The following is a 1,123,983-nucleotide window of genomic DNA, read 5'->3' as shown; positions in this document are numbered from 1 at the left end:
TAACATTGGCATATATATTTGAGTCCCTGTTTTCAATTATTTGGGGCATATACACAGAAGAGGATTATTGGTTTATACTGTTGGTCTGTATTTAACTATTTTTTGCTTGCCTCACACATACTAAGCAACTACTGTACTACCAAGCTACACTCCCAGCTTTATGGTTAACTTTTTGAGGAACCACTCAACTCTGCACTCGGCACTAAACCATGGCTCCATATCATCACTGTGCAAAAATTTAAATTTCTCCATATCCTTGATAACACTGCTTTTCTGTTGTTTCATTAATTGCTATGTTAGTGAACGTAAAGTGATATCTATTATTATTTTGTTTTCTTTTCTTGCTACTGAGGATTGAACCCAGAGATGTTTTATCACTGAACTATATCCCCAACCCTTTTTATTTTTTTGAGAAAGAGTCTTGTTAAATTGCTGAGACTGGCCTTGAACTTGTAATCCTCCTACCTCAACCTCCTGAGTTGCTGGGATTATAGGCATGCACCCCCACACATGGCTTGTACTAGGATATTTTTTATGACTGACTCAACCTCTATACTAGTTATTAGTCTATTCAGATTTTTTTATTTCATTTTGGAAGTTATATGTTTCTATTTCATCTAGATTATACAAGTTGTTAGAATATAATTATTCATTTTAAAATCTTTTTTATTTCTATAAAATTGATAGTAATGTCTCCACTTTTCATTTTTGATTTTAGTATTTTGAGTCTTTTTTTCATAGTCAATCTAGTAAATTTGTTGATCTTTTTAAAGGGCCAACTTATGGCTCCATTGACTTTTTGTTTCTTGTGGGTTTGGGATATTCTTTTTTATGTATCTCTGCCCTCATCTTTCCTATTTCTTTCCTTCTAGCAGTGGGCTTAGTTTGCTCTTTTTTTTCTAGTTCCTTGAGATGTACAAGTATATAGTTTAATATTTTAATCTCTTATTGACTTATTGGCTATGCCTTTATGTTGTGCTGTTATAGTGTACATCTTTAATTTATCGTTACCTACCTTCAAGTGACATATCACTTCACATATAATAACCTAACAACAGTTGCCTTCCATTTCTCCCTCCTAGCTTCTGTGATTTATTAGCATACATTTTCCTTCTAAAAGGACTATCAGGGATTGAACTCAGTGGCACTGTATCACGGGGCTATGTCTCCAGCCCTTTTTATTTTGAGATAGGGTCTTACTAAGTTCCTGAGACTGGCCTTGAACTATAGCAATCCTCCTGCCTCAGCCTTCTGAGTACCGGGGTTGCAGACATGCACTATGGTGCCCAGCTCTACACCACTGTTTTGTAACTTGCATTTTTTATTATGAGAAATCTGCTATTGTGGGCTGGGGATGTGGCTCAAGTGGTAGTGCGCTCGACTGGCATGCGTGCAGCCCGGGTTCGATCCTCAGCACCACATACCAACAAAGATGTTGTGTCCGCCGAGAACTAAAAAATAAATATTAAAAATTCTCTCTCTCTCTCTCTCTCTCTCTCTCTCTCTCTCTCTCTCTCTCTCTCTCTCTCTTCTCTCCTCTCTCACTCTCTCTTTAAAAAAAAAAAAAAGAAATCTGCTATTGTTCCACCTTCATTCCCTCTGTATATAATGTGTCTTTTTTTATTCTGCCTTCTTTAAAGATTTACTTTGTCACTTGTTTTAAGCAGTTGCATTAGGATGTGCTTGATGTAGTTTTCTTCTAGTTTCTTGAGTTCTAGGCTTATTGAGCTTCTTAGATTGTAGGTTATAGTTTTACTCAAATTTGGAATTTTAAAAATTTCTTCAGACATTTTTGTCTATTCCCTCATCTCTTTACTGTCTTTTGGAGATTAATTCATGTATATTAATCTACTTGTATACAGTGCTTAATTTTCTTTTTTTTTTTAAAGAGAGAGTGAGAGACAGTGAGAGAGAGGGAGAGAGAGAGAGAATTTTTTATATTTATTTTTTAGTATTTGGCAGACACAACATCTTTGTTGGTATGTGGTGCTGAGGATCGAACCCTGGCCGCACGCATGCCAGACGAGCGCGCTACCGCTTGAGCCACATCCCCAGCCCAATGCTTAATTTTCTTTTTCTCTTAAATTTTCATTTTGGGTAGTTTAAACCACTAATCTTTTCTTCTGCTTTGATACACAATGAACTTTCCATCTTAGATATTGTAATTGTCATCCCAAGTTCAGTTAGGTTTTTTTTTTTTAATCTCTTAGATGTCTGTACTTAATATGCTAAGTCTTCCCTTTATCTTCATGACCATTTGGAATATAGTTATAAAATTTTTGTATACTAATTCTATCGTGTGTCATTTCTGGGTCAGTTTGATTGATTGATATTTTTGTTCATCATGGGCCATAATTTCCTGTTTCTTTGCATGCCTGGCACAATTTTCACTGGATACCAGACATTGTGAATGTTGCCTTTTTGGGTGTTAGATATTTTTATGTATATATTATGTATATATATAACTCTGTGTGTGTGTGTGTGTGTGTGTGTTTTATTGCATTTTGCTACAGTATGCAGTAAGTTTCTGGGAAACAGTTTGACCCTTTAAATGTTCTTTTCAACTTTGTTAGGTAGGACCAGAACAGTATTTAGTCTGGGATTCTTCTGTTGTTACTGACTGGTCCCTTTGTGTTTTCTACCTCAGCCCATGATAGATGAGAGATCTTTCACTCTGCCTGGTGAAGAAAACCCTATATCTAGCCCTGGATGAGTTTCTAGAAGTCTATATTGATTTTCTATTTGCAGTACTGGGGGTTGAATCCAGGGTGCTTTGCCACTGAACTGTATCCCAGACCTTTTTATTTTAGATAGGATGTCCCTGAGTTGCCAAGGCTGGTCTCAAACTTGTGATCCTTTTGCCTCAGCTGCCCAAGTCTCTGGGATCACAGGCGTATGCCACTGCACCTGGCTTCAAAGATCATTCTTTCTAATCCTCTTGAGCAGTACTGATGTAAACTCAGCTGTATACTCAGGAGGGGCCTTCTGTAGATCTCTGGAGTCTTCTCTCTGTGGCAGCCTCCTCTCTGATGCTCTGCCTGTGAAGTCTGTCCACCTTCCTCTCCTGACCTCCCAGCTTTATCTCTTCAACTCAGGGTTACCACTGAACTCTGCATGGCTTCTCCTCCCCGTAGCTTGACCTGGAAACTGTCCAGATTGCGCCATCTAACCGAGCTGGCGACCTATGCTGGGTTCACAATATCTGACTACATCAATAACTGAAGATGGCGAAGAAGGCACACAAGCACAGAAAAACACCTTTTCAAAATCCTGGACGGCTCTCTCGACCTTAGGGTCCATTGGAAAGAGAGAGAGCCACCTGGATTCTTTATTCTTATATAGGGGCACACAAGGAGAAGTTCGATGGAACATTCCATCCAGAAAAGGTAAGGGGTAGTGTTACAAAGGAACAAGAAGGCAGCCCACTCATTGGGTACTGCCCACTCCCAAAGCTTTGCTCCTCTGCTGAGTGGAGATGGGGATCCTCCTGCTTCAGTGCACAGAGTCCAGTCTCCACATTCCCATGGCTCAAAGCTAGGGGGCGCTCGGCTCCTATGTGGCAGCTCCCGACATCCAGGAAGTAAGCTGGAGCAACTACAGGGCTCTCCTCATTGTTTCTACCTCTTAGAAATCACTGTCCTTCATTGCCTGGCATCCAACATTTTGAGAATTGTTTTCATACAGTTTGTTTGTTGTTGTTTTGTTTTTTGCTTCAGTTGAAATAATAACTCAATCAAGCCCCACCCTTACACGTACAAACTTAAAACATTGCTGGGTGCAGTGGTGCACCCTGTACTCCCAGCTGCTTGGGAGACTGAGGCAGGAGAATCACAAGTTCAAAGCCAGCCTCAGTAACTTAGTGAGGCCCTAAGCAACTCAGCAATACCCTGTCTCTGAATAAAATATAATAAAGGGCTGGAGATGTGGCTCAGTGGTTGAGCACTCCTGGGTTCAATCCCTAGTACCAAAAAAAAAAAAAAAAAAAAAATCCCAATGGTAGAATTAAATTTAAAGGAAGACTTGTTGTGTTATTATTTCAGAAGGGAGATTTTCAGTCTAATTGTACCTCTTCAGTCAACTCTCTGTCTGAACTTGAATCTTCAATCATTGGGATTCAAGATCTATGCTGTGTGACCTCAAGAAAGTTAATTTAAGCCACTTTAAGACACTTAAAATTTTGTTTTTATTGCTGGTGGTTAAACCCAGGGGTGCTCTACAACTGAGTTAAACCCCAACCTTTTTATTTGTTGAGACAGGATCTAAATTATCTGCCGCAGTCCGGCTGCAGCATAATAACTGGGGGGTGACAAATAACTTCTGTACGTTGATGCAGCAGGAATGGAAGCCGTTTATTGTAGCACAACAGAGCTATTTATACATTTTGCACAGCTTATCTTAATTAGCATAAACTAGATACATCAGTCAACCAATAAGGAATCTCCACACTTAATGGCTCACTTTTGTTACTTCTCAAACCACTCCCTCTTGCATTTTGCCAGGCACCATCCAGACTTGTTTACGAACTCTAACATTTCTCTGGCAAAATACCACGTATTATTTTGACTTGTCTACAGACCTTAACAATTATCCAGGCTGGCCTTGAACCTGTGATCCTCCTTGCTTCAACCTCCCACATCTCTGGGATTATAGGCATGTCCTACTGTGCTAGCACTATGGCCTCATTTTAGAGGTGAGTAAAGCAATACTTTCCTTATAGTGTTGGTTGTAAGGATTAAATGAGTTCATATATGTAAAGCATTGTACAGTGCCTAATACATATTAAACATCACTATTCCTGTGTATGAAAAGGTAAGTATTGTGCAGATAGAAGAGTTTGACTAGTGTAGGGTGCAGATTGGTGGGAAGTCGTGGGAAATGAGGATGGCAAGGTGGGTGGGCTCAGTGAAATAAGGCTGGGAAGACTGGACTGATAAGTTTAGTTGGGATAGGGTGGACCAATAAGTATAGGAAAAACTGTAAAACCTCTCTTGTAAGAATTTTGAATTGAAATAAGATGAACATCGAATCTATCCACATCGGTTTGGCAAAGCATTCAAAAAATGAAATTATCTAGTGTTGGGTACTGTTATCCTTGAATGAATGAAGTAAAAACTGATTTTTTGTTTTGGGGAGGATGATTTGGCAGTATGAATTAAAAGCCTTACAGTGAACGTATCTTTTGACTCAGTAATTCCTTAATGACATTCATTACAGCAACATTATACAGTTGGGAAAATTCCTGACAAATATGAAATAATTAAATACAGTCTAACTATGTCCTGGAATATTATCATGTACACCAGTTTTGTAAATTAAAACAAAATGAAAAACACAAAAATATTCTTGCATGTGCATGCGTGTACACACACACGCACACACACACAGAGACACACACACCATAAGATTGTTGGGCAACACTCCAAAAATATTAACAATATTATTTCTGGGTGATGGAATGACAGGTGATTTATATCATTTTATTTCCCTCCCAAGTTTTCTTCAGTAACTCATCTTAATAATAAAAAAATCTAATTTTAAAAATTACTCTGATTTAAAGATCGGTAAGACAATAGGGAGCCAACAGGATTGTCTGTTGGAGAAGGGAAAGGGTAAGCACTGTATTCAATGTTAGCAGCAGTAGGTAGAGTGGGATGGATAGGGGCCCTGACATTCTGATTAACACTTCTGCATTTACTTGTTTGAATTTCACTGCAGGCATTTGGGGAGTCCTCACAAGGACTTGCACACATCCTGACTTCCCCCTGCATTTTGAGAGGGAAGTCACAGGCAGCCAGCCACTGTAGCCTACAGTTCTTTGCTGGCAGTCTGGGCTCCTGCTTGGTGGTAACTGAGATGCTGCAGCTGCAGGGAAAATCCAGCATGGCTGCCAGCCTGTTCTGACGCTTCACTAATCCTCACAGCTGGCAGGCACACAGCAGTCAGACTGAAAGACTCAGTCAAGATCCTAATGACTCAAAGAGGAAGAGAGTCTTGCCTTTTCTGAAAAATAGGTTGGCATTGAAAATGGATGTGGGAGGCCAGAGGGTTGTGTTGGGAGATAGGCTAAAGGTTGAGGATAGAATTGGTACTTCCAAATCAGTGTGTGTGGTAGGGTAGTAAAGATGGAGGAGCAAGCTGGAAGTATTGGTGTACCTATAATACCAGAGACTCTGGAGGCTGAGACGGGAGGATAGTAAGTTTGAGGCAAGCCTGGGTAGCTTAGTGAGACCCTGACTCAAAATAAAAAATCTGAAGGACTCGGGATGTAGCTCAGTGGTAAAGTGCCTCTGTGTGCACTCCCGGTGCCATGTACACACACACAGATGGAGGAGCAAATATGAAGTGGGATGAAGTAGAATGGCAAAGGCACTGGAAGAAAGGGGAAGCTCCAGGCCATCCACAGGCAGTCCTGAGTCTCCCAGATAGAAGAGGGAGAGACCCTTGGCAGCATAGTTTTTCTTGCAAGTGTTAACTACAAGTTTTCACGATGTGTTGGTAGGATGAAACAGAGATCTTCCAAGAACCAGGTATCTTGAGTAGAACTGAGTGATTGGCAGATATTGAGGCACTAGATAATAGATTGACAATTAATAAGAGCCTTCAATTTGCTAAGAAAATGGCCCTCATTGGCACCAAAAGTAAGAATTACACAGGTCAGAATGGGACTTTAAGTCCCTCATGAGCATGGCTGAGGAGTGCAGAAAAGCTGAGCATTGGAGTGTGTGTGAATCCTAGCAGTGAAGGCAGCAAAGGCAGGGAAGTACCGTAGGTTGGGGACAAACCTCTAGGTCCTGGAGGTCCATAAAGACTCCCTCTGAGAGCTGAGATTGCTCAGAGATGGCCTAATTCAATCCCCCTGCTTTTTTTCCCTCAGAAGAGACTTTCACTCCAAGTGGTAACTGTAACCCTTCCATCCTCTTTGAAACTCAGCATCTAGCTAGATGACCATCCCATTTTGGTTTTATGAACATAAAGATGAAGTTATAGCTCACACTTAGTGCCCACCTCCATCCCTGAGGTTACTCTGTGAATCTCCACCTCTCCACCTTACATGTTGTCCTCAAACCTCAGTGAGGACTTAATCTTGTCATAAATTATCATTTTATATGCTATATCTTCAACCTTTCCCCTCTTTCCTCTCTCTTTCCTCTCATACATTCAGGAATATCTTCCATTTACAAAATACAAAATTCCTAACCTTTGGCATCCCTTCCTAGCCAAGCACCTTGAAAAAATACTCTCCATTCCTTACCTCCACTGCTTCTTCATAACATATTCTTCATAGTGCTCCAACTTGGATTGTTCCCTATTATACTTCTGAACTGTTTAAGCAGAGGGCCCCAGGGGCCTCCATCCTGCCAGATCCAGTAGATACATTTTGGGGACCAGTGGACTCCGTGAGACTCTTGACACTGTTAATCAGTTCTTAAACTCTGTCTTGACTTTTGTGACATAACAATGTATTTCTAAAATGGAGGAATTGATATAATACTTGGGAGCATGGGCAATTCATAATTAAGTTGGATTTTGAAAAATGATTAGAGTTTAGCCCTATTAATGTAAGCAGAGTGGGAGAACCTTCACTTATTCAGTTCCCTTTGTATACATAAACAGACTCATGCTAGAAGTCTTTAGGTGGCCCACATACAAGAATGCACACTGAGCTGGACACCATGGCACATGCCTATAATCCCAGGGACTCAGGAGGCTGAGGCCAGAGAATCACAAGTTCAAGGCCAGCTTCAGCAACTTAGTGAGACCCTGTCTCAAAATAAAATATAAAAAGAATAAGGATAATGCACACTGGATTCATAACTATAAATGTGAAAAATATGAGAAAATTGTCTGTTGTAACAAATAGTTTTAAAGCCCTATGAAATTTTCTCATGTAGTAGAATCCTGTAAACATAAGTAATAGGAAGAACTTGATACAAAACAATTTGTGTAGTATGTTCCAGCAAATATACAACCTGAAGGAAATGTACCAAAAGTTATAAATACATTGTTTATTAATAGGTCATTCTAGATTGAAATCAATCTCTAGAATGTATTTTCTTTTTTTGTTTTTTTAAATATTTATTTTTTTAGTGGTGGACACAATATATTTATTTTATTTCTATGTGATGTTGTGGATTGAAACCAGTGCCTCATGCATGCTAGGCGAGCACTCTACTACTGAGCCACAACCCCGGTCCTCTAGAAGGTATTTTTCTAATATTACCCTTGAAAATAGATATAAGGGGACATATTCTGTAAATTTTGTTTAACCAATAGTGCACAAGTTTAAAAGGTTAATAATTTGTAATCAAATCAGGTATTAAGTGTTTTCTTGGTCTGGAGCTGTAACTCAGTGATTGAGCACTTGCCTAACGTGCATGAGGCTCTGGTTTCCATCCCCAGTAGTGCAAATAAACAAACACAATGTAAAGAGAAACATTTTTATCCTTTTAATTTGAAGCAAGGGTTAGATCTCTGATTGAGTTAAAATGTATTTCTGTTGTGCCAGTAGGTATAGACTGAGCTGCATGCCCTCTTTGTGACCACATGAGGCGGAAGGAACAACAGTCAAAGCCCACAATCTGCTAGGGGTGAGGCTCTGATAAGCCACCTCCAGTTAAAACTAAGATCCCAAAGGACATATCCTTTGTGAAAGTGAACCAGTCTTTAATTCCATCAGGGTGGTCAAGAGAACCTTTTATTAAGGTTATAATAACAGTGCAATGTAGCCAGGTTCATTTACATACTCAGAATTCACCGAGTAACTAACAGTAGATGAAAGGGAGTTTGCCCCCTAAAGCAGCATTTTGTCTAATGAATCAGGATATGATAGAATTAGAGTATCAATACTATATTAATACTCAGTGAGCTAATGGATCTAGGCACTGAGCATAACTCAGCCTAAAGAGACTGTTAGACACATGTCTCCTTATAGAAGAACAGTGCTAACTATTAAGTAATCTTGCCAAAAAAGAACACCACTGCACTGTAATCATCCAAATGTAGACTGTGGAAAACTGCAAGACAGTCAGTTTTCTTCGACAAATAAACTGCTAGAAAAACTTTTATGTGTATGTGTGTATACTCATGATTATGTGTACCCATATATGTGTATATATTTATGAGGGAGAGAGAGATAAAGAGAGAGGGGAACCTATAAATAAAAAGAGATTGATGAATCAGGTGTGCTGACACACTTCTAGAATCCCAGCTATTTAGGAGGTTAAGGCAGGAGGATTGCCAAGTTTTAAGGCCAGCTTTTATTTTGAGACAGCCAGACCCTGTCTCAAAATAAAATAAAAATGGACTGGGGATGTAGCTCAGAGATAGAATGTTCCTGGATTCAATCTCCAATACTAGAAAAAAAAAGATTTATAAAATATATAATCCAATTATAATCTGAGTTTTGTGGATACAGGTTCAAACACTTTAAAAAGCACATGACAGTTGTGGGGACCTTTAGAAGTTTGAACATAGGATTTTTGGTGACTTGAGGAATTACTACTAATTACTATTGTAGGTATAATAATATTGAGGTTATGTTAAAAATAAAGATTTCTTCCTTACTTTTTAGAGACACATAGTATTGAAATAAATTACAGAGAAAAAATTTTTTAAATGATTAGAGAAAAATTTGACAAATAAGTTTCAAAAGGGCAACAAGTATACCAACAGCTGATTTCTCAGTCTCAACAATAGGAACCAGAAAATACTATAATTAAGTAATTAATGTGGTAAATTTGAAATAATGAAAATACTTGCCAACCAGTGAAAATTCTGTACAAATTAGGGTAATATATCTGTTTAAACAAATCCAAAAATATCAGCGGCCTAACCAACATAAGTGTATTCTTTTGTCATCTAACGATACAGAGTAGGTGACCGCACAGAAATCCTCTGTGTTTATTCATTGGGGTGCCAGGTAGGAAAGACTCCATTTCCAGCACTTTGCTTCCAGAGTTTCCCTAATCAATCTTTGCAGCCAGACAACATAAATGAGGCTTGGTGGGGGGAAAGCAGAGCAAGGACATATCTTTAAAATACTTAGGGTTCTAATACTGTCTTGGAGGGGGAAGTAAAGGTACTTAACACTAAACAGGGGTGCAGGTTGAGATTTGGAGGTTAACTATTAAAAGAATAGAGATGGTGTGAATAATTTCCAAAATAGCAGAGGGTAAAACATTTGTTAAAAACCCCAAAGAATCAAGCCCAGCGATGTCCACCTGTAATCTCAACAACTTGGGAAGCTGAGGCAGGAAAATCGCAAGTTCAAAGCCACCTCAGCAGCTTAGTGAGGTCCTAAGCAACTCGGTGAGACCATGTTACAAAGTGGATCAATAATACTAGGTTAATAAGTTCAGAATATAATAACTTTTAATGAATGCTGTCTATATGCCAGATAATATTCTATTTTTGGTGGTATAGGGGTGAGGGGGGTCATACTGGAGATTGAATCCAGAGGCACTGAAGTGGCATCCCCAGCCCTTTGTATTTTTTAAGACAGGGTCAAGAAGTGTTTTGTGCCTTGTGCTGTGGTCTGCTGGGGCCAGCTTGCATTGACTCATGACAGCCATTGTGCTCATCTCTTCTAGTTCCGCATTTATTGTGGCCCCATAGCTTGATATTGAGTGTGATGGGAGTATTTACACCATGGTAATTGGCAAATGCTCTAAGTCAGGACTTAATTGTTTTTCTTTTTGTAGAGTCGAGTCCGGCATGCTATTATCTAGCAAAGTTCCTGGCACTAAGTAGGCACTCAGTAATATTTGTTGAATGAATAAACATGTTACTCCAAAGACCACATGTTTATCCTTGTCCTCAAGGTGTTTTCACTATACCTTGAATGGATCAGGACTCATTTCAGAATTTCCTGACATAGGACATTCTTGCTGTGGACCATACTGGAGTACTGCTCTTGCAAACTTCGTGGTTATTTTCCTAAAGCAAACCTTGACATTCCTCCTGTCTAGTTCTGGTTTCCTGGAAACATTTGACAAGGGGAAAGTGGTAAGAGAAGCAAGAAGGATATCAGAGGTGACTCATCCTGATGACTGGGGTTATCTTAAGTTCTCAGGGGTCAGCATCCAGTATTTGTGAGGAGCCTGCCATTAGGCTGCAATTTGGATTTTACAGGCTTGAGGTTTCTGTGAGAATGTCAGGGTAGGTGAGGGAAAGTCACCAGATCTGGTGTGCATACATGATTAATTAGAAAATATGTGTGTAATTGGTGGTAGATGGTTGATGCCATTCGTAGAAGAGCTCCTAGTTGTGTGAGGGTGTCTGAGAAAGTGTAGGCTGCAACTGGAGCATGGAAAAGAAGAGGGAGAACGCAGGCTTTATTTGAACCGGCTGCTGATATAAAACTTTGGAGGGAGGGTTCAGATGTGGGACCCTCTGTATTAGAAGCAAGTGTGAGATCATGTGTCAGTCTGTTGTCACTTCCCTTCTTGCAGTCGCCTGTAAAATGATAGCAAAACTTGACTGTCCCCTAGTGGGTGTGTGTTGAAGGGATGTGGGGATGGAGAAGCAAAGGTGTGTGACATATTTGTCATTATGATAATCAATCCTACTCTGGGACAGCAGCAGCACCACACAGCAACACAGTACCATCATTGCTTGCCCCTGATGAAAATAGCACGTACTTTTGTGATATTTCTTTGATCTTCCCACTTGATCCTGTGATATAGTCATGGCATCTGGTATAGTTTGGATCTGGAATGTTCCCCAAAGGCTCCTGTATTACAGGCTTGGTCCCCAGTACAGTGTGTTCAGAAGTGGGCTTTGGGGAAGTGATTAGATTGTGAGGACTCTGACCTCATTGGTGGATTACTTCACTGATGGATTCATAATTTGATGGCATTGGGCTGGGAATGTGGCTCAGGCGGTAGCGCGCTCGCCTGGCATGCGTGCGGCCCGGGTTCGATCCTCAGCACCACATACCAACAAAGATGTTGTGTCCGCCGAGAACTAAAAATAAAATAAATAAATATTAAAAATTCTCTCTCTCTCTCTCTCAAAAAAAATTTGATGGCATTATTGGGAGATGGTAGACCCTAATAGGAAGAATAGGGGCCACTGAGGGTGTGTCCTTGAAGGGTATGTCATGTCCCTGCCCGCCTTCCCTCTCTTTTTTTTTTTGCTTTCTAGTGACCTTTAGGTGAGCAGCTTTATTCCACCAAAACCTTCCACTATAATGTCCAGCCTCACCACAGGCTCAGAGCCATGGAACCAAGTGAATGATAAGCCAAAGTAAATTTTCCCTGCTTTAAATTGATTTTCTCAGGTATTTTGTCACAGTGTCAAAAAGCTGACTAACAGCCGGTAACATTGCCATTTACTTTTTATTTAATTTCTATTAAAGTAAAACAGTCTTATAGTTTAAAAATCATATGTACTATATAAATCTACACAGTGAAAAATATAGTTCTCACGTCTGTTTTCTGTCCTTCCAGTTTCTTCTACCCCAACAGATAAAACTCTGTCATGAGCTTTTTATTTTTCCAGGCTTTCCCTTTTAGACAATGGTAACACCCTTCACCCATCGTTCTGCCCTGTTTTTTTCTTTCTTCTTCTTTTTTTCTTTCTCCCTTCCACCTTTCTTTCTTTTTTAAAATGTTTTTTTTTTTGTTATAGGTGGGCACAATATTTTTATGTGGTGCCGAGGATGGAACCCAGTGCCTCCTGCATGCTAGGTAAGTGCTCTGCCACTGAGCCACACCCCCAGCCCCCTACTTTTTTCCTAAAAACGAATCTTAGAGGTAATTCAACACTGTACATAAACCTTCCCCCACCTTTTTGACATTGTGTGGATGTACTATAATTTCTTTAACCAGTGCACTACAGATGGAAATTTAGTTTGCTTCTAAGATTTTGCTTTTAAAATCGTGCTGCAAGATGCGGGAGTCAGGGCTCAAAGAAAGCAAGGCATAGCCAAGTGCAGTGGCACACCTGTACTCCCAGTGACTCAGGAAGCTGAGGAAGGAGGATCGCAAGTTCCAGGCCAGCTTCAGCAACTTAGTGAGGCACTAAGCAACCTAGTGAGATCCTGTCTCAAAATTTAAAAAATTAAAAAAGTGCTGGGGATGTGGCTTAGTTATAAAGCCTTCAGGTTCAGTCCTCAGTAAAAAAAAAAAAAAAAAAAAAAAAAAAAAAAAAAACAGAGGAAAGAGGTAAGGTAGTCCCGGTGGGCCAGGATGAGCTTCTGAGCAAAATCCTAAAGGATGTGGAGGAGTCAGTCTTAGAAGAGGGTTGGGCAGGACCTGTCCACCAGAAAGATGAGCAGACATCAAAGCACAAAGGCACGAGCAATTAGGTGCCATCAGAGTAAAGTGGGTGTTGGGAAGTGATTTGGAAGCCTCTCTGTGGATTGGGGTATGTGGGGGTGCAGCACAGTGATCCCATGCTAAATGAACTTGGTTTGAACTTGGAATTCCAAACCTTGAGTCCATGGAATTTCTGGAAAGAGGTTAACTTTTGTGTCTTACTTGTGATGATAATATTAAAAAGCATATGAGAAAATCACATTTTGCATCGTCTGGGTGGTACTTAATAAAAAATGATTTCAGTGTCTGCTTTTGCCTTTGTGTTTATCATGAGTTGGCACCTAGTAGCCCTTCTTTAATTGTCTCCACTAATGAGAACAGAGGAGGATTTAATATGCAAAGGATGCGCTGGGCTCAGAGGAGACCAGACGTCCTCGCAATAGGCTGGATGAACAAAGGGCTAGCAGAAGTTACACTAAGAGAAGGAGAAGTGAGTCATCGCCCAGCACGCCAGCTCCAGAGACCCCACACTGCAGCTGGCATGCTGGGGTCACGTTTTGTGTAGCACATGGTTGCAGAAAAACATCATCTTTTGCTGTATATCAGTATTTTTATTTTAAAATGCATTGGCTTTATAGTTATGTTTCCATTTAATTGGTAAATTGCCATTGCTTTTGAAGTTCTATGTGCCATAAATATATATGCACACCTAGTGTTATGCCTAATATGTAATTAAATGACATCATACTACAGATAAATGATCACCACTGGGGGCACAGAGAATATTTTATTCTCTTTTTCAGGGGAGCCACTGGAGAATTTTAAGTTCTGTGTTCATATTAGGTGTCCTTTATTTGCAGGACTGGGGATTGAACCCAAGGGCATTCTACCACTGAGCTACATCCCAGCCTTTTTATTTCTTTGGTACTGGGATTTGAACTCAGGAGTGCTTTACTGAGAGGCGTTGGAGAGGCGTTACTATGTGGCAGTCACAAGTCCTGAAATGGTAGGATTTTCTGCGTCAGTCCACTACAAATTGAGATTGGAACAGGTAGGTGTGATTGATACACAGGGATTGATTCAAAGGTGGTGCAGCTCTGGAGACGCAGAACAGCTTATTCTTCTCAGGGGCCTTTGAACTTGCAACTGAAAAATAAGTGGGTTGGACTGGATGATATTTTTGGCTGTACTTCTACACTCCTGGCAGTGGCCCACAGGAATGGTGCTGTGTGGGCTTTACTCATTAGGATGCCCATGGACTCATTCTTGCCCACTGCTTGCTTTTCTCTGAATCCTGAAGGTAATTATTGCTGTGCTCAATTTTGCCTTGGTGGGTTGCCCTGTCCAGGATGCGACTCTGAAGTGTTTAGAAGAAAGCAATGAAAGAATTACCACAGTAATTAATTAACGACGGTACTAACATTTCCAGTGAAATTATAGCTTTCAGCCCAAGTGACTGGAGAGGAATCTTAGAAATGTCGTTTATCCTTTCAACAGTAAATGAAGTAAGTGCTGCCCATCCTTATGGCTGTGAGGTTTTCTTCAAAACCTTCTGAAGAGTTCTGTCTCCTTCCACTTCCTTTCTCCACCCATGCCCATTTCCTCTCTCTATTCTCACCTGGTCATAATATGTAAATTTAAGATATCTTTTTAATATCATATTAATGAAGTACCTCTGTTTCTAATTTTAAAGCAAGAGAATCCAAATTGTATACAGTAAATGAATGTAGAAATGTTTGCTTTCAGCTGGGCTAGGTGGCTCACACTTGTAATCCCAGCTACTCAGGAGGCCAAGGCAGGAGGATTGCAAGTTGGAGGCCAGCCTGGGCAAAATAAAAAGGGCTGGGCAAGTAGTTCAGTGGTAGAGTACCCCCGGGTTTACTTCATATACTTAAAAAAAAAAAAAAAAAAGGCTGTGTGCAGAGGTTGACCTAAGCACCCTCTATGGTCATATGGTGAAGGAATCACATAACAGTGCAGAAGGTGTTCTGGCTTTCAGTGCTGCACGACCGTACACATAAAACCTGTAGGTGCTTGAGTTTTCCTCCCTGTGGGTCAGGTTCTCGTTAGAGAATGAGAGGGAGCAAGTTGGAATCATCCTCACTACCACCAACAATTCAGGGGAGCAAATATTTTGCTCTTATATTTTTTAATCTCTAAGGCCCCTTTCACTTGCTAATCTAGTGACCAGACACCCTCCATTTCATAAAAGTGTCTGGCAGTACCCCAAGAATGGCAGCTTATGGGGACACAATACTGATGCACATGAGACAGAGTCCAGCACCAGACAGTAATCAAGGGCCACAAATTACACACAAAAAGGAAAGTGTTTGCTGCTACAGTCATATGAAAAGTAACACAGAGGAAGGACTTTTAGAATTTCCCTCTCCACATATAATATGCTCTTATTTCTAAGGAATTTTAAGTACCTCTTAAAATTCTTAAAACTCTCTAGCCAAGTGATTATGGTGATATGGAAAGAACATTAACTGATAATTAGGAAATTTATATTCTGAGTTCGGCTTTTCTGTATGGATGATTTGGAACAAGTCCCTTCTTCTTTCTGGGTCTGTAAAATTAGGGGGGCTGAATTCCATGATCTTAAAAGTTCTTTCTGACTCCTGAGAATCTAAGATACATGCAGCCGGGGAGTCTGAGTCCCTAAAAGCCACCCTCTTTGTTTTAGTCCTGGGGATTGGACCCAGGGGTGCTATACCAGTGAGCCCAGCCCATTTTATTTTTGATTTTGAGACAGGGTCTCACTAAGTTTCCCAGGCTGGCCTTGAATTTATGATCCTCCTGCTTCAGCCTCCTGAGTCACGGGTTATAGGTGTGCATCTTCACACCTGGCCTGACTCCCTAAAATTCTTGAAGCCTGTGAGAGTCTGTCAGTGTCTGTGGTTTGACAGAGCTGAAGGCCTAGGAGCAGGGAGGTTGGCAAGCTGGCTTCGCTGTGTCTTGTCCTGCTCTCGCCACTGCTTCTGGCAGAAAGCTGAGCAGCCACGCTGTGCTATCCCAGGTGAGACTGGCACTCACAGATGGCCAGGTGTGGTGTCTGGGCTTGATGATTGTCCCTGAAAGCCTGCAAATTCTGTCACATCAGAACAGTTGATCCTGTGATGAGTTGTTCAGGGGGTTTAAAGTGGGAGGCTTCTCATAAATTCTTTCATGCTGCCACTATCCTCCTTCCCCTAAGAGGACTCCCACTTCATGGCTCTAATCTTCTGAGCGCTGGTACTGACTCTGACCACCAGAGGGCACTCTTGCAATGTGGAGACCAACCGGTCTCTGGAAGCTGGGTCCCATCTTTGCCAGAACATCTGGATTTGCTGAAGCCTTTCTCTATTTAAGTGGTTCTCGATGGCCGTGATTTGCCTCCCTTTCCTCAGGGGACAGTTAACAACATCTGGAGACATTTTGGGTTGTCACATCGGAATGGGGGAAGGCGCGGCTGTTACCTACTCATTAGAAGCTCCGTTGCTGCTCAACATTCAGGAATACACAGCACAGCTCCCCACAGTGATAAAATTGTGCAGCCAAAATGTCAATAGTGCCATCCCCCTGGACGTGGGTCCTCTAGGCTGAGCTTTTAGTGTCCTGGCTTCACCTACCCTGAAGGGAATTCTTAGACCAGTGACCTCAAAGCTTTCTTCATTGCCTGAGATGTGGGGGTCAGAGCCACCAGAAACCACTGAAGGGTCAGGCCCAGGACATAGGAGGGTCCCCATTATGGAGAAAACCCTGTCCTTGGGGCTGGCCTCTGAACAGGCCCCAGCCCCGTGACAGCATCATCCTCTTCCTCGTGCTGGGGCAGGCAGCAGTAGCTCTGCCTTCCCGGACGGAGTGTGTCGAGGGGAAAGCCCCTGGTGTGGGTCCTTCCTGCAGGCAGGGGCTGGGCCTGGGGCTCTGGGGGCAAGTGGGAAGCAGGAATTGCCTGGAAGGAAAGTCTGAGGTCCCCTTGTTGGCATGTGGGCTGAGGGAAGGAGACTAAGGTGGTCTCTCAGAAACCCTTCTCCTGGCAGAGGCCCCTGAGAAACCAGGGCCTGGCTTCCCTGCCATCTTGACCTCTCCACTGGGTGAGGACCCGCCCCTGCCTCACTCTGGGCCTCTCCTTCCCTGCTTCAGCCATCTGGCAACGCGTCCACCACCTGAGGACTGAGAGGCTGCCGAAAGGCAGGTGAGGGGATTGGAAGGACAGGACAGACACACTGGGCCAGCTCTGAGCCTCTGTGGCTCCCTAGTTCACGCTCCATGTGGGAGAAAGGCCTGGAGACACAGCTCGACAAACCCCAGCAGTGTAACTGGAGACTGGAGATGGCAATGTGTGTGATGGCCTTGGCCCCTTAGCACCCTTCTCTGTTGGCATGTCCAGGTGTAAGCAAAAGATGCACGCGCTCTCATGTGCCTGCCCCGTGCCCCCAGACCCCCAGTGCTTCAACTCTGCTCTGTTAGGGGGTGGAGGGTGGGCGGAGAAAGAAGGACCCCTGGCAAGGGTCTCCTTACCAAGTCCTTGGAATTCTGCCCAGAGGGCCTCCACGGGGCTCTGAGGGCCATTCTGTGGAGATCTGAGGGTCATTCTCTGCTCTTCCTGAGGGTTTTTCTTGAAGCTGGTTTTCCACGTTGCTCAGAAGCTCCTGGGGCTATGGCTTCCTCAGCCTTTCTCTGAGTTGACCGCAGCCACTGGGTTGCTTGCTGCTCTTGCTCCAGGTCCCAGACCCTCCCCAACCACCCTCCCCCTTCCCATGAGGGCTCTGGAGGAACAGAAAGCAGGAGGAATGGAGTGGGGAGAGGGGTGGCCACGGAGAGGGCAGTTTGCCACGGGTATTTTATTCAAGTATTACAGAGATGAGGAAGCCAGCCCTCCCCAGCCACCTGCCTGGGGCTTGGGGCAGTGGAGACAAAAGAAAGTGCCTAAAGGGGTCAGGAGCCACCAGGACCCAGAAATCAGAGGGATGGAAGAGAAGGGCATGGAGGTGTGGGAGAGTGACTGGGGACAGTGGCCTGGACAGGGAGAAGAGCCCAGAGAAGACAGGAGTCACCTGAGACTCGGCCCCTCCCCAGCACAGTCCTTAATTTCCTCCCTCAGGGGCAGGCGTGGAGTGATTGAAACGATGGAGACCTCAACCTCATTTCTCTCAAAGAAAATTGAGATTGAATGTCTCCTTAGTCTAATGAGCAAGTTGGTGGGAGAAGAGGGTCCCTGCCTTGTTTTCCCCGCCCCACACTGATGTCTTCCTGCCATGCCCCCTCTCTCGGTCCAATTTCAAATTATTTTGCAATTTTGGCTGGTGTCCAGCCAGGAGGAAGGTGGGCAAGAGGAGAGATGGCGTTTGCAGACTGCTGCCCTTCACATCTTCCTCTCCAATTAAGGAGGATCCAAGGCCCACACGACCTTGAGGTTTTCCAAATTGGGGGACCTAGAGTTTTCCTCCTCAGGTTGGAGTCTGTGGGTCTCTGAGGAGATGCCCTCCCTGGGGTTCAGGCAGCCCTTGGCCCCTGCCACAGCGTCAGGTTTTACCTCCAGCCCCTCAGGCCTGAGCGACAGGAGTCGCTCACCGGGGCCCTGGCCCAACCCGGCCAACAGGGGGAGCCCTGGAAAATGCCAGGACCCTGGGGAGAAGCCGGGTCCTGGAAGCAGGGTGTCTAGCTTGGGGGTCCCTGGGAGCAGCTGCTCTGAGGAGAGAGGAGTCGAGAAGGGCCCTGAGAGGCCAGTCCAGTTGGAAGGGAGAGGAGGCAGAAGAGCGGGGGTGAAGGTGGCAAGGCTGGGCAGCTCGCCTTGGGGGTTCCCAAAGTGGCAGCAAGGGCCCAGCCGGCAAGGGCCCAAGGCAGAACCAAGTCCTAGAGGAAGAAAGAGAAAGGGTCAAAATGGCGCCTTCCTCTCGGAGATGCCACTCACTCCTCCCATTTCCCATTCCTTTCTCCTCTTGCTCCAAAGCCTCTCCCTGACCCCACCCCTCTTTCCTCCCCTGTTTGCTTTTGTTCAGGTTCATCCTAAATGGCTTTTCCTCCAGGAAGCTTCCCAAGACTCCCAGCCTCGGTGGGAGCATGGCTGCCCGCAGTCCTCACTCTCTGTACCTCTCCTTGGGGCACTTAGCTCCTTAGCATCATGCTGTCATCTGTGTACTTATGTATGAAATGTCTGTGCCCCAGCTCAGTGTGGGCACGATGTGTATTTATTTTTTCTTTCCTGAACCCAGCCCAGCCTAGCACACATCGAGTGCCTCAGTAAAACCATGGTGAGAACCAGGTGTGGTGGCACAGGCTGTAATCCCAGCTATTTTGGAGACCAGGCTGGGCAAATTTAACAAGACTTTGCTTTAAAATGAAATACACAAAGTGCTGGGGTGGCAGTCACTGGTAGAACCTCAGGTTCCATCCCCTGTATCCCAGAAACAAAACGAAACACACTGAGAGAAGCAAAGGGTGCTGTTTGCCAAAACGCAGTGAATCCATCCTTTGCCCTCCCTGTCCCTGCAGCGAAGAGCTCGAGTACTAGCTGGGCAAAGAATCTGTGGTGTGGTCTTGGGCTTGTTGCTTAAATTTGAAAGCCTCTTTCTTCATCTGCAGAGTCCCTTATCCTGGCTAAGATCAGGCAGCATCACTGGTAATAAGGGAACTGCAGAGATCGTGGCTGTGAGCTCAGCATGGATGAGGGGTGAATCCCAGCTTCCTCTTCTCTGTCTGCGTCTGGGCCCCATAATTCTCCTCCTCCAAGAACCCTGCCCTCACCCCAATTCTTCCAAATCTGCCCTCTTTCCTCTTGCCATCTGCCAGGATCCTGTGCTAGGGATGCCCAGCCTGGACCTAACTAGCTAGACCTCCAAACCATTTTCTGTATTTCAAGTAGCCTGACTGCAACTCCACATTTTTTCTCATTTTTAACCTAAAGAGGATAGGAACAAGGTAGCCACATCAGCAGGGGAGTGTAATGAATAAAAACGGGGAAGACAAATTCATTATTATTAATAATAAAATAAAGTCAGATCATAAAGCATCAGTGATCCTCCATGGGAAAATGTAGGAGACCCCTGTCAGAGTATACCCTCTTTGTAGGCCAGTGTTCTTTTTTTTTTAATTTAATTTTTTTATTAGCTACACATGACATTACAATGATCTTGGCAATTCATACATTTGAATCATTGGGTATAATTTCTCATTTTTCTAATTGTACAGATTGCAGAATCACACTGGTCATAGTCATCTATATGCATACAGAAATCATAATGTACTAGGCCAGTGTTCTTTGTCTTGGGTTCTTAGATGGTGTGGGGACTTGTTTCCCAGGAAGGCTGTGTCCTCTGGGTGTTCCAGCCAAGCAGGCAGAGGACAGGTTTCTTTGTTTTGTTTTTTTGTATTGGGATTGAACCCAGGGAAGTTTTACCACTGAGCTATATCCCTAGTCTTTTTATTTTATTTATTTATTTATTTGTTGTTTTTTTTTTTTTTTTTTTGAAACAGGGTCTTGCTATGTTGCTTAGGTTGGTTTTGAACTCATGATCTTCCCGTCTCAGCCTCCTGAGCCACTGGGATTATAGTGTGTGCCACCGCACCTGGCTCCAGGGGAGATGTTTCTAATACCTCTCCCACCCCTCTCCCACCCAGCCCTGCAGCTTCCTGGCTCTAGCTCAGTCCCCACACTCTCCTGTCCAGAAGCAACTTCCTCTCTTGGCATCCTGTGCTTTGAGTGAGGCTGGGGGTATGATTGGCACAGGGTTCTGGGTGGTTTTATGGTGCTGGGGATCAAACCCGGCTTGGTACACTCTAGACAAATGCTCTACCACTGAGCCACATCCCCGGCCCGTTTTTATATTATTTTGAAACAGGGTCTTGCTGGCCTGCAACTTGCCATCCTCCTGCCTCAGCCCCCCAGGGCACTGGGTCTACAGATGTGTGCCTGGCTGGCACGGGTTGGGAATCCCAGTTCAGATGGAGCATTCCGATGATAACCTTCACTAACCTCCTGGTGATCTAAACCTGTTTATTGTGTCCTCAGGGTCAAGTGTGGGCAGGACCTGTGTGCTCCAGGAGGGCAGAGATGTGAAAGAGTCCCCTCCAAGCTGGGGCTTAGGAAAGGAACCCTTTTCTTTTCCTCATTGTTTTCCAAAGAGGGACACTCTATGCCTAGGGCACTTTCGGGGGGCGGGGTGGAGAGACAGGGAGGGCTCTTCAGGTGCTGTTCGGTTCCAGGCTGTCAGACTGGTGGCCTAGCGAGTCCCAGCCTGCCCAGGGCTGCCCTACACCCGCAGCCTCAGCTGTTCTCCCAGGGGCACAGAGTCTGGGTCCCCAGCTGCACCTGGAGTAGGCCAAACACTGAGGATCCTTATTCCATGAAACCGGCTGGGGCGGAGGGGTAGTTCTCTGGTCTCTGCACAGGAGCTTTGGATTGGTTGAATATCTGTGTGATCTTTTCCACAGAAAATCTAATTTTGTTGCTCTAGGAGCTAATCAGCCTGGGAGGTTGAGGCAGGAGAATTGCAAGTGTGAGGGCAGCCTTAGCAAATTAACAAGATTCTCACTCAAAGTAAAAAATGAAAAAGGACTGAGAAAGTAGCCCAGGGGTAGAGCACCCCTGGATTGAATCCCAGTACCAAAAAAAAAAAAGCTAACTGGCATCTGTCTGTGTTTTCACCTTCTCCCACACCATCCCAAGTGCCAAGCCACTGGCCTTCTCCTGGTTCCTCTTTCTGTCCCAGGGCTTTTACACACTCTGCTTGCCCTGTTCTCCCTGCTCCTCTGAGCTCAGCTGACAGCTATGTACACTTTGGGTCTCAGCTCATATGTCACTGTGTTGGGGAAGTGTGATGCCCTCGGCACCCTCAATTTCTCCTCGGTAGCGCGTAGCAGTTATAACTGCATACCTCTTAGTAATTGAACATATGCACCCCCTCTTGCTTACAAGCCCTGTAAAGGCACCCCCAGTCCCTAAGACAGTGTCTGGCACGCTGAACAGGTTATTAAACATCTGATGCAAGGAGCGAGTGGATGAGTGAGTAAATCAGTGAGTGAGCTGTGTCTTCTCCATCTGCCTTCAGCTGAGGCTCCTCCTTCAGCCCCTGGCTCTTGTCTTGGTCTCACTGTCTCCTGCCTGGATTATCTTCAAAAGCCTCCCAATGCCAGTCTGTGTCTCCTCCAGTCCCAACTACACACAGAGCAGAGATATCCCTTCACTTACGGTAGGGTTAAGTGCTGGACAAACCCATTGTAAGTTGAAAATATTGCAAGTCAAAATATATAATATACCTAACCTACAGAATATCTTAGCTTAGCAACACAGGGCACTGTAGAGCATTGGTGGTTTCCCCCTCTGACATGTAGGCAATCCACAGCTGTGGCTCCCAGACAAAGATCAAAACCCAAAGTTCCAAGCATGGTCCATACTGAATAGCAGATAGCTTTTTGCCCTGTTTGAAGTCACACCATTATAAGTTGGGAAACTCTTGTAGTTCTTATCAAATGAAAATCTGAGCCGGGCCCTGGTGGTACATGCTTGTAATCCAGTAACTCTGGAGACTGAGATGGGAGGATTGCAAGTTTGAGGGCAGCCTCAGCAACTTAGAGAGACCCTGTCTCAAAAATAAATAAATAAACAAATAAATAAATGGAACTGGAGATGTAGTTTATTGGTAGAGTACCCCCTGCGTTCAATCCTCAGTACCCTTCCCCAGTATCTGAACTTGCTCTCCCTCCTGGCCCCGGCCTACCGGTAGGATAAAGTCCAACTGCCCTAGAATAGTTTCTAAGGCCTTCCGGGGCAGACACTGGTTTGCCTTGCCAAGTCCGTCTTTGGCTGTTCCTGCTTATTCCGACCCCATCATATAACTTACTCTGACCACAGCAAGATACTACCAGCAGGATGCCAGATTTGCTATGTTTGCCAACTGCTTTCTTTAAAAATATTTTATTGTAGATGGACACCATACCTTTATTTTGTTTATTTGTTCATTTTTATGTGGTGCTGGGGATTGAACCCAGTGCCTCACGCATGCTAGGCAATCATTCTGCCACTGAGCCACAACCCCAGCCCTTGCCAACTGCTTTTTACTTTGCAAATTCTATTCCCTCTGCCAGGGCGTCTTTTTTTCACCTGTTGAGGTGTGGCCTTGTCTAGGAAACCCCATCTCCTCCTGTGCATCTCCCCATTACCTTGTTCTTGCCTGAATCTCAGAACTGGTCCCTGATAATCCTCACCTTTCTGTTCCCCATTAGGCTCTCAGTTTATTCCTCCCTCCCTCTCTCCCTTCCTTCCTTCCCCAGGGATTGAACCCAGAGGTGCTTAACCACTGAGCCACATCCCCAGCCCCATTTCTTTGTATTTTATTTAGAGACAGGATCTCACTGAGTTGCTTAGTGCTTCACTAAGTTGCTGAGGCAGGCTCTGAATTCGTGATCCTCCTGCCTCAGCCTCCCTTACCTTGGGATTAGAGGTGTGTGCCACCACGCCTGGCAGGTCTGAGTTTCTTGAGGGTCATCTTTCATATCTGAGTCCCCACACCTAGTAAATAGCTGTGCCTGACCAACGTTGGTTGAGTGAATGAGTGAATGACTTGAGTGCTTTTCCTGGTCTCACGCCTGCTTAGCCACATACTCAGCCGGGAGGGCAGGGCCCTCCCCTTCTCTGGTTAAGATTTCCTGCCCCTACCCATTCTCTGCACTCACGGTGGACGGTGCTGCTGCTCCCCTTGTTCTCCCCAGTAGCCTCTGGTGGCCCCTGGGGGGTCTGCAGTCCAGCCAGTTGCTCCACCACGGCCCGGTGGGTAAACAGCATGTTGTGCAGGAGCTGAGGGGTGAGGAGAAGGAGGGGAGGGGGGATGGACTCACCCCGGCATCTCTTCCTCTGGAACATGCCTGTACCTCGTCACCCAGTTCAAAAAACGAAATACCCCCATACTGGTGGTTAACAGCCATCACTTTTCTCTGATCCACAACTGAATGAGTGACGCCCGTCACAGAAGTCACCCTTTCTCCCAGGGGTGTACCATATGGACTGTTACATACCCCTGCTCCTGGGGTCCTCAGGGATGAGGATGTGGGAAAAGAAGAGCATCAGAGGCCAATGCGATCCCAAAGGCAGAGAGCAGGGACAGGGGCTTCTTGGGCAGGGGCAGGTCCTGGTAGGGCTCTGGGAAGGGCCACCTTCATGCCTACCTCACTCTGCACACCCGTGGGCACCAGGGCTGGCCGACCCAGGGGGGGAGCCCCCAGCAGCAGGTGTGGGGGTGACGGTGCCCGCACTCCCCACAAAGGGCAGTTGACGATGATGAGCTTGCTGAAGTTGAACTTGTAAGTGAACCTCTTCCCTTTGGTCTTGTGCAGGATCCTCTTGTTGTAGTAATACCTGGGGAAGGGAGGTCGACAAGGAGTTGGCTCAGTGGGAAGGGGGCAGAGTCAGAGCCCCCTCCCCCGGCCAGCAGAGTTGACCATGCTGTCTTGGGGACCCTGGGCCTCTTCCCACATGGAAGGACATTTCCTAAGCCTGGGAGGAGTGGGAACAGGACCGGGTGTCAGGAATCAGCCCTTTTCTTTGAACTCTATACACTCCAGTTGCACTGGCCACCGCCTCTCACCTGAGGGCCCGGCTCAGCTTGTCATAATTCATCTGTGGTTTGCATTTCCTGCGGCCCCAGAGGCGGGCCACCTCATCGGGATCCTTGATGACAAACTCCCCATATTCTCCCTGCTGCCAGGCGATGACATGGCGGAACTCTTCCTTCTGCAGCAGCTCCAGGATGAAGTGCCACAGCTGGATCTGCCGGGAGCCGGGGGACGACTCGGCTTTGTAGGCCCAGTCAGGGAAGGCCACGCCTGGGGTGGGGAAGTGAGAGTGAGGGCGCCCTGCTTCTCCAGAGGCCCCCAAAGCCGCTGCGAGAGCATGGGAGAGCTTCAGAGAGGCTCACCTGAGATCCAGTAGTTGCCAGGGGTGGCCTGAATGCCCTCAGCCAGGCAGCCACAGTGCATGGTCCCCGCCAGGTGTCAGAGGACTGAGGCCGGACCTGGGGGGAAACGGTCACCACTAAGAGGAAGGGGGAAAGGAAGGGATGGAGGGTCAGGAAGGAAACTTCCAAGGCTCAGGGCAGGGCCCAGCCTCCTCTGGGGACCTCCTTGCTGCCCAGAGGCTGACCCAGGACTGGGCTTGGGGCTGAACCACTTACACAGAGAGAGAGGAAGGCAAAGTTCCTGCGTCCTGTCCCCACGGGGCGGGGGGGATTTAGACATGGAACAGAGGATCTCTTCTTAGGGCTTAACAGGATTGGAGTTTTCTCTAAGAGAAGACAAGAGAAAATGTGATTAATTACTGACTCTTTCTAAGCCTTGAATGGGGAGGAGGCAGCACGTACACATATCTGTCTGTACCTTAATAGTACTTGGAACAGTTTTATTTGAGATGAACAAAGATTTTTGCTTGTTATTTTCACCAATGAGTCCCAGGGGCCTGGCACACAATAGATGTACAACAAATGATCGAAATAGAATAAATGAACAGCATCATTTTTTAATGTGTGTACTTTCCCTCAGAGTGTTGATTACAAAAAGTCGGGAACCTTGTCTGTCTGGCTCACTGCTGACACCCTAGGTATTGAGACTATTTATTGAATTAATGAACCATGGGAGAGCTGGCTGCAATGGGGCATGCCTGTAATTCCAGCAACTTGGGAGGCTGAGGAAAGAGGATTGCAAATTCAAGGCCAGTTTAGGCAACTTAGCGAGATCCTATCTCAAAATAAAAAATAAAAAGTCTGGGTTTGTAGCTCAGTGGTAGAGCACCTCTGGGTTGAATCCCCTGTACCAAAAATGAATGAATAAATAAATAACCATGGGCACAAAAGAGGGGAAATTGATTGCTGGTTCTCAACTGATAGGGGTGGGGTAGGGAGGGGAGTTTGGAATGAGCCCCAGCGAGTCAGACTTGTAGGTGAAGGGAGGACAATCACTGTTGAAGGAAGCAGGGCACAGTGGCACATGTCTGTAATCCCAGTGACTCGGGAGGCAGGAGGACCACCAGTTCAAGGCCATCCTGGGCAACTTAGCAAGACCCTATCAAATTAAAAAATAAATAAATAAATGAAGAGGATTGGGGATACAACTCAGTGGGAGAGTACTCTGGGTTTATCCCCAGGACGACGATGACATCATCATCATCATCATCATCATCATCATCATCATCATAGAAAATGTTGAAGCAAAGCCTTCCATATGGAACAGAGGATGTCAGTACAAGACTGGTTTTTGCTGTCACTAATGAAACATGAGACAATGTGCAAGAGGACTGGGAAGGAATGGGAGAGGTGGCCGTGGGGATGTGGGGACTGCTTCGGGGTGGGTCGGGGCAGGGGAGATTCCTGTGTGTTTTTAGGACTGCGTGCAACCAGGATTACACAACCTGGCCTCTGGGGTTTCCTCTCCGATGATGACGCTTTATTCTCAACTAGAATTTGTTAGGCGCTCAGGTCTGGAGGACGAGATGGTGTGTCTGGAGCAACCTCCCCACATTCCAGAGGAGCTTAGTGAGGGAAAGTGAGTTGACCAAAGACACCTGGAGAATTAGTCGCCACTCCACAGCACTTTCTATTAGACCCAGTTGCCTGAAGACTTTAAAGAAGCTGGGCGTGGTGCTGCCACCTGTAATCCCAGCTTCTCTGGAGGCTGAGGCAGGAGGATGGACAACTGAGTGAGACCCCGTCTCAAAAATAGGGCTAGGGATGTAGCTCAGTGGTAGACAGCCCTGGTACTGGGGGTGGGGGGAGTCCTCTTTTGTCCTAAAGTGAGCGCTTCTGTCTCATTTTAGGAACTTTGGCTGGAAATGGGGTGTGTTTATGCAAAGGTGAGAGGTGTCGAGGTAAAGCTGTTCCCTGGAGGAAGCAGATGGAATTCTATAGCTTGCTCTGGTGCCTGTTGGATTTGGTGGTGTTTCTAGGTCTGGAGGATCTGGGACCTCATGGTATATCTGGGATCTGGCAAGAAGAGTACAATTAAACCTACCACTGGAGACCCTCACTGTGCCTGCATAAGGGACTGAAATTGACATAGGCTGAGACCTCACACAAGGTATAGGCTCAGGGGGGCACGTTCGGGCACATTCCCTAAAGCTGTACAGCTAAGTGAAAGAGTGGGAAGCAATACTGAGTCAAGATGTAGCTGTGCTCGGTGGTGCACTCCTGTAACCCCAGTGGCTCCGGAGGCTGAGGCAGGATGATCGCGAGTTCAAAGCCAGTCTCGGCAATGGTGAGGCGCTAAGCAACTCATTGAGACCCTGCCTCTAAATAAAATACGAAATAGGGCTGGGGACGTGGCTTAGTGATTGAGTGCCCCTGAGTTCAATCCCTGGTATGCACCCTCCCCCCAAGAAAAAAAAGATTTAAAAGATTCAGCTGCAAAGGTAGGCTTGCAATACCCTTTCCCTGCTCTTTAAAAAGGAACAAAAACAGAAATGTAAACACAAAACAAAGTGGTAGCCTGGTGCAGTGGGGCACACCTATGATATCAGCATCTCAGGACACTGAGATAGGAGGATTACAAATTCAAGGCCAGTCTCAGCAATTTAGTTACACCCTAAGCAATTTAGGGAGACTCTCAAAATATAGGCTGGGGGGCGCTGGGGATGTGGCTTAGTGCTTTAGTGCTGCTGGGTTCAATCCCTGGTACAAAACAAAAACAAAACAACAACCCCAGGCCAGCCAAATACAAAAGGAAGTGGTACCTTCCCAGCCTCTCCTGGGCTAAGCCTCACTTGTGGATCCTCAGCCCTCCAGCAGCCTGCCAGTTCTGTGTGTGGAAAGCCTTACTTTTTAATTTTTTAAATTTTTTGCAGTACTGGGGATTGAACCCAGGGGAGCTCTAACACTGAGCTACATCCCCAGCCCTATTTCGTATTTTACTTTATTTTTGAGACAGGGTCTCTCTAAATTGCTGAGGCTGGCCTCAAACTGATGATCCTCCTGAATCAACCTCCTTAGTCTCTGGGATTACAATCGCGTGCTACTGCACCCAGTCCTTTCATTCCCACTCTGTCCCCTCCTCCTGGTCCTCTAGGCCCTGGGGCTCCTTCCCCCTTGTGCTGTGGATTAATCACACAAAGCTTGGTGGCCCTCTGACCACTGACTACGCAGCTTCTTCAGCCCCTGTAACCCCCCGGCGACACCCTTGCAGTGGCCTGAGAGGAGGACGAGTATTAAGAACTATAAATCAAAAAGGACCGTAACCCAATCTTGAATGGCCAGCGTGGTTTGTCTAAAGCACTTTGGGTTCCTGGAAGGGTTATAGCAGCAAAGAATTGCTGTCATCATCACCACCATCATCATCATCATCATTCTGATTATAACAATTAGGTTAATCCTCTTGGCTAATATAACTGTTCATTACAATACATGTAGGTTTTAGATCATTATTTAATAAAAGCAATATAAATAATGATGATAACATTGGAGACTCAGTCTGAAGTCAGGGTTTAGAGCCAAAGGAAATGTCCAAAGCAAATTCTTCACCCACTTAACATTGGACTTGACTTTTTTTTTTTTCAAGTGTAACTTCATCGATTCTTCACAATAATCCTCGGAGGTGGCTATTAGCTACGTTTTGCAAGCCGAGGAAATTAAGGCTCAAAGAGATTAAAAGACTTGCATAAGATCCTGGCCAAGGGGTGGAGCTGGATGGGAACAGGTCTGTCTGACTCTGAGCTGAGCTGCAATCAGTCCATCAAGGCAGAAAAGTTGAGGATGAAAATTTGGGAGCGGAGAGGTGAGGCTGGGCGGGAGGCCCTGAGCCCCTAAGGAAGCACTGCACTCCCACCCTACGATGTGAACTTACAAAATCAAAGTGCTGTGAGTAGGTGAGGTGGAGTCTCCCAGGTTCCTAAATGTCCATTTTTTTTTCCTTGCCAGAAAAATATTTCACAGAGATCCCAGGAAGTCAGAGAAGAGCCAACCAGATGGACAGAGAGGACAAGAAAGACAGGATCATACACAAATACACCTATTTAAAAAGCCAAGAGTGTTTAAGCCCAATGTTACAGGTATGCAAACAACAAACAAACAAAACCTGGTACAGAAAGTCATTTTGTGGTTAGGGGCCTTCCAAGCAGCTGGAATGAATCGACGATATAATCTGATCGATTGGACAAAACCGAGTCTTCCCAGGGACTGCTTGATTGATTCAGTGGGAAAATGGAACTGTTTATAAATACAAAGGCCGACCGTCGGGATCAGCGAGAGGGAGAGTGAACCAGAGAGGAGACAGAAATAGTGATGCAGATAAAGTCGAGTATGGCCCTGGGGGTGGGGGCTGGGTGAAAGATGAGCCCCAGGGATCAGGGTGGGAAAGAAGCCCCTCAGAGACAGCGGTGGCAGTCCCCAGGGGATATTTTATGCTTGTTAGCTTTGAACAAACTGCACAGCCCCCTCCCGTCCGCCAAATCCCCAATCTGATTAGGAGCCTCTGGTCTCTCCCCTTGATCTCGGCCCCAAGTGGAGGGTGGGGAGTCCTGGGACCTGCTTAATGCTATTAAGTAAAGCTGCTTAGGTAGGAGAGCAAGAAGAACTGGGGGCTGGGAGGGCAAAGCCGGCCACCGTACCTGGGGGAGTTTAGGGAAGGGGCAGCCTCCCCTCAGTCTCCTTTCCCTTCCTCCCTGACCAAGGGACACGCTGGCAGAGACCGGGGCACCTTGAACCTCTGCCCCTCCTGCTGGGGCTGGGAGTCAGCTCCTCCAGCAGCCTCAGCCCACCCTCTCCCCTCCTCGCCCTGAGCCGCCTCCAGGCTCCCTCTCCAGGCCCTCGCCTAGACCCAGATCTTGGCGCAGTCCCTGCTCCCAACCTGCCCCTTGCTGCTCTTGTCCCTGGTCCCTAGGGGCCATGGGATTTAAAAGGTTTGTGTGACTCCCGGGAACAGAAATCCAAACCCAGAAATCCAACCTGGGGAGCAGTCACACGGGCAGTCGAAGGTCGGGGGGAAAGTCACTAACCTCACACACACCTTAAGGGACCTCAGATTTAGGGGAATGGGACGTGAGCTACCCAGCAACAGGCTTCCCGGCTGGGACTCTGCATCTGACCCCTGCTGGTCTGTGGCATGCGGCCTTTGTCTTCTGCTCATTTGCTCCTCCATGATGCCTCTCTCCTCGTCCTTCCTGCTACTCCCCATCCTCCAAGCTTCCTTGGTCTTCCTCCTCTGCCACCATCCATTTATGGCACGTTCTCCCTCCTCCCAGTACCCGTGATTAAACTAGGGGCACTTACCACTGAGCCACATCCCCAACCCTTTTTATTTAATTTTTTAAATTTTGAGACAGGGTCTTGCTAAATTGTTGAGGCTGGCCTCAAACTTGTGATCCTCCTGCCTCAGCCTCCCAGATTACTAGGATGGGAGATGTGTGCTGTACCTTTCCCCTCTTTTCTCTCTTCCCTGTTGTGTCTTTTCCTGTCTTTCTTGGTGGCCATCTCCGTCTGGCCTCCTCTTTTCCAGGGTGATCTCTGTCTTATCACTCAGCCCTGTCTCTGTCACGGCCTCTCCTTGTCACTCTCTGTGTTCTTGCCTCCCTGTCTCTCCCCTCCTGCCCCGACTCTCACCCTTGCTTCAGAACTGGAAGCTGACTGTAGCCCCAGCTTGTGGCTCCTGGACTTTTACAGCCTCACGTCCCCACGCCCCGAATCCCTCCAGCTTCCTTCCCCAGGGACACCTGGGCATGGGTTCCCTCCAGAGCTTTCCTGTCAGCCTGCCTGGGGAGCCCCCTGGGTAAACCCCCTCTTCAGTGTCCCCACCCAAGGACAAGAAATCCCCGGCCAGGAGCTGAGGTGGCCGGGAGCCAGGCTGGGAGAGAGGAAGTGAAAGTGCCTACCCAAGAGCTGGGCCGGGTGGGACGGCCCACTGGCCTGGGGCTAAAGGACAGGGACCACAAAAATGGGGCCGTGACATCAGCAGTGGGCACCAGAGGTGGCCTCGATAGCTGGGAGCCTTTGACAGACAGCTCTGACTCAACCCCGATCCTCAGCCCCCAGACTTCTCCCAAATGCCAGGCCCAACCACAGGCTCCATCCACAGGTCCTGGTCCCTGTGCCCTCTGGGGCCCACTGCCCTTGGGCAGAGCCAGAAAAGGGAGGGCAGGGGCACCCACAGTCTTTCTGCTGGGAAGGGGTGGGGAGAAGGCAGGACTCCCCCTCCGGGCCCCCAGCCTGCCTCTGCGCTCGCCGTCCCAGGGCTCTGGAGCCAGTGAGGGCGAGGACTCGCTCTCAGACCTCTGGCTTCTTGGTTCTAGTTCTTTGGGAAGAACCAGGAGTCTGGGAAGGGAGGAGGCCGGTGGGGCAGCACCCCTCACCCCACCAGAGGCCTCCATTGGAGTCACCCTGCCTGGCCCAGGAGGGCACATGACCCTCCTCCTTGTACCCTTGTGCCCACCGCTGCTTCTCAGGTCCCCACGTTGTGATGCCCACAGCTTCACCTGCCTCCCTCTGCCCAGTAGAAAGAGCTGATTGCCAGCCCTGACTTCAGACCCACTGGGGTGGCAGCGCTGGCGCCGGGGCGCATATGGCAGGTCAGGGAGGTGCCAAGGCCATCATGCACCTCAGCCCCAGAGTCCAGCTCGACCCTGCAGACCAGGAGTGGGCTGTCCGGAGAGCTGTGCCAACCTGGGCAGAGGTGCCTGCTGGGTCTGCTGCCCTACAGACGCTCTCCTGCAGGTGCCCAGGTTGGCACTGCATGTCCCACACCTGGATGGGGAAGTCCCGCCACCTCTCAGGAGGCTTCACTGCCTCTCCACCTCCTGAAGCTTCCCTTTCCCAACTGCCCACAACTGGCTCCACAGGGGGTGGAGGTGGGAGCACAGAGACCGTCCCTCGGTGCCAGTCCCTTACCGAGGTGCAGCAGCCAAGTCCCCGCGCGCAGCGCAGCGCAGCGCAGCTAGCTCCTCTGGCGCACTCCTCGCCCAGCGACGACCCCGCGCTCATCACGCTCATCACAGCGTTAGGGTTACTTAAAATGAGAGCGGGATCTCCAAGCTCCCAGGGGAGCTGCTGTGGTTTTCAGACAATAGCATTAACCCTTCGGGGGCCAGCGGCACCACCGGCCTGCGCCCCCTCCCGTGCGCCTCCACCCGTGGGGGTGGGGTGGGAGGAGTGTCTTTCTCTGAGTCCTTTGCATCCAGAGCCTCTTCTGGAGCAGATGGCTCCTACAGTGTTTGGCCAAGAGGAAGACTGGTGAGGGACCACCTCTTCTTCAACTCTTGGAAGTAATGCAGACCTGTCCTTCCAGCTGTCTACCTTTTGCTCTGTCAACCCTTCTCTCTGTTGGAGATACAGACCAGACCTGGAAAACAACCAGCCTTCACAACCTCTGACTTCACCCCACCACATCTGGCTTCTCCCTCTAAGTCCTAGACTCCCAGCTTTGCTCACATATTGGTTCTGGATCTTTACAATTTATAACTTTTCTTCTTGGTCTCAAACAAATACCAACAGTTCACTCAATCTCTTTTTCTAAGGATTTTTATGCACTTATTCTACCTATTCTCTTGGAGTTTTAGGAAATAATTTTCTTTTTACTTTTTCTTTTTCTTTAGCAGTACTGGGAATTGAATCCTGGATCTTGCACATACTAGGCAACTGCTCCACTGAGTTACACCCCAACCCTTTTAAAATTTCTATTTTGAGACAGGATCTTGCTAAATCACTGAGGCTGGCTGGCCTCAAACTTGCCATCCTCCTGCCTCAGCCTGCTGAGTTGCTGGGATTACAGGTGTGTGCCACTATGCCTGGTGTCTTTTCCTTTTTCTTATGAATTCAACTTGAAGTTAGACAGCAGGAAGAACTTCCAACCGAGCAATAAGCCAGCTAGGAGAATGAGAATGTGGCTACAGGGGCATCAGATAGCCTGCTAAAGAACAAGATAAGAGGTAGGATTCCAGGATATCCTGGAGAGGGAATGGAGGACTTAGGTAACTGAACTCAAGACAGGTTTTTCAGGAGAAACTGGAGGAGGGTAGATGCCAAAGACAGAGCCTCTCTCTTTAAAGTTCTGGGGACCAAGTCACCCTGGAGCCTGCCAGACCTGTGTGCAATCTTCCGACAACTCACAGGGAGGAGAAGATTGATGGATGTCATTGGGGGAATCAATATGATTTTCTTTTTTCTCCCCTGACTCTGAGAGGCCGAGTTTCCCACCGCTCCCCCTCCCCACTCATTACCAGCCCCTCCCAGCCCTGAGCTGATCGAGATGGGAATGGAGGGCCATGGAATTAAATTCTGGGGGTTGTTTTCTGGTTAAATCAACCGAAGCTAACATGATGGAAAGGTGAGAGAGAGGCTGATTGATGGAAGAGATGGAGCTGGGGGCCATGGAGAGGGTCCTCATGGCGCAGGGGCGGGGGCTGGGGCTGCAAATGGAGGGTTGGCATGGAACACGGTGCCAGGGAGCTGGGTGGAGGGGGAGAGAGGATGTTGGCAAGGACTAGGCCGACTTGGTTTCCCCCGAAGAAAGCCACTAGCAGAAAGACAGCCCCAAATAAGAGGCTAGCTTGCAGTGTCCCGGGTGCTTCTCTTAGGTGCCTTGGTATTTCCTTGTCTGGAGAGCCTGTCTGCCTCTTGCTCACTGTCACCCTATCCTAGCTTGTAGACTTGAGTTTCAGAGCTGGGGGCGATGGTGCACGCCTGGCCTGTAATTCCAGCCACTTGGGAGGCTGAGGCAGGAGGATTGCAGGTCCGAAGCCAGCCTCAGCAAGTTAGTGAGGCTGTAAGCAACCTAGTGAGACCTGTCTCTAAATAAAAAATAAAAAGGGCTGGGGATGTGGCTCAGTGGTAAAGCCCCTCTGGGTTCAATCACGGGTACCAAATACAAAATAAAATAAATCCGGAGGCAGGAGGATCACGAGTTCAAAGTCAGCCTCAGCAAAGCGAGGCACTAAGCAACTCAGTGAGACCCTGTCTCTAAATAAAATACAAACAGGGCTGGGGATGTGGCTGTCAGTGCCCCCGAGTTCAATCCCCAGTACCAAAAACAAAACAAAATAAAAGCAAATAGCTGTGGATGTGGCTCATGGTAGAGCACTTACCGTCATGGGCACGGCCCTGGGTTTGATCCTCAGCACTGCAAAAGATCAAAAAAGAAAGAGAAAGAAATTAAAAGCAAATGCCCTGCTTGGCGCAATGGCGCAGGCCTGTGATCCGTGGCTGGGGAGGCTGAGGCAGGAGTGAGTTCAAAGCCAGCCTCAGGAAAAGTGAGGCGGGGCTGGGGATGTGGCTCAAGTGGTAGCGCGCTCGCCTGGCATGCGTGCGGCCCAGATTCGATCCTCAGCACCACATACCAGCAAAGATGTTGTGTCCGCCGAAAACTGAAAAATAAAAATTAAAAAAATTCTCTCTCTCTTAAAAAAAAAAAAAAAGGAAAAGTGAGGCACTAAGCAGCTCAGTGAGACCCTGTCTCTAATAAAATACAAAATAGGGTGTGGATGTGCCCCTGAGTTGGATCCCTGGTGCCCTAGCACCCTTAGGGTGGTGGAGGTTGGGATCTACAGACCCCTTCTAAATGACAGCAGCTCTGTGCGCATCGCCGCCTTGCACGGTGTCCCCCAGCGTCTCTAAGTTAGGAAACCCAAAGGCACCCCAGCCTCTGACACCTCCTATGCCCCATCCACTCCAAGGGCCTTCAAAACCCCAGTGCAGCCAGGCGCCGTGGTTCATGCTGTGACCCCCAGCCCTGGGGGAGGCAGAGGCAGGAGGAGAACAGGAAGATGGCGGGCAATTTAGTGATTCCTTGTCCCTAAAAAAAAGGATTCGGGCTGTAGTTTGGTGGTCGAGCACTGAGAGGCCTGGGGTTCAGTCCTTGGTGCAGCAAAAGCAGAACAAGACCAGCAGAACCTGACTCCATGCCCACTAGCTGTCCCCAAGGAGCTTCCTTCACTCCCCTGACACAGCGCCAGAGCAGGCTCTAGCCAAGAGGGTGCAAATGGAGAACTTCTGGGGCAGGAGTCAGCCTTTGCCACTTTGGGGATGTTTCTCAGCACCCACTTGGGTCAAGAAGGGACCAAAAGATCGGGAACAGCCCCTTCTCATCGGCTCTGCTGTGGCCTCCAGGGCTTAGCAAACAAGAGGTCCAGGCAAGCCCCAGGCTTCTCCCAGGGAAAACCAAAGGAGGATCTGTGTGAGCCCGCCATTCGCCAGTTAGTGCCCACACTCAGGGAAGAGCAGCAGAGGCTGGGTCAGAGCCTGTCGGCTTTGCATGAGGGTTCACCACCCTGGATGGCTGACGTTAAAATGGGCGGACCTACAGGAATAGCGGCTCATGCCTGTAATCCCAGAGACTCAGGGAGCTAGGCAGGAAGATCGCAAGTTCAAGGCCAGCCTCAGCAACTTAGTGAGACCCTGCCTGCTGGAGATTCAATCCTCAGTGTGTGTACACATATGCACGCACACACACACACACACACACACACACGCACATACACGGTGGGACCTGAAGTCTAGGGTGGGCTCAGATCTTGGGGAGAGCTGCACAGGGGTGGGGTAGATAGAGTGGGGGTGATGCCCTCTTTACCCCTGACATAGAATAAGAAGGAGCCAGGAAAACGAGGCTCATCTCTCCCTCTCTAGCTGGCCAGGGGTCATGGCCACCAGTGGTGTGAAGTTTGGGGGACCTGACCAGTTTCCGGAAGGCCTGACCAGTCCAATTGTGGCAGATTGTTTATTTATTTAATTATTTTTGCAGTACTGGGGACTGCACCAGGGGCATCTTGCCGCTGAGTTACATCCCCAGCCCTTTTTATTTTTTATTTTGAGTCAGGGCCTCACTAAGTTGCTGAGTCTGGCCTTGAACTGGATCCTCCTGCCTCAGCCTCCTGGAGTACTGGGATTACAGATGTGTGCCGCTGTGCCTGACCCAAAGGCCTGTTTATAACCTGGCCTTACCAGCTGCTGAGGAAAAGGGGCCTTGTATCCCAGACAGGATGGGCCCCTTTCAGAGTGGGGAGGGGAGTGGGGGTGACCCCACTAGATGGGGGGTGCTGCCCCTGAATAGAGGGATAAGGTCTCTAGGTGGCCAGAGAGGGGAAATAGAAAGGAGGTGCCAGGCAAACACTGGGAGGAAGAGGAAATCCGACTTGAGACAAAGAACGGGGAGAAGGAGTCGAGGAGGCCACCCCAGGAGGATGGGGAGAGGATGGGGAGAGGATGGGGAGGACGCAGCCGTGGCCAAGGCCGCCCTGGAAGCCGCCTCCGGAAGCAGGTCGGGAGGCTGGGGGAGGGGAGGCTACGGTGTGGAGCCCGTGGCTGTGGTGTCGTGGAGACTCTTCATGTCCCATTAGCGGCAATGGAAGGTGACATGCGGGGATCGATACCAATCGAGGCAACAGACTCCTAGTAATAAACCCATTTCGCTCACACTTCTCCGCCCCTCCCGCCCGGCCCACGAGGGGAGCGAGGCCCCGGCCACCGCCTGTCCGCTGTCCGCTGTCAGGACAGTCCCAGGACCTGGGCAGGGCCCGCGGGGGGCGGAGTCGGGCGGCGGGTGGACGGCCCCCTGCCTGGCTCTCCCGGATGGGGCTGCTGCCTGTGGCCTGGGATCTCCAGCCCTTTGTCCTCGCCCCAAACCCTAAGGGTGTTCCCAAGTCCCCAGCGGGACAGGGAGGAGCCCTGGAGCTTTGATCAGCTCCCACCTGGGTGCCTGGGTGCCGAGAAGGCATCTTTGTGCTCCTGGCTCCAGGATGACACTGTTTGTGTCTCCGTGGGCGTCTGAATGTGTATCTGTCTCTGCTCGTGGGTGTGCATGGAGCATCTCTGAGGATTGGCGCAGCCAGTGCACATTTTTCTGTGCCTGTGACTGTGTTTTCCTGCGTAGGAGTGTGTGTGTCAGGTTTTGTGTTTCCAGTGCGTGATGTGAGGGGACTGTGTGTGCCCACAGGTCCACGCGGACCTCTCTCTGGTGACGTGGGTGTGTGAGCCTGGGTGTGCATGTGCATGTGAGGGTGCACGATTCTGTGGGTGTCTGCTCTGGGTGTGTGCTTTCTTGGGAGGCTGCCCGTGGGTGTCTGTGTGTGCGCCACTGCGCCTGGCTTTGTCTCCCTCTTCACATAGGAGCTGCTAAAAGGAGGGAGAAGGTTGGGGAGCGGAGAGTCAGAGAAGATGGGAAGATCAAGGCATTGACATGGAAGAGAACCCTGGGCTGGGGAAAGACCTTGGGAGCAGTGGGAGGATTGCTAGCTAGATTAAAGGAGGAACTTCCCTAGAGCACAGAGGGAGGACTCTGGAAGCTAATAAAGAAAGAAGAAGGGATGGGTTGTTCCTGCTTTGGAAAACCCTAGAGACTTCTGCTGGCTCCTGTGGGAAGAAGGGCAGAGAGAGTTGCCTACTTGCTCAGGGCCGATGGGTACACACATATAGAGGACGCAGGGGGGCTCCCCTCTCGTGTCCATCCTATGCTGTGCTCTCTGCCTCCTTCAGCAAGGGCACTTCTTTAGTGCCAAGGGTGCGATGCTGGCTTTAAGTCATCCCCTCTCTTACCTGGTAGACTCCATTCCTCCAGGGGGACAGGGTGGGGCCTGGGATGCTCCTGGGTAATGAGCATGGACTTGGGGGGGGGGCAGGTCAGGAGGCTTTGGGGAGAGAGAGTTGGGTTATAATCTCCTGGAGTCTTGAAACTCCAAGAGAAGGCCAGGCGCAGTGGCCTGCATTTGTAATCCCAGCTGCGTGGGAGGCTGAGGCAGGAGGATCTCAAGTTGGAGGCCCAGCTTGGCAGGGACTCCTTTGTTTGGGTGGGGAATGGTAGGGTACTAGGGACACAGAGTGTGGGCTAGACGAAAGGACATGGCTCTTGGTGGGTACCTGCTCTTCACTGCCCCTGGGCTGGGGCCCTGCTATCCTGGCGTCAGGGTGGTTCCGTCTGAGAATGACCATTTCGGAATGTATCCTACGGTCTTCTGAGCTGTGGCCAGTGAGCTCTCCCAGGGCTGAGCTCTTGAAGATGGAGAGAACTGACTCCTGTCAGGGTCCCCTGCCGCTCGCTTTTCCTTTGGGCTTAGTCTGTCTCCTGTTTATTTTGGTACTGAAGATCCAACTTGGGGTTGCCTTACCCCACGCGACACTCTCAGCCCTTTCTATTTTTTTTTTTAATTTTTATTTTTAGAGGGGCTGGGGATGTGGCTCAAGCGGTAGCGCGCTCGCCTGGCATGCGTGAGGCCCGGGTTCGATCCTCAGCACCACATACCAACAAAGATGTTGTGTCCGCCGAGAACTAAAAAAAAAAAAAAAAAAAAAAAAAAATTAAAAAAAATTCTCTCTCTCTCACTCTCACTCTTTCTTTAAAAATATATATATGTTTTTAGACACGGTCTCACTAATTTGCTGAGGCTCGCCTCAAATTTGCCATCTTCCTGCCTCAACCCCCCAAGTCACTGGGACTAGGGCACGTGCCACTGTGACTGCATCTTTTTCTATCTTTTGTGTGGGTTCTTGCCTGATCTTAGGCGGGTCTTTTCCCTCACACTGGGGACTTCGGGGAGCCAGGAGCCAGATTGGGGGTTCCTTTGACCTGGGGGCTCTGTGGGGAGGGGCTGAGTGTCCTTCCCTAATTCCCATTTCTCTACCTGGAGCCCAGGTGTGCTGCCCCAGCACTAGAGGGTGGGGGTTAGGCCACTAGGACTTGTGGGGAGTGACAGGGAAGGGGGAATGGGAGGAGAGTGAGGGGGCCAGCCGCCTTCACCGTTTAAAAGGCACTGGAAGAGCAGTAAGAGGGACAATCGCAAGGCTCCGAAGGCCTACAGGAGGGACGCCCAGGCCAGGCATGGTGGCTCACGCCTGTATCCCAGCCACTCGGGAAGCTGAGGCAAGAGGTTCGCAAGTTCAAAGCCAGCCTCAGTAACTTAGTGAGGCCCTGAGCAACTCAGTCTCAAAATAAAATATGTACCAAAAAAAAAAAAAAAAAAAAAAGGGCTAGGGATGCGGCTCAGTGGTTAAGCACTCTTGGATTCAATCCCTGGTACCAAAAAAAAAAAAAAAAAAAAAAGGGGTGGGGGTACAAAAAAAGAGGTGCACCCAGAGCCTGGTGTAGTAATTGGGGGCTCAAGGCTTGCAGTTCAGGAAGCAGGAAGGGTGAGGTGGTCAGCAGAGGCAGACGGAGGCTGAGGCTCTCATTTTCTGAAGTTTGGGGTCACCCAGGGGCTCTAGTTCCCCTCCTTTCATTTATTTATTTATTTTTTTGACCTGTGAGCATCTGGGATGGGTGCGTATTTCCACCACCTGGATCCAGGAAGGATTTCTCGGAAAAGGAGAATTCAGAGGCTCCAAGTTAAGGCTAGAGTCCCTCTGCCTCCATTCCGCCCCTTCCTCAGCCCCAAACACCCAGGCAGCCTAACCAAACTTTATATATAGATGCTGTGTTAAGGAGCCCTGTGTCAGGTTGATAGGAAAAAACAAGAGGGAGAGAGAAGGGGAGCCAGGAGAATGCAGAGCTCAAATGAGAACCGAGATAAAGCAATTACCTGATCAATACGGGTGAAATTGAGTAATCTAGCGGATCAATACCATGGGCAGGAGGCTGGGGGTGCGCCCTGCTCAGCCTGCTCCCCTGCTCACGGGGCTCCCCCCTCCGCTGCTCACCCCCTCCCTTGGGGATTTATCTCTGACTCTGCCTCCCAGCCTTGCACTCTGGCCCCCAAAAGTCTCACCGTTGCCCCGATAGCCCCAACCTGTGCTTAGGTGCCCCTCCCCCAGGCTTCCTCGCCACCTCCGCTCCCCCACTCACTCCCTCCTTCCTTCACAAACTGATCCCACTCTCGGCTGCCCTTATGGGCCGATGTCTCCCCCTCTCCGTGTCCCTCTTGCCTGTCATACTGGGGGGACAGCTCAACCCAGCTGGGTGGCAGGAACTAGGTTTGCAGGCATCTAGTCCTCCCCTACCGGCGGCATTTCACTAATTGGTAAGACGAGTTATTCTACTTCTGGGGCACTGGTTATCCGCAAGCCCTGGCTAACCTGGGGTCTGAGGATGGGGAGGAGGCCACGAGGTGCTGGTGCCAAGGGTGAAGGGCACTAGTCCATCTGGGGACTGCGTGCATGTTGGAGATGACCTGAGGGTTGTATTTTTAGGAGAATTTCCCCAGGAGTGTGGGAAACTTGAGTTCCTGCAGGCCCCAGGCCCAGGTCAGCCTTGACAATTCTTGTCTGTACTGGGGATGGAGCCCAAGGGCTCTCTCCCACTCAGCTACACCCTCAGCCCTGTTTTTATTTTGGGATGGAACTTGCTAATTACCCACGCTGGCCTTAAACTTGCCATCTTCTCGCCTCAGCCTCCCTAGTCACTGGGATTACAGATGTGTGCTACCACCTGGGTAACACTGAGAATTCTGTGGCAACCTGAAAAGTTACAGCCACCCTGAGGATAGAGAGAAGGAATGGCACTGTGGAAAGAGTACTGGGCCGAGCGTGGTGGTGCACACCCATAATCCCAGTGACTGGGAGGCTGAGGCAGGAGGATCACGAGTTCAAAGCCAGCCTCAGCAATTTAGCAGGGACCTAAGCAACGCAGTGGGATCCTGTCTCTAAATACAGTATAAAAAAGGGCTGGGGGTGTGGCTCCATGGTTAAGTGCCCGTCCCATTCCCAAAAAAAGCACTGGGCTGAGTGGGAGGCAGAGCCTCCTGATTTGTCCTGTCTGCTGGACTGGAAGCGCCTGACTAGTCAAGACTGCTCATCTGACTTTGTAATGACAGGGCAGGGCCTGGCTGAATAAATGCGTGACTGTTGTCACCTTGTATTTCAGTTCATTATGTCGGTTTGTTCCCCACCAAACACACTGTGAGCCCTTGAAGGACAGGGACTCCCATGACATGGCCAACGTCAGCCAATGGCTGTTTCATGACTGGCTGACTCGATGGATGGGTGACTGTTCTTCTCTGGCCCTGAGGTTGTTCTAGAGGAGCTCCAACTGGCGACAAACCCACAAGGTTCCCTTAGAGAAATCTGGGGTCTCTTTAAAAGCAAGTCAATCCCTACCCTCCCTTTCCAGGCCATGTGTGTCACCAGAGAGGCCAGGAGGTGTTTGAAGAAAAACATGGACTTTGGAACCAGAAGCTCAGGGTGAGTCCTGTCTGGGTTACTCACTGTGTTGACCTTGGGCAGTTCACTTAACTTCCTTGACCTCTGTTTCCTTCATCTGCAAAATGGGGGTAGTAACGGCATCTTCCGTAGAAGATAATTTTGTGAATGGAGGAAGTTAATGCAATTTATGTGAGAAGAAGCTAGAAATGTTCATTTTTCTTTATAGCAGGGAGTAGGAGGTCTGGCCCCCATGGGGCAGGTGAAGATTTCCTTCAGCTGGGCCACCAGTGGGAGAACAAGTTTCCTCCATCTGTGATGTTCTGGAAATAGATTGTCTACCCCGTGCCTCTTTCTCAGCCCCTTCCCTGCCATGTTGGTTACTGAGGAGGCAAAAGTAATACAAAGAAGACACTTAAATCTCAAGACCCTCTGGGGATTGTGACTGGGCCTCCTATCCCCTCACCTGTTTATGCTTCTAGAACTTGAGGAATCCAGGCAAAAAACAGAAGATGGTCTTTCCTTTGCAGGTGGGGGTACCAGGGATCAAACCAACGAGGACTGTACCACTGAGCTACACCCCCAAGACAAGTTCTCGCTGCTAAATTGCTAATTCAGCAGTCCTCCTGCCTCAGCCTCCCGAGTCGCTGGGATTACAGGTGTGCACCAACCATACAGGTCAGAAGTCTTGATGACACACTGGAACACAGGGTCCGTCTTTTGCAGCTGGAATCTGGCCAAGGCTGACCTCTGCCCCTGTAGAGGGTCCTCTCATCCTCCCTTTCCTGGTGAGACCCTGCAGGACTCCAGGTGAGAGACTGGAGACTTCCTCCTTCACAGAACCGTAGCTCTTCTGAACTAGTCTTTGGGCTGAAGGTGGACTGATGTCAGTGACCCCACAGACTAAGAGGGACGGAGCCTGTTAGTGCTTGGCCTCAGACTTCACTTCCCCTTTCTGGGCTGCATCCTCTGGAGTGAGTGCTCCCTCTCCATTGTCTGCCCAACCTGATCCCCAGATCCTGGACCTGGGAGGGAACTAACAGATAACAGGGTAGGGGTGGCTGGCCTCAGGGGAGCTCCTCTGCATTCTGGAATGCTTTGATCTTTGTTCCTCAGGCCAGTCTCTGGAGCCTGTTCAGAGCTCAGGGCTCCCCCAGGGGCTTGCTTTCCCCTCCGGTTGGGTTCTTGCCAAGTCTCCACACTTGTGGCAGGACACCTGGAAAAACACCTCAGGTTGGCCTCCCACCAACCCCTGTTTTGCGTGTCCGATTCTTGGATGCTGAGAGGAAAGTGTGTCTTCAGGGAGGAAAGTTTGCTGGCCTTGGTTTGAATCTCTAGGTGGTCACCCTCTCTGGGCCTCACTTTTGTAAAAACAGCTCTAGAAAAAATTGTGAAGCACAAAGTCACACAGAGGACAGGAACCTGATGATAGGGGGATCTCAATCTCACCTAAGCATCTTGGCCACTCATTAAAGAAAGATTTTGCCTACTGCTTTATGCGCATGCATTTAATCCTTACAAATAGGGAAACTGAAGCTCAGAGAAGTTCCTTAAACTGTTCAAGGTCTTGGAGTCAGTTAACTGGCAGGGGTGGGACCTGGGAGTAGAGCTGGTTACAGATTATCTCCCTCCGATCTTCCTCCAGGAGTGGGAGTCAACGTGACTCTGAGGAACCGAACCTGACAGGAGGGGCCTGTCTGAGACCAGAGGCTTTCCCGGGGACTCCTACCCACTTTTTTTTTTTTTTTTTTGCAGAAGGGGTAGAATGTGAAGCTGGAACTGTGTGTGACTCCCAGACGGGGCGCGGGAAGGGAGAAGCCCAGGTGGGGCTGTGCAGAACTAGAAGTGTCTGGGAGACTGGGAGGCAGGGGGCACCTTCAGGGCCAGGGCTCTCTGCTTTCAGTTCCTATTTTTCTTGCCCACATTCTACTTGGGCAAATAAGAACATGTCCTGTATGTCACTGGAGGAGAGGCAAGTCTGAAGGAAGCAGGAAGTTGAGTTGCAGAGGGGAAGGAGACGGAGAAGTCACTGCAGGAGCAGGGGAGGCAGCAAAGGCTGTGCTGGGAAAGGCCCCTTCCCCCACAACAAGCTCAGCTTCTCTGCCAGGTGGCCCTCCTCTGGGGCCTACAAGCCAGACCCTCCATGTATCACTCTCCCCTTATCCCTTTGCCTGTCCTCATGTTCCAAACCTGTGTTTTCTGTCCCCATAGTCAGACATCCCTCATGTTTCTTGTTATTCGTTTAATCCACATTTGTCCAGCACCTTCGATCCTGGGCAGTGTGGTAGGCAGTGGAGAAAGGGAGATGAACTGAGCCCTGCCTGTGCTGGCCCTTGGCTTCGTGGCTGTTGGGTAAGAAGCAGACCAGTCAGCAATGACAAGAAGTGTGGAAAGGGTGACATTAGGTCAGTGTCCTACAGGAAAGGACCCTGAAGGCAGTGACACACGAGTTGAACTCTGGAGAAGATACAGTTGATTGGAAGTAGAGGAGTGTTCTGGTAGGTGGGGCAGACACATCAGTGGTTCAGCATGGCTGAGGCCTTGTAGCAGTGTGGTTAAAAGCACAGGCACTGGGCACTTGGGTCACATTGGCTCACTTTTTTGAGACTCAGGGTTCCCCTCAGTAGAGCAGGGATGACCGGCACCTACCCAGAGGGTCGTCCTGAGGATTGAGTTCATACGACTAAGCAGACCGAAGAAAACCAGCACGTCGTAAGTGCTCTGAATGCCTTGCTGTTCTGGTTGCAGCTTAGGTAGGGCCCGGGAGTGCGGGCAGGCCTCTGTGGTGAAGGACGAGGCTGCAAGGGCCAGATTATTAGAGGCCTTCCAAGCAAGGCTGCATCAGAGGAAACGGGGAGCCACGGGAGGCTTTATTCCCTAGTAATAGCCTTAACCCACGACTAAGGCTGGGCGGCCTCATCCTCCCTCCTTCTCCTCTGTTCCCAGACCCATGGTGTTCTCACCTCCAGGCTCGGTCTCCTCCTCAGTCTCTCCTCTTTGTGAAAAATTCAGTACTTACCATCCAATTCTGAGCACTGAGAGGTCAACTTAGGCTGGCAAAGCCTGTTGCTTAGAATCCGCATCTCAAAACTCTGTTCAAGTCTGTTCCTAAAACAAAACAAGCCTTTCTTTCCCTTTAACAATGACAGAAGCAAGAGGGACTTAACTGAACCTGTTCCAGCTTCCTGACCTGAGTTACTCTAGGCAGTCCACCAGGGAGCCTGTCGTTTTGTCCCCCTCCTACCCCCACTTCCAATGGGCTGAGTCTTCCTGAACAGATATTGCTCTGAAGGGTAGTTTCTCTGATGGCCTTCCGTGCATGCCCCTCATCGGCCTGGTCCAAACTCTTGTAAAGCACCCAGGATGGTTATTGCCAGAAGAAAAAAAAATGCAAAATGTAGGATCTTCTAAGATCCTTCCTAATCCACTTGCCTCTTCACCTGCACCCTTACCACTCAGTCACACCCTTCTACAACTCCTACCTTTTAGTAGAAGCCAAACTTAACACCTGGCATGTTGGGATCCTCAAAAAGTCATCTTGCCTTTCTCCCATGGGTAAAATGAGATTCCTGTTGGCACCCTTTCCCTTGAAGTGTGTTATATGATGTTCAAAACCCACAAAGACTCCCTTCTTCCCCTTGGACTCTTGTTGTACTAGGAAATACTGTTTCCCTGGCACAGGCACATCCTGAATTTAAAGACAAGAAAACCAACCATGAAACGATCTTTATTGAGAGCCACATACCATAACGTCCTTCCAGAGTGATTTTACTTCAGTAGTTTCTGTTAGAAGTCCAGAATGTTTTCATTGCCCCAAAATGAATTGCCTGGGCACCACCAATCTCTGTCTGGTCCCTCTGGATCTGCCTCTCCTGGAAATCTCACATACATGGTGTCACGCGGTCTGTGGCCTTCTGTGCCTGCCTCTGCTATGTACTCGGATGGACCCTGAAAACAATCTCCAGACAGGAACTCCCCTCGGGGTCCCTGGCTTCAGTTTCCTGTATCGGGCAGCAGCCACCCACTCAAGGAAAATGACAAGCTCCACCACAGTTGAGAGCTATTCCTCCCCATGTGGGTGCCCAGGCAGAAGAAGAAAAAATTGTGCAGGGTTAAAGATTTAGCTCAGAGGCGCAGCGCTTGCCTACTGCCTATTGCCTAGCATGAGCAAGGCCCTGGGTTCCGGTCTCAGCCTGGGGGGAAAAGGACTAAAAAAGACAAAAAAAAAGTGTGGACTGGGGGAGCTGGTGCGGACCCTGCAAATCCTTTGGCCACAGAGAATAATGAACAACAAAATCAGCACTCCACAAACATTACTTAAAAGTACTTTTTTTTTTTATTTAACTTTAATTTCTGAGGTAAAATACTTTTTTCTTTCAACTTCCATAACAAAATACAGAGCTATCAGATACCCCTGGAAAAAATATGTATATTATACATATATTTCTATAACATTACATCATATATATATAATATATATGCAAAAATTTGAAGACTTTATAGAAAGCGGAACATCTAAAAGGCACTGCACAATGGAGTTAAGATTACTTACATTTTATGTACATATACACACTTTATTCTGCGTAAGCGGATAACTAGTGAAGTTATCTTTCACACGTGAATGTCTCATCCACAAATCCCTGCATCACAATTTTATAACTCAAAGAATGCCTAAATATTTCAAAACAAATTAACTGGTTAACTTCTTCCCTGCCCCAAGAAGAAACTAAAAATGGAACAGTTCTTTAAAAAACTCAAAGTTTTCTTTCAAAACACATAAATATGTATGTTCCATTACTGTTTACAAAACAAAAAGCACAACATAATTATGGAATAAATAAATGACAAGGGATAAACAGCCAACTGACTCTAACCACTTGGTGAGAAGTGATATACCTCAACTATTTTTTTAATGCTTCTAAAAGTTTCTTGGCCCATGGGTCGCTAGGATGCAATAGTTTCCCTATATTAGTGAGGTGGGTTTAATGCAGCGCAGCTTGGTAATTTGGGTGGAGGGACTTGGTGAATGGTTTATAGTTCACCTCTATCCTTCTTCAGGAAAAAAGGTGAGCTCAGCAAGGCTGGGTGCCCTTAAAAGATCTCTACTGTTTTCTATAGCTACAAAAGCAATCTGTTTACATGAATAAGTTCTTGATTAATGAAATTTCATTATGTTTACAAAGTTTTAAACATTTGGCACAGCAAAACTTGGAAAAAATGGGAGACACGATATAGGTCCGGTTTTTGTCTCCCCTTCTTCCACATGCTGCTGGACAGTGATGAGATGCTCATGGAAGAGAAAGGCCTGGCTTTGTACCAGGTTGGTGACAGGAGCTGCTAGGAGTACGCTGAGGAGGAGAAAAAACTCTCACTCCTCTGCTCCAGGAAATATCAACAATCTCTACATTCCCTGGTCCACTTCCTGAGCAAGCCCAAGTTCGGCTCTATAGAAGCCCCCCCACCCCCAAACCCCAGTGTGCAGTGCAAATCAAACAACAGTTACTGGTGGAATGGCAATCAAAGAAAACAGTTAAACACCAAACAACTTCTTAAAGCCAAAAAACATATTTCATGGAGTTGAACATTTTGAGTATGATTTTTCAAGTGTAAAAGCAGTGACTTTTTGTTCAAACAGAAGCAGCATCTAGGAATTAATTCTGGCACTTGGGTTCTAGGGGGTTACAGGTATGCATCATTGATTTTCTTCCCTCTCTTATTTTAAAGGCCTCGTGTTTCTATTCCTGAGTTCATACCGACACCTGCTGGCCCTCCCCTGTAGTGGACAGTGGGTGGCCAGCTGGCCTCCCTGGTTAGATCGGGCAATGCCAAGCAGAGAGCCCTCATCCACCTGCCGGGCCTGCTTTCGAAGTCAGAGGTAAATCGAGGTGCAGAGAAGGAAACTGGTAAAAACACAACCGCCAAGGCAGCCTGACTGGGGAGCCCTCTCAGCCTGACTAAGCCTGAGTCTTAGGGACCACACTCAATTCCTTTCCTGGGCAAAGATGAGTCACTTAGGGAACTTGGATCAAGTTCAGTTGCATGCCAAGAAATAGCATGCTGGACTTAAGTCATCCCAGGCCATCTTGTGTCTCTCACCTGCTCTAACCTTTCCTAAATCCCTGTCTCATGCACATACTCCAGTTTTAAAAGAAAAAAAAAAACACCCCACAATTAAAAGAACTCTCAAAGGTTCCCTAGTTATGTCTTTCAGGCCAAGGTGAAGTCAGGATTTTCTCCAGTTCCTAGACACCACCCCTTACCCTCAACAGACAGTGCATTATTTCCCTCCCTCTGCTTGGCTGCCAGCTGGATCTGAGCCACAGCCAGGAGTTTCCGTTCATGTACACTAAGGAGGTACGTGCACACACACAGAAGGTTGGCTGCTGTTACTTTCTCTCTGCCCCTAGTTTTTTCTTTTCTTCTTATTGTGGTGCTGGGATCACACCCAGGGCCCTCTGCATGCTAGGCAAGTGCTGTACTAGAGAGCTACACCCAGCCTTAGTTTTTGCTTCACATAAGATCAATACTTTCCCTTTCCTTTGAAGTTGTTGGAAGAGAATTTCCCACAAAGAGACAATTCCTGTCTGGAGTCTCAAGCAAGACAGTCGATCAGGAGGCTCAGAACAATGTGGGCAAACGGGGCGGCAAGAAGGGCACCATCGCAAGACAGACATCAACCTTCACTCACACCAGGCCTGTGGCCTCTGGCTGCCTTCAGCGTCTTTCCACCTCTTCCTTTGCTCATGACAAACATCCACTTGTTCCCCCAGCTACTTTCTGTGCTTCCAGGTACCATCTGCCCTGAGCTCCCACGACCCTGCCTTTCTGCTACCCATTCCGACAACATCAAGAGGGAGTGACTAAATACCAGCTAGGAATTGAAGCAAGTCTCAACATTCCTGGATTATCTGAAAAGCTGTCCATGCCCTTTACAGGTTTATGTTGACAGACCCGTATCTCTTGAAGTATGTTCATAGTTAAGGCTCGACTTCAGAAAATGATAAGAGGACCAGACACAATGGAAAGACATCTTCAGCAATGTTGTCATGCCTTCTCAGTGAACTTGCTCACAGTCAAACTTTGGTTTGGCTTCCCAAACCCACAATGGAAAAGAACAATGAGGATCATGTTTTTCATTTGTTTTGTTTTTAAAGGCATTGGGTTACTTCCTCCTGCCCTCTTCTTTCTTCCCTGAACAAGAGTTTGCAACTCCTCATGGCTTCTTAATAGGTGAAGTAGGTAAAAAGTCCAAGGAGCTCGCAGCAAGGTTTCCTGCCCCAACCCTGCCCCTGAGAGGCGGCCAGCTCCATGCCTCAGCCCCACTCTAACTGGCAGTACACTCATGTGTCCTGAAAGCAGTTTTTAAAAAGGAAAAGAGAAATGGCAAATAACAACTAGAGAAAAGAGAGAGAAAAAGGAAAATTGACATCTGAACATCCCTCCCCACCCCTAAGACTGAAATTACCTTATTCCTCCCTTGAAATAATTATAAAGTAACATTTCAGGCAAAATACTTAGTATTTAATGGTCTCTCACTGCACAACCTCCCAGCCAGGACCTTTCCCTTTTAAGTCTCTCTCTGCGAGCACAGAAACTCATTAATGGCTTTTCATACATAAATACAATAGAAAAGAAAAAGCCTGGAACCCAAACTACTACAGGACCAAAAAGTACCTGGGCCCTTTAGGAATTTCCTTGTCAGGAAGTGTAAGCCTCAAACGGAAAACAGGCTCCTTCCCCTTTCAGTTCACATACCCTCTCTGTGTCCTACTACTCACCAGGAAAAAAAAAAGTGTGTTCACATCTGACCTAATTTACAACAGAAGACACCCATCCCATCCCCAACAGAAAAGTATGAGTCTATGCCCCAGATGATCAAACCAGCCTAACTCCCGCCCCCCGCCCCCCAGATCTTGCTACATAAATACATGTATGTATTTGACTACAATATAAACAGCTCCCGGCCCACTTGCAGTTCTACGCATCTGCGGCTGCTGTTGCCAAGCCCCGGGGTCCTGACCCGTTCCAGAGGAACTTGCCCTTCTTACTCAGCTCCCGGGCTTCAGGGTCATCATTCCAGCGCCTCTTCAATCGAAGCTTGGGGGGCATCAAAGCGTCTTCTTTCTTCTCTGGTGCACTGGGCTCTTTGCCAGACCTGTCCTCACTGTCTTCAGTCACCTCTAGGGGTTCTTCACTAGCAGTGCTGGTGGGGCCTGGGGGCCAGGTGGGTGGGGCAGCAGGGCGAGCAAAGACAGTACCTTTCTCTTCTTCCGTGGTCCTGCTCGGCACGGTGCCCTCTTCTTGAGGGTGCTCTTCCTTCTCTTGGGCTGGCTGCCTAAGGCTCTCAGGATCCTTCTCGGCTGTGGGCTCCACCTTAATTCGCGGGGGCACAGGAGCCATGGTGGGTGCAGCAGCAGGTGCTGACTCCTCACTGCTCTCTACTCTCTCACGGTTCTTGCGCCCAGCGGGCGGGGGCTGCAGCTTGATAGAAAACGGAGTGGACTCCTCGGGATGCACTTGGCATTGCAGTGGCGGAACCATGAGCCCAGGGTAGCGGGGGAAAGTCCGAGGGCTCAGGTGGTAGTTGAATACGGAGCAGGCTTGAGAATGAAGGTAGTGTTTCATTTCTTCTGGGTTGAAGGAGAAGCAACTATTGCTGGTGAAGGGGCTCAGACCCGGGGAGGGGCTGTAGGAGAAGATGGTGGGAGTCAGGGAGAGGGCTGGCGAAATGGGGACATTGAGGACACCTCCACGGCCAGGGATGGGAGAGACAGCGAAGGGGCTGTGGGGGTCAGGGTACATCCCGGGTCTAGTGAACAGAGGAAGCATTATGTCGGGCTTGCGTTTCTGGTGGCCCAGCCCGCCTCCACCGACAGCATTCCGGGAAGACATGAGGTCCACGCCCCGGCGCCAGTCGGCAGCTGAGCCATCCTCCAGCTCCGGAAGCTCCACCTTCCTATCAGTGCCATTACTCTCCTGGCCAGAAGCAGTGAGGGTACTGGCAGAGAACCGGCCGGGCTGCACATCACCAGTCGGAGAATGGGTGTCCAGGGGTGAGAAGTGGAAGCGGGAAGAGGCCGTTGGCACTGGAGGCGCGCTCTGAGGAACCACACCTGCAGCGGGGGAAAGACAAAGGCTCCGTTGGAGGTCTGGTTGCTCAGGCTGCTAGCATTTTTACTTGTGCTAATGAGGTACACAACAGATAGCCCCAACAGGAAACAAACATCTCAAATGGACCAAATCCCACAGTTCCCCACCTTCCCAGTAATGACCACAGCTCTCCCATTCAACTTAGTTGCCATCTTTCTCCAGCTCCTTAAGTTGTCTTCACACTACTCCTTAGTATCTTCAATGTTCTTTATTTGTTGATATTAATATTTTAAAACATAAATTCACCAGGCAGAGACTTCCAATAGTCCACAACTGTCTTCCCAGCAATTCAAGGCTTAACAATTAGTAGGTGCTCAATAAGTATTAAGTGAATGAATGAATGGGATACAACAGCAACCTTCTCTGCAACTCCAAGTATTGTGTAGGTGTCACCTGTCTCAATTTGCAGCTGTGCAAATAACCTTTTCTTGTTCTCATAATTCTGACTATACGTACAAAGCAAGCAAACCTAAACAAACAAAACCGGAAATAATATATATATGTAAAGCCATGCAAGACCCTGCACCTCACATGAATTGTATGGACATGAACAAGACCATATTTTAATGAAAATAGATTAATAAAAAAAAATTGTTTCTTAAGGTAAGTTCTTGTGGTATACATTTGGAACTTTTGATAAATAATCATTACCTCAGAGATTCAAATATTTTCCAATCTCTAAAAATTTATACCTCTGACCATTTTATAAAATGATCTTCATTCCTACTCCGCTTTTAAGCACTGAGGATGCTGGAAGAAAACCTAGGACCTGCTCCTCCCTCTCCTAAGTTCAACTGTTAAAATGTGAAACTCTAAGTGGAAGCTAACACTATTAACCATACCAACTTGAGAGGAACATAAAGTTTTCAACTTCTCCCCAAAAGTTCCTTTAAGGCCCGAGAAAGGAACGCCACCTGAGGCCTTGGGACCCCACAGGTTCCTGGAGGTTCTGGTGGCTTCCATCATGATTTAATAAGGGTTCTTGATACTTTGAGGCAGGCATACGAGAAGAAAAAAAAGGAAGGGGGGAAAAATAAAGACCAGCAAAAGTCTGGTGGTCTAGGAGAGAAAACGAAAAGAGGCAAGACACAGTGCGGTTAGGAACTGGTCCCAGTTAGCTCCAGTCTCCTATGCTTGCTATTGGAAAACCCCCTCAGCTGTGACTCTGGAGTAGGCTGGTATGTGTAAGACAGCTTCTAGGCACATGTGGCTAATGTTGCCAGAGCAGCACTGCCCAAAGGGATGTTTCACAGAAAACTGTCTACAGGACTCTTTTATTTTTAAAGCCCCTTTACTTAATCTTAATTTAGGAAAGACAGAGAAATGGCTCTGCATAGGATTTGAGGAGAGCCAAGAGTCCCAGGACTTAAGTCTCTTTTTCTCAGTCTATCACAGTGACTAAATCCTAACATTTTTGATTCTTTTGATCCTTGGCTTTTATTAAGAGTACATTCAGTCAAAAGCAACAATCCCACTTGTATATACTCAGAAGGACAAAATAAGTCATAAGGATAATGTGGAAGGGAAGGAAAGTTTTGTCTCCTAAGCAATTTAGAAAACTGGTTAAATTAGGGCTGGGGATATAGCTCAGTGGTAGGGTGCTTGCCTTTTTTTAAAACAGGCAATATCTCAGTCTTTACGCATATTAAGGCATGCTATAAATCTGTAAGGAAAAATAATACACAGTATTTTCCAAATGCTCTGGATCGGGGAGGGGGAAGGGGAAGGATGGTGGGATAGAGCCATGTTGGAAAGGTAGAAATCTGGTCCCTTCCCTCTGATTATATTATATATTAAGATATAAAATCCAAGATTTTGCTAGGGAAAATAATTTGTCCCCCCCCTAAAAAAAGTTTGAATGAATATTATTGCTCTGAAAGAAAATTGCCTTAGTAAAACCATCACAAGATTTGAATAGTAGAGTTGGAAAACTGAGGTCTGAATCTTACTTCTGGTACCTTCTATCTTGTGGCTAGTACAAATAAGTTTTTTTGGTTTTGTTTTGTTTAATAGCTTTATTTTTATGTGGTATCGAGGATCGAACCCAGGGCCTCAAGCATGCTAGGTGAGCACTCTGCTGCTGAGCCATAACACCAGCCCCAAATTGGAGTTTCTGATTGCCCTTTGGCAACAGTGTAAATAACAAGGTCTTTATCTATGTTCAAACCCTGGTTCTAGCTGGACAATTCACCTCTCTGTGCCTCAGTTTCCTTACCTGTAAAATAGGCGGCAATAAAACCAATCCTAATGTTATGAGAAATAAAAAAAATTAAAATTTGTAAAGCCCTTGGAATAGTACTAGCACATAGCAAATTGCATGTAGTTGTTAAAATAATTTTTTTCTTAGATAATAATCATGATTCAAAAATTAAAATTTTGAAGTACATGTATCATTCAACTATGAACCACATGTTTGGTAACAGTGTTAGAGCACTGTTAAACTTCCTGGGTGTGGTAACGTTATTGTGGTTATGGAAAAGAATGTCCTTGTTCCTGGGAGATACATGCTGAAGTACATGGGGTGAAGTGCCATGATGTCTGCAACTTAATCTCAAAAGATTTAAAAAGTATATATAAATAGAAAGAGATAAAACAAATGTGGCAACAATGTTAACCATTAGTGAATCTAGATAAAGGACATGTGGGTGTTCACTGTTATTAATACAATTTTTCTGAGATTTGAAGTCTTCCAAAACAAACAATCGAAAAACTGGGGTGGGGTGGGAATAGGGAGAATAGCCCAAGAGATCTCAAGTCCATCCCTGAATAATCTGTCCTGCCTTTTATCCTCTAAGAGGTAACTATTTTTACTAGTACTTTTTCAATGTTTTTTATTTTTATTTTTTGGTACCAGAAATCAGACCCAAGGGTGCTTAGCTACTGAGCCACATCCCCAGCCCTTTTATTTTTTATTTTGAGACAGGGTCTCACTAAGTTGCTCAGGGCCTTGCTAAGTTGCTGAGGCTGGCTTTGAATTTGTGATCCTCCTGCTTCAGCCTCCTGAGCTGCTAAAATTACAGGCATGTGCCACCGTGCCCAGCTTCAAAGTTTCTTATGCAGATACAAGTAGATATTAAAATACATTATTAAATGTATCTTATAGGATATATTTTAAATATTTTTTCTAGTTGTAGATGGACACAGGCCTTTATTTATTTTTATATGGTACTGAGGATTGAACCCAGTGCCTCATACATGTAAGGCAAGTGCTCTGCCACTGAGCCACAATCCCAGCCCTACAGGATGTATTTTATAGGATGCTACTAATGATAAAAATGAGTTACTATATGTAGAAGTACTTTGAACACTACCTACACATGAAATACACTACAATAAACTGTTAAAAAAGTGAAATTATGGGGGAAGAGAAAAGAATATTTACCCTCTTACTCTATAAACTTCTATATTATTTAGTTATGTTACTATCAGCCATGTACCACCTTTCTTTTTAAAACACAGACCAAAGTATCAATCCACCTTGCAGAAACCTTTAAAGTCTCTAGGATCTAAATTCACACAGCTCTACTTAAAGCACTTGCATTTTACAATTGTGTTAAACCTAGTATATATTTTTCCTGCTAAATTCTGTAGTTCTTGAAGGAAACAACTCTCCCATCATTTCTTTTTCTTTAGGGTTTAACACATTATCTGTTGAACAAATGAATAAAACCCAATTAAGATTTTGAAATGTATGAATTATTAAATAAGAGCTAAATTTCAACAGTTCATTCTCTCAGGAACTGTTTCCTGATAAACTGTTCAACAGATAACTAACTCTTCAATCTACTCTGATCAGTCATTGACTTTTATCATTCATAAAATGTGAATACTGAGACATATACTTTAATGGACTAGAAGATGTGAATAAGATAATTTGCCAAACTACCAAGCAAAAGTACCTCAATTAAGTAGATGTTCAATAAATGTTCCGTCCCTTTGTCATCATATTAACATTACTTAAACAATACTTGGCCTCTTTGGGCAAAAGTTCTCTATTAAAAAAAAATAATTCCAAAGCTGGGCACTGTGGTGCATACCTACCTATAATCCCAGTGACTCAGGAGGCTGAGGTAGAAGGATTACAAATTCAAAGTCAGCCTCAGCAACTTAGCAAGACCTTGTCCTCTCTCCCCTGAAAAAAGCAGGTGGCTCAGTGGTTAAGTACCCCTGAATTTTCAACCCCCATGAGAAAAAAAAAAAAAAAAGTAGCTCCTGTTCTTTGGAATTGTCTATATCTAAGGATGTGAGTAATGATAATGTATTCCTAAAAGAAATGTATGCTGTTTTGCTTTCCCCATAAATTTCTGATTAGGGTCTTGAGGCTGTTAAGGATCAACTTTGATTCAATTGCTTTCAGGCAGACCATGTGTACCAGGCCACTACTATTAGATTTCCAGACCAGTCTTCACAGAGTAACAGTTTAGATTTCCTTGCCCTACAAAAATAACCATATTTATCCCAGAGGTTGATGGACAGACATCCCATTTCAATTTGTCCAAGTGGCTGGCCTTCTGGGTTTTCAATTAAAAAAAAAAAAAAATCAAGGACAGAAAAAAGAATACCAATTAAGAATTCTTTTGGGGGTGGGATAGATGAGTATGAACCCCAACACATTCTTCAATGACTGGTACTCCCATCTAAAGTGTCCGTACCTCTAGGCACACAGGGAAGGGGCAAAAGTGAGAAATAGAGGAAACAAGATTCCAGTGGCTAGAACAGGTCTGATTTCCTAATGCCACTCCCTCAGGCACAAGGAAAGAAAACAGGTTGTAATTAGAGAGATGCATTCCAATACCACTTTTTTTTTTTTTAAATGCATGCCCCAGGGACAGGAGGGAGTGGTTACAGAAAGAGAGATGAAACTGTAATGATAGCAGAGTGAAGCTAAAACTGCCCTAACTTGTTGTGTGTAGTAATTACATATCTGCAATGGATTTTAGCATTATATTCTCAGCCACACCCCCGCTCTAATTTTTCAGGTTTCTTCCAACTTTTCTCTGAGAAGTTGTATTACTACAGAATCAAGATCAACTTTCTTTGCCTTGAAACACAGGCCACAAAGAGCAATGATGAATTGGTTGGAAAATTAATTAAATACAATTTATTTTCGTAAGTAGGGGAAGAATTGATATCTATAAAGATATCAATTTTTTATAAAAAACCCAATAATCAAACATAAACAACAACTTTTATAAGAGACTGCCTCTGCATTAAGAGAGGCAGATCTAAAGCCTCTGTGAGGAGCTGTGGTGAAAAGCTGTAACCTGGAAGGGGGGGGGGAAGGGAAGCCCTGCTATACTTAAAAAAGGAAAGAAGGCTAAGTAACCCTAGAGTCTTGTTGTCTGAGGAGTTGCTGGTGCAGATCAAAGACACTACTTTTCACTGCAAACATGTGAACCTCTCCTTCTCTGATCAAGGATGCTGTGGTTTTGATGATTATTCACATGATAAGGGAGTGCTTGGTAGTTCATAGAAAATCGGAAGTATTTGTAGAAACAGGTTCTCATCTATGAAAGAGCCACTGGGCAGGGTGTTAAACTAAGTATGTATCTTTAAAAAAAAAAGAATCAATGCAAACCTATGGAGCATCATTCCCAAACAGGATAGTTTAATAATATCTAGGAGATTACAAATAATATGCATAAAAGGTAACTAAGTAAACAAACCAAACAAATGTATCTTGTTATTGCATAGCCTATTACTTCCTCTAAGAGAGGGATTAGTGGTGGTGGGGAGATGCCACAAGGTCCTGGGTTTAATCTCAGCACCACCAAAAAAAAAAAAAAAAAAAAAAAAAAAGAGAGAGATGAATGGGGAGAGACTCAGGAAGAACACAGAGGCAATTCAAGGGTTCACATTACTTCAGTGTTTCTAAAATACCCTTTAATGTGTCATGTCTAAGAACTCGTTTTCTTTTGGGTATTGGGAATTGAACCCAGGGCAACAACCACTGAGCCACATCTCCAGCCCTCTTTTTAGATATATATTTTTAGAAACAGGGTCTCACTGAATTGCTTAGGGCCTTTCTAAATTGCTGATGCTGACTTTGACCTTGTGATCCTTCTGCCTCAGCCTCCCAAGCAGCTGGGATTACAGGCAATGTGCCACCATGCCTGGATTAGAACTGGTTTTCTGAAAATATTTAACTCAAAATTCACTACCAACCAAAGGAGTCTGCATCTTACCACTTGATCGAATGTTGATGAATGGGTAGTTGGGCATCACCAGTTTGTTGAAGTTAAATTTGTAAGTAAATCTTTTCCCTTTTGTTTTATGAAGGATCCTCTTGTTGTAATAGTATCTGCAAAAATGGGAATACTCGTCAATTTATCTTCAGGCTATTGACAGATTTTGATATATTTTAAATAATCGCTAAGAATAACAATTCTTGCTTTAAGTATTACTTGCAAACATCTTCTTCATTCTTTTGCAGCCATTAGGTTAGAGTTGGAAGGCCTAAGAGCTCACTTTTTCATTCAATTTTCAATTAGCTCTAGTCTTTGGCTACAGCTTTACATAGACTTCCTCACTTTAAGATCCTAAACACCTATCCTAGCTCTAATCACCTTTCTCCTCCATCTCTCTACAATTTCATTTCTAGTCTACTTCCTTCCAGTTCCATTCCATGTCACTAACTGCCTAGGTTCTGTCTGGCCCAGGTGGGGGCAGACACCTCTCCTAGGAGGTTGGATGCTCAAGGCACAAAGGAATGTAGAACTGTTTTATGGTGGCCAGTGAGACAATGGCATACCCTGATCTGGAAAATAGCAGCCAGCCTGGCCTGCTTCACTTTCAAAGACTCAAAGGGATGGGGGAGGATCCAGAAGAGTGCTACACAGATTTTACGTTCAGGGTCACTAAGAATGAAGAAAGGCAGGGGAACTTTGACGTACATGGAACCTTTAGCCTGGCTTCTATTTAATAGCTCAGGTCATAAATTGCCTTCTGGCCCCTTGAGGGCTAAAGGGTTATGAAATTTTAAGACTGAAAAGAGAGCCTGAGAACTTATAGTAATCAAATTGTAGAGCAATCTATGCACTGACAACTGAGCCCACAGATTCAGTTCCTGAGTAGCTGGGTCAGCGCCATTCGGTGAGCCCTCCTCCTATGCTAGCTTCACCCCTTCCTAGCTTCTCCCAGGGGAGCCCAAATAAGAGAAATTCTAATAAACTCCCGACAGGGAAGTCTAAACGATTATAAACGAGCTCCAAACCATGTTTCACCACACACTCTCGCCCACTACAGAGCAGAAGCGGCTGTCTATCAGGATCCAGTGCCAGCCACATTGGAATTCCCTCCTACATAGAACCAAAGATATGTCTTTTCTCCTCCTGTGCCTGTGCTACTAGGATTCAATAGCTCTGACTCCCACTTTAAAAGCTACACATTATTCACTGAGAGAGTGCTGTCTCTTATCACCTGATACCCTTTTTATCTAACATTCACCAAACTGCCTAGTCTCCTTCCAATCTGTTAACACCACAGATTTGAGAGTCCTTTCTTTTACCTGAGGGCTCGGCTCAACTTGTCATAATTCATCTGTGGTTTGCATTTCCTGCGGCCCCAGAGGCGGGCCACTTCATCGGGATCCTTGATGACAAACTCCCCATACTCTCCCTGCTGCCAGGCGATGACATGGCGGAACTCTTCCTTCTGCAGCAGCTCCAGGATGAAGTGCCACAGCTGGATCTGCCGGGAGCCAGGGGACGACTCTGTTTTGTAGGCCCAATCAGGAAACTGATACCCTTTAGTGTGAAAACAGCAAGATCAAAGTAGTCAGGAGCTAGGTACATACATACCAGCACCCCCAACTTCACATTCCACTGCTCAGAATCTCTAGAGTGCTTTGTAAACATGCCACAAACACCCTTTTAGTCATCTGGGGCTAACCACAACAGAGGAGAGAAAAGGACAGAGAAATGACTTATTCTTGTGGCAATCAATGAATTGGATAGAATCTGGCAGCAGAACCCAGGTGCCCTAATCATTTACCTTTCCACACATTATTATATACCAAACCTACTCCCATGGGGGCACAAAAGTTCCAAAAGGAACAAATGGGAAAGATAAACTAATATTTTAGGAAAATACAGCTGAAAACTCCTCTTATCTTTAAGGTTGGAATTATTTTTCTAACAGGAAAGAGACTCTAAAACTTGAGATAATGGTGTGCTGATCAAATGTGTTCAATACACATTCAAAGGAAACAGGCCTACAACTGTCCCAGTCAGGAGGCTATCAGTCATGGAGTTACATTTGTGAACAAAATCCAAGTGCACAGAATAGGAACCACAGAGGGACATTCCAGGTGCATCAGAGATGATTAACTTCTGCTCACCTCCACCTCCTTCTGGCTTTTCCACGATGCTACAGCCTGCTTTCATTTTCGCCCTCCTGCTGAGAGACACAAGCCATAGGATTATTTAAGATGCTACTTATTTATTATCCTCCTGAGTTTTTCTGGCACAATCTTCCCCAAACTTCCTTTTCCCTGTCTTTCCTTCCTTATGCAACCCTCTGTCTTTCAAATATGACATCTCTAAACTGCTAATCTGCAAGTCATCAAATGATGGTCCTCAGGTCATCAGCTTCAAAAGCCATTATCTCTCACCTGACTTTAAACCACAAAGTGTAAACACTGTCCTTAATATTTGCTTTCTTCCTCCTGATCAACTCTCCAAATGTTAAAAAAAAAAAAAGAAAAGAAAAGAAAAGAAAAAGGAAGGGTACAGTGAAATGGGCCCAAAAAGGCAGCCCAAACAAGTCAAACAGTTTGTCTTCTATTACTAGACAGGTTCACATGCCAAGATACACAAGCCTGAGTTCACCCAGATGTACCTGTTTAAAAAAGGATGAAAAAAAATCCAAATCCATCTGATTCCCTCAAGAATGAACATCTGATTTTGATTTATTTTACTGAATTATGTGAGATGGAAGGAAAACTCCTCCTAGTCAGAAACTGTCCCCTTCCCCTTGAAAAATACTCTGGATACAGGAAGTAAACACACATATGTAGAGTCACTGTATAGGACATGGAGACAGACAGACAGACAGACAGACAGACACACACACACACACACACACACACACACTCTCCTCAAGTTTCCTGAGAAAAAAATTTTATGTTATCTTTTAACTGGAAGGAAGGAGTGGGGAAAAGCAGCAGTCATTTCTGTGGTCCTTCTGGTCAATGAGTGGAGGGAGTCCTGCTATGAAGATCTGAATTCATTCCATCCAGATTTACAGTTCCTCAATAAATTTCCTGTTCCAAGCAGCAAGCAGCTTGGTGTCAGTGAGTCCCTTCAGCAAAGAGGAGGGAGGGGTGAAACTGCCAGAGGGAGATGAGGGCAGGAGAGGGCAGATTTACCCTCATTGTTCCCCAGGGTGGATGACAGGCCCTCAGCACCCATATTACAGGAGTCTAGAGGGAATGCAGGTGCCTCATTGGCCCCAGGGTCGGGCGGGGACAAATTCCTAATCTTGGAAATCTCATCTTATTTGGGATTCCTCTAGATCCTTTTAATTTTCTTTCTCACCATACATACAAGGAGACCAGTATCAGCCCATGAAACTACCAGGGGCCAGGGAGAAGATCAATAGCCCAAAGGAAGGAGAAAACAGACACAGACACACAGGCATACAGACACAGAGGCAGACAGACACCCAGGCAAACAGACGCACACCATACACAATAACAAGGCACCAGGGCTGAGGCAGGAGTTTCCTCTCCCATTTCCGTGACAGTGAGGAAGGAAAAACAGTAATTTCCCCACGGTTGCAAGGAAGCCGCCCTGGACTCGAAACTACTGGATTGCTCTGTCCACGGCGGGGTCTTGACCCTGCCCCCAGGAATACCCTCGATCCCGCACGGCCAGAGGTGCAAACCCCGCTGCAACGATGACCTGATCTGGAAGCCCCTTCTGGATACCCCAGCTGTCCCACTGTGCCATCAAGGCCCTCTTCCAACAGCCCGGAGGCGCCTCTGCAAGCTCCTCACAAATTCACCCCGAGACTCCGTCCAAGCGGAACCAGAGACTCCCCTCGGCACCTCGGCCCCCTGCCCTGCCTCCGTTCGCGACCGTTCCCCGAGGGAGACATTCTCGGTCCGGCGCTGCGGACGCCCGCGGCTGCTCCCGGTGCCGGCCTCCTCGGCCCCCAGGGCCCCGGCGCCCCTCATCTCCCCGGCCGGGTGTTCGCGAACGCTGCCGGGATCCCGGCCGCCTCGCAGACACGGGCCCCTTCCTCCCCCGCCCCCCGCGCAGGGTGAGGCCCGGCGGGGATGGCACGGCCCGGGGAGCGCCCCGGGCGCCGGGGACGCTGTCCCTGTCGGGGTCCGGGGCTGCTGGCCCCGAGGGGCCCGGCGGCCGCGGCGACGCGGGACTCACCTCTCTCCAGCACGGTCCGTCTTCGGTCCGGTCTCCTCCGCGGCGTCTCCAGCTCCTCCTCATCCACCCCAGCAGGAAGTGACCTCCTCGGCTGCTGTCGTCACTTCCATCCTGGGCGGGGGCGGGGGAGGAGGCGGCGCCCGCCCGCCCGCCAGCTCGGGGCCTCGCCGCGCCGCACCCAGCCGCCGCTCCTTTCCTTTCTCCCCGCCGCAGACGCCGACTTCCGCCCGCACTCCGCCCGGTGCGGCGCGTGCGTCACGTTGTGGGGGGCACGTTACGCACGCTCGCGGGGGCACCCCGGCCCGGTCGGGTCGCCGGAGTCAGCCGGACGTCAGGAGCCCGCGGGGCGACCGCGGCGGTGTGTGCCGGGCCACCTGCCGCGGGCGGGCATCTCGCCACCCCACGGGAAGGGCTCGGGCACCCCGAGGAGAAGCCCACGTTTCCCCAGAAACGGGCTCGGCGACCTCCCAGGGAGGACCGCCCTCGAAATGGGAAGTAGGATACGCAGACGCTGTGTCCACCGCCCTCGCCAAAAAAGGGCCCTGGACGGCACGTATAAAACGGAGCCGCGAAACCTGAGGCACAGGCTTTGGCAGCCGTCTCCCCGCCACTCTGCATTTCGTCCGAATTGGTTCCCAGCCGTTCAAACACTTCCCATGTCTTTCCCTTTTTGTTCCTGCTCGAGTAATTACAAATACCTTGTCCAAAGCCTGTGTTTTTCCCTCTAAGAAGTTTAATGGGAGAAGATCTCAAGCAGTTCAATTTTATGTCCAACTCCTACCCTCATAGATTCAAGTGGTGTCCAAGCCCTAATTTCACTCCAGGGGCATAGAGTGGGGATCAGAGAAGCTTAAGTACATTTAGAATGAAAAATTAAATGTGGGGCAGGTGAAGATGAGAGATGGGACTGAAGATCGATTTTTTAAAAAAAATAATACTATTATTTATTTATTTTTTAATGTGGTGCTAAGGATGGAATCCAGTGCTTCACGAGTGCCAGGCAAGTGCTCTACCACTGAGCCACAACCCCAGTCCCTGAAGATCGATTTTGATCAAATGTATCAAAACTTTGTTTTGTAGCATTGGCCTAACACGCGTTTCCAACCTGTCGTACGTGGATCGTGGCAATGTCAACATTAGTTGTCAGAAAAGTTGATCTTCAGTTTTGACATGTTACCAGCCATTCTGTAGGTGTGGCTAAATTGACGAGAAAGTTGGTTACCACTGGCCTAAAGTTGCCCTAAAACAGAAGGGAGAATAGCATTTCTAGTTAGGAAATTCTACATAGGTGAATAAAAGGAACAAAATTTAAGTGCCGCAGAGATGATTACCAGTATTTGAAAGTAGCCGGCAGGCTCTCTGAGTGTAGAAATAGTCTATCTTCTGCTTATTACCTAGAATAGTGTCTTAACATGTAAATGTCAGCTGTTGGTGGAGCAGACCAAAATATTGGGGTTTAGCAAAATGAGGGAGGTTATAGTTAGGTCCTCATGCCTCCAACTACTAGCATTCTGGCCTCCTTAGGGTACTTCTCCGTGTCATTTTCTCATTTGTTGAAATAATACCTATGGAGTCTACTTATGTGGATACCTGTAAGTGTCTAGGTATCTCATTGTAGTATAGTAAATATTACAAGTATTGCCTTGTATTAGATATGTTAATACATGCTGCATGTTCAGGATAGAGAACAGTACCTTGTTTGGCAGATAAATAAATGTTGGCAAAAATAATCTTAATCATTATTACAAGAATCCTCAAATTCTAACACCACCCACTCAAATCTTAGTAATTGTGTCAATCATGGTGGTGAACAGCTTCTTCTTTGGAAAGTCTAAAATAGCTCAAATGGTCATGGATAGAGCCAGTACTATCAACAGCAAAGACCCTGTGTGCTACCAAGGCCCTGGGACTGGAGTGTAAGGACTCTTTCTGCATATGTTTTGACTCACCTTAGACTCCTAGAGGTTCTCTCCTGCTGCTTCTCTGGCTAATTAGGGTCACAAAGGATGACTTGAGTAAACACAATTAACAGAGATAAACAGGTCTCTCTCTACTTGGCTCGAGTCTGAATTGAGATGTTGAGAAATGTTTAGATCTCAGCAGAACTCAACCATATTTTACACTAAGAATCTAATCCCTGGCCTGAAACTTGAACAGGTGAATTTGGGTTTGGTAAAAACTTGAACAGGTGAAGTTCAAGTTTTTACCAAAAAGCAAACTGGAACTTTCCTAACAATGAGTAGATCTGGGTAAATGAGCTGTGTGCTGGGAAGCTCTCCTGTGGTGGCGGAATCTGGGGAGATTGGGATGGCTGGGGACTTCTTGCCTAGCGTACACAAGGTCCCTATCCACTGTCTCCTTCACCCGCAGGTTGTTGCCTTCTTCATCTGCTGCAAACAGGCTTTCACAACTTGGAGAGTCTTTGTGTTCCTGAACTTGGAAGAGCATGTGCCTTCTGAAAGCATGGGGGTGGAAAAAGACAGCCTAGGAGTCAAGACAGGTTGTAATCTCTCTTGAATTTCCACTTGCTCAAAGCCCTCTTTGTCCACTGACTCTGCCTCCTATCCCTTCCCACCCAACTTTATAATTGTTCCATATATCTAGGGTAAGTTTTTCTTCTAAAGCTTATACCCTCAACCCCACTCTTCCTGCAACATCTACCCAACTGCTTCTTAAACTCAAAAAAAAAAAAAAAAAAAAGCCATGTTCAGTGGTCCATTCCTGTAATTCAGCAACTCAGGAGGCTGAGGCAGGAGGGTCGAAAGTTCGAAGCCAGCTTCAGTAATTTAGCAAGTCCCTGTCTTAAAAACAAAAACAAAAAAACAAACTCCTAGAACTGATTTTCCAAAAATTCCTTCCTGAATTGGTGTGTGTGTGTGTGTGTGTGTGTGTGTGTGCCCGTGTTCATCCCTCCCTCCCTCTCTTACTCTTTCCTGGCTTGTGCATCTTTATTGTTCCCAATTTTATTTATGGGCTTATGTTCTCCACACCCCAAACTTACCTGGACATGCATATGTTATCAATGCTTTCCTGTCTACTGTGTGCTAGTTCACTGTTCTCCTTCTATCATCTGTATGTCATGTACATATTTGTTCCTCCCAGTGTGTTTGTCTTAAATTGCAGGCCCCCAGAGGCTAGTGCCACAGTTCCCACAGTGCCCAGAGCAGTTCCGTGCCACCTTTTGAAATGCCTAATGATATTCATTTCCTTCTCTGCTATTATGTGTGCTGAGGTGCTGACAGTTGTCCCCCCTCCCTCAGGCTCCTCTAAATATCCCAGTCAAAGGTGGGTAGCCCTTTCCCTCCCAAATTTGCTCTCACTGAAGCAAGTCTCAGAAGACCCGAGTTTCGGTCTCCATTCTATTCTTTGCTAACTCTTGTTTTCTGACAAGCCACTAGCCTTCTCTGAGTTGCGGTGTCCTCCTATCTACAAGGGGACAGTATTGATGTCCTTGATGAGGACAGAGTGTAATAGTGGCTGTGGAATGCTTGTAAACTATGAAACCTTTACAAAGGTCAAGGATCACGATCACTCTTGCTACCACTGCAGCCTCTCCTCTCTCTGTTCTTGGTATCAAGAACTCAAATTTGACTGTTGTTCCTGCATAATTTCAGAAACTGAATGGATTCAATGTTTCAAATTTGGGTAGGAATCTAATGAGAAAAGAATTTTGTCCTGAGAATCAGGACTCTGATTTCCCACCTAGGCACTATTTTATAAGGAGTGCATTGATGCGGTGCCTTTGAATCACTCTATGTCTCAGTTTCTCCATTTATAAAATGACCATGCTAAGAATTTCCAGGAAGAAAGTGCTATAACATTAAAACATTATTGATTTTGATGAAGTCAAAGACTGAAGGTATATATAAAATTGACTTATTTATACCCTTTTTGGTTTCCCTCCAGTAAAGGTGAAATTATAAAATAATAAACTTTGACTAAATATTTTTTTGGATATGACCACACTGGACTTGAATAGCTCATGAGATCTTGTGTTTGGGTGTATTTTTCCCATCAACCTAAGTTGTTGTGAAGATAGAGGAATTAATGCCAGTAACATGATTGGGGATCCCCGGATTAAAGGTTAAGTGTGTCCAAAGCAGAAGTAACTTTGCCCAAAGTTACAGCTCAGCCAGAAGAAGCAGAGAGCAGAGCTGGTATTTAGCAGTGACTTGGGGACTCAAGGACTCTCCGGATTCCACATCCATCACAGTCCACAAATACCCCTTCCTCTCATTTCCCTTTTTTGGGTCTTGGTTCCCCCCTCTCAGATCAGTACAGTGGAGAGGGTAAAGATCATGAAGGAACAGAATGGAAGAACAGGATTAACAGGAGGAAATGACCACTTTAGCTATTCTGGCTTTTTTTCCTGGCAGCCCAGGAGAAAGATTCCCCTAACTAAATGTTGGATTGCCAGAATCTATATATTTTTGAAGGCTCATTTCTTCCAGGAAGCCTGCTGAACTTAACTGGAGCAGAGGGTTAACTTCTGGTCTTAATCTATTTAGGATGTCTTTTCCAAGGCCTGACATTTGTTCCTCACTCTTAGAATACCTGAAACCTTGACCTGCTTACCACATAAACCTTTTTACTTTCTTTTGTATTTATTCACTGTTCACATCCGGCTCTCACAGTGTTCTCTTTATGACTGTCCATATCATTTGTCATCCTAAGAGGGCAGTGACTGTGTCTATCTACTTCTCATTATATAATGGCCAATAAAAGTGATAATCACTGTAATAGAGACGTGGGGATCATAGTCTAACAAATGCCAGTAATGGTGGTGAGGAATGGAGCAAGGACTCAGATGAAGTTAATTGAAAGGACATCACCTTCAGAATACTTTGAAAGAGCGTTGCTGTATTAACTGTCATGTTTTTCGAACTTGTGGAATCTTAAGAGATGGAAGGAACATCAGAGGTCATCTGTCCATTTTCTCGTTCAGTGCTACCAACCTCTCCTTGAGCCCTCACAATGATGAGGAGTTCACAATTTTGCCTGTCAACACAATCAGTGCTTTTTTCCTAGTAAAATATAATTACAAATAAAAATATTTGTGGGTCAGTTGAAGAACACTAATAAAACACTCAAGTACCCATCACCAGGTAAGAAATAGACATTACCATACCCCCCAAGATCTTCTTTTGCCTCTCCTAGAGTTCATTCAAGTTCAATGTTCAGATCACCCTAATTGTAGAAAATTCTTCCTCATGTAGAGCTGAAATGAGTTCTGTGGATACTTCTAGCCATGACCCCTAGTTCTGGACGCTGCGGCTGTGAGGTTAATGTTTCTTCCATACGACATCCACCAGTTATTAAAGGCAGAAATTATATTAGAGTTGCCAAAAGAAACATCCTTATTTCCTTTCCTTTTCAAATATGGCCTCCATAACCAAACATGGTCCTGCACAGACCTGGCTTGACTAATACCAATTACATATAGAGTGATATTGTTCCTTCCTTGATGGGACACTCTTTGTTTGCTTCTTTCTTTTTTCTTTTCTTTTTTTGTACTAGGGACTGAATCCAGAGATACATTACTGCTGAACTCTATCCTCAGCCCTTTTTATGATTATTTTTTATTTCAAGAGAGGGTCTTGCTAAGTTGCCCAGGCTGGCTTTGACCCTCCCCAGTCAATGGGATTACAGGAAAGCGCTATCTTTTCTTAAAAGATGACCTTAGATAAGATGGACAGTTTCAGAGGTTGTTGCACATTGCTGAGTTGATAGTCAAAATCCCTGTGACTCTCTTATAGGGGCTGTTAACCCAGAAGGACTTTTTAAACCTAAGTGCCAGAATTTTGTCCTGAGAATCAGGACTCTTTTACCTTAATTCCTGTCAATTTTATTTTCTTGATTTTAGTGTCTTATTTATTCCTGCCTGTCTGCATCATCTTTCTTTATTAGAATATATTATTGTTTAAGTTATTGATAGGCTCTACATGGGGCAAACATGGAAACAGCTTCTTCAGAACACATTGTTGAATGTTAAACTATTCTAAACACCATCACATATTTGCTACGTGGCTCAGACATCGCTGCAGGATCGTGCTGTGTCTCATCAGTCTACCTTTGATCTATGGAATGCCAGTTAGTAGCACTTCAGGTAATGGGATTCCAAATAGCAAAGTGCTTAGCTTAGTGCATGAGACTCTGCCAAAGAGTTAAAGCCATTGTAGAAAGCAGAGAACATCAAAGCAAAACTATGTTGGCAGTAGGAAGGGGGGGTACATGTACAGTTAGTTGGACATCGTAAGGAACTAGGAATCTTTTGTACTTTGGCATCAATTCAGAAGGTGGAACTTCTAGGTACATATGTTGCCAGAATATTTCTCTTGACAATAGATTATTGTAATGAGCTTGGCTGATGTGCTTGCAATAATGTGTTAAAACCAGCTTCACTGGCACAATTAAAAAAAAAAAAGTCATCATCGTTATAGTAAGAAGTCTTGATTTTGCAGTAAAAATCTGGGCTGACAATACTTTAAAGAAAGAAGAAAAACTCATGACTTGCTAGGAAAACAGCCTAGCATGCAATTCTTTCTCCTGGCTGTTAGGAAAGCACCCGAGGCACAGAGCAGGCACTGCAGATGCATAAACACACACAAGTGCCATCTTGTCCAGCTTCTCTATTATGCAGATGTTGGTTGCAGACCAAGTCCTCTCCTGCCCCTGCATGCCACTCTCGTCCAGAACAGTGCTGGTTTCTCTTAAGTTTCTCATAGAAAATATTTTGCCCTGAAACTGCCCCTGAAGCCTAGAACACTAATTGAACCTGAACATTTTAATTGAACCTCATTACTTGAGCCATGTGAGGGAGACAGAAGTCCCTTGAGTCTGAAATAGGGTGAGAGGAGACTTAACTCTCAGTCACACAGTTTGTCTCATGGTGCCAAAATACACTGCCTCTGGGAACCCAGTTACTTGTGGCAACTTGGATTTTGTGCTTCCACTGCTCCTCATTTACTTCATATCATTTGCACCTCACCTACCTGAGTCCTCTTACCTTGATGCAGAGGGAGAAGTAGGAATTTGATGGAAATCATGGGGCAGGGTGGTCTGAATTTAGGGAATCACCACTCAATCAGTCACTGCCACAAAGAATGCTGCTCATTGTCTAGGCACTTGGTTCTTCCCTATTCTGTAGAACACGGAGGGTCAGATGTGTGGGGTTTTGTGGTGTAAAAGTGACACATGCTAGAATCCAGCAGTGCTTTGTGTGGATTTGTGACATGCATCCTGCATTTCCACAGAATCAAAATCAAATGCCACTTCAAATAGCTCAATATTATTAGTTTATCTTTACTTCTTGGTTGAAACTGCTCTTAGCATAACAGAACATTATGGACCTATTGGCTAAATTCATCTGAAAAAATTTTTTTTTTGGTACTGGGCATGGAGCCTTGGTGCATTCTACAATTGAATTAGATCCCCACCCCTCATTATTTTTATTTTGAGATTGTTTCTTGCCCAGGCTGGTGTTGAATCTGAGATCTTCCTGCTTCAGCCTCCCAAGTATCTAGGAGTACAGGCATGTGCCACTGCACCTGGTAGGATCATTCTTTATCAGAATAGAAATGGCCTGGTAATGTAATACTGGCTGATATACCATCTTTGCAGGTACTAATAGACAGAATGCATGTTCAGTTTTGAAAGACATTTTTCTAGAACACATAATAACTCTTGGAGTTGTATAAACATATTTTTCAACATATATATTTTTGATATTTTAATACTTCATTCTTCCATTATTCATTCCAGAAAAATTCATGTAGTCGCTACTACATGCATTCTGCCAGACTTGGGGGAGACAAAACTCACAGAGCTTGGTCTCCACTGATTGTAATAACAGTTCCATTAGCAATAGTGCCTACAATTATTTACAGGTGTGAACTGTAGACACTGTAAGCCAAACATATGAACAAAGTTTACATGTTGTAATCAACTATAACACCAACAGGTTCATCTAGTTTATTAAATTGTATTCATCTGTTCCTTCCATAGATAGTGGTTGAACACTTAGTATCTGTCAAGTTCTAGGGGTACAAAGATGATTGACACACTGATATTTGCTTCAAAGAGTTAATGGGACTGGATGCAGTAGTGCATGCCCGTAATCCCAGAGGCTCAGGAGGCTGAGGCAGGAGGATCGTGAGTTCAAAGCCAGCCTCAGCAAAAGTGAGGTGCTAAGCAACTCAGTGAGACCATGTCTCTAAGTAAAATACAAGAAAGGGTTGGGGATGTTGGTCAGTGGTTGAGTGCCCCTGAGTTCAATCTCTGGTATACCCCACCCCCAAAAAAAGAGTTAATGGGAGAGGTGTATATAAACAGATAACTGTGATACAATGTGGTAGCAGTTCTAACAGATAGTTTGGTAACTTACCCAGCAGTTATTCTCACCCCCTTTTTCCATTATAAAAGTAAAAATGTTTTTCCAACCTCCATTATAACTAGGATAGAGGAAGGTTAGCAAATCCTGGTCTATAAGTCTACTGAAGGATTCCAGGAATAATTTCTCACCTCAAAAGAGTGATTCCCAGAGGGGTTCTCCTACAGCAGAATCTCCTGCTATGATTAGAATTGTGTACCCCCCAAATTCATGTTCAAGTCCTAACTCCAAGGACTTCAGAATGTGAGTATTTGCAGATAGGGTCTCTAAAGAGGTAATTAGGTCAAAATGAAGCCATGACTGTTAAAATGAAGCCTAATCCAATATGATTGGTGTTTTTATAAAAAGAGGATATTTAGCCCAGCATGGTGGCACACACCTGTAATCCCAGTGATTTGGGAGACTGAAATAGGAGGATTGCAAGTTCGAGGCCAGGTTCAACCATTTAGCAAGGCCTTAAGCAACTTAATGAGACCCTGTCTCAAAATAAAAAATAAAAAGGGCTGGGGATATAGTTAGTGGTAAACCAGTTAAACCTCACTCCTCCCCCCCACACACACACAGAAGAAGAAAAGGACATTTAGACACAACGCATGCAGAGGAAAGAAGACGTGGAGACATAGGGAGAGGATGCTCATATGGTCATCTACAAGTCAAGGAGAACTGCCTCAGAACCAACCCTGTGGACACCTCGATATTGAACTCCTAACATCCAGAACTGTGAGAAAATCAAATTCCTATTGTTTAAGCCACCCAGTCTTCAGTACTTCATTATGGTGGCCCTAGCAAGCTTAGTCTATCTTTAATCTATCTTCCCTGCTTTTGAATGTTGTGAGTTTGGAGCTGCTGCCACCATCTTGCAGAAGGCCAAGAGAATCCTGGCAATGCTAACTGACATCACTAAGCCATCTCTGGGACCATCTACCAGCAGACTTCTAGTGAAGGGACAATAAACCCTTATTGTTTTAGCTGCTTTACATGTGGGAGTTCTGTTACAACCACAGACATCTTAATTGACACATGCAAGGATAGAGGCATTGTGAGACGATAGGGGCACCAAGAAGAGGTGACAAGATGACAACTAAGCTTGGGGTCTTTAAAGTGGTGCAGAAATTAATCAAATAAAGGACTGAACAAAGGGTGTTTCAGGCAGAGAGTATAAAAACACGAGCAGATGCTTCAGATAAGTGGGAGAAACTTAGTAGTTAGAAGGCTTTGGCATTGTAGGAATCCAGCACCGAACATGAAGTGTCATGACATTTGACAGGGGTGGCGGGAGGTAGATAGTGGAGTGAGGCCTTTTTTTTTTTTTTTGGTGCCAAGGATTGAACCCAGGGCTGCTTAACCAACCACTGAGCCATATCCCTAGCCCTTTTATATTTTCTTTTGAGACAGGGCCTCACTAAGTTGCTGGGCTGGCCTCCAACTTGTGATCCTTCTGCCTCAGCCTCCTTGATTTCTGGGATTACAGTCGTGCACCACCATATCTAATGAGAATGAGGCCTTGGTTGCTGCTAAGGAGCGTGACTGTTTCCTATTGGCTTGATAAGAATAATGTGAGTGGAAGATAAATTTATGGGATCAAAACTGGAGGTAGAGATACCAATTAGGAATTTTATGAGCATTCAGGAGAGAGAGGGGAAAGAACAAAATTAAGGCAATCTAATAAAGATGGAGAGTAATGACTGATTCCAGAAAATTCAGGAGGTCCACTTGGATGGTGCTGGGCATCCATAATACTGTCAAAGGTAAATGTTTGTTATTTATAAATTGGCTTATACCGGAAAGCTGAACTTTATACTGAAACCACTTTGTCTATTTTTACATTTTTTTTATGCAAAAAAATTTTTAAGGACTACTTACTTCCCTGTTTTCTTCAACATAGTTTACTAGATATTAACCTTTTCTTGATGACTCATGGTCACCATTATGAGATAGGGAGATGTCACGTTATAGAGGAAAGGGTCAAGTCATGGTATGCAGGAAGGTGTCCTGTGTTGGATGTCAAAGGTCAGGTTTATTCCCAGCTCCACAACTCATTAATCTACCTGGCCATGGAGAGTCATGGGGCCTCTCTGAGACTTCATTTTCTCCTTGGCTGCCCGTTTCTCAAGCTTCCTGTGGAGGTGTAATGACATAATGCTCCAGTGAGGGTCTGGTGAAGCTTTAGGTACCAGACAATAACACATTATAGCCCTTTTTCTAAAGTCAGGTGACATACAACACATTGCCTGTCTACTTTTGAGTCTTATTCTCCTCGCTGCTAGGTTGTTGGCTGTCCCTCTGTTCCCAGGTGCTTCCCTCTCAAGGAAGACTGTCACCCACACCCCACCTTGCTCTTTGAGGGCCATGGACTGGAAAGCCAGTGGTCAAACCTCTTAGATATTTTGTCCAGTGTAACCCAGTAAGGCTCCTTGTGGAAGCCAAAGGATCTGGCTTTGGTTCAATTTGTGTCAGCTATTTTTGGTGCTTAAAGGCCATTTTCACTTCCGGATTTGGTGTTGCATTCCACAGAATTGAGGTTGTCAGAGCCTAACTTCCAGTTAAATGGAGTGTCACTACAGTGCTTTCCTACTGTCATCCAAGCTGATCAGTGTTCATGCTTCCTGCTTGGTTCTCTCTTCTCTCTCTCTGTAACCAGTCTTCAATGATATCATGTACTGATTGATCCTCACTGCCAACCCTGTGACATAAATTAAGACAGAAACCTTGCCTGTAACTTTCAACAGAGGAGATTTCTTGCATTCCCATCTAGGGATTTAGGGACCCTGAGTTTCCTTCTCCTCTTGCTTTCCCTCTGAAGGGGTCTTTGACAGCATGTTGCTCCCCAAGCAGACTATGGGATCCCAGACCCAGGAATAAGGTTAAGAGTAACCCATTTAAGTAGTAGTAGAAAATTACTTGAGTGGTATAGCATAGGTGTAGGGCCTGGATTTTTGAGTTGGACCAGCTTGGGTGTGTTATTTATTTCCTCATCTGTAAGATAAGGATAATATTTCCTTACAAGGAGTCAATGTAATAATGCATATAAGGCAAATAGCATAGACCCTGGTACAAATGGAAGGTGACCATGTTGTTAAAGAAACCAGTCCTGGGAGATAATAAGGCCAGAGAGAGAAGGGTCTGGATTCCTTAGGACCAGAGAAGACAGGAATTGTTAGAAAGGGAATACTAGTAGAGGGTTAGGTGTTGGGTGGAGTGGGTTCAAGACCACAGGCTGGATTTTGAATTATACAGTGAAAGCAGCTCCTAGGATCTAACCACGCCGAGCTAGGTTTAGGGTATAGAGGAGGGAGATATGGGGGGTGGGGGGTGGCTTAGGTGTTTATTTATTTATTTATTTAATTTTTGAATTTTAATACTTATTTTTTGGTTCTCGGCGGACACAACATCTTTGTTTGTATGTGGTGCTGAGGATCAAACCCGGGCCGCACGCATGCCAGGCGAGCGCACTACCACTTGAGCCACATCCCCAGCCCGGCTTAGGTGTTTAGTACCTTCAGAAACCTTAGCTAAGTCTGAAACCTCAGTCTTCATATTGAGAAGCTCTTCCTAGATTTCTTCATCTGAAGAACTCCCCTCCTCTCTCAAACATCTTTCCTTCTGAGTCCTCATCAGGTGCCCCTGGGTGATGGATCAATGACTATCGTGAATTCTTTGATATGCCTCCCTTAAGATGTGGGATCTATTTCCCTTTTGACTTTGGTTAGCCTTTGGCTGCTTTGACCAAGAGAGTCCAGCAGAAATGACACTGTGTGCAGCCTGGGCCCAGGTTTTAAGAGGCTTTGCAGCTTCCACCTTGCTCTCCTGTAACTCTGAGCTGACATCTAAGAAGACCAGTTTTCCTACTAGACAAAGGACACGCAGAGACCCGGAGGCTACATGGGAAGGGAAAGGTACCAAGCTGAGTCCAGGTTGCTGCTGCTCCAGGCCAGGGGCAAACATGTGGATAAAGTCATCTCAGGCTGTCCAGCCCAGCTGAGCCACCAGCCAAAGCTGCATCAGTGCTGTGTGGAGCGGAAGAATCATCCCACTGAGCCCAACCCAAATTCCAAGCCCAATCCAATCTCCCAGCTTTTTTCTTTTCTGCTCTTCCTCCTTTTCTTCCTCGTCCTCCTCCTTTTTCTCCTTTTCCTTCTCCCCCTTTTTCCTCAGTGCTGGGGATTGAACCCAGAACCTTCACACACTAGGCCAGTGTGGTGCCACCAAGCTACACTGTCATTCCATTCCAAGTTCCTGACCTACAAAATCCTGGGTTATAACAAGCTGTCTCTTGTTTTAGGCAGATACATTTGTGGGTGTCTATTAAAGCAACAGGTAACAGAACAAAATAAGGACAAAATAAGGTTTATTTATAGTAATTTTGGGTGGGCACAAGACAGCTTCAGGGGTAAAGAGGGCTCTTCATAATCTCTATCAAAATACTCTCAGACAGGCCCGGCATGTGGTACAGGCCACCCTAGCAGCTCAGGAGGCTGAGGCAGGAGGATCAGGAGTTCAAAGCCAGCTGCAGCAACTCAGCGAGACCCTGTCTCTAAAAATATATATATATATAAAAAGAGCTGGGGATGTGGCTCAATTGTTCAATCTCTGATATAAAACAAAAAAACAACCCCCCCCAAAAGAAACCCACAAAAACCTTCTCAGACATCGTTATTAGAATAAGGAACATAGTCAATCACATTGTTGCTACTGATTTAAGGCCCAAAGTCCAACTGACCTGGGAAAGGCAATTCATTGACTAAAACTCACCTTATTCCTGCGAGAGTGACTCTATTATTCAAATTGTTTTATGTGTATATGAAATATATTTGGGAGGGGAGATCCTCCCCCTTCTCTTGCTGAATATTGGAAGAGGGTGGAAGAGAGTCCAGTTGAAAGAACTGGAAAGAGGACTACAAAATATTTTCCCGAACTTGCCAGTTTTGTTGAGAGCCAGCTCCATTTACCTTCTTCATATGTAGAGAAATAATAAGCTCTGTCCAGGGTGTCTTAGTGGGATAGTCCTATACCCAGCGGGGGATGCACTGACATTATCTCCCATGCTCAGACACCAAATCAGAGATACAGAGTTAGGGAGCAGTTCCTCACTCAGTTCTCCTGCCATGTCAGTGGGGGGTTGGAATTCAGTGCTAACTTTCCTGGCTGTTTGTCTCAGGGACTTTTCTATAGCCCAGTGATGTTTCCTTTACCCATGGCGCATAGTGAAGGACACATTTCAGTCATGATTATTTTGTAATTCTCTTGAACCCCGATTCCTGGAGATTCGGCCTCTTTTCTGAGTGGTTGCTATCCATCACTCCAACAAGGTGAGAAGGGGCAGCATATTCTTTCCCAGAGATGGAAACTGAGCATAGAGAAGTGGGTTTGCCACCAGCTCACAGCTGAGAAAGGCATTTTGATGTGCTGGAGAATTTCAAAGGGTCAGGTGTCTGACCTCAGGCATTTACATTCAAGATAGGGATATGGAGTCTGCTTCCTTGAGGTGGGTGGGGGAGGTCAAGAAGCCATGACTAAGCAGAGTCTGTGCATTGACAATGGAAGGCTGCCTCAGAGTCGAGGAGGGATGGAATAGAGAAGGCTCTGCTCAGACGGCCTCTTAGGGGAGGTGATGGGCATGAACGGGAAAGAGAAGTGAAAGCAAACATTCTAGGAGGAAATGTTTTGTGAGAAGTTTCAGCAGCAGAGACAAGCACTGTACATGTTGAGGACGTGATAAGAAACTTGCCTGCGATAGAGCTGGGTCTCTCCCCAGGAGGCGGGAGGGGTGGTCAGGACCAGGGAGGGAAAGGCGGGGTAATTGATAATGGAGGGAGGCTGCACTCCTAGGGCATTTTCCTCTCCGAATCTCTGGACTTTTCCCTTCCTGTGGACAGACTTGTCCTCTGGTCTCTGGCATCTCCCAGGTCCATCTACCTTTACAACTCATCTGTATGTCTTGCCTCTGTAATAATCACAAGAGCCAGTAATTGTTGAGTGTTTATAATGTGCCAGATTGCTGAGGCTGGCTTTGAACTCACGATTCTCCTGCCTCAGCCTCCTGAGCTGCTGGGATTATGGGCACGTGCCACAGCTCAGGGCTGCTTGAAACTCTTTACATGCGTTTTTCTTTTTTGAGCCCCACTGGAAATATTAAGACAGAGTCTGTACTTTGGAGATGAGAGAATTATGAGACTGTGAGACAGACCCGGGAATGTGTTGAGAAAGATTTGATAACTTGCCCCATGAATCCCTTATCACTCACTAATGGTAGAGCCAGGAAGGAGTCCTGGCAGTTGGTTGGACACTAGGCTACCTTTTTACCATCGTCTGTTGCGGATTTGGGGTGGTAGAAAGGATCACATGCGGGACCAGCTATACAGTTTGTGGCTCTCAGTGCAAAATGAAAACATGTGTCCTTTGTTCAGAAACTGTTAAGAGTTTCAATATGGTGACAGCCAAGAGTGAGGTCTGAGTGCACAAATAGATAAATTGCTGGCCCAAGAACTGGGCCTGATTGTGTGGGCTGCTGCCGACACACAAGAAGGTCAGACACAGCAGGCTTAAGTGTTGTCAGCAGCCCCTGAGCACCAGGTCTGCCCCCTTCTCCCTCAGCATTCTCACTGAGCATGAGGAGGGGCAGGGGGAAAGCCACAGAGTTGACACTGCCAGTGTGGAGGGGACAGTAAAGCTGGCCTTGGCTGATCTGTCCTTGAAGTTCCAGCTCCCAGAAGCCCAGGCAAGAGCCGCCTTCAGATGAGGTTTATACAGTATTCAGAGTAACATAGTGTACAGATATGCATCCACGTGATAAGACATGAACAGGCACTAATAACCTGGGACTTCCTGGCTCATCAAGGCTCTCTACATCTCTGTTCAATTAATGAGCACTTACTGGGTGCTAGCAATCTGCTAAGTGATGGGGGGGTAGGTAGAATAATCTAGGAAAGTCAAGATTCCTACCCTCAAGGAATTTTGCACCCTGGTTGGGGGATATAAGATTTCTAAATATTAAATAATTAGAAGACAAAGCCAAATAATACAGAATTATTTTTGCTGATTAAATATTAGGGTCAAGATAGATGTCATCCATGTCACTTGCTAGGTGGTGCCAGGAGAAGGAGCCAGGGTTGACTGGAGTCAGCATGCAGGCTCTGTGAGAAGTGGCCCTGCAGTGGGCCACTGGATGAGGGGTAGAAATCAGGAACGGGGAGGGGGCAATTCAGAGGGGGGGTTTCGGGTGTATGTGGAGCTTTAACAAAGCCAGGAGGGAGAACAAGCATGGTGATTGTGTGAGCCTGGGAGGTGACCAGAGAGGCCGAGCCGTGGGAGGCAGAAGAGAGAACTTTGGAGTCAGAATCAGGTTTAAGTCTGCCTCTGCAGGGAACTAGCTGTCTGACCTTGGGCTTTACAGAAATTTTCAGAGCTTCATTTCAAGCTAATAGAGTGGTGATTGCCATTCCGGGTGGTTCTAAGGCTTAAATGAAAGAAAGTAACATTAACACAGAGGGTCTGGCAGGCAGTAATGCTCAGAAAAATTAGCTGTTGTTACTTTATTTTGAAGGTAAAGTTGCATGAGTGAGTAGGATCAAGTTATGAAAGATGTCTTGCATCAAGTCCTGGCTTCAACCCTTATTCATTGGGCCACCTTGGACAATATGCTTAACCTCCTAGACCCTCAGTTTCTGTTTTTTTTTTTTTTTTTTGGTGGGGGGATACTATGGATTGAACCCAGGGATACTTAACTACTGAGCCACATCCTCATTTTTATATTTTATTTAGAAACAAGTCTCGCTGAGTTACTTAGGCTCTCACTAAGTTGCTGAGGCTGGCTTTGAACTTGCAATCCTCCTGCCTCAGCCTCCCTAGCTGCTGGGATTATAGGCATGCACCTCAATTTCATCATCTGAAAATAGGGATGAGGATGTTAACTCCCTTGTAGGGAGTTTGCAAGGATTAAATGACACAGACATATAAAATACTTAGGACAGGGCTTGGTACATAATGAGAGCTAAAAAATGTTATCTATTATTACAGTTAATCTTCCCAAACCCTGCAAGGGTTTTTTATCATCCTCATATTGTTGTTGAGGAAACAAAGGCTCATGGGTTGAGGAATGTTTCTGAAGCCACCCAGCAGGTAATCAAGAGCCAGAGCTTCATTCCTTCTGTAAAGGAGAGATGGAAACAGCCCAGCCAGCCTTCCCCAGGCCCCAAGCAGGAGTCCCTCCCTCTGGTTTCCAAAGCCCTCTGTGCTTCCAGTACAATACTTATTACAGTCTGACTTATGCTGTGGTGGCTCCCTGGGGCAAGGCTGGTGACTTACTCATCTTGTGTTAACCAGCACCTGACATTGGGCAGCCCTGGAAGGGGCTGGGGGGTGTTTGTTGGGATCAGAAATGACAAAGGCAGGGCTTGCTGTGGCCTCTATCCGGGATCACAGACATCTCTGAGGTCTCAGGTCTGGGTGCCCAAGAGAACAGTGGAACCGCGGGCAGAGAACACGAGGTTGGGAGAGGTCGGGGTTTGAGATGACAGTGGGGGAAGGGAGCACATGAAGATCAGGTTCAGGCAGGTTTCAATGCACAGATGGGGCCATTTAATTAGAATTCCATGCTGTGAATAGGGCCCAGGGTGTAACTCAGTGGTAGAGCGGTTGCCTGGCATGCACGGGGCTCTGGGTTCACTCCCCTGTACTGGGGGGGGGGGGGAATCTGCACTATGAAAATCCACCTGGCCCGGTGTGGTGCGGTGGTACACACCTGTAATCCCAGCAGCTTGACAGGCTGAGGCAGTGCCAGCAATTTAGTAGGCCCTAAGCAACTCAGTGAGACCCTGTCTCAAAAAATAAAAGGGGTTGGGATGTGGCTCAGTGGTTAAGAGCCATGGGTTTAATCCCTGGTACCAAAAAAAAAAAAAAAAAAAAGAAAGAAAGAAAATCCATCTGGCAATGTCCACCCATCAGCCCTCTCCCTCTCCCAGGAACTGACTTGTGATCTGACATTGAGGTCCCTGCCCTGAACTAGCTCCTGATGGGAAAGACCTGAGACACACCCAGAAACCACAATGCTTAGTACATTTGCACAGGCACCTATGAACACCCAGCAAGGAAAGGTGGAGGAGAGGATAAGGAGCCCTGGGGTGTGTGACCTGGGGAGGGGTCAGGCTGGAAGAGCTTCTTGGAGCAGGAGAAGGACCACGGCAACACGTGCCTTTGGCCAGGAAGGAGCAGGTAGCTGCAAAGGAGGGAAGAGGATGGGGTGGGGGCTGTGCACCACGGGAAGGCTCCGAGGCTCGCTGTCCTTGCCTAGGATTCTGGGCACCCAGCAGTAATCCGAGGGAGCGCGGGAGGAAGAGCCGATCACAGCTGTTGTGAGGGACCAGAAGGAGATCTCTAGGGCAACGAGGACAAGAATAACCGTTCTAATGCCCAGGACGGTTCGGAGTCAGCTGTCTTCCTCTCTGCTTGCGGGGGCTTTGCTTTCTGCCACGTGGACCCCCTCACTCCCGCCCTGGTTCCATTCCCCAGCAGGCAATGGGGAGGGAGGACCACCACCTCCCTGAGTGAGGGGAGAGTGGGCCTGGCCACCTGTCTCCTCCCTCGCCTCAGCCCCATCACGATCCCCCCACTCGGCTCCTGCCAGACACATCACCCTCCTGTCTTGGCCCCCCTTCCTCCCTCCACTCCCACCCACATCATGGCTCCCTGAGCTATTGACAGGCTGAAACCCTGACAGTCAGAAAGAAGTGAAGGGTGAACAAGGCCACCTTTCTCTCTCCCTCTTGGGCCTCCCTGCCCTGTCCCCTGGGATCCTTGCAGACCCTCCCACACCTCCCAGTGCGCCTCCCAGGATGCCACAGCTCCAGGCTTCCTCTGAGAGCCTCTTAGCTCTGCCCTCTGCCCTTGGTCCCCACTGACTTCAGGAGGACAGAGCTGCATGCCCTGCCCTGGCCTGGGCTGCTGGGAGTCCCTGGGGGCAGGGGCAGTTCAGCTTCTGGGATTTCCCCAGTCTTCAGCCAGCAGGAAGTCAGACTTGGAGAGGGGAAACCTTATTCTTGGCTGCTGTCCAGCTGCTAAAGCAAGACCAAAGTTCAGAGGAGGAGCCTGTTTCCCCTGGTCGCTGGGGACTCCTGCTGACCTTGCTCCATCAGGATTTGGGGGTTTGAGTCTCTGAGCCTGGAGAGCAAGGTCAAGTTCAGGGGAATGAGGGGGAGAAGCGTGGGAGCTAGAGGACAGTGGGGTGAGAGACAGTAGGCTGATACCCCTGCCTGCATCTCCAGGCCTGGGGTGTGCTGTCCCCCAGCTCCTGAACTGTCTCTGCCCTCCTGAGCCAGGCCTGTGTGCTAAGAGGGTGTGGGTTGGGCACACAGTGTCTGCATCCTGGGGGCTGATAAGGGGACTGCAGCGGCCCCACCCTCCCAGCCTCATGGGATCCCCAATTGTGGCCCTCCTGTGGACAGCAGTTTTGTGGGTACAGTTCACACATGGTCACGTTCTGAGATATCAGACAGGAAGGAGGGCACCCGGAGGCTGGTACTTCTCCCTGGTGCCTCAGTGTCCCCTTCCCTGGGGTGTGGTTGCTGTTGGAAGGGAGGAACTCCGTGAAGGGCTCTGGAAGAATGGCCTCCTTCTCCAAGGCTTCTTTTCTAGGAGGTGAAGTCCTCCCAGCTAACACCAGCTCTTCGCTCTCTTTGAGTCTCTCCTCTGCCCTTACCCGGGTTGCCCAGTTCCCTGGCTCCAAATGAGCCCCTGGGGGCCCTCAGCCGTAAACACAACAGGGAAAGAGCAAAAGTCAGCCCTGGGGAGGACAGGCAGCAACACTGTGACTGTGCACATTCCACGCCTGCCCACGGGCCAGGCTATTCTTTCCCCTCACTCTGCTCCTCTGTCCCTCAAAACTCAGTCTGGGGTCCCTTCTTTCTTGGGGACTTAGCTCCTCTGTCCTGCCTAATCCATGGCAGAGGGAAAGAGAAACTGAGGCAAAGGGCGCAAGTATGGGTGGGATGGAGAACCTGGGAGGACTGGGGTCAGGGTCAGGGATGGGGTGAAGGGGGCATCTCCAGGGCAGGGAGCAGGAAGCACCTGGGATGGAGGGAGAAGGCGCGTGGGGAACCAGTGCCCCCTGGTGGATTGTACTGCAGCTGCAGCCACAGGAGTTGGGTTCCTGGCCCTGCTGTTAGGCTCATGCCCACCTCTCTTGGACACTCCATGGTGGTGGTGGAGGAGGAGGAGGTGGTGGAAGTGGTGGAGGTGTTGGTTGTAACTGTGGTGGAGGTGATGGTGCTGGTGGAGGTAGTGGTGGAGGTAGTGGAGGTGATAGTGATGGACATGGGAGTGGAGTCCTGAGGGAGGAGAAAGAGCACAGTCCTGCCCTGAGCCCAGGCAGGTCCTCTCTAGCATAAGTGGCATTGAGAAGGACTGTCCAGGACCCCAGCTTTATTCCAGTATCCCTGGGTGAAGTGGCCTGTCCTGCCCACCTAGTTTGCTTGTCTGCCCAGCAGGTGGTGGGTTATCAGGCTCTCTCCACAGCCTCCCCTGGCTCTGACGTCTGAGGTCCTCGATCAGGATGGAGCTGACCTGGCTCCCATTTTCTCTCTGATCTCAGAATGTCCTCCCCTCTTTCTGTGCTCACATTTGCTTCAGCCACACTGGCCTGTGTTCCTGGGACACACCTGGCATGTCCCGACTGCGGGCCATAACCTGGACTGGTACCTTTGCCTGAAAAGCTATTCCTCAGACTTGCTCACCTCCTTCCCTGTTTTCTGCTAGGCTTCATTCTTTTTTTTTTTAAAGTATTTATTCTTAAGTTTTAGGTGGACACAATATCTTTATTTTACATTTATGTAGGATGAACCCAGTGCCTCGGGCATGCTAGGCGAGCGCTCTACCTCTGAGCCACAACCCCAGCCACAAGGCTTCCTTCTTGATAAAGCCTGTTGTACAACCCACCCTTCCCTGGGTCCTGACTCCCCCTTCCTGCTTCTTTCCCTTGTCACCTTTCATATGCCATACCATTCCTACTTGGCTACGGTGACTCTAAGGTCCCTTTTTCTCCATCTGATAGGATGAAGAGGGCAGGGGATTTGTAGGCTTCCCTTGTGTGTGTGTGTCCCAGGCACCTGGAACAGGGGCTGGCATCTAGTAGGAGTTTATTGACTATTTGTGGATGATCGATCAGGGTCTGGGTTGGGATCAAACAGCTTCATGCTAGTAGCTCATATTTCCTGTGGAGATGTGGCTGAGTCTTTGTGACTGAATTAGGGCTTCATTGAGAGTGGCCTTTCTGCAGATGACCTACCACAGGTGGGCAGATTCGAGGAAGTCGAGGGCACATAGAACATTGTAGCTCAGCTTTTGTCCCTCGATGTATTAACAAACACCTAATCAGAACCCACATCAAAAGCTCTTGGCATGGGTCAAGGAGCATCAATTCTGAGACATCTCAAAAAATGGAGGACAGGGGAAAGGTCAGATATATCTGGGAAACGCTTCAGACCAGATTTCTTCTGAGCAACTCAGAGTCCCTCATGCAGCAGGACACCAGCTTGAATTCTGCTCTGGTGTTTCACAACACATGACCATGAGGTCCCATGTCCCTTTTCCCTTTTTACCCAAAAGCTCCACCGAGGTCCTGCTAAATTAGTGCTCTGAATCAGCACAGATTTGGGAAACGCTGACTTTGAAGATAAGGCTTAACTCCTGGCTGTTCAAGGCCCTTCTGGTCTCTTCCAGTCCCTCCAGGATAGTTTCAGACCTGCCCAGTGTTTCCTCCATCCCCTGCAATTCCCGTCTGCTCACTTTCCTTCACTCTGCACGCCTCGCCCCCCTTCCTAAAACTCCTTCCTGCTCCAGCTGAAGGTCCCCTTCCCAGCCCGGCCCGAGTGCTGTGCTCTTCATCCCCACCCTGTGTCTGCAGGTCCTGGACCAGCTCCCCGCAGCAGGGGTGAAGTCAGCTCACTCTGCCTCTCCAGCCTGCCCCTCCTGCTGCTCCAGCTGACCCAGGATGAAGGGAACCCAGCAGAAAAGACAGGCACAGCCCTGTGGCTGCAGAGGGGGAAGGGATGCCAGCTGGTCAGATCCCAGGTTCCAGAAGCCGGGCCTGGCGGCCTCCTTCTCTTACCCTTGGCCCTCCTTGGGTTGGTTTGATTTTTGGTATCAGGGGTTCAACCACTGAGCCACATCCCCAGCCCTTTTATTATTTTATTTATAGATAGGGTCTCATTCAGTTGCTAAGGCTAAGTTGCTGAGGCTGACCTTGAAATTGCAATCCTCCTGCCTCAGCCTCCCTGGTCGCTGGTATTACAGGCATGTACCCCTACACCTGTCCCTCCTTGGTATCTTTAAAATCTTCCTTTCTATGGATCTTTCTGCTCCCTCAAAACACTGAGGAGGCACCTTACTGACATGACTGGGTTTCCCCAGTGGATATCTAATATGTAGAGATAATTAACAAAATAGAAACTACAACCAGCTAACAAACATTTGGGGAACTCTTCTAACTTACTAGTAGTTATTGAAATGCAAATTAAACAGGGCTTCTCATGTGTATCAAGAACTGTAAAACTATTCCTATTACATGCTTAAATCTAGGAATAAATCTGGAGGATGAAAATAAAAATCTTGGAAACACATTCAAAAGTTATTCACAGTATTTTTGAAGAATTTTTTTAATTATGAAAAAAACCACAAAGTAAAGTGCATAAAAATGGATGTGCAGATTAGCGATTTTTTGGTAATGGTGCTGGGGATCAAGCCCAGAGCCTATGTACACTAGGCCAGCACATTACCACTGAGCTACAGCCCTGGCTCCAGCTTCATGAATTGTTATAAAGCAAACCCAGCCATCCAAAATCACCACCATGTCAAACAACACAAACTGCCATCTCCCCAGGACTCTGTGTCCCCGCAAACAAGCGCCTCCCCCTCCCCTCTGAGATAATCACTTCCTCGTTTTTCCCACAGTTTGACCCCTTGGCGTGGCATCCACAAGCATGAAGGTGTGGGTTTGTCAGAGTCTGGGACTCACACATGTGCGATTGGTGTGTGTTATTTATTGTTTTTTGTGGGGCTGGGGATCGGACCCAGGGCCTTGAGCTTGCTGGGCTAGTGCTCTCCCACTGAGTGGCATCCCTGGTCCCAGATTGGTGTCCCTGTCTCTGGCTTCTTTCATTCAACATTACAGCAGCCTGGTCCAGGGGTGCCGTGCCCAGGTGCGTCTCTGTGGCTGAGGCAGGTGGGGCAGAGTGGCTGAGTCACAGGATTGCACTAGACACGAGTATAAGCCCCAGCACTGGGCACAGCCGAGGTGGGCACTAGCTCAGGTCTCGTCTTTGCCCTCCCTCTGTGGGTGGACCCAGCTCCATTCCTGGAGCAGGATTCTCCCCACTCCCGTCCCAGCACCCACCAGCTTCCCTTCCTGCTCCCTGCGCTTCCTGCCACCAGCATGGGTGCCCTGGGCCCTGAGGACAGAGTGTAGGCATTTCATCCTCTCCTGTCCACACAGCTGGCCCTGCTCCTGGGAGGGGCCTGAGGTTTTCTTCCAGGAACACTGAAAAGCTGTCCCAGGCTGAGCCCCCTCCGCCACCCACCCACCTCCCCAGCCTTCAAGAGGTCCTGGCTGTGAAGAGCAGTCAGGGGGTGTCTGTGACCTGCATTAAAATACCCAGCCGTCTTCAGTCAGCATTTCAGAGAAAAAGGAACACTCAGGGTTTTCTGGGCATTTTTTCGAAGAAGTTGAGGTGAGAGAATGAAATTTGGAAAGTGGAACCAGGTGAGCTGTCTGGGGCCAGGAGGTGGACAGGGTGAGGCCTGGAGAAACAGCCTGGGTGACTTAACCCCCTTCTCTTCTATGCTCTGTCCTTTCAAAAGTCACCTTTGTGTCCCCAGTTGCAGTATCTTGTGCCATTTTGCAAGTGGGTCTTTTTGTAACAGTCACGTTGTGTCCAAAGTCACAAGAATGGTCCTAAAAATTCTTAAGGGCTCAGGAACAGGCTTCAGTAGGGAAGCTTAGCAGGAGAGATGGACAGGAAGAGGAGAGGACGGTGATCAGGCCCTCATCACCCCTGGACAGGCAGGGCTGGGCTGGCATGGTTCACTGACCACTCACAGCGTGGGCTGTGGACAGAGAAGGGACCCTCTGCCCAGGTCTTTCTCCTTCTTGTAGGACAAGGCTGGATGATGAGGGACCAGGCAGATCATTGGCCTCAAGTGTCCAGGTTGGGTGCCAGCAGTTTATGAGGCCTCTGGGAGAGGCAAATGCCCAGCACCAGGCACCTGGGGCCTTGGGGCACCTGTAAGTCTTCTGGCCCAGAGGATAGAGGTGATGGCCCCAGGGGAGCAAACTCTCCCAGGAGGAAGAAGGACTCCAGCACCAGTTGGACTGTGCTGGAGAACCAGACTGAGCTCCAGTGCCATCTGTGCCCAGTTCTGCTCCTGGCTCCCCAGGAGGCCTGGGAGATGGGGAGCCTGTTCACTGAGTTTTGGGTGAGTCTGTGGTCTCAGGTTTGAGAGAGACTCCACGGCCCTGGCCCATGGCCCCGTCCAGTCCTGAGCCTGGACTCGTGTCTTGGTCTCAGTGTGATGGGGCAGGGGTCAGGTGCTGGGGGGTCAGGCTGGGCTGGTGGGGCGCCTCCTCTGTAAGGCTCAGGCTGGGCAGAGGTGGGCCTCTGTGAGCAGCAGCTAGAAGACAGAGGAGCAGATGTTCTAAGCAGACGGAGCTCTGCGCATGGACTGCAGCCCGGAATCTCCTCAAAAGAGCTACCAGAGCCTGGGCCTTCCATCTGCAGTGAGCGCTGCTGCAGGAGTCCCCTGCCTGCCCAGGGCTGGTCCCCTCTCGGGAGCTTCTTCTCTAGAGGACACTCGTCTCAGTCCTCTTCTTCCCCCCCACAGGTTTTTGGGGGCTGAATCGTCCCCACACCCTGCATGAGTGTGTTTGGCCCCACCACCTGAAGGGCCAGTGGGAAGCCTTGGCCTCAGGGTTTCGTTCCCTGGACAGGCCTCAGACCCCTGCAGCCTGGCCTGGACCCCGAGTCCTTGAGGGGAGGGGGAAGGGGTTCGTCCTGGCTCTTCTGTCTTCATCGTGCTGACCTGGCCTGTGACCTGGGCCTCCGTCCCATCCTGCCCCCGCTGGCCTTCCCCGCGGGCTGCTTGGCTGTAGCTCTGTGCCCTGCGGCCTGGGCTCTCCTCCCTCTTGCTCACCCTCCTCCTAGCTGGGTCTGCCCTGGGTGGACACTGCTGCTTCCATCAGGCCTTGCTGCCAAGCCCCGTCCCCTCAGCTCCTGGTGGGGAGGCCCGTCGTCCCCCCAGCTCCCATCAGCCCTGTGGATGCTGAATCCACAGTGGGCTGGGCTCTGGGGGAGTCAGGTGTCCCTTCCCTGGCTCCATTTGTTTCTGTCCCCCGTGCTGAGATCTCAAGCTGTGTGACCCCCTGGAGTTGTGTGAGGAAGGACCTGTGACATCTGTGAAGATGGGCTTAGTGACTTCCTCGTTGTCCTCCCCATCCAATGGTCATGCAAGGTTTTTAAACAAAGAGGAGCTCATATTTGCTTTTTTTCTCTTTGTCAATTCCAAGCTCATTGTCCTGGCCAGCCTTCCACCTCCTCAGACACTCGGGGTCAGGGGAGGGCACAGGAGTCTGCTCTGCCAGTCTCCATCAGGGGCAGGGACCTGGCCTCAGCCCCCCGCCACAGCCCTTCCCTTCCCTGCAGCCCCCTCACCTCCTGGTGGTCTGTGGCTTGGCCTGTCCTCTGCAGGCCCCCTGCCTTCTCCCCAGGCCTCCCTCCTGCTTTATTTAGGTTTCCATGGCTGCCTCCTCCTCATGAAGGCACCTGCTTCCCTCAGAGCAGCCCTCACACCCTGCTCTGACGGGATTTCTGCTTCTTTCCCACCACCCCTGGGCCACTCGGGGACAGTGAGTTTGCTTCTGTCTTTGTGCTCCAGAGCTGCTGGCACGCAGTAGGCACTCATTACAGGTGTGTTCCATGGAGCGGACCTGAGGGTGGAGGGCCTCCTGTCAGGAAACCCCGCCTGCAGTGTGGCCCTCAGCCACGAGGTGGCGCTGTAGACAGTTTTGAGTGACACTTGGGCAGAGGCTGCAGGTGATTCTGGAGGAGTGTGAAGTTTCTTGGTTTCTCTCCCAGAGCAGCCACAGGGCAGGTAGATGTGAGAGCCAGAGAAACCCAGGGTAAGAGAATGACATCAGGAAAGGTGAGCCCAGGTGAGATGCCCCAGGATATCCCCAGAGGAATCCAATATGTATAGATAATTAACAAAACAGAAAACACCACCAGCTAACGCACATAGGGGAAACTTCCGTGTCCCTGAGGGGATGGCAGATCAATAGCTTGGGGCGGAAGTTCCACTGTGAGAATGTGTGACTCAGTGACTGGGAGCCTGGTCCCAGGGCGATATGTGCCCAGGTGAGAACTCAGGGGTCCTGCAGGGGGAGGGTCAAGGCTTGGTTCCTTAAATTCCAGTCTCTGCTGGGGCTGAGAGAATTGCTTGGGTGGGATGGGGTGGGCTCCCACTGGGGATCCTTGAGAACCCAGTGTGTCTGCCCTTGGCTCTTGATCATCCAGGGAAGAGATTTCTGAACTGAGACTGCCTCAAGGAGAGGAGAGTCGGGGCGCTCCCTCCCCACCACCCCCTTGTGTTATAAACACTAAATGACCCAGGTGTGTGGCACGTGCCTGTAGTCTCCCCACTCAGGAGGCTGAGATGGGAGGATTTCCTGAGCCCAGGAGTTTGAGAACAGCTGGCAACAAAGTGAGACACTGTGTTAAAAGAGAGAGAGAGGATTGGGCTGTGGCTCAGTGGCAGAGCACTTACCTTGTACATGTGAGGCACTGAGTTTGAGTCTCTGCACCACATAAAAAGAAATAAACAAACTAAAGATATTATGCTCATGTGTGACTAAAAACTATTGGGAGGGGGAGGTGTGTGTGTGAGGGAGAAAAGCCTGGTGTGGTGGCCCACACCTTCATCCCAGCAGCTTGGGAGGCTGAGCAGGAGGATGGCAAGTTCAAGGTCAGCCTGGGCAACTTAGTGAGACACTGTCTCAAAATAAATAGGCTAGGGATGTAGCTCCTGGTAGAGCACCCCTGGGCTCAATCCCTAGAATACTAGGAAAAAAAATTAGAAAAATAGAAAAAAAAAAGGATGATATAAAGAAAAAGAACCTGGATCCAGAGGTCTGTGAGTGGAGACTGGGTTCCCTGGTCTTTGGCTTGCCCTGGCTGGGCACAGGCAGTGCTGGAAGGATCTGGCCTGCAGGACGGAGTGTCACACAGTCCCCAGATATGTGCAGCCTGGGTGGGGTTTAAAGAGAACCAGGGGAGGTATCTGCAGAGTGAAAACAACTTCCTTCAGGTCTCCATCCACCTGTCTCGCCCCGGGCAAGCATCCCCTACCGTACTGTTTCCTATACGTGGCAGTCTTTAAATACTAGTTGAAGATTCAGGTTGTCTCAAAATCCTGCCTGGATCCAGGGAAGGCCCAGGAGGCCACTGATAACTCAGTTATGAAGGAACCAGTGCCTCCACAGGCCACAAATCGTTTTATCCCCAGGAAAAGTGGCAGATCCCTTTGAAGTGGCCCCTGAGAATGGCCTTCATAGGCCTTTTTCATTTCAGAGGTTTTGCTCTTGTTCTTCGGGGATGTTGGAATATCACGGGGTGAGTAGGTGGGGATGCCGATCAGCATCATCTCTATGACCTTGGGAAATGACCTTGAAGTGAGCCTCTGAGATGGCATAATTAGATGCCCCACAAAGGGACCTGGGGTACATCCAGCCTCATGGGAAACACCAGCCAACTGGTGTGGAGTCAGCATTAGGGGACCCCAAGGTTTGCTAGTTGAAGGCCTCTGAATTGTCTAGATTTCACTTTTACTCATCCATTTCTCCAAGATGGTGACCCTATTTCCAAGTCATTAGAGTCAAGGCTCCTGTCTTGGGCACAGGCCACCAGACAATGGCCTGGAGGACTTAGCCTGAAAATTGATTAGTATCACTGAAACAGCCCTGGCAACAACTCAGATTCCCTGAAGAATGTCTCTAGAAACTAAGAAGGCAGAGCCACACCTGGAGTTGGGGTCTTCCTCGGGTCCCAGGGTGGGACTTAGCTCAGTGCCACAGGAAAGTAGCTATGGCTTGGGCTGTTCCTCAGGGAGCGCATGGAACAGGCCTAGTCTTTTTTTGAGATTAAAAAAAAAAAAACTGCCACAACAGGACTCTTCCCACCTCTGCTGTCCTCCATAGTGACTTTGGTGGGCAGGATCCCAGAAGGACTTCCAGAGTTTCTTCTGATTCTGGGGTGAGTGGGGACCCCTGGCCTCCTCCATACCTATTGTCCTCCTGCTGACCCTGTTCTGTCTTGGGAGAAGCCCCAGTTCTTTCTAGAGAGTCCTGGTTTCTTTCTGATAGAGCTTGCTCCCTACAGGCCATGCCTTGGGCTGCACAGTCACTGGTCAGGGACTGACTCTGGTGTTGAACCTGCAGGGAGACCTACATCTGGGGAGTCCTGAGGCTGGTCTCTACGGCACGGGAGTCGGAGGCTGCCATCGCCTGTGCAGTAAGTGCTGTGCTTACCAGGCTGAGATGCTGCAAGGGACCCTCTTTTTCTCCTGCTGCAGTGACATATCCCTCCCCTTGTCAGTCGGCTGACTCCCTGCCTCAGTCTGCAGCTTCCCTGATCAACCCGGCATTGCCTTCCTCATGCAGAACGTGGCATCTCACCACCATCATGGTTTCCCCCTCTCATTTCTCCATAGAACTAAGCTCCAGGATCTGGATCTGCTATTTTCCAGGGATATGCTCATTACAGGTGTGTTCCATGGAGGTGACCTGAGGGTGGAGGGCCTCCTGTCAGGAAACCCACCTGCAGTTTGGCCCTGAGCCACGAGGTGGCACTGTAGACTGCTTTGAGCAACATTTGGGCAGAGGCTGCAGGTGATTCTGGAGGAGTGTGAAGTCTCTTGGTTTCTCTCCCAGAGCAGCCACAGGGCAGGTAGATGGAGCCCAGGTGAGATGCCCCGGGATATCCCCAGAGGAATCCAATATGTATAGATAATTCACAAATCAGACAACACCACCAGCTAACACACATTGGGGAACCTTCCATGTCCCTGAGGGGGTGGCAGATCCATAGCTGGGGCGGAAGTTCCACTGTGAGAATGTGTGACTCAGTGACTGGGAGCCTGGTCCCAGGGCGATATGTGCCCAGGTGAGAACTCAGGGGTCCTGCAGTGGGAGGGACAAGGCTTGGCTCCTTAAATTCCAGTCTCTGCTGGGGCTGAGAGAATTGCTTGGGTGGGATGGGGTGGGTTCCCACTGGGGATCCTTGAGAACCCAGTGTGTCTGCCCTTGGCTCTTGATCATCCAGGGAAGAGATTTCTGAACTGAGACTGCCTCAAGGAGAGGAGAGTCGGGGCGCTCCCTCCCCAGCCCCCTGAGACAGACCCTGAGAAGTGGAGGTGGGTGTCTAGGGGAGGGACGGGGAGTCAGGTGCTTTCCTGGGGCTGGAGGCTGGTTCAGGTGGGGAGCACTCAGCCCTGGAGAGGATTTCCAGCCCCTGGAAGTGGAGCCTGCTTTGAAGGACTGAGAAGGGTCTCAGCAAACCCCGGGTACAATGGTTACCCCTTTGTACCTTCTCGTCCTTCCCCTTCTGAGCTGGCCTACTCATCTGTAGGTGGGGTGCTCACCCCTGCCTCTCAGCTCAGATTGGAGATGGCCTGAGCTGATGGACCACAGAGCTGTGGTCCCTGAGGTCACCTCTAGGTCTTCATCTCCAGTGCCACAGCTGGGCACCTGCCTGGCTCTGGGGGTGGAGCCTGTTGTCCCCTCCCTTCTGTGTGACCTTGGGCAAATCACCCAGTCTCTGTGTGTCCAATGAGGACCTTACTGGCACAGGCCTCATAAAAACTGAATGACCCAGGTGTGTGGCACGTGCCTGTAGTCTCCCCACTCAGGAGGCTGAGATGGGAGGATTTCCTGAGCCCAGGAGTTTGAGACCAGTAACATAATGAGATCCTGTCTTTAAACAGACAGAGGCCAGGTGTGGTGGTGAATGGTGAACACCTGTAATCCCAGTGGCTTGAGAGGCAGAGGCAGGAGGATTGCAAGTTGAAAGCCAGCTTCAAGCAATTTAGTGAGGCCCTAAGCAACTTAGTGAGATCCTGTCTCTAAATAAAATATTTTTAAAAGGCTGGGGGTCTGGTGTGGTGGCATTAGCCTGTAATCCCAGCAGCTCTGGAGGCTGAGGCAGGAGGATCACGAGTTCAAAGTCAGCCTCAGAAAAGAACTCAGTGAGACCCAGTCTCTAAATAGAATGCAAAATAGGTCTGGGCATGTGGCTCTGTGGTTGAGTGCCCCTGAGTTCAACCCCTGGTACCAAAAAAAAAAAAAAAAAAAAAAAAAAAAAACCAAGACAGACATACAAACAAGACACAATCTGGAAGGGTTGGGGTGCTGGAGAGAAGTGAAATAAACCATGCCTCATGCCGGTCGGCTGTGGAGGGAGTTGGAAGAAGACCCTCAGCGGACAGTTTGGGAATCCGTGATTTATAGAGCTAATGGGATCTGTCGCAGAAGAATGAAGACATTATACTGTTTATCCACCTCCACACCCAGCCTTCACATGGACCCAAACATGTGACATGAGAGATGTGAAGGTTGTCATCCTGGGTCAAGGTCCTTGTGATGGACCCAGTCAGGCTCATGGGCTCTGCTTTAGCGTCTAGAGACCTGTTCCACCTCCACGCAGTTTGGAAAATATTTATAAAGCGCTGTCCACAGACTTAGAAGGTTTTGTTCATCCGGGTCACGGAGGTTTATCAGGATGTCCTCCTGCTCAATGCTGAGCTCACTGTCTGGGCCATCAAGCCCCTAAGTGGCGTAAGGAGGGGGCTGGAGAGTTCCTGGTGCAGTGTGGCCTTGGCTGAATCTGAAGGCCTGTCTTCCTGCTCTGGGGATCTTCTGCTCAGAAGGGCCATGGACAGGAAGCGGCCTCCTGCACAGCAGACTGCCCATCCATCCCTGCTGTCTGTGGAGAGCGGGTTCTTTGGGTGTAGATGTTTTGCTAAAGCTAATGAGCTGCTGCAGAAATCTATTAAGAAGCCTGTGACTGGAAGGAGCTGTGACCTTGCACAGAGGGGGAGGATGTCCCTTCTTCTACAGGGGTGGTTTTGAGAAGCTGCTGTTGAAGTATTTGTCAGGTATGAAGTCAATGAAGATTTCCTTCTTTTGGGGGGCGGCAGGTACTCAGGGGCACTTGACCACTGAGCCACATCCCCAGCTCTATTCTGTGTTTTATTTAGAGACAGGGTCTCACTGAATTGCTTAGTGTCTTGCTTTTGCTGAGGCTGGCTTTGAACTCTGGATCCTCCTGCCTCAGCCTCCTGAGCTGCTAGGATTACGGGTGAGTGCCCCCACACCTGGTGAAAATGTCCTTATTCTTAAGTGCCTGTATAAGGGGAGAGGGCTTCCATAAAGCAGCAGAGAACCAGGCAGCCCAGCCAGGGACATCAGAGATAGACTCCAACCATTTCTTCCTTTGAACCCTCCAGGCACAGTGAGGTGAAGACCCAAGGTGGCAAAGGTGGCAGGGCCTAAAATAAGCACACTTCTCATAAGACAGATGAGGTCCAATTCCGGGTTCTCCCAACCTAGGTGCCCTTCAACAGATGAATGGATAAAGAAATTGCGGTATGTATACTTGATGGAATATTATTCAGTCTTAAAGAAGAATGAAATCATGGCATTTGCAGGTAAGTGGGTGGAACTGGAGTCCACCATGCTAATTGGAATTAGCCAGTCCTAAAGAACCAAAGGCTGAATGTTTTCTCTGATATGTGGATGCTAATTCACAATGGGGGGGGGTGTAGTAGAGAGGTACTTTGGATTAGACAGAGGAGAGTAAAGGCAGGGGAGGAAGTATGGGGTAGGAAGGGCAGCGGAATGAATTGCACATTATCACCCTGTGCGCCTATGTTGATTTAATTCCACATCATGTAGAATTACATGGAGAATGAGAAGTGGTACTCCACTTATGTACCAGGTGTCAAAATGCATTCTACTGTCAAGAATAACTAATTAGAACAAATAAAAAAAATACTGGGTTCTCTCTGATCTCTTACCTCTGTGGTTCAGGAGGGAAGAGATGCACCTTTTTGGTGCTTTCTGTAAGCATTTTTAGCTGAAAGGTTAGACTCTAAATTACAGGGTCTTTGGTGGTTTGGCTTAGAAAAGGCCACTTCATCTCTGCGGGGCCTTCAGGCCATTTCCTGGAGGAAGCTCTAGGACCTTTGGCAAGTTTCAAGGAATGTGGCCCCCAGGCTAAGGATCAGTTTCCTGATTGTGGAAGAAGATGGTTCTATTTTTTCTTTTCGCATGGGGACGGATTGCCAGATTCTTCTAATATGGATTGGCATCACTTGGAATTTTTTTCCTGCAACATTGGAGAATTTCACATATTTGTAAAATATGCAGCTACATATTTTTTTTAAAGGAAAATCTCTACAGGTCTGGATTTCCATGGAGATTTGGTTTTTGCTGTTAGCTGGGTTAAAGACTTAACCCTGCATAAGTTTGATAAGTTTGGTAGTAAAAGATTGTGGAAGTTTTGCAAAAAATAAAAAAATAATAAGAAGAATTCACAATGTGAATAGGCAAGTACATTTAAAGTACACATTTGTATTTGATTCTTTCAATGTAAATGTGTTACAGTGGCTGTAGACAGGAGCTAGCTGGAGGAACAGTGATGTCTATCAGGTGTTTCCTGTTTTTAGTTTTTTTTTTGGTAAGGAGAATTAGGAAAATGCAGTTCTACAGGGAGTGTCGATGACTCTGGTCTAGTAGCAAAGCAGCCGGCATTTCTTTTCTTTTCTTTTCTTTCTTTCTTTTTTTTTTCTTGTTCCAGGGGCACTTAACCACAGAACCACATCCCCACATCTCCACACCCCACAGTCCTTTTTATTTTTCATTTTAAGACAGGGTCTCCTTAAGTTGCTGAGGCTGGCTTTGAATTTGGCAATCCTCCTGCCTCAGGCCCCCCACCCCCAGGGATGGGGGATGACAGGTATGTGCCCTCATGCCCTGCAGCAGCCAGCAATTTTGAAACTGAAGTTACAAATCCAGGTAAAGGATTCCAGTTTAAAGAGGAATATGTGTGAATATTTGTTGAGCATCCGCTAGTGACCTCACGGAGCATGTGTGCGGGCCTTGGTTACTAAACCACAAGCACATGATCATAGGCAAGCTAACCAGTACGCTATCCAGCGTCACTCAAAGAATTGTTGAAAAATTACTTGCAGACGTGGTTCAGCCTCGGGTGTTACCCAGTCTTTCCCAGGGCAGCTGCCTGTGGAACCAGCTCATCCATCTTCTAGCCTAAAAGGCACTGGACAACACAGAAGCCCTGCTGGTCAGAAGAGTCCAGCCCCAGGATCAGAGTCGTGAACAAGCCGCCCCGCAGACAGGTATTTTCATTCGGGTTGGGAAGTTTCAGGGTGTTCCCGAACATGCAGGAATTGTCCCAGCACCCAACATCCCAGGGTCTGTGCCCAACTATTCTCCTTACTGCTGGGAGGAGAGCTCACTATGGGAAGAAAAAACCTTGGTTTGCAGGTCCAGCCAGGGTTCCCTCGCAAGGACAATCTATTAGAAATGTCTTTCATTATATGATGTTAAATATGATATGCAATAATATATTAATAGTTTTATAATTATAAAAATAAAAGTTATATAAAATGGACTATCCAAAAATTCAATGTAATGTCTTTTGTCATAGGCTTGGGATTCTATTTTTTTTAAATATTAATTTCTTAGTTGTAGTTGGACACACTACCTTTATTTTATTTATTTATTTTTATGTGGTGCTGAGGACTGAACCCAGGGCCTCGCACATGTTAGGTGAGTGCTGAGCCACAGCCCAGCCCTTGGGGTTCTATTTTTAATGTTATCCTTGACTTCACCAAGATTAACACAGTGAGTCTCTTATTAAATATTGTAAACATTTAGAGGTTTGCCTTGAAGTATGGAGATTTTGAGAATCTCCCTTTCAGGGATGAAGGGTCTTGGGGGAAATTAGGGAGAAATTAGGGAAATAGGGGATATTAATATCCCCTATTGGAGGAGTAGCTGGCCAAGATTTCCTCCCATTCTGTAGATGCTCCCTTCATATTCTTATTTTCTTATCTATGCAGAACCTTTTTAGTTTAATGGCATCCCACTTACTGACTGTTGGTTTTGTTTCTTGTGCCTTAAGGGTTGTTGAGGAAGTTTGTGCCATGCACATATATTTTTTATTTCTTTTCTTTTTTTTGGGGGGGTGTTGCTGGGGATTGAACTCCAGGGCACTCCAACACAGCCCTATTTTGTGTTTTATTTAGAGACAGGGTCTCACTGAGTTGCTTATGGCTGCGCTTTTGCTGAGGCTGGCTTTGAATTCAGGATCCTCCTGCCTCAGCCTCCTGCGCCTCTCAGTGCACCAGGTGATCCTGTGTTTTCTTCAAGCAGTTGTAAGGGTTCTGGTCTAATTCCTAAGACTTTGAGCCATTTCAATTTGAAAGTGTGTGGAATGAATGGGATGAAAGACAGGGTTATGATTTCACTTTTCTACCTATAGCTATCCAGTTCTCCCAGCGTTATCTGTTAAAAAGGCTGTCTTTTCTCCAAAATATTTTTTTGGTCCCTTTGTCAACTATCAGATGGCCATAGGTTTGTGGCTTTGTCTCTGTGGCTCTTCACGTGTATTTTGGTGTAGAAAGGTCTCATTTATCAGAATCTGGGAAAGGGGTACTGGAGGGTCAAGAACAATGAGAAAGGCAGTAGATACTTCTTGATGTCTTTCTTCTTTAGGGTATTAGGGATTTACTCCAGGAGCACTTTACTGCTAAGCAACATCCCCCAACTCATTTTATTTATTTATTTTTTAATAGAGTCTCACCTGGCTATTCCTCAGGCGTGCTGAGGTCCCAAAGGAAATGTCACCTGTGCTTTCCTGTGGGGAGGTAGACGGTGGGGACCTCGCATGAGTCTGGCCTGGTTATTGCTTAGTGAAGGCTGAGGGCGAGTGGGCAGTAACTAACCCTCATCTATGGTTACTGCAGGGAAGAGTTAGATTTCAAGGTGGAAACCCAATGCAATGAAAATCATTATCGTGAACACCTTAGGGTGCTGCCATATTGGAGAGCAACATTCTATCTCTCAGCAAGTTTTCCTCCCTCTTTGGAGCACACTGTCTATCCCCCACCCCCTGCCCCTATGAGATAGTTGGCTGGTGTCCAGGGGACATGCTGTGTGCAAAATGTGTCCTATGTATTGAAACATGGGCCTCCCTTCCTGGCTGTGAGTGCTGGAGACAGTTGGTGTGGTTTGTGAGCAGGTTTTGTGCATCTTTTCCCAATTCTGTGTTCAGGGTCATGATGTTGGTAGTTTGAAATCAGCCATGGTTGGGGTATGAGTCCCACAGAAATTGGAAGACACCAGAAACCAGGTGTTTTTTTTTTTCCCCTCTAGAAAAGCCAGCTGCCAAATGGTTACCTGCACATCAGAACCCAGTGGGCAGCAGGAGCTCACACCTGAGAGACAGGTGGGGGCAGGGATGGATCTAGGTGCCCTGTGGTTTATAACTCTTACCTCATACTTATTTGGGGGTCTCATTAGGATTATTTCACAGTTTGAGTTGTTATTTCTTTCCTCTGTCTGACTTTTGTTGTGAGGAAGAGAAATATTTTCAGAGACAGGTTCTCAGAGAAATCAGTAGTTAGGAAACCACAGGCCCTGAGTGGACAATGTATGTGGAGCCTTTCAGTAAGGGCCTGTGTGGGGAGAAACAAGAAGAATGAGAAGGGCACAGGGGGACCTCAGCTAGGGAGCAGACAGGCAAAGTGTCGCAAGGGGGCAAAATTATGACATAAGCAGTCGAGGGGAGAAACAAAGAATGTCCACGTGCTTCTGCCCCTTTCAATGCATTATTCACTCAAATCACTCAATACAATTCACTCTATAGGTTCTTAATCAAGAAAATGACAGTCGCTAATACTAGGCACTGCAATAGACAGGATCCATTCACAGCAAATAATTCTAGATTAATTAATTCACAGCAAACAATTCTAGATTAATTCTAAGTACTGCAGAACACTTAATCATGACAGGCTAATGTCAGACATTCCTTCTGCATGCTGAGTTCAAAAGTCTTAAGCCTGAGGCTTTATATCCAGCAGATGCACACTTACTCAGACTGAGGTGACCAGGTTTGGAACCAAGACAGGCTTTTCCTGGCTTGGAATGGATGACCTGTTGAGAAGAGGGTCATAGGGAGGAGTTGTGACTCTCACCCTGGTCCAGACAAGGTGGTAGAGTTTGAGAGCAGTGAGGATCAGGAAGAGGATTAGGAAACAGTGACAAGTGATGGGATGTCAGGTCCTCATCAGGCCCTCCAGCCAGAGTGCATCCTTGTTTCAGCTGGCTGAATCCCTGCTCATCAGCTCTATTATTTATACTAAATTTGGGGGCTTTTGACCCTCCTTGAAATTCTTATCAGCTACCACAAGTTTTCTCAGTGACATCATTTACCCTGGGGTCAGAAACGTCTAGTTTGGTGATCTCCACCCTCATCTTCTGCCTTTCCTTCTTATCTTGGGGGGACAGCCTGCCAGGGCTTCACTCTGTTTACCAGGGTGACAGGAAGTAACTTGTTTGAGTCCACACTGGAGGGCTCTCTGAGTGTGCTTGTATGATAAAAAATTATGAACAATTATCTGATAACCTAGAAGAAATGGTTAAATTCTAATAACATACAAACTACTGAAACTGAATCACAAACAGATAGAAAAATCTGAATAGATCAATAATGAGTAAGGAGCATAAATCAATAAAAAAAAATGTATCCCATCCAAAAAAAAAAAAAGCTCAGGACCAGATGATTTCACTGGTAAGACTATGAATTTTATGAAGAAATAGCACCATCTATCTCCAACTCTTCCCAAAGATTAAAGAAGTGGGAACATTTCCCAACTCAGTTCCCAAGGCCAGGATTCCACTAACACCAAGGCCAGAGAAAGACACAACAAAACAGAAAATTGTAAGTCAGTAACACTGTAAAGAATATAATGTTCACACAGACAGTAAGAATGGGAGACAGGCTGAGAAGAAAAGAGAATTGGGTGAGAGATCTCATTAAATCCACAGGAAAACCAGAGGCTTTGTATCCACAGTGGAGTGACCCAACATCAGAACCTTTTAACAAGGCTTCTGAGGGGACAGAGGAACAAGGAGAGGGCAGCAGGTGGCCAAGAGGCATCTCAGCTGGGGGAGCAGAGGCAACTGGATGAGGGGCTAATGGGAGGTCCTCACTTACAATAGCTCCCCATCTGATTTGACTGTAAGACGATATTAGTAGTTAATAGAGGAGAGAAAAAGCTGTGCCACACAGTCATTCTCAGGAGAAAGGGAGGACTGACTCATAGCAGAGGAAGTCGACTCCAGAGCAGACAGTTACCAGGGAAAGTGGGACCAGGAAGGTTGGAGGAAACTTGTGAAGGCTGAGGTCAACCGGCTGGTCCACTGCAACCTTGCCCACACACAGCACAGCAGTGCCAGGTCCCACTGCTAATAATGGATTGTGCCTTCAGGTGGGAGAAGAGTTCACCTTCCTCCCCAAGTGCCATGGTACACAGGAAGGAACCCAGCACAGGCAGTAGAGGGTGAGGAGAAGGAGTGGGCAGCATGAAACCATCCAGGGCACATCCTGGGCTGGGGCCAGGGAGAGGGTGAGGTGGGGGTCAGTTCCACAAAATGGGGGAGAGCTGAGAACAAGCCATGGCTTAGGAGCTCTGCTTCCTTGACCTCACCATTTAGTGCCAGGAACAGCTAATGCTTGATTCACTCTGTCTTTCCACCAGGATTTTGAACAATAAAATAAAATCACTGCATCTGAGGTGCTGAGTGATGGATCTGATTGATCAGGTGCTTGATCAACTGCCCTGGGGTCAGCAGAGGAAGGAGCCCAGGGCAAGGCCAGGTATGGATGGGACTATTGACTGATACTGGGAACAGCATTCGTTGAGAGCCTAGTGACAAGTGCAGCCCTGGCACGTGGGTGTGGGCACTAGTGGAGACTCTGGTAGAGTGGAGCACAGGGGCTGAGGCCCAGCAGGGGCAGTGGGTGGAGATGTAGGGCTGGGCACTGGCACTTGACCATGATTGTGGAAGCCAGGGGCACTAGGGCCCCAAGGTAAGGACTGAAATGAGATGATCAGGGGCCTGTGGCAATATCAGATCTGAAATTATGCTACAGAGCTGTGGGAACACAAAGAGCATGGTATTGGCATCAAAACAGACACCAAGACCAATGGAACACCACAGAGGACACAGGGTCAAATCCATCTTCCTAGGGCTGTCGGACATTTGAAAAAGTGCCAAAAGTATATCTTGGAGAAAAGACAGCCTTTTAAACAAATGGTGCTGGGAAAATTGGTTAGCTTTATGTAGAAAATGAAACAAGACTCCTGTCCTCATTCTGCACAAAACTCAAACTGTAATGGCTCAAAGTCTTAGGAATGAGACTTTGAGCCATTTATGACTACTGGAAGGAAACATGGAGTCAATGCTCCATCATAAACACGCTGGCTCCAGCTTTCCTTACAAGACCCAAAGGCACAAGATAAAAAACCAGGAGTCAATAAGTCAGGCACCATCAAACTAAAAATTTTCTGCACAGCTAATAAAACAAGAGAATAAACACAGAGCCTAGAGAATGGGAGAAAATCTTGGTCAGCTGCTCCTCTGATAGGGGACTAATACCCAGGATATAAAAAGAACTAAAAAATCTTGACACACAAACACACACACATACAAACACACACACACACACACACACACACAAACACAAACACAATACACACACACACTCATACAATGCAATCAACTAATGGGCAAAAGAACCAAATAGAAACTTCTCATTCATATAAATTCAAATGGCTTGCAAAGTATAAAGAAAATGCCCCACATCTTTGGCAATCAGGAAAATGCAAATCAAAATTACACTAAGATTTCCTCTATCTCCAGTCACAATGATGTAAAAATATGAACAATAAAAAATGCTGGTGAGGATGTGGAGAAAAAGGTTCAATTGTACATTTTTGGTGGGACTGCAAACTAGTACAATCACTCTGGAAAACGGTATGGAGGTTCCTCAAAAAAACAGTGTTGGGACCACCATGTGACCCAGCTATCCCACTCCTTGGTGGATCTCCCAAAAGATCTAAACTCAGCACACTGTAGTGTTTCTACCAGCACAGTTCACAACAGCTAAATGTTGTAATTAGCCCAGATGCCTGACTTTAGATGAGTGGATTAATAAATTGTGGTGTATACATACGCTGGAATTCTAAGAAGCCATAAAAAAGAATAAAATGATGGCATTTTGCTGGTAAATGGATGGAAATGGAGAATAGCATGCTAAGTGAAATAAGCCAACTCAGAAACTCAAAGGTCAAATGTTTTCTCTCATATGAGGAAGGTAGACTAAGACCAAGGGAAGAGGGAGGGAAGAATAGGATAACACAAAGAGTCAATTAAATATGAATTAATAGATGAGGGAAAGGAAGTCCAGTAGGGCAGAGGAAGGAGAGAGGGAGAGGGGAGAGGATGGGAGAGAAGGGAGGGTCATGAACTGAAATCAATTTCCACGCATGTGTGAGTTTGTTGGGATCAATTCAACTACAATGTATCACTATAAAGCTCTAATAAAAAAGAAAAAGAAAAAATGCCAAGGCCTCTATGGACATCTTGTTCTCCAGGCTTTTTTTTTTCTTTTCATTATTATTATTATTATTTTTTTTATGTATATGTGGTACTAGTGATTGAATCCAGGGGCACTCTACTGCTGAAGTGCATCCCAACCCACTTTTTTATGGTTGGCCTTGAATTTACTAACCTCCTACCTCAGCTGCCTGAGTAGCTGGGATTACATGTGGTGGTCACCATGATCAGCCCTAGCTTTACAGAAGAGGGCTGACAACTGCTCTGGCGGCTTCAGAACTGAGAGGGGGTGATGTGAGGTGGCGTAAGCAGCTTTGGAGTTTTCTTTTAGAAGTCAGGTCATATTGAAGTCTGGTTGGTGAAGAATGAGTTGTAAAATCATCTGGGGAAGGGTGTTTCTAAGAGAGAGAAACAAAAATCATGAGTACTGAACAAACATTGCAGTGTCCAGAACATGTCAATGAATATCATAAGGAGGACAGAAGTCAATATTTTCTTACCCAGAGATGTGAGGGATGAGAAGCTTTCCCCATACTTTATTTGGGAATGTAAATCTTTAAAATCTTCAGAGTTATCAGGAATGTAAACAAAACATTTATCTTTTAATGTTATAGATGTTCATGTCCATGAACTGTATTTAAGTTACTTCATGTCACCTGATCTTATAAAATCTTTCTACTGGTATGACCTCTGTGTCTAGTAGAGATCTCTTTATTTCTGTTATTTAGGGCTAGATAATCATATTAGCAAATATTAATCCTACCTGTGAATGAGGTGAGAAAGATCTGTAGGCCTTAAACTGACTAAAACTTCTGACTTGGCCATTTTACTTGAGAGTTATTATGCATTCCTTCTAAGAATCTCTCTTTGTAGGCTCCAGTCTACTTCTTTTCTTTTTTTTGGGGGGGGGGCTGACATAAATGTATATCTTAAGTAAGTTACACTTAACTATTACTATTTACCCATGAATGGCTGTGTTTGGGTTTTAACTATTTTTGCTAGATGTTTAAGATGAAGAAGGTCAAACTGACCTTTGTTTCTATCTATTGTTAAGAGTAAGCTGAGTTTCTATGGAGTCACTCTTGGGGCAACGTGAGTGAGGTGTCTTAGTTCTGCTAGTGCCATTTACACTAGGATGGGTCCAGTTCTTGCTGACCATGTGGTTACCCTTGGAAACATCAGAGATGTCTCCCTTTTCCAATAATCCAATAACCCTCCTCTTCATGGCAAGTGCATCAATTGGCTTTCTGTTCTCCAGGGGTCTCCTTAATATCCCTTATTGGGACGTTATGTGGCCCAGAGTTGCAAAGCTCTTTAGAGAAGTTCCCTGTTCACTGGATTCAGACTGACTGGAAAGGCAAGAGCCAAATATTGATGTTTTGGGTTTTTTAAATATAACTTTAATTTTTAAGTCTCAATCTTAAACATCTAAAAAATGAGTCTCACCAGTGTTAAATTAAGAGTATTGGGCTTTAACTTTAATTTGTCTATAACCTTACAGTCACTTACCCTTTTTATTACTTGAGGTCTGTACTATCCTATCCTGTAGGTGATGACTTATTACCTTAAATTAACCCAGGTTCTGATCTAGAAGCAATACCTCTGCAAACCCTCAACAGGCAACAGTTAAACAGTTTATAAAGAAAATAGAAAATAAAGTTCATAAGAGTATAAACGTATTTAGTTTGCATAACAAAAGTCTTGAATTTTAGCTGAGTTATAAATTATATCCCCTGTTTGAGATCCTAGTAATCTTAACAACAAAAATCAATCCTTTGAACACAATTTTAAATGAACTGAAGTCTGGCCTACTTTGGAGTCATTCTGGAATGTAGTAAGGTGGGAGGCAGAGCCTCATCTCAGGTAAGGCAGGGCTCCTCACAAATCTTAGGTGAAGTGTTCTAGTTCTGAAGCTGATCTTTGTCTTTTTTTATCTACCATTCTAAAAGGTTTACAAATATTATTTCTTGTGCCCTTTCTGATGTTAGCTAACACAATATGATATAACATTTAGTGCACAAAGTAAGGAAAGGCTGAGAACTTTTAACCTTTTGTAGAAAAGTAGCAAAATGCTTTTGTGTTTTACAATATTAACCTTTACATAGATTAGGGTCTCATTAGTTTATAAACATTTAAATTGTACTTCAATGTAAATGGTAACATAAAATTTTATATATTATTAATAACAGGTCAGTTGTAGAGTATTAAGTGATATAAAGGAATCTCCAAGAAATTTCATTTTTTTTGTTAGTTTGGTTGTTTTTTGTTTTGTTTTGTTTTGTTTTGTGTGTGTGTGTGTGTGTGTGTGTGTGTGTGTGTGGCTGTGTGTGTGATGCTAAGGATTGAGCCCAGGGCCTTGTGCAAGTGAGCAATCACTCTACCAACTGAGGTATATTTTGGCCCCAAATTTAGTATTCTCATAAGTCTAAAATTATCATACAACTTTAGTTTGGAGAATACCAGGTTGATATAATGTTCTTTTAAACTTTCTTTTTAAAGACTTGTATACCTGGAAGATAGGAACACATTTAATATACAAAGCAGAGTAACAGCACCACAATTACAATGATGTTTTTATATTAACAAAATTTAGCTCTTAAAGAAATAGCATAGTACAATATTTTAAAATAACCGTTCTTGTTTAACAACAGCTATATAATTCTTAATTCCTTCAAAATTATTTGCTCAAAAAAACTTAATAAACACAACATTGTTAAGGTCTGTAGACAAGTCAAAATAACACGTGGTATTTTACCAGAGAAATGTTAGAGTTCGTAAACAAGTCTGGATGGTGCCTGGCAAAATGCCAGAGGGAGTGGTTTGAGAAGTAACAAAAGTGAGCCATTAAGTGTGGAGATTCCTTATTGGTTGACTGATGTATCTATCTAGTTTATGCTAATTACGATAAGCTGCGCAAAATGTATAAACAGCTCTGTTGTCCTACAATAAACGGCTCCCATTCCTGCTGCATCACCATACACAAGTTATTCGTCCCCCCCCCCCATTCTGCTGCAGCCATCCTACGGCAGATGGTGGCCTGTTACGGGGAGCCCCAGGACACTCAGGGGTAAGTGACAAAAAAAAGCTGCCTGTCCATAGGTAGACGGGAGCAAATCTGCTCGTCCCTAGATAGGGCGAGAGGAAAAATGGCCATTTCAAGAAAATGGAGAAGATTGATACAGTATGTTGTGTCTTGTTTTGTCTCAGTGTATTGTATTGTCTTTATGATGAAAATATGGAAGGGGTGAGAAGTAAATTACTAAGGGAAGAAGGCACCCCAATGGAACCAAGAGCAGTTAGGGCATGTGTTGATAAAAGCCCAGGAACTCTAGTCAGAAAGAAGAAAAAAGTTCAGAAGAAGAAGGATTATCAGGAAAAAAGCTGCAGCAAAAGGCTATTACTAAATACTTTTTGTTACCGGAGGGTGCGTGAATCAGAATCCGTGCAGCGGCTGCCATGTGCGCAAGCGGGTCATGGTGCAGCAAGTACTTTGCAAGTGGCAGCGGCAGCCGGCTCTTCAACTGCCGGGAGCCCAAATCTAGACCTGACCTCGAGGCACAGTCTCCCAGGCTCTTGCTCCCTGTGTCCAGTAGCAATTTGAGTCCGGGACACTCCCCGAACTCTCCCCAGGGCCACATGGGGCTGCCCAGGATGCTACAGCTGGCAGAAGACACTACCAGCTTCCCTGATATTTGGTCATTTTCAATGCCAATAACTAAGCTACAATGGTTCTCCCACACCTGGAAGCTAATGAGTAATGAGCACTATTAAGGCTTATTTCAAATGTAACAAAACCTTGAGATAATGTACTAAATTGTTCAGAAGGTTGTTTTCTTAGTAGAATGCTACAGGATTTTCTTTAGCCAGTGTTGCAGAGTTCCTGCCTTCCTCCCAGTGCCGGTGAAAACGAAAGTGCAAGAATTTCCAGTGTTGCTGAAAACCAGACGAAACTTCGGCTGAGAACCCAACGAGGCTTCGACTTCGGATCAAGCTAGCTGCCTGCAAAATTTACCTGGACTGTAATTTAAGCTAGCTGCCTGCAGAACTTACCTGGACTGTGATTTAAGCTAGCTGCCTGCAGACCTAGACTGTGATTTATCTGGACTGTGAGTTAATCTATTGAGACACTGCTTTACCTGGACTGAGACAACAAACTGTAATCTGCAACAAATTGTAACTCGGTATCTTTGCTAACGGTGTCATTGCTGGTATAATTTTTCCAAGGGCTTCTTGCATGGAGCCATCAATTGGCTTAATATTGTGACATTTTGTATCCTCCCTTTCTGTTTCTAGCAGGTTATTTATGGTGTTTATATAAAACCACTATGGTTCTTATTTAAATTAAACAAAAGGGGGATATGTTAAGGTCTGTAGACAAGTCAAAATAACACGTGGTATTTTACCAGAGAAATGTTAGAGTTCGTAAACAAGTCTGGATGGTGCCTGGCAAAATGCCAGAGGGAGTGGTTTGAGAAGTAACAAAAGTGAGCCATTAAGTGTGGAGATTCCTTATTGGTTGACTGATGTATCTAGTTTATGCTAATTAAGATAAGCTGTGCAAAATGTATAAATAGCTCTGTTGTCCTACAATAAACGGCTCCCATTCCTGCTGTATCAACGTACACAAGTTATTCGTCACACCCCCCCTGCTATTCTGCTGCAGCCATCCTACGGCACAACATTATGGGGAACTTAGTGTGTTAAGAAATATTTGTCCTTTTAACATATAGTTTAAACCTTGTTTCATATTAGCACATTAACATTTGACCCTCAGGAAAAACCCCAAGGAGTCTTGACTGATCATTTCAGACACATAAGAGTTTTTAATTTCTCTTTTCCGTATGTTAATCCCCTTTTTTAATATGAAACAATCCTTGTAAATGTTTTAATTTAGGCAAATTATTGTATTTTAATAAAAAATATTTTGTTATTTACAGTACACAGTTAATCACATCTGTTTGCCATTTCATGAAAATGCAAGCAATGTTTAAGAATATAGACTTATGTCTGCTGAGACTTTAAATTTTACTAACCTTGTTCTCAGTGATGACAAAGCAACTTTACCCCCCTTTTTTATTTACTAATTTATGAAAACATCAATAATATTACCCAATAGAATTTAAGAAGTTAAGAGTACTTGATGGTATATTTAACAGTTAGCATTTTAACCTTATAAATTAATCAGATGTCTAACAAATACATTTATGAGTAATTCCATGTCAAATCTACTTTACTCATTTTTACCAAGATATCAGGTAAATGTATTGAACAGTATGAGGCATTTCTTTTGTGTTGAAGAAAAGTCCTAGAAACAATGGATATTAGATATTTTATAGACATCAACAGTTTATTAGTTCTTTGACCACCTAGAGAGACTTGTGAGTTAAGTTTAATTCTAAAAACTTCTTTACTTTCATCTGTTTACTCAATTTAAATTGAAACTTTTAAAATTACATTAACTCAAGGTACTCGGATCCATTTTAATTCATGAGCATTTATTTTCCATTTGTCAATCTTGATATCAGGTACATGACATATGGGCCCACACACATATGGACAGACAACACAACACACAGTGTGCACACATATAAAAGTAAAGGCCTTGTAGCTTTTCACAGATGAATCTCCATTGCAATGTGGCAGATGTTTAAAAACTTCATAATTGAATAAAAATAGGATCGATCAGGGAAAAAATTAAACTAGGTGTATAGGACCAAAATGATGAGCTCAAAAAATGTGAAATAAAAACAAAAAAACAAGAGTTCTAGAAAAATGACATGTCTGGTAACTATTTTAGTCAAGTACCATACAATTTGCTTTGGGATTTAGTCTAGTATGAGTTCAGGTAATAGAAGCTTTTATCTTTTTTTGTGGGGTGGGCAGGTCTCAGTCTCCAACTGAGCTTGCAGGCTTCTGCCATTTGCATTTCAGTGTAAGTCCTGCCTGAGGTCTACAAGGAGCTGGGAAAAACTGCTGGTTTGAGCAAAAACCTCATGCCTAAGACACTTGTTTTAACCATTTTAGTTGGTAATCAGTTAGGTTTAGATGAAAATTATCATACCGTAGTTCTTATTGTGTTTAAGAACAAAGCGATGTTAAGTTTCTTAATGAGATAAGCCACTGACTGTTGAGCTGGTCCTCTTCCTTGTGTGACCATACCTAGGGTTATTCCTTCTCTCTCAAGTGACAAACTGGTTAAATTTTGCTCCAAAACCTGTTCATTATTCAAGGGGAATAAACCTTTTGGAAACACGCTGTTCAGATATTTCTAAGAGGTCTAAAGTAAGAGGTGAGAACAGAAAAGCTGGTGCTTGTATTCAAGGGGAAACTGACCTCTTGGTTCCCTACAGAGAAGGAGGAGAAGCATACCAGGGGCATTTGAGGCTATAAGTTCTGAAATATCTCAATATAAAAATACACTGAGTACATCTGAGCACAGGAATAGTAATGGGGGATTTTAAACTGGCTTGTGAAGGTTAACTATGTGAACAGAGAGAACCTGGATGTTTTTCTTACTAAATACCTCATGTCTTTTGGTCCTATAATGAGAATTGCTATGTTTCTGGTTGGGCAAAGGAAGGGGAGCACCCAGGAGGGATTGGATGTTGGGGGTAAGAGGGAATCCTCCTGAGAGTCCTGCTGAGCTCACACATTAGAGGCAGCATATTGTGCATCCAACTTAGTTTTTACTGTTCAGACTCCTTATTAATTATGTTATCTCTGACAAATCAAATTCCAATGGCAAGATTGTACAATACTTCAGAAAACCATTTGAAAAACAAATTGTTACACTAAAACACCATCTTTTTTAGACACATTTACAACTATTGGTGATCCATTCAGCCAAGATCATTCCCAAGAAACAACCTATAAGACCAACACATATTGCCCATGTCTTAAAGGGCCAGAAAGAGATACAAAGCAAAAACACAATGACAGAGAGGATCTCCAAAGTATGCCTGACATGAGCAACCGGAAGGAGACCACAAGTCTAGATGGACACTCTGCCTCCAGATAGGCCCAGACATCATTAGGAATTCAGTGTTTTTGCTGAATGTTAGCCTGACTTTAAGCACAACGAAATTATTAGAAAACTACAAAATGTAGACCATTGAAAAAGAGAGCTGAAATATCTTCTTCAGTCAATGTCACCAGGAATAAGATAACAGAAAAGGCATTTGGGGTTAAAAAGATATTTTTAAAACACACTCATATATATATATGTAGGTATGTATACACACACAAACATGCACACACACACACACACATGCCCACACACACATGCCCATATACATATATTTATGTGTGTGTGTATATTTACATTATATATATAATGTATATATAAATAAATATGTAAGAGTGTGCTCTTCTCCTCCTCCTCTTTTTATATAAAAAATTATATATAATTTATAAATACATAATTATATAAATATAATTATATATAAAATATATATGTGTGTATATATACATACATACACATATGTAAATATATGTATATGGATACATATACTATTCTTATCACTTGTTCTAGGGACTGGTCTAGAAATGGGAAACAAAGCCAAAAGAAAAAAGAATGAAAGAAAGAAAATAAACTTTTTTATATACAATTTTGCTTTAAAAGAAAAAATGTCACTGAAAGACTGCTATGCTGTTTCACCCTCCATGTCCATGAGTGATGTTGGCCTTCAACGTATGGCTACAGCAACATAAAGAGAAATCTCTATCATACATGTATACACACCTACTCACATCCTAGGAACACTCTGAAGACACAAAACAGACTTCAGTACAATTGGTGTCTTGCCCACACCACTAAAAAACAAGGAGAGGGCTGCCATGTGCAAGACTTTGCACAGGCTTGGTGTGGACACCAGTCTCTTTCTGAGGGAAGTCAGGTTAATAAAATGGGACAGCATACTTAATGGGGGACAGGAGGGCAGTACATTTTGGAGAACATGTTAACAAAGGAAGCAGATTATGATAAGCTACGAATGAGAGGGCCTTTGTGAAGTCACCAATATCCTTCCCCTCATGGACTCAAAGAGCTCAGACCTGATGGTGCAGTGCAAAGTCCAGCTGGCTTGGCTCCGAGGAGCTACCTGGTGAGGTGTGGGTCTGTGAAAGGTGCTTGCTGAACACCACTGACACTGTCCAGCAGGGCCCTGCTGCTCACTAGGGTGCTTCTAGGACTGCCAAGGAATGCCATGTTGGGACCACAAGACTCATGTGTAGGGGGCAACTGTTGTCCCCAAGCTGATCATCTGAGGAGAGCTGCTGAGGTGAGAACCATGCTGTGGCAGGTGTTGTGCCACAGAAGCTGCTAGGAAGCAGTGTCACAAAGTTTACCATGCAATCTTAGGTGCTCTTTCCTTAATGCTGGACCTGGCAGTATTTGGCTATGGGTATTCCATCACTGTCAGGAAGTAATTTTGCCTTTCTGCCTACCCTAGTAGGACACATCTCTGATCACCTCTTCAGACCTGCACCAGCTTTGAAGGAAGAGGGCCCAGATGCTCCTTAGCAGATGGGGTTATTCAGATAGGGGGAGGAGGCAGGCCAAGGCTTCCTTATGCTTTAGAGACCTGTGGTGGCTTTGCTTCTTGTGTGGTTCCTAGAAGGCAAGGCTCTCAAGACAGGAGCACACAGCAGGGCCCTTAAGGATTTCATGGGCAAGCAAGCAAAACAACCCTGTTCAGATGGAACTGTCAGATCTGATGATAGTGCCCAGAGGCCGGCAAGAGGGCAAAGCATGAGGAAGGTAGGAACAGGATGGGAGATGGTTAAGAGGATGAGCCAAGGGGATGCACTGGGTCTGGAGGAGATTCCAGGTTCCAGCTTAGAGGAGAAGTCTCCCTGTACCTCCAAATCCTTGCTATCCCAGCCACCATCCCACTGCATGCTGTGTGGTCATATCCTACCACTTCCTTTTCATGAGCCAGTTCATGCTACAAGTTATGTAGTCTGAAGGGAATTAAAGGCCTTTGTCATATCCTAGGAAAAGAAGGATGGAGCATGAAAAACACGCATGTAGAAACACCCTGTGGAGATTGGAGAGGAGATGTTGGGGGAAGTTCCCTGTTAAGTGTGTGTATCAGTTTTCTTAAGGAGAGGTCAAATTGACAGGGACCTCAGACATCATCTAAGTCTAGGTCCACCTTTTACAGATAAGGGGCATCAGCTCACAGAGACAAAGAGGCCAGCTAAAGGCATACAACCAGGTCGTGACAAGCCTGGAGTTACAGACCAGATATCAGGGAGAAAAGACGGTGGACTGCACACTGGAGGGAGCCAGTGGGAACTGGAGGCTTCTGGGTTAACTTGGCAGGCACAGGATGAGGCTGTACAGAGGCAATCTTGTAAGTGTTGTGCTAAAGTGGCTCAGGAAAGAAAGCAATCCTCAGAGAAGAACCAAAGGGAAGCAGAAAACAAGAGCCAGTTAAATCAAGGCCCTTGATCCTTGATCATGCTATAGAGGTCAAAGCTCTAAGGGTACAATTTAGGAACATTCCTAGGAGAATGCTCAGCTCCTCTGATGTTTACCATCTAAGTGTAATGGTTTAATTTCTGATTTTTAAAACAATCAGTTACATATCAAGTTTTTCTTCAAAGTATTTCTAGGGAATTATAAGCACAGTATTTAAGTAAATGTATACAGTATCTGGTACACATATTTTAAAATTTTTTCCCTTAAAGTTCAGTGTTTTATTTGAATTTTCAATTTTTTTCTTTCATGACAATGTGACCATATGGATCTTCCTTCATTTGTTTCTTTTTGCCTTCACCTGTTACTGCCTTCCATCATTTCATCTCTCTCCCTATGTACACCCCCATTTTCTGTCCACTTCTCACACTCTCCTGGGTCTTTTCAGTTTCTCCCTATGAGGTCATTTTTCTGGGCACTGGCTTGTTGATCCCAGACACACTACCTGTGTTTCCGGTTTATTTATTTTTATTTATTTATTTTTTTATATATAGTTCCTGTCCTGAGATAAATGGAATTGCTTTTTCCAGTGAGTAGGGCAGGCCAGGAGCTCTTGGGGGGGGGGGATTAGTTAATATAACCATTCCATAGTCATTTTCTCTCATTCTGAGTTGAATTTTGAGAGTGCAGATGGAGAGAGTAAGATAGACCTGCGAGGAAAATGCTGCCCTCTACTGTGGGCAGAGTAGTGGGCTGGTTTCAATTTAAATTTGTGTTTTTTTTTTTTTTTTTTTTTTTTTTTTACCAAAATCTACTTTTAATAAGTGAACAGACCACCAGCCCCTACCCTGCTTTACCTGCACAGCCACTGCTGGCCCAGCTGCCACCTCACAGCAGGCCATCACCAGCCAGTAGTACCCTTGCCATCCTCACAGCCCCCTGTGGAAGTCCCCATCTCCATGCCTGTAAAGGGATGCCACAGAGACCGACTGCTGCTTTCAGTGCCTTTAGTGGACTGGAAATCTCAGTAAACTTCTCTGAGCAGCAAGGAACAAGGACTTGTTCAGACATCTCAGAACTGGATGTAGAGGTTGGCAGTAGACACAATCGATAAATAGACAACTTCTCAAATAAAAAGGCTCCACATGAGCTCCCCTCAGGGAGACATTCACACACCTGACTGCAGAGCACACCTGCCGCTGGCCAACGGGAGGGCGGCAGGCAGCCTTTGGAGGGTCAAGCAAAGGAGACAGGAGCTGGAGACCTCGCTGCACGATGTCCCGATTTGAGGGCTGCGGGGATCAGCAGGGACCACAGCAGCTGCCATTAAAAACAGGGCACAAACGCACCCCCTGGTGCTCTTGGCATGCCCTGTGCATGCAAGGAGGTGAGAAAGGCTTGTGTTATGGTCTAAATACCTCTGAAAAAAGGTCAGTGTCTCTGCAAGCTTCGTACCCCAGGAGACGAAACACTAACTAGGATCCCGATGGCATCCTCAGACCCCGGGCTGTACTGGGGTCACTTAAGAGTCTGCTTTTTCTTTGCCACTTGGGCTGCCACAGTGGTTATGGATGCAAGGGTGTCCAGGCTGTCAGACATAGTCTTGGCTGGATCAGGCTGAACTGTTTCGGCCGGAGCTGTATTTGTACAGCTGTAGCCTGTGATCCACAACCGCCCTCATCTGCCGCTGGCCTTGATTCCACCCCCACGAGCGCTGGCCAGTGGCTGGTCTCTGGGGGACTTGGCAGTGCATGGTGGGGAGGGGCTTATGTGGCCAGGGTGGTCTTGGAGGTGGCTTGATAGGGCATCCCAGGGCCATGCATGGGGATGGAGGCAGCGAGCTCTGGCCCTCTCTCGCCATGCATTAGGCGGGAGTCTGAGTCCTGGACGCTGGAGGAAGCACGGGGATGAGTGTGGGATGGAGGTGGTCGCTCTGGCGCTGCTTTGGGCTGGGGACTGCAGCGATGGCTGCTGACCAGTTGCCATCCAGGGTCAGGACGGCCATAGGGTGACGTGGGAGTCCCGGAGGGGAGGCGGCTGCGGGCGGGGCGGGGTCTCCCGCGAGGATGGAACCTTGAGATGGGCGCCCAGGAGCGGTAGACGTCACCAGCGGGCACTATGGGAACCGGAACACTGGTCCTTGGTGATCAGTGAGCAGTTGGAGCAGGACGACGACGCTGCGGCAGCTGCGGACCAGAGCGATACTCGTGATACTCAGGATACTCACGGGTTAACCTGACTCTTCCTTCTGGGTTTTCGGGTCTTCACAATCCTCTTTCCCACTGCGATCGTTTTGTAAGTGTCATGACATTTCCTGAAATTTCATTCTGTTGAGTACCTAGGTAGAGAAACTGACAAGTGCTGTTCCCCTTTTACTTTTTCTTTTCCCACTTCTCCTCATCTAGGCCTTGGGTGATGACTACTTTGGGGAGGGGAGGGGGGCCTAAAGGGGCAGGGACACCCTCCTCGCCTTTCTTTCTGAGGGCCCCCTCGGTTGCATCTCTATCCTGCCTCTTCTCTGTCCTTCCCTTATTACTGTCCCTTCTGTTTCCATTCACCATTTTTCACCCAAGACCTTAGCACACAGAGTTAGGGTGTAAATTGGAATTGATAAGCTGGGAGATCCCAGCTGCTACGAGGAGAGTATGTCCCTGTGAGTATGTGGCCAGGATGCCCCAAGACCCTGTGGGTGACAAAAATCTGGTGTTCCAAAGGTCGCCCCCCTTCTGTGGACACCAAGTGGACCAGGACTGTCCTTTTCTTTGAGTCAGACAGGTGCTGGTTTATTTCACTTTTTCACTGCTGTCCCTACCTTAGAGACCAAGGAGAGGGTTCCACACTGAGTCATTTGGATCTTTGACATCCACTGAGTTCTTTGGATCTTTTGGGGGAAGGGAGGAGTGTTAGGTGTTTGGTGAATATTCCAAGACCATTTCTAAACAGCAGGCAGCTTTTTGTACTATATCAGTTTTGTTCTTTTCCTGTTTGGTTCACTTCACCTCCTTATTGAGTTTGGGTGTAGGGGTCTCCCTCTTCATGAAAAAGAATTCAAAATTAGATGTGAAGGTGAGTGTTCAGGATGAGTAAATAAATCACAGCACATTATACATGTATACATGTGTGTCTTTGAAATTAAATCCTCCCCATCCCAGTGTGTTCTTTAAGCAGTTTCCAGAAATGCCTACTTAGAAATGCTACCTTATTGTAAGAACTGTGCAAGGGAGGAACAGTGACACTTAAGCCTCATTAGGTTGACAATACCTATAGCTCTGGTCTCATGATTTTGATAAAACCTTTCAGACTGAATTGGAAGAAAGCCCAATGTGCCCAGGTAGAAAAGTTTCACCCACCAAGTTGGCAGGATATTCAAGTTTGGCTGAGTTGAAAAATCACTGTTCAGTGAATGTAGAGTAACACCAGCCCACTCCACCCTCCTGAAAATAGAACAACCTCTCAATTATCATCGCCTTCTCCTCCCACCTGTAAAAGCCCTTGACCTAGGAATGTGGGCATTTACAACTGCTCTTGGTCCCAGGGGGTTAGTACTACCAGTGAACAAAGATGATTCTTAGAAGGGATTCTGGAAGGATTTTGATTCCTTTCTATCATAACTGATTCAGCATTCACTCTGAAAATTTAGCAGGATCTCACTTTATGCTAGACAGAGTCCCTGTAGAACATTTCCATTTAATGAGTGGCAGAATACAATAACCAAAAACTAGAGACCAAGGAATGATTATTTTCAATGGAGGGAATGAAGTGATATTTTTGTGTGAGCTTCAAAGTAAAGGGTAACTTTCCTAAGCACAGAAGTGCGGAGGCTTTCTGCACAGAATTTCTGGTTATCTCTAATGTCTACCAGGATCTCACTGCTTTGACAGTGCAGCCATGTGCGCAGAGCCACTGAGGAATCTAAAAGAGAGCTCTGTAGGTGGCCAGAATGTGCAGGTGTCTCAAATCAAGTCAGAACCACTTGATTTGAGACAAGAAGTCACAGACAATAGCTCTGCTTTGAAGCTTTGAAGAGTAGTTGGTTTGCTGTTTCTTTTTAATTTCCCATTCACTTTCATCATGGTGATGAGCACACACATAAAGATAATTCATGTGTGTAAAGAAACCAGGGGATTGATAAAGGTTGGGAGCAGATTTTGGTCTTTTCTGTGGAAAGTGGTATGTGTTTTATTAATTGTCTTTATTACTACGTGATGAGGAAATGAGCCACCTTGTTCGTAGAGCAGATATTGGGCAACAATGCCTCCCTTGATAAGAGTTTTATTTTTCTTGAAGAAAGTTTCAGGTTGTACTGTTGGGAAAGTTTTCAAATGTCACAGTCTTCCTTTTTATTTGATTTGTTGTGGTGTTCCATATTGAACCAGGGCTTCAGGCATGCTAGGCAAGCACTCTACCACTGAACTACACTCTAGCCCCATAGTCTTCCTTTGAAAGGAAGAAGTAGGAGCTAATTAACATGTTTATAGAAGTGATAGGGAAGGGTAAGTTCAATTTCAACTTCAGGGTGTATGCAGACAGAACCTTCCATAATGTTACTTATAATATATTTCTCTAATATTCATTGAGTACCACCATGATGATACATTTGTGCTTAGCATGTTAGAATGAATGGCTGGCTTGCACAGGACATTCAGGGGACTCTAGGCTTGGTTGAGCCTTGCTGCAGAGAAATGAGAAGGAGAGTGATGGAGCTTATGGGGATGATCTTGAGATAGCCCAGAGTAGATCTGAAGGTAGACTACAAAAACCAAAACAAGTTTTTATTATGGGAAATTTCAAACATGCATGAAGTAGGCCAAACAGTATTTGAACTCTGTGTATACAACCTCAGTTTCAAAAATTATCAACACCTGAACAGTCTTTTATCTCTACTTGCATTATAATTAATAATCCTTAAAAGCAATTATACACAATACAACAACATGGCTGTGTTCCCAAAACATCCTTTATTTATAAAATAGGCAGCTGCCCTTCATAACCCTGAATTCAAAGACGGATAGTGTTAGGTTGTATGTTTAGATGTGTGGTTCCTGTTCATTTTAGAGGTGACTGAAATAAGGGTTGAGGTTCATCATGGATATCTTTTATTTCAGCAGCATTTATTGAAAGTCCACGGAATTACTCTGGCATCTCTGTCAGAAATCGGTTGCCTGGGATCCAAGGTGGCAGAGTAGAGGAGATCCTGTTTCTGGCTGCTCTGTGCCTGAATCAGAGAAAGCTATCAGGTGGCTTCTCCTGCTCAGGCGGGGTCTTGCCTTGAGGGAACACAACATCTTAGTGCATGTGACAGGACTCCATCCAACAGATTTTCGCAGAATCCACCAGAGCTGCGAACACCAAGCAGAACTCAGAGCCTCCTTGTTCAGGTGAGACTCCAAAGCCCACAGTTTGAGCACAGGCGTGACTCTCAAGGGGGGAGCAGAGACACCAACTCAGCACCTCATTGGGGTGGCAGAACTCCTGAGGACGCTCTGCTCCCACGCAGGTCCCCAGACCACATTCAAGGCAGAGCACGAGGACATCCCAGCTCCCACCACCTCACCAGACACCCCGACTGGGAAAAGGACTGTCTCCACCTTTCTCACCATCTTTGGTGGGTGTGGTTACCAGCCAGATCTGTGACTGCACAGGTACCTGGGTTCCAAATCCCCTCCCCCAGCTGTGATAACTCTGTATAGACACTATCAGCACAAAATCAGCTCTCAGTTGAACAAGAGCGCAGTGCCACCAGGACGCTGCCCACCTGGTGCGATCCTAAGGTGGAGGGCCTGAGGTCCCCCAGCTGAGACCTGATAAGCAAGAGAGGGGAGGGGGCTAACACCCAGGAGCAACTCAGAGAGACCAAGATTAGGGAAGCCCAGACAAGAGAGGGAGAGCTTCAGTCTTCTCACACTGGTTACCTACACCACCCTGAGGGCAGAGAACCAAGCTTGGAATAGACAATTCCACCTACTGAAAGTATGTTAGAAATGCAAAATAATAGCTTTTTGTAATATATAGAAAATTTCAAAGTCTAAAAATTATTCCAAGTACAATATCATGTGGTGTATGTTTTTGTCATTTTACCTTCTTACACACGAACATTTCTGCTGTTAGGACCCTGCTCCCTTGGAACATTTCAGCAATCACTAATGGCAAAAGCAGCTACCACCCATAAGTTCAGAAGATGGAAATTTCCTGGAAGATGTAGAATCTGTGAACGCATTGTCATATTTCGAGGTTTTAAATGCGAAGAGGTAAGATCTTTTTGGAATCACAATTTTTTTCTTTTGCTATATACTTTTTTGTTAGATTTTACTTATTTGGAGATGTGTGTGTCCACACACAAACACACATATGAATATGTTGTCAGGGTCTTGCACATGCCATATTTTTAGAGAGACAGAAAGAAGAAAGAGAGAAAGAGAGAGAGAGAGAGAGAGAGAGACAGAGAGAGAGAGAAATTTTAATATTTATTTTTCAGTTTTCTGTGGACACAACATCTTTTTTTTAATTTTATGTAGTGTTGAGGATCGAACCCATCACCCTGCGCACACCAGGCAAGCGCATTACCGCTTGAGCCACATCCCCAGCCCATCCACCCTTTCTTAAAATTGTGTTTTGAAATGGGTTCTTGCTAGATTGGTCTGGCCTTCAACTTGTGAAATTCCTGTTTCAACTCTCAAGTAGCTGGAATCATGGGCATATGCCATCACACCTGGCTTGCCAATACATTTTTAATAAAGTCCCACAGTTTATTTCTGTAGTTTTCTACTTTGTTTTGCTGTTAAATGCAATTCACAAACCACAAGTAGTACTTTTAAACTTATTTTTGTCGTTATTAGTCTGCCTATAATTTCCTAGTTGTGAATAATTTTAAGGTGAGTCAATAAGTTTTCAAATATCATTTTCTTGTAGTGTCTTATTGTCTGCCATAAAAAATGCATGGCAAACTTAACCATCGTTTGCGGACATCAGAAACTGCAGGGGAAAATGCATTTATTTGGAGAAGAATTGTCCTGTGTTGCCAAAAAGGAGCCAGATGGCATTCCTTTCATCATCAAAATGTGTACTTTAGAAATTGAAAAGACTGCCTTGTGTTTACAAGTATGTTGTTTACTCCTAAAACTCTAAAAACATAAATGCCTTTGTGATTTGTTTTAATGAAAAAGAGACTTTCAGAAAATCAGCACTCTCCATTTGTAATAACTAAATTTATTCACATTTATTTGGAAAAGGTTAATTGATTTAACTTCAACTTGTAATTTTTAAATACTAATAAAAATTGAAGTAGATACATCAACTCTGTCTACATGTCTGCATTTAGCCCTTTGTACTAAAGTAAAATATTGCATTCTGTTTTTCTTTTCTCTTCAAGGGAATTTACCGAGTCAGTGGCAGCAAGGCAAAAATCGCAATTCTGTGTCAAGCTCTGGAAGCCGGAAGGCATTTAGTAGATCTGTCCCAATTTTCATCACATGACATCTGTGAAGTGTTAAAATATTACATTCAAAAGGTTAAAGTTTTATTCTAAACCTACCATCAAATGCAAACAGCAAAAATATTTTATATTTCATATTTTTCATTGGTATAGACTATGGCATCACCCCCCTCATTATTCTAAGATTTTATAATGATGTACTTTGATGTGGATATATTTCCATCCAGTATTCTGGCCACTCCATGAGCTCTGTCAGTTGTGAGCGCTTTAGTTCTTGGAACTTTTCTTGATTTTTATTGCCATTCTCCCACCCACCATCTGTCTTCGTAATTTGCACTTGAAGCTCCTGTTTGGAGATGTGTGTGTGTGCACATACACAAACACATATATAAATATTTATAAATTTGTTATTTGCACACATGGGGATTAAAAATTCAGGGTCTTGCAATTGCTTGGCAAGCATACATGTTCTCCAATTCCCTTACCGTTTCTTTATTGCTCTTTTTTTCTTCAAAAACTTTCTAAGACAGTTCCTTGTCTTTTTCTTCCTCAATAAGTAAATTATTCCATTTCTGAGATCATGTTTTAATATTCAAGAAGTCTGATTTTCTATTCTTTTGATAACATTTTTTAAATGATTATATGATGCTCTTTTATTGTGGATATTCATAGATTTTTCTCATTAAGGGTTCTTTTCTCTATTTGGCCTCTAACCTCTGTAGAAATACAATGTGACCCTCATATATAACATTAAATTTTCTATAGCAACATAAAAATTAAAAATAAAGTGAAGTGAATTTTAATATATCATTGAACATTTTGAATATCTAGTTTTTCAAATTATGAGGTATTTTGTTTATTTATTTATTTGCATTGCAGCTCTTCTTCTTTGAAATCTGGTGTCTATTTTTCATTTAGTGCACATCTCAATTTAGATCAGCTACATTTCCAGTGCTCTTTCTCCATATCTGACTAGTTGACAGCATATCGATAGCATCATTTTACACCTTCAATTTGTTCTTTTTCTACTCATTTTGATTTTTGTCTTTCATGGTGCCTAGATATATTAGAGCTTGGACTTGAAATCACTTTGGAAGCACTTGAACACATCAAGGCTTTTTTAAAACTTTGAACTTTACTATAAAGTGGTCTAGATGGACTGTTTGGTATGTGCCTAGTTACATGTCTAGTTCCCTTTTCTGGGACTGGTGTGATCTTCTTGGGAAGGCATTTTTTTTAATTGTAGATGGACACGATACTTTTAATTAATTTATTTATTTTTATGTGGGGCTGAGGATCAAACCTAGTGCCTCACACATGCCAGATGAGTGCACTACCATGAGCCATAGCTCTTGTCCCCTAGGAAAGGTTTTGTTTTTTCCTTGCCTAGAGATACAGTACCAATACTGTGGGAGCCAGGGTTACTAAGACTGTAGGATCTGTGCTTTCAGTGTGTATATAGCCAACATATCCCCATTGGAAGACAGTTACCTCTCTGTTCCTTATGTTTGGCAATGCCTCGATTCAGAGAGCCTCTGTATCCCATTGCCCAGAGAAAAAATTTTTAGAGCTTTAGGAAGGAGATTGCCCTAGTACATAAAGTGGAGATAGGATTCTATAGAGAGCTAAGCTTTCTCAGCTGGCCCACCTGCAACCTAACCCAAGATCAGAGGACCTGGTAATGATTGTCCATGTCCCTTTAGGATTCTGAAAAACATGTTGAGTGACAAAGGGTCAGTTCTCTTGGAAATGCTGCATCAGGACTTATTCATCTGCTCTTCTACTTGTGAATTGTTGCTTTTTGTTTTCTCTATTTTCCTAGTCCTTATGAGCCTACTGTAGTTAAGTGGAATTGCAGGAGGGAAAGAAATTAAGTATACATTGCTTGATCTACAAAGTTAGCCCAGGAAACCATTGATAACCCTTTAATCACATTCTACAGACCCCTCAACTGAGAAATGAAGGTGGATACCTTTGAATGACTGGAAGTCTCATAATGTGTCATCCTTAATCTTGTTTAGTCAGTTAGGGAGAGGAGATGAATTGGGTCTAATACAATAAACTTGCATTCTGTTGAGGAATTTTGTATGTCTAAGACTTTCATTTGGAAAGTGTGCTCAATTCTTGCAATAGTGTTAGAGAGTAGCCTTTATCTGACTCATTGACCTAAAGCTCCAAGAGGTGAAGTGACTTGCTTCAGATCCCAGAGTGGTGAAGATAGAAACTGATCACAGGGTAACACCTTCACTCCCCACAGATATTATAGGACATCAGGTAGCTAACAGTTCACTGAATTTTCTATTGTAGATCAGTAGAAACATTGACATTCATTATGGCAGTGGATATTTGTTGTAAGAACTTCTTTTTTTGATCTATTCATGGCAAATCAGCCTGTTTTAAAGTTTCATGAGATGTTGACAGTATGTTTTTGTAGGTCATATTATCTTGTGCTAATCTTCATTCTTCCCAAGTAAAATCTATGCTCTTTAGCACTTTGATATTTTTACCCCTTACTCATAAAATCCATGGGTTTCTGATTCATTTTATAGATTTTGTTCACGATTCTATGTTTGTTCCAGTAAAACAGCTGAAGATTATGCTATTTGGTGGGCAGATGTGAATATAATGTGTTTAGGATAGAGATGAAGAGTTTTAAAATCCCATGATGAAGCTTAAAGCTTAAACTTCATTTAAAGTTTAGAATTTCACTCATTATCTATTAATTTGTTATTAACATAAATATAATTTATAGTCAAGATTTTGATTTGCTTTCTAAGTCACTACTCTACCAAACATATATTTTTTATTTTATGGGCAGGGATGAAGCTCAGTACTAGAGTGCTTGCATAGCATGCTTGAGGTCCTAGGTACAATCTCCAGTACTGAAAAAGATATCAATAAATACAGATTGACTTTAGATTTTGTTAATCTAAAGGGACATAAAATTAATTGAGTAACTCTCACTTATACTTGACTTTAACAAAGAAAACAGGCAGAAGATTTTTTCAAAATATTTATTTTTTGGTTGTAGCGGGATGCAATACCTTTATTTTATTTATTAATTTTTATGTGGTGCAGAGGATCAAACCCAGGTCCCCGCATGTGCTAGGCAAACACTCTACCTCTGAGCCACAACCTCAGCCCAAAGGTATTTTTAATATAATTTTCTTTCTTTAGCTACCAGAGCCATTGGTTTTATTCCAATGGTACCATGAATTTATGGAGCTTGCAAATATCATCCAACATTTTAACCAAGAGCAGGACACCAAAAGGGACAACTCTGAAGACAACACATCTCCAAATATGTGTATGGAAATCAACCAAATTATTCTCAAAACCAAGGACCTTCTAAGAAAATTGCCACCGTCCAATTTTAACACTCTACGTTACCTTATCATCCATCTTAAGAGGTAAGAATTTTTATACTATCTTAGCCATTTTTAATTGAACAGGGTAATACTATTCAGTACATTTATATTGTTGTGTTATGATTTTCAAAATGATTTTTAGGATGTTCTTATTATGTGTTGAGAGAGGGATACATTGATTATATGTTCATGCAGCAAACATGGTTCCCTCAGATGCTTCCTGTGTGCCAGGCTCTGGCTGGTGAAACTAGGATGGAAACATAGGTTTTCTGCTATTTGTGGGCTTATCCTCTTGGGGTACAGATCTGTATATAACCACAGTTCACCATCCTCCTTTTTCTGGTAGCTGTGCACAGCTTGTAGGTATGCAGAGGAAGTTTTGGGGATAGAGACAGAGCAGAAGAGGCAAATGCCCTTGAGTTCAACTTTAAGAACTGCGGGATGATTTGGTAGAGAATGTGCAGAAGAGCATACGAGGAGAGAGAAACAGACATTGAGACACAAGAAAGCATTTTGCATTTGAAAAATCTGATTTCATTAGGCTACAATATAGCAAGCAGTAGCAGGAACTGTGCTATCCTTCCTAGAGACTTGATAAAAAATCTTACGGACCTGGCAGATGAGTTGACCATGTAGTTTCTATACCCACTAAAGAACTTGGAATCAGGAATTTCACATATTCAGATTTGCCTGCTACACCTTTCTCACAGCAATTAAGATCTCCTTTTTTAATTTTTTTAAATTTATTTTCTGTGGCTGGAATTGTAGCTCAGCAGTAGAGCATGTGCAAGGTCCTGGGTTCGAACAGCAGCCCCACATACAAATAAATAAATTAAATAAAAATTTAAAAAATTTTATTAGTTCAAATCAGTTATAAATGACAGCAGAATGCTTTTCAATCCATTGTACACAAATGGAGCGCAAATTTTCATTTCTCTGTACATGATGTAGAGTCATACCACATGTGCCATCATACATGAACTTAGGGTAATGATGTTCGTCTCATTCCACCATCATTCACAACCCATACCCCTCCTTTTCCTTCCCTCTCTTGAGCCCAATTAATGTTCCTCCACCACCAGAGACCCATTTATGAATCAATATTTATTTATCAGAGAGAATCTTGGCCTTTGATTTTGGGGGATTGACTTACTTCATGATATTCATGTACTCCTTCCATTTACCTGTAAATGCCATTATTTTATTCTCTTGTAAAGCTAATAGTCCATTGTGTATATATACCACAGTTTTTTTTTAAACTCTTCATATCTTGAAGGGCTTCAAATTATTCCATGAAATAGAAAAGGAGGAAGCTCTTCCAAACTCATTCTGTGAAGCTAGTATCACCCTGATAACCAATCCAGCCAGAGACACATCAAGGAAAGAAAATTTGAGACCCATATCCCCGAAGAACATAGATGCAAAAATTCTCAATAAAATTCTGGCAAATCACATACAAAAACATATGAAAAAAAACAATGCTCCAGGATCAAGTTGTGTACTCCAGGGATGCAAGATGGGTTCGACAAACAGAAATCAATAAATTTAATTCATCACATCAATAAACTTAAAGAGAAGAATCCTATGATTACATCAATTGATGGAGAGAAAGCATTTGACAAAATACAGTACCTTTTCATGTTCAAAACATTAGAAAAACTAGGGGTAGTAGGAATATACCTCAACATAGTAAAAGCTCTCTCTGCTGAACCTAAGGCTAACATCATTCTAAATGAAGAAAAATTGGAAGTATTCCATCTAAAAATTGTTCAACATAATCCTTGCCACTTTAGCCAGAGCAATTAGATGAAAGAAATTCAAGGGAATACAAATAGGAAAAGAAGAACTCAAATTATCATTCTTTGCCAACAAAATAATTTTACACTTGGAGGATCCAAAAAACTCCACCAGAAAACTTAGAATAATAAATGAATTTGGCAAAGTAGAAGGATACAAAATTAATACCCATAAATCAAATGCATTTCTATACATCAGTGATGAATCCTCTGAAAAACAAATAGCAAAACTACCCCATTCACTATATATATAAAAAGCTGTGATATATTACCCATAGATGAATCTAGTATCATCCTGATAGCTAAACCAGGCAGAGACAGATTTCCTTAGATAGTCATAGAAATAACAAGCTGAGAGTGTTTGAAGTAAAACCAGAACATTGATAGTGGCAATGGAACAGAGAGATGTTCAGGAGAGAGAATCATTTAAGCTAGAAAACTAGCTGTGGGCAGCTGGGAGTGTGGCTAGTGAGAGAACACTTGCCTAGCACATGGGAGACACTGGGTTTGATACTCAGCACTGCATAAAAATAAATAAATAAAATAAAGGTATTGTGTCCATCTCTACGTAAAAATTATTTTTTTAAAAAAGAAAACTAACTGGCAGTGACAGAGAAATTGACAGTGATGTTTCTGATTCCAGTATAAGAAACGGGGAATATATCCCACATACAAAGATGGTTAAATTTTTAGAGGTGTTTTTCTTCCTTCTGCTACTGAGTTCAGTAGTTCCTTCGACTTACATGCATTTTATCCTAAAATAGTACTCTGAAACTCAGTTTGGTGTGTGGTAAGTATCATAATGAAACAAAGGATTCTTTCCCTAGACGCACCAACCTTGACCCTTGACAAACGTTTTGTAGTCTTCTATAGCCCGAGTTTTCTCCACCCTTCTCAAGTCATAGGAAACTACCATTAAGGACATCTATTAGGCAAATCTCATACACTTTATGTGTTCTTCCTTTTAGGGTCGTAGACCACTCCGAAGAAAACCTGATGAACTCAAAAAACTTGGGGGTGGTATTTGGACCCTGTGTGATGAGGCCCAGGCCTACAACCACTCCTGGTACCATCTCCTCCTCTATTGCTGCATATGCCAATCAGGCCCTGTTAGTAGAGTTTCTAATTACCAATGCACAGATGATCTTCGATGGGTCCTTAGAGCCACAAAATATTTCATCCAGTACTGATGTTGTTGCACCTTGTGTGGATAAAAGCCCTCCTTCCAAACAGGTAATATCAACAGAACATTCCACAAAGTCACAATATTTTTCTACAAAGCAAGTGAGTTTTGACCATTATAGAATTGGATTAAATATGTGATGTATATGTTAACAAGTTAATAGTCTTTGAACTGTTTGTTTTTGAGATGTGTTTTGCTTTTAATTTAAAACTTTTCTTGTATCAATAGGATATCCACACTGCACATATTGAAATTAACAATTATGAATTGGCTACATCATTTGAGGAATCAGAATGCAAGCAAAATGCATTGGAAAAATGGGATGCATGTCTCATTGGTGAGTGGTCATGTACCATATATCTTTGCATATTTCAAACTTTGCCAAGAAGTCGTGATGAAAAACCAAGGTGAGGGTTGGACTTGTAGCTCAGTGGTAAAACGCTTGCCTTGGCATGTGTGAGGCCATGAGTTGGATCCTCAGTACCATATAAAACAAATAAATAAAGATAAAATATTGTGTCCATCTACAATACTCATCCTTTAAAAAAAAAACAAGGTGTATTAATTTGAGGTAAGTTCAAACTTCAAGGTTTTATTAGTTAACTTTTCTAGCCACGGAGAAAGTTTAATAAATGTCATTTAAATGAATATCATCCTTTGTTTCTTTCTTGTAAAAAGATATCTTGAAATTCATAAATTATTTTTGTTCTCTTTCTGAGATTTGTTTTCACCTTTACTTCTTTGTCATCAATTAAAGTCAAAACAGAAAAAAGCTGGACTCCTGAAACTCAAAAACTAGACTCCTAAAGTTTTTTGATGTCCCTTTACCTGTGGCCTAACTTTAGCACATTAAGCACACATGTCTTCCATTTTCTCGGCTCCAGTCTTTTTGTTCACTGTTTATTGATTGCTTTATTTCAGTGAATGGTTTCTGGTAAGGGGGTTGAAAACCTTTCATTCATTACTGCTTTAGTAGATCTAAATCCGAATTTTTTAATATATAGCCATAAATGTTAAATTTGATATATAAAATTAATGAAATATCAATGAGTGTAGCCTGAGAAAGTCTGAAAACAAAGACAGTCCATTACCTCTCTGCAAAGAAAAGCACTGGACTCACTGATTCCATTTATATGATTTGATCTTATTAGCACTTCTGTGCTATAATCCTTGGCCTCCTTTAAGCCATAGCTAACAGTCTGAGGAAGGTAAATAATGCCAAGGGACATGTCCCAAAATTATTGTTGATTCAGGGTTTGAACCTCATCCTCTCTCATTCATAAATGTAACCTTGTTTCGCTGTCCAATGAAATTGGATTCCCAGGTAGGTATAGTAATAACAATAAATAATTTTAAAATATTTGACATTTTCATTACATACCAGGTAATTCTGAGCCTTTTCTTTAGAAGATCATTAACACCACATGCCAACATATCTCCACATAGGAGTTTGTCTTGACAGAAGAAGGCAAGTAGGGCTAGTGCACTAGCTTGCCCATGGCAGAAATGGAGCTGGAGCTGAGCCAGCACCCAGGCAGCTAGAAGTGGTGCTAGAAGTTCTGCAGGACTGTATTAGTGGATCAGCTGGGAGAGCATCCAAGTCCTCTCTGGTGTGTTGCCCTCAGTATGGACAGAATGTAGCTGGAAAGCAGATTAAGTGACAGGCAAAGTCTTTGGGATTCAGGACATGGCGTTTGTTGGTGTGCAGAATAGTGTTACTGTTCTAGAGTTACCATTGTCTGCCTGTTGAAATCAGGAAAGTCTTAACACAGAAAATATTCATTCATGGGTAGTATATTAAAACAAGTTACTACAGGAAGTGTTTTTTTAATTTTATTTTCTTTATGACTATTTGTTTTATTAAGATAAATCTTAAAAAGTAATGGTTTAATTAAAAATGTGCCTTTAATATTGTATGGATTATTAATTCCTCTGCATAGATGACTGAGAAACTAATGTTGGAAAAAATATGTAAGACTCTGTTGTTTGAGAGAATGCCCATTCACAAATAACCACACTTCCTTATTAACCAAGCTTCTTGAAGTTAAAAACAATCTCTTCTTTTCCAGATCACAAAGAACTTGAATCATCATCACAAAAGATGGACAATATGTGTAAAACCATGAAACCACTTAGTCTGAAATCTGATGTGACAACAAATGATATACAGAGGCCTATGCCAAGCCCCAAGATCAGATGTTGCTGTTTGCCTGTAGATAGGTTCCATCTTGCAAGCTCCCCTAATGAGAAAAACAGCAGAAATGTGGGAATTGTCAATTCAGACAAGTTTGGCCAGAATCTTACCTTTGGAGGACTTAATAGAAAAGATACCCCTACTAGTTTGGGCTCCCAAATTAATGGTTTTGATCAGCAGATTCCACAAAAAACTCAGGGACAACAATGTGAACCAAAGAACTTAACTGGCACGAGTGCAGTGATTGTGCCAAGTGTACTCCAGGAAAAAGTGACAATGAGCATTAAGGTTAGTGGTGACCATTCCAACGGTGCCACACAGCCCAACACGCCAGCCAGTGCAGCAAGAGAGGCACCAGTGAGACTGTCCTCTCATTCTCACAGTCTTGCTCCTGCAAGAGCACCCAGAATACTGCAGCCCCATCTTGGGACAACATTTTACAAACCACCCACCCCGACCAGCAAAGTCAGGGGGACTGAGGAGAGACCAGCTTCACCTTCAGCAGCAGTGCCTCCTAGCACAGCTCTTCCTCCCCTGAGTCATGTGGAGAAATCTGTCCCAGAGGCAGACAGCACATCCGCTTATGCTTTGAAGCCAGCTGCTGAGCCTAAAGAGAACTCTGAGGAGATCGGCCTACCTGACCTGAATCCAATGTGCCGGGGACTCAGGCTCAAACAAATGCAAGAGTTACAAGACCTTGAATTTGAAATGCCACAGTTTGTGTAGTTGTCAAAATTCAGTTTTTCTTTTTCTTGTTTCATTTTTATGCATTTTGTTTATTTTATGATAGAATATTGTAACAGAACCTCTTTTGTATAGGATTGCCAAAGTGTCTATTTTGCCTTTTGGCCTTGTATTGTCTTTGCTAGTCATATAGAATGGTAGTGTTTTAGTCATATAGAATGAGAGTGCTCACTGGTATTGTCTTTAAATTCTGTGTTTTTGAAGTTATGCATAAAATAAGTATTATAATTTTAAATTTAAAATAATTTTCTCAATAAAATGTTTCATGTAAATGCATCTTTAATGTATAATATTGTTCTCAACAAATAGGGGCAGTAGGGAAAAATGAGCTTTATTTTGGAGCAAACCTTGTGCTGATTCATAAAATGCTTCTGAATGCAAGTGCCTGAAAAATCTTGATTGGGTATGAATATATTTTTTTCCTACATAATGTTCTAGTGCATCTTTGAACACTTGTGTTGTTATAGTATGTATGGAAGCATTGGCAATTTACTTAACTTTGTTAATATTTACATAGTGGCATAAAAGCTTGTGAATCTGTGTTTACTAGCATTCTACTTGTTAATTTTTACATATGGTAATTAACAAAATTGTAGAAAGAAAATGCAATTCAATACTAAAAAGTTTGAGACATTGGCAGAGACAACACAGACAGACAGAGTTGAGGCATCTTGAGCGTAAGAGACCTGTAACCTTTCTGCGCTCAGCTGTGGCCTGTTCCTGGATTGCCTGCGACTTCTGGCTTTCTGCTGAGGAGAGCAAGTGGGCAACAGCTAGGGCAAGATGAAGCTCTCTCTGGTGGCCGCAGTTCTGCTGCTGCTCTGTGCAGCACGGCTGAGGAGGAAGACAAGAAAAGGACATGGGTACCCTGGTCGGCCTCAACCTGGGGACCACTTACTCCTTCGTGGGGGTGTTCAAGAATGGCCACTGGAGATCATCTCCAAGAATCAGGGCAACCACATCAGGCCATCTTATGTGGCCTTCACCCCTGAAGAAGAACGTCTGATCCGCGATACAGTCAAGAAGCAGCTCACCTCCAATCCTGAGAACACGGTCTTCGATGCCCAGTGGCTCATTGGCAGTACTGGGAATGACCCTTCTGTGTAGCAAAAGATCAAGTTCTTGCCTTTCAAAGTGTTTGAAGAGAAACCTAAACCATACATTCAGGTTGATATTGGAGGTGGGCAAACTAAGACCTTTGCTCCAGAAGAAATTCTGCCATGATTTTCACTAAAATGAAAGAGAATGCAGAGGCTTATTTGGGAAAGAAGTTTACCCATGCAGTGTTACTATACCAGTCCATTTTAATGATGCCAGTGGCAAGCAACCAAAGATGCTGGAACTCTTGCTGGCCTGAATGTTATGAGGATCATCAATGAGCCTACAGCAGCTGCTATTGCTTATGGCCTGGATAACAGGGAGGGAGAGAAGAACATCCTGGTGTTTGATCTGGGTGGTGGAACCTTCTATGTGTCTCTTCTCCCCATTGACAATTTGATGTCTTCAAAGTCATGGCCACCAATAGAGATACTCATCGGGGTGGAGAATACTTTGACCAGCGTGTTATGGAACATTTCATCGGGCTGTACAAAAAGAAGACTGGCAAATATGTTAGGAAAGAAAACAGAGCTGTGCAGAAACTCCAGCATGAAGTGGAAAAGGCCACGTGCGCCCTGTCTGCTCAACATTAAGCAAGAATGAAAATTGAGTCCTTCTATGAAGGAGAAGACTTTTCTGAAACCCTGACTTAGGCAAAATTTGAAGAGAAAACATGGACCTGTTCTGGTCTACCATGAAGCCTGTTCAGAAAGTACTGGAGGATTCTGACCTGAAGAAGTCTGATATTGATGAGATTGTTCTTCTTGGTGGCTCTACTCAAATTCCAAAGATTCAACAACTTGTTAAGAGTTCTTCAATGGCAAGGATCCATCCTGTGGCATAAACCCAGAGGAGGCTGTTGCATATGGTGACACTGTCCAGGCTGGTGTACTCTCTGATGATCAAGATACAGGTGACCTAGTACTGCTTGATGTCTGCCCCTGACATTTGGTACTGATACTGTGGGAGGAGTCATGACCAAACTGATACCAAGAAACACTGTGGTACCCACCTAGAGTCTCAGATCTTTTCTATAGCTTCTCATAATCAACCTACTGTTCCAATCAAGGTCTATGAAGGTAAAGGACCCTGAAAAAAAGACCATCACCTTCTGGGTACATTTGATCTCACTGGAATTCCTCCTGTGGGGTCCCCCAGATTGAAGTCACTTTTGAGATACATGTGAATGTTATTCTTTGGGCGACAGCTGAAGATAAAGGTACAGAGAACAAAAATAAGATGACAATTACCAATGACCAAAATTGCCTGACACCTGAAGAAATTGAAAAGATGGTTAATGATGGTGAGAAGTTTGCTGAGGAAGACAAAAGACTCAAGGAGTGCATTGATACTAGGAATGAGCTGGAAAGCTATGCCTACTCTCTAAAGTATGAGATTGGAGATAAAGAAAAGTTGGGAAGCAAACTTTCCTCTGAAGATAAGGAGACCATGGAAAAAGCTGTAGAGGAAAAGATTGAATGGCTGGAAACCACCAAGAAGCTGACATTAAAGACTTCAAAACTAAAAAGAAAGAACTAGAAGAAATTGTTCAGCCAATTATCAGCAAACTCAATGAAAGTGGAGGCCCTCCCCCAACTGGTGAAGAGGATACAGCAGAAAGAGACGAGTTGAAGACACTGATCTGCTAGTGCTGTAATATTGTAAATCCTAGACTCAGAACTTTCCTTAGGAGAGAACTGAGAGAACTTAAGTCTCCAATGTAATTGGAATCTTCACCTCAAAGTGGAGTTGAAAATGCTATAGCCCGAGTGGCTGTTTACCGCTTTCCATTGGAAGTTGCTCACATGTTTTGGGGAAGAGAGAGAGAGGAGGAATTGGCTATCTTAAAAAACTGGATATAAAAATGTGGGTCAGGATGTGTGTTCACCTCATAAATGTTCTATTTAATGATTGGGTCATGCAAATCTGGTGTAGGAACTATTTTCTACCATAAGTTACACCAATAAGTGTTTGTTATTTAAAAAAAAATACTAAAAGTTTGGAACTGTCATAAAATAAAAATTTGTACAGATAAAGCTAAGGGATAAAACACTATCAGAAGCATTAAAACCATCTAAAGCCAAATAACTAAACTATATAATTTAAATTATAATATATTTATATATTATATACTACATATTATAGATTTACATATATCTATATGATATATTATAAGTTGTTAATATATAATTATACTATAATCCTTATGTTTATATATTATATAAATATAAATTATACTAATATAATAATTGAATTATTATCATATTAATATAGAAATTATATTATTATATAATTACATTACAATGAATGCAATATAATATAAATTAATATAAATCTAAATATATTATATGATATATAATAAATGTTATATATAATAAAATAATATTTATATATTAAGTTTATATATTATTTTATTATGTGTTTATAATACATATGTATTTCATATATTATATATAATTTATATTAAATAAAACAATATGAATCATAAACATTTTGATATGTAATATATATAATTTATATAATATTTATTTATCTATTTATATATTAATATATATAATTTATATATAAATATATAAGTATGTTATGTAAATATATTATATAAATTATATGTAATATATTATCATTAATATATAATACGTTTATATATTAATATACATAAAATATGTATAATTTATATATTTTTATTTTATTATATATGATAAAATAAATGTATTATATATAATATAATATAAATTAGAATGTTATATAATTATATTGTTTTTAATTTGTATTATATATGTATTATATATTTATATAATATATTTATATAATATTATAATTTAAATTATATACATAAAATATATTTTATTTGACTTTAGATGATTTTAATACATTTGATAGTTTTTAACCTCTTAACTTTATCTGTATAAATTTTTATTTTATGACATTTTTAACCTTTTTTGTATTTTTTAAAATGGTCTTTAAAAACGCTTGCTTCAGATACTTTTAATTTCAATGCATTTTCTCTTGACATTATGAAGGTTTGGTTAAAACCATTCCTTTGGATGTATGCCTCTAATCCCAATAGTTTGGGAGGCTGAGACAGGTGTATCTCAAATAGAAAGCCAGCCTTAGCAATGGCAAATCTCTTAGCAACCATTTCTTTAAATAAAATTCAGAATAACACCGGGGATGCGGCTCAATAGTTGAGTGTCCCTTAGTTCAATTTCCAGTACCCCCCAAAAAAAATCCTTTTGTATGAAATGTTTTGACTAATAAATCACGTTGCATACTTTCTCTACCTGGACTATCAACCAGTGAAAACGTATATGTCATTAGAATTGAGCAATAATTTATTTAAGTTCATTTTGAGAGTACAGTAAGTCACATTGTTTGCAATTTGAGAGATGTAGATGACTGAATGTGTTTCACTTATAAAATACCCAGTTTTTAGAAACTAGTCCATTCCTGTTATTTTCTGGGTTTCATCATCTTGCCTAAAATATGATGTAAAAGGGACAAAAATAAAATAGCCTTCTTTGGTATGTGTGAACTATATTGTGAGTCAATGTTTTTGTATGATCATATTATACTTGATAAAAATTATATGTACAGGTTTATACACACATTATTATATGTAAATTATTTCAAGTACAATAAGTTATTGTGGCTTCTCTGAAATTGTTGCCTCTTGGAGTATGATACTTTAAGATTATTAACTATTGACCCAGTGGTCAACACATGGGCTCATCACTTGACTATGATATGAAATGGGTTTTAGGGCATGTTGTCTTATAGTTCTCCATAACATTAAGGACTGAGTAGAAATGAGCAAATGGCCTTTTTAATGGTAAAGACATTTTGTAGCCTTCCTTATACAAAGTACAAAAATAAAATTGGTTTGAAAACTTAAAAATCAAATCAGATCTAACATTTATTGAGCTTTCTTTGTGTATTTACACTTTACCGAGTTGAAATTTCACAGCAACCTCTAATGGGTAAGTAAGCATTTTATAATTCCTGTGTTACACATGAGGAAACTGAGGCTTAGCTGGGTGACATGCTTTTAGTTTTCAGAGATGCAGCAAGCAGAATTGAATCTCAAATACAGAGTTGTGAAATTTTGATTAGTGCTTCTTTTTTTTGGGTACCAGAGAGCCACATCCACAACCCTATTTTGTTTTATATTTAGAGCACGGTCTCACTAAATTTTTTAGCACCTTGCTTTTGCTTTTGCTGAGGCTGCCTTTGAACTTGCAATTCTCCTGCCTCAGCCTCCCAATGGGATTACAGGCATGAGCCAATGTGCCTGGTTAGTTAGTGCTCTTAATGAATGTGATCACTAAATAATAGCAGGAAACACTGAACAATAGAAAATGCATCTTTCGATGTTTTTACTGTAAAATACACTTACAATTTGCCATTTAGACCATTTTGAAGTGTACACTTAAGTAACACTAAGTATATTCACATTGTCCAAGATGGTGTGTATTGCTGCGTCATTGGATGACAGAAAGCAGAAGCGGGGACAGGGATGTGAATGACGTATGAAGCCTCTTATATAAGGGCATTCATTCTGTTAAAAAATATAGAGCCCCATGACCTAATCACATGTTTTGACTTCTAAATCACATTCCATACTTTTTCTACCTGTACTATCAACCAGTGAAAATCTATATATCATTAGAATTGAGAAATAATTTAAGTTGATTTTGAGAGTATAGTAAGTCTCATTGTCCCTTTTGCTGCTGTCACAATGGTGATTGTCACAACATGTACATTTGGGAAGAACATATTCAGACCATAGCAACGTTACACTGTAAAGAGAAATCCTTCTGGGGAAAGAATGTTGGTTTAAATCATGTGGAAAGTCCTTTCTAACTCTGAACCTAAGACTGTAGGATAAATAGACCTTGATTCTAGTTGGGCTGTTTCCAAATATGTGTCCATACACATGGCAGTGCACTGTGCTGATGCAGCTTGCATCCTGAGGTTTCAGCTACCAGCCAGGGATCACTGCACTGTGGCCCTGGATCCCATCTCTTTCTCGCTGCTAAAATGAACTGATGTCACTATTGGATTGCAAGATTTAAGGACTGTTGTGTAGTTTGAAGCTTTAGGTGGTTGATATTTAATTATAATAATTAAACAAACATTTAATGACAATTTACTATATACCATCACTATGCTAGATAACAGAGAGAAGACAATCATTAAACACACTTAATGAGCTGGAATAAAGCTCACAGTTAAGTGCTTGCCTAACATGTGCAAGGCTCTGCCTTCAATTTCCAGTACTAAAAACAAACAAAAAACCTTTATTTGTGGAACTTACAAATAAATACTATCAAGAATTGGCAGCTAACTCTCAGTGGATTCTATTTTCACATTTGAAAAAGTCAGATTTGTTTAAGTACCATGTTTTCAAGAAAAAAATAGCAGAATGTCCTGTAAATAAAGTCTGAGAATAGGAGTAAACTTTTAAATTGAAGCTAAAATTATGTAACTTGTATTATTTCAAAAATGTTATTTCCCATTTGTAAAATTCTTATCTTCCCCTTGGAACTGCAGAGTGAACCCTGGGGAGCTTAACCACTGAGTCACATTCAGAGATCTTATTTTTTCAGATAGGATCTCACTAATTTTTTGAGACTGGCTTTGAGCTTATGATTCTCCCGCCTCACACTCCCAAGCCTCTGAGATTAAAGGCATGGACCTCCCATTCCTAAAATTGTAATTATCATATTTGTGCACCGAGCTTTCTTTCAGGAGCCTTTAATTGAAAACTCTCCTGAAGGCTGGGATGTGTTTCAGTGGTAGAGCACTTTCCTTGCATGCTAAGGCCCTGGGATTGAGCTCCAGTGCTAGAGAGAAGGAAGGAAGGAAGGAAGGAAGGAAGGAAGGAAGGAAGGAGGGAGGGAGGGAAGGAAGGAAGGAAGGAAGGAAGGAAGGAAGGAAGGAAGGAGGGAAGGAAGGATGGAAGGAAGGAAGGAGGGAAGGAAGGAAGGAAGGAAGGAGGGAAGAAGAGAAAGGGAGAAAGGCAAAGGGAAAAGTGAGGGAGAGAGGGAGGAAAAGGAATGGAAGGAAGGATCAAAGAAAGGAAGGCAGGTAAGCAAAAAGATCAGGAAAAAATTATAATGAACACCAATTAAAATGTCTTCTGCTAACCTACATATTAGTCATTCAATACAGGAACCAAAACCCTTGTATGACTATTTAAATTAATTAACATTCTACAAAATCAAATTTCAGTATCTCAGTACCACCACTTATTTCAAGAGCTTAGTAACCACATGGGCTGGTGGCTATCATACCTGACAGCGCAGTGCATATTCTGTACATTTCTGTCATGGCAGAAAGGTCTATTGGACACACTGATAAAAAGGAAGCATCACATCATGATACTGGTATTGTGGATGTGTTAAAGAATAGTCAATAAAATTAAACACCATACATGTTTAAAAAAAAAAAACCACTTAGCAAATTGTGACCTACAAGAGGAATCCTGAAACCAAAATAAGGACCTTCTTAACAAGCCAGTCAAATCAGCAGCATCTCATTCATGATGTTGGCAAAATAACATCATTTGGAAAATAGCCTGTTTGCTGTGTATATACAAAAAAGCATCGTAATGAGTTTAAAAGTCCCAACTCTTGTATACAAATCTGGGTTGATTATCAATTGAATGTTACAAATAGAAAACCAACCAGGAAAACTAGTTCATCTAGTGCATAATAACACAGCACTGAAATAACAGACTGGAAATTCTTCCATGAAACAAATCCAAGTGAGGGGTGTGTTAACACAGTGAAAGTTCTTTCTTGACTAACTGCTCAACAGGGGTCAAACTAGACTTTTGATATTCATAAGGAACTTTCTAACTTTTTTTGACTGTGGTCTGCCTTTAGTGAATATACATATGTGAATATACTTTTTTAACTATATTTCACTCAATTTTTTCTAATATATTTTTGTTGTAAGAGTTCATAAACACTGATTTAAAAAATTACTTCTTGCTACTGCAGCTCTAGATACTAGTAGAGCTAAATTCCAATTAATATATGAAAATAGGGTACTATATGATATCTTTGATCTTAAATCTGGTATCAGTAATCATAAGGTCTAAAAACCCTGCACTGAAGTTTAGAAATTCTTATTTTTTACATGCTGGGCCTTATACAAAGTGCTTAATTCCATTTATTTTATTTACTTCTGTAACAACTCTGTGTTATGAAGTAGGTAGTATTAATCCTATAGCCTAACAGGCTGATCTTAGTTTAATAATATGCTCCAAATGAGTCATTCAGTCAGAATTTGAACCCAGCTAGCTTCCATTAATTTTACTATTGCAAGATCTAGAGCTCCTAATGAGGAATATTAAGAAAAGATGAGTTAAAATTTTTAGTTTTGACTGCTTATTACATACCAAGTAATTCTAAGCCTGTTCCTTAGTAGATCATTAAGACCACATGCCAACATATCTCCACACAGGAGTCAGTCTTGACAGAGGAAGGCAGGTAGGGCTAGTGCAGTGGACTTGCCCAGGGCAGAACTGCAGCAGGAGCTGAGCCAGCACCCAGGCAGCTGGCTGCAGAGCCTGCACTCTTCCTGGTGCTAGAAGTTCTGCAGGACTGTAAATATGTTCTGGTGTTTACCATCCAACCACAATGGCTCAGATCCCTTCTGTCAATGTGGAGAAGGGCCCAGGAGAGCAAATCACATGAGCAGTGCCTGGGAGCCAGGGAAGAGAGGCCAGCAGCCTCAGGAGAAGAAGGAGGTCAAATGAGATGATGACCTGCAAATGATGCTGGTGTGCACCTGTCTGCAGACCACTGCCCAAGGATGTGGGAGAAGGACCAGGTGGCAGGGATGAGGACCATGGGCTATGAACAGGGCCATTGGAAAGCCATCAGACCACTGGAAAGGCACACAGTTCCACTATCTCAGGATATATAGTACACAATAAGAAATGTTGATCTTAACCAGGTGATGGGGAAGTGTACTGAGAATTTATTAGGTGAGTTACTGTTCTAAGCACTTTTCATCTCAACAAACTCAAAGGAACTCCTAGTTGATCTACATAAGATCATTCTATGATTGCAAGAAGAGTTTGTGGTGCTATTTAGTCCAGGGCCAGTGCAGATGGTGTGAACATTTTGGTCACGTGGGAAAATCCTCAGGGAGTTTAAATTAAAGACACAGACACCATTTTACCTTTAAACCAGCTCTGGGATGGCTCCTTGAACCCTCAGCCTCAAGCTCCCCAGGGGGGCAGTGAGGTTTTACTGAAAGAGAGAGAGAGAGAGAGAGAGAGAGAGAGAGAGAGAGAGAGAGAGAGAGAGAGAATGCTAGGGATAGGGCTTTTATTGGGGAACAAAAATTCTGGGGAAAATTTCATCCAATGAAGGTCAAGGGGGGCAATGGGGCAAGGTCAGGTGCAGTGACTGGATCTTTGGAGCAGTGATGAGACAGGCCTCCACACAGAAAAGCTCTCAAACCCATAAAGGATGGGGAGAGCTCTGCTACATTAAAAGTGTCTGAGCACCTCACACCTAGCCAGAGAGTAAAGTCAGTCAGTTCAAGGATGGACTCCCACAGTGCTGCACTTCAAAGGGAAGGGAAACAATATATATAATGACTCCTCTTTAGGGAGCAGAGTGGCTCAGCAGCTCAGCAGCATGGGGGTCTCCCAGTTCCAGGAAGGGAGAGGGGTCCAGAAAACTCACCTAGTTCCAGAACTTCAGGGTTCTGGGACATCACACCATTGTAGGGTCTAGGATTCTTATCCAGTTCCAGGACTGCAGAATCTTGGGAGGCCTGCTGCCCCCAGCAGCGCAGGCAGCCAAACTAAAGGTTGCTTGAGTGAATTTCCTAGGAAGCCAAAGAAAACACCCAGGACAGCTCCTCTGCCTCAAGCTCCCCCAATGGGAGAGCAAGGAATGTCACGAGGGGCTGGTGAGAGTGAGCATGTCCAAGAGTGGACTTTTACTGGGGAGATCCTCATTCTTCAGAAAATTCCATCCAAAAAAGGTCAAGAGGGGCAGGGTTACAAGGACAGGTAAGGTAATATGACCCCTGGGGTTATAGGAAGGCACGCCTAAGCATGAAGACACATTCTGCTACTTCCAGGATCAGGGCAGCCATGGAGGGCCACTTTGAATGTGGCCAGATCACTGGAAGTGACTGACAGAGCCACAACCAATCAGGGAAGGAAAATGCAACAGCCCCCCACAGAGGCCTATCCAGTTCTAGGACTGGAAGGTCTAGGAAGCTCACACAGTTCCAGCATTGCAGGGTCCTGGCTCTTACCCAGGGTTGTAGGGTTTTCTGACCTGTAGGGTGAGGATGCAGCTCAGCCAATGCTCTGTTTTCTGAACCCATGGCACTACATTCACCTCAGCCCTTGCAAGTCTGGCTGCTCAGCTAGGTCCCAGGAAGTGATGTGAAACTTCAGTCAGACATGGGTTATGACTGCTGTGGGCACTCAGATGCCTCTTCCAGGAGGCAGCCTACAGTCCCAGCCCAGGCCCTGAGGGGCAGGGTGCACCAGAGACTGGGAGCACTGATGTGTGGCTTCACTGCAGCCTGGCCCCATGGGCCAGGCTGTGACAGGGGCTGAGCTCAGGAGTGGCAGGCCACCAAGTGTGGGTGGCTTAGCAGTGCCTAAGTCTCAGGGAAGGTGGGGTGCCATGGCTGTTTGTCACCTGAGCAAGACACAATCCAGCAGTGTTTCAGTCCCCAGGTGCCATGGTCTCATAGCTGTGCTGGCCACAGGAGTGGGGGACACGGTCACCTCCTTCTCTTCTGGAGCTCAGATGTGTGGACTCCAGGCAGTGCCCTCGGGGGAACTGAGGGGCATGAGAATACAAGAGTCCTAGTAGTGAGGATGGACGGTGTCCAAGGTTTGGGTGGGAGCCCTGGGGTCCTCTTGCTTGATTAGTCCACACAGGGAGGAGGCTCCCTTGTTCTGGGCTGCTCCTGGCTGTTGATGGCGTGTCCGACACTAAGTGTGTCCTCTACTCTGTGTGAACATCCAGGTTCCCATGCTCTATCTGGCTTCCGCTGATCCTCAGATGTGCTCTGAGCCTCTCTTCACTCACCCTCACCAAAACGCATTGCTTATTTGGGGAGTTGTCTTTGTGGGAGGAAGGACGGTAGGGCTTCTAGTCAGACTTCTTGCTAGCATCTCTCCTCCCTAGAAATGTTTACTATAAATCAGAATAATCATACCCGGTGTCACCATGTTTAATCAAATTTGTATTGGAGATCCTCTCAGTAAAATATAATGAGAATAAAAGAAAGTAGAAGAATGGAATACTAAAATATAGAAAGCTTATACTTGCATTATTTTCAAATGATGACGATTTTTTAAATATTTTTATTTATTTTTTATTTTTAGATGGACCCAATATCTTTATTTTATTTTTTTAATGTGGTGCTGAGCATCGAAACCAGTGCCTCCCACATGCCAGGCGAGCGCACTACCACTTCAGCCACATCCCCAGCCCAAACTATTTATATTTTGAAAAAAAAAATGTAATCTCCAGAAAGATTATTAGAAATACCTATAAAAATTGTCAAGGTTCCTGAATAAAAGCTTGAGGTACAAAAGTAAAAATAAAGTTTTATATTCCAGTGGCAAATGATTAGAAATTGTGATTGAACAGGATGTACTATTTACAATAGTATCAGAGACTGAAATTGCCTAAATAATAAAAAAAAAGACTTAAGACTTCTGTAGACAGATTATAAAATTTTATTAGGGGATGTTCAAAAGAACATAAATACATAAAGGCATATACTACATTTGTCAATATATGACTTAGATTAGGCCATTTTTAAAATTATTTTTAAGGTAGCCAGGTGTGGTGGTGCAAACATGTAATGCCAGCAGCTCAGAATGCAGAGACAGGAGGATCATGAGTTCAAAGCTAGCCCCAACCAAAGCAGGCACTAAACAATTCAGTGAGACGGTGTCTCTGAAACAAAATACAAAATAGGGCTGGGGATGTGGCTCCATGGTAGAGTGCCCCTAAATTCAATCCCCAGTACATCCTCCCCCTCAAAAAAAAAAGTATTTTGAAGGCTAAAACACCATGACATCTAAAGAGGAACCTGGAGTGGGTCTGGCCTATCAATTAACTATTTAGCTATTATTATTATAAATTAAGCTATTGTCATTATAAAGTTATTCTGATTAAAATAGTATAATGCTGGTAGAAATTACATTAAGTACAAATATGTAGAAATTACATTAAGTATAAAATGTAGAAATTACATTAAGTTCAAAACTACTTTGATGTAATAGCAATCTCCTATCAATTAGACATTCCATGTTGCATGGAAAAGCAGAGGCTCACAAAACAACTCAGCATCCTAGAATCACAGAATTTTTGAAGAATTTTAAAATGTTCAGTAAAATGCAAGAGGAAATTCATTGCAAAATTACACACTAGGGTAGTGTGCAAGAAGAATGCAGAATGGAAACAATATACAATCTAAATGTCTGAATGTTCTATTCCTCATGACATACCCACTCCCATGCACACATTAGGCTTTCTCAGTTCAGTGTAAGAGGTTAGTTGTGAGGACCAGACTGAAGGTAAGCAAGGCTTCTCAGCAGAGGGAGTTTTCCCAGAGCCATGCACTCTTGCTCTTTTGGGAGATGCAGGGGCAATGCTATTGGTCAAAGCCACAATTCTCTCTTTTTTAAATTTTTAATTTGTTTCAATTAGTTATACATGACAGTAGAATGCACTTATATACTTTGATATATCATACATATTGGGATATAATTTATCTTTTTCTGAGTGTACATATTGTAGAATCACATTGGTTATACAGTCACATATATATAAAGTATAATGTCTGTTTCATTCTACTATCTTTCTTATCCCCATATCCCCTGCCTTCCCCTCCTTTCACTTACCTCTACCTAAGGTAACACTATTTTTTTGCATTACAATTCTTAATACACATATATACCACAATTTTTGTATCTCTGTTTGTATATAAAGTATGTGGACACCCAATTCAAGTCTTCATACATCACATTTCACCATCCTTGCTAATCCCCTGCCCCCTCCCTCTCTCTCCCACCCCTCTACCCTATTTCTCCCATGCTCTGTCTCCCATCCCCACCATGAGTCAACCTTCTTATATCAGAGAAAACATTCAGTATTTGTTTTTTTGGGGGGAGGATTGACTGACTTCACTTAGAATTATCTTCTCCAGTGCCATCCATTTACATGCAAATTCCATGGTTTTGTTCTTTTAAATGCTGACTAAAATTCCATTTTGTATATATGCCACATTTTTTTATCCATTCATCCACTGAAGGACATCTAGGTTGGCTCCTGTCTATTTCATTCTACTATCTTTCCTATCCCCACATCCCTGCCTTCCCCTCCTTTAGCTATTGTGAATTGTGCTGCTATAAACATTGATGTGGCTGTGTTGTTGTAGTATGCTGTTTTTAAGTCCTTTGGATATAGTCCGAGGAGAGGAATAGCTGGGTCAAATGGTGGTTCCATACCTCCATTTTTATATTGGCTGCACCAATTTGCAGTCCCACCAGCAATGTATGAGTGTACCTTTTTCCCCACATCCTCACCAACACTAATTGTTGTTTGTCTTCATAATAACTGCCATTCTGACTGGAGTGAGATGATATCTTAGAGTGGTTTTGATTTGCATTTTTCTGATGGCTAGAGATGATGAGCATTTTTTCTTATATTTATTGATTGATTGTATATCCTCTCCTGAAAAGTGTCTGTTCAGGTCCTTAGCCCATTTGTTTGGGTTATTTGTTTTTCAGTGTTTAGCTTTTTGAGTTCTTTATGTACCCTAGAGAGTAGTGCACTATCTGATAAGTGAGGTGTAAAGATTTGCTCCCAGGATGTAGGCTCTCTGTTCACCTCACAGATTGTTTCTTTTGCTGAAAAGAAACTTTGTAGTTTGATTCCATCCCATTTATTGATTATTGGTATTAATTTTTTTACAGTAAGAGTCTTATTAAGGAAGTTGGGGCCTAATCCCACATGATGAAGATTAAGGCCTATTTTTTTCTTCTATTAGATGCAGAGTCTCTCACAACGCTCTTTAGAATACTGAGTAAGTGGTAATTATTTTACTTGGGTAGACTTTTCATAGGGTCAGAATAGATGTCATGAAAGAAAGAGAGCTGTCCATCGGTGGGGGACAGGTCTCTGTTTCATGGCTACTTAGTGTTGAGTGGGTTCTATAATCAGTGTTCTGATACTCCCACATTAAAAAAAATATGTCCAACATATATTCTTCCCAAGGAAAGCTCTATCACACAGGTTACTATTATTACCCTTCTATAAAAGTGGATGTCTTATGATCATATTTTTTCTTTTTACTCTGTAGTGGAAGGAAACATTCTCAACCGATGTAGCAAGAATCATCTATCAATAGAATAAAAACACAGTTTATCAACACATTCTTAAGAATCCCAGAAACAGAACTGTCCACATGAACAACTTGGATTCACAATGGAGATGGCATCATAGAGAAGTAGGAAAAGAGATAATTACTTAACAAATGGGACTGGAGAATTGGCATTCCACAAATAAAATACACACTTGCATTCCCACATCATTCCATATTCATGGTCAACTCTAGATATATTAACCATGTTAATATTTTAAAAGTAAATGTTAAAATGATTAGTGGAAAGTATTGCAGATAGCTTTTAAAACACATAAAAACACACGATCACATGAGAAAAGATTATTAATTTGAGCACATAAAATTAAAATCATCTTGGGTTAGGGCTGGAGCTCGGTGGTGGAGTGCTTGCCTACCATGTGCAAGGTGCTGGGTTTGATTCTCAGCACCACATAGAAGTAAATAAATAAAATAAAAGTATTGTTTCAAACTATAACTAAAAAATATTTTTTAAAAACATTAAAGACATCTGTATGTCCAAAGATGTCTTAAACAGGAAGACCAGGGTGCTGCGGGGGAAAAAGAGTGCCCAGCGAAGATGCTGCTGGACTTGTGGGAAGAGCCTAAGGAGCAGCTGGCCTTCCTGCAGAAGTGGTAGTGGAGCTTGAGTGGATCGGGGTGGAGTTCCTGAGGCCAGGGACCATGCCCAAGGTCTACGAGGGTGCCGCCAGGAAGCTCAACGTGAGCAGCAACACTGTCCAGCATGGTGTGGAAGGGTTGACCTACCTGCTCACCCAGAGCTCCAACTCATCATTTCTGAAGTGGATTTCCAAGACTCTGTTTTTCTTCTGGGATTCTCTGAAGAACTGTGCAAATTATTGCTTCAGCTTTACCTGGACAACAGAAAAGGGATCAGAACTATTCTGGGTGAATTGGCACCCAGCCTTCCCAGTTACCACAGCCTTGAGTGGCGACTACATGTACAACTTTCAAGCAGAAGTCTCAGGCAACAGATTCAGCCAGCAGTGACTATCAAACTACACCTAAATCAGAATGGAGACCACAACACCAAAGTTCTGCAGGCAGACTCAGCCACCCTACTGCATTTAGTTCAGCAACTGTAACAATCCTTGGAGGAGATGAAAACAAACCACTGTAGGAGAGTAGGTCACAACATCAAGCAGTACCAAGTGTTAAGGTCCTAATGCCTTTGACTCATTTGTGAATGGATGAAATTCAGGAATTACTTTTCAGAATTAATTTTTATTAATTGGTGTTGATAAATGCATCTAGATTCCATGAAATTACTTTTCCTTTTCCAGGATATTGAGGTCACGGTCAGAAGCTCAAGTCAGGTTCCTTTTCTGGTACTCAATGTGGTCAGCTTCTTGACAGATTGAAATGGAATTTTGTATTTTAAATGTGTAAATAGGATTGAATCAACTAGAAATAAATCTATACTGTTCATATCTTCTATATATATGAGTAATACCCTGGTTTTGGTACATTTTTGTCTGCTTAACTAGCATTTTCCTCCTTATTGATCAATTTTGAGAATAAAATTTACAGGTGATTCCTTTCCTATTCAGAGTATTTATAAATAGTACAATATTTCTGACTTTTAAAAGCATCTCATGATGTTACTAGCTACAGAATAATGTAAAGTGAGTATGAGTTTTTTAAATTATATGCCCATATTGTTATAAGAAGTTCATGCATTTTTCTTTGAATGTAAACATAAGTAGTTTTTACCATATTGCTGAAGTTTGACTTATGGTTCATTGACTTAAGACGTACTCAATTTTGTGTGATTGTTAATAATATTTTCAGAAGGATTAATTTTTCCCATATACCCAAAGCAACTAAGAGACACACTGTCATTTACATTTGTAAATAATGGATACAAGAATAATGTGATCATTGCTTGATTATCCAGGGGAAAAATGATGTCTTAAACTAAAAATGTTTAGAAATTTAAGAATATATTTTCAATATAACTGATAGAGTTTCAATTTAATTTACACACTTGAAAATTAAAAATATGTAAAGATAACCTACAAATTGGTAAGAAAAATATAATTAATCTAGTTAAAAATGACCAAAATATATGACCAGAAATTTTACAAAGGAATACAAATGTCTATCAAACACAGAAAAGGAATATAACATTATCAATAACAATAAATATAGACCTCATAATGAAATAGCTTCTGAAGGTTTTATTGCCAACAGCTAAGAGCCCCTGAGAAAGTGCCTGGACACCTCCAAGGAGACTAGACCCAGGGCATCTCACATGTGATCGACACTTGTAGCAACTGTTGCTGCTTCTAGGAAGAGAGCTGGGTGTGGTCCCTGGGCTGACCTCTCATATGCCCTGTGACCAGCAGCCACATTCCTAGCACATATACCACGGACAGTCCCACACAAGGGAGGCCTGTGCCTGAAGCTTGTAGCAATGAGGTTCAGAGCAGCAAAACCCTGGAGACCTCTCAAAAGTGCATAAGCAGGAGAGTGAGCAAGGCAACCAGGAACATCCACAGGCTGACTCCAGTCAAAACCAGTGAGCACAGTGGGTGAGTTTAAGGACCACCACTCTTTGATGGCTATTTTTATGTGTCCAGCTGGCAAAGTTATGGTCCCCAGTTGTTTGGTTAAGCATCAGTCTAGATGTGGAAAAATACTTCTTAGCTGTGATTAACATTGACTTTGAGTAACACAGGCCACACTTTATAGTGTAGGTGGACCTCATCTAATCAGTTGACTGCCTGAAGAGCAAGAACTGAGGTTCCTAAAGCAGAAAGGATTATTCTCAAGGCTGAAACATAGAAGACTCACCTGAGTTTTCAACCTGCTAACTTATGGAATTGACTGGAGATTGCAGCATCTACTTTTTCCTAAATTTCCAGCCTGCTGGCAAGTGCCATGGATGGTCTGCTCCCATAATATGAAACAACACATCAAAACTAATCTCTCTCCCATTCTCTCTCTCCTTATCTCTTCCTAGACTACACAGAATGCAGATACATTCAACAGAATATTTTTGTTAAATTAAAGGATCACTAAAATGTTATACATTTATATGCATTTGTAGACACACACAAACACATACACATACACATATAATGTTAGGAATACTAACAGCTTCAATAAAACTTCAAAGAAAGTGAGAGAATAAGAACTCCTAAAGGTGAAAGGAGGCAGGGGAAAGCATATACTTCCATGACAGTTGTTACACTTAGAAAAAAAAGTAGTTGTTACTACTTTTCAAGGTAGGTTTATGAGAAATAACTAAAAACTTAATAAAAGCAGGCCAGTATGGACAATGTAAGTGTGTTATCAATGTGAGTTATGGGCAATTGAATCTTTGGCATCTGATATCTTTTGAAACATGAGAAAATAATCAATGTTTCAATGATGTGCATGGATTTATGGGGGCAGTGGATGGAGGTCGAAGAGGAAACCAAAGCCACATGCTGAGGAGAGACACTTTCCCACACTTGTGCTCATTTTTCAGTCATCTGACCAGCGAACAGAACTGTGCAATCTTGGCTGTCCCTGGAGTCACCTGGGAAGTTCTTAGTGCCTGGATCTCGCCCCCAGACATCCACATTTCTTGGCCTTAGAATGAGTTTAGGAAAGGGCATATCTGAAGGCTCACCAAGGGGTTCTCAGTGCGGGACAGGATGCTCTCAAGCTGCAGGTGTCTGAGCTCTGATTTAAAGTTAGTTTCAAGCAAGTGAAAAACACAACCAGATCTGCTTTGTACAAAGAGTACAGGGCAGAGGGTAGAGGACAGATGATCAAGAAGACAGGCTGGCAGTCGCAAGGCAGTTGGACTCCCTTCTTGGTGGCTTTGGAGAAAGGTGAGGCATTTGGAAGCAAATGTGCTGACTGCGGTGTGTGGAGACCAAGAGGGGAAGATGCTCAGGGGTGTCTGGTGGGACCCAGCATTTCAAGCTGGTGATTAGGTAGGTAGTGATGTGATGTGATTAGGAAGTAGTGATGGTGAGCAGATTGGAACCCCTGGCCCTTTGATGTGCCAGCTTTGCAGTGCCTGGGAACTCTTTGCTGCAGAAAAATAATTGTTAATCATTGGATGGCTTGAGAGAAGGTTAAAAGCAATGAGTGATTATGGGCATGGTGAAATATTCCTGTAATCCCATCTGCTCAGGAGGTTGAGGCAAAAGGATCCTGAGTTCAAAGCCAGCCTCAGAAAAGTGAGATGCTAAGCAACTCAGTGAGATCCTGTCTCTAAATAAAATACAAAAAAGGGCTGGGATGTGGCTCAGTGGTTCAGTGACCCTGAGTTCAATCTCTGGTACCCTTACTCCCCCCCCCCAATTTTTTTTTAAATAAAAGCAATGAGTGATCTATGGGTTTCCTCCCAGAGGGCTGTTCAGGAAACTTTGCTTCTCGTTCTCTGGTTCCTTGTGCCATGTCAGTTGGTGGCACAGCTTTTCTAGAGAGCGGGATTGATAGTTACTATGAAACCCACAGACTTCTCATGAGTTGTTCCACGGGGCCAGTTGCACTCACCTCGGTCTTCAGGTTTCCAAAATGCTGGTGTAGTCCCATGAACATCTTCTTGGTTTTATTTTATCTGTTTTTAAACAAAAGCGAGGATCCATTGAATTGTCACCTAAAGTAATTAGCAAATAACATTTTCCCCCTTAGTTCACAGTGTCACAGCAAACCATCTAAAAGGTATTCATTAGCAGAGTAATTTTAATATTAATAAACCTAATGATGACTTAAAAGCAAATTAAACATTTAATCTTTCACTAATTCATGACATAGAAAGCCTAGTTATTATGGAGTGCGCTCGCTGTGGCTCGCTGGCTCCGGGGCCGCAGCGGCTCCTCTGCCGGGTCGCGCCGGACGACGGGCTTCGGGCGGCGGCTTGGGCGGCCTGCGGACGGACGGGTGGGTGGAGACGCAGGCCCGCGCCTGCCGTCTCGCCTCCTGCCAGCGCGGGGCCCGCGCCGTGGCCGCCTCGCCGGGCTCGGGCAGCGCCAACCCGCGGAAGTTCAGTGAGAAGATCGCGTTGCACACGCAGCGGCAGGCCGAGGAGACGCGGGCCTCCGAGCAGCTCAGGACCGACCTCACCCTGTCGCGGGTTCCGTTTCAGAAGCTTCAGCAACTGCGCCTTACACAGTATCATGGAGGATCCTTACCAAATGTGAGCAGCTGCGGAGCAGTGCCTCAGAGTTTCAGCCATCGTTTCATCAAGTTGATAACATTCGCGGAACCCGCCACCATGGGTTGGTGGAGAGGCCAGCCAGAAACCGCTTCCACCCCCTTCACCGACGGTCTGGGGACAAGCCAGGACGACAATTTGATGGTAGTACTTTTGGAGCCAATTACTCTTCACAGCCCCTGGATGAGAGTTGGCCAAGGCAGCAACCTCCTTGGAAGGAAGAAAAGCATCCTGGGTTCAGGCTAACATCTGCACTTAACAGGACCGATTCTGATTCTGCTCTTCACACGAGTGCTCTGAGCACCAAGCCCCAGGACCCCTATGGAGGAGGGGGCCAGTCAGCCTGGCCTGCCCCACACATGGGTTGCTGTGATGGTGAGAATGATGGACATGGGGAAGTGGCATCTTTCCCTGGCCCATTGAAAGAAGAAAATCTGTTAAATGTTCCAAAGCCACTGCCAAAACAACTATGGGAGACCAAGGAGATTCAGTCCCTGTCAGGGCGACCTCGATCCTGTGATGTTGGAGGTGGCAATGCTTTCCCACATAACGGCCAAAACATAGGCCTCTCACCCTTTCTGGGGACCCTGAACACTGGAGGGTCATTGCCAGATCTAACCAACCTCCATTACTCGGTGCCCCTGCCTGCCTCCCTGGATACCAGTGACAACCTCTTTGGTAGTATGAGTGTGGGGGAATAGTGTGGGCAACCTCCCAGCTGCTATGACTCACCTGGGGATAAGAAGCTCCTCTGGTCTCCAGAGTTCTCGGAGTAACCCCTCCATTCAAGCCATGCTCAATAAGATCGCACTTTCCTCTTCCCTAAATAGCCACCCACAGACATCAGTTGCCAACGCGTCTGCTCTTCACCCTTCGCTCCGATTATTTTCCCTTAGCAACCCATCTCTCCCCACCACAAACCTAAGTGGCCCTTCTCGGCGCAGGCAGCCTCCCGTCAGCCCTCTCACACTTTCTCCTGGCCCTGAAGCACATCAAGGTTTCAGCAGACAGCTCTCTTCAACCAGCCCACTGAACCCATATCCTGCCTCCCAGATGGTGTCCTCAGAGCGAAGCCCACTTTCCTTCTTGCCCACAGAAGCTCAAGCTCAAGTATCCCCACCACCCCCTTACCCCACACCCCAGGAGCTCACCCAGCCTCTCCTACAGCAGCCCCACACTCAAGAGCCCCCTGCCCAGCAGCCCCAGGCAGCCTCATCCCTGCCACAATCAGACTTCCAGCTTCTCACGTCCCAGGGCTCGTCTTTGACCAACTTCTTCCCAGATGTGGGCTTTGACCAGCAGTCTGTGAGGCCAGGCTCAGCCTTTCCTCAACAGGTGCCACTGGTGCAACAAAGTCATCGAGAACAACCGGAGTCATTTCATTTGAGACCTAACCTATATTCCAACTGCGGGAACTTCCCCAACACAATCCTGACAGAAGATTCAAGCACCAGCCTGTTCAAAGACCTGAGCAGTGCGCTAGCAGGCATGCCTGAGGTCAGCCTGAATGTGGACACTCCATTTCCATTGGAAGAGGAGCTCCAAATTGAACCCCTGAGCCTGGACGGACTCAGCATGTTGAGTGACTCCAGCATGGGTCTGCTGGACCCCTCTGTGGAAGAGACATTTCGAGCTGACCGACTCTGAGCAGAAAGCACCAGAACAGGAAAATCCCTGAAACAGCCAAAACAAAGCAAAATAGAATGGAGCCAATGAACACCCTGGACTTTAGTTATCTCAACATGGAAGGAATCAACCCCATGGTTTCAGGCTTTCAGCTGAGGTTCAGTTTCAGACTCCATGGCTTTTTCTAGACACAGCTATGTCCTGCCTCCAAAGCCTGTGGCACAAGTTGTGCTGCTGCAGACAGGCTGCTTTAGAGCTTCCAATGAACTGGAAAGCTCATCCTGTGACCCCTCCATCTTTTTATTGGCTGTTTAGTTGGTCAATACGTAAAAGTAGAAAATATCATGTAATGGGAGGCCTCAGTAGTGTCATGTAGTGCTCAGAACCACTGATCTCAATCAACACTGAAGACAGGACATGGGACTGAAGACACCGGAGGCAGGCAGAAGCTGTGGGCCCATAGCATTGGCTCAGCATTGTGCAACGGTACCAAAGCACCACAATGCCCTCTTCGATCTGGCTGTTAAGGCCAGGCACCCTCCAGCTGGAGGACATTCCAGGGCTTAGGCAAGAGCCATGTTTCTCTCAGATGCCTTACTTATAATATGAAGAAGTTTAACCACAAGTCCAAGGACAGGCTTGAGTGCAGCAAACCACTGCTAGTTTTTTATCCCAGTTTGTAATCTCTTTACTGCTGCTTCAATACACCTTTTCCTCATGGACAGGAGGAAAAGGAAGACTATTTTATTCAATCACTGAAAAAAGATTCCTGATAATGGATGAGCCTGAGTAGAACATGCTCCTTCCTGGAGACTGGGCAAGAAAGAGAGGGGACTGTAGGTATCTCAGACACAGGATGACCTCCAGACAAACTCCAGACAAGCACAGTTCTCCCTACACACCAACTGGAAGGAGCAGATGGAGGTTCTTTCACTCACCCAGCAGCTGAATTTCCCTGTCCTCCCCAGAGTGGCTTCTCTGTGGGTCTAGACCATAAGCTCCTAGAGGGCAGGGGCTGTGCCTTATTCCTTATTTAACCCATAGTACCCAAAAAGTGCCTGGCATGGAATAAGTGCCTCATGACTGTGTATTGAATACACACATGTGTGTTCGTGTGCATGAATGAATGAATGAATGAATGAATGAACAGATCTGCCATGCTGTAAGGCAGTCTAATCTATAGCTATCCCACTCCCTACCAAATCTTCTCAGAGCTTTAGCTGTTCTAATGCTTGTGCCTGTGCTTAAGTTAAGCATGCACTTTAATATGCTTTTAACACTAGGTGACCAAATCTACCACTAGACTTGGGATCATGCTCCATAGCAGATAGGTGGCAAGGCCCCCAAGTGCTGGTACCTAAGGGATCCTGACTAGGCCTCCACCTCAAAAGATCTTCCCTCTCACATCCATGCTTTTCTGTAAATGACTTCAAACATGCTTTGAGGTAGAAGAAGTAATTTTATAGTAAATAAAATTTTGGTTCATGGTTATTCATTAATACCTTATCATAAAATGGTTTGATCCTATTTCCATCTGCCTCCTCTAACTTAGCCCCTGAATGGAAAACATGACGTTACCCACAGAGCACTGAAAGGGAAGAGCTAAGCAATGAGAAGACAGCATGGGGAGGAAGAGAACCCTGGAGGAGGGATAAGATGCTAGAACCTTTGCTTGGACTACTCCCACCCAAAGAATTAAGACTACACAAGGAGGGTCTGAATCTGACACCTCTGTGCCTATGGCAAGAAGAGTCTGGTAGAGGACCCTGGCTGGGTGGCTCTCCAGACCTCAATCCTTGGCCTTATCTCTGATTTTTCAAACAACCCTGATGGTGCCTTCACTCCACCTACCTTTGGAACCCAAGAATTCCTGTTTTTGCCATTTTCCCTGAATCTGCTGTTAAATTAGGAAACCAACCAAGTCTTCCTTGCCTGATTTCTGCTTCAGGAAGGGGCTCTTGGCCTCCCCTGGCAAGCCTTATTCCCAATTAAACTTTCAAATCCCTTTATGTAGATCTCAGAGGGGGGGTAACTTTTTGTTAAAATAAAAGTGCCTTCCAGTTGTAAAGCTACCCAAAACCCCAGTGTGCTAATAGAAGCCAGCTCCTACGTCAAAGGCCCCCAAATCAGATCTTGCCTTTCAGACAGAAAATGGTACAGATGTCATAAGAGTATGCTATTTGAGGAAAGGGGGGTCCCAACGTAATCCGCTCTTTGCATAGTACCTTACTCATGGGAGTCATGGCATCAGAGTCCTAGTTCATGTTACACAGCAGCCCTGCCTTGCAACAGAGACCCCAAGACCCACAGGATGAGTTGCACTGCCCCTGGGACATTTTCTAGGTTACTGTAGAAGTGTAGACACCCAGGGGAAGTCAGTAATGAGGACAATGTGGTTTAGCACTGAATTAAATCTGCCCTTAGCTCCATCAGTCTGGTCTTTTCTTGTGAAAAGATTCTGGGTATTATAAAGCCCGCCTTACCTAGATGGTATTAGGGACACCGGGGACAGTGTTACCTGCCCCTCAGCATGTAAGCCTGCACTCACTGCTGCCTTTGTGACAAGCCAGCCTTGGTCCTTATCATTGGAAATAGCTATAGACTTCAGAAAAAAACAAAACAACTATTTTTGAATATTTAGTTTTGTCACAAGACATCAATCATACTACTCTCATTTACTAGCAGTTAAAAATCATAGTACTAAAAACCTATTTGTTACCATTTTTAATTTCTGTATGGTTGTGGTTTTTAAGACATATGGTGTTAGGAGAAAAATTTTCTTGGTCAGATCAAGATCATCATCAGTTCTGGGTTGGGGATATAGCTCAGTTGGTAGAGTGCTTGTCTTGCATGCACAAGGCCCTGGGTTCAATCCCCAGCACTACACACAAAAAACAACAACAAAAAAAATCAATTCTCCTTTGTCCTATTCCTTTCTCCTAAGTCTACTGTATATTACCTGAGTTGAAATGTTGTGTATCCAAGTCCATGCGCATATTTGAAGACATTTTCGGTTCTAACCCTTGGTGGCTCCTCTGATTTATGCACAGGTGGTTCCTAGTGTGTCTCCATTTCTTCATGGATGGGACCATCACAGCAGCTAATCAGACTTCCTGCCAGTGTCCTGGATCCCAGGGCCCATTGTTAAATGATATTTAAAGATTGGAATTTGTATAAAATAGCTTTCAAGTTTTATAATGCATCATTTTACATCTTTCGTAATTAAAAGCAGCACAATAAGGTTGAAAAAAAAAAGAAAGCCTAGTTATTATGACTTCAATAAAAGGTCTTTTGGATATTATCACATTTTATTTGGAAAGAAACTGAAGGGTAAAAGTTTCTAAATCTAACTTGCAGTTCAAATCTTCCAATTCCTCCTCCTTTTCTGGAGGCAGGGTGAGGCTTAATGACTTCCTTTCACTCTTTTCTGCTCTCTTATTATGGACTTCCCATCTCCTCCTGGCTGATGATTTATTTGAGTTTCTTAGGATGGAGGAGGAATAATCCAGGGGGTGGGAAACAACCTTCAAGAGCTGCAGCTTGATTAGACAGCACACGGACAGGTACCTGGGTGAAGAGCTGCAAGTGCTGGGTCCACAGGCCCCCCCTGCAGCCCCAGACACAAATGTTTGCCAAATTAAGCTCAGAAATACGTCAGGATTTTTTAAGGGAGTTGGGAGTAGAGGAAAAGCATCTCTGATTTGTGAGATCACATGAGGAGAAGATGGTTGCCTGGGCCGCTGCTCTGTCAGGTCACTGGCTCTGGAATAGAGCTAAGTACAGAAAAGGTCAGAGCCCAGCCAGAGGTTGCCCTGCCCCTCACCTCCCTGTAACTGTGCTTTGGCAGCCTGCACCTTCTGATGGACTCAGCGCCAGTATCTGCAGCTGCTCAGTCTGCCAGAGGAGCTGTGTGAAGACAGGCATTTCAGGAGGAGTCAGGAGTAGTAGGGATGAGAGCCTGGGCCTGGCTCCAGCACAGGAGAGAGTCTGAGCCTCACCAGGTTGTAGAGATGGCTGCATGGCAGCCTGGCAAAACTCAACTGCCCTGCACCCTACACACACCACAAGTGCAGCATAAATGGAAACAGACCACCCTCTTGTGATTGAGACATGACCTGGTTTCTCTACCTTTGATTTAAATTGCTTCTATGTTCTTTGCAATGCATTTTCCATTTTCAGAACAACTAACCATGGACATGCATGGGGCTATCACAGTCAGGCACACTGTTTCAGTCATCTTTCTAAGTTCATGTATTTTTAAGTCAGAAGGGTTAAACGTGGTCTCAGTCTAAACTGTAAACTAGAGTAATGCTAATAGAAGCCACCTCTGGATTGCAAATTCACCAACAGAGGAATCAACCAATTGATCACAGGGTATGGATAAACAGGAATGGGCAGGGGATCATTACACCATTTTATTTACTCCATTATGATCCCTAAACTTGTAGTGATGTGTGAATGCTGGGTAGCTATTAGGGATCACAATTCAAAGTTAGTGTTTGAGAGTCCAAGTCTATCTGACCCCAAATTTAATGTACTGTACTACAGTCTATGGGTGTTATTTATGGTCCTTGTATTTATTTTTCACTGATATTCTTAAGAGTGGAGATGTATTTTTTTCTTTCCACTGATAACATCTATCTTGTGGCACTTAGTGGTTCTTTAAAAATTCTTTCTGAATAAATGACCAAAGGCACACACTGGGAGTTCCCCCATCCCACTTCTGGCTTTTGTGCACGTTGAGCCTTCAGACAGTGAGCAGGTGAGACGTATCTTCTTCCCTGCTCTCAAAAGCCCCTTATCATGAAGGAAAAAGTACATCCTCACCCAACTCCATGTTCACTTTCTTTTAGTTGTCAAAGATAGCTTTCTTATTTTTCATACTAAGCTCATTTTAAAATCTTATTCTAATTTAGTAGCAATAATAAAATATATAAAACTGTGTGAACAGAGTATACCTGAACATGGTCTGTTCCATCATAAGTGGGTTCTGAGACACGTAGCATTTCATTGCTCTGGGAGATCCACTGGCTTCCTTCTCGTTCAGCGTCTCTCACCCATGGGGTGGTCTCTAGCAACCATTCCACTCACCAGGGAATGGTTTCATTAACTGTTAACTTGGTTTTGACAAGCATACATATGAATACTGCTTGCCACTTTCTTTATTTTCAGTGAAATAGAGAGCTTTTCCACTGCACTGAGCCTTTTGAAATTTGAAATTCATTCTTCTTGTAACAAATTAGGTTGAGTCACTGACAAGCCTTGAGTACCTTCTTAAGAAAATAATTGAACTGTCGATTTTGCAATTAGACTTCAGGTGTAACCACTTTGTTTTACTTTTGTTATAATTTTAAAAAGACAAATTATTGTAAATATTAAATCTTCAGTGTGGTTTAATTCTAGAAAAGAAATATTTCCATTGTTTTATAATAATTTGTAGCTGAGAATATTTTTTTAAATTTATGTTCATCAGTCTAGAAAATTAATTTTTTGAATATTTTTCCACCTAGTTTCTTGAATTTTAAATATCTTCATCATATATATATATATATACACATATATATCTTAGATACAAAAAATTATATAGATATATAGATAGTATATCTATATATCTATGATATAGACATTGATATATAGACATAGACAGTTTTCTAATTACCACCTCAAAATCACATTCGTGCATTCATCTTTATTAATCAGAAGACTGAAAGGAAATCTTTTTCAGTGCATTTGCATTTACTTCATTTGCTACTACATTTATTACAATTAATAAAAGTAGTGCAACCAGCTTTTATTGATCATCCTTTTGATTCCAGGCTGCTGAGTACTCAGGAAACCAGAATCCTTAGATACACCAGACAACACTCCTTCCAATATGATGTTCCAGTGTTGGAGACAAACATGTCAACTGTGGCTCATGGAGCAGCAGTGCTTCTAAGGAGAATGAGCCAGGAGAGTGGAGGCTTTCTGAGGGTAGGCAATGCCCTTGCAGCTTAGCAAGATCTGGGGGGCACAGGGGGACAGCACTGAAGCCACCAAGCATTCTATGCACAGGGGCTGGTACAGACAGACTACTGAAGCAGTCGTTAGAAATGCACTCAGGTTAGAAGTTCAGCTGACAGGTGTATGCTGGGGACAGGTGGGTCTGGTTGTGTTCATCTGTATTCTGAGTACAGGAGGCAGAGCGCTCCAGGTGGGCAGGCTATCTGGCATTTCTGTAGTTGTGCCAGGACATCCCTGTGACTTGAGTCTGGCCCTTGGAGAAGCAGCATGAGCAGACATAGTGACTTTCCATCACCAGAATGCTAAGAGGCTTAGGAGATGAGGTCATGGCTAATAGGGAGGACAAAGAGGACATGGGGACCAGGGCTCAGAAGGAATCAGCAGGAGGCAGAGGAAAGGCAGGTGGAGAGCACAGAGAAGGTGGGGAGAGGTTTCAGCTACTACACAGACCAGTCTGAGAAGGTGGGAAGTCAGCAGGAGGTGGGTTAGGATGCAATGGCTGACCCTGAACAAGGACACCTGGGGCCCAGGACAGCTGGGAGAACTGGAGCAGCAGGCACCATCTCTCTTCTCCACGTGGCACCTGCATATCAGACCTGGTCCATCTGTGACTTCTGAGTCTGCTCAGTCCTCCTTCCATGTAAATGCCTTCTTTCACTCTCAAGCAAACAGATTAAATTTGCCATGAGAAAAGTTCCTCATCTAGAACCAAACCCTCTGCCTTTCAGGCCATTAGGCCATCACTATGTCACCACATGTGAGGCCCTAAAGCAAGTGTTCATGCTTTGCACCCACTTAATGGAAGCCCCACCTGGGAGGAACCTGGAAGAGGCAGAGCTGGGCTGATGCAGGGCTCCCAGCAGCCCCGCCTCCCTGGGACCTGAGGCAAGTGGATCTGCATCCAAGTGGCAGCAATAGAGGCTCAGTGGCAAAGTGGCTCTCTGGGTTTGGATGCCAGATGGAGCAACATGATTTCAATTTATTTGGAAATAAACAAGCAGCCAACCTTGATTCTAGATATGACATAGTCATATTTGTGTTTCAAGAAGCTGGAGAAAATGAAGTGCCCAGATGTTTACGAGGCAGAGTCCATTGGGAGAGGCTTGAGGCAGGGGATTATTAGAAGCGAATTTCCTTAAGGGGTCCCCAGGGCTGTGCCAGGAAGGGGCAGAAGAGGTGCAGCAGCAGAGTCGTGTTGGGGACTCTGGAAGAGAAAGACAGAGGTCATGGGTGCCTACTTCCCCAGCATTCGTAGCCAGAAGCATGTCTCATATTTGAAATAGGGAACCCAGAAAAGAAGACATGGAGGAGAGGAGAGTGGAATTAGGTGAAGCTTTAAAGGACCAGCAGTTTGAGAGGCCTGGCAGGCACAGGGAAGAGAAGGTCTCCAGACTCAGATAAACCCAGGTTTGGGGAGATGTGTGCAGGGGAACTCTGTGTGATCCAACTGGGGGAGGAAAGCAATTGAGAGAACTAAAAAAAAAAAGGAAAGTCCCAACAAATGCAGGCATCCAAGGCAAGCAGGAAAGGAACGTTTAGAAACCAAGCTGCCAGTGAGGATGGAGGCCCATCGAGAGGATAACTTCCAACCCAGTGAAGCAGCTCTGCCTGGGAGAGGCCCTGGCTGGGAACAGACCCTCCCAGTACCAAGGCCCAGAACCTGCAGGGCTGAGGCCAGACAACAAGTGAAGCCAGAGGTGAATGCTGTTGGGTCATGTGATCAGAAAGCTTCCTGCCAATCAAGGTGGGGCTTAAGCAAAGGGCCTTATGTGGCAGGACCCAGATAACTCAGGTACGAGGACCTGGGACTGTGAGGGATCGAGAAGGGCATTGTAGGTGCTAAGAGAGGCACCTGGGTAAGAAGACAGAAGGTAGATTTGTGTTGCACTAAAAAGGTGAAAGAAAACCACAGGAGCCTGCAAGCAAGTTCTGAGGTGCACAACTTGATTTTCTATGTAGATGCCCCTCCCTGTACTCTGGGGTCACTCCTGCTGCCACACCTGGGGATGTGGGCACTTCTCACTGAGCTGGGACCAACCACAGAAGCCAGGGAGGGAGAAGACCCTTGTCAGGACACTGCATGGGCCCTGCAGGGTGACTGGAGAGACCTTCCAGCTGTCCTGACCCGGGCCTGGGGAAGCCATTTATCAGTCAGGGAAGGCATATAAAGGGGAGACTCAAGCATGCTCACACAGCTCTCACCCCAGTCTTGGAGCTCTGCTGGGGGATAATTTGTTTTATATATTTTACAGATGTATTTGGTAACATAGGAAGTTCCCAATGTTTATTGGGAATATAATCATATGTCCAAGTCAGGTCAGACTTCAACGACTTCTCCCCAAATTCAATGTTGACTGGGCTTTGAAAACCAGTGAAATTTTTATGTTAATTGTGCTGCCCTCTAAACTGGAAGGGAGTTTCCCTTCCCTGAGTCACTCCAACATGTGTCTGTGTTAGCTCCTGCCCAGGCCCTGCTGAATGACAGTTGCCGCACATGACCCCATCCGCAGGTGTTTCCAGGACAAAGCATCCCAGTCTCTATGTTAAAAAGGGTTTCCTTGCTGTTGAATTTAACATCAGACCAAAGATAGTGACTATGTCTTTTACCACTCAAAGAGAGCAGGGAAAATCCAATCTCCTTCTCAATGTAGTCAAAGCCAGTGCAGCATTTTTCTGGGGGAAGAAGAACGAAGGGAGGCCCACCATGTTGGGCTGTCAGACACAAGAGCTCGTGCTCAGTGCAGGTGGAAAGCAACATTGGTCATCAGGCATTCTCAAAAAGGCTAAGAGAGAGGAGAGCCACAGGAGATCTTTCCTGGCAGATATTACCTTCTTCCATCTCATTCTAAATACAGAGCTCAAAGTACACCTAGTATTTTGAGGGGTGGAAAGACCATCTTGCCATGATCATGCAAAAGAAATATAGTTATGCAATAAAGTTGAGCCAATTGTTTGCCTTTTCAAGAAAAAGAAAAGACTGGCCTTGGTTGCATTTGGTGTCCATTGCTGGACCAACCTAGGGATGAAAAGTTCTGGAGACCTGAGGAGAGCTGGCCCTTCCAATTTTTTTGTTTGTTTGTTTTGTTTTGTTTTTGCAGTCCCAAAGTCTAACTCTGCAGAGGTTGAATGTACTCCTGGACATGTGGATAATCATATTGCTCATAACTCAACTCTTCACACCTTAAATTGAGCCATGATTGACTTTGGAGAAAATGTCCTCTCATATAAAATAGCCTTTTGTCTTCGCATCTAGGAAACAGAACTGTGCACTGAGCACTGTGAGTAGGGGTCAGGAGCAAGCAGTCAAGGCCCTGTGCTCCCTGGTTCTGGCTGGGGTGGACAGCAGTGGTCAGAGAAGATCCAGAAGTACAGCTCTCAGACAGCTGAGTGTGCTGCCACCATGGGGCAGGATGGCACCCAAGGGTGATGAGGCACAGTGACCCTTAGGGATCCTTGGTGACCAGAGGGGCCCAGGCTGTGCTCTGTGCAGAAGACCCAGCATCAGGCTGCAGATACTGCTTTCCTCTCTGATGTGAAGTGACCGGATGATAGCAGGGTACATATCCATGAGATGCCCATGCACACTCAGGAGGCATTAGCAAAACGGTAAACCCATTGCTGGGGACCATCCTCTCTGCGCTCTGCCTAATTGCTGGAAAACTGAGGTTCAGTGGCTCTTCTTTCTGGGGCTCCATTTCTCCAAGTAGAAAATGAGTGACTGCATCTGCTGATGGCTGAGCGTTCCTCAGACACCACTCTGCTCTGTCTGAATGACATGTCATTACAGCATCAGGCAACACAGTGCAGTGGTGAGTCTCAGACATGCTTTTTAAAGGGAAATTTTGTTTCTTAATTGTTTGCCTAAAGAGTCTGTTGTACTTCCAAAAAATAAAAATACAGAAAACCGCAATAAGTGTTAAAGCAAAATACCTTTTATTTATGTAGTGAGTCTGAAAAAATTTTACTGTGCAATAGTCCCAGCCAGTCCTTTTTTACAAAAGCATTCTCATTACCTCAATTTTATTGACAAGAAATGAAAAAAGGAGAAAATTGTAGATGCATAAGAAAAATCCACTTTTAATAATGCCAAGTCGTGTTCCTATATGATATCTAAGAATTTATAATCAGATTGTATAATCAGAGTGCCAGATATGATTTTTATAGGCCCAAATATTGCTAATTCCTATTTCAAACACTATGAATATTTTTGGTAATGATTTCCACCACCTTGAAGGACTTTTAAGCCATTAGCTTATGTAGCATTCAAGTACCTGCCAAGCATTTTATTAGTCTCTCCAAGCACACAAAGTAGACCTCAAGATTCCTGTTGAAAAAGCTCCAGGTTCTGAATGATAGAAAATGATCTTAAGTTGCTTTAAGAGAACTCTCAAGGTAAAGCTGTAGGAAGACTGACCAAGCCTTGGAGAAAGAAAACAAGAAAAAAAGGAAGAAACAAAGTGTCCCCCAGATTCAAGGGGAGGGGGAATTTTAAAGTAAGTGAATACTCAGTGCATCCTGGAGCTAGGTAGTGACCAGTGACCATTTGTCCTATAAGACCACAAAGGCTGGAGGGAATAAGTGAGCTGAGCAGAGCCACAAAACTGGTGAGTAAAGGACCTGGCTTCAGCCTTCCAGGTCTTGCTCCAATGCCTCCAGCCACATTCTGTCTGGGACCTGACCTGTCTTCCCTGGGACCATGTCTACAGAGGCTGCTGCAGCAAAGGCCTCAGCATTTGTAGAGCGCACTGTGAGGATTGCAATTCTGCCTTCTCTCTTTCTGCAGACACTTGGCAGTGGATGTTTCTGGCTGTTTCCATTATTCTGGACTAGATACTCTGAAATTAAGCCCTCCTCAATGGCAATATATTGAGTATTGCTGACTGATTAAACTAAGAGAACTTGGCACATGGCAGCAGGCACTGAGAGATCAATTCTGTGACCTCTTCAGCTGCGTGGGCAAAGGGAGTCCTAAACTGACTGAATGCATTTTCTCAGAATCACTGAATGCATTTTCTCAGAATCACTGGGCCGAAGTGGACCTGGGGCGAGCAGTTTGCACCCCTCAGAACCCACACCAAGCCCAGAGCAGGTGAATTCAGGCTCTCCGTATGCAGTTTCTGGCTGATTGTCTGTGGCTCGCTGACAAACCATCTTGACTCAGCGCTACAGATGCTCCTGTGGAATAGAGAAGCAACTCTTCGGTTCCTCCATGAACCTTTTGAGATGATACAAACCAAGCCTTCATAGGCAGCAGGCCCAGGATTGAGACAGGACCTGGGAGAGCCTGACCGGACCCATCCTTCGCGTCAGACAACCAGCAAAGGGAACAAATGGCCGCCCTTTGCAATGGACACCACAATGGCAGAAAGCTGACATCACCAGAATTCAGCAGAGGGGATAGCTTCATTGAAACTGGCATCTGCAGGTGTGTGACCCCCGGGCCCGTCCTCTCCACACGGCAGGGAAATCTCAAGGGCCACCCCCAAACCAGCTCTCCCATGAGCATGATTGTCAGACCAAGGGAGTCAGGAGTGGAGCATGACCCCTGGCTACCGCTCCCATTAGCGCTGAAAACCGAGGTCTCTTGTGCCAGCTCCTGGGGGCGTGGCTACCAGAAGGCAGGCAGAATAAGCTGACGGTTCCCAGCCCCGTGCTCCACAACCTTGAAGTCTGGGAGAATGGCAAGCAATTTGGATCCCATAAATAACTGCTTAAATTTCTTTCCACACTCTTAATCCCTTGCCTTCTGACCCTTCCATCTAGCTCTCAACTTCTAAACCTGAATCAATCCTACCATCCATTTTCTCCTACACCTAACTTCACTCTGATTCATTCTCTTGTTGTAAATTTCTTTCCCCTCATTCTGCCACACCAACTGAAACCCTTGTTCCAGGATTCAACAAACCCTCACGTTCTCAGTCTTTTCACTAACCCTCCACTTCCTGCCTAACTGAAACCTGGCGACCTCAAGAGGATGCCACTGGAATTATGCGCCTGCTGGCAGGAGGTTAATTCTCCACCTCCATCTCCCACAGGTCCAGAGGCAGCACCAGCACTTTGTAGCACCCTGTCACTTGCAGGTTGTCACCCTTCTACTTTCAAATGTAAGACTCTCTATCTGAAGGTACAACATGTCTGGTTATGTCATGCTCTTCTCCTAGTTGATGCTACAGTTGAAATATCTGTTTTGCAATCTCTCTCTCTTCACCTGAACACCTGCAATCATACTAGTTACCCTAACACTAGACAAATAATCTAACACCCTAGGCTCAGCATTCTTTGCCCTACCCAAGCCTTCATGCCATTTCAGCAACACCCACCCCCTTGACCTTGCCCACTCTACACTGCTTTACTGAAGGAATCTCAGGCTTTAATAACCCACTCTTGAATCCCTCCCTCTCCTCCAGCTTAACCCAGCACCACAGCATTACTGCTTAAATACACACCTTCTTTGACATCACTGAGGCCTTTATCTTCCAAACATTCTATACTTTCCAGATTTATCTTCCTGACCTGGTTTCCTCCCTTATGCAATTCGGATCCCATAATTGATTCCTTAAATTTCTTTCAACACTCTTAATCCCTTGCCTATTGACCCTTCCATATAGCTATCAACTTCTAAACCTGAATCAATCCTACCATCCTCTTTCTCCTACACCTAACCTATGAGCATTGCTGGAGGAAACTGTATAAATGTGCATGCTACTGTTACTAAAATTCATATTTTAAAATTTCAGTGGGGCCTTTTGGACTTGCCTTTGTTCTGCTTCCTATTCCATCACTTGCAGAAGCTTTTCTGATATTTTATCATACCTTGGTCTACCTTTCTTGATTGCTGAGAAAGCTAAGGAGGTCTGTCAAATGAGAATTCCTCTCAATTTCAGCCTAAAGCCAACCTGCCACATTGTTTAAGTCACTCTTCTGGTTTTGGCTCCCTAAATAAAGAATGCACATAAGTCTAGACTCCTTGAAATAACCACTTTCTCTCACTATCTTTCTGTGGCAACATAAAATACCAGTATCCTCACTGTGCCCTCAACAAACCATGTTACTCAGGCTGCTGGGTATGCTGTTCCTTCTGCCACTCTATTTCCTCCTCCAGTTAGACTTGAAAAACAAACAAACAAAAAGAAACTTTGCTAAAGAAATCTCTTCCATGTCTCCTAACTCCCCTCAATGAAAAAAGGAAAAAAAGCACTTAAATACTTCTTACTTTCCTCCTCTTCCTCCTCCTCCTCCTCCTCCTCCTCCTTCCTCCTCCTCCTCCTCCTCCTCCTCCTCCTCCTTCTACTCCTCCTCCTCCTTCTTCCTATTTGTATTACTGCAATTTTTACATGGCATGGTAATTATCCATAAAGGTAAACAAGTCAAAATAACACCTGGCATTTTGCCAGGGGAATGTTAGAGTTTGTAAACAAGTCTGGATGGGGCCTGGCAAAATGCCAGAGGAAGTGGTTTGAGAAGTAACAAAAGCGAGCCTTTAAGTGTGGAGATTCCTTATTGGTTGACTGCTATATCTAGTTTATGTTAATTAAGATAAGCTGTGTGGAATGTATAAATACCTCTGTTGTCCTACAATAAAGGGCTCCTACTCCTGCTGTATGGATCTACAAGAGTTGTTCCTCACTGCCCCCCCCTTACTTTGCTGCAGCCAGACTGCGGCAGTAATTTGAAGAACAAATTTGGTGTGAAGGGACTGGTAGGAACAAGAATTATAACAACTGAGTGAGAAATCAAAGTAGGATGGTGAGGAAGTTTCTTAATTCATTAAACAAATAACCAACATATTAACAACATATTAGTATGTACACCAAGGGTTGGAGAGAAACAAGTGGGAAGGCTGTAGGTTGGGACAGGTGTGGCAATCAAACTGATGAGACATTAAATTATATCTAGATCTTGAAAAAAGGTTGGAATGTGAATCAAGTAAAAGAAGCTTGAAGGAGAGGTAGGGAAATGATAGGTTGGTTACCAAGGAAACAAACACATACATATTTGGCTCATATAAGCTGACTGGTCCTGGCTAAAAAAGAAAGGTTTAGGAACAGTGGTCTTAGGAGACAAAACTGAAAGCTCAATCACAGACTCTTGGAATTAGAACAGACCTTAAGAATCACCTAAGTGACCCATCTTCCTAATGAAGAATGTTCTCTCTCTCTCTCTCTCTCTCTCTCTATTTTAAGACAGGGTCTTGCTCAGTTGCTCAGAGTCTGAGTTGCTGCGGCTGGCCTCAAACTTGCAATCCTCCTGCCTCCGCCAAGGTGCTGGGATTACAGGCATGGTGCCTAAGTAAGAATGACATCCCTGACAAATGGACAAGGCCATTCAATTGGTAGTAGCACTGAGGTAGCCTATTCATTATTGTACTCTTCTAAATGTTGAAAATTATTTGTTCTAATATTAACTGTATAGAAACATGCCTTCTTTAATGTCTTCCTACCAGTCCTGGTTCTGACTTGTGATGTACCCAGCATAACTCTATGACCTTTTTATGGGCCAGTTTTTCAAATATCTTAGTTATGTGCAGCCTTGAACAAATCATTTTCTGAGGATCAGCTTTCTCATCTCTAAAAAAGAGGTGTACAGAAGCTAATTGTCTCCTGATATCTGCTGTCCCCTCCATTTATTATAATAGATTATTTTTCTAGGTATATGGAACCCAGCAAGGATGACATTTTTATCCTTCCGGATAATTGAATGTGATATTCTGCGTGTGTTCTGGTCACTGGACTCTGAGCAGAAGAGACCTCCTCATCCCCTTTCCTCATTCCCAAAGGTTGGGGCTAGAATTTGGATGGAGAGTGAGCCAACTTAATCCCTGTGGATGAGCACAATACCCTGACAACAAGATAAAAAGAGACCAGGCCCCTGACAACTTGACAAGGCAGAACTACCATGCCAGTTTGGACTTTATAGGAGAGAAATAAACTTCCATTTTGTTTAAGCTACTTGCTTTTAAAAAAATAAATGTGTTATGACACAAGAACATATTGTCCAAATTTGTTGGTCTCCTCTAATCTCCGGTCACCTGAAAGTTTGCTTCAGGACCGAAGCTAGCTTCTAATACTCAAACTATTTTTTTAAATATTTATTTTTTAGTTGTAGATGGACACAGTATCTTTATTTAATTTTATGTGGTGCTGAGGATCGAATCCAGGACCTCACATGTGCTAGGCGAGAGCTCTATCACTGAGCCACAACCCCAGCCCTTAATACTCAAACTATAAGGAAAAAAAGAATTATTGTACCATTGCACCATGGCATGGCACATGTAACATAGGGAATGTAACACTTAGAGTCATAGTGGGGCAAAAGAGCACAGGGTCTCCCTCACCACTCCACTCAGAGAGCACACGCCCCCAGTCAGCATGAAATGGGAGACACTAATTTTAATTTCTTCAGTTACATTGACCTTAGTTTCCTGGTAATTATGAAAACATGCACATCTTGCTATACAGGTATAATTCTAGAATTCAAAGATATGTATTGTTGTGCAACATGATCCTTAAAAACATAATCCAACAACTTCATTGTAAATTTATGTATAATACTAACAGAGATATGCATATGCTATATGCATTTATTGTTTTAGTTTTATGGTTGTTTCTCATTATTTTCAAGGGTAACTTTGACAATTCATGATTCCTGTGTGTTGTGTATCTGGGGGAGGTGTACTGGGGATAAAACCCAGGACTTCATGCTTACAAGACAAGCATTCTACTACTGAGTTATAACCCAACAATTCATGGTATTTTTTCTTGACTCTATAACCTTTGACAATTACAACTCAATTATAAGGAAATACAGGAAGTAAACAACTAAAAAATGCTTCAGATATCATATCCTGAAAACATCAGGTATAAAAATGGTTTTAGAGGTCACCTAAATCAAAAAGAATCTGTATCCGTCATTATAGGGTCCATTATGCTTCTGTTAATATGCAACCCCCAAATTCTGATGGTTCAAAAAACATCCAAGGGTTTGTTTCTGTTTATCTAATGTCTAGTGGAGGTCACCTGAGGTTCTGCACCATACCATATTCATTTGGTGACCAGGTTGGCCACACATGGACAGCTGTTTGTGGAAAAGAAAAAGAGACACAACAAATTGCATCATTTCTCTTAAACCTTCTGCCCAGAAATGGCAGATATCACTTTTGCTCACATCTCATTGGTCAGAGAAAGTTACATGATCACTTCTGAGTTCCACAGGTATTTAATCTACTGCAGAGAGAAGGGAACAGAATACTTAGCAAACTTGTAAAGATTCTAGGATGAGGCGGTAGCCCAGTGATACAGCACTTGCCTCAAATTTGTGAGGCACTGGGTTCGATCCTTGGCACCACATAAAAATAAATACATAAAAAGATATTGTGTTTATTTACAACTAAAAAAGTGTTAAAAAAAAAAAACTTCCAAAGATACCCTCTTCAACATTTCCCCAAACAGTCATTCAGACAGTGCTTAGGAGTCCACCATCCTCTCAAAGAAACCCATTCGATGTTGAGTCAGTACAAAGCATTGGGAAGTGCACCTTTACGTTGATTACAAACCTACTCCCCTGGAGCTCCCTCCTATTGGTCCTCATTTTGTGATTTTGTGACAGTAAGTCAGATTTACTTCTTTTCTTTTTCTTTTTTTAACTTTATTTTATTTTATTTATTTATACGTGGTGCTTAGGATCGAACCCAGGGCCTTCCATGTGCGAGGTGAGAGCTCTACTGCTGAGCCATAACCTCAGCCCCAGATCTACTTATTTTCTGTTAGGCAGTTCCTCAACTATCTAGCACTTCAATTATTTCTCTTGTAATAGAATGCATGGTCTTTTCTGAAAATTTTTCTTTTCTAAACCCCTATTCTGATAATAAATTTCCTTACCATTAAAAAAATTTAAAATGTGTTATGACATATCTCCGAATTCAAGAAGAGTAGCAATGATTTTTTACTTCTGTTAAAGGGGTTTTGTCAGAATTGAGTAAAATTAGGAATGTAAAATATACATGCATATATATGCATATATAGTATATATATGCTAGACTATATTGCATATTTTATTTTATATACTAAAAAGCATATATATGTGTGTGTGTGTGTGTGTGTGTGTGTGTTGTGTGTGTGTGTGTGTGTGTGTGTGTATTCAATTCTCAGCATTTGAAAACCTTCATCTCTCCCCGACTCTCTTTTAATGAGGAACTGAATTCAGGTGTATGTTACCAATTAGGTACCTTTTAAAAAGGCTGGAGCCCTTTTTAAAGTTTTGAGTCCTCTCCAAGTTGCCCAAACTTGTTTTGAATTTGAGATTCTCCTGCCTTATGTGCATGGCTTACGATATAATGGTGAGTATTAACTTAGTGGCATAAAATGGTATTAGCAAAAGTTTTACAAGGCATGGATACCTAGTAGACTGAATTTTGCAAACTTAGAACTAGAAAGCCACAGCTTAAAAAAATAGAGTATATGCATGAGTATTATGTTTCTTATCCTTTATATACAACTATCTTGAGGCAAATGTAAATGTTCCAGGTCTACTAACCCATTTAGTGGTATCACATATTGGAACCAATTTCCTATAACTAACATTCAGGAAAAGTCATACCACATAAACTTTTGTATTTGTTTTCTAAAACATAAACCTGAGAAAGCATACAACCCAAAACATAAGCAGCATTAAAGTCTGGTGATTAAAAATGGACCCTGGAGCCTGCCTGCCTCCCGGCTCTGCACTTACTAGCTGACTAACTTTCAACCTTTCTTTGTGTTTCTATTTCTTCAGGTATAAAATCAGAGTAATAATAACAACAATGGTAATTATAGCAATAGTAATGAGGAAATAATAGTACTTCCTCATAGGATTATTTTGAGGAGTAACATAAAGAATTAAAAATATATTAGGAGCCGCTGGAGCTTAGTGCAGCCTGCGGGGGGACTGGGCGCACTCAGGGCGCTGGTGCCAACTACGACCCTTGGCTGGCTGGTGCCCAATCCCGAGGCATGCTGCCGGGAACTGCTGGGGCGCGAGCTTCTTCTCTTCACTACTTCAGCCTCATTAGGACTCTGAGCTCATGATTGCCTAGCAGCCTGGGGTTCTCTCTAAAAGGAAGCTGTTAGGGCTGGGGATGTGGCTCAGCGGTAGCGCGCTCGCCTGGCATGCGTGCGGCCCGGGTTCGGTCCCGAGCACCACATACCAACGAAGATGTTGCGTCCACCCAGAACTAAAAAATAAATATTAAAAAAAATTCTCTCACTCTCTTTTTTTTTTAAAAAAAAGAAAGATGTTAATTCTTCATTTAATGGCAAATTTGTTTTCTGTTGTAAGTTTGTGTGCATGTTGGGATGAAGCTATGTCTAGGGACAGTCAGTTGGAACCCAGGTCTGCACATTCGATTGTGCACTAGTAGATTAGACTTAGTTTTCAATTTCTCTGCCTCAAACCAACATGAGGAATTTAAGAAAATGCTAAAGTTGGTTTAACACTAGTCATATATTAAACACAACTTGTATAGAATTAAAAGTATCAGCAAATTTCAAATGCAATTTTTTTTAAAGAGAGAGAGGAGAGAATTTTTAATATTTATTTTTCAGTTCTCGGCGGACACAACATCTTTGGTGGTATGTGGTGCTGAGGATCGAACCCGGGCCGCACGCATGCCAGGCGAGCGCGCTACCACTTGAGCCACATCCCCAGCCCTCAAACGCAATTTGATAGTAATTTCTATCATCATCATCTAGTAGCTTAAAACTCCGTATTTACCAGAAACTGTACAAGAATTGCTAACTCATGCCTCCTTTGAACTCATGTTGTAAATTTCTAGCTCATTTATAACAAAATGACTCTCAACTTTTAAAGAATAGAAATAAATAATCTGTTGATTTTAGGAGCCAAATAAAAGTTAAAAAAAAAAAAGCTAAATAAAAGTAACACATTTAAGGGCTGGGGCTGGGACTGGGGCTCACCTGTAGAGTGTTTACCTTGCACATGTGAGGCACTGAGGCACTGGGTTCAATCCTCAGGACCACATTTAAAAAAAATTTATAAAGGTATTGTGTCCATGTATAACTAAATATATATACTTAAATATATATTTAATAATATATAAATTTAATAAATATAAATTTAAATATATTAAATAATATATTAATTAATTAATTCTCCCACTTGATATATCTTTTAAGGATTTTGATGTTCGACCTGTTTTTTTGCGACTTAATTTTTGAAGAAATTGTGTTGTTTGTCCAATAGAATGGCCCACAGTCCAAGTTTTGTTGGATGTATCATGTGGCATAATTTAATATTTTTCTCTGTCCTAAAGCTTACAAACCAGTAGTTGGATCTAGAACCTATTGGTACTATTAACCATTTGGGGCTGATAATTCCTTGCTGAGGATGGGGGCTTCCTGTGCATGTAGGCTGTTTAGTAGCATCCTTGGCCTCTACCCACTAGATGACAGTAGAGCCCCCTTAGCTATCACAATCCTCCATTCCCACCATCCCCCCCCAAAAAAAACACAAACTAAAACCCTAAAGTCTCAAGATCTTGTCAAATGTTTTCATAGCACACCTATGTTCTGCTGTGAAAAGTAGGTTACTTGTACTACACAATTAACAATATGGTTGATGTCACCACTGCAGATTAAAAAAGATCATTAGGTCTGGAACCACAGATACTTCGAAGAGAACACCTGAACACGATTTTAGAAATACTTAATTTAAGCCTGCTCAGAATGGCTGACTCAAAAGCAACATATAGAGAATGTGAATTTCCGTTTGAGAAGGAAAAATATTAGAGACAATAATAAAATAAAATAGTAAGAACGCAAGTAATTTCTTTTCCATGATGGAAAATTCTTTTCCATTATTGGAAACTTCTTTTTCCAGAAGTGTTTTTCTAAGACTTGTTGAACAACTTAAGATGTTGGACTTACACAATAGAAATAATGATGTTTTTTTTTTTTTTTTTGCAGAGGCACTTTATACTTTTATTATAAACAAAGCATTTTGGCCTTGCAGAAAAGTATTATTTTAGTAATGCAGTTTTCATGCTCAAAATTGATTTGTGTGCTATAAAATTACTTTAAACACAAAACAAGTCAGGGGAGATTAATAAAATAATGCTTTTAAATTAAAAGAGAGCTGGAAGCTGTGCTGCACACCTGTAATCCCAAACAAGTGGGGAGGAGCCTAAGTTCAAGGCCAGCCTCAGCAACTCAGTGAGGCCCTGACCAACTTAGTGAGATCCTGTCTCATTATAGAAAACCAAAAGGTCTGAGGATGGCTCAGTGGTACACCATCTCTGGGTCCAAATTCCTAGTACCGAAAAAATTTAAAAAAATAATAATTTAAAAGTGAACTACCATTTTTGTTTGTCTTTGCAAGTGACATCATTATCTGGATAAGGATGACAGATAATATATTTAAAGGATTTAGGAGGAGGATTCAGATTGAGAGACAACCCCACTTATAATTTAACCAGTGAATATTAATTCTTCAAAAACCTTCTCTGTATCAGATTTGACATGTAATACTTGGCTGTTTGAGGATGCTTTAAAGGCACCCCTGTTGTGGAGAGTGTTGACAATAACCTGGAGCAGATAGGGTGGCAAACTTTGCTTCCTTGAACCCTTGAGAGTTGCCCTCTACTGGTGATTGACTTTCAGAATCCTTATCCCTTCTGTTGGTATCCTTCAGTTTTGAGTCATCGGTGGTTTCATGAGGTGTGCATGGTGCATCATTCCTCTAGTGGTTTTTGAAGGAATGTTTGTTTGGGGTGTCTTCAGTACTATTAGTGCTATTGATTTGGGAACAGGTATGTTTAAGCCTTATGGGTAAAGTTTTAAAAATCAAATCTGAAAAACAATTGTGGCTCCAGATTCTATTTATCATTTCCAGGTGATTTAAGGACGAATTGGCCTCATTTCCACAAGAACTTTTTGCATATGAGAAGTGTTTCTCCTTCTTTTTCTATCAGTGAATGGTGTCTTTCTTTGTCACCTGTTGTCTATCTTCCTTATCTCTATCTCCATTTTATTTTCTCTTTCCCTGACTGCACTTTTCCCTGTATCTTCTCCTGTCTCATTTGGTCTACTTTATTCTCTTCTCTTCCTTTTGTAATTTCCTCTCCTTTCCATACCTCTGTCTCTATTTGCTTTTCTCTCCCAAATACCATTGCTCCCCATTCCACCCACCATTTCTCTTCATCAGGAACATGTTTATGATATTGTTAATGACATAGCCAGTTCTGTTTTAATCGGGAACACCATCATCTTTATTAAAGGGAATGGTGGATAAATGCATAAGTAATTAATGCATTTTAAAATAGACTTCAGAGGGTGTTTGGGGTTAAAGAACTTCTCCACATTTCCTTCCAAAAACCTTATTTATTATTTAACAGTGGCTGCTCCACTCCAGTCTCTGATAATTCCTTACTTCTTATTAGTTTGCTTCAATTCAGGCATCATGTGTTTCCATATAGAGAGTGTTTGGTGCCTTTATTTTCCAGTACTTAAAAGGATGTTTGGTTTGGAGGTTTCCTGAGTTTTTGTGGATCAACCTTGGTATTATTGTGTTTGAAGTGTGAAGGGATAAGTTGTGAGTCTGAAAAATTCAGCACGGAACTCACATAGTAACCAAAGAGCCTCATTTCTATCTTTTCTAAGTAGTACCCAAGGGACCAAATTTGTTTTATTTCCTCAACACTGTTTTTCCGGTAATGTTTCTATTATTTAAGAAGTGTCCTGTTCTCTGTCAGTGAGTGGTTTTTCCTGTCTCCCCACCCCAACTTATTGGTTTATCATGCTGGCCTCCTTTTTCTAAGTGGGGAGTCTCTTCCTCCTTTTGTTTCTTTTTGCCTTCACCTGTTACTGCCTTCCATCATTTCATCTCTCTCTCTCTATGTACACCTCCACTTTCTCTCCACTTCTCACACTCTCCTGGGTCTTTTCAGTTTCTCCCTATAAGGTCATTTTTCTGGGCCCTGGCTTGTTGATCCCAGACACACTACCTGTGTTTCTGGGTTTTTTTTTTTTTTTTTTTTTTTTGTTGTTATGTTTTTGTTGTTGTTGTTGTTGTTTCTGACAGTTCCTGTCCTGAGATAAATGACATTGCTTTTTCCAGTGAGTAGGGCAGGCCAGGAGCTCTTGGGGGGGGGGGAATAGTTAATATAACCATTCCATAGTCATTTTCTCTCATTCTGAGATGAATTTTGAGATTGCAGATGGAGAGAGTAAGATAGATCTGCGAGGAAAATGCTGTCCTCTACTGTGGGCAGAGTAGTGGGCTGATTTCAATTTAAATTTGTGTTTGTTTGTTTTTACCAAAATCTACATTTAATAAGTGAACAGACCACCAGCCCCTACCCTGCTTTACCTGCACAGCCACTGCTGGCCCAGCTGCCACCTCACAGCAGGCCATCACCAGCCAGTAGTACCCTTGCCATCCTCACAGCCGCCTGTGGAAGTCCCCATCTCCATGCCTGTAAAGGGATGCCACAGAGACCGACTGCTGCTTTCAGTGCCTTTAGTGGACTGGAAATCTCAGTAAACTTCTCTGAGCAGCAAGGAACAAGGACTTGTTCAGACATCTCAGAACTGGATGTAGAGGTTGGCAGTAGACACAATCGATAAATAGACAACTTCTCAAACAAAAAGGCTCCACACGAGCTCCCCTCAGGGAGACATTCACACACCTGACTGCAGAGCACACCTGCCGCTGGCCAACGGGAGGGCGGCAGGCAGCCTTTGGAGGGTCAAGCAAAGGAGACAGGAGCTGGAGACCTCGCTGCACGATGTCCCGATTTGAGGGCTGCGGGGATCAGCAGGGACCACAGCAGCTGCCATTAAAAACAGGGCACAAACGCACCCCCTGGTGCTCTTGGCATGCCCTGTGCATGCAAGGAGGTGAGAGAGGCTTGTGTTATGGTCTAAATACCTCTGAAAAAAGGTCAGTGTCTCTGCAAGCTTCGTACCCCAGGAGGCGAAACACTAACTACGGATCCCGATGGCATCCTCAGACCCCGGGCTGTACTGGGGTCACTTAAGTGTCTGCTTTTTCTTTGCCACTTGGGCTGCCACAGTGGTTATAAATGCAAGGGTGTCCAGGCTGACAGACATAGTCTTGGCTGGATCAGCCTGAACTGTTTCGGCCCGAGCTCTATTTGTACAGCTTGTAGCCTGTGATCCACAACCGCCCTCATCTGCCGCTGGCCCTGATTCCACCCCGACGAGCGCTGGCCAGTGGCTGGTCTCTGGGGGACTTGGCAGTGCATGGTGGGGAGGGGCTTATGTGGCCAGGGTGGTCTTGGAGGTGGCTTGATAGGGCATCCCAGGGCCATGCATGGGGATGGAGGCAGCGAGCTCTGGCCCTCTCTCGCCATGCATTAGGCGGGAGTCTGAGTCCTGGACGCTGGAGGAAGCACGGGGATGAGTGTGGGATGGAGGTGGTCGCTCTGGCACTGCATTGGGCTGGGGACTGCAGCGATGGCTGCTGACCAGTTGCCATCCAGGGTCAGGACGGCCATAGGGTGACGTGGGAGTCCCGGAGGGGAGGCGGCTGCGGGCGGGGCGGGGTCTCCCGCGAGGATGGAACCTTGAGATGGGCGCCCACGAGCGGTAGACGTCACCAGCGGGCACTATGGGAACCGGAACACTGGTCCTTGGTGATCAGTGAGCAGTTGGAGCAGGACGACGACGCTGCGGCAGCTGCGGACCAGAGCCATACTCGTGATACTCAGGATACCCACGGGTTAACCTGACTCTTCCTTCTGGGTTTTCGGGTCTTCACAATCCTCTTTCCCACTGTGATCGTTTTGTAAGTGTCATGACATTTCCTGAAATTTCATTCTGTTGAGTACCTAGGTAGAGAAACTGACAAGTGCTGTTCCCCTTTTACTTTTTCTTTACCCACTTCTCCTCATCTAGGCCTTGGGTGATGACTACTTTGGGGAGGGGAGGGGGGCCTAAAGGGGCAGGGACACCCTCCTCGCCTTTCTTTCTGAGGGCTCCCACTGTTGCATCTCTATCCTGCCTCTTCTCTGTCCTTCCCTTATTACTGTCCCTTCTGTTTCCATTCACCATTTTTCACCCAAGACCTTAGCACACAGAGTTAGGGTGTAAATTGGAATTGATAAGCTGGGAGATCCCAGCTGCTACAAGGAGAGTATGTCCCTGTGAGTATGTAGCCAGGATGCCCCAAGACCCTGTGGGTGACAAAAATCTGGTGTTCCAAAGGACGCCCCCCTTCTGTGGACACCAAGTGGACCAGGACTGTCCTTTTCTTTGAGTCAGACAGGTGCTGGTTTATTTCACTTTTTCACTGCTGTCCCTACCTTACAGACCAAGGAGAGGGTTCCACACTGAGTCATTTGGATCTTTGACATCCACTGAGTTCTTTGGATCTTTTGGGGGAAGGGAGGAGTGTTAGGTGTTTGGTGAATATTCCAAGACCATTTCTAAACAGCAGGCAGCTTTTTGTACTATATCAGTTTTGTTCTTTTCCTGTTTGGTTCACTTCACCTCCTTATTGAGTTTGGGTGTAGGGGTCTCCCTCTTCATGAAAAAGAATTCAAAATTAGATGTGAAGATGAGTGTTCAGGATGAGTAAATAAATCACAGCACATTATACATGTATACATGTGTGTCTTTGAAATTCAATCCTCCCCATCCCAGTGTGTTCTTTAAGCAGTTTCCAGAAATGCCTACTTAGAAATGCTACCTTATTGTAAGAACTGTGCAAGGGAGGAACAGTGACACTTAAGCCTCACTAGGTTGACAATACCTATAGCTCTGGTCTCATGATTTTGATAAAACCTTTCAGACTGAATTGGAAGAAAGCCCAATGTGCCCAGGTAGAAAAGTTTCACCCACCCCCCAAGTTGGCAGGATATTCAAGTTTGGCTGAGTTGAAAAATCACTGTTCAGTGAATGTAGAGTAACACCAGCCCACTCCACCCTCCCGAAAATAGAACAACCTCAATTATCATCGCCTTCACCTCCCACCTGTAAAAGCCCTTGACCTAGGAATGTGGGCATTTACAACTGCTCTTGGTCCCAGGGGGTTAGTACTACCAGTGAACAAAGATGATTCTTAGAAGGGATTCTGGAAGGATTTTGATTCCTTTCTATCATAATTGATTCAGCATTCACTCTGAAAATTTAGCAGGATCTCACTTTATGCTAGACAGAGTCCCTGTAGAACATTTCCATTTAATGAGTGGCAGAATACAATAACCAAAAACTAGAGACCAAGGAATGATTATTTTCAATGGAGGGAATGAAGTGATATTTTTGTGTGAGCTTCAAAGTAAAGGGTAACTTTCATAAGCACAGAAGTGGGGAGGCTCTCTGCACAGAATTTCTGGTTATCTCTAATGTCTACCAGGATCTCACTGCTTTGACAGTGCAGCCATGTGCTCAGAGCCACTGAGGAATCTAAAAGAGAGCTCTGTAGGTGGCCAGAATGTGCAGGTGTCTCAAATCAAGTCAGAACCACTTGATTTGAGACAAGAAGTCACAGACAATAGCTCTGCTTTGAAGCTTTGAAGAGTAGTTGGTTTGCTGTTTCTTTTTAATTTCCCATTCACTTTCATCATGGTGATGAGTACACACATAAAGATAATTCATGTGTGTAAAGAAACCAGGGGATTGATAAAGATTGGGAGCAGATTTTGGTCTTTTCTGTGGAAAGTGGTATGTGTTTTATTAATTGTCTTTATTACTACGTGATGAGGAAATGAGCCACCTTGTTCGTAGAGCAGATATTGGGCAACAATGCCTCCCTTGATAAGAGTTTTATTTTTCTTGAAGAAAGTTTCAGGTTGTATTGCTGAGAAAGTTTTCAAATGTCACAGTCTTCCTTTTTATTTGATTTGTTGTGGTGTTCCATATTGAACCAGGGCTTCAGGCATGCTAGGCAAGCACTCTACCACTGAACTACACTCTAGCCCCATAGTCTTCCTTTGAAAGGAAGAAGTAGGAGCTAATTAACATGTTTATAGAAGTGATAGGGAAGGGTAAGTTCAGTTTCAACTTCAGGGTGTATGCAGACAGAACCTTCCATAATGTTACTTATAATATATTTCTCTAATATTCATTGAGTACCACCATGATGATACATTTGTGCTTAGCATGTTAGAATGAATGGCTGGCTTGCACAGGACATTCAGGGGACTCTAGGCTTGGTTGAGCCTTGCTGCAGAGAAATGAGAAGGAGAGTGATGGAGCTTATGGGGATGATCTTGAGATAGCCCAGAGTAGATCTGAAGGTAGACTACAAAAACCAAAACAAGTTTTTATTATGGGAAATTTCAAACATGCATGAAGTAGGCCAAACAGTATTTGAACTCTGTGTATACAACCTCAGTTTCAAAAATTATCAACACCTGAACAGTCTTTTATCTCTACTTGCATTATAATTAATAATCCTTAAAAGCAATTATACACAATACAACAACATGGCTGTGTTCCCAAAACATCCTTTATTTATAAAAATAGGCAGCTGCCCTTCATAACCCTGAATTCAAAGACGGATAGTGTTAGGTTGTATGTTTAGATGTGTGGTTCCTGTTCATTTTAGAGGTGACTGAAATAAGGGTTGAGGTTCATCATGGATATCTTTTATTTCAGCAGCATTTATTGAAAGTCCACGGAATTACTCTGGCATCTCTGTCAGAAATCGGTTGCCTGGGATCCAAGGTGGCAGAGTAGAGGAGATCCTGTTTCTGGCTGCTCTGTGCCTGAATCAGAGAAAGCTATCAGGTGGCTTCTCCTGCTCAGGCGGGGTCTTGCCTTGAGGGAACACAACCTCTCAGTGCATGTGACAGGACTCCATCCAACAGATTTTCGCAGAATCCACCAGAGCTGCGAACACCAAGCAGAACTCAGAGCCTCCTTGTTCAGGTGAGAGTCCAAAGCCCACAGTTTGAGCACAGGTGTGACTCTCAAGGGGGGAGCAGAGACACCAACTCAGCACCTCATTGGGGTGGCAGAACTCCTGAGGACGCTCTGCTCCCACGCAGGTCCCCAGACCACATTCTAGGCAGAGCACGAGGACATCCCAGCTCCCACCACCTCACCAGACACCCCGACTGGGAAAAGGACTGTCTCCACCTTTCTCACCATCTTTGGTGGGTGTGGTTACCAGCCAGATCTGTGACTGCACAGGTACCTGGGTTCCAAATCCCCTCCCCCAGCTGTGATAACTCTGTATAGACACTATCAGCACAAAATCAGCTCTCAGTTGAACAAGAGCGCAGTGCCACCAGGACGTTGCCCACCTGGTGCGATCCTAAGGAGGGCCTGAGGTCCCCCAGCTGAGACCTGATAAGCAAGAGAGGGGAGGGGGCTAACATCCAGGAGCAACTCAGAGAGACCAAGATTAGGGAAGCCCAGACAAGAGAGGGAGAGCTTCAGTCTTCTCACACTGGTTACCTACACCACCCTGAGGGCAGAGAACCAAGCTTGGAATAGACAATTCCACCTACTGAAAGTATGTTAGAAATGCAAAATAATAGCTTTTTGTAATATATAGAAAATTTCAAAGTCTAAAAATTATTCCAAGTACAATATCATGTGGTGTATGTTTTTGTCATTTTACCTTCTTACACACGAACATTTCTGCTGTTAGGACCCTGCTCCCTTGGAACATTTCAGCAATCACTAATGGCAAAAGCAGCTACCACCCATAAGTTCAGAAGATGGAAATTTCCTGGAAGATGTAGAATCTGTGAACGCATTGTCATATTTCGAGGTTTTAAATGCGAAGAGGTAAGATCTTTTTGGAATCACAATTTTTTTCTTTTGCTACATACTTTTTTGTTATGATTTTACTTATTTGGAGATGTGTGTGTCCACACACAAACACACATATGAATATGTTGTCAGGGTCTTGCACATGCCATATTTTTAGAGAGACAGAAAGAAGAAAGAGAGAAAGAGAGAGACAGAGAGAGACAGAGAGAGACAGAGAGAGACAGAGAGAGAGAGAAATTTTAATATTTATTTTTCAGTTTTATGTGGACACAACATCTTTTTTTTAATTTTATGTAGTGTTGAGGATCGAACCCATCACCCTGCGCACACCAGGCAAGCGCATTACCGCTTGAGCCACATCCCCAGCCCATCCACCCTTTCTTAAAATTGTGTTTTGAAATGGGTTCTTGCTAGATTGGTCTGGCCTTCAACTTGTGAAATTCCTGTTTCAACTCTCAAGTAGCTGGAATCATGGGCATATGCCATCACACCTGGCTTGCCAATACATTTTTAATAAAGTCCCACAGTTTATTTCTGTAGTTTTCTACTTTGTTTTGCTGTTAAATGCAATTCACAAACCACAAGTAGTACTTTTAAACTTATTTTTGTCATTATTAGTCTGCCTATAATTTCCTAGTTGTGAATAATTTTAAGGTGAGTCAATAAGTTTTCAAATATCATTTTCTTGTAGTGTCTTATAGTCTGCCATAAAAAATGCATGGCAAACTTAACCATCGTTTGCGGACATCAGAAACTGCAGGGGAAAATGCATTTATTTGGAGAAGAATTGTCCTGTGTTGCCAAAAAGGAGCCAGATGGCATTCCTTTCATCATCAAAATGTGTACTTTAGAAATTGAAAAGACTGCCTTGTGTTTACAAGTATGTTGTTTACTCCTAAAACTCTAAAAACATAAATGCCTTTGTGATTTGTTTTAATGAAAAAGAGACTTTCAGAAAATCAGCACTCTCCATTTGTAATAACTAAATTTATTCACATTTATTTGGAAAAGGTTAATTGATTTAACTTCAACTTGTAATTTTTAAATACTAATAAAAATTGAAGTAGATACATCAACTCTGTCTACATGTCTGCATTTAGCCCTTTGTACTAAAGTAAAATATTGCATTCTGTTTTTCTTTTCTCTTCAAGGGAATTTACCGAGTCAGTGGCAGCAAGGCAAAAATCGCAATTCTGTGTCAAGCTCTGGAAACCGGAAGGCATTTAGTAGATCTGTCCCAATTTTCGTCACATGACATCTGTGAAGTGTTAAAATATTACATTCAAAAGGTTAAAGTTTTATTCTAAACCTACCATCAAATGCAAACAGCAAAAATATTTTATATTTCATATTTTTCATTGGTATAGACTATGGCATCACCCCCCTCATTATTCTAAGATTTTATAATGATGTACTTTGATGTGGATATATTTCCATCCAGTATTCTGGCCACTCCATGAGCTCTGTCAGTTGTGAGCGCTTTAGTTCTTGGAACTTTTCTTGATTTTTATTGCCATTCTCCCACCCACCATCTGTCTTCGTAATTTGCACTTGAAGCTCCTGTTTGGAGATGTGTGTGTGTGCACATACACAAACACGTATATAAATATTTATAAATTTGTTATTTGCACACATGGGGATTAAAAATTCAGGGTCTTGCAATTGCTTGGCAAGCATACATGTTCTCCAATTCCCTTACCGTTTCTTTATTGCTCTTTTTTTCTTCAAAAACTTTCTAAGACAGTTCCTTGTCTTTTTCTTCCTCAATAAGTAAATTATTCCATTTCTGAGATCATGTTTTAATATTCAAGAAGTCTGATTTTCTATTCTTTTGATAACATTTTTTAAATGATTATATGATGCTCTTTTATTGTGGATATTCATAGATTTTTCTCATTAAGGGTTCTTTTCTCTATTTGGCCTCTAACCTCTGTAGAAATACAATGTGACCCTCATATATAACATTAAATTTTCTATAGCAACATAAAAATTAAAAATAAAGTGAAGTGAATTTTAATATATCATTGAACATTTTGAATATCTAGTTTTTCAAATTATGAGGTATTTTGTTTATTTATTTATTTGCATTGCAGCTCTTCTTCTTTGAAATCTGGTGTCTATTTTTCATTTAGTGCACATCTCAATTTAGATCAGCTGCATTTCCAGTGCTCTTTCTCCATATCTGACTAGTTGACAGCATATCGATAGCATCATTTTACACCTTCAATTTGTTCTTTTTCTACTCATTTTGATTTTTGTCTTTCATGGTGCCTAGATATATTAGAGCTTGGACTTGAAATCACTTTGGAAGCACTTGAACACATCAAGGCTTTTTTAAAACTTTGAACTTTACTATAAAGTGGTCTAGATGGACTGTTTGGTATGTGCCTAGTTACATGTCTAGTTCCCTTTTCTGGGACTGGTGTGATCTTCTTGGGAAGGCATATTTTTAATTGTAGATGGACACGATACTTTTAATTAATTAATTAATTTTTATGTGGGGCTGAGGATCAAACCTAGTGCCTCACACATGCCAGATGAGTGCACTACCATGAGCCATAGCTCCAGTCCCCTAGGAAAGGTTTTGTTTTTTCCTTGCCTAGAGATACAGTACCAATACTGTGGGAGCCAGGGTTACTAAGACTGTAGGATCTGTGCTTTCAGTGTGTATATAGCCAACATATCCCCATTGGAAGACAGTTACCTCTCTGTTCCTTATGTTTGGCAATGCCTCTATTCAGAGAGCCTCTGTATCCCATTGCCCAGAGAAAAAATTTTTAGAGCTTTAGGAAGGAGATTGCCCTAGTACATAAAGTGGAGATAGGATTCTATAGAGAGCTAAGCTTTCTCAGCTGGCCCACCTGCAACCTAACCCAAGATCAGAGGACCTGGTAATGATTGTCCATGTCCCTTTAGGATTCTGAAAAACATGTTGAGTGACAAAGGGTCAGTTCTCTTGGAAATGCTGCATCAGGACTTATTCATCTGCTCTTCTACTTGTGAATTGTTGCTTTTTGTTTTCTCTATTTTCCTAGTCCTTATGAGCCTACTGTAGTTAAGTGGAATTGCAGGAGGGAAAGAAATTAAGTATACATTGCTTGATCTACAAAGTTAGCCCAGGAAACCATTGATAACCCTTTAATCACATTCTACAGACCCCTCAACTGAGAAATGAAGGTGGATACCTTTGAATGACTGGAAGTCTCATAATGTGTCATCCTTAATCTTGTTTAGTCAGTTAGGGAGAGGAGATGAATTGGGTCTAATACAATAAACTTGCATTCTGTTGAGGAATTTTGTATGTCTAAGACTTTCATTTGGAAAGTGTGCTCAATTCTTGCAATAGTGTTAGAGAGTAGCCTTTATCTGACTCATTGACCTAAAGCTCCAAGAGGTGAAGTGACTTGCTTCAGATCCCAGAGTGGTGAAGATAGAAACTGATCACAGGGCAACACCTTCACTCCCCACAGATATTATAGGACATCAGGTAGCTAACAGTTCACTGAATTTTCTATTGTAGATCAGTAGAAACATTGACATTCATTATGGCAGTGGATATTTGTTGTAAGAACTTCTTTTTTTGATCTATTCATGGCAAATCAGCCTGTTTTAAAGTTTCATGAGATGTTGACAGTATGTTTTTGTAGGTCATATTATCTTGTGCTAATCTTCATTCTTCCCAAGTAAAATCTATGCTCTTTAGCACTTTGATATTTTTACCCCTTACTCATAAAATCCATGGGTTTCTGATTCATTTTATAGATTTTGTTCACGATTCTATGTTTGTTCCAGTAAAACAGCTGAAGATTATGCTATTTGGGGGGCAGATGTGAATATAATGTGTTTAGGATAGAGATGAAGAGTTTTAAAATCCCATGATGAAGCTTAAAGCTTAAACTTCATTTAAAGTTTAGAATTTCACTCATTATCTATTAATTTGTTATTAACATAAATATAATTTATAGTCAAGATTTTGATTTGCTTTCTAAGTCACTACTCTACCAAACATATATTTTTTATTTTATGGGCAGGGATGAAGCTCAGTACTAGAGTGCTTGCATAGCATGCTTGAGGTCCTAGGTTCAATCTCCAGTACTGAAAAAGATATCAATAAATACAGATTGACTTTAGATTTTGTTAATCTAAAGGGACATAAAATTAATTGAGTAACTCTCACTTATACTTGACTTTAACAAAGAAAACAGGCAGAAGATATTTTCAAAATATTTATTTTTTGGTTGTAGCGGGATGCAATACCTTTATTTTATTTATTAATTTTTATGTGGTGCTGAGGATCAAACCCAGGTCCCTGCATGTGCTAGGTAAACACTCTACCTCTGAGCCACAACCTCAGCCCAAAGGTATTTTTAATATAATTTTCTTTCTTTAGCTTCCAGAGCCATTGGTTTTATTCCAATGGTACCATGAATTTATGGAGCTTGCAAATATCATCCAACATTTTAACCAAGAGCAGGACACCAAAAGGGACAACTCTGAAGACAACACATCTCCAAATATGTGTATGGAAATCAACCAAATTATTCTCAAAACCAAGGACCTTCTAAGAAAATTGCCACCGTCCAATTTTAACACTCTACGTTACCTTATCATCCATCTTAAGAGGTAAGAATTTTTATACCATCTTAGCCATTTTTAATTGAACAGGGTAATACTATTCAGTACATTTATATTGTTGTGTTATGATTTTCAAAATGATTTTTAGGATGTTCTTATTATGTGTTGAGAGAGGGATACATTGATTATATGTTCATGCAGCAAACATGGTTCCCTCAGATGCTTCCTGTGTGCCAGGCTCTGGCTGTTGAAACAAGGATGGAAACATAGGTTTTCTGCTATTTGTGGGCTTATCCTCTTGGGGTACAGATCTGTACATAACCACAGTTCACCATCCTCCTTTTTCTGGTAGCTGTGCACAGCTTGTAGGTATGCAGAGGAAGTTTTGGGGATAGAGACAGAGCAGAAGAGGCAAATGCCCTTGAGTTCAACTTTAAGAACTGCGGGATGATTTGGTAGAGAATGTGCAGAAGAGCATACGAGGCAGAGAGAAACAGACATTGAGACACAAGAAAGCATTTTGCATTTGAAAAATCTGATTTCATTAGGCTACAATATAGCAAGCAGTAGCAGGAACTGTGCTCTCCTTCCTAGAGACTTGATAAAAAATCTTACGGACCTGGCAGATGAGTTGACCATGTAGTTTCTATACCCACTAAAGAACTTGGAATCAGGAATTTCACATATTCAGATTTGCCTGCTACACCTTTCTCACAGCAATTAAGATCTCCTTTTTTAAATTTTTTAAATTTATTTTCTGTGGCTGGAATTGTAGCTCAGCAGTAGAGCATGTGCAAGGTCCTGGGTTCGAACAGCAGCCCCACATACAAATAAATAAATTAAATAAAAAATTAAAAAAATTTATTAGTTCAAATCAGTTATAAATGACAGCAGAATGCTTTTCAATCCATTGTACACAAATGGAGCGCAAATTTTCATTTCTCTGTACATGATGTAGAGTCATACCACATGTGCCATCATACATGAACTTAGGGTAATGATGTTCGTCTCATTCCACCATCATTCACAACCCATACCCCTCCTTTTCCTTCCCTCTCTTGAGCCCAATTAATGTTCCTCCACCACCAGAGACCCATTTATGAATCAATATTTATTTATCAGAGAGAATCTTGGCCTTTGATTTTGGGGGATTGACTTACTTCATGATATTCATGTACTCCTTCCATTTACCTGTAAATGCCATTATTTTATTCTCTTGTAAAGCTAATAGTCCATTGTGTATATATACCACAGTTTTTTTTAAACTCTTCATATCTTGAAGGGCTTCAAATTATTCCATGAAATAGAAAAGGAGGAAGCTCTTCCAAACTCATTCTGTGAAGCTAGTATCACCCTGATACCCAAACCAGCCAGAGACACATCAAGGAAAGAAAATTTGAGACCCATATCCCCGAAGAACATAGATGCAAAAATTCTCAATAAAATTCTGGCAAATCACATACAAAAACATATGAAAAAAAACAATGCTCCAGGATCAAGTTGTGTACTCCAGGGATGCAAGATGGGTTCGACAAACAGAAATCAATAAATTTAATTCATCACATCAATAAACTTAAAGAGAAGAATCCTATGATTACATCAATTGATGGAGAGAAAGCATTTGACAAAATACAGTACCTTTTCATGTTCAAAACATTAGAAAAACTAGGGGTAGTAGGAATATACCTCAACATAGTAAGAGCTCTCTCTGCTAAACCTAAGGCTAACATCATTCTAAATGAAGAAAAATTGGAAGTATTCCATCTAAAAATTGTTCAACATAATCCTTGCCACTTTAGCCAGAGCAATTAGATGAAAGAAATTCAAGGGAATACAAATAGGAAAAGAAGAACTCAAATTATCATTCTTTGCCAACAAAATAATTTTACACTTGGAGGATCCAAAAAACTCCACCAGAAAACTTAGAATAATAAATGAATTTGGCAAAGTAGAAGGATACAAAATTAATACCCATAAATCAAAAGCATTTCTATACATCAGTGATGAATCCTCTGAAAAACAAATAGCAAAACTACCCCATTCACTATATATATAAAAAGCTGTGATATATTACCCATAGATGAATCTAGTATCATCCTGATAGCTAAACCAGGCAGAGACAGATTTCCTTAGATAGTCATAGAAATAACAAGCTGAGAGTGTTTGAAGTAAAACCAGAACATTGATAGTGGCAATGGAACAGAGAGATGTTCAGGAGAGAGAATCATTTAAGCTAGAAAACTAGCTGTGGGCAGCTGGGAGTGTGGCTAGTGAGAGAACACTTGCCTAGCACATGGGAGACACTGGGTTTGATACTCAGCACTGCATAAAAATAAAAAAATAAAATAAAGGTATTGTGTCCATCTCTACATAAAAATTATTTTTTTAAAAAAGAAAATTAACTGGCAGTGACAGAGAAATTGACAGTGATGTTTCTGATTCCAGTATAAGAAACGGGGAATATATCTAAATTTTTAGAGGTGTTTTTCTTCCTTCTGCTATTGAGTTCAGTAGTTCCTTCGACTTACATGCATTTTATCCTAAAATAGTACTCTGAAACTCAGTTTGGTGTGTGGTATCATAATGAAACAAAAGATTCTTTCCCTAGACGCACCAACCTTGACCCTTGACAAACGTTTTGTAGTCTTCTATAGCCCGAGTTTTCTCCACCCTTCTCAAGTCATAGGAAACTACCATTAAGGACATCTATTAGGCAAATCTCATACACTTTATGTGTTCTTCCTTTCAGGGTTGTAGACCACTCCGAAGAAAACCTGATGAACTCAAAAAACTTGGGGGTGGTATTTGGACCCTGTGTGATGAGGCCCAGGCCTACAACCACTCCTGGTACCATCTCCTCCTCTATTGCTGCATATGCCAATCAGGCCCTGTTAGTAGAGTTTCTAATTACCAATGCACAGATGATCTTCGATGGGTCCTTAGAGCCACAAAATGTCTCATCCAGTACTGATGTTGTTGCACCTTGTGTGGATAAAAGCCCTCCTTCCAAACAGGTAATATCAACAGAACATTCCACAAAGTCACAATATTTTTCTACAAAGCAAGTGAGTTTTGACCATTACAGAATTGGATTAAATATGTGATGTATATGTTAACAAGTTAATAGTCTTTGAACTGTTTGTTTTTGAGATGTGTTTTGCTTTTAGTTTAAAACTTTTCTTGTATCAATAGGATATCCACACTGCAGATATCAAAATTAACAATTATGAATTGGCTACATCATTTGAGGAATCAGAATGCAAGCAAAATGCATTGGAAAAATGGGATGCATGTCTCATTGGTGAGTGGTCATGTACCATATATCTTTGCATATTTCAAACTTTGCCAAGAAGTCGTGATGAAAAACCAAGGTGAGGGTTGGACTTGTAGCTCAGTGGTAAAACGCTTGCCTTGGCATGTGTGAGGCCATGAGTTGGATCCGCAGTACCATATAAAACAAATAAATAAAGATAAAATATTGTGTCCATCTACAATACTCATCCTTTAAAAAAAAACAAGGTGTATTAATTTGAGGTAAGTTAAAACTTCAAGGTTTTATTAGTTAACTTTTCTAGCCATGGAGAAAGTTTAATGATGTCATTTAAATGAATATCATCCTTTGTTTCTTTCTTGTAAAAAGATATCTTGAAATTCATAAATTATTTTTGTTCCCTTTCTGAGATTTGTTTTCACCTTTACTTCTTTGTCATCAATTAAAGTCAAAACAGAAAAAAGCTGGACTCCTGAAACTCAAAAAAATAGACTCCTAAAGTTTTTTGATGTCCCTTTACCTGTGGCCTAACTTTAGCACATTAAGCACACATGTCTTCCATTTTCTCGGCTCCAGTCTTTTTGTTGACTGTTTATTGATTGCTTTATTTCAGTGAATGGTTTCTGGTAAGGGGGTTGAAAACCTTTCATTCATTACTGCTTTAGTAGATCTAAATCCGAATTTTTTAATATATAGCCATAAATGTTAAATTTGATATATAAAATTAATGAAATATCAATGAGTGTAGCCTGAGAAAGTCTGAAAACAAAGACAGTCCATTACCTCTCTGCAAAGAAAAGCACTGGACTCACTGATTCCATTTATATGATTTGATCTTATTAGCACTTCTGTGCTATGATCCTTGGCCTCCTGTAAGCCATAGCTAACAGTCTGAGGAAGGTAAATAATGCCAAGGGTCATGTCCCAAAATTATTGTTGATTCAGGGTTTGAACCTCATCCTCTCTCATTCATAAATGTAACCTTGTTTCGCTGTCCAATGAAATTGGATTCCCAGGTAGGTATAGTAATAACAATAAATAATTTTAAAATATTTGACATTTTCATTACATACCAGGTAATTCTGAGCCTTTTCTTTAGAAGATCATTAACACCACATGCCAACATATCTCCACATAGGAGTTTGTCTTGACAGAAGAAGGCAAGTAGGGCTAGTGCACTAGGCTTGCCCAGGGCAGAAATGGAGCTGGAGCTGAGCCAGCACCCAGGCAGCTAGAAGTGGTGCTAGAAGTTCTGCAGGACTGTATTAGTGGATCAGCTGAAAGAGCATCCAAGTCCTCTCTGGTGTGTTGCCCTCAGTATGGACAGAATGTAGCTGGAAAGCAGATTAAGTGACAGGCAAAGTCCTTGGGATTCAGGACATGGCGTTTGTTGGTGTGCAGAATAGTGTTACTCTTCTAGAGTTACCATTGTCTGCCTGTTGAAATCAGGAAAGGCTTAACACAGAAAATATTCATTCATGGGTAGTATATTAAAACAAGTTACTACAGGAAGTGTTTTTTAAATTTTATTTTCTTTATGACTATTTGTTTTATTAAGATAAATCTTAAAAAGTAATGCTTTAATTAAAAATGTGCCTTTAATATTGTATGGATTTTTAATTCCTCTGCATAGATGACTGAGAAACTAATGTTGGAAAAAATATGTAAGACTCTGTTGTTTGAGAGAATGCCCATTCACAAATAACCACACTTCCTTATTAACCAAGCTTCTTGAAGTTAAAAACAATCTCTTCTTTTCCAGGTTACAAAAAACTTGAATCATCATCACAAAAGATGGACAATATGTGTAAAACCATGAAACCACTTAGTCTGAAATCTGATGTGACAACAAATGATATACAGAGGCCTATGCCAAGCCCCAAGATCAGATGTTGCTGTTTGCCTGTAGATAGGTTCCATCTTGCAAGCTCCCCTAATGAGAAAAACAGCAGAAATGTGGGAATTGTCAATTCAGACAAGTTTGGCCAGAATCTTACCTTTGGAGGACTTAATAGAAAAGATACCCCTACTAGTTTGGGCTCCCAAATTAATGGTTTTGATCAGCAGATTCCACAAACAACTCAGGGACAACAATGTGAACCAAAGAACTTAACTGGCACGAGTGCAGTGATTGTGCCAAGTGCACTCCAGGAAAAAGTGACAATGAGCATTAAGGTTAGTGGTGACCATTCCAACGGTGCCACACAGCCCAACACGCCAGCCAGTGCAGCAAGAGAGGCACCAGTGAGACTGTCCTCTCATTCTCACAGTCTTGCTCCTGCAAGAGCACCCAGAATACTGCAGCCCCATCTTGGGACAACATTTTACAAACCACCCACCCCGACCAGCAAAGTCAGGGGGACTGAGGAGAGACCAGCTTCACCTTCAGCAGCAGTGCCTCCTAGCACAGCTCTTCCTCCCCTGAGTCATGTGGAGAAATCTGTCCCAGAGGCAGACAGCACATCCGCTTATGCTTTGAAGCCAGCTGCTGAGCCTAAAGAGAACTCTGAGGAGATTGGCCTACCTGACCTGAATCCAATGTGCCAGGGACTCAGGCTCAAACAAATGGAAGAGTTACAAGACCTTGAATTTGAAATGCCACAGTTTGTGTAGTTGTCAAAATTCAGTTTTTCTTTTTCTTGTTTCATTTTTATGCATTTTGTTTATTTTATGATAGAATATTGTAACAGAACCTCTTTTGTATAGGATTGCCAAAGTGTATATTTTGCCTTTTGGCCTTGTATTGTCTTTGCTAGTCATATAGAATGGTAGTGTTTTAGTCATATAGAATGAGAGTGCTCACTGGTATTGTCTTTAAATTCTGTGTTTTTGAAGTTATGCATAAAATAAGTATTATAATTTTAAATTTAAAATAATTTTCTCTATAAAATGTTTCATGTAAATGCATCTTTAATGTATAATATTGTTCTCAACAAATAGGGGCAGTAGGGGAAAATGAGCTTTATTTTGGAGCAAACCTTGTGCTGATTCATAAAATGCTTCTGAATGCAAGTGCCTGAAAAATCTTGATTGGGTATGAATATATTTTTTTCCCACATAATGTTCTAGTGCATCTTTGAACACTTGTGTTGTTATTGCATGTATGGAAGCATTGGCAATTTACTTAACTTTGTTAATATTTACATAGTGGCGTAAAAGCTTGCGAATCTGTGTTTACTAGCATTCTACTTGTTAATTTTTACATATGGTAATTAACAAAATTGTAGAAAGAAAATGCAATTCAATACTAAAAAGTTTGAGACATTGGCAGAGACAACACAGACAGAGTCGAGGCATCTTGAGCGTAAGAGACCTGTAACCTTTCTGCGCTCAGCTGTGGCCTGTTCCTGGATTGCCTGCGACTTCTGGCTTTCTGCTGAGGAGAGCAAGTGGCCAACAGCTAGGGCAAGATGAAGCTCTCTCTGGTGGCCGCAGTTCTGCTGCTGCTCTGTGCAGCACGGCTGAGGAGGAAGACAAGAAAAGGACATGGGTACGCTGGTCGGCATCAACCTGGGGACCACTTACTCGTGCATCGGGGTATTCAAGAATGGCCACTGGAGATCATCTCCAAGAATCAGGGCAACCACATCAGGCCGTCTTATGTGGCCTTCACCCCTGAAGAAGAACGTCTGATCCGCGATACAGTCAAGAAGCAGCTCACCTCCAATCCTGAGAACATGGTCTTCGATGCCCAGTGGCTCATTGGCAGTATTGGGAATGACCCTTCTGTGCAGCAAAAGATCAAGTTCTTGCCTTTCAAAGTGTTTGAAGAGAAACCTAAACCATACATTCAGGTTGATATTGGAGGTGGGCAAACTAAGACCTTTGCTCCAGAAGAAATTCTGCCATGATTTTCCCTAAAATGAAAGAGACTGCAGAGGCTTATTTGGGAAAGAAGTTTACCCATGCAGTGTTACTATACCAGTCCATTTTAATGATGCCAGTGGCAAGCAACCAAAGATGCTGGAACTCTTGCTGGCCTGAATGTTATGAGGATCATCAATGAGCCTACAGCAGCTGCTATTGCTTATGGCCTGGATAACAGGGAGGGAGAGAAGAACATCCTGGTGTTTGATCTGGGTGGTGGAACCTTCTATGTGTCTCTTCTCCCCATTGACAATTTGATGTCTTCAAAGTCATGGCCACCAATAGAGATACTCATCCGGGTGGAGAAGACTTTGACCAGCGTGTTATGGAACATTTCATCGGGCTGTTCAAAAAGAAGACTGGCAAATATGTTAGGAAAGAAAACAGAGCTGTGCAGAAACTCCAGCATGAAGTGGAAAAGGCCACGTGCGCCCTGTCTGCTCAACATTAAGCAAGAATGAAAATTGAGTCCTTCTATGAAGGAGAAGACTTTTCTGAAACCATGACTTAGGCAAAATTTGAAGAGAAAACATGGACCTGTTCTGGTCTACCATGAAGCCTGTTCAGAAAGTACTGGAGGATTCTGACCTGAAGAAGTCTGATATTGATGAGATTGTTCTTCTTGGTGGCTCTACTCAAATTCCAAAGATCAATAACTTGTTAAGAGTTCTTCAATGGCAAGGATCCATCCTGTGGCATAAACCCAGAGGAGGCTGTTGCATATGGTGACACTGTCCAGGCTGGTGTACTCTCTGATGATCAAGATACAAGTGACCTAGTACTGCTTGATGTATGCCCCTGAAACTTGGTACTGAAACTGTGGGAGGAGTCATGACCAAACTGATACCAAGAAACACTGTGGTAGCCACCTAGAGTCTCAGATCTTTTCTACAGCTTCTCATAATCAACCTACTGTTCCAATCAAGGTCTATGAAGGTAAAGGACCCTGAAAACATACAACCACCTTCTGGGTACATTTGATCTCACTGGAATTCCTCCTGTGGGGTCCCCCAGATTGAAGTCACTTTTGAGATACATGTGAATGTTATTCTTTGGGCGACAGCTGAAGATAAAGGTACAGAGAACAAAAATAAGATTACAATTATCAATGACCAAAATTGCCTGACACCTGAAGAAATTGAAAAGATGGTTAATGAGGGTGAGAAGTTTGCTGAGGAAGACAAAAGACTCAAGGAGTGCATTGATACTAGGAATGAGCTGGAAAGCTATGCCTACTCTCTAAAGTATGAGATTGTAGATAAAGAAAAGTTGGGAAGCAAACTTTCCTCTGAAGATAAGGAGACCATGGAAAAAGCTGTAGAGGAAAAGATTGAATGGCTGGAAACCACCAAGAAGCTGACATTAAAGACTTCAAAACTAAAAAGAAGGAACTAGAAAAAATTGTTCAGCCAATTATCAGCAAACTCAATGAAAGTGGAGGCCCTCCCCCAACTGGTGAAGAGGATACAGCAGAAAGAGACGAGTTGAAGACACTGATCTGCTAGTGCTGTAATATTGCAAATCCTAGACTCAGAACTTTCCTTAGGAGAAAACTGAGAGAACTTAAGTCTCCAATGTAATTGGAATCTTCACCTCAAAGTGGAGTTGAAAATGCTATAGCCCAAGTGGCTGTTTACCACTTTCCATTGGAAGTTGCTCACATGTTTTGGGGAAGAGAGAGAGAGGAGGAATTGGCTATCTTAAAAAACTGGATATAAAAATGTGGGTCAGGATGTGTGTTCACCTCATAAATGTTCTATTTAATGATTGGGTCATGCAAATCTGGTGTAGGAACTTTTTTCTACCATAAGTGACACCAATAAATGTTTGTTATTTAAAAAAAAATACTAAAAGTTTGGAACTGTCATAAAATAAAAATTTGTACAGATAAAGCTAAGGGATAAAACACTATCAGAAGCATTAAAACCATCTAAAGCCAAATAACTAAACTATATAATTTAAATTATAATATATTTATATATTATATATTATATACTACATATTATAGATTTACATATATCTATATGATATATTATAAGTTGTTAATTTATAATTATACTATAATCCTTATGTTTTATATATTATATAAATATAAATTATACTAATATAATAATTGAATTATTATCATATTAATAATAGAAATTATATTATTATATAATTACATTACAATGAATGCAATATAATATAAATTAATATAAATCTAAATATATTATATGATATATAATAAATGTTATATATAATAAAATAATATTTATATATTAAGTTTATATATTATTTTATTATGTGTTTATAATACATATGTATTTCATATATTATATATAATTTATATTAAAAAAACAATATGAATCATAAACATTTTGATATGTAATATATATAATTTATATAATATTTATTTATCTATTTATATATTAATATATATAATTTATATATAAATATATAAGTATGTTATGTAAATATATTATATAAATTATATATAATATATTATCATTAATATATAATACGTTTATATATTAATATACATAAAATATGTATAATTTATATATTTTTATTTTATTATATATGATAAAATAAATGTATTATATATAATATAATATAAATTGGAATGTTATATAATTATATTGTTTTTAATTTGTAGTATATATGTATTATATATTTATATAATATTATAATTTAAATTATATACATAAAATATATTTTATTTGACTTTAGATGATTTTAATACATTTGATAGTTTTTAACCTCTTAACTTTATCTGTATAAATTTTTATTTTATGACATTTTTAACCTTTTTTGTATTTTTTAAAATGGTCTTTAAAAATGCTTGCTTCAGATATTTTTAATTTCAATGCATTTTCTCTTGACATTATGAAGGTTTGGTTAAAACCATTCCTTTGGATGTATGCCTCTAATCCCAATAGCTTGGGAGGCTGAGACAGGTGTATCTCAAATAGAAAGCCAGCCTTAGCAATGGCAAATCTCTTAGCAACCATTTTTTTAAATAAAATTCAGAATAACACTGGGGATGCGGCTCAATAGTTGAGTGTCCCTTAGTTCAATTTCCAGTACCCCCTAAAAAAAATCCTTTTGTATGAAATATTTTGACTAATAAATCACGTTGCATACTTTCTCTACCTGGACTATCAACCAGTGAAAACGTATATGTCATTCGAATTGAGCAATAATTTATTTAAGTTCATTTTGAGAGTACAGTAAGTCACATTGTTTGCAATTTGAGAGATGTAGACGACTGAATGTGTTTCACTTATAAAATACCCAGTTTTTAGAAACTAGTCCATTCCTGTTATTTTCTGGGTTTCATCATCTTGCCTAAAATATGATGTAAAAGGGACAAAAATAAAATAGCCTTCTTTGGTATGTGTGAACTATATTGTGAGTCAATATTTTTGTATGATCATATTATACTTGATAAAAATTATATGTACAGGTTTATACACACATTATTATATGTAAATTATTTAAAGTACAATAAGTTATTGTGGCTTCTCTGAAATTGTTGCCTCTTGGAGTATGATACTTTAAGATTATTAACTATTGACCCAGTGGTCAACACATGGGCTCATCACTTGACTATGATATGAAATGTGTTTTAGGGCATGTTGTCTTATACTTCTTCATAACATTAAGGACTAAGGAGAAATGAACAAATGGCCTTTTTAATGGTAAAGACATTTTGTAGCCTTCCTTATACAAAGTACAAGAATAAAATTGGTTTGAAAACTGAAAAATAAAATCAGATCTAACATTTATTGAGCTTTCTTTGTGTATTTACACTTTACCGAGTTGAAATTTCACAGCAACCTCTAATGGGTAAGTAAGCATTTTATAATTCCTGTGTTACACATGAGGAAACTGAGGCTTAGCTGAGTGACATGCTTTTAGTTTTCAGAGATGCAGCAAGCAGAATTGAATCTCAAATACAGAGTTGTGAAATTTTGATTAGTGCTTCTTTTTTTGGGTACCAGAGAGCCACACCCACAACCCTATTTTGTTTTTTATTTAGAGCACGGTCTCACTAAATTTTTTAGCACCTTGCTTTTGCTTTTGCTGAGGCTGCCTTTGAACTTGCAATTCTCCTGCCTCAGCCTCCCAATGGGATTACAGGCATGAGCCAATGTGCCTGGTTAGTTAGTGCTCTTAATGAATGTGATCACTAAATAATAGCAGGAAACACTGAACAATAGAAAATGCATCTTTCGATGTTTTTATTGTAAAATACACTTACAATTTGCCATTTAGACCATTTTGAAGTGTACACTTAAGTAACACTAAGTATATTCACATTGTCCAAGATGGTGTGTATTGCTGCGTCATTGGATGACAGAAAGCAGAAGCGGGGAAAGGGATGTGAATGACGTATGAAGCCTCTTATATAAGGGCATTCATTCTGTTAAAAAATATAGAGCCCTATGACCTAATCACATGTTTTGACTTATAAATCACATTCCATACTTTTTCTACCTGTACTATCAACCAGTGAAAATGTATATATCATTAGAATTGAGAAATAATTTAAGTTGATTTTGAGAGTATAGTAAGTCTCATTGTCCCTTTTGCTGCTGTCACAATGGTGATTGTCACAACATGTACATTTGGGAAGAACATATTCAGACCATAGCAACCATGTTTAATACACTGTAAAGAGAAATCCTTCTGGGGAAAGAATGTTGGTTTAAATCATGTGGAAAGTCCTTTCTAACTCTGAACCTAAGACTGTAGGGTAAATAGACCCTGATTCTAGTTGGGCTGTTTCCAAATATGTGTCCATACACATGGCAGTGCACTGTGCTGATGCAGCTTGCATCCTGAGGTTTCAGCTACCAGCTAGGGATCACTGCACTGTGGCCCTGGATCCCATCTCTTTCTCGCTGCTAACATGAACTGATGTCAGTATTGGAGTGTAGGATTTAAGGACTGTTGTGTAGTTTGAAGCTTTAGGTTGTTGATATTTAATTATAATAATTAAACAAACATTTAATGACAATTTACTATATACCATCACTATGCTAGATAACAGAGACAAGACAATCATTAAACACACTTAATGAGCTGGAATAAAGCTCACAGTTAAGTGCTTGCCTAACATGTGCAAGGCTCTGCCTTCAATTTCCAGTACTAAAAACAAACAAAAAACCTTTATTTCTGGAACTTACATATAAATACTATCAAGAATTGGCAGCTAACTCTCAGTGGATTCTATTTTCACATTTGAAAAAGTCAGATTTGTTTAAGTACCATGTTTTCAAGAAAAAAATAGCAGAATGTCCTGTAAATAAAGTCTGAGAATAGGAGTAAACTTTTAAATTGAAGCTAAAATTATGTAACTTGTATTATTTAAAAAATGTTATTTCCCATTTGTAAAATTCTTATCTTCTCCTTGGAACTGCAGAGTGAACCCTGGGGAGCTTAACCACTGAGTCACATTCAGAGATCTTATTTTTTCAGATAGGATCTCACTAATTTTTTGAGACTGGCTTTGAGCTTATGATCCTCCCGCCTCACACTCCCAAGCCTCTGGGATTAAAGGCATGGACTTCCCATTCCTAAAATTGTAATTATCATATTTGTGCACCGAGCTTTCTTTCAGGAGCCTTTAATTGAAAACTCTCCTGAAGGCTGGGATGTGTTTCAGTGGTAGAGCACTTTCCTTGCATGCTAAGGCCCTGGGATTGAGCTCCAGTGCTAGAGAGAAGGAAGGAAGGAAGGAAGGAAGGAAGGAAGAAAGTAAGTAAGTAAGGAAGGAAGGAAGGAAGGAAGGAAGGAGGGAGAGAGGGAGGGAAGGAAGGAATGAAGGAAGGAAGGAAGGAAGGAAAAGAGGAAGGAAGGAAGGAAGGAAGGACAGAAGGAAGGAAGGAAGGAAGGAAGGAGGTAGGGAAGGAAGGAAAAAAGGATGGAAGGAAGGAAGGAAGGAAGGAGGGAAGGAGAGTAAAGGGGGAAAGGCAAAGGGGAAAGTGAGGGAGAGAGAAAGGAAAAAGGAATGGAAGGAAGGAAGGATTAAAGAAAGGAAGGCAGGTAAGGAAAAAGATCAGGAAAAAATTATAATGAACACCAATTAAAATGTCTTCTGCTAACCTACATATTAGTCATTCAATACAGGAACCAAAACCCTTGTATGACTATTTAAATTAATTAAAATTCTACAAAATCAAATTTCAGTATCTCAGTACCACCACTTATTTCAAGAGCTTAGTAACCACATGGGCTGGTGGCTATCATACCTGACAGTGCAGTGCAGATACTGTACATTTCTGTCATGGCAGAAAGGTCTATTGGACACACTGATAAAGAGGAAGCATCACATCAAGATACTGGTATGTGGATGTGTTAAAGAATAGTCAATAAAATTAAACACCATACATGTTAAAAAAAACCCAGCAAATTGTGACCTACAAGAGGACATCCTTAAACCAAAAAAAAAAAAAAAGGACCTTCTTAACAAGCCAGTCGAATCAGCAGCATCTCATTCATGATGTTGGCAAAATAACATCATTTGGAAAGTAGCCTCTTTGCTGTGTATATACAAAAAAGCATCGTAATGAGTTTAAAAGTCTCAATTCTTGTATACAAATCTGGGTTGATTATCAATTGAATGTTACAAATAGAAAACCAACCAGGAAAACTAGTTCATCTAATGCATAATAACACAGCACTAAAATAACAGACTGGAAATTCTTCCATGAAACAAAGCCAAGTGAGGGGTGTGTTAACACAGTGAAAGTTCTTTCTTGACTAACTGCTCAATAGGGGTCAAACTAGACTTTTGAAATTCATAAGGAACTTTCTAACTTTTTTTTGACTGTGGTCTGCCTTTAGTGAATATACATATGTGAATATACTTTTTTAACTATATTTCACTCAATTTTTTCTAATATATTTTTGTTGTAAGAGTTCATAAACACTGATTTAAAAAACTACTTCTTGCTACTGCAGTTCTAGATACTAGTAGAGCTAACTTTTAATTGATATATGAAAATAGGGTCCTATATGATGTCTTTGATCTTAAATCTGGTATCAGTAATCATAGGGTCTAAAAACCCTGCACTGAAGTTTAGTAATTCCTATTTAATACATGCTGGGCATTATACAAAGTGCTTAATTCCATTTATTTTATTTACTTCTGTAACAACTCTGTGTTATGAAGTAGGTAGTATTAATCCTATAGCCTAACAGGCTGATCTTAGTTTAATAATATGCTCCAAATGAGTCGTTTAGTTAGAATTTGAACCCAGCTAGCTTCCATTAATTTTACTATCACAAGATCTGGAGCACCTAATGAGGAATATTAAGAAAAGGTAAGTTAAAATTTTTAGTTTTGACTGCTTATTACATACCAAGTAATTCTAAGCCTGTTCCTTAGTAGATCATTAAGACCACATGCCAACATATCTCCACACAGGAGTCAGTCTTGACAGAGGAAGGCAGGTAGGGCTAGTGCAGTGGACTTGCCCAGGGCAGAACTGCAGCAGGAGCTGAGGCAGCACCCAGGCAGCTGGCTGCAGAGCCTGCATTCTTCATGGTGCTAGAAGTTCTGCAGGACTGCAAATATGTTCTGGTGTTTACCATCCAACCATAATGGCTCAGCTCCCTTCTGTCAATGTGGAGAAGGGCCCAGGAGAGCAAATCACATGAGCAGTGCCTGGGAGCCAGGGAAGAGAGGCCAGCAGCCTCAGGTGAAGAAGGAGGTCAAATGAGATGATGACCTGCAAATGATGCTGGTGTGCACCTGTCTGCAAACCACTGCCCAAGGATGTGGGAGAAGGACCAGGTGGCAGGGATGAGGACCATGGGCTATGAACAGGGCCATTGGAAAGCCATCAGACCACTGGAAAGGCACACAGTTCCACTATCTCAGGATATATAGTACACAATAAGAAATGTTGATCTTAACCAGGTGATGGGGAAGTGTACTGAGAATTTATTAGGTGAGTTACTGTTCTAAGCACTTCTCATCTCAACAAACTCAAAGGAACTCCTAGTTGATCTACATAAGATCATTCTATAATTGCAAGAAGAGTTTGTGGTGCTATTTAGTTCAGGGCCAGTGCAGATGGTGTGAACAGTTTGGTCACCTTGGAATATCCTCAGAAAGTTTAATTAAAGACACAGACACCATTTTACCTTTAAACCAGCTCTGGGATGGCTCCTTGAACCCTCAGCCTCAAGCTCCCCAGGGGGGCAGTGAGGTTTTACTGAAAAAGAGAGACAGAGAGAGAGAGAGAGAGAGAGAGAGAGAGAGAGAGAGAGAGAGAGAGAGAGGAGGGAGAGAGAGAGAGAGAGAGAGAGAGAGAATGCTAGGGATAGGGCTTTTATTGGGGAACAAAAATTCTGGGGAAAATTTCATTCAATGAAGGTCAACGGGGGGCAATGGGGCAAGGTCAGGTGCGGTGACTGGTTCTTTGGAGCAGTGATGAGACACGCCTCCACACAGAAAAGCTCTCAAACCCAAAAAGGGTGGGGAGAGCTCTGCTACATTAAAAGTGTCTGAGCACCTCACACCTAGCCAGGGAGTAAAGTCAGTCAGTTCAAGGATGGACTCCCACAGTGCTGCACTTCAAAGGGAAGGGAAACAATATATATAATGACTCCTCTTTAGGGAGCAGAGTGGCTCAGCAGCTCAGCAGCTTGGGGGTCTCCCAGTTCCAGGAAGGGGGGGGTCCAGAAAACTCACCTAGTTCCAGAACTGCAGGGTTCTGGGACATCACTCCATTGTAGGGTCTAGGATTCTTATCCAGTTCCAGGACTGCAGAATCTTGGGAGGCCTGCCGCCCCCAGCAGCGCAGGCAGCCAAACTAAAGGTTTTTCCAGTGAATTTCCTAAGAAGCCAAATAAAACACCCAGGACAGCTCCTCTGCCTCAAGCTCCCCCAATGGGAGAGCAAGGAATGTCACGAGGGGCTGGTGAGAGTGAGCATGTCCAAGAGGGGACTTTTACTGGGGAGATCCTCATTCTTCAGAAAATTCCATCCAAAAAAGGTCAAGAGGGGCAGGGTTACAAGGACAGGTAAGGTAATTTGACCCCTGGGGTTATAGGAAGGCACGCCTAAGCATGAAGACACATTCTGCTACTTCCAGGATCAGGGCAGCCATGGAGGGCCACTTTGAATGTGGCCAGATCACTGGAAGTGACTGACAGAGCAGCAACCAATCAGGGAAGGAAAATGCACCAGCCCCCACAGAGGCCTATCCAGTTCTAGGACTGGAAGGTCTAGGAAGCTCACACAGTTCCAGCATTGCAGGGTCCTGGCTCTTACCCAGGGTTGTAGGGTTTTCTGACCTGTAGGGTGAGGATGCAGCTCAGCCAATGCTCTGTTTTCTGAACCCATGGCACTACATTCACCTCAGCCCTTGCAAGTCTGGCTGCTCAGCTAGGTCCCAAGAAGTGATGTGAAACTTCAGTCAGACATGGGTTATGACTGCTGTGGGCACTCAGATGCCTCTTCCAGGAGGCAGCCTACAGTCCCAGCCCAGGCCCTGAGGGGCAGGGAGCACCAGAGACTGGGAGCACTGATGTGTGGCTTCACTGCAGCCTGGCCCCATGGGGTAGGCTGTGACAGGTAGGCCACCAAGTGTGGGTGGTTTAGCAGTGCCCAAGTCTCAGGGAAGGTGGGGTGCCATGGCTGTTTGTCACCTGAGCAAGACACAATCCAGCAGTGTTTCAGTCCCCAGGTGCCATGGTCTCATAGCTGTGCTGGCCACAGGAGTGGGGGACACGGTCACCTCCTTCTCTTCTGGAACTCAGATGTGTGGACTCCAGGCAGTGCCCTCGGGGGAGCTGAGGGGCATGAGAATACAAGAGTCCTAGTAGTGAGGATGGAAGGTGTCCAAGGTTTGGGTGGGAGCCCTGGGGTCCTCTTGCTTGATTAGTCCACACAGGGAGGAGGCTCCCTTGTTCTGGGCTGCTCCTGGCTGTTGATGGCGTGTCCGTCACTAAGTGTGTCCTCTACTCTGTGTGAACAGCCCAGGTTCCCATGCTCTATCTGGCTTCCGCTGATCCTTAGATGTGCTCTGTGCCTCTCTTCACTCACCCTCACCAAAATGCATTGCTTATTTGGGGAGTTGTCTTTGTGGGAGGAAGGATGGTAGGGCTTCTAGTCAGACTTCTTGCTAGCATCTCTCCTCCCTAGAAATGTTTACTATAAATCAGAATAATCATACCCGGGATCACCATGTTTAATCAAATTTGTATTGGAGATCCTCTGAGTAAAATATAATGAGAATAAAAGAAAGTAGAAGAATGGAATACTAAAACATAGAAAGCTTAAACTTGCATTATTTTCAAATGATGACTATTTTTTAAATATTTTTATTTATTTTTTATTTTTAGATGGACCCAATATCTTTATTTTATTTTTTTAATGTGGTGCTGAGGATCGAACCCAGTGCCTCCCGCATGCCAGGTGAGCGCACTACCACTTGAGCCACATCCCCAGCCCAAACTATTTATATTTTGAGAAAAAAAATGTAATCTCCAGAAAGATTATTGGAAATACCTATAGAAATTGTCAAGGTTCCTGAATAAAAGCTTGAGGTATAAAAGTAAAAATAAAGTTGTATATTCCAGTGGCAAATGATTAGAAATTGTGATTGAACAGGATATACTATTTACAATAGTATCAGAGACTGAAATCGCCTAAATAATCAAAAAATAGACTTAAGACTTCTGTAGACAGATTATGAAATTTTATTAAGGGATGTTCAAAAGAACATAAATACATAAAGGCATATACTACATTTGTCAATATAGGACTTAGTCTAGGCCATTTTTAAAAGTCTTTTTAAGATAGCCAGTTGTGGTGGTGCAAACATGTAATGCCAGTAGCTCAGAACGCAGAGACAGGAGGATCATGAGTTCAAAGCTAGCCTCAACCAAAGCAGGCACTAAACAATTCAGTGAGACCGTGTCTCTGTAACAAAATACAAAATAGGGCTGGGGATGTGGCTCCATGGTAGAGTGCCCCTAAATTCAATCCCCAGTACATCCTCCCTATCAAAAAAAAATGTATTTTGAAGGCTAAAACACCATGATATCTAAAGAGGAACCTGGAGTGGGTCTGGCCTATCAATTAACTATTTAGCTATTATTATTATAAATTAAGCTATTGTCATTATAAAGTTGTTCTGATTAAAATAGTATAATGCTGGTAGAAATTACTTTAAGTACAAATATGTAGAAATTACATTAAGTAAAAAATGTAGAAATTACATTAAGTACAAAACTACTTTGATGTAACAGCAATATCCTATCAATTAGACATTCCATATTGCATGGAAACACAGAGGCTCACAAAACAACTCAGCATTCTAGAATCACAGAGTTTTTGAAGAATTTAAAAATGTTCAGTAAAATGCAAGAGGAAAGTCACTGCAAAATTACACACTAGCTTAGTGTGCAAGAAGAATGCAGAATGGAAGCAATATACAATCTAAATGTCTGAATGTTCTATTCCTCATGACATACCCACTCCCATGCACACATTAGGCTTTCTCAGTAACAGTGTAACAGGTTAGTTGTGAGGACCAGACTGAAGGTAAGCAAGGCTTCTCAGCAGAGGGAGTTTTCCCAGAGCCATGCACTCTGGCTATTTTGGGAGATGCAGAGGCAAAGCTATTGGTCAAAGCCACAATTCTCTCTTTTTTAAATTTTTAATTTGTTTCAATTAGTTATACATGACAGTAGAATGCACTTATATACTTTGATATATCATACATAGATGGGATATAATTTCTCTTTTTCTGAGTGTACTTATTGTAGAATCACATTGGTTATACAGTCACATATATATAAAGTATAATGTCTGTTTCATTCTACTATCTTTCTTATCCCCATATCCCCTGCCTTCCCCTCCTTTCACTTACCTCTACCTAAGGTAACACTATTTTTTTTGCATTACAATTCTTAATACACATATATACCACAACTTTTGTATTTCTGTTTGTATATAAAGTATGTGGACACCCAATTCAAGTCTTCATACATCACATTTCACCATTCCTTCTAATCCCCTGCCCCCTCCCTTCCTCTCCCACCCCTCTACCCTATTTCTTCTATGCTCTGCCTCCCAAGCCCACCATGAGTCAGCCTTCTTATATCAGAGAAAACATTCAGTATTTGTTTTGGGGGGGGATTGACTAACTTCACTTAGCATTATCTTCTCCAGTGCCATCCATTTACATGCAAATGCCATGGTTTTGTTCTTTTTTAATGCTGAGTAAAATTCCATTGTGTATATATGCCACATTTTTTTACCCACTCATTCACTGAAGGGCATCTAGGTTGGTTCATGTCTATTTCATTCTAATATCTTTACGATCCCCACATCCCTGCCTTCCCCTCCTTTAGCTATTGTGAATTGTGCTGCTATAAACATTGATGTGGCTGTGTTGTTGTAGTATGCTGTTTTTAAGTCCTTTGGATATAGTCCAAGGAGAGGAATAGCTGGGTCAAATGGTGCTTCCATACCTCCATACTGTTTTCTATATTGGCTGCACCAATTTGCAGTCCCACCAGCAATGTATGAGTGTACCTTTTTCCCCACATCCTCACCAACACTAATTGTTGTTTGTCTTCTTAATAGCTGCCATTCTGACTGGAGTGAGATGATATCTTAGAGTGGTTTTGATTTGCATTTTTCTGATGGCTAGAGATGATGAGCATTTTTTCTTATATTTATTGATTGATTGTATATCCTCTCCTGAAAAGTGTCTGTTCAGGTCCTTAGCCCATTTGTTTGGGTTATTTTTTTTCAGTGTTTAGCTTTTTGAGTTCTTTATGTACCCTAGAGAGTAGTGCACTATCTGATATGTGAGGTGTAAAGATTTGCTCCCAGGATGTAGGCTCTCTGTTCACCTCACAGATTGTTTCTTTTGCTGAAAAGAAACTTTTTAGTTTGATTCCATCCCATTTATTGATTATTGGTTTTAATTCTTGTACAGTAAGGGTCTTATTAAGGAAGTTGGGGCCTAATCCCACATGATGAAGATTAAGGCCTATTTTTTTCTTCTATTAGATGCAGAGTCTCTTACAACTCTCTTTACAATACTGAGTAAGTGGTAATTATTTTTCTTGGGTAGACTTTTCATAGGATCAGAATAGATGTCATGAAAGAAAGAGAGCTGTCCATGGGTGGGGGACAGGTCTCTGCTTCATGGCTACTTAGTGTTAAGTGGGTTCTATAATCAGTGTTCTGATACTCCCACATTAAAAAAAAATATGTCCACCATATATTCTTCCCAAGGAAAGCTCTATCACACAGGTTACTATTATTACCCTTCTATAAAAGTGGATGTCTTATGATCATATTTTTTCTTTTTACTCTGTAGTGGAAGGAAACATTCTCAACCGATGTAGCAAGAATCATCTATCAATAGAATAAAAACACAAGTCTATCAACACATTTTTAAGAATCCCAGAAACAGAACTGTCCACATGGACAACTTGGATTCACGATGGAGATGGCATCATAGAGAAGTAGGAAAAGAGATAATTACTTAACAAATGGGACTGGAGAATTGGCATTCCACAAATAAAATACACACTTGCATTCCCACATCATTCCATATGCATGGTCAACTCTAGATATATTAACCATGTTAATATTTTAAAAGGAAATTTTAAAATGATTAGTGGGAAATATTGTGGATAGCTTTTAAAACACATGAAAACACACGATCACATGAGAAAAGATTATTAATTTGAGCACATAAAATTAAAAACATCTGGGGTTGGGGCTGGAGCTCGGTGGTGGAGAGCTTGCCTACCATGTGCAAGGTGCTGGGTTTGATTCTCAGCACCACATAAAAATAAATAAATAAAATAAAAGTATTGTATCCAACTATAACTAAAAAATATTTTTTAAAAACATTAAAGACATCTGTATGTCCAAAGATGTCTTAAACAGGAAGATGGGGTGCTGCGGGGGAAAAAGAGTGCCCAGCGAAGATGCTGCTGGACTTGTGGGAAGAGCCTAAGGAGCAGCTGGCCTTCCTGCAGAAGTGGTAGTGGAGCTTGAGTGGATCGGGGTGGAGTTCCTGAGGCCAGGGACCATGCCCAAGGTCTACGAGGGCGCTGCCAGGAAGCTCAACGTGAGCAGCAACACTGTCCAGCATGGTGTGGAAGGGTTGACCTACCTGCTCACCCAGAGCTCCAACTCATGATTTCTGAAGTGGATTTCCAAGACTCTGTTTTTGTTCTGGGATTCTCTGAAGAACTGAGCAAATTATTGCTTCAGCTTTACCTGGACAACAGAAAAAAGATCAGGACTATGCTGGGTGAATTGGCACCCAGCCTTCCCAGTTACCACAGCCTTGAGTGGCGACTACATGTACAACTTGCAAGCAGAAGTCTCAGGCAACAGATTCAGCCAGCAGTGACTATCAAACTACACCTAAATCAGAATGGAGACCACAACACCAAAGTTCTGCAGGCAGACTCAGCCACCCTACTGCATTTAGTTCAGCAACTGTAACAATCCTTGGAGGAGATGAAAACAAACCACTGTAGGAGAGTAGGTCACAACATCAAGCAGTACCAAGTGTTAAGGTCCTAATGCCTTTGACTCATTTGTGAATGGATGAAATTCAGGAATTACTTTTCAGAATTAATTTTTATTAATTGGTGTTGATAAATGCATCTAGATTCCATGAAATTCCTTTTCCTATTCCAGGATATTGAGGTCATTGTCAGAAGCTCAATCAGGTTCCTTTTCTGGTGCTAAATGTGGTCAGCTTCTTGACAGATTGAAATGGAATTTTGTATTTTCAATGTGTAAATAGGATTGAATCAACTAGAAATAAATCTATACTGTTCATATCTTCTGTATATATAAGTAATACCCCGGTTTTGGTACATTTTTGTCTGCTTAACTTGTATTTTCCTCCTTATTGATCAATTTTGAGAATAAAATTTACAGCTAATTCCTTTCCTGTTCAGAGTATTTATAAATAGTACAATATTTCTGACTTTTAAAAGCATCTCATGATGTTACTAGCTACAGAATAATGTAAAGTGAGTATGAGTTTTTTAAATTATATTCCCATATAGTTATAGAAAGTTCATGCATTTTTCTTTGAATGTAAACATAAGTAGTTTTTACCATATTGCTGAAGTTTGACTTATGGTTCATTGACTTAAGTAGTACTCAATTTTGTGTGATTGTTAATAATATTTCCACAAGGATTAATTTTTCCCATATACCCAAAGCAACTAAGAGACACACTGTCATTTACATTTGTAAATAATGGATACAAGACTAATGTAATCAATGCTTGATTATACGGGGGGAAATGATGTCTTAAACTAAAAATGTTTAGAAATTTAAGAATATATTTTCAATATAACTGATAGAGTTTCAATATAATTAACACACTTGAAAATTAAAAATATGTAAAGATAACCTACAAATTGGTAAGAAAAATATAATTAATCTAGTTAAAAATGACCAAGATATATGACCAGAAATTTTACAAATGCATACAAATGACTATCAAACACAGAAAAGGAATGTAACATTATCAATAACAATAAATATAGACCTCATAATGAAATAGCTTCTGAAGGTTTTATTGTCAACAGCTAAGAGACCGTGAGAAAGTGCCTGGACACCTCCAGGGAGACTAGACCAAGGGCATCTCACATGTGATCGACACTTGTAGCAACTGCTGCTGCTTCTAGGAAGAGAGCTGGGTGTGGTCCCTGGGCTGACCTCTCATATGCCCTGTGACCAGCAGCCACATTCCCAGCACATATACCACGGACAGTCCCACACAAGGGAGGCCTGTGCCTGAAGCTTGTAGCAATGAGGTTCAGAGCATCAAAACCCTGGAGACCTCTCAAAAGTGCATAAGCAGGAGAGTGAGCAAGGCAACCAGGAACATCCACAGGCTGACTCCAGTCAAAACCAGTGAGCACAGTGGGTGAGTTTAAGGACCATTACTCTTTGATGGCTATTTTTATGTGTCCAGCTGTCAAGGTTATGGTCCCCAGTTGTTTGGTCAAGCATCAGTCTAGATGTGGAAAAATACTTCTTAGCTGTGATTAACATTGACTTTGAGTAACACAGGCCACACTTTATAGTGTAGGTGGACCTCATCTAATCAGTTGACAGGCTGAAGAGCAAGAACTGAGGTTCCTAAAGCAGAAAGGATTATTCTCAAGGCTGAAACATAGAAGACTCACCTGAGTTTTCAACCTGCTAACTTATGGAATTGACTGGAGATTGCAGCATCTACTGTTTCCTAAATTTCCAGCCTGCTGACAAGTGCCATGGATTTCAGATGGTCTGCTCCCATAATATGAAACAACACATCAAAACTAATCTCTCTCCCATTCTCTCTCCTTATCTCTTCCCAGACTACACAGAATGCAGATACATTCAACAGGATATTTTTGTTAAAGGATAACTAAAATGTTATACATTTATATGCATTTGTACACACACACACACACACACACACACACACACAATCACATACACATATAATGTTAGGAATACTAACAGCTTCAATAAAACTTCAAAGAAAGTGAGAGAATAAGAACTCCTAAAGGTGAAAGGAGGCAGGGGAAAGCATATACTTCCATGACAGTTGTTACACTTGAATTTTCAAGGTAGGTTTATGAGAAATAACTAAAAACTTAATAAAAGCAGGCCAGTATGGACAATGGAAGTGTGTTATCAATGTGAGTTATGGGCAATTGAATCTTTGGCATCTGATATCTTTTGAAACATGAGAAAATTAATAATCAATGTTTCAATGATGTGCATGGATTTCTGGGGGCAGTGGATGGAGGTGGAAGAGGAAAACAAAGGCCACATGCTGAGGAGAGACACTTTCCCACACTTGTGCTCATTTTTCAGTCATCTGACCAGCGAACAGAACTGTGGAATCTTGGCTGTCCCTGGAGTCACCTGGGAAGTTCTTAGTGCCTGGATCTCGCCCCCAGACATCCACATTTCTTGGCTTTAGAATGAGTTTAGAAAAGGACATATCTGAAGGCTCACCACGGGGTTCTCAGGGCAGGTCTGGGACTCCCTGCGGGACAGGATGCTCTCAGGCTGCAGGTGTCTGAGCTTTGATTTAAAGTTAGTTTCAAGCAAGTGAAGAGCACAACTCTTTGTACAAAGAGTACAGGGCAGAGGGTAGAGGACAGATGATCAAGAAGACAGGCTGGCAGTCGAAAGGCAGTTGGACTCCCTTCTTGGTGACTTTGGAGAAAGGTGAAGCATTTGGAAGCAAATGTGCTGACTGCGGTGTGTGGAGGCCAAGAGGGGAAGATGCTCAGGGGTGTCTGGTGGGACCCAGCATTTCAAGTTGGTGATTAGGTAGGTAGTGATGTGATGTGATTAGGAAGTAGTGATGGTGAGCAGATTGGAACCCCTGGCCCTTTGATGTGCCAGCTTTGCAGTGCCTGGGAACTCTTTGCTGCAGAAAAATATTTGTTAATTATTGGATGGCTTGAGAGAAGGTTAAAAGCAATGAGTGATTATGGGCGTGGTGACACATTCCTGTAATCCCATCTGCTCAGGAGGTTGAGGCAAAAGGATCCTGAGTTCAAAGCCAGCCTCAGCAAAAGTGAGATGCTAAGCAACTCAGTGAGATCCTGTCTCTAAATAAAATACAAAAAAGGGCTGGGATGTGGCTCAGTGGTTCAGTGACCCTGAGTTCAATCCCTGGTACCCTTACTCCCCCCCAAAAAAAATTTTTTTTAAATAAAAGCAATGAGTGATCTATGGGTTTCCTCCCAGAGGGCTGTTCAGGAAACTTTGCTTCTCGTTCTCTGGTTCCTTGTGACATGTCAGTTGGTGGCACAGCTTTTCTAGAGCAGGATTGATAGTTACTATGAAACCCACAGACTTCTCATGAGTTGTTCCACTGGGCCAGTTGCACTCACCTCTGTCTTCAGGTTTCCAAAATGCTGGTGTAGTCCCATGAACATCTTCTTGGTTTTATTTTATCTGTTTTTAAACAAAAGTGAGGATCTATTGAATTGTCATCTAAAGTAATTAGCAAATAACATTTTCCCCCTTAGTTCACAGTGTCACAACAAACCACCTAAAAGATATTCATTAGCAGAGTAATTTTTTTTGTCATAATACTTCTTTTTTATTACAATATCCAAAAAACTGGGTATGCAAGTTTAGGGGATCTCAAGACCCCTTCTTCAATTGTAGGAATGTGCCATCTCAAGACTGTATATTTCAACTATAAAGAAGTTCAAATGTAAAGAAAAAAGAAAATGCAATTTTTTCATAAACATTCTGTGTCTTTTACTACCAATCACATATTCTTTTGTAAACCCTGAAAAATTTCCCTGTAAAGCAAATTATATATATATAATATACATGTATTATATATATACATATAGTGAGTGTGTATAAAGTATTCGTATCTCCCCTTCCCCAAAGATCAGCTGTTTTCCTTAATCATCTGTTATTAGTGTCAACACACGGCTACAGATACATATTACTTTGAGAATTAAATACATAATTGTGAAATTCAAACAAGCCAAAGGGCGAGAGGAAAAAGCACTATGCGGATGGCACATCTGGGGGTCATTTACCAAAACATGTCTTTCTGCATCACGGGTTCCCTCTTCTGTAGACTGACTCTCACGGAAATTCTCTTTATTGCAAGCACAGCCTCGAAGGCACTGGGCAGTTTCCTCACCGGCACCAACCCGGCGTTCCAGTATTGCTATCCTCAAATGCAACTGCTCCCTGCACAGCCTGGAGCCGGGACCCTGAAGGAGGGCCGCTGCGTGGGCCCCGGGCCCCTGCCACCTGTGCCCAGGGAGCCAGAGCTCAGGCCATTTCATCCCGAGTGTGCTGTGGTTCACTCACACACTGGGCGCAGCCTGATGCCCCCCAACTGCACCCGATGTCGTTGAGTGGGGAGTTCTGAGTGTGACCGATGTGAACAGACCGCGGCTGTTTCCAGCTGAAAAGGAGTGAGGTGGACAGACACGCCCCTTCTGCCTCAGTCCTCTGCAGCAGGCCAGGAGGCTGTGGGCTGGGCGTGGCTGAGAGGGCCTGGGGTGGCCTGGGGTGGCACAGGGGAAGGGGCTAAGGAGGCCGATCGGGACGAGTGCCTGGAGCAGCAGGCACCATCTCTCTTCTCCACGTGGCAGCTGCATATCAGACCTGGTCCATCTGTGACTTCCAGGTCTACTCAGTCCTCCTTCCATGTAAATGCCTTCTTTCACTCTCATGCAAACAGATTAAATTTGCCATGAGAAAAGTTCCTCATCTAGAACCAAACCCTCTGCCTTTCAGGCCATTAGGCCTTCACTATATCACTGCATGTGAGGCCCTAAAGCAAGCGTCCATGCTCTGCACCCACTGAATGGAAGCCCCACCTGGGAGGAACCTGGAGGAGGCAGAGCTGGGCTGATGCAGGGCTCCCAGCAGCCCCGCCTCCCTGGGACCTGAGGCAAGTGGATCTGCATCCAAGTGGCAGCAATAGAGGCTCAGTGGTAAAGTGGTTCTCTGGGTTTGGATGCCAGATGGAGCAACATGATTTCAGTTTATTTGGAAATAAACAAGCAGCCAACCTTGACTCTAGATATGACATAGTCATATTTGTGTTTCAAGAAGCTGGAGAAAATGAAGTGCCCAGATGTTTAGGGGGCAGAGTCCATTGGGAGAGGCTTGAGGCAGGGGATTATTAGAAGCGAATTTCCTTAAGGGTTCCCTAGGGCTGTGCCAGGAAGAAGCAGAAGAGGTGCAGCAGCAGAGTCGCATGGGGGACTCTGGAAGAGAAAGACAGAGGTCATGGGTGCCCACTGTTTCCAGCATTCGTAGCCAGAAGCATGTCTCATATATGAAATAGGGAACCCAAAAAAGAAGACATGGAGGAAAGGAGAGTGGAATTAGGTGAAGCTTTAAAGGACCAGCAGCTTGAGAGGCCTGGCAGGCACAGGGAAGAGAAGGTCTCCAGACTCAGATAAACCCAGGTTTGGGGAGATGAATGCAGGGGACCTCTGTGTGATCCAACTGGGGGAGGAAAGCAATTGAGAGAACTAAAAAAAAGGAAAAGTCCCAACAAATGCAGGCATCCAAGGCAAGCAGGAAAGGAATGTTTAGAAACCAAGCTGCCAGTGAGGATGGAGGCCCATCGAGAGGATAACTTCCAACCCAGTGAAGCAGCTCTGCCTGGAAGAGGCCCTGGCTGGGAACAGACCCTCCCAGTACCAAGGCCCAGCACCTGCAGGGCTGAGGCCAGACAACAAGTGAAGCCAGAGGTCATGTGATCAGGCGGCTTCCTGCCAGTCAAGGTGGGGCTGAAGCAAAGGGCCCCATGTGGCAGGACCCAGATAACTCAGGTACCAGGACCTGGGACTGTGAGGGAGCGAGAAGGGCATTGTAGGTGCTAAGAGAGGCACCTGGGTAAGAAGACAGAAGGTAGATTTGTGTTGCACTAAAAAGGTGAAAGAAAACCTCAGGAGCTTGCAAGCAAGTTCTGAAGTGCACAACTTGGTTTTCTATGTAGATGCCCCTCCCTGTACTCTGGGGTCACTCCCGCTGCCACACCTGGGGATGTGGGCACTTCTCACTGAGCTAGAACCAACGACAGAAGCCAGGGAGGGAGAAGACCCTTGTCAGGACACTGCATGGGCCCTGCAGGGTGACAGGAGAGACCTTCCAGCTGTCCTGACCCGGGCCTGGGGAAGCCATTTATCAGTCAGGGAAGGCATATAAAGGGGAGACTCAAGCATGCTCACACATCTTTCCCCCAGTCTTGGAGCTCTGCTGGGGGATAATTTGTTTTATATATTTTACAGATGTATTTGGTAACATAGGAAGTTCCCAATGTTTATTGGGAATATAATCATATGTCCAAGTCAGGTCAGACTTCAACGACTTCTCTCCAAATTCAATGTTGACTGGGCTTTGAAAACCAGTGAAATTTTTATGTTAATTGTGCTGCCCTCTAAACTGGAAGGGAGTTTCCCTTCCCTGAGTCACTCCAACATGTGTCTGTGTTAGCTCCTGCCTAGGCTCTGCTGAATGACAGTTGCCGCACATGACCCCATCTGCAAGTGTTTCCAGGACAAAGCATCCCAGCCTCTATGTTAAAAAGGGTTTCCTTAACCTGTCTGGCTAGAGCTGGGGGTGGGGCAAGCAGGAAAATCCAAAGGACAGAGTGCCTGGGATCCCAATTGCCAACTGTGGGACCCCGGAGATTCAGGCCCACTGATTCCTGCGGCCTGCCCTGCGGCTACAGAAGGCGTGGCGCCCCAGGGAAGCCATTAATTAGCAAGCAGGGAGAGGCTCGGCTGCGACCAGGTGGAATCCCACCAGCCAAGCCCGCACTGACCCCCCAGGCTGAGTAAGGGAGTTTAGACGGGGAAGGAAGGGGTACAGTCCCATCCCCCGCATCGGACACTCCACCAAGGGAATCAGCAGTCAGCATCTTGAGCAGCTGATATATCCACCCATTCTCCGACAGATCTCAACAACAAAACAGGTGTGTGGCACTCAGCCCATCCCCCATACATCGGGAACTCGCATAAACTCTCTCCTAGGCTTGCCGGGGGAGGGAGAATCAGAGTGAGCCTGCATAAAGACTAGGGGGGAACTAGAGGCACCTGACCTGCAACCCCCCCACCCATCTGCAGCCAAAAGGAAACCTGTCTGGCTAGAGCTGGGGGTGGGGCAAGCAGGAAAATCCAAAGGACAGAGTGCCTGGGATCCCAATTGCCAACTGTGGGACCCCGGAGATCCAGGCCCACTGATTCCTGCGGCCTGCCCTGCGGCTACAGAAGGCGTGGCGCCCCAGGGAAGCCATTAATTAGCAAGCAGGGAGAGGCTCGGCTGCGACCAGGTGGAATCCCACCAGCCAAGCCCGCACTGACCCCCCGGGCTGAGTACGGGAGTTTAGACGGGGAAGGAAGCGGTACAGTCCCATCCCCCGCAGCGGACACTCCACCAAGGGAATCAGCAGTCAGCATCTTGAGCAGCTGATATATCCACCCATTCTCCGACAGATCTCAACAACAAAACAGGTGTGTGGCACTCAGCCCATCCCCCATACATCGGGAACTCGCATAAACTCTCTCCTAGGCTTGCCGGGGGAGGGAGAATCAGAGTGAGCCTGCATAAAGACTAGGGGGGAACTAGAGGCACCTGACCTGCAACCCCCCCACCCATCTGCAGCCAAAAGGAAACCTGTCTGGCTAGAGCTGGGGGTGGGGCAAGCAGGAAAATCCAAAGGACAGAGTGCCTGGGATCCCAATTGCCAACTGTGGGACCCCGGAGATCCAGGCCCACTGATTCATGCGGCCTGCCCTGCGGCTACAGAAGGCTAGCAGGAGAAACCGGGAAGCTAGAGGCAAGGCCCTCAAGACTGGGCAGCTGGAAATTGCAGGCCCGCCGGCGACAGTTCACCCACTGCCCGCATAGCTGGGTGGTAGGAGAACACCCGGCCACAGGTGACCGATCACCCGCCCGCGGCCTGTGATACTGGGCGGCTAGAGACCGCCTGCCTGCCGCGACTGGGAGCTGAAATCAAACAGAGACAGTGCAGTCACACCACCTCATCAGGACACCCAGGCAAGGAACTGGGGCCAGTCATAGCAAAGTAGTGTCGTCACTGGAGCTGGGACGTCGGATCTTCCTTCACAGTGGAATCCACGTCAGCAGGCATAGTTTAACAACACTAAGGAGAGGCATCAGAGTAAAACAGAACCAAAACAAATCTATAGAAGAGAACAGAAACACGACAATCAAATAGAGCTGGAAAGCAACGGGGACAACATGAGAAAACAAGGGAAAAAAGGAGTACAAACAATGCAAGACAACTTAATTCTACAAGAGGACATAGAAACATCAGAAGCAGGGATAGGGAAAGAACTCAAGGCATTCCTAACTCAAATGGAAAGGAATATTAGAGAAGACATGAGACAGCAACTCCAAGCAATAAAAATATATTTTGAAAATGAATTAAACAAACAAATTCAAATGGCAAAGAACGAGCTCTACCAGGAGATAGAGATCTTAAAAAAGAATCAAACTATAATCCTAGAATTGCAGGAAACTATAAACCAAATTAAAAACTCAAACGAGAATATTACAAATAGACTTGATCAAGTAGAAGTCAGAACATCAGATAATGAAGACAAGGTTTATCAACTTGAAAAGAGTATAGTCAACACAGAAAAGATGCTTAAATCCCATGAGCAATCTATTCAAGAGATATGGGATGTCATTAAAAAACCAAATTTGAGAGTCATCGGGATAGAAGAAGGCACAGAGATTCAAACCAAAGGAATGGACAGCATATTAAATGAAATAATTGTAGAAAACTTCCCAGAGATGAAAGATGGAATGGATTGCCAAATCCTGGAAGCCTACAGGACCCCAAACATTCAAAACTATAATAGACCAACTCCAAGACACATAATTATGAAGATAGCCAACATACAGGACAAGGAGAGAATATTAAAAGCTACCAGAGAAAAGAGACAGATTACATTCAGGGGTAAACCAATTAGGTTAACGACTGATTTCTCAGCACAGACTTTGAAAGCGAGAAGATCCTGGAACAATGTATTTCAAACGCTGAAAAATAATGGATTTCAACCAAGAATACTGTATCCAGCAAAATTGAGCTTCAGATTTGACAACGAAATTAAAATCTTTCACGATAAACAAAAGCTAAAAGAATTTGCAGCAAGAAAACCAGCACTGCAAAGCATTCTGAGCAATATACTACAAGAAGAGGAATTGAAAAATAGTGCCCAAAACTAACAACAAGAGGTATCCCAGTAAAGGAGGAGGAAAATAACCAAAAAAAGTAAAACTAGCCAAACTAAAATAAATAAATAAAGAAGCATGACTGGAAGTACAAATCATATCTCAATTGTGACTTTAAATGTTAATGGCCTAAACTCACCAATCAAGAGACATAGGCTAGCAACCTGGATCAAAAAAACAAATCCAACAATATGCTGCCTTCAGGAGACTCATATGATAGGAAAAGACATACACAGGCTGAAGGTAAAAGGTTGGGAAAAATCATACCACTCACATGGCCCTCGGAAGCAAGCAGGAGTGGCCATACTCATATCAAATAAAATCAACTTCAAACCTAAGTTAATTAAGAAGGATAAAGAAGGACACTATATACTGTTAAAAGGGACCATCCACCAACAAGACATAACAATTATCAATTTGTATGCACCAAACAATGGAGCTGCAATCTACATAAAACAAACGCTCCTCAAGTTCAAGAGTCAAATAGACCATAACACAATAATTACGGGTGACTTCAACACACCGCTCTCGCCATTAGACAGATCCTCTAGACAAAAACTGAATAAAGAAACTATAGAACTCAACAGCACAATCAATAACCTAGACCTAACTGACATATATAGAATATACCAATCATCATCAAGTGGATACACGTTCTTCTCAGCAGCACATGGATCCTACTCAAAAATAGACCATATATTATGCCATAAGGCAAATCTTAGTAAATATAAAAGTGTGGAGATAATACCATGCACCATATCTGACCATAATGGAATGAAATTGGAAATCAATGATAAAAAAAGGAAGGAGAAATCCTACACCACATGGAAAATGAACAATATGTTATTGAATGATCAATGGGTTACAGAAGACATAAAGGAAGAGATAAAAAAATTCTTAGAGTCAAATGATAATACAGACACAACATACCGGAATCTATGGGACACAATGAAAGCAGTTTTAAGAGGGAAATTCATATCCTGGAGTTCTTTCATCAAAAAAAGAAAAAACCAACAAATAAATGAACTCACACTACACCTCAAAAACCTAGAAAAGGAAGAACAAAACAACAGCAATTGTAGTAGAAGACAAGAAATAATTAAAATTAGAGCAGAAATAAACGAAATTGAAACAAAAAAAACCATTGAAAAAATTGATAAAACTAAAAGTTGGTTCTTTGAAAAAATAAATAAGATAGACAAGCCCTTAGCTATGCTAACAAAAAGAAGAAGAGAGAGAACTCAAATTACTAATATACGGGATGAAAAAGGCAATATCACAACCGACACTACAGAAATACAGAAGATAATTAGAAAGTATTTTGAAACCCTATATTCTAATAAAATAGAAGATAGCGAGGATATCGATAAATTTCTTAAGGCATATGATTTGCCCAGATTGAGACAGGAAGACACACACAGTTTAAACAGACCAATAACAAAGGAAGAAATAGAAGAAGCCATCAAAAGACTACCAACCAAGAAAAGCCCTGGACCTGATGGGTATACAGCGGAGTTCTACAAAACCTTCAAAGAAGAACTAATACCAATACTTTTCAAACTATTTCAAGAAATAGAAAAAGAAGGAGCTCTTCCAAATTCATTCTATGAGGCCAACATCACCCTGATCCCAAAACCAGACAAAGACACTTCAAAGAAAGAAAACTACAGACCAATATCTCTAATGAACTTGGATGCAAAAATTCTCAATAAAATTCTGGCGAATCGAATACAAAAACATATCAGAAAACTTGTGCACCATGATCAAGTAGGATTCATCCCTGGGATGCAAGGCTGGTTCAATATACGGAAATCAATACATGCTATTCACCACATCAATAGGCTTAAAGACAAGAACCATATGATCATCTCGATAGATGCAGAAAAAGCATTTGACAAAATACAACATCCCTTTATGTTCAAAACATTAGAAAAACTAGGGATATCAGGAACTTACCTCAACATTGTAAAAGCTATATATGCTAAACCTCAGGCTAGCATCATCCTAAACGGAGAAAAACTGAAGGCATTCCCTCTAAAATCTGGAACAAGACAGGGATGTCCTCTATCACCACTTCTATTCAATTTAGTTCTCGAAGTACTAGCCAGAGCAATTAGACAGACAAAAGAAATTAAAGGCATAAAAATAGGAAAAGAAGAAATTAAATTATCGCTATTTGCAGATGACATGATAATCTACTTAACAGACCCAAAAGGATCTACAAAGAAGCTACTAGAGTTAATAAATGAATTCAGCAAAGTGGCAGGATATAAAATCAACACGCACAAATCAAAGGCATTCCTGTATATCAGCAACAAAACCTCTGAAATGGAAATAAGGAAAACCACTCCATTCACAATATCCTCAAAGAAAATAAGATACTTGGGAATCAACCTAACAAAAGAGGTGAAAGATTTATACAATGAAAACTACAGAACCTTAAAGAGAGAGATAGAAGAAGATCTCAGAAGATGGAAAAATGTACCCTGTTCATGGATAGGCAGAACTAACATCATCAAAATGGCGATATTACCCAAAGTTCTCTACAGGTTTAATGCGATGCCAATCAGAATCCCAAAGACATTTCTTGTAGAAATAGATAAAGCAATCATGAAATTCATATGGAAAAACAAAAGACCCAGAATAGCAAAAGCAATTCTAAGCAGGAAGTGTGAATCTGGAGGTATAGCGATACCAGAGCTCAAACTGTACTACAAAGCAATAGTAACAAAAACAGCATGGTACTGGTACCAAAACAGGCAGGTGGACCAATGGTACAGAATAGAGGACACAGAGACTAATCCACAAAGTTACAACTATCTTATATTTGATAAAGGGGCTAAAAACATGCAATGGAGGAAGGATAGCATCTTCAACAAATGGTGCTGGGAAAATTGGAAATCCATATGCAACAAAATGAAATTGAATCCCTTTCTCTCGCCAGCCACAAAAGTTAACTCAAAATGGATCAAGGAGCTAGATATAAAAACAGAGACACTGCGTCTGATAGAAGGAAAAGTTGGCTACGATCTACATATTGTGGGGTCGGGCTCCAAATTCCTTAATAGAACGCCCGTAGCCCAAGAGTTAATGACAAGAATAAATAAATGGGACCTACTTAAACTAAAAAGTTTTTTCTCAGCAAGAGAAACAGTAAAAGAGGTAAATAGAGAGCCTACATCCTGGGAACAAATTTTTACCCCTCACACCTCAGATAGAGCCCTAATATCCAGAATGTACAAAGAACTCAAAAAATTAAACAATAAGATAACAAATAATCCAATCAACAAATGGGCCAAGGACCTGAACAGACACTTCTCAGAGGAGGACATACAATCAATCCACAAGCACATGAGAAAATGCTCACCATCTCTAGCAATCAGAGAAATGCAAATCAAAACCACCCTAAGATACCATTTCACTCCTGTAAGATTGGCAGCCATTATGAAGTCAAACAACAATAAGTGTTGGCGAGGATGTGGGGAAAAGGGCACACTTGTTCACTGCTGGTGGGACTGCAAAATGGTGAGGCCAATCTGGAAAGCAGTATGGAGATTCCTGGGAAAGCTGGGAATGGATCCACCATTTGACCCAGCTATTGCCCTTCTTGGACTATTCCCTGAGGACCTTAAAAGAGCACACTATACGGATACGGCCACATCAATGATTATAGCAGCACAATTCACAATAGCTAGACTGTGGAACCAACCTAGATGCCCTTCAATAGATGAGTGGATAAAAAAATTGTGGCAGCTATACACAATGGAGTATTATGCAGCACTAAGAAACGACAAAATCATAGAATTTGCAGGGAAATGGATGGCATTAGAGCAGATTATGCTAAGTGAAGCTAGCCAAGCCCTAAAAAACAAATGTCAAATGTCTTCTTTGATATAAAGAGAGCCACTAAGAATAGAACAGGAAGGAAGAGCATGAGGAAAAGACTAACAGTAAACTAAGACGAATGGGGGGAGAGAAAGCAAGAGAGAAGGGAAAACATATGGAAATGGTAGGAGACCTTCAGTGATACACAAAATTATAAGAGGTTATGAGGGGCAAGGGGGTGGGGGGAAAAAAAAAGGGGAAAGAATTGAACAACAGCAGAGGAGGTAGAGAGGGAAGATGGGAGGGGAGGGGAGGGGAGGGGGGATAGTAGGGGATAGGAAAGGTAGCAGAATACAACAGTCACTAATAAGCCATTATGTAAAAATGTGAGTATGTAACAGAAGTGAGTCTGTATTATGTATTTGGGGAGTACAAAACCCAATTGAGTCAAATGTATGAAAGATGATATGTCTTGAGCTCTGTAATGTTTTGAACAATCAATAAAAAAAAAAAAAAAAAAAAAAAAAAAGGGTTTCCTTGCTGTTGAATTTAACATCAGACCAAAGATAGTGACTATGTCTTTTACCACTCAAAGAGAGCAGGGAAAATCCAATCTCCTTCTCAATGTAGTCAAAGCCAGTGCAGCATTTTCCAGGGGGAAAAAGAACGAAGGGAGGCCCACCATGTTGGGCTGTCAGACACAAGAGCTCATGTGCTCAGTGCAGGTGGGAAGCAACATTGGTCATCAGGCATCCTCCAAAAGGCTAAGAGAGAGGAGAGCCACAGGAGATCTTTCCTGGCAGATATTACCTTCTTCCATCTCATTCTAAATACAGAGCTCAAAGTACACCTAGTATTTTGAGGGGTGGAAAGACCATCTTGCCATGATCATGCAAAAGAAATATAGTTATGCAATAAAGTTGAGCCAATTGTTTGCCTTTTCAAGAAAAAGAAAAGACTGGCCTTGGTTGCATTTGGTGTCCATTGCTGGACCAACCTAGGGATGAAAAGTTTTGGAGACCTGAGGAGACCTGGCCCTTCCTAGTTTTTTGGTTTTTTTTTTTTTTTTTTTTTTGCAGTCCCAATGTCTAACTCTGCAGAGGTTGAATGTACTCCTGGACATGTGGATAATCATATTGCTCATAACTCAACTCTTCACACCTTAAATTGAGCCATGATTGACTTTGGAGAAAATGTCCTCTCATACTAAATAGCCTTTTGTCTTGGCATCTAGGAAACAGAACTGTGCACTGAGCACTGTGAGTAGGGGTCAGGAGCAAGCAGTCAAGGCCCTGTGCTCCCTGGTTCTGGCTGGGGTGGACAGCAGTGGTCAGAGAAGATCCAGAAGTACAGCTCTCAGACAGCTGAGTGTGCTGCCACCATGGGGCAGGATGGCACCCAAGGGTGATGAGGCACAGTGACCCTTAGGGATCCTTGGTGACCAGAGGGGCCCAGGCTGTGCTCTGTGCAGAAGACCCAGCATCAGGCTGCAGATACTGCTTTCCTCTCTGATGTGAAGTGACCGGATGGTAGTGGGGTACATATCCATGGGATGCCCATGCACACTCAGGAGGCATAAGCAAAACTGTAAACCCATTGCTGGGGACCATCCTCTCTGCGCTCTGCCTAATTGCTGGAAAACTGAGGTTCAGTGGCTCCCCTTTCTGGGGCTCCATTTCTCCAAGTAGAAAATGAGTGACTGCATCTGCTGATGGCTGAGCGTTCCTCAGACACCACTCTGCTCTGTCTGAATGACATGTCATTACAGCATCAGGCAACACAGTGCAGTGGTGAGTCTCAGACATGCTTTTTAAAGGGAAATTTTGTTTCTTAATTGTTTGCCTAAAGAGTCTGTTGTACTTACAAAAAATAAAAATACAGAAAACCACAATAAGTGTTAAAGCAAAATACCTTTTATTTATGTAGTGAGTCTGAAAAAATTTTACTGTGCAATAGTCCCAGCCAGTCCTTTTTTATAAAAGCATTCTCATTACCTCAATTTTATTGACAAGAAATGAAAAAAGGAGAAAATTGTAGATGCATAAGAAAAATCCACTTTTAATAATGCCAAGTTGTGTTCCTATATGATATCTAAGAATTTATAATCAGATTGTATAATCAGAGTGCCAGATATAATTTCTATAGGCCCAAATATTGCTAATTCCTATTTCAAACACTATGAATATTTTTGGGAATTATTTCCACCACCTCGAAGGACTTTTAAGCCATTAGCTTATGTAGCATTCAAGTACCTGCCAAGCATTTTATTAGTCTCTCCAAGCACACAAAGTAAACCTCAAGATTCCTGTTGAAAAAGCTCCAGGTTCTGAATGATAGAAAATGATCTTAAGTTGCTTTAAGAGAACTCTCAAGGTAAAGCTATAGGAAGACTGACCAAGCCTTGGAGAAAGAAAACAAGAAAAAAAGGAAGAAACAAAGTGTCCCCCAGATTCAAGGGGAGGGGGAATTTTAAAGTAAGTGAATACTCAGTGCATCCTGGAGCTAGGTAGTGACCAGTGACCATTTGTCCTATAAGACCACAAAGGCTGGAGGGAATAAGTGAGCTGAGCAGAGCCACAAAACTGGTGAGTCAAGGACCTGGCTTCAGCCTTCCAGGTCTTGCTCCAATGCCTCCAGCCACATTCTGTCTGGGACCTGACCTGTCTTCCCTGGGACCATGTCTACAGAGGCTGCTGCAGCAAAGGCCTCAGCATTTGTAGAGCGCACTGTGAGGATTGCAATTCCGCCTTCTCTCTTTGTTCACACACTTGGCAGTGGATGTTTCTGGCTGTTTCCATTATTCTGGACTAGATACTCTGAAATTAAGCCCTCCTCAATGACAATATATCGAGTATTGCTGACTGATTCAACTAAGAGAACTTGGCACATGGCAGCAGGCACTGAGAGATCAATTCTGTGACCTCTTCAGCTGCGTGGGCAAAGGGAGTCCTAAACTGACTGAATGCTGTTTGCTCAGAATCACTAGGCAATGCTGGGCCGAAGTGGACCTGGGGCGAGCAGTTTGCACCCCTCAGAACCCACACCAAGCCCAGAGCAGGTGAATTCAGGCTCTCCGTATGCAGTTTCTGGCTGATTGTCTGCGGCTCGCTGACAAACCATCATGTCTCAGCGCTACAGATGCTCCTGTGGAATAGAGAAGCAACTCTTCGGTTCCTCCATGAACCTTTTGAGATGATACAAACCAAGCCTTCATAGGCAGCAGGCCCAGGATTGAGACAGGACCTGGGAGAGCCTGACCGGACCCATCCTTCGCGTCAGACAACCAGCAAAGGGAACAAATGGCCGCCCTTTGCAATGGACACCACAATGGCAGAAAGCTGACATCACCAGAATTCAGCAGAGGGGATAGCTTCATTGAAACTGGCGTCTGCAGGTGTGTGACCCCCGGGCCCGTCCTCTCCACACGGCAGGGAGATCTCAAGGGCCACCCCCAAACCAGCTCTCCCATGAGCATGATTGTCAGACCAAGGGAGTCAGGAGTGGAGCATGACCCCTGGCTACCGCTCCCATTAGCGCTGAAAACCGAGGTCTCTTGTGCCAGCTCCTGGGGGCGTGGCTACCAGAAGGCAGGCAGAATAAGCTGATGGTTCCCAGCCCCGCGCTCCACAACCTTAAAGTCTGGGAGAATGGCAAGCAATTTGGATCCCATAAATAATTGCTTAAATTTCTTTCCACACTCTTAATCCCTTGCCTTCTGACCCTTCCATCTAGCTCTCAACTTCTAAACCTGAATCAATCCTACCATCCATTTTCTCCTACACCTAACTTCACTCTGATTCATTCTCTTGTTGTAAATTTCTTTCCCCTCATTCTGCCACACCAACTGAAACCCTTGTTCCAGGATTCAACAAACCCTCACGTTCTCAATCTTTTCACTAACCCTCCACTTACTGCCTAACTGAAACCTGGCTACCTCAAGAGGATGCCACTGGAATTATGCCCCTGCTGGCAGGAGGTTAATTCTCCACCTCCATCTCCCACAGGTCCAGAGGCAGCACCAGCACTTTGCAGCACCCTGTCACTTGCAGGTTGTCACCCTTCTACTTTCAAATGTAAGACTCACTATCTGAAGGTACAACATGTCTGGTTATGTCATGCTCTTCGCCTAGTTGATACTACAGTTGAAATATCTGTTTTGCAATCTCTCTCTCTTCACCTGAACACCTGCAATCATACTAGTTACCCTAACACTAGACAAATAATCTAACACCCTAGGCTCAGCATTCTTTGCCCTACCCAAGCCTTCATGCCATTTCAGCAACACCCACCCCCTTGACCTTGCCCGCTCTACACTGCTTTACTGAAGGAATCTCAGGCTTTAATAACCCACTCTTTAATCCCTCCCTCTCCTCCAGCTTAACCCAGCACCACAGCATTACTGCTTAAATACACACCTTCTTTGACATCACTGAGGCCTTTATCTTCCAAACATTCTATACTTTCCAGATTTATCTTCCTGACCTGGTTTCCTCCCTTATGCAATTCGGATCCCATAATTGATTCCTTAAATTTCTTTCAACACTCTTAATCCCTTGCCTATTGACCCTTCCATATAGCTATCAACTTTTAAACCTGAATCAATCCTACCATCCTCTTTCTCCTACACCTAACCTATGAGCATTGCTGGAGGAAACTGTATAAATGTGCATGCTACTGTTACTAAAATTCATATTTTAAAATTTCAGTTGGGCCTTTTGGACTTGCCTTTGTTCTGCTTCCTATTCCATCACTTGCAGAAGCTTTTCTGATATTTTATCATACCTTAGTCTACCTTTATTAATTGCTGAGAAAGCTAAGGTGGTCTGTCAAATGAGAATTCCTCTCAATTTCAGCCTAAAGCCAACCTACCACTTTGTTTAAGTCACTCTTCTGGTTTTGGCTCCCTAAATACAGAATGCACACAAGTCTAGACTCCTTGAAATAACCACTTCCTCTCACTATCTTTCTGTGGCAACATAAAATACCAGCATCCTCACTGTGCCCTCAACAAACCATGTTGCTCAGGCTGCTGGGTATGCTGTTCCTTCTGCCACTCTCTTTCCTCCTCCAGTTAGACCTGAAAAACAAACAAAAAGAAACTTTGCTAAAGAAATCTCTTCCATGTCTCCTAACTCCCCTCAATGAAAAAAGGAAAAAAAGCACTTAAATACTTCTTACTTTCCTCCTCTTCCTCATCCTACTTCTCCTCCTCCTCCTCCTTCTCCTCCTCCTCCTCCTCCTCCTCCTCCTCCTCCTCCTCCTCCTCCTCCTCCTCTTCCTCCTCCTCCTCCTTCTTCCTATTTGTATTACTGCAATTTTTACATGGCATGGTAATTATCCATAAAGGTAAACAAGTCAAAATAACACCTGGCATTTTGCCAGGGGAATGTTAGAATTTGTAAACAAATCTGGATGGGGCCTGGCAAAATGCCAGAGGGAGTGGTTTGAGAAGTAACAAAAGCGAGCCTTTAAGTGTGGAGATTCCTTATTGGTTGACTGCTGTATCTAGTTTATGTTAATTAAGATAAGCTGTGTGGAATGTATAAATACCTCTGTTGTCCTACAATAAAGGGCTCCTACTCCTGCTGTATGGATCTACAAGAGTTGTTCCTCACTGCCCCCCCCCTTACTTTGCTGCAGCCAGACTGCGGCAGTAATTTGAAGAACAAATTTGGTGTGAAGGGACTGGTAGGAACAAGAATTATAACAACTGAGTGAGAAGTCAAAGTAGGATGGTGAGGAAGTTTCTTAATTCATTAAACAAATAACCAACATATTAACAACATATTAGTATGTACACCAAGGGTTGGAGAGAAACAAGTGGGAAGGCTGTAGGTTGGGACAGGTGTGGCAATCAAACTGATGAGACATTAAATTATATCTAGATCTTGAAAAAAGGTTGGAATGTGAATCAAGTAAAAGAAGCTTGAAGGAGAGGTAGGGAAATGATAGGTTGGTTACCAAGGAAACAAACACATACATATTTGGCTCATATAAGCTGACTGGTCCTGGCTAAAAAAGAAAGGTTTAGGAACAGTGGTCTTAGGAGACAAAACTGAAAGCTCAATCACAGACTCTTGGAATTAGAACAGACCTTAAGAATCACCTAAGTGACCCATCTTCCTAATGAAGAATGTTCTCTCTCTCTCTCTCTCTCTCTCTCTCTCTCTCTCTTTTAAGATAGGGTCTTGCTAAGTTGCTGAGAGTCTGAGTTGCTGCGGCTGGCCTCAAACTTGCAATCCTCCTGCCTCCGCCAAGGTGCTGGGATTACAGGCATGGTGCCTAGTTAGAATGACATCCCTGACAAATGGACAAGGCCATTCAATTGGCGGTAGCACTGAGGTAGCCTATTCATTATTGTACTCTTCTAAATGTTGAAAATTATTTGCTCTAATATTAACTGTATAGAAACATGCCTTCTTTAATGTCTTCCTAGCAGTCCTGGTTCTGACTTGTGATGTACCCAGCATAACTCTATGACCTCTTTATGGGCCAGTTTTTCAAATATCTTAGTTATGTGCAGCCTTGAACAAATCATTTTCTGAGGATCAGCTTTCTCATCTCTAAAAAAGAGGTGTACAGAAGCTAATTGTCTCCTGATATCTGCTGTCCCCTCCATTTATTATAATTAGATTATTTTTCTAGGTATATGGAACCCAGCAATGATGACATTTTTATCCTTCCGGATAATTGAATGTGATATTCTGCGTGTGTTCTGGTCACTGGACTCTGAGCAGAAGAGACCTCCTCATCCCCTTTCCTCATTCCCAAAGGTTGGGGCTAGAATTTGGATGGAGAGTGAGCCAGCTTAATCCCTGTGGATGAGCACAATACCCTGACAACAAGATAAAAAGAGACCAGGCCCCTGACAACTTGACAAGGCAGAAGTACCATGCCAGTTTGGACTTTATAGGAGAGAAATAAACTTCCATTTTGTTTAAGCTACTTGCTTTTAAAAAAATAAATGTGTTATGACACAAGAACATATTGTCCAAATTTGTTGGTCTCCTCTAATCTCCGGTGGGTCACCTGAAAGTTTGCTTCAGGACCTAAGCTAGCTTCTAATACTCAAACTATTTTTTTAAATATTTATTTTTTAGTTGTAGATGGACACAGTATCTTTATTTAATTTTATGTGGTGCTGAGGATCGAATCCAGGACCTCACATGTGCTAGGCGAGAGCTCTATCACTGAGCCACAACCCCAGCCCTTAATACTCAAACTATAAGGAAAAAAAGAATTATTGTACCATTGCACCATGGCATGGCACATGTAACATAGGGAATGTAACACTTAGAGTCATAGTGGGGCAAAAGAGCACAGGGTCTCCCTCACCACTCCACTCAGAGAGCACACGCCCCCAGTCAGCATGAAATGGGAGACACTAATTTTAATTTCTTCAGTTACATTGACCTTAGTTTCCTGGTAATTATGAAAACATGCACATCTTGCTACACAGGTATAATTCTAGAATTCAAAGATATGTATTGTTGTGCAACATGATCCTTAAAAACATAATCCAACAACTTCATTGTAAATTTATGTATAATACTAACACAGATATGCATATGCTATATGCATTTATTGTTTTGGTTTTATCGGTGTTTCTCATTATTTTCAAGGGTAACTTTGACAATTCATGAATCCTGTGTGTTGTGTATCTGGGGGAGGTGTACTGGGGATAAAACCCAGGACTTCATGTTTACAAGACAAGCATTCTACTACTGAGTTATAACCCAACAATTCATGGTACTTTTTCTTGACTCTATAACCTTTGACAATTACAACTCAATTATAAGGAAATACAGGAAGTAAACAACTAAAAAATGCTTCAGATGATATCATATCCTGAAAACTTCAGGTATAAAAGTGGTTTTAGAGATCACCTAAATCAAAAAGAATCTGTATCAGTCAGGATACGGTCCATTATGCTTCCGTTAATATGCAACCCCCAAATTCTGATGGTTCAAAAAACATCCAAGGGTTTGTTTCTGTTTATCTAATGTCTAGTGGAGGTCACCTGAGGTTCTGCACCATACCATATTCATTTGGTGACCAGGTTGGCCACACATGGACAGCTGTTTGTGGAAAAGAAAAAGAGACACAACAAATTGCATCATTTCTCTTAAACCTTCTGCCCAGAAATGGCAGATATCACTTTTGCTCACATCTCATTGGTCAGAGAAAGTTACATGATCACTTCTGAGTTCCACAGGTATTTATCTACTGCAGAGAGAAGGGAACAGAATACTTAGCAAACTTGTAAAGATTCTAGGATGGGGCGGTAGCCCAGTGATATAGCACTTGCCTCAAATTTGTGAGGCACTGGGTTCGATCCTTGGCACCACATAAAAATAAATACATAAAAAGATATTGTGTTTATTTACAACTAAAAAAGTGTTAAAAAAAAAAACTTCCAAAGATACCCTCTTCAACATTTCCCCAAACAGTCATTTAGACAGTGCTTAGGAGTCCACCATCCTCTCAAAGAAACCCATTCGATGTTGAGTCAGTACAAAGCATTGGGAAGTGCACCTTTACGTTGATTACAAACCTACTCCCCTGGAGCTCCCTCCTATTGGTCCTCATTTTGTGCTTTTGTGACAGTAAGTCAGATTTACTTCTTTTCTTCTTTTTTTAACTTTATTTTATTTTATTTATTTATACGTGGTGCTTAGGATTGAACCCAGGGCCTTCCATGTGCGAGGTGAGAGCTCTACTGCTGAGCCATAACCTCAGCCCCAGATCTACTTATTTTCTGATAGGCAGTTCCTCAACTATCTAGCACTTCAATTATTTCTCTTGTAATAGAATGCATGGTCTTTTCTGAAAATTTTTCTTTTCTAAACCCCTATTCTGATAATAAATTTCCTTACCATTAAAAAAATTTAAAATGTGTTATGACATATCTCCGAATTCAAGAAGAGTAGCAATGATTTTTTACTTCTGTTAAAGGGGTTTTGTCAGAATTGAGTAAAAATAGGAATGTAAAATATACATGCATATATATGCATATATAGTATATATATGCTAGACTATATTGCATATTTTATTTTATATACTAAAAAGCATATATATATATATATGTGTGTGTGTGTGTGTGTGTGTGTGTGTTGTGTATGTGTGTGTGTGTGTGTGTATTCAATTCTCAGCATTTGAAAACCTTCATCTCTCCCCGACTCTCTTTTAATGAGGAACTGAATTCAGGTGTATGTTACCAATTAGGTACCTTTTAAAAAGGCTGGAGCCCTTTTTAAAGTTTTGAGTCCTCTCCAAGTTGCCCAAACTTGTTTTGAATTTGAGATTCTCCTGCCTTATGTGCATGGCTTACGATATAATGGTGAGTATTAACTTAGTGGCATAAAATGGTATTAGCAAAAGTTTTACAAGGCATGGATACCTAGTAGACTGAATTTTGCAAACTTAGAACTAGAAAGCCACAGCTTAAAAAAATAGAGTATATGCACGAGTATTATGTTTCTTATCCTTTATATACAACTATCTTGAGGCAAATGTAAATGTTCCAGGTCTACTAACCCATTTAGTGGTATCACATATTGGAACCAATTTCCTATAACTAACATTCAGGAAAAGTCATACCACATAAACTTATGTATTTGTTTTCTAAAACATAAACCTGAGAAAGCATACAACCCAAAACATAAGCAGCATTAAAGTCTGGTGATTAAAAATGGACCCTGGAGCCTGCCTGCCTCCTGGCTCTGCACTTACTAGCTGACTAACTTTCAACCTTTCTTTGTGTTTCTATTTCTTCAGGTATAAAATCAGAGTAATAATAACAACAATGGTAATTATAGCAATAGTAATGAGGAAATAATAGTACTTCCTCATAGGATTATTTTGAGGAGTAACATAAAGAATTAAAAATATATTAGGAGCCGCTGGAGCTTAGTGCAGCCTGCGGGGGGACTGGGCGCACTCAGGCCGCTGGTGCCAACTACGACCCTTGGCTGGCTGGTGCCCAATCCCGAGGCATGCTGCCGGGAACCGCTGGGGCGCGAGCTTCTTCTCTTCACTACTTCAGCCTCATTAGGACTCTGAGCTCATGATTGCCTAGCAGCCTGGGGTTCTCTCTAAAAGGAAGCTGTTAGGGCTGGGGATGTGGCTCAGCGGTAGCGCGCTCGCCTGGCATGCGTGCGGCCCGGGTTCGGTCCCGAGCACCACATACCAACGAAGATGTTGCGTCCACCCAGAACTAAAAAATAAATGTTAAAAAAAAATTCTCTCACTCTCTTTTTTTTTTAAAAAAGAAAGATGTTAATTCTTCATTTAATGGCAAATTTGTTTTCTGTTGTAAGTTTGTGTGCATGTTGGGATGAAGCTATGTCTAGGGACAGTCAGTTGGAACCCAGGTCTGCACATTCGATTGTGCACTAGTAGATTAGACTTGGTTTTCAATTTCTCTGCCTCAAACCAACATGAGGAATTTAAGAAAATGCTAAAGTTGGTTTAACACTAGTCATATATTAAACACAACTTGTATAGAATTAAAAGTATCAGCAAATTTCAAATGCAATTTTTTTTAAAGAGAGAGAGGAGAGAATTTTTAATATTTATTTTTCAGTTCTCGGCGGACACAACATCTTTGGTGGTATGTGGTGCTGAGGATCGAACCCGGGCCGCACGCATGCCAGGCGAGCGCGCTACCACTTGAGCCACATCCCCAGCCCTCAAACGCAATTTGATAGTAATTTCTATCATCATCATCTAGTAGCTTAAAACTCCGTATTTACCAGAAACTGTACAAGAATTGCTAACTCATGCCTCCTTTGAACTCATGTTGTAAATTTCTAGCTCATTTATAACAAAATGACTCTCAACTTTTAAAGAATAGAAATAAATAATCTGTTGATTTTAGGAGCCAAATAAAAGTTAAAAAAAAAAAAAGCTAAATAAAAGTAACACATTTAAGGGCTGGGGCTGGGACTGGGGCTCACCTGTAGAGTGTTTACCTTGCACATGTGAGGCACTGAGGCACTGGGTTCAATCCTCAGGACCACATTTAAAAAAAATTTATAAAGGTATTGTGTCCATGTATAACTAAATATATATACTTAAATATATATTTAATAATATATAAATTTAATAAATATAAATTTAAATATATTAAATAATATATTAATTAATTAATTCTCCCACTTGATATATCTTTTAAGGATTTTGATGTTCGACCTGTTTTTTTGCGACTTAATTTTTGAAGAAATTGTGTTGTTTGTCCAATAGAATGGCCCACAGTCCAAGTTTTGTTGGATGTATCATGTGGCATAATTTAATATTTTTCTCTGTCCTAAAGCTTACAAACCAGTAGTTGGATCTAGAACTTATTGGTACTATTAACCATTTGGGGCTGATAATTCCTTGCTGAGGATGGGGGCTTCCTGTGCATGTAGGCTGTTTAGTAGCATCCTTGGCCTCTACCCACTAGATGACAGTAGAGCCCCCTTAGCTATCACAATCCTCCATTCCCACCATCCCCCCCCAAAAAAAACACAAACTAAAACCCTAAAGTCTCAAGATCTTGTCAAATGTTTTCATAGCACACCTATGTTCTGCTGTGAAAAGTAGGTTACTTGTACTACACAATTAACAATATGGTTGATGTCACCACTGCAGATTAAAAAAGATCATTAGGTCTGGAACCACAGATACTTCGAAGAGAACACCTGAACACGATTTTAGAAATACTTAATTTAAGCCTGCTCAGAATGGCTGACTCAAAAGCAACATATAGAGAATGTGAATTTCCGTTTGAGAAGGAAAAATATTAGAGACAATAATAAAATAAAATAGTAAGAACGCAAGTAATTTCTTTTCCATGATGGAAAATTCTTTTCCATTATTGGAAACTTCTTTTTCCAGAAGTGTTTTTCTAAGACTTGTTGAACAACTTAAGATGTTGGACTTACACAATAGAAATAATGATGTTTTTTTTTTTTTTTTTGCAGAGGCACTTTATACTTTTATTATAAACAAAGCATTTTGGCCTTGCAGAAAAGTATTATTTTAGTAATGCAGTTTTCATGCTCAAAATTGATTTGTGTGCTATAAAATTACTTTAAACACAAAACAAGTCAGGGGAGATTAATAAAATAATGCTTTTAAATTAAAAGAGAGCTGGAAGCTGTGCTGCACACCTGTAATCCCAAACAAGTGGGGAGGAGCCTAAGTTCAAGGCCAGCCTCAGCAACTCAGTGAGGCCCTGACCAACTTAGTGAGATCCTGTCTCATTATAGAAAACCAAAAGGTCTGAGGATGGCTCAGTGGTACACCATCTCTGGGTCCAAATTCCTAGTACCGAAAAAATTTAAAAAAATAATAATTTAAAAGTGAACTACCATTTTTGTTTGTCTTTGCAAGTGACATCATTATCTGGATAAGGATGACAGATAATATATTTAAAGGATTTAGGAGGAGGATTCAGATTGAGAGACAACCCCACTTATAATTTAACCAGTGAATATTAATTCTTCAAAAACCTTCTCTGTATCAGATTTGACATGTAATACTTGGCTGTTTGAGGATGCTTTAAAGGCACCCCTGTTGTGGAGAGTGTTGACAATAACCTGGAGCAGATAGGGTGGCAAACTTTGCTTCCTTGAACCCTTGAGAGTTGCCCTCTACTGGTGATTGACTTTCAGAATCCTTATCCCTTCTGTTGGTATCCTTCAGTTTTGAGTCATCAGTGGTTTCATGAGGTGTGCATGGTGCATCATTCCTCTAGTGGTTTTTGAAGGAATGTTTGTTTGGGGTGTCTTCAGTACTATTAGTGCTATTGATTTGGGAACAGGTATGTTTAAGCCTTATGGGTAAAGTTTTAAAAATCAAATCTGAAAAACAATTGTGGCTCCAGATTCTATTTATCATTTCCAGGTGATTTAAGGACGAATTGGCCTCATTTCCACAAGAACTTTTTGCATATGAGAAGTGTTTCTCCTTCTTTTTCTATCAGTGAATGGTGTCTTTCTTTGTCACCTGTTGTCTATCTTCCTTATCTCTATCTCCATTTTATTTTCTCTTTCCCTGACTTCACTTTTCCCTGTATCTTCTCCTGTCTCATTTGGTCTACTTTATTCTCTTCTCTTCCTTTTGTAATTTCCTCTCCTTTCCATACCTCTGTCTCTATTTGCTTTTCTCTCCCAAATACCATTGCTCCCCATTCCACCCACCATTTCTCTTCATCAGGAACATGTTTATGATATTGTTAATGACATAGCCAGTTCTGTTTTAATCGGGAACACCATCATCTTTATTAAAGGGAATGGTGGATAAATGCATAAGTAATTAATGCATTTTAAAATAGACTTCAGAGGGTGTTTGGGGTTAAAGAACTTCTCCACATTTCCTTCCAAAAACCTTATTTATTATTTAACAGTGGCTGCTCCACTCCAGTCTCTGATAATTCCTTACTTCTTATTAGTTTGCTTCAATTCAGGCATCATGTGTTTCCATATAGAGAGTGTTTGGTGCCTTTATTTTCCAGTACTTAAAAGGATGTTTGGTTTGGAGGTTTCCTGAGTTTTTGTGGATCAACCTTGGTATTATTGTGTTTGAAGTGTGAAGGGATAAGTTGTGAGTCTGAAAAATTCAGCACGGAACTCACATAGTAACCAAAGAGCCTCATTTCTATCTTTTCTAAGTAGTACCCAAGGGACCAAATTTGTTTTATTTCCTCAACACTGTTTTTCCGGTAATGTTTCTATTATTTAAGAAGTGTCCTGTTCTCTGTCAGTGAGTGGTTTTTCCTGTCTCCCCACCCCAACTTATTGGTTTATCATGCTGGCCTCCTTTTTCTAAGTGGGGAGTCTCTTCCTCCTTTTGTTTCTTTTTGCCTTCACCTGTTACTGCCTTCCATCATTTCATCTCTCTCTCTCTATGTACACCTCCACTTTCTCTCCACTTCTCACACTCTCCTGGGTCTTTTCAGTTTCTCCCTATAAGGTCATTTTTCTGGGCCCTGGCTTGTTGATCCCAGACACACTACCTGTGTTTCTGGGTTTTTTTTTTTTTGTTGTTGTTGTTATGTTTTTGTTGTTGTTGTTGTTGTTTCTGACAGTTCCTGTCCTGAGATAAATGACATTGCTTTTTCCAGTGAGTAGGGCAGGCCAGGAGCTCTTGGGGGGGGGGAATAGTTAATATAACCATTCCATAGTCATTTTCTCTCATTCTGAGATGAATTTTGAGATTGCAGATGGAGAGAGTAAGATAGATCTGCGAGGAAAATGCTGTCCTCTACTGTGGGCAGAGTAGTGGGCTGGTTTCAATTTAAATTTGTGTTTGTTTGTTTTTACCAAAATCTACATTTAATAAGTGAACAGACCACCAGCCCCTACCCTGCTTTACCTGCACAGCCACTGCTGGCCCAGCTGCCACCTCACAGCAGGCCATCACCAGCCAGTAGTACCCTTGCCATCCTCACAGCCGCCTGTGGAAGTCCCCATCTCCATGCCTGTAAAGGGATGCCACAGAGACCGACTGCTGCTTTCAGTGCCTTTAGTGGACTGGAAATCTCAGTAAACTTCTCTGAGCAGCAAGGAACAAGGACTTGTTCAGACATCTCAGAACTGGATGTAGAGGTTGGCAGTAGACACAATCGATAAATAGACAACTTCTCAAACAAAAAGGCTCCACACGAGCTCCCCTCAGGGAGACATTCACACACCTGACTGCAGAGCACACCTGCCGCTGGCCAACGGGAGGGCGGCAGGCAGCCTTTGGAGGGTCAAGCAAAGGAGACAGGAGCTGGAGACCTCGCTGCACGATGTCCCGATTTGAGGGCTGCGGGGATCAGCAGGGACCACAGCAGCTGCCATTAAAAACAGAGCACAAACGCACCCCCTGGTGCTCTTGGCATGCCCTGTGCATGCAAGGAGGTGAGAGAGGCTTGTGTTATGGTCTAAATACCTCTGAAAAAAGGTCAGTGTCTCTGCAAGCTTCGTACCCCAGGAGGCGAAACACTAACTAGGATCCCGATGGCATCCTCAGACCCCGGGCTGTACTGGGGTCACTTAAGTGTCTGCTTTTTCTTTGCCACTTGGGCTGCCACAGTGGTTATAAATGCAAGGGTGTCCAGGCTGACAGACATAGTCTTGGCTGGATCAGCCTGAACTGTTTCGGCCCGAGCTCTATTTGTACAGCTTGTAGCCTGTGATCCACAACCGCCCTCATCTGCCGCTGGCCCTGATTCCACCCCGACGAGCGCTGGCCAGTGGCTGGTCTCTGGGGGACTTGGCAGTGCATGGTGGGGAGGGGCTTATGTGGCCAGGGTGGTCTTGGAGGTGGCTTGATAGGGCATCCCAGGGCCATGCATGGGGATGGAGGCAGCGAGCTCTGGCCCTCTCTCGCCATGCATTAGGCGGGAGTCTGAGTCCTGGACGCTGGAGGAAGCACGGGGATGAGTGTGGGATGGAGGTGGTCGCTCTGGCACTGCATTGGGCTGGGGACTGCAGCGATGGCTGCTGACCAGTTGCCATCCAGGGTCAGGACGGCCATAGGGTGACGTGGGAGTCCCGGAGGGGAGGCGGCTGCGGGCGGGGCGGGGTCTCCCGCGAGGATGGAACCTTGAGATGGGCGCCCACGAGCGGTAGACGTCACCAGCGGGCACTATGGGAACCGGAACACTGGTCCTTGGTGATCAGTGAGCAGTTGGAGCAGGAGGACGACGCTGCGGCAGCTGCGGACCAGAGCCATACTCGTGATACTCAGGATACCCACGGGTTAACCTGACTCTTCCTTCTGGGTTTTCGGGTCTTCACAATCCTCTTTCCCACTGTGATCGTTTTGTAAGTGTCATGACATTTCCTGAAATTTCATTCTGTTGAGTACCTAGGTAGAGAAACTGACAAGTGCTGTTCCCCTTTTACTTTTTCTTTACCCACTTCTCCTCATCTAGGCCTTGGGTGATGACTACTTTGGGGAGGGGAGGGGGGCCTAAAGGGGCAGGGACACCCTCCTCGCCTTTCTTTCTGAGGGCTCCCACTGTTGCATCTCTATCCTGCCTCTTCTCTGTCCTTCCCTTATTACTGTCCCTTCTGTTTCCATTCACCATTTTTCACCCAAGACCTTAGCACACAGAGTTAGGGTGTAAATTGGAATTGATAAGCTGGGAGATCCCAGCTGCTACAAGGAGAGTATGTCCCTGTGAGTATGTAGCCAGGATGCCCCAAGACCCTGTGGGTGACAAAAATCTGGTGTTCCAAAGGACGCCCCCCTTCTGTGGACACCAAGTGGACCAGGACTGTCCTTTTCTTTGAGTCAGACAGGTGCTGGTTTATTTCACTTTTTCACTGCTGTCCCTACCTTACAGACCAAGGAGAGGGTTCCACACTGAGTCATTTGGATCTTTGACATCCACTGAGTTCTTTGGATCTTTTGGGGGAAGGGAGGAGTGTTAGGTGTTTGGTGAATATTCCAAGACCATTTCTAAACAGCAGGCAGCTTTTTGTACTATATCAGTTTTGTTCTTTTCCTGTTTGGTTCACTTCACCTCCTTATTGAGTTTGGGTGTAGGGGTCTCCCTCTTCATGAAAAAGAATTCAAAATTAGATGTGAAGATGAGTGTTCAGGATGAGTAAATAAATCACAGCACATTATACATGTATACATGTGTGTCTTTGAAATTCAATCCTCCCCATCCCAGTGTGTTCTTTAAGCAGTTTCCAGAAATGCCTACTTAGAAATGCTACCTTATTGTAAGAACTGTGCAAGGGAGGAACAGTGACACTTAAGCCTCACTAGGTTGACAATACCTATAGCTCTGGTCTCATGATTTTGATAAAACCTTTCAGACTGAATTGGAAGAAAGCCCAATGTGCCCAGGTAGAAAAGTTTCACCCACCCCCCAAGTTGGCAGGATATTCAAGTTTGGCTGAGTTGAAAAATCACTGTTCAGTGAATGTAGAGTAACACCAGCCCACTCCACCCTCCCGAAAATAGAACAACCTCAATTATCATCGCCTTCACCTCCCACCTGTAAAAGCCCTTGACCTAGGAATGTGGGCATTTACAACTGCTCTTGGTCCCAGGGGGTTAGTACTACCAGTGAACAAAGATGATTCTTAGAAGGGATTCTGGAAGGATTTTGATTCCTTTCTATCATAATTCATTCAGCATTCACTCTGAAAATTTAGCAGGATCTCACTTTATGCTAGAAAGAGTCCCTGTAGAACATTTCCATTCAATGAGTGGCAGAATACAATAACCAAAAACTAGAGACCAAGGAATGATTATTTTCAATGGAGGGAATGAAGTGATATTTTTGTGTGAGCTTCAAAGTAAAGGGTAACTTTCATAAGCACAGAAGTGGGGAGGCTCTCTGCACAGAATTTCTGGTTATCTCTAGTGTCTACCAGGATCTCACTGCTTTGACAGTGCAGCCATGTGCTCAGAGCCACTGAGGAATCTAAAAGAGAGCTCTGTAGGTGGCCAGAATGTGCAGGTGTCTCAAATCAAGTCAGAACCACTTGATTTGAGACAACAAGTCACAGACAATAGCTCTGCTTTGAAGCTTTGAAGAGTAGTTGGTTTGCTGTTTCTTTTTAATTTCCCATTCACTTTCATCATGGTGATGAGCACACACATAAAGATAATTCATGTGTGTAAAGAAACCAGGGGATTGATAAAGGTTGGGAGCACATTTTGGTCTTTTCTGTGGAAAGTGGTATGTGTTTTATTAATTGTCTTTATTACTACGTGATGAGGAAATGAGCCACCTTGTTCGTAGAGCAGATATTGGGCAACAATGCCTCCCTTGATAAGAGTTTTATTTTTCTTGAAGAAAGTTTCAGGTTGTATTGCTGAGAAAGTTTTCAAATGTCACAGTCTTCCTTTTTATTTGATTTGTTGTGGTGTTCCATATTGAACCAGGGCTTCAGGCATGCTAGGCAAGCACTCTACCACTGAACTACACTCTAGCCCCATAGTCTTCCTTTGAAAGGAAGAAGTAGGAGCTAATTAACATGTTTATAGAAGTGATAGGGAAGGGTAAGTTCAGTTTCAACTTCAGGGTGTATGCACACAGAACCTTCCATAATGTTACTTATAATATATTTCTCTAATATTCATTGAGTACCACCATGATGATACATTTGTGCTTAGCATGTTAGAATGAATGGCTGGCTTGCACAGGACATTCAGGGGACTCTAGGCTTGGTTGAGCCTTGCTGCAGAGAAATGAGAAGGAGAGTGATGGAGCTTATGGGGATGATCTTGAGATAGCCCAGAGTAGATCTGAAGGTAGACTACAAAAACCAAAACAAGTTTTTATTATGGGAAATTTCAAACATGCATGAAGTAGGCCAAACAGTATTTGAACTCTGTGTATACAACCTCAGTTTCAAAAATTATCAACACCTGAACAGTCTTTTATCTCTACTTGCATTATAATTAATAATCCTTAAAAGCAATTATACACAATACAACAACATGGCTGTGTTCCCAAAACATCCTTTATTTATAAAAATAGGCAGCTGCCCTTCATAACCCTGAATTCAAAGACGGATAGTGTTAGGTTGTATGTTTAGATGTGTGGTTCCTGTTCATTTTAGAGGTGACTGAAATAAGGGTTGAGGTTCATTATGGATATCTTTTATTTCAGCAGCATTTATTGAAAGTCCACGGAATTACTCTGGCATCTCTGTCAGAAATCGGTTGCCTGGGATCCAAGGTGGCAGAGTAGAGGAGATCCTGTTTCTGGCTGCTCTGTGCCTGAATCAGAGAAAGCTATCAGGTGGCTTCTCCTGCTCAGGCGGGGACTTGCCTTGAGGGAACACAACCTCTCAGTGCATGTGACAGGACTCCATCCAACAGATTTTCGCAGAATCCACCAGAGCTGCGAACACCAAGCAGAACTCAGAGCCTCCTTGTTCAGGTGAGAGTCCAAAGCCCACAGTTTGAGCACAGGTGTGACTCTCAAGGGGGGAGCAGAGACACCAACTCAGCACCTCATTGGGGTGGCAGAACTCCTGAGGACGCTCTGCTCCCACGCAGGTCCCCAGACCACATTCTAGGCAGAGCACGAGGACATCCCAGCTCCCACCACCTCACCAGACACCCCGACTGGGAAAAGGACTGTCTCCACCTTTCTCACCATCTTTGGTGGGTGTGGTTACCAGCCAGATCTGTGACTGCACAGGTACCTGGGTTCCAAATCCCCTCCCCCAGCTGTGATAACTCTGTATAGACACTATCAGCACAAAATCAGCTCTCAGTTGAACAAGAGCGCAGTGCCACCAGGACGTTGCCCACCTGGTGCGATCCTAAGGTGGAGGGCCTGAGGTCCCCCAGCTGAGACCTGATAAGCAAGAGAGGGGAGGGGGCTAACATCCAGGAGCAACTCAGAGAGACCAAGATTAGGGAAGCCCAGACAAGAGAGGGAGAGCTTCAGTCTTCTCACACTGGTTACCTACACCACCCTGAGGGCAGAGAACCAAGCTTGGAATAGACAATTCCACCTACTGAAAGTATGTTAGAAATGCAAAATAATAGCTTTTTGTAATATATAGAAAATTTCAAAGTCTAAAAATTATTCCAAGTACAATATCATGTGGTGTATGTTTTTGTCATTTTACCTTCTTACACACGAACATTTCTGCTGTTAGGACCCTGCTCCCTTGGAACATTTCAGCAATCACTAATGGCAAAAGCAGCTACCACCCATAAGTTCAGAAGATGGAAATTTCCTGGAAGATGTAGAATCTGTGAACGCATTGTCATATTTCGAGGTTTTAAATGCGAAGAGGTAAGATCTTTTTGGAATCACAATTTTTTTCTTTTGCTATATACTTTTTTGTTATGATTTTACTTATTTGGAGATGTGTGTGTCCACACACAAACACACATATGAATATGTTGTCAGGGTCTTGCACATGCCATATTTTTAGAGAGACAGAAAGAAGAAAGAGAGAAAGAGAGAGAGAGAGAGAGACAGAGAGAGAGAGAAATTTTAATATTTATTTTTCAGTTTTCTGTGGACACAACATCTTTTTTTTAATTTTATGTAGTGTTGAGGATCGAACCCATCACCCTGCGCACACCAGGCAAGCGCATTACCGCTTGAGCCACATCCCCAGCCCATCCACCCTTTCTTAAAATTGTGTTTTGAAATGGGTTCTTGCTAGATTGGTCTGGCCTTCAACTTGTGAAATTCCTGTTTCAACTCTCAAGTAGCTGGAATCATGGGCATATGCCATCACACCTGGCTTGCCAATACATTTTTAATAAAGTCCCACAGTTTATTTCTGTAGTTTTCTACTTTGTTTTGCTGTTAAATGCAATTCACAAACCACAAGTAGTACTTTTAAACTTATTTTGGTCGTTATTAGTCTGCCTATAATTTCCTAGTTGTGAATAATTTTAAGGTGAGTCAATAAGTTTTCAAATATCATTTTCTTGTAGTGTCTTATAGTCTGCCATAAAAAATGCATGGCAAACTTAACCATCGTTTGCGGACATCAGAAACTGCAGGGGAAAATGCATTTATTTGGAGAAGAATTGTCCTGTGTTGCCAAAAAGGAGCCAGATGGCATTCCTTTCATCATCAAAATGTGTACTTTAGAAATTGAAAAGACTGCCTTGTGTTTACAAGTATGTTGTTTACTCCTAAAACTCTAAAAACATAAATGCCTTTGTGATTTGTTTTAATGAAAAAGAGACTTTCAGAAAATCAGCACTCTCCATTTGTAATAACTAAATTTATTCACATTTATTTGGAAAAGGTTAATTGATTTAACTTCAACTTGTAATTTTTAAATACTAATAAAAATTGAAGTAGATACATCAACTCTGTCTACATGTCTGCATTTAGCCCTTTGTACTAAAGTAAAATATTGCATTCTGTTTTTCTTTTCTCTTCAAGGGAATTTACCGAGTCAGTGGCAGCAAGGCAAAAATCGCAATTCTGTGTCAAGCTCTGGAAACCGGAAGGCATTTAGTAGATCTGTCCCAATTTTCGTCACATGACATCTGTGAAGTGTTAAAATATTACATTCAAAAGGTTAAAGTTTTATTCTAAACCTACCATCAAATGCAAACAGCAAAAATATTTTATATTTCATATTTTTCATTGGTATAGACTATGGCATCACCCCCCTCATTATTCTAAGATTTTATAATGATGTACTTTGATGTGGATATATTTCCATCCAGTATTCTGGCCACTCCATGAGCTCTGTCAGTTGTGAGCGCTTTAGTTCTTGGAACTTTTCTTGATTTTTATTGCCATTCTCCCACCCACCATCTGTCTTCGTAATTTGCACTTGAAGCTCCTGTTTGGAGATGTGTGTGTGTGCACATACACAAACACGTATATAAATATTTATAAATTTGTTATTTGCACACATGGGGATTAAAAATTCAGGGTCTTGCAATTGCTTGGCAAGCATACATGTTCTCCAATTCCCTTACCGTTTCTTTATTGCTCTTTTTTTCTTCAAAAACTTTCTAAGACAGTTCCTTGTCTTTTTCTTCCTCAATAAGTAAATTATTCCATTTCTGAGATCATGTTTTAATATTCAAGAAGTCTGATTTTCTATTCTTTTGATAACATTTTTTAAATGATTATATGATGCTCTTTTATTGTGGATATTCATAGATTTTTCTCATTAAGGGTTCTTTTCTCTATTTGGCCTCTAACCTCTGTAGAAATACAATGTGACCCTCATATATAACATTAAATTTTCTATAGCAACATAAAAATTAAAAATAAAGTGAAGTGAATTTTAATATATCATTGAACATTTTGAATATCTAGTTTTTCAAATTATGAGGTATTTTGTTTATTTATTTATTTGCATTGCAGCTCTTCTTCTTTGAAATCTGGTGTCTATTTTTCATTTAGTGCACATCTCAATTTAGATCAGCTGCATTTCCAGTGCTCTTTCTCCATATCTGACTAGTTGACAGCATATCGATAGCATCATTTTACACCTTCAATTTGTTCTTTTTCTACTCATTTTGATTTTTGTCTTTCATGGTGCCTAGATATATTAGAGCTTGGACTTGAAATCACTTTGGAAGCACTTGAACACATCAAGGCTTTTTTAAAACTTTGAACTTTACTATAAAGTGGTCTAGATGGACTGTTTGGTATGTGCCTAGTTACATGTCTAGTTCCCTTTTCTGGGACTGGTGTGATCTTCTTGGGAAGGCATATTTTTAATTGTAGATGGACACGATACTTTTAATTAATTAATTAATTTTTATGTGGGGCTGAGGATCAAACCTAGTGCCTCACACATGCCAGATGAGTGCACTACCATGAGCCATAGCTCCAGTCCCCTAGGAAAGGTTTTGTTTTTTCCTTGCCTAGAGATACAGTACCAATACTGTGGGAGCCAGGGTTACTAAGACTGTAGGATCTGTGCTTTCAGTGTGTATATAGCCAACATATCCCCATTGGAAGACAGTTACCTCTCTGTTCCTTATGTTTGGCAATGCCTCTATTCAGAGAGCCTCTGTATCCCATTGCCCAGAGAAAAAATTTTTAGAGCTTTAGGAAGGAGATTGCCCTAGTACATAAAGTGGAGATAGGATTCTATAGAGAGCTAAGCTTTCTCAGCTGGCCCACCTGCAACCTAACCCAAGATCAGAGGACCTGGTAATGATTGTCCATGTCCCTTTAGGATTCTGAAAAACATGTTGAGTGACAAAGGGTCAGTTCTCTTGGAAATGCTGCATCAGGACTTATTCATCTGCTCTTCTACTTGTGAATTGTTGCTTTTTGTTTTCTCTATTTTCCTAGTCCTTATGAGCCTACTGTAGTTAAGTGGAATTGCAGGAGGGAAAGAAATTAAGTATACATTGCTTGATCTACAAAGTTAGCCCAGGAAACCATTGATAACCCTTTAATCACATTCTACAGACCCCTCAACTGAGAAATGAAGGTGGATACCTTGGAATGACTGGAAGTCTCATAATGTGTCATCCTTAATCTTGTTTAGTCAGTTAGGGAGAGGAGATGAATTGGGTCTAATACAATAAACTTGCATTCTGTTGAGGAATTTTGTATGTCTAAGACTTTCATTTGGAAAGTGTGCTCAATTCTTGCAATAGTGTTAGAGAGTAGCCTTTATCTGACTCATTGACCTAAAGCTCCAAGAGGTGAAGTGACTTGCTTCAGATCCCAGAGTGGTGAAGATAGAAACTGATCACAGGGCAACACCTTCACTCCCCACAGATATTATAGGACATCAGGTAGCTAACAGTTCACTGAATTTTCTATTGTAGATCAGTAGAAACATTGACATTCATTATGGCAGTGGATATTTGTTGTAAGAACTTCTTTTTTTGATCTATTCATGGCAAATCAGCCTGTTTTAAAGTTTCATGAGATGTTGACAGTATGTTTTTGTAGGTCATATTATCTTGTGCTAATCTTCATTCTTCCCAAGTAAAATCTATGCTCTTTAGCACTTTGATATTTTTACCCCTTACTCATAAAATCCATGGGTTTCTGATTCATTTTATAGATTTTGTTCACGATTCTATGTTTGTTCCAGTAAAACAGCTGAAGATTATGCTATTTGGGGGGCAGATGTGAATATAATGTGTTTAGGATAGAGATGAAGAGTTTTAAAATCCCATGATGAAGCTTAAAGCTTAAACTTCATTTAAAGTTTAGAATTTCACTCATTATCTATTAATTTGTTATTAACATAAATATAATTTATAGTCAAGATTTTGATTTGCTTTCTAAGTCACTACTCTACCAAACATATATTTTTTATTTTATGGGCAGGGATGAAGCTCAGTACTAGAGTGCTTGCATAGCATGCTTGAGGTCCTAGGTTCAATCTCCAGTACTGAAAAAGATATCAATAAATACAGATTGACTTTAGATTTTGTTAATCTAAAGGGACATAAAATTAATTGAGTAACTCTCACTTATACTTGACTTTAACAAAGAAAACAGGCAGAAGATTTTTTCAAAATATTTATTTTTTGGTTGTAGCGGGATGCAATACCTTTATTTTATTTATTAATTTTTATGTGGTGCAGAGGATCAAACCCAGGTCCCCGCATGTGCTAGGCAAACACTCTACCTCTGAGCCACAACCTCAGCCCAAAGGTATTTTTAATATAATTTTCTTTCTTTAGCTACCAGAGCCATTGGTTTTATTCCAATGGTACCATGAATTTATGGAGCTTGCAAATATCATCCAACATTTTAACCAAGAGCAGGACACCAAAAGGGACAACTCTGAAGACAACACATCTCCAAATATGTGTATGGAAATCAACCAAATTATTCTCAAAACCAAGGACCTTCTAAGAAAATTGCCACCGTCCAATTTTAACACTCTACGTTACCTTATCATCCATCTTAAGAGGTAAGAATTTTTATACCATCTTAGCCATTTTTAATTGATCAGGGTAATACTATTCAGTACATTTATATTGTTGTGTTATGATTTTCAAAATGATTTCTAGGATGTTCTTATTATGTGTTGAGAGAGGGATACATTGATTATATGTTCATGCAGCAAACATGGTTCCCTCAGATGCTTCCTGTGTGCCAGGCTCTGGCTGGTGAAACAAGGATGGAAACATAGGTTTTCTGCTATTTGTGGGCTTATCCTCTTGGGGTACAGATCTGTACATAACCACAGTTCACCATCCTCCTTTTTCTGGTAGCTGTGCACAGCTTGTAGGTATGCAGAGGAAGTTTTGGGGATAGAGACAGAGCAGAAGAGGCAAATGCCCTTGAGTTCAACTTTAAGAACTGCGGGATGATTTGGTAGAGAATGTGCAGAAGAGCATACGAGGCAGAGAGAAACAGACATTGAGACACAAGAAAGCATTTTGCATTTGGAAAATCTGATTTCATTAGGCTACAATATAGCAAGCAGTAGCAGGAACTGTGCTATCCTTCCTAGAGACTTGATTAAAAATCTTACGGACCTGGCAGATGAGTTGACCATGTAGTTTCTATACCCACTAAAGAACTTGGAATCAGGAACTTCACATATTCAGATTTGCCTGCTACACCTTTCTCACAGCAATTAAGATCTCCTTTTTTAAATTTTTTAAAATTTATTTTCTGTGGCTGGAATTGTAGCTCAGCAGTAGAGCATGTGCAAGGTCCTGGGTTCGAACAGCAGCCCCACATACAAATAAATAAATTAAATAAAAATTTAAAAAAATTTATTAGTTCAAATCAGTTATAAATGACAGCAGAATGCTTTTCAATCCATTGTACACAAATGGAGCGCAAATTTTCATTTCTCTGTACATGATGTAGAGTCATACCACATGTGCCATCATACATGAACTTAGGGTAATGATGTTCGTCTCATTCCACCATCATTCACAACCCATACCCCTCCTTTCCTTCCCTCTCTTGAGCCCAATTAATGTTCCTCCACCACCAGAGACCCATTTATGAATCAACATTTCTTTATCAGAGAGAATCTTGGCCTTTGATTTTGGGGGATTGACTTACTTCATGATATTCATGTACTCCTTCCATTTACCTGTAAATGCCATTATTTTATTCTCTTGTAAAGCTAATAGTCCATTGTGTATATGTACCACAGTTTTTTTTTAAACTCTTCATATCTTGAAGGGCTTCAAATTATTCCATGAAATAGAAAAGGAGGAAGCTCTTCCAAACTCATTCTGTGAAGCTAGTATCACCCTGATACCCAAACCAGCCAGAGACACATCAAGGAAAGAAAATTTGAGACTCATATCCCCGAAGAACATAGATGCAAAAATTCTCAATAAAATTCTGGCAAATCACATACAAAAACATATGAAAAAAAACAATGCTCCAGGATCAAGTTGTGTACTCCAGGGATGCAAGATGGGTTCGACAAACAGAAATCAATAAATTTAATTTATCACATCAATAAACTTAAAGAGAAGAATCCTATGATTACATCAATTGATGGAGAGAAAGCATTTGACAAAATACAGTACCTTTTCATGTTCAAGACATTAGAAAAACTAGGGGTAGTAGGAATATACCTCAACATAGTAAAAGCTCTCTCTGCTAAACCTAAGGCTAACATCATTCTAAATAAAGAAAAATTGGAAGTATTCCATCTAAAAATTGTTCAACATAATCCTTGCCACTTTAGCCAGAGCAATTAGATGAAAGAAATTCAAGGGACTACAAATAGGAAAAGAAGAACTCAAATTATCATTCTTTGCCAACAAAATAATTTTACACTTGGAGGATCCAAAAAACTCCACCAGAAAACTTAGAATAATAAATGAATTTGGCAAAGTAGAAGGATACAAAATTAATACCCATAAATCAAAAGCATTTCTATACATCAGTGATGAATCCTCTGAAAAACAAATAGCAAAACTACCCCATTCACTATATATATAAAAAGCTGTGATATATTACCCATAGATGAATCTAGTATCATCCTGATAGCTAAACCAGGCAGAGACAGATTTCCTTAGATAGTCATAGAAATAACAAGCTGAGAGTGTTTGAAGTAAAACCAGAACATTGATAGTGGCAATGGAACAGAGAGATGTTCAGGAGAGAGAATCATTTAAGCTAGAAAACTAGCTGTGGGCAGCTGGGAGTGTGGCTAGTGAGAGAACACTTGCCTAGCACATGGGAGACACTGGGTTTGATACTCAGCACTGCATAAAAATAAATAAATAAAATAAAGGTATTGTGTCCATCTCTACATAAAAATTATTTTTTTAAAAAAGAAAATTAACTGGCAGTGACAGAGAAATTGACAGTGATGTTTCTGATTCCAGTATAAGAAACGGGGAATATATCTAAATTTTTAGAGGTGTTTTTCTTCCTTCTGCTATTGAGTTCAGTAGTTCCTTCGACTTACATGCATTTTATCCTAAAATAGTACTCTGAAACTCAGTTTGGTGTGTGGTATCATAATGAAACAAAAGATTCTTTACCTAGACGCACCAACCTTGACCCTTGACAAACGTTTTGTAGTCTTCTATAGCCCGAGTTTTCTCCACCCTTCTCAAGTCATAGGAAACTACCATTAAGGACATCTATTAGGCAAATCTCATACACTTTATGTGTTCTTCCTTTCAGGGTTGTAGACCACTCCGAAGAAAACCTGATGAACTCAAAAAACTTGGGGGTGGTATTTGGACCCTGTGTGATGAGGCCCAGGCCTACAACCACTCCTGGTACCATCTCCTCCTCTATTGCTGCATATGCCAATCAGGCCCTGTTAGTAGAGTTTCTAATTACCAATGCACAGATGATCTTCGATGGGTCCTTAGAGCCACAAAATGTCTCATCCAGTACTGATGTTGTTGCACCTTGTGTGGATAAAAGCCCTCCTTCCAAACAGGTAATATCAACAGAACATTCCACAAAGTCACAATATTTTTCTACAAAGCAAGTGAGTTTTGACCATTACAGAATTGGATTAAATATGTGATGTATATGTTAACAAGTTAATAGTCTTTGAACTGTTTGTTTTTGAGATGTGTTTTGCTTTTAGTTTAAAACTTTTCTTGTATCAATAGGATATCCACACTGCAGATATCAAAATTAACAATTATGAATTGGCTACATCATTTGAGGAATCAGAATGCAAGCAAAATGCATTGGAAAAATGGGATGCATGTCTCATTGGTGAGTGGTCATGTACCATATATCTTTGCATATTTCAAACTTTGCCAAGAAGTCGTGATGAAAAACCAAGGTGAGGGTTGGACTTGTAGCTCAGTGGTAAAACGCTTGCCTTGGCATGTGTGAGGCCATGAGTTGGATCCGCAGTACCATATAAAACAAATAAATAAAGATAAAATATTGTGTCCATCTACAATACTCATCCTTTAAAAAAAAACAAGGTGTATTAATTTGAGGTAAGTTAAAACTTCAAGGTTTTATTAGTTAACTTTTCTAGCCATGGAGAAAGTTTAATGATGTCATTTAAATGAATATCATCCTTTGTTTCTTTCTTGTAAAAAGATATCTTGAAATTCATAAATTATTTTTGTTCCCTTTCTGAGATTTGTTTTCACCTTTACTTCTTTGTCATCAATTAAAGTCAAAACAGAAAAAAGCTGGACTCCTGAAACTCAAAAAAATAGACTCCTAAAGTTTTTTGATGTCCCTTTACCTGTGGCCTAACTTTAGCACATTAAGCACACATGTCTTCCATTTTCTCGGCTCCAGTCTTTTTGTTGACTGTTTATTGATTGCTTTATTTCAGTGAATGGTTTCTGGTAAGGGGGTTGAAAACCTTTCATTCATTACTGCTTTAGTAGATCTAAATCCGAATTTTTTAATATATAGCCATAAATGTTAAATTTGATATATAAAATTAATGAAATATCAATGAGTGTAGCCTGAGAAAGTCTGAAAACAAAGACAGTCCATTACCTCTCTGCAAAGAAAAGCACTGGACTCACTGATTCCATTTATATGATTTGATCTTATTAGCACTTCTGTGCTATGATCCTTGGCCTCCTGTAAGCCATAGCTAACAGTCTGAGGAAGGTAAATAATGCCAAGGGTCATGTCCCTAAATTATTGTTGATTCAGGGTTTGAACCTCATCCTCTCTCATTCATAAATGTAACCTTGTTTCGCTGTCCAATGAAATTGGATTCCCAGGTAGGTATAGTAATAACAATAAATAATTTTAAAATATTTGACATTTTCATTACATACCAGGTAATTCTGAGCCTTTTCTTTAGAAGATCATTAACACCACATGCCAACATATCTCCACATAGGAGTTTTTCTTGACAGAAGAAGGCAAGTAGGGCTAGTGCACTAGGCTTGCCCAGGGCAGAAATGGAGCTGGAGCTGAGCCAGCACCCAGGCAGCTAGAAGTGGTGCTAGAAGTTCTGCAGGACTGTATTAGTGGATCAGCTGAAAGAGCATCCAAGTCCTCTCTGGTGTGTTGCCCTCAGTATGGACAGAATGTAGCTGGAAAGCAGATTAAGTGACATGCAAAGTCCTTGGGATTCAGGACATGGCGTTTGTTGGTGTGCAGAATAGTGTTACTCTTCTAGAGTTACCATTGTCTGCCTGTTGAAATCAGGAAAGGCTTAACACAGAAAATATTCATTCATGGGTAGTATATTACAACAAGTTACTACAGGAAGTGTTTTTTAAATTTTATTTTCTTTATGACTATTTGTTTTATTAAGATAAATCTTAAAAAGTAATGCTTTAATTAAAAATGTGCCTTTAATATTGTATGGATTTTTAATTCCTCTGCATAGATGACTGAGAAACTAATGTTGGAAAAAATATGTAAGACTCTGTTGTTTGAGAGAATGCCCATTCACAAATAACCACACTTCCTTATTAACCAAGCTTCTTGAAGTTAAAAACAATCTCTTCTTTTCCAGGTTACAAAAAACTTGAATCATCATCACAAAAGATGGACAATATGTGTAAAACCATGAAACCACTTAGTCTGAAATCTGATGTGACAACAAATGATATACAGAGGCCTATGCCAAGCCCCAAGATCAGATGTTGCTGTTTGCCTGTAGATAGGTTCCATCTTGCAAGCTCCCCTAATGAGAAAAACAGCAGAAATGTGGGAATTGTCAATTCAGACAAGTTTGGCCAGAATCTTACCTTTGGAGGACTTAATAGAAAAGATACCCCTACTAGTTTGGGCTCCCAAATTAATGGTTTTGATCAGCAGATTCCACAAACAACTCAGGGACAACAATGTGAACCAAAGAACTTAACTGGCACGAGTGCAGTGATTGTGCCAAGTGTACTCCAGGAAAAAGTGACAATGAGCATTAAGGTTAGTGGTGACCATTCCAACGGTGCCACACAGCCCAACACGCCAGCCAGTGCAGCAAGAGAGGCACCAGTGAGACTGTCCTCTCATTCTCACAGTCTTGCTCCTGCAAGAGCACCCAGAATACTGCAGCCCCATCTTGGGACAACATTTTACAAACCACCCACCCCGACCAGCAAAGTCAGGGGGACTGAGGAGAGACCAGCTTCACCTTCAGCAGCAGTGCCTCCTAGCACAGCTCTTCCTCCCCTGAGTCATGTGGAGAAATCTGTCCCAGAGGCAGACAGCACATCCGCTTATGCTTTGAAGCCAGCTGCTGAGCCTAAAGAGAACTCTGAGGAGATTGGCCTACCTGACCTGAATCCAATGTGCCAGGGACTCAGGCTCAAACAAATGGAAGAGTTACAAGACCTTGAATTTGAAATGCCACAGTTTGTGTAGTTGTCAAAATTCAGTTTTTCTTTTTCTTGTTTCATTTTTATGCATTTTGTTTATTTTATGATAGAATATTGTAACAGAACCTCTTTTGTATAGGATTGCCAAAGTGTATATTTTGCCTTTTGGCCTTGTATTGTCTTTGCTAGTCATATAGAATGGTAGTGTTTTAGTCATATAGAATGAGAGTGCTCACTGGTATTGTCTTTAAATTCTGTGTTTTTGAAGTTATGCATAAAATAAGTATTATAATTTTAAATTTAAAATAATTTTCTCTATAAAATGTTTCATGTAAATGCATCTTTAATGTATAATATTGTTCTCAACAAATAGGGGCAGTAGGGGAAAATGAGCTTTATTTTGGAGCAAACCTTGTGCTGATTCATAAAATGCTTCTGAATGCAAGTGCCTGAAAAATCTTGATTGGGTATGAATATATTTTTTTTCCCACATAATGTTCTAGTGCATCTTTGAACACTTGTGTTGTTATAGCATGTATGGAAGCATTGGCAATTTACTTAACTTTGTTAATATTTACATAGTGGCGTAAAAGCTTGCGAATCTGTGTTTACTAGCATTCTACTTGTTAATTTTTACATATGGTAATTAACAAAATTGTAGAAATAAAATGCAATTCAATACTAAAAAGTTTGAGACATTGGCAGAGACAACACAGACAGACAGAGTCGAGGCATCTTGAGCGTAAGAGACCTGTAACCTTTCTGCGCTCAGCTGTGGCCTGTTCCTGGATTGCCTGTGACTTCTGGCTTTCTGCTGAGGAGAGCAAGTGGCCAACAGCTAGGGCAAGATGAAGCTCTCTCTGGTGGCCGCAGTTCTGCTGCTGCTCTGTGCAGCACGGCTGAGGAGGAAGACAAGAAAAAAACATGGGTACGCTGGTCGGCATCCACCTGGGGACCACTTACTCGTGCATCGGGGTATTCAAGAATGGCCACTGGAGATCATCTCCAAGAATCAGGGCAACCACATCAGGCCGTCTTATGTGGCCTTCACCCCTGAAGAAGAACGTCTGATCCGCGATACAGTCAAGAAGCAGCTCACCTCCAATCCTGAGAACATGGTCTTCGATGCCCAGTGGCTCATTGGCAGTATTGGGAATGACCCTTCTGTTCAGCAAAAGATCAAGTTCTTGCCTTTCAAAATGTTTGAAGAGAAACCTAAACCATACATTCAGGTTGATATTGGAGGTGGGCAAACTAAGACCTTTGCTCCAGAAGAAATTCTGCCATGATTTTCCCTAAAATGAAAGAGACTGCAGAGGCTTATTTGGGAAAGAAGTTTACCCATGCAGTGTTACTATACCAGTCCATTTTAATGATGCCAGTGGCAAGCAACCAAAGATGCTGGAACTCTTGCTGGCCTGAATGTTATGAGGATCATCAATGAGCCTACAGCAGCTGCTATTGCTTATGGCCTGGATAACAGGGAGGGAGAGAAGAACATCCTGGTGTTTGATCTGGGTGGTGGAACCTTCTATGTGTCTCTTCTCCCCATTGACAATTTGATGTCTTCAAAGTCATGGCCACCAATAGAGATACTCATCCGGGTGGAGAAGACTTTGACCAGCGTGTTATGGAACATTTCATCGGGCTGTTCAAAAAGAAGACTGGCAAATATGTTAGGAAAGAAAACAGAGCTGTGCAGAAACTCCAGCATGAAGTGGAAAAGGCCACGTGCGCCCTGTCTGCTCAACATTAAGCAAGAATGAAAATTGAGTCCTTCTATGAAGGAGAAGACTTTTCTGAAACCCTGACTTAGGCAAAATTTGAAGAGAAAACATGGACCTGTTCTGGTCTACCATGAAGCCTGTTCAGAAAGTACTGGAGGATTCTGACCTGAAGAAGTCTGATATTGATGAGATTGTTCTTCTTGGTGGCTCTACTCAAATTCCAAAGATCAACAACTTGTTAAGAGTTCTTCAATGGCAAGGATCCATCCTGTGGCATAAACCCAGAGGAGGCTGTTGCATATGGTGACACTGTCCAGGCTGGTGTACTCTCTGATGATCAAGATACAAGTGACCTAGTACTGCTTGATGTATGCCCCTGAAACTTGGTACTGAAACTGTGGGAGGAGTCATGACCAAACTGATACCAAGAAACACTGTGGTAGCCACCTAGAGTCTCAGATCTTTTCTACAGCTTCTCATAATCAACCTACTGTTCCAATCAAGGTCTATGAAGGTAAAGGACCCTGAAAACATACAACCACCTTCTGGGTACATTTGATCTCACTGGAATTCCTCCTGTGGGGTCCCCCAGATTGAAGTCACTTTTGAGATACATGTGAATGTTATTCTTTGGGCGACAGCTGAAGATAAAGGTACAGAGAACAAAAATAAGATTACAATTATCAATGACCAAAATTGCCTGACACCTGAAGAAATTGAAAAGATGGTTAATGAGGGTGAGAAGTTTGCTGAGGAAGACAAAAGACTCAAGGAGTGCATTGATACTAGGAATGAGCTGGAAAGCTATGCCTACTCTCTAAAGTATGAGATTGGAGATAAAGAAAAGTTGGGAAGCAAACTTTCCTCTGAAGATAAGGAGACCATGGAAAAAGCTGTAGAGGAAAAGATTGAATGGCTGGAAACCACCAAGAAGCTGACATTGAAGACTTCAAAACTAAAAAGAAGGAACTAGAAGAAATTGTTCAGCCAATTATCAGCAAACTCAATGAAAGTGGAGGCCCTCCCCCAACTGGTGAAGAGGATACAGCAGAAAGAGACGAGTTGAAGACACTAATCTGCTAGTGCTGTAATGTTGTAAATCCTAGACTCAGAACTTTCCTTAGGAGAGAACTGAGAGAACTTAAGTCTCCAATGTAATTGGAATCTTCACCTCAAAGTGGAGTTGAAAATGCTATAGCCCAAGTGGCTGTTTACCGCTTTCCATTGGAAGTTGCTCACATGTTTTGGGGAAGAGAGAGAGAGGAGGAATTGGCTATCTTAAAAAACTGGATATAAAAATGTGGGTCAGGATGTGTGTTCACCTCATAAATGTTCTATTTAATGATTGGGTCATGCAAATCTGGTGTAGGAACTTTTTTCTACCATAAGTGACACCAATAAATGTTTGTTATTTAAAAAAAAAATACTAAAAGTTTGGAACTGTCATAAAATAAAAATTTGTACAGATAAAGCTAAGGGATAAAACACTATCAGAAGCATTAAAACCATCTAAAGCCAAATAACTAAACTATATAATTTAAATTATAATATTTTTATATATTATATATTATATACTACATATTATAGATTTACATATATCTATATGATATATTATAAGTTGTTAATTTATAATTATACTATAATCCTTATGTTTTATATATTATATAAATATAAATTATACTAATATAATAATTGAATTATTATCATATTAATAATAGAAATTATATTATTATATAATTACATTACAATGAATGCAATATAATATAAATTAATATAAATCTAAATGTATTATATGATATATAATAAATATGTTATATATAATAAAATAATATTTATATATTAAGTTTATATATTATTTTATTATGTGTTTATAATAATATGTATTTCATATATTATATATAATTTATATTAAAGAAAACAATATGAATCATAAACATTTTGATATGTAATATATAATCTATATAATATTTATTTATCTATTTATATATTAATATATATAATTTATATATAAATATATAAGTATGTTATGTAAATATATTATATAAATTATATATGATATATTATCATTAATATATAATAAGTTTATATATTAATATACATAAAATATGTATAATTTATATATTTTTATTTTATTATATATAATAAAATAAATGTATTATATATAATATAATATAAATTGGAATGTTATATAATTATATTGTTTTTAATTTGTATTATATATGTATTATATATTTATATAATATTATAATTTATATTATATACATAAATTATATCTTATTTGACTTTAGATGATTTTAATACATTTGATAGTTTTTAACCTCTTAACTTTATCTGTATAAATTTTTATTTTATGACATTTTTAACCTTTTTTGTATTTTTTAAAATGGTCTTTAAAAACGCTTGCTTCAGATACTTTTAATTTCAATGCATTTTCTCTTGACATTATGAAGGTTTGGTTAAAACCATTCCTTTGGATGTATGCCTCTAATCCCAATAGCTTGGGAGGCTGAGACAGGTGTATCTCAAGTAGAAAGCCAGCCTTAGCAATGGCAAATCTCTTAGCAACCATTTCTTTAAATAAAATTCAGAATAACACCGGGGATGCGGCTCAATAGTTGAGTGTCCCTTAGTTCAATTTCCAGTACCCCCCCAAAAAAATCCTTTTGTATGAAATGTTTTGACTAATAAATCACGTTGCATACTTTCTCTACTTGGACTATCAACCAGTGAAAACGTATATGTCATTCGAATTGAGCAATAATTTATTTAAGTTCATTTTGAGAGTACAGTAAGTCACATTGTTTGCAATTTGAGAGATGTAGATGACTGAATGTGTTTCACTTATAAAATACCCAGTTTTTAGAAACTAGTCCATTCCTGTTATTTTCTGGGTTTCATCATCTTGCCTAAAATATGATGTAAAAGGGACAAAAATAAAATAGCCTTCTTTGGTATGTGTGAACTATATTGTGAGTCACTGTTTTTGTATGATCATATTATACTTGATAAAAATTATATGTACAGGTTTATACACACATTATTATATGTAAATTATTTCAAGTACAATAAGTTATTTTTGCTTCTCTGAAATTGTTGCCTCTTGGAGTATGATACTTTAAGATTATTAACTATTGACCCAGTGGTCAACACATGGGCTCATCACTTGACTATGATATAAAATGGGTTTTAGGGCATGTTGTCTTATAGTTCTCCATAACATTAAGGACTAAGTAGAAATGAGCAAATGGCCTTTTTAATGGTAAAGACATTTTGTAGCCTTCCTTATACAAAGTACAAGAATAAAATTGGTTTGAAAACTTAAAAATAAAATCAGATTTAACATTTATTGAGCTTTCTTTGTGTATTTACACTTTACCGAGTTGAAATTTCACAGCAACCTCTAATGGATAAGTAAGCATTTTATAATTCCTGTGTTACACATGAGGAAACTGAGGCTTAGCTGAGTGACATGCTTTTAGTTTTCAGAGATGCAGCAAGCAGAATTGAATCTCAAATACAGAGTTGTGAAATTTTGATTAGTGCTTCTTTTTTTGGGTACCAGAGAGCCACATCCACAACCCTATTTTGTTTTTTATTTAGAGCACGGTCTCACTAAATTTTTTAGCACCTTGCTTTTGCTTTTGCTGAGGCTGCCTTTGAACTTGCAATTCTCCTGCCTCAGCCTCCCAATGGGATTACAGGCATGAGCCAATGTGCCTGGTTAGTTAGTGCTCTTAATGAATGTGATCACTAAATAATAGCAGGAAACACTGAACAATAGAAAATGCATCTTTCGATGTTTTTACTGTAAAATACACTTACAATTTGCCATTTAGACCATTTTGAAGTGTACACTTAAGTAACACTAAGTATATTCACATTGTCCAAGATGGTGTGTATTGCTGCGTCATTGGATGACAGAAAGCAGAAGCGGGGACAGGGATGTGAATGACGTATGAAGCCTCTTATATAAGGGCATTCATTCTGTTAAAAAATATAGAGCCCCATGACCTAATCACATGTTTTGACTTATAAATCACATTCCATACTTTTTCTACCTGTACTATCAACCAGTGAAAATGCATATATCATTAGAATTGAGAAATAATTTAAGTTGATTTTGAGAGTATAGTAAGTCTCATTGTCCGTTTTGCTGCTGTCACAATGGTGATTGTCACAACATGTACATTTGGGAAGAACATATTCAGACCATAGCAACCATGTTTAATACACTGTAAAGAGAAATGTTTCTGGGGAAAGAATGTTGGTTTAAATCATGTGGAAAGTTTTTTCTAACTCTGAACCTAAGACTGTAGGGTAAATAGACCTTGATTCTAGTTGGGCTGTTTCCAAATATGTGTCCATACACATGGCAGTGCACTGTGCTGATGCAGCTTGCATCCTGAGGTTTCAGCTACCAGCCAGGGATCACTGCACTGTGGCCCTGATCCCATCTTTTTCTGGCTGCTAACATGAACTGATGTCACTATTGGATTGTAGGATTTAAGGACTGTTGTGTAGTTTGAAGCTTTAGGTTGTTGATATTTAATTATAATAATTAAACAAACATTTAATGACAATTTACTATATACCATCACTATGCTAGATAACAGAGACAAGACAATCTTTAAACACACTTACTGAGCTGGAATAAAGCTCACAGTTAAGTGCTTGCCTAACATGTGCAAGGCTCTGCCTTCAATTTCCAGTACTAAAAAAAAAAACCAAAAAAACCTTTCTGTATTTGTGGAACTTACAAATAAATACTATCAAGAATTGGGAGCTAACTCTCAGTGGATTCTATTTTCACATTTGAAAAAGTCAGATTTGTTTAAGTACCATGTTTTCAAGAAAAAAATAGCAGAATGTCCTGTAAATAAAGTCTGAGAATAGGAGTAAACTTTTAAATTGAAGCTAAAATTATGTAATTTGTACTATTTCAAAAATGTTATTTCCCATTTGTAAAATTCTTATCTTCCCCTTGGAACTGCAGAGTGAACCCTGGGGAGCTTAACCACTGAGTCACATTCATAGATCTTATTTTTTCAGATAGGATCTCACTAATTTTTTGAGACTGGCTTATGATCCTCCTGCCTCACACTCCCAAGCCTCTGGGAATAAAGGCATGGACCTCCCATTCCTAAAATTGTAATTATCATATTTATGCAGTGAGTTTTCTTTCAGGAGACTTTAATTGAAAACTCTCCTGAAGGCTGGGATGTGTTTCAGTGGTAGAGCACTTTCCTTGCATGCTGAGGCCCTGGGATTGAGCTCCAGTGTCAGAGAGAAAAAAGGACAGAAGGAAGGAAGGAAGGAAGGAAGGAAGGAAGGAAGGAAGGAAGGACAGAAGGAAGGAAGGAAGGAGGGAAGGAAGGAAGGAAGGAAGGAAGGAGGGAAGGAAAAAAGGAAGGAAGGAAGGAAGGAAGGACAGAAGGAAGGAAGGAAGGAAGGAGGGAGGGAGGGAAGGAAGGAAAAAAGGAAGGAAGGAAGAAAGGAAGGAAGGAGGGAAGGAGAGTAAAGGGGGAAAGGCAAAGGGGAAAGTGAGGGAGAGAGAAAGGAAAAAGGAATGGAAGGAAGGAAGGATTAAAGAAAGAAAGGCAGGTAAGGAAAAAGATCAGGAAAAAATTATAATGAACACCAATTAAAATGTCTTCTGCTAACCTACATATTAGTCATTCAATACAGGAACCAAAACCCTTGTATGACTATTTAAATTAATTAAAATTCTACAAAATCAAATTTCAGTATCTCAGTACCACCACTTATTTCAAGAGCTTAGTAACCACATGGGCTGGTGGCTATCATACCTGACAGTGCAGTGCAGATACTGTACATTTCTGTCATGGCAGAAAGGTCTATTGGACACACTGATAAAGAGGAAGCATCACATCAAGATACTGGTATTGTGGATGTGTTAAAGAATAGTCAATAAAATTAAACACCATACATGTTAAAAAAAAAAAAACCAGCAAATTGTGACCTACAAGAGGACATCCTGAAACCAAAAAAAAAGGACCTTCTTAACAAGCCAGTCGAATCAGCAGCATCTCATTCATGATGTTGGCAAAATAACATCATTTGGAAAGTAGCCTCTTTGCTGTGTATATACAAAAAAGCATCGTAATGAGTTTAAAAGTCCCAACTCTTGTATACAAATCTGGGTTGATTATCAATTGAATGTTACAAATAGAAAACCAACCAGGAAAACTCCTTCATCTAATGCATAATAACACAGCACTGAAATAACAGACTGGAAATTCTTCCATGAAACAAAGCCAAGTGAGGGGTGTGTTAACACAGTGAAAGTTCTTTCTTGACTAACTGCTCAACAGGGGTCAAACTAGACTTTTGAAATTCATAAGGAACTTTCTAACTTTTTTTGACTGTGGTCTGCCTTTAGTGAATATACATATGTGAATATACTTTTTTAACTATATTTCACTCAATTTTTTCTAATATATTTTTGTTGTAAGAGTTCATAAACACTGATTTAAAAAACTACTTCTTGCTACTGCAGTTCTATATACTAGTAGAGCTAACTTCCAATTGATATATGAAAATAGGGTCCTATATGATATCTTTGATCTTAAATCTGGTATCAGTAATCATAGGGTCTAAAAACCCTGCACTGATGTTTAGTAATTCCTATTTATTACATGCTGGGCATTATACAAAGTGCTTAATTCCATTTATTTTATTTACTTCTGTAACAACTCTGTGTTATGAAGTAGGTAGTATTAATCCTATAGCCTAACAGGCTGATCTTGGTATAATAATATGCTCCAAATGAGTCGTTCAGTCAGAATTTGAACCCAGCTAGCTTCCATTAATTTTACTATCACAAGATCTGGAGCACCTAATGAGGAATATTAAGAAAAGATAAATTAAATTTTTAGTTTTGACTGCTTATTACATACCAAGTAATTCTAAGCCTGTTCCTTAGTAGATCATTAAGACCACATGCCATCATATCTCCACACAGGAGTCAGTCTTGACAGAGGAAGACAGGTAGGGCTAGTGCAGTGGACTTGCCCAGGGCAGAACTGCAGCAGGAGCTGAGCCAGCACCCAGGCACCTGGCTGCAGAGCCTGCACTCTTCCTGGTGCTAGAAGTTCTGCGGGACTGTAAATATGTTCTGGTGTTTACCATCCAACCACAATGGCTCAGCTCCCTTCTGTCAATGTGGAGAAGGGCCCAGGAGAGCAAATCACATGAGCAGTGCCTGGGAACCAGGGAAGAGAGGCCAGCAGCCTCAGGTGAAGAAGGAGGTCAATTATGATGATGACCTGCAAATGATGCTGGCGTGCACCTGTCTGCAAACCACTGTACACCAAAATGCATTGCTTATTTGGGGAGTTTTCTTTGTGGGAGGAAGGATGGTAGGGCTTCCAGTCAGACTTCTTGCTAGCATCTCTTCTCCCTAGAAATGTTTACTATAAATGAGAATAATCATACCCGGGATCACCATGTTTAATCAAATTTGTATTGGAGATCCTCATGAGTAAAATATAATGAGAATAAAAGAAAGTAAAAGAATGGAATATTAAAATATAGAAAGCTTAAACTTGCATTATTTTCAAATGATGACTATTTTTTTCATATTTTTTATTTATTTTTTATTTTTAGATGGACACAATATCTTTATTTTATTTTTTTTAATGTGGTACTAAGGATCGAACCAAGTGCCTCCCACATGCCAGGCGAGCACACTACCGCTTGAGCCACATCCCCAGCCCAAACTATTTATATTTTGAAAAAAAAATGTAATCTCCAGAAAGATTCTTGGAAATACCTATAGAAATTGTCAAAGTTCCTGAATAAAAGCTTGAGGTATAAAAGTAAAAATAAAGTTTTATATTCCAGTGGCAAATGATTAGAAATTGTGATTGAACAGGATATACTATTTACAATAGTATCAGAGACTGAAAATGCCTAAATAATCAAAAAATAGACTTAAGACTTCTGTAGATAGATTATAAAATTTCATTAGGGGATGTTCAAAAGAACATAAATACATAAAAGCATATACTACATTTGGCAATATAAGACTTAGTCTAGGCCATTTTTAAAAGTATTTTTAAGGTAGCCAGGTGTGGAGGTGCAAACATGTAATGCCAGCAGCTCAGAACGCAGAGACAGGAGGATCATGAGTTCAAAGCTAGCGTCAGCAAAAGCAGGCACTAAACAATTCAGTGAGACCGTGTCTCTGAAACAAAATACAAAATAGGGCTGGGGATGTGGCTCCATGGTAGAGTGCCCCTAAATTCAATCCCCAGTACATTCTCACCCTCAAAAAAAGTATTTTGAAGGCTAAAACACCATGATATCTAAAGCAGAACCTGGAGTGGGTCTGGCCTATCAATTAACTCTTTAGCTATTATTATTATAAATTAAGCTATTGTCATTATAAAGTTGTTCTGATTAAAATAGTATAATGCTAGTAGAAATTACATTAAGTACAAATATGTACAAATTACATTAAGTAAAAAAAGTAGAAATTACATTAAGTACAAAACTACTTTGATGTAACAGCAATCTCCTATCAATTAGACATTCCATGTTGCATGGAAACACAGAGGCTCACAAAACAACTCAGCATTCTAGAATCACAGAGTTGCTGAAGAATTTAAAAATGTTCAGTAAAATGCAAGAGGAAATTCATTGCAAAATTACACACTAGGGTAGTGTGCAAGAAGAATGCAGAATGGAAGCAATATACAATCTAAATGTCTGAATGTTCTATTCCTCATGACATACCCACTCCCATGCACACATTAGGCTTTCTCAGTAACAATGTAAGAGGTCAATTGTGAGGACCAGACTGAAGGTAAGCAAGGCTTCTCAGCAGAGGGAGTTTTCCAAGAGCCATGCACTCTTGCTCTTTTGGGAGATGCAAGGGCAACGCTATTGGTCAAAGCCACAATTCTCTCTTTTTTAAATTTCTAATTTGTTTCAATTACTTATACATGACAGTAGAATGCACTTATATACTTTGATATATCATACGTAGATGGGATATAATTTCTCTTTTTCTGAGTGTACTTATTGTAGAATCACATTGGTTATACAGTCACATATATATAAAGTATAATGTCTGTTTCATTCTACTATCTTTCTTATCCCCATATCCCCTGCCTTCCCCTTTTTTCTCTTACCTCTACCTAAGGTAACACTATTTTTTTTTGCATTACAATTCTTAATACACATATATACCACAATTTTTGTATTTCTGTTTGTATATAAAGTATGTGGACACCCAATTCAAGTCTTCATACATCACATTTCACCATCCTTGCTAATCCCCTGCCCCCTCCCTTTCTCTCCCACCCCTCTACTCTATTTCTCCCATGCTCTGCCTCCCAACCCCACCATGAGTCAACCTTTTTATATCAGAGAAAACATTCAGTATTTGCTTTTTGGGAGGAATTGACTGACTTCACTTAGCATTATCTTCTCCAGTGCCATCCATTTACATGCAAATGCCATGGTTTTGTTCTTTTTAAATACTGAGTAAAATTCCATTGTGTATATATGCCACATTTTTTATCCATTCATCCACTGAAGGACATCTAGGTTGGCTCATGTCTATTTCATTCTAATATCTTTACGATCCCCACATCCCTGCCTTCCTCTCCTTTAGCTATTGTGAATCGTGCTGCTATAAACATTGATGTGGCTGTGTTGTTGTAGTATGCTGTTTTTAAGTCCTTTGGATATAGTCCAAGGAGAGGAATAGCTGGGTCAAATGGTGTTTCCATACCTCCATACTGTTTTCTATATTGGCTGCACCAATTTGCAGTCCCACCAGCAATGTATGAGTGTACCTTTTTCCCCACATCCTCACCAACACTTATTGTTGTTTGTCTTCTTAATAACTGCCATTCTGACTGGAGTGAGATGATATCTTAGAGTGGTTTTGATTTGCATTTTTCTGATTGCTAGAGATGATGAGCATTTTTTCTTATATTTATTGATTGATTGTATATCCTCTTCTGAAAAGCGTCTGTTCAGGTCCTTAGCCCATTTGTTTGGGTTATTTGTTTTTCAGTGTTTAGCTTTTTGAGTTCTTTATGTACCCTAGAGAGTAGTGCACTATCTGATATGTGAGGTGTAAAGATTTGCTCCCAGGATGTAGGCTCTCTGTTCACCTCACAGATTGTTTCTTTTGCTGAAAAGAAACTTTTTAGTTTGATTCCATCCCATTTATTGATTATGGGTTTTAATTCTTGTACAGTAAGAGTCTTATTAAGGAAGTTGGGGCCTAATCCCACATGATGAAGATTAAGGCCTATTTTTTTCTTCTATTAGATGCAGAGTCTCTTACAACTCTCTTTACAATACTGAGTAAGTGGTAATTATTTTACTTGGGTAGACTTTTCATAGGGTCAGAATAGATGTCATGAAAGAAAGAGAGCTGTCCATCGGTGGGGGACAGGTCTCTGCTTCATGGCTACTTAGTGTTGAGTGGGTTCTATAATCAGTGTTCTGATACTCCCACATTAAAAAAAATATGTCCAACATATATTCTTCCCAAGAAAAGCTCTATCACACAGGTTACTATTATTACCCTTCTATAAAAGTGGATGTCTTATGATCATATTTTTTCTTTTTACTCTGTAGTGGAAGGAAACATTCTCAACCGATGTAGCAAGAATCATCTATCAATAGTATAAAAACACAAGTTTATCAACACATTCTTAAGAATCTCAGAAACAGAACTGTCCACATAGACAAGTTGGATTCATGATGGAGATGGCATCATAGAGAAGTAGGAAAAGAGATAATTACTTAACAAATGGGACTGGAGAATTGACATTCCAGAAATAAAATACACACTTGCATTCCCACATCATTCCATATGCATGGTCAACTCTAGATATATTAACCATGTTAATATTTTAAAAGGAAATTTAAAAATGATTAGTGGGAAATATTGTGGATAGCTTTTAAAACACATGAAAACACATGATCACATGAGAAAAGATTATTAATTTGAGCACATAAAATTAAAAACATCTGGGGTTGGGGCTGGAGCTCGGTGGTGGAGTGCTTGCCTACCATGTGCAAGGTGCTGGGTTTGATTCTCAGCACCACATAGAAGTAAATAAATAAAATAAAAGTATTGTTTCAACTATAACTAAACAATATTTTTTAAAAACATTAAAGACATCTGTATGTCCAAAGATGTCTTAAACAGGAAGACCAGGGTGCTGCGGGGGAAAAAGAGTGCCCAGCGAAGATGCTGCTGGACTTGTGGGAAGAGCCTAAGGAGCAGCTGGCCTTCCTGCAGAAGTGGTAGTGGAGTTTGAGTGGATCGGGGTGGAGTTCCTGAGGCCAGGGACCATCCCCAAGGTCTACGAGGGCGCCGCCAGGAAGCTCAACGTGAGCAGCAACACTGTCCAGCATGGTGTGGAAGGGTTGACCTACCTGCTCACCGAGAGCTCCAACTCATCATTTCTGAAGTGGATTTCCAAGACTCTGTTTTTCTTCTGGGATTCTCTGAAGAACTGAGCAAATTATTGCTTCAGCTTTACCTGGAAGACAGAAAAGAGATCAGGACTATGCTGGGTGAATTGGCACCCAGCCTTCCCAGTTACCACAGCCTTGAGTGGCGACTACATGTACAACTTGCAAGCAGAAGTCTCAGGCAACAGATTCAGCCAGCAGTGACTATCAAACTACACCTAAATCAGAATGGAGACCACAACACCAAAGTTCTGCAGGCAGACTCAGCCACCCTACTGCATTTAGTTCAGCAACTGTAACAATCCTTGGAGGAGATGAAAACAAACCACTGTAGGAGAGTAGGTCACAACATCAAGCAGTACCAAGTGTTAAGGTCCTAATGCCTTTGACTCATTTGTGAATGGATGAAATTCAGGAATTACTTTTCAGAATTAATTTTTATTAATTGGTGTTGATAAATGCATCTAGATTCCATGAAATTCCTTTTCCTATTCCAGGATATTGAGGTCATGGTCAGAAGCTCAATCAGGTTCCTTTTCTGGTGCTAAATGTGGTCAGCTTCTTGACAGATTGAAATGGAATTTTGTATTTTCAATGTGTAAATAGGATTGAATCAACTAGAAATAAATCTATACTGTTCATATCTTCTGTATATATAAGTAATACCCCGGTTTTGGTACATTTTTGTCTGCTTAACTTGTATTTTCCTCCTTATTGATCAATTTTGAGAATAAAATTTACAGCTAATTTTTTTCCTGTTCAGAGTATTTATAAATAGTACAATATTTCTGACTTTTAAGAGCATCTCATGATGTTACTAGCTACAGAATAATGCAAAATGAGTATGAGTTTTTTAAATTATATGCCCATGTAGTTATAGGAAGTTCATGCATTTTTCTTTGAATGTAAACATAAGTAGTTTTTACCATATTGCTGAAGTTTGACTTATGGTTCATTGACTTAAGTAGTACTCAATTTTGTGTGACTGTTAATAATATTTTCACAAGGATTAATTTTTCCCATATACCAAAAGCAACTAAGAGACACACTCATTTACAGTTGTAAATAATGGATACAAGAATAATGTAATCAATGCTTGATTATACGGGGGAAAAATGATGTCTTAAACTAAAAATGTTTAGAAATTTAAGAATATATTTTCAATATAACTGATAGAGTTTCAATATAATTAACACACTTGAAAATTAAAAATATGTAAAGATAACCTACAAATTGGTAAGAAAAATATAATTAATCTAGTTAAAAATGACCAAAATATATGACCAGAAATTTTACAAATGAATACAAATGTCTATCAAACACAGAAAATGAATGTAACATTATCAATAACAATAAATATAGACCTCATAATGAAATAGCTTCTGAAGGTTTTATTGCCAACAGCCTAGAGACCGAGAGAAAGTGCCTGGACACCTCCAGGGAGACTAGACCCAGGGCATCTCACATGTGATCGACACTTGTAGCAACTGCTGCTGCTTCTAGGAAGAGAGCTGGGTGTGGTCCCTGGGCTGACCTCTCATATGCCCTGTGACCAGCAGCCACATTCCCAGCACATATACCAGGGACAGTCCCACACAAGGGAGGCCTGTGCCTGAAGCTTGTAGCAATGAGGTTCAGAGCAGCAAAACCCTGGAGACCTCTCAAAAGTGCATAAGCAGGAGAGTGAGCAAGGCAACCAGGAACATCCACAGGCTGACTCCAGTCAAAACCAGTGAGCACAGTGGGTGAGTTTAAGTACCACCACTCTTTGATGGCTATTTTTATGTGTCCAGCTGGCAAGGTTATGGTCCCCAGTTGTTTGGTTAAGCATAAGTCTAGATGTGGAAAAATACTTCTTAGCTGTGATTAACATTGACTTTGAGTAACACAGGCCACACTTTATAGTGTAGATGGACCTCATCTAATCAGTTGACAGCCTGAAGAGCAAGAACTGAGGTTCCTAAAGCAGAAAGAATTATTCTCAAGGCTGAAACATAGAAGACTCACCTGAGTTTTCAACCTGCTAACTTATGGAATTGACTCGAGATGAGCAAGAACTGAGGTTCCTAAAGCAGAAAGGATTATTCTCAAGGCTGAAACATAGAAGACTCACCTGAGTTTTCAACCTGCTAACTTATGGAATTGACTCGAGATAGCAGCATCTACTTTGTCCTAAATTTCCAGCCTGCTGACAAGTGCCATGGATTTCAGATGGTCTGCTCCCATAATATGAAACAACACATCAAAACTAATCTCTCTCCCATTCTCTCTCCTTATCTCTTCCCAGACTACACAGAATGCAGATACATTCAACAGAATATTTTTGTTAAAGGATCACTAAAATTTTATACATTTATATGCATTTGTACACACACACACACACACACACACACACACACACACGCACACACACAAACACATACACATATAATGTTAGGAATACTAACAGCTTCAATAAAACTTCAAAGAAAGTGAGAGAATAAGAACTCCTAAAGGTGAAAGGAGGCAGGGGAAAGCATATACTTCCATGACAGTTGTTACACTTAGAAAAAAAAGTAGTTGTTACTACTTTTCAAGGTAGGTTTATGAGAAATAACTAAAAACTTAATAAAAGCAGGCCAGTATGGACAATGTAAGTGTGTTATCAATGTGAGTTATGGGCAATTGAATCTTTGGCATCTGATATCTTTTGAAACATGAGAAAATTAATAATCAATGTTTCAATGATGTGCATGGATTTCCGGTAGCACTGGATGGAGGTAGAAGAGGAAAACACAGGCCACATGCTGAGGAGAGACACTTTCCCACACTTGTGCTCATTTTTCAGTCATCTGACCAGCGAACAGAACTGTGGAATCTTGGCTGTCCCTGGAGTCACCTGGGAAGTTCTTAGTGCCTGGATCTCGCCCCCAGACATCCACATTTATTGGCCTTAGAATGAGTTTAGAAACGGACATATCTGAAGGCTCACCAAGGGGTTCTCAGTGCAGGTCTGGGACGCCCTGCGGGACAGGATGCTCTCAGGCTGCAGGTGTCTGAGCTCTGATTTAAAGTTAGTTTCACGCAAGTGAAGAGCACAACCAGATCTGCTTTGTACAAAGAGTACAGGGCAGAGGGTAGAGGACAGATGAGCAAGAGGACAGGCTGGCAGTCGCAAGGCAGTTGGACTCCCTTCTTGGTGGCTTTGGAGAAAGGTGAAGCATTTGGAAGCAAATGTACTGACTGTGGGATGTGGAGGCCGAGAGGGGAAGATGCTCAGGGGTGTCTGGTGGGACCCAGCATTTCAAGTTGGTGATTAGGTAGGTAGCGATGTGATGTGATTAGGAAGTAGTGATGGTGAGCAGATTGGAACCCCTGGCCCTTTGATGTGCCAGCGTTGCAGTGCCTGGGAACTCTTTGCTGCGGAAAAATATTTGTTAATCATTGGATGGCTTGAGAGAAGGTTAAAAGCAATGAGTGAATATGGGCATAGTGACATATTCCTGTAATCCCATCTGCTAAGGAGGTTGAGGCAAAAGGAGCCTGAGTTCAAAGCCAGCCTCAGAAAAAGTGAGATGCTAAGCAACTCAGTGAAATCCTGTCTCTAAATAAAATACAAAAAAGGGCTGGGATGTGGCTCAGTGGTTCAGTGACTCTAAGTTCAATCCCTGGTACCCTTACTCCCTCCCCAAAAAATTTTTTTTAAATAAAAGCAATGAGTGATCTATGGGTTTCCTCCCAGAGGACTGTTCAGGAAACTTTGCTTCTCGTTCTCTGGTTCCTTGTGCCATGTCTGTTGGTGGCACAGCTTCTCTAGACCAGGATTAATAGTTACTATGAAACCCACAGACTTCTCATGAGTTGTTCCATGGGGCCAGTTGCACTCACCTCTGTCTTCAGGTTTCCAAAATGCTGGTGTAGTCCCATGATCATCTGCTTGGCTTTATTTTATCTGTTTTTAAACAAAAGTGAGGATCTATTGAATTGTCATCTAAAGTAATTAGCAAATAACATTTTTCCCCCTTAGTTCACAGTGTCACAGCAAACCACCTAAAAGATATTCATTAGCAGAGTAATTTTTTTGTCATAATACTTCCTTTTTATTACAATATCCAAAAAACTGGGTATGCAAGTTTAGGGGATCTCAAGACCCCTTCTTCAATTGTAGGAATGTGCCATCTCAAGACTGTATATTTCAACTATAAAGAAGTTCAAATGTAAAGAAAAAAGAAAATGCAATTTTTTCATAAACATTCTGTGTCTTTTACTACCAATCACATATTCTTTTGTAAACCCTGAAAAATTTCCCTGTAAAGCAAATTATATATATATATATATAATATACATGTATTATATATATACATATAGTGAGTGTGTATAAAGTATTCCTATCTCCCCTTCCCCAAAGATCAGCTGTTTTCCTTAATCATCTGTTATTAGTGTCAACAAACGGCTACAGATACATATTTCTTTGAGAATTAAATACATAATTGTGAAATTCAAACAAGCCAAAGGGCGAGAGGAAAAAGCACTATGCGGATGGCACATCTGGGGGTCATTTACCAAAACATGTCTTTCTGCATCACGGGTTCCCTCTTCTGTAGACTGACTCTCACGGAAATTCTCTTCAAAAAGATGAATTTTTCAGCCGAATAAGCCTCTGAGGTGTCAAGGCCCCTGGGATCCTCCAAACTCTCCAATCCAATGCAGATCTCAGCAGAGATGGATGACGTGGGACATCGCTTGTATAGAAGGGACCTATGAAAATCTCGCCGCGGGCCGCCAGCCCAGGCGCCGCTCTTTGTCTTGCGCGGCTCCCTCCTCCCGCCGCTGGGCGGACCCCGCCGGCCCGAGCGCCGCGAGCCTCTCCACTGCGGAGCGCCGCCCGCCGCCCGCCGCCCGCCGCCCGCCGCCCGCCGCCCGCCGCCCGCCGCCCGCCGCCCGCCGCCCGCCGCCCGCCGCCCGCCGCCCGCCGCCCGCCGCCCGCCGCCCGGCCAGGCGGCTCCTGCCTGATGATCCCGGCGGCGGCAGCGGCGGCTGCGGCGGCGGCCTAGCAGAGTAATTTTAATATTAATAAACCTAATGATGATTTAAAAGCAGATTAAACATTTAATCTTTCACTAATTCATGACATAGTTATAGAAAGCCTAGTTATTATGACTTCAATAAAAGGTCTTTTGGAGATTATCACATTTTATTTGGAAAGAAACTGAAGGGCAAAAGTTTCTAAATCTAACTCGCAGTTCAAGTCTTCCAATTCCTCCTCCTTTTCTGGAGGCAGGGTGAGGCTTAAAGACTTCCTTTCACTCCTTTCTGTTCTCTTATTATGGACTTCCCATCTCCTCCTGGCTGAGATTTATTTGAGTTTCTTAGGATGGAGGAGGAATAATCCAGGGGGTGGGAAACAACCTTCAAGAGCTGCAGCTTGACTAGACAGCACACGGACAGGTACCTGGGTGAAGAGCTGCAAGTGCTGGGTCCACAGGCCCCCCCTGCAGCCCCAGACACAAATGTTTGCCAAATTAAGCTCAGAAATACGTCAGGATTTTTTAAGGGAGTTGGGAGTAGAGGAAAAGCATCTCTGATTTGTGAGATCACATGAGGAGAAGATGGTTGCCTGGGCCGCTGCTCTGTCAGGTCACTGGCTCTGGAATAGAGCTCAGAACAGAAAAGGTCAGAGCCCAGTCAGAGGTTGCCCTGCCCCTCACCTCCCTGTAACTGTGCTTTGGCAGCCTGCACCTTCTGATGGACTCAGCGCCAGTATCTGCAGCTGCTCAGTCTGCAAGAGGAGCTGTGTGAAGACAGGCATTTCAGGAGGAGTCAGAGGAGTAGGGATGAGAGCCTGGGCCTGGCTCCAGCACAGGAGAGAGTCTGAGCCTCACCAGGTTGTAGAGATGGCTGCATGGCAGCCTGGCAAAACTCAACTGCCCTGCACCCTACACACACCACAAGTGCAGCATAAATGGAAACAGACCACCCTCTTGTGATTGAGACATGACCTGGTTTCTCTACCTTTGACTTAAATTGCTTCTATTTTCTTTGCAATGCATTTTCCATTTTCAGAACAACTAACCATGAACATGCATGGGGCTATCACAGTCAGGCACATCATTTCAGTCATCTTTCTAAGTTCATGTATTTTTAAGTCAGAAGGGTTAAACGTGGTATCAGTCTAAACTGTAAATTAGAGTAATGCTAATAGAAGCCACCTCTGGATTTAAATTCACCAACAGAGGAATCAACCAATTGATCATAGGGTATGGATAAACAGGGATGGGCAGGGGATCATTACACCATCTTATTTACTCCATTATGATCCCTTCACTTGTAGTGATGTGTGAATGCTGGGTAGCTATTAGGGATCACAATTCAAAGTCAGTGTTTGAGAGTCCAAGTCTATCTGACCCCAAATTTAAGGTACTGCACTACAGTCTACGGGTATTATTTATGGTCCTTGTATTTATTTTTCACTGATATTCTTAAGAGTGGAGATGTATTTTTTCCTTTCCACTGATAGCATCTATCTTGTGGCACTTAGTGGTTCTTTAAAAATTCTTTCTGAATAAATGACCAAAGGCACACACTGGGAGTTCCCCCATCCCACTCTGGCTTTTGTGCATGTTGAGCCTTCAGACAGTGAGAGGATGAGACGTATCTTCTTCCCTCCTCTCAAAAGCCCCTCATCATGAAGGAAAAAGTACATCCTCACCCAACTCCATGTTCACTTTCTTTTAGTTGTCAAAGATAGCTTTCTTATTTTTCATACTAAGTACATTCTTAAATCTTATTCTAATTTAGTAGCAATAATAAAATATACGAAACTGTGTAAACAGAGTGTACCTGAACATGGTCTGTTCCATCATAAGTGGGTTCTGAGACACGTAGCATTTCATTGCTCTGGGAGATCCACTGGTTTCCTTCTCGTTCAGCGTCTCTCACCCATGGGGTGGCCTCTAGCAACCATTCCACTCACCAGGGAATGGTTTCATTAACTGTTTAGTTAACTTGGTTTTGACAAGCATACATATGAATACTGCTTGCCAATTTCTTTATTTTCAGTGAAATAGAGAGCTTTTCCACTCACTGAGCCTTTTGAAATTTGAAATTCATTCTTCTTGTAACAAATTAGGTTGAGTCACTGACAAGCCTTGAGTACTTTCATAAGAAAATAATTGAACTGTCGATTTTGCAATTAGACTTCAGGTGTAACCACTTTGTTTTACTTTTGTTATAATTTTAAAAAGACAAATTATTGTAAATATTAAATCTGCAGTGTGGTTTGATTCTAGAAAAGAAATCTTTCCATTGTTTTATAATAATTTGAAGCTGAGAATATATTTTTAAATTTATGTTCATCAGTCTAGAAAATTAATTTTTGGAATATTTTTCCACCTAGTTTCTTGAATTTTAAATATCTGCATCATATATATATATATATATATTATATACACATATATATGTTAGATACATAAAATTATATAGATATATAGATACTATATCTATATATCTATGATATAGACATTGATATATAGACATAGACAGTTTTCTAATTACAACCTCATAATCACATTCGTGCATTCATCTTTACTAATCAGAAGACTGAAAGGAAATCTTTTTAAGTGCACTTGCATTTACTTCATTTGCTACTGCATTTATTACAATTAATAAAAGTAGTGCAACCAGCTTTTATTGATCATCCTTTTGATTCCAGGTTGCTGAGTACTCAGGAAACCAGAATCCTTAGATATACCAGACAACACTCCTTCCAAGCTGATGTTCCAGTGTTGGAGACAAACATGTCAACTGTGACTCATCGAGCAGCAGTTCTTCTAAGTTGGAGAATGAGCCAGGAGAGTGGAGGCTTTCTGAGGGCAGGTAGTGCCCTTGCAGCTTAGCAAGATCTGGGGGGCACAGGGGACCAGCACTGAAGCCACCAAGCATTCTATGCACAGGGGCCCGTACAGACAGACTACTGAAGCAGTCATTAGAAATGCACTCAGGTTAGAAGTTCAGCTGACAGGTGTATGCTGGGGACAGGTGGGTCTGGTAGTGTTCATCTGTATTCTGAGTACAGGAGGCAGAGCGCTCCAGGTGGGCAGGCTATCTGGCATTTCTGTAGTTGTGCCAGGACATCCCTGTGACTTGAGTCTGGCCCTTGGAGAAGCAGCATGAGCAGACATAGTGACTTTCCATCACCAGAATGCTAAGAGGCTTAGGAGATGAGGCCATGGCTAATAGGGAGGACAAAGAGGACATGGGGACCAGGGCTCAGAAGGAATCAGCAGGAAGCAGAGGGAAGGCAGGTGGAGAGTACAGAGAAGGTGAGCAGAGGTTTCAGCTACTACACAGACCAGTCTGAGAAGGTGGGAAGTCAGCAGGAGGTGGGTTAGGATGCAATGGCTGACCCTGAACAAGGACACCTGGGGCCCAGGACAGCTGGGAGAACTGGAGCAGCAGGCACCATCTCTCTTCTCCACGTGGCACCTGCATATCAGACCTGGTCCATCTGTGACTTCCGAGTCTACTTAGTCCTCCTTCCATGTAAATGCCTTCTTTCACTCTCATGCAAACAGATTAAATTTGCCATGAGAAAAGTTCCTCATCTAGAACCAAACCCTCTGCCTTTCAGGCCATTAGGCCTTCACTATGACACTGCATGTGAGGCCCTAAAGCAAGCGTCCATGCTCTGCACCCACTGAATGGAAGCCCCACCTGGGAAGAACCTGGAGGAGGCAGAGCTGGGCTGATGCAGGGCTCCCAGCAGCCCCGCCTCCCTGGGACCTGAGGCAAGTGGATCTGCATCCAAGTGGCAGCAATAGAGGCTCAGTGGTAAAGTGGTTCTCTGGGTTTGGATGCCAGATGGAGCAACATGATTTCAGTTTATTTGGAAATAAACAAGCAGCCAACCTTGACTCTAGATATGACATAGTCATATTTGTGTTTCAAGAAGCTGGAGAAAATGAAGTGCCCAGATGTTTAGGGGGCAGAGTCCATTGGGAGAGGCTTGAGGCAGGGGATTATTAGAAGCGAATTTCCTTAAGGGTTCCCTAGGGCTGTGCCAGGAAGAAGCAGAAGAGGTGCAGCAGCAGAGTCGCATGGGGGACTCTGGAAGAGAAAGACAGAGGTCATGGGTGCCCACTGTTTCCAGCATTCGTAGCCAGAAGCATGTCTCATATATGAAATAGGGAACCCAAAAAAGAAGACATGGAGGAAAGGAGAGTGGAATTAGGTGAAGCTTTAAAGGACCAGCAGCTTGAGAGGCCTGGCAGGCACAGGGAAGAGAAGGTCTCCAGACTCAGATAAACCCAGGTTTGGGGAGATGAATGCAGGGGACCTCTGTGTGATCCAACTGGGGGAGGAAAGCAATTGAGAGAACTAAAAAAAAGGAAAAGTCCCAACAAATGCAGGCATCCAAGGCAAGCAGGAAAGGAATGTTTAGAAACCAAGCTGCCAGTGAGGATGGAGGCCCATCGAGAGGATAACTTCCAACCCAGTGAAGCAGCTCTGCCTGGAAGAGGCCCTGGCTGGGAACAGACCCTCCCAGTACCAAGGCCCAGCACCTGCAGGGCTGAGGCCAGACAACAAGTGAAGCCAGAGGTCATGTGATCAGGCGGCTTCCTGCCAGTCAAGGTGGGGCTGAAGCAAAGGGCCCCATGTGGCAGGACCCAGATAACTCAGGTACCAGGACCTGGGACTGTGAGGGAGCGAGAAGGGCATTGTAGGTGCTAAGAGAGGCACCTGGGTAAGAAGACAGAAGGTAGATTTGTGTTGCACTAAAAAGGTGAAAGAAAACCTCAGGAGCTTGCAAGCAAGTTCTGAAGTGCACAACTTGGTTTTCTATGTAGATGCCCCTCCCTGTACTCTGGGGTCACTCCCGCTGCCACACCTGGGGATGTGGGCACTTCTCACTGAGCTAGAACCAACGACAGAAGCCAGGGAGGGAGAAGACCCTTGTCAGGACACTGCATGGGCCCTGCAGGGTGACAGGAGAGACCTTCCAGCTGTCCTGACCCGGGCCTGGGGAAGCCATTTATCAGTCAGGGAAGGCATATAAAGGGGAGACTCAAGCATGCTCACACATCTTTCCCCCAGTCTTGGAGCTCTGCTGGGGGATAATTTGTTTTATATATTTTACAGATGTATTTGGTAACATAGGAAGTTCCCAATGTTTATTGGGAATATAATCATATGTCCAAGTCAGGTCAGACTTCAACGACTTCTCTCCAAATTCAATGTTGACTGGGCTTTGAAAACCAGTGAAATTTTTATGTTAATTGTGCTGCCCTCTAAACTGGAAGGGAGTTTCCCTTCCCTGAGTCACTCCAACATGTGTCTGTGTTAGCTCCTGCCTAGGCTCTGCTGAATGACAGTTGCCGCACATGACCCCATCTGCAAGTGTTTCCAGGACAAAGCATCCCAGCCTCTATGTTAAAAAGGGTTTCCTTGCTGTTGAATTTAACATCAGACCAAAGATAGTGACTATGTCTTTTACCACTCAAAGAGAGCAGGGAAAATCCAATCTCCTTCTCAATGTAGTCAAAGCCAGTGCAGCATTTTCCAGGGGGAAAAAGAACGAAGGGAGGCCCACCATGTTGGGCTGTCAGACACAAGAGCTCATGTGCTCAGTGCAGGTGGGAAGCAACATTGGTCATCAGGCATCCTCCAAAAGGCTAAGAGAGAGGAGAGCCACAGGAGATCTTTCCTGGCAGATATTACCTTCTTCCATCTCATTCTAAATACAGAGCTCAAAGTACACCTAGTATTTTGAGGGGTGGAAAGACCATCTTGCCATGATCATGCAAAAGAAATATAGTTATGCAATAAAGTTGAGCCAATTGTTTGCCTTTTCAAGAAAAAGAAAAGACTGGCCTTGGTTGCATTTGGTGTCCATTGCTGGACCAACCTAGGGATGAAAAGTTTTGGAGACCTGAGGAGACCTGGCCCTTCCTAGTTTTTTGGTTTTTTTTTTTTTTTTTTTTTGCAGTCCCAATGTCTAACTCTGCAGAGGTTGAATGTACTCCTGGACATGTGGATAATCATATTGCTCATAACTCAACTCTTCACACCTTAAATTGAGCCATGATTGACTTTGGAGAAAATGTCCTCTCATACTAAATAGCCTTTTGTCTTGGCATCTAGGAAACAGAACTGTGCACTGAGCACTGTGAGTAGGGGTCAGGAGCAAGCAGTCAAGGCCCTGTGCTCCCTGGTTCTGGCTGGGGTGGACAGCAGTGGTCAGAGAAGATCCAGAAGTACAGCTCTCAGACAGCTGAGTGTGCTGCCACCATGGGGCAGGATGGCACCCAAGGGTGATGAGGCACAGTGACCCTTAGGGATCCTTGGTGACCAGACGGGCCCAGGCTGTGCTCTGTGCAGAAGACCCAGCATCAGGCTGCAGATACTGCTTTCCTCTCTGATGTGAAGTGACCGGATGGTAGTGGGGTACATATCCATGGGATGCCCATGCACACTCAGGAGGCATAAGCAAAACTGTAAACCCATTGCTGGGGACCATCCTCTCTGCGCTCTGCCTAATTGCTGGAAAACTGAGGTTCAGTGGCTCCCCTTTCTGGGGCTCCATTTCTCCAAGTAGAAAATGAGTGACTGCATCTGCTGATGGCTGAGCGTTCCTCAGACACCACTCTGCTCTGTCTGAATGACATGTCATTACAGCATCAGGCAACACAGTGCAGTGGTGAGTCTCAGACATGCTTTTTAAAGGGAAATTTTGTTTCTTAATTGTTTGCCTAAAGAGTCTGTTGTACTTACAAAAAATAAAAATACAGAAAACCACAATAAGTGTTAAAGCAAAATACCTTTTATTTATGTAGTGAGTCTGAAAAAATTTTACTGTGCAATAGTCCCAGCCAGTCCTTTTTTATAAAAGCATTCTCATTACCTCAATTTTATTGACAAGAAATGAAAAAAGGAGAAAATTGTAGATGCATAAGAAAAATCCACTTTTAATAATGCCAAGTTGTGTTCCTATATGATATCTAAGAATTTATAATCAGATTGTATAATCAGAGTGCCAGATATAATTTCTATAGGCCCAAATATTGCTAATTCCTATTTCAAACACTATGAATATTTTTGGGAATTATTTCCACCACCTCGAAGGACTTTTAAGCCATTAGCTTATGTAGCATTCAAGTACCTGCCAAGCATTTTATTAGTCTCTCCAAGCACACAAAGTAAACCTCAAGATTCCTGTTGAAAAAGCTCCAGGTTCTGAATGATAGAAAATGATCTTAAGTTGCTTTAAGAGAACTCTCAAGGTAAAGCTATAGGAAGACTGACCAAGCCTTGGAGAAAGAAAACAAGAAAAAAAGGAAGAAACAAAGTGTCCCCCAGATTCAAGGGGAGGGGGAATTTTAAAGTAAGTGAATACTCAGTGCATCCTGGAGCTAGGTAGTGACCAGTGACCATTTGTCCTATAAGACCACAAAGGCTGGAGGGAATAAGTGAGCTGAGCAGAGCCACAAAACTGGTGAGTCAAGGACCTGGCTTCAGCCTTCCAGGTCTTGCTCCAATGCCTCCAGCCACATTCTGTCTGGGACCTGACCTGTCTTCCCTGGGACCATGTCTACAGAGGCTGCTGCAGCAAAGGCCTCAGCATTTGTAGAGCGCACTGTGAGGATTGCAATTCCGCCTTCTCTCTTTGTTCACACACTTGGCAGTGGATGTTTCTGGCTGTTTCCATTATTCTGGACTAGATACTCTGAAATTAAGCCCTCCTCAATGACAATATATCGAGTATTGCTGACTGATTCAACTAAGAGAACTTGGCACATGGCAGCAGGCACTGAGAGATCAATTCTGTGACCTCTTCAGCTGCGTGGGCAAAGGGAGTCCTAAACTGACTGAATGCTGTTTGCTCAGAATCACTAGGCAATGCTGGGCCGAAGTGGACCTGGGGCGAGCAGTTTGCACCCCTCAGAACCCACACCAAGCCCAGAGCAGGTGAATTCAGGCTCTCCGTATGCAGTTTCTGGCTGATTGTCTGCGGCTCGCTGACAAACCATCATGTCTCAGCGCTACAGATGCTCCTGTGGAATAGAGAAGCAACTCTTCGGTTCCTCCATGAACCTTTTGAGATGATACAAACCAAGCCTTCATAGGCAGCAGGCCCAGGATTGAGACAGGACCTGGGAGAGCCTGACCGGACCCATCCTTCGCGTCAGACAACCAGCAAAGGGAACAAATGGCCGCCCTTTGCAATGGACACCACAATGGCAGAAAGCTGACATCACCAGAATTCAGCAGAGGGGATAGCTTCATTGAAACTGGCGTCTGCAGGTGTGTGACCCCCGGGCCCGTCCTCTCCACACGGCAGGGAGATCTCAAGGGCCACCCCCAAACCAGCTCTCCCATGAGCATGATTGTCAGACCAAGGGAGTCAGGAGTGGAGCATGACCCCTGGCTACCGCTCCCATTAGCGCTGAAAACCGAGGTCTCTTGTGCCAGCTCCTGGGGGCGTGGCTACCAGAAGGCAGGCAGAATAAGCTGATGGTTCCCAGCCCCGCGCTCCACAACCTTAAAGTCTGGGAGAATGGCAAGCAATTTGGATCCCATAAATAATTGCTTAAATTTCTTTCCACACTCTTAATCCCTTGCCTTCTGACCCTTCCATCTAGCTCTCAACTTCTAAACCTGAATCAATCCTACCATCCATTTTCTCCTACACCTAACTTCACTCTGATTCATTCTCTTGTTGTAAATTTCTTTCCCCTCATTCTGCCACACCAACTGAAACCCTTGTTCCAGGATTCAACAAACCCTCACGTTCTCAATCTTTTCACTAACCCTCCACTTACTGCCTAACTGAAACCTGGCTACCTCAAGAGGATGCCACTGGAATTATGCCCCTGCTGGCAGGAGGTTAATTCTCCACCTCCATCTCCCACAGGTCCAGAGGCAGCACCAGCACTTTGCAGCACCCTGTCACTTGCAGGTTGTCACCCTTCTACTTTCAAATGTAAGACTCACTATCTGAAGGTACAACATGTCTGGTTATGTCATGCTCTTCGCCTAGTTGATACTACAGTTGAAATATCTGTTTTGCAATCTCTCTCTCTTCACCTGAACACCTGCAATCATACTAGTTACCCTAACACTAGACAAATAATCTAACACCCTAGGCTCAGCATTCTTTGCCCTACCCAAGCCTTCATGCCATTTCAGCAACACCCACCCCCTTGACCTTGCCCGCTCTACACTGCTTTACTGAAGGAATCTCAGGCTTTAATAACCCACTCTTGAATCCCTCCCTCTCCTCCAGCTTAACCCAGCACCACAGCATTACTGCTTAAATACACACCTTCTTTGACATCACTGAGGCCTTTATCTTCCAAACATTCTATACTTTCCAGATTTATCTTCCTGACCTGGTTTCCTCCCTTATGCAATTCGGATCCCATAATTGATTCCTTAAATTTCTTTCAACACTCTTAATCCCTTGCCTATTGACCCTTCCATATAGCTATCAACTTTTAAACCTGAATCAATCCTACCATCCTCTTTCTCCTACACCTAACCTATGAGCATTGCTGGAGGAAACTGTATAAATGTGCATGCTACTGTTACTAAAATTCATATTTTAAAATTTCAGTTGGGCCTTTTGGACTTGCCTTTGTTCTGCTTCCTATTCCATCACTTGCAGAAGCTTTTCTGATATTTTATCATACCTTAGTCTACCTTTATTAATTGCTGAGAAAGCTAAGGTGGTCTGTCAAATGAGAATTCCTCTCAATTTCAGCCTAAAGCCAACCTACCACTTTGTTTAAGTCACTCTTCTGGTTTTGGCTCCCTAAATACAGAATGCACACAAGTCTAGACTCCTTGAAATAACCACTTCCTCTCACTATCTTTCTGTGGCAACATAAAATACCAGCATCCTCACTGTGCCCTCAACAAACCATGTTGCTCAGGCTGCTGGGTATGCTGTTCCTTCTGCCACTCTCTTTCCTCCTCCAGTTAGACCTGAAAAACAAACAAAAAGAAACTTTGCTAAAGAAATCTCTTCCATGTCTCCTAACTCCCCTCAATGAAAAAAGGAAAAAAAGCACTTAAATACTTCTTACTTTCCTCCTCTTCCTCATCCTACTTCTCCTCCTCCTCCTCCTTCTCCTCCTCCTCCTCCTCCTCCTCCTCCTCCTCCTCCTCCTTCTTCCTATTTGTATTACTGCAATTTTTACATGGCATGGTAATTATCCATAAAGGTAAACAAGTCAAAATAACACCTGGCATTTTGCCAGGGGAATGTTAGAATTTGTAAACAAATCTGGATGGGGCCTGGCAAAATGCCAGAGGGAGTGGTTTGAGAAGTAACAAAAGCGAGCCTTTAAGTGTGGAGATTCCTTATTGGTTGACTGCTGTATCTAGTTTATGTTAATTAAGATAAGCTGTGTGGAATGTATAAATACCTCTGTTGTCCTACAATAAAGGGCTCCTACTCCTGCTGTATGGATCTACAAGAGTTGTTCCTCACTGCCCCCCCCCCTTACTTTGCTGCAGCCAGACTGCGGCAGTAATTTGAAGAACAAATTTGGTGTGAAGGGACTGGTAGGAACAAGAATTATAACAACTGAGTGAGAAGTCAAAGTAGGATGGTGAGGAAGTTTCTTAATTCATTAAACAAATAACCAACATATTAACAACATATTAGTATGTACACCAAGGGTTGGAGAGAAACAAGTGGGAAGGCTGTAGGTTGGGACAGGTGTGGCAATCAAACTGATGAGACATTAAATTATATCTAGATCTTGAAAAAAGGTTGGAATGTGAATCAAGTAAAAGAAGCTTGAAGGAGAGGTAGGGAAATGATAGGTTGGTTACCAAGGAAACAAACACATACATATTTGGCTCATATAAGCTGACTGGTCCTGGCTAAAAAAGAAAGGTTTAGGAACAGTGGTCTTAGGAGACAAAACTGAAAGCTCAATCACAGACTCTTGGAATTAGAACAGACCTTAAGAATCACCTAAGTGACCCATCTTCCTAATGAAGAATGTTCTCTCTCTCTCTCTCTCTCTCTCTCTCTCTCTCTCTCTCTCTCTATTTTAAGACAGGGTCTTGCTCAGTTGCTCAGAGTCTGAGTTGCTGAGGCTGGCCTCAAACTTGCAATCCTCCTGCCTCCGCCAAGGTGCTGGGATTACAGGCATGGTGTCTAAGTAAGAATGACATCCCTGACAAATGGACAAGGCCATTCAATTGGTAGTAGCACTGAGGTAGCCTATTCATTATTGTACTCTTCTAAATGTTGAAAATCATTTGTTCTAATATTAACTGTATAGAAACATGCCTTCTTTAATGTCTTCCTACCAGTCCTGGTTCTGACTTCTGATGTACCCAGCATAACTCTATGACCTCTTTATGGGCCACTTTTTCAAATATCTTAGTTATGTGCAGCCTTGAACAAATTATTTTCTGAGGATCAGCTTTCTCATCTCTAAAAAAGAGGGGTACAGAAGCTAATTGTCTCCTGATATCTGCTGTCCCCTCCATTTATTATAATTAGATTATTTTTCTAGGTATATGGAACCCAGCAATGATGACATTTTTATCCTTCCGGATAATTGAATGTGATATTCTGCGTGTGTTCTGGTCACTGGACTCTGAGCAGAAGAGACCTCCTCATCCCCTTTCCTCATTCCCAAAGGTTGAGGCTAGAATTTGGATGTAGAGTGAGCCAACTTAATCCCTGTGGATGAGCACAATACCCTGACAACAAGATAAAGAGAGACCAGGCCCCTGACAACTTGACAAGGCAGAACTACCATGCCAGTTTGGACTTTATAGGAGAGAAATAAACTTCCATTTTGTTTAAGCTACTTGCTTTTAAAAAAATAAATGTGTTATGACACAAGAACATATTGTCCAAATTTGTTGGTCTCCTCTAATCTCCGGTCACCTGAAAGTTTGCTTCAGGACCGAAGCTAGCTTCTAAAACTCAAACTATTTTTTTAAATATTTATTTTTTAGTTGTAGATGGACACAGTATCTTTATTTAATTTTATGTGGTGCTGAGGATCGAATCCAGGACCTCACATGTGCTAGGCGAGAGCTCTATCACTGAGCCACAACCCAGCCCTTAATACTCAAACTATAAGGCAAAAAAGAATTATTGTACCATTGCACCATGGCATGGCACATGTAACATAGGGAATGTAACACTTAGAGTCATAGTGGGGCAAAAGAGCACAGGGCCTCCCTCACCACTCCACTCAGAGAGCACACGCCCCCAGTCAGCATGAAATGGGAGACACTAATTTTAATTTCTTCAGTTACATTGACCTTAGTTTCCTGGTAATTATGAAAACATGCACATCTTGCTACACAGGTATAATTCTAGAATTCAAAGATATGTATTGTTGTGCAACATGATCCTTAAAAACATAATCCAACAACTTCATTGTAAATTTATGTATAATACTAACACAGATATGCATATGCTATATGCATTTATTGTTTTGGTTTTATCGGTGTTTCTCATTATTTTCAAGGGTAACTTTGACAATTCATGAATCCTGTGTGTTGTGTATCTGGGGGAGGTGTACTGGGGATAAAACCCAGGACTTCATGTTTACAAGACAAGCATTCTACTACTGAGTTATAACCCAACAATTCATGGTACTTTTTCTTGACTCTATAACCTTTGACAATTACAACTCAATTATAAGGAAATACAGGAAGTAAACAACTAAAAAATGCTTCAGATGATATCATATCCTGAAAACTTCAGGTATAAAAGTGGTTTTAGAGGTCACCTAAATCAAAAAGAATCTGTATCTGTCAGGATACGGTCCATTATGCTTCCGTTAATATGCAACCCCCAAATTCTGATGGTTCAAAAAACATCCAAGGGTTTGTTTCTGTTTATCTCATGTCTAGTGGAGGTCACCTGAGGTTCTGCACCATACCATATTCATTTGGTGACCAGGTTGGCCACACATGGACAGCTGTTTGTGGAAAAGAAAAAGAGACACAACAAATTGCATCATTTCTCTTAAACCTTCTGCCCAGAAATGGCAGATATCACTTTTGCTCACATCTCATTGGTCAGAGAAAGTTACATGATCACTTCTGAGTTCCACAGGTATTTATCTACTGCAGAGAGAAGGGAACAGAATACTTAGCAAACTTGTAAAGATTCTAGGATGGGGCGGTAGCCCAGTGATATAGCACTTGCCTCAAATTTGTGAGGCACTGGGTTCGATCCTTGGCACCACATAAAAATAAATACATAAAAAGATATTGTGTTTATTTACAACTAAAAAAGTGTTAAAAAAAAAACTTCCAAAGATACCCTCTTCAACATTTCCCCAAACAGTCATTCAGACAGTGCTTAGGAGTCCACCATCCTCTCAAAGGAACCCATTCGATGTTGAGTCAGTACAAAGCATTGGGAAGTGCACCTTCACGTTGATTACAAACCTACTCCCCTGGAGCTCCCTCCTATTGGTCCTCATTTTGTGCTTTTGTGACAGTAAGTCAGATTTACTTCTTTTCTTTTTCTTTTTTTAACTTTATTTTATTTTATTTATTTATACGTGGTGCTTAGGATGGAACCCAGGGCCTTCCATGTGCGAGGTGAGAGCTCTACTGCTGAGCCATAACCTCAGCCCCAGATCTACTTATTTTCTGTTAGGCAGTTCCTCAACTATCTAGCACTTCAATTATTTCTCATGTAATAGAATGCATGGTCTTTTCTGAAAATTTTTCTTTTCTAAACCCCTATTCTGATAATAAATTTCCTTACCATTAAAAAAATTTAAAATGTGTTATGACATATCTCCGAATTCAAGAAGAGTAGCAATGATTTTTTACTTCTGTTAAAGGGGTTTTGTCAGAATTGAGTAAAATTAGGAATGTAAAATATACATGCATATATATGCATATATAGTATATATATGCTAGACTATATTGCATATTTTATTTTATATACTATAAAGCATATATATATATGTGTGTGTGTGTGTGTGTGTGTGTGTGTGTGTGTGTGTGTTGTGTGTGTGTGTGTGTGTGTGTGTGTGTGTATTCAATTCTCAGCATTTGAAAACCTTCATCTCTCCCCGACTCTCTTTTAATGAGGAACTGAATTCAGGTGTATGTTACCAATTAGGTACCTTTTAAAAAGGCTGGAGCCCTTTTTAAAATTTTGAGTCCTCTCCAAGTTGCCCAAACTTATTTTGAATTTGAGATTCTCCTGCCTTATGTGCATGGCTTACGATATAATGGTGAGTATTAACTTAGTGGCATAAAATGGTATTAGCAAAAGTTTTACAAGGCATGGATACCTAGTAGACTGAATTTTGCAAACTTAGAACTAGAAAGCCACAGCTTAAAAAAATAGAGTATATGCACGAGTATTATGTTTCTTATCCTTTATATACAACTATCTTGAGGCAAATGTAAATGTTCCAGGTCTACTAACCCATTTAGTGGTATCACATATTGGAACCAATTTCCTATAACTAACATTCAGGAAAAGTCATACCACATAAACTTATGTATTTGTTTTCTAAAACATAAACCTGAGAAAGCATACAACCCAAAACATAAGCAGCATTAAAGTCTGGTGATTAAAAATGGACCCTGGAGCCTGCCTGCCTCCTGGCTCTGCACTTACTAGCTGACTAACTTTCAACCTTTCTTTGTGTTTCTATTTCTTCAGGTATAAAATCAGAGTAATAATAACAACAATGGTAATTATAGCAATAGTAATGAGGAAATAATAGTACTTCCTCATAGGATTATTTTGAGGAGTAACATAAAGAATTAAAAATATATTAGGAGCTGCTGGAGCTTAGTGCAGCCTGCGGGGGGACTGGGCGCACTCAGGCCGCTGGTGCCAACTACGACCCTTGGCTGGCTGGTGCCCAATCCCGAGGCATGCTGCCGGGAACCGCTGGGGCGCGAGCTTCTTCTCTTCACTACTTCAGCCTCATTAGGACTCTGAGCTCATGATTGCCTAGCAGCCTGGGGTGCTCTCTAAAAGGGAGATGTTAGGGCTGGGGATGTGGCGCAAGCGGTAGCGCGCTCGCCTGGCATGCGTGCGGCCCGGGTTCGGTCCTGAGCACCACATACCAACAAAGATGTTGTGTCCACCCAGAACTAAAAAATAAATTAAAAAAAAAAATTCTCTCACTCTCTTTTTTTTTTAAAAAAAGAAAGATGTTAATTCTTCATTTAATGGCAAATTTGTTTTCTGTTGTAAGTTTGTGTGCATGTTGGGATGAAGCCATGTCTGGGGACAGTCAGTTGGAACCCAGGTCTGCACATTCTATTGTGCACTAGTAGATTAGACTTGGTTTTCAATTTCTCTGCCTCAAACCAACATTAGGAATTTAAGAAAATGCTAAAGTTGGTTTAACACTAGTCATATATTACACACACCTTGTATAGAATTAAAAGTATCAGCAAATTTCAAATGCAATTTGATGGTAATTTCTATCATCATCATCAAGTAGCTTAAAACTCCGTATTTACCAGAAACTGTACAAGAATTGCTAACTCATGCCTCCTTTGAACTCATAAATTTCTAGCTCATTTATAACAAAATGACTCTCAACTTTTAAAGAATAGAAATAAATAATCTGTTGATTTTAGGAGCCAAATAAAAGTTAAAAAAAAAAAAGCTAAATAAAAGTAACACGTTTAAGGGCTGGGGCTGGGACTGGGGCTCACCTGTAGAGTGTTTACCTTGCACATGTGAGGCACTGAGGCACTGGGTTCAATCCTCAGGACCACATTTAAAAAAAAATTATAAAGGTATTGTGTCCATGTACAACTAAATATATATACTTAAATATATATTTAATAATATATAAATTTAATAAATATAAATTTAAATATATTAAATAATATATTAATTAATTAATTCTCCCACTTGATATATCTTTTAAGGATTTTGTTGTTCGACCTGTTTTTTTGCAACTTAATTTTTGAAGAAATTGTGTTGTTTGTCCAATAGAATGGCCCACAGTCCAAGTTTTGTTGGATGTATCATGTGGCATAATTTAATATTTTTCTCTGTCCTAAAGCTTACAAACCAGGAGTTGGATCTAGAACCTATTGGTACTATTAACCATTTGGGGCTGATAATTCCTTGTTGAGGATGGGGGCTTCCTGTGCATGTAGGCTGTTTAGTAGCATCCTTGGCCTCTACCCACTAGATGGCTATCACAATCCTCCATCCCCACCATCCCCCCAAAAAAACACAAACTAAAACCCAGGTCTCAAGATCTTGTCAAATGTTTTCATATCACACCTATGTTCTGCTGTGAAAAGTAGGTTACTTGTACTACACAATTAACAATATGGTTGATGTCACCACTGCAGATTAAAAGATCATTAGGTCTGGAACCACAGATACTTCGAAGAGAACACCTGAACACGATTTTAGAAATACTTAATTTAAGCCTGCTCAGAATGGCTGACTCAAAAGCAACATATAGAGAATGTGAATTTCCGTTTGAGAAGGAAAAATATTAGAGACAATAATAAAATAAAATAGTAAGAACGCAAGTAATTTCTTTTCCATGATGGAAAATTCTTTTCCATTATTGGAAACTTCTTTTTCCAGAAGTGTTTTTCTAAGACATGTTGAACAACTTAAGATGTTGGACTTACACAATAGAAATAATGATGGTTTTTTTTTTTTTTTTTTTTTTTTTTGGAGAGGCACTTTATACTTTTATTATAAACCAAGCATTTTGGCCTTGCAGAAAAGTATTATTTTAGTAATGCAGTTTTCATGCTCAAAATTGATTTGTGTGCTATAAAATTACTTTAAACACAACACAAGTCAGGGGAGATTAATAAAATAATGCTTTTAAATTAAAAGAGAGCTGGAAGCTGTGCTGCACACCTGTAATCCCAAACGAGTGTGGAGGAGCCAAAGTTCAAGGCCAGCCTCAGCAACTCAGTGAGGCCCTGACCAACTTAGTGAGATCCTGTCTCATTATAAAAAACCAAAAGGTCTGAGGATGGCTCAGTGGTACACCATCTCTGGGTCCAAATTCCTAGCACCGAAAAAAATTTTAAAAAATAATAATTTAAAAGTGAACTACCATTTTTGTTTGTCTTTGCAAGTGACATCATTATCTGGATAAGGATGACAGATAATATATTTAAAGGATTTAGGAGGAGGATTCAGATTGAGAGACAACCCCACTTATAATTTAACCAGTGAATATTAATTCTTCAAAAACCTTCTCTGTATCAGATTTGACATGTAATACTTGGCTGTTTGAGGATGCTTTAAAGGCACCCCTGTTGTGGAGGGTGTTGACAATAACCTGGAGCAGATAGGGTGGCAAACTTTGCTTCCTTGAACCCTTGAGAGTTGCCCTCTACCTGTGATTGACTTTCAGAATCCTTATCCCTTCTGTTGGTATCCTTCAGTTTTGAGTCATCAGTGGTTTCATGAGGTGTGCATGGTGCATCATTCCTCTAGTGGTTTTTGAAGGAATGTTTGTTTGGGGTGTCTTCAGTACTATTAGTGCTATTGATTTGGGAACAGGTATGTTTAAGCCTTATGGGTAAAGTTTTAAAAATCAAATCTGAAAAACAATTATGGCTCCAGATTCTATTTATCATTTCCAGGTGATTTAAGGACGAATTGGCCTCATTTCCACAAGAACTTTTTGCATATGAGAAGTGTTTCTCCTTCTTTTTCTATCAGTGAATGGTGTCTTTCTTTGTCACCTGTTGTCTATCTTCCTTATCTCTATCTCCATTTTATTTTCTCTTTCCCTGACTTCACTTTTCCCTGTATCTTCTCCTGTCTCATTTGGTCTACTTTATTCTCTTCTCTTCCTTTTGTAATTTCCTCTCCTTTCCATACCTCTGTCTCTATTTGCTTTTCTCTCCCAAATACCATTGCTCCCCATTCCACCCACCATTTCTCTTCATCAGGAACATGTTCATGATATTGTTAATGACATAGCCAGTTCTGTTTGAATCGGGAACACCATCATCTTTATTAAAGGGAATGGTGGATAAATGCATAAGTAATTAATGCATTTTAAAATAGACTTCAGAGGGTGTTTGGGGTTAAGGAACTTCTCCACATTTCCTTCCAAAAACCTTATTTATTATTTAAAAGTGGCTGCTCCACTGCAGCCTCTGATAATTCCTTTCTTCTTATTAGTTTGCTTCAATTCAGGCATCATGTGTTTCCATATAGAGAGTGTTTGGTGCCTTGATTTTCCAGTACTTAAAAGGATGTTTGGTTTGGAGGTTTCCTGAGTTTTTGTGGCTCAACCTTGGTATTATTGTGTTTGGAGTGTGAAGGGATAAGTTGTGAGTCTGAAAAATTCAGCACGGAACTCTCATAGTAACCAAAGAGCCTCATTTCTATCTTTTCTAAGTAGTACCCAAGGGACAAAATTTGTTTTATTTCCTCAACACTGTTTTTCCGGTAATGTTTCTATTATTTAAGAAGTGTCCTGTTCTCTGTCACTGAGTGGTTTTTCCTGTCTCCCCACCCCAACTTATTGGTTTATCATGCTGGCCTCCTTTTCTAAGTGGGGAGTCTCTTCCTCCTTTTGTTTCTTTTTGCCTTCACCTGTTACTGCCTTCCATCATTTCATCTCTCTCCCTATGTACACCCCCACTTTCTCTCCACTTCTCACACTCTCCTGGGTCTTTTCAGTTTCTCCCTATAAGGTCATTTTTCTGGGCCCTAGCTTGTTGATCCCAGACACACTACCTGTGTTTCTGGGTTTTTTGTTGTTGTTGTTGTTGTTGTTGTTTTGTTTTTGTTGTTGTTGTTGTTGTTTCTGACAGTTCCTGTCCTGAGATAAATGACATTGCTTGTTCCAGTGAGTAGTGCAGGCCAGGATCTCTTGGGGGAAGGATTAGTTAATATAACCATTCCATAGTCATTTTCTCTCATTCTGAGATGAATTTTGAGAGTGCAGATGGAGAGAGTAAGATAGACCTGCGAGGAAAATGCTTCCCTCAACTGTGGGCAGAGTAGTGGGCTGGTTTCAATTTAAATTTGTGTTTGTTTGTTTTTACCAAAATATATATTTAATAAGTGAACAGACCACCAGCCCCTACCCTGCTTTACCTGCACAGCCACTGCTGGCCCAGCTGCCACCTCACAGCAGGCCATCACCAGCCAGTAGTACCCTTGCCATCCTCACAGCCGCCTGTTGAAGTCCCCATCTCCATGCCTGTAAAGGGATGCCACAGAGACCGACTGCTGCTTTCAGTGCCTTTAGTGGACTGGAAATCTCAGTAAACTTCTCTGAGCAGCAAGGAACAAGGACTTGTTCAGACATCTCAGAACTGGATGTAGAGGTTGGCAGTAGACACAATCGATAAATAGACAACTTCTCAAACAAAAAGACTCCACATGAGCTCCCCTCAGGGAGACATTCACACACCTGACTGCAGAGCACACCTGCCGCTGGCCAACGGGAGGGCGGCAGGCAGCCTTTGGAGGGTCAAGCAAAGGAGACAGGAGCTGGAGACCTCGCTGCACGATGTCCCGATTTGAGGGCTGCTGGGATCAGCAGGGACCACAGCAGCTGCCATTAAAAACAGGGCACAAACGCACCCCCTGGTGCTCTTGGCATGCCCTGTGCATGCAAGGAGGTGAGAGAGGCTTGTGTTGTGGTCTAAATGCCTCTGAAAAAAGGTCAGTGTCTCTGCAAGCTTCGTACCCCAGGAGACGAAACACTAACTAGGATCCCGATGGCATCCTCAGACCCCGGGCTGTACTGGGGTCACTTAAGAGTCTGCTTTTTCTTTGCCACTTGGGCTGCCACAGTGGTTATAAATGCAAGGGTGTCCAGGCTGACAGACATAGTCTTGGCTGGATCAGCCTGAACTGTTTCGGCCCGAGCTGTATTTGTACAGCTTGTAGCCTGTGATCCACAACCGCCCTCATCTGCCGCTGGCCCTGATTCCACCCCCACGAGCGCTGGCCAGTGGCTGGTCTCTGGGGGACTTGGCAGTGCATGGTGGGGAGGGGCTTATGTGGCCAGGGTGGTCTTGGAGGTGGCTTGATAGGGCATCCCAGGGCCATGCATGGGGACGGAGGCAGCGAGCTCTGGCCCTCCCTCGCCATGCATTAGGCGGGAGTCTGAGTCCTGGACGCTGGAGGAAGCACAGGGATGAGTGTGGGATGGAGGTGGTCGCTCTGGCGCTGCATTGGGCTGGGGACTGCAGCGATGGCTGCTGACCAGTTGCCATCTAGGGTCAGGACAGCCATAGGGTGACGTGAAAGTCCCGGAGGGGAGGCGGCTGCGGGTGGGGCGGGGTCTCCCGCGAGGATGGAACCTTGAGATGGGCGCCCACGAGCGGTGGACGTCACCAGCGGGCACTATGGGAACCGGAACACTGGTCCTTGGTGATCAGTGAGCAGTTGGAGCAGGACGACGACGCTGCGGCAGCTGCGGACCAGAGCGATACTCGTGATACTCAGGATACTCACGGGTTAACTTGACTCTTCCTTCTGGGTTTTCGGGTCTTCACAATCCTCTTTCCCACTGCGATCGTTTTGTAAGTGTCATGACATTTCCTGAAATTTCATTCTGTTGAGTACCTAGGTAGAGAAACTGACAAGTGCTGTTCCCCTTTTACTTTTTCTTTTCCCACTTCTCCTCATCTAGGCCTTGGGTGATGACTACTTTGGGGAGGGGAGGGGGGCCTAAAGGGGCAGGGACACCCTCCTTGCCTTTCTTTCTGAGGCCCCCTCGGTTGGATCTCTATCCTGCCTCTTCTCTGTCCTTCCCTTATTACTGTCCCTTCTGTTTCCATTCACCATTTTTCACCCAAGACCTTAGCACACAGAGTTAGGGTGTAAATTGAAATTGATAAGCTGGGAGATCCCAGCTGCTACAAGGAGAGTATGTCCCTGTGAGTATGTGGCCAGGATGCCCCAAGACCCTGTGGGTGACAAAAATCTGGTGTTCCAAAGGTCGCCCCCCTTCTGTGGACACCAAGTGGACCAGGACTGTCCTTTTCTTTGAGTCAGACAGGTGCTGGTTTATTTCACTTTTTCACTGCTGTCCCTACCTTAGAGACCAAGGAGAGGGTTCCACACTGAGTCATTTGGATCTTTGACATCCACTGAGTTCTTTGGATCTTTTGGGGGAAGGGAGGAGTGTTAGGTGTTTGGTGAATATTCCAAGACCATTTCTAAACAGCAGGCAGCTTTTTGTACTATATCAGTTTTGTTCTTTTCCTCTTTGGTTCACTTCACCTCCTTGTTGAGTTTGGGTGTAGGGGTCTCCCTCTTCATGAAAAAGAATTCAAAATTAGATGTGAAGATGAGTGTTCAGGATGAGTAAATAAATCACAGCACATTATACATGTATACATGTGTGTCTTTGAAATTCAATCCTCCCCATCCCAGTGTGTTCTTTAAGCAGTTTCCAGAAATGCCTACTTAGAAATGCTACCTTATTGTAAGAACTGTGCAAGGGAGGAACAGTGACACTTAAGCCTCATTAGGTTGACAATACCTATAGCTCTGGTCTCATGATTTTGATAAAACCTTTCAGACTGAATTGGAAGAAAGCCCAATGTGCCCAGGTAGAAAAGTTTCACCCCCCCCCCAAGTTGGCAGGATATTCAAGTTTGGCTGAGTTGAAAAATCACTGTTCAGTGAATGTAGAGTAACACCAGCCCACTCCACCCTCCTGAAAATAGAACAACCTCTCAATTATCATCGCCTTCTCCTCCCACCTGTAAAAGCCCTTGACCTAGGAATGTGGGCATTTACAACTGCTCTTGGTCCCAGGGGGTTAGTACTACCAGTGAACAAAGATGATTCTTAGAAGGGATTCTGGAAGGATTTTGATTCCTTTCTATCATAATTCATTCAGCATTCACTCTGAAAATTTAGCAGGATCTCACTTTATGCTAGACAGAGTCCCTGTAGAACATTTCCATTTAATGAGTGGCAGAATACAATAACCAAAAACTAGAGACCAAGGAATGATTATTTTCAATGGAGGGAATGAAGTGATATTTTTGTGTGAGCTTCAAAGTAAAGGGTAACTTTCATAAGCACAGAAGTGGGGAGGCTCTCTGCACAGAATTTCTGGTTATCTCTAATGTCTACCAGGATCTCACTGCTTTGACAGTGCAGCCATGTGCTCAGAGCCACTGAGGAATCTAAAAGAGAGCTCTGTAGGTGGCCAGAATGTGCAGGTGTCTCAAATCAAGTCAGAAACACTTGATTTGAGACAACAAGTCACAGACAATAGCTCTGCTTTGAAGCTTTGAAGAGTAGTTGGTTTGCTGTTTCTTTTTAATTTCCCATTCACTTTCATCATGGTGATGAGCACACACATAAAGATAATTCATGTGTGTAAAGAAACCAGGGGATTGATAAAGGTTGGGAGCACATTTTGGTCTTTTCTGTGGAAAGTGGTATGTGTTTTATTAATTGTCTTTATTACTACGTGATGAGGAAATGAGCCACCTTGTTCGTAGAGCAGATATTGGGCAACAATGCCTCCCTTGATAAGAGTTTTATTTTTCTTGAAGAAAGTTTCAGGTTGTATTGCTGAGAAAGTTTTCAAATGTCACAGTCTTCCTTTTTATTTGATTTGTTGTGGCGTTCCATATTGAACCAGGGCTTCAGGCATGCTAGGCAAGCACTCTACCACTGAACTACACTCTAGCCCCATAGTCTTCCTTTGAAAGGAAGAAGTAGGAGCTAATTAACATGTTTATAGAAGTGATAGGGAAGGGTAAGTTCAGTTTCAACTTCAGGGTGTATGCACACAGAACCTTCCATAATGTTACTTATAATATATTTCTCTAATATTCATTGAGTACCACCATGATGATACATTTGTGCTTAGCATGTTAGAATGAATGGCTGGCTTGCACAGGACATTCAGGGGACTCTAGGCTTGGTTGAGCCTTGCTGCAGAGAAATGAGAAGGAGAGTGATGGAGCTTATGGGGATGATCTTGAGATAGCCCAGAGTAGATCTGAAGGTAGACTACAAAAACCAAAACAAGTTTTTATTATGGGAAATTTCAAACATGCATGAAGTAGGCCAAACAGTATTTGAACTCTGTGTATACAACCTCAGTTTCAAAAATTATCAACACCTGAACAGTCTTTTATCTCTACTTGCATTATAATTAATAATCCTTAAAAGCAATTATACACAATACAACAACATGGCTGTGTTCCCAAAACATCCTTTATTTATAAAAATAGGCAGCTGCCCTTCATAACCCTGAATTCAAAGACGGATAGTGTTAGGTTGTATGTTTAGATGTGTGGTTCCTGTTCATTTTAGAGGTGACTGAAATAAGGGTTGAGGTTCATTATGGATATCTTTTATTTCAGCAGCATTTATTGAAAGTCCACGGAATTACTCTGGCATCTCTGTCAGAAATCGGTTGCCTGGGATCCAAGGTGGCAGAGTAGAGGAGATCCTGTTTCTGGCTGCTCTGTGCCTGAATCAGAGAAAGCTATCAGGTGGCTTCTCCTGCTCAGGCGGGGTCTTGCCTTGAGGGAACACAACATCTCAGTGCATGTGACAGGACTCCATCCAACAGATTTTCGCAGAATCCACCAGAGCTGCGAACACCAAGCAGAACTCAGAGCCTCCTTGTTCAGGTGAGAGTCCAAAGCCCACAGTTTGAGCACAGGCGTGACTCTCAAGGGGGGAGCAGAGACACCAACTCAGCACCTCATTGGGGTGGCAGAACTCCTGAGGACGCTCTGCTCCCACGCAGGTCCCCAGACCACATTCTAGGCAGAGCACGAGGACATCCCAGCTCCCACCACCTCACCAGACACCCCGACTGGGAAAAGGACTGTCTCCACCTTTCTCACCATCTTTGGTGGGTGTGGTTACCAGCCAGATCTGTGACTGCACAGGTACCTGGGTTCCAAATCCCCTCCCCCAGCTGTGATAACTCTGTATAGACACTATCAGCACAAAATCAGCTCTCAGTTGAACAAGAGCGCAGTGCCACCAGGACGCTGCCCACCTGGTGCGATCCTAAGGTGGAGGGCCTGAGGTCCCCCAGCTGAGACCTGATAAGCAAGAGAGGGGAGGGGGCTAATACCCAGGAGCAACTCAGAGAGACCAAGATTAGGGAAGCCCAGACAAGAGAGGGAGAGCTTCAGTCTTCTCACACTGGTTACCTACACCACCCTGAGGGCAGAGAACCAAGCTTGGAATAGACAACTCCACCTACTGAAAGTATGTTAGAAATGCAAAATAATAGCTTTTTGTAATATATAAAAAATTTCAAAGTCTAAAAATTATTCCAAGTACAATATCATGTGGTGTATGTTTTTGTCATTTTACCTTCTTACACACGAACATTTCTGCTGTTAGGACCCTGCTCCCTTGGAACATTTCAGCAATCACTAATGGCAAAAGCAGCTACCACCCATAAGTTCAGAAGATGGAAATTTCCTGGAAGATGTAGAATCTGTGAACGCATTGTCATATTTCGAGGTTTTAAATGCGAAGAGGTAAGATCTTTTTGGAATCACAATTTTTTCTTTTGCTATATACTTTTTTGTTATGATTTTACTTATTTGGAGATGTGTGTGTCCACACACAAACACACATATGAATATGTTGTCAGGGTCTTGCACATGCCATATTTTTAGAGAGACAGAAAGAAGAAAGAGAGAAAGAGAGAGAGAGACACAGAGAGAGAGAAATTTTAATATTTATTTTTCAGTTTTCTGTGGACACAACATCTTTTTTTTAATTTTATGTAGTGCTGAGGATCGAACCCATCACCCTGCGCACACCAGGCAAGCGCATTACCGCTTGAGCCACATCCCCAGCCCATCCACCCTTTCTTAAAATTGTGTTTTGAAATGGGTTCTTGCTAGATTGGTCTGGCCTTCAACTTGTGAAATTCCTGTTTCAACTCTCAAGTAGCTGGAATCATGGGCATATGCCATCACACCTGGCTTGCCAATACATTTTTAATAAAGTCCCACAGTTTATTTCTGTAGTTTTCTACTTTGTTTTGCTGTTAAATGCAATTCACAAACCACAAGTAGTACTTTTTAACTTATTTTTGTCGTTATTAGTCTGCCTATAATTTCCTAGTTGTGAATAATTTTAAGGTGAGTCAATCAGTTTTCAAATATCATTTTCTTGTAGTGTCTTCTTGCCTGCCATAACAAATGCATGGCAAACTTAACCATCGTTTGCGGACATCAGAAACTGCAGGGGAAAATGCACTTATTTGGAGAAGAATTGTCCTGTGTTGCCAAAAAGGAGCCAGATGGCATTCCTTTCATCATCAAAATGTGTACTTTAGAAATTGAAAAGACTGCCTTGTGTTTACAAGTATGTTGTTTACTCCTAAAACTCTAAAAACATAAATGCCTTTGTGATTTGTTTTAATGAAAAAGAGACTTTCAGAAAATCAGCACTCTCCATTTGTAATAACTAAATTTATTCACATTTATTTGGAAAAGGTTAATTTATTTAACTTCAACTTGTAATTTTTAAATACTAATAAAAATTGAAGTAGATACATCAACTCTGTCTACATGTCTGCATTTAGTCCTTTGTACTAAAGTAAAATATTGCATTCTGTTTTTCTTTTCTCTTCAAGGGAATTTACCGAGTCAGTGGCAGCAAGGCAAAAATCGCAATTCTGTGTCAAGCTCTGGAAACCGGAAGGCATTTAGTAGATCTGTCCCAATTTTCGTCACATGACATCTGTGAAGTGTTAAAATATTACATTCAAAAGGTTAAAGTTTTATTCTAAACCTACCATCAAATGCAAACAGCAAAAATATTTTATATTTCATAGTTTTCATTGGTATAGACTATGGCATCACCCCCCTCATTATTCTAAGATTTTATAATGATGTACTTTGATGTGGAAATATTTCCATCCAGTATTCTGGCCACTCCATGAGCTCTGTCAGTTGTGAGCGCTTTAGTTCTTGGAACTTTTCTTGATTTTTATTGCCATTCTCCCACCCACCATCTGTCTTTGTAATTTGCACTTGAAGCTCCTGTTTGGAGATGTGTGTGTGCACATACACAAACACGTATATAAATATTTATAAATTTGTTATTTGTACACATGGGGATTAAAAATTCAGGGTCTTGCAATTGCTTGGCAAGCATACATGTTCTCCAATTCCCTTACCATTTCTTTATTGCTCTTTTTTTCTTCAAAAACTTTCTAAGACAGTTCCTTGTCTTTTTCTTCCTCAATAAGTAAATTATTCCATTTCTGAGATCATGTTTTAATATTCAAGAAGTCTGATTTTCTATTTTTTTGATAACATTTTTTAAATGATTATATGATGCTCTTTTATTGTGGATATTCATAGATTTTTCTCATTAAGGGTTCTTTTCTCTATTTGGCCTCTAACCTCTGTAGAAATACAATGTGACCCTCATATATAACATTAAATTTTCTATAGCAACATAAAAATTAAAAATAAAGTGAAGTGAATTTTAATATATCATTGAACATTTTGAATATCTAGTTTTTCAAATTATGAGGTATTTTGTTTATTTATTTATTTGCATTGCAGCTCTTCTTCTTTGAAATCTGGTGTCTATTTTTCATTTAGTGCACATCTCAATTTAGATCAGCTACATTTCCAGTGCTCTTTCTCCATATCTGACTAGTTGACAGCATATCAATAGCATCATTTTACACCTTCAATTTGTTCTTTTTCTACTCATTTTGATTTTTGTCTTTCATGGTGCCTAGATATATTAGAGTTTGGACTTGAAATCACTTTGGAAGCACTTGAACACATCAAGGCTTTTTTAAAACTTTGAACTTTACTATAAAGTGGTCTAGATGGACTGTTTGGTATGTGCCTAGTTACATGTCTAGTTCCCTTTTCTGGGACTGGTGTGATCTTATTGGGAAGGCATTTTTTTAATTGTAGATGGACACAATACTTTTAATTAATTTATTTATTTTTATGTGGGGCTGAGGATCAAACCTAGTGCCTCACACATGCCAGATGAGTGCACTACCATGAGCCACAGCCCCAGTCCCCTAGGAAAGGTTTTGTTTTTTCCTTGCCTAGAGATACAGTACCAATACTGTGGGAGCCAGGGTTACTAAGACTGTAGGATCTGTGCTTTCAGTGTGTATATAGCCAACATATCCCCATTGGAAGACAGTTACCTCTCTGTTCCTTATGTTTGGCAATGCCTCGATTCAGAGAGCCTCTGTATCCCATTGCCCAGAGAAAAAATTTTTAGAGCTTTAGGAAGGAGATTGCCCTAGTACATAAAGTGGAGATAGGATTCTATAGAGAGCTAAGCTTTCTCAGCTGGCCCACCTGCAACCTAACCCAAGATCAGAGGACCTGGTAATGATTGTCCATGTCCCTTTAGGATTCTGAAAAACATGTTGAGTGACAAAGGGTCAGTTCTCTTGGAAATGCTGCATCAGGACTTATTCATCTGCTCTTCTACTTGTGAATTGTTGCTTTTTGTTTTCTCTATTTTCCTAGTCCTTATGAGCCTACTGTAGTTAAGTGGAATTGCAGGAGGGAAAGAAATTAAGTATACGTTGCTTGATCTACAAAGTTAGCCCAGGAAACCATTGATAACCCTTTAATCACATTCTACAGACCCCTCAACTGAGAAATGAAGGTGGATACCTTTGAATGACTGGAAGTCTCATAATGTGTCATCCTTAATCTTGTTTAGTCAGTTAGGGAGAGGAGATGAATTGGGTCTAATACAATAAACTTGCATTCTGTTGAGGAATTTTGTATGTCTAAGACTTTCATTTGGACAGTGTGCTCAATTCTTGCAATAGTGTTAGAGAGTAGCCTTTATCTGACTCACTGACCTAAAGCTCCAAGAGGTGAAGTGACTTGCTTCAGATCCCAGAGTGTTGAAGATAGAAACTGATCACAGGGCAACACCTTCACTCCCCACAGATATTATAGGACATCAGGTAGCTAACAGTTCACTGAATTTTCTATTGTAGATCAGTAGAAACATTGACATTCATTATGGCAGTGGATATTTGTTGTAAGAACTTCTTTTTTTGATCTATTCATGGCAAATCAGCCTGTTTTAAAGTTTCATGAGATGTTGACAGTATGTTTTTGTAGGTCATATTATCTTGTGCTAATCTTCATTCTTCCCAAGTAAAATCTATGCTCTTTAGCACTTTGATATTTTTACCCCTTACTCATAAAATCCATGGGTTTCTGATTCATTTTATAGATTTTGTTCACTATTCTATGTTTGTTCCAGTAAAACAGCTGAAGATTATGCTATTTGGGGGGCAGATGTGAATATAATGTGTTTAGGATAGAGATGAAGAGTTTTAAAATCCCATGATGAAGCTTAAAGCTTAAACTTCATTTAAAGTTTAGAATTTCACTCATTATCTATTAATTTGTTATTAACATAAATATAATTTATAGTCAAGATTTTGATTTGCTTTCTAAGTCACTACTCTACCAAACATATATTTTTAATTTTATGGGCAGGGATGAAGCTCAGTACTAGAGTGCTTGCATAGCATGCTTGAGGTCCTAGGTTCAATCTCCAGTACTGAAAAAGATATCAATAAATACAGATTGACTTTAGATTTTGTTAATCTAAAGGGACATAAAATTAATTGAGTAACTCTCACTTATACTTGACTTTAACAAAGAAAACAGGCAGAAGAATTTTTCAAAATATTTATTTTTTGGTTGTAGCAGGATGCAATACCTTTATTTTATTTATTAATTTTTATGTGGTGCAGAGGATCAAACCCAGGTCCCCGCATGTGCTAGGCAAACACTCTACCTCTGAGCCACAACCTCAGCCCAAAGGTATTTTTAATATAATTTTCTTTCTTTAGCTACCAGAGCCATTGGTTTTATTCCAATGGTACCATGAATTTATGGAGCTTGCAAATATCATCCAACATTTTAACCAAGAGCAGGACACCAAAAGGGACAACTCTGAAGACAACACATCTCCAAATATGTGTATGGAAATCAACCAAATTATTCTCAAAACCAAGGACCTTCTAAGAAAATTGCCACCGTCCAATTTTAACACTCTACGTTACCTTATCATCCATCTTAAGAGGTAAGAATTTTTATACCATCTTAGCCATTTTTAATTGAACAGGGTAATACTATTCAGTACATTTATATTGTTGTGTTATGATTTTCAAAATAATTTTTAGGATGTTCTTATTATGTGTTGAGAGAGGGATACATTGATTATATGTTCATGCAGCAAACATGGTTCCCTCAGATGCTTCCTGTGTGCCAGGCTCTGGCTGGTGAAACAAGGATGGAAACATAGGTTTTCTGCTATTTGTGGGCTTATCCTCTTGGGGTACAGATCTGTACATAAACACAGTTCACCATCCTCCTTTTTCTGGTAGCTGTGCACAGCTTGTAGGTATGCAGAGGAAGTTTTGGGGATAGAGACAGAGCAGAAGAGACAAATGCCCTTGAGTTCAACTTTAAGAACTGCGGGATGATTTGGTAGAGAATGTGCAGAAGAGCATAGGAGGCAGAGAGAAACAGACATTGAGACACAAGAAAGCATTTTGCATTTGAAAAATCTGATTTCATTAGGCTACAATATAGCAAGCAGTAGCAGGAACTGTGCTATCCTTCCTAGAGACTTGATAAAAAATCTTAAGTACCTGGCAGATGAGTTGACCATGTAGTTTCTATACCCACTAAAGAACTTGGAATCAGGAATTTCACATATTCAGATTTGCCTGCTACACCTTTCTCACAGCAAATAAGATCTCCTTTTTTAAATTTTTTTAAATTTATTTTCTGTGGCTGGAATTGTAGCTCAGCAGTAGAGCATGTGCAAGGTCCTGGGTTCGAACAGCAGCCCCACATACAAGTAAATAAATTAAATAAAAATTTAAAAAAAATTATTAGTTCAAATCAGTTATAAATGACAGGAGAATGCTTTTCAATCCATTGTACACAAATGGAGCGCAAATTTTCATTTCTCTGTACATGATGTAGAGTCATACCACATGTGCCATCATACATGAACTTAGGGTAATGATGTTCATCTCATTCCACCATCATTCACAACCCATACCCCTCCTTTTCCTTCCCTCTCTTGAGCCCAATTAATGTTCCTCCACCACCAGAGACCCATTTATGAATCAACATTTCTTTATCAGAGAGAATCTTGGCCTTTGATTTTGGGGTATTGACTTACTTCATGATATTCATGTACTCCTTCCATTTACCTGTAAATGCCATTATTTTATTCTCTTGTAAAGCTAATAGTCCATTGTGTATATATACCACAGTTTTTTAAACTCTTCATATCTTGAAGGGCTTCAAATTATTCCATGAAATAGAAAAGGAGGAAGCTCTTCCAAACTCATTCTGTGAAGCTAGTATCACCCTGATAACCAAACCAGCCAGAGACACATCAAGGAAAGAAAATTTGAGACCCATATCCCCGAAGAACATAGATGCAAAAATTCACAATAAAATTCTGGCAAATCACATACAAAAACATATGAAAAAAAACAATGCTCCAGGATCAAGTTGTGTACTCCAGGGATGCAAGATGGGTTCGACAAACAGAAATCAATAAATTTAATTCATCACATCAATAAACTTAAAGAGAAGAATCCTATGATTACATCAATTGATGGAGAGAAAGCATTTGACAAAATACAGTACCTTTTCATGTTCAAAACATTAGAAAAACTAGGGGTAGTAGGAATATACCTCAACATAGTAAAAGCTCTCTCTGCTGAACCTAAGGCTAACATCATTCTAAATGAAGAAAAATTGGAAGTATTCCATCTAAAAATTGTTCAACATAATCCTTGCCACTTTAGCCAGAGCAATTAGATGAAAGAAATTCAAGGGAATACAAATAGGAAAAGAAGAACTCAAATTATCATTCTTTGCCAACAAAATAATTTTACACTTGGAGGATCCAAAAAACTCCACCAGAAAACTTAGAATAATAAATGAATTTGGCAAAGTAGAAGGATACAAAATTAATACCCATAAATCAAATGCATTTCTATACATCAGTGATGAATCCTCTGAAAAACAAATAGCAAAACTACCCCATTCACTATATATATAAAAAGCTGTGATATATTACCCCTAGATGAATCTAGTATCATCCTGATAGCTAAACCAGGCAGAGACAGATTTCCTTAGATAGTCATAGAAATAACAAGCTGAGAGTGTTTGAAGTAAAACCAGAACATTGATAGTGGCAATGGAACAGAGAGATGTTCAGGAGAGAGAATCATTTAAGCTAGAAAACTAGCTGTGGGCAGCTGGGAGTGTGGCTAGTGAGAGAACACTTGCCTAGCACATGGGAGACACTGGGTTTGATACTCAGCACTGCATAAAAATAAATAAATAAAATAAAGGTATTGTGTCCATCTCTACGTAAAAATTATTTTTTTAAAAAAGAAAACTAACTGGCAGTGACAGAGAAATTGACAGTGATGTTTCTGATTCCAGTATAAGAAACGGGGAATATATCCCACATACAAAGATGGTTAAATTTTTAGAGGTGTTTTTCTTCCTTCTGCTACTGAGTTCAGTAGTTCCTTCGACTTACATGCATTTTATCCTAAAATAGTACTCTGAAACTCAGTTTGGTGTGTGGTAAGTATCATAATGAAACAAAGGATTCTTTCCCTAGACGCACCAACCTTGACCCTTGACAAACGTTTTGTAGTCTTCTATAGCCCGAGTTTTCTCCACCCTTCTCAAGTCATAGGAAACTACCATTAAGGACATCTATTAGGCAAATCTCATACACTTTATGTGTTCTTCCTTTTAGGGTCGTAGACCACTCCGAAGAAAACCTGATGAACTCAAAAAACTTGGGGGTGGTATTTGGACCCTGTGTGATGAGGCCCAGGCCTACAACCACTCCTGGTACCATCTCCTCCTCTATTGCTGCATATGCCAATCAGGCCCTGTTAGTAGAGTTTCTAATTACCAATGCACAGATGATCTTCGATGGGTCCTTAGAGCCACAAAATATTTCATCCAGTACTGATGTTGTTGCACCTTGTGTGGATAAAAGCCCTCCTTCCAAACAGGTAATATCAACAGAACATTCCACAAAGTCACAATATTTTTCTACAAAGCAAGTGAGTTTTGACCATTATAGAATTGGATTAAATATGTGATGTATATGTTAACAAGTTAATAGTCTTTGAACTGTTTGTTTTTGAGATGTGTTTTGCTTTTAATTTAAAACTTTTCTTGTATCAATAGGATATCCACACTGCACATATTGAAATTAACAATTATGAATTGGCTACATCATTTGAGGAATCAGAATGCAAGCAAAATGCATTGGAAAAATGGGATGCATGTCTCATTGGTGAGTGGTCATGTACCATATATCTTTGCATATTTCAAACTTTGCCAAGAAGTCGTGATGAAAAACCAAGGTGAGGGTTGGACTTGTAGCTCAGTGGTAAAACGCTTGCCTTGGCATGTGTGAGGCCATGAGTTGGATCCTCAGTACCATATAAAACAAATAAATAAAGATAAAATATTGTGTCCATCTACAATACTCATCCTTTAAAAAAAAAACAAGGTGTATTAATTTGAGGTAAGTTCAAACTTCAAGGTTTTATTAGTTAACTTTTCTAGCCACGGAGAAAGTTTAATAAATGTCATTTAAATGAATATCATCCTTTGTTTCTTTCTTGTAAAAAGATATCTTGAAATTCATAAATTATTTTTGTTCTCTTTCTGAGATTTGTTTTCACCTTTACTTCTTTGTCATCAATTAAAGTCAAAACAGAAAAAAGCTGGACTCCTGAAACTCAAAAACTAGACTCCTAAAGTTTTTTGATGTCCCTTTACCTGTGGCCTAACTTTAGCACATTAAGCACACATGTCTTCCATTTTCTCGGCTCCAGTCTTTTTGTTCACTGTTTATTGATTGCTTTATTTCAGTGAATGGTTTCTGGTAAGGGGGTTGAAAACCTTTCATTCATTACTGCTTTAGTAGATCTAAATCCGAATTTTTTAATATATAGCCATAAATGTTAAATTTGATATATAAAATTAATGAAATATCAATGAGTGTAGCCTGAGAAAGTCTGAAAACAAAGACAGTCCATTACCTCTCTGCAAAGAAAAGCACTGGACTCACTGATTCCATTTATATGATTTGATCTTATTAGCACTTCTGTGCTATAATCCTTGGCCTCCTTTAAGCCATAGCTAACAGTCTGAGGAAGGTAAATAATGCCAAGGGACATGTCCCAAAATTATTGTTGATTCAGGGTTTGAACCTCATCCTCTCTCATTCATAAATGTAACCTTGTTTCGCTGTCCAATGAAATTGGATTCCCAGGTAGGTATAGTAATAACAATAAATAATTTTAAAATATTTGACATTTTCATTACATACCAGGTAATTCTGAGCCTTTTCTTTAGAAGATCATTAACACCACATGCCAACATATCTCCACATAGGAGTTTGTCTTGACAGAAGAAGGCAAGTAGGGCTAGTGCACTAGCTTGCCCATGGCAGAAATGGAGCTGGAGCTGAGCCAGCACCCAGGCAGCTAGAAGTGGTGCTAGAAGTTCTGCAGGACTGTATTAGTGGATCAGCTGGGAGAGCATCCAAGTCCTCTCTGGTGTGTTGCCCTCAGTATGGACAGAATGTAGCTGGAAAGCAGATTAAGTGACAGGCAAAGTCTTTGGGATTCAGGACATGGCGTTTGTTGGTGTGCAGAATAGTGTTACTGTTCTAGAGTTACCATTGTCTGCCTGTTGAAATCAGGAAAGTCTTAACACAGAAAATATTCATTCATGGGTAGTATATTAAAACAAGTTACTACAGGAAGTGTTTTTTTAATTTTATTTTCTTTATGACTATTTGTTTTATTAAGATAAATCTTAAAAAGTAATGGTTTAATTAAAAATGTGCCTTTAATATTGTATGGATTATTAATTCCTCTGCATAGATGACTGAGAAACTAATGTTGGAAAAAATATGTAAGACTCTGTTGTTTGAGAGAATGCCCATTCACAAATAACCACACTTCCTTATTAACCAAGCTTCTTGAAGTTAAAAACAATCTCTTCTTTTCCAGATCACAAAGAACTTGAATCATCATCACAAAAGATGGACAATATGTGTAAAACCATGAAACCACTTAGTCTGAAATCTGATGTGACAACAAATGATATACAGAGGCCTATGCCAAGCCCCAAGATCAGATGTTGCTGTTTGCCTGTAGATAGGTTCCATCTTGCAAGCTCCCCTAATGAGAAAAACAGCAGAAATGTGGGAATTGTCAATTCAGACAAGTTTGGCCAGAATCTTACCTTTGGAGGACTTAATAGAAAAGATACCCCTACTAGTTTGGGCTCCCAAATTAATGGTTTTGATCAGCAGATTCCACAAAAAACTCAGGGACAACAATGTGAACCAAAGAACTTAACTGGCACGAGTGCAGTGATTGTGCCAAGTGTACTCCAGGAAAAAGTGACAATGAGCATTAAGGTTAGTGGTGACCATTCCAACGGTGCCACACAGCCCAACACGCCAGCCAGTGCAGCAAGAGAGGCACCAGTGAGACTGTCCTCTCATTCTCACAGTCTTGCTCCTGCAAGAGCACCCAGAATACTGCAGCCCCATCTTGGGACAACATTTTACAAACCACCCACCCCGACCAGCAAAGTCAGGGGGACTGAGGAGAGACCAGCTTCACCTTCAGCAGCAGTGCCTCCTAGCACAGCTCTTCCTCCCCTGAGTCATGTGGAGAAATCTGTCCCAGAGGCAGACAGCACATCCGCTTATGCTTTGAAGCCAGCTGCTGAGCCTAAAGAGAACTCTGAGGAGATCGGCCTACCTGACCTGAATCCAATGTGCCGGGGACTCAGGCTCAAACAAATGCAAGAGTTACAAGACCTTGAATTTGAAATGCCACAGTTTGTGTAGTTGTCAAAATTCAGTTTTTCTTTTTCTTGTTTCATTTTTATGCATTTTGTTTATTTTATGATAGAATATTGTAACAGAACCTCTTTTGTATAGGATTGCCAAAGTGTCTATTTTGCCTTTTGGCCTTGTATTGTCTTTGCTAGTCATATAGAATGGTAGTGTTTTAGTCATATAGAATGAGAGTGCTCACTGGTATTGTCTTTAAATTCTGTGTTTTTGAAGTTATGCATAAAATAAGTATTATAATTTTAAATTTAAAATAATTTTCTCTATAAAATGTTTCATGTAAATGCATCTTTAATGTATAATATTGTTCTCAACAAATAGGGGCAGTAGGGAAAAATGAGCTTTATTTTGGAGCAAACCTTGTGCTGATTCATAAAATGCTTCTGAATGCAAGTGCCTGAAAAATCTTGATTGGGTATGAATATATTTTTTTCCTACATAATGTTCTAGTGCATCTTTGAACACTTGTGTTGTTATAGTATGTATGGAAGCATTGGCAATTTACTTAACTTTGTTAATATTTACATAGTGGCGTAAAAGCTTGTGAATCTGTGTTTACTAGCATTCTACTTGTTAATTTTTACATATGGTAATTAACAAAATTGTAGAAAGAAAATGCAATTCAATACTAAAAAGTTTGAGACATTGGCAGAGACAACACAGACAGAGTTGAGGCATCTTGAGCGTAAGAGACCTGTAACCTTTCTGCGCTCAGCTGTGGCCTGTTCCTGGATTGCCTGCGACTTCTGGCTTTCTGCTGAGGAGAGCAAGTGGGCAACAGCTAGGGCAAGATGAAGCTCTCTCTGGTGGCCGCAGTTCTGCTGCTGCTCTGTGCAGCACGGCTGAGGAGGAAGACAAGAAAAGGACATGGGTACCCTGGTCGGCCTCAACCTGGGGACCACTTACTCCTTCGTGGGGGTGTTCAAGAATGGCCACTGGAGATCATCTCCAAGAATCAGGGCAACCACATCAGGCCATCTTATGTGGCCTTCACCCCTGAAGAAGAACGTCTGATCCGCGATACAGTCAAGAAGCAGCTCACCTCCAATCCTGAGAACACGGTCTTCGATGCCCAGTGGCTCATTGGCAGTACTGGGAATGACCCTTCTGTGTAGCAAAAGATCAAGTTCTTGCCTTTCAAAGTGTTTGAAGAGAAACCTAAACCATACATTCAGGTTGATATTGGAGGTGGGCAAACTAAGACCTTTGCTCCAGAAGAAATTCTGCCATGATTTTCACTAAAATGAAAGAGAATGCAGAGGCTTATTTGGGAAAGAAGTTTACCCATGCAGTGTTACTATACCAGTCCATTTTAATGATGCCAGTGGCAAGCAACCAAAGATGCTGGAACTCTTGCTGGCCTGAATGTTATGAGGATCATCAATGAGCCTACAGCAGCTGCTATTGCTTATGGCCTGGATAACAGGGAGGGAGAGAAGAACATCCTGGTGTTTGATCTGGGTGGTGGAACCTTCTATGTGTCTCTTCTCCCCATTGACAATTTGATGTCTTCAAAGTCATGGCCACCAATAGAGATACTCATCGGGGTGGAGAATACTTTGACCAGCGTGTTATGGAACATTTCATCGGGCTGTACAAAAAGAAGACTGGCAAATATGTTAGGAAAGAAAACAGAGCTGTGCAGAAACTCCAGCATGAAGTGGAAAAGGCCACGTGCGCCCTGTCTGCTCAACATTAAGCAAGAATGAAAATTGAGTCCTTCTATGAAGGAGAAGACTTTTCTGAAACCCTGACTTAGGCAAAATTTGAAGAGAAAACATGGACCTGTTCTGGTCTACCATGAAGCCTGTTCAGAAAGTACTGGAGGATTCTGACCTGAAGAAGTCTGATATTGATGAGATTGTTCTTCTTGGTGGCTCTACTCAAATTCCAAAGATTCAACAACTTGTTAAGAGTTCTTCAATGGCAAGGATCCATCCTGTGGCATAAACCCAGAGGAGGCTGTTGCATATGGTGACACTGTCCAGGCTGGTGTACTCTCTGATGATCAAGATACAGGTGACCTAGTACTGCTTGATGTCTGCCCCTGACATTTGGTACTGATACTGTGGGAGGAGTCATGACCAAACTGATACCAAGAAACACTGTGGTACCCACCTAGAGTCTCAGATCTTTTCTATAGCTTCTCATAATCAACCTACTGTTCCAATCAAGGTCTATGAAGGTAAAGGACCCTGAAAAAAAGACCATCACCTTCTGGGTACATTTGATCTCACTGGAATTCCTCCTGTGGGGTCCCCCAGATTGAAGTCACTTTTGAGATACATGTGAATGTTATTCTTTGGGCGACAGCTGAAGATAAAGGTACAGAGAACAAAAATAAGATGACAATTACCAATGACCAAAATTGCCTGACACCTGAAGAAATTGAAAAGATGGTTAATGATGGTGAGAAGTTTGCTGAGGAAGACAAAAGACTCAAGGAGTGCATTGATACTAGGAATGAGCTGGAAAGCTATGCCTACTCTCTAAAGTATGAGATTGGAGATAAAGAAAAGTTGGGAAGCAAACTTTCCTCTGAAGATAAGGAGACCATGGAAAAAGCTGTAGAGGAAAAGATTGAATGGCTGGAAACCACCAAGAAGCTGACATTAAAGACTTCAAAACTAAAAAGAAAGAACTAGAAGAAATTGTTCAGCCAATTATCAGCAAACTCAATGAAAGTGGAGGCCCTCCCCCAACTGGTGAAGAGGATACAGCAGAAAGAGACGAGTTGAAGACACTGATCTGCTAGTGCTGTAATATTGTAAATCCTAGACTCAGAACTTTCCTTAGGAGAGAACTGAGAGAACTTAAGTCTCCAATGTAATTGGAATCTTCACCTCAAAGTGGAGTTGAAAATGCTATAGCCCGAGTGGCTGTTTACCGCTTTCCATTGGAAGTTGCTCACATGTTTTGGGGAAGAGAGAGAGAGGAGGAATTGGCTATCTTAAAAAACTGGATATAAAAATGTGGGTCAGGATGTGTGTTCACCTCATAAATGTTCTATTTAATGATTGGGTCATGCAAATCTGGTGTAGGAACTATTTTCTACCATAAGTGACACCAATAAGTGTTTGTTATTTAAAAAAAAATACTAAAAGTTTGGAACTGTCATAAAATAAAAATTTGTACAGATAAAGCTAAGGGATAAAACACTATCAGAAGCATTAAAACCATCTAAAGCCAAATAACTAAACTATATAATTTAAATTATAATATATTTATATATTATATACTACATATTATAGATTTACATATATCTATATGATATATTATAAGTTGTTAATATATAATTATACTATAATCCTTATGTTTATATATTATATAAATATAAATTATACTAATATAATAATTGAATTATTATCATATTAATATAGAAATTATATTATTATATAATTACATTACAATGAATGCAATATAATATAAATTAATATAAATCTAAATATATTATATGATATATAATAAATGTTATATATAATAAAATAATATTTATATATTAAGTTTATATATTATTTTATTATGTGTTTATAATACATATGTATTTCATATATTATATATAATTTATATTAAATAAAACAATATGAATCATAAACATTTTGATATGTAATATATATAATTTATATAATATTTATTTATCTATTTATATATTAATATATATAATTTATATATAAATATATAAGTATGTTATGTAAATATATTATATAAATTATATATAATATATTATCATTAATATATAATACGTTTATATATTAATATACATAAAATATGTATAATTTATATATTTTTATTTTATTATATATGATAAAATAAATGTATTATATATAATATAATATAAATTAGAATGTTATATAATTATATTGTTTTTAATTTGTATTATATATGTATTATATATTTATATAATATATTTATATAATATTATAATTTAAATTATATACATAAAATATATTTTATTTGACTTTAGATGATTTTAATACATTTGATAGTTTTTAACCTCTTAACTTTATCTGTATAAATTTTTATTTTATGACATTTTTAACCTTTTTTGTATTTTTTAAAATGGTCTTTAAAAACGCTTGCTTCAGATACTTTTAATTTCAATGCATTTTCTCTTGACATTATGAAGGTTTGGTTAAAACCATTCCTTTGGATGTATGCCTCTAATCCCAATAGTTTGGGAGGCTGAGACAGGTGTATCTCAAATAGAAAGCCAGCCTTAGCAATGGCAAATCTCTTAGCAACCATTTCTTTAAATAAAATTCAGAATAACACCGGGGATGCGGCTCAATAGTTGAGTGTCCCTTAGTTCAATTTCCAGTACCCCCCAAAAAAAATCCTTTTGTATGAAATGTTTTGACTAATAAATCACGTTGCATACTTTCTCTACCTGGACTATCAACCAGTGAAAACGTATATGTCATTAGAATTGAACAATAATTTATTTAAGTTCATTTTGAGAGTACAGTAAGTCACATTGTTTGCAATTTGAGAGATGTAGATGACTGAATGTGTTTCACTTATAAAATACCCAGTTTTTAGAAACTAGTCCATTCCTGTTATTTTCTGGGTTTCATCATCTTGCCTAAAATATGATGTAAAAGGGACAAAAATAAAATAGCCTTCTTTGGTATGTGTGAACTATATTGTGAGTCAATGTTTTTGTATGATCATATTATACTTGATAAAAATTATATGTACAGGTTTATACACACATTATTATATGTAAATTATTTCAAGTACAATAAGTTATTGTGGCTTCTCTGAAATTGTTGCCTCTTGGAGTATGATACTTTAAGATTATTAACTATTGACCCAGTGGTCAACACATGGGCTCATCACTTGACTATGATATGAAATGGGTTTTAGGGCATGTTGTCTTATAGTTCTCCATAACATTAAGGACTGAGTAGAAATGAGCAAATGGCCTTTTTAATGGTAAAGACATTTTGTAGCCTTCCTTATACAAAGTACAAAAATAAAATTGGTTTGAAAACTTAAAAATCAAATCAGATCTAACATTTATTGAGCTTTCTTTGTGTATTTACACTTTACCGAGTTGAAATTTCACAGCAACCTCTAATGGGTAAGTAAGCATTTTATAATTCCTGTGTTACACATGAGGAAACTGAGGCTTAGCTGGGTGACATGCTTTTAGTTTTCAGAGATGCAGCAAGCAGAATTGAATCTCAAATACAGAGTTGTGAAATTTTGATTAGTGCTTCTTTTTTTTGGGTACCAGAGAGCCACATCCACAACCCTATTTTGTTTTATATTTAGAGCACGGTCTCACTAAATTTTTTAGCACCTTGCTTTTGCTTTTGCTGAGGCTGCCTTTGAACTTGCAATTCTCCTGCCTCAGCCTCCCAATGGGATTACAGGCATGAGCCAATGTGCCTGGTTAGTTAGTGCTCTTAATGAATGTGATCACTAAATAATAGCAGGAAACACTGAACAATAGAAAATGCATCTTTCGATGTTTTTACTGTAAAATACACTTACAATTTGCCATTTAGACCATTTTGAAGTGTACACTTAAGTAACACTAAGTATATTCACATTGTCCAAGATGGTGTGTATTGCTGCGTCATTGGATGACAGAAAGCAGAAGCGGGGACAGGGATGTGAATGACGTATGAAGCCTCTTATATAAGGGCATTCATTCTGTTAAAAAATATAGAGCCCCATGACCTAATCACATGTTTTGACTTCTAAATCACATTCCATACTTTTTCTACCTGTACTATCAACCAGTGAAAATCTATATATCATTAGAATTGAGAAATAATTTAAGTTGATTTTGAGAGTATAGTAAGTCTCATTGTCCCTTTTGCTGCTGTCACAATGGTGATTGTCACAACATGTACATTTGGGAAGAACATATTCAGACCATAGCAACGTTACACTGTAAAGAGAAATCCTTCTGGGGAAAGAATGTTGGTTTAAATCATGTGGAAAGTCCTTTCTAACTCTGAACCTAAGACTGTAGGATAAATAGACCTTGATTCTAGTTGGGCTGTTTCCAAATATGTGTCCATACACATGGCAGTGCACTGTGCTGATGCAGCTTGCATCCTGAGGTTTCAGCTACCAGCCAGGGATCACTGCACTGTGGCCCTGGATCCCATCTCTTTCTCGCTGCTAAAATGAACTGATGTCACTATTGGATTGCAAGATTTAAGGACTGTTGTGTAGTTTGAAGCTTTAGGTGGTTGATATTTAATTATAATAATTAAACAAACATTTAATGACAATTTACTATATACCATCACTATGCTAGATAACAGAGAGAAGACAATCATTAAACACACTTAATGAGCTGGAATAAAGCTCACAGTTAAGTGCTTGCCTAACATGTGCAAGGCTCTGCCTTCAATTTCCAGTACTAAAAACAAACAAAAAACCTTTATTTGTGGAACTTACAAATAAATACTATCAAGAATTGGCAGCTAACTCTCAGTGGATTCTATTTTCACATTTGAAAAAGTCAGATTTGTTTAAGTACCATGTTTTCAAGAAAAAAATAGCAGAATGTCCTGTAAATAAAGTCTGAGAATAGGAGTAAACTTTTAAATTGAAGCTAAAATTATGTAACTTGTATTATTTCAAAAATGTTATTTCCCATTTGTAAAATTCTTATCTTCCCCTTGGAACTGCAGAGTGAACCCTGGGGAGCTTAACCACTGAGTCACATTCAGAGATCTTATTTTTTCAGATAGGATCTCACTAATTTTTTGAGACTGGCTTTGAGCTTATGATTCTCCCGCCTCACACTCCCAAGCCTCTGAGATTAAAGGCATGGACCTCCCATTCCTAAAATTGTAATTATCATATTTGTGCACCGAGCTTTCTTTCAGGAGCCTTTAATTGAAAACTCTCCTGAAGGCTGGGATGTGTTTCAGTGGCAGAGCACTTTCCTTGCATGCTAAGGCCCTGGGATTGAGCTTTAGTGCTAGAGAGAAGGAAGGAAGGAAGGAAGGAAGGAAGGAAGGAAGAAAGAAAGGAAGGAAGGAAGGAAGGAAGGAGGGAGGGAGGGAAGGAAGGAATGAAGGAAGGAAGGAAGGAAGGAGGGAAGGAAGGACGGAAGGAAGGAGGAGGGAAGGAAGGAAGGAAGGAAGGAGGGAAGAAAAGAAAGGGAGAAAGGCAAAGGGAAAAGTGAGGGAGAGAGGGAGGAAAAGGAATGGAAGGAAGGAAGGATCAAAGAAAGGAAGGCAGGTAAGGAAAAAGATCAGGAAAAAATTATAATGAACACCAATTAAAATGTCTTCTGCTAACCTACATATTAGTCATTCAATACAGGAACCAAAACCCTTGTATGACTATTTAAACTAATTAACATTCTACAAAATCAAATTTCAGTATCTCAGTACCACCACTTATTTCAAGAGCTTAGTAACCACATGGGCTGGTGGCTATCATACCTGACAGTGCAGTGCATATTCTGTACATTTCTGTCATGGCAGAAAGGTCTATTGGACACACTGATAAAAAGGAAGCATCACATGATACTGGTATTGTGCATGTGTTAAAGAATATTCAATAAAATTAAACACCATACATGTTTTTAAAAAAAAACACTTAGCAAATTGTGACCTACAAGAGGAATCCTGAAACCAAAACAAGGACCTTCTTAACAAGCCAGTCGAATCAGCAGCATCTCATTCATGATGTTGGCAAAATAACATCATTTGGAAAATAGCCTCTTTGCTGTGTATATACAAAAAAGCATCGTAATGAGTTTAAAAGTCCCAACTCTTATATACAAATCTGGGTTGATTATCAATTAAATGTTACAAATAGAAAACCAACCAGGAAAACTAGTTCATCTAATGCATAATAACACAGCACTGAAATAACAGACTGGAAATTCTTCCATGAAACAAATCCAAGTGAGGGGTGTGTTAACACAGTGAAAGTTTTTTCTTGACTAACTACTCAACAGGGGTCAAACTAGACTTTTGATATTCATAAGGAACTTTCTAACTTTTTTTGACTGTGGTCTGCCTTTAGTGAATATACATATGTGAATATACTTTTTTAACTATATTTCACTCAATTTTTTCTAATATATTTTTGTTGTAAGAGTTCATAAACACTGATTTAAAAAACTACTTCTTGCTACTGCAGTTCTAGATACTAAGAGCTAAATTCCAATTAATATATGAAAATAGGGTACTATATGATATCTTTGATCTTAAATCTGGTATCAGTAATCATAAGGTCTAAGAACCTGCACTGAAGTTTAGAAATTCCTATTTTTTTACATGCTGGGCCTTATACAAAGTGCTTAATTCCATTTATTTTATTTACTTCTGTAACAACTCTGTGTTATGAAGTAGTTAGTATTAATCCTATAGTCTAACCGGCTGATCTTAGTTTAATAATGTGCTCCAAATGAGTCGTTCAGTCAGAATTTGAACCCAGCTAGCTTCCATTAATTTTACTATTGCAAGATCTAGAGCTCCTAATGAGGAATATTAAGAAAAGATGAGTTAAAATTTTTAGTTTTGACTGCTTATTACATACCAAGTAATTCTAAGCCTGTTCCTTAGTAGATCATTAAGACCACATGCCAACATATCTCCACACAGGAGTCAGTCTTGACAGAGGAAGGCAGGTAGGGCTAGGGCAGTGGACTTGCCCAGGGCAGAACTGCAGCAGGAGCTGAGCCAGCACCCAGGCAGCTGGCTGCAGAGCCTGCACTCTTCCTGGTGCTAGAAGTTCTGCGGGACTGTAAATATGTTCTGGTGTTTACCATCCAACCACAATGGCTCAGCTCCCTTCTGTCAATGTGGAGAAGGGCCCAGGAGAGCAAATCACATGAGCAGTGCCTGGGAACCAGGGAAGAGAGGCCAGCAGCCTCAGGTGAAGAAGGAGGTCAATTGGGATGATGACCTGCAAATGATGCTGGTGTGCACCTGTCTGCAAACCACTGTACACCAAAATGCATTGCTTATTTGGGGAGTTTTCTTTGTGGGAGGAAGGATGGTAGGGCTTCCAGTCAGACTTCTTGCTAGCATCTCTTCTCCCTAGAAATGTTTACTTCAAAATCAGAATAATCATACCCGGGATCACCATGTTTAATCAAATTTGTATTGGAGATCCTCATGAGTAAAATATAATGAGAATTAAAGAAAGTAAAAGAATGGAATACTAAAATATAGAAAGCTTAAACTTGCATTATTTTCAAATGATGACTATTTTTTTTCATATTTTTTATTTATTTTTTATTTTTAGATAAACCCAATATCTTTATTTTATTTTTTTTAATGTGGTACTAAGGATCGAACCCAGTGCCTCCCGCATGCCAGGTGAGCACACTACCACTTGAGCCACATCCCCAGCCCAAACTATTTATATTTTGAAAAAAAAAATGTAATCTCCAGAAAGATTCTTGGAAATACCTATAGAAATTGTCAAAGTTCCTGAATAAAAGCTTGAGTTATAAAAGTAAAAATAAAGTTTTATATTCCAGTGGCAAATGATTAGAAATTGTGATTGAACAGGATATACTAAATACAATAGTATCAGAGACTGAAATCGCCTAAATAATCAAAAAATAGACTTAAGACTTCTGTAGATAGATTATAAAATTTTATTAGGGGATGTTCAAAAGAACATAAATACATAAAGGCATATACTACATTTGGCAATATAAGACTTAGTCTAGGCCATTTTTAAAAGTATTTTTAAGGTAACCAGGTGTGGTGGTGCAAACATGTAATGCCAGCAGCTCAGAACGCACAGACAGGAGGATCATGAGTTCAAAGCTAGCCTCAGCAAAAGCAAGCACTAAACAATTCAGTGAGACGGTGTCTCTGAAACAAAATACAAAATAGGGCTGGGGATGTGGCTCCATGGTAGAGTGCCCCTAAATTCAATCCCCAGTACATCCTCCCCCTCAAAAAAAAGTATTTTGAAGGCTAAAACACCATGATATCTAAAGAGGAACCTGGAGTGGGTCTGGCCTATCAATTAACTATTTAGCTATTATTATTATAAATTAAGCTATTGTCATTATAAAGTTGTTCTGATTAAAATAGTATAATGCTAGTAGAAATTACATTAAGTACAAATATGTACAAATTACATTAAGTAAAAAAAGTAGAAATTACATTAAGTACAAAACTACTTTGATGTAACAGCAATCTCCTATCAATTAGACATTCCATGTTGCATGGAAACACAGAGGCTCACAAAACAACTCAGCATTCTAGAATCACAGAGTTGTTGAAGCATTTAAAAATGTTCAGTAAAATGCAAGAGGAAATTCATTGCAAAATTACACACTAGGGTAGTGTGCAAGAAGAATGCAGAATGGAAGCAATATACAATCTAAATGTCTGAATGTTCTATTCCTCATGACATACCCACTCCCATGCACACATTAGGCTTTCTCAGTAACAATGTAAGAGGTCAATTGTGAGGACCAGACTGAAGGTAAGTGAGACTTCTCAGCAGAGGGAGTTTTCCAAGAGCCATGCACTCTTGCTCTTTTGGGAGATGCAAGGGCAACGCTATTGGTCAAAGCCACAATTCTCTCTTTTTTAAATTTCTAATTTGTTTCAATTACTTATACATGACAGTAGAATGCACTTATATACTTTGATATATCATACGTAGATGGGATATAATTTCTCTTTTTCTGAGTGTACATATTGTAGAATCACATTGGTTATACAGTCACATATATATAAAGTATAATGTCTGTTTCATTCTACTATCTTTCTTATCCCCATATCCCCTGCCTTCCCCTCCTTTCTCTTACCTCTACCTAAGGTAACACTATTTTTTTTTGCATTACAATTCTTAACACACATATATACCACAACTTTTTTATTTCTGTTTGTATATAAAGTATGTGGACACCCAATTCAAGTCTTCATACATCACATTTCACCATCCTTGCTAATCCCCTGCCCCCTCCCTTTCTCTCCCACCCCTCTACTCTATTTCTCCCATGCTCTGCCTCCCAACCCCACCATGAGTCAACCTTTTTATATCAGAGAAAACATTCAGTATTTGCTTTTTGGGGGGGAATTGACTGACTTCACTTAGCATTATCTTCTCCAGTGCCATCCATTTACATGCAAATGCCATGGTTTTGTTCTTTTTAAATACTGAGTAAAATTCCATTGTGTATATATGCCACATTTTTTATCCATTCATCCACTGAAGGACATCTAGGTTGGCTCATGTCTATTTCATTCTAATATCTTTACGATCCCCACATCCCTGCCTTCCCCTCCTTTAGCTATTGTGAATTGTGCTGCTATAAACATTGATGTGGCTGTGTTGTTGTAGTATGCTGTTTTTAAGTCCTTTGGATATAGTCCGAGGAGAGGAATAGCTGGGTCAAATGGTGCTTCCATACCTCCATACTGTTTTCTATATTGGCTGCACCAATTTGCAGTCCCACCAGCAATGTATGAGTGTACCTTTTTCCCCACATCCTCACCAACACTTATTGTTGTTTGTCTTCTTAATAACTGCCATTCTGACTGGAGTGAGATGATATCTTAGAGTGGTTTTGATTTGCATTTTTCTGATTGCTAGAGATGATGAGCATTTTTTCTTATATTTATTGATTGATTGTATATCCTCTTCTGAAAAGTGTCTGTTCAGGTCCTTAGCCCATTTGTTTGGGTTATTTGTTTTTCAGTGTTTAGCTTTTTGAGTTCTTTATGTACCCTAGAGAGTAGTGCACTATCTGATATGTGAGGTGTAAAGATTTGCTCCCAGGATGTAGGCTCTCTGTTCACCTCACAGATTGTTTCTTTTTCTGAAAAGAAACCTTTTAGTTTGATTCCATCCCATTTATTGATTATTGGTTTTAATTCTTGTACAGTAAGAGTCTTATTAAGGAAGTTGGGGCCTAATCCCACATGATGAAGATTAAGGCCTATTTTTTTCTTCTATTAGATGCAGAGTCTCTCACAACTCTCTTTACAATACTGAGTAAGTGGTAATTATTTTACTTGGGTAGACTTTTCATAGGGTCAGAATAGATGTCATGAAAGAAAGAGAGCTGTCCATCGGTGGGGGACAGGTCTCTGCTTCATGGCTACTTAGTGTTGAGTGGGTTCTATAATCAGTGTTCTGATACTCCCACATTAAAAAAAATATGTCCAACATATATTCTTCCCAAGAAAAGCTCTATCACACAGGTTACTATTATTACCCTTCTATAAAAGTGGATGTCTTATGATCATATTTTTTCTTTTTACTCTGTAGTGGAAGGAAACATTCTCAACCGATGTAGCAAGAATCATCTATCAATAGAATAAAAACACAAGTTTATCAACACATTCTTAAGAATCTCAGAAACAGAACTGTCCACATGGACAAGTTGGATTCATGATGGAGGTGGCATCATAGAGAAGTAGGAAAAGAGATAATTACTTAACAAATGGGACTGGAGAATTGACATTCCAGAAATAAAATACACACTTGCATTCCCACATCATTCCATATGCATGGTCAACTCTAGATATATTAACCATGTTAATATTTTAAAAGTAAATTTTAGAATGATTAGTGGAAAGTATTGTAGATAGCTTTTAAAACACATGAAAACACATGATCACATGAGAAAAGATTATTAATTTGAGCACATAAAATTAAAAACATCTGGGGTTGGGGCTGGAGCTCGGTGGTGGAGTGCTTGCCTACCATGTGCAAGGTGCTGGGTTTGATTCTCAGCACCACATAAAAATAAATAAATAAAATAAAAGTATTGTTTCCAAATATAACTAAACAATATTTTTTAAAAACATTAAAGACATCTGTATGTCCAAAGATGTCTTAAACAGGAAGACGGGGTGCTGGGGGGGAAAAAGAGTGCCCAGCGAAGATGCTGCTGGACTTGTGGGAAGAGCCTAAGGAGCAGCTGGCCTTCCTGCAGAAGTGGTAGTGGAGCTTGAGTGGATCGGGGTGGAGTTCCTGAGGCCAGGGACCATGCCCAAGGTCTATGAGGGTGCCGCCAGGAAGCTCAACGTGAGCAGCAACACTGTCCAGCATGGTGTGGAAGGGTTGACCTACCTGCTCACCAAGAGCTCCAACTCATGATTTCTGAAATGGATTTCCAAGACTCTGTTTTTCTTCTGGGATTCTCTGAAGAACTGAGCAAATTATTGCTTCAGCTTTACCTGGACAACAGAAAAGGGATCAGAACTATTCTGGGTGAATTGGCACCCAGCCTTTTCAGTTACCACAGCCTTGAGTGGCGACTACATGTACAACTTGCAAGCAGAAGTCTCAGGCAATAGATTCAGCCAGCAGTGACTATCAAACTACACCTAAATCAGAATGGAGACCACAACACCAAAGTTCTGCAGGCAGACTCAGCCACCCTACTGCATTTAGTTCAGCAACTGTAACAATCCTTGGAGGAGATGAAAACAAACCACTGTAGGAGAGTAGGTCACAACATCAAGGAGGACCAAGTGTTAAGGTCCTAATGCCTTGACTCATTTGTGAATGGATGAAATTCCGGAATTACTTTTCAGAATTAATTTTTATTAATTGGTCTTGATAAATGCATCTAGATTCCATGAAATTCCTTTTCCTATTCCAGGATATTGAGGTCATGGTCAGAAGCTCAATCAGGTTCCTTTTCTGGTGCTAAATGTGGTCAGCTTCTTGACAGATTGAAATGGAATTTTGTATTTTCAATGTGTAAATAGGATTGAATCAACTAGAAATAAATCTATACTGTTCATATCTTCTGTATATATAAGTAATACCCCGGTTTTGGTACATTTTTGTCTGCTTAACTAGTATTTTCCTCCTATTGATCAATTTTGAGAATAAAATTTACAGCTAATTCCTTTCCTGTTCAGAGTATTTATAAATAGTACAATATTTCTGACTTTTAAAAGCATCTCATGATGTTACTAGCTACAGAATAATGTAAAGTGAGTATGAGTTTTTTAAATTATATGCCCATATAGATATGGAAAGTTCATGCATTTTTCTTTGAATGTAAACATAAGTAGTTTTTACCATATTGCTGAAGTTTGACTTATGGTTCATTGATTTAAGTAGTAATCAATTTTGTGTGATTGTTAATAATATTTCCACAAGGATTAATTTTTCCCATATACCCAAAGCAACTAAGAGACACACTGTCATTTACATTTGTAAATAATGGATACAAGAATAATGTAATCAATGCTTGATTATACGGGGGAAATGATGTCTTAAACTAAAAATGTTTAGAAATTTAAGAATATATTTTCAATATAACTGATAGAGTTTCAATATAATTAACACACTTGAAAATTAAAAATATGTAAAGATAACCTACAAATTGGTAAGAAAAATATAATTAATCTAGTTAAAAATGACCAAAATATATGACCAGAAATTTTACAAATGCATACAAATGACTATCAAACACAGAAAAGGAATGTAACATTATCAATAACAATAAATATAGACCTCATAATGAAATAGCTTCTGAAGGTTTTATTGCCAACAGCTTAGAGACCGTGAGAAAGTGCCTGGACACCTCCAGGGAGACTAGACCCAGGGCATCTCACATGTGATCGACACTTGTAGCAACTGCTGCTGCTTCTAGGAAGAGAGCTGGGTGTGGTCCCTGGGCTGACCTCTCATATGCCCTGTGACCAGCAGCCACATTCCCAGCACATATACCAGGGACAATCCCACACAAGGGAGGCCTGTGCCTGAAGCTTGTAGCAATGAGGTTCAGAGCAGCTTAAACCTGAAGACTCTCAAAAGTGCATAAGCAGGAGAGTGAGCAAGGCAACCAGGAACATCCACAGGCTGACTCCAGTCAAAACCAGTGAGCACAGTGGGTGAGTTTAAGGACCACCACTCTTTGATGGCTATTTTTATGTGTCCAGCTGGCAAGGTTATGGTCCCCAGTTGTTTGGTCAAGCATAAGTCTAGATGTGGAAAAATACTTCTTAGCTGTGATTAACATTGACTTTGAGTAACACAGGCCACACTTTATAGTGTAGGTGGACCTCATCTAATCAGTTGACAGCCTGAGGAGCAAGAACTGAGGTTCCTAAAGCAGAAAAGATTATTCTCAAGGCTGAAACATAGAAGACTCACCTGAGTTTTCAACCTGCTAACTTATGGAATTGACTGGAGATTGCAGCATCTACTGTTTCCTACATTTCCAGCCTGCTGACAAGTGCCATGGATTTCAGATGGTCTGCTCCCATAATATGAAACAACACATCAAAACTAATCTCTCTCCCATTCTCTCTCCTTATCTCTTCCCAGACTACACAGAATGCAGATACATTCAACAGAATATTTTTGTTAAAGGATCACTAAAATGTTATACATTTATATGCATTTGTACACACACACACACACACACACACACACACACACAAACACATACACATATAATGTTAGGAATACTAACAGCTTCAATAAAACCTTAAAGAAAGTGAGAGAATAAGAACTCCTAAAGGTGAAAGGAGGCAGGGGAAAGCATATACTTCCATGACAGTTGTTACACTTGAATTTTCAAGGTAGGTTTATGAGAAATAACTAAAAACTTAATAAAAGCAGGCCAGTATGGACAATGTAAGTGTGTTATCAATGTGAGTTATGGGCAATTGAATCTTTAGCATCTGATATCTTTTGAAACATGAGAAAATTAATAATCAATGTTTCAATGATGTGCATGGATTTCTGGGGGCAGTGGATGGAGGTGGAAGAGGAAAACAAAGGCCACATGCTGAGGAGAGGCACTTTCCCACACCTGTGCTCATTTTTCAGTCATCTGAGCAGCGAACAGAACTGTGGAATCTTGGCTGTCCCTGGAGTCACCTGGGAAGTTCTTAGTGCCTGGATCTCGCCCCCAGACATCCACATTTCTTGGCCTTAGAATGAGTTTAGGAAAGGACATATCTGAAGGCTCACCAAGGGGTTCTCAGTGCAGGACTGGGACTCCCTGCGGGACAAGATGCTCTGAGGCTGCAGGTGTCTGAGCTCTGATTTAAAGTTAGTTTCACGCAAGTGAAGAGCACAAGCAGATCTGCTTTGTACAAAGAGTACAGGGCAGAGGGTAGAGGACAGATGATCAAGAAGACAGGCTGGCAGTCGCAAGGCAGTTGGACTCCCTTCTTGGTGGCTTTGGAGAAAGGTGAAGCATTTGGAAGCAAATGTGCTGACAGTGGGGTGTGGAGGCCAAGAGGGGAAGATGCTCAGGGGTGTCTGGTGGGACCCAGCATTTCAAGCTGGTGATTAGGTAGGTTGGTGATAAGTAGTGATGGTGAGCAGATTGGAACCCCTGGCCCTTTGATGTGCCAGTGTTGCAGTGCCTGGGAACTCTTTGCTGCAGAAAAATATTTGTTAATCATTGGATGGCTTGAGAGAAGGTTAAAAGCAATGAGTGATTATGGGCATGGTGACATATTCCTGTAATCCCATCTGCTCAGGAGGCAAAAGGATCCTGAGTTCAACGCCAGCCTCAGCAAAAGTGAGATGCTAAGCAACTCAGTGAGACTCTGTCTCTAAATAAAATACAAAAAAGGGCTGGGATGTGGCTCAGTGGTTCAGTGACCCTGAGTTCAATCCTTGGTAACTTTACTCCCCCCCAAAAATTTTTTTTTAAATAAAAGCAATGAGTGATCTATGGGTTTCCTCCCAGAGGGCTGTTCAGGAAACTTTGCTTCTCGTTCTCTGGTTCCTTGTGCCATGTCTGTTGGTGGCACAGCTTTCTAGAGAGCGGGATTGATAGTTACTATGAAATCCACAGACTTCTCATGGGTTGTTCCACGGGGCCAGTTGCACTCACCTCTGTCTTCAGGTTTCCAAAATGCTGGTGTAGTCCCATGAACATCTTCTTGGTTTTATTTTATCTGTTTTTAAACAAAAGTGAGGATCTATTGAATTGTCATCTAAAGTAATTAGCAAATAACATTTTCCCCCTTAGTTCACAGTGTCACAGCAAACCACCTAAAAGATATTCATGAGCAGAGTAATTTTAATATTAATAAACCTAATGATGATTTAAAAGCAAATTAAACATTTAATCTTTCATTAATTCATGACATATGTATAGAAAGCCTAGTTATTATGACTTCAATAAAAGGTCTTTTGGAGATTATCACATTTTATTTGGAAAGAAACTGAAGGGCAAAAGTTTCTAAATCTAACTCGCAGTTCAAATCTTCCAATTCCTCCTCCTTTTCTGGAGGCAGGGTGAGGCTTAAAGACTTCCTTTCACTCCTTTCTGTTCTCTTATTATGGACTTCCCATCTACTCCTGGCTGATGATTTATTTGAGTTTCTTAGGATGGAGGAGGAATAATCCAGGGGATGGGAAACAACCTTCAAGAGCTGCAGCTTGACTAGACAGCACACGGACAGGTACCTGGGTGAAGAGCTGCAAGTGCTGGGTCCACAGGCCCCCCCTGCAGCCCCAGACACAAATGTTTGCCAAATTAAGCTCAGAAATACGTCAGGATTTTTTAGGGAGTTAGGAGTAGAGGAAAAGCATCTCTGATTTGTGAGATCACATGAGGAGATGGTTGCCTGGGCCGCTGCTCTGTCAGGTCACTGGCTCTGGAATAGAGCTAAGTACAGAAAAGGTCAGAGCCCAGCCAGAGGTTGCCCTGCCCCTCACCTCCCTGTAACTGTGCTTTGGCAGCCTGCACCTTCTGATGGACTCAGTGCCAGTATCTGCAGCTGCTCAGTCTGCCAGAAGAGCTGTGTGAAGACAGGCATGTCAGGAGGTGTCAGGAGTGGTAGGAATGAGAGCCTGGGCCTGGCTCCAGCACAGGAGAGAGTCTGAGCCTCACCAGGTTGTAGAGATGGCTGCATGGCAGCCTGGCAAAACTCAACTGCCCTGCACCCTACACACACCACAAGTGCAGCATAAATGGAAATAGACCACCCTTTGTGATTGAGACATGACCTGGTTTCTCTACCTTTGACTTAAATTGCTTCTATGTTCTTTGCAATGCATTTTCCATTTTCAGAACAACTAACCATGAACATGCATGGGGCTATCACAGTCAGGCACATCGTTTCAGTCATCTTTCTAAGTTCATGTATTTTTAAGTGAGAAGGGTTAAACGTGGTATCAGTCTAAACTGTAAACTAGAGTAATGCTAATAGAAGCCATCTCTGGATTGCAAATTCACCAACGGAGGAATCAACCAATTGATCATAGGGTATGGATAAACAGGGATGGGCAGGGGATCATTACACCATCTTATTTACTCCATTATGATCCCTTCACTTGTAGTGCTGTGTGAATGCTGAGTAGCTATTAGGGATCACAATTCAAAGTCAGTGTTTGAGAGTCCAAGTCTGTCTGACCCCAAATTTAAGGTACTGCACTACAGTCTACGGGTGTTATGTATGGTCCTTGTATTTATTTTTCACTGATATTCTTAAGAGTGGAGATGCATTTTTTTTCTTTCCACTGATAGCATCTATTGTGTGGCACTTAATAGTTCTTTAAAAATTCTTTCTGAATAAATTACCAAAGACACACACTGGGAGTTCCCCCATCCCAATTCTGGCTTTTGTGCATGTTGAGACTTCAGACAGTGAGAGGATGAGACATATCTTCTTCCCTGCTCTCAAAAGCCACTCATCGTGAAGGAAAAAGTACATCCTCACCCAACTCCATGTTCACTTTCTTTTAGTTGTCAAAGATAGCTTTCTTATTTTTCATACTAAGTGCATTTTAAAATCATATTCTAATTTAGTAGCAATAATAAAATATATAAAACTATGTAAACAGAGTGTACCTAAACATGGTCTGTTCCATCATAAGTGGGTTCTGAGACACGTAGCATTTCATTGCTCTGGGAGATCCACTGGTTTCCTTCTCGTTCAGTGTCTCTCACCCATGTGTTGGCCTCTAGCAACCATTCCACTCACCAGGGGATGGTTTCATTAACTGTTTAGTTAACTTGGTTTTGACAAGCATACATATGAATACTGCTTGCCAATTTCTTTATTTTCAGTGAAATAGAGAGCTTTTCCACTGCACTGAGCCTTTTGAAATTTGAAATTCATTCTTCTTGTAACAAATTAGGTTGAGTCACTGACAAGCCTTGAGTACCTTCTTAATAAAATAATTGAACTGTCGATTTTGCAATTAGACTTCAGGTTTAACCACATAGTTTTACTTTTGTTATAATTTTAAAAAGACAAATTATTGTAAATGTTAAATCTGCAGTGTGGTTTGATTCTAGAAAAGAAATCTTTCCATTGTTTTATAGTAATTTGAAGCTGAGAATATTTTTTTAAATTCATGTTCATCAGTCTAGAAAATTAATTTTTGGAATATTTTCCCACCTAGTTTCTTGAATTTTCAATATCTGCATCATATCTATCTCTCTATATCTATATCTATCTATCTATCTATCTATATATTATATGCACATATATGTTAGATACATAAAATTATATAGATATATAGATACTATATCTATATATCTATAATATAGACATAGATAGTTTTCTAATTATCACCTCATAATCACATTCGTGCATTCATCTTTACTAATCAGAAGACTGAAAGGAAATCTTATTAGGTGCATTTGCATTTACTTCATTTGCTACTACATTTATTACAATTAATAAAATAGTGCAACCAGCTTTTATTGATCATCCTTTTGATTCTAGGTTACTGAGTACTCAGGAAACCAGAATCCTTAGATATACCAGACAACACTCCTTCCAAGCTGATGTTCCAGTGTTGGAGACAAACATGTCAACTGTGACTCATCGAGCAGCAGTTCTTCTAAGGAGGAGAATGAGCCAGGAGAGTGGAGGCTTTCTGAGGGCAGGTAGTGCCCTTGCAGCTTAGCAAGATCTGGGGGGCACAGGGGGCCAGCACTGAAGTCACCAAGCATTCTATGCACAGGGGCTCATACAGACAGACTACTGAAGCAGTCGTTAGAAATGCACTCAGGTTAGAAGTTCAGCTGACAGGTGTATGCTGGGGACAGGTGGGTGTGGTTGTGTTCATCTGTATTCTGAGTACAGGAGGCAGAGCGCTCCAGGTGGGCAGGCTATCTGGCATTTCTGTAGTTGTGCCAGGACATCCCTGTGACTTGAGTCTGGCCCTTGGAGAAGCAGCATGAGCAGACATAGTGACTTTCCATCACCAGAATGCTAAGAGGCTTAGGAGATGAGGTCATGGCTAATAGGGAGGACAAAGAGGACATGGGGACCAGGGCTCAGAAGGAATCAGCAGGAAGCAGAGGGAAGGCAGGTGGAGAGCACAGAGAAGGTGGGGAGAGGTTTCAGCTACTACACAGACCATTCTGAGAAGGTGGAAAGTCAGCAGGAGGTGGGTTAGGATGCAATGGCTGACCCTGAACAAGGACACCTGGGACCCAGGACAGCTGGGAGAACTGGAGCAGCAGGCACCATCTCTCTTCTCCACGTGGCACCTGCATATCAGACCTGGTCCATCTGTGACTTCCGAGTCTACTCAGTCCTTCTTCCATGTAAATGCCTTCTTTCACTCTCAAGCAGATTAAATTTGCCACGAGAAAAGTTCCTCATTTAGAATCAAACCCTCTGCCTTTCAGGCCATTAGGCCATCATTATGTCACCGCATGTGAGGCCCTAAAGCAAGTGGCCATGCTCTGCACCCACTGAATGGAAGCCCCACCTGGGAGGAACCTGGAGGAGGCAGAGCTGGGCTGATGCAGGGCTCCCAGCAGCCCCGCCTTCCTGGGACCTGAGGTAAGTGGATCTGCATCCAACTGGCAGCAATAGAGGCTCAGTGGCAAAGTGGCTCTCTGGGTTTGGATGCCAGATGGAGCAACATGATTTTAATTTATTTGAAAATAAACAAGCAGCCAACCTTGATTCTAGATATGACATAGTCATATTTGTGTTTTGAGAAACAAGAAAATGAAGTGCCCAGATGTTTACGAGGCAGAGTCCATTGGGAGAGGCTTGATGCAGGGGATTATTAGAAGTGAATTTCCTTAAGGGGTCCCAGGGCTGTGCCAGGAAGGGGCAGAAGAGGTGCAGCAGCAGAGTCATGTGGGGGACTCTGGAAGAGAAAGACAGAGGTCATGGGTGCCTACTGTTCCCAGCATTTGTAGCCAGAAGCATGTCTCATATTTGAAATAGGGAACCCAGAAAAGAAGACATGGAGGAAAGGAGAGTGGAATTAGGTGAAGCTTTAAAGGACCAGCAGCTTGAGAGGCCTGGCAGGCACAGGGAAGAGAAGGTCTTCAGACTCAGATAAACCCAGGTTTGGGGAGATGTGTGCAGGGGAACCCTGTGTGATCCAACTGGGGGAGGAAAGCAATTGACAGAACTAAACAAAAAAAAAAAAAAAAAAAAAAAGTCCCAACAAATGCAGGCATCCAAGGCAAGCCTGAAAGGAACGTTTAGAAACCAAGCTGCCAGTGAGGATGGAGGCCTGTTGAGAGGATAACTTCCAACCCAGTGAAGCAGCTCTGCCTGGGAGAGGCCCTGGCTGGGAACAGACCCCTCCAGGACCAAGGCCCAGCACCTGCAGGGCTGAGGACAGACAACAAGTGAAGCCAGAGGTCATGTGATCAGGCGGCTTCCTGCCAGTCAAGGTGGGGCTGAAGCAAAGGGCTCCATGTGGCAGGACCCAGATAACTCAGGTACGAGGACCTGGGACTGTGAGGGTGTGAGAAGGGCATTTTAGGGGCTAAGAGAGGCACCTGGGTAAGAAGACAGAAGGTAGATTTGTGTTGCACTAAAAAGGTGAAAGAAAACCTCAGGAGCTTGCAAGCAAGTTCTGAGGTGTACAACTTGGTTTTCTATGTAGATGCCCCTCCCTGTACTCTGGGGTCACTCCTGCTGCCACACCTGGGTGTGTGGGCACTTCTCACTGAGCTGGAACCAACGACAGAAGCCAGGGAGGGAGAAGACCCTTGTCAGGACACTGCATGGGCCCTGCAGGGTGACTGGAGAGACCTTCCAGCTGTCCTGACCCGGGCCTGGGGAAGCCATTTATCAGTCAGGGAAGGCATATAAAGGGGAGACTCAAGCACGCTCACACAGCTCTCACCCCAGTCTTGGAGCTCTGCTGGGAGATAATTTGTTTTATATATTTTACAGATGTATTTGGTAACATAGGAAGTTCCCAATGTTTATTTGGAATATAATCATATGTCCAAGTCAGGTCAGACTTTAACGACTTCTCTCTCCAAATTCAATGTTGACTGGGCTTTGAAAACCAGTGAAATTTTTATGTTAATTGTGCTGCTCTCTAAACTGGAAGGGAGTTGCCCTTCCCTGAGTCACTCCAACATGTGTCTGTGTTAGCTCCTGCCCAGGCCCTGCTGAATGACAGTTGCCGTAGGTGTTTCCAGGACAAAGCATCCCAGCCTCTATGTTCAAAAGGGTTTTCTTGCTGTTGAATTTAACATCAGACCAAAGATAGTGACTATGTCTTTTACCACTCAAAGAGAGCAGGGAAAATCCAATCTCCTTCTCAATGTAGTCAAAGCCAGTGCAGCATTTTCCAGGGGGAAGAAGAACGAAGGGAGGCCCACCATGTTGGGCTGTCAGACACAGGAGCTCATGTGCTCAGTGCAGGTGGGAAGCAACATTGGTCATCAGGCATCCTCCAAAAGGCTAAGAGAAAGAAGAGCCACAGTAGACATTTCGTGGCAGATATTAAGCTTCTTCCATCTCATTCTAAATACAGAGCTCAAAATACACCTAGTGTTTTGAGGGGTGGAAAGACCATCTTGCCATGGTCATGCAAAATAAATGTAGTTATGAAATAAATTTGAGCCAATTGTTTGCCTTTTCAAGAAAAAGGAAGGACTGGCCTTGGTGGCATTTGGTGTCCATTGCTGGACCAACCTAGTGATGAAAAGTCCTGGAGAGCTGAGGAGAGCTGGCCCTTCCTAGTTTCTTTTGCAGTCCCAAAGTTTAACTCTGCAGAGGTTGAATGTACTCCTGGACAATGTGGATAATCATATTGCTCATAACTCAACTCTTCACACCTTAAATTGAGCCATGATTGACTTTGGAGAAAATGTCCTCTCATATTATGATTAGGCCCACAGAAAAGGAAATAAGATGCTGTGTAATTAAACCTTGGGCACTTGAAGGAGAATGTTCTATGAATGAAGGGTCTTTTCTCCACTCCATCAATTATCCACAATTATCCCATAGTTTAGTTTGCATCCAATCTGTACCACCTCTTTCTTACACTGTCTTGTTTTTCCCAGGGTCTCTAATTACTGTTTTTCTTCTTATTAAAATCTCTATTAAAATTCATATATCTTCATCTCATCACTTAGAATTGATCAACAATGTCTTAGGATCTTTACTTTGAGTGCCTGTTTGTATAGTTCCTGTAGTGGCAGTGGTTCACCTGAACACAACCTTTAGAGTCCCCTGATTTTCTGAGGACAACTTACTGTCTAGGACTGCTGTGTGGCTGTCACCTTGGAAGGTTTTTCACCCACATTTTTAGGGGTCTTGTGTATTTTCCTCTTAGAAATGTTATTTTATTTTGCTAAAGTTTAGATTTGCTAGAATGCATGCTCTGTCTGTATAACAGTGTGGCTAAGAGCCGGCCTCCTGGGGCTGAGGTTGTAGCTCAGTGGTAGAGTGCTTGCCTAGCACAGGTGAGGCACTAGGCTTGATCCTCAGCACCACATAAAGATAAATAAATAAATAAAGTTATAAAAAATATTTTTAAAAAAGAGGGCTGACCTCTTGAGTTTGAAACCTAGCTTCATCTTTGATCTTTGACAAAAATGTGAACTTAGCACCATGCCATCTGAAACATGGGCATAATGTCACTCTCTCAGTGATAATTTCAGGGATCTATTGAGATAATGCATACAGTATTGTAGGACAGAGACCAGTAAATGATCAAATAATATTGTGTTGGCTTTTGAGAGGAGTCAATTGGAGTGCTCCTTTGACCATGTTGAATTGGCAGCCAACACATGTTTCTGAAGTGGTCACAAAGGCTACCTCGGCCACTGTGCCCACCATGCCTCCTTTGATGATCTCATGCTGTCTTTATGCCAGTGACTGACAGACAGATGCATCCCCAGGCCTTTCTCCTGGACCCGGACTTAGGTGATGGACTGTCTGCTTGACAGCTCCACCTGCATGTCCCCTGTGCCTCTCCAGTGGAACTTGTTGAAAATGAACTCTGATCCTCTCTCCCGGATTTGTTCCACTCAGGCTGTTTAGCATGTTAGGATAGAATCTCCATCCTTCTAGAACAATAGGCCACAGAGAACTTCCCTTATCTACAACTGCTCCCCTACCTGCCTTCCTGCCCTGCCTTAAAAGAGTCCACAATCAGTGACCAACAAACTTCCTCCCTTTCTTTGTCCCTGCTACACCCTATAAAACTCAGACCCTGGGGTTGGGACTGTGGCTCAGTGGTAGAGTACTCACCTAGCATGCACCAGGCACTGGGTTTGATCCTTAGCTCACATAAATGTAAAATAAAGATATTATGTCCACCTAAAACTTAAGAATAAATATAAAAAAAGAATTTCCATCCTTCTAGGGGCCCAGGTTAAATATTTTGGAGTCATGTTGATTCTTTTCTTTCTCATGTACTTGTCATCTCATCCACCAGGAAATTCCAGTTAAAATATGGCCGGTATCCCGCCATTGCTGACCACCATCACCGTTTTCATCTCATCTCAGCCATCATCATCTCTTGCTTGGATCTCATGGTGGTTTCCTGGCTGGTCTGTCTGCTTCCACTCTGTTGCTCTCTGCTGTCTGTCCTCAAACGCGTCAGGTGTGATCCTGTCTTATGGCTTGTGCCCTCTTCCCTGGGCATCCTCCCTCCGAGGCCGCTGGCCATCTGCAATTATAAATAAGGTAGTCAGGGAAGTGCTCACGGGGATGTCGGCCAAGGCAAAGGTGTGAAGGGCTCAGCTGTATACACTGAGCACACAACCAGAGAACAGGCCAGCAGTGACCCTGAGGACAGAGGAGGTTCTTCCCCACACTCCATTGCTCCCCTGGTCCAGTTGTTGGAAGAGGCCTTTTGATGATAAGTCCAGGGAGCAGGATCTTCTTAATGCAGATAGACTTCAGGGTGCAAAGAGGGCAACAGGAAGTGTAAAGACTTCCCCCTCCAGCATGCACTAAAGCTGCGCCAGGGGTGTCCTCCAACTCTCACTTCCTGTGATTCCAGGCTGTTGGGGTGCTCCGGGGCTGAGGATTCCAGCACAGGCTGAGTGCTGTCTCCAGGTCTCCTCTGATCCTGAGCCATGAGAATTAAGTAGCTTGCCTCTGCCTGCCCATCCGCCTCTCAAAGCCCGAGTCTCAGTCCTGGGACCCCTGACCCTGCAGGTGGGATGCAGCTGGGCTTCTCTCAGCACCTCCCCCCACCCAGTCCTTTGTCCTGTTTTTGGTCAGGCAGGTGACAGCTCCTTCACTGGGAGAGGGCACCCTGGGCACATGGAAAGAGGGAGAAGCACCTGCTCTCAGCCTTGTTCTCTCATTTCTCCCAACTCTCGCCCTCACTCGTCAATAGCCACAGAACCAACCGTGCACAGAACTTTCTATGGGGTTTGCACTGTGGTTCAGAGCCCTGGATGTGGTATTCAGGCTGTGGAGAAGGTGTGAATGAGAGCAGCCAGGGAGACTCAGGAGGGGGCTGGGTGTGGAGGAGACAGCCCTGAGAAGCCAGGAGCCTGAGCTCTCTCCCTTGATCTCTTTCCATCCCTGCCCTTCATCTCTTGAACCGCCTGGTGCCAGGTAACCAGAGCTGCAGGACACGCCAGGGGCCCCACCCAAGGAACTGGCATTTATGGGAATGCTCTCAGGAGCAAACAACACGTTCTTTTGTCAACAAAACACCCGGGAGAGTGCTCTAGGGAAGTCACCCATCTCGTCTTTAATTCCCTGGACGGTGGTCAAATAACACCCAAATCACAAAAGGTCATCTCTGAAATGCTGGGTATTCCCACACTTCCCGCCTCATTATCCCATTCCCTTCATGTTAAAAAGGATACCAGACTATTTCCTCTCATTTTCTTCCGACACATATTTTTTTTGGGGGGGCAATTAAGCAGCTGCTTCACTATAATGATGGGGGGAGGGACAAATAAAGTCAATCAAAAGCCGAAGTGAACTTTGTGATAAACACCAGCACCTCCCCACCTGCTTCTGTGAACATCTGCAGGGGTTTGCACAAACCTCCTCTCCTTGCCTATGGAGTTCAGTCAGCAGCTGTTCTTATTTTCCTTGTATTACAGTGAGGTGATCAGAGATCAGAGAGGGTAAACAGCAAGTAGAACCAAAGCCAGACTCCAAGTTCCTGACTCCAAGTCTCAAGTTTTTCTACTTCTTCACAAATGCTTCTGCCCCAATGGGACTCAGAAAACTCATCCAGGAACATCTGGTGAAGTAACTAAGAGCAGGTGCTGGACATTGGTGCTGGACAGTTGTAGGTCCAACTTACTCAAATGTGGCCTTGGGTTAAACTAATTTCCTTAAGCCTCAGTTTCCTCATCTGTAAAATAGAAACTGTAATGAATTATTGCGTAGGCTTGTTGTGGAAAACATTATCTATGATTTATGCAGAAAACTTAGCGTGATGTCTGATGTTCATTAATTTTTAAAAAATACTTAGTTCTATTTTTAAGCGTTAGGTCTCTGTTGTAGACGCTGCAGTGATCCGAAGGTATCAGAGGAGGCCAGACTGTAAGGTTGGCTAGCTGGAGTAAAATTAAATTAGCAAACATTGTGTCAGAGGCGAAAGAGAAAGACGGACTTCCAGGAGGGACTAAAGACAAATCAGGCCTAATTTTGTTAGTGGTTTTTAACCACGAAAGTGAGGGAAATGGAGCTCCTTGCCTTTTTATTGAGCCCCCTCCCCAATAACCGCCCTCTTCCTATCAGAGTCCTGACCTAAATGAGAAACAAGCAAGAAAGATAGCAGAGTCCATAGAACACCTTGGTGATCGGGATGGTGCACTTCAAGGGTCAGCTTGATGGGGCCATGGGGCGTCTACCACGGAGTCAAACATTCTGGGTGTTTCTGTGAAGACAAATCCAGGTGAAACTAACATAGGGATCCATAGACGAAATCCAGTGATTGCCCTCTGTGATGTGAGTGGGCCCACGCTATCTGTTGAAGGTCTCAGTAGAACAAAGGACTGACCTCCTTCGAGTAAGGGGACTGACCCCTCCTGCCCAGTGCCGGCTTCCTGCCTTCAGAGGCAAACTGGAAACGGCTCCTCTTGGCTCTTCAGCTTGATGGCATGGAACGGGGATCACACATGGGCTGCCTGGTCTCTAGTTTTCTGACTGTGGATCTTGGGGCTTGTCAATCAAAAGACCTAATCAAAAGGCCTACTCACTTCTAATGAATAGACCCCTGTGGTTCTGCTTCTCTGGAGAACCCTGGTGGAGGTGGTGGGTGACAAAGCTGAACTCTGAGAGCCAAATGGGCCCGCTGAGTGCCTGCTCTCCAGGGTAAAACTTGAGATAGCCCGCTCCAGGGAAGTCTCCCCTGAGGGAAGGTGTCCCCTGAGGGAGGTGCCACCTGAGTGAAAGGCCATCTGAGAGAAGGTTCTAGGGAGCTGGGGAGCAGGAAGACGATTTTAAAAGAAAACTTCTGCACTCCCCGTCTTTTGGTTCTTTTGACCACGGGTACATACTACCCAGTGAGCCTGTGGCCAACCAGGGCTGTGGTGGGCAGGGAGACTCTGTACTGCTTCTCTGTCATGGAGACCTCCCGAGGCCACTGCCAGGTAGGGGACAATTTGTCCCTTGAGAACTCTGAAATGGGATAAAACAGAGAGCCAACTCGTGACAGGCCACCCAGGTCACCCCATACTCATGGCCAGAGTTTGCCCTTTGTCGTATCATCCATTCCCAAATATTTCACCAATATTTCCTAACAGTCCATCAGAGATTCTGCAACGAGATCCAATCATTGATCATAACTCCAATCACAACTCGACAATGCCAAGGTACTCTGCAATAAACCTCATTCCATCATGCAATTCCCCAGGGAGGAATTGCATTTCCAAGATTAAATTCCCAAGGACATTAAAGTAAAATATTTTAAATAAAATAAACACACACACAAAAAAACTCCAGTTATTGTCCTCAGTGTCTTGTTTGGTTCTGTCTTGGCCTGGAAGCCCCTAACTGCCCAGGCCGGGGTGGGGTGTTCTTCCCACACTCTCAGTGGACAGGGAGGGTGACGTTCTACCAGCACCTCTGAGACCCCTAATTCAAAGCCTAGTGTCTGATGTTCTCCATTCTTCAACATCTAATATTTTATTTTAGAAAATTGAAATCTCTCCAAAATTGAAAGAATAGCTACCAGTGTGCCCTCTCTGTATTTACCAATTAGTGACTTTTTTTAGGGTCACATTTGCTTTTTCTTACTTTCTCTCACCCCCCTATGCACACGCATGTTCATGCACACACAGGAACACATACACAGATACACATACTTTAAAAATTTTTATGTATACCACATTTTTTAATCCATTCATCTATTTAGGGATACCTAGGTAATTATGGCATTTTCCAGAAAATTGTTGGAGTTGGAGAATATCATGTTAAGTGAAATAAACCAATCCCACAAAACCAAAGTCTGAATGTTTTCTCTAATATGTGGCTGCTAATTCACAATAAGGTGGAGGCACTAGGGAAGAATAGCATTACGTTAAATTAGGTAGAGGGAAGTGATGGGAGAGGAGGGAGGGGATGTGGGGATAGGAAAGACAGTAGAATGAAACAGACATTATTACTGTATGGACATGTGTGACTACATGACCAAGATGATTCTGCAACATGAACACTCAGAAAAATGAGAAATTATATCCCATCTATGTATGATATACCAAAGTGCATAAATGTATTCATGTGTAACTAATAAAAACAAATTTAAAAAACTAAAAAGAATTTCTATGGGACCACTTGAAAGTATTTAAAATATTATCAAAAGTGTTTTGAAAGTAATATGGGATTATTGATTCAATAGTACCAATATGACATAGTCCATATTTAATTTTCCTTAATTGTTGCAAAAAAATTTCTTCAGTGGCTTTTTCCCCCTTGGATCCAGATCCAGTGAAGGTTCGTATTTTGTTGCCAGATCTCTAGGCTTCCCGAGTCTCAGTGCCTTTTTGTTTCCATCTTTCATGACATTGACAGTTTTGAGGTATCTTCTTCGAGGGGCAGGTCTTGGATTTGTTTCCTCTCAAACAATGATCCCAAGAAAATTACATCATCAGAGTCTGATACGTGGCATTGCCAGAGACTTGAATCAGGAAGGGTGAATGGAAAAGATCTTTTTAACGTTAGTCTGATTAGAAGGACACTGATCTGGAGTCTGTGCCCCATAACTTTAACCAGAGTGGTAGAAATCTTCCAGCAAGTTTGTTTTGCCCTGTGCACTTATCATTTTGGAGACAGGGAGTCAAAATCCACAGAGGAGGTATCTTTCTTTCCTAATGAGGGATTTTTAAATTTCCTCTCTGGAGCCTGGTGCAAAAGTCTTCTCAGCACTGTATTGGGTGTGAGCTATTTGGTGACAAGATCTCTAGAAGAGATGGTGAGCAGATATGTTTTTAGTCTTGAACTGCCCTTATGCTGTCCTCTCTGGGTTTTCATTTAGACCTAAGAACCCTGCCCTTTTGGAAAAAATTTCTCGTGCTCCACCTTTATGGCAAACTACATTTCTGCAATCAAGACAATCGTCTCTGCTTCGTGCTCTACAAGGCGCAGGCCTGTGACATGATGTGGCCTCCTTTGGAAAGGCTCAGCTTGGGTTGGGTTGGCAGAGCTGGCCCTGCTGATCCAGGACAGGCCCTTGCACTAGAAAGCTTGAACACCATATGGCACACATGGAACTCATCTGTATTACATTGAAAGCAGGAACTACTGCTCTGAATTCCAACAGGTCAAAGACTTTAATGACAAATTTTTTTTAAATAGTTGAACCTTTGCAACAGCCTTGACTGTTTAGGAAAGCAACATCTGTTTAAGAAGTGGGCATCTTTTCAAGACTCTTGGCTCTGCCAAGGCGTTTTCCATCTGCTCCCACTTTCTGTGGCTGCATATCTGGTTGTGACTGCTGGGCTCCATGTGACTGCCACCTGGCTGTAACTCTGTGGCTCAAAGCTGCTGTTTTAGCTCCTGATCCCTAGAAAATAGCATGAAGCAGAAGTTCATGTGTTAACCACATGATGGATGAGCCTAATCTTAGGGAGCAGGAATGAGAGAATGGGAGAGTCTGGGAAGTAAGGAGAACACATTTAAGGGTGTGTCTTCCCAACTTGGTCACAGTTATGCAACAAGTTGATTGCTTGGTCTCAGAATGTTTCCATATCAAGTTTTTGCATCTTTGAGCAGTGCATTTGGTGAATGGTAAAGGAGAGAAATCCATCCGCTGGCTCTACTATCCCATTGTCAAGATCAACCTCCAGCAGGTGGCCCAGAGTGGAGGTCAGGGCACATGGTATACATGAGGGAAGTGCCATTGGGTCATGGTGCACATGCCAAGAGAAACTGGGATCCTTGCCTGGCAGATGCAGCAGCCTGAGTACACAGCAGCAGAACTAGTGAGACCTGTGGCTACAGACTCCAGCCTGAGCAGTCCAGCACCCCTGCCCAGCATTGCTTAATGGTCAGTGTGTGCATTCTAAAAGCACCAAAGCCTTAGGACAAAGTCTTAGTGACCAGCCAAAAAACAGTGCAGCCAGAGCCTTAGAGGTCTTCAGTAGCCAAAATCAAATTCAGCTCCAGATGACAGTTCCAAATAAATTATTGCAAATAACCATGGTAAAAACCCCACGTGGCCTATGCCAGGTAAATACCACTGATGCATCAAGCATCCACCATGGCCGTAGCAGAAACTTCTATCCTTCCTGTGCATTTGCTCCTCTGAAGTCTCCCCTGTTTCTTAAGGTTTGAAGCCTTGCAGGCACCTGTCTGTGAACTTCTGCTTCATGCTATTTTTTTTGGGGGGGGGTCCAGGGATCTGACCCAGGGCCTCACTTATGCTAGGCAAGCACTCTACCACTGAGCTACATCTGCAGCCAGAAGTGGGTCCTTTGGAACTTAGGACAGAGGACAACACAAACTCCTGTGAGATGCCCTTGGCCATGACACAGGGGGAGACGGACTGGCTGGTCCACACATGCCCACACTCTCTTTCCATCCTCTTCAGGGAGCTAAGTAGCTGTTCCTTATCGGGGGACTAAGGCAGAGAGGGACCAGGGGTGTGGTGTAATGGGCTCCCTCCCCACGGCAGGGTGGGGACATCAGGAGTGTGAGAAATGCTTCTCCCTCAGACACCCAAACTCCAGGGCACTCGTGTCCAGATCTCCTGAAAGCTCAGTGGGCAGGGCTCGGGGGCACAGGAGGGGCCTGTGGACTCCTGAGCTGAGTGCTGAAGGACCCTCTTCATTTCTCTGAGCAGTTATCCAGGAGTCTTGTCTTCCCTGGCTGGGTCAGGAGGGCAGGTGCCCAGCACCCTCACTGGGTCACCATCTCCTTAATGAACCCCACACATCACTGATGAGGAGGCCTGAGGATCTGGAAGTGCCGAGGGCGAGTGTGCCCTCTGTTGGTCCCGTGGGTGTGTCTAGAAGCTCCTCTTCAGAACATGGTGGGTAACTGTCAACTGCGGACCTCAGCCTTGGGGCCACGGGAGTTATTCTGAGAAAACAGGCAAAGTCCCATTCTATACATTTATCCACTAAGAGCTGAGCATCTGACTGACCAAGTCCTGTACTGTGGGCTGCGGTGATGTGAGAATTGGGGAGGGTCTCTCTCTGTCTGTCTCTCTGTCTCTGTGCCTGTGTCTCTCTTTCTCTCTTGTAAGGATGATAAGAAAAAAAGATGCAAAAAAAAGTTATAGAGACCCAGAGGAAGAAAGTGAAGCTTCCCTGAGAGGGGAATTAGGTCTTGCAGGACAAGTGACTTCCACAGATAAGTCAAAGAGGGAACAGTTACTGGAACAGATGTGGAAAGGTATGGCCACTTGAAATCAGGTGTGTGTGTGTGTGTGTGTGTGTGTGTGTGTGTGTCAGGAGCGTGGGGTGCCTGTTCCTGTGGTGGTGGGGAAGGATTGGAGATGAAGCTGGAAGTTTGGGTTGGAATTAAACTGCAAAGAGCCCTGTGCCCACAGGAAAGAGTGAGCTCTCTGGAAAACAAGGGAATCCCAGCAGAGGGATCAACAGGCTGGACAGTTCATCCTGCTGATCCTACTGGGAATGAATGGGGGTGGAAGAGTCTGGAGTAGGGACACCAGTCTCAGGTGACTACAATAGTCCTCGTGGTTGACAAGAGCCGGTACCAGGGCAGGGGCAGAGGGAACACGATTTATGAGATACGTAAGACAGACAGCAGAATGGATTGGACTGGGTGACCAATTCAGTGTAGAGAGCCAGAGACAGCTGGGTGTCTCCTGGCTGGGGTGACTGGGACAGAGGTGTGTCTTCAGCTAAAAAGAAGGAGATGAAAGGGGAAAAAGGAAGGGAGAGGGAGGGAAGGAGTAAGGAGAGAAAAAAAAAATTTGTGGTTCACCTGATTGTTTTTTTTTTTCTTGAGTTTCAGATACCTGCAGGCAATGCTGGTTTTGTAAAAAACAGTTAAAAAGTCCACTCCAGACTGACAGGTTGGTCTGATGGGAATTATTTTATTGGTATCCCCAAACATTCTGAGATCTGAGGACATGAATTGCATTCCCCTGCAATAAGAGTTAATCAGTAAAGATATGGATAAATTTGTGGAGGTGATGTGCAGCATTCATTAGGAGACTTATCCAACATTCAATTTGACAATGATTTATTGAAAGCCAGCCATATGCCAGGCACCATGCTGGTCTCTGTGTGTACATCAATTGGAGTTGTGCTTTGCTTTTATGGCCTCTCGAAGTTGTTGGAGAACCAGAAATGCCCCCAGCCCCATGTTTCTGCAACAGAAGAGAGATGTGGAAGAAAGAATGTGGTCTTGCCCTGGGTTACTTTAGTTTGGGCTTTGCTACTACCTGGCTATGTGGTCATCATCATCTGGTTTCCTCCCAGTTCTCTGGTTCTCAATTTCTAGCAGCAAATTTAGGGTTGTCCTAATAAACTTTAAGTTCTCTCCCCACATTGACAATGGTAATTACAAATCTGTCAAAGTGCCATAGGTGCCCAAAGGAGAGGCGGTGGGGTGGATACTGGTGGGGCTTAGGGAAAGGGCAGAATTCAGTAGATGGAGATGATGGGAAAGGCCTTTCAGGAGAAGGAATTGCAGAAGGGCTGAGCTAGGAAATGGAGAAGAGCACCTCCCAACTAGGGGCAGGGTCTGGAGGGCATGTTGATGCATAGGGTGTTCATTCACCCTTCACGGGAAAGTGTGGGGAAACAAAGATGGCGGCAGCCACCTTCCCCCACCCAGGGTGGCTGATAAAATCCAATATGCTGCAGGGAATTTCTGTATGCCACAGCAGCTGGCGGTGCTCTGGCTGAAGGACAGCTTCAGGAACAGTGTGATCTGTGTGCAAGCCCCCCGTGGAGTTACATGGAGGGCAGCCAGGCCTCCTGCACCTCAGCTCTCAGTAAGGTTCCTGGACCTGTGGCATCAGCGTCACCTGGAAGTTTGTTACAAATGGAGAATCTCAGGCTCCACCCAGCCTCACGGAGCCAGGATCTGCAATTTCATAAGATCCTCAGGTATTCCGGAGGCACGTTAAAGTCTGAGAAACCCTCTTTCTTGATAAGCCAAATTCCTCACCCCAGCTGCTTCTCTTTTATTTCTTGCTCAGAGGAAACAGAAGTACCTCTTGAATTTTTCTCGGGAGCATGCTGAAGCTGGATCAGATGCCAGTTTGATTACCCATAGTTTCTTCTTCACTTATTCAGTCAAATGGTAATTTGCATATATTCCAATATGCATTCTAGCAGTGTCCTTGGGCATCCTGGAAGGTTGGGGAAGACCTGGGAACCGGAGTGCAAAGTCCACTCACTTGGATGAATAGATATTGGCACAGGCGCAGGAGAGGAGTTAGACTCAAGTCAGGTGACCTTGGAGATTCAGACAGGTTGAAAAGCATGAAGTGCAGTCCACTAGAAGGACATCCATATGGCGTCCATCATCCTTGGGGCGTGTGCTTCCCATCTGGCAGGCTCCTGCAGTCGTCCCAGGAGGCTGATAGCAATTGAGAAGTGTACCCACGCGGGCAGGACCTCCCTGCTGGAATTGAGGACTGTCAGGACCCTCCCCCGAGCTGACACACTAAGGAAGCCTGGAAATGCAATGGGCCCCAAGTTGGGAGCAACTTATCACTAGATTAAAAAAGGAGCCACGAGGACAACGCTGTAACCTAGGAAATAAGTGGGAGTCCAGCAGGGCTCTGGGCTCGGTGCAGACAGAGCATTTGACACAAAAGCTGCTGGATGTGGCCTGGGGTGGCTTCAATCTTCCCATTTCAATGCTCCTTCTTCCCCACGGAGAGCACTGGGAGTCAGAGGCTGAGACAGCAGTTGGGGAGATGCGTGGACTCATCTGTGAGGAGCTGGGGAGGCCAGCTGGTGGGGCCCGGAGGCTGGGGTGCGTGCCTTCTTTACCTTGGCGTAGATGACAGAGGAGTCCTAGGAGGAAGGAACACTTAGGCGGGGGCCAGAGCTGTTGGGCCCCCGGGCGAGGCAACACAGGTCAGGAGACTCACCGTCTGATGGCTGAGGCTGTGTGCAGAGGCCGCTGTGGAAAGAAGGGGAGCGCTCAGCTGTGGAGGCCCACTCAGAGCTGTCCCTGTGCCCCGTGCTATAAGGCCAGTACTTTCCGCCCTAGGACCTCTCCTGCCCAGCAACTGCCCATTCTGTCCTCAGCCTTGGAGCGCTGACCAGCCCCCTCCTCAGCACCACCTCACACTTTGCTCCCCACTCTGAGCTTCCAGAAGCTCTCAAAAGAAGGGCTTCACCTTTGACCTTGGTAGTCCCTTGCCCCTAGAGTCATGTCACATATTATGGAGCATTGTCTGAAGCAGGCTTTAGAGAGAAGATTCCGAGTCCTGTCTCCCTGGGACGGAGCCCTGGGTCTGCCTTGCCACCCCTGTGGTCTGGGGCTAGTCACTCAACCTCTCCTGCCTCACTTGTCACATCTGTGTGATGGGAATCGGCATGTCATCTGCCTCTGGGCTTATTGCAGAGATGTATGCATCTATATGATACAGGCACATACTGTGCACCTGGTTTTAGATGGATAATTCCTATCCTCTGTCATGTGCTGAGCAGTTTCTGTGTGCCAGGTACAGTTCTGAGTGCTCTAAAGAAAATAAACTCGGGGCTGGGGTTGTGGCTCAGCGGTAGAGTGCTCTCCTAGCACGCGTGAGGCACTGGGGTCGATCCTCAGCACCACGTAAAAAGGAATTAAAGATGCTGTATCCACCTGCAACTTAAAAAGATAAATAAATATTGAAAAAAAAAAGAAAACAAACTCTCTATCATATGCAAGTATACTACAGTTATGTCTTTCTATATCTATATATGCTACAGGTACAGTTCTAAGGGATATCTAAGATATTTATACATATGATAAATATATATATATATATATATATATTTGTATCCTAGTTCTAAGGAAATATATATATAGCTGAGATCTTAGATGTAAATATATATCTTAGATCATATATATGTATCTCTCTCTAAGATCTCTTTCTATATTTACACAATTTTTATTTACACCCCTTTAGAGCCCTGTTCTAAGGCTAATCTATCTACCGACCAATCTATCAATCATCAATCTATATCTTAAATATATGTTAGATCATTTGTATATATACACACACATATATATATATCTTAGATGTATCTTAGATCTACAATGATGGGATTGGCGTCCTTAGAAAATGAGGCACAAGAAAGATGATCTCTCTACCATGAGAGGATGTAGCAAGAAAGCTCTTGTTTGCAAACCAGGAAGAGGAAGAGGGGACCCTGACCATGTTGGGGACTGTGAACAATAAATGATTATTTTGTAAGCCAACCAGTCTATAGTATTCTGTATAGGAGCCCAAAATACGACAGCAGAGAATAATAGTCCTGCTCCATTTTATAAACAAACAGCTTTACAGAGGGTTCAGTGACATCCCAAGGTGATGGTTCTGTACTGAGTTAGATTGTACTGAGGTCATCAGTTGAGGACAGAGAGAGCAGTACCATATGATGGGCTTGGGCTAACCCCAAACAGTGTAGGCACAAGTTGAGAAGCCCCAGTGAACTAGGCTGGGGGCAGCTGGCTCTGTGTCTGGCTGGCCCAGACCTTCTGGGGAGGAGGAGATGGAGCAGTAGGCTGTCGACGTTGAAGGCTGCCCAGAACCGGTGCTCCCTCTGCTCTTACCTGAATTTCTGCTTTCCTTCTGGAGGCAGGACACTTGGGAGTAAACCACGTCTTCTCCTCTAGAATTTACTTAGAGAGAAGTTGACGTGTCAGAGGACAGGAAGGAGCTTGCCTCTTAGCTGAGCCCTGTCCTCCTCCCCAGCCTGTTTATTGTCCAAAAGGACAAAACCTTCTGGGTCTGTGGGCTGTCGCCCCTCACCTCCGGTCCCAGCTCTTTCCCACACCGACCCTGTGGCCCAGCCCAACGGCGTGTCCCTGGTCCTCACCGTTCATGTACACCGGCTGCAGCTCTATCCATCCTGGCACATTGTGGTAGGTGGGGTCCTGGGGGTTGGAGTCTGAAGAGCGCCTGTGAGACACAGCAACACTGGTGTTTCCCAGGGGCCTGACACAGTGGCTATGGTGATCCCTCTCAGTGAATTTTTACCCCAGATGGGCAGACAAGCCTGGAATCATATTCATGACTACGAATCATGAGGAATTCATACTATGTGTTAGACTTTACAGCCACCAGGTATGTAACAGGCACTGTACTTGGAGCAATAGAAAGTTAGTTCTGTTTTATCTCCATTCTACAGGTAAAAAAATAATGGAGGTTTTACAAGGTGAAGTGACTGACCATGACCATGTGACCAGAAAGGGGAAAAAACAAAATTCAAACCAGGCTCCAGAACCTCTACTTTCACAGAGATCAGAATCAGAAAAGGTCTTAGGAACTCTGGATGGTTTAGATACTACTCCCACTGCCACCAGGGGCTTGCCCGGGGATAGTGTTGAGCCACGGTTTGGCTACTGAAGTCAGCCTCAAGGATCCAAGACAGTGGCCCTTCTTCAGCTGGCAGAGTGACTTCACTGGGTGACCAAGGTATGCGGCTCTATCTTCTTGGCTGTCATCACAACAGGTCTTGGTTAGGTTCACCAAGTCCAGAGCTTTCCAGGTTAATTAAGCTAAGTCATCTCAAGACATGGATGGACTCAGGGGTCACAGTGGTCACCCAGACAAACAAGCCAAGAGCTAGGGGTGGTTGTATAAGGATGTGAGCTGAGAAATAAAAAGTAGTGGATACTTGATGTGAGAAGAAGGCCTCTACAGTTGAAGTGGTGGATGGGAAGGTCCTGGGAATTGCCTTGAGGTATCCCAACAGAAGTGGTGACATGAAGCAGGTACCACCCATCTCAGCATCATACAGCAGAAACTGGGCTCTTGGTGATAATCAGGTTCAATTCCATTGTATACCCCATGGGAAATTCATTAACTACATGGAAACACAGCCCAGCTCTTACCTGGAGGGTTCAGAGGCAGTCCGTCCCCCTGTGAAAGAAAGCACAGAGGTATTTGATTTAGGAAAAGAGGACCTTCTTAGGGGGCCCAGCCGCAGGAGACTTACATAGAAATCACCAGGCATTGCTGCCAATACAGTCTGAATCCTTCCCAAGGGAGGTGATATATGGGGCACAAACTACTAAACAACTGACCCTGGCCTCCAAAGGAGTGTGGTTATAATGTGAAATAGGAGTCCACAAGTCATAGACCTTTATCTTGGAGTTTTTAAAGAGTGATCTTTAAAAATGGCAGGCAGTTTATTAGCTGCAAGGCAGGAAAAGAGACTTTATCATCTACAAACATAGTGTGCATTTAAAAAAAATCAACAAGTTACCAACTCCCATTTGGCTTCTGTTTTTCACTTCTGTTTCTCAGAGTTGATGTCCTCCTCTTCCCATCGCTTAGGGGTCTTTGTAGATACCCAGGGAGGCATGTTGCAATTTGGGGGGTTGGATAAGCTGCATGTCACCCAGGCTTGCTCCACTAACACGGCTCTTTCAGCAGTTTCAGATTTGGTAAAGAGGGCTTTGGGGGACCCAGTGGGAAAGGTAAAGAGGGATTGTGGGGTGGAAGGAGAGGAGCTTTTGAAAGCCTGGGGTACGGTCACACAGTCGGCATGAGGTTGAAGGAAGGCAGAGGAGGGAGGGGCTCAGGTGGAGGTGAGCCAGGAGCTTCTTACCTGCTTTCCTTGAAAGCCAATGGTAGAAGAGCAGAGCGCCAGCAGCCAGGACCACCGTCCCCAGCAGCCCCCCCAGGGACTCCTGGGGCCACAGGACCACTTTGGCTCTCCGTTAGCCCTGACGGGGAGACCCCATGCGTGAGCCCAAGACAGAGGCTTGTGGCCTTCAGCTGCTCTGACCCCTGAAGCTGGTGCCTGGCCTGGGAGACAGGACGAGCCTAGAGGCCCAGAATCCCTGAGGCCAAGCGGGTGTTGGTGTGGCACAGGACATGGCTCCTGGCTTTGTGAGGCAGGGCGTTGCCATGATTGAGACAGGGCTGAGGGTCAGGATGGACCAGTGAGAGAAGAGCCAGCAGCTAAACCCTGAATTCGATGATGCTCTTTGTCCCTGCCCCCACCACAAGTGCCATCGCTGGAGAAGCATTTGGAAATCTATCAGTTTATAGAGAGCCGCCAGCTTAGTGTACCTGGGAAGCACCCTCTTGGTAAAGCCCGTGAGAATGACCAGAGGGTCCCTGGAGGAAAGTTTTGGCTCACACCCGTGCCCTGGGCATAAGAGACTCACCTGTGATGCTGAGTGCCACCGCCTCACTGCGCTGGGCACCCTGGCCATTGTCAGCCTCGCATGAGTAGTTTCCAGAATGTTCTGCAGTCAGGGAGAGGTTGAAGGATGCCCCTCCCCCAGAGGGTGCCGAGCTGTTCCCCAGGGTGACGTCCTCCAGGTAAAACTGGTACAGGATCGGGGGAGAGCCCCTCAGGGCCTCGCAGTGAAGCTCCACCACGTCCCCCACCTCAGCCTGGGCCCTGGGAGCCCTGAGGGTGAGCACAGGGCGGGACACTGGAACTGAGACAAAACAAAATGTCCATGGCAGTTTCCACTTCTAACATATTTGTAAGAAAAAGAAAAGTGTTATAAATAATAATACTCTCTGAAAATGGATTAAAACAAACCATAGTTAATAACTGTGATGCATAAATACCTTTTCATGTACAGTAATATTCCATAGGAAATGTAGAAAGTGATGAAAACTTCAAATAGTCAGTAAATATAAAAAGACTTTTATCTTCATTATGAATACATTACATGTATGCAAGTAAAAACAACCTGAATACAATACAATTCCTTTTCCTTCTCACCCAATTAGCACAGCCCAAATGGATGGATAATACCTACAAGGTAATCAGGCACCTTGTTATTGACTAGGTGAGAAAGCAAATTTAAGACACTTCTTTGACAATTTGAAAATATCTACCAAATTTAAAACACTTTGAAAGCTTGGCCCAGCAAAACTACTTCTAGGACCATCTCCTTAGGGATACTGACATAATGTAGGTCAAAATTGTTTGTATACGGATTTCTACAATAGCTAAATATCAGAAATGACCCAGTAGACCAAGTAATGCAATAATGAAAGATAGCTAAGATGCATAGGTGTATTTTTAAGTGAAAAATGGAAGTTGGGTAACTATATGTGTAATATGATCCTACTTGGGTAAACAAATTCTGTGCCTCAATGTTCACAGAATATTTATGGAAAATACTCATGAAACAGTTAACAGGTAGTTATATCTAGGAAGAGAATTTAGAAAGAGACCTTTGTGAGGCCAGTATAGGAAAGATGCTTGGTGAAGGTCATATAGGAAGTTGGTCTTTAAAGCCAAGTCTGGAACATTCATCGTAACAGCCCTAAGAGACTTTTTCTTTACCCTGGGTCTCCCTAAACAAGGTTCTAAAGGTCATCGCCAAACAGATTAAAAGCTCAAAAGAAGCACTTTTCCTTTGGTTATTACACTTAATGGCAAGGGGTGAAAGGACAGCTTAGAGAAGACAAATTTAATTGATGGGGGCGATTTTTATCCCATGTCACCCTGCTGTCCCCTCCTCTGCCCCTGTCACCTGTGCCCTTCCTTTAAGGACCCAAAGGCTGGGAGGCTGTGCGGATGTTAGCATAGGATTTTAATATGGAATATGGATAAAACTTCTATTCCTGCGAATGAAGTGAACTCATGAGTAGAAGCTTCTTGGAAGTCAAGGAGAGAAGAACCCAGGAAAGGAAGGGTCTGATATTTTGGGGGAGCAGAGAAACCCATCCTCAGAATTCTTGGGTTTCCCTTTGTATGGATGTACCACCATAGGATCATTCATTCTCCTGTTCATAGGCATTTGAGTTGATTCTAGATTTTGGAAACTGCAAAGAAAGCCAACTATGAACATGCATCCTTTTGTGTGGAAAGTTTTCTCAGGTCAGCATCTAGAATAGAAATTTAAATGAGTGATTATTCTAAGGGTTGTGCAAGTGCAGCCCTGGACTGAATGCCTCCTTAAATTTTGCACTCTGGGTAGTTCTCTTGCCTCACCTAAGCCCAGCCCTGGTTTTCATTTCTTTAGGAATGGGATTATTGAGTCAATATCTAAGATTGGGACTGCCAAATCATGTGGCAAATGTAGGCTTAAAATTACAAGAAACTGTCAAACATCTTCCCAAAATAACTGTTTCATTTTACATTACCTCCAGCAGTGCACAAAAATTCCGATTCCTCCAAATCCTCTCCCAACATTTGGTGCTTTCAGTCTCCTTATGTTAGTCATTCTGAGATGGTATAATACTACGTCACTATGATTTTAATTTGGCATTTCTCTAATGATTAATGGGATTAAGCACTTTTTATGTGCTACTTTGCAACTTGTCTTTTGACAAAATGATCCGTGGCTTGTTCATTTGTCTTTCTATAGCAGCTGTTTTTAAGTAGCAAAGCAGGATGAAAAACAACTTTGAATATTTGTAAGTTAGGTCACAAAAGGAATGCAAAATGTTTGCAGTCGATTAGACATTCATACACCTATCGCTCTTCATCAAATCTTACACAAATACAGAAGATTATTTCATGAATCAAAGTAGCCCAAATCTAATAACCAAAGCTCTCCTAGTGGATCTCTTTTCCTATTATGACGTCTTAATATTCCTTCTGACATCAATTCCCTTACAAAATGTAATGTACAAACTAAATTTTTAAACATGTTAAAGAATGACTAAAACTCTGCAAACTGAGTTGTTGAATTTACAGAAAACTCTGGGAAGACAAATGAAATGAAACACAGAGTAAGATTATACATTATCAGACAGGGAAAATCCTCCAATTCATTCATGATTCTGATACTAATATACTCTCTGCAGGAATCTTGTTTGGCTGCATGCTACTGTATAAAAACTTCCTCTCAGATTCCAATGGCTGGACTCGGATCTGGTGCTGCCTCCAAGGCAGGGCTGGGTCTCAGCGGTGACCAATGGTGCCTTGGGTGAGGATTGATGGGTGCAAGGCTCCTGCTGCAGGTTTTCTGCAGTACCTGTGCTGGGCGACCCAGTCCTCAGGGAATCAGACTTGACCCAAGAGCTTGAGGAGGAGGAGCAGCTGATGAGGAGGCATCGAAAAGAGAAGAAGGAACTGCAAGGTGATGGGATGGGAAGTAGCAATTTAGAAGCCATCTGGATCCAGGGAAAGGCGTGGGTCAGCCAAAATTCAGGGCATGAATGACAAAAAAAAAAAAAAAAAAAAAAAAGGAGGAAGCAACTCACTGAAGATGTTGCTAAGTTGGAAAAAAGAAATGGAACAGAAACATAAAGAGGAACTGGAGCAATGGAGACTGACCTGCAAGGAGAATAAGATAGATACTGTTGCTGTCAATATTTCAAACTTGGTACTTGGAAATCAGCCGCCTCGGACAACACAGAAGAGACGGGAGAAGAAAGCTGCATTGGGAAAGGAGCAGGAGGGAAGGAGAGCTGAAGCTGAAACTGAGAACTTATCTGGAGCTAGACAGGTAGAAAGTGAAAACCTTGCTCAAATATTGGCAGTCGGAGAGTTGGAAATCAAACAGATTCCTTCTGATGACCACTGTGTGTAGAGAGCCATTGAGGGTCAACTGAAAGAACAGGACTGTGCTGGGACTGTGGCTGCCTTAAGAAGTCAAACTGCTGAATACATGCAAAGCCACGTGGAAGACTTTTTGCCATTTTTAACGAATCCTAATTCAGGAAATACGCATACTCCAGAAGAGTTTGAAAAGTACTGTGATGATATTGTAAACACAGCTGCGTGGGGAGACCAACTTGAGTAAGAGCTCCATCTCACATTTTACAAACACCAATAGAGATAATGCAGGCAGATTCTCCTGCTATTGTAGTTGGCAAAGAATATTCCAAACAACCATTAATACTTGTGTATATGAGACATGCATATGGATTAGGAGAACATCATAATTCTGTTGCACGGTGTGTAGCTACTGAAAATTGCAGCAAGTTTACAAAATGTTACACAGTTGTGTTTTAGTGCAGTGTGCCAATCGGAGTATTGCTACCAAGTGCTAAATTGTTCTAAATGCTACTGAAAACACAAGTACCTTAAGTCAATTTTAAGAATAAGTGTACTGCCAGGCTTTTTAGAAATAGGTCAGAGATAAACTTCAAACAGTGTCCTCTTTGTGGTATTTTTGAAACTTAAAAATTGATGTGGAGAATATCACTTATAGACCAAGGTGGTACCCTGTTTACTGATACAGTCTTATAATTTTTACTTATATTGCATCCTGGATATTTTGTTCTGCTTAAGGATATATTTTTAAATGTTTAGAAATTTCATCCCACTATTAAAATTTTCCAAAGAAAATTTCAGTGTCATTTTTCTAGAAGTGAAATGATTCATTCTCTGTCATTGATTACAAATGGTATTGTGATGGAAAATTTAATCAATGCTTATAAAATGAACTTGATTGCAGTAACCTTAGTGTTGATGGGATTAGTGGGTGAGGTTTTTATATAGCCTGTCAGTGCACCTAGGAAGTTTGCTTTAATAATTAAGAATTTTAAAATATTTATTCAGATGGGACTCAGCTATTAAGTTTAAAGAAATGAGACAAAGTCAAAGGTAAATAGATAGTCACTGTCAAATTTAAACCTCTAAAGATTAGAGATTTGCCTTTTATTTGTGTATAACAAGACATAACAGAGAAAAAAAAAAGTCCTTTCTGGTCTCTCTAACGTGTGGTTTACATAAAATCACCCAAATGTAAAATCCATTTTCATATATACTTTGTTCCTCTGGCAACCCCAGGTTCTAGGTCACGATGGAGCTGATCTGGCTCCCATTTCCTCTCTGACCTCAGAATTTCCTTCCCTCTTCCTGGGCTCACATCTGTTCCAATCACACTATCCTCCTCTTCCTGGGACATACCGGGTACGTCCCCACTGAGGGCCATCAGCCAGGCGGGATCCTCCACCTGAAAAGCTGTTCCCCGGATGTCTGCGTGGCCACTCATTCACCCCCTTTCTTCTCTTCAAGTTCTCCTTCTCCTCGGAGCCAGTTCTGATCCCCCAGCGTAAAACTGAAGCCCCCCAATTCTGGTCCTCCTACTGCATCCCCTGCTCCTTTCCAAGAGCCCTTGTCTCCAAAAATGCCACACCATTCCTTCTGACTGTGGTCACTGTGAGGTGCCTTCATCACTGTAGAATGACGGGGACAGGGAAGCTGGTGGCTGCCTTTGTGGATGTGTCCCAGGACCTGGAGCACTGGAACACCTGCCCCTGGCTGGCACCCAGTCAGGAGTTCATTAACTCTCTGTGTGTGTGTGTGTGTGTGTGTGTGTGTGTGTGTGTGTGTGAGAACCACTGGCCAGGGTCTGGGCTGGGAGCAGGGAGCTTCACCCTAGGAGCTCATATTTCCCATGGAGATGTGGCTGAGCCCTTGGGACTTACTTTCAATGAGACCACATTATTAATCATCGATCACAGGGGAAGAGAGTTGAAAAGACAAGGGCTCTCAGGGGAGAGTAGGGCATAGCTCAGCTCCCGTCACCCACCATGTCAACAAACTGCCGTCCAGTTTACTTACATGAGAAACTTCCAGCAAAATCCATGGATCATCAGTTCTGAGAGATACTTCTTAAAAAAAGGAGGACGGGGCTCTGGAGACGGAAGCAGGGAGACAGCAAGTTCAAAGCCACCCTCAGCAATTTAGGGAGGCCCTAAGCAACTTAGTGAGACCCTGTTTCAAAATAAAACATAAAAAGGGCTGAGGATGTGACTCGGGGGTTAAGCACCCCTGGGTTCAGTCCCTGGTGCCAAAAAGAAGAAGAGGACAGGGGAAAGGTCAGATATATCTGGGAAACGCTTCAGACCAGATTCTTTCTGAGCAACTCAGAGTCCCTCATGCAGCAGGACACCAGCTTGAATTCTGCTCTGGTGTTTCACAACACATGACCATGAGGTCCTATGTCCCTTTTCCCTTTTTACCCAAAAGCTCCACCAAGGTCCTGCTAAATTAGTGCTCTGAATCAGCACAGATTTGGGAAACACTGACTTTGAAGATAAGGCTCAACTCCTGGCTGTTCAAGGGCCTTCTGGTCTCTTCCAGTCCCTCCAGGATAGTTTCAGATCTGTCCAGTGTTTCCTCCATCCCCTGCAATTCCCGTCTGCTCAGTTTCCTTCCCTCTGCACGCCTCGCCCCCCTTCCCCAACCTCCTTCCTGCTCCAGCTGAAGGCCCCCTCCCCAGCCCAGCCCGAGTGCTGTGCTCTTCATCCCCACCCTGTGTCTGCAGGTCCTGGACCAGCTCCCCGCAGCAGGGGTGAAGTCAGCTCACTCTGCCTCTCCAGCCTGCCCCTCCTGCTGCTCCAGCTGACCCAGGATGAAGGGAGCCCAGCAGAAAAGACGGGCACAGCCCTGTGGCTGCAGAGGGGGAAGGGATGCCAGCTGGTCAGATCCCAGGTTCCAGAAGCCGGGCCTGGCTGCCTCCTTCTCTTACCCCTGGCCCTCCTTGGTTTGTTGGGTTTTGTATTCTTTTTTATTTTGTTTTGTTTTATTGGTATGGGGGACTGAACCCAGGGATGCTTAACCACTGAGACACATCCCAGCCTTTTATATTTTATTTACAGACAAGGTCTCACTGAGTTGCTTAGGGCTTCGCTGAATTACTAAGGCTGACCTTGAATTTGCAATCCTCCTGCCTCAGCCTCCCTGGTCTCTGGGATTACAGGTGTGTGCCACCACATCCGGCCTTCCTGGATATCTTTGCATGGATCTTTCTGCTCCTTCGAAATGCTGAGGAGGCACCTTACTGACATGACTGGCTATCCAATGGTAGAAAGTAGAAAATGACAAACACCTGGGAAAATGTTCTAACTTACTAGCCGTCACTGAAATGCAAACTGAATGGTGAGATACAATATTGTGTATAATGTGTCTCAAGAACTGTAAAATATTCATACTGTGTGCCTAGTTACCCACATCTGTGATAAGTCCTGAGGAAGAAAACAAAAATCTTAGAAACACTTATGCTCAAAAGTTACCAACACAGCTGGTTGTGGTGGTATGCACCTGTAATCCCAACTACAAGAGAGGCTGAGGCAGAGGATGGCAAGTTCAAGGCCAACCCGGGCAACTTAGAGAGACCATGTCTTGAAACATAAATAAACAAAAGTCCTCAACAGTATTTTTAAAGCATTTTTAATTGTGAAAATAACACAACAGAAAAGTACTTAAAAATAAATGTACAGGCCAAAGGAATTATTATAAAGCAAAAATCAACCAAAGTACCACATGACACAAGATGGAACAGCAACATCACTCTGAGAATCTGTGTCCCCAGCAAACAAGCGCCTCCCCCTCCGTTCTGAGATAACCACTTCCTCGTTTTTCCCACAGTTTGACCCCTCAGTGTGGCATCCACAAGCATGAAGGTGTGGGTTTGTCAGAGTCTGGCACTCACACATGTGTGATCACAGATTGGTGTGTGTTATTTATTATTTTTTGTGGGGCTGGGGATCGGACCCAGGGCCTTGAGCTTGCTGGGCTAATGCTCTTTCACTGAGTGGCATCCCTGGTCCCAGATTGGTGTCCCTGTCTCTGGCTTCTTTCACTCAACATTACAGCAGCCTGGTCCAGGGGTGCCATGCACGGGTGCACCACTGTGGCTGAGGCAGGTGGGGCAGAGTGGCTGAGTCACAGGATTGCACTAGACACGAGTATAAGCCCCAGCACTGGGCGCAGCCGAGGCAGGCACTAGCTCAGGTCTTTGCCCTCCCTCTGTGGGTGGACCCAGCTCCATTCCTGGGGCAGGATTCTCCCCACTCCTGTCCCAGCACCCACCAGCTTCCCTTCCTGCTCCCTGCGCTTCCTGCCACCAGCATGGGTGCCCTGGGCCCTGAGGACAGAGTGTAGGCATTTCATCCTCTCCTGTCCACAAGGTGGCCCTGCTCCTGGGAGGGGCCTGAGGTTTTCTTCCAGGAACACTGAAAAGCTGTCCCAGGCTGAGCCCCCTCCGCCACCCCCCCACCTCCCCAGCCTTCAAGAGGTCCTGGCTGTGAAGAGCATTCAGGGGGTGTCTGTGACCTGCATTAAAATACCCAGCCGTCTTCAGTCAGCATTTCAGAGAAAAAGGAACACTCAGGGTTTTCTGGGCATTTTTCCGAAGAAGTTGAGGTGAGAGAATGAAATTTGGAAAGTGGAGCCAGGTGAGCTGTCCGGGCCCAGGAGGTGGACAGGGCGGGGCCTGGAGAAAAAGCCTGGGTGACTTAACCCCCTTCTCTTCCATGCTCTGTCCTTTCAAAAGTCACCTTTGTGTCCCCAGTCCTCAGTTGCAGTGTCTTGTGCCATTTTGAAAGTGGGTCTTCTTGTAACAGTCACGTTGTGTCCAAAGTCACAAGAATGGTCCTAAAAATTCTTAAGGGCTCAGGAACAGGCTTCAGTAGGGAAGCTTAGCAGGAGAGATGGACAGGAAGAGGAGAGGACGGTGATCAGGCCCTCATCACCCCTGGACAGGCAGGGCTGGGCTGGCATGGTTCACTGAACACTCACAGCGTGGGCTGTGGACAGAGAAGGGACCCTCTGCCCAGGTCTTTCTCCTTTTTGTAGGACAAGGCTGGACGATGAGGGACCAGGCAGATCATTGGCCTCAAGTGTCCAGGTTGGGTGCCAGCAGTTTATGAGGCCTCTGGGAGAGGCAAATGCCCAGCACCAGGCACCTGGGGCCTTGGGGCACCTGTAAGTCTTCTGGCCCAGAGGATAGAGGTGATGGCCCCAGGGGAGCAAACTCTCCCAGGAGGAAGAAGGACTCCAGCACCAGTTGGACTGTGCTGGGGACCAGACTGAGCTCCAGTGCCATCTGTGCCCAGTTCTGCTCCTGGCTCCCCGGGAGGCCTGGGAGATGGGGAGCCTGTTCACTGAGTTTTGGGTGAGTCTGTGGCCTCGGGTTTGAGAGAGACTCCACGGCCCTGGCCCATGGCCCCTGTCCAGACCTGAGCCTGGACTCGTGTCTTGGTCTCAGTGTGATGGGGCAGGGGTCAGGTGCTGGGGGGTCAGGCTGGGCTGGTGGGGCGCCTCCTCTGTAAGGCTCAGGCTGGGCAGAGGTGGGCCTCTGTGAGCAGCAGCTAGAAGACAGAGGAGCAGATGTTCTAAGCAGACGGAGCTCTGCGCATGGACTGCAGCCCGGAACCTCCTCAAAAGAGCTACCAGAGCCTGGGCCTTCCATCTGCAGTGAGCGCTGCTGCAGGAGTCCCCTGCCTGCCCAGGGCTGGTCCCCTCTCGGGAGCTTCTTCTCTAGAGGACACTCGTCTCAGTCCTCTTCTCCCCCCCCACAGGTTTTCGGGGGCTGAATCGTCCCCACACCCTGCATGAGTGTGTTTGGCCCCCACCACCTGAAGGGCCAGTGGGAAGCCTTGGCCTCAGGGTTTCGTTCCCTGGACAGGCCTCAGACCCCTGCAGCCTGGCCTGGACCCCGAGTCCTTGAGGGGAGGGGGAAGGGGTTCGTCCTGGTTCTTCTGTCTTCATCGTGCTGACCTGGCCTGTGACCTGGGCCTCCGTCCCATCCTGCCCCCGCTGGCCTTCCCCGCGGGCTGCTTGGCTGTAGCTCGGTGCCCTGCGGCCTGGGCTCTCCTCCCTCTTGTGCACCCTCCTCCTAGCTGGGTCTGCCCTGGGTGGACACTGCTGCTTCCATCAGGCCTTGCTGCCAAGCCCCGTCCCCTCAGCTCCTGGTGGGGAGGCCCGTCGTCCCCCCAGCTCCCATCAGCCCTGTGGATGCTGAATCCACAGTGGGCTGGGCTCTGGGGGAGTCAGGTGTCCCTTCCCTGGCTCCATTTGTTTCTGTCCCCCGTGCTGAGATCTCAAGCTGTGTGACCCCCTGGAGTTGTGTGAGGAAGGACCTGTGACATCTGTGAAGATGGGCTTAGTGACTTCCTCGTTGTCCTCCCCATCCAATGGTCATGCAAGGTTTTTAAGCAAAGAGGAGCTCATATTTGCTTTTTTTCTCTTTGTCAATTCCAAGCTCATTGTCCTGGCCAGCCTTCCACCTCCTCAGACACTCGGGGTCAGGGGAGGGCACAGGAGTCTGCTCTGCCAGTCTCCATCAGGGGCAGGGACCTGGCCTCAGCCCCCCGCCACAGCCCTTCCCTTCCCTGCAGCCCCCTCACCTCCTGGTGGTCTGTGGCTTGGCCTGTCCTCTACAGGCCCCCTGCCTTCTCCCCAGGCCTCCCTCCTGCTTTATTTAGGTTTCCATGGCTGCCTCCTCCTCATGAAGGCACCTGCTTCCCTCAGAGCAGGCCTCACACCCTGCTCTGACGGGATTTCTGCTTCTCTCCCACCGCCCCTGGGCCACTCGAGGACAGTGAGTTTGCTTCTGTCTTTGTGCTCCAGAGCTGCTGGCACGCAGTAGGCACTCATTACAGGTGTGTTCCATGGAGGTGACCTGAGGGTGGAGGGCCTCCTGTCAGGAAACCCCGCCTGCAGTGTGGCCCTCAGCCACGAGGTGGCACTGTAGATGGCTTTGGCACTTGGGCAGAGGCTGCAGGTGATTCTGGAGGAGTGTGGAGTCTCTTGGTTTCCCTCCCAGAGCAGCCACAGGGCAGGTAGATGTGACAGCCAGAGAAACCCGAGGTAAGAGAATGACATCTGGAAAGGTGAGCCCAGGTGAGATGCCCCGGGATATCCCCAGAGGAATCCAATATGTATAGATAATTAACAAAACAGAAAACACCACCAGCTAACACAGATTGGGGAACCTTCCATGTCCCTGAGGGGGTGGCAGATCCATAGCTGGGGCAGAAGTTCCACTGTGAGAATGTGTGACTCAGTGACTGGGAGCCTGGTCCCAGGGCGATATGTGCCCAGGTGAGAACTCAGGGGTCCTGCAGTGGTAGAGGTCAAGGCTTGGCTCCTTAAATTCCAGTCTCTGCTGGGGCTGAGAGAATTGCTTGGGTGGGATGGGGTGGGTTCCCACTGGGGATCCTTGAGAACCCAGTGTGTCTGACCTTGGCTCTTGATCATCCAGGAAAGAGATTTCTGAACTGAGACTGCCTCAAGGAGAGGAGAGTCGGGGCGCTCCCTCCCCAGCCCCCCTTGTGTTATAAACACTAAATGACCCAGGTGTGTGGCACGTGCCTGTAGTCTCCCCACTCAGGAGGCTGAGATGGGAGGATGTCCTGAGCCCTGGAGTTTGAGAACAGCTGGCAACAAAGTGAGACACTGTCTTAAAAGAGAGAGAGAGGATTGGGCTGTGGCTCAGTGGCAGAGCACTTACCTTGTACATGTGAGGCACTGAGTTTGAGTCTCTGCACTACATAAAAAGAAATAAACAAACTAAAGATATTATGCTCATGTGTAACTACAAACTATTGGGAGGGGGAGGTGTGTGTGTGAGGGAGAAAAGCCTGGTGTGGTGGCCCACACCTTCATCCCAGCAGCTTGGGAGGCTGAGCAGGAGGATGGCAAGTTCAAGGTCAGCCTGGGCAACTTAGTGAGACACTGTCTCAAAACAAATAGGGCTAGGGATGTACCTCTTGGTAGAGCACCCCTGGGCTCAATCCCTAGAATACTAGGAAAAAAAAATTAGAAAAATAGAAAAAAAAAAGGAAGATACAAAGAAAAAGAAAAAGAACCTGGATCCAGAGGTCTGTGAGTGAGAGACTGGGCTCCCTGGTCTTTGGCTTGCCCTGGCTGGGCACAGGCAGTGCTGGAAGGAGCTGGCCTGCAGGACGGAGTGTCACACAGTCCCCAGATATGTGCAGCCTGGGTGGGGTTTAAAGAGAACCAGGGGAGGTATCTGCAGAGTGAAAACAACTTCCTTCAGGTCTCCATCCACCTGTCTCGCCCCGGGCCAGCATCCCCTATCGTACTGTTTCCTATACGTGGCAGTCTTTAAATACTAGTTGAAGATTCAGGTGGTCTGAAAATCCTGCCTGGATCCAGGGAAGGCCCAGGAGGCCACTGATAACTCAGTTATGAAGGAACCAGTGCCTCCACAGGCCACAAATCGTTTTATCCCCAGGAAAAGTGGCAGATCCCTTTGAAGTGGCCCCTGAGAATGGCCTTCATAGGCCTTTTTCATTTCAGAGGTTTTGCTCTTGTTCTTCGGGGATGTTGGAATATCACGGGGTGAGTAGGTGGGGATGCCGATCAGCATCATCTCTATGACCTTGGGAAATGACCTTTGAAGTGAGCCTTTGAGAAGGCATATTTATATGCCCCACAAAGGGACCTGGGGTACATCCAGCCTCATGGGAAACACCAGCCAACTGGTGTGGAGTCAGCATTAGGGGACCCCAAGGTTTGCTAGTTGAAGGCCTCTGAATTGTCTAGATTTCACTTTTACTCATCCATTTCTCCAAGATGGCGACCCTGTTTCCAAGTCATTAGAGTCAAGGCTCCTGTCTTGGGCACAGGCCACCAGACAATGGCCTGGAGGAGTTAGCCTGAAAATTGATTAGCATCACTGAAACAGCCTGGCAACAACTCAGATTCCCTGAAGAATGTCTCCAGAAACTAAGAAGGCAGAGCCACACCTGGAGTTGGGGTCTTCCTCGGGTCCCAGGGTGGGAGTTAGCTCAGTGCCACAGGAAAGTAGCTATGGCTTGGGCTGTTCCTCAGGGAGCACATGGAACAGGCCTAGTCTTTTTTTGAGATTAAAAAAAAAAAAACTGCCACAACAGGACTCTTCCCACCTCTGCTGTCCTCCATAGTGACTTTGGTGGGCAGGATCCCAGAAGGACTTCCAGAGTTTCTTCTGATTCTGGGGTGAGTGGGGACCCCTGGCCTCCTCCATACCTATTGTCCTCCTACTGACCCTGTTCTGTCTTGGGACAAGCCCCAGTTCTTTCTAGAGAGTCCTGGTTTCTTTCTGATAGAGCTTGCTCCCTACAGGCCATGCCTTGGGCTGCACAGTCACTGGTCAGGGACTGACTCTGGTGTTGAACCTGCAGGGAGACCTACATCTGGGGAGTCCTGAGGCTGGTCTCTACCACACGGGGGTCGGAGGCTGCCATCGCCTGTGCAGTAAGTGCTGTGCTTACCAGGCTGAGATGCTGCAAGGGACCCTCTTCTTCTCCTGCTGCAGTGACATATCCCTCCCCTTGTCAGTCGGCCGACTCCCTGCATCAGTCTGCAGCTTCCCTGATCAACCCCGCATTGCCTTCCTCATGCAGAACGTGGCATCTCACCACCATCATGGTTTCCTCCTCTCATTTCTCCATAGAACTAAGCTCCAGGATCTGGATCTGCTATTTCCCGGGGACACACTCATTACAGGTGTGTTCCATGGAGGTGACCTGAGGGTGGAGGGCCTCCTGTCAGGAAACCCACCTGCAGTTTGGCCCTGAGCCACGAGGTGGCACTGTAGACTGCTTTGAGCAACATTTGGGCAGAGGCTGCAGGTGATTCTGGAGGAGTGTGGAGTCTCTTGGTTTCTCTCCCAGAGCGTCCACAGGGCAGGTAGATGTGACAGCCAGAGAACGACATCTGGAACATGGAGCCCAGGTGAGATGCCCCGGGATATTTCCAGAGGAATCCAATATGTATAGATAATTAACAAAACAGAAAATACCACCAGCTAACACACCTAGGGGAATCTTCCATGTCCCTGAGGGGGTGGCAGATCCATAGCTGGGCTGGAAGTTCCACTGTGAGAATGTGTGACTCAGTGACTAGGCTTCTGGTCCCAGGGCGATATGTGCCCAGGTGAGAACTCCGGGGATCCTGCAGTGGTAGAGGCCAAGGCTTGGTTCCTTAAATTCGAGTCTCTGCTGGGGCTGAGAGAATTGCTTGGGTGGGATGGGGTGGGTTCCCTCTGGGGATCCTTGAGAACCCAGTGTGTCTGCCCTTGGCTCTTGATCATCCAGGGAAGAGATTTCTGAACTGAGACTGCCTCAAGGAGAGGAGAGTCGGGGCGCTCCCTCCCCAGCCCCCTGGAGACAGACCCTGAGACGTGGAGGTGGGTGTCTAGGGGAGGGACGGGAGTCAGGTGCTTTCCTGGGGCTGGAGGCTGGTTCAGGTGGGGAGCACTCAGCCCTGGAGAGGATTTCTAGCCCCTGGAAGTGGAGCCTGCTTTGAAGGACAGAGAAGGGTCTCAGCAAACCCCGGGTCCAATGGTTACCCCTTTCCACCTTCTCGTCCTTCCCCTTCTGAGCTGGCCTACTCTTCTGTAGGTGGGGTGCTCACCCCTGCCTCTCAGCTCAGATTGGAGATGGCCTGAGCTGATGGACCGCAGAGCTGTGGTCCCTGAGGTCACCTCTAGGTCTTCATCTCCAGTGCCACAGCTGGGCACCTGCCTGGCTCTGCGGGTGGAGCCTGTTGTCTCCTCCCTTTTGTGTGACCTTGGGCAAATCACCCAGTCTCTGTGTGTCCAATGAGGACCTTACTGGCACAGTCCTCATAAAAACTAAATGACCCAGGTGTGTGGCACGTGCCTGTAGTCTCCCCACTCAGGAGGCTGAGATGGGAGGATTTCCTGAGCCCAGGAGTTTGAGACCAGTAACATAGTGAGATCCTGTCTTTAAACAGACAGAGGCCAGGTGTGGTGGTGAATGGTGAACACCTGTAATCCCAGTGGCTTGAGAGGCAGAGGCAGGAGGATTGCAAGTTGAAAGCCAGCTTCAAGCAATTTAGTGAGGCCCTAAGCAACTTAGTGAGATCCTGTCTCTAAATAAAATATTTTTAAAAGGCTGGGGGTCTGGTGTGGTGGCATTAGCCTGTAATCCCAGCAGCTCTGGAGGCTGAGGCAGGAGGATCACGAGTTCAAAGTCAGCCTCAGAAAAGAACTCAGTGAGACCCTGTCTCTAAATAGAATACAAAATAGGTCTGGGGCTGTGGCTCTGTGGTTGAGTGCCCCTGAGTTCAACCCCTGGTTCCAAAAAAGAAAAAAAAAAAACAAAATACCAAGACAGACATACAAACAAGACACAATCTGGAAGGGTTGGGGTGCTGGAGAGAGAGAAGTGAAATAAACCATGCCTCTTGCTCGTGGGCTGTGGAGGGAGTTGGAAGAAGACCCTCAGCGGACAGTTTGGGAAACTGATTTATAGAGCTAATGGGATCTGTCTCAGAAGAATGAAGACATTATACTGTTTATCCACCTCCACACCCAGCCTTCACATGGACCCAAACATGTGACATGAGAGATGTGAAGGTTGTCATCCTGGGTCAAGGTCCTTGTGATGGACCCAGTCAGGCTCATGGGCTCTGCTTTAGCGTCTAGAGACCTGTTCCACCTCCACGCAGTTTGGAAAATATTTATAAAGCGCTGTCCACAGACTTAGAAGGTTTTGTTCATCCGGGTCACGGAGGTTTATCAGGATGTCCTCCTGCTCAATGCTGAGCTCACTGTCTGGGCCCATCAAGCCCCTAAGTGGCGTAAGGCGGGGGCTGGAGAGTTCCTGGTGCAGTGTGCCCTTGGCTGAATCTGAAGGCCTGTCTTCCTGCTCTGGGGACCTTCTGCTCAGAAGGGCCATGGACAGGAAGCGGCCTCCTGCACAGCAGACTGCCCATCCATCCCTGCTGTCTGTGGAGAGCGGGTTCTTTGGGTGTAGACGTTTTGCTAAAGCTAATGAGCTGCTGCAGAAATCTATTAAGAAGCCCATGACTGGAAAGAGCTGTGACTTGCACCAAGGGGGAGGGGTGTCCCTTCTTCTACAGGGGTGGTTTTGAGAAGCTGCTGTTGAAGTATTTGTCAGGTATGAAGTCACTGAAGATTTCCCTCTTCTTTTTTGGGGGGGGCAGGTGCTGGGATTGAACTCAGGGGCACTCGATCACTGAGCCACATCCCCAGCTCTATTCTGTGTTTTATTTACAGACAGGGTCTCACTGAGGTGCTTAGCGCCTTGTTTTTGCTGAGTCTGGCTTTGAACTCTGGATCCTCCTGCCTCAGCCTCCTGAGCTGCTAGGATTACAGGTGAGTGCCACCACACCTGGTGAAATGTCCTTATTCTTAAGTGCCTGTATAAGGGGAGAGGGCTTCCGTAAAGCAGCAGAGAACCAGGCAGCCCAGCCAGGGACATCAGACATAGACTTCAGCCATTTCTTCCTTTGAACCCTCCAGGCACAGTGAGATGAAGACCCAAGGTGGCAAAGGTGGCAGGGCCTAAAGTAAGCACACTTCTCATAAGACAGATGAGGTCCAATACCGGGTTCTCCTGTTATGCCAGATTTGTGGGACCCCAATAGACCTCCAGGAGCTGAATCCGATGCAAGCACACAAGAGTCTTTATTGCAAGCTCGACTTTATTGCAAGCCTGAACTCACAACTGTTCCCGATCCCAGGGAGTGAGTCCCGGTCCTTTGTTCAGTGAGATTTTATAGGTTTTGGGGGGATACTCTATGTGTCACAACATCACACAGCAAATCACTCTATACCACAGGAAAATCAAACAACTCTTAACATTGATTAGCGCATTCACTGGCGGAAACAAGTTGAGTAGGGGTGATTGGTTAATATAAGAGGGAGATTCCTTTGAACTGATTGGTTTAAGCCAAGAGGGGTGTTCCTGCTGAACTACAGGGTTTCCCAACACCATAAACTACTGGTAGGGTCATCTGGCATCCCAGGTATTTCCCTGTCTCATGCTGATTGGTGGCTGCTAGGGGATGCTATGGGTCCCCACCTAGCCTGACTGAGCCAGGGACACCTGGTGCAGCAGATCTCTCCTGTTATTTGTAAATAAACAACTCAGCAAGGTGGGAATGTGCCTAGGAGTGCTCTGTGGGTCTTTCCAAGGACAAAGGTCATGTCCCTTCCTCTGAAGTAGAGGCTGTTGCCCTTCAACGGATGAATGGATAAAGAAACTGCGGTTTGTATACACGATGGAATATTATTCAGTCTTAAAGAAGAATGAAATCATGGCATTTGCAGGTAAGTGGGTGGAACTGGAGTCCACCATGCTAATTAGAATTAGCCAAGTCTAAAGAACCAAAGGCTGAATGTTTTCTCTGATCTGTGGATGCTAATTCACAATGGGGGGTGTAGTAGAGAGGTACTTTGGATTAGACAGAGGAGAGTAAAGGGAGGGGAGGGAGTATGGGGTAGCAAGGGCAGCAGAATGAATTGCACATTATCACCCTGTGCGCCTATGTTGATTTAATTCCACATCATGTAGAATTACATGGAGAATGAGAAGTTGTACTCCACTTATGTACCAGGTGTCAAAATGCATTCTACTGTCAAGAATAACTAATTAGAACAAATTAAAACAAATACTGGGTTCTCTCTGATCTCTTACCTCTGTGGTTCAGGAGGGAAGAGATGCACCTTTTTGGTGCTTTCTGTGAGCATTTTTAGCTGAAAGGTTAGACTTTAAATTACAGGGTCTTTGGTGTTTGGCTTAGAAAAGGCCACTTCATCTCTGCGGGGCCTTCAGGCCTTTCCTGGAGGAAGCTCTAGGACCTTTGGCAAGTTTCAAGGAATGTGGCCCCCAGGCTAAGGATCAGTTTCCTGATTGTGGGAGAAGATGGTTCTATTTTTTCTTTTCACGTGGGGACGGATTGCCAAATTCTTCTTTTATGGATTGGCATCACTTGGAATTTTTTTCCTGCAACATTGGAGAATTTCACATATTTGTAAAATATGCAGATACATATTTTTTTTTAAAAGGAAAATCTCTACAGGTCTGGATTTCCAAGGAGATTTGGTTTTTGCTATTAGCTGGGTTAAAGAGTTAACCTGCAAAAGTTTGGTAGTAAAAGCTCATGGAAGTTTTGCAAAAAAGAAAAAAAAAAGAATTCACAATGTGAATAGGCAAGTACATTAAAGTACACATTGGTTTTGATTCTTTCAATGTAAATGTGTTACAGTGGCTGTAGACAGGAGCTAGCTGGAGGAACAGTGATCTCTATCAGGTGTTTCCTGTTCCTAGTTTTTTTTTTTTTTTTTTTTGTGAGGAGAATTAGGAAAATGCAGTTCTACAGGGGGTGCCCGTGGCTCTGGTCTAGTAGCAAAGCAGCCGGCATTTCTTTTCTTTTTCTTTTTCTTTTTTTCTTGTTCCAGGGGCACTTAACCACAGAACCACATCCCCACATCTCCACACCCCACAGTCCTTTTTATTTTTCATTTTAAGACAGGGTCTCCTTAAGTTGCTGAGTCTGGCTTTGAATTTGGCAATCCTCCTGCCTCAGGCTCCCCACCCCCAGGGATGGGGGATGACAGGTATGTGCCCTCATGCCCTGCAGCACCCAGCAATTTTGAAACTGAAGTTACAAATCCAGGTAAAGGATTCCAGTTTAAAGAGGAATATGTGTGAATATTTGTTGAGCATCCGCTAGTGACCTGATGGAGCATGTGTGCGGGCCTTGGTTACTAAACCACAAACACATGAGCTCATAGGCAAGCTGACCAGTACGCTGTCCAGGCTCACTCAAAGAATTGCTGAAAAATTACTTGCAGACGTGGTTCTGCTCGGGTGTGACCCAGTCTTTCCCAGGGCAGCTGGCTGGGGAACCAGCTCATCCATCTTTTAGCCTAAAAGGCACTGGACAGCACAAAGCCCTGCTGGTCAGGAAGAGTCCAGCCCCAGGATCAGAGTCGTGAACAAGCCGCCCTGCAGACAGGTATTTTCATTTGGGTCGGGAAGTTTCAGGGTGTTCCTGAACATGCAGGAATTGTCCCAGCACCCAACATCCCAGGGTCTGTGCCCAACTATTCTCCTTGCTGCCGGGAGGAGAGCTCACTATGGGAAGAAAAAATCTTGGTTTGCAGGTCCAGCCAGGGTCCCCTGGCAAGGACAATCTATTAGAAATGTCTTTCATTATATGATGTTATAATATGATATGCAATAATATATTAATAGTTTTATAATTATAAAAATATAAAGTTATATAAAATGGACTATCCAAAAATTCAATGTAATGTCTTTTGTCATAGGCTTGGGATTCTATTTTTTTAAATATTAATTTCTTAGTTGTAGTTGGATACACTACCTTTATTTTATTTATTTATTTTTATGTGGTGCTGAGGACTGAACCCAGGGCCTCGCACATGTTAGGAGAATGCACTGCCGCTGAGCCACAGCCCAGCCCTTGGGGTTCTATTTTTAATGTTATTCTTGACTTCACCAAGATTAACACAGTGAGTCTCTTATTAAATATTGTAAACATTTAGAGGTTTGCCTTGAAGTATGGAGATTTTGAGAATCTCCCTTTCAGGGATGAAGGGTCTTGGGGTAAATTAGGGAGAAATTAGGGAAATAGGGGATATTAATATCCCCTATTGGAGGAGTAGCTGGCCAAGATTTCCTCCCATTCTGGAGACTCTCCCCTCATACTCTTGTTTCCTTGTCTATGCAGAAACTTTTTAGTTTAATGGCATCCCACTTACTGATTGTTGGTTTTGTTTCTTGTGCCTTAAGGGTTGTTGAGGATGTTGGTGCTGGCACATATAGGTTTTATTTCTTTTTTGGGGGGGTGGGGATGCTGGGGATTGAACTCAGGGGCACTCGACCACTGAGCCACATTACCAGCCTATTTTGTGTTTTATTTAGAGACAGGGTCTCACTGAGCTGCTTAGAGCTATGCTTTTGCTGAGGCTGGCTTTGAACTCCAGATCCTCCTGCCTCAGCCTCCTGCGCCTCTCAGCGCGCCGGGCGATCCTGTGTTTTCTTCAAGCAGTTGTAAGGGTTCTGGTCTAATTCCTAAGACTTTGCGCCATTTCAATTTGAAAGTGTGTGGAATGAATGGGGTGAAAGACAGGGGTGTGATTTCACTTTTCTACCTATAGCTATCCAGTTCTCCCAGTGTTATCTGTTACAAAGGCTGTCTTTTCTCCAAAATATATTTTTGGTCCCTTTGTCAAATATCAGATGGCCATAGATTTGTGGCTTTGTCTCTGTGGCTCTTCACCTGTATTTTGGTGTAGAAAGGTCTCATTTATCAGAATGTGGGAAAGGGGGACTGGAGGGTCAAGAACGATGTGAAAGGCAGTAGATACTTCTTGATGTCTTTCTTCTTTAGGGTATTAGGGATTTACCCCAGGAGCACTTTACTGCTGAGCAAAATCCCCCAACTCTTTATTTTATTTTTTAAATACAGTCTCACCTGGCTATTCCTTTTGGGCAATTCTAGTGTAGCCACTAGGTGGCGAAATTGCCTGGCTTTGTCTGTCCCTGGGGGACTGGAAGGAGGGGAAGTAGTAGAATCATTTTACAGTTTAAGTTGCTATTTTTTCCTCTGTCTCATCTTTTGTTGTGAATGGCAAAGAAATGAATTTGAGAGATAAACCACATGTCTGGCGAGTCCACTGTGGAAATCGAGGTGACAGACACTGCACTTTGTCTTTGGGCCCAGTCCTGTGAGGAGTCTTACCTGGGTCTCCAGGAGGCGGAGCACTGTTCTGTATTGTACTGTTCTTCTGCTTTTCCACCATATCTATTTAGTCTGGTTCAGCAGACCCGAAAATGAGGTCTGACCTCAGCTCGCAGAGGAGGCCACTGAGGACCAGCAAGCCATTACCCAGTTTGGTGGTAGGAGCAGGAATAGAATCAATGTTTATCAGGATCCCAAGGAAGGCCTCCCAGGCATGCTGAGGTCCCAAAGGAAATGTCACCTGTGCTTTCCTGTGGGGAGGTAGACGGTGGGGACCTCGCATGAGTCTGGCCTGGTTATTGCTTAGTGAAGGCCGAGGGCGAGTGGGCAGTAACTAACCCTCATCTATGGTTACTGCAGGGAAGAGTTAGATTTCAAGGTGGAAACCCAATGCAATGAAAATCATTCTCGTGAACACCTTAGGGTGCTGCCATATGGGAGAGCAACATTCTATCTCTCAGCAAGTTTTCCTCCCTCTTTGGAGCACACTGTCTCTCCCCCACCCCCTGCCCCTATGAGATAGTTGGCTGGTGTCCAGGGGACATGCTGTGTGTAAAATGTGTCCTATGGATTGAAACATGAGCCTCCCTTCCTGGCTGTGAGTGCTGGAGACAGTTGATGTGGTTTGTGAGCAGGTTTTGTGCATCTTTTCCCAATTCTGTGTTCAGGGTCATGATGTTGGTAGTTTGAAATCAGCCATGGTTGGGGAATGAGTCCCACAGAAATTGGAAGACACCAGAAACCAGGTGGTTTTTTTTTTTCCCCTCCAGAAAAGCCAGCTGCCAAATGGTTACCTGCACATCAGAACCCAGGGGGCAGCAGGAGCTCACACCTGAGAGACAGGTGGGGGCAGAGATGGATCTAGGTGCCCTGTGGTTTGTAACTCTTACCTCATACTTATTTTGGGGTCTCACTAGTCTCATTAATTCGAGTTGTTGTTTCTTTCCTCTGTCTCACTTTTGTTGTGGGTCTTAAGCAGGTGGACCACCGTCAGGCTGAGGCTTGGACCCTGGGAAACAGACTCAGGGTCCCAGCAGGTGGAAGAAGATGCGAGGCGCAGCTGGCACAGTAGATGTGATTTATTTGGAGGCAGCAGCCGCCCCCAGCTCCCTGTCTTCTCATAGGCCTTTTAAAATATTCAGGCCAAAGGAAAGGCACATGGTCGATAGGTTACACAGGAGCACATGCTTGTAAGAAGGTGTCCATGACCTTGAGTACATATGCTGAATCAAGGTGCTAAATCAAGGTGCTGATGTCAGGGTGCTGATGTCAGGGTGCTGATGTCAGGGTGCTTGGCTGCATACTGAAAACGGCTGGCCAGAGGACTCAGTGAGGGAGCCTAACTGTACCATCATCGGCCTGCTCTCAGGCACCCTCACATTAGGCAGGTGGGCTAGGTGTCTGTCAGAGGAGGTGATGTAAGGTTGTGTTGCCAGGCAGTCGCCTCAGGCCCTGACTGCAGCAGATGGTGATCGGGATCAGATAGAATGGCCCAGCTAGTATTAAGGCGCAGATGTGCTTAGCAAATATTTGCTGAATAGGAAACCTGCCCAGTGTATATAGCTTTACTGCTGTGTTTTCTTGAGCACATGTTATACTTCCACGTCTTCAGAGGCAAAGTGGAGACTGGGGTGAGCAATAGACCCTGCATTTGGACCTCAGGTAGGGGAGCAGGTGGGCAGGGTGCAGGATGATGGGGGTTCTTCTGAAGTCCACAGGGGATGGGATGGACTCCCATAAGTGTTTTTCCCCCCATGAACAGCCCCTGGTGAGCTATTGAAGGCACTGGGTGCTCAGTGCGTATCTGCTAAATGTTGCGGAGGTGGTTGAGCTGAGCTGCTGGTCTTGTTCTTGAGCGTAGGTGATGCATTAGGAGGGGCCCAATCAGGAGGAACCCCTGTAGACTGTGGGCACGTTCTGGGGGCTGTAGATTGAAGTCTGCAGAGCCACAGTGTTTCCTGGGGGAGAGTAGCTGTGGCCTGAGGCCCGTGGGTGGAGAGAGGTGGTATTGGGTTAGGTCACCCACACTCATAGTGAGAGATGCTGAGAACTGTAGAGAAGAGAACCACTCAGGAAGCCTGCGTGGCTGGTCTTCCACTTCTCTACAAATGACCTGCTCTAGAAGCAAGGGAGCCCAGTAGAATGGTGTCTCTGATGTGGCTGGGGTGTGAGTGTCACTGACACTGAGGTTGGGCGGGAGCCCTGGGTGGGAATGGGGCATATGCATAAAGCAGAGCATTATCTTCACCCCTGGGGGCTGCTCCAGGTTTAAAAGGAAATGGAGTTAGGACAGTGGACAAGACTGAGATGAAAAGACCTTGTGAAAGCAGACTGTGGGACTCCTGTGCAGGACAGTGCTCCCTGTCCTAGGGGGATGCGATGTCTCATAGCTGGGGAGGTCTCCTGGCAGCCAGAAGACCAGTGGAGGCAGCAGTGTGTGCGTGCTGAGCTGCAGCCACAGGCCTCAGTCCTCTCGCTGGGGGCGGTGTGGAGGGGAGGTGCTTCCTGGCGCTGGCTGACCTTCATGTGGCTCAGCATGGCTTGTCAGAGTTTCCCTGAGAGGTTGAGGGGTCTTGGAGGAAAACAGGGCCCTGCGAATAGGATCAAGCAGATGTGGCTGTGCAGGGACTACTTGGGGGTGCAGAAGCCAGGAAGGTGACCTGGGAAGGGGGACGAGGAGAGGGCTCAAGAGCAACATGAAGGGGAACAGACACTTCAGGAATATTTTCTAATGAGGCAGAAAAATTGCTTCCACTTTACAGATGAGGAAACCGAATTTAGAGAAGTGACATCAGTTGTCCAGGGCCAAGCTCCTGACACTTGGCCAATCTAGGGCTTGAACCAGGTGTTTCATGTGCCTTGTTAATGTGCAAGATTCACTTCCCTGAGAGGGGAGCTTGGATCTGGGAAAAGCATTGGACAGGGCGACGGGAGGCCTGGGCCTAGTTCTGGCTCTAACACTTAAGAACTTTCCAGACCTTGTGTTTACCAATTTCATGCTTTGAAAATGCAGTTTTCTCATCTGTAAAGTGGAAAGGTAACCATGGTACCCAAGACCTCTCACAGGTGCAGGGCTTTGTAGACAGGGGTGGGTGTGAGGATGATGTAGCTTCTGGGACGCTTCTGCTGCAGGGATTCAGCAGGACCAGGTTGAACAGGCCCCATGTATCCATGGGTCAGACTCCCCCCATCCTGAACCTTGTGGGACTTCGCCCAGGGCTAAGTCTCATTGCCGTGGGCACAGGGGCCCATCAGTGACCTTCACCCAGGACTTTGTATCACCCACATTTGGGGGCTCCTCAACCCAAGAATGGTTACTGTTGAGGTGCCCAGTCTCACAGAGTAAAGCTACTTCCCAAATGCTGCTCATGGAACGGCACACCTGTCTTTATTTAACATCCACATTCATGGGACCTGAGGAGTCAGGATCAAGGCGCCAGCAGATCTGGTTGGTAGAGCCCTCCCACCTGGGGGGATGCTGTGTCCTTACGTGGAAGGAGGCTGAGTCCCCCACTAGAGCAAGAGACAGGACACTGTAGGACGCCTTAATCCCATTCCCCAGGGAGGAGCCCTCGTGCCCAATCCCCTGTTAAAGGCCCCACCTCCTGACACCATCACATTGGCAACGCCTGAGTTTTGGAGGGGACATTATGCAAGCCATAGCAGTGCTTGTCCCCCTTGGCTAGCTCCAGGCCGAGTTCAGATAGTGAGGACATATCCACTGAGATAGAGAGGATGGAAAAGTAAAGAGGAGGAAAATATTTTCAGAGAGAGGATCTCAGAGAAATCAGTAGTTAGGAAACCACAGGCCCTGAGTGGACAATGTACGTGGAGCCTGTCAGTAAGGGCCTGTGTGGGGAGAAACAAGAATGAGAAGGGCACAGGGGACCTCAGCTAGGGAGCAGACAAGCAAGTGACACAAGGGAGCAAAATTGTGATGTGTGCAGTGGAGAGGAGAAACAAAGAATGTCCACACGCTTCTGCCCCTTTCAATGCTCTATTCACCAAATTTCTCAATACCATTTCTCTCTATAGGTTCTTAATCAAGAAAACCAAGAACCTCCATGCTGGAACCAAGGCATGGATGACCGGTTGAGGAGAAGGTTGTAGGGAGAAGTTGCAGCTCTCACCAAGGTCCAGATGAGGTGGTAGAGTTTGAGAGTGGTGAGGATCATGCAGAGGATCAGGAACAGTGACAAGTGACAGGATGTCAGGTCCTCATCAGGCCCTCCAGCCAGAGTGCATCCTTGTTTCAGCTGGCTGAATCCCTGCTCACCAGCTCTATCATTTATACTAAATTTTGGCACTTTTGACGCCCCTTTCAATCCTTATCAGCTACCACTGGTTTTCTCAGTGACATCATTTACCCTGGGGTCAGAAACATCTGATCTGGTGGTCTCCACCCTGATCCTCTCCCCTTTCCCTCTTATCAGGTAAGGACAGCCTGCCAGGGCTTCACTCTGTTTACCAGGGTGATGGGAAGTAACTTGTCTGAGGCCACACTGGAGGGCTCTGTGGGTGTGCCTGCATGATAAAAAATTATGAACAATTATCTGATAACCAAGAAGGAATGAATAAATTCTAGTAGCATACAAAGTACTGAAGCTGAATCACAAACAGGTAGAAAATCTGAATAGATCAATAATGAATAAGGAGCATAAATCAATAATAAAAAATGTCTCCTATCAAAAAAAAACCCACAAAGCTCAGGACCAGATGATTTCACTAGTAGACTATGAATATTAGGGAAGAAATGACACTATGTATCTCCAACTCTTCCCAAAGATAGAAGAAGGGGAAACACTTCCCAACTCAGTTCCCAAGGCTAGGATTCCACTAATACCAAGACCAGGGAAAGACACAGCAAAACAGAAAATTGTTAGTCAGTATCTCTGTTAAGTATATAATACTCACATAGAGAGTAAGAATGGGAGAGAAGAAAACTGAGGCTGAGAAGAAAACAGAATTGGGTGAGAGATCTCATAAAATCCACAGGAAAACCAGAGGCTTTGTATCCACAGTGGAGTGACTCAACATCAGAACCTTTTAACATGGCTTCTGAGGGGACAGGGGACAAGGAGAGGGCAGCAGGTGGCCAAGAGGCATCTCAGCTGGGGGAGCCCAGGGGCCACTGGATGAGAGGCTAATGTAAGGTCCTCACTTACAATAGCTCCCCATCTGGTTTGACTGTAAGACAATATTAGTAGTTAATAGAGGAGAGAAAAAGCTGTGCCACACAGTCATTCTCAGGAGAAAAGGAGGACTGACTCATAGCAGAGGAAGTCGACTCCAGAGCAGACAGTTACCAGGGAAAGTGGGACCAGGAAGGTTGGAGGAAACTTGTGAAGGTTGAGGTCGACCAGCTGGTCCACTGCAACCTCGCCCACACACAGCCCAGCAGTGCCAGGTCCCACTGCTAATATTGGATTGTGCCTTCAGGTGGGAGAAGAGTTCACTTTCCTCCCCAAGTGCCATGGTACACAGGAGGGAACCCGACACAGGCAGTAGAGGGTGAGGAGGGGGCAGTGGGCAGCATGAAGGCATCCAGGGGCACATCCTGGGCTGGGCCAGGAGAGGGTGAGTTGGGGTCAGTTCCACAAAATGGGGGAGAGCTGAGAACAAGCCACGGCTTAGGAGCTCTTCTTCCTTGACCTCACCACTAAGTGCCAGGAACAGCTGATGCTGCATTCACTCTGCCTTTCCACCAGGATTTTGGACAATAAAATAAAATCCCTGCATCTGAGGTGCTGAGTGATGGATCTGATTGATCAGGTGCTTGATCAACTGCCCTGGGGTCAGCAGAGGAAGGAGCCCAGGGCAAGGCCAGGTATGGATGGGACTATTGACTGAGACTGGGAACAGCAGTCAGTGAGAAGCCAGGTGACCAGTGCAGCCCTGGCATGTAGGTGTGGGCACCAGTGGAGACTCTGGTAGAGTGGAGCGCAGGGAATGAAGCCCAGCAGGGGCAGTGGGCAGAGATGCAGGGCTGGGCACTGGCAGTTGACCATGATCGTGGAAGCCAGGGACACAGGGGCCCTAAGTGAGGACTGAAATGAGATGATAAGGGCCTGTGGCAGTACAGCACAAAGAGCATGGTATTGGCATCAAAACAGACAGCAAGACCAATGGAACACCACAGAGGACACAAAGTCAAATCCATCTGCCTAGGGCTGTCTGACACTTGACAAAGGGGCCAAAAGTATATCTTGGAGAAAAGACAGCCTTTTAAACAAATGTTGCTGGGAAAATTGGATAGCTTTATGTAGAAAATGAAACTAGACTCCTGTCCTCATCCTGCACAAAACTCAAAACTGAAATAGCTCAACATCTCAGGAATGACACCAGAAACTTTAGGACTGCTGGAAGGAAACATGGAGTGGACCCTCCATCATAAACACACTGGCTCCAGCTTCCCTCACAAGACCCCAAGGCACCAGATATAAAACCAGGAGTCAATAAGTGGGCGGCCATCAAACTAAAAATTTTCTGCACAGCTAAAGAAACAAGAGAAGAAAGACAGCCTACAGAATGGGAGAAAATCTTGGCCAGCTCTTCCTCTGATAGGAGACTAGTACCCAGGATATAAAAGAACTAAAAAATCTTGACACACACAGACACACAGACACACACACACACACATACACACACACACACAGAACCCAATCAATAATGGGCAAAAGTATGCAAATGGCCTGCAAATATATGAAAAAATGCTCAACATCTTTGGCAGTCAGGAAAATGCAAATCAAAAGTACACTAAGATTTCCTCTGTCTCCAGTCACAATGACATAAGAATATGAACAATAATAAATGCTGGTGAGGATGTGGAGAAAAGGGTTCTCTTGTACATTTTTGGTGGGACTGCAAACTAGTACAACACTCTGGAAAGCAGTATGGAGGTTCCTCAAAAACTAGTGATGGAACCACCACGTGACCCAGCTATCTCACTCCTTGGTGGATCTCCCAAAAGATCTAAATTCAGCACACTGTCTGGAGACAGCCACCTCAGTGTTTCTACCAGCACAGTTCACAATAGCCAAATTTTGGAGTCAACCCAGATGCCTGACAATAGATGAGTGGATTAAGAAATCGTGGTGTATACATATACTGGAATTCTAATCAGCCATAAAGATGAATGAAATGATGGCATTTTGGTGGTAAATGGATGGGAATGGAGAACATCATGTTAAGTGAAATAAGCCAACTCAGAACTCAAAGGTCAAATGTGTTCTCTCATATGAGGAAGCTAGACTAAGACCAAGGGAAGAGGGAGAGAAGAATAGGATAACACAAAGAGCCAATCGAATATGAATTAAGAGATGAAGGAAAGGAAGTGGAGTAGGGCAGAGGAAGGAGAGAGGGAGAGGGGAGAGGATGGGAGTGAGAAGGGAGGGTCAAGTCATGAACTGAAATCAATTTCCATACTACTATGTGTAACTCTAAAGCTCTAATAAAAAAGAAAAAGAAAAAATGTCAAGGCCTCTATGGACATCTTGTTCTCCAGGCTTTTTTTTTTTTTTTTTTTTTTTGTATGTGGCACTAGCGACTGAATCCAGGGGCACTCTACTGCTGAAGCGCATCCCAACCCACTGTTTTTACAGGCTGACCTTGAATTTGCCTGGCATCCTCCTACCTCAGCTGCCTGAGTAGCTGGGATTACATGTGTTGGTCACCATGATCAGCCCTAGCTTTTTAATTTTTTTTTTTTTTGGCGGTGCTGGGGATTGAACCCAGGGCCTTGTGCATGTGAGGCAAGCACTCTTCCAGCTGAGCTACATCCCCAGTTAAATCCTTAGCTTTTAAAGGTCCTAATTAGTGCAGTGCTGTACTTCTTCATTCAGGACATTAAGTGACTGTATGAAATTGGTGTTGACAAATTGATAAATTATTGGATAACTCTGCATTGGGAGAGCTCCGATTTCCATCATGTCAACTTCCTTGTACCTGAAGTTACTGAAATTTCATTGGGATTGAGGTTTGAAAGGGTCTTTCTTGTATCTCTCATGCTGTTGAGTGTCACCATAAGTATAGGCTGCTAATTTTTTTTTTTTTATGAAGGAGAAAAGTTTTGAAGGTATTTGATATTTTCTACTATGGCTAAAATTGTCCAGAATTGTACTCTTCTCCCTGAATGAGCTATTAAAACTACCCCACTCACTCTCTTCTTATGATCTGGTGTTTTATATATTATTTATTTACTCATGATCTATTTTTTATGTTCCATTTATTTTTAATGAAAAAGAGCACACACACACACACATTTTGTTTTACCATCAATTAGTAATAGGGATATAGAGGGAGAGGGAAGAGGACAGGGAGGACAGCGAGGACAGCAATGGTCCTCTGCACCCTGCTGTCTGCTGCCCTCCCAGCACAGCCCCAGGCTGCTGGATGCTCCCCTGCACCCCTTGCAGGCCTGGGCTGAGGCTCTTCTCTTTCCTGAAGGCAGGAAGGTCAGGGAAAGACCACAGTGCAGAGCTTCTCCTGCAAACTGGCCTCTGCCTGGCCCCTAGCCCTCCTCCTGCTCCAGGAAACAGCAACCCTGGGCCCCCCTAGGGTCTGAGAGTCCTGACTGGACTTTCTCAGAACCCTCACTCCCTCTCGCTCCTGGGGTGCATCATGGCTGGGCTCATTTTAACAGTTTCTGAGATCCTTGCCCCTTACTGAAATTATGACTTTGGACAAGTTTTTCATCTCTTAGGACATTCAGGATGCTCCTCTGTCAGGTGCCACTAATGCTCAGATAATACAGTTTTGAGGATGTACTTCAACGTAGTGTGTGAATTAGCTGAAGTAACACATGCCTCTGACATATAGTAGGTACTTAGACACTCAAATATGTAGATATGACCTTCTGTCTTGTCCCGGAGAAGTCCAGAGCCTTCCCTATAGTTTCTATCAATTCCTGGGTGTCCATTCAGGATTATCTCTTGTATCTCTTATTCTCCCCCAGCGTGTTGAACCACGATGCAAAGAAAAACCACCAACTCCTATTTCAACCAAATAAAAGCAAGCATGGCCTGGGGCTGCCTCCCTCAGAAAAACAGGGCCAGAAGACAGCAAGCAGCTGGTGTGACTACAGGGAAGTCCTTAGAACACACAGAAACAGTTATCAAAAATGGGGGATGGCTTGGGAACTTAGGGTTCTGGTAAGTGAAATACAAGGGCTGACAGCAGGTTTAGGATCTATGTTTAACATCTCAAGGTGGGGAGCAGACTCAGTCTAACATCAAAGTTAACGAGGGGCAGCTGGGATTCAGGGAGGGTTGACATCTGGTCAAGGAGAGCCAGGCATGGGGAAGTTCAAAGCAAGGGCAGGAATCCCAAGCAACTGTTTAAAACATCCAATTATGGTCAGGCCAAATAGAAATCTTGGTATTTTACAGTAAAACAGAAATGAACTTTCGTGACTTTGTGATGAGATGGCTCCCAATCTTAACATGGAAGTAGGCTGGTTCATCAGCTCTCCATGAGCCTGATCGTTGTTTCTCTTCTATTTGGCTCTTGGTGGCAAACACACTGTTGTGCAGGCTCCTTTGTTGTTGCTTTTTGTTGTGTGGTGCTGGGGATTGAACCAGGGGCTCTCTGTGTTTTTATATACCACTTCATACCTTAGGGTAGGATGGCTGTCACATTGAAAATGTGAGATGTGGTGTTCTGAAAAGTCCCTGGCACCTGTCAGCTGGAATATCTATTGACTGACCTTTGTGCCCTTAGTTTCCAGCCATTATCCTGCTTCCTCTTTAGGATCCGGCCCCCCTAACCCTGCCCCCACCCCACAATCTAAACAGTTCAGAGGCCTGCACAACAGAGGGAAGGGCTTGTCTTTTCCTGAGCACCATTAAGAGCTCAATGTGAGGCTCACCACCCTCAAAGCTGAGTGCAAAGATTTGGTGGTTACCACTCTCCAGTACAGTTTGGTGTTTTTTTGACCTCAGTTACTCCCGTAGGCAATTGACAGTTGAAGTTCTTGGAATATCAGAAAATAAATGAGCTATAGAATGGGGTAAGTGCCGAGGAAAGCCATGGAACTCAGGAGGGCTTAGCTCAGGCTTGCTTGTAAGAGGGAGACTTTTGTGCTGGCCACAGGCTGGCACTGGGGATCAGGGCTGCCTGGGCAGAGCTGTTCACCCAGTGGGTGTGGGCAGGAGTGTTTGCCTGAGACAAGCTGGCTCTGCCTGTAGGAGGGGCTTGCCAACAGATGTCAGAGACCAGATGTCCATCCAGGCTCTGGTCGTTCCTACAGTTATTCTGCAATTTCTTAGAGCGAGTGAAGTTGATTTTGTGATCTCTGGTGGGCTTCCTAACACTGGCCTGTGGCTCTGCCCTCAGAGCAGGGAAGCTCCTCCTCTTGCTGGTTCCCCTTTTGGATGTTTCCTCCCCAGCTGAAGAGGCCGGCAGGCAGCCAGGATGGGACACAGCTCACAGGACCCCCACCTCTGCTGGACCACCAGGCTCCTGGGAGGCATTATCTTTCTCTGTGAGTAGCTGGGTTTCCTGGAAGGGAGGGCAGTTGGGGTGCTGGGACACCTGGGACCCTTCAGTCCTGGGAAGCTGTTAGGCTCTGATGCCTTTGGGAAACAAAAAGAGAAAGCCGCACTGTTATAATTCACCAGTGCAGTGTGGGCAGAGCCCAGGATGAACGGAAAGAGCAAAATGGCCTTTTTGTGGTGACGAACTGGGACCCTGGGCTTGGGCAGCCCTGGCTGCATGAGGGACCATAGCCAGGGAGCTGAGGCCACCTGGGCTGCAGCAGCAGGGAGGGGCTGGAGCTGCCTGGGGAGGGCGATGGAGACAGTCCAAGAGCCTGTTCCTGGGCCCCCAGGGTCCTCAGGGCCTCTGCAGCTCTTCTGTGGAGGGCCCTACTGGAACCCTGGTGTCTGAGCTGGAGGAAGCTCCTCTGGTCTGCACTCCTACCCCCCACCCTGAAATGCCTCCGGCCAGGAGACCTCAGATGGAACCTTGCTTATCTCATCACTGTTCCTGGAAAACCCTGGAAAAACAGGAGGTGCCATCAATTGAGGAAAGATTGAGCAAACTGAGCAGTATCTGGGGCTCCCGTGCATGGGATGTCATGGAGGCTCAGGAAACAGTGCCCCAGTGTTCTGGGAAGAATGTCCAGTTTCCATGAGGGAGATGCATGGATCCTCCTCAGCAAGACCGAGAGAACCAAGCACCGTGAAGTCCTTATTTTATAAAAGGACAAGCTGAGGCTGGGGCTGAGGCTCAGTGGTAAAGCACTTGCCTAGCATGTGTGAGTCACCGGGTTTGATCCTCAGCACCACATGAAAATAAAATAGAGGTTATTGTGTCCACCTACAACTAAAAAAAAAAAAAAAGCAAAAACAAATATTTAAACAACAACCAAAAGGACAAGCTGCCTGTTAAACTGAGGCTGTCTATGTACCACGTGGCTATGTTTACACTGAATAGGTGGAAGGAAACAATGGAGGGTAACACAGGTTTCAGGAGCAGGTAAAATTGCGCAGGAAAATATGCCAGAGGTTATGGAATCCTTGCACAATCATGCTTGTCAACTCTGGGAGCCAGTCTAAAATATACCCAATATCTCTAGACACCTTATGTTGCACTGCCAAGACATTTGCATAATCTATCCTCTTAGGAAAGGTGTCAATTTCTACTGTAGAATGGTTAGGGCAACAATACATTGGTGGATATTTTATTAGGTAACTGGCCTGTATAGGAAAAATCTATTTTATTAATCTTTGTGACAATTGTCCAGATAGGTCAATATAGTCTTCATTTCTAAGGACCAGCATGATTGGCTGGTTTAAGTTTCTTATATGTGGTCTTTTTCTCAAAAGATACTCCCAGACAGCCTGTTTACCATAGGATCAACATGTAGGCCTTACTGACCATTATAGTCAGTACAGTTAATCAAGGTTCATTGATGGACTTTCCAGTCCCCTGCAATGCACGTTAAAAATGGACCTGAGAAATGAGTCCACAGAAGTTTGCTCATGTCTTTTACTTACCTGACACACTCGTGGAGCTGCATGGTTGTAAACTCTGCAGATGGGAGATTTACTTCCTGTGTCAGGTTTTTCAGTCATTTTCATGATATCAGGTTTCAACTCTATCTTTGGAAATCTGATTTAATGTACTGAATCATGTGCAGTAACAGTAAAGCTCTCAATATTTCAATTAAGAAAAAATTTAAAAATATTTGGTAAGATCTAATATGTGTCTGTGGGGTCCTGTTTCCCCTCTTTTCTTTATTTAAAAGGTTGGTATAAATCATAATATAATTAGTTTAAATTATAAGGAGCCCTCAATCTCTTCTTGAGAGAAGGTGTCATAATATCTCAGAATGTTATCCTTTAAATAGGTGTAAAATTGTCCTTTTAGAAAATATGATTAAAGTTACTTCCCTCTGTGGGGAGTAATATATAAATCTTACCATATTTTTAATGGATAATAGGTCCAGTCAGAGAACTTACATAATACCAATGAATTTCCAACAAGTTTTGCAACTTCCATGTTCAAAACCCATGTACGACCTTAATTTGGAGAACGTCAGTCCTAACAAAATGTTCTCTCAAATCTCACAACAATCCAAACAAAAGTTAAATGCAAGAATCAGCAGTGTCTTTGAATCATCAAATTCAGTCTCCAGGGAGAATTGTCAAAATTGAGATCTAAGTCAGCAGTTTAATATATTTAGTGTTTAATTAAGAATGTGAATTTATTCACTAAAATTAATCTTTGCCTTAAACAGTAAGAATCATTGGGAAATAAAGACCTTCCTTTAAGGAAATAAACAATATTTTAATAGGTCTTTATCATGTCAAAATATGGAAAAAATCTCAGCTCACATCAGTATAGTAAAATCAGGGAAATAGCCTTAAATACCCTTGAATTAATCAGCTAAAATTTTTATAGTCAGTCCAGTATATACATCACCTGTCTAAATAATCATATGAAGATTTTCCTACATAGTAAAATACTTTTATCATTAAAATCTAGAATATAAAGTCCTTCTTTTACCCAAAGATGATTTCTGTTTTCTTCTGAGGACCTCCAATGTGGGTTTCCTCTCTGTTGAAGCATTTTTCTTTTCCTCTTAGAATTTTTCCTGGTTATACTTTGGAATAATTTTTGAAAACCTTAGAATATAAACAAATTATTGTACCTTGATAAGAAATATCTCAATGAAAGTATAGTTAAAGTCCGTGGATGTTTCTGTAGACAGAATTATATTTGTTTATTATTTTATAAAGTTTATACAATAATTTGAGAGTTAGAGATTACTCGATGGTTGTTTTACCTCTTGAAAGCAAATTTATAGAAAAATACATTTATTTCAAATATCTGTAACTAAAAAGCAGAGTATCAGATAAATGCATGTAATAGAAATATATAAATTATGTGTTTTCTATTGAAGAAAAACTAGATAAATATATATTAATTAAAAAATTAGACATATATGTTAATTATTTTATGGATTAACTATAGGTTATTCAAATATCTAGAAAAATATATAACATGAATAAGGGCATAACTTATAATTATATAAAATTTATGTAACCATGTGGTTCTTAATTTTGGATCCATTTCGATTTATTCTTAACTAGGAGTGCACTCTTATTTGATTTCACGTGATGTAGCTAAAATAAGATCCTTGTGTATATTGTATTTATTCATTTTTTAAAATTCATAGCTAGAATTGAAAAGAATAAGGATTTTTTGGTCACCACAGGAACATTACCGGCTTTGTTTCTGCAACAAGCAAATGCATCCTCATAACCTTCAAAATTAGAAGCAAAATATAAAGAAGCATAAGTATTTCTTATACTTGTTATATAGCTCTGCAGTTTTTCCTAATAGTGCTTGCTGCAGCGTGTGTTCTCCTATCTTTTGTATTTTCCCTTGCAGCAGGTGGCACTTTAGAAGTGAGTTTTAATGGCAGACGCCCGTGTTACTATCAGATCTTGAGGCAGTCTGCGTTTGGCACCCAGGCCAGTTTGTTTAAGGGTTAAAGGCACTGCTGGAGGTGGGTCCAGTTACAGACCCCATAGGGCACAGGGGCTGTGTTACAGACATTCTGATCTGATAGGACAAGAATGTAGCAAAGAGGTTCAGTACACACTGAGTATTCACAAAAATAATAGAAAAATAAAATTCTCCTCTCTACAGGTAAAGAATCCTTGTATCAAATCTCATCACAAAATCTTTTTGTCCTCTTTCTTACTCTCCAAGCACAGACTTTTAGTAAATAAACCCAAAAAATCTTTATCTAATATTTCAAAATATAAAGATTCACAAAAAACAATCCAAAAAAGTCCATAAGAGTGCTTTTCCCATGGGAGAGGACCGAACCTAACATATCCCATTAATCATCTTAATAATTTTTACATTTATTTAGGGTCTCTAGAATTACAAAAATAAGGTTTTCTTCTAAAGACATAATATTCCCAAATATTAAAAAAAGTTTAACGTCACAGATTTTCCTTCTTTCTACTTCACTTACTTTCTACAATTCAGCCCACAGTACTCTGACTTCCTAAGCACGCTTAACTTCTGGAGAGAAATTCCAAACCCACTAAATTTCTAAAAATCACCCTGTAGTCACCTTACAGGCCACCGATTGTCAAGTTCCATGACTCAACACTCAGGGTCACTCCAGGTGAACTGGGCTGCGTGAAATAACCCACAGAGACAAAGAAATACCTTTTTCTCTGGGTCCTGGGATGGCTTCTTTGAATTTAGGGACCTTTGGAAAGACAGAGAGGGCTCCTGTGCTGAAGCCTTTTATTGAGGAGAAGCCATTCAAATGAGGCAAGGGGTCAGGTTTCAGGGGCTGAGTGTAGCTTCATGATGTCTGCTGTCAGAGGGTGGCCAGCATCTAGGGTGGCCATGGCCATCTATGAGCTGTGTGGGGATCATGGCAGAGTGAGCTAAGAAAAGACCAGAGCGAGGCCCGCCCAAACAGAGGGGCAACGTGGGTCCAGTCCACCTTGTGTGCTCGGGGCCCACAGGTCACACACAGCTCGTGGCTGGCTGGCCACATCTCCACACTCTGGTCACTCAAGGACCAGGAGCTGTGGCAGCTCCCACACTATTCTTCTTTACTTCTATCCTCCCTCCCCTTGGCCCTGACCTTTCCTCTAGCATTTTTCTTCTACTCTTATGAAATACTCCATTAAAAAAATTTTTTTTCCTCTCGAACTTCTTCGTGGGAGAGAAAATATTCAACCCTTGACTTTCTGAATCTGGCTTATTTCACTTAGCATGATGTTCTCTAGTTCCTTTCATTTACCTGCAAATAACTTCATTTTACTTTTTATGGCTGAGTAAAACCATGTATTTGTCACACTTTTTAAATTTGTTGGTCTGTTGATGGACACCTTGGCTGGTTTCCTACCTTGGCTAATTGAAGTGTACTATTTATAGACACTGAAATTCGTATATTGCTATAATACTCTGATTTCAGTTGTTTTGGATAACTTGATGAAAGCTTTTAGCATTATAGTTAAAAAACAAACAAACAAATAAACCAGCTACTAAGTGAACTTGCAAGGAATTATATGCAATTTAATGGATTAGAGAGCACTTGTGGAATAGGACATTCAGTGAACAATGAACTTTGCAACTGTAAGGGGCTAGGACCCCATTTTAAATGGGCAACTGTTTGGCATCCAGTGGCACATCAATTAGTGTGTGGTATTTATGAATGGACAACTTTTAATTTTTTTTTAAATGGACAACTTTTGTGAACAGCAAAGTGTAGACTTTCCCCTTTTCACAATGCTGTGTAAGTAAGAAGTATGTTAAATGGTCTAGTGTTTCCTTCAGTAGGCTCTGGGGTTGGAAAATTACAGAGGGAAAGAAAAAAGAACAGGGAGGAAGAAAGATAAGAAGGAAAGCAAGGAAGAGGGAGGGAAGGAGGGGGATTCGCACTCTGAATCCAGAGGGAGACAGTGACTCGCTCAAGGCCACACAGGAACTGGGAAGGTTGAAGTGGCTGCCCATAGGCCTGCCCTCCCTGGACCTGAATGGGACAAACCTGCTTGCAGAGGAGCTTTGTAAGAGGCTCTTGGTGGAAGGAGCGTAAGCCCTAAATTGCTCTGCGTCCTTTCTGGAAGCCTGGAGTTCCACAGTTGCATTTTTCTTTGGTTTCTGTGTTGTCCCCTGTTGTCTCAGCCTTGCTTGGGGGCAGAGATGGAGGTGAAGCAGTGATGGTGAGGGTGGTGGTGAACTTCCCCTATTAAATCACAAGTCCTTTCCCACATGTGGTGGATGGGGAAGTGTGGAAGGGAAGGAGGGAACCTGAGGACAGCTAGTTTCACACTGGAATTTTCCAGAGACACTGGTGACTGCAGAGGGTGTGGTTCTGGACTTGTGGGGACTCCGACAGCATTTACTGAATGCACTGTCTACAGGCAGGGAGCTGGAGAAGGGCCTGGGCCACTGTGGACCCCAGAGATAGACACAGAGACAGTGGAGAGGTCATCAAGGAAGGTACTTAGGGCTTCATGCATCAGCTGACAGGGAACTGCTGTTTGCGTGAGAAGGAGGTGATAGGGACATGACGATATGACACACAGAGGAACCATGTTCTATGCCCACGGTTGCATTTTTAATTTTGTAGTATGAAGTTCACACTCTACCTGGCAAGTGCATGTGCTCCATGGCTGCTCTTTTCCTTGTTTAGGATGAGCATCTTCTGTAGGTCAGAGAGCTCCTGCTGCCTCCCCTCTCTGCCTCCCTTCTCTGTCTTGCTGATGTCACCCACCATTGGGCCTTGGGGGCAGATCCTCCCACAGGCTGAGGCTGACCCTCCTCTGTATTGTGGTTCCCTCTTCTAGGAAGTGGGAGTCTGGCCAGGCTGGCTGTCCAACCCTGGGTGAGCCAGAAGTCTCAGCTGTGCTCGGCCACCCCAAGAGGACACTGTCCCTGCAGGGGGGTAGTTGGAGGATGAGACTCCAGCAGCTGCTCAGGCCCTGGAGGGACCAGGTAACAGCTCAGGGAGGGGCAGAGCTCCTAGTGGGCAGGGAGACGGGGAGAGCTGATGGGCAGCATCCTGGGCTCCAGGACTGGCTGTGCCCTGTGTTGCCAGGATGAGTCTACTACCCTGGGGACCCCCTGCTCTCTAACAGGAGGGTCTCGACAGCTCACCTCTGAAGCCCCTCCAGGGTGACCCAGGGCTTCCACTCACACAGGGCTTTCTGTGGCCACTGCAAGGCCTCTGCTCTGTCTTTCTTGTCCTGACCTGTCCTATCCTGTCACCTGACAGGGAGTCACAGCTGGGGAGCCTGTTTAGGGCTCCTTAAGAGAGGACACCCTGAGCTGTCCCTGTGGTCATTTCTTCAGCCCCCAAGGGAGGGAAGGAATCCTGCTCCTCAGCTCCTCCCCTGACCTGGTCTTCTCTGCCTCTGCTCCTGAGGGGGACCTCAGGGCTGGTGTCCTCAGATCTCCTGCCCAAGGACTCTCCCTCCTCACACCCTGTGCAGATGTGGTCTGCAAACCTTGCCCAGGAGGCCATGCTCCAGCTGTGCCCTTTAGACCAGCTGATCAAAGCCTCTGCCAGACCTTGAGGTTCCTGTTCAGCACAAAACACTAGCTTCCCTGAAGGACCCTCTTACAATGCTGGCAGGGGGACACAGACACTGTGGTGACCACAATGACCTCATCAAATCCCTGAGGATGGTCTGAAATACAGGCTGTCAGAGCACCCCATTGCGCTGTTTCCCCATGGGATAGTGGGCTGTTTCTCTGGGCACTGCATTAAATAGGGCACTTAAATGTACTGAGCACCACTGTACTGACACCCAGCAAGCACCTGCTGTCCATGCCCAGAGAAACCAACACTGCTCCAGGTTTTGCAAGAAGAAAGAACTTCACAGTCACTCCCCTGACAAGGAGAGAGGAGGCTCACTCACTTCTGTCTCCCCAGGGAGCAGGAAGGGACTTAAGGCAGGGATGAGAAACAGAAGGCCAGCTGGCTGGTGTCGGGAGTCTTGGTGGCATGGTCCACACCAGGTGCACTGGGCCTGGTGGAACCTCTGGGTACTTTGTAAGTGCCCTGGTCTCTCTGATCCCATGCTCCCTCCTGCAGCTGTGGCTGCACCCTGGCTTCTAACCCAGGGCCACAGACCCTCTTCTGGTTCCTCAGCTTCTCGTCCTTGGAGACTTTTGGTTTCTCTCAGCTCTCTAGGTCTGCAGCTGCATCCTGAAAAAACAACTTGCAAACAGTTTTTAGAAACAGGGAAGTTGTGGTGTAAGGCCCATTTTCACACCCAGAATTACATATTTAAATGTGTTAAACTCTGATTAGGCTGGATGACCACAGTGCTAAAGGATACTTGTATTTTGCTTATTAATTAAAGAGGGGACCATAGGATGTCACAAACCATTCATAGGGAGAATGAATGTCACCTCTCCAGACCACTGGGAAGGTTGAGAGGCATTTATGAATAGATGCCCAGGCTCACAGGGCTGGAGTGTCTCTGGGCACATGTCATTTCCAGTGCTTACCTTGGGATGAGGCACAATTTGCTTTCATTTGAAAACTCCACAACTTGGATACTTGTTTACAATGTAACATATGATACTTTTGTATTATAGAGCAACTCAAGAAGGGGAAGATGGGCAACCAGCGTTTATAATCTGCATTTAAGCCTGGGATAACAAGTCCTTCCCTCCACCTTCCCACCCCCACTCCTGGATGTACAGGGGTCCTGTGGGGATTGGTAATGGTGCCTGCATCATAGTAAATTTCCTTTTAAACTCGACTTTTATAAACAGGAAAGCCCTGGCTGGACCTTGACACCTACAGGCACCAAGGAGATTGAAGCCACAGGATGTGTGTGTGACTCCTGCACCCCATCCCTGTACTCAGAAGGAGACCCCCAAGAGGGGCAGCTGAATGGGAGGAAGGGACAGCAGCCTGGAACTGGGAATGTGTGGTTCTGACCCCGGGGGTTCTGGGCCAGTAATGCCTATCATGGTAACAACAGCAGCGAATGGGAACAGCACAGTTATTGAATACTGTGCCCAAAGCTCTTTCTGCTTAAATCCAAAGAAGAATTCACTGAAGTAAGCACCATCACTCTCATTTCATAGATTACAAAACTGAAGCCAGAGAGGTTCAGTAACTGTTCAAGTTCACACAGCCAGAAGATGGGGGACCTAGACTAACTCTGACTTCACTGAGGTGAAGTCCAACCTTGTAACCACCCTTTTGTACCACCCAGCTGTGGGACCCAGCTGAAACCAAACTTAATTTTGGTTGATTGAAACCTAACCATAAATATTGAAACCACAAAAATAACTTGAAGAAAACTAGAAAAAATGAGAAACATACTTTTGAAGGGAGGGCTATCCTTTTAAGCAAGATATGAAACCAATAAGTACTAAAAAAAACTTCTGACACCTTTGACTTCATGAAATAACATTTTGGCCCCTGGTTAAAATTAAACTGTAATAGATTTAATGGAATTCTTACAAAATTCCAGTAAGATTTTTCACAGAAAAAAAAATTCTCCAAAAAATTTGTATGGAATCAGAAAAGACCCCAAATAGCAACAGCAAAAAGAATAAAACTGAATCTCACTCCCTGATTTGAAAATACAATGTTATTGTAATCAAAACAGCAGAGTACTGGCATAAAAACAGACACATTGACCAATGGAAAAAGAAGAAATTCCCATAAATAAACCCAGTGTTTAACAGTCAGTTGATGTGATGTTTGACAAATGTGCTAAGAATACACAACGGGGAAAGGACAGTGTCTTCAGTAAATGCTTATGGGAAGATGGGAGGAATAGAGGAACTTTAGACAGGGCACAGGGGAGGGAGGGGACATGGGGGTAGGAAAGATGGTGGAATGAGATGGACATCATTACCCTAAGAACATGGATGAAGACGCGAATGGTGTGACTCTACTTTGTGTACAACCAGAGACATGAAAAATTGTGCTCTATATGTGTAATGTAAATTGAATTGCATTCTGCTGTCATATATATTACATATTAGAATAAAAAAATTTTAAAAAGAGAAAAAAATAACTCAAAATGGATAAAAGCCTTAATCATAAGGTTTGCAGCTCTAACACCTCTAGAAGAAAGCATAAAGGAAAACTTCCATGAGCTTGGGTGGCGATGTCTTGACGAGGACTCCCAAGCACAGACACCAAAAGCAAAAATTGACCGAATTGCATCAAATTATAAACCTTCTGCACAGCAAGGGAAACCACAGAGTGAAGAGACAGCCCATGTCTTGGGAGACAATATCTGCCAAGCACACGTCTGATATGGGGCCAATAGCCCTAATGGGTAAGGAACTAAGTAACTCGATAGAAGGAAACAGGTGACTTGATTTAAAGTTTTGAACAGATCCTTCTCAAAGAAGAGAAATGAATAGCCAATGGATCTATAAAAAATGAATAGCCAACATCTCTGATCATCAGGGAAATGAGAATTTTAAACAGGGAGAGATCAGTCACATTGTTCCCATGGCTGTTATTCTGATGATGGATGTTCATAAGCACTGGCAAAGATAGGCAGAAAGTGAACCCTCAGACTCTGTTGGTGGGAATGTAAATTAGTGTCGCTATTTTGAAGAAATGGAAGGTCCTCCAAAACTAAAACCAAAACTCCTATATTATCCAGCTCCCCACTTCTGGGCCAAACATTGAAGCTGGCGTGTTCACTGAGACGCTGTTCCCAACAGCTAAGATGTGGGAGCAGCCCAAGTGCCCGAGAATGGATGGTTCCTTGGGAAAAGGAAATGTGGCGTTTGTACACTGGGGCATGTTACAGATACTCACAAGTGAGAGCCGTGACACAAGGAGAAATCTGCAATTTTGGGGTGTGTCTGGGGTGTGGCACACCCCGTGGAGCCTGGGCTTCTGAAAGGAGGAAGTGTCCGTCCTCCAGGACAAGATGGTTGGGCTGCGCTTTCCCCTGGAGGTTAAACCTACCTGCTCTCCAGGAAGAAGAGAGGGTCCCCAGGTTCCCTGGGGCTGTGCCTGATGGGAGAGGAAGGGCTCATGGAGGCCGCTGTCCAGGGCCGTGCAGGGGACAGCCACTAAGGAACACTGACAGGGACTCCAGGGGCTGCCCAAGAAAGTTCTCTCTTGGTGGCTCGAACGTGTGTTCACCAATTGCTCCACTTGCTCCTCCACATTTCCATCATCATCTGGTCTCAAATCATGAAATACATTGGTCACCCTTGTGCTGCTGCAGGGAAAAACCAGGTGTGACTCTGTCCCCTTTCCCTGTGTGGGACCTTAGGAGGCTGAGAGGATGCGGTGGACTCAGCTCAGCTTTAAGGTGGTGGAGCCACACTCATGCGGAACCCCGCCCTCACTGTTTCTCAATGTCCTACGAATGAGACGTGAATTTCCCTGTCCCACGTCCCAGAGATTTATAACCGATTCCACAGCACGACCAACACTATGTTGAGTGACTCACTTTCTAGAAGAAGGGGAAGGGGACGCACCTTCAGGAATGTTTTAATCTGTGGGGCAACCTGCTGCCCCATGACTGGTTGCCCAAAATCGACATCACGAGTTCTCCCTCATGGGTCTGGGGTCAGCACTGCTCGACAGCGGGGTCTTCTGGCCCAGGGTCTTGCAGAAACAGATCCAGGTGTTTTCTGGGGTGCCACCATCTCGAGGTTCCCCTGGGAAGCTTCTGCTTGGAGCTCATCACAGTGGGACTGTGGACAGGATGCAGTTCCCTGTGGCGGCTGCCTGGAAGCTCAGTTCCTCACTAGCTATTGGCCAGGGGCTGCCCTCAGGACCTTGCCACGTGGGTGTCTCCACGGGGCAGCTGTCAGTATGGCCGCTGGCCTCACCAGAGTGAGCAGGAGAGAGGCCGAGGACAGGGAGCAGGAGTGAGCCAGGAGGAACCCGTGCTCTGGTTGAAAATGGTTGTATTAAGTGACATCCCATCATTTTTGCTAGGTGCACACTCTTTGCAGGAGAGGGTTACACATAGGTGTGAACACCAGAGAGGGACCCTTGGGTGGCATTTGAGGAGCCACCTCCTACACTTACACACTCATCATGTACCAGACAGTGAGCTAGGCGCTTTCAATTCACAGTCTCATTTAGTTCATGTCACCATGTCAAGACAGATAAGGAAATGAAGGTTAGTCCAGGGAAGTAAACCACTCAGAAATGACTTCAGCCGAACCAGAACCTGACCCAGAATTGGTTCCAATTCACTGGACAAGGCTGCCTCCCTGGGTCAAGGAAGGTGCTGGGTGAACTGGTTAAGAAGAAAATGTCTGTGTCACTTGTTCTCCTTGAGGAAATATCCATGTTCTCTTTCCCAATGCCCTAGGTGCCTGCAGCACTTTAGCCAAGAGTTCTGGAGCTCATGGTTCTGGGATTAAAGGTTTTAGAACCCACACTTATCTGAAGGCAATCCGGGGAGGTTCAGTCTTGTTGCACGTGATCCAGGAGCCAGAGGATCCCAAGATAGAGGAGATCACCTGGGGCTTCGCCTCTGATTCAAACTCCACATTCATGCTGAGACTCCAGAATGGGAAGGAAGATCCACTGTGGTTCAGTCTCCAGGACAAGTACAAGCAGAGGGTCCAGATGCCCAGTATGTCATCCCTGAGGATTAACAATCTGACCTCACAGGACAGTGGGCAGTACTGGGCCCAGATCATGTGTCAGACGGGGAGAGAAATTAAAGCAGTTTTCAACCTCACTGTTTATGGTAAGTGACAGCCTCACCTGGTCCCAGGGCCGCCCTCCTTCTTTGAGTCTGGGAGGCTCTGAGACCACATGCTGCAGGATTGTCCTCAGGCACCAACACGTGAGATATTCATGACAAACAGTAGAGCTGAGGTTTTATACCAGGGAGAAAAATCACATCTGTGTTTTGGGACACAAAATGGAAATTTGGCCATTTTTGCAGTAACATTTCCTCCTCTTTATAAGACTAAATTTACTGCTTTTGTATATTAGTTTTCCTTTGCTCTTTTAACAATGCATAATAGTGGTTTAAAACAACACAAATGTGTATGCTGCAGGTCGAGGTCAGACATGGTTGTCACTGGGCTAAAATCCAAGTGTGGGCAGGCTGCATTGTGTTCTGCAGGATCTAGAGGGGATCCTTTCCTGCCTTTCCTACTCTCCAGAGCTGCCAGCCTCCCTGGACTTGTGGTCCCCTCCTCTGCCTCAACTAGAAAGGGAGGGGGAGTCTCTCTTGCATCCCTCATATCTGCTCTTTTCCTCCCTTCTCCACTCTGCCTTTTTATTTTTTGGTACCAGGAATTGAACCCTGGGGTGCTTAACCAATGACTCATACTCCCAGCCTTTTAAAAATTTCCTATATTTTTGAGTCAGAGTCCTTCTAAGTTGCTTAAGACAACATGAGGTTGCCGAGGCTGGCTTTGATCTTAAGATCCTCCTGTCGTAGCCTCCTGAGCTGCTGGGATTGGGGGGTGTGTACCACCATGCCTGACTCTTCTTCCACATTTAAGGGTTCTTGTGAGGACTCTGGGACTATCCAGATAAACTTATTTAAAGCTCAGTTCTTTTTTTCATAACTTAGCATATTCCCAGGTTCTGAGGATAAAGATGTAGAATCCACAGGTATCTAGTTGACCGTCCCCAATCCTTGCAGGGAGTGGCCAGTGAGAGGCCAGCCTCACTTGCACAGACCCCACAAATCCTGCTCTGCAAGCCTTGATAGGGTAGGAGAAGTGATGCTGGTGCACATCCCAGGAGATCCGTTTTGCCAACTCTAGGGTCCCCACAGTCCCTCTGCCTAGGGCAGTCCCTCTGCAGAGAGTGGACTGCAGGTGCAGGTCCTGTGTGATTTCCAGACTGGCCTGTGGATCTGCCCCTTCTCCCCCAGTCGGGAGCACACATTCAGGGTCACGTTCTAACTGCCTGCAGAGCTGTGCTCTCTCTTGCAGCCACGGTATCTCCCACAGTGTCTCCTGTTTTGACCTGAGCTTTCTGGGTCCTCCCAGAGCTGGCCTGGTGTCCTGGCCCAGTGGGGCTGTGCAGTCCCAGGCACTGTCTCAGCTGAAGACCCAGGACACAGGACCCTGGCCCCAGACAAGCTCTTCTGTCCCATGCTTCCTCCCCTTCCAGAAGACCCCTATCTTCTAGAAATAATGGTGCCTAAAAACTGGGATTCAGCCATCATGTTCTCATGGGAAAAAAGTTTAGACTTGCTTCATCTAGTGAGGTCACATGAGCTTAATAAAGTGGCTGCTGTCACTTGTCAACATGTAGCTCTGGGGAAATTGTGCTTTATTTGTAACGCGCTCCCAGCTTCCTCCTAGGGCTCCGGCCTATGGTCAGTGAGACTCTGGAGGACAATGTGTGGCATGTGTGAGGCTCTCTCCTTTGTCCCCTCCTTCCTCAGATCCTGTGCCCCTTGCCCAGATCCAGACTACATCAGTGTCCATCACACCCAGCTGGTGCAATGTCACTCTGGATTGTGGGGCCCGAGAGGCTGTAGAGGTCCTGAATGTAACCTGGGAGGTCCAGGGTCCCCCCAGTGAGCGGGAACAGAGAGGGGCACCAGGACCCCCCAACCCCTGGACCCTGGCCCTGAGCCTGCCTCTGAGGCAGCCCAATGTCAGCCTCACCTGCGTCCTCAGCAACCCAGTGGACCAGAAAAATGCCACCTTCCAGCTCGTTGACCTCTGTAGCCCAGGTGAGTGCAGCTGCAGGAGGGAGGGGCACAGGGAGTAGCTCAGGTGGCTCTGGAGCCCCAGGGTCCCTGGCTTTTTTGCTGCTGTGTTTATGAACAGCACTGCCTTCCCTTGGTCACTCCAATCCAGAAGTGTGGGGTGGCATCCAGCTCACGACTGTCTTTAAATATCCCTCACCTCCAGGCCCTTCCCCCTGGGCCAGGGGCAGCCTTCCAGGACCTGTCCCACCCTGTCACCATGCCCTGTGTCCTGAGTTGTCTTTGGAAAGACAGATTGGATTGTGGCCTTTGTCTGTGTCATCTCTGGGGTCGACCTCCACCTAGTCCCCATAGGATGTAGGGCTTAGAAGGTCCTGTGTCCTGATGGTGGCCTCATCCACACAGGGACACAGCTGCTTGCTGACTTCCCTAACGTGTGAAGCCACTGCCGGCTCTGAAGGTGCAGCCTCTTTAAGGAGCTGCCCGTGGCCATCCCCCCTGAGTGGAAAGATCCCTTTCTGGGTCTGAGTCCACCCTGAGTGGGACACCATGAGGGCAGGGGACACAGCCTTCTCTCCTCTTAGCCCAGGTGTCAAGCTCAGTTATGGGCAGTTTGCGCCCAGTAGGTGTTTCACTGACCTGGAATCCCTGGGACCCGTGTGCACCCGTCCTCTCCTTCCTCCAGGGGCTGCTGGAGGAGCCTGACTGGTCAGTGCAGTCCCCACCCCTGGTCATGTCCCCCCTCCACCCTGGAGTCTCAGAGGAAGTTCAACATGGCCCACCAAACCTCCTGGACTCACGGCTGCCTCCTGGGCCTCCCCACCTAGCCCTGCCTCCTGTGCTATCCCTTCCCTGTGGGTCGCTCCCGCCACACTGAGTATCTGTGAAACTCCTGCCCCTCTCCACACACACAGGTGACTGCGCATGTCCCTGGGGGTCTCACTGGAGACCTTGGACATGGGTCATCCTCCACTGCAGTGAGGTCCTTCACCTGGTGATTGAGAGCTTCTGTCTCTTCCTGGTGATGACTTGTGCACAGACCCCACCTTGCTCATCCCCGTCTCCCCTGCACACGAAGGACCTGGGCCACTGCTTGAATGAGTGGACCTGCCACGCCCTCCCTCTGCGGCTTCTGCCCCAGGCCCTCCTGACACCTGCACTTTCTCCACCTCCCCTGGCAATGGGTGTGTCAGCTCCTCTCCCGCTGTATCCTCTCTTAACTCTCTTGTTTTCTTAACTCTGGAAATGAGCGCCCACAGCTGGCCACTCGAGAGCCGCCATAGGGGCCTTCCTGGCTGGGTTTTTCATCCTGGGAGTCGGAGGGCTCCTGTTCCTTTGGCACTTAGGAGAGAAGAAGAAGAAGAAGAAGATGGAGATGGAGATGGAGAGAGGCAGGTTGCACTTACCTTTCTGGGTCCAGATGTCTCCCCTCTCCCCTTGGATCCTGGACTTCCTTCCTCCTGCATTTTAATGGCAGGAAGTGGCCTTGTAGAGGGGATGATGGGTGTAGCCATGATGGCCTTGGGTTCCTGGCTGTGTGTGTGAGTGTGTGTGTGTGTGTATGAGAGTATGTGTATGTGTTAGTGTGTATGAGTGTGTGAGTGAGTATGAGTGTATGTTTTGTGTGTGTGAGTGTAAGCGCGTGTGTGAGTGCATGTGTGTTAGAGTGTGAGTGTGTGTGAGAGTGTGTTTGAGTGTGTATGAGTGTAAGTGTGTGTGTGTGTGTGTGTAGGGTTGTAGGTTTCCCTGGCACAGAATCAAGCTCCAGTGAATGTGTGAATGTAAGAGCGTGTGTGAATGTAAGTGAGAGTGCATGTGTGTGAATGTGAGAGTGATTGTGTGTGAAAGTGAGTGAGTGTTAGTGTGAGAGTGTAAGTATGATTGTGTGTTTTAGTGAGTGAGTGTGAGTGTAAGTGTGTGAGTGAGTGTGTGTGTGAATATGAGTGTAAGTGAGTGTGTGAGAGTGTAATTATGAATGTGTGAGTGTGAGCGTGTAAGAGTGTGTATGAGTTTAAGTGATTGTGTGAGTGTGAGTGTGAGTGTTATAGTGTAAGTATGAGTGTGTGTTAGTGTGTGAGTTGTGTGTTAGTGTGTGTTTGTGTGTGTGAGTGTGAGAGAATGTGAGTGTGTATATGACAATGTGTGTTAGTGTGTGTTAAAGTGTGTGAGTGTAAGCGAATGTGAGAGTGTATGTGTATGAGTGTAATTGCATGTGTGAGTGTGATTGTGTGTGAGTGCGTGTGTGTTAGATTGTGTGTGTGTTACAATCAGTGTGTGTAAGTTAGTGTGAGTGTGTGTTGCAGTGAGTGTGTGTATTACAGTGTGTACATGTGATAGTGAATGTGTGAGAGTGAGTGTGTGTTAAAGTGAGTGTGTGAGAGTGATAGTGTAAGTATGAGTGTGTGTGTTTTAGTGTGTGAGTGCGAGTGTGTGTGAGTGTAAGTGCATGTGTGAGAGTGTGTGTGTTTGTGAGTGTGTGTTTATGAGTGTGTGTGTTTATGAGTGTGTGTGTGAGTGTGAGAGTGAGTGTGAGAGTGAGTGTGTGTAAGTGAGTGTTGTATGACAGTGTAAGTATGATTATGTGTTAGTGAGTATGTGAGTGTGAGTGTGTGTATGTGAATATGAGTGTGTGTTTGTGTGTAAAAGTATGTGTGTAAGAGCATGTGTGAGAGTGTGTGCGTGAGTGTGTATGAGTGTAAGTGCATGTGTGGGTGTGAGTGTGTGAGTGTAAGCATGTGTGAGAGTGTGAGTGCATCTATGTGTGGAGTGTGAGAGTGTGAGTGTGTAAGTGTGAGTGTAAGAGTGTGTTGGAGTGTGTGAGTGTGAGTGGAAGTGGGTGAGTGTGAGTGTGTGTATCTGAGTGTGTGTGAGTGTAAGTGTGTGTGTGTGTGTGTGTAGGGTTGGAGGTTTCCCTGGCACAGAATCAAGCTCCAGTCTGTCAAGACTCAGATGCGGGATTGCCAGAAGACCCCAGGGCCAAGGACGAGGGAGTCTATGCACAGCTGATGGCACAGGATTCTCTGAAGGGCAAGCGGAAGGTGAGAGCTGTGAGTGATGACTAGCCAGGTCTCATGGCACCCAGCCCTGGGCTGCCTGCCCAAAGCCAGGTATCTGCTGTGCTGTCTCCACTGTATTTTTTCTTTCCTTTTTATCTCTTTTTATGTTGAGAGTATTAAGAAAATTTATGGGTTGGTGTCATGGTTAATTTGAATTGTTGACTTGATTGGATTAAGAGATGCCAAGGAGGGACTGGGGTTGTGGCTCAGCAGTAGAGCACTTCTGGGTTCACCCTAGTACCTCCCATCCCCCAGGGGTTTAATGTTTTTTTTTTTTTATTTCAGGACATAGTCTCACTGATTTGCTGAGGCTGGCCTAGAACCTGCAATCCTCCTGCCTCAGCTTCCCAAGTCTTGGGACCACACATGTGCTCCCCCATCCCTGGCTTAAACTATTCATGTTAATGGGCGTCGATCGTCTTCTGGTCTCTCTGGGGCCACTCTGTCCTCAAGCTGTTCTGAGAACCCTCTTTCTTGTATTCTCAGGATATTGATGAGAAACATCTGGAAGGAAAGGGGCCCTGCACCAGTGTTTACAGCGTGGTCCAGAGACCAGGCCAGGCCGGGCCTTGAAGATGACTTATTTGGAGGAGGGAGGAGAACCCAGCACTAGGGAGACACCTGCACTCTGCACCTGACACCTGCGGCTACCTACTTCCTCTGACTTCAGTCCAGCTCGAGATGCTGCTGGTCTGCATGAGCCTGACCTGGTGGTCATCTCTACCTCTATGGGCACATGTGGCCCTGTCACTTCTCCTGCCACCTTCCCAGCTGCCCTGACGCTCAGAGCTCTCGTGCCACCCAGCCAGGGTTCTTCCTCTGTCACTGCTGTGACCCTCCCTTTCAGAAGCCTTCCCAAAGAGAACCTTGCCCGACTCTGCAGCTGGCAGAGCCTCGCCACCTCTGCTGCGTCACTCTTGCCATTCTGCCACCCCAGGTCCAGGTGTGGGCACCATGAAGAGGTGCTGACTTGCCCCAGTGGAGGGGGTGAAGATGGGTCCTGCCGCTGAATTGGGGCTGATGGAGGCAGCGTGGCGAGTGGGAGCCCAACTTCCTTTCTAGGTTTTCCTTCCTTTCCTTGTGCAGGGTTTCTCTGGAGCTAAGTGTGTGTGTGTGTTGGAGGAGTTTCTTGTGCACATTACACACCAGAGCCAGAGTGGCCTTCCTGGATCCCTGTACTACCTGGACTTATGCCTCAAACTCCTGCAAACCCATCATCCTGTGGACTGGGAAGAGGAATCCATGTTATTTCAGGTCCTTCTCAACTTTCTCTTTTCCTGAGAATGACTCTGGACTCCCTAGACTGGGGTTGTGTTTGTTTTCCTTTTTAAATGGCATATTATAATTTTATATGACAGTGAGACTTGCTACGATATACTCATATGGGCAACAATAAAACAGCATAATTGAATCAATTTCATTCCCCTTCCCTCCCCCCTCCCCCTGATCCCCTTCTTCTATTCTGCTGGTCTCCCTTCTATTTTTAAAAATTTGCTCTAATTAGTTATAGATGGCAGTGGAATGCATGTTGACACACTGCACACAAATGGAGCAAACTTCTCATTCCTCTGGCTCTACATGGCATAGAGTCACATCATCATACATGTATCTCTAGGGTCATACCCTCTGTCTCACTCTACTGTCCTCCCCATCCCCTCAGTCCCAATGGGGTTGCATTTTTTAATATTTATTTTTTAGTTGTAGATAATTGCAATACCTTTATTTTATTTCTTTATTTTTATGTGGTGCTGAGAATCGAACCCAGGCCCTCACACTTGCTAGGTGAGCACTCTCCCGCTGAGCCACAGCCACAATGGGGTTGCCTTCTTAAGGAAACTGCTTCAGCTCTGCTCTTGGCCCAAGAAGGAGGCACTTGGTTAACAGGGTGTGTAATGTTCCCTCCCTCCCCTTGGGGGCAGCTGGGTGAAGCTGTGGGAAGATCTGATACAAGATATAAAAACTATCAGGAGGACAGCCCTCTCCAGCCTCTGCTAGGGACCTTCAGCCTGCTCCAGCCCTGCTGGCCCCGAAATAAGGTCAGCCTCCTGTTTGTCTGAGAGTCAAACAGGTTTGTTAGCAAGAGGTCCAGCATAATATTAAAAACCGTATTCAAAACTATCAGTTTGGCCAAGTGCAGTGGTGCACACCTGTCATCCCAGTGGTCTGGGAGGCTGAGGCAGGAGGTTCGTGAGTTCAAAGCCAGCCTCGTCAAAAGCAAGGCAGTTAGCAACTCAGTGAGACCCTGTCTCTAAATAAAATGCAAAATAGGGCTGGGAGTGTGGCTTTTCTGAGCTTACTAATTCCATTTATGAAGGTTCTGCCCTTGGGACTAATCATCTCCCCCTGGCTCCAGCTCCTAATACCATCACCTCAGGAGTTAAGTTTCAACATATGAATTTTGTGGTGAATAGTGAGATCATAGCAGGGATCATACAGTGATTCTAATATACTGGTAAATTATAAAATTACTTTAAATAACACAGCCTTATAGAACACAAAATTGACAGAATTTCAAGGAGAAAAAACAGATCCAGATTCACACAGTGAAAGATTTTAGTCTGAATCTCAGTAATTGGAAAATATAACAAAAATCAGAACAATCTTCTTAAAGTGTGTTAAAACAATAGAACGGAGTAAATTGACTTAATAGATAAAACACCAAACACTTAACACTGCATTTTATTTTCAAATGCACCTGGAACATTTAGAAAAGTTAACTAGCGCTACTACTAGGAGGTCATGAAGTGAATTTCAGTGAATATTAAAGAGTCACTAACTTTCTTTTCCAACTATTATGCAAGTTGTATAGAAATTAATAAAAGATAACTGAATAATTCCATCTTTTTACAATAGAGAAGACAAAGACAGTAGAGATAAAAAGTGATAATATGATAAATAACATAGGCTCCTTGATGCACCATTAATGTCTCTCTCCTTTTTTTTTTTTGGTGGGGGAAGGGGAGCACTAGGTTAAGTCTCTAGGGGCAATTGACCACTGAGCCATATTTCCAGTGTTGTCTATTTTTATTTTGAGAGAGGGTCTCACTTAGTTTCTTCAGGTCTCAGTTGCTGAGGCTGGCCTTGAACCTGTGATCCTCCTGTCTTAGCCTTCTGAGCTACAGGGATTACAGATGTGTGCCCCCATTCCTGGATGATTAATATTATTTGAAGGAACTGAATCAATTCACTCTAAAACCATGAGACTCTACTTGGAATTTGTTCGTTTTTCTTTCTTTTTTTTTCCTTTGGTACCAGGGATTGAACCCAGGGGCACTCCACCACTGAGCCACATCTCAGCCCTATTTTGAATTTTATTTAGAGACAGGGTCTCACTGAACTGCTTAATCTTGAAGTTGCTGAGGTTGGCTTTGAACTTGCAATCCTCCTGCCTCAGCCTCCTGAGCTGCTGGAGTTAAGGCGTGCGCCACTGCACCTGGCTTGTTCTTTTTTGGGCTAATGCATTCAAACACTTAATTAGATAATTTCCTAGAAAAATGTAACCTGAGACCCTATGCCTATTAGAAGAAAATGTAGGCCCAACTCTCTATCATATCTGCTTAGGAACTGACTTCCTCAATAAGACTGTTAAAGTGCAAGAAGTAAAATCAAGAATCAATAAATGGATGGTATCAAACTAAAAAGCTTCTTCCCAACAAAGGAAGCAATCAATAACACAAAGAGAGAGCCCACAGAATGGGGAGAAAGTCTTTGCCACTCCCAGCATATATAAAGAACTCAAAAAACTTGACACCTAAACCAAAAATAACCCAATCAATACATGAGCAAAAGGAACTGAACAGGCACTTTACAGAAGAAATATGATTGGTCAACAAATGTATGAAAAAATGTTCACCATCTCTATTAATTGAAAAAAAATCCAAATTAAAACTACACTGAGATTCTATCTCATTCCAGGCAGAATGACAATTATCAAGAATAAAAGTTACAATAAATGTTGGCAAAGATGTGGGGGAAAAGGCACACTCATACATTGCTGGTGGGACTGCAAATTGGTGCAACCACTCTGGAAAGCAGTATGGAGAGTCCTCAGAAAACTTGGAATGGAATCACCATTTGACCCAGTTATTCCACTCCTTGGCATATACCCAGAGGGCTTAAAATCAGCATGCTATGACACAGCCACATTAATGTTTATAGCATCTCAATTCACAATAGCTAAGCTATGGAACCAACCTAGGTTCTCTTCAACAATAAATGCATAAAGAAAATGTGGTATATACACAATGGAATAATACTCAGCCATAAAGAAGAATGAAGTCATGGCATTTACTGACATTTGGATGGAACTGGAGACTGTCATGCTAAGTGAAAAAGCCATCCCCCAAAACCAAAGGCTGAATGTTGTCTCTGATATGTGGATGCTGACACACAATAAAGGGTCCAGGGAAGAATAGAAGTTCATTGGATTAGACAAATGGGAATGAAGAGTCTAACAGTGTAATTTGGGATGGAGGCTGAACAGTCTAACAGTGTAATTTGGGATGGAGGCTGAACAGTCTAACAGTGTAATTTGGGATGGAGGCTGGCCCTACTAGATTATTTTAGGGTGAGAGCTAGCCATGCCCCAAAGACCAACACTATAATTTAGAGTGGGGACTTTGGTTCACGTGGCATCAGGTGACCTCCAAGTGGTTGAAGACTGAGGTCAACCATGTGGGTAATTAATCATGCCTACATGTTTGTTATGCTTCAGATACAAGTTGTCTCCCAAAAGCTCATGTGTGACAATGTGAGAAATTTCAGAGGTCAACTAATTGGGTGATGAGAGTTTCAACTAATCAGTGCATTAATCCCATGATAGGGTGGTAATTGTGGGAACATAGGGTGTGGCTGTAGGAGGTGAGTTATTGGGGATATGACTTTGAGTTAAAGTTATTCTTGTCAGGTCTTTGGTCACAGAGGTGAAAAAGCGACTAGAACAATGATGGAGGCCAAATAATACCTTTGACCATGAAGACTCAGACTGGCAAACTGCCCACTCACTGTATCACACACCGGAGCAGGAAGGTAATGCTCTCCCACCTGATCCCATGACGAGAGGATGACTGGAAACTCTGGTACTTCCCTGGGCTCTTCCTGATGTGTGCTTCCTGGGCTCACTTTTAATCTGTGTCCTTTCCAAGGTTATAATAAACTATAACCTTGACTGTAGCAGCTTTCTGTGACTTCTGTGAGCTCTACTCAGGAGTTCTCACGTGCCTCATAAATCACACACCTTGGATTGATCTAGCGTCTTCCATCTCTCTTTTGTATATTTTGAAAAAAAATTATTATCCTTGTAATTATTATGAGCGGTGCTGGAGGCCAAGCCCAGGGTCTCACTCATGGTAGGTGAGTGCTCTGCTGCTGAGGTACAGCCTCAGCACCCTGCAGTCTTCCCTCTCTGCATAACATTCACGCTGCCTGACAAAATCATCAACCTCTGGGGTTATAAATTCAATATTTGGTCTCAACCAATCTTTAAAACCATTCAGCAATCAGTTTTACACATGACCGCTCATATTGAAAGACCGTATAAATTAACAGTAGCCAGCATTTATCGACTACTTGCCAGGTGTCAGGTACTGGTCTAATCATCCTGTGTGATTTAACTCACTTCGTCCTCATGAATACTCTGTGACACTGGTGTTATCATCCCCAGTTGACTTATGAGAAAAGGAGACAGAGAATAAGGTATTTGCTCAAGTCTACACTGGGCTGTGAAGAATCAGAATTAGGATTCAAATCCAGGTAGTTTGGCTCCAGAACCCTCATGTTCATCATGGTGCTATTTCTCACCTTCTCCCAAACCTCCCCCAACTTATTCTCAGCAAAACACAGAGAAAAAAAAAAATAGAACACAAGAAAGGGATGCCTTTACGATCCGACTTCCTAACTTTTATCTGAGTTGTAGTTATTCACATCTGTCCTGTTCCTCTCCTGTTCCGACAGCAGACGATGTGTTCCTGGTGTGGAAGGTCAGAGCTGGCTCCTGTGGTTCCCATTTCTCCTCCTCCTGCTGCCTTTAGTGGTAACTAAATGCACTTGTCACCGACTGCTGTTCCCGGTCTCAGTCATTACTCCCATCCAGACCCTGGCCCTGGCCTGGGCGCCTTCCTCTGCCTGACCAGGGGCAGTGGGTTAAGTACTGACAGCATGTCAGGTCCCTGGCCAAGCACCTCAGATACAGCAATTTTGTTTTGTTGTCACTTTTTCTTTTAGCACTACTGGGGGCTGAACCCAGGGGTGCTCTGCCACTGAGCCACACCTCCAGCCGTTTTTATTTGGAGACAGGGTTTTGCTAAGTTGCCCAGCATGCCCTCAAATTTTGTCTTCCTCCTGAGTCACAGGAATTACAACATGCACCACCACCCTGCCCCGCTATCATTACTATCTTAATAGATAAAGAAGAAAGAACGAAACTTTGTTTTAAAAAAAATTTTTGTAGTTGTAGATGGACAGCATGCCTTTATTTTATTTGTTTATTCTTATGTGGTGCTGAGGATTGAACCCAGTGCCTCACACATGCTAGGCGAGTGCTCTGCCACTGAGCCCCAGCCACAGCTCCAAGGATGAAGCTTTGTTTTTGAGCAATTATTAATGAAGATGCTGAAGGAGAACTCCCTAAGCAATCACATTTTTTTTTTCCTCTGAGCTTTTCATCATTTTTTTGCATCTGGAACAGATTCCCCATCCTCACCCATAGCAAGGCCAGGATGTGCCTCTTGATGTTTTTATGTGTTCCAGTCCCTCCCATCACACGCTATGGCAGGGTGCCGGTTTTCTTGTGGGAAGCCACGTATGAATTGTGGGTTTGTTTGAGCCATCACAAGACAGGGGGGTTGCTTTTCTGAGAACTCCTGACCTGCACCCACCAGTTGCAGATGGCTCAGATTCAGCAGACAGCCCTCCTTAGCTCACAGCCCTAGGGTCAAATGCAGCCTCCTCTGGAAGTGGGCATAACCTCCCTAGCCCTGTCTTTATCTGGTTTTCTTCTGGAAGCCTGCCACACTGAAATCTCTTGCTGTTTTTCCCCTTAAATAAAGAATTTGGGCCTTTTTCGTTGTGCATTTCCAGTTTCTGCCAGGACTGAAAAACCCACCAAGCTCCAGCTTTTAAAACTATTTCCTACCTCTTGTCTTTTGTTCCTTATTGATTATTTTTAGGCTTTTAAAGTTTCCCAGCAGGTTCACACCTCCAAGCAGGAATCTTTGCTGCTGGGGTGTTGGTATCAGTTCCTTTTTTGTATAATGTGGAATTTGGCGAGATAGAGAGGATGGATTTTTCTTCTCCAACAGGAAATGAAAGCAGAAGCAATTATTAGGTGTGTTATCTGGAAATAAATATGTGTTTTTTTACCCATGGGAAAGATTGCCATAGTTTCAACTAGTTTACCTGAGTCTAAAATGATTAAAATGCACACTTTGAAATTCCACTCTATGGTTCTCATCTTGGCCCCAGGTTCTCCTGGAGATCACTGATGTCATGAGGTAAGAATCTAACTCCAGTTTTCCTGCAGGGGGCTGAGCAATGAGAGCCTGGAACTTCTTTTGCAGAGAAACAACTGGAGGAAGAGACACAGGATCAAAGGGCAGCACAGGGCAGGATGGTGGTTGTGTTCAACTCAGGCTGTTGGCTGAGGCAGAGCCTGAAAGTGACTCCACAGAGGGAAATCCTGGGTGGCCAATGCCAGACTCTGATGTATAGCAGTGTCAACAACCCAGAATGTTCTCAGATCAGTGGGATTTTTCATAGGACCTGGTATCACGAGGGGGCAAAATTGCGAAGTATGGAGTCGAAGGGAGAAATAAAGAATGTCCATGCGCTTCTTCCTCTTTCTATGCTTTATTCACTCAAATTACTCAATACAATTCACTCTATAGGTTCTTAATCAAGAAAATGATGATCCTTAATGCTAGGCACTGCAATAGACATGATCAATTCACAGCAAACAATTCTAGACTAGTTCTAAGTGCTGCAAAACACACTTAATCATGACAGGCTATTGACAGGCATTCCCTCTGCATGCTAAATTCAGAAGTCTCAGACCTTAGGCTTTAAGACCAGCAGATGGACACTCACTCAGACCTTTTCACAATCAAACAGTCCCAAAGAAGTCCTTGCAACAGAGCTTTAGGGACATGGGAGTGACAGTATCACTGATCCCTATTACCCTGAATGTGACCAGTGGATGAACTGCCCAGAGCCTGTCTCCATATGAGAAGGTTTTGACTGTGGGACTTAAGGACTGCCTTTGAAAGTTACCTTTCCACATTTTCTATCTGGGCCAATGCTGAGAAGTAGGGTCAAGGCATAGACTATTTTCCAGATGACACACTTGAGGCCATGGGGCTTGGGGACTGGCTGTGACTCCAGGATCATTCCTAAACCTGGAGGTTGTGAGCTCAGACCTGCTCCTTGATTTGCTGTTGCAGGCTGTAGAGGTAATTAAACTTGCAAAAGAATGGACTGTGTATCTCTTTAAGCCAGCACAAGCAGAAGGCATGAGACCATGGACTCCATCAGAGAAGGAACAACCTGGAAGAGACTTGTCCCTGCTGATCACAATTCTACCCTGGCACATACAGCATGAAGTGAGCGAAGACATCAACAGCCAGTGTTTGTCTTGTCCACTGTGACTGGAGCAGGTGTTTTGCTGTTACCTCCCCCTTGCCCTTTTTCTTTGTATAAACACGAACCCCAGGGGCTGCATGGTAGAGCCCTAGCCCACCACACCCAAAGCCCTGCCTCTCTGTACCCTGTGAATTCTCTGATAGTAGCATGTAGCTGTGCCTTTGGGGTGGGGAAGAATATGTGAAGGTTCTACAGAATAGAGGGAAGCCATGGAACTCAGGAGGGCTTAGCTTAGGCTTGTAAGAGGGAGACTTCTGTGCTGGCCACAGGCTGGTGTTGGGATCAGGGCTGCCTGGACAAAGCGGTTCACCCAGTGGGTGTGGGCAGGTGTAGTTACCTGATACAAGCTGGCTCTGCCTGCAGGAGGGGGCTTGCCAACAGATGTCACAGACCAGATGTCCATCCAGGCTCTGGTCGTTCGTACAGTTATTCTGCAATTTCTTAGAGCGAGTGAGGTTGCCTCTGTGAACTCTGGTGGGCTTCCTATCACTGGCCTGTGGCTCTGCCCTAGAGCAGGCAAGCTCCTCCTCTTGCTGGTTCCCCTTTCGGATGTTTTGTCTGTAGCTGAAGAGGCCGGCAGGTAGCCAGGATGGGACACAGCTCACAGGACCCCCACCTCTGCTGGACCACCAGGCTCCTGGGAGGCATTATCTTTCTCTGTGAGTAGCTGGGTTTCCTGGAAGGGAGGGCAGTTGGGGTGCTGGGACAGCTGGGACCCTTCAGTCCTGGGGGCTGTGAGGCTCTGATGCCTTTGGGAAACAAAAAGAGAAAGCCGCACTGTTATAATTCACCAGTGCAGTGTGGGTAGAGCCCAGGATGAACGGAAAGAGCAAAATGGCCTCCTTGTGGTGACGAACTGGGACCCTGGGCTTGGGCAGCCCTGGCTGCATGAGGGACCATAGCCAGGGAGCTGAGGCCACCTGGGCTGCAGCAGCAGGGAGGGGCTGGAGCTGCCTGGGGAGGGGATGGAGACAGACCAAGAGCCTGTTCCTGGGCCCCCAGGGTCCTCAGGGCCTCTGCAGCTCTTCTGTGGGACCCCAACCGGAACCCTGGTGTCTAAGCTGGAGGAAGCTCCTCTGGTCTACTCTCCTTCTCCCCACCCTCAAATGCTCCCAGCCACAGGGGACCTCAGCTGGAACCTTGCTTATCTCATCACTGTTCCTGGCAAAGTCCTGGAAAAACAGGAGGCACCATCAATTGGGGAAAGACTGAGCAAACTGAGCAGTATCTGGGGCTCCCGTGCATGGGATGTCATGGAGGCTCAGGAAACAGTGCCCCAGTGTTCTGGGAAGAATGTCCAGTTTCCATGAGGGAGATGCCTAGATTATCCTCAGCAAGACCGAGAGAACCGAGCACCGTGATGTCCTTATTATATAAAAGACAAGCAGCCTCTACACACCCACATGTTTATGGGGACGTTGAGCATGTGGGGAAAAACAGTGGTAGCTACCACAGGCTACAGAAGGGGAAATTGTGCAGAATATATGCAGGGGAGAAAGAGGGTGGGAAGTAAAAGGAAGTGAAGAAAATACTGACCTAATGACTGAGTCATGTGAGCCAAAACCATGTTACACTTATGACATCATGGACTGTGTGTTTGCTCCTATGAAGAAAGAAAATAAAAACTAATGAGAAAACAAGAATATCTAGTGAAGTGACTTTTGGTGAAGACTTTTAATCTGATTTTTTATCAATCCCAGCCACTAAGTGAACTTGCAGGGAATTCCATGGAGCTTGGTGGTTGAGGGAGCACTTGTGAAAGGGGACTTATTAACTGAACAACAAGCTGCCAGTGGTAGAGGACTGGTCCCTTTTAAATAGCTCAATTTTGGAACAGCAAAATGCACACTCTTCCCATTTCTACAGCGTTGTTTAACTGGGGATTGTTAAATGTGCAGCTCTCTTCAGAGGCAGTGGGGGTGGAAGACTTCAAAAGGAAGGAGAAGAACAGGAGGGGAGGGCGAGGAAGAAGGGAGAAGGAAAGGGAGGACTTGACTTTCCCAATTATTGGATTTGCAGCCTGAGCCCAAAGAGGGTGGTTCTCTCGAGGTCAACAGAAACGGGGAAGGTTGAATTGGTCTCCCCACAGGCCTGACCTCTGTGCAGCTGAATGAAGCAAAGCAGCTTGCAAGGAGTTGGTCAGAGTCTCTTCATGGAAGGAGCCTCACCCCTAAATTGCTCTGCATCCTTTCTGGAAGACTGAAGATCCACAGTTGCATTTTCCTTTGGTTTCTGGATTGTGCCCTGTTCACTCAGCCTTGCTTGGGGGAGAGAGATGGAGGTGAAGGAGTGATGGTGAGGGTGGTGGTGAACTTGCCCATATCATGGTTCAAATAGCAAGCCCTTTCCTGCACATGGTTTGGAAGGGCAAGTGTGGAAGAGAAGTGGACACTGAGCACAGCTTGCTTCCTGGAATTTCCACACTGCAGCGGGGATGATCCTGGACATGTGGTGGCTCCCCCAAACTGATAGCAACAGCATTTAATGAATGCTGCCCCCATCTGCTGGCAGAGAGCTGGAGAAGCTTCCAGGTCACTATTGGCCCAAGGGAGAAATGGGAACAGTGTAAAGGGCAGCAAGGTTGGCAGTTTGGCAGTTTTGTGCATGAGTTGACAAGGAAATGCTCCTGGCATGGGAACGTGGAGATAGGGATATTACACACAGAGGAAACATGTTCTATGCCCACGGTTGCATTTTTAATTTTGTAGTATGAAGTTCACCCTCTACCTGGTAAAGCCCATGTGCTCCATGGCTCCTCTTTTCCTTGTTTAGGATGAGCATCTTCTGTAGGTCAGAGAGCTCCTGCTGCCTCCCCTCTCTGCCTCCCTTCTCTGTCTTGCTGATGTCACCCACCATTGGGGCTCAGGGGCAGATCCTCCCACAGGCTGAGGCTGACCCTCCTCTGTATTGTGGTTCCCTCTTCTAGGAAGTGGGAGTCTGGCCAGACTGGCTGTCCAACCCTGGGCGAACCAGAAGTCTCAGCTGTGCTCGGCCACTCCAAGGGGACACTGTCCCTGCAGGGGGGCAGTTGGAGGATGAGACTCCAGCAGCTGCTCAGGCCCTGGAGGGACCAGACAACAGCTCAGGGACAGGCAGAGCTCCTAGTGGGCAGGGAGATAGGGAGAGCTGACGGGCAGCATCCTGGGCTCCAGGACTGGCTGTGCCCTGTGTTGCCAGGATGAGTCCACTCCCCTGGGGACCCCCTGCTCTGTAAGAGGAGGGGCTTCAACAGCTCACCTCTGAAGCCCCTCCAGGGTGACCCAGGGCTTCCACTCACACAGGGCTTTCTGTGGCCACTGCAAGGCCTCTGCTCTGTCTCTCTGGTCCTGACCTGTCCTATTCTGTCACCTGACAGGGAGTCACAGCTGGGGAGCCTGTTTAGGGCTCCTTAAGAGAGGACACCCTGAGCTGTCCCTGTGGTCATTTCTGGTCCCCAAGGGAGGGAAGGAATCCTGCTCCTCAGCTCCTCCCCTGACCTGGTCTTCTCTGCCTCTGCTCCTGAGGGGGACCTCAGGGCTGGTGTCCTCAGATCTCCTGCCCAAGGACTCTCCCTCCTCACACCCTGTGCAGATGTGGTCTGCAGACCTTGCCCAGGAGACCATGTTGCAGCTGTGCCCTTTATACCAGCTGATGAAAGCCTCTGCCAGACCTTGAGGTTCCTGTTCAGCACAAAACACTAGCTTCCCTGAAGGACCCTCTTACAATGCTGGCAGGGGGACACAGACACTGTGGTGACCACAATGACCTCATCAAATCCCTGAGGATGGTCTGAAATACAGGCTGTCAGAGCACCCAACTGCGCTGTTTCCCCATGGGATAGTGAGCTGTTTCTCTGGGCACTGCATTAAATAGAGCACTTAAATGTACTGACCACCACTGTACTGACACCCAGCAAGCGCCTGCTGTCCATGCCCAGAGAAACCAACACTGCACCAGGTTTTGCAAGAAGAAAGAACTTCACAGTCACTCCCCTGACAAGGAGAGAGGAGGCACACTCACTTCTGTCTCCCCAGGGAGCAGGAAGGGACTTAAGGCAGGGATGAGAAACAGAAGGCCAGCTGGCTGGAGTCGGGGGTCTTGGTGGCATGGTCCACACCAGGTGCCCTTGGCCTGGTGGAACCTCTGCGTACTTTGTAAGTGCACTGGTCTCTCTGACCCCATGCTCCCTCCTGCAGCTATGGCTGCACCCTGGCTTCTAACCCAGGGCCACAAGACCCTCTTCTGGTTCCTCAGCTTTTCGTCCTTGGAGACTTTTCATTCTTCTCGGCTCTCTAGGTCTCAAGGCCCTGAAAAACAACTTGCATAACAGTGTTTAGAAACAGGGAGGTTGCATTTTTATGTCCCAATGTCAACCAAAAATTACACATTTATACAAGTGTTTAACTCTGATTAGGCTGGATGACCACAGTGCTAAAGGATACTTGTATTTTGCTCATTAATTAATGAGGGGACCATAGGATGTCACAACCCCTTCAGAAGGAGAATGAATGTCACCTCTCCAGACCATTAGGAAGGTTGAGAGGCATTTATGAATAGATGCCCGGGCTCACAGGGCTGGAGTGTCTCTGGGCACACGTCATTTCCAGTGGGAACAGGCACACTTTGCTTTTACTGGAAAACTCCACAACTTGGATTCTTGTTTTCAGTGTCACATGTAATACTTTTTTAATATTTATTTTTTAGGTGTAGATGGACACAACACAATGCCTTTATTTGTTATGTGGTGCTGAGGATTGAACCCAGGTCTCACCTGCGCTAGGCAAGTGCTCTACTGCTGAGCCACAATCCCAGCCCCACATGTAATACTGTTCTATTGAAGAAGAGCTCGAGATGTAGGGAGATGAGCAACCAGAGTTAAGAATATAAAATTTTAAATCTTAGTTCAAGGTATGAATAATGAGTCCTCCCCTCCACCTTCCCACCCCCACTGCTGGCTGCACAGGGGTCCTGGGGGCTTGGTAATGGTGCCTGTGTCATAGTGAATTTCCTTTTATTCTTGACTTTTATAAACAGGAAAACCCTGGCTGGACCTTGACACCTACATGCACCAGGGAGATTGAAGCCACAGGATGTGTGACTCCTGCACCCCATCCCTGTACTCAGGAGGAGACCCCCGAGCAGGGCAGCTGGATGGGAGGAAGGGACACCAGCCTGGAACTGGGAATGTGTGGTTCTGACCCGGGGTGCTGGGCCAGTAATGCCCATCATGATAACAACAGCAGCAGCATGTGGGAGACCAACCTCACACATGACTGAGTCACACTCCCCGGCTGGGTGCTGAGGCGCTCAGTCGCAGAAATGTGGCAGAGCTTTCCCCACCCTTCATGCGTGCAAGGGTCGGTGTCTAGTGCATCGTTGTGTCCTGCTACAGCCCCATGGTGAAGCTATGCTCACCTGTTCCTTTTTAATATAACCCCTTGCTCTGTTCAGGATAGAATCTTCCATGGAAGTGCCTTGTGTGTGTCCCCTCCTCTTACTATGCCCTTGGGTGTGGCCTACCCAGGTGTCAGTCAACCTGCTGAAGTGGACATCATGAAGATACTCAGCCCCCTGAAACCTGACCCCTTGCCTCATTTGAATAGCTTCTCCTCACTAAAAGGGGTCAGCGCGTGCTCTTGCTCTCTCTCTTCCTGTGGACCCTTAAGGTCAGAGGATCACAGCGACCCCAATGAAAAAGGTATTTGTGTCTCTTCTGTGGTTATATTGTGCAGCCCAGTTAGCCCAGTTCAACTGGAGTAACCCCTGAGGCTTTTAGTCGCAATAACAGAAACCTGGTAGCAGCGAATGGGAACAGCACAGTTATTGAATATTATGCCCAGAGCTCTTTCTGCTTAAATCCAAAGAAGAATTCAATGAAGTAAGCACCACCACTCCCATTTCATAGACGAGAAAGCTGAAGCCAGAGAGGTTCAGTAACTGTTCAAGTTCACACAGCCAGAAGACGGGGGACCTAGACTAACTCTGACTTCACTGAATTAAAGTCCAACCTTGTAATCACCCTTTCATACCATCCAGCTGTGGGACCTTCCTGACACCAAACTAAATTTTGGGTTGATCAAAACCTAAACACAAATGTTGAAACCACAAAAAGAACTTGAAGAAAACTAGGGAAAAAAAATGAGAAACATACTTTTAAAGGGAGGGCTATCCTTTTTAGCAAGATATGAAACCAATAAGTAATAAAAAAAATTTTGATACCTTTGCATTCATGAAATGACATTTTGGCTCCTGGGCAAAATAAACTGTAATAGATTTAATAAAATATATCACGATTCCAATGATTTTTCACAGAAATACAAAAAAAAATCTAAATCTAAAATTTGTTTGAAATCATAAAGGACCCCAAATAACAAATGAAAAAGAACAAAACTGGATGTGTCTCACTCCCTGATTTGAAAATACAATGTTATTGTGATTAAAACAGCAGGGAACTGGCACAAAACAGACAGTTGACCAATGGAAAGAGAAGAAATTCCATAAAGAAACCCAGTGTTTACAGTCAGTTGATGTGAGGTTTGACAAATGGGCTAAGAATACACAACAGGGAAAGGACAGTGTCTTCAGTAAATGCTTATGGGAAGATGGGAGAACTACATACAGAGGAAGGAAATTTGATTCTAACTCACCTCATATGAAAAAAATCAATGCAAAAATGGATGAAAGACTAAATCATAAGATTTGGAACTATAAAGCCTCCAGAAGAAAACATAGAAGTTCCATGAGCTTGGGTGGTAATTTCTTGACTAGGATCCCAAAGCACAGGCACAAAAAGCAAAAAAGGACAGAATTACATCAAATTCAAAACCTTCTGCACAGCAAAGGAAACAACAGAGTGAATAGACAGCCCATGTCTTGGGAAATAATATTTGCAAACTACATGTTTCATATGGGGCCAATAGCCCTAATGTATAAAAAACTAAGTAACTCAATAGAAGGGAAAAACGTAACTTGTTTTAAAAATGGACAAAAGATATGAACACATATTGATCAAAGAGAGAAATGAATAGCCAACAGAGCTATAAAAATCCTCAGCATCTCTAATCATCAGGAAAATGAGAATTGAAGATACATGAGGTACCCCTCCCATTTGTAAGCATGGCACACATCTAGCACATGCCAGACGATGTGCTGGGAGCTGTCAATCCCTGGCCTCCTGTAGTTCACACCCTGACTTCAAGTCAGGTACTGAAACTGCAGTCTAGTCCAGCTAAGTCACCAGCCCAAGGTTAAACTTCAGCAGAACCGGACTTGATCTGAGAAATGGGTCCAATTCACTGGACAAGGCTGCCTCTCTAGATCAAGTAAGGTACCAGATGGATTGGTTAAGAAGAAAATGTCTGTTTCACTTGTTCTCCTTGAGGAAATATCCATGTTCTCTTTCCCAATGCCCTAGGTGCCTGCAGCACTTTAGCCAAGAGTTCTGGAGCTCATGGTTCTGGGATGAAAGGTTTTAGAACCCACACTTATCTGAAGGCGATCCGGGGAGGTTCGGTCTTGTTGCAAGTGATCCAGGAGCCAGAGGATCCCAAGATAGAGGAGATCTCCTGGGGCTTCGCCTCTGATTCAAACTCCACATTCATGCTGAGACTCCAGAATGGGAAGGAAGATCCACTGTGGTTCAGTCTCCAGGACAAGTACAAGCAGAGGGTCCAGGTGCCCAGTATGTCATTCCTGAGGATTAACAATTTGACCTCACAGGACAGTGGGCAGTACTTGGCCCAGATCATGTGTCAGACGGGGAGAGAAATTAAAGCAGTTTTCCACCTCACTGTTTATGGTAAGTGACAGCCTCACCTAGTCCCAGGGCCGCCCTCCTTCCTTGAGTCTAGGAGGCTCTGAGACCACATGCTGCAGGATTCTCCTCAGGCACCAACATGTCAGATATTATACCAGGGAGAAAAATCACATCTGTGTTTTGGGAGACAAAATGGGAATTGGGCCATTTTTGCAGTAACATTTCCTCCTCTTTGTAAGACTAAATTTACTGCTCTTGTGTGTTAGTTTTCCTTTGCTGTTTTAACAATGCATAATCATGGTTTAAAACAACACAAATGTGTATCCACAATATGCTGCAAGTCGAGGTCAGACATGGTTGTCACTGGGCTAAAATCCAAATGTGGGCAGGCTGCATTTTGTTCTGCAGGATCTAGAGGGGATCCTTTCCTGCCTTTCCTACTCTCCAGAGTTGCCAGCCTCCATGAACTTGTGGTCCCCTCCTCTGCCTCAACTAGAAAGGGAGGGGGAGTCTCTCTTGCATCCCTCATACCTGCTCTTTTCCTTCCTTCTCAACCCCAACTTTTTATTTTTTCTTACCAGGAATTGAACCCTGGGGTGCTTAACCACTGAGCAATACTCCCAGCCTTTTAATAATTTTCTATATTTTTGAGACAGAGTCCTGCTAAGTTGCTTAGCAGTACATTCAGTTGCTGAGGCTGGCTTTGATCTTCAGATCCTCCTGTCTCAGCTTCCTGAGCTGCTGGGATTGGGGGGTGTGTACCACATGCCCAACTCTTTCTTCCACTTTTAAGGATCCCTGTGAAGACTCTGGGACTATCCAGATAATCCTATTTAAAGCTCAGCTATTTTTTTTTTCATAACTTAGCATATTACCAGGTTCTGAGGATAAAGATGTGGACATCAGTGAGACATGGTTGTTGAACCATGTTTAGAATCCACATGTACCTAGTTGACCGTCCCCAATCCTTGCAGGGAGTGGCCAGTGAGAGGCCACCTCACTTGCACAGACCCCACAATTCCTGCTCTGCAAGCCTTGATAGGGTAGGAGAAGTGATGGTGCTGCATGTCCCAGGAGATCCGTTTTGCCAACTCTAGGGTCCCCACAGTCCCTCTCTGCCTAGGGCAGTCGCTCTGCAGGGGGTGGACTGCAGGTGCAGGTCCTGTGTGATTTCCAGACTGGCCTGTGGATCTGCCCCTTCTCCCCCAGTCGGGAGCACACATTCAGGGTCACGTTCTAACTGCCTGCAGAGCTGTGCTCTTTGTTGCAGCCACGGTATCTCCCACAGTGTCTCCTGTTTTGACCTGAGCTTTCTGGGTCCTCCCAGAGCTGGCCTGGTGTCCTGGCCCAGTGGGGCTGTGCAGTCCCAGGCACTGTCTCAGCTCAAGGCCCAGGACACAGGACCCTGGACCCAGACAAGCTCTTCTGTCCCACACTTCCTTCCCTTCCAGAAGACCCCTATCTTCTAGAAATAATGGTCCCTAAAACCTGGGATTCAGCCATCATGTTCTCTTGGGAAAAAATGTTTAGACTTGCTTCATCTAGTGAGATCACATGAGCTTAATAAAGTGGCTGCTGTCACTTGTCAACATGTACCTCTGGGGAAATTGTGCTTTATTTGTAACATGGTCCCAGCTTCCTCCTAGGGCTCCTGCCTCTGGTCAGTGAGACACTGGAGGACAATGTGTGGCATGTGTGAGGCTCTCTCCTTTGTCCCCTCCTTCCTCAGATCCTGTGCCCCTTGCCCAGATCCGGACCACGTCAGCATCCATCACGCCCAGCTGGTGCAATGTCACTCTGGAGTGTGGGGCCCGAGAGGCTGTAGAGGTCCTGAGTGTAACCTGGGAGGTCCAGGGCCCCCGCAGTGAGCTGGAGCAGAGAGGGGCCCCAGGACCCCCCAACCCCTGGCCCCTGGCCCTGAGCCTGCCTCTGAGGCAGCCCAATGTCAGCCTCACCTGTGTCCTCAGCAACCCAGTGGACCAGAAAAATGCCACCTTACAGCTCCTTGACCTCTGTAGCCCAGGTGAGTGCACCTGCAGGAGGGAGGGGCACAGGGAGGGGCTCAGGTGGCTCTGGAGCCCCAGGGTCCCTGGCTTTTTTGCTGCTGTGTTTATGAAGAGCACTGCCTTCCCTTGGTCTCTCCAATCCAGAAGTGTGGGGTGGCATCCAGCTCACGACTGTCTTTAAATATCCCTCACCTCCAGGCCCTCCCCCCTGGGCCAGGGGCTGCCTTCCAGGACCTGTCCCACCCAGTCACCATGCCCTGTGTCCAGAGTCATCTTTGGAAAGACAGATCAGATTGTGGCCTTTGTCTGTGTCATCTCTGGGGTCGACCTCCACCTAGTCCCCATAGGATGTAGGGCTTAGAAGGTCCTGTGTCCCTGATGGTGGCCTCATCCACACAGGGACACAGCTGCTTGCTGACTTCCCTAACGTGTGAAGCCACTGCCGGCTCTGAAGGCGCAGCCTCTTTAAGGAGCTGCCCACGGCCATCCCCCCTGAGTGGAAAGATCCCTTTCTGGGTCTGAGTCCACCCTGAGTGGGACACCATGAGGGCAGGGGACACATCCTTCTCTCCTCTTAGCCCAGGTGTCAGGCTCAGTTCTGGGCAGTTTGCGCCCAGTAGGTGTTTCACTGACCCCGAATGCCTGGGACCCGTGTGCACCCGTCCTCTCTCAGTCTTTCCCCAGGGGCTGCTGGAGGAGCCTGACTGGTCAGTGCAGTCCCCACCCCTGGTCATGTGCCCCCTCCACCCTGGAGTCTCAGAGGAAGTTCAACATGGCCCACCAAACCTCCTGGACTCACGGCTGCCTCCTGGGCCTCCCCACCTAGCCCTGCCTCCTGTGCTGTCCCTCCCCTGCAGGACGCTCCCTCCACACTGAGTATCTGTGAAACTCCTGCCCCTCTCCACACACACAGGTGACTGCGCATGTCCCTGGGGGTCTCACTGGAGACCGTGGACATGGGTCAACCTCCACTGCAGTGAGATCCTTCACCTGGTGATTGAGAGCTTCTGTCTCTTCCTGGTGATGACTTGTGCACAGACCCCACCTTGCTCATCCCCATCTCCCCTGCTCCACGAAGGACCTGGGCCACTGCTTGACTGAGTGGACCTGCCATGCCCTTCCTCTTCGGCTTCTGAACCAGGCCCCTTCCAACCTTTCTCCATCCTCTCTCTGTCTCTCTTGTTGCTGTGAACCTCGTCTTCTCTCTGCCTTAACGTGTTTCACTCTCTCCTTGGGAGGGAAACAGACTCACATGGAGAGCACCCAGCTGTCCTCATGGGAGGCGTCCGAATGGGTTACGTGGCTGTGATTTTGATCCTTGCAGCTGGAATCTGCCTTTGGATGATCCATGAGAAGATGATGGAGAAGAGAAGAGGCAGGTTGTGTTTCTCCTCCTGGGCCCAGAAACCTCCCTCTCCTCTTGGCCCTGGGCTCCCCTCCTCCTACATCTTCCTGACAGTAGGTGGGCTTTGTGGAGAAGATGAGGAGGGTACAGGTGACAGCCTTGGATTCCTGGCACTGGGTACAGGTAGAGGTTTCCCTGGAGAATCTGGCTGCAACCTGGGATGACTCAGGTCCAGGATTGCAGGAGGGCCATGAGGTCGAGGACAATGACATCAACTAGGCACAGCTGGTGCAGCAGGAGTCTTGGCAGGACAAGGACAAAGTGACAGCTGGCAGTGGTGACCAGCCTGGACACCCCTAGGTCACACTGCCCAGCCTAGGGCTCCCCAAATCAGGCATGCACTCTTTCTGTCCCCACTGATCTTGACCTATTCATGTAACACCAACATGATTAACAAAGAAAGTCCATCACTGACAAACCTGTGCTGGGTTGTTTAGGGGATTCCATAGGCAGTTCACAGTACTGAGTGTTGATTGTAGGCCAGTACTTCGAGTCCCCTCTCTCCCTCTGCTGTCCCAGGAACACTGTGCCTTGCTTTCCCAGGAATTGATGAACAACATCTGGAAGAGAAGGGGCCTTGCCCTTGGTGTCTACAGTGAGGTCCTTAACCGAGGACAGGCCATGAAGACGGTTTCATTGAAGGAAGCTGCAGAAGCCGGCACTTGGGAGAGACTGTGCTCTGAGCCTGACACACACAGACGCCCACCTGCTCCAGGTTCAGTCCAGCTCAGGATGGCCCTGGAGAGTCCACGTCTTCCTGAGCACACATGGCCCTGTTCCTTCTTGTGACGCCTCCCCAAGCTGCCCCCACACTGAGGACCCTCATGCCAGCCAAGAAAGGGCTCTTCCTCTGTGCTTGACCTGGCCCCTGGCCCCTCAGTTTGAGAAGCCTTCCCAAAGCAACACCCCCTGACTGTGCAGGTGGCAATCCTCACCACCTCGGCTGTGTCACTGGTCTGTGCTGTGGGAACACCAGCACAGGTGGTGGGACAGTGAAGAGATATGGACCTTGCCCAGAGGAGGGAGTCAAGATGGTTCTGCAGGCTGAAGTGGGGGTCGGTGGAGGCAGCATGCATGATGGGAAACCAGGCTCCTTTGTAGACCTGGTGTAGGACTCCCTTGGGTGTCAGGCTGTGTGTCTGTGTGTGTGTTTCTGTGTGCATCTGAGTGTGTGTCTGTGTGCATGGGGGAGGGGTAGGGGGTGTTGGGGAAGTGTCTAATACACAGGAGACACGGGGCCATAGCTCACCTGAACTTAGCTGTTGCCTATTGCAAACTCATCTCCATGTCAAGTGCAGAAAGGAATCCACATTCCTCAGGCCCTCCTCAGCCTGCTCTTCTCCTGGCTCTGACCCCAACACTGGGTTTGTCTTAGGAAATCTACATCAACACCCCCTGCCTTGGGTGAAGGCCCTTGGGGCGAGTGGGTGTGCAGTGCCCCCCCCCACGCCCCTTAGTGAGGCTGCTGTGGGCTCTGATGTGCGAAGCTGTGGGAAGTTCTGAGCCAGCCCTCTCCAGACCTCCTCCTCACCCTCACCCCCTGATGCCCTGAGCAACAAAATCTGTGTGTGGGAGTCTGGGCCTCATCCTGAAGCTGCCTGGGCCATGGGAGCTTCACCTGGATGTCAGCAGACATCTGTTGGGCTGGCAGGGAGGGTCTCACCTCAGGTAGGGGAGCAGGTGGGCAGGGTGCAGGATGATGGGGGCACTTCCGAGGTCCATAGGGCATGGGATGGAGTACTATAAGTGTTTTTCCCCCCATGAACAGCCCCTGGTGAGCTATTGAAGGCACTGGGTGCTCAGTGCGTATCTGCTAAATGTTGCGGAGGTGGTTGAGCTGAGCTGCTGGTCTTGTTCTTGAGCGTAGGTGATGCATTAGGAGGGGCCCAATCAGGAGGAACCCCCGTAGACTGTGGGCACGTTCTGGGGGCTGTAGATTGAAGTCTGCAGAGCCACAGTGTTTCCTGGGGGAGAGTAGCTGTGGCCTGAGGCCCGTGGGTGGAGAGAGGTGGTATTGGGTTAGGTCTGACCACCCACACTCATAGTGAGAGATGCTGAGACTGTAGAGAAGAGAACCACTCAGGAAGTCTGCGTGGCTGGTCTTCCACTTCTCTACAAATGACCTGCTCCAGAAGCAAGGGAGCCCAGTAGAATGGTGTCTCTGATGTGGCTGGGGTGTGAGTGTCACTGACACTGAGGTTGGGCAGGAGCCCTGGGTGGGAATGGGGCAGATGCATAAAGCAGAGCATTATCTTCACCCCTGGGGGCTGCTCCAGGTTTAGAAGGAAATGGAGTTAGGACAGTGGACAAGACTGAGATGAAAAGACCGTGGGAAAGCAGACTGTGAGACTTCTGTGCAGGACAGTGCTCCCTGTCCTGGGGGCAGGCCGTGGCTCATAGCTGGGGAAGGTCTCCTGGCAGCTAGAAGACCAGTGGAGGCAGCAGTGTGTGCGTGCTGAGCTGCAGCCACAGGCCTCAGTCCTCTTGCTGGGGGCGGTGTGGAGGGGAGGTGCTTCCTGGCGCTGGCTGACCTTCATGTGGCTCAGCATGGCTTGTCAGAGTTTCCCTGAGAGGTGAAGGGTCTTGGAGGAAAACAGGGCCCTGCGAATAGGATCAAGCGGATGTGGCTGTGCAGCACCTACTGAGGGGTGCAGAAGCCAGGAAGGTGACCTGGGAAGGGGGACAAGGAGAGGGCTCAAGAGCAACATGAAGGGGAACAGACACTTTAGGAATATTTTCTAATGAGGTAGAACAATTGCCCCCACTTTACAGATGAGGAAACTGAATTTAGAGAAGTGACATCAGTTGTTGAGCACCAAGCTCCTGACACTTGGCCAAACTAGGGCTTGAACCAGGTGTTTCATGTGCCTTGTTAATGTGCAAGATTCACTTCCCTGAGGGGAGCTTGGATCTGGGAAAAGCATTGGACAGGGAGACGGGAGACCTGGGCCTAGTTCTGGCTCTAACACTTAAGAACTTTCCAGACCTTGTGTTTACCAATTTCATGCTTTGAAAATGCAGTTTTCTCATCTGTAAAGTGGAAAGGTAACCATGGTACCCAGGACCTCTCACAGGTGCAGGGCTTAGTAGACAGGGGTGGATGTGAAGATGATGTAGCTTCTGGGACACTTCTGCTGCAGGGATTCAGCAGGACCAGGTTGAACATGCGGCCATGTGTCCATGGGTCAGTCTCCTCCCATCCTGAACCTTGTGGGACTTTGCCCAGGAATAAGTCTCATTGCTGTGGGCACAGGGGCCCATCAGTGACCTTCACACAGGACTTTGTATCACCCACAAATTTGGGGCTCCTCAACCCAAGAATGGTTACTGTTGAGGTGCCCAGTCTCACAGAGTAAAGCTACTTCCCAAATGCCGCTCATGGAACGGCACACCTGCCTTTACTTAACATCCACATTCATGGGACCTGAGGAGTCAGGATCAAGGTGCCAGCAGACCTGGTTGGTAGAGCCCTCCCACCTGGGGGGATGCTGTGTCCTTACGTGGAAGGAAACTGAGTTCCTCACTAGAGCAAGAGACAGGACACTGTATGACGCCTTAATCCCATTCCCCAGGGAGGAGCCCTCGTGCCCAATCCCCTGTTAAAGGCCCCACCTCCCGACACCATCACATTGGCAATGCCTGAGTTTTGGAGGGGACATTACTCAAGCCATAGCAGTGCTTGTCCCCCTTGGCTAGCTCCAGGCCGAGTTCAGATAGTGAGGACATATCCACTGAGATAGTGAGGATGGAAAAGTAAAGAGGAGGAAAATATTTTTAGAGAGAGGATCTCAGAGAAATCAGTAGTTAGGAAACCACAGGCCCTGAGTGGACAATGTACGTGGAGCCTGTCAGTAAGGGCTTGTGTGGGGAGAAACAAGAAGAATGAGAAGGGCACAGGGGATCTCAGCTAGGGAGTGGATGGGCAAAGTAACACAAGGGGGCAAAATTGTGACGTGTGCATTCGAGGAGAGAAGCAAAGAATGTGCACGAGCTTCTGCCACTTTCAATGCTTTATTCACTCAAAATACTCAATACAATTCACTCTATAGGTTCTTAATCAAGAAAATGACAATTCTTAATGCTAGGCACTGCAATAGACATGATCCATTCACAGCAAACAATTCTAGATTAATTCTAAGTGCTGCAAAACACACTTAGTCATGACAGGCTAATGACAGCCACTCCCTGTGCATGCTAAATTCAAAAGTCTCAGACCTTAGGCTTTATGACAAGCAGTTGCACACTAACTCAGAGGAGGACAGCCTTCCATGGCTTCACTCTGTTTACCAGGGCGACCGGAAGTAACTTGTTTGCAGCCATACTGGAGGGATCTGTGGGCATGCCTGGATCATAAAAATTTTGAACAATTATCTGAAAACCTAGAAGAAATGGATAAATGTTAGTAATATACAAACTACTGAAGCTGGATCACAAAGAAATAGAAAAACTGAATAGATCAATAATGAATACAGAGGATGAATCAATAATAAAAAATGTCTCCCATCAAAAAAAAAAAATCTCAGGACCAGATGATTTCACTGGTAAGACTATGAATATAAGGGAATAAGTAGCATCATTTACCTCCAACTCTTCCCAAAGATTGAAGAGGGGGAACACTTCTCAACTCAGTTTACAAGGACAGGATTCCACTAATGCCAAGGCCAGGGAAAGACACAGCAAAATAGAAAATTGTAAGTCAGTATCTCTGTCAGGCATATCATACTCACATAGAGAGTAAGAATGGGAGAGAAGAAAACTGAGGCTGAGAAGAAAACAGAATTGGGTGAGAGATCTCATAAAATCCACAGGAAAACCAGAGGCTTTGTATCCACAGTGGAGTGACCCAACATCAGAACCTTTTAACATGGCTTCTGAGGGGACAGAGGAACAAGGAGAGGGCAGCAGGTGGCCAAGAGGCATCTCAGCTGGGGGAGCAGAGGGGAATTGGATGAGGGGCTAATGGGGGGTCCTCACAATAGCTCCCCATCTGGTTTGACTGTAAGACGATATTAGTAGTTAATAGAGGAGAGAAAAAGCTGTGCCACACAGTCATTCTCAGGAGAAAGGGAGGACTGACTCATAGCAGAGGAAGTCGACTCCAGAGCAGACAGTTACCAGGGAAAGTAGGACCAGGAAGGTTGGAGGAAACTTGTGAAGGCTGAGGTTAACCGGCTGGTCCACGGCAACCTCGCCCACACACAGCACAGCAGTGCCAGATCCCACTGCTAATAATGGATTGTGCCTTCAGGTGGGAGAAGAGTTCACCTTCCTCCCCAAGTGCCATGGTACACAGGAAGGAACCCAGCACATGCAGTAGAGGGGGGGCAGTGGGCAGCATGAAAGCATCCAGGGCACATCCTGGGCTGGGCCATTGAGAGGGTGAGGTGGGGGTCAGTTCCACAAAATGGGGGAGAGCTGAGAACAAGCCATGGCTTAGGAGCTCTGCTTCCTTGACCTCACCACTAAGTGCCAGGAACAGCTGATGCTGAATTCACTCTGCCTTTCCACCAGGATTTTGGACAATAAAATAAAATCCCTGCATCTGAGGTGCTGAGTGATGGATCTGATTGGTCAGGTGCTTGATCAACTGCCCTGGGGTCAGCAGAGGAAGGAGCCCAGGGCAAGGCCAGGTATGGATGGGACTATTGACTGAGACTGGGAACAGCAGTCAGTGAGAAGCCAGGTGACCAGTGCAGCCCTGGCACGTAGGTGTGGGCCCCAGTGGAGACTCTGGTAGAGTGGAGTGCAGGGGCTGAGGCCCAGCAGGGGCAGTGGGTGGAGATGCAGGGCTGGGCACTGTCAGGTGACAATCATCGTGGAAGCCAGGGGCACAAGGGCCCTAAGGTGAGGACTGAAATGAGATGATCAGGGGCCTGTGGCAATACCGGATCTGAAATTATGCTACAGAGCTGTGGGAACACAAAGAGCATGGTATTGGCATCAAAACAGACACCAAGACCAATGGAACACCACAGAGGACACAGAGACCAATCCATGTGCCTAGGGCTGTCTCACATTTGACAAGGTGCTAAAAGTACATCTTGGAGAAAAGACAGCCTTTTTAACAAATGGTGCTGGGGAAATTGTATAGCTTTATGTAGAAAATGATACTAGACTTCTGTCCTCATCCTGCACAAAACTCAAACTGAAATGGCTCAAAGTCTCAGGAATGACACCAGAAACTTCATGACTGCTGGAAGGAAACATGGAGTGGACACTCCATCATAACCATGCTGGCTCCAGCTTTCCTAAAAGCACCCCAAGGCACAAGCTACAAAACCAGGAGTCAATAAATGGGGGGGGGGGCATCAAGCTAAAAAGTTTCTGCACAGCTAATAAAACAAGAGAATTAAGACAGCCTACAGAATGGGAGAAAATCTTGGCCAGCTGCTCCTCTGATAGGGGAAAAGTACCCAGGATATAAAAAGAACTAAAAAATCTTCACACACATACACACATACATACACACACACACACACACACACACAGACACAGACACACACCACACACACACACACACACACACACACACACACACACTGCAATCATCTAATGGGCAAAAGAACCAAACAGAAACTTCTCAATTGAAGAAATGCAAATGGCCTGCAATATATGAAAAAATGCTCAACATCTTTGGCAATCAAGAAAATGCAAATCAAAACTATACTAAGATTATCCCTATGAGGGGACCTAATGCTCCCACAAAGGGGAACCAGAATTGTAGCATCAAGGGTCTCAGTGCCACGACTTTACTGTAGTGTTTCCTTTTTCTCAAAGGGACAGAGATGGAGCAATCCTTACAGTGTAGTGAAGGAAGGTGGGAGTTTCCCAAAGCAAAAGGAGCTCCTGCAGCTGCTGGGAGTCCCTCAGTCCCTCCCTTTACTTACAGGACTAGCTCCTCTGGTTGGACTCAGCCCCAGGCACACTTGCCCATCTCCTAACTTTCCAGTAGTCAGCTCTCAAGAAGTGACAGTTGCTTGGAGTGCCAAGCCTGCCCAAGAAAGCAGAGCAGGGTTTGCTCTGGGGTCCCACCTGGCGTGCCAAAATTTGTAACTGAATGCTCGGTCCCCTTTCCCAAAGTCAATCAATTCCAATTTAATAATGAGGACATGGTTTGAGAAAAAGGAAAGAAGATTTATTACTTTGCTAGCACAGGGGAAACACAGGGGACTCCTGTCCCAAAGACTGTGACACTCTGGATCAGGAGGGACAGGGGGGTTTTAATGGAATTTTTCAAGGATTCCATTCCATTAGAGGTTCCCAGGGTACCCCAATGGCAGGTTAGGATTCACTTGTTAATTTGGGAGATATTCATTCTCCAGATCCCCAGCAGGCATCTCCCTCCTGCAGTGGGTGTGCTCCAAGGCAGCCAGCTAGGGCAAGAAAAGACAGCACTGTCTTCCTGATCCTGCTAGGGAGGGGAGAAGGGAGGAGAGAGAAAAATACCTTTGAAAAAACCCTTAGAGCAATGAGGGCGACATCCAGAAGGTGAAGGGACCATGGTTATAATTCTACCTCACAGAAAGTTTGGAGGCGATTCTTGCTGATCGAATACTCATAATCCTGCTGAATGGTGGGGTAAAGTTTGTCAAAGTTTCTGAGAACCCAGTTCAAAGGAGTGTCAGGCTTACTTGTTTTATTACTTGTTTTGTTGTCCAATTATTTAAGGTTTATACCAGAGAAGACACACAGTGAAAAAGCAGACAAAAACAAAACAAAACAAAACAAAAAAACAGAACACAGAGTCAGACACAGGGGACAAGAACCAGGCACCAAAACCCAAGGAGCCATCAATTTCTTGCTAATGCTCCCTACAGGAGTGCATATGTGCCTCCTCAGACACCTCATTGTTCCCACCAGACCAGAGGACAGTGCAACCTTTGCTACCGTCTAAGATAGGAGTGCATATGTGCCTCGTCACACACCTCACTGTCTCTGGTAGGAATTCCTCACCAGACAGATACCAGAGGACAGTGCAACATTTCACTACTGTCCTAGACAGGAGTGGGTATGTGCCTCACCAGGCACCTCACTGTCCCCAGAAAAGATCTCTCTTAAACCCAAACCAGATGTTATGGGGCACCAGTGGCCAACTGAGGCCTCCTCCACTGGATGCTTCATAATGGTTTCAGCACCACTGTTCACTCCAGCAACCTGATGAACCAAAGCCACACCCTGGGGACATGGAATGACTTGAGATGTGCACCCCCTGGGACCACACTCTTGTCCTGGAGTCCCAGAGCTAAGGTATGCCTTCAGAATTTTGGTGGTCTGAATCTCACTGGGGCTGACAAATTTTGAATCACGACACAAAGAAAAACCACTGACTCCAATTTAAACCAAATGGGAGCAAGTTTATATTGTATACACCAGAGCTGGCCAGGGGCTGCCTCACCCATAAAACAGTGCCAGAGAACAGTAAGCAGCTGGTGTGACTACAGGGAAGTTCTTATAACACAAAAAGTTACCAAAAAGGGGGTGTCTAGGGAACTTAGAGATAACAGGGTTCTGGTAAGTGAAATACAAGGGCTGACAGCAGGTTTAGGATCTATGTTTAACGTCTCAAGGTGGGGAGCAGACTCAGTCCAACATCAAAGTTAACGAGGGGCAGCTGGGATTCAGGGAGGGTTGTCATCTGGTCAAGGAGAGCCAGGCATGGGGAAGTTCAAAGCAAGGGCAGGAATCCCAAGCAACTGTTTAAAACATCCAATTATGGTCAGGCCAAATAGAAGTCTTGGTATTTTACAGTAAAACAGAAATGAACTTTCGTGACTTTGTGATGAGATGGCTCCCAATCTTAACATGGAATTAGGCTGGTTCATCAGCGCTCCATGTGTCTGATCTTTATTTCTCTTCTATTTGGCTCTTGGTGGCAAACACACTGTTGTGCAGGCTCCTTTGTTGTTGCTTTTTGTCTTGTGGTGCTGGGGATTGAACCAGGGGCTCTCTGTGTCTTTGGATACTACATCATACCTTAGGGTAGGATGGCTGGCACGTTGAAAATGTGAGATGTGGTGTTCTGAAAAGTCCCTGGCACCTGTCAGCTGGAATATCTATTGACTGACCTTTGTGCCCTTAGTTTCCAGCCATTATCCTGCTTCCCTCTGTAGGATACAGCCCCTCTAACCCTGCCCCCACCCACAATCTAAACAGTTCCAGAGGCCTGCAGAACAGAGGGAAGAGCTTGTCTTTGCCTGAGCACCAATAAGAGCTCAGAAGCCACGAGGCCTCTCCATCAAAGCTGAGTGCAAAGATTTGGTGGTTACCACTCTCCAGTACAGTTTGGTGTTTTGTTGACCACAGTTACTCCCTTAGGGAAGTCACAGTTGAAGTTCTTGTAATATCTGACAATAAATGAGCTATAGAATGGGGTAAGTGCAGAGAAAAGCCATGGAACTCAGAATGGCTTAGCTCAGGTTGCTTTTAAGAGGGGGACTTCTGTGCGGGCCACAGGCTGGCATTGGGATCAGGGCTGCCTGGGCAGAGCTGTTCACCCAGTGAGTGTGGGAAGGTGTAGATACCTGAGACAAGCTGGCTCTGCCTGCAGGAAAGGCTTGCCAACAGATGTCAGAGACCAGATGTCCATCCAGGCTCTGGTTGTTCGTACAGTTATTCTGCAATTTCTTAGAGCGAGTGAGGTTGCCTCTGTGAACTCTGGTGGGCTTCCTAACACTGGCCTGTGGCTCTGCCCTCAGAGCAGGGAAGCTCCTCCTCTTGCTTGTTCCCCTTTCGGATGTTTTCTCCCCAACTGAAGAGGCCGGCAGGCAGCCGGGATGGGACACAGCTCACAGGACCCCCACCTCTGCTGGACCACCAGGCTCCTGGGAATCATTAGCCTTCTCTGTGAGTAGCAGAGCTCCCTTGAAGGGAGGGCAGTTGGGGGTCCTGGGACCCTTCAGTCCTGGGGGCTGTGAGGCTCTGATGTCTTTGGGAAACAAAAAGAGAAAGCCGCACTGTTATAATTCACCAGTGCAGTGTGGGCAGAGCCCAGGATGAACGGAAAGAGCAAAATGGCCTTTTTGTGGTGAGGACCTGGGACCCTGGGCATGGGCAGCCCTGGCTGCATGAGGGACCATAGCCAGGGAGCTGAGGCCACCTGGGCTGCAGCAGCAGGGAGGGGCTGGAGCTGCCTGGGGAGGGTGATGGAGACAGACCAAGAGCCTGTTCCTGGGGCACAGGGTGAGGAGGCAGCACCCCAGCCTGGGCCCCCAGGGTCCTCAGGGCCTCTGCAGCTCTTCTGTGGAGGGCCCTACTTGAACCCTGGTGTCTGAGCTGGAGGAAGCTCCTCTGGTCTGCGCTCCTTCCCCCCACCCTGAAATGCCTCCGGCCAGGAGACCTCAGCTGGAACCTTGCTTATCTCATCACTGTTCCTGGAAAACCCTGGAAAAACAGGAGGTGCCATCAATTGAGGAAAGATTGAGCAAACTGAGCAGTATCTGGGGCTCCCGTGCATGGGATGTCATGGAGGCTAAGGAAACAGTGCCCCAGTGTTCTGGGAAGAATGTCCAGTTTCCATGAGGGAGATGCATACATCCTCCTCAGCAAGACCGAGAGAACTGAGCACCGTGAAGTCCTTATTATATAAAAGGACAAGTTGAGGCTGGGGCTGAGGCTCAGTGGTAAAGCACTTGCCTAGCATGTGTGAGTCACCAGGTTTGATCCTCAGCACCACATGAAAATAAAATAGAGGTTATTGTGTCCACCTACAACTAAAAAAAAAAAAAAAGCAAAAACAAATATTTAAACAACAACCAAAAGGACAAGCTGCCTGTTAAACTGAGGCTGTCTATGTACCACGTGGCTATGTTTACACTGAATAGGTGGAAGGAAACAATGGAGGGTAACACAGGTTTCAGGAGCAGGTAAAATTGCGCAGGAAAAGATGCCAGAGGAGAGAGGATGGGAGGTTAAACAGGGGCTGAAAAACATATTCTGAAAAACAGAAAATGAAAAAATACACTGATGGTGACTATGGGCCACATATCACATTTATGACATAATAGAATGTTATGTTTGTATGTAGAAGGAAACCAAAAGCTAACAAACATAACATGACCTACTGATTTGAATTTGGTGACAGCTTTAAAGATGTTGATTGTAGCTTTTTCTAATTGTACTTTTTAGTAGAATTCATGGTACCATCATGTACATAACAAGATTTGTTCCAGATAATTCCCCAGTATTTCCTCTTTTTGTTCTCCCTCCCCTCTTCCAACTTTCTCTACTATTCTAGTCTCCTATTTTAATGTATGAATGTATTGCAATCATACATGAAAGTGGGGTTCATTGTGGTATATTCATTCATACATGCATATGGCATAATTTGGTTCATTTTTCTTGTACTATTCTGTTGTGTTCCTTGACCAAACACTCAGGGTCACTCCAGGTGAACTGGGCTGCACAAAACAACCACAAAGACACAGAGAAATATTTTTTTTATTTGGCTCCTCTGACCTTAGGGGTCCTGGGAGAGAGAGAGAGAGAGAGAGAGAGAGAGAGAGAGAGAGAGAGAGAGAGAGAGAGAGAGCGAGAGCGCATGCTGAACACTTTTATTGGGAAGAAGCCATTCAAATGAGGCAAGGGGTCAGGTTTCAGGGGGTTGAGTCTAGATTCATGATGTCTGCTGTCAGCAGGTTGACCAGCATCTAGGGAGGCCATGCCCATCTATGAGCTGTGTGGGGATCATGGCAGAGCGACCTAAGAAAGACCAGAGAGAGGCCCGCCCAGAGGGTCAATGTCGGTTCAGTCCACCTTGTGTGCTCAGTGCCCACAGTTCACACACACACAGCCCATGGCTGGTTGGCCACATCTCCACACTCTCATCACTCAAGGCAAGGGGCACTCGGTTCTATGTGGCAGCTACCGATATAGTCCCCCTTTCTTAATTTAAAAAATAGGGGGGGCTATTGGGGAATTATATCTTCCAGACACTGAATTGTTGGTCCAAGGTCATCATGATCTACTATTGAAACACAAAAAGAATTAGTAGAAAACATATTATCTCAATAACATAAACAACGTGGAAGATCCAGGTTATTATTATTATTCTGCAAAACACTCATCGGGAGATTCTTAATCTTTTCCCAATTTTATTGGGAAGCATTGTGTTTGGCCACAGCATCACAGATATTTTTATTTAGCATGACATTTATGCCTTTCCACAAATCATAGAGCACAATATTGATCACAATATTGATTACAGTGGCTTCTAGAGCATTTTAAGTTAGTTTCAATTCTTTCATTATCACTTATCTGAGTATGAAGGATCTTGGAAGTAATTTAAGTAATTTAAGCTTGCCTAGGTCTGGTTAATTGACATGCACTTGTTTCAAAGCCTGAACCTTAACTACAGCATATTATAGCTCTGAAATATTAGCTGGCAATAACTTGTGACACAATAAGGTAAGGCTACAGGATATTCATCTACCTTTTTCTTAATTCTCACATTTAAGGAGTCTATTAGGTCTGTCAGTAATATAAATATTTTGAAGATAGAAGTCAAACATCAAAACATCCTTTTGGGTGCCATCTCGCTGAGGGTGAGGGTATTATTACCAATAAACCTCCAGGGGTTATGGCATCCTTGCACAATCATGGTTGTCAACTCTGGGAGCCAGTCTAAAATATACCCAATATCTCTAGACACCTTATGTTGCACCGACAAGACATTTGCATAATCTATCCTCTTAGCAAAGGTGTCAATTTCTACTGTAGAATGGTTAGGGCAACAGTACATTGGTGGATATTTTAATAAATAACTGGCCTGTATAGGAAAAATCTATTTTATGAATCTTTGTGACAATTGTCCAGATAGGTCAATATAGTCTTCATCTCTAAGGACCAGCATGATTGGCTGGTTTATGTTTCTTATATGTGGTCTTTTTCTCAAAAGATACTCCCAGACAGCCTGTTTACCATAGGATCAACTGTGCTGACTATTATTATAATTAATCTAGTTAATTAATTAACTAATTAATCTAGTTAATCTAGTTTCACTGATGGACTTTCCAGGCCCTGCAATGCATGTTAAAAGTGGACTTGAGAAATGGGTCCACAGAGGTTTGCTCATGCATTTACTTACCTGACACACTCATGAAGCTGCATGGTTGTAAACTCTTCAGTTGGGAGATTTACTTCCTGTGTCAGGTTTTTCAGTCATTTTCATGATGACAGGTTTCAACTCTGTCTTTGGAAATCTGATTTAATATGCTGAATCATGTGCAGTAACAGTAAAGCTCTCAATATTACAATTAAGAAAAAATTTAAAAATATTTGGTAATATCTAATATGTGTCTGTAGGGTACTTTTCCCCCTTTTCTTTATTTAAAAGATTGGTATAAATCATAATTTAATTAGTTTAAATTATAAGGAGCCCTCAATCTCTTCTTGAGAGTAGATTTCATAATATCTCAGAATATTATCCTTTAAATAGGTGTATCAATTGTCCTTTTAAAAAATATGATTAAAGTTACTTCCCACTGTGGGGAGTAGTATATAAATCTTACCATATTTTTAATGGATAATAGGTCCAGTCATATAATTTATATAATACCAATGAATTTCCAACAAGTTTTGCAACTTCCATTGTTCAAAACCCATGTACAACCTTAATTTGGAGAACATCAGTCCTAACAAAATGTTCTCTCAAATCTCACAACAATCCAACAAACGAAAGTTATATGCAAGAATCAGCAGTGTCTTTGAATCATCAAATTTAGTCTCCAGGGAGAATTGTCAAAATTGGGATCTAAGTCAACAGTTTAATATATTTAGTGTTTAATTAAGGATGTGAATTTATTCACTAAAATTTATCTTTGCCTTAAACAGTAAGAATCATTGGGAAATAAAGACCTTCCTTTAAGGAAATAAACTTAATATTTTAATAGGTCTTTATCATATCAAAATATGGACAAAATCTCAGCTCACATCAGTATAGTAAAATCAGGGAAATAGCCTGAAATAGCCTTGAATTAATCAGCTAAATTTTTTATAGTCAGTCCAGTATATACATCACCTGTCTAGATAATAATTTGAAGATTTTCCTATTTAGGAAAATACTTTTATCATTAAAATCTAGAATATAAAGACCTTGTTTTACCCAAAGATGATTTCTTTTTTTTTTTCTTTTCTGAGGACCTCCAATGTGTGTTTCCTCTCTGTTGAAGCATCTTCTTTTCCCTTTAGAATTTTTTGTGGTTATACTTTAGAATAATTTTTGAAAACCTTAGAATCTAAACAAATTATTGTACCTTGATAAGAAATATCTCAATGAAAGTATAGTTAAAGTCCGTGGATGTTTCTGTAGACAGAATTATATTAGTTTATTATTTTATAAAGTTTGTACAATAATTTGAGAGTTAGAGATTACTCGATGGTTGTTTTATCTCTTGAAAGCAAATTTATAGAAATATAAATTTATTTTCTAGATATTATTCAAATATCTAGAAAAATATATAACATGAATAAGGGCATAACTTATAATTGTATAAACTTTATGTAACCATGTGTTTCTTAATTTTGGATCCATTTCGATTTATTCTTAACTAGGAGTGCACTCTTATTTTATGTCATGTGATGCAGCTAAAGTAAGATCCTTGTGTATATTGTATTTATTCATTTTTTAAAATTCATAGCTAGAATTGAACAGAATAAGGATTTTTTGGTCACCACAGGAACATTACCGGCTTTGTTTCTTCAACAAGCAAATGCATCCTCATAACCTTCAAAATTAGAAGCAAAATATAAAGAAGCATATGTATTTCTTATACTTGTTATATAGCTCTGCAGTTTTTCTAATAGTGCTTGCTGCAGTGTGTGTTCTCCTATCTTTTGTATTTTCCCTTGCAGCAGGTGGCACTTTAGAAGTGAGTTTTAATGGCAGACGCCCGTGTTACTATCAGATCTTGAGGCAGTCTGAGTTTGGCACCCAGGCCAGTTTGTTTAAGGGTTAAAGGCACTGCTGGAGGTGGGTCCAGTTACAGACCCCATAGGACACAGGGGCTGAGTTACAGACATTCTGATCTGATAGGACAAGAATGTAGCAAACAGGTTCAGTACACACTGAGCATTCACAAAAATAATAGAAAAATAAAATTCTCCTCTCTACAGGTAAAGAATCCTTGTATGAAATCTCATCACAAAATCTTTTTGTCCTTTTTTTCACTCTCCAAGCACAGACTTTAGTACATAAACCTAAAAATTCTTTATCTCATATTTTAAAATATAAAGATTCACACAAAAAAGTCCATAAAAGTCCTTTCCCATGGGAGAGGACTGAACCTAACATATCCCATTAATCATCTTACTAATTTTTATGTTTATTTAAGGTCTCTAGAATTGGAAAAATAAGGGTTTTTTTCCTGAAGACAAAATATTCCCAAATATTAAAAAGTTTAACGTCACAGATATTCCTTCTGTCTACTTTCTACAATTCAGCCCACAGTACTCTGACATCCTAAGCCCGCTTAACTCCTGGAGAGAAATTCCAAACCCGCTAAATTTCTGAAAATCACCCTGCAGTCACCTTACAGGACACCTATTGTCAAGTTCCACGACTCAACACTCAGGGTCACTCCAGGTGAACTGGGCTGCGTGAAATAACCCACAGAGACAGCGAAATACCTTTTTCTCTGGGTCCTGAGATGGCTCCTCTGACCTTAGGGACCTTTGGAAAGACAGAGAGGGCTCCTGTGCTGAAGCCTTTTATTGGGAAGAAGCCATTCAAATGAGGCAGGTTTCAGGGGCTGAGTCTAGCTTCATGATGTCTGCTGTCAGAGGGTGGCCAGCATCTAGGGCGGCCATGGCCATCTATGAGCTGTGTGGGGATCATGGCAGAGTGAGCTAAGAAAAGACCAGAGCGAGGCCTGTCCAAACAGAGGGGCAACGTGGGTCCAGTCCACTTTGTGTGCTCGGGGCTCACAGGTCACACACAGCCCGTGGCTGGCTGGCCACATCTCCATACTCTGGTCACTCAAGGACCAGGGGCTGTGGCAGCTCCCACAGTATTCTTCCTGTTTTTTTCTGTCCTCCCTCCCCCTTGGCCCTGACCTTTCCTCTAGCATTTTTCTTCTACTCTTATGAAATACTCCACTTAAAAAATTTTTTTTTTCTCTCAAACTTCTTCATGGGAGAGGAAATATTCAACCCTTGACTTTCTGAATCTGGCTTATTTCACTTAGCATGATGTTCTCTAGTTCCTTTCATTTACCTGCAAATAACTTCATTTTACTTTTTATGTCTGAGTAAAACCATGTGTTTGTCACACTTTTTAAATTTGTTGGTCTGTTGATGGACACCTTGGCGGGTTTCCTACCTTGGCTAATTGAAGTGTACTATTTATAGACATTGAAACCAATGTACTGCTATAGTACGCTGATTTCAGTTGTGTTGGATAAGTTGGTGAAAGCTTTTACTGTTATAGTAAACAAACAAACAAACAAACAAATAAACCAGCTACTAAGTAAACTTTCAAGGAATTATATGCAATTTAATGGATTAGAGAGCACTTGTGGAATAGGACATTTTCAGTGAACAATGAACTTTGCAAAATTGTAAGGGGCTGGTACCCCATTAGAAATGGGCAACTGTTTGGCATCCAGTGGCACATGAATTAGTGTGTGGTGCTTATGAATGGACAACTTTTTCTTTCTTTTTTTTTTTAAGTGGACAACTTTTGTGAACAGCAAAGTGTAGACTTTCCCCTTTTCACAATGCTGTGTAAGTAAGAAGTATGTTAAATGGTCTAGTGCTTTCTTCAGTAGGCTCTGGGGTTGGAAAATTACAGAGGGAAAGAAAAAAGAAAAGGGAGGCAGAAAGATAAGAAGGAAAGCAAGGAAGAGGGAGGGAAGGAGGGGGCCGGGAGAGAAAGACTCTACATTTCTCATTTAGGGATTCCCAATCTGAATCCAGAGGGAGACAGTGACTCGCTCAAGGCCACACAGGAACTGGGAAGGTTGAAATGGCTGCCCATAGGCCTGCCCTCCCTGGACCTGAATGGGACAAACCTGTTGCAGAGGAGCTTTGTAAGAGGCTCTTCGTGGAAGGAGCGTCAGCCCTAAATTGCTCTGCGTCCTTTCTGGAAGCCTGAAGATCCACAGCTGCATTTTTCTTTGGTTTCTGTGTTGTCCCCTGTTGTCTCAGCCTTGCTTGGGGGCAGAGATGGAGGTGAAGCAGTGATGGTGAGGGTGGTGGTGAACTTCCCTATTAAATCACAAGCCCTTTCCCACATGTGGTGGATGGGGAAGTGTGGAAGGGAAGGAGGGAACCTGAGGACAGCTAGTTTCACACTGGAATTTTCCAGAGACACTGGTGACTGCAGAGGGTGCGTTCTTGACTTGTGGGGACTCCAACAGCATTTACTGAATGCCCCCGTCTGCTGGCAGGGAGCTGGAGAAGGGTCTAGGTCACTGTGGACCCCAGAGAGAGACACAGAGACAGTGGAGAGGTCATCAAGGAAGGTACTTAGGGCTTCATGCTTCAGCTGACAGGGAACTGCTGTTTGTGTGGGAAGGAGGTGATAGGGACATGATGATATGACACACAGAGGAACCATGTTCTATGCCCACGGTTGCATTTTTAATTTTGTAGAATGAAGTTCACACTCTACCTGGTAAAGCCCATGTGCTCCATGGCTGCTCTTTTCCTTGTTGAGGATGAGCATCTTCTGTAGGTCAGAGAGCTCCTGCTGCCTCCCCTCTCTGCCTCCCTTCTCTGTCTTGCTGATGTCACCCACCATTGGGCCTCGGGGGCAGATCCTCCCACAGGCTGAGGCTGACCCTCCTCTGTATTGTGGTTCCCTCTTCTAGGAAGTGGGAGTCTGGCAGGCTGGCTGTCCAACCCTGGGCGAGCCAGAAGTCTCAGCTGTGCTTGGCCACTCCAAGGACTCTGTCCCCTGCTCTCCTGTTCCACTCCCATGGGGACCCCCTGCTCTGTAATAGGAGGGTCTTGACAGCTCACCTCTGAAGCCCCTCCAGGGTGACCCAGGGCTTCCACTCACACAGGGCTTTCTGTGGCCACTGCAAGGCCTCTGCTCTGTCTTTCTCGTCCTGACCTGTCCCATCCTGTCACCTGACAGGGAGTCACAGCTGGGGAGCCTGTTTAGGGCTCCTTAAGAGAGGACACCCTGAGCTGTCCCTGTGGTCACTTCTTCTGTCCCCAAGGGAGGGAAGGAATCCTGCTCCTCAGCTCCTCCCCTGACCTGGTCTTCTCTGCCTCTGCTCCTGAGGGGGACCTCAGGGCTGGTGTCCTCAGATCTCCTGCCCAAGGACATCTCCCTCCTCACACCCTGTGCAGATGTGGTCTGCAAACCTTGCCCAGGAGGCCATGTTGCAGCTGTGCCCTTTAGACCAGCTGATGAAAGCCTCTGCCAGACCTTGAGGTTCCTGTTCAGCACAAAACACTGGCTTCCCTGAAGGACCCTCTTACAATGCTGGCAGGGGGACACAGACACTGTGGTGACCACAATGAATAAAAAATTTTAAAAAGAGAAAAAAACAACTCAAAATGGATAAAAGCCTTAATCATAAGGTTTGCAGCTCTAACACCTCTAGAAGAAAGCATAAAGGAAAAGTTCCATGAGCTTGGGTGGCGATGTCTTGACGAGGGCTCCCAAGCACAGACACCAACAGCAAAAATTGACCGAATTGCATCAAATTAAAAACCTTCTGCACAGAAAGGGAAACCACAGAGTGAAGAGATAGCCCATGTCTTGGGAGAGAATATCTGAAAAGCACACGTCCGATATGGGGCCAATAGCCCTAATGGATAAAGAACTAAGTAACTCAATAGCAAGGAAACAGGTAACACGATTTAAAGTTTTGAACAGATACTTCTCAAAGAAGAGAAATGAATAGCCAACAGAAATATGAAAAAATCCTCAACATCTCTGATCATCAGGGAAATGAGAATTTTAAACAGGGAGATATCAGTCACATCTGTTCGCATGGCTGTTATTCCGATGATGGATGTTCATAAGCACTGGCAAAGATAGGCAGAAAGTGAACCCTCAGACCCTGTTGGTGGGAATGTAAATTAGTGTCGCTATTTTGAAGAAATGGAAGGTCCTCCAAAACTGAAACCCAAACTCCTATATCATCCAGCTCCCCACTTCTGGGCCAAACATTGAAGCTGGCGTGTTCACTGAGACGCTGTTCCCAACAGCTAAGATGTGGGAGCAGCCCAAGTGCCCGCGAATGGATGATTCCTTGGGAAAAGGAAATGTGGCGTTTGTCCACTGGGGCATGTTACAGATACTCACAAGTGAGAGACATGACACAAGGAGAAATCTGCAAATTTGGGGTGTGTCCTGGGTGTGGCACACCCCGTGGAGCCTGGGCTTCTGAAAGGAGGAAGTGTCCGTCCTCCAGGACAAGATGGTTGGGCTGCGCTTTCCCCTGGAGGTTAAACCTACCTGGTCTCCAGGAAGAAGAGAGGGTCCCCAGGTTCCCTGGGGCTGTGCCTGATGGCAGAGGAAGGGCTCATGGAGGCCACTGTCCAGGGCTGTGCAGGGGACAGCCACTAAGGAACACTGACGGGGACTCCAGGGGCTGCTCCAGAAAGTTCTCTCTTGGTGGCTCGAACGTGTGTTCACCAACTGCTCCACTTGCTCCTCCACATTTCCATCATCATCTGGTCTCAAAACGTGAAATACATTGGTCACCCTTGTGCTGCTGCAGGGAAAAAGCAGGTGTGACTCTGTCCCCCTTCCCTGTGTGGGACCTTGGGAGGCTGAGAGGATGCGGTGGACTCAGCTCAGCTTTAAGGTGGCGGAGCCACACTCATGCGGAACCCCGCCCTCACTGTCTCTCAATGTCCTACGAATGAGACGTGAATTTCCCTGTCCCACGTCCCAGAGATTTATAACTGATTCCACAGCACGACCAACACTATGTTGAGTGACTCACCTTCTAGAAGAAGGGGAAGGGGACGCACCTTCAGGAATGTTTTAATCTGTGGGGCAACCTGCTGCCCCATGACTGGTTGCCCAAAAGCGACATCACGAGTTCTCCCTCATGGGTCTGGGGTCAGCACTGCTCGACAGCGGGGTCTCTGGCCCAGGGTCTTGCAGAAACAGATCAAGGTGTTTTCTGGGTGCCACCATCTCGAGGTTCCACTGGGAAGCTTCTGCTTGGAGCTCATCACAGTGGGACTGTGGACAGGATGCAGTTTCCTGTGGCGGCTGCCTGGAAGCTCAGTTCCTCACTAGCTATTGGCCAGGGGCTGCCCTCAGGACCTTGCCACGTGGGTGTCTCCATGGGGCAGCTGTCAGTATGGCAGCTGGCCTCATCAGAGTGAGCAGGAGAGAGGCCGAGGACAGGGAGCAGGAGTGAGCCAGGAGGAACCTGTGCTCTGGTTGAAAATGGTTGTATTAAGTGACATCCCATCATTTTTGCTAGGTGCACACTCTTTGTGGGGGAGGATGACACAGAGGTGTGAACACCAGAGGGATCCTTGAGTGACATGAGGAGCCACCTCCTACACTTACACACTCAGCAGGTACCAGACAGTGAGCTAGGCGCTTTCAATTCACAGTGTCATTTAGTTCATGTCACCATGTCAAGACGGATAAGGAAATGAAGGTTAGTCCAGGGAAGTAACCCACCCAGAAATACCTTCAGCAGAACCAGGACTTGATCCCAGAATTGGTTCCAATTCACTGTACAAGGCTGCCTCCCTGGGTCAAGGAAGGTTCTGGGTGAACTGGTTAAGAAGAAAATGTCTGTTTCACTTGTTCTCCTTGAGGAAATATCCATGTTCTCTTTCCCAATGCCCTAGGTGCCTGCAGCACTTTAGCCAAGAGTTCTGGAGCTCATGGTTCTGGGATTAAAGGTTTCAGAACCCGCACTTATCTGAAGGCGATCCGGGGAGGTTCGGTCTTGTTGCAAGTGATCCAGGAGCCAGAGGATCCCAAGATAGAGACCTACTGGGGCCTGGGCTCTGATCCAGACTGCATATACATGCTGAGACTCCAGAATGGGACAGAAGATCCACAGTGGCTCAGTCTGCAGGACAAGTACAAGCAGAGGGTCCAGGTGCCCAGTATGTCATCCCTGAGGATTAACAATCTGACCTCACAGGACAGTGGGCAGTACTGGGCCCAGGCCAGATTTCAGACAGGAAGAGAAATTAAACAAGTTTTCCACCTCACTGTTTATGGTAAGTGACACCCTCATCTAGTCCCAGGGCCAGCCTCCTTCCTTGAGTCTAGGAGGCTCTGAGACCACATGCTGCAGGATTCTCCTCAGGCACCAACAAGTCAGATATTCATCATAAACAGTAGAGCTGAGGTTTTATACCAGGGAGAAAAATCACATCTGTGTTTTGGGAGACGAAATGGAAATTTGGCCATTTTCTCAGTAACATTTCCTCTTCTTTGTAAGACTAAATTTACTGCTTTTGTGTGTTAGTTTTCCTTTGCTGTTTTAACAATGTATATTCGTGGTTTAAAACAGCTTTCTGGGTCCTCCCAGAGCTGGCCTGGTGTCCTGCCTCAGTCGGGCTGTGCAGTCCCAGGCACTGTCTCAGCTCAAGGCCCAGGACACAGGACCCTGGCCCCAGACAAGCTCTTCTATCCCACGCTTCCTCCCCTTCCAGAAGACCCCTATCTTCTAGAAATAATGGTCCCTAAAAACTGGGATTCAGCCATCATGTTCTCATGGGAAAAAAAGTTAGACTTGCTTCATCTAGTGAGATCACATGAGCTTAATAAAGTGGCTGCTGTCACTTGTCAACATGTAGCTCTGGGGAAATTGTGCTTTATTTGTAACGTGCTCCCAGCTTCCTCCTAGGGCTCCTGCCTCTGGTCAGTGAGACTCTGGAGGACAATGTGTGGCATGTGTGAGGCTCTCTCCTTTGTCCCCTCCTTCCTCAGATCCTGTGCCCCTTGCCCAGATCCGGACCACGTCAGCGTCCATCACGCCCAGCTGGTGCAATGTCACTCTGGAGTGTGGGGCCCAAGAGGCTGTAGAGGTCCTGAATGTAACCTGGGAGGTCCAGGGCCCCCCCAGTGAGCTGGAGCAGAGAGGGGCACCAGGACCCCCCAACCCCTGGCCCCTGGCCCTGAGCCTGCCGCTGAGGCAGCCCAATGTCAGCCTCACCTGTGTCCTCAGCAACCCAGTGGACCAGAAAAATGCCACCTTACAGCTCCTTGACCTCTGTAGCCCAGGTGAGTGCACCTGCAGGAGGGAGGGGCACAGGGAGTGGTCAGGTGGCTCTGGAGCCCCAGGGTCCCTGGCTTTTTTGTTGCTGTGTTTATGAACAGCACTGCCTTCCCTTGGTCACTCCAATCCAGAAGTGTAGGGTGGCATCCAGCTCAGGACTGTCTTTAAATATCCCTCACCTCCAGGCCCTTCCCCCTGGGCCAGGGGCAGTCTTCCAGGACCTGTCCCACCCCGTCCCCATGCCCTGTGTCCAGAGTCATCTTTGCCAAAATAGATCGGATTGTGGCCTTTGTGTGTGTCATCTCTGGGGTCGACCTCCACCTAGTCCCCATAGGATGTAGGGCTTAGAAGGTCCTGTGTCCCCGATGGTGGCCTCCTCCACACAGGGACACAGCTGCTTGCTGACTTCCCTAACGTGTGAAGCCACTGCCGGCTCTGAAGGCGCAGCCTCTTTAAGGAGCTGCCCGTGGCCATCCCCCCTGAGTGGAAAGATCCCTTTCTGGGTCTGAGTCCACCCTGAGTGTGACACCATGAGGGCAGGGGACACATCCTTCTCTCCTCTTAGCCCAGGTGTCCAGCTAAGTTCTGGGCAGTTTGTGCCCAGTAGGTGTTTCACTGACCCCGAATGCCTGGGACCTGTGTGCCCCCGTCCTCTCTCAGTCTTCCCCCAGGGGCTGCTGGAGGAGCCTGACTGGTCAGTGCAGTCCCCACCCCTGGTCCTGTGCCCCCTCCACCCTGGAGTCTCAGAGGAAGTTCAACATGGCCCACCAAACCTCCTGGACTCACGGCTGCCTCCTGGCCTCCCCACCTAGCCCTGCCTCCTGTGCTGTCCCTCCCCTGGGGGATGCTTCCGCTACACTGAGTATCTGTGAAACCCCTGCCGCTCCCCACACACAGGTGACTGCGCATGTCCCTGGGGGTCTCACTGGAGACCTTGGACATGGGTCATCCTCCACTGCAGTGAGATCCTTCACCTGGTGATTGAGAGCTTCTGTCTCTTCCTGGTGATGACTTGTGCACAGACCCCACCTTGCTCATCCCCGTCTCCCTTGCTCCACGAAGGACCTGGGCCACTGCTTGAATGAGTGGACCTGCCACGCCCTCCCTCTGCGGCTTCTGCACCAGGCCCCCCTGACACCTACGCCTTCTTCAACTCCCCTGGCAATGGGTGTGTCAGCTGCTCTTCTGCCGTATCCTTTCTTAACTCTCTTGTTTTCCTAACTCTGGAAACGAACCCCCACAGCTGGCCACTCGAGAGGCGCCATAGGGGCCTTCCTGGCTGGGTTTTTCATCCTGGGAGTCGGAGGGTTCCTGTTCCTTTGGCACTTAGGAGAGAAGAAGAAGAAGAATAAGAAGAAGAAGAAGAAGGAGAAGAAGGAGAAGAAGGAGAAGAAGGAGAAGAAGGAGAAGAAGGAGAAGAAGGAGAAGAAGGAGAAGAAGGAGATGGAGATGGAGAGAGGCAGGTTGCACTTACCTTTCTGGGTCCAGATGTCTCCCCTCTCCCCTTGGATCCTGGACTTCCTTCCTCCTGCATTTTAATGGCAGGAAGAGGCCTTGTAGAGGGGATGATGGGTGTAGCCATGATGGCCTTGGGTCCTGGCTGTGTGTGTGAGTGTGTGTGTGTGTGTGTGTGTGAGAGTGTGTGTATATGTTAATGTGTGTTAGTGTGTGTATGTGTTAGTGTGTGTGTGTGTGAGAGTGTGTATGAGTGTAAGTACATGTGTGTGAGTGTAAGTGTGTGTGTGAGTGCATGTCTCTTAGAGTGTGAGTGTGTTTTAGAATGTGAATGTGTGTGAGAGTGAGTATGTATGAGAGTTTATGTATTAGTGTGAGTGTGTTAGAGTGAGTGTGTGAGGGTGTAAGAGTGTGTATAAGTCCATGTGTGATTGTGAGTGTGAGTGTGTTTGTGTTAAAGTGTGTGTGTTGTTAGTGTGTGTGTGTGTGAGAGTGTGTATGAGTGTAAGTACATGTGTGTGAGTGTAAGTGCGTGTGTGAGTGCATGTCTCTTAGAGTGTGAGTGTGTTTTAGAATGTGAATGTGTGTGAGAGTGAGTGTGTATGAGAGTTTATGTATTAGTGTGAGTGTGTTAGAGTGAGTGTGTGAGGGTGTAAGAGTGTGTATAAGTCCATGTGTGATTGTGAGTGTGAGTGCGTTTGTGTTAAAATGTGTGTGTGTGAGTGATAGTGAGTATGTACGAGTGTGAGAGTGTAAGCATGAATGTGATAGTGTAAGGTGTGTGAGAGTGAGAGTGTAAGTATGAGTGTGTGTTAGTGTGTGAGTCTGAGTGTGTGTTAGTGTGTGATTGTGTTTGTGTGTGTGAGTATATGACAGTGTGTGTACATGACAATGTGTTAGTGTGTGTGTGAAAGTGTGAGAGTTTAAGTGCATGTGAGAGTGTGTGTGTATAAGTGTAAGTGCATGTGTGAGTGTGACTGTGGTGAGTGTGAGTGCATGTGTTAGATTGTGTGTGTATTGCAATGAGTGTGTATAAGTGAGTGTGTGTGTTAGAGTGTGAGTGTGTGAGAGGTGAGTGTGTGTGAGTGTATATATTAGTGTGTGTTAGAGTGTGTGTGAGTGTGAGTGTATAAGAGTGTATATAAGTCCATATGTGATTGTGACTGTTAGTGTGTGTTAAAGTGTGAGTGTGTGTGATTGTGAGTGTGTGTGATAGTGAGTGTATGTGATTGTGAGAGTGTGAGCATGAGTGTGAGAGTATAAGCATGAGTGTGATAGTGTGAGTCTGTATGAGTGTGAGAGTGTAAGTATGAGTGTGTTAGTGTGTGAGTCTGAGCGTGTGTTAGTGTGATTGTGTTTGTGTGTGAGTGTATGACTATGTACGTGACAATGTGTTAGTGTGTGTGTGAAAGTGTGAGTGTAAGTGCATATGACAGTGTGTGTATATGAATGTAAGTGCATGTGTGAGTGTGACTATGGGTGAGTGTCAGTGTGGGTGTGTTAGATTTGAGTGTGTGTGTGTTAGAATGAGTGTGTATAAGTTAGTGTGTGTGTTCCAGTGAGTGTGTCTGAGTGTGTGTATTACAGTGTGTGTGAGTGTGTGTGTCAGAGTGAATGTGTGATTGTGAATGTATGTGAGAATGAGTATGTGTGAGTGTGAAAGTGTAAATATGAGTGTGTGAGTTTGTTTTAGTGTGTTAGTGCGAGTGTGTGAGTTTAAGTGCATGTGTGAGACTGTGTGTGTGTTTATGAGTTTAAGTGCCTGTGTGAATGTGAGTGTGAGTGTAAGTGAGTGTGTGTGTGAAGGTGTGAGAGTGAGTGTGTGATTGTGTGTGAGTGTGAGAGTGAGTATGAGTATGAGTGTGTGTGTGTGAGTGTAAGTATGATTGTGTGTGTTATGTGAGTGTGAGTGTAAGTGTGTGTGTGAAATATGAGTGTGAGAGTGTGAAAAAGTGTGTGTGAGTGTAAGTACATGTGTGAGTGTGTGTGAGTGTAAGTGCATGTGTGGGTGTATGAGTGTAAGGGTGTGTGTATGAGTGTGAGTGCATGTATGTGTTAGAGTGTGAGTGTGTGAGTGTAAGTGTGAGTGTGAGAGTTTGTTGGAGTGTGTGAGTGTGAGTGGAAATGTGAGTATAAGTGTGTATGTGAGTGTGAGCATGTGTGTGAGTGTGTGTGAGTGTAAGTGTGTGTGTGTGTGTATGTGTGTGTAGGGTTGGAGGTTTCCCTGGCACAGAATCAAGCTCCAATCTATCATGACTCAGGTGCGGGATTGCCAGAGGACCCCAGGGCCAAGGACGATGCAGTCTATGCACAGGTGACAAAACAGGATTCTCTGAAGGGCAAGCGAAAGCTAAGAGCTGTGAGTGGTGACCAGCCAGGTCTCATGGCACCCAGCCCTGGGCTGCCCAAAGCCAGGCATCTGCTGTGCTATCTCCACTGCATTTTTTTCTTTCCTTTTTACCTGTTTTTGTGTTGAGAGTATTAAGAAAATTTATGGGTTGGTGTCATGGTTAATTTGAATTGTTGACTTGATTGGATTAAGAGATGCCAAGGAGGGGCTGGGGTTGTGGCTCAGCGGTAGAGCGCTCACTTAGCAAGTGTGAAGCACTGGGTTCCATCCTCAGCACCACATAAAAATAAATAAATAAAGGTATTGGGTCCAACTACAACTAAAAGATAAATATTTAGGAAAAAAAAGAGACAGATGCTAAGGAATAAGAGGATTATGAGTGTGTCAATGAGGGTGTATCTAGGAGTGGTTGGCATGTGGGATAGCCAACTGAATTGAAGACTCTCCCTAAGTGTGGGCAGCAGCAACCAATAGGATGATGGCTTGGATGGAATAAAAGGTGGAAGAACAAAGAAGCCGCAGCAGATGAAGCTCACTCCTTCTTGAATGGGTTCTTGATTGCTACTGCGATAGGATATAGGATTCTTGCTTCTTCATTCTTCCCAAGTGGACTCTCACAGAGATTCTCCAGAAGGCTTAGGTCTCAGACCAGGTAGCACTGTGGATCCCTCTGGTTCTGGGGCTTCAGCCTCGTGGACTGAAGCTACTGGTTCTCCCAGCTCTCCAGCCTGCAGATGGCCATTGTGGACTATCCAGTTCCTGGTTGTAAAAGTCAACCTAATAGGTCCCTTTTGATAATTATACTTCCTGCTGATTCTGTTCCTCTAGAGAACCTGACTAATCAGTTGGGATGTAACTCTGTGGTTGAGTTTTTGCCTAGTATGCACAAGGCCCTGGGTTCAATACCCAGTACTACAAAAAAATAAATAATTTGTATTTTCTTTGTCGGTGGCACAAGCCTGTAATCCCAGTGACTTGGTAGGCCCTAAACAACATAGTGAGATCCTGTCTCAAAAAAATAAATAAAAAGCTGGGGATGTGGCTCAGTGGTAAAGCACTTCTGGGTTCACCCCTAATACCTCCCATCCCCTAGAGGTTTAATGTTTTTTTTTTTTAATTTCAAGACATAGTCTCACTAATTTGCTGAGGCTGGCCTAGAACCTGCAATCCTCCTGCCTCAGCTTCCCAAGTCTTGGGACCACACGTGTGCTCCACCATCCCTGGCTTAAGCTATTCATGTTAATGGGCGTCGATTGTCTTCTGGTCTCTCTGGGGCCACTCTGTCCATCAGCTGCTCTGAAAACCCTCTTTCTTGTATTCTCAGGATATTGATGAGAAACATCTGGAAGGAAAGGGGCCCTGCACCAGTGTTTACAGCGTGGTCCAGAGACCAGGCCGGGACTTGAAGATGACTTATTTGGAGGAAGGAGGAGAACCCAGCACTAGGGAGACACCTGCACTCTGCACCTGACACCTGCGGCTACCTACTTCCTCTGACTTCAGTCCAGCTCGAGATGCTGCTGGTCTGCATAAGCCTGACCTGGTGGTCATCTCTACCTCTATGGGCACATGTGGCCCTGTCACTTCTCCTGCCACCTTCCCAGCTGCCCTGACGCTCAGAGCTCTCGTGCCACCCAGCCAGGGTTCTTCTTCTGTCACTGCTGTGGCTTCTTACCCCTCCCTTTCAGAAGCCTTCCCAAAGAGAACCTTGCCCGACTCTGCAGCTGGCAGAGCCTTGCCACCTCTGCTGCGTCACTCTTGCCATTCTGAGACCCCAGGTCCAGGTGTGGGCACCATGAAGAGGTGCTGACTTGCCCCAGTGGAGGGGGTGAAGATGGTCCTGCCACTGAATTGGGGCTGATGGAGGCAGCGTGGCAAGTGGGAGCCCAACTTCCTTTCTAGGTTTTCCTTCCTTTCCTTGTGCAGGGTTTCTCTGGAGCTAAGTGTGTGTGTGTGTTGGAGGAGTTTCTAGTGCACGTTACACACCAGGGCCAGAGTGGCCTTCCTGGATCCCTGTACTACCTGGACTTAAGCCTCAAACTCCTGCAAACCCATCATCCCGTGGACTGGGAAGAGGAATCCATGTTATTTCAGGTCCTTCTCAACTTTCTCTTTTCCTGAGGATGACCCTGGACTCCCCAGACTGAGGTTGAATTTTTTCCCTTTTTAAATGGCATATTATAATTATATTTCACCTTGAGATTTGTTATGATATACTCATGGGCAACAATAAAACAGCATAATTGAATCAATTTCATTCCCCCTTCCCTCCCCACTCCCCCTGATCCCCTTCTTCTATTCTGCTGGTCTCCCTTCTATTTTTAAAAATTTGCTCTAATTAGTTATAGATGGCAGTGGAATGCATGTTGACACACTGCACACAAATGGAGCACAACTTCTCATTCCTCTGGCTCTACATGGCATAGAGTCACATCATCACACATGTATCTCTAGGGTCATACCCTCTGTCTCACTCTACTGTCCTCCCCATCCCCTCAGTCCCAATGAGGTTGCATTTTTTAATATTTATTTTTTAGTTGTAGTTGGTTGCAATACCTTTATTTTATTTCTTACTTTTATGTAGTACTGAGAATCGAACCCAGGCCCTCACACTTGCTAGGTGAGCGCTCCACCGCTGAGCCACAGCCCCAATGGGTTTCCTTCTTAAGGAAACTGCTTCAGCTCTGCTCTTGGCCCAAGAAGGAAGCACTTGGTTAATAAAGTGTGTAAGGTTCCCTCCCTCCCCTTGGGGGCAGCTGGGTGAAGCTGTGGGAAGATCTGATACTGAGAAACTGATGTGACTCCATTTTTGAGAAACCAGCTTCTACCTCAAGGCCTGTCCAAGGAAGGGGGCGTGACCCTTGTCCTTGGAAAAACCCACAGAGCCTTTCTAGGCACATACCCACCCTGCTGAGTTGTTTGCTCTGCAAATAACAGGAGAAGTCTGCTGCACCAGGTGTCCTTGACTCAGTCAGGCTAGGTGAGGACCCATAGCAACCCCCTAGCAACCACCAATCAGCATGAGACAGGGAAATACCTGGGATGCCAGATGACCCCCCAGTAGTTTATGGTGGTGGATAACATGTTGGGAAACCATGTAGTTCAGCACGTACACCCCTCGTGGCCTAAACCAATCAGTTCAAAGGAATCCCCCTCTTGTACTAACCAATCACCCCTACCCAACTTGTTCCCACCAATGAATGTGCTAATCAATGTTAAGAGTTGTCCTTTCATTTTCCTGAGGTATGGAATGATTTGCTGTGTGATGTTGTGATGCATAGAGTATCCCCCCAAAACTTATAAAATCTCTTGAATAAAGGACCAGGACTCACTCCCTAGGACTGCTGCATCAGGACTGGTTGTGAGTTCAGACTCGAGCTTGCAATAAAGACCCTTGTGTGATTGCATCTGATTCAGCTCTTGGAGGTCTACTGGGGTCCCATGAATCTGGCATAACAATACAAGACATAAAAAAGTATCATGAGGACAGCACTCTCCAGCCTCTGCTAGGGACCTTCAGCCTGCTCCAGCCCTGCTGGCCCCGAAATAAGGTCAGCCTCCTTTTTGTCTTTGAGAGTCAAACAGGTTTATTAGCAAGAGGTCCAGCATAATATTAAAAATCATATTCAAAACTATCAGTTTGGCCAAGTGCAGTGGTGCACACCTGTCATCCCAGCTGCTTGGGAGGCTGAGAATACAAGTAATAATAAATGTTGGTGAGGATGTGGGGGAAAGGTACACTCATATAATGCTGGTGGGACTGCAAAATCATGCAACCACTCTGGAAAGCAGTATGGAGATTCCTCAGAAAACTTGGAATGGAATCACCATTTGACTCAGTTATTCCACTCCTTGCCATATACCCAGAGGGCTTGAAATCAGCATGCTATAACAACACAGCCACATTAATGTTTATAGCATCTCAATTCACAATTGCTAAGCTATGGAACCAACCTAGGTTCTCTTCAACAATGAATGCATAAAGAAAATGTGGTATATACACAATGGAATAATACTCAGCCAAGAAGAAGAATGAAATTATGATATTTGCTGATATTTGGATGGAACTGGAGACTGTCATGCTGAGTGAAATAAGCCATCCTCAAAACCAAATGCTGAATGTTGTCTCTGATATGTGGATGCTGACACACAATAAAGGGTCCAGGGAAGAATAGAAGTTCATTGGATTAGACAAAGGGGAATGAAGGGAAGGGAAAAAGATGGGAATAGGAAAGTGGAATGAGTTGGACATAACTTTGCTCCATTCATATTTGACTACCTGACCAGTGGAACTCCACATCAGGTACAGTAACAAGAGAGAGATCCTAGTTAGAAAAAGATGTTCTCATGTGTATACAATATGTCAAAATACACTCTACTGTCATGTATATCTAAAGAACAACAACCACAAAAAGAAGCAGTCTACCTGAACAGTCTCATGAATACATACAGAAACATAAAGTGGGATTATGAAAGAAATCGCAACAAAAGTTACAAGCCTATGGGGGGAGAGGGGGAGAAAAAAACCCAAGTAGACTCAATGGTTTTAGAGAGAATTGATTTATTTCCTTCAAGAGATATCTGTGGAGTGCCTGTCTACAAGAATAGAGAAAACATTCATCACCTCTTTTCCTTTGTCTTCCTGCCAGGCAGGAAGAGGACCCTCCTTAGCTGTCCTGTAGGCAGGGCAGATCAGCCAACATGATGACATTCCTTAGCTCCTGGGCTGGGACAATGGAGAGCTGTGTGCTTCTCCCTGTTCACTGGCTCAAAGCAAATGACCTCAGTGTGGCAGAGCCTCGTGATGGTACATCCCTGAACCCTGAGTCACTGCCAACTTTAAGGAGAGCTGCTCACTTTGTATTAATCATGAGATTCAAGGGTTTTAAGAAATTTGTTCCAATTAGTTTTACGTGACAGTAGCATACATTTTGACCCAATTGTACACAATGGAACATAACTTCTCATTCCTCTGGCTGTACACGGTGCTGAGTCACACCAATAGTGTGATGCTACATGTATATAGGGTAATAATGTCTGTTTCATTCTAGCCGACTTCCCATCCCCACCACCCCATCCCTCCCCTCAATCCCCTCTGCACAATCCAAACTTCCTTCATTCTTGCTTCATTCTACCACTGCCCCCCCGACCCCAGCCCCTGCCCCACTATGGGTCAGCATCTGCTTATCAGAGAAAACCTTTGGCCTTTGATTTTGGGGGACTGGCTTATTTCACTTAGCAAATTCCATCCATTTACCTGCAAATGCCACAATTTCATTCTTCTTTAAGTCTAAGTAATATTCCATTGTGTACACGTACCACATTTTCTTTATCCATTCATCTGTTGAAGGGCATCTAGTTTGGTTCCATAGCTTAGGTATTGTGAATTGAGCTGCTATAGACATTGATGTGGCTGCATTACTGTAGTATGCTGTTTTTAAGTCCTTTGGGTATAAACTAAAGAGTGGGATAGCTGGGTCAAATAGTAAAGGACTTTTTTTTTTTTTTACAATAGGTAGTATTAACTATCCTGATGAATACACCTGGGTCAGGTATTATTTTAGGGCTTCTGAATAAAGCAGACAGCAAGCAGTATTAAGCAGACAGTTCCTGCCCTCCTGGAACCTGTATTTTAGTTGAGGGAAGTGGGGGGAGGGGCAGACAGACTTTCACAGAATGAAGAAATAATTACAGAAGAGAGGAAAGTCTGAGGTGTCATGAAAAGAACAAGTAGGATGACGTAAAGAGGATCAGATACTCTTGCCTCTGGCTCTGCCATCATTTGGTTCTGTTTCTCCCTGTGTTCGAGGCTTGGTCCTGGAGTCTATAGGAGGGGTGTGCTCTTGAAGGGGATTGTCAGACCCTAACTGCTTTGCTCTTTCTCTAAAGTATTCTAAAATCATAATGTAAAGGTAAAATTTCTAAGCTGTTTCTAAGCCGCAAAGCCTGAGTTAAAGTGTGAGAGACCGGGCCTTGTAAAGTTTCTAAACTGCAAGGCCTGGGTTAAAAATTAAAAGACTAGGTATTGTTAAAATTCCTCTGCTACCCCCCAAACCTGTAATCCCTGTAGCTGTTAGGACAATACTGGAACTGCCCAGTAAATATTTCCACTGATTCCCTGGTTGTTTAATAGCTAAGGGCTCTGAGTAGCTCAGCATGTAGGCATCCAGGCCCCAAAACCAATCAGTTTAAATGTGTACCCCACTTAGGAGTGACCAATCACCCCTGCCCAGACTTTTCCTGCCAATGAATGTACTAATCATGTCTCAGAGTTGTTGTTCAATTTTCCCGTGCCTCATGATGATTTGTTCTGATGTATGCAAAGCCCCCCGCCCTCTCCAAAAAGTGTACTTAAGCTCTGCTTGACCTCTGCTCTGGGCTCTGGGCTGCTCTATCTTCCTGAGTGAGCCTGGAACCTCAGCATGCTGGTTCAATAAACTTCCTCCTGCCAATTGCATGAAGTCAGTCTCTTGTGTGGTCTCTTCCTCCGACACTTTGCTGGACCCTTACAATAACAGAATGGTAGGTGGTTTCTATGCATCATTAAGGGAAGAACATATAAACACAGATGAACTTTACCACTAATGTGGAAACTGGTAATTTCATATGGACATCAAAATGTGAGGGGCAGAAAATGATGAAGAATTTTCACAACTTATCTCCCAGAAAGCAATGAAAAAAACCTACTAACTTCCTGAAGAACCATTTCAGAACTCTGCAAATTTGTCATTGATTTTCAGCAACCTCAGAAGTTATTTATTCAGGAAGAACAGCTTACATTTGATAAGAACAGGGAGTTTTGGGTGTTTCAACCTGTCCTAGTCCCATTTCCCATCCTCCAGTTCCTCTGTAGTTTGGAAAATAACAGGGTGCGGTCAGGTCCAATAGGCGCTTGAGGAGCCGATGGGACTGGGCACTTTCAGAGGTTCATTTCCAGAGAGTTGCCATCCCTTGACCTTTCAGTGGTCCCTAGGAAGACCCCATGCACAGTGCTGTCTGGATTTGGTCTATAGGGGAGTAGCCCCACTGAGACAAGTCATTAACTTAGGGGACATTTGTTGAAAGCAATGACTAGTAGTTGTTGGTGGCTGTGGCTGTATACAGGAGAGGATAACAGTTGATGCTAATCATAATCAAAGAGCTTATAAGGAAAAGCTGGATAGGAGACGTGTGTACACAGGGACTCTGAAGAGCTCTGACGTATTCCTCGGAATCTAGACGCTCACACACATCGATAGAGCTGGACAGATTCCCAGTAAACAAGCCCACAGCAGCCACGGAGAGTGTTGGTTCCAGGTCTGTGGGTTACAGGATTGGCCCAAAGCGAGGTCCTACCCTGTGCTTTTAGGATGTGATGTTTTTTCCTTGGAATGTCAGACCTGGAAGGAGTTTCTTTGATTGGCTGGAGGGCTTTGGGCCACTGAACAGTCTAACAGTGTAATTTGGGATGGAGGCTAGCCCTACTAGATTATTTTAGGGTGAGAGCTAGCCATGCCCCAAAGACCAACACTATAATTTAGAGTGGGGACTTTGGTTCACGTGGCATCAGGTGACCTCCAAGTGGCTGAAGACTGAGGTTGACCATGTGGATAATTAATAAAGCCTACATGTTTGTTATGCTTCAGGTACAAGTTGTCTCCCAAAAGCTCATGTGTGAGTTGATGTGAGAAATTTCAGAGATCAACTAATTGGGTGTTGAGAGTTTCGACCTAATCAGTGCATTAATCCCATGATAGGGTGGTAACTGTGGGAACGTAGGGTGTGGCTGTAGGAGGTGAGTTATTGGGGATGTGACTTTGAGCCTCTCTGTTTCCTGGTGTGATGTTCCCAGATGGTTTTAATCCAACACACACTTCCGCCATGACGTTCTGCCTCACCTCAGGCCTGAGGGATGAGTCAGCTGTCTACGGATTGAAACCTTTGAAACTGGAGCCCCCAAATAAACTTTTCCTCTTTAAAATTATTCTTGTCAGATCTTTGGTCACAGAGGTGAAAAAGCAACTAAAACAATGATGGAGGCCAAATAATACCTTTGACCATGAAGACTCAGACTGGCAAACTGCCCACTCACTGTATCACACACCGGAGCAGGAAGGTAATGCTCTCTCATCCGATTCCATGACAAGAGGATGACTGGAAAGTCTGGTACTTCCCTGGGCTCTTCCTGATGTGTGCTTCCTGGGCTCACTTTTAATCTGTGTCCTTTCCAAGGTTATAATAAACTATAACCTTGACTGTAGTAGCTTTCCATGACTTCTGTGAGCTCTACCCAGGAGTTCTCACGTGCCTTGCAAATCATACACCTTGGATTGATCTAGCGTCTTCCATGTCTCTTTTGTATATTTTGGAAAAAAATATTATCCTTGTAATTATTATGAGCGGCGCTGGAGGCCAAGCCCAGGGTCTCACTCATGGTAGGTGAGTGCTCTGCTGCTGAGGTACAGCCTCAGCACCCTGCAGTCTTCCCTCTCGGCATAACATTCACACTGCCTGACAAAATCATCAACCTCTCGGGTTATAAATTCAATATTTGGTCTCAACCAATCTTTAAAACCATTCAGCAATCAGTTTTACACATGACCGCTCATATTGAAAAACCGTATAAATTAACAGTAGCCAGCATTTATCGACTACTTGCCAGGTGTCAGGTACTGGTCTAATCATCCTGTGTGATTTAACTCACTTCGTCCTCATGAATACTCTGTGACACTGGTGTTATCATCCCCAGTTGACTTATGAGAAAAGGAGACAGAGAATAAGGTATTTGCTCAAGTCTACACTGGGCTGTGAAGAATCAGAATTAGGATTCAAATCCAGGTAGTTTGGCTCCAGAACCCTCATGTTCATCATGGTGCTATTTCTCACCTTCTCCCAAACCTCCCCCAACTTATTCTCAGCAAAACACAGAGAAAAAAAAATAGAACACAGGAAAGGGATGCCTTTACGATCCGACTTCCTAACTTCTATCTGAGTTGCAGGTATTCACATCTGTCCTGTTCCTCTCCTGTTCCCACAGCAGATGATGTGTTCCTGGTGTGGAAGGTCAGAGCTTGCTCCTGTGGTTCCCATTTCCCCTCCTCCTGCTGCTTCCTCTTTCTCTGGTTTGTCCCCTGGTTGCCCCACTCCTTGCTGCAGCCCTTTACCGTTCTCAGGACTCTCTTTCTTAATGTCTCCTCACCCCACATCCCAACTTTCCACTGAGATCTCCATCCCCCCCACCACAGCCTCACCTCCCGACCTCCTCCAACATGCTCACACCTTGACCTTTCTCCACCACCTCTCATAAGGTCACCAGGTCTGTTGTGGCGTGGATGTGACGTGTCCCCCAAAAGCTCATGTGTGAGACCATGCAAGGACGATCAGAGAGATGATTGGGTGTGGGAGCCTTAACCAACCAGTGAATCAACCACCTGATGGGATTAACTGGGTGGTGATGAAGGCAGGCAGCATGTGGCTGGGGGAGGTGACATCGAGGGCTTTGGGTTACAGCTGTATTAGGCAAGTGGAGATCTCTGTCTCTCACTGATCATCATGTGAGCTGCCCCCCTCCACCACACTCTGCTGCTTCCTTGAGCCCCGAGAAATGAAGCCTGCTGTCTGTGGACTGAGACCCCTGAAACCGTGAGCCCCCAAATAAGCTTCTCCTCCTCTTCAATTGTGCTGGTTGGGCCTTTTAGTCACAGCAGTGAAAGAGCCGAGCAGAACAGGGTCCTAGCACCCCAGCACCTAGCACGGCTGACCTCCCTCGCTCTTCCCCGCCTCCCCCCTCAGTTTCCCTGACACTCGCTCTCCTGCTGCTCCCTCTTGGCGTCCTCTGTGGACTCCACTGCAATGGCTCCTCTTCCTCTACCTCTCAAATGTGGGTGCTTCCAAGGCTTTTGCCACAGTCCCCTCATCATCTCATCTTGATCCTCACCGTCAGGCCCTTGTGCCCCTGGCTTCCATGGTCATTGTCACCTGCCAGTGCCCAGCCCTGCATCTCCACCCACTGCCCCTGCTGGGCCTCAGCCCCTGTGCTCCACCTGCCAGTCTCCACTGGCACCACACCCACGTGCCAGGGATTAGTTGAGTGGTAACTAAATGCACTTGTCACCGACCGCTGTTCCCGGTCTCAGTCATTACTCCCATCCAGACCCTGGTCCTGGCCTGGGCGCCTTTCTCTGCCTGACCAGGGGCAGTGGGTTAAGTACTGACAGCATGTCAGGTCCATGGCCAAGCACCTCAGATACAGCAATTTTGTTTTATTGTCACTTTTTCTTTTAGCACTACTGGGGGCTGAACCCAGGGGTGCTCTGCCACTGAGCCACACCTCCAGCCGTTTTTATTTCGAGACAAGGTTTTGCTAAGTTGCCCAGCATGCCCTCAAATTTTGTCTTCCTCCTGAGTCACAGGAATTACAACATGCACCACCACCCTGCCCCGCTATCATTACTATCTTAATAGATAAAGAAGAAAGAACGAAACTTTGTTTTAAAAAAAAAATTTTGTAGTTGTAGATGGACAGCATGCCTTTATTTTATTTGTTTATTCTTATGTGGTGCTGAGGATTGAACCCAGTGCCTCACACATGCTAGGCAAGCACTCTGCCACTGAGCCCCAGCCACAGCTCCAAGGATGAAGCTTTGTTTTTGAGCAATTATTAATGAAGATGCTGAAGGAGAGCTCCCTAAGCAATCACATTTTTTTTTTCCTCTGAGCTTTTCATCATTTTTTGGCATCTGGAACAGATTCCCCATCCTCACCCAGAGCAAGGCCAGGATGTGCCTCTTGATGTTTTTATGTGTTCCAGTCCCTCCCATCACACGCTATGGCAGGGTGTCGGTTTTCTTGTGGGAAGCCACGTATGAATTGTGGGTTTGTTTGAGCCATCACAAGACAGGGGGGTTTCTTTTCTGAGAACTCCTGACCTGCACCCACCAGTTGCAGATGGCTCAGATTCAGCAGACAGCCCTCCTTAGCTCACAGCCCTAGGGTCAAATGCAGCCTCCTCCGGAAGTGGGCATAACCTCCCTAGCCCTGTCTTTATCTGGTTTTCTTCTGGAAGCCTGCCACACTGAAATCTCTTGCTGTTTTTCCCCTTAAATAAAGAATTTGGGCCTTTTTCATTGTGCATTTCCAGTTTCTGCCAGGACTGAAAAACCCACCAAGCCCCAGCTTTTAAAACTATTTCCTATCTCTTGTCTTTTGTTCCTTATTGATTATTTTTAGGCTTTTAAAGTTTCCCAGCAGGTTTACACCTCCAAGCAGGAATCTGGTCTCCTGGGGTGTTGGTATCAGTTCCTTTTTTGTATAATGTGGAATTTGGCGAGATAGAGAGGATGGATTTTTCTTCTCCAACAGGAAATGAAAGCAGAAGCAATTATTAGGTGTGTTATCTGGAAATAAATATGTGTTTTTTTTCCCATGGGAAAGATTGCCATAGTTTCAACTAGTTTACCTGAATCTAAAATGATTAAAATGCACACTTTGAAATTCCACTTTATGGTTCTCACCTTGGCCCCAGGTTCTCTTGGAGATCACTGGTGTCATGAGGTAAGAATCTAACTGCAATTTCTCTGCAGGGGGCTGAGCAATGAGAGCCTGGAACTTCTTTTGCAGAGAAACAACTGGAGGAAGAGACACAGGATCAAAGGGCAGCACAGGGCAGGATGTTGGCTAAGGTAGAGCCTGAAAGTGACTCCACAGAGGGAAATCCTGGGTGGCCAATGCCAGATTCTGATGTATAGCAGTGTCCACAACCCAGAATGTTCTCAGATCAGTGGGATTTTTCATAGGACCTGGTATCACGAGGGGGCAAAATTGCGAAGTATGGAGTCGAAGGGAGAAATAAAGAATGTCCATGCGCTTCTACCTCTTTCTATGCTTTATTCACTCAAATTACTCAATACAATTCACTCTCTAGGTTCTTAATCAAAAAAATGATGATCCTAATGCTAGGCACTGCAATAGACATGATCAATTCACAGCAAACAATTCTAGACTAGTTCTAAGTGCTGCAAAACACACTTAATCATGACAGGCTATTGACAGACATTCCCTCTGCATGCTAAGTTCAGAAGTCTCAAGCCTTAGGCATTAAGACCACCAGATGGACACTCACTCAGACCAAGGAACCAGGTCTGGAACCAAGGCAGGCTTTTCCTGGTTTGGAGTGGACCATTGATTGAGGAGGGGGTTGTAGGGAGGAGTTGCAGCTCTCACCAAGGTCCAGACAAGGTGGTAGAGTTTGAGAGAGGTGAGGATCATGCAGAGGATCAGGAGAGGTCCTCATCAGGCTCTCCAGCTCGAGGGCATCCTTGTTTCAGGGGCCTGAATCCCTGTTCATCAGCTTTATTATTTATACTAAATTTTGGGGGCTTTTTGACCCTCCATGCAATCCTTATCAGCTCCATGACATCATTTACCCTGGGGTCAGAAGCATCTGATCTGGTGACCTCCACCCTAATCTTCTCCCCTTTTTCTCTTATCAGGCAAGGACAGCCTGCCAGAGGCTTCACTCTGTTTATCATGTGAGGGGAAGTGACTTGTTTGAAGCCACACTGGAGGGCTCTGAGGGTGTGCCTGGGGACACTGCAGGTTTCAAACTGGAGTTGTAAGGGTCCGGCGAATGGTCAGAGGAAGAGACCACCAAGAGACTGACTCATGCAATTGCAGAAGGGGATTTATTGAGGATCCAATTCAGCGTGCTGAGGCTCCTGGCTCACTCAAGAAGAGAGAGCAGCCCAGAGCCCAAAGCTGAGGTTAAGCAGTGCTTAAGTACACTTTTTGGGGAGGGTGGGGGCTTTGCATACATCAGAACAAATCAGCATGAGGTGTGGAAAATTGAAAAACAACTCTCATACATGATTAGCACATTCATTGGCGGGAACAGGTCAGGCGGGGGTGATTGGTCACATTCAAACTGATTGGTTTGGGCCCTGTATGCCTAGTGACAAGCTGCACAGGGCCCTAGGCTAAATGGCCAGTAGGGCATTGTCTTAATTGCCTCAGGAATTTCAGGTTCTGGGTGTGGCAGAGAAACTTAACAATACCTGGTCCTTCACTTTTTAACTCAGGCCTTGCAGCTTAGAAACTTTACCCTTTCAGAGTTTTCAAAATGGAGTTGCTGAGGCTCAGGCCGAAGGCCATCCTCACACTAGGACAGAACCAAGACAGGAGGCATGGATACAGGTTTGAACAAGTTAGGAAAGGAGGTGGGGGGACTGTGAGATAGTACAGTTGGAGATTTATGGAAGTCATGAGGGGACTTCATTGTGTCAAACCCTGGAAAGGGGTCAGATCAACTTTAAACAAATTCTCAGAACAATTGGCAGACACATGAACTGGCTCATCCAGCAGCCATGACATCTCTGATACAGGGTGCCTTCCTATTGAAGCCAGAATTAGACAGGCAGTCAGCATAGATGGGTAAATCCAGTCAGGTGGGATCAAGGAGGACAATTTTGAGTCCTGGGAAGTAGGAGACTGTCCCCTGAGGGATTGAAATGTTAATTCCTTTGGAGCCCTTCCTCCACCCTTATCAAAACCTGCTCCTGCTCCAACCTGTTGCCAAGGTAACCTGTCTCAGTATTTCCCTGCCCTATAGGGAATGTGTCCTCGGCTGCTCCATCCTGTCCTTCCCCCTTCAGCCCACTGTTTCCCACCTTTTGGCCACCCCACCGAGCATTCCTGGGCCTAGTCACATAAGCAGGAAGGAGGAAGATAAGGGGAAGAGGGCAGGAGAACCAAGGAAGCCTAGGCCATATAAAAAGGGCAGAAGACCTAACTTCTGGGGATCCCAGGACACCAGCCATGGCCCCCTTCTTCTCCCGGAGAAGTCTATGTTACCCTGAGAAACCAAGGTGACCCACAGAGTGTTCCTAGGCACATAGCCACCCTACTGTGTCATTTGTCCATTAATAACAGGAAAGGCCCTGGGGAGCCAGATATCCCTGACTCCATGGCCAGAGGTCTTTGTCTCAGCAATGCACGTTCCTGGAAAGACCAGAGAATGCTTGAGGCCTAAGTTTTGACCTTAAAGACCCAAAGCAACAACCAATCAGCGTGAGACAAGGAAGATATCTGGAATGCAGGTGGCCCTCCCAGTAGTTTCCCGAATGACAACATGATTAGGACCCTGCAGTTTAGCATATACACTCTTGCAACCCCTGCTGGCCTAAACCAATCAGTTCAAAAGTATCCACCACTTGAACTCACCAATCACCCCTACCTGACTTGTTCCCACCAACGAATATGCTAATCAAGAGTTGTTGTTTGATTTTCCCGCAGTGTGAAATGATTTGCTGTGTGATGTTGTGATGCATAGAGTATCCCCGAAAACCTATAAAATCTCACTGAACAAAGGATCAGGACTCACTTCCTGGGACAGCTGCAATGGAAATGGGTGTGAGTCCAGGCTCAAGCTTGCAATAAAGACTCTTGTGTGATTGCATCGGATTTGGCTCCTGGAGGTCTATTGGGGTCCCAAGGATCTGGTATACCAACTCCTTTTTAAATAAACCCTGCTTCATAGGCTTGCCTCTGCATGCTTCTCTAATGTTCAAACTTCAGCATGTGGGGAAGCAGGACTCATCAGTGATCACCGGCAGTATCACTATCCTGAAGTGGATGAAAAACTCAAACTACTTTTTTTTTTTGGTACCTGGGATTAAACTCAGGGGCACTTACCTCCTGAGCCACATCTCCAGTACTTTTTAAAAAAATTTTGGTATCAGGGATTGAATTTAGGGACACTCGACCACTGAGCCACATCCTCAGCTCTGTTTTGTATTTTATTTAGAGACAGAGTCTCACTGAGTTGCTTAGTGCCTCGCTTTTGCCGAGGCTGGCTTTGAACTTCCAATTCTCCTGTCTCAGCCACTCCAGCTGCTGGGATTACAGGTGTGCTCCTCAACCCCTACCCCCTCAAGAATATTTTCTCTTTTGTGGTGCTGGGGATGGAATCCAAGGCTTTGTGCATGGAAGACAAGCACTCTACCAATTGAGATATACTCCCAGCCCCTAAAAATACATTTTTTTAGTATGCTTTTTCCCTTTTGAGTAGTGACAAAGAATGCTGTCTCTGTTAATATTATTATTTTTTTTGATGCTGCGGATCACACCCAGGGCATTGTGCATGCAAGGCAAGCACTCTATCAACTGAGCTATATCCCTAGTCCCCTGCTAGATATTTGACTAATACAAGATGATATAAAATAGTTGCTCACAAAAGCCTTTAAAGGAAAATTGAATATGGAATTCTCTATCTAAATGAAGGATCTAATATTTTTATTTAATTGATTTAAAAATTGTGGGAGACCAACCTTGCATGTGACTGAGTTACACTCCCTGGCTGGGTGCTGAGGCGCTCAGTCACAGAAATGTGGCAGAGCTTTCCTCACCTTTCTTGGGTTCGAGGGTCAGTGTCTCATGCATGGGTGTTGTCAGATCAATCGGGGCAGGCAATGGCAAAGGAGACAGATTTAAAAGGGCCGCTGAACAGGATTTATTGAGATATCACTCCCGGGTGGAACTCGATCAGACCCACAGAGGGGACAGGGAAGGGTCTGAGGAGAAACCGCGTGGAAGCTCGACTGGACTGGACTTTTATGGGGCTTACAGCAGGAAGGGAAGGGCTCAGGACAGGAAAAGGTGTTTCTAGGGTCCCTTGCCCCTTTGGAGTTGGTCAGGGGAATTGGCTGAACTCCAGGATTGGCCAGGGGGGTCCTGTTAATTGACAGGCGTTAGTTAGGATACCTGGCTGATTGACAGGCATTTCCACAGGCATCCATTGATGATGTTCTTTTCTGGTGTGGGCTGATTTGTTCTAAGTTGCCACTAAGTCGCCTCCAAGTTGCCGCCACCAACCTAACAGGTGTGTCTTGCTACAGCCCCATGGGTGAAGCTATGCTCACCTGTTCCTTTGTAATATAACCCCTTGCCCTGTTTAGGATAGAATCTTCCATGGAAGTGCCTTGTGTGTGTCCCCTGCTCTTACTGTGCCCTTGGGTGTGACCTACCCAGGTGTCAGTCAACCTGCTGTCAGTGGACATCATGAAGATAGACTCAGCCCCCTGAAACCTGACCCCTGGCCTCATTTGAATAGCTTCTCCTCAATAAAAGGGGTCAGGGGGGGGCTCTCTCTCTCTCTCTCTCTCTCTCTCTCTCTCTCTCTCTCTCTCTCTCTCTCTCCCTCCCTCCTTTTGGACCTTTAAGGTCAAAGGAGCTGACACAGTGACCCCAAAGAAAAAGGTATTGTGTCTCTTGTGTGGTTATTTTGTGCAGCCCAGTCAGCCCAGTTTAATTGGAGTGACCCCCGACAGAAACCTGCAGTTGGTGCCCAGCATGGGGCCAAAGGTCTGAGTCTTTAAGCTGCTGGGACAAAAGCAACAAATGCTGGCTCTTAAGGGGACTCCAATTTAAATATTAGAAGTTTAGTGAGTTGAAAGTTCTCTTCAGAAGTTAAGCATACTGAGGATTGCAGAGTATCGTGGGCAGACTTGTAATAAGTAAATTAGACAGAAGGAAAATCTGTGATGTTAAAATTTTTAATATTGGGGTATAATTTTTATATATATTTAATATATTCTAGAGACTCTAAATAAATGTAAAGAGTTATTAAGATGATTAATGGGCTGTGTTGTTGATTTGAGTCCTCTCCATGGAAAGAGTGCTTTTATGGACTTTTTTGAATTGTTTTTGTAAATCTTTATAAAAGATTTGTTGGGCTTTATGTTTTAAAAGTTTTGCTAGGAGAGTGGGCAAAAAGGAGAGAAAATGTTGTGATGTTTACCTGGAGAGAAGTAAGTTTCAATTTTCTATTGTTTTTTTTCAGTACTCAGAAAGTTTGTACTGACTCTTTGCTACATGATTGTCCTATGAATCAGAATGGCTGTAACTCAGCTGCTGAGGAGGGGAGACTTTAGCTGCTGCTTGCTGCTCGCTATGGGGTCCTAGCCCCTGTGGCCAGCAGTGTTTTGAACCCTAAAATGACTTGACCTGAATGCCGAACACAGACTAACTTCATATCTGATGGTAACGCTGGCATCTGCTGCTAATAAACTATTGGAGCACCCACGTATCACAGAAAGAGGTGCAGGGTGCAGGATACACAGGCTGCAAAGGCAGGTCACAGAGACACAGCAAGCTGCTACCGCAGTAGGATCTTGGCCAGGCGGGGGAAATGCAGACAAAATCAAATGAAATGCAATCGGCTAGGAAAACTCTCAGGAAACTTTTGTCAGAGAGACAATGAGCAGCAGACTCCTATTGCTTGTGTCACCATGGTAATCATGTAGCGCCTGGACGGAGGAGGGGTCTTCCTGGTTCCACCTCCCACACTTTCATGGTCTTCCGATTGGTTCTTCCACAGTCACTCAGACAGGACTTCTGGTCCTGCCTTCCAGCTGCTCACCTGTACTTCCTGTTTCAGATTGCTACTGGACCTGCTCAGAGAGTTCATTTTTAAAAATGCCCATCTGTAAATGCAAACGAAAGATATCTTTTTCAGACAAAATTTAATTCCACAGGTTTCTACATTGCAACCGTAAATTTAATAAAAGGGGAGGAGATGTTGGAACAGCCTTCAGTTGCAATTAACAGCTGCGAGCATTTAGAGTTCCTCACAGTGGAGTTACATTAGGCAGAAGATGATTGGCTTATGGATGTTGTCTTGCTTATGTATGATTGACGGGCATGCCCCACTCGAGCCCTATAACAGTTGTGTGCATTTCAAAAATAAACTGAGCTACTGGACGTTGACTTGAGGTTTGTCACCAGTCAGTTCTCACCAGCTCCTGGAGTCTGTGTGTTGATTCCACATCTCTGCCCCCCACGACTGAGATAGCCGAGGTAGCCGAACAACTAATTGACCACACTAGTGACAGGAACTTATGCTAGACGGCAGATAAGAAACCTAAGCCAGCCAATTATGCTGGACTTTAGTGGCTAAGACTATGTTTACCTATATGGACAATTGTTGGAAAGATTATTAAATAGATTTTTCCAATTGTACTTATATTACTGACAGATCTAATAAACTGCTTATGTGAGAATTAAGAAAAAAGATGATAAATATCCTGTAGACTGTAAGAATCCTCTGATGAGTGTTTGGTGAAATAATAATAATAACCTGGATCTTCCAAGTTGATTGTGTTATGAAGATGATATGTTTTCTACTAATTCTTTTTGTGTTTCAATAGTGGATCATGATGACCTTGGACCAAGAGTCAAGTGACTGAAAGATAGAATTTCCCAGTTGCATTTTTAAAATATATGTTAAGAAAGGGGGGAATATGTGGTAGACCAACCTTGCACGTGACTGAGTCACACTCCCCGGCTGGGTGCTGAGGTGCTCAGTCACAGAAATATGGCAGACTTTTCCCCACCCTTCTTGGGTTCCAGGGACTGTGTCTTATGCATGGGTGTGTCTTGCTATAGCCCCATGGGTGGAGCTATGCCCACTTTTTTCCTTTGTAGTATAACCCCTTGCCCTATTTAGGATAGAATTTTCCATAGAAGTGCATTGTGTGAGTTCCCTTTCCTTACTGTGCTCTTGGGTGTGGCCTACCCAGGTGTCAGTCAACCTGCTGACAGTGGACATCATGAAGATAGACTCAGTCCCCTGAAACCTGACCCCTTGCCTCATATAAATAGTTTCTCCTCAACAAAAAGGGTCAGTGCATGCTCTCTCTCTCTCTCTCTCTCTCTCTCTCTCTCTCTCTCTCTCTCTCTCTCTCTTGTTGAGGATCTTTAAGTTCTGAGTAGCCATTACAGTGACCCCAAAGAAAAAGATACTTGAGTCTCTTGTGTGGTTATTTTGTGCAGCCCAGTCAGCCCAGTTTAATTGGAGTGATCCCTGAGCCTTTTAGTCTTGAGAACAGAAACCCGGCAAAAAATTATTTTGTCTTTCCTGTATAATAGATACTCATCTGAGTCATCTAACAAATATTACTATTATATGCTGGTGATTCATAGCACCCAGCTCTAAATGATCACCTAGAGTTACCTGGAACAAAGTGTGTATTGAAGGTAAGACACAGACATATTGAATGACTCTTGTGATAGAAAAGTATAGGGAGGAAAAATAAGGACTATAAGGTTTGTGGGCTGCCTTAGATGCTTCTAAATGTGCTGGAGATAAGCTCAATGTTAAAAATTCTCAGTTTAATGCATGATCAGACAAGCAGAAGCTTTCTCTGACTACTACAAAATAATCGCTCAGTTCCCACAGCCAAAAATCAGATACAGAGTCAGATCCTGCAGGTTGCTGAATTTCAAAGTAGGTTGAATTCTCAGCCTTTTCAATTATCTTGTTTTAAAGAGCAGCACAATAATTGGGTAAAAACTGGACCCTGAGAACCAGGACCTCCCTTGCCAACCAAAGTGCTCCTACATCCATCTGAAAAAGGAATCCTGACTTCCCAGTTTGTAGTAACTTCATCTCCTGTGAGTTCTGGTGAAGGAAGACAGCAATTCCCCTCATGCTTCATCTCTCTTATCCTTCATCCCTCCAGGATAACTAGGTCCTCTGTGTCCCAGGGGCCAATTAGAATGTAAAACAATGGAGGAGAAGTTTCTCACACTTTAAGACTTGCAAGATTTTGTAAAGTCATATCAGAGAACATCAGGGAAATACTAGTGGAAATAGATTCTCAAGGTATCACAGCATTGGGGGAGAAATGTAATAGGGTCTGGTCATATCCCATCCCATCGGACTGCAGATCTAAGTAGGGAATTACATGATGTTGGTTTGATGCAGTGACAAGGAAATTGCAGGTGCTCTAGATGCACTGCACAACACAGAGGTATCAGGAAATGGAAGATAGATCTCTTGGAACTCATTGGACCTGACGTGTTGACACAGTTCTAGGAGTCAAATCATTTGGGGACCATCAGCACATTGCCTCAAAGACAGAAAAATTTGCTTTTCCTTAAATGTACAGTTTTGAACAAAGAGTCACCCACCAGGCCTTGTAGTCTTTTCTGCATTTGGAGGCACTATTCATCGCATCTGGGTGTACTGTGTCAGCACTGAGGTACACAGATGGCAATCAACTGTATTTATTTATTATTAAATTTGTTTATTTATTTTATAGTAGGATGCATTTTGACATGTTGTACACAAATGGAGCACAACTTCTTATTTTGTAACAGTGGTACCTTCACCTTATGAATGTAGCCCTCATTGCTCTAAGGCTTATTTTTTAAAAATATTTATTTTTTAGTTGTAGTTGGACACACTACCTTTATTTATTTTTAAGTGGTGCTGAGGATCGAACCCAGGGCCTCGCACATGCTAGGCGAGCACTCTACCATGGAGCCACAACCCCAGCCCGTAAAGCTTATATTTTTACAAAATGTTTTTTTCTCTTCTCCTCTCTCCCCTCCCTAACCAGATTAGGGAGACAGTGTTACCCTTTCTTCCCCTAGTTTAATGCCCTTGAACACACCCACTACAGGAAGGAGATGCCTGCTGAGGATCTGGGAAGTGAATATCTCCCAAATTAAAAGTGAATCCTAACACACCATTAGGGCACCCTGGGGTCCCCCTACCAGAGCACACCTGGAATGTAACCCTTGAAGTTTCTTTAACGCCCTCCCCCTCCCCGTCCCTCTTGATCAAGAGAGACACATTGGCATTGATTGGCACTGGGGACAGGGACCAATTCCTCTGGCTGTCCATGGTGCAGAGTCACTCCAGTAGTGTAATCATACATGTATATAGGGTAATAATGTCTGCCTCATTCTACTGTCCTTCCCATTCCCACAGCTCCCCCTCCCCTCACTCCCCTCTACACAAACCAAAAATCCTTTATTCTTCCCTATCCCTCCACCCTACTATGGATCAGCTTCCGCTTATCAGAGAAAACATTTGGCTTATGGTTTTGGGGAGTTGGCTTATTTCACCTAGCATGATATTCTCTATTCTATCCATTTACCTGCAATGCCATAATTTCATTCTTCTCTAAGGCTGAGTAATACTCCATTGTGTACAAGTACCATACTTTCTTTATCCATTCCCCTGCTTAAGGGCATCTAGGTTGGTTCCATAGTTTAGCTATTGTGAATTGAGCTGCTATATTGATGTGGCTGTGTCACTGTAGTATGATGATTTTCAGTCCTTTGGGTATAAATTGTGGAGTGGGATAGTTGGGTCACATGGTGGATCCATTCCAAGTTTTCTAGGACTCTCCATACTGCTTTCCAGAGTGGTTGCACCATTTTGCAGTCCCACCAGCAATGTGTGAGTGTGCCTTTTCCCCCACATTCTCACCAACACTTATTGGTACTTGTGTTCTTGATAGTTGTCATTCTGACTGTAATGAGATGGAATCTCTATGTAGTTTCAATTTGCATTTTTTTAAATTAATAAAGATGTTAAACATTTTTTCATATATTTGTTGACCAATTGTATTTCTTCTTTGAAGTGTCTGTTCAGTTCCTTTGCTCATTTATAGATTGGGTTATTTGTGGTTTAGGTGTTAAGTTTTTTTTTTCTTTTTTTTTAAAGAGAGAGTGAGAGAGGAGAGAGAGGAGAGAGAGAGAGAGAATTTTTAATATTTATTTTTTAGTTGGCGGACACAACATCTTTGTTTGTATGTGGTGCTGAGGATCCAACCCAGGCCGCACGCATGCCAGGCGAGCGCGCTACCGCTTGAGCCACATCCCCAGCCCGAAGGTGTTAAGTTTTTTGAGTTCTTTATATATCCTGGAGATTAGTGCTTCATTTGTGGTGAGTGTGGTAAAGAGGGTGTAGGCGCTCTCATCATGTTACTGATTGTTTTCTTTGCTGAGAAGAAGCTTTTTAGTTTGAATCCATTCCATTTATAGATTCTTTTTTTTTTTCCGGGGTTTGGAGGAGGTGTTCCAGGAATTGAACTCAGGGGCACTTGACCACTGAGCCACATCCCTAGCCCTATTTTATATTTTATAGACAGAGTCTCACTAAGTTGCTTAGTGCCTTGCTTTTGCTGAGGCTGGCTTTGAACTTGTGATCCTCTTATCTCAGTCTCCCCAGCTGCTGCGATTACAGGTGTGTGCCACCATGCCCAGCTTCCATTTATTGATTCCTGATTTTACTTCTTGTGCTTTAGGAGTCTTGTTAAGGAAGTCAGGTCCTAAGCCAACATGATGAAGATTTGGGCCTACTTTTTCTTCTATTAGTGCAGGGTCTCTTTCTATTCTAGTATCTAAGTTTTTGAGTTGATTTAAAAAAATTTTTTTTCAACCTGCAAAAAAAATTTTTTTTCTAGTTGTAGATGGATAACAACACCTTTATTTTATTTATTTATTTTCTTATGTGGTGCTGAGGATTGAACACACTACCTCACATGTGCTAGACAAGCGCTGTACCACTGAGCTACAGCCCCAACCCCACTTTGAGTTGACTTTTGAGCAGGGTGAGAGATAGAGGTTTAATTTCATTTTGCTATATGTGGATTTCCAGTTTTCCCAGTACCATTTGTTGAATAGGTTATCCTTCCCCAATGTATACTTTTGGTGCTTTTGTCTAGTATGGAATAACTGTAATTATGTGGGTTTGTCTCTGTGTCTTCTATTTTGTACCATTGGTCTACATGTCTGTTTTGGTGCCAATACCATGGCATTTTTGTTACCATTGCTTTGTAGTATAGTTTAAGGTCTGGTATTGTGATGCCTCCTGCTTCACTCTTGCTAAGGAACTGCCTTTGATTCTGTGTCTCTTGTTTTTCCAAATGAATTTCATGAGGCAATCAACTTTAAATGGCTCAAAACAAGAGAAGGTTCTCCTTCTGGTGTGGCTGAAATGCTACCCTTATGGTCCTGCAAACCTAAAGGTGTTTGAAGTGACCTTGAGCTCTCTGGTTACTATTTGGAGCTATGGCAGAATGTGATAGAAAAAGACACAACACTGATGTTCCTTAAATATTGAGCAGAACAGCAGCTTCCTGGGAAAGTAACACCTTTCACATAGTTTTAGATTTGCTGTTATCCTTATCTGGATAATTTCAAATTCATGAAACCATGTGACCAGGCATAACTGAGAGCATTTAATTACCAAGTGAAAGTCACACACGTATACGCACACACACACACATACGCCCACATATGCACACATACGCCCACATATGCACACATACGCACACATACAGGAGCAGGACTTGAAAACATGTCACATAAGCAGGTTGCTTAGAATAGCAATGCTCCTGCTCCTGCTGCCAAAACCATCTCTAACATTGGTGGAACCCAGAGCAAGATAACCAGTGGAGATCCATAAATCCCATGTCTACATATTGAAAATCCACACATCATTCTTACCTGTTAAATAAAACATGTCAGTTCTCTTATTTGAAATACTCTCCTGTGAGCATACATGAATGACTAAATTCTAAGAATAACCCATGAAACTATTAGGTGCAAATTGTTTTTCCAAAGGAACCACAATTCCTTAAGAAACTAGGAGCTTTCCAGGAAGGAGAATGGAGGTCAATACTGGGCCTCCAACCTGCTTTGCTTGATGAAACAGCTGGCCAAAGTCTGGAAGTTACTGCAGTGGGGTCCACTACCAGGCAGCTTTAGAACTCTGCTGAAGGAGACTTGTCACCTTAAACCACAGATGCATCGTCCTCTGCAGTCAACACTTGGCAGGATTCTCCCTGGTGATGTTCATAGACAGACTCCTAGTTGGGTTTCTGACCACACATCAAACAAAAGGAAAAAGAGGCTTCTACCCAGGTGTTGAGATTGGAGGGATTTGTCCCCTAAGACACCAGAGGTGATGGGAGGATTGCTAGCCTGCCCACGGCATTATGGGAGAATCTGGAATGAAATCTGACAGCAGAGGCCTGGACTTCACCAGAGTGGCCTCCAAATTAGTGTTCTTGGTGAAGCTGTTTGTGAGGGATGAAGTGACAGTGGACTCTTTGTCAAAAAGACCAAATGACAGGAGGCATCAGCTCTGATTTAGGGATCTGGAGGGATCAGGTTTGCTAAATCCCTAAAGTTAGATTTCTGCCAAGTAATGTAATGGGTAGGGAGAAAAGAGCTGTTCCTATATCGGCCACAGAAGCAGCTTCAGAACAAAACTCTAATAGCTACTGACATTCAGTGTCCACCAATTAGCCTTCATGTATTAAGTGGGGGCAAGGACATCACAAGTGGGAGCACCCAGCCCTTAGCACCTAGCAGTTCTAGTGCATTTGCAGTAGATTTTGGTAAATCAAAGCATTGCCTGGATCACAGGAGTCAGAAAATGTGTGTGCTTGTGTCCATTAAGACAAGGAAAGGTATTATGTAGCAGGCTGCAGGTGACAGCAACTCCCACCCTAGGAGTTCAGAAATTTAAGGTCAGGACATGAGGGGAGTGCTGGAGTGGGGAGAAGTTCTATACTCTGAAGTAGAAAATTGTCAGTCAGCCTTCAATCACTGTGACAAAATACCTGAGTGATTCAACTTAAAAGGAGGAATGGTTTGTTTTGGCTCATGATTTGAGTCCCTGGTCACATGACCCTGTTGCTTTGGGCCTGTTTGGGATAATACATCACACAAAAGCGCATCAGGAGGAAGGTCTATTTACCTCATGGCAGCTGGGAAGCCAAGAGAGAGATGGGGTGGGGAAAGTGACTGGAGTCTCCATCTTCTTCAAGGCATGACCTCAGTGACCTTCCTTCCTTCCATTAGTGTTATGGTTTGGATGTGAGCTGTCCCCCAAAATCTCATGTGTGAGACAGTACCAGAAGGTTCAGAGGGGAAATGAGACAATTAGGGGTGTAGCTTTGGGTATATATTTATATCTGGTAAGTGGACCCTCTCTGCTTTCTGAGCACCATGTGAGCTGCTTCCCTCTGCCACACTTTTCTGCCATGATGTTCAGTCTCCCTGGAGGAATGGTGCTGGATTTCTAAGAACTGAGACCTCTGAAACCGTGAGCCCTCGAATAAACTTTTCCTCCTCTACAGTTGTTCTGGTTGGGTTTTTAAGTCACAGCAGTGAAAATTAACTGACTAAAACATTTAGATTTTACTCTCCAAGGGTTCCACCAGCTCCCCAAAGCACCACAGGCTGGGACCAATCCTTCAACACAGGGCCCTTGGGGGACATTCAAGATCCAAATAATAACAAATACTTTAGTCATTAAACTATTTTGCTCCAATTGTAAGGGGGAAGAGCCCTGAAGTCACAGAATGGTCCCTGATTCTGAAGAGGGAGAACTCCTGGCATAAGATGAGGTCTAATCCAAATCCTTTCAGTTCTCATTAAACACTAGTTGTGCTTTTCTGAACTGGAATCCCCAGTACTTTCTAATCATGAGGGGATCCCTGCCTGGAGAGGTTCATGGAGAGCCAGATTTCATCAGCTGTGTGTACCCCCAAGGAGAGGGTGAGAGATGCAAAGACTGTAAAGTTACAAACCACTGTATGTGCCCCAGGGAAGAGTTCAGTCCCCACCATTGGGAAAAGGAGGATGTGTGACGTCACCTAGGACAGGCGGTCCCAGTGTCTTCCCCTTTCCCACCCCTGGGGAGAGAATTTGAGAGAATATGATAGAAGGTACAAATATGTCTCTGAGAAGATACAATGAGATGGAGAATGTATTTTTTTCACCTAAAAATTCCAAGCAGCTGAGGAAGGCCGAGAAACATGAGAAAAATAGAGGATAAGCCATTGCTCCATGGAGAGGCTGTTCTGTCCCATGAGGGGACCTTGCAGGGTGGGTAGGGTCACTGGAAAGGAGAAGTTGGTTTTGAAGGGAGACAGTGACAGGGTGATGACAATGGGAAGATGGGAGCGCTGGCTGGATGGTGCTTGCCCAGCAGGCATGAGGCCTGGGGTGATTCCCAGCAGAAAGGGAGAAAGGGAAGGGAGGGGATGGGAAGGGAGGACTCTGCAAAGCTACACAATCATTGGACAGGACTCCTCCTTGGACAACCTCCAGATGTTGGATGAAGCGTTTGGTTTTTGGTCATTTGGGAGGGTATTGAATCCAGGGCTGTGCACATGCATGTGCTCCACCACTGGGCGCACTCCCAGCCCATGGTGAAGCTATTAAGTGGATCATTTTGATGGACCTGAGATGTTGGGTGGAATTATGGAATGAGGAAATTGGGAAGTGGGTCATGAGGGCATAGGGTTCAAAAATTACCAACGACCTAGGATGCCTTTTGATCATCAGAGACTATCATAGAACGTTTCAGATCAAGCTTAATGAATTGGTCTGGGTGACATCAAGATGAACATTCCAAAAGATGCTGGATCTGATGATCTCCCTAGCCTTGGGGGGTTCAGTGACAGCAGCACCGTTAATCAGTGGTGCATGGGGGATTTCTGTGTTCCATCGAAGTTCAAAAGGTCCCTCCCTATTCAGGCTCCATGCCTTTGTAACACCATGAGCGAGCCAAGTCCTCAGAGGGATCCAGCTGACATGACTCCTCTCCCTCACTGCTACTCCTCCCCAAAATCCCCAGACAGAGCCCTTCAGTATGAGCCACGTCTGGGAAGCAAATCCTCAACTTCCCAGAACATCCTACACAACTGCTTCTCTGTCTCCTCCCCAGCCCGCGTGACTCTGGTCCACCAACGTCTCCCTTGGCCTTTCCTCTCTCCAGTTCAGAACACTCCCTGGAGCCAAATCTTGTCTTGGGGCATTTGGGGTGGGGAGACAGGGAGGGAGTGCATGGGAAAGAAAGGAAGAGTCTTTTCCCTGGACAAAGCCCAATTTGTGAAAGTGGACAAGTCAACTTCTAAAAATATGCTCAAGTTCACTAATCACCAGGGAAATAAAAAGTGAAACCCAAGATGCCATTTAAAAAATACATCCAATTGTCAACCAGCTTGGTCATTGTGTTGACAAGGCTGTGAAAAAAATGGGAATTCTCCTAGACTCTGGGGGAGAATGTCAATATGCACAGCCATTTTGGTGTGCAATTCGACAGCATATCGATGCCACAAATGACCAAGGCCCTGTGATCTGGAAATTCTCCTTCCAGGGGTATAAGTGAACAGAAGCAAACCTGTCTGCACCTTTGAGGAGACATGTTCTCTGTGGATCCCTTCCCTTCCTACATCTGTATTTGGTTGAAGTGATGTGCCCGACCCACTAAAGCACATGTCACTGAATGGGGCTTAGGGAAAATTCCCTCCCTCGCCCACTCTTTCCTTTTTCTAGTGTTTGGAACTTGTACACCATAACTAGAGTTCCAGTTGCTATTTGTGACCTGGAGAAGAAGCACTATATGCCAAGGAAGATGAAAATGTGAGGAGCCCGAGACCCTCATGCCCCAGAGAGCCCCCCTTCCCACCTGACCTGCTGCACTACAGCGTGGTTTTGGACACAAGAGAAAAGAAGCCATTAATTGTTCAGTCACTGTGATTAGGTCTTTCTCACTAGTAGATAAAGGTATTTGTTTTCTTTTCTTTTTCCTTATTTTTTTTTTTGGTGGGACTGTATTTTTAGACTGGCAAATTATAATTATACATAATAGTGGGATTTCTTGTTACATATTCATACAAGCACATAATAGAATATAATTCCCTCCACCACCTCCACTTTCTTTCCTCTTCTCTCCTTTTCCCTCTACTCTATTGGTCTTTAAACTTTTTCTTTTCTTTCTTTTTTTCTTTTTTTTTTGGAGGGGGTAACTGGGGATTGCACTCAGAGGCACCTGACCACTGAGCCACATCCTCAGTTCTATTTTCTATTTTATTAGAGACAGGGTCTCTCTTAGTTGCTTATCACCTCCCTAAATTGCTGAGGCTCCCTTTGAACTCATAATCCTCCTTCCTCAGCCTCCCCAGATGCTGGGATTACAGGTGTGGGCCACCGTGGCCAGCAGTCCTTTAATTTTCAGGAGATGCTCCCTCCCCTACGTCTTTTTTCTCTCAGCTTCCATATATGAGATCCTTGACTTTCTGAGTTAGCCAGGTTTATTTCTAGCTGATACAGATGTTTATTGTGACATTGCTTTAAATAGAGGAATGACATGAACAGTCTAAGTGTCCCTGGCTTCTGGAATTTCCTTGATGCTTTTAAGACCCATCGAGTCTCAGTACATGGAAATCTTTAGATTGGGTCTCTTCCCCTTAAAGACACTTGGCCTGGCCACTCTTGAGCACATTCCTCTCAAGTTGCTAGAGACCCACATTTGTAAAGTGACTATTTCCAATTTCCCCAAAAAGAAGATCTACAGGAACTAAGAATCAAAGCATCTAAAACCCTACATTTTATCAACAAATCTCAGGAAGTGGCAGACAGACAGATGATGCAATAAGAAAGATAAATTTGCTCACTTATTATCTAACAGGAGAAAACAACATTTTTTCCCCATAGCATTCATAATTAGAGGAAAACTCGATCAAACTTTTTTCTTTTAATTTAATTGGTAGGAACCACTACTAAAGTTGGAAATAGGGTGTTTACTGTCAAAGTCATTAGAAGGCAGGCAGGGAAAAGGAAACACAGTCTATTGGCTTATAAATATCTTAGGGCTGTGAAAAACAGTTAAGAGGTTTTAAGCAGGTCACCCTCCCATTTTTAGTTGATGTGTTTATTGGACAGTTGAAGGCATACAGTACTAAAAATAAAGTATTTGAAAATATGAGCTATCCCTATCCATGGCATAAACAATCTTTCATACCCTGCAATTCATGATGGCTTCCTACATCACTGGCTGATACCCGGGGCTCAGCGTGCAGTAGAGTAAGGAGGACTGTTATCTGTGGCAGAAACAGTGCTGTATTTCATATGGTCTTAAACATTTTGAATTCTGGGTGGGTTTCTTGTCCAGTTTAATTTCTGTTTTGCCTCATCCTATCCTGGTGAAGAACTTATCTTGGTGGGGAAGAGTCAGCTCTGTCTCTTGTTGGTTTGCATCGTGTTATTATATTCAGTCTCTGAATATCAGAAGGAGATCTCTCAAAGGAGGCAGCCACTGTGTGTAGGCTTCTGCACATTGAGAACACGAACCGCGCCCCCTAGAGGGCAATGTCTGAAATGGACATTCTTACTTTGAACTTGAACCCTGCATTCTTCTCTTAAGATAGTTCACACACTCATGCTCATCAGTCTTACAAAGCACACCAGGGTGTTGGTGGTGGTGGGTGGGGGAAGAATCTATGACATATTAGGAAAGGGTGCTTTTCTATTGTAAATAAAAATATAAATTGATACCCTGCCCTCCTGTATTTTCTTCTTTGACCACAACTATCTTCTGTAACCCGCTAGATATTTTACCTAGAAAGGTAACTTCTAAAAATTTTATTTAAAAATTCACAGAAAAACATTTCCAGCAGACCTACACAAGAATACTTATGGTGGTTAGTTTTGTGAGGTGTGATAACAAGTGATTTTATTTATCTGTATAATTTGCTTGTTTTCCAAAATTTTCTTGAGTCAACATGAATTATTTTGGGGTCAAAAAAACATCCTATTTCTTCCAAGTGTGCAGTTCCTTTTGACTGAAATGGCAAGAGAAGGGGTGGGGGGGGGAGCGGGGGGGGGAGGGCGGGGAACAAACAGCAGGGGAGGGGCCACATGTTGGCCTCTGTCCCTAGGCAGCCAGAGAAGGCTGTAAAAGCAGTGATGGACCCTCTGGCAAGCCTCGGCTGGCTCCACATGGAGATCCTGATGCTTCAGTTCTTTCCTTCTCCTGGTGAGTAGTGGCATGGGTTTGGGGGTGTGTGGGGGGAGGGCGTGTGGGTGTGTGTGTGAGGCTGTGCGGGGGAGAGGTAAGGCAGGTGGGAAGGAACTGGAGCTTCCCTGGACTCCTGATTCCCCATGCTTTTCTGAAGGCTGAGGCAAGGAAAAGGGACTTGGGGACTCTCTGGGAGAGTGCCAGTTGCTACCCTCAGGCAAATCACTGTCACATGCTGAGTGGCTCCTTGCCTGCTGACAGCAAAGGACCCAGGCCTGAAACACAACGATGTTTTTCTGACGCCAGGAATAATACATATTGACTGTAGGAAATTTGGAAAATATGACAAATGATATAGAGATGAATAAAAAACATGTTTCATACTTCACAAAACTAAACACCATAGATACTCTGTGTACTCCTCTATGTGAGTTTTATGTGCTTCAGTATATTTTTCTGACTTCAGAAGACAATTATTTGCCGGGCTGTGCTCTCCAGTTACCCTGAGAAACCACGTTTCCCTTTCGATGACCTTGGCAATATATAATCACAACCTTCCTGGGAGCCCACAGTGCATCCAAAAGTTTAAGAATTTCTTGCCCATCCATCATGCCCCCCCTTTCTCTCCTGAGTTAATTAGCCTAAATAAGGCCCTATGAACATGAAGGGTAGTGAACGCATATTTTGAGTCTAAGTAAATATCCACACAGACTCCTGCTGTCAACTGAGGTGCTCGAGTCAAAGCAATGCTATACTTTTTGTGCCGAAGTTCCCTGACAGGAGAATCCAGAGTGACCACTGCATATCCAGCCAAACATACCTCATCTTTTATAAAACTGCTTCCATCTGTGAAGTACTCTGCATCAGCATCCTCGAGAGGCTGGTCGGTTAGGTCTGGTCTGCTGGAGAACACTTCACCCATGACCTCAACACATTTGTGATCAGGTTTTCCAGGTCCAATGGGCAGCAAAGTTGCTGGGTTCAGAGTTCTGACGACCTCGACATGAATATGTGGGTTTTCACATAACATGTCCTGATATTTGACCATTTTTTCCATTAGTCCACCAATAGTGTCCTTTATATTCTAACAATGTCAAAATTGAATGAAGAACTGTGACAGCAAGTTCTTGTCCCACAGCCAGTTTATCAGCTTCCAACACCAGAAGAGCTGTGGCTGCAAGGGCATGTAACAAGGTGGTCATCTCTGGGCTACAGAGTCCAGCTGTTAGGACAAATAGGCCACTGGACTGTGCTGTATCCCCAGCATATGAGTCAAAACTCCTACAGCCACTCCAGACTGATCATGGACACACAGAAAGAAAGGCTTTGTGAAGTCAGGGAGCCCTAATCCAGGTGCACTGGTGAGTGCTTGTTTAATGTCCTCAAAGGCCTTTTGCTTAGTTGGCCCATACATCAGAGGATCTCATTCTCCCCCCTTTGTGGCTTCATAGAGGGGTTTTGTCATAACTGAAAGTTGGGGATCCATATATGGCTGAACCCAGTAGCCCCCAAGAATTCTCTAGTCTGATGGCAGGTTGGAGGGACTGGAATTGAGCAGATCTCCTGTTTTTTTTGAGGCTCAGTGGTTGTTCTGTTCTGTTGCTGAGTCAGATGGTAACCAATGCATTTGACTTTTTCTTGATAGATGTGGACTTTTAAGTTAGAGTCCAGTGCTGTTGCAAAGATTGTGTACTAAAGTACCTGGGAGGAACTGTCATTTAGGGAAGAGAGGCATACATAGAACTTCTAGTGCTGAATTTTTTTTTTTTTTTAATCTCTCAGTGCAGGATCTTGGCTGCTAGGATTCCCCAACTCTTAAATCTAATATATATCTTAGCAGAGACTGATGACCTGGGACATCATTAGTGTAAAAGGCACCTATGTAAATCTCACCGGGGGCTATCAAGGTTGGAGGGCAGTGGTGTGGTCCCGTGCAGGTCCTGGTGTGGCAGTCACATTGTGCCCACCTAGGTGTTGCTCTTTGTCTGCGTGGCTTTCTCCTCTTGTCAGGTGGGAGCCTGCTGATTGTCTATAGTAGCTGCCCTGCTTGTGTTTTTGTTCAGTATGCCTGGGTGCTTGGGGCTCTGTGTTTCTTCCTGCTGGTGGCTCACAGCATGTGGCTTGGAGCCAGGTGACATGTCCTTTTGGAGTGAGCACTCTATGGCCCACTGCTGGCTGTTAACATGAACATATTCCTGGTTCATTTGGGGCTTGCAGCAGCTGAGCCCTCCTGAGGCGCTGGGTCTCATGCATCAGATGCAGCTGTGTGTCTATGGGACCCCTGCCATATTTGTCAATCATCAATTTCCGAGGAAGTGGGAAGAAACTGAAAGGAGGAGCTGGGGTCAAAGGTTGGAGGAAAACATTCACTCCTTCTCTGTTCAAGGCTTCGAATTTAAGCGTGGCAGTGGGTGCTTGTCTGCCGGGGCCACTGGAGGCTTCCCATTTATCTGGCCACGCTTTTTTTTCTTATAAACATTTGGACCATTGGCTTTGTTCTGGTGAGATCCCCCCCTTTGAGTGACCTCTGGGTTTGTGGTGAGGGCAGCTGTAAGGAGATCCATCCTCCTCTTTATCTTTCTGGTCTGCCTGTCTTTGAGTCTCTGGGTCTTGATTGATGAAAACACCTTAATCAGCTCACTGGTACACTTCTCAGTAAAGTCCTCTAGGATTGTAGTTTTTGGCAAATGGCTCTCTGAGCCTGTCCCACAAAGGCTGCATCAATCACATGTTGCTGGCACCTGTGCATTTCTTCACTGACAAACTTGCATTGCAGCTGCAATGTTTGTATGGTGCCCTCCTTCCCTGGATGCCTCTGGGCAGGGAGAGGGGTGGCAGCAGCAGTGGCCTGGACATTTAGCTCTGAGTCAGTTGGACACATCTCTTTTGATCATTGCTGCCAGTTTCATAGGGCAGAGAGGCCTTAGGCAGATGTGGGGCTGAGAGATATGTTCAGGGCTATGGAGGGTGTGAGAGGGAGATGCTGGAGCAGTGGGTGGCTTATCTAAGCTCTGATTGTCTGCAGATACTCAGCTTAGGCTAGGGCTTAGGGCTGGCTCCAATTCCTTCCAGCTCTTGGGCATAGACCGTGTGTTTTGTTCTCTTTTTTTCTTTCTTTTAGACTTTCTCTGAGGGCTTCTTGACATCCTTTATCTTTAGACCTTCTTCTTTGTTGGGCCCATCCTAGGTCTGGATAATGGGCTGCATCAGATCAGTCATGGCCCAGGATTTCTCCGTGTAGAGGGAGTATGATTTTCCAGCTTATGAGCTCAATGGTGGAGAAAGGCTGGCACACAGAGCTGCCTTGTCTCCCTCAGGTGTTTCCCTCTGGTCAATATGGGCAGGTCCTTTAGTCAGTTTCGGGGCACCTGGAGAGTTCTCTTCTGAGTTGTGGCTCTGGTCTTGGGACAAATCTCCCACCTTCATCTTGGGAGGTGAAAGCGTGTTTGGTCCTAGGAAGCCTTTGGCTCTGAGGACATCACAGAGGAATGAATGGCCAGTATTGGGGCTATCATTTGTTGCCTCTGAGGACAAGGGGGCTGTGGGGACAGTCTGTTGTCTCGGTGGTCTTGGCAAAGTTGGTCTTGGGTCCTCTTCTGGCTCATGGGGAAAACTATTCTCTTCCTGTCTTTCCTAGTCAGGTTTTCTGTTTAGCTGCTTTCCGCTGGGTCTTAGAGACCACTGTGCTCCTGGCTAACATCAGCTTGGACTGTCCATCTAGACAGGCTCTCAACCAAGGGGGCTGTTTCTGTACTATCTCTTGCCAGAAATCAGTATAAGAGAAATGGTTCAGGGTTCCAACAACAATCAAAGGACCTCGGCAATGACTCTCATCTAAAGATCCTTCTGGTGGCCAGCCCACACCTTGGGTGAGCCACTCTAATTCACAGAGAATGCAACCTTTGTGGAGTGAGTTTCACCCACAGTTACCAGGAAAACCTTCCTAAAAGTTTCTAACACACATTTCAGAAGGCTCAGTTTCCTTGTGTACCTCCCATGTTCCACCCTGCATCGGTGTCACACACTTAGAACAAAACACACTTAGGACAAGACTCACTTCGTCCATCTCCGGCCGCTCCCCTCGCGGGGACTTAGGGCCCTCTTAGCCTTGCGGGTTGGTATCAACCCCCGACCTGGAGCTTTCACCTAGATGTTGGTTGGTGAAATTCCACCATAGACTACCTGAGGTGCCACGGAACCGCGGATCAGGACTCTGCACTCGCTTTGGCCCTCGGGTTGGGTCGGAACCCTTCCCTTTGTCCATCTCATTCACACACTTTCCCACACTTTCCCACAGACATGGCCAGGACAGAATTTCTATACCGCCCAAATTCCAACAATTCCAAACCAAACAGAAAGGGAGTCACGGTGTCCCCTCTGCTCGCTGACCCCGAACAGAAGTTACTCGGGTGACTCCCCGGGTCCGTTTCAGCTCCAACCACTTTGGAGGGTACTCGGGACCCAACAGAGGGTGATCAAGCCTCTCTTCCACCCGCTTAGGCCTCGAAGGGGAAGTCAGGTGGCTGCAAAACCAAATGGACCCGGGTCCTACCTGTTCAGATGGGCGGTGTCCAAAACCCTAATTCTGATTCCTGCTGCCTGTGGGTTCTGTTGTGCCCCAGGGTGGCAGCCCCAGGGCGCTGGGTGAGTGGATCTTCCTTCAGGCCAAGAGTGGCCTGGGCGCACCAAGGGGAATGCTGTCCCCCACACCCCTAGGGAAGTCTGTCCCCAGGGACAAGAGAGGCAGAATAGCCTTCCTTACCTCCTCTGTCCCATCTGGGTCACCAAAAATGTAGAGACAAATGAGGCAAGCACTGAAGATAGCAGGAAACAGTTTATTTGGCTACTGCCAGGTTCAGAGGGCACAGCTTCTGCTGTAATCAATTAATCCCCTGAACCCCGAGTTCAGAGAGTTTCAGAATTTCATACCCGGCATGTAAGGGGAGGGGCTCAGAAGTTCCCAGTCTGCAGAAGTTCACATAAAAGCAGCTTTTTCTTTCACTGTTCTGGGCAAGTTAACTCTTAAAGGACAACACCTGAGAAGGGGAGAGCCTCTTCTCCCCTTTCTTTCCTCCCCTGCCAGCTGCTACCATGGAGCCCAGCTGTAACTTATCTTAAAAATGTAGACATCTCTGTGAAGCCCAGCTCACAGAGGCCTTGTTTGCACATTTCTTCAAAGTACTATACTGGATGTTTGTGCAAAACTAGTAAGGGGTGTCCAGCACCTGGAGTGCTGGTATCTTCCTGGCCAGTGGCCAAGTAAACAGGGTGACATGAAAATAGGAAGTTTATCTACATTGGACTCTTTTGCAGAGACTGTTTGGCTGACAGTCCTAAAATCAGCCACGGTGAACAGGGCTTTTCTGTGGAGAAAGGGGGGCCACTTCAACATGTTCCTGTAGGCACAAAATGGATAACGATCTATTGGGCTGATATCACTCCCCCACATTTCCTCCTCCCTCCCTGCCCCCCCACCCCTTTGTCTCTTTCCTCTCCTGATTTCCTTTTGTGTTTTAGGGGATCCATCCCCCACCTTTGTTTTCCTTTTTCCTCTCTACCTTCCACCTATGAGAGAAAACACACAGCCTTAACCTTCCTCCTTTGACTTATTTCACTCAATATGAAGGTCTCTACTTTCACCCATTTTTCTGCACATGCTGTAATTTCGTGTTTCTTTAGGGCTGTATAAAACTTCACTGTGTATATAGACCACCTTTTCTTTATCTTTATCCATCCATGGACACCCAGTGTGGTTCCAGCCACTCTTCTTGAGCTGCTGGTTAACTTAGGCTGGCTCTGTTGTTCTGCCATAATGATCATCATCTTGCTGAGAAAACAGCATGGGTGGCTGAGCCCTGAACACAGGAAGCCACTCAACCTCCAGCTGCCTTCCTGGGTTTGTGCCATGGGCTTCCCAGCAACCACTGAGGGCGGAAGTCCCTCAGAGGAGATGCAGCTGCTTCTGCCTTGCCTGCACCTGTGTGCTTGGTCCCACCTAAGCAGATGGAGGCCAGTTATATCTAAGCTGCCTGGAGCCCTCTGTGGTGGGGGAGTGCAGGGAGGTGACTCCAGTGTCTCTAGCCACAATGTACTTTCCTTCCTTTAAATATTGACAAAACAAACTGTTTCCCAGAAACGCAACATTCAGGCCTTTTGAGTCATGATGAACTCATTTCTGTTTGAACTGAAATGACAGATTGAATGATCCTTTGTCCTTTATTTAAAAAAAGAAAAGAAAAGAAATTAAACTTGCATTTTTATTTTATTTAATTTTTTTTTAAAAATTAAACTTTTAAAGAATACAGCATGACAGACTTGGGCTGTGGATGTAGCTCGATGGTGAAGTGCTTGCTTAGCATGTGCCAGGACTCAAAAAATAAATAAATAAATAAATAAATAAAAGAAGAAAAGGAAAGGAAGGAGAACTTTTGCTCAGGGAATGTCCATATAAAGAGACAAAAACCAAGCTGCAGAGTGGGAGAAAATACGTGCACATCTTGTATCCATGAAACCACTAGAATGTCATCTATCTACAAAACTCCACAGACTCAGCTGCTACAATGGGGAAAAGCACATCTCCAGGAGGTAATGCAGATGGGAAAGAAGCATAGGCCAACATTTTCCATATAAGTGGCCATCAGAGAGCACAGTTTAAAACTACAACAAGACGTCGACACCACCACACACTCCACAGAAGGACTGAAATAAAAATAATGTCAGTGACAACTGATGGAGAGGATGCAGACAATCGGACCACTCAGTTGCTGATGGCAATGGACACATTTCGGCTTCTCTGGAAAACAGTGACATTGTTTCTTTCAAAGCTAAGCCTGGAATTGCCTCTTTAGTTATATTTCACTTAGAAATATAAAAAAAGGTAAAAATATAAAGCATACAGTATTGTATCATAATATTTATAATAATAATAATAATAATAGTAGTAGTGGTTATTATTATTATTTTGATGCTGGGGATCCAACCCAGAGCCTGTGCAAGGTAAGCACACACTTTACCACTAAGCTTTACTGCCAGCCCTAATCTTGGTTTTGTGAACTTTTGCAAGGAAAAAACTTTATGGACTTGTATTTGCATGTCCCTCAGTGCAGGGCACAGGATCTCTTTGTGCACCAGAGATAGACTAAGAGAAGAGCTGTATTGTTGGATTTGATTCTTTTTCTCTATGTTTTATCAATTTTAGATGTGTAGTTGGAAGAAAACTGGGAACCAGAAACTCTGGATCTTAACAGGGACTGCAGCACAAATTTCTCTCAAGTGATTTCTCTCAATTATGTTGTAGCGGGGAACTTTCTCTTTCTTTACATAGTGAAAAAACTTTTCTGTAGCTGGTGTGAAATACCTTAATAAATTTCTTTAAGTAGGAAAGAGAGAAAAAGGGAGAGAGGGAGATCAGGCGGCTCTCAGAATATTCCAGGCCATTACAGATACGTGGACTCAACTTCCCTGGTATGTGAAGCTTTTGATGTTTTGCCTAATACAGTTGGTTTCTTGGAATTCCCTTGTTTCTGCTGAACTCAAACCACATACTTTCCCCTGATTTAGATCTCTGTTCAAAGACTAGAGAACAAAATTTGATCAATTATGTGAATATATAAACATGACACAATGAACCCACTCTGCACCAATAAAAACCCTCCCTTGAAAACCTGAATACCCCAAAAAAGAAAGAAAGAAAAGATCAGGAAATATGTACACAAAGGACGCCAAAAGATTTTAATGAAAACCTCAATTAAAAGAATCCCTTTGTAGGGAAAAATAGGTTAATTTGGTGAAAATATAGTTTCTCCAGAAGAGAAAGACAATCTAAACAAATAAATTATCATATTAAAAAAAGCATTAAATTGTCAAAAAGTTACTTCTCAGAGAGTAAATGGCATAGTTTTACAAATTAATTATAACCAATGTTTAGGGACTAGGTCATTCCACCTTTTACTACTATAATTTAACAGTGTTATGCTTACTAGTTAACATAGTTCTGCCAGAGAAAGAAGTGAGACAGAACATTTCAAAGGAAAGGGTCATATTGTAATTGTTCTGTAATGATTTAATTTTTTTCTTCAAAATCTAAAAGCACTCACTGGAAAATTATTACAAGTAATAGGAGAACCCAGCAAAGGAAAACATACAAACTTAAAATAGAGAAATAAATAGATTCACATCTGATACTAGTAACCAGAAAGATGTTTTGGCTCTAGAAAAATAAAATGCCTATTTACAAATACAGTAAGATACATGTGAAAGATATTGATTTGTCTAGTAGGAAAATTAAATTAAGCAAAAGTACATTCTGTTGATGTTATTAAATAACTATGATCCTACCAAAAAATATTAAGAGGATTAAAAACATCTCAGACAAGCAGGTTCTTTATAAGGAAGAATGAGGCAAAAACTTCAAAAATATTTCAAAAAATAAACATAGTCAGAAGGACTAGCCCTGGCAGATATTGAAACATATGTCAATATGTTTATTGAGGCAATGGGATAACATGAATAGACAAAGTACAGAGAGAGACACAATGAGTGCTTTTGTGATAGTTAGCAAGCCATCAGAACTAGGGCAAAACCAGCTGCATTTACTCCACAGACCTCAAGCCAAAAGAAGCTCCATAAGGACCAAGGATTTAAATCTGGAAATTTCTATCAGGAAAAGGACAGTGGTGATGATTATGAATGTACTTAATAACACTGAATTGCACATTTAAAATGATTAAAATGTGAATTTTAGGTATATTTTGCTGTGCTGAAATTATCATACACGCAGAACCTCAAACATGAAAATGAAAAATGCAAAAAGGGATTTTTTTAATGTTAACAACTGAGAGTAGGAAAGCCTTACATGATTATACCAAAGACAAAAAATAGTAAAAAGCCTCTGAAACTGGAAATCCAAGTTCATAAATTTGACAACATGATGCATCCGTGCCGAGTCACGAGTCATGGCACTATCACACCAGACTACAGTGATTTTTCAATCCCCATGGTGCTTCGGGACTTCAAGGTGATGTGGCTCAGTGGTTGAGTGCCCCGGGGTTCAATGCCTGGTACTCCCCCCACTCAAATATGCCTGGGACCCAACTTTACTGTGATTAGTTAGGAATCATCTGGGACCTTGTTAAATGTGTATTCTGATGCAACATCTGGGTGAGGTCTGAGATTCTGCATGTCTAACAAGCTATGAAATGATGCTGATAACTGTTTAGACCATACTTCGATTAGCAAAGACCCAGGGAAATGCAGTTAAATCAATGCTCAACCCTGACTGCATTTTAGAAGCACCAGGAGAATGTTTAGAGTTCAATATCTAAGGACCAACACAGACACAATTAAATCACTATTTGGGGTGGAAGTAGGCACTATATCTGTCTTTTTTTTATTAGTTGTTCAAAAAATTACAAAGCTCTTGACATATCATATTTCATATATTTGATTCAAGTGGGTTATGAACTCCCATTTTTACCACGTATACAGATTGCAGAATCACATCAGTTTTACATCCACGTTTATACATACTGCCATACTAGTCTGTTGTATTTTGCTGCCTTTCCTATCCCCTACTATCCCCCTTCCCCTCCCCTCCCCTCCCATCTTCTCTTTCTACCCCATCTACTGTAATTCATTTCTAAAGGAGTGCCACCAGGGTTGAGGAATAATATTTTCAGCATCTCTAGATTTATATACTTATTAGTAGCTTTTTTGGTTGGTGCATTATGATTATACACATAACATAATTTATGGCTTTCATTCCCAGCTTCTTCCCTTGTCATCCCCTCCTCCCTCCCCCTGGTCTCCTTTCTCTACTCTTTGGTCTTTTTATTTAGTTTTTTTATTGGTTCATTTTTGTTAAAAGAGACAGTAGAATTCGTTTTGACATAATCATATAAGCATGAAATTATTAAATTGATGCACATGATGGTGGGATTCACTGTGCTGTTTTTATATATGTCCATGGGGAAATTAGTCCCTAAAAGCCAAAAGTTGAACGTTTTCTCTGATCTGTGGCAGTTGACTCACAATAAGGCGGGGAGGGGGAGGGGGAGGGGAAGAATAGACGTTCAGTAGATTAAAAAATGGAAAGACAGGTATCTCTTTGACATACTGATGTAAATTCCTTTGGTTATATATACAGAAATGGGACATAGGGTAGTTCTTTATTTCATATTTGAGCAAATTCCATATTGTTTTCCATAACGGCTGTTCTAATTTGCATTTCCACCAACAGTGTACAAAGGTTTTCTTTTCTGTACATCCTCACTGATGCTTGCTGTCTCTTATCCTTTTGGAAAATCATCCAAAGATATGTCTCATGTGGTTTTAATTTGCATTTCCCTGATGGTAGGTGATGCTGAGCCATTTTCATATAACTGTTGGCCATTTGTATATATGGCCATTTGCACCAGCAAGTTGCAAAACCTAGAAAAATATGATTTCTCAGAGATATGCAAATTTTAAAATAATTCAGTCTTAAAGGTTGCATATTTCTGAGAAATTATATTTTTCTAGGTTTTGCAACTTGTTGGTTCATGATTTTCAATAGTAGTGTTTTGTGATCCTTTGTACTTATGTAGTATTAGTTGTAATGTTTTCTCATTCATTTTTTGTTTCATTTATTTTAATATCTCTTTTTTCTTAGTCTCATTGGTGGTTTGTCAATTTTGTCTCCTCAAGAAAATCAACTGCTAGTTTGATTGATCTTTTCTATTGTTCCCCTAACCTCTATTTCATTTATTTCTGCACTGATCTTTGTTATTTCTTTTCTTTTGCTGACTTTGGGGTTAGTGCCTCTTTTTTGAGCATGCCTGACTGTCTCCTCCCTTCCTCCTCCTTCACCTCTTCCTCCCCCCCCCATTATTTCATGAATTCCTTGGGGAACAGGTTCCAGCCTCTCAGGTTCCTTTCCTTGGTTCTCACCAAGTGTGCTTCTCTGGGCACGGTGGGCGGGGGCTCCAGTGGAGCTGGCGTACCTTTCTCTTTGGCTCTCTTCTTTTTCTTATTATTTTCCTTCAGGCATTTCAGGAATCTGTTTTGCTCTAAGTGCTTAATGTGCTCAGTGTGCACATTTATTTTCTTGGCAATAATCTAGCCCTTCACTTGCTTGTTTACAACAGTGCCCACAGCGTGCTGGTGACATGGTTTTGCTGTGGTGACAGTTGTGGGGCATTCCTTTTGAACAGTACCCATCCTCTTGATGTCTGTAATGTCACCCTTGTGGATACACATGTATGTGGCTAAAGGAACCACTCTATGTTTCCTGAAAGGCCTAGAGAACATGTGACAAGTGCCTCTCCTTGTGCATTTTGACAAATTACTAGAAGATGGTGACTTTGGCTAAAAGGAAAAAAAATCGATTTTAATTTCCTGAGTTATAAACCTAGGTTAATCCTTTGAGATCTTTATTCTTCTTTGATGTAGGTATTTATTGCTATAAATGTGCTCTTAGAACTGCTTTATCTATATACAATGTTTTGAGATGTCAGGATGTATTGTTTAATTTCCACTTATTTGTGAATTTTCCTCTTACTAATTTATAGTTTCATACCATTGTGTTTGGACAAGGTACTTGATTTGGTTTTAATCTTATTGAATGTGTTTAGGCTTTTTTATTATTAATTTTTTTATTAAATTTTTAAAAATTAAATTTATAAGAATGATCTTTGGGGGCTGGGGCTGTAGCTCAGTGGTAGAGCACTTGCCTAGCATGTGTGAGGCACTGGGTTTGATCCTTAGCACCACATAAAAATAAACAAATAAAATAAAGGCATCTTGTCCAACTACAACTAAAAAAAAATGCTATTTGGAAAATCTTGCCCACATCCTGCGTGGGCAGTGGAATTTGGGTTGGCTGTAAACTAAAGCTAAGGGCCAAGAAACCACAGGACACAGGAAGTGATTTTAGAAAATGGGGGTGGGTCGGCTCTTGGATCTTAGGGATGGAGCTTCCACATTGGAAAGAGAGTGAGAGGCTGTGCTTGCTTTGTTTCTATGGGAAAGCATCAAAATTTTCCATGGAATGTTCTTTGCCAAATAAGGTAGGAAGTGGGCCGTCACGTTTCCAACAGGTTACTCTCAACTCCAGACCTATGTGAGTGGTCTCCCTATTTGAGTGAAGACAGAGGTCAAGTGCATTGCACAATCCATTGAGTGAGAGGGGCCACAAAATAGTTTGCAACATCAAACCTAAATCTCCCTGGCTCAAGGCCGAGTGAAGATGCTCAAATAATTCACAGATAGCATCCCACAGGAGAATGTTCTATGTGTTCTTGTAAAGAATGTGTATTCTGTCGCTATTGGATAGAATGTTCTGTAGATGTCGTGTTCCAGGACTAAACACTCAAGGTCACCCCAGATGAACAGGCACGAAATAATATCACAGAGACAGAGAAATACCTATTTTTTTGAGGGGTCCTGTGATGGCTCCTCTGACCTCAGGGGTCTGTGGAAAGGGAGAGAGGAGCATGTGCAGAACCCTTTTATTGGGAAGAAGCCATTCAAATGAGGCAAGGGGTAGGATTACAAAGGAACAGGTGAGTGTAGCTCAACCCCAGCTGGTACACCTGCACCTGAAGATCCGCCTTGCTGTCCAAGCTGGGACAACGCCCAGGTCACCACAAAGTGTAGTGATTGGTCAGAGCCTTGTGCTTCAGGACTGGAAAGCGTGGTCATTCAGAGCGGCTCCCAACAGATGTCTGTTAGGTGTATTTGGTCCATAGTGTTGTTCAAGTCCACTGTGTCCTTACTGATATTCTTTATGGATCCTCATTGTTGAAAGTGGAATATTAAGAGTAAAGTCACTTAGTATTATTATGTTGCCATTTCTCCCTTCAGTTTTGTAAACATTTTCTTCAGATATTTAGATTTAATTCTTTTTTTTTTGCAGTGCTGGGGATTGAACCCAGGGGCTCACACATGCCAGGCAAGGTGCTCTGCCACTGACCTACACCCACAGCCATCTATATTTTAGTTTTCTGATATTGGATATATACTGACAATTATTATGCCCTCTTGATGGATTGTTCCCTTTCTCATTACATGATAATTCCTTAGGACCATTTTTGATGTAAATCTATTTGTTTGATATATGTATAGCCATTCCTGCTCTTTTTAGTTTCTATTTCCACTGAATATATCTTTTCCATCCCTTCACTTTCAGCTTATAAATGTCCTTAAAGTTAAAGCAAGTCCCCTGCAGGTGCATATAGTTGAATTTAGTTTATTTATCCATTTGGCCACTCTCTGTCTTTTGATTACATCCTCTAAGAAATTGTTGTAGTTATTTTTAATACTTTTCAATTTAATTCTACAGTAAAAAGTGATTCATGTACTAACATTACAGTATTAGAGTATTCTGAATGTGACTATATTTTTGCCCTTATGATGAGTTTTTATGTTTTAGTGTTAGGATCTTTCCATTTCGACTTGATGAACTCCTTTTAGCATTTCTGGTGAAGCATGTCTAGTGGTGACCAATTCCTACAGCTTGTTTGTCTTGGATTATCCTCTTTTCTTCCTTATTTCTGAAGCATAGACTTGCCAGGTATAGTATCCTTGATCAGTAGTCCCTTCACCTTCAATACTTTGAATATATCCTTCTAGTCTCTCCTGGCCTGCAAGATTTCTGCTAAAAAATATTCTTACAGATATATTTTTATGGGTATTCTTATGGATTTTCCTTTTTAAAATTTTTTTTATTTTTTAATTTTTTTATTGGTTATTCAAAACATTGCAAAGATTGCAGAATCACATTGGTTACACATCCACATTTTTACATACTGCCATATTAGTGACTGTTGTATTCTGCTACCTTTCCTATCCTCTACTATCCCCCCTCCCCTCCCCTCCCATCTTCTCTCTCTACCCCATCTACTGTAATTCATTTCTCTCCTTAATTTTTTTCCCTTTCCCCTCACAACCTCTTATATGTAATTTTGTATAACAATGAGGGTCTCCTTCCATTTCCATGTAATTTCCCCTTTTCTCTCCCTTTCCCTCCCACCTCATGACTCTATTTAATGTTAATCTTTTCCTCCTGCTCTTCCTCCCTGCTCTGTTCTTGGTTGCTCTCATTATATCAAAGAAGACATTTGGCATTTGCTTTTTAGGGATTGGCTGCTGAGGGCCATTGCCAAGTAGGAATGACTCATCGAAATTTCCTTGCCAGCGTACCCCATGTTAAATGGCCTTGTCTTGGAATTTCGCTGTTGACATTGCATGTAAGGTGACCTTGCTCAAGGACCAGGGCAGATCCGGGTTTAGAGCTGATCAGGTTTGAGGAAGTATCCCGCTCCTTGAGTTTAAGGTGTTCCCGGTTTAAGACAAGTTTAGGGCGTTCCCCGTTTAAGACAATAGGGGTTTTAGGGAAGTTGGAGGTTGAAGATTATTGCTGCTGGGAATAGGGTGTTCCTGCTGATTGTTCCCATTGAGTTCTCGTGAGATTCAAATGGAATTTGGAAAAAAGACTCGTGGAGTAGGTGAATTGGGCGGGCAGATTTTAGATTTCCCCTGAATTTGTGGGGAGGCCGGTGTGAGTTCGGGAATAAAGAATTGCTGTTTGAATCTACAAGTGTGTGGTGGCTCCTGATCTTGTGCCCAGCCAAGACTGAGGCAATTGGCTAGCTTCACGTAGCATAATCTGCTCTAATGCCATCCATTTCCCAGCAAATTCCATGATTTTGTCACTTTTTAGTGCTGTGTAGTACTCCATTGTGTATAAATGCCACATTTTTTTTATCCATTCATCTATTGAGGGGCATCGGGGTTGGTTCCACAGTCTAACTATTGTGAATTGTGCTGCTATGAACATCGATGTGGCAGTATCCCTGTAGTACGATCTTTTAAGGTCTTCAGAGAATAATCCGAGAAGGACAATAGCTGGGTCAAATGGTGGTTCCATTCCCAGCTTTCCCAGGAATCTCCATACTGCTTTTCATATTGGCTACACCAATTGGCAGTCCCACCAGCAATGTACAAGAGTACCCTTTTCCCCACATCCTCGCCAGCACTTGTTGTTGTTTGACTTCATAATGGCTGCCAATCTTACTGGAGTGAGATGGTATCTTAGGGTGGTTTTGATTTGCATTTTTCTGACTGCTAGAGATGGTGAGCATTTTTTCATGTACTTGTTGGTTGATTGTATGTCCTCCTCTGAGAAGTGTCTGTTCAGGTCTTTGGCCCATTTGTTGATTGGGTTATTTGTTATCTTATTGTTTAATTTTTTTGAGTTCTTTGTATACTCTGGATATTAGGGCTCTATCTGAAGTGTGGGGAGTAAACATTTGTTCCCACGATGTAGGCTCCCTGTTTACCTCTCTTATTGTTTCTCTTGCTGAGAAAAAACTTTTAAGTAAGTCCCATTTGTTGATTCTAGTTATTAACTCTTGTGCTATGGGTGTCCTATTAAGGAATTTGGAGCCCGACCCCACAATATGTAGATAAGAGCCAACCTTTTCTTCTACCAGATGCATAGTCTCTGATTTGATATCAAGCTCCTTGTTCCATTTTGAGTTAACTTTTATGCATGGTGAGAGAAGGGGATTCAGTTTCATTTTGTTGCATATGGATTTCCAGTTTTTCCAGCACCATTTGTTGAAGATGCTTTCCTTCCTCCGTTGCATGCTTTTAGCCCCTTTATCGAATATAAGACAGTTGTAATTTTGTGGATTGGTCTCTGTGACCTCTATTCTATACCATTGGTCCACATGCCTGTTTTGGTACCAGTACCATGCTGTTTTTGTTACTATTGCTCTGTAGTACAGTTTGAAATCTGGTATTGCTACACCTCTTGATTCACACTTCCTGCTTAGAATTGCTTTTGCTATTCTGGGTCTTTTATTTTTCCATATGAATTTCATGATTGCTTTATCTATTTCTACAAGAAATGCCATTGGGATTTTGATTGGCATTGCATTGAACCTATAGAGAACTTTTGGCAATATTGCCATTTTGATGATGTTAGTTCTGCCTATCCATGAACAGGGTATATTTTTCCATCTTCTAAGATCTTCTTCTATTTCTCTCTTTAGGGTTCTGTAGTTTTCATTGTATAAATCTTTCACCTCTTTTGTTAGGTTGATTCCCAAGTATTTTATTTTTTTTTGAGGATATTGTGAATGGGGTGGTTTTTCTCATTTCCATTTCAGAAGATTTGTCACTGATATACAGGAATGCCTTTGATTTATGTGTGTTGATTTTATATCCTGCCACCTTGCTGAATTCATTTATTAGCTCTAGTAGTTTCTTTGTAGACCCTTTTGGGTCTTCTAGGTATAAAATCATATCATCTGCAAATAGTGATAATTTAAGTTCTTCTTTTCCTATTTTAATGCCTTTAATTTCTTTTGTCTGTCTAATTGCTCTGGCCAGTATTTTGAGAACTATATTGAATAGAAGTGGTGAGAGAGGGCATCCCTGTCTTGTTCCAGATTTTAAAGGGAATGCCTTCAGTTTTTTTCCATTTAGAATGATGCTAGCCTGAGGCTTAGCATATATAGCTTTTACAATGTTGAGGTAACTTCCTGTTATCCCTAGCTTTTCTAGTGTTTTGAACATAAAGGGATGCTGTACTTTCTTGAATGCTTTTTCTGCATCTATCGAGATGATTATATGGTTCTTATCTTTAAGTCTATGATGTGGTGAATAACGTTTATTGATTTCCGATATTGAACCAGCCTTGCATCCCAGGGATGAATCCTACTTGATAATGGTGCACGATCTTTTTGATATGTTTTTGTATACGATTTCCCAGAATTTTATTGAGGATTTTTGCATCTAAATTCATTAGGGATATTGGTCTGTAGTTTTCTTTCTTTGAAGTGTCTTTATCTGGCTTGGGAATCAGGGTGATATTGGCCTCATAGAATGAATTTGGGAGTTCTCCCTCTTTTTCTATCTCCTGAAATAGATTGTAGAGTATTGGTATTAGTTCTTCTTTAAAGTTCTTGTAAAACTCTGCTGTATATCCATCCGGTCCTGGGCTTTTCTTGGTTGGTAGTCTTTTGATGGCTTCTTCTATTTCCTCACTTGATATTGGTCTGTTTAGGTTGTTTATATCTTCCTGACTCAATCTGGGTAGTTCATATGTCTTATGGAATTTATTGATGCCTTCACTATCTTCTATTTTATTAGAGTATAGGGTTTCAAAATAATTTCTAATTATCTTCTGTATTTCTGAATTTTCTGTTGTGATGCTGCCTTTTTCATCCCATAGGCTAGTAATTTGGGTTCTCTCTCTTCTTCTCTTTGTTAGCGTGGCTAGTGGTCTATCAATCTTATTTATTTTTTCAAAGAACCAACTTTTAGTTTTGTCAATTTTTTTTGATTGTTTCTTTTGTTTTGATTTCATTGATTTCAGCTCTAATTTTAATTATTTCTTGCCTTCTCCTGTATTTGCTGCTGATTTGTTCTTCTTTTTCTAAGGCTTCGAGGTGTAGTGTGAGGTCATTTATTTGTTGGCTTTTCTTTCTTTTAAGGAATGAACTCCATGAAATGAATTTTCCTCTGAGTGCTGCTTTCATAGTGTCCCAGAGATTTCAGTATGTTGTGTCTGAGTTTTCGTTTACCTCTAAGAATTTTTTAATTTCCTCTTTGATGTCTTCTGTAACCCTTTGTTCATTCAGTAGCATATTGTTTAATCTCCATGTGATGTAGGATTTTTTCCTTTTCATTTTATTATTGATTTCCAATTTCATTCCATTATGATCAGATAAAATGCATGGTAGTATCTCAACTCCTTTGTAATTGCTAAGATTTGTCCTGTGATATAATATATGGTCTATTTTTGAGAAGGATCCATGTGCTGCTGAGAAGAAAGTGTATCCGCTTGATGTTGGGTGGTATATTCTGTATATATCAATTAAGTCTAAGTTATTAATTGTATTATTGAGCTCTATGGTTTCTTTATTCAACTTTTGTTTGGAAGATCTGTCCATTGGTGAGAGAAGTGTGTTAAAATCTCCCATGATTATTGTGTTGTGGTCTATTAGACTCTTGAACTTGAGAAGAGTTTGTTTGATAAATGTAGCTGCACCATTGTTTGAGGCATATATATTAATGATCATCAAGTCTTGTTCGTGTATGGTTCCCTTGAGCAGTATGTAGTGTCCTTGTTTATCCCTTTTGATTAACTTTGGCTTGAATTCTATTTTATTTGATACAAGTATGGACACCCCTGCTTGCTTCTGGGGTCCGTATGAGTGATATGATTTTTCCCAACCTTTCACCTTCAGTCTGTGTATGTATTTTCCTATCAGATGAGTCTCCTGTAGGCAGCATATTGTTGGATCTTTTTAAAAAATCCATTCTACTAGCCTATGTCTTTTGATTGGTGCATTTAAGCCATTAACATTTAGGGTTACTATTGAGATACGGTTTGTATTTCCAGCCATATTTGGTTATGTACGATGCTTAACATGATTTGTTTTTCCTCTATGCTTAGTTTTTCCTTTACTGTACTACCTCCCGCTGTTGGTTTTCATTGTTATTTTTCATTTCCTCTTTCTGTAATGTTTTGCTAAGGATGTTTTGAAGAGCTGGTTTTCTAGCTGCAAATTCTTTTAACTTTTGTTTATCGTGAAAGATTTTTATTTCATCTTCAATCTTGAAGCTTAATTTTGCTGGATACATGATTCTTGGTTGGAACCCTTTTTCTTTCAGCGTTTGAAATATGTTGTTCCAGGATCTTCTAGCTTTCAGAGTCTGTGTTGAAAGATCAGCAGTTATCCTGATTGGTTTACCCCTAAATGTAATCTGCTTCCTCTCTCTTGTGGCTTTTAAGATTCTCTCCTTATTCTGTATGTTGGGCATCTTCATTAATATGTGTCTTGGTGTGGATCTCTTATAATTTTGTACATTCGGTGTCCTGTAGGCTTCTAGTATTTGGATTTCTTTTTCATTCTTTAAGTCTGGGAAGTTTTCTAGTATTATTTCATTGAATAGATTGCTCATTTTCTTGGTTTGGACCTCTGTACCCTCTTGTATCCTAATAACTCTTAGGTTTGGTTTCTTGATGTTATCCCATACTTCTTGGATGTTCTGCTCATGATTTCTTAACATTCTCACTGAGCTGTCTATGTTCTTTTCAAGTTGAAAAACTTTGTTTTCGTTGTCTGAAGTTCTATCTTCTAAGTGTTCTACTCTGCTGGTAATACTCTCATTTGAGTTTTTAATTTGTTTTATTGTTTCCTGCATTTCCAGGATTTCTGTTTGTTTGTTTTTTATATCCTCTATCTCCCTATAGAGTTGATCTTTTGCTTCTTGGATTTGTTTATGTAATTCATTGTCAAAGTGATTTTTCATTGTCTGAATTTGATGTATAATGTCTTCCTTGAGACTCCAGATCATCTGAAGCATGTATATCCTGAACTCTTTGTCTGACATTTCATCAGCTGCAGATATTACCTCATCTAATGTTGAATTGACCTGTATTGTTTGTGGTCCTTTCTTTCCTTGTCTTTTCATACTGCTCATGATTCTTTCTAGCTTTGTGAAACTGTTGTGCTAATGTTTTTCCCCTTATATATTTGTATTGTTCTTGTATAGCTCCAAAATCCCTCTTTTGCAGAGAAAGACAATGTTAACAGATCCCAATATCGACAGTACATTATCTAAGCACAAGTTCTCTTTATTAATACATTTATAGCTAGATTCTAAGACTATAGATATTGGCTTTAATTATTACTTAAGAATATATTCCTTAGTTTCATAAAAGGCGTACCATATCTGGTGGCATATAGAAAACTTAATTTCAGATGAAGGATGTTGTACTTAGAGGGAAAGGAGTGAAGGTATGAGGTTAAACTAACTTAGCACCTTTGGAGAACTCTAACCACTAGACTGGTAATTTATGGAAGAATGTAAAGACTCAACCTCCTATCTATTTAGATAGTTACCCTATGTATAGATACCAAAAGTTAGGAGATTGAAAGTGGGATAGAGAGAATATGAATTTAAAAAAAGAAAAAAATAACAAGGAAGAAAAGAGAAATAAGAGAAGGGAAAGGGAAGTAAGATAGAAATAAAGAAAAAATGGGGGGGAGGTGGGGTATATGCAATTCCTCTATGTATTATATTACTTTGGTAATTCGGTTGTTCATGCACAGTTCTTGGTTTCACATATGCTGAATTTGTGGAAGAGAGAGAAAAAAAGAGAAAGAGAGAGAGAAAAAAAGTCTCTCACAACACTGTTTTCCTTGCTTCCAGTAGGTGGTGTTGTCTATTCCTAGCTTGAGCCTCTGTATTCAGGGTGGTGGGTATAGCCAGTGTGAAAGGAAATTAGCTTCCACCTGTATTTTCCCTACTCTAGTCTCTGAGGTAGAAACTAGATGCCTGTACAGTTGTTGTTTTGCATTGATAGCTACAACCCACAAGAGCTTGTGGGAAATATTTTGAGTTATGGCAGCTAAGGGTGGGGGAGTTGGAAACCGGGTACCTGGATCAGCCGCAGAACCGTGCTGGTAGCCACACCCTATTTGATGGGTTTTAAGGGTTAATGGACTTCCTCCGGACTAGCACTCGGAGCGGGGCCGGACTTCCTCCTCCAGTCTGGCTGGGCGCCTGGCGTGTCTTCCTCCTTCGGTCTGGCTGGGCGCCTGGTGCATCTTCTGGATTTTCCTTTTTATGTGATGATTTTCTTTTCTCTTCTTGCTTTCCAATTTTTCTTTTGTTTTTTACTTTTGAGAATTTAATTATAATATGTGTTAATGGAGATCTGTACTTATTTGGAGTTCTTTGGGCTTCATGATTTTGGATGTTCAATTTTCTCTCCAGATTTGGGAGTTTTCTGACATTATTTCTTTTTTTGTTTTAATTTTATTTTTACTGGTTCTTTTTAGTTATATATAACAATAGATTCCATTTTGGCATAATTATAAGAGCATGGAATATATTCTGTCCTAATACAGTCCCTTGTACCTCTCCTTCTCCTTCCCTTCCCCCTCCCCTGCTCCCCTTCCCTCTACTCTACTGATTGTTCTGTCACTTACCCATAGTTATTTTTTAAAATTTGATTTCTTGTAGGTGTACACAGTGGTGAGATTCACTGTGGTATATTCATATATGTACATAGGAATGTTATGTAAGATTCATTTCACTGCCTTCTCTGATCCATCTTTCCTCCCTTCCCCTCTTCATTCCCCTTGTCTACTCCACTGATCTTCTATTCTTTTTTTTTTTTTTTTTTACCCTCCCTGCCCTTTATTGTGTGCTATATCTGAGAAAACTCAGCCTTTAGCTTTTTGGGACTGGCTTATTTTAGTTAGCGTGATAGTTTCCAGATCCATCCACTTATTGGCAAACACCATAAAGCCATTCTTCTTTAGGGCTAATACTCAACTGTGTATACATACCACATTTTCTTTATCCATTCATCTGTTGAAGGGCACCTAGCTTGGCTCCATAGCTTAGCTCTTATGAATTGTGCTGCTGTAAATATTGATGTTGCTGTGTCACTGTAGTATGCTGATTTTAAATCCTTTGGATATAACTTATTAAAGTTATTTCTTTAAATAAGCTTTTCCTTTTTTCTTACTCTGTGTTCCTCGGGGCACTCATAATGCATATACTAGTTCCTTGGTGGTAATCTCACAGTTCCTGTTGATTCTCTTTATTTTGTTGTCTTTTTGTTTGGCTGACTAGGTAATTTCAGATAACTTGCTTTCAATCTTACTGGTTCTTTCTTATTTCTTCACTGATTGAGTCTTTTATTGGTGCTATCTATAGAGTTTTTCAGTTTAGTCATTGAGTTCTTTAGTTCCAGAATTTTTGGATCTTTCACTTTCTCCCTTCCTTTTTTAATGGCTTCTATATCTCTTTCAACCTCTGAAATTTTGTTAGTTATCTATCTATCTATCTATCTATCTATCTATCTGCATTCTCTCTCTCTTTCTCTTTCTCTCTGTCTTGCTACCAGGGAAGAACCCAGAGGTGCTTAACCACTGAGCTACATCCTCAGCCATTTTTTATTTTGAGACAGGGTCTTCTTAAGTTGCTCAGGACCTTGCTTAAGTTGCTCAGGCTGGCTTTGAACTTTCAGTCCTTCTGTCTCAGCCCCCTGAGTTCCTGGGATTACAGGTGTGTACCACCATGCCCAGCTATCTGTGCTCTCTTAAAGCTCACTGAAGTTCTTTAGGTTGATTAATTATTTGTTAGAAAGTTTGTAAATCATCATTTGTTTAGGATCTGTTATTTGTGTTTTTTTTTTTCCCCTTAACTCCCTTTGCTGTTGTTCATGATCCTTGTGGCCCTGCATTGGAGTCTTCACATTTGAAGAAGTAGGCTTGTCGTCCAGTTTTTCACAGACTAGCTTCAGCAGGGAAAGCCCTGGAATGGTAATCTGTCACCGAGGTCTGGGTAAGTCATCTGGCAGGGCCCATGTGTGGTGGCTGCTAGAGTCCCTGAGCAGGCTGGCCTGATGCCTGTGTTCATGAGTTAGGGCTTAGGGTTTGGGAAGGCCTGGTTTCTGGGTTTATGGGAGCTGTCCTGTGCTGGCATCCCTTGGGATGGACCTTTGACTGGGTCCATGGAGGAGGTCTGTAAGCCCATATCTGTGGCAGCTGGCCTGAAACCTGGGTGTATAGGGGCTGACCTGACATTGGAACAGGGACTGGTGGCTGGGTCCATGGGGATGGGCCTGGGTCCCGAGTCCTCAGGGACTGGCCTGGCACTGCAGTGGGCCTAGACCCTGAGTCTCTGGTTGGGGGGGGCAGCGGAACAGTCTGGGCCTTGGCTTAATGAGACTGACCTGGTACTTGGAGGCACATGGGCTGGTCTGGAGCCTGGGTCTGTGGGGGTCAGTTGGGAGCTGGTTGGGTGGGTGCCATCTTGAAGTCTGGGATAGTAAGAGACAACCTGGAGCTAGGGCATGCTGGTGGCTGGGTCTGTAGTTACTGGCCTATTATCTAGGTTTGCCTGGGTGGACTGGCATTTAAGCAGGGAAGGAGCTAGGGATGTTGTCAGATAGTGGGGTTGGTCTGGAGCTTGGGTCAATGGGGCTGGCCAGGAGGAGAGGTGGATCTGGAGGCTGAATCTTTATGGTTTCAATCTAAGACCTGGGCTATGCCTGGCTCTGAGCGTAAGGTGCCAGCTTGATTCTGGGGTGGATCTGGAGATTGAGTCTGTGGGTCTTTCAGGGGCCATCCTGGAACTGACTGGGCTGGAGGTTTGGTCTATGGGAGTAGGTATATGTCCTGGGGCTTCAGTGGCTGGCCTGAGCTTTCCATGCTGTCCTGGAGTCTGGGGACTTGGGGTGGCCTGACACAGAGGCAGGACTGAAGCCTGGGGCCACTGAGGCCAGCCTGGCTCTGGGGCAGGCCTGGAACCTGAGGGTGTGGAGCTGGCTTGATGCTGAGGTAGGGCAGAGTGAGGCTGGAAGCTGGAGTCAAAGGCATTTGGGGCAAAAGCAGCAGAAGGAAAGAAATAGTGCAGAGATAAATGACATAAGAATCCATGAATCCCCAAGTTAGTGCCTTGAAAATGTCAACAAAATTGGCAAACTTTTAGCTAATCTAAGAAAAAAAGAGAGGACATAGAAAGAATTAAACTCGAATAATAAAGTGGGGCCATATTCCCAACTTTAGAGAAGTTAAATAGATTATAAGAGAATATGTGAATGATTTTACAGTCAATAGTCCAGATGCATTTTTTTCCTGAATTCCTCTTCTTTTCCTCCTTCCCTGACACCACTCTTCTCTTACTCTACTGAAAAGTTCTCTTAACTGTAACCCTTACCACTGTTTCCATTTTTTTCCTTTTCTTGAGGTGCCAGGGATTGAACCTAGAGCCTCACACATGATGTCCAGTGGCCTGCCACAGAGTTCTATCCACAGCCCCCCTTTTCCCACTCTTGGTAAATCATTATCCCTAGAGTATCTATTCTGAAGTGATCATTAAAAATGCCGATCTTGTGATATCACTCTATAAAGCTCATCTGATATTTTGCTGTTGAGCTCATAATCCAAACTTCCAATCCTCATAAAACCTTTCCTGACTCTCAATCTCAGGTCTTCAGATCCCTTCTTTAGTCAATCTGCTCCAGCCATGGTTATTCTTTCCATTCTATGTACAGGTCAAGTTAGATTCTGTATTGGAACCTTTGTACACACTCTTCCTCTGTCCAGAACATTCCCTGTCATCCTTCAGGACCCTGTGTAATTGACCCTTCCTAGGGACCTATCTTGATGAGTAACTCCTCCCCCCCATAACTCCTCCAAACCACCATTATTCTATCACATTATCCTAAGTGTTCATCAGGGTTCTTCCAAACAACAGAAATCAATGGACTAATTGGAAATGTGCATCAGAGACTAGCAAGTGTCCTCTGATCTTTGAGGGCCCAAATGACTAGGCTTTGAGACTACTCATCCAGGAACCACATCCCAAGTGACACCATCAGAGCTGGTCCAGTAGAAGTTGGCTTGTCCCTTCTGGCAGAGACTTCACAGCTCACACTCCAGTGTCATGGTCCTGGACACTTGCCCTGCTCCAAAACAGTTGTCACCATTGCTTCAGGTCTGACTGCTGTGTGGGTTTCACATCAGCAGTACAGATCTTGTGGCCTTGCTCTTTTGATGTGCCTAGCTTTCATTTGAAAGTCTGGGTCTGGTGCATGTGATTGAGGAGCATAGGTTGTGTGCTGTCTTATCTGTGAAGGAATCTGTCTTATCTATGAGTATCTGGCATTTTAAGCTTCTGTAGCAGGAGATAGTCTCTGACTGATCAGGCAGAAAATTCTCAGATTTTTGAGAAATTTTAGTGCTAGGCAAGGGATCTGTGCTGAATTTTTAAAATTTTCTTCATTGCACTTAAAATATCTGAAATCATTTTTTGTCTTCACTTGCCATTTATTCAAACAGAATCCCCATGGGGACAGAGATCTGCTTTGCTTGCTTGTCCTCACCTCCCAGAAAACTCAACTGTGCAGAGTGCATGAAACATTTTTTGAATGAAGTTGAGCTGACAGCCCAAGGAGTAAACATTTGTACCAGACAAGCGGAGCTTCAAGAAAGAGAAAACTAGTCACATATCAAATGTCAGAAGAATACAACTGAGGAGTGAACACTGGATTTGATAAATAAGGGTTTATTAGTGACCTAATCCAGGGCAATTTCAGAGGACTGTCAGGCCAGAGGCCACACTGCAGCGGGTTGAGGAAAAATGTCAGCAGCAGAGAAAGCTGAAACAAGTTTCAGGTGAATGGAACTGCTCGAGTATCATTGATCAACTTTGATATTGTCAATTTCCTTTTCCTGGAATTAGACCAAGGCCCCTGTTGGGTGCAAGCTTGCATTTGAACCGTTTTCATTTATTAAATTAGAAGCTCCATGGTTTAGAGATAGAAGCTCCACCCTGATTGTTGTCTTTGCACCTCAGCAAGAGAAGGAAAGAGCCGGAGTCCAGGAGGGGGACAGACATGTGGCTGGAATCAAAACTGCCACATACTAGGCAAGATCAACACCCAAGTGAGTCCCCTCTGCAGCTTTGGCTCCCTCTCTGTAAATATCCATGGGACGTGAAATCCTAGTGCAGATACAATGTGCTGTTTACTTTTGCTAACTCAGCTCTTCCTTTAGCAGGTTTCCAGACTGTCAGAGACCCCAGCCCTTCCTGCACCTTGAACAGGGTGGTGGGGGAATCTGTTCAGTTGCCCCTGAACTACACTTTGAGCCCTGACATCCGAGAGATAGAATGGAAGTGGAATACTGCAGCCGAGCAGCAGCAGCTCCTGGTGTCCTGGAAGCCCTCGCGTCAGGAGTGGTATGAATTTGAAAACAAATACAAGCACAGATTCTGCCTGGCTGAGAAGTATATTTTGAGCATTTCGAATCTCACCATGGAAATGAGTGGACTGTATGTAGCGGAAATCAAATACAACACAGGAAAATCCCAGAAGAAAGGTTTTAGACTCTGCGTCCATGGTGAGTCGGGTTCCGTGCCCAAGCAGGCTTTCCAACAGCCATGTTGCTAAAGTAAGTTGGCCTTAAATCAGGTGACGAAAAAACCCCAAACAAAAAATAAACTAGATCCGTGTTAGGACATCAGAAGATGTCCTAAAAATGAAAACTAAAATTCAAAGATACATCTTAGGGAAAACTAGCTGAAGTTCTTATCATTTATACACAATGCACATGAAATGGCAGTTTTTACTGGCACTGGGAGTCACCCAAAAGTTTTTTTTTTTTTTAAACAAACTTTCTTCAATCATGAGATACTGTAAAATTGATTATTAGAAATATAAAGTTATATTAAAAAGTCTTTAATTGACTGTTTCAAGAGCTGATTTAAAAATTCTGTGACTGAGATAAGTTGGTAAAAATGACAAAACTGGACATTGAAAAGATGAAGGGAAAAAAAAACATTGAAAAGGAGACTGAAAGTTAGAAATGATCATGAGGTAAAATGGCTTTATTTTAATTTTTGGTACCAGGGATTAAACTCAGGGTGCTTTACCACAGAGGCACTTCCCCAGCCCTTTTATTTTGAGACGAGGTCTTGCTACTTTGCTTAAGGCCTTACTAAGTTGCAAGGCTGGCCTCAGATTTGCAATCCTCCTGCTTCAGCCTCCAGAGTTGCTGGGATTATAGGTGTGCATTATCATGCCTGGCTTGGTAAAATGGTTTTGGATAATTTGTTCTGAAGTACAACTGTCGAATTTCCAAAACAAAACTCTGCCATAGAGCCAAGTTGAAGATGCAGAAGGTGACACAGCCTCTGTGTCCTACATCCCCCAGACCAAAAAACAAACCAACATCCTTCCCAAGGAAGCAGAGGCTGCTGGGCAGAGGAGCAAGTGTGAGAACAATGAGAAGAAGGAGTAGAGTCAAGTGCATCCAATGGCCAGAGCACTCTCCATTGGTTGGCTCTGCCTCTGCCCATTCTCCATCCCCTCCAGTGGGTCACTGCAGCCATCTCCCAACTGGCCTCCCTGCCTTTGCTCTCTTCCCTCTTTCCAATCACCTCCCACACAAATACAGTTTCTATCTTACAAAAATGCAAATATTCACTGGACATTGTGGTGCACGCTGTGATCTCAGTGACACCAGGTACCAAGGCAGGAGGATTGCAAGTTTGAGGTCAGCCTGAGCAACCTAGTTGTGGGAGACCAACCTTGCACATGACTGAGTTAACTTTCCTGCAGGGTGATGTGGCATCAGGCAACACCTATGCTGCTAGACAGCCCTGCCCTTCTTGGGTTTGAGGGACTGAGTCTTCTGCGAGGGTGTGCCTAACTGCCCCAGTCTGGCTGGGCACAATTCAGGAGCCACTTGTTAAAAGAAACTAACTTTATTTTTAGAACCACACATGCCAAACAAAACAGCTCCTCAGGAAAAACCCTCAGAGCCCAACTGCCACCACCAGCTTCCCACAAGCCTCTCACACTAACACACGCCTCCCCACTTCCCACAATCCTCCTGCTCTTGAGGCCCATTGGCTGGGTCGCATGGGCGGAGCCAAAAAAGTCCCCCAATGAGCAGCTCTGTGGTCTGAAAGGGCAGGGAAACAGCCCAATGAGCATCACTGCAAAGGAGCCAATCAGCTAGATGTTGCTGGGGCTGCTGTGAGCCAATCATCAGCTGGCAGTCTGAAAGTTTGCTGGCAGCTGGAAGTTTGCTGGGGCCCCTTCAGCTGTGGCTCTCAACACCTAACCCTAACCCTAACCCTAACCCTAACCCTAACCCTAACCCTACATCCCCATAGGAGGAGCTATGCTCACCTGTTTCTTTGTAATATAACTCCTTGCCCTGTTTAGGATAGAATGTTCTATGGAAATACCTTTTGTGTGTCACCTTCTCTTACTGTGCCCTTGGGTATGGTCTTCCTAGATGTCAGTCAACCTTCTGACAGCAGACATCATGAAGCTCCCTGAAACCTGAAGACTCAGCCCCCTGAAACCTGACCCCTTGCCTCATTTGAATAGTTTCTCCTCAATAAAAGGGGTTGGTATGAGTGGGCTCTCTCTTTCTTTTTCTCTTTCTGTGGACCCTTAATGTCAGAGGAGCCATCACAGTAACCCCAAGGAAAAAGGTATTTCTGTCTCTTGTGTGGTTATTTCATGTAGCCCAGTTCCCCTGGAATGACCCCTGAGTGTGTTAGTCATGAAGAACCCGGCAAGTGGAGTCCCTGGGTGGGCACAAGTTCTGAGTGTTTAAGTTGCTGGGAAAGAAAGCCACAAATGGTGGCCCGTAAGAGGACTCCAGTATAAATATTAAAAATTTAGTGAGTTGAAAGTTCTCTCCAGAAGTTAAGCATGCTTGGGATTGCAGAGTATTGTGGGATGAATTGTAGAAAGTAAGTGAATTAGTTAGAAGGAAAATCTGTGACATTAAACTAGTCTGAAACTAGACCCGTGGACAGCAGTGCTTTTAACCCTTAAATGACCTGACCTAAATGCTGACTCCTTTAAGATCTGATAGTAACACTGGCATCTGCCACTAAAACTCACTTTTAAAGCACCCATGTGCTACAAAAAAAGTACAAAATAGGGGCTGGGGATGTGGCTCAAGCGGTAGCATGCTCGCCTGGCATGCGTGCGGCCTGGGTTCGATCCTCAGCACCACATACCAACAAAGATGTTGTGTCTGCCAAGAACTAAAAAATAAATATTAAAAAAAACAAAAAGTACAAAATACCAGCAGACACAAGCTGCCACCACAGGTTGCAGAGACAAGGCAAGCTGCTACTCGCCATAGGATCCTGACCAGGTGGGGGAATGCAGACAATACCAAACAAAATGCCACTGGCTAGGAAAACTTAGGGAACCTTTGCCCCAACAATGGGCAACAGGCTCCATGCTGTTTCCGTCATCTTGGTAACCAGGTGATGCCTGTCAGCAGGGGGGCTTCCTGGTCCCGCCTCCTGCATTTTCGTGGGCTTCCCATTGGTTCTTCCACTGTCTCTCAGACAGGACTTCTGGTCCCACCTTCTAGCCACAAACCTGTACTTCCTGTTTCAGACCTGCCTGAGCTTGCTACCTGTGCTGCTCAGAGCATACATTTTTAGAAATGCTCACCTACAAAAGCTAATGAAAAATATCTTTTTCAGGCAAAAATATTAATTCCACAGGTTTATGTGTTGCAGCCCTAAATTTGTTAGTTTTGAGTTAAATAACCTGACTTTTCTCTATAATTGTGTTACTAAATAATGTTCTATTGACAGATACTAAACATACTTGTTTACATTTTACCTTAATTTTGGAGGTTATGGGGATGCATATGTTCGCCATAGGAACAAATGCCGGCAATGTTTCTGTGATGAACAAAAAAATCCTTATTCTCACTCCTGACTATATTATTACAAGACATAAAAATGTATACATAAGTATCTTATTTCAGTTACATCAAGTGACTTCACATAGAAGAGTGCACTCCTAATTAAAAATAAATTAAAATGGATCCAAAGATTTTAAGAACCACTTGGTTACATAAAGTTAATACAATTATAAGTTGTGCCTTTATTCTTAATATATTTTTATAGCTATTTAAATAACCTATAGTTGTTAATCTATAAAATAATTAGCATACATGTCTAATTGTTTAGTATATATAGTTGTCTAATTGTTTTTCTTCAACAGAAAACCCATAATTTGTATGTTTTATACATACATTTATCTGATACTCTGCCTTTTAGTTACAGATATTTGAGATAAATGTATTTTACTATAAATTTGCTTTTAAAAGAGAATACAACCTTCAAGTAATTTCTAATTTTCAAAATAATTGTACAAATTTTTATAAGATGATAAACAAATATAATTCTGTCAACAGAAATATCTAAGAACTTTCACTATATTTTCATTGATATTTCTTATCAAAGTACAATAATTCGTTTAGATTCTAAGGTTTTCAAAAATTATTCCAAAGTATAACCAGAAAAAATTCTAGAAGAAAAAGATGCTTCAACAGAGAGGAAGCACACATTGGAGGTCCTAAAAAGAAGAAAGAAATCGTCTTTGGGTAAAACAAGGTCTTTATATTCTAGATTTTAATGATAAAAATATTTTTCAAATAAAAAGATTTTATATCATTATCTAAACAGATGATATGGAAAATCAAAACAATTAAAAAAGAGATTTATATGTACTGGACTCAGTATAAAAATTTTAACTGGTTAATTCAAGGACATTTCAAGCTATTTTCCTAATTTCTCCCTGAGCCATGCTCCGTATTTGCTACTCTTCACCTCATTCTAATGGCCCTTCCTCTCCTTGATCTGCTGGTGGCCCTCCAGGGAAGAATAGTCACCTCCCACAGTCCCCTGCATGACAGGCAGCCTTTCACTGGGAGAGAGCAGGAGAGGGGTGAGGGACTCCAACATGGAAGATGGGAAGGCTTTTAAGAAGAGACTGGGTTAACTGGATTGAGTGTCCAAGATGTGGTTCCAGTCAGTGAGTGGTGGAGAGTACACCAGCCATCTCTGTGACATCTAGCTCTCGATTGCTGCTTTGGTTTTAACTCTCCTCCTTGGCTGATAATTTTTCTGTGTAGCTTTCTAAGTGACAAAACATTGATATGTCTCATCTTATCCCTGTGGCAACATTGGTACCTGCTCGAATTAGGTCAGTATGGAGGGTTTTCTCCATATGGATGCATAGATCTCTTAGGACATAAGATCAGTAAAGGAAATCCTTTGATTCTTCTACTCATAGAAACTAGAAAGCAGATGGCACTGTCTCTGTGAGGGGCCACAATAGCCTGTCGTCTTCACTTCCCCCCCATCTTTATCCCTTTGAACTTCTCCACATAGTAGGGATGATGTCCTTTTGTAGTTATGGCTCCCACACAATCAGAGAGCAAAGGGGCTTTCCTGGCCCCTTCCACAAAGACAGCTGGAAGAAAAGGTTCTCATTGGTGAGGTTGGAACCCATGCCCACCCTTAGATTGTGCATTGGCTGGTGGAATCGCACACTCCACCTGGTAGACAGGGATGCACGCACTCCCCTGAAACTAGATTCAGAGTGCTGTGGTCAACAATCATACAAGCACACAAGGTTGGAGCAGAAGGGAGCAGTTTCTTTATCCATTCATCTATTGAAGAGCATCTAGGCTGCCTCCACAGTTTAGCTATTGTGAATTGAGCTGCTGTAACATTGAGGTGGCTGCATCACTGTAGGATGCTGCTTTTAAGTCTTTTGGTATAGACTGAGGAGTGGGATAGCTGGTGGTTCCATTCCAAATTTTCAAAGGTACAGAGGTACTGCTTTCCAAAGTGGTTGTACCATTTTGCAATCTCAACAGCCATTAATCAGTGTTCTTTTTCCCCCCACATTCTTGCCAACATAAAATAAACTGTTTTAAAATATCATCATATGTAACTCATGTTTGATCCTCAGCAGTGGCCAAATAAAATAAAATAACCATCTTCTTCAGGCACATGTTCTGTGAATTTGGGGAAGAACTCAAGAAATGAACTTGATTAGATCTGTGGTTGGCAAATTGCAGCCACAGGTCAAATTCAGCCCAATGCCTGTTTTTGTAAATAAAGTTATATTAGAACACAGATGCATTTATTCTATTACAAATTGTATTTGGCAGTTTTTGTGTTCTAAAAGACAAAGTTTTGTAGCTGTGACATCAAAAACCTAAAATATGATCTGACCCTTTACAGAAAAGTGTGCCTATCCCTGCCCTGGATGATTCTGTTGACACAGCTGATCCACGTAACTTTATAGGGTCATGATGAGGAGTAAATGAATGCATGTAGGGCACTTGACTTTGTGCCTGGGAGCTGTGGATATAGCTCAGTGGTCAATGCTTGCATGTATGAGGCCCTAGGTTCCACCCCTAGTACTGAAAAAATGGAGTAAATGACATTAATAAATTTCCTAAATATAATGTCTTTGCATTCCTGTACTAAACACAACTTAATCATGATGTATCATGAGATTATATTTGCTAATATTTAATGTAGGGATTTTAACTTCTCTGTTTATAACTGGTATTTGCTCATGTGTTTTGTCCTGTTTTGTCTTGTTTCTGGCATTTTCTGTGTCTGATGTGAGTACTGAAATTAAACCATCCTTTCTAAATGAACTGAGGAGTATTGTGTTTTTTTCCCCTTAATTCTGGAATAATGTACACAGCATCAGAATTTTATTTTGTTTGGCAATTTGTTAGCATTCACTCCTAAAACCATTTGTTCTTCAATGTCCTTTATAAGGACATCTGCCATGCGACCAGCGCTGGCTTCATGAAAGAAGGTTCGATTCATAAGTAAATGCTAGGGAGTTTTAAATTAAAGAGACAAGACTCTCATTACCTTTACTACCGTCTCCAGGACGGCTTCTCCTAGCTCCTGCCTCAAGCCACCAAATGTGGTTGCAAGGTTTACAGAAGAGACTAGCGAGAGACAGAACACACCAGGGTGTGAGCTTTTATTGGGGAACAAAACTTCTGGGCAAAATCGCATCCAATGAAGGTTAAGGGGGGCAGCATCCCAAGATCAGGGGCAACAATTGGGTCTTTATTGCAGTGGCCAGGCACGCCTCTGCATGGACAAACCCTCTGACCTGGAGAAGGGTGGGGAATAGCTCTAATACAGCTGTGTCTAAGTGCTTCTCACCCATCCAGTGAGGTAACTCAAATCATGTGCAAGGATGGCCTCCCACATATTTCCCCCTTTTTTTCTTTTAAAAAGCAGGCAATGATTTACTCTCTGGAGTCTCTGCACTCTTGCTCTGAAGACTCACCATCCTATAATTACAACACAAAAAAGAATTAACAGCGGGGCTGGGGATGTGGCTCAAGCGGTAGCGCGCTCGCCTGTCATGCATGCGGCCCGGGTTCGATCCTCAGCACCACATACCAACAAAGATGTTGTGTCCACCGAGAACTAAAAAATAAATATTAAAAATTCTCTCTCTCTCTCTCTCCTCTCTCACTCTCTCTTTAAAAAAAAAAAAGAAGAATTAACAGCAAAGAGAACAATCCAATAATGTACCTGGCCAAATGTTTAAGAATATTTCCAGGGTTAAATCCATTTAATTCCTTCAATATTTGATTAGCCAAATAAGAAGGATCCAAAAAATCAGCTCTATTATTTTGAATATCTTGGATATGGTGATGGAGTTCCAAAAGATCCAAGCTATTATTATTATTTTGCTAAATACCCAACAAATGGTTCTTAAACTTCTCCCAATCCCAGAGAGAAGCATTGTACTTTGTAGCTTTAACTCACGCATTTATAACTGGTGTGGCATTTAAGCCTTTCCTTAAACTTTAGAGCAAAAATTTCATTACCTATATTTATAACAGTCACCTCTAAGGTGTTTAACTCAGTCTCAATCCTTTCATCAATATTTACTTGATTATGCAGAGCCTTGGAAGTATTTTGGGCTAAATTATTAAGAAATTTTGCATGTTGAATATTTTGAGATAAAGTTATCGAGGCTGTGACAGTGGATGCAATGAAAGAAACCAAAGCCAAAACTCCTACAATTATAATTCCAATGGCACATCTAGGTCTCGCTAGCTGGGTATGAATTTTCTGTAAGACATGAAAACCAGCATCAGTGTACCATGGCTCTGAAATATTAGAAGGCAATAAAACAAAAGAGGCCTGATGAAGTATCAGCACTCCTTTTCCTCTATTATATCTAGTAACACAATTGGTTAGGTTACATTTGTTACATGTTACAACATATATGTCATCTATCCATTTAACTTTTACATTTCCAATGATTAAAACATAAGGAAGAAGATTGGGCACAGGCTCATAAGTCATAGCAAGATCCCTCCTTACAGCTCTTGCCAACAAATTTTGGTAAAGGCTTGTCTGTAAAATGTAAGAATTCTGAGGCAGCAATTAAGCACCAAACATCTTTTTGAATACCACCCTCACAGTAAGTCAAAACAATACTAACAAACCCTGCAGGTGTCATAGCAGAATTTTTTTCATAATTGTCTTTTATCAATTTTTGGAGATCAGTCTAAAATATACCCACTTTCTTTAGACATCTCATGTTGTACAGGAAAAGTATTTAAACAATCTGTCCATCTAGGAAAGGTGCCAATCTCAATTGTAGAACTATTTGGACAATGAGGTATTTATGGAGGTTTTGCAGAAATGACTGATTTGTTATGGGAAAGTCCCATTTTGATCACTGATCTAGTATAAGGTTTTAAGTCTCCATAAATAGTATGATTAGTCAGTCTAAGTCTCCCAACCACTGTCTTTTCCTCAAATGATACTCTCAGCTAGCCAGCATGTTTATCATGGGACTAACACAAAGGTAATTGTGCACTGTATCCAGAATAATTAAATCTAGTCACATGATTGGGAGTAATATGAGTATCTATAAATCATCCCATCATGAATGAGTCATTAATAAACACTAGAATAGATTCTCCAGTCCACACAGTCCAGAAAGTGTCTGCTTGATGTCCTTTTACCTGACAGCCCGGCAGGACAATCACTCCATCATCAATGGAATCTTATTCCTTCCTAGGAGTCGAATTATTCGTGAAGCGTGTGTTGTCAGCTTCTTCACATCTTCCCATGAGATCAGCTTTTCAGCTGGGTCATGTTGGTTCCTCTTTATCCTTCTTCGATATCTCTTTCTTTTGAATGGGGGCTTCTCCGGGTCGATCTTCAGTCGCTTGAATCTTGGTTCTATTTCTTTCATGTCTCATTGTGTGTTCAGGCACCCAGATAGGATGGAAAGCATCTTCTGGAAAAATACAAGCATGACCTCTGCCCCACATAATCACTGGATCTGGGCCTTTCCATTGACCAGTCTGTAAATCTTTCCACAAAACTCTGCCTAAAGGGCCTGTTGTTATGGAAGACATATGTCTCTCAGCTGCAGTTTGACCTTCTGTGTCACAATATAGAAAATTTTAAAAAAACAAGGCATGGTTGAGGCTATTTTGGGGAGTCATAAACCTATACCTCCATTTTAATTTTTGTAATTGCAGCTTAATAGATAAATGAGGTCATTCCACAATGGCTTGACCTGGGGGGTTATAAGGAATTCCTGATTTATGGTCAATTTGAAACTCTTGGCAAAATTGTTGAAAAGAAGAGCTAACATAAGATCATGCATTATCTGTTTTAGTCTGTAAAGGGCATCCTAATACAGCAAAGGCTGCTAGGCAATGAGAAATTACATGTTGAGTATTTTTTTTTTGTACGTGCTGTGGCAAAAATAAATCTGGAATATGTGTCCACTATGACATGTACATAACATTGATTACCAAATTGAGGAATATGAGTTACATCCATTTGCCATATTTGATTTGGTTTTAATCCACGGGGATTTACCTCTAATGGCAGAGCATTGGCTTACAATTTGACATGCTTGTTCTCTGGTAATATTAAATTTTTTTACATAAGCTGGAAGCATTTTGATGATGTAAGGAATGTGAAGCTTGTGCAAAATCATATGGAGACATCTGTTGAAAAACAGCTACTAGTTTATCAATCCTGTCATTACCTGAAGTTAAAGGTCTTGGAAGATTAGTGTGAGCTCGTATGTGTCCTATGAAACATGGGCATATTCACATTTGCACTGCCTTTTGTAGATTATGAAATAATTTAAATAGCTCTTTTATATCCAATATATATCCAATAACTGAAGTTTCAATATTTTTGGTAACCCTGACTGCATATAAGCTGTCAGAACAAATATTAATAGGCTCATTTTTAAAGTAATGTAAGGCACAAATGAGAGCTTGTAGCTCTGCTCTTTAGGCAGAAGTATATGAGGTTTGTATTACCTCTGTGTGAACATGGCTATAAAAACCTGCTTTACCTGAGCTTGAACCATCAGTGAACACCAATAGAGCTTTATCTACAGGGTGTGTATGCACAATCTTTGGAAAAATAAGTGATGTTAATGATGCAAATTGAATAATTTTATCACGAGGGTAATGACTTTCTATCTGACCAGGAAAATCAGCAAAAGCTATTTGCCATAAACTAGAAGCTTGAAAAAGCCAATTATTTTGTTGAACAGAAAATGGAATAATTATAATATCAGGTTTAGATCCAATTAATTGTAAAACTTTCATTCTAATCTTTAATTACTAATTGAGCAGTAGAGTCATGAAAAGGAATTAATGTCTTTTGGGGAGAATGAGCTAAATAAATCCACTCAATAACTCCCAATCTTTGCCATATGGCTCCCATAGGGGTATGTACCATTAAAATATTAATAAATATATTAGTTTTTGAGGATTAATCCTATTAAGCTGTGCATTTTTAATTGCTCTTTCAACCCTTTTAAAAACTGTTCTAGCCTCTATTGTCAGCTGATGTGGAGAGGTTGGAGAAGGATGTCCTTGCAATATCTGAAATAAAGGACTTAAATCAGAAGTAGTCAGTTTTAAGGATGGCCTCAGCCATCTTAAAAAATCAGCCATCTTAAAAATCTCCTAATAATATTTGAAAGTCATTAAGGTATGTAATTCCTTAACTTTTATCTGTAGATTTTGAGGACGGATTGTACGTCCTTGAATTATCTGACCTAAATATTGAAAGGGAGGCATCTTTTGTATCTTTTGAGGAGCAATGCACAAACCCATTGCTGTAAGTGAAGCCTCTAACTGAGTAAAAGTTTCTGAAAGTACTTCTGGATTAGCATGAGACAATAATATATCATCCATAAAATGAATAATATATACATCAGGAAAATTATCTCTTATAGGAACTATCACTTGACCCACAAATTTTTGACATCAAGTAGGACTATTATGCAGCCCTTGAGGCAAGACCTTCCAGCAATATCTTTTAACAGGTTCTTTAAAATTAATTACTAGGACATTGAAAACAAATTTTTCACAATCCTCAGGATGCAACCTTATTGAGAAAAACAATCTTTGAAAACAATTATCATTAAGCTATAGTTTAGGGGAATTGCTATGGGGGAAGGGAGTCGGGCTGTAATGTTCCTATAGGCTGAATTGCATAGTTTATTGGCATGCTTTGCATAGGCTGTAATCTAATCATACACTGTAAATTCATAATTTGGCTGCCTTTCCAAATCAATAAATTCACCCATTCCTAAAAACATTGCCATGGGTGTTAGGAGATCTTGCATTTGATTTCTCTCTGCTTGCTAGGAACAAAAGTCTGTCCAGTATAACCTCCAAAGTAGAAAATCTCCCCCACTCAAGCAAGCCCTGACATGGAAATCCAGTCACTTGGTGGGAGCAGTTGAGAGCAAATAGTCTCAAGCAAGCTCTGCATGAATAGTGAATTTGAACCATAGACCTCGCAGGCATTTTTTAACTTTTTAATAGTTTTAAAAGGAATTAACATGTGGATGCAAACATGCTGGTCTTGATCATTAACTGTTCAAAAACTGGGAAGAGCTGAAATTCACTAGTATCTTCCCCAGCTTCCTGTGCCTTCCTAATTCCCCACTGGAATGGAGTAAGAAAAGTCATTGCCAACTCAGAATATCTGTTAAAAATTGTCCTTTTAACAGACAATGGACGAATTTGAATGGCCAGGGAAGGTGCTGGTAAGCACAGTCTGTTGAAATTCCCTGGTAGATCCTGGATTTCATTGTCTGATTCCTCTCCATCTGACTGCGATTCCTCCATAGATTCTTTCCTGTCGCCATCTTGAATTTGAGCTTGTAAGCCACGTGGAAGAGAAGGACTTTCTATCTCTCTATGATTTTCCTCTCTAGAAGAAGGAACTTCTATCCCCCTGGAGGCTTCCTCTCTATGATCTCCCTCTCTATGTTCTTTCTCCAGACTACTCTGGCTTCGCTCAGGCAAGGCTAAGTTTTTTACTTTCGGCTTTTGCCCCGAGGTTTTTTGTTTGAATATAATTTGTCTTAGCTTTTAGCTGGCTTAGAGAAAAGGAGATTTCCTTAGCCTCAGGCAATTTTTCCATTTGAATAGACTTAATGGCTCGCTGAATACCTTTCAATAGATCTTCAGGGGGCCACGACTATGGCCCATGTAATCAAAAAGACAGATCTCTAATGCAGTTCAAACCTTTTGAATATTCTCAAAGTTTCCAGGTAATTCATTAGAAAGGCAAATTTTATGTAATTTCCTTCCTAATTTGTCCCATGTATGTAAATTTGGTGAATCTTGGTCACAAAACCAAGGGCAAAATTCACCTACACCCTTTAAGAATTGTAGCAACTGAGTCTTTTTAATTTGCTTTCCCTTCTGATTAATTATTGTCTCTAAAATAGTCAAATACATGTCTTTATCAGTAGAAGCTGAATTCCCCATTATTAAAATTTTTAACATCCCTTTGCTCCAAAAACTGCCTGGTACTTCCATGACCTTAAAAATGTTACAAATTCCATATTTGTATAGTGTGCTCCCTAACTCAACCTAGTCAATTCACTCACGCCTCACTTCTGGGCACCACTTCTGCCACAGGACCAGCGCTGGCTTCATGAACAAAGGTTCCATTCATAAGTAATTGCTAGGGAGTTTTAAATTAAAGTGACAGGCTCTCATTACCTTTTTTTTTTTTTTTTTTTTTTTTTTTTTTTTTTTTTTTTTTTTTTTTTTTTTTAAAGAGAGAGTGAGAGAGAGAGGGGGACAGAGAGAGAGAGAGAGAATTTTAACATTTATTTATTTTTTCTTAGTTCTTGGCGGACACAACATCTTTGTTGGTATGTGGTGCTGCTGAGGATCGAACCCGGGCCGCACACATGCTAGGCGAGCGCGCTACCGCTTGAGCCACATCCCCAGCCCCTCTCATTACCTTTAATACCAGCCGGGGGACGGCATCTTCTAGCTCCTGCCTCCAGCCACCTAATGTGGTGGCGAGGTTTACAGAAGAGAGGAGTTATTGATATTTTTATGGTCTTTTTTTCATATATTTCTTTTTAATATTTTAATGTCATTAGATAGCGTAAAGAGCACACTGGGTTTACCCAATCTGAATGTCTTGGCCTTATTTTAATAGTGGGTGATAATGCATGTAAGTGTACTTCAATATTTCACATGTATGAATTTGCTCCTGACATCTTATTTAATGTTTTCTATTTAACATAACTTTTTTTGCTTTTGTTACATTGATAACATAATTACCCTATACTTTAATCCTATTGGTTACTAAAATTAAGATTTTACTTCAGGGGCTGGGGTTGTGGCTCAGTGGTAGAGTGCTCACCTCGCATGTGTGAGACCTAGGTTCAATAATCAGCACCACATAAAAATAAATAAACAAAATAAAGATATTGTGCCCATGTATATCTAAAAAATGTTTTAAAAAGATTTTATTCAGCATTTAAAGTTAATCAGCATATTTTTTCCCTTTGAACAAAACAAGAACTTTATCATGTTTTCCCATTGTATTTGCAACTCCTCTAACTTGTGGATATCTATTATATACATACATACACATTTATATATAATATAATACACACATGTGTGTATATATTTATGCAATGATAATCATATGTGATGTTTACCGAATTATCTAGATTTGACTGTAGGTCTTGCTCTTTGATCAATGCTGTATCTTGTTTCTTTTATTCTTAAATTCATTTTGCATTTTTTTCCCCTGCATATTGCCCAATTCCTTTTAAAGAGGTGATTAGCTTTCAAAGCACTTGAGTGTCCTAGTGTGTCTTTGCTTGCCCTTGTAGTTTAATGCTAGGTAAGTAGAGTATAAAATTCTAGTTGCAAGTCCATTTTCTTATAAAGGTCATGGAAAATACCTGAGCAGGGTGACTTTAAGGAACTTAAGAATCATGGGACAATGGTGAGGAGCAGGGCAGCCTGGGAAAGGTCCAGGAAGTGATCCACACCTTGCTCCTTGGAGTAGATGGATGATGAGGAGCTTTAGGTCCCCCCTCTGAGCAGAAAAGGCTTCAGCCATCTGCCTGTGGGCTGGGAGTCAGAACCACTGGGGAATGTGGTGAGGGGTAGGCTCCTTCCTCAGGCCTGCATTTAGAAAACTGGCAGCATCTCACTGCTGTATCACCTAGGGAGAATGGCTGATGTACTAGGGTGAGCCTCCAGTTCTGAAGATGTTTCTCTTTTGTTCCTTCTTACTCCAGAGCCCATCCCTGAACCCCAAATTCGGATTCATTCATTATCCAACACATCAGGCTGGTGCAATGTCAGTCTGGAGTGTGGGACCCCAGAGACCACAGAGAACTTGACAGTGACCTGGTTGAGCAACGGCTTTCCCAGGGAACTGGAGCAGAGAGGGACACTGTCAGCCACCCACAACTCTAGGAATCTCAGCCTGAGCCTGCCCCTGAGTCAGTCACATGGCCATCTCACCTGTGTGGTCAGCAACTCTGCAGACCAGAAGAATGCAACTGTAGACCTGGAGAGCATCTGCCCACAGAGGGGTGAGTGTAGTCTCCCAGGAGGGGTGATGGAAATGGGATGGCAATGAATGGGGATGGGTACCAAGTTGGGGAGGACTTAGGACAGGGATGGGACTGAGGAACATGGTAAAGCAGTTTACTTGGTACAACCTAAAGAGCCTCACTTCAGTGAACAACCACATTCTCATGAAAGTCTTCAAATCTGCAAGTCCAGGAGTTAGGCCAGTGTATGGAGACTGCTGCATCCCCGGTACTTACATACAGGGCTGTGTTTTAGTTGCTTTTTCACTGTTGTTACTGAAAGACCCAACCAGAACAACTGTAGAGGAGAAAAGGTTTATCTAAGGGCTCACTGTTTCACAGGTCTCAGTCCATATACAGCCAGTCAACAGGGTGCCAGGTGAGGTTGAACATCATGGCAGAAGAGTGTGGCAGAGGGAAGCAGCTCACATGATGATTAGGAGACAAAGAGAGACTCAATTCAGATACAAAACATATACCCCCATAGCCACACCCCTAATGAACCACTTCCTTCACCACATCCCACCTGCCTCCAGTTACTACTCAGTTAGTCCCATCAGGAATCAGTTCTCTCGTTAGATTAACACTATGACCCAATCATTTCTCCACCAAACCTTGCATTGTCTCACACGTGAGCTTTTGGGGGACACCACATCTAAACCCTAACAGACTGGCATGTGGGCATCCCAGTTCCCAGTATCATAGAGCCTGGGAGCCTGAATTAGTCGTCAGAATCCAAGCAAGGTAGGGGGAGGACTCAAGGAGTAAATTAACCCTCAGTGCCCACCCCCACCCCCAGACAAATGTCTGCACCCCAGACATCTCCTTTGAGGATGTTTAACATCTCTGACTATGTAAGCCACTGTCAGCCCCCTCTGGACAGCATGAGCACCTGCAGCCACCATGACCAACTTGTTACACTTCCCTGAGTCAGCCTTCAGGCTCACTTGGGCTATGTAAAAGGCCTTCAAGGTGTGTCAGCTCTTATAAAGGAGCCATGTTTCATAAAGACCAACCCTCCCACCTTCCCAGAATTGCACAGTAGGGGCAGTGATTGTGCAAAAGGAGGTGTGATTATCAGTCACTACCCTATTCAACCACTGTCTTCCTGACTCTGCCTGTTCCCTGGGGGGGGGGACTTCACATCTCTTCCTTGTTATTTCTTACTCCTCCACTTAGATTCAATACACAGATTTGCACTGAATACCTACTATATGTTGAGTGGATGGTGCACAGTGAAGAACAAGATAAGCCCTCTCTCTCTAAGAACAGTGCAGTGGGGACGTTGACACTTCCTGGCTGTGTGACCATGAATATATCACATAATTTTAATTTTTAAGTCTTTCTATTTATAAGATGGTTAATATTTTTACCTACTCCACAGTTATTGTTGTGAGATTTGAAAGAGGTAATCTCTGTAAACCTATCAATCAATATTTATTAGATAATATATACTAAAAAGAGGAAGAAGAAATTTCTAAGTACACACACACATATATAAATTGTTATTTTCTTCTTCTTTTTTTTTGTACTAGGGATTGAACCCAGGGGTGCTTTACCTCTGAGCTACATCCCCAGACCTTTTTACTTTTTTTAATTTTGAGACAGGGTCTCATTAAGTTGCCCAGGCTGATTTTGAACTTGTGATCCTTCCGCCTCAGCCTCCCACGTTGCTGGGATTACAGGCGTATGCCACTGCACCTGGCTTGTTTCTAAATAGAAAGCCAGATGGTAAATGCTGAAGTTGAGGCAAATATAAAGAGTGGTTCAAGGAAATAAAAGATAACCTGAGAAACTGCTACAGGAGTTGGGGAAGGTCTGACAGAGAACAAGTGAGTTGGGCTTTGAAGGATGAATAGGAGTGTTCTTGTGACAGTCTGAAAAATTAATTACAGACCCAAAGGACAACATGCTCTGAGGTGTGTAGGTCCAGATCCTTCCACCCCCTCCCTCTTGCCATGTACCTTCCTTCTGGAGGTCTGCAAGGAGAACAGAGAGGCCAGGATGTACATGGCCACTCTAGGTAGAGGAAGCCTCTGAGGTTTGGCAGCGATTGGACAGAAGACTTTGAAGGAGAAAAATGAAAGAGTCACTGGCCACTCACTGGAGAGACTATGCGAAAGGACATTCTTTTGGGTTGCAGCCAAGTTGGGTCCCGGGAGACAGATGGAGCCTGGGTGGTCGTGTCGTCTCCCCACCCTCTCCCCACCTTCCACTCCTGGTTGAAACAGATCTGACACCAGGTTGTCCTCGACCTCAGGTTCTTTTCAGAGCAAATGGCTTTGGAGAGGAGTTCTTATCATGGTTGTGGTGGTGAGTCCGGGGGCTGGAGTGTGGATCTGGAAGAGAAAGAAGATGGAGACTGAGAGAGGTAGAAGCTGGGGAGACACTGAGGGATGGGGGTGCTGGAGAGCGGCAGTGGATGCAGGTGGCCCTAGAGACAGCCTGGGAAGTCCATGGGCAGAGAGAGGCACTTTCCTGGCAGCAGCTGGGGTGGAGCAGAGCTGAGGGTGGGAGGTGGTGCATGCCCAGTGAGGAAAGGCCAAAGGGTGGCAGGAACAAGACAGGGTCTGGGCCCCACTTTCACAGCCCGGGAACAATGAGCTTGCCCCGGGCCCGGTGAGGGATCACTCAATTGCACACTTTAAATGACAGCAACTGTTCCCCAAGCCCCTCCTAGAGCAGACTCTGATGACCCGCAGATTGGTGAACTTGACAGCCACGACCATCCCTATGCAGAGATCGACCCTCTGAGGCCCACTGAGGTGAGTCTAAGGGAATTGAACTAGGGCAACTGACATGTACTCAGAGGCGGGAGTCCCAGGATGTCCAGGACACTCTGTCCCACTGTCGGGCTCTGGGTCTGTTCCCTGCCTTGAACAATGTGGCTGCATGTCTGAGGACCCACAGCATGCTGGGAGCTGTGGTGCAAAGGGAGGTCACCTTGCACATACATCTCCACATCCACCGTATGGTTGCCTCAGATTCTCACCACCAGTGAGGAGGAGAGGGAGGCCAAGGGAGGTGACTGACTCAAGGACACACAGCCCGGCAGTGAGCAAGTTGCCCTAGAACCCTGGAGGAGCTCTTCACCCACAGGCTGAAATGCAGGCCAGAGGAGAGGCCCGAGTAAATGGCCGAGGCTTTGGTGGGACTCTGCGGTCAGCTCAAGACCCAGAGGAAGTAAAAGCAGGGTCCCAGCAGGGCCCGAAGGCAGGGTGAGCACAAGGGTTTGAGGAGCCACCTTCTTCTGACCCCCGTCCCTCTTCTCCCTGCCTGAGATCCCACCATAGATGCCACCCCTTTGCGTATGCTGTCCCCCTGATAAAGTACCCCTGGGCGGGCACCTTGTTGGCCACGGGCCCACAGTTGGGAGTTGGTGCCATGGTCTCAGATGGAGCGACTCCACCTAGGAGAAGATGGGAGACGGGTTGAGCCAGGGAAGGAGAGGGCCCTGAGGGGAATCCCCAGAAGCAGTGATTCTCAAACTTGAGTTTGTGGCAGAATTCTCTGGAGGGTTTGACAGGATGGACTTCTGGACCCGTTTTTGATTCAGTGGGTCTGGGGTAGACCTCGAAATTTCCGTTTCTACCAAGCTCCCAGGTGATGCTGATACCCCTGGTCTCACACCTTGAGAATCACTGGGCTAAGGGGTGAGTAGGGACAGCTAGTGCAGCTGCAGTCTGCACCCCAGGGATAGCGAGGGGCTGGCTCCTCCCCCCTCCCATCCTCTGGCTTCTCTAAGGTGTTGAGAGCCACAATTTAGTCAGAATGACGCCTGGCATTTTTGCCAGAGGGAATGGTTGAAAGGTGACCCTGCTCCACAATTAGGGTGGCTCCAGGATTAGGGCAGATCCTGCTGGGATTAGGGCAGATCCTGCTGCCTTGGGTGCCCACTACTTTGGAGTTCCCGTTGAGTTCTGAGAGAATTGGTGCAAGGAGACCAGTGGAGGCAGTGTGTTCCCGGGAAGTGTGTGTAGAGTGCCCGTGAGAGTTGGGGAATAAAGAGTTGCTGTTTGAACCTACAAGGCTTTGTGGCGTCTCGGTTAATTTTGTGCCCAGACAGACTGCGGCATTTGGTGGCCCGTACGGAGTTTCAAACAGCAACTCTTTATTCCCCAACTCTCACGGGCACTCTACACGCACTTCCTGGGAACACACTGCCTCCACCGGGCTCCATGTGCCAATTCTCTCAGAACCCCCGCAAGAACTCAACAGGAACTCCAAAGTAATGGGCGCTGAGGCAGCAGGATCCCGCCCTAATCCCAGCAGGATCCGCCCTCATCCCCGGAGCAGGGTCACCTTTCAACCATTCCCTCTGGCAAAAATGTCAGGTGTCATTCTGACTAAATTGTGGCTCTCAACACTAAGGAGCCAATGACTCAAGATCTTTGAGACCCAGAAATTCCTTGGTCCAGTCCCAGCAACTTATAGTGGAGACTGTGGGACCCCAAATGATCACTGGACTTATCCAGAGGACCATGGCAAGACAAGGCAGAACAGGGGTCTCCTCTCTGCTAGCCCAGTGCTTGCCCATTGTCCCCAACTGCCTCAGTGTCTGTCACAGTTGCTTCCCTTCTCAGCCCTTCTGAGTTATATCTCCACTTGACTGGGGCCTTCAGGGACTCGGGAAATAGTTCCTTCCCACCTAAGCCCCAGACCTCCACTGCCAGAGCACCGCAGGAGAGGGGCACTCATGGCTTTGGGGGAGAAAAACCAAATCAGGTGACATCCAATTCCAGTTCTTAGCCCTATCCTGCAGTCCCCTCCACCTCAGTTCCTGGCCTTGGGGAGCTCTGCCCTCTGGGAAAAATGAATACCCTCCCAGGACACAGGGGAACGAACACAGAAAGGGACATGAAGGAGCAGAGTCAGCAGAGAGGGGCATGAAACCCAGGTTGGACACTGACTTCGTGTTTAACCGTAGAAATATTGCTTTACTTCCCTGGACCTCAGTTTCTTCTTTTAAAAAATGTGGATTGCAAAAATAATGCCTGACACTGAGCCGATGCTTTTCCCTGAGAGCACTCAGTGTGATTTACAAATTTGTTCAACAATTATTTATTGAGTGCCTAATGGGTTCCTAGAGTTGTTCTAATGTGGGTTGAAGGAGTCACCAAAGCAATGAAAGTCCTCCCCCTCAGAGAATCTGCATTCTAGTGAGGGTGGGGGTATCACAGGGTGCCGACACATCGCAGGGGTAATTTTTCCTGCTCAGAAAGGGATAAGCCCCTGAGAAAAATATAGTGTGAAGTAATCAGTGAAGAAATAAGAGACAAAGTCAGAAAAGTAGTTTAAAGGGAGTGCCTGATAGATTCTTCCAGTCCTGATTGGGAGCTGGAACAGAACTGCCAGAAAATGGATCGGGTCTTTCTTTTAGGGGATGCATCAAAGGCAGGGATAAGGGTTCAGTGGGTGGAGTCTTGCCTCTGGTGTCTTGGGATCTTGATAAGCCGCACCCATCCCTGGGAGGCTGTGTGGCTAGGCTGTGTGGCTAGGCTGTGTGGCTGCTGCAGCAGGTCACCCCATCTCTGGTGCTGTGTGGACCTGGCCGAGCTGAATAGGAGCTCAGGTGTAGCTGGGCAGTCTCACCAGCAGGGATTCCCAGATACCAGATTTTTCCCATTCAGTGGCCACCATGCCGATCTGGGCCACATGCATTTCATGGGTGGCTTCCAACATGGGGGTGGGGTGACAATGGCAAATAAAATAAATAGGCCAAGTGTGAAATGTTGGGTGATGATAAATGCTAAGGAACATAGCAGGGAAGGTGGTGACGGCAGGGTTCCATTGTCACTGAGCAGGGAAAACAGCACTGAGAAGAAAGCCCCAGAGGAGCTGAGGGAGCGATTGAGCAGTGTGGAGGTGCCCCGTGGTCAGGGACACGGGAAGCATCCCAGTGGAGACAGAGCAAGTGGCATTCAAGGGAGGGCCTGGGTGAAGCTGCATTTTGGGGTGTTATCAGGGTTGAGAGGCAGAACTCCCCCCCGGAAGAGAAGAAGCCCACAGAGATGTAGCTTGACTGGCTCTTGTATCTGGTTCTGAGAAGCAAACCCAGCCCCCTTCTCACCCCCATTTGAATTGTAGGATAACCTGGACCTCTGCCTTATACAGACCCCCAAGCCGACTCCGGCAGTCCACACTGTTTATGAGAAGATCCATAAAAGTCCAAAACACAAAGGGGACACCTAGATCAGGAGTGAACTTGGACCATGACAGGCCTTGGTCCCCCCCTCACTCTTCACCCCACGTTTTCAGCTATCCCTCCTAGACCCCCATTCTTCTTGATCCATCCCACTGAGGCAGCAAAGCAGCATGAGCTTCTCCCTTGGGCTCCCCTCTGTTATGATGTGAATGGTTGTGTCTCCTCTAAAATTCCTGAGAAGACTCATGAGTGGGATTAGGCATCTCTTTTGCCCTGTCTCCTTCTGCCATGTGAGGACACAGCTGATGTTCATCCCCTCTGGAGGATGCAGCACCAGGGGGCCAGCAGCCCTACTGGGGCCTTGACCTTGGACTCCCAGTCTTCAGAACAGTGTGAAATGATTTTCTGTTCTTTATAAATTACTGATTCTGTGATACTTTGTTATAGCAACATAAACAGATTAATAAATGTACCAAAGTTTTCTGACTTACAGGTTATGAGCAGTTATTTTGCTTTTTAAACTTCAAAGAAGGAGAGGCAAACATTTTAGCAGTTTGCCAGACTTCTGATCACTGACCTCTGGCTGGCTTTACCCCCATTAGGGGATTGGGCATTTTCTTGAAGATAATTGGGATAGAAGGCCTTTGAGAAAGATGGGCCTTGGGTAAAGGACTTCCAGAACATCATAGTCAAGCCCACTACCCAAGATAGAGAGGAGCGGGGCTTGACTGACCAGGCCCATGAGGCCTGTAGATGGAGATCCAGGTCACTTCAGCCCAGGGTGAGAGGGAACATTTCTTGAGTTTGCTGCCTACTGGGTGATTCTCAGCACAGTAAATTTAATGTCTCAGGGCCTCCCAGAATTCAAGTTATTCACAGACCCCCTTTACTTTTTAGCGTTTACGTTTGGTGGCACTGGGAATCAAACCCAGGGCCCCGTGCATGCTAACTAAGCACATGATCTACCCCTGAGCCACACCTCTAGTCCAGTCCTTTTATTTTTTATTACATAACATATGAATAAAGTACAAAAGACAAAAGGTATGTCTTGTTGAAATTCTGATGTTTTCTCAATTATAAATAGAGTCTTCTCCTCAGTATAGTTTGCTTGATTGTGAGAAAATAATATGTATGTTTTATATATTAAGCTACATTACTCAATTTCCCAACTGTTTGTAATAGTTGTTTTACTTTATCCCCTTGAATTTCTGGGGTAAATAACCATATTTATCAACAAACAACTGTGAATTTTGCTTCTTTCCAGTTTTTATGCCTCACTCATTTCTCTTGCATGAGTACGTTGGTTAGTACCTCCAAAGCCATGTTAAATATAGTGATGATAACATGATAATTACTTTGTTCCTGACTACAATGTCAATGATTTCCCCATTATTCATTTTTTTGGGGTTAAGGATATATATTTTATCTTGTTACAAAAGTATATATGATTTTTAACAATTTTTTTATTCAAAAACAAAGTGTCAAATTTTATCATCTTCTTTTCAGCATCTGAATATATCATGTTTTTCAGTTTTTCAATTAACAACACATTAATAGAGTTCTGTTCTTGAATTACTGAAATAAACCCCACTTAATGTAGTCTTTTATTTTGCTGTTTGATATTATTTTTATTGGGGATTTTTGCATCATTATTCATAAATGAAATTATATTGTATTCATTTTAGTTTTATCAGTTTCTTATGTGTGTTATGCTTATTAAATACTCTTTTTATCCTCAATTTTTATAATCAAATGCAAATTTGCTTTATTGTCCACATGAGAAAATTCCTTTTAAAGAATTCTTATTACCCAGTGTTGATGTAAATCATTTTATAATACTGTTAATTAAAGATATGCAAACATAAAACTACGTATAAATCACTTTTTATTATTATAAGCCAAAAAGAGGTACGTAAAGTGAAGAAAACACAAAATAGTATACAATGAAGCAATGGTGTGTTAATTTTTCATTGCAGAAGATACCTGAGATAAATCAACTCGTGAAGAGTGAAGACTTATTTTGGCTTGCAGTTTTGGAGGTTGCAGATCCTAGTGGCTTGTCCCCATTGTTTTTTGGGCCTGTGGTGAGACAGGCCATCGTGGTGGGGAGTGCATGACCGAGGAAGCAAAGGGAGAAAAAGGGGTGGGGGTTCAATATCCCTCCATACCTTAAAACTATGGCAAGGGAAAGCCAGTCCCCCAAACCAAAGGCTGAATGTTCTCTTTGACATGAGGATGTTAATACACAATCGTTGGGGGGTGGAGAGGTGGAGAAAAGAATAGGAGTTCATTGGATTAGACAAAGGGGGGTTAAGGGAAGGGAGGGGATGGGAACAGGAGAGGCAGTGGAATGATGGTACCTAACTTTCCTGTGTCCATAGAGGAGCACACCACCGGTGAAATGCCACGACATGCACAACCACAAGAATGGGATCCTAATTAGAATAAGTTATACTCCATGTGTGTATAATACATCAGAATACATTCTACTGTCATGTATATCTAAAAAGGACAACAACAACAGCAACAAAAAGAACCCATGAAAAGAGAGATTCCAAGGTGCTGAGTAAAGGTGTCCCAAGTTCACCTCCTCCACAAGAAGAAACAAAATAACTAATGACTAGCTGCATTTTGAGTTGACGGCTAAGGGGGAGCACTGAAACTCAGCAAGAGAGAGAGGGGAACCTAGTCGGTCCTGGGAGGGCAGGAGAGAGGGAGGGACAAAGCCCAGAGCAACAGCAGTCCCAGCTCTCGGCCAGAGAGATTTCCCATTTCGGGAGAGAGAGAAACTGGGGAGTCCCAGGAGTCTCAACACTCTGGCCACTGGCAACACTGGCTATAGGGGAGATACACAGTCATCACAGTCTTGGACCCCAGTTATGAGAGGTACCTGGAGCCCACAGAGTAGTTTTGCTTCAGAGCAGAAATTCAGCATTGTCTACTGCCCAAACCCCGCAGTGCAGGCAGCTGTTGCTTGGTGCTATCTTGAGAATGGAGTCACTCTTGGGATTCCTACTTCTCTACGGATAGAAACTTCTGCAGATCCCCGGACATTCTACCACACCAGCATGAAGGCCACAGCCTCACAGACCAAAGTAGGCCAAGCAGTGCAACCTAGTCCTACCCACCAAGCCCACGCAATGCCCTACACTACAGGGACAGATGATTTAGCTTGACAGCAGGGTACTGCCTACAAGACCTGAGAAACAAAGGCATTTGTCCCTGGCACCTGGGGTCCATTATTCTCCAGGAATTGCTGCCTCCATTGTCTCCTATAACTGACCACCCATTTGCCCATGCCACTTCTATGTCTATGGGTATGTGTTCCATGCCCCCAATGCCATTGGGGCTGCCATTTCCCCTCTGACAGCATAGCTCATGTTAGTGATATGAGGAAATGTCCACCATCTTCCCTGTCACTGGCACCACCACTCCCATTTCCAGAGTGGTCACATAATGTATACTCACCCACACTGCTGTGGACACCACACCTTCCTGGGCTTCGAGATGCCACCACAGCTGCACATACCTTGGAGACAGATGGACTCCACTGCTGCAGGCACAGTGTCCAGGGCTCTTGATGACGGCTGAAGAAGTTATAGGGAGACCACACTACAATGCCAAACTCGAATCACAGTCAACACCCCCTGTCAAACTGACACCCCAAGAGGTGTCTTTTAGGAGAAAGATTTTGCTACAATAACCACTTATGGAAGTGGTTTAGTCAATATGCCAGATGAACTAATATCAGTGTAGGGACACAAAGAAAAACAAGGCAAAATGACACCTCCAAAGGAATAGTAAGTCTCTAGCAAGAGACCTCAAAGAAAAGGGTATTGATGAAGTGATCGATAACAAATTCAAAAGAATAATGCTAAGGAAACTTGATGAGACACAAAAGAATATAGACACCTAAATCAAATTAGAGAAATAATCCATGATATGAATGAGAAATTTAGCAGACAGATAGATCATGAAAAAGAACCAAATATAAATCTCAGAACCGTTCTGGTGGTACAGTTCAGTGGTAGTCTGTGTGCTTAGCAAGCATGAGGACCTGTGTTCAATCTCCAGCACATCCCAGAACAGTCTTGGAACTAAAAAAATGCATTAAATTAATAAAGACAGAAAGGATCAAATAATATACAAAATAACCAGAAAATAATGAACAAAAGATCAGAAGTAATTTTTTTGCTCATCAATAATAAATTTAAATATTAATGGATTAAATTCCCAATCAAAGGATACAGAGTGGCTGAATGAGTCATAAAAAGACATCCAGTTATACGATGCCTACAGGAAACTCACTAGTGAAGGGCTAGTTCCACAAATGGAACACAAAGCAACCAGGAGTAGCCATCCTTATATGAGATAAAATAGACTTTAAACCAAAAACTTTTTAAAAAGCCACTTTATATTGATAAAGGGATTAATTCAATAAGAGAAAATAATACTTATAAAGATGCATGCCCCCAACACAGGAGTACCCAATTATATAAATCAAACCTATTGTACAAATACATGGAAGTTAAACAACATACTCTTGAATTGCCATTGGGTCACTGAAGAAATCAAAAGGGAAATTAAAAAATTCTTAAGCAGATGAAAATGGAAACGGGGATCCAACATGGCGGCGGGAGCAGAGAGATCAAGTCTCTGACCTCTTCAGCTGCGTGGGCATAGGGAGTCTTAAACCATCTAAATGCTGTTTGCTCAGGATCACTAGGCAATGCTGAGCTAACGTGGATGTGGGGTGAACAGTCTGCGCCTCTCAGAACACACACCGAGCCCGGATCGGCTGAATTCAAGCTCCCGTTCGCCTGCGTCTCGCAAACAAACTGCTGTGATGCAGTGCTAAAAGATCTCGCTGAAACAACTGGTCAGCCCTTCTGAACCTGCGGAGGTTAATACCATCCGAGCCTGCATAGGCAGTGGCCACAGGATTGAGACGGGGCTTGGGAGAGCCAGTCAGGACCCATCTGTTGTATTGGTCACCTGGCAAAAGGAACGAACCGTCGCCATTCGCATGGGATACCACCATGGCAGAGAACTGATGTCACCAGAATGTGGTGGAGGAGATAATTTCATTGAAACCAGCGGTGACAGGTGTGCAACCCCCTAGCCTTCCCTCTCCACACATTGGGGAAACCTCAAGGGCCCCTCCCAGCTCTCCCGTGAGCACGATAGTCAGACAGAGGGAATCAGGAGTGGCACGGGATCCGTGGCGTGGGACCCCCGGCTACCACTCCCACCAGTGCTGACAACTGAGGTCTCTTGCACCAGCTACCGGGTGTGTGGCTACCGGAGGGCAAGCAAAATACGCTGAGGGTTCTCAGCCCCAAGCTCCACAACCTTAGAGTCTGAGAGAATGGCAAACAGGGAGAATGTGCCCAGTTGTTCAAGAAAATAGGGCTCCCTGGAGCAGCAGACCTGGCGTGTAGCCAGTATTGTGGTGAGCGTCACCGGTGAGCGGGGCCTGGCTGGAGGAAAAGTGGGGAAGTGACTAGACATAAGACAAGACCCTAGGCACTCAGGAATGGAGACCTGCCCAGTCGGGGAGGAGGAGCTGCTGCACAGTGATTGGTACCCACGTATTGAGAGGAGAAGCTTGGTCCAGTGGGCACAGCTCCACCTACTGGAAGAGAAGTTAATTGAACTCTAAGACTGCATTTCTTAAATTTTTTTTTTTTTTAATTTGGGTTTATTTTTTCATTTTTATTTTTTTTTCAATTTTTAATTTTTTTATTTCTATTTTTTTGATTATTTTTAAAAAATCTTTTCTTTTTTTCTTTTCTATTTTTTTTCTTTTGTCTTTTCAATTTCCATATTCCCCTTTCCTTGAATTCTACCAGTTTACTCTCATTCTCTTTAGTGACTTCTTCCCTTCCCTTCTAATATCTTTCCTCCCAAGCATCACAACACTGTTTATGTGTAATTTACTAAATATGTATAGGTCAATGTTCCGAGGCGTTATATAGTGCTACCAAGTCCCTAGCTACCCCCAAATAATCCAGACCATTCTCCTGTTAATATCCCTCATTAGTAGAGCAACCCTCCAAGGCTGCCAAGAGATACCAACCTCAATACCATCACATCATTTGACCTAAATATAAGTCCCAAGACCAAACCAAAGATAGCTATATGCCATCAGAATCTGTACACAGTTTAGGATACGAATGAATCTGCATTAAAGTCAACAAAACTCATCATCTCTAGTCATAGACTTCCATCACAAAAGAGAGACCCCAGAGACACACTAAACCAAATAAATTTATAGGAGTAAACAGTAACTCAGCAGTCAAACAGAACAAGAAGTAACATGAGCAGCATGAAAAATCAAGGAAGAAAAGGAGTACAAACAATGCAGGACAGCCTAAATACTCAGGAGGACCTAGAGGCATCAGAAAAATGGTCAAATAAAAAACTGAAGGAATACCTTAGACAGATGGAATGGAATCTTAAAGAGGATATGAGACAGCAAATTCAAACAATGGAAGAACACATTGAAAATGAATTACATAAACAGATAAAAAAGCAAATAAGCATCTTTATCAGGAGATAGAGATAATTAAAAAATCAAACAATAATTCTAGAAATGAAGGAAACTATAAAACAAATTAAAAACTCAAATGAGAGTATCACTAACAGAGTGGAGCAAGTAGAAGCCAGAATGTCACATAATGAAGACAAAATATATCAACTTGAAAAGAGTCTAGCCAACTCAGAAAGGCTGGTAAAAATCATGAGAAAAACATCCAAGAGATATGAGATAACATAAAAAAACCAAACTTAAGAGTCATCAGGATAGAGGAAGGTATAGAGGTTCAAACCAAGGGAAAGAGTAACCTGCTGAATGAAATAATTATAGAAATGTGTGTTAGAAACATTTAGGTAGGTTTTCCTGGTAACTGTGGGTGAAACTCACTCCACAAAGGTTACATACTCTGTGAATTAGAGTGGCTCTATCCAAGGTGTGGGCTGGCCACCAGAAGGATCTTTAGAAGAGAGAGTCAATGCTGAGGTCCGGTTCTCCAACAACTTCGAGAGGCCATAAAAGCAAAGCACAACTCCAGTTGATGTACACACAGAGCCCAGCATGGTGCCTAGCATACGGCTGGCTTTCAATAAATCATTGTCAAATTGAATGTTGGGTAAGTCTCCCAATGAATGCTGCACATCACCTCCACAAATTTATCCTTATCTTTACTGATTAACTCTTATTCCAGGTGAATGCAATTCATGTCCTCAGATCTCAGAATGTTTGGGGATACCAATAAAATAATTTCCATCAGACCAACCTGTCAGTCGGGAGTGGACTTTTTAACTGTTTTTAACAAAACCAGCATTGCCTGCAGGTATCTGAAACTCAAGAAAAAAACCAAACAATCAGGTGAACTACAAATTTTTTCTTCTTTCTCTCCTTACTCCTTCCCTCCCCCTCCCTTCCATTTTCCCCTTTCATCTCCTTCTTTTTAGCTGAAGCCACACTTCTGTCCCAGTCACCCCAGCCAGGAGACACACAGCTGTCTCTGGCTCTCTACACTGAATTGGTCACCCAGTCCAATCCATTCTGCTGTTTATCTTATGTATCTCATAAATCGTGTTCCCTCTGCCCCTGCCCTGGTACCGGCTCTTGTCAACCACGAGGACTATTGCAGTCACCTGAGACTGGTGTCCCTACTCCAGACTCTTCCACCCCCATTCATTCCCAGTAGGATCAGCAGGATGAACTGTCCAGCCTGTTGATCCCTCTGCTGGGATTCCCTTGTTTTCCAGAGAGCTCACTCTTTCCTGTGGGCACAAGGCTCTTTGCAGTTTAATTCCAACCCAAACTTGCAGCTTCATCTCCAATTCTTCCCCACCACCACAGGAACAGGCACCCAATGCTCCTGACACACACACACACACACACACACACACACACACACACACACACACCTGATTTCAAGTGGCCATACCTTTCCACATCTATTCCAGTAACTGTTCCCTCTTTGACTTATTTGTGGAAGTCACTTGTCCTGCAAGACCTAATTCCCCTCTCAGGAAAGCTTCACTTTCTTCCTCTGGGTCTCTATAACTTTTGCATCTATGTTTCTTATCATCCTTACAAGAGAGAAAGAGAGAGACAGGCACAGAGACAGAGAGACAGACAGAGAGAGACCCTCCCCAATTCTCACATCACCGCAGCCCACAGTACAGGACTTGGTCAGTCAGATGCTCAGCTCTTAGTGGACAAATGTATAGAATGGGACTTTGCCTGTTTTCTCAGAATAACTCCCGTGGCCCCAAGGCTGAGGTCCGCAGTTGACAGTTACCCACCATGTTCTGAAGAGGAGCTTCTAGACACACCCACGGGACCAACAGAGGGCACACCCACCCTCGGCACTTCCAGATCCTCAGGCCTCCTCATCAGTGATGTGTGGGGTTCATTAAGGAGATGGTGACCCAGTGAGGGTGCTGGGCACCTGCCCTCCTGACCCAGCCAGGGAAGACAAGACTCCTGGATAACTGCTCAGAGAAATGAAGAGGGTCCTTCAGCACTCAGCTCAGGAAACCACAGGCCCCTCCTGGCGTGCCCCCGAGCCCTGCCCACTGAGCTTTCAGGAGATCTGGACACGAGTGCCCTGGAGTTTGGGTGTCTGAAGGAGAAGCATTTCTCACACTCCTGACGTCCCCACCCTGCCGTGGGGAGGGAGCCCATTACACCACACCCCTGGTCCCTCTCTGCCTTAGTCCCCCGATAAGGAACAGCTACTTAGCTCCCTGAAGAGGATGGAAAGAGAGTGTGGGCATGTGTGGACCGGCCAGTCTGTCTCCCCCTGTGTCATGGCCAAGGGCATCTCACAGGAGTTTGTGTTGTCCTCTGTCCTAAGTTCCAAAGGACCCACTTCTGGCTGCAGATGTAGCTCAGTGGTAGAGTGCTTGCCTAGCATAAGTGAGGCCCTGGGTCAGATCCCTGGACATCCCCCCCCAAAAAAATGTTGAAAGGACCCACCTCCACAGATAGGTGCCTGCAAGGTTTCAAACCTTAAGAAACAGGGGAGACTTCAGAAGAGCAAATGCACAGGAAGGATAGAAGTTTCTGCTACGGCCATGGTGGATGCTTTATGCATCAGTGGTATTTACCTGGCATAGACCACGTGGGGTTTTTACCATGGTTATTTGCAATAATTTATTTGGAACTGTCATCTGGAGCTGAATTTGATTTTGGCTACTGAAGGCCTCTAAGGCTCTGGCTGCACTGTTTTTTGGCAGGTCACTAAGACTTTGTCCTAGGGCTTTGGTGCTTTTAGAATGCACACACTGACCATTAAGCAATGGTGGGCAGGGGTGCTGGACTGCTCAGGCTGGAGTCTGTAGCCACAGGTCTCACTAGTTCTGCTGCTGTGTACTCAGGCTGCTGCATCTGCCAGGCAAGGATCCCAGTTTCTCTTGGCATGTGCAGCATGACCCAATGGCACTTCCCTCATGTATACCATGTGCCCCGACCTCCACTCTGGGCCACCTGCTGGAGGTTGATCTTGACAATGGGATAGTAGAGCCAGCGGATGGATTTCTCTCCTTTACCATTCTCCAAATGCACTGCTCAAAGATGCAAAAACTTGATATGGAAACATTCTGAGACCAAGCAATCAACTTGTTGCATAACTGTGACCAAGTTGGGAAGACACACCCTTAAATGTGTTCTCCTTACTTCCCAGACTCTCCCATTCTCTCATTCCTGCTCCCTGGGATTAGGCTCATCCATCATGTGGTTAACACATGAATTTCTGCTTCATGCTATTTTCTAGGGATCAGGAGCTAAAACAGCAGCTTTGAGCCACAGAGTTACAGCCAGGTGGCAGTCACCTGGAGCCCAGCAGTCACAACCAGATATGCAGCCACAGAAAGTGGGAGCAGATGGAAAACGCCTTGGCAGAGACAAGAGTCTTCAAAAAGATGCCCACTTCTTAAACAGATGTTGCTTCCCTAAACAGTCAAGGATGTTGCAAAGGTTTAACTATTTAAAAAAATTTTGTCATTAAAGTCTTTGACCTGTTGGAATTCAGAGCAGTAGTTCCTGCTTTCAATGTAATACAGATGAGTTCCATGTGTGCCACATGGTGTTCAAGCTTTCTAGTGCAAGGGTCTGTCCTGGATCAGCAGGGCCAGCTCTGCCAACCCAAGGTAAGCTGAGCCTTTCCAAAGGAAGCCACATCATGTCACAGGCCTGCACCTTGTAGAGCACGAAGCAGAGATGATTGTCTTGATTGCAGAAATGAGGTTTGCCATAAAGGTGGAGCAGGAGAAATTTTTTCCAAAAGGGCAGGGTTCTTAGGGCTAAATGAAAACCCAGAGAGGACAGCATAAGGGCAGTTCAAGACTAAAAACATATCTGCTCACCATCTCTTCTAGAGATCTTCACCAAATAGCTCACACCCAATACAGTGCTGAGAAGACTTTTGCACCAGGCTCCAGAGAGGAAATTTAAAAATCCCTCATTAGGAAAAAAAGGTACCTCCTCTGTGGATTTTGACTCCCTGTCTCCAAAATGATAAGTGCACAGGGCAAAACAAACTTGCTGGAAGATTTCTACCACTCCGGTTAAAGTTATGGGGCACAGACTCCAGATCAGTGTCCTTCTAATTAGACTAACGTTAAAAAGATCTTTTCCATTCACCCTTCCAGGGAATTAAAGACGAGATGGGTGACTTCCCTAGAGCACTCTCCCGGGTGTTTTGTTGACAAAAGAACGTGTTGTTTGCTCCTGAGAGCATTCCCATAAATGCCAGTTCCTTGGGTGGGGTCCCTGGCGTGTCCTGCAGCTCTGGTTACCTGGCACCAGGCGGTTCAAGAGATGAAGGGCAGGGATGGAAAGAGATCAAGGGAGAGAGCTCAGGCTCCTGGCTTCTCAGGGCTGTCTCCTCCACACCCAGCCCCCTCCCGAGTCTCCCTGGCTGCTCTCATTCACACCTTCTCCACAGCCTGAATACCACATCCAGGGCTCTGAACCACAGTGCAAACCCCATAGAAAGTTCTGTGCACGGTTGGTTCTGTGGCTATTGACGAGTGAGGGGGAGAGTTGGGAGAAATGAGAGAACAAGGCTGAGAGCAGGTGCCTCTCCCTCTTTCCATGTGCCCAGGGTGCCCTCTCCCAGTGAAGGAGCTGTCACCTGCCTGACCAAAAACAGGACAAAGGACTGGGTGGGGGGAGGTGCTGAGAGAAGCCCAGCTGCATTCCCCCTGCAGGGTTAGGGGTCCCAGGACTGAGACTCGGGCTTTGAGAGGCGGATGGTCAGGCAGAGGCCAGCTACTTAATTCTCATGGCTCAGGATCAGAGAGACCTGGAGACAGCACTCAGCCTGTGCTGGAATCCTCAGCCCCGGAGCACCCCAACAGCCTGGAATCACAGGAAGTGAGAGTTGGAGGACACCCCTGGCGCAGCTTTAGTGCATGCTGGAGGGGGACGTCTTTACACTTCCTGTTGCCCTCTTCACACCCTGAAGTCTATCTGCATTAAGAAGATCCTGCTCCCTGGACTTATCATCAAAAGGCCTCTTCCAACAACTGGACCAGGGGAGCAATGGAGTGCGGGAGAACCTCCTCTGTCCTCAGGGTCACTGCTGGCCTGTTCTCTGGTTGTGTGCTCAGTGTATACAGCTGAGCCCTTCACACCTTTGCCTTGGCCGACTTCCCTGTGAGCACTTCCCTGACTACCTTATTTATAATTGCAGATGGCCAGCGGCCTCGGAGGGAGGATGCCCAGGGAAGAGGGCACAAGCCATAAGACAGGATCACACCTGACGCGTTTGAGGACAGACAGCAGAGAGCAACAGAGTGGAAGCAGACAGACCAGCCAGGAAACCACCATGAGATCCAAGCAAGAGATGATGATGGCTGAGATGAGATGAAAACGGTGATGGTGGTCAGCAATGGTGGGATACCGGCCATATTTTAACTGGAATTTCCTGGTGGATGAGACGACAAGTACATGAGAAAGAAAAGAATCAACATGACTCCAAAATATTTAACCTGGGCCCCTAGAAGGATGGAAATTCTATCCTAACGTGCTTAACAGCCTGAGTGGAACAAATCCAGGAGAGAGGATCAGAGTTCATTTTCAACAAGTTCCACTGGAGAGGCACAGGGGACATGCAGGTGGAGCTGTCAAGCAGACAGTCCATCACCTAAGGCCAGGTCCAGGAGAAAGGCCTGGGGATGCATCTGTCAGTCACTGGCATAAAGACAGCATGAGATCATCAAGGAAGCATGATGGGTACAGTGGCCGAGGTAGCCTTTGTGACCACTTCAGAAACATGCGTTGGCTGCCAATTCAACAGGATCAAAGGAGCACTCCAATTGACTCCTCTCAAAAGCCACCACAATATTATTTGATCATTTACTGGTCTCTGTCCTACAATACTGTATGCATTATCTCAATAGATCCCTGAAATTATCACTGAGAGAGTGACATTATGCCCATGTTTCAGATGGCATGGTGCTAAGTTCACATTTTTGTCAAAGATCAAGGATGAAGCTAGGTTTCAAACTCAAGAGGTCAGCCCTCTTCTTTAAAAATATTTTTTATAACTTTATTTATTTATTTATCTTTATGTGGTGCTGAGGATCAAGCCTAGTGCCTCACCTGTGCTAGGCAAGCACTCTACCACTGAGCTACAACCTCAGCCCCAGGAGGCCGGCTCTTAGCCACACTGTTATACAGACAGAGCATGCATTCTAGCAAATCTAAACTTTAGCAAAATAAAATAACATTTCTAAGAGGAAAATACACAAGACCCCTAAAAATGTGGGTGAAAAACCTTCCAAGGTGACAGCCACACAGCAGTCCTAGACAGTAAGTTGTCCTCAGAAAATCAGGGGACTCTAAAGTTTGTGTTCAGGTGAACCACTGCCACTACAGGAACTATACAAATAGGAACTCAAAGTAAAGATCCTAAGACATTGTTGATCAATTCTAAGTGATGAGATGAAGATATATGAATTTTAATAGAGATTTTAATAAGAAGAAAAATAGTAATTAGAGACCCTGGGAAAAACAAGACAGTGTAAGAAAGAGGTGGTTCAGATTGGATGCAAACTAAACTATGGGGTAATTGTGGATAATTGATGGAGTGGAGAAAAGACCCTTCATTCATAGAACATTCTCCTTCAAGTGCCCAAGGTTTAATTACACAGCATCTTATTTCCTTTTCTGTGGGCCTAATCATAATATGAGAGGACATTTTCTCCAAAGTCAATCATGGCTCAATTTAAGGTGTGAAGAGTTGAGTTATGAGCAATATGATTATCCACATTGTCCAGGAGTACATTCAACCTCTGCAGAATTAGACTTTGGGACTGCAAAAGAAACTAGGAAGGGCCAGCTCTCCTCAGCTCTCCAGGACTTTTCATCACTAGGTTGGTCCAGCAATGGACACCAAATGCCACCAAGGCCAGTCCTTCCTTTTTCTTGAAAAAGCAAACAATTGGCTCAAATTTATTGCATAACTACATTTATTTTGCATGACCATGGCAAGATGGTCTTTCCACCCCTCAAAACACTAGGTGTATTTTGAGCTCTGTATTTAGAATGAGATGGAAGAAGCTTAATATCTGCCACGAAATGTCTCCTGTGGCTCTTCTTTCTCTTAGCCTTTTGGAGGATGCCTGATGATCAATGTTGCTTCCCACCTGCACTGAGCACATGAGCTCCTGTGTCTGACAGCCCAACATGGTGGGCCTCCCTTCGTTCTTCTTCCCCCTGGAAAATGCTGCACTGGCTTTGACTACATTGAGAAGGAGATCGGATTTTCCCTGCTCTCTTTGAGTGGTAAAAGACATAGTCACTATCTTTGGTCTGATGTTAAAGTCAACAGCAAGGAAACCCTTTTTAACATAGAGGCTGGGATGCTTTGTCCTGGAAACACCTGCGGATGGGGTTGTGTACGGCAACTGTCATTCAGCAGGGCCTGGGCAGGAGCTAACACAGACACATGTTGGAGTGACTCAGGGAAGGGCAACTCCCTTCCAGTTTAGAGAGCAGCACAATTAACATAAAAATTTCACTGGTTTTCAAAGCCCAGTCAACATTGAATTTGGAGAGAGAAGTCGTTAAAGTCTGACCTGACTTGGACATATGATTATATTCCCAATAAACATTGGGAACTTCCTATGTTACCAAATACATCTGTAAAATATATAAAACAAATTATCCCCCAGCAGAGCTCCAAGACTGGGGGAAAGATGTGTGAGCATGCTTGAGTCTCCCCTTTATATGCCTTCCCTGACTGATAAATGGCTTCCCCAGGCCCGGGTCAGGACAGCTGGAAGGTCTCTCCAGTCACCCTGCAGGGCCCATGCAGTGTCCTGACAAGGGTCTTCTCCCTCCCTGGCTTCTGTGGTTGGTTCCAGCTCAGTGAGAAGTGCCCACATCCCCAGGTGTGGCAGTGGGAGTGACCCCAGAGTACAGGGAGGGGCATCTACATAGAAAACCAAGTTGTGCACCTCAGAACTTGCTTGCAAGCTCCTGAGGTTTTCTTTCACCTTTTTAGTGCAACACAAATCTACCTTCTGTCTTCTTACCCAGGTGCCTCTCTTAGCCCCTAAAATGCCCTTCTCACTCCCTCACAGTCCCAGGTCCTCGTACCTGAGTTATCTGGGTCCTGCCACATGGAGCCCTTTGCTTCAGCCCCACCTTGACTGGCAGGAAGCCGCCTGATCACATGACCTCTGGCTTCACTTGTTGTCTGTCCTCAGCCCTGCAGATGCTGGGCCTTGGTACTGGGAGGGTCTGTTCCCAGCCAGGGCCTCTCCCAGGCAGAGCTGCTTCACTGGGTTAGAAGTCATCCTCTCAACAGGCCTCCATCCTCACTGGCAGCTTGGTTTCTAAACGTTCCTTTCAGGCTTGCCTTGGATGCCTGCATTTGTTGGGACTTTTTTTGTTGTTGTTTAGTTCTCTCAATTGCTTTCCTCCCCCAGTTGGATCACACAGAGGTCCCCTGCACACATCTCCCCAAACCTGGGTTTATCTGAGTCTGAAGACCTTCTCTTCCCTGTGCCTGCCAGGCCTCTCAAGCTGCTGGTCCTTTAAAGCTTCACCTAATTCCACTCTCCTTTCCTCCATGTCTTCTTTTCTGGGTTCCCTATTTCAAATATGAGACATCCTTCTGGCTACAAATGCTGGGAACAGTAGGCACCCATGGCCTCTGTCTTTCTCTTCCAGAGTCCACCACACGACTCTGCTGCTGCACCTCTTCTGCCCCTTCCTGGCACAGCCCTGGGGACCCCTTAAGGAAATTCACTTCTAATAATCCCCTGCATCAAGCCTCTCCCAATGGACTCTGCCTCGTAAACATCTGGGCACTTCATTTTCTTGTTTCTCAAAACACAAATATGACTATGTCATATCTAGAATCAAGGTTGGCTGCTTGTTTATTTTCAAATAAATTAAAATCATGTTGCTCCATCTGGCATCCAAACCCAGAGAGCCACTTTGCCACTGAGCCTCTATTGCTGCCACTTGGATGCAGATCCACTTACCTCAGGTCCCAGGAAGGCGGGGCTGCTGGGAGCCCTGCATCAGCCCAGCTCTGCCTCCTCCAGGTTCCTCCCAGGTGGGGCTTCCATTCAGTGGGTGCAGAGCATGGCCACTTGCTTTAGGGCCTCACATGCGGTGACATAATGATGGCCTAATGGCCTGAAAGGCAGAGGGTTTGATTCTAAATGAGGAACTTTTCTCGTGGCAAATTTAATCTGCTTGAGAGTGAAAGAAGGCATTTACATGGAAGGAGGACTAAGTAGACTCGGAAGTCACAGATGGACCAGGTCTGATATGCAGGTGCCACGTGGAGAAGAGAGATGGTGCCTGCTGCTCCAGTTCTCCCAGCTGTCCTGGGCACCAGGTGTCCTTGTTCAGGGTCAGCCATTGCATCCTAACCCACCTCCTGCTGACTTCCCACCTTCTCAGACTGGTCTGTGTAGTAGCTGAAACCTCTCCCCACCTTCTCTGTGCTCTCCACCTGCCTTTCTTCTGCTTCCTGCTGATTCCTTCTGAGCCCTGGTCCCCATGTCCTCTTTGTCCTCCCTATTAGCCATGACCTCATCTCCTAAGCCTCTTAGCATTCTGGTGATGGAAAGTCACTATGTCTGCTCATGCTGCTTCTCCAAGGGCCAGACTCAAGTCACAGGGATGTCCTGGCACAACTACAGAAATGCCAGATAGCCTGCCCACCTGGAGCGCTCTGCCTCCTGTACTCAGAATACAGATGAACACAACCAGACCCACCTGTCCCCAGCATACACCTGTCAGCTGAACTTCTAACCTGAGTGCATTTCTAATGACTGCTTCAGTAGTCTGTCTGTACGAGCCCCTGTGCATAGAATGCTTGGTGGCTTCAGTGCTGTCCCCCTGTGCCCCCCAGATCTTGCTAAGCTGCAAGGGCACTACCTGCCCTCAGAAAGCCTCCACTCTCCTGGCTCATTCTCCTCCTTAGAAGAAGTGCTGCTCGATGAGTCACAGTTGACATGTTTGTCTCCAACACTGGAAATCAGCTTGGAAGGAGTGTTGTCTGGTATATCTAAGGATTCTGGTTTCCTGAGTACTCAGCAACCTGGAATCAAAAGGATGATCAATAAAAGCTGGTTGCACTATTTTATTAATTGTAATAAATGCAGTAGCAAATGAAGTAAATGCAAATGCACCTAAAAAGATTTCCTTTCAGTCTTCTGATTAGTAAAGATGAATGCACAAATGTGATTATGAGGTGGTAATTAGAAAACTATCTATGTCTATATTATAGATATATAGATATAGTATCTATATATCTATATAATTTTATGTATCTAACATATATGTGCATATAATATATATATATATAGATAGATAGATAGATAGATAGATATAGATATAGATAGATAGATAGATATGATGCAGATATTGAAAATTCAAGAAACTAGGTGGGAAAATATTCCAAAAATTGATTTTCTAGACTGATGAACATGAATTTAAAAAAATATTCTCAGCTTCAAATTACTATAAAACAATGGAAAGATTTCTTTTCTAGAATCAAACCACACTGCAGATTTAACATTTACAATAATTTGTCTTTTTAAAATTATAACAAAAGTAAAACTATGTGGTTAAACCTGAAGTCTAATTGCAAAATCGACAGTTCAATTATTTTATTAAGAAGGTACTCAAGGCTTGTCAGTGACTCAACCTAATTTGTTACAAGAAGAATGAGTTTCAAATTTCAAAAGGCTCAGTGCAGTGGAAAAGCTCTCTATTTCACTGAAAATAAAGAAATTGGCAAGCAGTATTCATATGTATGCTTGTCAAAACCAAGTTAACTAAACAGATAATGAAAGCATTCCCTGGTGAGTGGAATGGTTGCTAGAGGCCACCCCATGGGTGAGAGACACTGAACGAGAAGGAAACCAGTGGATCTCCCAGAGCAATGAAATGCTACGTGTCTCAGAACCCACTTATGATGGAACAGACCATGTTTAGGTACACTCTGTTTACATAGTTTTATATATTTTATTATTGCTACTAAATTAGAATATGATTTTAAAATGCACTTAGTATGAAAACTAAGAAAGCTATCTTTGACAACTAAAAGAAAGTGAACATGGAGTTGGGTGAGGATGTACTTTTTCCTTCACGATGAGTGGCTTTTGAGAGCAGGGAAGAAGATATGTCTCATCCTCTCACTGTCTGAAGTCTCAACATGCACAAAAGCCAGAATTGGGATGGGGGAACTCCCAGTGTGTGTCTTTGGTAATTTATTCAGAAAGAATTTTTAAAGAACTATTAAGTGCCACACAATAGATGCTATCAGTGGAAAGAAAAAAAATGCATCTCCACTCTTAAGAATATCAGTGAAAAATAAATACAAGGACCATAAATAACACCCATAGACTGTAGTGCAGTACCTTAAATTTGGGGTCAGACAGACTTGGACTCTCAAACACTGACTTTGAATTGTGATCCCTAATAGCTACCCAGCATTCACACATCACTACAAGTGAAGGGATCATAATGGAGTAAATAAGATGGTGTAATGATCCCCTGCCCATCCCTGTTTATCCATACCCTATGATCAATTGGTTGATTCCTCCATTGGTGAATTTGCAATCCAGAGGTGGCTTCTATTAGCATTACTCTAGTTTACAGTTTAGACTGAGACCACATTTAACCCTTCTCACTTAAAAATACATGAACTTAGAAAGATGACTGAAACGATGTGCCTGACTGTGATAGCCCCATGTATGTTCATGGTTAGTTGTTCTGAAAATGGAAAATGCATTGCAAAGAACATAGAAACAATTTAAGTCAAAGGTAGAGAAACCAGGTCATGTCTCAATCACAAGAGGGTGGTCTGTTTCCATTTATGCTGCACTTGTGGTGTGTGTAGGGTGCAGGGCAGTTGAGTTTTGCCAGGCTGCCATGCAGCCATCTCTACAACCTGGTGAGGCTCAGACTCTCTCCTGTGCTGGAGCCAGGCCCAGGCTCTCATCCCTACTACTCCTGACACCTCCTGACATGCCTGTCTTCACACAGCTCTTCTGGCAGACTGAGCAGCTGCAGATACTGGCGCTGAGTCCATCAGAAGGTGCAGGCTGCCAAAGCACAGTTACAGGGAGGCGAGGGGCAGGGCAACCTCTGGCTGGGCTCTGACCTTTTCTGTACTTAGCTCTATTCCAGAGTCAGTGGCCTGACAGAGCAGCGGCCCAGGCAACCATCTCCTCATGTGATCTCACAAACCAGAGATGCTTTTCCTCTACTCCTAACTCCCTAAAAAATCCTGACGTATTTCTGAGCTTAATTTGGCAAACATTTGTGTCTGGGGCTGCAGGGGGGGCCTGTGGACCCAGCACTTGCAGCTCTTCACCCAGGTACCTGTCCGTGTGCTGTCTAGTCAAGCTGCAGCTCTTGAAGGTTGTTTCCCATCCCCTGGATTATTCCTCCTCCATCCTAAGAAACTCAAATAAATCATCAGCCAGGAGGAGATGGGAAGTCCATAATAAGAGAGCAGCAAAGAGTGAAAGGAAGTCTTTAAGCCTCACCCTGCCTCCAGAAAAGGAGGAGGAATTGGAAGATTTGAACTGCGAGTTAGATTTAGAAACTTTTGCCCTTCAGTTTCTTTCCAAATAAAATGTGATAATCTCCAAAAGACCTTTTATTGAAGTCATAATAACTAGGCTTTCTATACATATGTCATGAATTAATGAAAGATTAAATGTTTAATTTGCTTTTAAATCATCATTAGGTTTATTAATATTAAAATTACTCTGCTCATGAATATCTTTTAGGTGGTTTGCTGTGACACTGTGAACTAAGGGGGAAAATGTTATTTGCTAATTACTTTAGATGACAATTCAATAGATCCTCACTTTTGTTTAAAAACAGATAAAATAAAACCAAGAAGATGTTCATGGGACTACACCAGCATTTTGGAAACCTGAAGACAGAGGTGAGTGCAACTGGCCCCATGGAACAACCCATGAGAAGTCTGTGGATTTCATAGTAACTATCAATCCCGCTCTCTAGAAAAGCTGTGCCACCAACAGACATGGCACAAGGAACCAGAGAACGAGAATCAAAGTTTCCTGAACAGCCCTCTGGGAGGAAACCCATAGATCACTCATTGCTTTTATTTAAAAAAAAATTTTTTTGGGGGGAGTAAGGTTACCAGGGATTGAACTCAGGGTCACTGAACCACTGAGCCACATCCCAGCCCTTTTTTGTATTTTATTTAGAGACAGAGTCTCACTGAGTTGCTTAGCATCTCACTTTTGCTGAGGCTGGCTTTGAACTCAGGATCCTTTTGCCTCCTGAGCAGATGGGATTACAGGAATATGTCACCATGCCCATAATCACTCATCCTTCTCTCAAGCCATCCAATGATTAACAAATATTTTTCTGCAGCAAAGAGTTCCCAGGCACTGCAAAGCTGGCACATCAAAGGGCCAGGGGTTCCAATCTGCTCACCATCACTACTTATCACCAACCTACCTAATCACCAGCTTGAAATGCTGGGTCCCACCAGACACCCCTGAGCATCTTCCCCTCTTGGCCTCCACACCCCACTGTCAGCACATTTGCTTCCAAATGCTTCACCTTTCTCCAAAGCCACCAAGAAGGGAGTCCAACTGCCTTGCGACTGCCAGCCTGTCTTCTTGATCATCTGTCCTCTACCCTCTGCCCTGTACTCTTTGTACAAAGCAGATCTGCTTGTGCTCTTCACTTGCGTGAAACTAACTTTAAATCAGAGCTCAGACACCTGCAGCCTGAGAGCATCCTGTCCCGCAGGGAGTCCCAGTCCTGCACTGAGAACCCCTTGGTGAGCCTTCAGATATGTCCTTTTCTAAACTCATTCTAAGGCCAAGAAATGTGGATGTCTGGGGGCGAGATCCAGGCACTAAGAACTTCCCAGGTGACTCCAAGGACAGCCAAGATTGCACAGTTCTGTTCGCTGGTCAGATGACTGAAAAATGAGCACAGGTGTGGGAAAGTGCCTCTCCTCAGCATGTGGCCTTTGTTTTCCTCTTCCACCTCCATCCACTGCCCGCAGAAATCCATGCACATCATTGAAACATTGATTATTAATTTTCTCATGTTTCAAAAGATATCAGATGCCAAAGATTCAATTGCCCATAACTCACATTGATAACACACTTACATTGTCCATACTGGCCTGCTTTTATTAAGTTTTTAGTTATTTCTCATAAACCTACCTTGAAAATTCAAGTGTAACAACTGTCATGGAAGTATATGCTTTCCCCTGCCTCCTTTCACCTTTAGGAGTTCTTATTCTCTCACTTTCTTTAAGGTTTTATTGAAGCTGTTAGTATTCCTAACATTATATGTGTATGTGTTTGTGTGTGTGTGTGTGTGTGTGTGTGTACAAATGCATATAAATGTATAACATTTTAGTGATCCTTTAAAAAAAATATTCTGTTGAATGTATCTGCATTCTGTGTAGTCTGGGAAGAGATAAGGAGAGAGAATGGGAGAGAGATTAGTTTTGATGTGTTGTTTCATATTATGGGAACAGACCATCTGAAATCCATGGCACTTGTCAGCAGGCTGGAAATTTAGGAAAAAGTAGATGCTGCAATCTCCAGTCAATTCCATAAGTTAGCAGGTTGAAAACTCAGGTGAGTCTTCTATGTTTCAGCCTTGAGAATAATCCTTTCTGCTTTAGGAACCTCAGTTCTTGCTCTTCAGACTGTCAACTGATTAGATGAGGTCCATCTACACTATAAAGTGTGGCCTGTGTTATTCAAAGTCAATGTTAATCACAGCTAAGAAGTATTTCTCCACATCTAGACTTATGCTTAACCAAACAACTGGGGACCATAACCTTGCCAGCTGGACACATAAAAATAGCCATCAAAGAGTGGTGGTCCTTAAACTCACCCACTGTGCTCACTGGTTTTGACTGGAGTCAGCCTGTGGATGTTCCTGGTTGCCTTGCTCACTCTCCTGCTTATGCACTTTTGAGAGGTCTCCAGGTTTTTGCTGCTCTGAACCTCATTGCTACAAGCTTCAGGCACAGGCCTCCCTTGTGTGGGACTGTCCCTGGTATATGTGCTGGGAATGTGGCTGCTGGTCACAGGGCATATGAGAGGTCAGCCCAGGGACCACACCCAGCTCTCTTCCTAGAAGCAGCAGCAGTTGCTACAAGTGTCGATCACATGTGAGATGCCCTTGGTCTAGTCTCCTTGGAGGTATCCAGGCACTTTCTCACGGTCTCTTAGCTGTTGGCAATAAAACCTTCAGAAGCTATTTCATTATGAGGTCTATATTTATTGTTATTGTTAATGTTACATTCATTTTCTGTGTTTGATAGTCATTTGTATTCCTTTGTAAAATTTCTGGTCATATATTTTGGTCATTTTTAACTAGATTAATTATATTTTTCTTACCAATTTGTAGGTTATCTTTACATATTTTTAATTTTCAAGTGTGTTAATTATATTGAAACTCTATCAGTTATATTGAAAATATATTCTTAAATTTCTAAACACTTTTAGTTTAAGACATCATTTTTCCCCTGGATAATCAAGCATTGATTACATTAGTCTTGTATCCATTATTTACAAATGTAAATGACAGTGTGTCTCTTAGTTGCTTTGGGTATATGGGAAAAATTAATCCTTGTGAAAATATTATTAACAATCACACAAAATTGAGTACTACTTAAGTCAATGAACCATAAGTCAAACTTCAGCAATATGGTAAAAACTACTTATGTTTACATTCAAAGAAAAATGCATGAACTTCCTATAACTATATGGGCATATAATTTAAAAAACTCATACTCACTTTACATTATTCTGTAGCTAGTAACATCATGAGATGCTCTTAAAAGTCAGAAATATTGTACTATTTATAAATACTCTGAACAGGAAAGGAATTAGCTGTAAATTTTATTCTCAAAATTGATCAATAAGGAGGAAAATACAAGTTAAGCAGACAAAAATGTACCAAAACCGGGGTATTACTTATATATACAGAAGATATGAACAGTATAGATTTATTTCCAGTTGATTCAATCCTATTTACACATTGAAAATACAAAATTCCATTTCAATCTGTCAAGAAGCTGACCACATTTAGCACCAGAAAAGGAATCTGATTGAGCTTCTGACCATGACCTCAATATCCTGGAATAGGAAAAGGAATTTCATGGAATCTAGATGCATTTATCAACACCAATTAATAAAAATTAATTCTGAAAAGTAATTCCTGAATTTCATCCATTCACAAATGAGTCAAAGGCATTAGGACCTTAACACTTGGTACTGCTTGATGTTGTGACCTACTCTCCTACAGTGGTTTGTTTTCATCTCCTCCAAGGATTGTTACAGTTGCTGAACTAAATGCAGTAGGGTGGCTGAGTCTGCCTGCAGAACTTTGGTGTTGTGGTCTCCATTCTGATTTAGGTGTAGTTTGATAGTCACTGCTGGCTGAATCTGTTGCCTGAGACTTCTGCTTGCAAGTTGTACATGTAGTCGCCACTCAAGGCTGTGGTAACTGGGAAGGCTGGCTGCCAATTCACCCAGCATAGTCCTGATCTTTTTTCTGTTGTCCAGGTAAAGCTGAAGCAATAATTTGCTCAGTTCTTCAGAGAATCCCAGAACCAAAACAGAGTCTTGGAAATCCACTTCAGAAATCATGAGTTGGAGCTCTCAGTGAGCAGGTAGGTCAACCCTTCCACACCATGCTGGACAGTGTTGCTGCTCACGTTGAGCTTTCTGGCGGCGCCCTCATAGACCTTGGGCATGGTCCCTGGCCTCAGGAACTCCACCCCGATCCACTCAAGCTCCACTACCACTTCTGCAGGAAGGCCAGGTGCTCCTTAGGCTCTTCCCACAAGTCCAGCAGCATCTTCGCTGGGCACTCTTTTTCACCCCGCAGCACCCTGGTCTTCCTGTTTAAGACATCTTTGGACATACAGATGTCTTTAATGTTTTTAAAAAATATTTTTTAGTTATAGTTGGAAACAATACTTTTATTTTATTTATTTATTTTTATGTGGTGCTGAGAATCAAACCCAGCACCTTGCACATGGTAGGCAAGCACTCCACCACCGAGCTCCAGCCCCAACCCCAGATGTTTTTAATTTTATGTGCTCAAATTAATAATCTTTTCTCATGTGATCGTGTGTTTTCATGTGTTTTAAAAGCTATCTGCAATACTTTCTACTAATCATTTTAACATTTACTTTTAAAATATTAACATGGTTAATATATCTAGAGTTGACCATGCATATGGAATGATGTGGGAATGCAAGTGTGTATTTTATTTGTGGAATGCCAATTCTCCAGTCCCATTTGTTAAGTAATTATCTCTTTTCCTACTTCTCTATGATGCCATCTCCATCGTGAATCCAAGTTGTCCATGTGGACAGTTCTGTTTCTGGGATTCTTAAGAATGTGTTGATAGACTTGTGTTTTTATTCTATTGATAGATGATTCTTGCTACATCGGTTGAGAATGTTTCCTTCTACTACAGAGTAAAAAGAAAAAATATGATCATAAGACATCCACTTTTATAGAAGGGTAATAATAGTAACCTGTGTGATAGAGCTTTCCTTGGGAAGAATATATGTTGGACATATTTTTTTTTAATGTGGGAGTATCAGAACACTGATTATAGAATCCACTTAACACTAAGTAGCCATGAAGCAGAGACCTGTCCCCCACAGATGGACAGCTATCTTTCTTTCATGACATCTATTCTGATCCTATGAAAAGTCTACCCAAGAAAAATAATTACCACTTACTCAGTATTGTAAAGAGAGTTGTAAGAGACTCTGCATCTAATAGAAGAAAAAAATAGGCCTTAATCTTCATCATGTGGGATTAGGCCCCAACTTCCTTAATAAGACCCTTACTGTACAAGAATTAAAACCAATAATCAATAAATGGGATGGAATCAAACTAAAAAGTTTCTTTTCAGCAAAAGAAACAATCTGTGAGGTGAACAGAGAGCCTACGTCCTGGGAGCAAATCTTTACACCTCACATATCAGATAGTGCACTACTCTCTAGGGTACATAAAGAACTCAAAAAGCTAAACACTGAGAAACAAATAACCCAAACAAATGGGCTAAGGACCTGAACAGACACTTTTCAGGAGAGGATATACAATCAATCAATAAATATAAGAAAAAATGCTCATCATCTCTAGCCATCAGAAAAATGCAAATCAAAACCACTCTAAGATATCATCTCACTCCAGTCAGAATGGCAGCTATTAAGAAGACAAACAACAATTAGTGTTGGTGAGGATGTGGGGAAAAAGGTACACTCATACATTGCTGGTGGGACTGCAAATTGGTGCAGCCAATATAAAAATGGAGGTATGGAACCACCATTTGACCCAGCTATTCCTCTCCTTGGACTATATCTAAAGGACTTAAAAACAGCATACTACAACAACACAGCCACATCAATGTTTATAGCAGCACAATTCACAATAGCTAAAGGAGGGGAAGGCAGGGATGTGGGGATAGGAAAGATAGTAGAATGAAATAGACATGAACCAACCTAGATGCCCTTCAGTGAATGAGTGGATAAAAAAATGTGGCATATATACACAATGGAATTTTACTCAGCATTAAAAAAGAACAAAACCATGGCATTTGCATGTAAATGGATGGCACTGGAGAAGATAATGCTAAGTGAAGTTAGTCAATCCCCCCAAAAAACAAATACTGAATGTTTTCTCTGATATAAGAAGGCTGACTCATGGTGGGCTTGGGAGGCAGAGCATAGGAGAAACAGGGTAGAGGGGTGGGAGAGGAAGGGAGGGGGCAGGGGATTAGAAGGAATGGTGAAATGTGATGTATGAAGACTTGAATTGGGTGTCCACATATTTTATATACAAACAGAAATACAAAAGTTGTGGTATATATGTGTATTAAGAATTGTAATGCAAAAAAAATAGTGTTACCTTAGATAGAGGTAAGTGAAAGGAGGGGAAGGCAGGGGATATGGGGATAAGAAAGATAGTAGAATGAAACAGACATTATACTTTATATATATGTGACTGTATAACCAATGTGATTCTACAATAAGTACACTCAGAAAAAGAGAAATTATATCCCATCTATGTATGATATATCAAAGTATATAAGTGCATTCTACTGTCATGTATAACTAATTGAAACAAATTAAAAATTTAAAAAAGAGAGAATTGTGGCTTTGACCAATAGCGTTGCCTCTGCATCTCCCAAAATAGCAAGAGTGCATGGCTCTGGGAAAACTCCCTCTGCTGAGAAGCCTTGCTTACCTTCAGTCTGGTCCTCACAACTAACCTGTTACACTGTTACTGAGAAAGCCTAATGTGTGCATGGGAGTGGGTATGTCATGAGGAATAGAACATTCAGACATTTAGATTGTATATTGCTTCCATTCTGCATTCTTCTTGCACACTAAGCTAGTGTGTAATTTTGCAGTGACTTTCCTCTTGCATTTTACTGAACATTTTTAAATTCTTCAAAAACTCTGTGATTCTAGAATGCTGAGTTGTTTTGTGAGCCTCTGTGTTTTTATGCAATATGGAATGTCTAATTGATAGGAGATTGCTGTTACATCAAAGTAGTTTTGTACTTAATGTAATTTCTACATTTTTTACTTAATGTAATTTCTACATATTTGTACTTAAAGTAATTTCTATCAGCATTATACTATTTTAATCAGAACAACTTTATAATGACAATAGCTTAATTTATAATAATAATAGCTAAATAGTTAATTGATAGGCCAGACCCACTCCAGGTTCCTCTTTAGATATCATGGTGTTTTAGCCTTCAAATTACTTTTTTTTTGAGGGGGAGGATGTACTGGGGATTGAATTTAGGGGCACTCTACCATGGAGCCACATCCCCAGCCCTATTTTGTATTTTGTTACAGAGACACGGTCTCACTGAATTGTTTAGTGCCTGCTTTTGCTGAGGCTAGCTTTGAACTCATGATCCTCCTGTCTCTGCATTCTGAGCTGCTGGCATTACATGTTTGCACCACCACAACTGGCTATCTTAAAAAGACTTTTAAAAATGGCCTAGACTAAGTCCTATATTGACAAATGTAGTATATGTGTTTATGTATTTATGTTCTTTTGAACATCCCTTAATAAAATTTCATAATCTGTCTACAGAAGTCTTAAGTCTATTTTTTGATTATTTAGGCGATTTCAGTCTCTGATACTATTGTAAATAGTATATCCTGTTCAATCACAATTTCTAATCATTTGCCACTGGAATATACAACTTTATTTTTACTTTTATACCTCAAGCTTTTATTCAGGAACCTTGACAATTTCTATAGGTATTTCCAATAATCTTTCTGGAGATTACATTTTTTTTTCAAAATATAAATAGTTTGGGCTGGGGATGTGGCTCAAGTGGTAGTGCGCTCACCTGGCATGCGGGAGGCACTGGGTTCGATCCTCAGCACCACATTAAAAATATAAAATAAAGATATTGGGTCCATCTAAAAATAAAAAATGAATAAAAATATTAAAAAAATAGTCATCATTTGAAAATAATGCAAGTTTAAGCTTTCTATGTTTTAGTATTCCATTCTTCTACTTTCTTTTATTCTCATTATATTTTACTCAGAGGATCTCCAATACAAATTTGATTAAACATGGTGATCCCGGGTATGATTATTCTGATTTATAGTAAACATTTCTAGGGAGGAGAGATGCTAGCAAGAAGTCTGACTAGAAGCCCTACCATCCTTCCTCCCACAAAGACAACTCCCAAAATAAGCAATGCGTTTTGGTGAGGGTGAGTGAAGAGAGGCTCAGAGCACATCTAAGGATCAGCAGGAGCCAGATAGAGCATGGGAACCTGGGCTGTTCACACAGAGTAGAGGACACACTTAGTGTCGGACACGCCATCAACAGCCAGGAGCAGCCCAGAACAAGGGAGCCTCCTCCCTGTGTGGACTAATCAAGCAAGAGGACCCCAGGGCTCCCACCCAAACCTTGGACACCTTCCATCCTCACTACTAGGACTCTTGTATTCTCATGCCCCTCAGCTCCCCCGAGGGCACTGCCTGGAGTCCACACATCTGAGCTCCAGAAGAGAAGGAGGTGACCGTGTCCCCCACTCCTGTGGCCAGCACAGCTATGAGACCATGGCACCTGGGGACTGGAAATACTGCTGGATTGTGTCTTGCTCGGGTGACAAACAGCCATGGCACCCCACCTTCCCTGAGACTTGGGCACTGCTAAACCACCCACACTTGGTGGCCTCCCCCTGTCACAGCCTAGCCCATGGGGCCAGGCTGCAGTAAAGCCACACATCAGTGCTCCCAGTCTCTGGTGCACCCTGCCCCTCAGGGCCTGGGCTGGGACTGTAGGCTGCCTCCTGGAAGAGGCATCTGAGTGCCCACAGCAGTCATAACCCATGTCTGACTGAAGTTTCACATCACTTCCTGGGACCTAGCTGAGCAGCCAGACTTGCAAGGGCTGAGATGAATGTAGTGCCATGGGTTCAGAAAACAGAGCATTGGCTGAGCTGCATCCTCACCCTACAGGTCAGAAAACCCTACAACCCTGGGTAAGAGCCAGGACCCTGCAATGCTGGAACTGTGTGAGCTTCCTAGACCTTCCAGTCCTAGAACTGGATAGGCCTCTGTGGGGGGCTGTTGCATTTTCCTTCCCTGATTGGTTGCTGCTCTGTCAGTCACTTCCAGTGATCTGGCCACATTCAAAGTGGCCCTCCATGGCTGCCCTGATCCTGGAAGTAGCAGAATGTGTCTTCATGCTTAGGCGTGCCTTCCTATAACCCCAGGGGTCAAATTACCTTACCTGTCCTTGTAACCCTGCCCCTCTTGACCTTTTTTGGATGGAATTTTCTGAAGAATGAGGATCTCCCCAGTAAAAGTCCACTCTTGGACATGCTCACTCTCACCAGCCCCTGGAGACATTCGTTGCTCTCCCATTGGGGGAGCTTGAGGCAGAGGAGCTGTCCTGGGTGTTTTCTTTGGCTTCCTAGGAAATTCACTCAAGCAAACTTTAGTTTGACTGCCTGCACTGCTGGGGGCGGCAGGCCTCCCAAGATTCTGCAGTCCTGGAACTGGATAAGAATCCTAGACCCTACAATGGAGTGATGTCCCAGAACCCTGCAGTTCTGGAACTAGGTGAGTTTTCTGGACCACCCACCCATTCCTGGAACTGGGAGACCCCCATGCTGCTGAGCTGCTGAGCCACTCTGCTCCCTAAAGAGGAGTCATTATATATATTGTTTCCCTTCCCTTTGAAGTGCAGCACTGTGGGAGTCCATCCTTGAACTGACTGACTTTACTCCCTGGCTAGGTGTGAGGTGCTCAGACACTTTTAATGTAGCAGAGCTCTCCCCACCCTTTTTGGGTTTGAGAGCTTTTCTATGTGGAGGCGTGTCTCATCACTGCTCCAAAGATCCAGTCACTGCACCTGACCTTGCCACATTGCCCCCCCTTGACCTTCATAGGATGAAATTTTCCCCAGAATTTTTTGTTCCCCAATAAATGCCCTATCCCTAGCATATTCTCTCTCTCTCTCTCCTTTTCAGTAAAACCTCACTGCCAACCTAGGAAGCTTGAGGCTGAGGGTTCAAGGAGCCATCCCAGAGCTGGTTTAAAGGTAAAATGGTGTCTGTGTCTTTAATTTAAACTCCCTGAGGATTTTCCAAGGTGACCAAACTGTTCACACCATCTGCACTGGCCCTGGACTAAATAGCACCACAAACTCTTCTTGCAATTATAGAATGATCTTATGTAGATCAACTAGGAGTTCCTTTGAGTTTGTTGAGATGAAAAGTGCTTAGAACAGTAACTCACCTAATAAATTCTCAGTACACTTCCCCATCACCTGGTTAAGATCAACATTTCTTATTGTGTACTATATATCCTGAGATAGTGGAACTGTGTGCCTTTCCAGTGGTCTGATGGCTTTCCAATGGCCCTGTTCATAGCCCATGGTCCTCATCCCTGCCACCTGGTCCTTCTCCCACATCCTTGGGCAGTGGTTTGCAGACAGGTGCACACCAGCATCATTTGCAGGTCATCATCTCATTTGACCTCCTTCTTCACCTGAGGCTGCTGGCCTCTCTTCCCTGGCTCCCAGGCACTGCTCATGTGATTTGCTCTCCTGGGCCCTTCTCCACATTGACAGAAGGGAGCTGAGCCATTGTGGTTGGATGGTAAACACCAGAACATATTTACAGTCCCGCAGAACTTCTAGCACCAGGAAGAGTGCAGGCTCTGCAGCCAGCTGCCTGGGTGCTGGCTCAGCTCCTGCTGCAGTTCTGCCCTGGGCAAGTCCACCGCCCTAGCCCTACCTGCCTTCCTCTGTCAAGACTGACTCCTATGTGGAGATATGTTGGCATGTGGTCTTAATGATCTACTAAGGAACAGGCTTAGAATTATTTGGTATGTAATAAGCAGTCAAAACTAAAAATTTTAACTTATCTTTTCTTAATATTCCTCATTAGGTGCTCCAGATCTTGTGATAGTAAAATTAATGGAAGCTAGCTGGGTTCAAATTCTGACTGAACGACTCATTTGGAGCATATTATTAAACTAAGATCAGCCTGTTAGGCTATAGGATTAATACTACCTACTTCATAACACAGAGTTGTTACAGAAGTAAATAAAATAAATGGAATTAAGCACTTTGTATAATGCCCAGCATGTAATAAATAGGAATTACTAAACTTCAGTGCAGGGTTTTTAGACCCTATGGTTACTGATACCAGATTTAAGATCAAAGATATCATATAGGACCCTATTTTCATATATCAATTGGAAGTTAGCTCTACTAGTATATAGAAGTGCAGTAGCAAGAAGTAGTTTTTTAAATCAGTGTTTATGAACTCTTACAAGAAAAATATATTAGAAAAAATTGAGTGAAATATAGTTAAAAAAGTATATTCACATATGTATATTCACTAAAGGCAGACCACAGTCAAAAAAAGTTAGAAAGTTCCTTATGAATTTCAAAAGTCTAGTTTGACCCCTGTTGAGCAGTTAGTCAAGAAAGAACTTTCACTGTGTTAACACACCCTTCACTTGGCTTTGTTTCATGGAAGAATTTCCAGTCTGTTATTTTAGTGCTGTGCTATTATGCATTAGATGAAGGAGTTTTCCTGGTTGGTTTTCTATTTGTAACATTCAATTGATAATCAACCCAGATTTGTATACAAGAGTTGGGACTTTTAAATTCATTACGATGCTTTTTTGTATATACACAGCAAAGAGGCTACTTTCCAAATGATGTTATTTTGCCAACATCATGAATGAGATGCTGCTGATTCGACTGGCTTGTTAAGAAGGTCCTTTTTTTTTTGGTTTAAGGATGTCCTCTTGTAGGTCACAATTTGCTAAGTGTTTTTTTTAAACATGTATGGTGTTTAATTTTATTGACTATTCTTTAACACATCCACAATACCAGTATCATGATGTGATGCTTCTTCTTTATCAGTGTGTCCAATAGACCTTTCTGCCATGACAGAAATGTACAGTATCTGCACTGCACTGTAAGGTATGATAGCCACCAGCCCATGTGGTTACTAAGCTCTTGAAATAAGTGGTGGTACTGAGATACTGAAATTTGATTTTGTAGAATTTTCATTAATTTAAATAGTCATACAAGGGTTTTGGTTCCTGTATTGAATGACTAATATGTAGGTTAGCAGAAGACATTTTAATTGGTGTTCATTATAATTTTTTCCTGATCTTTTTCCTTACCTGCCTTCCTTTCTTTAATCCTTCCTTCCTTCCATTCCTTTTTCCTTTCTCTCTCCCTCACTTTCCCCTTTGCCTTTCCCCCTTTACTCTCCTTCCCTCCTTCCCTCCTTCCTTCCTTCTGTCCTTCCTTCCTTCCTTCCTTTTTTCCTTCCCTCCTTCTTTCCTTCCTTCCTTCCCTCCTTCCTTCCTTTCCTCCTTCCTTCCTTCCTTCTGTCCTTCCTTCCTTCCTTCCTTCCTTCCTTCCTTCCTTCCTTCCTTCCTTCCTTCCTTCCTTCCTTCTCTCTACCACTGGAGCTCAATCCCAGGGCCTCAGCATGCAAGGAAAGTGCTCTACCACTGAAACACATCCCAGCCTTCAGGAGAGTTTTCAATTAAAGTCTCCTGAAAGAAAGCTCGCTGCATAAATATGATAATTACAATTTTAGGAATGGGAGGTCCATGCCTTTATTCCCAGAGGCTTGGGAGTGTGAGGCAGGAGGATCATAAGCCAGTCTCAAAAAATTAGTGAGATCCTATCTGAAAAAATAAGATCTCTGAATGTGACTCAGTGGTTAAGATCCCCAGGGTTCACTCTGCAGTTCCAAGGGGAAGATAAGAATTTTACAAATGGGAAATAACATTTTTGAAATAATACAAATTACATAATTTTAGCTTCAATTTAAAAGTTTACTCCTATTCTCAGACTTTATTTACAGGACATTCTGCTATTTTTTTCTTGAAAACATGGTACTTAAACAAATCTGACTTTTTCAAATGTGAAAATAGAATCCACTGAGAGTTAGCTCCCAATTCTTGATAGTATTTATTTGTAAGTTCCACAAATACAGAAAGGTTTTTTGTTTTTTTTTTAGTACTGGAAATTGAAGGCAGAGCCTTGCACATGTTAGGCAAGCACTTAACTGTGAGCTTTATTCCAACTCAGTAAGTGTGTTTAAAGATTGTCTTGTCTCTGTTATCTAGCATAGTGATGGTATATAGTAAATTGTCATTAAATGTTTGTTTAATTATTATAATTAAATATCAACAACCTAAAGCTTCAAACTACACAACAGTCCTTAAATCCTACAATCCAATAGTGACATCAGTTCATGTTAGCAGCGAGAAAGAGATGGGATCCAGGGCCACAGTGCAGTGATCCCTGGCTGGTAGCTGAAACCTCAGGATGCAAGCTGCATCAGCACAGTGCACTGCCATGTGTATGGACACATATTTGGAAACAGCCCAACTAGAATCAAGATCTATTTACCCTACAGACTTAGGTTCAGAGTTAGAAAGGACTTTCCACATGATTTAAACCAACACTCTTTCCCCAGAAGGATTTCTCTTACAGTGTATTAAACATGGTTGCTATGGTCTGAATATGTTCTTCCCAAATGTACATGTTGTGACAATCACCATTGTGACAGCAGCAAAAGGGACAATGAGCCTTACTATACTTTCAAAATCAACTTAAATTATTTCTCAATTCTAATGATATATACTTTTTCACTGGTTGATAGTACAGGTAGAAAAAGTATGGAATGTGATTTATAAGTCAAAACATGTGATTAGGTCATGGGGCTCTATATTTTTTAACAGAATGAATGCCCTTATATAAGAGGATCACACTTCATTCACATCACTTTCCCCGCTTCTGCTTTCTGTCATCCAGTGACGCAGCAATACACACCATCTTGGACAATGTGAATATACTTAGTGTTACTTAAGTGTACACTTCAAAATGGTCTAAATGGCAATTTGTAAGTGTATTTTACAACAAAAACATCGAAAGATGCATTTTCTATTGTTCAGTATTTCCTGCTATTATTTAGTGATCACTAACTAGCCAGGCACATTGGCTCATGCCTGTAATCCCATTGGGAGGCTGAGGCAGGAGAATTGCAAGTTCAAAGGCAGCCTCAGCAAAAGCAAAAGCAAGGTGCTAAAAAATTCAGTGAGACCCTGCTCTAAATAAAAAACAAAATAGGGTTATGGATGTGGCTCTCTGGTACCCAAAAAAAGAAGCACTAATCAAAATTTCACAACCCTGTATTTGAGATTCAATTCTGCTTGCTGCATCTCTGAAAACTAAAAGCATGTCACTTAGCTAAGCCTCAGTTTCCTCATGTGTAACACAGGAATTATAAAATGCTTACTTACCCATTAGAGGTTGCTGTGAAATTTCAACTCGGTAAAGTGTAAATACACAAAGAAAGCTCAATAAATGTTAGATCTGATTTGATTTTAAAGTTTTCAAACCAATTTTATTCTTGTACTTTGTATAAGGAAGGCTACAAAATGTCTTTACCATTAAAAAGGCCATTTGTTCATTTCTACTTAGTCCTTAATGTTATGGAGAACTAGAAGACAACATTCCCTAAAACCCATTTCATATCATAGTCAAGTGATGAGCCCATGTGTTGACCACTGGGTCAATAGTTAATAATCATAAAGTATCATACTCCAAGAGGCAACAATTTCAGAGAAGCCAAAATAACTTACTGTACTTGAAATAATTTACATATAATAATGTGTGTATAAACCTGTACATATAATTTTTATCAAGTATAATATGATCATACAAAAACATTGACTCACAATATAGTTCACACATACCAAAGAAGGCTATTTTATTTTTGTCCTTTTTACATCATATTTTAGGCAAGATGATGAAACCCAGAAAATAACAGGAATGGACTAGTTTCTAAAAACTGGGTATTTTATAAGTGAAACACATTCAGTCATCTACATCTCTCAAATTGCAAACAATGTGACTTACTGTACTCTCAAAATGAACTTAAATAAATTATTGCTCAATTCTAATGACATATACGTTTTCACTGGTTGATAGTCCAGGTAGAGAAAGTATGCAATGTGATTTATTAGTCAAAACATTTCATACAAAAGGATTTTTTTGGAGGGGTACTGGAAATTGAACTAAGGGACACTCAACTATTGAGTCGCATCCCCGGTGTTATTCTGAATTTTATTTAAAGAAATGGTTGCTAAGAGTTTTGCCATTGGTAAGGCTGGCTTTCTACTTGAGATACACCTGTCTCAGCCTCCCAAGCTATTGGGATTAGAGGCATACATCCAAAGGAATAGTTTTAACCAAACCCTCATAATGTCAAGAGAAAATGCATTGAAATTAAAAATATCTGAAGCAAGCATTTTTAAAGACCATTTTAAAAAATACATAAAAGGTTAAAAATGTCATAAAATAAAAATTTATACAGATAAAGTTAAGAGGTTAAAAACTATCAAATGTATTAAAATCATCTAAAGTCAAATAAGATATAATTTATGTATATAATTTAAATTATAATATTATATGAATATATTATATAAATATATAATACATATATAAAACAAATTTAAAACAATATAATTATATAACATTCCAATTTATATTATAGTATATATAATACATTTATTTTATTATATATAATAAAATAAAAATATATAAATTATACATATTTTATGTATATTAATATATAAACGTATTACATATTAATGATAATATATCATATATAATTTATATAATATATTTACATAACATACTTATATATTTATATATAAATTATATATATTAATATATAAATAGATAAATAAATATTATATAAATTATATATATTACATATCAAAATGTTTATGATTCATATTGTTTTATTTAATATAAATTATATATAATATATGAAATACATATGTATTATAAACACATAATAAAATAATATATAAACTTAATATATAAATATTATTTTATTATATATAACATTTATTATATATCATATAATATATTTAGATTTATATTAATTTATATTATATTGCATTCATTGTAATGTAATTATATAATAATATAATTTCTATTATTAATATGATAATTATACAATTATTATATTAGTATAATTTATATTTATATAATATATAAAACATAAGGATTATAGTATAATTATATATTAACAACTTATATCATATAGATATATGTAAATCTATAATATGTAGTATATAATATATAATATATAAATATATTATAATTTAAATTATATAGTTTAGTTATTTGGCTTTAGATGGTTTTAATGCTTCTGATAGTGTTTTATCCCTTAGCTTTATCTGTACAAATTTTTATTTTATGACAGTTCCAAACTTTTAGTATTTTTTTTTTAAATAACAAACATTTATTGGTGTCACTTATGGTAGAAAAAAGTTCCTACACCAGATTTCCATGACACAATCATTAAATAGAACATTTATGAGGTGAACACACATCCTGACCCACATTTTTATATCCAGTTTTTTAAGATAGCCAATTCCTCCTCTCTCTCTCTTCCCCAAAACACGTGAGCAACTTCCAATGGAAAGCAGTAAACAGCCACTTGGGCTATAGCATTTTCAACTCCACTTTGAGGTGAAGATTCCAATTACATTGGAGACTTAAGTTCTCTCAGTTTTCTCCTAAGGAAAGTTCTGAGTCTAGGATTTACAACATTACAGCACTAGCAGATCAGTGTCTTCAACTCGTCTCTTTCTGCTGTATCCTCTTCACCAGTTGGGGGAGGGCCTACACTTTCATTGAGTTTGCTGATAATTGGCTGAACAATTTCTTCTAGTTCCTTCTTTTTAGTTTTGAAGTCTTTAATGTCAGCTTCTTGGTGGTTTCCAGCCATTCAATCTTTTCCTCTACAGCTTTTTCCATGGTCTCCTTATCTTCAGAGGAAAGTTTGCTTCCCAACTTTTCTTTATCTCCAATCTCATACTTTAGAGAGTAGGCATAGCTTTCCAGCTCATTCCTAGTATCAATGCACTCCTTGAGTCTTTTGTCTTCCTCAGCAAACTTCTCAACATCATTAACCATCTTTTCAATTTCTTCAGGTGTCAGGCAATTTTGGTCATTGGTAATTGTAATCTTTTTTGTCTTCTCTGTACCTTTGTCTTCACATGTATCTCAAAAGTGACTTCAATCTGGGGGACCCCACAAAAGGAATTCCAGTGAGATAAAATATACCTGGAAGGTGGTTGTATTTTTTTCAGGGGTCCTTTACCTTCATAGACCTTGATTGGAACAGTAGGTTGATTATGAGAAGCTGCAGAAAAGATCTGAGACTCTAGGTGGGTACCACAGTGTTTCTTGGTATCAGTTTGGTCATGACTCCTCCCACAGTTTCAGTACCAAGTGTCAGGGGCATACATCAAGCAGTACTAGGTCACCTGTATCTTGATCATCAGAGAGTACACCAGCCTGAACAGTGTCACCATATGCAACAGTCTCATCTGGGTTTATGCCACAGGATGGATCCTTGCCATTGAAGAACTCTTTAACAAGTTGTTGATCTTTGGAATTTGAGTAGAGCCACCAAGAAGAACAATCTCATCAATATCAGACTTCTTCAGGTCAGAATCCTCCAGTACTTTCTGAACAGGCTTCATGGTAGACCAGAACAGGTCCATGTTTTTTCTTCAAATTTTGCCTAAGTCAGGGTTTCAGAAAAGTTTTCTCCTTCATAGAAGGACTCGATTTTCATTCTTGCTTAATGTTGAGCAGACAGGGTGCACTTGGCCTTTTCTACTTCATGCTGGAGTTTCTGCACAGCTCTGTTTTCTTTCCTAACATATTTGCCAGTCTTCTTTTTGAACAGCCCGATGAAATGTTCCATAACACGCTGGTCAAAGTCTTCTCCACCCCGATGAGTATCTCTATTGGTGGCCATGACTTTGAAGACATCAAATTGTCAATGGGGAGAAGAGACACATAGAAGGTTCCAGCACCCAGATAAAACACCAGGATGTTTTTCTCTCCCTCCCTGTTATCCAGGCCATAAGCAATAACAGCTGCTTTAGGCTTATTAATGATTAATGATCCTCATAACATTCAGGCCAGCAAGAGTTCCAGCATCTTTGGTTGCTTGCCACTGGCATCATTAAAATAGACTGATAGAGTAACACTGCATGGGTAAACTTCTTTCCCAAATAAGCCTCTGCAGTCTCTTTCATTTTAGTAAAAATCATGGCAGAATTTCTTCTGGAGCAAATGTCTTAGTTTGCCCACCTCCAATATTAACCTGAATGTATGGTTTAGGTTTCTCTTCAAACACTTTGAAAGGCAAGAACTTGATCTTTTGCTGCACAGAAGGGTCATTCCCAGTACTGCCAATGAGCCACTGGGCATCGAAGACCATGTTCTCAGGATTGGAGGTGAGCTGCTTCTTGACTGTATCGCGGATCAGACGTTCTTCTTCAGGGGTGAAGGCCACATAAGACGGCCTGATGTGGTTGCCCTGATTCTTGGAGATGATCTCCAGTGGCCATTCTTGAATACCCCGATGCAGGAGTAAGTGGTCCCCAGGTTGATGCCGACCAGGGTACCCATGTCCTTTTCTTGTCTTCCTCCTCAGCCGTGCTGCACAGAGCAGCAGCAGAACTGCGGCCACCAGAGAGAGCTTCATCTTGCCCTAGCTGTTGGCCACTTGCTCTCCTCAGCAGAAAGCCAGAAGTCGCAGGCAATCCAGCAACAGGCTGCAGCTGAGAGCAGAGAGGTTACAGGTCTCTTACGCTGGAGATGCCTCAACTCTGACTGTCTGTGTTGTCTCTGCCAATGTCTCAAACTTTTTAGTATTGAATTGCATTTTTTTCTACAATTTTGTTAATTACCATATGTAAAAATTAACAAGTAGAATGCTAGTAAACACAGATTCGCAAGCTTTTACGCCACTATGTAAATATTAACAAAGTTAAGTAAATTGCCAATGCTTCCATACATGCTATAACAACACAAGTGTTCAAAGATGCACTAGAACATTATGTGGGAAAAAAATATATTCATACCCAATCAAGATTTTTCAGGCACTTGCATTCAGAAGCATTTTATGAATCAGCACAAGGTTTGCTCCAAAATAAAGCTCATTTTTCCCTACTGCCCCTATTTGTTGAGAACAATATTATACATTAAAGATGCATTTACATGAAACATTTTATAGAGAAAATTATTTTAAATTTAAAATTATAATACTTATTTTATGCATAACTTCAAAAACACAGAATTTAAAGACAATACCAGTGAGCACTCTCATTCTATATGACTAAAACACTACCATTCTATATGACTAGCAAAGACAATACAAGGCCAAAAGGCAAAATAGACACTTTGGCAATCCTATACAAAAGAGGTTCTGTTACAATATTCTATCATAAAATAAACAAAATGCATAAAAATGAAACAAGAAAAAGAAAAACTGAATTTTGACAACTACACAAACTGTGGCATTTCAAATTCAAGGTCTTGTAACTCTTCCATTTGTTTGAGCCTGAATCCCTGGCACATTGGATTCATGTCAGGTAGGCGGATATCCTCAGAGTTCTCTTTAGGCTCAGCAGCTGGCTTCAAAGCATAAGCGGATGTGCTGTCTGCCTCTGGGACAGATTTCTCCACATGACTCAGGGGAGGAAGAGCTGTGCTAGGAGGCACTGCTGCTGAAGGTGAAGCTGGTCTCTCCTCAGTCCCCCTGACTTTGCTGGTCGGGGTGGGTGGTTTGTAAAATGTTGTCCCAAGATGGGGCTGCAGTATTCTGGGTGCTCTTGCAGGAGCAAGACTGTGAGAATGAGAGGACAGTCTCGCTGGTGCCTCTCTTGCTGCACTGGCTGGCGTGTTGGGCTGTGTGGCACCGTTGGAATGGTCACCACTAACCTTAATGCTCATTGTCACTTTTTCCTGGAGTACACTTGGCACAATCACTGCACTCGTGCCAGTTAAGTTCTTTGGTTCACATTGTTGTCCCTGAGTTGTTTGTGGAATCTGCTGATCAAAACCATTAATTTGGGAGCCCAAACTAGTAGGGGTATCTTTTCTATTAAGTCCTTCAAAGGTAAGATTCTGGCCAAAATTGTCTGAATTGACAATTCCCACATTTCTGCTGTTTTTCTCATTAGGGGAGCTTGCAAGATGGAACCTATCTACAGGCAAACAGCAACATCTGATCTTGGGGCTTGGCATAGGCCTCTGTATATCATTTGTTGTCACATCAGATTTCAGACTAAGTGGTTTCATGGTTTTACACATATTGTCCATCTTTTGTGATGATGATTCAAGTTCTTTGTGATCTGGAAAAGAAGAGATTGTTTTTAACTTCAAGAAGCTTGGTTAATAAGGAAGTGTGGTTATTTGTGAATGGGCATTCTCTCCAACAACAGAGTCTTACATATTTTTTCCAACATTAGTTTCTCAGTCATCTATGCAGAGGAATTAAAAATCCATACAATATTAAAGGCACATTTTTAATTCAACCATTACTTTTTAAGATTTATCTTAATAAAACAAATAGTCATAAAGAAAATAAAATTAAAAAAACACTTCCTGTAGTAACTTGTTTTGATATACTACCCATGAATGAATATTTTCTGTGTTAAGCCTTTCCTGATTTCAACAGGCAGACAATGGTAACTCTAGAAGAGTAACACTATTCTGCACACCAACAAACGCCATGTCCTGAATCCCAAGGACTTTGCCTGTCACTTAATCTGCTTTCCAGCTACATTCTGTCCATACTGAGGGCAACACACCAGAGAGGACTTGGATGCTCTTTCAGCTGATCCACTAATACAGTCCTGCAGAACTTCTAGCACCACTTCTAGCTGCCTGGGTGCTGGCTCAGCTCCAGCTCCATTTCTGCCCTGGGCAAGCCTAGTGCACTAGCCCTACTTGCCTTCTTCTGTCAAGACAAACTCCTATGTGGAGATATGTTGGCATGTGGTGTTAATGATCTTCTAAAGAAAAGGCTCAGAATTACCTGGTATGTAATGAAAATGTCAAATATTTTAAAATTATTTATTGTTATTACTATACCTACCTGGGAATCCAATTTCATTGGACAGCGAAACAAGGTTACATTTATGAATGAGAGAGGATGAGGTTCAAACCCTGAATCAACAATAATTTAGGGACATGACCCTTGGCATTATTTACCTTCCTCAGACTGTTAGCTATGGCTTAAAGGAGGCCAAGGATCATAGCACAGAAGTGCTAATAAGATCAAATCATATAAATGGAATCAGTGAGTCCAGTGCTTTTCTTTGCAGAGAGGTAATGGACTGTCTTTGTTTTCAGACTTTCTCAGGCTACACTCATTGATATTTCATTAATTTTATATATCAAATTTAACATTTATGGCTATATATTAAAAAATTCAGATTTAGATCTACTAAAGCAGTAATGAATGAAAGGTTTTCAACCCCCTTACCAGAAACCATTCACTGAAATAAAGCAATCAATAAACAGTGAACAAAAAGACTGGAGCCGAGAAAATGGAAGACATGTGTGCTTAATGTGCTAAAGTTAGGCCACAGGTAAAGGGACATCAAAAAACTTTAGGAGTCTATTTTTTTGAGTTTCAGGAGTCCAGCTTTTTTCTGTTTTGACTTTAATTGATGACAAAGAAGTAAAGGTGAAAACAAATCTCAGAAAGAGAACAAAAATAATTTATGAATTTCAAGATATCTTTTTACAAGAAAGAAACAAAGGATGATATTCATTTAAATGACATTCATTAAACTTTCTCCATGGCTAGAAAAGTTAACTAATAAAACCTTGAAGTTTGAACTTACCTCAAATTAATACACCTTGTTTTTTTTAAAAGGATGAGTATTGTAGATGGACACAATATTTTATCTTTATTTATTTGTTTTATATGGTACTGAGGATCCAACTCATGGCCTCACACATGCCAAGGCAAGCGTTTTACCACTGAGCTACAAGTCCAACCCTCACCTTGGTTTTTCATCACGACTTCTTGGCAAAGTTTGAAATATGCAAAGATATATGGTACATGACCACTCACCAATGAGACATGCATCCCATTTTTCCCATGCATTTTGCTTGCATTCTGATTCCTCAAATGATGTAGCCAATTCATAATTGTTAATTTCAATATCTTCAGTGTGGATATCCTATTGATACAAGAAAAGTTTTAAACTAAAAGCAAAACACATCTCAAAAACAAACAGTTCAAAGACTATTAACTTGTTAACATATACATCACATATTTAATCCAATTCTGTAATGGTCAAAACTCACTTGCTTTGTAGAAAAATATTGTGACTTTGTGGAATGTTCTGTTGATATTACCTGTTTGGAAGGAGGGCTTTTATCCACACAAGGTGCAACAACATCAGTACTGGATGAAATATTTTGTGGCTCTAAGGACCCATCGAAGATCATCTGTGCATTGGTAATTAGAAACTCTACTAACAGGGCCTGATTGGCATATGCAGCAATAGAGGAGGAGATGGTACCAGGAGTGGTTGTAGGCCTGGGCCTCATCACACAGGGTCCAAATACCACCCCCAAGTTTTTTGAGTTCATCAGGTTTTCTTCGGAGTGGTCTACAACCCTGAAAGGAAGAACACATAAAGTGTATGAGATTTGCCTAATAGATGTCCTTAATGGTAGTTTCCTATGACTTGAGAAGGGTGGAGAAAACTCGGGCTATAGAAGACTACAAAACGTTTGTCAAGGGTCAAGGTTGGTGCGTCTAGGGAAAGAATCCTTTGTTTCATTATGATACTTACCACACACCAAACTGAGTTTCAGAGTACTATTTTAGGATAAAATGCATGTAAGTCGAAGGAACTACTGAACTCAGTAGCAGAAGGAAGAAAAACACCTCTAAAAATTTAACCATCTTTGTATGTGGGATATATTCCCCGTTTCTTATACTGGAATCAAAAACATCACTGTCAATTTCTCTGTCACTGCCAGTTAATTTTCTTTTTTAAAAAATAATTTTTACGTAGAGATGGACACAATGCCTTTATTTTATTTATTTATTTTTATGCAGTGCTGAGTATCAAACCCAGTGTCTCCCATGTGCTAGGCAAGTGTTCTCTCACTAGCCACACTCCCAGCTGCCCACAGCTAGTTTTCTAGCTTAAATGATTCTCTCTCCTGAACATCTCTCTGTTCCATTGCCACTATCAATGTTCTGGTTTTACTTCAAACACTCTCAGCTTGTTATTTCTATGACTATCTAAGGAAATCTGTCTCTGCCTGGTTTAGCTATCAGGATGATACTAGATTCATCTATGGGTAATATATCACAGCTTTTTATATATATAGTGAATGGGGTAGTTTTGCTATTTGTTTTTCAGAGGATTCATCACTGATGTATAGAAATGCATTTGATTTATGGGTATTAATTTTGTATCCTTCTACTTTGCCAAATTCATTTATTATTCTAAGTTTTCTGGTGGAGTTTTTTGGATCCTCCAAGTGTAAAATTATTTTGTTGGCAAAGAATGATAATTTGAGTTCTTCTTTTCCTATTTGTATTCCCTTGAATTTCTTTCATCTAATTGCTCTGGCTAAAGTGGCAAGGATTATGTTGAACAATTTTTAGATGGAATACTTCCAATTTTTCTTCATTTACAATGATGTTAGCCTTAGGTTTAGCAGAGAGAGCTTTTACTATGTTGAGGTATATTCCTACTACCCCTAGTTTTTCTAATGTTTTGAACATGAAAAGGTACTGTATTTTGTCAAATGCTTTCTCTCCATCAATTGATGTAATCATAGGATTCTTCTCTTTAAGTTTATTGATGTGATGAATTAAATTTATTGATTTCTGTTTGTCGAACCAATCTTGCATCCCTGGAGTACACAACTTGATCCTGGAGCATTGTTTTTTTTCATATGTTTTTGTATGTGATTTGCCAGAATTTTATTGAGAATTTTTGCATCTATGTTCTTCGGGGATATGGGTCTCAAATTTTCTTTCCTTGATGTGTCTCTGGCTGGTTTGGGTATCAGGGTGATACTAGCTTCACAGAATGAGTTTGGAAGAGCTTCCTCCTTTTCTATTTCATGGAATAATTTGAAGTCCTTCAAGATATGAAGAGTTTAAAAAAAATTGTGGTATATATACACAATGGACTATTAGCTTTACAAGAGAATAAAATAATGGCATTTACAGGTAAATGGAAGGAGTACATGAATATCATGAAGTAAGTCAATCCCCCAAAATCAAAGGCCAAGATTCTCTCTGATAAATAAATGTTGATTCATAAATGGGTCTCTGGTGGTGGAGGAACATTAATTGGGCTCAAGAGAGGGAAGGAAAGGAGGGGTATGGGTTGTGAATGATGGTGGAATGAGACAAACATCATTACCCTAAGTTCATGTATGATGGCACATGTGGTATGACTCTACATCATGTACAGAGAAATGAAAATTTGCACTCCATTTGTGTACAATGGATTGAAAAGCATTCTGCTGTCATTTATAACTGATTTGAACTAATAAATTTTTTTAAATTTTTATTTAATTTATTTATTTGTATGTGGGGCTGCTGTTTGAACCCAGGACCTTGCACATGCTCTACTGCTGAGCTACAATTCCAGCCACAGAAAATAAATTAAAAAAAATTTAAAAAAGGAGATCTTAATTGCTGTGAGAAAGGTGTAGCAGGCAAATCTGAATATGTGAAATTCCTGATTCCAAGTTCTTTAGTGGGTATAGAAACTACATGGTCAACTCATCTGCCAGGTCCATAAGATTTTTTATCAAGTCTCTAGGAAGGAGAGCACAGTTCCTGCTACTGCTTGCTATATTGTAGCCTAATGAAATCAGATTTTTCAAATGCAAAATGCTTTCTTGTGTCTCAATGTCTGTTTCTCTCTGTCTCGTATGCTCTTCTGCACATTCTCTACCAAATCATCCCGCAGTTCTTAAAGTTGAACTCAAGGGCATTTGCCTCTTCTGCTCTGTCTCTATCCCCAAAACTTCCTCTGCATACCTACAAGCTGTGCACAGCTACCAGAAAAAGGAGGATGGTGAACTGTGGTTATGTACAGATCTGTACCCCAAGAGGATAAGCCCACAAATAGCAGAAAACCTATGTTTCCATCCTTGTTTCACCAGCCAGAGCCTGGCACACAGGAAGCATCTGAGGGAACCATGTTTGCTGCATGAACATATAATCAATGTATCCCTCTCTCAACACATAATAAGAACATCCTAGAAATCATTTTGAAAATCATAACACAACAATATAAATGTACTGAATAGTATTACCCTGTTCAATTAAAAATGGCTAAGATGGTATAAAAATTCTTACCTCTTAAGATGGATGATAAGGTAACGTAGAGTGTTAAAATTGGACGGTGGCAATTTTCTTAGAAGGTCCTTGGTTTTGAGAATAATTTGGTTGATTTCCATACACATATTTGGAGATGTGTTGTCTTCAGAGTTGTCCCTTTTGGTGTCCTGCTCTTGGTTAAAATGTTGGATGATATTTGCAAGCTCCATAAATTCCCGGTACCATTGGAATAAAACCAATGGCTCTGGTAGCTAAAGAAAGAAAATTATATTAAAAATACCTTTGGGCTGAGGTTGTGGCTCAGAGGTAGAGTGTTTGCCTAGCACATGCGGGGACCTGGGTTTGATCCTCTGCACCACATAAAAATTAATAAATAAAATAAAGGTATTGCATCCCGCTACAACCAAAAAATAAATATTTTGAAAAAATCTTCTGCCTGTTTTCTTTGTTAAAGTCAAGTATAAGTGAGAGTTACTCAATTAATTTTATGTCCCTTTAGATTAACAAAATCTAAAGTCAATCTGTATTTATTGATATCTTTTTCAGTACTGGAGATTGAACCTAGGACCTCAAGCATGCTATGCAAGCACTCTAGTACTGAGCTTCATCCCTGCCCATAAAATAAAAAATATATGTTTGGTAGAGTAGTGACTCAGAAAGCAAATCAAAATCTTGACTATAAATTATATTTATGTTAATAACAAATTAATAGATAATGAGTGAAATTCTAAACTTTAAATGAAGTTTAAGCTTTAAGCTTCATCATGGGATTTTAAAACTCTTCATCTCTATCATAAACACATTATATTCACATCTGCCCCCCAAATAGCATAATCTTCAGCTGTTTTACTGGAACAAACATAGAATAGTGAACAAAATCTATAAAATGAATCAGAAACCCATGGATTTTATGAGTAAGGGGTAAAAATATCAAAGTGCTAAAGAGCATAGATTTTACTTGGGAAGAATGAAGATTAGCACAAGATAATATGACCTACAAAAACATACTGTCAACATCTCATGAAACTTTAAAACAGGCTGATTTGCCATGAATAGATCAAAAAAAGAAGTTCTTACAACAAATATCCACTGCCATAATGAATGTCAATGTTTCTACTGATCTACAATAGAAAATTCAGTGAACTCTTAGCTACCTGATGTCCTATAATATCTGTGGGGAGTGAAGGTGTTGCCCTGTGATCAGTTTCTATCTTCACCACTCTGGGATCTGAAGCAAGTCACTTCACCTCTTGGAGCTTTAGGTCAATGAGTCAGATAAAGGCTACTCTCTAACACTATTGCAAGAATTGAGCACACTTTCCAAATGAAAGTCTTAGACATACAAAATTCCTCAACAGAATGCAAGTTTATTGTATTAGACCCAATTCATCTCCTCTCCCTAACCGACTAAACAAGATTAAGGATGACACATTATGAGACTTCCAGTCATTCAAAGGTATCCACCTTCATTTCTCAGTTGAGGGGTCTGTAGAATGTGATTAAAGGGTTATCAATGGTTTCCTGGGCTAACTTTGTAGATCAAGCAATGTATACTTAATTTCTTTCCCTCCTGCAATTCCACTTAACTACAGTAGGCTCATAAGGACTAGGAAAATAGAGAAAACAAAAAGCAACAATTCACAAGTAGAAGAGCAGATGAATAAGTCCTGATGCAGCATTTCCAAGAGAACTGACCCTTTGTCACTCAGCATGTTTTTCAGAATCCTAAAGGGACATGGACAATCATTACCAGGTCCTCTGATCTTGGGTTAGGTTGCAGGTGGGCCAGCTGAGAAAGCTTAGCTCTCTATAGAATCCTATCTCCACTTTATGTACTAGGGCAATCTCCTTCCTAAAGCTCTAAAAATTTTTTCTCTGGGCAATGGGATACAGAGGCTCTCTGAATCGAGGCATTGCCAAACATAAGGAACAGAGAGGTAACTGTCTTCCAATGGGGATATGTTGGCTATATACACACTGAAAGCACAGATCCTACAGTCTTAGTAACCCTGGCTCCCACAGTATTGGTACTGTATCTCTAAGCAAGGAAAAAACAAAACCTTTCCTAGGGGACTGGGGCTATGGCTCATGGTAGTGCACTCATCTGGCATGTGTGAGGCACTAGGTTTGATCCTCAGCCCCACATAAAAATAAATAAATTAATTAAAAGTATTGTGTCCATCTACAATTAAAAAAAATGCCTTCCCAAGAAGATCACACCAGTCCCAGAAAAGGGAACTAGACATGTAACTAGGCACATACCAAACAGTCCATCTAGACCACTTTATAGTAAAGTTCAAAGTTTTAAAAAAGCCTTGATGTGTTCAAGTGCTTCCAAAGTGATTTCAAGTCCAAACTCTAATATATCTAGGCACCATGAAAGACAAAAATCAAAATGAGTAGAAAAAGAACAAATTGAAGGTGTAAAATGATGCTATCGATATGCTGTCAACTAGTCAGATATGGAGAAAGAGCACTGGAAATGTAGCTAATCTAAATTGAGATGTGCACTAAATGAAAAATAGACACCAGATTTCAAAGAAGAAGAGCTGCAATGCAAATAAATAAATAAACAAAATACCTCATAATTTGAAAAACTAGATATTCAAAATGTTCAATGATATAGTAAAATTCACTTCACTTTATTTTTAATTTTTATGTTGCTATAGAAAATTTAATGTTATATATGAGGGTCACATTGTATTTCTACAGAGGTTAGAGGCCAAATAGAGAAAAGAACCCTTAATGAGAAAAATCTATGAATATCCACAATAAAAGAGCATCATATAATCATTTAAAAAATGTTATCAAAAGAATAGAAAATCAGACTTCTTGAATATTAAAACATGATCTCACAAATAAAGTAATTTACTTATTCAAGAAGAAAACGACAAGGAACTGTCTTAGAAAGTTTTTGAAGAAAAAAAGAGCAATAAAGAAACGGTAAGGGAATTGGAGAACATGTATGCTTGCCAAGCAATTGCAAGACCTTGAATTTTTAATCCCCATGTGTACAAATAACAAATTTATAAATATTTATATACGTGTTTGTGTATGTGCACACACACACATCTCCAAACAGGAGCTTCAAGTGCAAATTACGAAGACAGATGGTGGGTGGGAGAATGGCAATAAAAATCAAGAAAAGTTCCAAGAACTAAAGCGCTCACAACTGACGGAGCTCATGGAGTGGCCAGAATACTGGATGGAAATATATCCACATCAAAGTACATCATTATAAAATCTTAGAATAATGAGGGGGGTGATGCCATAGTCTATACCAATGAAAAATATGAAATATAAAATATTTTTGCTGTTTGCATTTGATGGTAGGTTTAGAATAAAACTTTAACCTTTTGAATGTAATATTTTAACACTTCACAGATGTCATGTGACGAAAATTGGGACAGATCTACTAAATGCCTTCCGGTTTCCAGAGCTTGACACAGAATTGCGATTTTTGCCTTGCTGCCACTGACTCGGTAAATTCCCTTGAAGAGAAAAGAAAAACAGAATGCAATATTTTACTTTAGTACAAAGGGCTAAATGCAGACATGTAGACAGAGTTGATGTATCTACTTCAATTTTTATTAGTATTTAAAAATTACAAGTTGAAGTTAAATAAATTAACCTTTTCCAAATAAATGTGAATAAATTTAGTTATTACAAATGGAGAGTGCTGATTTTCTGAAAGTCTCTTTTTCATTAAAACAAATCACAAAGGCATTTATGTTTTTAGAGTTTTAGGAGTAAACAACATACTTGTAAACACAAGGCAGTCTTTTCAATTTCTAAAGTACACATTTTGATGATGAAAGGAATGCCATCTGGCTCCTTTTTGGCAACACAGGACAATTCTTCTCCAAATAAGTGCATTTTCCCCTGCAGTTTCTGATGTCCGCAAATGATGGTTAAGTTTGCCATGCATTTTTTATGGCAGGCAAGAAGACACTACAAGAAAATGATATTTGAAAACTGATTGACTCACCTTAAAATTATTCACAACTAGGAAATTACAGGCAGACTAATAACGACAAAAATAAGTTAAAAAGTACTACTTGTGGTTTGTGAATTGCATTTAACAGCAAAACAAAGTAGAAAACTACAGAAATAAACTGTGGGACTTTATTAAAAATGTATTGGCAAGCCAGGTGTGATGGCATATGCCCATGATTCCAGATACTTGAGAGTTGAAACAGGAATTTCACAAGTTGAAGGCCAGACCAATCTAGCAAGAACCCATTTCAAAACACAATTTTAAGAAAGGGTGGATGGGCTGGGGATGTGGCACAAGCGGTAATGCGCTTGCCTGGTGTGCGCAGGGTGCTGGGTTCGATCCTCAGCACTACATAAAATTAAAAAAAAGATGTTGTGTCCACAGAAAACTGAAAAATAAATATTAAAATTTCTGTCTCTCTCTCTCTCTTTCTCTCTTTCTTCTTTCTGTCTCTCTAAAAATATGGCATGTGCAAGACCCTGACAACATATTCATATGTGTGTTTGTGTGTGGACACACACATCTCCAAATAAGTAAAATCATAACAAAAAAGTATATAGCAAAAGAAAAAAATTGTGATTCCAAAAAGATCTTACCTCTTCGCATTTAAAACCTCGAAATATGACAATGCGTTCACAGATTCTACATCTTCCAGGAAATTTCCATCTTCTGAACTTATGGGTGGTAGCTGCTTTTGCCATTAGTGATTGCTGAAATGTTCCAAGGGAGCAGGGTCCGAACAGCAGAAATGTTCGTGTGTAAGAAGGTAAAATGACAAAAACATACACCACATGATATTGTACTTGGAATAATTTTTAGACTTTGAAATTTTTTATATATTACAAAAAGCTATTATTTTGCATTTCTAACATACTTTCAGTAGGTGGAGTTGTCTATTCCAAGCTTGGTTCTCTGCCCTCAGGGTGGTGTAGGTAACCAGTGTGAGAAGACTGAAGCTCTCCCTCTCTTGTCTGGGCTTCCCTAATCTTGGTCTCTCTGAGTTGCTCCTGGGTATTAGCCCCCTCCCCTCTCTTGCTTATCAGGTCTCAGCTGGGGGACCTCAGGCCCTCCACCTTAGGATCGCACCAGGTGGGCAGCGTCCTGGTGGCACTGCGCTCTTGTTCAACTGAGAGCTGATTTTGTGCTGATAGTGTCTATACAGAGTTATCACAGCTGGGGGAGGGGATTTGGAATCCAGGTACCTGTGCAGTCACAGATCTGGCTGGTAACCACACCCACCAAAGATGGTGAGAAAGGTGGAGACAGTCCTTTTCCCAGTCTGGGTGTCTGGTGAGGTGGTGGGAGCTGGGATGTCCTCGTGCTCTGCCTAGAATGTGGTCTGGGGACCTGCGTGGGAGCAGAGCGTCCTCAGGAGTTCTGCCACCCCAATGAGGTGCTGAGTTGGTGTCTCTGCTCCCCCCTTGAGAGTCACGCCTGTGCTCAAACTGTGGGCTTTGGAGTCTCACCTGAACAAGGAGGCTCTGAGTTCTGCTTGGTGTTCGCAGCTCTGGTGGATTCTGCGAAAATCTGTTGGATGGAGTCCTGTCACATGCACTGAGATGTTGTGTTCCCTCAAGGCAAGACCCCGCCTGAGCAGGAGAAGCCACCTGATAGCTTTCTCTGATTCAGGCACAGAGCAGCCAGAAACAGGATCTCCTCTACTCTACCACCTTGGATCCCAGGCAACCGATTTCTGACAGAGATGCCAGAGTAATTCCGTGGACTTTCAATAAATGCTGCTGAAATAAAAGATATCCATAATGAACCTCAACCCTTATTTCAGTCACCTCTAAAATGAACAGGAACCACACATCTAAACATACAACCTAACACTATCCGTCTTTGAATTCAAGGTTATGAAGGGCAGCTGCCTATTTTTATAAATAAAGGATGTTTTGGGAACACAGCCATGTTGTTGTATTGTGTATAATTGCTTTTAAGGATTATTAATTATAATGCAAGTAGAGATAAAAGACTGTTCAGGTGTTGATAATTTTTGAAACTGAGGTTGTATACACAGAGTTCAAATACTGTTTGGCCTACTTCATGCATGTTTGAAATTTCCCATAATAAAAACTTGTTTTGGTTTTTGTAGTCTACCTTCAGATCTACTCTGGGCTATCTCAAGATCATCCCCATAAGCTCCATCACTCTCCTTCTCATTTCTCTGCAGCAAGGCTCAACCAAGCCTAGAGTCCCCTGAATGTCCTGTGCAAGCCAGCCATTCATTCTAACATGCTAAGCACAAATGTATCATCATGGTGGTACTCAATGAATATTAGAGAAATATATTATAAGTAACATTATGGAAGGTTCTGTCTGCATACACCCTGAAGTTGAAACTGAACTTACCCTTCCCTATCACTTCTATAAACATGTTAATTAGCTCCTACTTCTTCCTTTCAAAGGAAGACTATGGGGCTAGAGTGTAGTTCAGTGGTAGAGTGCTTGCCTAGCATGCCTGAAGCCCTGGTTCAATATGGAACACCACAACAAATCAAATAAAAAGGAAGACTGTGACATTTGAAAACTTTCTCAGCAATACAACCTGAAACTTTCTTCAAGAAAAATAAAACTCTTATCAAGGGAGGTATTGTTGCCCAATATCTGCTCTACGAACAAGGTGGCTCATTTCCTCATCACGTAGTAATAAAGACAATTAATAAAACACATACCACTTTCCACAGAAAAGACCAAAATCTGCTCCCAACCTTTATCAATCCCCTGGTTTCTTTACACACATGAATTATCTTTATGTGGGTGCTCATCACCATGATGAAAGTGAATGGGAAATTGAAAAGAAACAGCAAACCAACTACTCTTCAAAGCTTCAAAGCAGAGCTATTGTCTGTGACTTCTTGTCTCAAATCAAGTGGTTCTGACTTGATTTGAGACACCTGCACATTCTGGCCACCTACAGAGCTCTCTTTTAGATTCCTCAGTGGCTCTGAGCACATGGCTGCACTGTCAAAGCAGTGAGATCCTGGTAGACATTAGAGATAACCAGAAATTCTGTGCAGAGAGCCTCCCCACTTCTGTGCTTATGAAAGTTACCCTTTACTTTGAAGCTCACACAAAAATATCACTTCATTCCCTCCATTGAAAATAATCATTCCTTGGTCTCTAGTTTTTGGTTATTGTATTCTGCCACTCATTAAATGGAAATGTTGTACAGGGACTCTGTCTAGCATAAAGTGAGATCCTGCTAAATTTTCAGAGTGAATGCTGAATCAATTATGATAGAAAGGAATCAAAATCCTTCCAGAATCCCTTCTAAGAATCATCTTTGTTCACTGGTAGTACTAACCCCCTGGGACCAAGAGCAGTTGTAAATGCCCACATTCCTAGGTCAAGGGCTTTTACAGGTGGGAGGTGAAGGCGATGATAATTGAGAGGTTGTTCTATTTTCAGGAGGGTGGAGTGGGCTGGTGTTACTCTACATTCACTGAACAGTGATTTTTCAACTCAGCCAAACTTGAATATCCTGCCAACTTGGTGGGTGAAACTTTTCTACCTGGGCACATTGGGCTTTCTTCCAATTCAGTCTGAAAGGTTTTATCAAAATCATGAGACCTGAGCTATAGGCATTGTCAACCTAATGAGGCTTAAGTGTCACTGTTCCTCCCTTGCACAGTTCTTACAATAAGGTAGCATTTCTAAGTAGGCATTTCTGGAAACTGCTTAAAGAACACACTGGAATGGGGAGGATTTAATTTCAAAGACACACATGTATACATGTATAATGTGCTGTGATTTATTTACTCATCCTGAACACTCATCTTCACATCTAATTTTGAATTCTTTTTCATGAAGAGGGAGATCCCTACACCCAAACTCAATAAGGAGGTGAAGTGAACCAAAGAGGAAAAGAACAAAACTGATATAGTACAAAAAGCTGCCTGCTGTTTAGAAATGGTCTTGGAATATTCACCAAACATCTAACACTCCTCCCTTCCCCCAAAAGATCCAAAGAACTCAGTGGATGTCAAAGATCCAAATGACTCAGTGTGGAACCCTCTCCTTGGTCTCTAAGGTAGGGACAGCAGTGAAAAAGTGAAATAAACCAGCACCTGTCTGACTCAAAGAAAAGGACAGTCCTGGTCCACTTGGTGTCCACAGAAGGGGGGCGACTTTGGAACACCAGATTTTTGTCACCCACAAGGTCTTGGGGCATCCTGGCCACATACTCACAGGGACATTCTCTCCTTGTAGCAGTTGGGATCTCCCAGCTTATCAATTCCAATTTACACCCTATCTCTGTGTGCTAAGGTCATGAGTGAAAAATGGTGAATGGAAACAGAAGGGACAGTAATAAGGGAAGGACAGAGAAGAGGCAGGATAGAGATGCAACAGTGGGGGCCCTCAGAAAGAAAGGCAAGGAGGGTGTCCCTGCCCCTTTAGGCCCCCCTCCCCAAAGTAGTCATCACCCAAGGCCTAGATGAGGAGAAGTGGGAAAAGAAAAAGTAAAAGGGGAACAGCACTTGTCAGTTTCTTTACCTAGGTACTCATCAGAATGAAATTTCAGGAAATGTCATGACACTTACAAAATGATCGCAGTGGGAAAGAGGATTGTGAAGACCCGAAAACCCAGAAGGAAGAGTCAGGTTAACCCGTGAGTATCCTGAGTATCACGAGTATGGCTCTGGTCCGCAGCTGCCGCAGCGTCGTCGTCCTGCTCCAACTGCTCACTGATCACCAAGGACCAGTGTTCTGGTTCCCATAGTGCCCGCTGGTGACGTCCACCGCTCGTGGGCGCCCATCTCAAGGTTCCATCCTCGCGGGAGACCCCGCCCCGCCCGCAGCCACCTCCCCTCCGGGACTCCCACGTCACCCTATGGCCGTCCTGACCTTGGATGGCAACTGGTCAGCAGCCATCGCTGCAGTCCCCAGCCCAATGCAGCGCCAGAGCGACCACCTCCATCCCACACTCATCCCCGTGCTTCCTCCAGCGTCCAGGACTTAGACTCCCGCCTAATGCATGGCGAGGGAGGGCCAGAGCTCGCTGCCTCCATCCCCATGCATGGCCCTGGAATGCCCTATCAAGCCACCTCCAAGACCATCCTGGCCACATAAGACCTTCCCGCCATGCACTGCCAAGTCCCCCAGAGACCAGCCACTGGCCAGCGCTCGTGGGGGTGGAATCAGGGCCAGCGGCAGATGAGGGCGGTTGTGGATCACAGGCTACAAGCTGTACAAATACAGCTCGGGCCGAAACAGTTCAGCCTGATCCAGCCAAGACTATGTCTGTCAGCCTGGACACCCTTGCATCCATAACCACTGTGGCAGCCCAAGTGGCAAAGAAAAAGCAGACACTTAAGTGACGCCAGTACAGCCCGGGGTCTGAGGATGCCATCGGGATCCATAGTTAGTGTTTCGTCTCCTGGGGTACGAAGCTTGCAGAGACACTGACCTTTTTTCAGAGGCATTTAGACCACAACACAAGCCTCTCTCACCTCCTTGCATGCACAGGGCATGCCAAGAGCACCAGGGGGTGCGTTTGTGCCCTGTTTTTAATGGCAGCTGCTGTGGTCCCTGCTGATCCCCGCAGCCCTCAAATCGGGACATCGTGCAGCGAGGTCTCCAGCTCCTGTCTCCTTTGCTTGACCCTCCAAAGGCTGCCTGCCGCCCTCCCGTTGGCCAGCGGCAGGTGTGCTCTGCAGTCAGGTGTGTGAATGTCTTCCTGAGGGGAGCTCATGTGGAGCCTTTTTATTTGAGAAGTTGTCTATTTATCGATTGTGTCTACTGCCAACCTCTACATCCAGTTCTGAAATGTCTGAACAAGTCCTTGTTCCTTGCTGCTCAGAGAAGTTTACTGAGATTTCCAGTCCACTAAAGGCACTGAAAGCAGCAGTCGGTCTCTGTGGCATCCCTTTACTGGCATGGAGATGGGGACTTCCACAGGCGGCTGTGAGGATGGCAAGGGTACTACTGGCTGGTGATGGCCTGCTGTGAGGTGGCAGCTGGGCCAGCAGTGGCTGTGCAGGTAAAGCAGGGTAGGGGCTGGTGGTCTGTTCACTTATTAAAAGTAGATTTTGGTAAAAACAAACAAACACAAATTTAAATTGAAACCAGCCCACTACTCTGCCCACAGTAGAGGACAGCATTTTCCTCGAAGGTCTATCTTACTCTCTCCATCTGCACTCTCAAAATTCATCTCAGAATGAGAGAAAATGACTATGGAATGGTTATATTAACTATTCCCCCCCCCAAGAGCTCCTGGCCTGCCCTACTCACTGGAAAAAGCAATTCCATTTATCTCAGGACAGGAACTATATATATATATATATATATATATATATATATATATATATGTATATATATAAAACAAAAACAAAAACAAAAAAAACCCAAAAAAACGGAAACACAGGTAGTGTGTCTGGGATCAACAAGCCAGTGCCCAGAAAAATGACCTCATAGGGAGAAACTGAAAAGACCCAGGAGAGTGTGAGAAGTGGACAGAAAATGGGGGTGTACATAGGGAGAGAGATGAAATGATGGAAGGCAGTAACAGGTGAAGGCAAAAAGAAACACATGAAGGAAGATCCATATCACATTGTCATGAAAGAAAAAAATTGACAATTCAAATAAAACACTGAACTTTAAGGGAAAAAATTTTAAAATACGTGTACCAGATACTGTATACATTTACTTAAATACTGTGCTTATAATTCCCTAGAAATACTTTGAAGAAAAACTTGATATGTAACTGATTGTTTTAAAAATCAGAAATTAAACCATTGCACTGAGATGGTAAACATCAGAGGAGCTGAGCATTCTCCTAGGAATGTTCCTAAATTGTACCCTTAGAGCTTTGACCTCTATAGCATGATCAAGGATCAAGGGCCTTGATTTAACTGGCTCTTGTTTTCTGCTTCCCTTTGGTTCTTCTCTGAGGATTGCTTTCTTTCCTGAGCCACTTTAGCACAACACTTACAAGATTGCCTCTGTACAGCCTCATCCTGTGCCTGCCAAGTTAACCCAGAAGCCTCCAGTTCCCACTGGCTCCCTCCAGTGTGCAGTCCACCATCTTTTCTTCCTGATATCTGGTCTGTAACTCCAGGCTTGTCACGACCGGTTGTATGCCTTTAGCTGGCCTCTTTGTCTCTGTGAGCTGATGCCCCTTATCTGTAAAAGGTGGACCTAGACTTAGATGATGTCTGAGGTCCCTGTCAATTTGACCTCTCCTTAAGAAAACTGATACACACACTTAACAGGGAACTTCCCCCAACATCTCCTCTCCAATCCCCACAGGGTGTTTCTACATGTGTGTTTTTCATGCTCCATCCTTCTTTTCCTAGGATATGACAAAGGCCTTTAATTCCCTTCAGACTACATAACTTGTAGCATGAACTGGCTCATGAAAAGGAAGTGGTAGGATATGACCACACAGCATGCAGTGGGATGGTGGCTGGGATAGCAAGGATTTGGAGGTACAGGGAGACTTCTCCTCTAAGCTGGAACCTGGAATCTCCTCCAGACCCAGTGCATCCCCTTGGCTCATCCTCTTAACCATCTCCCATCCTGTTCCTACCTTCCTCATGCTTTGCCCTCTTGCCGGCCTCTGGGCACTATCATCAGATCTGACAGTTCTATCTGAACAGGGTTGTTTTGCTTGCTTGCCCATGAAATCCTTAAGGGCCCTGCTGTGTGCTCCTGTCTTGAGAGCCTTGCCTTCTAGGAACCACATAAGAAGCAAAGCCACCACAGGTCTCTAAAGCATAAGGAAGCCTTGGCCTGCCTCCTCCCCCTATCTGAATAACCCCATCTGCTAAGGAGCATCTGGGCCCTCTTCCTTCAAAGCTGGTGCAGGTCTGAAGAGGTGATCAGAGATGTGTCCTACTAGGGTAGGCAGAAAGGCAAAATTACTTCCTGACAGTGATGGAATACCCATAGCCAAATACTACCAGGTCCAGCATTAAGGAAAGAGCACCTAAGATTGCATGGTAAACTTTGTGACACTGCTTCCTAGCAGCTTCTGTGGCACAACACCTGCCACAGCATGGTTCTCACCTCAGCAGCTCTCCTCAGATGATCAGCTTGGGGACAACAGTTGCCCCCTACACATGAGTCTTATGGTCCCAACATGGCATTCCTTGGCAGTCCTAGAAGCACCCTAGTGAGCAGCAGGGCCCTGCTGGACAGTGTCAGTGGTGTTCAGCAAGCACCTTTCACAGACCCACACCTCACCAGGTAGCTCCTCGGAGCCAAGCCAGCTGGACTTTGCACTGCACCATCAGGTCTGAGCTCTTTGAGTCCATGAGGGGAAGGATATTGGTGACTTCACAAAGGCCCTCTCATTCGTAGCTTATCATAATCTGCTTCCTTTGTTAACATGTTCTCCAAAATGTGCTGCCCTCCTGTCCCCCATTAAGTATGCTGTCCCATTTTATTAACCTGACTTCCCTCAGAAAGAGACTGGTGTCCACACCAAGCCTATGCAAAGTCTTGCATATGGCAGCCCTCTCCTTGTTTTTTAGTGGTGTGGGAAAGACACCAATTGTACTGAAGTCTGTTTTGTGTCTTCAGAGTGTTCCTAGGATGTGAGTAGGTGTGTATACATGTATGATAGAGATTTCTCTTTATGTTGCTGTAGCCATACGTTGAAGGCCAACATCACTCATGGACATGGAGGGTGAAACAGCATAGCAGTCTTTCAGTGACATTTTTTCTTTTAAAGCAAAATTGTATATAAAAAAGTTTATTTTCTTTCTTTCATTCTTTTTTCTTTTGGCTTTGTTTCCCATTTCTAGACCAGTCCCTAGAACAAGTGTTAAGAATAGAAAATAAAATAAGCCAAACTCAAAAAACCAAAGGCTGAATGTTTTCTCTGATAAGAGGATGGTGATTCATAATGGGAGGGGGAAGGGGTGTAGAGAAGAATGAAGGAACTTTGGATTGGGCAGAGGGGAGTGAGGGAAGGGGAGAGGATGTGGGAAGGACAGTGGAATGAAAAGGACATAAGCATCCTGTATACATGTGTGATTACACTATTGGTGTGACTGCACCATGTTCAGCCAGAAGAAGGAGAAGTTGTGCTCCATTTGTATACAGTGTGTCAAAATGCATTCTACTGTCATGTATAGCTACTTAGAAAAAAATTTAAAAGATTATAAAAATTTAAACAAAGACTATAAAATAAAAACATCATGAAGAAACCATATTCACTAATTCTGAAGTCTAAATTTAAAAATTATAATTTTCCCTCTTTGCCATTTTGCAAAAATCTCCAATCTAAGATATGATGGAGTTATTCTTAAACTTGATGTGCCTTTGCAGTTTTCACAGGGAAGGACATATTTTGCTGCTGATTCTTCAGCATTAAAACTCAAGAGTCTGGATGGCAATGGAAATATAGGTCTCTTTCCATTATGGGTTGAGTAAAATAAAGGAGAATATTTTCTTTCATGAGTCTCCATTGTTGGTGACTCAGTGTCATTGAAAGCTTTTATAAGAACAGAGGGCACAGTGGGGAAAAAAGACAGGAATTACCCAAGTGTATATGTAGCTAGGCTGTGATAGCCAGAAACCTGTCTAAGTGCATGGTCCCCTTTACAGTGCCCATCAGGGCCAGGCAGTTCGTTGGCCTCCATCCTCAGTATAAAGAAGATCAAGGTTAAAAGAATTTGAAGATTTTCATTTCAAAGGCTGTCTGTTTCACCATCAGCTATGGGATTGTGGGTACAACTTCCCTGGCTGCAATGGCAAGTGCTTTAGTGGGAGTTGAACTCTCACCTAGGATCTGCATCTTTCTGTAAGTATCCCAGGTGATTCTGATGCAGCCACAATTTAACACATTGGTGATGATTCTGATACACACATTGTGCATGTCACTGAGTCACAACAATGAACTTATTTATGAACCTTAATTGAAAATCGTATCATTCCATAAATTTTGAAATAAAAATTTTAAAAAATACTTCAGAAAATTCTTGTGTCCTTTACCTTCCACAATTAAAATAGAGCTACTACTCTACAATGATGTCCTAGAAATAGTTAAGAATGAACAGAAACAATGTCAGCTAGAACAAAAACTGTAATCATTATCAATGAAACCAGAACCATTACCAGCAGCAACAACAAAATACTCTTCAAGAGACCTCCCTGGGTAGAGACATGGCCACTCGTATGGGGAGATGTGAAGTCAACCTGCATTTCACCAGGTGTTTTAAGGATTTGTATGGCTGCTTTTGCCTTTATAATACAGAGGAATTTGCTGGCAAAATTAGCTGAATGGTTGGAAAGTCCTCAGACCCATTATTGAATTTAAAGATAAAGCAGCCAATAGTAAAGACCTCTGGCCCTGAGGTTATTTCAGCAGTCTGCAAAGTTCTCTCTTTTATCTCTGTGCCTCAAGGGCTGGTTGCCTTCATAAAATAATCAATGATCACAGGACAACTCAAATAGTCACACTTAGCAAATCAGCTTACTACAGAAAATAGAGTGAAAGCCCCATAAAAGGGGAAGAAAAGACTCAGAAAAGAGGACAAAAAGAAAACAGGACAAGTACCTATTGTATCACTTCAAATATGTAATAGTATCTCCTGACCTGCTGACCTAAGACCTTCAGAATTTACAGAGTCATGTCCCTCAGATCTCCTCACTGCTGAGGTGAGTGACAGAGGCCCTAGGGATGATTTTCCATTGCCCCAGTAACAAATTTCCACAAGTGACATGGCTGAGGAGAACACAAATCCATTATGTCAGAGTGGTAGGTTAGGAGTTCACAGAAGGTCCCACTGGTTTAAAATCACTGGGGAATAGGGCTGTCACCTAGTGGAGGATGTCAGGCACATCTGGCTTCCTTGATTTTTCTGGCTCTAGAAGCCACTCACTTCTTGGCTGGTGGCTTCTTCCTTCACCTCATTCCTGATTTCCATTCTTTTTGTGTGTGTGTGTGATAACTAGGAATAGAAGGAAATTATTCTTAATGACAAAATGCATCTATGAAGAACAAACAACTTATACAGGTACTAGTAACATGCTGAATATTCCCCATGTAACCTAGGAAACAAGGTGAGAATAGATTCTGGAACCATGTTCACTTACTATCATGCTGGATATCTTAGTTTGTGGGAGGCCAAGCTTATGGGTGACTGAGTTACACTCCCCGGCTGGGTGCTGAGGTGCTCAGCCACAGAAATAGGTGTGTCTTGCTACAGCCCCATGGGTGAAGCTATGCTCACCTGTTCCTTTGTAATATAACCCCTTGCCCTGTTTAGGATAGAATCTTCCATGGAAGTGCCTTGTGTGTGTCCCCTTCTCTTACTGTGCCCTTGGGTGTGGCCTACCCAGGGGTCAGTCAACCTGCTGACAGTGGACATCATGAAGATAGACTCAGCCCCCTGAAACCTGACCCCTTGCCTCATTTGAATAGCTTCTCCTCAATAAAAGGGGTCAGCGCGTGCTCTGGCTCTCTCTCTTTCTGTGGACCCTTAAGGTCAGAGGAGCCTTCACAGCAACCCCAAAGAAAAAGGTATTTGTGTCTCTTGTGTGGTTATTTCATGCAGCCCAGTGAGCCCAGTTTAACTAGAGTGACCCCTGAGCCTTTTACTTGCAAGAACAGAAACCTGGCATTAGTCCACAAATTAAGGAAAAATAAAGACAAGCCGAGAGAAATAAAGTGCAGAAATGAAGATGTTAAACTACTTTTATTTACAAAAAAAATAGTATGTAGAAAATCCTAAGAAATCTTCCTAAAATTGTTGATATTAATTTGTGATTTTTGTCAGGGTCATAGGATTCAAGGTTAATGAACAAACCCCAAAAGTATCCACAAAGGAAGAGATATATCATGGAGAAGAATTGGAAGACTTTAGTGTTATCAAATAAGTTACTTTTCTCTTTACATGTGCTGAGTTTCCAGTGTTAGTTGAAAAACTTCTCCCCAATGCCAATGTTATACATCCACTATCTTGAAATTAATATTTAAGTTAATTTTCCTTTACATTTTACCTTATATCTATTCATAAATTATTTTTGAGTCTGATGAGACAGTGGCCCAGCATCATTTCCTTCTAGATAAACACCTAATTGTGCCAGAATAAATGATTTTCTTTTAAAAGCTATCCTGTTTTCCACTGATTTGATATATCATTAGCATATTTGTTTATATGCCAATATTATCATATTTTTCAAGTTCATGAAATAGAATTGTTTTTGTCAGATTTTTCTCACTGTGAACAAAATACCCAAAAAGAACAACTTGCAGGAAGGAAAGTGCCTGTGCAACTAAATATAAATGAAATAATTTGTCATACATTCTTTGCTGAGACTTCTTTTGCTCAGCATATCATTTCTGAGATTCTTTCCTGTTATTACTAGTATCAGATTTTATTTTTTTATTGCTGAGTAGTATTCCATTGTAAGGACTATAACTTGTTTTAACCATGCACTTTCTAATTGTCATGTTGATTGCTTCCATTTGGAATTGCTCTTGAGTACTGCACTTCTGAAGTTCATGTTACAAGTCCTTTTGTAGCTTTGTGCTTCTATGTCTGGTGACAGCATTAACGGGGCACATAATAAATGTATGTTCACCTAGAGCAGCCACCAAGCTGTTTTTCAAAGTGATTGTAACATTTATCCCTTTAACCAACAGTGAATGGAGCTGAAATTGATTGTTCTATATTCTTCCAACACTTGGCATGGTCATTTGAATTTTAGACATTGTGATGGATGTGAGTTGGTCTTCATTTTTGTTTTCCTATGACTCATGCTTTTGAGCATCTTTTCAGGTGCTCTTCGATGTTTACATTCTCTTCTTTGTGTAGTATGGGTTGAAATATTTGATCCCTCTCTAAGTTGCTTGTCTTACTATTCCCAAGTTAGAAACTTTTATGTGCCCTTAAGTATATAAATTTTAATAATTTAATAATAGATATAAGCCTAAAATAAGATATCTGAATAATGTTAATCTATCAAGTTTATTATTATTATTATTATTATTATTATTATTATAATATTATATGTGGCTTGTCTTTTCATTTACTTGATGGAATCTTTCAAACAGTAGAAGCTTATGATTCCAATGTTGTTCATCATTTTTTAACCTTAATAGTTTGTCTTTTTTGTATATCAAATATAAGAAATCATTGCCAATATAAATAAAACTGTTTCTTCTTAGTTTCCATCTCCAAGGTTAGTGTTGCTTTATGTTTAATGTAGAAAATAGAAGGTTCCACCATGCGGCCAGCACATTGGTTTCATTAATGAGGTTCTTGGTATAAAAGTTAACTAGCAAGATCGAAATAAAACACACAGACTCAGTTACCTTTTTCTATGACCAGGTCCGAGACAGCTCCCCTCTCTGGCTCCAACCTTGAACCACCTGTAGGGCAGCAAGGATTACTCAGGGCTAGCAGGAGAGAGAGCGAGAGCACACCAGGGAGTAGCCTTTTATTGGGGAACAAGAAATTCAGGGGAGAATTCCATCCAATGAAGGTTGAGGGGGGCTGCACTCCAAGCTCAGGGTCAGTGATTGGCCCCCGGGGTCAGTGGTCAGTCACACCCCCACACGGACAGGTTCTCTCATCAGGAGAGGGCCGGAAAGCTCCAACCCAGCCAGAGCACCTCAGACCCAAACCGGGAGCCGAGTCAGGTGTGAGAATGGCTCTCCACAGAAGGTCATTTAAAGCTGGAATAATTATGAGGGTGCAGGGGACCCGCAGTGCCTGGCCCATCTGTGCAGATGGTCATGGGGAGGTCGCGAGGGGAGGCTGTTGGCAGTTGGGTGCTGTGTACCCCTTTGCACCAACTGGGGAGCACCGCGTGAGGAGCCGGTCGGTGGTCACGGGGTGAGAGCTGGTGTCACCGCAGAAGAAGCGCCAGTCTGGAGGGCAGCCCAGTGGCTGGTAGCGCTCTCCACCAAGGTGAGGGGCAGAGACATCTCATTGGGCACAATCTCGGGGTGAGCAGGCACTGGGCCAGCAGGGCATCGGAGTGCTGGGCGGAGGGGCTGAGGTCCGGTGTTGTGGGCTCTCTGCTGCTCCAGGAGCTCTGGGGGCTGCAGAGCTTGGGTGAGCTTGGGCCCTTGCCGCAAAAGACCACCCAAAAGAAGAGGAAAACAGACCAGAGAACTGCAAGCAGGGGGATCCTGCATGTTGGACAAATGCATCACTAGTGTAGGGAATGTGGGAAAGCCTTTAGTCCTAAGGCTACACTGTCCAGCTCCGGAGGATCCACCTGGAGAAAGGACTTAGTAGTGCAATGAAGGTGGAAAAGCTTTCAGTCGAAAAGGCAACCTTATTCAGCCCAAGAGAATCCACACAGGACAATTGCCTTATAAGAGTGGTGAAATTGGAAAAGAATTTAGCCATCATTCTAACCTAAGTGTACACCAGAGAGTACACAGGAGAGCAAGGCCTCACAAGTGCAATGATTGTGGGAAAGTCTTCATACTAAATCCACATTTGTTCAACATAAAAGTATCTATAGTGGAGAAGATCTTTATAATTGCAGTGAGTATAGGAGATCCTTTGGCCACAAACACACTCTCAGTAAACAACAGAGAATTCATACCGAGACAAAGCCTTTTGAGTGTGTTCCTGACTAGGCCTAGGAAATGCTGCTTGGTGGGCTGGCCAAAAGGTGGAAAACAGGTGGGCTGAAGGGGGGCAGGATGGAGCAGGCCAGGACACACTAATTAACAACCTTTTGACTCCCTGTAGGAAGAGGCAATTCCTGGGACAGTTAACCCTGGCAACAGACTGGAGCAGGGGCAGGTTCTTGATAAGAGTGGAGAAAGGTTTCTGATAAATTAACATTTCAATCCCCCAGGAGACATCTCCAACTTCCTGGACTCACTCAAAATTGGCCTCCTTGATCTGACCTGAGGATTTGCCTGTCTATACTGACTTCCTGTCTAATTCTGGCTTCAGAACCTCAGATGTCATCAAAGATGGCTTATCCTGCTGCTGCTGCTCCTGTTGCTGTGAGTAGACTTCCAGAAACCTCTGGAACATGCTTTCTGCTGGCTTACCACTAGTTCACTTTTCAGTTAGTCAACCTCTTTTATATCTACCTATGGTAATTGGAATCACTAGGAAACTTACTCAATGGAATATTAACTTAGTTTAATGATTAAATTTATTAAAAAGAAAACCATTTTGTTTTCATTCTTAGAGTTTCATTAATATATATTCTACCTCAGGAAATACTCTCTGCATAGTTTTATTGAACTCTTAAAACTAAGAAAACAATTCAATATCTCTCAGTGTTTCTTAGACTTTAGTCTGCAAATTAGCCACTTAAAGTTATTGGTTTAAATGAGATGCCTACGCCCTATCACATAGATTGTGATGGGTGTGGCCCAATATATACGTTTCAGATTTTGCAGGTGATTCAAACATTAGGTTTTGAGAAATTCTTTTGGAGGGCAAAATTCTATAATATTTTACCCTCCAACAGCACAAAGAGTCTATGAAATTGAAATTAGTATGTTCTTCTTTCAGGACTGAGCTTTGAAGCAATTTCTACTAAAGCCTTGAGCTTCAGTGCTTAACTAAAGAGGATGTGCTAATTAGGAGGTTAGCTTTGTCAAGTTTGGAATAATTTAAATTTATATACTTTGAATTGATAGAGACTATTTAAATCACCTATAATTCTGCAAACATTTCTTTAGTTGCTGGCACTTCTTTATTTAATTTCTTCTAACAGCTGCATGAATGAATTTGGCAGGGCCCAGAGACCTTCCTTGGATCCCTCTCTAAGCTACCTGCTGCAGACCACTCATATCTACCTGTTGCTCCTCAGTGGTATCTACTTACACCAAGCCCTCTCTCTCCTCCCTAGAAAACACACCTGATGCTTCTTGGCATAATGATGTAATCCCACAGGAAACAAAGCCTCCTTCACCTCCCACCCAGGTTCTCAGCTTGTCTGTTAAAACTAGAATTACAGCAGGGCCCCACAGCAGCACTTCCATTCTAAAGGCAGCAAGAAGATGCAGGTAAATCTCTCAAATTTCTTTTCATACAGCTATTCTCTTCTCTGGGGCCCAGCCTGGAGCAAGGCCCAGCCTGTGAACCCACATTCAGAAGGTTTCACAAAGATCTATTTATCCCTTTGAAGGACTTATCTAAAAGTGGAGAGGGGCAGGCCTTCTCAGCTCCAAGGGCATGGGATGTGTTTCTTATGCTCAGGGAAGTCATAAAAAACTGTATTGAGAAGAATATGATGACATATTGATAGATATACTCCTAAGTAGTTAGGTTTTGTGGCTCAGCAATTGCTTCCTCTCACTGTAAGTTGAAATGTATTCTTTCATTTGTGTATTTAGACTAATGTAGATTAATCTAAGTATTTAGATTAGTAGTTTCTCAAAATTCAAATTTCTTTACCATCAGCATGTGTCTGCTATGTGTATTAGATTTATATTAAAGTAAAAAAAAATAAAAAGAAAAAAGAAAAAACTGTCTTTAAACTTGGAATGTGTGAGGCCCTGGATGAAAGTCTTTGACAAGGTTGAAGAAATGGATTTGAAAATAGCATCATAAAATGAGGGCAGATAACTATGTCTCCTACCTCTGTCCCCTACATAGACCATTGTCCTTAAGTCCAGGATAATATCTCAATAAATCTCCCCTGATATTGGCAGTTTGTCTTCTAGCAAAGGCACACACTGGTTAATATTCCACTAATAAATTTTCCTTTGATCTGGGACATATTACTTCTCTATTAATCACTATTGTATCCATAATTGTGCCTCTAATGCATACAAAAGAAGCCAGTGAAACCTATAGAATTTTGTTTAGAGAAAAGAGCTCCAAATCCTACCCAGAAGGAGCAGTAGGGCCTCCTCCTAACAAGCAGCCTTCAGCTAGGGTCAGGGAACAGCACTGGACTCCAGGGACAGACAGTGGTGGCTGCTTCACTGTTGTATGCTGATTGCAAGTCCTTTGTGTATAAACTGAGGGGTGGGATGACTGGATCAAATAGTAGTCCCATTCCACATTTTCTTAGAAATCTCTATATTGCTTTCCATAGTGGTTGCACCAATTTTCAGTCTCACCAGCAATGTTTGAGTGTATAATTTCCCCACATTCTTGCCAACATTTATTGTTGCTTGTATTCTTGATGATTGCCATTCTGACTAGAGTGAGGTGGAATCTCAGTGTAGTTTTGATTTGCAGTTCTCTCATGGCTATGATACACCAGTTATCAGTGATGAGATCTGCTTCCTCACATGTTTAAATATAACTTTAAAAAGGATGCGGGGGCAAGAATATAAAACAGGGCTTATTTATAAAGGGGTAATGCAAACTTCTCCTGTGAAAGAGAAGGGGGCCATAGCTAGTATCCTGGTGTGCCAAAGAGCGAGAGCATTCTGTCTTCCTTTGCTTTCCTGCTCTCTTCTCCTTATCTCTTTCCTTCCTTCATGTGCAACTAGGCTCAGGAGATTGCCCAGGTGGGATGGTCAAAAGGTGAGAAGCAGATGGGTTGGAGGGGCTAAGATGGAGTGATGTGGGCAGGAACTGGTCCCAGGGTGCATCAATTAACAATTTTTACAACTCCCAGAAGGGAGGGACAATCCCTGGGACATGTTACCTTAGCAAAAGGTTGGAGCTTTGGCAGGTTATCTTGATAAAGGCGGAGGAAGTGCTCTGAAGACATTAAGATTTCAGTTCCTCAGAGGTGGTCTCCAACTTCCTGGACCTAAACTAGACTCCCTTCTCTAATCGGATTCTTGCCTATCTACACTGAATGTCTGTCTTTAATTCTGACTTCAGCTAAAGATACTGGACATTTTTTTTCATATATTTGTTGATTGATTGCATTTATTCTTTGAAGTGTCTGTTCAGTTTCTTTGCCCATCTATTGATTGAGTTATTGGTTTTTTTGCTGGTTTTTTTTTGAGTTTTTAATATATCCTGGAGATTAATGCTCTATCAGAGGTGTGTGTGATGAAGATTTTTTCCCCATTCTGTGGATTCTGTTTTCATGTCATTGATTGTGTCTTTGCTGTGAAGAAGTTTTTTAATTTGAATCCATCCCAATTATTGATCTTGATTTTACTTGTGCACTATAGGAGTCTTGTTAAGGACATCAATTTCTAAGATGACATGGTAGAGATTTGGGCCTTATTTTTCTTCTATTAGGCACAGGGTCTCTGTCCTAGTGCCTAAGTCTGTGATCCACTCTGAGTTGATTTTTGAACAAGGTGAGAGATAGGGGTGACTTTTCATTTTGCTACATGTAGACTTCTACTCTCTATTTTTTTTGCATAATTTACAAAGAAAAAAAGAGCATAGGCTATCAATGCTCTAGTGCCTTTCAGTATGCTGTAGCTAGCTAAAATGCTGCTGAGGAAGGCTTTATATGACGAATCAAGTACAGAACTTCCATATATTGAATTCTTCAAATGAAATACAAGGTGATGGTGAAGAGTTAATTGCAAAGAGGATACTTAATGGGAGAGGTGAGAGTTGGGTGTAACACACTCCTGGAGTAACATGAGCTCCCAGTGAAACGCTTACTGATCTGACACTCACTGGAAGCAGGGAAAGGTTGTGTACTCACCCATGGCACACTCATCCTCATATCTGTGCAGCCTGCCCCTTTGTAGCCCTGCAGGCAGGTGCAGATATCCTTCCCATTCAGAGTTTGGTGTCACACATCACCCCCTTGTGGCTCGGACTGCTGATGCAGGCATCATCCAGATAAGAGACCTGTCCAGAGTGGGGCAAGTGTGGAGAGAGAAAACATCTCTCACTTGGAGAAAAACTTTCTCTTTGACAGAAGAGGGGAAGCCTTATGAGGGGCTCCTCAGAATAGAACAAAAAGATTTACAGGCAACATCCCCTTCACCTGGTCCTATTGCAGGACACACTGTAGCATCAGCAAAGCAACTAGCTGCTCTAGACAAGCTCATGTTCCAACCCTGAGCCCTCAACTAGACATCTCCGCCAGGGCAGAGATGTTTAGAGGCCAGAAAATTAGATTCTATTAGGGAGTCAGGAACATATGTATATTCTCCAGATTGTCAGATTTAGCAAATAAAATAGAAGATACACAATTAAATTTAAATGTCCAATAAACAGAAAACATTTTCAATGTAATTATATGTAATATATCCAAAGCATCCAAGATGTTTTATGTGGCATCCTCATTCCCTGAAGTCTCTTTTGTAATTTAAAGTGGATTATGTCCCAGATGTATCTTATCCTTATAATGTTCCAGGCTTCCTGGGAGAGAAGGTCTGTGATTCTGGTTCATGGAATTCCAGATCCATGCCCATAATGTCCTCCAAATGCACTCCAGGCTAGTCCCAATACTGTGACCATGTCCAAAAGCAAACTCTTTTCTCTATTCCTCTAAACCTCTTCCAGTGTTGCTGCATTAGAAAATGTCTTTCCAGTCCACCCCCTTGTAGTTGGAAACTTTGGACATGCTCTCGACTGTTTCTTCCCATTGTTCTCCATATTCGTTTTAATCATAAATCTCATGAACTCTACCTCTGAGTAATCTTGTGATTCCACCTATAATGCCAATAACTTCATCTCATCTAAGTCCTGTAATCCATGACCTCCTGAGTCATTATTGCTTCACTTGTGAACGACAGGTCTTCCAAAAATGTAAATTGGATCATGCCACACATGATTTAAAACATTTCATGAGTTATTATTGTCCTTATCACAAAGTCTAAAATTGTTAATATGCATGACCAACATATCTATAAATTGTTATCTTGTGATGACAAAATGAAGCCACACTGTTTTCTAAAGGTTTTGAAAACACTCAAATATCTGAAAATAATCATTTTTTTTTTTTTTTTTTTACCCATGGCATGATTTGGAGTCTATCCGAAACATAGGAGTAACTCCACCCTGTAGCAGAAATTTCAATACTCCAAACAAACAAACAAACAAAACAAAACAAAAAGAAAGATGTGGAAAAGTTTAAAGAGATTTGTTTATTTTCTATTAAGGGACATGCCCAGAACATAACACCCACATTGTTCATAGCATTCCATTTAAAAGCAGAAAAATCCTTGTGTGCACATGGCCCTGTCCTCAGATAGGTGTGACATGATGGGGGAGACACAGGGAAGAACTTGTGTTCAGTTCTGAGCACTGAAGCTTTCTAAGCATGGACACATAGAGGACAAAACAATGCAACTACACTCACTGACCTGGGGTTTATTCCAGTAGAGAACAGGCACTAGGCTTTGCCTGGGCAGAAAACATCTGCCAGACTTGAACAAAGCTATTCATCTCTATGGCCAGTATGATGAGGAAAAGGCTGCAAAGGGTGAGCAGCAGACTCCCAAACAGAGATGTAGGGTTGTATCTTCATCTTCCACACAACTATGCAGACCCTTGCTATAATAAATGGAGTACATTTGGCATTTCCTTGGTAGAGACAATGGTCCTAGGTTTATTAGCATTTCTATTCACATACAAACATAGAATTGTTCAACACAGCATGCTAGGAGATTAGGGCTTAATAGATATTTTCACTGAGAACTCAGTACTGAACATTATTTTCTATAAGATATATAAGGAATTTAAAGTCTTTATCTTTTTTTGAAATTCAGTGTGGCTGGTGAAGTCAATTTTGTTCTTTTTCCATTTTTTAATCTTTTTTGGGGGGCACATGATTTTTTTTTAATCTGGAAATTTCTAGAATGTTTGAAGCTCAGTGTTTTGGAATATGAGGAAAATGAATCTAGTTGGAAAGAATTTAATGTTTTCCCCAAAAGATATCCAGTTATCATGATTATTAGGTAATCCATTCTTTTCCCCACTGAGTTAAAATGCCAAATTTATAATATATTGGGTCCCCATATACATTTCAATTTCAAGCTGGAATGTTTATACCTTTGTAATGCCTTATTTAATATTCTGTCATCAATGACACACCATTTTGCTTAATTCAATATGTATTTAAAATAATCTTCTATGGCATACTCTTCCACAATACTCCTTTCCTGTGTTTTAATAAAGTATTATTTCTTATAGTTATTGCAGTTGTTTATCTAACAGTAATTCAAATTCAAAGTAGTTCCATTTGGACTTGTGTGGTTTGTACATATAACCATAAAATTTTAGCTATTTATTAATCTTCCCACAAGGAACATGACATATCATTGAATAATATTTAAGATCCCATATTAATAGCTTAAACTTTCTTCTTACAAGTCTTGCATGCTTTTTATTCAATTTATTTTTCTTGGTTAATATTTTATGGCTTTTGTTAATGAAAACATTTTCTATTTTTTGTCACTAATTATTGATATATACTGGGTTGCTGATCATTTATTTATTTTTTGAAAATGTAGACTTTTAATAACTGCCTTTATCACCAGGTTAAGTCATGCAGTTACAAAGTAGTTGGAAATCTGTGAAAGGGCATTATTGTTAAAAAAAAAAAAAAAAAAAAAAAGAAGAAGAAGAAGAAAAAAAAAGCGCTCATTCTTACATAAATACCTAGAACTTCACTGGGACACTGCTCAAAAGGCCAAAAGGCCCTGGCCAAAAAACTCCATAAACACTAGAACCTATGTTGTTTTCAGCCTGCTGTTAATGAAGCTGGGTGCAGAATGCAAAGCCTCCAGAAGGGGAGGGCACACAGGTTGAGTCAGTGCTCAGAGCCAGCTGGACTCCAAACAGGGAACCCAGTGGTTTTTCTTAGGACACTCTACTTGAATTATGGTTTAGTCAACACAATAATTTTCAAAAGGGAGAACAATTAACATGATAAGGAGATTACTACATTCTTTGGACTATGTGTCATAATGGCAGTTAGAAAATTCTGATAGTTTTAACAAAAATAGCCTCCAGTGTTTCCAGGTATGAAGACAGATCTCCATCAGGCTTTTTATTTCTGCTGGACAATATATGACTGATAAGCTATAAATGATATTACTTTATGTTATAAAAATACTAGCTTTTTTCATTTACTATGTTTATAGGCATTCACTGCTTGAGTCAAGGTTAGGCTTATTAAGTGATTCAAGGCAATTTTATTACAGCAGCATGTACTTATTTTATTCTATGAGAATAAAATGCATACGAGACAGCTTTTATTTTTTTGCAACTTATAAAATTGAGTTATTATGCAGATGTAAAATACCAATAACTCATTTGAGGACCATGTCACCTTTCAAAAACCATATATCTAATTCTCACATGTATCAAAGTTACAGCATGTCCCAGACCTGCCAGAGCAAAACTGAGTAACTGTTCTTGACTGCTTTCCTTGGCAACAACCCTTTTTTTTTTTATTTTTGGGAAGAGCCCTGGAGCAAGGCAGCATAGTCAGGTGGATGACACTTTTAATTTAAAAGCAAACTGCCTAAGTGGCTTTCTGGAATAGGTAATTTCTACTTTCACACTCAGATTGTATACGATCCCCTAAACTTAGTTTCTTTCTTCTTAAGGGGCTGAATCAAATTGACTTGTTTAGAACAGTGTCCATTGTTTAATGAGTCATGAGAGAAAGATTTCTGCAGTTACATGTAAACTTGTGATAGGTCAGCAGAAGTTACAGAGGGTGGTGAGGAAGTTAACCATGATCCATTTATGTGAAGGTCACGCCAGCTTCATTGTATACTTTGAAGACTTTCTCAATGGCATTGACATGGGCAGCTGTTCTCAGGTCCAAGCCCAGGTTATATTTCATGGCTGTTCGCATAATTTGCCTGGCTGAACGCTCCATGGTGTAGGCTAAGCCAGAATGCACACTGTCTTTCTCTGATGCACCCGATATCCTGTCCTGGAACTCTGTGGTGGGTACAATAGGAATTGTTCCGCCATGCTTCCCAAATTTTCTTTCTAAGCTCTCTTGAACAGACATGAGCAAGTGGTAGTTAGAATCCCTTTCATATTTGAAGGTTAATCAGCCATAGCTGACATGATTCAGATTCTTCAGCCACTCAAAGTAAGATACTGTCACTCCGCCAGCATTTAAGTAGAGATCTGGAATAACCATGATGTTCCTCTCCAGGAAAATCTTATCAGCTTCTGGAGTGGTTGGTCCATTGGCACCTTCAGCAATGATCTTGGCTTTCACTCTGGGTGCATTGGATTTGGTCAACTGCTTCTCACTAGCAGCAGGGATCAGTATGTCACAGTCAGCCTCCAAGATGCTTCCTTCATAGACCTTTGCTTTGGGGAAGCCCAGAATTGATCCATGTTGCAGTTTGAAATCTTCTAGTTCCTTTGGGTCAATACCATCTGGATTCCATATACTCCCATCAGATTCACTAACACCAACACATTTAGCACCAAAACAATGTAAATACCTCATAGAGTGCACGCCCACATTACCAAAACCTTGAACCACAAATGTTTTATCTCCAAATCCTGGTGTCATTCCTAAAATGCTCATGTAACAAGCTTCACTGATGAAGTTTTCAATTCCATGGAAAACACCACGGCCAGTAGCAGAAATGCGCCCATGGATGCCTCCTTGATTGATGGGTTTACCAGTAACACAGGCATGTGCATTAATATCATAGTGCCCTATGGTGCTGGCATAGGTGTCAGCGATCCAGGACATCTCTCGCTCACCCGTGCTCATGTCTGGGGCAGGCACATCAATACCAGGACCAATAAAACCTTTTTTTTGCGAGCTCCATAGTGAACCTTCTTGTGATCTTTTCCAATTCATTATCTGTATAGTTCTTGGGATTGATCTTAACACCTGCTTTAACACCCCTAAATGGCACATCAACCCCTGCACACTTATAAGTCATCAGAGAAGCCAATGCTTTTACTTCATCTACACTCACATCAGTGCTGTAACGGATACCTCCCTTGCAGGGCCTGCGGTGCTGGCTGTGCTGGGCCCGGTAGCCCTCGATGACCTCCCAGGAACCGTCGTCGCGCCGAATGGGGAAGGAGAGGCTCAGCACATGGTTACAGGGCTTGATGATTCTCAGGATGCCTCGCACCCGGTTCCGCTTCTGTTCCTCACTCTCCCGGGTCTTCAGGTCCTCCACCAGCTTATTCTCCACGATGCTGGCACCACGGTCGAAGAAGCCCTCCACCATCTCGAAGAAGCTGGGGTCGTCTTCACGGTCGGCAGCGGCCTCGCTGTAGTGGCGCCGGGAGGGTGGCGTGAATCCCGGCTGCGGGGAGGCGGCGGGTTGTCCGCGGGCCCAGCCCAGCAGCGCAGCTGAGTCGGGGCCGCAGAGGCCAGCGCAGCGGGTCCAGACAACAGCAGCGCTTCGCCCAGGCGGCAGTGCATGGCGGAAGGTAGAGGCGAGAGGCCAGCGGGCCGCAGAAGAGGTGCTATTGGAGGCCTGGGACTGAGGGAGCGCTGCTCATTTATTATACTTGCCCTTATAAAATCTAATTTTTATCAGTATTCTCATTAATACAGAATATATAATGTTTTTTAAATTTCTTTTTTTTTAATATATTTTTTAGTTGTAGTTGGACACGATACCTTTGTCTTATTCATTTTTTTTTAAATGTGGTGCTGAGGATCAAACCCAGGGCCTTGCATGTGTAGGCAAGTACTCTACTGCTAAGCACAACCCTAGCCCTCTAAATTTCTTTATTGAAGTAATAAATGCCGAAATCAAGGATTTTTCTATTTGATAACAATATTTATATCATATTCTATTTTTATTATTGCATTCATTAAAGCTCAACCAAACAGTAAGTACTTGGAATTGTAAGTCATTCTTCCCATTTTTCAAAATTTAGTTTTGTTGCCTTTTAAATGTTTTGTAGTAAATACTCTTTATCCAATTTAGGGAGTAGTTTTGTACTTTATGTTTGTGTTAATGGTCTCAATTCCCCCATTAAGACAAACATTAGCAAAATGGATCAGAAAACACCATACAGCTATGCTCTGCTTACAAGAAATAGGTGAAGACACCCATAAGCTGAAGGTAAAAGAATGAAATAAATTCTTCCATGCATATTTCTTTTTTCCTGAAAAGAAGCAGGAGTAGCTATTCTCATATCAGACAGGCAAACTTTTTCAAGCAACAGTGAATCAGGATGAAAAAAAGAGGCCACTACATTTTGGTAAAGGGAAAATTCTAATAAGAAGTATAACAATAGTAATCATTTATGCCCCAAATTTTGATGCACTCAATTACATAAAAAATTCTAATACATCTAATCCTAGATGGACCCCAACACAATAATACTAGGTGATTTCTACACACCCTATCATCAATATATAGGTCATCAAAACAGCAAATCAATAAAGATATCTCCACACTAATTAACACTTTAAATCAAATAGATCTAGAGAATATTTCACTCCAAACCAACTGAGTTTACCTTTTTATCAGAAGCACATTGAACTGCCTCCAAATTATATCACAATCTAGGCCACAATGCAAAAATATCAATACTACCTCATGTATTCTATAGATCATAATAGAATAAATCTAGAAATCAACAGCAAGAAAAATAATAAAAAACACAGAAACACATGGAGATTGAACAATACTCTTGGCAATAAAGAATGGATGAAATAAGAAATGAGGACATGTTTATAAATGAATGAGAGCAGGAATGGAACATATCAAAGTCTCTGGGATGGTATACAAGCAATTCTAAAAGTATGACTGACTGTGTGTATTAAAAGAATAGGGAGAATCCTAACTTATTAAGCTCATTCTCTACCTCAATGCCTTAGAAAAAGAAGAACATGCTAACTCCAAAACTAGCAGAAGATAGGAAATAATTAAGATCAGAACCTAAATCAATGAAATTGAGACTAAGAACACAATACACAACATCAGTGCAATGAAGAGTGCATGCTTTGAAAAGATAAATAATATCGACAAACTTTTAGACAAACTAACTGAAAGTGTGAGAAGAACTATTCAAAAACATCAGAGGTGAAAAGGCAATATCACTGCATACTCTTCTGAAGTGCCAAGAATTATCAGAACTTATTTTAAAAAACATACTCAATGAAATGGAAAATCTGCAAGACATTAAAAAATTCTATACATCCATGACCTGATCAAATTGAATCAGGAAGATTTAGAAAATCTGAACAGACCAATTTCAAGTAATGAAATTGAAATAGGAATTAAAAATCACCCATAAAAGAAAAAAACAGAACCAGATGGGTTATTATCTGAGTATTACCTGACCTTTAGAAGAAACAACACCAGTATTTCTCAAATTATTTCATGAAACTGAAATGTAAGGGAAACTCCCAAATGTAGTCTGTGAAGCCCTTATAATGCTGATATCAAAGCCAGACAAAGAAGCATCAAAGAAAGATAACTACAGAACAATAACACCCATGAATAGATGCAAAAACTCTTAAAATATTAGCTAACCACATTCAAAAACACATCAAAAAGATAATACGCCACGATCAAGTTGGTTTCTTTCCAGGGATGCAAGATTGGCTCAACATAAGCAAAGTAAGAAAAGTATTGCACTACTTAAACAGAATTAAGACAAGAATCACATGATCATCCTAATAGGAAGAGAAAAGGCCTTGGATAAAATCCAACACCTATTCATGTAAACACTGGAGAAGCTAGGGATTAAATACATTTACCAACTTAACATCCTAAAGGTCATTCATGACAACCCAATCCAACAGCATACTGAATAAAAGGAAACTAAAAACATTACCTCTAAAATCAGGAACAAGACAAGACTGGGCAAAGGAAATCAAAGGGATACCAATAGGCAAAGAAGTCAAATTATTTCTGCTTGCTGATGACATGATGCTATATCTAGAAGACTCCCCCCCCCTCTGAAACAAAATGAACCCCACCAGAAGACTTCTAGTTGAGCAAAGTAGCAAGTTACAAAACAAACACCCAGAAATCAACAGCTTTCCTATAGACTCCAACCAGCTGTGGAAGAAATCAGGAAAATGACTGCATACACAATAACATAAAAAAATAATTTTATATTGCAAAATGCCCAATAAACTCAGAACTGCTATACATGCCCATAAGGAATTATTTATAACATTGAGGAAAATACCTCATGACTTTGGGTCTTCATTTATCATTAAAATATGAGAATTGGACTATATGCTTTTGTTATGGTCTAAATTAATCAATACAAGTAATAAGTTATAGATTATAGAGTAGAATTAAAAATTATAGATTAGAATGAGAAGTATCCTTAGGATTATAAGATAAGTGTTATACAATTAGTGATGTTCATTTACCTTAGTCTGCCCTCATTATAAGATAGAAGAAATAACAGTAAGACAGAAGTGGTAATAGTACAATAATATAATCACAAAACTGGAAGACATAAGATTTAAGGTTGTTAGCAATAAGATATAGACAATGCATGTTCATATGTGTATGCCCATAGGTTTTATATAGTTACAGAGAGTTCCAGTCAAATATAGGTTAAGTTACAGATAGGTATAGGCCAGTAATTCTTATTATAATAGTTTGAGATATAATTTATTATTACCTCCTTTTTAGAAATGAATAAACAGACTTAGAGAAGTTAAAGTTTTTAAAAATCAAGATTACAGCCAGGCATGCCTATAATAATACCTGACACTCCAGAGGCTGAGGCAGGAGGATTGCAAGTTGGAGGCTATTCTTTGCAACTTAGCAAGGCCCTAAGCAACTTCTCAAGATCCTGTCTCAAAATAGAAAATAAAAGGGGCTAGAAATGTAGCTCAGTGGTAAAATGCTCCTGGACTAGATCCTCAGTACCTAAATAAATAAATAAGTAAAGTAAAAATCAAGATTAAAGAGTTAACAAAGGGCAGAATCAGGATTCAAACCTATATCTTTCTGAATCCAGGTTTGTGTTCCTACTATGAACTATGCAGAATACTCTTTTATTACAGTTTCTTGTACACATGCTTATACAAAACTGCCAATGAACTATTTTCCTCTCTCAGTTCCAGTGTCCCACCCTGTCCTCACATTCAGGACTCCCAGGGCCCAGGCTGTGGTGGGGGACATGGTGGGGCTTCACTGCGAGGCCCTGGGGGGCTCTGTACCAGTTTTACCTTGAGGACGTCACCCTGGGGAACATCTTGGCTCCCTCTGGGGGAGGAGCATCCTTCAACCTCTCCCTGACTGCAGAACATTCTGGAAACTACTCCTGCGAGGCCGACAATGGCCTGGGGGCCCAGCGCAGTGAGGTGGTGGCACTCAGCATCACAGGTGAGTTAGTGGCACCTGAACTAGAGGCCATAGCAGTAGGCAGTAAAACATTCCTCCAGTGGACGGTACAAATTCTATCAATGGCCAAGTTTCTGAACATGCCCACCAAGGTGTGGAGCAGCTTGAGATTGATGCTGATTTCATGTGGGAAGGGGAAAGGGAATAAATTTTAACCTTAGATGCAGGTGACCACCTTTAACATGTCATTGTTTTGAAAGTCACAAATTATGCTAAAGATAATTTGAATGGAGAAATCAGAAACTGGAAAATTACCTGCCCTGATAGATCTTAGCTCCACTTGCATGTTTTTTTGTCTAGATCCAAAACTTTTGCCCTTGAAACTCAAGTATATATCTTGGCTCTCATGGAATTCCAGGAGAAGAATTGTTCTTATGACCACAGGACTCACTGGGGGATTGCTCCTCATCCTTGTCTTTGCTGCTACTTGGCTGTATGGCATCAAGAGCCAAAAGAAACCAGGTAGGTGTCTCTGTCTTAGCCCTTAAGGCTGTGACTTTGGCCGTTGCTATATTGATTTGGAGTTGGGTAGTGCATCCTGTAAAGGCCAATTATTCCTCCTAAGTACTAGTCCCTCAGTTTTACAGGCAATAGTAACAAAAAAGGTAGCATAAAGTTTTCAATGAGATTTTTTTTTTACCTCTTGTGTTTAATTTGAGATGAATTATGTATCAGAGCTTTGCTTTCAATTAAAATTTGGAAAATTAAGCACTTTCCTGTTCTACCTGCATTCCAAAGCCTACTGAAAACATAAGGGTCTCCAAACCCCTCCACCATTTGTAACAAAAAGCAGGTGATCGTCAAAAGTGCAAATCATAAGCCAAGATATATTTGAATAGCAGTCAACTATAATGAAATTTGGATAAAACTAATAGAGAACAACTGAGAGGAGATTAAAAATTCAATTGCTGATTGTTGGTTGTACATAGATATACAATTGCCTTTTGCATGTTAATCGTATACTCTGCAACCTCACTAAACTCCTTACTTAGTTCTAATATCTGTTTTGTAGGTTTCATAAAATTGTCTATCTAGATGGCATGCTGTCTGCTAATAAAGACAGTATCACTTTTTCCCAGTCTTAACCTTTTCTTTTTCTTTCTTGATTGCACTGTCTAAAACCTTTTATATAATGTTGAATAGAACTGGTCAGAGCAGACGTCTCTGTCTTGTTCCTGACCTTAGGAAAAAAGTATTCAGTTTCTCACAATTAAGTATTTTGCCAACTGTCGGATTTTCATAGACTCACTTTATCTGGCTAAGCAAGTCCCTACTAATTCCTAATCTGTTTAGAATGTTTACTGGCACAGATATTTGTCAAGTGCTTTTTCTGCATTGATTAAAATAATCACGTGATTTTCTGTTTTCAGTCTTTTAATAAGGCTAATTTTGAGTGTTCAAGCCATATTATATTTCTGGGGTCTTTATCATGATGGTTGGATTTGATTTGCTAAAATTTTATTAAGAATGCTTGTATCTGTGTGTAAGAGGGAGTTGGTTGATATCTTTCTCTTCTCTTGCCTTTATAGGATTTGCTGTCAAAATTGTAGCCACCTAGCTAACCCTTTCAGTTTCCTCCATTCTTCTTTGTGTGTTCACATTTCCCTCTTGTATCATTTTTGATCTGCCAAAAGGGATTCTTCTAACATTTCTTACAGTAAGTGTGCTGTCATTACTAAATTCATTTATGTTCTTACTGATTTTCTGTATACTATCAATAGTTGAGATAGGGAATTGAAATCTTCAACTGCAAGTGTGAATTTATTCATTTCTTCCTGCAGTCGTATCTAGTTCTGCTTTGAGGATTTGATGCTCTTTATGAGCTGTGTGAATATTTAGAATCGTTATGTGTTTTTGATGAATTGAAAAAATTTATCCTTACAAAATGACCCTCTTTACCAAACCTCCCTGATAGTATCACTTACTTTGAAATAGTTCTTGTTTGATACTAATGTAATAATGAACTATGATTAATACAATTATAAATATTAGCATGTTAACAAATATAATCACTGCTAACATGGTATTTCTTTCCCTGTCCTTTTGATTTATTTGTGTCCTATTCTTTAGTATATCTTTTTTAAATAATTAAAATGTGATTAATTCCTTCTTTTTCCTTTCATCCAATATGAGAGTCTCCACCTTTTATGAAAGGTGTTTAGACCATCTGTAAGTTAGATTTTATTTTATTTTAATTGTCATATAATACTTATACTTATTTATGGATACAATATTATAAGTCAATACATGTACATGATATGTATTGATCAAATTAGGATAACTAGCATTTTCATCTCCTCAAATATAACAATTTATATGTCTGGGAAATTTTCAAGTACTTCTGTAGTTATTTCTAGAAGCATAATAAATTGTTGTAGGCCATAGTTACCCCACAGTGCTACACAATATTCTAATGAATCCCCCATCTAATCTCTGTCTAACCTCCCTCCCCACTACCTAGAAGAGGGCATTAGAATCTCACTGTTGAAGTGGATAATGTTCAAAAAGCAGACTACTCGGTTATCACGATACCAGGAAGGAGGAGTGTACTGACTAGTTTATGTGATCCATGTGAACAGAAGGCCAGGGGGTGTTCTGTCCACCAGGTCTAGAAGAAGTGCTGTTGTTTTGTTTTGCTTGTGGTGCTGAGAATCGAACCCAGGACTTCATGCATGCCAAGCAAGTGCTCAGCCATTCATTCGCTTCCTGAAGAAGTGTATTAAATAGCAGACTCACGGAGAAGTGGTGATAGTTCACCAGGAAGAGGGTCTCTGTCTTTCTCTTCTCAAAAATCTTGACTCCTGAATCCTCCACCCCATAGCAAAATTCCCTGTCCCGTTATTGACCATTTATCTCAGGAAGGAGCTCAAACTTTCCACATATTTCTAGAAGTGAAGAATTCTACTTTTTGCCTGAATAATTCCTACAAATTATCAAAAGAGGTAAAAATGTGTCAATTCTATATTCAAACTACTTGGGTTAAAATTTTAGTAATGTCAATTGCTAACTTTTGTTTTTTTGTAGTTATAGATGGACAACATGTGTTTATTTTATTTTTATGTGGTGCTGAGGATTGAACCCAGTGCCTAATAACGTGCTAGGCAAGCACTTTGGCACTGAGCCACAACCCCAGCCCATAACTTGCTAGCTTCTTGATATTAGGAAAGTCATTTATACTCTCCAAACCCCAGTTTTTTTCATCTGTGTAGTGGTCATAATAACAGTAGCTACCTTTGACAGTGTAGGCAAACTGCTTAGTAGAGTTCCTGGCCCACATGTCCTCAGGGAAGACATGGTAGATAGCCACCTCTTTACATCTCAGTTTTTTCCAGACAGTCACCTTCAGACATTTGAAAATATGAGCCAAGGACCGGTCCATGGCCCTCCAAACTCCAGGGGACACATGTGAAACTTTCTCATGGATGATCTGGATTCCTCTCTTAGTTTATTTGGGGGAATGAAAAAGAAAGTAAACAGTACACTAAAAACTCTACTTAAAGAAATTCCCTGTTACATATTTCTTATTACTTGATGAATTCTTGGCTCAGTATTATAAAGCACAGATGTGCAAGAGGAGCTAGTAATGATGGCAGTAACCCATTTAACTCTTTAAATAAGTCTTGCACAAATGTTCTAGCACTTATTGATCCAGGTTTTGGTGCTTCTGCCCAAACTAAGATCATTTGAAAAATCATACTTATGACTAAGAGACATACTCAAGATTTTTATAGTGGAGAAATGAGAATCTACATTAGCTCCTCACAACAGTGACAAACCCCAAATAAATCCCCACTAAGCATTTCAATTCTTTCCAAAGTTACCTAGTCTCAGCACTGAAATTGAATCTTGATTCTTTTCCAGCAAGATATAAGATAGCAGTGTCTATTCTTTGGTCTGTGTCTGAATCTACAGCTAAATTTATCTATATCCACAGAGAGTTTTATCCCTTGCCCCCATTTACAGAAGGGACTTATATTACTGAGCTTACTTTATGCCATGGTTTTCAACTTACTGGTAATTTTCAAGTGACAAAGGTTATGTATACACAATGGAATATTACTCAGCCTTAAAGAAAAATGAAATTATGGCATTTGCAAGTAAACTAATGGATCTGGAGGATTTCATGCTAAGTGAAATAAGCCAATCCCCCCAAACCAAAGGCCGAATGTTTTCTCTGATAGGCGGATGCTAACACACAATAGCGGGGTGGAGGCTAAGGAAGAATAGATGTACTTGTGGTTAGACAGAGGGGAGTGGAGGGAGGGGAGGGGATATGGGGGTAGGAAAGAGAGTAGAATGAATTGGACATTATTACTCTATATGCATATATGATTATACAACCAGTGTGATTCTACATTGAGTACAACCAGAAGAATGAGAAGTTGTACTCCACTTGTGTATGATATGTCAAAATGCATTCTACTTTCACGTACAACTAATTAGAACAAATAAAAATAAACAAAACAGAATAGTAATTAAAAATAATAGCAATTACAATGTTAAACCAATTATAAATCATAATCATATTACATATAATTAATAATGTTATAGTAAATGATGGATCAAGTATTAATATTAAGCAAACATTAAGTATGGAGGCTGTATTAATAATTATAGGAATATAACAGGAACTATGGATAAAAATTTTCTTAAAATTTTTAAATTTATACTGCAGCATTGAAAATATGGTACTTGGGTCTTAAAAGAAAAGATTGTCATTAATTTATTTTGAACTCATATCCTCCTCCTTCCGACAGCCAAGGACAGTGCCTGATGCCCAGGAGATAATCAGTAGCTATGGTTAAATTAATGATGCTTCATTGAAAATCTTATTACCAACTTTGAGAGTTCTGAGAATAAAGCTGGCGGGATGTTCATAGGCTGCTGTCCTTTCTCCTTGTCCAACAGGTTTTATATCCATAGACCAATCAGCATTCTTGTGTGTGCGCGCACACGCACACACACACACACACACACACACACACACACACACACATACACACACGATTCTCAATGAAAACAAAAAAATTCTCTCCACTGAGGAAGCACATGGAAAGTACTGTCTGTTGGAGTTTGGTCCCGACAGACCAGGTGGGTGCACTCCCAGGGGGGCTGCTGCAGAGTTCAGAGTGGGGAGCTTCGGCAGCTGGGACAGAGCTCTAACAAGGCTGGGTAGAATCTAGTCTAGAGAGATGGGATCAGCAGATCTGGATTGGGAGCAGGCAGAGGCTCATCTCTGCTGAAAGTCTGGATCTCAGAAGCCTCCCAAGAGTTCTACTGCCAGATCAGGGGAGCCAGTCCTCCATGGGTCTGGAACCTTCCACTGCCATGAATAGAACCCTTCCTGGCTTCATCCCCAAGGGTATTCACGCCCACCTGTTTTCACAAACAGGTATTCACAAACCACTCAGTTTCCTCACTCTCTTCAGTTGATCATTGAATTCAAAGGAAGTGAGTTGCTCTCCTCTCCGTCTCTCTGACTTGAATCCCCATGGGGACAATCTTCTCTGTGCCTGCTTCACTTATGTTCTTCTAGGTATACCACAGGCCACGCAGTAGGGGCTGAGACAACATGGCGACGTGTGCTGTGGTCTCCCAGGCTCCTGCCTCCTCAGCATGGCTCCTGCCCCAGTTCTGCACTTGCCAACTGAGAAAGGCAGGCTGCTTTTCAAATACCAGCTCACTGGGCAGCCTCTGGATCAGCTCAGTTCTGGATCAGCTGAGGCTGCTTTTCTGTTCTATAGGTTTTTCCAGCCAAATTTATTCATTATGTTTCTATGTGTGTGTGTGTGTGTGTGTGTGTGTTCCCTCCCCTCTGTGATGAACCAGCTGCTGGGATGCTGCTATAACCAGCTTGGTTCTTTGTTCAAGGACCCTAATTCCTGAGTCTCTAGGAGACTCTGTCTAATACTGAACCCCAGTGAATCCTGTCTTTCACCCCTTTGCTGAGATGCAGCACTCCACTGCTTGAATTCCAAGCCTCAGAGCAACTGGTAATTAAGCCTTCTCTGTCTTGAATTCTTCCTCACCTACATGCTTTCAGACATCCTTCCCATCTCTGCCTTCTCTTCCATTTCCAACCACACTTTGGTTAATAAAAGCAGAGGGAGGAGTTAAAAGGGAAACTGTTCCTGCCCAGGTCACAGGCAACAGGAATGATGCAGACGCAGAAGGGGATCTGCAGACCCTGAAGAAGAGGACTCAGGGCTGGGTACACAGAGACCGTCCACTTGGTCATGCAAGTCAACCCCTTGGTGAGGAGGGACTGGAATTTTACGGCTCAGTATGCCCAAGGCTAGGGAGGAATCACCAGGGTGAGCTGTGCATGTGACTCCTTAGGGGACTCTCATGTCACCACTGGTACAACCCCTATTCCCTCCAGGCCGGAGCAACATAGTGCAGTGAGGTCCAGTAACCTCAGGGACACCTCCCAGTCGGGGGCCAACTTCTCAGAAAGCTCCTCTTGCCTCTCTTCCCATGGCCCTATGCTGAGCCATTTGTTCTGACATGATCAGAATGTGGACTGTTAATCTGGGCTTTATCTTTCATGAAGTCTAAATTCAGGAGCAGGGCAACCCTGCCCTGGAGCACGCAGGCCCTATTCAAGGCCAAGCCACCTTGGGAGGGGGGCAGCCTCGCCTGCTTGGTGCTTCTCTGAGGTGCCAACGTGTGAACTCTTTGCTTTGCTATCACTTTTGAATTTCCAGTGAAAAGAGGAACACAAAGGTGGATTAAGCAAGATTAAATTAGTTAAATGTATATTTAGTAAAAGGCAGAAATGAAAACTGATCATCTTAGCAAAAAAAAAAAAAAAGTATAAATCCTACGAAACCAAAGTTCCAAGAATGGGTCAGAGTATCTTGTTGGAGGTCACACAGCTGGTAAGTGACTGAAGTGAACTGGAATTGGGTCTGCCCACCTCCAACGTCCAGGCGCTTGGCCTCTGTGCTTAACGCTTCTGTTTAGGGATGATTCCAGTTAAGTCCAGAAAAGTACAGCTTGAAGTTCCAGGATGGAACACACTGGGAACACGAGGACAGTGAAGGCCAGTTTTCGTGCCAGCAGGACATAGACAGCTCGCTGGATGCAGAGTGGACAGCCAGGCTGATAGGTTTTCCTCCCTGTGGAGTCTACTCTTTGTACTACTGTCACCTGTCCTCCATCCTCCTGGACCCCTCATTGCAAACACCTGTCAAAGAGGAGACAGTTATGAGTTTCCTGTGCCCCCGGGGGAGACCACAGTCCTATCCTGTCTGTCCTCAGCATCCACAAGGGTCTCCAGAATGACAGGGTCACTGCTGGCGTTTTAAGAAGTCATTAGCGCCTCTTAGGAGTGATTAGAATCTTTTGCAAAAAACAGCCCTGAAATTTGATGATTTAAAATATTAAGAATAATCAACCAGCCATAAGTAATGGAGTGCCTATTAACAGGCCATGCATGTGACTGCAACATGTACAGTTGCAAAATACTATGGATCAATTGCTCCTAGAAAGCTCCTCCAGGAGACGCCCCATTATCCTGATAAACGTCTCAGGACGTCAGTCCCAGCGGACCGTAGAAGACAGCAGGGCAGGGCCGAGAGACGGCATTTCTGGTACATCTGTGGGCTCACCGATGCTCTCCGCCTGGTCACTCTTCAGGCATTCATGGAACTGTCAACCATTTAGGGCACGCCGGGCGCAGGGACTATTCAGAGGGACAACCCAGATGTTCTGCACTGTTCTTACAAAGCCCGCTATCAATGGTCACCATCATTTGCCAGAGGGATTTCACCTTGATGCCAGTCCAGCGGGACATGGAGCTTGCCTTCATGACAGTATCAGAGAGAGTGGCTTCAGTTGCTGTCATAATTGTCCACAGCACACAGCTTTGAGCTTCCCCTGTCAGTCTGTGTCCCCTGGCCCAGCTCCCTTCTCTGGGCAAATCTCTTCCTGAGAACCCCTTCTCCATTCCCTGAACCTCTCCACTCCTGAATCTTCCGTCTTCATTCTCCTCCACTCCCCTGGCTGGGCCTCTCATTGCTCGGAACTGCTCCTCCTCTAAAACCTTGAACAGCCTTCTCCAGGCTCTGAGCCACCTCCGTGACCTTGAACTTCCCAACGCTCTTCTTTCCCCAAGTCCTGCCTCCTTGAAGTCCTTTTCTCCAGGGCTTCTGATTTCCCTTTGTAGCAACCCACCTGCTGGCTTCACGCAGCCTTGAAACCACTTGAGTTGGTGCCTCAGCTGGAAGCCCTGGTTTTATGATGCCACCAACAATGCAGGCTTTACAACCCAATGCTGAAAAGTGGATTAATTTCTCCTGGTCTTTATCTAGGGCCCCTTTTCCTCTGAGTACTTATTTCAGAGCTTCACTACATTTTAGAAGCTTCTAGCCTAATACAGCCTCCCTGGCTCACATGAGGCGACTTACTGCCCATTTCACCCCCAGACACCGTGACGGTCGGGCAAGTCTCATACTTTTATTTATTTATTTATTTATTTATTTATTTGTTATTGGCAGACACAACATCTTTGTTGGTATGTGGTGCTGGAGGATCGAACCCGGGCCGCACGCATGCCAGGCGAGTGCGCTACCACTTGAGCCACATCCCAGCCCCAAGTCTCATACTTTCTGTTTGAGATCTCCTCTGCACCTCTGACTGGTACAGAGTGTTCTCCTCCTGGGTCTCTGTGAATCCCTAGGATCTACCTCCATTCCACGTCCTCCTACATGCTGTATAGCCAGATCACATGCTCTGACATGCACAACACCCTTTAGTCCTTTATGTCCTCTGTGATCATGTCCTTTCCAGCTACAGAGGCTTCCTTTCCCTTCTTAATGTTCTTGACTCTGTCAGTAAAATAAATAAATAAATAAATAAGCAAATAAATAAATAAATAAACAAACAAACAAATAAATAAAATATATATATTTGGTACTGGGGATCGAACCTAGGGCCCTGTGCCTGCAAGGCAAGCACTCTATCAACTGAGCTATATCCCCAACCCCTGTAACATATTTTATTGGGGCAAAGTGCTTTATCTTTCCTTCCCACTTCTTTCACTCAATTGTCCAAGTGAGAGGGGGAGAAATATATTTCCGTATCCTGAGACCTGGGCTTGTCTGCTCACAGGTCATATGAAGGCTTTCATCCTTCAAGTGTAAAGTCAGTTGTCCACATCATGCTCCTAAAGGATGGAGCCGAATGCATAGGATCTTGGATTCCAGTTGCCGCCTAATTTGGCTTCATCAAATAGTAAAGCTGCTATTTTGAGCCTCTTCTAAATTCTGCGTCTGTTACTGCATTGAAACAGAAACTAGACAGGGAAGAATGTGAGTAATTAGCATTTACAAACCCATTTATAATATATCTTCCATAACACCACTAAACAATAACCCATGACCCCTGAGCACCAATCAGGCCGTGATCCATTCATTCCAAACCACCTGTCATTCCTTAGATGGATAATGCTGCATTTATCTGCATATGCATTGCATATATATATATATTATTCTGACTATCCACTCTACTCACCTTTAACTCCTGCTCTTAGTGAACTCTTCTCCAATTAGCTCCAAGCAGAGGTAATCATTTTTCCCACTGTGTCTGCAAAGCATCTTATACTTTCCAGTCTCACAGTAGTTTTTGCGTGTGATTGCAATTACTCATCCTTATTCTTCTGGTGTGCTAAACTATACCTCATTCATCCATATACTCCCCCTACCTAGCATGTCACCGGGCACTCAAGGCTGCTCCAAACTTTTTCTTGAACATAAGAGAAGTAAATAAGAAATACAGGCTTAAAAATGAATGCCTGCAATGAACAAAGCATCCTGTCAAGTGACCTGAGTATTACAAAGAACCTAAGACATTCCACTGTAGAGGGACAATGACCCTGCTTGAAACAGCAGGGGTTGTGTCAGCATGTGGCGTTAAATGTTTAACTAATGGAGTTGAATCACTTTTCAAGCTCGGCTGAATAATACAACAAGGCAGTGGGGCCCTGGCAACGCTGAGGGTCTTGCTACTCAATCTCTGTCCATCATAGATGTAAAGAACACTTGAGGGGCTGGGTTGTGGCCCAGCGGTAGAGCGCTTGCCTAGCTAGCATGTGTGAGGCACTGGGTTCGATCCTCAGCACCACTTAAACAAATTAAATAAACAAATAAAGTTAAAAAAAAAAAGAACACTGGAGCTGAGTTCAGTGATCAGGAAGCCCATCACCACAGGGACCTATTGCCACTCAGTTTTGAAAGATGGGCACAAGCACAGAGGCAGGGCAGACCTGTTGGACCCTCTGGCCAGTGTGGGGAAGCCCATGTGAGGGTAAGAAAGCCAACTCTGCAGGTGGACATCACCACCTGGACTCTACTGTGGCTCCAAGGGGATCTCTGCGTTTATTCGATGACCTCTGGCTTCCATATTCTTTATAAAATAAATCTAAATTCTCCTACTTCCCCCCAAAATCATCCTTAGAGACTAGGCATTACCTGACCTTCTAATGAGAGAGGGCCACACTGGGTCACTCCCCTTTTTCTGTGGAAGGGCAAGGGGCAGGAGCAGAGATGGCTAGAGCTAAACTTGCAGCAGAATCAGGACATGACAGACTGGTTTTGTTCTTGTTGTTTGTTTGTTTGTTTCAGCATCTTTTTTTTTTGCCGGTTACAGCCCCATTCCTTCATCTAGAACATGCTGAATTCAGCAAGTCCAGCTCTATCATTTCTGTCCCTCGAGTCCACTGGCTTCTGGTCATCTGATACAGCTCTTGCAGCACAGGGACCTGCCTCTCTTCCTACTCTGAGCACACTTGGGGCCCAAACTGAATGCTGCTGCCTGGGGACTTATTACCAGCCGCGTTTCAGTTAGACTGAAAAACAGGTTGACAGGTTTATAAAGCTTGCCTGGGTTTGACCTCAGAATAGAAATGTCAACTCTCAGGTGAGTCCTGACCAATTCTTTTTCTGGTGTGCATTTGAGCTGCAGGAGCCAGTTATGAAAAATTCATACAGGACTCTTCGGCAGTCCCACCTGTGTCCTTAACATCTGCTGGCTTCAAGTCACATTAGAACTTCAAAGTGAATCCACCCCTGTGAAGGCAGCAAGCTTTCCCTACTGGCCAGAGATGGAGAGCTCAGAGACCTCCTGGACTTCCTGACAGGAACAGCCGTGCTGCCCAGGCTGCAGTTTATCTTCTTAACCAAACAAACCAGGAGAAGCCTTAAGACATAAAAATACCAACTATGAAAAGCGTACATAAGAGCAGGTGCGGCCACTACAGGGCTGCATTTCACTTCTAACACTCCTGCTTTTAAAAATTTATTTATTTTTAGCCATACTCTCTTTATCTTTTGCTTCCCACAAACTTCAAGCATAGCCAAAATATTCAGCAAAAGGTAGTAAGGATTTTGAACTTTGAGGTACAGTTGTTCTAGAAACATTTTTTCCTCCCATTGGCGGTGACAGCACATGGCTCAATCTACATGCTCTGAGACAAGGCTAGCCCCACTGCTCCGTCTTCATGCCTACTGCCCCCACAGAGGGGAAGGAGAGGTAGGACAAAGGACACACCACTGCTAAATTAACTACAGTGCAATCCACCAGGAATCTGACTCCTGGCACATTGCTACTCTGACTACAGTCACTACACAAAGGTTCTTAACTTTATTCTTCTGACACCAAGGAAAAATGTGTCTTCATTAAATAATAATTGGCTGTAATGTCTTTTGATTCTTCAGAAATGCAGGCTGGCAAATTTAAAAAATTTTTCATCAATCTTGTTGGTGTTTTCACAAAAGGCTACCTCAGAATAAAAAGATTTCTAGGTCCACAGCACACTATGTCTTGCCAAGGTGTGAAAGGGTATTTTGAATATCTAATTTCATAATAAATCCAGGGTGGTGAGGGGCCTTCAGTGCTCCCCAGGCGTCAGGCCCAAGCTGTGGCTCCCATTACAGAAAGCATCACCATGGTCCAGACAGAACCTAATTTAAACATGCAGTTCTGGGGAGTTTTACAGATTTATCAAGACTTCTGATCTTTAGAGGTTTTCAAAATAGAACTTTTAGTGGGAAAATGCATAATTGGTGCCATTTAACATTTAGCTAAATCCAATGTGTCAAAGGAAGGTTCTCCTAGGAATTAAATAATGAAGTTTTCCTCAAAGTCCTTCCTTTCCCTGCTGTACCTGGTCCTGATAAAAAGCAAAAAATTATACAAAGAAACAAAATGTGGGTTTTCTCCCAGTCCAGATCATCAACCTCATTATATCTCACCTTTTACACATTCTCTTTAGTGCCAATGAAAAGATAAAAATATTTAATGAAACAAAATGCAAGCAGTTAATTATAATATTTATGAGCAGATTCCAATATACTTTTAGTTGGGGTAGAAACAAATTATTGAAAAAATCTACATATTCCAATTATCTAATGCCATGGTATTGCATTCATATAGTAATTTGCAAATGTACTGTACCAGCTTTATTTTCTATAGGCTATCAGAATGGCCTATAGGAAACTACTAAATGTAAACTGTGAGTGTTCCGTGTACAAGAATTTTTGTGAAATTATGTTTCACCTCTTTTAACAAACTAAGGCCAATTTCTTTGTTTCTGACTTAGAAGTCTACCATCCTTGACTATTATTATTTATATCACAATTGAGTACTAAATCAGATTTGCTAAATAGAATAAATGGCTCTAGTTGTAAAACGTTGAAATCATTAAAAATAATCACAATCTACTTGATAATATAATTTCCACCCTTTGTTATCACTCTTGAAAATACCTTGAAAGTCATATTCATTTCTCCTTTGACTCTGAGTTCAGATGATCCTTTAAATGGCAGTGCGTCATGCACTGGATTTAGAGCACTCCCATCTAGTCAACTGGCATAATTCTCAGATCATTAAAAGGCCTCAGTGATTCTACATCTGCCCAGTCTCGGGAGCACGATTCAATTCCTGGGAATTAAGGACTGATGGCAGGATAAAGCACATGCAGCTGGCCAGATCACTTAACAGGAATGTGGAGGCAGGTAAGAACTCAGTTAATCTACAGATTCTAGCACCCAGCATTTGCTATGAACATTTCACCCTGTGAACTCTACTGGAACTAAGGTAATTGTCCTGAAGGACCATGTGGAGCAAACTCCACCCTCTGCATGCCATACACTTTTCAAGCTAACTGAAGGAGAAAACCTTCAAGCATTGTTCAAAAAGATGAAATCCGCTACTCTACAGCCAGACCTATATAATTCACTCTTGTATGATGCGATCATAATATTTTGAAATTTACCATCTGGCATTACTATTTCCCAACCACATTTTCTCAACAGCATAATAACTGCATTTTGTACCATGAAGCTTCACACTGTCAACATTTGATGACATGCCCTCTACTTTGCACATGTGGATCCAGTATAGTTCAAAGTTCCTGCTTTGGGTTATTTTCCCCTTCTCTAGCAATTATCTCCTGCTGTACAATTTCAAAGGCCAAACATTTAAAGGTTCCTCAAACTAAAATGCCCTCAAATAAACTGTACATATAACCGCGGTTTGTACACGTTTTCTTCATGATCCATGCTCTTAGTTTAATCAGATAGCAACAGTCTTAAATACTTTGCTTAAATACTGGTGATTTTACCACAACTTCATAGGCATATATTTTTCCTCAAGAATATTATTATTATTAAAGGAACATAATCTGTACCTGATCTAGTCTCAAATAAAGTTCAAAAATACAATTCATAGTCAAAAGACGTTTTGTTGTTGTAAAACCAATGTACATTAACTATGTACAAAACATTTCTTTAAATCCACAAGACAAATAAGATCTTGCGTTCAAAAATACCAGTTCGATTCACATTTTCTGCAAATCATTTCAAAGGAAGCAACAGCTCTGAAGCTCTTCAAACTATTGATGTTGGATCAATATTAAACCATAACTACTATACCAGAGAGAGATGCGATTCATTGCAAAATGTTCCATCAGACTGTGGTTATTAATTAAGGCAAGATTTTATTTTTTTAGGAATTATCATCTGTAATTCCAAAACTCACTTGCTATGCTCAGATGAATGAAAGGGCTTGTCTTGTTTTCTCCGTTCCTCTCATTGACCGCCTGCACGTAATAAGCCCCGGAATCACTGGTTGTCGTTGCAAGGATCACCAGCTGATTCTCTAGCGTTATGGCTCTGTTCCAAAAATCAGAGACAGTGTCAAACCACTCCAGATAAGGCAAAATTAATTTATTAGACCAACTACACAGCAATATATAGTTTTTTTTTTTTAAAAAAAAAGATTTAAAAGGACAAAAACAATACACAGGCAGACTTTAGGAATGTGGCAACAGTGAGTCTTCTCTGGTCCCATGGAGTCCTATGGCCATAAGTCTCTGACTGTTTCAGGTGCTCCACATCTGTACCAAGCTTGACTTCGAGGAGACAATGTTTTGAAATACATACATCAAGAGGTTGCTAAAATCCAGAGATTCCTATAAGAATTCATCACAAGGCCATAGAGAAGTTCCAGGGAAGCTGTTCCTTTTTTTTTCAGGCAGGGTTATTTGATTATAAAATGCTCACAAATCTTTGGAGTAGAGGGTTAGACTGTCAAATCTTTGGCCCAGGGCAAATGAGTCTGTCAAGATTTTCTCCATCAGGGTGGGGGATGGGGGTGCTCGCTAGAACCTTTGCATATTTATGTTTATACTGGTGAGTAGAAGGAGGTGTCCAATGAGCATAGTGTTAACCCTTCAATTTTTCCAGCATCACTAAGAACCCTCATTTGCTTGCTCTGTCTCCACAACCTAAGAGTGCAAAGAAGCAAGTAGACTATTTGGTCTACATGATTGTGACCAAATCCTCCTCAAATATCCCAAGTATAATGCAAAAAGAACTGGAGACACACTTGACCCACCCACGCTTTCTCTGAACCACAGCTACCTGCAAAGGTCACATGGCAACCATGCACCTACAGAAGTAGACTAGTACGCTTTCAATTGCTCCACATAAAGACTCTCACCATGTTACTCATTTTTAAAAAGCAAAGCAGAGCAATAGTAACAAAAACAGCATGGAACTGGTACCAAAACAGGCGGGTGGACCAATGGTACAGAATAGAGGACACAGAGACCAATCCACAAAATTACAAGTTTCTTATATTTGATAAAGGGGCTAAAAGCATGCAATGGAGGAAGGATAGCATCTTCAACAAATGGTGCTGGGAAAACTGGAAATCCATATGCAACAGAATGAAGCTGAAACCCTTTCTCTCGCCATGCACAAAAGTTATCTCAAAATGGATCAAAGAGCTTGATATCAAATCAGAGACTCTGCATCTGATAGAAGAAAACATTGGCTCCGATCTACATATTGTGGGGTCGGGCTCCAAATTCCTTAATAAGACACCCATAGCCCAAGAGTTAATAACAAGAATAAACAAATGGGACCTACTTAAACTAAAAAGTTTTTTCTCAGCAAGAGAAACAATAAGAGAGGTAAATAGGGAGCCTACATCCTGGAAACAAATTTTTACTCCTCACACTTCAGATAGAGCCCTAATATCCAGAGTATACAAAGAACTCAAAAAATTAAACAATAAGATAACAAATAACCTAATCAACAAATGGGCCAAGGACCTGAACAGACACTTCTCAGAGGAGGACATACAATCAATCAACAAGTACATGAAAAAATGCTCACCATCGCTAGCAGTCAGAGAAATGCAAATCAAAACCACCCTAAGATACCATCTCACTCCAGTAAGATTGGCAGCCATTATGAAGTCAAACAACAACAAGTGCTGGCGAGGATGTGGGAAAAAGGGTACACTTGTACACTGCTGGTGGGACTGCAAATTGGTGCGGCCAATTTGGAAAGCAGTATGGAGATTCCTGGGAAAGCTGGGAATGGAACCACCATTTGACCCAGCTATCGCCCTTCTCGGACTATTCCCTGAAGACCTTAAAAGAGCGTACTATAGGGATACTGCCATAACAATGTTCATAGCAGCACAATTCACAATAGTAAGACTGTGGAACCAACCTAGATGCCCCTCAATAGATGAATGAATAAAAAAATGTGGCATTTATACACAATGGAGTATTACACAGCACTAAAAAATGACAAAATCATGGAATTTGGAGGGAAATGGATGGCATTAGAGCAGATTATGCTAAGTGAAGCTAGCCAATCCCTAAAATACAAATGCCAAATGTCTTCTTTGATATAAGGAGAACAACTAAGAACAGAGCAGGGAGGAAGAGCATGAGGAAAAGATTAACATTAAACAGAGACGAGTGGTGGGAGAGAAAGGGAGAGAGAAGGGAAATTGCATGGAAATGGAAGGAGACCCTCATTGTTACACAAAATTACATATAAGAGGTTGTGAGGGGAAAGGGGGAAAAAGAAAAACAAGGGAGAGAATCGAATAACAGCAGATGGGGTAGAGAGAGAAGATGGGAGGGGAAGGGAGAGGGGATAGTAGGGGATAGGAAAGATAGCAGAATACAACAGTCACTAATATGGCATTATGTAAAAATGTGGATGTGTAACCGATGTGATTCTGCAATTTGTATTTGGGGTAAAAATGGGAGTTCATAACCCAAGTGAATCAAATGTATGAAAGATGATATGTCATGAGCTTTGTAATGTTTTGAACAACCAATAAAAAAATGCAAATGTAAAAATAAATAAATAAATTAATAAAAATAAAAAGCAAAGCAAATAATAAAGACACATGTCCATAAATCCAAGCAACTTTTCATTGAAATGGGGCCCCTCAGTGTCCTTTGCTTCTGTTAGGATTCTGTATCCTTTTTGCTAGTTAAAGAGATGAGTGGGGGAGGTAGAATTTGCTAAAAAATATAAACTGTGAACATGGGTAAACTGCTGTCCAGCTGGTGAGTTGGACAAGGAAGGCAAGATCCATTCTGAACACAGAAACATCATTTCATCTATGCTCTTATCTCCAGTGGACCAGAGACCCCAGGGCACCCAGTGGACTGCACCAGCAGGAAGAGCTCTGCTTATTTGTTTTTTTGATCCCAGTCAGAGCCCTTCTAGAACTGGACGTGCAAACCTAGTAACTTTTCATGAGGAATTCAATGTAATAACAACCTTTTCCTTTCTGTTACCTTTTGAGAGGTTTTTCAAAACTTCTTGGCTTTTAAACATTGTAACCGATGTGATTAGCTTAAGGAGAGACTGCTCACTCAGGGCTCCCACAGGACAGATTACACTCTAGGTCTCTATGGCTAATTTATTTCATGTCTCATTTAGGAAAAATTCCCTATTAGGAAGTTTTCAATTTTTAGTACCATAAAAGTATTTCAAAAGAGTTGTACTATAATTATTTATGACTCCTTTATAGGTTCTTTTATAGAACCATAGAAATTGTTCCATTTTATTTTAGTGTATGTTACATTGGCACCTAAAATTAAATATGAATATTTACTATACATGAAGTTATACACATTTAATAGCATAATTTAAAAATGGAATATACAACTTTTTGCTTTAACATCTGATTTTCACCATAGTAATTTCAAATATGTTTATTATTTCTCAGAATTAGTCTTGTAAAATACCCATTAATTCTCTATATTATTTGTTACATTGTTTCAAGGATCTTGAAAACTTAAAAGTACATAAAAATTTCCTCTCATGTGGAAGCTAGAGGAAAAGAAGGAAATAAGAAGAGGAGAATAGGAGATCATAAAGATGCAGGGAAGATCAGTGGAGAAGAAGAAGGAGATTGAAGAAGAGAATGGAAGGATGGGAAAGGTGAGGAAATACAGAATGAATGTTTAAAAAGAATCCTATGTGCATATATAAACACACCCAGGGAATTTCTCCTTTATGTATAAGTAGAAAAAACCAATCAAAAATAAACAAATGGGGCTGGGGTTGTGGCTCAGTGGTAGAGCACCTCACTGGCATGTGTGAGGCACTGGGTTCGATTCTCAGCACCACAAAAATAAATAAATAAATAAATAAATAAATAGATAAATAAATAAATAAATAAATAAATGGAGCTATTTACATCTACAACTACAAAAAATATTTAAAAAAATAAACAAATGGATGAGTGAAAGGAATATCAATAGAGTAACAGAAGGAGGACAGGGAAAGGGAGGAGGAAAGGGAAAAAGGGGGACATGAACTGAAATTGAGTTCTGTTCATGTATAATTCTGTCTCGATGACCCAAATACGATGTATAACTATAATTCTCTTTATAAAAAGAGCAATTGGAAACATTACAATTTACCTCTATTAAGGTTTTTATTTTTAAGTTTTTTTCTGTTAGCTTTTAATTTCTGAATATGTTTAAGTCACTATTCATAAAAAACATTATTTTTTTTGTTGTTGTTAAAAAGAAGACAACACAAAAATGCTAAATCTTTGGACAATTTTAGATAGATGAGAATTAGTTCCCCATAAAACTATTCTTGTTTTCTCTCCAAATTGTTCTAAAAAAAGAGTTTTTACAAAGGAAACTGATTTTTTAAATGTAAATAAAATATCTAAAAACATTCATATCAATTTTGAGTCCTGGTAACTGTTGTGATGCTTTAAGAAAAGAAACTTTTTTTTTTTTTTTTTTTTTTTTTGGTGACAGCACAGCAGCACGTGCCTAGAGCACCCAGCTTTCCTGTGGCAGCCACACTTGCCCAGGCAGCCTGCAGGGTAAGGGGGCCGCCTTTCTCAACATCAGGATTGGACATGGTCATTTGTCCCTGGTGTTCATGGTGACAATTTTATAGCTATGAGGATATGACCTTCAAATGAAGCTAACAATGTGGGTAGAAGGACAGGGAGAACAGAAGGTCCTTGGGTCTCTGACAGCCTGGCAGAGCCCACCAACCAACCACCCATCCTGCAGCCAGCCTGCCTCTGCACATCCTATTTCAGGGATACCACACCTCAGTCAATTTAAAACCTATTTTGAGTCAAATTTCTGTTACTAGACTTCAACAATGTGCTGACACAGATTCAAAAAGCACAGGTAACAGCATCCATTTGGGATGAAAAAGTGTATTCTTCTGGGCGCCGAGAAAACAACTGTACACATGACATGTCCTGCATGTGTGCATGAAGCATGCAGCCTCGCTCGGCCTCTAAGGAGGGAGAGTCAAGTTAGTTTCTTTTGAATTATGTATTTTAAAATATTTTCCAACCTTTGTACTGTAAACAAGTATTACTTTTGTTATCAGAAGAATAGTGTTCTAAAGGAATGCAAGGGCATGCTAAGTAATTATGGTAGCAAAATTCAATACTTTGACCATAATATGAACCACTCAGCTTTGTTAGAACATAATTCCAGCGAATTCATTTAAAACTTACATTGAATTTACAGGAAAATTACAGTATTCAGCCAGAGAAATTTTCCTTTTACTTTATAGAAATGTACATATGGCTTTATATAAAATCATTTCCTTAGTCTTCCTCCATTTTAATTCTATATTTAAAAATAGAACCTCATAATTCTAACTTCTAATTCCATGACTTGGTAATAAAAATAATAAGGAAAATCTCAGTTCAATATGTGTGAAATGAACTACAGCTCAGAAAACTAGAATGTTGGGTTTATAAAGAACACATTAGAGGGGCTGGGGTTGTAGCTCAGTGATAGAACGCTTGCCTAGCATGTGTGAGGCACTGGGTTCGATTCTTAGCACCACATATAAATAAAATAAAGGTCCACTGATAATTTTTAAAAAATTAAAAAATAACACGTTAGAGGATCACTTAACTATTACCATTTGTCCCTGGTTTTCACAAGAGAGAACTCAGTCTGTTGACTTAACAACTGAGATTCACTAACAAAGAAAACACTGCTATTCAGTGAAGGATGACAGTCTTCAGTAGGAACTTGTCAAGCTTCTGAACATTCTTCACTTGATTCCAACACATGCATGAGGTACGGGACAAAGTAATTGTTCTCTAATTCAGAAAAGTCGAAGCCTTAGGCAGAGAGAAACTACCTGGGGGTCTCTGACCATTAGCACTAATTAAAAACATTTCTTTGGAGGAAAGCCACCCTGGAGGTGGATGCCTAGATCACACTTGGGCATACAAAGGTAGGGCCACCTTGCTGGGGAGTGTATGGTGGAGCTTCCTGCTACCCATTTCCAGGTGATGTCATGTTCCTCATGCCACAATAGATCATCCGTTTTCAGAAATATGACATTAACATAATAATCCTGGAAAGCACAGGATTTATGGTTAGTAGAAACAGTTCAGTGGGTAGTTGAAGGACCTCCAGACCAGGAAGGAAAAGTCAGAGCATACATTTATAGGAGAATAGGAGCAGAACCCAAATACTTTTGTTTACTGTCTACTGAGTGACTATTTGGGTTCTCAGGCCTGTGACTGAGAGTGGAAGGGAAAATAACTCAACCAAGAATATACTGTTTGGGGCCCATGGAGCTTATGTTGAGTTATTTATATACTAGGGGAAGTGACAGAAAGTACTTTAATAACTTTCCCTTAGAAGTATTTGTGGGCAAAGGGAGGAGTTTCAGGAGGGGTTCAGAAGTTTCCATGGGGTGCTGCAAAATTTGCAATGAAACCATCCTTTGGCTTCCATAAAAAGATAAATCATCTTTAGTTACCAGTAAGTATTTTGATCTTTGGCACTTTAAACACAAACTAGGAAGGGTAATACAAGTACTGAATTATATATTATGATGCAAATTCAATAATGTCCAGTAAAAGAAGAACTTAGCCCATAACATATAAAAGCATAATTTGAGTCTGTAGTTTTACTATTACAAATGCTAAAGTAACATTTGATTAGTTTTAACTGACATTCAAATACATTAAAAAAATAAGAGAGCAGGAAAACGTAGAACATTTGTTTTTAAGTCCTTAAAAAATTAGAACATTTAAAATATTCCCCATTTCAACAAAACAACTTTTTAATGGGTTGGTTCTAAAGCTCAATGTTCTGAGTATAATCTAGATCTCAAGCCCCACTTTAATAGCAAGTTCAAGGCAGACAACTTCGGAACTGATGAACTTGCCTTAGCTATATAATTACAAGAACTAAAATTGCTTCCAAGGAGTTTTGGCAATCACGAGGCCCTGGATACTGGATAAATGTTAAGGTACCACAGTGACATGTTTACTGAGTCAGGAAGTAAACACTTGCTGTCCACCAGTGAGTGACTCTGGGATGAAAGACATTTAGAAAGCAAGTGAGGAAAGAATCTGGGAAACCTGTTTCCCATAATTTCAAACCAACATAAATGACAAGTGGAGTTGTGTTCATTAACAGAATGTATGAATCTAATATGTCCCTGATTTTGTTCCCTCAGGTTTATCACTTGGTCCCCAGAAGTCCTAGGTAAGCAGGCACCTAGGGGAAAGGCAGCCATCAAATCTGAGAGCTGTCATTATTCTGTAAAGATACATTGCACTTTCCAGAGAAGGGAGACTAGAGACAGAAAGCCTTCTGCCAGTATGTTGCCTTAGAGGTCCATGCCTTGCAAAACACTTCAGTGTAGTATATGCAGGGATCATTTCCTATGGCAGGTGTAGTTAATTTCATAATAGCGAGTATATGGAAAAGATACAGTTAGATTTGTATGAATTCACCTTTGTACAACTCTTCCATATTAATGATCAACTCTTAACTAGAGATGCAAATGGAGGTAAGATATCCCATAAGTCCCGTGGATTTGAAATACACTCAAATTCACACATTTTGTCATATCCACAATGTTCCCTGGTTTTTAAAGCAGAGAACGTGATAAACAAAAGCATACAATCAATAATTGTGTTAAGTATGGGGCTGGGGCTGGGGCTCAGTGCTTGCCTCACAGGTGTGAGGCACTGGGTCTGATCCTCAGCATCACATAAAAATAAATAAATAAATAAACAAATAAAGGTATTTTTTAAAAAGAGTACATTAAAAAATAACTATGTTAAGTGAAATGCAAAAAAATAAGAAACTATTTAGGTTTTCACACTCACATATTTGCTCTGGCTACTCCTCTCTGAACTTGCAACTATATTTTAATACTTGGAACCCTAGTAAGTAGAAAAGTAATTTTCCCTTTCAGTAAATAGGAATGGAGTGCATACTATGTGTATGATACCATCCAGGGAAAGGACGATGTGAAATGTGATCATTAAAACACAAGGAGAGGGGCTGAGGTTGTGGCACAGTGGTAGAGCGCTCGCCTCACACGTTTGAGGCCCTGGGTTCGACCCTCACACCGCATTAAAAATAAATAAATAAAAAATAAAGGTATTGTGTCCAACTACAACTAAAAAAAAAAAAAAATTAAAAAAAGACCAAAAAAAAAAAAACCACACAAAGAGGTATCTCAAAAAAACAAAAACAAAAACAAAAAAACCCACACAAGTACAATTAGAAAAATGAGAAATTATACCCAAATGTATGAATTGCCAAGATCATTGTAATGTCATATGTAGATAATAAAAAAATAATAAAAATAAATTAAATTGCTAGAAAATTAAAAAACAAACAAACAAAAAACACACAAGGAGGTATCTCAAAACACACACACACACACACAAGGAGGTATCTCATAAGAGATAAACACAGCTGGATGAAGTTCCACAGGTGGATGGGATTTTGGAGGAATGATAAGCCAAGTACCTAGCCCCTATCACTGACATGGGGATCTGACCACAGCTGTCCCAGTGACAGCTGCTCCAGGATAAAATATGATGCATTTCAGAGTGGGAAGACAGACCCAATTCTCTGACTCTAAAGATAGTAAGAGTTCAGAACTGAGCCCGTTTTGCTGTAGGTAACGTGGGAGGAAACATCACCCTCACTTCTGCTAACTCACCCATGCAGGAGTCTCACCTTCCATGGGAGCTCTGGCCAGGGGCTCCTGCAGGTCAGGCAGCACAACCAACTCTCTCCCAAACTTGGGCCTGATTTGGGCCTTCCTGACTGCTTCCAGGAGCATGGGTGCTGGGTAAGTACCCTGGTCTGCCTGGCCCCCAGCAGCAGAAAGAAACTTCAGTGGACCATCAGAAGAGAAGCAGAGAGGCACATTCCCCTACCCAAGGAGTACATTGCTGGTCTCCAAATAAAAGCAGAAAAGAGACCTGAGCTCAGGTTCGTTCATTTATTCATCTTCTCCCAGCCCAGTTCCCTGAGTGGCCTGGTATCTGGAAGCAAAACACAGACTGCCTTAGAATGACAGCCCAAAGAGTTCTACAGGGAAAATACCTTGTTTTCTCACCAGAACAAGATGATTATGGCTGAAAGGAAGTGAACACTATAAATGAACCTGGGTTGAGTTATCCAAGTCTCTTGTTAATACAGAGGCTCTTTAAGCAACCAGACAATGCACCCTGGGTTGAGTAATGGAACTAGAATCTAATATGTCCCTGATTTTGTTCCCTCAGGTTTATCACTTGGTTTTCCCATCTATAAAATGGGGACAAAATACTGACATCAAAAAGCCTTATGAAGTGCAAATAAGGTAAGATGTGAATGGGGCTGTCTAAGCCACTCACTGATATTTTACAAGTATGAATCTTGTTATTGGATGCAGGGAGTGAGAACAATACATGTCAAAAACCGCCCAATGTGGGGCTGCAAATTAAACACTTTATAAAATCTCAGTCAGCAGACTGCTGTACACACATAGCCAGACCTCCGAATTATAAGATGAAAGTCACCGAATGACCAGAAACTTCGATCTACTACCTAAAATGGCCTCCTGACGTGCACAGGAGACAGAGTGAGATGATGTCCCAAAGGCCTGTCCCTGGCCTTCCTTATCACCTGTTCCTGTGTCATGCACAGAACTGGTCCTTTCCTCTAGGAGAACAGATCCTGCCTAGGAGGAGGGATGGAAAAGAAAGGAGCTTATAGGGTAACCGCTGATAGAACAGATGAAAGATGCATTCATCAGGGCTTTTGACCAGAAGAACTATATTTCTTATTTATAGCAGTGTTTCTTAAAAGTCCCAGCTAATCTAAATAGCATTTTGGTCCATTTTTACTTTTCTTTTGTTATTGTAACTAATTAATTCTAGTACAAAGCACAAATAAATGGCCATGCCAAATTCTTGGTGTGGACAATCACAAGAGGAGGGCAGGAACGAGGAAGGACTACATAGAGCTGAGGTCTATACACAAAAATTTCCAGCCAAGATTTTTTTCCTGAAAAAGAAACAAGACCGAATAAAAAATGTGTGAAATATACATTTTTTAGTCTTTTAGCTTCTTAAACAAAGGAACTCACCCAGTGTTAAAAGGGGGGGGCATCGAAAAGAGCCTCTCCAGATGGACCCTCGTGGGAGCCCCTTTCTCCCTGAGATGCTCTGTAAACATCAGACAAAGTTGAGGTAAGTTCAGTTTATAAATCAATGGAATAAAACAAAACCCAATTCAATTCAAATTAAAAGAATACGGCTATGGAAGGGAAGACACTTTTCACCAAATTGATGGAATGTAAAGACCAGTGCTGCGGCCAATGCAGTGAATGCTAGAGGGTTAAGGTGCAGGACTTACAGTCATGCACCTGTGGCCAGAGATGCTCCCCACCAACTTGGATGACATAGGCTGAGGCAGGAAAGCTGGAGGCTGGCAGTTCACATTGCAGCCACAGCTTCTCTCCACATCCTACTTTCTTCAGAACAAGGTACTCCGGAGTCTTTCTTTCCTGTGCAGATAAAGGGGCATGGGCAGAGCACTTGACCCAGGCTCTGCGGGACTCCATCCGCATGGGATTATGTCTTAGTGGCAGGATCAAGCATCAGCAGCAGCAGCTATGAAAGAGCTAGCACTTTTCTAAAAGCAAATAACCGCAGAGGAATACTCGAAAATTACGAGCGGAGCAAATTGCTTTTTTGAATGTTCTCCACCTTTCACGTCTGTCTCTGCATTAGCTCCTCTTTGAAGGAGCATAATTATTGCCAAGAGTTCCACTCTTTTGTTAAACTCCTTTTGATTACTAAGTGACAAAGCTGTGCCTGCAGAGATGGGAGCACCTGCAAAGGCCGATGCTGATTCCCGCCTCAAGTGTGACAGCTCATCTTAGTGACTGTGGTGCCTCTCGCTGCCTCCTAGAAAATGAGGGCTCCCCAAGCGGCAGGTAGTCAGCGTCATGCTCCAGGACAAAACTCGGTCAACAATGAAGACAGAAGGAATCCGAATGGAAAGTCAAATTCTCTTTCAGTGGCTTTTTTCTTTCTGGAAGTGATTGTGACAGACCTTTCTGGAATGTGTGAATGGCGTGCCTGTTGGGCCCTCTGCTGTCCTACCAGCTGGCCCCACTGCTCTCTGTGGCCATGGACACAGTCCTGCAGGGCAGTGGAACAGCATCCAACAAGTGCAAACTAATTTATAAACAAAGCTGGGAGATGTTCAAAATCCTGGGCCCCTAAACTCAACTGTAAAAGTGTAAAATGGACTTCCTGGCCACCAAGCAGAGCTGCCTTCCCAGGCTGGGCTGTGACCAGGAGACCCTGCACTGTTTATATCTGTGCTGTGGGTTTTTCCAAAGATGCTGGCCATCCATGCAGCTGAACTGTTAGCCATGGCTGGGAAACAGACCCCCATGTTTCTTTCAAAGTTCTTAGAGATTTCCACACAGACAACCACAGCCATGAGTCTGCTGGTCTGGGGCCCATCTCCCTGAGGCCTGGCCTCCCAGTCTTTCCACATCCTTCTTCCTCCTGGGGTTGATGCAGTTCCTTGGAGGACACCAAGCTCATTCCCTCTTGACTTTCCTCAACCAAGCCTCTGCTCTGCCCTCCTGGCAGGAGAGATGAGAAGAAGCCTTTCTGGACACTTCCTAAGGGCCTGCAAATTGCTAAAAGCTCTGTGCATATTCTCTCATCTAGTCCTCACAGCAACCCCACAAGGACTCAAATTCTTTCACAGTGGACACCAAGGTTTTAGATCCAGAGACACCCCTGCAGGAGCCCCTTCTCCAACACTGCCTAGCTGTATGACACTGTGACATTGCACAAGCTGCTTGAATGGTGGCTCTAATCCCCAGGTCCTGAGTAATGGGGATAACATACCTGTCTCTTAGTACTGGTAGAAAAATTACATGAGACAATATTTTAAAAATCAGTGATTTATGTAATATCTAGCAAATACTCAAAACTCAAAACTGGTTAGCTACTGTCATTGTCTCCACTTCATAGACAGGAAACTGAAGCTTAGAAGTGACAGAATTCCTCCAAAGAGAGTGAAGAATGAAGACTCTAACCCAGTCACACACTCCAGATGTTTCAACTTCCCTTCAAATCTCTTGTCCTCAATCTCCATGCTACCTTTTCTGTCCCCAGAGGAGTAAGGCCAGACTCTAGAAATAGCATGCCCTACAAACTTTTGTTCTGGCAATCACATGCTGCATCTTAGGCACCTCCTGCCCCCTGTCCCCAGGTCTCACACCTGACTCCCAGAGGCTCTACCCAGTCCTGGAATATGGTATGATGACGAAGAAATAGGCAAGGACATGTAGGAGGGTGCAGTGCCACTGGGTTAAAGGAAGCCCCAGATTCGGCCTGAACCAGAAGGAGGACTGCACCACAACACAAGGAACCTCGGGGTCACCATGCCATTCTAGCTATGTAAGCTGGACTTAGGGGGTTTCCTTTCCACCCAGACAGACCCCAAAAGCCAAGCCTGGTTAACCAGAGGCAAAACCAAGAGGCCTGGGTCTAGCCATTGGAGATTAATGAAAACAGTTTCCTTTAGAGAGAATATATTTTTTTTCTCAAGAGCTGCTGAATTTGAACTCTTCCTGAAAAAGCTTTATAAAACCCTTTGTTATAAACATTTATGATGTGTCTCAAATGAGAAAATAAGCAGGTAACTTCAGACTTGCCTGAGTGAATGGTGATATGCCCCAAATTTAGCTATACATAATTTAAAGAGGACTTCTAGAGAAAGTCTTATTATAAGAACACCTTATTAGGGCTGGGGATATGGCTCAAGCAGTAGCGCGCTGGCCTGGCATGCGTGTGGCCCAGGTTTGATCCTCAGCACTACATACAAACAAAGATGTTGTGTCCGCCGAAAACTAAAAAATAAATATTAAAAAATTCTCTCTCTCTTAAAAAAAACAACACCTTATTAACTGTGAGAACCACCTGTGAGAAATAGGCAGGAAATATATTTAAGTAATATCACTCAGTTCCTAAGTATCCCACATGAAAATAAAAACAGAAAAAAGAAATAAAAAAGAAAAAAGGGTGGCAGCCATTTTCCCCAACTGTGTCTACTTCTTAGCATTGTCAATGATCATGCTGTTCATTTCCATGACAAACGTCACATGGTGACATAAAACCCAATTGCCTCCATCTGTCTTCCTAGAGAATTACAGTGCAGTTCCTTAAGTTGTGAGGTATTTTTTCTTAGTCCCTGGTCCCATTTCTCAAATAGGCATTTTAGGCTTGCCACAAGCAGCAGTTAACTGGCTACTCTGAACCAAAATGATTAAAATTCACCAAGCACTAAATTTTGAGCAGATTAAAAGAACACAAATGTTCATTCTTTTCTTTACTCATCTAAAAACTAGTACTGAGCACCTGCTGGGTATTACTGACTAAGAAGAGAGTACTGAAGAGCTCATCAGCCATCACAGTCCAGCAGGGACAGAAGTTAAAGGTGCTGTTGTAGCCCTCAGTGCATACTATTGTCCTAAATGCTACTCCCCACAAGAGGAGCCAGTGCTTTCTGGAGAAATCCTGGGTCTCAGCAGGAAATGTACCGGATGCCCCTGGACCATATCACATAGTAAGGAAGCAAAGGCAAGGTCATGCCAAATGGACCCAACCTTAAAGACTCCCATTATTCAGAAAGGGGACATTTTGAGCATCAATGTGAACAAGTCAGAAAGGAAGAATAAAACCATCTCAGTTTGCAAATGACATCACCTATATAGGAAATAACCAAGAAATCTATAAAACACCAATGAAGATGACAACAGCTCAGAGACCATTAAGCAAGTTCACAAAGGATAGAATTTCATTCAGGATAGAATGAAAAGCAATTGATTTATTGTATTTAAAAAAAATTTTTTAGTTGTATATGGATATGATGTCTTTATTTTTATGTTGTGGTGAGGATTGAACCCAGTGCCTCACACAAGCTAGGCAAGTGTTCTACAACTCCAGCCCCAATTTATTTTATTTTAATAGCTTAAACAGTACAAATGTATTTTTTAAATGTCAAATAATTGTATATGTTTATGGTGTATGTCACAATGTTTCAATATGTGAATAAACCATGGGATGGCTAAATCAAGCTAATTAACATTTTAATTACTTCCCATATTTATCTTATAGTGAGAATACTTAAATTCTACTCTCCTAGCAATTTTCAAGTATACAATACATTGTTATTATCTATAGTCATCAAGATGTAATATAAATATTTTGAACTTATTCCTTCTAACTGAAATTTTGTGTCTTTGAACATCTCCTAACCCTCACCGCAATTCTATTTCTTTTAATTTAAATATTTTCTTTTAGTTGTAGATGGGTACAATACCTTTATTTTATATATTTATTTTCATGTGGTGCTGAGGATCAAACTCAGTGCCTCACACGTGCTAGGCAAGTGCTCTAACACTGAGCTAAAACACCAGTCCCCCAATTCTATTTCTATGGAATAGTAACAAACATGTGAAAACCAGAATTTAAGCCATAATACCATTTGCAATCACTCAGCAGAAATATATAGTTGAAAATTGAGTAAATATGTACAGGATTTGTATGCCAAAAATACTAAGGGAAGAAGTTAAAGCTCTAAATAAATGGAGATATGTGCTGAATTCGTGGGTTGGAATAGTTTCAACAAAGTAAAAATATCAGTTTTCTCCCAATGGGTCTCTAAGTTTAATGTGATTCCTACCAAAATCTCAGCAATAGGAAAGATTATTATAAAATTTGTAGCTATAGGAAATACTATTCTAAAATTAATATGAAGTGGCAAAGTAATTAGAATAACTAAAAAACAATTTTTAAAAAGGAGTCACGTGGTAGGAATCATTCAACCAGACATTAAGATTTATTATATAGCTGCAGTAATCATGACAGTGTGGTATTGGCAAGAAGAAAGATGCATGCAATCGAACAGAATAAAAAACTCAGAAATGCGCACAGAAAAGTACAATCAACTGATTTTTAGCAAAAGTTCAAAAACAAGTCAGTGGAGAAGGAAATGTCTTCAAAAATCAGCACTGAAGAAATTGGTCATTAATAGGAAGAAAAAAAATTAAACTCAGCCTAACACTGGTATGCCAAAATTAACTCATGATAGATCATAGATTTAAATGTGAAATGGTAAAAATTTTAGAAGAAGCTGGGAGAAATTCTTTGGGACCTATTATGTGGCACAAAGTTCTTAGACATGATACCAAAAGTACAATTCACAAAGAAAGAAATCTATAAATTGGATTTAATCAAAATTACTATTTTGTTTTTCTGTGAAAGATCCTGAATAAGAAAATATAATTGAAAAAAAATACAATTGGAGACTTGGAGAAAGCATTTGCAAAACATAAATCTGATAAAGGCTATATATCCAGAAAATATAAAGAATTCTCAAAAGTCAATACTTTAAAGAGCTCCAAAACAACCCACCTAGAAATTGGACCAAGGGTTAGAAGCAGCTTTCCACCAAGAGTCTGTAGACAGCAAGTGAGTACATGTAAAGATGCCAACATCACCAGTCATTGAGACCAAGATGAGTTATCAGGACACCTATTAAAACAACTAAAGTAAAAACTACCAGTGCAGAGGAGCTGGGCCTCTCACAGATTGCTGGTGGGAACAACCACTATATTGCTATGTGGAAGAGAATCTGGCAGATTTTTAGGAGCTAACCATATTTGCCACTCCACCCAGCAGGGTCTATTTTTACTGGACATTTTTCCCAGAGAGGAAAAAATTTTTATCTACACAAGAACCTGTGCAGAAGTGTTCATAGAAGCTTTATTGATAATAACTCAAACGTGGGAAAACCCCAGATGTTCTTCAGTAGGTGACGAGCTAAACAATTATGTCACTTTTGTACTGGGGAATACCGCTAGCAATACAAAGAAACAAACTATTTGTATGAGCAACTTGAATAAATCTCAAGGGCATTAGGGTGAGTGAAAAAAGCCAATCTCAAAAGGATGCATAATGTATGATTCCATTTATATGACATTCTCAAAATGACAAAATTATAGAGATGGAAACAGAGTGGTAGTTGCCAGGTAGGGAGGTTGAGGAGGGTGAGCTTTGAGTACAAGAGGCCTGGGTGATGGGACAGCCCTGCATCTAGATTGATTGCATGGTGACCACACAAACAGACACTCACAGGCAAATGACACAGTGCCTGCCCCATACACTGACCAATGTTACTATCCTGGTGCTGATATTGCTCCCTAGTTGTGTAAAATACAACCATTGGGTAAAGAGTACATGGGACTTCTCTGAACAGTTTTTGGAGCTTTCTGTGAATGTACAATTATTTCAAAATCATATGCTAAAAAGAAAAACACTCTGATAGAGAAAAGGAAGAAAAAGAAGACTCCTGACTGAGGTCAGAATGAATTAGAAATTGAAACAAACAAGCTATCTTGTCCTCCTGAACACAGAAGCTCCTGGCAAAGACCTCTGATTACAGCCACCAGGGAAATGACAAATGTGAAGTTTGGGGTGTGAATAACAAAACAGGGTAGACCTGTGAAGACCCAGGGTGAGAACCTGGAAGGACAGGGACAGACTTGGTGTGTTGCACGTTGTCAGAGGAGGCCATGGAGGCCAGGGCAGAAGGAACAGGAGAAACAGGGTTGGGAGCTTGCATCCATGTCTTCTGGAACCAGCTGGGTTCAGGAATTCTTAACAACATGAAGGACCTGCAATCCATGGCTCTGAAGCCCCTTCCTGCTGGGTGAAGCCTGATGATCAGGGAATTCAACCCCTAGGCTGAGAAAGGGGGAGACAGACATTGACAATCTACACTGGAAATACATAAATGATATAAATGTAGCCATACGAACTCAGAGGCATAATTGAGGCCAATTAGTGAATTGAAAAAACTAAAAGTTAAAAAATTTCAGTACACTCTAAGGGTCATGGAATAGGAATTTATGATTTTAATTATAACCTTGCAGTGACATTGAAAGAGAATAAATTATATGCACTAGACTCCAAAGAAAAGAATAGACATATTAGAAAAGTTTTCATTAAAGCTACTACAAATGGGGAGAAAAGGCTATATTAATAAAATACTCCTTTTGGCTATAAAAAAGCACTTATATGAAATAGCTAATTACACAATAATGTTTCATAAATGAAACTAGTAATGCATCTTATTTTACCATCTGCATCTATGTCTTCCTTCACTAGAAAACTGTCAGCTGGGTCTGCTAGTTTTATTTTGGTTTGGAATGTGTTGGGGAAATAAAAGGACTTTGCTAAAAATTACATTCCACTGTGCAAATATCTAAGTTTGGGCTATTTCTGTTATAGTGAGGATGGAGGGGTCAATATGAAAAGAAAATTAGAAGAAGTCAGGTTACCCAGCACCAAGAATTGTGGCAAAAACAGGTCTGTTAGGCTAACAACAGACTGGGGCCAGCCTGCTACCCTTCCTGAGCCTCTGCAGAACTCAGTATCTGTAGGTTGGTGGGATGCACATTAAAGACAAAAGATGTTTCTCTTTGATGCAGGAATAGGTGTGTATATGTGTGTGCATATGAACAATTCAGATGGATAACTCTGAATACTGTTGGAATTTTATGAGTCCATTTTGTTTGTGATGACAGAGAAAACAGTACTTAGAAAAAGATAGCTACTAAAATAGCCAAGAGCATATCAATGCAGCTAGAAATTTTTATTAATAAATAATGGGAATAAAAATATATGACTCATTATTCAAATACTAAGTTGGTTAATAATTGATAGAACAGGGATTTTTTTTTTAGATTAAGAAAACAGAATTGCTACATCCCCTTATAAATTCAGACACAGTAGACTAGAATCTTTCCAACCTAGCATGCTAGGATATAAAGTCACATCTAGCACACTGAAGCCTGCCAACAGAGAAGTTGGGCATCAGGACACAAAAGCATGTCCCTGTTCTACTCTAAAAACATCTGCTTTTTCTCAAATGTAATTAAGGACTATAATGAAACCTGTGCAGTGACCTACATTGTTTCATTGCTCTGAAAAAGGTATATTGTTCTATCTAATGGAGACAAGAAACTAAAACTTGACCTAGAAGAGGAAGAAAGAAAAATGTAGAATAAATCAGGTGGGGGGGGCGGGCGGAATCCACAAACCAAGTATTTATGTTATAGTAATTTAGTCAGAGCTTGTAAACTCAGGCAAGGGAAGAGAGAAGTTATGGGCCCATGTATGTAAATTTTAGACTAAATGGTGTCTAGCATATTCATATGCTGTTAACATGGAGAAGCTAGAAGGGGCCTCAAGAGAATAATTAGAAAATGGAAATGCATGTCATGTCATACTTTTAGATAGGATAATTACTGGATCAAAACGATATTTTTTCCGGACTCAGTTGCAAGATTTAACAAAATTCTAAGGTACACCCCAACTGAATTTTCTGGGAATGGGAAATATTTTAAAACTTTTACAGGAAGAATTTTTTAAAAAATTAATGAAATTCTCAACATTTTTAAAAGGAAAATAAACATGAGGAACTTTTCCTACTAGTTATCAAATGAAATAAAATTCATAGTTTGATAAATAATTGATAAATAATAAATTAATAATAAATAATCAAAGGAGATGTCACAGACTAGGAGAGTTCCAATTTAAGAATGTAGAGAAAGGAAGGAAATGGAAAAGTGACCAGAGAAATCTGCAGAAATAGTTGCCATGGGTAGAATCTCCTGATGAATGCTAAAATTACAAGGCAATAGTTTTTAAGCAGAAACAGTATATTTACATAACCTCAAAGCATCTACTCCAAATCTTTATTAATTTTTGAGTTCATTTTAATTTATGTTCAGAATTTGGAGCTAAATTACCTTTCCCTTGCATGTGGGCTGGGAGAAGAGATTCACTTCTAAGAATATAACATGGATAAGGAACAGTAACTTCAGCATGGGGAAACCTGGATGACAACACTTTAACCAGTAGTTAAATCATGGTGACAGGTGTGCCCCTATAATGAGAGGATAAGTCACCCCCATGGGACTCATCCCTAAATCCATAGCCCCAACCTAAGCATGAGAAAACATAGACAAGCCCAAATTGAGGGATGTTTTAAAAGATAACTGATCAGTAATGTCCAAGAGTGTTCCAAGGTCATGAACTTAAGGAAAGATAAAAAACTATCTCAGATTGGAGGAGTCCAAGGAGATGTGATGGCTAAATCTAATGTAGGATCCTGCATGGGACCCTGGAACAGGAAAAGGGAATTAAAAGAAAAATCAGAAAAATGCCAAAGTCTCTAGTTAATAGTGTTGTACAAATGTAAATTTCTTAGTCTTGATAAATATAATGTGATCATATAAAATTTTTACATTTGGGGAACTTAGGTGGAGAGAATACAACAAAAAAACCTCCTACAATTCTTTTAAATAAGCCTATAATTATTTGAACATTAAAAGTTTTAAAGTTATATTGAACAAGATCAACAACAAAAGGTTGACATTTGTATGAAATAGAGAATGTACAAACGGACAGCAGATATCCATGATTAACACGTAATAAAGGAAAAGCTTTAAATCAATAGGGCAGAAATAGATAATCCAAAAAACATCAAGAAATACTGGCTAGACATTAAAAAAACATAGATTCTTACTTCATGCAATATAGCAACAAAAATTCCAATGGGATTTTCCAGTACAAAACAAATTATGGAAAAAAACTATAAATTATGACATATATACAACATGGAACACAACACAACCAGTTAGAGCTACAAATTAAAGCTATATAAATGGGGGTTTGGGCAGGTATTCTCGAAAAGCAAAATACAGAAAAGCACATAAAATGTGATCTAATTTTAATGTGCCTAAGTATATGTGGAACTATAGTGACTTCCCAGTAAAAAAGAAGAGACATATTAGGTTATTAACATATGTTGTAGATAAACAGACAAAAGATAAAAAATTAAGGAAGCAACAAAAGGAAAGGGAGAAACATGAACAAACTTTTAAAAAGTATGATCATATTTATACATATTAAAATTATATGTGAAGCCAGGTGCAGTGGTGCACTTCTATAATCTCAGCAGCTGGGAGGCAAGAGGATCAAAAGTTCAAAGCCAGCCTTAGCAACTTAGCAAGGCCCTAAGCAACCTAGTGAGACTCTGTCTCAAAATAAAAAAAATAAAAATTAAAAAGAGCTGGGGATGTGGCTCAGTGACTAAGAGCCCCTGGGTTCAATCCATGGTACAAAAAAAAAAAAAAAGTGTGAACATATGTTAAAGAAATTAAATTTAAGAATAAATAAATAAACTATTATTATGTGTAATCACTAACTATACATTTACATTTAGAAATATAGAAACTGTGTAATAAATAACAAAGAAGAGATTAGTAAACTTGCTACATCACATTTATTTTGGTTTATTTAAAAAAACTGAAAGACAAACTGGCAAAAATGTATAAAATAGAAGATTCATTTAAAAACTAAAAGTGAATAATACACATGTGAAAAATGCTTAACATAATTAATAATCAAAATAAAGAAAACAAAACCAATGGAAACCATCACCGTTATCAAACCTAGAGGTGCATAAAGCAATCTAACTGTCAGGAGGCGTCAGCTTGGACCAGGGTGGTCCTGAAGAGGATGTGAGAAGCAGTTGCAGCTGGACACTGAGTTCCTGGACTGGGTGTAGGAGGAAGGAAGTGAAGATGAAGGGAGCCAGGGAGGATACAGGGGGAAGCTTTGGCCCCAGGAGCTCCACTTGCAGCAAAGAAAAGCAACTGGCAGGGAAAGGGCCCCAAAGCCCCAGGCTGTGACCCTCTTCACCACTCCATTTCCAACCAGCCTCTTCCACTTTCTCTGGTCATCTGTGGACACTGGGTCTAATTCGTTAGCACCCTATCATTTATCCTTCTTCCTGTTGCTAGCAGGGACAGACCCAATCTCTCTTTCTTTGTATAGAACTAGTTTGTATTCCATGATCACTTTTCTCTTCTTTAACCTCACATGAAGCTGTATTCACACCACTAAAAAAAAATCAAGAGAACCAAAGGAAGAGAAAACTGCACAAAATGTAGTACTCCTGGTAGGCCAGTGGAGCTCCCAAAATACTGTGACTTTTAAAGCCAAAGGTTACAAATTCTATTTCTTAGCACTCGTGATGTCTCTGTGTGCATCTGATCATGAATCATGACTTTCTCAGAAATACATTTTATGAGAGCTAAGTATAGATTTATTGCCCTCACTGATATTATTCTGAGCATAATCAGTCAATTTCACAGATTTTACTACTTGACTCCAGGAAGAATACAAATGGGTACATGCCCACTCTTGCAACTTTATCATACAACTACGCAACATAGGGAGAACATCAGCTCCTTTCCAGACTGATGCTTCAAAACGGCACATTCGAAGTCAGGTCTCAGTCCTCAATCTAACGCAATGGGTTACAACTCACCACTGCCACTTTCCAATTTAATGCAATTTAACTTTTTCATGATAAATAAGAGAAGAAAAGTCAGCTATAAGACAGACTTTTAACAACTGAACACAGTGAGGAAGAGAAATTTCCACAAATACAACCAATCCTCCTCCTTTTGCTCTTTAAAGTGACCAGCCCTCTTCTTGGGTCCATTTCTGAAGCAGTTCTGAACACTTTGTAAACTCACACAATGACCTACAAAGCTGGAGTTAGGATCCCTCTCTACCGCAGGAGGCACTGAGAGCCAGGTTTCTGGCTGGTATCAATGTTTAAGACATGCATCCGCATCAAGGAAGGAAGAAACAAGGAAGAACAAGTCATAATCATAGATACTATCCCGTCTGAGGGTGGTGTAGGATCTGAATTCTACTGGTAAACTCCATCTAGTGGAGGGGCATTGGGGTCTTGAAAGATTTTGGAGTCAGTCAGTTTTTCACTAACCTTGGAAAAGCTACTTGACCTCACCAAGGCCCCAACACCCCATCTGTGGAAAGGAAAATGATGCAGCAATGAGGGTGGGAAGTTGGTACCTGCACCGCTTCCAGCAGAGATCCTGGCAGAGTTTGGACCTAACAGCATGGTCGTAAAAGCAGCCATCAAAGCTGTCATTACTTTTAAAATAGGCCATGAATCTTTTCTTTTTTATGTTTTTATTAATGCATTAGAGTTATACATAATTTGGGGTTCATTTTGACATCATCGTACATGCACACAATATAGTTTGCTCTACTTCAGTCCCCATTACTTCCTTTTTCCATCCTTTCTTCTTGTTCTGTTCCCCTTCTACTCTACTGCCTTCCCTTTGATTTGTTATAGTTTTTAAATTGGTGCTTTATAGATATAAAGGTGAAATTCACTGTGGTATGCCTATATAGGTACATAGCATAATTTGATCACTTTCCTTTTGCTGTTCCTCCCTTTCCCATCCATTCTTCCTTCCCCTCTATCCCCTTTACTCTACTGATCTCCCTTCTATTTTCATGGGATTCCCCTCTCCATCTTTTTTATTTTTCTCTTTATTTTGGTTTATACGAGAGAAAACATTTGACTCTTGACCTTTTGAGTCTGACTTATTATTATTTACATGATGTTCTCCAGTTCCATCCATTTCCCAGCAGACAACATAATTTCATTCTTCTTTATTGTTGAGTAAAATTTCATTGTGTATATATACTACATTGTCTTTATCCATTCATCTGTTGATGGGCACCGGGGTGGTTCCATTACTGGGCTGTTGTGAATTGGGCTGCTAAACATTGATGTGACTGTACCAACAAAGAATGGTTTTATTTCTTTAGGATAAATACCAAAAAGTAGATCATATGGTGATTTTGTGGAATCTCCATAATGCTTTCCAAAGTACCAATTTGCAGTCCTACCAACAATGTTTGAGTGTACCTTTTCCCCCTCATTGTCATGAACACTATTATTTATATTCTTGAAGGCTGCCAGTATAATCAGAGTGAAATGAAATCTCAATGTAGTTTTTATTTTCATTTTCCTGACTGCCATGGATATTGAGCATTTTTTCATATATTTGTTAGCCATTTGTATTTCTTAGAAGTGTCTATTTAGTTCTTTGGGCTATTTATTATTGATTGGGTTGTTTTTTCTTTTTTAGTATTAAGTTTCTGAGTTCTTTATTTATTCTGCACATTAATCCCCTGAGAAGCAGCTGGCAAAGATCTTCTCCCATTTTTTAGGTTCTCTCTTCACATTCTCATCTCCTTTGCTGTGTAGAAGCTCTTTATTTGGATACCACCCCACTTAGTTCCTGGCATGTCCAATGTAAGTTTTTGGCATTCTTGTTGAGCATCAGATAACTGTATCTATGTAGATTTTTCTGAGTGCTCCATTCCTTTGGTCTTCATGTCTGTTTTATTGCCAATGTCATGCCTTTTTTTGTTTCTATAGCTCTTAAGTATAATTTGAGATCAGGTATTGTGATGTGTTCAGAATCACTCTTCTTGTGCAAGATGCCTTAGGCTGTTTGGGGTCTTTTGTTCTTCCAAACAAATCTTAGGACTCTTTTTTTCTACTTCTGTGAAGAATGTCCTTAGTATTGGGGGGGGGATTGCACTGAATCTGTATAATGCTTTTGATAGTATGACCACTCTGACAGTATTAATTCTGCCTAAGAACACAGGAGGTCTTTCCATCTTCTAAGGTCTTCTTTACTTTCTTTCTTCAGTGTTTTATACTTTACATTGTACAATATTTTACCTCCTTAGATTTTTGCCCATTTATTTGAGTTATTGTAAATGAGAAAATTTTCCCGATTTCTTTCTCAGCAGATTCATTATTGGGGTACATGCAAATGACTGATTTCTTTTTTTTATTGGTTGTTCAAAACATTACAAAGCTCTTGACATATCATACTTCATACATTAGATTCAAGTGGGTTATGAACTCCCATTTTTACCCCAAATACAGATTGCAGAATCACATCGGTTACACATCCACATTTTTACATAATGCCATATTAGTGACTGTTGTATTCTGCTACCTTTCTGTATGTTCATCTTACATCCTATTTCTTTGCAAACTTTGTTAACCAGTTCTAGAGGTCTTCTGGTAGAGTGTTTTGGGGGTCTTCTAGATACATACAACATCATGTCATTAGCAAACAGAGATAATTCAACTTCTTTTCCTATTTGTATCCCTTTAGTTTCCCTTTCTTTGAATAGGAGTGGTGAAAGTGGACATCCTTGTCTTGTTCCTAGATAAATGCTTTCAGATTTTCTCTGTATGATGTCAGCCTTGGGTTTGTCATGTACAGCCTTAACAATGTTGAGGTAAGTTCCTTTTATTCCTAGTTTCTCCAGAGTTTTTAACAGGAATGAGTGTTGGATTTTTTCAAATGCCTTTTCTGCATCTATTGAGATGACTGATTGATCTTTTCTTAAAAGCCAAGTTTAGGATCTCAGAATTCACATAGGGCATCATACAGTTTTTCCAAAGCGGATGTCTTCAGGGTCAACCAAATGGAAGAGAAGGATGATGTCTGACCTCCAAAATGCAAAGGTGTATGTGCTCAAAATAATACCTTTTCTACATATGCTTTCAATTTGTTCTGCCTTTATTTAAAAAATCATTTTAAAATTTAAAAGAGAAACAGCTCAAGTGGGAAAGTTTAATATCTAGTTCAGGTTGGTGTCTATGTCTGGAGAGATGGAAAGGTGGGAAGGGCCTTCTCCAACACTGGTGATGTTATACACCCTCAGCCTAAAATGAACTCAAGGAGCACATTAGAGAAATTTTACAAATATATTTATTAAAAGCAAAACAAATTTGGCCTGTGCTAAGCCCAAGAGCTCCATTCTCACTTCTGGGGGAGCTGAATACTGGTATAAGGGGGCTGGGAGTACCTCAGGGCAAGAGGCCTTCAGGAGTGGAGGGCTGTCTTAACTCTCCAGGAGTAGGGCAGGGTGTCCCTGTTTTCCTCAGGGAAAAATAGCAAGGTAGGACAAGCTACATTTTCCAACGTGACTGCAATTGTGCAAAAACACTGCTCCCCACCTCCACTTTGGCCCACTCCCTTTGTGATCCTGGAATGGCTACCCTGCACTGCATAGTCATTAAAAGAATCTGGTATTCGAAATGCTGACACCCCATTTATACTTTAAACCTGCTTCCAACAGGCTAGTAAGTGGCAGAGGAGTTAAAGGTTGAAAGAGATATAGTTTACAGCTTGCCAAATCTAAAGAAAGAACAAGATTGCTTAGTTGTTGACAATAGGTATAGAACTGACACAAGGAGGAAGCAAAAGCTATAAAGGGCAGAGGCTCAAGGGTCTACTTGGAAGTTTGAGTTAAGAAGGAAACCTGAAGACCATCTGAGGCATGTACACAGAAGCCTTTCATGAGCTAAAAGCGACCATCATTGTTCACTGGAATATTCAGTGTGAGGCATGTCAAACACCAGACAGGCTTTCTTTTGAGGGCATAAGATCTTCAAATACAGAGCATTACTCCCCATGCAGAATACCTATATGCAGCTGATTTTGCTATTAATGATTATTTTTTTCAAAGAGGAATACAACAAAATTTAAAGTAAAGCAAATGAATCACTTATAAGACCCTTTAATATTGGAGGGTGGCCTTAAATTTAAAAATGTATTATTTGTCTTTTATTGAAACTGACCATAATTATAACTCTTACATGAAAATAAAGCTTTTTTTCAAGGGACCATTGGGAAGATACTTTTCATAACAGCACATTGCTTTTCTTAATGGCACTCATTTTTGTCATCGTCCCATTTGTAGGATTCTGGAATCCTTTGACTTTTGTTCTATTATCTCTTACATGATTTTCAGTATTGTTGTGAAATGAATCTTCTCCTTAAATGAAAGGCTTGCATAATTACAACCTTAACATTTCATTGTTCAAAGCCACAACTAAATGCTTTCATTAAGCTTTCTATGTTAAAATGCTAGGCTTGAATTTACCCTGGAAGAGGTCTTAGTGAATATAATCTAAGCAGAAGCCATCAGCAGTCCTGTTGTTAAGTAAATAAGCCCAAGAGTGAGATGTATAGAGGACCAAAAGAGATAGGAGAATGCGTGGGTGGGTGGATGACTGGCTGGCTGGACCAACAGAAGCTGGGTGCATGAGTAGATGCATCAGTGAACAGATACATGGGTGTAGGTTTGAATGAGTAGATGGATGAGTGGATGGGAAGTAGAGAAGAATACATCATTTGAGCACTAGGTGAAGGATGATCAGTTGAGCAGTGGAAAAGAAAGTACAATGTAAAGTCCTATGTAATTCATTTATTCATCAACTATGATGGGCTAGTTCTTTGTTGGGCTGGATTGTGCAGGGGAACATGAATATAAACTGATTAAGATACAATGCATGCTGTCAACAATATGCGTCTTAGTAAAGAAAATGAGAAAATTAATTCTCTGATGGACACCAGAAGTGATTGAAGAGCAAGGGAATGGGAATGCGAGGAGGGCAAATCAATAGCACACACAACTGTGCCTGGTTCAGGGCTGAAGGAGTCACCATCACATAGGAAGCTGCAGATAATATCTGGCCATTACATGACATAGCACTGGGCACCCAGGATGGTGTGGAGCCAGACCATTGTAAGAGGCCTAGTTCAAGGTCCAAGCAAGTCTCAAAGCAATGCTAGGACTCCTAGAGCTTTGCTCCATCTCTGCCAAAAGATCCAGACATTGTCTGCAACCTGGAACGTACTGGACAAAGGTAGTTCACAGCTATGCCCTTCAGACAGGAAGCTGCTGGCTTCTTTAGCTGAAGGGTCCCTGGTAGTATGAGTCCTTACCCTCCCCAACTCTTGCCCACACCGGGGAGTGATCAGAGTGTCATACTCAGCCTTAGAGTGAATGCTGAAATAACAAAGGCCAGGCAGAAACCACATTAGCAACTCATCCCTCTGGAGTGTAGGATCTGAAATGTGGTGCTATTTTGAGCTGATGACATAGAGGCTTGGGGGATACTCAGAATGGCCAGCTGTCATGTGGCCCATCATTTCTCCTGACCATACCAGGATGACCTGGTGCATATGACATGGTTTCTGCTTAGTATCCTTGTAAAATCTGGAACCTTGATATTTAAATCATTCAAAATAGTTGCTCAGGGTTAAATCTTCTCCAGGACTCCTACTCCAGCAGAAGTTATATCCAGTGAAATGACATAGCAACAGTGTACTCCTGCTCACCTTAACTCTGCTTTGCTTGCTATCTCAAACCTGAATGGAAAAAAAAAAAAAAAACCATAGTCCAGGTATTTTGTTTAACCAGCACTTACATGCTTTCTACACACAAACATTATTCTAAGGGCTTTACAATAATATATAATACCCTAGGAGCTGTGTAGTTATTAGACCCATTTGAAAAATGAGGAATCAGGGCACAGAAAGGCTAAATAACTTGCCCAAGTTCAGAGAAAATGAGAGACAAGGCTATGATTCAATCCAAGCAGAGGGCTACAAAGTACATGTGACCACTGTCAAGAAAATTTCCATATACTTTATTCTCCAAAAACTCAGCCTAGTCATATCCCGCCCAAATCTACTCCCCAAAGACAATAACTTCCATAACTTTTGACCACTGGATTAGGTATTTGCCTCTGTGTGGCCTATTTGCCCCTCCTAACACACCCTACCTACACTCTGCAAACTAGGTTGATGGACTCCTTTGCCAGTGGAGTCCCTGATAGGAAATGCCAATGAGAGGCCTTAGAGACTGGAGAGGAGAAGGGCTTCTTCCCTGAAGCCTACCATGGGCAGTGGCAGAGTGCCTCACAGGCATACTTTGTTTCAGGAGCAGTGGCTTTGTTTGCAGTCTCTGGCTTCTGCATCTCTGGATGCACTCCACTTTGACCCTCGCATCCCTCAGCAGCAGCCAGGTGGCGCCACCTCCTCAAGACTACTGAGTCAGGCTCTGGGGGGCAGTGTCCTGGTCTCTGCCCTCATCCTAGAGATGGCAACTGCTCCCTGCAGTTAGCCGCTTCTGCTCTTTCAGTCCCCATCATCTAGGAAACCAATGCACATGTTCAATTCCTCTATGAAATACCTACAATGTTTCTGTTTTCCTGACTGGTATATATAAATAATCTCAAAGTTTTCTTTCTGAAGCCATCCAGCTTTTCCAGAGACAGGGCCCTGGTTTCTGGGATGAGATGTAAACATTTGGCTACTGGCATTTGGGGAGCAGGGCAGAACTGGGCTGGTGGTTCCACCATCCAGCACACAGACCTCACTTCTAGTGCAGGTCTCTTTCCAGGTCAGCTTTTTCACAGAAAAGAATTGGTCCAAGGAATGGAGGCTGGCATTGGGAACAGTGCAGAGGAGGCTGGCATGCTGCACATTCACTTCCTCTTGCCCCTTATTCTGGCACTCCATAGCCCTGTGTGGGGCTTTCCTGGGTGGCTGAGCACACTCATCTCCAGTTTCTTTGACTTAGTTCTGCCACTCAGCTCTTGTGCCTCCAAAGGCTGTCTATCCCACAAGGGTCTACTGAGCTGTCTCAGAGACTGCCACTGTTGTCCCCCTTTGATCCCCTTGTCCTTGCAGTTCATATATCCTTATTCTCTTGCTATCATTTCCATGGAGTTTCAACAGGAAGAGAAGAAAAAGTGTGAAGTTAATGTTCCATGTTCAATCAGAAGTTAGATGATCCATTTTTCAATCTGTTAACACTTTCCTTTTTTAATTTAAAATGTATATACAAAGAACCTCACTAACGTTTCTAAAGTTACCTACACTGAAGTAATACTGATGAAGCTGATTTTAAAGGGATTACCTAGAACACTTATCTACACTATATGAAGTAGTACAAAAGCAGCTGCCAGTAGAATTAATTTACCCAGTTAGAGAATTTCCTGGGATCAGTCTCTTCCATTCCTTCAGGATATATCCCTGAAAAGAACCCAGTAATATCACATCTACAGTGCGGTCAAGCTCTGGTCCCCCAGAAAAGGCCGAGCTAGCCAAGGACACCACACCCCAATCTCAGAGAGCAGAGGGGGCAAACAGTTCAGTTGTACCTGTCAACCTCACCCCATGCCAGGCCTCCTTCCCTGATTTGTGCAGGAGGCCCACACAGCCTGATCTGACTGAGGTCTGAGGTCCACTTCCTCCTCTGTCTCTAGGAGATGCCATGTCAAGGGAAGCTTTTTGAAGCATCTTTGGGGAAAAGTGTTTATGATACCATGCCCAAACATACGAAAGTAAACAAAGAATGGCATTAGGACAGTGCAGCACATAAAATTCCACACAAAAACATTACCAAACATGACTCCTCTGCCTACAGGAGCTAAATGCATTTCAAATCAGAGTGTGTGGGAGATGTTATTGAAAAGCTTGCTCAGCTTCACCTCGTTCCCCTTGTAGAACACCTGGCCTGGCAGGACTAGAAAACTCAAGAGGATCTTGCTCTGACTCCCTCCTAGATTTTCACACATGGGGGGCTCACATGGCAGTGCTGGAAGAGAAGGGAGGGGTGGCATTTGTGCTGTTTCCCCTAACAGGTATGGAGGAGTGGAGCAGGTGAAGGTGTGCATAAGTGTCAAGCAGCAGAGCAGGCTCCTTGAGTTGCTGGCACCTGTGTGTTTCCTCCACCTGCCTCCAGGTGCAAAGCAGCTTCCTGCTTTGGACCTGGGTGGAGGCACACAGTCTCGGGGAAGGGGGCTGGGGCTGCAGCTTTGACTGTGCCAGTTCCATGACACCAACCTGACCTCCTTTCCCAAGCTCAGTGTCTGCCCTACTCCAGTCCTCCTGAAGGAACTAAGCATGGGACTCTTGTGACCAACTCCCTTCTTAGACTACTGAGAGTAGATACTGTGCCATGCATTTGACCTTGACTGCAACAAAGATCCAGGCAGTCCTGAGGTAGAGGGGCCCCAACCAATCAACCTCTTATGTTTAAAAGTGCTTTTATGCAGTACTTCACAAAGCTCATGAGGGACAGCAGAGTGCGGACGTGGTACACTTCTGCCACATAGGTCAACTTCAGAGGGGTTTTAAAAGTGCATCTCAGAGTTAACTGAGTTACAGTGAACTGGCCAGTACAAGATAAGAGAGGACAGCTCTGACTCAGGCCGGCTGGGAAAGCACACAGGAAGGAGCCAGCATGGAAAGGAAGGATTTTCACACTATTCGTAAAAAGGTACTGTGGGAATCCTTGAGAAACAGAAATCAGAAGAGATTTTGTACATTTTTGGAGAACTGTACCCAGTCTCTCTTTCCCCGGCTCCTCTCTAGGCTGTACCGAGGCCCCTGCACTGACACCTGCGTTGGCTGCTGTGTTTCCTGCCTCTGCGTCTCTGCAAATAATATAAATGTTTTCCTTGTGCTTCCCCCAGTTACTCAGAATTTGTCTTTGTTTATAAAAAGGAATTCTGGCAATTATTATCACCACTCAAACAATGCTAGAACTGAAAATTAAGAGGGAAAAAGAAGAGATTCAGGGCAGCACTCTACTGGAGGGAAGTTCTCCTCATGTGAGTTTTGATTTTAGTGAATTCAAGAGTAAGTCCTTTCTGGAATGAAGGGATTTAATGATAATGAATACATTCTCAAGAAAAGTCACATTTCCTAGTTGCAACCTGAAAACCAAAACAGTGTTTATGTCAACTACCATTAAGATGAGAGGGAAAATATGACCATCAATTTGAGCAAAAGGGAGGACAATGTTTATTCTTTATTTCCTCTACCTTTTCTACTATTTTTAAAATAAGACACATTTAAAAAAAAGATACATGGAGTTCCAGTGATACTTTCCTATGGATCAGGGTGTTTCCGGGGGTGGTGGGAGGAGGGGAGCCACAGGCAGCTGCAGGCCACCAGCTGCAGAGCAGCTCACTGGTGTGTGCTCCTAAACACTGTGTTTTTAAAAAGAAGAGAAATATGTAAAGTGCCTGGGAACAGCTAAACACACCTCTTTTCTCTCTCCAGCCCTAACATAAACACCCATTTCATCAGCTAGAGACCAGAGCAAGTGTTTGTGTATAAGAATGTGCTGTTATCAGGGTAAACAAGGTTGTGCTATATTTCAGTCCATCCACTGAAACTTGAAAACAACTGTCACTCAGAAGATACACAGCGGTGGTCCTGGTGTTTCTGTCTGTAGCCTTTATCTGGAGAGACTTACAAAGGCATTAATTATAACCACCTCCCTCCTCAGGAGTTTAATGTTCATGGTTGACACGTGCATGGCTGTCCTGAGGCCAGGATCAAGATCGTGAATTCTAAACATCATGTCTAAGGTAAGGAAGAGGGGTAGAGCTACAGGGGTCTCTTCCACGATCTCTTCCTATTTCTCTAATGAAGAGCCAACATTCACAAACCAGAAAACTCTGCTTAACCCTGCAACAAGTGGAAAATGCCAATTATTGATTAAGCAGCAAAATGGAAGCTACAAGAAGACTGTGCTGTAAATCAGCCTGGATACTCTTCTGTCTAGAATATAAATGCTATTTACCATAAGGAGGAGAAGAAGAGAGTACAAGAGGCAGAACCAAAAGAAAGAAAAACTAGGAGTGCTTAAAGAGAACCACCCTGCCCTCTGCTTCACTGCAGCAACAGCTGCTCTTATTTTGGAAGAGCCCATGTTTCATGTTGAACAAAGGACCACAGCTATATCATTTCATGGATCCACATAACAAGATCCATAACCTAATAAAAGTAAGCAATTCACCCAAACTGTGTTTATTTGAAATAAATACTGTATTTGCTCAAGGGTTATTTATTTCACTATTTTACAGGGCAAAATAAGATAAGCCCTCGGCTGTCTAGCAGGATTGAGATGTGACTGGCAGTTGGTGAAGTGACTCTGGGCAGTCACATCTGACCTGCAGCGCCTAGGACGTTTCTGAGGCACCGTCTCTTCTATACATGACTTGGACCCAGAGCTTGGAAGGCACTTGTCACCCAGGGCAACTGTAGATTGCAAAGTAAATGCTTATATTTATGAGGTAATTTCCCTCCCATAGACAATTACGTATGAGAGATTTATATCAATAGTCTGAGAAAAGAATTAGTTTTTAGTGTTTTCCTTCATCTTCTTTCCTGTGTGTTTCCTTTCACTTGTTTACCTGTGTTCAACTTTTTTTGAGAATACTGGCCTAAGCCTATTAATTATATGATTTTATTTTCAAGATTTGATTCAGTCACAGGTACGTCTTATTTTAAATGGTGTTTGAGGAAAAGAGAGACAGTATCAGGTTCATCGACATTCAAATATAAGACTGTTTTCAGTGATGGATGTTTAAATACAGTCAGGTCGGAGTTGGCTAACTTCATCCTTGATTTCCAACATATAGGTCACTGTTTTTTGCCACATTGTAAAGAACATGACCTCACAAACAAAAATCAACTACTATTCAGTGTCTTCCATCTGTCTTCCAAATGATTAGTAATTCTGGGAGCAGCAACATATTAGAGCTGCCTGGCCCTCACCCACTCAACAATGGGGATTTATTACAGGCCATTTTTAAACTATTCCAACCCTAATGTAATTGCTTGCTGAAGCTTAGGAGGGACAACCTGGCCAACTCCGACTCTGTCCTCATTCTATTTAGAATTTCTTGGACCAGATGGTATACCTAGTCCTAAAGAGAGTGTGTTTATTTTTTCATATCAATCAATTTAAAATAATATAATTAGAAAAGAAACTCTGCAGAATTCTTAGCCAAATGATAAAAAAGGAACATCCATAATTTAATACTGTCTTTGTTAATTTCATTTTACTCTAAGGCATTCAATTAAAGTGTCATGCAATAAAAGCTGCTGCTACAATGGAATCCCAAATCCTATTAAGTGTCAAGGATGTTAAACCCACAAAACTAACAGATTCTTTAGGCTGAAACCATTTAGGTACTTTATAGTGCTGCCAGCTAGCCTCCCACCTGAATGGAATTTTACTGGAAAGGCGGTCTATAATGTGTAATCACTGAAGGCACTTTGAAATAATCGACCCCACAGGGCCCTTCAACCTTATTCAGTTTACATTAAATAATTATGAACCCATCATTTTGTTTAAGCTTATGTTTAAAGTCAGCCATTCCACCAAGTCTACTCTGTTAAGATTAAATACATTTTAGTTTCTGGATCACGGTGGACTCATGTTTGATCTGAATATACTTCAGCCTACTACAAACATTTGAGGCATTTGACTACAATGAAATTTATTTGATATTTAGTATTATCCACTAAATAAATGTATTTACTTATTTAGTATTTAGTAAACATACACTCATGTTATCAATTCATAAATATAGATGTGTGAATGTGGTCTGCTCAGATATGCAGAAATAACTATTAGAAGAAACAAAAACATTCTTTGGACATATATGTTAGGTATAAAAAGATAAAAACATGAACTTTAACCCAGACTGTTAAAGAACCGCACAATGAGAAATGGGACTTCTCAAGGAGGTTTTTTGTTCAAAGACAAAACACTTAACAATACAAATCCAAGCCAGGAGAGCCTTTTCTAAGATGTAATATCACCTTTTTTTTTTTTTTCACACTGACACATTTTCTTTAGGAAAATGCTATTAAAATATGAGCTAATGTTAGTAAACAAAACTCCAGCTTAAGCTTAACCTTCTTTGTTCATAGGGAAAACAAAACTCTAAGTGTGGGCAGGAAGGCTGTCCTCACGATTGTCACTTGGTTGTTGCTGAGGTGGTGGTCCTGATGGTGTGGAAATGCGTGGCAACAGTAGATTGCTATTAGCAAAAAGCATTTACTTTGCTTGAAAGGAAGACATGAGAATGCTCAGCTGCCCCTGTAACAAAGTCCTTCATTCCCTGGGGCTCCTTTCTCAGCAAGGAGCAGCTGCTCTCACTTAAAATTATGGAGAAATAAAGGCCACATCTCCTTTTATAATTGTAATATATTTTTAGCAATACTTTTTGAAAGTCTTGTAGCTTGTGATAACTATTGAAAAATAATACTTATGTACATTGTGGTGTGGCATGGAAAGTTTTAAACTGATGGACAACTGGAAATCTTTGAATACCCCCTCTAGGCTTGAGGCTAAATATACCAGTAGCTATGAAGGGACATGGTGACAGAGAGGTCTCAGGCCCATCTGAAGCCTGTGTCCAGCTTACCAGGAGCACACCAGCTGCATAAGTATGAGAGATGAGCATGGTCCTGGCTGCAGCCCAACCATGGCTTGGCTAATCCACACCAAAGGAGACTTCCTTGTGTGTAAAATGACAACCACACCACCCGCCATGACTGTCTCACAGGTGAAGATCAAACTGGATTATGTGAGTAAACACTTTGCCAGCCATAAAGTCTTATTCAAACATTAGGCTATTTGTAAAAAGGCTTAGTGATAGCTATTAAGCAGCACACTTAAAAGGGCAAATTAGTGCACAGCCACCTGAATAGGAAGGGTGAGACAGAAGCTTCTTTAAGTTCAAACTTGTGTTTCATTCAGGTCTGCAGTTAAAACATTCATTTTATATCTCAAGCACCTTTATCATAATAAAGTTTGCAGCCCTACAGTGACATCTTTATCTCATCCTATATAAGTGCCAAGGGGGTAGAGAGTAATCAGAAAGGGTGCATTATGAAATAGATTTTAGAGAAAAAAATACCATCTTGATTAGCAATGAAGAAGCAGGTGTCTGAGGCATTGAGAACTCAAAGATGAAAATGAGCCGGTGGCGTGCAGGGAGTGGAAACAGATCCCTCTTGGTAGATCAGAGTCCACAGAGGTATGCACAGCTCCCTGGGAGACACTGCTTTACATGTTACCATGGAGATTTTGAGAAGTTTCAGTATATGGTGTTCTTCGTAAGACTACTGCTTGATGTCTTAGGTTACTATAACAAAACAAAGGTCAATTTCTGTTAAATGTCTTTCAGGATTTATCCTTGACCAGGAAAGGGTTTGGTTTTTTTTTTTTTTTTGACACACAATTTAAAGATCTGCTTTATTTCTTTCAGGAAAACAAAAAACCAAAAATACCCCCCAACACATGCCAGGAGTTTTTTTTTTCTAGATCATGTACTAGAGGCAATGATTGACAACTATCACACACAGTGGTGGCATGCTTAACACACATCCATTCTCATAGTGCTTTATACACATTTGCACACTACTTCCAGTCCAATCGTACAACAAACCTATGGGGTAGGTTAGGAAAGTATACAACAGAAACATAATACACAACAATGAGATCTGACTGGGTACATTATATTGAGCTAGAAATGTCAAATGAGATTGAGAAACCTGCACAATTTGTTCAGGTGATAGCAATAGAAGCTTTAAATTACCCAAACATAAATCTGACAGAATGTCCTTTCAGTGTGTGACTGGGAAGCAGAATGTGGGCACAGTGCATATGAAAGCTAAATATCTTCACAGCCTTCCAAGGAACTCTGCATCGGTACCTATTACTGTCCTTTGCACACTGAAATGAAACTATCTGCTTACAAGTTTCTCTCTTCTGAAGACAGACAGGTCCTCCAAAGCAATACTATCATTCATTCATTCCTTTCCTTACTCTCGCTCATGTATTTGTTCACCAAACATCTACCAAGCACACAGTATATGTGTGTTACTTTCATGTTCATGACCCAAATGCCTGTCATGTGGCCTCATGCATAGTAAGTAATGAATAAAGAATGCCATGGACACCACAAGGTGTGAAATGCTACACTTGCCTACAAGAACAAAGCTCAAGTGAATCAGTACAGACTGGCCCAAACAAGTTATAGGACAGGAGGAGTCAAAGACACTAATCAAATAATTATTTCATTTAAGGAGTCAATAATTGAGTACAAAATGTTATGGAAGGCTGAGAACTGCCTTAAGTGATCAGCATGAATGGCCAGGACAAACATGAGGTATGAGGATGGAGAATGCCAGACTAGAGAAAGAGCCCAGTCTTCAGACAGAAAAGAAAGGCTTTGGTGACATGCTGGGGGTGACGAGCAAGGCTACACACATGTTCCATATTAGCTTGAACCACGTACAGACTCCAGCACTGAATTACTTCTGAGCTACAAAATGGCAATTGCACATGGCTCAACTTCACAGAAGCCAGAAGACCAGTGAAGAGAGCCTACCTGCGCTCATGAAAACAAATACCTTGAACTGTGTCTAAGCCTCTAATTTGACCTGTATTTACTGAAAACCAGAATTCAGACCAATGACCCAGGTAATTCCAAAATAAGTTCTTGAACTTTCATGAAGATGATGTTTTGCTGAACAGGAGGGGAAGTACATGGACAGGACTCCTGCAGAGCTGACCAGGTCAGCTAACACCTGGGCATCACCCTTTGTTCACAGTCCTCCTACAGTGGTCACCAAAGAAGACCTTCCACAGAAGCAAAATGTTTCCAGGCACAGAAGGAAGAGTGAGATACTTCAACAATTCTGTTTAAAAATAACCACATCATGGTTTGTTGGATTCTGAAAGCGACTGTTATGTGGATGCTAATACCACAAGTTAACTAAACAAAGCAGAATTCAAAAGAAAAATCATAAAACATAGGAAAATAGCTCCAAATATTATGACTTTTTAGATTATAAAAATGATATAAGAATGTTTCTGGAATGATATTAGATTGGGAGGCACCAAGAATCTACCTCCTCACCCAGGCCATGATTACAATGGTAGGAATGCACTCAACCAAACTATTTTGGAACTCTGAGAATTAGTGAAGGGATGCAACTTCCAGGGGAAGGCTGGGATGGTAAATGGCAGCAAATCTTGGTCATTTCAGCTCTCAGCACAGTAGCACCAGGCACCCCTCACCCCATAGCAGGCAGCATGCACAGGTTCCTGCAGCACTTGCACACAAGTGGGAAATGGGAGGCAAAAAAGATGCTGTCCTCCAAAAACCTGAGCTCTAAAGCTCTAATCACTGATTGCTACTTTGGACCCCTGAGGTGCAGACCAAACAGGCCAGTGGCCTCAGTTGTGGTGCTCCCCTCTCTGTAGTCCCTTTCCCCTCCAGTTGAATAGATCCCAACAGGACCTCAAAGTCCCATTCTCTCCCCTTCATTTTTGTCTTTCCCCTTTTGGGAGTCACATATTAAAAAACAGTATATTCCACTACATATATGGGGAAGACTAGGAAGTGACTGTGGGCACCCAGGTAAAAAGGAAGAATCAGTAAAGACCTAAGAAGATTTTAAGTGCTTATATCCTAGGCCGAGTCTCAGCACAGACACAGCCTACATCAACAAAGCAAAACAGAAACATTCCTTGGGTAGGGGACTTATTCTAGATTACCACATCATCAGATTCAAATGTCCACTGTCAACGAAACATCACAGGGCATACAAAGAAACAAGAACATATGGCCTGTTTGCTTATTTATTTACTGAGAATGAGTTTCATTGTTGCTGGACTGGCCTCTGACTTGTGGGCTTAGGCAATCCTTCGACCTCAGCCTCCCAAGTAGCTGGACTACCATCATACCCAGCTCCATGTGAAACATAAAAAAAAAAATAAAGTTAACCAATGGAAATTGTTCTTTCATGGATTTAATACACAAGAGAATATAATGTTGGGCTGGGGATGTGGCTCAAGCAGTAACGAGCTCTCCTGGCATGTGTGTGGCCCGGGTTCGATCCTCAGCACCACATACAAACAAAGATGTTGTGTCTGCTGAAAAACTAAAAAATAAATATTAAAAAATTCTCTCTCTCTCTCTCTCTCTCTCTCTCTCTCTCTCTCTCTTTCTCTCTTAAAAAAAAAAAAAGAAAATATAATGTCTGGAAACTCCCCAAATTTGGTAAAAGACATGGACATAAACATTCAAGAAGCTCAACAAACTCCATGTAGGATGACTTCAAAGAGACTCACATTGAGAAACATTATAATTAAACTATAAAGAGAGAATCATAAAAGCAGCAAGACAGAAGTGACTCAGATCATACAAAAGATCCCGAATGACATTATCAGCAGATTTCTCATCAGATACATTGGATTCTAGAAGGCAGTGAGCTGATGCTGTCAAGGTGAAAAAAACAAAGAAAAAACCCCTCAGATTTGCAAAAAAGAGTCCTATATTTGAACGAGGAATTAAAACATTCCCAGATAGATTAAATGAAAAAAATAAAAAAAGGATGAGGGAGTTCTTCCCTCCTAGGCCTTCTCCATAAGAATTGCTGCAGGGTGACCTGCAGGTTAAAATGAAAGGATACCAGACAGAAATTCAGAGTCAAATGAAGAAGTAAAGATCTCCACAAAGGAAAAAACAGGGGCAATTATAAAAGCTAGTATTATTGTAACTTTGGTTTATAACTTCACATCTCATTTTCTACATCATTTAAGAGGCGGATGCACTCTTTAAAATCATTAGTTCATGCTTTTGGATACACAATATATAAAGATGTGATTTTTGTGGCATTGACTACTAGAAGCAGTAGAGGGGGGCTAGAAATATAAAGAAGCAGTGTTTATATGAGGAGGTTAAAATGGTATAAATTCAAATTAGAGTGAATTTCTTTAAATTATTAAATATAATCCCAGTGGTTAACTACAAAGAAAACAGATACAGAAATGTAAACAAAAGAAAATGAGAAAAAATAAAACATTTCACTACAAAAAAATCAACTAAACACAAAAGAAAACAGTAACAAAGGAAACAAGGGACAAAAAATAAAAAATAAAAAAGCTATGAGCCATATAGAAAAGAAATAGTACAATGATAGAAGCAAGCCCCTTTTTATCAGTCAGCCTTAAAAAGGAAGGAAATTCTGACATATGGTACAGTATGAACAAACCCTGAGAACATTATGCTAAGTGAAAGAAGCAGTCACAAAAAGAAATGCCATATGACCCCATTTTTCACGAGGTCCTTAGAGTAGTTGAAATCATAGAGACAGAAAGCAGAAGGTAGTAGCCCAGGGCTTAGGAAAGGGAAGCCTGGGGAGCTATTGTTTAATTGATGTAGACTTTCAATTGTAAGATAAAGAGAGTTCTGGAGAGGGATGGTGGTAACAACTGCACAATAATATGAATGTACTCACTGACACTGAATTGTATGTTCAAAAATGGTCAAGATGGTAAAGTTTATGCTATATATATTTTACCACCATAAAAATTTGGGAAAAAAGATATGGATACATACTGCTTTTAGGAAACTTGGAAAATGCAGAAGAATGTCAAGAAATAATGTGGTAAAGATAACAATTTCTGAGAAGATGGAGCATATTGCTTTCAAGGTCCCATTCTCTCCCCTTCATTTTTGTCTTTCCCCTTTTGGGAGTCACATATTAAAAAAAACAGTATATTACACTACATATATGGGGAAGACTAGGAAGTGACTGTGGGCACCCAGGTAAAAAGGAAGAATCAGTAAAGACCTAAGAAGATTTTAAGTGCTTATATCCAAATATACATATTTGGCTTTAAAAAACCAAATCCATCCTATGAAGTAATAAGAAATGCTTTAGCTGTCAGTCTCTGTAATCAATGCACGGACAAACTAAAGGCATTCAGGACCACAAGAGACTAACCCATCACACACATGTGCAACAAGGAGGCCAAGGTAAATGTATTACAAAAATGGTATCAATTCCTCACACTTCCTTGTGTGTACGCTTCTTGCAATGACTCTGAAGTGCCTCCCATTGAGGAGAGTCAATTTCTCCTCCCCATGAATCGAGGCTGGCCCTGCCACTTGCTTTGGCTGACAGTGCAGCTAGTGATGGCCTGCCAGTTCTAAGGCCTGAGGCTATATGCACACCCACACCCTCCTGGACCCTGCAACAGCCACATTCCCAAGTCCAGACTGCCTTGCTAAAGGATCAGGGACCCCATAGAGGACAGCACAGCAGTCCAGGTCAAGGTCATCTTAGATTGTTCTTTTGCTAGTTGACCCCCAAACATGGGAAAGAGCTCAGTCTAGGCTAGAGAGCCACTGAACACATCACATGAAGGAGTACAGCCACAACTGGAAAGGCACCCACTGGCACAGACCCATGGCAGTAAAATGCCTTGTGTAAACAAGCAGGAGAACTGCTTAGGGATTCCAGGGCTAGAAGAAGTACTGGCACAACATCTTACCAGAACCCTCCATAGCCACCAGAAGAAAGTGAGCCAGGATCCCCTGATTTCCCAGTCCCTATCTCAGCACCAAAAGGCAGGCTGGCAGGCCTGCTCCACCAGAATTCAGCAGCCACAGAGGGTAAGCCAGTGGCTTAGGTGAGGACATTAGTCAGGAACCCATGGAGAATAAGCAGCCACAGAAGGTCCTTCCTTCCCACCAGGCCTGGGACAGTTCTGCTCACCAAGCCACACCAGGCACAAGGCAGCTGCAGCAAGGGTGACCATGCCATGGCACCCAGGTGGGAAGCCTGTTGTTCCACTCATACATTGCTGAAGTAAAATGTGACAGGCACTGAAGAGCAGTGTGGCAGTTACTTGTAAAACTGAAAATGCAGTGACCAAAGACAACAACTGTGCTCTTGTATGTACATTCTTGAGAAGTGAAAACATGTTCTTGCAAAAACCTGTATGTGAATAGTCACAGCAGCTCCATGTGTAACTGCCTCAAACTGTAAATAACTCAATGTTGGACTGGGCTATGGCTCAGCGGTAGAGTGCTCACCTAGCATGCATGAGGCACTGGGTTAGATCCTCAGCACCACCACATTAAAAAGAAAAAAAAGATATTGTGTCCACCTAAAACTAAAAAATAAATAAATAATTTTTAAAAATAACCCAATGTCCTGCAAAGGTGAATAAGAGAACTGTGGTATATCCACCTGATAGAAATTACTTGGCAACAGAAATGAATGAACTATAAATATACACAAAAATTGGGGGGGGACCTTAAGTGAATTGCATTGAGAGAGAAAAAAAATTTCAAAAGATTATAAGCTATATGATTCCACTTACATAATGTTCCTGAAATGACATAATTATTAAAATGGGGAACAGATGTGATTGTGAGGGTGGTGGACCAGAGGTGAGGGTCAAAGGCTATGAGCATAGTGACAAGGACACTAACAGGGGGTCCCTGTGGTGAAAGAGCATCCTGTACTTGACTGTGGTAAGAACACATGAACTTGCACATGTGACATATTACTTAGATATAAATACACACACACACACACACACACACACACAAATGATGAATACAAGCAGGACCAGGGGATCTGTGTAAGGTTGGTAAACAGTATCAACAACAACATCTTGGTTTTGATATTATAGGATTGTTTTGCAAGATGGCCCCATTGCAGGAAATTGGCCAAAGAGTACAGGAGATTATTACATTATTCTATTATTTCTTAAAAGTACATGTGATTCTACAGTTGTTTCAAAATAAAGTATCTTTTGAAAAGCTTGACTGATCAAAACTCAGTGGAGGTGGGCATGGTGGCATGGCACATGCCTGTAATCCTAGCAACTCAAAAGGCTGAGGCAGGAGGATCATAAGTTCAAAGCCAGGCTCAGCAATTTAGCAAGGCCCTAAGCAGCATAGCAAGACTCTGTCTCAAAAAATAATATCTGAAAAGGACTGGGGATGTGGCTTAGTAGTTGAGCACCTGTGTTCAATCCCCAGTACTCCTCCAAGAAACCAAGCTCAGTGGAAACCACTAATGTGGTGCCAAGATAAAGCACTGCAACCATCTTGCAGATGTCACTCAGCACACACAGTTTGGTCAGGACATAACAAGTCCATTAGGAGTCTGTGGGCTCCTAGAAATGTGCTGCATCCTCCCCTGTGTTCCTAAGACAGGTCCACCACACTGGGTCTAGAGGAAGGGGAAGGGAAAATTGAGTGAAAAGAAGCATATGAATGCCAATATGGGCCATGGAGAAGGTGGAGAGAAGGAGGCAGAGGGACAGAAACAGGGTTTCATAAGATGGAAAGCACTGGTGACCATCTCTAGTCAATTTTTTTGGTTTTCTTACCTTTAGCTATGCACCAGAGCTTTAGGTCTTATGCAAATGCAAAATGTAAAAACTCCGGTCACGATGTGGAAATGTGCCTATGAAGTATTCCAGGCACCTGGGGGCAGTGGAATTTCCAAGTTAGCCACTCCAAATGTAAGGCACATGCCTGTGTGATCCCTTCAAACGATTAGACACAGTCTGAGAAACTGCTGAGCCAAGCCACACTGAGGGGTTAATAACAAAGTCTTTTCTATTTAATGAAATACTCTTTGAGGCTGCTGATTTTTATTTAGTTTCTTTAAAGTTTAAGGTTCAGCATGATAATGAAACATTTTATCCACCGGTTACATTTGCTGTACACATGAATTACAATATTGTCCCTGAATTTTGGGGGCTTTTGTTCTCTGCCTTATGCAAGATAAGTCTGTGCTCTTACATATCCTTCAAATCAACAGTTTTTCTGTTGAAACTTACGTGGTAAAGAAGAGGAATTTTTGCTATTACATTCACAGCTTCTCCAAAGAGAATGCAGTTCAAAGGTAGGTAAACTAACAACCCAAAGAATAAATGAGGCATGAATGACCATTAGCATGAAATCAAGATCCTGAGGTGGCATCATGCTTTCTACCCTTACCTGCCATGTGACCTTAGAAAAATCAGTGCACTTGTGTAAATAGGGGTGATCATAATGGTATTCACCTGTCAAAGGTATAATGATTAAAAAGGGGAAGGTAATGGAACTGTCTTAAGATAGTAATCGGCTTAAAGCAAATGTTCAATAATCATCTCTCCTTGCTCTGTAAGATATCATTTTATAGCAATGCCCTGGAAGAACAAAAACTATAACTTTATTGTGCTATGTGTTTTTGTTTTCTTTTAGATGATTACAAAGATTTTGTTTGATTGTTGAATGGTTGGAACAATATATCATAATTAAATTTTTTTAAGAGAGAGAGATAATTTTAATATTTATTTTTTAGTTATCGGCAGACACAACATCTTTGTTTATATGTGGTACTGAGGATAGAACCCAGGCTGCACGCATGCCAGGCGAGTGCGCTACCACTTGAGCCACATCCCCAACCATAATTAAATTTTAAGAATACAGATTTGGGACTGACTGTCGAGGTTCAAAGCCCCATTTCTCCTCCTAACCACTCATTTCACACAGCGCCTATCTCCTCCACTGCAGTCACAAGGGGACAATGCCTCACTCTCAGGGTTGTTTGGGAGGATGGAAGGAGTTGGTTTTATGTAAAGTATTTGGACCAGCACAGCAAGCAGAATATAGTATGTAAGTATTGGCTATCAAGAATTTCAATTTATGTTAAAGTAAGTGATTGCAATAAAAATAATGGAAAATAAAAAAGAGATGATGCCTTACATATTCTCACACTGGAAGGCTGCCTCCCCCAGCAGGCTCTCAGCACCACTGGCATTATGTTCTCTGTATTTTAATATGCTGTTAGGCTGCTCTTGTTCTCCTGCCCCTCAGCGGTGCTTCAGACCTCTGCTCAGCAGTCTGCTCAGCCCCCAGAGCAACTCACAGAAGCTAGTCCCAGGTCTGAGGCCCAGGGTGGAGTATGCACCTGCCAGTCCTACCTGTCTCCTTTCTCACCACCCCACAGAGGCCTTCCTTCTCTCACGTTGTCTCTTTTAGCCATCCCCCCACATGCATGGTCTACAGTCTTCTCCTCACCTGTCCTTGAAAAAGAAACCTCCCTTGGTCCCCATTCTATTCCATTCTATTCAAACTTCCCCCAAATGGATACACACCATCTCCACCTCCTTTCTATCATTTACTCGGAAGGCTTGCCCTACTAATATTACTAATGGGTCCTACACTCAATGCTCCATCTGACATCACTACTTTTTTTTGGTGGAATTTAAATACAACTGTAGTGGCACCCTCTTTCTCCATAGAAAAGTCCTAACTGGGCTTCTCCAGAAATCTTCACCATGGCTGATTTTAGAACTGTCAGCAGAAGATTCAATGTAGATAAAATTCCTATTTTCCTGTTGCCCTATCTTACTTGCCCTATCCACTCCAAATGCTGGACACCCCCTTACTAGTTTTTCACAAATATGGATCCAGTATAGTAGTTTGTAGAAATGTGTAAACAAGGCCTCTGGGCCTTGAGCTGGGCTTCATAGAGATGTCTACATTTCTAAGATAAGGGAAGTTACCAATTGGGCTCCATGGTAACAGCTGGCAGGGGGGAAGAATAAAAGGGGAGAAGAAGCTCTCTCCTTCTCAGGTATTGTCCTTGAAGGGTTAATTTGCCCAGAACAGTGAAAGAAAAAACTGCTTTTATGTTAACTTCTGCAGACTGTAAACTTCTGAGCCCCTACCCTTACATGCTGAGTATAAAATTCTGAAACTACCTGAACTCTGAAACTACCTGAATCATTTTTCATTGATTGATTACAGCAAAAGCTGTGTCCTCTGAACCTCGCTGCAGCCAAATTAAAACTGTTTCCTGCTATCTTCGGTGCCTTGCCTCATCTGTCCCTACAACACAACCACTTTGGGGTATGTTATAGAAGCAATTATATGAGCTTGCTCTAAGGAATAATAATTACTTATTCATATTTTTAATATCCATGTATCTACATATAATAGTCAATATATACTTGTTGAAAACAAAAGTAATTCCAAAACTTCAAAGGAAACAATTCTTAATCTCACCATTTATGAATATTTTTGAAGTCATAAGAGCTAATAATATTAGCTTTATATTTAGTATTTCTAAGGTCATAACAACCAATAACAAGCAATATCACTTACTAAAAGCTTACTAACCAATCCAAGTATCTAACATTATACTATTCCATCTAATAATCAAACAACCATACTAAGAAAGTATAAAGAGGTATTAGGTAGGCATGGTACTCCATTTCATAGATGAGGTTGCCAGAGAAGTAAACTGTCTAGTAGTGCCCGGTTAAATCAAGGTAGTCTAATATCAGAGACTCACTTCTAGCTGCTGTTCTGCTTATTTCCCAAGGTGAAAATAAGATAATATGCTTTGTAATTAATGATGTTTAGATCATTTTCTTGAAATATAAGAACTTCTTGAGCCATGAATTTAAAAAGTGTTCAGACTATGAAAAATGGACAACTAGTTTGCTTATTTAATATTAACTAATGCAAATGAGATACCAAGGAGATAAATATGATCATATATAATAAGAATAGCATCCTCTATAAATCAACATAAAATATGTACACAATTCCATGCCAGTCCTCAAACATGAAGCTTTTACCCACCACTGCAAGTTTCAGCCAAACTGGGCAGATATGTCATCTCTTGGAGAAATGCCATTTTTATAATAAATGGTACACTTATTACAACATGTTCTTATCATAATATTATGACTACTAGGCTCTGTAACTCATTGAAGATGCTAAGGTAGCTAAGAGAATAAAAACTTTAAAACATGACCCAAAGAAAAGAGTCTTAGTCCTATTGGACTCAATCACTTCCCACATCTTTAACTACAAATATTTAATAATGCCCCCTTACTCTCCAAAAATACAATCTATAGATAAAATAACCAATCTTTACATATAATTCATTAAAATCAATACAATACTCTAACAAGATATAAAGGACGAATAAAAAAAGCAATTTATAATGACTATGCAGTTCCATATGTAAATTCTTAAGCTGACTGCACTAGAAGCATAATGAAGCTGTTAGATTCTTGTACTTTCTTATAATAAATATGTCTAGATGTGGAAATATAAGAAGATTAAAAGCCATTTCCCCTGCAAGTACAGGAAGATGAAAAAGCACAGGTGGAGGCAGATATTAGAACAAGAACTAGTGTTAGGAGAAAAAGAACAAAGCATTACTGCACACAACCTCACTGCCAAAGCTCATAAGCAGAACGTGGAGCAAAAGCAGCCAGACAAAGAAGGACACACTTCCTCCTTCATGCTGCCCTTGGGGAGCACTGGATGATGAGCATTGTATCCTGATCTATGCATGGGTATATGTAACCTAAAAGTTCACTGACTGACGGTATTTTCATACAGTGGACTATTATTTATTGATTAAAAAGGAACCACTGAATAGCAAAAAAACAGGGAGGAATATGAAAAATGTTATGTTAAATTAAACCTTAGACAAAAGCCCAGGCACATACTATAGGATCTGTTTATGTGAAGCTCTAGTATAGGCTAAAGCAGAGTCCCCCAAATCCAGTATGGGTTAAACCAGTGTTCCCCCCAATTTTTTATATCAGTATTCTCATACAGTCTAAATATTTAAATTATTTTGATCACTATCAAAACCTTGGTTTATGTTTGTTTTATCTATTTACATTTACCATATTAAATTTTAAACAGACACACTTATATTCATAATTTGTTAAAATGACAATAAAGCTTATATTATCATATGTAAAATATTTAATAAAAATATATTCTCAAAAAAACATTAAAAGAAAGAAACCATTTTTCATTTTTGAGAACCTCTTAATGTATGGCTCAACAGAAGACAGCTGGATTCTCATATCGGTTTCTGCACTTAATTTACATATCAAAATACATATTCATTATGATTTGCTCTCTTATTTTGATATAAGGGGATATCAAAGCTAGGATATTATTTTCCTTTTTAAAAGTTATGTACAAGCTGGTTAATTTAATCTATGAATTTCACAGCAGGAGAGTAAAGTGGCCATGATTAGATATTTGATGTAAAAAGGAAGGGTATTGTGTCCAGCAGAATTGAAGACATCTCTTAAATGACATTATGAAGTCTCAATTCTTTCCTTAGCTCAGGGATATAGGGCAACTTTCTGGGGTAAGAGTGATATCTCATACCTTGCAGGGGCTTACTGGATACAAACACGCACATTTGTAAACACTAATCCAGTTTTGGTACATCTAGTATTTATGTATTTCATTGTGTGCAAATGTCACATCAACAAAAGAAAATAGATATTGACCACTAAGGACAAGCATATACAGTGTTTGGGAATATATGTTCTGATTTTGGCAACTTACCTGAAAAGCATCAAAGAATAAAATGGACTGGGGCAAGAATGGAGGGATGAGGAGATGCACAGGCATGTGATGGAGCAAATGTAGAGAAATGTGAGCTGCAGAATCTGGGTAAGTGGTATAGCGTGCTTGTTTTACATTTCTTCCAGCTTTTCTCCATGTCTGATAATGTTCATAATAAAATGCTTTAGAAATTCATTGAATTATCTATACAAGATTTATGTACTTTATACTTCCATTTTAAAAGATGAAAGAATGCTAAACAATGAAAAATACTAAGGTTTAGCTAAGACTAACTACAGACTAGGCTTATTTGTAAGTGATAGAAAAAAGAGGAATTAATCTTTACTGAAATAAAATTCCAAGATCAATTATACACTGATAAAGTGAAGAAAAAGAAATATGACATTCTCAGAAATAATGAGGCTTATTTTTAAATGCAGTGTCAAAACAATGTCCTATGTTGACAAAGGATATGGTTCTGGCAAAAGGTCCCAGAAAATATATCTCATATCTTGAATCCCATCATGTGCCAAGAGACAGACCCAGTCTGACACATAATGGGGAAGAAACCAAGAGGGTGTAATAGTTACAATGTGGATTGCTAGGCACAGTGTCAGAATACGACCCAAAAGCTGCAGGCAACCACCAGAGTCTATAATTTAAGTGGGGTTTTTAAAACATATTCCATATTGCAATACTATTAAAATAAAAATATATGGAAAGTGATAATATTTAAAAATTTTACGAATAAAATTCAGCGATATTTTCACCCTCCATGTTCATCTACTAATTAAGAAATATTTGCTTCTGAGTCCATTACTCGAACATGAATCCCCTCTGCTACCTATTTGCTTGTCTCAACTGCAAATGAAGACTGATACAGGTATGTCGTGCTTGCAGCTCAAACACCACAAGTGCATTGCCGAAATAGAGAGGCTCCTGATAAAGTTCCCTCAGTTTATTCAGTGATTGTGTTTGCAGAAATTTTCAGTGTATGTTAAAACACTACAGAAAATATCCTGTATATTTCAAGAAACAGAGTGCTAGGCTCAGATCATAATAAATAGTTTTTTTTTGTTTTTTGTTTTGTCTTGTTACCTGCAGAAACATCGAGGGGATGCATGAGTGCACTGGCCAGTCTTCATCCTGAAGACTGTCCTGAGCACTGCAGGATTTCTAGTCTGGCTCCTGTTCCTTCAATGACCACTGCCACCGGGACTACCAAAACAACCCCACAAATGTTTTAGGTGTCCCACAGGAGGCAGCCTCCCTCCATTAAGATGAAAAAGTGTTTCAGGAGAATTTAGATTTTAACAGCAGACATTTATTTTCCCAAAACAGAATCAGTAGTAGCCTGTCATTTGTTCATTCCTAAATCATTTAATGCAAAGATATTCTTAACTTCTTTATCTAATTTGTGGTGAAATTGTGGTTAAAATCACTCAGCCCCACAAAGATAAGCTCAAAACACAGCGATCTGCTGATCTTTTGTGTCTATATTTCATCACAAAGGAAGCATTTCAAACAGCAGCTAAAGACTTGTCTTACAGAAACAATATTTGCTACTTTTGCTTAAGGCTAGATTTAAACCACTGGGCCCAAAATGAAAACTCAAATATTCTGCTATTCAAAATCTAAGCAAATACAAAAGCATCATACTTGTTTTCACACATTATTCTTATGATTTTTATCAATTTTCAGATCATCCAACCTTACTGTTCCAGTCCTGCCTGACTACATAACTTTAATGTCCTCATTTCCATTTGCCAGCCACCTCAGCACTGCATGTTTCTGCTCTATTGAGGCTTCTATCATCAAACTCCTCAGCCATTTCCTCATCCTCTGCTCCCTTGCCCACACCTGAAATGCCTCCTGCCTTCCCTCCTCCTAGCTCTTCCCTATCCCTTCATCAACCTTGTACAATGATTGGGCCTATTTTTTTTTAAGGCAAGAAAAGGCAGAATGGTAGATAAAGAATTTGTTTAGATGAACTGCCATCAAATAACTAAGTAGATTTTAAGTATACATCAAAATAAAAATGTGCCTGATCAAAAGAATAACTGCTGAAATTTTCAAAGAAATTGAAAGACAAAAATCAGTCAACTTAAAAAAGTGATGTGATTTGACAATCACTATGCTCACTAGGGAAAGGTCCTGTTTATTCTATGCTATGTAGTAACAAAAATAAACATATACTTACAACATTTAACATATTTCTAGGTATGTATGAAAGTGAATTTAAAATAAAAGTGTATAATATAAATGTATAGGCAAATGTTTATACCAGATTTATTCATAATCATCCCAACATCCAAAAGACCCTTCCATGGATGAGTGGGTAAACAAACAATGAACTACAACTCAGTTTCAATGGAAATAATCCGGATTCGTACAATGCACGGATAAATCTTAAATGCATTTTGCCAAGTGACAGACCCAAAAGACTAATGTTGCATGGTCCCATTTATATGACCTATTGAAACAGACAAAACTGTAGAATTATAAAAAGATCATTGGTTGCCAGTTTAGGAGGGAAAGACTGACCACTAAGGGACATATAAGGAAAGTTTCAGGGTGAAGGATTGTTTGTAGAGTCTGCAGTGATGGAAACCCATGCCTTTGCGAATCCCACAGAAGTACACACCCAAGAGTGAATACTAATATATGCAAACTAAAAACAAATATATAAAACCAACCAAGATACTGTGGGACTCCCAAGATGTAATGCTGATTGTGAATGAACACTGATAATGCACAGGGAGTGGAAAAAGGAGCTGACCTATCTAAATTTGGAAGATGGTATTTTACAAGGCTGAAGGAAGGAAAAGAAAAAAGGGGAGCCATATGTAAATGCTGTGTCCTAGTTGGTGAATGTGTTTCCCACAGGGGACTCATATGAGTTAGCAATTTTAAAAGTAGCCGGCATGTACGGTAGGGTTGAACAAGTAGATAACTTATAGATAACAGGATTCAGATTTCTTAGAGAAAGAAATTACAAATACACAATGGAAGAAAATAGGAGGAAACCTGTAATACAGGCTTAGAGGAGGAAATACCTGTGTAAACTCATGGCTGTTCAAACAGAGAGAGAGAGGTGGCAGGGGTGGACGGGGGAGAAATCAGGCTTGGGAGTCCATGGATTAGAAAATACATGAACATTTATTTGCTAGCTGTCTCCACTGAGAGGCCTACAAGTGGTGACAGTCTAGTTGCAAAAGCATAATCAGCACCCGGAACTTACTTTCTAACCCCATTTTCCACTAACAGAAGCCAGAGATTCTCAAAGAAATGGCTGCTTTGGACTGGTGCAGGAAATGTATGGAGAAAGCCTGGAGCACCTCACAGTGCCAGACAGGAAGGGAAGCCAAGGAAAGGAAGCAGATGAGAGGGTGTCAGACAGACAATGGAGTCAGCCTAAGAAAGCTCCCATGGCCAAAGCTGGAACAACTTGAGCTACAAATTTAAAATAAAAGATTAAAACCCAAGAATAAAATAAATATCCATGTGTCCACAATATAATGAATTATAGAACGAATAAATAAATAAGAAGAAAGAACAAATCCTCCTTACAGATGAATTAAAAAAAAAAAGTAAATGTAAGCTGGGTGTGGTGGCACACATCCTTTATTTCAGTGACTCAGGAGGCTGAGGTGAGAGGATCACAAGTTCCAGGCCACTTTTAGTATCTTAGCAAGACCCTGTCTCAAAATAAAAAGTATAAAGGGCTGAGAATGTAGCTCAATAACAGAGTACCCCTGGGTTCAATCCCCAGTGAAGAAAGAAAGAAAGAAAGAAAGAAAGAAAGAAAGAAAGAAAGAAAGAAAGAAAGAAGTAAATGAAGGAAGGAGGGAGATCAGAAAATCCCCCCTGGAATGGTGCCATATTGCCTGATGAAACCAAGATCCACTGGTGAATGTTAACATTTGTGGGCCAAGGTTTAGGAGAAATAGATATTTGCTTAGCTTCAACATATCTCCTCCAGAATATTTGCTAAATATTATGATGTTTTAACATATGCCTACAAATTATTAAAAACTTTTTTCACTAAAGTGGAGCTTAATTACCTCCCTTTCAAGGGTGGGCTTCTAAGAACTGTGGGATAATAAAAGATACATATTTGGTCTTTGTTTCCAGTGCCTGGCACAGATCTTTAAGGCAACTCTTGGTGGGCCCCTAAATACCTTCAGGATGGGGTCAAGACCAAACCTTGGCTAGAAACTTATAATTTCCAGGGAGGAAAGAGAGGCTGGAGATTGGATTCAATCACCAATGGCCAATGATATAATCAGTTATGCCTACAAAATGAAATCTCCATAAAACCCCTAATCAATGGGATTTAGCACATGGTAAGCACATTGAGGTGCTAGGAGGGTGGTGCCCAACGAGGAAAGGAAAGCTCCCTCCATCCCTCCATACCTTGTCCTATGAGAATCTCTTCCCCCTGGATGTTCCTGAGTTGTATCCTTTCTGGTAATAGCAAATAAATTCCTTCCTGAGTTCTGTGAGACATTCTAGTGAATTAATGAACCTGAGGATGGGGTTGCAGGAACCCCAAAATTATAGTCAGTTGGTTAGAAGCACAGGTGGAAACTGGGACCTGTAGCCAGCACCCGACATGGAGGCAGTCCTGAGCCCTCTCAGGGTCTCTGCTAACTCAAGTTGGTGTCAGGATTGTCTTCAACCATCAAACATCCAGCTGGCATTAGAGAGTGGGAAAATCAGTATGGAAAAACACCATATATTTCATCAGTATGAGAAAAAAAAACCCTTAGGAATGAGGTATTGGGAAAACAAATAACTTTACAGGGGATAAATCTGATTACATCCCTTGGATAGGTGACCAAATTCATGTCACCAAGAGTAAGCCACGCTGGCACCACGTGCCCCATGTGATATCACAGAAAGGGCACTTCACCCCTCTAGTGCTCTTCCCTAAAAATCCCCACCCCAGGCTCATCATCAGGAAACATTTGAAAAACCCAAGTGGAGAAGCATTCCTACCCAATGCTCTTCAAAAGTGCCAAGGTCATGGATACAAAAAAAAAGACTGAAAACTATAACAGGTTGGAAGAGACTAAGTAAGAAGATGTGATGACTAAATGCAGTATAGGTTCCTGAGTTGGCCTGAAAAAGGACATTAGAGAAAAAAATGATGAAAGACAAATGAGGTTTAGTTTTTTTTTTAAGGGGGAATAAACTGTTGATATTATTAATATACATACAATAATGCAGGTATCATATATAGAATGTTATAGGAAAGAAGCCAACCTGAAAGAGCTCCATACTGCATGTCACCTTATATGACATTTTGGAAAAGGCAAAACTATAGGGGCAGAAAACAGGTATGAATCAAAGGAAGAACCGGAAGAACCAGAGGAAGCCTTATGTGCTTCCCAAATCCATGACATATGTTGGCCCCCTGCTAGTGACTGCCACTGGCCTCCCCAGCCAGCAGCTTCTGTTAGCAGACACCAACAAAGAGGTTCCCACTCTCTGCCTGCCTTTGAGTGTCCAAGAGTGAGGGGACAGAGTCTGATCCCCACGCCTCATCTCCCCACTGCCACTCTAGCAGCTTTGAATCAACAGCCTGCTTGTTCCTCTTTGGTCTTGGTGGAATTCCACCAAAGCAAACCCACTTTAGAAAACAAAGCCTTATCAGAAATTAGATAAAGCAGTGCCCAAGTGCTATGTATTCAGCAATGTCGGAAACTCAGGAGTAAGAAACCAAATGAGAAAGGCAGCTGGCAAGGCTCCCTGTGCAGTAATTCCCTTTCAAAATCACCAAGCACTCCACTCCTGTTCCCCTAAACAAGGCCACCTTCATCTCCACTTTCATTTCATTGGGTGAAACAGGTGCTTCTTGTCAAGTGAGACCTGGTTTCACCATCTGAATTATTACATATATACTGTTTTCACTGGCAAGGGACTTTGCTGCCACTAGAGTAGCAATCCCAAAGAATTTCCGGGAAAGGAGATGCTTAGGGAATGCAGGGGAAGAGGAGGTCCAGAAAGGGCCAGCTTCTGAGTAACAGTTAACTGCTAATAATGGAATGCCTCCAAAGACCCATGAAAGATTTCATGCCATAATAATTTAACATTTTAATGCTCCCTATAAAAGAGTTTTCTTTCTTACCACCTGTAGCAGTTTGCCAAGCTATTTGAATTTCAGAGGAAATATTAATATGAGTTAAATTAGCCAATGTAAAATTAAATTATTCTGACAGAACAACAGCAAGCAAAATTTGCTAAAGGAAGCAATAAATTAAGAAACCTTCTTAAAAATGCAATATTCAATTATAACTCAAATAAATCCCTAGGGTATGAACCAAGACAATTGTATTAAAATATAATATAAATTTCTCAGAAAAAGAATTGCAGTACAGTGAAATAAAAACCTTTCCAAGAGCCAACTTCATTAGCAGCATAACATCAAAGACTCCTGGAGTGATTGGCAGATCTGAAACATCTTCCACAAGCAACTTCCATATGGCCTAGTCGTTTACCTTCACAGTCTGGGAAAAAGTCCTGAATGGCCAGCCAAGAGGAGTGCTTAGAAATATTAAAATTTCCTCATCAAATCATTAATTATTTTTCATTTTACTTTCCTTCAGAATTATATCTTACAGATAATGCTAAATTCTCAGAGGCATTTTTTAAAATCAAATATAGTAATAAGAAGACAATAAGGATAGTAGATACTGGAGTGTCCAGTCCTGTTTATCCTAGAAACTTCTCATAACTACTCAGTCTACAAAAGCCCCCTCTTCGACCCATTAGTGTCACCTCACTTATGTGAAAATACACTGCGGCCAAATATCTCAATGCTTCCCTTGATTCACAGGTCTGTGAAGTGGACAGGACAGGATGGGCCTGATTGCTGGCTGGTCACTTTCAACACCCCAAGCCTTCTAGGGAAGGGTTGAGAGACTTCCCATCTGGGCTGACTGCTACCTGGCCAGATCTCCCCGATTTCTTCCCTATGAAGGGCAACTGCCTGGCACTTCTCTGATGTGAGCTCAGAATCTATCTTCTCCTGCTGCACAGGCTCATTAAGTGGCACAGAGTCTTCAGCTTAGCAAATCTGCCTTTTTTGCTTCTCTAAGACTGATAGTGATGTGCTTTGCTTCTCACTGATGATGTTTTACTAAAAAAAATTATGTTTCAACATCAACAGTTTCTGTGGAAATGCAGAAATCAAATCCACACAATGATTGAGAGTTCTGATTAAAAAAATTGTATAAAATCATGTTAAAAATAGGAATGAAATTTAAATTTGACAATATCCTAACTAGCTTATCCGTTACCATGTCTGAAAGATTGTACCCCACCCCTGATTCTCTCAGTTTTTGATCACCACCTCAGAGACCTTACTGATCTGACAGCAGTGGACTTCAAAGATTTCCTGGCAGTTCAGTTCCTTTCCTTGTATTTGGTTAGATAACTAGTAGCTTCAATGTTGTCTAGCCTTTATTTTTCAGAGAAAAGAGACAGTAACTAGAGAAAGATGGAATTTGATACTGAGATAATAATGAAACCTAGAAAGAAGAAAGTCCAATATTTTTATTATAGATTTGTTATAAATATTTTGGAAATTTCCACAGATGAGGAAAGATAATAGACTTAAAATTTATTTACAGGTAACAAATGAGCATTTTTTACACACTGTTTCCCAATTCTAAGATTTTCACCTTAGAAGATCAGTCTTATGAGTCATAATAAAAAAATGCAAAGAAAGAAATGGATTCATAGAGTTTTTAGAATTGAAGATTAAAAGATAAGGGGAAAAAAAGATCATACTGCATAGTCCCAGATGATATCAATCCATGAAAGAATACTAGAATCAAAACTCAAAAAGGCGATTTTCATAATGTTGTTTTTCAATTTATCTCCTGGCAGTTTTTGATTTCTTAAACACAGAACCATACTTTGACCAAGAGTATAAAACTCTCAAAGCCCAGTAACAAAGTTTCCCAAGATCCTTATTTCCTCATCTTATTTCCATTTAATTCTATGAAAATCCTAAAGTCAGATGATATTAAAAATATTAGGTGGGCTGTCTTACAGAACAGTAATTATGTATCAAAGTAAAGGCACCAAAACATGATGTCCAGGAAATGATTTAAATGGGAAAAAATCAAAAGAGAAAGATCTTTGAAGTCCTAAACATGCATTAAGATAAAAATAATTGATCTAATAAATTCATCACATAGACTGAAGTTCTTAATAGCAGGGAATAAAAACTTCTGGAAGACAGTTAACAGAATCAATTTTGGGCTCAATTATCAGATTGGACAAGATGGATACAAAACTGCAATGTAAATCCAACCATATAGGCAGTGACTGAGGAAGCGTGTTGGTCAGCTTTCTCTCAAAAAGCTGATTCAAAATGTCAATCACAGAAGGCAAAAAAAATACTTTTTATGCTGGCTGAGGGTTCATCCTGTCTTCTGCTAATCTGTAACACATCTGACATGAAATACTATTATCTCTTCCTCATTACTTGTGATATTTTAAAAAATTAGAAATAACCACGCAATTTTCATAGATAAACCAGAGAAAGAAAGGGAGTAGGAAACTATCTTTTCTGGGATTTCAAAAGGGGGTGATCCTTCTCTGAGGAAATTTACAAGGATGCTGTTTGTAGCCCAAGCGGGCCCATTATTCTGCAAGGTGCTTGTGTTACCAGAAGGAAATGTCCTTCCCTAAGACCCCTCCCAGTGCCTGACAGCTGTGCTTGATCACAGTACTTGGCACTGCCATCTGTGAAAGGTTAAATAGTTTCTTTTGAGGAAAAAGACCTTTCATGAGGAAGTCTGTGGCTATCAGAATTGTCCCTGATAAAGATCAGTGGGGCCTGCGGGAAAGTCTACACTGGACATATAGGGATGGCTAAGCAGCATGAGGCTCTTGGGCTTCCCACAATCCACCACACAGCTATCCCCTCATCACTCCCACTCCCCAAAAAAGCTCTCTTTCCATGTGGCCCCTATGTCTGGCTCTTCTCAGGGCTATGGCTTGCCACACGCAGTTCCTTGAGGTGAACTCTTGTGCAACAGCAATGAGTCAGAGCAGAGACCAAATTTTTGGGTAGGCAAACTTCTGAATCTTATCCTAGGCCCAACTGTGTACTTCCTTGTAAAATCCAGCTTCAGCAAAACCACCCCAATGTCACCAGTTTTGCCAGGAGTTCCCATCCTCACAATTAGATAACCCTCAACATCAGACTGAGTTCCTTGTCCTCTGCCTTCCCCCAGTGATATCCAGTCACCCTGGCTAGTCTTCAGCAAGAATCCTGTTAGGTCAGTGTAGCCAGAATCCCCCTCCCCATGATGCTTCCACTTAATAATCTGGCATCCATGGATCCCTGTTCTGCTCCTCGACTATAAATTTCTACATGTCCATATGCATGAGGGGCTGACCCAATCTTCTTCTTTGCTGGAGGTCCTACACCTGTTGTGATGGTCCTCAGTGAAGTCCTTCTTATTCTGCTTTATAAATGCCACTGAATAATCTCTTCTTGAACATTACCTATAGAAAGCAACACATATAAATTACAAATTCAAATACTTTAATGCCTATTGAGTTGGCACATGGTAGTCGATGTTGAAATCAAGTGGGTGAACTCATACTTCACTCTTCCACAATGCAGTTAACACCTCTTTCTTAGTCTTGTTATCCAACCAGTCACTTTTCTGCTTGAATCAGGTATCTTCTTTTTAGAGATGTCTGTGAGATCATTTAACTCTTCAGTTCTCCTTTGCAATAACAAATGATCCTATGAAATAGTTTTTAATGGAAGCCGTCAAAATAGCCATACATTCAGAGAGAAAAACATTTTTGCCAATTTTCTTCAATAAATTAGGTCAATTTTCTGCTAGGCAAATAAATCACATCTTGGTTCCTAAACACGTTTTACCCTAGTCTAATAAAGCCTGTGTGAGCTCTGTATTAAAGAGTGTGAACAAATGCCTAGATGCTAACAAGAACTTGAATTCAACTAATTTATGTTGGTTGCACAGCCGGGAAAGATAGGTCTTTGTTTCATCTTTGTATCTTATTTATAGTACTGACTTGATCTACATTACTTTCTGTTGCTAATATTTTACACCACGATAGTTCCTTGGGAGTTGTAGGGTCCATTCCCACCATAAGAAGGCAAGAGACCAGAATGCTGGAACTCAAGCCCAATGCACCAGCCAGGAGGAACTTCAACCCCTTGACTCTGGAATATGTCAAGAGAAAAGAGGACACTTTGTCTCATTTTGCACCAGGGTTGAACCCCGAGCAGCTGATGCAGGGGTGTTATGGTTTGGATACGAAATGTCCTCCAAAAGCTCATGTGTGAGATAATGCAAGAGGTTTAGAGAAGTAATGATTAGAACCTTAACCCAATCGGTGAATTAATTCCCTGAAGGTAACTGAAGGCAGGTAGGGTGTAGCTGAAGGAGGTGGGCATTGGGGGCGTGCCTTTGGGGTCTATATTTTGTATCTGGAGAATGGAGTCTCTCTCTGCTTTTTGATTATCATGTGAGCTGCTTCCCCTCTCCACACTCGTCTGCCAGTCTGCCATGATGTTCAGCCTCACCTCCAGCTCCAGGAATAGAGCTGGCTGTCTATGGACCAAGACTTCTGAAACTGTGAGCCCTCAAATAAACTTTTCCTCCTCTACAATTATTCTGGTCAGGATTTTTAGACACAATAGCAAAAAAGCTGATTAAAGGGGAAAGGGCTGAATAACATCAATGGCACTTCTGCCTTATATCACAACTTTAATTTCTTCTTTTATTTCACATTAAGAGGTGATGTTCTTTAATGCATTCCACAGAATCAATCAACTCAATCAATCAGTAAATTAAAACCAGTTGTTTGGACTTGACAAAACATGTATCTTGAACAATGATGAAGCTATGAATAATACTGAAAATTAAAACATATAGCATCTGGGAGCAGAGGTGCACACCTGTAATACCAGCAGCTTGGAAGGCTGAGACAGGAGGACTGGAGTTCAAAGTCAACTTCAGCAAAAGCGAGGCACTAAGTAACTCCGGGAGACCCTGTCATTAAATAAAATACAGAATAGGGCTGGGGATATGGCTCAGTGGTTTAGTGCCTCTTAGTTCAATCCCTGGTATACCCCCAACTCTCCCCTCCCCCCAAAAAAGCATACAGCAGCTAAGATCCTTGGCTTATGTATAGTAATTATATAGTTGTACTGAGTACTTTCGAATTTGTTTTTTCTCCCAGTCAAATAAAACAGGGATGAGATTTAATTTATCCTATGATTTTCCTATGGTTACCAAAATAGAAATTTTACAGTTGAATACATACATGAAGCATAAAGAAACTGAACATGTATTATAATTTCTAAAGAAACTGCCCAAGGTAAGTTGGTTTCAATTTCTCTTCCAGATCTATATGATTGAATAATATATATCAACCAAACTTTGAAGCTTAAGAGTCCTTAATGGGAATGTGTATGTTGATGGGACCTCAGAGGACAACAGCCAACATCAGCCCATACCACCTGACCTGTGATGGACACTTCTCAATATCATTTCATAAGCCCATTGTAATATACAGACTATTTTTCTATTTTTCTCAAATTCTATGTATCTTTTCTTAGAAGAAAGTAAGAGAATTTGGAAAGCAAAAAATACAAAAGTACCCTTCATTCTACCACCCAGAAAACCACAGTAATGTAACATTTAAGATCCAAATATAAAAACCACAGCAGCAAAACTAAAAAAATATATAACTACCAAAAGTTATATATATATTTTAAATGCCTTCAATAAATACTGCCATGTATCCCTCCAGAAAACAGCATAACAAGCTTTTTCCACCACACTTAAAAGTACATGTAGAAATGATTATTATTAAATGAGTTTATTCTATATATTGTCTAGTTGATAGCAACTATGCTGTGGACTTTTCAAATGCATTTTTAGGGGCTGGGGATGTAGCTCAGTGGTAGAGCACTTACCTACCATGTGTACTGCCCTCGGTTCAACCCCAGCACAACAACAACAAAAAAGGCACTTTTAATTACAAATGAGAAGTTTTTCCATATACATGCCTTCTAATGATACTTCTTCTGGGATACCCTGTTCACAAAATTTACTATCAGTATTTCTGCATTTTCTTTTCTACTTTATATACTGCATCATTTTAAACAGCCATGTGCTTCAATATTTATTAAAAATCTTTTCTGTAATCATTGTTTTGTTATCTCACTTTTGTTGTATTTAAAAGGCAACAGAGACTGTGATTTCTCTTGCTGTTAGCACACCTTGTAATTTTTTGTTGAAAACCAGGATTGACATCTTGGCTATTAGAAACTAATGTAGTTAGGCTTTCAGATTGAGGTCATATGCTCCTCTGGCTAGGTGCTAGGCTATGTGAAATGTTTGCTATAATTGAAGTGCCTGAAGCTTCAGTCTCCTTATTTTTTATATCCCTTCCCTACTGTCTTTGGGTTTTCCCCAAGAACTCCTTAAATAGAGTCTGTCTTGTAACTCTCAGTTGCTACCTATTGTTACTGCACTGGATCTCTGCTGTGATGGTGGGAAGGCATTTAGGAAGAGTTCTCTATCCTCTGATTATTACATCTCATTTTTTGGTGGGTCTGAGTCCTTGGGCTGAGACCATGAGAAATACTTCTTAGCTAGTTTTTTCTTCTTCCCCTCATGACAGAGGAAGGCTGGAGGAAACAAGCTGGCCAACTGTTCTGCCCCAGGTCAGATCTGCTAAGTGTTTCTCTTGGAAGGCTGGCCTTTGTCCCAGGAATGCTATGGATGTGTTTCAAAATGGTTTCTTTTCCTCTTTTCTGCCTGGAGCAAGGGGGAGTTTGTCTCCCATTTTATAGTAAGAACCTGGAGGGATTCCATAACATAAAACCCACAAAAGTGTGGAAGCCTTCCTAAGTCTTGCCTCACAAAGTTGTAAATCTCAAGCTAGTCACACTTTGCCTCCAGAAATTCATTGTAAACACCCCTTCAAAGTTTCTTCCAGCTACTGGCCTTAGTGGCTTCTGTTTTAGGTAGCTGATCTTAGCAGTGATTCTGCACACTGACTTGCTTCTCCAGCTTTTAGATAGGCCACTTTCCCTGTGCTGGTAGATCTTTACTGATGCTCTTTGTTTTCTCTTGTGTATTCAAACTGCCATTTGGAGTCATCTGCTTTCTGCCTGAAGAACTTCCTTGGATTGTCTTTAAATGCAATAGTACATTCAATCACACTGATCATCAAATATAAACAATTAATGCAAAAAATGTTGGGTGAGCATCCCAAATGACATTCAATGCACACTAATTAAACACTATAAGCAAATCACACAAACCTAGGCCAATCATGAGCCCCCAAATACCTCCAATGCTATGTAATTTCTCTTAGCCAAAGAGCAATGTTGTCCTTGTCTGGTAGTTCTCTCCAATTGATAGCTGGATGTCAGGGAATGGTGGAGTCCATCCAGGGATAGACAGCAATGTGGCCAGTCTTACCACTATCCTTGGAGCAAAACTCTTCAGTGTGGCAAGACAAGCAATTTAAATACAGTTCCAAGTTGGTGGTATATGTTGGTGATTGGTTACACCTAGTGAAAAATCAATGTCCATTGGTTATGTCCAGTGAGGTGATGTAATTGCAACAGGGCATGTTCTCTGTGCATGTCCAGGGAGCTATGCTCCCCAGCAATTTTAACCAGTCATTGCTAAGCCTGCCTATGGCTATTGCCCCTTATAGCTCTTTATCAATTGCAAGAAGACATGACTAAGCAGTTCAATAGCTGCTGTTCCTTATGGCCAGCAACTTAGTGAGTCTCAGCATGTCTATGGCAGATGCTCCTTCCATTCCTGTAGAAGTTCTTGTAAGGACAGTCTGCTACAAACAATATCTCTTGGTGATTGTTTATCTGGGAAAGTCTTTATTTTACCTTCATTTCTCAAAGACAGCTTTACCAGATGCAGGATTCTTGGTTGACAGTTTGTTTTGCTCTGAGCAGTTTGAAAGGTTGTCCTACTACTATCTGGTCTCATTTGCTTCTTCTGAGAGGTCAGTTGCTAATCGTAGTGGGTTTCTCTTGGAAGTAACAAGTCATTTGTCTCTAGCTGCTTCTAAGATTTACTCCTTACCTTTGACTTCCAGCTTTCTTACTATGACTTTTCTGTTGTAGATCTCTTTGTGTTTATCCTTCTTGGAGCTCCCTGAGCATCCTTTTATGTGTTGGTTACTGCTTTTAAATGAATTTGGAATGCTTTCAAAGTCATCATTCGTTTCAATATGCTTCCTTCTCCTTTCTCCCTCTCCTCTCCTTCAGGAACTCCAATAGCACATGTTGTTGTGTTTATGGATGTCACATTCTTCTTTCTTTATTCTTCATTCCCTCTGTTCTTCAGTTTGCATAATCTTTACTCATAGATTTTCAAGTTTGCTTTTTCTTTCTTCTGCAAGTTCAAATCTACTGGTGAGTCATTCTAATTGCTTTGCTTTTATTTTCAATTATTGTACTTTTGAATTCCAGAATTTCCATTTGGTTATTTTTGTAATTTGTATCTTTGTTGATATTCTCTTTATAATGCAATATTATTATCATTTGCACCTTTACTTCTTTAATCATATTTGATTAGTTCTGTGAACATACGTTATTGGCTACTTTGAAGCCTTTCCTGAAGAATCTGGATAACATCTGGTCATTTTTATGTTGTCTGTTTTGTTTCTGGATGATATTCCCTACTTCTTCGCCTGCCTCAATTTTCTTTTGGAAACAGGATATTTCAGAAAATATACTGTAGCAACTCCGGATGTGGTTCCCCAATCCCACCACTGTGGAGCTTATTATTTGCTTATTAACTCAGTGGCTGGTGAAATATTCAGTGAAGTTTGTTTCTCCCTAACAGGAAGCTTCTGGTATTGCTGCTCAGAAGAAGCAGCATTGGGAATGCCCACAGACAACTTACTGTAACAGATTTTAGTCCAGGTAACCAGCAATCAAATTTCACTAATTGCCTGTTGACTACTCCATTGTTTCCAGTAATGCCCTGAGGCAAAACTTGCTCTACAGCTCAACTAAATTATAATTACTTTGAAAGATAGTTCCTAAAGCCAGTGTGGAATTTTTGTTCTGATCTCAGAGGAAACCCCAGAGTCAAGGCATCTGAGTCAAGGCATCTGAAGATGGGTGTGGGAACAATCTCTCTATCACACACACTCAAGCTTGCACCTGTAGTTTTAGAACCATCACCTCAAGGACAGTTGGGTCCCTCCTGCTCTCACAAAGCCTAGCCAGTCTCCAGCACACAAACCAGGCTGGGTGGAAAAAGGAGGCTTGTCCTCTGATTCAGCAAAGAGCAGCCCTCCTGGGAGAAAGCGGTAAGCCCATCAGGGTCTCAGCCAGAGTGGTCTGCAGTGGGGTCCTACCTGGCTGAGCTGGGAGGAAGAGCAGGAAGCAGTTTTGATTTAACTTGATTTAAACTTCACAGACTCTATCCGAAGTGTGAGGAGTAAAAATTTGTTCCCAGGATGTAGGTTCCCTGTTTACCTCTCTTATTGTTTCTCTTGCTGAGAAAAAAACTTTTTAGTTTAAGTAAGTCCCATTTGTTTATTCTTGTATATAACTCTTGGGCTATGGGCGTCCTATTAAGGAATTTGGAGCCCGACTTTTTCTTCTATCAGGCGCAGAGTCTCTGATTTGATATCTAGCTCCTTGATCCATTTTGAGTTAACTTTTGTGCATGGCGAGAGAAAGGGGTTCAGCTTCATCTTGTTGCATATGGATTTCCAGTTTTCCCAGCACCATTTGTTGAAGATACTATCCTTTCTCCATTGCATGCTTTTAGCGCCTTTATCAAATATAAGAAAGTTGTAATTTTGTGGATTGGTCTCTGTGTCCTCTATTCTGTACCATCGGTCCACCTGCCTGTTTTGGTACCAGTACCATGCTGTTTTTGTTACTATTGCTCTGTAATATAGTTTGAAATCTGGTATCGCTATACCACCTGATTTACACTTCCTGCTTAGAATTGCTTTTGCTATTCTGGGTCTTTTGTTTTTCCATATGAATTTCATGATAGCTTTGTCTATTTCTACAAGAAATGCCGTTGGAATTTTGATTGGCATTGCATTGAACCTGTAGAGAACTTTGGGTAATATTGCCATTTTGATGATGTTGGTTCTGCCTATCCATGAACAGGTACATTTTTCCATCTTCTAAGATCTTCTTCTATCCCTCTCTTTAGAGTTCTGTAGTTTTCATTGTATAAATCTTTCACCTCTTTTGTTAGGTTGATTCCCAAGTATTTTATTTTATTTTTTTTTTGAGGATATTGTGAATGGGGTGGTTTTCCTCATTTCCATTTCAGAAGTTTTGTTGCTGATATACAGGAATGACTTTGATTTATGCGTGTTGACACTTCAGATAGAGCCCTAATATCCAGAATATACAAAGAACTCAAAAAATTAAACAATAAAATAACAAACAACCCTATCAACAAATGGGCCAAGGACCGGAACAGACACTTCTCAGAGGAGGACATACAATCAATCAATAAGTATATGAAAAAATGCTCACCATCTCTAGCAGTCAGAGAAATGCAAATCAAAACCACCCTAAGATACCATTTCACTCCAGTAAGATTGGCAGCCATTATGAAGTCAAACAACAATAAGTGCTGGCGAGGATGTGGGGAAAAAGGTACACTTGTACATTGCTGGTGGGACTGCAAATTGGTGCAGCCAATTTGGAAAGCAGTATGGAGATTACTAGGAAAGCTGGGAATGGAACCACCATTTGACCCAGCTAGCCCTTCTCGGTCTATTCCCTGAGGACCTTAAAAGAGCATACTATAGGGATACTGCCACATCAATGATCACAGCAGCACAATTCACAATAGCTAGACTTTGGAATCAACCTAGATGCCCTTCAATAGATGAATGGATTAAAAAACTGTGGCGTTTATACACAATGGAGTATTACGCAGCACTAAAAAACGACAAAATCATGGATTTTGCAGGGAAATGGATGGCATTAGAGCAGATAATGCTAAGTGAAGCTAGCCAATCCTTAAAAAACAAATGCCAAATGTCTTCTTTGATATAAAGAGAGCAACTAAGATCAGAACAGGGAAGAAGAGCATGAGGAAAAGATTAACATTAAACAGAGATGAGTGGGTGGGAGAAAGGGAGAGAGAAGGGAAACTGGAAATGGAAGGAGACCCTCATTGTTACACAAAATTACATATAAGAGTTTGTGAGGGGAAAGGGGAAAAAAAACAAGGGAGAGAATTAAACAACAGCAGATGGGGTAGAGAGGGAAAATGAGAGGGAAGGGGAGGGGGGATAGTAGGGGATAGGAAAGGTAGCAAAATACAACAGTCATTAATATGGTATTATGTAAAAATGTGGATGTGTAACCGATGTGATTCTGCAACTTGTATTTGGGGTAAAAAATGGGAGTTCATAACCCACTCGAATCAAATGTATGGAAGATGATATGTCATGAGCTTTGTAATGTTTTGAACAACCAATAAAAAAATAAATAAATAAACTTCACAGACTCTCATCTTTCTTATTGAATTTTTGTAGGTTTTCTTGAATAGATGCCCCATTTGGGGTTATTTATACTTAGAGCCATTTCCAGGGGTTTTAAATTTTTAAAAAATAATTTTCAACAGTTTCACTAAGGAATGAGTCATGTTAAAAATTGATATCCTCTGATTTTTTAATTCTTATTTTTTAACAAGTCACTCTACTGACTTATCAGTGGAAATAACATTAATAAGAAAAACAATCAGTAGTTTGAGGTTAAAATATATAAAATGACAATATGTACCCATTTTCATCTACTAAACAGCTATTTCCTATGTTTTACCCACTCCATATTGAATGGGAATGTTATATTCATTAATACCCACAACTCAGTGATGTAGCTACTACAACTATCCCTGCTTTACAAGTGAGGCAACATTCACAAAGAGGTTAAATGATTTAGCAAGTGACTTGAGAGCTTGCACGGAGAAGCTGGGATCCAAACCCATACACTGAGCTCTAGAGTGGCTGCTCTTAATTACCACAGTGTAAAAAGCTCAAATTAACAGTATTTCAACCAGCCAGGTATGGTGGCTTACACCTGTAATCCCAGTGGCTCAGGAGGCTGAGGGAGGAGGATCATGAGTTCAAAGGCAGCCCCAGCAAAAGCAAGGTGCTTAGCACTCAGTGAGACCCTGTGTCTAAATAAGACATAAAATTGGGCTGGAGATGTGGCTCAGTGGTCGAGTGCCCCTGATATCCCCCCGCCATAGTGTTTCAACCACTAATATTAGACTTGAGATGAAAACATATCATTTGCAAACAAAAAACATGTGGGTTTCTATCCTTGTCTTTTTCCCTTTCAATAGTGTTACTACTACCAGCCATGACTAATCTCATTGGCTAGAAATCCTGAAACACATTACACTTCACTGGGGATGAGGCAGTCATCAAGTCATCCATCACCTCTGTGGTAATGGATCAGTTGTCTTAGACTAGAGGTGGTCAAATGACTATGCCTGGGATTAAGTTGTACAGAACAATTCACATGCACACATACAAAAATGAGAGCATATTAAAATTAGTACAACTCTACAGAGTGTGGCCTAGAAGCAGCACTGCATGACATCAGTTTCTTGAACTTGACATGGTACTACAGTGATACAAGATGCCACTGCTGGGTGAAGGTTCCATAGGACTCAATATTATTTTTGCAACATGAGAGTCTACATTTAAAAATAAATAGTCACAGTGAAAGCATGTACCTACATCTAATTCTGGATATTAACAGTAATGCTCCAGGGGCTGGGGTTGTAGCTCAGTGGTTGAGAGCCTGCCTCAGGTGCATGAGGCACTAGGTTTGATGCTCAGCACGGCATTAAAAAATAAATAAATAAAATAAAGATATTGTGTCCATCTACAACTAAAAAAATATTTAAAAAGAAATAGGAATGCTCCAGGATTTCACGTCTAAGCAGAAAGTTGGTTTAAAATATATATTATTAATGTACATAAAGAGTAACAGTCTCAGCATATAGAGAAACTGAGATGATAGGCTTCAAGATACCACAGAATCTACCTAAGTTAATTTGATATAATTCATGAAATGGATAAAAAAGAATTCCAAAGATAACATTCACCAATGGTGTGGAACTTTGGTGCAAAAAGTAGGATGGGTAAGTGGGGAATTTTTCACCTCCAAGGCAACATTAAAGCCAACAGATGTCACAATCGGAAAGTTCACTTAACTTGATACCTGCAGCTACTCTCCCGTCACTGGCTTCTATAGAGAACAGTAGGTGAGTTCACCTTCTTGGGAGAGAAAAAGCCAACTACAGAAAAACACAGACTTCATTCTCGTTAGACTACATCATTTTGGCTATCAGATAAGCTGATGCTTTGTGTACATTTGGCTGATGAAGACCATGCCCCAAATGAGAGTTTTATTGTAATGAGACAGATACTAGAGACAAAGAAATAGATGCATAAGGAAGGATGTGTCATGATAAGTGCTATGAAGGAAATCAAAGCAGGGCAAGGGCTCCACATAACTAGTGAAATAGGAAGGGGGATTTTGGATAGCAAGGACCTTTCCCAGGAGATGAGCTGGATCAAGGAATGGACCAGGCCTCCGAGAAATCAGGAACACCACTTAAGCAGATGAACAATAGGAGGGAACCTAAAGCAGGAACAAGTTGGGAAGCTGTTAACAAAGAAGGTGAGAGATCACAGAGATGATGAGAGACCCAGTAGGACTACTGTGGATGCAAGTCACAGACTGTGCGGGTAAAGGCTTCTATCAATACTGTCTTATTAGTCAGACAGACTGCATCTGGAGGAAGTATCTGCATGTCAAGGTGTCTCTTAGAGCCCACTCAAGGACTCGGGTGGTCTCTGCCTCATGGCTGCCAGTGTTCCAGGCAATGCAACTTTATGAAATAATATCCAGGTGGGATTCTTTCCACCAGACCACTCTGTGCACTTCTTCACATTTGGGTTCCATAAGCACAATGGAGATCTATAATCTCCCATATGCTCCTCCTAAGAGATCCACTTACAATGGCCAGTATACACCACGCAGTAAGCACAATACTGACACAGATTAATCGCTCCTTAAATGTTACCTACCATAATTTTCACTGAAGTTACTTGACGCATTAGGCTATTGTGATCCCACACACTCGTTCCAGTAAAGTAAAATGAGGCTGAGGAGTGATTGCACTTGAAGGAGCTTCCCATTTTCTCTGGGGTTACTTTTCCTTTCCCCATGATTAAGTTAAAAATCCATTCTGGTTTGCTCATTCCAGCCATGTACACTGAAGGCCATACAAAAAGACAGGTGAGGGGACTGTGGCAGGGAAAAATGCTGAATGTTTAGGGCTCAAAGACCCATGCTGACTACTGAGAGGAGCACTCCAGGCCAGAGGACACGGCTTCAGAGGCCTGGCCCAAACATACCAGTCAAAACGTTTTCCAGATCCAAACTCCTATTACCATCTCCAGACACAAACCTAAAAAGAGGAACTCTTTTTTTTTTTTTTTTTTTTTTTTGGTGGAGGGTGGGAGGTACTGGGGATTGAACTCAGGGACACTCAGCCACTGAGTCACATCCCCAGCCATTTTGTATTTTATTTAGAGACAGGGTCTCAATGAGTTGCTTAGCACCTCATTTTTGCTGAGGATGGCTTTGAAGTTGTGGACCTCCCGCCTCAGCCTCCTGAGCTGCTGGGATTTCAGGCAGTGCCACTGTGCCTGGTGAAGAGTTCTTTTACATTATCCCTCACAGGATTCCCCCACCTGGCCTGTACATGGAAGCCTTCCAACAAGTGGGTCTGCTTTAGTACTTCTCTCCCCGTGAGGTACGTGAGGCCTATCATATTCCTGAATATAACCTTTCCTGATACACAACGTGTGCACTGCTATGGGGAAATTCTGTACAGCCAAGTCCATGCCCATCAGTAAGCAGGAGTCACATCATCTCAAGTATCAATATGTGTCTACAAATGTTGAAGAGGAGTCATCTTGTAGAAATCCAGTCTCATAATAGCTGCCATTCTGACTGGAGATGAAATCTTAGAGTAGTTTTGATTTGCATTTCTCTAATTGCTAGCAATGATGAACATTTTTTTCATATATTTGTTGACTGATTGTTTATCATCTTCTGTCTGTTCAGGTCCTTGGCCCATTTATTGATTGGGTTATTAGTTTTTTTTTTTCGGTGCTTAGCTTTTTGAATTCTTTATATACCCTCGAGATTAGTGCTCTATCTGATGTGTGAGGGGGTAAAGATTTGCTCCCAGGGTGTAGGCTCTCTATTCACCTCACAGATTGCTTCTTTCTATTTTTTTTTTTTCAGATTGTTTCTTTTGCTGAGAAGAAACTTTTTAGTTTGAGTCTATCCCATTTATTAATTCTTGATTTTTAATTCTTGTGCCAAAGGAGTCTTATTAAGGAAGTTGGGGCCTAATCCCATATGATGGACATTAGGGCCTACTTTTTCTTCTTTTAGACATAGAGTCTCTGGTGGTTTAATTCCTATGTCCTTAATCCATTTTGAGTTGAGTTTTGTGCATGGTGAGAGATAGAGTTTAATTTCATTTTGTTGCACATAGATTTCCAGTTTTCCCAGCACCCATTTGTTGAAGAAGCTATCTTTTCTCCAATGTATGTTTTTGGCGCCTCTGTCTAATATAAAATAATTGTAACTTTGTAGGTTAGTCTCTGTGTCCTCTGTTTTGTATCATTGGTTTACCAGTCTGTTTTGGTGCCAATATCCTGCTGTTTTTGTTACTATTGCTCTGTAGAATAGTTTAAGGTCTGGTATAGTGATGCCACCTGCTTCACTCTTCCTGCTAAGGATTGCTTTAGCTATTCTGGGTCTCTTATTTTTCCAGAGGAATTTCATGACTGCTTTTTCTATTTCTATGGGAATGTCATTGGGATTTTGATAAAAATTGCATTAAATCTGTATAGTGCTTTTGGTAGTATGGTCATTTTGATAATATTAATTCTTAGAGCAAGGTAGATCTTTCTATCTTCTTAGGTCTTCTTTGATTTCTTTCTTTAGGGTTCTGTAATTTTCATTTTATAGCAGAATGGCAGCTATTATGAATACAAACAACAGTAAGTGTTGGTGAGGATGTGGGGAAAAAGGTACCCTCATACATTGCTGGTGAGACTGCTAATTGGTGCAGCCAATATGGAAAGCAGTATAGAGATTTCTTGGAAAATTGGGAATGGAATCATCATTTGACCCAGCTATCCCTCTCCTCTGTCTATACCCAAAGGACTTAAAAATAGAATACTACAGGGACACAGCCACATCAATGTTTATAGCAGCATAATTCACAATAGCTAAATTATGGAACCAATCTAGATGCCCTTAAATAGATGAAAGGTTAAAAAAAAAGTGGCATAATTAAAAAAATACACAATGGAATATTACTCAGCAATAAAAAGAGAATACAATCATGGCATTTGCAGGTAAATGGATCGAGTTAGGGAAGATAATTAATGCTAAATGAAGTTAGCCAATCCCAAAAAACCAAATGCCAAATGTTTTCTTTGATATAAGGAGGCTGATTCATAATGGGGTAGGGAGGGGGAGCATGGGAGGAACAGATGAACTCTAAATAGGGCAGAGGGGTAGGAGGGAAAGAGAGGGTGCATGAGGTTAGAAATGATAGTGGATCGTGATGGACATTATTATCCAAAGTACATGTACAAAGACACGAATTGGTGTGAATATGTTTTGTATACAACTAGAGATATGACAAACTGTGCTCTATATGTATAATAAGAATTATTATGCATTCCACTGTCTTATATAAATACAAAATTAATTTAAAAAAGAAACTCAGTCTTAACTTAAAATATTTCGTTTGCTAGCATTTTTTTATTTGCAACAAATTTCCTCCTAGTGTATTTTTTCAAGGATCTCTTCTCCATTAACCAATTCTTCTGCAGTTTAACCAAAAGAGCACTGACATTGTAGGGGAGGAAAAATAATTTCCTTTACACCCTTAGGTTCTCTGAGTGAACCTACAGGCATACAGCAGGAAAAAAGAAGAAGAAAGAAGAAAGAAGAAGAACATACAATTTTATTTGATACTAAAAGTTTTACCTAGAAAGTGTTGGGGTGGGGACTTCATAGGAAGACTAGAAAGCCCCAGAGAAATGGCTATACTTGGAAGATTTTTATACCAGTTGGGAAAAGGGGGAAGTTTTTAAAGAGAGATGACAGGACACAAGAAAGACACTGAGTTTCTGGAGTGGGAAGCTGTGGGAAGGCAGCTGAGAAGAGCAACTAATTGTAGTTGAGGCCCAGCCCCAAGGGGTTGGTGTACTCAGCATCCCTGGGGTGTTGGTATACTTAGTGCCATCCTATCCCCAGTAACAAGGCTGATAGTGGTTGTCTGGAAATTCTCCCCAGAGGAAGGGAGAGTAGGAGGACCACCTCGCAGAGAAACTTGTGATGTTTTTAGCAGCTGGGGAGGGCAAAGAGTTCATCCCATGTACTTCTCAACTGCTTTCAACTCAGAATCATCCATTTGCCAGAGTGGTGCATTCTGACCTCTTGCAACCCTTTATGCCATGAACTTTGACACAGATACAGAAGGCTCAGGAAGCAGGGGAAGAGAGAGGAAAGGAATGGAAAAAAAGAGGGACAGATAAATAAATACAATCAGATATATGAAGACAGAATTAAAACTGCCCATCAATTAATGTTCTGTCCTTTCTATTTCAAGCGTTCTAAAATCAACAAAAACAGAACACACATGTGCAGTACAGTACAAGCTCACAAGCTGCAGACAAGAAAACACACAGGGCATTGGGATTATAGTTCAGAGAGAGTGTGTGTACATCTTTAGAGAAGCCATTTATTTCTTGTTCTTTGGTTTATATGGTATAAATTGAGCATTTGTAATCTGAAAATCCAAAATGCTCTGAAATCTAAAGTTCTTTGAGTACAACATGACACTCAAAAATTTTTATGTTTTAATAGGGTAGAGTGATGCACACTGTAATCCCATCTACTTGGGAGTCTGAGGCAGGAGGATATCAACTTTAAGGCCAGCCTGGACAATTTGGTGAGACCATGTCTCAAAATAAAATGAAAAGAGTTGGGAATGTAGCTTAGTGGTAGAACACTCCAGGTTCAATCCCCAGTACCTGCCCCATCCAACCTTCAGATTTTAAAGCATTCTGTATTTCATATTTTCAGATTAGGAATGCCCAATCTATAAAGTCTATGCAAATATTCTCAAGTCCAAACAACTCAGAAATCTGAAATACTTCCCATCCCAAACATTTCAGATAAGAGATGCTAAACTTGGGGTAAAATTAAAGTAATCAAGCATGTCCTGCTCAGTAGTTCCTATTTTTCTTTGGTGATTCATGAGATATAGGGACATAGGATAAATGGGGTTGTAAATGTAAATACCAGGCTCCTAGCTTAAAAAATTTATGTAATTTACATAAATCTGCATGCTGAGTTCAAACAGCACAAATCTGTAATATTAAAGTAAATTAGGGTAAACTGCTATTTAATATAAATCCAATATTCAAGAATAACACAGATAAAATACAGAGCAGTTTTAAAAAAACAATTGTTTTAATCATTTCCTGATTAGGATAACTAAAATAGGCTCCGTGCACATATAATATTGTCAGTCGGGTGCACACTCCCACGCAGATCACTTAACGGAGAAGGGTAAAGACAGGAGCATCCCTGGAAGCCAGAATAGGAGCTGGAGATCAGGGCTCAGGGCTCAAGTGAGGGAGGCAGCTGCAGTGTCTTTCTAAAGTTTGGCTGCGACAAAGGCTCCACCTGGGAAAACTCAAGATACTTCCTTCCACAGTTGGTGGAGAACCATCCCAGGCAGCCCTGATGGTGCTTTCAGTGCTGAAGAACAGACTCAGAACGTCCCTCAGTGTGCATGAGGCATCAGGATGGAGTTTTCCATTGTGCACAGACACCTTACACCACGACTTGCCAGAGGAGACCTGGGCACATCAACCCCAAGATAACACCTGACACCTTTCTATACCCAGTGACCTTCCCTGCATCAATACCTGATTGAACCACGAAGGTCCCCTGAGAGGAAAAAGACTCCTGGAATGGCAGAGTAAAAGTCTCCAAGAATCAGCTCCACCATGAAATCAATAAGAACTCAGGCAAAAATCATAAGCTCAATTTTCCAAAACTCTGAAAATTAATCAAAAGCTTGCAACAATCCATGAAGTGTTTATTCAAGACAAATAGACGTTTCTGACTATGAACAAGTAAACAATAGGTGTTTTAAATTGCCCTACTCCCATATCCCTTTCCCTGGTATGATAGGACCTTTAAAAACCAACAGTCTTGCAACTGCAGTAGCTGTGAAAACCAAGCCACTACGAGAATCAGAACAGAGAAGTATTACTATCCAATCTGCCAGAAGCTCCCTGGAAATCCAGCTCCCTTCTTAGTGCTTGCCTTTATTTGACCAGAATCAGAACTTGCTCTGTGCAAAAAGCCCTGTCCCTAGGGCATTGGTAAAAAACAATCATTGACAATTGTCCAATACTGCAGTTGCCTGTGGCAGCAATACTAGCTGGGACTAACATAAGCAACTTATGAAAAAAAGGAAAAAGTGGAAGATGAGATTTCAAAGGGGATTTTGAAAATCTCTTGATATATTCTGGGAATTTAGAGGGCACACACATGTGCAGGGCTGTACACATGTGCAGAGAAAAGATGTGAAAGGGCCCCAATACCTCACCTGTCTGACCTTTGGCTCTGGACCAGCAAGCAGGGAAGGGTTGTGTAGCAAGCTTACTCCTCCACACATTGGGCCTTGCCAAAAACTTGCAAATGTATTGGTCAAATTGTTTAAAGGAATCCCTGTCCAGCCATTAGGTGACCACTAAGCTGACTGGTTAAGGACTTTAGAGACTAAAAGTACACAGAATTCATATTTAATAGAATTCGTCCAGGAAGATGATTCAAAAATAGAGCTAATGTTAGGAGTCTCCCTGAGAAATCCCCGGGCCTTTCAAACATGGTGGTGGGCAAATTGCCAGTGGGCAGCTAGAACTCCCCAGGCCATTCAGATAAGGAGCCCCTAATGCAACATGGCGGTGGACAAGTTGCCAGTAGGCAGATAACAAGTTGCTTTGAAAATCTTCTAATTGGCCCTCCCGTCTTCCATACAGTTCATGCCCCCCATGAATCTTATGCAGGGCGACGTGCATGCACTGTAGGTGATGACCTGACCTTTACTATGATTGGCCCCGGGAGCTTCCTGGTTTAAGATAACTGACTCTCACTTTCTATATAAGCTAGCAGCAGTTTGCAATAAAGTGCTTCATCTTTGTCACTGCTATCTGTGTGTGCATTTTAATCTCCAACATCAAACCTTGGCCTTTTAGCTAACATATACACAAATCCTGGGTAGGGTAGGAAACCCAATTTCCAAAGTTGCCATGTTACATCCATTAAATGCCTACTTTTGATAAGTATATATTATATATCCAAAACCAAAACAAAACAAAAAAAAACAGGGAAAAAAAAGGGGGAAAGAATGTATAAGGTGTTGGTTTAACATCTGCTGAGCAGCCATCTTAAATGTTAACCGCCATCTTATGGGAGAAGTTTCGCTTTCCCGTAGTACTTCCTCTTACCTGAACTCCTCCCACCCCTCTTAGTGACCTACCCCATGGTACCAACCCTAAGCCAATCCCAGAAAGACATGACCCCTTGACTCTGGAAAGCCCCTTGGTGCCACCATCTAAGCCAATCCCTTTCTATTCCCCATCCACCTAACTGACGCAAGCAGCCCCCAGCCTATCCCAAAGTGCCACAGCTACAACTCCAAACCCCTTTCCCACAAAAGCTGAACACCCAAACATCTTGGGCAACTCTCTCCACTCTATAGAGGGATGGCCTTAATTTGTCAGCTTTGACTCTCTTCCTGGTCTCTGTCCTTCATTTCTCGCTTGCCTGTCTCTCGCTTTCTCACTTTCCTTTCAGAATGGACTAGAGAGGAAAAAGAGGGCAACAGAAGCTGTCCCCAAGGAAGCCCATGTACTGGACTTTCTTGACCAAACTTTAAATTGGCTATTATAAGTATATTTTAAAAGCAAAAAGAAATAATTTCTAAAGAATTAAAGGAAACCAAGAGAATCACATCTTGTCAAACACAGAATATTAATTAAAAGAGTCAAGACAGGTGCTTCTTTTGGAACTTACATGCAAGCATTGAGTGAAGATACTAAGCACGTAACTCCAAGAGAAAAATGCTCCCAGGACTGCCTGCCTCATCCCAACAACCACTCTGCTTAGACTCCCATCTCCAGAGCAGGGAAACTTCGGCCCTCCAGCTCTGGAGAACCAACTGATTCCTCTTAAAGCAAGGAGAATACTTTTATTATTTGTAGATTGTAAGGGAAAATTTACAGATCTCCAGGGATGAAGTAATTTTTCTGTGTAGACAAATGACAAAAATGCAAATATCCTAGGATTATTTGCTAGAAACTGGGTTGCTTCCCTAGACCACAGCATCACAGCCAATCAGGATAAACTCATTCTCCACAGCAGGTGAGGAAGTACTGTTTTATGTGGAACAGCACATGAAAGATACTCTAGTCACCATGCCTACATTCCAACAGACATTAAAGTCTTGAGCTGCTTCTCAAATACATCCCCATGATGCTTTGTAGCAGCCATGGGGCCTGAATGAAAGGTTTTCCTATGTTCTCTGCTGTTGAATTATATTTTGTTGAGTGTATTCCTAGACATTTCAATGCCTCAATTAAACAAATGAAGTAGACATACTGCAAGGATTAATTAGTGTTTGCCTCTCAGGCTCTTTGAATACTTCCCAAGGAGAAAGCAGAGAAATGTGTTGCCAATAAGAAAATGAAAGAATAATTATTAGCACTGAACAAAAAGGGAATATGTGAATAGAAATATTTAAGATGAAGAGAGGACTGATGTAAATGCTATAAATATGAATTATATAAAGTAAAAACTCACTGTATAAATCCTTAGGAAACTCTTCCTATATCTTTCCTTGGAATTTTGGGAAGTTCTACCTTATTCTGTTTAAATAAACTCCAAAAGACTATGTAAAGGAACCTGGTGTCCAAGGTAGTTATTCACTATAGGGTGCAAAAACATATTCCTATCACCTAGGCATGGTTTTAAATACTTTTGTACTCATTTGCTGGTAGCAATTTGAAAGCTAGCAGTTTTCTCAAATACACAAATAGCTGGAGTTGAACAGTTCACTATTCTACCTACTTCTAAAAACCAGAAAGCCAACTGCAGTTCTGTGTAGTCATTACTAACAAATAGTCCTTCCTTCACCATTCCATCTTTAAAAAGAACTACAAGGATCCTTTTCTCCACAGGGATTTCCTTTTATTTCTTCCTGAATCTGTATGCTTCCTTCATTACATTCATTTGAACATGCTACATTATAATTTGTTTGTATCATCTTGGAGTTTCTATCATCACATAGGTGACATGACAGAATGACTAAGAGATAAAACAAAATATCTACTTAAAACACTTTGTCGAGATGCCTGATGAGGTGGATCTCAACCACTAGGCAGATTAAACGTATAATGTATTTTGCTCCAGATGTGTCCTACTACAACATATATGAATAGAAGAAATATCTTTCTGAAAATTAGTCAGAAGCTGTCATCTGGCTTCCTTGAATTTTAGCACTACGGCAGAGTGATGGTGTCAGTGGTCATGACATGACTCTCTGGCCACATCTTTAGTAGTGCCGTCTCACATGGACTCTGGGCTTGGCTATGTAACTTGCTTTGCGGATTTGGTAGCAAACTTGATAAAAACAGAAGCTTACAAAAGCACTTGTGCAGAGACTGGGTTTGTGGCTCAGTGGTAGAGCACTTGCCTAATACATATGAAGCTCTGGGTTCAATTCTCAGCACTGAATATAAATAAATAAAATAAAGGTACATCGACAACTAAAAAAAATGTATATGTATAAAAGAATTGGTTAAAGAAAAAAAGCATTTGTGCACTTTTGCATTCTGTCCTGGAAAACATGCCCATGTGAGCCTTGTAGGTAGATACTGGAGACAGGTGGAAGAGAAATGAGTGCCCCATCTGAGCCAGACACAGTCATCCTACCACCAAAGGCCACCGATGTCTGATCAGCAGAATCACTCAACAAACCCATAGACTGGTGACTAGTCTTTAAAGTTACTAAATAACTAGTCTTTAAAGTTACTAAATTCAGAGTGGTTTGTTATAAAGCAATAGCTAACCACTCAATGAAATACTAGAAAATATGAATTGAGAGGCAAAGTTATCAAAAAAGTGACAGACATTCATCCGGGATCTTAAGACTAAGGCTGAAGTTCATAAAGACTAATGGCAAAGTCATGAGAAGACCCAGTTTGGGAGCCAGGGGAAATCTTTGAGGCTAGAACTTGGTGGTCAAAGGAACCTGGTGTCCAAGGTACAGGGTTTAGTAGGAGCAACTGCCAGCAGACCTTCATACATGTCTGCTCCCTTCACTTCATCTGAGCCTCTTCCAGTTGGCCACCTCTGGATCTGTTTGTTCTAAACATTTTCCTGGAAGGAATGTGAAACTTAATTTGGTGTGTAAGGAAAACTGATTGAAGGTCTGGAACCCCAGGCACAGCTCTCACACACTATTGGCTTCTCTCCCAGAGAAAAAGACCGTTTGTCACCTCTTCTTCTCTGTCTGCTGCCAGGACACTTAATCTTCCGATGGGCTCTTCCCATTGGCATCAGTCCTCTCTCTTCCTTCCTAGAATCTTCTCATTCACATCTTTATTACCCTCCATGTTACTGTCCTGTCATTTCACAATCTGCTCTTACAGACGGCCCCGGAAGATTCAAATTCTTGGCAAAAGTCCACTCTGTTCACTGGCTTTATTCCAGAGCTCCTACCCTTGCTAGAGCTAGAAAAAGCAGCCTGATGCCTTAGCTGTCAGATTCCTCACACCACAGGTGAGTATGGACACTACACTGACTCTTCACGATTGTGCGCACAAGTTTAATAAGTAGGCACATGTGCTCAAACATCCCTCCCGCCTCCTAGATGGTGAGGCCATTTGTCTTAGCTCCAGGTGTAGGTGTTCTCCAGGGAAGCTTTGTCTCAAAGGAATCTCATCTGCAATGCTCCTAAGCTGTGTGCGTTTGGATGAGGGGGACATAGATTTCCATCTAGGGGCCATCAAACCTACTCTATCCCAAGCACTATCTATAGAATGATGAAATAATGAGATAATTGGACAGAGATACACACACAGATGCTACCGTCTTTCCAATGTGATCAACAAAATAGAAATTATTTTAAATATATTACTAAACTCACAGCCCCCCCCCTCTCTCTCTCTGTGTGTGTGTGTGTGTGTGTGTGTGTGTGTGTGTTAGCACCACTATGTATTTTCTTAATTACTGAATAATGGGAGCTCAAAACAATCATGTCAGACTCCTTGCAAATTCTAATCTTCACATTCCAATAGGCTGGGTGGAAAATTATTCTGGATCATCAGACTCATCCTTAGGTCAACTGAGGGCCCCATTCTCTGGGGTCATCCAGCTGAACTAAATATACAACATGTCTCCAGGTATAGAGGAAGTTAAAACTGGAGGCAGTGTAGCCTACAATTGATTTTTCTCAACAGTGGCACTGCTCACATTTGGGGTCAGACAATTCTTTGCTGTGGGAGTTGTTTGTAGGATATTTATCAGCACTGCTGGCCTTGATTCACAAGATGCCAGGAAATGTCCCCCATAACAGCCAGCTGTGACAATCAAACATGCTCCAGACATTGTCAAGTATTCCCAAAGAGGTAAATCCCTCCTTGGAGATCTGAAAAAGGCAAAAGTGGGGACTCCATCAACACAGCTTTGAAACTGTCCTTCTTTGTGACGGTCTGTTTTCATCTGGACTGAGATAATTCCAGACCTGCATATGTAAATGTTAACTTTGCCCCCAAGCATATGACAAAACAATGAGCTTTCATAAGATAAGTGATACTTAGTTTCACTGAATTTTATATCCAAACTTTCATTAATACCCCAAAGTTTTAATACTGACAAAACCAATATGAACATCAGCTAGGCAAGGACACAGTTGTCCCAAGTTTAAATTGAGTGATTTAGTAGGAACCTATGATATCTATACCTAATGTCAAAGGCCAGCATAATGAGGCACTACTGCCATCCTGTATTCTCCCTCAAGTTGCCTTCCTAATTTTTAAATACAGGTTTTCTACTGAATGTTGTGGATGCTAACAAATTATTATTATTATTATTTTTCCTTTCATACTGGGGATTGACCTCAGGGGTGCTTAACTCCTGAGCTACATCCCCAGCCCTTTTCTATATTTTTATTTTGAGATTGGGTCTTGCTGAGTTACTTAGGGCCTCACTTTAGCTGAGGCTGGGTTTGAACTCATGATCCTCCTGTCTCAGCCTTCTGTAGCTGCTAGGGTTACAGGCATGTGCCACACACCTGACTAACAAATTCATTCTTCAGTGCAACCACTTCATCTGAAGTTTGTGGTTATTTAGTTACATACTGCATTTCCTCCCCAATAAGGCCTTTGTGGTTGCTTTCATTCAGATGCCAGCTTTGTGCTCGCACTTGGCTGGTCCTAAGGATGAAGACTCTCCAGTCCTTTGTGCCACAGGGAAACTTATACATATGCACAAGTAATGATAATGCAATGTGACAAGGCATAGAAGGCAAAAACATGGGAACTCAGCTCTGGGCTAAGATGTGGACATTGCAGAGAACAGAAGACATGCTCTCTGATTTAAAGTTAATTGAGGGGAAAATTTTTCAGAGAAGATAAAAGTAAACAGCACAGGTCAAGAATAATTAAAAGCTCAGAGTTCTAGGAAAGGGATTTCAGAGACACTAGCCTTTATGACAGACTGAACCATATGTCACACAAACTGCTATGTTAGCATAGGTAGGTTAAAATCCGAGCAAAGTGACAGGTCCTTAAGAGTTTACTGGAGACACTAGCTCCTTCTCCAATACATATCTGTACCCTCAGAAACAGCCAGGGGAGTTCACTAGCTCAGAACTATGTGGTTTCCCCTCCTTTCTGTGCCTCAAAGCCATTCTTAGAGTTCTGAGATTTCCCCATATACAAGAGAAAGACTATAATTGTGACATGTTACAGAATCATAGTGTGGGTCACTCAACTAACACAGCTAGTCCCCAACACAGCTCTCAATCAACAGTCTCTTTTAAATCCTAAGTCTGTGGTCTAACATTCCCCTAACTGGTCAGACTCAAGAGAAGATATCTAGGAGGTGAGCCCAGAGCCAGTCCTTACAAGATAGGTAGAGTTAAATAGGTAGAAGTAGCATGGAAAGGTAGCAGTGGAGAAGTGTGACCAACAACCTCAGCCAGCAAGCAAGGTCACATCAACAGCAACATTCACGCTGATAGCCTATGCCCTCCCTAGGGTATGATGAGAGGGATACTTGATCCCTGTGCTCTTCCTCTCCAAATTCACAACCAATCTAATATGAGAAAAACACCAGAAACACACACACTGAGGGACATTGTGCAAAACACTTGATCAGCACGCCTGGAAACCATCGTGCCTATCAAAAACAAGGAAAGTCTGAAAACAGCCAAAGGTTGAAAGAGCCTAAGGACACATGGTGGCATGTAGCATCCTGGATGGGACCCTGGGATAGAAAAGGGACACTGAGTAAAAATTAAGGAAATATGAGTTAAGTAGGGGCTTTAGTAAAATGTTTTATTCTTGGCAAGTCAATAATAATTGTTGTTCTGGAGAAAAGGAAAGGATGGTAGGGCACAACCCGGCTCAGGAGGAACCCAGACAATAATGCAGAGGGCTTCAGTGGTGACAAGCTAGAAGGAAATGTTCATGACGAACCCAACATTACACCTTCTCTCCAGAATACAGAGCAATGGAATGAAACCATTTCCTATTTAGAGATTCTGATTACATATGAGATCAGTAGACACAAGCAAACAGAACTCTGATTAAATCAATATGGCAACAAGGCTGCTTTTTAAAGTAACCTGCTTCTCTATCTGCCATGTAAACAATCAATGAGTGAGACTTTTTCCAACACCTATTTATGATGCAAGTGAAAATTTTAAAAATCAATCCCTTCAATAAAGGGAAATGTTTTTCCTTTCTCAGCATAAGCTGCTTTCTTATCATAAGCTATGATGTCTGCAAAGACTGAAATGTATGTTCCAAAGAGTGTCAGTCAAAGGGACCTACCTTATTCATGGTCAATTTATCAGGGAGACAGGTAATTATGGTTTGATTAGCATGTAATAAATGGTGTTTCTTTCCAATATATCTAGCAAAGTGGTTGAGCAAAAACCACTTGGTGAGATTTACACTCCTATGGACTACAAAGTAGAGATATAGTTAATATCAAGGGGTGGAGCAAAGGCAAGAGACAGGAGAGAATTTTCTAGAAGAACCAAGGTCAGAAGATTTTGACACACCATCTGCAGGAAGGCCTGTTCCACTGGGAGCACTACCCAAATCTTCTGTGATTCTCCCTAGCTCCTGGTGATACATGAAGACCAGAGTTTGATGCTCCCCACTACCCACATTTCTAAGCTTTTGAAACTTTAAAGACTACAATTTTTTTTTTAATTTTCATTTTAACCTTGGAAATGATTCAGCAACAAAGAATACAATCAGAAACAACTGCCTTAGAGTATAGTATACCAAATGAAAACAAATATTTTAGAAAGCTCTAAGAAAATTCAAATCAAACATTTGTGAATTCCCTTAGAGGAAAACATGCAAAGGAGTGACAGGTGAGACTCAAAAGTTTGCCATGAGACCACCAAAAAAAAGACTTCTATAAAACATACCCAGAATCGAGTCACTGTCAATTTAATTGTTTTCATATACCATTTATCTTAGTAACTGAAAGCATTAGCTTTGTTTTTCATAATGACCAACAAATTGATTTTGGTGAACATACCAAGTCTGATCTCAATTTTTTTTTTTTTTGTGAATCCAATGACATCACATTTTACTTGGAGTAGGAAAATAAACCTTATGAATTGAGTTCTAGTACTAGTCTAAAATGTTCTTTACTCCTTAGATCACTAGACCCTTTCTCTTTAAAGCAGAAATCCCTACTTTTCCAGTTTCTCTGGGATGCTATGAGAACAAGGCAATAGGCAAATGTAAAGTAGCAGTACTCCAAGCATACTTCATACTTAGCAAATCATCAATTTATTTTCCCCTAAAGAATTTTCATATTGTCTCTCTTGCACTAGGATATTGGCTCCTGAACACAACCTTATTTTTCTCAAACCAGTCATTATTTTGTGATGTAAGCATGTTTTAGCCCAGAATCAATTGACTGTTCAATACAATTGGATTCCAACTGCTGTAATTTTAGAAACTTTATTACAGTAGTAAATTGTGGTTTCAAATCAGATGTCATTCATGACCAGGCTTATAAAAGGAGCAGACAACAGTGTAACTCTTGCATTGGCACGAGCAATTTTCTTCTCTCCAGTGATCCTGGAGTGGGTGTCTGTGTTTGACTACTTATGGTTGATGCTCCAGGATAGAGACTTTATTTTTCAGAGTGGCTACCCTCTCTTCCTTAGGGCTCCTGACTTTCTACTTAGGGTCTATGTTAAAAGCGGAGAGCCAGAGTAGTAAGGATGGGCTAAAGTTGTTGGAATAAAAACTTATTGAGAGTACTCATGTTTTCTTAATGGGAAATTTACCATAGTTTCTGTAATAAGATTAGAGAACTTTTATTTATTTATTTTTTTAAAGAACTTGGTTAAAACCTGAGTAATCTTTTTAGTTTAAATTCATCCCATTTGTTGACTCTTGGTTTTAACTAATGTGCTATAGGTGTCTTATTAAGAAATTTGGGGCCTGCCCCCATGTGATGAAGATTAGGACCAACTTTATCTTCTATTAGACGCAAAGTCTCTGGTCTGATTCCTAGCTCCTTGATCCATTTTGAGTTGAGTTTTGTGCATGGTGAAAGAAAGGGATTCAATTTCATTTTGTTGCATATGGATTTCCAGTTCTCCCAGCACCCATTTGTTGAAGATGCTATCCTTTCTCCATTGCATGGTTTTAGCACCTTTGTCTAATATAAGGTAGTTGTAATTTTGTGGATTTGTCTCTGTGTCCTCCATTTTGTACCATTGGTCTACCAGCCTGTTTTGGTGCCAGTACCATGCTATTTTTGATACTATTGCTCTATAGTATAGTTTAAAATCTGGAATTGCGATACCACCAATTTCACTCTTCCTGCTTAGAATTACTTTGGCTATTCTGGGTCTCTTGTTTTTCCAGATGAATTTCATTTTTTCTCAGCAATAGAAATAATATGTGAGGTGAATAGGGAGCCTACATCCTGGGAACAAATTTTTACCCCTCAAACATCAGATAGAGCTCTAATCTCTAGAATATACAAAGAACTCAAAAAGTTAAAAAAAAAAAAAAGCAAATAACCCAATCAACAAATGGGCCAAGGACTTGAACAGAAACTTCTCAGAAGAGGATATACAATCAATTAACAAATACATGAAATAATGCTCACCATCTCTAGCAATCAGAGAAATGCAAATTAAAACTACTCTAAGATACCATCTCACTCCAATAAGAATGGCAGCCATTATGAAGTCAAACAACAATAAGTGCTGTCGAGAATGTGGGGGAAAAGGTACACTCATACATTGTTGGTGGGACTGCAAATTGGTGCAGCCAATTTGGAAAGCAGTATGGAGATTCCTTGGAAAGCTGGGAATGGAACCACCATTTGACCCAGCTATTCCTCTTCTCAGACTATACCCAAAAGACCTAAGAAGAGCATACTACAGGGACACAGCCACATCAATGTTTATAGCAGCACAATTCACAATAGCTAGAATGTGGAACCAACCTAGATGAATGGATAGAAAAATAGACGAATAGATTAAAAAAATGTGGCATTTATACACATTGGAATATTACTCAGCACTAAAAAATAATAAAATCATGGCATTTGCAGGCAAATGGATGGCATTAGAGAAGATTATGCTAAGTGAAGTTAGCCAATCCCTAAAAAACAAATGCCGAATGTCTTCTCTGATATAAGGGGGGGTGGTGACTCAAATGGGACAGGGAGGAAGAGCATGAGAAGAAGACTACCACTAAACAGGGAAGAGAAGTGGGAGGAAAAAAGAGGGATAAGGCGAGTTACACAGAAGATGGAAGGAGAACCTCATTGTTATCCAGAATACATATATGGTGTTGTAATGAGAAAAATTTAAAAAAAAGTGTGTCACATTAGATTGGATAGAGAGAAAGGATGGGAGAGGAAGGGAGGAGTAGGGAGGATAGGAAGGGCAGCAGAATAGAATAGACAATATGATTGATGTATGTACATTCCATATAAGTATTATATATAAAAATGCATTCTACTGTCATGTATGACTAAAAAATAAATAAAAATAAAAAAAAAAACCTGAGTAACCTTCTGGTTTTAAGGAGAACAAATAGCATTTGTGTTGAGCCCTGGCCCCACTAGCCTTGCTTGTGATGCGCAGTAAGGCAGTTCCTTCTCTATTCAAAGTCCAGGCATACTTGAGCTCTGACTGTGAAATTCCAGGAGTGATGTCCAAAACAATTTTTCCTAAGCCCCACACTCTTTTATATCTCTAGCAGGAACTGAGGAAGACTTTCTTGCAGCTTCAGAATGTCCTAGCAAGTTTTCTTCACTAAATGAACTCTAAAAAAATATTAATTTCTGTATCAACTGTAATGGATTCAGCTCTCTAGAACTACCTTTCCATTAGAAACACTTATCTGTGCCTATTTATAGGGAAACAGGATTGGTTACGCAGGAGAGCTTAGACTGATGCAGTTTAGGAAAGCCTCCTGGACAGTGGGGATTACTGTCCACCAAATGCAGTTTTTGTTTCTAAAATATACGTCTATACATGAGAAGCATTTCCCCAGCCAGGAACTTTATGTCTAACCTCCTGCAGGCAAGTGTGGCCATGTGATGAGTTCTCTTTACCGAAGGGTTGGTGGGAATGATGTGGAATGCTGCCAGGCTAGGCCAGGAAAAGGCAGGTGCTTCCCAACCCAACCCCTCCCCCCCACAAAAAAAAATAGCTGAAAGCACAGAATGGAAGAAGCATGTGTCTCCCAACCACATCAGGGAAGACAGCATGCAAGGAAGGACCAGAAGCACCTGTGCTGGGCTTCTCTATGAACGTGACCAACTTTTGTTGTATATGAGCTTTATTGGTGTCTGAGTGCTTTTGAGCCCAGTCTGACGTGGTCCACCAGCCCTCAGAAGGCACAGTCAGGATTGCAGTTTCCTGCTAACCTCACCTCTCTGCACTCAGCAAATAAATGCCGCTCAGACACAAGCAGCTGTTGTTGCAATAGCAAGACAACTACTTGGAATGCCGTTTTCTCCTCCATGTCTAAATGTGTGGATTATCTCCTTCCAATTCTTCAAACTTCATTAAAGGAAAAAAGTATACATTTAAAATCCAAATTTTACAATGAAAAACTCATTATATGACAATTAGGTCAACAGATATAATTTCCTGATATTTTTTTCTAATTTGACTACTACCCTGGATAAAGCAAACTGAAGAAACAACCTCTTTTTAACCACCCTATTTGTGAATCATCAAAATACTGTAGCAATCCTTAGAAGTTTCTTTTTATCAACAAATATATTTTTCAAAGGCTTGTATTTAAGATATAAAAATTGTTATTCTATTATTTCAGGAAAGTGCTGTCTGATTTTTATGGTAATCATATGAATTTATGTCTATACTTCAGTACACAAAGGCAACTTACTTTTTTGGTCTAACTTATTTACTGTCTCATTTTGAACTCCTGATTTATTACTCAATGGGGACAAAGCTAAATTTTGAGTACAAAAGCTTTTTGTTTTAGAACACACTTGAGAATGGTCTGAGCATAGAATTATCAAGTCACAAATTCCTTCCTAACACAGATCTGCTATCTGGCATTGTGGGAGTTACTTAACTTTATTGTTTCTGTTTCCCAAGTGTGAAATTGAATATTACATGTTCCTTCTTTTCTTCTCCCAAAGAGTAACCTGGTTTCAGATTTGTGAAGCAATTTCAAGGTGAAAGGAGTTTACAAATACTAAGTACCCAAGCTAATTCTTCTCTGCACCTGGGGCAAATCATGTTTCCTGAGAGAGGACAAGAGAAAGCCAGGTGGGGATCAGGGGACCTTGAGAGTCAGAAACCTGTCTTTCTCCAGCTTTGGGATATGATAAAAAATAATAAAAGTTAAAAAAAGAAAACATGGCAGAGAATGGGCTGATCTGCTGTAGCACAGTTCCCAGCCCAGCCCCATCTCCAGGGAGCTGGGACCAGAGGGCAGAACACTTGAACTCATCAAGGAGTACGTGCCTGGGCACCCAAGGGTGAAGTGTGCTGTTAAATACATGATGGTCCTTGATAAGCCCCCAGGTGTGGCATGCTATAGCGTGTGCAAGCACCGCATCCCTAAGGTGCTGGCAGTTCGGAAACAGCACACAGAGGACTGATTAAATCAGCAGGGCAAGGGCTCCTGTGTGCTCTCCCCTCGGGGAGTTTCCCTGTAGTGATTAAAAGTTCTATATTTTCTTCTCTACCCTAGGCCACTGCCCAGGGAGCCCCTTTCTTGTGGCTGACATGACAGGGCACAGACATTGCTTCGATTTCTCTTCTAGCTCAGTTCCTCTTTTTCTCCTTGGGGTCCCTGCCTCTCTAACAGTGGCTGTGCACAGTATGTGGTCCCCAGTCACCCCTTTTACCATGAAGTCTACAAGATAGAGCACTCTACGGCTGAGCCACAATCCCAGCCCATGGTTTTTAAAAACTATCCATTGACTGCAGGATGTTTGTGTTGTGTCTAGGTTTGGGCTATTACAAATAAAGCTGCTGTCTGTGAACATTCCTGCATGGAATGTTCTCTGAATGGAAATGTTCTTAGAGAGTTTTCTTGCTAACAATTATGACAGAATCAGGGGATAAATGACACCAGGGAGAGTTTAAAGGATGGCAGACAGTTTGCACAGTTATGCTACCTGGGCCTAAGCCCTGGCAAGAGTGGAGTAGAGCATGTTCCTCCTAGTTCCCAGCTCTGGATTCTCTTTTCTTATGGCCCTGCATCTTCTTCCCTTCTCCTTTGTCTTCTTCTCTTATTTCTGAGGACAGGTCATCATTCCTTCCTCATCATTTGAGAGAAAATAATACACTCTGGTCTTGTCCCATTCTTCTATGGAAACACCAACCACCTGCTAGGGCAGATGTCTGGTTAGACAGTCCTTTGCATTACAAGGGCACACCCAGAGGTATCACTAAACTGCAAAAGCCTCCTTCCAAAATCTAGAAGCTTATTCTCTGAAAACCTTATCATTTTTGATTTTTACAAATTATTCTTAGTGTTCTTTAAAATGTTTTAATTTTAAAATAATTATCTATTCATAAGAAGTTTCAAAGAAATGTATAGGGAAGTCCTGTATGCTTAAGTCAGCCTCCCCCAATGGTGACATCTTGACAAAATGGGAGTACTATAAAGATCAATATCAGAAAATTCACACTGGCAAAATTCACAGAGATTATTCAGGCTTTACTAGTGTTGTATGCACTCATTTGCACATGTATGTGAAAGTACTTCCTTGTGATTCTATGGTAGCTTCCTGTAAGCATCATTATGTAAAACCTGGATAGGAAACTGTCCCAGGACCTCAAAGGTCCTCCAGCTACCACATCTGTGCCTTCACTCCCAACTACGCCTGAGCTCCTGGAAACAGGCCAGCTCTTCTCTCCTTCTTAGGACATCTCAAGAATGTTACATAACACAGTTATGACCACATGGGACTGACCTCTTTCACTCAGTGTAATTCTTATGCGGTCCATCTGAACTGAGTGTATCAGAAGTTCATCACTTATTACTGAGCAAAAATTGTTGGAAGAGAAGCAATAAGGTTTTTGTTTTCTTAATATTTATTTTTTGGTTATAGGTGGACATAATATCTTTATATTATTTTATTTTACCAGGTGCTGATGATTGAACCCAGTGCTTCAAGCATGGTAAGTGAGAGCTCTACCTCTGAGCTACAACCCCAGCCCAGCAGTAAGTTTTTGGTTTTTTTTTTTTAATAACTTTTTTTTAATATTTATTTATTTTTTTTTTTTAGTTATAGGTGGACATAATGTCTTTATGTGGTGCTGAGGATCGAACCCAGAACAGTTCCACATGCATGCCAGGCGAGTGCTCTTCCTCTAAGCCACAACCCAGCCCTTATAACTTTATTTTATTTATTTATTTATATGTGGTGCTAAGGATCAAACCCAGGGCCTCACAAATGCTAGGCGAGCACTCTACGGCTGAGCCACAATCCCAGCCCATGGTTTTTAAAAACTATCCATTGATTGCAGGATATTTGTGTTGTGTCTAGGTTTGGGCTATTACAAATAAAGCTGCTGTCTGTGAACATTCCTGCACAGGTTTTTGTATGAACAGAGTTCTCATTTCTCTGTGCTATGCCCAAAAGTACAAATGCTAGATCATACAGTAAGTGCATTTGTACTTTCAGAGGAAACGTCCAATCTATTTTTCAGAGTGACTATACATTTATATTCTTACTGGTAGTTTAAATTCTTATGAGCAAATTGAGCGAACTAGTTTCTCTACATCCTCACCAGTATTTGATGTTATCAATATTTTTTTACTTTATTTACTTTGATAGGTGTTTGTCGATATTTCATGTGGTTTTAGTTTGCAATTCCTAATGATTAGTGATGCTGACTATTTTCACATGTGCTTTTTTTCATTTTTGGAAATATCTGTATGTATCTTCAACCATTTTCTAATATCAGAGTTTCTCTTTTTAATGTGGAGTTCTGACAGTAGTCGATATATTCTATATATCCCAGCATATTCAAGATATGTTCTTGTTCTTTATCAAATATGTATTTCACAGATAATTCCTACATGTCTGTAGTTTGTCTTGTCATTCTCTTTATATGTTTATGCATAAAGGTTTCTGTGGAGTGTTTTTCTTTTCTCCTTTGTGGATCATACATTTGGTTTCCATCAAGTTTAAGAACTCTCCTACTCTTTGGTCCCAAAGACATTCTTTGATCATTTTTCCTAAAAAAAAAAAAAAAAATTTATAGTTTCACATTTTACTTGTAAATCTGTTACAACTTTGATTTTTAAAATGACTGTAAAGTCAAGGTCCCTATCCCCCATTTTTTTTTTTTTTTTGGCTATGGATGTTCAATTACTCCAGTTAAAATTAATGCAAAGTCTAACTGGTTTTGTGTGACTTTGTATTCTGAAATCTTGCTGCAATCACTCTTTGTACAGGGCTTTTTCATATATTGTTTTGGATTTTCTATGTAAACAATGTCATCTGCAAATTGGAACAGCTCTATTCTGCCTCTCCACTCAATAACCCTTACTTTTCCTGCCTTACTATAAAGATTAGGCAGAATGGCAAGATGGGAAGGAATGGAAAGACTGACATCTTCGCATTGTTCCCAATCTCAGAGGTAAAGCCACAGAGTTTTTCACCATGAAGTATAATGTTAACTGCAAGTTTCTGTCCATATTCTTTATGAAGTTGAAGAAGTTGTTCCCTACAACTGAGTTGCTGAGGATTTTTTTTTTTAAATCAGGAGTGACTACTAGATTTCATCAAATGCCTTTTCTGTGTCAATGTACATGCTCACAAGACCCATTCTTTAGTTTGCTGATAAGATGGATTATAGGTATTGATTTCCAAATATTGAACCAACCTTGCATACCTGGATAAAACCTATTTGCTTATAACATATAATTTTCTTTTTATACCTTGCTAGACTCAATTTGCCAAAGTGTGGAAAGGATTTTCCATATTCATGAGACACAGTGGTTCACAGTTTCTTTTTTCTGTGTTGCCTTTCTTTGTTGGCTTTGGTATCAGGATAATATTGGCCTCGTGACAAGAATTGGGATGTTTACAGATTTTCCTGTGAGATTTGTTATTACTTTCTAGTTTGGCTCCACTAGGTTCACAAAATATGCTGTGCACGACTTCAATTCTTTTAAATTTGTTTAGGTTTAATGTCCCAGGATATGGGGCATTTTGGAGAATGTTCCATGGGTGCTTTAAGAAAATGTTTATTCTTATGTTTTCAATTAGATCCTAGCAGTCAGATGCATTTGATATCCTTGCTCTCAATTGGTGCTAGCTCCCAAATGTAACTGTGGATTCAATTATGTCTCCTTTCAGGTCAGTGAGTTTTTACTTCATGTACTCTGAAGATGTGTGTTGGGAACATATGCGTGCATGACTTTTTCTCTTCCTGTTGGATTCTCCCTCCCATATTCTACAATGCCTGTTTCCCTTTGTGATTGTCTTTGCCCTAAAATCTACTTTATCTCATATCAATATGGGTTTATTTGTATCCGATATAACTTTTCATTCTCTTATCTTCGGTCTACACAAGTCAGTTTTGTAGGTTTTAAATCCACTTTGCCATTCTGTCTTCAGGTAGTGTGTGGGGGGCTGAGTTACTATTGCTTATTTCTCTGTTCTTGCGTACTGCTTTCCCTCGGCTTGCTGATCCATTTTTAGGATTTCATCTTGACTTATTTTCATAGTGTTTTTGGTAACTCACTTCATGAAGTTTTCCTATCAGCTGTTCTGAGTATCACAATCTACATTTACAGCTCCTCACTGCCCACTTGCACTGTCCTTCCACAACTCCAAGTGAAGAACTGAGACCCCTTCCCCCTCTCTGCTTTTAAAACATAATGGTCTTGAGTATTTCCTTTCATATTCAATTCTTTAAATATAATTATTTGTATTTAAATTATATAAATTATAATAATTTATATTAAATATTTCCTGTACCTACATTTACCATTGTTCAGATGGCAATGCAATTCTTTCCTTCAAACTTCAAATAAAATTTAAGAAACCCATGAGGAGTATGTTTGCCTCTCCTCGTCTCATTCTTCTTTTTGAGCTTATTCCTGTAGCTCTAGGTCGCCTTCTCTGACCATTTCCTTCTGTTTGGAGGACCTCTCTGTATCATTCTTTAATGCCAGATATTATAGTCTCACTTTATCTGAGATTCTCTTCCCCTTAAGTGATATTTTTGCCAGACACAGAATAGGTTGTTGAGAAGGTTTTGTTTTAACTTGGCCAGTTTTAAATTTTCTTTGTTTTTAAGAAATTATCCTGGCTGGGGATGTGGCTCAAGCGGTGGCGCACTCGCCTGGCATGCGCAGGGTGCTGGGTTTGATCCTCAACACCACATAAAAATAAAATAAAGATATTGTGTCCACCTAAAACTAAAAAATAAATATTAAAAAAGAAATACTATATCTTCAAATGGATTTCTTTTTTTAAAATTGTATTTACTTATTTTTATGTGGTGATGAGGATCGAACCCAAGACCTCACATGTGCGAGGTGAGCACTCTATCACTGAGTCGTAACCCTAGCCCTTTCAAATGAATTTCTTAGGGTTTACTTGTAATTCATTCAGCTTCCTGAATCTGTGGCTTGATGGGCTATCTGCACAGTTTTGGAAGTCCTGGTCATTATTATTTTTTAAATATTTTTCAGGTCCATCCTCTTTATTATGTCCGTGTTGAACTCCAACAATATGAAAGTTAGATCTTAAGATGTAGAACCGCAGGTCCAAGAAGTTCTGCTTTTTTCTAAGTCTATGTTTTGGGCTTGAGGTGCAGCTCAGTGTTAGAGAACTTGTCTGGGGTTCTATCCTCAGTACTGCTGAAAAAAAATTTTTTTTTTTTTTGCTTTGTTAGGAGTGTGTAAATTCCACAGATGTGTCCTCAAATTCACTGATTCTATCTTTGTCGTCTCAACTTTACTGCTTAGCTCATCCAGCTAGATTTTATTTCTGTTTATTCACTGATTTTCAATTTTTACAATTTCTTCTCCCTTGTTGAGATTTTCTGTCTCTTCATTTGTTCCAAGAGTCTTAAATAGTTTGCTGATGAAGTACATTTATGATGGCTGCTTTAAAATCCTTGTCAGGTCATTCCAACATCTGATTCATCTTAATTTTGGCTTCAGTTGACTGTTTCTCAAGTTGTGACTTTTGCTGGATCTGGCCTACTTTTCATGGGCTTTAGTTCGAAGGACAATTTACTTTGCAGAGCTTTTCTGTTTTCCTTGGCTCTGTAGGGTCTACAGGATACCTGCTCTATCCTTGCTATTGCTTCCTGTGGTGACAGAAGGTGTTTCCCTTGGATTCCCTGGGTCCCCAGGTGAAAAGAGGGAGATGATAGGCCCTGTAGTCAGTTTCTCTGGGTCATCTGTGCTTTTGGGCTTCATGTTCAACCTTAACTGCTGCCGAGAGGGATGTGCCTACCTGATCCATCTTCTGATCCTGGGGGTGGATCAGGAAATTAAAAACTTCTGGCAAGTGAATACTTACATTAATTCATTAATAGTCTGGAGTTCATCTCCAGAAAGTGAAATGAAACCTCAAGTTTGCAATTATATTTGGACAATTTATGACAATCTTGTGTGTTTGTGAATAGAGTAATTTAATATCTCTCATTAACTGATGCTAATTATATGTGCAATTATTTTTGAATAGAGTGAACAACAATAAGGACAATTACAATCTTAGCATTTAACATATTTTAAGTCATCATTTGAGAGGTTGAGCCAACTGAGAGATGAGTGTTCTCTCTACTTGATTCTTCATTTATTTTTTATTTAAATGAGTTTTAATGCTACACAATATTGAATCACAACCTAAAAGATTAGAATTATAATCAATCTAAGCCCATATTGCATTCTCTCAAAGCCCATTTTAAATTTTAAAAATTGTTGTCATTTATTAATTTCATTATAATTTACACTTAATTAGAACCTCTCCATGTTTGAGACTTATGTATAAAACAACTCATTCTGGCACAACTGGGGAATGAGCTATCCTACAAAAGCAATATTCCAGATACTTGATGCTTAGTGCTGCAAGCATGGGAATTTGTTTCAGAATTGTTTTTTAGAAAAAATAAATTTTCTAAAATGCTTTACTGAAGTATATCAAATGGCATTTAACCTTTTCTCAGGACCACTGTCGCAATTCATATACTGTGCTATAATGCAGTAAGGAAAATACCAATCATTTACCTAAGATGTACAAGAATGCAAAGCACTATGAGGACATTATCTTACTGATATGAACAAGCCAAATAAGATAAACTATTCTTAATTTAGGAGGAAACTGAGGTTCAGGGAAGGTGGATGAGTGGTCCATAATTAAACAACTAATCAGCAGAAAAAAAATGGATAAAAACTAACATTTACATTATACTTCTTTAGTTCCAAAGCCCTATTCACAAATACTTCATTGGATCCTAACAATAATTATTCTTTATATTTTACACCATGTAACTTAAGTTCGGATATTTTAAGCAAAGCATGGGGTCACAGAGAGGACAAGCAAGGCCTCCCGCTCCTCACCCCGTGTTATCTGTACTTTGAGGGTACTTTGAAGCTAAAGTCCAGGCTGCCCCAAATTAGCAGAGTTATTTCTACCTTCACACTGTAGCTTCAAATTCTCTGATTTTTTTAATCCTTGTCCCTGCACCTTGCATACTCTCTCCCTCCTTTGCAGTCAGGCCACCAGCTCTCTCCATGCTTCTGTCTGTATATCTACTTCTCACTCTTTCTAATCCGACACCTTGAAGGTATTTGTTAACTGAAATGAAACAGACTTTGAATTAGGGTCTGAGGAGCTCTCTCTTTTAAATCAAGTCATGAATTACAGGGGCATTTATTTTGGCAGTATAAATCCTCCCTTGCTGATTTCTGGTTCTCAGTTTTGCTCTTAGTTGCAATAGTTACTAAATGTAAGACTTGCCAACAAGTGAAGGGTTGTGCCTCTAATACCTTAACATAAGAAAAGTGCACAATGATTAATAGTAAATTGTTGAATAGTTTTGCTTTAAAAGCTAGTATATTCTCTAGATTAAAGCTCTAGTTCTAATTCCATGATCAATGATCAAATATGGTGACAGAAAACTATTTAAAGTAACCTGATGACTGTTGATGGGCTCCTACTCTAATGGAATTGACATGTGTATGAAAAGATTCTTTCATGCACTTTCTAATACAAATACTGCTATCTAGACTAGTCCTAGTTCAATTGTAAAAGTCAGGAAAGCCAGTGTCAGAAAAGAAACAGGAGATGGTTAAGATCCTGAAAGCAGCGAATACAGAACTTCCTGTGGGGAAGCAAAGAGAAGGTGTGTAACAATCAGCTTTCACCTTACAACCCTCAGATCTTCCCTTAGTTTAAACACTCTGGAAGCTCTCATTTCTTTTCTTGAGGAATAAAATTTCTCTAGGCCCAAGAAGATAAGCAACCCCAACTATACTTTATAAAAACAGGGCTGAGCTCCCAAAGCAATTAGCAATACAAAGATCATTCTCTCTCTCATCCTCACCAAGGGAGACATCTCCACTGCCAGCCTTCTGACCAGCCACATCAGTTGTGAACATGGTACTGATCCCAGGATGCCCTCAGACCTCCAGGACTACTGAGGGTTCCCTACAAATGCTGCCACAGCAATCCACAACCTCCTGCTCCTCCAGGAGACGCTGCCTGCTTTTTGCATACTTCATCCAGCCTCAGTGGCACTCTTCTGTTGTTTCTATCCCCATATGTCAGGCTCCTGAGCAACCTAACATTTAGCATTCTTATGTATTGAATATGTGGGGCTTCCTCTCACAGGGCCTCTTTGTCAATACCTAAGACAAAGAAGAGAGTAGAATGGCACCATGAAGTCCCCAGGGAGATCCTGGGCCTACGCCAAACTGTAGGCCCATCTGGGGTAGGTTAGCCACAGTTACACAATGCAGCAGGGACTTCCCTTCGAAGCAGGGACTTCCATTTGCTCAGGTTTACCCTAGGGATATCCCCAACAATGTAATTATCATATAGGACATGTGTGTGGATAGACCCACTGCTGTGTGCTTCATGAAGGCAGTGAAATATCCAATTTATCTTTATAATAATGGGTTTCAGCTTTGTTATATTACTGAGCCCACCATTTGTTGAAAATTCTCTGTTGACCCTTTTATATTCATTTTCTTCCTCCTCCTCCTTCTCTTCTTCTTCTTTTTTTTTTTTTCCAGTACTGGGGATTGAACACAAGGCCTTGTGCATGATAGACAAGCACTTTACCACTGAACCACATACCCAGACCCTTCATATTAATTTTCTTAAGGGGTCTTCACAACAGCCCTATCAGGTGACTCCTCTCCTGGATGATCTACTCCAACCACACTCACTCATCCTCATTGGGCTCCTTGAGCAAGCCCTGTTTTTCTGCCTCAGGCTTCTGGAGCTTGTCATTTCCTTGTTTGGAACACTCACCTCGCAAGTCTGGCTCATACTTTAGGAATGATAGGTCACCTTCTTAGAGTAGCCTTCCCTGTCCATCCACCAAAAGTAAGCTCCACTACCTCCTTCTTGTAATTCACAGTTCTAATCATCTACTCCCTGCCTGCACGCTCTTGTGACCTCCTGTCTCTCCCATGTAAACTTATGAGGTCAGGGACCTTATTTGTCAACTCTGATATCTCCCTGAAGTATAAACCCAGTACTAAATATTTAATGATAGAATAAATGAATCCTTAATAGTAAAAATGATGGATAGCATGGTCTCTGAAATTAATGGATACTTGTTGAGAAGAGGAAATCCACAAGAATATTCAGACACAGTTGTATATATCCTCTAAAACATCTAAGTCATCCTCTTTCCTATGATTAAAGAGAAAGTCTATCAACCTTCTTAAATTATATAAAATCAAACTTTGGGAGATAAAGTTGGTTTTCCTTCTGAAAAATAATATAAATTGCTACCAAATTATAGCAATGAATTCTCTCTCTCTCTCTCTCTCTCTCTCACACACACACACACACACACACACACACACACACACACACACACAAACTCCTGAAAGCATCCTGGGAATAAAACCTAATTTTAAAGTCTGAAATTGGTATAAATGTACAAGAACTGCCTTCAAACACACTTCATATTTTAGAGAAAAATCTTCGTATTACTACATGAAGCCACTGCAATAAAGACATCAACCAGGTATTTATTAATGATTCAGCATTCAATATTCTATTATAATAGCATAAGGTAATTTGAAAATAGAAACTAAACAATCAAATGCCAAAGCAAACATTCCTAGGAAACTTTCTGACATGTATGAGGTTGGTGGCTGTGATTATTGACCCCCAGCCACTCTGTTGCTGCCTCAATCAACTGGGTACTCTTCAGTTCAAGCAATAAGCTGTGGTGAAGTTAACTGTGAGTCTAACTTCCAAGAGCATATAAGCACCCCACAATCTTTGCCTTGGATATAACTGTTCAGTTTTAGCTTAGGAGATAAAACAGTAAACACATACTCTCTTAACTAAGAAAAAGTACATTGCAAAGCACTAAAACAGAAGAGAAAAATTCCCCCTAAAACAGCTTGTTCTTACATCAATACTAGAAATGTGTTCAACCAGACTTCTGTCATGATAGTTTTGACACAAGAACATTAATAAAGAACAATCAGATTTGGGCAACAGATCTTTTCACGGTCTTATTTTAATAAAACAGTATGGAACTGAATAAGTCAACTGGCAAATTGTTATGTGTTCAGTACATTAGGCTCTTGCTTCAAGATGCCACTAGCAAGGAACTAGAGGAATGTCACATGTCCTCTTTAGAAGAAACTCAGGTGGGAAAACAAAATCCATGCATGTGAGAAAACAGAACAATTAATTGCCACATATCACTGGCTTTGAACACCACAGAATTTGTCATTGAAAAATGAGAGAAGAATCAATTCTCTAACTGTCCTAAAGGGATTTAAAACATAAAAATGTGTTGTAAGCAATATCACAAGTTTAACAAGAAATGTTAAAAGAGTTTTAGAGTGAAATTAGTTTTTTTATAGTTAAGTAATATACCAAATAAATACAAAAGCAAGATTAGAGGCACGTGATGCTTGCTTTGCTTCCCTGAGCTCACTGTGGGGTGTGTCCTACAGCCAGATGTGGCACTACTGTTTCCTTGATGACAAACAGCAAGAGGAGAGAACCTATGGTTTCTGACCTTCATGATCTCTAGTAGACAAGTTCTCCTAAAAGTTAGAAGTTTAATTCATCCTGTAAAGTAACTAATAAAGTTTTTAAATTGGACTTTTAAAAAAGTTTTATGTCAAGAGTAAGAAAATTAGCCTTGATGCAAAATATACATAGAAAACTACAGCAACAATAAAACAATAACAAAGGCCCTCTGGGAAACCAGTGATAAATATTCTGAGGGACATTTGAAACTGCTCCTTTTGCTTTTTAGCATTTTATTTTGTAACAGTTCATAGGAAGTTTGAAAAATAGTACAGTGAAAAACTACCGACCTTTTAGCCAGATTCCCCTAAAAGATACATCTTAAAATACAGTGCAGTGGGAAACAGACATTATAGAGTGACTTGTGAGGAAAGCTACCTTGTGTGACAGGCCTCACCACCACCACAGGATACCAAATGAAATACAGAACCAGAAATCAACACCAACCTCTCCCCAGGCCACCTCCCCTTACCTGCAGCCATCAATTGCTTTTTCTATTTTGTAACTTGTCACATTGAGACTGTTAGGCAGTCTGTGACCCTTGGAGATAGGCTCTTTCTATTCAACACAACTCCCCTGAGACCTGCCTACCTGTTGCTTCACTAATGGAGTCTTCATCTACGTTTCTGAGTCACAGTCTAAGTAAGGATGTACCAAACTTTAATCACTCACTCCACTGACAAACATATAGGTTATTTCAAATTCAGGGCCATTAGGATGAAAACAGAACATCTGTGAGCACATTCTGTGTAGTCACAAGGCTTTCATTTCTGTGGAACAAATATTCAGAGGAGTGCTGCTGCTCAGACTTACCAGCGTAATTTTAGTTCGTAAACTGCCTGTTTTCCAGAGTGGCTATTATATTGAACATGCCCATCAATGACGTATGAAAGATTGAGTTTCCTCATATCCCCTCCAGCCTTTGGTTTTGTCACTACTTTTTATTTTTGCTGTTTTTTTTTAATATTTTTTTTAGTTGCAGTTGGACACAATACCTTTATTTTATTAATCTGTTTTTATGTGGTGCTGAGGATCCAACCCAATGCCTCGCATGTGCTAGGCAAGTTCTATACTGCTAAGCCACAACCCCAGCCCCTATTTTAGCTGTTTTAAGAGCTACTTAGTGGTCTCTCATTGTGGTTTTAATCTTCATTTCCCCAATGGCTGGTGGTTGAACACCTGTCCACAAGCTTACTGGTCATTCATATATCCTCTTTAGTGAGATGACCCCTCATATCTTTTGCCCATTTTGTAGTATTTTTTTGTTGTAGAGGTTTGAGAATTCTCAGTTTGTGGATATGTGTTTTCTCAGATGTGTGGCTTGCAAATAATCTGTTGCTGTCTATACCTTGTCTTTTCTCTCATCTGAATAGGGTCCTTGGAAGAGCAAAAGTTTTAAATTTTAATGAATTCTAGTTTATGGATTCTTGGTACCTTGATGTCATGTCTAAAAACTCTTCAACAAATCCTAAACCCAGAGATTTCTTCTACAAGTTTACTAAAGCCTAACAGTTTTATGTCACACTTAATCCAATATGTTTTGAGTAAAGTTTTGTGTAAAGAGAAGGATTTGGGTCAAGGTTTGTCTATAGATGTTCAGTCACTCTAGCATCATTTGTTAAAAGACAACATTCTCCCTTCATTAAATTAACTTTAAGCTTGTGTTAAACAAATCAGTTGGCTGAGCCAGGTGCAGTAGCACAAGTCTGTATTCATAGCGATTTGGGAGGCTGAGGCAGGAGGATTGCAATTTCAAGGCCAGCTTCAGCAACTTACTGAGGCCCTAAGCAACTCAGAGAGTCCTTGCCTCAAAATATAAAATGAAAAGGGATGGGGATGTAGCACAGTGGTGAAGCACCCTTGGCTTAAATCCCTAGCACCACCTAAAAAATATATGTATATATATGTGTGTGTGTGTGTGTATATATATATATATCATCTGGCTCTATTTACCTGAGTCTATTTCCCTATTCTGTTAAGTTGATCTATATGTCCATCCCAGTTTTGACTACCTTAGCTATTTAATGTGAATGCAGATTGAGCAGAGTGATTCCTCCACTTTTATTCTTATTTTTCAAAATTGTTTGAACTACTCCAGCCCCTTTGCTCATGCACATAAATTTTAGGATAATCTTCCTATACTTACAAAAAAATCTTGCTAGAATTTTGACAGTAAACCTATGCACCAATTTCAGGTAAACTGACTTCCTACAATCTATGGACATGACTTATACCTCCTGTCTATAGAGAAATCTTTGATTTCTCTCATCAGTATTTTGTAGCTTTCAGCATCAAATCCTATACATGCTTAGATTTATTCTTATTTCTTTTAAAAAGCAACTGTAAATAGTAGCCTATTTTTAAATTCCAACTTCCACATAATTCATCAATGTTTTATAGAAGTGTGATTGACTTTGTATGTTGTATCCTGTGACCTTACTCAACTTGTTTCTTCTATGAAGGTTTTAAAAATAGATTTCTTCAGATTTTCCAGGTAGACCACCATATTAACTTAATCAGGAAGAACTCTTTTCTTCCTCTCTTATCTGTATGCCTTTTGATTCCTTTCCTTGAATTATGGAGCTGGCTAGAACTGAAGAAGAGTGGTGAGGGGGAATGTGCATGTCTGTTCCCAAGCATAGGAGAAAGGATTCAGTATTAGGCATTACAATGTTAGTGATAGGTTTACTCTATAAACAATTTTTCAAGAGGAGGAATCTCCTGGTTGATTGAGAGTATCCAGAAATGGGTGTTGAATTTCATCAAATGATTATTCTGCATCATTTCATGGTGAACTCATGGTGTATAATTCCTTTTAATATATTGCTAAATTCTATTTACTAGTAATTAAGGATTAGTTATTTTCATTTACGAGGTTATGTTGGCTTATATTTTGTGCATATAAATGTTTTTTTTCCTTTGATATCAAAGTAATACTGACTTTGCAAAACTGGGAAGTATTTCATCCTCTACAATTTCTGGAAGAGATTTACAGAATTGGCATTTTGTTTGTTTCTTTAAGTTTGGTACAACTCTCCAGTGAAATGATCTGAGCCTGGAAATTTTTTAGGAAGGTTAAAATTGAGTCCAATTTCCTACACAATCACAAGATGATTCAACTTATCTATTTCGTATCAGATGAGCTGTAATACTTTTTGCTTGTTGAGGAACTGGTCCATTTCACCTATGTTGTCACATTCGTGTGTGTAGGGATAGTCATGGCATTGTGCATGTTCCTTTTGATGTCTGCAGTAATAGCTTCTGTTTCATTCCAAATATTGGTAGTTTGTTTCTTCTCCCTCTTTTTCCAGCCCTATTAAAAATTTGTTGTTTTATTCATCTTTTAAATAATTAGTTTTGTTCACTGATTTTCTCTACTGTTTTGTTTTTAAATTCATTGTTTTCCAATTTGTTATTTCACTTCCTTTTCTTGCTTTTGGTTTCTCTTACTTTGATTTCTCTAGCATTCTAAGGAGAGGAGTTTACTGATTTGAAACTTTTTTTCAATATAAGCATTTATTGGTATAAATTTCTCTCAGTCTTGCTTTAGTCATCCATCATTTATAGATTATACTGTATTTTAATTTTTATTTAAAGTTTTTTTTAATCTCTTCAGACTGTTTCTTTGACCCACTGATTATTTAAAAGTGCATTGTTTCCAAATTTTCCTGTTATCTTTCTTTTAGTAAAGTCCAATTTGAAGTCACTGTAGTCAGAAACCACACTCTGTATGATTTTAATTCTTTTAAATTTGGTAAGATTTTTTTATTGCCCATGATATTATCTGTTTTGGAAATATTCAATGAATGCTGGAAACAATGTGTATTGTGCTGTTGTTGAGTGAAATACCCTATGTCAACTAGACCCTATTGGCTGATGGACTGGCTTCAAAGTATTCTATTAAATATTGAGAAGCATGTAAGTGTCAAATATAGTTTTGGATTTGCATATTTCTCTTCTCAATTCTACTTGTTTTTACTTCATATATTTTGCAGCTTTGTTGTCTGGTTTACACATATTTACGGTTGGTATGTCTATTTGGTTGACTGACCCTTTTTCATTATACCTCTTTTAATTTGTTTAGTTGTTTTCTTTGCTCCAAATTCTTTAAGATAACCAGTTCTGTTAACACTATATTTGCATGATATATGTTTTATGTCTTTTACTTTGAATGTATTTGTATCATTATTCTAAAGTGCCTTTCTTATAGATAGCATATAGTTGGGTCATGATTTTTTATTTACTCTTCCAGACTCTGTTTTTACTGGTACACTCAAACCATTTATACTTGCTGCTGTTGTGGATATTTTAGAATTTAGATGTACCACTTATTTTTTATTTGCCAGTTTCTTTTTCTCCTTCCTGGGCATTATTTTAAGATTTTTAAAAATTCTGTTTTGATGCACCTACAGTGTTTTTGTGTCTATTTCCTTGCATAGCTTTTTAGTGGTAGGTCCAGGCATTACATTAGAGCTACATGATTTGGTATGCTAGTGTCAACATTTTACCAGTTTGAAGTATAGAAACCTTTTCTCCCTTTAAATGCTTTGACTAACCCTATGTAATATTGTCATAAATATTCCCTTTATACCATTGTAAACTGCATTTGATAATGTTATATTTTCTGTTTCAACTATCAAACATAACTTAGGAAACTCAAAAGGAAAAAAAAACTATTTATTTCACCTAATCTTTTTCTTTCCTATTGTCTGAAGGTAATCCCAACTTTTTTTTCTTTTATCATTTCTGATTTTGAAGGGTGCTTCCTTCAGCCATTTTTTAAGAGGAGGAATTATAGGAATACAACCTCTTAGTTTTCCGTCAGCTGAGAATGTATTAATTTCCCCTTCAATATCAAAAGATATGTTCAACAGATATGGAATTAGCAGATTACAGTTCTTATCTTTCAGTACTTGACAATATTCTGCCACTTTTGTGTGGTTTCTAAAAATAACAAAGATCAGCTGGAATAAATAGTTTTTTTTTTCCCTTGTGAGCTCTCCTTGTGTGTTCTCATTGGGTATCTGATGAGAAACCTGGTCAAATGTTGTTTTTCCTGTGTAGTAAGGTTATGTTTCTCTCTAGAGCCTCTTAGGATTTTTTTTCTTTTTGTCTTTAGCTTCAGAAGTGAAATTATTATGTTTTTCGGTGTGCATGTCTTTGGATTTATTCAGTTTGGGGTTCACTTGGTTCTTGAATTATAAATTTATATGTTTTAAAATGCTCAATCTGGGAAAACCACAACAATGATTTCTTTGAACAATATTTGGCCCTGCCCTCTTTCTCCTCTCCTTTGATTTTCTGAAGACAATTGTTAAATCTTTTGTTGTAGTCTCAGAGGTCTCTGATGCTCTGGGCACTTCTGTCCATCTTTAGGATCATAGAGTTATTTTTTTCCTGTCCTCTCCACTCTGTAGTTGAGTCCATTAATTTGGGTTTTTATTTAAGTTGTTCTATTTTTCAGTTCTGTAATCTCCATTTAGTCTTCCATTATCTCTTGTACTTATTTGCTGAGATTTTCCATTCCTTTAATGAGACACCCTCCCCATTTGTTTCAGCATGTTCATCATTGCTCATTGATGACATTTTTGGACTGCTGTTTTAGAACCCTGGTTCTAAAATACCTAACATTAGATATTCCTAGCATTTCTATCATCCGGATGTTGGTGTATGTTCGTTATCTTTTCCTCATTCGTGAAGAAATTCCTGGTTCTTGTTATGATCAATTATTTTCCATCAAGACCTGGACATTTGGGGTACTATGAGATTCTGAATGTTACTTAAATCTGTTTCAGCAGGCCTCTTTTGACACTGCTCTGGTATGAAAAGGGGCTACAGCCCCTGATTGCTTCCAGGTAGGGTGGAAGTCTAGTTTCCCACTTGGCTTTTACTGACTCCTGAGCGCAGAAGTGACCCATTGATACTGTAGTTGCACACTCAGGCTAATCATTGGATGGAAGGTTGGTATAGACTGAATGTTTATAATCCCCCCATTTATATGTTAAAGCCCTAAATCCAATGTGAAGGCATTTAGAGATGAGACCCTTTAGGAGATGATTAGGATCAGCTGAAGTCATGAGGGTAGGGTCTTCGTGATAGGATTAGTGCCCTTATAAAAATAAATATCAGAAAGAACTGTCTCACATCCTTAACATGTGAGGATGACATAGAAGATTGATGTTTGCAAGCTAGGTAGAAAGCCCTCAACAGTAAGAGAACTTGGTCAGCACCTGAATCTTGGAATTTCCAGCTTCCAGAACCATATGAAAAGAAACTTCTGCTGTTTAATCCATTCTGACTATGGTGTTAATTTGTGGCAGTCCATCTAAGACAAAGGTGGTAGGTGTCTGTTACTGCTACTTAAAAAAATCCACAGGTGACACTGGAAGAGGGGCCTTGTTACTACTGGGCAGAAGTGGCAATCCTATCTAAGAGGCCTCTTCTGATATTTCTGAGTGGGAAGCCAAGGGCATTTCAACATAATCAGATGGGAGTGGGAGTCCAGGCTTCCTAGTGAGCTACCCTGAAGCCACAAGTGGCAGCTCACCACACAGAGAGGAGCTTTAGTCTTAGTTGCACACCCATCCTACCTTCTCGCCCCTCTGATTGGGTGGCTAAGGAACCTATTTGGTGAGCCTGGAAGTCTGAGTTCCTAAATTGGGCTTTGCTAGGAGGGTTTGTGAGTGTGACCACAGTTTCCTTCTGAAATATTTGGCTGGAAAACAGCAGTTAGGGGCTAAAGTTTTTCTGTCTTGCTAAGAGGCCCCTTTTGTGGCCCTCTGGCTGGAAGGGCAGAGTTGAAGGGGCTTTTATCCCTATGCCCATTGGCACCAGGTTGTCAGCTTCTCAATGAGAGACGTGAGGCAAACAGAAAGCGTAAGGATCCTCCACATGTCATACCTAGATGGCTCAACTCCTTCTCCTCATCTTCTAGTGTCTTCTAGCATTATTTGTATATGACATTCAGAGTCTTTAGCGTGACTTTGTGGGACAAGAAGGGAAAAGTACACCCACATTCCTTTGTCAGCTTTTGTGTCACCGAGACAAAAATACTCAACAGTAACAACTTGGAAGAGGAAATGTTGTTTTGAGGCTCACAGTATGAATTCTCAGCCCATAGATGGCTGACTTCATTGCTCTTGGCTCAAGATGAGGCAGCACATCAAGGTGGAAGAGCACAGTGGCAGAAAGCTACTTAGCTTTTGGTGGGGTTAGGAAAAGAACAGCGATCAGGGAAGGGAACATAGGGATGCCCTTCCCGGGTAAATTCCCCATTGCCACACTCTTCTAGCCATGCCCTCCACGGGCCTATAGTTCCCACCCAGTCTATTTAAACTAGGATGGACTTATTACGTAGAGTTCCAATAATTCAAAAATTTCACCTCTGAATAGTCCTGCATTAACACAGAGCTTTTAGGGGACATCTCAAATCCAAACCATAATGCATCCCATCTTTCTGGAAGCATGCATCAAGAAGCCTCTTTTGAGACTTTCTCTTCCCCACAGTGATGATCAGCAAAATAAGACTCAAGGATCATTATAACAGAATAATGATTCAGGAACAACAGGAGTGAGAATCTACTGTGGGAGTGAAGGGAGAAATTGAGTACATAATTTTATGCACTACACACCAAGTGTAGGGGTGAAAACAGGTATGTCTTTGCTGCTTTGCTCAGGTGAAAAAGACAGACTTGGAGATGGTGATTATCGGAGAACTGAGTGGGGAAAAATGGAAGAGGAAAATGAGATAATAATAAGTTAAGGAGGAGTAGAGCATGTTAATGTCACATGTCTGAGGAACAGAAGCAGGGCATCTTTCTTAAGGTGTCACATTAACTTGATGAAGTGAAGAGGAAGAGAGGTTCTCCACATCACCAGCTGAATGCCATACAACTCACTGATTGCAGAAAGACCTAAGTATCAAGAAAAGGCCAAGCAGAGGCTCTGAGCCAGCACTGCCATCCTGAGGACACCTATAAGCTATGGTGGGAGAAAGGAAAGAGTCACATGTATCACACAAATTTCAGTGTTTTGGCTTTTCTCATAATCAATAGATAGTGATTTAAGAAATACAGTCCCATACAGAGTCATCATCATATTTTCCAGAGGTAGGAAGGAGACTTAGAAAGTAATAGTTGAAGTTCATTTTACTTAACTATCTGCTTTTATTATAAGAGTTAGTCAATGAAGGTAAAGAAGGAGAACCTAGAAAATAATTTCTTTCACATTCTAATTGTTACACTCAGAACCTGAGAGTATATCCCTTTCCCTTTCAAGATCTTCCAAGCAATTCTCAAGTACAAGTTCTAATTTTTAGCACTGTGATTCTGTATACAAAATTAGTTTCCAGACGCACCATGTTACTTAAGTTTTCTTTAAGGAATTCCAATGGTAAATATTAGAAATCTCCTAGGTACTAATTGTTGGACAACCTGCAGTGTTAGAAACAATGAAATGCTCTTCCTTTATAATGAATCACTTTCTTATATTTTAGTCCCTAAATTCAATACACTTTTAAATATAATAATTACAGAATCAATAAAAAATTTAATATAAATTATTTCTATCACCTTTTCATTAATTTTCATAACATGATTTTAGAAGTTTGCATCAACACAGAATTTAGAAATTTAGAAAAAAAAGGTAAATAACGTTAATTGGTTTAGCTTGCTGAGTCACTTTAATTGAGATGATGACACAAAGTAATACAGAAAAGTATGCATTATGAGCAAGAGAAAGCTGTAATACCTATCTCAGCACCATCTCTGCCTTCTGAGCAAAAAACAACAGGCTACACAGGAATCAGCCAGGGAAGATGTTCTTCAGCGTCAGTCAGTGGTCAGATCAGTCACTTCTCAGTCATCAGCCACTCACTGGCCATCCTCAACATGTGTGCAATACACCCCTTCGGCAGGGCACAGCATGTTCAGAAGCAGAGACAGTGATCCAAGCCACCCAGAGACAGAAGCATGACCAAGGCCAGACAGTGGAGTGTGGGGCTGAACCTGGACCAGGATAAGTGGGAGAAGGCGAGTGGAGTTCCAAGGGAGGGGAAGAGACAAGAGGATGCATATTGGTAGGGTTTGTCCCAGGGGGTGGGTTAAAGACACAGGCGAAAGAAGAAATCACCTAGGGAGACATTTTAGAGCAAAAAGAAAAGAGGGTCCTGTGGAGAATGGAAAGGATTACATACATTTTAAGGACAAGTAGACAAAAGCAGAACTTATAGAAGTTGCTAGTAGCTGAAAGAGACCATCAAAGGAAAAACAAGGACAGAATGATGTTGAGGAAAGCAGAAGAGGAGACATCAGGAAGTGAAAGTCCAAACAGTTCCAAAAACTTCCAATGACAAAACAATGAAAAATGTGGAAAATCCCCATAATCTGGCTACCATAGCAAACCGAGAGAGGAAACTTCAGTGGTGTCTTCTGGGTATTAATGCTGGTCCCCCTCTAAACCCTCTACTGGCTCTCACATGCCTTCCTTGTTTATATCCAGCCATTTATATAATTCAGATTAATAAATACATGTTAGAAGGAAAATGTTCACCTGATAGAAATGTCTCATTTCAGTTAAACATATTTAGGTGAACTACATTAAATTGGGTGAAATTAATGTAATAGCAATGTCATTTTTTACATTGAAAATTTTTGTAAGGTTATTTACATCAAAGTACTATGATATAATAAACTTTAGCCCATTAAAATAATTTTTACAAAGATTATGACAAATGAAATTATCATATAATTTTAATTTTTAACAAAGCAGTTTATCAAGAAGGATCTCAGTAATGAAAACATATAAGAGAAAGTGGAAGTACAATAAAGTGCTTATGGAAGCCTATTGAGGATAAGATTGGGGGATTTTTTTTTCTGTTTACTCACTTTATTCTGCATTTATCATATATATTGCAATGAATATGTATGTTATACAATGTAAAAAATCATGGAAAGGAATAATTAGGTCCTCTTATACAGATTCAATTTCCCACCTCCTACAAGTACATCCAGTATGCAATCTTAGAGGGAGATCACATTTAATTTGCTGTGGGAGGCAGCCAATATGGACAGTGCTGACTTACGAAGAGGTTATCTTACAAGAACTCTGCTTTCATGCATGGAAAAAATATTTTTAGTTATCAAGAAAGTATGAACTATATGAAACTACAGAAAAGTTTCATGGGGCTGAGGTTATGGCTCAGTGGTAGAGCGCTTACCTAGCATATGTGAGGCACTGGGTTTGAACCTCAACACCACATAAAAAATAAATAAAATAAAAGTATTGTATCAATCTACAATTAAAAAATATATAAAAATAAAAGTTACACAACCAAACAATGCTTTATCTCTAACCTGGACAGTTCCCAATGAGCCACCTCTGTGCCTGCTTTCTGGGCAATGCATTTCCATACACAGAATATTTCAGATTATGGTGGATCAATCAGAAGACATAAAGAGAAATAGTAGAATACCAAAATACCTTTTAGGGCATGTGTTTTGGTGTTTGTACATGTATTTTTTTTTTACATTTTATTTCATAGAACAAATGATGTTCAGCAAAGCTTGTATATGACCATTAAAAATTCTATTGCTCTAATACAATAAATCCTCAAATTCCCTGATGACATGAATTACAGGGGTGCTTGTAAAAATGTAGAGTCCTGGGTCCAACCTATAGAATCAAATTCTCAAGAGGTGTGGCCTAGAAACGTGCTTTTAAAAAGTTTTCCAGGACATGAACCAGGATCTGAGCACTGTTTGCCTGAGAATGTTTTATGGCGTCTACTGAATAGATGGGCACTTTATTAATTTCAGATTCTTCTCTCTGCAACTCTTCCCATCAGTACACACACAGAAACAGACACAGACACAGACACAGACACACACACACACACACACATACACACCCTCTCCAGACTATTACAAGTGCCAGAGACAACCAGAGGCCCCCTGGATTGAGGTTCACCTTCGAACATGACCACCTAGAAGTCCTACTTCTATGCCTTCTACAAACACTTGGCTGTTGCCCCACATCTGCCAAGAGCAGCCACCTAGAAGTCAGTCTAATTCAGAGTTGTCAATGGAAGAACAGCATGGCATATAAATGACCAGGCCTGGCCCAAATGGACCTCTCAGACTAGTAGGGGGAAAAAATGGCATGGCCAACCTCTCTTGGATTTGCATTTTTCACATTGCACAGTGCTTTCACACAACCTCGGGAGGTGGGCAGAGCATAATAGAATAGTGAAGAATCAGAGGCAAAGAAAATCTAATTGACTTTCTCATTATCACAAGACTTAGGCTTTTGCCATTTACTTTCCAACCTGCCACACTTTATAGGCAAGATAGGTGTATAGATAAATCATTAAAGGCAAAATTTGAAGAATACTGCTAAGAAAGGTATCATGAAAATGTTCAGAAGTTCTCAAGAAAGAGGCAATGAGTGGCAGATCAGATACCTTCTGAGTGGAACAGCAGAAGAGCATGATGTCAACAGGCAGACAGGGCAGGGTGCATGAGAAAGCTCAGGCCAGAGTCCACTGCAGGACTCAGGTGTTTGAGTAGCCCAGTTGCAGCTTGCCTACATGTAGGAGGACAGGAGAAATTACACACAAACTGTAGGCCAGTGTCACAATCTAGAGAAGATACTCAACTCAGCTGAAGATGGATCTCCAAGAGAGAAGGATAACTATTATAGTCAGAAAAGAGAGTCAAAAGAAACTATTCACAGTAATACACACACACACACACACACACACACACACACACACACATATATCATACATATATATAATTTCTAATATAACTACAAAGCATGAAATCTATGAAAAAAAGAACCTATCAAATGTCACTGGAGTGTATAAAGGATTAGTTTAGATTCAGACAATATTTCTGGAGGTGAGATGCAATTTTGTACTGATGTCAGTTTTCTCTAAATTTAACTTTTACATTTGTAATTCCAACCCAAACTCTAAAGATATATATTTTTAAATGCTCGATGTAATTCTGAAATTCATGTGAAGAATTAAGAGAAAACATCATGAAATAGTAAAAATTACGTACGTACAGGGATTGGCAATGATAAATTTTAAGACAATAAATATATGTAATAATAAATATTAAGGCTTATTATTCAAAAAAATGGAAATCAGTAAAAGAAAAGCAGAAGTATTAGTGTTCATATAAGCTCTAAGCCTATAAGGAAAGTAGCATTGTGAGCATGCAGCATTTTGTTTGTAAAACTAAAATAATTGTGAATATCCTTAAAATAATATGTCACTCTCTATATTAATATATTATACAAATAATGTAAAATCATATTAATTAATACATAACATGGCATCCATAATTTTATGTATTATTTGTCCAAATATGTTCAAGACTATCATCTCAAAAGAAAAGTGTCAAATCATACACATATGATAGACAACTGGATGTTATATAAATGGAAACATTAAATTAAAATCCTAAGATGCTACTTTTGTCCATCAAATTCCACATATTTAAAATCAAAACGTTTTTGATATGCCAAGGATATGTAAACTAGGCACTATACATGGCTTGAATGTATGTATACACTGATACAATTCTAAAAAAATAGAACACTTCAAATTATATATTATATATAATAGATCAAGAGAATAAATATTTTATGTTTCATACATGATATGATATATGAAGCATTACAAAACTTTATGTACCATTTGCCCAATGACTTTAAATTCTAAATTATTTGCTAGACTTGAAATAAAAAATATGGAGAAACATTGGTTTTTATTCATCAACAAAAATTGAAGGACATACACAAAATATGCCCAAATAGAGCAATCATTAAATAATTTATGCTACAAAAATAAAATAAATTATTCAGCAAACCTAAAAGATATTTTTAAAGAATATTTAATAATATGAAAAATTCTCACTTTTTAATGATCATTTAAAGAGAAAGGCAAAACTGAATATGCAGGGTGACTCCAAATATAAACATACACATGTTCACATATATATATATATACACACACATATACACAGAGAAATATGTACAAGAACACAGGTTAAAATGTTAACAGTTATGATGGGATGGTAGAATATCTTGTGCTATTTTTCTTGGTTTTTTTTCTTATATTTTCTAAATTGTCTATAAAGTTGTGGAATTATAATGAATTTTTTTAAGAAGACAAAAATAGAAATGAAAAATTGTTTTGGGGTCTCTGAACAAGAATTATAATTATAATTACAATGAAATTTATATGATTACTCATTTAATGTCTATTTCCAACTCAATTATAAGTTAAATTAGAGTAAAAACCATATTTATCTTGCTCTTAGCTATCTTCTAAGTGCCTGGTACAGGATATAAACTTAATAAACATTGATGAAAGAATGAATAAGTAAAAGAGAGAAAGGGAGAGAAGATGAGAGGGAGGGAGTGACAGATGGACAGGGGGATGGAAAGGCAAGATCCTGGTGAGTCTGCCATGCCAGAATAAGAAGTCCTTGAACCTTCAGCTTCTTAAGGTCACTCCTGTTGCCTAGCATGAAAACATTGTGAACACATGATGCATGAATGAGTAGATAAACTAAGATTTACCTCTTAATTAAAGCCAGAATGAATACTACAAGCCCCCCTTTTATTCCTTTCTGACTCAAATGTATTCCAAGCACAACCGAAATTAGATATAATAGCAAGGATTATAGGTTTGTGTTATCATGTGTGACCAAGATCACAAAAGGAAAATCAGTAAGAGTTGTGCACCATGGATCATGCCTGGGAATCACCTATTTCTATTTTTCAATATCACATCAGCAGAAACATATATACTTTTTAATGTAAATACAATTCTCTCCTGATGTAGCACCTGGAAGAGAAAAGGGTGGCCTGGTCTGAGCACTGATGTTTCCAAATCCCCTCTGATCACAAGAGGCACTGATGAGGGCTTGCTGGGGCTGCTCCAGGAAATGTGGCTGTGAGGCCCCACAGCTGCCAGGGGTGGGCACCCACTACAGTCTAGGCAAGACTGTGACTACATGCACTTCGAGGAATAGAGTACAGCTCTTCCATCAATATAAGACACTCTCACTGTATGGCATTTGCTCTGCTTTAGGATGATACAAAAACTTAAGAAAATTTCAAGTTAGAAATTCAGAAATCTCTGATTTTCAAATATATTTGAATTTATTCATGTTGAAAAGTGGTTCTAAGCTATAAAACATTGGTGTAATTGTCTGAAAGGAATCAGAAAGCTTCCTGCTAACTGATGACAGATGAGTATTTTTTCTCTCATAAGTTTAAGAAATTTTCTTCCAAATAATTCCCCTTAAAGAACAAAATCATCTGGTGAGGACATGCAATGCTTTCTGATATGTCACCGTGTTAAAAGAAAACCTTAGCCCAGTGAACTACCTGTAAATCCAGGATAAAATATTGGTGTATTTTATTTATGAAGTGTTTTTGAGTATATGTTATAAAAGGTACTATATAGATGCAAAGTATTACTTCTAGAGTAAATTTTCTTGGACCTTTAAAGACAAGTCATGTGGCTTTTATTAATGTAACATTTATTTTGACCTTGCGATGCAGAGTAGAATCAACTTGAATAAAAACATTAGAATAACATAACCTGGGGTTAAAGTTAATGTGGGATCTTAAAGACAAGAAACGTTGCTATTCTATCTAAACAAGATGGACTATGACATGTTGGCTTGGCAATTTATCCGTGAAAGCTATATTATGATCTCATAATTTAATATTGGTAGGGCTACCTGATGCGTGATTTATTGGGATTCCCTTTATCCTAAATGCCAGCAAAAGGGACATGCTATCCAGGGGCCTTACTTATCCATTTACTACATGAAAAATTTGAAAGAGAAACTAATACGGTTATTAAAAGATAAACTCTTGCCACTATTATTGAACATTAACAATAAACCTCAAGTGAATTATATTCTTTTGGGAAAAATATGACTTTCTCATGACCCTCAAAGAAAAAAAAAACAGTTGCAGTAAAAACATCAATATTGTATGATACTTGAGATTTAACCATAAAATGTCACTTGGTTTTACATTCATGGTAACTACCATGTGGAAGCTCAACCAGTTAGCACTGGGAATCATATTAGGACCATTATAAAGAATGGGAAATCTGGCTTCATCAGTAATCAGACTGTCCATAGCAGCTGCCATTCCTTATGTTTTTTAAAAATGTTTTAGTTGTTGATAGACCTTTATTTTATTCATTTATTCTTATGCAGTGCTGAGAATTGAACCCAGGGCTTCATACATGCTAGGCAAGTGATCTATTTTTTGGGGGGTGTATGTGTGTGTGTGTATGTGTATGTGTGTGTGTGTGTGTGTGTGTTGCTGTGGATTGAACAAGGCAAGCACCCTACCAACTGAATTATATCCCTAGCCCCTCCTTATTTTTCAAAAAGTTTTGATCTGTTCTCTGTTATAAACTGTAAACATTGCCTAATAGCATAAGTGCCACTGGATGCTTATCTGAGACAATATTCTAAGAAAAGGATGAATATGTTTGCAAAAACATTTAGCAAACATATTTTGTAGCTTAACTCAAATACAAAACATTCATTTCCACACAGATGATCAAAACAACTACATCTATACTGGAAATATTTTTGTTTGCAACTGAAATACATGTTCTGGTTGTCAAAACATTTCTAAATAAAACATGATTTTTGCAAAAGGTATTTAATTTGGTGAATATGTGCCTATGTAGACATAGACTCAAAGTAATTTAGAATTATGTATGGATTCATCAGGAAATAAAAATAATATCTTCCAATTACTTGCTTACTCTACAGAAAAAACTGAGCAAAAGCTTTATATTTATCATCTAATTTAATCCTCATTATTATTAAAGTGTGAGACAGATAGGAAATCTGAAGCCTAGAGAAGTAAAGCAATTTGTTCACAATTTTACAAAGAAGCCTAATTGTTAGGTTGCATTCAGTTATAGGCAACAACAACCAATGATTTTAAAAGTCTTATGAAAACAAGTTTATTTTTTCATATAACAAAAATACTACAAGTAAAGAGTCCAGGACCAGGACAACAGCTGGAGAATCCCACCTGCCTTCTTTCTGCTCCACTCCCCCTGGCCTGCCCATAGCTCATTGCTATATAATTCAAGAGGCATCTAGAAGCATCCCACCTACAAACAACCAAACATAACCCAGCAGGAAAAGGGAGGAGGGAAACACAGGCCATAATATCCTCACAGGTGGCAGGGAAGCCAGGTAACTGAAGGACATGATTGTCATGATTTTCTTAAATGAGGGGTCAGTAAACATGTTCCTCAAAGAACTGGACAGCAAACAGCTAGGATTTGCAGGCTCCATGGTCTCTTCCAAAACTGTTCAACATAGAGCTGGTAAAGAACCTCAGCCAAGATATAAACAAATCGGTGCCCCAATGAAACTTAATCTGGAGATACACAAGACAAGCAGAGGGTGGGGACATTGGTGGATTTGCCTCTTAGGTATTTCGAGTAGAGTAGTAATAGAGTAAATAGAACACTAGTAGTAATTGTGATTTGCACCTGGGGTGGGTGAATTACAGTGCTGTTTGGAACAAAATCCCAGTCTTGTAGGAAAGTTGAGGGAACAAGATATGGATTGGTAGTGAGCAAAGTGTGTCTTGGAACTGAGACAGAAGCAAGATTTGAATTGAGGCCTGATAGACTCTAGCCTGTACTTTCAATCATGGCTTTATTACCTCTAAAAAGTTCACCTCGGTATCCAGGAAGTTAGAACCTGGAAGAATGTTGACCTGTCATCTACTCAGACATACTGAGGTTCCACAGGAGACCCAAGTATGGAAGGCTAAGAGGCCTTCTAGAAATCACAGTTGTTGAAAGAAAGGATGAAATCTCTCTCTCTTTGTACCTCTGCACCACTACTATACATGCTTTCAATAATAACAGCAGCAAAGTTGGCATTGCAGAATGCTTATGAAGTGCTTTCATTGTCTCATTTATTTCTTATAACACCCCTATGATAGAGATACACTTGACTTCTCTGATCTCATACTAAATGTAAGAACTTAAGCCCCAAAATAAAAACTGATTTGTCAAAGATCATACAAACAGGAGGAGGTAGAGCTGAGCTGTGAACCTTCGTCTGGTGTCTCAGCACCACCAGACTGTACTGACTATAGCTCTCTGTTAGCTTGACTACTCCTTAGGGCCTTGAGAAGGTATAGCACATCCATAAGGAATACTCAGAAGCCTCTGCAGTTTTAAACAGTAGTGATATGCTGAACTTGGGGTGCACCACATCAAACAGGAGTTAAGCAGTGGCTGTGCTGTTACCACAATGAGCATCTATGGTCTTGAAGCTCTTAGTATACTGCTTGCCCCCAAGAACAGATACAAACAGTTGCTAGAGGAGTTCCCTTTTGGGATCTGTCTAGCCTTTGGGAATAAAACCTCTTCTAATAGTGTTAGCAGTTGTCACATTTCTCCTCCCATTCCCTGTCTCTAAGCTCTGGAGATAACTGATGATCCACAGGAAATTTTAAGAAATAATAATGCACAGATCCTGTGTCCCCTTTACCCAATTTCCTGAAATGGTAATAGCCTGTAAAATCACCACTAGATACCTGACCAGAAGGCAGCTGTGACACAAGTAAGGCAGAGAATTTCCATGGCAACAGGCTTCCTTGGGCTGCCCTTCTATAGTCCACTCACCACTAGCCCTGTCCTACCTCACTAACCCCCAGGAACCTGTCATCTGCTTATTTTAATAATGTTATATAAACGGAATCAAGAGCATGTGCCTTTTGGGGTCTGAGTCTTCCATCACCACAACTTCTTGGAGAAAATCAGCCAACCACACACATGCTTGCCATAGGTAAGCCATTCCTCTGCCATTTTGTTACCCTGTCCCAGGCTGCAGTTTTTTTCATGGCCCTGTGGTGGTCTGACCTCCTTCAGAGCTGTAAGAAACAAAGAGCTCTGTCTTGTCTCTATTCCAGGGCCAGTGTTTTGTGTCCTGCCATCAAGTTAAACTTAAAAATATTTTAAATACTCCAAGAATCCATTTGAGGAGTTGTATAGTATCTGCCTACTTAGGTTTATGGAAAAATTGCAAAACCATTTCCCAACGGGACTGTATAATCAAGTTTCAACCAGCAAAACACAAATGAATGACAGGAGTGGGGCTTCTTACAAACACTTATTAGGCTGAGGACTTTCTTATCTATTCTTAGTTTGCTGTGAGTTTTTACCAAAAATGGATGTTATATTTTACCAACATTTTTACAAAAACTAATATGATCACATAGTTTTTAGTCTTTAGTCTGATATTATTAGTTATGCCATGGAAGATTTTCAAAATGTTGAACCAGTCTTTGATACCCTGAATAAACCCTTTTAAGTAATGGTATATAATTCTTTTTATGCATGGCTGGAATCAATTTGCTAATATTCTGCTGAAGATGTTTGCATCTAAATGTATGGGGGGATTCTTTTTTAGTACTGTCTTTCACTGGTTTGGGTTTCGAAGTAACACTATCTTGATATTTAAATTGGGTAGTATCCTTGCCTCTTTTATTTTCTGAAAGACAACCATGTAAAACTGGTGTCAATTCTTCAAAAGTTTGAATATTTTACAACAAAATTCATTTTTAATTCAATAACATTGAAAATGGCATGGAGGGCTGGGGGTATAGCTCAATGGCAGAGCATGTATGAGGCTGGGGTTTCATCCCCAGCATGACCTAAAATGCAAGAGGTGGACAGAGAGAGAGACAGGGAAAGGGAGACAGAGAAGAGACAGAGAGGAAGAGGGAGGAAATAAACTGCATGGAATTTTTTTAAGATAAATTAAAAATTTAATCTCATTGTGATTATTGAACTATTCAGATTACCTATTTCACCTTGGTTGAGTTTTGGTATATTTCCTTTGGAGATTAGGTCCATTTCATCTGAGTGAACACTTGTACACATGTGCAGAGCTTTTCATATTATTTCCTTGTTATCATTTTCTTTTTTTCATGGTATGTAGCTGACACCTCTCTCTTATTTCTGACCTTTATGATTTCTGTTTCTCTATTTTCACTGTCAATCTTGCTAAAGTTCTGCCAATTTTACTATGTTTTCAAAGAACTAGTATCTTTTCTAACATTGATTGCTTTTGTCCTGCTTTTCTTTTGTCAGTTTACCTCTTATCTTTATTATTTCCTTCTCTTTATTTGCTTTGGATTTATTTTGCTCTTTCTCCACATAGTTTCTTAAAGTGGCAGTTTTGTTTAAGATTTCTCCTTTTTTTTTTCCTACAGTACATAATTTTGTGCTATAAATTTTCTTTCCAGAGTTGCTTTAGCTGCATACCACAAACTTCAATATGTTGTTTTTTCTATTTTCATTTACTTCTCTGTATTTTAAAGAACTTTTAAGTTTTCCTTTTTGATACAAAGATTATTTAGAAGTGTGTTATTTAGTTTCCAAGTGTTTAAAGATTTTCTATACTTTTAAAAAATATTTTCAGTTTGATTTCATTACAGTTAAAGAAGATTGCTCTGGGGCTGGGGATGTGGCTCAAGTGGTAGTGTGCTGGACTGGCATGCATGAGGCACTGGGTTCGATCCTCAGCACTACATAAAAATAAATAAAGATATTGTGTCCACCTAAAACAAAAAAATTTTTAAAAAGAAGATTGCTATGGGATTTAAATTCTTTAAATTTATTGAAACTTGTTCATGGCCCAGGATACTGTCTATCTCTTTTGAATGTTCCAAGTGTGCTTGAAAAGAACATATGTTCTGTTTTTATTAAGTCAAGTGTTCTATGTAGATTAAGTTCTGTTGTTTGGATTCTTCAGTTGTTCTTTACCACTGCTGATTTTCTATTTAATAGTCCAATGAATTAGTAAAAGTAGAGTGTTTTAATTCACAATGATAGTGGTGGATTTTTCTATTTTTTTCCTTTTAGCTTCATCAGTTTTGCTTGATATATTTAAAGGTTCTGTTATTTGTTGCTTACGTATTTAAGATTATTAATTCCTGGTATATTTTTATCATCTTGAAATGTCTCTTTTTGTCTCTAGTAATTTATTTTTCTTTGGAGACTGCTTTTAGAGGTTAACTGAGTCTGGCCCTCCATCACCACCACCCCGCCCACCCCAAAAAAAATTGAAGTTCTAAGCCTCAGTACCACATAATATGATCATATTTGGAAATAAAGGAATCAACATGTAATTAGTTAAGATGAGATCATATTGGAGTTCAGTAAGCTCCTAACCCAGTAAAACTGGCATCCTTATGAGAAAATGGCCATATGAATACAAAAGTACACAAAAAGGATAACATGTGGTAATGAAAGCAGAGATTAGAATTGCACAATTACAAGGCAAGGAATGTAAAAGAATGCCAGCAAACCACCAGACGGTAGAAAAAAGCAAGAAAGATTCCTCCTATGGGTTTCAGAGAAAGCTCAGTCCTGTCAATACTTTGATTTTAAACTTGCAGTCCCCAGAATTGTGATACAATAACCTCCTTTTGTTTTAAGTCTCCTAAATTGCGGTGCTTTCTTATTTCCTCCCGAAGCCCTGGGAACCTAATGCCACTGTGCTTTATCTGATGTTGATAGGTACATTTGTGCTTTTAATATACTGCATCATATCTTTTTCTATTATTTTATTTTTTAGTCCACTTGTGTCACTGCATTTTAAGTGAGGTTCTTGTAGATAGTACATTATTGGATAATAGATTACTCATTATACAAATCTATTTAATGTAATTATTGGCTTAAATTTGCCAGTCATTTTATTGTTTTCTGTATATTTCTTCTGATTCTTGTTACTCTCTCTTAACTTTTTATAGGATATTTGAACATTTTTAAAGAATCCATTGTGATTCAATTCCAATGATTTTCTGGATCTTTTCTATAGTATTCTTAGTGGTTACTATGGGAATTGTACATACAAAACTTACCACTCTGAATGAAGAGTAGAAACCTTACTTCCATGTATATCCCTTTAACTTCTCCATTTTTAAATGTAATTATTTTAAGAATTTCCTCTTTATACACTGACTACTGTACCAGAAGATTTTATGATTTTTGTTTCCCTAACAGATATGTTTAAGAACCTCAACAGAAATAGGATAATTTATTATATTCATCCCGATTTTTGTGTATTCCAATGTTCTATCCAGTCTGCAGTTTCACACTTTCTTCTGGTATATTCTTTCTGATCTGAGAATTTTCTTTGTTATTCTTTTTGCTAGCACAAAAATTTCCTAGTTTTCTATCACCTAAGAATGTCTTGATTTTATATCTAGCAAAAACATCACTTTAAAGGATGTTTTTGCCAGATATAAAATTTGCTATTGACAGTTTTTGTTTCTAGTAGTTGAAAAAATGTCCCATTTCCTTCTATCTTCACAGTTTCAGATGACTGCTGTCATTTGAATTCATGTTCCCCTATAAGTTACATTTCATTTCTCTCTGACTTTTTTAAGGACTTTTTTCCTGTGGTGTTCAGAAGTTTAATTACTATTAATCTTAGTGTGGATTCCTTTGCATTTATCCTAGAAGTTGATATATATACATGTAGACAAATTTTTTTTTTTAAAATCTGGGATACTTTCAGTCCTGATTTATTTAAAGACCTTTACCTCAACCCTTTTTTTATCATTTCCTTCTGGTTTTGGTGATATGAACAGATTCCCTCTTGCTATTGTCTCACAGGTCTCAGTGGGTCTGGTTTTTTTTTTTTTCCTCCAGTCTGTTTTTTTAGTTCAGTTTCCAGAATGGCTAAATGCTTGATCTGTCGTCAAGATCACTGTCCAATCCTGCATCATCTCTATTCTATTACTGGACCCATTCAGCAAGGTTTTCTTGTTGCTTTGTTATTATATTTTTTAGTTCCCTGCTTTCCATTTGGTTCTTCTGTTATTACTTTTCTGAGAGTTTCCATTTTTTTTTTTTGCATTTTGTGAGAATTCATAATGAGCAAATGAAATACTTTTATCATTGGCTACTTTAAAATCTTTTTCAGATAATTCCAACATCTGATTTATCTCTGTATTAGTGCCTATTGATTGGCTTTTCTCATTCAAGTTGTGACTTCCCTAGTTCTTAGTGAAATAGGTGATCTTCAATGGTGTTCTAAATATTTTGGATGTTGTGCAATAGGGCTTTGCATCCTGTGTAATATTCTCTTTTTAGCAGGCATACCCATCACTTACCTGTAGCATAAGAGCTGGGTAGATTTGTCTAGTACATAGCTTTGTATTGGATTATTTCTAATATAGCTTTGGCAAAAGTCCCTGCAAGGACAAGGCTGCTCCATCTTAGAATATCAGATCAGTATGTATTTTTTGAATGATTACTATGTGCCAAGTGTAGATGAGTTTCCATCCTCATAAGGTGAAATAAATATTAACAGAAGATAAAAATTATAATAATCCATAATGACTACTCTCATGGAACACGCCCAAGCCCACCTACCCACCTCAAAAATCTCCCTATCTTTGTTCTTCTGTCTAAAATGGTTTTGTTAAGAGCCCATAATTGTTGATCCATTAAGCAAATATTTGGTAAGTGCAGGGTTATGTACAATCTCTCATTACAGGTAACAAGGAAGCATTGGAAACCAAAGACAATGGAAAATCTTACACTCACATGGCTTACCCTCCACTGCAGACAGATGAAAGGCAATAAACATAATGCCTAAAAAGACCGTATACTACATTCATTCAATCAATTCACTCAGTGTAAATGCCTTGCTAGGTAATAACTTTACATGAAAATTGTTCCCAGTATAATTTGCTATTTAATTCATAAATTTAAATGTTTGATTTCAGATCCTCTTCCTGTTTTGAGAGAGCAGAGCAAGCTGGAGTATAATGGGGAGTACTTTGAGATGATTTGGGAAAAAGTTCTCAACAAAGGGAAGAGAACACAGGAAGGGCAGGTGGGTGATGCTGAAGGCAGCGTCACAGTATGTAGAGGCTCAGTGCTTTTTCTGTGGCAGAAAAATGAATTCTGACCCAGGACAGTCCACTGCATTTACAGGCCTCTGTGGGAACACTGCCATTACCTTTGTTTCCAATCCCCGGACAACCGTGCATGACTTATGACAGCTTCATTGTAGAGGGGCTTTCTCTTTCCCCTCTGGAAATGTTAATTTACAAATCACAGAAATTGCTACTTTCATCTATAACAAGCAGCTGTGGCACTGTTCAAATAAAGTATAACAATCAGCAGACAAAGTTTGTGTCTCTGCACTGCTATTTACTAAATCCTGGTGTGAGATCCTTATTTTCTGTTGCCTCAATGACCTCATCTGTGAAATGGATAAAACTATATCTACACTGCCTATTACCTCAGAGTTGTCAAGAAGAATAAACCATTTTTATAAATACTGATGCATAATTTTAGCATTATCATTGGAGGTCTGACAGACAGATTCTTTACAATTCTAATAATCAATGGTATTTAGTCTGTTCTTATCCCTGATAGTGTCCACAGCAGGACACTCTCACATTTGATTTTGAGATGCTCCAGAGAATCTTCCAGTATTAAGCTATATACAGTATAAGCACTGTATTGTCTTTCTGAAATGCAAAGAACAAACATCTCTGGATTGCAAGACACACTAGGTCCTAAGGAGTTTAAGGAAAAAAAAATAAAAACCAAAAACCTTGGAGCTCATTTGTTCTAACTGATGTGAAAGGGGGCAATCAATTAAGGAAGCTATCTTTCAGATGCAGCACACATGGGTTCCATTTATTCAATGAACAAATAATTATTAAGGGCCTACAATGTCCTGGGCACTGTTCTAGTTACTGAAATACAGAGTATAAAAAGACATACATGATATCAGAAGCTAATATTTTAGTGATCAAAGACATATAATAAAAATCATACATAAGTATAGTATGTTAAATGGTATTAAGTGCTATTCACAAATGAATAAATAGGATAATTTTGAAAAATAAGCACAGTGTGCTCATCCATTCTGTTGTTGATTGGTTTTAAGCCATTTTCCTGATTAGACTGTTAAATGCAGTGCTGCTATGTCCCTTTCTGTACATGGCTGGTATACTTTGGAAACATGCTTCTCTTGGATTTTACCTGAGAATGAAATCACTGGATCATAAAGGTAGGCATGTCTTCAACTTTATGAGAAAATGCTTATTTTTCAAAATCATTCTAAACTAAATAAAGTCCCAAAACTGAACTATTAACACATGGGGCACATGCAGGTAGCAAAATTACAAAAAAAGGCAAATTTTAACCTGGGTGTCAGTACAGTTATTGCCTTCAAGGGGAACAAGAGGGGGCTGGACTGGAAAAGGGAAAACCTAGGCTTCTCAAAAGCTGCAATGTTCTGAGATATTAAATGCAACTTTTTACTTTATGATAATTAAGCTACAAAACTGTATTTTAAAAATCAACAGATTTTAAATAATAATATATTCATAAGAAGATGAAAATATATTATAGAAATATTTCATGCACCCTTCACCAAACTTTTCTCCAAAGATAAACTTTTAGACGGCTGTCACAGAAAAACAGAACCAGCACATGCACTGGTACAACTCCAACCTTAGACTGCAACACCTCACATGCATTTGTTTGTGATGTAACTTGTTTTGAGCGCTGACCACCACCACAATCAACTCACAGAACTGCCCACACCTCAAAGACCCCTTGTCCACCCTTTATAGTCACAGCTTCATCTTCATCTCTGCTTTGTCTTCTTCCCCAAACACTCTTCCATCATTGACTCCTGGCCACCACTAATGTTTTCCCCATTTCTATAACTGAGTCATTTTGAGAATGTTAGATGAATGAATCACATGGTATATGTCCTCTGAGACTGAACATTTTACTCAATACAATGCCCTTGATGTCTACCCACGTTGCTCCTGTATCATTAGCTCATTTCTTTTTATTGAGGAGATGTATAGATGTACCAGTTTGTTTAATCCTTTGTCCACTGAAGAATATCTAGGTTATTTCTATTAACTACAAATAAATTTGTAGTTTTACTCATTAACCAACAACTTCCCATTTCCTTTTCTCCCCAGCCCCTGGTAATTTCTATTCTATACTGTCACTCTGAATTTGCACATTCTAGATACCTCACATAGGTGGACTCATGCAATATTTGATTATGATGTCTTTGATAAGGGTGACATTTTAACAAAGGCTTGAAGAAAACTAGATGGGATTACAAAGATAATGGGGACCAGACTGTGAAGGTCCTGTAGGTCATTGTAAGCATTTCAGGTTTGACTGTGAATGAAACAGGAAGTCAATTCTGGTTTTGAAGAGTGACACAATCTAACATATACTCTAAAAGCATCATTGACTAAGTGGTGAGCAGAGTATACAGAAGCAAGAAGACGAGATCAGTGATTAAAAGCTGTTATAATAATCCTCATTGTCGATGACTGTCATCCTGGTCCATGGTGGTAGCTCTGAAAACAACTGGATTCTGAATACATTTTGATTGGTGGACTGACAAGTTTTTCATTGCTACAGCTGTAAAGATGACAGCAAGTCTTGACTTGAACAAGTTGAAAGGCAAAGTTGCCATTAAATAATATGCTCTAGACAATAGGTGGGATCAGTTTGGGACATGGGGGGAGATGAGAATTTGAGATATCTATTACATTTCCAACTGGAAATGTCCAGGCATGATGAGGTCTGGAGTAATGGCTCCCACTCTGACCAATGAGTCAAATCTGAGGCAGGCCTATTTGCATATGGCCTACCAGGTAAGAAGACTATTGTTCCTCAGGTCACTGTGATTCTATCCATAGGTTAAGAGGGATACTATGTGCCCCTTGCTCCTGGCCATTAGCAGTCCTGCCAATCATCTGCCTGGGTCCACCAGGATTAATCCCATCATGACTTTTATTCAGTGTGTGCCAAAGTTGGCCTCTCCTGGTTCACAAGACCAAATGTTGTCATTCTCTGTCCAACTTCTTGTAAACTAAAATGGATGAACAAGGTGACCACTATTGTGGTGGGAAGTACTGATATCAGAAAAATTGGTAAAAGCTACAAATTAGGACTCTCCCCACTGAATACCAGTTAGTAAATATTTAACAGCACATCACTGCCTCTGTCCTGTGAATGGGATAAAGCTCCACTCATCTCCATACAAATTTCTGGACAGAGCAGCTCTCACTCCACTGCATCCCCCATTAACCTCAAACTCCTGAGCCACATCCACTGCACCTTCTGGAATTCACATTCCAACCCCAGGAAAAGCCCCTGCCTTGTCAATCTCTTTTCTAGAGGTGTCTTTCTTCTTGCTCCACTTGAATCCTGGTTATCCCCTATTGAAAGTACTGCTCCAGCAATCCTTTCTAGATGCCCCTACCCTTTACACCACTACACACAGACATGGGGTGCGTGTTCTCCTCCCTCCTCATTACCACACTCAGTTCATTCTCTCTCCCTCTTCTCTTAACTGCTTAATTCCCTATGAATCTCGTGCCACCCAGCTTAACACCCATAAATCAAAGGCATTTCTGTATATCAGTGACAAATATTCTGAGATGGAAATGAGAAAAACTACCCCATTTACAATAACCTCAAAAAAATAAGATACTTGGGAATCAACTTAACAAAAGAGGTGAAAGATCTATACAATGAAAACTACAGGGGTTGGGGATGTGGCTCAAGCGGTAGCGTGCTCGCCTGGCATGCGTGCGGCCTGGGTTCGATCCTCAGCACCACATACAAAACAAAGATGTTGTGTCTGCCAAAAACTAAAAAATAAATATTAAAAAAGAAAACTACATAACCTTAAAGAAAGAAATCAAAGAAGACCTTAGAAGATGGAAAGATCTACCTTGTTCTTGGATAGGCAGAATTAATATTATCAAAATGACCATACTACCAAGAGCACTATACAGATTTAATGCAATTCTGATCAAAATCCCAATGGTATTCCTCATAGAAATAGAAAAACCAATCATGAAATTCATCTGGAAAACTAAGAGACCCAGAATGTTTAAAGCAATCCTCAGCAAGAAGAGTGAAGCAGGTGGCATTACTATGCCAGACCTTAAAGTATATTACACAGCAATAGTAACAAAAACAGCATGGTATTGGCACCAAAATAGACTGGTAGACCAATGATACAGAATAGAAAAAAAATACAATTATCTTGTATTAGACAAAGGTGCCAAAAACATGCACTGGAGAAAAGATAGCATCTTCAACAAACGGGGCTGGGAAAACTGGAAATCCATGTGCAACAAAATGAGATTAAGCACCTATCTCTCCCCATGCACAAAAGTTAACTCAAAATGGATCAAGGATCTAGGAATTAAACCAGAGACTCTGCATCTAATAGAAGAAAAAGTAGGCCCTAATCTTTATCATGTGGGATTAGGCCCCAACTTCCTTAATAAGACTTCTCTAGCACAAGAATTAAAACCAAGAATCAATAAATGGGAAGGGATCAAACTAAAAAGTTTCTTCTTGGCAAAAGAAACAATCTGTGAGGTGAACAGCGAGCCTACATCCTGGGAGCAAATTTTTACCCCTCACTCATGCAAATCAAAACTACTCTAAGATATCATCTCACTCCAGTCAAAATGGCAGCTATTATGAAGTCAAACAACAATAAGTGTCGGCGAGGATGTGAGGAAAAAGGTACACTCATCCATCAATGGTGAGACTGCATTTCCTATTATTCCTTGACTGTTGCTCTCAACCTCTGATGCTGCCTCAGTCTTCATGTTTGATAGTACAGCTCTTGGACCATGATTTCCATGTGCTCATTGATAGTCCTTCAAACCATAGCTGGTATATTCATGCTACCCAGAGATATTGCCACTCCTATTGTCTCTTCTAACTCTTAGTGAATTTTAAGAGTTCAAAAGCACTTAAAAGCTATATGATCAATCAAATCTCCCAGCTGTCATCTACTAAAAAGGACCTCAAATAATCCCTTATTCCCAAGATTTCTGTACGTATTCTATAGATTTCTATCCTTATAATCAAATAGATTTCTATACTAAAATATATTTCTATTCTTTTTTGCTTTGTTCTTATTTTTAAGAATGATTTATAATCACTTCATTATTAACAATCTCATATTTAAGATGAGGCATTCAGAACTAACATGTGCATCTTCCTCCTTTGGAATATAAAGCATTGTCTGCCATGTGATAAAGCCACCAGTATATGCCAGTCCCCATATATACACAGAGCAGCAGAGCATGCAATCCTGAAGGGACGCTCCATGTTGATGGCAGACCTTTTGGCTTCCCACAGCAAGACAAAGCTACCTAATGCTGTAGGAAAGTAGGATATTCAAAATAATATGAGACAGGAATGAAAGAGTGAGACGACACCAAAGCATCTCACAGTGAATGTGAAGCCCTCGTGTGGGAACACCAGCAGGGGTGTGGTATGCTAGCATTTTTATTTTAATACGTTTAAATATTTGATTAAAAATTATTATGAATTTTGAGATTCTTACAGGATGAGAACAAAAACTAGGAAAAAAGAGAATGTAGAAGGAAGAACCAGTGAACAAAAAGCATATGACTCCTAGGGAAAAAAATTATTTCAGAAAACTAATGCTTTTATTTCCCCTTTTTTCTCTATTGACACTGTCTAGCTCTCAGATCTTTCCATCCAGTGAATGATCCTGTTGATCCTGAACTGCTCCCGGAGGACTTGTAACTGCAATGCTTCATTCTGGTCTTACTCTTCTATTCAATCAAATGTAGTCAATAACCTGTCTGTAGGATCAGACTACTGCAGATAAAAATCAATTCCCTTTGGAACTCATTTTCTGAAAAGGATGGTGTAAGCACTGAAATTTAGGAATCACTGTCTTACAAATTGGTCAAATGCTACCAAAAAATACTTCAGTATTTCAAGTATTTGTTTACTATCAGTAAGAGCTTCCCCATAGATAAAAGTAAAAGTGAGAGGTTTATTCCTTAAAAAATGATAGAAAACACAAAAAATAAGGAAATTACATTAAATAAATAATAAAAGATGCACCTAGAAAAGTGTAACTGTTTTCAAGAGTTAGAGCTTTTACCCCCAAATCATTGCAGACACTTACAGGGGGTTCTCATCACAAGTGCTTCTTTGGTACAAGTGTGCTTTGGGCATACTTAGAGCTTTCTGTTTTCCTCCTTTTCCCAAATTACCTCTGATATCAAAGAAACCTCACTCCAGACTCTGAATGAGATTGTTTCTTAGGCACTGGTTTACAGTTCAACTTCCTTCTCCACCTGTATGACCTATCTTTTTTGGCAATGCCTCAGGTTTTTCCTCAAGAGTTCTTAGTGGCAGTATAAATTTAGCTGTATTTTTTCATATTAGCCTACCTCCAAGAAAACCAAGAAACAGAAAGATACCCTAGCATTTTGGGGGTAGTATGGTAGATAAACTTCCTGCTCTGACAGTTCACAGACACGATGCTACTGTGGGAGCCACGCTAGGCATGCTTCAAGTCTCGCCAGCAGTATGGACCACCTCCTTAGAGTGCCCCTGCCCCTCATTTTTACAGTATTTCAGGTGAGATAAATGGTTACAAGATGACCCAACATCAACATTCTGCAGAGTTACCAAGAAAACTGTCTCAAGACCTCAGGAGATCTTGGGTCCTGAAGCATGATGAAGAGTCCTTCCAAGGCCACCCTGACTTCAGAGCAGCCACATGTCAGGGTCTAGGTCTTGCTACTCTAGCCCTAAGCAATGGCCACTTATGTATGCATCAGTTATAAGGAGAGCAGTCAGCTCAGCTGAGTTCCTAATGTTATTAAATAAACAACAAGCAAGCAAGCCATCAAGCTAAGACCTCACAGACATATTGAGAGATGCAAGTAAATCAGAAGGGGAAAAACTCTATAAAATGGTTTCAATATTTCCCACTAGTGTTACAAATTTCATTTCCTGCTCTTAATTTCTATTCTAGGTTTTTCATGAGACTGTCTCCTCAAGGATTTTTTTTTTTTCTGAACAACAACAAAATGTTTGATTAGCTAACTGCCTGGAGAAAGACAAGTTTATTTTAAATAATCTTAACTTGAGGGGTTCCCCCCCCCATTAGCTCAGCCTTAAATCTGTTAACTGATACAGCAGTAATTACACAATCATATAGATGATGTATTTCCTCATATGTATTGAGAACATAAAGACAGTATTCTGGTTTATACATTAATAGCTCATAAGTAAAAGGGTAACAATGAGAACTTCAGTTGCTGGGTGACACTTTAGGTTAATCTGTCTTTCAGGAGAAATAAACTGATTCTGAGTCTGAGAACATGATAGATTAATGACTAATTTGTGATATCTTAGAAAATAGGTAAGACGTGTCTATGTGTCTATGATGTGCATAGAATATAGAGTCCAAAGGAATTTTAAAGAACATTAAGTCCAATTTTCTCCTTTTACAAGATGAAGAAATCAAGCCCAGAGAGGGAAGATAACCTGATATTTAATGTCAGAAACAGGACAGAAGGCCAGGTCAAATTCCTGTTAGTGTTTCTTCTTTCTGCTAATGATGTTTAGTGAGTGATGACTGCAAGTCAACTGCGGGGGACAAGTGATGAGCTAGATGGCCCAGGTACTGATCCTCTGAGAGCTGAAAACCCAGCAGGAGAAACAGACCTCAAGTAATTAGCTACACAGTGACCCACTTTTTAACTGTGACAACTACTGCAAAGGACAATACAGGATGTGCTTTAAGAACAAATAACAGGGGACCTGGCTCTGTGGAACTAGGAAAAGTTTTCCAGAATGTTACTTTTCAATTTAGTACCAAGGGGTGAGAATATGATTTATTTTACAAACCAGCAGAAAAAGGGGACACCAAATCCTACATAAGAGGTGCTAATTGATCTATGACAGATGTGAACTGAGCCTGTCCTGGGCCACCCAGAACCTAGGGGCCTTTGGAGCAGAAGAATATGTCCGTACTGACCAGGCAAAGTGAGGGCAGCCTCCTGCTCAAGGGCAGGAAGAGCCAGCGGGAGTTCCCAGAGATGATGACAGAGACTCTTAAGGAAGTAATCTGACATTTATTGGGGGCTTATTAAAAACCAGTCACCATGCCACCAATTGTCATGTTTCATTTCAATTCACACAACCACCCTATGAAGTTGGTTAAAACACTGGTACCACCATTCTAGTTTGGGGTGGGGAGTGGACTACAACAGGGCCTAAGGGAATTTGGGGGATGATAGAATGTTTCACATCATGAATATGAGGATGGGTCAACAACTGTGTGTTTGATAAAATTCAATGACCTGTACATCATAAAGAGTAGATTTTATGCATTATTTTTTTAATTGATGGGGAGGAAAGAACACCTCAGGTTCACTTGGTCTGTAATACCCATTCTTCTCTCCCTGGTGAAAGACTACAGTTAACAGGGGTGGGGGAGTTGGGGTGGGGGACAGTGTGGCTCAGCATGTGGCTTGGAAAAAAAGAAGTTCAACGAACAAAGACTTGGCTGTGTTTCTCTTGCCCACAACAAGAGAGAAAAAGATATGGAACTGGGTGCATAGAGGACATGCAGATGGACTGCTATAGAGATAGGACAGAGTCTAGCCTCACCATAGCCCAGAACAAATATTTCTTAAAATGACCTGGATCCTTTTTTCTGCATACAAAGTAATTTGTAACAGCAACCTGACTTCTTAGATACTCTTATACTGAATAAAGGGTAGCCTGAAGAATAAATATGAACTTAATGGGCAGTGCAAGTACTATTCCTCAGGCCTCTTACTAGGATAAAGTCTAAGGATGCAAATAACAAGTCCAAGTTTGGAATGGGCAGAGTTGAGGACTTGATCCAGGATGTGGCGAAGAGTCTCTGTAAAACCCGAAAATCTTCCCTGGTAAATGTTCTGTCTCTACATTGAAACTGCAACTAACAATAGATTTTTCAGGAGCTCTGATGAGAACTGAAAAAGCAAGCCACAGAAATTAGGAAACATAATCTGAGCAACAAAACAAGCAGTGACAACCCAGCATCTACATAGAACTCTTACAAATCAATAACAGACAGATAACCCAATAGAGAAAATGGGCAGAAGATCTGAATGTTAAGTAGGTACTTCACAAGAGAAGAAACACAACTGCCCAGAAACCAACAACAAAGTAAACTTTATTATGTATCAGGAAAATGCGAATTAAAACAATAGTATGTTTTAATAGTAAAATACCACTGGACTGGCAAAACTTTTAAGAATGAGATGAAGGCTGGGGTTGTGGCTAAGTGGTAGACTGCTTGCCTACCATGTGTGAGGCACTGGGTTCGATCCTTAGCACCACATAAAAATAAATAAATAAAATAAATGCCTATCAACAACTAGAAAAAAAATTAAAAAAAAAAAAAGAATGAGATGATGTCAAGTAAAGAGTTGGAGTGCTAACTGCTGTGGCCATTGTGGGGATCCATATGGTTTCAGTAGCTTGGGAAGCAGCTGACTTCCCAGCAAGGTTGAAGACAGGTACGCCCCATGATCCAACAGCTCCCCATTCAGGAGCTACATGTAGAAACAGCCATAGTGTGCTGCTCATCATAGCCATGCTGTAAACGAGATCCTCCATCAGGCACAGAGTGGATAAACCATGGCACGGCCACACAATGGAAAACCATACACTATGAATACAAGCGACAAATGACAATATCTATGAATCTCAAAAACCTCATCCTGAACTAAAAAACAAAACATGATAGAGCATATTCTGTTTGATTACCTTTATATAACAAGCCCAAAAAGAGGTGAAAAGGAAGTCAGAAAGTATCACCATCAAGGTGGAATCTGTCTGGGGAGGAATAGGGTGTGGCTGCAAGCAGAGGTGCAGGCTTGCAGGAAGTGTTCAATGTCAGACTGGGAGGTGCCGACAGGTGCACTTGCTTTATAATTGTTTCTTATTCTACACATTTGCTTTATGTGCTTTTCTGCATTTATGTGTATTTCCTAATTAAGACCTTTTTCCTCATGCCAGAATGAGGATATATAGTCCTGATGGTTAATCTAAAGGTGGGAAAGAAACTAAAAAAGAAAGAAATCAAGTTTAGAATTTCTGTGACTGGGAAAATTTAGTCACAGAAATTAGTTGAAACAAGGACATTAACAGAAGCTAAGTGGGAAAGAAAACCAACTTCATAGCAATCAGTTCAGGTAACAGTGGGTGATGTGGTTTCAATGTCCCCTCCAAAACTGCTATTGAAATTCAACTGCTCTTGCAGCAGTAGAAAGAGGTGGGCCTTTCGGAGGCAATAAGCTCATGAGCACTCCACTCACATGATCAGAATGATGCTGCCATCAAGGGGGTGGGCTCCTGATGAAAGGATGACATGAAACCCAGTTTTTTCCCTCTCTGCTTCATGTGGGCTTGCTTGCCTTCTCACTATGTCATGACAAGAAGAAAGCCATCTTGGACTTTACAGCTTACAGAACCATGAACCAAAGAAACTTCTACTGCTTGTAATTTGCCTAGTCTGTGGTATTCTATTACAGCAGCAGGACAAGACTAGCACAGTGGATTATTCAGCAAACTGTGTGTTGGAATTTAGAGATGATGAAGGGGAAACAAAGTCTTAGTTACGACAGTCAGAGTGGAAAACATACACTTTAAATTTTTTCTCTTAATATTATGTATTATATTTATCTTAATTTCACAGAAACACTTTTCTAAAATAAATTAGCTTACATGAAATAAAACAGACAAGTGATACTTCACCTGCTATATGTTTTTAAACTCTCTATATGTGTGCCTCATTCCTTAGCTGAACAAAGCAATACTCAGAGTAGTGAGTCTATTAGTCTATTGGAATGTGGAACCTTCAAGTTATTTTATTTACACAAAACCCCAAAAGTTAATGCAGGGAATGTTCCTCTCAAACCATCTGTGATACTTGTATCTGCCTCTTTCTTTTGAGTCAGCTATTTAGAGTTTTTCATTGAGCTCCAATTTTTCAAAAACTAAATTAAAAAAAATCATTAAAGACCTAAATGTTATTCTACAAATTACTCATATAAAAATAAACAAGTGATGTTATTGTAATAATGGAATAAGTAGAAGCTGCAGTCTCCTTTGCACAAAGATGTGTTTTTGATAATGTAGTTATGAAAAAAACTCCATGGATAGATCTTTCTCAAATGAAAATTACGTACAGTTAGGACAGAATAATCTGGAAAGGAATAGAGATATGCACAAGAAATTGCATATGTCATAAATCATTGGGATTTTATTTCTTTTATCGTTTATTTTTCTTCTAGGAGTACTTAATGGAAAAAAATAAGTCCCTCTCATAAAATTTCTCAAACTATAAGAGCGTCTAAACAAACAAAACACAAGTCCTTATAAAGAAAAGGAAATTAAAAAACACACTTCAATTCCAAGTTCAGAGAATTGTGAGGCGACTCACAAGCCAACAGTGCTTAGGACTTAGAGCAGATACAGGGAAGAGAAAACGTGAGGCATTGATCCCTCATTTCCACTCCACAAGGCCCAAGACAGGAAAGGAATACATCAGCTTACCTGCCAGACATCGTTCAAGTGTGTTCTCTCGCTGATATTTTTATTTTCATAAATGTGCTCTGGCAGATTAGTATGGAAAGAAATGTGTTTTGTTTTTGTTTTTTTAATGTGAATAAGCTGTTTACCACTTTTGTCTCCAGCCTCTGGGAGGATGGGAGCATTACAGGAAGACCACAGACTGCTTGGTATCAGATTGGAGAAAGATTCACTGTTTAAGAAATTACTGTGTGTCCTGCAATGACCACAAGACACTACTGCTAGTTGCTTTGTGCTATAGCATCTTGTCCCTCTCTCCCCATAATAAAATAAGAGAAAGAAACTAAGAGAGAAATATTTATTAACTGATAAGGCACAAGACAAAGCTCCATTCACCCAACCAACCAACATTTCTTGAACACCAATACATGTGGTATTTGTTATATACAAGAAATGCAGAGTTGAATACAAATCAGTCCTGACCCTCAAAGAATTTCAACCTCACTGAATTTAAGGTAACAGGGACTGGCATAGGAATAAAAGCAGAACTTTCATTATTTTAATTGTATTGTAGATGTAAGTGAGTTAAAGGAACCATCCAAGTGTCCCAATAGGGTCAGCTGTAAAGCATGTTGGGGTAGGGGCAAGCCTTCATTTCAAGGTGGGGATGAGGATAGAGATGGTTTTGGGTGCATAGACAGCATCTACACACGTGCAGCCATGTGTCAAGTAAGGGACTTGGCACCTGGCACCTACAGAAGAAAGGCCTACTCACAAAGTTTTCAAAGCTTGAGAAAAACAACAGAGAGAAAGCCCATTTGTGGTTAAAGACTTATATCATTAATTTATTTCTCTATTTCTGTGGTGTCCTCCAAAATCTCATATGTGAGACAATTCAAGAAGGTTCAGAGAAGAAATGATTGGTTGCAAGAGCCTTAACCCAATCAGTGAATTCATCTCCTGATGGGATTAATTGAGTAGTAACTGAAGGCAGGTGGGATGTGGCTTTGGATATATATTTGTATCTGGTGAGTGGAGTCTCTCTCTACTTGCTGATCATCACATAAGCTGCTTCCCTCCACCACACTATTCCACCATGATGTCCTGTTTCACTTGACCCCTGAGGAATGGAGCCTGCTGGCTAGGGACTGAGACCTCTGAAACCATGAGGCTCCAAATAAACTTTTCCTTCTCAACAATTATTCTGATTGGGTCCTTTAGTCACAGCAGAAAAAAAAACTGACTAAAAAGTCTACTTTCATGTAAATTAAAGACTCTCTGAGTTGGCAAAAAAAGCCCAAAGTTACAAAGGTCTTGATTGTTCTGCTGTGGACATGAGTTGTATCAATTTCCTGAAAAACGATAGAATAGGTCATAATTTAAAATCAACAACATTCTCTCAAAGTGGAGAAATGAAAACAACATTTTCTGTTTCTTGGCGGCAATGTTCCTTTGTATGAAAGTCACAATCAAGGCACCAAGTTATTAGGACTAATGTAGATTTCAAGGAATATCAAAAGTACTATACTCTTTCTGTTTTTCATATTTATAAGCACCACAGAAAAGGCTGTAGGATGTTCAGAAGGAAATGCACCTATGGGTTCAGCGCACACACACAGTAGGTTTTCTCATTACACTTTTTCACCACACAATTGCATCTGGGCTGGAGCTGCCTGGTCATAGGGACTTACAGCTTGGTATTTCCCCTTTTAACAATGGTGATTACAAAGAGCATTCCAGGACTGGCTCCCTGGCACCCTTTTGACTTGCCTCATATTTTACACTCCCTTTAAAGCATGTGTATTGCTGTCAAGCATTCTAGCCAGAAGAAAGAAAGTTTCTCCTGTGGAAAACTGGAAGATGCTTCCTGAGCTAATCTCAACAGGTACCCTTCAACAAGCAGTGAGTGTCCATCAGAGAAGAAAAGAGGAAGATACAGGAGAAGAAGAATAAAAGGAATATGATTGAAATGAGAGGCCAGGGTCAGGGAATATCTCAGAGTTCATTTTTCTCAAATTTGCAAGCCTAGTGTGCTATAGAAGCATACCAAGTTCTTCCTATAGCAACGATGACACATTACTGAGAGAAATGCTTTGAAAATAAATTCAGTTCTGTTTATGAACAGAATTTTTTGGCCTTGCTTAGCATTTATAGGATAATTAGCTAATCTTAATTTTTTTAACTTTCCATATTTCTTATTAGATGTTGAACCTTTACAGTAGTAAAGAAAATACACAATTATAATAGGGCAAGTTTTATACACCCAGGAGCTATAAACAAGCAGGGTGGCCAACCACCTTGGTTTGCCCAGGGACTAAGGAAACATTTATTTCTAAAACAATACTAGCAGAAACTCCGAAGAGGATAGCTTCACAAAAAGTAAACCCACAAAACCATGAGACCAAGGAGACAGGTCCCAGGCGTAAATCTTCCTTCCCTAAACATTTTATTAGTTAATAATGTTAAAAGGGGAAAAGGTATCCATGAAACAAGCTTCAGCTCTTATCCTCCACCTGAAACCACCCACTTGGAGAAAAAAAAACATGGATACTCATTCTCTGATGTTAGATATTTTATTTTCATTACAAATCTTGCTCCAAAAGTCAGTATCATGATTTTACTTGAGACACAGACAAGGGTCAAAGACTTTTAACCCTGTAATAGGTTTTAAAATATGGAAACAAAATAATCTAATTATTTAATTATCAAATTAAAGTTATCAAATCTAATTATCAAAGTCCAAAATGAAATCAAATGTGTGTACTGGCTGTCTGATACTCACACGCCCGTCTATGCAGACACACACACTTGCAGAATCATTCCATAGCTTTACCATGTAAGTATGAGACACATTTGGAGGAGGCAGAGGGCAAAATATCTGTAGTTGCTGCTGTGCACCTCCTTTTCTGATCTAAACCATGAGTGTGGGACCCTCCCTTTAGCATCCATAGTCAGCACCATTCTTTTATCAGAGTCACCAGAAAGATGGTCTGGACCACCAGTACTTTCTCTGTCTGCTAAACAGGGCCTTGAAATTCACAAACAGCATCTGGGAGGGCTGTCCATAAGGATGAGTTTTACTTTCAGGGATAATATGTAAGGCAAGGAAAGGAAGCAAGGAGAAGAGGTGCTTTTCACTCCAAGTTCCATATCAAGAAATATGTCAAGAATTTTTTGCAACCAAGGACAATGTCATTTGAAAAGCTCTGTGACAAGTTTGGATACTTAAAACCTGCATAACTTACAACTCACATCACAGCATTCATTTCACTACTACTTCATCAGTCCCTTTCTACCTACTGCTATTAAGAATTTGGACTCTTATTCACAAAAGGATTAAGGAAATATTTTTCACACCTCCAGATCGCAAGAAAATAATCAGATTTACAAAATGAAATTCTGCTTTCTAAGAGTTGCTTGAACCAACAGAATAATTCCACCATTGCCTCCTTCTCTGTTGGAAACGCTCAAAGAAGTAATAATCCCACAGCCCCTCCCTGTGATCCCCAGGACTTATGTTCTAAGACCCTCAGTGGATGTATGAAACCCTGAACACTACCAAACCCTAAACAACAGTGATTTTTCCTAGGTACCTGCAGTGCTGCCACAGAGTACCAGAGTTAATCCATCCTTCATGTTTTATGCTCTGGTGCCTCCTTTGCATCACTATTCATATGCTTTGGGGCCGTTATTAAGTAAAATAAGCTTATCTGAACACAAACATGTGTAATTGCATCAATCTGATAACATGCAGGTAGCATACACAACATGGAGACATGAGACAAAGGCATGATTCATGTCCTCAGTGGATGGAACAAGATTTCATCACTATACTCAAAATGGCATGTAATTTAAAACTCATGAATTCTTTATTTCTGGAATTTTCCATTCAACACTTTAGGACTACAGCTGACTGAGGAACTGAAATAGAAAGGGAAACTGTAGATAAGGGGGATCTCCTGTAATAATGAGAAAACCAACAGTTATGATGGTCTTTCCTTGACCCAGGTACTAATCTAGGCCCTGTAGATTTACATGTGTTTTGACAGGTAATCCCACATCAGTTTGAGGCAGGCATTATCATTATCCCATCTTTACAGAAAAGGAAAGCAAAATCCTGAGAGGCTGAGTAGTGTGCTCAAGGCCATGTGGCTGTGATGTGTCAGAGCCAGGAGTCAAACCCAGGCATTCTGATTTCCAAGTTCACATTCTTAGCTACCATTTTGCATTGCTTCTTTCCAATGTTTACCTAAACATCCTAAAGATGTTAAGAAGAATATTAAGATAACAAAACTGTGCTAAATCGAGGACATTTTCCAAAGAATTCAGAGGTTTTTTTAAAAAATAATTTAATCACTAGATGCTTTTTCAAAAATTCCATGACTGCCACATTCTTTATTTCATCACAAGATCAAAGAAATGACTAAATCGTACCCAGGGCATTTATGATTTATTCAAATTCATAAAGAGTGTAGTAGATGAAGGCCAAGCACTAAATAACTAGACATTCCACTCACAACCAAGGATCAGAGATAAGCCAAAGGCAGGTTGCCAATGCCTCCTTTCTCTTCAAATTTAATTAACAGGAATACTGTTTTGCATTCATTTATACAGATAAAATTCTTAAATTTAACTAAAATTTATCTCAATAACTTTAATCCTTATAGAGTAGCTTCAAACCAGACTATGATTTCTCTTTATTTGTCCATTTTAAAATAAAGAAAAAGTTAATAAAAGTATTGAGTGAATTAGTTGTTCAAAGTACTTGACATGACACAGATTTTCAGATAGAATACCAAATTCTATAAAGCACAGGTAAATGGTAATTTAGATCACTAAATTAGCTCATAATGGTTTCTCAGTGATTTTATAGAATGAAAAATAGATGTCAAAAAGACCATGAACACAGACTTCAAAAAGGTGATTTCCTAAATACCAAAAATTATTCAGCAGAGGTCATTCTCAAAACTGCTTCATGCATTAAGTTATAGGTCCCAACTATAAAAATATACACATTGTACATATCACCAGAGGACATAATTTATCTCTCAGATATAATAATTCACCTCTTCTAATAATGAATGGGCAAGTCTAGACTGAAGAAGGAAAGATTCATGCTCTCAAAGATAAATAAGTTCTAAGGATGCCTCCTCATTTATAACCTTCCAAGGTAAAACAGTGTAATTCCGTCAGCTATGATAAAAACCAAGCACTAAAACATGAAGAAAAATCATCCTGGGTGAAGCATGAACTAGTGCTGCTATGGTTGTCTGATCCCCAACTTTCTAATCTGTCCACAGCACATTTTTCCCAGGGGCTTTCCAATTTATTGCCGTAGTGAGAGTGAAGGTGGACCTTTTCCCAACTAGGCTGTGGACCCGAGTCTGTTATGTGCAGGTTTTTCCCAAAGGTGATGGAAGCTCTAAAGACATGCTTCCCCACCCCTCACCTGCTCTCTGCTTCTTACTTTTCTCCCTCAGGCCTCCTATTCCCTGCCTCTGCTTTGTGGATCTCTTGTTTATTCATTTTGTACTGAATTCACTTCCTATTGACTCAAGACTCCTCAGTCAGGCTGGAATTGGCTGAAAAGGCCGATTCCTGGTGGCTCCACGCCACCAGGCTTTCTGGCTGCCTCCTCCACATCTGCACTCTTGTAGCATCTTATCTCTGTACTTTTCCAAAGGTGGCAGATTCTCAGAGTTTGCATCTCTTCTCTCTAAAATCTCCCCCTGAAGAAGCCTGTCTATTCACATGGTTTCAAGTACTCCCTCCACATTGATGATTCCCTCTGCAGTATATCCAACCCCAGCTTTCCAGTGAGCTCCAGACATCCGTGTATGCAAATGTCTAGTCGATCTTTCTGCCTAGGATTTTCGTGTCTCAAACCCATCTGAATCTCTCTATCCTTACTTCAGAAAAATGTATACCCAAGGGCTCAAATTAGACCCTGACTCCATTGTACACTCAACCCATCTTCACGAGCTGACCACTCTCCTTTGACATAGCTTTTTTATGTGTCCACTCTGCTTCATTTCTTCTACCCAGTCTTAACCAAGGCTTCCAGTGCACTTTGCCAGGATTTCTGCAAAAGCTTCCCAAGTATTCTGTTTCTACTTTGACCCTTGTTATCCACTATTCACAGAGCAGACAGATTTTTTTAAAATCAAATCAGATGACAGCACTCTCCTGTTTAAAAACTTTTTATTGCACCTGGAAAACTCCAAACCTGTTTCCCAAGACAAAGCCCCAAGTGATGTAAGCCCTACTCATCTGACCTGGGGCCACCCTCCTCATAGCACTGTGGTCACTCTGGCTTCCTTTCAGGTCTCAGAACTCACCAGACTCCTGCCTAACTTAGCTCCTCTGCAAATGCTGTGCCCAGCATCTAGCCCCAGTTTTTTGTGTCACTGGGTCCTCCTTCAAATTTTGGTACAAATATTCTAACCTTGGACAAGGTTTCTATGATCATTTGATTATGTTTATGTGTTTGTGCTTTGCTAATTTTTATCAGTTTACCTTTATCAGACTGTGAATTTAGTGAGAATAGGAACCTAAAGGAGGCATCCCATGACAAGTACTTGTTGAAGGAAGGCGTGCCTTTTTTTTACTCCACAGAACTCAGGCCAGAGAAGTACCACTGAAATGACTCAGTGAAGTATATGATGATGATCAGCAAAAGACAAGAGGGAAGAAAAAGAAAGAGGGCTGAGCTAAGGCCACAGATGTGTCAAAAGTCCCACAGTGTATACTCTTTCTATATCAAATGTGCAGAGTGGACAAATTGAGACAGAAAGATTCATGGTTCCTGGAGCTAGAGAAGAGGTACGAAGGTGAATGACTACAAATGGGTACAGGGTCTTCTTTCAGGTTAGAAGAAAATTTCTGATAGACAGTGGTGTTAGGTGTACAACACTGTGGATGTGCTAATGCCCCCAAACAGGACCTGGACACTTCACAAGTGAATTTTATGGTGGGTAGATTACATCTTAATAAAGCTGTTATTAAAAAAAAAAAGCTACATGAGATGAACTGCTCACAGGCAGCTAAAGCCTACTCACTAGACTACAAGCCCTCAAGAGCCAGGCCATTTTATTGATCTTTTTATCTACAGAGCCTAGGACAGTGCTGAGACTTACTGACTGAATAATGACTAGATCCTAGGGACTGTCCCATTTGGAAGCAAATACTCTTGCCATTAGACCTAGCTAGGCTTCAGTCAGCTCTGATTACAGCAGAGTGAGCCCTCATGAGAAATGATTTCACATTGAACACATCTGAAACTTGGTAATTCACAGAAGACTCCCATATCTGTGCCAGTATTTGATAATTATGAACAAACATAAAAATCCTACGAGGTGGGCAGCCTAGCTCTTTATCCCTGCATTTCACAGAGGGAGAAAAGGAACTTCCCAGAACTTAGCAGTCTGCCCCGAGACGTGGCTACATATGGTATCACAATTCCCACTGCCACCCTCATGGGCAAGTGGAGATGAACTATGTCACAAGCATTCACAAAAATGACCAGAGCCCATTCAAGGGCTGAGGTCCATCCTGAGCTCCACCTCTAACATATTCTTTAGCTTTAAATCATCTACTCATTTTCTTTCTCCATCCAGTTATCCACAGAATCTGTATGATAAGACTTCCTGTTTTCATTGACAGTATGACATGAGGACTGAGAGCAGTCCTGCAGATAGGTAAGAAAAGTGTTTGCCTCTACATCATTTGCATGGGCTGCATGTCTCTGACCCCTGCTTCTAGCTTCTATCCTCCTAAGGAACTTCCAGCTTCATCCATTCCTCACTGCAGCCCCATCCAACAAAGGCAAGGTGTGTTTATGTCAGACAGTCACAGGACTGCTGTACATTCACTTTACATGTGAAAAAAAAAAAAATGGAAACCCCCAAACACCGTTAGGTTTTTCTAAAACCAGAAAGTGACTGAGGAGGACAACTGGTTCTCGAGGCCACTCTTTCCACTCTAACCCAGTGTGTTCCCCATATTCCTCCAGCTCCCACACACTTTCCTTCATATGGTGATGGGCCTCATTCACTTCCAAGGACTCCACCTCAGTGGGCATTCCCCCCAACCCCGTGCATGAGTTGCCAACTGCAGCAGCTGCTCCTGTCAACTGTGAGTGGCCTACCTTTACATGCTTAACACACTTTACCCTCCCCAACCCCCGCTCATTTCTTCTTTCCAGTCTACAGCCTCCGTGCAGCCCCGACCATGAAGAGTTCCAAGCCCTGGCATGGGACACACATCACCTGAGCTCTAAGTACAGCTCTTCTTTTCTAGGGTTCCTTCTCCAGGGATAAGAGAACAGCCTCTCCCTTTCTCTTGTATATATGAGAATGTAACTTTGGTGGCCAATATTTCTGCTAAAGACCTGGGATTAAGACCAAATAGGACCAGATCACCATGATGAACAGTCTTCTAAGTGCCAGTGCAGACTGAATCCCAGTGATTTGTAGCTCTTCCATGGATGTACAGGTGCCAGGCATCCTGAAACATCATCAGAAGGTGTGCTTAAGGACCATGCCTATGTCTGGATCCAACTAAATAGCCTTACAATTATTTTCCCAACTCCCTTTAGTTTTCCCAACTCGCTATTACAACAGTGTCCCTGGCCAGGATCAAACCACATTTGCCTTTTAGGGAATTAAGTGCTTCAAGAGTTAAGTTTTACAGATGACATGAGCATAATTAGGTACTTCTTAAATGAATGAGTGAACAAATGATGAAATGACCTGTATCTGAGGGAGAGTAGCACTGACACTGATAATTCAAACGAGAAGCTGATAAAAGTCACTCATATTTGACTGGGTAATGAACTGTACATGAGATGCACAGTTGCGATGCCTCCCTAATTACGCAGCCAATATTAGAATGGCTTGAATTTCCCAAGGACATTGTCACTGGGGGAGAAGGGAAGGGGAAAGGGAGAGTAGATGGGGCATAATTCCTAACAGTCTGCACAGCAAGGCGACATTAAGCAAAGACTAAAAATTCATTTAGCAAAAATCACCTAAAAACAAAATTCCAAATGAGATGAGGAGTTGGTGACTCTGAATACTAATAATGTATGTTCATGTGTCTAATTAGAGTATAACAAGCAGAAGTGGGCATGACAATAATAATGCCACCACATGATGTTTACTTTATAGGTTAAGGTGTGTTTTTCCCACCTACAATTTTATTCCTCAAATAAATGTTTGCAGTCATAACTCCAAGAGCTTGGCAGGGCAGCTACTACTACCTCCATCTGAGATATCCCATTATCTCAGCTTTGCGGGAGGATAGTTATCTAACTTGCCCCAGGTCACAGATCCACTAGGTTCAGGGCTGAGAATGAGGCCCTCACTCAGTCCAGTGTACTTTGTCTGACCCCACCTTCCCAGGAGCCATATGCTATCTTATTTATTTATTCATTAATTCAAGAAATACTTATCTACTCATTTGATAAATATTCACTGCTTAGTATGGGTGACCACTGTGGTTAAGTTGCTGGGCTTTTCCTCGTATCCAAGGACTACAGTTAGTGCAAATAACCCAGGTATGCAATAAGTATAGACAGATGAAACAGCCATAAAGAAGCATTATTTCATAGTACCTACTATTAGATGCACTTAAAAATGCCTCTTGCATATGACTCTTTGCCATTTCAAAACATTATATGGACACAAATTTAAGAGCTCAAAAAGAGAAAGGTATGATTCAAATAATACATTCCAAGCTTGACAACTTCAGAATTTATTGCTCATTAAAACAGTATTTTAATTATCCTAGTTTTAATTAAAGCATTATGTAGAGTTGGTAAAATGCAATTATGAGCAACTGACTTAAGTTGTATAATAGGTTAATATTTGTTAAGAAATGCATTATTGTCACTAGATCTGCTCATGTAAAATGAAGTGGCATTTTATTTCAAATGAAAAATTGGTACACAGAATATTAAACTCTTGTCATTAAAGTTAAACACAACCTTGCCAACTCAAATGGAACCAAGTCATTCTAAGAGCCCACACTTCTAGGGCTGTTCAGTTTGCACAGATACAGTTCCTGGCCTGCCGCACACCTTCAGCTATCTGCAAACGCCAAGAGAGGATACTAGAAACCTCCATCACTCCAGCTGCACTAGGGAATGATGCAGACCTCAAACTTAACTGTCCACCTACTGCCAGCCAGTGCCCATGACCTAGTCTAACACAGCCTGTGAGGCAGCCCTCCTCACACCTCCTGACAATGTAAAAAAAAAAATATGAAGTTTTCATAATAATCTTGGTCATGGAGGCTTTCACTGTGCCCAGTGGAATTCTATGAAAAGCACAGGAAAGGCAATGGAGTCAACAGGCTAGATACTATTTTTTGAACCCACATAATTTCCATCTTTTTCTTACCCACTCCAAGGGACACTAATTTGCCTCAGAATAACATTAGCTTAGATAAGTGAACTCTGTGACTTACCCTCCTGGATGTGGTCACAACAGCAACAATGGAAAGGATTTTCTGGGCTTTAGAAACTATCACTTAGACTTGGAAAAAAGCACCAGGGGCATTTACAGGAGCTGAGTCCACTGGGACAGAAAGACTGTGCCCTGAGCTGCAGTATATTCTTTACCTGAGGGTTTCTCCCTTACACTCAGTTTGCTGTGTGTCACAGAAGACATCTTCATAGCCATGCAGAGGAATGCATCTATACAGCATCTTCAAGGGTAAATACCCAGATATTAGTTGTTTTTGTTTGTTTGTTTTTGAGGGGGGCATATAGCACAGTCTTCACTTCATTGGATACTAGTGGGAAAATTACCTTCTTGCTTATAATCTAACCTATCACTAAATCTCACTATTCTCGCTCCAAAAATCATGCTCCCTGCTGCATAAATGAAGCCAGGGTGCCCCAGGACATATACTTCTTTAGTGAGATTCCAAGCTGCCAGAGGCTGGAATCAAATGCCCAAAGGAGCAGTCCCAGGAGGCCTTCAACACATCTAGTCTACCCAGAGCAAGCCCCCACCAAAGCCACAAGCAGGCACTAGCCAACCATTCCCACCCTTTCTCCTTCCAAGTCCCAGCTGCCTTAAAGCTCATGAGATCAGGCTATACTTGTGTTTCTTCTCAGTGATGTCACTTCCAAGGCTCCAAATGCTCCATTTACCTATAGGCCCTGATCTCTGCCTTCCACTGACTACTGTCCTCACTCTAACACTGGCCTGGTGCCTTAGTCCTCCCACAGCCACTGACCTTTATCTCCATACTCTCTCAGCCTCTCACTCTTGTGGTCACTCCCTAAACCTCGTCAATCCTTCTCAAGTTCCAGTCTGAAGTCTAGATTTCAAATACTTCACAAGTTCGTCCAGTTTTCCCAGAAAACAAAGCCTTTGCAACAGCTTGCATACCAACCCTTTACAGCAGAGATCCCAGGACAGCAGGAGCAAGGAGGGCACAACCCACAGGAAAATCTCGGGGAGGTGCGTAGAGATGGGGTGCTATACCTTATACACATGCATTCAACTGTTCTAATTCTCTAATGATGAATGTTTGCCCCACAAAAAAATTCAACTCTATCATGTTACTGGATTGCATCACTTGATCTCTTTGGAAGGAGAAGCCCAATGTCTAGGATTGGATGAATGGTCAAGGTGAGAATAAGAAGGCAGAGCCTAATACACCCACTTCCTCTCCTTTGCCCACTCTAACTATTCATCTAATCCACAGGTGCTCAGAGTCTTCTAACTGAATCATGTTTGTCTGTCATTTCATCCCTAAATCCATCATCACACACTGCAATTGTGCACTTGCACTCAAAGGATCCCATAAGCCCCACAAGTCTCCCTGGATGATTATTTAAAACCTTCACTTCTCTTCAAGTGGCACATGTCACCTCAAGCTCACAAGTTCATACAAGTATTTAGAGAGAGTTGAAGTCTACAAAAAAAAAAAAAAAATCCATCGATTTCTTACATCTATCAAACAACATACATGCATACCTGTGTTCTGGTTTCTGACCTGTTAGAGTGGAAGCTGTCCTAGACTTTGTTAAGGGCCTCGAAGCACCACACATATAGTTATGGGACTGTACACTGCACAGCTGCAGGACCCCATCCATATCTGGGAATGCCCTCATCCCTAGCCCATATCCCCTCCATGAGGGTTTGCGCTTCTCATGTATTCGCTCTCTCTTGAATCTTCCCACCCCCACTCTCCCTCAGCTAATTTCCACTGGCATATAAATATTCTCTGTTATTCCTCATCTTACGGGAAAAGCACCGCCTCGCCTTCATGTACCCACAAGGGACATCACACTATACTCAGCAGCCATTCACAGGGTCCCAAAGAATTACCTCGACTTGCTGTCTCTCTTTTATGTACATATTTTTAAATTACTAAACCTTTGTTAACAGAGAAAATAAAATGAAGACCAACATTTCTAACATCCCATTACCTACTAAATTCAGTATCTTTTATCAACCTTCATTTTTTTAGTAACTTGCTTAGGAATATAAATTTTCAGTCTTATCTGAAAATATCTTCACTTTCTCCTCAGTTTTGAATGTTAGTTTAGCAGGATGCAGAATTCTATGGCTTTATGAAGGTACTATTACATTATCTTACACATTATTGCTGTCTATTTTCTAATTATTGTTCTTTCTGTGATGCTTTTAATATCATCGTTGTTGGGCTGGAGTTACAGTGAGCACTGGGTTCAATCTTCAGCACCACTTAAAAATAAATAAATAATACATTAAACGGGGATGAGAGGTGGGAGGGAAAGGGAGTGAGAAGGGAAATCGCATGGAAATGGAAGGCGATCCTCAGGGTTATACAAAATGATATATAAGAGGAAAGGAGGGGTAAGACAAGATAATACAAATGGAAGAAATGATTTACAGTAGAAGGGGTAGAGAGAGAAAAGGGGAGGGGAGGGGAGGGGAGGGGGGATAGTAGAGAATAGGACTGACAGCAGAATACATCAGACACTAGAAAGGCAATATGTCAATCAATGGAAGGGTAACTGATGTGATACAGCAATCTGTATACGGGGTAAAGTTGGGAGTTCATAACCCGCTTGAATCAAACTGTGAAATATGATGTATTAAGAACTGTGTAATGTTTTGAACGACCAACAATTAAAAAAAAAAGAAAATAAATAAATAAATAAATAAATAAATAAATAAATTAAATAAAGGTATTGTGTCCATCTACAATTTAAAAAATATTAAAAAGATCTTTGTCTTTTACGTTTTGTAGTTACATTATAACATGTATGGATGTGGATTTATTTGTACTCCATTTGAAGTTTGTTCTGTTTATTGACTCTGAAGACTCATCATTTGAGAAAACACTGTAGAAATGATATCTTTAAACATTATCTAACCCCCATTCTTTCCATTCCTTCTTGAATCTTCTGACATGTCTACTGATTATCCTTCTATCCTCTATCTTAGTCTTTCTCCATAGTTTCCATATTTCAATCTCTGTGCTTTATTCTGAGTATTTTCCTCAGATTTACCAGAATAACAGTTCTCATTTTAGCTGCATATTGCCTGCTCTTTTACTTTTAAAAAAAATGAATACATTTTTCCAGTTGTGACATTTGAGTTTTCCTATTTGGTCTTTTTTTAAAACAGCACATGAAAAGATGTTCAACATCACTGGCCATTAAGGGAAATGAAAATTAAAAACTCAATGAGATACCATTATATACCTATCAGGATGACTGAAGTAAAATATAGAGACAACACCAAATGCTACAGAGGAAGCAGAGAAACTCGATCATTCATATATTGCTGGTTCAAATATAAAATGGTATAGCCACTCTGGAAATTTTTCTAAACAACAGCAACAAAAATTCCTAAATATATAGCTCAGTCATTGCATTCCCGAGTATTTATCTCAGAGAAAGAAAGTCTTATGTTCACACAAGAATCTTTTATAGCAGCTTTATTCATAGTGGCCCAAACTAGATACAAACCAGATGTGTTTCAACAGGGCAATGATAACACAAATGAAGCACATCCACACCAAAGTGTACTACACAACAATAACAAGAAACCAACACTCCGTGAAAGAATGTTGACAAGATCATTGACAAATCAGAGAATTATACTGAATAAAAAAGTCAACTACAAAAGACTACATATTGCATGATTCCACTTACACAAATTCTTGAAATGACAAAATTATAGAAAGAATAAGCAGATTAGTAATTGCCAGAGTTTAGAGAGGGGTTGAGAAAGGAGAAAACTAATTGTAGCCACAAAAGAGCAATGTGGCAGATCACTGTATAGACAGAAATATTCTGTATCTTATTTGTATTATTGTCAGTATCCTGGATTGTGATACTATGCTCGTTTTTCAAGATTTACTGAAATTGGTGAAAGAGTACATAGCAGCACTCTGAATTATTTCTTGTAGGTGCATGAGAATCTACAATTATCTCAAAACACTATTTAATTAAAAACTGAAAAAAAATTAAACAAGGCAAAACTGAAAAATACTGTAGAGTCTACACCTATGAGGTCCATAGAGTAGTTAAACTCATAGTCAGAAAATAGATTGGTGATTTCCAAGGGCTGCAGGGAAGAGAGAGTGAAGAGTTAGCGTGTAATGAGTATAGAGCTCCAGTTTTCCAAGTTATGGGGGTGGATATTAGTAATGGTTGCACAACAACATGAATGTATTTAATGCCTCTGGACTACATGTTAAAATGGCAAATTTCATGTTATATAGATTTTTGCCACAATTAAAACTTATTTTCAAGAACAAAATAAAAGGAAACCATCTTTCAAAGAATTCCCAGGTTTTTTAAAATTTTTTAATTGATTGTTCAAAACATTACAAATACAGAATAAAACTTATATTCCTTTCCAGATTCTGGGGCCTACAGGGTCTCTGGGTCTCTTTTTGACTACTTGTCTGTACCTTTCTCACCACACTTATCTGACCATTATTCATAGACTCTTAAGTTGTGCAAATACATGCAGCTCTTTCCTGTACCTGTCTGTCTTTGTCCTCTGCCAAGAACACACCTCTGCTGGGTCTGTGCATTGTTAACTGCTTCCCACCCTTGTACATCACCCTAAGAGCCAGCACAGCATAGAGGGCCAAGTGTGTTCTCAGGAATCCAAGGGCACTAACACTGCCTGGTTATTGGCCTCTCTTCTCACCAGTAATGTGAGGATAATAACAGTACTGACCCACTGGGCTGCTGTGAGGATTAAATAAATCATTATATATAAAACACTTAACAAGTGTCTGGCACTCAAAAATTGCTAATTATTGTTATTATTATATATCATATTGAGAATATCGCAGAAATTATGTTGAATAAATAAAGTAAGATATAAAAGATTTCATATTCAATGATTTCATTTCTATGAAATTTTAGGATAGGTAACAACTGCTAATATATGGTAAAAGAAATTAGAATATTGCCAGGGCAAGACTGGAGGAAAGGGTGGAGGGAACTCTCTCCACTAGGATGGTGAGTACTTCTGTGCACACAGTTGTTAAAATCCATCAGCCTGTGTGCTTGAAATTTGTACAGTTTGTTGTATATAAATTATAAATTGATAAAATGGCTTTTTAAAATGTCACTTCCATAAAGAGGCTGTCATTCGTGCTCAGTTTAAAGGAGCCCCACCCCAGCTCAGTGCTCTTTGCTATCCTGTCCTGCTCATGTCCTCTGAACCTTCATCCTCAACTGAGAAGACCCTGCTTACTAACCCATTCCTTCATCACTGACAGTTCTTTTGAGACTTCACTTTCCTTTCTCTACTTAGCAACCAGAACAGCACCTGGCACTAAGTAAGTGCTCAGTAACTATTTATAGAATGCATAGAGGAAGGAAGAGAGAGGGAGAGACCGAACCGGCCAGAAGCACCCAACATCCATAAAAGCATTCTTCCATGTTAACACTGGAGAGAATCTTAGAAGTAGTCAATTCACCATCTTCATTTTTGACATGAGAAAATGGAAACAAAGGAGAAAAAGTAATTTGCCCAAGGTGAGAGTTGTAGCAAAAGCAGGTCTGGAAGCCGTATCTCCAAGCCTTTTTTAGTTAAACTCAACATGGCTCAGTTTGCACATACAGATATACTCTATAACATTTACAAAATACCCATAAAATATAATATAAAAATTTTAAAAGCACATTATTTTGAAAGCTCAGTTAACTATAAAAATATTATTACAACCAGATCTACTTTATTCAAGCAATAAGTTGTGACTTCCAATACAAGTGTTAATTTAAACAAATTTTTATTGGGGCAATTGAAATGAAATGGTAATAAGTTAATGGATGTTCAAGTATTTAAGCATGGACAATTATGACTCAGAATGTTTCCCAGTCACCTGGGATTCTGTTTACTGCCCATGCTTCACAGTCCAGATCATTACTGGCAAGCCGTCTATCGCAGTACTGACTGGAGGTTTGAAATATTTAACCATAAACTTCACAATTCCAGTAAAACACATGCAAAAACACTTATGCTTTCAGATTCCTGTCAGGTAGACTACAAGATGCAATTTAAACACAAAGATCTGCAATTAAGCAAAAGAATGGCATTGCTTAGACCTAGTTTTGGTGTCCTAATCTGATAACTGCCAACATAAATCCCCTCCCAGAGGTAAGAGAAGCATTACATGGCATCAAGATTCACATTTTATAGTTTGAGAAATAGAAGGAAACAGAAAATATAAACCAAAGAACACACAGAATAATTTTATTTTAAAATAAGACTATACTTATTTTTAAAAAGCTATTCTCATCTTTGATATGCAAAGATAGAAAATTAGCTGTTTGGTTTCAATAAATCATAAATAAACATGCATTTTTCATCATATCATATAAATAAAACCCATAATTACCTATTCAAAATTCTGAATTTAACTTATTCTCAATTCTTCGAAAATATCATTTGCTTTTCCAGGATATTTTTATGATCCAATAGCCTTTATTCTTGTTTGTTATTCTTATCTTTTTCCTCCTTCTGTTTACAGACACTATCTGACTTTTTTTCACATCCTTTATTCATTCTACTACCCTAGTGGTATGCTACCATACCACCATGCGAAATATAGTTTAAGAAACAAAGATGTTTCAGAGGTTCAACACCCAGGGTCAGGGACTGGGTCTGATCAGAAAAATATCTGGGCTAGGTGCAGTGTCACACACTTATAATCCCCATGACTCAGGAGGCTGAGGCAGGAGTACCACAAGATTGAGGCCAGCTTCAGCAACTTAGCAGGACTCTTTTTCAAATAAAAAATAAAAAGGACCAAGGATATAGATGTAGAATGCCCTGGGTTCAATCCCCTGTACCATGGGAAGTGGGTGGGACAAAAAAAAACAAAAATTATTTGAATAGACAGAACCTACATATTCAAATAGTTATTGCAATACAGAATATCCAGGATGTTAAAAAACAAAACAAAACAAAACAAAAATTTCTTTTCTTGTCTCAAAGTTTTGATGGAAACCATACTATTAGGACAATGATGTTGTAAGAGCCCAAGTATTCAAAAGAGAACTGCTACAAGGTGGGCATGAGGATCTAGTTACTACCTCTCCTATCCACACTACAAAAGAAATGCTTAGCCTTTCTCCTCCCAGAGGTAGCAGAGGAAGCTTGGGAGAATGAAACTTCTGTCCTGGAATATATAGGTAACATACATTGGAATGTGACTCTCAGGGTTAAAGCCTATGGGCAAGATACTGAGACAGAGAGGTGCCAGCATATGAGCATGCACCTGTCATAGGGTAGACATACTAAATCTTTTTTTTTAATATTTATTTTTTAGTTTTCGGTGGACACAACATCTTTATTTTATTTTTATGTGGTGCTGAGGATTGAACCCAGCGCCCGCGCATGCCAGGCAAGCACGCTACCGCTTGAGCCACATCCCCAGCCCCGACATACTAAATCTTGACTGCACTAGTTGGAAGATTGCCTTTTTCCTTTTGTCCCTTCTTCCCATCTGTATCAGTTCTTTTTCAATTATAATTCCCCTCTGCCATGTAACCTATCATGTTCACATGTTCCCAGAATTAGGCCCTTGATGTCTTTGGGAAACTATTACATTATTGATTAGCTCCCTGGACCACAGAGCAACCCTGGTAACTGCTGAGCTCTCTCCTATTATTCAGTTCTATAATTCCCTATACTCCAAAAAAAAATTTTAAAAAGTCTTTTTGTTTTCAAAAGACAACCAAAGTCAACCTCTGTGACTTTCAGACAAGACTGATGCAATGGGAGCCCTTGGACCTGCTGCTCATATGTTTCATAGGTTTGTAAAAAGCTTTAAATATCATTAACATGCCAAATTTAACCTAGATATCTTTGCTAACCTTGGGTCTGATACATACAACTATCTAATCATTGGTTCCTTTTGGCTACGCAAATATACACCTCAAACTTCACATGTCCAAAAGAAACTGCAGACACCACCATCAAATCCCACCCACATATATACAAAACTTGCTTCTCCCCAAAATGTCTTCCTATTTCAGGAAAAGTTAATTCTACCCTATCAGTTGATCAGGCCAGAAGTCTTAAGCTTCCCTCCACCACATCCCACATCCAATCCAGAATGAAATCTTATTAGATTCTAGTTTTGAAATACAGCAATAACTGATACCTCTACACAAATCTAGGTTAATCTAAATATAACTTATATAAGAAGATCAATGTTCCCATGTGTACAATGCACCTTGGGCTAAATATTCTAGATTTTCTGCTGAGGGCCATTGCCAAGTAGGAATGACACATTGAAATTTCCTTGCCAGTGTACCCCATGTTAAATGGACTTGCCTTGGAAATTTGCTGTGACTTTGCATGTGTCTTTGAGAAAGGTGACCCTGCTCAAGGACCAGGGTGGATCCAGGTTTAAGGTGTATCCTGCAGGTTTTAGGAAGTATCCTGGTTTAAGATAATTTGGGTTTAAGGCGTTCCCAGTTTAAGACAATCTGGGTTTAGGGAAGTTCCAGGGTTTAAGATTATTGCTGCTGGGTATAGGGCATTGCTGCTGGGTATAGGGCGTTCCTGCTGCCTGAGTTCCCGGTGGAGTTCTCGTGGAATTGAGAAAGTATTTGGGACGTGAATGTGCGGCAGAACTGGGATTTCCCCAGAACGTGTTTGTACAGGGCCGGTGTGAGTTCAGGAATAAAGAATTGCTGTTTGAATCTACAAGGTGTGTGGTGGCTCGTGATCTTGTGCCCAGCCAAGACATTGGCAATTTTCAAGGCACCTCTGGTGGTGCAGAATACATCTGATGCCATCTGATTTTTGCCTGCCAACCATCTGGGCAGGAGCAAAAGAGAAATGCCTTTCCATGTGAGTCAAAAGTGAAACTTTGTTTCAAATTGAAAGTTTCAAATTAATTCTACATGAATGAGGAAAAAGACAAACAATATATGGAAAAAATGACCAAGAGTATAAAGAAAGTTCAGCAAGTAAAGTGAAAAGAATTAGCCTGATACAGAAGAGAGAATGACATGTAGACCTGAGTTGGAATTTTAGCTCATCAGCTGTGCCCTTAGGTAAGTCTGCAGCTCTAATTTGCAGTTCTGAAGGTTGTAAGTAGAACTAATTATACTTGCCTCAGAAGCCAATTGTGAGGATTAGAGAAGATATGTTTCAAGAAGTCCTCAACAAATAATAGCCACCAAGATTATTAATAGACTATTTAACTAATTTTTCAACTTGGGAAACAAGACTTAACTGTTTCTCTTCAAAATGAAAAAAAATAATAATAATTTACTTCTAAGCCTAAAAGCTCAACATGAGATAATGTTAACAAATAGTGGGAGGGGTAAAGAGGTTCCTCTGCCTAGACAAAGTTCCCTCAGTCCTGTTGGGTCAGGAAACTGACTGAAGAGGTTTAAAGAAGATGCAATGTTTTCAATGTGTATGAGGCTTCCAGCCAAATGTTCCAGGTTGGAAAACCACCTCTGATGATGTACATCTGATGCCATCTGACTTTTGCCTGCCAACCATCTGGGCAGGAGCAATGCAGGAATGTCTTTCCATCTTTAGTCAAAAGTGGAATTTTTAGAAGTGGAAAGCATATATAAATGATATATAAATTTGTGAAGAAAGCCATGCATTTACTGATTTATGATATCTTGAATAGCAGGTACTTAATAAATGTGGAGTGATTATGAGGTAGAAAATATGAAGCTAAAAGGCCTTGCAGAAGTGTAAATATCCATAATCAGTCTCGTTTCATCTCTTTTAAAAGAGGTATACTAGCACATTGTTTCACTGAGATTGGATGTTTATCAGTAGAATCACAATTGTAAGCAGACCATTTGTTTGATGGGACACTAAACTAAAGCCCTAACAGTATTTTTACTTTATTAGCTCATTAGGAATTAAACACTCTTTAGCACGAATCTGCAAACTTAAAAAAGCTCATGAAATTAAGTGTTATTTTATTGTGTACCCTTTCATACTTCTTGAATAAACATTATTTTATAAATAAAGCTAAACCACAAGTTAATAAATTAATACATGCTTATTTGCTATCAAGTTAAAATAACCCTTTCACCATATATTTTACTGGAATTGATAATAATTAAGAAGAAGCTTGATTCAATCTACCTCCCCATCCCTGGTACCAATTTTCCCCTAGCAATTATTCTTCTTTCACCTGTCATACTGTGTTCAACACTGGAAGCTTCCAGAACATTTATATAAAACTCTGAGCTGCCATTTGCTCAGTCTAACAGTTTCCTAAGGCAATGAGATATTGATCCTTCATTTTTTTTGTTTCACCCAAACTCGAAAGGCATCTGCAATGATTGGAATCAATATAAAGGTGGATATCTAAGTCACTTTTCTCAAAACAAAAACAAAAGAGATAGCAGTTATTCCATTTTCTAAGATCATTCATAGTTTTAGAATTTAAAAATATGGCCTTTACACATATTTCATGTTTTTTTCCTGTTTCAATAACCAAAATAGAAACATTTGCTAAATAAGCTTATGGATATTCTAGATTCAAAAAGTGTTCCAATACCTAGGTGGACAAATGACAAAATTGGGCTTAAAGAAGAGATTCCATGGGTGCTCCGATAGGGGAGAAAGAAGGTTTATGCCACAGTTACTTTCATAATTTCAATTGAAATCTTTTCAATAAATTGTCTTAGAAATGTTCTTTTTGAAAAACAAAACACACAAAAGCTTCTTCCCATCATGAATTTTTATGTAAATGCAACCACTTGGCAGTACAAATATTTGACTTTTACTCTAAGCTTACAGCATTTCATGATCCTCTTGGAAATTATCATCCTTGAAACCTTTATATTTGGAATATTGTCTTTAGATTGCAAAATGTCTAGTTATGAAATATATACCAAATGTTTGTTTTAATCACTTAAAGCTCCAAATGAAAAAAACCTGTCTGGCATTAGATAAATATCTTGAATGTGGGATAGGCAAGAACACCTTGAAATAATGCTTAACTAATCACAAAATGACTATTCTGCAATAGATGGGCGAGCCACTAATTAGACGAAAGGAAATAAAACTGTCATGGTAGGATAAAAGGATAAAGAGAAATAAGCAGTAATTACTGTTTTATCGTCGGAGAAAGTAGTATCAAACATGGCTCAATAAAATGAGGAGGGAAATCCCACAGCTGTACAAGTGAATACCAGGCTGGTTAAACTAGAACTAGAAGCTAGATACAATTCAAGAATGACCATGACACCTTAAACTCCATCCAAGAACAGAAAGAATGGGCTACAAAGAGTGGGCAGGAGTTCTTTAGGTTCCGGGTGTGCAACATACTGAAGAATAATATTACATGGGCACTGCTTAAGCTGTTTAAAAATGACCAAACCAGTCTCAAAATAGCTATTTATTAAGGACTGAGTTAGGACTCCTAGACAAGGCTATTCTTTTCAAGTCACTGGTAACCTTAATTGGTTCACTTAATATGTAAATGGTGCCAGTGAGCATAATCAATTGTATCTGAAGCTTTAATGTTTAAAGAAACTTACATTCTGTTGCTTGGAATAATCTTGTGCCCTTCTCTAAACCAGGTCACTTGAGGTCTGGGGCAGCTGGTGATGGGCAGTAAGTTTAGAACTGCTGCATGTCCTTGTGAAACAGTCTTCCTCTGGTCTGAATTCATGAAATTTCCCATATCTGCAGAGAGAAATTAGATTTTTTAAGTCTAGAAAACAATTTGTGGGGGGAGTAGAGGTTGGAGATGGAAATAACTATATTTTACAGTAAAGTTGGCAATGATGCTAGGCTTAACAATAAGATCGGCGAGGCCGAAGTGCAGCACTGTCAAGCACAGATCTGGCTGGAAAGAAGCAAGAGGCAAAGCCCAGCACTTCCAAAGTAGCCAAGAAGCTTATTACTCTGCAGTCACACCTCCTTTATCTTATTGTAACAACAAAGAGGATGATCGCAACTGCTTGCAACACTAAAATAAAATGCTGCAAACTATCCTAGAGGTACAGGAAGCTGTTGTCAGAAAGCTGTTGGAACTGTGAAAAAATGCTTCTGGACCTCTCCCAGCTACCAAATCTTTCAGGCCTGTTCTCCCCAGCACCAGTTCTTGCTCCACTTGGTTTCTCCTCCTATTCATTTCTGGGGTGACTGCCTCCCTAGCAGGTATTTTGGGAGCAATATTTTCTAACTAGTGTGGAGTTTATAAGGAGTTTTCTTACCTATTCACTGTTGACTCAATTTAGGTCACTCTTGTTCTAATGGTTAAAAACATAAAAATGAGGTCAACGGGGGAAAACACAGCAATTCAAATGTAGATATAAATGGCTAATTTTTAAAATGGTACCTTGAAATTTTTGAAAAATACCCATATTATGATTAGATACAGATTAATCTGTACAAACATAGATATGGCAAAACACTACATTTTAAAATGTATATTAACTTGGAATTTTCCCTAAGAAAGCTGTATTATCTATGCCTTTTTCATTCAATTATTATTATATTTTTTGCAGTAAGATTTTTACCTTTTTTTAAAAAATTATTTTGATGTAACATTATATAATATTTGGGGAAAGATAAAACAAACCAATGAATCAGATTAAGAAAATATCCATGGTTACTTTAAAGTAAAGAGAAATTTGTTATCAAAGGGAAGGAGAAAAGGAAGTTAAGAGAACATCCAAGAGCTAGAGATGAAGGGCAGAAATAAGGACATAAATAATTAACCAAGGAGAAGTCCAAACTCAATTGTATAAAATAGAATTTAATATATTATAATAAATTCCAGGCTCTTAACTTACTCAAATATGGTTTGGGTATTGATCTGTACTCTATTTATTATATTTTCAAATATCCTATTGAATAACAATTATGAATTATTCTGTAGACAGATTTAGCTGAATGACTTCATCATCACATGTCAGGAAAAACTTATGCCTGCCTAGTGATTTAAAAACAGAACTGCACATGTACAGTATCAGTACTGTATACAGTCACCAGAACTTAGGTAGAAGAGGAAAACAACCAGATCCTATTAGTTTTGTTATATTTTGATTATTTTCATTTTGCAGACCTGGTGACTGAACCCCAGGCCTCTCAAACGCTAGGCAAGCACTCTACCAGTGAGCCACATCCCGAGTCCTAGATATTATTTTATTTTATATATTAATACAAAGTTTCAGGCCTTAACTGGGTCAAAATGACCAATGAGGAAATCTTGTCTTCTCAGAAAATAGCATAGTCCAAGTTAGGAGCTCTGCAGTGTTCCTTAAAATCTACAAATTAAAATGTAATTTAAAATTTCAGAACATTTTCCCTCTACTTTTAAACACAGAGACATGTTGGTAGCCCATGCAAAATATTAAGTAGACACTATTTTAGATCAATTCTGCTTTTTATAGAATTTGGATTAGCGCAAAAAAAAAAAGTGTAAATGGATAGGACAAGTTCACTGCCCTCTTTCTCCTAAAGACTACATTAAAATTCAAGCTCCCTGTATTCTGATCGCTCCTTTAGTTACTTTTAAAATTTCATTCTCCAAAATAAATCTGCTCAATGAAGAATAAATTGCTATAAAATTGTTCACACCTGAGACACAGATACTTTCCATAGTACAGTAAAAAGATTTCAAACAAATCATTATTGGAAAATACTTATTATGAATTGATGAAACTTGATGTATATGGGTTTAACTTTTTTATTTTAAAAACATTTTGAATTCTGTATAATACAAGATAAGAGCATCTAACTGATTCATCAAACAAAAGTCATTTTATTCCTTTTTGCACCCTCCCCAGTGCCTTTTGGAGGTCCCTATTGCACCCTCCCCAATGCCTTATGGAGGTCCTTAACCTTTTCCATTAGAAAACATGACATCTGCCTCATTAGCCCCTTACCTGGCCAGCCACACTAGCATTCACTCCTCTCTCACCAATTTCAACAATCATTCCATTTGACTTGAACCAACAATAAACTTAGTCCCTACAAAGGCTAAACATGATTTTGATTTGCTCTCCACAGCTGCTTTGTCTTGTTAACATCACAGGTCCCTCTACTGAATACATACATGCAACTTGAACTTCTGATTTTCTTTGTAAGAGCGCACCCATCCGGTTTCGCACCACACAGCGGTAAAATCCAGCATCAAGCTTCTGCAAAGATGGAATAACATACCTGCCAAATTAAAAAAAAAATGTTAGTGGTCATATCTGGACAGCATTGGCATCACATCTAGCAGGTGCTCAGCTAACATTTATTTTTGGTAACATAAGATCTAAGCAACCCTTCCCTGACCAAGGTACTAACAGCAACTATGAGTTATTTGTGAGATAATTTCACCTTTATTTGTAAGTACAAAGAACCATTCAAAAAATAAACATGTGAAAGATCAGTAGAGTAGAGGAATGAGAATTAGGGGAGGGAAGAGGGAAGTAAAAGGGTGGGAAGGGATACTGAAATTAATTTCATCCACGTATGATTTTATCAAAATGAACCCATCTACTATGTATAATACTCCAATAAGAAAAAGAATAAGGTTTGAGCAAACCAGCTAATATTCAAACTTTATAAGGAACTGCAGTGAAAGAGAGAACTCAATTAAAACATGGGCAAAGGAACTGAACAGGTATTTCTCCAAAGATAATGTTCAAATGGCCGACATTTATATAAAAAGGCGCTCAACATCATTAGTCATAAAGAAATAAAATGAAACGGTACCTCACACCTATTAGAATGCTATTTTAAAAACAAGGAAAAACAACAAATGTGTTGGATATGGTGGTACATGACTGTAACCCCAGTTATTCAGGAGGCTGGGAAAAGAAGATTGAAAGTTCAAGGCCAAACTTGGTAACTTAGTAAGACCCTGTCTCCAAACAAAATAAAAAGGGGTGGGTATGTAGTTCAGTGATAAAGTGCTAATGTGGCATTCAAGAATCCCTGAGTTTGATACCTGATAACAAACACACACATATCATCATCATCATCATCATCATCATCATCATCATCATAAACGATGTAAGGCTGTACAGAACAGGGTATCCTTTACACCACTGGTGGGAATGTGTACTGGTTTAATCACTGAAGAAAACAAGAATGAAGGACTCCTAAAAAATTAAAAGTAGAGGGTTGGGGTTGTGGCTAAGCAGCAGAGCTCTCATTTAGCACAAGCGAGGCCCTGGGTTTGATCCTCAGCATCACATAAAAACAAACAAACAAATGTATTATGCTCAACTACAACTAAAAAATAAACATTAAAAAATTAAAAATAGAAATACCATTGAGCCCACAATGCCACTTTTGGGTACATATATGAAGGTATTGGAATTAGTATCTTAAAAAAGTATCTGCAATCCTATGTCATTTACAGTTCCACAACAGTCAAGATCTGGAAATAACGTAAGTATCTGTCAACAGATTAACAAAGAAAATGTGGTATATGCACATTCAGCAGTATTATTCAGTCTAAAAAAGAAGAAAATCATGCCATTTCCACAACAGCATGGATAAACCCAAAGGACATTATGTTAAGGGAAATAAGTGAGAAACACAAGGACACACACTACATGATGATATTTGTAAGATGAACCAAAAATATTAAGCCAATAGAAGCAGAGAGCAGAATGGGGGTTGTCAGAAGCTAGTAGGAGGGTAAATAAGAAGGTAGCAAAGGAAGCAAAGATTTTGTTACATAAGAGGAAAGAGTCACAGAGATCAAATGAGCTTACAATGCTTATAGTTAACAATACAATATTGCATATTTTAAAACAAAAGTAATAATGAAAAAAAAAAGTGGCATTTGGGGGATGATAGAGAGCTTGCATTGTGGATTGTGACCTTGGCTTCATGAGTATATACTTACCTCCAAACTCACCAAGTTCTGTAACTAGATAGGTTAACTATCTCCCAAGAAAAAAACACCTAATTGTTTTACAGAACACATTCCTTCATGTGCAAAGAAGGGCACCATAAAAAAAATGTTGTCTTACATTTTCTTTAATTGTTGAAGAACTTCAACAATTGGTGAGATTTGTCGTTACATACTCTTACATGCACACAATATAAATGATATATCAATATAATTTGGCCAATATTATTCCCCAGTATTTCTCCTTTCCCTCTTCCTGGTTCCTTTCCTCTACTGGTCTCCCTTCCATTTTCATGAGATCCACCCTATATCTTTCTTTTCCTTTATCCTCCCTAGCTTCCACAAGCAAGAGAAAACATACCACCTTTGACTTTCTGAATATGTTTTATCTCATTTAACATAATTCTCTCAAGTTCCATCCATTTTCCTGCAAATGACATAAATTCACTCTTGATTATGGGCTGAATAAAACTCTATTGTTTATATAAATATACACCACGTTTTGTTTACCCATTCATTTATGGGCATCTATGCTGGTTCCATAATTTGACTATTGTGAATTGTGCTACTATAAACATGGGTATGCATGCATCACTATGGTATGTTGACTTTAATACTTTTAGGATAAAAACCACAGAGTGGTGTATCTATGTTTTATGGTAGTTCAATTACTAGTCTACTGAGGAAACTCCACACTGATTTCCATAATGGTTGCACTAATATACAATCCCAACAACAGCATAAAATGTTCATTTTTCTCTACATCTTCTCCCGCATTTACTGTTTATATTCTTGATGGCTGCCATTCTGATTGATGTGAGATGAAATCTCATTGTAGTTTTGATTTGCATTTCCCTAATTGCTAAAAATATTAGGAACTTTTTTCATGTATTTGTTGACCATTTGTATTCTTTTGAAAAATTTCTATTTAATTCATTTGACTATTCGTCAGATTTTTGGTTTTTTTTGGTGTGTGTGTATGTGTGATCTTCACATATTCTGGATACTAATCCTCTGTCAGAAGAGTAGTTAGCAAAGATTTTTTTTCAATTCTGTAGGTTCGCTCCTCACGTTCTTAATTGTTTCTTTTGCTGTGCAGAAGCTTTTAAATTTGGTACTATCCCATTTATTAATTCTAGGTATTATTTCTTGAGCTTTAGGGGTGCTATTGAGAAAGTCATTGCCTGTGTCTACATGTTCAATTATTGACCTTACATTTTATTCCAGGAGGTGTAGAGTTTCTAATTCCTAGGTCTTTGAGCCAATTTGAGTTGACTTTTGTGCAGGGTGAAGAAGGATCTACTCTCATTCTTTTCCATGGGGATAACCCAGTTTTCCAGCACCATTTGATTAAATGGATGTCTTTTCTCCAGTGTGTGCTTTGGGCACCTTTGTTAAGGATCAGATGACTGTTTCAGTTTGGGTTTATTTCTGTATCTTCTGTTTTGGTCCATTGCTCTATGTGTCTGCAGGTTTTGTTACTGTAGCTCTGTAGTATAATTTGAAGTCAGGTATTATGATGCCTCCAGCATTGCATTTTTTTGTCTTAGAAATACTGTGGCTATTTTGAGTCTTTTTCCCCACCAAATGAATTTTAGGACTGTTTTTTCTAGTTATTTGAAGAATGTCATGGGTACTTTGATGGGGACTGTATTTAATCTGTATACTGCTTTTGTTAATATGACCATTTTACAACATTAATTTTGCCTATCCAGGAACATGGGCATTATTTCCATCTTCTAAGGTCTTTTTGATTTCTTTCTTCAGCATCCTAGAGTTTTCATTTTAGAAGTCATTTTTCTCCTTAGTTATATTTATTCCTAGGTGGTGGTTATTGGGTTTATTTTCATTTTTAATTTTTTTGAGGCTATTGCGAATGGAACCGTTTTCCTGATTTCTTTCTTAGCAGATTCATTACTGGTATAAAGGAAAGCTATTGATTTTTTGTATGTTGATTTTTTAACCTGGTTTTCATTAAATTTGTTATTAGCTCTACTAGTCCTCTGGTGGAGTTTTATGGATTTCTAAACACAAGGTCATATCACGAGCAAACAGTGATAATTTGGCTTCTTTCTTTCCTGTTTAAATCCCTTTTATTTCCTTCTCTTGCCTAATTGCTCTAGCTAGAGTTCCTAGTACAACAGGAAGGGTATACAATGCACATTCTTGTCTTTTTAAAAATTATTTTAAAGGAAATGCTTTCAGTTCTTCCACATTCACTATGATGATGGCCTTGGGTTTTTCATAGATAGCCTTTATGAGACTACATATATGCTGAGTTAAGTTCCTTCTATTTCTAGTTTCTTCAGTATTTTTATCATAAATATATAATGAATTTTATCAAAGGCTTTCTCCTTTTATAAGGAGAAATGACTATGTGATTTTTGTTATCAATTCTATTTATGTGGTGAATTACATTATTGATTTGCATATGTTAAACCATATTTGCTTCCCTGGAATAAAACCAACTTGGCCATGATGTACAATCTTAATATGTTAAATGTGGTTTGCTAATGTTTTTTTAAGGATTTTTTCATTTAATTTCATTAGAGATATTTGTTGGACTTTTCTTGATGTGTCCTTATCTGGTGTATCATGGTGATACTGGCTACATAGAATGAGTTTAGAAGTGTTCCATACCTTTCCATTTCATGGAATAATTTGAGAAACATTGGCATTAGTTCTCTTTTAAAGGTCTGATAAAATACAGCTAATAAAATACCACCTGGTCCTGGGCTTTTCTTTATTGTAAAGCTTTCTATTACTGCTTTTATTTCATTGCTACTTATTGGTCTGTTTAGGTTTTATATCTCTTATTTACTCAATTTTGGCACCGAATATGTATCTAGAAATGTACCCATTTCTTCTAGGTTTTCCAATTTTTTAGAGTGTAAATTAAAAAACAGTCCCTAATGATCCTCTGGATTTCTGCAATGTCTATGATGATTTCTTCTTTCTCATGTGTCAATCTATTTTTTCAAAGAACCAACTCTTTGTTTTGTTATTTTAGTATTTATTTCATTGATTTCAGCTCTAATCTTAATTATTTTCTTCCTCCTACTGGTCTTGAAGTTGGTTTATTCTTTTTTTTCAAGGGTCTTGAGGTGCATCTTTAGATTGTTTATTTGGAATCTTTCTGATTTTCTTACATAGGCACTCACAGCGATAAACCTCTATCACTATTCTTATTTGATTCTAAGAATTTCTTAAATTTCTCCCCTGATTTCTTCTATCACATATTTGTCTTTCAAAACTGTATTTATATAATTTCTGTAGCTTTTTCTGTGTTGATTTCTAATTTCTTTCTAAATATGTAACTTTTTGTTAGTCTATATTATAATAAAATGTATACTCTAAAATTTATAAAATAAATAATTTTGAATATGTAAATAAAACAGAGTAAGATTTGAGGTTTGAATACTCTTTACATATACAAAGGTATTTACAATGAGAAAGAGAAAGAGCTAAAATCAAATCAGATGATAACTATATTCCTAAAAGGAGGAGAAAACACAGTGATGCTCCCCTTTATTAAAATGATGTTCTGGTAATAGTTACCTACAAATGAAAAATATGTCCTCTTACAAATTGTCATCAGAGAAGCATTTTTAAAATGAGGTAAAAACTAAAGCATGTAGTATGCTTTATTTGTTCAGTTCCAAGCATACCTTAAAATCATTTCTATTCAACTATTCTTTTTATTCAAGAGGGTCCAATTATTCTGAGAAAAGAACTGATAGGACTAATTTTAGGTGATTAAAATTTAGAAAATACAGGTAATTTGACATTAAGCAAATATTAATCAAAATATGTTTTCCCTCTGAAATTGTTCTTGAGATCTATGGCAAGATTTGTAAAATCTTTAATGATAAAAAAATATTGCTGAGCTTTTCTTTAAAAATTATTCTGTTATGAAGTAGAGTTCATCTCAAACAAAATTAATTAATGAAGACAATCAGAATAATATCAAACTGAACACAGAGAGTCAATTCCATGTATTTAAATTACAAATCAGAATTAGAAGGCTGAGCAGCTTGATTATTATATACTGATTCTAATAAGGAAGAGTTTTAAGATTCAGTTAAAACAAAATCAGCACAAATTTTTAGAAAAAAATAATACAAGTATAGGTCATTGTAGTACAGATTTGAAAAAGTAGAAGGGCAATTTTATTATATAATTGTTTTTAGTCTACTTTTTTTCTTTTTTGCAGTGTCCAAAATAGATCTAAATTATTATGAATTTCTATAATAATCCTATGTACTAATGCACACAAATAGCATTGCTTTCAAACACCAGGGAGAAGCAGATACAAAATTGAATATTAGGCATATGCTGTTTTGTATCATCTCTTTAGTCTAATGTCTCACCAGGGAAAAAATCCAAAAAAGTTGCAAAGTCTTACACCTATTACCAGAATTCCAATACAAATTATGTTCACCTAACAGATGGGAATATTCATTGTAAGTCTATTGTTTATAAACACACATTTTTAAGCAGAGAAAGTTTCCTGGCTCTTTATAAGAAAGTATGATAAAATCTTAGCACCATATGCCTCTAAGATATAGGAAATGCCTGCTCCTGTTTCCAACAAACACAGCAGGGAATGTTTGTTTTCTCTTTATCAAGGCAGAATTCTATGAGACTAACAAGAGTATTTTCCAGGGCTAGTTCATTACAAGAAATAATATGTTAAAAAAAACTGAATAGGATGTAGGCTCCCTATTTATCTCTCTTATTGTTTCTTTTGCTGAGAAAAAACTTTTTAGTTTGAGTAAGTCCCATTTGTTGATTCTAGTTGTTAACTCTTGCGCTATGGGTGTCCTATTGAGGAATTTGGGGCCCGATCCCACAGTATGTAGATCGTAGCTAACTTTTTCTTCTATCAGACGCCATGTCTCTGATTTAATATCAAGCTCCTTGATCCATTTTGAGTTAACTTTTGTGCACGGCGAGAGGCGAGAGATAGGGATTCAGATTCATTTTGATGCAAATGGATTTCCAGTTTTCCCAGCACCATTTGTTGAAGATGCTATCCTTCCTCCATTGCATGCTTTTAGCCCCTTTATCAAATATAAGGTAGTTGTAGTTTTGTGGACTGGTTACTGTGTCCTCTATTCTGTACCATTGGTCCACCCGCCTGTTTTGGTACCAGTACCATGCTGTTTTTGTTACTATTGCTCTGTAGTATAGTTTGAAGTCTGGTATCGCTATACCACCTGATTCACACTTCCTGCTTAGCATTGTTTTTGCTATTCTGGGTCTTTTATTATTCCATATGAATTTCATGATTCTTTTACCTATTTCTACAAGAAATGCTGTTGGGATTTTGATTGGTATTGCATTGAACTTATAGAGAACTTTTGGTAATATCGCCATTTTGATGATGTTAGTTCTGCCTATCCATGAGCAGGGTATATTTCTCCATCTTCTAAGGTCTTCTTTTATGTCTTTCTTTAGGGTTCTGTCTTTAATCTACACACTTCAGATAGAGCCCTAATAACCAGAATATACAAAGAACTCAAAAAATTAGACAATAAGATAACAAATAACCCAATCAATAAATGGGCCAAGGACCTGAATAGACACTTCTCAGAGGAGGACATACAATCAATCAATAAGTACATGAAGAAATGCTCACCATCGCTAGCAGTCAGAGAAATGCAAATCAAAACTACCCTAAGATACCATCTCACTCCAGTAAGATTGGCAGCCATTAGGAAGTCAAACAACAATAAGTGCTGGAGAGGATGTGGGGAAAAGGGCACTCTTGTTCATTGCTGGTGGGACTGCAAATTGGTGCAGCCAATTTGGAAAGCAGTATGGAGATTTCTTGGAAAGCTGGGAATGGAACCACCATTTGACCCAGCTATTCCCCTTCTCGGTCTATTCCCTAAAGACTTAAAAAGAGCATGCTACAGGGACACTGCTGCATCGATGTTCATAGCAGCACAATTCACGATAGCAAGATTGTGGAACCAACCTAGATGCCCTTCAATAGATGAATGGATAAAAAAAATGTGGCATTTATACACAATGGAATATTACTCTGCATTAAGAAACGACAAAATCATAGAATTTGGAGGGAAATGGATGGCATTAGAGCAGATTATGTTAAGTGAAGCTAGTCAATCGTTAAAAAACAAATACCAAATGACCCCTTTGATATAAGGGGAGTAAACAAGGACAGGGTAGGGACGAAGAGCTTGAGAAGAAGATTTACATTAAACAGGGATGAGAGGTGGGAGGGAAAGGGAGTGAGAATGATATATAAGAGGAAAGGAGGGGTAAGACAAGATAATACAAATGGAAGAAATGATTTACAGTAGAAGGGGTAGAGAGAGAAAAGGGGAGGGGAGGGGAGGGGAGGGGGGATAGTAGAGAATAGGACAGACAGCAGAATACATCAGACACTAGAAAAGCAATATGTCAATCAATGGAAGGGTAACTGATGTGATACAGCAATCTGTATACGGGGTAAAGTTGGGAGTTCATAACCCACTTGAATCAAACTGTGAAAGATGATGTATTAAGAACTGTGTAATGTTTTGAACGACCAACAATAAAAAAAAAAAAAACTGAATAGGTAACTCTAATATAACCAAGGATTTATTTATTTATTTTTATTTTATTTTTTTGTGTGTGGTGCTGGGGATTGAACCTAGGGCCTTAGGAATGGAAGGCAAGCACTCTACCAAGTGAGCTAATGCAAATAATAATAATAATAGTACTCAATACAAATAGCCCAATCAATAAATGGGCAAAAGAACTGTCAAAATAAGAAATACAAATGGACAACAAGTAAATGAGAAAATGTTTAATATATTTAGCAATTAGAAAAATGCACATCAAACTACACTGAGATTTCATTTCATTCCAGTTAGAACAGCAGCCATCAAGAGTACAAATAATAACAAATACTGGAGTATAATGTGGGGGCAAAGAAATACTTCTACACTGTTGGTGGGCATAACCACTATGGAAATCAGTATGTAATTTCCTCAAAAGACTAGGAATGGAACCACCATGCGACCCACCATACCACTCCTCAATATTTATTCTAAAGAATTAAAGTCATCATACATGCATACATATGTGATACATGCATACCTATGTTCATAGCAGCATAAGTTACAGTAGCCAAGTCATAAAACCAGCCTAGGTGTCCCTCAAGAGAAGAAAGGGCAAAGAAAATATGGACTATATACACAATGGAGTTTTATTTAGCCATAAAGAAAAACAAAATTATGTTATTTAAAGGAAAACAGATGGAACTTGAGAACATATTAAGTAAAATAAGCTAAACTTGGAAAGGAAGAGCTGCATGTTTCTCTCTGTCTTGGAGCTGGAGAGAAGTGGGGAGATGTTTACATACAGTGACAATCTCATGAAAATCTAAAGCAGATCAATAGAATAGAGGAAAGGGTCCAGGGAAAGGGCAGAGAGGAGGGAAAGCGCTGGTACTGGGAACAAAATTACCAAATTATATTGTTACCTTGTGTTCATGTATGAATATATAGCACAAATCCCAATATTATGTATAATTATAATGCACCCATAACAAATTTTTAAACTACAAAAGAATAAACAATAGAGTTAATATTGAAATGTGAAATGTTCCCTAAGACTCTTTATCTGGATCTCTGTTATGTGATTTTTATTAACATAAATAATATTGCAGGAACCATTAATTCTTCATTCATTTCTGCCTTTCTTTAATGAAGGCAGGGCAGGAAAGGTAAAATATGCATTAAATGAAACATGGACATATGACTGGAACCACTCTGTGAAATCTAGCATTATTAGGATTAAATACTTTCTCAAGTCAGTAAGAAATGGTATGTCAGAAAACCTTTGGGAAAGAAGATATTGATTTTTTTATGGTTAAAAATCTTTTATTCTATCTCCAATTACTTCTTTATAATGCCAGATTCTTTGTGGACATAAAAATTGGAACAATTATATCCAGGATTGAGGTTGAAGGCGATGTTAGTTTCTACATAGTTAAAAATATCCATATCAAGATATAATGGAAAAAGACAGTAAATTAGTAAGTACTACAACATAAGAATAAGTGAATTCAAAACATAATTTTAAAAGCCTTTACTTGAATCATTTGGAAGTATTTGTCAACAATAAATCATGTTACAGATTAGACTGATCATTCTGGTCAAAGTTCTTCACTTAGATACCACAATAATCCCCAGATAATACAAAGAGGGATTAAGTATTTAAATCCAAATCATCTCCAATTCAAAATCAAAAATACCTTGAAAAGCTTAATGCTAATTCTGCATCACTGATACCCAGAAACAATCATATCTAGCATAACTACACAGAGTTGAAAAGACAGTCACACTAGAGCCAGAAATAAAAAAAAATAACACACAATTTTGTGGAAGAGATACGAATATGAGGCCATACTACTATAGGAGGCAGACATCGACCAATCTGAGAAAAAAATTAGAACACAGTTTATTTTTCCACAGACTGTCTTATTTCTCTCAGTAATGTTTGAAGTTTTCAGTGTAAAAATCCTGCAGAACACTTAATAGATTTATCCTTAAGTGTTTCAGATGTTTTGTTACTTATAGAGGGATGTGTGTGTGTGTGTGTGTGTGTGTGTGTGTGTGCGCGCGCGCGCGCGCGCGCATGTGTGTATTTATACATGTATATGTAATTATTTATAGTTGACATTTAGTATCTCTGGAGGAAATGACCCTGAGATCACCACACTCAATACAAAATACAAGAACTCAAGTCTCTTACATAAACAGCAAAGCATTTGCATATCCTTCCATGTACTTTAAATCATCTCTAAATTACTTATAATGCCTAAACAAAGTAAATGTTATGTAAATAGTTGTTATATTACAATGATAGAGAAAAATGTCTGTACATGTTCAGTACTGACACTTTCTTAAAAATTTTTTTTCAAACTGGGCACCCTAGGGATACAAAGGGCCAGCCATAACAATAATAAAATAAAAATTTTCAATTTTTGCTAGTGTATACAAATATAATTGATATTTATATATTGATCTTGCATCCAATAACATTGCTAAACTCATCAGCATCTTTTTATATGTATCACATTTTCTACATATATGATCATCACACTTGAAAATAAAGACAGCCTTATTTCTTTCAAATATGGATGACTTATTTCTTTTTCTTACGTTATTATACTGGCTAGTAACTCCAGTTTGTGGTTGTTGTGACTTAGTAGTTTTCAACAAATTTGGAAAACTTTTAGTATTAGTTTCTTTAAGTATTTTTCTTCCCCATCTTTCCTTTAGGAATTCCAATTACACATACAATACTATCTGAAGTTTTCTAATAACTCACTAATGTTCTTTCATTGTGGGAGTTTTTTTCTTATGCCTTTTATTTTGGACAGTTCTATTACTAAATCCTTAAGTGTATTAATATTTCCTTCTGCAATGCCTAATCTCTGACAGTCCTGTCCACGTTTTGCTTCATCTCAGACATTATAGTTTTCATCTTTAGAAGTCTGGTTTATGTCTTTTAGATATCTTTCATGTCTCTACTTAGAATGTATGTGTGTTAGTTGTATCACAGTGGCAAAACACCTGATAATAAAAAAACTTAAAATGAGTGGTGATTTATTTTGGCTCATGGTTTCAGAGGTTTCAGTCCATGGTCAACTAGCTCCGTTGTTCTGGGTCTTAAGTAAGTCAGAACATGATGATGGAAGGGTGTGGCAGAGGAAAGATGCCCAATGTATGACAGCCAGCAATGAGAGAGAGAGAGAGAGAGAGAGAGAGAGAGAGAGAGAGAGAGAGAGAGAGAGAGAGAGAGAGAGAGAGAGATATGAAAAGTCTAGGGACAAGACAAGAGTACTCAAGGGCATACCTCTCCAACTAGGTTCTATAGTTTCCACCATCTCCCAGTAGTCCACTCAGATTATGAATTTATCAATGGCATAATCCACTGATGAAGTCAAAGCCCTTATGATCCGATCATTTGTCACAAGTTCTACCTCTGAATATTGCTGCAGTGGAAACCAAGCATTTAATAATGAGCCTTTGGGGGGATATTCCAGATCCAAATCTAACAATATAAAATACAGTCATATGATATCATTGCCTTTCTCCAATTCTAATATTTGGGTCAGTCCAGCCTGGTTTCAATCTATTAATTTTCCTCTTCTTTATGAGTCATGCTTTCCTGATTCTTTACAAGTCTTATAATCTTTGATTAGACTATAGACATTGTGAATTTTACCTTGTTGAGTATTAGATATTTTTGCATTTCCTATAAACGTTCCTGAGTTTTGTTCTCTGATACTCTAAAGATACTTGAAAGCAATGTGATACTTTGGTCTTGTTTTCTAAGACTTGCTAGGTAAGACTAGAGCAGTAATTTCTTTAGGACTAATATTTACCCTCCATAGACTCAAGACAATCTGTCTACTCTATTCATAGTCCTGAGAGTTTGGCAGCTTTTCACTTTAGCTGGTGAGGACAGGCCCTCTATCCATTCTTGGACAAGCATGGGAGCTACTCTTCTGAGGCAACTCTTTCCTTGGGCTCATACAGTTGACTCAACAGAAGTGATGAGGAAGGCTCTGTTGAATACTCCAGGGGACTATCTGCAGGCTTCCAGAGTCTTTTCCAGGTAGCTCTTCCTTTCTTGTACGCCATGCTGGAAATTTTAACTTGATAAATGTCTCCAAATTCTCAGATGTCTTCAACTCTGTAAGTCCTCCACCTGTGTTCCCTTTTTCAAGTCATGGCCTGGAAATTCTTTCAAAGCAGCAAGATGAGGGCAATTACAGAGCTCATCTTGTTTGTATTTCACCTCTCAGGGACCAACATCTTTCACTGAATGATATTCAGTGTCTTACAAACCATTCTTGCATATCTATGATTGAGCTTTATCACTGATTTAGGTAAATCTAATCCCTGTTAGCCCATCTTATCCCAGGCTGCTAGGTTTAGTGGAGTCCAGAATGAGAGATGACTAAGCATCAGGATTAAACAGCATTTCTAAAGTAACCCTTCCAGTTAAGACACATATCACATCCTATCAGACATTACCAGAGATATTTGTTATAAACAAAGATGCTGTGGGGAGTTTCTAGTAACCTCACAGGAGAGTTGTGCACAGATCCTTAAGGTTCTAGAACATGAGGATCATGTCTTATGCAGCAGGGAACTATATACACTGAAAAGTACCCCTAGTGAGCTTAGTATAAACCAAGAGTGCTATCAGGGATATTAGGAAAACATACAACTTAAGGTAAAGGTTAGAAGTAAATCATTATCAGAGCCAAGTAATCTTAAGAGTAAGGATACTTTCTCAACTACACTCAGGCCTCATCAGTTGATGGAGCAGTTACAGTTGGGCCTGGGTTTATACAATGTCACCTCAGTGCTGAAAACAGAGATGCCACTACCACAGTATTACAGGTGGCCAAAAGGAACACAGTGAAGGAATATACTCTCAAGAAGGGAGAGTACAGCAATACACTTGGGTCCTCATCTTTTGACAGGAATGTTTGAAAAAGGAATGGCTTAAAAATTGATATAAAGAAACACCTGGGCAACAGAAAATACTTAGCTAATGGGACAGAGGCTTAAGAGGAGGAAGATTGGAAATTCTGAAAGTAGTCACATGTCAACAGATCAATGGAGATGGTTAAAAAATATGGAATATTTTAATAATACTAGAGAGTTTCCACCTTTAATATGGTATTCAACAATTCACCAGACAGGATGACTCAAGTGTGGAAGTAATCTAGACTTCCTCACAACTACTGAAGTGTTACATGAGCAAATTAGCAACACTAGCAAGGCCTGAGGCCATGAAAAGGTCCAAGAGAACTGATTCCTCCTTATCAAAGCCAATCTGGCATTTGTCTGGCATTTGCACTGTGAGCTGTCAAACCTGACAACAGTTGAGACTGATGCTGAGCCCTCGCTACAGCACCCTTTTCTAAGTGGTCACTTGACTACATGATTATATCTGCCACTTCCAACACAGAAGCATGAAGTGATGCATTCCTATCAAACTTGGTATCTGTTCTGGATGTGGATCTGCCTTCCAGGCTCATTGACACCATCTGGGGACTTAGACAGCACTTAATCTTATAAGCCTGGTAGCCTGCACAGCACTGCCTCAGATGGAGATGTGAAAAGGAGATGTGAAAAGAGGTGCTTGATCAGGGGACCCACTACTCACACTATCTATAACATCAACTGAAAATAGCAATGCTAATAGAACATGGAATTAGGAATAACATTATGTAGTGTCGGGCACCATTCTCCAAGTTATATGTGTTGAACCCGTTGATCACAACTAAGGGATCAAGATCTCACTGGCCTCTATCCCCAGGACCTATTTGCATTTCCCAATCTGAAGCTCTTTTGGATCAGAGGTATTGATTCTTAAGGAAACTGTTTCCCACTGGCAATAAAGTAAGGAATCAGAGAACCTTACCATATAATTCACCCTGGTCACTTTGTTTTCTGCATGCCAATAGCACTCCAAGAAATTAGTTACTACTTTTATAGAGGCAACTAACCTAATTACCTAAGAAGCAGGGTTGGTGCCATATGGTGGTGAAGAAGAGGGAATTCACTGAGGTTTCTCTTAGAGCCAGTAAGATCATCTAAAATGACAAGATCTATGACCCAACAAAAGCAAGGCAAATAAAAGCAGAGGTAAAGGGTTGGATCAAGCTACCAGTAAGCAAATTAGACCAACTGAAGTTCTAGATGAGAGTTAGGCATACCCAGAATGAGATGGAGAGAAAGGCGAAACATAGGATCAAATAGAGCCTCGAGACTTCCCCAAATAAGAAAAATAGCTTTTTATACTAACTCTCTTAAAAGAAGTCCTTGTACAAATTGTAGTTAATTATTCTCTTGGAGGACACTCTTTAACAGTAGGTACAGGTGAACTGAGTGGTTCAATAACAGTCTCAATGCTATCTTTTTGGCTATACCTTCAGTCTGAGCCACTGCTATGGTCAGCGGTTCCACGTAGTATGGAGTGGCTTTATGCCAGTGCAATTGGCAGCAAAAGTGTCTCCACCCATGCCTCATGTTTCCTGGGGTTCTCTGGTACCACATCCAGAATGTTAATTGAGTACTAATGCTTGAGCTAGTTAGAAATCAAGGCCAGTGACCATAGGGAAATATTTACCTATCAAATATGGGAGCTGATAAACATTTTCCACAGTCACCTGTAAGGGTAGACATTTCTGAGATACATTTCATAAGGCTCCAGAGAAGTTCCAAGTGAGACTGGGCTGCAGCCACTTACAATGACCCCCATGTTGATAATACATGCCTTTGTAGGTTTTCCTCCTTGTTTCTTTGCCCTGCCCCGAATTAGCTTGAATGTTAGGGGCACATCTCATTCATTTGATTACATGTATTTTCATGTAAATCATGATCTGGCTTAAAATTTCCTGTGGAATATTTATTTTCATACTACCAACTTGTTAGTTTTGTGGGATTCTAAAATGTCCTCATGCCTAGAAAGCAGAATTCTTCTCCATTATTCACCTAATGTTTTAAAAGTTGTTGGTATTCTTTTTATATTATTAAAATTTGTTCTAATTAGTTATACATTACAGTAGTATGTACTTTGATATATCATACATATATGGAGTATAATTTCTCATTCTGTTAGTTGTACATGATGTAGATTCCCACTAGTCATATAGTTATATTTGTACATATGGTAATGATGTCTGATTCACTCTTCTATCCTTCCTACCCCCTTGCCACCTCCCCTCCCTTTACTCCCATCTTCCTAAAGTAACTCTATTCTTCCCTAGTCCTCACTCCTTATTGTGATTTAGCATCTGCATATCTGAGAAAACATTTGACCTTTGGTTTTGGGGGACTGGCTTACTTCGCTTATAATGATATTCTCTAGCTGCATCCATTTACTAGCAAATGCCATCTTTTTCTAGGCTGAATAATAATATTCCATTTTCCACAGTCACCTGTAAGAGTAGACATTTCTGAGATACAAAAAAAGCATATATATATATATAATATAATACATATTATATATATAATTTTCTTTATCCATTCATCTGTCCAATGGTACCTGGGTTGGTTCTGTAGGCTAGCTATTGTGATATTGTGAGTTGAGCTGCTATAAACATTGCTGTAGCTATATCACTGTAATATGCTGGGGTTACATTTAAGTCCTTTGGGTATAAACCAAGGAGTGGGATAGCTGGGTCAAATGGTGGTTCCATTCCAAGTTTTCTGAGGAATCTTCACACTGCTTTCCATAGTGGTTGCACCAATTTGCAGTCTCACAAGCAATGTATGTGTGTACCTTTCCCCCGTATCCTTGCCAACATTTATTATTGCTTGTATTCTTGGTAACTGCTATTCTGACTGGACTAAGAAGAACTCTTAGTTAGAATAGTTTTGATTTGCATTTCTCTAATTGCTGAAGATGATAAACAATTTTTCATTTATTTGTTAATCAATCGTATTTCTTCTTTTGTGAAGTGTCTGTTCAGTTTCTTAGGTCATTTATTGATTATTGGTATTCTTTTATGCTTATATTTTTATATGAGCTTTAGAACAATTTCCTCAAACTATCTACCAAAAAAAATCTCATTGGCATTTTTTATTAAAATATTCTGCGGTCTGGGATATAGCTCCAGTTGGTAGAGTGATTGCCTTGCATGCACAAGGCCCTGGGTTCAATTGCCAGCAACACACATACACACAAAATATATATATATAGGTAGTAGGTTTAATAAGAGACCTACTGATAATAGGTTAAACGTGTACAATAATTTCAAAGGAAATATCATTTTTACAATGCCTTTGTTTCCTACTAGGATCCTCTTTTTTATCTCTCAGGGAGGCTTTGTGTAATTTTTCTTCATGTTGGTTCTACTCATTTTTTATAAAAATTATTTGCAGGCATTTAATAATTTTTATTGATATTGGAATTTTTTCCCCTTTTTATAAAACATAAGAAAATAGCTTTCCTTTTAACCATTCCTATTCTTACTGAAATGAAAAAATAAAGATACATCAAATTTCTATTGTTGGAGTGAATTGAAAAAGCGATAGGTCTTATAAGAAAATTGTAAGATTTTTCAGTGGTTTAGAGTATCCAATTATTCCTCTTTGTACAACTTAATATTGCACTAACATTAAGAAATTATTTGCACATGCATACACAAGTACACACATTAAATATAAGCATAGCATTTTTCCAAAGTAGAAAGTAATTCACAGTAAATATTTTCTGGAAAAAATAGATGCAAATATACCTAAGACACTCATACAAGCTTGGCTTACCTATTGAAATTACTAACAATTTGCCAGTGTCACTTGTGCCTATATTCAGAATATTCATATGAAACATAAATTTTAACTGCACTGAAACAGCAAAGAAAATGCTATTTTTAAGCAAAGCTAGAAATGGTGAAACTATTTATTTGCTGTTTATAAGATTAGCATTGTCATAACTGATACCAAAGAAAGAAAAATAGTGGCTCACTTTCAGGTAAGAAACAGGTACCACTTTCATAAAGAATCCACATGTCCCAATTTGAGATTTAGAAAGGTGTCACAAAGGGTAACATATGAGAGCTGAAGACGCTTACTGGAAGAAAGTAGATGAAAGAGTCATTGGAAAAAATAGCATAAGATTTTTGGACAGATTTTATATCTTGAAAAAATGATGACAAAATATGATGGATTTCTGATAACCCATCTGAGTACCTGAAGCCCTCAGTGAACAGAATGTAATTCATCACATCTACCCCAAACCATTCTTCCTCCAGAATAACCCCTTCTTTGTAACAAGTTTCCAGTGAAATGTAGTAAAGCATTTACCTCATTTCAATGGCCTATACATAATGAGTCACTCCGTCATTCTTTCTCAATATAACCAGCAGAGATTGTCTGGTAGTGGCCTATCAAGGCATTTTTCAAATGAACAGGCAAATTTGCAAGTGAACGGAGGAAGGCAAAACAAAACACCTCAATAACTTTGAAGTTAACACCAAAACTGTTCTATCCTAAGTTTAAGAAGTTGCATATAACAATGTCACACTTGTTCATTTGGGGATTTCAAAATAAAACTATTACACAACAATTTCAAATACATACAGAAGAACGCAAATAATATTGTGATTTGACATCTGTCTTTATCCATGTTCAGTAAAAAAAAGTCCAATAGATAGAACTTCAATATTTTTCTTTTTCAGTCTTACATCCCTAAAGTGTAGTCCCACAGGAAGACGCCTAGTGTAGCTGTGCACCTTTCCTCTGTGAAGTGGGAGAAATACAAGGATAGGAAAAGACAACTGGCAAGGAGCCTGTATAAAAGGCATGTTCTTAGGTCACTTAGTTCCAGACTAAGGAACAGACTTAAAGATAAGAATCATATGATCATCTCAATAGATGCAGAAAAAGCATTTGACAAAATACAGCATCCCTTTTTGTTCAAAATACTAGAAAAACGAGGGATAAGAGGAACATACCTCAACATGGTAAAAGCTATCCATGCTAAGCCCCAGGCTAACATCATTCTAAATGGAAAAAAATTGAAAGCATTCCCTCTGAAAACTGGAACAAGACATGGATGCCCCTCTTTCATCACTTTTATTTAACGTAGTTCTTGAAACTCTAGCCAGAGCGATCAGAAAAAAAAATTAAAGGAATACAGAGAGAAAAATAAGAACTCAAACTATCACTATTTGCCGATGACATGATTCTGTACTTAGAGGATCCAAAAAATTCTAACTGAAAATTTCTAGAATAAATGAATTCAGCAAAGTAGCAGGATATAAAACCAACACCCATAAATCAAACGCATTTCTGTACATCAGTGAGAAGTCCTCTGAAAGAGAAACTAGGAAAACCACCCCATTTACAATAGCCTCAAAAAAATTAATAAAATACTTGCCAATCAATTTAATGAAAAAGGTGAAAGACCGCTACAATGAAAATTACAAAATGCCAAAGAAAGAAAGTGAAGTAAACTTTAGAAGATGGAAAGATCACTCTTGGTCTTGAATAGGCAAAATTAATATTGTCCAAATGACCAGACTACCAAAAGCACTATACAGATTTAATGCAATCCCAATCAAAATCTCAATGACATTTTTCATAGAAATAGAAAAAGCAGTCATGAAATTCATCTGGAAAAAATAAGAGACCCAGAATGGCCAAAGAAATTCTTAGCAAGAAGAGTGAAGCAGGAAGCATCACTATACCAGACCTTGGCATGGTATTGGCACCAAAACAGACCTGTAGACCAACGGTACAGAATAGAGGACACAGAGACAAACCCACATAAACACATTTATCTCATACTTGACAAAGGCAACACGAACAAATTGGAGAAAAGATAGCCTTTTCAACAAATGGTGCTGGGAAAACTGGAAATCCATAAGCAGCAAAATGAAATTAAACCCCTATGTCTCACCATGCACAAAACTCAACTCAAAGTAGATCAAGGACATAGGAATTAAACCAGAGACCTTGCACCTAAAAGAAAAATTAAGTAGGCCCAAATTTTCATCATGTCATATTAGACCCCGACTTCCTTAACAAAACTCCTAAAGCACATGAAATAAAATCAAGAATCAATAAATGGGATGGATTCAAACTGAAAACCTTCTCAGCAAAAGAAACAAACAGTAAGGTGATTGTTTAGAGAACCTTCAGAACGGGAGCCTACAGAATGGGAGCAAATTTTTGCTACATGCACGTCAGATAGACCACTACTCTCTAGGATATATAAAGAATTCAAAAAACTTAACACCAAAAAACCAAACAACCCAATCAGTAAATGGGCCAAGGAACTGAAAAGAGACTTCTCAGAAGATGATATACAATAATTAGTCAATAAATATAAAAAAATGTTTAATATCTCTAGCAATTATAGAAATGCCAATCAAAACTACAATTGGCCAATCCCCCAAAACCAAAGGCCAAATGTTTTCTCTGATATATGGATGCTGATCCATAATGGGGATGGAGGGGATCATGGGAGGCATGGAGGAACTTTAGATAGGGCAAAGGGGAGGGAGAGGAAGGGAGAGGATATGGGGGTAGGAAAGACGATGCAATGAGATGGACATCATTACACTAAGTACATGTATGAAGACACAAATGGTGTGACTCTACTTTGTGAACAATCAGAGACGTGAAAAATTGTGCTTTATATGTGTACTATCAGTTGAAATGCATTTTGTTGTCATGTATAATAAATTAAGAGTAAATAAATAAATTTTTTAAAAAAAGGAAACTGAAGGCCTAGACCAAAAATTTCTTTCCCACAATTCATAACATGTACCCAACTTTGAGAACCACTGTTACAGATTGTGTGTGTGTGTGTGTGTGTGTGTGTGTGTGTGTGTGTGTATCTCACTACTTTTCTTGCTTTTTGTGGTATTTGGGATTGAACCTAGGAGTACTCTACCACTGACTTCATTCTCAGCCCTTTTTATTTTGACAAAGAGTCTCACTAAATTGCCCAGGCTGTCCCTAAACAATCCTTCTGCCTCAGCCTCCCGAGTTGCTGGGATTATAGGCATAGGCGACAGTACCCGGCCACAACATTATTATTATTGTTATTTTTTTAACTAGGAAGAACAATCTGGGTTCCTTTGAAACATTATTCCTTTCTTCCTAGGGCACATGGAACATTTTGTCATTTAATTTTCATGAGAATCCTGTGATGGATGTTTTATTATACTCATTTTACATATAAGAAAAATAAGATCAAAATGGTTAACTTCTCTAAAGTCACAGAGACAGCAAATTGAGTAGCAAATACTTGAACTCAAATCACTTGCTGTTCAAGTCCATTACTTACACATGGATCTCATTTCTAAGTTTTCTATTTTATTTTTGCTTTTATACCCCTATTAACAAACCAAGCCTCATAATGTCACATTATACTGTAGAATGTTGCCTAGATTACTTGTGTGCCAGAAAATATGCTGTTTTATATACATTAGAACCTTCCAATGCTTACAATAATCCAAGTGAGTTGTCACTGGCTCCATCTTAGAGATCCTTATAATAGGAGCACAGGTGGCTGTCCAAGGCCACAATGCTAATACTAACAGGTAGTGGAGTGAATTCTAACCTAGGGATACTTGATTTCAGTGTGCAATGATAATTCATGATAAATTAATGAAAAATGATGATAAACTGCTCCCCCTAAAGCACATAACTTTTAAAAACAGTAGGCCTAATAATTTAAGAGGAGGTGACAAATTCATATGTCTATAAAGAGTGAGCAGACCATGGAAACAAGCAAATCAAGTGTGGGGTGATAAGGCTAAGAGGGCCAGAGGGCAATGACAAAAATAAGAGTTATGGGCTAGTACCACATGGTCATTGCTTCTGTGCTGGGCTAAGCCCAGGTGGCCTGTCCTCTGCTGACTGTTCTATGGAGAAAGAAAAGCAGGGGTTTGGGGGCTAGGGTTGTGGCTTAGCAGTAGAGTGCTCATTTAGCATGTATGAGGCCCTGAGTTCAATCCTCAACATCACATAAAAATAAATATATAGGGCAATATATATATATATATTTTTTTCTTTTTTTTTTTTAAGCAGTGGTTTCACAGGAACACTCACTGCTGGCAATCAATAAAGTGCATGTGTGTGGTGTTTAAAACACATTCTGCACAGGCCACCAAGGTACATCGTCTGAAGTAGAAGAGGACTGGGCTATTCCCTGTGGTGAGTTGGCGGCCACCCATACAGTTCATTCCTTCTTAATCCACTTATGAGAGACTAGGGCATTTCTGACTTCTGTTTATTTTGGAGCCTCTTGGGCTCTGCAGGCACCACTAGCTCTCTGACTTACTCAGAGCTGCAGCAGCAGCCTAATAGCCCCGATAGAGAAATGTAGGTGAAACAGCACAAGCAAAGGAGCTCTCAGTTCCTAGGAGAAGAAACTGAGCCTTAAAAGACAGTGCTGGGCTGCTTCCTGGGTAGAGTAGCACTTCATGCTTATCCTCAACTCCAGCTCTCCCCTTGACCTCTTCCCCCAAGTGGTGCTCCTTCCTATCCCAACTCAAAAATACAACTAGGAATGTTTTTTTTGACTGCTCAGAGTTCCAGAAAACTACCAATCTAAAAGTTACTATTCCAACCTAAAAGTTACTATTTAAACATGTACAGCCTGTTAGATAGGAATAATATTTCAGGGTGGAGACACTGCCACAGAAAAGTAAATTTATCATGCTAAAGCATTATGTGAATTCTCTATAACTACACTAGATTTTGTGTAGCAGTTTCGCTAATGGGCTTACTCTTAGAAAGATAATGACAGACTTCTACACGAAAATACAATCTATATCAAATAGTAAATCACATTCTAATTACATGTTCAAATCTAGTCCTCTAATCCTTAATGCATTAGAAATCCAAGCCAAAAATTTCACCCCTTGTGCTATTATGACCAATAAAGCAAGTATCCTAAACACATAAACCTGAAATGGAATCTTATTTGCAATCAATCAATTACTTATATTCGCTGCTGTAGGTGGTGAGCTCACTGTCATTGTGCATCCACTTGAATTCCAAAGGCCAGCTCCCTTCTGCAAGGCAAGTGAGGACAAGGCGATTCCCTTCCAGGTGCATCTGTGGTAGGCCTGGCTCTGTTTTAAAATATGGTGCAACATCATCTGAGATTTAAAAGGGGAGAGAGAGAGAAAGAAAAACACTGAATAAACAATAATCAATTATGTAAACAGAATTTAACCTTAAGCTTTCAACTCTGAATCTGTCAACAAAACTGACACAGGTACATTAAAGTGGATTGGAAATAATAATGGAGAGCTTATATATTGTTTATGCATATTTTCATATGTTTTTTTCCAAATGTTTTAATTTCACCTTTTGCTTTTCTCAAAAGAACAGACCTTTAAGAACATTAGAATCTCATAATAACACACAGTCTCTCAGTGACTTTTAAGGAGATATAAAGGAGGAAACTTGTGGTATAGTCACACAATGAGATATTACACAGCAATGAGAATGATACGCCTAAGTTATTTTTAGGTGTCCCTCATCTAGGATAATGGGAAAAAATGGGTTAAAGAGAAGAAATAATGGATGTTTGGCCCATTTAAGTAGCAAATAGTCCTAGATCTGCCAGAAATATGCAACAGCCCAGACGATATTTCACAAGGCCAAAAACTCAATGGTACCACTATTTGAAAGCATATGACAGGTTCATCTAAAGTTTTTTTCTACTTATGATTAATATTAGCTTATCAAAGGGACATATCAGGCAATCCCTGCTCGTACAGGTCTTTGGTTTTAACTAGGCAATCTATTTTCAAAGTAACAATCAAGGGTGTTCAAAGTGACAATCAAGGCTATGATAGAGAAATTTCTTCACATAGGCTTCAATAGATTTTTAAAAAGTGACAAGGATAAGTAAGATTAACATACATACACAAATGACATGACTCATAGTCTAGCGCTCTCTCTCTTGTCTCATACACACACACACACACACACACACACACACACACACAGAGTCTCTCAGTGACTTTTAAGGAGATATAAAGGAAGAAACTGTTGGTATAGTTACACAATGAGATATTACACAGCAATAAGAATGTCACAACTGTTTTACACATGGTACCATGGATGAATTTCATAGCTAAAATGCAAAATGATAGAACCCAGATGGATGGAATTAAAGGTGGAGTACATGCTTCGATTTGCAAGCTTTTGTTCAGAACCAGGCAAAACTACTCTTAAGGTGTTAGCAGGGTAAGTATTACCTATGGATGATAGAGAAGTGATGAAGAAGGGCTTTGGAGAACATGTGACATAGACTTATCTATTTTGTGGAAATTCACAGAATTCTCCACATGCTTTATGCTTTCATTGCATATATGGTTTTGTATCAGTGGTTTTTTGTTTGTTTTTTTAAACGAATGCAGGGCATGTGGCTTCTACATCTAGTTCCATCCCTACTTAGATATATGACCCTGATCAGGACAGGTGAACTTGTTTCTTTCTTCATCCATAAAATAAACAGAATTAGGTGACCTCTCATGTTTCTACTAAAATCCCGTAAGATCCACCATGCAGTCAGAATCCACTACTTCCAGTCTATCTTTCAGGCCTCCGGCCCTCTCTGCTCCATGCAGACTTGTCTGCTTTTACATTTCACCAGGGCAAAGATCCCCCCCACCCCGACGGCCTGCATTTCTCCTTCCCTTACCTGGGATACTCTGTGCAGGCTGAGTTAACTAAGGCTCCTCCCCACCAGTATATCTTAAGTCATTACATTTATTGCAATCACAATATTTGTATCAGAGTTTCAAATTATTTATAGATTATGCCTTAGTACACTTCCTTTCTTAATCATTTCTGAATTCCCAGTATCCATTACAATGCCAGAAAATAAGACTAGATAATAAATTTGTAGAGTGAATAAATATAATCGCAGTTAAGAAAAAATATAAGAAATAGCTTACATTTATTGAGTAATTAACATGTATTAGAAATTGTCCTAAGTGTTTTATATAAACTTATTTACTTTTCAAAAACCCTATGAAATAGGTATCATTTTCATATCTATTTTACAGAGCAGTAAACAGAAGCACAAAGAATTTAAGTAAACTGCTCAAGAATGACCCAGCAATAAATGGTTGTCATTATATAAATACAGATCTTGAACTCAACCATTCTATACATATGAATCAAAATGTTACAAATTTCTCAAAAGCAGGAATTTTCTTCTCAATCCATATCTAACTTCAAAGTTTTGATAAGTTAGTTTATGGACTTATTTGGCTGGACTTTTAAATTAAATTACTATTTCTTTAACAAATTAAACATCAAATAAAATAACAGTACTAAAATTGCACATAAAGTGTAGTTACACATGAAACTTTTGTATATACACTAATACTAAATATATACAATGTAAATATATTACCAGCATTCCCTTTACACAGGTTCTACCTCTGCAAATTCAATCAATAGCAGGTAAAAAGTATTCAGAAAATAAACTTTCCTGTACAAGACCTTTTTTCTTCTTGTCATTATTCCCTACATAGTAGGGAATTAACTAATTAACTATTTGTCTAGCTTTTGCACTATATTAAGAGTTACACATCATCTAGAGATGATTTAAAATGTATAGGAGTATATGTGTTATATGCATATATATACTACACCATTTATAATCTATGGGATGTGAGCATCTGTGGATTTGGATATACACAGTGGGGCCTGGAACCAATCCCCAGTACAAACTTAGGTATGATTATATAATTTGTCTTTGTGTTGACCAACTATACATAATTGATACACTGGTAGGATCGACCACTTACTAGTATTTATTAATTTGTTCACTCAAATAAATAAATGGTAAATTGGAACTGTGTGGTCAGAACATATAGTAAGGTGACTTAAACTGGTCAATGAGATTGAATGCAGGAATTGAGAGCTAAAGGATCAGAGGTCAAATACTCCAGCAACAGTAAATACAAGGGGCCCATTGGTAAGAAGAAACATGGTGAATAACTTTGAAAAGTACAAAAGAATGAAAAATAGCCCTTATTGCAGGGGCAAAGAGTAAATGGAAGGAGGGTGTGTTAGGCCCTATAGGCAAGGCAAGCACATGCCATCCTGCATGCATATCAGTGATGTCCACTTCACAATAAAAGTATTCTCATTTTAGTGACAGATGATATGATTATCCTGTTTATACATCTTAGTCAAAAAAAGCTATTACTACCAAAGAACTGCGGGAAGCCTTTGAAAAGGTTGTGTAGTAAAAAAAAATCATTCTGGTTGCACTGCAGAGAAAAGAGCTAAAGAAGGACTGGAGTAGTGGGAGATGATTTGGAAGACCACCACAGGAATCCAGGTAAAATGCTCTAAGAGGGGACAAATGGTAGGTTGGGCAAAGATAGTAGTAGGAATTGTGGTGGAAGAGATGGAGAGAAATGGGTGGTTTTAACATACTAAGTGGATTCAATGATGGATTGGATATGAAAGTGAAGATGACATAGCTTGTCCAGAGGGATTCTTAAGTTTCTGGCCTGTATAATTTTCTGGTCCATAAACAGACAGTGATTCTATATGACAGACTCTGTAATCAGCATTGGAAATATAAAGAGAATAAGACATGGCAACTGTCCCTTAAGAGATTATGGTCTACGTCTGATGACACAGGAATATAAACAGTCAAGTGTTAAGTGCTATAACAAAACATGTCAAAGTCAGGAGGAGCCAATGATCCAGGTCCTATTGCAAGAGTTACACCTGCTTCTGTTGCATATGATGTGGTCTAAGATGCATTTCAAGTGTATTTCTAGGTTTTGATTGTCAATAGTGTGTCCAATTTCCATTTTTTGCTGTGTACTTCAACTAAAATCATCCACTCTTATGACCCAAAGAGTGTAATAAAGCTGAATTGCAATGGATATAGCTTTGATACCTTGGGATTTACTGAGCTGCAGGCTTTATTAATGTCTTGCCATTTGCACTCTCTTTAACAATAGAAAAAGAAATGCCACTTCATATGGTTCCAGTGTCCTACATGCATGAGTCATAAAAAATACATCTTTTGAAAGGAAAAACTTAAAGATAGAAGCTCAAGAATTTGAATTTTGTTTTACAGTTGACACTGCATGATCAATTTAATACATTATACAATAATGGTTTTGAACTTAAATCATGCCACAGCTCAATTCTTCAAAGAACTCATAGTTAACCAAACATGCCTATACAAATGTACAAATTATCATGCTTGGTACTGTGATCTAACAGAAAAACTTTTTTTCACAAAGAACAGTTTTCCTACAATTTGCAACAAATATTTTTGTAGTCTAAGTGATGATAGGATTATGGTTAGCATATATGCTGATATTTACTATAAGAAGGAAGGGCAAATATGTCAATGTTCTGGAGTTTTAAACTTCTAAATTAAAATTATTACCACAAATATTTTAACATAGATTAGCCAATATGAAAATAATAATCTTCTGAGCCCAGCATTATGTATCACTGAAAAATATGCAGAGATCTTCAAATTTAAAGAGTACATAAAGGTAACAAAATACAAAGCTTTGGGAAGAGAAAGAAAAGGGCAGATTAGTATTCAGGTGTGCACGAACCCCCACAAAAGCATGTGTTCTTTCTATACTTTAAATGGGATAGAGAAAAGCTTGAAAAGATCCATAAAGCAGAAAAATGATTGAATTACCTCTGAGGTAAACTTATCAAACTTTGACCTGGGAAAAAAGCCAATGGTGCACTTAATGCTCTTTGAGAAGTAGGCGTGTATATGTTTTAAATAATAACTAATAGATCACACCCCCCCTCAGAGAAAACATATAAGAGATTATGCACACTTACAAATTCTAACAATGAACATTCTTAGGTCCTAGAATGAATTACCAAGAAAAACTGTGAAATTTCTATTTTTATACTTTTAAAAAGAACATAAATCATTTATGAAAGAGAGTCTCATTTGTCTGGATAACATAGATTTAAGGTCCATCCAAAGGAGAGGAACAGAGTTAATGTTCTTTCAAGACAACATTTTATGATGTCAAAGTCACTTCCATAAATGGACTTTCAAGGTTTTCGGATATCATATAAATGGATTTAACTTTACCTGCCAATGCAAAGATAATCTTCTCATCTATAAAGGAACCATGACCCATGCACCACAGTAGAAATAGTTTCCATGGGGAGCAGAGGAGCGTGAGAAGTTGAAACTGAGCCTTGTGCTTTGGTTCAGCACCCTTATGAGAAGGGGAAATGTCCTGTGGACCTTAATTGTCTTCAGTATGAGGGAAAGTTGATAATCTTTTGAAACCCCTTAATGATCAGATGGACAGGAATCATCTATTAGGTACTCAAAATGTGAAACTTCAAGCTATTTGTGTGACTCTGCCAATGGGAGAGTCAACCAAGTTAATCGTCTTCTACTTAGTAACTTGCCCTTTTCTCCTTTCTTTTCAAGTGATAATGAATAAAGAAATAATAATCAACCTCCACTTAGCAAAGGAATCCACGGAATCACAAACGAGGAGGTATGAATTAGATAAAACCACATGTTCTGGTGACGTGAGGAGAAAATCTACTGAGCCCCTGCAATCAGACCATCAATCAGGTGTGAGTCCAGCGGGGAGTCGCAGCATGAATGGGCAATCAGCTGGAGCAGGACCTTTTATTACCAAACTCTGCTTTTGCCACAGCTAAATTTCCCAGGGCGACTAATCCTTTAGTTTAAACCACTAATCTTCTTTTCAAAACTTCTTTTATATCAAATTCAAACATTTTCATGCCCCAAACTTATAATTTGCCACTAACACAAAGTTCTACTTTTCAAATTCCAGTGAAAAACAAAAGCACAGGGCATAAAGAATTATTTGTGAACAACTACTCTAAAAAATATGGGTAGAAGATCCTCTTCTGGTAAATGTAGTCATTCCAATTTCAGCTGCTGGCAGTTCATTACGTACACCTATTGAAGCCAAGAATTTAATCTCATGGTATGATATGCTTTTCTCATATTAGTAATATTAATCTTTTTAAAGAAAATAATTATGTATTTAAAATGCACTTCTGAGGTAAAAATATTACTTGATACGTTCTACTATGATTAAAACTGCAGATATGAAAATGTCACCCTATGGTGCTCTTAAGAGGACCCTACTGTTTCAAGTCAAAGTCTCCTAAATGCTTTAGCATAAGGCAATTCAAGCTGCATTTTCTATGACCATCATTTAAACCTTTGGGAAGTTAAAGGTAAAATGAGGGTGGGAGGGGAAGCGAGGGTAAATCAATAGTAGATAATAATTCCCACACTAGCTAATTACCCTTCCAGTAAAGAGCTGGTTCTATCATCATAGCTAAATTCTAGTCTTCATTACCTAAACTTATCAGAAATATTTATTAATATTTCCAGTGGTAGATTTTCAAATATAATAAAAAATTCTATCATAATCTGTGGTTCAAACAAACAAAAAGGACCCATCTTCTCTATATGTCACTTTATATAGTATTACCTGGTAAAATAAGTATCAGAATTCTAGGTGAAAGGTATCTACAATTGAACAAATGTGTATCTGATTTCAAACACAACCAAAAAATGAAACTATTATGATGACTATAACTTACAAGAAAAAGGTGTTTTTTCAACTATTGCCCTATCACACTCAAACATTTCTGATGGGATAGGACTAGAAGTTTACCTAAGTCAGGTCGCACCCACATGTTCCCTAGTTCAGCACCATGCAGGACCTCTGAACAACGTGAGAAGAGCCCCCCTGCCTCCCCAGTTCTGCAGGCCTTTGCACAGACAAGGAGGCCTAACTCAGACACCAGTACTAGCTGTTGCTCCTTTACAAACTGAGGCACTTTGTCATTCCTCAAGCATTTGTCATGCTCCAGCATTCCCTGAGCATTTCCTGGCCACAGGGCACTGGGGATTACAGCTGGCCCTACCCAATGAGCTCATAGTCTAGGAAATGAGACTTGTAAATAAGCCAAGAAAAATACCATGAGCAGAGGGGACAGAGGTATGAAGTCAGTGTTGTGAGAAGGCCCTTGATGGGGTTCATGGATGATGACCTCCCTGAGGATAAAGTCCCCACATCTCAGCCAGGGCAGAAGTGGATGGGCGTAAGCTCCAAAGGAGCCTACAGCAAGTGACAGATTCACCCACAGAAGGCTGAGGTTCCAAGGTGTTACAGAAACAAAAGGCCCAGAGGCATCCTTAAGAGCTGCTTCTGCTACATAGTAACTTTGTGTAGCTTGTTAAAGAGCTGCCCCCTGTACCATCATTCCTTATAAATGAGATTTTTTTTTCCAGACAAATGCTCATAAATCCCAACTAAGAAGCAGCTGAAAACCAATTGGCCTGCTGCTCATGCCTGCTCTAGCTATGGCGCTAAGGACTCCTATAGAGAACTCCTGTACCTTGTAGAGACATGGAGGTCACACTGAAGACAAAGAGTGGCTTACCGGGGGGCCACAGTGACTGTAACCCTTGGTTGGGACAGAGTCTAGGGACTTAGGCATCAGGATGACTGAGCACACTCTTAGACCAAGTAAGAGGCAGACTTGACTATCCTCCTGGTTTCTGTTCCTGTTTTCTGGAGGGTACCCTAATCAGAAGGGACAAAGCAGATCAAAAATTTGCACAGCATATTCCAAGGTCTCACCACAAAGTCATCACTTTTTACTTAGAAGTTTAGCTAATGAGGATAGAATTTTCTCCAAGTAGTTGGTTTGTGTTATCCCCATAATATTTCAGTCTGCGTGTGTGAAGACAGAGAAAGCAAAAGGATTCCTCCTAAGATTTCCATTAAACAGTATTGTGAACAGTTTGCTGGGGTTCAGTCAATATGGAAGTCTCTGTTTGTCTTTGTCTCTGATTGTCTCTGTTTTCTCTGAAATGGATGTGGATTAACAACATATTTAAGGCAACTCATAGGGTAAACCTACCTTCTAATATTTTTCCTTAATAAGCCATTCAAGCTTTCAGTGATATTTAAGTACAGTTAAGGTGATGGTAGAAAGAAAATGGTTGTATTTATGTCCTGATTTGATCCTGCACTGGGCTAATCTATTTCAACATATAAATTAATAATAGGAAGAGACAGTGGGATAAAAGCAATTCCCTATATCTCCAACTGAAATAAGCTTCCAGCTCTCATATTTTACTTCTAAGTAAAAGTATACTAAATTGTCATTTTTATGGTTTGTAAGGAGAAAAACTGTGACCCAAAAAATAAGAGGAAAGTTACCAGAAATAACCAACATTCTTGAACACAATACAATATTTCTTTCAAATAATCCTAAAAATCCAGTTCCTATTAGATAAAAAGTCAAAAGATCCAAGACAAGAAACTTAAATATGATTATCTTTCCCTGCTTAGATGTTTGCTAATAATGAGTTTATGGCACATATTTACTGACATAGAAACTCAAAAGAGATAACTAAAAGATTTCCTCAGACCAAAAAAATTGCATGTGAAAGAAATTCCTAAGAATATCTCAGTTCAATCAGACAGAGCCTATTGATTTTAGCAAAGTTACAATCCATAAGAGATCCTCAAGGAGGAGCTCCTCCATGATGGCAGCTCAGAGCAAGAACTCTGGCCTGGGTTGCAGGCTCTTGCCTCTCCCTCGCTTTGTCATCCTGGGTTTCTAGGTCAGCAAAACAATAAAAACAACCTCCTCAAGACAACAGCACCCAAAATTCTTGGCCTATAGACCACTTTGCCACTTTTATAAAACAAACAAACAAAAACCATAGAGGACTCCTAAATTCCTATTTCCATATTTGTCATGTTAAAAGGTAAAACTATAAACTTTTCAAAATATTTATTTATTAATTTTACTGGGCTCAGTGGCAAAGCACTTGCCTCACATAAAGTCATTATATTAACACAAAAGATATATTTATGAAAATGTATTATCTAATACAAAACAAAAAATATCTTAACAGAAGAATTCTTCCACATTTTTTCAGTTTCTATCTTTGTAAAAAGTAGAAAAGAGATTCTCACATGAACTTCTCCATTTAGTCTTGGTAGTATGTTGTTTCACTTGAAGGACAATAATAACATACAGACTTTTAGATATGTAGTTAGAAAGCATGAGAAGTAATTTAATAGTCTATTCAAATAATTGAGAATATTTTTGTTGATACACAACTGAAAAAGTGTCAGTTTCATAAAGATAAGTAGTAATATGGAATCTTAAACTGTATCAATAAAATTTTGGTACTCTGTTATATTAAAATTATTTGGTCTATCTTGTACTTTGGATCTTTTACACACTCGACTTTGTTGAGTCATTGAGTTTTGCAGATCTTCCAAATGTTGACACATTTCATTACACACACACACACACACACAAAGTCACATGTTAATATAGCATGAGACAAGTCCTTTAAATAATGGGAAATGTCAAGTTTATAGAGGCATATATAAAGATTTCCAAAACTCTATTTTTTATTTATGACCACAATTTTTATCATTAGCCACAAATACTGTTTTAAAAATAGAATAGAATTATTTTGTTCACTTTCAAGAAAATGCTGCCAAATATCCAATACTAAATAATTATAGTTTGTCAGTCATAAACTCAGGTAAAAACAGAGGACCAAGAACAAAGAGGCGAGATGGGCTGCCAGCTCATACATCCTCACAAGGACTTTGCCTGGAAGTGACCATCCTGCTTGTGCACTCAGCAGAAGGATTTTATATGTGGTTCGCATTTGGACATTCATTAAGTTCAAAATTTAGCACAATTAATGATTTTTAATACTTTCCCAAGAATATTAAGGGAACTGAATTTTTTTTAATCAGAAAGAAACACATGCCAACTATTAGAGTTTGGCATCACTGTTGATATACCTGCTCATGTGCCAGAAGTTTTGCATCATCAATAAAATCTCAACACAGGGAAAAAATCTCTGTATTATTATAAAATGCTTTTGTCCTGATAGACTCTACTGGCAAAGGGTCTTGGGGCTGTCAGGGGTCCTCAGATCACATTCTGAGAACTGCTACTCTTGAGATGTCCTGGGATTAAACCAGTTTATATGAACAAAATGCTCATGACTGTGCCTTGTAAAAAAGCACAATATGCTAACTGGCTTCTATTAAAACACTCTGCCACAGAATGAAACTGCATCTTCCTGCAGAAGGCTGAATCTTGAACTTCATCCAGAACGCATTTACTTTTGGCTTTCTAAATAACACACATAAATCAGGCCACAGTCTTAAATGTCAATAACTATTAAGCCAAAGAAGTTGTTCAATTTAAAGAAAAACAGGTGTTCCTATTTTCAATTACTTCAAATTTCTAGAGAAGTCTAAATATTGATTTGATTATTTATTTGTTCATTCAACAAACATTTATTAAATACCTACTTGGACTTCTATGAGATGGGAATACAGATGTGAATGTAAAAACAAAACAATAAAAAAAAATACACTTTCATGGAAGATATTAAGAGAGATAAACAATAAACAAAGAAAGAAAATATACAGAACAATCTATTTTGTTAAAACCTCTATTTTTTATACAAATTACTTAATCTGTGATTGATAAATAGGAAATTGATAGTGGTGTAATGCAGAAGTAGTACTGATTTATACATGGTCCCCCCAGAATATTAATGTTACAACATTATCATGAACAAGCTTTATTGTTTATTAAAGAGGCTTAAAATGTAAGAAAACAAACAGCAGCAGCAGCAGCATCAAGAGAACTACTTTAAAAACCAAAAATGTACCTTCTTTGTTTAATACATGAGGTAACTGGTATAGGCACATCAAGAACCACATTTTTTTCCACTACATTACACTATTGAGAGAAGCTTCAAGGACAGGTGAATATGCCTGGAAGGCTTTTCTCTCCATATCAAAACAGAAAACCAATGAAGAAAGTTACTAAGAGTATTATTTTTTATTAGTGTCCTAATAGCAAAGTTACATAGATTTTATATGATCTGCTCCAACAGGATTTTTCCCATAAGTTCTATTTTACTTTATGATTTTACAGAACATGGTATTTTTAAGGAACCTATACGGAAGAGGAAGAGAATTTCTTGCATATAAAGTAGTGATAATGCTATAGAAAAAATATGTAACAGAAGAGGAAAAGACAAAGGGGGGAAGGGATGGCAGTCTTAAAAGAGGAAGAGAGGGAGGCATCACTGAAAAGGTTGATTCCTGAGCAAGGAACAGGAGGGGCTCAAGAAGGGAATCATGCACTGAAGCAGGAAAGGCCACTGTGAAGGCCTTGAGGTGAAAGTGAATCCGCTGTGTTTTAAGAACAGAGGGAGAGCGTGGAGAATGGAATAAGGGTTGGGGATAGTTGGAAGAGATGAGGCTGCAAAGGTAACAGGATGAAGCCTTATATGACTCTGCTGTTTTTAAGTAACAATGGGGACATTTGAACAGAAAGGTGATATGCCCTGACTTAGATTTCTGCTGGTCCACTACTCACTCAAAACTCAACTGTGCTGTGATCAGGCAGGAAGGGCATTGGCTGGGAGGCCACACAGAAGGCTGCTGAATTAATCCAATGCAGGATGATGGTGATGTGGTGAACTGGTTGCTGGGAACATGACAGGAGATTAGACTTCAGACATTGTAAAGTTAGAGACAACACAATTTAGAAACACAGGACATGGCATCTGAGAGAAAGATGAATCAATGACAGTGTCAAGGTTTCTGGTCAGAAAAACTAGGAAGACATGGTTGGCCCTTCCTGGAGTGCAGAAGACTATGTAAGCAACAGTTTAAGAGGAAAAGAACAGAGGTCAAAGTGCATCAGTTAAACCTGAACCATCCATGGGACACTCATGTAGAGTAGCTAAAAAGGCAGGCGGATTCACGCAATACATGTGATCTCCTCAAAATGCCAAGTCAACACTGCAAAAACTCATTAAGAAATATACTATTGCCAAAGATATGAAAGATATAATTAGATAACATTAAAAACAATTTTGTGAGAAGTTAAAATTTAAATATCCTAGTAGACTGTATTAAAAATAAAACCAAAAGTAAAATTTGTATTGATTATCTAAAATAAAGATTTGTAAAATCTCTAAAATAATTTTATCCTGAAATACTGTAATTTTCATTGTATTACCAAGTGAATTCAGTTGATATCTTAAATTTAATTATACAATCATACCTACTAAAAATTACTCTGAAAGAAAATAAAATAATGGGTGACACTTCTGTCATTAAAGACAGGAAAATGTCCTTACTAAAGATAATGGCATCAACAATCCAATGGCATCATTTTTACCATGAAGCTATACATCAGTTTCTTCCCATGAAAAATTAATAAACACTAAGAGAAGTCAAACACAGGAAGGAACTGCATGCCTGAGCATTGAAGGAGATGAGACTTAGAGCTATAAAATGAGGCCTCTGGGCTTATTTTCCTTAGAATGCCCCCCCCTCCATAAACAAAATATTTGTTAAAGCACAAAACAGTCCTATAAACATAGATGTAAAATATGCTCTTTCCTGACAGATACAATGCCTAAAATTCCACAGCTGTTCTTTAAAGTGCCAATATCACAATATGGGGGGGGGGGGAATTATACAGTAGTCATCACATCTAGTATATGCTTGTTTTTTCTTTTCTTTTTTCTTCCTCTCCCACACTCAAATGTCCATATACTAATTATCAAGACAGTCCACATTCTGGTCTATAAAACAAATCTCAACAAATTTAAAAGAATTGAATTTATAGAAAGTTATGCTCTGACCATAATCAAATCAAAATAGAAATCAATAACAAAAAGACAACAAGCAAATCTCCAAACATCTACAAACTGAGCAATATACTATTGAATAATGCATGAGTCAAAGAACAAGTCTGAAAAGAAATTTTAAAAAATATATAGAACTTGCTAGGAATGGTGACACATGCCTGTAATCCCAGAAACTTGGGAAACTGAGGCAAGATCAGATGACAAGTTCAAGGCCAGCCTGGGAAAGTTAGCAAGACCCTGTATCAAAATAAAAAATGAGAAAAAGGGTTGGAGATGTAGTTCATTGGTAAAACACCCTGGTTCAACTGCCAATACTGGGCAATTAAAAAAAAAAAAAGTCCAACAACTGAATGAAAATGAAAATATGTGGGATGCAGCTAATGCTGTTCCAACAGGGAAATTTATAGCATTAGAATATTTACATTGGGAATGAGGAAAACTAGATAGATCAATAGCCAAATTCCTACCGCAAAGAAGGAAAAGAATATTAAAATAAACCCAAAGCAAGCTCAAGGAAGAAAATAACAAAGGTAAAAATAGAGTCAATAAAATTGAAAAGATAAGCATAATACAGAAAACCAATGGATCAAAAAAGATGGTTCCTGGTGGTGAGGTAACAACTGATAAATTTCTAAAAAAACCTCTAGAGATGATAGGAATCATCAATACCAGCAAATAAACAGGAGTATCACTATATATCTTGCAGCCATTAGAAAGGGGATACCGTGAATAAGTGTAAGCTCATAAAATGGATAACTTAGAAGATATGAGTCAATTCCTAGAAAACTATAAACTTCTAATATTCACTTAAAATGAACCAAATAATCTGAATAGTCCTATAACCACTGAAAGAAATTAAACGTCATTTAAAACCTTCTAAATAAAAAAAAATCTACCAGATCCACATGGTTTCACTGGAGAATTTGACCCACAAACAAAGAAGAGTTGACATCAATGTATACCATATACTACAGAAAATAGATGAAAAGAAAACATTTCCCAGATCATTTCTTGAAGTTTATATTACCCTGATCTATATTCTGGAAAAGACAATACAAAAAAGGTCATCTATAGACTGATATCTCTTACCAATTTAGAGACAAAAATTTTCAACAAAATATTAGCAAATCAAATCCAGTAAAATACTTTAAAAAATTAAACACCATGACTAAATGGAATATATTTCAGGTGTGTAAGGCTGGTTCAACATTCAAAAATAAATCATGACAAATCTACCTTACCAATGGGTTTAAAATATTTTTATTAATTTATTATTTATTTTAATTAGTTATATATGACCACAGAATGCATTTCGATTCATTGTATACAAGTACAGCGCGACGTTTTATTTCTCTGGTTGTACATGAATGTAGTGTCACACATGTGCAGTCATACGTGTATCTAAGGTAATGATGATCATCTTTCCTGTCCCCATGTCCCCTCCCTACCTCTCCTTCCCCTTTGCACAATCAAAATAAAATGAAACAGAAAAATCATTTGGCAAAACCCAACATTCATGATTTAAAAGAAACAAAACAAACAACAAAACCCTCCTCCAAACTGAGAACAGAGGGGAACTTTCTCAATCTTATAAAGGACATCTACACAAAAAATAAATAAATAACAACAACAAACCCTATACCTAACATCACACATAACAATTAAGGATAATATTTCTCCCCTGAATTTGGTAATCAGTAAAGATGTCTGTTCTCATCACTCCTATTCAACAGCCTAGAAAGGCTTATCCACTGAAATAAGGAAGAAGAGTGAATTGAACAAGGCTGCAGGATATAAGAGTAACACACAAAATCAATTACATTTCTGTTAACTATTAAAGAACATGCAGAAAGAAAAATGAAACACACAAAACATTTATAATCACTCCAAAGAAAATGAAACACTTAGGCATGAATTCTAAAAATATGACCTATATGCTGAAAATGATAAAATGCTCATTACAGAAATAAAAAAATCTAACTACATAGGAAGACATGCATGTCCATAGATTGAAAGACTCAACATAACAAAAATGTCAAATCTATACAAATGCGCATACAAGGTTAATGGAATTCCAGTTAAAAAGCAAAATTATATATATATAAAATATATACACATAAAATATATACACACACAGATTATTCTAATATTTATAGAGACAGGCAATGGAACAAGAATATCTATATTTTGAAAATTATAAGATGGGAGGAATTGCTCTTCCTGATTTCAAGATGACTTATCTAGCCAGAGCAATAAAGCCACAGAGGGATCAAAGGCACAGAAGAGAGCCTCAGAAAACCCAACACAGGCACAGTCAACTGACTTTTGACAAGTGTAAACTATCTTGATGGAGGAAGGATAGCCTTTTAAAAAAGTGGTGCTGGAGCAACTGAACACCCAGATGGCAAAAGAATGAAACACTCTCTAATTACCATGATTTACATAAAAATCAAATCAAAATGGATCTTTGACTTAAGTACAAAACTACAAAACTTTTAGAAAAATACACAGGAGAAAATAGCTGAAATGTAGGGCTAGGGAAAGTCTGAGACTTGACCCAAAAAGCAGAATGTATAAAAATGTAAGTAATAAAAGATAAATTGAAACTGATATCAATATTAACAACTAATACCCTAAAGAGGTAATATATTACAGAATGGTAATATATTACCATTGGGAATGGGAGAAAATGTGTCCACACTGCATATCTATAAAAGGACTACTATTTAGAACATATAAAGAACCCCAAAAAACTAACAGCACAATGTAAACAGAAAATTGACAAAAGATATGAAGAAGAATTACAAACAACAAATAAGTACATGAAGTGGCTCAAGCGGTAGCGCGCTCGCCTGGCATGCGTGCGGCCCGGGTTCGATCCTCAGCACCACATACCAACAAAGATGTTGTGTCCGCCGAGAACTAAAAAATAAATATAAAAAATTCTAAAAAAAAAAAATAAGTACATGAAAATTTAATGTTCAATATTATTATAAGCATTAGAGAAATACTAATTAAAACAATAGGATATCACCACATATTTATTGGGATGTCTAAAGTATTCATGATAACATCAAATGCTGGTTAAAAAAAGATTCTCATATTGCTGATGGGTATGTAAACTATCATAGAGGATTGAAAATAGATTGGTAGTTTCTTATAAAACTAAAATGCAACTACCATACAGCCCAGCAATGAGACTCTTCGGCATTTATCCCTAAGAAATGAAAATGTGCTTACACAAAAATGTTCCCACAATATCTCCATCAGATAGGTGGCTTTTAAAAATGCCCATTATATAAGGCAAAAAAAAAAGTGGCTAGATGATCATACTGGCTTTAGTCATAATGGCTAAAAACTGGATACAAATCAGATGTCCTTGGGAAGCTTAGTGAGTGGTTATACAATCTACGATACACCCATTCCTTGATAATATTTGGTAATAAAATGGAACAAACCATTATTACAACAACGTGAATAAATATGCATGGAATTGTGCTTAGTGAAGAAAGATCACATGTATTGTGAATCACTCTCATTTAACATTCTGAAAAATGACAAAATTATAGAAATAAAGAAGAGATTGATGGGGGCCAGGGATGGAGCAGGGGGATAAGCTGGGTGGTGAAGGGCATGTTCTTTTGTCTTGACTGCACTAATGTTAGTAGCCTAGTTGAGATACTGTACTATGATTCTGTAATATAATACCATTGGGAAAATCTGAATAAAAGGGACAAAAGTACATGGGCCCTCTCTGTATTATTTCTAACGATTACATGAGAATCTGTAATTATCTCAATATTAACATTCTATTTAAACAAATATGCTGTTAATGAATAAGGCAACCCCAGAATGGGAGAAAACAGTCATTATATATACCTTACAAATATTTTTATCCAGATTATATAAAGAATACCTATTTCTTCATAACAACAAATGAGAATACATAAATAAAATGTGCCAAGGACTTGAACTAGTATATCACAATGGAAGATACACAAATATCCCAAAAAGCACACAGGAAGGTGCTCAACATTTTTTGATGGGGGATAAACAATAGCTACATTAAAAAAAAACACCATTAAATATAGGCAAATGTGCACAAAAATTTCAACTCTCATACATTACCACCAAGAGTGGAAAGTGGTACAATCACTTTATCAAAAGATTTAATTTCTTATAAACCAAACACATAAACAATGACCCAAAAATTCCAGGGAGGGCTTCTCCTCAAGAAAAAAAGGTATGTCAATGTCCACACAAATAATTTAACATGAACAGTAGCAGTCATGTTTATAACACCGTACACTGAAAACAACAGAGACAGTAACTCTGCACTGTGCAGAAAGCTCCCAGACATTCTGCTGGGTTAAAAAAAAAAAGACAAAATTTTCCATTACAAATGATTCCTTTTATACGAAATTCAAGGACAAGCACAATTAATCTCTATTTAAAAAATCAGGGAAACAGTTGCTGACAGGAGGGAACTGGCTGGGGCACTAGAAATGTGAAACATCTGGGTGAAGATAGTAGCCACCTGAGCTAGGCGTCTCTCCAACTCTGCCTCATAAACTCAATATCTATGAATTTTCTCTGCAAATTTTACCTCAACTGAAAATGGCTAGCACATATACCTACCTGTTGTCTCAGAAATGGAGATGTACCTTTCTCATTCACAGCTTAAAAGCAGCTGTATACTCTAATGGTCACTACCACTTTAAAACACACTTTCTGGTACTAATAACCACCCTAAGGAAATTTTCTATTTGTTACTAAAATTTTAATTATTTTATTACTACTTAACTTTTTATATGGGCCTTATCTCACAGACAGAAGAGAGGCCAGCAATATAACAACTTCTATTGGTACCATTAGTACTACTTCCTAACAATTATTGAGCATTTACTTCATATCTAGGAGGAAATATTTTAATAAATAATATCTGAAATGTTCCCACAACATCTCCATCAGATAGGTGGCTTTTTAAAATGCCCATTATATAGGGCAAAAAAAGTGACTCAGAAAGTGGCTAGGTAACTTATGGAAAGTCACATGAAAAGTGGTAGTGTCAAGGTCAAATCCTTGACACCTAATTCCAAGATAATGCCATTCTGCTCCACAGTCCCTGAGGTTCAAAATATAAACTAAAAGTAAATAAAATTATAATTGTATAATTAAACACTAACATCAGTGTTGATAAGTTTTATGTCTGGGGATTAGTTCATGTTTTTATTTTAAAGAACAGAAAATATATATACAAATAAGCTTATTACCTATAAACAAGCTATGTCCAGATAACACTTTTAGAAAAGTGATTAAAAAAATATAATGCATTAGCTATATATGCATGTTCCACATAAGGAACATTCAGTGAGTAGGTAAACTGAGGCATAAAAGTGAATATGAATATATATATATATATATATATGTATATATGTGTATGTGTGTGTGTGTATAAATCTGAATAAATCTCCTACAAGCAAAATAAAATTCAACAATACTACAGAAAAATGTGTTAACTGGCCAGTCAGAAAAAGAACTCATTCAGGTATATATTATATATAATTATATATAAATGTGTGTGTGTGTGTGTGTGCATAATTGGCCATATCTGATTTCAATCTTCTAAGAGTTGCTGAGAACAAATTGGAACTCACTGTGTAGTAACAGATACTTTTCATGCTAAAAACACTAATTTTTAGCATTAAAACACAAAGAAGAGATCAAACAAAACAATATAATCTCTCTATACATAAACCTACTAGGAAAATGACTGAACAGTAAACATTATCATGACTTAGTTTTTATCAAGAACTGATACTTCCTTACATTTAATAAGATGTTGGTACAATTCTTTAAGTAGCTTTACTTAAAAACCATCCTCCTATTATGCCTATAAGTTTTATAAAAGCAGTGACTGATTTCTTATAACTCTATTATCTCTGAAATAATCAGCCCTTTTCTTATAGTCAATAGAATGTTTGGGCTAATAAGCACATGAAAAATGTTTAACATTATTAGTCATTAGGAAAATTCAACCAAAATCATAATTAATGCGATAACCCCCCCCCCAAACCAAACACTAGAATGTTTACATCAAAACAATATTAACACATGCTGGGAAAGCTACAGGGAAACTGGAACTCTCCTGCATTGCTGATGGGAATAAAATGGAAGAAGATGGGCAGGTGCTCAAAATGTTCAAATATCATATGATCCAAGAATCCCACCCTACACCTGAGAAAAATGAAAACATACATCTATACAAAAATTTATACACAAATGTTCACAGCAGCATTATTCATATCCAAAAAATGAAAACAACATAAAGGTACATCAATTGATGAACGGATAAACAAACTTTGATATGTTCACACCATGTAATATTATTTTGCAATAAAAAGGAATCAAATACTAAGGTTGCAACAAGGATAAATCTTGAAAACATTATGCTGAGTAAAAAAAAAAATCAGTGACAAAGGGTCATACACTATGACCACATTAATATGAATGTTCAGAATAAGGAAATCTATAGAGGCAAAGTAGATTAGTGGCCACCAGAGGATGGGGAAGCAGAGCAGGGAGGGTGGAGGGGATGGCTAGTGATGGCTATGGATACAAAGTTTTTTGGGGGGATATTCTAAAAGTAGAGTATGGTGGCATATAACACTGCAAACATGTTAAAAACCTTGAAGTAAACATTTTAAAAAGGTAGACTTCATAGCTGTAAATTATATATTGACATGCCTATTAAAAAGCAGTATGTTGCCAGGTGCTGTGGTGCACACCTGTAATCTCAGCAACTCAGGAAGCTGAAGCAGGAGGATGGCGAGTTCAAAGCCAACCTCAGAAATGGCAAGGTGCTTAGCAGCTCAGTGAAACCATATCCTCTCTAAATAAAATACAAAATAGGGCTTGAGATGTGATTTCACTGATTAAGTGCCCTTGAGTTCAATGCCCTGTACCACTCCCCCAGAGGAAAAAAAAAGGCAGCATGTTTATAAGAGTACTATTTGTGCTAGGCATGGTAAGTGCTATTATTTCCATTATTTTACAAATGTGGAAACTGAGGCACAGACATGTTAAGAAATCTGTTCAAAGATACACTTCTGGAAATAGACAAAGCTAGAACTGAGGACAGGTTAGCTGTTACCCCCCTATGCCATCTGCCTTCCTGACAATAGACAGCTTTGTGTCTGGTGCATCAGCAGGTAGAAGGGAATGGAGATAGGAGGGAAGGATGCAGAGATCATTGGCTCAAGTTTGGACATGCATTCTTAAAAGTGAAGAATAGTCAGGGTACATTGTTTTGGGCAAGGTCCTTAGTGAGGCTGTTTGATGCAGATAGATAGATAGATACATACATACATACATGCATACATACCAGGGATTGAACCCAGGGCTGCTCAATCATTGAGCCACACCCCAAGTACTTTTTTATTTTGAGACAGGGTCTCACTAAGTTACTTAGGACTTTGCTAAAGTTTCTGCTGCTGGACTGGAACTTACAATCCTCCTGTCTCAGCCTCCCAAGCCACTGGCATTACAGGTATGTGCCATTGTACTCAGTTAGTTGATGCAATTTGAGAACAGGAAAGAAAAGAATCTAGAGAAGGTATCTTCACAGTTTTCTTCTAAATAATCATCTTCAAAACAAGTGGAATTATATCAAGATGAGCTGAGTACTTTCACAGCTACCAAGATCTCTGAGCAAAAGCAAAATTTGCTTATGCTTATCTTGATCCCATGTTATAGTTGTGTCATCTTTTCCAAGGTACATGTGTCATCTTTTCCAAGGTACTTCAGGGGGAAAGGAATTGGGAACTGGCCTCAGTCTGTCTCCAATGACTGGCATGTGCCCTGTACTAGGGAGAGAAGCACAGGAAGCCACCACTGCACAGAGAGAAGTGAAGGCAAAATGCCCCTTTCAAAACTTCTGAGGTGCTGAGAACAGATCACTCCATAAATATGTTCTTAATGCCAAGAAATTAACAGTAAAGATGAATAAGATTCTTCAAAACAATATCTAACATACTAGCTTGTCATGGTAGAAACCACATAAACTCAATCGCCAATAAGCAAGGTAGAAGGCGGGGATTCTCTCCTAAGTTCCATTTGATCTGCATGTCAACAATGTTTTTATAGCCTCTGGCAACCACTGCCAGAGGCTAGTAGGGAGAGATTGCTGAAAAGGCAGAGCACAGAAGATTTTAAGGCAGTAAAAACATTCTGTAAAAAAACAAACAAACAATGTTTTTATAGTTGTGTCATCTTTTCCAAGGTACATGTCTCAACTGCCCAAGGGCCTGTAAGATTGCAGAGAGCAGAAATCCACCTCCATGGACTCCAGGTTACCCATTGGCCAGTTTTCACCTTCATCTCAAGGACATTAATAGGTAACAAATTCAAAACCAGTTTTAGTGCTTTGAAAGATAGCAAACAAATACTTTCTAATAATCAGGTAAACTCTTAAGATGTGGCCATCTAAGCTGTTTCTGGAGTTGCTAAGATGCAGCCAAGTTCTTCAATGTATGAAGCGGTGACATTTACCCACGCAGGATTCTCACAGCAGAGTCTCCACACTTGACCACCCTGCTGCGCATTACACAATGGCATGGAAAGGAATGTCTGGGAGCAGTTAAGAAAGGAAACAGAACACCAAGATAAGTAAACAGAGGATAAAAATGCAGCTCAGGAAAGAATAAATAAATAACCTTCACTTGGCAGAATTCATCAGCAGCCACACACAGCAGCATCATTAAAATGTCACAAGAATGACCAGGAGGTAGAGAGAGAAAAGGGCAGTGAGTGGAGTTATAATTATCTAGACTATTAAAAGACTAAAGTAGAAGGCAGTTTCTCAAATTTGCAAGGCTTGAACCCTGAATGTTCCTTCTCATTTTGCAAGGATTTTGTTATTCTGAAATGTTTGACATTTTATAGTGAGACATCATTTTGATTTCAAACTGTTGGGTGATTCTTATAATGACTTGAGGAGCACTAAGGAAATAAAGTACCAGCAGGTGGTCAGTCAAATACTAAGAAATTCCTCACTCCACAGGCAGTAATCAGGTTGAAATACTTCCTCCATTACTTCCCAAAATAGAGCAGACAGTGATATACAGGCCTTCTCAGCTACAAATCTCTAATTTCCACAAATGGTAAAAACATATGTATTTGTTTCTGTATAAAAGCATCCATAGCATTGTTCAGACTCTGTAACAGTGCACTGAAAAGCATAATCTTCTGTAGAATTTTATTTACTGCAGTTCTTTCAAGCTTTGCACCTCACCCCAGGTTTACTGAATCTGACCTGACATCCTACAAAAGTCTGAGATTCACAACTTTTTTCCTTCCTTGGAGAAATTTTGCAAACATCTAAAAAATGACCTTTATATTTGAAATGCAAAGATAAACAACATTTTTATATCTCTGCCATATACCGGCCCAAGTAAGGAAATGATTGTGGACAGCGTCCAGTCACTGTGGCCCCATCCTAGTCATTAACCCTTTTCCAGCTGTCAGGGTAAATGGGCCCTCTGCAGTTTCACCGAGAAATATGCCAGAAAGTCACTCATTGCCTGATGATGCAGAGGAAGAAGTCCCAACATTTACTGTGATTTGTTTTTCTGAATGTCACTATGAGCAGCCAGTGCAAAATATTTCTTTAATTTCATGACTTTCAAAACTGTGTCCAATGCCAAGGCCTCTGGGCAGATACATGAAGGACATCCAGGAAGGAATTAATAATAGCAATGCCTCCCCTAGGTGGCCATGATACTTCCCATGACAATCAGATGAAAGGTACTGAATTAAGAGCCAGGTCCAGTCATGCCCTGCAGGCTCAGTGAAGTTTTAAAAGAGTCTGTTGGGAGGTTTCAAAAACTTAGGTCCTGGCCCTAAGTATTATGATGCTGTGAAAGGAAAAGGGTAATCCTTACAATAACCACCATCTAAAACATAAAAACTGTGAAGATAAAGGTCAACACTTTGAATTGCCTATAAGTTGATCTGAGCTGCTTTCCTCAGAATATTATGAAAACTATAAGGTCAAAATGTTAAAATACAGAAATCTACTTTAAAAAAAAAAGATTAAAGAATGATTATAACAAAAGCAGTCATTCTTACCTTGGCATATTAGAATCCTAAGGAGTTTTTAAAAATGCTGACACACAGCCCTCACCTCAGACTAATTAAATCTGCATGTCTGGTGGTAAGGCCTGTCCATCTGTATTTTTCAAGCTTTTTTTTTTGTAATTTCAATGTGCAGCAAAGGATGAGAGCCACTGCAAAGAATTATAGGGTACCACAGTTATTTAAAACTGCAATATTCCTCCAAAGATTTTCAATTTTACTTAACAGATTTCTATTTCATAAAACTTATTAGCTTCACTTTTTAGATGCTAAACAGAATATTTTAAATTGCTGCTTAAGTTTCTGGTATAATTTATTTCATTAAACCTTTTATATAAGGTAAAAGATTCCACAATTTGTTTCTCCAGTTTATTCATAATCTACTTTTATTTTCATACAAAGATTGAATTGGATGATCCAAAGTTTCCATTGATCCATGCTTTTCAAATTAGTGAAGTAATATGTTTCCTCAAGAGGTTATTACATAAAAAATATAATACTGTCTTTCAAAAACAGTGACCAATAATAATATATGTGAAAAAGTAGCATGGAGAGGCCATGAAGGGAATGGTCATCAGCTGGAAGGCATAAGGAGGCCACACATGGGTGCTGATCAACAGAGAAGCCATGTTGGGAATGATCAGCAGGGAAGTATGGGGAAAATGTGGAAAGATACTAATGAGCAGGAAGAGTCCACACACTGACATCACAGGACTTACACTAACAGTGAGCCTCAGTTTCTACACCTGTAAAATGGAAATTAAAAAATTCTACCCTGCTCAGTTGAAAGAATTAAGTGAGTTGATAATTTAAAATGATTTAGATAATATCAGTACAAATTAACTACAGCCCCCTACATCTGGTTCACTACTCTACATCTCGATTTAAACTCATGAATGAAAATGCAGCTTCATTTATAGTGAGCAAGAACTTCAATCTCATTTTTGACAAGCAGAAGCATCTAAAAATGATTACTGAAAAGAGAGCAAATAAAATGTATACCTTCATTCTTTCATTTCTTTCATTTGGATCACCCAAAATAGCGATTCAAAACAGCTCTACTCTTTTCTCAAGTCTCTCTCATCTAATAAATTACTTTATTCTAGAACACAGCAAGAAGAACTAAATCAACCCAATACAGATGTTGATAAAGCCCGATCAATCTTAAATGAATAATTCAATCAGTGAGGTGTCCAAGGGTTTCACTAAATCTTTTCCAACATCTTTCTCACACTTAACATTAAGCCACTGACTGAAAAGATTTTCATCACCTCAACAGCAAGTCTAGGAACACACCCTGCAGGACCCGGCACCGGTCCAGCACATTCATCATCTGCACACAAATCGCAGAAGGAAAAGAGAATGCTTTGAGCTGCAGGTTTTATAAAAGGTATTTTCTTGGGCAGAAGCTTTTTCGGTTTTTCTGTTTTGTCTTTTATTCTTAACCTTCTATAAACTGCAAAACAGTTCAGTATAGACTCGATTCATTAGTGTATTACTAAAATAATGTTTTAAACAAACCTAATATCTGCAGACTAAAGATAAGTACTTTCAACAATATGATGTTATTAACCTAATGTTATAAATTCCATAGCTAGGCTTTTCATCCAGTCACTTGAAGTAACTTTACATTTGACTGCAAATCGTATTGTGACAAGTCACTTAATTCCTCTGTAACTCAGCTTTCTTATCTATAAAAAGACAACAGCACAGTAAAGGACTCTTGGATTCACAGAGATTCAGCTAGGGTTCCTTGAAATGCTGAACATCCCTACTATATTTGAAATAAGATTCAATTTACAAAGAATTGATTTACCCACAGCTTTTCAAGAGCAATTCTGTATTGGCATAGACATAAGTTTATTGGATCAATGAAGCATCCAACACATTTTTATTGAACATTTAGTACATGCAAGGCATTGTGTCAGATACAGAGAACATACAGGAGAAGATCTGGCACCCTGATCCTACAGGAGCCCATTCTTCAGATGTGGAAATTTGACATGCACAGTCCAAGAAAGGTCAAGGAGCAATAAGAGGTAGAATCTGATATGTCAGCTTTACTAGATTATGGGGTATCTAGATACCTGATTATACATTTTTTCTGAGTAATTCTCTGAAATATTCCTGGGAGAGATTAGCATTTGACTTGGTGGAATGAATAAAGCAGAAGGCCATCACCAACATAAGGGTTAGCCACTCTGTTTAGGGTCTGAACAGAATTAAAAAGTTAAATACAATTGAGCTCAAATTCCCTAGCCTCACTGCTCAAGTCAGGACATCAATATCCTGCTCTCAGCATCTCTGTTTCTCAGGCCTTTGGATTCAGACAGGAACCCACATCATCAGCTCTCAGGCCTTTGAACTGTACCATCAGCTTTCCTGGGAGATCCTTTGCACAGGTAGGTCAGGACACTTCTCAGCTTCCAATAAATTTTGTTATCCACACACGCATGTGCATACCCATTATTGGTTTTATCTCTCTGGAGAACACTGGCTAAGACACACAGAAAACACTTAAAATCTCAAAGTGCTAAATCCTCTCTGAACACCATTTCTTGTCATTTTGTTCTTATACTCCCCAAGTTCTCTGTCTTTGGCCTTAACCTAACTGCTAAATTCTCCATTCTTCCCTCTTTCCTATGTTTCCAAGTAGATTTTTCTGTTAGATGTTAGCTATTGTGCCTGGTCCTATAACCAGCCCTTTCAACAGAGTATGTAGATAAACACAAGAATCCTTCCTAACAGGACCTTGGCCCATGCCCACCATGCCAAACCTGAATCTCTGCATTGTGCCCTCTGCCCTTTCCTTCCTCTCCTATCTCCAGAGCTAGCAACCATGCTGACAGACATGTTGCAATGCCAGATAACCACATTTGGACCCCCACTGCTATCAGAAACTAAAATCTCCTATGAAGGTCTTCTTGAACCAACTGCCTCATGACTCATCCAGCCTCTTCCCCTCGGCTGAGGATGAGCAACTCTGTGCAGTCACTGCTTTCCACTTGCCCACAGACCAAGAACCCCATGACACTTCAGAAGAGGTCCGGCTGTCCTTGACACTTCTTGACGCTTCTGCTGTCCTGTCCCACATGTGTGGGATAAATATGGAAGCCTAAACCATCTCAATTTTGATGCTAATTCCCAAATTACACATTCTCATGGCTACATCAACTGGGACAATTTACCCACTGTCAACTCTTGGCCCATGACAGATTCTTTCACTGTCCATGTTGACCTAGTAGAAACCAGTTCATTTTGTGTGACTTAAATTCTTCCTCTCTCCATGCCTTCCCACCCAAAATGCTCCTCCAAGGCATTTTTCTCTGTGGCACATCTCACTGAATGTGAGGCAGTGGTGAAGTTCCTCAGTCCTTTCTGCCTGCAATGCCTCTATACAATGCCTCTGTACAATTCTTCCCACTTATTTCCCAGGCCAGTCCCACCTCCAAAACCAATTCCCACTTTTTTAAAAAAAAAATTTTTTTTAAAGCACAGCAACTTAGCTCTGTTGCACCCAGTCATCTCTGGAATCCACATTTGCACATCCAAAAGCTCATTAGTGTTTCTGCTCCATCAAAGAACTACATATTCCATGTCTTCTTCAACAACAGTGATAAGATAGAGGCCCAAAATGTCAGCCTTCCTTTGCCACCAGTCTTGGAAAGCAGAGGGGAGAAACAGATTAATTTCCACACTGAGAAAATATATACCACACCTCTAGAGGTTAAAAAAAAAAAGGTATAATTTGCTTTGGGTTTAGATTTTTTCCTATTCCAGCTCTCTTATGCTTTCCTTAGCAATGATGTACTAAAGTTGCCACATTCTTTCTCCCCTCTGCTTTTCAGATTGTTGGTGCCACTGAGTACCACCTCCTGAGCCACTCGGAACTGGGTCCCATTATTCTCCATTTCACTTACCAGTGGCCATGCATTTCAAAAATCCAGGATCTGACCAATTTCTTATGTGGTATCTTCAGTGGCTCTGTGCCCTGGGCCTCTGCTCCTGCTTCCACAATAGTCCTTTATCTACAGCATGCCCTCTTCCCTCTTTCCAGGCCTAAATGCTGCCCTCTCACCTTTACTACAACTTTCCTCTGCAGCACACACCATCTGCACTCCCAGGCTTCCTTCAGTCATCTGTAGGAGACCTTCCTGGAGGCATTACCTCCAGCTCCTCTACTCCAAGTTCTGATTCACCTCATCAACTTCGTACTAGACATTTCCTGTCCTTATTTTCCCTATTTCTTGCCTAAACTATTGTAAACCTGGCCATTTTTAGTGCACAGTGCCCTGACTTGGCTTTTAGAATTATGAAACTGCCAATTCCCAAAACATGTGAGTCCTGGGAAATACCAGCCTGAATTGCTGGATGAAATCAGAAGCCTGTCCTTGACCAGGTCCTATAGAAAGGAGAGCCTGAGGCAAGGACTCCTGCTGATAAGCTGCAGGAGCTAGGGCTGAAGAAGTAAAGAAACAGGTGTGGGCAGCCAGAAAAGATGTCAGGTCATACACCACTCAGGTTAGCCCACATGGCATGCATGCCTAGGCATGTGACTTCTCGGAATAGTCTTCAGAAAAAAGCACGCCTTGGGTCAGTCCATGAAGGGAGAAGAATGAGAAATCTACCAGTCCACATATACTCAGTCAAGATTCACCTCTTAAGGAACTAACTCTCTGGATTCCAACATGGCGGCGGGCGCAGAGAGATCAAGTCTCTGACCTCTTCAGCTGTGCAGGCATAGGGAGTCGTAAATAGCCTAAATCTGTTTGCTCAGGATCACTAGGCAATGCTGAGCTGACTTGGATCTGGGGTGAACAGTCTGGGCCTCTCAGAACACACACCGAGCCCGGATCGGCTGAATTCAAGCTCCTGTTCGCCTGCTTCCTGCAGACAAACAGCTGCGACTGAGCACTAATCCATCCAGCTGAAACAACTAGTCAGTCCTTCTGATCCTACGGAGGTAAATGCCAACCGAGCCTTCATAGGTAGTGGCCACAGGTTTGAAACGGGGCTTGGGAGAGACAGTAAGGACCCACCCGTTGCATTGGTCACCCGGCAAAGGGAAACGAACTGTCACCATTTGCAAGAAATATCCCCATGGCAGAGAACTGACATCATCAGACTGTGGTGGAGGAGATAACTTCATTGAAACCTGCGGCTACAGGTGTGTAATCCCCTAGCCTTCCCTATCCACACATCGGGGAAACCTTAAGGGCCCCTCCCAGCTTTCCTGTGAGCGCGGTAGCCAAACCGAGGGAATTAGAGGTGGCACGGGACCCGCGGCCCGGAACTACCGCTCCCACCAGTGCTGACAGCTGAGGTCTCTTGCACCAGCTACCGGGGTCGTGGCTACCGGAGGGGCAGTAAAATTCGCTGAGGATTCTCAGCCCCAAGCTCTACAAACTTAGGGTCTGTGGGAATGGCAAACTGGAAGAGTGTGCCCAGTCATTCATGACAACAGGGCTCCTGGGAGCAGCAGACCTGGTGTGTACCCAGTATTGTGGTGAGCGGCACCTGTGAGAGGGGCCTGGCTAGAGGAAAAGTGGGGAAGTGACTAGACACAAGAGGAGGCCCTAGGCACTCAGGATTGGAGACTCGCCCAGTCTGGGAGGAGGAGCTGCTGCACAGTGATTGGTTCCCGCGTATTGACAGGAGAAACTTGGCCTGGTGGGCACAGCGCCACCTACTGGAAGAGAAGTTAATCAAACTCTAACACTGCATTTATTAGTTTTTTTTTTTTCTTTTCTCTTTTTTTTTTTATTTTGATTTGGGTTTTTCTTTCATTTTCATTTTTCTTTCTTGTTTTTTAAATTTTTTTTACAATTTTTTTAAAATTTTTTTCATCCAATTTTAATTTCAATTTTTTTTATTATTTTTAAAAAAAATTTTTTTTTTTTTTAAAACCACAGCCGGCCGCCGCTCACATGCCGCTCACACGGTGCAGTGAATGTGGGAGCCGGCGCTGCCTGCTTGGCTGCTTGGGCCCCTGCAGCCCGGCTCTGTGAACTGCCACTGGCTACCGCCAAGCGGCAACTGCCTACACCCTTGCAGTGAGTGGGGGAGCAGGCGCTGCCTACCCGGCCCCGCCGGCCCGACTCTGTGAACCTCCTCTGGCGGTTTGGAGCTGCAGATGACCACCCTCCACCTGCCAACCCAGTGCTGCAAACGACCCCTGACCAGCTCTGCAAAAGGCCCCGCGAACAGCAGGAATGGAGACCCGCCCAATCCAGGAGGAAGAACCGCTGCACAGTGATTGACTCCCACCTACTGAGAGGAGAAACTTGGCCCGGTGGGCATAGCTCCATCTACTGGAAGAGCAGTTAATCGAATTCTAGGACTCCATTTATAAATTTTTTTTTTGCTGTCTTTTTAAATGTTTTTTTAATCCATCTTATTTTATTTTATTCTATTTTTAATTTCATTTTCCATTTCTACTATTATTATTTTTCTTTAAATTCCTTTTAATCTTCTATTTTTTTCTATCCTTCTTTTCTCCTGTCTTTACATTTCTTTTCAATTTTCTTATTCCCCCTTCCTTGAATTCTACCTGCTTACTCTCATTCTCTTTAGTGACTTCTTCCCATCCCTTCTAATACCTTTCCTCCCAAGCATCAAATATATTTATAGGAGTAAACAATAACTCAGCAGTCAAACAGAACAAGAAACAATATGAACAGCATGAAAAAGCAAGGAAGAAAAGAAGTGCAAACAATGCAGGGCAGCCTAAATGTTCAGGAGGATATAGAGTCACCAGAAAAATGGTCATATATAGAACTCATGGAACACCTGAGACAGATGGAACGGAACCTTAAAGAGGATACAAGACAGCAAATTCAAGCAGCGAAAGAACACATTGAGAATGTATTACACAAACAGATAAAAGAAGTTAAGCATCTTTATCAGGAGATAGAGATTATAAAAAAGAATCAAACCATAATCTTAGAAATGAAGGAAACTATAAACCAAATTAAAAACTCAAATGAGAGTATCATTAATAGAGTGGAGCAAGTAGAAGCCAGAACGTCAGATAATGAAGACAAAATATATCATCTGGAAAAGAGTCTAGCCAATTCAGATAGGCTGGTTAAAAATCATGAGAGAAACTTACAAGAGATATGTGATAATATAAAAAAAACAAATTTAAGAGTCATTGGGATAGAGGAAGGGATAGAAATTGAAACCAGGGGAATGAGTAATCTACTAGATGAAATAATTACAGAAAACTTTCCAGAAATAAAAAAGGAAACAGATATACAAATTGTAGATGCATACAGGACACCGAGCATACAAAATCACAGTAGACCAATGCCAAGACACATTGTTATGAAGATATCCAATATACAGAACAAAGAGAAAATATTAAAAGAGACAAGAGAAAAGAGAAAGATTACATTCAGGGGTAAACCAATAAGGTTAACAACGGACTTCTCAACTCAGACGCTGAAAGCGAGAAGATCCTGGAACAACGTATTTCAAACACTGAAAGACAATGGATGCCAACCAAGAATTCTGTACCCAGCAAAATTAAGCTTCAGATACGACAACGAAATAAAAATCTTTCACAATAAACAAAAACTAAAAGAATTTGCAGCCAGAAAACCAGCGTTGCAAAGCATCTTGAGCAAAACACTTCACGAGGAAGAAATGGAAAACAATAACCAAAGCCAACAGTGGGAAGTACCTCAGTAAAGACAGACGGAGGGGGGAAAACTAATCATAGTGAAACAAACGCAATTAAAAAAAAAACGAGATAAATAATCAAACATGGCTGGAAGTACAAACCATATATCAATAGTAACTCTAAACATTAATGGTTTAAACACTCCAATAAAGCGACATAGGCTGGTAACATGGATCAAAAAAACAAATCCAACAATATGCTGTCTCCAGGAGACTCACCTGACTGGAAAAGACATACACAGGCTGAAGGTGAAAGGTTGGGAAAAAATATACCACGCACACGGTCCTCGCAAGCAAGCAGGGGTGGCCATCCTCATATCGAATAAAATCGACTTCAAGACTAAGTTAATCCAAAGGGATAAGGAAAGACATTATATACTGTTAAGATGAACCATTAAACAACAAGATATAACAATTATCAATATTTATGCACCAAATAATGGCGCTTCGAAGTTTATAAAACAAATTCTCCTCAAGTTCAAGAATCAAATAGACCACAACACAATAATTATGGGTGACTTCAACACACCTCTCTCACCATTGGACAGATCCTCCAAGCAAAAGTTGAATAAAGAAACTATAGACCTCAATACCACAATCAATAACCTAGACTTAACTGATATATATAGAATATACCAACCATCATCGAATGGATATACTTTTTTCTCAGCAGCACATGAATCCTTCTCAAAAATAGACCATATATTATGCCATAGGGCAACCCTCAATAAATATAAAGGGGTGGAGATTATACCATGCATTTTATCTGATCATAATGGATTGAAACTGGAAATTAATGATAAAAGAAGGAAGGGAAAATCCAATATCACATGGAAAATGAACAATATGTTACTGAATGATCAAAGGGTTACAGAAGACATAAAGGAGGAAATCAAAAAATTCTTAGAGATAAATGAAAATGCAGACACAACCTATCGGAATCTATGGGACACAATGAAAGCAGTTTTAAGAGGGAAATTCATCGCCTGGAGGTCATTCCTCAAAAAAAGGAAAAACCAACAAATAAATGAGCTCACATTTCATCTCAAAGCCCTAGAAAAGGAAGAGCAAAACAATAGCAAATGCAGCAGAAAGCAAGAAATAATTAAAATCAGAGCGGAAATCAATGAAATTGAAACAAAAGAAACTATTGAAAAAATTAACAAAACTAAAAGTTGGTTCTTTGAAAAAATAAACAAGATTGACAAACCTTTAGCCATGCTAACGAAGAGAAGAAGAGAGAGAACTCAAATTACTAATATAAGAGATGAAAAAGGCAATATCACAACAGACGCCACAGAAATACAGAAGACAATTAGAAATTATTTTGAAAACCTATATTCCAATAAAATAGAAGATAGTGAAGACATCGATAAATTTCTTAAGACATATGATTTGCCCAGACTGAGTCAGGAGGACACACACGATTTGAACAGACCGATATCAATGGATGAAATTGAAGAAGTAATCAAAAGACTACCAACCAAGAAAAGCCCAGGACCAGATGGGTATACAGCGGAGTTTTACAAAACCTTTAAAGAAGAATTAATACCAATACTTTTCAAGTTATTTCAGGAAATAGAAAAAGAGGGAGTCCTTCCAAATTCATTCTATGAGGCCAACATCACATTGATTCTGAAACCAGACAAAGACACATCAAAAAAAGAAAACTACAGACCAATATCTCTGATGAACCTAGATGCAAAAATCCTCAATAAAATTCTGGCAAATCGGATACAAAGACACATCAAAAAAATTGTGCACCATGATCAAGTAGGATTCATCCCTGGGATGCAGGGATGGTTCAATATATGGAAATCAATAAATGTTATTCACCATACCAATAGACTTAAAGATAAGAACCATATGATCATCTCGATAGACGCAGAAAAAGCATTCGACAAAGTACAGCATCCCTTTATGTTCAAAACATTAGAAAAACTAGGGATAACAGGAACGTACCTTGACATTGTAAAAGCTATCTATGCTAAGCCTCAGGCTAGCATCATTCTGAATGGAGATAAATTGAAGGCATTCCCTTAAAATCAGGAACAAGACAGGGATGCCCTCTATCACCACTTCTATTCAATATAGTTCTCGAAACACTGGCCAGAGCAATTAGACAAACGAAAGAAATTAAAGGCATAAAAATTGGAAAGGAAGAACTTAAATTATCACTATTTGCAGATGACATGATTCTATACCTAGAAGACCCAAAAGGGTCTACAAAAAAACTACTAGAACTAATAAATGAATTCAGCAAAGTGGCAGGATATAAAATCAACACGCACAAATCAAAGGCATTTCTGTATATCAGCAACAAAACCTCTGAAATGGAAATAAGGAAAACCACTCCATTCACAATATCCTCAAAAAAAATAAAATACTTGAGAATCAACCTAACAAAAGAGGTGAAAGATTTATACAATGAAAACTACAGAACCCTAAAAAGAGAAGTAGAAGAAGATCTTAGAAGATGGAAAGATATACCCTGTTCATGGATAGGCAGAACTAACATCATCAAAATGGCGATATTACCAAAAGTCCTCTATAGGTTTAATGCAATGCCAATCAAAATTCCAATGGCATTGCTTGTAGAAATAGATAAAGCAATCATGAAATTCATATGGAAAAATAAAAGACCCAGAATAGCAAAAGCAATTCTAAGCAGGAAGTGTGAATCAGGTGGTAGAGCAATACCAGATTTCAAACTATACTACAGAGTAATAGTAACAAAAACAGCATGGTACTGGTACCAAAACAGGCGGGTGGACCAATGGTATAGAATAGAGGATACAGAGACTAATCCACAAAGTTACAACTATCTTATATTCGATAAAGGGGCTAAAAGCATGCAATGGAGGAAGGATAGCATTTTCAACAAATGGTGTTGGGAAAACTGGAAATCCATATGCAACAAAATGAAACTGAATCCCCTCCTCTCACCATGCACAAAAATTAGCTCAAAATGGATCAAGGACCTTGATATCAAATCAGAGACTCTGCGTATGATAGAAGAAAAAGTTGGCTACGGTCTACATATTGTGGGATCAGGCTCCAAATTCCTTAAGAGGACACCCATAGCACAAGAGTTAATAGCAAGAATCAACAAATGGGACTTACTTAAACTAAAAAGTTTTTTCACAGCAAGAGAAACAATAAGAGAGGTAAATCGGGAGCCTACATCATGGGAACAAATCTTTACTCCTCACACTTCAGATAGAGCCCTAATATCCAGAGTTTACAAAGAACTCAAAAAATTAGACAATAAGACAACAAATAACCCAATCAACAAATGGGCCAAGGATCTGAACAGACACTTCTCAGAGGGGGACATACAATCAATCAACAAATACATGAAAAAATGCTCACCATCTCTAGCAGTCAGAGAAATGCAAATCAAAACTACCCTAAGATACCATCTCACTCCAGTAAGATTGGCAGCCATTATGAAGTCAAACAATAACAAGTGCTGGAGAGGATGTGGGGAAAAGGGTACTCTTGTACATTGCTGGTGGGACTGCAAATTGGTTCGGCCAATTTGGAAAGCAGTATGGAGATTCCTGGGAAAGCTAGGATAGGAACCACCATTTGACCCAGTTATTGCCCTTCTTGGTCTATTCCCTGAAGACCTTAAAAGAGCGTACTACAGGGATACTGCCACATCGATGTTCACAGCAGCACAATTCACAATAGCTAGACTGTGGAACCAACCCAGATGCCCTTCAATGGATGAATGGATTAAAAAAATGTGGCATTTATAACTATGGAGTATTACGCAGCACTAAAAAATGACAAAATCATGGAATTTGCAGGGAAATGGATGGCACTAGAGCAGATTATGCTTAGTGAAGCTAGCCAATCCCTAAAAAACAAATACCAAATGTCTTCTTTGATATAATGAGAGCAACTAAGAATAGAGCAGGGAGGAAGAGCAGGAAGAAAAGATTGACATTAAACAGAGGCACGAGATGGGAGGGAAAGAGAGAGAAAAGGGGAATTGCATGGAAATGGAAAGAGACCCTCATTGTTATAAAAAACTACATAAAAGAGGTTGTGAGGGGAATTGGAAGAAAAAATAAGGAGAGAAATGAATTACAGTAGATGGGATAGAAAGAGAAGATGGGGGGAGGGGGATAGTGGGGGATAGTAGAGGATAGGAAAGGTAGCAGAATACAACAGTCACTAGTATGGCATTATGTAAAAATGTGAATGTGTAACCTATGTGATTCTGCAATCTGTATTTGGGGTAAAAATGGGAGTTCATAACTCACTTGAAACTAATGTTCGAAATATGATATGTCAAGAGCTTTGTAAGGTTTTGAACAACCAATAAAAAAAAAAAGAAATGTAGGGAGAAGCCTTAAGAAAAAGTAAATGTTATGCTTTTATTTAAAAAAAAAAAAAGGAACTAACTCTCCCAGGATTTTGGGGTTACACCATCTAGCCCCTTGGTGGCTGCTAAGAACCAATTGTGTGGGTGCATCATTTTACCCAAGCCCAGAAATGAAGGGACAACTCCATCAGAATAGAGTCCAGAGTCCAGAGTTATGGGTCATGTGGGGCCAAGAAGAAAACTAGGCAGAGATCCAGGCAAGCAGCATCATGAGGAAGAAAGACAAAGTCAAAGGACCCCAATAAGGTGATCCAGGTTTGAATCTAGTTCTGCTTCTATAGTCAGATGTTTAGAAATGACAAATGATCAGCATACTACAGTGACACAGCCACGTCAATGTTTATAGAAGCTCAATTCAGAAGAGCTGAACTGTGGAACCAACCCAGATGCCCTTCAAGAGATGAATGGATAAAGAAAATGTGGTACATATATACAATGGAATATTACTCAGCCTTAAAGAAGTATGAAATCATAGCATTTGTAGGCAAACAGATGGAAACTGGTATATATCATGCTAAGTGAAATAAGCCAATCCCCCAAAACCAAAGGCTGAATGTTTTCTCTGATAAGTAGATGCTGATCCATAGTAGGGGTGGACAGGTTGGGAAGAATGAAGGAACTTTGGATTGTGCAGAGGGGAATGAGGAGAAGGGTGGGTCTGTGGGGATGGGATGGATGGTAGAATAAGACAGACATTATTACCCTATATACATGTATAATTGTACTACTGGTGGGACTGCACCATGTAGAGCCAGAGGAATGGGAAGTTGTGCTCCATTTCTGTACAATGTGGCAAAATGCATTCTACTATCATGTATAACTAATTAGAACAAAAAATTTTTTAAAAAATGGAATGATGGGCTGGGAATGTGGCTCAAACGGTAGCGCGCTCGCCTGGCATGCGTGCCACCCGGGTTCGATCCTCAGCACCACATACAAACAAAGATGTGTGTCTGCCGATAACTAAAAAATAAATATTAAAATTCTCTCTCCCTCTCTCTCTCTCACTCTCTCTTTTAAAAAAAATGGAATGACATATGATATATCTACCTCCAAAATGTCACAGAGCATATTAAAGGGTATAAGAAGTCTCACAACAAAGACCTATTTCCCAGACTTAACTAAACACAGAACTTTTTGGCTTAGAAACTTATTTTGTAAAAACATATTTTGGGGAAAATCATTCGAATTAATTTATTTCTGAAAGGAAAGCAAGGAACGAGAGATGGATAAGTGAGAAATGAAAGATGGAGAGCAGGCAGAGATACACGAGGGTTTATTTGTCAGAGCTGATAAATAAAGGCCATCTCTCTATAGGAGAGAGAGGCAAAACAGGCTTGAGTTCTGCGACTTTTATGGGGGAGGCTCAGGAATCAGAGCTCAGCGGGTCCTGATTTGGTGGTGAAGGGTTGGGTTGGTATGAGGGAGTGGTAAGCCTTTCCAGAAATGTCCTTGAGTGGGAAATCGAAACTTTCCTTAAAATGGCAGCTGTCACTTAGATGGCCAGCCAGATGCTAAGCAAGGACCTTATAATTTCTCTTGCTATACTAACCAGAAACTTCACCTTAGATGGGCATCTGGTTCCCTCCTGGAATGGTGAGAGATGGGGGGTCTGACCCCAAATTAGGGCTGCAGCCTCTATTTTCACTGTTCTATTGATATGTGAACATCATTCTAATCAAACTAAACTACTCCTGCTCCAGGAGGCCCCAGGCTTTCCTCCACTCAGCTCGTTCTCTCCACCTGAAATGCTTGCCACTTTCTATAGTTAAATAAATCCTTCTGTGGCAAATGTTGCCTGATCCTGAAGCAGGGGCACACAGGCCTCCTGTCACCTCTGGGGCATGCCATACCTCTCAGGTGGCCTCTTATTATATACTTGTTTTATTTCCCCTTACAAACGGGAAAGGCTTAGGTGTCAACGATTGATTATGTGTTATTCCTGTACCTTAAGGACAGCCCCATGGACAGCTTTGCATGCAACAGCCACTCAGTGAATCAAATAGAAATAAGCGCCCTGAACTGGATGGAAACAACCTCTAAAGGCTAAGTACAGATGCGGATGCCACTTTGTACCTTCTCACATATTAGTAGCTATTGATTACTGACTCTCTTGTGCTCTAACACTATTCCAAACAGAATCTGGTTTCAAGGTAAATAAAATATTCTTTATGAATCAGTCACCTTTAAGAGCAATTTGGAACCATAAGAGGAAACTTTCTAAATGGTAACATAATAAACTGAAAATTTGTTTACTAAGAAAGCAGTCTACTCCCAGGAAGATGGAGAATGTTATTTTAGAGCAGGAACTGCCAAATTTACATACTCTCAGGCATAAATGATAATCCTCATTAGTCTGGGAGCTGTAAACAAGGTCGTGCTGATATATGGTCTGCCTGGCTAGAGCCAGGGTGCCCACGTAAGAAGCAACCAGCTGCTAGGAAAGTGTTTACTCTTATTTGTCCAGAGTCTTGGTCTGAGTTTCTTTATCGAACAGTCTACTCTCACCCAATCCCACTGTTCAAGACCAGGCTTGAGCATCAGAAGGGAGGACCACGGGGACACAACCTGCCACAGACCTGTGAAGTACTAGGTGAATGATCATTATACCTAACAATTTACTTGCTATATGCTGCCATCCTTCCATACATATGCAGTTGGCAATGTTGAGACACTCTAATAAAGCTGCTGCCATACTCTGTGCTGGGAAAATGTGAGACAGGACTGGTCTGGGGAAGGCTAATGGCCTAGCCAGGGCAACAGAAGGGGAAACTGTTTTCTTTATTTGTAATATTAGAATGAGGTCTGGAAACTAATTCCCTGGACTCTCAGGCTAGCACTGGTAGTACTTGCACAAAGCCCCCATTTTATAGCAAAAATAAAGCAAACTACAGGGGAAAATATATGATTGCCCAAAAAAAAGGAAGGCAAGAAAAGAAGAAAACGGAAATGTTACTATGCCTCTCGTCATTGTAAGTTGAGTCAAAAGAGTTAATTTTATTTCCTCTCTGGCTCTTATTTCTTCCAATCATTTCTCTAACAGCTTCAGATTTCCTTTAAACTGACTCTAGTAATGAAACACTTCAGGCCTCTTTGGTGTATGGACATACTAGGTTACCTGATGAAACAAGTATTATGTTTTAGATGTGATGTGTCTCCCCAAAGCTCATGTGTGAAACAATGCAAGAAAGCTTATAGGTGAAATGACTGGGTAATGACAGTCTTAATCTAATTAATTCCTTAAGCCCTTGAGAAGAATTAACTGGGTGGTAACTGTAGGCAAGTAAGGTTGGCTGGAGGTGGAGGGTCATTGGGGCCTTGCCTTTGGGATATATAATTTATCTCTGAAAAATGGAGCAGCTCTTTCTCTTGCTTCTTGGTGCCCATATCCTGACCTGCTTTTCTCTACCACACCCTTCTACCATGATGTTCTGCCTCTCCTCAAATCCTGAGGAATGAAGTCCGCTATCTATAGACTGAGATCTCTGAAACCGTGAGCCTCCAAATAAACTTTTCCTCCTCTAATTGTTCTTGTCAGTTCTTTTGGTCACAGCATCAGCAAAACAAAAACAAAGCCAAACTGACTAAAACAACAGGAAATGAAGAAAATTTACTTTCCTCCCTCAAGAAGTTTTTATCAGTCAGGTATGGTGGTACAGACATGTAATCCCAGCATTTGGGGATGCTGAGGCAGGGGATTGCAAATTCAAGGCCCAGTCTCAGAAACTTAGCAATATTCTGTCTCAAAATAAAAAATAAAAAGGACTGGGGATGTAGCTCAATGACAAAGCACCCCTGAGTTCAATCCTCTATACTAAAACCCAAACCAAAATGAAACATAAAAAGCTTTTAACATAGTTGAGGGACAATATGACATACAAAAACATAATGCAAGCCAATTTCCTCATTTGTAAAAGAAAGAACGCCTTGCTCTCAAGGTTCTACAGGAATTCAGTTCTCAATGTATTCCCCTTCAAATTAACAGATATGAAGAGTTCTCAGCACAGGTCTGTCACAGACAAGGCTGGATAAATAGCAGCAGAATGAAAGAGTTCCATGAGGATTAGCTACCTGGAATGAGTGGAACCCCTGCTAAGAACCCACTGCACACAAAGTGATCCCTGAGATGGAAGCAGCCACAAAGAGGGGCGAGGGAAGGGCATAGAGAGTCTGCTCACAGGGAACAAAAGTCTCCAAAAGCTCACAAAGTTCAAGGCAGCAGGAGGTCAGCAGCACCACAGTGAGGCACTCTGGACCCATCTGACACTCTGCCTGGCAGCCATCAGACTTTGGTTTGGGTACCGAACTCTGAGTCGCCATTGCCTAGTCTGTAAAAGGTATACAGGGTAGATCCAAACTTGGAGCAATGTAATGAGCTATTCATAGTGTTATTCACTGGGACTGTATGATGACTTGTAGAGCAATGTAAGGAAAGGAAGTGAAAAGATGGGCCCTGGGGGGGTTGCAGGAGATCTGAGAAACTGGATGGAGGAACATGAATATTGTCTAGAATGGCTCAGAGGCCAGTGACATCATCCAGCATGTCACTTTCCCACAAATTCATGTGCTTCCCTGTCGGTGCAAGATGGGCTGAACTCTGGCCATGTCAGGAGATGGCTGCAAAGGCACCAGTGAACAATAATAGTAAAAGCCAGTGACAGAGCTGCAAGGCGAGGGGATATACACCAGGGTCTGTTTTCTCGAGTGCCTGGCCAGCTACCAGGAAATTAAACCTATTGCCCAAGGGCAGATTTAGGAGTCCCAGCAAATAGCAGCTGACATCTACTTTACAGAGACCGTGTGGATAATTTACAATACCTTCCCTCTGAAGCAAAGAAAAACACCAGAAACAATGTAGAAGCTCTGGTTTCTGGGGAGCAAATAAAGAAACACCTTGTTTAGTTTGTACATGTGGCTTAACATAGGCAAAATACAGCTATATAATCTGTGTGGGTACAAGTAATGTTTCATGTGCTGGATGGGGAACAAAGATAGAGTTCACTATGATTTGCTTTTTTTCTAGCAAGTTACAGATCCAGGTAGCTTTACTACAGCATAACCAAAATATTCATGTAAGGAAGTTACTGGCTGGATAGTTGAGGGCATAAGTTGCTTAGAGACCAATGTACCAAAGAGCAAGATGTCTCCAACTGTCACCATGCTGTCTGGCTGCAAAATGGAACTTCTCTGCTCAGTGTTCTGTGCACTGGCAGGCCCAAGGGAAGACAGGTTTTCTCTAACCAGGCACCGAGTTGCTTCCCTTGCTGTGGCTGCCCCTTGCTACTTCAGAGCAAATGGAAGTGCACAGTGTCATCTCAGAAGCTTCCATCTGTTGAGGCCTCCAACCAAACTCCATAAACAGTGATGACCCCGAGAGGCCTATATTGGGGTAATGGCCATAAAAGAATGAACAGCACAGAGTCATCATTTCACATTATTTATAATGGCTGTAACAGATCCAAAGCACACCTGGTTTGATGGAAAATGCTATCAAGAGCTGGAAACAATGTAGCTTTCTCTAATTACAATTCAAAATCTCATTTGAAAAGTAAAGTCAGATATGTGATTTTCTTCATCTTTCCCTTCCTTTTTCTTTATCTCTGAACAGAACCCAGGTAAATAAACACACTCATGCAAGGAGCAGGCACCAAGTCACTGCTGGCCTGGGTCACACAGGAAGAACTATACAGAGATGAAAGGCTGCCTCTCCTGTTTCTCTTGGCTATTCACAGTCTCACTCTGGAACCCACACTTCTAATAAAAAATAAATAATAGATTTGCAGCCTACTGGTTTCTAACAGATAAATACCATTGTGTTTTGGGTTTCAACGATATGTGATAGACTGGGAAGCCTGTTTTTAATTCATTCCCGTAAGTTGAAAAGAACAAAGAAAACTTGAAGAATTTGACTGCTATTAATAAGTTGATACCAAAAACTTTCTCTAAATAGATTTATTCTCTTTACTAAGATGGTCACTTTGAAGCATGTACTTAATGAAATTTTATTGTTGCTATCTCTAGATTTTTCTTGATCTTGAATATCAAAAGCCAGAAACCACCATCTATAGCTAAAGTATGTGGATTTTTTTCCTCCAGAAACTATATAAATGTATTCTTTAAACTTAAATAAGCCTATCAAGTGAGATTTGTTAAGGGCTGAGTACGTGTATGTCCTACCCAATAATTTATCCGACACCCTAACCCCAATGTGCTGGTATTTGGAAATGGGAACTTTAAAAAGCAAACAGGGTTGGATGTGATCATGAAGGGGGAGTCCTCTTGATGGAGTCAGCCCTATATGAGAAGAGACACCTGAGAACTTGCCAGCTATCCTCCACCCATATCTATGCACCAAGAAAAGGCCATGTGAAAACATGGGGAGGAGGCCACCAATATGCCAAGAGGAGAGCCCTCTCAAGGAACCAACCCAACTAGCACTGTGATCTTAGACTTGCAGTCCAGAACTAAGAAAAATAAACATCTGTTGTTTAAGCCCCCAGTCTATGGTGTTTTGTTATAGCAGCCTGAGCTAAGACAGAAGTGTCAACTCAGGCTTCAGAATCTAAGAGGCAAGTAAGTCTTATTTGGCTGACCATGTGTGTAAGATAGGGATGAGTTGGATAACCTGACAGGCTCAGAACACAACTGCCCTGGACTTGGCAGACACCAAGTGGGTCCAACAAGATAGCTCAGCCTCAGACATGTCCTACAATCTAGAGACAATGCCTTTCACATTACTGATTTATGACACTTCCTAATTCTAGAACTCTAACTTCCCCTTTTTAATGGATTATTTCACCTTTTATCATTTGTTTTCTTATTCCTTTCATGTGGTTTAGTATTTGGTCTGATTCATGACTTTAAATGAAATGTTTTCCTTCTGATTTTGTAAGTCTGGCAGCACAGTGTGGCATCAACTCCTTTGTACACTCCTTTAGGAGCCTCAAGTGTATGGAGTAAGTGAAGTTTTGCCCTGCATCAAGCACCACCCAGAGCCAGGCCTGAAAAGCAAGCATGCTGGCCTGCTGGTCACCTGGATCCTGGGCCCTAGTTGGGTTAACAATAGCAGAAACTCCAATTCAGGTACAAGTCAAATCAGGGACTCTGGTAGGAGAGCCAACTCCTCAGCTGCAGGAGCCAAGTCCACTCTTGCTATCCCAGGAAGCTAGGAGGAACTCTTTGACACATGCTCCATCTTCAGAATCAAAATGAAACAGAAGCTCCACAAAGAATGACATCTAAAATACAGCCTTGCCTTTAGTAAGTATTCAACACATGCATGTAGAATTGACAAATCTGTCAGAATAAGACAAAAACCACAGTGTTTAGATTTGGCCTAATTATATGCTCAGTTTCTTTCCTTTTCTTCCCTCCTCTCCCCACCAAGAACACTGGAAGAAGAGTGGAAAATGGAAGAACAGTAGGGTGCTTCAAGGTATCTCAGCATGCCTAGGATAATAAAGAAGAGAAACCACAATGTTACCTGGTCACAGCAACCACAAGGCAGACTGGCTACCAGAAGTCTGCCTTTCCTAGTTGAGCACTGGCCTTGAGCTAATCAGGATAACCCCCTACTCCTGGGGAGAAGAGCATTTGGTTATTGTTCTTTATATTCAAAGGCAGGCTTTGGAGGAAGTGTTATTAAGCAGGTGCTGGGTGTGACTGAAAAGATTCACAGTGATTCAGCTCTTCCATGCTGTGCCCATGGATGTTGTTTTCTAGTGGACAGCTGCATCTGTTGTCCACATTCAGCAAGGGCTCTCTAACACCTGTCTTCCTGGACCTTGAGTAATCAGATCTACCCATTTTCTGAGGATAAAGAGCATACATTAAGATAAGGCTCTGCCCACAGAGAAGGGCCCTCTGCTGAGCCTCAACTTTCTTGCTCCATTATCTGCCCCTCTGTGGGATCATTTACATTCTTCTGCCTACCCAGGGCACTGTTGCTCAAGACCAGTCCCTTGCCCACTTCTGGTCTGGTTCCATGACTGCATTTGGTTCTGTAGTTCCTCCTCCACCATCTCAGCAGGGTCTCCTCTCTGATAACAGAGAAATCTACATATTTTACCAGGTCACAGGACTGTCTGTTCCTCCCCACTGCTCTGGGAGAAAGCCACCATTTAGTCTGCCCCCCCCCCTGTGAGGCAATTTGCTAGATACTGTTGTGTTTGCCTCATTCAATTTGTGCCCTTTCTGGTACATTCTAGCTGTCTCCCCTATGGTCATTTAGTGGACTGTGCACCTAGCAAGACACATGGTAAGAAATTAATAATATGTCTGGCATCAGATCTTGGGACCCATTTAGGAAAACAATCTCCATTCTCTTGTCCTGTGGGGCTAAGAGATCTTGATCCCAATTAGATTCCACATCCTCTCTGCTGAGCATTTTTGCCTACTATTATCATTAAAAATACCTTACTATACCAAAATTCATGTCACTAAACCAATTAAAAGTCTTACAAAATAATATATATATATAAAAAAGGAACATAAATTACTTTAAATTAGGACCTAATCACTTATTAGTCCTATCATCCACAGTACTTTGAACATAGTAAGTACCCATCCCATATTTGTTAAATGAAATTAAAAACCTGAGTTGTTTCTTGCTGATCTGAAAGTTTTAGTGTGCCCTTACACTGATGGTTAGGTGGGAGTAGAAAGCCAATTAATTCTGTGCATGGCATGTTCAACCAGTAGACTTAAAAACGATTTTCCTAATAGGATAATAGGTAACTCAGGTGAGAAAGGGAAACAGCTAGAGGAGAGAGACAGTCAGCTTTTTAAAGGCTAAGCATAAGTTAAAAAATTACCTTTAAAAAATAGAAAGCAGAGTTAACATTAAAAAAAAAAAAAGGACAAGTCACTTAGCTAGGCATGTAATCTTAGCAACTTAGGAGACAGAGGTAAGAGTATTCCAAGTTCTAGGCCAGCCTAACTGCCTCAGCAACTTAGTGAGATTCTGTCTCAAAAAAAAAAAAAAAAAAAAAGTAAAGACAATGTAGCACAGTAATAAACACCCCTGGGTTAATCTTTAGGAAAAGGAAGGAAGGAAGGAAAGAAGAAAGGAAATAGGTCACTTTATACTTCCTCATAATTCAAGCTAAGATTGCTCAAAGTTAAAAATTTGATTACATTTTGATTATCAAGAATGCTGTATTAGGGCTGCGACTGTGGCTCAGTGGTAGAGCACTCGCCTAGGACATGTGAAGCCCTGGGTTCCATTCTCAGCACCATATAAAAATAAATAAACAAATTAAAGATATTGTGTACAACTGAAAAGTAAATATATATAAATAAGAATGCTGTATTAGCCTGTTATGGTGGCACATGCCTGTAATCCCAGCGGATCTCAAGTTCAAAACCAGGCTCAGCAAAAGCAAGGCACTAAGCAACTCAGTGAGATCCTATCTCTAAATAAAATACAAAATAGGACTGGGGATGTGGCTCAGTGGTTGAGTGTCCAGGATTTCCATCCCCAGTAACAAAAGTAAAAAAATAATGCCTTATTAAGTGAGCCCCTCACATTTCTGAGTGTTTGTTATTTTGAAAAAGATTTCAGATCAGTTAATCTTTTTAAAAGAAGTAGTGCTATGAATTCCCTTATGGCAAATCTAAAACAAAAAGCTGCTTCTTTAACACAAAGATAATGTATAAAAAGAGGAATAACATCAAAACTAAGATTTTGTAGACTGGTAATATAAAATATCCGGGATAAATTATATACTATGTATATTTCCATATTCACGCTATTGCATTGAAGTAAATTATCCACTTCAATAAAGCCAGTTCTAAATAAATAATACAGAACACCTAACTAGAAGTTTTTTCAAAAAAGCATTTCAACATGAAGATTCTAATATCATTAATATGGTTAAGAAAAACAAAATATTATCTCCCTGAGAAAATGCAAAACTAATGTGTATACTGTGAGTACAAATATCTCAGTGAATATTCTGACAGAAAAATTCATACTACAGATGGTAAACACATATATCACCACAGATTAAAGATGCATGCATGAAAAGTAAGCAAGTAACTGTGATTATAATGAATTCTGAGCATCTATATATTGACAAAAATCACTGAACAAAATAAAGAACATTAATTTGTGTTAAAATAAAGTACTTTGTAGAGCAAAGCTTGGAGTGCCTCTGGGAGCCATCAGTGCAGCAAATTGCACCCGCTCTCTATGCCTCAGCATGGGATGCTGTGGGACATGGCTGGGCCATTGCCATCTGTGATTGTGACACAAGTTAATGATCATGTTGTTATAAATTAACCTATCGTTAGAAAACAAGAAGTCTCTCCAGATAAGACAGAATTAGAGACATTCTCAGAAGAGCAATGGATTAAATGGGAAACCCTGTCAACCAGTGAGAGGCAGAGAACGGTTTAGGAAAACGGAGCCATTAGTCAAACAACATCAAGCCAGGGAAGCAGCAGCCCAAGGAGTGGCCCAAACCAGCTGGGTGCTGGTGGCCACACAGAGAATAAGGGCCAGGGGCTTCTGGGCCCATTCTTTCAAGTGATAGAACTGCTATCCTTGATTTGTGAAGAAAAGAGGGGGATAGGAGAAAATGATGGCCCTAGGGATTCAAAGAGAAAAACACCTTGAGTCTCTAGGAGGAAGCAGAAGATACACCAGGTGGACACATGCCCACCCAAACAGCAGACCAAGTTATCAACTGATGTCAACAGAAACAGGCTCTAATAAGTCTAAGGACAAATCCTTCCTCCCAGAGTAACTGATGTGTAGTTCTTATCAATGGAGAGAAAATTCCCTTTGATAAACACAAAGCAGAAGTCAATTAGGAAGCATGAGAACAGATACCCTGACCTCTCAGAGGGTGAGCGGACCACCAAATGTTGTCAGGCTTGAGATCCCATCCAGCAAGTACTTAGTGATTCTCTTGGTCTGCCTGTCAAGATATCTCACCCTGTGTGAACAGAGGGTTACCCGAGACTCTTCTTTACAGCTTCTATGAGGATCCACTGAGCCATTTATTGCTCATTAAATCACAAGACCCTCAGTTTCACATTCAAGAAAAATATCTCCTGGTTCTATTGCCATGAACAGCTGTACTTCCCAGAGATAGCTTGAGCAGATAAACCTAGGAAAATGGGCAACTGACTAGGATTCCTTTCCCTGTTGGCTGCTATACAGTCTATCACTACAATCAGGCTAGTCATGGGGAACGGACTAGGCCATCAGCCTTTTCCTGTCAACTTCATTTCTGGGTCTAATCTGAATGCTTGCTCTTATTATCCTTGTTTTTTGTTGTTGTTTCATTTTACCCTATGTTTGTTTTTGTGTTCTTTGTATCCTTTTCACCAAATTCAAATGTGTTTTAAAACTAAGCTATATGTATAAAATTAATATAATATATAATGATATATTAAGTCAGTAGATAAATATTTAAAAAAACCAACTTGTTAATTTTTCATATGAGACTATTAAGGTCTAAAAAACCACTTATAGTAACATAGTAAAAGGAAAAAAATATGCTATGGTAAATATTCAGTAATAAAATATACTAAAACAAATATTTATTTGTACAATGGAGAAAGATACTAAATCATTGGTCTATAATTCTTTGGAAAAGACATTTTCTATTAACAACATAAAGTAGGAATAAGTACCTATACAGGAGCAGAACTTGCTGGAATTTGTATGGTGTTTCAAGGGAGGTAGTAACCAACATTCTCCATTATAGATATACTCAAAGTTGATATCAACATACATATCAGGCAGCCAAAGCATATCCCTATGTGGAAGGTAGGGCCATGAGTTACAATGGCTCTTTCCATCCATGGTCTGATCTTGACCACAGGTTGCTGGTGAGAATCCTCCCTGAAGCCATTAAAAGAAGACAAGAATAACCATGGGGGATACTCTGAATATTTAACAGAAGAAAGTACAAAAAATACCAAGGAGGGGAAACAACATTCGATTTGACAAAAAATTCTTTGTTAACTAAAAAGTTCAAAAGTGAACTTCCAACAGTCCCTGAACAGAAGAATCTAAAATCTAGTGAGGTAAAAAATCTGTGTGTACTGTAATACGAAAAGGTAGAGTGGTTATTGTTCTCACAGAGGCACAAAGCATTATAGCAGCATTGAGAAGTACAATGTAATTTTCAACTGGAGGGCTGCTAGGAAGCTAGATGTGTATCAGTGACCTAGAGCAGTTGATTAACAAAGATTAATACACTGCATGAACTGATGCACATGTTATCACTAAGGACACTGGCTTAAACAACAAATCTCTTAAGACTCTCTCTGCTGTGAGAACCAGGGAGGTTCCCATACAATCAGCAAGTGGGCAGACACATAAGCACTTAAACGTGATTAGGAACCACAGGTGAACAAAAGAAAACCCACAGAGGTTAAACCATCTCTTACTGATCCTTGTGAAATGATATGAAAGATGAGTAGGTGATCTAAATGCTGAGCATATCTGAATCAAATCAACATTAAAAACAACTTCAGCACTCCTGAAACTCCAGGAGCTCAGGAGGCTGAGGCAGGAAGATCACAGGTCAGCAACTTAGCAAGACCCTGCCTTGAAATAAAAAGTAAAAAGAGTCGAGGATGTGGCTCACTGAGAGGGCACTCCCGAGTTCAATCTCTAGTATTGTGGGGATAGGGGTAAGGGAAGAATAGCTACAGATTTTTCTTTAGCACTCATTTCAGGTAATATAAATTTATTTACTGTTATCTAGTTTACTGTGGTAGCTTGTGTCCACATGATATCTAAGATATACTGAGACAAAAAAGTCAAACAACCTTGGATGAGCCTTAAAAGGTTCCTCCTAGGGCTCAGTGGTAGAGCACATGTGAGGTACTGGGTTCAATCCTCAGCACCACATAAAAATAAATAAATAAATAAAATAAAGGTATATAAGAAAGGTTTATACTAAGTAATAAGTACTTTTGTTTCTAAGAACAAGGCTTTTTTAAATAGCCACTGCTTACAAAGCATACTTGCTTAGGCACTAGTCTTCCTAAGTAGATAACCTGTAATGTGACCAAACGATATCTGCCAAGATGTTCACCACATTATTTTATTATTATTTTGTGGTGCTTGGGACTGAACCCAGGGCCTCATACATGCAGGCAAGGGCTCTAGCACTAAGCCACAACCCCAGCCCCAGTACTTTTATTTTTTTAAATCCCTAACAATCAAAACTTCTGACAATAAGAAGATAGCTTGCATAACTATCAATAAGAGGCCTATCACATCACATGAAAACACGTATGTTTGTGATGCACATTTACCATGTAAGCATAAAACAACACAAAATTGAATATATACTGTGAACACAACAATATGCAAAAAATAAAAATTGGGGTGAAATGCATAAAAATGTTCTTTAAGCTTTAGGGGTAGAAATTATACATGGCATTTTATTATTAATGGTTCAGGCAAAGTCCCGTATGTATGTATGTATGTATGTATGTGTGTGTGTGTGTGTGTATAAATTTATGGATGAACTCTCTCTTAAATCTATTCTCTATACTCATTTCTCTGCCACAAAAATTACCAATTCTAATATGTTTAGTGAATATCTTTTCATTTGAATGTTCTCTTACAAAGTATTTATTTTATGTGAAGGTATTTTTAATTCTATAAATGACAACACTATGCATTAATTACCACCTGCTACTTACTTCTCCTTCCAATGAGATGTTCTGCACCCTCATACCATGCTCCATATTAGCTATAGTTGCTTCCACTCACTCCATTGCATGCAGCCACCACATTCTTCTCAATCACTCCCCAAGAATGGCACCCAAGCATACTGCCTCTAGAAATAATTTTGTTACAAACACCTTTTGCTTATCCCTCTCTTGATTACTGAAAACATCCTGGGAAATAAATGTCAAACCAGTGCTTGTGTGTCTAATTTGATTAAGAACTTCCAGAACTGTTCTCCAGTGCAGCCACAGTCACAGAGTGTACATCCCATCACTATTGCATAAAAATCTCTATATCCTTAGATCTGCACTGGTATTTGCCATCCTAGTATGCAATACCATAATACTACTTTAATTCTCACCTGAGTACTAATGACCTTGATGATTTCACCCTATGCTGCTAAATTTGGGGCTTACTCATTTCTGCAGGGCATGTTCATCTCTTTCTTATTTTTCTACTCTCACTGTTATCACCTTCATATTGTTTTTCAGACACTTATTTCCTATCAATCTCTTACAAATTCTGGACACAGCATACATTACATCCTATTTTGTAATCTGTCTCCAGATGCATTCATTATGCAGAAATCCATAATTTTAATATAATTAATCCACTTTTCTCCTATTGCTTGATGTTTTCAATAGTTTATCATGCTCTTCAAGAACATACAACTAAAATTTTGAGGATGAAATGAATATTAAAAATTAATTTAGGAAGAATTCATGCCTTTTTAATACTACCCCTAAGAGAATAAAACATCTCTCTATTCACTCACATAATCTTGTCTTTTATTAGAATTGTAATTTTCTCTCGAAAGAGATTTACGTGCATCTTAATTCATAGATACAATTTTCATTGCAATTATGGGTGGTATGTTATTTTTCACTATATTTTAATTGGTTATTACAGGTATTGAGAAATTACATTGATTTTTATGGATTGATGATATACCAAAATCACTGCACTCATTAGTTCTAGTAATCAGTTTAATTGTTGGTTTAGATGGCTATATTGTCTATAAATACTGATAATTTCATCTAATCCTTCCACTACTTATGCCTCATTTTTTTTTTCCTTCTCAGTTAGCATTGCTGAGAACATCAAATGCTATGTAAGGCAGTTGCAGAGATAATTTGCATATGTGGTAGATATTTTAGATTGAATCTCTCAAACTCCATTCCACTTTCCCACTAGTTGAATAGGTCTAAAAGATAAAAATTGCATTCCCCAGATTCCTTTGCAGCTAGAGTTCTGGGTGTAATTTAGGAGCAACTAGATGCAATCTCCTGAGACTTTGTAAAGTATAAGTAAGTGAGAGGCCATTTCCTTGCTCCAGTGGAGGTGGAAAGAAAGACTGGAGAGTTCATGAGGCTGGACCTATATTCTGGTATCCAACTCTCCATTTATGGGGTTTGTAAACAGCATACTATAATGAAAGTGGCAGTGGAGGCATTTCCTGTTCCTTGGTTTCCAATTATAGTGTTGTGATCTGAAAGTGAATCCCCATCCCAAATCTGTTTCTCCGGCCTTTCTAATTTTAAGTACTTGATTCATCCTACTACATCTTTTTGCTTCAAAATCTAGATGTTTTCCCTTGCAGGAAACAGTGACTGATCCCAGTATAGTTGTTTGCTCCCAATATTAGAAGGAATGTATCTAAAGTTTCTCCACTAAATATAGTCTTTGATAAAGTTTTTGGTATGTAACTGTGGAGGAAGTTCTCTTCTATTTCTTATTTTTCATGTACATGGTTTTTCTGACTCAAATAGGTGAACTATGCTTTTGCTCAGCTTCAGATAAGCACTTTTTCTTCCACTCATTTAATGTACAGTATTATATTCACAGATTTTTCTGATCAAGGCTCCAATAACTTTATAAAATAAGCTGGGTAACCTTCCCTCTACTTTCTAGTTCTGGAATAACTTGTAAAGGATTATAATTGCCTTTTTTTAAAACGTAAATTCAGTAGAATTTTCTTATACAATTTCCCTTGGGGGTTTTGGGGAGAAAAATCTTTTACCACTATTTTCATTTCCTTACAATGTGTAGGTCAAACCATGTCTCTATTTCTTAAGATAATTTTGCCATTTAAATTTTTTCCTGAGAATTTACTCATTTTATTTCACATTCTATTCCAATTCATCAGTATATATATTTCTTCCAATAATCTTTTCAATTTTTGAAAATGTATTTGTTCTCACTTATTTTCACTTTTATTATTCCATATTTTATTTTAGCTTGACTTCTCTTCTTTTTCAGTCTCTTAGAGGTCTATCTCATTCATCTTTCAAAAAGCCAAGTTTGGATTTTCTTAACTTTCTCTATAATTAATAGTATCGTCAATACCTTTCTGATTTATTTGCTTTTGGTGCTTACCTTTATTATTTTTTATATAGTTTCTTTTTTCCTTGGATTTGGTTTGTTCTTTTTATAAAATTTTTAACTTTACGTGTTTACTGATGAATGTATATAGAATATAAAGTCCCTTTAAGCACTGCTTAGTGTAGGTCCCACAAGTCTGACATTAAAAAATTTCATTTTCTTTCAGTTTTAAATAACATACTTTCATTTTTTAATTTTCTTTTTAATCCAAGGATGATTTAGAACTGTTATTTAAGTATAGGAATATAGTTTGGCTGGGAAAGTGCTTGTCTAGCATCTACAAGGCCTTGGATTCAATCCTTAGCATCATGCCCCCCCCCTTAGTCCCATGGGGGGACTATGTTATTTAATTTGTAACCATAAGAGTCTAAGGAGGCTACCATTTTGTTAGTAGATTCTTATTACATTGTACCTAATTTGTTTTACTTTCATCCTTGGGAAATTACTGAGACTCCCTTTATGGCATATACATGGTTTGTTTTTATAATCATTGCATATAAGTTCAAAAACCACATTCTCTGTTGACTATGCACTTTTAGGAAGATTTCTAATGACTCAATGGATTAATTGTATTATTCAAGTTTTCTTTACCTCTGCTTATTTTTAAATGAAGATTTATCAATTTGAGAGAGCTATGTGCTAAAAATCTTTAAATAATTTTTGATTTTCTCTCTTTGCAATCCTGTCAGCTGCTGTTGGTGGGATTTTCAGGCTGTTCTGTGTTTCTGATGGTTAGAATTTCTTGCCCTAATGTTATTTTGACCAATATATAACACTTCTTTTTATCCCTTATGATATATTCAAGTTACTGCTTTCTCTTCATTCACATTTCTGTAATTTATCACTTTTGTGTTCTCTTATTTTCTACTTTCCCCTGCCTTTCTTTTGAAGAGTTTCTTACAGCTAACTTATTTCACACCTTGATTTTTTCACCTCATCTGAGAATTTCTCTTTATGATGGATAATACAGTAACATATATTGCAATTACTGCCACATTTAGTTTTTTCTTTTTTAATTTTTATTTTTCTCTTTAATTATACATGCAAATAGAATGTATTTTGACATATCACACATATATATGGAGTATAACTTCTCATTTTTGTGGTTACTGTCATATTTGGACTCACTGTTCACTTAAAAATTTTTTTCTCCATTTAATCTATTTTCTTTTTGTTTCTTCATCACACCTGGTTCCCTGTTTCCTATTAGATACTTCAAGGTTCCCCCGCCCTGCTAATTTAAAAGCTAGACCTTCTGATTACCTGTATTCCTGGTGGTGTATGCCCTTCAGATCCATCCTAATGTTTATTTACTTCTACTGTCAGATATCACTGGATTTCCCCTATGCCCAATAATGCTGATAAAATCCTGAATTTTACATCTGGGATATTTTGCATGGGTTTTCTCTTTTCTTTGATCCAATGATTCTTTTAAATGTCATTAATGAATATTACTTGGGCATGTGACCTCACCTGTCTCTCCTGCAGTGCATGCTCGTTCCTATCATGTTCCCTCCCAATGTGTTTCCATGTGGCTCTTTCTGCATAAAGCTTTATAAGACTTGTACACCTGAGGTATGATACCTCTTATGCCCCCATATTGAGTGATAATTTGACTGGAAACAAAATTTGAGGCCATAGGAGAGGCAAAAGGAAAACTACCTGTAAAGGAACTTCATGCCACTGATATGTATACTGAAAAGGGCTAAAATGGTAATTTCAATGCATTTTACCCCAACTTAGAAACAGCTTCAAAAAAAGCTTTCCTTCAGACTCTTAGAACACTCCTTCCTGCCCGCTGGCTGTCACTGTCCATTTTCTAGCACACAAAAGCTAGAGGAACCTGCAGTTGGAGGTGTGGGGTGGAGGTGTTCACGCTTTTTGTTTTGTTTCATTTAGTTTTTGTTTCTGTTGTTCTTGTTGCCATTAGTTCTTAGCAGCCATATTTCGGTCAAGATTTTGCAATTCCTCAAAATCTAATATGGGTTAGGGAATATTTAGGCTATGCTAGTTTACCAACTTAGCTGTATCAAAAAGCCAACAGCACTTTTTAATTTAAATGAAAGAATATGCCAAAGTATTTTCTATGATTAAGCAATGTTTTACCTGAACAAGCAATATAAAAGAAAAAAAATGTACTTTTAAAGGTAGGGGTCAAAACAGATAATGGCAGGTTATTTTTGGAAAGCACAGAATATGATTTGAAATCCTTGGAGATAGCATCTACCCTGTACTTGGAATTATTTCTTCACAAGGGCATTATGCAGTTTCCCAAATAACTGAATACTATTCTTCATGTGAACGGTGGCTGAGGCAGCACACACATATATGGCATTGCATTCTATCCTAGATCAAGTACATAAACATAGCCATGGGTTACTGATAAAGAGACCTAAAATATTTATTATGGATGCATATTTTCTCTATATTTTTACCCACTGGTATTTTGTTCCATTAATCCATTTCAATCTATTTTAACAAATAAATAAATAAATGAAGAAATAAAAGCATATATAAATTTAAAGACTTTAAAGTGAAAGTAAAATATTCATAATTTCCAGCCCCATAATGAATCTTGCTTAAATCAACATCAGAGACTCTTATTTAGCTTCCTTGATTTTTATTGTTTTGTTTTGTTGAATTTCTTTTAATTTCTCTGGTTGTACATGATATAGAGTCCTTATTAAGAACAATGTGCTCTAGAAAGGAGCACATGCTCTTGGCAGCCCATCTTTCAGGAAGCAAAATGTGAAGGCCAAGTGTAACCCACATAGAGTGAAGCTAAGTCAAGTCACTGAATTGAAAGGTAGGAACTCAGGAATCATTTACTGAGCACTTACTAAGCACCAACATTATGCCTGGCGGAAAGAAGCACTAAGCACACCTTGATTACTGTCAGTCTCCACAGGTGTGGCCAATCAGAAAAAAAGCATTGGTAATGAGATAGGACATGCTTTCAGAAATGTCCCCAGTCACAACCATGCCTACCACAATTAACACACAGAAATACTAGCATATCTGGGAATAAGTAAGATCCAAGAAAAGGGTGTCTCTTTTCTCCCCTAAATGCTTAAAACCTGAGGCCCGTGGAAAGTGGCAGTCACAGACAGTTGAGAGGGCAGCTCAAAAATATTTTTTTTTTTTTATTGATTGTTCAAAACATTACAGAGCTCAAGACATATCATCTTTCATACATTCGACTCAATTGGGTTTTGAACTCCCCAAATACATAATACAGACGCACTTCTGTTACATACTCACATTTTTACATAATGGCATATTAGTGACTGTTGTATTCTGCTACCTTTCCTATCCCCTACTATGCCCCCTCCCCTCCCCTCCCCTCCCATCTTCCCTCTCTACCTCCTCTGCTGTTGTTCAATTCTCTCCCCTTTTTTTTCCCCCCACCCCCTTGCCCCTCATAACCTCTTATAATTTTGTGTATCACTGAAGGTCTCCTACCATTTCCATATGTTTTCCCTTCTCTCTTCCTTTCTCTCCCCCCATTCGTCTTAGTTTACTGTTAGTCTTTTCCTCATGCTCTTCCTTCCTGTTCTATTCTTAGTGGCTCTCTTTATATCAAAGAAGACATTTGACATTTGTTTTTTAGGGCTTGGCTAGCTTCACTTAGCATAATCTGCTCTAATGCCATCCATTTCCCTGCAAATTCTATGATTTTGTCGTTTCTTAGTGCTGCATAATACTCCATTGTGTATAGCTGCCACAATTTTTTATCCACTCATCTATTGAAGGGCATCTAGGTTGGTTCCACAGTCTAGCTATTGTGAATTGTGCTGCTATAATCATTGATGTGGCCGTATCCGTATAGTGTGCTCTTTTAAGGTCCTCAGGGATCAAAAATATTTCTGACACAAAGTTGTAATGGTATCCTAAAACCAAGAAGCAGGCAAACAATTGTTGAAGGAGAGTATCAGAGATCTGACCCCAAGAAAAGTAAGGATTAAAAAGGAGGATTCTAATAGAACTCCAGAGTCAGAATTAAAGATCTCCTGGATTCCTACTAAGTAACATAACAGATTTCTTTCTAGCCTATCCTCACCAAGCTTACAACTTAGGGATGCACTGGGGCCAGCAGGCAGGGACAGACATCAGATACCCTAAACACACAAAACATCTGCATCCAAATCTCAGTTCTATTCACTTGGAAATCCCAATCACAGTAAGAATCATCTAGTGATGTAAATAAAATTGGTGGCCAATATTTAATTTAATTCAGAGTATCACCAGCAAAAATATTCCTTTTTTTTTTTTTTTTTTTGGAACCAGGATTGAACTCAGGGGCATTCAACCACTGAGACAAATCACAAGGTTTTCATGAGGATTAGAAGAGATAATGTATGTAAAGTACTTAGCACAGTGTCTTACTTAATAAATCATAGTTATTGTGTTCATTAAATTATCAAATAAACCTCTCAACTAAAATAAAGTACATAGAAAGTATTTTCACTTTTTGCTTGTTTTATTACCTTTTTACCTTTGCTTGGCTGTCCTTTTTTTCCAATTCCATTGTTTATGTTTCTCTCCCCCCATCCCCACTGGTTCCCCAACAAATGTTTATTTTCTATTTTGAGGTTTCTTGGCTTGTTGTTGACTTTACTGACCTATCATATCCTTTCCGCTATGGCATTAATTAGGTGCTACCATTTGTAGCTTAGATTTTTTAATCATGTTTTTCATGATAGGATTTATAGATGTGTGCCTCTGCACCTGGCCTAACAGCTCAGGAGGCTGAGGCAGGAAAACCACAAGCTTAAAGCTGGCCTCAGCAAAAGTGAGGCACTAAGCAACTCTGTGAGACCTGTCTCTAAATAAAATATAAAATGGGGCTGGTGATGTGGCTCATGGGTCCAGTACCTCAGTTTAATTCCTGGTACCCCCCACCACACAAAAAAGGCTACACTTATGTCTGAAACATGGATCAAATGTGCAGCCATGCATGAAAAGAAAAAACCAATTCCTATGAACACAGAAGAGGAAGACTGCAAAAACCCTAATGGAGACAAGGAAGAAAAATCAGCTTCCATTATTATAACAAATTATCAGCATTCTGTTACTGTAACAAACACCTGAGATAATAAACTTGTAAAGGAAAACAATTTATTTGGGGCCATGATTTCAGAGGTTCCAGTTCACAACTGATTAAACTCTGCTGCTATTAGACCTGTGGCAAGGCAATGAATGTATCACGGAAGGAGTACATGGCAGAGTAAAACCACTCACCTCATGGCCAAGGAGCAAAAGAAAAAAAGAAGGGCCCATATTCATTTGTTATAATTACATGGATAATATAACCATTAAGAATCAATATATGTTCCTTTGCTTGTCTTAACTTTAAGAATTACAATTTTATAATATGATTCAAAATTGTTGGTAATGAGTATTAAACATCCTTCCTCATTTTTAATAGTTTGAACTGTGCTCAAAGAAAAGCAACTCTGGATAGTTTAAGCAAAAAATGGGGATATACTAGAAAACAAATAGATGAAGAACTGAACATCCAAATCTCAGGTTGGACAAAACCCACAACAGCTCCAGGCTGCAAGCATTTGTAGAGCTCCATAAAAACAAGTCAAGAGATGACAGGACAGAGAAACAGCCAATGGTGCCTCTGCTATGTACCAGTGCATTCTCAGAAAATGGTACATCTTTAGGGGATGGAGCTCAGGGGTACAGCATTTGACTGTAGAAAATGGTACATTTTTGTAAACTAGGTGCCACCCAACTGTTACCTACAACACTACAGCATGCATACATAATGCTCTCCTAATTTACATTTATATTATATTTAGTATACTTAAATTTAACTTTTAAGAACTAAATTTACATATATTTAAATTTAAATTCACTCCTAATTTTAATTTACAACTGCATGTTTCAATGATTTCGTGCACAGTATCATTAAAAAACTTGTATGTACTGAATGGATTCGATATCTGAGTTGTTATTAGGAGAATTTGACAGTGGAATCAAAAAGATTAAACAGCCCTAACCAGAAATCAATGGTACAAATGTGTTTATCAATCCATCTTTCAAAGTAGTTTTTTGTTCTTATAAAGAGCCTGTGACTTAAGATACTGCATACCTTTTTCAAGCAGACGAACAAAATAAGGCCCAAACAATAATTTAATATCCCTCAAATAGGAAAAAAATCCAGATCCCCAATCATTTAATCTCAACCTGAACCACTAAACCGTTTTTATACCATATTCCTCCTCAAATCCACTGATATCACAAATGGCAAAGAATTTTAATGGCTTTACAGTTTAATAAAGTTACAAAAGCTCACTAAACAGTATATTCAGAAAGAAAAGATTCCTCAATAACAGAGATAAACACTTTAAAAAGTTTGTGTACCCCTTCAATCATATTGCAAACTATAAATCACAATAATTTCTTACCTGTTTTTTTATTTAATACTCCTATTTTTTTCATCTTTATGTTTCTCTATAAGACTTAACATTATTTCTTATTTCAAAAGCAACCTAATCTCATTATAGAAAATTAGAAAAATAAAGAAAAGTTCTTAAAAGGACATCATAATTCTACTCACCAAAAATTAGTTTCTAGGCCCTTTTCTACTTTCACACACATAAAAACCTATACTTGGAGGCTTCCTGTGATAGAGGCTCACCACAGTGCAGTAAAAGTCTAAGAAAAGGTGCTCAAAGACAGCCAGCACTGCATCCAAATCCCAGTTCCACCACCTAAATGAGTGACCTTAATTTCTCTGTACCTCCATTTCTTCATCTACAAAACAGGACATAAGAGATACTGCATAGAAAGTCCTCAGTAAACTGGCCCATATGTGAAAAACATTCAATAAAAATGTGCTATTATGCTGTACAAAGCATTCTGTAACCAAATTTCTCATATATCAAACATCCTTCTATGTCAATTAAAACCACTTCTACATTCTTTTTAATACCGACATAGTAATCTTCTCATGTGCCACACCAGCCACTATAAAGAGACAGAAAAATTCAGATGCTTATCATGTTTGTCAGAGTGACCTGATGTTGACCACAGGGACACAGGACTCCAGCCAACACAGGTTCCTCCTAAGACAAGGGAATAGAAGTGAGAGGTTAGCACTCCCCAGGTTTCCTTAATAGTTGATGTGGGATAATCCACGGGTCACATGAGATTTGACTTTAAAAAGTTTTGATGCCAATAGTACCTGACAAAATTCAGTTTATTCACCCAAAAAGAGCAATTTTTGAAATGAAGTAACTGCAAGTTAAAAAAAAATTAAAAACTCAAGCTGTATTTGAAGCTAATAAAATGCTATACTTTTAAATTGCTGTACAGTATCCATCTCATCTACATAGATGTATACCACATCCTATGCTTCATGCTTTTGATGACTTAACAAAGAACAGCAAAGACATAGAACAGCAAAGACAGAGGATCTTTGTCTTTCCAATAGTCCATGGCACTAAATTTGAGCCATTTTCAAAGTTTAAAAGTTGGTGAGAAACCACCAGATCAACAGACATGTCAAGTTGCCACAAAAATGCAAACTATATTCTCATGTTATTTACCCTCATCAATTGAGGCTCTCAATCATGTTCCTCTATGTATACGCTTCCCCTCAATTGTTAAAAGTACTTTTTTTGTTCTTTTTAGTTAATACATAATAGAATGTATTTTGACATATCATACAGACATGGAGTATAACTTCCCATTTTTGTGGTTATACATGATATAGAGTTACAATGATTGTGCATTCATATATGAACACAGAAATGTTATGTCCCATCAGATTCATTCTACTGTCTTTCCCATTCTCCTCTTGCTTCCCCAACTTCCCAGGTCCAAACCAGTGAACTTCCATTCCTCTTTCCTCACCCCACACTGAGTCAGTATCTGCATATCAAAAAGAATATTCAGCCTTTGGCTTGGGGGGATTCATTTTATTTAGCATGATAGTCTCCAGTTCCATCTATTTACTGGCAAATACAATAATTTCATTATTCTTTATGGCTGAGTAATATTTCATTGTGTATATGTCCTACATTTTCTTTATCCATTCATCTGTTGAAGGGCATCTAGGTTGGTTCCATACCTTAGTTATTGTGCATTGAGCTGCTACAAATATTTATATAACCGTATCCCTGAAGTATGTTTGATTTTAAGTCTTTGGGTATATGCCAAGGAATAGGGTAACTAGGTCAAATGGTGGTTCCATTCCAACTGTTAAAAGTATTATATTTTTGCACTTTCTGATAGCTATGAAAGGTTGTACAGAATATTGGCTATGATCATAAGACCCCCAGCATTCAGAATGTAAAGACAGCATTCCAAATATATCAGCTAAACAGGAAGGTCTTGATGTTTGGAACTCCTGTTTGGCAAGATAACTTTTATCTAAGAGTTGAGTTCCTCAGTTCTGTAACTCAGGCTCCTTCTTCTAGAATTCTTCATCTTTGTGTTCCCAAGTGTTACTCTGTATCCCCAGAGTCTAAAATGCCCACTAGCATCCCCACTTTAGTCCTCACCTCCCCAACTTTGAGCCTTCTGTCTGGCTTAAAGGGCCCTCCAGTGTCGACTGTTCTGCCTTGTATCTGCAAGTATGCATGTCCTAATCAACCACAGGGCCCACAGGAAGAAACTGTTTCACTGACTGTGCCTCTGTTGCCTCATACAGTGACTTAAAGCACTGACTGAACTAATATTGTCGGTCCAACTTTTTAAAATTTATTCTAATTGGCAAAGACTGTATATAGTTGAGCTTTGAACAACATGGGTTTCAACTGCATGGATCCAGTTACTTGCAGTAGTTCTGTGTTTTTAGGTTTTTGTGGGGTTTTGTGGTGCTGGGGATTGAATCCAGGGATTCGTGCATGCTAAGCAACTGAGCCATATCCCCAACCCCTTGTTCTTGTTTTTGTTTTTGATATTTGCAACAATTTGAAAAGCCTGCAAACTGCTTAGCCTTGAAACGTAAAAAAAAAAAAGAAAAAGAAAAAGATATGTCTTGAGAATATATAAAATAGGTATAGACTAGTCCATGTTATCATTTTCTACTATATAATATACACAAATTCATTATAAAAAGTTAAATTTGGGGCTGGGATGTAGCTCAGTAATAGAGCATTTGCCTATCATATGTGTGAACCCCTATGTTCAATCCTCAGTAGTGTAGAAGAAAAATGTTAAAATTTATCGAAACTTACAGACAAAACACAGTACAGTGCCATTCAAAATGGAGAGAAATATAAACAGTAAGATGCAGTATTGTCACAACTGCAGGCTAATGGGAAAGCTCAGTTGTATAGCTTGTGTTTACAATGTACAAGACTCCAAGTTTAGTCCCCAGCACACAAAAAAAATTAAAACTACAATTAACTGTAGCCTATACTGTCCTACTATAATAATTCTGTAGCCACCTCCTGTCACCAATGCAGCAAGTTCAAATGTTCATTTAAAACATCATGTCACTAACCATCTCAACCTGAGTAGTTCTCTCCAGTAAATGACATGCCACAGTAAAAATTTGTGATATCTGTGGTTCCAGTTATTTCCCACTGTATATAATACATATAACCGGGCTGGGGATGTGGCTCAAGCGGTAGCGCGCTCGCCTGGCATGTGTGCAGCCCGGGTTCGATCCTCAGCACCACATACAAACAAAGATATTGTGTCCACCAAAGACTAAAAAATAAATATTAAAATTCTCTCTCTCTCTCTCACTCTCTCTTTAAAATATATAGATATATAATACATATAGCCTACAGAATATGCTTTAAACAGCTGTTTATATTACCAGTAAGGTTTCCAGTCAAGTGCAGGCTATCAACTTTCAGACAATCAAAAATTATTCAGATTTTTGCCTGCCCAGAAAAGTCAGTGCCTCTAACCCCAGTGTTGTTCAAAGGCCAACTATATATTTACCATATACAACATGTTTTGAAATAAGTATACACGTGGAATATGCTAAATTGAGTTAATTAATATATGTGTGCTCTTTCACATACTTTTTATGGCAAGAACACTTAAAATCTATTCTCAGAAATTTTCAAGAACACATTGTTATTTACTCCAGTCACCATGTTGTGAAACAGAACTTCTAGAAGTTATTACTTATGACTGAAATTTCCTTTGACCAACATCTCAAACTCATTCACTTCACCGCCACTCACACTCTTTAGCTAACTATATTCACTACACCCCATAGCTTACACTCTTGAGCTAATCTGTACATATTACAACATTAGCAATGGAAATTGCTGATATAGTTGTCCTTCAGTGTCCATGGGGGATTGATTCCAGGATCTTCAGCCCTTCTCCCCTACCAGACATTAAAATCTGTGGATGTTCAAGTCCCTTAAATAAGCACAGTATTTACACATAAACTATGCACATCCAATATACTCTAAGTCACCTCTGTATTACTTTTAATACATAATACAATTCTATATAAGTAATTGTTATATTGTATAGGGAATAAAGAAAAAAAGTTTGCACATGTTCAGTGAAGATGCAATTTCTTTTCCCCAAATATTTTCAATGCAAGGTTGGATTATCCATTGATGTGGAACCCAGGTTTACAGGTTTACTGACTCTCCTTACTTCACAAGTATTTACAGAACAAACTTAAGAAAGGTAACACTACATTGCTTCCTATCACTTAGCTATTTGCATCTCACTCCTTCCAATTTCAATTTCCTTCTTCCTGAAGTACATCTTCTAGCAGTTACTCCAGAGAAAGCAAATAAATGGTCAACTTTGTCTTTATCTACAAAATCTTTATTTCACTTTTTTAAAAATATTTCTTTATATGAAGACAGGTAATTTTTTAGGGTAATTTTTTTCCCCTTCAGTACTTTGAAGCTGTTACTCAAATATCTTCATGATAAAACACCTGCTAATCTAGATTATCTGTATGCCTCAAATTGCTTTGTCTTACTTTCTAGTGTTTCACCTACAATGTATCCAAGTTATGAGTTTATTTTTACCAATCCTGTTTGGAGTTCCTTGTGATCCTGGAACCCAAGAACTCAGGCCTTGCATTATGAAAAATATTCAACCATTATGTCTTCTAATAGTGCCTCTCCTCCACTTGTTCTTCCTAGAAGCTTACAGAAGGTAATACTGGCCTTTCTCATTCTAAAGTTCATGAATCTTAACCACTCATTTTTCATCTCTTTATCTCTCAGTTCTGAATTCAAGCAATTTTCTCAAATCTCCTTAAAAATCAATAGTTTTCAATTATATCACTTGGCTGTTTAACCTGTACTTTGAGGTTACTTTTTTAAATTTAATGGCCATAATTTTCATCTCCAGAAGTTTTATTTGGTTCTTTTCCAGATATATATGTTCCCATTCTAATCTATTCTTTCATTATAGTCTTACTTCTTTCATCTCTAATAATTTTAACCAAGTAATCTCTTTCACATGTCCTATCCTCTCTACCTCTTGGAGTACTAATTCTCCTATTTATAACATCTGCTGACTCTCCTTCACAGTGATTCATTTCCTTGTGTGGCTGGGCCATTTTGAATTGCAAGCTCATCTTTAACACAAGTTATTTCTTCTGCAAAAGTCCTAGGTTTTTAATTTGCTTTTGTTTATTCTTGCTATATTTACACTTACTTCTGAGGGCTCTATTAGTTTCCATAGTTCGGGACCAGATTTTGTGTTAATTTCTCAGTATGAGAATTAATTGCACTGGAAGAAATACTGGATTTGGACCTACCCCCACACACACACTGTGAGTTGCAGCCTTAAGTTTAAGATTGTTTTTTGGTTTATTTTTTTAATCCTAATTATCACTACCTTAGGACAGCAGTTTATTTGCACTTTCCCAGACTAGCAGGCATAGTTTTTCTAGTCCTGTTTTCACAGATGGGACAGCCTTTCAAGGGTATCTTTTATGCCAGGGTACCTCCACTCCACCTTCCAAATTTATGCAGACCTAAGGTTGAGTCTTCTGCTCCTTTAATAGACTCCCAGACCCAGCCCTTGCAACCCATATCCAGATCTGAAACTGTCACAAGCCTGGAGCTCCTGATTACTGTCCCAGCACAAGCTTTATTTGCATTTCTTGCACCTGGGCATGTCCTGGTCTTTCAAGCCCAAGAAAGCTTTTGTTTATTCTTGCTCTATTTTTGTCCAGTTTCTACGTGTTCACAGTGGGGTGGGGATTTGAGTCCTCTATATCAGCTCTGCTAGCAATGCTGCTAAAAGCTTCCAGTAGTCATGAAATATGAAATGAAATAACAAAATTGTGATGAATACATACCATTTTGCCAGATGAAAACAGCCCACTTTTTCTCCCCCAATCTCAAGAACAGTTTTTAAATTTAGAAAGGAAAAAAAAAAAAAAAAAAAAAAAGATGAGTATTCCCAAGGCATTTTAAGATCATTTTGTCACTATGCATTTCAAATGCCTTGGTAGTTCTTTCACTGCTTGAGAATTTCCACAGTAGAAGAACACACCTGTTGCCTCCATTTTCTCCCTACCCATAATCAGCTTCTACATACTTTATTCTGAGAACTCCAGAAAACTTATACTAAAAAGGATCACTACTTCTCACCTCATCAAAAAATCCAATATATGGTCTTGGTCTCCATCTCATTCACCTCTTGGAGCAATACTGACCATTCCAATTTTTCCATCCCAATACTACCAGAGTTCAAATATTTATTATTCCTAACTTATCCTCATCATTCCACTCCCTTTCCCTGCAATTTACCCATTAAATCATAGCCAGATTACTACTACTAGAATACGTCTCTAGTTGTGTCAGTTGTTTACACTCCCACTCTATTACAGTGGCTCACTGATCTCTATTGCTATGGAGGGTAAAAAAGTTGAATGAGGCATAAGGCCTATCCACCAAAGTGTAAATAAAAATAGTATGTACTTGGTAAGGTGCTAAACACCTTACCCAAAAATCGTTATCAATTCTCAAAGGATACATTAAGTGAATATACTTATTATACAATTCTTCAGGGATAAGAAAAATAAGGTTTGAAGAAGATTAAGAAGTGAACCCAAGGAAGCACATCTAGCAACTGATTTTGCCAGTTTTGTTTTATGCCAGGCCCATTCTCTTAAGTTGCTAACTATCCCATCTCCATTAAGTATTTATACCAAAAGCATAGACTTCTCAGATTTCAAAACTCATTTATATAAGCACTTTTTTAACAGCTCTGTCCAGATGCCTCCAGGGTACAACACACTAATACATTCAAAACCAGAATCATGACCATAACTGCTCCAAGTGAGATGGTCCAACCTCAATGAATAACTAGACATGCAAGCTAGAAACCTGGATATCACCTTTGACATTATCTCACTTACTCTTCATATACAACCTATTACCAAATCCTGTTCATTTCTGGCCTCCTAATCTCTCACTCCAGCATCACCACCACAGTTCAGCCTGCCCACTCCTCCCACCTTCACTTCTGCTACAGCCTACCTCATCTATAGTCACTCATTCTGGTTTCTTCTACCCTTTCTTAGTTTTGCAACAAAAACAATGCTCTCCCTCCCCGCAAAAATGATTTTAAAATACAAATCTGATCATCTCACAAATTTTAGACTTGGTATCAAAGTCTGTCCCTTTTCACAAAGTGCTGTCCTATCTGTGAAAAGAGGACTAGAAAAACTATGCCTGCTAGTCTGTGTACATGAGCACTTATTCCTGAGGTAGGCCCTAATTATAAACTTGCCCAAGTTTCAAGGTATCCTTCTAGTTACATTCCCAGATCTCTCCAATAAAATTATCCACCACCCCCCCCACCCCTGCTTAAGCAGTTCAGACTGAGTTTCTAGGTTGCATTCAGGAAACATTAGCTAAGCAAGCGACTTTAAGAGCCAGGATGACACACTTTCAAAAGAGGGGGCTATGCCTACAAGGTAAAAATAAATTTTACATAAAGTAAAAATACCTTTGGTCAGCAAATATATAAATATGCTTAGTGTTTGTAAATTCATATATCTCCTCCCTTTAAAGGTGTTACATAAAATGCTTTAGGGTAAGAACCACACTTTCTTTAATGTTCTGCAAATCAACACAGTTTACCATAAGAGATGAATAAATGCAGAATTTAAAAAGTGGAAGTAGAAGCATGACTATACAATAATATAAATGATAAAGCTACATCCATAGAAACTCACTTCCTTTGGGAACAGTTTATGCATTCACTCATGTAAATAAAAATCTCTTTCTAATGATACTGTATCACTACTCTATTTTGTGATTAGATTGTACATTCTCAGGTAGTACAAACTCGAAATTGTCTTAACTTTATAAGTATATTGAGAAGAGGCATGTATCACAGAAGAAAAAAATATTAGCTGTGTGAACCACAGATTATATCCTATATAAACACTTTCTGTTGCCATCTGGTGGTTCATGTATAAAATCAATGCTGACATCTATTCTATAGAAGGGCTTCCTCTCACAGAATCAAAATATTCATTCTTTTTGTAACACATGTAACACCCACAGAGAAGTCAAGAAAGAACTGCCCTACACTTTGAAAACATGCCCTCAATCATGGGGGAAGAAAACACACACATCCAAAAAAAATATATATCTGGATATGATTGCCCTAAATATAACAGGTTATACTTAATGACATTCAAAGATCTCTCCTTAGCCCAAATCTGAAACATATTCCTCATAAGCCTCTTGAGTTGCTAAAATTGCTAACACCTGTTATTAATATAGGCAACTACTTGTGCTTCCCCCACTTATCCATATTACTCCCCAAGTCACTATAGTTATTTTTTGGTTACTTCACTTTTATTTTTATTTTTTGGAAATACCATTCATCTTTGTAAAAATCAATCTTGAAAACCTCTCATGGTAAAGAATCTGAGGAGAGTTATAAAAGGAAGAAAAGGCAACAAAACAGCACCCAAGGCTAATTTTTTCTTTGTAATAATCTTTCTGCCTTCAAACCTTCCAAGTAGCTGGGATTATAGGCATTCACCACCCCACCTGACTCATTGTATTTTTAAAAAAAATTATAATTTTAATGGATAAGGCATGACTTTGGAGAGTGGGCTTTAGAGAATGGGCTAGACCACTCTCTCCAAAGTCATGCCTTATCCATTAAAATTATAATTCTTAAAAAAAATACAATGAGTCAGGTGGGATGGTGAATGCCTGTAATCCCAGCTACTTGGAAGGCCTGAAGGCAGTAAGATCACAACTTCACCAGACCCTATCTCAAATTTTTAAAAATAAAAAAGGATGGGAATATAGTTCAGTGGTAGAGCACCTGTGGGTTCAATCCCAAGCAGAATCATCAAAAAGAAAAAACACAGTGTGGCCAATACTGAAAAAAAATTATAGTCTTAGGTCATGTTCAACAAGTTGATCTCCAAAGGTCAGTAAATAAATTTACTTGACTGACACATCAGCTGTCAAGAAACTGGATTGTTTCATTGATAGCTATTAACTTCAATAGACATTGTCTGCATTATCAACAGAATGCCAGCTAAGCCAGTTAAAATAAAAAATAATTGGTATTTTTAAGAACTCTTTGATTTACTAATGAACACAATTAAACCAACATAACATTAGGTTGAGCACAGAAATATCAACAGACATCATCTGCTAATCTCTTTAATTACTTATGATCACTGTCCAGTAAATGTAAACATTCTTCTAACCATTGTTATTTCTTTTTAAATTTCTTTGCTGCATTAATTGCCTCCAGTAGATTAGTCTTGTCCTTTTTTTTTTTAGCCATTTAGATAAATAACCATCTCCTATTTTAAGAAAATTTATTTCCACAAACTTCAGATATACACTGATAAATTATGGCACTAATTTGCTTTCAGAACCTAAATTTTTGAGCATGAACCTTTTTCAGGCTACAGTAAATACATTATATGTTAGATGACAGCACCTTATATTACACCTCAGTTGACTTAAGCATTGTAAATACCCTACAAAAGTAAAATGAAAAGAAGTCAGTTCTACGAGCTAAGACATGGAGTTACAGAATCCCAGAAAGGAGACACCCAAAGACTCTGGTGAAGGATACAAAGGATATAACATAAAGATCAGAGAATCAGAGTAGAACAATTTTGAACATCTAATCTAATCCCCTTCCTTTTTTGGGGGGAGGGGGTACTTCACCTGTTTTTTGTTGGTGGTGGTGGTGGTGTTTGTTTTTTAATTTTTAGTTGTAGATGGACACAATATTTTATTTTTATGTGGTGCTAAGGATCAAACCCAGGGCCTCCCAGTGCTAGGCGAGCGCTCTACCACTGAGCCACAACCCAGCCTCCCCACTTCCTTTTATGGTGAGAAAACAGAGAGGCCAACAAACATGCTCATATTGCCAGGTAATTTCGGAATGAGATAAAAGCCAGGGCTATTAACATTTAGCCTAAAGTCTTTTCCACTTGCCACATCCGTGTTTCTAGGAAAGCTTTATTAGAGAGGAAATTATACACACATACACACACACACACACACACAGGAGACTGGAGCCATGCTGACATAATAAGTCTCTGACTTTACTGTCAGGAAGCCAAATAATGTAAATACTAGAATAAGCAAATGCACAAACAAAGTCTTCTAAGGCAATGCTCCCATAGTATTTTTTTTATTTCTATATTTGGATATAATAATAAAAATAGTGTTAATGTAATAAAGTTTTAAAACTAATAATAAATTTCTCCAGAACAGGTCTCAGGTATAGGACCAACAAGTGGCAGGCAGTGGTCTGTCAAACTGAGACTTCCACATATGGGCTACTCAGTGAAAAGCTTATCACTGTAATTTCTATGTACTGCCATAGGAGGGCAGGAGGTGCCATACTTGCAGTCCCAGATGACGAAATCAATTCTCCCTCAGGGTTATGGATGCAAATGTTCATGCCCTTTTGATTCAAAGATGTACAGATTTAGAGGGGAATTTAAGGCAATGCCTTATAAAAAATTGAAGTTTAATTACAATAAAGGAGTCTAGATAGATTTAAATGTTCAATTACATTAGGTAGAAAGGCATCACTTCTTACTGGGAGTATTTAACCAAATGAAACTTACATTAATACCTTTTATTTTAAGGTAATTAACCCTTTATACTATACCTTTCCATCTATTTTCATTTCCCACCTTTGACTTCACTCAATGTTCATGCATGATACTAAAGGGGGGTCTAGTCTAACTATCATTTTCTTCACTTTTATAAAAATTTAAGCCATGACCTACTTGAAATCCAGTGTTTTCCTCCTCATTGTGTCCTTCCTAAATTCTAGTGTTAGTGATCCAACATAAGTGGTCTCTATCTCAGGGATAACCGAGGAAAGTCAGAAGGCAGGGAGAAGATACTATAAGCTGTAAACCACCTGAAATATCAAAATTCATTTATCAACAAAAATGATGCAAGTACCCTTAGGATGAAAATATAAAGGTAACAGAATTTAACTAGAAAGTCTTATTTGATACCACTGAATTACCTGCTTAAAATCTTCCACTTTGTTTTGCCCCAAGATTTAAGGGTATGGGAAACTTTCTGACCAGGAATAATCCCAGAATGTAGCTGAACTTATCAGATGTTAGACAAAATGCATGCTAAAGAAACCTAATAAATGTCAGATCTGTACAAACTCTTGTCTCTTTATTTAAAAGTCTTAAATTCATGTACTTGAGTATAGATAAGAGACTTTACCAAATGTTCCTCAAAGATATGGTTGATCCAGTCCAATCCCACTCGGAAAGGCCCATTCAATTTCAACAGACTGCCACAACCCACTTACAGCTAAAATTTGAAGTTATGTTATGAAAAATTTGGAAGGGAGGGAGAAATACACCAAAATAGCAACAGCCATTTTATCATGGGAAAATACACATTTCTCTGTCTTCCAAATTACCTAATTTTTTATTATCTTTCAATCATAAATGTAAAGTAAGCTGAGACTTAAAGTAACTCAATGTGTTATTTAAAACATTATTCCCATATCTTTCCTGAAATTAGGATCAGATTGCTCCCCACTCTCCACTCCACTTATAAAGGTAGAGGCTACATGGGAGACACTCTAATCCAATGGTTGTGAACTCTGGTTAATATTCACAGACACCGATTCAGACTCCCTACCCCCACCCTAACCCCCAGCTCTACCTCCACCCTCACCCCCAGCTCCAACCCCAGCTCCACCCCCAGTCCTGGGACCTTAGGCAAATAACTTCTCTCTCAGTGCTATTTCCTCACTGGTAAGATGAAAAAAAAAATGCTATCTGGCACTCAGGAGTCATAGTGAAAAATAAATAAACCCATGGTGCCTGATACACAATGGCTCACTGAAGGAAAGACTACAGGTGGCTACACATGCAGACTGTATAAGTGACAATCCACTTACTATTGATATAGTCACCCATCAAATGACTGGTTGCCATCTGTAAAATATGCAGTGGCCTAATGATATTTAATTCAGTAAGTATCTGGGTACTTACTAAGCATAAGACTGGGAGGGGGGTTGAAACAGGAGGATCATGAGTTCAAAGATAGCCTCAGCAATTTATGAAGACCCTAAGCAACTCAGAGAGACCCTGTCTCAACATAAGCTATAGAAGAGGGCTAAGGATGCGTCTCCAAGGTTATGCGCCCCTGGGTTCCCAAAAAAGAAAGGAAGGAAGTACCAAAAAAGAAAGGAAGAAAGAAAGACTATCTACTGGAGCAAGGTAGGTTCCAAACTTGGTCTGGAACCAAAGTTTCAACTAAAACTCAAAACTACAAAGTTGTGAGGGGAAGGTTCAGAGAGGGAACAAAGCAGTTCAGCATTGAAGGAAAGCAATAAGGGCTTAAAAGAAAGCTAGATTTGTAGTTTTGTAGTGATCCCAATAAATACTGTTTTGTAATTTCTCCAAATAAGTCACAAAAAAGCCTAATTAGTGAACCTTACCAAGGCTGAGAAATAGCCTGAGGAAAGTGGTCCAGGGGCTGGGGATGTGGCTCAAGCGGTAGCGCGCTCGCCTGGCATGCGTGCAGCCCGGGTTCGATCCTTAGCACCAAATACCAACAAAGATGTTGTGTCTGCCGAAAACTAAAAAATAAATATTAAAAATTCTCTCTCTCTCTCTCTCTCTCTCTCTCTCTCTCTCTCTCTCTCTCAAAAAAAAAAAAAAAAAAGAAAGAAAGTGGTCCAGATCCTAGGAAATCAGGGTAATAGTGACAGAACTGGATGAAATTCTGTGACTAGCCAACACAAGGACAGAAATGCAATACAAAGAAACAGAGCAGCAGCACTCAAATGTTGGTAAACAAGAATAACTGGGGAATTCTCAACAGCCTGATACCCAGCTCAAACTTCTAGTTAATCAAACAAATTCTGAAAGTAAGATCCAGGCATGGGGCTGGGATTGTGACTCAGCCGTAGAGCGCTTGCCTGCCTAGCACGGGCAGGACCCGGGTTCGATTCTTAGCACCACATAAAAATAAAGGCATTGTGTTGTGTCCATCTACAAAAAAAAAAATATTCTTTCTCATTCATATTCTCTCTCTCTCTCTTTTTCTCTCTCTCTCTCCATCTCTCTCTCTCTCAAAAAAAAAAAAAAGTAAAAGAAAGAAAGATCCAGGCATTACGTCAGTTAAAGCAAACGAGTGACTCCAACATGAAATCAAGTTTGAGAAACACTGGGTTAGAGTTTTCAGGAAAAAGGCAGATGACTAGAGGTAGGAAAAACAAAGTAATGCGTGTTAATGCTTCTCAAACACCAGTGTATCACCTGGAAAGTAAGTTGTGGCTCAAAAACAAAAGGAGTTGGTCCTCTATAGTTTTGCCAATTGTCTCTGGTGATTCTAACACAGCAATGTGAACCACAAGTCTAACTCCAAATGAGAAACTAGGGACTCTGAATAACCCAAAAAAAATTCCTATCCCTCTTGGCATGATGGATACAAGCTCAGTCTGTAAGGTATTCTAAGCATGACCAGAATCAATAAGTCTACAAAATGTCTGGCAGTAGAGCTAAAGAAAGGCATGCATGTGATAACTTAGGAGGCACCCACTGCCTCCGAAGTCATCTTTCTAAACCACTCACAGCTGGCTCCTTGGTGGACAGCATAGGAAAGCATGCATTGCCACCTGCCTTTCAGAATCAGATCTGGCTTCTTAGGAATCCATAGAAAGCACAGACACACCAATAAGCAGAGTATACATGGGGAATTCCCATGTAAAAAGAAAAAACTCTAACATATTAAAGTTACATTTGGCAGATGAGAATCTAGCATTTCACATTTCACACATTTCCTCTTGTAGCTATTTCAATAATACACATAACTTTTAATGAAAAACGTTGCCTTTTATTTTTTTTTCCAGGATCCTTTAACAAAGCCTACCCACATGAAGTGCCAAGAGGAAACACTTGAGCAATTAGGAATAGTTTCACCCTGCTACATAGTAATGATATGGTACTTATCACCAGTTCCAACTTAGTGGTAACTATTCCATTTAGAATGTTACATTTTATCTGATGAGATTCAAGAGAGTGCATTCCTGTGCATATGACCAACTCATCATTCCATCAGAAATCTCTATAGCAGTACCAGAATTTTCATTTTCAAGATACATGAGCTTTTGTCAAATGGTGACATCTCCTCTGTAATATGCATTTTCAATATGATACAAAAAATGATGGATATATTACACATTTCACAGAGCACAGAGAACAGAAACCTGTTAATGAATTTAAAATTTGTGACAACCTATTTGAAATTTTACACTAAAAAACCTGTACACTTTCATAAACCATATAAATGTAAAACAGGTACCAATGTTTTTACCGGCAACAAGGAATAAAACAGTCCTCCCTAACAAAGCTCATGTTACATTAGATTTTCTTAATTAATGATTTTCATTAATGTTGCAGCTGTAAAAACCTAACACTTTATATGGTCTTCAAAGTGCAACTGATGAAAACTAACTACATGCAATGTACTTCAAAACAAAGCCACTGATGGATTTTTCCCATCAATTTAATTTTGCACTTCGAATATTGAAATATATAGGTCTTACTATAAAGTGCAAGTTACTTAGAAGAAACACCATTCTTATTCTAAAGGTCATCCTAAGTGATTGAGATTTCTTCACCCAAACCGACTTCTGACAATCTACAGATGCCATTTTACAAATTGACTCAATTCTTTTCTTACAGACTAAATCATTAAGCAAAAAAAAAAAAAACACAAATAAGTGAAATAAAATTCTTTACAAGTAATGGAAGAGTTAACCAGCAGTACAGCAATTAGTTTTCATGTAGTAAAAACATGAAAGGAGGCATTTATGAAAGCCTGAGGGAGACAAGAACTCAGAAAACATTAGATAAGCCTTAATTTAAAAGTTATGTTATCTGATCGTAACTGAATTCAGACCTTTAAAATGTTATCACATTGAAATCACTGGCACACCTAAATCATCTTCACCTGACACAGGACACAGCTAATGCTGGCAACTTTCATCAAACCCAGAGTATAGTTTCTTAAGATGGCAATATTTCAGGACACAGGTAACGAATACCACAGTTAATTTTTCTAAAGCAGATAACAGCAAAACGAGTTCACGGATGTGTTTTAAAGACCCCACAAAAGAGGAGTATTAACATTTTATTTTTAACAGCAAACTTCTGTGAAAGAAGATGCTACCTAGCAGGTTTGATAAAGGTTTAGGTGGGAAATTCAGATTTAGGTGGGAAAGCTCTTTCCCAAGAGATTACATCTCCATTTTTCAAAAGGTCATTTGAAATCAGCAGATTCCCTCTCCCTGTTTAGAGACCACCACTGTATTCTAAATACAAGTCAACAGAGGAAGAAAAAGCGGAGTGGCAAAGCTGTGGACGCTGAAAGTTTTGCTCCACCGATTGTACAGCACCCACTTGGGGTCGGGAACCAGGACTTGGGGGACTCCAAGGAGGACAGGGCCCTGGGGAGAGAGCTGAAAGGGAGACTCGCAGTGACTGGCACTTGACATTTGAAGTCCACCGCCGATGTCACCGTCCTTAACAAGCCTGCGGTGCGAGGACTCAGACACTCATCAACCCACGTTCAATCAGAGCAATGGGACCGGACTCGGGCGTGTTTTGAAGGAGCGGATGGTGGGGCCGTAACTTTAAAGGTTGTACACGGCTTCGCTTCAGGGGAAACAAAAAAGCCGCAAACACGGTGCATTCTCTAGATAGCTCAGTTTCCCTCTCCTCCATTCCCGCGCGGATTAAAGGCACACCGCATTAACCCAACGGCTGCCTCCAGACCCAGCGATGCGCAGTCCCGACCCGGGCACTCGGAGGCAGAGTCGGGGACCCAGAAGCTCGCGCTCGCAAAGTTCGCAATGCTGCGCCCCCGGGTCGGCGCCCACAAGCCGGAGCCCACCCCGGGCGGCGCCCCCCGCAGAGTCCACCCAGTCGGCGCCCACCCCAGGCCACCCAGGCTGCGCCCCCGGCCTGCGCACATCCGAGCCCACTGAGGAGGCGCCCCAGGCCTCAGCCCGCCCCGCCGGAGCCCACAAACAGGCCCGCGCCCCCCGGCGGCGCCCATCTCCAGCGCCCACCTACCTTGCGCCAGCGCCCGGAACAAGTGCAGCTGGAGCGTCAGCAGCGCCCACCATCTGCGGCCACTAGCGCCGAACTTTGCCGTCCACCTTCTCGCGCCCCGGCCGAGGGTCTCGGGGTCCCAGGGGGTCGGCGCCGGGGTCGCGGCCCGCCAGGTTCCCTCGCGGCCGCCCCGGGCCCGCCAGTTCAGGGGGCGCCGCGCCGCCGCCGGCCACCGAGGGCCAAGCGCCCCGGGCCATGCCGCGCGGCCGCCACCCCGGGCGCCGGAGTGGGCAGGGACGCGGCAGCTGCCCCTCCGCGGGAACGCGCCCGGCCGGGCAGCGGCGCGGGGCTGAGGGGCGGGTCCCGGGTCCGCTAGCCGGCCGGGAGAAGTTGTCGGGGGCAAACGCCCAGCACGCCGCCCTCACCACTCGCGGCCGCCGCCCCGCGGCCGCAGCGCCGGGCCAGTCGCGGTCTCCACGGGGTCCGCGGGTGCCGAGCAGCAGTCGCCGCCGCCGCCGCCGCCACCGCCCGGCGCTGAGGAGAAAGTGCGCCCGCCCGCGCGCCGGCTCTCGCCTTGGCCGCCGCGGCCGCCGCGCCCCATCCACAGCCCGGTCGCACGCGCCGCCCGCGCCCGCCGCCCTCCGCTGATTGGCTGAGAGAGAAGGCTCTGCGCCCGGACCCGCCCCCTCGCGCTCGCCTGTTTTCAAACTCACAGCGCCCGCCCGCCTGCAATTTCGAGCTGGCCCCGGCACTCTGCTCTGGCGGCTTCCCGCGCTGGCTGCGCCCCCTAGGGACCTGCGGCGGACACTGCAGTCGGCGCCGTCTCGCACAGCGCCCGCCCCCAGTGAGTTTCCACCTGCCAGGAGTCCATTCAACCATCAATCAATGAATCCACCGAGGAGCCCAAAGCCCTCATGATCCAGTCGCTACCCAAAAGCCCCCCCTCAGAGCACATGAGACATTCCAGATCCAAGCCACAAGAAGTGCCTTCCACAGGTCCAGGTTTGGAGGACTGGGGATAGAGCTCAGCACCCGCTCAGCATGGGAGAGGCTCTGGATTCGATCTGCAGTATCAGTCAATCAACTAATCACAAAGGTATATATATGGGCTTGGTCTCCAGGGTGGAGATATTGGCAAGTGCTGTACTGGGAGGCAGGTCTCTCCAAGTGGGAGGTCCTTAGGTCACTAAGGAAGTACCCTTGGAAGACAGTTTTCATGGGACACATTGGTAGTTCTCATGAGAGGACTGATATAAAAGCCCAAGTTTGGCTCTGCCCTTCCTCTCTCAGTTCCGGGCTTAAGGTGTAACCTTTCGTTCTGACACAGCTGTCCCTGTTGTTGTCCTCTGCCGCCCTGACCACAAGCAAGCCAGTGAGGTGCTGTGCCTTTGAACCTCTAAAAACTGTGAGATAAACAAATCTTTCCTTTACAAGTTAGTTGCCTCATGTATTTCTTTGTAGTACAGGTGGCTTACTTGCAGCACGGTGAATTAAAAGGAAATAAATGGTTTCTGTCATCCACTGAGCAATCTTCTTACCAAAGACCAAATAGTGGGACTTTTAGTGGACAGTGCCTCCCCTTTCGGCACGTTGACTACTTCTGAGATAAGCATTTGCAATTACCCCAAATTAGGATCCTCTTCATTGAAATCAGTTTCCAGAAATAAAAGGAAAGGATTGAACTACGTATCCCAAATCATGGAATCGAAAAATGAGTTCAGAAAGGAAAGATCTGAAAATAAACCAGTAGGGTTGAATTTGCTTTTTTTTTAATCAATTAATATTGATAGTGAGCCTGAAGAGTCACAAATAGAAATAATTGAGGAGTAAGGCAACACTGAGGAACAATGTGGCAATGGAGGACTGCCAGGATTCTACAAAGAATAAGTCCTCCCCAATATAAAAACGATTGTGCACAGTTCCTTCCCATGGTCAGAAGTGCCTACATTTGCAAATAATTGTTTGCCTTTAGAAAACAATAAAACTAAATATGGCAACCATTTGAAGAACACAAAGCTGAATCCTATGTTGCAAATACAATATGAAATGTAAGTTCTCACTCACACTAATTTCTTGGTGCAGAGGAGGCGATGTCAGGTTTCCAGTTCCTGACTAAAAAAAAAATAATGACTACCGAAGGAAAAACTTTATGTCTGCATGACAATCTGTACTTTTCAAGTTTGGATTGAAAATATAGTCTCTAATACATTCTCATATTGTTACAAGCATATCCAATAGTTCAGTAAAAAATAATTGAATTTCATTGCATTCTGGAAGTTGATTATTCTAACATGTCATTCCCTTCTCTCTACATTGCTGATCCGGCTCCCACAGGCTTTGAATTTGCAAAGCCTATTTGAAATAGACTAAGTCGGATTAAAACAAATGCCAGGGGCACCAATCTATGAAAAGCAATCAAACCAGAATAAATCGGGAAAATGTGAACTCACTCCACTCCCATAAAGTAAAGAGGACTCTCCAGTGTAATTTTTTAAAATAGGCCTTTCTAAAACGGGATTTTTGTTAAATATCTTTTTTGTGTGTGTGTGGTGTGCAGTTCAAGCTAAAAATGGGTTGTCACAGACAGCATTCAGACGTCATTTAATGCACAGTTTAATGTTGTGTCCTGGTGAATTGGTGATTTTACTTTAGTCTCTAAAGTTGTAAGTTCTTTTATATTCAGTTTTCAACAAATTACCTGATTTGGTAAATCATAAAAGCTAATGAAGGTTATAGTTTTAAATGTTCTATTTTGGCGATCCTTTTTCAAAACTTATCTTTTAGCCAACGGAAGTGAAGTAGTAAGAAAGTCAGTTGCCCCATTAAATAAAAGTTCATGGAAAATCAGCACCACCTCTTTGCTTTCCTGTAAGTGTTATGTGCCTCCCTAACTTTTGAAAGGGGCCAGGGTGAGAGTAAAAATGGATGTGTACACGCATGTGTGTGACAGTATATATGGCTATAACTTCATAGTTCTATTAGAAAATACAGAGTGCTCCTCATTTGCTTCTAGATCCATTATCCTTCCTTACAAGAAGGCCAAGGGTCATTTATTTGGAGACATGTGGGATGATGGTAATGGGGATGGTGACTGCCTTCCACCTTCAGCCACGCTGACTCCCAGTTCAAGAATGACATGCCTTCAGGTTGAATGCCACTTCCACAAGGAAGGCTCTCCTGATTCCCCATCCCAAGTCAATTTCCCTCTCCTCAGAGCACTTTCACTCTGTGTCTCATTCCCTATTGACAGTCTGTCTCCCCCACTAGAATAAAAAGCTTGTTGAGTCCAGATTTCTACTCTGCTCCCGGCACCTGGCACTCTAGCTGGAATACACTTTTATAAACAACGTTATCGGTCAAGATATTCCTGTAGCAAAACTCAGATTCTAGGACCTTAAGTGGAAATTCACAGTCTCGTTATCTAAGAAGAGCAAGATGGGGCTTAATTTCCTTTTCAGTTCATCTCTTACTCAGATCACAGGTCATGGCTTCCCCTGGGAGAGATGAGTCAGGATATTTTCATGCATGTTAGAGGTTAGAGTTGTCTTGTGACTAAGAAATTCACCATGTGTCTAGACAGCCAGCTGAAGGGGTGGGGCCAGCAGAGGCAGTAAGGGCCAGGGGAGGGCATTTCTGACCCCGGAGCAGCCACGGCACCTGGCAGTAAGGTGAGCCCAACTGGAGAACCTGCAATTTGGGGAAGCAGTAGCTCTCCCCAGGACCCAGGGGATTCTTCAAATCCAGGTCCTCCTGTCGTCCCCACAGGAATCTCCGTGGCAGGGATTGCAGGGACCACCACCTCAGACTCATTTCTCTTCTTCTCAGCAGCTGCACCCAGACCTGTGATTTCCCTCCAACCTCCATGGACCACAGTCTTTCAAGGAGAGACAGTGAATCTGACTTGCAATAGATTTCATTTCCATGCACCAGAGAAAACAGAATGGTACGGGAAATATGGACACACAACACGAAGAGAAACCCCAGGAGATACCCTGCAAGTCCGTGAATCGGGAACTTACAGATGCAAGGTCCAGGGCTCACTTCTAAGTGACCCTGTATCCTTGACCTTTTCTACAGGTGAGAGAGAAGGTGAACTGGTTAAGATCGTAGCTCTCTGCAGTTTTTAAGCACTGGGGTCCTTCCTTCCTCTCTCTCCCTCAGCCTTAGCTGCTTACAGTTTTACACTCTTCCTCGTTGTCTACAAATGTTTTTCACTTGAAATTCGAGTTGAAATGCTTCATATTAATCAGCATACATTCTCACACATTTACATTGTCCAGGAAATTCGTTTGTTTAGTCAATACCAAGAGGAAGCTGTCTGAGATGCTACCCTGTGGAACTTCACAGCCTCACAGGGGAGAAATCACACACACGGACATGCTGAGCATGAAGGAGAAAGTCAGAGATTTCAAGCCTCTGGCCTTTCATCCCTGCCTGTCCTGGTATCTGTCCCTTCTTCCTTTCTATTCTTCATCTCCAATTTGCAGAATGCCCATATCCCTTCCCGTGCAATTCTACCTCATTTAGACATAATGTTCTGGATCCCCTTCACAGACGTGGCTCTCTAGGAGGAGGTATTCAGGATCTAAGACGGAATTGATACAGCTAACCTCAGGTCACAGCCTGCACAGCAGGAACATTTCCACAGAGGACCACATTCACATTCAATCGAACCTAACCTTGTGTCTCTGAAAACAGTTCTTCTCTCTAGCATCCCCCAATGCACTGCCATGATTCCTGGTATATTTCTCCAAAGGCTTCCTCTTTGATAGCACCTGCTAGGAGATTCAGTGAGCAGACTGGTGTTGATTTTTGCTCTATTGTATGATGACAGAGATTTTTATCACACCTTCTTTGGTTTTTCTTCTCCATATTAAAGTCCTTACATTTGAATCTGTCCTTAAATGATTGAATACATGTGTTTAGAATTTGTAAACAAATTGAGTTGTATCTGAAGAATGCCTCACTGAGTTGGGAGGAAATGAATAGACTTTGGTCAGGAGATTAACTTCTGATGGGGGCAGAAAGAAAACAATAGAGCCTTTGTAATTGAAGGGGCAGGGGGAAAGGAGGTAGTGTCCTGAATGACAGTATCTTATCTCTGTGTTGTTTCCAGGCTCCTTAATCCTACAGGCTCCTTATTCTGTGTTTGAAGGAGACATATTGGTTCTGAGATGCCAGCAAAGGGGAAAAGAGAAGCTGACCTCCGTGAAATACACTTGGAATGGAAAAGTCCTTCTGGTTTCTAACAAAAGCTTGGATCTTTTTATCCCAAGAGCAAGTTTAAATAACAGTGGCTTTTATCAATGCTTTGGATTTAGGAACAAAAAATCGGCAGATACGTCAGCTACCAAATATATTGGAATTAAAGGTAAATCCTTCATTTCCTATAGATTCATTTAGTAATGTCAGGGTGGAGAAACTGGGCAGGAGGGATTTATAGGGGAATATTGGAACCCTGAATACTGGAGACTTATGAGTCCCTCCCGGAAGCAGAGAAAGTGGAGTGATTGAACTTGAATTGTCCTAGGAAAGAAAAACATAATCGAGAGGTTGATACATTTAATCTTGTATGTCTGAAGTTTCCGGGGACAGAGAATCCAAGCCTGTTCCTCCCGGAGTGCTAAATACCCTCCTGCTCAGAACTTGATTTTCCTTTTCTCTCTAGAACTATTTCCACGTCCGAACCTGAAAGTCACAGCCCTTCAGCCTACAGAAGGGAACTCTGTAAACCTGAGCTGTGAAACGCACCTTCCTCCAGAGAGACTGGACACCCCTCTTCATTTCATCTTCTTCAGAGATGACAGGATCGTCCTGTCAAGTTGGGGCAGCTTCTCAGGGCTCCAGATCCCCACCATCTGGAGAGAAGACTCGGGAAGGTACAGATGTGGGGCTGCAACTGTGACCAGCAGCATCCGGAAGCTCAGCTCCCCCCGGGAGATCCTGGTACAGAGTAAGTAGGCAGGGCCAGGGGGCTTGGTGGGACTGAGGCATGGTCCTGTGGGTATAGGGACTATCCAAAAGAGATTCGTTTTGTCATTCTGATAGGGGCATCAGGCTTAAAGTAAGAATCGAGGAACTATATAATAAAAGAAATAGGGGATTTCATTTTTACCTTCATTTCCCTAACAGCTTAGTCTTCCTTTCAAACTCTTTCATGTTGGAGTGATAGAGCTGATGCATGGAGTTAGATTCAAGATCTGGGGTTAAAAAACAAGAAAACGAGGTTCCCTGTTATTGAGTTGGCAGATCCAGCATGTCAGAACCCAGGGCAAACTATTTAGAAGACAAATACCCACCTCTTCCTAATCAATAGCAAAAACAATATACTGTCTGTGAGGTGTGCTGCAGAGGTGAGGGAGACATGCATACAAAGGGAAATACACTAAATACCATCTTGTCTATGTTTACAGGTGATTGGAATTGGACTTGTATTTCTTTAGAAGGGTTAGTAAAGACAGAATGAAAAAAAGGGCCAGGATTTTTTGTTGTTGTTGTTCTTTTGTTTGTTTCTAAGGCAGGGTCTTGCTAAGTTTTCCAGGCTGGCTAGAACTTGCAATCCTCCTGCCTCAGCCTCCTGAGTTTCTGGGATTACAGGCATGTGCCACTGTACCCAGAAACGAGAGGGCCAGTTTCGTTAAACATTGCCTTCTCAAAGAAATTTTCTCTTAAGGGACCAAAAACTTGTATATCCCTTACATTGGTGGCCTGTATTTTTCCCAATATTAAATAAAAATTGTCAATCAGCCCAAAAAGAAAAATATCATCTTGTCTTAGGTACCAACGCAGGACTTCAGGAATCAGGTGTGGTCCAGCTGAGTCCCATAACAACCACTATTTCTATTACCTATCTCTCGAAACAATTCAGACCACCAGCTAGGTCAGACAGAGCTCAAATGCTTCTCCAGGAGTGGTCGATTTTTCTCTCCTGGGGCTTTGTGTGTTAGGCCGGAAGGGTTAGCACATTTAGTGATGTTCTAGATTCAAAATCCATAGTCCATTGATCACAGCACTAGTATCCGCTAACGGGGGACACCTTAAGTCACGTAAAAAGTGACTCTGTCTGAAACCAGTCCTGCCTTCCCCACACCTGGCCCTCAGCTTCTGCTTCTGTTCCCGCAGGGGTCCCTGTGTCTCAGGTCTCCTTGGAGACCCAGCCCCCAGGAGGCCAGGCAATTGAGGGGGAGATGCTGGTCCTTGTCTGCTCCGTGGCTGAAGGCACAGGGGTCACCACATTCTCCTGGCACAGAGAGGACACAACGGAGAGTCTGGGGAGGAAGATGCAGCGTTCCCAGAGAGCAGAGCTGGAGATCCCAGTCGTCCTGGGGAGCCGTGGCGGGGGATTCTACTGCACAGCCGACAACAGCTACGGCCCCGTGCAGAGCCAGGTGGTGAACGTCACCGTGAGGGGTGAGTCTTAACCACCACTGATCCTCTGTATTCTGAGCGTCTTTCCTCAAATCAGGAGTGGGCCTCACCAACGTTAACTTTCTGACTCATCTTTATCCGACTTCTTTTTCCGTCCTCCCCATGACGGACAATCTCTTTCCATCAGAATATTAACAAACCAATCGGGTCAGTGGAAAGTAATACGGTGAGGTAAAGCTGGCCGGAAGCCATCTTTGCCTCTTGGAGCTGATTTTGTGTGTCTCTTCTCTGATCCTCTGTGCGCTGATCTCAACGAATAGCCTTACCTCACTGGCAGCGTTGTAGCTCTGTCACCTAAGTGTCACCTATACCTGTCCTTTCAGTAAATGATTCATTGCACATCTGATCCGTGTCCTCGAGGTGGACAGAACCAAAGGCATAAGGCCGCCCTCTGCTTCGTACCGCAGGCCTGAGGGATTCCCAGCTTCACAATTACATGCAGGAAACGCCTAAGTCCGGTGAGCAGATCCAGAGCCAGCCTTGTCCCCTAGGCAGACGAGCCTTGCTTTGGGATCCTCCAGGCCTAGTTCATGTCGTCTTGTGTGCCCAAGAAGCCACAATGGGCCAAGCCGTGTTCTCAGTCAACACTGGGCACTGAGGATGTGGTTTCTCCTGGGCTTCAGCTCCTCTCCCACCCGGGCTCAGTGCCTCCCTAGGCTTTCAATAAACCGTCCATCCATCGAGAAGCTACTGGAAAACTAGATTTCCTTGCTTTCCTTTCCAGTAAAACTCCTCAAAAGGAATTCTCTCTACTGGCTCTCCTCACTTCTTCCATTTCTCTCAAACCCTCCGCTCTCAGGCTTGGCTGGCTCCACTGAGTTACTCTTGTAAAGGTGACCAATGACCTCCAATGACCTCCATAATGCCGAGGCCGGGCGACGCTCGGTTTCCATCTTACTTGATCTTCCTCCAGCTCTTGTCTCAAATGATCCCACCTTCTTGAAATACTGTCCTTAACTTCTGGGGCACAGCTCTTGGCTTTTTATCGGACACTCCTTGTAGGTTGCTTTTCAGAGCCTCATCATATTTCCGACTTGTCCATTCTGGAGACTCCTCCTGGGGCTCTGTTCTCAGACACTCTGTGCCCAGACTCTTCATCATCTCACCCAGTCTCATGGCTTTAAATGCACTTGTGACTTCCAGGTACTGAGGACTCCCAAACTCAGCTTATAGCTAGATCTTCAGTCTGACCTCAAGATCCATCTACCCAAGGACTTAAACCATGCACTTCACAGTTCCAATTGGCATCTCAAACTTAACTTGAAAGCCAAAAACTTACCCCTGAAATCAAACTCTTGATTTTCACCTGAAACAGGTTTCTGCTTAGAGCATCCTCCTGCGACACATGAAGCTTCCTCTCCTAGTTTCTCAGGTCAAAAATCCAGACCTCATGCTTGACTCTTCTTTTTATTTCACCCTCCATGTAATCCACCTGCACGTTTTAACAGCTTTACCTTCAAAATATAGAAAACGCTTACTACTTCTGTGGTCACCACCAGGGCCAGGCCACTAGCCTGGATTCCTGCAACAACATTCTAATTGCTCTTCCACTTCAGTCACTGCTCTCCAGTCTAATTCTGTCTACAGCATCAGGAGGAGAACTTAAATCAGATCACATTACTCTTCTGTTCAAAATCCTCCTCTGGCTTCCCATCTCTTTCAGGATGACAGCCAACATATCCCAAAGACTCACCAGGCCCTCCATGATCTATCCTTCCTGTCATTTTGAGCTCATCTCCCATTACTCTCCTGTCTCCTTCACTCTGGCCACCCTGACCCTCTGTTACTTCCTCAGATTTTCCAGGAACATTCCCCGCTCAGGCCTTGCACAAAGCTCTTCCTTGACATCCTCGGCTGGCTCCCTCATTTGTTCCAGGGCCCTGGTCTTCTCAAGGAGTCCTTCCCCCACCATCCTTTACAACAGGGAGCCCTTCACCGCAGCACTCCCTCCTCCAGTCCCTCTTGAGTCTCCCCCGACACGCTCATCACCAACTATCATGCGTTTGTTTGCTGTCCTCTCCCCTCCTCTGGCCTTAGCCTCAGGACAGCAGATCCATGTTCCGACCACTACAGTATCCCAGATGCCGGAAACAGAGCCGGGTAACTCAGCCATTCCATCAATGCTTGCTGAATGAGTGAATTTCTCACCCATCCTCTCTGTGGATTGTACTAAGAGTCCGAGAAAATAAAGACATGACCATCTGCATTCTACTGACAGGGAAGGTGGAGCTCAGAGAGGTCTTGTCGTGTGCACAGTCACAGGGTTTAGACATGGCAGCCCAGATTTGAACCTCTGCTGTCAGAGAGACGACAGCAACGTCAACGTTCTCCTGAGGCCACGCTGTGGAGTTCCTACACTGTCAGCCATGCTCCATAAGCAGTCAGCTCTGACAGGCAGAGCCGTGAACCTGAGCAGTTTAGACACAGGCTGCGGGAAAGGGTGGCTATGCTAATGGCCCAGCTGCTGCTCAGTTTTCTCTGCAGCTCCCTTGAGGCAAGTCCTGAGATGAAGCAGGGGTCCTCCCAGGTAGGGGACGGACGTCTTCCCAGAACAGAAGGAGCTGCATCTCCGTCTTAGAACAGCTTCAGGACCTGAAACACCGGGTGTGATTCCTGGCAGACAAGGACCAAGACGGAGTAGGTGGCATTTCAAGAATCAGCTTGGGAGAAGGGAAGAGAGGTCAGGAAAACTGAAAGCCACCAGATCACACTCGAAAGACTCCCAGGTACCCTGGAATCCAGAGTGGCTCTGAAGACAGGAGGTGCCACTTCTCCAGGAAGCCACCTGTCCTGAAAAGTTTGCCCGGGGAGCTGAGGTTGTGATCCCTGTGGAGGGTAGATGTCAATCCATTGGCGACTGACACTCAAGTGTAAAATTACTCTTCTTGCTTGGGGGGTTAAGGTAATGGGATGGATTAGGCTTCTCTGCTCCAGGGAGTGAGCTGGTGGCTTCACACAGGTAATTTCATTTTCCTCTATCACTTCCCTGCACCTGTGGGCTTGGCTACTTTCTCATATACTAGGGAAACATCATCTCCGAGAGTTAGACAGACGGCAAGGATGCAGTTGATGTTCGATGGAGTGAGATTTCCTTCTAAATTTGTGGACTTAATGCCAAAATCTCTGTGCTCAGAAATGGGCAAACTTATAACAAGGCATTAATTCTGCAGTAGGCTTAAGGTAGGCTGGGGCAGCTCAGGTCACCATAATAAAATTCCTTCGACTGAGGCTGGGGTTGTAGCTCAGTGAAGCTTTTCTACTAACTGTCTGTGTGGTATGTAGCCTAACATGCATGAGGCCCTGGGTTCAGATCTTACTACTCAACATCTCGTCATACGTGACTTAAACCACAGAAAGTTATTTTCTCACTGGTTTAGAGGCTGGAAGTTTGAAATGAGGGCATCAACAGGGTTGGGTTCGGGTGAGGGTTCTATTGCTGATTTGCAGATGGCTGTCTTCTTGCTGCGTCCTCACGGTGGCAAAGAAAGAGGGAGGGAGGGAGGGAGAGAAGAGCAAGTTTTCTAATGTCTCTTCTTAGAAAGGTATTAATTCATCATGAGGCTCCCCACCCACATGACTTCATTGAAGTTAACTACCTTCCAAAGGCCCATGTTCAAATATGGCCACCTTGGGGTTAGAGCTTCAACCTATGAACTTTGAGGGGACATACTGCAAGGATTGAGGTTGGCTGCTGTGGTGCTGCAGGGGAGCAGGCTTATCCTGTGGGGTTAAGAGCTCATACTGAGGAAGACATAGCTCTTGCATGGTAGGCACTGTTTGTTCAAAGCACTCAACAATATTAACTCGCTTAATCCACCAACAACAGTAAATAGATGTTAGGGTCCCCATTTTTTCAAAGGAGAAAACAGAAGTCCAGGAAGATTAAATTATATTCCCTGGCCACACAGTTATTAAATGGAAAAGCTGGAATCCTAACCCAATAATCTGGTTTTAGAATCCTGGGCCTTTCTAAGATAAATTTCAACTACATCCTCAAGAGTAGCCATTTCTTCTAGGAAACTGGGTTACCAGAAAGGAGGGATAATTTGCTTTCTATCCATTAAATCTTAAATCCTACGCCTGGGTATGGTTGAAATTCTGATTTTGCTCAAGTAGATGCCCCGGCAGGCAAATGAGGAAAGATTCTTTCTTCCACTCTCCAGCCATCTTTAGCGGTCGGGATGAGGAGGCTGGGCTGGCTGCCCCCTGAACCCTGCTTGTAGGCAGAACCACTCATGGGTCCAATGGCAGGTTTGTTAGATTGGTCAGGATGGAAAAATAGAGACAGAAATTTCCCTCGCTGGCCGCCAGCCACTGATTTTGTTCTGAGAATCATAAATGAAATAATTGGAAATTACCATTAGCATTGCCATTGTTGTGACATCAGGGTGTCCTCTCTTTGAACCTGAGATACTTGTCCATGTCTGAAGTTGACTTCCCTGGGGACCTAGAATCTGTGTGAAAAGCCCCACCCACTCCTGTCCTTCCATCCTGCATTAGTTCTGTGGCCTTTATAAATTTGTTTACTGTCTGTCTCCCTCACTAGACCACAGCTCCAAGAAGGCGGGACCTTTTCTATCATTTTTTCACTGCTGTATCTTCGAGGTTTAGATCAGTGCCTGGCGTGTGCTGGGCACGTTCTTGGGTGAGTGGAAAAGCTGAGTGGAAATCTCTCTCGCTGTGGATGACAGGGTAGGAGAGTGGGCCCTAAGGAAAAATCAGAAACGTCCAACAACTCACTTTGTTGCATATGAAAATACGAAAAAATTCCATATTTTCTGTGTTACTCCACCCTGGACCACACAGGGTGAATCTTTCTGGCCTTACCCTGGCCCATAATTTCTCTCCCCCACCCCACTTGTAGACCCATAATTTCTCATCCCTCTTCCCCTCCCAGACAAGTTAAGGAAAGTTTCCAGGATGGGAATGCGTGGTGATTCCAAACCCTAAGCCTCTCCTGCCCCGGCCCACACAGCCTCTCTCCCCTTAGTGATTCCCAGCAACAGGAATGTCCTCATCGCTGGAGGAGCCGCTGGGGGACTGCTCAGCTTTCTTTTCCTGCTTGGGGCCCTGCTGTTTTTCCACTGGCACAGGACGAAATCAGGTTTGTGTCCTCCTCTTGCCTTTGCCAGGGTCCCTTCCCTGTTCTTGCGTCAGACACCCCAGCTTTGGTCAGCCTCAGTAACCACCAAGCCACTCTGCAGGTCTCCTCCTTACAGCGCAGTTCCCCAGACAGACCAGTGTGTGAGGGCTGCTTAGACCTAGTCTAGTTCACTAAGTCTCAAGTGGAAGGAAGGAAAAAGAGAGAATCTTTAATGAATAAAGTTTCAAAAACTACCTTAACGGCTCCGGGGGGCAGTTTCTTTGGTTAATACAGGTCGACCAACTAGATCATTCAGCCCCACCCAAATCTATAAATGGATCTTCGAACTAAACTGAAAGGCTCTGGAGAAATTATTGTGAAGGTTTCCTGGGCCTTATTGGCTTGAACCTGCTCTGGCCTTGCTCTCCATGGGTCAGCCTCCCCTACCTTGGGAGAAGGTCTCTCCCAGGCATTGTCGACCATGTGCTCCCAAAGCCTTCTTGCTCAAGACCAGGTCAAACTAGTTTCAGATGACAGAAAACATGGTATAAATGACAGGTGCAGAGCCGGGCACAGTGGGGTACACCTGTAGTCCAAGTGACTCAGGAGGCTGAGGCAGGAGGATTACATATTCAAGGCCAGCCTCAGCAATTTAGCGAGGTCCTAGCACTTAGTGAAAACCTGTCCTAAAATAAAAAATAAAAAAGAGCTGGGGATGTGGCTCAGTGGTAAAGCCTCCTGGGTTCAATCCCCAGTACCAAAAAAAGAACAGAGAGGCTTTCAGTTCTAGAAAATTACCCACACCCTACAACTCTATCTCTTAATTCATTCAATTCAATTGAGCCCCCCAGATCCTTGGGAGCCCTTCCACATACCATGTATTGAGCTGGAGGGGGGGCACTTTGGACCTCTGATGAGTCTCCTTAATATGCTTGAGGCAGAGCCTGAGGTTCCTCTGGACACAGCCACAGATGTTCCTTGAAGTCTACCCTCAGCACTTCTCTGCGAGGGTGATGATTTGGTTACATTTAATATTTCTTGAGTTACAGTAACACAGCCTTGAACCCTAATAAAGTCTCATATAATGTGACCCAGGAATGTGTAGCACTGGCCCCAACAAGTTCCGTCCTTTTATGCTCTGTTCCCATCCCTTTTCAAAGTATATTAATGAGAACCAGGACTCGGCTGGTGTTTAAATGGTGCCCCCTACACACCTCCCCCCTCCCCCACACCCCCTTCACCTCCCCCTCCCCCACCTCCTCCCCTCACACCTCCTCCCCAACTTCCCCACCCCCACTTCCCCCCCTCCCCCCTCACTCCCCCCACACTTCCCCCACTCCCCCACACACTTCCCCCACTCCCCCCCACACTTCCCCCACTCCCCCCCCACACCTCCCCCACACCTCCCCTACACCTCCCCTCACCACCTGCCCTGCCATAGCTCATGTATGTGAAGTCTTTGAGAAAGAGCTCCCTCTGCTGACATGAATGTGCCTTTGCTTTCTATTGCAGGAGGTGGTTTCTGGACAGCTGAAACCAGGTGAGACCTCAGCTTCTGCAAGTGCCTTTTTTGCTTCCCAAGTACACAATATGCAAAACTGTGTGGTTGCAAAATTAGGTCAAGTTATTTTTCTTAGACCTTGTGGCTAAATGCTTCCATTTTCATGTTCCTTGAATCAGTCAAAAATGAGCTTCCTAAAGCCATTCTGTCAGCTAAAAGTTATTATTATAGATTTTATGTATATTTGGATTGGCTTCTTATTTGAAATTGACACATTCATTTAAACGGATGATACCAAAGGTTATAGATTTTCTTGGGTGGGTACAAAATACTTCTGTACCCATAGCTCCAGAGTTAGAGCATACGTTATTAAATATATGTCCAAGGGTTAGATTCTAGATTTTTTATAAATGTTCTAGATTTTCTGGAGGTATATGCTTTTGTTAATCTTATTTTTCTTCCAGACATACAAATGTATTAATTAGACCGTGTTCTTAATTTCAGTTTGGGAAATATGGTCCTCTTCTGTCAGTATCTCAGTCTTAGGTTGCACCCAGGAACTGGAGTGAGGATCGTGTCTAATTCCTTCTTAAATTTCCCAACATAACAATGTGAAGACATTTGGCCACTGCTTCCTGAGGAGAAGACCGGTTCTTATCCATCCTGTCTATGAGACAGTGATTGTCACTGTGATGTCAAAGACTTTGGTCTTGTCCCAAGGTAGCCTTCCATACCAAAGCTCCCCAGTTTCTTTCAAAAAAACAATCCAACTTAACACGGACCCACTGAAGCTTCAATTAAACTCTTCAGGGTTCCCAGTTCCCTACGGACTGCTGACTTCCCTCCAACCCACTTTCTCCACCACCTCTGCCTAAGCATCTCACCCTCAGGCATGTTGGAATGCTCCAAGGATTATCATGTATTTCTGTCCCATAGGAGTCCTCTCACCCCCGGCCTGGGACAGTCCTTTCATTACATCTGCTCTGCCCAGGTGGAACCACACGTCTCCTGTGACAATGGTGAGGTTTCTCCTATAAGAACCTGCTCCTAAGACTCCACCAGGGAAAGATAAATAGCTTTGAGTCCCCTGGGAAATGCCACTCTTCTCCCTACAGTACTCTGGAGTCAGATATTCCCAAAGAATAATCACTTCATTGTGTGTCTAAAGAGAGTGGAGGGAATGCTTGGGAAGAGGCCTCTGCAGAACATAACAGGCAGAGACAGACTGGTAATATTGTCTTTTCTTTCCAATGCACCCCAAAGAAGGAGATTTGGTATATGCTGAGATCCAGACTACTGACCCGGGAGAAGAAGGAGAAGGTATGTTTTTGAACGATTACAGCTACCAACTATACTCATTCATTCAGCAAATATTTATGGAGTATCTCCCATGTGCTAGGTGCTATTATAAGTGTGGAGAGTCGCTCAGCAAACAATTCCCCATAGTGTGGAGCTTAGATTCTAAAGAGGGAAGACAGACATGAAAAGTATGTACTATAGCTGAGGTTGTGGCTCAGTGGCAGAGCACTTGCCTAGCATCTGTGAGGTACTGGGTTCAATTCTCAGCACCACATAAAAATGAATAAATAAAACAAAGGTCCATAGACAACTGAAAAAAATATTTTAAAAAATACATACTATATCTTTGCTGATGATCAGAACAAAAATTCAGCATCCTTATGATAAATATTGTGATCTTGATGGTTTGTGTACTAAGGTGGCCTATAGGTCTGAATGAATGAATATTTGCAACATACGTACTACTATGATAGGCATTGCATTGAGAACATTTAAATATAAAATATTGGATACAAATTTACAATGGAGTTATGTCCTAATAAGCCTGTCATAAATGGAGAATATTTTAAGTTGAAAGTCTATTTAATATTACCCTACCAAATCTCAAGTTTAGCAATCATTCTATGCTGCACCATAAAGTACCCATTGTTTACCCTCCTGATTTCATGGCTGGATGGGAGCTGTGGCTTCCTGTTACTGACCAGCCTCACAAGATAGTGTCATGGGTGAAACTGTCTTGGCTCAGTGGAAGAGTGTTTGCCTAGCATGGATAAGGCTATGGGTTCAATCGCCAGTGCTGACAAGAGAGTATCATACCAACCATCACTAGCTCAGGAAAACGTAAAAATTTTAAATCTGAAGAATGGTTTCTCCTACGGTTTGTGCACAATTGTAAGGTCAAATGATTGTAAGTAGGAGTTTCGCCCCCCCCCTCTCTCTCTCTCTCCCCTCCCTCCCTCCCTCCCCATAGATGATGACAGATAGAAGGCAATTTTTTATAGGATACTGAAAATGTGAATTTTACCATTTAATATTCCTTAATTTACTATTGAACTTGGAATTTTGTTCTGGACAAAGTTAAGTTACGTGGTACCAACTGGATCCTTTCAAGGTTTGTTTTCTTTTTTAATTTGTTTTATTTAGTTACACATGATAGTACAATGATCTTGACATATCATGCATTTGACGCAGACGGGGTATAATTTCTCCTTATTCTGAGTGCACAGGTTGCAGAATCACATTGGTCAAGGCTTCCTTTTAAGCTTCATTTTGGCAGGTCCTGAACAACCTTTAGAGGAAGGCTAATCTATCCCTAATACCAAGCAACATTTCTGAGGATTCTACACCAGTTGCCCCATCTATCACGAGATCTGCACGAGCATCTGGGGTTATTTTGCTGGTTCCTTTCTGATGGTTCTTACCCGGCCCAAGATAGTTTCCTCTCTCATATGTGGTATTAATATTCAGCCAAAGACTTGAGGCTACATACCTGTCTGGAGATCTCTGGAGCTTTTGATCTGCCTTGCTGCTTGCTGTCTCTCTAGTACTCTGTCCTAGAAATTCTAGCTACTAAGTTTAACAGGACTGTTGGTCTCTGTCACTTGAAGTCAGAGAGAGCAGACCAGTCTCTATTAGGGCTCTCCAACCTGTGCTGCAGGGTAGAAACTGCCCCCAAGTGGCAAGACTGTGAAACTGCAAGGCTCCGCTGTCTACTGGCTTTCTTTTCTGGCTCTGGGTCCTGGACTGCCTGTTGTCAAATGCCTGAAAAACATTGCATTATCTGTTTGTTTGTGTTCTGGTGGTTGAAAATGGAAAGGTGAATCCAGTCCTATTAGTCCCTTTTGGCCAGAATGAGCAGTCCTTCATTTCCTTGAATCTCATTCAGATCCCATTTCAAGACCCTCAAATGAGTGGAGACCTGCTGTTGGACATTACTGTGGTCAGTTGTAACCTGTAGTCCACTTTGGGTTTGTTTTTTGGTATTCACTATTTATTTTCCAAATCAGGGAAATCACTTTTCAGTTTCTAAGATCAATCTCTGAAGGCTCCTTCACCACGCTGGGGGCTTATAAAGTATCATTTCCCCATTCCCTAAACACACACACACACACACACACACACACACACACACACGCGCACGCACACACTCCCAATAAAGCTTCTGGGTAGAAACTCATTGCACAGAAACCGATCTCTCCTTCTAAAGAAATCTGTTCAACAATTTTTTTTAAAAAAAATCTCTATATATATTTTGTTAATTTGGTTGATTAACCCAGACTCTTAGAGTCAAAGAAACAAACTATTATTTTTTAATAAATCTAAATATGGTATCTCATCTCATCTAGTATCTTTGTGAGTTGTGGGAATTTCATTCATAATCTAACACTGAACCTGTTTTGCAAATGAAATGGTGGTTAAGTCCTTTCCCAAGGTCACAAAGCCTGTGAAACACAAAGATAAGACAAAGTCTTCTGTCTTGATTAAATATTTGCTGCTTGTATAACCGATTCCTGCTTGACCAATAATGTATCACCTGATTATCTGCTTTGTCTCTTTGCTCCCTGAACCAGCCATTGGCCAGGACCCTCTGAATAGTAGAATCAGAACCACTATCAGTTTGTTTGGGTTGGTTGAGTGCATCTGTCTTATACAGTTTCCTCAATCATCTTTCCACTCTATCCTTAACATATTGGCCCAAACACCATTTTTATTAATGGATTGGTTATATTTCAGGCACTTGATGTATTAATGAGCTATAGAAAACCCTTTTTACTTGTTCCTTCAGATTTTCATAAAGGCCCTGGCCCAAACACCATTTTTATTAATGGATTGGTTATATTTCAGGCACTTGATGTATTAATGAGCTATAGAAAACCCTTTTTACTTGTTCCTTCAGATTTTCATAAAGGCCCTGAGATCATAAGCAAAGCTCTGTCCATTTGCAGGAGGAAAGTGTGCACCACTTTTATCACTTCACTAACAATGTCTGTAATTCCAAAAGTGTATGGGTAAGAACATGGTGAAACAGAAACTTCAGGTGCCCCAAGCTATATCTCCTTTTCAGGTTCTAGTTCTCCATAAAATTATTATGGTGCTTTAACAATTTACCTTTTTACCCGAGACTCTTAAATACCAATATTCGTGATCCAAGAAATCACATCTGCTAAACTTTCTTTCTCTGTGACTCCACCTCTAAAAAAATATATATAGCAATAAAATCAAGAACTAGAACATGCTAACGTGAGAGTTTTCCTCACCGGGCAACACATATGGAGAGTTTTATGAGAACTTGCCAAACCACCCAGGACAGTGTGGTGGATGTACTCTAAATTAAAAGTACAAAGAATTAAACAAGGAGAAAAATATTCTCTCAACATCTGGTAGAAGAAGAAGTGAAGTTTCTTCATGTGATGAGGGAGAGTTTTACAGATCAATGAAGCTTGAGAAGAACTTGCAGAGGGCTTAGTTAAGAAATGGTAAATTAAAAAAAAATGGTAAAATACCTAATGCTATGCATGGCTAATAGAATATGAGCCAATAAGAAAAGAAAGAAAGAAAGAAAAAGAAAGGTAAAATAGAAAATCAAAAGATATGTTGGGGTGGGGAAGACACGACATTGATGGGGAGGGCCCAGTGACCCCCAGATTTAGGAAATACGTTGGCAGACTGGGTTCTAAGTGAATTCTTATGGTTCCCTTGTCCTCCACAGGTAACACCCCCTGGATGCCTTCAGAGGACAAGGTGAGCCTCATTTCCCTCTGTCACCACCACCTCCAGCCCTTTCCTTCTCACCCTTTCAAGTTCCTCCGCTGTCTTCTTTCCGTCCCAGCATGCCTTGATTGTCTACTCTGAGGTGAAGACACAGCTGCCAGTTAACTCAGATGGAAAAGTCGGTTCCAATGATGAAGATGCAGAAGGATATTATGAAAATGTCGTACTCATGTGACTTGACCCTATCCAAAGCCCCAGGCCCAGTGCAATCCTCCAGGCCCTCGGAGCAAGCAACAGATGCAGCTTTCCGACACTTACACCACATGCACTCGCCCCCAAGATGCCTCATTATCCACCCTGATGTGATGATGGGATGCCCTCTGGCAGCCTTTGCTAAAATGACTGGTTCTTGTCCAGAGCTAGAAGAAGACTCTGTACACTTGCTCTGGGTCTGACCTAATGTGTTCTCCAGAATCTGATTTAGGGAAGGAGAATAAGGAGAGAGAGAGAGAGAGAGAGAGAGAGAGAGAGAGAGAGAGAGAGAGAATGCTCTTGAAAAAGAGAAACATACATTTTAGTGAATTAGGACTTGTACAAAGATAGAAAAGACTGAGCAATGTGGTTCTCCTTTTAATGCCTTTGTGATTCCTTCAGCGAAGAACCCTTGACATCCTTTGGTGTAGCTGTGAGCAGTTGCACTACAGGGACCTGAACAGCCCCTCCCCACCTGCCTGCAGTTTGCCCTGTCAGGATTCAGTTGAAGATGAAAAGATCCACTTCAAATGGTTTATGGAGAAAGGATTTTTTCCCCCAAGATTTTAAACACTTACAAAATCTTCAGGAGAGCTAGAGAAGCAGGCTCTAGGCTAAACTTCCCAAAGCAAAAGGGATTTATGTTACTATCACTTGTAACACAACCTTATAACATTAGAGAGAAAAAGATATAATAGAAAATTAAAAAGCAACTTTGCAAACCTAAATTTGAATTTGAAATACCAATATGAATTCATGATAAACTCCGCATTTTTTTAAAAAAATGTGCACTTCTAGGGTCATCCACTGAAAAGACACAATCATCAGTTGAACAGTGATAAGCACCCCTTGCCAAGGTTATAGTCTCTAAACACCCTTTCCTCCTCAAGTGAAAATAGGGCTGCCTTTCTTGTAGGAGTTTTGTCTTTGAGTTATCAAATAGTTACTCAGAGAATAATTCTTCCAAAAATTAAGAAAACAATGAAAGAAAAAGGAAATCACTATTTCTCGTGGATGTTTCATGCTGCCCCTACTGGTTAACATGAAAGAGAAAAACCACAGCCAAACAACAAGTGGCTTCTGGTGGAAAAATACAGTACAGTACCACCTACGGAGTACCGATGCCCCAAATATCAAAACTGAATCCCAGGGTTGGGGATGTAGCTCAGTTGGTAGAGGGCCGACCTCTCATGTCTCATGCACAAGGACGTGGGTTCAATCCCCAGCACCAAAAAACAAACAAACAAACAAACAAACAAAAAAACAAAACAAAACTGAATCCCATCAAGTCTTTAGACTTAATTACTAGTTTATAGGAAATACATGAAACAAAGGAACAGGTTAGAATAGCATCAGGGGATTGCAACCAACAAAATGCAAACTGTGGGAAAATTCTACAGGACCAATGACTTGGTTTCCTCACTAATAATGGGAAGGAAGGGAGGGAGGGTGGGAAGGAAGAAGAAAAGAGAGAACGTGAAAAAAAGAAGAGGAAGATAAAGAGAAAAGGGAGAAAGTCATAAATTAAATGGGACTCGAGACCTATCAACCAGAAAGAATGAGCAGGCCCCGTTTGGAACCTGATTCAAACAAACCCAGGGAAGAAAGGGGGGAAAAAAACACTTATGAAATACTAAGAGAAAATTGGATGCTAATGCTAAGAAATTCATGTGTTTTGGATAGAAGTGATAGTATGGTTATGTTCTTATAAAAACAAAAGGCACTCATTTTTAGAGCTTATGTTGAAGTACTGAGTGCAAGGTGTTAGCATAAGTTCAATGCACATTAAAGAAGTGGACTGAAAGACAGATTTGACTTGAAGGAATCCAGGGGGAAGGGTGGGGAGAAGAGGGCAGGGATAGAGGATCGGTCATGCATGCCCCATCTCTGAAGCTGAGTGATGGGTGCCTTGTGTGGGGGAGGAAGTGGGGTTTATACTATTATTATTACTACTTAGACTCTTCCATTCTTTTTGTGTTTTTAATTTTCCACAATAAAATGTTAAAATCTCTATGCCCAGAAGGCCACCTCCTTTGTCACTCCGTGATTCAACCCCTGACTGAGGCAACCCTCACTTCTATTGCAAGAGTGAAGGTCTCCTCTCTTTGTTTCTTTCCTCCCCCAGGGTTTATTGACTCATCCCTCATCCCCACAGCCCTCCGGGCGGGGACTCCTTGCATGAGGCCACAGGGCTGCATGGTGACTCCAGCTGATCCTGGCATATCTAAACCAGGATAGATATTTTTCCCTCTGCCAACTGATCACGGGAAATTTACCACCAAGCCATGGTTGTGGGGTTAGAGAGCAGCACAATATGAGCCAGTCACTGTTTATTCAATTTACTGTTGCTTTTGGGTCATGTCAGAACCCTGCCCATTATGTCCATGTAAGGATGGAATGATCTTGAACATGAGTGACTTTTTGGTTTTTGGATAAGAAACTTTCAGTTTGAAATGAGCAGGTCAGCTCTCTAGTGAATCATGGTGAAGCATTCAGTGATCATGACAACCCAATTCTAGCCAATAGCTTTCTCTCTTTTTTTTTTTTGAACAAAATAAAGACAGTTATTTTAAGAGGGCACAGTTTTGCTTCAAAACTATAGGGTCTCCTCTCAAAGCTTGCTGCAGACTTTGCACAACATCCTGAATAGCCACTGCACTCCTGGGTCTTTTCCATATGCTAGATTATAAAAGCCCAGAACAGAGGTGGCAGCACAGTAGCCTAGACAAGCCGAAGACCTCTTGTTTGCTCAAGGGCCCAATCAGAGACAGTAGTTTTATTCAATTGTTGAGACTGAACAGGGCAAGGCAACCAAATGTTACCCAGAGACCTTTCAAATTAGGGTTTCTTTCTTGATAAAATGGCAACAACAACTTAATTTTCTTTGAAAGCACTTTTCCAACCAGTTGTAGAGAGCCAACTACATGGTAAAACCAAAGAGAAAAGGGGTTAAATAAACTTAGAAATAAAAAATAATTTGCTAACTTATAGCAGCAAAAATCTGGATATTTTGCTAAGAATAAAATACCAAGGATGGAAGAATAGAACTCTGTTTGAGGTTAAATAAATCAATATACTTGGAAAAGATTCTGAATGCTAGTACTGGTTCAAGCATCTAGGAGGAACCTTAATTAGTTGCTTTCTTGGTGGATCAAAACCTGTACTCAATGGTGGCCTGAGATGAATTCAGCTGAGATACTAATTCCTTGGCCTAAGGTAGAGGAAAGATTCAAAGATGTATAGAGATGAGATTATTGAAGTGAACCCATCACCTAGGACCCATTCACGTACACCCTATGTTTGCTAAGAGTACATTACTTTCCACACAACCCTGAAAAATACTTTGGTGATGAAAAAAAATCAAATAGTAGCCTCTTTGAAAAGCAAAACAGAAACAGGTCAGAAATAAAATTAAAGATGCTGCTACTAAAGTGGACTAGGGGGCCCACGGCATAGCTACCATAATAGGAAACAAGGCCCAGATAGCAATCAGAATACTGGACTGACTAGGACGTCGGATGATGGGATCAACAGGGGCCAGCAGGTCTTATCTGTATAAATGGAAACCAACTCAAAGCCTGGCTCCAATCTTCAAAGTCATGACCACCCCACTTTTGTGCCAATTAGTATGAGTCACGGCCCAGAGCAGACAATGGAATCCAGTCTAGCTGACTGAGGAGGAAAAAGACTTAATGCAGGACATTGAGGAAAGGGCTGGAGGGTGGGGTCCCAGGCTGAATGAGCCTCAAGAAAAACTCCCAGGAGCAAACTGCCAAACTGGGCTGGCAAGAGAGCAGACTCCGTCACCAGCTGACTCAAGATCCACAGAGCCTCTGCTGCCACTAGGAACGTCCCCAGATCAAGAAGCTGCTGCTGCTGCCGCTCAGCACCTCAAGATTAGAGACGGACCAAGGAATGAGCTCAGAGGAATCAAAACACCCACATCTATCACCCAGCTTCCAGAAGACCCACTGGGTCCAAACATCATATTCAAAGCGGCTCTCAGTCTTGTAGATGGTCTCTTTAGTGGAAGAGAGGAGACATGCAGGAACCCTGGATGTACCCTTCCAGTCCCCGTTGAATAAGAAGCCACTCTAGAAAGAGGCTGGGTTGGTCTTTAGAAAGCCATTCTTCAGTTGTAATCCACAATGATTCTTTTAGAATGGAGTGACTAACAAAAAATGCAGAACGAGGGAAACTATCAAGATAGAACATTGAAGGTCCTGGGGAATAAGATTGATTGAATTATGCATCCATGTGGCATAACGAATCTTACTGTTAGTTATAACTATAAGACATCGATAAAAATTTTTAGAAGTACAAGATGGTCTTTTATTTTTACTATTATTTTTAGTTAACACACGATAATTGTACATTGAATACATGGATAAAATGTGTAATATGATTCAATCAACGTGATTGTCATATCTATCACCCCTCCCCCCCAAAATTCATCATTTCTGTTGGACATTCATCATTAATGTTGGACACATTAAAAATCCTCCCTGCTAATTGTTGTCAGCCACAGCTACCCTGCTGGGCTGTTGGACATTGCAAGTTATTCCACCTGACCCACGGTTCCCTATACTCACAGTTTCAGTTAGCTTTTTGTAGCTCTGACCAAGATATCTGACAAGAACAATTTAGAGGAGGGAAAGATTTTTGGAGTTCGTGGTTTCAGAGGTCTCTGTCCACAGATGGCCACTCCATAGCTCTAGACCTGAGGTGAGGCTGAACATCATGGCGGAAGGATATGGCCCAGAAAAGCAGCCCAAGACATGGCAACCAAGGAGCAGAGAGTGCAGTGCCTTCCACTCACCAGGGACAAAATATAAACCCCAGAGGCACACACCCCTACCTGTCTACAAATACCACCCAGTTAATCCACATCCGTGGATTAATCCACTGATTAGTTTAAGGCCCTTGCAACCCACTCATTTCACCTCTGAAAAATTCCTGCATTGTCTCACGCATGAGCTCTGGGAGGATCCCTCATATCTAAACCATAGCATTCTGCTCCTGGCCCCCCCAAACTTATGCCCATCTCACAATGCAAAGTACATTAGTCCATTTCCAAGAGTCTCCAGAGTCTTAACAGTTCCAGCATTGCCCCAAAGTCCAAGATCTCATCAGAGACTCAAGGAAAACTCTTAGCTACAAAAGTAAAGATTAAAAGCAATTTGCATATATCTAATATTTAATGGCACAGAGTAAACGTTTCCATTTCAAAAAGGAGAAAGAGGGGTATAGAAGGAAGAGATGGGATCAGAATAAGACTGAAGTCCAGTTGGGCAAACAAGTCCTGTGGATTCATGGCCAGCATCTAGGGCACATGGCATTATGATGCTCCTTCCAAAGACCTTGTGTACCCACTAACAATCCTCTCCCCAACCCTCACCCTTCCCAGCCTCTGATAAACACTATTCTGCTCTCTGCTTCTAGGACATCACTATTTTAGCTTCCACATAGGAAAATATACAGCATTTTTCTTTCTGTGCCTTGACATATTTCATTTAAAATCATGTCCTCCAAGCTCACCCATGTTGCTACAAACCACAGGATTCTCTCCTTTGTATGGGTAAATAGTATCCCAGTATATATACAGGCCATATTTTCTTTATCCATTCACCTGTTTTGTATAAGTTATTGTTTTACAATCTTTATTGGTACATGATTGTGAGATTCATTGATATGCAGACCTCCACATAACATAATTTGATTAATTTCACTCCCCAGTATCTCCCCTAGCTATCCCCTCCTGTCTCCTGCAATGACTTTCCTCTGCCTTCTGATCTCCCTTAGATTTTTATGAGATCCCCTTGTTCCCTTTTTCTGACTCCCACAGATGAGAGAAAACATATAACTCTTCACTTCTCAGAGTCTTGCTTATTTCATTTAACATGAACCTCTCAGTGAACATGGAGTTGGGTGAGGATGTACTTTTTCCTTCACGATGAGTGGCTTTTGAGAGGAGGGAAGAAGATACGTCTCATCCTCTCACTGTCTGAAGGCTCAACGTGCACAAAAGCCAGAAGTGGGATGGGGGAACTCCCAGTGTGTGCCTTTGGTCATTTATTCAGAAAGAATTTTTAAAGAACTATTAAGTGCCACACAATAGATGCTATCAGTGGAAAGAAAAAAAATGCATCTCCACTCTTAAGAATATCAGTGAAAAATAAATACAAGGACCATAAATAACATCCGTAGACTGTAGTGCAGTACCTTAAATTTGGGGTCAGACAGACTTGGACTCTCAAACACTGACTTTGAATTGTGATCCCTAATAGCTACCCAGCATTCACACATCACTACAAGTGAAGGGATCATAATGGAGTAAATAAGATGGTGTAATGATCCCCTGCCCATCCCTGTTTATCCATACCCTATGATCAATTGGTTGATTCCTCCGTTGGTGAATTTGCAATCCAGAGGTGGCTTCTATTAGCATTACTCTAGTTTACAGTTTAGACTGAGACCACGTTTAACCCTTCTCACTTAAAACTACATGAACTTAGAAAGATGACTGAAACGATGTGCCTGACTGTGATAGCCCCATGTATGTTCATGGTTAGTTGTTCTGAAAATGGAAAATGCATTGCAAAGAACATAGAAACAATTTAAGTCAAAGGTAGAGAAACCAGGTCATGTCTCAATCACAAGAGGGTGGTCTGTTTCCATTTATGCTGCACTTGTGGTGTGTGTAGGGTGCAGGGCAGTTGAGTTTTGCCAGGCTGCCATGCAGCCATCTCTACAACCTGGTGAGGCTCAGACTCTCTCCTGTGCTGGAGCCAGGCCCAGGCTCTCATCCCTACTACTCCTGACACCTCCTGACATGCCTGTCTTCACACAGCTCTTCTGGCAGACTGAGCAGCTGCAGATACTGGCGCTGAGTCCATCAGAAGGTGCAGGCTGCCAAAGCACAGTTACAGGGAGGCGAGGGGCAGGGCAACCTCTGACTGGGCTCTGACCTTTTCTGTACTTAGCTCTATTCCAGAGCCAGTGACCTGACAGAGCAGCGACGCAGGCAACCATCTCCTCATGTGATCTCACAAATCAGAGATGCTTTTCCTCTACTCCTAACTCCCTAAAAAAATCCTGACGTATTTCTGAGCTTAATTTGGCAAACATTTGTGTCTGGGGCTGCAGGGGGGGCCTGTGGACCCAGCACTTGCAGCTCTACACCCAGGTACCTGTCCGTGTGCTGTCTAGTCAAGCTGCAGCTCTTGAAGGTTGTTTCCCATCCCCTGGATTATTCCTCCTCCATCCTAAGAAACTCAAATAAATCATCAGCCAGGAGGAGATGGGAAGTCCATAATAAGAGAACAGAAAGGAGTGAAAGGAAGTCTTTAAGCCTCACCCTGCCTCCAGAAAAGGAGGAGGAATTGGAAGATTTGAACTGCGAGTTAGATTTAGAAACTTTTGCCTTTCAGTTTCTTTCCAAATAAAATGTGATAATCTCCAAAAGACCTTTTATTGAAGTCATAATAACTAGGCTTTCTATACATATGTTATGAATTAATGAAAGATTAAATGTTTAATTTGCTTTTAAATCATCATTAGGTTTATTAATATTAAAATTACTCTGCTCATGAATATCTTTTAGGTGGTTTGCTGTGACACTGTGAACTAAGGGGGAAAATGTTATTTGCTAATTACTTTAGATGACAATTCAATAGATCCTCACTTTTGTTTAAAAACAGATAAAATAAAACCAAGAAGATGTTCATGGGACTACACCAGCATTTTGGAAACCTGAAGACAGAGGTGAGTGCAACTGGCCCCGTGGAACAACTCATGAGAAGTCTGTGGGTTTCATAGTAACTATTAATCCTGCTCTAGAGAAGCTGTGCCACCAACAGACATGGCACAAGGAACCAGAGAACGAGAAGCAAAGTTTCCTGAACAGCCCTCTGGGAGGAAACCCATAGATCACTCATTGCTTTTATTTAAAAAAAAATTTGGGGGGGGGAGTAAGGTTACCAAGGATTGAACTCAAGGTCACTGAACCACTGAGCCACATCCCAGCCCTTTTTTGTATTTTATTTAGAGACAGAGTCTCACTGAGTTGCTTAGCATCTCACTTTTGCTGAGGCTGGCTTTGAACTCAGGATCCTTTTGCCTCCTGAGCAGATGGGATTACAGGAATATGTCACCATGCCCATAATCACTCATTGCTTTTAACCTTCTCTCAAGCCATCCAATGATTAACAAATATTTTTCTGCAGCAAAGAGTTCCCAGGCACTGCAAAGCTGGCACATCAAAGGGCCAGGGGTTCCAATCTGCTCACCATCACTACTTATCACCAACCTACCTAATCACCAGCTTGAAATGCTGGGTCCCACCAGACACCCCTGAGCATCTTCCCCTCTCGGCCTCCACACCGCACTGTCAGCACATTTGCTTCCAAATGCTTCACCTTTCTCCAAAGTCACCAAGAAGGGAGTCCAACTGCCTTGCGACTGCCAGCTTGTCTTCTTGATCATCTGTCCTCTACCCTCTGCCCTGTACTCTTTGTACAAAGCAGATCTGCTTGTGCTCTTCACTTGCGTGAAACTAACTTTAAATCAGAGCTCAGACACCTGCAGCCTGAGAGCATCCTGTCCCGCAGGGAGTCCCAGTCCTGCACTGAGAACCCCTTGGTGAGCCTTCAGATATGTCCTTTTCTAAACTCATTCTAAGGCCAAGAAATGTGGATGTCTGGGGGCGAGATCCAGGCACTAAGAACTTCCCAGGTGACTCCAGGGACAGCCAAGATTTCCCTGTTCTGTTCGCTGGTCAGATGACTGAAAAATGAGCACAGGTGTGGGAAAGTGCCTCTCCTCAGCATGTGGCCTTTGTTTTCCTCTTCCACCTCCATCCACTGCCCCCAGAAATCCATGCACATCATTGGAACATTGATTATTTTCTCATGTTTCAAAAGATATCAGATGCCAAAGATTCAATTGCCCATAACTCACATTGATAACACACTTACATTGTCCATACTGGCCTGCTTTTATTAAGTTTTTAGTTATTTCTCATAAACCTACCTTGAAAATTCAAGTGTAACAACTGTCATGGAAGTATATGCTTTCCCCTGCCTCCTTTCACCTTTAGGAGTTCTTATTCTCTCACTTTCTTTAAGGTTTTATTGAAGCTGTTAGTATTCCTAACATTATATGTGTATGTGTTTGTGTGTGTGTGTGTGTGTGTGTGTGTGTGTGTACAAATGCATATAAATGTATAACATTTTAGTGATCCTTTAACAAAAATATTCTGTTGAATGTATCTGCATTCTGTGTAGTCTGGGAAGAGATAAGGAGAGAGAATGGGAGAGAGATTAGTTTTGATGTGTTGTTTCATATTATGGGAGCAGACCATCTGAAATCCATGGCACTTGTCAGCAGGCTGGAAATTTAGGAAACAGTAGATGCTGCAATCTCCAGTCAATTCCATAAGTTAGCAGGTTGAAAACTCAGGTGAGTCTTCTATGTTTCAGCCTTGAGAATAATCTTTTCTGCTTTAGGAACCTCAGTTCTTGCTCCTCAGGCTGTCAACTGATTAGATGAGGTCCACCTACACTATAAAGTGTGGCCTGTGTTACTCAAAGTCAATGTTAATCACAGCTAAGAAGTATTTTTCCACATCTAGACTTATGCTTGACCAAACAACTGGGGACCATAACCTTGCCAGCTGGACACATAAAAATAGCCATCAAAGAGTGGTGGTCCTTAAACTCACCCACTGTGCTCACTGGTTTTGACTGGAGTCAGCCTGTGGATGTTCCTGGTTGCCTTGCTCACTCTCCTGCTTATGCACTTTTGAGAGGTCTCCAGGGTTTTGCTGCTCTGAACCTCATTGCTACAAGCTTCAGGCACAGGCCTCCCTTGTGTGGGACTGTCCGTGGTATATGTGCTGGGAATGTGGCTGCTGGTCACAGGGCATATGAGAGGTCAGCCCAGGGACCACACCCAGCTCTCTTCCTAGAAGCAGCAGCAGTTGCTACAAGTGTCGATCACATGTGAGATGCCCTGGGTCTAGTCTCCCTGGAGGTGTCCAGGCACTTTCTCACGGTCTCTAAGCTGTTGGCAATAAAACCTTCAGAAGCTGTTTCATTATGAGGTCTATATTTATTGTTATTGATAATGTTACATTCCTTTTCTGTGTTTGATAGTCATTTGTATTCATTTGTAAAATTTCTGGTCATATATTTTGGTCATTTTTAACTAGATTAATTATATTTTTCTTACCAATTTGTAGGTTATCTTTACATATTTTTAATTTTCAAGTGTGTTAATTATATTGAAACTCTATCAGTTATATTGAAAATATATTCTTAAATTTCTAAACATTTTTAGTTTAAGACATCATTTCCCCCGTATAATCAAGCATTGATTACATTATTCTTGTATCCATTATTTACAAATGTAAATGACAGTGTGTCTCTTAGTTGCTTTGGGTATATGGGAAAAATTAATCCTTGTGGAAATATTATTAACAATCACACAAAATTGAGTACTACTTAAATCAATGAACCATAAGTCAAACTTCAGCAATATGGTAAAAACTACTTATGTTTACATTCAAAGAAAAATACATGAACTTTCCATAACTATATGGGCATATAATTTAAAAAACTCATACTCACTTTACATTATTCTGTAGCTAGTAACATCATGAGATGCTTTTAAAAGTCAGAAATATTGTACTATTTATAAATACTCTGAACAGGAAAGGAATTAGCTGTAAATTTTATTCTCAAAATTGATCAATAAGGAGGAAAATACTAGTTAAGCAGACAAAAATGTACCAAAACCGGGGTATTACTTATATATACAGAAGATATGAACAGTATAGATTTATTTCTAGTTGATTCAATCCTATTTACACATTTAAAATACAAAATTCCATTTCAATCTGTCAAGAAGCTGACCACATTTAGCACCAGAAAAGGAATCTGATTGAGCTTCTGACCATGACCTCAATATCCTGGAATAGGAAAAGGAATTTCATGGAATCTAGATGCATTTATCAACACCAATTAATAAAAATTAATTCTGAAAAGTAATTCCTGAATTTCATCCATTCACAAATGAGTCAAAGGCATTAGGACCTTAACACTTGGTCCTACTTGATGTTGTGACCTACTCTCCTACAGTGGTTTGTTTTCATCTCCTCCAAGGATTGTTACAGTTGCTGAACTAAATGCAGTAGGGTGGCTGAGTCTGCCTGCAGAACTTTGGTGTTGTGGTCTCCATTCTGATTTAGGTGTAGTTTGATAGTCACTACTGGCTGAATCTGTTGCCTGAGACTTCTGCTTGCAAGTTGTACATGTAGTCGCCACTCAAGGCTGTGGTAACTGGGAAGGCTGGGTGCCAATTCACCCAGCATAGTTCTGATCCCTTTTCTGTTGTCCAGGTAAAGCTGAAGCAATAATTTGCTCAGTTCTTCAGAGAATCCCAGAAGAAAAACAGAGTCTTGGAAATCCACTTCAGAAATCATGAGTTGGAGCTCTCAGTGAGCAGGTAGGTCAACCCTTCCACACCATGCTGGACAGTGTTGCTGCTCACGTTGAGCTTTCTGGCGGCGCCCTCATAGACCTTGGGCATGGTCCCTGGCCTCAGGAACTCCACCCCGATCCACTCAAACTCCACTACCACTTCTGCAGGAAGGCCAGCTGCTCCTTAGGCTCTTCCCACAAGTCCAGCAGCATCTTCGCTGGGCACTCTTTTTCACCCCACAGCACCCCGTCTTCCTGTTTAAGACATCTTTGGACATACAGATGTCTTTAATGTTTTTAAAAAATATTGTTTAGTTATATTTGGAAACAATACTTTTATTTTATTTATTTATTTTTATGTGGTGCTGAGAATCAAACCCAGACCTTGCACATGGTAGGCAAGCTCTCCACCACCGAGCTCCAGCCCCAACCCCAGATGTTTTTAATGGGATGTGCTCAAATTAATAATCTTTTCTCATGTGATCATGTGTTTTCATGTGTTTTAAAAGCTATCTACAATACTTTCCACTAATCATTCTAAAATTTACTTTTAAAATATTAACATGGTTAATATATCTAGAGTTGACCATGCATATGGAATGATGTGGGAATGCAAGTGTGTATTTTATTTCTGGAATGTCAATTCTCCAGTCCCATTTGTTAAGTAATTATCTCTTTTCCTACTTCTCTATGATGCCATCTCCATCGTGAATCCAAGTTGTCCATGTGGACAGTTCTGTTTCTGAGATTCTTAAGAATGTGTTGATAAACTTGTGTTTTTATTCTATTGATAGATGATTCTTGCTACATCAGTTGAGAATGTTTCCTTCCACTACAGAGTAAAAAGAAAAAATATGATCATAAGACATCCACTTTTATAGAAGGGTAATAATAGTAACCTGTGTTATAGAGCTTTTCTTGGGAAGAATATATGTTGGACATATTTTTTTTTAATGTGGGAGTATCAGAACACTGATTATAGAACTCACTCAACACTAAATAGCCATGAAGCAGAGACCTGTCCCCCACCGATGGACAGCTCTCTTTCTTTCATGACATCTATTCTGACCCTATGAAAAGTCTACCCAAGTAAAATAATTACCACTTACTCAGTATTGTAAAGAGAGTTGTGAGAGACTCTGCATCTAATAAAAGAAAAAAATAGGCCTTAATCTTCATCATGTGGGATTAGGCCCCAACTTTCTTAATAAGACTCTTACTGTACAAGAATTAAAACCCATAATCAATAAATGGGATGGAATCAAGCTAAAAAGTTTCTTTTCAGCAAAAGAAACAATCTGTGAGGTGAACAGAGAGCCTACATCCTGGGAGCAAATCTTTACACCTCACATATCAGATAGTGCACTACTCTCTAGGGTACATAAAGAACTCAAAAAGCTAAACACTGAAAAACAAATAACCCAAACAAATGGGCTAAGGACCTGAACAGACACTTTTCAGAAGAGGATATACAATCAATCAATAAATATAAGAAAAAATGCTCATCATCTCTAGCAATCAGAAAAATGCAAATCAAAACCACTCTAAGATATCATCTCACTCCAGTCAGAATGGCAGTTATTAAGAAGACAAACAACAATAAGTGTTGGTGAGGATGTGGGGAAAAAGGTACACTCATACATTGCTGGTGGGACTGCAAATTGGTGCAGCCAATATAGAAAACAGTATGGAGGTATGGAAGCACCATTTGACCCAGCTATTCCTCTCCTCGGACTATATCCAAAGGACTTAAAAACAGCATACTACAACAACACAGCCACATCAATGTTTATAGCAGCACAATTCACAATAGCTAAAGGAGGGGAAGGCAGGGATGTGGGGATCGTAAAGATATTAGAATGAAATAGACATGAGCCAACCTAGATGTCCTTCAGTGGATGAATGGATAAAAAATGTGGCATATATACACAATGGAATTTTACTCAGTATTTAAAAAGAACAAAACCATGGCATTTGCATGTAAATGGATGGCACTGGAGAAGATAATGCTAAGTGAAGTCAGTCAATCCCCCCAAAAAACAAATACTGAATGTTTTCTCTGATATAAAAAGGTTGACTCATGGTGGGGTTGGGAGGCAGAGCATGGGAGAAATAGAGTAGAGGGGTGGGAGAGAAAGGGAGGGGGCAGGGGATTAGCAAGGATGGTAAAATGTGATGTATGAAGACTTGAATTGGGTGTCCACATACTTTATATACAAACAGAAATACAAAAATTGTGGTATATATGTGTATTAAGAATTGTAATGCAAAAAAAAAAAAATAGTGTTACCTTAGGTAGAGGTAATAGAAAGGAGGGGAAGGCAGGGGATATGGGGATAAGAAAGATAGTAGAATGAAACAGACATTATACTTTATATATATGTGACTGTATAACCAATGTGATTCTACAATATGTACACTCAGAAAAAGAGAAATTATATCCCATCTACGTATGATATATCAAAGTATATAAGTGCATTCTACTGTCATGTATAACTAATTGAAACAAATTAGAAATTTAAAAAAGAGAGAATTGTGGCTTTGACCAATAGCGTTGCCCTTGCATCTCCCAAAAGAGCAAGAGTGCATGGCTCTTGGAAAACTCCCTCTGCTGAGAACCCTTGCTTACCTTCAGTCTGGTCCTCACAATAGACCTCTTACATTGTTACTGAGAAAGCCTAATGTGTGCATGGGAGTGGGTATGTCATGAGGAATAGAACATTCAGACATTTAGATTGTATATTGCTTCCATTCTGCATTCTTCTTGCACACTACCCTAGTGTGTAATTTTGCAATGAATTTCCTCTTGCATTTTACTGAACATTTTTAAATTCTTCAAAAACTCTGTGATTCTAGAATGCTGAGTTGTTTTGTGAGCCTCTGTGTTTCCATGCAACATGGAATGTCTAATTGATAGGAGATTGCTGTTACATCAAAGTAGTTTTGTACTTAATGTAATTTCTACTTTTTTTACTTAATGTAATTTGTACATATTTGTACTTAATGTAATTTCTACTAGCATTATACTATTTTAATCAGAACAACTTTATAATGACAATAGCTTAATTTATAATAATAATAGCTAAATAGTTAATTGATAGGCCAGACCCACTCCAGGTTCCTCTTTAGATATCATGGTGTTTAGCCTTCAAAATACTTTTTTTGAGGGTGAGAATGTACTGGGGATTGAATTTAGGGGCACTCTACCATGGAGCCACATCCCCAGCCCTATTTTGTATTTTGTTTCAGAGACACGGTCTCACTGAATTGTTTAGTGCCTGCTTTTGCTGACGCTAGCTTTGAACTCATGATCCTCCTGTCTCTGCGTTCTGAGCTGCTGGCATTACATGTTTGCACCACCACACCTGGCTACCTTAAAAATACTTTTAAAAATGGCCTAGACTAAGTCTTATATTGCCAAATGTAGTATATGCTTTTATGTATTTATGTTCTTTTGAACATCCCCTAATAAAATTTTATAATCTATCTACAGAAGTCTTAAGTCTATTTTTTGATTATTTAGGCATTTTCAGTCTCTGATACTATTGTAAATAGCATATCCTGTTCAATCACAATTTCTAATCATTTGCCACTGGAATATAAAACTTTATTTTTACTTTTATACCTCAAGCTTTTATTCAGGAACTTTGACAATTTCTATAGGTATTTCCAAGAATCTTTCTGGAGATTACATTTTTTTTTCCAAAATATAAATAGTTTGGGCTGGGGATGTGGCTCAAGCGGTAGTGTGCTCGCCTGGCATGTGGGAGGCACTTGATTCGATCCTTAGTACCACATTAAAAAAAATAAAATAAAGATATTGTGTCCATCTAAAAATAAAAAATAAATAAAAAATATGAAAAAAATAGTCATCATTTGAAAATAATGCAAGTTTAAGCTTTCTATATTTTAGTATTCCATTCTTTTACTTTCTTTTATTCTCATTATATTTTACTCATGAGGATCTCCAATACAAATTTGATTAAACATGGTGATCCCGGGTATGATTATTCTCATTTATAGTAAACATTTCTAGGGAGAAGAGATGCTAGCAAGAAGTCTGACTGGAAGCCCTACCATCCTTCCTCCCACAAAGAAAACTCCCCAAATAAGCAATGCATTTTGGTGTACAGTGGTTTGCAGACAGGTGCATGCCAGCATCATTTGCAGGTCATCATCATAATTGACCTCCTTCTTCACCTGAGGCTGCTGGCCTCTCTTCCCTGGTTCCCAGGCACTGCTCATGTGATTTGCTCTCCTGGGCCCTTCTCCACATTGACAGAAGGGAGCTGAGCCATTGTGGTTGGATGGTAAACACCAGAACATATTTACAGTCCCGCAGAACTTCTAGCACCATGAAGAGTGCAGGCTCTGCAGCCAGCTGCCTGGGTGCTGGCTCAGCTCCTGCTGCAGTTCTGCCCTGGGCAAGTCCACTGCACTAGCCCTACCTGCCTTCCTCTGTCAAGACTGACTCCTGTGTGGAGATATGTTGGCATGTGGTCTTAATGATCTACTAAGGAACAGGCTTAGAATTACTTGGTATGTAATAAGCAGTCAAAACTAAAAATTTTAACTTATCTTTTCTTAATATTCCTCATTAGGTGCTCCAGATCTTGTGATAGTAAAGTTAATGGAAGCTGGCTGGGTTCAAATTCTGACTGAACGACTCATTTGGAGCATATTATTATACCAAGATCAGCCTGTTAGGCTATAGGATTAATACTACCTACTTCATAACACAGAGTTGTTACAGAAGTAAATAAAATAAATGGAATTAAGCACTTTGTATAATGCCCAGCATGTAATAAATAGGAATTACTAAACATCAGTGCAGGGTTTTTAGACCCTATGATTACTGATACCAGATTTAAGATCAAAGATATCATATAGGACCCTATTTTCATATATCAATTGGAAGTTAGCTCTACTAGTATCTAGAACTGCAGTAGCAAGAAGTAGTTTTTTAAATCAGTGTTTATGAACTCTTACAAGAAAAATATATTAGAAAAAATTTAGTGAGATATAGTTAAAAAAGTATATTCACATATGTATATTCACTAAAGGCAGACCACAGTCAAAAAAAGTTAGAAAGTTCCTTATGAATTTCAAAAGTCTAGTTTGACCCCTGTTGAGCAGTTAGTCAAGAAAGAACTTTCACTGTGTTAACACACCCCTCACTTGGCTTTGTTTCATGGAAGAATTTCCAGTCTGTTATTTCAGTGCTGTGTTATTATGCATTAGATGAAGGAGTTTTCCTGGTTGGTTTTCTATTTGTAACATTCAATTGATAATCAACCCAGATTTGTATACAAGAGTTGGGACTTTTAAACTCATTACGATGCTTTTTTGTATATACACAGCAAAGAGGCTACTTTCCAAATGATGTTATTTTGCCAACAACATGAATGAGATGCTGCTGATTCGACTGGCTTGTTAAGAAGGTCCTTTTTTTTTGGTTTCAGGATGTCCTCTTGTAGGTCACAATTTGCTGGTTTTTTTTTTTAACATGTATCGTGTTTAATTTTATTGACTATTCTTTAACACATCCACAATACCAGTATCTTGATGTGATGCTTCCTCTTTATCAGTGTGTCCAATAGACCTTTCTGCCATGACAGAAATGTACAGTATCTGCACTGCACTGTCAGGTATGATAGCCACCAGCCCATGTGGTTACTAAGCTCTTGAAATAAGTGGTGGTACTGAGATACTGAAATTTGATTTTGTAGAATTTTAATTAATTTAAATAGTCATACAAGGGTTTTGGTTCCTGTATTGAATGACTAATATGTAGGTTAGCAGAAGACATTTTAATTGGTGTTCATTATAATTTTTTCCTGATCTTTTTCCTTACCTGCCTTTCTTTCTTTAATCCTTCCTTCCTTCCATTCCTTTTTCCTTTCTCTCTCCCTCACTTTCCCCTTTGCCTTTCCCCCTTTACTCTCCTTCCCTCCTTCCTTCCTTTCTTCCTTCCTTCCTTCCTTCCTTCCTTCCCTCCCTCCTTCCTTCCTTCCTTCCTTCTGTCCTTCCTTCCTTCCTTCCTTCCTTTTTTCCTTCCCTCCTTCCTTCCTTCCTTCCTTCCTTCCTTCCTTCCTTCCCTCCTTCCTTCCTTCCTTCTGTCCTTCCTTCCTTCCTTCCTTCCTTCCTTCCTTCCTTCCTTCCTTCCTTCCTTCTGTCCTTTCTTCTCTCTGACACTGGAGCTCAATCCCAGGGCCTCAGCATGCAAGGAAAGTGCTCTACCACTGAAACACATCCCAGCCTTCAGGAGAGTTTTCAATTAAAGTCTCCTGAAAGAAAGCTCGCTGCACAAATATGATAATTACAATTTTAGGAATGGGAGGTCCATGCCTTTATTCCCAGAGGCTTGGGAGTGTGAGGCAGGAGGATCATAAGCCAGTCTCAAAAAATTAGTGAGATCCTATCTGAAAAAATAAGATCTCTGAATGTGACTCAGTGGTTAAGCTCCCCAGGGTTCACTCTGCAGTTCCAAGGGGAAGATAAGAATTTTACAAATGGGAAATAACATTTTTGAAATAGTACAAATTACATAATTTTAGCTTCAATTTAAAAGTTTACTCCTATTCTCAGACTTTATTTACAGGACATTCTGCTATTTTTTTCTTGAAAACATGGTACTTAAACAAATCTGACTTTTTCAAATGTGAAAATAGAATCCACTGAGAGTTAGCTCCCAATTCTTGATAGTATTTATTTGTAAGTTCCACAAATACAGAAAGGTTTTTTTGGTTTTTTTTTTTTAGTACTGGAAATTGAAGGCAGAGCCTTGCACATGTTAGGCAAGCACTTAACTGTGAGCTTTATTCCAGCTCAGTAAGTGTGTTTAAAGATTGTCTTGTCTCTGTTATCTAGCATAGTGATGGTATATAGTAAATTGTCATTAAATGTTTGTTTAATTATTATAATTAAATATCAACAACCTAAAGCTTCAAACTACACAACAGTCCTTAAATCCTACAATCCAATAGTGACATCAGTTCATGTTAGCAGCGAGAAAAAGATGGGATCAGGGCCACAGTGCAGTGATCCCTGGCTGGTAGCTGAAACCTCAGGATGCAAGCTGCATCAGCACAGTGCACTGCCATGTGTATGGACACATATTTGGAAACAGCCCAACTAGAATCAAGGTCTATTTACCCTACAGTCTTAGGTTCAGAGTTAGAAAAAACTTTCCACATGATTTAAACCAACATTCTTTCCCCAGAAACATTTCTCTTTACAGTGTATTAAACATGGTTGCTATGGTCTGAATATGTTCTTCCCAAATGTACATGTTGTGACAATCACCATTGTGACAGCAGCAAAAGGGACAATGAGACTTACCATACTCTCAAAATCAACTTAAACTATTTCTCAATTCTAATGATATATACATTTTCACTGGTTGATAGTACAGGTAGAAAAAGTATGGAATGTGATTTATAAGTCAAAACATGTGATTAGGTCATGGGGCTCTATATTTTTTAACAGAATGAATGCCCTTATATAAGAGGCTTCATACGTCATTCACATCCCTTTCCCCGCTTCTGCTTTCTGTCATCCAATGAAGCAGCAATACACACCATCTTGGACAATGTGAATATACTTAGTGTTACTTAAGTGTACACTTCAAAATGGTCTAAATGGCAAATTGTAAGTGTATTTTACAGTAAAAACATCGAAAGATGCATTTTCTATTGTTCAGTGTTTCCTGCTATTATTTAGTGATCACATTCATTAAGAGCACTAACTAACCAGGCACATTGGCTCATGCCTGTAATCCCATTGGGAGGCTGAGGCAGGAGAATTGCAAGTTCAAAGGCAGCCTCAGCAAAAGCAAAAGCAAGGTGCTAAAAAATTTAGTGAGACCGTGCTCTAAATAAAAAACAAAATAGGGTTGTGGATGTGGCTCTCTGGTACCCAAAAAAAGAAGCACTAATCAAAATTTCACAACTCTGTATTTGAGATTCAATTCTGCTTGCTGCATCTCTGAAAACTAAAAGCATGTCACTCAGCTAAGCCTCAGTTTCCTCATGTGTAACACAGGAATTATAAAATGCTTACTTATCCATTAGAGGTTGCTGTGAAATTTCAACTTGGTAAAGTGTAAATACACAAAGAAAGCTCAATAAATGTTAGATCTGATTTTATTTTTAAGTTTTCAAACCAATTTTATTCTTGTACTTTGTATAAGGAAGGCTACAAAATGTCTTTACCATTAAAAAGGCCATTTGCTCATTTCTACTTAGTCCTTAATGTTATGGAGAACTATAAGACAACATGCCCTAAAACCCATTTTATATCATAGTCAAGTGATGAGCCCATGTGTTGACCACTGGGTCAATAGTTAATAATCTTAAAGTATCATACTCCAAGAGGCAACAATTTCAGAGAAGCCAAAATAACTTATTGTACTTGAAATAATTTACATATAATAATGTGTGTATAAACCTGTACATATAATTTTTATCAAGTATAATATGATCATACAAAAACATTGACTCACAATATAGTTCACACATACCAAAGAAGGCTATTTTATTTTTGTCCCTTTTACATCATATTTTAGGCAAGATGATGAAACCCAGAAAATAAAAGGAATGGACTAGTTTCTAAAAACTGGGTATTTTATAAGTGAAACACATTCAGTCATCTACATCTCTCAAATTGCAAACAATGTGACTTACTGTACTCTCAAAATGAACTTAAATAAATTATTGCTCAATTCGAATGATATTTACGTTTTCACTGGTTGATAGTCCAAGTAGAGAAAGTATGCAACGTGATTTATTAGTCAAAACATTTCATACAAAAGGATTTTTTTGGGGGGGTACTGGAAATTGAACTAAGGGACACTCAACTATTGAGCCGCATCCCCGGTGTTATTCTGAATTATATTTAAAGAAATGGTTGCTAAGAGATTTGCCATTGCTAAGGCTGGCTTTCTATTTGAGATACACCTGTCTCAGCCTCCCAAGCTATTGGTATTAGAGGCATACATCCAAAGGAATGGTTTTAACCAAACCTTCATAATGTCAAGAGAAAATGCATTGAAATTAAAAGTATCTGAAGCAAGCGTTTTTAAAGACCATTTTAAAAAATACAAAAAAGGTTAAAAATGTCATAAAATAAAAATTTATACAGATAAAGTTAAGAGGTTAAAAATTATCAAATGTATTAAAATCATCTAAAGTCAAATAAGATATAATTTATGTATATAATATAAATTATAATATTATATAAATATATTATATAAATATATAATACATATATAATACAAATTAAAAACAATATAATTATATAACATTCCAATTTATATTATATTATATATAATACATTTATTTTATTATATATAATAAAATAAAAATATATAAATTATACATATTTTATGTATATTAATATATAAACTTATATATTAATGATAATATATCATATATAATTTATATAATATATTTACATAACATACTTATATATTTATATATAAATTATATATATTAATATATAAATAGATAAATAAATATTATATAGATTATATATTACATATCAAAATGTTTATGATTCATATTGTTTTCTTTAATATAAATTATATATATTATATGAAATACATATTATTATAAACACATAATAAAATAATATATAAACTTAATATATAAATATTATTTTATTATATATAACATATTTATTATATATCATATAATATATTTAGATTTATATTAATTTATATTATATTGCATTCATTGTAATGTAATTATATAATAATATAATTTCTATTATTAATATGCTAATAATTCAATTATTATATTAGTATAATTTATATTTATATAATATATAAAACATAAGGATTATAGTATAATTATAAATTAACAACTTATAATATATCATATAGATATATGTAAATCTATAATATGTAGTATATAATATATAATATATAAAAATATTATAATTTAAATTATATAGTTTAGTTATTTGGCTTTAGATGGTTTTAATGCTTCTGATAGTGTTTTATCCCTTAGCTTTATCTGTACAAATTTTTATTTTATGACAGTTCCAAACTTTTAGTATTTTTTTTTAAATAACAAACATTTATTGGTGTCACTTATGGTAGAAAAAAGTTCCTACACCAGATTTGCATGACCCAATCATTAAATAGAACATTTATGAGGTGAACACACATCCTGACCCACATTTTTATATCCAGTTTTTTAAGATAGCCAATTCCTCCTCTCTCTCTCTTCCCCAAAACATGTGAGCAACTTCCAATGGAAAGCGGTAAACAGCCACTCGGGCTATAGCATTTTCAACTCCACTTTGAGGTGAAGATTCCAATTACATTGGAGACTTAAGTTCTCTCAGTTTTCTCCTAAGGAAAGTTCTGAGTCTAGGATTTACAATATTACAGCACTAGCAGATCAGTGTCTTCAACTCGTCTCTTTCTGCTGTATCCTCTTCACCAGTTGGGGGAGGGCCTACACTTTCATTGAGTTTGCTGATAATTGGCTGAACAATTTCTTCTAGTTCCTTCTTTTTAGTTTTGAAGTCTTCAATGTCAGCTTCTTGGTGGTTTCCAGCCATTCAATCTTTTCCTCTACAGCTTTTTCCATGGTCTCCTTATCTTCAGAGGAAAGTTTGCTTCCCAACTTTTCTTTATCTCCAATCTCATACTTTAGAGAGTAGGCATAGCTTTCCAGCTCATTCCTAGTATCAATGCACTCCTTGAGTCTTTGTCTTCCTCAGCAAACTTCTCAACATCATTAACCATCTTTTCAATTTCTTCAGGTGTCAGGCAATTTTGGTCATTGGTAATCGTAATCTTTTTTGTGTTCTCTGTACCTTTGTCTTCACATGTATCTCAAAAGTGACTTCAATCTGGGGGACCCCACAGGAGGAATTCCAGTGAGATCAAATGTACCCAGAAGGTGGTTGTATTTTTTCAGGGTCCTTTACCTTCATAGACCTTGATTGGAACAGTAGGTTGATTATGAGAAGCTGCAGAAAAGATCTGAGACTCTAGGTGGGTACCACAGTGTTTCTTGGTATCAGTTTGGTCATGACTCCTCCCACAGTTTCAGTACCAAGTGTCAGGGGCATACTTCAAGCAGTACTAGGTCACCTGTATCTTGATCATCAGAGAGTACACCAGCCTGAACAGTGTCACCATATGCAACAGCCTCATCTGGGTTTATGCCACAGGATGGATCCTTGCCATTGAAGAACTCTTTAACAAGTTGTTGATCTTTGGAATTTGAGTAGAGCCACCAAGAAGAACAATCTCATCAATATCAGACTTCTTCAGGTCAGAATCCTCCAGTACTTTCTGAACAGGATTCATGGTAGACCAGAACAGGTCCATGTTTTCTCTTCAAATTTTGCCTAAGTCAGGGTTTCAGAAAAGTCTTCTCCTTCATAGAAGGACCAATTTTCATTCTTGCTTAATGTTGAGCAGACAGGGCGCACGTGGCCTTTTCCACTTCATGCTGGAGTTTCTGCACAGCTCTGTTTTCTTTCCTAACATATTTGCCAGTCTTCTTTTTGAACAGCCCGATGAAATGCTCCATAACACGCTGGTCAAAGTCTTCTCCACCCGGATGAGTATCTCTATTGCTGGCCATGACTTTGAAGACATCAAATTGTCAATGGAGAGAAGAGACACATAGAAGGTTCCACCACCCAGATCAAACACCAGGATGTTCTTCTCTCCCTCCCTGTTATCCAGGCCATAAGCAATAGCAGCTGCTGTAGGCTCATTGATGATCCTCATAACATTCAGGCAAGCAAGAGTTCCAGCATCTTTGGTTGCTTGCCACTGGCATCATTAAAATGGACTGGTATAGTAACACTGCATGGGTAAACTTCTTTCCCAAATAAGCCTCTGCAGTCTCTTTCATTTTAGTGAAAATCATGGCAGAATTTCTTCTGGAGCAAAGGTCTTAGTTTGCCCACCTCCAATATCAACCTGAATGTATGGTTTAGGTTTCTCTTCAAACACTTTGAAAGGCAAGAACTTGATCTTTTGCTGCACAGAAGGGTCATTCCCAGTACTGCCAATGAGCCACTGGGCATCGAAGACCATGTTCTCAGGATTGGAGGTGAGCTGCTTCTTGACTGTATCGCGGATCAGACGTTCTTCTTCAGGGGTGAAGGCCACATAAGATGGCCTGATGTGGTTGCCCTGATTCTTGGAGATGATCTCCAGTGGCCATTCTTGAATACCCCGATGCAGGAGTAAGTGGTCCCCAGGTTGATGCCGACCAGGGTACCCATGTCCTTTTCTTGTCTTCCTCCTCAGCTGTGCTGCACAGAGCAGCAGCAGAACTGCGGCCACCAGAGAGAGCTTCATCTTGCCCTAGCTGTTGGCCACTTGCTCTCCTCAGCAGAAAGCCAGAAGTCGCAGGCAATCCAGCAACAGGCCACAGCTGAGCGCAGAAAGGTTACAGGTCTCTTACGCTCAAGATGCCTCAACTCTGTCTGTCTGTGTTGTCTCTGCCAATGTCTCAAACTTTTTAGTATTGAATTGCATTTTCTTTCTACAATTTTGTTAATTACCATATGTAAAAATTAACAAGTAGAATGCTAGTAAACACAGATTCGCAAGCTTTTACGCCACTATGTAAATATTAACAAAGTTAAGTAAATTGCCAATGCTTCCATACATGCTATAACAACACAAGTGTTCAAAGATGCACTAGAACATTATGTGGGAAAAAAATATATTCATACCCAATCAAGATTTTTCAGGCACTTGCATTCAGAAGCATTTTATGAATCAGCACAAGGTTTGCTCCAAAATAAAGCTCATTTTTCCCTACTGCCTCTATTTGTTGAGAACAATATTATACATTAAAGATGCATTTACATGAAACATTTTATAGAGAAAATTATTTTAAATTTAAAATTATAATACTTATTTTATGCATAACTTCAAAAACACAGAATTTAAAGACAATACCAGTGAGCACTCTCATTCTATATGACTAAAACACTACCATTCTATATGACTAGCAAAGACAATACAAGGCCAAAAGGCAAAATAGACACTTTGGCAATCCTATACAAAAGAGGTTCTGTTACAATATTCTATCATAAAATAAACAAAATGCATAAAAATGAAACAAGAAAAAGAAAAACTGAATTTTGACAACTACACAAACTGTGGCATTTCAAATTCAAGGTCTTGTAACTCTTCCATTTGTTTGAGCCTGAGTCCCTGGCACATTGGATTCAGGTCAGGTAGGCCGATCTCCTCAGAGTTCTCTTTAGGCTCAGCAGCTGGCTTCAAAGCATAAGCGGATGTGCTGTCTGCCTCTGGGACAGATTTCTCCACATGACTCAGGGGAGGAAGAGCTGTGCTAGGAGGCACTGCTGCTGAAGGTGAAGCTGGTCTCTCCTCAGTCCCCCTGACTTTGCTGGTCGGGGTGGGTGGTTTGTAAAATGTTGTCCCAAGATGGGGCTGCAGTATTCTGGGTGCTCTTGCAGGAGCAAGACTGTGAGAATGAGAGGACAGTCTCACTGGTGCCTCTCTTGCTGCACTGGCTGGCGTGTTGGGCTGTGTGGCACCGTTGGAATGGTCACCACTAACCTTAATGCTCATTGTCACTTTTTCCTGGAGTACACTTGGCACAATCACTGCACTCGTGCCAGTTAAGTTCTTTGGTTCACATTGTTGTCCCTGAGTTTTTTGTGGAATCTGCTGATCAAAACCATTAATTTGGGAGCCCAAACTAGTAGGGGTATCTTTTCTATTAAGTCCTCCAAAGGTAAGATTCTGGCCAAACTTGTCTGAATTGACAATTCCCACATTTCTGCGGTTTTTCTCATTAGGGGAGCTTGCAAGATGGAACCTATCTACAGGCAAACAGCAACATCTGATCTTGGGGCTTGGCATAGGCCTCTGTATATCATTTGTTGTCACATCAGATTTCAGACTAAGTGGTTTCATGGTTTTACACATATTGTCCATCTTTTGTGATGATGATTCAAGTTCTTTGTAACCTGGAAAAGAAGAGATTGTTTTTAACTTCAAGAAGCTTGGTTAATAAGGAAGTGTGGTTATTTGTGAATGGGCATTCTCTCAAACAACAGAGTCTTACATATTTTTTCCAACATTAGTTTCTCAGTCATCTATGCAGAGGAATTAAAAATCCATACAATATTAAAGGCACATTTTTAATTAAAGCATTACTTTTTAAGATTTATCTTAATAAAACAAATAGTCATAAAGAAAATAAAATTTAAAAAACACTTCCTGTAGTAACTTGTTTTAATATACTACCCATGAATGAATATTTTCTGTGTTAAGCCTTTCCTGATTTCAACAGGCAGACAATGGTAACTCTAGAAGAGTAACACTATTCTGTACACCAACAAACGCCATGTCCTGAATCCCAAGGACTTTGCCTGTCACTTAATCTGCTTTCCAGCTACATTCTGTCCATACTGAGGGCAACACACCAGAGAGGACTTGGATGCTCTTTCAGCTGATCCACTAATACAGTCCTGCAGAACTTCTAGCACCACTTCTAGCTGCCTGGGTGCTGGCTCAGCTCCAGCTCCATTTCTGCCCTGGGCAAGCCTAGTGCACTAGCCCTACTTGCCTTCTTCTGTCAAGACAAACTCCTATGTGGAGATATGTTGGCATGTGGTGTTAATGATCTTCTAAAGAAAAGGCTCAGAATTACCTGGTATGTAATGAAAATGTCAAATATTTTAAAATTATTTATTGTTATTACTATACCTACCTGGGAATCCAATTTCATTGGACAGCGAAACAAGGTTACATTTATGAATGAGAGAGGATGAGGTTCAAACCCTGAATCAACAATAATTTAGGGACATGACCCTTGGCATTATTTACCTTCCTCAGACTGTTAGCTATGGCTTAAAGGAGGCCAAGGATCATAGCACAGAAGTGCTAATAAGATCAAATCATATAAATGGAATCAGTGAGTCCAGTGCTTTTCTTTGCAGAGAGGTAATGGACTGTCTTTGTTTTCAGACTTTCTCAGGCTACACTCATTGATATTTCATTAATTTTATATATCAAATTTAACATTTATGGCTATATATTAAAAAATTCAGATTTAGATCTACTAAAGCAGTAATGAATGAAAGGTTTTCAACCCCCTTACCAGAAACCATTCACTGAAATAAAGCAATCAATAAACAGTGAACAAAAAGACTGGAGCCGAGAAAATGGAAGACATGTGTGCTTAATGTGCTAAAGTTAGGCCACAGGTAAAGGGACATCAAAAAACTTTAGGAGTCTATTTTTTTGAGTTTCAGGAGTCCAGCTTTTTTCTGTTTTGACTTTAATTGATGACAAAGAAGTAAAGGTGAAAACAAATCTCAGAAAGAGAACAAAAATAATTTATGAATTTCAAGATATCTTTTTACAAGAAAGAAACAAAGGATGATATTCATTTAAATGACATTCATTAAACTTTCTCCATGGCTAGAAAAGTTAACTAATAAAACCTTGAAGTTTGAACTTACCTCAAATTAATACACCTTGTTTTTTTTAAAAGGATGAGTATTGTAGATGGACACAATATTTTATCTTTATTTATTTGTTTTATATGGTACTGAGGATCCAACTCATGGCCTCACACATGCCAAGGCAAGCGTTTTACCACTGAGCTACAAGTCCAACCCTCACCTTGGTTTTTCATCACGACTTCTTGGCAAAGTTTGAAATATGCAAAGATATATGGTACATGACCACTCACCAATGAGACATGCATCCCATTTTTCCCATGCATTTTGCTTGCATTCTGATTCCTCAAATGATGTAGCCAATTCATAATTGTTAATTTCAATATCTTCAGTGTGGATATCCTATTGATACAAGAAAAGTTTTAAACTAAAAGCAAAACACATCTCAAAAACAAACAGTTCAAAGACTATTAACTTGTTAACATATACATCACATATTTAATCCAATTCTGTAATGGTCAAAACTCACTTGCTTTGTAGAAAAATATTGTGACTTTGTGGAATGTTCTGTTGATATTACCTGTTTGGAAGGAGGGCTTTTATCCACACAAGGTGCAACAACATCAGTACTGGATGAAATATTTTGTGGCTCTAAGGACCCATCGAAGATCATCTGTGCATTGGTAATTAGAAACTCTACTAACAGGGCCTGATTGGCATATGCAGCAATAGAGGAGGAGATGGTACCAGGAGTGGTTGTAGGCCTGGGCCTCATCACACAGGGTCCAAATACCACCCCCAAGTTTTTTGAGTTCATCAGGTTTTCTTCGGAGTGGTCTACAACCCTGAAAGGAAGAACACATAAAGTGTATGAGATTTGCCTAATAGATGTCCTTAATGGTAGTTTCCTATGACTTGAGAAGGGTGGAGAAAACTCGGGCTATAGAAGACTACAAAACGTTTGTCAAGGGTCAAGGTTGGTGCGTCTAGGGAAAGAATCCTTTGTTTCATTATGATACTTACCACACACCAAACTGAGTTTCAGAGTACTATTTTAGGATAAAATGCATGTAAGTCGAAGGAACTACTGAACTCAGTAGCAGAAGGAAGAAAAACACCTCTAAAAATTTAACCATCTTTGTATGTGGGATATATTCCCCGTTTCTTATACTGGAATCAAAAACATCACTGTCAATTTCTCTGTCACTGCCAGTTAATTTTCTTTTTTAAAAAATAATTTTTACGTAGAGATGGACACAATGCCTTTATTTTATTTATTTATTTTTATGCAGTGCTGAGTATCAAACCCAGTGTCTCCCATGTGCTAGGCAAGTGTTCTCTCACTAGCCACACTCCCAGCTGCCCACAGCTAGTTTTCTAGCTTAAATGATTCTCTCTCCTGAACATCTCTCTGTTCCATTGCCACTATCAATGTTCTGGTTTTACTTCAAACACTCTCAGCTTGTTATTTCTATGACTATCTAAGGAAATCTGTCTCTGCCTGGTTTAGCTATCAGGATGATACTAGATTCATCTATGGGTAATATATCACAGCTTTTTATATATATAGTGAATGGGGTAGTTTTGCTATTTGTTTTTCAGAGGATTCATCACTGATGTATAGAAATGCATTTGATTTATGGGTATTAATTTTGTATCCTTCTACTTTGCCAAATTCATTTATTATTCTAAGTTTTCTGGTGGAGTTTTTTGGATCCTCCAAGTGTAAAATTATTTTGTTGGCAAAGAATGATAATTTGAGTTCTTCTTTTCCTATTTGTATTCCCTTGAATTTCTTTCATCTAATTGCTCTGGCTAAAGTGGCAAGGATTATGTTGAACAATTTTTAGATGGAATACTTCCAATTTTTCTTCATTTACAATGATGTTAGCCTTAGGTTTAGCAGAGAGAGCTTTTACTATGTTGAGGTATATTCCTACTACCCCTAGTTTTTCTAATGTTTTGAACATGAAAAGGTACTGTATTTTGTCAAATGCTTTCTCTCCATCAATTGATGTAATCATAGGATTCTTCTCTTTAAGTTTATTGATGTGATGAATTAAATTTATTGATTTCTGTTTGTCGAACCAATCTTGCATCCCTGGAGTACACAACTTGATCCTGGAGCATTGTTTTTTTTCATATGTTTTTGTATGTGATTTGCCAGAATTTTATTGAGAATTTTTGCATCTATGTTCTTCGGGGATATGGGTCTCAAATTTTCTTTCCTTGATGTGTCTCTGGCTGGTTTGGGTATCAGGGTGATACTAGCTTCACAGAATGAGTTTGGAAGAGCTTCCTCCTTTTCTATTTCATGGAATAATTTGAAGTCCTTCAAGATATGAAGAGTTTAAAAAAAATTGTGGTATATATACACAATGGACTATTAGCTTTACAAGAGAATAAAATAATGGCATTTACAGGTAAATGGAAGGAGTACATGAATATCATGAAGTAAGTCAATCCCCCAAAATCAAAGGCCAAGATTCTCTCTGATAAATAAATGTTGATTCATAAATGGGTCTCTGGTGGTGGAGGAACATTAATTGGGCTCAAGAGAGGGAAGGAAAGGAGGGGTATGGGTTGTGAATGATGGTGGAATGAGACAAACATCATTACCCTAAGTTCATGTATGATGGCACATGTGGTATGACTCTACATCATGTACAGAGAAATGAAAATTTGCACTCCATTTGTGTACAATGGATTGAAAAGCATTCTGCTGTCATTTATAACTGATTTGAACTAATAAATTTTTTTAAATTTTTATTTAATTTATTTATTTGTATGTGGGGCTGCTGTTTGAACCCAGGACCTTGCACATGCTCTACTGCTGAGCTACAATTCCAGCCACAGAAAATAAATTAAAAAAAATTTAAAAAAGGAGATCTTAATTGCTGTGAGAAAGGTGTAGCAGGCAAATCTGAATATGTGAAATTCCTGATTCCAAGTTCTTTAGTGGGTATAGAAACTACATGGTCAACTCATCTGCCAGGTCCATAAGATTTTTTATCAAGTCTCTAGGAAGGAGAGCACAGTTCCTGCTACTGCTTGCTATATTGTAGCCTAATGAAATCAGATTTTTCAAATGCAAAATGCTTTCTTGTGTCTCAATGTCTGTTTCTCTCTGTCTCGTATGCTCTTCTGCACATTCTCTACCAAATCATCCCGCAGTTCTTAAAGTTGAACTCAAGGGCATTTGCCTCTTCTGCTCTGTCTCTATCCCCAAAACTTCCTCTGCATACCTACAAGCTGTGCACAGCTACCAGAAAAAGGAGGATGGTGAACTGTGGTTATGTACAGATCTGTACCCCAAGAGGATAAGCCCACAAATAGCAGAAAACCTATGTTTCCATCCTTGTTTCACCAGCCAGAGCCTGGCACACAGGAAGCATCTGAGGGAACCATGTTTGCTGCATGAACATATAATCAATGTATCCCTCTCTCAACACATAATAAGAACATCCTAGAAATCATTTTGAAAATCATAACACAACAATATAAATGTACTGAATAGTATTACCCTGTTCAATTAAAAATGGCTAAGATGGTATAAAAATTCTTACCTCTTAAGATGGATGATAAGGTAACGTAGAGTGTTAAAATTGGACGGTGGCAATTTTCTTAGAAGGTCCTTGGTTTTGAGAATAATTTGGTTGATTTCCATACACATATTTGGAGATGTGTTGTCTTCAGAGTTGTCCCTTTTGGTGTCCTGCTCTTGGTTAAAATGTTGGATGATATTTGCAAGCTCCATAAATTCCCGGTACCATTGGAATAAAACCAATGGCTCTGGTAGCTAAAGAAAGAAAATTATATTAAAAATACCTTTGGGCTGAGGTTGTGGCTCAGAGGTAGAGTGTTTGCCTAGCACATGCGGGGACCTGGGTTTGATCCTCTGCACCACATAAAAATTAATAAATAAAATAAAGGTATTGCATCCCGCTACAACCAAAAAATAAATATTTTGAAAAAATCTTCTGCCTGTTTTCTTTGTTAAAGTCAAGTATAAGTGAGAGTTACTCAATTAATTTTATGTCCCTTTAGATTAACAAAATCTAAAGTCAATCTGTATTTATTGATATCTTTTTCAGTACTGGAGATTGAACCTAGGACCTCAAGCATGCTATGCAAGCACTCTAGTACTGAGCTTCATCCCTGCCCATAAAATAAAAAATATATGTTTGGTAGAGTAGTGACTCAGAAAGCAAATCAAAATCTTGACTATAAATTATATTTATGTTAATAACAAATTAATAGATAATGAGTGAAATTCTAAACTTTAAATGAAGTTTAAGCTTTAAGCTTCATCATGGGATTTTAAAACTCTTCATCTCTATCCTAAACACATTATATTCACATCTGCCCCCCAAATAGCATAATCTTCAGCTGTTTTACTGGAACAAACATAGAATAGTGAACAAAATCTATAAAATGAATCAGAAACCCATGGATTTTATGAGTAAGGGGTAAAAATATCAAAGTGCTAAAGAGCATAGATTTTACTTGGGAAGAATGAAGATTAGCACAAGATAATATGACCTACAAAAACATACTGTCAACATCTCATGAAACTTTAAAACAGGCTGATTTGCCATGAATAGATCAAAAAAAGAAGTTCTTACAACAAATATCCACTGCCATAATGAATGTCAATGTTTCTACTGATCTACAATAGAAAATTCAGTGAACTGTTAGCTACCTGATGTCCTATAATATCTGTGGGGAGTGAAGGTGTTGCCCTGTGATCAGTTTCTATCTTCACCACTCTGGGATCTGAAGCAAGTCACTTCACCTCTTGGAGCTTTAGGTCAATGAGTCAGATAAAGGCTACTCTCTAACACTATTGCAAGAATTGAGCACACTTTCCAAATGAAAGTCTTAGACATACAAAATTCCTCAACAGAATGCAAGTTTATTGTATTAGACCCAATTCATCTCCTCTCCCTAACCGACTAAACAAGATTAAGGATGACACATTATATGACTTCCAGTCATTCCAAGGTATCCACCTTCATTTCTCAGTTGAGGGGTCTGTAGAATGTGATTAAAGGGTTATCAATGGTTTCCTGGGCTAACTTTGTAGATCAAGCAATGTATACTTAATTTCTTTCCCTCCTGCAATTCCACTTAACTACAGTAGGCTCATAAGGACTAGGAAAATAGAGAAAACAAAAAGCAACAATTCACAAGTAGAAGAGCAGATGAATAAGTCCTGATGCAGCATTTCCAAGAGAACTGACCCTTTGTCACTCAGCATGTTTTTCAGAATCCTAAAGGGACATGGACAATCATTACCAGGTCCTCTGATCTTGGGTTAGGTTGCAGGTGGGCCAGCTGAGAAAGCTTAGCTCTCTATAGAATCCTATCTCCACTTTATGTACTAGGGCAATCTCCTTCCTAAAGCTCTAAAAATTTTTTCTCTGGGCAATGGGATACAGAGGCTCTCTGAATCGAGGCATTGCCAAACATAAGGAACAGAGAGGTAACTGTCTTCCAATGGGGATATGTTGGCTATATACACACTGAAAGCACAGATCCTACAGTCTTAGTAACCCTGGCTCCCACAGTATTGGTACTGTATCTCTAAGCAAGGAAAAAACAAAACCTTTCCTAGGGGACTGGGGCTATGGCTCATGGTAGTGCACTCATCTGGCATGTGTGAGGCACTAGGTTTGATCCTCAGCCCCACATAAAAATAAATTAATTAATTAAAAGTATTGTGTCCATCTACAATTAAAAAAAATGCCTTCCCAAGAAGATCACACCAGTCCCAGAAAAGGGAACTAGACATGTAACTAGGCACATACCAAACAGTCCATCTAGACCACTTTATAGTAAAGTTCAAAGTTTTAAAAAAGCCTTGATGTGTTCAAGTGCTTCCAAAGTGATTTCAAGTCCAAACTCTAATATATCTAGGCACCATGAAAGACAAAAATCAAAATGAGTAGAAAAAGAACAAATTGAAGGTGTAAAATGATGCTATCGATATGCTGTCAACTAGTCAGATATGGAGAAAGAGCACTGGAAATGTAGCTGATCTAAATTGAGATGTGCACTAAATGAAAAATAGACACCAGATTTCAAAGAAGAAGAGCTGCAATGCAAATAAATAAATAAACAAAATACCTCATAATTTGAAAAACTAGATATTCAAAATGTTCAATGATATAGTAAAATTCACTTCACTTTATTTTTAATTTTTATGTTGCTATAGAAAATTTAATGTTATATATGAGGGTCACATTGTATTTCTACAGAGGTTCGAGGCCAAATAGAGAAAAGAACCCTTAATGAGAAAAATCTATGAATATCCACAATAAAAGAGCATCATATAATCATTTAAAAAATGTTATCAAAAGAATAGAAAATCAGACTTCTTGAATATTAAAACATGATCTCAGAAATGGAATAATTTACTTATTGAGGAAGAAAAAGACAAGGAACTGTCTTAGAAAGTTTTTGAAGAAAAAAAGAGCAATAAAGAAACGGTAAGGGAATTGGAGAACATGTATGCTTGCCAAGCAATTGCAAGACCTTGAATTTTTAATCCCCATGTGTACAAATAACAAATTTATAAATATTTATATACGTGTTTGTGTATGTGCACACACACACATCTCCAAACAGGAGCTTCAAGTGCAAATTACGAAGACAGATGGTGGGTGGGAGAATGGCAATAAAAATCAAGAAAAGTTCCAAGAACTAAAGCGCTCACAACTGACGGAGCTCATGGAGTGGCCAGAATACTGGATGGAAATATATCCACATCAAAGTACATCATTATAAAATCTTAGAATAATGAGGGGGGTGATGCCATAGTCTATACCAATGAAAAATATGAAATATAAAATATTTTTGCTGTTTGCATTTGATGGTAGGTTTAGAATAAAACTTTAACCTTTTGAATGTAATATTTTAACACTTCACAGATGTCATGTGACGAAAATTGGGACAGATCTACTAAATGCCTTCCGGTTTCCAGAGCTTGACACAGAATTGCGATTTTTGCCTTGCTGCCACTGACTCGGTAAATTCCCTTGAAGAGAAAAGAAAAACAGAATGCAATATTTTACTTTAGTACAAAGGGCTAAATGCAGACATGTAGACAGAGTTGATGTATCTACTTCAATTTTTATTAGTATTTAAAAATTACAAGTTGAAGTTAAATCAATTAACCTTTTCCAAATAAATGTGAATAAATTTAGTTATTACAAATGGAGAGTGCTGATTTTCTGAAAGTCTCTTTTTCATTAAAACAAATCACAAAGGCATTTATGTTTTTAGAGTTTTAGGAGTAAACAACATACTTGTAAATACAAGGCAGTCTTTTCAATTTCTAAAGTACACATTTTGATGATGAAAGGAATGCCATCTGGCTCCTTTTTGGCAACACAGGACAATTCTTCTCCAAATAAGTGCATTTTCCCCTGCAGTTTCTGATGTCCGCAAACGATGGTTAAGTTTGCCATGCATTTTTTATGGCAGGCAAGAAGACACTACAAGAAAATGATATTTGAAAACTGATTGACTCACCTTAAAATTATTCACAACTAGGAAATTACAGGCAGACTAATAACGACAAAAATAAGTTAAAAAGTACTACTTGTGGTTTGTGAATTGCATTTAACAGCAAAACAAAGTAGAAAACTACAGAAATAAACTGTGGGACTTTATTAAAAATGTATTGGCAAGCCAGGTGTGATGGCATATGCCCATGATTCCAGATACTTGAGAGTTGAAACAGGAATTTCACAAGTTGAAGGCCAGACCAATCTAGCAAGAACCCATTTCAAAACACAATTTTAAGAAAGGGTGGATGGGCTGGGGATGTGGCACAAGCGGTAATGCGCTTGCCTGGTGTGCGCAGGGTGCTGGGTTCGATCCTCAGCACTACATAAAATTAAAAAAAAGATGTTGTGTCCACAGAAAACTGAAAAATAAATATTAAAATTTCTGTCTCTCTCTCTCTCTTTCTCTCTTTCTTCTTTCTGTCTCTCTAAAAATATGGCATGTGCAAGACCCTGACAACATATTCATATGTGTGTTTGTGTGTGGACACACACATCTCCAAATAAGTAAAATCATAACAAAAAAGTATATAGCAAAAGAAAAAAATTGTGATTCCAAAAAGATCTTACCTCTTCGCATTTAAAACCTCGAAATATGACAATGTGTTCACAGATTCTACATCTTCCAGGAAATTTCCATCTTCTGAACTTATGGGTGGTAGCTGCTTTTGCCATTAGTGATTGCTGAAATGTTCCAAGGGAGCAGGGTCCTAACAGCAGAAATGTTCGTGTGTAAGAAGGTAAAATGACAAAAACATACACCACATGATATTGTACTTGGAATAATTTTTAGACTTTGAAATTTTTTATATATTACAAAAAGCTATTATTTTGCATTTCTAACATACTTTCAGTAGGTGGAGTTGTCTATTCCAAGCTTGGTTCTCTGCCCTCAGGGTGGTGTAGGTAACCAGTGTGAGAAGACTGAAGCTCTCCCTCTCTTGTCTGGGCTTCCCTAATCTTGGTCTCTCTGAGTTGCTCCTGGGTATTAGCCCCCTCCCCTCTCTTGCTTATCAGGTCTCAGCTGGGGGACCTCAGGCCCTCCACCTTAGGATCGCACCAGGTGGGCAGCGTCCTGGTGGCACTGCGCTCTTGTTCAACTGAGAGCTGATTTTGTGCTGATAGTGTCTATACAGAGTTATCACAGCTGGGGGAGGGGATTTGGAATCCAGGTACCTGTGCAGTCACAGATCTGGCTGGTAACCACACCCACCAAAGATGGTGAGAAAGGTGGAGACAGTCCTTTTCCCAGTCTGGGTGTCTGGTGAGGTGGTGGGAGCTGGGATGTCCTCGTGCTCTGCCTAGAATGTGGTCTGGGGACCTGCGTGGGAGCAGAGCGTCCTCAGGAGTTCTGCCACCCCAATGAGGTGCTGAGTTGGTGTCTCTGCTCCCCCCTTGAGAGTCACGCCTGTGCTCAAACTGTGGGCTTTGGACTCTCACCTGAACAAGGAGGCTCTGAGTTCTGCTTGGTGTTCGCAGCTCTGGTGGATTCTGCGAAAATCTGTTGGATGGAGTCCTGTCACATGCACTGAGATGTTGTGTTCCCTCAAGGCAAGACCCCGCCTGAGCAGGAGAAGCCACCTGATAGCTTTCTCTGATTCAGGCACAGAGCAGCCAGAAACAGGATCTCCTCTACTCTACCACCTTGGATCCCAGGCAACCGATTTCTGACAGAGATGCCAGAGTAATTCCGTGGACTTTCAATAAATGCTGCTGAAATAAAAGATATCCATAATGAACCTCAACCCTTATTTCAGTCACCTCTAAAATGAACAGGAACCACACATCTAAACATACAACCTAACACTATCCGTCTTTGAATTCAGGGTTATGAAGGGCAGCTGCCTATTTTTATAAATAAAGGATGTTTTGGGAACACAGCCATGTTGTTGTATTGTGTATAATTGCTTTTAAGGATTATTAATTATAATGCAAGTAGAGATAAAAGACTGTTCAGGTGTTGATAATTTTTGAAACTGAGGTTGTATACACAGAGTTCAAATACTGTTTGGCCTACTTCATGCATGTTTGAAATTTCCCATAATAAAAACTTGTTTTGGTTTTTGTAGTCTACCTTCAGATCTACTCTGGGCTATCTCAAGATCATCCCCATAAGCTCCATCACTCTCCTTCTCATTTCTCTGCAGCAAGGCTCAACCAAGCCTAGAGTCCCCTGAATGTCCTGTGCAAGCCAGCCATTCATTCTATCATGCTAAGTACAAATGTATCATCATGGTGGTACTCAATGAATATTAGAGAAATATATTATAAGTAACATTATGGAAGGTTCTGTCTGCATACACCCTGAAGTTGAAACTGAACTTACCCTTCCCTATCACTTCTATAAACATGTTAATTAGCTCCTACTTCTTCCTTTCAAAGGAAGACTATGGGGCTAGAGTGTAGTTCAGTGGTAGAGTGCTTGCCTAGCATGCCTGAAGCCCTGGTTCAATATGGAACGCCACAACAAATCAAATAAAAAGGAAGACTGTGACATTTGAAAACTTTCTCAGCAATACAACCTGAAACTTTCTTCAAGAAAAATAAAACTCTTATCAAGGGAGGCATTGTTGCCCAATATCTGCTCTACGAACAAGGTGGCTCATTTCCTCATCACGTAGTAATAAAGACAATTAATAAAACACATACCACTTTCCACAGAAAAGACCAAAATCTGCTCCCAACCTTTATCAATCCCCTGGTTTCTTTACACACATGAATTATCTTTATGTGGGTGCTCATCACCATGATGAAAGTGAATGGGAAATTAAAAAGAAACAGCAAACCAACTACTCTTCAAAGCTTCAAAGCAGAGCTATTGTCTGTGACTTCTTGTCTCAAATCAAGTGGTTCTGACTTGATTTGAGACACCTGCACATTCTGGCCACCTACAGAGCTCTCTTTTAGATTCCTCAGTGGCTCTGAGCACATGGCTGCACTGTCAAAGCAGTGAGATCCTGGTAGACATTAGAGATAACCAGAAATTCTGTGCAGAGAGCCTCCCCACTTCTGTGCTTATGAAAGTTACCCTTTACTTTGAAGCTCACACAAAAATATCACTTCATTCCCTCCATTGAAAATAATCATTCCTTGGTCTCTAGTTTTTTGCTATTGTATTCTGCCACTCATTAAATGGAAATGTTCTACAGGGACTCTGTCTAGCATAAAGTGAGATCCTGCTAAATTTTCAGAGTGAATGCTGAATCAATTATGATAGAAAGGAATCAAAATCCTTCCAGAATCCCTTCTAAGAATCATCTTTGTTCACTGGTAGTACTAACCCCCTGGGACCAAGAGCAGTTGTAAATGCCCACATTCCTAGGTCAAGGGCTTTTACAGGTGGGAGGAGAAGGCGATGATAATTGAGAGGTTGTTCTATTTTCAGGAGGGTGGAGTGGGCTGGTGTTACTCTACATTCACTGAACAGTGATTTTTCAACTCAGCCAAACTTGAATATCCTGCCAACTTGGGGGGGTGAAACTTTTCTACCTGGGCACATTGGGCTTTCTTCCAATTCAGTCTGAAAGGTTTTATCAAAATCATGAGACCTGAGCTATAGGCATTGTCAACCTAATGAGGCTTAAGTGTCACTGCTCCTCCCTTGCACAGTTCTTACAATAAGGTAGCATTTCTAAGTAGGCATTTCTGGAAACTGCTTAAAGAACACACTGGGATGGGGAGGATTTAATTTCAAAGACAAACATGTATACATGTATAATGTGCTGTGATTTATTTACTCATCCTGAACACTCATCTTCACATCTAATTTTGAATTCTTTTTCATGAAGAGGGAGACCCCTACACCCAAACTCAATAAGGAGGTGAAGTGAACCAAAGAGGAAAAGAACAAAACTGATATAGTACAAAAAGCTGCCTGCTGTTTAGAAATGGTCTTGGAATATTCACCAAACACCTAACACTCCTCCCTTCCCCCAAAAGATCCAAAGAACTCAGTGGATGTCAAAGATCCAAATGACTCAGTGTGGAACCCCCTCCTTGGTCTCTAAGGTAGGGACAGCAGTGAAAAAGTGAAATAAACCAGCACCTGTCTGACTCAAAGAAAAGGACAGTCCTGGTCCACCTGGTGTCCACAGAAGGGGGGCGACCTTTGGAACACCAGATTTTTGTCACCCACAGGGTCTTGGGGCATCCTGGCCACATACTCACAGGGACATACTCTCCTTGTAGCAGTTGGGATCTCCCAGCTTATCAATTCCAATTTACACCCTAACTCTGTGTGCTAAGGTCATGAGTGAAAAATGGTGAATGGAAACAGAAGGGACAGTAATAAGGGAAGGAGAGAGAAGAGGCAGGATAGAGATGCAACCGAGGGGGCCCTCAGAAAAAAGGACAAGGAGGGTGTCCCTGCCCCTTTAGGCCCCCCTCCCTTCCCCAAAGTAGTCATCACCCAAGGCCTAGATGAGGAGAAGTGGGAAAAGAAAAAGTAAAAGGGGAACAGCACTTGTCAGTTTCTCTACCTAGGTACTCAACAGAATGAAATCAGGAAATGTCAGGATACTTACACAAAGATCCCAGTGTGAAAGATGATTGTGAAGACCCGAAAACCAAGAAGGAAGAGTCAAGTTAACCAGTGAGTATCCTGAGTATCGCTCTGGTCCGCAGCTGCCGCAGCGTCGTCGTCCTGCTCCAACTGCTCACTGATCACCAAGGACCAGTGTTCCGGTTCCCATAGTGCCCGCTGGTGACGTCTACCGCTCGTGGGCGCCCATCTCAAGGTTCCATCCTCGCGGGAGACCCCGCCCCGTCCGCAGCCGCCACCCCTCCTGGACCCCCGCGTCAGCCTGTGGCCGCCCTGACCCTGTGCTTATTCTACTGTAGCCTCCCAGTCTTGGTAACACAGCGGCAAGTCTGTAGATCCAGAAACTGCAGCTTCCATGGGTGCTTTTGGTTACCAGAAGCAGGGTCTGTAAAGGGATATCTTTACTGTGGATGTTATGAAATTTGCCAATCAAAGAAGGACTTTACATAAGGAGCTTGGTAATTCGGTAGTAGATTATTAAAAAAAATTAAATGAACCTGTAGAGTGTTGAACATAGAATAATGCTATCAGTACAGGCAAAGAGACAATCATCATATAGAACAGGAAATAAAGTCTTGCACTTAATTATTCAGCTTGGTTTCCTCATTGGGTGATAATAATTAGAGTTGGAATTAGAGTCACCTCAAAAAGAATATAGACTAGAACTAGTTTTCTGACAGTAAATGCCATGACTAAGCATATTTGTAGAAAAATTAATATGTAGATATGTAGTTTTTCTATATGTGATGTTTTGGAAATATGGTACTTACTGTAATTGCTTGGAGAAAGAGTTGGTTATTAATTTTAAAAGTGGTGCTCATAGTGAGCTGGAGAAAAAAATGAAAAATTTAGGCAATTTTTGCCAAATTGGTTTAAGAGAAATAAGTTGATGAAACTAATTGGTAGCCTATATAGTGATTCAGTTTATAGAATTTTTAGAGTATCATCTTATTGATGAAAATGTAATTATGGGTATGATAATTTTCAGCATTGGAGGAAGCTTTAAGTTTTACATGTGGTCTATGCTGTATGTGTCACACACTGTTCAGTAGTGCTAGGCCCACAGCAGCTTCACAGAATGCAAGTGTTGATGAAATGATTGGAATAAAGGTGGCAAAAGATAAGGGATAATTAAAATTATGAGAGTCCCCCTGGGTATAGTGGCTCATGTCTATAATCCTACCAACTCAGGAAGCTGAGGATGGAGAAGCAAAAATTTAAGGCCAGACTCAGCAATTTAGCAAGTCCTAAGCAATTTAAGTAAGACTGTCTCAAAAAAAAAATTATAAGGTCTTGGGGATGTAACTCTGTGGTAGAGCACCATTGGGTCTTATTCCAAGTACCAAAAATGAATAAATATATAAAAAAATTATGAAAGTTCCTAGAATAAACAATGATAATATTATACCTTTTAACATAGTTGGAACCTTTAGGAAGTTACATATAATCCAAAGCATTTTATTCAAGTAGTGCTAATAACACTATGATAAGAAAAATAGGGATAATAAGTAGATGAACTGTGAACCTGTTGTTAGGAAGAGAAGTTGAACATTGGATTATAAAATGTTAGCCCATTAAGGGGATCAGTCATTTTAACAAGCTTTTTTTAGAGGCAGGGCATATAGTTATGTATTAGATTGTAGATTATACCAGCCATTAAATTCAGGGTGCTCTTAAAAGCAGGCCTTATGTCTCTTGTTCTGTTGTACTAGGAGAAATATTGGATTTATATAAACCAACATGGATTGTTCTGATCTAACCTCAGAGTATGTAGGACTTTACTCATTGAACAAATGGATCCTTAATGAAAAAAACCCAACAACAAGGCACTAAGTAACTCAGTGAGACCTTTTCTCTAAAAAAAAAAAAAAAAAATAGGGCTGGTGATGTGGCTCCAGGGTCAAGTGCCCCTGAGTTCAATCTCTGATATAAAAAAATAAAATAAAATACAATCAAGAAACCTGTCCTCCAAGTTCACAGGTGTACCTAGGGCACATGCCCTGGCTGTTGAGTTGGCTGGGGCACCAGGGTCTCCGATGGGTCTTTTCCCTGTGGAGCCCCAGGAAGCCTGGCAGCGATGACCTTTTCCTTCCTCCTCCCCAGGGCGGAACGTTCCGGTGCTCAGGCCTGGGCAGAATATGGCTGTTGCCGAGTCCTGTAAGTGACATTCCCAGCCTGCCTCATAGGCACCCATTGCCGTGGCCGCACAGGTTCTCCCATCCCTGAACACCTGAGCCTGCAGGGTCTCTGTAGAGTGGGCCATTGCCTTCTTCCCATGATCACAGCTACCATCGTTGAGGGTTGACTGGATCTGAGACTGCGTTGAGCTCTCTGCATGGGCTTTGTCTTGGTCATCCTGGGAGACAGTTCAGAGATGACCAGCCCACCTGCCCAGCATTACCCAGGGACAGAGCCGAGTTTCCAACCCAGGCCCGTCTGATTCCATGGTCTGCCCTTTATTGAAGCAGCCCGACTTTAGAGTGATTCTTCTAGACTTGGTGCAATACCTGGCACGTGGTAGGTACTCAGCAAACATGTGAGATTGCTGACTTCCTCCACCAGTTCTTCATTTCCTGGTTTTTGAAGAACCCAACTTTTTTTGGCGGGGGTTGAGGGTGGTACTGGGAATTGAACTCAGGGGCACTCGACCACTGAACCACATCCCCAGAACTATATTTTGTATTTTATTTAGAGACAGGGTCTCACTGAGTTGCTTAGCATATCACCATTACTGAGGCTGGCTTTGAACTCATTATCCTCCTGTCTTGGCCTCCCAAGCTGCTGGGATTACAGGCATGCACCTCCGCGCCCAGCTGAAGAACCAAACTTTTTGTATGAAATAACTGTGTCTCCAACACCTTTCCGAGTCATGCCTGAAACACAGCAATACATATTTTTGGGATGATGTCTACATAGAAAAAGTTCTCTTTCCCCGGGCTTTTTCCTAGATATTTGCACAGATAACGAGAACGGGTCTATCTGCATGATATATTAGTCTATCATTCTTAGAGAACACTTGACTGAATTTTCTATTTTTGTAAGTGAGAAACCAAGACTAAGAGAGATAAAGTGATATGTCCAAAGCTCATATAGCTAAATTTGAAAACTCCTTTACTCTATGCTACCCACGTAGCCCTGAGAGCCAGGTCAAATATCCCTCTGCTGAATGGGGACAGGAAGGGGACAATGGGATCCGACATTCAGGTCAGAAGGCAGTGATGGATTTTTAGTTTACTCTTGAAGATTTTGCTTCGTACTAATCTGGGATTTATTAAAACAATGAATTTAATAAAATGAGTAAATCTAGCTTTCTGGAATAAAATGTCAGGTTGAATCTTGGTTTAACTAGTAGCTCGCTAGATGGTCTTCTGGTTTTGCCCGAGTCCCAGATTCTGATCAAAATTAGAAATAAGGAAGGGCTTCCCTTGTCTGATTACTTTGAGGAGGAAATTAGAGGCTCCGTATAAAGAGTTTCGGTACAAACCATCCCACAGTGGGTCGCCTGTCGCTGTTGTAATGGTTCCTGTCCTTATTCGACTATGCTGATGTAGAACATTCGACTTTGTAACCTGCCCACATTTTCTTTCTCCTTGCTCTGGAAGGTCACCGAGGTCTGAGGTTTGGTTCTCCACGGCTCCTCTGCCTCTCTCCAACACACAGGGCTGCCTGTTTTTGTCCTCCCCCGCCCCACCCTCCCACTGGGCCCAAATAAGCAGCTTGTTGGGGTGAGGATGCTAGCCTGCCGGAATGCCGGAATGCCGTGACATTCTGCTCTCGAAACTGGTGACCCTTCCTTAATCCTGGGCGGAGGCTGGCCTGTCAGTCAGCTGGTCATTCGCAGAGCCTGGAGGCGGCTTGCCAGAGAAAGGACAGGGGCCACCGCCCTCCCCCCCATGCTTTCCTGCTGCTCCGGAGGAGTCAGTGGAAGGTGATGGTTAAATACTGAGGGATTTGCCAAGATGGCTGTTAAATGGTTAAATGTCCAGTACTTTGTGAGCTAGTTCTTAGATTGTTAGTCGCTGGAAACCAGTCTTGATGACCTGGGTGCAGGGGTGTCGACCTGAAATCCCAGCCACTCCAGGAGACTAAGATGGGAGGACCACGAATTTGAGGCCAGATGGAGAACTTCTTTCAAATTTTAATGATGGGGCTGGGGATGTGGCTCAAGCAGTAGCGCGCTCGCCTGCCATGTGTTGCGGCCCAGGTTTGATCCTCAGCACCACATTCAAAGATGTTGTGTCCGCCGAAAACTAAAAAAAAAATAAATATTAAAATTCTCTAAAAAAAAAAATTTAAAAAAATTTTAATGATGATAATAAAGGTCCTGGGGGGGCTGGGGCTGGGGCTCAGTGGCCGAGCACCCTTGGGTTCAATCACCAGTACTGAAGGAAAAGGAAGGAGGGAGGGAAGGAGGGAAGGGAGGGAGGGAGGGAGGGAGGGAAGGACCAATTGTGGTGGAATACTATTACCATGGAAATCTGCAAACACTGAGAATGAAGACCTTGGTTCACCCCGCAACCAGGGGTTTATTAGCACATAGCTGAACAAATCCTTCTGTTTCTAAAACCGACTGCCCTAGCTGAGGGAAGACTGCAGGACTCCAGCTTGGCATGTGGTCAACACTCACATTTTTTAGAAAATTAGTTCCTTTTTGTGGTTGTCTGGTACTGAAGATTGAACCCCGGGGTACTTTACCAACCCAGGTCTTTGTATTCTGTTTTTTAAAAATTTTGATACAGAGTCCCCCTACGTTGCCCAGGCTGACCCCAAACTTGCAATCCTTTTGCCTCAGCCTTCTGCGTCCCTGGGCCCAGATGAGCGCCATGGCACCTGACTGGAGAATGAATTCTTTAAATCCTGACAGTAACAGAGACTTGAGAAGCATTGAGATCATGTAGAAGGACAAAAGATGAAAACCAAGAGTGTCTTTCCACTGATCCCTTCCAGGGGCAGACATCCACTCTTCTTTTGTGTCTCTCTAGAACTCTTTTGTGGATATAGAAAAATAGCTATTTTACACACACACACACACACACACACACACGCACGCACGCACGCACGCACGCACGCTGGCTTATTGAATGGGCTGAACTTGAAACAAGAAACGGCTTCATTTTTCTTTTATTTCTGCACTCTCTTCATCCTGTTCTGTAGAAGCCCCCCGACTTGCCCCTGAAGACTGGCTTAAGCAGACACAATAGCTTTCTGGTCACTTCCAGACACTGGAAAAAATAGTTCAGTCCAGTTCAATTGAACACTTAAAATCTCACATCCACTTCAGAGCCTCTTCTCATCCCCCAGTCTTAGGCCCGACCTGTGGCTCAGAAACCTGCTGCGGGAAACAGATCACTCATTCCCCTTCCGGCTCCCTCCCCGGGGGCAGACAGAGGAAGATGGATCAAGTTCTTTTCATCTAGTGGCTTCTCTTTGTGGTTCTCTCTTGGCTCGGGGGGGTTGGCCTGCACACCCTCTGGTCTGGCAGTGAGTTATTAGGAGGTCTGTCGCAGAGCGTCTCCTTCCTGCTATCTCTTGCAGGGTGACCTCTTGTGAGCCTCACTCCAGTCCTGTGTGTACAGGTGCAATCTACAGCCTCTTACGGGTGGGGTCCCTTCCCCCAGCAGGCAGAAGAGCCCTAGAATGGTCACCTCCCACGGCACCCCCTGGACGTCCTTGCCCTACCCAATGGGAGATGTGCAGCCTCCCCAGCTGCTGAGCACCATCTTCTTGCGCTTCCCCATATCCGGCTCCAGCCACCTGCAAACGACAGCAGTTATTAGCTTAGAACTCTCTGTGTTGTGTTGGGGTGCATGGAGTAAGCTGCGAGTCTCTGCATTCAGCAACGGGGCAGTTAGAATAAGGACCAGCCTCCCCCTCCTACAGGTGCTTCCAACTTTCGTGGATTATCTCTTTGGGGATTTTCCTCTGTGGCCTTGGGGTAAGGGGGAAATCCACCATTATTCTTGCTTCCCTGGGAGGAAAAGAAAAGCATCCCAGGACTCTACTCATAGGAGTCACTAAGCTTCCCTTTAAATTCGTAGTCTCCTCTATAGAGTTGTGATTGGGACTGGGGAGGCCTGTAGGGTAGGTTTTCCCCTCTTTTCAAAAATTCAGTAAGTGGTGTTTGGCACTTCCCTTAAGAACGGAGGGATTGCAGGGCACAGGGGCGTGTGCTTGTAATCCTAGCCGCTCCGGAGGAGGTTGAGGCAGGAGGGTTGTAAATTCAAGGCCAGCTTCAGCAACTTAGTGAGACGCTAAGCAACTTGGCGGGACCCTGCCTCAAAATATAAAATAAAACGGGCTGGGGATGTAGCTCAGTGGTAAATTGCCCTTGGGCTATATTTCCAGTAATTTACTCCCCCCATCCCCCCCCCCCCCCCCCCCCGCGCAAAAATGGAGGGATATTGACTGGGCATGTAGGTCACTGGTAGAATGCTTGCTTAGCATGCATGAGGGTTCAATCCCCAGCACTGCCTAGAAACAAAGTCAAACAAAGAAAAAGCCCAAGCCACCCTTAGCTGGGCACAGCGGCTTCGGTGTGCAATCCAGTGACCTGGGAGGCTGATCACAAGGTCGAGGCTAGCCTGGGCAATTTAGCAAGACCCATCTCAACATAACAAGCCCTGGGAGTGTAGCTCAGTTGTAGATACCCCTGGGTTCAATCCCCAGTCCTGAAAAAAAGGCAGGGATATTGACCACCTACTGTGTTCACCTTTAGGGCGTTGGCTGAAGTTTAAAGGCAGTCAGTACATATAATTTTATTAAGCAGATGGGATCGTTCCACACATATGGCTGTACCATTTGCTTTTCTTGCTAAGCAAAAAGTCTATATCTTGTGCATATTGCTTTGTCATTACATGGAGGTCTATCTCTGCCTCTTTTTTTAAAAAATATATCTTATCTGTCCTCATGCATGTCTCCTGTTTGCTCTCTTTGTGAGTGACCATGTCATAATCCAGAGTTTTTAAAACTGCCTACAACAGCAAAAAATGATTCTTCTTTAACTTTTTTTTTTTTTTTTAAGAGTTGGGGATGGACCCAGGGCCTCCAGCCTGTCGGGCAAGCGCTCTACCTGAAGCTACGGCCCCAACCCCCTCTTAAAGGTTCGTAGTTTCTTATTGTTATCAGTTGCCTTAAGAAAGGGTGGGGGGACTTGAATAGGTCTATGTCCCTTAGCTGGGACCCCAAGCAGCACAAATCTTTAGAAGCAGTTTATGGTTCTATTAAATATATCACTAAGCATATATATATATACAGTCATATACTTAACAAGTCCCCATCAGTGGACATGGAGCTGTTGCCAGTTCTCAGTTACGGACAACGTTACCCTGAACATTCTTCCGTCTTATTTCTTGCTTGGTTATATTCATTAGTTTTAAGTAAGCAAAACATCAGAAAATTAGAACTTTTCCCCAGGACAGTTTTCCAGACCCCTGTATTTCAGCCTGGGATATGTGAGTTCCTGGAAGGGATTCTCAGGTGCTGGTGTCACTGCCAACCTTCCTTTTCAACAGAATCTCCTCTCGGGTAGCACCCGGTGGCCTCCCGACCCATGCCAGGGCCCCTTGATCTGAGGCCTGAGCAAGACGCATGGAACTGAGCACCCAAGGCCTGACATTTAGCAGGTGCTCAAAACATGGTTTGTGTAGCCCAAGGCATGCTAACCAACCCTACGGATGTCGCCGGCCGGGTGCAGTTGTGCACACAGCTCGGCCGGCCGGCTGCGCTCTAACCTGTCACCTGGGCTGGCTTCCCCCAGCTTCCTGCTCCCTGAGCTCCTCTTCACAGCTCACCACACCTGGAGAGCTCACGTCACCCTACCCAGGGCTCGTGGCCCAGACTGCAAGTCCTTAGGGCGCGAGGGAGAAGAGAGCCACGCAGAACATGAGCAGATCAGGACTTTTTGAGCTAACCTGAGGGCCAAGTTACATTTAAAGAAGAAGAATCATCTTGTGGAAAAAACTGCCATCGAAAATGTTTCAAATGTTTAACTAGGAGACACTGTCCTCCCTGTGCAGTTTGGAGCTCCTCTTACCTTCTGCCTCTCCTTGGCTGGGAGGAGAGTGGGGAATCAACCCTGAACTCTCCTGAACCGTCTCTCTTTTTCACCAACTCTCCTTCCCCCCAGTTCACTGGGCTCTCCTGCCCTTCTGGTGTCTCCCTCCTGTGGGGGCTCCTCCTTGCTGATCTCTCTCTCTCTCTCTCTCTCTCTCTCTCTCTCTCTCTCTCACACACACACACACACACACACACACACACACACACACACACACATAGTCTGCCTTCTCTGCTCACAAACAGCATTGCAACTTTTTCTTCTCCTCCTCCTCCTCCTCCTGCTCCTCCTCTTCCCCTTCCCCCTCCTCCTTCTCTCTTGGTATTAGAGATTGAACCTGGATGCTCTGCCTCTGATCTACTCCCCAGCCCTTTATGTATATATATATATATAATTTTAAGACAGGGCTTCCCTAAGTTGCTGAGGCTGGCCTCAAACTTGTGATCCTCCTGCCTCAGCCTCCTGAGTCACTGGGGTTGCAGGTGTGCACCACTGAGCCTGGTTCATTGCGACTTTTTTCAGCACCGTCAGCACACTTGGGCATTCCAGGGAATACAACTTCTCATTGCTTTACAGAATAGAGTCTGATCAGTAAAGCAACGTTCCCCGGGCTGTGGCGCATCCTCATCTCACATCCTTCTCAGCCCACTCGGAAGACACTCTCATCAGACACCTCCTCCAAATCCTGCTGTAAAAGAATCAGAAAAACTCTCAAGTAATGATTTTTGAGCATCCTGAAGTCTGGCATTGGTCATTTATTTGGGTTCTTAGGAAGGTTCCTTAGTGTCTCCTTTAAAGTATTCAGGTCTCTCTCTTTTTTTTTAGGTATTGGGGACTGAACCCATGGGTGCTCTCCCACCGAGCCACTTCACCGTCCTTTTTGTGTTTTGTTTTGACACAAGGTCTCACTAAGTTGCCCAGGTTGACCCTGAACTTGCAATTCCCCTGGTCTCATCCTCCTGAATCTCTGGGATTACAGCCGTGTGCAGCCTTCCCCAGCCACCAAGTCTCTGGTCTTAAATCTCATGCCAATCCCCTGAATTCCACCTTTGCCCAGGGAACTCGACTCACACTTCAAGACTCGGCTCAGGTGTCCTCTCCCCCAGGAAGTTCATCGTGAGCACCCAGGTGGGGAAATGACCTGTGAATCTGTGAGGACGCAGGCACAGAGGAAAGTAACACCCAGCAAAACAGGCACCGAGTGTGGCTCGGTGGGAGGCTGCTTACCTGGCAGGCAAGAGGCCCCGGGCTCCATCCCCAGCACCACAAGGAGAGAGAGAGAGAGAGAGAGAGAGAGAGAGAGAGAGAGAGAGAGAGAGAGAGAGAGAGAATAAATGCTAATTATAGAAATTCAGAAAATACTGAAAAGCAGGGGGGAGGTGAAACAGAGCTTTCTTGGCCCCCCATTGAAAAGCATCAAAATAATATTTTAATGTATTTCCTACCAGTCCACTTACTGCACAGATTTCAATTAATTGTGATCAGGTAACGAACAGAAAATAGTACGTGATCTCTCTCTCTCTCTCTCTCTCTCTCTCTCTCTCTCTCTCTCTCTCTCTCACACACACACACACACACACACACACACACACACACACACCCCAACTAGTCAAGCTTATGAAATACACATAGATAGAGAGCAAAACACAAAGAGAGCCAAAGTAGCATCCTGAAATCCCAAACCAAGAAAAAAAAATTCTAGTTTACATTTTATTCTATTTTCATAAAAACCTCAAAAAAAATGTCATGGTTGCATAATCTTATACCATGTGTCCTGAATTTTAATCATAGCTAACAAAGGAACATTCATAGAATCTTGTTGGTAGATTCTACGTAAAGGTTTTGGGGGGTGACGTGTATTTTCCACCTGGTGGTTTATGAGCTTGTTTAAAAAAAAAAAAAATGACTCAGGCGCTCCTGATTGGGTTTCAAGATGTGGAAACTCATTAATGTTATTCTTTGGCAATGAAAACGGTCATTATGCTCTTTTTGTGTATTTGTGCTTTTGAGAGATGGAAAAAGGAGCAGGGAAAAAAATAAAGGTTTGTAGATTAATTATTATCTCAGTTCCGTGTCCCAGCCATACAGATTGTTTGGCTCTGCCAATCAAAGTTGGAGTAGAACAGACTCGGTGTTTCATGTATCTTTTATCAGTTTGGCAAGAGATTATCTGCAAACTGCATTTTCTATTTCTTCAGGGCATTTGGGGAGGGAGATGGGTTTGTTGGGGCGGAAAGCAAAAGCAAAATAGAATCTGTAGGAGAGCAGACAGTCTTGGCCAATCCAAGGGGTCTGACTCTCACCTCAGGCTGGTGCAGCACCTGGGGGCACGTGTTCAATCGCTTCCCCTGGTTTTGAGTCTAATCTGAGTAAGGGAGCATCAATCAGTTTTCCATAGGACTGCATCTCCATTCTCTAATTTTCAATTTTGCTTTCTTTCTTTATGGACTGGAGAACACCTTCAAGGGATCTGTTTCAAGGCGAGCCCACGCATGATGCAGATGCATGTTCTGAACCCCTTCGCTCTGGATATTTGTTTTTATCATTTGGTCCCATGTGAACAGAACAGCGAGGCTGAGCACACAGTCTCGGGAGATCACTGTTTTCCCTTAACGCTGTCTAGATGTTTCCATTGAAAATTAAGGACAGAGAAATCTGAAGTCAGCCTTCACGAGAGAGCTCTTTTGGTGAAGCGACTGATGATTTGGGTGTGGGGAGGGCACCCTTCTCGTTTCCCAAGTGGCACCTGCGTGCAGAAGTCACGTGCAGGTACCTGGTAGAGAGGTGGGATTTCTGAACTGGGTGTGGGGAATGTGATGGGGTGGGGCGGGGCGGGAAAATGACCCTTCTATTTATTTTTAGATGTCACCTGCTTTGTTTTTCTCAACTTAACCAACATGTCTTCCTGCTCTGTCCCTCCAGTCCCCACCCTCCAGTTCAGTTGATAAAACTTACATGGAAATTCTTTTTGCTTTCTGACAATAGATTGATTACTTTTTGTATCGATCTACCACTGAACTCCACCTCTTATCTTTTTAATTATTTATTTTGAGATGAAGTCTAAGTTCCCCGGGCTGGCCTCTGATTGGCAGTCGCTGAGATTACGGGGGTGCACCACCATACCCAGCGTGGGTGATCATTTTTAGTGTCATTATTAGATATCATTCTCCCCTCCCCCACTCCAAAGCTTTATAGGTGTTTAGTGAGAAGCTGTAAGAGATCAGGCTAGGAACCGCTGGTCGGATATTATTTTATCCCATAAGTCCAGCTATGAAATTCAGAAGCTTTAATCCATCTGCCAGAAAATTATCATTCGTTTCCAGGGAAGATTACTCAGGCCTATAATGAGAAATGGCTTATGAACCACGCAGGGTGGGGACAAGCCTGGAGCACGGGATGCTAGGTCCAGGGCCGCGTCTTTTTCCGTGACCTTGTCTCACCTGAGGGTCTGTTGGGAAGGATCGCCAGCGGCAGGCTGCTCTTTTTCTCTCTGTCATCCTCCTCCAGTGGAGGACATACCTGTGGGACTGGTGGGTTCAGCACAGAGACCTTGCCAGGAACGGTGTGGATACAACAGCATTTTAGCCAGAATGGAAGAGGGCTTGTGTGTATTCGTAAGCTTGTGGGTACAAGAAACGAAGTGTTTGCTCAAAAAAGTAAGTTCCACCTTTGGCTGGGCTCTGGGCTGCTACAGGAGCTCATCCAAACAGACCCACCACATCACCTGAAGTCCAGCATCATCCTCCCTGGAGACAGTGTGTGCTCAAGGTTGACCTTTCAGCTCTGCCCAATGCAGCGGCTGGGGCCTCCTTTGAGTGGATCCACTTATTTTCATCCAGCGATGGGCACAGGTACTTAGCCAACAGCCTCCAGCAGCAGCACTGTCAGGATCTGCGGCAACACTTAAACCCAAACTAAACCTTCCCTAGGCAGCCTCGACCACTGAGCACAGCGAGGCAGCAGGGGTACCTTCAGCATGGCTATTCCTTCGTAAGGGGGCCCCTGTGTGAGCAATCTGTACTGGAGCTTCCCATTGGGCTGGGAAATCCTGCAGCAGTCAGGCATGGGGGCTCCTGCCTATAATCCCAGCTACTCAGGAGGCTGAGGCAGGAGGATCACAAGTTCAAGGCCAGCCTTGGCAATTTAGTAAGACTGTTTCAAACTAAAAAATATAATGGGTTGAGAGTCCAGCTCAGTGACAGAGCTCCCTGGGTTCAATTCCCCGTACCAAAAAAATCTCTTGCAGATTTAATTTCATCTTTAGCATCTTTTTGGCAGAACATAGGGTGCAACTTCAAGCAAGCTGTCTTTAGGGACAATCGCATTCAAGTTCAGGTCACGTGGTGTGTGATTAGATGGGCTTCCAGTGGAGGTCAGAGCCTAGCCAAAAGGCCCACTTGTTTTTTGAGTATTTTATTTCTTGCACCAATAGTTACTGAGTAGCTACAATGAGGCAAACCACGTGCTAGCTACAGATGACGTAGCAGAGAGCAAGATGAAGCTTCTGCCCTCGATTTACCTGCAGAACTAATACCTGGAAGAACTCATACTGAAACTAAGAATGCTGATAAGCACAGTGAGCATTTGTGATGCAGCATTGGGGATGCAGTGGGAAAGGGAAAGATGCTTCCCTGAACAAGCTTTGTCGGTTTGCTGCTCGGAAATGGAATAGGAAAAGCAGTCTTGGATGTTGGAGTCCTGGAGGAGAGTCACCCAGTCTCTGGTCTATCCCCTTGATATCCATGAGCATGGACATTAGGACGGGAGCGTCATCACGATGGGCAGAACAAGTAGAGGTAACAGGTGACATTCTCCCAGGGATGGGGATGCGGGAGAAGGATTGAGATTGATAGGTTTAGGGAGCACATCAGCTCTCTGTTACTCACCTCTGCCTTCTTCATCATGGAGACATTGTATTTTCCTTCTTTCCATCCCCTAATGCCGATGGTCAGGACTGGAATGTCAGGGATCACAGGCCCAATGGCTTCCCAGGGAAGGGCATGCCATTGTGCAATTGATCCCTCACCTGCTCCTGCAAGTAGGTTCAGAATTAGCCATGCTTTGTCTGGACCATGGCTACTGGGGAGATTCTTGTCCATGTTTGTCCATTTTATTTTGAACTGGGGATTGGACCTAGGGGTTCTTTATTACAGAGCTACATCTAAGTCCTTTTATTTATTTATTTATTTTTAAGTTCTGAGACAGAGTCTTGCCAAGTTGCCCAGACTGGCCTCAAACTTGTGATCCTCCTGCCTCAGCCTCCAGAGTCACTAGAATTACAGACGTGCACCACCACGCCCAACTGTATTTGATAGTCCTGTACCACTGCCCCTCTACTCCCTTTTTAAAAATCTCTTTATTTTTATTTATGTATCTTCATGTGGTGCTGAGAATCGAACCCAGTGCCTCACGCTTGCGAGGCAAGTGCTCTACCACTGGGCCACAGCCCCAGCCCCTTCTACCCACTTTATGAAAACACTTTGACAAAAATGCATGAGAGGGAAATCAGCTCAGGTGAGTGACATTAATATCACTTGCTGTCATTATTCTTGACCTAAGAATCTCAGTAGGGTCAAGGGAGTGAGGGGACCCCTCCAGTGTCACCCCATGTGCCTCCCCCACTCATCTCCCCCCTCTTGGGTCTGTTGCCGGAACTTGAGCCCAAGGAAGCCATGGTCATCATCACTCACCGGCAGCTCCAGTGGGGTATGGACACGGGCTAGGGGGACCCTGGGGTCATCTCAGTCTGAGTTTTGACCACTGTGACAGCAAGAAAAGAGAACAGGACCTTGACGGACAGAAAGGTGGAATGGAGAGGTACTGGGAGGAAAAATAGACGGGAAGAAAGGATCAGACAGATCACAGATCAGGAAACAATGACCCTTAGAGATAGACGGGTGACGTGATTCATGTGGGACCCTTTACCAGGGATCCTAGGCTGAAGAAGGAAGAGGAAGAGGGCAGAGCATGGTCAAGGGGGCCCCTTAGACAGGAGCATGCTTCTCACTCATGGCCCCAGGTCTCCATCTGATTCGGCTTCCAGATGAATCTGGATGCAATAACAGGAGCGAGACAGAGTTTCCAGGTGGCTCCGGCTGAGAGTGGCTGGTTTTCTAGCCGCCCGCCCCCACTGCAGCGGGCTCTGTCCCTCCTCATTTACACCTGGGAGTGAGACAGCAGGACCTTGTGTGCATCAGCAGAGGGCGCTCTTTCCTAACAGACCATCTGGGCTGGCTGAGCAAGACAGCTGGAGGAGGAGGTCCCAGCCAGAGTAAGAAAGAGCCACATCAGCCCACCCTCTCTGTCAGAGGGGGCCCAGGTGCCTTGTTCAGAGCTGGGATTTCCTGCTTTTGGAAGAGCAATAGACTTGGGTTCTTGTCTGATGGCATGCCGTTTGTTTTTCACAAATATGTCCTGAGAGCTGTCTGTGGGTCACTACTCTTACGCTGTGGTACAAGAGATGGATGAAGAGGTGGCCTTTTTTGGTGATAAGAGAATGTCTGAAACACAAAGCCTGGATTAGAATTGCAAGTCTTCTGGCCCCTTGTGTGCTCCTGGGCAATGCACTGAACCTCTCTGGGTTACGTGGTCCTTATCTACAAGGAGGCAAAAATGACGTGAGCCCTGACTCAGAATGATTCTGAGAGTTGGAGATGAATAATGGGCTGACTCATGAGCTTTGATCTCACGTAAACTTTCATAAAAGGATTCTTGTTCCTAAGAAGCTCCGAGTCGGATCTGTCAACAAACAGTGGTTGAGCGTTCTGCTGTAATTCAGGGGGGTTTGTCAGGGGCTGAGAAGGTGTGAAGACAGACCTCACAGTCCCCACAGCTACTGCAACCTGGAGGGTAAGACAGTGGACTTCACTAGAAAACGGAAAGCATTCTAAATGCCCTAGGCAGCTTAGAGGTCACAGGAGACAGTTCTGGCTTTGTTCCTACAAAGAAGGTAAACTTGGGTCTGTCTCTCTGCCCTTGGCTTCTTCATCTAGAGAGGAAAGGGATCAGACTCCCTCGGAGGTCCTGGCTGGGGGTTACTGCGGGCTGGTCGCCAGGACAATCATAGCATCCTCAGATCCGCCTGGCCATTTGAAAGGTCCACTGTGGGGAGGTTTCTGTGACTCAGAGGCCTTGTCTACGTCTTTCTTGTCCCCTCTCCACACACATCAGCAGCCCTGCGGTCTCTCATTCTCCTTTTGAAGTTATCTTTGTCTTCCTACCCACAAAGGAAAAGTGAACCCTTGTTCAACATGGTCTCTGAGAACCCTTCCGGCTTCGATATTGATCCCATGAAAAAAATTCTTTCCCTCTGGACCAACTGGCAGGTCCGGAATCTTCTTGTTACTTCTCTGTCAAAATGTAATTATGACCTGCATGGGGTATCGTCTTTCCTGGTCATTTCATTTGATCGGATGCCAAGCAAAGAGGTCTTGTGGCCGCAGGAGCCCTTGAGAATGGCAGGTGATGGGAGAGACAGTTTTATAATAGGGGACCCCTGTGTCCTGGCTGTCAGAGCCAGCGGAGGGTGACACGGACAGTTTGTTTCTGAATCACAAGTGACCGGTTGGTGGCACACAGAAAGGCTTGAAGGGGCAATGACAGCTCCGGCTGCTGCTTGCAGAGCGTGCGGTTGGTTGGTCTGACCCTTGTCTGATGTTAAAACCACACTGTTCTCTGAATCATTCTCAGGAAGCAGCACAAAGCTTTGCACAGCATCGGACCCCCAAACTGAGATAGCAAGATGGGGTTTAGGGTACTGGCATAAAGAAAAAGCAGCTGATACGTCCCCTTCATGGAGGATCTGTGTGAACTTGGAGGGCTCAGTTCTCCCCAAGATTCCTCAGACACCTGACAGCTCAATTGCTCTGGTTAAATTCAGGCTGTATAAGCCAGTTTTGCTGGGATTTCTGGCTCTTTCTAGTTATGAAAAGGAGATCATGGTGCTGACCGTTTGCTGACCTGTACCAAAGCTGCATTGGCACTTTAATCAGATGCCTGGCTACTCTCAAGTCACCGAGTCTTCTGTGCGCCATGCTGGTGAAGCAGGAGTGCATGTGCGATGACTTGGCTGGGGCTGGTGGACCCGCAGTACTGGCCCAAGCTTGGAAAAAGTGTGGAGGCTGGTTGTCATGACAATAATATCATCCTCAGATCCCCCTGGCAATTCGAAAGTTCCATTGTGGGGAGGTTTCTCCAACTCAGAGCACCTTTGGGGGAGGTAGAGATGCAACTCCTTCATCAGTGCATTTATTCTTCACATGCTCCTACCTACGTCCACTGGTGGGATCTCTATAAATTCCCACCAAACTTCAGTGGCTCTCTGTCACCAACAAAGCAAAAAAAAACTCCTTCCCAAAGCATTCAGTGCCATTTACTGTTAAGTCCCCATTTTCCATGTCTCCTCCAGGCTTTCCAATGTCTTTACACCAGAGGACTCACAGATCTCTGATCACAACGTCCTGTTTATCTGGCTTTCTCTCCCTCCAATCCAGACTGGTGACATCCTGCTCCTCGTGCTATCCACTGAACTCCTGCTTATTCCGCACCTTTTGGGGAGGGTATAGAGAGCAGTGGTTACTAGTGGGGGAAACAGACCTAAATGAACGGGGGGTGGGGGGCGGACTTTGAACAGGTTACCTGAATGTTGTGCAATGTGGGTTTAATAACAGCCGCTCCAAGGTGTTTGTATTCGACAAGTCGGTTCTGCACATCTCGGAGAAACATTAACGCTATGTTGGCACTGAGAACATTACTGTTCCTCTGAGTTTCCTCATCACTTTGCAGAGTTATGAGGAAAAGAATCTCTTTGAGAATCCTTCTCTCTCTCTCCTCTCTCTGCTCCAGGAGAGTGCAGGTCTATTCAGGGCAATTCCAAAAGAACTGGTCATTATGGTCAACCTGAGACAAAAGAATAGCCTAACCTAATGTGGGCTTCCTAAAAACCAAGGACTCAGGTGTCTTTGCAAGGCAAATTTTCCCCTATTCAGTACTTTCTTGCTTACTTTTAGCTCTCGGTGTTTAAAAAGGGAGGCGGGGGAGGGAGGCGTGTTTGAGGTGGATTTTTCTTGCCTTTCCTCCCTGAAGCCCACGATGTGATAGAGTGTAAGTTCTCAGCCTAGGAGATCCCAAGATGATCAAGGGGTGCGGAATAGACATCTGGTCACCTGGAAGACAGAGTTTCAAATCGTTCCCACCCCAAACACGAATAAGTGTGCTGTGGCATGCAGAGTGGAAATGGTCACGTTCATGTGTTAATTCAGGGTGAGAGGTCTGGTCTCAGTGACCAGAGACTGTGTCCTGTGAGCCCACGGCACTCAGCAGCCCACTCGGGCAGCCTAGGTGGGCAGTTTGCACGGGGCTCAGAGTTAATGGACTCTGGACACCAGAGACTACTGATGGTCTTTCTGCTCTACTAAAAGAGAAGTTCAGGCTCCGGACTGATGGGAACACTTCTGCGAGTGGTGATGGTGTAGGAAAGTGGGTAGACATGGGATGAAAGAAAATCGTAAGCTTCTAGAATAGGGAAGCGATGATAGATGCTGTCGTTGGCAGCAAAGGGAAGGGAAGTGGGAGAGCGCTGGAGTCTGTGATAGGGAGAAGGGGAACTAGTTTTGTGGAAGAAGAGGTTTTGGGTTTAAGATGGGTTGAGCCGAAGTAACTTCAGAATGCCCAGATAGAAACTTCCAGTAGCCGAAAAGTCTTTTAAACCTGAAGCTCAGGATGGGGCATGGTGACTGGAGTTAACAATATGGAATCATGTACTTGAAATTTGCCAAGTAGGTGGATCTTAAATGTCCTAATTATAAAGAAGAAGATGAGGAGGAAAGGCAGGAGGAAGACTATGGAAAAAAACTAAAATGGTAGCCATGGGAGGTGACGTGTGTGTTCACTAGTTTGATTGTGGTGGCCATCTCACAAACCATATGTACATCAGAACATCAGGTGGGTACCTTAAATACAGATGAGTTTTATTTGTTAATTTTAACTTAATAAAGTTCTTTTTTTTAAAAAAAAAAAAAAAAAAACAACTGGAGTCCAGGAGAAAAAAGGTACAGGTTTTTGAATCACTTGGTGAGAAGCCATAGTTAAAGCTGGGGTAGTGGTGGGATCCTGGAGAGCAGGGAGGTTGGAGGGGAGAACAAGACTCTGAGGAAAATCAATGCAAAGAAGACCAAGAAGAAGCCAACATGGCGGCCCAGTTGAAGTGAGCCCTGGAGTGTCCAGGGAACCGGGGAGAAAGGTCACCAGGAAGATGAGGAGGCAGGCCAAGTCTATCCCTGCAAAGACGGAAGGAGTGGGCCCGTGTCAGACTGCTGTAGTTGGACGTGAAGTGGCCACGAGTAGACTTTAAATCGGCCAAAGAAGAGGTAATAGAAGAGACCAGTAATGGGCTGAGTTTCATACTCCCAAAATTCCTGTGCTGAAATCTTAACTCGCAGTATCAGACCTTGGAATGTGAGTGCACTTGGAGATCAGGTCTTTGAGGAGGTGATCAAGGTAAAAGGAGGCTCTCAGAGTGGGCTCTGATCCAATCCTACCCGTGTGCTGATGAGAAGGGATGAAGGTGGGACACACACACAAAGGAAACACCTCGTGACGACCCAGGGAGAAGACAAATGGAGGAGAGAGACCCCCAAACAAATCCGTTGTGCTCATACCTCAATCTTGGCCTTTCAGCCTCTGGAGTTATGAGAAAATAAGTGGGCATTGCTTTAACCACCAATCCGTGGCACTTTGTTATGGCAGCTCTATAATATCAAATCGATATCATTCCTTCTCCAAGGTCCAAAGACAATAAACAGCAGAGAGACTGGTCATAACGAACAAGGCTACGTTCCATCATGGGACAGTGAGTGTGTGGGGTCCTGTGAGACCTAAAGTCATGGTTTTCACTTCAGCTGAATATTAGAACCACGTGGGGATTCATCCAAAGTAAAAAAATCTTGATCCCTTAGCATCACCCCAGACCCCCAGGGGATTCTTACGTGGGACCCTAGAATCAGCACTCTCTTATAACTTCTCAGATGGTTCCAGTGTGTAGCAAAGTTGAGACCCAATGATCTAAAAAGCAAATCGTCCACCAAAGGCGGGGGGATACAGACTGGGGATCTGAATGTTCCCAGCCAGATTGTGAAGTCCACATGGAAGGGCGTCTATGGGACACAGGCACATTACAAGTGTTCTTTGGCTGACTCGAGGACGGCATATAGAAGACCCAGGGCTTCAGCAGCGCCCGTGAGTGGGAAAGGACCTGCTTCTTCTATTGTGTACCGACGTGTGACAAAGTCCCGAGAAGTCCTCAGGAGGGAGGGATGACAGGTGTGGGTTGAGTGATAAAGGTATTATTCAGTTCTTGTTAGATTCTGGGAGAGTAAGTAATTCGTGGAGAGAGGAAAGCTAGGTGTGTTGCTGTAGGCCTGTAATCCCAGCTGCTCAGGAGGCTGAGGCAGGAGGATTGTCAGTTTTGAGGCCAGTCTGGGAAACTTAGTGAGACCCTGTCTCAAAATAAACTAACAAAGACTGAGGATGTAGCTCAGGGGTTGAGTGCTTGCCTAGCATGTGTTAGGCTCTGGGTTTCATCCCTGGCACTGAATAAAGGAAAGAAGGAAGTAAGGAAGTAAGGAAGGAAGGGAGGAAGGAAGGAGGAAGGGAATGAGATTTGTGCTTATTAAGGGAATTTTATGTCATCACACTCAAGTCCAACTTAAATTCAACAAAATAACAATATGGGAATGTGGAGAGCAATGACAGAGAAGGAAGAGCAGTGTCTGAGACTGGGGTCTCTGATGACCTTATGGCTGTGGCGTGCCTGGTGCCTGGGAATGTTCCCATGCAAGGGCACAGGATGCTTAGCCCTGCATGAGGAAACTCTATGCAAGAGTCTTATCAGTCTTGATCTTGATCTGGGGCACGAAGTTCCTGAGAACAGAGGAACTCTCCTGCTAGACAACCACAATGTTCCACCAGCTCTCTTACTTCTGCTGTTGCCTGCTTAACCGTAACTTTAAACAATGAACTTGCTGGAGCTTTAAAGAAGGCTCCTAACATTGCACATTGCCACTGTGGAAAAGCGACAGATGTTTCTAGTCTGTAACTTCCCTGAATACAAAGATATAAATAAGGATTGCTAGAGTAACTCTTCAGATTTGCTTCTGCATCAGAGAACAGCACTCCACCTGATCCCAGCTATTTATCTTCAAAATCTGCACCTGTGAGTCTTTGTTTTCTAACCCCCTATCGCCTGCCCCTTGCTGGAACCCCCAAGATTGGTTGTGCTAGTCACACACTGGAATTAACATGCTCATGTTATATAGAGGAAATGGAGGGATTCTACAAAATGAGTTGATTTTCCTAAAGGTGTATAATCTGGTAGAGTTGGAGATGAACCCAAGTCTATCTAACAAAATTTATAATATTTTAGGGGATAGGGGATAGAGTAGGAGCAAGGATGAGAAATGTGCTAAACAGATATTGGGTCAACTTTCTAGATTGGAACTTTGTTTCCCAGAGCTCCCTGCCCTGCATAGTCCCAGGTTAACATGGACCCCGAGAGACATCTTGCACAATATCTGGAAGGTGGAGATGATGTAGCAGCTACTTTCTTGTTTTACTTAGAGGGTCATTGACTCCGGAGATCCCGTAGCAGCTCATTCTCATATTAGCTAGCTCTCTTTGCTGCTGTGGGGCAGTGGTAGGAAGCAATTCCAGCTCCCACACTCTACTCCCCGCCTTCTTTCTCCTGGCCTTCTTCATGTTTAGCTTAGTGATGGAGGGTGCCACCTTCTGCAGGACGCTCTCATCGTGGCTTGTCAGCTGGAGGTGACAGATGTGGGCTCCAGCTCATGTTCAAAGGTTCATGTATCTTCTCTTCCTTAAATTGCCTGCCTGTGGACTTTGGCTGCCCCATCACACGGAGAAGAACTAGTCTTCCATAGACTTTAACAGTTCTCACAAATGTACGAGGCCACCTCCCTACGATGAATTCCTCAGTGTCTATGTTGTCCTGTGAGTCTGTTTCTTTTGCTAAGAACTGATGGACAGAAAGTGATTGCAGAAGCTTTAGACATTTTAATTAATTTTACCAACGGGTGCATTGTGATTATTCATAAAAGTGGGATTGACTGTGATATAGTCACATATGTAACGACATCCCCGATGCTTACCCTTCCTCTCCTCTTCTTCCTCCCCCTGATCCCTTTCTTGTACTGTAGTGTAGCCTAGGCTTCCTTCAGTTTTCTTGAGAGACCTCTCTCTCTCTCTCTCTCTCTCTCTCTCTCTCTCACACACACACACACACACACACAGACACACGTTTTTTCTCTCTAGCTCCCACATAAGAGAGAAAACGTGAAACTCTTGACTATCTGAGTCTATCTTGTTGGGCTTAACATAAGCCTCTCAAGTTCTATCCATTTTCCTGTCAATGACACGATTTGGCTCTATTTTTATGGCTGAATAAACTCCATTGTGTTAGGGAACGTTCATTTTGGCTCATGGTTTCAGAGGTTCAGTCCACGGTCAGCTGGTTCCGTTGCTCTGGGCCAGAGATGTGGCAGAGCATCGTGGTGGAAGGGTGCCACAGAGGACAGCAGCTCAGTTCATGGCTGCCAGGAGGCAGAGAGAGAAGGTGCCAGGGACAAACACAAACCCTCAAGGCAGACCCTCTGTGACCTACTTTTCCACAGTGGTAGGTATTCGGCCCCCTGAAAACATGGCCACAGCTCTTCCCAAGGCCCTTCTCTCTGACAACACAGATCCTGAGTTCACTCCTTGGGAAATGCGTCCTCTCCCCACCTGTCCTGTGCCCTCTCCACACCAATAGAATGTGGCCTCCCCTGGACCTTGACCCTGAGCACGCACCCTGCCCTGGGGACCTGACCATCAGGGTCAGCATGGAGATCACTGGGGGGCACTAGATGTGGCGGGTGGGGTTTTCAGGGAGGTAGGAGTGGAGATGGAAGTGAACAGGTAGGACGTGTGGTCCAGGGTATCTCAGCATCAAGAACCGTCAGAAGGAGAGGACGAAGCTCTTGGGGGAGGAGACGAGGCTGAGTTTTCACCCTGAAGGTCTCATCTCAGCCAACCCCATACACAGCCTGCGTCCTGGGATGGGCTGTCCAGGTGTGCTGAGGTGGGGTGACGGGCCTTGCCTTTGTAGCCCAGTGTTGATACTGCTCTGCAAAGGGAGGGTGACTTTGGATGAAGTGGCCGAGTCACTTGCCTAAAAGGGGTGGTAACTGAAGGCTAGCTGCTGGTAGAACCCCAGAAGTCGGGAAGAGGTGAGTCCTTTACTGCAGACAGGGGATCCGGGAGAAACCACAGAACCCGCGACTTGAAATTAGAGTCATTTTGAATGGATTTCTGTGGAGGAAGGCAAAACCCCTATCTCCTCATTAGGGAATATGTGGCATCTCAATGCAGATCACCTTGGGAACTCAGGAAGGTCAGGGTGGGTGACTCCAGAGACATCACTGGGCATGCATCTGGGAGCTCACTGGGTAGACACCAGGGAGGTCGTTGACCCGGATTTAAAGGTTACTACTGAGCACCCCCAATTCATCTTTCTTCTCCTGTTTTCCCGATTTATCTCAAGACTAGTTCTTTGCTTTCTTTTTTTTTTTTTTTTAGGGGGGGATTGGGATTAGACTCAGGGGCACTTGACCATTGAGCCACATCCAGAGCCCTATTTTGTATTTTATTTAGGGGTCTCACTGAATTGCTTAGTGCCTCACTTTTTCTGAGGCTGGCTTTGAACTCACCATCCTCCTGCCTCAGCCTCCTGAGCCGCTGGGATTACAGGCGTGCACCAGACCACCCGGCAAGACTGACTATTTCTTGATGCAGGTGTCTCTCCGCTCCAGCCTATACTGGTCTCTTCCTGTGTCGTCCCAGGTTTATAGAGTGGGGTTCCTAGTTGATTATCAGCTTGGTATCAGAAGGAATCATCCTACTCACCCCACCTCCTTATCCCACAACCTCTGTGGCTAACTGATGAACACTCTATAACTATAGAGAATATATGGTGGTTTTACTGACTGGGAGGACAAGGATACAGGGATGTGGAGACATTTTAAATCTTAAGGTTACTAGGATGTCCTATCTGCCCCAGTTTTATGCACCAATGAAAAACAGAGGAGACCAGGATGGCTGATTGCACCTGGCTGCTTTCAAGGAGTACCCCATTTTTAGGAACGAAACAGAAAAGAAGAAACAGATATTTTTGTTTCTGCTCACCCTCAGTGTGACAGACAGGCCCTGGGACGCTCCCTATTTACATGCACCTGAGATAGTTGACGATGCTCTTCCCACACCCCGTGACCTTCCTGTCCCCTCTCTGACGTCAGTACACCTGGAGCCTCCCCACCCCCTGTATCCAGAGTGGGAAGCCAACGAGCTGGCCTCAGCCCGAGCGCTGCCCTTTCTGACAAGGCAGGAATGAAGGGGGATCCCTCATCTCTGGAAAGATCCGGTTCTTGGACTCTCCTCCAGGGACTATTAGCCTCTGGCTTTTAGGATAGGAGGTCAGATGAGCTCTAGAGAAGATCCAGGCACGTTTCACAGCACAGTAGGACTCATGTTTCTGGTGAGAAGCATAATACGTCCTCAGTGCCAGAACCTGGGACACACAGACTACAGGGTACAATGACTGACTGACGTCTCCCTTTCAAAGATGTGGTCGGAGGGCACTGTAGTCAAAGAGCTTTCTCCCATTAGAGGTATTCCGCCTTCTTTCCACAAAGCAGTTCATTTCCTCCCCCATTCCAGCCCCATAAAGAGAGCTAAATTTACCCTGAACTTTCCTCTCCTCCTCCTCCTCCCCCTCCTCCTCCTCCACCACCACCACCTCCTCCTCCTCCTCCTCCTCCACCTCCTCGTCCATCATCTCCTCCTCCTCCTCCTCCTCCTCCTCCACACCTCCTCCTCCTCCTCCTCCTCCTTCTCCTCCTCTTCCTCCTCCTCCTCCTCCTCCTCCTCCTCCTCCACCTCCTCCTCCTCCTCCTCCTCCTCCTCCTCCTCCTCCAGCACCTCCTCCTCCTCCTCCTCCACCACCTCCTCCTCCTCCTCCCCCTCCTCCTCCTCCACCACCACCTCCTCCTCCTCCTTCTCCAGCACCTCCTCCTCCTCTTCCTCCTCCTCCTCCTCCTCCTCTTCCTCCTCCTCCTCCTCCTCTTCCTCCTCCTCCTCCTCCTCCTCCTCCTCCTCCTCCACCTCCTCCTCCTCCTCCTCCTCCTCCACATCCTCCTCCTCCTCCTCCTCCTCTTCCTCCTCCTCCTCCTCCACCTCCTCCTCCTCCTCCTCTTCCTCCTCCTCCTCCTCCTCCTCCTCCTTTTGTACTGGGAATTGAACCTAGGTATACTGTACTACTGAGCTGCATTGACACCCCTTTCTAGTTTTGATCTTCAGACAGGGTCTCACTGAGGTCAGCCTGGCCTTGAACTTGAGATCCTCCTATCTCAGTCTCCTGAGATTATAGACACGGACCACTGAGCCTGGCTTGTCCTGAACTTAGGTCTTCCTTGTTTAGAAGTTGTTAAGGTTCTGAGATGTTTCTTCGATGGTTGGACTTGGCCACTGGATCCTGTGTTGACTTGTCAAAGTTTGAGCATTTTGTTGTTGTTGGGTTGTGTTTTGTTTTACAAACACCCAAACACCTCCTTTCATTCTGAAGGGATGTCGGAGTAGTTAATATCTTTTCTTCCAAACTCAAACATTCAGGTGTCACAGAGCTGCAGTGTCTCCAGCAGAGAAAGACTGGGGGGCCCTCAGATTAATTAACTTGCTTTTAAAAAATCCTCTCTGTAGCCCCCGTTCATCGCAAGCTACTGAAGTGAGGTCACTCGGGTGAATTTGGGCCACGGTCCCAGTCCCCTGCTCTGGTCTTTATCACAGGAGATGGATGATAATATAGTTCTGCTGTGCACGAGAAAAGTTTGGTTTCCTAAGTCAAGTCATACCACTTCATGACAGGCAGCCAAGGTCACACGCATCTTAGTGGTTGATGGACAAGGGTTCAGTTTCTACTGGGGCCTTGTCACAAAGCCAGAAGTTGTTTTTCAGAAAGAAAAGAGTTATATACAGAGAAGGAAATGGTTTTTCTCTAAAATTTGTCCTTTGTCTTGGAAGTCATGTTTCGAAGTGTCTAAAAAACCCTGGCCCTCCAAAAATTTCACGAAGATGAAGCTTGTTCACCAACCTTCAGCTTGCACGTGTCTTGCTACAGTGTCTAGAGTTGCTTCTTTGTTCTCATCAGGTCCAAGCAACATGATGTCATTGATAGAACAGACTGCCAGGATGTCTATGGAGTGGAGAAGGTGAGGTCCCTGATAGGGCAGAGGGTTGGAGAGTTGTCACAACTCTTAAGTTGGGAGACTGAGAGTGAATTTCAAGGGCCTTTGGTGGTCTCAACTACCAGGAATAAAAGGGGGGAAAGGCACTTACCTGGTCGAAAGCTACACAGCAGATGCTCATAGGAAGTGAATTGAATGTAACAAAACCACATCTGGAGTGGCCGCTGCATTCTCCAGAACACATCTATCTTTTGCACAGGCCAAATAGGGGGGTTGAACAGGGATATAGTAGGAATCACCACTCTGCATCTTTCAAATTAATTGATAAATTCAGTAAAACTCCACTGGAAATTTTGTCTGGATTTTTTTCAGAACCATCCAATATATTAACTATAAAGTTTTTATAGAATAACAAAAACCTATCAGAGGCAAGGTTAACTGATAAAAAAAAAGAACAAATAAGGGTCTTCTATTATCAGATGCTAAGACAGATTAGAAACAATACAATTAATGTGTGCATAAATCAATAATGTATGTATCAGATCAAACAAATAAACCAGTGGAGCAGAAGAGAGAGTCATAAGTAGATCCTGCATATATATGAACACTAACAATTTTTTTTTTCTTTTTTGGTATTGGGGATTGAACTCAGGGGTGCTGAGCTCTATCCCAGGTCCTCTTTATTTTTGATTTTGAGACAGAGTCTTGCTAAGCTTGTTGAGGATCTTGCTAAGTTGTCCAGGCTGGCCTGTGCCCTCTGCCTCAGCTTCCGGAGTTACTGGGATTGCAGGCATGTAGCCACTGTGCCCAGTGTAAAGTGATACTTCAAGAAAACAGGAAATGTATGGATGATACATGATACTGGGAAAATTGGATTACTTTATGGAGAAAAAATTGGACATACACCTAAAATCAAATGTAAAGGTAGACCCTAGAAGACAAACACATAAACAGGAGAACTATAAAATTAAAGGAAGAGAATCTGGGAAGATGTCATCGTGACTTTGAGTCACAAAGGAATTCTTTTATTTCTCTTTTTCGCAGCACTGGGGATTGAACCCAAGGGCACTCTACCCTGAGCTACATCCACAGCCTTTTTTATTTTTTTATTTTAACACTGAGTTTCCCTACGTCACCCAAGATGGCCTCAAATTTGCAATCCTCCTGCCTCAGCCTCCCAAGTCACTGTCAGCCTGGAAGAAACAAATTCTTAAACAAAACTAAAAACACAAGTTAAAGGACAAAAAAATAACCTAATAAATTTGATTTCAGAAAAATAATTTAAAAAAAAAGTCTGCTCAGCAAAAGCCACTCTGAACAAAATTGGCTGATGATGAGAGTGGGAGGTGATGTTTACTAAGTGTAAAACAAGGGACTTATTTAGAGAAAACAGTAGCTCCTATGTTATCAACCAGGAAAAGACAGAACTTCTATTAATAAAACGGGGAGAGGACATAAAGCAGTTATTTCATAGAAGAGGAAGCCCCAAGAGATGCCAAGCATTTTCAAAGATGCTTATCTTTCATCAGAAAAATGGCAACCAACACCCATTCGATGTCCCTCTTTATCCCATCTGATTGGCACAATTAGAGTACTGAATGGCTCCAAGGGCTGGTTGGGATTTGGGGTTAGGAAATGTTCACATACTGTTGGGGACCAGCTGGCATGACCCGTTCTACCAGTCCTTCCCCTGGGTAGGAGAGAAAGAGAAAGTCTCACACAGACCCAGGATGGGACAGAGAAGTTTGACAGTGCACAGAACACAGGGAGATCAAAAATAGTGCAAAGTGTAGCTCAATCCTATATGGAAATAGATGTTTTAGGCTCCTAGAAATGAGATATAAGTGAAGGACACCCATCAAGCCCATTACAATGATTGAGATGCTAGGAAAAGGGAATAGTGAATAAAGATACACGGAAATAAAGGAAAAGAGATAAACATTGGTGTGGACCAAGAATGGCAGTGAGCCCAAATCACCGAGGGATCAATTCTGCACCGAGGTTACAAAATGAAAAGGAAGGAAAACAAGACAGACAAAACCAAAAAGTGTTAGAAAGGGGAAAGACGTCGTGGGATAAAATAAAGGGAATTTTATGTTTGGCACAAAGCCCAAAGTCAAAGAAAGTGGTTCTGGAAAGTTGAAAGTGAAAGGGCGGACAAGATCTGTCAAGACAAACAGCACTGAATGAGTGGAAGTGGAAGCGGTTAAAATAGAGGTCTCCAACCTCGTAAATCTCTGGAATTAAATATTATGGCATCAAAGTACCCGATGCCTAGGCAGGCAGGAAACCAACGAGAAATAAACCTCAGCACCGTGACAATCACAGGTGACACCTTTAGACGGAGCAGATCAAGTGGATGAGGAATGAGGAAGCGTTCGATTTGAATGGTAGGATGAAGACTGAACTCTGGGTCCCAGGAACAGAGAACTCACTTCCTTTTAAGTAGTCGTGGATCGTCTGCAGAAGTCAGCCGTCTTTGAGGTCAGAAAGACGATCTGGGACAATTACAAATGCAATCACGTTCGTTTTTTAAAAAAATCACAAGATGAGGGGAAAAATCTTATCAACAGGTAATTAAAAAATACCTCTTTAAATCAATTTCGAGGACAAAAGAGAAATAAGAAAAAGAAACATTGAGACCCCAAAATGATAATTAAAAACACTACATATCCAAATCTGAGGGTTATGACTAAAATTGTTCCCAGGGAAATTCATTAAACACTTGGAAAGAGTTCCAAGAAGAAAAACTAGGAATGAATGAAATAGGCATTGGTGTCAAGAACTGAAGAAAACGTCAACAAACCCAATTAAGATAAAAGCAGATACTAATGAATAAAACAATCCAAAACTTCACAATAGAATATATGAATAAACTCAAAGGCTTTTCCATGAAAAATAAATAGATACACCATTGAACAGCCTAATCAGGATGGAAGAGAGAATGAAGAAAGATACAGCGTTTGAAAACCTACTTTGAATGGATCATTTTCTAGGAAAATACAAATCACCAAATTTTATGTAAGAAGAGACAGTTAAATAAGTAGAATAATAGTCATGAGAAACACCGAAAATATTATTAGGAAGCCACATATCAGGTCAGGTATCACATTAACTATTTTTTTTTAATCTTCAAGAAAAAAAATGTAGCATATTTTTTCATCATAGAGAAAGAAACCTGCTAACATAATAAAAACCAATACAGCATTGTTATCAAAGCTTTTTCAAAGAAAGAATAAAAAACTGCAGATAAATCCTCTTTATGAGCATCTATGGAAAAAATTTTACATAAGATAATATCAAATAGGATTCAGCAGAATATTAATACACATCACACTCAGGTTGGGTTGCAAATCTCATTATTAGGAAATATGTTAATATAATTCATTATAATAACTGAAAAGGGAACAAAACAACACCAGGAAGATGTTTTAAAAATCCAGCATCTTGCCAGACATGGTGGCACAGGCTTATAATCCCAACCACTCAGGAGGCTGAGGCTGGAGGATCACAAATTCCAGGTCAGCCTGGGCAACTTAGTGAGACCCTGCCTCAAAATAAAAGACTAGGAAGGTAGTTTATCTGTAGAGCACCCCTGGGTTCAATCCCCAGTACCTCCTCACCCCCCAGTCAATATCTACTTCCAAATACATAGTAAACAAATATCTTGGTGATTCATATAGTAGATCATCTCTTGATGTTATAAGCACATCTCTTACTTTAGAAGTCTGCCTCACAGTTAATGGTGAAACTCAAAGTCTTCCTGTTAGATCTGTGAATAGAGCAAGGGTGCCTATTTATCATCACAATTATTCAACATTGTTCTAGAAAGATCAGCCAACGCATTAAGGAAGAGAAAGAAGCATGTGTACAATATATTGGTAGAAGAAAGTGGAATTTTCCATAGATATGACCGTGTACTTAGAAGAACCTAAGAGAATTAACTGAGAACATGAGAAATGATAACTCTATGAAATACTTGGGAACAAGAATCCATCAGGGTGAGACCCAATATTTATCCCATGTGCTAAAATAGACAACTGAGAAATATAATGAAATAAAAATTCCAAATGATAACTTCAAGAGTATAAAGAACCTAAAGTAAAATCAACAAGAAATAGGTAAAATTCATCAGAGTTTAATTCATAGATAACCGCTGAGTGATCTAGTTAAAGACAACATAAGTGGAATGGCATATCTTGTTTTTGGATTGAAAGATCGCTTTGCATAAAAATATCAGATTTCTCCTAAAAGTAAACGATGATAGTAATAAAATTATGACATAATTCCAATTAAAATACCCAAACCATGTTTGAAGGTTTTCTAAAAATAAGAGCTAACACATAATATGTTCTGTAAATTATCTGTCAATACAAATGTCTAATCTGGAAAAAAATGTATGCTGCTTTTCTTCTCCCCATATCCAAAGATGCAAAATTTAATTACCAATTTCTAAATGAAACCATTCACTCAAATATTTTTGAGACGTAAATATTAGTAAACATTACTAAACACGAATATCAAAGTGTAGAGGGCTCATAGGATGAGCAAGTAGCCTTTTCTGTCCTTTACATTTGCATGCTCAAAAAAAAAAAAAGGAAAATCAGAATAAAAAGCCTGTTGGGATCAAGATTTACTTTCTTGAGAGGACATTTTAAGAGCAAAACCAAAAACTTCAGTGGTACATATACACAATGGAATACTACTCAGCCACGAAGAAGAATGAAATTATGGCATTTCGCTGGTAAATGGATGGAACTGGAAGCTATCATGCTAAGTGAAATAAGCCAATCCCCCAAAGTGAAAGGTTGAATGTTCTCTCTGATATGTGGATACTAGACCCAAAATGGGGCGGGGGAATACATGTTAACAGGATTGGACAGGGGGGAATGAGGAGAAGGGAGGAGGATAGGAATGGGAATGACAGAAAGAATCAGACATAATTTTCCTATGTTCACATATGAATACATGACCAGCGTGACTCCATGTCATGTCCAAACACAAGAATCGGAAGTTATACACCATGTATATGATATGTCAAAATACATTCTACTGTCACATATAACTAAAAAAAAGAAGAAAAAGAACTTTAATGCAAAAATGTTTACATTAAATTTAGTGTAAAATCAAAATTATTTTTAAACTAAAATGGCCCTTCAAGAAGGCACGTAGGTACAAAGCGTATGTGCGTATGTATATGTGTACGTGTGCATGAGTGTGTCTTTTCTATATCTGTGGACTTTCTTCTGTTAACATTTTCATTGCTAAACTAAAAAAAAATAATTATGTATTTATTGCCAAAACCCTAAAAGTTGCTGTATATAGAAAGCAGTGAACGTTGTATGTTAAACATTTAACAGAGACCAATATTTCCCTGGTTGGTTGGCAGGTCCACAGCCCAGGCGGCAACATGTGCCAGTGACCTTAAAGCTATCCTCACTTTGATTTCACCCACGAGTTTAACTTGTTAAATATTTACTTACGTCATGAGAATCAAAAGGCATTTGGGCTAACTGAACAGTTTTAATTTACGGGAGCAGTCATTTTCTATAAGCCACAGACAATACGCCAACATACCCCCAAAAATGGATGAGAAGATCCTTAAAGGTTCGGCAGTTTTATTTAGATTGACCATTTGCCAGTGTGTGAAAGCTGGACGGTTGATGTGATTATCTTTTCCATAGCTCTGAGCAGTGCTTAAATCCTGAATCTGCATTTCAGAAAGGTACACGCCAAGGCAGAATTTTTACTTCTTGAAGACATACAAACTAGTTGATCTAAACACGGAGAAAGACAGAAGTACAATCTCAGCAGTTTTGAATAACTGGTTTTCTTAGTAGAGGAAAAAAATCCCCAGATAAAGAGAGAGAAAGTAAAAAATCGTCAATCAGACAAACAAAAAGTATTTCATTTAAGCTCATGGAACCAGAAAAAAAAAAAAAATCACCAAATGACAAGGGTCATGCTCAGAGAAACTTTCTCTTTTTTTTTGGAACTGGGGATTGAACTCAGGGTCACTCAACCACTGAGCCACATCCCCAGCTATTTTGTATTTTACTTAGAGACAGGGTCTCACTGAGTTGCTTAGGGCCTCACTTTTGCTGAGGCTGGCTTTGAACGTGCGATCCTCTAGCCTCAGCCTCTGGAGCTGCTGGGATTTCAGACCTGCACCACAGCGCCTGCTTCACGGAGCACTCTTTGAGTCCACCTCGGTGCTGGCTCTAGGGGGTCTTCCCCAGTATCCACAGTGCTACGTCTAGTAAGGGGTATAAAACAATGTGCAGTCAGCAGAACCATCAATGGCAGTACGTATGCATTCATATATAGCCACGTATTTGCAAAAACCTTTTGGAAGGATCAGAACAGCAGTTCCTTCTGAGGATCAGATATGTGGCTGATGTGTGTCTTTCTATCAGACTTGGGGGCCCAGCCCACCCCACTTTTATTCCTTATATGTCCATCTCAGGCTGAGGCCTCTGCCCAAGGGAACAGCACAGGCCACGGGAGCTGTGGGACCAACCAGGCCCGTGAGGCCCGACTAGGCCAGACCGCGGTGGAGACAAGGAGACCCGCGGATCAGGACGGGGAGACCCAGGTCAGACCTTCCAGAAAAAACTCCAGGGATCTCCCAAGAAGAAGTGAGACCCAAGATGGCGGAGGTCAGCTCCAACCCGGACCTCCTCCCTCCTCCTGACCGCTCGAAATCAGCCAGATTTGAACTTTCCAGATTCGGCCCTGCACACCACGTCTCTGAGTGTGGATTTTAGCCCCCCCCCCCCTTATCACCCTCAATGAGCTCTGTCCTTTGTGGTTGGTGGCGTGACTCAGTGGGCAGACCCGGGGTCTTTCCAGCATGTCCCCCCACCCCCACCCTCTCCCCCTAGAATCCAGGGCTTGATTTTGATGCATAGGTTTGTCCAGGAGAGAGCTCAGAAGAACGGAAGAGATCATAGAACAAAGGAAGTGGGTCACCTTGATGGGAATCACCCCCAGACCATGTAACTCCACGGTCTCATAAGGATTTTCTGGGCCTTGTGCCCCAATCCATGGCGATAAAAGTACGAATGGTCTGGGTTATGAATAAGATGGCAGAAAGGCAGTCATCGTCGGAGACCTGGGGGAGGCCTTTATGACTCTGGGCAAACCTCATGTGAACGGATGGTTTGGCCCTGATCCCACGCAACGCAAGAGTGGGTGCGTGTTTTGAAGGGGCAAGGGGCGATCGTGAGCGGGTGGGAGCAGCCTATGGCAGAAGCTGGTTGGTCCACGGTTCCCATGGGCCATCACCCACCTTCACACGCAGCCCCTGCGTCCTCCTCGTGTCTGCAGTTGAAGTTATGGATCTGGTCACATTCGGCCAGTGTCCTCTCTGTCCCGTTGCACTGGGCTTGCTGAAGGTGCACGGGCTGGGCCTCTTCTGCCCCGGGTTGGTACAACACACCTGCAGGTGTGCGTTGGCCTGCTCCGCAGCCCAGCTCCCGACACACCACAGCCACTTCCTTCATGTCCCAGCCGTCGTCACACACAGTACCCCAGTGACCTTCCTTTTTCATCTCCACCCGCCCTTCACAGCGGTGGGGACCATTCACCAAGCGGACTTCGGGAGAAGCATCTGCACACAGAAAAGTTATAGGTGCATTTGGGAATCGACAGCCCCCACCTCTCCTTTTCTTTGGTACCAGGGATTGAATCCGGGAGTGCCAAAACACTAGAGCCACATCCCCAGCCCCCGCTTCTTTTTTCTTTTGAGACAAGTTTTCGCTAAGTGGCTCAGGGCCTTGCTAAGTGGTGGAGTCTGGCCTCGATCTTGGGATCCTCCTGCCTCAGCCTGTTGAGTTGTGGGATTACAGAGGGCACCATCACTTCTGGCTTAATTTGTGTTTTAAAGCGTTGGAAAATTTGAAATGACTAATAAAAAAGGTAAAAATCTAGCAGGCTTTAGGAAGTTGTTTGGGTTAATTCCAAAGACTCTTTAAGTTGCAGATAATTCCAACATTGTTTTAAATCGCTGCAGGACAAGGAAACTGTGGAAACTCCTGAGGCTTAACCTATCTTTAAAAGTAGAAAACTCACTTTTAATGAGGATGCAAAGGAGCTGGCAGGTAGCTCAGCGGTAGAGTGCAGGCTTAGCTGGGTTCAGCCTCCACCACCAAATAAATGAGGTGATCCTAGTAAAAATTTAAACCCCAGAAAGTGCTCCACTCCTGGTTTTCCCACTTTTTCCTTAGGTATTTACAAGAGTTGGTTGTATCTAATCGTTCACTGGAAGCTCTGGGTGTGCAAGGTCTTTCCTTGATTTTTTTCTTGGAGATGCCTTCCTCCCTTTTCCATGCTCACCCACCTGTCTCCTTACACTGGCCTGACCCCAGTACAGTGTCTTGCAAGTTGTCTGTTTTGTGCATATTTTGTTATCTAGGTGAAAGGGAAACAGATCGTAGGCGTTTGTAAGCTTTGGACCAGTGACGTTGCTAAGACCCACTGGAGGGCCTGGGGAGCTGAGAGACTTCTGGTCGACCTCTGATTGACTGCAGGGAGGAGAAATCCAATGGAAAGGGGGGCACACGTCGTTGCTGGTCCTACCTCTGACACTGAGTTTCATCAGCTCACTGTGCCGGGCTCCCAGGCCGTTGTCAGCCTTACAGAAGTAGGATCCAGAATGTTCTGCAGTCAGGGAGAAGTTGAAGGAGGCTCCCCCTCCAAAAGGGGCTGAGCTGTTCGCCAGGGTGACGTCCTCGTAATAAAACCAGTACAGGATGGGGGTAGAGCTCTCCCGTCCTCACAGTGAAGCTCCATCACAGGTCCCACGAAGGCCCGGGTCCCGGGGGCACCGACCATGAGGATGGGATGTGACACTGGAACTGCAGAGGGAGGAGGTGGGAATCACAGCGCCCCCCACGCTCACTGGGGGGTCCTCCAGAATCCCCCTCCTGAGCCTTTCTCAAGGTGGCACAGAGACGGTTCCCCCACGGAGCTCAGGTGAGCTCGGATGGAGACTGCTGGGCAGCAGGCCTCTGAGCACGCCAGGGAGCCTGCCTCTGACCACCTTGTCACCCTCCTTCAGTGCCTCCACAGCTGGCATTGCCCCCTCCACCCTCACCACGGTGACCCTCCCATGCACCTTTCTGCCCTTTACAGCACCCTCTGCTGCAGGAGGAAACCCACCCCCGTGGGGAGCCGCTGGCTGGCTGATTGCAGGAACCCTCCTCACCCCTCACAGTGACGTTCACCACCTGGCTCTGCACCGGGCCGTAGCTGTTGTCGGCTGTGCAGTAGAATCCCCCGCTGCGGCTCCCCCGGACGACTGGGATCTCCAGCTCTGCTCTCTGGGAACACTTCGTCTTCCTCCCCAGACTCTCCGATGTGTCCTCTCTGTGCCAGGAGAATGTGGTGACCCCTATGCCTTCAGCCACGGAGCAGACAAGGACCAGCATCTCCCCCTCCACTGCCTGAACCCCTGGGGGCTGGGTCTTCATGGAAACCTGAGACACAGGGACCCCTGCGGGAACACAAGAGGAGACAGCAGCTGAGGGACAGGTGTGGGGAAGGCAGGGCAGTGGTGGAGTCCAGTACCACCTTTGGAGCATTATGGCAAGCAATATTTGAATGCAATGTTTAGGCAGAGGAGAGTCCACTCTGCTTGCCTGAGTTTTTTTTTTTTTAAACGGGGAGATAATATATTGAGGGACGTTATGTAGGACCACCCCATAATGTTCCAGTCAGTAACAATCGCACATCCTTACTAATGTCCAGTGCCTACAATGACATGCTCTCTCCTGACCTCCTGGTGCGTGGGGGCAGTAGGAGTGGTGGCAGATCACAGCCTGGGGAGACAGGCGGGCGGAAGTTACAGTTCAACTCTGCCACTCATTCACCGCATGATCTGGGAACGTCAAGACCTCCAGCCCTCGTTTTTTCTCAAACATAAACATGTGGGTAATCATCCTAACCTCGCAGAGTTCTCATGGAGATTAAATGAGATGCAGATAGAAAGCACCTCTCTCTTTGAAGCGGTTCAGCAACATCTCTTATTGATACACTCTCCTCGGCCATTGTTAGGTAGAAAGTGGTGCAAGAGGATTAAAAGTGCATACATTTGGAACCAGAGCCACCAGGATCAAGTTGCAGCTGTAGGTTCCCTTCGGTTAGTCTTGTAATGACTCTCGGCCATCAGCTTTCTCATTTGCAAAATGGGGATAATAATAGTGCCTACGTTACAGTTACTCATCACAGTACTGTGTCGTGGGGCTGCTATAATAACTCAATGTTAAAATGCTCTGAAAAGTGCCTTCTACCTGGTGAATGTGCATAAGTCTTCCCTGTTGCAGATATTCATGACCATCAGAGAGATTCTCCTAGAACCGAGCACAGCGTACGGTGATCCTTTTCTAAGTGGCGGGATTGTTGTAATCATTTCTTTCATTATTAATTATTATTGTTACTTAGGGCCTTCGTGGCTCTGTTAAACGTGCATCCTACTTGGGTCACTCCTTGCAAACAAGACACCATGATTTTTTATTCACTTCTAGGTTTGCTGGTGAGTGCTCCTTTCATGGTAAATGCTCCAGAGAGGGATTATTATCATCACGGCTTCTCTGACAGGTAAAGCAAAGTCACGGGGAAACGAGGTCCCTGCAGAGATTATTAGAGAAGAGCCCAGGCGGATCACGGTAGCCCCCTCATCCATAGGGATTGGGGAGCACAACTAAGAAGAGAGCCCGTGGTCCAGGCTGTGCCCGTTCTTCCCTGCCTGACCCAGCCCTGGTGGACCAGCCCTGGTGCCCAGCCCTGGCGGCCCAGCCCTGGCTGACCCAGCCCTGCCTGACCCAGCCCTGCCTGACCCAGCCCTGGTGCCCAGCCCTGACGGCCCAGCCCTGGCGGCCCAGCCCATCAATGCTCACTCTGCACTTCTATGTAGGACGGGCGGCTCTGCTTGGAGACACGACGAGATGCCGTCCTGGCCTCACACCAATAATGCCCCGAGTCTTTTTTCTGTGTCGCTGGGATCTTGACCCTTGCTGAGGTCCAGCCTGACCTCAGGGTGTGGCCGTCTCTGATGAAGGAGTAGCGAAGCTGGGTCGAGGACTTCGCTGAAGGCAGCTGGGTGTTACAGGACAGCGTCACCGAGCAGCCCTCCGTGGGTCGCAGGGGTCTGGCTCTCAGTTCAGGGGTGGGAAACAGCTCTGCGGAGAGAGAGGACACAGAGACCACCTGCCATCTGTGGACTGTGGAGCTCCTGATGAGCAGTGGCCCCCAAAGAACCCCACACACAGACTCAAGGCCTCTCAGCCCACCCACCGTTTCTCCCTCCCGGTGTGGTGCTGTCTTCCCACCAAGCGCCTCTTCCTTCCCAGGTTCACCCACTCCAAGAGTGAGGGCCTCACCTTGGACAATGAGCCACGTAGTTCTGGTCTCTTCTGTCACACCGATAGGAGGGAACAATGTCCTCTCTGCCTTGCAGAAGTAGGAGCCGCTGTCGCTGCGCCTTGCATTTGAAATGGTGTGGCTTGTGGCATTATGGTAAGTGGATATTTGAAAGCCGTCCTTGTAGTACGTGAGCCTGTGTATCCTGTCATTTGTTTCCCCGGAGCATCTTATAACCACCTGGTCTCCTTCGTAGACGTTGCGTGGTATGCTGATACTCAGCCAGCCTACAAAAGAAGCAAAGGTACCCGGTGACAAGGTGGCCCCCTGCCCCGGTGCCTTCCCTTCTGCTTATAAGGGGAAGGGACAGAGCTCTATCGTGAGTCAGCCTGAGTATCTGCAATTGCCTTGGGACCTGCCGGCTCTGTCAGTCTCCCCACTAAGTAAAGTTGAGCTCCACCTCCTTGGCAGTCTGTCCAACAAACATCTTGCTAGTTTTCTGTCTGTTAACAGGTTTTGATGACATTCTTCCCAGCAGTGAACATTTGGAATAAATATGGATTTGAAATGATCCCACTAGCATCTCCTTCCAGGTGACTGCAGGTCCCTACAGGAGCCATAATCAACCCTCTCTGCGTGTTTCATTCCCTGGAGACTCTGTCTAGTGGTACCGTCAACCCAGAGGCCTTCTCTCGGATATTCTCCCTGCATGAAGCGAACCGGGCCACTGAGACTCTGGCCCGGGGACTGCATCTTTAATCTCCTGAGGTCCCTCTGCAATGCTGTCTTCCGAGACTCTGAGAATGGTTTTCATGAATGGGTCTGGATGCTCCCTATGAGAAGGGAAGTGGGCCCTTCCACTTGTCGGGTCCTAGTCTCCCCTTGGGAGATGGTACTCATTAGGGAGATCATGAGCAGCTTTGGTGCTTTGGCTCTGCCCCGAGCAGGAAAAGAAAGCACGACCGACCGGAGGAGCCTGTAGACCATTTCCTGAAGAAGGGAAGGAGAGCCAGCCACCACGCTGTTCTGTGACCCAGCCCTGTAGACCTGGGCTTTGGGGGGGCATTTCAGTTGGCAACAGAACTAGAAATGTGGGTTCAAGTGTCAATTTGGAATCGTGGGAATCCAAGGAAAATATTTGTTGTTCTGATAAAAAAAGTAAAGACACCTGATCCCAGACCTGAACACTGGGCCATTCCCCATGCAGGGAGGAGACAGGGCATGCAAGTGCTGTGCAGGCCGTGTGCCTAGCTCAGGGCTCTGGTATGAGGTCACGGAGGAGGGGTAGCGGGACCCTGCCCAGGGTCCTGTCTCCGAAGAGAGATCCTCTCACAGTGAGGTCTAGGTCACAGTCTCCAACCTGAGACTTACAAGGAGTTGGGGAGAAAGCCCTTTGAACTTCCATCGTAGACGATAGATCTTCTCCTCTTTTAAATTTTCTGGGTTTGGACATCTTTACCAGGTTCACTATTTCCATGTATCTATTTAATATATTTAAGACACAGGTTCAATTTTTTTTTTCGTTCTGAATAGTGCAAAGTGATCAAACGAGTTCAAGGACAACTTCTGTTCGTCATTTAACCACTTTGAAAGTTCTGCCAGTAGAATAGGGAATGGGGGTGGATGGCCGGCAGGGTGGGGGGGGGCAGCATCGATAAAGAGAAGGGAGTGTGGGAGCCCAAATATGTTCTTCCTCCAAACTGACAGTGGGAAAGATTTTTCAGTGATGATGATAGAGATATAATCAGCTTGATTAAAGAAATATTTAAGAAGTGATATTTATGTGACCAAGTTGGTAATAATGACGGGGAAATGCTAAAACCAGGTTTTCCTGAACTGCAATAAGTATTTAACGGTAAGATACCTGATTATTGGTCATTAAGTTTTGACATTTTACCTACAGACCCATCCCCTAGATACGGGCACAACTGAACATATATACACACTTTATCATAATTTCAGGGAATTTGTTGGATCCCACAAGGCTGCTCCAGAGACAAATTTAAGGACCTTCTTGCTTAAAGTTACAAGCCTCGCTACACAAGCCTCACCCCGCTTCTTATTAGAGGATGGATGTATTCTCAAAGGCATGAATAAAGAAGAAAATGTGCTTTACCAGTCTCATATGAAACCAGACTTTTTCTCTTTGTGTCACTATATTAGAATTCTAAGGAAAATCAGGTTAGGCATGGAAGAGTTCACCATCCAATTAGAAGATGCAGGGGCATTCTTATTTCTTGCAGAAAACCTCCTTGACCCCTTATTTCTATTCTCTTATAAATATGCTTCCCCTCTCTGTTTCCAGGGATTCTGGTGGGAACTTTGAGCCCCTGCAGCCGGAACCAGGAAGAAGTTTTCCCGACCACACAGTGCGTGCTCTGCTCTCCCTTCACAGTTCTCTTCTTTCCTATCTCAGGGCTCAACAGGAAAGGGGAAATCATGTGTTACTTTGACAAACTCAGGGCAGGGCCTTCTTGCCCACGGAGGAAGGAGGCAGCCAAGCAGAGATGAATGTGGCATTGGTGGGTCCTGCTGTAGCTGGACGAGGGGGAGGAGAGGGCGGCTCTGCATCCTCCTTCTCTCCACCCTAGTCTTGGTCCAGATCCTTGCAACCCTCAGCTAAGAGACTAGGAAAGGCCACCCCTCCCAGGCCTGGTAGAGTGAATCTAATTCCCAGAGATCTAAGAAAAAAAGAGAAGAGTAACTCACCGGACCGGACACCGGCAGGAGCTGTGGGGAAGAGAGTCGGAGAGATCATTGCAGATCACCGAGGTCCTCACACTTTTAAAAAAGCTACAACCCTCTGAGCACTTCCCCATGATCTCACTCTTTCCTTCTGTCTCTCCTTCCCCGCTTCCTTCCCTTACACTCCCTCCCTCATTCCACCTATTTCTTTTTCCTCCTCCCCCAACCCACAAACCATACCCCTTGGAACCCAATATTCATTTTACTATCCCAGTTCATAAGCACTGTCCGTACCCGTGAGCAGAAGCTTGTCATTTTGTTGGTTACATCCTCAGAAGTCTCAATATTCATTGTTTCCCTCCTATCTTTTTTGTTTCCTGACTACTTTGTCTGGGACACGTTGCCTACCTGGGGGTCACACGGAGCCCAGGAAGGGTCACAAAGGAAAAGGGGGTGCCTTTCATATTCATCGACACCGCTTCTCCCTCCATCCCAATTCTGGACCTAGTTCCGTGTTCATGTCTCTATGTGGGCCGTATTTACACCAAAAACCATCATCTCAGCTATGATCAGCAAGACATGAAACCTCTCCAAAAGCTCAGGGAGGTGAGAATTTAGCCCCAAATGTGACAGCATGGAGTGGGAGTGGGGATCGGGGATGGTAGGATCCATGTGGGCTGGAAATGGAATTCACCCCAATAGAAAATTCTTTTGTAGTTCTTTTAAAGCAGCCTTCCAATTTCCCTAGAGATCAAAGCAGAAATGATGTATTTGGTGTTTGGTAAAGGGATGCAAGGTCCTTTTGACTTCCCGGGAACCCTGCTTTTCTGAATACCTACTTGCATGATGTCTGCTAGTACTGAGTCAGAGCCTGAAATCCATTCCTGCTCATTGCATCAGAGAGAGTTGAGGTGCCCCAGAACAGAGAGTTCTCCCCCAGGTCCAACCTGGTCCTGCTCTAGTAGCCTACTCACCGAGGACCAGAAGCTGTAGCCACAGCAGCATAAGGCTGGAGGCAAGATGTTCTCCCAGATACTGTCAGGGGCAGCTCAGGTCTGCAGAGCGGCTGTCTGTCTGGATGAAGCTGGGGTTTGTAGTTCAGCTTTGTCCCCACCCCAACTCCATGAGTGCCGAGAAAGTGAATATTCTTCTCCTTGACAGAGTCGCTCAGATGTGTGTGAATTGATAAAAGTGCTTCTTAAAAGGCTAGATGTCTTCATGCTGTAGGTACGCTTTCTACTTCTTTCAGCTCTGTCTGCAAATGCTCGGTTCTGGACTTGCTGAGAGTCAAAACACTTGCTTGGTCTCTTCCGAAAAGAAACCTTCTTTTTGCTACTTAAGATGCACATTTATTTTTTTAATGCTGTCTTTAATATTATGACACCATGCCAACACTGATGCTGTTCTGCAGAGCTCCAGCCAGACCATGTGAAAGACGAGTAGGAATCTGTTAGAGATGGTGATGGGATTAGGATGGCGCAAGATGGCATTATGTATTGTCCGGGGGCCCCAGAAAGATGTAAATTCTGCTCGACCCAAGTCACCTGTCTTCATGAAATGTTTCAGCCAGATACACGTAGGAAGGAAGCAGTCAGACCACCCAATGGCTACTTGAGGCTTTAGCAGTACAGTGGTCTCAACACACACAGGAACGGGAGACACCAGGTCTGTCTTCTTACACTCCAAAGTTGAAGAATAAATTTCGGAAGAGAGCTCTTGAATCAGGCTGGAAAGAGAATCCACCTTAGTTAAAAGGAGGAACTCAGGGCTGGGAGTATAGCTTTTCGTGCATGAAGTTCAATCCCCAGCCCCAAATAAGAGAGAAGGAGGAGGAGGAGGAGGAGGAGAAGGAGGAGGAGGAGGAGAATAGTAGTAGTAGTGGGGTGGAAGGAAGAAGAAGTAAAGAAAGAAGTAAAGAATTTTAACAAAAGGGCTGTCAAGGGAAATGTGGGCAGTACTACAGTAATAGGCTCAGGACAATGCACCATGCAGAGACCAGCCGCCGTGCGAAGTCGTTACAGCCCTCAGTGCTTAAAGAAGCCAGAGGAGGAGGGACGGTTACAAAAAGCCCAGTGAAAACTGACCCCTGAGGAAGGGATGTAGGGGGCGCTGTGACTGTGGAGGGTGCAGCTGCTCCCTGACAGCGGGACGGGAACACGGACACTCTGACTCTCTTCCTGATGTCTGACCCTCTTTTGGTGTCTCCTGTGGATAGAGTCCAACCTCGCACCAGGTCCTGCCGGATGCATGGGAGCAGCCGAGAAGGGCAGAGACTGCATCTGGGGTGGGGTGGGGTGGGCAGCTCAGGAGGAGACTGACCACCATAGACCTCAACGGGCAAAACCAGTTTCACCAGCACCAGGATCACTTGCCCAGCAAAAGCCTTTTTTCTCCCCCTCATGTTGGAATCTGCCCAGCTCCACCCGAGGCCATCCGTGTGCGGGGTGCTGAGGTGCGATTCAGAAGACATTTAGGTCAGGCTAAAGAGGGTGTCTCCATCCGTCATCCTGGGTCAGCAGCACTGGGGAAGATTATCAACAGAAGCATAAACCAGACAAATTCACACTTTTTAACTGGTGAGTTCAGACTCCAATTCCCCCAAATAGTTCTCTTTAGTTGCGTGATGGGACCGCTCCTCCAAGGCCTTCTGCCCTGAAATAAATACGGAAGCCTAAGAGGTGACGCAGACCAGAGCCTGTCCAAGCTACGAGGTGCAGGCCTTTCTCTCTGATGTGTTTCTGTGGGGCCCGGAGGCAGCGGGAAGCCCAGAGGACAGACTCTGCCTTGCGGTATGCATGGGAGATGAGAGGGGGCTCAAGAAATTGCATCCACATGCGCGCTGTCTTGTGACCCCTTTGAAGTTCTGCCCTCTAGAAGAGTGGACAGTGAATGTGCTGAGTGAGCTTTTCATCAGAGACAGAAAGATGAAAGCGGTTCAAATCAAAGCTGTATTTGAGAAAAACTCGATTATGTGACCAAGAAGGGAATGAGTGGCAGGACTGGAGTCTAGGAAAGAAGGGATACCACTGGAACATGCCACAGACCCCAGGGTTTAACTGTAAGACATGACCCCGTCCGGCAGTGGACGGGCTGCAAATTTGGTGACTCTTTAGAAAAATGGCTCTTTGTTACTACGTGGTCCTTTGAGATCTTGATGTGATACAGAGGCACATTATTCCCCACAACACGGACATACACAGAGGTTAAGAGTTTTTTAGAGGCGATTTTGGAGGTTCAAAGCTTTCAGAAATGATCTGGGGATATCAGATTAAGAGCTCCTCGTCTGTTGCTATACAGCCGCCAAGGCCGGGCAGGACGGAGATGATCCATTACATTTTCAAAGGACAGATTTCTGAAAAACATAACTTTCTTAGCAGTGGTTAAAAGTGGGCTCTTCTCTTGGTTAATCACATTAGAATTAAACCAGGAGGGGGAAAATGATATGCTTTTGCCAATTCGTTCACCAAGCAAGAGAGCACAGCATCTCTCAGCTTTCAGAGCTGCTGTGGCTCCTGTTCTCCAGAGTATCCTTCATCCCTACTGGAATGGAGCCCCCGCTGGGGAAAACAGAGAGATTTCTGGAGCATCTGTTCGTCTGTAGAAAATGGGCTTTCAACATGCCGCAGCTGCCTATGCATCTTTCCTCTGTAGATGTCCTGTCGTCCTCCCAGATTTTGGCTTTCCCAGGTTGGGTGAAATTTTGTTCCCCCAGGAGAGTGAGCAGATGTGGGAGGTAGGGATTCATATGTCCTCCTAGCACTTCTGACTTAGGAAAACTCATCCCTACAGCCTTTGGCAAAAGGAAATAGGCAGGGAGCAGCTCCGGCACAGTTGTCTGGTAGCTTTCTGACTTATGCCACCATGATATCCGGGGGTTCAAAAGAACTGAGAGAGTCGGGAATTCAAGTAACGACCTCCACCCTGGTGGTGGGGAAGACTCTGAGACTCGCCTGAGCAGGACTTCTCAAATGTCAAGTCTTGCACCTCTGAGAAAATTTTCTCCACACACACCTGCATGGGTTTCGTGTCTCCAGTCTGAAGAAGATGGCCGGGAGAATGAGATGACGCAGGAAGGTAAGGGGCAGTTCTCCTCCATGGTGAGTGATGTTGGGAAGGCCTGTCGTGTCTTCGAGCAGAGGAACTAAGAAGCTTCAGAGAGCAGATACCAATGAATGGGAAACCATCCGTCTTGCAGAATCACAACACGTTTTAATTAGAAAATAATTATTTCCTAGGATCTCTAACAATATCCTAGGCAGCAAACTTCCTGCCTGGCGTATTCAGCTTCCAAAGGTGCATATTCTACAGTGGTGCCCTGCACCCCACCAAACCCAGGTCACTGATACGGACAGATAAAGATTTTCAGAGCAAAGTAGAGTGGTGTCTTTAGGTTTGGCACAGGCCGTGAAGGGTCAACCTGTAGTAGGTGGTACATGTGAATGGCAGGTGGTTGCCCTGATGAGCGTCTTCTCCTGGCTGTACTCTGGGTCTGCCTATTGGCCTAAAGTGCGTATGGAGAGATTCAGGGTTCAGACTCTGACTACAGCATTATATTCACAGTAATATTCCAAACCCTCAAATTTCTAAAGCCCCCACGAACTAAGAGGGACTCCTGTATTTCCCTGGCTAAAGATGACCAGGAAAGCATACAGGTATAAACACGAAAGCTCTGATTCAGAGTACAGGAACAGGTGTCATGTAGATATTCCCTAGGAAGATGAGGTTATTTTGAAAGAGTGGGTATCCAAGACCACTCCCTAGAATAGAGATACCCAAGGCAAAGTTCACGGATCTTAACTAATGTTCACAGCCATCTTTCTGCTACCAGGGAAAGAAAATAGGAACACATCAGCAAGTTGCAGCTGCCTGGGAAGCCACCCTCTAGTTCTTTAAAAACAAAACAACAACAACAAAAGCAGCGTCTGTATAGGAAATCCTCAACGTAACTATCCCTTCCTTTCCTTTTCTCTCCTTTCTGTATGTGTGGAAGATCAAACTCAGGGCTTTGCTCATGCAAAGCACATTCTCGACCACTGGATTACACCCCATGGTCCCAGTGTGGTGTATTATTAGGTCAGTCTGGACCCAGGTAAGATCAAAACAAGGTCAACTGATGGAGGACACAAGTCTCCCTTTCCCATGACCAGCAGGACCATGGGCAGATGCACAAGTCAAGATTTCAGGAAGCTATGTCGTGTGTTACTGCGAACCAGGTTTCTATAATTTTTGGTTCTCTCTGTCATTAAAATCTGACCTGACTCCATTACAAGGATGAGTTCAGGGCCTCTGGGAATTAAACATTGAAGTTTACTCAACTTTTTTTTTTTTTTTTTTTAACCAGGAATTAAGTTCAGGGATGTTTAATCACTGAGTCACATCCTCAGCCCTTTTTTTTTTTTTTCTTTAACTTTTGAGACAGGACCTCACCAAGATGCTTAGTGCCTAACTACATTGCTAAGGCTGGCTTTGAACCACCCGAGCCACCGGGATTACAGGCACGGGTCACCATGCCCAGAGAGGACTATTCATCTACAAACTCCCTTTTGGTGAGTTTGGAGTCCCTTTTGGAGTTTGAAGAGATTTTTCAAAGGAAAGAAAGTTGGGGATAATGCTCAAAGGGCAGACTTTGACCTGAGAGGGTCAATCAATGGCCAGTTCCAGGTGTCTGAGTAGGGCCGGTGGGACCTCTCTCACTGTGGAGCTGCATTTTGCTTGGGGATTGGCAAAAATCTGAACTGGTCATCTGGAATGTTACTACAAACTGTACTGCCCAATTGAAGGACGAGGAATGGGTCCCACACACAGTATTTCTCAGTTCTGAGAGAATTACCTGAATATTAGGAGGAGGAGAAAGAGAAGAAGGCGGACAAGCCTTCAGAATCACCCAAAATGGCACTGTGTGAGCTTCCTGGATGTTCTTGTGGCCTCACGTATCCTAGACTGGGACCTGAGGAAGCCAAGCAACCTCTAACAGCATGGGTCCAGATAAAAGCCTGTGCCCTCTGGTCAGAGGGCAAGGACAGGGTCAGCCTAGCAAGACAGAACACTTTAGGACAATAGCTACTCTATTCCAGGCAAACATCACAGAAGGTAACTGTGACCCCATCCCCACCCATGCCAGGAAAGACAGTGGAAGTCCTAGACTGCCACCTGGTTACCGAGTGGTGACACCACCCCATTCCTTATAGGGATGGAGTCACAAAATGACGAGCTTGGAGCAGGAGCTTTCATCACTGTTGGCTGTCAGAAAGACCCCCAGGCCTCCTGGTATCAGTGCAGACCATGTGAGGGATCTGGACTTCCTCTGGCCAGCAGTAATGAAGTGACCCTCCCCTTCCTCTTTTCCCCTCCACTTTTCTGTGAATTTACTTAATTCAATTGCCCTTTATAAAAACTCTTTATTGTGGTAAAAATATACACAATGTAAACATCACCATTTTAACACATTAAGTACGTGGTTCCATGGTGGTAAGTACATTCACATTGTTGGGTGACGGTCACCACCATCCATTTCCAGAACTTTTCCCATTCCTCCAACTAAAACTCTATTCCCATTAAATAGTAATTCCCCATTCTCCCCGCTCCTATATTGTGGAAAAAACCATTTGTTTCCAACTTCATGTCTCCATTATGTCGGACTTCATGTCTTCATTAATTTTACTACTCCCCGAGGTACTTCATACAAGAGGAATCAAACAATGGTTGTATTTTTGTGACTGGCTTATTTCACTTAGCGAAGTGTCTTTGAGATTCATGGAGCAAATGTCAAAATTTCCTCCTTTTTAAAACTAACTCGTGTGTGTGGTGTGTGTGAGTGTGCATGTGTGTGCATTTTGTTTATCCATTCTTGTGTTGATGAATGCTTAGGTTACTTTTGCTTTTGCCCTTGTGAATGATGTTGCTGTGACTAGGGTGTTCAGATATCTGTTTGAGTCCTTACTTCCAATTCTTTTTTTTTTTTTTTGAGAGTGAGAGACAGTGAGAGAGAGGGAGAGAGATAATTTTTTTTTAATATTTATTTTTTAGTATTTGGCAGATACAACATCTTTGTTTGTATGTGGTGCTGAGGATCGAACCCGGGCCGCACGCATGCCAGATGGGCGCGCTACCGCTTGAGCCACATCCCCAGCCCCTTACTTCCAATTCTTTTGGATAAATACCCAGACATGGAATCTCTGCACAATATGGTAGTCTGTGTTTAACTTTGAGGAACTGCCCATATGGTTTCCCAGTGTGCTGCCCTGCATGACCATCAACAGAGCGCAGGGCTCCACTTTCCTCAGATCCTAATCAACACTTGTCCTCCTCCTCCTCCGGCTTCTTCTTCCTCCTTCTCTCCATTCTCCTCAGTTGACTAAATGTACAGATTGATTTCTGGGCTCTCTATTCAGTTAACTGGGTCTATGCATCCGTTTTTATTCCAGTCCTATGCTATTGTTGATTACTACAGCTTTGTAGTATATTTTGAAATCATACATTGTGATGTTTCCAAATTTGATCTTTTTTGTTCAAGGTTTTTTGGCCATTCAGGGTCTTTTGTGATTATAGATACAAATTTTAGGATTCTTTTTTCTATTTCTGTGAATAATATCATTGGTATTTTGATAGTGATTGCATTAAATCTGTAGATTACTCTGGATAGTATGGAATTTTAACAATAGGACTTCTTCCAATCCATGAACACAGGATATATTTCCATTTACTTGTGCCTTCTTCATTTTTTTAAATCAATGTTTTATAGTTTTCATTATAGAGACCTTTCACCTCCTTGGTTAAACTTATTCATATTTTTTGCAACTATTGTTAAAGGGATTTCTATTTCAGATGACATACAGAAATGCTTCTGATTTTTGTATACTTTGTTTTATATCCTGCAACTTTACTGAGTTTATTTATTCTATTTTTTTGTAAAGTCTTTAGGATTTTATATATATAAGATTATCTTCTGCAAAATTGACAGTTTGACATCTTCATTTCCAGCTTGGATGACTTTTATGTATTTCTCTTGCCTAATTGCTTTGGCTAGGACTTCCAGTACTATGTTGAATTAAATTGGTGAAAGTGGACATCCTAGTCTTGTTCTAGATCTTAAAGGAAAATCACTCCACTTTTCTCCTGTCAGTGAGAGGGTTGTCATATGTGGCCTTTAGTGTGCTGAGGTACATTTCTTTTATACCTAATCTGCTGAGAATCTTTGTCATGAGGGGATGTTGGATTTTGTAAAGATGCATTTTCTCATCTCTTGAAATGATCATATGATTATTGTGCTTCACTTGTTAATGTGACGTATCATGTTATTGATTTGTGTGTGTTGAACCATCCTAGCATCCCTCAGATGAATCACACTTGGTCGTGGTGAATAATCTCTTGGTTCTGTTGACTATTTGTAGACAATTTTTGCATTTTTTAAAAAAAAATCAGGGATATTGGTCTGTAGTTTTCTTTTGTTGTTGAACATTTGCTTGGTTTTTGTATCAGATAATACCAGCCTTGGAGAATGGGTTAGGAAAATTTCCTTCCTCTTTAACTTTTTTTGGAATAGTTTGAGAAAAATTTGTATTGATTTTTCTTTAAAGGTTTGGTAGAAGGGGCTGGGGATGTGGCTCAAGCGGTAGCGCGCTCGCCTGGTATGCGCGCTCGCCTGGTATGCGCGCTCGCCTGGTATGCGTGCGGCCCGGGTTCGATCCTCAGCACCACATACCAACAAAGATGTTGTGTCTGCCGAGAACTAAAAAATAAATATTAAAAATTCTCTCTCTCTTTCCTTTCTCACTCTCTCTTAAAAAAAAAAATAAAGGTTTGGTAGAAGCCTTGGGTTTTCTTTGATGGGAGATTCTTTAGTACTGATTCCATTTTCTTACTCATTTTGATCTGTTCTGGTTTTATATTTATTCATAGCTTAGTCTTGCTAATTTATATGTACTCAGAAATTTAGTCATTTCTTCTAGATTTTTCCAATATCTCCGTCTCTTATGATTCTTTGTATTTCTGAGACATCAGTTGAAATGTCTCCTTTTTCATTTCTTTCTCTCTTTTTCCTTTAGTCTAACTAAAGAATTTTTGACATTAGCCAGGCACAGTAGTGCACATCTGTAATCTCAGCGGCTCAGGAGGCTGAGGCAAGCATATCGCAATTCAAGGCTAGACTGGGCAATTTAGCAGGACCCTGTCTCAAAATTTAAAAAAGAATTTGGGATGTAGCTCATTGGTAGCGTGTCCCTGGGTTCCATCCCCAGAACTGTTCAAAAAAATTGTTATTTTATTTTATAAAAAAACAACTCTTTGTTTTATCGATTATTTGTATACTTTCAGTTTTTTTTTCTTCTCTGGTATTTATGATTTCCTTCCATCTACTAATTTTAGGCTTAGTTTTTCCAGTTTCTTGATGTCCAATGTCAGATTAAATAATCTTTATTATCTTTCTTCCTTTTTATTTTTCCCCCACCACCGGTTAAACCGAGGAGTGCCTAATCACTGAGTTATATCCCCAGACCTTTTTAATTTTTCTTTATTTTTATTTTGAGGCAGGGTCTCACTAAGTTTCTGAGAGCCTTGCTAAGTTGCTGAGGCTGGCCTTGAACTTACGATCCTCCTGCCTCAGCCTCCTGAGTCACTGAGATTACGGCCATGCACCACTGCACTCGGTCTTTCTTCCTTTTTTATGTAGGTATTCATTGCGATAAAACTTCCCTCAGCTGCACACACCTGTAATCCCAGAGGCTCAGGAGGCTGAGGCAGGAGGATCACAAGTTCAAAACCAGCCTCTACAATTTAGTGAGGCTCTAAGCAACTTAGTGAGACCCTGTCTCTAAATAAAATACAAAATAGAGCTGGGGTTGTGGCTCAGTGGTCAAGTGCCCCTGAGTTCAATCCCTGGTACTAAAAAACAAACAAACTTCTCTTTTAAAACTACTTTGGTTGTATCCCATAGGATTCTCTATGTTTTGTTTTCATTTTTATTTGTCTCAAGAAATTAAAAATTTTCTTTTTTAACCCCCTAAAATTTTCTTTATAAAATTTGCAGAGTTTTTGAGTTTATCCTGGAATGCATTTTAGTTCCGTACCATTGTGTGAAGAAAATATATTGAAATTATTTTATATCTTAAATTTGTTGAGACTTGCTTTGTGGCCTACCATATGGTCCATCTTGGGGAATGTCACATGTTCTTAAGAAGAACGTGTTTTCTGCTGCTTTTGTGAAAATGTTTTATACGTATCTGTTAGATCCAGGTGGCATACAGAGCACTTTAAATATGATATTCCTTTGTCGATTTTCTGCCTGGATGATCTTCTGATGGCTGAAAATGTGCGTGGAAGTCTCCCACTATCATTGTATTACAGTCTGACTCTTCCTTGATCTTTCTTTTTTTGGTCTCTTCCTTTAGATACAATAACATTTGCTTTATATTTTGGATGCTCCAATGTTGGGTGCATAAATATTTTTCTCAGGCCTGTATTTTCAGTCCATGTATATTTTTTCAGGTGAAGTTAGTCTCTTTTTTCTTATTCATTGTTTTTAGATGTACGTGACAGTAGGGTGTGTTTTGACATGTTATACGTACATAGAGTGCAGCCCATTCCAACTGGATCCCATTCTTGTGGTTGCCCATCATGGGGAGTGAGTTACACTGGCTGTGTATCATGTATGAGCACAGGAAAGGTATGTCCAATTCATTCCTCCGTCTTTTCTATTCCAATCCCCTGCCTTAAGTCTCTCGAAGGAAATACATAGTTAGGCCGCATTTTTTTTTGTGTGTGTGTGTTTGTGTGTGTGTGTATGTGTGTATAACTTTATGTCTTTTAATTGGCAATTCTAATTCATTTAGATTCAAGGCTATTATTGTATGTAAGGATTTACTCCTGTTATTTTCCCAGTCGTTTTCTAATTGATCTTTTGTACCTTTTTCCTCTCTTGTTGTTTGCCTGCATGGTTTGGGTGGTTTCATTATAATGCTAACCTTTGTTTCCTCTCTCTTTCTCATTTGTGTATCTGCTGTAATTTTTTTTTTTTATTGTTGTGGCTGTGGAGCTTAAATTAAAAAAAAAAAAACCTCATCGTTGTCATTGATCTTTAAAACTGGTAACATCCTAGCTTTGGTTCAATACAAATACTCTAGACTTTTACTCCCCACCGATTTATAATTTCATAATAGTTTGTATCTTTTGATTTTGTGTTTTGCTTAGTGACTTATTGTGGTTGTCCTCATTGTCGGTCATTTTTACTTTTCATCTTCAGCCTAGAGATCTGAAAGGTTCACAGCCTCCTAATGTGGCTAGTAAGAGAGTATTCTGAATTTGATCATGAATTTATCTCGTTTTTCTCTTCGCTAAGTTGAGAGGTTGCTTTTGTTCTATGCTGATTCATCATTTACAGTAAGGCATATTTCTGGAATTTCTGTTCTGTTTCGTTTGTTTTTATTCATGTTCTATTCCCAACCTTTTAATTGCCATAGTTTTTTTTTTTTTTTTAATGTAGCGTTTGTTATGGTTTGGATATGAAGTGTCCCCCAAAGTCTCCTGTGTTAATGCAGGAATACTCAGAGGTACAGGGATCAGAGGATGAGAGCCATAAACCCACAGTGCCCCCTGGTTGGAGTGGACCAGCTGGCTCCTAACTGCAAACAGCGGGGGCATGGCTGGAAGGGGTGGGTCCCTGGGCAGTGTGCCCTGGAAGGGTTCGTCTTCCCTGTCCCCTCTTCCCCCCTCTCTCTCTGCCTCCTGGTCACCATGTTCTAAGCTGCTTTCCTCTACCATGCTCTTCTGCTATGATGTTGTACCTCATCTCGGGCCTAGAGCCATAAAGTTGCTGATAATGGACTTGAACCTCTGAACCCACGAGCCAAAGTAAAGTTCTCCTCCTCTCAGTGGTTCTCGTCAGATATTTTGGTCACAACTTCACTATGTGTGAAAACCAGGAGAGTTGTATTGGTATAACCTACACAACATGCTAAGATTCACCCATTATATGTGCATTCATTTGTACGTGTGTGTGTGTGTGTGTGTGTATCTCTACGCATTTGGGTAAATACCACGTCAAGATACCTAACTGTACTTTTACCACAAGGGTCTCTTTTCTAATCACAACTACCATCTCCATCCCTGTTACCTAGTTCCTGGCAACCATTAACCTACCTGTTCTTTGTTTTAAGATTAGGCTATTTCAAAAATATTGTATAAATGGAATCATGTTATATACATCCTTTTGATACTGTTTTTTTTAATTCAGTGTAATTTTTTTTAATGTTTATCCAAGTTTTTGTTTATAAAACTAGTTTGTTCCTTCTTATCACGGAATGTTCCAGTTCTTTTTACACAATATCTTTATTTATTTATTTTTATGTGATGCTGCAATTCGAACCCAGTGCCTCACACATGCTAGGCAAGCACACTACCCCTGAGCTACAGCCCCTGGACCAATTTATTTAACCATTCACCCATTGAAGGACGTTCAGGTAGTTTTGAGGTTTGGGTTCTTATGAATAAGCTTCTATAAACGTTTATACACAACTTTCTACTTAAAAATAAGTTTTCACTTCTTTGCCTAAGTGTTAAGGTCTGTAAACAAGTCAGGATGGCGTCTGGCATTTTGCCAGAGGGAGTGGTTTGTGAAGTAACGCCAGCGAGCCATTAAGTGTGGAGATTCCTTATTGGTTGACTGATGTATCGAGTTTATGCTAATTAAGATAAGCTGTGTGGAATGTATATATACCCCTCCTGTCCTACAATAAATGGCTCCCACTCCTGCTGTATCAATGTACACAAGTTGCTCGTCACCCCCCTGGTTATTTTGCTGCAGCCAGACTGCGGCACCTAAGATTGCAAATGCTGGGTAAATATAGGGCAAATCTGTTTTTAATGGATATAGTTTAAAGACTAATAAACTATTTTCTAGAGTGAATGAACCACTTTATTTGACCATCATAATTTACAAGTGATATTATTTCTCCATATTTTCACTGGCATTTAGTGTCCCTATTACTTTCTTTTAAACATGTGAGTCATTTTAGTAGGTATGCGGTGATGTCAGTGGTTTTAATCAGCATTCCTCGTGTGGCTGACGATCTTGCATGTTATTTCATGTACTTATTTACCATTTGTACATCCTTTTGGATGTAGCCTATTTTGTCCACCTTTAAACTGAATTTTTCATTTTTTTAATGTTTAATTTTGGAGTTTTAAATATATATATATATTATAGATGCTAGTCCTTGATTGGAAATGTGATGTGAAAGCATTTTTCCCCAGTCTGTAGTTTGTATTTTAATCTTCTTAATGGAATTTTGGAAAGAAAATGTTTAAAATTATTATGAAGTCTAATTTGTCTATCTTCCCCTTGGTGAATTGTGCTTTTATTGTCTCAACTAAGGATTCTTTGCCTAGTTGTAGGTCATAAAGGTTTCATTCTCATTTTTCTCTTAGAAATTTTATGGGTTACCTTATGTAAGTCCATGATCGACTTTGAGTGACATAAGGGTTTTTGGGCTTGGTTTTGCCCATGATGTGCAGTTGGCCCGTCATTGGTTTAAAAGATCATTTTTCCCCGATGGATTGTCTTTTCTTCTTTATCACATGTTAATTGAATGCTGTGTGTTGTTCTATTTCTGGGTTCTCTATTCTGTTTCATTAATCTGTATCATCTGTCCTTCTGCCAATACCACACAATCTTGTTTACTGTAGTTATAAAGTAGTGCTTAACATTGGAAAGAGTGTTCCTTCTACTTTATTATCCTTCAACATTATTTTTGAATATTCCTGAACCTACGCTTGGTCTACAAAAAAACAAAAACAAAAAATTGCTGGACTCCGTCTCAGCCAAAAGGCAGAGAAGCAATGTACTGTGTGTAACAATAATGTACTGCAATTCCAAAAAAACAGAAGGAAGAAATTTGAAAATTTTTGCCAATAAGGAAATGGTAAGTGTTTGAGAAAATAGGTGTGTTTTACTCGATTTAAACATGACACAGTGTAAACAGGTATTAAAACATCATGTTGCTCCATTAATGTGTATAATTTTTATGATTTTATGAATCAGTTAAAAAAAAATTTAAAAGACCTAGCTGGAATTTGAATAGTAACTTGTGAGCCCATGGATTAATGTAGTAAAAATCGAAATTTCACTATGTTGAGCCTTCCAATTTATATAGCATGTCTCTGCAAATATTTAGTTGGCTTTGATTTCTTTCACGGGAATTTTGTAGTTTTTAGCATACAGATCAGGTATGCTTTATTAGATTGATGCCTAAGTATTTCATTTCCTTTGAAGCTATTATGAATAGTTTGTGTTTTTATATTGTGATTCTACTTTTTTTGTTTTCAGTACATAGAAATGCAATTGATTTTGTGTCATCTTGTATCTCTTCATCTTTCTAAATCCACTTGTTAGTTCTAAGAGTTTTTTTTTAGTAGATTCCAGAGGATTTTCTAAGTAGTTAATTATGTCATCTGCAAATAGGGGCGGTTTATTTCTTCTTTTCCCACCTGCATGCCTTTTGTTACGGGCTTGTTGCAATGTTTAGAAATGAAAATGTCATTGAATGAGAATGGTAAGATCAGACAGCCCATGTTTTAAATGCACTTTCACACATCACAGGACTTGTACGCTTTAGGGCTTCTACAGAGTTTTCCTGATCATCCTTACAAGTTTATTTCTTCATACAAACTTTAGAATGAGATTGTTTAGTATAAAAGACCAATTTGTTCATCTTTCTAAGAATTACATTAAATCTATAGGCATAGGCAATATATAATAAATAGCTAGCTATATACTATATAAATAATATGTGTAAAAAATAAATACATAAAATTTATACCACTGAGGCTGAGAATGGGGTTTGCACTGTTATTTAAATCTCCTTTCATATAACTCTTTAGAATTTGAAAACTATTTGCATAGGTTCTGCAATTTTTTGTTAGGCGTGTTCTGAGCTATATTATCATTATTTTTGTCTATTCAAAAATGTGATTTTTTATTATTTTTTTATGAGTGGTTGGCATTGACCATTTTAAGGCTTTTGATCTATAGTTTCAAATTGCATAATAGAACAGTTGTATAATCACATGTTCACTGCTCTAAGACTATACTCAAGCAGTTGAAGGTGGATTGAGAGAATGCATTAGTCTTGTGTTCCAACCTCTTCAAAAATATGAGTATTAGCGTAAAAGCCCAGAAGGTCTCACAATGGTCTGTGAGGTCCTGCCTATATCATCTTGCCTTGCCTGATGCACTCCTGTGCACTTGCAAACCCTCTTCATCTCCTTCCTTCCTCCCTTCCCTCCCTCCCTCACTTCCTCCCTCCTTCCTTCCTTCCCAGGGACTGGACTCTGGGGCGCTTAGCCACTGAGCCACATCCCCAGCCCTTTTTAATATTTTATTTTGAGACAGGGCCTCCTAAGTTGCTGAGGCTGCCTTTGAACTGGGGATCCTCCTGCCTCAGTCTCAGGAACCGACTGTACTTATTGTCTCTAAATTAATATTTAACAGTATGAGCTTTCTCAGTCTCCACTGGACACCAGGCGGCTGCTTGGCTGCTGGTCTCATCAGCTGTGTGCCCTGGGAGCCCAGGCTGAGCCTGTCCTTGGCGCTGGCCGCGAGCAGCCACAGTAACATGCAGTGCCACCGGAGCAGCCGCCTGGGTCGGGTCCTCTGCAGGATCGCATCCAACGCCCTCCAGGGCCAGGCTCAGGCAGTCACCACTAAAAGAGAGCAGAAAGGTGGCCGGAGCTGTGCTCCAGGCAGGGCGCGAGGTGCTGCAGGTAGGTGGCGTGCAACCCGCCTGCCCTCGCAGAGCCTCAGTTGCCGCCCCATCATCATGGCCAGCTTCTCAGTGCACCCTAACCTTGAATTCGGGGTTCCCTCTGGCTGTCTCTTCCACTGGTTCAAGGAAGCCAAGCCTGGAGCTGCGGAGCCTGAGAGTGGTGGACCTTCGCCATTGTCTCGCTCTTCGCCGTCTTCTACTTGGTCTGAGATGGGTGTGAATGGGGTGTCTGCTCCATCTCATGCTGACGACCGACTGCCGCTCAAACTTCCCTGCACTCCAGGCCACGGGCTGCATTTGGGTTGAGCAGGGAGTAGAAAAGCATGTCCAGTGGAGGCCGGGCCTGGTACGTGCACTTTTGACCTTGGGCATCTCTACACCAAGAAAGGGATAGAGGATGCTCCTCTGCACTGCCCGGGAGACTGTCCCTACCCATGCTGTGCCCCTGTGCTCTGGAGCACTTCCAAACTCATTCAATGAGGCCAATGTCACCCTGATTCCAAACTAGGCAAAGGCACATCCAAGAAAGAAAACTTCAGACCAATATCTCAAATGAACATAGATGCAAAAATTCTCAATAAAGTTTTGGCAAATCGCATACAAAAACATATCAAAAAGATCATGCACCATGATAAAGTGAGATCCATCCCAGGAATGCAAGGTTGGTTCAACATACAGAAATCAATAAATGTAATTCACCACATCAATAGACTTAAAGACAAGAACCATTTGATCATCTCAATAGATGCAGAAAAAGCATATGACAAAATACAGCACTCCTTCATGTTCAAAACACTGGAAAAACTAGGGGTAACAGGAACTTACCTCAATATTATAAAAGTCATCTATGCTAAGTTATCTATGTCATTCTAAATGGAGAAAAATTGAAAACTTTCCCTCTAAAAACTGGAACAAGACAGGGATGCCCTCTCTCACCACTTCTATTTAACATAGTTCTTGAAACACTGACCAGAGCGATTAGAGGAAAGAAATTAAAGGGATACAGTATAGGAAAAGAACTCAAACTAGCACTGTTTGCCAACGATATGATTCTATACCTAGAAGAGCCAAAAAATTCCACTAGAAAATTTCTACAACTAGTAAATGAATTCAGCAAAATAGCAAGATACAAAATCAACACCCATAAATCAAAGGCATTTCTGTATATCAGTGACAAATCCTCTGAAAGGAAAACAATACTACTTACAAAAATATATCAAATTTACTATAGCCTCAAAAAAACAAACAAACAAACAAACTTGGGAATCATGCTAATAAAAGAGGTGAAAGACCTCTACAATGAAAACTACAGAATACTAAAGATAGAAATTAAAGAAGACCTTAGAAAATGGAAAGATCTCCTTTGTTCTTGGATAGGCAGAATTAATATTGTCAAAATGACCATACTACCAAAAGCACTATACAGATTTAATGCAATTCCATTCAAAATCCCAATGACATACCTCATGGAAATAGAAAAAGCAGAGGCTGGGGATATAGCTCAGTTGGTAGAGTATCTGCCTTTTATGCGTAAGGCCCTGGGTTCAATCCCTAGCAACACACACACACACACACACACACACACACACACACACACACACAAAGAAAGAAATAGAAAAAGCAGTCAAGAAATTAATCTAGAAAAATAAGAGAGCCAGAATAGCTACAGAAATCCTTAGCAAGAAGAGTGAAGCAGGTGGCATTACTATGCCAGACCTTAAACTATACTGCAGAGCAATAGTAACAAAAACAGCATGGTATTGGCACAAAAAACCAGACTGGTAGACCAATGGTACAGAATAGAGAACACAGAGACTAACCCACAAAATTACAGTCATCTTATATTAGACAAAGGTGCTAAAACATACATTGGAGAAATGATAGCCTCTTCAACAACTAATGCTGGGAGAACTGGAAATCCATATGCAACAAAATGAAATTAAATACCTATCTCTCACCCTGCACAAAAATCAACTCAAAGTGGATCAAGGACCTAGGAATTAAACCAGAGATTCTGTGTCTAATAGAAGAAAGAGTAGGCCCCAATCTCCATCATATAGGATAAGACTCCTGTAGTGCAAGAATTAAAATCAAGAATTACTAAATGGGATGGATTCAAACTAAAAAGCTTCTTTTCAGCACGAGAAACAATCAGTGAGGTGAACAGAGAGCCTACAGCCTGGGAGCAAATTTTTGCCACACGCACATCAGATAGAGCACTAATCTCTAGGGTATATAAAGAACTCAAAAAGCCAAACACCAAAATAACAAATAACCCAATCAATAAATTGACCAAGGACATGAACAGACAGTTACCAGACAAGGATATACAATCAATCAACAAATATATGAAAAAACGTTCAACATCTCTAGCAATTGGAGAAATGCAAATCAAAACCACTCTAAGATTTCATCTCACTCCAGTCAGAATGGCAGCTATTATGAAGACAAACAACAATAAGTGTTAGTGAGGGTGTGGGGAAAAAGGCACCCTCAGACACTGCTGGTGGGACTGCAAATTGGTGCAGCCAATATGGAAAGGATTGTGAAGATTCCTTGGAAAACTGGGAATGGAACCACCATTTGACCCAGCTATCCCACTATTCAGTCTATACCCAAAGGACTTAAAAGCCGCCTACTGCAGGGACACAGCCACACCAACGTTTATTGCAGCTCAATTCATAATAGCTAAACTGTGGAACCAACCTAGATGCCCTTCAGTAGATGGATAAGATGGATAAAGAAACTGTGATATATATACACAATGGCATATCACTCAGCATTAAAAGAGAATAAAATCACGGCCTTTGCAGGTAAATGGATGAAGTTAGAGAAGATAATACTAAGTGAAGCCAGCCAGTCCCCCTCCAAAAACCAAATGCTGGATGTTTTCTCTGAAATAGAGGCTGACTCATAGTGGGGTTAGGAAGGGAAGCATGGGAGGATCAGATGAACTCTAGGTGGGACAAAGGGGAGGGAGGGGGACGGGGGGTAAGGGGTGTAAAAAAGATGGTGGAATGAGATGGACATCATTACCCTAAGAACATGTATGAAGACTCAAATGGTGTGAATACACTTTGTATATAACCAGAGAGATGAAAAATTGTGCTCTCTATATATACTATGAAATGTAATGCATTCTGCTCTCATATATAACAAATTAGAACAAAAATCAAAAAAGATTTGAGCTGCTAATACCCATTTCTATGGGTGTCCAAAAGGTGGGTACATTCATCTCATTCAATTGGCAGTAGCTTGGCTCACATTAGACATGTCTCATGTGATCTGTACTCCGGCACCTCCGTTATATTTTGTGTGGACCTTAATAGTACACCATCGACAGGAATCTGTCATTTTGTCATCTTTCCAGAGGACCATGAAGGGCTTCCAATGGGGAAGAGGAAAGAGGCAACGTGTCTCTCACACATTTCTTCAAACTGAAAAGTGCTTCTGGTGAATCTGCTGGCACAGTTGTGTTGGTGCTGTTCCTGGCTGTCTAGGTTACCTTTTCACGGACTTAGCTGCTTTACAGGTTGAACAGGGGATTCCATGACCTCGTCTTGAAGATGTTACCACCCACCGGGCCTTACCTAATGTCTCCCATCCTCTGATCAGATAGCCCTTGTATGTGGTCCAAAACGGAAATAGATTTCTGTTTCATGGAATTTCAGTCTAAAAGGGAAGTTTGTTACTCTGTAGAAAGTTTGATGTGAATCAAAGATTGTATGTAACTTTCAAAGAGGAAATCTAGACACTGTGCTAAAACCTCCTGTTCATGGCCTACGGTTATGCTCCAGATGTCTTTGTTACAAGACTGTGTACGTTTACGTCATCTAGACCCTTTCTTCTCTCTACACTTGGAGGAAAAACAAATGTGTTTATGGAAAAATAAGGAAGTTGAAATATTGTGTACATTTTTATAAATATTTTTAAGCTAGTAATTAAGAATTTTTAAGTATCGTTTAAATGATCTTTTAATTATTTTTCATGATATACACTTCAGATTGAATCATGTTTATATAATCAGATGAAAAAATACACAGAGGTTAAAGTGAAAGACATAAAATCTTTTTTAATATGTATTTTAATTTGTTCTAATTAGTCATACAAAACAGTTGAATGCATTTTGACACATCATACATGAATGGAGTATAACTTCTCATTCATCAGTTTGTACGTGATGTACGGTCATGTTATCACATATGCACATAGGGTAATAGTGTCTGATTCATTCTACTATTATTCCTACTCCCATACCCCTTCCCCTCCCTTTGCTCCCCTCTGTTTAGTCCAAAATAACTCTATTCCCACCCCCACCCTTTGTTGTGAATTAGCATCTGCATATCAGAGAAAGCATTTGGCCTTTGGTTCTTTGGGGTTGGCTTATTTCACTTTGCATAATATTCTCCAGTTTCATCCACTTGCCAACAAATGCCATAATTTCATTCTTCTTTAAGGCTGAGTAATATTCCATTGTTTATATTTACCACTGTTTCTTCATCCATTCATTTGTTGAAGGGCACCTACATTGGTTCCATAGTTTAGCTCTTCTGAATTGAGCTGCTATAAACATTGATGTGGCTAGGTCACTTTAGTATGCTGATTTTAAGTCCTTTGGATATAAACCTAGGAGTGGGATGACTGGATCAAATGGTCTTTGCATTCCAAGTTTCCTTAGGAATCTCCATACTATTTTCCATAGTGGTTGCACAAATTCCCACCAGCAATGTATGAGTATACCTTTTCCCCTGTGTCCTCACTAACATTTATTGTTGCTTGTATTCTTGAAGATTGCCATTCTGACTTGAGTGATATGGGATCTTAGAGTAGTTTTGATTTGCATTTCTCTAATTGCTAGAGGTGATGAGCATTTTTCATATGTTTATTGATTGATTATATTTCTTCTTTTGTGAAGTGTCTTGTTCAGTTCCTTTGCTCATTTATTGATTGGGTTACTTGTTTTTCTGGTGTTAGTTTTTTGAGTTCTTTATATATCCTGGAGATGAATGCTCTATCTATCTGAGGTGTGTGTGGTAGACATTTTTTCCCATTCTGTAGGCTCTCTTCACGTTATGGATTGTTTCCTTTTCTGGGAAGAGGCTTTTTAGTTTGAATCCATCCCATTTATTGATTCTTGATTTCACTTCTTGAACTTTAGGAGTCTTGTTAAAGAAGTCAGTTCCTAAGCCAACACGGTGGAGATTTGGGCTGACGTTTTCTTCTAATAGGTGCAGGGTCTCTGCTCTAGTGCTTGAGTCCTTGGTCCACTTTGAGTTGATTTTTGTGCAGGGTGAGAGATGGGGGGGGTTAATTTCTTTTTGCTACATGTGGATTTCCAGTTCTCCCAGCACCATTCATTGAAGAGGCTATCTTTTCTCCAATGTATGTTTTGGGCACCTTTGTTTAGTATGAGATAACTGTATTTATGTGGGTTTGTGTCCTGTATTCTGAACCACCAGTCTACATATCTGTCTTGGTGCCAATGCTATGTCCTTTTTGTTACTATGGCTGTAGTATAATTTAAGGTCTGGTATTGTGATGCCTCCTGCTTCATTTCTTTGGCTATTCTAGGTCTCTTATTTTTCCAAATGTATTTCATGATTGCTTTTTCTATCTCTATGAGGAATGTCATTGGAGATTTTTATTGGAATTGCATTAAATCTGTATAATCCTTTTGGTAGTATGGCCATTTTGACAATGTTAATTCTGCCTATCCAAGAGCATGGGAGGTCTTTCCATCTTCTAAGGTCTTCCTCCATTTCTTTCTTTAGTTTTCTGTAGTTTTCATTGTAAAGGTCTTTCACTTCTTTTGTTAGGTTGATTTCCAAATATTTTAATTTTTTTTTCAGGCTATTGTGAATGGGGCAGTTCTAATTTCTCTTGTTTTAGTGAATTCATCACGGATGTATAGGAAAGCATTTGATTTATGGGTGTTAATTTTATATCATGGTACTTTGCTAAATTCATTTATTAGTTTTGGAAGTTTTCTGGTGGAGTTTTTTGGATTTTCTAGAATAATGTCATTGGCAACTAGTGATAGTTTTTCTTTTTTTCCTATTTGTATTCCTTTAATTTCTTTTTTCTTTCTGACTGATCTGACTACAGTTTCAAGGGCATTGTCGAATAAAAGTGGTGAAAGACGGTATCCTTGTTTTGTTCTAGTTTTTAGAGGGAATGCTTTCAAATTTTCTCCATTTGGAATGATGTTGGCCTTGGGTTTAGCATAGATAGCTTTTATAATTTTTGAGGTATGTTTCCACTATTGCTAGTTTTTCTAGTGTTCTAAACATGAATATCCATTTATGTATTTTTGTCAAATGTTTCCTCTGCAGCTATTGGGATGATCATGATTCTTGTCATTACGTCTACTGATGTGATGAATTACATTTGTTGATTTCCATATGTTGGACAAACCCTGCATCCCTGTGATGAACCTCATTTGATCGTGGTGCACTATCTTTTTAATATGTTTTTTTTTTTTTGCACACGATTTGCCAGAATTTTATTGAGAATATTTGCATCTGTGTTCATCAGGGATATTGGTCTGAAGTTTTTTTTCCTTGATGTGTCTTTGTTTGGTTTGGGTATCAGAGTGATACTAGCTTCCTAGAATGAGCTTGGAAGGGTTCCCTTCTTTTCATGGAATAATTTGAGAAGTATTGGGGTTAATTCTTCTTTGAAGGCCTTGTAGAACTCAGCTGAGAATCCTTCTGCTCCTGGGCTTTTCTTGATTTGTAGGCTTTTGATGGCATCTTGCATTTTATTGTTTGAGACTGAGCTGTTCAAATTGTGTGGTGTCCGCCTGGTTCAATTTGGGTAGCTCATGTGTCTCTAGACATTTGTCATTACCTTCAAGATTTTCTATTTTTTTTGGAGTATACATTTTTAAAATTATTTCTAATTATCTTCTCTATTTCAGTAGTGTCCGTCATGATATTTCCTTTTTTATCATGAATTTTAGTAGTTTGAGTTTTCTCTCTCTTTCTGTTCATGAGCATGACTAAGTGTTTATCAATTTTATTTATTTTTTTCAAAGAACCAACTTTTTGTTTTGTCATTTTTTTGAATTGTTTTTTTTTTCAATTTCAGTGATTTTTAGCTCTGACTTTAGTTATTTCCTGTCTTCTGCTGCCTTTGGTGTTGATTTGCTTTTCTTTTCTAGGCTTTGTGATGTAATGTTAAGTCTCATTGTTGACTTTCTATTTTTTAATGAATGAGAGCCATACAACGAAGTTTCCTCTTAGCACTGCCTTCAGTGTCCCAGAGATTTGGGTATGTTGTGTCACTATTCTCATTTACCTCTAGGTGTGTTTTTATTTCATCCCTGATTTCTTCTGTTACCCATTTGTCATTCAATTGCATATTATTTAGTCTTCAGGTATTACAGTAGCTTCTTTTTTTTATTGTCATTGATGTCTAATTTCATTCCATTATAATCCGATAGGATGTAGGGTATCATCTATTTTTTTTTGTATGTGTTAAGAATTGCTTTATGGCATAAAGTATGGTCTATTTTAGAGAAGGCTCCATGTGCTGCTGAGAAAAAAGTATGAAATATTTTACATAAGTCTGTTAAGTCTAAATCATTGATCGTCTTATTTAGTTCCATAGTTTGTTAAGTGTTTGTTTGAAAGATCTCTCTAGTAGTGACAGGTGTGTTAAAAAGTCACCCAGTATTATTGTGTTGTGGTCTATTTGATTACTGATGTTGAGAAGGGTTTGTTTGAGATAGGTAGATGCTCCCTTGTTTGGGGTATAAATATTTATAATTGTTACGTCTTGTTGATGTGCAATTCCCTTAAGCAGTATGATATGTCCTTCTTTGTCCCTTCTGATTAACTTTGGCTTCAAGTCCACTTTATCTGACATGAGGATAGAAACCCCTGTTTGTTTATGGGATCTGTGTGAGGGATATGTCTTTTTCCCTCCCTTCACCTTCAGTCTGTGAATGCCTTTGCCTATGAGAGCTTTGTCTTGGGTCTTGTTTTTAATCCAATCTTCCAGTCTGTGTCTTTTGATTGATGAGTTTGGGCCATTAATGTTTAAGGTTATTGTTGAGATATGATTTGTGTTTCTGGTCATTTTTGTTTATTTCTAGTTTTTAATTTGAATCAGTTTCTCCTTTGATTGACCATTCCTTTAGCGTAGTTCCTCCCTTCATTGGTTTTCACTTTTTTTTCCCCATTTTATCTTCATGGAATACTTTTTTGAGAATATTCTGAAGTGCAGGGTTCTTGGTTGTAATTTTTTTTTAATTTTTACTTATTGTGGAAGTTTTTAATTTCATCCTGAAATCTGAAGATTAATTTTGCTGGTTATAGGATTCTTGGTTGGCACCCATTTTCTTTCAGAGCTTGGTGTGTTTTTTTCGGGACCACCTAGCTTTGAGGTTCTATTTTGAGAGATCAGCTGAGATCCGTATTGTTTTACCCCTGTATGTAATTTGATGCTTTTATCTCACAGCATTTAAAATTCTATCCTTATTCTGTATGCTAGGTATTTTCATTATAATGTGCCTTGAGGTGGGTCTGTTGTAATTTTGCACAAATTGGGGTCCTTACAGGACCTGTAAGCCTCTTGTATTTGATTTTTCCATTCTATTCTTTAGATTTGGGGATTTTTTCTGATATTATTTCATTGAAAAGATCGTGTATTCCTTTGGTTTGCATCTCTGCACCTTCATCTATCCCGATTAATCTTAAATTTGGACTTTTCACGTTATCACATGATTCTTGGAAGTTCTGTTCATGGTTTCTTAACATCTTCTCCCTGTGGTCAGCTCTATTTTCAAGATTACATATTTTGAAAAACCTAAACTCTGACACATGGAATAACATTAGGGTCTACCTCTACCTCAGTTTAGTGAGCAGTTTGTTACAGTTTCAGAGATTTAACAAAAGATTAAAATTTTTATGGTTGATTATTTCTTTTTTTCTTTTTCTCTTTCCCCCAGTACTAAGGCTTGAACCCAGACAATAGGCGTAAAAGGCAAGTGCTCTGTCACTGAGCTACATCCCCAGCCCTTTTTATTTTATTTTGAGACAGTTGCCCAGGCTGGCCTTGGACTTGGGATGCTCCTGTCTCAGCCTCTCAAGTAGCTAGGATTATAGGCATGTACCGACCGCTGCGACCAACTTCCATTTTTCAGCTAGCACTCTTCATTCTCCTTAGTATTTTTGTGGTTAATGTATGGTAAAAATAAACATAGAGGATGTAAGCACAATTTAGTATTGAAAGTGAATAGCAACATTCCATCCCATTTTCTTTGATTATTCCTGCCCCTGAAAAACCTAAGGCAACAGGGTATTTGACCATATGATATCAGAGAACACAGCACAATACATCATTTTTGAGAAAATGCCTACTGAAAATGGGCTTGAAACTCTGGATAAACGTATTCAGCGTTTCTATGCCAGAAGTATTTTCAAAATTGTCAGGTTTGATAAACAGAGAAAAATGGAGTAGTTTGGCTTTTGAGCATATCTGAAATAAAAAAACTATTATTTTTATAGATGGGCATTATAATCGGAGTTATAGAACAACACTGTTTACATAATTTATTGTAAAAGAGGATTTAAATAGGACGCCAAACTCTTTAAGATTAGAAATTACAAGCAACTGTATTGATTAGTGTGCAGCCTAGAGTGGTAACCACTAACTCATTCATCACGGTTCCTTATTATTATTATTTTTTTTGATGTTCAAGATAGCTATAGTGTTCTCTCATATTTCTGCATTTAATTTCTAGCTCAGGTGTTACGAGCCCACTCACCTCAAGAAGAGCTCTGATTTTCCAGTCAGGAAAACGCTTGTTTCAAATTCTTTAATCTCTGGGCCCAATACCGCAAGAACGCTCCTGTTTGGGCAGTGGACTTGTGTGTTCATATTCTGCTCACCATCCGATGTATTGTTAACTTTTAGTTTATTAAGTTTGAGAATGAAAGAGTTTTACCTGCACTTCAGATCAAAACCTTGAAGTATCTAGAGTACTTGAAGGGAAAGTACAAGGCAGTTTCTTATGATCTTATTTAGAAAAAGCTATAAATGAAAAAAAAAAGATGCTACCGATTTGCACCTTCCTAAATACCACATTCAAGAGTATTTTAGCAGCAGTTTATAAATACTCAAAGAAAGCCAGAATCTATTTTTTTTTCAAAATACTTTTTTTTCCTTCCTTTTAAAAGTTTGTTTTTTTTGTCTGCTTCCAAATACACATCTTAACATACCCTATATTAACTTAAGAGAAAACATGTTTTTCAGCAAAATGCTAAGAAAATTTTGTAAGAAAAAATTGTAATGTGTCATAAAACCTCATGCCTACACAAAGAACACACAGGTCCAATATTATACAACTCCTGGCTAGGTTGAAATCTATTTAGGTAAACTGGTAAGCACTTAGCCAAACATTCCATATCCTGAATCCCTAAACTTGGCATTTCTTGATTAAGCAATATAACAAGATTATATATAGTATTTCAAGATACTAAGACAATGGAATGCTATTTTCAAGTATTATATACTCTCGTCAAATCTCCTATACACAGATTTGTTAGAATGATTGGAGTCCAAGGAAAGGCAAGACTAAGAAGATTCTATAAGTAGCACACCAAAATTTCCTGTACTCACAAGTTAGGATAAAGTGTTATTCAGAAATGTTTAAATCCATCTTTGTGATTGAATTTTTTTTTCCTATTACATTTGGAATTTTCAGTACATTGGATTGGAATAAATATGGGAAGTCCAACAACTTTTTATGGCAAATCACATTGGATGACATCATAAGTTCTTGCTGCAGGAACGAACATTTCAAAATTTTATAGTTACCGATGAGTACACATATTGTAAGACCTGTTATTCTGTGAAAATGAACTCTTGTACAGTTGCCACTATGGCAGATATACACATTGGCAGTTCATAATTCTTTAGCAAACAAATCATTTCTGGCTGCAGTGTGTGTGGTTTTTAAAATACGAATACTAAAACCAGCTGTTTCAAATTTTCAAAAAAAACAAACAGTACATGAAGCACTATGTATTTTATTTATGTCGTCTCTCCCACTAGAATATAAGTTTCCCATAGGCAAAGACTTTCTCTTCTGTTTACTGTCAGATCATGCAGGCACCTAGAGCCCCGAACACACCAATGCCTAATGCTGGTGGAAAGAAGGAACACGGTCAGGGTATGAAGGTCCCATCTTACTGTAGCGTCACTTCGTGGATTTGCAAGGGGATCACAGCTCAGCTGCGATCAGGCTCCATGGGCTACTTCAGATCTGCTTGGGAAGGGCTCTGGCTCTAGAAAGGAGGAAAAAAGATGGTGCAAATCAATCACTGGCAGAGAACGGTGCAGCCTATGCAGAGGAGATCCACAGGAAGTAAATATCGGGTACAGAATCAGTGCACAACTTCTGCGGTTCAGAACGAAGCTGCCCTGGCTTCCCAGAGGGAGGGAAACACTTCTGAACTGAGACAGGCCAGCCCTGAAGGGGGAGCCAAGTAACCCTGCTCTCCCTTCCTCACTCCTGGGACAGAAGGCGGTCCTGAAGATCTTACAGAAGCACTGATAAGTTTCCTTTTAGTCTGTCATCCAGGGACAGAAACCACGTTAGGAGAAGTAGCCGTAACTAGTGAGTGGGATTTCCAGGAATGAGTTAGATCACTTAAAAGGGTTACTTCTCAGGCAATTATCACCGACTTCCCTTCAAGGGGAAATAATGATTACATGCTGGATGCTGAATACAGTGTCTGTTTTTATTAGCTCCTAAGTTAAAAGCCTGAGCTATCGCCATGTCCTACATGGAATCCAGAGTCTCACTTGTGCTAGGCAAGTGCTCTCCCACTGAGCTACATCCCAGCCCTTAACTTTTGATGCTAGTGCAGGATGGTGATTCTCTGAGGCTGAAGTAGTGTGGGGGCATGGGACCCGAGGCTGTGTATCAATAACTGGATACCAGAATCTGGGGAGAAGGTGAACTTTCTGGACTGCAGATCTTGGAAGCTCAGGGAGACTAAATTGTTCTGCTTTCTCTTTTTTCTTCATCTCCTACCTACTACTTACCTTTGCTTACTCCTGACACATCCAGCTAATTGAGACAAATATCTCTGGCTCTAGATTATTCTCCTGTGCCTGTACTGGAGCATATGATCTCCATCAAAAGTCTTAGGGAGGAAAAATGATTGAAAACCATTCATTGTTTTTTAAACTTGCAATTCAAGGCTCCTCATTGGGAACGGGGAGCTACCAAGGCTAACACAAATCTATAAACGACTCTTGGGTGGGTCATACCTGCTGGGAAGAATTGGGCCCTGGCTTATTCCTTCTATTATCCATTGAATCTTGTTTGCTTCTGTTTTACAAAGTGAAAATGTTTTTTTTTTGTTGTTGTTGTTTTTGTTTTTTTAGATTCTAGGCTGCATCCTGATGTGTATGTTTCATAATGATTTTGGCTGTAACTCTGATGTGGTATTTAAGACATCCTCTGTTACCTCATGTCACTGTACACTGCTTCAAATATCTTTGTACATCATGACATTTATTTTCCTCTTGAGGGTATCTTTCTAAAATGGGATGACTGAATCAGAAAGAATTAGAACAAATCTTTTTATATATATTGCAAACATTTTTTTTTCCTGAAAAACAACATTTTCTGATGCCACTAGAAATGTTCTTGTTTCCAAATGACCTATGATCATTGCATTTTATCCTTTACACTTATTTTTGTTAATTTAACTGCATTGTGCCTAGGAAAATACTGAAATGTAAATATACATGCCTTTCCTCTTGTTCCTCTTTCTAAGTAGAATCCTTTGCTTGCTCTGCTCAATGTCTGGACCTGACCAAGACAATAATTGGAAGAGAACTAGAAACAGAGCTGAGAGTGCAGTGATTGATTTCCTTGAGAAAGGGTACAGAGGTAATGGCGAAAGAAAAAAAATCTAAACAAAAGAGCAAAGCTGGTTAGAGATAGAAGAGGTGGTGGAAAAACAGAGCTAGGGGAACTAGGTTATTTCAAGAGCTTTTTAAAGTGTTGGAATGAATAGCTGCTGTGCTGAGTATAATTTTGAGAGAGAAATAAAAAGGAAAGGGATATCAAGGAAATTGGGCTTTGCATTATTCAATGAAATTTCTTTTTTTTTAGAGAGTTGGGAAAGAGATATCCATGGTCTCTCATTTATATATAAATAAGTAGAAATATATACCAACTGCACTGTTACGGTCTTTAACGTACCCTCGCAAAGTTGAAGGGATATTGTAGAGAAAACTGTGAGATGTTGGTAACAGGCCTGGAAGACACAGAGCAGGTGGACCTGGGCGCAGTGGGTGGAGAGCTGGATTTATGTTGTTAGGTGAGTTCATTGATGTGAAGGGAAATAACTCCCTCTGCAGGTCAGATGTGTTGTATTTAAACTTGACTTCCATGGATATCCAATTTTGTCATGAATTCAATCTTTCCTAGAAGGAGGACGGTTCTGGGTATCTGTGATACTGTGAAATATACTTGTGGTGTTTGCCCTCAACACACCACTCATTGACATCTCTGAAGTTATGGTGTCTTTTCACAGGCTAATGCGCTGCTTGCTGGCTGGCAGCCCCTAGGTAGCTTCACGGTGGAGCAGGTCATCTGATCGTAGTCCCACATCCCAACCTCAGGGGACAGGAGAGGGGCTAAAGGTTAAGGTGATTGCTAATGGCCATTGATTAAGTCAGTTGTGCTCATGTTTGGAAGCCAATGTAAAACCCGAAAAGAATGAGGATCAGAGAACTAAATGCTTAGCTAAGCACATGGAGTTTCCCCGAGTGGCATACCTGAAGAAGGCATGGTAACTCGCCTCTTCTCCCACACCTTGACTGTGCATCTCTTTATCTGTATCCTCCGTAATATCCCTTACAGTAAACTAGTAAATTTAAGTGTTCCCTGAATTCTGTGAACACCTCAAGAAAATTAATCAAATCCAAGGAGGAAAACCTGATTTATATTCAAGTAGTCAAAGCACAGATAAAGTGACCTGGGGCTTGTGATTGTTATCTATAGTGTGTGTGTGTGTGTGTGCGTGTGTGTGTGTGTGTGTGTGACAGTCTTTGGGACTGAACCTCAACCTTGAGATCTGACAGTATCTCCAGGTCGGCAGCATCAGAACTAAATTGGATTAGAGGATACTTAGCTGATGTCTGCTGCTACAGAACTGCTTGCCTGCTTTCCTGTGGAGAGAAACCCCTACACCATTTAGGGTCACCGAAGTCCTCTGCGTGGATTGAAGGGCGAAAACAGACTGCATTTCCAACACAGTAGCCCTTTGCCCCAACCCGACAGCTAAGACCAGTCCTTCTGGGGACTGAGTGGCTGTTATGAGGTGCACCGATAAATAAAGTTTGGTTCTATAGTTAGGGGTCATGTGTTACCCTAAACAGGAGAAGTTCAGGGAATGTGTAATAGAAAAGGAAGAAAAAGGTCCCAGTTGTGAGTATGCCCCTGAGGTCGACAGATTAGCCAAACTGGGAATACTGGGGATTAAGTTCGTCCTCCCAGGTTCAGTTGACGCCTGCAATGTACTCACCAGTGTCACAGATTTGGTAACAAATCCAGGACTTCACAAGATGTGGGAGGGTGAGAAGTGTGGAGAAGAGCGACATCTGCTGGCCCACACTGGGAATACAGCTCTGCGAACATGCCATCTTGGTGAGGACAGAACGGATCTCATTCCTGTGACAGCAGCCAGATACTCCAGTTAGTGTGTTTTTGCATCAAGACTGTTACAAATTTCCAAAAGCTAAAGTTGTCTAAAGCAAATTTGGCAGACATTTCTAGGCCAAGTCAGTCGAAATGACAGCAAAATGAGGCAGGAAAGAGTCAGGTGAACCCACTGAGAACAAGATCATATCAAAGACGAGGATGAAATTAGAAGTTGAAGGGACCCTAAGTGATTCCGTTTGATTTTGAAAAGTGACAACAATTTCAATGTGTAAGAAGTTAGCAGGGGCAGAAACTAATACGCAAAGTATTCATCCTTTCCCCCCATCCTTGCTTTTTACAGAAAATTCATTTTCTTTTCATTGCTCAGTTAAGCTGATCAATATAATCCAAGGAGAGTGTGAATGGGAGTTTTGGAGTGTATTTGAGGGTGTCACAGGCAAATATACAAGATTTTCAGATGCTTATGGCATAAATGTTTTCAATGTGTCAATTAACAACAACAATAAACAAAACACAATACTTAAAAATTAAGTTTATGTTAATGAACATTTAATAAGTACTTATAAAGGGGGATATTTATAGCTTAGTTAATTAAATTTCCTAGACAGCTTCCCAGTATATTTATAAATTTAATGCACCATATTTGATTTCTTCACCAGCAAATTGTCTAAGATCTTTTCATGTACTTAGGTAATCACAAATCAAAGAAATTGCATTTACATAGTGACTACTAAGTTTTTCTCATGATGTTTGCAAACAGTAAGATTCTTTTTATAATTTTCAGCCTAAAAATCAAAATTCTGTTGGAAAACATTTTCCTGCAAGTATCTCATGGTTTAGTTTACTTAATTGGTCAAGAAAATAGATGATTTCAACAGTGAGAGAGGTATTCAGAGCATCATTCAGATGGGCTGGGAGAAGACTGTGCTGCTTTGCAGTGTTTGCTCCATGTTTACCCAAAGAAGTTTCCTATCTGAGCTTTGGAGCTTTGACTCCGTTATGATATGGATTTCTCTAAGAGTCCTTTCGCTTTCTGCTGTTCAAAGCATCTAACAAGTTGGTTGTCATACATACCATTGGGCATTTTTATAAATACAGAGATAAGATTTCTGCCCCCATTGAATTTGGTTACTCTGTGGATTCTATTCTTGGTGATATCAAACAGAAAAAATAAGAACTTGCATAAACTATTAAAAGAAGGGGAAAATGAGAAATAAATTGAAAGGGAAAATAAAAAATAGGAATCCTCATTTCCATATCAGATTGAACCCATGGAATATTAAAGAATATTAAAGAAACTAAGCTCTCTTCATGAAATCGTTTAGAGTATTTGGGTCTGTTTCCTTAAAGTATAATGGATATTTCTTCTTAACTAGGGAACTTTTGAAGAATCACGTGTAAAACCTATATTGGAGCTTAAATAAATATTAATTTTCTTCTTTTGAAAACCTCCGAGAATTCTTTTCTTTTTTTCCCCCTCGGTGCTGGGGATTAAACTCAAGGCCTTGCATACACTAGGCACTCTACCACTAAGCTATCCCCCCAGGCCCACTATTCTAAATCACTTGTTTATTAAACATTTTAGACTTAGAATTTCATTACTAATTTATTAAGTACTCAGATATACCAAATATTCTTGACTATGTACTCAAAATATTAACTATACAAAAATATTTCTCCAGTAGAAAAATATTAATGACATGTATTTTCTTTATTTCAATATCCCAATTCTTACTTCATTGAACTAGAGCCCCTTCATCACTAAAGGAAAAAATTTTTGCATTTTGATATAATTTAGAGTTACACAATATTAGGCATTTGCTGAATTGGTAGTTACAGGCACCTAGAATAATGATAGCTTTGACATGTTAGAAATGTGTTTTCTTTCACCGAAAAAAGATCCATTTCTGCCAAGATGAAATCTTTTTAGAGAGGTTCACAATTGGTCATGCAGGTCCCTTCTGCTTGATCTGTGATAATGTCCACCCCTCCCTGCAGAACCTTTATTTAGTGAGCCCGTGGCAGCCCCATTGCATCTCCCGTGGGGACCACATTGAGAACAAGGAAGCCAATGGGATGGAGGATGACCTGAGGCCTACGAGAATATGGAGCCCCTAATGGATGTCAGCACGGAGGGGTGATTTTGCTGCAGTTCAGTTGCCATGATCCAGAAGCCGACATGGATAGAAAGTGACTGTTGAAGACCAGGTCCCCAATGTGTGCCCTCTTGCACTGCATAAATGCCCCTGATCTTGGAGTCACATCCTCATAAGTGAGAAGGAAAACTACTGGGTCAAGCCAAAAAACTAAAGAGATATAGCTGAAATTAACTTGGACTGGAAAGGTTAATGTCTCTTTACTTATTTGTCAATAGGTCCGATGGAGATCAGAGATAGCAATTACCTTATCAAAATACTAAGAAAGTTGTCATTGTTGAAGACTTTCATATATTTTTACCCAGGGCATCTGATTACAAATCTCATTGGACAGCGATCTTCTAGAATAATTTTGAGGTCAGTATATTGCCTGGTAATTAAGATTAGCATTTGGATTGGCATTAACATAGATTCTAAGCTATATTAATTTTTTTTTTTCAGTGCTGGGGACAGAACCCAGTCCTTTCATGCTAGGTAGCACTGCACTACTGAGATGCACCCCAGCCCCAAGAGATATTATCAGGATCATCGATTTTCTCATGTGATTTTTGGATTAGATAAGTCTAATATTAGAAAACTTACTTTTACATTTATGCTGACTTAAGGATCACTGTAGTTGTAAGAAAGTGGTTCTAATTTTTTAAGGTGGTTTAGGTGAATTCTAATAATAGAGTGTGATTACACTTATAAGGAGTTTTAGAGGTAGCATGGGAGCTAGATCTAAGTATAGACAATGCCAAAGATACCCTAGCTTAGGATTGATGCCTTGACATTTGAATATATTAAAAAACATTGGCTTCAATTTTAAGGCTAAGAATGGTATCAGGTGTTGACTCCTTTAGGTTTATAGCAACAGTAAAAATGTCCGGATGCAAACGTTCACTTTATTGTCTTCTTGGCGTTGTACTGAGACAAAGAGAGCTAAAAGACAACTTGTCACGCAACCAAATATCCAATAAGTTGGGATCCAGTTGAGAGAGCAATTCGAGTTGCCAATCATGGTTTCAGGCTTACAGATGAGTAAACGGGCTGATAAGTGGTGGAAGCAGAAAGTGTGTCAGAAAGTTCAAGGAATTAAAAGCTGTGCTCAGATGTCTCGATGGCAGCATTCAACATGTCAGAAACAAAGCCGTTCTGGCCAAAGACCAAGCCCAGGTCGTGAGACTGGGCGAGGGTGAAGGTGGAAGTTGCAGAAGCCGAGGAGAAGAGGATAGCACTGAGGGACTTGGGCAGCTGGAACAGATGGCGTGGGACTCAGTGGGAGGCAGAGTCCAAGGCTGTGTAGACACTTGCCGAGACCACAGTGCTATCTGACACACATCGGTGTGGGAGGCACTCTGCCGGGCACTAAATTATTTGGCACCAAGGTAAACTCCCAACCACAACAATATTTGATAAGTTCCCAAATTTCTGGAGATAGGAGCTCCCCCGGCTCACACCTGGGTGAGATATTATGCTCCCAATCACCCCCCCCATTTGATTGTCCTACTTCCAATCACCTAAAGGAGGTGGGGGACTTACAGAGCCCCCTAAGCACCCTTCCTTTTACCTAAATTTCTGTGGATCCCATGTCAGTTACTAGGCTGTGGGCTCCATGGGGGGAGGAAACCATCTCAAATGCTCCCCCCACCCTTATATTCCTAGCACTTGGCCTCAAATATACAGTTGCTGAACCAATAAATGAATGAATAATTGTATTGGCAGCCAAAGAACCCCACAAATCTTTAGACCCACCAGAAATGGCATCTCTTGGCTGTGCTCCTTGTCCATTATGGCCACAAGGGCTAATATGGGCTGGGGGAGAGAGGTAGGGTTTCCGGGAAGCTTTGCTATGTGAGCTATTAATTGATTCTGCATTATTTATGATTAACTGGCTGTTATTAATGATTTTTTTAAAAAAAATCACTAAATATCAGAGTTGTTTATTGAAAAAAAATTCTCATTACTCACAGGAAAGACGTCCTAAGGAGACCTCAACTTCCACAGCGACCCTGTCAGTCAGGGGGCCCTCGTGGATGCTGAGGAGCACACAGGACCCCTGAGCTGTGACCTCCTTCAACCCACAACAAAGCCGTAATGGTCTCCTATTCCTCAGGTATCTGCAATGAGGGATCCAAAGAGGACAGGCAATGGCAGCCCAAAGAGTAGAGTCCACGGGGCAGAAACCCTGTCAGTCTGGCTGCCTGTGCGTATGTATCTGTCTGTTTATGTCCTGCTGGTCTGTCAAGGTCTCCAAGGAGACAGAATAACTAGGATGCATGGAGGTGAGATGCAATAGGTAGGTGACTGATAGATGATAGATAGATAGATAGATAGATAGATAGATAGATAGATAGATAGATAGATAGATAAATGGATGACAGAGGCTTATTAAACAAATTGGTTCGCATCACTATGGGGGTCACGAAATTCCATGGCAGACTGCAAGCTGGAGACCTGGAACGCTGGTCGTACACCCAAGACCAAGTTGGAAGCCTTAAAACCAGGAAAGTTGATGGTGTCATTCTCAGTTTGAGGCCAAAGGCCTGATTACCCAGGAGGATGGAGTCCCAGGGCCAGAAAGCCCAGAGTTCTGATGTCCCAGGACAGGAGGAGAAGAGCGTTCCAACCCTGGGACGGAAAGAAAGAGAAGGAATCCTTTCTTTCCTTTTTTGTTCTGTTTAGGTCCCCAGCTGATTGGACGATGCCTGCCCACACTGAAGACTGGTCTTCCCCACTCAGTCCACGCGCTCACACACGCGTCTCCTCTGGAAATACCCTCACGGATACCTCTATCAGTTAGCTATCTAGGTGTTCCTTAGTCCTGTCAGGGCAATGACTAACATTAACTTCTAAACAGCTGCTCCCATGGTTCGGGGGTGCTCTGCCCTGGAATTCCACCCTGTGCTCTCCTGGACTTCATTGGAATTATCCTTGAACACAAGCATTAAGGCCCAGAGGCCCAGAGCCTGGGCTCTGGAGGTGGGCAGAGCCCATTTCAGTGGTGATTCAGTCAGTCTCTAGCTGTGTGACCTCCATCAAGATACCAGAGCCCCTTCTCGACACTTCGTTTGCACAGGATTCACCCTTCCTTTGGCCGGGACGATCAGTTTCCATTTCTGCCTTTTACTAAATACACATCGAACTCATCTGATCCTGCTTAACCCACCTTCGTGCTCCTCTTTTCGATGGAAATTCAAAAGTGGCAGCAAAGCCAGTTAAGATGTCGACACCTCAGAGAAGCGCCAAGCAGGGGGCCTGGCTGACACCCCAGTGCCTTGGCTTGGCACAGGCCCCGTGTGCTAAACTCACGGTGAGGTCTGAGAGAGCCCGGTGAAGAGTCCACATTCTGATCACGTCAGAATCAGTGGTTCCGGGGAGGGCCGTGGGGGGAGAGGAGCCTTCTGGGAAGCTGGCCCCAGACTGGGAGGTGTCCCTGAGGTTACTGGACGTCACTGCACTCTGCTGCCCCTGCCTGGGGGGAGGGGTGTTGTACCAGTGGTGACATGAGAGTCCCCTAAGGAGTCACATGCACAGCTCACCCCTGGTGCTTCCTCCCCAGCCTTGGGAATACTGAGCCGTGAAATTCCAGTCCCTCCTCAGCAAGGGGATGATGGTTTTTCTTATGTGATCAAGTGGACGGTCTCTCTCCTACCCAACCCCAGTTTCTCTCTTCGTGAGGACCTGCCAATATTTTGTGTACCCACGTGATTTTGTCCCACGTTATCTGGGTGTGAGTGTCTGCTTCCCGTGTTTCTCTTTTATCAACTGGGATATGCCACTCTTCCTGGAAAAGAAGTTGGGAGTGGAATAAAGAGATGATCATTGTGAAATCTATCACAACTATTGCACTTTTGTAAATCAATTGAGTCATGTATTTTATTCCAGTTTCCCCTCCTGGATCCAGAGGAGGATGCCGTCTACTCCTCTGTTATGGCTCCTTCAATCCTGAGCCTTTCCACAGTGTTTGGTTTTTGCATATCAGTGGCATTTTAAAAACTATTATCCCCTTGTCTGCATTTTCTTTTCTGTTTTGAGGATGTGTCTTATTGTTGTTTTTTTAAAAATATTTTGTTTTAGTTGTAGTTGGACACAGTACCTTTATTTTATTTTTATGTGGTGCTGAGGATCGAACCCAGCGCCCTGCACGTGCCAGGTGAGCACTCCACCGCTGAGCCACAACCCCAGCCCCCAGAATGTGTCTTAATTTGAACCTGATGTTTCACATGAATCCTCAGCCAGAAAACTATGAAGGTGATGCTCTTCTCCATGCTGAGGCTCATGATGCCCTTGTGCTCCTTAAACAAGGTCGATGTTCATCATCCAGTTCAGGTGATGTCGTTTCCCCTGATAAGTCATTCCAGGGGAGAGACATTAAGACCAACAAGCCTCGTGCTCTGCCTCACACATTCACTCTGTCGGTTGCCTAAGCCCATCTTTACCATGAGGGTGACGATGTGATGATTTCCCGTCCTTCGGCCATCTCTGAACATTTGCCACTTGGTATTTATTTAGCATTGACACTGTAAGCAAGAGTCTTCTCTTTTCCCTCCTATGAACTTTGGAATTAACCTAACTCAATGATGAGACATCTTAACCAAAAACGTAGTTGTCTTTCTGCGTACTCAAATCCACTTTTGCGATGCACCAGAGTTGAAAAGGATCCTGTGTTTATGGAGAACCCTGTGGAACGCGGCTGCCAGGTGGTTATCCAGCTTTATCTTGGATACCTGCGGTAATGGGGAACACAGTATGTGCTGTTGGAAAGTTCCCATGTGAGTAAACCTCTCTGCTCCCCGGGACCTGCGGTTTGTATGGAAGGTGCAGTCCTGGGGCCTGGGGACACACCTGGGCTTGTAAAGAGTCTGTCAACTCGGACGTTCACAGAGGCACTAGAGGAGAGCCAGGTGCCCTGTGGAGAGCATTGGTCAGAGCCGGGGCCTGTCCCCATCCGGGTTGCTCACCTGGCTCACGGGCTCAGACGAGTCACCTGTGATGATGGGTTCTAGATTCTGGGAGGAGAATAATATCTACACCTGGACCTTTTCTTTTTCCTTTCTTTCTTCTTTCTTCTTTCTTCTTTCTTCTTCTTCTTCTTCTTCTTCTCCTTCTCCTTCTCCTTCTCCTTCTCCTTCTCCTTCTCCTTCTCCTTCTCCTTCTCCTTCTCCTTCTCCTTCTCCTTCTCCTTCTCCTTCTCCTTCTTCTTCTTCTTCTTCTTTCTTCTTCTTCCTCTTCTTCTAATGGAGAGGTGGGGGCAGGGCTAAGGGACCATAAAAGCTCATTAAACTTGAAGCAGAGAAGTGTTCCTAGGAGCACCTGCCTGGTATCAGAAGACCTTTCAGTCCCAGGGTGGAGGACGCTCTCACTGCTGCCCAGCGCTTCCTGGATCTCTTCGCGTTGAGGTCTGTTTAAAAGCAGGGCGTGAAGGGCTAACTGACCTGGGTCCTCCGAGGGCAGGGGTCCAGCCCCTGGAGGCTGCTTGCTGGAGGGAGAGGCTCAGTGGACCCGGGACCAGCCTTAGCTTGTGGGAGAGGGGACCCCGACCTCGGTTGCCTTCTACATCGATTCCGACACCCAGTACTAATCCTCTCGTAAGCCCCTCCATTTCTCAAGGATTTCGCTCCTTTTCTTTGACCTAAAGGCTCGAGCCCTTTAAATGAGGCCGGAGACCCTCCACCCTGAGCTGCAGAGGCCCAGCCTCCGGGCCTCTCACCTTCACCTCCCTGGGCCTCTCCAGTCCCCCTGCTCCTCTGCCCTTCTGTCTCCTTTCTCACTTCCCTCTCCCAGAAGGTCTCCTTGCTCTGTGGTTCTTGATTCTCGGTTCTTACTTTTTACCCACCTTCCTTCCTTCCCTCCACAGTTCTTCTCTCACGGTCCCTCCTTCTGTCCCCAGGGAGGGTCCTCACCTGCATGTCGCCCCGTGCAGGAGAGCAGACTGGGGATGTGCCCATCTCCAGGGAGGGGCCTCAGTCACTGAGAACTGCCTCAGAAGCCACTAGGAATGTGGGGACAAGCCCACCCCAGACACCTCCTTCCTCACTGCCCTCTGCCTCTTCAAAATACAGGATTGGGGATCCCAGGCCCTCTCCTCCAGGTTCTTCTTCTAAATTAATTTTCTCTCCTCTCTCTCTCCTCCCTCCCTCTCTCCCTCTCTCTCGCTCTCTCTCCTGGAGATTGAACCTGGGAGTGCTTTACCACTAACCTACATTCCCAGCCCTTTTTATTTTATTTTATTTTTTTTAAACCGACTCTTGCTATGCTGCCCAGACTGACTGGCCTTGAACTTGCAATACTCCTGTTTCAGACTCCCAGGTCACCAGGGTGACAGGCATGTCGCCGCTGCTCTCTGTCCTGCCTTGCATTGAACAAGGCACTCTTCCTGATTTTAGTGGGACTACTCTTAATGCTTCCTCATGACGTGTTGGATTTAGGTAAATGTATGTTTAACATGTTAAGAAAATACCCACGATTTCCTATTTTCTCAAGAGATTTTGTGCAGAATGGATGCTGTTTCCTCAATGGCTGTTTTCATCATCTGTGAAGGTAATCACGTTGATCTCTTTTAATTCTATTTCTAAGCCAAATCACATTGATCTATTTTTCAAAATAAACCATCTTCAAATCTCTCGCATAAGCCTTGCTTGCTTGGTCATGGTGTATTTAGGTTATTTATTAATCTCGATTGCCTAAGCCACTCCCCGTGCTCCAAAATGGATCGTTTGACAGGCCTTTGTTCTAAATTTAGACCTTATATAAGATTATCATTTTCATCTGAAGTAAAGCTCCTGCTCTGGTTACTCCAGAGTAAACTATTTAATTCAGGGGCTTATGAGAGAGAGGGAGAGAAAAAGTAAATATGGATCTGCTCTGGGATGGAGAAATGTACCAGGGTATTGTCATGTCTTATTGGCAATATCTTGCCCCTTCTTTGCCGGGGCAAGATAATTCTTAATTAGTTTGACCAGTTATTTTTCATTACAACGCTCTTGGAATTCCATTATTACGGATTCTTCTGATCATCTCCTGTATGGTGGATGGACATTCTCCTTCCACACTGTGTGGGCTGGAATTGTCTCTTCCCTTAGGTCACGACATTTATTGCTATTTTCAGAGCACACTGCTATCTTCTAGAAGGAGAATGGAATGGAATAAAAAGATGAAATCATATGAGTTAAAGGCCACAACTATGTGGAGGAGTCCTCGGTGTTTTGCATCCATTATTAAAAAGATAAAGATGGAATGGAAGTAGAGCCTTTAAATACAAATGACCAAGGATGTGTTCGACCTTCCTAGTTATTTCCACACTTAAAATAGTCTTTTTTTTCATTTTTTTATTCATACACTATAAATTTAGTCAATATTATGTGTCTTACTTAGTCTGTGTTCTGTTGTTATAACAGAATATCTAAGACTAGGTGATTTATAAAGAAAAAAGTTCATGGTTCTGGAGACAGGAAAGTTCAAGATCATCTGGTGAAGCCCTCCTTCTGTGTCTTAACATGTCAGAGACCATCACATGGGCAAAGGGCATGACAGAATGGCAAGGGGTGGTTAAAGAGGGGACCTTGCTTTATAACAACTTGCTCTTGAGAAAACTGATCCATTTCAGTGAGAACTAATACAATCTCACAAGAAAAACATTGATCACTCTTAGAGGCCTAAGAACCTCTTAAACGCCCATCCCTAGTACTGTACATTAGCAACCAAATTACATGTTTTGACAGGAACAAACTACATCCAAATAATAGCAGTGTATTTGCAGGTTAGCAACTGTCTGTCAATCATGGTGCTAGGTTCCATGTAAAGACAGGTGTGAATAAACCCTGACTTTTGCCAAGATAAATACTCATTAGGGAAAGGCAGAATCTTGGCAATGCTATAGTTTAGGTGACAGGAAAAAAGTTATTTATAGTCTCCTTGTAATTTTTAGTGTAATAAAGAATTCATCCTTCTTTAATATGCTTGAAAATACTGCACTTATTAAGGGCTCGTAAACCTGACTTATCAGTTATCTATCGGCATGGAGCCAATCATTTTGAAACAATCACTGTTTATTAATTCTTGCAACAACCATTGTTTATTTAGTCCATAATTTCATAGGTCAGCAGCTTGGACCGGGCGTAGCAGAACCGTTCTTGTCTTAGCTGGGCTCACTCTGCAGCTGGCTGTAGGACAGATAGCTACCTCTGATTCTCATGAGTTGGCTGACTGTCAAGGGGGGTAGGGCAAGAGTGGTGGGCCACCGATCTCTCATCATCCATCAGCCAACTCCATGGTATTTCCACACAACAGAGCTCCCGAGAGCAGCCGTAAGTATGCAAGTACTTTCCAAGACTCGGCTCGCAGCAGCATGTTTGCTACCATTCATTGGCCAAAGCAAATAGTAAAGGCAGCCCAGATTCTGAGGGTAGAGAAAAACACCATCCCTCAAAGGGAGAAGGTTTCAAGACAAATTACCCATGAGGTCTGGGCAGGAAGATTTGTGGCCATTTTTGAAATCTGTAATAGGTGACAGAGCTGATGAAAAATATATTTACCACACATTCGTTCATTCATTCATTCTCTATCTCTCTCTCTCTCCATCCTTCCTTCTACCTACCTATCATCTATCTACCTGAGTCAGGGTGAAGGTCAAGGCTTATTTTCTACCACATTGTAAATGAGAACATTAAGGAGAAGCAAAACGTCCAAGGAATACTTATTTTGCCTTTTGTGGTGGGGGGAAGTGATATAATTTTCTTCTCGATTTTCCTTACTCTACAACTAATAACACCTACTTTGCTCGCATAAACTGTTAACTATGATTTTACCATGCATCCTATGGAGGTTTTGACAGACCTAGGAAAATAAGTTTCGGTCCACGCGTGTAGGAAAATAAGCCGCAGACCATTTATGTAGGAAATGCTCAGAGATGGGGACATTGCTTTCTGCCCTTGTGAACTTCTAGACATCTAAGATAAGGCCAAGAATTTGCTAAAAATGGATTAGTAGTAAAGAACTCCTTTTAAGATGTTTTTATGTGTTCCATTTTCCTCCCCCATCTCTCCTCAGACTAAATGATGGAGGCTGCAGAAAATCTCTTTGTGTACAAAGATGAACGCCTTCTTTCTGGAGTTGGGAAGGCCTTGGAACTGCTATCTGACTTGCATCTGAAATTGTCTGAACATGAGCAAATGGCTGGAGTTCTCTGTAATAACAGCATGAAAGCACAGTGCGGCATGAGCAATAGCCGGTACATTCAGAGTTTGGCAGGAAAGATACACGTTTCCTGTGGTCACTGTGAACCAGATGGGACCACCTTGAAGGTGACCTTGTGCACAAGGATGCACAGAGGATGAGGTGACCTCAACAGAGATCTTCTCGTCAGCTTTTACCCTTATTATTTCCTTCATTCTGTTATTTTGACTTTATGCGAACTTTTTCTAGGTTAAGATGTAAGTAGAGATATTGAATTATAGATCTTTCTGCTTAAGCATTTCAAGCTATGAAAATTTCCCCTCAGCTCCGCGGTAGCTGCTGCTATCCACAAACTTTGACATGTTGTGCTTTTAATATCTAATTCCCCTTGAGATTTTTTTTCTTTGATCCATGGCTTATTAAAAAAGTGTGAACTTAATTCCAAAATATCATGAATTTTTCATTGATATTTTCACTCTTGATTTCTAATTTAATTCCTTTGTGGTCAGAGAATTTTCTTTATGATGATTAAAATCCTTTGATGCCCATTTTATAGGCTCTATAAAGAATGTGACTTGAATATACTCCGTATACGCTTGAGAAAGGCATCCTGCCTTTGCTGAGTGCAGTGTTACATAAAATCTATTAGATCAAGTTTATTGGTTGAGTTACTCACATTTTCTACATCCTTATTGATGACTTCATGGTTTTTTACATGCAGTAATTAATTTCGTGGAGGTGAGAGGAAGGAAGATGAGCCCGCAGAGGGAATTATGTAGGTCCCAAAGAGGAATGACATATGGAAACAGACTTCTGTCCAATCACTCCATCGAAATGCTGAGAAACTGAATCCCACCAGTGAGTGCAGGTTGACTTCTCAACCAAGAGAGTCTTCAAATTCTGTATACAATCCAGCTTTTCCACAGATACCTACCAGCTCTCTAGTCTTGGTACACATAAGCAGAGCTTGAGATAGGTAGGTCTCCACCCTTTATCTGATCTAACTACTCTGTTTAGGTGCCTGTCTCATTAGAGGCAGGGCCCCACCATGCTCTCCATAGAATTGCCACATCTTGGCATAATTGAGGGTACCTAGTAGGTGCTCAATGAATGCTGAGTGAATCCACGAAACTCTGAATCCATAAAACGCTGCTTACTTACCTAAGTCATTGGCCAGGACACATTCAAACTCTTTGACTCATCCAACATCTTTATCTATTGAGAGAATTTGAACAGTTCGTCAGGCCTATCAAAAGACTGATCGAAACAAAACTAAAATATAATTTTAAGCATTCATGTTCAGTTAGGAGAGCGTGGAAAGAATTTGGGCCCAAGTTGTAGGAGGTACATGTGGAAGATTCAGGTGGAACTAGAACTGACTCTCGGATCTTTTTTTCCCTCCTGCACTCTAGGGGCAGCCTTGGGACCCTACATACTTTGGGGCAATCTGTGCCCTGTGCATCTCCTGGGTGGGTTGGGAAGGTGCCATTCACTTTATGCTCAATGAGATTGTCTCCTTGGAGTTGTGCTCTGCAGGATGCCTCTATATGGATGACCCAGGTACAGGAAAAAATTACCCTGCATAAGCCTTGCCTGAGTAGGTCAACAGCTAGGCTTTCTCCTTCAAGGGAAAATAAAAGGTTTTGTGTATACCAGCAGAGGGCAGTGTACTCTCACCAATCCTTGAACTTAGGCAGAGCCAAGTTTAGAAACAAACATATCATCCTACCAGCTATGGAAGATTTAAAGTTGATTCAGAAATATGTGTGTGTGTTTCTACAATTGTGAAATATAATTTAAATTATATTTATTTGCTAATAGGTTACATATTCATATAGTTTTTAATTAAAAAATGGATAAGATGGCATGCACTCTTATCTTGAACTATTAAGTTCCCACCTTTGGGAGCAACTTGTCTTTCTAACTGCTTAGATAACATTTTGAAGAATTTTTATGCATAAGCAGCTAAGTACACACATTTGCTTCTCTTACCTTTTTAAAACGGTGACATGTTACGTTAATTGGAAAATCTCTGGGAAAAATCCATAGACATTGTAGTGCATCTTGTTTTCTTTAAGCAGTAGTTCTTAGAGATCATTCTAATTTGGTATACAAATTATGTATTCATTTTCATAATAGAATACTATTTTTTATGTCTTTTTTTTTTGTACCAGAGGTTGGACTCAGGAGCACTCATCCACCGAGCCATATCCCCAGCCCATTTTTGTATTCTATTTAGAGACAGAGTCTCACTGAGTTACGTAGCACCTCACCATTACAGAGGCTGGCTTTGAACTCAGGATCCTCCTGCTTCAGCCTCCTCAGCCACTGGAATTATAGGCATGTACCACTGCACCTCGCGCAAAATACTGTTTCATATTTCAGAATACTGTTAACAAAATTAACCTTCCCTCTGCTAATGAAAATAAAGATTATGTCTAGTTGTTACCTATTTCAAATAATGATGCAGGGAATGAGTTTGATTATTTGCTCTCTGTCACGTGAGCTCCATTAGCAAAGGGGTTTTATCTGTTATTCATTAATGTATCCCAGTGCTCACAGAAGTACCTAGTGCATAAGTTGGATGATCAATAAATCATTATGGAGCTGACCCATTTTTTCACATGCACACACACATGTACACACATCCATAATCTATCTACACCTGGATCTATTTGGACCACAAGGTGCCTATTCACCCTTTAACAGAGAACTCATACCTGGCACCAAGAAGATCCCTAATATTCTTTTTGTCCTGTACACATTCCTCACCCTAGAACAACTTCCTTCTGGTTTTTATACTCTTTCTGATACTATAAATCAAGTTCACCTGATGTTGGATATCATATAAATCAAACCATATAGCATATTCTCATTTGTTCTGGTTTATTTCAATGGATAAAATGTGAGAAACATCCATGTTTTTGCATATATCAGTCATTACATTTTTTAAGTTGCTGGGTACTTCATCGCTGTATGAATTTATTACAGTTTATTTATATCTTATTAAGCATTTGGGTAGTTTCTAGTTTGGGCCTATGATGAATAAAGTCATTGTCGACATTCTTGTACAAGTATTTTTTTTTATTTGTAGCTGGATGCCATATTTTATTTTATTATTCACTTTAATTTATTTATTTTGATATACTGAGGATCAAACCTAAAACATTCTACCTCAGTGGTACAACCCTATCCTTGTACAAGTATTTTTTTAATCTGTTTTAATTAGTTACACATGACAGTACAATGATCTTAACATATCATACATTTGAATCAGATGGGATATAATTTCTCATTTTTCTGAGTGTACAGGTTGCAGAATTACATTGGTCATGCATGTACAAGTATTTGAAGACAAAATATATTTATCTGGGATAAATATTTGGGAAGGGGATTTCTGAGTCACAGAGTAGATGCATCTTTGACTTTACAAATGCTAGAGAATCCTTCAAAGTGAATGTACCACTTTATTACTATGAATCAATGCCTGAGCATTCTAGCTGCTGCGTATCTTCACCAACACTAAGTGTTTTCAGTCTTTTTAATTAAAGACATTCTGGTGGGTATGATGTATATTTCATTATGACTTTAGTTCACATCTCCCTGACGACTAATGATATTAAGGACCTTTTCATTATTGACTATCATATATATTGTTCTGTGAAGTGTCTGTTCAAAGCTTTGCTCAGTTTTAATGGATTGCTCATTTCTTATTCTTGTTCTGTAGGAAATCTTTGCATAGTCTAGGAACAATTTTTTTCCCTATTATGGCTTCTCTATTTTTTCTAAATTGTCTTCTTTTTTAATATGGAAAATTTTTAATTGTAATGAAGTCTGATTTATCAAATTATTGTAAATTATTAGAGCTTTTTTTTCCTGTTTAAGAAATCTCTGATTACCTTTAGGTCACCAGGACATTTTCCTATGTGTTCTTCTAGAAGCTTTATGGAACTGTGTGCTTAGTTAGGTCTGTGATCCATCTCGATTACTATTATTATTATTTTTACACAATTTACAAAATGTGATTGTGTTAAGAGCCAAAAAAAAATCTGCATCTTGATTTTTATGAACTGTTCTGACTTCATAATGGGAAACATATATAGCTTACATAATTGAAGTACATTGTTTCTCAGAGTTTATCTGTTCATCTCAACCTTTTGTTAGACCTTCATACGTATCACAAAATGACTGGCTTGAGTGTCTTCATAACTCTTTCTTTTCCATCATGCGGTGATGGGATGGCATAGGACTGTTGGTCAGTTCTTAGAAATCTGGTTTCTGTAATAGTGGGGAAGTGATGCAGGCAACCTTCCTGTTAACCTTCCTGAACTTTAGTTTCCTCTTCATAGCTCTAATGTTATGGTTATGATTTTTATGATGATGTTGATGACATTAAGTGAGACAGAGACCAAGGTTCCTGTTTTCCATTCAGATATGCAGTTGACCTAACATTATTTGTTAAGAAATCTCTCTTCTCCTTAATGCATTGAGTTCACAACTTGTTTTTTTTTTTTTTTAACCAACTGATGGTATTTCTGAACTCTCTATTATGTTCCATTGATATATTTGTTGATCCCTGCAACAATACCTCATACTGTCTTCTTTTCTCAAAAAAATTATTTTGGATATTGTAAGCCTTTAAATTTATACAAATTTTAGAACTCACTGTTTGAGATGTTCAAAAAAGCATGCTGAAATGTCAACAGGGATTGAAATGAATCTTGATAAATTTAGAGAGAATAGACATTTTTAACATTGTTGAGTCTACCCATCCATGATTTAGGTTTTTAATTTCTCTAAGAAATTAAAGTAGAGGTTTTGTACATATTTCATGAGATTGTTTCCTAGATATCTGTAATTTGATGTTATTATGATGATGTTGTTATGAAATGTTATCTTCAATATTTTCCCTAGTATTTTGAGAGCCATTTGATTTTGTATTTTGGTCTTGGGTTCTCCAACCTTGCTAAATTATTCATTTTAGAAGGTTAGATTCCTATGAATAAAACCATGTTGTTTTCAAATAACAATACTTTTGCTTTTTAAAAAAACTTCCCCAGTTTTTATGCCTTTTATCACTTTTGTCTTATGATATTGCACTGTATTAGCGCAGATGATACAATGCAGACTAAAGGCAAGGAGGTAGAATTCTTTGATTCTTTCTTGATCTGCATAGGTTGTTATTCTTTATTAACTTAAGGATAGGTCTTTCATTTATAGTTTATTGAGAGTTGTTCTGTTTTGTTTTAATCATGAATAGAGGCTGAATGAGTGATCAAGAAGATTCCACTCTCTGGACTTTGTTCCCTTAGAGTTTGTTAAAATAAAAAGTGCTTAATTTATGTTCCATGAACTATGTGTAGGTTATCTATGTGAACAATGCGACTAGTGGAAAAAGGACAACAGACCTTAGCAGAGTGAGTTTTGCTTGAGTTTTTCTTGTTCTTTATACCAGTTACTTTTCAAATGAGAAATCTCCATTGATATTTTCTAACTTGTCCAAGAGTACACAGAAAAATAAAAATTTCCATCAAAGAGCTGTTAATATTTGGTATAATGTCTCATAGGAAGCAGTGTAAAAGCAAGCAAGACTGAAATACACACAGAGGAGAGGGTCAAAAGTGGATATTTGCAGTCACTTTCTCAGAATTCTCTACCAATGCTCCACTTTCCCTCTACATTAGAATTTGGCTGTCTACTGGGCAGTTAAGGCAAAGCCAGGTAGATCCACTTGTGGTTGTGTGTTGTGTACCAAGTTGTGGGTGATTACTACCACGATGTGCTGGAGAGAATCAAGATCCAGGGCTCCAGGAGCAACTGTGCTACCATATCACTGTGTGACATCTGCCAAGTCACTACATGTCTCTGGACCAATTTCCTTTTGGAGATAAAGGACTTGAATTAAACCAAGAACCCTTAATCCATGAGTCACAGGCTAGAAGCCACAATCAGGTTCACTTCAAGGAGTGCAGAAGAGTTAGAAATGGGCAATGGAGAGGACTCATTACCTCAAAAATCTCTTATATTTTTTCCCTCTCTCTTCTTCCACCCTCCAAATATCAACAGTATTTTCCTTCATTGAATAATGAACCCTGTTCTTCTTCACATGGAAAGATAAATTTTTAAAATTAATTAATTTTACAGTAGAATACACTTTGGGCTGGGGATGTGGCTCAAGCGGTAGCGCGCTCGCCTGGCATGCGTGCGGCCCGGGTTTGATCCTCAGCACCACATACCAACAAATATGTTGTGTCCGCCGAGAACTAAAAAGTAAATATTAAAAATTCTCTCTCTCTCTGTCTCTCTCTCTCTCCTCTCTCACTCTTTCTTTAAAAAAAAAAAAAAAAAAGAATACACTTTGACATAGAGTACACAAACGGAGCACAACTTCTCATTCCTCTAGCTGTACATGCTTTGGACCAGTTGATTTCTAAGTTTTCTTCTCCAATCCTGAATATATGGAAGGATCTTCCCTGTGGGCTTGCTAGAAGGCTAGAAATTCTCTTGGTCATTTCAGTAATTTTACTTACCTTAAAATAATAAAGATGAGAATAACAAGTTAAACACATCTAATCCCAAATTCCCAAATCTGTAATGCTCCAAAGTCCAAAACTCAGCTGTGACATGATGCTACGTGTAGGAAATTCTGCACCTGTTTTCAAGTGACAGGTTGTATGTGTGCCTGCATTTGTCTGCAACCTGCCACCTGAAAACAGGTTTTAGCCCAAAATGTAGGCACACTAACAATATTGTATAAAATTACCTTCAGGGTATTAGTATAGGGTATATATTCAGAAATGAATTTTGTGTTTAGACTTGAGTTATATCCCTGAGATCTCTCATTATGCATATGCAAATATTTTAAAGTCCCAACAAATCCAAAATCTGAAACACTTCTGGTCCTAAGCATTTCAGGTATGGGATACGCAACCTGTATTGTGAAGTTTAAGTGCGTTTGTTGATTCATGCAGAGCTTTTAGAACAATGTCAGTCACCTGTTAAGGACTTGACAAATATTTGCTATTTCCATTACTATCTGCTTCACCGTGACAATGATTTATTGATCAGTTTACGTTCCAGATTTACCCTAGAAGAAACAGAAAAGCCAAAGAAGGAAGTCTCCTGGAGTGGGTGGGAGCCCAACCAGTCCTTGGGGACACAGGTTTTCGGATCTGAGCCTCCATAGCTGGATCCTGCCCTGAATGTGGCTCCAACATTGCTGTGTCTCTCTCTAGGTGAGACTCGGTAGAATGCATTTTGCAGTTGGCAAATGGACATTACCAACTCAAGACATTATTATCAAAGCCTCCAAATTTGGAGGGAGATGTGTCAGATCTGAGGTCGACTTGCTGGCTGCATTATGCCAGGCGAGCTGCCTAGAGCCTTCGTCATGTTCTCCATTCAACTGGGGAAAAAGACTGCCCTGTTGTTACCAGCCACCACAAAAACATCAATACTAATTCATGTGCATCTACAATTCAAATCATCATTCCCTGAAAGGATAAAAATGTTTCATTTCTTTGAGTAGAGAGTTCCCCAAGATTTCCCTAGCAGTCCTTGTTCTGTTTAGTTGCAGGAACATGTAAATCATGTTGCTATTCTTGGTTACTCAGATGAGAAGACAGTGTTCACTGTGGGCTTGCTCTCTGACTTTCAGATCAGACCTCTGCAGATGTGGCAAAAAGGGTGAAGCTTTTGATATCAGGCTTCTGCCTTTTCTTTCATGAATAAGTGATGTGCACGGTCCCCACTGCTAGCTCCAACCTGGAAAAAGTAAGTGTGTGGTAAGAGAATTTTGTTTCCAGACCCCCACTGAGTTATATGTCCCCCAAAAGATATGCTGAAGTTTGACCCCTGACTCACAGGTTTGCAAAAGTAATTAAGATATCATTAGAGTGTAGCCTAATTGATAAGAACGGTGTCCTTATGAGAAGGAGACACTTAATACAGATAGCAGGGAAAACACCAGGTGACAATGAGGCAGAGACTGGAGTGGTACATTTTAAGCCAAGAAACTCTTGGAGACACCAGATACTGGAAGGGGCCAGAAAGGATCCCACTTTAGAGGATCCAGAGACAAATGGCTCTGTCAATACCTTGAACTTGGACTTCTCTAGGGAGGCTGCCAGCATCTTGCCAGGGGGGGTCCTTCTTCCTGCCCTGGAGGGTGAAAGCCACTGGAGAAAATAAGTCAGAAATAATTAGTGAAGAAAAAAAGACACAGAGTCAGAAAAATAGTTTTAAAGCAGAGCGCCTGATAGACTCAGCCCAGCAGGAACTGGACAATTAGAAAATGGCTCCCGTGGTTTATTTAAGCGGGTATCTCAAAGGCAGAGATAAAGTTTCAGCGGTGAAGTCTTGCTTCATGATGTCTTGCCGTCAGCAGGTTGATTGAAATCTTGGCAGGTCACACCCATCTCTGAGGGGCTGTGTGGCTACAGCAGGTCACCCCGTCTCCGGCGCTGTGTGGGACCAGGCAGAGCTGAATAGAAATTCACGTGTATGTGGGACTGCCACAGGAAGTTCCCAAACACCAGATGTTCCTATTCAGTAGGCTGTGGTGCCAATGTAGTCCACACACCGCCCACAGATGGCTAATCACAGACTTCTAATCACAGATCTGAGAAATAATAAAATTCTATCGTTTTTTAAAATCATTCTAGTTTCTAGTGCTTTGTTACAGCAGCCACACGAAACTAATACACACACTGTCCTCATTCTGTCCTCATCTCTTTACTTGCTTAGTTATTTAAACCTTTCTTTGAAAAGCTCTTGTCTGTCCAAAGCCTCAGAAAAGAATGGAAACTAAGCCTCCTTTACACTGAGGTAAGTGAGCTGGAAATGGTGTAACGTGGTAGCTCTCTCAGGCTGCTGGCTTCTGGGGGTCACACTCCTACAGTAAAGGAATCAGTGGAACAAGAGACACATTGCCTGGCTAGGAATTAGTTGACCCCTTTTGGCATCTCAGTTTCCGTCAAAGCTACGTAAATGCAAAGATGATATCTTTCAGATTTGACACTTGTTGATTATTTGAGTCTATGAATGAAGCTCCAAAGGTGGAGTCTCAGATTTTTATCTTGATGGAGAGAATGATTTTGCTTTATCGAGAGCCTTCTGGCTCGGTTGACATCAGTTGATTCTCTCCATTTTTTAATCAGTGCAAGCCCTCAGTGTCTCTCTCCAGATTGTTATAATGTTCCTTAAGGACATCACTTCCTTTGATCCCCCCTACAATCTGCCAAATGATAGTCTGGCTTAATTTGCACAATTTCTCCGTGAAGTCTAGCATTAATGACTGCAGACAAATCAACTATCAGAGCCCTTATGGAAGACTCCGTGGAACTTGTACCTAAGCTTTCTTTGTCTCTCCAGACTCCTCCCCCACCACATCCTTCACTTGACTCACATTTCTCACCTCCTTGCTCCCTATGAATACTTAAGCTTCTGCCCGTGTGTGGTTTTGATGAGGCCCTTCCTCCAGGGTGAAAGGCCCTGCCCTCATGCAACCCTGTTGCTGCTCTACCCATCCTTCAGGGACCACTCCTAACCAGACTCCACGCCCCTTTCTCTGTCTTGCACAAATACTTTTTAGCAGTGTCCCAAGTTTTCTTTTGCTGTAACCTGTTATTTATGAACCCAGTTTTATCCACTGTTTGTCACCTTCTTGAGGGCAGATTTGGTATCATATTTATCTTCCTATTTCTATTTCCTACTCGACTGTCTGGTACATGGTGTTTTTAAATCAACCTTCACTGATATGCATTGGATTTTCCAAATGCGATCAGTTTTTTTCAGGTAGTCAAAAGAAATGTTCTCATTGGCCTTGAAAACTGTTTATTGTATTTCTTACTTTGCTAAAATCTGCCAACAGTTAAGTGGAAATAAACACAAGCGGGTCACAGAAGTCATAGAGTTGCAAGTCTCTCTATTTTTTGTACCTAAAATTCACTTTTTGACTTTTCCTTGCATTTGAAAATGGGAGTCCTGCCTCATCATCTCATTACCATAAGTCTGTGTTCATGAAGCTTCCTGGTGACTCTTGGGACAAAGTTCACCTGAGCTGGGGGACAGACATGGGCCAGAACCCAGCAATGATGTTCAAAGTCCCTGAGCATGGGGCCTCTGAAAATTTCTTCAATGTCTGAAAAGTTCCTCTTGTTCTCAGCTCTCTTGCTCTACTCTTATGATATAAAAATATATGGTTGGGGCTGGGGCTGTAGCTCAGTGGCAGAGCACTTGCCTCACATGAGTGAGACATTGGGTTGTAACCTCAGCATCACATAAAAGGTAAATAAATAAAATACAACTAAAAAAAATCTTAAAACTATGGGTCAATTTATCGTATAAACACAGAGTAGCTGACTTTCTCAGATTAGTTGGATTTTCTAGAAGCCCAGTATTTGTCCCTTTCTACTTGAGAACCTTGACTTATCTCATCTATAAGACACACAGAGCAGAGTAGGAGGAAGTGTGGTGAGGGAGATGCCCATCTTTTCTCTCTTCACCTTCCCTTTCTTTCCTTCCATCCCCACCCCAGGCTTGGGGAGGCTTCAACTCTGGAAGAATACGTATCTTTCTCACTAGGCTCCTAGCTGTGTGCCCATCTAGAACACATTACGGTCTCACATAGTCTCACTCAAGGAGATGACTGTCCTTGCCACATCCATCATGGCATCTGCAAGGCAGCACCACACCCTAGCCACATCCATCATGGCGTCCACAAGATAGCAGGTACAGAGGAGGATGCGGAATAAATGGGTCAAGGCAGAGCATATCAGAGACCCAGCTCTTTCCAGAGATCCAGTAGCAGCACAGAGAGAATGAGAAGGCCTGTGTCTGGGCAGAAGCCTGTGGTTTGGATGAAAAGGCTACAGAGTACGAAACAAAGAATTATAATTTGAGGCACATGTAGCTATAACAGATATGGGCCATGGGTATCTGCCAAATACCCCAGAAAAAGATGGGACAGAATTATTCAGAACTAAGCAGGAGCCAATCCGGTGTGTCCAGGGATGAAACCAGGCTACCCAAGTCCCAGGGACCCCAGGGAGGAAGCTCACTGCCGACAGGCCCCTCCATTCCAGAGGAAGGCAGCCTCTCTCCTGTGGTCTCCCTCTCAAGATCTCTCTTCTACTTCCACCTGTCATCTTAATAAACAAAACAAAGATAAAACAGGGCTTTGGGGAGTTTAAATTTGGAATTCACTGAATATGTATGCAAAAGAGGCTGAATTTGGATAAAAGAGACCATTTAAAATTAGCCAAGTCTCAGGCCTATTTAATAGGCCATCATTTCCTTTTATTTATGTATTTAATTGCATACATTTTCTTAAGACATCAGCAAGGGTAGAAACTCAAAAATAAGATATCCTTGGCCACAGATAAGAATGAAAGTGTCAATTCTTTGCACATCTGAGTTGTGAATAAGCCTCACATAATCTTACTCTATCTCCCGCAGACACCTGATATTAAGACCCTTGATGTAAGCAGTATCAAACCACAGATGTCTGCAAGACAAACATTTATTAGCCTAAGTGAGTTTTATTTTTATCTCGAATGGGAGCCAAACGATCATCTTCTTGGACTTTGTCTCCTTTGCACCTCTATCTAGCAACTCAGGGAGACCCTGTCTCTAAATAAAATACAAAAAAAGGGCTGGGGAGTGGCTCAGTGGTCGAGTGCCCCTGAGTTCAATCCCTGGTACCCACCCAACCTCCCCCCCAAAGAAAGAGAAAATAAAAGAAAGAAAGTCAAAAGAATAAGTCTGGTTCATTCTAAACCTCGGCCTCCCCACGTGACAGCCTTCCTTGCCCTCTCTTAGCTCAGGGCTGACTTCTTGGAAACCTGAAGCAAGGAAAGAGGGGGTGGGGTTTGTTTCCTCTCTCTCTTTGCTTCACTTCCTTGCGAACTCATGATCTGCTATTTGGGGATGGGTGGTGTTCAAGAAGTGGGGACAGGATGGGAGCGTTTATGACAAAGGGTAGAGTCCTCTGTGAGCGGCTGTTACAGTGGGCTGGTGCCCCCTGGGCAGGGCCCATGTCCAATGGCTGCCTCTTCCTCTTGAGCAGTATCTTTGCAGCTCCTTTAGAGACTTGTCCACCTGAACCTGCAGGTCCCAGATGCAATGACGTCTCCTCCAGCCAGCTACTTGTTACTCCCTTGCTCTTCCGGGTATTCCTCATTCCTGTGGAGATTCCCTCCTAGATGTCCTCTCAGTGTGGTCACCTTCGAAATAATCCAGTGGTACACGTGAAACCCTGAAAAACACACAGATTTCCCAGCTGAAATCTTAGTGCACAGGCTGCTTCCAGTATGGCTCCAGACTGTCACCTTCAGACATTTGCAAATGTGAGCCAAGGACCGGTCCATGGCCCTCAAACTCCAGGGGACACATGTGAAACTTTCTCATGGATGATCTGGATTCCTCTCTTAGTTTATTTGGGGGAATGAAAAAGAAAGTAAACAGTACACTAAAAACTCTACTTAAAGAAATTCCCTGTTACATATTTCTTATTACTTGATGAATTCTTGGTATTATAAAGCACAGATGTGCAAGAGGAGCTAGTAATGATGGCAGTAACCCATTTAACTCTTTAAATAAGTCTTGCACAAATGTTCTAGCACTTATTGTTCCAGGTTTTGGTGCTTCTGCGCAAACGAAGATCATTTGAAAAATCATACTTATGACTAAGAGACATACTCAAGATTTTTATAGTGGAGAAACGAGAATCTACATTAGCTCCTCACAACAGTGACAAACACCAAATAAATCCCCACTAAGCATTTCAATTCTTTCCAAAGTTACCTAGTCTCAGTTTCACTGAAATTGAATCTTGATTCTTTTCCAGCAAGATATAAGATAGCAGTGTCTATTCTTTGGTCTGTGTCTGAATCTACAGCTAAATTTATCTATATCCACAGAGAGTTTTATCCCTTGCCCCCATTTACAGAAGGGACTTATATTACTGAGCTTACTTTATGCCATGGTTTTCAACTTACTGGTAATTTTCAAGTGACAAAGTTTATATATACACAATGGAATATTACTCAGCCTTAAAGAAAATGAAATTATGGCATTTGCAAGTAAACTAATGGATCTGGAGGATTTCATGCTAAGTGAAATAAGCCAATCCCCCTCCAAACCAAAGGCCGAATGTTTTCTCTGATAGGCGGATGCTAACACACAATAGCGGGGTGGAGGCTAAGGAAGAATAGATGTACTTGTGGTTAGACAGAGGGGAGTGGAGGGAGGGGAGGGGATATGGGGGTAGGAAAGAGAGTAGAATGAATTGGACATTATTACTCTATATGCATATATGATTATACAACCAGTGTGATTCTACATTGGGTACAACCAGAAGAATGAGAAGTTGTACTCCATTTGTGTCTGATATGTCAAAATGCATTCTACTTTCACGTACAACTAATTAGAACAAATAAAAATAAATAAAACAGAATAGTAATTAAAAATAATAGCAATTACAATGTTAAACCAATTATAAATCATAATCATATTACATATAATTAGTAATGTTATAGTAAATGATGGATCAAGTATTAATATTAAGCAAACATTAAGTATGGAGGCTGTATTAATAATTATAGGAATATAACAGGAACTATGGATAAAAATTTTCTTAAAATTTTTAAATTTATACTGCAGCATTGAAAATATGGTACTTGGGTCTTAAAAGAAAAGATTGTCATTAATTTATTTTGAACTCATATCCTCCTCCTTCCGACAGCCAAGGACAGTGCCTGATGCCCAGGAGATAATCAGTAGCTATGGTTAAATTAATGATGCTTCATTGAAAATCTTATTACCAACTTTGAGAGTTCTGAGAATAAAGCTGGCGGGATGTTCACAGGCTGCTGTCCTTTCTCCTTGTCCTACAGGTTTTATATCCATAGACCAATCAGCGTGCGTGTGTGTGCACTCGTGCGCGCGCGCACGCACACACACACACACACACACACACACACACACACACACACACGATTCTCAATGAAAACAAAAAAATTCTCTCCACTGAGGAAGCACATGGAAAGTACTGTCTGTTGGAGTTTGGTCCCGACAGACCAGGTGGGTGCGCTCCCAGGGGGGCTGCTGCAGAGTTCAGAGTGGGGAGCTTCGGCAGCGGGGACAGAGCTCTAACAAGGCTGGGTAGAATCTAGTCTAGAGAGATGGGATCAGCAGATCTGGATTGGGAGCAGGCAGAGGCTCATCTCTGCTGAAAGTCTGGATCTCAGAAGCCTCCCAAGAGTTCTACTGCCAGAGCAGGGGAGCCAGTCCTCCAAGGGTCTGGAACCTTCCACTGCCATGATTAGAACCCTTCCTGGCTTCATCCCCAAGGGTATTCACGCCCACCTGCTCAGTTTCCTCACTCTCTTCAGTTGATCATTGAATTCAAAGGAAGTGAGTTACTCTCCTCTTGGTCTCTCTGACTTGAATCCCCATGGGGACAATCTTCTCTGTGCCTGCTTCACTTATGTTCTTCTAGGTACACCACAGGCCACGCAGTAGGGGCTGAGACAACATGGCGACGTGTGCTGTGGTCTCCCAGGCTCCTGCCTCCTCAGCATGGCTCCTGCCCCAGTTCTGCACTTGCCAACTGAGAAAGGCAGGCTGCTTTTCAAATACCAGCTCACTGGGCAGCCTCTGGATCAGCTCAGTTCTGGATCAGCTGAGGCTGCTTTTCTGTTCTATAGGTATTTTAAGCCAAATTTGTTCATTGTGTTTCTGTGTGTGTGTGTGTGTGTGTGTGTGTGTGTGTGTGTGTGTTCCCTCCCCTCTGTGATGAACCAGCTGCTGGGATGCTGCTACAACCAGCTTGGTTCTTTGTTCAAGGACCCTAATTCCTGAGTCTCTAGGAGACTCTGTCCAATACTGAACCCCAGTGAATCCTGTCTTTCACCCCTTTGCTGAGACGCAGCACTCCGCTGCTTGAATTCCAAGCCTCAGAGCAACTGGAAATTTAGTCTTTCACTGTCTTGAATTCTTCCTGGCCTGCATGCTCTCAGACATCCTTCCCATCTCTGCCTTCTCTTCCATTTCCAACCAAGCTTTGGTTAATAAAAGCAGAGGGAGGAGTTGAAAGGGAAGCTGTTCCTGCCCAGGTCACAGGCAACAGGAATGATGCAGATGCAGAAGGGGATCTGCAGACCCTGAAGAAGAGAACTCAGGGCTGGGTACACAGACAGGGTCCACTTGGTCATGCAAGTCAACCCCTCCGTGAGGAGGGACTGGAATTTCACGGCTCAGTATGCCCAAGGCTAGGGAGGAAGCACCAGGGTGAGCTGTGCATGTGACTCCTTAGGGGACTCTCATGTCACCACTGGTACAACCCCTACCCCCTCCAGGCCGGAGCAGCATAGTGCAGTGAGGTCCAGTAACCTCAGGGACACCTCCCAGTCGGGGGCCAACTTCTCAGAAAGCTCCTCTTGACTCTCTTCCCATGGCCCTATGCTGAGCCATTTGTTCTGACATGATCAGAATGTGGACTGTTAATCTGGGCTTTATCTTTCATGAAGTCTAAATTCAGGAGCAGGGCAGCCCTGCCCTGGAACACGCAGGCCCTGTGCAAGGCCAAGCCACCTTGGGAGGGAGGCAGCCTCGCCTGCTTGGTGCTTCTCTGAGGTGCCAACATGTGAACTCTTTGCTTTGCTATCACTTTTGAATTTCCAGTGAAAAGAGGAACACAAAGGTGGATTAAGCAAGATTAAATTAGTTAAATGTATATTTAGTAAAAGGCAGAAATGAAAACTGATCATCTTAGCAAAAAAAAAAAAAAAAAAAAAGTATAAATCCTACGCAACCAAAGTTCCAAGAATGGGTCAGAGTATCTTGTTGGAGGTCACACAGCTGGAAAGTGACTGAAGTGAACTGGAATCGGGTCTGCCCACCTCCAACGTCCAGGCGCTTGGCCTCTGTGCTTAACGCTTCTGTTTAGGGATGATTTCAGTTAAGTCCAGAAAAGTACAGCTTGAAGTTCCAGGATGGAACACACTGGGAACACGAGGACAGTGAAGGCCAGTTTTCGTGCCAGCAGGACATAGACAGCTCGCTGGATGCAGAGTGGACAGCCAGGCTGATAGGTTTTCCTCCCTGTGGAGTCTACTCTTTGTACTACTGTCACCTGTCCTCCATCCTCCTGGACCCCTCATTGCAAACACCTGTCAAAGAGGAGACAGTTATGAGTTTCCTGTGCCCCCGGGGGAGACCACAGTCCTATCCTGTCTGTCCTCAGCATCCACAAGGGTCTCCAGAATGACAGGGTCACTGCTGGCCTTTTAAGAAGTCATTAGCGCCTCTTAGGAGATTAGAATCTTTTGCAATAAACAGCCCTAAAATTTGATGATTTAAAATATTAATAATAATCAACCAGCCATAAGTAATGGAGTGCCTATTAACAGGCCATGCATGTGACTGCAACATGTACAGTTGCAAAATACTATGGGTCAATTGCTCCTAGAAAGCTCCTCCAGGAGACGCCCCGTTTTCCTGATAAACGTCTCAGGACGTCAGTCCCAGCGGACCGTAGAAGACAGCAGGGCAGGGCCGAGGGACGGCATTTCTGGTACATCTGTGGGCTCACCGATGCTCTCTGCCTGGTCACTCTTCAGGCATTCATGGAACTGTCAACCATTTAGGGCGCGCCGGGCGCAGGGACTATTCAGAGGGACAACTCAGATGTTCTGCACTGTTCTCACGAAGCCCACTATCAATGGTCACCACTATTTGCCAGAGGGATTTCACCTTGATGCCAGTCCAGCGGGACGTGGAGCTTGCCTTCCTGACAGTATCAGAGAGTGGCTTCAGTTGCTGTCATAATTGTCCACAGCACACAGCTTTGAGCTTCCCCCGTCAGTCTGTGTCCCCTGGCCCAGCTCCCTTCTCTGGGCAAATCTCTTCCTGAGAACCCCTTCTCCATTCCCTGAACCTCTCCACTCCTGAATCTTCCGTCTTCATTCTCCTCCACTCCCCTGGCTGGGCCTCTCATTGCCCGGAACTGCTCCTCCTCTAAAACCTTGAACAGCCTTCTCCAGGCTCTGAGCCACCTCCGTGACCTTGAACTTCCCAATGCTCTTCTTTCCCCAAGTCCTGCCTCCTTGAAGTCCTTTTCTCCAGGGCTTCTGATTTCCCTTTGTAGCAACCCACCTGCTGGCTTCGCGCAGCCTTGAAACCACTTGCGTTGGTGCCTCAGCTGGAAGCCCTGGTTTTATGATGCCACCCACAATGCAGGCTTTACAACCCAATGCTGAAAAGTGGATTAATTTCTCCTGGTCTTTATCTAGGGCCCCTTTTCCTCTGAGTACTTATTTCAGAGCTTCGCTACATTTTAGAAGCTTCTAGCCTAATACAGCCTCCCTGGCTCACATGAGGCGACTTACTGCCCATTTCACCCCCAGACACCGTGACGGTCGGGCAAGTCTCATACCTTCTGTTTGAGATCTCCTCTGCACCTCTGACTGGTACAGAGTGCTCTCCTCCTGGGTCTCTGTGACTCCCTAGGCTCTACCTCCATTCCACGTCCTCCTACATGCTGTATAGCCAGATCACATGCTCTGACATGCACAACACCCTTTAGTCCTTTATGTCCTCTGGGATCATGTCCTTTCCAGCTACAGAGGCTTCCTTTCCCTTCTTAATGTTCTTGACTCTGTCAGTAAAATAAATAAATAAAAAAATAAAATATATATATATATTTGGTGCTGGGGATCGAACCTAGGGCCCTGTGCATGCAAGGCAAGCACTCTATCAACTGAGCTATATCCCCAACCCCTGTAACATATTTTATTGGGGCAAAGTGCTTTATCTTTCCTTCCCACTTCTTTCACTCAATTGTCCAAGTGAGAGGGGGAGAAATATATTTCCGTATCCTGAGACCTGGGCTTGTCTGCTCACAGGTCTTATGAAGGCTTTCATCCTTCAAGTGTAAAGTCAGTTGTCCACATCATGCTCCTAAAGGATGGAGCCGAATGCATAGGATCTTGGATTCCAGTTGCCTCCTAATTTGGCTTCATCAAATAGTAAAGCTGCTATTGAGCCTCTTCTAAATTCTGCGTCTGTTACTGCATTGAAACAGAAACTAGAGAGGGAAGAATGTGAGTAATTAGCATTTACAAACCCATTTATAATATATCTTCCATAACACCAGTAAACAATAACCCATGACCCCTGAGCACCAATCAGACCGTGATCCATTCATTCCAAACCACCTGTCATTCCTTAGATGGATAATGCTGCATTTATCTGCATATGCATTGCATATATATATATATATATATATATATATATAAATAATATATATATATTATTCTGACTATCCACTCTACTCACCTTTAACTCCTGCTCTTAGTGAACTCTTCTCCAATTAGCTCCAAGCAGAGGTAATCGTTTTTCCCACTGTGTCTGCAAAGCATCTTATACTTTCCAGTCTCACAGTAGTTTTTGCGTGTGATTGCAATTACTCATCCTTATTCTTCTGGTGTGCTAAACTATACCTCATTCATCCATATACTCCCCCTACCTAGCATGTCACCGGGCACTCAAGGCTGCTCCAAACTTTTTCTTGAACATAAGAGAAGTAAATAAGAAATACAGGCTTAAAAATGAATGCCTGCAAAGCACCGTGTCAAGTGACCCGAGTATTACAAAGAACCTAAGACATTCCACTGTAGAGGGACAATGACCCTGCTTGAAACAGCAGGGGTTGTGTCAGCATGTGGCGTTAAATGTTTAACTAATGGAGTTGAATCACTTTTCAATCTCGGCTGAATAATTCAACAAGGCAGCGGGGCCCTGGCAACACTGAGGGTCTTGCTACTCAATCTCTGTCCATCATAGATGTAAAGAACACTTGAGGGGCTGGGTTGTGGCCCAGCGGTAGAGCGCTTGCCTAGCTAGCATGTGTGAGGCACTGGGTTCGATCCTCAGCACCACTTAAACAAATTAAATAAACAAATAAAGTTAAAAAAAAAAAGAACACTGGAGCTGAGTCCAGTGATCAGGAAGCCCATCACCACAGGGACCTATTGCCACTCAGTTTTGAAAGATGGGCACAAGCACAGAGGCAGGGCAGACCTGTTGGACCCTCTGGCCAGTGTGGGGAAGCCCATGTGAGGGTAAGAAAGCCAACTCTGTAGGTGGACATCACCACCTGGACTCTACTGTGGCTCCAAGGGGATCTCTGCATTTATTCGATGACCTCTGGCTTCCATATTCTTTATGAAATAAATCTAAATTCTCCTACTTCCCCCCAAAATCATCCTTAGAGACTAGGCATTACCTGACCTTCTAATGAGAGAGGGCCACACTGGGTCACTCTCCTTTTTCTGTGGAAGGGCAAGGGGCAGGAGCAGAGATGGCTGGAGCTAAACTTGCAGCAGAATCCGGACATGACAGACTGGTTTTGTTCTTGTTTGTTTGTTTGTTTCAGCATCTTTTTTTGCCCGTTACAGCCCCATTCCTTCATCTAGAACATGCTGAATTCAGCAAGTCCAGCTCTATCATTTCTGTCCCTCGAGTCCACTGGCTTCTGGTCATCTGATACAGCTCTTGCAGCACAGGGGACCTGCCTCTCTTCCTACTCTGAGCACACTTGGGGCCCAAACTGAATGCTGCTGCCTGGGGACTTATTACCAGCTGCGTTTCAGTTGGTCATCTTCGACCTGAGAGATGGCTCCGCTGTTCTCCTTGATCCTTGGTGAGTACCTTTGCTTCGGTAGGTTTACATTTTAGGGTTTTCCGGAAATTTCATTAGGAGAATCTTTTCCCTGCCCAGATTCAAATATCTTCGAAGGATGGCTTTCTCCTTTCTTTCTCTACCTATTCTAAGCCCTAAAAACCCCTTGATCCATACCCAATTTATATTTTAATGGCCAGATTTTTTTCTATCGCCCCATAGTTATACCAACAGATATATGACATTTTTCCCCTTCCTCTTTTCCATTGTTTCCCCCTAATATACTATTATAAGAAGACAAATGAGTGAGATGCTAAGTAGCAACAGGTAGAGCAAGGAAAGATGGTACTGCTATAAGACAATCACTTTTCATTGGCTATTTTGTCTAATTTCCTCTGAAAGGTGCTTCACATAATGTTTCTCTCATTTTCTCCAATTTCCCGTTGCCTAGCGAGTCTACAGATTAGCATGAATGATCTGGAGGCTTTAATCCTGGCCCCTTGGTTCCTTCCTTCCTTCCTTGTACTGGGACTATGAACCCAGGGTGTTATGTGTGCTGGGCAAGCACTCTGCCACTGAGCTGCAGCCCCAGCCCTCCTGGCTCTTCAAATTCTTAGCTTTGTGAATTTGAAGATTACCATATTTCTCTGAAACCTCCCTAATCTATACAGTAAGACTAATGTTATGTTTCTCAGAGTTTTTTTTTTCTTTTAAAGGAGATGTTTCATAGGATAACTAATACAGGGCATCTAACAGCATGGGATAAACCTCTATCCTCGTTGATCACATTCATTTTTATTGTCTTGATGACCTAGGCATTGCTGAAGCCCACAGTCTTTCAACGTAGCACTCGGGTGTCCCGTGTAGGGCACTTGCCATATTTAGCATCCCTGCATTTCCCACTGCACCCGACAGCTGATGCTGCCTCTCAGGGTGCATTGCTGGCTCTCCCAAGCTCACCTGCAGGCCGGTCTCCTTCATGGATTCTTTCTGGTCTGCAGCTGCTATTGCAGCTATTGACCCTGTGGAGGAGCTCCCAGTTACTCACTAGCTACCCCGCATTTGCACCTGCACACCGGGCTTCACACTTTCCTTCCCCTGTGTAATTCTGTGGGGGAGGTTATGCAGCAGCTCATCACATATGTACAATATCGCCTTGAGTCTCCCAGAGTCGTAGACAAGACTTCACCGAGTCTGAGAGTGGCCATGTGAGAAAGACGGAGGGCATGGGATTCATGAGAAAGAGTCTGGAAACTAAGAGAAGAAAATATTTCAGGGTTAACCACTGAAATATTTGGTTCTGCCTGGAAAGCCCGAGGATGGAGTTCCACAGACTCTCAGTCACTCTTTCATAAACCCATTGAGGGGGTGAATTCTTCAGTCGCAAATACCAAGGTCTCAGGGACTACTGAAGGTCACAGGGTTCAGGATTCTTTACAGCACTAAGAGGGAGCCTATCGGACAAAAGAATCCAACTATACGGAGATCTCACGGGAAGAAGCTTGATGTTCCAAAGATGTACTGGGTGCTTAAATGTGGAGATTCCAAACTCAACATTGAGCTGCTTCTGACCCGTTAATCTATAGTCAGTAACCTACAGCCTACCCGTTGAGAATGGCTTTTATATTTTTTAACAGTGGGGGAAATTTTTTTTTTAAAAAATCTAATATTTCATGACACATGAAAATACATGGAACTTAAATTTGTGTCTCCATACATTAAGATGTATCGGAACACAACTGGGTTCATGTATCCACAAGGACATGGCGACTCTCATGTTGTAAAGATAGAGCTGAATAGCTGTGTCAGAGACCTTGTGGCCTCAAAGCCTGAAATATTTAGTATCTGGCCTTTGAAAGAAGGAGTTTGCTAACTCCAGTCTGAACGCGGTGTCCTTGAACAGATCCCGCCACTCCCCTCCACTCTCTGCCCTGCCCCTCTGCAACCTTGACTTTCCCCACCAGGGCATCTTTCCAGGGGGCCCCAGGGCTCTTTTCTGCAGAGCTAAGGGGGTGCATTACCACACTTCTACTCCAGCAGTTATGACCCTCCGATCCTCACCTGGGCTGGAAGCAACACCACCGTGGTGGCAAAGGGCCGGGCCAACTGTGACAGAATTGGCCTCTGGCTTCTAGTCAGTGTCCAGTGTTCTCTGAGGGCGGCCATCAAAGGACACTGTGACCCAGGACGAGAAGGTGACAACTGGACGGATCTTGGAGGTTCCCTATCTATTGCCTTAAGTTTGGCAAGGGCCTTCTAGAGAGTTCTATTTTTAAAAATAAAGCCCTGGAAATGTACTCGAGGGTCTCACTCACTTCCTCTTTTTTCTCCCCTCAGTCATGTGCGCTGGACCCGGCCTCTTAGGTAAGACTTCCAAGGGGTGGGGTGGGGGGAAGAGTCCTGACGGGGCGGCCTCTAGGATTAGGAGAGGGGAGATTTTGAAGGTTCCTGGGCTATGAAAAGAGACCATGGTCCCAAACAGGCCGAGTACCTTTCTTTTCAGGTTTCCCATCCCACTCTGTCAGTCTTGTGTGGGTGGATTTCCACTCCAGAGCCCAGAATGGTTTGAATGGTTTTATCCAGCCAACGAACCTCTCTCCCCACTTGGCCTCTGTGGCCAGAGAAGCTTGGCCAGCATCCCCCAAAAAAACCCGAGATAGCTTCATTTCAAGCCCAGAGGCATTTCACTGGCTGGGGGGGGGGGTAACCCAGCAATGAACTTCTCGCGCCCTGATGGGTTCCAGCACATCCAGGTCCTCCTCCCAGACTTCCTGGCACTTTTGAATTAGAAATGCGTCAGCTTCTGTGAAGTTCATGACTTCACAAGTAGAGGGCAGGATGGAGCTCAGCCTCTACCGGCTGCCTCCTGGAGGAATCTGGGCGATACACCCCTGTGCACCCAAGGAGAGCAAGGGAGCGTGGAATGAGTGTGCAGGAGTGGAAGGCTGTGACCGCCCAAAGCCAAGGAGGCTGTTTGTGGATTACCAGCTGCTTTTGCACCGTTCCTCCACTCTGTGCTTTCACTGGGTGGTGGTGGCTTTGCCAGAGAGAGAGAGGCAGCTACAAAATCTGCTATTGGTGTGGCTGATTCTGCCCTGACGGATGCAATTTGATTCCTTAGAGTTCCCCTTCTGGGATCTTGTCCAGAAGCTTAAATTACTTGCTCTTTTTTCTTGGTCTTCAGGGCTGTCCCTCACTGCCAGTGTGGGAGGACAACTGTTTTTGTCACAGCCTCCTCCTTCCCCCGGATGTTGCTCTCCACCCCTGGGTCTCTCTGGAGCTCTGTGCTGATAAAGCAGGCTAGTGTCGGGCACGCGCCCTGGGGAGCCCTCAACTCTTTCCTTGCACATCTTTTCCCAGCTCTTCTGTTTCCTCCAGCTGAATTTCTTTTGTTGTGGTGGTGGTTGTTATTACTATTGCGATCACTGCTTATTTCTTCTTTCCTGGGAACTGCTCTTGTCTACTTCATAGAAACTGAAAATTCAGGCCAGGCGTGATGGTGGATGCCTGTAATCCCACTGGCTCGGGAGGCTGAGGCAGGAGGATGGAGAGTTCAAAGCCAGGCTCAGCAAAGACGAGGCACTAAGCAACTCAGGGAGACCCTGTGTCTAAATAAAATACAAAAGAGGGCTGGGGGTGTGGCTCAGTGGTCGAGTGGCCCTGAGTTCAATCCCTGGTACCTCACCCCCCCAAAAAAGAAGGAAAAAAAATAAAAATTCATTGAAAGTGAGAATTTTACAATCCAAAATAAAACGATAACCTGTGTAGAATTCTGAAGGCAGCTTCTTTCCAGAGTACACAATAATAACAATCCAGACTCTAATCTAGATCCAATGACCCCAAAGCCATTTCTGGGTGACTCTCTTGAATTATATTTTATTCAGATAAGTAAGCTTTAAATTCAAATGTGTAAAAAGTATAAACCTTTTTTTTAAACTTTTTAAAATGATTTTAAATTCTATCTCTAGTTTCTTTTTTCAGTACTAGGGATTGAACCCAGGAGTGCTGTGTCACTGAGATACGTCGCCATCCTTGTTTAATTTTTCTTTTTGGTCCTGGGGGATTGAACGCTGGGGTGCTTTACCCCTGAGACACATCTTCAGCCCTTTTTAGTTTTTATTTTGAGAGAGGGTCTCACTGAGTTGTTAAGGGTCTTGTTAAATTGCTGAGGCTGGCTTTGAACCTACAATCCTCCTGCCTCAGCCTCCCAAGCTGCCTGGATTATAGGCATGGGCCACTGTGCCCAGCCTTTTCAAAATTTTGAAATTGGGCTGGGGATGTGGCTCAAGCCGTAGTGCACTCGCCTGACATGCGTGGGGCCCAGGTTCGATCCTCAGCACCACATACAAAATAAAGATGTTGTGTCTGCTGAAAACTAAATAAATATTAAAATTCTCTCTCTCTCTCTCTCTCTCAAACAAACAAACAAACAAACAAACAAAATCCTCCTGCCTCCGTATCCCAAAATGCTGGGCTTACAGGTGTGTGCCACCGTTTCCAACTAATCTTCATTCTTTATATCCGTTTCCCCACCACCAATTAAGGAAATGAAGCAAAAACAAATCAATAAACCAGACATGAACTTCTCACTGTAGTTTAAAACTCAGTCATATTGGAGTTTTCTCACTTAACCACTCCTCTGGGTTGATTTCATGTTCTGGGGAGTCTGTGTAGAGTTAAGACAGGAAGTGGGAAGTCTGCTCCTCAGGAGTCATGTGACCCACATTGGCCCTTATTAAGCTGTTCATATTTCATTAGGGCAGAGACCACAAGTCCAAATGTGACATCTTCTAGAACCCCAGACATGTCTCTCAGTTAATGGTCCCGTTACACAAAGCTGTGGCAAATTCAGCTCTCTGCTCTCTTGCTTTGAGGCTACCGTAGACTTGGTGAGATTGTTTTAAGCCTCTAAATATCAGCTCTTGGGGGATAGAAGTCCTCTCTGTCTTGGTCATCACTGTTCTCTGAGTTCATAAGACAATACCCCACACGTGGTAGGTGCTTAGCAAATATTCAATGTCTGATGAGTTCTTTCCTCGTCACTCGACACAGCCATTTCTCCTCCACTTGTGTGCGGTGGTGGAAGGGAAAGAATTTCTCTTCATCTTTTCCATACCCAGAGTTCTCATTCCTCAGAACTTGTCCGGAGGCTCTGAGGTGCCTTGCTCCCACCTGGACCCCCGAAATCCTCTAGTTAAGTACTTGGAGCTGATCTGTCCTGGGCTTTCACTGTTGGACAGTGTGACCACCGGATCATCGTTTCCATGAGGACCCTTTCCCTCCTTTGTGGAGTACAGGGGTGGACATGATGATCTCTGTGGATTATCCTGGTTCCGGCCATCAGAGTCTCACAACTCTGCTGGCTCTCTGACTGATCTTTCCCTTAATCTTCAGCGTGAAAGGCTACCGTCAGGTCTGGGTCCTTGAAGGGGGATTTCTTGGTAGGGTGCAATTAAAGATGCGGTAGAATCAGAACTCAGGAATGGGGTCCCCCAGTGCGTCTCCCTCCCCTTCCCTTCTGACCCCTCCTGTCTAGTCCCCTACTCCCCACACCTTCTGTGCAGGGTGGAGGTGTCCCTGAGCATCCTCTGCCCTCCTCCCGCATCTCCAGCCAACCTCCCGTCTCTTTGCAGAGACATCCAGAGTGCGGCTGGTGGGGGGTCCCCACCGCTGTGAAGGGAGAGTGGAGGTGGAACGGAACGGCCAGTGGGGCACCGTGTGTGATGACGGCTGGGACCTGAAGGATGTGGCCGTGCTGTGCCGGGAGCTGGGCTGTGGAGCAGCCAAGAAGACCCCCAGTGGTCGTTTATATGGGCCATACACAGATAAAGGGCAGGAAGTCCTCATCCAAGGGGTCAGGTGCAGCGGAATGGAAGACACCCTGGCTCAGTGTGAGCAGGACGAAGATGTCTACGGCTGCTCACACGATGAGGATGCCGGCGCAATTTGCCAGAGTAAGTAGCGCAAGGCTCGAGGACCCTCTGCCAGCTGCCCGTACCCCGCCCTGGCCACTCTTGTTGGATTTGATTCCCTGTCGTGGACTTCCACACAGCGGTAACGGCCTCCCTGTCCTCTCGTCTCACCCACGCTTTCTTAACTCTCAACTCTGGAGATAGATCATCCTCCCTTAGAATGTTACTATGACTTGGTTGTATTAGTGCTTTTTTTTTTTTTTAAAGTTTAAATGGAAATGAGAACGTATTTCTCTTATTTTTATACATGAAAAAAAAATATGCACAGATCGTGCAACCACTAAACCCTTGTTGACTGGTGTATCTTATACCTGGGGCTGGGCCTGAAGTCGTGGGTGAAGAGATGAGCCCCCAAGATGTCATCTGTGCTTTTTTGATAGTTCCAGTTCTCAAGAAGTCTACCTGCGGTCAGGTAGACAGGGGAGGCTCAGAGGAAAGCAACACAATCTCAGAGAGATGATAGACTGATAGACACACTCATGGATCTGTATTCCTTTATTTCCATACACAGAGAGAGCAAACGTTTGCTTTCTATGTGCTTTTAATATTTTCTGTGTCTCTGTGTATCTTTTCTCCTCCTGTGATTTATGAGAGGCGAGTCTATGTCTCCTCCTTCTCTGTCTCCCCACAGAATTTATCAGAGAAACAATCACTTTTTGCCTTAATGCTATAAGTTAGAAAGACTGAGGATTGGTGAGGGTTGGAAGCACTGATCTGGAATACTTGGTTAATGTCAACATTGAACCCAAATGCTTTTTACTAGTCTGGGGCTGGGGCTCAGGGGTGGAGCACTTGCCGTGCACGTGTGAGGCACTGGGGTGAATCATCAGCACCACATAAAATAAATAAATAAAATAAAGAACATGCCACCTTCCTACTTAATCCAAAGTTTTTTTTAACCTTTTATGTGTATATGCTTATGTATCTGATCACCTGTATAATGTATGTATATACACACATATATACAGGTGATACATATACATTTATATATAAATAAATAATACATATATTTAATATACAAACAATATATATAATATAGTTATAATGACATAGAAAACACACATTATATACATTATATATTATACTATTATAATTCCATATTATAAAAAATGATCAATACTTATTATATATTAATTATGACATAAATGGATTATATATCCTGTGTAGTAATTATGTAATATACACATTTTATTTATAATGTCTGATATAATATTTAATGTAAATTCATTGTTTATACATAGATATATGTATAATAATGTATTAAAATATTTTGTGTGTGATTATAGTAATATATGATACATTGTAATTATGTATTAAAATATATACTATATTTATCATATATAAAAAGGACTGTGGATATAGCTCAGTGGTAGAGTGCCTTTGGGTTCAATACCCAATACCAAAAAACATATGCTATATTTTAATACATAATACATAATGAATTTATAATATGTAAAAACATGTATATTTATAGTATATTATAATTATAAATATACTTATATATTATTATTTATGTATCATTATTATAATAATATAAATTTTACATGTAATATAATTATACTATACATATAATATGATATAAATGTTTATATATATATATAAATTTATTTTGCCTCTGTCTCTTGGGAAGAGCAATGAGGAGTTGAATGGGAAAACAATTTGAAAGAGTAAAAGGCCACGATAATGACTTGCCCTGGGGTGAGCATGCGCTTCCTTGATTCGCTCCCTCACTTCTCCCCAGCACTGGTTGGTCAGTGCCTCGCACTCCAGTGCACAGGGTACTGAACACCAGAAACAGCCCCTGGGCAGTGAGCCCCCTTTTCTGAGACGACCATGTGCTTGCAGGGAGTAGACCCTTCCTGTTTTTGCTTCGCAGACCCAGATTTGTCTCCAGTCCCAGAAAGTGTGCGGCTGGTCGGTGGCCCTGGGCCCTGCAAGGGGCGAGTGGAGGTGCAGTATGAGGGCCAGTGGAGCACCGTGTGCAAAACGGGCTGGGACCTCCGGGCTGCGAAGGTGGTGTGCCGGCAACTGGGGTGCGGCAGGGCCCTGCAGACCCACAGCCACTGTAACAAGGCTGCCCAGGGCCAAGGACCCATCTGGGAGAGGGAGATGTTCTGCTCGGGAAGAGAAGCAGCCCTTCAGGATTGCCCCTCTGGGCCTTGGGAGAAGCACAACTGCACGCACGACGAGGACGCGTGGGTGGAATGTGAAGGTAAGGGAAGGTGATGCTCGCACATTCAGAGACCAAGGTCATGGGTGAGGTTAAATGGAATTCCATTCAGCATTATTCTCGAGAACGACTCCTGCACCAGAGGATCCCTGCCAACCTATTGTGCTGTCAATTCTCTTCTTTTAAAATGGCAATTACAATAGCTGCCTTTCAGTGCTGGGCATGGTGATGCACACCTGGAATCCCATCTACCTGAAAGGCTGAGGCAGGAGGATCCCAAGTTCAAGGCCAGCCTGGGCAGCTTAGTAAGACCCTATCTCAAGATAAAAAGTAAAAAGGACTCCAAATGTAGCTCCATTGTAGAGCACTACTGGGTTCAATCCCCAATACCACCCCCCCCAAAAAAAGAAATTTTTTAAAAATAACTTCTTTGAATGTGAAATGCTTAAAATGTTTTAAGCAATATTATGTGCTATATTAATATGAACTGTTATCATACTGAATTCGATATGATAGAGCACAGCACATTACTTTGTATCTGTTAAGTTCTTCAGTTTTAAAAAACTACCAGAAAGCCATTCATAAATATTAGATTTATAAAATAGGTAGGGGAAGCAAAAAGATCCTAGCTGAAGGAACATACCTGGCCACAGGGGTTGAAAGCTGATGGAGCGGTGGAGAGCAACTGCAGTCACAGAAACACATGGAGGGTTTCAGATGTGCTGATGGGGTTTGGTTGGGGAGGATGCAGATGATCTTTTTTTAAAAAAATATTTAATTTTTACTTGTAGCTGGACATAACACCTTTATTTTATTTATTTATTTTTATGTGATGCTGAGGGTCCAACCCAGGGCCTTGCACATGCTAGGAGAATGCTCTACCGCCGAGCCACAGCCCCAACCCATGACCTTATTTTTTTCTCTTTTCCCTTTTCCTCTCCAATCTCCAACTTCCTCCTCCACTCTGCAGATGCCTTTGACCTGAGGCTGGTAGGAAGAGATAATCAGTGCTCTGGGAGACTGGAAGTGCTGCACAAGGGCGTGTGGGGCTCTGTCTGTGACGACGGCTGGGGAGGAAAGGAGGACCGAGTGGTGTGCAAGCAACTGGGCTGTGGGGAACCCCTCTCTCTACCCTTCAAAGCCCGGAAAACCTACGGCCCTGGGGTTGGCCGCATCTGGCTGGATGACGTTCATTGCTCGGGGCAGGAGCAGTCCCTGGAGCAGTGCAAACACAGGTTTTGGGGGTATCATGACTGTACCCATAAAGAAGATGTGGCTGTGATCTGCTCAGGTGAGTCCTGTAGGGCTGACGTGGGGGACAATGCAGGAAGAAGGGTTGGTGGGGTGAAGTCTGGGGACAAGGGTGGCTCTGCCTGTGCCACAGAGCTGCTCGTAATCCTTCCTTACTCTGTGGCTATTTCCAGGGATAAGACTGAGGCTTTCTGATATATATATATATATATATTGGTTTTTATTTTTTTCTAGAGGAATCGGGCTGAGATATAATAAAAAATACAGTCTGAATGTGTCTTGAAAATTATTGGATCAACATCTTTATATTAAGTGTGAACAAAAGTGTGAAAGGATATAAGCCGCTTTTCAAAATCATCAAAATTGTTTTCAAATCACATAGCAGAACCATAACGACCCAGCTTTCCTCTCGATTCAGGGTTAGTTCTCTTCAGTCCTCAAAGGCTAAGTCTGAACCTGGCAGATGCTCCCACCTCATTCTTTTTATTGTTACTCCCCAGATTTTATTTCCAGTGGCCTTGAGGCTATGGGCAAGGGCACTCTAAGAAAGTCCTTGGGAGTCTTATTGGAGAGAATAAGACCTGAAATAGACCCCTAAAGGGAGTATGCAGGAGGAAGCCCTGTCCCAACTTGGGTCAGGGAGTCCGAGTGTAGCCTCTGGGTCTCTGGGTGGCTGACTCAAGAGAGTCACAAGTCGGAAGCCCATTTGTGGAATTAGAGAGGGGACCCACTGTGCAGGTCTCTTTGGCTAAGCTATAAAGCTGCAGCTAGGGAAGAGCTGATATTTAACCAAGAAATACGGGGAACAGTTAATGCCTAGGAAAGGACAGATTTAGTGGTAATAGGCCAACGTTTACATCTGCTGCTGCTACTTTGAAATTGTTAAATTTTATGCAGTCACTAAACTACTCTCAACTTCAGTGTTTTCATCTGTAAAATAGACACTATCCCTCAAAGACTTTTGTGTAAGACATGAACACAGTTGGCCCTCTGTTTCCATGGCTTCTGCATCTGTGGCTTCAACCAACCGTGAATTGAAAATGCATATTTGATGCGTCACCAACTTTATTTCTGGTACACTTTGGCTTTTTATTCCATATTGATGTTCTTTCAAAATAGAATAAAGGATTCAATTACTCTACTGAAAAAAAAAAAAAAAAGAAGAAATCACATCTGTCCTGAACATGCACAGGATTTTCTTATCATTATTCCCTAAACAAGATAGCATAACAGTTATTTATGTGGCATTTACATTGTGGTAGGTATTATAAGAGACTTAGAGATGAGTTAGAATATATGGGAGGATGTGCTTCAGTTCAATGGAAATTTTTACAATGTCATTTTACATACGGGTTTAAAGCATCCTTTTTTTTTTTTTTTTTTTTTTTTTTGCTATCCTTGAGGGTCCTAGCACCAATTTTCTGTGGATACAGAGGAACAACTGTACAGTTTGTGCCTCACATGGGAACTGGTTCAATTGGCCCCTGGGACACTACACCAGATTCTGACCCAGGTGACATCCACCCGTGTGGGATATCCATGTAGCTGAGCTCTTTCCTGTTCTGAGCACCGGTCTGCTTCCTTAGCCAGTTTAGCTTGAAGGGAATAATTTCTTGCAGGCCTGTCCCCGCTCCTTACTACATGTTCCTCTTGTCTTTACAGGACAGTATCCTGGCCTTGATGCTTGACCTGGCTCCCACTGGCCCCACGTGCCCCTGCTTGTCCCCCTGGCCCCTGATTATCCTGGTGGTCACACTGGTCCTCAGTCTCTGGGGAGTCTGAGTACTGCAGAGACGCCTTGTTCTTGGGGTCAAGCACGCCCACCCCTGCACCTGTCCTAAGATATAGCTGTTGATTTCCCTGCTGGGAAAGATGACCTTCTCTTGGCATTGCTTCTGACCTTGCCTGCCCCTTCCTCACCTGCCTGGAATCCTCAGGCCGGCCGCTCTGACCAAAAGCACAGGCCTTACGAAGGTAAGGTCTTCATCTGCTCATTACAGGGATGAAAAAGACAGAGGGAACATTTTAAAGGAAGCGTGTGGAGAAAAATCTTTGGAACTGGGGTGGGGGACGAGACAGAGGCTTTTTGAAATCTTCTTCTCAAGCTTCAGCTGATCATAACAGTAAGCCCACACTTCTCTGCCCGTTCTCGAAGAGGGCAGTTTGCCATTTCAAGAGGGTGGCACAGCAGCGATCTGTAGTCCTGAACCTTTTCATAATGTCAGAAAAAGATATTTCACCTTCTGACGGTTCCCATGAAATACTTCTGTCATCTATCCCAGGGCAACCTGCCAACATAGTTGACATTTAACCAAGGGAATCTCAGAAATGCATCCAAAGAAAACTTTGATTGGTTCCTGGGAAAAGGTCAGGAGAGGGGTGGACAGAAGTTGGGGAGAGCTACAGTTGTGTCTCATGCCAATCAGAAAGTACCATTTTCATCTTATAAATGGAGACTTGTAAACCTAAGGTACAGAATGACACTAAGGAGACAATCAAGGTTTAACTGTAAAAATCAGTAACTCTAGACTCAGAGGCTAAGTCCATACTTATGCTATGCCGAGGATTACACTGCATAATAAATCACATCTTGCAATCTCAACAGTTGCCGTGTTGTGTGATGTGCTCTTTCCGCCAACAGGGAAGCAGGTATTGTGGTGGGACAGGTTACTCAGAACACACACTAAGTCCCAGTTTTGTCCAAATTGAAGAGTCGTTATTTAGCTGGCCAGCCAGAGACTGCCCCCCACAGGACCCATAACTGTCTCTGCAAGGAACAGCCCCGAGCCTGAGCATTTTAAGTTATCTAAAGACAAAAACCACATCTGGGTTGACACAGCTGCAAGCAAGCAGGCACAGAAACTGAACTGGCCAGTTAAAGAGACAATGCAGTGGGTACCTTGGTATTTCCCACGGGACTTTCCAGGTTGGCACAGCAGCAAGCAAGCAGAAGGGAAGTGGGTCAAAATGACCCTAGTTCAGTACGCGTTAGAGAATGATTACTAATGTCTACACAATCAATCTCTGACAAGGTACATTGCCCAAGAAAAATGAAAACCAAAGAGAAAATTTTCACATTGTATAAGAATCGCTCATTTGTGTTGCCAAGTATGTACTGCTAGGTAACAATTAATGGGTAGAGAGGTGGGGCTTTCCCACAGGAGAAGCATTTCTTACATGGAGTCTGTTTGGTCATTGCCTGTATAGCCTGGCCGATAACAGGTATGTCTTTTATTTTACACAGGATTAGGTAAAAGAGAACCTGCCTGTAAATGCAACCACATGTGTAACATAGCTATCTCCTCTAGGTGGGGAACTTTCTTCCTATTTCCTGCTCTAGCTTGAAACTAAAAGTCAGTTCTGCCACTCTTACACTTTTTTTAGAAAAATATTTTATTTTGATTAATGTGTATTAACTGTACTTATTAATGGTCTTCAGTGTGAAATTTCAACACATGCATGCAACATGCACTGATCAAATCCAACCAACTACTAACAGAGGGTGCTAGAGTCTTCCATATTGGTTGTGGGATCCTATGGTTACTAATGATTCTGGAGAGTGTTTCCACCTCCCAACTTGCTATTCCACTGTAGCTCAAATAGTTAAATGAATGGGAAAATAGGTAGAGAAACATCGTTTTTTAAAAGAGAAACAAGTCTTAACAGACATTTGGGGGTCTATCCTGTTTCCTCAAACATACTTTGCCTTTAAACGATCAGCTCTCACAAGTCTTCCTGATTTTCCCTATAGACTAAGATTCTGTACCTCTAATCCATGGGCAAGCTAAACTGCCTTGATTGAGTCATTGTATTAGGCCAAATTTGTGGGACCCCAATAGACCTCCAGGAGCCAAATCCGATGCAAGCACACAGGAGTCTTTATTGCAAGCTTGAGCCTGGACTCACAACCATTCCTGATGCAGTGCTCCCAGGGAGTGAGTCCCGGTCCTTTGTTCAATGAGATTTTATAGGTTTTTTGGGGGGATACTCTATGCCTCACAACATCACACAGCAAATCATTTCCATACCACAGGAAAATCAAACAACAACTCTTAACATTGATTAAGAGCACATTCACTGGTGGAAACAAGTTGGGTAGGGGTGAGTGGTTACTAAAAGAGGGGGATTTGTTTGAACTGATTGGTTTAGGCCACGAGGGGTGTACATGCTGAACTACATGGTTATCAACCACCATAAACTACTGGGGGATCATCTGGCAGCCCAGGTATTTCCCTGTCTCATGCTGATTGGAAGTTGCTAGGGGGTTGCAATGGGTCCTCACCTAGCCTGACTGAGCCAGGGACACCTGGTGCTACAGATCTCTCCTGTTATTTACAGACAAACAACTCAGCAGGGTGGGTATGTGCTTAGGAGTGCTCTGTGGGTCTTTCCAAGGACAAGGGTCACGCCCCCTTCCTTAGGACAGGCCTTGCGGTGGAAGCTGCTGTTATTTATTTATTTTTTTAAAATGGAGTCACATCAGTTTCTCAATTGAAAAGTCCCTTTATGCTTAGTAGAGCAGAATAGGGTTAGAATTTCACAAAAATAACTTTGGTTTCTTCCTAATTTCTCCAATAAAATTGGTTTTGTACAATTCCAACCCAGTAAGACTCCTGGGAACCAACTTTAAAAATGCTTGTGCCAGAGACAGAGTGTTTTAGTCAGTTTTTTTTTTTTTCTTCCCCACTGCTATGACCAAAAGACCTGACAAGAACAATTTTAAAGGAGGGAAAATTTATTTGGGGCTCGTGGTTTCAGAGGTCTCGGTCCACAGATGGCCAACTCCATTCCTCAGGGCCCAAGAGGAGGCAGAACATCATGGTGGAAGACTGTGATGGAGGAAGCCACTGGGAACATGGGAGAGAGAGAGACACTCCTCTTATCATGCACAAAATAAATACCCAAAAGTAACCCCCAGTGACCCACCCCCTCCAGCCACACTCTAGCTGCTCACAGTTATCACCCCGTTAATCCCTATCGGGGGATCACTGCACTGACCAGGTTCAAACTCTCCTAACCCAATCATTTCACCTATAAACTTTCTTGCCATGTCTCACCCATGAGCTTCTGGGGCCACCTCCTATCTAAACAACAACACAGAGCGATTCCCACACCGAAAGCAAGATCTGAGGAAGCCTGACAGAGTGTTAGAAAGTCTAACAAGAATGTATCATCCTTGGCAGAGGCCTCCCTTCACCGTGGACTCTCTCCCTGCCTGCTGACTGGCTGGAGAGAATCCCGGGTCCACATGAGGGAGGCTCAGCTCTGAATGGGAGGGTAGAACAGAGTTCCTCACCCAAACTCAGCCAACTGCGACACTGATAGGAAACAGAGTGTTTGTCTTAGAGCACTCAGAGATCAGGATGGGGTATTTCCGGCACGTGTAGCAGGACGAACGCAGGAAGATTGTTTGAAGAAATCAATTGCACTGCTTCAAGGCTCACTCAAGTCTTTCTGATTATCATTTGGCTTTCTTAAAAACCTCTAAACATATTTTCCGTGCTAATCAGGAAATGTGAGATTGTTCCTAATTATATTTTCACTATTAATTAGCTATATTTTGGATGCTTGTTTTTAATAGTATACTAAGACTTTTTTCCACTAAAATCTATCCCAAGTATGTCCATGGAGAGAGAGCTTCACAAACATTTTTTAAACAACACAGTCCTTCCTCCCGGTGACAGTTAATTGGAACATCTGTCCCAAGCTGGATCAATTAGTCCTTTCCAGGAATTGGGAACTGTGACCCAAAGTAGATTAGTTTCTCCAAGTGGCTGATTGTCTAAGTCAGCCTAGGACCTGCAGGAGGACATTTCTCACATACCACAGGGATCAGAGAACCAGAGGAAGACCTTTCACAGAGATAAATAATAGTGAAAGCAGCATTCATTAGACACACAGACATCCTGGACAGCATTTTCCACTTCTTTTCTTTTCCTGGGCTCCGACAGCATTCCTGGCATTAGGTTCTGTGACAGACTGCTGGGAGTTCATCATCATTTTTAAAATGTTTTGGTTGAGTTCATCTTATGTGGGTTTTTGTGCTTCCAACCAAAAGAGCCACAGACAGTTTTCTTATTTTTAAGTTAATAAAGAGATAATTCATCCATCTTTTACAAGGTTGATTGTACCAGCTCAATTATTGATAATAAATAAATTTCCTTTGCATTCATAAAAATCATATTTATGGAACTGAAAACCCCAGGAAACAGCCTACAACAGAGGTACCACTTTGAGATACTGCTCTTGGGTGCCCCTGGCTGGATGAATGTCCAATCTATCTGTTCTACATAAGTGGAATTTAAAGCTCATCACCTCCATATTAAAAAATAGATTAATTAGAGATCCAATGAAAGTGGGGTATAGAAAATAGACAACTCAGAAGTGACATGTTTTCTGCCTATTTTGTGTTGAAAAGGCTCTCTCTCTTTTTTATTTTTTTAGTGAGAGAGAATTTTTTTAATACCTATTTTTCAGTTTTCGGTGGACACAACATCTTTTTACTCTTTTTTATGTGGTGCTGAGGATAGAACCTAGAGCTCCGCTCATGCCAGGTGAGCGCGTTACCGCTTGAGCCACATCTCCAGCTCCAAAAAGGCTTTCTTAAATTTTACTATCTGGTGAAATTTTAATCATTTTTGATGATTAGAAGTTGTAGTAATCCAAATCAGATAATTAGAACTTGTTGTAATTTAAATCAGGTTACAAAACCTTGCTTAAATCCCTTTGAGAGCTTCCTATTGTGCAGAAGTTCAATGGAAATGTCTCATTCTGGCTTAAGAGGCTTGGCATGACCTGGCCCCCACCTACTCCCCCAGTCTTATCTCATACAAGCATGCCTTATTTCACTTTATTTACTTGCTTTGCCTTACTGTGTTTCCCAGATACTGTTTTATTTATTTCTTTTCACAGATTGAAGATTTGTGGCAACTCTGCATTAAACAAGTCCATTGTCTCCATTTTCCCAACAGCTCAGATGATCGTTAGCATTTTGTGGCAATAAAGCATTTTTTATTAAGGCACATCCATTGCTTTTTAGACATACTTGCTATTGCATACTTAATAGACTACAGTATAGTGGGGACATAATTTTTATATGTACTGGGAAACCAAAAAATTCACTACTCAATTTATTATATATATATTTTTTTATTACTGTGATCTGAAACTCCAATTCTCAATATCTCCAAACTATGTCTCCCCTATCAGCTCATTCCAACCACATGGGTTTTCTATCCCTTCCTAAGACACATCAAACTTACTGACCTGTGGTAAATCTTCCAGAAGAACAGGTTTTGGGCAGAGCAACTATCAGAAGCTCTATTTGAACATATTGAGTCTGATAATACTGAATCTCCATGTGAAGATATTCTATTAAAAGTTTAGGGGAAGCTGGGCACTGTGCTGCACACTTATGATCCCAGTGTCTTGGGAGGCTGAGGCAGGAGGATCATGAGTTCAAAGCCAGCTCAGCAATGGCAAGGTGCTAAGCAACTCAGTAAGACCCTGTCTCTAAATAAAAAAAACAAGTACTAATAGGGCATTATGTAAAATTGTGGATGTGTAACCAACGTGATTCTGCAATCTGCATTTGGGTAAAATTGGGAGTTCATAACCCACTTCAATCTAATGTATGAAATATGATATGTCAAGAGCTTTGTAATGTTGTGAACAACCAATAAAAATAAATAAATAAATAAAATACACACAAAAAAATAGGGCTGGGACGTGACTCAGTGGTCCAGCACCCCTGAGTTCAATCCCTGGTATCAAAAAACAAAACAAAACAAAAAAGTTCAGGGTAGAGGTTTGGCCTTGCAGATATGATCTGGGAAATTTTTGTGTTTCAGAGCTGATAAGGATAAATGCTTTGAATACTCTTTCTCTTTTTGTCATGAATGTGTTTTTGTGGGTGTATGGGTGTGTGTTGTAGAGGGAGGAAAATAAAGATATTTGACATATACACAATATCTCTGCTTTTTTTTCCATTCTTATTCCTTTATCCTATAACACAAAATGTATTACTTATTATCACAATATTTAAGTATAGTTGAATTAGCATGAAAGTAAACTGTGGGACAGAAAGAAGTTTTAACTCAAGGATTTTTACCTCCTCTTTAGAATTAGAGGCTAGAGTGTTTTCGGTTTTTTGCAAGATAATTTTATCATGTTAGGTGGAATGAGGGCCTCGTTATTGATTTTATTAAGAGATTAAGTGAGGTTTAAGAAGATGGTTGCCAAGTTGACAAGGGGACTTGTAGTGGTTAATTTTACATGTTGACTTGCTGAGTCGTGAGGTGTTCTGCTGTTTGATTAAACATTATTTCTGGATGTGTCTGTGGGAATATTTCTGGATGGGATTAGTATATCAACTGAAAGTCTCCATAGAGCCAATTGGGTTTCTTAAAGAAATCTCTTTAAGACTTCACAAATTGGTAAAGTCCTTCCCTAAACTCATGTTTTCAAAGACGTTTCCCCTCTCTCATCAGATAATCAGGGATTACCGCTGATATTTTCTTTCCTGTATTTTGACCTTGCCAGGGCTAATCTTATGTGATTCTGGGTTGAATTCACCAATCAAGTACGAAGTCTCCTTTAAAATTTTCTTCCTCAGGTATATAGAGACAAATTCCTACCTTTTATGGAAGTATGAGGGGCAGAAAATATATACCCCCAACAGTACAGAGCAGAGATTTTAAAAGACTAGTATTATTTTGAAAATAAAATCAAAGTGATAGTGTATGTTAATTCCCAGCTACAAATGCAATGTGCAATTTTGGTAAGTTTTTGTGTTTTTTTTTGGGGGGGGTGGGTACTGGGGATTGGACTCAGGAGCACTCCACCACTCATCCCCAGTCCTGTTTTGTATTTTATTTAGAGACAGAGTGTCACTGAGTTGCTTAGCACCTTGCCATTGTTGAGGCTGGTTTCGAACTTGCAATCCTCCTGCCTCAGCCTTGGAAGCCACTGGGATTACAGGCGTGCACCACTGCACCCAGCTGATTTTGGTAACTTTTTCTGTGATAACAAACCTCACCAATATCTCATGACTTCCAATGTAAACTTTTATTTTTTTTTTGCACAGGCAAATTAAGTGCTGCAAATCATCTGAAGTTTTGCTGGACTCAGCTGGTTTAAGTTGGATTTGGCTCTAGGATGTGGGCTCTGTTTACTTTTCTTCCAACTATTTTCTTGTTCTGGGGTCTGGATTGAAGCAGCAGCCAAGCCCAACCATGGAACTGCTTCGTGATTTCCTCTTTGTGCAACTTATTCATTTTCTCTAGAAACCTTCTATCCTGCATGAAAGCTAGGATGGGTGGATACACTGTCCTCGAACAAGATAGCCACAATATAATATGCCATGCTCCGCAGGTTCTTGCCTCTGGCATATCCCTTCCTGGGTCAAACTTTTTGGCTAAGTTTGGGCTACGGTGTGTGTGTGTGTGTGTGTGTGTGTGTGTGTGTGTGTGTGTGTGTGTGTCCTTCTTTACATTTTCTTTAATTGCCTGTTTTCTTGGCATGTTCCACTCTGTGACAAATCCTAGCTCTATGGGTCATTTCTTTGTGCTCCATTTTGATTCCAAAGCCAGACCAAACCAAACCAAACATTACAAGAAAAGAAAGCCACTGAACAAATTTATTTTTATGAATAGCTATTTTTAAATTTTAACACAATGCTGTGGTTTGAATATGGTTGGTCCCCTTTAAAAGTCATGCTGATTTTTAATCCCCATCAGACAGTATGAAGGAGGTGGAAATGCAATCTAACTGAGCTGTTTAGAGTTGGGGTCTTTGGGAAGCAAGGGGTTAGATAAAGCCATTGGCATGGAGCCCCTTGTGGCTTTGTAAGAAGGAGAGAGACCAGAACACACACACCTGCATTCTCCACCTCTTGCCATGTGATACCCCTGCACTGCCTCTGGGTTCTGCCAGCAAGAAGGTTGACATTAAATGCAGCCTCTTGACCTTTGGGCCTCCAGAATTGGGGGTCAGAATAAGCCTCTTTTCTTTATAACTTGTGCAGTCTGTGGTACTGTTATTAGTAGTAGCTAAAAGACTAAGACACACAATTTTTTTGTGTGTGTGTGGTGCTGGGGATTGAACCCTGGTTCTTGTGCATGCGAAGCAAGCACTCTACCAACTGAGCTATATCCTCAGCCCTAAGACACACAATATTAACAAAACAAATCCAACAGTACTTAAACAAGATAGTGTACGAAGTCTAAATTACATTTATTCCAGGAATGCAAGGTTTGGTTGATATTTCAATGTTAATATAATTCACTCTATTATAATAGGCTGGAGATGTAGCTCAGTGGTAGAGGACTTGCTTAGCATACACAAGGCCCTGGGTTCAATATTTACCACTGCTCTGAGAGAGAGAGAGAGAAAGAGAGAGAGAGAGAGAGAGAGAGAGAGAGAGAGAGAGAGATTATACACACATGCATTGTACATACAGTTCATCCTAATACCAAAATAAGAGAGTCAATAGATACATCAAAAATATTTGACAGATTTTAAAATTCATTTATGATAAGAACTTTGAGTAAAGTATGAATACAAATGAACTTCCTTAATTTGATATTTCAAGCATCTATGAAAAACCTACAGTCCATATCATACATAGTTGTGACAGATGAATTAATTCTGCCCATCTTTGGGATAATGCAAAGATGTCTACTTTCACATCTTCAATTCAACATTGTGACAAAAGTCTTAGCTCAAGCAAGGAGGCAAGAAAAAGAAATAAAAAGTGCACAAACTGTAAAAGAATAATTAAGGCTGTTGTTGTTTATAGGTAGTGTGATTATACATGTAAAGATCCTGATGGGATTTATCAAAAAGCTACTTGAAGTTAATGAGATGGGAGGTTACAAAATTAATGTACAAAAACTAATTGTGCTTATACATACCAGCAAAAAATAGAAACTGAAATTTAAGAAACATTGTCCATTATAATAATCAGATAGGAATGGCCTAGGGCTCTATTTGACAAAAACGTGAAAAAACTGGACATGGAAAACTGCAAAACACTGTTGGAGATGTTAAAGAACACCTGAATAAATAGACAGCCGTGCCTTGCTTGTGGGTCAAAAGGCTCAAAATTGTTGAAATGTGAATTCTCAGCCCAGTGTGGTAGGACATGCTGGCAATCCCAGTGACTAGGGAGGCTGAGGCAGGACCATGGCAAGTTGAGGCCAGCCTCGAAACTTGGTGAGACCCTCTCTCAAAATAAAAAATAAAAAGGGCTGGAGATGTAGCTCAGTGGTAGAACCTTTGCCCAGCGTGCACAAGACCCTGGGTTCAAGCCCTAATACCACAAAAATAAACCAATTAATTTAACTAAATTAGAAAGGCTAGCGATGTAGCTCAGTGGTAGGGTCCTTTGAGTTCCATTCCTAGTCGGGGGTGGGGGAAGAGAAAACAGAAACAAAATAATAAACATTGTATTTCTATTTATTAGTAGAAAAGACAGATCTGATCTATATTAGATCTGATCTGAGTTGATCAAGAATTACATAGTTCTGGAATGTTCGGGGTGACTGGGACGGAGTGTGGGCACACACACACACACACACACACACGTGTGCACACAGCATATTGAGATGACGTGTTCTACTTATGATTGGGTTTGTATTTACATCAACGTATACCTTTGTCAAAAACCACGGCATCATATATTTATAATGGGTTCACTTCAATGTACGTTCATTGTATCTCAATAAACTGATTTTTAAAAGCCTTTCAGTCTGTGGAGAAGGAGGGAAAACATTTTTAGCTGAAGAAGTCATGAGGCCACTGGAGCAGGACGTGCGTGACCACAGGGGAAGAGACACAAAGCAGCACCGTGTATGCAAAAGCAGCTTTACACCCCGGGCTTGCACTAAGGACTCCACAGTCTCAAAGAGGAGACTTCTGTGTGGTCCCCGACCCTTTAACCTTGGCCATCCTTGTCTCCACATGGGCTTTCTCACGCCTGGGAGCAAAGGTGTGGGCCCACCGTCTGGTTTCAGCCATTCCTGGGGACCATTAGGCTGCTTCCCCACATGCTCTCGTTCTCCTTTATCTTTGTGCATCACTGACCACTCATTTTGTTTTTCTCTCCGTCTTCCTCTTTGGACTTGATACCTGGACGCAGATGTCAGTATTGGACGGCACCTTTCCACATTTCTTAATGGCTCAGCTTCCATTTTTTTCGTCTATTTGCAACCCTAAATACTCAAAGGTTGGAAAAATTGGAAATTAAGGTCATTTATTCTCTAATCCATAATCTGAATTACACACAGGCGTCAGGTACCAAGAACTGGTAGTTCAAAGTGATAAGGAAAGCCATGAAAGGGGTTCTAGATATCCAGACTTGGGATGAAGAAAGAGAAATATCCCAAATGTCAGTCGGGGTAAATGGCGAACTCCTCCCTAGTGTTCGGGGGCTGATTTGCATGTGCCTATTTTCTCTATCTTATTTTCATGGACTGTAACATTTTGTTATGAATTGTTATTTCCCACGATTTTGTTTCTCAGCTGTTTTATGCTCATTTGTTGACACACCAAAAATCCCAGTACGAAAGCTTGTAAAGGTGTGAACAGTTGGACCCTGTGCAGATCATCCTACGAGACAGCTGTCAGACGCGACCTGGTGACCGCCCCGTCCATCCGCAGCTTGATGACGTTTGCCTGGCGTGACTTTTCTAGGGACTGCTGGGAAACAGGGAGGTGTTGATGAGACCGGGGAGGGGACAGAGGTGAAAGTGTGCCACTTGGATTTCAGGAGGTCTGTATCATGGCGAGACCCGCTGAAGTCAGAAACTGTCTTGAGAGACCAGAGTTCTGAAAGGAGGCCCTCGAACACTGATGGACGCGCAGGGTCTCCGGGTTGTGGGATGGCACCAAACGACAGAATAGCTTTGATTTTCCTCAGCCTTCATAGGAGAAGAACCTGGCCATTGGGGGGTTCTTCTTCCTCCTTCTGTTTCTGTAAACGTGCGCTGAAGGGTGAACTTCCGGCCCTGACTTCCTCAAACCCGAGAGCTGTCACCTCTTGACCCGAGGGGCATTATTTTGGTGTCAGGAGCATCTTCATTTAACCATCTTCCATCTGGTCCTCATGCGGCCGGGGCTCTGGCTGTTCATCTGCGGTGAGTCGGACACCTGGGAGCAGGGTCTGGGAGCCATCACACTGGGGCTCCACTAGCTGACCATCTATGGGGACTCCTGGGGACCAAGTCTCCGCCTGGCGAGGCTCAGGGATGCCCGGCACATCTCAGATCTGTACTTCCACTCGGGGCTCAGAGTCAGGCAGAGCTTTGAGGACAATCATCGTTTCGGTTTTTACCTAAGACGTGTTCACTGCCCATCTCTCCTTCTACCCTTAATTCTGTCTTTGTTCTTGATGGTTTCAGCAGCTGTGCCAAAAAATATCTGCACGACAGAAATAACCTTTCAGTTCCCTTCTTCTTATTATCACCAGCATTATTTTTTCTTTGCCCTCTTTGCACCCCATCCCTACTGTCAAGCCTTAGAACTCATCATCACCCCCTTTTTCAGGATTCCTCCCCACCCCACTGGAACCTGGGCCACTTTCTCTAACACTGTCTCCGAGGGGTCTGTGACTCCCGGCATTGCTTTTCCATGATCGGTGACCACACACCATGTGCTCCGTCCGTCCCCACAGGGACGCAGATCCCCCAGCCCATCCCCACGACATCCCTTAATCTCTCAGTCCCCACACCACTGTCCTGCTCAATCCTATTTTTTTGTTGTTGTTTTTGCACACTTTATATGTGTGCCTGAGCAGCTGGAGGGGACTTGAGACAAAAGGCACAGCCCAGCTGACATCTCCATTTAATGTGGGACCCCAAATTTCAGGCAGCTCTCAGCACTGCCAGGCACTTTCCTGCACTTTGACGGTCCTCTTCTCCTGCCCACGATGACCACCGTTTCACACCGTCTTTCCCCTAGATGGACCCCTTTGATTCCCATTTGTACCCTTGCTTCATGGCACGTTGATAAAATAAAAACCACCAGAAGAAAATGTCCTCGTGCTTCTGCCGCCGCATCTACCCACTCGCTGTCCCCTGCGGTCACCTACTCTGTCTCCTCTCCCACTGTCCTCAATATCTGCTCTCTCACCCACCCCCTTGCCCCATCCTCTTTCTGTCTCCCGTTACAAATTTTCAGTGAGTTACGGTCTTTGTTTCACTTCCTTCCATCTTTTTCTTTAAACTCCATATTTGATCTTTAATTGTGTTAAGATCTGCTTTTTTGAAATAGTATCTGGGATTTTTTAACAAAGGTTTAGGGTCTCGTGGCCACCAGTACATTTCAAAAACCCATTTTCCTCACTTCAAACATCCCCTCCCCCCTCACTCTACTCACGTCAAATAGTCTCTCTGTAACCCCCGACAGCTGGTAAATGGCTGTAGGTCTCTGTGGTCCTTCCTTTTCCTTTCTTGAACCCATTTTAATTGGTCTTTCACTCACTGCTCCACGGAAACTGCTTTTGCTAATCAAGTCCACTACGTCCATGTGGCCTCACCTGGTTTGTAGTTTCCACTCCTCAGCCTCTTGGGGCACTCAACACTGAGGATCACTCCTTCTCCTGGACACATTTTCAACACCTGGCTCCCAGCATATTCTATTCTGCTGGCTCTCTTCCCTAAATTATATGATTCTGTTGCTCCATGAACCATTTTCAGCTTAAATTCAAACCTTTTTCTCCAGCTTTGACTCCTTTGTTAAGCACCTTTTATGTATCAGTGGCCACTCAAATATCTAATAGCCTCTTTCCTCCTTCCTTCCTTCCTTCCTTCCTTCCTTCCTTCCTTCCTTCCTTCCTTCCTTCCTTCCTTCCTTCCTTCCTCGCTCTCTTTTTGGTGCTGGGCATTTCAAGGACTTCACACATGCTCGGCAAGTGCTCTGCCGCAAAGCTAAACCCCAAGTCCCTTATTGACCATCTTAAACTCAAACAGACCTCTTGACCTTCCACCTCTACCCGCCACCACCACCAAACCTAACCCATCTCTCCCCACATCTTCTCCATTTCAGTAGCTATCACACATTTCTTCCTGTGGCTGTGGTCAAAATTTTGAGTCATATTTAATTCATCTATTTTTTTTGTACTTTCTATTTCATATTAATTCTACTTTCAAAATTCATGCTAACACAGGACCGCTTCGCAGCATCAGTGCTGCCTAACCAAGCCGCCACCCCTGCTCTCCTAGATTCCCACTAACGTTCTCCTGAGCTCTCTTGCATTTCTACAGCCTGTTTCCTTTACAATATCAGACTGAACTTGTAAATGTAAATTGACTCAGAACTGTTCAGGGGTCCCCATCACATCTAGATTAAACCCAAAATTGCTCTGAAGTCCGTAAAGATCCTCAGGACCGGCTCCTTTCAGGCTGATGCTCTCCACTGTCCCTCACCTGCTCAGGTGCAGGACTTGCCTTCTCCTTCCTCCCTAGACAAGCTCATCCCCACAGCCCCAAGGCCTGAGCATTTGCTGTTTTTAATCTCTGCTAGATGCGCTTTCCCAGATATTCCAAAGTCTTGCTCCCGAATCTATTGAGACAGTCAAGACCATCCTAAGACATTCTGTAACATTTCTCTGCTCTGTTTTTCTTGTGTCACCAACCACTTTAGGAAACCATCCTACATTTTATTTTGTCATTGTCTCCCTCCCGGCATAGCGTTAATTCTTGACACCACAGACTCTTGGTCATATTCCCTACTGTAAACCTGGTGCCATGCACAATGACTGGCATACAGTAAACCCTCAAAATTATTTTTTAAAAGACCCCAAGTTTAATAAAAATGTGCAGTACAACTTAAAGGAAACTTGGATTTGTCTTACAAGGATTCAATAAAAATGTACATACCAAATAATATAAAGCAAAAACACAAAACCTCTAATTTTTAATGATATTTTAGAATGCACTAATGCATCAAAGATTTGTATGAAATTTGTATGAAATTAAAATTAAGGCATTGAAAGACTACTCATTGTGTGGATTAATACCTAAAATATGTTTCGCTCCCCCTGCTTGAGAAACTAATTATTCAAATAAGAATTTAACCTAAAACAATAGGCATCACAGACTAAACGTAATAGTGATAATATTTATTGGATACTAAGTAACTTTCAGGCTCTATTCTAAGCACTTTGTGGGTATCAACTCATTTAATCTTCACAAAAACTCTGCCTGGCAGGTACTATTATTATCTTATTTAGTAGAAAAAGAAACCAAAACACAGAGAGGAGAAACATTTTTCCTAGAGTCACAAAGCTTGTAAGAATAAACTAAAGATCTAAATCTCTGCCTTCTAGTTATAAAGCCTGCATTATCTCCCAAGTTTTTTCCTTCTTGACCTTTATGACACCATAGTGGGGTGAAATCCTTGGGCTAGAAGAGAATCAGGAGAAATGTCTATCCATTCTCTGGACCTAAGCTTCTTCTGATCTCAAGTTGGTAAAACAAGGGACTCCAAGCCTTAGCCATGAGACCCTTACCCCCTTGCCTGAGTGTGTTGTGGTCCTGAGACAGCGAGTCCTGACTGGATCATCAAGACTTTTGACAGGAGGAGGTGGAAATGGGAATAAGAAGTTCTAAGAGGGATGTTAAGTAATTGAGAGCAAAGCCTTAATGGAGAACAAAATTGACCAAATTACCTTCTTAGATGGTGCATGTATGACTATGTAAAAAGGAATCCCACTATTATGTATAATTGTAATGCACCAATTAGAATAAATAGATTTTTAAAAATAAAGGTTATAATGCACTAATTTAAATAACTGTAAGTAAACAGAAAAAAAAAACATTAGAGGAAAGGGAAGCAGGGGAGGAGGGGAGGGAGAGGGGAAGTACTGAGGACTGAATTGGAGCAAATTATATTCCATGCTTGTAGAAGTATGTCAAAATGAACCCCAATATTATGCATAACTATCATGCACGACAAAAAAATTAAGAAACAACAAAGTTACCATTTCCGAATGACAGATGACAAAAGTTACTGGAAATTATGATCAGAGGGAAAAGAAGTGCTCAGGGGTGGGTGTTCTGTGGGTGACATGGAATGTTGGTAAAGGAACAGAGAGAAGGAAAGACGGAAGGAAGGGGAGGGAGATGAATGAGGGAAGTGAAAGAAGGAGGAGGCCGTGACAAGGAGGGAGGGTCTACTGCTGGAAAGTCCTAGGGGAGTCACACTTGTCTGCCTGGAGGACTTCCTGCCTGTGCTGATGTCTCCTGAATTTTCTTGCAGCTCTGCTCTGCGAACCTGACGGTGAGTTGCACTTCCTTTACTTCCTCACAGTCTGTCCCTCGGCTCAGATCAGGAGACCTGTGGATGGCCCTCTGAGCAGCCCCTACCTGTCCAAGAGGCATCTGGTGACAGCTGCTGAGGTGTCCGGACATCAGTGGCTGCCCTGAGCCCAGGCTGCTGAGCCGTGTCTGCCCAGCTGGGTGATGGGGTCTCGCCTGGCCTTCTCCTTCCTTTCTGGGCAGTCTCAGCACAGGGATGAAGATGCTATTTGCACAAGAGAGGCAGAGGGTGCCAAAGGCTGACAGAGTCTCTGTCCTCCCTGCCCCAGGGGCTTCAAGTCCCCTGGGGACTCTGCCATGGGTGATGGAGGAAATGCTGCAATCACAGAGCCATGGAGAACAACACTGAAGTCTGTCCCCAGGCCACGTGCAACAAAGATTTTCTGTGCCTCCTGCCTATTTTTAGCTCCCCTCTGCAGCCACAATTGTTGCCCCAGTTCAGTTTCCTCTCTCCGACTGGTTTATGCAAACATACTTCATGGCTCTGATCCTGATTCAGAGTCTTGCCTTTCTCAGAAGAGGGGAGTAGGAAAGTCTTCTGCCTTGAGAAATCTCACTAAAGCAGCTTCCAATATAATATATGCTAGAACCGCTCTCGTGTGCGTAAGATACTAACCTAAGGGTTAAGAGAGGACGTTATGCTACCTCCAGGGATCAGGGATTCCTGTGACCAGAGAGATCGGAATCACCTTGGCCCTCTGAGTTCCTTCCCTAATATTTGTCCAAGTCCAGCTCCTGCTTGGTGTTAATGTCACACGAGCTTTGTTCTTGGTCTCTCCTTTACCCTTAAACTCAGGTGCCAAATTCTAGCCTAAGCAAAAATCCATAGTTACATCAAGGACAAAGAAGCAAAATTCCCAGGTATCTCCAGGTAATCTCTGCTGCCTGGGATTTAATGGCATTAAGCTTGACCTGCAAGTCTGAGCTCCAGGCTCTTGTAGTCATCCCTGTGTGGCTTCCAGCTCCACCTGCTCCCCTGCCCTGGACAGAAGCTTGAGTGGACTCTGGGTGCCCAAATGCCTGTTTTATTCCTTTCTCTATTCAGCTCCAAAAGCTGTAATGCTCCTCTGTTTTCTGGGGACCAGCTTTCTGAGGACAAAAAGAACAGGGTATTCCATGCCCCAGGTCAGAGGGAACATTCTGGTAACCACAGATGGAACTGAGGTTTAAAAAGACCCCGGGGAAAAGCCTTGTGGGCAGAATTGGAAATGATAGACTTTAGTCTAGGAACCATCTCTCAGTGATCCAGAGTACTCGTCGCCGGCATCTGGTGAGGGGAGGAAGAGGTTTCTTTCAGAAAAAAAAAAAAATTAAATCTCCCACATGTCAGAGGCTCTAAGAGTTGGACAAACACGTACCCAAAGATTTGTGAGATTTGTAGGCTGCTGAAACTGGGAGTGCTAAGGGAAGAGGGGAGAGTAGAATGGACCTTCGCCATCTTTATTTACCCAGAACAAAAGCCCTAAAGGATCCACCCCTGAGGCCTAAGGCATGGACTAAATTCTCTTCTCCTGTGGCTGCAGCAGAGGTCTGTGTTGAAGTCCCAGATCAGGGGAACAGGGCTGTGTGGATGTCCACAGGGCACTTCCCAGCAATGGGGCTAGCGACATAGGGAAGGACGTGGTCGACACAGAGGGGTTTGAGTTCCTCGGTGCTGTCCCCACCCTGACTGATTCCTCAGGTCCACATTCTGCCTTAGAAACAGCCTGTGTCTGAGCTGGGAGGGGAAAGAGAACAGAAGAGAATAACGACCAGGTGATAGACCATGGTCCACAGAAATGTATTCGCTTTTATTAAAAATCACAGCTTCCCCGTCTCCAATGCCAGCTGCAGCGACTGTCTTCAATGTTCCTGCCCTGGCTTCCAGAAAGGGCTTCTTAGTTCCTGGGTAGAAACTTCAAGAATTAGAAGATCCGAGTCACAGTGCTGCCTTCTGGAAGTGGCTGCTGTGGCCCGTGGCAGGATGTGTGAGGGTGCACGGCGTGGGTCTGTGGCCAGGGGAAGCCCATGGGCCACTTGAGGGAACAGAGGGGTATTGTGTGGCTGGGGACGGAATGCCTCTCACCGGGAACTGTGAGCCCCCGGCCCTGCACTCTATCTGTTGAATTATTCTCTCCAGAGCTGTTTCTACATCTCGTGCTGACAGCCAGGCCTGCCAACCCCATAGAGGGCAGCTCACTGACCCTGACCTGTGAGACCCGGCTTCAGCCGCCACCTGTCCAACCCCAGTTCAGCTTCTTCAGAGGTGGCCACAACCTGGGATCAGAATGGAGCAGCTCCCCAAAGCTCCAGATCCCCACGGTGTGGAAGGAAGACTCGGGGAACTACTGGTGTACCATGACGACAGCGGGGAATAGGCCCCCCAAACAGAGCTGGAGTTCCGCCATACAGGTGCAGAGTGAGTATCTAAGGACCGTGCTTCCAGAGTCCACTGGGGAGAGGACGGCAGATGACCTCTCCTGTCCCTGGGATGGTAGAGGTGGAGGGAGGCTTCAGCTATCCTCGTATCCCTCTCTCTCCAGGGTCAGCTTGACCAGGTGGCAAGAGAAGGCTTGGCAGAAGTGTGTGAATAGAGTATTGGAGAAGGCTTGTGTGTGTGTGTGGGGGGGGGGTTGATTTTGAAAGAATACAAAAAGAAAATTTTATTATTATGAACCATGTCATACCATATCAGATTGACACTTCTGTGACATGATCTCCTGCAAAAACCCAATATTGAGTCAGGTGCCAGGGTGCACGCCTGTAATCCCAGTGACTTGGGAGGCTAAGTCAGAAGCATTGAAAGTTTGAGGTTAGCAAGACCCTGACTCAAAATAAGAATTAAAAAGGGCTGGAGGTATAGCTCAGTGGTAGAGCACCCCTGGGTTCAATCCCCAGTACAGAGTTGGAGGTGTGGCCGGAGTATGATATTCATATCTATTACCTCCAGAACATTAGGTAGTTCCAGACTTCTAAAAACTCAACACTAGTGAAACTAAACCTTCTGCTATCTCCACCCCAGCAATAACCATTGAACAGCTTGTACACAGCAGGTGCCAATTTAGTGCTTCACATATATGTTTAATTGAAGCGTCACACCTGCAGGAGATAACTATCATGGCATCCCCATTTACAGATGAGAAATTAAGTCTTATAAAAGTAATTTGATCAAGCATGCACCACAAGCAAGAGTTGGAACCAGTATCCACACCCAAGCAGATTGACTCACAATTTGGACTTATAATCACTATATTACTGTGTCTTAAAAAAAAAAAGAAAGCTTGAGACTCAGGGGAATGGAAGTCACATTGTCCTAGGCAAGGAGGCGATGCCACATTTTCCCATGGTGATATTATCGTATCTTTCTAACCCTATCATCACCACCAAACTAGAAGTGATTCCAAATCAGTAGAGCCTCCCCTCCAGTCAGACTTTATGCATCATGACTTTGCCTTCAGCTTTGCCTTGAAGACCCCCATACCTACTCCCTGGGCTCCAAACACTCCCTGCTCGGGGTTCTCCCACATGATCTGGTGTTTGTGCAGGAATCCCTGTCTCCGACTTGAGCTTGGAGACTCAGCCTCCAGGGGGACGGGTGATGAAGGGAGACAAACTGGTCCTCATCTGCTCGGTGGCTGAGGGCACAGGAAACATCACCTTCGCCTGGTACAAAGGGCATTTGGGCTTAAACCTGGAAACCAAGACCCAGCGTTCACGGACAGCAAACTTGGAGGTCGCACCAGTGATGGAGAGTGATTCCGGCCAGTACTACTGCGCAGCTGACAACGGCGACAGCCCCAGCCTCAGCGGACTGGTGGACATCGCTGTCAGGAGTGAGTTCCATGTGGTGGCAACGGGCCTCTCCTGGGGTGCTGGGGTGCCTGCAGCGTGGCCGGCTCGGCTCCGTGTTCCCCTGGGGTGCCTTGGGGAAGTTCCATGGGGGGAGTCCCTGGGGACAGGCAGGGATTATAGCTCTACTGCACCAGTGGAGACGCGTCTCTGACAGTCCACTGTCCCTGTCAGTTCCAGTGTCCCGCCCTGTGCTCACCCTCAGGGCTCCCAGGGCCCAGGCTGAGGTGGGGGACGTGGTGGAGCTTCACTGCGAGGCCCTGAGGGGCTCTCCCCCGATCCTGTACCAGTTTTACCTGGAGGACGTCACCCTGGGGAACAGCTCAGCGCCCTCTGGGGGAGGGGCATCCTTCAACCTCTCCCTGACTGCAGAACATTCTGGAAACTACTCCTGCGAGGCTGACAATGGCCAGGGTGCCCAGCGCAGTGAGGCGGTGACTCTCAATTTCACAGGTATAGCTTCGGCGGTGGGGTTGTCTCCATCAGCCTCTTCCCCAGCACCCCAGGAGAGGCCCACTGACACCCCAGTGCCTCTGCTGCTCTACTCAGGGCGAGGGTCCTGTGGGAGGAGCTGGAGGTTGGGTGCCTCTCTTCTTCCTTCAATGTGAACAGCCGCAGGTCCCTAAATAAATAAGTACATCCGTCCTGGGAGAGCAGCCGTTGAGCAGAGCCCGTACCAAGAGGTCTGTCCCCAAACCCAATTCCTTCCCTACAGCAGCTCACCCCAGGTCTCCCCCTCAGTGCCTGCCAAACCCAGAAGCGAACATCTTACTCCAGGGGTCGTTGAGGGGCTGCTCGGCAGCGTTGGTGTCATCACCGCAGTCCTGTTACTTTGCTACTGGCTCAGGAGAAAAATAGGTTAGTATTTATAGAGGTGGGTATTTTGTGACCTCAGATTTCACTGAAATAGGCTGGGAGGGTAACATGTAAACTGCAAAGGATAAATATATGCTTTTAGCCACCCTACTACGGATCTTAAAAAGCATAATATTTTTAGTAAAATTCGTTTTCTCCCTATATGTCATCGATTGAGGTTCAGCTGATGTCATATTCTTCTGTGATTCAATTTTTTATAGAGAAGCATAATACTTTAATTCATCAGCCCCTGGAAGAGAAAAGTGCTTAACAACTCCAGCTAGCCTGCTCCTCTCCTAGCTCTAAAGTCAGTGCAGAGGGTCTTATTTATCTTTTGGGTTTGCCAAAAGCTACTCCCTACTCCCCCAAAAGCTCATTCACATATCCACATGTTCTAATCATTGCTGGAAACTTCACTCTTGAGTGGAAATGCCATTTTCTCCAAGACGCTTCAGCGGGTCACACGGCCTCCCACAGTTCTCTTCTGTTATGAATTCCGGGTGACTCAGCCTCCCACTCTATCACCAATGGCAGTTACGTATTCCTTGGTGTATTGAGCTCCAGGCTCTTGCTCTCCCCTGAGCGAGTAGGAGATGGAGCAGGAGAGGACAATGTGAGATTTTCATTTAAATTCTAGACTTTTCCAGCATCTTTGGGCACCTCAACTATAACATGGCTGTGGCAACACCTGCCCGTGAGGATTTGGGGCAGGATAAGATTCCCATCCTCACATCATAGACATGAGAGTTCAGAGACCTGGGCTCCACTCCTAGCTCCAGTATTTTTTGCTTTGGGGTAGCTCATTTATATTCTGGACCTGAGTCTCCTCATTTGTGAAAGGAAGGCTCTGCAAATAATTCCCAGATGTCCTCTGGGCACAGGTTGGCATCCACAGTGGGCATTCTGGCAGGAGGTGCATCCCTGTGTACCAGGGCTATAAGGGAGCCGAGAAGGAGGTTCCTCCATTGACAGGTTCACTGATCTGTTTGACTTTCAGGAAGATGCTCAACCAGGGACCCACACAGGTAAGACCTCTGCTTTCTCTGCAGGTGCTACTAATGCAGGAAAACAAGAAAAATTTTAACTCTGAATTGTCCTATTTTAGGGGGAGCTGTTTTCCTATCTTCTCATACCTAAAAATCACACCTGAGTTCAATGTACTTTGATTTTCTACTTCTGGTCTTTTTAAGTTTCATATGATAACTAATTGATCATTTTTTTCTATGTCTATCCCTTTCAATACAACTTCACAATAAGAAAGTTACATTGCTTTGACCAGGACTGTCCATTTGTTCAAGTGGTCAGTGTCTCAGCCAGTGTCTAAGGGTCTGTTGGCTGCAGAGACCATGAACATATGGAAAGATCTTGAGAGTCCTAAAGTATTTCAGGGTAGGTGAGGTATACACACATTTCTGTAATGTTAGACAGGAATAAACAGACTGAAAAATTATTGATGACATTCTGTAGAAGTTTAGAGGAAGAAAACATTTTCAAATACTTCCTCCTAGGGCTACCAGTGTTTATTTGATATATTTTATACTGTTATTGTTTATGCCAACAATAAACAGATTTTTCTTTTCCAAATCAGAGTGGCCCTCTTTCAGGGGTACATCACATGGATGCCTGTTTAATTCTGCCTTTTCTTCAAGTTCCTTAGTGTGGTCAGCCACCTGTTTTCCTCTGGGGTGAATCATTCTTTCTCTATCCAGGATTTAGTGAGCTTTTATCACGTAAGTGACATCATTTCAGGTGTGGGCTGTCCCACAGTGACTCAGTCAGCTAAGACCTGTGGAATATGTGCACTAGGGCGACTGCAGTGTCCACACTTAGGGCCCGCGGCTTACATGGTACAGGTGTGCCTTCCAGTTCCCTGGGCTGATATTCTGTCCAGGACTCTTCCTTAAAGAGCTTCTCTCCTTGGCTGTTTTACGATCTCGGATAGATGGGTCTGGGACATCTGGAACGCTATTCCGGACAGCTCACGCGTGTTTCTGTGTTTGTAGGAGCTCTTCCAGTCCTGAACCCCAAGAACCCAACTATCTCAACTCACCTGACCCAGTGCAGCTACCGCCTGTATACGAAAATGGTAAAGTTTCTCAATGACCTGGGCCCAAGTAGGCATAGCATTTGAGTCAGATTTTCATCACTGTGACCAAAAGACCTGGCAAGGACAATTTTAGAGGAGAAAAATTTATTTGGTGATTGCAGTCCATAGACGGCCGGCTCCATGCCTTGGGGCTCAAGGTAGGCAGAAAAAACGTTATGGAAGAAGGTCGTGGTAGAAGAAAGCAGCTCAGGACATTACATCAGGAAGCAGAGCCAAAGTCCCCTCACCAGGGACAAAATATATACCCCAATGACATAGTCTCAATGACCCACCTCCTCCAGCCACACCTTTCTGCCTACAGCTACCACCAGTTAATACCCAGCAGAGGATTAATGCACTGGTTAGGGGAAGACTCATAACCCAGTCATTCCACCTCTAAACTTTCTTGCATTGTCTCACACGTGAGCTTTTGGGGGACACCTCATACTTAAGCCATAATAAATAATAAGCTAAGGAGCTGAGCCATGAGCTGACCTCTGCTGGCCAAACCTGATCCTGCTGTGTCTCAGCCTCCTCTACAAATAAATGATCCATCAGCCTCCAGGGCTGGGACAGGCGGTAGACACACAGAGTAGACCGAATGATAAGAAGAAGGGACTTTGTCATGATGTCGAAGCTATTTATTGTCCTGCTGCTACCTGGGCACAGCATGGCAGTTGGCGCTATAGAACTCTTTATGTGCTAAACTGGATAATTCACCTGCAAACTGTACTGGAAATTATTACTAATCAAACTGCTACAGCCTTTGGCCACACAACAGACCCAAATGTGAGTGCCTATCTATCAAGACCGCTTGGCATTAGATTACCCACTAGCTGAGGAAGGGGAAGTACGTGAAAAGTTTAACAGTTCAGACTGTCACATCCAAATAGATGACCATGGACAGACAGACAAAGACATAGCCAGCAATATCAGAAAACTGTTAAAGACATAGCCAGCAATACCAGAAAACTAGCACAAGTACCCATCCTAACCTGGAAAGGCATTAAAGATTGGAATCCAATCTCACTATTTGCAGGATGGTTTTCAGCCCTTGGTGGATTTAAAAGCTTAATTGGCATAGCAGGTCTTCTGCTGTTAACCTATTTATTACTTCCACGTTTGGCTTCCCTGTGCATGAAAACTATTGGGTCTACTATAAAAATAGCTGTTAAAAGAAAGGCAACAATGGAGATCATGACATTATATAAAGCTTTAAAGCCAAGAAGAAGATGATGATATTTGATTGAAATAAAAATCATCAAAGGGGGGAATGAAGCAATCCAAAGACCCCCCACACACACATCCGGAAGACCCTTGCCATAATTAAGCTTCTCCTCTTGTCAGATCATCAGGATGCCTGCAGAGGTTACTGTGGTGGGTATTTCCTCTTTCTTGTATATGCCAGGTTTGCACACAAAAGCTGTGATAGTCAAGTCAGCAAACTTGTTGTAAAAAACTATATTATCTCTGTTTTCTTGGTAAGAAAAAAAAATTGTGGAACCTGTGTCTGGTCTCGGGCATGGAACAGAGAGAACTTGTCCTGTGAATCTCCAAGGACCTCCTCCCGCCACCACTGGGTATAAAGCTCAAAGAATTTCCAAAATCTTTGCTCAGAGAAAGAATTCTTAGGAGAGAGTCACCTCTGAACCCTGAAGTCAACAAACCTGCTTCCTGAAAATTCCTCGGGTGTCCACTCTTCTGTCCTACTTCAATGGGTCCTTTCTTCTCTTGCAGTGAATGCCATGCGTGGGGACGATGTGTACACCCTGGTCTATCATGTCCAGCAGGAGCAGGAGTCGGGAGCAGGTGAGACTTGAGGCTGGGGATGAATTTGCCTCTGACCTTTGTCTTTCCTTCTCTTGGAACCAAGAAAATAATCAATTTTTTCTTTGGATACTAAGGTAGTCATACTAGATCGAAAAGCAAAATAATAATAATAATAGTAATGAAAATCAATCTAAGGGAAATACCCAGAAGAAGAAGCCTTTATTGGTGAGCATTTATTTAAAGACTTTAAATATAAGTGGAATCTCACAGCATGCACTTTTTTTTTCACAGCTGAACACACGAGGACACAGGTGGAGAATAAGGTGAGACGGGTTCCTATTGGTTTTTTCTCCATGCACATTCTCTGTTTCCCCTGAGGACAGTTCGAAGACTTCTTACATGATAACCAATTAGAGGGAAAAAAAAGTCATGATCTCTTATCTACCATCAGAATGGAGGAATTTCTGTACAAGGAAGGAAGTTTTGGAGTCTTACATGTACATTTGCTTTAGCAATAGGCATATGGGTGATTTGTAGTTCAATTGCTGCTATTTCAGCCCTGTAAACAAAAGACCTGACAAGAACAATTTCAGAGGAGGTAAAGTTTATTTGGGGCTCATGGTTTCAGAGGTCTCAGTCCATAAATGGGCTCTATTACCTGGACCAAAGTGAGGCAGAACTTCATGGCAGGGGAAAGCAGCTCACGACCTGGCCATCAGGAAGCAGAGGGAGAGCTCTGTTCATAAAATATATACTTTGAAGGTACCCCCCCACACACACCTACCTCCTCCAGCCACACCCTCCTGCCTACAGTTAAAATTAATCCATTCAAGTGGATTAATGCAGTGATTGGGTTAATGCTCTCATGACCCAATCATTGCATCTTCAAAATGAAATTGCATTATCTCACACATGAGCTTTGGAGGAACACCTCCTATCTAAACATACCGAATTTTTAAAAATTCTATTTATTTGAAAATATTTTTCCTAAAATACTGTTGGAATATATATATATATATATATATATATATATATATATATATATATATATATCACTTAGTGCTGTTAAGGTCAACAAAACAGTGTGTGGCAAACTAAATTAATATTGAACAAAACTAAGCTCATAGTGATTTGTGTTATGAGATATCAATAATTTGCAAAACTCAAACAATTCAAGATATATATTGATGATGCAAAATCACTTTCTGAAAATTGTAGGTATCCCAACTGCACAAAGAGTAGGTGCTTAGCATTTTCGTGCGGTGCACTCTGGCAGCCAGATATCTCAGGACAGAATTCAAGTCCTTGGGAAACTCTGGTGCTATGCTAAGTTTAGTTTTCAATTCTGAAATCTTTAAAAATGATAGCCCATGACAATGGCCCGTAAGGAGGAGGGAAGGCCTTATATGCTTGGATTAGTCTGCAGCTTGTCAGGAAGGAAGTCCTCTGTAAGCCTCCAGTAGGCAGCAGGCCATCTGAAAATGCTTATGGGTAGTCACCATCTTCTAAGAGGCTCTTATTTACATGCTGTTGGTGCACCATGTTGGGATGTATTCAGCTGACTGGGGAGGAGGGTTGGTAGACTTCTGGTTTTTATTGCAGAAAATATACATAACACAAAATTGCTGTTTGTATGTTCTCCTTGTCTGTTGTCCTCTGATCCTATCCATGTGACTTTGCGTTCAGGTCTCTGCAGACATCTATTCTAGGCTGAGGAAGGCAGACATTGCAGATGTGGACTATGACGACACTACGTAAGGTGGTGGAAGACTCTGCTCTTCAAAACCCATCCATGCCCCGAGCCTCAGACCAATAGGATCTTCACAGATTCTCAGGAGTCAGGTTTCCAATCTACCTCATCCACATGTTTTTTTTCTGTGAGAAAATTCCTTCATCGACTGTGAAGTGAAGTTGGCACAAGTCCTGAAGAAACCACCCAGGAGAACCAACATAGACCAAGGACAGGGAAGGATTTTGTTACCAGAAACTGACTCCTGTTTTTTTTTTTTTTTTTGGGGGGGGGTCGAATTGTGAATTTCTCTCTTTTTTTTTTTTGCAAGAGGAAACAGGGTGAAATAAAAGAAGTGAGCTATTGGAGAGGAGGACAAGTCACTGAAAGTGGACGCCAAGGTGAGCGATTTCGCATGACTGCTCTGCAGAGAGAGCTGGTCTGTCGATCTGTACAAGAGCACACAGTACCAAGCCTCCATAGCGCTGTCTGCCTCAACTGTCCTCTTTCCACCTAAAATATCGTATTCAGTGCATTTTGAAGCACCATTATCCAATTAGAATTAAAACATTTACATAAGAATTTATTGCATTTGCACTCAATTTTAATGACATAGTTTGCATAACAGGCCAATCTCAACACCTCCATACTAGTCTTTGTGTCACAGTCCTGAGTTCTATCTTTGTTGAAGCTTCTAGATGCTTTATGAACACAGTGCTACTTCTTCCATCTTCACACTCTTTGAAAACATGGTAATATACCTTGGAACCTGTCTTAATTTTTGAATCAAGCATGTGCTCACCCATAAATTTAACCAATATAGAGATATACAAAGTAAAACAATAAAATAAAATGAAACTTGCTCTATAAGCCAATACCACAAATGGCAAGTTTTGTTTTTGTTTCATTTTATTTTTGTCTGTGGTTCTGGGGATTGAATCCAGGGCCTTGTGCATGCTAGCCAAGTGCTCATGTCCAAGCCACATCTTCATGCCCACAAATAGCAAGATTTTTTTTTTTTTAAAGCTTATGTATGGGGCTGGGGATGTGGCTCAAGCGGTAGCGCGCTCGCCTGGCATGTGCGGCCCGGGTTCGATCTTCAGCACCACATACCAACAAAGATGTTGTGTCCGCCGAAAACTAAAAAAATAAATACTAAAAAATTCTCTCTTTCTCTCCCTCTCTCACTCTCTCTTAAAAAAAAAGAAAAAAGCTTATGTATTTTTCCAGTTACATACATATAGATACCTAAAAGCATGCCTATTTAATAAGCTATGAAATACTTCAAAATCTGTATATAGAGATCCTTATGCCATTTTAAAAGTCTGTATAGTATTCTGTTGTATAGCTAAGTCATAATGTACTTTGTTTTTTGTTGCAGAAAATATACATAACACAAAATTGATCATTTCAACAATTTTAAGTGTATAATTCAGCGGCATTAAGTATTATCATAACATCATTTAATTATTTTGCTTAGTGATGAATATTACAGTGGTTTCCAAAATTTTATATTATAAACACAAAGCTCAAATGTCTTTATATAAGCATCCTGATATACTCCTGCTAGATTATCTAAATTTGTAAATTTGGGATTACTGCATCTTAGATTATATGCATTAAATAAATATTTTTGTCTTCTTAAGTTTCTTCCAGTGAGGCTGCACCAATTTACATACCCACCAACAATGTATGAGAGAATCAATTTGTGGGGAAAGGTATCATTGTTAATTCAATTTATTTTTCAAAATTATTTATGTGGTTGGGGACTATTCCATAAATTCACTGTTAATTTATAGTTCTTCAAAGAGTTTTTTTTGTGTTTAGTCTTTGCCCATTTTTTATGCATTGTTTCTTCTTATAGCTGTTATAGGAACTATATATCAAAGCATGATTTATGTGCAGTGAAATGCACCTATCGCATGTGCATAATTTAATAGACACTCACATCTGAGACTTCCAAACCTCTATCATGATATGGAATTTTTTGTCCAGAAAGTTTCCTCATTCTCATAGCCAATTTCTTCTCCTCTCTAAAACAACGACTGAATTATGTGTCTTTGGTCCATTTCTCCGTTGTGTGTGGTGCAAATGTTTATGTCTCAATATTCATTTTATGTTTTGTTTATAAGGAATTTTAAAATATAGAAGGCTAGTTTTCCTACAGCTATTCTTCACAGAACTAGAAAAAATCAGTCCTTATGTTCATTTGGAAGAATAAGAGACCCAGCATAGCCAAAACAACCCTGAATAAGAAAAGTAATGCAGGAGACATCATAATACTTGATCTCAAATTATACCACTCAGCTATAGTAACAAAACAACATGGTATTGGCATCCAAGTAGACATGGAAGTCAATGGAATAGAATAGAAGACTCAGAGACAAAGCCACATAATTAAAATCATCTGATACTTCACAAAAGTGCCAAATACATATGTTGGAGAAACGATAGCTTTTTTTTTTCATTTTTTTAATTTGTTCTTTTTAGTTATTTATGACAGTAGAAAGTATTTTGACTTATTATACATACATGGAGTATAGCTTCCCATTCTTGTGGTGGTACATGATGTGGAGTCACACTGGTCATGTATTCACATAAGAACACAGAAAAGTTATGTCTGATTCATTTTATTGTCTTTCCTATTCCCATTCCCCTCCCTTCCCTTCATTCTCCTTTGTCTAATCCAGTGAACTTCTATTCTCCCCTCTCCCACCCTTTATTGTGTTTTAGAATCTTCATATCAGAGAGAACATTTGGTCTTGGGTTTTTTTGGGATTGGCTTATTTCACTTAGCATGATAGTTTCCAATTCCATTAATTTACCAGCAAAGGCCATAATTTCATTCTTCCCTATGATTGAGTAATATTCCATTGTGTATATATATTACGCTTCAAACAGCCTTTTTAACAAATGGTGCTGGGGAAACTGGGTAACTATATGTAGATGAATGGAACTACGTCCCTGTTTCTCACCCTGCACAGAGGGCAAATCAAAATGAATCAAAGACTTAGGAATTAGTCCATAAACCTTGCAACTGCTAGAAGAAACATAGGGTCAACACTCCACCATACAAGTACAGGCATTGACTTTCTCAACAAGATATCTAAAGCTTAAGAAATAAAACCAAGAATCGGTAAGTGGGGTGTCATCAAATTAAAAAAAAAACACTTTGCACAGGAGATAAAATGATTAAGAGAGTGAAGAGGGAGGGTACAGAATGGGAGAAAATCTTTGCCAGCCACTCCTCTGCCAGGGGGTTAGTATCAAGAATATATAAAGAACTCGAAAAACTCAATGCAAAACAAAACACAAAAGAATCGAATCAATAAGCGGACAAAGGAACTAAACAAAAGTTTCTCAAACAAAGAAACATAAATGGCCAACAAACAAATAAAAAAATGTTCAATATCTCTAGAAATCACAAATCAAAACTGCATTAAGATTCTGTCTCTCTCTAGTCAGAACGGCAATTATCAGGAAGATGAATAATAATAAGTGCTTGGTGAGAATGTGGGGAGGAAGGCATACTCATAAATGATTGGTGGGAGAGCAAATTAGTACAACCACTTTGCAAAGCAGTGTGGAGACTCCTCAAAAAACTAGGAATGGAACTACCATGTGACCCAGCTATCCCACTCCTTGGGATTTATCCAAAAGAACTAAAATTGGAATACTGCAGTGATACAGCCACAATTCACAATAGCCAAATTATGGAACCAACTCAGCTGCCTGTCAATAGATGAATGGACCAAGAAAATGTGGTATATAGACACAATGGAGCTTTACTCAGCCACACTATGCATAAATATAATGTTCTAATAAAAAGAATAATAAAAATCTGAGTTAGGAATTGAACCATATTTTTCAAATATATAAATTGTCCACTATTATTTACTAAATAGTGTGGGTTTTCCCCCTTTTATTTTTATGCTTCTTCATCTCATTCAAATTAGACACAAGCCTGTGTTGGGCTCGACTACATCAGGCCTTTCTACAACACACCCTCTTACATAAAGCCCATCCACACATTTGCCCCAGTTTCCTGAACATATCAGTGTGGTCCCAGCTCTGCACTTTCTCCCACGCTTTGAACCTTCCTCTTGATGTTCTTGCTCTTTTTTCATTTTCTGTATTGAGTTTCTGTTTCTGGCCTATGGAAATTTTTTATTTTTCTATTTTAGGACATTTTGTCTGTCGTTGCTTATATTTGGAATTAGGGAGGAGGGGGGAAAAATCAAAGAATGAACTTGGACCATGGTGTGAGTAGAACTTTGAACATCTTTGTGTGATCATCCCTTTACCTCAGCACTTAGCATTAACCCTAAGCATAGCTTTGTACATTTCGGTCTGTATGTGAGTTCCTTTTTCGTGAACTTGGAACATTCTAGTACTATTCCATAGGGCATATCATTTCCTTTGTCTAAGAAGTCCAAAAGTAGAATTTAAGATTTATAGCTTAGTTTTGTTCTCAACAGTTTTAATATTCTATGTCATGAGTTTCTGGCTTCTAAGTTACCTTTGAGAAATCTCTTAAATTAATTATTTCTTTGTAATCAATTGGTCTTTTCTCTCTGGTTGCTTTTAAGATTTTCTGTCATTGGTATTTATGCAGTTTCATGTGTCTAAACCTGAGTGTATGTTGCTTGAAGTTAGTAATTATTAAGTCTCGGGATACATTTCTTCATGTTTAGAAAATATTTGATTTTTATCTCTTGATTTTTCTGCTGTCCCAATACTGTTTTAATTCTCTCCTTCAAAAATTCATATTTCTCATTATATGCTCTTAACTCTTAATTAGTCTCCTGAGTTTTTCATTTTTTTTTATTTTCCTTGTTGCATCCTGGGCAATTTCTTCATCTCTATCTTGTAGTTCACTAATTCTCTTTATCTGTACATAGTTTATATTTGAACCTATTTCTTTCCTATTCCAGAATTCACATTTTTCTTGTGCGACATATTAATAGCTAACTGATTAAATCCACGGTCTGTAGAGAAGGACTATCTTGATCGTATTTTGCCTCCACCATTTACTGGCCCTGAAGATTCAGTCAAAGAAATCAATCCTTGTTCCGTGCTGGTGGTAGCAGCTGTGGCTACTCTGCGCCTGGGTCTGAGGACCTCCACCAGCCTGGGCAGGGATTAGACCCAAGGGAACTCTACCACTGAGCCACATCCCCAGCCCTTTTCACTTTTATTTTGAGGGTCTCACTAAGTTGCCCAGGCTGGTCTTCAACTTGTGATCCTCCTGCATGACTAAGACTACAGTCATACACACCACACCAGTCTTCTGCACCTATTTTTTTTCATTCATTCAACATAATTGATTTGAGGGTCTTCAAAAATGCATATCAGGCCATTGCTGCCTCTGATTCTGCTGGGGCTAGCCTGAGGTTGCATGAGGTACCCAAAGGACTTAAAATCAGTGTACTATAGTAACCTAGCCACATCAATGTTTATAGCAGCTCAATTCACTATAGCTAGACTGTGGAACCAATCTGGGTGCCCTCAATAGATGAATGGATAAATTAAATGTGGTATATACACTTAATGGAATATTACTCCGCTTTAAAGAAGAGTAAGATTATGATATTTGCCAGTAAATGGCTGGAGTTGGAGAAGATCATGCTAAGCGAAGTAAGGCAATCCCACAAAACCAAAGACCAAATGTTTTCTCTAATATGCAGATGCTAATTCACAATAAGGCAGATCTTATTCAACCTTTCTAAATGAAACTTTTACAGTTTGATCAGTATCTCCCCATTCCCATCCTGCCCCTAATGAGGCGGGAAAGTAGATCACCCATACATAGTCAGGATAAAGACCTCAGAGAAGGGAAAGAGGGAATGAGACCATGCCACCCTAGGAGGAGACATCAGACCTAGGGAATATCCTGTCATTGCCCTTGACAACTTCAACCACAGCACCTTCTCCTTGATAGAATATCTTGTTACTGTTCCTGACAGCTTCAACCACAGGAGCTCTTCCTTAACTACCCCACCATAGCGTTAGATTAGGCAGAGGGGAGTGATAGGAAAGATAGTAGAATGAAACTGACATTATTACTCTATGTGTATATGTGACTGCATGACCAATATGGTTCTGCAACATGCACACTCAGAAAAATGAGAAGTTGTATCCCTTCTATGTATGATATAGCAAGGTGCATAAATGCATTCTCCTGTCATGTATAACAATGGCTGGCAATAGCAATAGCAATGGCTGACCACCAAACCTACTTTACCTGACACTTGCCAAACCACAAAGTTGGACCCATTCTCTTAATTACATAAACAAAGGATTAAACTACACACTTCTGATTGGCTTATTAAACTCAGATATTGAAGAGCTTGACTGGTACCTGATAGTATCCCTCACCCCTAAGGTGGGCAATCAGATATGCTTTTAAAACCTCTAGACAACAGACACACATTGGCAGCCCTCTCTTGGGACCCTGCCCCTCTGGGAGCTCTGGCCTTCTTCCTACTGTACTCAGTGGTGTGGAAACAGTGCTGTTTTGATAATTAAGCAAAGTTACTTGTGCAAATACTTAAAATGGTGATTAGAACACATACAATACTCATTTTTTTAATTGTTCTAACAAATTCTGTCACTTTGCTCTCAATTGTGTGCCCATGGATTTCATTTTCAAAATTCATGAGACAAAGAGCCCTCTCATCCATACACCATGTTACGTTTATGGAAATACAGAAAATGGAGCCCTTGTTCCTACTCTCTGTGCTCTTGATTAGTGGACAAGCTACCTTTAAACACTGGGCACCTCTCAGCCAGTTGAAAGTGACTAGCATGGCTGTCAGTCTTAAGACTCAGGTGACAGGCTTGCTGGGCAGGAGAGGCTGATTTTCCTTTACCTCGGGGTTGGGAACATCAGTCCTGACTTGCTTCAGCTCCTTTCTACAGGAGAGAATCGGTGCATGGAACTGTGGAAGCCTTGAGATAATTGAAGGCTGCAGACTGGTGTGGCTCCCCCAGTGTTGCACACAGGTCTCATATCCTGAGTCTGACCTTGACAGCCCTCAGGGGTACCAAATAGCAACCACTATCTGTGTTTTGTTCTCCCACTGACTTGGCCTGATGGCGAAGAGTAGCCTTCCCTGATAGTGTTGGATCCTGAGATGAAGTCTTAGTCTGATTTAAGGTCTTTGGGGAAGAGGCTCCCCATTAATCTGCACAGCATGAGCCAAGGAGTATTTTTCCTTCTCTGCAAAAATGCTTCTTCCCACATATACCCTGGTGCTCAGGCTACTCCCCACAACCCTTTATGTCCTCCTGACCCTCAATTCTCTCACCTTCTATCAAGTGCCTAAATAAAGTCTCTAGGGATTTCCAGGTTTTCAAGTACTTTCTGGGACCCAACCCCCAAATCTTTCCCTGGTGATTGTCTCAAACAGGAACCCAGGGCTGGGGCTGTCGCTCAGCAGTAGAGTGCTCGCTTCTCACACGCAAGACCCTGGGTTTGATCCTCAGCACCGCATAAAAATAAATAAGTGAGATAAAGGCATTGTGTCCAACTACAACTAAAAAATAAATATTAAAAAGAAAAAAACAGGAACCCATTGTAAGAGATTACCAAGATAGAGCTCCCCTAGCTTCAAACTTAGACTGCCTTCCTTAGATATTCACAAGACACCCTTTATTCTGTATCCCCCTTAATTCTTCAGGAGAAAGACCAGAAGTTCTGTTGATACAGAACACTATCAGGCTTGCCTCTTTGTTCAAGTTGAGGAACACAACAAGAAGCCATGGTCCTATGAGTAAGAGGACCCCCAAGAGACAAAAGGAACATGTAGGGGAAATTTTAAAGGCACAACCAGCTGGCAAATGCCCTCCTTTAACTCAAATAATTATCAAAATAATTATCAAAAATAATAAGTTACTATCTTCCATTCTGAGTGAGGTCCAGTTCTCCCTCTGAAAGTTTTTTTTTGAACTGGTGGTGGGCTCAAGATACCCCAGAAATAAGCAGGTTTCAATTAGGAAATATCCAGTTCACCAGAGAGAGTTTCAGATTGACTCACACTGGTAAAAGTGGACAGTCCAATAGGCCACCATCTCTCTTCATGGTCGCCCAGGAGAAAGAACCCATTGCTATGCAGTAACTGCTACTGTACGTGGCTGGCTCCTGTGCAGGAGGAGAACCAGGGATGCTCTGGTTCACAGGAGACAGAGAACAGTGGGGTCGCTCCTGCCCTTCCCTCTGTCTCAGATATAGGAAACTGGGTCTCCACCCCTCCACAGTGTGTCAAACGGAATTGTGCTAAATTTGACACCCAAACCATGAGAAAGAAATGCCAAGGGTCTTTCTGCACCCAATCCTGGTCTGATTACCATCTGGGGGACAGAGAAGAGTGACCTCTGGAGGGAAACATGAACCATAACAGTCTCTTGCTGTTAGACTTGTTTTTACAAGAAAGGGAGGAAAAAAAAAAAAAAAAGGTCACAAGTGCACCTCCAGGGCCCAGCAATTGCTGATCTTTGAAAGACTGCACCCCAGGGATCTCCCTATGTATAAGCTTTCTGCCTCTCACTCTCAGAACGCAGGCTGTCCTTTTCCTTAGCTGCCTGTATGGTATTCATACACGTAAGCTGCATGAGCAAATTTTTATCAGACAAATGAGATAAATGTTAAGGACAAGTACTGGAGGGGTTTCAAGATGGAAGAGTAAAGATGGTCGCTCTCTTGGATGCTCTGTGGCCTGACCAAAAAAGTAGATAGGCAGCTTCTGGGCAAGGTGGGTGAAAAAAAAAAGGGGGGGGGAGACTTTATTGGAATCTAAAACTGAACATTTAAAGTAGATCAGGGACTCTGAGGTTGGATATAATAAATAAGGAAGAAATCCTCAGCACCACACCCACAATTTTAGGGGGCTCAAGGCAAGTCTGGGTGCAGAGAGCTTAGAGATCAAAGACAATGCCCAACTAAACTGAAAAGCATGCTACACAATATCCCTGTGCAGGAAAGAAGCCACATCTCCGGGGGACAGAGGAAGGCACAATTTTACAGCCACCGTGTGGGGACCAACGGCTGATTCCTGGGGAACCCGAGTTTGGCCTGAAATACAGGCCTGGCAAAACCACACTGCATGACCTACAGAATGTCTAAGTGACCAGGAGAGAATCCAACTTAGAGAGGTTTTCACAGGGGAATACTGGCTGTGAAGACCCACCTGGCTCTCCCCTCCTCCCCCAATCCCACTGCTTGCTGGCCTGGCTGGGACAGAGGTGCCTGGTCAGGATTTGACAAAGCCGGGGTGGGGAGATTGAGATTGGAGACTAAACCTGAGACCAGTAAAAGCGGGTCCACAGGTGGTGAAGTCGGCCAAGAACTGGCTCATCCACCACACGAGTGGAACTCAGGGGAGATCCTGGGGTGCAGTCTTTCAGAGATCGACAATTGCTGGGCCCTGGGGGTGCACTGATTAAAATCCCCAGATGATTTGCATTCATCAAAGAATCTGGAGCTGACCCTAAGCCTAAACCCTGCCACCAGAGCTCCCCCTACAGGATTACCTCTCTCACTCGGGCAACCCCACCCTGAATGGAGAGCAAGCATCACACTCCAGGGACCCCACCTAACAAAGGTGAGATGGGAAGCCAAGAATCTTTTGCATGCCAATGAAAATACTTCTTTAACTTTTTATTCAGACCTTCTTTTTTCTTTTTTTTTTCTCTGTTTAATTGTGATCTTAATGGTTCATGTACATTTATATATATTCATATTAGTTTTGTTTTGTATTTTTTATATTTATTTTTAATTAAAAAAAATTTTACTTTAGGTATTTTTTTCTCTCACTTCTCTGTTTACCTTGGATCTCTCTCTCTTTTCTTCTGCTAACAGCCAATGTGTATTGTTCTCTCTTTCCCTCTTTCTTTAATTTTTACTTCTATCTTTTCTTCTCCTCCCTCAAAATCATTACAATTTTTTAAATGAATTTATTTATTTTAATTAGATATGACAGCAGAATGCATTCTGATTCATTGCACATAACTGCAACACAACTTTTCATTTCTCTGGTTGTACAATACATAGTGGTGCACCATGTGTGCAGTCAAACATGTACCTGCGGTAATGATGCCCATCTCATTCCACCATCTTTCTTGCTCACATGCACCCTTCCCACAAATCATCACATCTTACGTCACTTCTATTTGCTCCCTGTCCACCATTCGAAGTTGTTAACCCTTTTGCAAACATACCGTTTTTATTGTAGGGAATAAATAAACATATCATTTCTGTTTATTGTGACAATTAATATTGATGATGTTGTAGCAGGAACTATTTGGTTTAGCGCTGTATATTTTTTGCATTTGTTGTTGTTATTATTTGTCTCCCCCTACACAGTGAGGTATTGGAAAACTTCAGGGACACTGTAAGTCCACAGGGTAGAAACTCTACTGTCTCAGACCCATACTGTAAATGGGCAGACACACAAACAACATGAAAAAGTAAGAGAACAAATCACGCCTAACCAATAAAGATACTTCAATAACAGAATCCATTGACATCACAGTGGAAGAAATGTCAGAGAAGGAGTTTAGAATGTACATGGTTAAAATAATCTGCAAGAAAAAGGATGATGTAAGGAGTGAAATCAGCAAGAAAATATGGGAAGTGAAAAATCACTCCAATAAAGAAGTAGAGATTCTGAAAAAAAATCAAACAGAAGAAATCAATAAACCAAATTAAAAATTAAATGGAAAGCATCACCAACAGACTGGACCACTTGGAAGATAAAACCTCAGGCAATGAAGACAAAATATATAATCTTGAAAATAAAATTGACCATGGAGAAAAGATGTTAAGAGACCATGAACAGAACTTCCAAGAAATATGGGATATCATGAAAAAAAAAACATAAGATTTATTGGGATAGATGAAAGCTTGGAGACACAAACCAAAAAAAAAATGCACAACTTTTTCAATGAAATAAAATCAGAAAAATTTCCAAAACTAAAGAAATAGAAAATCAAATACAGGAGGCTCAAGGGATCCCAAATATACAAAATTACAACAGATTCACACCAATGCACATTATTATAAAAATGCTTAACATGGAGAATAAGGATAGAATTTTAAAGGCTGCCTGTCGGAGGAAAACAACAAGTCATATTTAGAGGGAAGCGAATTTATTTCTCAGCTCATCTCTCAACCAGGAACCTCAAAGCTAGGAGGTCTAGGAATAATATATACCAAGCTCTGAAAGAAAATAGAAGCCAGCCAAGAATACTATAACCAGAAAAAGTAAGCTTCAGAATTGATGATGAAATAAAAACCTTCCAAGATAAACAAAAGTTAAAAGAATTCACAACTAGCAAGCAGTACTGCAAAACATATTCAGTAAAATATTTCATAAAGTATAAATGAAAAATAAAACAGAATACCAGGGGAACTACATCAGAAGAATAGTCAATTAAAGGAGGAAACTAATTCAAATTAAAAACTGGAAATTAATCAAATGACAGAGAATAAAAATTATTTCTCAGTAATAACATTGAATGTAAATAGCCTAAATTCATAGATCAAAAGTCCCAGATTGGCAGATTGGGTTAAAAAACAAAACCCAACAATATGCTGTCTCTAAGAGATTCATCTCATAGGCAAAGACATCCACAGACTGAAGGTATAAAACGGGGAAAAAATATATCATTCACATGGATCTTGTAAACAAGCAGAGGATTTTATCCTCATATCTGATAAAGGGGACTTCAAGCCAAAGTTACTCAGAAGAGACAAAGAAGGACATTTCACCCTACTTAGGAGAATCATACATCAACAAGACATAACAATTGTAAATATTTAGGTCCCAAACAGACATAAATATGCATCTATGTACAGCAAACAAGCTGGTCTCAATTTCAAGAATCAAATAGACCACAACTTTAATATGCCTATGTCACCACTGAATAGGTCCTCCAAACAAAAACTAAATAAAGAAGCTATAGAACTAAAAAATATAATCAATAATGCAGACTTAACAGACATATGTAGAACATTTCCTCCATTGATGACTGAATACACTTTCTTCTCAGCAGCACACAGATTGTTCTCTAAATTAGACCATATCTTAGGGTCACAAAGTAGCTCTTAGGAAATACAAAAAAAAAAAAAAAAAAGAAAATAGATATAACGCCTTGCATTCGATCAGATCATAATGGAAATGAAATTAGAAATCAATGATAAAATAAAAAATAGAGTATACTCTAACATGTGGAGACTAAATAATATGCTATTGAATGAACAATAAATAGAAGAAGAAATCAGAAATGAAATTTTGAAAAGATACATAGAGGGAAATGAGAATAACAACATATCAAAGTCTCTTGGACACTATTAAGGCAGTTCTAAGAGAAAAGTTCATTGCATTGAGCTCATTTATTAAAAGAATAGGAAGTTACCAAGTAAATAACCTAACACTGTATCTTGAAATCCTAAAAAAAAGAAAAAAAAGAGACAAATCAACACCAAAAGCAGTTGAAGACAAGAAATAGTTAAAAATCAGAGCCAAAATCAATGAAATTGAAACAAAAAATATCAAAAAAAATCAACAAAACAAAAATTGCTTCTGTGAAAAAGAAAATAAAATTGATAAACCCTTAGCCATGCTAACACAGAGAGAGAGAAAATTCAAATTACTAAAATTCATGATGAAAAAGGAAATATCACAATGGACACTAGTTGCCAAAGCAATCCTTAGCAAGAAAAATAAATCAGGAAACATCACAATATTATACCGTAAATTATACTACGGAGCCATAGTAACAAAAATGGCATGTTATCGGCATGAAAACAGACATGAAGACCAATGGTATAGATAAGAAGATACAGAAGTAAACCCTCATAAATTCAGTTATCTCACGCTGGACCAAAGTACCATAAACATAAATTGGAGGAAATAGAGCCTCTTTAACAAATGGTTCTAGGAAAACTGGAAACCCATATGTAGGAAAATGAAATGAAACCCCTCTCTCTCTCTCTCACCATGCACAAAACTCAAAGTGGGTCAAGGACCTCGGTGTAAGATCAGAGATGCTGCACTTAGTGGAAGAAATGTAGGCCCAACTCTCCTCCATGTTGGCTTAGGAACCAGCTTCCTCAGCAAGGCTCCTAAAATGCAAGAAGTAAAATCACGAATCAATGAACGGGATGGTATCAAACTAAAAAGCCTCTTCACAGCAGAGAAAAAAATCAAGATCATCAAGAAAAAGAGAGAAAATCTTTGCTATCTGCACCTCAGATAAAGTATTGAACTACAGGAGATATAAAGAACTCCAAAAACTTAAAACCAAAAAAAAAAAAAAAAGATATATATATATGGCTGGGATTGTGGCTTAGTGGAGAGCGCTTGCCTCGTATATGCAAGGCACTGGGTTCAATCCTCAGCACCACATAAAAATAAATAAATAAAGGTATTGTGTCCACCTACAAGTAAAACAAATTATAACAGCCCAATCAATAAATGGGCAAAGGAACTGAACAGGCACTTCACAGAAGACATATGAATTGTCAACAAGTATATGAAAAAGTGTTCTACATCTATAGCCATTATAGAAATGCAAATTAAAACCACACTGAGATTCCATCTCATTCCAGTCTGAATGGCAATTATTAAGAATACAAGTAACTAAATGTTGGTGAGGAGTGGGGAGAAAGGTTCACTCATATCTTGCTGGTGGGACTACAAATTGGTGCATCCACTCTGGAAAGCAGTGGAGATTCCTCAGAAAACTTGGAATGGAATTACCATTTGATCCAGTTATCCCACTCCTCAGTTTCTCCCACATCGATATTTATAGCAGGTCAACCTAGGTTCCCTTCAAAAGATAAATGGATAAAGAAAATGTGGCATATATACACAACGGAATATTACTCAGCCATAAAGTAGAATGAAATAATGGCATTTGCTGGTAAATGGATGGAACTGGAGACTATCATGCTAAGTGAAATAAGCCAATCACAAAGAAACAAAGGCCAAATGTTCTCTCTGATACGTGGATTTTAACACAATAAGAGCGAGGAAAGGCAGAATAGAACTCATTCATTTGATTAGACGAAGAGAATGAAGGAAAGGGATGTGAGATGGGAATTAGGAATGAATCAGACATAATTTCCCATGTTCATGTGTAAATATACAACCAGTGTACCTCCACATCAAGTCCAACCAAAAGAACGTAAAGTTATACTCCATTAGTAGGTATAATAGGTCAAAATACACTCTACTGTCATGTATATCTAAAGAGAACAAATAAAAAATAAATGAGATGGATTTATACATCAGATAATGTCTGTTTCTGATTATTAACACTGTTTCCTGAATGTATAAAAGGTTTAAGCTGGGAACATAGCTCAGTTGGCAGAGTGCTTGCCTTGCATGCACAAGGCCCTGGGCTCAAGCCCTAGCACCACCAAATAAATAAATAAATAGTTTAAGACTATTGTTTGATTTCTGCCAGTAATGTGTTCTCAAATAGGGAATATAATACATAACTAAGTAAAGGTTTGGGTAAATTACACAATGCATTTAAATATTATAAGAATTTTAGAATTTATAGATCTTCATAGAGGCTAAATAAATACCAAAAATACATTAGCACTGTGACAGAAATTATGGTTCTTATTCCAAAGATAGTATAAGAAGAAAATATGTTTTTGCTTTTGTAAATTACATTTTGTATTTTCCTTGCAAAATTTCATAACTGTTGCCTGTTCGAGTTTTGAGTAAGTACTAATTGTAACAGAACGACCTAAGTTGAGACCATAAGGAATCACCCCCAGGACAGATAAACACTGCACTGACTCCCAGCCCTGATACTAACGTGAAGCCACAAAAGGGCTAACTGTAAATTACAGATACTCAAGTTGAAGCCTATTACTGCCACTTCAAGAATGCAAATCTGGCCTGCTGCATGTTTAAAACCAGAACTTGCAGACCAAAGTCAAGGAAGTAAAAAAGTCCAGGAGAAAATAGCCAACATTTTGGCTTTTGCCCTTTTTCCCCCCGATGGATGGACTGAGGGCTGTTGTGCTTAATGATGTTGTGAACAAGGGAGCACAGATCTCTCTCTGACATAGCGATTTCATCTTCTTTGAGAATGGATTCAGTAGTGGGATTGCTGGATCATACAGTAGTAGTAGTTTGGGAAAAACCCTGAATTATTGTACACAATGGGTGTATTAACTTACATCACCACCAACGGTATACAGGGGTCCCCCCTTCCCACATCCTCTCCAACTCTTGTTGCATTTCACCTATTTGAAATGCAACCATTCTCACAGGTGTGAGCTCTGGGTGGTTCTAATCTCTGTTTCCCTGATTATTAATGATTTGAACATAAGCCCATTTCAAACCTATTGGCCATTTGTATGTGTTCTTTGGACAAATATCTATTCAGTGTCTTTGCCAATTTTTATTGAATTGTTTCTTTTATTGCTACTCAATTGAGTCCCTTATACAGTGGATATTAAGCGTTTATGAGATACATCATTTGGAAAGATTTTCTCCCATTCTGTAGGTTACCTTTTGACTCTGTTTATTGTTTTCTGGCCACGCAAATTTTTTTTTTTTTTAGTTTGAAGCAATCCTACTAGTCTATTTTTTGCTTTTGCTGCCTGTGATTTGGGAGTCATATCAAAAAAATTATTGCCAAAACCAATATTCCCCCTGCGTTTCCTCCAGCAGTTTTACAGTTTCTGATTTTTAATATTTGAGACTTTATTCTATTTTGAATTTTTTCTTCTTACCATGTGAGGTAAGCATTGAATTTGATTATTTTTCTTGTGAATGCTCATTTTTCTCTAAACCATTTATTGAAGAGACCATCTTTTTCTAATTATGTGTTCCTGGTACCTTTATAAATCATCAGTTAATTTTAAATTCACAAGATTATTTCTGGAATCTTTATTCTGTTCTATTGGTTCATATACCTGTTTTTAAGCTAATTCAATTATGTTTTAATTACTAGTACTATGGCTTAGTACTATGTTTTGAAATCAGGTAGGTTTATGTCTCCAATTTTGTTCTTTGCTCAAGAACAAATTCTGCCAAATCAATAGAATTTAATTCTAGCAGAATTGTTTTGCTATATTGCTTTGACTATTTGGGGTCTTTTGTGGATTTTAAAATTGAACTCAGGTGCACTTGACCACTGAGCCAAATCCCCAGCCCTATTTTGTATTTTATTTAGAGACAGGGTCTCACTGTGTAGCTTAGCACCTTGCTGCTGCTAAGGCTGGCTTTGAACTCATGATCCTCCTTGTCTCAGCCTCCTGAGCTGCTGGCTATTGGCAGTACTTCTGTGCTTCACACTTTTCATCAATTTAAAAAATTACAGGTGTGCGCCACTGTACCTGGCTATCATTGGAATTTTGATAGGGAAGGCATTGGATCTTAGGATCACTTTGGGTAGAGAGGACATTTTCAATATTTTAATTCTTCCAATTCATGATTATAGGATATCCTTCCATTTATTTGTGTCTGTATCAACTTGTTTCATCAATATTTTCAGTATACAGAATTTCAAATACTTGCTTATATTATTCCTAAGTATTTTATTTTATTATCCTTCATTATATGGGAGTGTTTTTATAGGGCTCCAGATGGATATAATTATAGCCATCTTGATTGCAACTGCCATCTTGCCCTCAGGTGACTCTGGCCCTCATTTCAAACCCTATAAGATAAACTTGTTAAGATGCCTGTTAATTGATGGTTGACCTGTTAATAGTGTTTCAGAAATCCCAGGTACATTCCAGTTGGTCACAGGCTGTTTGTCTAACTTAGCATACAAACCCCTTCCTCCTGTCTTGCTGCTGTTAAATACACATCCATCTCTTTGTCCCTAATAAATTGCATTTTGTGCTATTCTAGATTCATCCATTTTTTTTATTTGGTCTCTTAATAACTTCTGCTTTTGGTGACCTCTGCTTATACATTGGACTCTCTTGAAAGACTTCTTGAAAAGAAATCTTTAAAGATTTCTTTTTCAGATAGTTCATTGTTAATATACGGAAATTATGTATGTTGAATTGTAAGCTGCAACTTTATTGAATTCTCTCATTGTTTCTAATGTGCCCCCCACCTTTTTTGGTGGAGTCTTTACAGTTTTCTACACTGAGGTCATGTCATTTGTTTATGAGAGAAGTCAATTTTTCTTTTTCCTTTGCCATTAGGATGTTTTTGATTTCTTTTTCTTGCTTAATTGCTCTGGCTGGGACCCCTAGGTTGAGAAAAATGATAAAAGTGGGCATCTTTGCCTTGTTCTTGATTTTTAGAGAAAAATCTTTCAACATTTTTACCATTGAGTATGATGTTAGCGCAAGCTTATGATGTATAGCCTACCTAATATTCAGGTATATTCCCTCTATCATAATTTGTTGAGAGTTTATTTCTTTTTTAAAAAAATGGTAGAATGAATATTTTATTGGCAGTAGGATATATAGTTTCTGAACTTCATACTTTTCATAAATTTAAAAAAAATACAAGTTTTGAACAACTGATGGATGGTTATATTGTTCAGAAATCATAGACAAATCCATTAATGGTGGCATCAAGCTTTTCCTTATTAGCTCCAGAAAACTCACCTACCTTTTGACACTTTTAATAAATTGGAAAGTGGGCATGCATTTGACTTTATGCACCTCAGTAATATTCTGACAGTTGTCTACAACTACTTTAAGGAACAACAAGTTGGAATACTATTCAGAGAGGGAATGAAAGAGACCCTTGATCATTTTGCAAGGGCCACATCACATAGCTGAAAAGTCAACTACTACCACATCACATAGCTGAAAAGTCAACTATTACTACAAGCTTGTCTCCTGCAGACTCCAAGCTTTACTGAAAAGCTTCCTGGTTGCTGATCTGCTTCACCATTTTGGCTGTTGGGAGTCTAATGAGTGACTGTTGCATCTGATGGAAACGGATCCAAGGCACCAAGGGACAGAGTTGGGAGGGGAGCTTGCAGCCTGCCTTATTTTTATCTTTTTTTCCTTTTTAAAAAATTTGAACATTAAGCCTCTGTTTGCATCACTAATAAATAATTGACTTCCCCAAAAAGGTTAAAAAAATCATGCATTAAAACTGTACATAATAGTGAGATTGAAAGTTTTTATTTTTTGTCATAAAAGATGATGAAAATGCTTTTCTGCATCTATTGTGTGGTCAAATGGTCTTTGTCCTTCATTTTGTTAATGTGATCCATCAATCTATTACTTTGCTTATTTGAACTATCCTTGCATTCCAAAGATAAATCCCACCTGCTCATGGCAAATGATGCTCTCACTGGGATGTTGAATTTCAGTCGCTAGCATTTTGTTGAGAATTTTCGGATCTGTACTTATCAGGGATTTTGGACTGTAATTTCCCTTCCTTGTAGTGTACTGATCTGACTTTGGTGTCAGGGTAATGCTGACTTTGTATAGTTAATATATAAAAATTCTCCCCTCTTCAATATTTTGGAAGAATTTGAAAAGGACTGATATCAATTCTTCTTTAAATGTTCGGTAGAATTCAGCCCTGAAGCCATCAGGTCCTGAACTTTTCTTTGATGGAAGATTTTAAAATTATTACTAAGTCAGTCTCCTGACTTATGATTGGTCTGTTCAGAGTTTCATCATAATTCCATCTTGAAAGGTGGTGTATTTGTAGGAGTCTATTCATTTCCTGAAAGTTATCTAACTTGTTGGTATGTAATTGTTTAGTCTCATAATTCTTTGTATTTTTGTGGTATGTGTTATAATGTCTCCTTTTTCTGATTTTACTTATTCAAGTCTTTTCTCATTTTTAAAAGTTTGTCCAGCTAAAAATTGGCTTTTTTTTTTTTCTGGTCAACCAGTTTTGGGGTCTCTGTTTCTTTGGGTCAGTTACTGAAAACCATTGTGTTCTTTGGGTGGTGTTTTGTTTGCTTGCTTTTTCCTGATTCTTCTTGCCTTTCTCTGTGGCGTGCTCACTGATGGAACCCTCAACTCTTCCAGACTTTATGGACTGGTTTCAGTGGTGAGTGTGAGGGCACCGGCTGGGTGGCATCAGTAGTTCTGGCTCCAATGAGGACACGCATGCTAACCTCCATGCATTTTCTCAGCTGAGATTGATGCAGAGCAAAGATTACAGGTGTAGCCAATAATGTGGAGTCTTCAAAGGCACCGAGCACTCTGGATCTTCAGTAGTGGAGGTTTCTGTGTTCCTTCCAATATCCTTTCCCCCCACCTGGTTAATCATGGCGGAGAGGAGCCCTCTTGAGTTTCAGATCCAGCTTGAGTGGCGCCAGAGACCATGCATCAGACACGGCATGGATGTGTGTGGAGGGACGTGCAGAGGGGAAGCCAAGAAGAAAAAGCCAAGCTTGCTTCCTAACCACTCATTCTTCATGGTAACTAATTCATGTCCATGAGAGTAAGAAACAAACTCCACTGAGAACGGCCTTCACCTTCTGAACAACCCAACTGCCTGTTAAATGCCTCACTACCTCTCAGCCCTAATGTGCTGGGGACACACATTAACATGAGTTTTGGAAAGGACAAATTGTATCCAAATCACAGACTTTTCAATTTCTCTTTTTTCTTTCTTGCTTTAATTTAAAAAAAAAAATTTCAATTGCCTATTTATTTTGAAGGTGAAGGCTGACACTTCTTAGTCTGCCATCTTGCGGATGTTACTCTGTCCTGTGCTTCTGTGTCCTTCAAAAGCCATTTTGCATTTGTTTCTTCTAAGCCCTAGCGATACCGTCAGCTCAGGACCGAGTCTTATGGAGATTCCTTATTTGGGGCTTCCCAGCAACACTCCCAGCAACACTCCCAGCAACACACCCATGCACGTGACACAGTCCCGGGTTTTGCTATTGTGGGAGAAAATTTCTATTTCCCCCAGAGCTCATACAAATACAGATTTCTTGTTACCTGTCTAGGCTGGTGGGCGGCTTTCCTGCCCCCACCCACCACTCATTTGGAATCTAGACTTTATGCTGGTGGTTTAGTTTCAAGAGTCCGCCTTTTGAAAGCCCAAATTTTCATCCCTTAGTTCCACATAGACATATGTGTCTATGTAAATTACCTAGTATGGAGTTTCCTCTCTCATACCTCCTTCCGGGGGGTGGGGGGCTCTAATGCCATTTTAAATATTTAACTTTTAATTTTTACTTCCCGTTTTGTCTGTAATGGGGGAATTTCGTTCCTTCTTGCATGTTTAGGTGTGCACTTCAAGTTAGATGCTATTTATTCATCACTCACAAGCATTTAAAGTGGGAGGATTTGCAGGATTTTTAGTCTACCACAGTTTCCCAGAACCAATATACTCCACTTCTTGTTTTCCCAGTGGGGATGTGGCTTTATTTTTATTTTGACTTTTTTTCCCATCTTTTAATGAGACTTTGAAAGTAAGGAGATTTGAATATCAGTCCTTATTTATCCAGCTTGGATCACAGAATAGTTATTGTAATGGAAAATAGACATTTATATTTAACATAATAATAAATTCTAAAAATATTCCTGCCTGAAAACAGAGGCTTTCTGAAAATATTGGTAACCTTTGATATTATCTGTATTCATAGGATTCTATGGTTCTATGATTGTCTTTCTCTCTCTCTCTCTCTCTCTTTTTTTTTAACTTTTTTTTGTTGTCAATGCACCTTTATTTTGCTTATTTATATGTGGTGCTGAGGATTGAAACCAGTGCCTCACACCTGCTAGGCAAGTGCTCTACCACTGAGCCACAACCCAATCCCCAATTGCCTTTCTCTTGTAACCAGCAGTAATCTCTTGCAGTATTGTGACCATCAATTCAAAAACCATATTTTAAAACTTCTTACTTTTAGTCTCCAATGTATCTGATGCCACATGAAAGGGAAGTTTTAATTAATTAGAAATTATTGGAAGGAAACTCTAACTTTGGTTACACGTGGATGTTGAAATTGTTAGAAGGGAGCTCTAGAACGGACCCTTCCTTTGCTCTCTCCTTGCTGGGCTCTGGGTTCCTTGCCCAATGGGGCAATCTATAATTTTGCCACGTACATTATTAGGCATCGTCCTCTTGAATGGGTCTGTAGTAGGTGGCTTCTTTCCCGGAGGGTGGAGTTTTCCTGTAAGTCATAGACAAAGCTGCCACCATGCTACTCAGGCAGCAGCAGGCTGAGTTTGAGCATCATGGTGACAGAGAGGAGGAAAGAAGCTAAAGGTGAGACAAATACCTGAGAAAGAGGTCAGAGAGCGCTCCGCAGAATTTATATAACAAGACTGCAATTCACGTGGCAGCAGTCTAGAATGTCTTCTCAGGGGAATCTCAGGAATTAAGAACAATTGGTGGGGGGCAGTGGGGGGGGACCTCTATCAAGAAAAGAAGATCAGGCCTCTCTTTAAAAAATAACACAGTGAATTCGTAACTCAGTAAAATCAAGGTGCAGGCATCCGGGCGTGTGCCTGAACTCTGGCTTTCCTCTCACACCCCACATCCCATCAGCCACCAAGTCCTACCAATTTTGATTCTCTGGCATTTCTTGTAATTGTCCTCCCCATGTATCAGTGGTCACCCAACGACTCTATTTCTCTCTAGTTGTTTCTCTCCAGTCCACAGCACACCCAGTTGTTAAAATCCAAAATAATTTTGCTGTCATCATGGTTAAAAGGTTCCTATTAGTCTCAGAATAGTCAGGAGTTCATGGAACTTCTTACCTACATCTCCCCTCCAGGGAGAACTAAATTGAGAATAAAGTCGGATTGGAACCAAACTATCAGCCTTACTAGACCAGGCTAGGCTGGATCATGGGCTTTGGATCTGAGCCAAATGGAGGGTTTCTACTTTTCTCAATAGACTTTGGGGCTCATTTGTAAGACAGCTGTGGCCAACCCGAAAGCAGGGGAAACAGGCTTCGCTGACGGCTCCTTGACATTCCACATGGGAAGTGAGTATGGAAGATTGCTCTCTGCTTGGGGACAAAGAAGAGGGAGCAAGAAACTGTGAGCTGGTGTCTTCATCCCAACCCATGAATCAGATGGGCCTCTTCTCTCATGCCAAAGAGAAAGCAGTCGGGACGGGGGAGCACTGGTAAGAGGACACCCAACACTCTTGACTGTCCTTTCCTGGGAAATGCAGTGGGTGCCTCCTCCACCCTGCGGGAATATGAGGGTTCTCACCAAATTTCCAGCATGTTTGCAAGGTGTGCCCTCATTTGTCCCCTGCCCACCTTTGGGATCTGTCTCCTTGTACGGATGCATCTGCCAGTCTCCAGTAACCGTGGTTCCCTGAGAAGCCCACATGTGTCCCTGTCACTCTTCTTGCTTTCCTGCTCTCCAAGGCTGGAGGGTCCCCCTCCTCCCAAGTCTTAATGGTTTGATTAAAACCTACCCATCCCTCAATATCCACTTCTTCTTTAATGCAATTTAATTTTTAATGTCAATTTCTTTTGAAAGCCTTTATTTCTCCACTCCTTAACCTCCACCGTGTCCATTCACATCCTGTATAGAGTCCCCCATGGGGTATGACACATGAATGTGTCATCTATCAATGTTAGTCTTCTATGGCTAAGTGGGATTCTTAGAAGGTTGGGGACCATAATGTCTTTTTATCTGTGTGCATGTGGTGCATTAGCAGAGTGCCCAGAAAGTAGAGAGCGTTGAAGAGAACTTTATAAAACAGATGAATGTGTGAATGGAGGCCGCAGTCAGTGACGTCATGCTTCCTCTCTTGGAAGTCATACCTCTGTGAACTGGGAAGGAGTTTTAACAGAACACGTTAGAAGATTAAGCAGAAAACCTCAGGGGAAACCGATATTGAAAGCCAAAAATACACTCTGGATCTTGTTTCTTGACTTCTTTGACCACAATACAACTGATACTTACCTGCTTGCCAGGAAGACACCCACAGGAAACTCTTGTGGGTGCCTCTTCAAGGGCTGGTACAGTCAATGACCCATGGACTGCAGTTACCCTTAGTCATCAGCCTCTGTTTCTTCTGTAAAACCCACACAGGTATCATTAAAACAGAAAGTAGAGAAGCTGCAACTGAATTTTCTTTGATCCCCTAGAGGTCCCCCCCAACCTGCTGTCCCCATGGAGTGCCACCCACCTGCCGGAGGCATCTTCTCCCACAGAGGGAGGGCTGCTTCCTGTGGCAGATGCTGCTGTAATGTCTTCCAAGAATCATGATATCTTCCTGCCCCTGCCTCTCCTCAGACTCCAAAACCGGATTCCCCTTTATTCTCCACCCAAGGAGTAGCAATGCCTTTTTGAACCAGCGTATCTTCTACACTATTGAAGGAACTGACACTCTTCATAAAGTAATTCATAAAAATTCATATAAACCTATAAAAGACACAGAAACTCTGTATAACTCCAGCCAATACAGAAATCATTACCTGAAAGCACAAGTTTATTCTTGCCATTCTCTAATTTCTTGGAGCAAATATGCAAATGCAAGGTTTTTTTTTGAACTAGATCTCTGGGGCATGTCCTTCTTCCTCTCTGCCAGAGAGGGGATGATTGACAGCTTCCAGCCCTTCTTACGCAGTTCAAATTCCCTATCATGTATTTGGTCTGTTCCGGGTCTCCACTGCAGCTCTACAAATTAATGAATGACACTGTAAAGGATCTTCTAGGTAGAAGGGACTCAGTCTGCTTAAATAACATTTAGAAAGTGTCTATGGAGATAATATCTAGATTTCTTCTGGCGAATTCTGCTCTAGGAGTTCTCCAAACAACAGTATCACCTTTATTGTACTTCCAGAAGTATACATTTATTTATAACTTTGGGCATGACATTCTTAGGTCAAGTCTCATTCAACAAAGACACAAAATGTTGTTGCAGGCAATTAAAATTACTGTGACCACTACAACCACGACAACTATGATAATCAGGATTATGACTGCTCTATTGCCATTTATGCAGCACTTATACTATGGTAAATGATTTATATACAATATGACATTTAATTCTGCCACAGTGGCCCTCAAACCCCAAGTTCAACTACAGGTATCTAGGGTTCCCTGAAGTTAACTGCACCATTTTTCAACTTTAACTGAATCTGTCCTAGTAATCAACCTCTTCAGTTGGGAAATGTGATTTATTTGGCCCTGACGTATAGTTCCTGAAGATGCTATTTGTTTCTGTCTCAACCCTAATGTGCCCCAACTTGGCATTGTTATTTTGTATCCTATTCAAGACATTGAACATGGTTCACAGAGAAGACTGTTTCTGGGCCCCTGTATTCTTCTGTAGGCTACCCACGGTGGAATCTCTGAGTTAAGGATCTGCCTAGTGGATCTAAGGGGATTTTTTTCATTTATCTAATGCTGATTCCCTGGATATCTGTGACTCCAATCTGTCGGTAGATAAATATCCTTGGATAAGAAGTATTGTTTTCTCTCACTTTAGCCAATTTCTCCATAAAAAATGTCATTTCTACCACTTACAACCTTAATCATCAAGTTGCTTTTCCCCCCAAGGAACTGTCAAGTTTCTAGTCTCTGGTTGTGGTTCTAAGTTTGCATCCAACTTTGGGTGTGTTTTCAAGCTATTTCTATACACCTATAAATGTCTACTAGCTGTCTTCCAGTTGGCAATACTCAGAGGGCTTGCTGTCACCCTTGTTTCTTACCATCTCACTACAATAGCCTTGGTCTCTGACTCATTGGTCTCTTCTCTACCTGCAACACTCCTTTTAGACCCAACCGTGAATTCTACCTCATACCACTTTGTAATGCCTGAGGAAATATAAATTCTCCACTGAAGAGGCCACATTGTTATGGATGGCATATCAGAATGAGTAAAGGACATCATAGTTTGAATAATCTGTTAAGATGTCTATGAAAATATAGGTACTTACCACCGACTCTCCACCGCCTTCCGCGTGCTCCTTCCTATATTCTCTCCTCAGTTCACTTCCCGTCAGAATGCCTTCCTGGCTGGTGAGATTGAGAGGAATGACAGACCTAGAAGCCTGAAGCCATCCAGGAGGCACAGCCTAATGAGAAAAGTGACAGCTCTGTCCCCAGGGAGAGAAGAACCTGTTCTCTTCCAAACTCTGATCGCCCATTCACCTGTGCAGAATGGCGTTGTTTGGCACACTTTGAGGGGAGAAAGACCACAAAACCCATAGCTTACTTTTCAAAAAAAATACACAAATAGCAGACTTTTTTTTAAGAATACTAGAAATCACTAATAAACAAAGTTAGAAAAATAAACATCACTTTAAATTCCATTATTCAGATATACTTACACCGACTCTTTGGTGCTTATTGTACAAGATACCTTTCCTTAGGGTGGGGTTGAGTGGTGTACAGTAACTGAATTGCACTCTGCAGCCACTTTTCCTTAAGAATATATCCTAAGCACCTGACCTTTTTAATTTTTTATTAGTTCATTACATTTATTCATAATGGTGGGATTCGCTATTGAAAGGAAAGTGACCACAACACTCAGAGCAACCAAGGGATCTTTATTGCAGCAGTGCAACCGAGAAGAAAAGAGAGAAAGAGAAGAGAGAGAGAGAGAGAGAGAGAGAGAGAGAGAGAGAGAGAGAGAGAGAGAGAGAGAGAGGGCAAGAGAGAGACAGAGAAAGCAAGAGAGAGAGCAAGAGAGAGAAGGGCCCAGCAGGAGGGAGTTTTTATAGCCCAAATCTAATGGGGTCTCTGGGTCTGCAAGCTGCCTTGTTGGCACAAGGGGGGTTACGTGTTCGGCCTTGAGGGGGGTGGTTGAGTGTTCAGTCTTGAGCGGGGGCTTGGGCATTTGGGCTTGAAGCAAATAGTTGATAAAGAACCAGACAGAGGGTTTGAGTGGCCAGGTCCCCCTGCAGCTAGCTTTGTTTGGCATGCCCTGCAGACAGCTTACTCAGCCTGTCCTGCACCTAACAGCTATGCCATGTTTATACACGCACAGAACATGATTTGCTCAATCTACTTCCTAGTGCCTCCCTTTCCCTCCCCTCCCCCCACCCTCCACCATTGGCATCTCTCCCCGGATCTCCCCTTCATCATCATCATTATGCAAAGCATCTTATCTTGCTGTGAGATATTCTTCCACAGAATCATTTTAATTACCGCTTAGCATTCCACATGACTTTCACACACACTTGTCTTTTAATCTGCCCTTCTAGGGGTCTTCTTAGTATTTTCTCTTTTACTATCATGAGCAAGGCCATGATAAACATATAAATATCATGGAAACATCAGCATTTCCCAAAGTGAAACTGTATTAACAGTGGGTAATAAAAGGTGAAGTGTTCACTCAGGTGTGGTGAGGCTTATGACCTAGTGACTTGGGAGGCTGAGGCAGAGGAAGCCAGCCTGGGAAAATTAGCAAGATCATGTCTTTAAATAAAATAAAATAAAAAGGGTCTCAGTGTGTAGCTCAGAGTTAGAACATTCCTAGTAGCAAAAAAAAAAAAAAAAGTTAGGACTTCACCTGAACCGATGACATTGAGTTTATGACTACTTCCCTATTGGTCAGTCCCTCCCTATAATCTTGTGATTTAATTCATGCTGCATACATTCCCAAACATCAACTTGCATCTGTCTGGACACAGATGCTGAGCAGGCGGTCATACAGTAGACTCCCCCTCGTTCATGGAGGATGTGTCCAAGGACCCCCGTGGAGGCGTGCAGCCCTCATGGTTCCAAACCCTCTCATGGTTCTAGGTTTTTCCCTGTATCTACATACCTATGAAAAAGTCACATGTACAAATCAGGCATAGTAATAAATCAACATCGATGACTGAAAGTAGAATAATTATTACAATACCCTGTAACTAAATGGCCAGCACCGCTACTCGTACTTCAGAGCCATCGTTAGTTAAAACAAAGGTGACTTTAACACAAGTGTTATGAAGCCATGACAACCAATTTGACAGACTAGAGGCTAGGAAGTGACTAGGGGTGGGTAATATATTCTGGACCAAGGATGGATTCATGTTTTCAGTGAGGTTTCATCATGCTCCTCAGAGCAGCAAAACAATTTAAAACTTATTAATTATTTACTCCTGGGATTTTTTTTTTAATTTAAGGAACGTGGAGAAGCAATATATCTTGCTAATATATCAGTGTTTGAGAGCCAGACCTTAGAGCTAGACTGCCCAGGCTGGAGTCTTGGTTCTGTTTCTACGAGAAATGGTCAACTTACTGCTGCTGCCGCCTGAGAGCTGTGTTCCTTGGAGAGCCACATGTTCCTTCTTAACCCCCAAAGCAATCCTCTGAAGAGGGAGGCCCTCGGGGGATGATTCCATTGTGAGGCTGGAACTCTCATGAATCGGATTAGCGCCCTTGTAAAAGAGGCTTGAGGGGGCTGTTTCCCCCTTCCACCATGCAAGGATATACTGAAGTATCATTCATGAGGACAGACCCTCACCAGACACCAAATCTGCTGGTGCCTTGGTCTTGGACTTACCAGCCTCCTAAACTGCGAGTAATATTCTGTTGCTTATGGATTACGCAGTCTGACATCGTCATTACAGCCGTTCAGATGGACTAAGTCACTTGCCTTTCCTCGTGCTCAGGGGATGGTGCTGACTGCAGAAGCTCGCTGAAGGTCTGAAGTAACCGTGAGCGTCAGGACTCAGAACTGGGTCCCCCTCAGAGAGAGCCTTGTGGAATCAGTAGCTGTTATCATTAGTGTCAACAAGTGAACTTGCTCCGGCATTGAAAGGATCACTCTAATTCTCTCTTCTTTTTTCTTTTTTTGGCACTGGGGATTGAGCTCACGGGCACTCAACCGCCAAGCCACCACCCCAGCCCTATTTTGTATTTTATTCAAAGATAGGGTCTCACTGAGTTGCTCAGCACCTCACTTTTTCTGAGTCTGACTCTGAGCTCACCATCCTCCTGCCTCAGCCTCCCGAGCCATGGGATTACAGGCGTGCACCACTGTGCCCGGCCTCTAATTCTCTGAATGCCACAGGATGAAAGATAATGGCCATTCATTGCTGGGCTCTCTTACTTCCTTTTTTGGCTAATTATACAAAACCTATTCTGAAAGGCACGTCTCATCCTGTGTTTATAGGCCCCAGATGGTGGCTGAGAGATTGCTTCTCAAACAGCTGGATCAAACGCTCATGCTGCTGTGGACATTGCTGGTCTTCTCTGGTAAGTTCAATAATTTGAATTAGGACAGAGGTAGAAGCAGGAGGAGATTTCCAGCTTCCAAATAGGTCTGAGGCTTATGAGAGCCCAGAAAACAGTGGGATAATCGAGTCTCTGTTTCCAGCTTTGACTTCAGAAGCAGATGCAAATCCGGGGCTATAGAACACGAAATGGCATAACATTCTCACCCTCAACATCCAGGGCAGGCTGCCTTGTCATTTTTTGATCATAAGTATGTGCTTTAATATCTTGGAGCTCATCGAGGAATATGATACATTCTTAAGTAAAATGTTCATGATCTCAGACCTTAATACTCACACTAAATAAATGTTTGACCTTGGAATCAAAGGGCTCTAACATAGAAAGTACGGTCTGAGGAAAGGTATTGATTTAGACTGAGTTCAACTCTCCTGTCTCTCCCCATGTATACATTTCCTGATGAACACTTCGTGAATGTGACTGCATTGGCATGTGGCGATGTGGTGCTTGAAAAACTTGGATATGAGGGAGGGTCCTGGGGTGGGGGAAGAAGAATGAAATAAAGAAGAGAATCACTAAACACTCAATGTCCATTGGACTTGTTCCTAGCAATGCCTCTGGTCATGGGACGAGTTTGCAACTTGACTTGTTTGTTGTTGTTGTTTATTTGCTACTGGGGATCGAATGCAGGGTCCCATCCATGCTAGACAAGGGCCCCACCGCTGAGCCATACCCACAGCTCACACCTTGACTTGTGATCAAGGCTAATTGTGTGTTTGAGGAAGACTGGATTCCTGGTTGTGAGGGAGCAGGAGAAGAGAGAAAGGGGGAAGATGGAAAGAAGATTTTTGAGCAACCTATGAGAGTGATCTTAATTTCTAAATTGTGTTTAGAAATGTTCTGTGCTAACCTCTGGCTTTTGCTCCCATTACAGTGCCATTCAGCAAACGGGGAGGTGAGTACCCTCTTTTATTGTTCCCCACCTAGGGCACATTAGTCACTGGCCACCACAGGGTTGGGCAAAAAGGACTGTGGAGACGTCCAGATGTTACTACTCCCCTGGGCTGACACACTCTGTGATGATTCACTCTCTGCTCCCACACGGCCAACCCTCCCAGGTGGGTGATCACAACACACCCCTTAAGAATCCAGGTGCAGGGAGAGAGGTGACATCCCAAAGAGGATCTACAGGCTGGCTGCAGAAGAGACTGCATCCAGAACTATCTACAGCTCCTCAGTGTTGTCTGGCTGAGCGCCGAATGTGCTCACAGCTCTGAGGAGGGTTATTCCTAGAGAAAAGCTGAGGGCTGAACACTTCTGGGTGGGCAGACCCAGCCTGCGCCAACAGTCTTGTCTAGTGCTGGGTCAGGAGGCAGCAAACTTTTTCCATAAGAGTCCAGAGAGTGAATAGCTTAGGGCTCTCTGGCCGCTGGCCTAACTCCTGGACCCTCTTCCTCCCGACAGAAAAGCTGATGGGGATCATATGTAAGTGACAGGGGGCCATGCCTAAGTTCCAATGACACTTTATCTACCAAAACAGGGACATCCACGACTCACAGTCCATTGCCGACCCCTGCTCTAGACTCGTTATTTAGTTTAGTTTTTTTTAAACACATAGTGCTTTTCTAAAGCTGTGTGACTAATTCCATCTTGATCCTTTTGATATAAATCTGTGTTTAATAAAGAGAGTAGGCAAGGAAAACATTTTATTCTATAACATACAGAATACTAAATCTAAAGAGAGAGAGAGTTGTTCTCTTGCCTCTCCAGTGACAGGATCCAGTGGAAGGGGCTCTCTGGGCGCCTGGAAACTGTTGTGGGATAAGCAGATCTCCGCTTTCACCCTAAATGGAATAGGAGTGTCCAGGGACACCTTCAGAGTCCTGGCCGGGCCTTCATCATCAAGTCTCGTCTCCTGCATTCATTTTGTCCCACGTAAGGCCCCCCTGTGCCGTGTCGGTCACTCTACTTCCCTTCCCACCTGTCTGGGCGGTCATGTGCAGAAGTCTCAGCGCTGAGCTGGTTTCTGACAACAGGTGGGAATCCTGCTATTACTCAGTCTCAGGGTGGCATGGAGCAGGCCGCCTGCAGTGACTCACCCTCAGCCTCTCACAGAAGAGGGCAACAGCCACTTGACTTCCTGTTCCTTCCCCGTTCTCAGAAAACGGGATGCTCTTCAGAGCACTCAGAGCCCTCCCTTAAAAAAAAAAACAAAAAAAAAAAAAACAGGGAGGACCTTATTCAGCCTGTTTAGTGAAAAGAGTAGAAGTCACACAGCCCGAGAGGCCAGATTCAAATCATGGCTTGTTGAGAATGCATCCCTGCAAAGGGACAAAGATGGCAATCTGCATAGCAGCCGAAAATGACTCTCTCCACCCAGACCCTCAAGGTGGCCCCCTCTGCCCGCTTCCTCCTTTGGGCTCTCCCCCACCCACCCACCATAACCTGCAGGCACCACCTGGGAACTTCTCCCTCGCATGCAAACCTCTGAGAAATGTCATTTGCCTTTTGCTTTTGCTGCTGTTCGGGTGAAAAGACTTTTTTTCACAGAAATTCTTGTAAAAAACAAAAATCAAAAAGCCTCTAAATAGCTTGGCCCTAGTTATACTTTAGTGGTCCCGTTTGTATGTTCTGCTTAAGGGTTTCTCTGTTCACAGCCTGAGCTCCCCCTGCCCCTTGCTGTTGTTAGCCCAATGCGATTCTCCCTTATCCTCCAGCAGGATTCCTGTGGATGCTCTTGCCCTCAGGATGACCGTGCTGGGTCTTTATCAATCCTGTTACCGCGATGGAAGAATCCATTCTTGGGCTGGGGATGTGGCTCAAGCGGTAGCGCGCTCGCCTGGCATGCGTGCAGCCCAGGTTCGATCCTCAGCACCACATACCAACAAAGATGTTGTGTCCGCCGAGAACTGAAAAATAAATATTAAAAAATTCTCTCTCTCTCTCCTACTCTCTCTTAAAAAAAAATGTCATAAAAAAAAAAAGAATCCATTCTTCTCTTGCAAAAGAAAGGCTTGCAAAAGAGGCACGGTGAAGGGTTTATTTAGCAAAATGAAAGCGGGAGTGTCTGCCCCTAGAGAGAAGGCAAAGCCCACAGCTTCTGGGTGTGGACGTTTATGGCCTGCTGAGGTTCCTCCCCGCTCTATGAATTATTCATTTGGGGGAAGTTCCAGCCATTACCCTCCTTAAGGTCAGTTTCACCCTGTTGGCAATCACCCCAGTGGCCTGCACCTATTTCCTCCAGATTGACAGGGAGCTGTCTGACTGCAAGGAGGTGCTCCCTGGGCAATGTAGTGGCCAGTTGTGAGCTGCCCCGGGGCGCGCAGCCTGCATCTCCTTTCCCACACCTCCCCTGCTCCTGTCCATCTAGTAGTCTAACCCTCCTCGTTGCTAGAGGGTTTGGAACCCCCTGAGGAGGAACAGTCAGCATTAGGGCTTCCTCACGCTGCCCTTCCAGGGCCTCTGATCCATCTCTGTCCACCAGAGCCACTGTACCCAGAATGGACCACACGAGAGCCAAGGAGAGTCGGTCACACTTCTGCTGAGGCTTCCTAATGGCCAGGTGGTGGGCATCTGAGTAGTCCCAGCAACCCTGGGAGCAAGTGGACACAGACTCCAACACAACACAAAAGCTGGGCTCCAGCTCAATCCACTCCCTACAATGCCACTCCTAAGAGGCTAGACTCACCACCGTCCCCCTCAGGCTCCCCGTGCACACCCCATCTTGCAGACTTGAAACCCACTGTTTTGGTTGCTTTTGAAGCGCAGCCATGATATCCTCTTATTCTTCCTCGGTCATCATGGTCATCATTAGCCTCGGCAACAAACCCCTGCCCCTCAACTACCCTCATCGTTAACCGAGGGGTCCGGAGAGGCAAGCTCCGTTCTAGGCTTATTTCACAGAATCCTTAAAACAGCCCGATGAGAGGCCAATATTCTTCATTGTTCAAACGGAGGCAGAGGAAGCTAAAGTGCTCTGTCCAGACCATTCAGCAGACCTGGATTCAAAGCAGTGTGACCCGAAACTTAGCCACTGGGTCAGACATTTCTGACAACTAAAATCGCAGTCACTCTTGACAGTGAAGCACGCTCGCTGCCCCTCACGTCCATGCGTCCCAGCTGTGTGCCCTCTCCCCAGCGGGCTCACCCTGCTGTGCCCACTTACTGGGCGAATGGCGTGTCTTTACAACCTCTAGTCCCTTCTGCTCTCTGCCCTGTGGCTAACTCTTGGGGCCTTCTGACCCATAAGGGGTTTGAGATAATGAATCAACTGACCCAAGGCTCGCTCCGCAGCAGGCCTCTACCTGCGAGGCTGCCCATTGTACCATTTGTCACCAGGATCCTTAACCAATGACTCAGAATGTTTCTTCCTCCCAACAACTTTCTTTCCCTAGGAATTTTTTTTTTCCAGTTTCTGAAGGAAGCGTATACTAGTGGTTTAAAAGAACGATGGATGTTTGAGGTGATGGATATGCTAACTACCCCCATTCAATCATTGCATAGCAGTAGTCCATAAATAAATCCAATTAAACCCACTTAAAAAAAAAAAGTTGGTCTTCTAATGCCCAACGGGTCATGATGATTTTGCTGGAGCATCCACTAATAAAGCACAAGCTTTCTCAAAGATTATAATCCCCAATTCCACAAGCCTCCTGTGGCCTGCTGGCTGGGATTCTGCAGTGGTACTCTACGAGCCAACACCGCTCCTTCCTTCTGCACACCCAGAGACAGGCAGGCACGGTACAATCCAAGAGTGCTAAGGGGATTTTCCATTTGCGATGCCTTAGTGATCTACCTGAAGGCCAACGTTCTCACCTATAATCCTAAAATGTAGTGGAAGTGTCACTAACACAGAACATAGTCTGGTACCGCAAATAAGTGAACTGACAGGAGGTAAGAACCTGTTTGTGGGGAGGGGTACCAGGGATTGAACTCAGAGCACTCAATGACTGAGCCACATTCCCAGCTCTGTTTTTTTTTGTTTTTTATTTAGAGACAGGGTCTCACTGAGTTGCTTAGCGCCTCACCTTTCCCGAGGCTGGCTTTGAACTTGTGGATTTGTGAGCTGGTCTCAGCCTCCCAATCCACTGGGATGACAGGCATGGGCCACCACACCTCACTGGAGGTAAAAACTTTGAGATTCAATTAAGCATGAGATTGGAGCCCTTGGAAATAGGATAAATTTCTTTTTTCTTTTTTTAGATGTTTTAATTTGTTCTAATTAGTTATACATGGCAGTAGAATGCATTTTGATACATCACACATAAATGGAGTAGAATTTCGCATTCCTCTGGTTGTACATGATGTAGAATCACACCAGTCATGTAATCACATTTGTACATAGGGTGATAATGTCCGATTCATTCTACTCTCCTTCCTTACCCTCATACCACCTCCCCTCCCTTCACTCCCTTCTACCTAATCTTAAGTACCTCTGTTTTTCCCTAGCCACCTCTCCGCATTGTGAATTAGCATCTGCGTATCAGAGAAAACATTCAGCCTTTGAGTTTGGGGGGTTGGCTTATTTTTCTTAGAATGGTATTCTCCAGTTCCATCCATTTACCTGCAAATGTCATAATTCCATTCTTCTTTAAGGCTGAGTAATATTCCATTGTGTATATAAACCACATTGTCTTTATTCATCTAAGCTGGTTCCTTTTAAGATGAATCTAGAAAGCCAGTGAGTTATTTTTGCCCTATGTGAGGATACAATGAGAAGTCAGCAAGTTACAGCCTGAAAGATGCACCTGACTTCAGACTTCCAACCTCCAGATGTGAGGGACGTAAATTCTCATTGTTGAAAAGCCACTCGGTTTGTGGTGTTTAGTTACAACAGCCTGAACTAAGATTCTCCTGTTAGGATTTGGATCTGGAGTATCCCCCCAAAGCTTGTGTTTTGAAAGTATGATCCCCAATGCGACATGGTTCAAGGGTGGGGCTTTTAGGCAATGACTTGGGCTCTGGCCTCATCAGTGGATTAATCCAGCAAGTGGATTAATCTTTTGATAGCTAACATGAACTGAGCGGCTTTCCTCTATGCCATATCACCATGATGTTCTACCTCACCTGGGGCCCGGGACAATGGAGTCCGTCAGCCATGTACTGAGACCTCTGTAATCTTGAACCAAATAACTTTTCTGCCTCTAAAAGTCGTTCATACCAGGTATTTTGATCACAGTGTCGAAAAGCTGACTAGCACACCCCCTAAAGAAAAATGGTATGCAACGCTTAGTAATGAAGGTCTGACTTTGCACTTTCCTCTTGTCTAAAGATGTAGCGGCTCTGCCTGACACTTCACCGCCCAAGAGCAAGGTGGGACATGGGGGTTCCCTTCAGGAATGGTAAATAGAGTTTCCCTCCTTCCTTTGCAGATGGGCTGACCCTCCAGGTGCCCTCTCCTGTCTTTGAAGGAGACAGTATTGTTCTGACGTGCGGGGAAGTAAACAACAGAAAAAAACAGATAAGTTTCTATAAGGACGGGAAGAAGTTCTCCTCTTCTGATGAACTCTCAAGCTTCCCTATACAAAGTGCGCTTTTGAGTGACAGTGGCATTTATTTCTGTACCTCTGCTTCTAAGATCTTTCTGAGATGGGAAACGTCTTCAGAAAAAGTGAAGATCACAGTTCAAGGTAAAAACCTTCACTCTTGTGTGCGATGGGCTGGGCAGGAGGCTGGGGACAGAGCAGAAAGGGTATCTGGCAGGAGGAAGCTGCCCAAGTGAGGGCCCCATGTGCACTGACATAGCGCTGGCTATTTGAGCACGCAGAGGAGACACGGAGGGGAAGGTGTCTGGTCCTGAATCACCTGTTTCCTGCGGCCACTTCTCACCCAGAACTTTTCAGCGGGAACCTGAATCTCACTGCTCTTGGGACTATTGTTTTCCTTCTCTCTAGAGCTGTTCCCGCGTCCTGTGCTGACAGCGAGCTCCTCTGAGCCCACGGAGGGAAGTCCAGTGACCCTGACCTGTCAGACTCAGCTCCCTCCAGAGAGGTCACATGTCCAGCTCCAGTTCTGCTTCTTCAGAGACGGTCAGGTTCTGGGGTCAGGCTGGAGCAGCTCCCCAGAGCTCCGGATTCCCACCCTGGGGACAGAGGACTCAGGGTCCTACTGGTGCCAGGCAGAAACAGTGAGTCACAGGATCAGAAAACAGAGCCTTCGATCCCAGATTCACGTGCGGAGTAAGTATCAGCAAGGTTGAGCCCAGGGGGGAAAGAGATGAGCACTGGAACTTGGATTTATAGTCTTTTGCTTCTCTGTGCAACGCCTGTCCTGGTGGAACGCAGGAACCCCGATAGAGACATTCCAAGTTGCACTTGACATCGGTCTTCTAAGAATCAGGAATAGACTAAGCTTCTTATCACTTTTCTCTTCTTTATTAGCAAAGAGCAGTGGTCTGGGCACTTTAAAAAGCAAGACACCTGCTCTTCATTGGCTTTTCCAATGTCCACATGCTGGGTCACAAATCTGAAGGCTATGTGATACTACAAAGGGCTCAATGAAGCCTCAGAGAAAGCAGAGATCCAAGTGAACGGAAGTGGTCAGTGGAGAGGTTGTGATTTCAGCCTTGAAACCAAGAGTAATAGAAGAATTTTTGTTGTGATTTTATTAGAGGAAAAAAAATGCTTTTTGCAAGGGGAGGGGGGGACTGATGATACCAGTGTCCCTCTTCATTTTGTGTAAAGGGCCACTGTCTGCGAAGTGACTCATCCAGAAAAAATTTCAAGCTTCCCATCTCATGAAATGGATAATTCATCACAAAAATCTGTAATCACTGCTACACCAATGATATTAGCCAAGAACAATGTTCTTCAAGGATATTTCTCATGGAATCCCTATCTCTGTAGGAAGGCTTATCATGGAGTACAGATGCAATCCCCATGTTCCCACGCCTTGCATTGGGGAGTGGAATCAGCCTATCAGCTGTTCTCAGAGACTCCTGAAGTCAGGGTCTCTCACATGTCATTTTATGCCCATCTAGGAGTCCCCATTTCCAAAGTGAGCTTGGAGACCCAGGCCCCTGGGGGACAAGTGACAGAAGGAGGGAAGCTGGTCCTGCTCTGCTCCGTGGCTGAGGGCACAGGAAACAGCACATTCTCCTGGCACAGAGAGGCCACAGGAACCCGTCTAGGAAAGAAGACCCAGGGTTCCTTGTCAGCAGAGCTGGAGATCCCAGCTGTGAAGGAGAGCGACGGCGGAAAATATCTCTGTCGAGCTGACAACGGTCATGATGCTGTCCAGAGCCAGGTGCTGAACATTCTTGTGAGAAGTGAGTTGTGTTCTCATTCATCTCTGCTGGACGTGCTAAAGCTAAGTCCATGGTACCCAGGTAGCATGAGGAAATCCCAGGTGGTCTCAGGGATCAGTGTTGCGAAGACAATTTGAAGGTGGATTAGCCAGGTAAACTAAGTGGACATTTTTCTTGGCATGGAAGGATTGGTCTAAAATAAACAAATAAATAAATGAGAACCACAAATCACCGTATCTCTAGACAGTATCACAGAACCCATATTCTTCCAAATCTCTAGATACAATTGACCCTTGAACAATATGGGTTTGACCTGCACATTTCTGCTCATACACGAATCTGGGTTTGGTTTGGTTTTGTTTCTTTAGATTTACAGCAATTTGAGGAAAAATAAAATCCACAAACTAACCATCAACCATGTAGCCTAGAAATATTTCAAAAAAAATTTTAAGTTAGGCATGCCATGAAGGCCTAAAATATATGTAAATAATAATCTGTTTTATTATTTATTATCATAAAGTACAGACAAAATCTTATTAAAAAGCTAAAGTTTGTCAAGTCTTGCACAATGCAGGCCGGACACAGTACCATTTGCAGTGGAGAGAAACGACAACAAATGTCAGGGTGCGGCATGATAGTAAACTTGTGTAAGATCAACTGTGGAGCCTCCTCTAGTGCTGTAGTAACTTCAGAGTCACCTGCTGTGGGGCCATTGCGGTGAGATCAAGTATTGCAAGTGTGCACTCAAGCACCCTGTAATTAATGCCAGTCACCTGGTGAGCATCCATCTCTCCAGGAAATTGTGATTTCTCATGGCTCTGGACTATTTTTCACCGTATCAGATAATATAACATACAAAACGTGTGTTCATCGGTGGTCCGTTGGTAAGGTTTCCAGCCAACAGGAGACGACCCGTGGATGAGGTTTAGGGGAGTCCAGAGTGATGTGTGGATTTTGATGGCGCAGGGGTTGGCACACGAACCGCCACCTTGTTCAAGGGCAACTGCACCTTGTGGAGGAGAGTGTCTCTGTTTGGTGAGGTCAGATGTGAGAATGATAAACAGGACCCCAGGCCTGCTGCAGCCCTCGGTGGGTGTGGGGTTCTGCTGCCCTTCACAGATCCTCTGACCATCTTCTTGTGCCTCTCAGTTCCAGTGTCCCGCCCTGTGCTCACCCTCAGGGCTCCCAGGGCCCAGGCTGAGGTGGGGGACGTGGTGGAGCTTCACTGCGAGGCCCTGGGGGGCTCTCCCCCGATCCTGTACCAGTTTTACCTGGAGGACGTCACCCTGGGGAACAGCTCGGCACCTTCTGGGGGAGGAGCATCCTTCAACCTCTCCCTGACTGCAGAACATTCTGGAAACTACTCCTGCGAGGCCGACAATGGCCAGGGTGCCCAGCGCAGCGAGGCCCTGTTACTCCTCATCTCAGGTGGGCTTGTGGCCCCTAGACACTTGACGTATTATGATCCATGACTGCCCCCCCTGTCCTTATTGGTAAACACTGGGATTTCAGAAGACAGGAGGGTGACGTCTGTGGTGTGTGGAGAGGGGGAAGGGGAGTCTCCGTGTCTAAAATCTGATTTTCTTCTCCCAACCACAAGAGTACAGTCTACACTTAAATGGTCTTTTACCTGATTTTGTATCTACCTGTTTTTTTTTTTAATTATTGTATTGGTTCGTTTTAGTTAGACATGACGGTAAAATCCATTTTGACATAGTTATTCAAGCATGGGATCTATCTTATTCTAATTCAGATCTCAGTACCTCCCTTTCCCTCCCCTCTATTGATCTTTCCGCCCTTTACCCATAGTTACCTTTTTAATTAATTTCCTGTGTATGTAAATGATGGTGAGTTTCACGAATGTAAAGGGGAAACTTGGGTCCGAGTCATCCCTCCGTCTGTCTTTTCCCTGTTCTCTCCCCTTCCCCTCATTCCCCTCTGTCTAATCCACTGAACTTCCATTTGCCACCTACCATTCCCACCCAGCATTGCGGGCTCCAGGGCCCAAGGTTTGACCTTCTGAAGCTGAAGCCCTGGTTTCTTCCCTCAGGACCTGATGGATATAGAAAAAGCCACGTCACAGCCAAAGTCCTTGGGGAACTCTTGGGGTCCTTGGCTCCACCGGTGTGGCTCTGCTGTGTTATTGCTGGTCCCACAAGGCACCAGGTGGGTGTCTATGATTTCTTTTTGTTTTCCCTTTCTTGCTATCACCTTTTCCATCAATAATATAGACTGGATTTACAGAAAGAGAAGAAAAAAAGACAAAGAGGGAAAGGAAAGGAAAACTTTCTAAAAGCCAACAATTTCTTCCCGTCCTCCACAACTCTGCAAGGTCCCCTGCAGAGGGCAACACTGCCCCCACACTACAGATTTTACAATGTGCCACTATTTCCAATTGTGGTCATTGGAGATAGAAATGTGGACACATTTCTCCACGCTTGAGTTTTAACTTAAAAGTCAGAGCATTGAATACAACTCCATAATTTTGAATAGACATAGTTTATACACAATAGGATAAGATAGACGTAAGGTAGATCTAAAGCAACTAAAACAATTTGGTGTGATCGTTTCTCTCTGATTGATCCATTTCTTACTAGTTACTCTGCTCTCACAAGAGCAGTGACTTCTTTTTGAATTCCTGGATCCATTATTTGAGTCATAAGGAGACAACGTCGCCCATGGCCTGGGGTTGATGATGGCTTTGGGTTGGGATCCCAGCTGAGACTGTCAACTAGAGCACACGCAGATGACCTCTCTCTGTGGATTTCCTCAGAGCACAATAACTTCAAAGCAGTCATGTCAGCCTAGACTCCAGAGTGAGTGGGAATGATCTGCCACCATGTTATGGTGGGCTAGTGCCCCACAAATTTGGCCTAGATGTAAGACAGCAGGACACAGAACCCACCTCTAATGGGGGAAATAGCGAAGAATCTGCAGCCATGATTTTAAAATTTCTGCACACACCCCCACATATCCCAACCCATGACTGGAATCCACTCTCCTAACCCCAAATGACTATAAAAAACATAAACCTTCGGCTGCCCTCAAAAACCTGCAAATGTTTTATGAAAAAAGTAATTCTCCCTGAGACTATCCTCCCCAAGTCTTATCTCAGTATTTCTTTATTATTTTATTGCTTTGTTTGTTTGTTTGTTTATTTATTTATGTATTTATTTATTTATTTATTTTCATGATACTAGGAATTGAACCCAGGGGTGCTCTACCACTAAGCTACACCCCCCACCCAGTTCTTCTAATTTTTATTTTTGTTTTAATTTTGAGACAGGATCTCACTAAATTGCTCAGGTTGGGCAATAGTGAGAGGTCATATGCATGTGCTCTAGTTGACAATCTCAGCCTGTGTCCCAACCTATGGCCAGCATGCTTCTGCCTCAGCCTCCAGAGTAGCTGGGATTACAGGCATGCCCCCCTGCACCATGCTGATATTCATGCACTCTATCAGATACAGGATAAGCACACCAGAATCTCTATGCAAACTTTTAAGCTTGTGCAAAGCACTTCCTTAGACTTATCTATTAACACCAATTAAAAGGAATTTGGGGAATTCATCAGTTAATTTTTTTTTCCAAGTAGTAAATATTTCAGCCAGTATTTTCAAGTCCAGTGGAAGTTCTATTTTTAAACAGACAACCCAAGATGAAGGAATTATGATACTACACCAGCTTCTCTGTTCCTCTCCACTGCTCTGCTCCCCATATAATTTTCTCAGGCCCTAACGCCTTTCTAGACCTTCTTTTCTTATCACTACTTTGCTTTGGGGGAGATGAAATGGTCTTCCAGGACTTTCTACATGGGCAGAGGTTAACAAGTCCTTCTCTGTTTCCTCATCCACAAAATAAGAAAATAGAATCACCTAACTTAACTTCAACTGGTCCAGACTACAAAAGAGGGTGTTTGTTCTTTTCCATGGTGACAGCATGGAGTGTCTGTATGAGTCTGCTTGGGCTGCTATAACAACAGCAAAAAGCATGGATTAGGTGGCTTAATTTTCTCCCAGATCTGGAGGCTGGTAAGTCCATGGTTAGGATGTAACAAAGCAGGTTTCACTTGGAGTCCTCTTCTCTTAGCTGATAGGCAGCTTGTAGGTAGCTGTCATTTGCTGTGTGCTAACATGACTGCTTAGAGGAATGTGCTGGGAAAGACCCCACATTCTCTCGTGTCTCATATAAGGACATCCATCCTATTGCATAAAGGCCCCACCCTGTGGCTTCATTTAAACACAGTCACTTAAATTTAATTAAAGACTCTATCTCCAAATGTGGCCATATTGGGCTTTAGGGTTCAACAGGTGAATTTGGGGAGAACTCAAACATTCAGTCTGTAGCAATGCCCAACATAGGGTTATGAGAACACCTTTCAAGCCTTCTATTGTCCCATTGACCAAAGTAAGTCACATGGAAGTGCCCAAATGCAAATGGAAAAAATAGTCTCTACCTCTTTACTGGGGAATGACAAAGTCACTTTGCAAATCATTGCATACAGAAAGATGGGAACAGACTGGGGGACATTACTGTACTGATGTAGCATGCGGACACTGGGCTGCACTTCCAGTCATAATTCTTTTTTCCCAGTGCGTTTGAGTGTACATGTGCATACCCACATGCAGCTATCTACTTATAAAACTAGGGTGACTGTTTCAGGAGGTTTCAATCTCAAGCACAAGTGGTCACGATTTGGATCCTTAGATATCTGAAATTAACATCCTGTTTCATGGTGAGATTGAGTTAACTTAAATCACCTACTTTTATTTTTTTAATTTTCAAGTAGACAAACCCAGTTGGAACTACATGTATCCATTGGGACATAATAAAAGAAAGCCAAGGTCTTGACTGTTTGCCCCCCCGAGGGTCCTTGGGCCACTATATAAATTAGCCATATTCAAATCATTAATTTTTGAGCTCTGCATAGCATTACAACACATGGACAGGAGTTTGGCTATAGCGAAAACAATGTCTTGTTTTATTTTTGTTAATCTCCTCTCTCCTAAAATGAACCACTCCTATGCTGTCCTCATAGTGGTGCAATTTTCATTTTTTTCTTTAAATCTGTAAATAAATTAGGTAACAAATCCACAGGGCAAAACATTCAAAAGATATCAAAGTAGCTGGGTGTGGTGTCTCATGCCTTTGATCCCAGTAACTCAGGAGGCTAAGGCAGGAGGATCCCCAGTTCAAGGCCAGCACGGGCAATTTAGAGACACTTTGTCTCAAAATAGTAAGTAAAGAAGAGCTGGGGTGTGGCTCAGTCAGTCTCTGGGTTCAATTCCCAGTATCACAAAGAAAAAAAAAAAAACAACCCATACCAAAATATACAGTGAAAAGTGATCATTTCTCTCACTCACTTTCCTGGGTCTCTCAGTTCCTTTTCTACCAGCAATTTCTTGTATATTAGCAACATCTTATGTAACATACCATCTGCTATGTATAACTTAGCATATTTACGGATATGATTTGGGAATGTTGCATATTAAATACACACATAATGACTCTTTATTTGTTTGTTTATTTACTTATTTTTTGAGATGGGATCTTGCTATGTTGCCAGGTTGGCCTTGAATTACTGGGTTCAAGTGATCCTCCTGCCTGAGCCTCCAGAGTAGTTGGGACTACAGGCAAGTGTTAACCACACGCAGCTTCACAACATCTTGTTAACGACTGTGAAGTGTTTTACTTAAGCATTCATCATAATTATTTTAATGGCCTTTTAATGATGGCTGTTTAGGTCACCTCAAGTCATTTTCCATTATGCACAATGCTACATGTGTCAATAGATCCCTAAGAATAATTCTCTATAACATAAACTGACAATGGGCTGATTAAAAGAGAAAAGGTATGCAAGTTTATTATGTGCACCAGGGTTTCAGAAGAATGAAAAGTGAATAAATACACGAAAAAACAGTGAGATGTAAGAGCTTGTGTAGCCTCTTTATATGGGAGGAGGGAGCAAGGATACAGGCCACTTAGGGAGAGTTAAGTGGTTTTTAGGAAAGATGAATGGGTCCTGTTATATTCTGAGTGCATCTCCCAAAAGTTCATATGCTAGAATTTTTTATATGTTAATCCCCAAAGTCATAAGTTAGTGATATTTAATAGTGAAATAAGAGAGGCAGGGCCATTGGGAGATAAATAGGGTTAAATGAACTCATGATTGTGGGGATTCCCATGACTGCATTAGTGACTTGGTAAAAAGAGGAAGCTAGAGACCCAAGCTAGCATGCATGCTTGCTTGGTCTTACCATGTGATGACCCCTTTCATGTTACCATGGAGCAAGAAGACTCTTAACAGGAGCTGGCACTAAGCTCCTGAACTGCCCAGCCTCTAGAACTATGAGCTAAATAAATAAACCTTTTGTTTTTTTAATAAACCATCCCGTATTTTGCTAAAGCTACAGAAAACAGACTAAGACAGGCCCTTATAAGAATAGATGATAGATGATGTGTCCTGCTGATTTCTAGTCTTGCTCTCTTCTGATAAGAGTTTATTTTTCCTGGTTTATGAAACTCCTGGGACTGATGACTGGGGTGTTCCCTTTGGAGAATCAAGGGAGTTTGGAGAAAGTTCCTCTCTGCATCCGCTGTTCACCAGGTGCTTTCTGATTGAAGCCGTTGGTATGCTAAAGAAGCACATTTTCTAGGGGCATTTCCCCAGATCCTTCAACACCTTCCTAACCTGATGTCTCTAGTGAAGCATTATTCATAGTGGTTACGCCAAATCACACTCCCGAGAGTGTACTTTACTTACTCATCATTCTCACAAATGCTTAGGAGTCATATTGACAGGAAGATAGGTTTACTCCAAAGCACCTTTCAGGAAGTCAGAGGAGAACTTTCTCTCTCATAACTCTATTTTGGGGGTCTCAGGGGCTCAGAAAACTTTTATAAGCAAAGTGGGACAAAAGACAGGGGATAGGCACATGCAGATGTAGTTAACCAGAATCTGTCATTCGAAAACTCCCTGCTCTCTGTCCTTGGCATGAGGCAGTTTCTGTTCTCAGCATGAGGAAATGCAGGTGACAGAAAAAAGTTATAGGAAGTTGCCCTTATTTTCAGAGGAAGTTTGTTTCATAAGGAGATGTAGGTCCTTATTTCATGATCGACTAGCTATTCAATGTGAGTTTTTGATTTTTGTCTCCTTGTTAATTGAGAAACATTGCTGCCTTATAGTTTTGTTGTTGTGTTTTTGGTACTAAAGATTGAACCTAGGACACTTTTTACCATTGAGCAACATCCCTGTGCCTTATAGTTTTTATTCGGATCTCTCTTTTTAGTGAGCTTTCTGCGCATGCCATTTTACCCCTTTGAATTTTTTTTAATATTCTTTTTTATTACAGTATATTGTTATTATTGTTTTAATCTCTTTTTTATTCCAGTTTTTATTAGTGCATTATGAATATACATGATAGTTGTGTTACCCTTGGGATACCCAGTTGAAGTTCAGGTTCTTGATGTCCTGAACAAAGAACTGAGCTAGACACACAGAAGTAACAGAGTACAGATTCATTTAAAGTGAAGATAGCACTCCAGTAGGTAGAATGGAGGGGGCCAAATGCAAGAGAGAAGCTCAAGGCCCCAATGTCTGGAAATCAGGGTCTTATATCCAGGCACAGGGTGTCCTCTTCCCTGTACAGAGCTGATTGAAGACCTTACCCCATTTCTCCCACTGATTGTCTTATGAGATCTGATTAGAAAATTTTCCAATTTCCCCCCATTGATTACTTTAGAAAACCTAATTAGAATACTGCCCACTTGACTTCCTTCCCTCGGTCATTTCAAGATTTGAACCTGTGGCAAGAGTTGTCATGGTGATGTCCTCAGTGGCAAGAGTTGTCATGGTGATGTCCTCAGTGGCAGGAGTTGTCATGGCAATGGGTTTTATGATAAACAGGATCAGGACTTCTGTCTGGTCCTTCACCAGCTTCTTTTTAATACTCTGCCTCTGCCGTCTTGGTGTCCCTGAACCCAACAGTAGGGTTCATCTTGACATCATACATGCATGGAATATAATTTGTTCCATGTCAGTCCCCAGTACCTCCTTCCTCTGCCCCTTCTCCCCGCCCCTGGTTTCCCCTTCTCTACTCCCAGGCTTTTCCCTGCATCTATTTATGGTTTTTATGAATTTGTTCTTTATAGTAATACAGATGGAATTCACTGTGGCCCTTTTACATAAGCACCCTGCATAATTTGATCAACCTCATTTCACTGGGCTTCCCTTTACCACCCCTACGCTACCCTCCCCCTCCTTCAATCTTTCTTCTCCATTCCTCTGATTCCCTTCCATTTTCATGGTGTCCCCCCCCACCCCCACCCACAACCTGCTTTTATTTTGCTCTAGCTTCCACACATGGGAAAACATTTGCCCTTTGACTTCTGAGACTGTCTTACTGCACTTAACATGATGTTCTCCAGTTCCATCCATTTCATTCTTCTTTATGGCTGACAAAAACTCCATTGTGTATATAGACCACGTGTCTTTATCTATCCATCATCTAACAGACATCTGGACTAGTTCCATAACTTGCCTATTGTGAATTATGCTGCTATAAACATTGATGTACCTGCATCTCTATAGTATGCAGATTGTAATTCTTTGGAATGGGATAGGTGGGTAATACAGTGGTTCCATTCTTAGTTTTTGAGGAATCTCCATACTGCTTTCTAGAGTATGAAATAATTTGCAGTTCCACCAACACTGTATGAGTGTATTTCCCCCCTACATCCTTGCCAGTATTTATTTTTTTTTTTGTATTTTCTATGATTGCCATTCTGACTACAGTGAGGTGAAATATCAATGTGACTTTGATTTACATTTCCCAGATTGCTGGGAACACTGAACATTTTTTCATGTATTTGTTGTCCATATGCATTTCTTCTTTTAAGAAATGTCTGTTTAGTTCTTTTGCTCATTTCCTGATTGGGCTGGTTTAGGAGTATTAAGTTTTATGAGTTCTTTATATATTCTGCATATTAACCCCCTAATCAGGAGTAACTGGCAAAGATTTTCTCCCATTCTGTAGTCTCTCTCTTCATGCTCTTTATCATTTCCTTTGCTGTGCAGAGGCTTTTTAATTTAATTTGATGCTATTTCATGTATTAATTACTGTTGTTTTTTTTTCTTGAGCTTTTCAGGTCTTTTAAGGAAGTAAGTGCCTACACCAATATGTTGGAGTGTCTATGTTTTCTTCTTCCAGTTGCAAAGTTTCTGGTCTAATTCCTAGGTCTTTGGTCTATGTTGAGTTGATTTTAGTGCAGGATGAGAGAGAGGGATCTCATTTCACTATTTTACATATGGCTTTTTAATGGATCACACTTCACTATTTTAAATATGGCCCATTGTTGTTTGTTAAAATGGCTGTCTTTCTCCAACATATTTTTCGGCACCTTTGTAAAGTATCACATGACTGTGTCTATGTGGGTTTGTCTCTGCTTCTTCTGTTCTGTTCCATTGGTCTTCACGCCTGTATTGGCGTGAAAACACCAATTACATGGTGTTTTGTTACTATAGCTCTGTAGTATAGTTTGAGGTCTGGTATTGTGATGCCTCCTGCATCTTCTTGCTAAGGATTGCTTTGGCTACTCTGGGTCTCTTATTCCGCCAAGTGAATTTTAGGATTTTATTCCTAGTTGTAAAGTATGTCATTGGTACTTTGATGGGGATTGCATTGACTCTTTTTAATGCTTTTGGTAATATGGCCATTTTGACACTATTAATTCTGCCTATCCAAGAACACGGGAGATCTTTCTATCTTCTAAGATTTTCTTGAATTTTCTTTCTTCAGTATTCTATAGTCTTTATTGTAGAGGTCTCTCACCTTCTTGGTTAGATTTATTCCCAAGTATTATATTTTATTTTATTTTTTTTTAAGGTTTTTGTGAACAGGACAGTTTTCCTGATTTCTTTCTCAGCAAATTCATTACTGGAGTATAGGAAAGCAAATGATTTATGCATGTTGATCCGACATAGTGATACCTTACTGAATTTGATTATCAGCTCTAGAAGTTTTCCAGTGGAGTTTATTGGGTCTTCTAGATATAGGATCAAGTCATACGTGAACAGAGATAATTCGACTTTTTCTTTTCCTATTTGTATTCCTTTCATTCCTTCTCTTGCCTGATTACTCTGGCTACAGTTTCAAGAACTATGTTGAAGAGTAGACATCTTTGCCTTGTTCCTGATTTGAGAAAAAATGTTTTTAGTTATTATCCATCCAACATGATGTTGGCTTTGAGTTTGTCCTATGTAGTCTTTATAATGTTGGGGTAATTTCCTTTTATCTCTAACTTCTCCAGTGTTTTTAATATGTACAGGTATTGGATATCATCAAATGCTTTTTTCTCATCTATGGAGATGATAATGTGCCTCTTGTTCTTAACTCTATTCATGTGGTGAGTTACATTTATTAATTTAATGTATCTGACCAATCTCACATTCCTGGGATTAAACCCACTCAATCATGGTGTGCTATTTTCTTGATGTGTTTTTGAATGCAGTTTTTCTAATATTTTAATAAATACCTTTGCATCTATTTTTCACCAGGGACATTGTCCTATAGTTTTCTTGGTGTGTCTTTGGTTTTCATATCAGTGTGATACCGGCTTCATAGATTAGATTGAGGAGTATCCCTTCCCTTTCTATTTCATGGAATAATTTAAGGAAGATTGGCATTATTTCTTCTTTGTTTGGTGGGATTTGGTGAGAATCCATCTGGTCCAGGGCTTTTCTCAGTTGGAAGTCTTTCAATTGCTGCTTCAATCTCCTTGCTTGATATTGGTTTGTTTACATTTTTATATTCCACGGGTGAATTTGGGTAGATCATAGAAATTTATCAATGTTTCTTAGGTTTTCTGTTTATTGAAGTATAAACTTTCAAAATAGTTTCTCATGATCCTCTGAATTTCAGATGTATCTGTGGTGATATCTCCCTTTTCATCTCCAACTTTGTTGATTTGGGTCTTCTCTCCCTTTTTTGATTAGTTTGGCTAAGGGTGTATCAATCTTGCTTATCATATCAAAGAGCCAACTCTGTTGCTTTGATCCTTTGTATTGCATTTGTTCTCAATTTTATTAATTTTGTCTCTAATATTAACTATTTCCTGCCCTCTACTGATTTTTTGAACTCATTTGTTCTTCTTTTATTAGGGCTTAGAAATGTAATATTAAATTATTTATTTGAGATTTTTTTTTTACATACATGACAATAGTGGAATGCATTACATTCATAATTATCCATTCACAGCACGATTTTTTGTAGCTCTGTATATAAAATATGTTCATGCCAAATTATGCTATTATATATGAACTGTCTTTTTTTGCATTACAATTCTTAATACACCTTTATACCACAATTTATCATATCTCTGTATATAAAGTATGTTGACACCAAATTCACATCTTCATACATGTATTTTGTATAATGATGACCATCACCTTCCACCATCCTTGGTTTTTTTTAGTTGTTGTTTTTTTAATATAGGCCCTCAATTCTATAATCTTTCCTCTTAGAACTGCTGTCATACTATTCCAGAGGTCTTGGTATGTTGTTTCTCTGTTCTCATTTGTTTCTAGGAATTTCTTTTATTTCTCCTTTGATTTTGTCTATGACTCACTCCTCTTTTAAAAGTATATTATTTAATCTCCAGGTATTAAATGATTTGTTTTTATCTTGTTAATGATTTCTAGTTTCATACCATAATGGTCTAATAAAATGCAAGAAATTATCTCAATTTTTTTTTTGGTAACTGCTAAAACTTGCTTTTTGTCCTAAAATGTGGTCAATTTTAGGGATGGTGAGATTCACTGTGGTATACATGCTCTTTGTCTATTTAGGAAGGTTTTTTTTTTTTTTGTTTTGTTTTGTTTTTTGGTAACTGCTAAGACTTGCTTTTTGTCCTAAAATGTGGTCTATTTAGTTTCAGGCTCAACTGAGAGGAAAGTGAATTTAGTTATTGATGGGTAGAATATTCTATAGATGTTTGTTAGGTCCATTTTATTAATAGCATTGTTTGGTTCTGAAGAATCTTGGTTTACATCTGGATGACCATCTATTGGTAAGAGAGATGTTTTGAAATCAGCCAGAAATATTAAATTATGGTCTATTTGATTCTTTACATTTAGTAGGTTTTTTTTAAATGTGAGTAGATGCATCGAGGCCATTTTTATTTATTTATGATGTTTTATCCAGACTTTATTCTCCTTTCATTAACTATTCTTCTAGTGAGGTTCAGCCATATGCTGGCTTTGATATTTACCTTTCATTTCTTCTATATAAAATATTTCACTTGGTATACTTTGTAGTGCAGGTTTAGTGGTTACGACTGCTTTTAGTTTCTGTTTGTCTTGAAAATTTTTTACTTCTGCTTTGATTCTGAAGGGTGATTCTTCTGGATATGGTAATCTTGATTGAAAATTGTTATCTTTTAATGCTTTATATATTTTATTCCAAACCCTCTTGCCTTTTAGGTTCTGGGTTGAAAAATCAGTACAAATTATAATCGGCTTAACTCTAAAGGTGACTTCTTCTTTTTCTCTTCTGGCTTTCAGAACTCTATCCTTGGTCTGCAGAGCAGGCATTTCAGTTATAATGTGTCTTAGAGAGAGTCCTTTTTGATCTTGTTTATTTGGAGTTCTAATTTTCTGTTGCATTTGGTTTTCCACTCATTCCTGAGGTTTGGATTTTTTTTATTATTCATTGAAAAGATTGTGTGTTTTTATTTTAATTTTGTTCCTTCATGGATGCTAATGATTCTTAGATTTGGTCTCTCAATGTTATCACAGATTTCTTGAATATTCTGATCTCAACATTTTTTTCTCTATCATTGACTCCACTTTCAAAGTTACATATTTTGCCTTCAAGGTTTGAGAATCTGTCTTCAAAGTGGTCTAGTCTATTAGTGATTTTTTTCAACTGAATTTTTAATTTTCAGGATTTGTGTTTGGTCCTTTTTCAGCATCTCTATTTCTTTGTTGAAATGTTCTTTCACTTTCTGTATGTTCTATCTTAGTTCCTTCCTTAGATCTTATTTAGTTCATTGAACATTTTAATTATCAACTTTCTAAATTCTTTTTCTGGTGTTTCCTCTATTCTGAGGTGTCCGTGGGATCAGTGATGTCGTGAGGTACTTGGGATAGCTTGCTCTCTTCATTTTTCATATTGTTAGTATTTATGCCCATCTCCTGGGATAATTCTTTCTTCTACTTTTATGGGAGGGATTTTTTAGTGAGTTGTTTTTTCTTTACTGTGTGTCCTGGGTTGGCTAAAGGTCAGTATTTTCACTCATTTTGAACTTGCTACTATGTTCTGTCTCTAACATCACATTGAGAGGAGATACTGGTCCCCAGGAATTATAGCCACTTCAGAGCGATGCCTTCTACTAATATATTTTAAAAAAATACTAATAATGTTCTTCTGCAACCCACTAAACTATTGTTCTTGGTCAGTTTTTTTTTTTGGGGGGGGGAAGTACTAGGGATTGAACTCAGGGACACTCAACCACTGAGCCACATGCCCAGCCCTATTTTATATTTTATTTAGAGACAGGGTCTCACTGAGTTGCTTAGCACCTTGCTTTTGCTGAGGCTGGCTTTGAACTCATGATCCTCCTGCCTCAGCCTCTGGAGCCACTGGGATTACAGGCATGCACCACTGCGCCTGGTCTTGGTCAGGTTTTTGAAGTAGGTTTTTTCCTTTGTGTTTACCATTTGTTTATTCTCATCTCTGATCCAAAGGAGTCAAACTTGTTAGGGGAGTCTCTATGTAGTTTCACTGCAGGGTTTCACTTTCCCCCTTTGTAGGAGTCTCAGACCTTATTCCGATGGTGCAAATTCCAAACAGCAGAGCAAATGGGACGTGCCTCTCCCCTCTACTTTGCCGTCTTGCCAACTCTTGAAAACATTATTCATTTCCTGGTTTTTATGATGCCCATGGTTTCTCCTGAGGATCTTCCAGCCCAAGCAGAGTAGAGAGACTCGGGCTTCCTGAGCCCAAGAAGGGCAGCCTAGACATGGATCCAAAGAACCTGACTTATTTTATTCCTAGTATTCTGTGGTTTCTCCTAGTAAATATATCAGCCTTTCCTTATGTAATAGTAAAAAGGCTTTGGAGTGCTTTTGACTGACTTTCACAGTGGTATTTTTGTTAGACAAAAGAAATGGGTTTAGGTAGTCTAGTTTCTCAATCTCTCTTGTGTGCATTTGGGATTTTGTAACATGGTTTAGCATTCTCCATTTTTAGATGTTAAACAAAAGTCTCCTATTTTTTTGCAAAATTGTTTTGGATTCATATTTATTATCTGTCCAGAAATATTTTTAAGTATGTACTAGGGTCAGAATATAACCTACTTTTTTTTTTCCAGATAGCTACATAGTTGGGTTTTTTTTAATTTATTTTTTATTTAGAGACAGGGTCTCACAAAACCGCTTATGGCCTCACATTTAGTGTAAATTGCTAAGGCTGGCCTTGAACTCATAATCCTCCTGCCTCAGCCTCCTGAGTTGTTGGGATCATAGTCATGTGCCACCACACCTGCCTTTATGGATTTGCTTTTATACCATTTATTTCATAATACATTCCCTCAGTGAAGTGAGACCTTTATAACATACCATGATGTTATGATATAAGAAGGATGTATTTGGTCTTCGTTCCTGGTTTCTACCCTAGAGCTTCCTTTTTATTTTATTTTTAAAAATTTTGTGGTACTGAAAACTGAACCCAGGGCTTCATGGGTGTTAGCCAAGCATTCCACTACTGAACTACACCTGCAGCCCTTCACAAGAGCTTCTGAAATACTAGGGTTTGCCTGAATGATGGGAGCATTTTTTGTTTATTTACTCTTCTTTCTCTCTCTCTTTTCACCTTTTATTAATTATTTTTAATGATATATAACATTGGGGTTCATTTTGACATAATTTTAAAGGCACAGAATATAATTTGCTCTAATTTAGTCCCAAGTATTTCCCCTTTCCCATCCTCCTTCCTCCTCCTGTTCCTGTCCTCCTACTCTAATGACCTTTCTGCTATTTGATTTTAGTTTTTTGTCTGTCTTTTGCTTTGTCTTTTAGTTAGTGTCTTGTGAATGTGAGTGATGGTGAGATTCACTGGGTATACATGCTCTTTGTCCTTGGTTCCCTAAGAGCTCTGGAATTCCCTGAGGAATAATAATAAGAGGGTCCTTGGCTGAATGGGAGATGGCTGCTAGGAAGATCATTCAGCCCCACCCTGGCCACTGGGGAAGGAACAGGAGGTAGAAATGGAGTTAATCACCAATGGCTAATGAATTTCATCAATTATACATCCATTTTCTTTGACCATCAACTTTAGAAAACTTCCAGTTGTCAATTTTTTCTCTGTCTCTTTGAGATAAATCTTCTCCCTGCCTCTTGCCACTTGTATCACCTAGGAATGTCTATCTCAAGGATTTGAGAACCATCCATTTGAAATTTAAGCCAGAAAGATATGGCCTCTATGGCAGTACTGTAAACTTCTTAGAATTACTTTAATTTGATCTAACCATTTTGCTTTATAATTCTAAAATTCTGCTTTTATCTTTTTTAGTTACTGTCTTCTGTTTTCTCTATCCTCATTATTTTGAAAAAAACTCATATTTAATATCCTGAGATTTATATTCTTTTTTTTTTTCTTTTAAGAAAAAGCTGGGTGCAGATGGCATATACCTGTAATCCCAGCAATTTAGGAGTCTGAAGCAGGAGGATTGTGAGTTTGCAGATGGCCTCAGCCACTTAGACCCTGTCTCAAAATAAAAAATCAGGAGGGTTGGTAATACAGCTCAGTGATAGAGTGCCCCTGGTTTTATCCTCAGTACTAAAAATAAAAGTTATGAACACATCTAGACTTTTCCTAGTTTTGTTATGAATTACTGGTTTTGTAACAATCAGAGAATATTTATGATATATCTACTTTGGGGAATATTTTTAAATCTCTTTTGTGAAACAGCAGATCATCAGTTTCTGTTCTGAATGCTTAGATAGTAGGCTGAAGTCCACTTTAAAAATAATGTCTTCAAGAAAGAGTTGCTAGAAACATACACTAATTTCGTAGATGATTTAAAATGTCAAGCCTGATGATTGAATAATAGTTTTGTTTGGTAAACAACGGTAGTGATTTTTTTTTATTTCCCTAAATAACAGACAAACTAATTATGAAGTTTCTCTTTCTTTTAAGCCACGGGAACTCCCCATCCGTGTGGCCATCTGTACGGAGCTATTAGTCTGAGGTCCAGAAAATAGCTCCTCTGAGCACACACCTGGTACATCTATGCTCATAGGCCATGTTTCTTGTTTTGCGTCTCTCTGCAAAGATGAATGGTGCAAGGTATAGACTAATGGATCTTCTGAATGTCAATATCAAGCTTAACCCCAAGACCACTGCTGTAGGCTGAGGGTTGCAAATATTAAAACATTTAAAAATTAAGAATGGCCACGTAGAATCTAAAATGGAAGAATAGCAAAGTAAAACTAGATCCATTGACAATTAAAATATATCTTAGAATAATTTAAAATAGTATTGTACAGGTGTGTGCATGGACAAAGAGACAATGGAACACCATAGAAAATTCATCCAGTGATGGATTTATGCAGGAAGCTCCATAGGAAATGGCATTTCAAGTCTGGGTAGGGGGTGGGGGTGGCAGATGAATTATTCAAATAATAATTAACAGTGTTGGAATAAGGAAGCAATCTTTTGGATGAAATACAGTTGGTTCATTCTTCTATATCTTATGTCTTACTAGCTAATTATACACAGATAAGTATGTCAAAGCTTTAAGAGAAAAAGCTTCTGTTCTGAAATGAATGTTCTTTTTTTCTGGTTTTCAGGAGAAAGTTCTGCCATTAGTGCACCCAGGTGAGAACTTCCCAGTCAAAATTGCAACTCTGCAGTGCTCCCTGGATCGCAATTTGGAATACCTATGAGTTCTCTGTTTGTAATAGAGACCAAGGCTATTGGATCACGTGGTGTCTTCCTTTTAATACTCTTGTCTCTTAATACTTTATTACATTTATGCTATCAGAGCTCTGTCTTAGGGTGATCCACATGACTCCAGGTGTTGAGTTATTTAGGATTAAATATATTTTAATTAATGTACTAACAGATATTAATGATTATCGAGTACCTATATGTATGAGTAAGTTATCATTAGATATTTAGAGGGTAAAAATATCATTATTAACTATGATTATGATTATTATCATTTGGAAGTATTGGGGATTGAATCCAGAGCCCTGAGCAACAGACAAACTAATTATAAAGTTTCTATTCCCTTGAAGCCAGAGGATCTCCTATACCCATCCATGTGCCATCTACATGGAGTTATTAGTCAGAAGTCCAGGAAATAGCTCCTCTAATCCATGCCTGATAGGCAGGTGCTCTACCACTGAGCTATATCCCCAGCCCCTAGAGGGATGAAAATATGCATAGACTAGAGTCCTATGTCCTCAAGGGATATAATATCTTATAGGAGATGTAAGATATGCACAGAGAACAAGGAAGACAAAGATAAAGTAATGAGAAAGATGCTGGTTAAGTTCTGTGAGAGTTTATAAGAGAAAAAAAATAGATCTAGGGAGAAAAAAAATATGAGGAAGAGAAAATCGTAGCCAAGTCAGAGCCAACAGTCTGTGTCATGGGCCATTCGGTCACCTGACAGGGGTGACCTGCACCTGGCTTCTACTCACGCTCTCCCCAGCCTCTTCCCTCTCTGTGCTCTCTCTCCCCAGGGACTACCACGTAGACAGTTCACTTTCTCACAGAGGTGCCGCCAGCCCGAATCCTCAAGGGTTCACCCACCCCGGCCCACTCCCGGACACGGAGGATCTGCAGCCGGAGTATGTCAATGGTGAGTCCCCACCAGGAGGGGATCTAGGGCTGGGACAGGGAGGGAAGCAGAAGAGACAACCTGGCGGTCTTGCCTCTCCAACCTCGGGAGGCCCAGTCACTCCAAGAAACCAATGAGTCCCTCAGAGCCACGTGGGGGGTGTGGCCGTGGAGCAGGAGACTGGGAAGGTGTGGCTGATGCTTGAACTTAACTGTGAACCTCAGGGAACGTTTGTCTTCTTCCTGCAGTGAGCCCCGGAGGAGATGAGGGTGTGGTTTATTCCCAGATCTACAGCAGCCAGCAGCCAGAAGGCTCAGGTAAGAAACTTTAGAGTGATTCCTGTCTGGTGGATGTTCCTTGGAAATGTGCATTTTGTGCACAACAGGCTGCAAGATATCACTTACCCTTGGAATGAATCAGGAAGGATCAGGAGGTACCTGGAGGCAGGCTCTTGTGAATAAACTGAACTAAAGAAAAAAAAAAGCAGAAGATCTAATAATTCTTCATTTGAATAGGACTAGACAGTTAAGGAGTATCCAGGATATAAGGAAGAGAGAGGAGTTAGAATTTCTAAAGCTATCATATCCAAAGTCCAGGAAGAATTCCCTTGGTTGGAATGGGTCATTGCGAACCCTTTTTTTTTTTTTAAGTTTTCTGTTTTAATCGGTGTATATTATAATCACACATAATAGTGGGACTGAAAATGCCATATGCATACATGCACATAACATAATTTGTTTAATCTCATGCCTCATTATTTTCCCTTCCCCTTCCCTCCTTCTTCCCCATCTGTTGATCTGCTCTATTCATCTCCTATTTTTAATATTATCATCATTATTATTTACCATTATTTAAGTGAGGTATCTTAATCACACACAAAGGCGGGACTTCTTGTGGCCTATTCATGTGTAGACACAACATGATTTGGGTAGTTTGTCCACAGTACCTCCCAGGCTGGTAAATGGGTGGAGATGGAGAACATCATGCAAAGTGAAATAAGCTGTGCCTCTCTTTAAGTGCCTGAAGACTTGGGATGACTCCACGAATCACCTGATCTAGACAATTGTCACTTGGACACATAGCTTTGCAGGAACCAAGAGGACAGTTCTGTGGCAGTGCAGAGTGAGAACTTCCAGCTGTGGCCCTGAACCTGCCCTTTCTTCTGTGCTCTTAGCTTCTGACAGAGCCAGTGGCTGTTGGTAGCTTGGTTAATTTCCTGACCTGTGGTCACTCAACCTTTGTCCTCTGAACCTGTGAAGCTAGGTCCTCTGTTAGTGTGAATTAAAGTAGTGCCACTGTTGTTTCCTTCTGGGACCAGCCCAGCAGAACAGATGAAGTACAGTAGGGTCTACCGGGTGTTCATCTTCCAAGCTCTTGAGGTGTGGATCTGAATTAAGGAGAAGGAGGAGATTCAGTCCTACTATACACTTTGAAAGAAGGTGGAAAGAGACAGACAGCAGTGAGCAGACCCTGCAGCCAGACTCCAACTGCTGGGTGACTGGGATCTGTCATCCCTGAATGTGCATTAAGTATCCTTCTCTATGGTAAGGTGAACCCTCCATGGTGGATTATCTAAAAACACATAGAGGAATGACAGAAAAATGAGCTCTGGAAGGATATTGTAATGGTCAGAGAAGCCAAAAAAATAAAAAATAAAATAAAATAAATCATGAGGATAATAGCTCACAGGAAGTTGCATCAGAGAGAGGGAGAGCTTTGTTAGTAAGTGTTGGTGGGGACATGGGGCTTGCAGTCTTATAGGAGCTCAGAGTGAGCAAATTTAATGGATGGATTTTACGGAACAGGAAGGGTTGGACTTCCATCCATGAAACGTAGCAGTTCTCTGCCCCGCCGCACACAGTCTGGGCGTAGGATATAAGCAGAGACCCAAGTATTCAGTACCATTTTTTTTGGCCTCCACAGCAAACATCAGGACGTCTCTGGAGAACAAGGTGAGCTAGAGCCTTTGGCAGTCCCTGCGTCTCGACTTTCTTCGCCTGATTCCTTCTCTTATGCTGGTATGTCCCACTGTTTTGTGTCTCTCCCAGGATTTCCGAGTCATCTACTCCTCTGTGAAGAAGGCATAAAGCTTGGCAGAATCAAGAGCAGATGGCTGCAAAGATAGCGCCTCACTATGGATTTGATCAGCCCCTATGCAAATGCTCAAGGCTGACCCCCTGTCTCAGCAAGAATGTGCCCCAGGGACTCTAGGCCAGCCACCTCGCGTCATGATTTTTATTCCCATCAACTTCCCTCCCCAATATTTTATCTTATTCATTAAATATTTCTTGAACTGCCACTACATCCCAGGTACTGCGAAGTCAATGATCTTTAGATCTCAAATCATCAACGTGAAAAGACTTGAACATGAGAGGCAAGGCCTCTCCTTCTCCTCCTTTGAAGTGAGAACAATAGAACCATCTAGGGGCTTCTTTTTCCTTCCCAAACTAGGACTTGGTCACCTTTTGCCTCCCCAGAGACCTCACTTACAAATGGAATTGTCTCTTGTTTTTGTGAGAACTTGATGGGGGACTCTGGGAGGAAACGGCAGCCTGGGGTACTTGCCACCGTGTCCAGGTTCTGGAAGGTTCGATTTTACATCAGTTTAAACAAACTAACAGGGGGGCTTACCATGTTTTGAAGTGTTCAGTGTTGTGCATCGATTCCCACAGTGTGGGCAGTAGGAGCACAGCGCTGGAGTCCTGCGGTGTGGCCCCAGTCCCATTCCCTTCCAGTCGGGCAAACTACTTGAACAAACTACTGAACCTTCTTGGGCCTGGCTTCCTCGATTTTGGATAAGTATGACCCACAGGGTTACCGTGAGGATTATGCAAACATCCATTCATTGCTTGACACCGTTTCTGCCCTATAGGTCACACTGCTGAAGTTCCTCATGTTCATGTCAGATACACAAAATGATCACTCTGCCTTCAAGTACAGTCCTAAAGCTTCCAGCTTAATTAAGAAATCGAAGTAATGAGGAACTCAAATCTAATGACTGTCAAGGGCAACTAGCAAGTTTTCACCACTTTGCTTTTTAAATGAATGTTTTATATAATTTCATGCCCTTATTTCTGTCACGGTAAAATAAGCTGCTTGGTAAGAAGAAATTTACTTGTGTTCTTGCTCATACCGTTCATCCACGGTGTAGTTGGCAGGAGTAGCACAGTGAGCACAGATGACAGGTCCGAATGCAGAGTGACAATCTGTTCCAGGGAGGACAAGTTACTTCTCTTTATATAATTCCTTCTCCTGGCAAATGCAGTTCACCAACTGGAAGGATGTAGGTGGCTGTGGGCTTGGAGTTGGTATTTAAACAACTGAAAATAATTCAGAATGTATGAAGTACATAAAGTTTGTTAGAAAAAATAATCCAGAGTGATTATGACTGTTACTATTTAATTTTTTATTGAAATGATTATAGATTATCCAGAAATTGCAACACAGTGAACCAAGAGACCTGTGTACCCTCAACCCAGCACCTGTGTCAGGTAACATCTTGAGTAAATCAATGTCGGTGTCATCCACAAAATGTCTTCAGATTTCACACATTCCACAAACACTCACTGTGCATGCATGTGTGTGTGTGTGTGTGTGTGTGTGTGTGTGTGTGTGTTTCAATACAGTTTTATCCACAGTGTAGCTTTGTATAACAGTCTCCACGGTGATCAGGATTTAGAGGATTGCTTTCACAGAGAGCTCTCTGTGGCCACATGGTCTTGTCTCCACTCCCAATCTTTAACGTCAACCACTAACCTGTTCTTCATGATTACAACTATGGTATTTCAAAGAGGTCATTTAAATGGAATCTTAAAATATACAGGTTTTCGGATTGAGTTTTTTCACTCAGCACGTGTTTTGAGAGCCATCTTCATGTCATTCAATAATTTGATTGTTGCTATTGCTGAGTAGTATTCCACGGCACAGATCAGTCATTCATCTACTGGAGGACATTGAGGTCGGCTCCAGGTTTTGACTATTACCGATCAAACCTCTATGATCATTTATCAACAGGTTCTTACTGAGCACGAGTTTTCATTTCTCTGGGATAAATGCTTCAGAGTGATTTCTAGGTCTTAATGGCATGTGCATGTTTAATTTGAAAAGAAAATGCCAGAATGGCTACTCTTTTTCATTTCCCAGCAGTGAAGGAGTGATCTGTTCTTTCTGTATCCTTGCAGCATCTGGTCTCATTGCTATTTTTCACCACAGCCATTCTGATAGCTGTACAGTGATATCCAATTGTTGTTTTAATTTGCATTTCCCTCAGGACTAATGTTGACCTTTATATATTTTTATTACCTGTTTTTCACAGGTAGATCCTCATTGAGAAAAATATCATTCAGGTTTTTGTCCATTTCCTAATTGAATTGTTTGCTTTTGCTGTTGGATTTTGAAAGCTTTTTATATGCTCTGGATAAGTCTTTTGTTGGATATTGGATGCAAATACTTTCTCCCAAGTCTATACCTTGTCTTTCCATTTTCATAATAGGTCTTTCACAGACCAAGAAAACTATTTTTAATTTTAAAGAGGTCATATTTATCGGGAGGCAGAGGCAAAAGGATCATGAGTTCAAAGCCAACCTCAACAAGTTAGCAAGGTGCTAAGCAACTCAGTGAGACCCTGTCTCTAATAAAATAAAAAATAAGGCTGGGGATGTGGCTCAGTGGTCAAGAGCTCCTGAGTTCAATTCCTGGTACCCCTCCCTCCAAAAAAGAGGTCAAATTTAGTGATTTTTTTCTTGTATGATTCTTTTCTTTCTTTGTGTTTTATATCAAGTCTTAGACTCTTTACCTATTCTCAACCCACATAGGTTTTCTCATGTTTTTTTTTCCCAAATTTTTATATTTTTACATACTACATTTAAGTATGTGACCCATTTTTATATTAGATATGAGGCTTAGGTTGAGGTGTATTTTCTTCACCTCTGGATGTCTCATTGCTTGAGTATCATTCATTGAAAAGGTTATCCTTCCACCTTTCAAGACTTTGTCAAAAATCACTTGGGCAAATATGTCTATTTCTGGGTTCTACATTCTTTTCTACGGACTTGTATTTTTTTTTTTTTTTTTTTTTTGGTACTGGGGATCGAACCCAGGGCCTTGTGCATGCAGGGCAAGCACTCTACCAACTGAGCTATGTCCCCAGCCCCAAATTCTATCTTTATTACTGTAGCTACCTAGTACTTTTAGCTTTCAGTGCTGGGGATCAAACTTACATGCTAGGCAAGCACTTTACTACTGAGCTACATACTCAGTCTTGTAATTCTCTTTAATATCCAGAAGAGCAATTCTTCCAATTCTCTCTTCCAATTTCATTATCAATTATTTTTAACAAATGCTAATGAGAAGAGTAGCAGCTGTAATAAAATAACATGTTTTCATCTCTAACATGTGCAATTAGCATGATAATGGCAGGAATATGTAGACCAAATATCATGACAGAATCATAGTAAAGAATATAGTCGAGAAGGAAAAAAAGAAGGGGGCATCTGTATAAGTTTAAAAAAAATGGCAAAGAAATTATCAAGAGCAGAGAGGTCTCCCCTTCCAGATTATTATTCTAATTATTATTTTTATCCTTGGGTTGAATTTTCTTTTTTTTCATATCACAATTAAAATGACTGAAGAAACACAAAATTAGGGGAAATATGTGTATTGGCACATGCTAGACATAAAATAGAAATTACTTCAAAATATTATGCAGGTGAAAGGGGACAAATAATAGAAATACCTACAAGTATGCCTTCAGGAGCCGCAAATGGATTATGGGTCTATGAACTGCCCAGAGACAGAGGTGACGCCCCTCTGGAGAGCTCTCAGCACCAAGGGCCCAGCGGAGATTGCCCAGTTGCCAAGGGGAATTCCTTGCTAGCTAAGGAATTTTATCAGTTTACAACCTTGGATTCCAACACCTGCTGCCCAGTAGAGAGTCATGGGCACACGCTGATAAGCCCAAACTGGGCTGTTTTAGCCCCAACTTCAGTTTGGTTTATCTTGAAGATCCTTTCTCACAGTAAATCCTTTAGATGTCTACACTATATAGTAATCGTGTGGCGCTTGCTTGTGGTCAGTCTTCCTCCACCAGAAGTCGGCTGAAGCACCGAGCCCCCAACTTTTTCTCTACTCTTGTGTCTGTTTATCTTTTCTTAATCTCCTCATTGCCTGGTTTGGGAAACAGTAAAAAAATGAGAATGAAATGAGGAACGTCTCTGGTATTGAAGTCTGAGCATCGGGGACTCAAGGTGAGCATGTTTCATGGGGCTGTCACGAGGTGGGTTAGTATAACCTGAACAGTTAACCCTGGGGAATTAGCAGGTATCAGGATACAAATTTAAGGTGAAAAATACTAAATGTGAACTTTAAAAAAAGAGACAAGAGGGGGCTGGGGTTGTGACTCACTGGTAGAGCACTCATTTAGAATGGGTGAAGCACTGGGTTCCATCCTCTGCACCACATAAAAATAAATAAAGTAAAAGTATTCTGTCCAACTACAACTAAAAATAAATAATAAATAATTTTTAAAAAATAGAGACAAGAGGCCTCGAATCAATTGACCTAGACAATCACCCAATCTGTTCTTCCTAGACAATCAGGCATGAATCAATGGTTCAGAAAATCTGAAAAGAACTTCCAAGCCGGACCTGGTGCCACCTTGTAGTGATGAACTATTATTCACTATTGTTTATGTCCAACCCTTCCTGAGGAAGAGGGCACACTCCCATTATTAATAGCTGCTTTGAGGGGGAACATATTAAAGTGTGCGTGGGAACCTGGGTAACTTGCTGTATCTCTGTTCAGGAGTGCTTACCCCAAACTCACCCTTCTCCCTTAAGAATCACTCACTCATCTACCTATTTTGGGTTTGCCAGAAACCAGAGGAAATTGTAGACGTTCACAAATCCCAGGTCTGACCCAGTGACCTCTCTGATCTCATGTGGGGACTCTCTGATGATGTCATTTGACCAATCAACTCTCCTCTAATTGCTTAACAGCCACACATATAACCTGCTTCTGCTGAAATCTCAGAGGACTATCACCTGGACCCTTGGGAGCTGAGTAGAGCTACAAGAACCTATGTGGAGTGTGTGTGTGTGTGTGTGTGTGTGTGTATTCACTATAGAAAAACTAGAAATAAGTCAGAGAGAAATAAAAATCACGAATTGTCATCACTAAGATGATTGTTACTTTCTATGCATGTGCTCACACATACATAAATATATGCTATTTAAAATATAACATTTTCTATTTTAATATTATTGTTATGTTTTCATACCATTCAATATTGTAGTAAGATATTTGTGTGGTATGTTTGGATATATAGTAACTTATAAATGACTGATTTGAGGGCTGATTTGACAAACAGTTTTGCAGCGAACCTCCTTGTCTCTAAGTCAAAATTTTGGGTAGCATCAATAGTTTAGGTAAATGAAACCTGTCATTCTTGATTGTTTTTGTTTGTTTGTTTGTTTTGTTTTGTTTTTTGACAGTACTGAGGATTGAGGCCAGGGCCAATAGCATGCTTTCCACCACTGAGCTACATTCCCAGCCCTTTTCTATGCAAAGTCAGACAATAATTTGGCAACATTTTTCATGAGATATCCAGGGTCTATTGATATCTACTATCAAGATAAAGAACAGAAACAATCTGATTTCCAGAGAGAGAGAGAGAGAGAGAGAGAGAGAGAGAGAAAGGATTTCTGTTTTCTCAACAAACTATGCAAGCAAATAGAAACCAGGAAGGGGGAAGTCTTTCCTTTCTTGCTTTCTATTTAGTCAAATGTTCCAAAGAGTGGAACATCCCTGCCCCCTGTTACTTTTTGGCTAACCCTGTCAGGTCAATTGCTGGCACAGTCCCCTCTCAATGGCTGAATAAGGAGGATTCAAGGTACTGGGTCTTTCTGTTGGTGTTCATGTTGGACAGCCTGGAGCAAGATCTAGGGCATCGACAGGATGGGGACCCAGCATCTGGAGATCTTTGGAACTTTCTTAGAGCCTACCTCTGGTCAAAGCCTAGCAGGGAGGCCGAGTCTCACTTTTAGTCTCTAGTCCTCCATTTGGGAACTGAGAAAATGAAAAGACCTAGATTTCCAAGAAAATATAAAAGTGATACATTTCAATTTATAAAAGTGTCTTTGCAGTGAATTTCATTCTGATCTCATAGGTAATTTTAAAAATGATGTAATTGGGATTTTTTTCAATATCAAACTCCAGTATTGAAAATGACAAAATAAAAATCAACACTAGATAAAGGACCAAAATTCACCATAGGTTCTGAGACCTCTTGATAAGATTTTATTTCCTAATAGTAGACAAGAGAAGCTGAGAAATTTGGTAAGGAATTGTGATTCTTTTTCTGTGCTCAGACATTCGGTTAATTTTAGAATGAAGAAATGGATTCTTAAGCCAAAACTGACCTGAAGTTGGGAAGAGAGAACTTGCACTTCCTGCTGTTATGGTAAGACTGCAATAAATCACCGAGTCAATCTTAAAGCAGGAGACAGAACCATCTTTATTCACCAGCTGGTGGGTCTGTATTCACCAGCTGGTGGGCCAAGGGGCAGGCTGCAAGTCTACACCCTCTGGGGGTTGAGTACACCTTTTATACCATAAGGAAAGCATGTCGGTACGTTAATCATAAGTGGCTGTTGCTAGGATTCAAGACCATAATCAAACATCATGAGATCTAAAATCATAAGCAGAAGGGGAAGTGAGTCAAAATGAGCCTAATTGAATATAAGTTAAAGAACGATTACTAACGCCTAGACAATCATTCTCTGATAGGGTGCATTGGTCCAAGAAAAAAAAAACAATTTTACATTGTATAAGAACTGCCATTTTTTGTTACGGAACATGCTAAGCAACTGCTCATGGGTACAGAGGCGGGGTATCCCATGGGAGAAGCATTTCTTACATGGCATGGAGTCTCTGGGTAAAATGCAGTCTGTTTGGTCACTGCCCACATAGCCTGGGCCATAACATACCCAGTACCTGAGAGAGAGAGACCCTTCTCTACATTCTATCCCTGGCTCTGGGTCTTAGGCATATCAGGTCCCTGAAGCTGTGGAAATAGCAGGGAGAAGAATGAAATCTGGAGATGCTGAACATCTTGGAAAGGGGATCAGCTATTAAAGGAAAGTCAGGAAGCATAGTGTCAGTATCTGCATGATGCAGGTGTCACAGGTAAGAAGAGAAAACTTGTGGAAGAGGAAGAAAGGATTTTACAAAATCAGAGAAAGATGAAAGATTTCACATGGAAAGCTATCAAGATAAAAATCATTTGCTAAGCTAAATAGGAAAAAAAAATCCTAAACATTAAAGGATAATTTAGGAATATCAGAACCAAGGGATAACTCTAAAATAGTCAAGAGAATAAAGGCATTATCTACAGATCACAGGAATAAGAAAGACCTCAGACTTCTTAACAATAACATTCAGTTTAAGAAGCAATGCAAATAATATTTTCAAAGTGTTCAAGGAAATGAGTCAAACCTATTTTGTATCTATCTAGACTCTCATTTAATTCTTAGGGTGAATAAAGATATAATCTGATAGAACAGGTTTCACACATAAACACACACATACACACATACACACAACACATAGAGGAGGTCTCCAGTGAGAAAAAAAAAATACACACACACACACACACACACACACACACACACACACACACAGAGGAATAGTCCACCAGACACAGAAAATGAGTTTCCGTATGCAGACTAGTAGGACTTCACTTGAATGAACAATGACAAAGTACATAGGATGAACACAATGAAATAAATAAAATTCTATCACTTAAACTCGAGAGTATGGTAACATGATTGAAGGGTTGGGAGGGAATCCATTAGAAGAAACAAATGCGCATCGTTATTCATTTTAGTAAGTTAGTAATTTCCACCCAAAATGAGAATAGAATGGGCAACTCTCGGAGCAGCCTAAGAAAACTCAACCTTGACCCCTGTGGTAGCGACACTGAGCTGGCCACCACCTTCTCTGAGCAGAAGGTGCCTCCCACCTACACAATCTTGAAAATCTGCGGGGGATGTCCCTCCCAAAGGCTCTGGGTCTGGCCTAACAAAAGCAGATTTGAAAATGAAAGCTGAGCCCAGAATGGAATTCACAAGCTCCGTCTCACCTGAGGTTACCAAAGTGCCAGATGGTCTGGAGATCAAGTACAGATGGACCAAATAATGTCCCTGTGGTCTCCATAGATAAGAGGACCACTGAGAACACACTGGGCCCTGACGTGACCAGGAAGACCAGTTTGCACGTGGCCTGAGGCGGCTCTGTGTTTCATCCTTGCCACTTCACACTGGGGCGCAGGGAGGAGGCTAAAATCAATACACAGGACCAGTGGGTGCTGACCGGCCGGTCAGCCATGTGGATCTTGACACCTCCCCTCTTCCGTCCAGGGTGATCTGAGGCTAAGTGAGGAAGGCTGGTTGTCTGGCTACCAGATGAATTTTGAGACAATTAAGTCCCAAGCGACCCAGAACAACTTTGTAGTTGGCTGGAAGACTGGCGAACTCTAGTTTTAGACTAAATGAAGGACAGGACAGAGTTTGGAGACTCCATCTACCAGAAATGAACAAGAAGTTAGAGACAACTGTCCATCTTCTGGACAGCAGGAGAGAGCTACACTCACTTTGGAACATCGGCCAAAAGTCAGATGGATCGATCCCCACGTCCATTTCTTAGCTAACGTGAGTAACCTCCAACGGATAGATTTGGGATACACTCAGACTCAAGAAAGCCAGGTATCAAACCAAATACGTCAGGTCTACTGACTGAATGTCAATGTCGGTGGCTACTTGGTCTACGACTGGAATCTTAAGCATAAATGAACACTGTATAATCACTTAAACTCTGTTGCAGCATAGTTACCTTCATGATTTAGTGTTTCTTTTAATGTTAAAAGCCTAGAATGCTTTAAGTATCACTCAACATCTTGAGAAACCTCCCAGTTAAAGACGATTCAACTTTCAAAAGTACAAAAATGAACCCTGTTCCACCTGTAAACTTGGGGAGCATTGGTGGTCCCTCCAGAGATGTCAAGTTTCTATTTTATCTAGAAATAGCTGCAGGTGGTAATATGTAGTGACTTTGTAAATCCATATTGAGTAAATGAATAAAACTGTGACTTCTGTAGATCTGAACCTTAGCTTTGTGCCTTAATTGAAGAGCGGGCGGCTCATTGCTTCTCTGTGTGTAAAACTCTCCTGAAAGGGATGAGAAAAGTCCTCAAGATCTATTTCAACTCCAAACGCGGAATTCATCCCTCCACCAAAAGTAGTCTGCAGGGCACGGAGACTAATTTGTTGGTGCCATTTTGCAGGCAAGACAGTGTGTGTAATGAAGCAAATAATGAAGGAATTAATTCCCTCTGATGTGGCTGTCTTTTGTCCTTGCTCCAAAGTAAGAAAGAGCCACCAGGAGCTCCAGCCACAAGCTGAGAAATGTCCCCTACCGCTGTAATAATGCAGTGACAATGCTCCAGATCTAAATTGGACTTGTGCTGAATTCTCATCATTCGATTTCTTTTTTAGCAGTATAATGGGCTCATTTTAGAGGCGTCCACCTTGTGTGAAATTAGCTCTCTTCCTTCAAATGGTGTAAATCGTTAACATTTAAAATAGAACTTGAATAAAATATTGAGAACCTCAAAAAAAAAAACCAGAAAATTCAGCTTCCAGAATGAAAAACAGTGGGCAAGGGGAAAGAAAAACAAAAAGAAAATACGAGTAGACAGAAATGAAAAAGTAAAATAATAGAAACTAGGTCCCAATATCACAGTAATAACAATAATTTTAAGAGGGCTAAACTTAATCAAAAGGTATGGTCCCAGATCATATTTTTTAAAAAATTCAATATGTGCTTATAAATATATTTATAATACAGTACAAAATAAAACACAATATTATACCATTGCAATTCGATCTCATTCAATTCAAACCAATGCTATTTGAATTACATTGAAAGTAAAACTATTTCGGTCTCTGATTTTACCATTAAAGTGAATTTTATGTTGATAAAATTCTCCTTCTCCTAAAATTCAAATAAGTCTCATGTTTTTTCTTCCCACTCCTAGGTGCTAGGTAATTGCATATTTAATGCTCCAATTATAAACTAGAGTGTTAAGCACAAGGTACTTAGTCAAAATTCAGTCTGTCCCCCTTTTCTTTGCATTAAATTGATCCCCCTCCTCAGTCTATGTCTGTGTCACGCTGGAAGTCTGAGAGTGTGGACTGGCACAGGAGCAGGCCAGGCAGGAGAGGATCAGGCTTCACTCATCTGAACACATGTCAAAGTCCTGAGATGCCTGTAGCAAATGTCCAGACCCGGGCAAAGAGGCTTTCACCCCCAACCCGCCCTCCCACTGTGGAAAGTAAGGAGGAGAACCCAGCACATCAGGTGGCCCACAGAAGCATATTCCCCAGTCTCCTCCGACTCTCCCCGTCCCCTTACATTCCTCAACCACATAAGGAGTTCAAGAGCCATGGAACAGATTCTCAGAATTTACTTTAAAAGTCACCTATGACTACTTGCCAACTAGTGATGGAATTTTACAGCTATTGAATCCTGATGCCTCGTCAAAGCTTTTAATAATCTGCTGACAAGGATCTGAAAATGTACTGTCTTTGGAAGTACACACGGAACATTCAAATGAATAAATCATAAATTCAATAAAAAGCCAACATTGTGTTTTCAAACCTTTATGCAATAAAATTCAAAACAGATTTAAGCCAAGAGTGAAAACCGCATAGTGTCTCGAGAAGAAACAAGAACTTACTCAAAATAGCCCTGTAGTTAAAGAGGAAATCATAAAGAGTATTATAAAATCACCAGGCTGGTAATGCAAATATAATGTGCAAGATACAGAACCCATCAGGGCAATTCTTGGAGAGAGTTTTATTGCATTCATTAACTTTTATTTATTGAATTAATAAAAAAATGATTAAAGTCAAGAGACCTACCATTCAATTTAAAAAGCCTAGAAAAAGCAACAATAATATTCTCCCACCAAAATGGAAGCAAAAAAAAAATGCAAAAATAGTAAAAGGATGAAAAAAAAAGAGAATCATCCAAACCAGTAGCTCTTCCTCTAAAAAAAAAAAAAAAAAGGAGATAAACAACATCTAGCAAAACTTATTAAGAAGAAAATGCAGAAAAACAAAATACAGACTATTAAAGGGTAACTACCTAACAAAAGATATAAAGAGTAATCTCGTATTAATAAATTTGTGAGTTTTACAAGTGACTATACGAGGAGGTACCCTGAAGAGATTCTGATTTCCAGACACACTCTTCTCCCTTCCCTTCACACGCTAGCCGCCTTATGTCTACCTTGAACAACTAGTCAGTCATTCTTGTCAACGCAGCAAAACTGTTTGTTTCTTTGGTTTTTTGGTCTGTTGGTCCATTGACATGAAGAGCCCCAAACTGCCAGGCTACAATTCAGTTCCCAGATCACTGAAATCATTGAGTGGAAGCATTTTCTAAGACCTCTAAGCAAAGTATAAACCCATAGGAATGATAAGAAAATGTGTTGCCACGACACGGTTTCCAGGTGATGGGTAAGTAATACAAGCTGACATTTGGTAGAAACTATCCCCCCATCCCCTTAGTTCTGTCATTGCAAAATAAGCTGCTAGATGAGAAGAAATTTTCTGTGTTCTTACTCACACAGTACATTGATGGTGTACTTGGCCCAGATGGTAAGTCCATATCCAGAACAACAATCTGTTGCAAGGGAAGACGAGCTACTTCTCTTCCGTTATTTGTAGTTGATTTGCTACCAGCTAACTAGCAGGAAATCTCCCTAGTCTCTACTCCCTCGAACCCAGTAGATTATTGTATTAGCTCATCTTGCATTTCTACAATGAAATACTGGAGGCAGGATAACTTTATAAAGAAAAGAAGTTAATTTAACTCACAGTTCTAGGAGATCAAAGTCCAAGGTCAGCCAGCTCTGTGGTTTTGGCTTCTGATGAGGGTCTAATGGTAGATGGCCTCTTCTCATGGTGGATGGCAAGGGTGGAAACAAGTGATCACATCCTCAAACTGGAAGCCAGAGGAAGACCCATACTTCCTTACACTCTTCCAGTGGGCCTCAGAGATCTCCCACCTCTTAGAGATCCCACCTCCTGGGCTGGGGATGTAGCTCAGCTGGTAGAGTGCTTGCCTCACATGCACAAGGCCCTGGGTTCTATCCCCAGAACTGCCAAAGCGGGAGAAAAGAAAGAAAAGAAAAATCCCACTCCTCCTTCCATGGCTGCTTCAAGGTACTGGCCGCGTGGGCTCTTATTGGAGCTCTGGCATATTTTCCTCTCAGCCCACTTGCAGCTCTCTTAGGCTATGACAGAATCCAGCTCCTTGCAGTGACAGGACTAAGAGAGCCACTTTCTTGCTCACTATCTGACAAGGGATCCCCTCAGCTCCTTAAGGCCACTACACTTGTTCCTGCACGGCTTCTTCAATCTTCAAACCAGCAATGGTACACGAAGCTCTTATTTTTCTAGTTTCTCTTACTTCTGCTACAAATTGAGAAACCCAGTTTTAAAAGAGTTTTGACATAATTAGAATAAATCCACTTAATCCAGGTATTCAAAGTTTGGAAGCCTGATAAACCCGCCCCTTTTTTTGGTTACAGACCTCAAAGGACTCTACTGCAGATATAAGAGGGAATTTACAGTAGCGCTCACATAAATGGACCTAGAAAGTGATAGCTTTATGAACTTAGATTAATGTGGTCTCAGACTACTAGTGACTCCAGAATCCTGGCAAAAGGAAAGCAAATACGCTTGGGAAAAGATAAGATGTAATATTCAGCAAAATGAAGATAGGCACACAAGAAAGAAGACACCATGAATAACAATCAGAAGAAATGACAATGGACAAGTGAAATCTTTGGTTGATCAAGAAAGAAAGAAAGGGAGGGAGGGAAGATATGAATAACCCATATCTGGAATAAAAAGCAGGATGATTATATATTTTGAAATTATTACAGATAAAATCAGAGGTTAATAAATAATTTAATGCAGAAAAGGTAAAAAGTAGAGGATTGGAGAAATTCCTAGAAAAATTAAACTTCTTTTTTCTTTTGGAAGGAAATTTTTTAAAATTCTGAATTTTGAAACACTGAAATGAACTGAAGAAATACAATCCCCTAAATAGGGGTATAATTGTTAAAGAAATTATTGAGACAATAATGAAAAACCTTCCACAAAGAATACTGATGGCCCCAATAGTGATACTGGTAAGTTTTGTCAAATAATTTGAAAGAAGTCATGCCAAGCCTACACAAACACTTGGAAGTATTTGGAAAAAGTAGAAAGTTTCACAAGTCATTTTATAAAGGCAGGATAATTTTTATATCAAAACCAAATCAGAACACCATGGGAAAAAAATCATAGACTGATCTCACTAACAAATAGAAGGGGACTTCTTTTCTCTGGGGGGAAAAAAAAGAAAAGAGATATTTATGGAAAGAAAAAAATCCTGCAATTAGCATTATAGTTGATGGGAAAATGTTGAAAAAGTGCCATCAGGGGCTGGGGCTGTGGCCCAGTGGTAGAGCACTTGCCTGACATGTGTGAGGCACTGGGTTTGATTCTCAGCACCACATACAAATAAATAAAATAAAGATCCATCAACAACTAAAAAATATTTAAAAAAAAGAAAGAAAAGAAAAAGTGCCATTAACATTCTTAAGAATATTGCCTAATATATGATATAACAAAGTACATAAGTGCATTCTACTGTCATGTATAACTAATTAAAACAATTTTTTTTTTAAAATAATATTGCCCAAGATTATTTTTGTTGCAAAAAGGAAGAAATTTAAAAAATCAGGATTAGTATTACTTGTAAATGATGGGATTACATATACATAGCAAATCCAAAAGAATATGTAGATAAATTATTGAAATCAACACAAAAGTTTAGAAGGATTACTTAAAAAAATATGAAAATCAAAGGATATCTTTATCACATCAGCAAAAATAAAATGAACACAAAATATCATATGCAACAGTACAAAAATTATCCAAGAATAAATTCTAGTGCATTATTACACCAAGGGACAATTACATATTTATAAAATGCAATAAGTATATTGTATTATATAAATGAAAAGAGCTATAAAAGCAGATTTTAAATGTTTGAGATGATGAGTAACCCACATACCCGGGAGACGGTCGATTGAGAAATGAGAGACGGAGATCAGGCAGAGATACACATGAGACAGTTTATTTGTCAGAGCTGACAAACAAAGGCCATATCTCCATAGATGGAGAGAGGCAGGACAGGCTTGCATCTGGGGGTGTTTACAGGCCAGGCTCAGGGATCAGAGCTGGGCGGTCCTAATGATTGCAGGTTTACTGGTATGTGGCAGTGGTGACCCTTTCCCAGAAAGGTCCTTGGGTGGGAAAATGGCAGCTGTCACTTAAAATGGCCACCCAGATACTAAGCAAGGACCTTACACAAATATACCCCACTTCACCCCATACTAAATAGGTAGTATTATTATCTATTAATTAAAACTAGATTAATTTTTAAAAAGGTACCTAAGAACAAAGGTAAAGAGACATTTAAGACATCTACCAAGCAACTATAAAAGCATTAGAAAAAAAATTAAACAAGAAAATAAAATTTAAAGATAAGAAACATTATTTAGTGTTTGGAGTTTTCAATATAATAATCATCTTAATATTCCCCACATTGATCTATTGATTTGATGAAATCTCAGTCTTAATCTTAACACATTTAAATTTTTTATATTTTTTATGGAATCTTAGAAGTTGATTTAAAAAAATCACATGATACCCAATTAACAAGTCGAATATTATGTCTTATGAATGATTTTTAAAAATAAAGTTTTAAAAAAGCTCAAACCAAAGAAAATTGCTATACAGCTATAAAAGCAAAAGGCAAAGAGTAGCAAGACATTTTTTTGACAAAAAGAGAACAAAGTGGGAATGCTTTATCATATTAAGAGGTATTTTGAAGTTACAACAAGTGGGAAAGTGGGTGGGGGTGTAGTTCAAGGGGTAGATGTCCGGCCTTTCGGGCCCTAGGTCCAATCCCCAGCACTGATATAGGCAAGAGGCACATGGGAGGGTGGGAACATGAGGTTAAAGGGGTAATTTTACAAACTGGTCCACTGTGCCGATCCCACATGCTTTCTCCAAAAAAGCAACTCACCTGCCTCCCTGCCGAAATGAAGTCAACAGGACATGTTCCACCCCTCGGCAGCCACTTGTTCTGCAGGAAAAACGCAGGCCTGAAGCCTCCACTCTGCCAGGTTACCCTGAAGAAGGGAACTTTTGTGACCCTCACGCCGACCAGATCCCAGAACCCAGGGAGGTAAGGATGATTTTCCCTGACCATAAAATCTCTAAGGGTCTCATCCAATGAGAACACATTGCAGGGGCCAAAGTGAGGCAGAATTGCCTTGGGCTTTGCTGTGCGCGCTGGGGACTTGTAAGTCTGATTCAATTCTACTATCAGGAAAAAGTCTGCTGGCAGTTTGCTGGCAGCTGGCAGTTTGCTGGGGCCCCCTCGGCTGTGGCTCTCAACACTTGAGGGTTTCCCATTTGCCTCGTTTCCTGTCCTTTCTCACGAACTTTTCTCTTCTTTGCTAAGTCTCGTGTCTTGCCTAGAACCCTCTCAAGGAAGAGCATGACAGTCCGGGTCAGGGCCCTCACAACTGTGCTCAGGCTCTGTGGGCAGGTCTCCTCGGCATCCGCACTGAAGAAAGGAAAAGCAAGATACGGGCACAAAGACACAAGGATAGACTCATCAGCTAATGCCACCGTAAAGAGAATCCAGACACTCATGGCACCATGCACAGATCCAGGCTTGCGTGTACCTGTCATGAAGGACACAGGAGTGGGGAACACGTGAGCTTGCTGTAATTGATTCTGCGACCATTAGGTATGCAGATGGAGGGGGAAAAAAAAACATTTTAAATCTTTTCCCTACTTCATACTCAAACAACAATAAAACCTATTCCAAGAGAACTAAAAATTAAATATTAAAAGCCGAACAGACTTTTAGATGACAACTTAATACGGGATCATCAAAATTCAGAGACAATGTCTTAAACAAGATCGCAAAAATAAAGGAAAAGATTGACAAGTTTGACTGCGTTAAAATTCAGAACTTCTGTTTATCCAAAGGCAGGAGAAAGAAAGTGAAAAGGCTGTGTAGAGAAGGAGAAGATATTTATATTACATTAACTCATCCAAGAGTTTGTACCCAGAACTGCAAGTCACAAAGAGCTACAGACCCACAGAAAAAAAGCTAGACAGATAGCTCAATAGAGAGGACCAAGCAAGCACTCCACCCAAGAGCAATTCCACCTGTAAAACTGTGGCCGATCTCACTAAAAACAAGAAGAACACAAAATAAAATGAGAGTGAGATACCACTGAATAGGTATGACCGTCAGAGAGTAGGATATAATAAGTAGGCAGCGAGGGAGATGAGCCCATAGGCACGGCTCTGTGGAAACATTCCAACCACCAAAACCCTTTGACCCAGAGGACTGGAAAAGGGGGAGGCAGGCCTGACCGGAGTGGGAGCTACAGAGAGTTCCAGACTCAACAGCCGAAAGAACACACCCCTCAGAAGGTCACAGCATGACCAAGAACAAGTCACCTTCCAGATGCCTAATTCTCATAAAAGTTAGGCAGCTCTACCAGCCAGGTAGATGAAGGCAGGTAGGGAGAACAGGCAGGCAGAGCGGGAGATGGAGAGGGTGGATAAGGAGGGCAGATGTCAGGACCACCGTTTGACATGTTTGACAAGTGTCCACCATTTGATGTGCTCCAGCCTGAAAAGTCTTAACTGGACTTCTCCAAAAATTGTCACCATGGCTGATTTTAGGACTGTCAGCAAAAGAGTCTCTGTAGATAAACTTCCCATTTTCGTGTTTACTGATTTTAGGACTGTCAGCCAAAGAGTCTCTGCAAAAGAGTTCAATGTAGATAAACTTCCCATTTTCTGTTTACTTGGCCACTGGCCGGGAAGATACCAGCACTCCAGGTGCTGGACACCCCCTTACTAGTTTTTCACAAACGTATCCAGTAGAGTACTTTGAAGAAATGTGCAAACAAGGCCTGTGGCCTTGAGCTGGGCTTCACAGAGATGTCTACATTTTTAAGATAAGTTACAAATGGGCTCCATGGTAACAGCTGGCAGAGAGAGGAAAGAAAGGGGAGAAGAAGCTCTCCCCTTCTCAGGTGTTGTCCTTGAAGAGTTAACTTGCCCAGAACAGTGAGAGAAAGAGATGCTTTTATGTGAACTTCTACAGACTGGGAAATTCTGAGCCCCTCTCCTTACATGCTGGGTATAAAACTCTGAAACTCCCTGAACTCGGGGCTCAGGGGATTGATTGATTACAGCAGAAGCTGTGCCCCCTGAACCTGGCTGCAGCCAAATAGAACTGTTTCCTGCTATCTTCGGTGCCTTGCCTTGTCCCTACAACAAGCCATCAAATAACAATATCTGTTTCTCCAAAGGGACCAAGAACTCCATTCTTACAAAAAAAGACAACTGTGCATTTCAGCCTGAGCACACACAACAATTAAAATCTCAAGGACAGGTTATAAGGGAGTTAGCCAACTTCCCCTGTGCACCCTTACTCTCCATGGGGAGCCTCCTTACACCTCTAAACCCTAACCTCTGTCTTTAATGAATTCCTGCTGGCTTACTTCAGCTTTCAGGGTGTTCATTCTTCCCCTCAGGGGAACGGGTTCTGGATCCTGATTTCTACCAACAGCCAAAGCCCCTAAGCCCAGCAGCTCCTCAGCAACCCTCTCCCTGCCCTGTCTTGGTGGGAGTCTGGTTTCTTTTCTTGCCTGAGCAAGCCTTACTCTTTCACACTCACTCGCCATCGTCTGTGGATTTCATTCTTTGAGTTTGCAAGACAGGAGCCTGGAAAGGGATCCCTGGTGGCAGGCACTGCTTTCTGTGGAGCTGAAAAAGCTGTCATGCAAACAGGCCCTGCCAGCCAGGATCGGAACAGCCCAACATCCCGTGTCACCACCACTCAACAGGGGGAATGGCTTTAATTGATGTGGAGCAACATGAACTCAGCTCAATATAAATGAGGTCAACCTCTTGGGAAAGCATATAGGCACCGTCTACTGAAGTGGACGTGCATATATATTGTCCTTATAATCATCTATTCAATTTCGGTATGAATGTGTGCTTATGTATAAAATGTTCACAATATCTCTATCACTGCAATACGCAGAAAACATGAGTCCATTCAAGTGGCCATAATCGAGGAATGTATGAATAGCAGAGTGACACATTCACACAGTGCAACTTCATACAGCAATAGAAATGACAAGCTGGAATATGTGCATGGATAAATGTCATGAACATAATACTGAGCGAAAGAAGCAAAACAGAAAAGAGAGTGAATTGCATTGGTATAAAATCTAGAAACAGGCAAAATTAAAATACTGTTTAAAGATGGGTAACAAAGTGAAACCAGTCTTGAACATCAGGATCCAGTCCTGGTTCCCCTGGTGTTGAAGATTAAACACTGGAGAAACGCCCAGGCAAAAGCAAACAGTTTTATTTAGAAACAGAACGGGATGGGGAGGGGAAGACAGCCAGGCTCCTCCAGAGAGGAGGGGGTCCAGAGCTGGTGCCTGCAGAAGTGGGGGTGTCTGTCTTGTCCTTTATTGATTTTAGGTTTCCTTTCTTTTTCTGCGTGACCGAAAGGGCAGGAAGAGACCCATGAGGGGGTGATTGCTTTGTAAGGGTCTGGTGGAGTGTTGGAGAAAGAGACCACAAGAGACCAGCCTCATGCAATAAGCAGGGGGAAGTTTTATTGAAACAGCACGCTGGGGCTCAAGGCTCACTCAGGAAGGGAGAGCATCCCAGAGCCCAGAGTAGAGGTCAAGCAGAGCTTAAGTACACTTTTTGGAGAGGGTGGGGGGCTTTGCATACATCAGAACAAATCATACATGATTCTGGGCAGGGGTGATTGGTCACTCCTGAGCGGGGTACACATTTAAACTGATTGGTTTTGTGGCCTGGATGCTTGCGTACTGAGCTATTTGGAGCCCTTAGCTAATAAACAACCAGGGAATCAATGGAAATATTTACTGGGCAGTTCAGGTATTGTCCTAACAGCTACAGAGATTACAGGTTCCTTGGGTAGCAGAGGAATTTAACAATACCTGGTCTATTATTATTTTTTTTTAGCCCAAGCCTTTCAATTTAGAAATTTTACAATGTCCAGTCTTTTACACTTTAACTCAGACTCTTGCAGCTTAGAATCAGCTTATAAATTTTACCTTTACAGCTTGTGTTGTAAAATGTGACCCTTCCCCTCCCCCCAGAGGTTGTTAGCAACCAGGTGATGGGGAAGTACTATCTATCATTTCCCTTTTGGTGATAGTTAGCTGCTTTCCATAATTAGCTCCCTGGTCTCAAAAGTGAAGCCATGTTACCATTTTACCAGGTAAAACACAGTAAGGGAGGGCATTGTGATAGAGAAAGTGTAGGCAAGGCTTCCAAGGTCCTGCTAATACCTCATTCCTCTATCTTAGTAATGATTACATGGGGGTTTGTTTTACAATAATTTGTTAAGCTGGACACTTTTGTTCTAGGCATAAGGTAGGTGTGTGTGTGTGTGTGTGTGTGTGTGTGTGTGTGTGTGTATGATATTTAGCAACACAAATTATTCTTTAAAAAGAATGGGGATGTGGCTCAAGCGGTAGCGCGCTCGCCTGGCATGCTACAGCCCGGGTTCGATCCTCAGCACCACATACAAATAAAGATGCTGTGTCCACCGAAAACTAAAAAATAAATATTAAAATTCCCTCTCTCTCTCTCTCTCTCTCTCTCTCCTCTCTCTCTTAAAAAAAAAGAATAGGTCAAAAGTGAAAGGTGGGACTAGGGTTACAACAATAAAAAGACAAGTAGAAGGGGGGAGTTGGGTGTAATTCTATGAGACAGCATAACAGGACTGCTTGTCACTCTTACTGGAATTTAAGTTCATCCACTAGAATGTTATTATCTGCTTTGTGAATCAAGGAGGGAGGGAAATGTACAAAGAAAAAAGAGGAAGAGAGAATGGGAAGTCGTCAGGAGGCCAATTTGAGTGAGTGGGTGGGGGGGTTGGAGACTGCCCCCTGAGGGACTGAAGTGCCTTCGGAGCCCCCCCCAACAATTTAACAGTCCCCGCCCCAACCTGTTGCTAAGGTAACCCTTCTCAGGAATTGCCCCTCCTACGTTGAATTGTAAAGGTTGTTAATCAGTTTGTCCTGGGCTGCTCCATCCTGCCCCACCCCCTTCACTCAGCCCACCTGTGTCCCACCTTTTGGCCATCCCACTGAGCTTTTCCCGTAATCAAGAAGGAGAGAGATAAGGGGAAGGGGGCCGAGAACAAAGGAAGCCTAGGACACATGAAAAAGGCAGAACCCCTCGCTTCTTGGGATACCAGCTATGGCCCCCTTCTCCCTCCTGGGAGAGGCCTATGTTACCCCTTTTGAAATAAACCCTACTTCATGTGCTTGCCTCAGAGTGCTTCTCTAATGTTCAAACTTCAACATGTGGGGAAGCAGGACTCGTCACCAAAAATTGTTGTTCTCGGTATTAAATGATTAAACTGTATTGATTATTAAACTTTAAATTGTATTATTACAAATCATTGGATTGATTATTAAACTTGCAAATATTGTTAGGAGGAGAAGATGGGGTTAAAATGTCTTGTGTTATTGAAACTGGAGTTTGGAGATGAGACTCAATTTCACGCTTTGCCAATTTCCTTCTGGGTTCTTGTCTTGCAAATTTGAAAAATAAAATCCACCGACAATAATGGAAAGGAAGAGTGAATGATATAGGATTTATTTAAGTAAGAAAAGATAGAACTCCCCCCCATGTGGGAGGAGGCCAGATGGCAGAAACACCCACCCTAGTGCCCTAGCTTAGGGGCTTGTATGGTTCTGGACAGAGCTGAGAGTGTTATGCTCGAATTCGGGACCCCCCAAAGACAACCAGAGACCAAGATCCATGTAAACAGCAAAGAGGTGTTTATTGCGAGCTAGCTTGGTCCTCCGTGTGCACACAGCAACTGGTGATGCTGAGAGGCCCCGAGCCCAGGGTTTGCAGCAGTTTTATACACTCTTTACATACATCATAGCATCTCTTAGCAAGTCATCACACACCATGGGAAAATCATAAAACAACTCTAAAACATGATTAGCACATTCACTGGTGGGAACAAGTTGGGTAGGGGTGATTGGTTAGTACAAGAGGGGGATTCATTTGAATGATTGGTTTAAGCCAAGAGGGGTGTTCCTGCTGAACTATAGGGTTTCCCAACACCATAAACTACTGGGAGGGTCATCTGGCATCCCAGGTATTTCCCTGTCTCATGCTGATTGGTGGCTGCTAGCGGATTGCTGAGTCAGGGACACCTGGTGCAGCAGATCTCATTTGTAGATAAACAACCTTGCAGGATGACAGTGTGCCTGGGAGTGCTCTGTGGGTCTTTCCAAGGACAAAGGTCATGTCCCTTCCTTGGACAGGCTTTGCTCTGAGGTAGAGGCTGGTTTTTCAAGAGTGGAAGCTGAGGGGCTGCCCTAAACCCATGACCTTACCTTACCGGCATCAAGCATGGAGACTGTCCCCTCCCCTGGCCTGTCTAGCACTGAAAGGGAAGTGACCACAACACTCAGAGCAACCAAGAGATCTTTATTGCAGCAGTGCAACAGAGGAGAAAAGAGAGAAAGAGAGAGAGAGCAAGAGAGAGCAAAAGAGAGACAGAGAAAGCAAGAGAGATAGCAAGAGAGAGAAGGGCCCCACAGGCGGGAGTTTTTATAGCCAAATTCTAATGGGGTCTCTGGGTCTGCAAGCTGCCTTGTTGGCACAAGGAGGGTTAAGTGTTCAGTCTTGAGCGGGGGCTTGGGCATTTGGGCTTGAAGCAAATAGTTGATAAAGAACCAGACAGAGGGTTTGAGTGGCCAGGTCACCCTGCAGCTACCTTTGTTTGGCATGCCCTGCAGACAGCTTACTCAGCCTGTCCTGCACCTAACAGGCATCGGCTAACCAAATCTGTGTATGTATGCCTTTTCCCCCATCTTATCCCCTCTGCAGGCCAACTAACCCTACATATGCATATCTTCTGACTTTTTTGTCTATAAATTGTAAGTAGTTCTGTGGGTCAGGCCAGAGAAGTAATCTAATTGATAAAACTATGTCAAGTTCATTTTCCTTTTTCTACTTCTGCCTATTTCTTATGCAGGTGGGTGGCTGAATCCAGCCAGCTGAGATCCAGGCAGAGCTCCTAGGCTCGGTTGCCAAAAACCCAGAAATCATAACTGACATTCATGTTCGGGGACGGCTCTGCTCCTGTGGGCATCCTCATGGGACTTCTGATGGGCAGTGATGTAGAATTTTCTAAGAAAATTCAGAGGAAAAAAAAATGTTAATTATATGACATCAATGTCATTCGAAAAATTCCAAACCCATTAAAACTTTAAATCAAATTATTTTAAGAGATCAAAAGAAATCATAGTACCTACAGGCCCCTGATTTCTTTTTCTTTCTTTCTTTTCTTTTTTTTTTATATTGGGGATTGAATTCAGGACATTTTATCACTGTGCTACATCCTCAATCCTTTTTATTTTTTATTTTGTGATCAGATTTCACTAAATTGCTGGCCTCATCCTCCTGTTTCAGCCTCCCCAGTATCCAAGATAACAGGTGTGCAACAGCCACCATTGTTTCTGGGGAAACAGACCAGTGGGGGGGGGGGCCAGGGAACCAGACCAATGGAGAGAAGGAGAACCCCGATCTTTATTTTACATCAGGAACTCATAGGAGAATCTGAGTCCGGATCCACTTTCTCACGACATTTTTTTCTTTTAAAAAAAAAAAGATTTCTGATCTACCGGACTAAAGGCCTGAGGTGGGGGCGACTCTAACATAAAGCATGTTTACAGAAACAGGTAAGAAGAAATGGCTCTTTTTTACTGGCAGCGATTTAACAGCTGGTTTCAAAAGGGAGTAGACAGCCTCCTAGAGACAGTTACTTACAATCCAAAAGGTAGGGACCCAAGGTTAGTGAGGTTTCCTGAAGAAAGTCTCTGGAAGGGGAGGAGAACTGACCCTCTCCCCAGGCATTTGTTGGAGACGATGTTCTTTGAATTTCATTTTGCAGCTGAGTCTGACTTTGCTGTTTCACCACCACCCTCAGCCTGGCTCCTGGTTTCTTATTCTGGTTCATTTCGGCTAAGAAGGGCTCCGCACCTGAATGGAGCTAAGGTTGTTTCTGCAGTCACTATTTCCATAACAGAGATCCATGCACCTATTAAGAAAAGTCATCAAATTCTTGGTTTAACTTCAGAAAAATGCCAGTCATTTGATGCCTGTCTACCGAACTTTTTTTTTTTTTTTGTAGCAGGGATTGAACCCCGGGGCCCTTAACCACCAGCCACATCCCCAGCCCCTACTCAGAGCCTTTTGAACTTAAATACAACCGTGAGACATCTCCCATTTCAAGCTTGATATTGACAATAAGGGTTCACCACAGGGAACTGGGTGGCCACCACTTCTTTGTGCCCTTCTTTTCCGCTGCATCTATTCAGAACCTCTTTGTTTTCACTTCCTCTTTGAGTGAAGTGCTTCTGACACCTGGAGTTTGAGCTCTGTGGACAATCTCTGAAATATCAGAGTGTCTGTATCCTTGGGCAAGCAGAGGGGCCATGGGTTGGTCTGGATCGCATTGTTCTCATTAGCCAGCCTCCAGGGGGATAGCTTCACCTTGCCCCACTCTAGTTTCAGTTAGGAAATATATCTCAGCCCATTCCTGCAATGAAAATGCAGGGTGAGTTTCTGAAAACTCCCAGTGAGGCCTGATCCTTCCCAGTGCAGAAACATGCGCTCCCTTTTGAATTCCTTGGGTGGATCAGCCACATTCCTGTGCAGCATGAGCAGGACTGCATGCCCATCTAAAGCAACGACACGACCTTAAGGCTCTCTGTGATTCTTTAACTATCTTCTACCCTTGAACCCAGAAAACACCTCAGGAATTCAAGAGTGCTTCCTCTAGTGTGCTCCTGGGACCTGAAGGCGGGGTGAATTGGGGGAGACTGATAATAGGGATCCTTTCAGGGCTTGGCCCGGTAACAGGGTCCACTTTATGCTTTGACTATAGAGCCCTTGCTGCTCTGCCACTGTGACTTAAATGGACCAGTTTCTTTCTCTTCCTCTCTCCCTGCTCCTC

The 1,123,983-nt window shown here is 41.8% G+C and overlaps 17 protein-coding genes, 5 long non-coding RNA genes, 1 other non-coding gene and 18 pseudogenes across 47 annotated transcripts; 28 read left to right on the top strand and 13 right to left on the bottom strand.

Moving 5' to 3' along the window:
* Positions 1-24,302: 24,302 nt before the first annotated feature.
* Positions 24,303-25,214, bottom strand: LOC101962690 (ETS variant transcription factor 3 like). The gene is made up of 3 exons (XM_005331412.3): positions 25,154-25,214; positions 24,824-25,061; positions 24,303-24,594 (listed from the first exon to the last, which is right to left on the bottom strand). Exons 1-3 carry the CDS (start codon positions 25,212-25,214, stop codon positions 24,303-24,305), a joined length of 591 nt encoding a protein of 196 aa, XP_005331469.2.
* A 1,448-nt stretch (positions 25,215-26,662) lies between these two features.
* LOC110598753 (uncharacterized) lies at positions 26,663-46,033 on the top strand. The gene is made up of 4 exons (XR_005734874.2): positions 26,663-28,991; positions 29,135-29,265; positions 41,232-41,302; positions 41,791-46,033. It is a non-coding gene; the product is annotated as an uncharacterized LOC110598753 (long non-coding RNA).
* A 1,760-nt stretch (positions 46,034-47,793) lies between these two features.
* On the bottom strand, positions 47,794-60,936 carry Etv3 (ETS variant transcription factor 3). 3 transcript variants are annotated; one of them, XM_021730557.3, is made up of 5 exons: positions 60,796-60,936; positions 58,749-58,807; positions 57,918-58,155; positions 56,596-56,711; positions 47,794-50,373 (listed from the first exon to the last, which is right to left on the bottom strand). In XM_021730557.3, the coding sequence occupies exons 2-5, from the start codon at positions 58,792-58,794 to the stop codon at positions 49,238-49,240; spliced, it is 1,536 nt and encodes a 511-aa protein (XP_021586232.2). In that variant the 5' UTR covers positions 58,795-58,807; positions 60,796-60,936; the 3' UTR covers positions 47,794-49,237. The 3 variants fall into 3 exon arrangements, with proteins under 3 accessions (XP_021586232.2, XP_077883460.1, XP_077883461.1); XM_078027334.1 differs by having other exon boundaries at positions 58,749-58,804; positions 60,796-60,910; XM_078027335.1 differs by lacking the exon at positions 58,749-58,807 and having other exon boundaries at positions 60,796-60,925.
* A 29,667-nt stretch (positions 60,937-90,603) lies between these two features.
* On the top strand, positions 90,604-92,262 carry LOC144367809 (uracil-DNA glycosylase pseudogene; annotated as a pseudogene).
* A 22,058-nt stretch (positions 92,263-114,320) lies between these two features.
* Positions 114,321-115,605, top strand: LOC144368459 (uncharacterized). Its single transcript, XR_013428209.1, has 3 exons — positions 114,321-114,722; positions 114,842-114,986; positions 115,453-115,605. It is a non-coding gene; the product is annotated as an uncharacterized LOC144368459 (long non-coding RNA).
* Positions 115,606-123,517: 7,912 nt separating this feature from the next.
* LOC144368767 (rho GTPase-activating protein 29 pseudogene) lies at positions 123,518-126,292 on the top strand (annotated as a pseudogene).
* A 14,854-nt stretch (positions 126,293-141,146) lies between these two features.
* Positions 141,147-141,753, top strand: LOC144368766 (COMM domain-containing protein 2 pseudogene; annotated as a pseudogene).
* Positions 141,754-144,983: 3,230 nt separating this feature from the next.
* On the top strand, positions 144,984-148,761 carry LOC144368765 (CREB-regulated transcription coactivator 3 pseudogene; annotated as a pseudogene).
* A 25,343-nt stretch (positions 148,762-174,104) lies between these two features.
* Positions 174,105-187,194, top strand: LOC144368458 (rho GTPase-activating protein 29-like). Its single transcript, XM_078027333.1, has 9 exons — positions 174,105-174,262; positions 174,382-174,526; positions 174,990-175,129; positions 175,806-175,994; positions 176,266-176,403; positions 179,505-179,737; positions 182,439-182,703; positions 182,882-182,990; positions 184,723-187,194. The coding sequence occupies exons 3-9, from the start codon at positions 175,025-175,027 to the stop codon at positions 185,571-185,573; spliced, it is 1,890 nt and encodes a 629-aa protein (XP_077883459.1). The 5' UTR covers positions 174,105-174,262; positions 174,382-174,526; positions 174,990-175,024; the 3' UTR covers positions 185,574-187,194.
* Positions 186,283-188,672, top strand: LOC144368764 (endoplasmic reticulum chaperone BiP pseudogene; annotated as a pseudogene).
* A 12,111-nt stretch (positions 188,673-200,783) lies between these two features.
* LOC144368763 (COMM domain-containing protein 2 pseudogene) lies at positions 200,784-201,390 on the top strand (annotated as a pseudogene).
* A 31,805-nt stretch (positions 201,391-233,195) lies between these two features.
* Positions 233,196-236,021, top strand: LOC144368457 (rho GTPase-activating protein 29-like). The gene is made up of 5 exons (XM_078027332.1): positions 233,196-233,305; positions 233,425-233,569; positions 234,036-234,175; positions 234,832-235,020; positions 235,292-236,021. Exons 3-5 carry the CDS (start codon positions 234,071-234,073, stop codon positions 235,445-235,447), a joined length of 450 nt encoding a protein of 149 aa, XP_077883458.1. The 5' UTR covers positions 233,196-233,305; positions 233,425-233,569; positions 234,036-234,070; the 3' UTR covers positions 235,448-236,021.
* A 2,414-nt stretch (positions 236,022-238,435) lies between these two features.
* Positions 238,436-246,226, top strand: LOC144368456 (rho GTPase-activating protein 29-like). The gene is made up of 4 exons (XM_078027331.1): positions 238,436-238,763; positions 241,466-241,730; positions 241,909-242,017; positions 243,750-246,226. The coding sequence occupies exons 1-4, from the start codon at positions 238,573-238,575 to the stop codon at positions 244,598-244,600; spliced, it is 1,416 nt and encodes a 471-aa protein (XP_077883457.1). The 5' UTR covers positions 238,436-238,572; the 3' UTR covers positions 244,601-246,226.
* On the top strand, positions 245,318-247,705 carry LOC144368762 (endoplasmic reticulum chaperone BiP pseudogene; annotated as a pseudogene).
* A 9,719-nt stretch (positions 247,706-257,424) lies between these two features.
* On the top strand, positions 257,425-258,127 carry LOC144368761 (COMM domain-containing protein 2 pseudogene; annotated as a pseudogene).
* A 27,367-nt stretch (positions 258,128-285,494) lies between these two features.
* Positions 285,495-288,488, top strand: LOC144368455 (uncharacterized). 2 transcript variants are annotated; one of them, XR_013428207.1, is made up of 4 exons: positions 285,495-286,331; positions 286,451-286,595; positions 287,062-287,201; positions 288,311-288,488. It is a non-coding gene; the product is annotated as an uncharacterized LOC144368455 (long non-coding RNA). The 2 variants fall into 2 exon arrangements; XR_013428208.1 differs by lacking the exon at positions 286,451-286,595.
* Positions 288,489-291,589: 3,101 nt separating this feature from the next.
* LOC144368760 (rho GTPase-activating protein 29-like) lies at positions 291,590-298,068 on the top strand. The gene is made up of 4 exons (XM_078027863.1): positions 291,590-291,780; positions 294,502-294,766; positions 294,945-295,053; positions 296,786-298,068. Exons 1-4 carry the CDS (start codon positions 291,590-291,592, stop codon positions 297,634-297,636), a joined length of 1,416 nt encoding a protein of 471 aa, XP_077883989.1. The 3' UTR covers positions 297,637-298,068.
* Positions 298,020-300,728, top strand: LOC144368759 (endoplasmic reticulum chaperone BiP pseudogene; annotated as a pseudogene).
* A 9,764-nt stretch (positions 300,729-310,492) lies between these two features.
* LOC144368758 (COMM domain-containing protein 2 pseudogene) lies at positions 310,493-311,099 on the top strand (annotated as a pseudogene).
* A 20,791-nt stretch (positions 311,100-331,890) lies between these two features.
* On the bottom strand, positions 331,891-334,339 carry LOC144367808 (uncharacterized). The gene is made up of 4 exons (XR_013427293.1): positions 334,211-334,339; positions 333,945-334,013; positions 332,272-332,303; positions 331,891-332,194 (listed from the first exon to the last, which is right to left on the bottom strand). It is a non-coding gene; the product is annotated as an uncharacterized LOC144367808 (long non-coding RNA).
* Positions 334,340-335,626: 1,287 nt separating this feature from the next.
* On the bottom strand, positions 335,627-947,561 carry LOC144368757 (Fc receptor-like protein 3). The gene is given in 9 exon segments (XM_078027862.1): positions 335,627-335,793; positions 336,513-336,791; positions 939,695-939,880; positions 939,883-939,972; positions 940,323-940,610; positions 942,013-942,762; positions 943,147-943,272; positions 945,185-945,205; positions 947,384-947,561. Coding segments are annotated over 9 exon segments (2,085 nt in total).
* LOC144368205 (deubiquitinase OTUD6B-like) lies at positions 339,141-340,362 on the top strand (annotated as a pseudogene).
* On the top strand, positions 351,218-351,907 carry LOC144368204 (uracil-DNA glycosylase pseudogene; annotated as a pseudogene).
* Positions 364,258-364,330, bottom strand: Trnav-cac (transfer RNA valine (anticodon CAC)). Its single transcript has one exon. It is a non-coding gene; the product is annotated as a tRNA-Val (tRNA).
* Positions 366,416-385,651, top strand: LOC144368443 (CD48 antigen-like). Of its 7 annotated transcripts, none has more exons than XM_078027314.1 (7): positions 366,416-366,554; positions 366,934-367,028; positions 378,862-379,245; positions 380,911-381,204; positions 382,431-382,571; positions 384,079-384,218; positions 384,723-385,651. In XM_078027314.1, the coding sequence occupies exons 2-7, from the start codon at positions 366,959-366,961 to the stop codon at positions 384,807-384,809; spliced, it is 1,116 nt and encodes a 371-aa protein (XP_077883440.1). In that variant the 5' UTR covers positions 366,416-366,554; positions 366,934-366,958; the 3' UTR covers positions 384,810-385,651. The 7 variants fall into 7 exon arrangements, with proteins under 7 accessions (XP_077883440.1, XP_077883439.1, XP_077883442.1 ...); XM_078027313.1 differs by having other exon boundaries at positions 366,420-366,554; positions 366,881-367,028; XM_078027318.1 differs by adding an exon at positions 373,378-373,525 and having other exon boundaries at positions 366,433-367,028.
* LOC144368444 (SLAM family member 9-like) lies at positions 392,766-408,951 on the top strand. Of its 2 annotated transcripts, none has more exons than XM_078027319.1 (5): positions 392,766-392,884; positions 393,382-393,529; positions 400,264-400,647; positions 402,335-402,628; positions 403,858-404,517. In XM_078027319.1, exons 2-5 carry the CDS (start codon positions 393,460-393,462, stop codon positions 404,178-404,180), a joined length of 1,071 nt encoding a protein of 356 aa, XP_077883445.1. In that variant the 5' UTR covers positions 392,766-392,884; positions 393,382-393,459; the 3' UTR covers positions 404,181-404,517. The 2 variants fall into 2 exon arrangements, with proteins under 2 accessions (XP_077883445.1, XP_077883446.1); XM_078027320.1 differs by lacking the exon at positions 392,766-392,884 and adding an exon at positions 404,560-408,951 and having other exon boundaries at positions 393,402-393,529; positions 403,858-403,990.
* Positions 413,560-432,230, top strand: LOC144368445 (CD48 antigen-like). 2 transcript variants are annotated; one of them, XM_078027321.1, is made up of 4 exons: positions 413,560-413,859; positions 424,789-425,169; positions 425,885-426,178; positions 427,417-427,865. In XM_078027321.1, exons 1-4 carry the CDS (start codon positions 413,790-413,792, stop codon positions 427,710-427,712), a joined length of 1,041 nt encoding a protein of 346 aa, XP_077883447.1. In that variant the 5' UTR covers positions 413,560-413,789; the 3' UTR covers positions 427,713-427,865. The 2 variants fall into 2 exon arrangements, with proteins under 2 accessions (XP_077883447.1, XP_077883448.1); XM_078027322.1 differs by lacking the exon at positions 427,417-427,865 and adding an exon at positions 431,303-432,230 and having other exon boundaries at positions 413,562-413,859.
* Positions 459,469-506,475, top strand: LOC144368442 (CD48 antigen-like). 7 transcript variants are annotated; one of them, XM_078027307.1, is made up of 6 exons: positions 459,469-459,583; positions 485,143-485,484; positions 499,545-499,844; positions 502,105-502,215; positions 502,500-502,609; positions 505,932-506,475. In XM_078027307.1, the coding sequence occupies exons 1-6, from the start codon at positions 459,514-459,516 to the stop codon at positions 506,034-506,036; spliced, it is 1,038 nt and encodes a 345-aa protein (XP_077883433.1). In that variant the 5' UTR covers positions 459,469-459,513; the 3' UTR covers positions 506,037-506,475. The 7 variants fall into 7 exon arrangements, 6 of the variants coding, with proteins under 6 accessions (XP_077883433.1, XP_077883434.1, XP_077883432.1 ...); XR_013428201.1 differs by having other exon boundaries at positions 459,474-459,583; positions 485,140-485,535; positions 502,515-502,609; XM_078027308.1 differs by having other exon boundaries at positions 459,474-459,583; positions 485,140-485,484; positions 502,515-502,609.
* Positions 528,760-530,165, bottom strand: LOC144368203 (COMM domain-containing protein 2 pseudogene; annotated as a pseudogene).
* LOC144368200 (rho GTPase-activating protein 29-like) lies at positions 542,081-559,841 on the bottom strand. The gene is made up of 9 exons (XM_078026853.1): positions 559,730-559,841; positions 558,909-559,136; positions 554,873-555,078; positions 554,042-554,230; positions 553,633-553,770; positions 550,298-550,530; positions 547,261-547,576; positions 547,025-547,133; positions 542,081-545,291 (listed from the first exon to the last, which is right to left on the bottom strand). The coding sequence occupies exons 1-9, from the start codon at positions 559,839-559,841 to the stop codon at positions 544,441-544,443; spliced, it is 2,382 nt and encodes a 793-aa protein (XP_077882979.1). The 3' UTR covers positions 542,081-544,440.
* Positions 576,673-578,480, bottom strand: LOC144368447 (glutamate dehydrogenase 1, mitochondrial pseudogene; annotated as a pseudogene).
* On the bottom strand, positions 576,673-847,660 carry LOC144368452 (protein sidekick-1-like). Of its 4 annotated transcripts, none has more exons than XM_078027329.1 (6): positions 847,504-847,660; positions 773,893-774,052; positions 751,585-751,691; positions 749,057-749,204; positions 596,416-596,549; positions 576,673-591,673 (listed from the first exon to the last, which is right to left on the bottom strand). In XM_078027329.1, exons 2-6 carry the CDS (start codon positions 774,006-774,008, stop codon positions 591,654-591,656), a joined length of 525 nt encoding a protein of 174 aa, XP_077883455.1. In that variant the 5' UTR covers positions 774,009-774,052; positions 847,504-847,660; the 3' UTR covers positions 576,673-591,653. The 4 variants fall into 4 exon arrangements, with proteins under 4 accessions (XP_077883455.1, XP_077883454.1, XP_077883453.1 ...); XM_078027328.1 differs by having other exon boundaries at positions 576,673-591,206; XM_078027327.1 differs by having other exon boundaries at positions 576,673-589,564.
* Positions 848,122-900,884, top strand: LOC144368448 (Fc receptor-like protein 4). Of its 5 annotated transcripts, XR_013428202.1 has the most exons (13): positions 848,122-848,578; positions 851,308-851,559; positions 852,599-852,853; positions 853,151-853,435; positions 854,605-854,892; positions 859,901-860,014; positions 861,506-861,533; positions 862,431-862,513; positions 862,758-862,814; positions 866,503-866,534; positions 874,457-874,520; positions 878,155-878,261; positions 900,595-900,884. XR_013428202.1 is itself a non-coding variant. In XM_078027325.1 (11 exons), the coding sequence occupies exons 1-11, from the start codon at positions 848,524-848,526 to the stop codon at positions 866,737-866,739; spliced, it is 1,563 nt and encodes a 520-aa protein (XP_077883451.1). In that variant the 5' UTR covers positions 848,128-848,523; the 3' UTR covers positions 866,740-868,218. The 5 variants fall into 5 exon arrangements, 2 of the variants coding, with proteins under 2 accessions (XP_077883451.1, XP_077883450.1); XR_013428204.1 differs by lacking the exon at positions 862,431-862,513 and having other exon boundaries at positions 848,127-848,578; XM_078027325.1 differs by lacking the exons at positions 874,457-874,520; positions 878,155-878,261; positions 900,595-900,884 and adding an exon at positions 866,623-868,218 and having other exon boundaries at positions 848,128-848,578; positions 851,311-851,559.
* On the bottom strand, positions 877,864-878,449 carry LOC144368450 (COMM domain-containing protein 2 pseudogene; annotated as a pseudogene).
* On the bottom strand, positions 891,040-893,368 carry LOC144368199 (rho GTPase-activating protein 29 pseudogene; annotated as a pseudogene).
* LOC144368454 (uncharacterized) lies at positions 897,323-900,753 on the bottom strand. Its single transcript, XR_013428206.1, has 2 exons — positions 900,564-900,753; positions 897,323-897,461 (listed from the first exon to the last, which is right to left on the bottom strand). It is a non-coding gene; the product is annotated as an uncharacterized LOC144368454 (long non-coding RNA).
* A 16,487-nt stretch (positions 947,562-964,048) lies between the features above and the next one.
* LOC144368756 (2',5'-phosphodiesterase 12 pseudogene) lies at positions 964,049-964,563 on the top strand (annotated as a pseudogene).
* Positions 964,564-993,541: 28,978 nt separating this feature from the next.
* LOC144368449 (CD5 antigen-like) lies at positions 993,542-1,018,598 on the top strand. The gene is made up of 8 exons (XM_078027326.1): positions 993,542-994,154; positions 994,577-994,692; positions 1,006,380-1,006,624; positions 1,008,941-1,008,967; positions 1,012,237-1,012,557; positions 1,014,452-1,014,787; positions 1,015,716-1,016,036; positions 1,017,659-1,018,598. The coding sequence occupies exons 3-8, from the start codon at positions 1,006,597-1,006,599 to the stop codon at positions 1,017,682-1,017,684; spliced, it is 1,059 nt and encodes a 352-aa protein (XP_077883452.1). The 5' UTR covers positions 993,542-994,154; positions 994,577-994,692; positions 1,006,380-1,006,596; the 3' UTR covers positions 1,017,685-1,018,598.
* Positions 1,018,599-1,035,651: 17,053 nt separating this feature from the next.
* On the top strand, positions 1,035,652-1,043,870 carry LOC144368755 (Fc receptor-like protein 1). The gene is made up of 9 exons (XM_078027860.1): positions 1,035,652-1,035,787; positions 1,036,839-1,037,126; positions 1,037,317-1,037,595; positions 1,037,884-1,038,000; positions 1,038,995-1,039,022; positions 1,040,001-1,040,083; positions 1,041,821-1,041,892; positions 1,042,145-1,042,176; positions 1,043,540-1,043,870. Exons 1-9 carry the CDS (start codon positions 1,035,652-1,035,654, stop codon positions 1,043,609-1,043,611), a joined length of 1,107 nt encoding a protein of 368 aa, XP_077883986.1. The 3' UTR covers positions 1,043,612-1,043,870.
* Positions 1,043,871-1,061,113: 17,243 nt separating this feature from the next.
* Positions 1,061,114-1,061,544, bottom strand: LOC144368754 (thioredoxin pseudogene; annotated as a pseudogene).
* A 3,953-nt stretch (positions 1,061,545-1,065,497) lies between these two features.
* On the top strand, positions 1,065,498-1,101,365 carry LOC144368753 (Fc receptor-like protein 2). The gene is given in 14 exon segments (XM_078027859.1): positions 1,065,498-1,065,634; positions 1,071,578-1,071,660; positions 1,072,571-1,072,591; positions 1,078,008-1,078,265; positions 1,078,530-1,078,814; positions 1,079,615-1,079,902; positions 1,081,031-1,081,309; positions 1,081,932-1,081,970; positions 1,081,973-1,082,047; positions 1,096,730-1,096,757; positions 1,097,663-1,097,748; positions 1,097,976-1,098,044; positions 1,099,651-1,099,679; positions 1,099,776-1,101,365. Coding segments are annotated over 14 exon segments (1,716 nt in total). The 3' UTR covers positions 1,099,815-1,101,365.
* The last annotated feature ends 22,618 nt before the right edge of the window (positions 1,101,366-1,123,983 follow it).

The sequence above is a fragment of the Ictidomys tridecemlineatus genome, chromosome 11 (genome assembly GCF_052094955.1).
Source record: "Ictidomys tridecemlineatus isolate mIctTri1 chromosome 11, mIctTri1.hap1, whole genome shotgun sequence".
Classification (NCBI taxonomy): Eukaryota; Metazoa; Chordata; class Mammalia; order Rodentia; family Sciuridae; genus Ictidomys; species Ictidomys tridecemlineatus.
Note: the sequence above shows the minus strand (reverse complement) of the source record. Positions and strands in the feature narration are given on the sequence as shown.

Coding starts and splice junctions, on each gene's coding strand:
- LOC144368456 (XM_078027331.1), top strand. CDS start 238,573: ATGGAGCTTGCAAATATCATCCAACATTTTAACCAAGAGCAGGACACC. Junction 241,731..241,908: donor AAAGCCCTCCTTCCAAACAG/GTAATATCAACA, acceptor TTGTATCAATAG/GATATCCACACTGCAGATAT. Junction 242,018..243,749: donor ATGGGATGCATGTCTCATTG/GTGAGTGGTCAT, acceptor CTTCTTTTCCAG/GTTACAAAAAACTTGAATCA.
- LOC101962690 (XM_005331412.3), bottom strand. CDS start 25,214: ATGCACTGTGGCTGCCTGGCTGAGGGCATTCAGGCCACCCCTGGCAAC. Junction 25,062..25,153: donor TGGCAACTACTGGATCTCAG/GTGAGCCTCTCT, acceptor TCCCCACCCCAG/GCGTGGCCTTCCCTGACTGG. Junction 24,595..24,823: donor AAGCTGAGCCGGGCCCTCAG/GTGAGAGGCGGT, acceptor TCCCTTCCCCAG/GTATTACTACAACAAGAGGA.
- LOC144368755 (XM_078027860.1), top strand. CDS start 1,035,652: ATGACGACAGCGGGGAATAGGCCCCCCAAACAGAGCTGGAGTTCCGCC. Junction 1,037,127..1,037,316: donor GGTGGACATCGCTGTCAGGA/GTGAGTTCCATG, acceptor TGTCCCTGTCAG/TTCCAGTGTCCCGCCCTGTG. Junction 1,037,596..1,037,883: donor GGTGACTCTCAATTTCACAG/GTATAGCTTCGG, acceptor TCTCCCCCTCAG/TGCCTGCCAAACCCAGAAGC.
- LOC144368445 (XM_078027321.1), top strand. CDS start 413,790: ATGGGACACAGCTCACAGGACCCCCACCTCTGCTGGACCACCAGGCTC. Junction 413,860..424,788: donor GGGAATCATTAGCCTTCTCT/GTGAGTAGCAGA, acceptor CCAATGCCCTAG/GTGCCTGCAGCACTTTAGCC. Junction 426,179..427,416: donor CCTTGACCTCTGTAGCCCAG/GTGAGTGCACCT, acceptor GAACCCCCACAG/CTGGCCACTCGAGAGGCGCC.
- LOC144368200 (XM_078026853.1), bottom strand. CDS start 559,841: ATGTCCCGATTTGAGGGCTGCGGGGATCAGCAGGGACCACAGCAGCTG. Junction 547,577..550,297: donor CTTATCATCCATCTTAAGAG/GTAAGAATTTTT, acceptor TCTTCCTTTCAG/GGTTGTAGACCACTCCGAAG. Junction 545,292..547,024: donor ATGGGATGCATGTCTCATTG/GTGAGTGGTCAT, acceptor CTTCTTTTCCAG/ATCACAAAGAACTTGAATCA.
- LOC144368457 (XM_078027332.1), top strand. CDS start 234,071: ATGGCAAAAGCAGCTACCACCCATAAGTTCAGAAGATGGAAATTTCCT. Junction 234,176..234,831: donor GAGGTTTTAAATGCGAAGAG/GTAAGATCTTTT, acceptor ATTTTCTTGTAG/TGTCTTATAGTCTGCCATAA. Junction 235,021..235,291: donor AGACTGCCTTGTGTTTACAA/GTATGTTGTTTA, acceptor TTTCTCTTCAAG/GGAATTTACCGAGTCAGTGG.
- LOC144368443 (XM_078027314.1), top strand. CDS start 366,959: ATGGGACACAGCTCACAGGACCCCCACCTCTGCTGGACCACCAGGCTC. Junction 367,029..378,861: donor GGGAGGCATTATCTTTCTCT/GTGAGTAGCTGG, acceptor CCAATGCCCTAG/GTGCCTGCAGCACTTTAGCC. Junction 379,246..380,910: donor TTTCAACCTCACTGTTTATG/GTAAGTGACAGC, acceptor CTCCTTCCTCAG/ATCCTGTGCCCCTTGCCCAG.
- Etv3 (XM_021730557.3), bottom strand. CDS start 58,794: ATGAAAGCAGGCTGTAGCATCGTGGAAAAGCCAGAAGGAGGTGGAG. Junction 58,156..58,748: donor AAAGCCAGAAGGAGGTGGAG/GTGAGCAGAAGT, acceptor TTCACACTAAAG/GGTATCAGTTTCCTGATTGG. Junction 56,712..57,917: donor AAGTTGAGCCGAGCCCTCAG/GTAAAAGAAAGG, acceptor CCATTTTTGCAG/ATACTATTACAACAAGAGGA.
- LOC144368452 (XM_078027327.1), bottom strand. CDS start 774,008: ATGCACCTGGAAGGGAATCGCCTTGTCCTCACTTGCCTTGCAGAAGGG. Junction 751,692..773,892: donor ACCTACAGCAGCGAATATAA/GTAATTGATTGA, acceptor TTAATTTGGCAG/GTATGTTATTCCATCTTTGC. Junction 749,205..751,584: donor ATCAGAAGTTCAAGTTGCAT/GTATGTATTCAG, acceptor TTCTCTCTGCAG/ATATGGGAAATTTCATGAAT.
- LOC144368444 (XM_078027319.1), top strand. CDS start 393,460: ATGGGACACAGCTCACAGGACCCCCACCTCTGCTGGACCACCAGGCTC. Junction 393,530..400,263: donor GGGAGGCATTATCTTTCTCT/GTGAGTAGCTGG, acceptor CCAATGCCCTAG/GTGCCTGCAGCACTTTAGCC. Junction 400,648..402,334: donor TTTCCACCTCACTGTTTATG/GTAAGTGACAGC, acceptor CTCCTTCCTCAG/ATCCTGTGCCCCTTGCCCAG.
- LOC144368458 (XM_078027333.1), top strand. CDS start 175,025: ATGGCAAAAGCAGCTACCACCCATAAGTTCAGAAGATGGAAATTTCCT. Junction 179,738..182,438: donor CTTATCATCCATCTTAAGAG/GTAAGAATTTTT, acceptor TCTTCCTTTCAG/GGTTGTAGACCACTCCGAAG. Junction 182,704..182,881: donor AAAGCCCTCCTTCCAAACAG/GTAATATCAACA, acceptor TTGTATCAATAG/GATATCCACACTGCAGATAT.
- LOC144368442 (XM_078027306.1), top strand. CDS start 459,514: ATGGACCCTCTGGCAAGCCTCGGCTGGCTCCACATGGAGATCCTGATG. Junction 499,845..502,104: donor GAGCATCTGCCCACAGAGGG/GTGAGTGTAGTC, acceptor CCTCGACCTCAG/GTTCTTTTCAGAGCAAATGG. Junction 502,216..502,499: donor GAAGATGGAGACTGAGAGAG/GTAGAAGCTGGG, acceptor TTTAAATGACAG/CAACTGTTCCCCAAGCCCCT.
- LOC144368760 (XM_078027863.1), top strand. CDS start 291,590: ATGGAGCTTGCAAATATCATCCAACATTTTAACCAAGAGCAGGACACC. Junction 291,781..294,501: donor CTTATCATCCATCTTAAGAG/GTAAGAATTTTT, acceptor TCTTCCTTTTAG/GGTCGTAGACCACTCCGAAG. Junction 295,054..296,785: donor ATGGGATGCATGTCTCATTG/GTGAGTGGTCAT, acceptor CTTCTTTTCCAG/ATCACAAAGAACTTGAATCA.
- LOC144368448 (XM_078027324.1), top strand. CDS start 848,524: ATGGGAGAGGCTCTGGATTCGATCTGCAGTATCAGTCAATCAACTAAT. Junction 860,015..861,505: donor CTGGCACAGGACGAAATCAG/GTTTGTGTCCTC, acceptor TTTCTATTGCAG/GAGGTGGTTTCTGGACAGCT. Junction 862,514..862,757: donor ACACGTCTCCTGTGACAATG/GTGAGGTTTCTC, acceptor TGCACCCCAAAG/AAGGAGATTTGGTATATGCT.
- LOC144368449 (XM_078027326.1), top strand. CDS start 1,006,597: ATGGCTCCGCTGTTCTCCTTGATCCTTG. Junction 1,006,625..1,008,940: donor GCTGTTCTCCTTGATCCTTG/GTGAGTACCTTT, acceptor TTCTCCCCTCAG/TCATGTGCGCTGGACCCGGC. Junction 1,008,968..1,012,236: donor CGCTGGACCCGGCCTCTTAG/GTAAGACTTCCA, acceptor GTCTCTTTGCAG/AGACATCCAGAGTGCGGCTG.